This window comes from Cavia porcellus, unplaced genomic scaffold, assembly GCF_034190915.1.
Source record: "Cavia porcellus strain 051 isolate PalLab524CR breed Dunkin Hartley unplaced genomic scaffold, mCavPor4.1 scaffold_2, whole genome shotgun sequence".
Taxonomy (NCBI): domain Eukaryota; kingdom Metazoa; phylum Chordata; class Mammalia; order Rodentia; family Caviidae; genus Cavia; species Cavia porcellus.
This window is the reverse complement of record NW_026947485.1, coordinates 21,469,871-22,623,303: the sequence shown is the minus strand read 5'-3', so window position 1 is coordinate 22,623,303 and position 1,153,433 is coordinate 21,469,871. Positions and strand designations below refer to the sequence as shown.

The following is a 1,153,433-nucleotide window of genomic DNA, read 5'->3' as shown; positions in this document are numbered from 1 at the left end:
ATATAAGGAATACAAATATCAAGTTCAGGCATTTTTTGACTCAGACAGTAGAGAGATTAAGCACACACAGACACAAAGCTAATGAGAGCGGCCATTTGTCACTGTACAGAAAACCACGAAGAAAAAAGTGCTCTTGTCATTCCACTACTGATTCTTGATATCTTACTGAGAAAAAGATAGCGTTCATCATTTTTCTTGGAAGTAGCTGAGTTAGTATCATTGGCAAAAAAGACAGGTGAAATCCTCAGCAGAGTGGCCACTTCTTTTCCTTTCTATTTTGTTTCCCTCTTCATTTATATAGACCTTGGTAAGGAAATTCCTCAGCCAGTATGAATCTGATTTCATGAAAAAGAAATATACATTTGAAACTTGTCTTCAGATAGATTATTCTGTTTTTATTATATATGTATAGATAAATATAAATGTGACAATCAATTAGAAAGTATTTTGAATGTCATTTTTACTGCTTTTTTGGTTTGAAAGCTTTAAACATTGTTTTATTAGCACGTATTTGTGGCACATAATGATAACACTCACTGTGGGGCATTGATACAGGTACATCTTAATTTTTTATCCTCTTTCTTTTGTCTCCCTCCCTTCCCCATCCACTTCACCTCTTGGTCCCCTTTCTTTTCACAAAAATTCTATCTGTCTGTTTCCTTAAGCTTCATTCATAACTCTAGGGGGAAGCATTTACTCTTACAATAAATTAAATTAAATTAAATTAATACATCAAAAAATGTTTCTAGAATGTTCAAAACTGGACCCTCTAAAGCACATCTTATTGGGTTCAAGTTTGTCATTACTTCTCTTCCTTAAAACTACAATGTTATAGAAATCCAGCCTTTTTCACATTAGAAAGAATATCATTCTACTCAGCCAATTTCTACAGTCAGTTCCAATCTTCATTCATAATAACTATATAAGTTGTATCTGTTTTATATAAACTATTTTTATTCTCCCTATTCTGGGACTGTTGCTTTTAAAATATTTTCAATTAACTTTAAAATTCATGTATGTACAAAGTTAAGAATAATCAGAAAATTAGTTATCTATTTTATATTTTTATTATAAAAAATTAAATATTCTGATAGACCAAATCTTGGAGACATAGGTGTAGGCAAAAACCTCTGAAGAAAACACCAGTTGCACAAGAAATAATATCAAGAATCAACAAATAGCATCACATCAAATTGAAAAGCTTCTATAGAGCAAAGGAAATAACCAACAGAGTGAAGAGACAACTTGCAGCATAGGAAAAAACGTTGCCAGCTATTGATTGGCAGAGAACTAATATCTATAATACATAAAGAACTCCCCTCAAAATAAAAGCCCTGATCAACAGCTAGAAAACTGAAATGGAAGACACTTTTCAAAAAGAAGTACAAATGTCCACAAATACATGAAACAATGTTTAACACCTCTTGCCATTAGCAAAATGCAAACTAAAACAACACTGTAATTCTACCCTACTTCAGAAAGAATTGCTATCGTGTGGGGGGGGGGCACGTGCGCACGTGCATGTATGTATAGCTGGCTTTTAAAAAATCAAATAATAGTTACTGTTTTTGAGGCTACAGGGAAAAAGGAACCCTTCTACATTCCATTCCATTGTGAAAATTAATATGGAGATTCCTCAAAAAACTAAACTAGAAATTCCACTTGACCCAGCTATTCCCATTCTAGATTACCTTCCCAAAAGAGTTAAAGGCATCATATTACAGTGATACATGCATACTATGTTTATAGCAGCACAGTTCATAATAGCTAAATCTTGAAAGTGGGCTATATGTTCATCAACCGATGAATGAATAAAATAATGTGTGGTCTACATACACAATGGAGTAATAATCTATAAATAAGAATCTTGATACATTCATAGGAAAATTGATACACCTTGAGACCATAATGTTAAAGTGAAATAAATCAGGCACAAAAGTTTAAGTATCACATGGTTTCTCTTATATGAGAAACCTAAAACATAAACAAAGAACGAAATAAAATATGGATAACAGGAAGTAGGGAGATAGATGTTTTGCAAAAAGAAGACCAAGAGAACGCGGCAGTGAAAAAGAACTGAAATGTGCTATGTACACATCCCAACGCCCCATGCAGAATGTAGCCTTGTGTATCACAAATGTGTGCTAGTAAAAATAAACATTGAAAAGATTAAGTATTTTGAGATGATTGGTTGTTATATAATAACTGATCATTTAAAATAACAAATGAAATAAGTGAATATGTTACTTGTGTCAAAAGTAAATAGTTTAAAAAGTTAACGCTGTGAGATACAAAGTAGATGCTAAACTAGGATTTTCAATTAATACCTATCTTATCACTTGCCTCAAATTAAAAACAACAACAACAACAACAAAAACTAAGTTTTCTATGAACTTTATATAAAAAATATACACAATGTGGTATGCAGATATGTGTATGTATGTACTAACACTTTGTGGTAAGAACGGAAAAAGAAATTTTGAAAAGTCTAAGACATGGAAGAGTAGATAAGTGTTTACAACATAATTAGGAAAATAATAGAAAAATTCATTAAACAGTATAATGTTTACCATAATAGGACAAAGTTAAGGTTGTGAACTAGAGAGAAAAATTTGTGGCTGTTGAAAGGAAGGGAATTAGCTTTTATTTTCCTTTTCCAGAATGCAATGCACAGAGTAAGAGCGTGAGGGTTAAAGATGCACCCCCAGGTAGCAGGGAGAGAAACCAAATAGACCAGATATTTGGCCTGAATATTAATGAAGAGAAGTTGAAATGAAACTTGATTATGACGCAGCAACTTTTTAATGATAAATATGCTTGGTTAGGTTATACATGGGTTAATTGGCAGGAAAAGACTCTGACTCATTTTTGATGATGTATTATAATACAGAGTAGTCAACAGAGTTTAGAAAGTCATTGTAGCTTGGGGTGTAAGTATAGAATGCAACCAAAGAAGACATACTGGGTTGACTTATATCACCACCTCACTTTTAGGTGAATGATCATGGAGTATTGTTGCATTTGGGAATCAAAGAAGAAGCCATGCTTGATTCGTGCCCACAAAGATACAGAGGATGCTGAATTTATTATCATGATATTCTTACATAGCATTGAGTAATATGTAGCCATTTAGTAGGTATACCAAAGAAAGTAGCCATTTAGTAAGTGTACTTCAGTTTAAACCCCATTTCCTGTGGATGGCTGAAGATTATATTCCCCTCTCACATGTATAGCTCAAAGTATTGCTTTAAATGAAACACCACTACCTGTTAATAGAGAAAAGGAAACTAAAGGAAAACATAATCTTATGCTTAAGCAAGACCACTCTGTGCCTACTCACGCCACTGGAAACATGTTCTCAGCAAAACAGTAAGTTCCAAGAGAATTGGGAAGATCTGCTTCAAAGTCAGGCCAAGCAGCTGACATGGTGGGCTGGCAGCAGAGAATGTGGGCTTTACTGAAAACGTATGTCTGGAACTGGCCTTCAGTGGGCTGACAAGTTCCCAGAGGAGAAAAACAGTATGAAGAAAATAAAATAGATGTTTTCTAATGTTTGTCTCTCTTCTCTCCTACTCTTTTTGCCTTTTCTTTCTCCTCCCCCTCACTCATCCTGCACTTCTAAAAGTGGCAATATGTTTACCTTCCAAACGATTATTAGGAAAAGACTCGAGGATTTTCAGATCTTCCCCAGCCTTCATGAACTGACCACCATGGTCAGATACAGTGATTAATAACATTGTCATATGGTTTTTATGTTCAGTGAATTTTAACATTCATTGCATGAATGCGATGAGGAGGAAAGAGATCTGTTTCTATCATCCTGTAACTAACAGAGTTCTTAGTTTTCCCTTGATTACTAGCTACCCCACGGTAGGTCCAGCCGAGGACACCAGGATACATCTGTGTTGTTCATACCATCCACGCAATCACTTACATTCTACACCACCAATAAGAGCTCCACAGCTAAGCTGCATGGAGCTCCATTTATCTGTGTCAGGGGAATTAATGACAGAGTTCATGCTGTCAGCGCTTCAGACACTGGTTCCATGAAGTCTAAGTGCTAAACACCTTGGACTAAAATGATCATCCAGCTTTAGATATGGAAATCACACACATATGGCTATATATATATATATATATATATATATATATATCCTATAATTAAAGTTACAATTATTTTTCATAGTAAAATATAGTGTAACTTTGTGAAAAACTTTTTCCATTTATCTGACATTGTCTTCTCTGGCATTACACTTTAAAGAGACCTGTGTATGTGATGAATCATCCTATGGAATTAACATTCTGTAAAAATTGCAAAATAATTAAACAGTCTATAACTTTTGTTTTGAAATTGAGCTTCATATTACCACAGTGTCTTGTGACATCCAATCTAAACTATTTCCTTCTCAAAGGTAAGTTCCCTCAAAATATACTGCTTTATTTTCTTGTTATTATTTTATTGTAACTTATGGAGGTATTGAAGCACTTCACAAGAAAATATGGTGAATACAAAGATAAGAATGTGTCTCTTTCCACCCCCCCCCATGCTTCCTCTGTTACACCAACAACCATCTGTCACATACCATCGTTTCCTGGGATATCTGGAGCATGGCTCTGTATGCTAGGTTCACAACAAATAGTATTGATCCCCTAAATGTAGGAACATATCTGGTTTCACTGAAATTGCTTATCATTTATAAATTAACTTCAACTTTACTAAATAAAACAATTATTTGATCTAAAAATATAAACAAAATATGAGAAATATTGCACAGGGATTTTTGTCACTGATTTTGTGAATAAAAATCACATTATTGAGCGGAAAAATTGTAATAAGTTTTAGATAAATATGTTAACTGTTCGCTGTTGGTATTAATGGAAACAAACAGGAGGATGAACACTCCCAGCTGACAGGTCCTCCCAAGAAAGCTTGTTCCTTGCACGAAGCAGTTGTGTTTTCACACTGACACTGGACTAAGACAGGATCTGCTGCCCTAAGGATTTACTTCAAAGGATATAATAAAGTCCTACTGTAAAGATACCACATAGGAGCCTCAATAAAGTTGTTTGATTTCTTCAACCTTCCCCTCAGCTCATTCCGCTCCATACTGGGCGTGATCATTCTGAAACAGATTCACATACAATTTTCCCTCTCCACCTCTCCCCCTGAGAATTTCAAGAGGATGAGCTTTCAAGTTTCAGAAAACTTTTTATAAAACTTAAGGCAAAAAAGACAACAAAAATGTCAATCAAATGCATAATATACAGTCAATAATTTTTGCCTGTGGAGTCACATAGCAATATAATAGTTAGTTACAACTGTGATGCAGATATTTATCCCAGATAATATGAGATTTGCGTGTGTGTCCTGAACTTGGATATTAACCAGAATGAGAGAGTTTTTTTTTTCCCCAGACCCTTTTTTAGGATGGGACTTTTAAACTATTCTATATCAAATATATTTTTTAAAATAGCTTAAAGCTTTTACTTATTAATGACCTTGATCATCATACAAGCTGCAAGTAATTAAAATATTTTTCTCAATAAAATGAAAATAAGCTCCAAAAGTTTGGCAGTCTCTGAAACATAACAAGGAAGTTTCGTTCATTGCAAATGTTCCTTAAAAAGTAGAAATTCAGTTAACCCTGTAGATATATGAATAAATTTTAAGGTATTTCAATGTGTGCCATTTAGACACCCAATGATTCCCAAATGAGAACAAATGGGCTACTTTTTCTCTGAATAAACATCAAGAGTACAAACACTAAACAGATAGAGAAGAGCAAGTCAGTTCCTTTTCCCCTGTTCCCCATGACTAGTCTGAGGAGTAGAGGATCACTTCATTTTAAGTGAAAAGTATTTATGAAACACATAAATAAATACTTCACAAACATGTCAATAAGCTTTCACACAGATGTGAGATGAATAGAATTTCAAAAATCATCTACCAGTATTAAATTACTCTTCCAGTTACTAGTGCCAATCTCTGGAGCCTTAAACTAAAAAGCATTTGAGAATGTGTGTGCGTGTGTATGTGTGTGCAAGTATGGTGTGTGAATGATGTCACACAAGCTGACAGGGACTAAAATACAACTTCTCGTCCTTAACTCCAAGGCAGAACATATTGTTCACTGTTAGATATATTGTTCTCCTCACAATGCATAGATTCAATGTAAAGTTAACCATCTTCAAAATTAAACAGGCCAACAAAAATTCTCTAAGACTTAAGAACCCCTAACAGCAACTTCTCCAGGTCTCTATTCTCTGTTTTAGCAATTTCTCAAAATACCTGTTTTTACTCATTGTCTGCAGTTTTGCACTCTGATTGTCTGTTCCTCCAACTCCAGGCACATGTTCATTCCCGCATCTCCATGGAACCTTTCTTTCATGCCCTTCATTGGCATTCATATCACAGCAGCATTGCGCACAGATGATAATCTCCTTCCGCCTCGATGCCCATGACATCCCCATCTCATTTGCTGGTGATGCCTGTTAACACTAGCAGGAAATGTGCCAGAAAATAAAGTCTTCTCAGTCTCATTCTTGGATGCTCACACATCAGCCCTTTTGCTCATCCTCAAACTGGCTATGTACATTTTGGTCTCAGAATATTTTCATTTGCTGTCTTATCTATCTAACATGTTGTTCTTCCTCTTCTCTCAGGCATATGTCTCCCAAAATACCACTACTGGGAAGGTGGTCCTTTTCTCCATGGTGGCTGGAAGTCCCTGGTTCTATTTCATTTTCAGCATGCCATTTTATTGATAATGACATGCAATATTTTTACTCATTTGTTGTTGCTGTTGTCTGTCTCACTAGGTAGACTGGAAAAGCTCCAGGCTCAGGGACTCTATTTCACCTTTTTACTACCACTGTCCTGGTGCGTACAGGACCCAATAAACACTTGTTAATGTATGAGCAAAGAAGACCAGCGGAACATTTAAAATGCAGCACCAATATATTCCCTGTTTTGATGTGTGACTAGTCTACTTTGATTTATATATTCAATGACTCCCACAGCCTACCACAAAAAAGTTCTAAACAAAGTACTGTGCTAAGGTATATGTGTGAACACATATGCACATAGAAAGGATTTCAGAATTATAGCTCTCAAGGATTTTATAATTTACATATAAATGTTTAAATTATAAGGTAATAGTAGATATAACATATCTATCATTACTCATTCAACAGTTACTGAGCATTTCTAAATAGCCTATTGTAAGAAAAGCAACAAAAAATGAAAGAAAATAAAAAATTAAGAGGAAAACCCACAAGGAATAGAGAACGGGTGACAGCATTCCAGATAGATCTATGATTTGTGCTTTCAGTAAGCTAAAGTTGACTTACAAGAGTCAGTACACAAGATAACAAGGAGGATTTTAGTGCTTTTCTAAAAAATGGTAAGAAATGAAAATGAACTGAGTGACATTTCTAAGCAAAAGCACCTGAAACAGTGCAGGCTGTGAGATATCCTGTGTAAAGAAGCATTTGCCTCAGTCATTCCCTGGAGAAGGAAGATATTTTTGTTCTGAATATATAGTACGTAGCAAAGTCACAGGCTTCAGAAAATTTATTTCAGGCATGAAAGGAAAAGAGCCAAATACCAGGAAAAATATGTTCCAGACTATGACGATCAGATCAAATCATAATTTTATGAAATACTATGTGGGAGCATCCTGCATGGCTTTTTATCCTAAATTTTTTAAAGGCTGAACTAGCCAACTTTTCATATGGAATTATTGCTCTGTTTTGAATCGTAATGGTAGATATTATAAAATTGTCAAAAGAAGTTAACTTCAATTTTGGGCCATTTACATTCTTATGTGTTTTAAGAGTCACTCCACGGGAATATTTGACTTCAACTTTGAAAACCTTTTCTCTTTGAGAAAAGTGTTTAATGTCTTGAAAACCACATGGTTTACTTTGTGTGACTCTTTGAGAAATGCTATGCTCAGTATTTATTTCTGTGAGAGCTGTTTGCTTAGGTACTAAATAGATAGTTTCCTAACATGACTGCCTTACTAGTGTAGGATAACACCTCCTGCTTAATTGTTCCTGAAGATTTCAGCACAATTTAAATCCTTAAAAAATCACACAAACAACAATCAAGACACATACTGCTTTATAATTAAGCATTCAGGAAAAGCCTGTTAAGGTAGTTTTGTGAGTTTTTTTTTAATACCTAGATGAAAAAAATGTCATATTAGCAAGCTCTAAGAGACTGTTCAGCTTGGAGTTTGGTCATTCCTAATCACCTGAGCAACACCATGTCTTTCAGGCAGTTGTGATCGCTATAATCCTTGTATTATCTTAGAGAACAAACTCTTGTATTTATTACTTACAAAAAGAAAAGAACAGTACCTCCCTGCAGTGGGAAAGGATTAGGTAGAACTGGTCATAACAGACACACAGAATGGGCTCAGAAGCAGAACACCTATAAATTCACATTTTATTAGCCTGGTTCACATCCTGCTCAGCTCCTCTCTCCTCCACAAGAGAACATTCCTGTTTACATGTACAATCTCCTTGGGACTGCAGAGGATTCCGAACTGTACTCTATGAAAAGAACTGCATTCATATGTGGGAAAAGTCAGCTTAATATGACCTGCGAGAGCTATACATCTCCTAATCTAGATTCTCTTAAGAGATCTACTATCCTCAGCCCAGTGAACTCAAATAGCAACCTCCTGTGAGCACCAGTCACTTAAAAAATTCCACAGTTAATAAACCAGTAAAACTGAGTGTGGAGTCTGACATTCTGATTTTAAAAATGAAGATAGACTAGCATGACTAGAGAATGAAAACAGTTCTGCATACTTAGTATAACTGGTTTCAAAAATTTAGTGTCTGTTTTTAACTGTTTTTCCCTAAATAAGCAAACATTCCTATTCATAAAACTAAAATTTAATGACTTCAAATTAACCATACAACGAAGGAAACAGAATGAAAAAATCAGCAGACTTTAAACTATTCTCTCCAAAAGTTATTTGCAATAAAGATGACATCTTAAATTGGGTTGCAAAAGTTTCAAGTCCTTAAAGATGTAGTGGGTGAAATTCAAATAAAATATTACCTTTATATTATCCAACTGTATTCTTCACAACTTGAATTCTATATATAAATGGGAAGCCTTGAGAAGAAAAAGTATGAGGGTAAGAGTAGGTGGAAAAATCTGAAAGTGATTCACCTGGATTTTTCCAGATCTGGTTTTGAAAAATTTTCAAGGATATGATAGGTGATCACCTTATAGAATTTTTCTACATAGGATTCTATGATAATGAATCTGTTCTGACTTTAACACAGGTGATTAAACTGTTTAACTTTCAAATCTCTCCTTGTTCTTATTTATTTTATTAATGAATATATAGCCTACCTTCTCCCAGAAGTACTTGCAGTTGCTTGTAAAAATCCATAAGAGAAAATAAAACTTTTTAATTTAGGGAAATCCAGAAATAGAGAAAATGAGGATCATATATTATGGAACAGCCAGAAATGGGAACACAGATACAAATGTGTAAATTTTTTCAAAAGAATTAAAAATCTGAGTCCTCTATAAGACAAACTGAAATGAAAAACATTATCATATACAACATAAAAGCCCTACCAACTCTCCCAGAGAAACAAGCTTTTCCTACACTGCAGTTCTCACCGAATTCTTCCACAGTTCCTCATAGAGGGGACGCTGGGGAACGCTGAGGGTATCATTTTCAGTAATATGCTGCTTCACACAGAGAGTTCCACAGAGCAGTTTTTGCTGTGGCTACCCTACCATGTTCACAAGGGGCCTGGTGCCAAAGCACAGTTTAGTCACACAGTTCAAAAGGACTACCAAAACCGCACAATCCAAGCACACAGCTTTCTGATTGCTCGCTTTATTCAAGGATACATTTTTATGCCACTGAACTGACTGGATGGACTGAGATGGCGTATTCTTCAGGTTATACATTTTTTCATACTACTTCTCAAAAACTAAGTTTTGTGATGAGTTGGGTCGCAAGGTTACATTCTCTGCAATTCTCTGAAGAACAGGCGTTGCATACAGCCAGTTCTCATCAACGGTCTATCCTGTGCAAACTTCAAAAATCGCCCCTGTATGGAACTATCAGATATAATTTGAATCATTTCTCATTGTAACTCTACATAAAAGTGTACCAAGACAATAGTCTTCAGGAAGCCCCAACTTTGTTCTAGAAAATTGTTCTGATTGTTGTGCAACACGAATCTCACAGTATATGACAATAAAATTTAAGCATCTCAAAGCAATATCTGTTCATTTTCTTTACTGATACAAGAAACAATGACATACAATTGATAATGAGTGAGAATTTGCTGACTAGTCAATAAATGAAGGCACAAATGAATGATTTTAGAAAGTGGTTTCAAGTCACTACCTCATAAAATGGTGGATCTCAGCATTTTCACGGATGAGTTCTTTCAAATTTAATAACAATAATAATAATTTAATAATATTTAGTAATAATAATAATATTGAATTTCACAGATGTTTATAATTACAATTATTTAGGAATACAATTGACCGGGAAATGATAATAAAGACAACCTCAGTGATAACTAATAATTCAATTTATATCATATTGTTCTCAAAACATAGACTTACATTTAGTAAGTAATTATGTGACATCTTTATTGTCTATAGATAATGTTTTATATACAGACTCAAGGATTCCTTATACTAACTTGGATATCCCCTCCCCAGAGATTTACAGTTCATAGGTTATAAAACACTAGATAAAATCTTTACCTTTATTATTCTGGCCTTGAAATTTGTCATGGAGAATATTTCAAGTTATCCACCAAAGCCACTGAAAAATGATGTGGCTATGTACATAAGGCCAATGTTTGAATCATGGTTCCAATGTGTTCTTGTTGGGTGAGAGGACAGGTGAGATAATGTATGCTAGAGTTTTACACATAGGAAGAGCTCTGTAAAATAATCCCTTCTTTCCAAGAGATGCTAGTTAAATAACAAAGATGGATTCATGAGATTCTCTTGGTTCATTCCATTACACATATTTTATGAATACACTTTTCTGTCCCCTTAACAAAAGGACCTACAACCCCAACCCTTGAAACACTTACTTGATCTACTAGAGATTGCCATTGTTCTTCACCCTTAATGCAGATTCTAAATAAATTTCAAGTCAGAATCTGTCAAGAGACCCCATGAAGCTTGTTCCATTAAGTATTGGCTACAACCAGAGGTAAAAAGCAAAAGAAGAATCTATAAAAGATGATAATGATAGGGCTGGGGATTTAGCTCAGTGGCATAAGTGTCTGCCTGGCAAGTGCGAGGTCATGAGTTTGATCCCCAGTACCAATAAATAAATAAATAAATAAATAAATAAATAATAATGATATTTAATGTTGTTGTTACAGTCCTCATAAGTGTTTTATGCTCAGTGACCTCTTTCTGTACCAGACCAGAAGGACAAACAGCAGCCCTGAGAGTTCCATGGTGGAACACTAACAATTGAGAGGATATACTAACAAATGAGCACTGCCTTGCCATTTTTACACAATATTTTATTCAGGAGGGTCCAAAAGAAAATCTAAATAATCAATATACCTTTGATGTGTCTGTAACAGGGATTCAGGGAATTTTTTTCCATCTTTGCCTTTCTTGCAATGCCAGACAATGGTCTCTTTCTTGTAGTTGTTACTGACATTAATGCAAGTATTTCTGACAAGTGGAAAATCTCCTCATAATTAAATTTCTGTTGTACTTTAATGTTTGTCCCCTAAAGAAAGTTCCTGTTAACAAGAAAGTTTCTTGTCTCAGATTTCAAGTTGTGATAATGACATTTTCTTCCTATGCTATGAAAAGGTATAATCTATTTTCTTTCCTGGACAAAACTCAGAGTAGCTGTAAGATTTAAGAAAAACTATTAAAGGTACTTTTTTCAAAGTTTTGGTGAAGGGTTCTCGAATATTCACTTAGAATTTCAACAGAGTTGAGAGAGAATATTTGCAAACATATTGTAGTAACTTGATTTAGAAATTCAAATCTCAGTAAATGTCACAGTCCAGAATCTGATGACTTTTTCAGAGGTAGATGGGAAGCTAAGAAAGAGACACATTACAAGGATGCCACTTACATGTGCTTTTAGAACACAGCTTTGATAAGTAAGTTGGAACCTTTGAGTATGATAGAAATAAGTTGAAAATAATTTCATTAAGCTTAACTGCTTTACTTGGGAATAACCTGTCTTAGCTGAACTACAGAATGATTAACTAATACATTTATTAAATAAAATTTAAACTTTTCCAGATAATTACCTTTAAGCCAACTCGTGGAATCTCAAATTCCTTCATAAATAAAACCAAAATCAACATAGAAGTCATCTTTTTAAAATCATTCCATTTGTTGTTCTTCTATACTTAGGTTCAGCTTTTTACCATTTTTGATTTTTTAAAAGGTGGAACTTTCTGCATAAAACTAACCACCATTTTTTCCAGCTATACAGCTAATTTCTTTTTAAAATATCCTCTGATATGTAAAATATTTATGCGAAAAAATCTGCTGTCCATCCTATACTAATTGATACTTATGAAATAGATACGATGGTTAAAATGTTGCTCGAAGAACTAAATGCAATTTAATAAATTTAACCCTTTGTTTAGTATTGCTCAGTGAGCCAAATTCTCATTGCTCAATTTATATCAAGGTGCCAAGCATTCAAGTAGGAGAAATAGTAACAGCCCTGCTTCTGGTAAGAAACAAGGCTTGAGGATAAGGTGTTATTCATTAAAATTAGGATAAGCAGAGTCCCTAGAAAATGAGGCAATTTGTTTTTTTAAAAAAATGAAAAGTCCAGTCTTGGGGTTTAGTGACTCATTCAAGACAATAGGGTATATTTGTCATTATACTAAAACAGGAATTTAGGTTGTTGACTTCCAGTCCAATAGTCTTTATCCCAGACTCCGCCATAGAGGTCTCATACTACATTTTCATTAAAAGATGTGTCACAGCTATGTAGATGGAAAGTCCATATTTTCTAGGGTTTTTTTAAAGTATTGGCTCTTCTTCCTTCTAACACTCTTGCAAAACTGTATCATGGCTCCTACAAAAATAAGCTCTCAACTGACCATGGGTGGCAGGGAAATGTATCTCCAGAACATTTGATGAAAGGAGAATGTATAACTGTACATGAGCCACTTATAAGACCAAACAGAAGGAAAATTCAGAGGCCTCTGGCTTTGTAAATAGATAAAGTTATAAAACTTGCTCCAATTTCAAAGATCAATTTCCTACTTACAGTAATTAGCCAAATAAAAATAACCTAAGAAGAGATTGAGAGATTCCACAGACCTCAAATGAACCTCTTTGAATTATGTATACTCCAGGGAACATAAACCTCCTTTCATGAAGACAGAGTATGAACAGAAGGGAAAGTTCCTTACAAAGGTAAAGAAGAAATAAGACAGCACAGACTTGCTCACAAATATTTGACAAATTAATTTTGCTACCACATCTATTAAATAAGTAACATCAATACAATATTTACATATGCTCACTACTAAAATTTTACCCATTCTAGATATTCACTGATTCTCTTTTGAAAGCAAAACCTTAAATCTCAATCTGCTAATGCCATTGACGAGAGCTCATGCCAGCCTAAAAGTGCATGTCATTGTGCCCCCGCTCATTAAACATAATTTTAAAAAACCCACTCTTGCATTATTAAACTGAACAATGGCCTACCCTCAAGGGCTTATTATTGGCCCCAGGGACTTTTTCCCCAGAGTTATGAAGGAAAATTTCTCAGAGAAAGGAGATCATATCCAGCAGTATACAGTTTCCTTCAGCTCTGTGAAGAACTTATTTTGATAAAATCCTCTTTCAAATCTGCCCTGTGCATGTGTGTGCATATACTTACACATATACATCTTTCTTAGCCTTTTGTGTGTTAAGATGAAGAACAACTGATATTAAGTGATTTCCAGTGGCAGAAAAATAATCTTTCAGTGACAGAATTAACCAGAGTTGTTGACCTTCTACATCATAGCTTCAGGCAACACAAAACTGCTTTGCTTCCTGAAGGCACTGTTTTCACAAGAACATGGAGCTCAGAGTTTTTAATGAGACTCTCACCACTTCTAACATTCACTGTTTAGTTGGTCAAATCTAATTTTTCTCATCAGTAACATGAAGATGAAAATAGTTCCTATTGTAGCAGGATTAAGAGCAAAATGGGATTTTCATGTCACCTTTATCAAAAAATTGAAAAATAATTGAGAATATTGCATTGAGGAACATGTACAAGTGAGCCAAAGAGAAAGAATAAAGAAAGCAACCAAAAAGGAGAAAATAAAAGAGATAATAGTTTGTGGCTTTCTGCAAAATGCTTCTTAAAATGCAAGTTACTTTCATGGTAAGAGTTATTAGCGGCCTTGGAGTATATGCACGTAACATTTAGTATACAGTCTTACATACGAATCTCATTACAGTACATGTTTACCACGAACATAAAATTTGAGTGAATATATAAAAAGAAAAGTATGAAAACTAAGACAAATGCAATGTATGAAAAGAGTACCATAAAGTACTATAATCTGTTAAGAAGTTAACCATAAATTTGGCTCCAAATATTTGAGCAGCAAAGAAATTCTATTATTTCTAACAATATTTATATGAGAGAAATCCACTAATTGCTAATGATAGGGAAAAATGGCTCATTTTTATTTAATAATGTTACAGTAATGACTGTAACTCTACAAACACTTTGAATTCTGGAAACAAACTCAAACAATTTAGGATCAGCAACAAATAATAACTACTAAAATAATGAACAAGTATATGAAAAACACTTTAGTGATCAGTATCTCTAACAATAAAAATAACAAATGCTGGAAAAATGGAGAAAAAGGGAAATCATAATATCCAAAGGATATGAATGATTATACTAAAAAGCTACTTGCATACATGTATGCCTATAAATGGATAAATAAAGAAATGTGGTATTTATGCACGATGGAATATTACTCACCAGTAAAAATAATAAAAATCGTCTCCTGTCTTTTTCAGCAATACGGATAGAACTGTACGTCATGATGTTAAGTGACATAAGCCAGACGCGGAAAGATAACTGCCACATGTTCCCTGTCATTTGTGGAAACTAAAACGTTGATCTCACAGAAAAAACAAAGTGTAACAGTATTCATTGGAGATCTGAGAGGTTGAGGGGGGGGGGGGCTCAAGCCAGAAATAAGTTAGATAAGTTATCAAAACAGTTAAAAGGGAGGATTTGTTCTAGTTGTATATAAACTAGTAGGGCAAATACAGGTTAAAATGGCCTATGATATATTTTACACTGACCATAAAAAGAGTCAAAAATTTCCAACATATAAAAACAGTTAATATTTGAAGACATGGAAATGCTTATTATTCTGATTCATCATTGGACACTGTACATCTGAATCAATATATCATAATACAATGTACCCTATATTTGTAAAAATATTAATTCTAAATAATAATAATAGGAATTTGTGGGAATTTACCTGTGGGCAAATGAAAGTGTTTAAAAAGAAGAATGACACTATAATATGGAATTTCACAAAGTAAGTTGTATTATTTTTCAACACTGCTAACTAGTATGTTTATGAAATATAACATTTAAATGGTATCTCTTAGTATCTGCCAAGTTCATTATCATTATCATCATTGGTGTCTAACATTTAATTTATACTACATGCATTTAACCAAAACATGAATTATTCTGACACTTCTGTAAATTGGCTTTAATCTTGACATACCACATCATGACATGATCATAAAGCAGTTTCTTTAAAAAGCACCTTCTGAGAAATTAATAATTTAAATTTCCTCTGGAAAATGTATTCTTATAATTCTCTGTGTGTGTGTCTGTCTCTGTCTATGTCTCTCTGCTTCTTTCTCTGTCTCTCTGTCTCTGTCTCTGTCTCTCTCTCTGTCTCTGTCTGTCTCTCTCTCTCTGTCTCTGTTTACCTTAAACTTCATCCTAAAATCTATAATTGACTCTGCAACTGTATGAATGCTAAAGAGAATAACTAAATCCTTTAGAATTCTTATTGGTTTCACCATATCAAAAATATAATGTGGGTTGGTCCAACCAACTGCATAATGACTCAGCATTAAACATCTTTTAATATACTGTTGCACACTAAAAAAAACTAAACTTAAAAAACCAAGTTCTGCATATTCTGAAAGTCTTGATAATAAGTAAATCAATAAAACAGACTGTAAAAATATTTTTTCTATTATTGAGGAAATGAAGCAGCAAAAGGATTTTCCTGGGTCATTTTAAATCTAAATTCATGTGATAAATGGTCAGTTAAATTTTTTTTCTACCCTAAATAGAGCACCACTTTGGAGACGTTTAGGGAGAACTCACCTTTCGTCCTATAGCTCCTTGTTTAATGCTTGTTTAGGTTTGACCAATCAGGATAATTTAAGAACATCTCAAAATAGAGATACTGTCCCTTGATCTTTTACTGCCTAGCCTCTCCTCGTATTTACTTATTTTGAGTGAGGGGCTTGGAGAAAAGGACTAATCATTGCTAATGAATTTGGTGCCAGTGAAAAATACCAGATGGGCAGTCACAGAAACTGAAGTTCTTTTATTCACAGGCTAAAGCAAAACATTTCTCTCTGTAGTTTGATTCCAGATGCAACCTGGAGTACAGAGTTATCTTGGGTTTCCAGACCTGCTCAATCTCTTCTGCATTAATCAGAACCTTCACATTTCATCAGGTATCATTCCTGATAGGTGTATCCAGCTGCCCAGAAATCACCCTTTCTCATTACTCATTTCTGGGACAGCTTTTGCAAGAAAAAGATTTTCACATTAGCCATGTTTTTTGACAAAGTTTATATATAGTGTTGAAGAAAAATGAACGTGGGGACATACAAAGTAAAATATATCATGTTCTATTTTGTTATTTCAACCATGAAATTTAGAAGAGATTTATGCAAAGCCAATAGGTGACTTTTTGTGCACTGGACCAAATTACCCACCTTAGAGAATTTCAGATTTAAAAATAATAGTATAAATTTATATTGGTTCACGATAGTGTTCCAACTTTTACATCACGACAAATGTTCATTGAGCGGGAAATAGCAATGGAAATACCATAATAAATTTTTGATCTTACATCCTTAAAATAAGTACCATTTTAATTGTACCCATACCACAATTATGAAAGACAACTTTTTTATTTTAGATGACTTTCCTGAAGTCATTTAGATAATGAAAAGGAGCATAATAAACCCTAAATTCATATTAATCCCAGAATCTTCTGATAGCATCAAGTCCACATTTCCAGACCAGACATCTTATTTTATGTGCCCACTTGTCTCCGAGGTACTTTTAATACTGTCAGAATATCCAACACTGAAATTCAGGATTCATTAAGTCACCAGCTCCCATTCTGTTGTTGGTACCACTGTTACCAATGCTTTTACAAGTCACTTTAATGTTTCTATCATTTATATCCTTAGTAGTCAGGTACTTAAATTCCTGTAGTTTTTTCTTTAGTAGTATTTCTGATTTTAATCAACAAGGAGAATTTATTAAACTATACATGCTAGTTAATTTTAATTGTCAACTTGGCTGAATTAAGAGACTCCTGGAGAAGTAACTGTACTGTGAGGGCACCAACCTCAGCAATGGCTAAGCTCACTGATAAGTTCATAGCTGAATGAGCTATTAAAAGATGGGGTCGAGCTGGAGGAAGTGAGTCAAGGGTCATGTCCTTGGAGACTATATCTGGCCTCTCACTCTTTCCTTTCTGGCTTTTCTGCACTCTATTTTCTAGATGCCATGCACTAAATGATTGTCCTTTACCATGCCCTCTGCCATGAAGGTTCTGCACTGGAGCCAACCAACAGTAGATGGAAACCCTTGAAGCCATGAGCCAAAATAAACCTCTCCTCCTTTACGATGTGGGTGATAGGTTTTATCCCAACAGCAGGAAAGCTGGCCAACATGTTATAGCATCATAATAAAAATGTTAAATATTTCTCTGCATATAGAATAATCAAGACTGGGAGGACATTCTTTAAAATGAAAAATATTATATTTGAACAGAGAGACTACAAGTGTTATTTCTCCATTTTCCAAAATAATCATTACTATGTTTTGTTACTAAAATATGGAAAATACCAAACTACCACAAAAGACTTGACAATTTTTCCTTCTATTGCTATTAATTCTTTAGGCTTTTGTCATTGAAACTTGCTTGGTACTTTGCTCAAGACACTCTATCTATCTAGCTGATCTAGTTCAAGACACAACTCTATCTAGTTGATCTTATTTAAATAAAAAACTGAAAGAAAAGATAATAACTTTTTAAAAATCTTTGACATGTTAGTCTAAATACAAAACACTGGGGAAATAAAATCATTTTATGAGCTCGGCTTACTTTCGGTTTCCAGTATCACTTGGCTAAAATGTGCCCATCACTCCTGCTAGCCATGACACATTCTCACTTCCATTTTTGACATAGTTATATATGACAAGCTGTGGCCACTTTGCTTTAAATAATACTTTTTTGTTGAGTCTTCGATTCACATGCCAGTTCCTTTACAAGCCCTTCTCCATACCTTACTTCCTGTCGTGGATAGAAAATATCTGCTTTATCTTTAAACATGTTTTACTTAATACTGTCTTATGTTATTCCTTTTATATTTTTGTATATATATTGGTAAGATCAAGAACCAAATCTTGAGAGCCCTTCCTTTGGTTATGTAAGAATATTCCATAAATAAAACAGGATTAATAACTACTACCGAGGTGACTGAATTAATGCTACCTTCCACAGCACACATCTATATGTATTTTTCCAACATTTCATGAAATTTCTTTAAATTCAAGTGTTAACATATGAAAAAAATCCTCCTCTTCCTTCAAACTGTATTTATGTATCAGTATATGTTTTTCCTCCATGTGACAACACATGTTATGATAGCTCAACTCAGATCTCTGGGAACAAGGACCCAGCTCACCATTTATCTTTACACTGCCAACAGTTTTTATGATCTGCAATGCAATTGATTGATCAGTCTTTCAATGATGAATGTCCCAAAAGCCAGGGCCTGCCCTTACCCAAGACAATGTAGTGAACTCTACTTTCAAGTTGTTGAAAAATATGAATATCTAATAAGTTCAATGAAATTGAGGGCTCTTTTTCTGCTCTGTATGTCCCATGGCTGTAAGAATTAGCAAGCAAAGTGAGGAGGACCAGAGTGTGTAAATTTCCAGAAGATTAAATACTAGATTCACGTACAGAGATTTGATGGAATGTTCCTGCTTAGTCCCAGCCTGAAGCAATTCAGTCAAAACTGGCTGGGTCTCAGCGCAGTGACATAAATGTAACATTGCTCCCCGTGATTTCCATGCATTCTCACTCACACGCAAACCTCCCTGGCTTCTGTCTGAAGAGACCAGCGTTTCTGCTCCTTGGTATCTTAACACAGTGTAAAGTCCCTGGTTGATAGAATTGTATTTGCATGTTTCTTGCATGTGGAAAATTCCTTGGCAAAATATGTGGCAGATGCTAGGACAACAAGTAATATAAAAAACTTTACAAGTCTTATTGCCTTTTACTTGAGACCAAGTGGCTCAAGAAAGGGCATTTTGAAAGATTAGTTTAAACTCATGTTTTGTTCTCTGTGATAATAAAACCTTATCTGAAAATTGCTGCGAAACTTTTGTGAGTCCCTCTCACCATTTGAAATATCAATAAAGTAGAAAATGAGACCACTTATTTACCAGAGTGATAAAACACACAAGCTTCACATGTAGGCTCCATATAGTTTTTCTTTAAACAACCTAATGGGTTTCTTTAAGGTGCAATTTAAGGAGCTGATATCAATTCATGTTACTTGAGCTATGTTTACATTAAATTTCGGTTTTTTCTTAAGTACTTTAAACTTAGTAGGTTCAAGGATGAGTCCAGACACTCAATAAATGCTTTTTGATGATGATAGCAGTGAAGATGTAGTGTTCTTGTTCTTACACTAAAGTTCAGACCAGAAGTATTGCTTTATACATTTGGATTTTCTTAAAATTTACAATGCAGTTATGTTAGTCTACTTCTTTGTCTTCATTTTCTTAGGGTAGGATAAAAAAGGAAAATTACATTTGCAAACCAAGTTGCATTTTCTTTTCACAAGACAGGTAATATAGAAGAACTTGTGCTAGGTTTTCTTCTATGCATTTTTTTTGGGGGGGGGCTCATTTCCCTGATTTCCTTAAACACTGTTGTTCAGGTCGTGTTCCCACAGGTAGTGCTATGAGGTGGGGTTCAGGGTCAGAGGCCAGTGGGTTTACTTTCATGTATCGGAATCTAACTGTAACCCAATGCATCTCTTTCTCCTGAGCAAAGCATTTGTCTTCTCAGCATGAACCATCTACATGCAGTGCAGGGTAGGACCTTGAGGACCTTTTGAGGATTGACATTTGGAGAGGTAAAACTCACATTGAGGTTTAATGGTATTAGATATGATGAGAAAATAAATATTTAAGCACAGCTAGCACCTCATTATGCTCTGAAAATCTGAAAGTACTAAAAGTTCCAGAAAGGTCTCAAACATCTTACTTGACTAGAGATTTCAAACAAAAAAAAAAAAAAAGAGAGAGAGAGAGAGAGTCTTGCATAGCTGGTGATTGTAGTGGCTTCCCTGTAAAACAAAGAATAAGCAAAAAAAACACTACACAGACCCCTTTCAATCAAAGAGCCTGTGCTTTAAAAGTTAGCTTTACTGCCTGATTCTGAAGGTTTCCTTTTCGTTGCCAGACAGGTTCAAAAAGAATGTCTGTTTTCATTTCATCAAGCCTAATCCATACATAACATCCTTTCCCACTATTTACTAGACTGCAGCTATCAAATGAAGATATGATGTCTGTGTTTGGGTTAGTTACTTTAAATTCTAATGACCATGATGTAATCACTGTAATCAAGAAAAGCTTGTCTGTCTTTACATTTAGGTCTCTTGCCATTGGCCGGGCACACTTTGGAGCCTTTTCATTAAGCTAACCACAATTTGGCCTAATTTATAATTATCAGTGAGTCTGCTTTACACAGTACTGTGGCCCCAAATTAAAATTTATTCCATTGGGAGCTTTTGCTGTGATGGTGGTTGTTGTCCTGACAAAACAGTTTACAAATATTTGCAGAAGAAACTTTATCAGCAGTGCCCTTTTTATTGTACTGATATGTTTATGTATTTGAATGTTTCATTCATATCCTTTTTAACCATTATACCAGAAACAGAGATTCTCCTTTGCCCAAGTAAATGTTTAGAGTAATGTGGAATTTTAGAGTGAATTAAAGTGGAAAAAAGGAAAATTGTAATGAGTATCCATGTGAATATAAAATATTTTTCTTAAAATCTTTATTTTATGCTTTTAAATAATTACAAATTTCTATAAATAAAGTGAAAGTTGTACAAATATCATTAGCGTTGAGAACGGTTGAAATATTGCAAAACCTCTACATTATGTTCCCATTTTAAACATCAATTTTTAAGAATTACAGGATTATTCTTTCAATTGTTCATTAGAAAAGAGCCATACAACCCTCTTTCCCCCTTATCTAGAGAAAATATTTGCTAATAAATTTGAAAATCAAGGACAATTAAATAAATTATCTTGGTAAAAAAATAACCATTCTAGTAGGTAGAATTTTGATATTCAAACCCACTTAATGCCCACATTACCCAGTTACTCAGTTACCCTGGATAACATTACCATTTAGCTACATTCCTGATATATCCCTAAACTTAGGGAAATCTTCTCAATTTGGATGACCTTGTCTTTGTTTTGCACATATGGGACAAATTTTGGAGATCTTTTAGGTTGCAAGGTGAGTAGAACAAATGGGGAAGGAGAAAATGATTCTGTTGCTAAGCAACAAACTGGCAAGAACAAGGTGTTTATAAAGTCCAGATAAGTTTTCAGTAGAGTCCTGACAAAGTGTAAGGATCATTCTCTGCCTCCCTAAGCCTCTTTTTTTGCTATTTTCTTTGTAAGAATGTTTTTCAGCAGGTTTTTTTTTGTTAGTGTGTGTGTGTGTGTGTGTGTGTGTATTGTTATTTTGTCTGTTTTAATTTTCACAGAGCTGTGGGTAGAACCTAGGGTGTTGTTCAAGCTAAGCAAGCACTCTACCACTGAGCTAAACTCCCAGCCATTCTCTTCCTTTAAACTAGGAGTGATGATCAAAACAGTAATATGGAATAATGTTTGCTGCATAGTATATAAATATGACCATGAGAGACTATAAACCTCCTAATTCTCAGTGACCCTATTAATCAGCAATGGCAACGAGTGTAGAGGAGTGGCCATCGACACCCTACAGTATACAATATCATTTACTTGGCCTACAATTATTAATCACTCAGTTGGCTGTAATAAATAGATCACCATGTATCTTCTTATACTATATTCTTTTGGCAGATGCTATTTTATTTTCACCAACTAAAATAACTCATGAAAGCCAATTAAAAACAGAGAGAGAGAACAATATTAATTGTTTATCTAAGCACAGTTCTCTTGAGACCTTATTTCTGACCGGTTTTTATTAAATAATAACTTCATTGAAGTGAATAGGACCAACAGAGAGAAAGAACACATTTCAAAATGGTAATAGTGACTCAGTCACAGGAATATGAATGGAGGATGTTTGTGAGGTGGGAAAGGTGAAAATCAAAATAAAATTCAACTCAATAAGATGAATTTTAACAGGGTGCTTAGGTTAATAGGTGTGGTTCATCTCTGTTATACAATGTTGTTGCCAAAGCTATGCCTGTTAACCTTTAGCCCTAGGATCTCATTTAACAGTTAAGTTGCTTACCAGCAGGATAGGTTTGCTTCTTAACTAGTCTAGGCATAGAGATATATGTTCTGATAGTGTGACAAGCAGAGGAAAACAAATTATGTTTTGCAGAAAAACATATTTTTCATAGCAATAAGTTCTCAAGAAATTCTGATCTATTAAGGAAATAACAGTGCGTTTTTACTATGTGAAATGATAAGAAATCAACCATGAGTGTTCTCAACATTACTAAATTTTAAAATGTGAAATTTTTGAGAACCACTGACCATAAAGTCAGGAGAAATATGAACTCTGTATACATACTTCTAATCATTATTAGCTTCTCATAAATGTGCATTATATATTCTTTATATATAAATATGCATGAAATTTAGATATAAACTATATGAACTGCATTGGTTCTTATGTTTTGCTTTAAATATAAATAAATACATTCTTAGTGTTAAGATTTTGGCGACACTTTTGAAACAGATAAAATTACTGTTCCATGACAGTATACCAGGATTCTGAGTCTCTGTTGGAAGGAGATACAGATGATATGGGCAATTCCTGCAGGTTTCTATGGTGCCACTGGTTTTACTGCTTTATTACACATCTTTTCTGTCACTCTACTGATTTTTTTACTTAGTGTATCTTAATTTTTATGTCTTATGTGTTATATTCCCAAAGGTCCTATTGTTTCCTTGAGAGAATGGATTCCAACAGCATCCTCCACAATGCCTCATCCATCGTGACATTATAAAGAGATGTGTGTGGCCTTTTGCTTCTATCTTGTACTCTCAGGATTTGAATAGGTTGAGAAGAGGTAGGGGCAGGAGGATCTCAAACATCATAAGGAAAGAAATGGAAATGGCACACACGAGTGAAGTGTCTGTGGCTGTGTTTGAAAAGGAGGGACTTCTAAAAATCTCTAAAAATGATTACTTAACATTGTCATGATAAATACGAGGGGAAAAGACATAAATAAAAGATAATGAAAGATAAAGTTGAAAACACATGTTCAGTGGGCAGCCTGGAGGGACTTGGGTGTAGGATTAAAGCAGCCACTGATCTTCTGGGTGCTGCAGTCATAAATTCTGTGCCAGAAAGTTAGAAGTTTCATGTCATGGGCCCAAGAGCCAAGTAGAGACAGCAATAGGACCAGTAGTATAGGGAAGCCCCATGGCCCACAAGACAGAGACCCCCAAAACTTGGCTCAGGCAAACATTGATATCAGGGAGCTATGTACAGTCTTGTCAGACCTGAATCTTTTCATCAATAGCCAGAAACCCATTTGTATATGAATTAGTTTAATTTTCATATAAAATTTCAAGTAAAGCATCTACTAATAAAGCATATCAAATAATTTCAAATAAAACATACCTACAAATACTTCCTTTAGAAATCTATCTAATCTGCATATTTCTCATGAACCTTAAACTGTAATGCACAAGCAGTGTAATGTCCAGGTCTCATTTGAGAACATTTTATGAGCACAAAAGAGAACATTAGACACTTCAAAATATTACCTTGATGACTGAAATTTTGCAGAGAAAGGTAAAAAGCAAAATTTAATGAAGCTACTTTCCCTTCATCTCAAACTTGCTAAACTTCCTCAAGTCCTGTTACTCCAATTTCATTCCAAGGCAGCTCTCAAAAATGCAAAGCCTAGGCACTGCAGGTCTGATGAGCTTTTTCTGATACTGGGGAACATGGATTCTGAGGTTTGGGGACATATTGAACAATTTATCTTTTCATACTAACTAATTTCTACTCTCTGAATCTAGAAGGACCTCAAAACACAAAATGATTTAATACAAATGATGTAATGTTATGTATATAGTTTAGGCATCTTGTTGCCAAAGTTCCATGCTGGGAAAAAAAAGAATAAAAGAAAATGGAATTATTCTCAAAAGACTCTGCAAACGATGAAAGCTATTTATATCCCTCCACTCTTCCACTGCTCAAACTGAAATCCACCCCTTAAAAACATGTCAACAAATGTTTCAGTATAGTATAGCATCCCTTTTATTTAATGTGTCACAATTAATGACAATATTTGAACTTGTGGCTTCCATAGAAGATGAGTATTCTCTGGCTATGTAAACAAAATCAACATTTGAACTTCAGTGTTGTTATATTACTTGAGGAAGATGTCAGCAAATTAAGACTATGTATAAAGAGTTTGAAGTTACTGGAATTATTTCAAGAGTACTGAACTACAGATTTTGATTAGGTCGAAAAATTAGTGTGTAATGCATAGTAGTTGAAAGATGTGGAGTTTTCTTCACAGTGGTATGAGAAATCAATTTTGTTTTCAAAGATGAAAAGAAAATATGTAGTTTCTTTTCTGTGCTCATGCCAATAATTTTAACAATGGGTTGCTGACATGAAATCTGTGATATTATAAAGAATGGTAACTGCTGAATGAACATAAAAATAGAAAATAGTAACATTTAAGACATTTGCTGTTCTTATTTTAGAAGATGACTGCACAAAGCCAGCCTGAAGAGAAGGATAAGATTTCACATTTTATTGGCGTTTAGGGAAACTTTATACCCTGTCTCTGGAAAATCAGAAAGGGAAGTGGTTATAAGGAATCCACATAATAATGTATGGGAAAGCCAACTAGAATTTACAAGGGAGGGGACTCTGCTGGTGAATCAAAGAGCTGCCAAGTCACATGTTGCACAATTTATTAATCGCGGGCTGCCCCACCAGCCAGCAGTTTCTCCATTTTCTCCTCATTTATGACTCTATTCCCACTAAGCCACTAAATTATTTTTGGTGCAAAATATGTGTTATGAGTGAAAACACAACACAGGACAAAATGAGACGAAAGTAAACATTTGGAAGGTTTCGAAAGCAGGTGGAATGGGTCCAGCTTGTGTGGTGTCTACATTCTGAGATTTTGATTTTAGCCAGGGACCATTATTTTGTTGTTAAATGCTACACATGTGTCAGTTTGGTATTCAAGAAATAAGGGCTCTGCATGGTTTTGAAGTGCAGTTACTGGAGATCTGCTGGTGCTAAGCAAGGGTGTGTGCCCCTGATCCTGCTCAAGTTTCCCAGCTGGGATTCCAAGGAAAGGCAGTTTATATAGATGCCTGATGACAGAAGAGATCTAAGAGTTCTGTGGAAGACTATCTTTACACAGTTTGAAAAAGGACAAGCATCACATGTGTCACCCCTGCCATGTCCTACATTCTTGTATGAATTCTTTACTAAAAAAATAATTCCTAAGAGTTTACCTTTCAGATTTATACGTATAGATAATATTTTAAAACATTACATCTTTCTATGCACTGGATCGCTAAACGTGGATAGAATCAGTGTTGGCTCAAGACTTCTCACTCTGAATTCCTTTTTCCCTCCATCAAAGCTAGGAAACTGTTGACTGTGGTCATTTGGGCTAAGCTGATGTGAAGCTGTGGCGAAGAAAATGCTAAGAATTTATTTATACCAGTTTCCCTAAATGAATTGCAATTGATCAAAGAAACATGATCTCCCTTCCGGGCTATATCAGATGTCTTTTGCTCCACACGAGGCCTGCATATAACTACATTCTTCAGCCATCATGAACCTCACTGGAAAGGGCTGTTCACCTATCCACACAACAAAGAGTAGCTGCTAAAATAAACAACAGAAACAGGCCAGGAAGGGTGGACACAAATCCATCTTCATCGTCACTGCTGCTTGGTGATTCTGACGCATCCTCTTTTACATATGCATATCTGAAAGCAACACGCACAGATATCCAGACTCTTCCAGTCCTCCTATGTGCTCAGAAGAGAAACCTCACCTGTCAGTTTACTGCACAGGCTGAGCCCAGTTGAGGGCCTACTTCAAATACTTTATTTTTTCCTCCCCTTTTGCATTTTTCCTTTCCCCATCGCTTTCACAACCCTTTCCCCCACAGGGTTGTGAAAATCTGCCACAGCGATGCCTTAATCTCTGTTTTACCTCTCACCCAAGGTCTCGTTCTATTCTCAGCATTATTTTGCCTCCTCTCCATCTTTCTCCCCGTGACCATTGCCGTTTATTTACAGGATAATCTATCTTTGCCTGCAACACCTCTATGTACTCACTCCTCAGTGTTTAAAGAAATTTCTACAACTCACAGAATCTTAGATTTCCACACACTGGAACTAAAAAGAAGCTTGTGGTGCTGTAATTTATCAAGAGAAAATTGCATGTCCTGGTTTAGTCATTCTACCAGACCTATAAATTTAGTAAACCCACTCATTTGATGATAATGAATGACATAATTTTCTTTTAGTCTTTATCTTTCTTGGATTTGCTACTTTCAACAATTTTTCTCATATAAATAATTTTCTCCTAGTCATCTGGACCTGTCAATTTTTTCTAACATGCAATCATATAGGTTGATCCCAATGGCATACACCCATCACAACCTTCCCAGTAAGTGTTTGATCCAAATTCAGGGAACTATCCTTGGCTCACTCCTCCCCTTCTATTCTTAATTTGAAAATAATATGAAATTCTATCCATCATTTTCTTTATTTATATTGCCCTGTGTAGCTTTCAGTTTTGCCTCTTGGGTTATTATAATAGGCTCCTCAACAGTATCCTCAAAGGCTTTTTCTATTCCTTTGCTGTATATTTGTACCTCATTAATCTTCTTTCAGTTACATTCTGAGATTATCTTTTTATTCTTAAAACCATAAATAACTTTATATCCCCACTTCTCAATGCATTTGGCAGCTAAATAAACTATAATGCCTGGTACCCAAAGCTCTTTGGATTCTAGTCTTGTCTTATTTCAGAACCATCATCCAGTAGCGTTCTTTTTTAAACCTTAATTTGTAGTCAGAATGGACTGAAAACTATAAATGTAATACATTAACTGCTTCTCCTCTGTACCTTGCTGCTTTCTGTCATAACTCACCTGGTCTCCTAGCCTCCCTTCATTCCTGGCCATCAGTGCTAAGCTACTGGGATCCATCTATGAGAGCCTCACAAACCCCCTCACACAGCCAGACTCAATCCACCACTCCAATCTAAAGACATCTTTCTCTCTGGGAAATCATAGCACTTGTCTTAATGGTGCAGAGATGCTTGAATTGTTCTTTCTCTGAAAGTAAAACTTTTGAAGTTAAGTATGCTTTCATTTTGAGTTTTCCAGAACTCTTAGCATAGTGCCTTAAACTATAGGTGTGGGTCCTGTCCTATGGTTTGTAGAAAACTCACCAGGTCCTAGACTAAGATCCCTGCTCACAGCACCACCTGTTCCTTCATTAAACTTCCTCTTTTCACGAAATTCCCTCGACTGGGCTAATGGTGAAAACAGTGACTCATTAATGCCATCCAGAAGTCTGGACACCTTAAGGTTTTCACCTCTCAGCAGAATTCCCACCAATCATTCACGTTGGTAAACAGGTCTTGATATGCTCTTCTAAATTCCTTATAAATCCCTCACTTCTTCCTATCAACACTGGCTCTGTCTTAGATCAATCCTAAACATTTGGTACCTGGACCACAATTTTGTGGTCTCCTTTGACTTCTCATCTGTAATGTGTCTTTCATGCCATTTCTAGGATAATTTTTCTAAATAAGAAAACTGATCAATTATTGCAACTTCTTTAAACCTTCCTGCACTTTCTATATCCAACAGAGTGATGTTCTAACATTTTGAATGGCTCATAAAGTCTTTTTCCATCTGGCCTCTTCATTTCTTTCCAGCTTTAATTTCTATCCATTTCTATATATCGCACGAACAAAGAAAAAGTTTGAATGTTTACAAAATCTTGCTGACTCTGGAAGACTCAGCTCCACCTTTTACAAGTCCTTGATTTGTCAAATCTCATAATGAAATTTGCTTGTCTGTTTTCACCAGAAGACTGAAAATCCCTAGAAGATTGAAACATCATTTTTTTTGTTCACTTCACAGGGCCTAGTGAAACACCTGATACTATGGAATATTTGTAGAATTTTGAAATGCATTAATTAGATGCATGCAATTATTTAACTCTAATTTGCAATAAACTGATTTATAAACCCAAAATTAATGACTATAGCATATATGCTTTAAACATTTATTTTTGAGTTAAAAGGAAAAAATAGATTACAGATAAAAATTTCATGATAATTCTGGGGAAAAGAACAGAGTGGCATGACACAGGAGCAATTTGGTGATAGATTTTAATTATACGTCTAGTTGTTTGACTGAATGCTAAATTCACTGATACTCATTCTATTGTGGTTACTTAGAGGTATTTTTCAAATATGGTCATTCATACATGAACAATAATAACGTTAAACAATCATCATATTCTCCAAGATACAAAGTTAACAAAATACAGTCACTACCAAAACTAACATACAGAAATCAAATAATTCTGAGTCACATTTACACCTTGAAAATTTGATTCACCAGCAACTTGAGAGACTAAAATTCATAGAAATAATTGCCTCCTCAATCCACCTCAAGGTGAATCCTGAAAATTTTGTAAAATATTTTATACCAACTTAATAGAATGCAGTATTACTTATGCATAGTTTCCATTCAATACAATTTGTTTTTATTTTCTAAAATGGTTTGATACTTCATAAATCTAATATTAATACACTGATCTTTCACAAAATGAACTCAAGTTTTACTAATGTTAGTTAAATTTTGAAGCCTTATTATCCAAATGTTTACAAAGAGAAATTATATAATTTTACTTAAGTGATATAATAACTTTGGTTCATTTTATTATTTGGAAAATGTTGCCTAATTTCCTGTAAATCAAATTGAAAATTCTGATTTATTTATTTGCAGAATTTTGTATCAAATATTTATAGCATGAACACTATACAACTAGTTACTCAGTATACCATCTATGTAAATAAGGCATCATCCAAAATTTCAGTCAAATGACTGGAGAATAAAATAAATGCACTTTTGAAGAGCATGAGAATATAAAAGTAAACAATAAATAGATATTTTTTAATATTGCAATATTGCCACCTGCTAATATGCATATGGGAATGTTATAAATTGACTCTAGTATTGTAAATAGCATAAATAAGTTTGAAGATTCATCTTAGCATTTTTTTAAGAGTAAGCAAAGAAACTGGTAGATACAGTGACAAGTTAGAAAAGTAAAATTGCAGTAAATTTAAAATGGCCTGATTTACTTTCATTGCATTTGTATTTAGCATATATTTCAAAATTACTAAGTGATTCATAGGTGATGTACTTTGCAAGAATAATTCTGCTTACGTGGCATGTGTAGTCTGAGTCATATAAGTCAAAAAAAAAAAAAAAACCTCCATAGAAGAAGATAAAAATAAAAAGGGAAAGAAAGGAATGATATTTTGTTGTAAGGATAAACCTATGAAATCTCAGTGATTTATCATAATGGAAAGGTAATAAGTGAAGCAGGGGGAAAAGAGAGCTTTAGCAGAAAGTGCTTAGCATAAAACTTCAAAGAGACTTCTCATAATGTCTGTGATCCTGGTTATAAAGAAAAAAGAAAAGAAAATATCCATCCACTTAAATCTAAAACAAATGGTCATTTATATGGCACAAATACGTTTTGTCCAGGCAAGAGGGTCAAACTTTGGAAAAGAGAGAAGAGTCCTTGTTCTGGATACAAGAAAACTGTACTTCATGCTTACTTTCTAATGTTAATCATAGATTACCTGAGCTTTGTTATTCTAAATTCTGTTTTCAGAGCTGAACAGCTATATCTTTACACATTCTTATGATTTGAGTATATAGATTTGTTTCTATTCCCTAATCATGATACATCACTAATTATTAAAATAAAGAGAAGTAGAAGATAGTTTTGCTTTGTCTCAGTGTTTTGATGGGGTTACAGCCACAAAAAGTGACTCATGATCTTTCATGAGGATTTAAATGTGAAATGGCAATTTTGTGCAGTTTTAAACCTTATTTTTTCAGAGTATATCATGCATATTGACTCATTTTGATCATTCCAACAATAGAGATTAGGTGCTTTGTTATATCAAAGGATAAAAGCACAAAGGTAAAACCCTGACTGATTTGGGGATCCAAAAATATTATAGACCGGATTTTGTCAATCAAGTTTTCTGTCTCCTATGCTAAACCATTTTCCAGAAATTAACCATGCAGGTTTTTACCATATCTGTCTTTGGATTCTGGTAGCCATAGAATGACATAATGCTGCTCTAGAAGTTTGCATTTGCCTTTAATAACGTTTTTATTCAATATATTGATCTGAGCACACAATAGGGCAAACAGCTTTGGTACATCAAATTTATATACAGATTGTACATCCAAGACAAATTAACTTATGCCTGCTTTCCCACTGCAATTACTAACAATGTTTCGTTCTCCTCTCAGTTTACTTATTTATTTTTTTTGTAGTGGTGGGGTTTGAACCTAGGACTTCATACCTGCTAGGTAAATGCTGTACTACATGCCCAGCCAAAGATGTCTAAATTTTGATGATAAATTTAGACAATAACTTATATGCTCAGGTAATGATGGCATGGTATAAATTTTCACTTTTATACTTACCTGTCAATAACAGAGTCCCACACTGACAATTTACAGAGATAAAAGATGAGAAACTTTTTCTTTTAGGATCCTCTAGCACCTACTACGTCTCAAGGATACTGCCTTACTCTGACATCCTGATATGTGATCCATTTTAAAATAATTATCATCTAGTGAAGAAAATACCTGTAAATTGAGAAACACAGCAGAAACCAAACATATGTTCAAGCCCATGCTAAATTTGAGTTTCTCAACAAAAATATTTTGTAATTTTAAAAAACTAATTAGGATCTCTAAAGCAAACAGTCTGAGCATTTTTGTAGAGGATACCAATATGTAATATAGCTACTATGGAGGATTTGCTACTATCTTGTTTACAAAATCCAATATTTTTCTGACGGTTTTGTTTTATTGTTTTGTTTTATTCTCTTCAAAATGAAAAAAGGTAATGTTTGTAAATTTTTGTTTCAAACTTCCTTGAAATGAAATAAATGTTAACTTGCCTATTAAAATAATAATTAGGATTGAAAAATGCTTCAGTTCCAAAAAATTGTTTATGTAAAAATAAATCAAGATTAAATTTAAAATAGCCATAATCAAAAATTTAATCAAAAATCTTATTTTTTAAGAAAATTAATATTTAACCAGCCAAATATATGATAATATTATCTATCTCCAGGATCATAAAATTTACCCAATATTAAATCTTAATCAATGTATTTTATCCCTATTGCAATTTCTTAACAAATTAGCAAGCTGCGAGAGTTTTAGTGTTTTCTCAGTGCCAAAACTTCAACTGTATGATCTACATCAAAATGCATTTGTACCAGTAAAACTGAAGGCCATCATTCACTTCTAAGTTACTGTTTTCTGAAAGTAAATAAAAAGGTTCAGAGATCTCATTTAAACAGATGATAGAGCTGTGGCATAGCTTTGGCAATGATGTCCTTTCTTGCTACATCATTGTTACCATAATGGTTGAGGGTGCCCTGAACATAACATTTGTGGTAACCGGTTCACAATTGAGAATGAAAAGATGCATTTTCAGGGTCATAAATAAAGCTAAATACCCTCTTATTCATGGGAAGGAATATTCAAAACCTGACCAATTGTACAAGAATCTTAATTAACCTAGATGTTTCTTTCCAGTATGCAGACCAATGCAGGATTGCCCTGCAATTGTGCAAACATTTCTCTGGGATGGGGACTCACCATCCATCTCAGTGCCCTTTACCCTCAGGACATTTCATCCATTCTTATATTAAATGTGGTGAATAAACTTAGACATTAAAAATAACTGTGAAGTGTATTTGTCAGATAAGTTTACCAAGAACACACAGTAAATTGATTAGAATACTATAGTGATCAATTTCAGAACTTCATCACAAGTATCATATTTTCCTGCCAATGGCCATAAATCAAAGAAGGCAGCCCACAACACATCAATTCACAATGTCGCCACTAAATGAAATGCAAAGGGCCATCAATTTCTCTAACTCATGGCATACTCAGGAGTGAATGATCCTGTATCATTTTCTACTAGAAATTTATAAAGCACAGCTGTCAAATTTTGACTTGGTACTGATCTATATTACAACTGATGAAACATGACCTGAAATATCACAAAACCAATCCATATAATCAATTCAGTGGTTGTACCAAAAACCAGAAAAAATGAATATGGAACTGAAAATACAATCCTCAAGCCTAAAAGCTATTTTGGCTCCCCAGAAATTAATACAGAGTTTAAGAATCTAAAGACTGAAGTATAATTTATTTCCCATCACTTATAACTACCTTGTCAAATATATTAAATTTATAAGTAACTAAAATTGTCCTTTGAGTTACAAAACATTTAAATGTAAATTATTTTATCTTTCAGTTTAACAAAATGAAATTAATGGGCATAACCTATCTGCAAGAAATGGACACCACGGAAAATGCACTAAATCCAGAATTAGGAGAGAAGTAAGGAGTCCAGTCTCCACTTATTTTCTTGTTCTACTCTTAACTAGTGAGACTACAGGATCTGATTATATAAAGCTTATATCTGTTGGGGACCACAAATTATAAATTAACATAGTATCTGTCCAAGGCCCTTTTGCACTATCTTGTGGGCCAGTTTTGGAATATGGAAATCCAATCTCCTCTGGGTCACCATCCAATCTCTGGGTCACCACTGAGATCTTGATGGCCAGTGAGACTGTGACACTCACAAAGCAGGATGAAGACTGCTGAGGACAATACAGGGAGAGCTGGTACCTTGGTGTGGGGAGGAGTCTTACCTTGTTCCCTTTATGATGCTAAACTTTCCACTCAACCAGTATTTCTAGGCTGTTCCAGGAAAAAGCACTGTACCCCACTGTACTGGCTAATAAAATCGCAGCTAGCTGGAGGTTCTTGGTCTTTGTTCCTAGAGAACTTTGGTTATCCCAGAGCCCTGTTTCCTTACAATTCTGGTCTCTTGCTCTTTCTGTCTCATCATGCATGTAACTCCCAGCAGGAGACTGGAAACTCACTCCTAGCTCACTGACCTATCCTATGGATTTGCAGAAGTTTCTTCATTTGCCCTCTGCCCCTGGTAGCCTATATATAATATGGATATTTTTGTAATAGCTTTAAGCATTAACTATTAATATATTCAGGGAGATTCAATGCAACACCTGGCACAAAAATATTTAATAAATATTATTAGTTGTGCTTGAACTCTGCAATTTACTTTTTTCAATAAGGATTGTGAAACAATTACTTTTGTAGGGTGTTCTAGACTGAATTTTCCTTCCTTGGTGCACAAATGTGAAAACATAATACAAGGTGATCAACAATGGTTACCATAATGCCTCCCGCTATCTCTAATAGATAGTGTTGATGATTTCTAAGATCTTTAAACTTAAAAAAATGTTTTCGTTCTTCTAAACTTATAAAAGTACATGAATGACAAGGTGATCATTTCAAGTCTTATATCTTCTACTTGATTTTGTTTTCATAAGGCACTCATAAGGGATTCTTTAAACACATATTTTTTAGATAAGAGAATGTATATATTCACAGAATGAAATACCAAGGAATATATAAGGAATAACCATAAAACTGTAACGCATCTGTGTACAAGTATATAAAATAGAATTAAGAAATGTTGTGTACATGTTACAATACCCCACATTACATCCAGTCACTGTGTACTGTAAATATGTGCTAGTAAAAAGGAAACCCGTTAATATATATAACTGATAAAACAGTGACAAAAGCAAAAAAAAAAAAGGTAAAACTTATACCATATACATTTTACAATGATTAAAAAATAGATTCCAAAACATAAATAAAAAATGAAAGGAAACAAAATTCCAAATACTTGAGCAGTTTAAACATACAGAATAGAGAAGTAAAAAGTAGAAAAGATGAAAGGTTGGTGTCACCCACATCTGATCCTAATATTTGAGGAGGTAAAGACAAGAGGATTGCAAGTTTGAAGCCAGCGTGGGCAAACTAGTGGCCCCCTATCTCAAAATAAAAATATATGGGGCTGGGAATGTAGTTCAATGATAGAGCATCCCTGGGTTCCATGCTCAATACTGAAAAAACAAAAATCAAAAACAAAACAAAAGTCAGCACAACTGATAATAAGATAGAGATGCTTGCATTGAACAATTTGACCATCACTGCCCAGAGTTAAGAAGAAAGACAGTGTTAACATTCATACCCTGATCTGTGCTGGTAAACACAGACCCAGGATTCTATCCAGCACTGAGGAAGCTGGCTGTCAACCTGGGTTCAGCCAGTGTTGCCACAGAGGGTTGAGAAATGCCAGCCTTCCTTCTGCATAAACTGCGTCTTATATCGTGAGATTCTTCTCTGAGGTTGCCTAATGTGGCAGCTGAGACATACCAGTTTTATCACAGAGACTCAAAGTTCACAGATTTTTTTTTAAACAGCAGTCTGAAAGTTGTGTGTATCAATTTTATCATGGTAAAAATATTCTCTCTAAAACTATATACTTTAAAAAGTGCACAGTGATTTTACCCAAGAGGAAAAATAATGCTTTCCTCATCATGCTGAAGTAAAAGTTCCTTCACAAAAACTCAAAACAAGTTCATTCATTAAATTTATCCAGAAACTAGTTATAAGTTGTCTGGTGATGTCAGAGTCTGAGCTCACAGAGGAACTTGTGAGCTGCTTCACAACTTAAAAATTTGTGTATAAAAATAGTATTCGAATAAACAATCACACAATGAACCTTAAAAAAAAAAAAAAGAGAGAAAACTGAGGTTCCAAAATGGAGGAATTTTTCAGACCAACAGTGGTAGAAGCAGGATAGTGTGTGACCTTCAGCTCATCCATGGCTGCAGTGGTGCAGAGACTGAAATTCTGTTATTTATGTGGATAGAGAAGATGAGAAACACCACCCATACACGCCAAGGCAGAGGATCTTTATGAGTCCCGAATGTACTTTTTTGCTTAAAAAAGAGAACACAGTTATTAACTTGGATGGATCTAGGAACAATCATAACATGATAAATAAGACAGAAATAGAGGATACATAGATAGATAGATAGATAGATAGATAGATAGATAGATAGATAGATAGATTTATACAGATAAATTATAGGTACACAGATAATTCTAAGGAATAAAGCATGATTATAAATTCTGATTGTGTACTGTGGTTTTGTTTTGTTTTGTTTTTACTGATTTTCTACAGCTCTCTTTTGTTATCATTTTTGTTGTGTAAAAATACATTTACCTCAAAATGTTAAATCTACTAATTTCCAAAATATTGTTAGTATAATGATATGTTTTCTTTGAAATTTCACATCTCATTGATATTATCCAAGATAAAAATGAAAGTAAGCCCAGAAAAAGAAATATTTGCAATGGTGAGCAAAGGAAATGTGAAAATATTAGGAAATCTACATAGGTACTCACCACCAATAATAACAGTAGTAATTAATTTGGATAATTGAAATATAAATGTAAATTAATATATGTGGGGAAAAAATTAAGATGGAGGAAGCCAGAGTTAAGGAAGGATAAAAATGATATCCTTCCTCTATGGAAGGATAAAAATGATTAGGTTAAAACCTTTAATTCAAACCCAGCTGCTTAACATTAATTTCATTTGAGAGAAATGCAAGCAGGAAGGCATGAGGGCAGGCAAATAGAAAATGTAAAATAAAAGTGTTAAAGTTATCCCGGCTATGTAGAAATCGGTAAGTATAAATAAATCAATCTTACCCACTAGAAAATAGTTTCAGTCGAGGTTTTGTCATAAAGGAAATCTATGTGTACCCTGATTTTTCAAAGTTGAACAGCAAATATGCATACATAAACTAGGGTAAGAAAATTAAGTAGAAACTATAAGACAGAAGGGAAGTAATAAAATTGTTATTTTTGCATAAAATAGAATATTCTGTATCAAAATGTCTAGTTTTTTACAGAAAAATAATTCTAATCAACAAGAAAGTTAAACCTAAGTTTATACAACATATCTGTTTTCTATATTATTTTCTGTTTAAGAGGGTTTCTGGATTATGTACATAGTTGTATCTTATTTTTGTACCAGTTCAATCACCTCTTGTAAGTAGAATTACTAGAATACTAACATTTAGTGTGTTTAATTGTATTTTGTTCCACTTTTTTTTTCATTTTTTACCCCTTTTCCTCTTTTCAATTTATTGAAATTCTTTGTTGTTGCTTTTCATTAGCACTATTTGCTTATTATTCAATAACTTTTTCTTGCTTGCTTGTTCTAAGGATTATATTATAAATGCTTACCACAGTCTACCATTATGTACCCTTAAAAGACCTTAAAATAATATTTTTCCATTTCCCTCCTCCTATCTTTTGTGTATTTTCCTCACATATTTCACTTCAATATGTTATAATTTTCAAAATTCATTATTCATTTTAAGTGATCAGTTATTTTTTTTATTTTTTGTCAGTTATATTTTAAAGAGTTTTTAAATATGTGGGATAAATATTTTGTATTTTATATTAGCATGTAACACTTTACATTTAGTGACCTATTTACCATTTCAGTGATTTTTTAGTCCTTTGTTAAACAAATTACTATCCCATTCTCTCTGAATTTAGTATTTAACATTAAATCTTCCTGCGGTGAAGGTCTCCTGATGAGCTCTCTCTGTCTGCAGAGGCTTCATTCTTCCTCAAGTTTTGGAAGACAAGTTTACTGCAGGTATCATTCTCATATCACTTTTTTTCTTTTAGTAACTTCATGACAATGACTCTACTGTCATTTTTTATTTACTCTTTGTAATGTGTTTTTTCCATGCCTACTTCTCAAGGTTTTTATGTCACTGATTTATAGAAATTACGATATGATTTGGTGTCATTTTTCATATTTTTTTTCTTCTTGGAATTCTTTGATTTCTGTGTGCGGATGCCTTTACAGTTTTCAACAAATTTGGAAGATATTTGGACATTATTTCTCTGACGATCATTTCTGTTCTTCTGCTTCTCCCCTCTGGGTTCTCCAAAGCACAGTTTAGAATATTACATGTTGATGCCCACGTATACTATGCACTAACTTTTTCAGATTTTCTCATTTTAGTCCACTTGGATGATTTTCACTGAATTGTCTTCACTTGCAATGAACGTATTCTGCAAATTTTAATCTATCATTAATCAAAGAGTATATTTCTGATTTGAAATATTATTTTTTATCTCATCTCTAGAAATTCACTTGAGTCTTCTTTGTACCTGTTTCTTCTGATAACGTTCCTTCTTCCTTCCCCTTGTTGAACGCACGGACTATATTTAGAGCAGCTACTGCTGTATTCTGACCTGCTCATTCTCCCACCTAGGTCATTTCTTACTTAGTCCACTCTATTGATACATTTTTAAATTCTTATAGTTCACATATTCCAGTTTATTTGCAAGCCTATTAATTTTTGACTGGGTTTCAGAATGCTATTGATCGGGATAACAGTAATAGAAAAACAATTTTGAGACTTTTATTTAGAGCAGGTCCAGAAAAGCATTTAAATTAGCATAATATTTGCCTCTACCAAGACCACACCCTTCGGAGAACTGGGCCCAACATTCTATGTATAGTAGATGCTTCCCCTTTGGTTGGGTGGCATGCGGTGCTGCCAGCCCATATGAACTGGGGAGTCCACTCTGCCTGCTCCTCTCTGGGGTTCTTTCCTCAGTGCTGTGCACTTTCCTTGCTTATGTATGCAGAGTGGGACTCAGAAGCCCAAGGGAATCCGGCAGGTATCTAGAGGTCTTTCTGCGCTGCTCTCTCATCTCTACTATCTTGCCCTGAAATTTTTAGATGCTTTGGCGTTCTCAAATCCATCTCCCCAAATTTGTAAGACTTCTGAAGCTCATTTAAATTTATCTTTCTTGCGCTGCCTCTTGGATACTCCAGGTCATGCGCTGGGATATTTATACAATTTGTTATTGTTTTCCTTCTCATGGGGATCAGTTCTGTGCCTCACTCTGGCCAGTGTCTGAGAACTGGTATTCATATTGTGTCTGTCTTACCTGTTGTTAAATATTTGAGATTAATTCTTGTCTCATTATTCCATCAGGGTGAAAAAGGAAAGTACTTCTGGTTTTTGTTTGCAAATTATTTACTGTTAAGAAAGTATAACCTCTTTATGGGGACAAAGTTTATTTGAAAAAGTAAAAGTGAGAATTGAATGAGAAACTGGCTTTGCAAGAGTGAGCTTGGGCTGAATAAAAGAGGAAAAAGCAAGCTATAAGTACACCCTGGAGGACATAGGGCAGGCTATCAGGAGGAAAGCCACAATGGCCAAGAAAGTATAAAGTGTATTTACACTTTAGACTAAAATACTTAAGGTGTATTTTATTTCTCTTTGGTAATTTTACCAATACTCAATGAATTTTGAAGGACTAAGGATATAATTCAGTGGTAGAGCCCTTATCTAGCACATACCTGGTCCTGGGTTCCATCTGTAGCCCTACAAAAAAATCTAAAACAAATTTTATAAATACCACAGTAAATTTTCACATAAAACCTGAGAATCAGTTGATATTTCTATTGCTAATTAAAGAATCCCACAGATTGAGTGTATTATATAAAAAAGAGATTCATTTTCACTCACAGTTGAGGAGGCGCAGGGTGGCAAGGCTACATCTGATGTTGACATTTGTTGGCAGATTCTGGGAGAAGCACAGGGTGTCACATGGCAAAAGGATGGAGCATAAACTTATCTTCTTTTCTCTATCATTTTTTTTTTTGCTTCTTTTTACAGTCCTAAGGATTGAACCCAAGATCTCAAACATGCTAACCTTGCACTCCACCAAACAACTACTGTATATCTCCACCTATATCTCATTTTATAAAGCCACTAGTATTCAGCTAAGGCCTTCCATTCTGATAAGCTTCTCTAATGATTTCTTAACACCATAGTATGATTATATTTCTACTCCTTAACATTTCACAGTGAATCCTAAATTGCAACATAATTTTATGAGGGAATACGTCGTATTCTAGCAAATTGTTAGAGAAGCAAATGTACTTTGGGAATCTGCTGATTGTACAATCTAACCATATGTTTTAAAATACAAACAGGTTGCTTTTCTTTTGGAACCAAAAATGTTCTTACTCTGTATTTTTCTTTCCTAATGGTAATTGTGTCTTTAAAATTCTAAAGATATTTTTAATAATTCTCTTTTCCTAAAAAGTAAACAGACAAAAAAATAGTGAGATTTTTGATAAAAGATAGGATTGTATTTTCAAAATTCCATATCTACTTGGCACTCTTCAAAGATTCATGCTTGTTATTTAACATTTATTCACAGGACTTAAAACACAAGTACAACTCTGCCTATGTTGGGTCTCTCTGTCGTTGGATCTTCAAAAAATAAAAACAGATAAAAGAATTTTATACTCATCTCAGGGTTTAGTCTTAAGAGGTCAGATGCTATCAAATATAACTCAAAACTTGAGATGTTTTTGTGAAGACAGGTGTAAATTTCCAAATAAGGCTATACATTCATCTGAGACTTTCTTTCAATATCCAGAGAGTTTTCAGACGCAGCAATAGAATTTCCAGTTTTTCTCAACAGATAAAATGAATACTACTCAAGGTATCTTATTAAAAAGACAATCATATTAGCATGCTTGCTTGTTTCACTATGAGTTTGTTTCAATGTGGTTTTATTTTTGTCTTTCCTTTTTTTTTTTTTTTTCCTTAAGCATGAAAGGTTTTCTTTGTCCAGGAAAAAAAAAAAAAAAGAAATGAATTCACAGGGTCAACCAAAAAGCAGAAAAAATAGTTGAACTGAGGTAGACCCAAGATGATTGATCCTTGAATTTTAAATCCCCACAGCTCAATCAAGGTCAGCTAAGCCGTAATCTTTCATTTACAGAGTAAGTGCTTTTGAAACACATGTACTAAGAAAAGATTCTCTGGCTAAGAGCAGCATGTTCGGTGGTTGGGTTATATGCAAAAATCACATTTTGACTGTGTATTCCACAAAACTATTATGTCATTATGAAAACACTAGGTAACTTTTGTCAAATGTAAGAGAAAGAGAAATTTCAAAGATGCACCTATAATTAGTGTGGTGTGGAATTAAAAATACTTTCATTTTTACTTCCAGAGCCAGAATTTTGAAAGTGGTCAGAAAGTGACTTCCAAGACCTTCGATTAAATTAGAGGGTGCAAACATTTTTTCTCCTTCCTTAAGTGACAGCAAGCTAAAACTTCTCAACTGGGGCAGACGTGAGATAGTGACTATTGACAATACTCTGAAAGCCAGGGTTTGTCAAATCCTTTGCTCTCTTAGCCTTGATCTGTGAAGGTAAATCATTGTAAGCCAGTAACATTGAGTAATTGGCATTTGTAATTTAACATGTTAAGAAACCCGGAAAAATTCTTAAAAGTTTCTGAAACTAGTTTCTTTCTGATCTTCAATTTTAAATCCTGTAAGCAGAGAGGCCAATGTGGTAGAGAGAAACTTTGAATTCACCCCAACATACATATGCTCCCTCCAGTGCACTGACTTCAAAGTTTTGTTTAGTTCCCTAAGATTTTAAACAAATCTTTTGACATCCTTTCTGTGAAAAGTCAAGAGAAAGGCTTACAAACAAAGAAAATGGAGCAGACTAAGAAAGCAGAAAATAAAAAATACAATACAATGTGATGATCCTATGAATGAGTTACATTCTGAGCACATACAAGAAAATCCAATTAAAGAAACTACTTTGACAATTTCTTCCTGCAGCACCAAAAAAAAAAGATCATTAAATGAGATAAAACTTTGCAAGAAAACTTATGATGTGAGGTTACACGTAGGCCACACATAATTCTAAATGGAAATGTAATTCAGGAAGAAGCCAGAAGCCCATATAATACCCTATAAAGTAACAGGTGGCTCAGGCCCTTCTATGTCTCATAAATGCAAAGAATTGGAGGTTTTTCTATAAACTCAAGAATAGACTATGTAGAAATAAAATGTCTTTGCCTCCAAAAACCCTTCCAGTGTATAACCTATGAACCATCAACACCAGAGTTACTAATCCAGAGTTACTATTTTAATTTTGCACATTAGGTAACTGCTTAGTTAGTGCTTCCTCAGAAATGATGTAATGTAGGTTAGGATATATTTTATTGGCACTTATTATAATAGCTTTTTAAAATAAATTTGGTCCTTTTTTTTTTTTAATCAGTACCGGGGATCGAACTCACGACTGCCTGCTTGCAAGGCAAGTGCTTATGCCGCTGAGCTAAATCCCCAGCCCCAATTTAGTCATTTTTATAGAATCATTAAGCATCTGAAAATGTTGGGGTCTGGGGGGCCATTTCAAATTGGTCTTCATGAAGGATTTTGTAAGCTAGAGTCAAATTTCCAGATTTGTTACTTATTGAGGATGATGGGATGGGTTTTATGGAAATAAGTAAGTTTTATGAATAATTTCCTAAAATTGAAAAATAATTTTTAAAAAACACTCAGTATTTTAATATTTGCAACCCTATTGGTTGTACAGAGTACATGAAATTTAAATGGTAGTTCTCATCAACAGAGGAAAAAAACTCAAATGTACTTAAAAATTTACCTCTATACTTAAATTTTTAAGTAGTTTTGGAAAACATAAAATAATTAAAATAAAGACAATCATACTTAAATGTGGCCAGATTTACAAAAAGTCACAGGGGGAAAAAATGGTACCTCAATTATAGTGTGTGATGGCCAGACAGCCACTCAGAGTATTGTTAAACAGTAGCTTGTGATGAGCATTAGCTGTGTAACCCAGTTGTCAACGAATAGCCCCTTATGTCCTAAGGTCACAGCTAGCTTATTCAAACACTCATGCATTTCATGTCTGGTAATCAAGTAACAGTGTCTGAGTATCCACTTCTGCCAACTCCACTCAGTCTTGGGCAATGTGAATATTCTGGGTCTACTGCCCTTGTTCATTTCCCTTACTAGATGAGTAATTCATGACTACCAAGGAATAGCTGTCAAATCAAGACAAAAATCACACACTGTAAATAGGAAGTCCATGTCTTGGACTTTCCAGAAGACAAGGAGTAATTTGTCTTCAGGGAGGGAAAGTAAATATAAAAAGCAATATAAATAATTTTCAATAGAAAATTAAACACAACTATTCTTCAAAAAGTTCCACTCACCAATTTCTTAGAAACCACCCATTAAGTGCTTCCCTTTCCTCTACTTTGGTTCCTTTTCATTCCCAATGCAGAATATTTCTATTTCTCTCTTCTTTTTGACACTCGTTAATCCATATAACCAGCATGTCAGACTTCAAACAGTTTGCCAAGGAATTTTTCCAAGTGGAGGTCTCCCCCTTCTCTAAAAAGAATTAAAATATTGGCATTTAATGTGGCATTTCTTTAGGCATTAAAAACATCACTAAACAGTTTTAACAAAACCTTCACTTTCATTAGGAAGAACAGCAGTCACCAATGGTATCTAACAATTCCCTTAAAGCAGTGATTTAAAACAAGTTCAATAATGTTATTGTTTCTCAGCTTTTCCATGGTACAGAAATAGAGTTCAAACAAGTAGCTCTGAGCTGAGTAATGGTTTTAATTAGGAAACGACCAAATGTACCACAGGCAGTACTGACCATTCCTTTCTCTCTGGGTAGCTCAGTGTTTTTCCATGTGATCTTTACACAGAGGCCAGAGTTTAGTTCCTTGTAGCATGGCAGCCTCTAAGAAACAGCACTTCTCACAAAGTAGCTCAGGGTCTTATGTCTACTGTTCTAAAGCAGCAAGGGAGAAAAAGCACTGTCTTGTGTGCTAGCCTCAGAAATCACACAGGATTACTTCTGTGTATTCATGGATCCACCCATACTCGGTTTAAAAGAACACAGGCTCACTTCTCAAGGTAGCAATACAGCCAAAATATAGTATAAGAGATAAATTGCGTCTATTTTTGGAAAATCCAACCTATCACATATTTACTTGTTCATATTTTCCCCTGGTCTTCTTAATATACAGCAACAAAAATGATATTTATCAAATGTATAATTCTATCATTTCATTACTACTATAAGTAGCAGTTTTGAAGTGTTCTCTATATCTTAAATTCTGTGAAACACAGAGACATATGTGTCTCATAAAGTAGATAACATCATTAAATGGTCTATGAGATGAGATTGATAAGCTGCTGAAGGTTTTGTCAAAAGCATCTTGATGCTAGTGAAAGTAGAAAACAGGGTGAGAGCAGCGAGCTGCTGGGAGGGAATGGTGGCCAGAGTCCTTGTGAGCTCTGCGTCCAACACAGCTCCAATAAGGATACTTGTAAGCTGTAGATCTTTGTTTTGATCCTCCAGAATCATATTATTTTTTGAAATCGCAAAATTTTTGATGTTGACTTTTGTTCCTATTACAGAAGGAAAGATACTATTACCTCCTTTATAAAAAAAGCAACAAGAAAGAGACCAAGTGTTCTTCCAAGATCAAAAACCAGTATCAACAGTAACACCAAAACTGAACTCCAAAAGCACTGCTCTCACCTGTACCCCCTACTCAAGTAATACAATAAAATATCAAAATTATTATACGTAAAATAAAATTAGACTGTAACCTTATTGCAAATTTACATCTGCTTTACAACAAGAGCTAATGATTAGTATATTTCAACCACACCAGTGATCCAATTGGTCCTGTCTATCCCGCACACCTGTGTTCGCAGAATTCCTGTTTGAAGGAAGCCAGTGGGGCCCTCTAGAAATTTATTTCTCTATGATTCACACAGGATATAACAAGGTAAACTACCACAGTCCACTCCATCATATTTTTACATACAGCAGAGAGTATCCCTCCTGCATACTTAATTTAATTTTTGCCTATCATCCTGAAATTAGAATATATTCTCATAGCATCTAATAATTACACAGCTACTATGTTAAACTATTTGCAATATGGTATATCAACATGCATCGCCACAATTAATATAGGCACTGTTCATTTTTAAAAATCAAATTATATTACCTTATAAGGTAGAAATATGCTCCAATAATAGTATGATAATAGATGTACGTGAATTTGGCAATTTTGTATACATTTACCTTTCTAAATGAAGTTTAAAGAGTGAAATCACTTGGCGTATGATTTAGCAATCACACGCTCTTCTTTCCTCTCATTTTTGAGATTCATTTTATCACCATAAATTTCACCCCATAGGCAATGCCATTGTCATATTTAAACTGTTTTTTTAAAATTATAATTCAAGAATTTACTCAAAATGCTTATGCAATCCCCAATTATGTTGATATTTTCTAAAGGAAAAAGCAGTTATTAAAATGAGCCAAAGAGACAAAAATGAAAATTCAAACAGGCCATTAATCAACAAGGAATTCACAAAAATATCAGTTTAAAAAAAAAATAGACCCCAAAGAGAGTCATTACTTTTTGTTTACCAGTGACCTCTTTAGAACTTCAGAATAACTGTAATTTTTTGGTGTAAAACCCTCCTGTGCTCTTTTCTGCAAGCGATAACTTTTTGTCTTTTTAAAGAATATAATATGGGCAATCATCAGAAATAAAATGACTAGAGTCAGATGGACCTATTTTTGAATACTTCTGACCTCAGTAATCAGTAAAGACCAGGAGTTAACACAGTTATTCTCTGTTGGAATTTTAACCAATTCCGTGGGACATAAAATGAACTTATAAACGAAAGAACTAAATCAAAACTATTATTCATTCTGATTTCTCTTCTGAAAAATCCAAGTATAAATTTCTTAACATTATCAAGGTCTAGAGAGACTGTCAAATGATATGATAAATAAGGATAAATAATTGTTTTCCTTAGTAAGTTAAATAGTTATTCTAAATATATTTAATTCCCATGCAGCAAAATTTCTCAAAGAAGAAACAGACAGATGTGTGTCTAACAAATTTGAAAAGAATAAGGGGAAATTTATCTTAGTATAAGAATAGAAATAAAATGTTAAAAACTGACAAAGGCACCAAGTATCAAAGCACTGAAGTCTGGAAACACAGATAATTACATTTTACGTAAGATAAATCAAACATAAAAATCAATAATCAAGGGATAGTACACCAATAAATACATCTTATTAGAAAGCTACTGAAAAACTAGTCAAGTTAGGTCCTCATCTCTGTAGTGACCACTTCTTACTGGTTGCCTCTCCAGATTAAAATACTTTTCCTTCTCTGGCAACTGCCCTTCTCCTGATTTTTGATAAGCAATCTGACCCAGAGAATGGGCTCCAAACACCCAAGGTTCATCCAACATGACCTTATTTGGGGACCACAGTCAGCACCGTGTCTAAATCAGAAAAAGAGTCATTTTACTGGGAATTCACGTTGGAAAAGAAAGTCAGATTTAGTTCTTCTCTGATGATTGGCTCAGTCCCAAGAGACAAGGAAACTAGTTAAGGAAATACACTGAGAACAAAAGCCAACAAAGAAGGAACAAAGACAGAGTCCCAAAGGCAGGTCCACCCTGTGTCTCTGAATTTCCCTGAAGCATGGATGAATCTATAATTTGGTTTCCATGCCCTGGCCTCCTTATGATACACACACACTGGTGACTACACCTCAGTTTCTCTGACTTGTACACAGAGTTCCTAAATAAAATTATTTTATCTATCAAAATAAATTCCAGCAGAAGGGCAGGGTAAATTTTAATGAAGCATAAAGCAGTTATAAAAATGTTGGTGAACATTTCAAATCATATTGGGAAGGTGAACATTCAAATCATAAGACGCTGTAAAAGAAAACTACACTTAGCATTCCATACGTAGACTCCAATTTATAAGCAAATGGTGAACAGGGAAAATGTCTGCACTATTTATAACACGAACATGCAAAAGTGTTATTTTTATTATTAAAGCAAAAGAGAACGCTTAAAAAAAAAATAGAGAAACAGAGTGATATCCCCCAAGTTAAAAGCAAGCAATAGTTGTGAACACACAAATGACAGACACACACACAAAAAAAAAATCTAAAGAGTCTTTAACATGTGAAAAAGTCTAGAATTGTAAGTGAATATTTTCACATACAAAATAAATGCATATGTGTAAAGTGCACCTGTATTTGTGTTGATGCTATTATGTAGATACAAGAGCTACATAGAGAGTAGTCTAGAAATATCTGGAACCCTTTCCACCTTTCAGTTTAGATTTTACTGTGACACCCACATCTCTTTACAGAGCAGGGGAGAGAGCAGATTCTGCAGTACAGTTAGCTGAATCAGCAGCTGCACGGCTTCAACACTGTCCATGGCGGGCGTGTGGGCCAGAATGACAGCACCCAGTGCTTCTGTCCCCCTGTGTTCAGGCAGTAGTGATTCTCACGCCCCGGGGACTCAGGGCCTCCAGTACATCTCCGCTTAGCTAGTTTCCGCTGACAAGCCTGGGAAGCTGAAGCGGCCCTGGATTTCACATGCAGTCAAGGTGCATTCCCATTGGAGGCCAAATGTCCACGTTTACCTCAGTGAAGTGTCAGTCAAGACTGATGAAGGAAACTACCCAGGAAAGGAATATGTCCTGCTAAGTGTGTGAGCTGTGACTTTCTATCTTCCCCCATAAAATCCAGACTTCCGCTAGAGTGCTGTGGGCTCTGTCTTCCGTTTTCCTGCAATTGCTGAGGACCAGTGAGGGAAGCAAGTTTGTCCGGGCCATGCTCCTTTGCTCGCATCCTGACCCTGTGGCAATCCTTCAGCACTCAGCACAAGAGCCTGTTTCTTTACCTGAATTACTAAGGCCTGCTTGGAATCTTGGGCAGCTGAGGCCCTAGCCTGTCCCCACAGGGTAGGAATGTATTAACTACCCTATAAAAGTTATTTTTAGCATTTTATTTAAGGAACAGCAGCTGGAAAATAAAGAAAAAAAAGGCGAAACACAATTCCTCTATACCCAGGATGCAGTCTGTCTCACAAGGATCTTTCATAGCCTTCTATGGGGTTTGCATCCATGGAAGTGGTTGACTGTAACCTCAAAACTGGACACTGGAAAATCCAGAGATAAACAACGGGAAATACTAAGCAACTTTGTTGGGTAAAATTGTTAGCGTTGTCCTACTTAATTAAATTAGGGTAATTTGACAAAAGGCTTGACATTCTGTTATTGGATTCAGAGGTAATTGCCAGAAAAAGTAAAGAGAGATTAAAAAACCATCACTTATAATGAGCTTTCTGCCATTTGCTAATTGTTTCTAATCAAAGCACTGTAAATGTTAGCATTGGGAGGTTTTGTAGCAGTTTCTGCCCCATGGAGGAGAGCTATCATTTGAATAATGAGGAAAAGAAATTTAGCAAATTTCAAAGTCATCAAATAAATAGACATTAATGCAGGCTAAACTTCATTAATCCTAAACTGTGATAAAGTTAATCCCAATCTTCATTGCTGTTTTAATAACCCTGCATTTGAAATATATAATCTGTATATTAGCTTTGTTTTGTATTCAAGCAAGCAATGCTTTGCCAGGTTGGATCCATCTCAATTCAGCGAGCTATTTGGAGAGCACTTCCTGTAAGTGAAAGACAATTCCTTCCTCAAGGAACAAGGATTACTGCAGGATTGCATGTGCTCAGGTGTTCACTATTATTTGTGCACACCAGATATAAAGTGCTAAAAGGCTGCAGTGGGGAAAGCATCCTATATAACCAAAGGGTTTCAAGAAGGATCTACTGAAGTTTATATTGAGCACTAGGTAAAATTCTAACAAGAAAATAGGAGGTAACAGCATAAAGAAGGGCAAAAAAAAAAAAAAAAAAACACAAAGCACATGTTCAGAATGAACATGCTGAATATAAGTAACATGTAATAACAAAAAACTTAGAATATGTATTTTAGCATATTCATACCTTCCTCAGCACACTTTGGTCAGGCTACCCCTCCACCACTACACTCTATTTCCTCCTTCTTTCCTACAATCTCTTCTAGTTTTAACGATATCTTTTTTCTTTAGTTTCTTCATGTAAAACATGCAATGCTTGTCTTTATGAGTCTGGTTAATTTCACCTAACATGACAAATTCCAGTTAGTTCCATCTATTTTTCCACAAACGACAGGATTTCATTCTCTATGGTTGAATACTATTACACTGTGTATACTCCACACAAAGAAAAAGAAGCATCAAGAAATAATCATGAACAGGTATAACCTTCCTTTAATGAATGTGATCATCATGTGTATTTAAAATGTACCAATAAATTTAATAATGAAAAACCAGGAATTCCTTGCAACTTGATCCATGTACTTATAAGATGAAGAGGACAAAGTTCTGTAATAATGTGTGAGGTCCATCCACATAATAGGTGACCTAGTCTTTTGGTGCTCAGAACTCAGACATCACTCACTAGGTTGCTTTGGGTGAGTTAAAACATGGTGTTTCAAGGTACATCTTTATAAAAGGTAACTGACTGACTACTTGGTGTTATGTCAGATCACTTAGTGTTTCTAACACAAAACACACACACACACAAATGTGGTCTGTGAGGGAGACTTACTAAGGAAGCTCTCATGAATATTTTTGAAGTTTCAAAAATTCTAACATACATAATTTAGAAATCTAAACTGTAGGAGCATTTGTAAAGAGAATTAAAGTTTCCAAACACATGTGATGGCACATTGTTATGCAAACTATGCCCTCTTACAGCCAATTCGTCCCTCTGTGAGATCAGTATAAGCCATCTGCTGACATCATGAGAAATGGAGAAATGACTGTCAGTCTCTGCCATGGCCCTGTGCACATGTATCTAGACTCGGAGATAAAGAAACAGTATTTCCAGAAGCAACAACCGTTAACGTTATTCCATCAGTCTGGTAAATTCATAACACATCTATATTTATGGACTTCATTTGTTTTTAATTGGTTGCAAAAGAATGAAGGCTGACCATTTAATGAATCACAAATCTACAGTTAAAATGAAATAAAACTTGCACAGATGGTATGCATAACGTGGCTAAAACTTAGCATTATTTTTTAAGTGAATAGGACAAAATGAATATTTGGAATAAAGCAAGTGTTTAATATTGTTGTTGGCTTTAAAGACATCAACATAAAGTCAGAGAATATGAGACATCATCTTTAAGTTCAAAGGTTGTTTTATGTCTTAAGATTTCCATAAATTGAATTTGATTTTTGCTCTCAGTCTTATGTGCTATTTTAAAAACTGCTGAAATTAAAAATAATATAAAGCTGATGGAAATTCTCTGTGGATAAAATACGTATTTTTATTAAGCCACTTTACTCCTGGCAACTGCTCTGGTGGTATGGCGGTGGTAGCATTCTTTAAATGCCAGCATTCCACTGGTACTGAGTGTCGGCACTTTTCTCAAATAACTGGAAGCTCTGAGGTCTAATTGGTGTGAATTTCCCACCTTATGACTGGCAGATTCTGTATCTGGGTACTGAATACAATTATAGAGCCTCATGACAAATACTCAAATTAGGGGTATTATATCACCCTGTATTTCCACCCATGCCTAATAAAAATTTAGAACCAATGTTTTTTGCTATCAATAACATCTTTGATCTTCAGCTTCTTCTCATTTAGTGTATTATTTAAGCTATTACTTTAACCAGTCTCTTTCATGTGACTATCTTGATCTTCCTTCATCTACAATTTTCATGATGCTTTCAAGGTATCCTGGAGATATATATATAACTCTAGCATCAGCCTTCTCAATAGCAATCTTTCCATCATTATAAATACTCAAACACTGATGGATCTCTTTCTATAGGATGAATAGACTCTGGGGTACCAGGAAAGTAGTTTCATACCTCTCCTTATCCTGTTCTTCAAAGTGTAGCCAAGTTTCTGAGCACAAAGACTTCTGCACAAAGACTCCTCTAGATTATGCCCAACTCAGCAGACTTCTGATGCTAATAAATATTCCTGGATATCTCCGTATATACCAACATGTCTTCACACCATCTTCAAGATTTAGCTCCAATACAAGAACTTCTCATCTGATTTCCTCTCCCCAATTCCTTATAGGATCTGTTCTACCTGTTTGTGATGTTTAATAACCTGGATGTGTTCATCTAAGTTAAGGAATTTAAAAAGCTCTTTAACTTCATAGTACTTTTTTCCTGCCATAGTTTAAAGAAATCCAATAAGCAGTGAAGCATCAGTTCTGTCTCTCATGGCCCTTTTGGTCAAAATAACTTCTGCTTTTCTCTTCCATAGACAAAAATCATTCAATGAAAAAAGAATCACAGGAACTCAGGATGTCACAAATTGAAAATGCATTTTAAAATGTCTAACTGTATCCTCAAGGCAAAGGTGCATAATACTATCTACTATCTCACTATTGAAATTCTTCCCAAATTCAAAGAAAAGTACCCTTCCAGCAGTAATACTTGTACCCATTTTGTGAGCAGAATTGTTGTATGTGTGGAGTTCAATATTCTCAAGAATCTGTACTTATCATCAGGCATTTTCTCAAAGTGTAATCCAAGAATCATTTGTATCAGTGACATAACGTGAGGAAGAGTTCATGGATCTTGCAACCATCTACTTAGCCATAATATTTTAAGGTGGAAGCTGCTATTATCCATTGTTCATAAGTTTCATGGATGAGTCTTGTGAACAACTGTGACTAAATCAGTCTCACACAATACCATGGGCGCATTTCCTCCTATATGCCTGAACTTCACCGATCTATGCAAACCCAATCCATAGTAAGTTGCTTGTCAGAGATTAAAAAAAGTATTATCTCTCTTGCATTATACAAAGTGACAAAAACTATCACAACACAAAAAAATATAACAATTGATGTTTAATTGTTGCTTAAATTGTAGCAAATATCAATAATCCTTAGTGATTCACTAATTTATATTTCATTAATATTTAATGACTATTCTCAAAGCTATTCACTTCAGACTTTATGAATTTATAATTTATCAAATTTGTATGTGAATATCTAGCACAAATAAAAGTATTTGCTTTCATGTATATAGACAGGTTTAGCAATTGTACAAAAGAGTTTAACAGCTTTAATTTTTTGACATTCCTAGGGTATCACAAATACTGAATTTATTTATTTCTTGTTCTTATTCTTCATGTTTCCTCTAACATCATTTTTTTTTTTTGGTGCCAAGAATTGAACTCAGTACCTTGTGCTTGCCAGATAGTCACTGCACTACTGAGCTGTATCTGCAGCCCTCCAACATTATTTTAAATAGCTGTGCTCCAGTTTAATTCTCTGATTTGTTCTTGAAAGACCACCTAATGAGCATACTTCCCCATACTTCAGTTTTTTTAGTTACATATTGCAAGAAAGAAATAGTTATTACTCAATATTCAGATTTGCTAAGTCAGGCACATAAACTGAAATATCAGATGGCTTCACTTATATGAGAAACCCAATGCATAAATAACTTAAAGAGCAAAATAAAGCGTAGAGGAGTCCGGGAGAGGAATCTCTTGGAAATGGGAGTGGGATCTAGAGATGACCAGAATGAGGAGAGAGTGAAGCCATAGAGAAGGTAAGAAGAATTAAGATGCATTATGTACATGTACCAACACTCCCTGATGAATGTAATCACTCAATATATGCTAATAAATTTTTTAAATTTCCAAATTTCCCTGGGAAGTCCTTCTTTCCCCTAAACACTTCCAGTCTTTCTTTATTCCCTGGGGGGAAAATAAAGGAAAGGGAAGGAGACTTATTTGTTTGTTTGCTTGGTAATCCAGATTGAACACAAGGCCTTTGAACAACCCCACACTTCCAACCCCCTTCCCCTGCTTTTTGAGACAAGGTCTCACTAAATTGCCCAGGTAGGGCTTAAACTTGTGATCCTCTTGCTTCAGCCTCCCAGAGTGCTGGGATTACAGAATGGAGCTCCCACACCTGGCTGGAGACATGAATTTCATTGACAAGTTTAGAGCTATGAACAATCTGCATAGCCCAGCCCCCACTCCTTTCCTGCTTTAGGAAACCTCCCACCCTATAGTGACTAAGTGTTCTGGTTTGCACTTGCAAGGGATAAATTTTGCAATGTAATCACTCTCATTTAAAGAAACTCGTGGCTGTTTAAAGCTGTCTATAACTTGGCAGGTAAACCAAATTCTAAATTCACTGTTGGGAACCTCATCGTTGCCATGTCCTACAATGCACCATTCAATCACTAAGCTTATTTTTTTCTATCTATGTGCTTGAATATTTTTGTCTATCTCTTAACAGCTTTAAATGCAGAAGGGAAACAATAATATGTACTGCACCTGTCTGTTCCCCAAAACAAATATATAATTTAAGCAAATACACATATCATCTACAACACATGGCAACTCTCATAAGGCTTTTTCTCCCCTCATCTTCTTCTTTGTTAGTCTTCAATTATTTAAGAAAAGTTATAGGGCCTAGAAATAGTAGGTAAATTTTTTCTGAATAAATTTCATACAGCAAATTAAAAAGTTCAAGGCACAGTATCAAGACAAGGCTTATTCCATGCATCTTAGTGTGGGATAATTGGTAATAGTCCTTAAGGAAAAACTCTTATTTCCCAGCCCTTTAGTTTCTCTATGAAAGAAATTTCTTTTGAATAAAGTCCTGGCCTCTGCCTTGGTCCTCAGTGTCTTTCATTCATCTCCACTGGAAGATGAATGCAAAAGGCAGAAGCCAAAAATGCATGGCCCGGCCTGTCTGAAGCCTGTCTCGGGGATACACGAACTCCAGAGACCGCATGCACTGTGATCCCCAACAAGCAGCATTCGGGGGCACGGCCCCCATCTTTCCGCAGGCCTGTGTAAATCATCTTGCTTAAAATTGGATGCAGTGCTATGAGGAGCGTTCCTTTACCATATAAATATTTTTGTCAGCAATCACAGACACATTTTTATCTCCAGTAAAAAGGAAACTCCTGTGCCTGCTGATAGTTTTCAAATCAACGAGAGAATAAGGGGATGGTGTTTACTGTTTCACCAGTTTAAAATGCCCAGTTAAAACTAGTGCATGTGCTCTACTGCAAGAGGAATTTTATTTATTTATCATTAATAGAGCATTGACGTCTAGAAAAATATTAAACACACATTAAATACTTGTTGGGTTTATTGGAAAAAAATTAATTTTATCATTTTTATATTTTATTTAATGCAGAAACAATTACATATGTCTTCATTTTTCAGGCAGATAAAAGACAAAGAATAAGGCATTGAAGTTCTACTTTAGATATTTGCATTACCTCTGCAGCTAAAAACTATTTAAATTTCTTTTCATCTCTAAAATTCTTTAAACATTTAAAGGGTTTAGTCTTACAGAGAGCAAGGAATTCTCAAAGTAGAGATTTTTGATCAGTTTTGTTTCATCATTCAATCGTAAAGCACATTGAAATTTATCAAAAAGACTAAAATAAATATTAAAGCACAACAGCCACCCCAAATGTTAACTAGGATGCAAGGAAGCTGGACTACAAATATATTGCTGGTGAGGAAGTAAAATAATAGTTACTCCAGGGAAGCCAGGCAGTGTTTATTAAAAAGAAACACAAAAAAACTAAACAGTCGACCTACATACAACTGAGCAATGGGAAATGCACACTGTTATTCACACAATGATTTTGACATAGATGATTTTCACAGCCACATTATCGATAAGCAAAAAAAAAAAAAAAAAAAAAAAAAAAAAAAAGGTCACAGTCCTTCAATGGGTAGATGGCTAGGCAAACTGTGGTCATCCATACCACACAAGGATTAAAGTATTCATACAACCAATAGCTAGGATAACTCTCGAGAAAAATATTCTGAGTAAAAAAGGCAAACCCCAAAAGTTTGCACACTAGACAATTGCATTTATACACATTCCTGAAATTACAAAATTATAAACACAAACAACAGAACAGCAGTTGCCAGGTTAGGTAAAAGGCAGGAGAAGGAAAAGGATGTGGTTACGCTGAGCCACACCAAGGACCTTGAGGTACTGAAACGCTTCTGTATTCTGACTGAAGTGGTAGATAACAGGATTTACCTAAGTGATAAATTATATAGAACTAAACATATCCACACCCACACACAGATGCGTGCAAAGTTGCGGAAATCTGAATAAAACCTGTGATCGGAATAATCTGATATGATATTGTACTATGGATTTTACATGTGAGAGAAACTGCATGAGGCATTCACAGGATTTCTGTTTTATTTCTTACAACTTCACAGGAACTGACAGTTATTTCAAAATAAAAATTTAGTCTAAAATGTATAATTCTTGAAGACAGGGAAAATTGACAATTGCCACCAAATAAGAACTCTATTTTTTGTACATTAAATAATTTACAGTAACATCTTTATTTCATGCTTTTTTCTCTTCAAAAGTTATTTTAATTACAAATCCAATTGTATACATTATAAGCACTTAATAAAGAAGTTATGATTTTTGATTCCTATCTTACCCTTTCCCAAATAATAGGTTTTAATAATTTATATATGTATATCCTTCAATATTCTTAACTGTACTCATACTGGATATATACACAAATATAGTTATATACAGCATTTTATGTACAGCTTTATCTTGATAAAATCCTTAGAGTACATGTGTGATAATTAACTCAATCATTATACACTGTAAACACACATTTTACCGTTTTCATATGGGTAAGTTAGTAATAAAAATGTGCCTGAGCAAATATCCTTTTACCCTTGTCTCTACATACCAGAGCTTTTAAATTTTAGATTTTTATTTTTTAAGTTTATAATGTTTTATAAAAGCTACCCAAGCACACACAAGGCCCTGGATTCAGTCTCCAGCACCATGAGGAAAAACACAAATAAGTAGGTTCCCAAGTAGGTGGTTCACCTAATAAACACATGGTACTTAAATGAATATGGCCCATATTTTAAAAACTTAGTTACCTTACACTAGATACTACTTAAGATCATTTATTTGTGCATGAGATCTTCATAAAAATGTGTGAGATGATCAAGTATAGTCTGGTAATTATAAGTATACTTTCTGTACATGCAAATGAAGAAGAATTTTTCAGCTTTTTAACTGAAAATATACAAAAATGCCTATCCTCATTTTTGACCCTTTTCAAGATTACAATTTTTTAAAATTATTGGTTTTCTTTACATCTTGTATTTTAAACTTCTATTTTTCTTATAAAATCTTACAGGTTTAATACTTTAATGATTTTTTTAAATTATAAATGTTTTGAACAACAAAGGAATTGCATATGGTACACCATTTTGATAATTAAATTTTCAGATCTATTATTTTTTATTTGAAATATCAATTTAAAATGTTTTAAGGATAATATCTACTACTGGTAAAACTGTCAAGAAATCTGCTACTTGTTATACAATTCCAGAATACAACAAATGAATTGACAAGTTATTATGCAATTTTTTATAATCAATTTAGATTCATCATTAGGAAAATTTAGATAAACAAATAGAAAAATGCAAAAAATAAAATTTTGGAAAAAATATTTGAAGTGAGAAAATGTTCACGATATATTGCCAAATGAAATAATATTTAAGATATCATATTGACTATTTTTTAAATGTTAAAATTATATTGATTGGCTAAAAATGGAAATATTCCATAAAAACCAAAGGCAGAAATTTTGCCTTGTGTTAGAAATACACTAACCTTAACTCCATAGTAATTAGGAGCCACTTCCTGCTATTGAATTCTCTCCTTTCTCTAGTCCTTTCTTACCCTTACTACATCTTCTGTTCCTCTGCCTTCAGTCTATGTGTCAAAACTATTTGGTTTTCCTCTACTAAGTAGATAAAAAAGTATAAGGCTAGAATTTGTTCATTTCAATTCCAAACCCCCTAGATGAAAACGTTGATCAAGCTGCCCACTCTACGTGAATATGGCATGAAAAGAAGGAACAAAAAATTGTAAATTCATATTATATGAATATAGGTATAGGAAGCCTCACCTCAAGATTCTTGTGAATTGGAAAAATATATTTATAGAAGGCTTCTTTTGAGTTAGCTGCTGAGAACTTCCATAATGCACGTATGTAATGCTTAATGGTTGAATTGAGATATAATTCTGTAGATAATGATAAATACTACACTGTATGAATATATTTAAATGCACCTAAATGTCATGTAAATATTGTCTAGTTTACTAAAGTTTTACTAATTTTTTCTATATATTTCAGTAGAGATATAAATCAGTAGATCAACGGGGATATAAATCTATGGATAATGATAAACACTATCCTGTATGAATATACCAAATACACCTAAAAGCCAAGCAGGTATTATGTAGTTTATTAAAGTTATATTAATTTTTCTATTTTTTTCAAATTTAAATATGTAGTGTTTCACGGACATAGAAATTCTTTTTTTTTTTTTTTTTTTTTGGACCAAGAATCAAACTCAGGATTTTGCACTTGCCAGGCAGGCACTTGTGCTGCTGAGCTGTATCCCCGCCTTTGAGTTTTATAATCACAGTAAACATATTTAAATATGATCAAATAAAATTGAATCAATATTAAAAATAGAGAAGTTTTGTAATGTTACTACCTTCACTTATTGTTTCAGTAACAAATGTTCTGAAAATATCCATGTAAATTTTAAATTAAACCAAATCAAAACATAGGAAAGTTTTACAAAATGAATGAAAATTCAATGAAATATCAAGTTTGACAATCATAAGATGAATATACATTGTGGAACCAAAATGTTACCCTTTTAATATTCACTTTGCTATATAATAATGAGACAAATTTATAGCTGCTAGAAATAATTATTAAATCAGGCTAAAAAGTAAACTCACTTTTAGAAAATATTTTAGTGATATGTGCTGAATGAAAAATTGGTGTGATAATCATTCTTAGCTTTCTTTTTATCTACACTGAGAAAGAAAATACAATATCCCTTTTAGAATCACTGAAAGAATCTTTAAAGCCAACAGACTGTAAATATGAAGTATTTTCTGGACAAATCTGGACATTAAACCATTCTGGGCGTTTTTAGTGAATCTTTATTAAAGTTTGGACAGTTTGTTCTGTAACTAAATATGGCACACAATAGAGAGGAAGGGTCAGGTAAAGGAAAGATTGATTCTTTGAATGTAAAATTAGTTAGATCTCTAGCTCCAGGTGATTTCAGGTGTTTAAGAGTATTTTGAAACTTTTATTGATTTAAAAATATAAAATATTATTTCATACACCCGTAGAAGTAACATTATAATAAGAAAGCTATAAATTGATTTCTTAATTCATAAAAGTGTAATTTAATTATACTTAGTGAATTTGGCGTTTTAATAACTCATAACACTTATGGCTTGACTCCTGATAAAATCAATTCTGCCTTTTTCCTATGCACCTACTACAGTATCAAGTCTCCCAAGAGCCTGTGATGCCTGTGGAACCCCTGCGCCAAGCAGGCGTGGGCAGGCTTGCACTTGAAACAGTTTACCCTTGCTGGGAATAACCTGCTCCCAGGAGGAAAGAACTGCACAATATGTCTTAGAATTGTCAGGGATCATCCTGATAATGGTTTTGAGGTAACCTAAGGACTGTGACCATCTCAGAAGTTGTTTACTAAGTAAACCTAATCAAATTCCTTCTTAAGACATTCTGGGTTGGAAGAAAAGGAAATAAAAAAAACAAGGTATGAAAACATAACTCCTTAAAAGGGGCAGCATCTGGAGAATCTGGGGGAATTCCCACTCTACCTACAGCTTCCCTCATACTGTGGGAACACTCTAGTGTTCGGATGTGACATATCATGGAAACGTGATAGAACTAGATTAAAAATGTATGGACACTGAGATATAAATTATGTTCTATTTGTTATGCCTGGGCTGTGTTACTGCTGGGTTTTCTTCATTCGAAGAATTAAAAACACAAACTCTAGCTCATGGAAGAGCATACTGTTCTCACTTTCAAATGCATTTTTTAAACTCTACTGCAACCATGTTCTTCCTGATACCTTTACCAGTCTCCCAGATGAGTCCATTTTCTGTGAGCTAAACTAAAATGGGGCTAAAAACGTGGGGGCCCAAGCTGAGGGATCGCTTCACAGAATTGCCAAATGCTGTTATAGTGATGTCCGAGTGTCTATCAGGAAACAAACTATCACAGGCACACATGAAGCTAGAGGAAAGGATTACACAGATGTTGAATTCACATTTCTATTCCAAAAGACACAGTGATGGCAAAGGCCCTGGGGAATCACTGGCCTTGAGCCCAGAGCTGAGCTTGGCTCAGGGATCCAATCCTGACGACCTTGACTAGGACTAAAATCACATGTGCTCAGGGATGGAAAAGCTCATAATCGCCTCAGCATCTTCTATGTGTGATATTGTTTCCACAAATAGCAGCATGGTTTGAGCTTCCCTTCCTGTCAGTTACAAAATACCAGGCAGGTAGGAGCAGCTAACAATTGTTTTCAATGAGTCCATCAGAGAAATAACATTATTTTATACATCAGTGCTACTGGAAGGAGAAAAATATGCCTTTGCCCTACATCAATGCTGAAAATTAAAAATAACTCAATAAGATGAAAATGCTAGAAATAGAAAGCCTTTCTATGAAGTTCTATGCCTGCCATGCTTAAAATTACGCATTAATCCAATTTGTAGAATTGGTAATCTGATAAAAATAAACAAAGCTCATATTTAGACATGAACTAAATTCCTCCATCTGCCAGAACGCAACTGTCATTTAAGCAGTTTTCCCTTGAAATGTGCCTGTTTCAAGTGTTGTAACCACTAATATGCTTGAATCATAAAATGCAAAAGCCTACAATTTCATGTAAGATAACCTTTTCCTCAGCACTCAAAATAGTTTGCAATGTGATCCTATTCTTAGTTTAAATATCAAACTTCGGTTTACATCAGAAGCAGTGTGAGTAAGGATGTTGCTTCATAGTAAGCTTGGAAACAGATCAGAACAGAAAGCAAGTGGCTAGAGGCCCACCTTGTACCCTAACTAGGCTGCTCCTATCCAGCCTCCACCCTGAACCTTTGTTAGTCTTACACTGCACCAGGACCAAGCAAAGCTTCTGTATCCTCTACCCTAAGCCTGTGTCTATCTTTCTTACCTAGATGCACAAAAATAACTGAAATTCATTAGCTGTTTCATGCAGCTCATTTTGTGAAATTCTTCTCCACAAACTCTCCATAAGTGAGGTGCTATCATCATCCCTACTTTAAAAATAGGTAAATTGTGTACATTCATGGCCATAGCAGCATTACACATTTCATTATTCATTATTCTTTATTCAAGAGCTGTAAGTTGGAAGCAACACATTTGTTTATGAATGAGTGACTGGATGAACAGAACACGGTACATGCATGCATGGAATATTCAACATTAAAAAGGAAGAAGATTCTGATACATGCTACCTTGAAACTTACAAACATCATTCTAAATCAAGTAAGTAACCAGGCATAATAGAACACACACACACACACACACTCACACACACGCACACACATTTTCCTATGCCCATCATAGTTATTAGAGGAGACATCCCCTGTTTCCTCCCTATAACTTGGTGACAGTTATACTTTAGAAATATTGAAAATCTGGATTTTTCTGAACCCAGGCTCCTTACCCTGCTTTCATGGAACTTCTTTTTTAAAAATAATGTTTAAAGCTAATGGAAAAAGTCTGACTCACATTTAATCAAGTTAAAACTATCAAGTGATTTCATGTCAAAATGTTTTGAACTCTCAAAATAAAATTTCCCCCTTTGTTCTATATTATAGGGGAAACATAAATTTTTGTTTCTCACATGTATTGCTTTAATTGGGTAAAACAAAATGCAAAAGGAAATCAGATTACTGTACCCCTTTTAAAGCAGGTCAAGTAAGTCTTTTCAGTTATACAAATATCTGTATCCTTATCTGAAAATTGGCATGTTTGTACCTAGTTTCCCTCAATGAAAGGAGTGTTTTTGGCTTCATATGACTTTTTCTATAAATCTTATAAAAGAACTTTGTAAAATTTAAACTATTTTATGAATATAAGAAGAATCATTTTCTAATTAAGAATTTACTAGACAGTAGAGGTTTTCTAAGCCTCTACTACATACGGTTGACTGGGAACTCACTGAGGTCTGTGAGGTCCCACACCACATCTCAGGGGACAGACTTGAGAATCAGATTGATCTGGTTTTAGTTCTATCCCAGCTGAGTCATTTTTAGAATTTAAATAGCATATAAAAGCCATAGTTTTTGTATTTATAGAAAGAATACAATCTCGTTACCACTCTTTGAACTTCGTAATTAAAAGTGATTATTGCCATTATTATAGCCATCAGGTTTACATCTTAAATCTTAAAATTTGAGTTATAAGTCCTTTAAGGCAGTATCAAGTAGGTTCAAAAATAATAATTTGGTTGATATTATATTCATAGAAAGTAGGAGAGATAGAGTTACATTCCATGTGGGTGACACTGAGATTGTGCAATGCAATAGATTTGGCCAAGAAATCTTTCTTGAAACAAAAATTAAGAAGCCAAATATAATTGGAATATATACTATGGTAGAACAGCTTTGGTTATGGTTCTTGCTTCCGGAGTCGATGGAAAAATCTTAGCATAACCCTATATTCTCTATCTGTGCCCTTTAACTGCCACGGTAACCACTTAAAAGAGTTCTGTGTCACTCCAAAAGCTCAATGGAACAGTTAGACACATCATGAGCTATTACACCATGTAAGCAAAAGAGGAATATGTCAGAGGGCCCTCACAGTATGTTGGATTTTTGAAATTATTGACATGATCTCAAAAAAAAAAAAAGCACTCTAAACATCACTAGAAAGCCAAATAAGCCACATTTACTTTCAATAAGAACATTTTTTGAGTTTCTGTGCATGAAAACTGTTCATTTTGTTTTTCCAAATGAATTTTAGAAGCATCTGCAGGTTGAGGCTCATGATGGTTGGATAAAGAGATAGTAAGTAGGTGGGAAGGTAGAGAATGAGATCCCACCATTATATAAACAATGCTCCAATTTCCTCCCTGCAGGAGATTCAGGAGAAGGTGAAAACAGACCACTGAGCCCTGAAGTCTACAGAGATCCTGATACAGTCAATGACCTCCAACTTTCTTGGCTGGAAGATTGCTGTAGCAGGAAAAAGATAAGAGCATGGAAATAAGGACATCTATTTCAAGAGTGTTTTGTTTTGTTTTGCTTTGTTTTGTGTTGTGTTGTGTTGGGTTGTGTTGTGTTGTGTTGTGTTGTGTTGTGTTGTGTTGTGTTAATGAACTGAGACCTGCTCATCTCAAACCAAAGAAATAAATTCAGGTGATAAGTGAACCTCCTCGAAAAGATAAGGAAGGCTGGGACACAAGGAAACCTGAGCATGCCTGAGATATCAGTAAAGCAACTTTTCCTCTTTCTCAAGGAAAACGATAAATTTCTGAGTTACGGTGTATATAAATTTATACACAGGAAGTCGATTCTGTTTTCATTTTATATTATGGAGTACAAAACAATAGTTTCGGGATACTATTGAAAAAAGGTGTAAAACAAACTTCAGAGCACAGTGGAAGTTGGTAATCACCCCGGAGGAAAAACCGAAGGCCCTTGTTCAGGACCTGTTACAGAAATTCCACGCTGTGTGGAGCAGGCAGAGCTAGGAATTTCTAATGACTAGCCTTCCGTGTGTGTGTGTGTGTGTGTGTGTGTGTGTGTGTGTGTGTGTGTGAATATGGACAGAAAAAGTGACCGTGGGATTCATCTATTACTGACATCTCGCTGCATGGGTTGAAGAAAAGGAACACTGAGCACAAAGAAAGCAAATGAAAACTATCAGTGAAAAGCAAAGGAAGGAAGAAAGAGAAACAGAAAAAGAGTTAATTTAGAGATTGGATAAAAGAATAAAATGCATACAACAATACAACAATACTATTCTCTAAATTAGTAGTATGATAAAAGATGGTATTAATAGCATGATGCTTGTGAAGAACTAAGAATTAATTTAATCATTACTCTTTGCCAATGAATACTCTTGTCTCTGCTGATCCCATAGAACATACATAGTTGATGCTGTGATCAATTCATATTAAGAGCTAACTAAAATGGAAAAATTAAATAATTCAAGGTCACTAAAAATTTATAAAACCAAGCTAAAAATTAATGTTAAAGTGACTTTGAAAATATCATATACTGAGAGTCAATGAGTGAAAGGATAAAAAGACATAGTAATTTTCAAGAGTAATTTTTAAAGTCTAAGGTTTTAAAAGTAGATCGGTTCATTTAATAAAGTACACAAATATCTAAGGGATGTATTGGTAAAAATAGAAACTGGCAACTGATAAAAATCTTAATAATTACCTTTTTGAACCCTAAAATTCAAACATAATTTATGATTTATGTAACTTTTGAGAATAGAATTGTTTTTTGAAATATTTCTCCTAATTTAACTCACATGTCTCAGGGATACTTCCTTGATCTTTTCTAATAGTTTTCTATATTTTTATAAGGAAAATATCATCTATATTTGTCCTCATTAGAAAAGTCATGTGTGGAGAATTCTTATTCAGATTTAATAACATAACGAAGCCTACATTGGAAAGTAATTCTGAGTGGTTAGTGGAAGATACCTCATTTGAGTAGGACATTCCTTTGAGGAATAATTGAGTTTGCATAAAAAAGAGGCTCTTTAAAAGTTAGGAGCATGATCAGAAAAGGTAGGTGGTAGGAATCAAGAAATATAGTGGTTTATGAACAACATGGCAAGAGATAGAAGCAAAAGAGATTCCCTCTGAGAAACGTTTATTTCCATCCCACACTTTTATTTCATAGCACTAACATACTGAATATCACAGAAGGAGCAAAAGCCACACAAGAGAGCCTGAATTTAGTTAAAGAAAGAAAGTAAAAAATTAAGAATATGAAGGACTACTTTTTATTTTTTAAATGTGATATGCCCGTAACACCCAGGGAAAGTGAAGATGGTAATAAATGTTAGAGAAACTTAATAAAACACTTAATTGAAGTTTTCCCATAGATATAGATGTCATAGATATAGGTGTGATAATTTGTGTACTTATGTTTGTCTAGAAGAATGTTTGCCTTCCTGTAGAAGTGGGAAAATGGCAAGATTTAAAATATACTACAAATCATGATAATGAAACAGTATGGTACCAGCACAAAAGCAGATACAAAGACATCTAGAATAGAGTAGAGGACACAGAATCAAACCCACGTGGCTACAACCATCTGACAATTTTAAAAGGTGTGAAAACAAAGAGTGGAGGAAAAATACTACTTCAGAAAATGGTGCCGGGAAAACTGTACGTCCATGTATGTAAGACTGAATATAAATCTGTATCTATGACCCTGAAGAAAAAACAACTCTGTAGTGTTCAACGGCCTACACACTTAAGACTTGAAACTTTAAGAAGAAAACATAGAGCAAACTTCAAAACATAGGCAGAAGCAATGACTTCCTGAAAAGGAGTCTAATAACTCAGAAATTAATAATGAGAATCACTAAATGGATTGCTTAAAAATGATTACATACAAGAAAGGAAATTTTGGAGTGAACAGACAACCTACAGAAAAAGCAAAAAAAAATCTTTGTCCTCTTCTTATGCAGAAATAATATCTATAATATATAAGAATATATAAAACTTAACACCAAGGGAATGAATAATCCAATCAATAAATGATCAAATGAACTGAACAAGGACTTCTCAAAAGAAATATAAGTACCCATTAATTATGTGTAAAGTGGTTTAACATTTTTAACCATCAGGGAAATGCAAATCAAAACTTTATTCAGATTCCGTCTCACTTCAGGTGTAATGAATATTATACAGAACACAAAAAATTGCTTGCAATGGCATGCTAAAAAAAATTCTCATATACTGTTGAGAAAAATGTAAATTAGTATAGCCACTATTGAAATCAGCATGCAGTTTTCTCAGAAAACCTACACAGAGTTACCACTTGATTCAGTAGTACTTTTTACTACATACTCAAAAGAATTAATGTCAGCAACCTGTAGAGAGATACCTGTGCATCCATGGTTCATGCAGCAAAATCACCAATGACTAGGCCATGGAAACAAACCAGCTGCACAGCCATTGATGGATCAATAAAGACAAAGTAGTCCATATACACATTAGAATGTGTGTGCTCAGTCACGAAATAGAAAACTTCATGTCATCTTCAAGAAACTGTAAGGAACTAGAAAGCACCATGCCAAGAAAAAGTGTGGTGTGTAAACACATGATGAAGAGCTACTCAGCCACAAAGAAGGGTGAGTTTGTGTCATTTGTAAGAAAATAGATGCCTCTTCAAAAGATAGATAGATAGATAGATAGATAGATAGATAGATAGATAGATAGATAGATAAATATGACACAGAATGTTAACTATCTCATGGTTTCTCTTGAATGCAAAGCCCAAAATATAAATCAGGTAAAGAGCAAAATAAAAGACAAGTGATAAGAAACAGAGAGCTGTACTTTATGGAGTTGGGAAGGGAATCTAGAGATGTGGAAGATGTGCAGGAGGAAAGGAGAGGAGGGAAAAGATTTTTAATGCGTGATATCAGTATAGATAGATACGGATGACATGGGTATAGATGTAGATAACATAGATTTTCCACAATTATTGAACTTTTTGCATATAAAAAATCAAATAAGAAAACTAAAAACACACTGAAAGGGAATTTTGGGAGATGTTCAAAGATGATATTTTGTAGTATCATGCCATCTTTTTTCCTCCATTACAAATGATGCATAACTATGTTGCTTTCAAATGTATGAAGCTCTTGATATTAAAAGCAGACATGCATATTAGCAATTGTCAGCTTCCTGCAGAGAAACGCAAAGTAACAAAGCACTGCTCTGGCTAATTAGGAGGTAAGATATGGGTCGTGTATGAGGTAAGATCAAAGAATATGCCGTATTTTAATTTTTTTAACATTTATTAGAGTGAAGGACACATCACTATTAATCCCTCTCAAGATACTGCCTCTTGCTTCAAATATATTTATCCTATTATTCTTTTCACTGCTTAAAACAATTCTCCAAGTCACACTGTCATGGTTGAGTCTTGAATACATTAAAAAATGGTGACCTTCATAGTAATTGTCATGTTGGGGAAGAGTCAGAAGCCACCCAGTGCCAGACCCGGTGAATAAGGTGTTTGCAGGAGCCTGGCCTTCTGTTGGGTGGCCACTGCTAGCAGCATTTATCACATTTTTATCGCACCTCCCAAAGATAACTGCTAAAAGAGCATGTCCAGCACTGCCTCAAAAAGTGGCAAGCATGATGGGAGTGTGTGTTTGAAGCAATGGGAAGCATTTCGAGGGGAATTAAAGAGACTTTTATAGCAATAATGTTTTTCAAATGTAAACACCCACCATAATTTTTATCACTCCTAGTAGAGGAGACATGTGTAAAAGTCTATCAAAACTATCAACACCAAGAACTGCTATCAATCGCTGGGGAATCTAAATTGTATGATAAGATTTGATTAAAAGGAAACAGAGGATGAATTTCAAAGGACTGTGAAGTCCTTGCTGAAAAAACTGGAGGACTTGAGGGCATAAATGGCTTTTTTTTTTCCCTTTTAGATGAAGGTCGTGAATTTAGAAAGAAAGTAATAATAAGGTTGAAAAGGACCTTGAGTCATATCCTGGAGCGAAGAATTCCGACAGATTTGGAATTTACCCAACATGCAATTAGGAGCCACTGGAGTTCTTTGCAAAGGGAAGTAAATTTGCATTCTAACTTTTAAATTAGACCCAAGTACACAGAATTTATGGAATCAATTAAGTGTGACATCAATGCCTCTAGAATGCACAAAAGCTAAATCATTTCATGAAACTTGAAAGACAAAGTTCTAAATTTTGAATGGCAATCTCTTGCTAAACTTTATCAAACCAGGAACTCATCAGCCAAATATTCCTTAGTCCACTTCTTTGTCTTTTAATCTGTATTTTCTAAGGATATTAGTGAAAATAAAAAAGCATCAGGGTGAAACTGGTACCCTCCATAGAGTTAATTCCAATTCCAGTGCACTTCTTGATCCTATTAATATGAGAAAAAGCAGCAAAATAATAATAGTGTAATGACATGTGTGCACACATATATTTGTCTTTTCTAAATTACATACACAAAAAAAGGATATGGTTTCTTAAAACTGGAAAGTACAGTTGGGCTAACCTCAATTAAAGTATACGTTTATACCAGTGGTAAATTTCCTTCAGTGGGGGGGCTCAGAGAGTTGTCATGGTATAACCAGATGTTATGTCTGCTGACTGAAGAGGACATGTCATATTTTTAAGGATATGCTGGATATGAAAAATAGGAGTTCCTACTTCAAACACGAAGTCTCAACTCTAAGCATTCTTAATTGCAAATATTAATATACAAGTGAACTGCTTATAGTTTTCTAGACAGAACTATCGAGAATAGAACTCTAGATAGCCTGATCCAAGAATGTGGGAGCAGAGTTGTTTTTAAGTAGTCATTCATAAGGCTCTAAAGCAATCCAAATAAGGTTAGAATGTGTATGTATTCAACACGCTGGTTTCAGAGGAGATCATTATAGGCATCTAAATCATTGTGTTTCAGAACCATTGTCCATTGCATCAAAGCGTCTAGAAGTCTCACGATTGTTATTAAATAAATCATTTAAAAGCAGAAATACTATTGGCCCAACATTTATTTTAATAACCACTGCTATATACCAGGTGCTATTCAGGTAGTTGTATAGACAGACAGACAGGTGGACAAACAGACATTTAATCCCCACTTTAGCAAGCACAATCTTTAGAACACACTCTAAGCAGGCACTTACTAATCATATTTTACAGATCAGAACATGAGAAGGTTGAGGCTTAAAGCTTGGTAACCTGCCTCCTAAATCTCCTCTCAGTTGCCAACCTTCCTTGGAGCGTCTGTGAAGTGTTTTCCTTTCCACATGCTTTTATTGTACCCTGTACATGTCTGGGTCATAGTAAAATTGTTTTTATATGCATATATATAATTATATAATGCATATATATATATATATATATGCACCTAGATAATACAATGCACATAGGAATATAAACTAAAACTCTCTGTAAGCCCATCCTGAGCAGGAAAGTAGGCTTTCTAAATGTCTTTGATCCCATAACATCTAACACAAAGGCACAATAAACAACAAATATGGGCTGATAAAAACCCATCTGAATGCCCACCTTGCAGCTTCTCAGGACCATTGAACACCCTGGCTGCAACTGGCATTTGCTGTCTTTAAAACAAATAACTTTCACCTTCAACCTCTGAACCCTGACCACCAAACTCCTACCAGAACATTATATCTGAAACAAAAGCAACAGTGCCATAACATCTCTACTACAACAATGAAAATATTTGGGCTGGAGATTTAGCTCAAGGGCGTAAGCACCTGGTTGGCAAGCACAAGGTGGTGAGTTTGAACTTCATACCAAAAAAAGAAAAGAATAAAAAAGAAAGAAAGAAAATATTTAACAATAATGACAGGCACTAATACTGACTAAGCATCACTTAAGATTTCAATCTTGGGTACTGTAGACTGTTACAGGTCTGGGCTCTGTATAAAAAGGACTTTTAGGCAAGTTTGTAGATCTTATGTCTAAAAATGACCTCTAAAATGTAATATTTATTAAGTAAATGTTTAATCAAAAAACACCTAACAGCATTGTAGTTCTTTACTCTGTAAGAAAATATACAATTCTTTTTTCCTCTTCAAACCTCAAAGTTTTCTTTTTATTGTACATCATAAGATATGAGCAGTAAGCAGAGAATTCATTAAATTGAATGCAAAATCCTTCTGATTAGAAGTTTAGCCTACATTTCAATGTATCTTTGGAATGCAATTAAAGGACAGTAACACTGAGTCACAATTTATCTCAATGTAATGACTTCTGGCTTTTATAAAAAAGATATTAAAGAATGAGAACAAGAGCTTTCTTCTTCACAATTAATATTTACTAAGTCTCCAGGGCTGAAATGACCTCAGTCTTTTTCTTCAAGTATACAATTCCAGCTGCAGTTTTTTCTCATTACTATAGCAACCACAGGAATGCAAGCATTGTATTTCCTTCTCTGTCCAAAACATATAAAAGGGGCCAAAGTAGCAACAACCACTCGAAGACAGATAAATACCCTGAAAATGATCATAATTAAGAATTTACATTTATGAGAGCAGTGTGAAAGCACATCTGACTTCAGAGTACTTAGATCATTCAACTATGACAAAATACATATTCATTCTAGTTTATTGAATCAAGATTCATTAGCTTCATTTACAGAGACTTTCTACAAAGAAATCCTAAATTTATGAGTTTTGTCTTTTTCTCTAAACAAATGATAGGGGGAAATCTGCCTCATTGAGGTTTTAGAGAATTTTCCAAATTACATAAAAGCAATGTCTTATTTATACTAAGGGGAGCTAGAAAATGACTAAAATACAAGAAGCTGATTGTTAAATTACCTATTTTTTTGTTTATATTCCAAAGTTACATAAATAATAAGGATATTTCTTTACAGCTACATTTGTATATTTAATCCAAGTTCTTTATAAAGTAACACTAGCATGGAATTTTTAAAGAGATTTCATTTTGGAACCTTCAAACATTTGACCTGTAGTCTGCATGCCAACAGTCAGGTACTTTAGATGTCTCATGCCAAACTTGGCTATACTAGAAGGAATTTTAAGGTGAAAGAATCATGGTGTAAATAACAGCATCCTTCATGATAATTGCAATGGTTTAGAGTCTGGGATAGAGACACATCTACAGATGTAATTGGGAAAAGGAGAGGGAAATGATTTCAAACATATACCTCCTTCAATTTTGATTTTTAATTACTTCTCCTTAGAACTTTGTCTTCCTTATTCTTCCCAGAAGGAAAAAAGAACTAACATGTGAAGCAATCCAGTAAAGCTAGCATTAAATATTAGAAAAAAATGACAATATTTTTAAAAATAAGAGTCCTTATTCTCACAATTATAAAGGGAAATGCTGTCTTTTTAGTAAATCCGTTTTAGTATCTGGCTTCTGAAAGATAACTGAAGCTTTGAAATATGTTACATGATTAACTTTGCTATAGAGGCTTCTATTCTAGCAGCAGAATAATCTCACTGCTATTAACACATAAGAAAGAAAACTACATATTAGAAAGTATAAGTATATATATCTCATTTTATTTCTTACTCTGTCACTCAATATTGCATTTTTATGACTTATGCACAATGCCATATATCAATCATTTCTTTGCTCCAACCTACTGGATCATAGCATTATACCTTCTGCAATATGCTTGCATCTAGAAAGACTTCATCTCCCTGCTAACACAAGAAATGCTGTGAGAAATAGGCTTAATTGCAATAAGAACTATAAAATTTATTCTGAGAATTACCCATAGTCTACATTTTGATTAGCAGTGCAAAAACTGTCTTCTTATATTTTGCCAATACTTAGTATCAACCATTTTCCTTAGTTTTTGCTATTGGAGCAAAATAATCTCTGATTGTTATATTTTTGTATTTCTAGAACTGCTAGTGGGTTTGAGCATCATTTCATATATTTGAAAGTCATTCATAGTTCCTTTTATGAGTTTCAAGACATGCCATTTACATCTTTTGCTATTCAGCTTCCTGTTTTATATTCCCAACATATAAATTAAAATTACATAGGCGTACAAAATATGTAATATTCTTTATAGAGATAACTGAGTAAGTATTTGACTTCATGTGTGAAATACCTACCTGCAAATAGCTTTAAAAAATTACTGTTTATATCTAATTCAACTGAACAATTTTAAGACATTCACTTATTAAAAACTTTATTTTAAACATTTACATTTCCTGAGAATTTATACTAAATGGAAAATTCAATTGAAATAACAATATACATGCAAAATGATTGGGAATGTTCAAAATTTCCACAGTAGGGAATGATGAAGCAAATTCTAGTGGAAGGATATGGTAGAGCATACGTTGCCAACAAAATTATAATTACAAAGCTTGTGCGATAATTCATTCCAGAAACATTTGCTGAATGCTGTGGAACATAAAACGCCGTAAGGAGTAAGGAGTACAGATATGCATCTCAGACTTCACACAATAGTTCATTATCTTTTTAGTAAAAAGTTATGAAAATGATTATTATGAGTTATTTGCACATCATGTAGATACGCTTACATGCCATTACTGCCAGAGCTCAGATGACAAGAAACCTGTCCCAGGTGAAAAGGAAGTGTTTTGAAGAAGGGCTTAATGTTACACTGGATTGTAAGAGATGAGCTCTAGTCAAATATCCTGATGAAATAGGGAGGCTTCCTGCTGGGAAAAGTAGGAGACTACGTGCAAAGGCTTTGGAGTATGAAAGAGCGTAGCCTGTTTGACAATTCTTGATGGCTTTATGGCTATAACCATTAATATGTATTCAACTGTTGCTGGAGTGAGACTTGAAGTGGGGAAGAGAAGAGGAGGCTTGTAATGAAAGTTCTTCTATGTCTCTCTCAGGAGGTGCTGAGATGTTGAGAATAAACTTACCAAAGCCTTATAAGCACAGTTGTCATGCATGGGCTCGGAAGTGAAGCAGTAATGGTGAATAAGGCGGGCCTACATTGTGGTGACAAGCAGTAATTGGCACCCTACTTTATGTTTTCAGTAGGTAGCATAGACACAGCATGCAATAAAAAGCCAGAAGGAGCAAGAGCTAATTATACTGCTGCTACAGTCATACAGAGCAGAGCTAAACAAAATCACTGTGGTTTACTCACAGAAAGAGAAACATAGAATGCAAAGCTGTAACAACTAGAATAATCATCTCTGGAATGGTGCTTCTCAGCACTAAAATGTTCAGCTCTATGATCTAATTAACTCTCATCAGAGTTTCTGAGAGGAGTATTCTCATCGTTCGAGGCTGGATTGTGTTGTGTTGTGTTGTGTTGTGTTGTGTTGTGTTGTGTTGTGTTTGGGGACATAGATTCACTATATAATTCATCACTATGTACCTCATCTCAGGCTGCCCTAAAACTTGCTCCAATTCACCTGCCTAAGTTTCCTGTGTTCTGAGATTATAGGCGTGCACCACCACAGCCAATGTCACCTGGTTTTATAATAGACACAAAGCATCATAACAGAGGAAGCAGCCAGGGGTTAGCACAACAGAAAACTTACCTTGTTTGCTTGATTTGATGTGCATTTATTTAATCACTAAACCCTTCGTAAATTACCCACAGGTACAAGACACATATTATTTCTGGGTAAAAAAATCTAACAAAATAGCTCTTTTCTTACAAAAATTTGCAATCGAGGGGAACCCAGTAAATTACTTGCCAACAGCAATGTGGTGCAATCCCTCTGGTAAGGCTGAGTCAGACCTGCCTATATGCCTTCTTAGAGCTGTAGGAGGTATAAGGGAACTGCAAGGCCAAGTCAGGGAGAAAACTCTGCTGAATGAAGAGAATCTGGACAGAAATTTGTGTTTCGTATAAATCATTTGGTGTTGTTATGATGGTACTTTTACATTTTAAAAAATTAAAGGCAGGGGCCAGGGATTTAGCTCAGTGGCACAAGCACCTGCTTGGCCAGCACAAGGTTGTGAGTTCAATGCCTGATTCAAAAAAAAAGGTTAAACGTAGAGGAAAAAAAAGCAAAAAAAGGGACTCATAATGGTATTTCATATCTTCCTGTTAACAGAACACATATAAAATAACTATGTTGTTTCCCTGTTTAATAACAGGGAACAGTGAAGTGTTTAATAATCACTACCAGCAAATAGATGAAAAGGTGAGGCATAATAAAATACCAAACACCAAGGAAACAGGATCAGATAACATTGTTTGCTCTAAATGATAAACACGTCAAATTGGACATAATTACCAATGACGTCTTCAATTTTGCCAGCTGTCTTATAATTCAAATCACTCCTCCATTCCTTTGCCAAAATGTATTTGAGAATTTGTTTTGTGATATACGAGATCATATAAAAAATACCAAATCTATATTGTTTTGAAAAGCACACAAATCCATTCTTTCATAATACAGGGGGACATAAAAATCCAAAATGTGCTCAAGAAAATTAAGAAAAGTGTTCACTTATTAAAGATAAATAGAAAGATTTGAGGTTTAGGGAATTGAGGATAAGGATAATTGGGAAGATTGTCTGGGGATCAAATCATTGATTTTATTATTAATTTCACTATATTGGTTTTGTCAAGGGCAGCATAATAATATCCATCAGATGATCATAATATCCATCAGATGTAAATCTGAGCAAAAATGTCTTTTCATCTTTGATTGGATTGTGATGGATATTGTAAAGAACACTGTGCTTAAAGCCAGAAAGTCTATGTTTTGATTCTACCTCTTGCCAGCTGTGTGTCAAAAATCAAAATTTCTCAAGCAATTTCACATAAAGCTGTTGTGATGCTTAAGTGAGATAACATGTGCCAGCATTTGCAAAACAATAAAGTGCCCCATATGCATCCGTTATTTATGACTCTGTGCATAATTTTAAAGGACATTATTAAACTCTAATCAAAACCAAAACTGAACTAAGTTTAAAAAAAAAAATTCTTGACCAGAAGCAGACTTTATCTGCTTTCATTACCTTGTCACCTCATAATATTCATTTTGAAACTGTTTTTGAAGAGGTAGAGTCATAATTGATAGGCTCCAACAGAACACAGTCCAGAACTTTGGAGAAAGAGGAAAAGATTAACATTTCTTTCAAATACTACAGGGAAAAGCTGCTATTTAAAGAATACATTTTCAGAGAATCATGATAAACAAAATCCCACATAATTAACCATTCCTCTGTCCCTTCTTGGCTTGGATTTGTAATCTTATCCTCTTCTGAAGGGAGAAGAAAGAAAGGTTAAGTGACTGGTACAAAGCTCATGCTAGTAGCAACCCTCAGATCTGCAGCCTCTGTATCCAGGCCGGCATTAGCTGTGTCACCAATAAACCTTTCAAGTTGCCACTGACTCCAATAAAACCTTCACATCAGCCCATTTATGCCATTGTTCCTTTATCGGCTGTACCTGTGTGAAATATTACCTTGCATTCTACAGACAGAGCTCATGACCTAAAAAGGACATGTGTTCCTCCTGTGACCACATCTGAACCCGGAGACACGCAAGCCACATCTAAAAAGCCTCAAAAAAAGTCTCTGTGAAGGAAAATAGCACAGAACATACTTGAAAGCATAATTCAAAGAAAAAGGATATCACACAGAAGTTTTAATCATAGCAGACAGCCTCCTGGTTGGTAAGTTTGGGTCCTGAAGTGGATAAGATGGATTGCTTCCCTGAGCTTTTCTAGGATGAGACTCTCAGGAGAAAATGCATTTCCTCTGATGACAGTGTCAGTAGCTCCATTGTAGCCTCAAAGAGAGTAAAAAGGACAACAATGACAATAATACTGAACCATTATGAAACTCTTACTGTGTGTCATTATGCTGTCCAATACGGTAGTGTGATTGTGTGTGTGTGTGTGTGTGTGTGTGTGTGTGTGTGTGTTTACACACATGTAGGTGGGTGCACATCCACATGTGGTTGGGAGCAGTCCTGGAGACTGACCCCAGGGAACCCTGTATCACTAAGAGCACCCCAGCCCTTTGTAGTCTTTGTTTTGAAACGGTCATTCTAGGTTACCCTGATTGGCCCTAAGCTTCCTCCTGCCTCGATTTCTCAGCAGTTGGGAATGCAATCGTCTGCCACCACACCATCCCCTACAGTCTTTTTATATGAACTCATTGTACGCAGGTATCACTAACATTCTCTCTCAGGCTTAAAAAAGTAGCAAGGCTTTTATCCCACTTTTACCCCCAGTGAAAACTACAACAACAAAGGAAACTTGGAAGCAATTTATAATGATCAGCTGCCTGGCAGATACTGTGTCCAACCTTCCTAGAAAACTATCATCTAGAAAACAAGTGAAAAATTTTTAGTCCCTCTTTACTACAGATCTGTGGATTTGGTAACAAAAGACAATGGACGTTCTGAGAAATAAAAGCTTATGAGTAGTTTTACAGCAAAATTGTCTTCCGATAACATGAGTGTTATATGGGACGCGATGGAAGAAGGGTCCTGGGAATTGAACCCTGGACCTCTTGCTTACTAAGCATGACCTCTACCACTGAGCTACACACCCAGTCTAAATTAACATTTGTGTATGTCTTCTCTTGGCTTCAATTAAGAGAGTTCAACAAAGCCTCACTAACCCCTGGTGCAAAAGAACTTCTGTAACAGCAGGATTTTTACTAAGTGTTAGCAGAATTATTCACGCTGAAAAAACATCTGTTTTCCAAAAATTGCACTTATTTGTGCCATAGAAAATAGGGAGAGAAATAACTGGAGCCAGTAGAAACACAGACACAACAGCTGAGTGCCTCACAGCTGGCATCTGAGCAATCACAGACATAAACAAAGCTCTCTGCAGTGAGAACTCAGGCTTGGGTTTAGGGATCCGTGGGATGTGGGTCTGTGCGATGTGTGGACCTGTTGGATCACAGATGTGTAGACCCAAAACCACGGCGCTGACATCCACGTGCTCCACCAATATTCCAGTGGGGGAGCAGGTGGTAAACAGAGCACTGGTGGCTGTTTCATTTTATTGTTAACTTAAAACGGGAATTTAGAAAACTATGGAGTTTGAGCCAGTTCAATCCAACTTAACCAACCTTTTGGTGTCTTTGTAAAATCTTGTGTCACTCGTTAGCTTAGCGAAAGGGTTTGCCAGCCAGCTATGACCAACCAAAATTGCAGGCACAGTCTTGAAAGCTCCTTGAGGGTCCTGCGGATAAACTGCTCCCACTAAACCCGCAGCTCCTCCTTGTTTATATCCTGAGCACAGCCTGGAAGGTGTGTGAGGGATCATCGTCCTAACCCCTAACACTTTGCTGACAAAGAAGCAGAACTTACTACACAAAATCAATGCCGACCTGAATTCTGAAGTCGCTTTCTCTTTTAAAGTACTCTTAAACTGAACTAATACACATTTGCAGCAGTACTATAACATTTGACTGCTTTTTACTTTCTTTTGACTCTTAAAGTTTAACTCTTAAAGGAATAAAGGGCACAGTTTTGTCATTTGGTTTCTTCAAATGCTGCTGTGAATGGAGCGAAAGCAACTCCAAAACAGTAAGTACGAAGTGTTTTATAATTAGTAAAGAGTCTTTCAAGAGCATAAAGTCACAGTCAATTTCAAGAACTATCCTTTTCTTAATGCTAAGTTCAGATGAAGTACATTACTGGTGCAAGATAAAATAAGATGAAATTTTAAGCTCTTCAGAGACTAGAAGGAATCGCAGCCGGATTTTCCTATTTATAACCCAGTGTGACTATTTCTATAGAAGAAGGATCTGGCTTAAGTTGTGTGATCATTTAAAAGGTCCCAGAGTCTCCTGCCTGGCTCTCTTCTCACCTCTCGATGTTAAAAACACATTTCCTGACACAGCCGTGAGACGTGCCAGCTCCCTGTCATGAGGAATGGGAATGAGAACTTTGACACGATGGCCATCAACAGCACCCCGGGGACCGCCACTGTTTGGAGCCTGTTTCTCTCTGACGATGAAGCGTCTTCCTGGCCCAATGACTCTGCTCATGGTCTGCATCATTTTCCAGCAGTAATCTCTTTGTGGGAATTTTTAAGATTTCAAATAAACCATGCAGTTTGTCTCTACTCTTGGCCAAACTTGGTTTCGGAACACAAAATTATTTCCTAAGATGATCAGGCACCAAAATAATCAAACCCCTAATTTTCTAGCATTCCTGTAATTCTGTAGTGACTGGAAATTTAAAAGAAAATACACATCTGAGGAAATAATCCCACATGTAAAAGTTACGCTTAGTGGAATTTTAGAAATACAATTATAAATAATGAAAAGTAAATGGAATGAAAGCACTATTACAGATGAGGAGGACTCAAAAATTTTTACTAGCCACTTACTGAACTCAGTGCTAATTTGTTTAGAATAACTAATATATTGATGCACAATAAATACATAATATTAGACCTCACAGAAGGTTAGGCATCTGTGTATCTGTAAACAGCTGTGAAAACAGAGCACAGAAAGGAAGAAATATGAAGCATAATATATGCATGTGGTCTTAATTAAAAAAAAATACTTATGGGAGAATAGTAGATATTCCTAGGTGATATTTCTTAGAAAAAAAAAAGGTTGCCAAAGGATAATTTTATGGAGGATAATTTCTTCCTTATTGTGTACTACTTAACTCTGAATAAAGGGGAACTTTGGTGAAGGACAATAAAAAACAAATTACTGAATGAAAGAATGAATGAATTCTAGAATTACTCAATGAATGTAATCACTCACACTATAACTTCCCTGTGGAAATTCCCAGTACACATAAACTAATCAAGGGCTTTGAGAAAGCCTGCCATAAAGAAACAAGCTTAAACATATTTGACATAGAACTCTTTTTCTTTTGGAGGAAAATTATTAATATTTCAAAGAATCTATATGCTAAGGAATGTACTTTAAGGAACTGAAACTGACAGAATGCCCATTATGTTACAATGCTCAACTAGAAAATACAGCACAATTTGTATTTTTAAAATTAAATTTATTGATACATTTTAAATATACATAATGCATAAATATGTAAATAAACAAACACAATGATCATAGTTATCATAGAGAATTTGTACCCTTAAATGATATATTTTGATTCTTGTTTTTTTCTCCACTCCCCTCTACTGCCTTTAACCCATCTTCTCCTCCTTATTTACAAAGGTTTGTTTCGATTTTATCCTTTTTTTATTGTTTCTTTCTTTCCCTTCCTTTCTTTCCCTTTTTCCTTATTTTGGTTCTTCTTTCCTTTGGAATAGTTTCTCTCCATTTCACAATACTATTGTACATTTCGTTCGGTATTTACCCTTTCAGTTTCTTACAACAGGGATATATTGCAAAGTTTACACATGTGAGTTCAATTTATTTTACTTAAAAGTACCATCTCAAGTTGTATCCATTTACTAAAAATGCCTCAAATTTATCCTTCATTATGGCAGAATAGTATTTTTAAATACATCTTCTTTATCTGTTCCTCAGTTGATGGGCATTTGGGCTATTTCTGAGATTTAGCTATAAAAAGCTGTGCTGGTTTTAATAATCAGAAGTCTTACTTCCCGTGGGCAGCCAGCATGGGCAGAGAGAACCAGCCAGATCCACCTCTACCTGAAGGCTGCTGCCATCAGAAGGTTTGCTTCCTGTGGGGAACCAGTGGCAGAAGGGACACACAGCCAGGTAATCCCCATGCACTCACATGCCACAATTGGAGATCCTTGCTTCCTTCAGGCAGCCATCTCCTCACCAGAAGAATCAAACACACCCCTATGTGCCTGCCTCCATCACAGGAGTCTGGTGTAGGCACACACTGAGAGATGTATCCCCACTACCATGCACCCCTGGCAATCTAGGAAACCCCAGTGTAGCTGCACAGGTCTGGAGAAACCCGCCCCATGACCTGCTACCTCCCTGTAAATCGGGGGTCCGAGGAACCCAAGTGCCTATGCCATACCCCTACACTACTGAGGGGCAGCTAACACGGGAAGTGCCTGGGACCCCACAACCAGCTTGTTGGGAGAGACCAAGGAGAATGGCAAGACAAAGGAGCAAAAGGCCATCTCAGACCTCCAGCCCACACAGAGTAAGTCTGGGAGCTACAGTCACGGAAGAAAATGAAAGTCACACAGTTGAAATCTCTGAAAAGATAGCAACTGAAGTAAAGAAACAGCTTCATGAGACTGTAAAAGTAATCAAATCAGAAATAATGTCTCAAGTAAACGAAGAAATAATATCTAAAGAAGACATAGATTTTTAAAAAGGAGAATAGGAAAACGATGGAAACCTTGGATAAACAATACAAAAAGGAATTACAATGCATGAAAAAGATTCAATGAGATAATCAGAAAATTTAAAAATTGATCAAAAGCTGTAAAAACTGCTTGAAAGAGACTGAAGATAGACTTTCAGACCTAGAAGACCGATGTGCAACTTATGATTGTGAAAGGAAAGATCTCGCAAAAATAACAAGGAACCAGGAAATTCAACGGCTACATGTTGATACAAAGAAAAATAACTTAAGAGTAATAGATATCAGTGAAGAAACAGGGGTCAACACAAATGAAATTAAAAGTCTATTTACAGAAGTAATAGCAGAAAACTTCCTAAACACGAGGAAAGGATCTGGCATTCAGATAAGTGAGGCACATAGAACTCCAACTAGCCATAACCAAAGTAAATCCACACCCAGATGTATAATAATCAAGATCCCAGAAATTCAGCACAAGAATAGAATATTAAAAGCTGTTAGAGAAAAGAAACAGATCACCTATAAAGGAAAACCCATTAGAATCATAGCAGACTTATCAACACAAACTCTCAATCCAGAAGAGTTTGGAATAAAGTGTTTTAAATCCTGAAAGAAAACAACTTCCAATCCAGATAGACGTATCCTCCAAAACTACCTTTCAAGACTGATGGAAAAATAAGGCATTTCCATGATAAAGAACAGCTGAAGGAATTCGTGACCCCCAACCAACTTACAGAAAGTGCTGAAGGATAGTCTAGAGAGAGATAAAGATGACCTTGGTTCCAGGAACAGCCGCAGAGGAGGATCCCCAAACAAGACAGGCAATTGAATGAAGGGAAAGGTGGAGGGCCAACAGTAGGAGGATTGCATGGCAGAGATAAACCAGTGTGTGCTGGTTGTAACCCTCAATGTTAGATGGCCTCAATTCACCAATAAAAAGAAACACAGGGAGAATAGATCAAGAACAAGATCCATCAATATATGGTATACCAGAAATACATTTAAATAGAAAGAAAATTCATAGACTAAAAATCCAAGGAAAGAAAACAATTGTTTCATGTAACAGAACAGAAAAAAGCAAGGGTAACTTGTCCATCAACCACAGAGTGGATAAGAAAGATACAGTATTTTTGTACAATGGAAAGTGACCCACGTACAAAGTAGGATAATCTCAAAGCTCTTGTAGGTAAATGTAGCAACTGGAGATCATGTTCATAGGCAAAACAGTTTGAACTCATATGGGTGAACCCTAGCATAAAAAACAGGAGGAGTTAAAGGGGTCCAAAAAGCATGGTGGATATTATAAAAATGATAGGGGAAGAAATACCTAGGAGAGAAAGATGGTAACCACTGTTAATTTCTTAAACTCTTGAATTATTTTCACTATTTTGTTATATTTGGTTTTGTCTGACTTGTTTTGTTGATTTTATTGTCTGATGGAGTGGGCAGTTATTTTGAATGTAATGGAATGTATTATGGTAATCCTGATTGGTCCCCTATTATCTTGTTTTGAATTCCTATAATGCTTTCATTCTTTTGTTTAATAGGTTTTATTCTGTTTTGTTTTATTTTATTATGTGTGATGGTACGAACAGTTATTTTGAAGAAAATGAGACATTATGGTAGCCATTAATTATTTTCTATCATCTTGTTTTGAAGTCCTATAAAGCTTGTATTCTTTTCATTTCACTGGTTTTATTCTGTTGTGTTTTATTTAATTTTATTGTGTGTGATAGTATGGATGAATGTTTTGAAGAAAATGAAACATCATAGTAACCACTACTCGTTTCCTGTTATCTGGTTTTGAAGTCCTGTAATGCTTTCATTCTTTTGTTTTGATTGATTTTAGTCTGTTTTCTATTATTAATTTCATTATGTGTGAAGGTATGGGCAGTTATTTTGAAGGAAATAAGAGACATTACAGTAGCATCACCGATTTCCTATTGTCTTGTTTTGAAGCTCCATAATATTTCGCAGATGAGGAAATACAAATGGCAAATAAATACATGAAAAATATTCAAAATCACTGGTAATTAGTGAGATAAAAATGAAAATAATTCTGAAATTCCATATCGCTCCAGAAAGAATGTCTGTCATAAAGAAATCAACCAATAAGAAATTCTGGCAGGGCTATGGGGAAAAAGAATCCTTTCTCCACTGTTGGTGAGAGTGTAAACTGGTGCAATTACTGTGGAAATCAGTATGGAGATTCCACAATTTGTATTTTTAATAATTCAGGCCATATGGTAAATACTAATCCACACATACCTCCATTACAATAAAAATTCACAATGAAAAATGTTATATTTCAAATACACACATATATATTTTATATACTATGATATGCACATATATTTTGTATACTATTTACCATAAATTCTATAGTGTTACAATATCATATCAATAATTAATAATAACCATTATAGTTTAATGATATATCAAAATATGTGAATTTTGTATTTATACAATATATTATATCTTATGCAATAATCATATTACATTAATAATCATATTACATTAAAAAATAGAAATAATCATATTACATTAAAATACAATACAACAATCATATTACATTAAAAAATAGAAATAGAGGGCTAGATACTCATAATAAAAGCAAACTTATAGAAAGATACTTAAAGATACTTGAAACAAAATTGTCTTTAAATCTACTATTTCAGCATAAATGTTTTACATTAAACATGAGAATTAAATTTAAAATCTTCATTTTTTCTAAGTCTTTTCACTACATAATTGACACGATGCTGTTAATATCAATATTTTGCCATCTTAGAATCATGGCACATTATTTTGAGCTTTTAAATTTGGCCATCAGTTAGTAGAAATGCCTGTTCTCAAGATGGTAAAAGAAAATTCTGGCTTACTATTTTTGGCTTTTTGTTTATTCTATATATAATATTGATCCTCCCCAAAATTCAAGAAAGCTTACAAACACTGGTACTGAAGCTTGCGCAGATACTCAGAGGTAAAGCTGAGTTAAAGCCTGAGGCATTTTAACAGCTAAGAACGCTTCTTGTGTTCATAAAAAGTATAGCATGTCTCAATCATACATAATCTCTAAACATTACTGCATCTTTTTTAAAGAAAAATACATATTTAAAATCCTAATAAAATAGCAGGTAATTCTTTGAAAAGGACTCAGGGTTCAAACTTGGCTTAAGTGGGAAACCAGATATTCATTATTATTGTGGGCAAAACCAATAACAAGTGCCAATCACAAATCATTTAATTTACAAAGAGTGTCCCATGTCTTACATCAGTTGGTCCTCAAAAAAATTCCCATTCAGATAAAAGAAAACAAATTACTTGTTTCTTTAGTGAACAATATGTTCTGGACAGAAATTTCTGACCATTGCATCCATAATATATCCATTTTAATAATATTTAAAATTTGTTATTAAAATACAAGTGATAGAGGTTTTAAAAACAATGATTTCCAAATCTCCTCACTCTCCTTGATTAACAGATGTTATTTTGTGTCGTGAAGATGATTCAAGGAGAATGCACTTCAAACTCTGGAGATGATCATAAAAACTAGGACTTTCTCATCCCCGACCCTGTGTAATCACCCCAGAGCTAGAATACCACAGGGGTAGATGATATGTATGCTCTGCTTAGGATGCTGACCCACAGTACTAAAATCACTGAGCAAAGTCAATGTTGGAAATGGGAAAAGTAGATAAAACTCCCATAAAATGGTAATAGTGTTAATCAATAGAGATGTAGAGCCACTATAGTAATAAACACAGGATATTTGCAAAAAGAAGCAAGGCTACTGAAATAAAGAAAGAAGTATGCACATAACTGAGTGAAATGAAACTAGCTAGAAAAACATCCTAACTGTGTAAAGCCAAATGAGTACAGTTCTTTTACCCTTACTTATCCACATCCACTTTTACCAGATCCTGAATAAAATGTTTCAAGATCTACAGGATTTCCTCTACAAATTATTATGCAATAATATGTAGGTTAACTGAATAAAACCTGTATTATTTGTGTACTTTTGTTGTCAGTTATGCATATCACATTCATAAAGTCCCAAATTAAAGAGCATTTCAGGTATTAATAATCAGATGTTTGGACTATGTAAATTAGTCAAAATACAGCCTTTAGAAGATGTTCCCTAGACATATTTGTAGCTGTTTCTATGTGCTATATGTGACACCTGGACTGATTAACATTTTTAATTGAAATGAGGAAATGCGATTTTTGCAGAAAAATAAGTAATGATGTGAACAAATTCAGTTCATGTACTTGTTACATATCCAATTTCAGACACCTATTTTAAGTCCACCAGAGGGATATTTCATTGTTTTCATCCAGTTAAGTTTCAGTCAAAGGACTGAATGAAGGTTCTATTTCCAGGAGACTGTTTTTGCCATTGAAAATTCTCTCCTCTTCAGACATTTGCCGAATGATGCATTAGCAGGAGCTACAAGGATCACATTGTTTCACACCAAATAGCCTCTACACTTTGATTCATATATCACACATGTTCTGTTTCTTGCATTTCTGTTTTCACACCCTCTGCCAAAGTGCAAAGGGATTTGAAGACAAGTACCATAGTTTTCCAACTTTCAGCTGCTTTGGTTGTATTGATGGTGGAAGTTATGGAACATGTACAAAATAGAATCAAGATTAAGGAGATCATATTTCTGTTTTATGCACTGTGATACTGTGAAAGTCACTGAACAATAACTACTTAGAACACTCATTTTAGATCATTTAGCTTCACTGAAGCTAAATACAATGGCAAATATATTGAAACAAAAGATTATTCTAAGGAAGAGAGAATCAGAAATGTGACTTCATAAAATGTGAAGGAAGCATTAAAAGAATAAGTTGTTGCTATGTTAAAAAAAAACTCAACAAGCAGCTCCCTGTGTCTTCGAAGAAATGTGAAAGAAAAAAGTGATAGAAATAATTCTAAGAATATTTATTTCTGATAGATACAGATATAAGAATTATACTGAGATATAAATGATTACATAATTTTATTCATGATATTTAAAAATATATACATAGTCTACTAATCTCTCTTAGAATTTTCAGAAGGTACGTTATTTAGGATTCCAGGAATCTTAAAAATGAATTCAACAGATTACCTAAAGGAGCCCCATCTTATTCAGTCAATTCACATATTCTAAATGAACTTAAATAAATTCCTGATCCAGCAAATGAATAGATAACAGAGATTCAACTCCTTAAGAAATTACTCTTAACCTAATAGAACTAATTTTATAATCTGTTACCATCTAACTAAATCCTTTTACTTTTTAAAGGAGGAAAGAAGATATTGTACTTGTTCAGTGTGACACATCAAATACATCCAAATTCATAGCTCACCATAGTTTATTATATACTTAAGGTGAAAGTTCTATCATATAAGGGCACACTGATAATTCCCCAAATCTCTCTTCTAGACAGACTGCCTATTCTTCAGGGAACCTGAAAAGAGATTTTAATGACTCCTCTTTCCCAGCTAGAAAAAAATCTTTTGCCTAATTTCTCATTAACCTCAATGTAACACACATAGAAAAACAATAAGTATAACACATTATCAATGCTTTCATGAAACACAGTGTAGCACACTATCATCTTTATTTGATTAAAATATAATATTTTGCAACTATATAAAAAAGCATAAAAATTCATTTGAAGCATTGACTAATATAACCCAGGGTAGTTCAACTGTCCAAAATATTACCTTACAAACATATCTATAATATATTAGATAAAATTTTATGGATATTTTATTATATATACAGGTACTTTTATGTTCATACACATGTATGTGAATGTGCATGTATGGTTACATACATATTTATGCATGAATACCAGCACACACTAAAAATTTGGCCACACTATATATGTGAATAAAAAATCAAATATAATACTGCTTAGCACTTAATGTCACATAACCAGGCACCATCATTCCATATTAGATGGATAGATGGACAGATACAGAGATAGATAGATAGATAGATAGATAGATAGATAGATAGATAGATGTCAACAAACAAAAATATTTTAAGTCTTGTTAGGGGCATATTAAAATTTTGATTTTCATAATTCGTTAGCAGTATATACAAGGGATTTTGATGGTTGAATATTTTGCCTTCAAAACAGTATGTTAAAGTGCCTGGTAAGTGCTAGTTTGTGAGTTCAATCCTTGGTACCAAAAACAAACAAAAAATGGTATACATATCTAAAAGTTGTTCAGTGTCCTTAAAACATTAAGTTAAAATCCTATGAATAAAATTTATTAAATCCTTTTTTTATTTTCTGGATATAAAAGCTATAACGCTTCGTGGTAATCTCAAATAATGATAGACCACAGAGCTATATGATACAGCAGAAAGACAAACATTCTAAAACAAAGGTAAAAAGCAGTTTATTGAGAGTTTCAAGACTGAGCAAAAGATGACTGCTATTAGTAGAGAAATATGTCTGAAGGCAATAGCCGTAGTGTGGACCTGTCCAGGAAAATATAATCCAAAGGAGCCACACTGTTGCATCTGTCTTATACCCCTATATTATCAAAACAGGATTTTTGAAACTGAATCTAATGATGTTGAAAATAACAGAGTGTAGTACATTTGTCTTGGGCACAAAACTAATCTCTGCAGTTGCCCGACATAAGGGATGAAATGTGTCATTAGCAGCTAACAGCAAAGGAACAGGATTCAATATTAGATTCTCCCAGATACCACACATCTTTCGAGAAACTCACATCTATATTTTCTCTAATGAATAGTGAGAAGGGAATTTACACAAACCCAAGGCCTTTGCCAGAATCTCAAAGTTTATCTATTTTAAGCAAAGAGAGATTTATTAGTTTCTCAGTAAATGTTTGACCAAAGGAGGATAAATGTATAAAGAAATTTCACTCCTGTGACCTGAAAAACTTAAAACTATGAATAGACTCATGAATTTACTTTAATAGGAATGTACATAAAACTGGTGGTTGAGAAAATGTATTTCATCTAGTCTGAAAAGTATTTCTGTTGTGTGGTATTTCCATATTTTATGTCACCCTCATTTTTTCTTTGTGCATAAAATAATTTTACATATTTGAGCAAAAAGACATTTTCTCTAGAATAAAAAAAAATTATGAAATGAAGTGTTGCCCTACACTAGAAGCCATATGACTTAGTGTTCTGGCAATTTCCTACAAACACACATACAAGTTGAATACCTTAGAAACAGATAACATTAAGGAAATCTTTCATACAGGGTCTCCTCAGTGATTTTTAAAAGATATGCCCTAAACTATCTCACAAGTAATGAAGCTAGCAACAATTTCCTGCAAAGAAACAGAAAATCTTACCAAATCCTTCATGAAAATCAAATATTTGCATTTTACATACATGCTTTGGTCAGTGAATGTTCAGCTCTGGGACACATAATCTAATTCAGACAATGGAAGATAGACATCTTGGGAGGAATCTGTAAATTCAGAGCACTTATAACCGTGACTGAGAAACTATCTTAATAGAATCATTGGATTTTCCATTATCGTTGCTTTAATGATATACATGAGAGACCTTGTCAAACTCAAAAAGAATTTTAAAAATTCATACATAATAGTTTATATAGGAATGTGTGTCATATTGTGGAGTATCTATTACATCTATGCATAGAATCATAATTTCTCTGTAACTTATTTAGATTTTCTCTTAATTTGAAGATATCTGGAATAAATTATAAGACACTAAGGATTTATATTTGCTGTCAACTTTGTGTAGTACGTCTTTTTAAATAGTATGGAAATATGTTTTTTCTTGCTAATATGATGAGGCATTAAGTGATAGCTACACAGGCCTCACATTCCCTCTTAGCAACGTACAGGAAGAATTGAGGTACCAGCTGTAACTTCCATAAAGAATAGATGCTTTCCAGTTGGTCATAGTTCCCATTATGCTGGGATTTTTTTGGTGTTTGTGTGTGTGTGTGTGTGTGTGTGTGTGTGTGTATGCCAAGGATTGAACTCATAACCTTGCCTTTATCAGGCAAGTGCTTATGCCACTGAGCTAAATCCCAGGCCCCTGTAATCCCCATTATGACACCTTTACCTTATTTGATATCTTCTCAATCCTTGGTAAGCATTATTATGCAACCCAAAGAGAAAGGTAAAACAATTTTACAAGAAAATAAAATAATCTATGCACCAACAGATATGTAATAAACTAGCATTTATGTCACTCTCCAATCACTGGGACAAAGCCTCCAAGTTAGAAGAGGTTTATATTGGCTCACAGTTTTCAGAGAATTCAGTCCACGGTTGGTGTCCTCTGAGGCAGAAATGACATCATGAAAGGAGATGACAGAGGAAAGGTACCCAAGTCATGCGAGCCAGGAAGGAATGAGAAAGGGACAAGAAGGTCAAGGACAATAATGCACCCTTCCAGATGACACCTGCACTGACCCATCCTCCCTGAAAAGCTCCCACTTGCTAACAGCACACTCAGCTATTAACTCATCGGTGGATCAATTTCTACTCATGAGTAAAGCATTCACATGATTTAAGGCTTCCCGAAATCCCTACCTCTAATTACAAGGCTTTTGAGGGACATTTGCAGTCTAAACTATACCATTCTGCTCTGAACTCCAAAGGTCACGCACTTCGCTCTCATTTTGCAAAATGTACTTCGTTCATTGCTAAGTTCCCAACTGTTCCAACATTGCTCAAAAGTCAAGTCCAAAGTCTCCTTGAGACTCAAGGCAAACTCAGTTGTGACACCTTGTAAAAATTAAAAAGAAAGTTAGGTACTTCAATATACAATGGCAAAGGTGACTCATTCCCATTTCAAAAGGGAGAAATGGAAATATAGAAAAAATGGATAAAAACAAGACTGAAACTTAGCAAGGCAAACATTTTCCTGTAGCTCCACATCCCATATCCAAGGAAGGTTGTCATAAGATCTTAGCACCCAAGTGCTTTGGCAGCACTGCCCCTCTGGCCTTGCTGGTTGCAGCCTTCAGCTGATTCTGATTATCACCGATAGCTTTCTTCAGCAGATTTACACATTCTTGGCATCTCCAAATGCTTAGTGTCTCCCTTGAACCTATAATTTTGATCTCATGACTTCATGCCTTTCCCTGACAAGGATAAATTGCCTAGTTTTGCGGACCTTACTGTAAAATCTGGGTGGAATCCTCCATAACCCCACAGTTCTTGTATTTTTGAGGTGTGTAAAATCGGCATCATGTAGATAACATCAAGGTCTGCTACCTGCTGAAGCAATAACTTGGCCCCACACCATGGACCATAACTACAGCAGATGGCTGGACTCCAGGAAACACTTCCCAAGGTGTTTGTGGAAGAACAAGGCACCCTGAGCTTCTCTTCTCAAAGCAACTCTTTCAAAACAGCTTTCCCTTTTATATCTTTGGCCTGTGATGACTGGGGGCTGACCAACTCCTGAGATGCCCTTAAACCATGGTTCACATCATACTAGTGAAAAGTACTTGGTTGCTTTTTAATGGTTCTAATCTTTATAGTCCTCATGCTCTCCTTGGCCCCAATTTCTGGGAAAGCTACATAATTTTCATCTTTCAGTTCTGTTTTCTGCTCCTGATTCTCACTGTAAATCTGCCTTAAAGGGGCTTGGTGGAGGAGAGTTGCTCACCCCATGGAGCTAAGAAAGAGATCAGGCAGTGAGGAGGGAGGAGGAAGCAAGGAAGCTTTGACACGCGTATTCCCTTGCAGGTGGCTCACTCATTGACCCACGCTGTCCACCTCCTAACAGCACATTTATCTATGAAATCATGCGTCCATTAATCCACCCACATGTACAGCACAACCATGATCCAACCACTGTCTAACAGTCCCACCTCTGCACACTGGAGACGTTTTTGGAAGGGGAGCATTTTAGGTCTAAATCGTAATGCGGCAGTCAGGCTAAGAGCAAGAGGTAACATTTGATCACTGACGAGCTCCCTGAATTCACACTCAGTTTTATCTGCCTTTGTCTTTGTTTATCATTATTCTAGCATCACAGTTTGAATCCATTTAGGCAAAACTCAATATCATAACTCAGCTTCTTCTTTCCCTTTTTGAGGCTTTTAGCTTTATTTTGGTGTGTGCACTAACGCTCAGTGCTCTTTCTAATATTCTCTAACTTTACCTACCTTCTTTCCTACCTTTACAATGAAGATATAGTAGTATGAAAAGAATGTGAAAATGACGCTAATATAATGGGCAGGCTTATTGTAACTCTTTGAAAGTGCAATTACGGTTTCCTTTATTTTAGGCACACATACAGTCACGGCAGTCAGGCATACAGCACACACACGCACACACACGCACACACACAATTCCAAGTAACTAGATAAGAAATGAAAGGGAGAAAGTAAACCCTAAAAGGTGGACTATATCCACTCGTGCAAAACTTCGTGGTAAAGCAAATACAGAGTTATGTTCCCAACTCTTTAAAGCCAATAAAGAATAGCCATACTTTAATGAACTAATACGCGTCACTTTAAAATGTTAAGTGAGGAATAACACACATTAGAAACAGTATAAAACATAGCTTGAACTACTAGCATATGGCATTTATTCAGTTATGTCAACTTGAAATATACCTGCACAGTGAACTCTCGTTTCCTAAAACCCCAGTTTATATGTATTAAATGTTTAAGTAGATTTCATATTTTAATGAGTTTAAATCTTTGCTAGCTAAAGATTCTGACACATTGTGCACAAGCATAAGACATTCAAGTTTAAAATACTACGTATAAATTTCAATTTTTATTAAATTTTAAATTGCCAAAAATAATGTTTCTACAAATTCCCCCTATACTTTCCTTTTGATCATGAGTACAATGATGCATATTATTTATGTAATTTGCTCCCAAATTAATGCCTAGAAACAAACCTAATTCTCAGACGAATAATGTAGTCCAGGGTCAATGAAGTCCATCTATAAATATGTTATTCTCAGGGTGATCCAGTTTTTTTCATTAACTTCACAACTGATGATCCTCTGTCTAACCCGGCAGTATGTGTGCATTTTGTCACTTCTTGTAAAAGTCACTTATATTTTCATATGGTCAAAACACTAAAACTTATTTCACGGACCTTTATGTTTGCCAGTTCAACTTCCAACTGTTCATTTAGAACATGACAGATTTTGTTTAAGAAAGCTGTTGGTCACATTCAGAATTATTCTGCACCCAGGATGATGTGTCTCATGATTCCTGCATGCCTGCTCATATTGTTGCAAAAGGCATTATTGTCCCTCAGAACCACAGTGTCCAGAACCATGTCCTTTGTGCCCATGCCAGGGTAAGATTGTACTATCTTTCCTCCTTGGACATTCACTCATGAGCTGCCCATTCATCCCTGAACTCAAGCTTTACTATTCTGTGATGACCACGAAGATGAAAGCACGTGTCTACAAACAAATGTCATCCTGAGTTAAAAAAACAAACATTTCCCGGGTTATCAGAGCACAGTATTCACACTAGGATAACTTCTACTTTTAATATTCCCAGAAAACTCACTGAAAAGTTGATAAATTGAAAAGATAGCAGGCGTCTCCTTCCCTGTGTAGTCTTTGCCAGCCTTCTCGAAATTGCCATGTTATATTATATAATACTTCCTCAGCCAGATTCCAAGAATTCTATAGGCTGTAATTTAATCCCAGGAAAACCAGAGGATATTAAATGATCTAAACTGTCTTAGCCAGAAATCTCTGATTTGGCTGCCCTTTGAAGTTTATATCTGAAACTTTTTGATGTCTTAATATTGTTTTAGAAATTGGCGGGGTGAACTTGACTTTGTAAATCATTTTAGGATTGCAAAAATGACATTATGATGATGAATGGCATGAGACTTTAAAAAAAGTTTCTCTGAATATTAAATTAATCACAAGCCAAGGCTGTCTAACATTAGCTCCTGATAACTTAGAGATTCCGTGGCATTCCAGATGCTCTATGAAACAAAAATATTCTGCCTGCATTATGAGCACCTTTCCACATCTGCAATACTGTTATACAATAAAGTCTTGTTCTTTTGTTGCAAGATTTCCCTGGTTCACTTTTTTATTATTAATTTAAACCATGTGGGTAAAGGGTAATCCAGTAAGCCATAGGATTTCAGATCAGAGCTTTCATACAATCACGTATAACATCAAACATCTGGATATTTAGATGAACAGGAATAGAAGAAAAATTACTAGGAACTAAAGCATTGTCTGAATGAATAAATTTTAATTGTATATGTCTCTTAACCTTGAACATATAGTTTTTCACTTGATTTCTTTAAACAGCAACCAGGTTATAGTAAAAATAAAAATTCATAATGTAAGTACATTAGTTGAACAAAAACACTAAATAACTAAATAGTTTTCAATAAAAAATCTAAGTATTTTTGTAATAAATTGTTTCAGTAAACTAAAATCAGTTTGTTGTTGAAATTTAACAGTCTACATAAAGAGAATACAACCTATAAGTTTTCTTTGAGGACTACTTCATCTGGTTGTCTACTTAACAAAAAGCCCACTCCAGAAATATTTTGCCACTAAGGATGTAGATATATTTTGGATATTAGTATCTATAAAAGCCAATTACACAATAACAAATTAATGTTTTTCCCTCATTCTTAGTAACTGCTGCAATTTTCCTAACCACATTTCAAAAAAGGTTTTAGGAAAATGGAAGTCAAGATGACATACAGATAGAAAAAATAATGACCTTCTTTCAAACTTTTGCATTCCTCTAAGATGCTTAAAACTTGCAGACAATTAGTAGCATTAGAGAAATACTCAAGTATCTTACTAATGTTTCTCTCTTGAATTTTATAAATCTTTTGAAGCAGAAAGTTACACAGAAAATTCAAGAAGCAAACTGGTTATTTCTGTTAAATATACTAGGTTGGTATTCTTCAGTGTTACAATATGGAGAACAGTGAAAGTTCCTGTCCAGTACCAAAAAAAGAGACATCATAAGTTCATTCAAAGCACAGTTAAAATTGACCCCCAAAATCATAGAAAATTCCTGCTACAGTGCAAATCAATTTATTTCCAAGCAATTATCCTCAGAGATTTGACTGAATGGATTCTATTTGTATTCTGTAAACCAGATGCTATGTGTTTTACTGCAGATGCCAGGTGTGGACATTCAAAAGTAAAAACTGAGAGATCAAAGAAACAAAGGTTGATCCTGCTGAAATGTTTAGCCACAAGTCATTCACATGACTAGAGACTTTTTTTTCATGAGGTGTTTACATCCTTTGTTGTTAAAGCTATTTATTACCTTTCAAAACAGGTCATCTTGCTTTCTGCAATACTATGGAGTGTGGTATGGTCTTAATTGCAGGTAAGGGAACATCCAAGTTTGCAATAAAATTTCGACATTTTAGATTAAAAACAACAAGTTTGATCTATTTAACAGAGATAATGCATTTTCTTCATTACTAAGTGATATAAGGTAGACAAAGCAATGCAAAAGCTAAAGTAGATGTGCGTGTATTTCCTTCATGTACTAGCTCTACTGGGCAAGGGTCAGCACAGGCAGCACGCACTTCTTCCCCCAGACAGGCTTCAGTGTGTGGATCCTCTGACTTTAGTCAGCTCTTTATTCATGAATTCAATAAATATTTAACTGAATATTTGTTGTGCACCAGGTAACATATAAACTAATGAAAATCAAATTGCCTTCCTTCAAGGCACGTACAGTCTATTGGAGGATACAAATGTACTTATTTTTCTCAGCGTCTATTAGATGATGTACAGTCAGGTGGCCGCAGAAAGCATTAAAGAAATGGACACCTATGTGTCCGGGTGGAATGGAACAGATTTCCTGGAATGATTCTACACTGAGACCAGGAAACATTCAGCACTAGTCAGAGAAACAGAAAGATGAACAATTCTTTGAAGAAAGAGATGTGCATCTTTCTGGATACGGAAAGTGTGCTCCATCTGCATGCGGGAAATGAGGACTCCAGGGCACATAATGGGAATAATAAGTGCATGAGATTCAAAAAACAAACCAAAAAATTCCTCCTGATTTTGAAGAATTACTTATCCCTTTATTCGCACTACCATCCAAAGTGAAGTGTTATCTCAGTTCACCCCGTTCTGTTCTCGACTCAGACCCTGGGAACTCACATAGATCTCCACTCCCTGATCCACAAGAGAAGCATATGTCCCTTTCAAAATGTTGATATAATCTTTAAAAAAAGATTCACTGTAAACATGTTACATTGACATCTTGGATATTTATTACTTACTTGAGAGAATATTTTACAAGATTTATCAACTTTCAATAGTAAAGGCTGGAATTCTCTGTTCCATTTGCTCCATGGAAGTTTGTTCCCAAAAAAAATGGAGAAACAGATGGGACCTGATAGCACACACACACATAATCCCAGAACTCTCGGCAGCTGAGGCAGGTAGATCCCCAATGCAAGCCCACCCTAGGGAATTTAGGGACTTAGTGACATCCTGTGTCAAAGCTCAAAAAAGAAAATTTAAAAAAGGATGGGATATAGCTCAGAGGTTAGGCCCTGGGTTCAGCTCCCAGTCTCACAAAAACAAAAGGAAAAACTGTGGACTTCCTATCTTTCTAAACAATTTTTCTTGTTTCTGCAATCTTTCATTCTCTATTCAGATCATCTCTATTGTCATAGTAGTATTATTATAAATGTTGAGCAACAAATATCTATATGACACTCACTTGAGATTTTCATAGTCTATTATTTGTTCCTTATGAGGTTCTTACAATATTATCTTCGTTTTACAGATTAAAATACTGAGGGCCAGTGGTTTAGATAGTTTGCCCAAAATCACAGTGATAAGCGTAGACCCAAAATTCAAACACAAGGCCTGTAATACTATACAAATATGGAGGGGTGAATTTTCACATACTCTGTCAAAGTACACATAGTGCAAAATAGAGATATGAATAAAGTTTCTGCCTGCAGAAATAAACCTTCCCAAGTCTGTATGCTCCCCCAGAGACATGCTGAATGTTCTCCAAGGGAGAGTCAAAGAATGCCTCATAAATACACACTTCAGCTCATAAAAACTGAATAACCTTTAGTCTCATCAAAGTTACCCCCAGTTGCAAACAAGTTTGGATCTATTTTGTTTTACCTGGACTTCTTTGGTCAATAAATCATTGCAGTAATAAGTTTCAAACTCAGTCCAATCCTTACACATTCAGAAACCCTACATTATCTCCTTGTTCAAATTATCACAAACTATGTTAGGAAAAAAAGCACAACACTGACACACTTTGCTTTAACATAATGTCAACTCTGAGCACAATTTGGTGATCGAGTGTTCCTCTTTTCGGATGTTGCATATCAATCACTCCAAAGCTTAATACCCTAAAACAACAATTGATTATTGCATATCATTCTATGAGTTGACGAAGATCAGTTTGCCAATTTTAGAGAAAGGGGGCTACTTATATAATTTCCGTCAGATGATAAATAGTGCTAAGTTTGTCCACCATCTGTGCAGAAATGGCTGGGACTCACTAGACATCTCTCTTCCAGTACTCACCATGCAGCCACTGGGTCTTCGTGGCTTGGCCACTGCAGAATAGTCAGACTTCTTACATGGAAGCTGGCTGAACTCAGAATCAGATTTCTGAGAAGTCAGAATTTGGTCTGTAAGTTTCTTAAAAGGTGCACTTAGAAACAGACTCAGTATCAAATCATTGAATTCTGTTGGTCAAAGAAGTTATAAGAACACTCAGATTCAAGAGGTGAGCCACAGACCCTATCTCTCAATGGAAAGAATACCAAGTCATTTGTGACCATTTTTGATGCAGCAAACTAACCTCTTGGCTGAAAATAAAGATAATCTCAATTTTTATTTTGGAAATAAAAAGTTTAACATCCCAAATTTCTAAAAGAATAAAATAAAACAGTACTAACTTGATATCCTTAATCATTGTTCACTTTTTAAAAAGTCTATATTTTTAGCCGTTTTAATGTTAACTACACTGCAGATAATACACAGTGTTGACCAGTATCCAAATATGCTCTCTATTGACTTCAGCCACTAGACTGAAAACGTGATGGATGCTGTTATTTATGGATCATAACTTCAGCTCAGCCTAGATGATTGTCAAGGATGCCAAGTTTCATGATTATAGGGCAGAAAATGGCAATTCTTTCATAGTAGTTAAATTATTTTTTAAAGCAAGAAGTTATGACAGACTGCATAGCAAATAATATGCTACTTTCAAATGACTTTATAATGATAGCAACAATTTTTGTATACTTCCCTGGGAAAATTTTTCTTTCCTTAAGTATTTTTTAATGGCTATTTAAACAGTACTTGATAGTCTCACAGAATTTAAACTACACAATGATGGCTTGATTCACTTCATTAGTAAATCTGTGGGAAAACCAGTGGACCCTTAATTTAAGATTAAAGGTTTCTTCCTATGGCTTTTAATTTAAATTCCCAGAGAAAAACTTGGGATATTTTTTAAAGTTACATACATAAATGTTAATCCTCCCAAAGCAGCATTAACAGATCTGTTTCAAGATGAATCAAATATATGACACCATCCACAAGAGAAGTTGAATATGGATTTTTTTTGTTTGATGAGAAATTAAGAGGTCTGAACCCACCATTGGGAAAAGAGATAGCTAAAACGTATATGTGCATGCTAAAAACTACTGTGCTGCCACAGGGAAAATATTAAATGAACATGAATAATAACACAAAAAATCTTCAAAAGTAATGGAAAGCAGAAAAACTTAAACAACTTGATCTTTATCAAAACAGTTATTTTATAAAATTAATCAAAAGACAGAAACGTACCACTCTCCATGTATCTGCCACATATTGTTTGTTGTGTTCTCTTTAACTTTATAAATTGAAACATGGAGCTTAGGCAAAATTCAATTGTTTGTTTCCCTGTCATCTCCGCATTTATGTACTCAAATAAAGCTATGGTACAACGATAGATTTGATATGCAATTGCTCAAATGTTTTTAAATAAATCTAGTAGATGTACAGACATTGTTAAAGATCAGGGTGGGTGAAAGCAGAGGTTGAGGCAGAGTTTAGAATGCAAAATGTGTTTTGTTTTGTTTTGTTTTGTTTTGTTTTGTTTTGTTTTGTTTTTGTGTTAGGTGCAGGTTTGGTTTGGTTTGTTTGGTTTGGCTTGGTTTGGCTTGTTTTGGCTTGGTTTGGTTTGGTTTTGCAGTGCTGGGGGATTGATGCCGAGGCCTCACAGATGTTAGGCAAGCACAGTCATCCCAGGAACTACAGCACCTCAACCTCAGCCCTCTTTATTTTGAGACAAACCCTTACTAAATTGTCAAGTTGGCCTTAAATTTGAGATCCTCTTGCCTCCTCCTTCACAAAGCTAAGGTTTTAAGTGTGCACTACCATGATCAATTGTCAAACACACAAACACTCACAGACCTGCATAGGCACACAAACACACATACATGATGTTTTAAGGACCAACATGTGTAAAGGGAAACTGATAGGAGAGGTACAACTGATAGAAGTCACAGGGAGGCAGAGGCTGCAGACATGAGGTGGACGTTCAGGAGGGAGTTCAGGAGGGAGTACCAGCCCTCAGAATGTCCTTGATTGCATCAGAATAACCAGGCTCTCCTTGTTCCATCACTGGGGTGGGCTGCCCCGCGGAGGGCATAACTTCCAGCGAAACAGGCCTCACATGCAGCAGACACTAAAGGAGCTGAGAACTGGAGCTGTCCCCGCACAACAGGACAACAAAAACAAGAAATTTTCAAGACTATGCTGTTAATATAATTGATATATTCAGACTTAGTTTTCAATGTTATAATATCCCTTATATTTTGATATTGACAATATGGAATTATCATAAGAGTTACTAAATTTAATTTAAACACACAATTTTGAAATGGATACACTTTTGCTTTAAATTTTATGAATTCCTCTAATAAGGACAAATTGACTATCAATATGGCCATAAAATTAATGGAAAACGGTTTTCTTTAGTTATTAGAAGCTTAGGTATATTTAGAACCATTTGGCTACATGGCACTATTTTTACCACAATAAACTGTATGGAATTTAAATATGCAGCAAATATATGCGATGAAAATTTAACGTTCAAACTGAGAATAATTTTAACAGTAAAAATATACACTGGATTTGAACCTTGTTACTAAAAATATAATATATTTTATAGATAATAATATACACATCAAATGTTAAATACTGTTTTGATATTATTCTCAGTGTAATATGTTATTCAGAGTACTTTCACTTGAGCCACTTTAATTTGTATGGTAGTTGTGTGTCCTCTGAGCTATGAAGTCACCCTTCCATACCAGCTCTGTGATAACAGACAGATTCTCAATGCGTTTTTCCCTCACGGTCAATATGATTTTAAACTTTGTCAGTCCAGGTTGTCAGAGGGACAATGGAGACAAAAAAGAGACCCCTCTGGTTCTGACTTTCAAGATTTGGGGAGTTTAGATTTTCTTTGGTTTGGTTTGATTTGGTTTTGAGTTTTGTTTCCATTTTTGTTTTTGTTTTTGAGACAGAGTCTTGCTATGCAGCTCAGGTTGGCCCTGAACTCACTGTGTAGCCCAACCTGTCCTCAGACTCTCAGTGATCTTCCTGCCTCAGCCTTCTGAGTATGGGAATTATAGATGTGCACCACCACACTTGGTGAGGTTTGGGGTCTGATTTTCATTGTGCTGCACCATCAGGGGCAGTGCGGCTTTAAAGATGTCTCTCATGGTGCTGCGCCCAGCCATGAATCTGGAGCCTACCATCCCTCTGCAGGCTCACAGCACTTGCACACAGATACTCTTTCTAAGGAGCATTATAAATTTCTAACCAGCTGATTGCTTAAATTTGAATATATCCTGCCCAATTTCGAATTGTAAGTTTAAAATGTATTATTTTATGATTTAACTTGTGATCATTTATGCTCTGTGAGAGCTGGACTATTAAATGACTTATTAGATGTGAACACAGCAACTATTTTTCATATGTTAATATGCTAATAGTGGTCTAATTGTGCAAACCCTAACCAATGCTGCACACCACCCACCTCACACGCTAACACCTGCCTACTTGCCCAACTCACCTAAGGCTGCACCTTGAAAGCTGTTTCTTGCTGCTCAGGAACTGTGACCAATCTGCAGCCCAGGTGAGCACATACCTCTTCTGTCCAGGAAATGTGAACCTTAGCCTTGAAAAGGGACCTCCTTCTCAATTATGTCTTCTAGTTGTCCCCCTCAGTCTTATTCAACTGCTAGAATTTTCTTTATATTTTTACAGTTACCATCTTACTTTAATAAATTACAGTATGATGTTTGCCTCCTGACTTGACTTAAAGTATTATAGGTAAAGAAAAATTTAAATGTCACACTTAACTAACAAAGCATTTCTATTAGACTGTAGCTCCATAGCATATATCTATGGCAGAGAGATGTGCAATTAGGTGGGAACTGCAAAAACACTGACAAAAAGGTAATTGGATTTAAGCAAATTTTAAAATTTTAAATCAGTTCAAGCTTCAAGAGAAAGCTAAATCATTTGAATTGGTGCTTCAAAATAATACTGATATGTGACTCTCCCTCCTATGATCCAAATAAACATGGAGGGGGTCTACCTAAGAAATTAGAGTCCTTATCCCATTGGAAGGAAGTTAAGTCCCAAACCACAACTGTAGAAAAGAAAAGACAAATATGACCTAAAATGTTATGGAGAGAAATTGGCTAGTCTTTAAACAAAACAGATAAACTTGGCAATGGCCAATAAGAAACTGAAGATTGTAATTTTCACAAATAAACCACTATTAGTATATAAATAGATATAAAATAGTTTGTGTGTTAACTTCTAACAAAATTTTTATTAGCCCAGTTCTCAAGTAGCATAAATGATAACAGGTTAAACCATAAAACAAAACATTTTAACATTATAATTTTCAATTAAGCAAGAAATATCCAATTTAAACAATTGGTGATTTTGAAATCTATAATACTCCTTAGAAAAAGTATTAATTAGTACAAACTATTAGAAACTGCCTCATCATATTGTTAAAAGTCAGAATCTCATCACTTATAGTCAAAAAGGTAAGATCTAGCACTGTATACATAAGCAAGATTATAATATTGATTTCAGGTTTAGTGTAAAATATATCTCTTAGTACTTCTTAGTCAAATTATTTTTGCTCTAGATGGCTTGCAAGAACAATTACTTGTATATTTTTCTGTATAAAAACTAAGCAACCTTTCTAATAGTAGAAAAATTAAAAATTATTATTCCAAAAAACTTACTGATGAGCAAAGATGGGAATTTTTAATGTAATATAAATTCCAGTGCTCTCCAAATATAATTTCAATCATGCAAGGATCAGGATATTAAACCATCAAAAAAATAATCCAAGGGAAAACTGCTGATTCCACGTATTTGGGACTGAGTATAGTCCTAAAATATGTTTCACAGAGTTTGTTTAGTATTATATAACTACTTGGGTTATGTGGTTTTCATATTTTTTAGCCTATTTACTAAAACCATTGGTCCTACATTTAATTATTCACCACAAAGAGAGGCTTTCCAAGCTTCCAAAATAATAGAATCATATTAAATTCCATCAAAATTTAGGATGAGAACTGCATTAAGTTACACCCTGGCGATAAATGTAATCAGGACATTTTTAAAGCGTGCTTAGTATGTGTGGCCTATTAAAAGATTTACTTAAAATCTTAAAGATTACTTCAAATCTTAAATGAAAGCTTTCTCTTTCCAAGATTACCAGTATCAAGTAAAGCAATTTCATACAGGGGTTCACAAAATTCTACCTTCACTAAGATATAGGTGATATAGATAGATATAGATATAGATATAGATATAGATATAGATATAGATATAGATATAGATATAGATGTAGTATAGATATATGACACAGTCTCCATGAACTCCAAGTGATGCATGCACAGCTGGTAGTTTGAACTCAAGAAAACTGTAACTGAACCATAGACTAGAAAATTCTGTGCCGCTAACATCTTCTAGGAATTTGGGAATTTCCAAGTCTGTATCCGTGGGATCCATTCTCAAGCCACTAGAAACTACATTCTTCAGACCTCCACATGGGTGATTCTTTATCTCAACTGTGTACCACATATTCTGAGAAACTGCAACTCTCATCATCTTAGGAGAGCTACAGAAATAATTTGAGAACCTTTAATATTACAAGTACTTCTCTTTTAGTAAAATAACTTCATTGAGGTAGAAATGACATAATAAATAAATATACTACACATGCAAAAGCAATTTGATGTTTTGGCATATGTATACACCTGTGACACCATTGCCACAATAAAACTATACTAAGCATTTCTACCACTCTCAATAATTTCCCCAGGTTCCTTTGGAATTCCTTTTTCTTAAGCACATGTCCTCATTCACTGGCAACTACAATTCATTAACTATAGTTTCTATTTTATAGAATTTTTATAGGTGAAATTATAAAATATGTACTCTCCTTTTTGTCTTTCTTTTACTTAGCATAATTACTTTGAGTAATCTATATTTCAGTATGTACCCACAACAGTTCAGTCCTTTTTAATTTCTGTATAGCATTCCATTATTTAGGTATACCATAGTTTGTTAATCCACTTGTTTGTTGATGGACATCTGCATTGTGTCCTGTTTGGGGATATGACAAACAAAGCTGCCGTGAATATTTGTGTACAACAGCTACTCTTGTTTCTGTTTGATAAACAGCTAAGAGTAAAGAGCTGACTAATGAAGGAAGGGTATGTTTAAATTTTCAAGAAATATCTGGCCTGTTTTCTACTGTGCTCGTAATACTTTACATTCCCACTAAAAGTGTGCAAGATGTCTAATTTTAACATACACTTGCTAGGACTTAATAGGGGCAGTCTTTTCAATTTATTTTTTCTGAGAAGTGTGTATGGAGTCACATTGTGCTCTTAATTTGCATGTTCCTTTTCACTCATGATGTTGTACATCTTCAAGTGCTTATTATAATGAAAATGGTTTTCTTTGATAAAGAATGTATTTAAAAGTTTGCCCTGCTTTCTACTGGATGGTTTATTTCCTTATAATTGAGTTTTCATAATATTTTGTAATACATTTTAAAATCACTTCCTAAATATTCAGTAGAAATTTGAAAATTATTTCTCCTCATCTCTGATTTGTCTGAAATGACTTTTAGAGAGCAAAGTTTTAATTTTGATGAAGTTCAGTTTATTAATTTCATATTTTTGTAGGTCATGCTTTTGGAGTCATAGTTAAGAAATATTTGTGTAATTCAATACCACAAAGACGTCTTATGTTTTTCTAAAATTGTACAGTTTTAGGTTTTACATATTGGACTATGACCCATTTTTAGAAGAATTCATCTCATTGTATATAAAATTAATTCATTGATATGGTGTCACAGAAGAAATACATAGTACCTAGTAGAAGTTCAGCAGCGAAAAGCAAAGGATGACAATTTTGAGAATTATTTAGAAGTCCTAGTGTCCAAGGAAATTTGTATATACTTTGTGTATTTTTTATTTTAGTCTACAGGAAAGTTCTGTCCTACTTGCTTAATGTGGAGTTAAAAATTAACAGTGTTGAATGCACAATTCCTGTATTTATTTCCTTCCTGGAGAACTCGAAAGAAAAAAATGTGGCAGTAGGGGGCCACATGTCAGAAGCCCTGGAGTACACTGTGACCTAACCCAGGAGCTCAAAGCCGAGGCTTATCTAGGACAAGAGACAAAGGGTAAGATGGATGTTCTGAGATTGATAGCCATCTGACTGCTGAAGATCTTAGTAGTCATAGCAAAGATTTCTTGCTGCATCCTACAAACAACTGAAGGCACCAAAAACTTGTAAGCGGGCGGGATAGTGGCAACCAGATCTGCAATGTTAAAAGAATCATTTTAAGCTGCAAAATGAGCTAAAATGATTCTTATAATAGGGGAAGACAGAGACATGTTAGGAAAAAGTGAAACATTTTGGGTAGAGGATTAACACAAGGTTAACAGGGGGACAGGATGAGAAGTGTAGGATGTATCAAAGCTAAAGTTCAGTAATCAGAGTAAGAAGGTCTACATTTGATTGAGGGAAACCATGTGAAGTTTCACTAGTAACTGAGAATACAGACAATTTTGGGACCTGTAATGATACTCTCAAAAGACTTATATGTTTTACATATATTACAAAATAAATTAAATGTGAGAAAAGTTATTCACATCGATAGCAATATGCGTTTAAAAAGATAACGATGAGTTTCAAGTATATTAGGGGATAAATGCAGATATTGGATCAAAATAATACAAGATTAGAATAGATTTGTAAAACAAAGTTAAAGAAGTATCTTTATCTAATTTTAGAACCTCCATAATTTAAACCAAACTTGTTTTTTATTGTTTTATGTATATAAATGTCTCTATAAAGCTAAAATATTGCTTAGCCCTCAAAAATATTTCACAGTTTCAGATTCCTTAAATACAGCATTATGTAATTTTTTGTATTCCACAAAAATTTTTTACATTATATTTAAGAGTATTTAAACTCATAGAAAATTTTTATTAGGATTATCATTTTAACTATAATTGCCCATGTATTGATTTCTATCTAAATATGTTTAAATCTTTGGTAAATTAAGGTCAAAAAGTGATTATAATATCAAATAAACAAATTAACATCTTGATAATTATCATTTATCAATTAAAAATAAAAAAGAACACATTGATGTATTTCCCTTTGTAGATATTCATAGCAAGATAGGCTCTATGATCAAGGAAATATATGGTACATGATATAACTTGAGATTAGAGCTTTGAGTATTTGATTCAGAAATTCCATTATTGCAACTACTACTGCTTTTACTCTTTAGTCTAAACACAATTATTGTCTACAAGGCCAAAATCACCAAATTATGAAAACAAAACAAAATCAAGTTTACAAGTCTTGTTTTGCTTGTGGATCAGTTGTCAATAACTTTAAAAATCATTTGACAAATTTTTCCTACAACCTTAAATTATAAATTTGGTATCTAATCATCTCTACCATCTCCAGTGTGTTTGCCATCTTATAACTCTCTCTTGTAATGAAGAAGGAAATTGATCAAATAATTCCTAATGTACTCTTAGAGAGAAAGAGATTGATAGTGACAGAGACAAAGAATTTAAGAAGCCTCTGATAGACATGGGGTAGAATTCTGTAAAGTAGAACCTCAAGTGGAGATTTGGACTAAACATAACCAAAGCAGCCTGCAGATAGTGGTTCCCAGAGCCCTTTTAAAGTCAGCAGCCATGGAGGAAAATAATAGATAGAAGCCGGGGAATATAATTGTGAGTCTAGGTTGAAGTACTGTACTAACTTAGAAGCCTAGGGGAACAGGGAGAGAGACTGGATCACATACACATTGGAATAAAAGACAAATGGAAGCCTGAAGAGCAGTTGTATTGATCTAACCACTCAGGGATGTGGGAACCTTGCCTCAAAGGGTCTTTAAGTTAATGATGTGTGGGGGAGGAAGGAAGAAACAAGATAAGCTCAAAATTGGGCCTTAGAATTGTGGGAAGTGCCAAGGGAATGCACACTGAAGGAGGTCTTCCTTTTAGAGGAAGATAACAAATGGCCACTTTGCCAAAAAAGATGGTTGATGTGACCTTAATGTAACTTGGATAGAGTGAAGGGAACTTTGCTCTAAAAATTAGAATTTTCTTCTGGCAACACTTCTGAGAATACTCCTGAAGGTCATCATCTTTCAAGACCCACAGAGATATACACAGTAATGTTTTCTTCCATGATAATAATTTCCTCTATGCATGATACTAACCAATATGGAGAGCCTGTAATCCTAAAATGATAGCTATGAGAAGCCACAAAGAGGCTAAAGACAGTGGCAGAATAACCAGAAAACCCTGCCCAAGGGCTGGTGAGTCACGAAACAGAAAACGGTTTAAAGTTTTTCACTTCAAAGTTGTTGGTTCTGATTCAACCAGCGTTTTAAACCTTTAAGTAAATCACTTAAAATAAGAAGAGATAATACAGGACAAAAATAAGTCTAAATGATACCCTTTGTGTCACTGCTTTAAGAGAGTTATTCAATAAAAGTATGTAATGAATTTAATGCCATATTCTTTATTGAAGAAAAAGATGATAAAAATTGTTCAAAGAAAATGCAAATAAAATTAAATGTATAAATTTTATGGGTAATTTTTAAATGATTATTTTAAATCATTGCTAGAGTATATGCTCATATTGTTATTGGGTAGCTCCTCCAAAGAAGTGGCTTGCCAAATAAGGTTACCAGGTTTTTAGATTCTTTCCTCTCCTTCTGGGATTGAATTCCACGTTCTTCTTGTCTCAAAAAATAGTTGAATGAAATGAGCAAAAAGTAAGTGCAAACTTTATTTGAAAAATTAAAAGTGAAATGTGAGAGCAAAGCTGGTTCTGCAGAGTGAGCTTGGACCAAGTTTTTTTTAAAAAAGAAGAAAAAGCAAGATAAAAACATCCTGGAGAAAGAAAGCCACAACAGTGAGCTGTTCTTGGTGTTTGTTTCCTCAGCATCCTATTGAAAAGCTGCTAGAGTTTACAGAAGTCCCCCTGGAGGGCTTTGCCAACTGTTCTACACATTTATTCTAGGATCTTGTAATTAACAGGTCATACTAGAAGGGATGGAAAGGAGTTACTGGGGATTGGAGTTAATGTGTATGTAAAATAAAGAGAAAGACAACAGAATTGGTCCATAAAGTGTTATCTGTGACAAGAAATAATACCAGTGACAGGAAAGAGTGAGTAAGAAGAACTCAACAGAGAGAGCATTAGACCATGCTGCAAAGGTGACAGTGTCTCAGCCAGTATGACACAGAGATGCACTCAAGCTTTTCTCTTAGGGGAATTTCACATCAGGCAAAAGTAGTCATTACCATGCCTGGTCACTGGCTGAAAACTGCTTAGGAAAGGTATGTCACCCACATGAAGGGTGCAGAGTATTCTGGAAATACTATAGTAGAAGGCTGGCAGCTAACCATACTCCTCAGAGCTAAAGGAGTTCTTTCTAGAAAGCACATCTGAGTGGTAAGCCTCCAAGGATGACGAAGTTCATTCTCTGTGTCTCATGATTCACCTCTCCATTCATACATTTAATGTTGCTCCTCTGAAGTGTCAGTTGGTGTGTCTTCCTGAACAGGTATATAGCAAAAAAAAAAAAGTACTGGACCAACCGAAACTCCATCCAGCAGACGTTCTTGAGATTACAATGAGTACTACTTGTCTTCCTTTTCCATTCTTCCTTTGAAACCTCAGCCACCTCAACTATCATTTCTCACAGTCTTGGAAACTTGCCTAGTGACGTAGCTCAAGCCCTCCTTTGGAGAAATCTGACTTTCGGGTAACCTTATCCTCCTGAGTCAATTGAGCAGAAGTTTGGGAGGGGCACCTAAGAGGATTGCCTGAGTTTTAGGCATTTTCCTACTACTGCATCCTGCTTATCAGATATTGCTGACTTCTTTAGATTTCTGCTGCTCCTGGGACAAAGACTTCAAAGTGTCCTCAGGCATCCATGGACTTCAACTCTGCAGGACGTTTGCTGTCTTAGCAGATTGCTGTCACCTTTGAAACTCTATACTGTAAAGTCCTAAAGTTCGTTTTAGCTTTTTCTGCTGTTATTCTACAAAACATAGAGTTTCTAGCCTTTGCACTTCCTTCTCAGTCTCATGTAAACTACTTTCAACTTTTCATTGTTCTCCATTAGGATATTACTACAACTTATTAACAGCCAGTTCATTATTCTTTGTATCCCCCATACCTTTCAAAAAAACCAAGTCATTACATCACTTAGGTTAATAACGTCTCTCACCAGGATTTCCTCTCTGGTCACCTGTAATGAACTTTTTAGAAAATATACCACCACTTTGTACCAAAATTGCATCCAACATAAAACCTAGGATGGGATTCCCACTGCCAATCAACACCCCAAACCCCAAGACACTAATTATTCAGAACAATCCTAGTAGTAACTATTTCATTTAAAATCCATCATAAAAGAATTAGCAAGACCTGAGGTTGAGTGAAGAATTCTGAAGGGTTTGGAGTACCAGGGATGGCGGATGTAGACAGATAAGGAAAAGGATGGTACTTCCTGTAAAAGATGATGAAAGAATCCTGATTGAGCTTGGAAGAGCTTGAAACCATAATTCTAATTAGATGCCTAAGAAAGAAAAGACAGGAAGAACCATAACTAGGCAGGAAGAGCCTCTGACTATAATGCAGAACTGAAAAAAACTCCCAGCCAGAGGCTGGGAATGGAGCTAAGCCGTGACCTAACATGCCTAACATAAGCAAAGTACCAAAATCAGTCTCCAGCATTACAAAACAGAACTCTCAGGAAAGACAGTGGGAAGCTCTACTGAAAACACTTCCTCTGCAGAAGTCCCATATCAGGCAGAAAGAACAAGATCCTAGTACTCCTTTTGTGCTGGGCTACCAACAAAGAACAGAGTCTAGACTTGAATGTCATAAGGCTTCTTAAAGCACACAGTAAAACATGATAGCTAATAGTTATCATTTAAGCTGGAGAAGAAATCCAAGCAGTGCCTTTCCATAGCTAATAATTAGAGCTTATATTACAGTGAAGAAAATGGAAATTAAAGAAATAAACATATATTATGCCATGTATTTTATGTGCAATGAAGAAAAACAAAGCAAGGCAAGAGAGTTAGGGAGTGCACAATATGGGAGGGAAAGAACTAATTTATTTAGTGCTCTGCAGAAGCAAAGCAAAGGTGGTGGATACATAACAGCTGGCTACAGAGGCTCCCTGAGATAGTCAACCTAGAATTCAACATAATACAGCATGGGGATCCTGAACAGAGGGAGATGAACTCTCTCATCCCAAGAAGAAACTAAGCTGAGAAGAACCAATCAAATGTACAGTCCTGTTGCTATTATTGGAACAGCTAAAGGTCCAGTGCTCCTGCCACATGGGACAACTTGCCAAGCTTTCAGAGGTCCTGCCACTTCGACTCACTGGAGGCACAGTCACATGGAGGTGGGGGTTGACCAGCCTAATGGAGAGCTGAGCTGACAGGGAGCTTGTATCAACCTGTGGTGAGTGACAGGAGTGGAGCCATTCCACAGAAAGGGGAGCTCTGGTGGATGACATTTTGGGGCCGGGCAAGACTGGCAAGTACAAGGGGCAGCAGTGACTTCAGTCAGTTGTTTCCTTCCCAAATAGGATTGGTGGAGTGAGCTAGGCCTGGGTCACGCAACCTGACTGAGACCCAATAGGTTATCCGAAATCAACTCCCTACGCAGTGGCACACACTAACATAGTGAAACCTCAGAAGTTTGACTGACATAGAGGGGAAGCAATGCATAATAATACAGTGCAAGCCTCAGCAGCTTGACTGATCTGAAGGGGAGGGGCCAGCATATGCTGCCCCTGTCTGCAACTCACTAGCACACTGCAGTGGGAAGGGTCACCTAGCCAGCTTCAGAAGAATTGTAACCAACAAAGAAAGAAACTGGAAGAAACAAAAAAGATGGGAAGAGGAAACAACAACAAAAAGTTCCCAGGTCCCAACCCTGAGAACATTGACCCAGGACAGGTACATACAAAGGAGAATGAGAACAGCAAACATGCAATATCAAACATGGCACCAGTGGACACAAAGAGATAATCTTCGGGACCTAGTTTAAAAGTGAAATATTTAGCCAAGTGAAGCAAGATATAAGAAGATTAATAAAACAGATGCTAAGCACCCCTCAAGCACACACAGATGGAAGGAGGTAGGAACTCAAACAAAGGAGAGAGTCATTTGATGAAGAATATAAAGAAAATATAGAATTCAAAGAGATTACCAGGAAATTAAAAACTCTATGTAAAGATGGCAAATCTGCTTGAAAGAAAATAAGGATAGATTATCCAAACTTGAGGGCAGTTTTGCAATGTGGGATTATGAAAGGAAAAACTTTTTTAAAATAACAAGGAAACAAGCAGTAACAGTACAAAGACTAGAAGACGACAAGAGGATCCACAATTTGAGAATAAAGAATGTGAATGAAGAAGCAGGGGTACAAACAAAGGAACTACAAAGGCTATTCACAGAAATAATTTAGGAAACTTTCCCAAACATAGGAAAAGGAAATGATATTCTGATGTATGAGGCATACAGAACTTCAGCCACCTACAACCAAAACAGAGCCACATCAGGCATATAATAATCAAGATCCCAGAAATTCAATATAAGAAAAGAGTATTAAAAGCTGTTAGAGACAAGAAACAGATAACCTATAAAATAAGGCCTATCAGAATAATGGCAGACTTCTCAACACAAACCATCAAGTCAAGAAGAGCCTGGAGCGAAATATTTAAAGCCCTGAAAGAAAATAACCTCCAACCCAGATTGATATACCCTGCTAAACTGTCTCTATAAATTAATGGAGAAACAAGATGTTTCCAAGACAAAGAGGAACTTGGGAAATTCACAACCACCAACTCAACTCTACAGAGAATACTGCAGGGAATTCTAGAAAGAGAGAAAAGTACTAGGATTCCAGGAAAAGTACGAGAGAAGCCTCAATGAATGGAACAGAAAACAGAATGAAGAAGACAAGCAAACAACTGATGGCAAAAAAAGAGCATAACAGAAATGAGGAAGAGAAGGTAGGTTATAATCTCCAATATAGATGGCCTTGATACACGAAACTTAAAAAAAAACAACCACACATGGAGTAGATCAGAAGGTAGGATCCACCGAGATTCTATTTATAGGAAATATAATTAACATGTAAAAGAATACATGGACTGAAAATCAAATATGAGAAAACAATGCTCTATGTGACAGAGAACCAGAGAGTAATAGGGGAAACTAGACCAGTATTTGTGAATAGGTTGGAAAGACAGGCTTTCAAAGGTAAAGGAATATAATTAGAGATCAAGTCCAGGAGAGAGAAGGTTCAGAACCACTTAGGTAAATAGCAGGTTCCCCCCACCCTGCCACCAATTTAAAACCAGGAGTCTTGGTCAGACCCAAAAATGCACAGGGTACCCTGGGGAAGTGAAAGGGGAGGGAGAGTCTTAAAAAAGATGGCAGAAGATATTTTTAATAGTGTATCAGCATTTAAAACCCACATTACTCACACCACTCTGCTTAGATAGATTTTATTCTTTTTTGATAGATTTTATTCTGTCCCAGTTTGTCTACTTGCATTAGACTTGAGGGCACAGACAGCTATCCCAAAAACATCAGGATAAAGCACAGTAATCATCTTTAATTTCCTATTATCTTAATCTGGAGCCCTGTATGACTTATACTGTTTTATCATGACTGATCATAGTTAAATCTGGTTTGTTTGATTGCTGTTTGGTATCGACAAATTTTATTCAAAACTGATATGATTGATAGTATCAAGTCTGAGAGTATAGGCAACTACACTGAAGATGACAAGACTCTATGATACACATTCTGGTTTGATAACTGCCTGCTTTTGAAGTTTTATACTATATACAAAGTTGTGTTTTTATTAATACTGTTATGTACTGATATATTCAATTATAATATGTCTGATGATATAGCCAATTCTATTGAAGATAACGAGAGACACCACAGGAACTATGGTAGAATTCCTTGTACAATGGTCTTATAAGTCTTTTCATTTCATGTGTTTATAGGAATGTTTTGTTTTGTCTTGCTTTTTTTGTTTATCCCTCTAATACAGAAAGGATAGAAATACATGTTAAGACTCATGCATGTGTAGAATCTATAAACAGTTTATGAGAACTGATCTTATGACACATAATGAAATGACCATATACTTTGAAGAAAAAGAGACACTAAAGTACCCAGTGCTGATCCTGGAGTATCATAATGTGAAACGCAGCAATAGTATTATTCTTTGTTCAGAGTGATATTAGACTGCTTGGGTTTGTTCAATCTCAACATAATTGAAGATATGGAGAACTGCATGTATGTTTAAGTGTATAGAATTGATAACCGTATTTCTAAGTTTTTGTTGGATAGTTGAACAGAACTGGTTGCAGTGTCACTGTTTGAATCCCACTTTATATGCTCCACTTTAGTATCTTGAATAACTATGTATAACAGGACAATCTGTAACCATCAACTAGTGATTTCTTAATGTTTATTTTTTTCTTTGAAAGTATGTATTATTTCTACCCGTTTTCTGTTTTGTTTAGTCTTTCTTTAAATAAAATAAAATAAAATATCACCCTGGATATGGACAAGTGCTTCTTTGATAAGCTGAGATTGTCATGGGATTGGAAGGAAGTGATGGAGTGACGTACGCGGGTATCTGAGGAAAGTGTGGCAGATATTGTTCAAGCTGCAATAAAGTGGCCAACAGAGCTAAAGCAGAGTGAAGAAGAAGTAAAATTGTGAATGAGTTCTGAGTTCTTGGAGTGGAAATATAGCACTTATGCAGCACAGCGATGACTTTCAGACTGAGACAGTCAGAAATATATCTAGTGCCTCCACTTGCCATTCTAGTAAACATTAAATTTAAAAAGTTTAAAATTCATCTTCTAATCTTCACTCTCCTCCATCCTCTTCTTGGAATCTTTTGTATATCAATTGATTGCAAATTTTTTTCCAATCGTTCAGGCCAAAATCTTGGGATCATTTTTTAACACCCTTCTTTCCTTCACACCTTACATTCATTCTATCAGCAGGTACTATTGAATTTTCCTCAAAATATAACCACACCACAATCATGTCAGATCACTGCAACCTCTACCAACTTAGGTGACCATTACAGGCCTTGCATGAGTTTACCTCCGCATCATCTCCAAAGAATTACTTTCCACATTAGCTAGAGGGTTTTTTTTTTTAATAGACAGAAAAGTGTAAAAGTTTTCTATGAGTTCTATTTTCCCAAAAAAAAAAAAAAAAAACAAGGTTTCCAATGTCTCAAAAGGCACAGCCCTGCCCATGTCATTGCCTCAAGCTAGTCACATGGTATTTTTCTCCCTTCTTTCTTTCCTTCCCTCCCCCAGTGGCCTCTGTGATGTTTCTCTGATATCCAAGGCCATTTTCCATCTAACTATCTTTGAAATGTCAGGTTTCTTTATGTGGAAGCTTCTTGCCTGATATGAATTTTAACAGTCTGTTTGCTTTCAAGCATTTATTTAAGTATCGTTCTTTTACTTAACCTTATTGAGAGTAGCAACTTGCCCCCAGCTTTCTGGCACCCCTGATCCCCTTACCCTGAACAGTTTCTTCCATAGCACTCACCATTCTCAACACAATACAAAATTTTTAAAATGGTGTTTCTTATCTTGTCACTGATTTATACCAAACTTGCTAGATCAATATACCAAAAGGATCAGGTACATCTTTAAAGTGTTCAATAATTTTTTAAATGCATATCTTAATAAGTTTGCTGTGCAATAAATTTAGCATACAATAGGATACTTTTTAATGTTATATACTAATGCAAGTAATGTATAATTAATCACATTTTATTAACTCCAATTTTTATTAAGTGGGAGTTTTTAAATATATTAAGATAAACCGAATGAAACTGATCTATATTTTAGTCTTAAAATGTTTTTATTTTGATGGTTTCATATGTTTCAAATTAATGCTAATACTTTTCCCATATCATAAACAGTATAATAATAAAAACTTTCAAAAATATTAAATTACAAAATCACACAGCACTTAATCTGCAAATATACAAAGAATTTATGGCTTTAAGGATGAATGCATAACGCATAAAATTTATTACAAAGGAAAGTCACTATTAAAAATAATGTACAATATATAATATAGGAAATGAAAAATGGAAATTATTTGAGGGCAGAAGTTTATAGCATCCTGGGGGATATTTTTCCTTCACACCTCTCTAATCTTCCACATGTTTGCAAAAAGTGAGAAATTTGGAGAAGGTTCAAACAACAACTAATGCAAGACATAATATTGTTGAAAATAGATTTATCCCAAAGCCTAATGGAAAAGGAATTATTTCGTGTGAAGGTAAAATTCCTGAGGCAAAAAGTAATTTATTTTAAGCAGTTTTTATAAATACTTTTTAAAAGTGTAAAGGCTCATGTCTGTCTGCTTAATCTTTCAAATCCTCTTCTAGTGTTTTTGATCCTAATAGGAAGCACCAAACTTAAATAAGAAGGCCTCTAATTCATTGAAACATATTGTTTCTAACCTATTAATCTGCAATTGGAAGGTTAAGCTCTGCTCTCCTAGGTGATCTCAGGTCCCAGTGTTCTATTGTCCAGCTGTCTCCTAGGGCAGATGTCACTAATCTGTGCCTGAGAACCAACTTTCTGCCACTAACTTTCGTAAATGAAGTTTTAATCTACTACACTTATGTGCTCATGTACTGCCTTGGCTTCTTCATGGCGTTGTGGAAGAGCTGAGGAGTTGTGTCATTGACTATACAGCCTGCAAACCTAAAATGTGTGCTGATTTTTTTAATTAGTTTTGTTGGTATATTTTAGATATACATAATGATAACACCCATAATAGGGTATTTGTACCTATACAAGATGTATCTTGATTCTTCTCTTTCTGTTTTTTTTGAAAGTTTTCAAATCTGCCACAAGATGAAGCCATTGTCCACAGGGCTAATTCTAGCTCCCTACCAACACACACACACACACACACACACACACACACACACACACACACACACACATTCAAAGCAGTGAGAAAAGGAAAAAAGGCCAAGTAGAGGGAAAACGATTCCCTCTTCTAAGAACAAGCAAAAGGTTTCATATATCACATCCACTTATATTCTATTAACTGAAACATGCCCATGAGTCTATTAATAAGGCAAAAACGAGTAACTAGATAACAGAGCAGCAGTGAGGAGCCTCTGACAGGATTCCAGGGTTACCTATGGCAAATACAGTGTGGTACATGTGGAAAGCACAGCCTTTTGAAGTCACTATCTTGTAAAATTAGGCAAAATAAAACAATAGGATTTTTGACACTGAGAAGCACTTCACCAAGTAGAAACTTGCTCTGTCCAGAAAGTCTACTTCTTCCTTCTTCTGTATTGCTGGTTATTTATAATTCACCCAGAGCCTGGTAGCACTAAAATTTTAAAGAGTAGATGATCAGATTTCATATTTGTTGTCAATGACTGAAAATAAGCCTTGGGTCTCTGCAGTAGTAACTTTAACTTGCTGTGTAAGCTCCTGCCACTTCTCTCCCAGGCAGAGCTTTCTCTTACTTTAATATCATCTCTGATAATTTTAGTTGCTTCAGGAGAATTTGTATTCTCTCTCTCTCCACTGTGCCATCCATTTGTGCCACACATATACACACAAAAACAAGATACATACTCAACAATTAAATATTCACTCACATTTTGACTTTCTTACTTCAGTAAGTCTCCAGGTTTGGTATATCAGGTAACATGAAAAATGCTTATTACATAAAGCAATGACCACCAAATTATAGCCAAAGGCCAAGTCTAGCCTTGTGTCTAGTTTTATAAATAAAATTTTGAGAATATATCTGCATAAATCAACTCTCCATTACTATAAAAAATACTTATGATAATCGATTTTAATTTTTAAAACGTTTATTGTAGCGCATTTGAAGGTTGATCCTTTTGCTTTTAGCCTGTGATGATGCACTGTATCACGCAGGAAGCATATGATGGAACTAAAGGGCTCATTAGATGAATAAGAAGGAAAGAGAGAAAGATGACAGTACTGTGTGCACAATCCCTCTCAAGGGATTTTAGGTCCTGTCTCCGAGGACCTGAAACTTTCCACTAGGCCTCTCCTCTTCAAAAGTCCACCCTCTCCAAACCATATCCCACTGGTGACCAATTCTGTAACACATGGGCATTTGGGAGTTCAAATCCAAACTATAAGGACAGCTATGCTTATTCATTTGCAGGGTGTCTGTGGCTGTTGTTATACAATGAAAACAAAGTTAATTACATTAGACACTGTGTAATCCCTAAGGCCTAAATTATTTACCACTTCACCTATTAGTCATCAGTCCTTGAAATACTTCAGTCTACGGAGCCTTTATTTTTTTAACTCAGAATTATAATTAGAATAGCAAGATCTTCATTTCGATATAAAAATTTTCTTGACTTTAAATACAGAAAACGCTAGAATTAATTTCCTTTTACACTTCTTGAATATTATCCTGCAGCTTCAAAGAACAGAAAAGGTACCCACTTTGCTTATAACTATTTTTAATAAATAAGTTTAATAGGTAAAGATGGCCTTCAATAAATGGCACTGGGCCAATTGGCTCTCTATTGAAAATCAAATAGATTTTGACCACCCCCTCTATTGCCCATACCATCCATACAAAACCATTTATAGACTGGTTTAGTTCTAAATATGATGTGTGTGGGAGGTGGTATGTGTGAGAGACAGAGACAACATTTTAGCAAAAACCATAAATTAATTTTATGACATTGGAATATATTAATATTTCTTTAACATGGTATAAAAAGCACCACATTTAAAAATTATTATTTTTAGATAATCTGTCTGAAAAATAAGACTTTTCTTTCAAAAGATATTAAAAACTCATTTTCTGATTTCAAAACTTACTACAAAGCTGACATAATTAAAACAGTGTAGAAGAAGCATAAAAACAGACATATGGACCAAGAAAATTTTTAAAAAGACCCCAGAAATAGGCCCAAATATATATGAGAAAAAAATAGATACAACCTTTCTTTTGGTACTGGGGACTGAGCCCAGAGTCTCCTCACCAAGCTACACCCCACCACTCCCATCCTCCTTATCTGAGGCAGGGGCTTTTTAAGTCATTAAACTGTCTCAGCTTCTCAGAATGCTAAGATTATAGCTGTGAACCACCAAATCTGACTAAATTTTCAAATTATGTCATAAACAGGTTAGACAAAATAGTCACAGAATGCGATAAGGTACTTGCAATACCTATATCCAAAAAGAATTTGAAAAAACTTTTAAAAAGAAAAACAGTTGAGTAGACATTTCATACCAGGAAATCAGAACCTACTTGGTTATCAGGAAATGTTGATCAATTTTACTTGTCTTAAGGAAATGTAAATTAAAACCACAATGTACTATTCAAACACACATTCAAAATGCCTTAAGTTAAAATATAGAAAATAACTAGAAATGACAAAGATGTGAATTGGTGACACTATAAATTATGATTTTGAAAGTAACTACTAATACTAACATATAAATAATTTATTCCATTTTTATATGTATCCGGAATAGTAATGAGTCAATGTTATCACAAATAGATATACATAACAATATGTAAAGTCTTGTTTTTGTAATAGATAGCAACTGGGAAGTTCCCAAATGCTCATCAAAGGTAAAGGCAATAAATAATGCTATATTCACAATGAAAATGACATGCATCGATCTCGTAAGCAAAATGTTTGGGTGAAACACACAGAAGACTATACAGAGCATAGGGGTTTTTTATCTAATGTTCAAAAATTTGGCTACATTCATTTCAGAAGTCAGAAAATAATTCCATGGAGAGTGATCAGTGATTGGGTATTGGGACATAAGACAGTGAGGGAGGACTTTGGTGCTTATGATGCTGATCTGAGTGAGGGTTATGTTGGTAAGCTCACTGTGAAATGTAGTCTCAAGCTCTCCATTTAAGATATCTCTATTTATGTTATCTCAAGTGCCCGATTTACTGGTGCCCTATTTATTGCTTTGGGCACAGGTTACACTGGTATGTTCACTAAAAAATTATTAATCTGTGCATTACAATCTACATAATAATCTGTTATAAATCGTGAGATTTGTAAATTTTTTCAGCATATTTAACTTTTTAAATGTAAATTATAAAATGGAAAAACTAAATATATACACATGTTATCTCTAATTATGCCTCCTGCATAACCATAGAGAATTTGAAATTGAGTAGGATGAGAGCTCAAGCTTCTCTGCCAGGTAAAGGGCGACTTCTTACCCCATTTCCACTGCAATCTGGACTCCGCTTTATCATCTCTCCCAAAAGTACACAGTGGTTACTTTTGGGAGACAATAAGAGAAGGAGCATGAAAGGAGACAAAAAGGAAGGCAGTGGAGGAATCAGATACTTGCTTTACTCTTTTTAAACTGATTCTTCTTTGCTTACCTACAACCCTCAATCCCGACCCCACCAGCCCTCCTTGAGAATTGTTGCTCAGGTCACCTGGTCACTTGCCTTTTTTACTTTGATTCTGAATGTTTTTTATGTGTTTCTTTAATTTTTAAATCTAAAAATGTAAATAATGATTTCTCTAGTAAGTACACACAAAATGTTTAATGAAGATGGCCAACAGAGACAAAGTGGAACATCAAATAAGAAAAACCATCACTTTTTCTTCTGATTTCTTGAAATATACTGAGGGAAGTTGGTGAAGAATTTATCAGATTCTTTAAGAAAAACTTTTATATGTGTCAGTAACTATAAACCACAGGCCTAGTGGAACTAAGGTAGAAGACAGCTTCTTTTAATCCTCAATTGAGTTTTTAAAAGTGTTTATTTCTTAATTTTAAATCTAAAAATGTAAATAATGATTCCCTCGAGTAAGATGAAGCGTTTTCAATCACTTAGCTCTTTATAGATGTCTGTGCTTGCTATACATATTCACTTGGCACCAACTTCTCAGGGAAGCTTTTTCAAAGTGAAAATTACATTTCAAAATAGACAAAAAAAGTTTCATCTTACCTATAATCTATAACTAGAAATTAAAGAGCCGATCTTTATGTTTCCAACACTTTAGTTCTAATTGTGCCAGTGTGATTAGAACCTTGCAAAATATACATTTCTATCAAGTGAACCTAAGTGTCTATCTTGAGGTTTTATGATGGAATTTAAATGTTGATATCTTTTACATTATTGCTATATATACACTCATTAAGGCATTGTTTTTCTAAATGTTTAATGGTTTGAATTGATATTTTGACTCAGTCCTGGGTGTTGACTCCATCAAATCTGCTACAATTTCCTTTGTGATATTAGACTCCTCAGAGTCTCATCCCAGTTTCTGGTCTTTATTTTATTAAATGTTAACCTTAGTGTTTATCATGTTCCCTTTATTAAATGTTCTAATGTATTTTGTGGAATTAGATTCAAACTTGACTGAGATATTGGGTCTCTTAGATATACATTTAAAAGCTTTTTTAAAAATATGTAATCAACATAATAAAAGATTAGCTACAAATTTTGCTCATATATTTAATAAAACATTAAGTTAGACAATGAGCAGAAATCATATTGCTACACATAACAATGGAACTAATCTCTCTCATTTTCTGGTCCCTGAGCCACAGTTGACATTTCTATTAGTTTTTATTTTCAACCCTCCCTTCACAAGAAATTTAGCAAAACCCAAATAAGCAATTATAAAAGGACTTCTTTCTCAATAACATCTTTCAGAAACAAAAATTTCAATTCTTTTCTGTCTTAGTCATCACAATACAAATTGTTGTACAAAAAAATAAACACAAGCAAGAGTACAGACAATCAAGTGAAGGACAAAAAAATGATGTCAAAAACTGAAGAATCCAAGGTCATGTTGTGTTTTTAGTTAAATTTATTTTTATCTAATACATGGAAACATAAAATCTGTGCATGTTAATAGAGAACCATATAATGTTTTAATGTGTCAGTACTACATAGCGCTTAAATCAAATACAGCGCATTATCTTCTCAAACATTTGTCATTTCTTTGTGGTGAAAATTTTCAAAATTTCTTCGTCTAATTTTTTGAAATGTTCAGTACATTACAATTGCCTAACCCTACACTACTCACAAAAACACACAAGAAATCCTTGCTTTGGTTACATATTGAGAGATTACAAAAAAAGGAACTTGCTTGTTAGAAACGCCTGGCTTCTGGGAGCTGTCCAACGTGCTGAATGAACTATCGCACCCGCGACCTTCCTGCCTGATAGAGGCTGAGGGTTTTGGGGTTCTCCCTGGAACCGATGTAACTCTGTGTTCTTGCAGTCCACAGTTAGAATTATTTTTGGTCATATTTTTGTGCGTTTTGGGATCTTAAAAAATCTTTACACTGATTAATTAACTAGAGCCATCCACAAAATAAAAAAACACGAACTCTTATAACAAGGAATAACATAAAATCGATAAAGTTCATTTTCATTATACCAAACTTTAAATCCTTTTTACTTCAAAAATTATCTTAAGATAGCCCAAAATCCCTTAAACAGAACTAAATACGGTATGATGTCTATTCTTAAATCCTACTACGGGATATTACAAATGAACCAGCAATTTAAAATCCCAAATATTCCTCAGCAGAGAATGAGAAAACCTACTCTCTGGCTTATTAAAGACAAATGGAGCAGTCATGCTTGGGGAGAAGGTTTTGTTCGTCCCCAGCGCTGGAAATTTTGCAGTAAAGCCCAACTAGGGAAAATGTTTTTGATCTTTAATCTTTCGTTTTATTTCCATCATAAGTTTTCCCTCGAATAAAATCTTCCACGTGAATAGAAGCTAAGGCTGGGGAAGGAAAGTCAAGTATCTCAATTGTTAGCCTGATTGCATCCAAACAGACTGGAGAGAAGTCGGAGTTACTAACAAGGCAGGAGAGATGTTTGCCCAAGTCCTAGAGGGAGAAAGAAAGCGGGTTCCAACAGCGACTGTGGGGAATGCGCTCTGGGCCCCCCTGCCATGCTTACTTAGGCTAATGGAAGGTCTTCCCTTTCAGCAGCCGCTGCACTGGGTTACCAGACAAACAGCTCCCCTCGACCCCTGGCAGGAAGGGCCCCTCTTTGGGACATCCTTCAAAGCACATGCACTTGCTTCGCATCCACTGGCAGTTGCTAGCAAGATTCAGGACTCCTATCCTGAAGCCAAGGAGAAGCCATCGCCGTGGAAAACATCCTCGCTTTGAGAATCCAGGGCAAAATTAAAAAACTACACGAGATAAGGCGCCTGGAGAACATTCATATTGGCTGCAGGGGTGAGGACAGGCGCACAAAAAGCACAGCAGGTAAGAGCTGGGGGTTTTGCCAAGAAGGAACTGTCCGGAGTGGCCCAGCAGAGGATCTGGGAGCTGGAGGCCGGAGCGCGAGCCTTCCGTGCGCAATCGGACGCCTGCTTGTCCACCGGCTTTGGGGCAGGGACGTCGCCAGAACCTCAGCGTCGGCGCAACTAATCCTGTCACCGGCTGGGCTATAAACACTACTGTCCCCGGCCGATCGGTGATGGTGCCCTGCCAGGTCTGCAGGCGGTGAGGCGCCCCTTGCTGCAAAGGTCCATGAGACACAGAGCCACGGCGAGGCGATGGCGGCCTATCCGGAGAGCTGCGTGGACGCCACCGTGCTGGACTTCGTCGCAGACCTGTCCCTGGCCTCTCCGAGACACCCCCTCCTCTGCGAATTCCCGGCCGGGGTGCCCTTTGGGGAGCCGGCGCTAGCCCTGCGGGAGGGGCGGCCCCGGAGGGGGGCGCGGGTGGAGGAGGAGGAGGGCGAGGACGCGGACGCGGACGAGGAGGAGGAGGACGGGCGCGCGCGGGCCGCCGCGCTCCAGGGCCGCCCCCGGAGGAAGCGGGTGATCACCTATGCGCAGCGCCAGGCCGCCAACGTCCGCGAGAGGAAGCGGATGTTCAACCTCAACGAGGCCTTCGACCGGCTGCGCAGGAAGGTGCCCACCTTCGCCTACGAGAAGCGGCTGTCGCGCATCGAGACCCTGCGCCTGGCCATCGTCTACATCTCCTTCATGACCGAGCTGCTGCAGAGCTGCGCGGAGCAGAAGGGCGCGGGCTGAGCCGGAAGGACGGGCTCCGGGACTCCGCGGCTCGGCTTTGGGGGTGCACAGTCCTCCCGGCCCCTCCCCGAGAAGAGGGCTGGGGCGAGCGGGGCAGTTAGGAGCCAAAGTCTGGGGGCCGGCGAGGCCGGCGGGGCGCACGGGCCAGGAGGGCAGCACGCAGAGCGGCCGGGTCCCGCGCTGCTCCTTACTGTTTAAAACATAGAAATAATAAAATAGAAATTCTTAGGTTTTTTTTTTTTAAATATCGGGAGTCGGTGCTGAGCCATCCACCCCGAACTGCGGGTGTGGCCAGCGCCCCTGGTGGGGGAGCAGCCGGAGGCGGGGTGGGCTTCATGCCGGGAAGGCTGTCGGGGCCGCGGGGAGAGGACAGGTCAGCGCGAAGCCAGGCCGTCCAGGCGCCGGCTGGCCACAAGGCGCCTCTGGCAAAGGATTCACTCTACCTCCCTCCCAGCCCCTCCCCTGCATTCCCTCTCCTCTCCCCCTCCCCTCCCCTCCCCTCCCCTCCCCTCCCCTCCCCTTCCCTGCATTCCCTCTCCTCTCCCCCTTCCCTCCCTCTCCTCCCCTTCTCCCCCCCCCCCTTTCTCCTCCTGCACTCTCCTCCCTCCTGCCTTCTGCCTTCCCTTTTCTGCCCTCCCCCTCTACCCTCCCCACCCTCCCATCCCACCCCCCACTTTTCCTCTCCCTGCCTCCCCTTCCGCCACTCTACTGGGTGGGGCGATCTGGGCTGAGCTGCAGTGCCAGGGCCCCCGAGATGCCTCCTCTGGTCACAAAACAAAAGGTGGCAGGGTCGCTCACTCAAGGCTTTAGCCCAGGCCACCTCGCAGCAGCTTTGACCTTTCGCCCACTGCCAAGGATTCTGTTCTTGGCCCAGCTAGGAGTGGTGAGTTGGAAGCCCTTTTGGCTCCCGAGTCCAGCGGGGACTCAGGTGTTCTGCACCCTCCTGCCTGCTAGGGACCCCAATTGTGGCTCAAAGGTCCGGCTTCCCGAGCTTTGTGGCTCCAAAGCGCAAGTAGTAAAACCTTTAGCGGAAAGTGGGGAAGGTAGCTTGCATTCTAAGGACTTCTAGGGATACAACAGGAGGCAAAAAAATCCGAAGAGAGATACTGTCTAATAAGCCTTTGCAAAAATTTGGACTCAGTGGCACAGTTCTTTCTTCGGGGTGGGTCCTCCCAAGAGCCTAAGTAGGTGAGGTGATACTGTTCTGTAATTCTGCAGGGAAAATGCTGCCCCTTCTTGAGCACGCGCCTGCACCAGCTTTGAAGCACGCATGCAACTCTCCCTTTCATAATTTTATGATTCTTAATAAAATAGAATTCATTTTACTTAGAACTAATATATTCTGAAAAGTTTGCAAAACAGAAGTTCAAAAACTAAAATTTAAATCACTCCACACTACCATACTGTTCACATTTTCATCTGTTTCAACCTAGTCTGTTTTCATGTGCAGTTATATATTCAATGTATTTAACAAATCTGGGATATTTTTAAATTTAAATTTTTTCACTTGGCATTGTAAAATGGTATTTTCCCTTGAATTTCAATATTACTCAAATGTGACTGATTATTATACTTTACAATCATAGGTGGATAGTTGAAATATTTCCTTTAAAAAATAAATAATGCTACAATGAACACTCGTTATGTCTTCGTTATAATTTTTATATTAAACCTAAAATTGAAATCCCTGGATTAAGTGAACATGTAGTTTGTTAATACTAATGGCCAGATTTTCCTGCTGCTAAATCCTGCTAGTTCATACTCTGTCCCATGAACCTTTCAAGAATTTGTGATTTCATCAGCACTTAGAACATTCAAAACTTTCTGCTTTTCCTTTCTATAAGAAGTGGATTCGTTCTGAAATAAAAATCCTTCCTCCAATAGTTTTTCAGGTTTTTTTTTTTACTTTTTTTCCATTTCTGCCATAAAAATATCAAGATGTACAGGTAAGAGGAAAAAAATGTAAGCCACAACAGAACCAGGAATGCATGTCTTTCTAATTCTCTACCACATTTGTTAAAATAAACTGGGACTTAGACAATGACTTCTATGTCAGTTTATTAAGCAAAATACTCCTCTTCCTCTAAGAAACTTTGTAGATACCTACAATAACATGTTTCTATTTTAAGATACAATTTACATTGCTCATTGATATGTGAAAGGGAAATACTAATTATTTCTTAACTCTTCATTGAACAGTATTTTGCTCCCCAATTCATGGGTGTTCAATTGCCCAAGTTTATCTATTCAGTCATTCATCGTTTCATTCACTCAATCAAGTGTTAATTTTCTGCAAATAGTGTGTTGATGGATATCAAAAACTTACAGAAGATTCCTTGATATCCTCCTAGAAACTATCATTTTCTGAAAATTTTCAAGTGTTGAATAAGTAAAAAAGAAATAGGTCTCAATTCTAAGAATTCCTAATACTTTGTTGAAAAAAATCAGTTTTGAAAAACTAAAATAAAACAAAACTATGTTGACCATGGCCCATCAGCATCACTGGGTCCTAAAGGGTGAAGACAGCCACCCCTCATTCTTAATTCTCTTCCTCCTATTCTAGTCTCCTCTGATATGTTTTTAATAGGCACATATCATTCCTATATTGAATGCCTCTTCAGCTTGATAAATAATACCTGAACAGCTTCTAGGTGAAAATTGATGTCTCTAGTGTTACTACAAGAATTATAACCACTATCCTAAAACTGTTACATTTTATAATTTTTTTGCTTTTAAAAATTTTTACATGTCCCAAAATATAAAGTCATTTAAGGCATTTACCTAATAACTGTACTAGTAAAATAATTTGAAGCCTAGTAAGGATCAGAGACACAGAAATGGATTTGCTCACCCTTCACATCGAATCATTCATAGATAAAACAAGATGGTCCATAGCTCATCCTTCAGTTCAATGCACCTTGGTCTTCTGATCCCTCAACTTTTTAAAGCAAGTGGTTCTGTTAGATCCATATAGTATATTTTTTTCATAAAACTTTTGTAGCAATCAACACACACTATGCTAAAACTGCTCCTTCTTTATAATTGTCTGTTCATATTAATGGAAATATGAGTGTGCATTGACTCTTTAATAACTCTCACCAGGCTTTAAAAACCTAATGGTGTCAATTACTTCTAGAAATTGCAATAGTTGATTTTTTTTTAATTTTAAAGTTTTTTAGACATTTAAATCTAAACACCATTGCTTGGAGGCGATTTATTTATGTGCTCTTTACTGACTGAAAACTGCCTTTTGGTCTCAAACTAAGTTCCCCATAACTATCAGATTACTATTAGTATTCAGAAATGTAAACCATGAAAAAATCTAAATGAAATCATATTTGAAAGACATAATTAACATTTCCAAGGAAAGTAAAATAATCACAAGCCTTTTCCATCAACAGGGAGCCATTTGAACTGATCATCTTTTACAGTTAGTTGCCCAATTCAAAGGCAAATTTTGGCAAATGCGTTGCTGGAAACCAAACCAAATATTCTGCTAGTATGCATAATTCCTGCATGAACATACAATTAAGAATTTTGGATTGATGTTTATTATCACATTTGTCATCATTTCCATTATAAAAACACTTGTGGGAGACCTATAACATGACTACAAAAATTCTGGGATGAAATTTGATAAGCAAAATTTTAGGATTCTTTTCTTCATAATTACAAGTCTGCAAAAGAAACTTTAAAGAAGATGAAGCCACCAATACATTTTACATGTGCAGTTCCAAATTGTACCTGTGACCTTAAAAATAAAAGAACCCATTTTATACAAGATATATATTAGATCAATTTTTTGTCAAAAAGATCTAGAAAGTTAACATTTCACTTAAGAACTATGTTAAGTTTTTTTAAATTATATTATTTAATTGAGCTATTTTAAGCACTCTTAAAAGTGGTGAGATTTCGCTATATATCTATCTATCTATAACTTGGCTTAAGTTCTCTCAAAAGTTCCTGAATTTTGCCAACATTTTGCCTGAACCAAGGCCCAAATTCTGGTCAGCCCCATCTCTTCCTGTGCATACTGGACTAAAAAAGGTTACAAAACAAGAGTCAGCAGTTCTGACCATTTTGTTTTGACTTTGGGGTTTCTTTGAATCTGAAGTTCAAAACCAAACCTGGCGGAGGAGGAGAAGGGAAGGAAAGAAGCAATGCAAACTGACAGAAATAAAATACCAGAAAGATGGAAAATTTTCTTAAAGTTTCTTTAAATCAAATCCTATATTCCACAACTTACTCTATGACACCAAATTTTTCACTCTGTGCCTCTAAGGCATTCCTTAGAAGACTAAAAGAAAATGCAAAGTATGAATATATTTTAGAATACTAGCACTTGAATTTGGCTAAAAGCAATGAACTTTAACTTAATTCAGTGAAATCAAGAATCTGACAAATATGACATGATGGAAATGATCATGATAAAATGGCTTATGTTTGCTTAGTGCTTTATTGTTTTCAAAGCATATTTATATACCTCAATCTTCAAATTTGGATCTAGTCTCTCAATTAAGTCTAATCGTAGTGTACAATCTTAAACATTCCTTCACTTATCACTGAAAGCAGTATGATACTGCAATTCCTTAGAAGGACTGATGATCACATATAAGCACCACAGCACTTTGAAAAATATTGCCTTCAAAGATCAAAAGCACTTTCACACATTCTGTGGATGATAAATTATTCAAAAGGCTGGTATGGTCTGGCTCCCTCAAAGGCCAAATTTTACAACATTCTATTTAGAGCTCTGCGAAGGAGATTTCCACCTGCAGCCAACAAACGTAGATGACCTCAAAGCAGCTGTTATGGATAGTCTTTTTTTTTATGATTTCCAGTCTTCAAAAGAGAAGAAAAAGCCTATGAGAATATAGAAAGAGATCAAACAACTGATGAACAATTGAAGGTAAAAATATCACGTAAATGTGTTTGCATGAACGATCACACTATTGTTTTACTGAAATTATTTCTGAACTTCCAATGGTATAAAATCCCAGGCTGCATTTGTTAGTGGTCAGATTTTGAACTGACAATTTTATTGTATCCCACAGTTTAGTGAATTGTTGGACAAACAAGAAGTTTTAACAAAGTGAACAAGCAAACATTTGGGTCATTGTGTCTGGATGAAGTAATATTATCTGTAATAATATATAGTAATTTGTATTGCAATATATCTATAGCATTGCTTGTTTTTGAGAGCATATTGTTGAGATCATCACTTTTAAAAGTTCTTGTAATAATCCAGAAACAGTATTGTTTCTTCCATGATGATAAACTATCTGATAGAGAACATAAACAACTTTCCAAGCTCAATCAGTCACCAAATAGAGAAACTAAGATTTACCCCTCATCAATGATTTCAGAAACCAAAATCTGAGGGACTAAAGTTATTCAGAAACAATTATATGATCATTATATTTAAAGAGAAATGTTATGGCATAAAATGAACTAATTGTTCTTCTTTGCATTTCCCTATAACTTACAATTGTTTTAAAATAAAAAATGAAAAAAGACTATTGTGCCAATCATTTGAATTTACAAAGCACCACACAAATTATTAATCTGAGGGAGCTAATCACAGACACTTGAGTCATGTATTACTCTACAATTTTTCTTCAAATATTTCATAAAAGTGAAACCTACATTTTATGCATAATATTATAAGGGTCTTAAAATAAATATTGGGACTTGACTTTCAACTCCAACCTGAAAGATATAATCAAGAACTAATGTCAGAACCATCTGACTCTGGTCCTTTGGTATAGGCTAGGACATGTTTAGCCAAATACATGTTTGGCCAGATTTGTAGTACTAATACCTTCCACTTCTGCTCATTACTAAATTAGATAATTCACTTAATAGCTTAAAGCTACCCATCCTGATCTATAAAATGAAAACCATAAACACAAAGTTACTTAAAGAAATGAAAAATAATATAATAAGCTTAGTAGAATGCCTCACAAAAATATTTAGCCAGTGTTTCTCTTATTTATACTATTTCAACTTTGAATATGTATATTGAACAAAACAATGATATAGTCTTTTAGATGGAGTCATGAGAACATATACAAAAACTGTATGAACATCTGTCCTTTTCTCCCATACAGAATCAGAAGCTTCTAAATAATGTGGCATGTTATGCTCAATTTTAGCTACTAATTTGATGACTTTTTTTTTAAAGTATAGATATTTAGAAGGCTTCTGTTCCATGACATGTAAACACAATCTTCATCTGCTAGGAAGGTTACTATAAACACTACACTTCTAAAATAAGCTGTATAACTGAACATTTTTCACATGAAAAAAAGTGATAGTACAATAGGTAAAAATCTCTGGAAGTCTGTCTTTCAATAAATTCATCTTGAAAGTTGTGCTGTTGGTAACTAATAATAGTAACTAAGAAGGACTTCCTTCCTTACCACGTGCCTAAGTATGGCGGGTCTGCATCCCAGCCAACCAGGAATGAGGTGGTATAGTCACACTTTGCTTTAGGTTCCCAGGTGGCCCAAAGTCCTAATTTATCCAAGAAGTTAAGTATCTTCTACTCACGACCCACAAAAGGAGAAAATGGAGGGAAGAAAGATGTGGCGAGGCCTTTCTTTAGAGCATCATAGAGATATCATGAGTCCTACAGTGTATCCTTAGACATCTTATCGACCATCTTTAAACTTTTATATCTGACCTTAACTTCTTAATGCATGTAGATTCTTGGTGCCACGATTTATACAATATTTCAGAAAAAGTTCTTACTCTTGGGCCCAGAATTGTTTCCACACTTAACAACAGGTCCTTAAAAGTTAAGGTGAGACTCAACTTGCAAGTAATCTCTCCACATTTAAAAAGAAGTAACTTTTCGCATATGTAGCATTTTGTATAATAATTTTCTTTCTTGCCTAGAAAGTTAAAAAGGAAAATTATCAAATATCCTGTTCCTTGTGAAAGCTTTGATTCCACTTCAAGTGGCTCATTTGAGGGCTGAATGGTAAAAAGCCTTTCTGAAATTTACTAAAAATTTTTCCGACTGGGGAAACATACCCAATTTCAAATATTCTGACCATGGGTTCATATTTTGGCCAAAAAATTGTGGTAACTATAGTTAACAAGCATTTGACAAGTAGTGGTTTTGTTAATTGCAGATCTTATTGAACATGCCACACCATTTCTTTCATCACTATTCATTTGCGTAATCTCACTGAAGCCCATTAAAATTAGAGCAGATGAGCTCAGTAAAATATATATATATTGGATGCCACTTTGTTTCAAGATGACAGAACCACAAATTAAACTTCATACCCCCTATTAGTATACTACATTTCATCAAATGCAATCAACTGCTTCTAAAGTTAACATGAAACAGGCTGAAAAATGCCCTGAACTCAAAAGCATTACACAACAAAACATAACAAAAAATCATTCCAAATTACATCCACATGAAAATATTCACCATACCTCAATCCAAACCTCTGGATCTTTACCCTGTACACCCTTGAACTTCTATTTTTAAATTCACCCCTCCCTACAGGGTGCAATTCATTACATGCATACATGCATAAGTTTTTCTATGAGAACACTTTGGCATGTACTATTTCCAAATGTGTGCATGTAAATACTTTATTCCTACTTTAAACCTTTAAAATATTTTGCTTTTCTTTTCCTTTATCATGATTCAGCAGTTTCATTATTTTTTTCATTCTCTTTTCTAATAAACACGTTTCTCAAACTTCGTGAATTGTACTATTAATGATTATTGATATATTTTTTGTCACCAAAATGTGTCTTTAAGTGAGTGTCAGGGTCTTTACATATAGTGAAAGCAAGCATAGGAATTATACTAATTCTTTACCAAGCATTGCCTCTCATAAGCACATACAAAGCATGGCCTGAATATAATTACTGAGACCAGCAGCCAGACAATGGTTAAAAAGAAAGTGTCTGGAATTGCCATTCAGAAAACCTACAGAACACTCATTGATTAGATGAGGGTCATTGACTCAATGAGAAAAACAGAATTTTCCCTGGGAGCAAAGCTGCTTCCTCTTGAGGAGTTTCAAGAGTATCTGCAGTTCATGTAACTTACCATATCAGAAAATGAGCTAGAAAATATTCAAAAAATACTCCTCTGAACCTTGGCTATGATTGACAACAATTAAGCCATATCTTATATTATTACATTTTGTGAGTTCTTACAGCTTGCCACAGAAACTCAACCTAAGGAAATAAGGCTATGCACAGACTGGGTGACTATATATGCATATCAGTATTGTTTGAAGTATAAAAATAGCAAAAGTAACCTAATTCCTAAAAAAGCAAAACCATATTTAAAATGGTTGCAGCCATTACAAGTATAAAATAATAGCTAGTACTATTATAAAGATGATTGTAATAAACAATAACACGAAAACATTATAAATCAATATGTAAGTCAGGTTTCTATCTCTGTATCACATTGGACTGTGAATATGTAAATTTATATATGTGCCTGTTTCTTTATTTCTGTAATGTAAGTGCTCATGTATGTGGTAGCTTTTGAGCCCACTTTCTTAAGCACCTTCTCTCTCTGGACTCTGTTCCATGAGCTATTGCTACTCCCCACTGCAGACATTGGTAGCTCCAAATTAATGTAGGCAGCTAATAATTTATTAAACAACTATAGCATATAAGATATTCACAGAAGTTATGTCATTTAATATGAAATGAGAAGAATTGGTTGTGCTTTTGTGCTTGTTTCTGTTTTCCAGGTTTGCCATCATCCTTTGATGACTAGAAAAATGATAAGATAATGTTAAATTTAAAAAGGCAAAATGATCATGCAATTTGTGAAAGCCACTCTTAGTTGAAGGGCAACATGCTGGAAAATAGACAGAACTCTTAATTTCTTAACAGTAAGACATTTAAATGAGCTATCTAAGATCACACTGAGAAGTGTATCCGGTTAATTAACTTTTTACTATGAGTGCTGGAGAGCTGACATTTGCCAACACACTAGAAGCTCTGCAGACCATGGCCCCTTTCCCCTCGCCAGTATATCCATTACCCTGACTTCTAAAAGCCTGGATTAGCTTCCTAATTGTTGTACTATTTTACATAAAAGAAATCTTTAGAATTTAGAGACAGATTTTTTGTTTGTAAATGTATTTTCAATGAAAACATATTCTAATAGTTTTCCCTAGAAAGATTAATTAGAAAAATAAGAATTTAATATTAGAGAGATAGAGTTTAACGTTCTAAAGGAAAAGCACTTAGTAAGTGTGCAATAGAGTTTCACTGATATTGAAATTAAAAATTCACCCATAATTAGGAACTCTCCTTCTATGCCTCTTCTTCTTCCTTTCCCTGGATCTACATCTATATCTCCCACTAATAGTGATCTGTACTAATGCTAAGGAACTTATTGATTAGTCCCGAATTCATTTAAAATGGCTGCAGCCATCACAGGTATAAAATAATGACACTCCAGATTTTTAAACAATTAGTGTAAAAGTTTTGTTATTTAGTCCCAGGAGGATTACAGTGTATCATGTGTGTGCATGCACGTGCGTGTACTTGTGACAGAGGAGAAAGAGATAGATAAACAGACGAAATTATAAAAAGAATAAATAACAGTGATATATACTTGTAAAGGATATACAGTACCTGGTAAATGTGATATACTCAAAAATTTTAAATAGTATGGTCACCAATTAACATACAAATTTATTTTCATATATTTTGCATACTCATGGTTTAAATCTGAGTCATACACACACAAAAAAAAACAAAAAACACATTTCTAACACAAATAATTTCAAAATACTGAAAACCTGCGCTGCTTTTAATAACTTTGATTGTTTCTAACATGTGACATTTTTTCCTTATTAACAATAACAGATGTCTGTTGCATTGAAAAGAAAAACCCTGCACATGTGTTGAAATAGGGGACTTCACTGAAAGGAAAGCATGTGCTTTGATTTATATTAGTCAAAATTTAGATACTGTACCTAGTGTTATTTCAGGAAATGAAAAGGTGAGGAATCGGTTATATACCAGTAAACCAGAGCAAAAGTCTCCACAGGAACCAAAGCAGAATAAGTGAGAACAACTTAAGATAAATTAATACTTAGAGCACAGTCATATTATCCCTAAGATAACTAATTTGAATAAAATAAAATTTTGTTCACTAATTCATGCAGGTTATGTGGTATTTACACTTCTTTACTCACATTCATTTGCAAAAATATCAGTCACTGAGATAATGAAACTTTGTGGGGATTGTAACAAAAATCAGTGCTGTCTTTTCACTGTTCTCAGACTGCACTGTTTTCTCTACTGATTTAAAAAATACAAAGGATGAGTTAAAAAAAATGAACAATAAATTATTTGGCTCAGTTTTTGTCCCCTTCTTAGGCACCTTCTCTCCTGAAGTCTGTTTCATGAGTTATTGCTACTCTCCACTGCAGACAACACAGACATGGGTACTGTCTTGGTTACTTTTTTCTAATTGTTGAGACAAAATACCTGACATCCAAAATTAGGGAAGAGAGGCTTACTTTGGAGATTTCAGTACATACTGAGCTGGCTCCAAGGCAGAATGGCATGGCTGAGCCTCTATCCACAAAACAGGAAAGCTCCAACCAGGCAAGAAAAAAAGACACGCCTTCTTCCTGCCCTTACAATGTATATCAGCTCTGCCTCTGTGTGGGTGTAGCACTCACACCACCAATCCCAGTACTAGACAATGAACCAATCATAAACTCCAGACTCAGCTGAGTCCATGATTGCATGAGGCTTGGGAGACCATCAGAGCACAACCGTAACCGGTACCTCAAAACAAACGTGGTGGACAATTAAACAACTATAGTATACAAGTTATTTACATAAATTATGTCATTCAAAATACCTAAAAGATGTACCAAGATGAATATTTAAATATTTACCTTAATTATAATCTGTTACATGACCCATGGTCTTCAATTCAGGTAATGCATTTCTGGTAATGAAATGAGAAGAAATCTGTGCCCAGTAGCATAAGGCTATTGATACTCATTTTGACTGAAGTGGAGGTAGACCTGGACTAAGGTTAGTAGATTAATAGTCCTCTCTGTCTCTGACTTTGTCTCTGACACACAAGCAAATACCTATTTGTGTGTGTGTGCTGTACATAGATACCTCCTACTCCATGATGCTGCAATTAAAATGTAACTACAGGGCTACAGAACCCATGGTCTTCTCTTCAGGTAATGCACTTCATTAAATAAATTTGTAAATAATCATGATGTGTGGTATCAGTTAAAATACCTTACTTATGATACTTATTATGCTGATAACAGCCAAGGGAAGGAGAAGAGAATGAGAAACAGACAGCAAGAGAGACAGCGACCCAAAGACAGAGAGGACCACTAATCTATTAATCTTAGTCCAGGTCTACTTCCACTTCAGTCAAAGGTAGTATCAATACCCTTATTCCACTGGGCACAGATTTCATCCCACTTCATTACCTCCTATTTAACAGAAATTTATGAATTTTAATTCAGGTAAATATTTTAAAATACACATTTAACAATAAAACACAATTTATTCATAATGATGTTTGTTTCACCAGCTGCAAAAATGAAATACCCAACTTGTTTCAGTTTGTGAGTAAACTACGAAAGGAAATATTTTGCTAAGTCACAGTGTCACAGCCAAGGAACCCAGATCAATAAGAGCAGGAATGCTAAGAGCCCTGATTGGGAGGACAATGTGGACAAACACCAAGGAAACAGCCTTCCAGGGCAAAGAACACTACTCACACTGACAGTGACGATGAGTCTGGATGGCTGAAAGCTTTTCATGGAGGCTTAACAATTTATCACCAAGTGATCAAGTGACAAAGGTGAATAAAATGCTCAGACTTATAGCATTTAATTCAAAATGAGTTTTTCTTAAAATAAAGTTCCAAGTAGTGAGAGATCTTTGAAGCCAGAAGATGTGATTTATAACATCTTCTTCATCATCTTCAAGTATAGTGCATTATTGATTTCTCTGATTTTGTGGATATATTTTGAGTACTTTTTTCATAAATTTACTTTTTCCTTTGTACTCAGATTTGCTACAGTTTAGTTGTAGTTGCTTTTTAATGCTTCTATGTTGTTAGTAATTGTTTTTCACTATATTACACTGTATTATAGATTTATTAGCTGTTCATTTATCATACATGGCACAAGTGGCTAAATATAATAAAATCCTTTAAATCATTATTGATATCTCTCTCTCTCTTTCTCTGTCTCTGTCTCTCTCTCTCTCTCTCTCTCTCTCTCTCTCTCTCTTTCTCTCTCTCTCTCCCTCTCTCTCTCTTCCTCTCAAATAGTCTTTTATATGCTTTTATGTTGATGTTGCCAGTTGGATTCATTGACCACATTTTGCATGCTACCATGTGAAAAGTTTATTTTCAGAATTCTTTCCTGTTATAAAAATGCTTGCAAATTGTGTGCTTTCTGCAGAAATTATAGAGAAAGAAAGCATGAAGATATGTTTTCTTCCAGCTTAACTAAATTATTGAGCTACATAAATGTCTCCTGTGGGAAAGAGGGGTTGACAAAATGATCAAGAAGGTGAACAATTTCCTGACTCCCTCTTCTCAAGTCAAATGTTCATGGTCATTCTTATGCATGGCCCTAAACTAACCAAACACATAAATGTCATAGTGAGGGGACAGTGGGAAGGAGCAAAAATGCAGGCTCAGTTTGCATTTAAATTTGCTGAATCCACTGAGTTTTCTTGCACTGTTTGTCATCCAATTCTTGTGCTAGCTTTCATTACCAATTTAATACAAACCCATCAAATATTTACTGGACATGTACCATGGATATAGCTAAATTTTCATTTTCTAGTCTGCCTAAATAGTGCTTGTAGTAAAATAAGAGACATACACTTAACCAATTCATGCATATGTGATCAGATACATGGAGAGGATTACTAATGAGTCCCTAGCACAAGATATAAGAATATAGATAATATCTTCAAAATTCTACAGAAACTGAAATGCACAGAAATTGAGGCTACTGGAGAGACTAATGGTGAGACATTGAGTAAAGCTGATGTATAACTAGCATGTAGGCTATGAGTGAAATCAAAGCAATAAATTCTAACTTTAGAGCTCGCTAAAACTCAAAACCATGCCAGTTCAGTTCACTACTTACAAGTCTGTTAGTTCTCTGCCAATATCCATTCTTTCTTTTTTTCAGAATCAAACTCTTTGGACGTCATGATAAATGTGTTACTGTTTTCCATGACCATAACAAATGGCTAACATAACCAACTTAGAAAGAGAAGGTTTATTCTGGTTCATAGTTTTGGAGGTTTGGGGCCATGACTGGCTATCTCCAATATTTTGGGTCCCTGATGAAACAGTTTATTATGACAGTCATGCAGGGAAGAAGGGCTGTTCACCACTAATCAGATGTGAAAGAGTCAGAGGAAGAGACCAGGGTCCCACAGTTCCCTGTGAGGGCACATCCCAGTGATCTAACTTTCCACTGAATCACATTTTTAAAGGTTCTAGACCCTCCCAATTGTGACAAAGACAGAGGCCTGTGGGAAACAATCCACATCCAAAAGTTGGGGTCCGTCTTACAGTGCAAGGTATATCAACTCCATCCTCAATGGTTTTCAAATTCCTAACTATTCCAGCATATCTAAAAAACTCTTAAGTCTGGCCAGGGAGTTAGTTTAGCAGTATAAGCACCTGCCTGGCAAGCATGCTTTCTTTCTCTATAATTTCTGTAGAAAGCACACAATTTGAAAGCATTTTTATAAAAGGAAGGGATTCTTAGCTATGAGTACCTAAATCAAAAAACAAGTTACATATTTTCAAGATAAATACACAGCATAAATATCCAAAATGCTTTTCCATCCAATGATTGTATTTCATAGCCTCTCTTGCATTAGTCGTGGCCACATGACAAAGAGCTAGTAGTGAAATATTAGCAGAAGTCTCATAGGCCATTTACATAGATGGCTGAAATACAAAATTGACGTGAGACCTGGAGTGACTATCTTGGCCCATGAAACTGGTCAGATGGCACACAAGTTAACTTTCCAACAGGGCTGAGCCACTACACAAAGCCTGTAATGCTTGTCCAAGCTTCTTATAAGATAAATGAACACCACTCTTGTTTAATCCACTATTGGTCTCTATTATAGTGTCTGTCACATCCTACTTCATCTATAGCTTCATCCTAAGTGCCTGGAACATACAGTGATTTCACTAACATTGTGAACTACTGACAGGCAGAATGACCTCAGACTACAAAAAGGATGTTTAAACCTAAAAGCAGACTGCAAGTGTGCAAAGGCCGAATGAAACTGTTAGGAGATGTTAGGCTGATGTATGGGAGGCAGTGCTACATACAATGTCTTTTTTCTATACCAGTTTATAATACACTTTAACTCTTCATACCTTAGCTTCATGGTATGATTCTGATGTTCTACCAAGAAAAAATAGCCTAGTTATATAGAATCATTTAAAAATGTAGCAAATTTTAAATCATGTCTGCAGTGAGTTTTACTCTTTGACAACACAGATTTGGGCTAACAGTAATCATCCTAGATAAAAATGATTGAATAGGTCATTGTTCTATCCTTACTTCCAACTAGGGGAACAAAGCATTTCAGGTAGGCATACATTTTCCACTCAGAGTTTGGGGCGGGGGTGTCAGTGGTTCTTTCTAGAGAATATCACTTCATTGGTATTTCAGGCATTTTATTAACAAATGACAGGGAGAACAATTTTAAATAACTTCTCAGTAACTTTCTATATATTAGCTAAGAAAGATAATTTACCAAAGATACCTAGAAGGAACAGTTAGGCTTCTTCTGAACAGCATACGTGTGTGTATGTGTGTTTGTGTGTGTGTGTGTGTGTATCTGTGTCTGTGTGTCTGTGTGTGTATTTGTGTCTGTGTGTCTGTATGTGTGCAAGTCTACGTCTGCATGTTTCCTTATATGTCCCATGAATCTTAACAACTGTTTTGTTGTTGTTGGGTTTTTTCGTTTTTTGGTCTTTTGAGACAGAGTCTTGCTACGCAGTTCAGGCTGATCTTGAGCTCATTTTGTAGCTTAGGATGATCTTGAACTCACAACAATCTTCCTGATTCTGCATCCTGAGTGCTAGGATTACAGGCATGTGCCATCACGCATGACTTAAACAACTAGTTTTAACACCTTTCTTGGTAGACTTTTAAGAGCCAATTGCCTGACCCATCATTACAAAATACATAAGGCATTGTACTGTAAGTTCTCCACTTACAAATGAGTTCCATTCTGGGAGAACTATTTATAAGTTAGATTCACTCTTAAGCTGACAAAGTGAGTCTTAATACAGTATACCCACGAAAGCCCACACCCTGTGTGCTTATACACTGGGGATTTACTGTATATCCATTACGTCTTGCATTATATTCCTGTTTTCTTCTGTTTACTTATAATAAATGTCTTCCTGGAGATTTTCTTCTATTGACAATACCTAACTCAAGTCTGTTTTTGGATTTAAGTACTTATAAATAAACATTTTCATAAGATGTTCTTTTTATTAAAAAAGTTATTAGCTTTGCACCTACACTTTTGCCACTTTTACAATTGATTATGTTTTACTCTCTGTGTTTACATTAATCATTGTCATCCTGGTTCTTGGAAGTAACACCCTCCATAAGCTAAGATTGTTCTTGATCTTTCTTTTTCCTATTGTTTCTGATCTTTCCGCATGTGTTTTATCATGTAGTAGCATTCAGTCTTAACTGCGTGTCTGAACTTCTTCAACCACCACGTGTTTGAGATTTATTCTTACCAAAAATACCTAAGTATCCCAATTCTCATTTCTACACAGGAAATTAGTTTTCACTATCTCGATGCCTATAGGATAGATTCTCTCTTTTACTCTTTGTTTTGCAGACTGTCTATTGTTCATAGTAAAAACTATTCTCAGATCATTTATGATTATGGATCTGCTTTTAACAGCTTATTCTGCCCAGAATATGATGGGCCATTTCTTTTTGTGAACTCTGTTATTTTTCCCTACTTTGGATAATTTTTATGCCTTTTATTATTGGCTACTGCTTCTCAATTTGTCATAGTTTTTTCTTAGAAAAGTGAATTATCTCTCATTTCACGGTTAGTAGCTACTTAAAACTGTACTCTCTTCACTAATCCCCATGTCCTTTCACTGGTTTTTCTTTCCATAGCAAGGATCAACATCTTTTTTAAAGATTCAGTCATCTTTTCCCTGACACACTCACTCCCCTTGTCATCCCCCCAAAACCATACTACTTAAAAGGTTATTTCTGTACTAATGAATGCCAAATTTTATCTCTATCCCAGACATCTTCCACAAATTTCAGTCTCCAATATCCAACTGCCTGTCCAATGATTCCACTTAGCTTTCTAGCTGATAACTCGAATTTCACATGTCTGAAACTGAACTCTCTCTCCTGAAATGTGTTCCATCCACACCCATCCCAGTGGTTACCAATTTCTTGTGCTCAAACCCAAAGACTTAAGAGGAATCCTCAATTTTTCTCTCATATGCTTTATGTTTCATCTTTAGTGAATCCACTTGGCTCTGCATTCAAACTGTGTCTAGAATCTAGCCATTTTTCTCATTGTAACTTCTCTGTTCTCAGTTCAGGTCACTGCTTACCCATATGACCACAATGACCCTCTTACTAGTCTCTCTGTTCTCTCAATGAAAATCCCACCCATGCCAAGGAGGTTGGCTAGGACTATGCCAGCATTATTCTGGCCACACAAGGCTATTGTGGTTAAGTTCTGAAATTTATGATGGAGGGCTCTCTTCAGACCATGATCATCACGGGCCACTGCTCTATAAATGGCTCTTCCATCCTGAGGAATCAGAGAAAGACAAGATTGATATTTCCATAGTCAAAAACAAACTGCTCATATTAGCCACAGCCTCTCACTGGGTGTCTCACTGAGAACTTTCTCTCAACTGCTTTGTTCCATAGACAGCTGGGTTTTAAACTACACAGCTGAAAGATTCTCTTCCTCTTGCAGCCAATTACTTAGATCTTGTTTGCAAACAACACAAAATGGAGAATTTACAGACTGTTGGTGCCTGGCTATTTTTCTTCCACCAGTATCTATTCTGTGCCATGTTCTTGTTGGACTCTGATACACAATAAGGTGTCGTCCCAACTATTTGTTACATTTGAGTGAGCAAAACAAATTTATTGACCAATTTCAGAACCCAGGAAGGAATATTTTTCTAAGTTAATATTTTAAGGTATTTTAATCTAATTCTAATACTTATTAGTTTCATTATTTTGTGTATTTTCTAAAATGTGGGTTAAAGGTTATATGAAAGTAAGCTGGGGCAAATTTGAGCTATGGTAGAACCTGTAATTTCTGTACTTCTCCAATGAGAACATTTATGATTTGCCTACCTATTTTGCATATTATAGAATCCATATGGAGCATGTAGAGTCTGGATTCTTGTGGCAATTAGGCCTCTGAGGATAAAATTAGACAAATGGGACACATTCCAGTATGATCATAGAACATTAAATTGTGCTTCAGAGAATCTCAATGCTAGAAATAGGAAATGCCAACTCTGTTGGAGTCATAGCGAGTGCCTTGCTCCCAAAGCATCTTCCAACAATCAGTGAACTTCCAGTACATCAGCCTTGGAGGGAAAACATACTCCACTCTTGAATCCTTAAATAAAAGAGAATGGGCTGAAGAAAGTAGAGGAGTTGATGATGGTTCACACTCTAAGCTAAGCAATCAAATGAATAACTTACTAAAATGTACGATGTGTGGGGAGAAGAGGGACAGGTTGAGAGGGGTAACTTCAAGGTATCTATCTGAGACTCACATCGTGGTGCCAAGTCCACAGATGAGTATAGCACTGGAAAAGATGCATCCAGTAGAGAAGGTGAGGAGACAAATGCCTCCTTTTATGGTTCCTTGGCAGACGGGGCACAGATAAAGTACTGAAACTCCTTCAGTTGCTGTTCCTATCCTTCACTTTCAGTCAGAAAGGGTTATCTGTGGACAGAGGAGTATCTGCTCTTCAAATAGAACTAGATCATCAATTAGTTTATTCATTTATTTTAAACTTTTCATTAAGAATTGAGTGATAACCTTTTGTTTCGACTACAAGTTCTGCATAATTCAATGTTCATTTAAAATAGTAATAACAGACACATAGCAAGTACCAGCCACCATTTTAAAGATTAGCACTTATGAATCAATTTAATCATAACAACCTAATGATTTATTCTCTCCTTTTTGCAAGACGTTGGGAGGGCTAACAGCTTACCTAAAGTCACACAGTTGTAAATCCTACAGCCATCCTTGAACTCAGATGGACTGATTTCAGAACTCTGCAACTGTGGGCTGTGGCTTCTGTAGTACATTGTTCTTCACAGTCATCTTTCCTTCAGAAAAGAGATGCTCTGAACTTCTAAATTCTCATCCTTTCGTAGTAGTCTGTTTTAAAATTCCAAAGTAGTTTTCCTCTTTTGCAATTGTAATATCTTAAGCATTTACTGATAAATATAAGTAGATTCATCATCTAATCACCTTATGATTACCTAGATTGATTTTTGTTCTATTTTGTATTGTTTTATCTATGGCATTATCCCAATGACATGAGACTCTACCATACCTATCAACTCATAGAAATTGTAATTTTAAAAACTACCATCCCAGCTTCTAGTGATGAGGTACTCATATAAAAAAATCAGATAGTTAGTTTATCCTACCATATTTTACCAACTATCTCTCCTACTTGAAATATGTATTACTTTTTCCCAAGTCTCTTAAAATATTCAAAATACTCTTTATGAAATATCTGGGTACCCAACTTTCATATAAGAATCAGTATAATGAAAATAAAATAGGTGTTATATCTTAAAGTAGATTTTTTCCCCTTTAAAGTAGATAAACTTGCTATAAAATTGTCATTATGAATGTTCATGATCATGTTTTGATTCTTCAGCCTTCACTATATACACTTCATACTCCCTGGAAATATTTTTACCTTTGCATACAATCTCATTCAAACAGGTCCTTCTAACTGTGCCCTACTGTGCTCCTGGATCATGTCTGATAGTGAAATGGAGAAGCATCCCTCACTGATAGAGCCTTTCAAACTTCTGAGACTCTGAAGTTGACAGACATTGAGATGAGACCGAAACAGAGTTCTTGTTTCCTCTGTGAATTTTAAATTTCACTTTGAATTTTAAAGAGATCACTGAACAATTTTACTGACATTCACTAGACAGGTCCATGGTGTCGGGCCAAGAAAGTTTTGGAAAAAACTTGTACTACCACGTTTCCTTTCTTCACAATGCTTGCTGCCTTTTGGTCTCACTCCTGAAGGATACTGGACCTTCCAATATCCTTCCACTACTCTGAGCCCTGCCTATGTTGAGACAATCATCACGGTTTGCTTCACAGGCGTCAGGGATCCAAAATGTTACCTCGCCTGTGAGCTTCCCCACATGAAAGAAGACCTGGGAGAAGACAATGAGGCCCAAAGTAATGAGTTATTATGAATGGGTTTAAAGCTTGACCCCGAGGAGTATGGGTAGCTTGGAATGGGGCCCTTCTACCCACCATCCAACTCCCTGTTCACTGCCTATTTTCCTTAGTTAAGGTCCAGTTGGTCACAAGTAGTTTCCAGACCTAAAGAAAACTCATTCTCATCAGTTAGGAAAATCTTTTTAGGTTCCAGATAAGAGCAAATCATGCAGTTAGAAACAATCACAGAGGGGGAAATTTAATCTATAAAACTGGATATTAAGACTAAGTCATCTCCAAAACCCCTTCAAGTTGAAATGTTTTGCACCTTTTTGAAACCATCCAATTTTACATCTGAGGAAACAAGTGTTTGCATTGCTTCTGGTTACTTCCACTTCCATTCCGCCTCCAAATATGAAAGTCCTTAGACCTCCCAGAAAAAGCTAAGAATGCACAAGGCTGCAAGGCTTTGCTCAAGTTGCACCTTATACCCACACTCTTCTTATCCAGTTCACACCTGCTCGTACTTTAAGACTAAAGCTAAATTAAGATCTTCAAGAAGATTGCATACCTGATCCCTGGATTTATAAATACATACTTGGTCCAATGCAGACCTTATTTCTGTTCAAGAACTAAGAGAAAGGAGAAGGACTGATGAAGTTAAATACAGAAGCAAGCAGCTTGAATAATATCTTAAACAGCAGTTGTGTAAGTAGACAAAGTAGGAAGGATAGAAAGACCAGAAGCATCAAATAGTCATACTATTCATCAGGAAGTCCGTGTTAATGAGGGATCCACATTTAACAGGTCACAAATAGGATTTCTGTTGGTGGTATCCAGTCTGGCCTTCTTACCTCTGGCAAATACAGAAAGATAAAATCAACAGCTATTCAAAAGGCTAAGTGCCAAGTCCCAACTAGACAAAGACACCTGCCCCATGTTGCTCTAAAATATAAGTGTGTGTTGGCTCCAGTCACTCTTTATTGCTTATTTTTGGACTCAGGATGCACATTATCGTTAGGCAAGGCTGGTCTAGAGGAAAAAGACAATAAAAGTAGGACACATTAATATCACCTACTGCACAATGTGTAGTGTCATCCTTCCTGCCTGAACCCTTCCTACCAACCCATGCTGGAACAGTCAACTATGCAATAGATTCTCGTTTTCTTGATGTATGTTTCAAAGTGACTTAGTAAGCCTGTGATAGGTCCTCTGCATCTTAATTTGTTCTGTAGTCCTTCTATACCTTCCTGAGGGGTGCAACCTTCCTGGAAGTGGATTTGGAGGCTAACACTGCACTAAGATAATTTCCCAAAGCACAAGATCATCCTTATCTCCTCAGTTCAATTTTTATATTCTTCTTTGGCACTCTTTAGACACACATACCATCACATTTGGATCTCTCTTTTACATGATGTCAGCTTATTGTCTATTCTTTTGTGACAACTTTGATATCAGAGACTCAATCTCTTTACTGAGATCACTTCACATAATAAACATTAGTACATCTTTGTTAAATCATGAAACAATGAATACATGTGTTCCAGTTAATTAATGCTAGTTGAAACCAAAATTCAGGTCTTCGGGACACATTCTCAGGCAGAACCAGAACTTCACTGTATCTCCTGGTCCTGAGTAGAGAGAACAAGTCTCATCCACTTGCAGTTCTAATTTTCTACAAGCTAAATGAACTGGGCAGGCAAAGACATTTGAGTTTGGTTAATCACTAGGAGAAACAATATAACTCTCATTGTGTAGGTTAAATGAAAAACAACTAGTAAGCTAGGTATCTAAGCCACTACATAGGATTTCTGAAATTCCATCACGGTTAATAGCATTTTTCATGGATTCCTCCAGATAATATAAACCCCGAGATTAGTAATGGCAACATATTACCACCCTAACACAAGGAAGAGTATGCCCAGTATATGAACACCAACTTTAATTTAAAGCTTTATGTCCCTCCAACCTGTTCTTACTTTGTTATTATGAGTCACACAATGGCGACTTAACTAAAAGTATATTCTCAAGCCCAAGTTAACTATTTGCAAAAATACTTTTAAGCAGATACAGAGGTAAATAATCCGGATGTTTTTTCTATTTCTTACTAACTGCATTACCTTTTTTGTTGCTGTTACGCAGCCCCCTGCATATCAAGCTCTTTCTCTTTTACTCTCTAACTCCTGCTGTAGCTTTTTCTTCATCATTTCTCCAAGGTTTGCTTCATAGCTTTTAACCTCTTCCATGCTTTTCTTATTTTCTCTCCTTTCTGTCTTTTTTTCATTTCATTTTTCCAGGTCCTTGGTCCATTGCTTAGCTCCTTCAGCAGTCTTAAAAGCATGAGACTAGGAATAGACCGACAGGAACACACAAACACAGCACAAGACAGAAAGCACACTGAAGCAGGATTCCCCAGCCTGTCATAGCTTGATAAAGGTGAAGAAATACTTCGTTTCAATTTATAAACTAACCAAATGTTCAAAAAAATTTAAGAGAAGGTAGTGAAAGAGAAAGAATATTTCAAATCAAAGGTTATTTTATTCAAAAGTTATTTTAATAACTGTTGAAAAATATTGAGAGTATCTTAAGAAACCCTCACTTCCTGTACCTCTGCAAAATATATTTAGTTATTAACATATCATATGCATTCAGATATATTTAACATACTATATAACATACTTTTCAGGTAACTTTCTATGTGAAGACACCATAAATGCCCAAACTAAAAATTCAAACTTTCAAAGATATTTTACATGACTTTTTAAAAATTATTTTTCCATTGACAAACATAGTTGTGAAATAGAGTAACTAAAATTTCAGTACACCTAGCATTTTGTACAAAATTCTGCAAGTGTAATATAAGCATTTTCTCTTAACTATGACAGTAGCGTTTTTTTCATAAATGTATGTGTTTTTTTATGCTCTTGAATAGGGAGAAATAGTATATCTTAAAAACATCTAAAGTTTGAATGCCAACTCATATTTATGTTTTCAAAATTAATAAAAGTGGCATAAATCCACCAGAGATGTTCAAAATGACATTCTTTTATTGTATGATATTTCTGTATTTCGTTAGCCTTCTGCTAGAAGCTTTCTTTTAAACAAAGTTCTCTAGGAAATTGTGTCCTCTTGTGGTCATTGGCAAAAACAACATATTTTTTGCAGGATGAATCAAACTAAACAATGAAAACAGGACTTAAGGCTTCAGGAAAAGCCATTTGTGAAAAAAAAGCAAATCCCCTGAAGTGAAGAAAGACGAAAGTTACAAGTAATCAGAAAGGGACATTTAATTGGAAAAACAGAATGTAAATCTTCTGCTTATATTTAAATTACTCACATCACACAGTTAAAGATAGAATGCTTACTATGCAGCACAACTGTGACCGTGACAAAAAGTCCTCAGTAACTCTATTTCTTACATTATTTCTTCATCTATTCAAGCAACTCTTTGAAATAAGTAGTGAGAGTGTATGTCAACAAGGTTAACTGGCAGTCAAGATGGAATACCAGTTCGCCAGCAGACTGCACTTCCCACAAACTGAAAAAAAAAAAAAAAAGGAAAAAGAAAAGATCAAGAAGTTCAATACCCTACACATTTCCACACTCTGCGCCTGTTTCTCTGTACAGTATAGATCTAGGTCTCTTTATTCCATTTTCATTTTGAATGCAGAAAGTTGGCTTAATGATTGAAATTTACTTGAAATATTTATTTGATCATTTCGGGTGCTCTTAACATCTCGATTTATTCTTTTTTTTTTTTTTTTTAACTTGAAAACTGGATAGAGAGCTTCAAATCGTATAACTTTAGGTCCTCATTCTTAAAAGACACACATAAAGAGAATGGTATAATCTTTTAAATTTCTTGAATTAAACCACCATTTAAAAAGAATGAAATTTTATTTAGTGAAAGATGTTCAAACATCACAAAGGCTCCCTGGTTAACCAAAAAATGTATTTTCACCAAACACTCATGCTGCCACAAATTTACATTCTGATTTCATAAAATCAGCTCATACAAGGACCAAACTGGGCAACCCTTGTGGCCTGTTCAACAAAAGATGAAACCCAGGATCTACAGCTTCCTCTCTGCAATCCACTCAGCAGTAGACTCTTCAGTCGCGCCCTCTTCTGCAGGAACACGTCTGTGCTTCTGCCACCCAATTAGAAAACGCAGTTCTTGGAACTCAAAGCCAACAAACAGGTGGTAGATCACATAAAGATGGAGAAGAAAGGAGTAGAAGAACAGATTAAAGTACTCTGCTTGTGAAGATCAAAACTTCAAACTCTACTGGCTTACTAACAATTCTATAGTGTATTTCTTTTCTATCTGAAAGCACTTCTATCTAATTAATTGATTGCTGCCAAGGGAATGCCAGGGCACAGTCACACTGCAAGGATACTTACAGGTTTATTTCATGTGCTCAGTATGAGATTTCTGTTACTTCTAATAGTAATTTTTTTCAAACTTTTAACGCAGCACACATTCCTCAGGAAGGACTGCAAACATGCCAAGTTTGCAGTTTGAAAACAAAGCTCATTTGAATTATCCAAGTCTAAAAGAAATGTGTGTGTGTGTGTTGTTATTTTTTTTCAGAAATCTTATTTTAGAAGTAGAAAAAGTTACTGACTCCCAATTAATCTACTATTCCCAAGAAAGTAGTCTTCTATAGACAGCCTTCCAGTCAGAGTTCAGCTCTAAAAGTAAACTTCTAAGACTATTTTTGAAGGCCTGAAATTGGGATTATTAAAATAAAGCTTCCATGTCCTAAACTAAACATTGTGGAGGTTACAATTATTGTGCATGTATGCGATATCCAGAACCATGTATGAATTGTCACCACATAAAAATGATTCTAAAATGTTAAAAAAAAAAAAAAAAAGAAAGAAAGAAAAAAAGAGCTGCACATAACCAGAGTGGAGAGTCCCTTACTGCCACATCAAAATTTGCAATGCAAGAATTAGGAAGCCCCAGACGTTTTTGGGGGAAGTAATTCACCTGACACCTTACTACTGTATTTTTGCTCACTGATATTTCAGCTCCACTTACCACCTCAAAAACTGATCTCTTCCACTGCTCCAAAGAGTTCTAGAGAAACAGCATCCCAGAACTAAAGTTATCAGTCCTGATCCTATGGCAGGAATGGTTTGGGTTTGGTCATTTATTTTCAATTCTTTTCTAAGCATTCTGCCATCTGAGTTTCAGCTTTGACTACCCCTGAATGGCCAGGAGCCACTCATCCCCTGGAAATTTAGTGCCAGAGAAGGGCTGTGCTCACTTCTTTCAGACCTAGTCTTGGATCCCTGGTTGATGCCTGTTGAGGACTCGGTTTCTCCTCTGCCTTCTAAAAGGACCCTTTCCTTTTCCCCAATTCCCCTTGGTCAGGTAAGGTTTCCTTTACACTTTGCCCACACTTTCCTGTCCCACTTAACCCGCTGCCACAAAAGTAGCAGTCCAATCATTCAATCTATTTCTGACTTTCAGCTAAAAACAAAACAAGTTTTGAGTTTGACAGTAAAAAAGAGAAAACGAGATAAAGTAGAAATTTTTCGAGATTTCTGTAGCCACGTTCTGTGTAAAAACAGTAGAATTGTTTGCAATTCAGACTTAAAGGAGAACACACTATGTAAAAAATGGAGCAGAATTTCTGCCTCATTCCGCTTCCAATAGTAAAGATCCAGTAGGAGAAAGATGAAAATATAAGAATGCATGGGTGATACTATTTTCAAGGCTGAATAGTGCTGATTAAATTAAGTGGAGGTCAAAGAGACTCTGATTGATATTCAGACTGGCTGTCATTTCAAAACAGGGCTCAAGGACCAGACCAATCAGCAACCTGAGGTCACCGTTTCAGAATACTTCTGTTAAAATGGTGAGGTACAACCCTAGCCTGTCTCCCCTCCTTGGAAAGCACAGTCCTGTGTGCCCCTCAAGTGAGAGATAACTCTTGCCCCCATTTCCCTTCAAAGACTGTGCCCCTCAGTTGGTCAAGTCGCTCCATTTTCTAGTTTCCGGACTGAAGCTGCGAGCCTCAGCGGGGCACAGCCACGTGGCCTGCCCGCCCGTCGCCAGGGCTCCCGCCTCCTCAGGACGTCTGCAGCCCAGACCCTGGGTCTAGCCCAGGAAGGGGCGACTGCTGAGCTAACGGTGCTCGGTTTTGCCCTGGAGGCTTTGGGCAGACAGATTTCAGCCTGCAGAGAACTGGAGGGCGAAGCACACAACTCGGCATCCTTTGAATCTTCCCTGAATTCCGACTACTGCCCTTGGCCTTTGGTTTGCTTTGCTGTGTAAGGGACAAAGGTGAAGTGGTCATTTTACTCAACCTTGTCCCCAAGCAGAAACAAGTATAGAATTGCTGAGGCTTCCCTCTGTGCTCACCGCAACTGTGTTGCTTCCAGTTCACCAGCATCTGATCGATCACCCTGTTTGAGTCTCTTCGTTTTAACTTATTTGGCGGAAAGACTTAACATCCAAAGGCGTCCAAGTAACTGGAATGCGTTTGGGGCGCTGGCAGCTCTACTGTCCGCCTGACCTCCTAGCCAGGGGAGCTGGGCGTGGGCATTCTGAGCAGACAGCCCGTGAGCCCGGGCGCTATGGAGTCCCCTGCTCACTCCCACAGAGGCTGACCTTTCATTTCAGATCACCGCCCGGGGCCTAATCTGAGGGTGAGGTGTGGACGAACTAGCCGCAGGGACCTCCACCTTGGGTTGGCAGTGCTAAGCACTAGGGCCGTGACGAAGCCACTGCCCTCCTCTCGCTTTTGTGCCTTGTGCAAGGGCCAGGCTTCCCTGGGCCGCAGAATAAACTGTGCCTCTTTCTAGCACCTTCGGAAGCACGGTCTTTGGGGTGTAGGGAGGCTTTAGAGCGGGTCACGGTGGAGGAAAAACGAAGGCCCAGTGGCTTCTCGGGGAGGAGTGAGCACACAGGCCGGGGCGCAGATCCACTGCCCCCGCGGCGCGGCCACGTCCTCAGAAACGCCCACGACCTGGGCCCCGGCCGCCTCGTGCAGGCTTGAGGACCCCGACTATCGGGTGGGCTCTGAGGGTGCCACATTTCTTGCCACCACCTTCCGCTCCAGCCATCCCTTTAAACTGGCCCGAGGACCTGGGGGTTTGAGAAGGGATGCGCTCCGATGCACTGCGCGGACGCTGTGGCCGCCGCTGCCGCTGTCACGGCCCCGCCGTGTGAGGCTGCGCGGCGGCCCGGACCGTCCCAGTCCCCTCAGGCCGCTTCCCGGAGCCGCGCTCGGTTGCGGGGGCGCCGCGCGCGGAAGGAAATCGCCCCGCGCCCGCCGCCGCCGCCGGGAAGGGGAGGGCGGCGAGGAGGCGGGCGGAGGGGCCGGCCGCCCGGGCAGGTCGGCTTTGAATGGTTCGGGAGGACGAATTGTTAGACCCCGAGGAAGGGGGGCAGGCCGGGGGAGGGGGCTGGAAAGCGGAAACTTTCCTATAAAACTTGGAAAAGTCCCTCCTCCCCGCGTCAGGCCAATGACACCGCTGCCCCCAGCTTTCCGCCGCACGGAGGTATAAGAGCCTCCAAGCCTGCAGCCTTCGCCCGACTCCCAGACACCTCGCGGGCTCGCCGGCTCCGACAGCGCTTCCCGGAGGCCGCGCGGGGCGTGCGTGCGTCCGTGCGGCCGCGGCGCGCCTTCTTTTTGGACCTCGGGGCCCTCCGCAGCGTCCCCTCCCCCGGCGCCGCCTCCGCCTCCCGCGCCCTCCCCGCGGAGGTCCTCCCGCTCCCGCCTCCCGCTCCCGCTCGGCGGCCGCTCCGCCCGGCCCGGCGCCGCGCGCGGTGGAAGCTGGCGGGCTGAGGCGCGCCGCTCCGCTCCTCGTCCCCGGGCCCGCGAGGCCGCACGTCGCCGCCCGAGAGATGATGCAGGACGTGTCCAGCTCGCCAGTCTCGCCGGCCGACGACAGCCTGAGCAACAGCGAGGAGGAGCCGGACCGGCAGCAGGCGCCGAGCGGCAAGCGCGGGGCGCGCAAGCGGCGCAGCAGCAGGCGCAGCGCGGGCGGCGGCGCGGGCCCCGGCGGGGCGGCGGGCGCGGGCGGCGGCGGCGGCGAGGAGCCGGGCAGCCCGGCGCAGGGCAAGCGCGGCAAAAAGTCCGCGGGCGGCGGCGGCGGCGGCGCGGGAGGCGGCGGCAGCAGCAGCGGCGGCGGGAGCCCGCAGTCGTACGAGGAGCTGCAGACGCAGCGGGTCATGGCCAACGTGCGGGAGCGCCAGCGCACGCAGTCGCTGAACGAGGCGTTCGCCGCGCTGCGGAAGATCATCCCCACTCTGCCCTCGGACAAGCTGAGCAAGATCCAGACCCTCAAGCTGGCGGCCAGGTACATCGACTTCCTCTATCAGGTCCTCCAGAGCGACGAGCTGGACTCCAAGATGGCAAGCTGCAGCTATGTGGCCCACGAGCGGCTCAGCTACGCCTTCTCGGTCTGGAGGATGGAGGGGGCCTGGTCCATGTCCGCGTCCCACTAGCAGGCGGAGCTCCCCACCCCTCAGCAGGGCCGGAGACCTAGGTAAGGACTGCGCCTCTGCGCCCCTCAGGTGGCGGACGGACGGACGGACGGACGGACGGATGGACGCCCTGGGCGCGGTGGCCCGGCCGCCTGGCCGCGCTCCTCTCTCCCACGGTCCTCCCAGCCCTGTCACCCAACCTGGCGCCGCTGCTGCGTTCCGCCAGCGTTCCCGGAAGCCTTTTGGTCCCCGCGAGGGAGCGAGGTCCCTCAGGGGATGCGCCCTGGATAGAGTGTGCGTGTGCGTGTGCGTGACAGACAGCTAGGAGGACCGAGAGAGACTGCAGGGTCAAGGGGAAGGACAGTTTTGCAGGGCCTCCTTTTCTTTGGGCTTTAACGTTCCGTTCTTCTTAAAACAAATGTTTCCAAATTCCACCTCCTCCTTTCCGCCCACCCACTTCCTCTTGCCCTCAGGCTGAAATCCTTCCAGGTTGTTCCGCGTAATTTCTCGGCGGTGGTGATAACAGGGCTCACTTAGGCTTAGAAACAGCCACAGAGACCTAAACAGTAACCAACTTTCCCCCCTCTCTGGGTTTTTGCAGATGTCATTGTTTCCAGAGAAGGAGAAAATGGACAGTCTAGAGACTCTGGAGTTGGATAACTAAAAATAAATATATGCCAAAGATTTTCTTGGAAATTAGAAGAGCAGAACCCAAATACAAAGAAACAGGGCGTGGGGCGCACTTTTAAAAGAGAGAGCGAGACAGGCCCCTGGACAGTGATTTCCAGACGGGCAGCGGCACCATCCTCACACCTCTTCATTCTGATAGAAGTCTGAACAGTTGTTTGTGTTCCTTTTTGTTTTTTTGACGAAGAATGTTTTTATTTTTATTTTTTCACGCATGCATTCTCAAGAGGTCGTGCCAATCAGCCAATGAAAGGAAAGGCATCGTTATGGATTTTCTCCATTTTAAAATGGTAATAACCAGAGGAATTTTAAGAACAATTTTAAAAATAAAGATAATGGGATCAAACTGGCCTGCAAAATCATAGTCAGTTAATTCCTTTTTTGTTCTTTCTCTGAAGGAAAAAAACTTAAAACTACAAAAACAACGTTCTATTTATTTATTGATGACCCATGGTAAAATGCAAATAGATCCGGTGTCTAAATGCATTCATATTTTTATGATTGTTTTGTAAATAACTTTGTATATTATTTTTCTGCAATAAATAAATATGATTGAAAATTTTAAGAACGATAGAGTTTGGTCTATATTTTTAAAGCTCAGGATTAAATTGGTGGTAAATACCTGCTTGTTTAACTCTAGAGGCACCCAGGAGGGAGGGGGCACTAATATAAACAAAGCAGGGAATAACTCAAATAAACCAGCTACTGACAGGCACAGGCATGTTATTTAAAAAGACAGCTTTATTATTATTCCATTTTGGTGTTCAGCGGGACTTAACAGCATCTCTCCTTCAACTCTTATCAAGTTTCCCAGCAGAAAACTTTTAAGGAGAATTTGTTATTCAGCTCTCTTGTTTATAATTTGAAAGAGTAGCTCTGAAGCATTCAAATAATCAGTTTGAAACCAGCACTTTTTTTCTTGCTATTATATATATTTTTGCCATGTGCTCTGTTCTTTTGTGACATTTCTTAAATAGGTCTAGAGACAAGATAATGTAATAAAGTTATTTCTACACATATAAATGAATACAAATGCATGGGAAATGCTTAATTCAGTAGGAAAAAGAATTTCACATGTATTTTGTTTACTGCTTTCATGAATGAGTGTGACATTCAGGGTCATGTTTGCTGAAGAAAATATTCTTGATGTTAGCTGAGAAGTGTGCTCATAAAGAATGTATAGCTGTGCAATAAAAAACCTGAATTTCTCACTATCCTAGGTAACTTTAGAAGAGTTACCATTTTACATGCTGCAGCTATTCAATTTCAAGTGGGATTTTTAGTAAATGTATTTTATCCAAAATTATACATACTGTTTCCCTGAAGACACAAACCCAATCTGATTAAAACAATCAGAAGTATAAATGGTGCTTTATTTTTATGTCATTCTGATTATTTCGAAGCCAAAAACACGATGGTGTTTATATCATTAAAGGTAGTGGTTTTATCAAACTTAGTTCTTAATTTTTTTACATTTACTTTACTGCTTTCAAGTAAATAGGCTTTCAACTTAGACAATTATTATGGTGCCTAATTCAACAGTGACCATGTGGAATAAGTAAATGGATCCAAATAAGCCGTGTTTGCTTAGCTTAGGTGGAGGGTACATTATTGCCTGAAGGATTCTGCTTTCCTCTTCACATATCACATAGCAATGCTGACATGGCAATATTATAAATTTATTGTGAATATTTTTAACCATATTTTACAGTAAAGAGCCTGTAACATTTACTTCCAAGATTCATGAAAGCTTGGGGAACTATTTCAATTTTGATTGTCTTTTGCCAACTAATGAACAGGGAAGGTGATTGTATGTGGATATATTTGTGATTGTATGTGTGTGTGTGCACATGTGCGTGCGCATACACGCCTGTGTGTAAGTAGAAATGTGTAAGTGCCACAGAAAACTTCAAGGAAAAGTATCAAAGTGTTAATCCTCTTTTTTTGTGATGTATCATCCAACCACCTCCATTTTCTAAATTGTTCATGGGGGGAATCTTCTTGCTCACTAGTTTGGTCTGACTATTTGATATTTCAGATTTCTTGAGCTACATCAGAATGGAGCTGGCCATCATTGCTGAGAAGGTAAACAATATCTGAACTCTGGATGAAAAAACTAGATATTTCAAAGAAAGGTTGTCTTCCACTTGCCTTCTTTTCTTAATGCTTTACTTTTTCTACTTGTTTTTTTTTATAAAAGGCAACTGAAGAAAAGCAAGCATCACATTTATACTGAGTAATACTAAATACAAAATACCAAGAAATATTTAAACAAAAAATGGTGAATAGTTTTACTTGGAGGAAACTTCATAGTGGAAAATACTAACTACTTGAATATAACTTTTAGCTTGCAAATTCTGTATTTCAAATACTTAACTTTTTAGGATACAAATAAAGCCACCTGTCACCTTTTCATCCATTATTTCTTCTCATTTTACTTCATTTCGTTTCATTTTCACTACCTACATTTGTTTAAAAGATGCATCGATGCCTGTTTTATCCCTGAGAAGATAACTCTTCCCATTCAGTTAAGTGGCTGGACTCAGTTCTTCCCTTTGCAACCAGAATGCATTTGCTAGGGGAAAGGATTGTATTCAGTGATCTTGGATAAAATCTAAAATGTTGAATGAGAGGTTTCCTTTACTGTGCAAAATCATTATTTTTTAAATTTTATCTGACCGACAGCCTTTCGTCTTAAAAAAGCGGTACATTTTTGTTCCCATCTATTTCCCCTTTTCATGCATATACATGCTGAGCACATGCAGAGATAATCATTCATGCACAGTTGCAGGTCCCCTCCCCAAAGTGGAACAGACTACTAATAAAATAACCCTTAAGTAGCAGAAACTCACACACCTTGTGTACTTTTTCCCCACATTTAACAAAGGCACCAGCTTCTTGCCCCTTTGCTCTTCGGACTCATATTCATAATGGTGCTTTTTAAGGGACACTTGGCCTCTTGCAAAAAAGTAGAGCATTTTGCACATTCCACGGTTTGGCAAAGTCAGAACTAGTTATTTTCTCTAGACCGGTATCAAGTTCTTCTCAGGCATATGATTTCACTTGAAGTCCTGCCCAGGAATCCTTCAAAGTGAGCGTTTGTCCCGCTCTCATGATGTCAGGCGGTTTTCCCTGCATCTGTAATTTGAAGAAAAACAAACAAACCTGCGGAGAACAAACGCCACGGAAACCCAAACAGAACTCGGTGGGGAGCGAGGGTCTCACCTGCGGTGGGCACGCCGAGGGGCGCAGACCGGCTCCCTCGTGGGTGGCGGGCCGGCCCGCACCGTGGGGAGAGTGACACCGGCGCTGCTCTCTTCGGATGGCGATGGCGTGGACCTGCTCCAGTCCGGCTCTGGACGTTGTTTGGAGGCGGTGGCGCCAAGTGTCAGCGGTAGCAAGGAGAGCAGCAGTAACAAATTCAGGCCAAGGCCCAACCTCAGATTTCCAGAGACAGTGCCGCATGAGAGACAAACGGGTCGGAAAGGGGATCCCCTGGGGCCACTTTTGCAGAATTTTCTGCTTATGTGTCATAAAGACCGGCCCACCCCCAGCACCAGGGAAAGTGGAAGGATCGCGCAATGGCAAAATGGAAGGAGAAATCCACTTCTTCGTAATGTCTCAGGCCACGCCACTGTTTCTCAGAAAATACCAACTCCTTTCTGTAAACAGCCCTGGAAAATGCAAACATAAGGATGACTAATTTTCTTTATTTACTCAACAGCAAAAGATAGACCTAGTCAACAGGGCATGGCACACACTCTGCACTCGGTTTTGTCACCAGGCCCCAGGACTGTGAGCCACTTAATGTTCTTAGCGAATCAAAGCACGTGTCCTTTGAAGAAGGTGTGTAATTGGAGTTTAAGGCATGTATGGAATTCCCAGATGTCTATAAAGTACGAAGGAGCATGTGGCAGGTCACTGGAAGGTGGGGCAGGTTAAAATCACTGGCTCAAACGTTCCGCTTTATATTCTCCCCCTTTATAAAGGCCAGCAAGACAATCCTTGGGGAAAGGTTGGGATGGGATCATAATAAATATTCATCTTTTGTATCAGAGGCATAGTAACCATGGCGATCAGCACATGGTCAGAAAACCTCAAAGAAAACACTCAATTACAGCCGGGATTTCGTGGGCTCCTTGCAACAAGATCGTTTGGGGTTTGCTTTAGTTGAGGGCCTCCAAGGGCCTTCTTTTTGTTTACGTGGACTATTTTCTTTTCCTTTTTCTTTTCCTCCCCCCTAAATTTGTGGATGTGTCCTTCTACTTCTGCATGCAACCTAGTCTGGAGCCAGAGGAACAAAACTCCAGATTTGGGAAAGAAAAAAACAATTCTAAGGCGTTCATTTCAGAAGGCAGTCTTTTGGGGGAAGGGAGATTGCCAGTCGGTGAAATTAAATTTCTATAAAACATGCAGTTTCAACATCTACCAGGCAGAGGAAAGCTCAGTGAAAAGACAGCCATCAACATCAGCTGCGCTGCTTTTTCATTTCACTGAGGAATGTACAGACTGCGGACCAAATGTGAGTTTGAATGCTGGTCATTAGGCAGCTTTTTTGTTTTTGTTTTGTTTGGGGGCTGGAGCCTAAATTCAAATACTGCTTTTTTTTCTTCCTAACTTCATGAGGTCGCCTCATTTACCTATACAATCAAGGCAGAGGTGGGAGGTTTGGGGGACCCGATAAAGAAACTGGCCCCAGCAAAGCCTGGCACTGGGAGGAGGGCAGTGTCGGGCGGTGTGAACTAACAGCAAAGAGCTCCACAAAAGTTACCGATGAAGTGGGCAGGAAAGGGGACAGGGATGCACCACAGCGACACAAGTGTGACAAGTGAAAAGTGAGGCAGGTACCTGAAGGACGTTTGTCTTGCCCAGATGTTAAGGCTTTCCTGAAATGTCACGTGGATAGAACAGATGTATAACTTGCAAATGGAGCCACGCCTGTAAATACAAGAAAGGCAAATGCTTGCAGGGAAATCCAAGCATAAATCATCAAGCTCCTTTTCAAGAGATATCTATTTACTCCTTTAAGTATTTGCTTCCAGAAAGCGAAGGCACTTCTTCATTTATTAAGTGGATCCTCTGGGAAAGTCACCATTTCATTTCCAACCCAGCACCCACATCGGCACAGACGCCTGGGGTGTAGGTGTGAGGATTGGGTGCGGGCTTATGTGGTCCCCTGCCCGCCCCGTTTTGTTTCTTCACATTCCCCATCCCCCAAGCCTCTCCTCCTGCTTCTGCAAGACTTTTGATCCTGAGAAACGTATCGAATCTCGGTTTGGAAAAGCTGAAACTAATCAATTGCCTTTTGAAGGGGTAGAGAGTGATAAGAAGCCTGGAGGAATGCCAGGCCTGACAGACCCTAAACCTCCAAGATGCTTAGACGGGCTGAAAGATGAGCACGCCGTGGGGGGGGGGGGCTCCTCTCTCCTGGGGAAGCGGCCTTCCTGAGCCCACAGGGAAAGGCTTTTTCCCAAGATATGTGACCGGTTTGTTTGAAAAGGATTTTTAAAAATGACTTTTACACATAAAAGACACCCCACCATGGAAGAAGGAAACTCAACTTCCAAACAAAATTAAAAGGAATGAGCAGCTGCCCAGTTGTGGAGAAAAACCCAATTCTTTTCTCTGTATTTAAGAAAGATGAGGTTTTAAATATTTGTCACCCGTATATTAAGACAGTGTATTGAATGAGTTGCACTGTGGCTGTTCTTTTAAATCAACACCATCTCCAAATCTCTATAGCACTGACATTACATCTGGTTTATGGTATTCTATAGCCATCCATGTGACTCTCTGCTTTAAATAAAATGTAAAAGGGTATTTTCTTCCACAATATTAAATCCAATTTTATGTCAGGGTTTATCTTCTTAGGATTTCCTACAAAGATGGTCAGAATTGGAATACATTTTGAGTGATTACATTAGCTTTAAGGGTTATCAAATTTTTTTAAGTGCCCTGGACCAGAAAAACAGACAGGTTCTTTCTCCCTAGGGCATTTTATTTTTATAACCATCCAGCCATACTAACCTTGATTTATTACCTTTGGGTGCATGTCATCTGGTGATAACCCGCAAAGCATCCAAGGATGCCGGTCCAGTGGTCAGATCCTCCCCCTCTGACTTTCCTGGCCTTCAAGGAGTTGGATGGAATGCCAACATTCCAAATAAAAAGCTCACTTTTGGGATTTCTGTACTTCCATGTCCTATACATAATACTAGATAAGAGTTCACATTTCTTTTTCTTTTTTTTTCTGAAACATAGCATCAATCAAAATATGGTGACCTTTGTTGAATTTGAACTTGCAGCGGAGATGTCTGCCTGCTCTAAATTTAGCGGTGACATTGAGTCCTTCAGAGAGGGCTGGAGATGCACTCCTAAGGGAGTCAGCGCTCCATTCCCAGGGGCAGACTCCTGTCTTCCAAAACAGTATTCTTTTAAAAGGTTCTTATAAATCCAGCCTTCACCTTATGACAGAAAGAAATTTCTTTTAGCTGCTTGCAAAGGTTGTCTGTCACCTCGTTCGACTCTTGACTTCTTTTGCTACCCCCCCCATCAACACACACCCTTTAAAACTTGTAACTTTGTAACATGTAAAAGAGACCAGAAGCAGAGAATCCTTCCTCTTTCTTCTCTCCTGGCCTGACTGAGTGAAACTTAAAACACATCTCATAGATCGGTTTTCCTCCTCTGATGTTAGGCACAGTCCACGACCCGAATTTTCAAATAGCCCAGGCTGCAGTCTGCAGTGTTTAATCCAGTCAGCTATTAAATGTCCCCTGGCTAAATCAAGAGTATAAGGATCAGTAGAGGGATAATGATACCAAGAGCAGTTTGGAGGGAGGAGGGGAGATGGAAGGGGGCAGGCAACTCCTGGCATCCTTTGATTTGGAAAACCCTGTTTTTAGAACTCCTGTCAGTAATGGCAAAGCTAAGAAACAGGAAAGAACAATTCTTTGTTCCATGATATGGTTTTAATGAAATACTACTAACATGTATGCACACACACAATCTGTTAATAACCACTTGAGAGATTCTGCCTTTCCTTCACCTATTAGGCACTAGGAGGGTCCATTATGTGATCTCCTTCCTCTCCCCTTTTCCGGCCGCTTCAGTGTCTCCCCAGTTAAACTAGAATGGTTGTTCTGAGGAGCCTGGGCGAGGCTGCCTGGGCATCCCGGCTCGCTGCCCGCCTTCTCTGTAGGGCGCCAGGCCTGCCGGGACTTGGCTGCGGGAGCCTCGACTTCCCCCTTCGAAAGCCGGGCGCTGGCACCTGGGGAGCCAGCTCCCCTGGTCCGGAGCAGGAGGGTTCTGAGAACTCCAACAAATGTGAACCCCGGCAGAAGGCTACGGAGCTCTGGCTTCTTTGGCTCCCTATTGACCCTGCCCAGCACTTTCTGTTGATTTAAACCACCGGGAGGGCTTGCAACCTAGATAGCAAACGGGGCTGGGGGCAGGGGAGGGGAGTGTAGGTGCAGGGGGAGGAGATGGCGGGAGAAAACCCAGCAGCATTTGGGAGGGGGCAGGCAGCGGGGACGAGGCATTTTAGCAGCCGCATCTGTCATGCAATGCAGCGGACAGATAAAGCCGTCCTGGATCAAAGAGGCCCGTCCATAAATCACCCCTAAGAAATGGATGCGAGGAGTAAAAGACACGTGTCGAATAATCTCCGTCCTGGAGTCTGCACCCCCAGCGCGGTTCCCAGCGCCCCCCGACCCCGCCCTCCGCCGCGGGCCCCCGAGCTGCAGCAACTGGGAGAGTTGGGGGCCCCTTTCCCCGGTCTTCCCGCCCCATCCCGACCCTTCGCCCGGGTCTCCGCCCGGGACGCCCTCCCGGCCACCCCCGTTCTCGAGCCTGCAACGCAGCCGGCTGACAAGGAAGCAGCAGGGAAGGAAGCGGCGTGTCTGCACGTCTGCGGCCAGAGGGCTGCTTTCCGGGTCTCCTCTCCGGGTCCCCTCTTAGTGCCCAGGTCCAGCTCCCGCTCTTTCCCCCAGAGGACCCGCAGTTTGCCCGGCGCGCGGTGCCAGCGTGACGCGGAGCGCGGTGGGCGGGCGGGCGGGCGGCGTGCCGGGTTCCGGGCCCACGTCCCGGACAGCCCCGGCTTCGCCCTGCGCATCGCCGCCCGGGTGCAATGGCCAGGGCGCGATCCGTGCTCTGCTCCGCTCCAGGACCGAGTGCATTCTCCTTCCTGGCTCCCAATTGCCCAGCCCCGGACTCCGCCGCACCTGCTTCCTCCGGTTGGAAACGGGCGAAAGCCCGAAAGCCGGGTCCAGCCCGCGTGCTGAGCCAGCCCCAGGCCGGCTGAGCTGGACCTCAACCGCGCGTTCCGGGCGGGTTTGGAAGCGGGAGCCCCTCCGTCTCCAAAAGACGTTTGACGATGCTAAGAAAGTTTGTGGATCTGTGCGGGGTCGGGGGTCATTGACAAATGCCCTTTCTTACGCTTTCTCTTCTGCTCGGTGTTGGCATCCTGCAGATAGGTGGGATTTTGCATATAATAGGTGTTTATGATTCTAGGAGCTGCTCTTTGATCTAGGATTTGAGGGGTGGAGTGTCCAAGAGGTCTCTAGACGCTTGTCTGATTTGAATGCTTTTCAGAATGATTTATGGCAAAAGGCTCATTTCTGACACTTCCAGATGCCAAAGCTCTTATCTTCCTGGACGCTAGAAGGGGTGAGGGAAACCTGCTTCCAATAGCTGTGCGGATGGGAACCCGCGACTAACCGCGCCTGCCTGTCATTGTAAACTGACAGTGTGCACGGCCTCCTCCCAGAGAGCTAACCTTCCCCGCCTGCATGTTAAGGAGGGAGGGATGTGCTCAGGATGACAAAGCTAAGAGGGAAATCGAGTCATCCTCCTGCAAATTCAGACCCTTTCAGGGGGTTTATTTTGTGCAGTTAACCACCTGTTCTCCTTGGTGGTTTGGCTAGTGCGGTTTGATCCTCCAACCCCTACATGAAGCGGGGCAGGACTAAGCCCTCCGTTGGGACCCCCGGTGGTTTTAGCCCTGCAGCCTTAACCTCTGGCCGTGGAGTGGATCGCAGTCCTGGTTCCCGCGGGGCAGAGGCACAGGCAGTGTTCAGAAGCTGCCAGGCTTCCAGGGGAGGAGGCAGCAGTGTCTTTCTGCAATCTCCCTCCAAGCACAGGACAGCGAGGAGAGGCCAGGGAAAATAACCCTCCAGACTCAGACTCAATTACTGGGAGCTCCACCGTGAAGCTGAAAAGCTGAAATGTGCGCCGCGGCAGGGGGCAGGTCAGACAGGGTGGATGCTAGCGCGATTTTAGGGGACCCCCAGGGCTGGCCGAGCGGTGAGAATGCGCTGAAGGCCTGTGTAACCCGAAGCTAAAGGTGGACCCGACCCACAGTAGCCTCCAGCAGAGGCTTTTCCCAAAGGAAATGAGGTCTTCCAGAGGGTTCTTCAAAATGTGACCGATTGGGGTAGAAGAGGTTGGAGAATTCTTGCTTTCTCAGGGAAGGCAAATGAAGAAAGGCCTGAGCTGCGCAGGCTAGACCAGTGGTTAACAGAGTTGAGACCAGTGTAGTACTTGTAAAGGTCTGCACAGGGTTTGGCCCTGCGTGATATTCTGGTTATTTGCTTAGAATCCTGCAAGCCTGGGAACCTGTCATGTTTGGGGGACACCACTACTTCAGACGTTTTTGGGGAAGCCAGTACCTTATTTCAGATCTTTGCCAGGCCAGTAACTCAAGGTTCAGCGGTTTGCATTCTCAATTAAAAAAAAAAAAAAAGAGTTCCAGGGTGACAGGGTAGATTAACTGTCTGAACAAACTTATTTCCAATGCTCTAGATTCCTTCATTCTTCAAAATATTATTAAAAAATCAGATCAGAGTTTATTGGTTTATGTAGAACCGATCCTGATTTGATAAGCTTAATCATATGACAAAAAGCATACTGATCATTCCTTCCTTTCCCTCAAGAATAGTCTGAGAGTTTTTGAAAGTCACTACATTTTTTTTTTCCGCCCCTAGAGTTTGACCACTACATCAAAAGACTCGGGTCACCTCTTGTCTTTTCTGTATGTATATATTTAAGAGCACAAAAATATTAAATAAAAAGCTTTCCTAACTTCAAACCTATCAAATGTTTAACAGCTGAAGGATATTCATCTTTAGGAGGCAGGCCAAAATGTCAATAAAAATTTAATTATTTCTGAAGCATATGGGAGCACTTACAAGACCCAAAATGTGATACTAAGTATTGATATTGAGAGGAAACCTTACAATATACTTTCATATTTGCTGGTCAAGACCTTATACCCTCCAAAGGTTCCACAAGCTACAGAAAATTTTATTCTTCCTGACAGGGTTTCTAAAGCTTGCGTGAAAGACAGGTTAGTGGCCAAAAGGGTCACCTATATTCTGTGTAAGGAGAAATTAGTGTTGAATTCCTATGTGTTTGATGTTTGTCTTCTGTTGAAAATTGTGTTATCTATGATAACAAAGATTATTTCAATGTTAAATAGGTGGTTTACGTTGCTGTGGCCACTTCTATTGGCAGCTAACACAAATTGCCTTCCGAAATGCTTCATCCAGATATTCTTCCCAACCTATAATTTTGCTAGGCCATCAGATGTAAAGATATTGCAAAGTGATACTGGTGTTATTTTTGTAGTTGGCTGTGATGAGCAAGACTGGTGATGTGTGATTTGGAATAACCTCCAAAATATAAGAAAAGTCTTTTGATAGCTACTTTTTCTACTTACAAGTGCCAGTTTTTATGTATTGCTTCCAGAAAACTTTTGATTTTTTTTTAAATTTGGCATTCAAAACCCAACTGTTGAACTAACTGCAGGTTAGCCCCAGACCACCTGCTGCTTTGGAAGATCCCCCTGAAAAACTCATCAATAATTGGTTTGACTGCTTTGTCGTTATTTCCAATTTCCCTGTTGTTCTCTTCACAATGCCTTCAAAACTGATTTGAGTACCTCCTTATCATTCTCCTAAAACAAGTGGTCCCCAGTGTTAACATCTGTGTGATGGGCATTTACACATCTTCTCTGATTTATTATCCATAGGGCCTGGGCCCCTGGAACAGAATTTCTGTTTCTCTCAATGCTTAAATTTGTTTAATTCAGCTATTTAGTTTACAGGAAGAACTTGAAGCCCAAGGTGTTTGATTTGAGACTTTAGCCCAAGACCAGATCAAGGCTAATTTGATCTAGTTCAGTGAGCTTTCCTCCACTTGGAAGCATGGTTTTTAGATTTTAAAGAATTGGCCTAGGGAGCAGAGCTATCAAGTTCCTCTAGGTTCACTTTTATTACAAACTTTTGGACAACAATGCAGATAATAAGACAAAGAATAACTTTTAATAGATGATACTGCTGGCCACAATCCCAGGCATCTACCTAAAAGCTGTTAAATGGCGTTAGCCAGGAAATAACTATCACTGTTTCTCTCTCATATCTTTTTATATCCTAGGGATGAAAGTGAATGTCTTTGTTGAAATCAACAAAACAAAATTGCAATTGTGATCTTTTTATGTACATTTTAATGTACTTTTTATTTTATTTTAATGTTTATAATTCCTAATACAAAACCTTGTTTGTACAGACACCCTGAAACTATTATTTTCGCACTTTGTGAGGATGATTACTACTTAAAACACTCTTATGAATTTCAGACTGATGGAAAAGGAAAGAGGATTTAAGTAATGTGTGCAAAACTTGTTGGCTGGGCAGAAAAGCGAGGCGTGTAGCTTGCTCTGTGGAGTGATTATGGGATGAGGCAGAACTGAAGGAGAGTGATCTTACTGTAGGCAAATGCTCCCCAAGGCCCTTTCACTCTGAGATCTGTGATGCTGTTCTTAGACCTGGCATGCTCTTCTAGTACCTTTAATGAGCTACTGCTAGGAAAAATAACATGCAATCCCATGATAGGTAGCACAGTTCTGAAAAATAACCTGGGTAAAGTGGGTGGACTTGTTTACAAGCGTACAAACAGGTAACTCTCATTTTCTCTGTAAAATGATTTATTCAGTTATCTGCCTGGACATAGAGTTAAAAATCATCTAGATCAGCGGGAGAGATTTCAAAATATTCATTCATCCCCAAGCATTCTTTTCCAAGTGACAGGCTGTGTGGGTGGCCACTGTGACACTGTTTTCAGTTAAACAAATGAATGATTATTCAGTCAACAAACTTTTCTTGGAGGTCTAGCTAAGCTCTGTAGCTATGCAGAGATGACATTGCTCATGAGACTGAAGGAGAATCTTCTTATTAAAGAAATCTGGTTTCACTGAGAACATTTTGCTACATGTGCCTGAGTTTGTCCCAATATTCCTTTGATAGTTTGGGATGGTGCATAAAATTAAGGATTTACTGCCCGTGGAAGAAGTGGAAAGAAATTCCTCTATACCAGCATTCTGAGAGAATAAACTTTAGCACAGGAGTAGAAGTAACACCAAGAACATTATACTTTGCTTTTGCTATTTCATTTTTCCCTCCATCTGTAGCAACATCCTACAGGTTAACAGGTGCTTGTAAGACTGTTTCAATACACAGGTGACCCTTCAATGCACTGGTATGACCCCAGCATCCTGCTAGCACCTGCGCATGGCATTGCTATTAATCTGAAAAATGACAGCACCAAAATTTATATTGGCAATGAAAGTCCAAATAAGCATAAACGATGTTCAGAAGACATTGGTTAAAACATCATGGTTCAGATATTTATTCTACCTTAAGAACCTTAAGGTGCTTTTTTTTTTTTTTTTTTTTTTTTTTTTTTTTTTTTTTTTTGGCAGTACCGGGGATCCAACTCACAACCTCATGCTTGCTAGGCTGGTGCTTATGCCACTGAGCTAAATCCCTGGCCCAAGCACCTTAAGGTAAAGTAGCTCTAAAACCCCTCACTGCCCTTTTTCTGTTGTGAGTAAATGAAAGACCCCTTCTCGTTTATGGCCTACGCCTCAGAGCAGGACTTATTTCAGACCAAGTGCCCTTGTTCAGGGAGCATCTTCATAACAACATGTGGCAGTGTTGACACCCCAAAAGCAATAATTGTTAAGTCTATAACAAATGCAGCCAGTTTGTTTTCTGTGCATTTTAAGAGACCACTTGGTTTCGGTGAAAGTTCCAAGCAGACTCTCTACACACACTAGGGCAGCTGTCGAGAACAGTCCACTCCTTCTCCTGATCTAGCCAATTAGAGATTCATTTTCATGTATTCCTGGCCTGCAAATAGCTGGATATTGCTCCATCACCCACCAAGCAGTATAATCACTGATAACGAAGTGGTGCACATCATTTAGTATCTGCTACAAAGCTGAAACTTCAAGTGACTTGTTTACTGACTACACGCACACTTTATTCCAAAGCCAAGAACGGTGGTTTAAGAGGCTGAAATGTAATTGATTGTGAACTGAAAAGAAGCGTTTGAAAAGATTTTAAATGTGGCATGATTAGTATGAATGAAGAAAGCTGCTTCTCCACCGCATCCTTCTCCTGCTTCCCCTCTCACTCCCAGGATGCGGTGAGCTTGTGTAATTTAAGGCAGGTGGTCTGCATAGTGGGCTCACCACAGAGGATGAGCGTGTGTGCATTTGATACCCTGACTGCTGCTCTTCAGTAGACTTTAAATAGACTCTGACTATTATTTGGCTTTTGACTATTACATTTATTTTCACTTTCTTTCAAAGACTTTTCTCTCTCATTTTGTCATTTTCCACATACTGAAATGAAACCCCATTCCAATTGCACCATATAGAGGATTTATCTATATTGTCATCAAGCTAAATGCAAGGGAAATATCAAAGGGGACCAGAGAGCACCACTATATTTGGCTCTTGAATGCTGACAGAAAATGCATGCATTTTTCTTTGCCTAGGTAATAACAACATTTTATTTTTATATAAAGTCTTTCATCTGAGAATCTCAGAGGCCTTCAAGATGTCGTTTGGGTCTGGCATTTTTCAGCTGGCTGCCCTTTGTCCCTTTCAGTAAGGAAATATTGCTGTTGGATGCAGTTTTATAACCGAGCTGCATTTGGGTATGTGTATTCAAAGGTCCAAGGGCATTGGCTGGTTCTTGAATAGATCAAACAAATGACCAGTTATGACACTGTCAAAACAACCCTGGGAGGAAGATGGGTGGCAAAGGTGATTACTGAGTTTGCAGGTGGAGCAGTTGTGACACAGCGGGGTTAAGCGACTCACCTGAGGGCACACAGTGGAGTCTTTGTTACTAGTAGGAACTGAAGCCCATGTACCAGACTGTTGGCATGGCTCTGTCCCTGGCTTCCCATCTGCTGCTGCTTTCACAATGGCAATCTCTTAGGACAATTCACCTTTGTGTAGATAGGGAAAGGATCCCAGTGCAATGGAGACAAGATCACAACTTTGCAAATGTTGATGATAAAAAAATGTGTCTAAATGAGCCTAAATCTAGAAAGAGTATTGCTTGAACATAGAAGTAGAAGTGTGGATTTTAGTTTCATTCATTTTAAAGAAGAAAGCATGTGTGGATCTAAGCTAAAGATCAAAGGCATAATGTAAGATTTATATACATACCTATATACACCTCTGTAGGTACTGTATTCTCTTACTTAAATTTTCTGCACATGTTAAAAGTAAAAATTAAATTTTAAGTTTGTATAATATTTATGACTGTCTTATTCTTTACTAGAATTCTGTTTTGCCTCATATTTCCAAACTTAGTCATTTGCTTCAACATTTTAGTTATGTTGAAGATCTGTAAAGTTGATCACTGTATAATTTGTCATTAACTCGTGTTTGACAATTCTGTGCTGTTCCACTTAACATTTATGTTTTAATATCCTCTCGGGATGTCATATCATAATTTACATTTAATTTAAAAAGTCATAGTGAAGTTAGGGCCAAGGATCCCAGCTCAATGTTTAGATGTAGAAGATCTTTAGTACTTATTCCAAGGAGAGTAGCAAGCAGAAGGAATCTGTAACTTTTTAATAGTGAAAGCAATAGCAAAGGAGACTAATTTTCATCTGAGAGTCATTAATACATTTAAAACAAAGCAGTTTACTAAACAAAATCTGTTTTTTGTTTTCCTTTATTTTCAATCTGACTTTTCTATTAGTACCTATCTTGTATAGTAAATGATTATTACACATGAGCAGAAAAAAATTCTGGAGCACTTTTAACATTATACTTACTGAAGCTGTCATGAGTCCATTTAATTTATGAATGTTTATTAAAAGAAATAATCCTGTGGATGCGTCTTGCTAATTTTCTAAGCTTAGAACTTCTCAAATCCAAGCTTTGTGATTTAGAAAGTTTAGAAAAGTCTTCCCCACAAATCACATGAGTTCTATCATATCAGAAATAGAAATCTCTTAGTGATATAGCGTGTTCCTAATCTGTGTATGCTAAATTCTCAGCTTAGTTTTGTTCTGCTCCAAAAGAAATATGTGTAAACAAGCTGGAGTAATAATGGAAAACTTAAAAAACATGATTATCTTACACTGCCTGAATTTGAGAATCTAGAATCTGTGCTGCATTTTGGCTTTATTAGGCTTCCTGCTTACAGAATTGGTATTGTTTTATGCTCTCCCTGAGATGAGATCAGAGTGACTGATGTAAAGGTTTAGCAATACAAAACAGTGAAAGATGCTTTAAGAATGTGTCTTGCTTAGATACTCTAAGTATGTGATTTTGCTTTTATATTTCTTATATACAATAACCAAACCATTAATACTGCTTTTTAAATTGATCTTCTTGTGCTGTTCATTTTCCTTAAATGAAATTTCAGTTTCTGATGTGCAGTTGAGTAAATTAACGGTATAATAGAAAGAAGATTAGTTTAGCTCTGCCATTTATTAACTGTGTTATTTAGCCAGTAAGATGAATTTATCTGGGCCATAGGTTTTCTATAACTAGGAAATGTGTTGGATTATATCACTAACATTATCATTCTGTCATTCTATGATCTAATAGCTCTGATTATACATTAATAATGTGAACATACTATTTTAAATTGAATCACTAGGAATTATTTCTCAGACGACAAGTTTAAATCCATAGTCAACTAAAATATTGTCTTTTCTAAAATTATAATTTAAAGGTTTTAAAGCAGAACATCATTTAAAAAAATACAAAATCTTTCTGAACCTCAAGTTCCTCTGGATAACAGTAAATACTTCGAAATTAAAAACAAATACAAAATATGCACAACTCAATATTGTCTATTTACTATTGAAAATAATTTTATAGTAGTTTCACTTTGCTATTTTCTTGTTACAAGAAATTGCTAATTGTTTGAATCAAAATTGATCTATCTTTAATCATGCATAGGATATCTTTGCTCATAAGTATTAATCTTACTCAATAACTGAAAGCCACATTTTATGTTCAGAGACAGAGTGTACATATTCGTGTATAGACTGGCACACTTATTATTAATAATAGAATGATAAATACATGAATATTTATTGGGTAGAAATCTTTTGAAATGTATTAGCTCACAATTCTTCATTAAAATTTCCCTTCTCACATATGATATCAAAGTAACCATTTAAAAATTGAAACTTGTTCGCAGAGTCCATATTCCGGAGTATTTCTGTTTCTTGTTTTGTTTTGTGGTCACTAACCACAGAGAAATTTGTCTTTTTTACATATGCTGGAAATAATTTACTACTTTTAGAAATATTAAACCACACACGCATGCACACACACACACACACACACACTCACACACACACAGCTAATGTTAAAGAAACATGGGTTTGCCGAAGCCTTTGAAAACCAGGAAATTGAGAGTTAGTGCAGAAGTTCTGATCTGGCTCTGTGTCCTACGGCCTTAAAGACCTCTGAAGAATGACAGGTAATAGCCAGCCCACAGATATGTAAAAGTTAAAATGAAAACAAAACAAAGCAAACATTGTATGGGCAGAGCAATGTGGTAGGGGACACCCGTGGTCAGTGCAATTTCTCTGAGGCACTAGAGTTCACATTTACTTAGTAAAAAAATTAATACTTCTTGGAAACACCAATTCTTATGTAGCCTTCATACATAGAGAAAAATTACAAATTCAAAGAATTCTAACATGGAAATACAGTTTTCAATTTGTGGCACAGATGTATTTAATGATACAAGCTTGATAAAATGATATTCTCACCTGAGTTTTTAAAACTAATATTTATTGGTACAATATGTGCATCTGGTAGAGGACGGAAACAATGCTTTTAATCCCATCTCTTTTACTGATCCTGCTTAAAAGACTAGAAATCAAAGCTATTCGCTCAGATTGGGTCTCAGAAACTAAAATCTCTGGGTGTGTAAGTAACATAAAAGTCAAGCTGTTTATAGAAGATGCATTTTTAAGTGTTGGTTTCCAACATTATCTTATGTATAGTCATACAGAAACTAAAATTTGAAAAGTCAGCAAGGCATAATTTGATTAATAAAAAAGCATCTAATCTGGTTCGTTATTATGTTGTATTAAATTTATTTAAATTACACAACACATTTCTTTAAGATCTGGTAGTTGCTAATTGATTCTATTTATTATTAGTGCAGAAAACATATCTTCAATTTTTAGTAAAAGTATTTGCACCAGAAGTGGCTTTTTAAAAAAATTCATTTAATACATTAATTATTATCCTAATTAAGCTTAATTTACTCAAAAGGTCTTCGTGGATTGAGTCTGATTGTCCTTGAGTTATAGATATGCCTTGGATAATTTATTCAAAGTGCATCAATGTGGAAAAATCATACTTTCAAAAATATTTGTTTCATTGGCACTTTGTCAAAATAATTAAACTATGATAAGTCATGACTAGCACATTACTTTATGTTCAGCCATATTATTTGTGTGTGTGTGTGTGTGAAAGAGAAAAGAAATGTGATAATAACCAAATATATCATTGTTGTTATATTATTGTTAAATAAGCACATTGGAAGTCAGAAAGCTAAAGATGAACTTAAATGAGTTAAGAAGCATAGACTTTTAATTTAAATCAAGAGAAAAATAATTTTAACTTTTGACATGAACTTTGCCTCCTCGATAAAATCTTTTTATTTTAAAGAGTCCCATTTGTTTTAAAAGTAAATTGATTATAAAAATTAGATACATTAGGTAACATTTTAAAGAAATATCCCTTTATTGATATACAATCACACTTGTTAATAATTAATAATTTGCTTGAATATACTAGTGAAATCCAAAAATATTTAACAACTCATTAAGCTAGGAGTTAATTTTTCATACTTAGCAAAGCATTAACAATTGCATTCTAGAAATACTTTCCTGATTATTTACACACTAGTTAAGTTCTAAAATCTTGTCTTTATATTTCAGTATAGAAATGTTTAAAATATTGTGGAATAAAGATTATACAATGAAGTATTTCAGATTCTGAAGCATGAGTATAATTTCTCACATTTTATATTCTAAATCATAGATTTGATTGAGTCTGTTATATGTAAGTAATGAAATTATTAAATTATTTTTAACATAATTTTCCTTTATTAATATAGAAAGCTGTCTATCAAGGAGAGAAATGAGCACGCCATCAAAAGTTGTTATTAATATGCCTCTAAAAATTAAACTTTCAGTTTAAAAGTCATAGCTTTACAAATAAGAGCTAGTTTGCTTTTCTATTCTGGGCTTAAAGAAGGAAATTTGACACATTTACATAGCAAACTTAGTCAATGTTTGGAAATGCTTTGTAGTGGCCAAAAGCTGTGCATTTCCTTCTGTTGACTTGACTTTTTCTTCCAATAAAGTAAATTAATAGAAGATGCATCAAACGGAATTATTGCAGATGTGCACATACCACAGGACTAATTGCTCTTATTTTTTACAGTCTGGTCCTGCAGATGCTTTAATTTATTTTTGCCTGAGTAAGCTGTTTAGTGAATTAGCAGCACTGTACCACACACTGAATAGTAATGTGCTTGCATCACTAGATTATCTCAGATACATTGTTGCCTAGAATCTATGCTCCTCATTTCCTTACCACCCACCCACACCCATCCCTTTCCTCGTTTGGAAGACTGATTTGTGTTAGAAAGGGACCACCAAGCCATTGACTCTAGACCATAACCAGCATTGTGCTTAGAGAGCACAGCTTATGATCAGATCACATCTTAGCTCTTCCACCAGCATTATCCTTTCCCCCCATGCTTTCAAGAGGCAATAACTCCAAATGCCTCGCATGGAAATGATAAACTGCCTGTTGTGCCTTTTCTTTGAAGGCGTTCTCCTGCAGAGTATCATATTTAAATAAATTGCCATTGAGTTTAGCAAGCAGTACAATCATGCCTGTTGAGGTAGAGTCTTTTGATCATATTTTGTAATGCAATCAAGGATCACATGAAAATTCTCAAGCAGGCCAGCCTTGCTGTGTGCTAAATAGGCGACAGGAGAAAAGAGAATATTAATTGCCCTGAATCCCACTGACCTAACAAAACACACCTGTGTCCCATACTCTAGCGACCCAAAGGTTATGGTTACAGTACACAACCAAAAATATTCTTTACATTTGACTAATCAATAATTTCAATCAACATAGTTGATTTTTCTTTAAAGAGCTGCCAATATGCTCAAATTATCAAAAAGGATCAAAGAAATATGCACAGAAACACAGCATGTATGTGTTTTTATGCAAGGGAATGTACTCTTGGGAGGGATTTGAACTCTGGGGCCACCTGCACATTGAGTCAGTTCATGTCTCTGCCATGCATCTCCCCTGCTCTCACAACTATTATGGGGACAGTAGCTGCTTACCTACTGAGCCAGCTGTTTTGAGGACCACAGGAAACAATGGGTAAGAACTTCAGAAATACAGCACCTTATAAATGTACTGTTCTGCCAACTATATTTGAACAGTGTTCTTTTCTCATTATCCCTTTGCAATCTTTTTTTTTTTTTTTACAGTATTATTGTTTCTGAAAAAATAAATGGCTGGGGATATCATTCACCTACTCAAAACACAAGGTCACTAGTGAGGAACTGCCTGCTGACAAACTAATTGAGCAAACTTGGGGACACTGTTGAACTTCAACAGATGGATGTAAAAAGAGGCAGATGTGCAAGTGCGAGCTTGTAAAGAATTTCCTGCTGCACTGATCCAGCATCCCAACTTTCCAAGAGTCTGAAATGTGAATGCAAGAGAACTGAACAGTACCGTCCCAAATCACTTCCTGCTAACAGATATTGTTTAGTAACCTGTCACCCTGCCTATCCTCTCCCCTTTGGGATTTTGATAGTGCAAGAAGTGACAGAAATGAAAAATGGAGAAAGCAGCTGAACATACAGAAAAATGCAGCCTATATTATTTTGACTGAGGCTCTTTCATAAACATGAAACAATGTTTAAAATTCTATATTCTTAATTTGAGTGCAGTATTAGACAATATATGTTATCTCTAATCATTAAAATAATCTATGAGATATATATATAGAGAGAGAGATGTAATCTACATTTTATAAATAAGGAGATAAATTTCAGGGAGCCCAGAATTCTTCAGTCATTGATTGACAGAGCCAGAATCTGTCCAGTGGGAAACACCACTACCTCCCCCTCCCCCGCCCACGTTGCTGGGTGTCACAATGGCCAGTCTAATGTGGTTGGAGAAACATAGCTGATTACAATGTTTTTATAGATTTTGCTAAAAAAAATTGTTATAAGGTTACTCTTGCTGTTCATAAAAAACAGAATAATCACTCATTGTAAAAAAAAACAGTATGTGAAGTGAAAAACTGGGAAAGAAAAGAGAAGTCATCTATCTTTTAAAAACTGGTTTTCTCATAACTTCAACTAACCCTGTTAATCAGGACAATGAAAAAAGAAATTCACAAGGCCCATGAGTCAGCCCATTTCAAATTCTCAGCGTCAGCATATGGCCTCAAAGCTCAGACGAATTATTTTCACACGGAGCATCTTTGACTATTTATTACGGGGGAGGTGGAGGAGAGGAAAGCAGTCTGTTTTTGTATACATTCAGGAATGCAGTTAAATGTCTTTATTCCCAAAGGCAACTTGGCAGCTTGGGGCTTGGTGCCCATATTGTTAAAGCTGTGTTTGTTCTCCAGCCTCTAGAAGAACTTTTAAATATTTTACATATTCCTGTTTCTTCATGTCCCCTCCTAATTCTCTAGAGGAGCTGTTTAAATCATGCGATTGATGTATTTTTAGGGAGCGATTCTGTTACAACTCTTCAGCAGGCAGACTTGTTTTTTTTTAACTTTATGATACTTTACATAGGACCATTTAGTCATGGTCATATAATTTCTATCAATCCACAGCCCCAGCCTCACCTGATATTTTTTAATGTTTTATGAATTTAATGTTGTGTTTATTATGGAAAGTCTTTCTTCCCAGCTGTGGCGTAATAAATTCTAAAAATAAGTAGAAATTTTCCCTCCATATTTAATTTTAGTGATTGGATTTTAATACACAATAGCAAAATATATTTGGAGCTCATGATTCTTATGATACATAGAAGGCTTTCAATAAATGGCTGGTGAATGAACTAATGTGCGGGCCATGTGTCATGTTCATTACCCCAGATCCTGCTCTCAGGGCGAGGCCCTGGTTCTCCAAGGTCAGAGACTTGGATTCCAAGTTCCCATGTGCTAGCCCAGCAGTGTTGTGTTGCTCAAGGTGTCTAGTCTCTACCCTGCTTCCACATTTGCTAAGTGAGGTAACAATAGCGCCTACGCCTAGAGGGGTGAGCGGATTAAATGCAATTAAATATATGGAGATTTTCCTGTGCCCTAACAACTATTTAATCTTGCTTTATTAGTTACCATCTCCTCAGAAAAAGTGAAAAATTCCTTGCTACCTTTATAATCCTGTGACTACTACAGAGAATTCCTCAGCTTTCTGAGGAAAACCAGCACGACAGCAGTGTGACTAACACAACCAACTCACTACTCCATATCTGAATTTGCTATTAGTCTTGCCCAAATTTTAAATTTTTTCTCAGCCACATGCAAAGTGTGTGTGTGTCTGTGTTTGTGGGTAGTAAGGCATGTAAGTTTGGATATCTAAATAATGTTAGTTTACTGGAATGGTTTTTCGCTCTTTTTCTTGGTAAATCTGATTTATTTCCAGTGACTCATTGCAAGCACATTTGGAATAAAAGTGAATATTCTTTAATAGTGGAAAGGAAGTTAAAACTCATTCTGGTCTAATAATAGTAAGATGGTTTCTGTTAGGTTAAAAGAAGAGCTAGGCAGAGGCACCTCCCTGACATTCAGAAGCAAGCATGAACCTGAGTGATCCTGCTTTTGTTGTTGATGATGGTGGTGGTTGTGGTGGTATTGGTGTGTGCATGTGTGTGTGTGTGTGTGTGTGTGTGTGTGTTTAACTTATGGACTACTCAAGGTTTTTAGGTTTACACAATAGAACCTAATGAGCTTACTAACCACACAATTACTAAAAATTTAAATCTAGTTTAATTTTAGAATCTTGGCAAGATTTTGTAAAAAGTTTTGAAATTGTTGTCATTAGGTGTAGAAAGATGGAAATAGAAAATAAAGGGAGTTAAAATCTATTTTGCATGCCACTCTTTTCTAGCTATGATACTTCTTTAAGCAATATGCCTGCTACTTTTGTGCATATAATTCACACAATTCACAATAACAACAATCTGAAAAGCACCTTTTCAGGTTGAGGGCAGTTAGCACATTTTTACATTCTCAGGTCAAAACCGTGCTTACTGCTCCAGCAAATTACTGAAGGAGCATTTTATACGAAGCTGTGCTAGGCAGCATGCTCAGTGCTGCCAGACATAGGGCTTTGAAGGAGCCAGTGACACATAATACCCCTGAGTCAATGCTTTGGATTAATAACGGTATCCTTTATCTTCTCCTCTACACTATTCTCCCTAGACAGTACCTTTTATTTTTATTATTTTTCCATAAACATAATCTCTAGAACAGAGCTGGCAGAGGATCGTCATGTAAGTTAGAACTCTTCTAGGCAAGGCCTTCGGGCAGCTCTCCCCTCACCCCCCAAATGCTCTAGCCACGGGAAAAAGAACCAATGCAAATCATAATTTGGGCACTATGTATTACTATACATGTGGGTAAAAACTTCAGGCATTTGAACTTGCTATCTTGCTCATCAATGTCACATGTAATCTGTTTCATCATTCAAATCAGAGGAAATAATATGTTCCGCATTTTTATAAAATGCTGGACTCCCTTGCAATTCCTGAGATCTGAGTTTGGAACTGGAAATGAACCTTCCCAGAACTAAGTTAAAACTAATGTTGTCAAGCGCAGCATCATGATTAAGAGGGAGAAAAGAAAAACATTCAACCAAGGTCCACGAAATAAAAGGTTTACCAGTGCCTTAGTCATCAAAGGCCTCTGCAGAAACCATGCTGATGAATTACACGTTAATGAATCAGAAAGAGGGGTAACTAACCAAAGCCTTAGGAGGGAAAACTACTTGCTCATATAATCTTTCACATTTTTCAAAGTATTGTTTAATTCTACAATTGATATATTGAAAAGCAGACATACAGCTTTATTGAGAAACAGTTCACATATCATACAGTTTACCAGCTAAAATATACAAGTAAATGAGTTTCATATGTAGTGTAAGAATCACCAAAATTTTAGATACTTTCATTTTCTCAAGAACAAACCCCATACTATTTAACTCTCACTTTGTGAAATGATTAATTTTAGATGTCAATTTGACTGCATTAAGGGATGCCTAGATAGCTGATGAAGAAATATCTCAGGGAGCATTTCTTTGGGTGTTTCTAGAGGAGATTATTGGACTAGCCAGAGAATTTGTTATGGTTTGTGCCTAGATGTCCCCCCAAAGTCTCATGTAGTCAGGGGGCAGCTTCTGGAATCTGCCATTGATTCGTGGTTCAGTGCTGGGAATATGGGTGTGAGTGCTACACCTGCCCTGGAAATGGGTAACCTGCATATCATATAAGGGGGGGAAGAGGCTTGCTCTCTATTTCTTCCCCTTTTGCTCTAGTTGCTTTTATTCTCTTCCACTGCCATGAACTGCTGCCCTCTGCTGTGTGCCATCCTGCCTTGAAGCCAAGTGATTAAGAACTGAAACCTCCACAGACTATGAGCTAAATAAACCTTTGCTTTTTTAATTTTGAGCATCAGGTATTTTGTCTCAGCAATGAGAGAAAAGTAACCAAGACAGAACTGATTGGTGAAGGTCTGACCTCACTGTAGATGAATATCAGACAAATGCTTGGAGCCTGGAGAGAAGAAAAGGGCTGAAGAGAAATGAATTCTCTCTTTATCTGTGTGTCTGTCTATCTCTGTATCTTTGTCTCTCTGTTGGTCTGATTCGCCCTGCCACTCTGGAGCTTGAAGGCCCTCCTGTTCTTAGATGTCAGAACTTCAAGCTCTGACATTTGGATTCTGAGGCTTGCAGCACTCACCCTCTGGATTCCCGGGCTTTCAGAAGCCTCATGCAGACAATTACAATATTGGCTTCCCTGTTCTCAGGCCTTTGGGCTTGAACTGAACCAAGTGACTGACTTCCCTGGTTTTCTCACATGCCGACCAACCAGCAGTGAACTTCTCACCTTCCATCATTATGTCAATCAATTACCTGATAAATCCTCATCCATCTATAATCTGTCATCTATGTATTATCTATCTAAATGGCATGATACCACTGTGAATTATAGTAGAAGACTCCCATCATTAACATTCCTCAAAATCCTCCCCTTCATTTTGTACACACCCATCCCATCATTCTGGCCATTTTCTGAAGCAAAATCCTCTTCCTTGAATGTCTTTAATTGCATTGTAATGGCTGTTTGGTGTCAGGCGCCATTTCAAAACTTGACCTTTTGTGATGATTTTGATTTTGAGTAAGAGCCAGAAGTCATGCAGTGCTAGATTCAGTGAATAAGAAGAATAAAGATGCATTATAATGTTTTAATTTCCATAAATAGAAGCATAAACTACTTCAGAAAGTGACTGAATGACGTGTGTTCAGAGTTCTGGGGAGTATTTTGAGGGGAATTAATGTTAATGTGTCTTTTACTGTAATAAGTTTTTTACTTAAACATTCTGTGTAGGTTTTCATCACATCTTCTGTCTACATCCTACTGATTCTACATCTCTGGAGAACCCTGACTAATATATCTCCCATGCTTTAGGTCTCCTATTCTTATGCAAGAAGAGATCTATATTTTATCTTTATTGTTTGTCTATACTGGACATTTCACATAGATGGAATTATGTAATGTGTGAAGCGTTTGTGTGTGTGTTGTGTGTTGTGTGCATGTATATGTGATTCCTTTCACTTAGTATGGTGTTTTGAAGGTGTTTAGCCTGAAGCAATGTTTTGTCCCTTTTTAGGATCACTGTTTAATAGGCCCGTTTGTTTATTCATCAACTGAGAAAATTAGTTTCTGGTTTTTGCTTGTTTGTTTTACTTTTTGATACAGGGTCTCACTATTTTCCCCCAGGCTGGCCTTGAATTTATAGCAACCTTCCTGCCTCAGCCTTCCAAGTGCTGGGATTACAGGCATGTGCCTCCACACCTAATCTAAGAAAATTGGTTTCTACCCATTTTTTAGCTATTATTAGTAAAACTACTCTGAACAGTTATGTGCAAGTTTTGATTTGGACATATGCTTTTGTTACTCTTGGATATATAGTTAAGAATGGGACTGCTGAGTCATGTATCTCTGTGTTTAATAATCTGGGGAACTGCCAATGTGTTCTCTAAAGTGGCTGATCTATTTTACATTTCCAACAGCAGTGTATGAGGGTTCCAATGTTCCCATATTCTTCCCAACACTTGTTCTTGTCTGAATTTTTGATTCTAGTCATTTTAGAGTATACAAAGTGGCTAAATTTTAGTGTTGTTGATGGTTAATGATATAAAGCATATTTCCATGTGCTTGAGGGTAATTCTTATATCTGTTTTGGAGAACTGTGTAATGAAATCCTTAGCCACTTGTAAGCTGGGTTACTTGTCTTTCCATTACTGAGTTGTATGTGTTCTTTGTGTGTTCTAGACACAAGTATCTTCCCTCATATGTTTAGCAGATGTTTTCTTTTTTTCTGTGGGTTTTCCTTTCCTTTGCTGATAGTATACTTCAAAGCATGAAAGTTTTTAATTTTGATGATGTCCATGTTCTCTCTCTTTTCCCTTTGTTGCTTATGATTTGGATGCACTAAGACTCCATTGCCAAGAAAGGTTTATCTCTAAATTTTCTTCTAAGAATTTTATTGTTTAGCTCTGACATTGAGGCATTTGATACATTCTGAGTTAGTTTTTTTGTGTGTGTGTATATATGTGGCCTGATCCCAAATTCATTCTTTTGCATGTGTTTATCAAGTTCTACCAGCAGAAACTGTCAAATATTGTTTCCTCATTAAACGACATGAGACCCTTGCTGAAAATAAGTTGACAATAGCCACATACATTTATTTCTAGGTCCTCAATTATAATCATTTGATATATACTTACACCATTTGATATGTGCATACACCAGCATCACACTGACTTAACATTTCTGTTTTATAAGTGTGTATTTTTAAATTTTTTTTCAGGATTGTTTTTCTATTTCAGTCTTTGACAAAAGTTTTGAAAGATTTTAAAGAATATCTATCTATTGGAAAATATCCTACATTCAGAGACCAGACTTAATATTGTTTGTCTTTCTGAGACAGTGTCATATTAAATTACCCAGGTTGGCCTTGAACTTGTAATGCTCCTCCTGCCTCAACTTCTCAAATTCCAGGATCACAGCCATGTGTTACTGTGCCTCCCCAGACTTAATAATAAGGTGACAGTATAATCCAATTATGTCTAAATACTATTTCAGCACATTCTCTATTAGAATCTCAGTAGGCATACTGGTGGTAACTGTCAAGTTGAGGGCTGGTGATACAGCTCAGTGAAAGAACACTAACCTAGCATGGGTGAGGTCCTGGGTTTTGTCTTTAGCACATCAAATTTTCTTTAAAATTAAAAAAAATTAAGAAACAAAAAAAAATTTAGAAAGAAAATTTGGAGATAGATCTTTTAAAAAATAGGACAGGAGGGAAAAGATAGGGGAGGGCAGGCCAACATAATCAAGTTATATGATGTGCATGAACCAACCACCCATAGTAAATGTAAAATGCACTGAAAATATGTACTTAAGAAAATTTTAGGAAAAGAGAATAAGTAATCTTATTATTTTTATTTTTTAATTAAGAATAAACGAATGAGACCAAAACCGAATAGAAAACAACAAAGATCAGAAAACACAATCCCCTATCAAACTGTGAACATCATTTTTCATATAGATGAACATTTAATTCTTACATTTCTGTAAGAATAAAGACTCAGAATAGTCCAGACAACTTTGATAGGAACAAAATTAGAGCTGCAATCCTCCCCAGTCCTACGACTTACCACAAAGTTATACTGATCACAGCAAAACGGCATTGACATCAAGATAGACAAACTACCAAAAAATCGATATAAAGTCCTAAAATTGATACCCACATAACAGACACTTGATTTCTGGCAATGATGCAAAATCAATTAAGTGGAGAAAGGATTGTACCCTCAGTAAATATACTGCAACACCTGGATATCCACATGTAAAAACCTAAGCCTTATAGCACATCAACATTTCTAAAAACATCCAAAAGTCAACTCAAAATGGCTCACAGTGGGTTAGTTAAAGGGAAGGCAGGTGTGGCCTGAGTCGTTGCTTGGCTGAAGTCATTCTCGCTGGAACAAAATACACACTTTTTCCTTATCATACTAAGAAACAATGCAATGATTATGCAAAAAAAGAAAAAATAAAAAGAAATTGTCTGAGTGGATGTCCAAGGGACCAGCATAAACAGATGGCTTCCTACTCAGAGAGTGTCGCTTTCCAATGGCAATGTGGGCACCTCGAAGAATGGCAGTTGCTTCAAGGCACACTAATAATGATAGGTTCAACTACATGGTGCCTCAAAGCACCAAGAGGTAAATTAATCCCTCTTCCAGGGCATATATTGGTGAATAAAAACAATAGAAATCAGTATATTAAAGGAAGTTTAGCTTTTTCCTTCCATGTATGGAATGGAAGGATAATGCAAGGTATAAAGATATCTTTCTGTTTATTTTTTTCTTTTTGTAGTTCTGTATTACTTGTACCCTTACACTGTTTTGTTTTGTTCTTTTTTTTCTTTTTCCTTTTAAATAAAAAAAATTCATTTTATGCCTTCACAAAATAGCACAAGGTAATGGCATTTTCTGATTTTATACATTTCCCTCTTAACTAACAGTACAACTTATGAAGTGTTCCAGATATAATTATTTTGGTCCCTCTTCATTTTGAAGGATTACATCTTTTATATCTTTGATCTTCTAAAGCCTAGAACATTCTAGAACCTAGAACCGTCAATATTGTTTTTTAAAATCTATGAATCTCCCTTCCTTGAGTAGAGTTGCAAACTTCTATGCCAAGTGTGCTCTCAATGTGAGGGGGTAGGAGGTGATGGCTTTATTTAACAGCTTCTAGTAATCTCAGCTATTATTTTTTTTTAAAAAGCCAAGCGAGCTTTTTAAAAACATATGCCCTGGAAGAGGGATTAATTTACCTCTTGGTGCTCCACAAAACTGATTATGTCTGCATTTGGTACATGCATGTGGTAGGAAGCATGAACGTACATGTCTTAGTTACTTTATGCTCTTCACTGAGACAAAATACCTGATGCCCAAGTTGGGAAAGGAAAGGTTTATTTCTTACAGTTTTTGGAGGTTTTAGTCCACACTCAGTTGGCTCCAAGGCAGGCAGGCATGGCTGGGCAGCAGTCCATAGTGGCCGCAAACAGCAAGCTCCAACCAGCAAAGAGCAAGACAACCTTCTTCCTGCCATTACATCACATCCTGGCTCCACCCCTTTGTGGGTGGAGCACTTACAGGAGCAATCCAAGCACTAGACAATGAAGGAATAACAAATGCACAATTCAAACTCATGAGGCCTGGGGGCCACAGACATAAACCATGACAGTACAGAACTACCTTCTTGGGCTTCACTTTAGGCGGAAAGAAAACAACAGCTGACTGACAAGGTAAGAAGAACAGGTAAACTAGAAAAGTAATCAGGGCAGAGAATGAGACAATGTGGTGAATAATTAAACTTAGGAGGAGCCAATGGGAGAGATGAAGACAGGGCCAGTAGCAACAGTGAAGTGCACAGCTGGGAAAATTAGAACAGGCAGGGGAGAGTTTATAAACAGAGTGAGGCAACTGCTTGAACACAGAGGTCAGAGAGGTCTTAGGATACAGGTTTTAACCAGTACCTGGTGTGTAGGTCTTTAAAAGTATCTGTGGGAGCTTAAAAAACAATTTATAATACAGACATCATACAATTTTATGTTTCATATTTTGGATGACATAGTCTTATTTCGTGATTTTTTCTTGAAAGGAAAAAGAAAATTAACATTTTAGCACTCCCTCTAGATTAAGTTAACTTATAAACAAGCATAATATCTAATGGTGCTTATTTTTATGCCCATCTTACAGATGAGGAAAAGGAGGTTCAGCAAATTGAAGTGGCAAAGATCACACAGCTAAGAAGGAGTAGAGTTGGAGTTTACACTACAGATGTCAAAAATGGGAAATTCATAAATTTCAGCATCTACTATAAAACAATAAGCAACCCCACTTCTGCCTTACTGTTCTAAACAAGCAGAAAATTGGGCAAAAAACCATATAACAATCATTTTCAGATACTGGACAGCAGGCAGTACAGGACTATGATCTTGAAAAAAAATAAACAAACTGAGCCTTAATGACTGCACCAGCTTTCTGCCTGGAGGAATTTTCTGGGCCGTGGACAGGGAGGAAGAGCCGAAGAGAAAGCACCAAAGTCTTGTGGTGTAGAAGGAAAAGTGATCAGCATTCTGGATGGCTAAGGCACCTCAAAGCACAAATCACAGAGAGGAGGGAGCTAACCAGAAAAGGGCTTTTAGAATCTGCATAAGGCGTCTTGGGTCTGTAGATGATGACTAAACCGGGCAGGTATAGAATGAAACTTCAGGAGCTCGAGCTAAGGGAAGCTGCAGGCTGACTGAGTCCTAGAGCTCCCCTGGGAATGGAGGATATTTCGTATTCCAACTAACCCAAGAGAAGAGACCTGTTAAACACCTGAGATATTTGATGCTAAATACTGAAATACACTGCCCTAATAGTGTAGCTAAAATAGATGTGGAATAAAAGCTACTCTCATCTTGCCCTGATACAATTTAGGACTAAACATTGAAGCAGTAAAGTTGATCTGGAAGTTACTTACCTGCCAATCAAAAAAATCAAATGCAGCACTGCTTAAGGAAAGACAATACTCAATGACTGACATTTCATTTGCAATAGAAAGAAAAGATAAAGCTTCAAACTTTTTGCTTGGTAGATGATGTGTCTCAATATTTCAAGAAGTTACAACTATGTTAGACATGAATATTGAACTATTGAGGGACTGTTTAAAAATAAGCAAAATAAAAACAAATACGTTTAAATGATGACTCAAGCATTGATATTAGTTGAAAACTAAAACTATTCAATTTAAAAACAAATCAGGGAAAGAGAAAAAAATGAATAGGTAAGAGATGGGAAAAGTAGAAAAGACAATGCATTTAAATCCCACCATATGAATAAGTTTAGATATTTCAATGAAAAGGCAGTGATTGTAACAGTGAATTAATTAAACATAGAAACAAATGTTTGCGGACTACAAGAAATGTCTCCTAACATATGAAGATATTATGATACTTGATTTGTCTCTTCAGACTCCAGATTTTTAGCTTTTTAGCCTTTATCCTTTTAGCATGCTTCACTTGAATGACAAAATTTCTGAGCACAGGATCCCACAAATAGAAAACATGATCAAGATTTCTCACTTTATAAAAATAAGTATTTTAAATGCATTTATATTGAAACAAAGGTGATCAAGAGCCAATAGATGTAAGTAGTTAATATTTAACAAAATAAACACAACTAATATTGAAAAAATACAACTTCACTTTTAATTAAATGAAATGCAAAATTTGAAAAGCTCCAGTTCTCCATAGCAAATCCACCCTGATTGCCATATCATACTTATAGTTGTGTTTAATGCATATTCAGTCTCTTTTCAACCAATAGCAATAGTTAACTAGACTTTTTTACTCAGATAATGTGAATAAAAATTATGTATGAAGTTATCTGGCTAAAAATAATTACAATAAAATAATTATCTTCAATGTCCTATATTAGAAAAGAAGCAAATTGGAACATCTTTTCATATGTTGTAATATTTTCTAGCACTTTTTAAAAAGGATTTTTAATGATATTAACAGTAGTTGTGACAAATGAAAAAAGCAAGAGACAAAATTTTTAGTCATATAATCCTAACTATGAATTATTAAGGCACTTATAGAAAAAAGACTAGAATATGGGTATTGACTATTATTTTCTAATTTTTTCATTATTCCAAAAGTGTTATTTTACATTCTAATAAGTGTTATTTTTATGATTGTAAAATGTACTCACTATAAAATTATTTTGCTATGATCATCAGATTTACAATTAGTTCAGTATGGCATCCAGTGACAGAGTACTTGCCTAGCATGTATAAACCCTGGGTTCAATTGTTAGCGCTGCTAAAATGAAAAGATAAATACATAAATATAATTAAAGTACTATAAAATATTCTAGGTTATTTTAAAAAATAAATTGTTTTATTTTGGACCTGTAAATCAGTGCATTTTATGAATGTGTTAAGTAACTGGTTAGTTAAATAAGTTGTGTAATTTTTTTATTACTTTTTTAAGTCTGCTCTGCATTTAGATATGTTGAATACTAAAAACAAAATTTCCTGATTTACTCTTTCCTCCTATGCTGAAGGACATGAAATCCTACAATATGGAACATACAGGAAACTCCTTGGAATTAGCTTTTTAGGATGATACAGTTTATTGTTTAAATCTTGTTTCTGCAATATTTCATTGTGTGGATACTATTAAATGCTAAAAGATTGCCTACTGTCAATTTTTGACATTGCTTTGTTTCTTATCTTTTTAAAATTTTGTTTGGTCATAGAGCAGTCATTCTAGGGAACAGTTTCCTCATAGTTTTCACATTGAAACATGAATATGCTGCACGGTGAGAGTATTCTCTAAAACGTTATTAGCAAGCTAAGGCAATTTTAAACATTCAGAATAAATGGCAGAAAGGACAATGCATATTGAAGTTTTTTGTTTTTTTTTTTTTTGTCTTTTTCTTTTTTCATCCGTACCAGTGATCAAACTCACGAATGCCTGCTTGCAAGGCAGGTCCTTATGCCGCTGAGCTAAATCCCCAGCCCCTATTGAAGTCTTATAAGTCATCTTCAAATACTATTTAAAAGAAAGCAACATAATGAGTAATTTTGTTAAAAATTAAGTGTACAAAGATTGGAAGACATCCCATCATTTTGAGCTGCTGCTATTCCAGAGGCTGATAAATATTATTGTTTACATATGAGATGCTACTTCACTATTATTTATGAACCCGGGCAGCAAGGAACTATATTACTCGCCTTTTTCTTTGTTTGGAGACAGGGTCTCCCTATGCTGCTCTGCTGTTTGCAGTTCTCTTGCGTAGCTGAGATTATAGGTGTGAGCTGCCACATCCAGCCTCTACACACCTATTAATTCTGTGCTTCTTAATTCATTTTAAAGGATCTCTGTTACATTCCTCAGTAATTTCTCCTGTCTATGTTCTTCTCTGGCTTATTTGGACTTTAGTTCCATATTTCATGTGGTAATCAGAGAGTACCATGTGTTGACAAATATTGCCATAATTGTCCTAGGGAACAAGGTAATTTTCAGTGAAAGAATCAAAATTACAAAACTAGAAGTTGGAAACAAGAAATGTAAACCAGTAGTAAATAGTATTCACTTAGCATTTACCATTTACCTGTCACTGTGTTAGCTGGTATATATATATATATATATATATATATATATATATATATATTCATTTGGACCAATTCTATGAACTAGAAAGATTCTGGAGCAGAATTTAGGCCTATGAGTTAAGAGCATTATGAACATTAAGAGATGTCTACCAAGGATGAAGTCTGAGAAAATAGTCACAAATGAACTCACTATGGGTTTAGTTCAACCATATTTACCAAATTCTTTATGATTCTGAAATAAAATATTTTGGTGGTTTCAGACGAAACTATTCTGAAGTATACCAAGAGAAGCTGTGTAATAGAGTATGCAAAAACAAGGCAAAGCAGGATGACTAGAGAGACACTACATTTGTTTGGCAAAAAGTTTGAAACATGGTGTCCACATCTAATATAAGCACAAATTACAATGCAAATTTAAGTGTTTTTTTGGATTGGTCACCATTTTGTGTGGTTCACACCCTCTATCTCTCATCAGTGTGGAAAATCAAAGGTTTTTGAAGTTGCACATTGACTGTTACTGTGGCCCAGTCAGTTGCACACAGGAGTGAATCAGTGTGATATTCCCTGAGCGACTGCACCGTACACATCATAAACACGGGGGGATGCAATACATTTAAGGGAGGACATATGCTCCCTACTATGGAGGAAAAAGCAAAGTCAGCTGCAGGTGGAATTAATGAAACAGGATTTAGGCTGTACATGCAGATATTTGACATTGCTCTTTAATGCATCTTATAGGGGAGAGCTTGTGTATTTTGTTAATTTAGCTTTGATATGCCCAACCAGTTCAAATCTAGATCATAGACTCATCACATTGGTCAAAGCTATTTTAACCCTTTATGAAGTACATCTCTTGGTCTCTCTGGGATAATTTGAAGGTGTCATTTTTCTCTAAGTTCACAGAATCTGCTCATGCGATTGTCAAGAACCCAGGATTTTGGTGCTGGCTCTGCTGCTACGCAGACAAATCATTTTTTCTGCTCAAAAATTGCTTCTTCAGCTGTAAGATGAATTGGCTCAAAGAGATGCTTTCTTGTGTTCTGTTATTCTGCATTTCCATCACAGAGCACCGAACTTCCTGCCTTGGATTTACAGGTAGAAACTGAAGAGGTTTTTCTAGCTATTGGTTATGTTCCACTCTACTCAGTACCTGGCCTTTGAGTCAGACCCTCCAGAGCCATCCTGTAGACTCCTTACCCAAATAGATTCTGTTTTCTTCTTTGAGTTCATGTAATACTATGTTTCAGCTTTAGTTTCAAGGTTATTGAGAGCTCATTCTCAGCAACTGTTCCCTTCCCTTTGGTTGACTCTTCTCTCCACAGTCATCCTTGCTTTTCTCTTCTTAATGCCAGATGTTTAGTTGCAGTTCTTATACTGTTTTTATCTCAATTCTTCATAATATGTAAGATGTGATCAAAAGAGGGTGCATGTCTAAATTTAAAAATGTTACAATAAAAACACTTTGCCAAAAATAAATGTATAAATATATTCAAAATGAGAAGAAATATCTTGTGAGGGAGTAATGACAGTGTGTCTTTAGTGTAATAATTTTGGGGAGGAAATACTAGGAATGGAACTCAGAACCTCATGCTTGCCAACAAAGTGTCATGCTGCTGAACTATATCCCTGTAATAAATTTTTAATTTAGACATTCATTGTCATTGATGGTTATAATTAACCATCAATTAATCAAACATGTTTGACAGTGTCTACTAAATACAAATATTATGATACATTCTCATCCAACCTATTCATTGGATCTACTGTCATGTGACTTTTATCTCTATCCCCAAATCAACATGACCATGAAAGAGAAATGTCTTGAATCAAGTAAGGTACTGTGACAGCACAGAGAGTACCACTAAAGAAAGAGAAGACAGCTTCCAGAACTGTTTTAGGAAGCGTCCAAAATGATGGGATAAAATCACCCCTTTCAGGGCCCTTCCTGAAAGTCCAAGAGCTGTTGTCTTCCTCTTAGTTATTTCCAATAAAACTCTCCTAACTTAAAAAAAAAAGATGATATAAGTGTGTTTCAAGTGACATCACAGCATTGTTTACTGTAATAAATTGTTTAAAAATATAAATAAGTATTGTATTTATGGATCACGATTTTAAGTGATTTGCCTTTTTCCCTGAAGCAGTGTAAAGGTTAAAAGTTTCTAAAAAAAAATGTTTCATCCTCAGCATCTCCTGTCCCTTCAAACACTGGTATTTAAAAATAGCTACACAAGAATTTTAAGGACTCAAAAGACACCAACCTCATATATGAGATAATTCATTCATTTTAGTCTTCCTTTTTTTTCCCTACAGTGTCCCGTTGGGCTCAAACTTCCTTAATAGCTAGACCATCTCTTTTCAAACTCGTTGGTCTTAGTACTCTGTAACACTTAGAAATAACTGAGCACTCCAAAGGACTTTTGCAAGTCTGGTTATATATATTGATACTTACTCTAGTATAAATTAAAACAGAAAATACTTTCCTATATATTTTGTAAGATATATAGTGAAAAAAGAGACACTGGGCTATGTTTTTGCAAATTGCTCAGTGTTTTATTGAAGAAGAGACAGCTTCTACTTCTGCATCCAGTATGTTGTAATGTATTGTTTTGATTACCATATGTGGCAATATTCTTGCTTTACCAAAATATGGAAACAAACAAGGATTATTTTAGTAACCTTTTACAGATAGTTGTCAATATCTTCTTTGATACTACTCTAAAACTCAAGAAAAGCCAGTCCTTAAGGGTCATTTTCAGTGTGGAACCTGAAACCACATCAGGGTACTTTCCTACTCCATTACATTAAAATCTCTTAGTCTGTCTTGTAATAGGAACCTATCCCTTCTGATATATGACTTTGGTATATTATGTATTTATCACTAGAAAAATATTGTTTCACTGGGCTATGCAGAATATTCAAATTTTGGCACAGTTTATTATATAATATCAAAAAGTCCACATTCACTACTATCAAGCAATACCCAAGCTCAGGGTGGTTTTTGCAAATTTTTAAAAAAAATTTGTTAAAAAGATTAAAACTTTTCATCAACAACAGATATTTTAGTTGACCTAAAGATATAGGTCATTTTTAAGAAAATGTTTACCAAACACCCATGTCTGAATAACCATATTTTGCCCAGAAGTCATTCTTTCAAGGAAAACCAATGAGACCAACCTCTTCACTGTCCCTTTTCTTGTTCCATACACTCATTATCAGGAAAATTTGATTTTTATTACTCAGTATCTTGCATGGAGGTTAGTACAAAACATGTGCTTAATATATTTTTGAAATTATATTAACTACATTTCACTTATCTAGACTGAGTTCATTGTCCTGCTGCTTAGTGCTTACGTATTTAATTCAGAAAGTCACTTATTGTCAATTTTAACACATCTAGATGATATGCAGAAATATTTGTATCCATCTGGATATATTAGCATAGATGTGTGTGTGTGTGTGGTGTGTGCGTTTGCAAAGTTTCTCTCAAAGTTAATACAAGGCAATGTTATATTAACCGCGAAGATTTGTAGACATGCCCTAGAATATCACTTCTTTATCCAGAAAGCTAGGCTGGGAGAAAGATTGCTGGCCTCCCTAACATAGTACAATATCATGGTCTCAGTTTCAGGAATGTGCCCTTTTTAGATTTTAAGGTAGATAATATTTTTAATCTCTAGCCTGTCTTTCTTAAAGAGCATGTGTTTAATAAGCCCAGCAGGATAATTCTCTATCCACATTGTCATATTTTTCTGATTTAGCTTTTCACCTACTCGAATTGAGTTGAATATGGAAAACTCTTAAGACATGTTTTGCAGATAAATAAAGGTGATACTCATAAGTGAAAAGAAACATCCAAACTTATTGATTTCTTTTACTTCTTGGAGGTGTTTTAAAAACATAGCTGAATGCTAACATTTTAGGATTTTAAAATACCTCATAAAATCCGAGGAAGGCATATTTACAAAGGAAAGTCAAATAGATTAAGGCTTGACACTCACTTGGACATTTTAATTTTTTAACTTTTAAACACTTTATTTACTGTAAATTATAAACTGACAAATTATAGATGTATAAATTTATTCGATACATAATGATGTCTTGATTTATGGATACAAAGTAGAATAATTAAATCAAGCTAATTCATAGGTTGCTTGGAATTTTATGTGTTTTGAAATCTCAAGCAAGTCATTTAAACTCTTTGAGTTGCAGGTCTGCCATTTCTAAATAAGAACAACATTATCTTGTGAATAACCAATAAAATATCATAGTCCAAGCATACAATATAGTTCCTGATACAGAGAAGCATTTGGTAAATGTTTATTATTCTTTATATTTTCCAAGATAATGGTTCAGGTAAAAATAGTCCTAATTCAATCTATAAACCACTTACTTATTAATTAGAATTTCTGGATACCAGTGTATTAAACACTAATATGCATCCCCAATGTCACTGAAATTGAGACTTTAGAGAGCTGAAAAAATAATTTCTAAGCCTACAGGAATTTTTTTCCTTTAAAAGAAAACCAATAGTGTTCAATGGTTTGGTTGCTTTCTGATGTAGTAGAATTACACTCCTAATGAGTGGTAGTTATTGCCATTATACATCATTATGTTTAAATGGAGTATCTGGAAGATGTCTCAGTTAGACAGTTCTCTCAACTAAGCGCATTCTATAGGTTAATAGGAATAACTTTCTCTACCTTGAATTGTGTTGTTTGGAAAAAATATCAAAGGCCCAGGAATTAAAAGATCAAAATTCTGCTTCCCAGTTAACAGTCTGCTCAGTTGAACTAAGAAAATTTGCTATGTTGTCAGTTTGACAGCAAAATCAATCAAGGCATTGTACTCTGAGTTACAGTATGATGTACACTTTGAGGCAAAATAATGTATAGAGAGATCAATGGTACCCTTTAAAATAGCCAAGATCTAGCCATATTTCTCATAATTTACATTAATGTTATCAAGTTCGATACAATTCTATAAGATAATCTGTGACTTTAAATATTTAAACAAGATGGAGAAAAAAGAGCAAATGTTGAGATAATGAATTTCAGAGGCAAAAAAGAGTATATCACAAAAGAGTAGCGAATTTATGATATTCACATTTTTTACAGGACAAAGCATGTGTTACCAGGACAATAAAAATCAAGACACTGTGAAGTCTTTTTTGGCCATGGAGGAAACTTTGATCACTCCTTGACTGCTGCTGCTGCCACTAATTCCTGCAGTTCCTGGACGCCTGAGGTTAGGTCCTCAAAATTTATGGATTACAAATGCCTCGGCTAAAACTTTAGGTGTGTGTAAGAGCAAATGTCTTGACCCAACTTTTACTACCTCAAATATGCTACCTTATTGTCCTAGTTACTTGTCTCATTTCTGAGAGAAAATACCTGGCATTCAAAATTAGAGGTTTATTTAGCTCACAATTTGTAGAAGCATTATCCCATAATCAGCTAACTCCATGGCAGACAGGCAATGCAGAAGAGAAGCAATTCATAGCTGGCAGAAGCCAACAAAGCAACAGGAGACAACCACAACTCTCTTATATCTTACTTAAGCTACTTAGGGCAGGTAGCACTCACACCCTTAATCCTAGTACCCTTGAGCCTGGCATTGCACCAAAAATCAATCCTAGTGTCACCTACTCTAAATATAGCCACCTCTAAAAAAGCCCCACCTATGACTGCATGATGCTTTGAGGGACATCGAGACACAAGCCATAACATTACCCTATTTATGGTCTGAGAAGAAGCCACAAAAGGCAAATGCTCTTCCTGGCTTATACTACACACAGCCTCCTATTTCCTTGGTTCTAAAAAGCAACATTCTCAAGACAAAGACTGATGGAAAAAAGCATTCAAAGTGTCTCTACATTAGAAATTTTAATAATACATGCTTACAATACATAGATAATGTATTCATTGTGGGGCATTAGTGCATATATGCATCACATCCTCATCTTTTATTTTCCCCTTTTTTTCTTTTGTCTCTTCTCTTCTCCATCCCCAAATCTCCTTTCAATCTCCTCAAAGTCTATCACCCTTTGTACTTTTTAAAAACCAGGAAGTGATTGATTTTCCTCATCACACACATATACGGCAAGACAATATAAAGGAATGATTTCACTACAACGTTGTTAATATAATCTTACCAAATACTCTTTAAAAACACAAGATATTTTGATTATTTAAGTATCAATATATATCCAGGAATAGAAAATAATGTGAGCAATATTTTTTTAAAAATGGTCATTCTTTTATGATTGACTTTTATGAAAGGAAAGTCAAACATTACAAGAGACAATAGCATTCTTAAATTCTTTGTTAATTATCTCAACTCAAGACTGAGTTCTTTGGCTTCATTTATATGTACTCTTTATATACTTGTGATAATTTTATAATTCATGTAATTTCTCAAAATATGGAAGCCATTTTTCAAGGTTAAAATATATGGGAAATTTTTTGTTTCTTCATTAGGCGAATTCAAGTTTTTAAATTTACTGGCAATAACTACATCATGTAGTTTCTTTGTCAAAGTTTCTACACGTATACATACTTGATGAGGAGCATCCAAGTAAAGAATAGTGTTGTAAATTTATCCAATGAATAGGTAGGATTGGTTTCTTGATGAATTAGAGATTCTATTCTCTATCTCAGGTTAATCTAGACTTCCAGCTGACGCACTGTAATGGGTCTTACTTGAAAGCTTCAAAAATGTGAAAAACTGAACCAAAACCTAAGTCTATACTTTCTTATTTAGAATTGTGTTCTAAAAAGGGGTCCCAGGGGTCCCATCCATGGAGCTAACATGCTGTCAGGAATCAAGCAGGAGCACTGCAAGGAACAAGGTTATGTGCCGCTCTGGCCTCACTTTACGCAGGCAACTTCCTTGTCTGTCAGCAGGCAGCCCTCATCTATCAGCCCTTTCAGAGTCTGCCTGAGCTGCAGATCGCTGTCTGGTCTGACATCACACTTTCCAAGGGCAGCTCACATCCAGCATCTGGTCAAGGTGGGATTAGCAAAGGTTGTCCATTTCAGCTCCTTGTTACATAATTCTAATTCCAGATCCCACTGTGGGGTTGACCAAAGTTTTATGGGGGCTGCATCCAGACTTCCTGTCTGGTTCTGTCTGCATCCTCCCTCTCCTTTGCATAGGTGTTAATCCCTAAAAACTTCATCTCTGCCTCTGCTTCCAGAGAACCTAGTCTCCACCAAATGAAACACAAAATTGGTGACTATCTCAGTTCCTATATCTTTATTTACTGCTTTACTTTGATGCTTTGTTTTGTGCTTAATGGCTTCTGTTAGACACTACCTAAAGTGTCCCTGTCATCTTTCTCCTTGAAGCCTGTGAGGGAATCTTTTGTTTTAAGGCCAGGCATTTCATGGCTCTACTGTGCTTTTCTCAAAACTGCACTTTGTAGATCTGTGCATAGTTGCACTTTAAAACAAAGTTACCCACAAAGTTACTTCACTCATTTTTTTTAAAGAAAAGGATTTAACTTTACTTTTAGGGGTAAAAATACTCAGCCTTCTTTTTAGTGTTTTAGGAGATCTTGAAATTGAGCTATTTGTGCTTGATCCTAGCAACTCTGATAAACATTAGCAAGTTTTGACGCCTTGATACTAATAAATTAATAAATAAATCAATTCACCTGAAAAACAATCTAGTTTTAAAAATCTAAATTAAGTCCCCCCCCCCAAAAAAAAAAACACGTCAAAAATGTTCTTTTATTTTGCCTGTTGTCTTGGTTACTTTTCTCTTGCTGAGATAAAATACCTGACACTCAAAAGTTAAAAGGGAAAAGGTTTATTTAGCTCACAGTTTGTAGAGGTTTCAGTTTAAAATTGGTTGGCTCCAAGACAGGATAACACACGCCAGAGGGCAGCAGTTTCATCTTTCCGTCTCTTGTATTGTATGCAGGCTCCCTGCCCTTGGGCAGGTGTAGCACCACACTCGTGACCTCAACAGCCTCAATACCAGCATTGCACTATGAACCAATCACACACTAGATTCAGTCACCTCCGAAATGCTCCCATGTCTGCATGAGGCTTTGAGGGGGACCTCTAGACACCAACCATGACATCTATTATATATTCTTCTCATAACTAATAATTATACTCCTTTTCAGTTTCAAAACCAACTTACTTACATATCAGTCAATATCAAGAGACTCTCTTTTAAAACGTTATCATGTTTCCAGGATGATTAACAATTTGTGACTTTTCTTTCTAATGCTCTAGTGGCCAGTATAACAAGGTTTGCTCTTTTCTGTACACAGTAAAAAATGTTGGCTGAAAATTAAAATAAACACTTTAAAGGTGAGGACAAGAACTTAACAGATATTCAACCATCAAAAGCTAGGTGAAACAGGAACTGAGGAAAGTTAAGTACAGCTGGCTTTGTCTCAAGGGCATTTACCATATTCAAATGAATCTAATTATGGTTATAATGGTTGGACAGAGACAGAGAGGCAAGTCAAGTCCTACCTCTGATGGAATTCTACTACAAAAAAACATGTAAATAGAATGAACCCCAAAGTACTGCACTTTAATATATGGCAGGTTGATTTTCAACTAAATCTGCCCTCCACCCAAATGCCTAAGAGATTGTAAGAGAAATGGTTTATCTATACCATGATTTATGGTAAAGAAAAAAAATTCCTCTAAGACTTTAAAACTAAATCTGAACCTCATTATCAGTTTGCCAGATGAATTTATACTTGAGAGATTTGAAAATCTGTAAATGTAATATTTAGTTGTATTATTTCTGCAGCAATATCCCATGTGCTGTCAGAAGCAAACATATCCTTTAGGAAGAATCTGCTTCCAGGTTTCAAGCATTTCTAGATGCAATTTCCAGAAGCAGGAGCTCACATTCAAAACAAATCCAAAAGCAAGACAAGAAAGTGTACCCCCCCAAAATGGCAAAAGAGAAAGAGAAAACAAATTTTCACTGTTAACTAAGACATTAAAATGGAATAAAAAATACAATAATTGAAATTAAAACCACAAAAGATGGACTTAAGAATAATATACAGAACAGATAAACAGTGAGTAAGCTAAAAGGTAGATCAGAATGCAGTACAAAGAGAAATGGAAAGTAATGATTAGAGACCTGTGCAAGGAAGTCTCAAGAGAATCCCTGAACAAGATGAAAGAAAAAAGGAAGACGCAATATGCAAAGAGTGAGACTGGTGGGAAGCACTTACAGTAAGATTCCCAAATGGGAAGAATAAATAGAAACACACGATAATTCCATTGTGATAAAACTACAGAAGAACAAAAGTCACAAAGGAGACAAAAGGAAGATTACTTTTCAGAATATGCCTGATAAACAGATCCTTTCTCTGTGCAAAACCGTGAGTCAGATTGAGTGAATCCTCTACTCAGCCCCTTGTGGTGGATTCCCCTTCACTCAAGGCAAAAATGAAAGTCTTTGCAAAGAGCTCCAGGGCCTCCAGCGCCTGGCCTCCCTCCTCCAGGCACTGTCACCTCTGCAGCCAGCAGGTCGACCTCACCTCCACTTCGCGTTGCTCAGCTGCTCCTCACCTGCCTCTTTGGCAGGTTGTGTGCTTGACTAACACCTTTATTTTCTTCATATTTTTGCGCACGTTTTCTGCTGGAGCCTGGTTTTACTGGCGCGAGACAAGTGTGAAATATGAGAATTTTGCAATCTTGGAATTGACTGTAGTGTGAAATTGGTATCACAGCAAATGAATCCATCCTAATCATTCCATTTAAAATTACGACGTCTGATGGCGCCATGCCACTGTACTTTCTTCTCACTGTGACATCTACCATCAGATAACTTATGATGTAATGTATTTCTTTACTGCTGTCTTTATTTATTGATTTTTCTGCAGAATATATCAAGATTAGTAGGGCAAATTTTTTTTTTTTAGTTCACTGGAGAGACCCTTTAAATATGTGTTGATCTGATGAATAAGAGAAAGGACAGATGTTTTACTGAACGACAGGCATCAATGACTTTAAAGTGTTCTTTAGGTCATTGAATACTAAAATAAATGGCAAAGGGGGGTTAATGACTTCAAATCGGAACTTTTTTTAATGATAAAGAAATATTACTAGGAAATGTTCATTAATTCAAAGTATATGAAAACAGCTGAGAAGTATTTAAAGAAGTATCTAAGAAGTCTTCCTTCACGGAGATTAGTGTTAGTGAAGTTTGAGTTGATGTTTTTCATTTTTGTCAAAATATTGGATAGTCTACATAAAATTCAAATGTATCTTTTTTTTTTTTTATTAGGGTGGGGATTGAACCCAGGGCCTAGCCCATGGGAGGCAAGAGCTCTGTGACTGAACCACATCCCTGGCCCTAAATTTATCTTGTGTTGTCATTCTATACACAGGATAACATATCTAGTTCATAAATATGTGATGAAGCTAAACTTTTAGCAACTATGTTTTATTTATATACAATCTTTACAAATGCTAGAGAACAATTATTCAAAACTGTAAAGAATATTAGAGTTGAAATAAAGTAAATTATTCCTTATTTATATTTTTTTCATTACTTCATTGCTGGGGTTTCCAGAAGCAAAGATTGGGTTTTATACACTATTTACTGCAGACAATTCAAAGCAATGCCTCTCCTGAAAGGAACATATGTGTGTGTGTGTGTGTATCTGTATGTATGTGTGCATATCAACTTATCTGAAAGTGACATATTCCATTTTAATAATCCATTCTCTGAAATTATGAATCTAATTACCTTCCAAAGTTTGTCTAGGTTACAGGACTTAATAGAGTTCTGATTCTGTATTCATACTACGTAATTTAGCTTTCAAATGACTCTGGTATTCTGATATGATTTTAAAAATACCTAAAAACATGAAGAGTGGTAGAATCTATTCACATGTTAAAAAAGTATAAAATAAATAATGTGTTTATATAACTCAATTCAATGTCACTGGGATAATTTATTATATGCTAATAGAATTTTCTTTGTGCTTTTAAAATTTCCAATTGTTCTCTCATGTATTCTTTAGCAAAAGTGAAATTTAAAGTCCTTTGCATACCATATTTGAGGGGCACCAAAACATTACATTGTATTTATTTAAACAATTATATTTCTCTCACTACAAATGATAAACACACCAAGTTTAGTGCATGCATTTTGAGTTCATACCCTAGTATTTTTTCCAAAGAAAAAAAAATCAATTTTTTGGAAATTTTAAACATTATATTAATTTTTCAATTGTGAGATTAATTTATGTAAGTAGGAACTTTACATAAAAGTATATCACACCAAATAGGAAAAATCTCTTTAACAAGACAAGTGTATATAAATTTATCTTATTCTTACTTTCAAACACTTTAAAATTCAATGAAACACCAGAACCCTTTTAGGACTCTTAGATATGTTTCTCAGAATTGTTTTATTTCTTAACATTCCTTAATATGGAAGAGCTCCTCACATTACTGTTTCCTTGGCTTGTAAAAATCACTGTGGGGATATATTACAGATTAATATAGTAAAGGGATTCATAAGAATCTGATTGCATGTTAGAAATAAATTTGAAAATAGTGATGAAGCAGTGAACTCTTTCATAAATCTAATATTAAAAATTTATAACGAGTACAGGATCTTACTTCAGTTACATCTCATGCTTACAGAATTCTACCACTTGAAGTTCTTTTTCTGATTACTCACAGTCATTTCTGCCAATGTTACCATGGACTCATTTCAAAATCCTAGGTATTTATTGCTCTAAAGTGTATCATAAAAATCTTAAATCCACCTGCTGTGCTGAAATCCACAAGATACTTCATAACTTAACCAGATATTCCTAGTTTGTTAGAGAAGCCATTACTTTGACCTTTTTTCCCCCTCTGAATCCAAAGGTATCGATTCTAACTTCAGACTCGGGGCAGATGATAAACTAACTTGCTGGTGGTATTCATTGGTTTGGCAGTATGAATTTTGGTGTGATAAATACAACAACAAAAACTGTCTGCTGATTACATATCTTGTGGGTGATATTTAAAGCTTTATAAATTAGCAATATATTCTGTTGCACATAAATGGAAACACATCTGCCATAGCTTCAACAATTAATCTATGCCCCAACCCCATAACAATGTCAGTGTAGGTCACATGGAGCTGATCCTGATACTCAGCAGTAGTGTCAGGAAGCCAGACTTGTTCTGCGTCTTTGGTCCATCCCCACGGCCACCATGTTGCCTCTCACACTTCTTGATTTCAATTTCTTGTCATTTCTTTGGTTTCAATTCAGCTGCTGCACCAGGAAGCGTCACCAGGATGACTGCAAACTGCATAGAGGCAAACGTGCTAGTAAAACAAAAAAGTTAAAAGAGAAATTCAGGAATATAAATACATTTATTAACATCAAAAAGAAGAAAGAAAAAGTGGCAAAAATGCATGCTAGTCATATTTGTTCCTTTTAATGGAGAAAGGAAAAGTCCTTTTAGAAGGACAGGATAGCAGACTTCTTCTGTTGTATCTTCTTGTATCTTAAGTCAGATGACCAGTTCCAAACAAGGACCTGACCAAAACAAATCAGATCACTACAGTGGTTTAAACTGGGGGAAATTTTCTCCTGGCCCAGGCTAAGAACCAAAAGTCATGCAAAACAGGGTATTTCAGGCACCACCTGAATGATCTCCATCAGCATGGAAAGATTTCTGAACGTGTACAGGCAATGGACCGATGTTTTTATGTCCACAATACTGTCTCACTCTGGTTCAAGTTAAATTATTAATATTAGCAAATGACACACGAAATCAAAGTATAAAGTACAGTGATGGTTGAATAGGAATACATATATTTGACCTCTATCTATAATTTCTTAGATAGTTTTTAGAGATAATATTTTTAGTTTTAGTTTTTAGATATAATAGGTGATAAGCAACATTCAGGATTCTTAATGACTTGAGGTAAGGAAGCTCCAATCCCGTGATATATATGAAATGTAATATTCAGGACCTCATCTTTGATTCTCAGTTCTGGCATTTCCAAGTCAGAGGACTTTTTGAGGGAGCTTACCTAAAGCTCAGTTTTCACATTTGTGGAACAGGAACATTTTGATTTATTAGGAGGACATATGCCATCGTGTGATTGTAAAAATTAAAAGCTTCAAAGAGCTTAGCACAGAACCTGGTATTTTTGAAATGCTCTATAAATGTTTGAAACTGATATTTTTTTTTTCACTATTACTACTATGTTGAGGGCTGAATAACTAAAATGACCTCCACTCATTCCCCATAGTGTAACGGTGGGAGGTGTGGAAGAAGTCATACAATTACAAACCTTGGGATTCATGAAAAACTTTTGAACAAATTTAGACTTCACATGATTTAGGGAGATTTCAAGAGTTTTTTCCTTCTAAATAATTTTTCTCCTTTTTTTTCTTGTCTTTTGAGACAGGATCTCACTATGCAGATCAGGTTGGTCTTCAACTCACTATTTGGCTCAGGCCGGCCTCAAACTTGCAGCAATCCTGCAGCCTCAGCCTCCTGCGTGTTGGGGTTACAGGCACGCGCCACCACACTTGTCATCCGGGAAGCTTTGTAAGACTAGGGAGAAGTGAATTCTTCTTTACTGTACAAAGCAATTGCATTTGAAAATTTAATTAATGAGAAGGGAAATTAATGTGAGTCAATGTGAAAGGAAACACCTACAAATAAATAAATTACATCTGTCAGACTGAGCTATTGTATACAAACACAAGTCCATGTTAAACGATAGTTTTTAAGGCAGCTGTATTCAACACAGAGCAGCACCCTCCCAGGACATTGAAATAGTCTGCTTTCTTTCTTTCCTTCCTTTCTCCCTCCTCCCTCTTCCTTCCTTCTTTCTCCCCTTCTCCCCTCCTTCCATCCTCCCTTCCTTGACATTGTCTTGCTGGATTGCTTTGCCTGATCTTGAACTCATGAGATCCTCCCACTTCGGCCTCTCCAGAAGCTGAGACTACCTCATGCCCGGCCCATTAGCTTCATTTTTAACTTAGTGTTGTAGAAATTAGTGCTGATCACCCTATGGTGAAAGCAAATGACAAGCTGACTATAGATGTGAAATAAAACAAAAAAGTACTATTCAATAAACAAATGAAATTTCATTTGAAGCAAGGAGATTCAAAGAGCTTATGATTTAAATTAGTGGCTTGAGGTTGGTCCAAGTACTGCCTGAGGTTCTGTATGTTTTTCTTAGACTGTTTTTCAAAATATATATACGGGGCCAGGTATATAATTCAATGGTAGAGTGCTTGGCTAGCATGTCAAGGCTTAGGGTTTGATTCGCAGGGCTGTAAAACAAAACCAAAAATGTTTGTCGAATGCGATAAAATGATCCTTCCAGACGAACACATTTTGTCACAAAGACAATTAAAAGAGGAGATTTAGATAACTAGGAGGTCATTATGCAAGAGAGTTTATAGGACACCAGTATGAATACGATGCTAGACAAAGCTTGTGCAGATAACATTTTATTTTTGGCTATTTTGGTTTTTAAAGCTAGTACTAGAAAGTGCTAAGTAATTTCCTTCTCACTTTGATGCTGAAATGTAAAATCTGTTATAGTTTTTCTTCAAAACTTCCAAAGGATTAAAAAGAGAAACATATGAAGTTCCAGAACATTTCAAGTGTGGAAAACAGTTTGCTAAGACTTTTTCTGCAACTTGAAATATTTAATTATTACTCATGAGAAAAGACATGGGAATAGTATGAAAGGACTTTAATATATTCACTACTTAACAAAAATACATCTTTATACAAAATATGTTCCGTTTGTGCTCTACAGGCTCACATTTCTGTGTCCCCAGTTTGGAAATCTTTTAACTTGTGTCCATCCTTCTGGAGGAGAGTTCCCAATTGAGATTCCAGTCCTCTGGTGTAGTTTTACTGGGGTCCATTATGTCAAAAGAAGTTACGGCCACTTTACTTTCTGTGACATCATCCTGTTTCAAACTTGGCCCCTCTAAAAATACAGTTTGCAAATCCTGTTGGGGTAAAGAGTGCCAACATTTAGAATAACTCTGGTCAAACCTGGTCTTCTAATCTCCCCCATAGCCAGCAGTTCTTGCCTTCCCCCCAAAGCCCTTGTGTAATGCAACCATGCTGGCCATGTGAGCCTATCCAGATCTGTGCCCCTCCACGCCCCGCCATCCCACCATTGTGCTGGAATAATTGCATTTTCCCCTGCTCAATGTTAATACTCAATGCCTCAAATACCTGTGTTGTGGGCTAACACCCGGTAGTAGTTTTGAGAAACTGAAGGTTTATTGGAAGCAAGTTGGAAATGCTTCTCTAAGGCTTCTCCACAGGACTCCTTTCTCTTTAGAAGACACAAGAATATTTACCCTGGTTCTACAGAAACCAACACTCCTGGCCCCTGTTACCCAGGAGAAATGAACAAACCCTGTGAAGCAGTACTTAATTGACTATATTGTTACTGATCTATTCTTAAACTCTTGCTTTTTTGTTCCTAATTTTCATAAATGAGGTTGTATGATTTGTCTCTTTTTATTTCTTTGCATAGCTTGATGCATAAATTTGCTGCATACTGGATGCTTTGGAAACAATTCAGTTTTGAAATGGCAATAGGACAGTTTTCACAGCCTGGATTCGATAGACATTGTAGGTGTTCTAAACTAAATACTGTGTTTAGGATTACTTCATACTGATCTAAAGTATAGTATTTGTAAAATTTACTTTATTTGTACATTTTAGATGTACATAATGATCATAGCCATCTTAGGGAATTTACACTTGTATGTAATATATATTGATTCTTTTTCTTCCTAATCCTCTCTCGTCCCTTGAACCTCTCCTTCACCTCCTTGTTTACAAAACTTTGTTTCCACATTTTCCTTCTATTGTCCTTTTTTCTTTTCTTTGCTTCCTTTCCTCCTCCCTCCCTGCCTTGTTTCCGTTCCCATCTGAACATTTTCTTCCTATTTCACAATATCTATTATATATTTTGACCCTTAATTATCCCTTCAGTTTCTCACAGCAGAGAAATGATGTGATATTTAAACATGTGTGTCTGATTTATTTCACTTAGAACACGTGTGCATGCATCTAGCTAGACATGTCTCAAGTTTATCCTTCTTTATGGCAAAGAAGTGCTCCATTGTATAACAAAACCACATCTTCTTTATATATTCATCCTCTGATGGGCATTTGAACTGTTTCCAAGACTTAGCTATTACAAATTGTGCTTCTATAAACATGAGTGTATATATATCACTATGGCATAATGATTTTAATTCTTTCAAGAAGAGGAATACCCGGATCAAATGGAACCTCTAGTTTTTGTTTCTTAAAGAATCTTTAGACTGATTTCCAGAGTGGTTGAACCAGTCTACACTCCCACCAACATGGAGCCCTCACAGCCTCACTAGCATTTGTTAATGGATGATTTCTTTTTTTTTTTTTAATTTTATTTAAGAGGAAAAAGAGAAAAACACAAAACAAAACAAAGCGGTGTAAGGGTACACGTAATACAGAACTACAAAAAAAAAAACATAACAGTAAGAAATCACCTGCTAATAGATTACATATTATCATCTTGGAAATAGTTGCTCAAATCACAGTATCAAAGAATACAAAGTGGACATTCAAACAGAGAGACTGCAAACAGCTGTGTTCAATGATCCAAAAACATTAATATAGTCAGCTATTTAACACCTCTAAACACACTTGCTGTTATATCCGTTAGAGCTCTTTTTTTTTCCCCTCTCTTTTTTACAACAAAATTTACACATTTTGGATTTTATTACTCCTTAGTTCTTATTACTTTTTTGGGGGGGAGAGAATTCAGTCAAATATGGCAAAACAAAGCAGTCAGTCAAAACCAAGGATAGACATAGCACATGATGTAGAACAGAGTACAAGGTTATCAACAATGGTTATCAACGTTGTCTCTTGTTTCCTTAAAAAGAATAGTCTATCTCATTAGATATTATAAAGTTGGACAAAACAGTAGAGAACAAGACCAATAAAACTTAGGCATTGTAAACATTACAGGACTTCCAAAGGAGACAACAGTCAAATCAGAATGGGCATCTTAGTGAATCTTATTGCCTTCAAAGTAGTTGCCTATACCCTCAAACTTGATACTATCATATAGAATGGAACAGAGTCTAATCAGTCAAAACAAAATGGATGATTTCTTGATGATAGGCATTCTTTTTGGAGTGAAAAGAAAATCTCAGTGCTCCATTCCTAAGCTTTTCTTGACTGGCCAGGGATGCTGAACATTTTTTCATATATTTACCTACTTTGAGAAGTGGCTATTCATATCAGATGGCCATTTTTGGACTGGGTCTTTAAATTTGGGGGATCTCAATTTTTTGAGTTCTTTATACCTTCTAGGTATTAGTCCTTTGTCTGAGGAACAGCAGGCAAAGTTTTTCCCACGCAGTGGGTTGTCTCTTTACTCTGTTGGTGGTTTCTTTTTAATAAGATGAGATCTCAGTTTCAAAAATTTTTATTAGATTTATTTAATTTAGTGTCCTTGGATTGAATTAAAATTTGATTTAATTATTTTAACATGATTCTTTAAGAGATATTATTTATATGACATAATAGTTATTATTTGGGATTGCTTATGATTCACAAATTTCCATCATTCTATTATTTAGCATCAATCTCTCATATACACAGAACAAACACATAAATTTTAAATTTATGTTTCAATTTTATTTCCTATCATCTGCCCTCTTCCTTACTGCAACTTTACAAGGTAATTTTTTCCCCAAATTTCCCCCTATATTATTCTATGTAATTTTCTTAACTAAGTAATTTATTTGCAGACCAAACAAATGGTTTCCATTCATAGGTAGAAACGTAAATCGCCTGTTCTGCTTCCTGGGATTGATATCTGAAATTTTACCACATAACTGACAAACGTTTGTGACAAAATTCTCAATGAAGTCAGGCTAGTGCAGGTGATGAGTGTGTTTTATTTCCACTCTGGAATGCTATCTGTTTCAGGGAAATCAGGACCAATTGACCTTTTGCCAGTTATATAAGAAGTCCCATGTGGAAACCTGAGTTAGCTGTGACCATTTTTCTACTGATATTTTAGTATTTTTAATAGTTGAATAGTTAGTTTCCAAGGGAGCAGCCCAGCTAGACTACCCCTTAGCACAACTCCCATTACAGTAACCATAGTGACCAAGTTAACATTCCAGACAGGACTTCCTTCTAAGGCAGGAAAACCCCACTGTGGCAACTGCCAAGGACAGCAGTCTTCAGACAAACCCTGAGTTAATACACCATGGTGTTACATCTGCCACAGGTTACTCTGTGCAGGCTGAGTTCTTAGAGCCCAAGAAAACAAGATGGCCTCTTGCGGGGAGGTAGACTTTGAAAGAAATCAACCAGTAATCTGCAGACTTTTCCACTCCTATTGGAATACATGGGTATAAGGAATTATTTTTCCAATTGGAAATTCTTGACTTGGTGCAAAGGAGAAGGAAAGAAAGATAATCCAGTGTTTACTAGAAGAAAAATTATTAATCATAGTGAAGAGTGCTATTTAGCTTTTCATTTTGGAGATCTTTCCAGAGTTTGGTATGAAAGTTTGCTTTTACTTTTTCAGTGCTGTTTTCTGAAGAGGTTTTCTACTCTCATCATAGTTTCTTTCAAAAGTTTATAATGTTCAAAAAACATAATGTCTCACTTCTACTTGCTCATAATATACTGGAAAAATAAGGTTTTATTTCATGCATTTTCCCCTAAAATTAGGTCTATTGATCATTATAAAATTAATAGTTGATCATTATAAAGTTGATGATTTTTATGTTAAATATGTATCTGCTGTGTGGAGGGGGATTTCCCTGAGAGTGCTGCATGATCCTGATGATCTAGCTGAGGACTTTCTTTGGAACAGAGTCCTAAGGAAAGGAGGAATCTACTGTCCAGTAGATTTTCATTATAACTCCTAATGGGGAAGTGCACCCAGGGAAATAGTGGAGGAAAGGAAACTTGCTTTCAAAATAGAACCCAGATCTTCCAAGTCAAAGTCTCATGCTACCCAACAACTTAACTGCATTATTGGGGATTTTTGCTTTAGTCACGTTTTCAGCATCATTTATGAAGGTTCTTATGCGTTTGGTGTGACAAGTATATAAACAATTTTGAAAATATTATAAATACAGTATGTGTACTGTCACTTTCTGAACTCTTCATTTTATATCACGGCAGTAAATTCATTTGGAAGAAGATAAATGGGAATTATATCAACAACCTATTTGCTGCCAACAAATGCGAACTTGAAGAGTTTTCCCACTCACAGTTTTGCATTCACCTTTAGTTTTCCAATTTCAATTTTTTTCCAAAAATTTTAACAAAAATTTATAATTACAATTTTAAGGTGTACATAAAATTATAAAATTAACAATTTTATTAAATTAGAAATTAAATTATTATTTAACTAATGTAATTTATTAAGTAATTTATTCAATTGTTAAACTATAAATTAAATTATTAAATGTAACAATTTAATAATCTTGAGTACTATTACCACAATACGTATCCAGATTCTAACTGATTGGCCATCCGTTGCACACAAACTCTTCTCTCCCTGCAGAATCTGCCAATCACTTTTCTGCTTCTGTCTCTTTAAATTTGACCACAAGAATCTCTTACATGTGAAATTCCTGCTGTCTGTTCTGTGTTCAACTCTGCTCTGATTTTTATTATATCTGCTGGCTTTGGATTAAGGTTATTCTTCTTTTTCTAAATTCTTACTTCAATTTGTAAAGTCATTTTATTTATTTGAGACTATTTTCTCTCTTTTTAATGTAAATGGTTATAGCTATCAATGTGTCTCTTCATACTGCTTTTATTGTATTTTATAAGGTTTCGTGTGTTATTTTCATTTTCTTTTACCTTAAGACATTTAAAATTTTTATTGAGATTTGTTCTTTGATCCAAAGATTATTGAAGAGTTTATTTTTAATTTCTATGTGTTTGTGAATTTTCAAGTTTTCCTTCTGTTGCTGATTTCCAGCTTTATTTTACTGTGATCAGAGAAGATACTTGGTATAATTTTTATTTTCTTACATTTGTTAAGTCTTCTTTTGTGAGCTCACATGAGATCCATCCCAGACGATGTTCCATGTGAGTCTGAGAGAAATATGCTCTGCTGCTGTTACATAGAACTTGTATATCTGTATATTAGGTTCATTTGGTCAGGAGTATTATTCAAATTCACAGTTTCTCTGGTGATCTTCCATCTATTTGTCCTACAAATAATTATTGAAGTTGAGATGTTGAAGTGTCCTATTATTATTGTATTACTATTTCTCTCTTTAGCTGTTTCAATTTTTGTTTTTTATGTTTGGAGAGTCTCATATTGGGTGCCTAAATACTGGTAGTTACTGTATCTTTCTGTTTAATTGACCCCTTTAACATTATATAATTTTCTAGCATTATATATTTCTACTGTATATAGTGTTACAGTTTTTGACTTACATTCTATTTTGTCAGATACAAGCAGTGTAAGTATAACACTATGTTCTATTTTCTTTACCATTTGCATGAGTTATTCTCTTCATTCACTTTCAGTATACTTTTAATCCTAAAGTGTGTCTCTTGCATATACAGCTAGCTTACAGTAGGATTCTGTTTTTTAAATCCATTTTTTTTTTTTTTGGTCTTTTTGAGACAGAATTTCACTATGCAATTCAGGCTGGTCTTGAACTCATTTTGTAGCCCAGGTTGGCCTTGAATTTGCAGTGATCCACCTGCCTCAGCCTCCTGAGTGCTAGGATTACAGGTGTGCACCACCATGCCTGGATCAATCTTATAGTTTGATTGAGGTTTAATCAGTTTGTATTAATGTGATTGCTGATACTGAAACATTCTCTTGGGAGTTTGTCTCCTGTAAGTTTTAAAGGTTTTTATTGCTTTCTTCTTCTGATAAGGTCTTTCATGTGTTTAATGTTTTTCCTAGTGAAAACTTTTGACTCTCATTTTCTGGTGACTTTATTCTATAGAAACTTTCCTTGCAGTTAGGGGTCACATATAACATCCTAGGTAATGATGAGGAATCTATAAATGATACCAATTTAACTTTAAGCCCATGCAAAACTATTCCTTCTCAACCCAAGAAGTTCCTTTCTCTTTACATTAATAATGCATCAAATTACATCTTTATATTTTTGTACCCTTTAGTATAGATTTTTTTATGAATGTGTTTTAAATCTGTAGAAAATAAAAGTGGCTACAAAGCAAAATTATTTTACTGCTTTGTATATTTGTCCACATACTTACCTTTACTAGATAATTGATATTTTAATATTGCCTTAAGCTAATGTCTAATTTCATCTTGTTTAATTTGAACAACTGTCTTTAGCATTCTTTTTATGGCAGGTTCAGCTTTCATTCATCTGTGTATTATGTTCTGCCTCATTTTTCCAGGATGGTTTTGACAGACAGAGCATCTCTTTTGAAAATATATTTTCCTTTCAGCACTTGAAGTATATCATTTTTCTACCTCTGGTCTCTATCTTTTTGTTTGTTTGTTTGTTTTTGGTACTGGGGATCGAACTTACAACCATGTGCTTGCAAGGCAGGCACTTATGCCGCTGAGCTAAATACCCAGCCCATCTGGTCTATGTCTTATACAGGGTAAATACTACCTTTTTCTTGCTGTTTTCACGATTCTCCCTTTTTCTTGGTCTTCAGGAAATTTGAATATAATGTGTGTCAATGTCAGTATATTTGCATTTTTTTCTTCATGAATTTGGATGTTTGTATCAGAGTCCCTCATATCTGAAGCTAGCCATTTCAGCTGTTATTTCTCCAAATAATCTCTACCCCTTTCCCTCTGTCTTTGCCTCTGTGACTCCCACACATAAAGTATCTCATGAATCTTTTGGTTCTGCTGACTTTCGTTCATTTGTTTCCTTTTGTTCTTCTAGTTTTTATTTTCAGATGAGGGGTCATTAAGTTTCCTAATTCATTCTTCTATCTCTTCTTTTGTTGAAACCTCTAATACACTTTTCATTCATTACATTTCTCACCTCTAAAATTTATTTTTTTAAATAAACTCTACCCCTTTGCTGACAATTTTATTTTGCTTAAAAGTTGTGTTTTCAACATTCTTTGTATGGGACGTTTAGCTTGCATTCCCCTGTGTCCTTTGTCTGTTTCTCTTTAGCTCCTTATGCATATTTAAGGCAGGTACTTTAGTCTTTAGTCTTTGTCTAAGGGTCTTGATGCACGTTTCTTCAGACTGATTCTGGAGATTTTTTTTCCCTTTACATTGGCTATTGTTCCTTATTTCTTTATATGCCATGTGATCTTTTGTTGACTATTGGATATTTGGGGAAAAAATAACCACATCTCTGAGTCCATGAAGTCTAGAATGGAAATCCTTTCCTGATTAGCAAGACTTTGAGACATGCTGACTTGGGCTGAAAGCTTAAGGACTTTCTGGGTCTTTTCTGGGCATATGTTCTGTTTGGGGTTATGTGTGTGCCTTCTCCTCCCTTCCCCTGACCCCGTTGCTTTTAAATATCTTAATTTCTTGATCTTTTCCAACTTTCTTGGGGCCTAGATATTCCAGGGTATTTCTCTGCTCATAATTGGACTCTGATTCTTGGGTATCTGCAAGTATATAGTCCACCTACAGTTTTCATGTGCCACGACGCCTGCTATTATCATTCAAGGCCTCCAGCTTGAGATTCCATGTTCCAATTTCTTGCCTGAGGTCTGAGCTAGGTGAGACAGATACTAATCTCTTGGGCTGCGCCCACAGATAGGTCACAACTTTGCAAACACGTTTCCTCCTTTTTTTCTAGCCTGAGAGAGGGAACAAAGAATTGGCCTGTGTTGTGGATAGAATGTTTGTGACCCGTCAAATCTATATATTGAAGCTGTAGCCCACAATGTGATGGAGTTAGGGATATGTTTAGGCAGTAACTGAGTGTAGGTAGGGTTCTTAAGTTAGTCACCCTATGATGGTATTAATTTTTTTTTGAGAAGAAATATCAGGGTTTGCTGTCTTCCTTCCCCATAGATAGTCATTTATAAAGGAGGAAGAGGGCCCTCCCCATAATTCAATCATGCTGGTAATTTAATTACAAACTTCCTAGCTCTATTATTGTGGTGAATGTCTTCTATTTAATCTACTCAGTTTAAGGTATTTTGTAATAGTAACTGAACAGAATTGGACACTGACTATTTGAATATGGCTTTTTTCTTTTGGGGCATCTATTTGGTTTTCAATAATCAAGTGGCTTTTAGAGCTCAGATAAAGTTATTTCGATCAGTCTGGCTGCTTAGTCAACATTTTTACAAGGAACAAGTTCCTAGAGTACCTCTTCTGACATCAGACTGAAGTAACCTCCCTAACAATTTAATATTTATTTTTACAAGCAACAGATAATAGTAATGATTCTGAGTATGGTCCATCAGTGAAAGCCTAATCCTTTACCTGGAAGTTTTGAAAGATGATCACATATTTAATTAAAATATTTAATTATTATTTTAATATTGTATTTTATAGAAGTGTTTAACTCTACCAATTCATGAATTCCCTCTATAAGCTATGATAGCCACAGTCAAAAATCCTGAAGTGTGCATGGTAAATAGCCAAGTTTTATGCTAAGTCTATGAGCTAGATGAGTATACAAAAGCATTCTTGAGAAATTACAAAATATGGTTTGTGACAAACATTGTATTTTTCACATATAACAAATGCATTATTTTCTTGTGCCCAAAATGCAAATTTGCAAATTATATCCAGAAACTCATCAAATCTGCTAGATGAATTATGTAATTCAATTTGGCAAAATTTTTGCACACAGCACAAATAGTTTTCTTTGGTTTTCTTGGATTCTGTTCTGAGAAGGAGGTAACTGGAAAAAAAGTGAAAAATTACAGGATATGATTCATAAAAATCCCACATCTTTTTTTGTGTGCTTGTACTTTTTTTTTGAGGGAAAGTGTTTTTGTCCCACAGCAATGATTCCTCTTATTTTCAATGAATACTTTTTAGTGAGAAAGATACCCACACAGTGTATCCAAAGAATTCAAAAAGATGTAGCTAATACGAGAGGAAGATGTATGCCACTTAGCAGCTACAAGAACATGTAGTTTATTCATTAAACTGTTTTTTCACCAGAAAGGAATGTGAAGCCTGAACTTTAATATGGCCACAATATGTATTCGAGAGCAAAGAAGTAAAACCTCAGCATTGTATATGCCTGCCAAGCACCAGCCCAAATCCTTCACCCTCCAATATGTAATGGGTATCTGTTTTCCCATCAGGTTTAGAGAGACGAAAATGATGCCCATGTAACCTTATCCTCATTTCTGAATTTCAGACAAGTGGTATCCACTGCTTTTCCTTCCGGTTTTCATTTGCTGCCAACAGAAAGATTAAGCACACACACCCAGAGACAGAACTAGCAGACCTCCATTGTCAGGGGTGATTTTCAGGCTGTGCAAAACATGTCCAATGCTTAGAGTAGCCAAATTTCCGCAGATGGTCTTTGTGTTTCTAACTTCTGGTTTCTCTCTTGCAAGAACCTGAAAACACGGTAATCACTTCGAATTTATAAAAATATGTTATAGCTCTGGCTGCCCGTTACTCGGAGGGTGGAATGCTGATAAGTAATAGAATGATAGCAGTTTCAGTAGCTCGTGTCAATTTCATGCATATGAGGGATTTGCAGACCACCAGCAGTTCAGGTATTCTGTTTTCTCATTTCATAGAAGCATCCTAAAGCCACTTCCAATATTGTCCGTGTGAAAAAAATGAGATAAATTGCAACACACCTTCTGTAAATTTTAAAGGAAGATGTCTGTCATTTGCTTTCAAATATACAGCTAAATGTACCAAAGCTAAGAAACCTCCATTACTAGGAAGGAAAAAGTCCCTGGAAAGTGGGCAGGGGGCAAGTTGAAGCAGGCACTGGCTTGGTCCAGCACTGTGATGAAAGCAAGTATAACCCAGGAGCTTGTGCTTTTCTAGCTGTGCAGACCAGGAAATAAACACCTGGGACTTCTTGAGGCAGAGAACTGGAAATGAGAGACCACTCCATCAAATATGCTCAGAGCTACCCCAGTCTTTGAATGGTGGTCCTCTGAGTGGTAGGACAGATGTTTAGAATATCTACTCAATGACACTGGGGTGACAAGGCAGTTGGCTGATCCTTTGTAGACACTGAATAGGGAAAATGTTTCTCTTGAGAAGTGTTAAATTCATCCACACATTTGTGATTTTAATTCCCATTTTCATTTCAATATTATTCACAGTAACCAGGATAGGTCAATAACCCAAGTGCTCATCACCTCATGAATGGATGCAGAAAACAGAAAAGTATTTGGCCATGAAAAGAATGCGATCCTGTCACTGGTGACAAAGCGTGAAAATGGAAAACACTGTGTTAAATGAACAAGATCAGGTACAGAAAAACAGCATTCAATATGACTAATATGTGAAGCCTGAATATGACCATCCCATTGAAGTTCAGTGTAAAATAGTGGTTATCAGAGACTGAGGAGTAGAGGAAGAAGGTTTGACCAAAGTTTGGCCTACTGATAGTGAGTGACAGTTCGGTGGGGGAAATAATTGTTGGTATTCTATCATTGCTCAGCAAGGTAACTAGAAAATGACAGTGTACTGGACATTTTCAAAACAGATATAGGAAGGATTTTGACTGTGTTTACCATAAAGAAATACACTTGAGGAGATAGATATGCTTACCCTGATTTAACTGTTGCAAAATGTATACATGTATCAAAATATCATACGATATCTCCAAACTATATACAATGTTTATGCCAATTAAAATTAAATAGATTTAAAAAAGAAGATGGACTTTGCTTTGGCATAAAAATACCAATTTGCTTCTCTATTAAATTGTTCCTCACAAAAGGTTATTGTGAGATGTAAATAATAGTACAATGTGAATATTACATAACTATTAATATTTTTATTTTTAGAATAAAACAGCTAAAATATATTTAGCAGAAGAAAGAAATAGTGTACAAAAAGATGCATTCTTTAAAGAAATGACATCATTTTACAGGGTTATTAAATCTTTGTATGTATTTAGGAATAAATCTTCATAAATATAACTGGCTTATTATTTAAAAATTAGCTTTTTGTTACATCATTAAATTGAGTTACTTTAGCATATCTAAGTTTTAAAATTTACTGTTTGGGAAAAATAATTTTAGAAAAATATATATGTGGGATTATATAATACTTTAAATGTACCTTATACATTTTCAAAGTCCATTTTTAAATACACTACGAACTTTAATGTGACAATCTTTTTATTGCCTTTCTCTATTTTTTAACATTAAGAAAGAATATTTCTTTTTAAAAATCTTACTTCTCTATTCTTCTACTCTTATGACATTTGGAAAGACTTATATTAGTATTTCCCAAACTTCCTATTAAAATAGGTGGGGAATTATCTATTTATGGTCAACATGGAGGACCAGAAAAATTTGTCCACCCTGTTTTTATTATAATGCTTAGGAGTAACTGCCATGTTTGGAAGTACTTTGAGTTTAACAATACTAAAGTACCACAAAGAGTTAAGCACTGAAATGCAATTTTTAGACTTCTATTTTCAATTATAACATCCTCTTTTAAAATAATAATTCTTATTTTATATTTACATCCAATTATTTCAATTGCTCTCTTATCACCATGGAAACTTAAAAGAATAAAAGAAGCATGAAGTAACATTTGCCATTTGATGAATCTAATTAAACCAAAGGTGTTTACCATCGAAACTGACTCTATTCAGTCACTCACTCTGAAGTTTACTGTCTGTTAGACAAAATATTGCTATCCTTTTCTCCGAAGGAAATCAAATCATTGTTCATTGGAAACAGTTATATTTCAGAGTGCTAAACATTGCAGGGGGTTATAAAGTACAAAAATAAGTGTTAGTCTTGGAATAAATTTCAAGAGTTTCTAGACTATGTGTTCCAAAGACATCTTAGGGTTCTTGGCTAGGTTAAAGATGTTGAAATAGAGAAAGAAAGAAAGAAAGAAGTGTTTTGCAATGTAAATTTACTGTACAAACCTACCCACAATTACCAGATCCACTTAATATGATAATTTAATAAAATCTTAAGGCTAGCAGAGAACATTGTAAAGGATAGTTTTTCAGTTACAAATACTTTAGAATGCCATCTTTGATATACAGTGATGCCATTTGGAAAGAGGATAGACTAAGCTAGACAGTACGTGGTTTGAGTCCTATTTCACACTGTCTTAGCTTTCCCTTGCTACAACCAAATACCTGACACATACAACTTCAAGGAGGATTTATTTTGGCTTATAGTTTCAGAGTTTTTAGTCCTTTGTGGGCTGGCTCCAAGGCAGAGACACAGTGCCTCCATGAAGCCCTATTTCTTAATGCATGAGACTTTTGCAGGGGGTGTTTTATGTCTAACCCATAGCACTCATTATCTGTGAGTGAGCGAGTTCACCTTTCTAACGCTGCATGTTCTCATCTGTAAGTGAGAATAATAATGCGTACAGTGTAGGACTTCTGTGATGGCTAAGTGGAATCCCGGTAAAGCATTCAGTAGAGTTACAGGTGTATATATATATGCCTTATCAGTTTTATCCATCTATTATGCTTCCTTTTGACCACTAAAATTTTGTTTATCGTGTACTTTTTCTTTTTTTTATGAAATCTCACTTCATTATGAGGGAGATTTACCTGAAAGTAAATCTTTTCATTGTTGAAAAATGGAACCATTTATGACACAATAATTCATAGTTAAGAACACTTATTTACCCAATAAATACTTGTCAAATATCTGGTGTGCAGAATCTAAGGCACTGTGGATGCAGAAAAATAAAACGCTTTTATTTCAAATAGCTTTTATTCACATAGGACTAGAGGAAAATCTAATTCAGTAGAAAACACAAGACAAGAGGGCATCTTTCATTCTTTTTGCAGAAGAGTCATGACACTAACAACATCAACAATAATTTGGAACGCAGTATTGTTTTCAAATACAAAAAGGAACCAGGAAGAAGGTGAACACTCCGTGAGCATGTCCGACAAAGTTACTCTGTTATTAGGCATTAATCATTTATTAGATGATTATTTTGCACATCTGGGAAAACATCACTGGCAGCACAATTTAAGAAAAGGAGTTTGGCAACATCAATTCTCAGCAGCTCTGGATGACAGATCTTGGTAAACGCTAGCCAAAAAAATTAAGGGCAAAACCACTGGTGCAAGAAGACAGCAAAATGACCTTATTACAGAAACAGATTTCAGACCACAATAGAAATGAGACTTAATTTTACTAAGCCAGAAACTCTGGATTATTGGCACATACATCAGTAAGCCTGTTCTAGGGTTTAGTCACAAAAGTACTAAATACTGACTCCTGTCTCACCTGCCCACCTGATTTTAAAATACCAAGTTATATGCTTTCAAAGGACATAAACGGCCAACTATCACTTACAAATGGCCACTAATTTTTGCCATCATACTTGGTATGCCCAGTGACCACTGTAAGCATAATTTCACAAAACCTAGTTATTGTGAAGATAGATGCTGACACTGTTTATTCAGAAAGAGTCTGAGAATCTTACAATTTAGAAAAAGCATGTAGAGATTTTAAAACAATTTTCTCATATCCATGGAGGGGGCATCGTTCTTCAGATTATAGAAGTCTTTATGCTTTAGGTTTTTTGTTACTCAATTTCTATGCCAATACATTGATCTTGCTGCAATCACTCTATCAACTGTTACAACATGCCATTGACAACACAATGAAGGCTAAAGGATATGACCACAAAGTCCCATAAAATATTTAACCTTTATTATATTAGATGTTATAACTTACATTTAATGTGCCTAAGTCCCAAACAAGAAAATACAAAGACTCCAGTTTTCATTGAAGAATCTAGAAATGTCTTACTACTAAAATAAATTGACTTAACATTTCTCCTTTACCATGTGCTTATCCTATAGGAGTTTATGTTTGTGGATTTGACTGAAAGAGATGTTTAAAGGGCAAGAAAGTGTATGCACAATCTTCTTCAGCCAATAACTAGCCCAACGCAATGGAGCAGTTATTAAGAATGGTGGAAGACTGTATTCAAAATGAAATGGAAATTCTGACTCTAATTTCTCTATAGAAACTGTAGATCAAAAGCACAGTAATGTGGTTTATCTTTTAAGATAAAAATAGTTTTAAAAAAAGAAGTTAGGTGGCTTTTCTAAGAGAAGAGTGGAAAAGGAGGATAAAGGTGGTCTATTAGTGTTCACATAAAAAGGCATCAGAGTGTGACCAGTGGAGTCTCAAAAAGAATTTGTGAAGGTTGTTTCTGCTTAGGGAAATAAAGATTTCAGAAATCATTCTGACTGCTTAGATATAGTAATTTGGGGTTAGCAGGCTGGCAGAAGAGAAGAAAGGAAATTCTTGATTAGAAAGATTGGCACTGTTTGGTGAATTCACCATGCATTGGCTAACTTTTCTAGTTTAAGAATTAAGTTCAACTGTTTGCATTCTAATACCTTATCATTCAGATCAAGGCCTTAGCAGCCTCAGATCAATAATCAAAAGTTCGCCTGACAAAGCTATTTCCAGCATATTAATGTGACTCACTGGTGGCAGAAAACCAGGCAGGAATGACACAGGTTAAAGGAACTGCGTTTGGTTCAACGAAACCAAGTTCTACAATCCTGTGTGTATACCATATTATTTTTAAATTTTCAACCTCCAGCCGCATGACAATCATGCTTTGCTGTGTGAAGCATTTGCTGGGGCAAAAGCAAGCTGTTAGTGTTAAAGAGGCAAAGCCTATGATTTTCAATGTAAATAGCCAGAAATGTAAGCCGCATACAGGCACTTGCAAAGTATTTTAGGGATGGCGCTGATGAAATCTTTATAATACCTCTGTTAAGAGGCAGTAAGTAGTATAAAATGTTGCTAGAGGCCAAAATATAATTGTGTTCTTGGGGAGCACAAGAAACTTGATAGCGATCAAGACCACGCAGATGATCAGTTTTGAGGACAACAGTGAAGTGCCTTCACTTCTTAGCCTGCATCATCTGGTTTTCATTTCTTTTACAGGTGAAAATGTCCCCCTTATAGAAATAGTCTAACAGGTGTGTTGTCTTCTCTTACTTTCTTGTTTCTTTCTTTTTTTCTTTCTTTTCTCTTATTTTCTCAGCATTGAAGTGATTTCATTTCTGAAGCAGGAAAAGAATTTTGCAACAGATAACACTAGAAATGATAATGTTGAACTCTATGCCAGAGTTGTTATTTCAGATTTAAATGCACTTTTAAGAGAGAAAATCTTATGTTCTTTTTGGGGCTGTGAGGTCTTAACGCTTATCTTCATTGAGACAAATTGAAAGTAAATTTCCTAGATAAATAGTAAAAAATGTTTATATTGTTCTAACATGAATGCTGGGATAAAGATGAGCATAAACATGCTGACTGCAGAGGGATTTTCCCCGGGAGACTCCGCGTGATCATTCCATTTTAGTTCCATATGGAGTCTGTAAAGGAACCCAGTAAATTCTCAAGGCTTTATGATTGACCTCCAGAAATAAAATCGGACTGAACTACTAGGAAAGACCAGTCCTGCAATTACTGAGCCTTTGTGGGAAGAGTCACATTTTCCCCCCGGCCAGGTGAATAGTGTGGCATATAGTGTTGTACTTCACAGTTGAAGGCAAGATTTCTGTTCCTATGATTGCTAAAGGGAATTTGGGGATTATTGAGTTATTATTTTATAAATATCTGGACTTCTAGCTCCAGTATTCATGTTGTAAATTTGTTCAATAATTTAAATATTCGCCTCAAATATTCTTCTGACTAAGCAATGACAGCATATCCTCTAGTTTACTAGATGTCCATTTTGCTTAGTACTTAATAAAATTGTTTTTTGGTTTAATTTAAAACTCCAAACTATACTGTATATTTATTTTTTGTAGCTATTACAAAACATCATTAAGCTCATAGTTAATCATTTGTTAGTAGAGTTCTCAAAAATCATTACATGTATTCAATACAAAACTATGAGAGAATCCATTTATTTATCCTTTGAAGTATGGATTACGATAAGATACCTAATAGAAAAATTTTGTAGAGCTGATTTTCCAGTCACTCATTGAAAACCACCATGAGCAATGAAAATCAGCATGTAAGTGAAGAAAACTATACCAGCTGAAACTGCCTATTCAAAATGTGCTGACCAATTTGAAAAGAAGGGTGGATACTCTGAAATGTCTCCATTCCGTCTCTCAGGACTACCTTCCATTTTGTAACAGTATAATTAAAAGTACTGGTAATCTGTTATTACTACTACATTCGGCTCTGATTAATCCCCTCCACTGTTTATGTGCCTCTCTGGGGATTTTGATGCTTCTAACTACAACCAATCGCGTATCATGTCACATGGAAGGCCATGTGATTAATGCATCCATGTGTCATGTTGTTACATTTAAACTACTACAAAATGTCTCAGTAATTTGGCTTTATCAGACTGGTGGCTCAGCATTAGTAGGTGAGTAGGTTGCAGAAAGAAACATCAGTATGTTCTTATGCTTATCCTACACTATTTCATTTTCTTATCCAACATCTAAAAATATTTGGGATCACCTTTTTAAACCCTTTTTAGTAAAGGGTTTAAAATTATGAAGTGGAGTTTAAAATTTCACAATGATGTTTCTAATTGAAATATGAATTCTTTTATTTTTAAATGGGAGTCTTTTTTGAAGCCACTATTTCACTTTAAGTAAATTTCTTCAAGTAATTAGTGCAAAATAATAGGAGCTAACAAATATATTTGACATAAATGTCTCTGAAAATATCAAGATGAAATTTACAAAAATTCATTACTATCGTGAGTCTAGATTGACTTAACCCTTATGCAATGAAAGTAATTTTATCTAATACTGAGTAACATTTCATTTCAGATTTCCTATTTCAAATGGTGTCTCAAATTTCTAAGACATTAAACCAAGTATTGAGCCATTTTTGTGTATGTAATAAGTCTTTAAAATTAAAATGGTAATCCTGAAAAAACCCAATGCGTGAAAAATATGGTCTGATTGTATAACAAAAGGCAGTTATATAATTCTACTTGAGTGAAATCTTTCATCTTTGATTTACAGGTTAGAGTCCTCTCTAACTAAAACCATATTGTTCCATATCTTTCATATCAGGACCTTCCCTAAAACCTTGTTTTAATTAAGGTTTCTTTCAGATTTCTGAATAAAAGCATGACAATCTTCACTTATGGCTTCAATATATCCTTTGAGTTAGGAAAAATATATAAAAAAGAAACATCAATTCTTTCAAAAGAATTGTCAGATATTAAATATGTGAGGTATTCTACCCTAGTGTCTAGGTGCTTGAGTTATAGAGTGAAATGGAATTTTCAGAAGTAGGAGATTACTTGCTTATATTCACTAAACAGCTTTTAATCTCAGAAACAAATGACCTTAATTTTCAACCTTTGCCACTAAGGTAACCTGTGCAAAGGTTATTTTGTGTCTATTTTCAAGTGAAGGCAGCCTCTAGGTTAACTCACTTCACAGTGACTTCAGATAACCAGCACCCGCGTTAACACACTTCAAAGATGTAGATAAACTCAGTGGCATTGCTTAAGCTGCATTTGCCTCCGTGGCTTCACAGCTAAAAGAACACAATTGGATAAAGCAACTCTGTTACCCTGGAAAGTGAATAAAATGAATTAGATACTCAAAGCTCCTGTGAAAGAGGAGACATTATGAGTAATGTTCAGTTTTTCTACAAAAGAAAGAATGGAAGATAAAAAGAATAGGAGGGCAGAAAAAGGTGAGAGAAAAAGTTCTTGATAGATTTGGAACAAATTAAGACCACCTTTGAAAAGTTATGTGCTTAGCAAAGACACGGCAAGCCTCGATGGTACATGTATTCAGAGCTACTGTCAACAGGACTAGACAGGTGGGGGAGGGGAAAGACCTCATTCTCCATTGCAATTACAAACAGCTGAGAACATGAGAGGATGTTAGAGAAGCAGAGTGAGTTTTCAGAAAAAAAAGGTGACATAAATAGTGCACCATTAATTAGAGTGTGTGAGGATCCTTTGGTCTTTGGGCTTTGAGACACAACATAGTTTAATCCACTGAAAAAAGCCTCACCCCAGTCCTCTATTTTGAACTCTTAATAGCAAGAGCAGAACCTTGAACCATATGCTAAAAACAAAGACAAAAAAACCCAACCCAAACCAAACAAAAACCCCTCTGCCATTTGCCTGAATCTGCTATCTGTTCATAGCTGAAAGCAAAACCTGTAAACAATTTAAGACCATTTGACAAAAAATTACCCAATAAAAACCGATCAGAATGTTAGGAATGAGCGTCTTGGGTTTTGCCCAAAATTTCACTGGCTGTCTTAGCTTCTGAAATTAACAGTATCTAATGCTGTCCTCGTGTTCCTAATTCGTACTCTGTGCCTGGGAGTGGGTCACTCAGCATAATAAAGCACGCTGGAAGCAGTTTCTTCCAATAGTGGTTTACTGTAACTTTAGAATCACAGCGGTTACGTTTCAGGAATCTTTAATGCCCTTTCAAGTCTTTCCAAAGAACAAGTGAAGCTGCTGTTCAGAATTTTGTGCCCAGTGTTTATGTTCCATCGAATCTGTACCACCCAGGCAGCAGACAAGACATGTCTGAGGGTGCTGGGGTGGGGGATACACAATGATGTCACACACAGGAAATATCGGGGGAGACTTGGCACTTCACAAGGCTGGCTCCTCTTCCATGGGCTCACCAGCAGTTCTGTAAAAATAAACAGGCAATCAGAAAACGGTACAAGAGCACACAATTACATTGTAGATTTTCATGCATAATCAAAGCTGATTTTTCAGCTCTCTCTGATGTTTATTTGTGTTATTCAGTTATCCATAAATAGAGTTTCTTTCCTAGGAAGTATAAACAAATGTCAAGTGGAAAAACATTTTAGAACCAAGCAATCATTGGAAACGTTCCTGTTTATATTAAAACATGTCAGAATATTTTATAACTCTAGATTCCGAAACGTACATGTTTTGTGTCTAGTACAGTCCAATAATTTATTGAAAAATTAACTGCGATATTTTATTTTAGAGCAATTGCAGTGATTTCCTATGGAACCAGTTTACTAATGAGAGCAAACGACCCAGCTAGCTTCTGGAGGATACTCATGAGGGCTCTGCGTTTTGCTCCTGTTCTTTCATAACTGGATTGGCGGCCTGCCGGAGGCATTTCAAATCAAACTCTGAATTTGATTTAGCAAATCATTCCTACAGACCCAACATTTTTGTAAGAAATGCACTATGATAGTGTGTAAATAGTTTTTATTCAGCATCATCTGTGGGGTGTTCTACTCAGGAAAAACCAAAACTAATTGCTTGAAAATTTATACTTGAGAGTTAGCCTTAATTTAGTAACACTTTGAGGGTGTTTCAAGGCAAACTTTTAGAATGATTTTTAATTTAGTCAAAAGAAGAAATTTTAGCAGAAATCCAAGTCCATGAAATAGTTGGATTGTCGAGAGAAGTTGGATTACTGGTATTTGAGGTGCTGGGAAAATGGGGTTTGAGTCTGAGTTTCATGATTTGCAAATGTTGCCACTGCTGGTGTTGTAATTACACTTCTGGAGAGCATGGTTTCAGGTGTAAACCATGAGGAAAAAGACATTCCCAACAGAATTAGTTGAAGGTAAAAACAACACAAACAAACAAAAACCAGGGTATATGTAAATAACAAACACTTTCAGATTTTAGTTATTTGAGACTTTGGAGTCATCCCTTTCTCCTCTATCATACACATAAACATCAGATTCAATGGCTATAGATACAATGTCATGCTTATGCTATCAGAAGAAACACAAAATTTTCATGATGATTCTTTCTAGGTGATGGAATCATAGCTAAGCATTTTTCATTTTCTTCTTCATATTGTTTACATACTTGCTAGTGCTTATAAAAATTACTTTTATAGTAGAGAAAAATGTTATGTTTAAAAAAACAGCTGTTTGTGAAGATAAATGAACTAGTTACCCATGTTATTTTAGTTTTATGAGAAAGAGCCACATTTCCCCATTTTAATGCATCTTTAAGTAAAGTACTTGCAATTTTAGATGAGCATATTTATAATAAATTTAAAACACTGAAAGAAGATTATCCATGGAATAGTTATAAAAAGATTTAAATATACCCTTACAAAATAAGAATGATAAACATGTATTCCTTATTTATTATTGCCAAAAAGAGAAAGTTTGAGAAGACTCTGTGAATACTAAGAATAAAAAAAATGATAGAAAGAAAGATTATTTCTTAAGAAGTTGTACCCCATCTAAGAATTTTTAGGATACAGAGGTTGTGAGAAAATGTTTAGGTTTGGAACATAAGATAAAAGCTAGCTAGGAGTTATATGTAAAATCTTTTTTATCTAAACAGATTAGCATGCTAGTAAAAAATTCAAATTTAGAAAAAACATTAAATTTCAAAACTAATTTACATGTAAATATGCAAATTTATTTACATCTGAGACTATGTGGGTAAAAGCTACAGAACACTCAAGTTGAGTGTTCTAATAGCCACTGAATTGTCCTGTTTCCAACCTAAAGTCACAGCAGATCATCCTTCCCCCACAGCTAAGACATAGTGTGTGTGGAATCCAGATACACTGGGAATTCCTGGGGCATGGGAACTATTCCAGGATTCACAGATAGAAGCGACACCTGCCTGGTGAAAGGTTGGCACGTTACCTACAGATTCATCCTGGGCTTTGAGAGCGTTGGGGACAACTACACTAGAAGCCCTCACCAGTGAAATGGCCTCTTCCACTGAAACATGGAGACTTTTTATCAGATATGTTTTGTTCCTGTCCTCTCTTGAAAACATTTTCCTAATTAAAAAAAATCCACTTACAAGCTGTCCATTTTCTATTGAATGCATATACTCACACACGTAACAGACCAATTCTATGTCTTGCAATATAGATCTTTTAGGACACAGGAAATCGGAAAATACCCTGAATTTCAAGATAGATGTCTTATGTTCAAGTATTTGCTCTGTCACTTTCTCAAATCTAACTCTGAGTAAGTCAGTGTCTCTTAAATTCTTGATTTTGTTTTCAAGATGGAAGTACTAATCCCCGACTTACTCTTAGGAAATCAAACAGATTAATATAAGAGAGCATGTTATAGGAACTGTGAAGTGTTAAATAAGTATAAAATAGTTGCCTTACTTATATCTACCATTACAATTTATAGTATCTCCCATTTATTATTCACAGCTCTCAGGGGAAGGAGTACTATCTTTATTTAAACTTTAGGCAACTACATTTGCACATTATTAAATAAACATTTAGAAAGTGAGGTAGTCCCTTTAATATTTGCTTTGGAAGAATGGGGAAAGCAATGCTCTAGAAATTTGGGTGCTCTCACTTCACTCAGAAATGGACTTAATGCCCAGGTCCCCGATTCAGGAAAACTCAGTCATGGGAAAGGACGGGTAAGAACACATACAATCTTTACATTGTTGAGTTTACCAGAAAGCAGGGAGGTGGAGACAGTACATTGACAGCCAATCATAAAATAGATACATCAAAGATAAATGAAACTCTCACATTTCCCCTTTAATTGGAATTTGATATTCTGTGATTTTTAAAAATATTTGTTAACTTATACTAATATTTTTACTTAAGACATTTTCTATACTTTTAGTTGCTTAATTTCTCTTCTTCTTCTTCTTCTTCTTCTTCTTCTTCAAGGTAACTAGTCTGATACTTGTTGTATACATTATTCATGATATTTACAGATAGGTATTATTGATTTGTGAGCATATATTTTTAGTTCATGTAAACTTTACTTTGATACACAAAGGTGTCATTTTGGTTTTTCAATTCAGTCACGCAGTGTTATGTTTACTAAATCTACCCAGGTGGTCATGCTTCTCTAGTCCATAGCTATTAACTGCTACATGGCATAACAGTGGTATGCATTCACTACATTTTAATTATGTGTTCCCTTAATTATGAACACAAGGCCCGACTCTAACACTATCCATCTATTATGAATAAAGCTGTAGTAAACTTCCTAGTACCTGTCCTTCGACGACTGCAGATGACAGTGTCTTTGGTATATATTCAGAATTGCTATATCATTTGTTTTATATACACTAATTGTGCTAAATTATTCCCCTACAGGGCTGCTATAACTTACCTACCCATGTCTGGGAGGACTCCAAAGCCCACTTCTCTACTGCAAGCACTATCGAGTTTATTAATCTTTCATTGACTCTTCAGATGGGCACTATTTTTTCTGGTCCAGGTTTATGTCCGAGGAACACATCAGTGAACAAAATAGACAAAAATGTCTGCCTTCATTGGACCTGTGTCCTACACTGACCTTTATGCTATTCCAATGTTTACCATCTGATACATGCAAAGCAACATTTTCTTGCTGCTTCCATGTGCATTTCTTTAAGGAAGACGGGCATCTCTGTCTTTCAGCAAACCATACAACTCACAATGAAAGAGAATCAAATGACTCATAAATATGCCATATGTAACCTTGTCATTTTTGTGCTTTTTCATTTTTCTCTAAGATTTTTGTACTCATTTTTATTGCATTGTTTTGTCACTATGTATGCTATGAATTATACTTTATGTTCTCTCTCATTTCTACTTTCATTTATTTTTGTTTTCCTTCCCAACTATTTCATATACACAGTAGACATTTCATACTTCTTGAAATGTTTATGGCATATGTTGGAATGACTTTTTATAACTCTTCAGAAATGATTTAAATTAAGAATGAAGCAAGAATTTTAACAAAGCATAAAAGTTTCAGAAATGTTCTGTTTAAATTACCACTCCACACCTGAATGTGCAATTTTGAAATATGTATATGTGAGGGTTCATATCACAAAGATGTACAGGAATACAAAGCAAGATAGAAAGCCAGTACACACATATGCTCACACACACATAGAACCCAACACCATACAACTGGCTACAAGTTTTTATTGAGGGTTCCGATATATTTTCTGGTAGTACTTATTACTCAGTCTAGCTTGCCTTATTAATCTATTTTCTCTATGTTTACCTCTTAATTCTATAATATGCATTAATCTTAAACTGATTCTTCCCTTTTCTTTTTTAGTTAATGCTATCACCATCCAGCTACTATGTTCCCCCCCACCCACAGTGTTATCCATCAAACCCAGAACCTCACACATGCTAGGAAAAGCACTCTACCAGTAAAATGTAGCTCCAGCCCAAGCCCACTTCTTTCTCTTCTCTTTTTGAATTGCCAACTATACTTTACTCTTTAGAAACTTACCTGCTATATTATTGTTCTACGGATATTTTAGATTTCTTCTAGTAGCACTGCTTGGCTTCCTCATCACCACTGTAAGGTTTTCTTGGCTATTTCACTAGTAGCACGCTGGCCCCTCTACCCTATCAGTGTGTTTTAGAAACATAGACCTACGCTGTCCGGCTTTGACAGCTTATTGTTGGAAACAGGATGCAACCCGCACTCCTATGGCAACACTTAAATTCCTCCTAGTCTTGCCACTCCCGTGTCTTCCTCCCTAGGCCGCCTACTCACCTTTGGGGTCCCTTACTGCCCTGGGTCCTTGTTCTTTCCTGAAGGTTACGCTGATTATATACTAATGGAACCCGAAGCGCTGGGCTAAATAAGTTAATCAATTATGCATAATGCCACATTTAATTTTCACTTATGTTGCATGTAATAATACAGAAGTACAGAAGAGCTCTGAGAAGGTATAAACTGAGAAGGGGAACTGTTATGGATTAAGAACTGGTGGTCAGTTTAACATCAGCTGGATTACATCAGCATGGCATGGAGCGAAGATGCTCCACCTGAGGAAAGTTGCCAGGATAAATAGGTAGAGAAGGAGGGAGGCGTTGAGGGTTGAGGCGTTAAGGTGTTGTAGCATTGGTAGGTTCTCCTACATGTTGCTGTTTGAGCTGTTGGTTCTCCTGGACAAGTTCTGGTCCTCACATCAAGCGTTGCTTCCTGGCTCTGGAGGGGAAGATGTGTGCTGCTTGGTCTCCAGGATGAATTCGTCACACTGCTTCCTGGCATGTACCCGACTGTGCTTGTCGTCGGAGGAGCTCGGGCCTCCGTGTTCCTTAGGATGGCTGTGGTGCCTTTCAGGACAGCCCTGGTCTTTTTTGTGAGTGTGACTTCTCGACTCCAGTATAGGACCCTCATCCCACTAGCACAGCTCCTTCATCCTGCTGGCATGGACTTCTGGCTTTCACCACTGACCCTTGGGTCTTCCTGGCACAGATCCATAAAAAAGACTGGCGTGAGTCCTTCTTGTGGGCTCTGGACCTCCAGTTGGACTCGTGGGAGGCATTGTCCTGAGCTCTAGGTTTTTATCTGGACTCATGTGGGACATTGCTGTGGGATTTAGGCCCTTGACTAAATAATCTATGTCTTTGGTGTTGCGGATAGATTTCCTGCATTTTCCTGTGTTAACTCCCGGTGACCATTATAAAAATAATACTATAAATTCCATGTCCTGGTCCTAATTGTTCTCTGTATACAACCCCTGACTACAACAGGAACCTTTTCTAGTTTGTGAGATGATGGCCAGTGAGCATATTCTAAGAAGACATGATATTTGATCTAAGATCTGACGCGTAAGTGGAAGAGAACGGTGAGGTCAGTTAGGGTTGATGGGAGGAGAAAGCGCCCAAGGTTAGTGTTCCAAGAGAGGGAAAGTGTGTGTCAATAAAGAAAGCCTGGTGTGGGTGTGAGTTTATGAAGGGTCAAAAATGTGTATATACTCCAGGAAAAGAAAAATAGTATGATGTTTCTTCAACGGATAATGTTACCCTTGTATGGGGAACCCTAGAAGATGTCATAATATTGCAGAAAACTCACCAAACTATCAGCTATTAGACAAAAAATTGAAAATGCACATGCAGCAGTCTCAATGACCAAGGTTACCCAAGCAGCAGTTCACCATACTGATAAAGGTCTGGAAGCTCATGGCCACCACTTGGAGCACCTTTTGTAATTACAGAGGTCAAAGGTAACTTGTATTAATCATGATGTCTCAATAAATTTAGTATTAAAATATTTATACAAGTTTTCCTTTTCCTGAAGTGTGTATACATTTTTTTCAGCAGACTGTATGTGTATATATATATATATATATATATATATAATCTTGATGACATATTTGTATATTCATGAATAACACAGTTCTATTCAAGATAACCAGGAGCAAATAAGTGACCTAAATATTCACAGAAAGATGAATGGATAGAAAAAATGTGGCATAGACTTATACTGGACTATATTCCATTGTTTAAAGCAGCATATCTTATATTACCACAGGGATGAATTTTGGGACATTGTGCTAAGTTAGTTACAAAAAGATGACTGTTGCATGTTTCCACTTATATAGAGTACCTAAAGTAGTCCACCCTGCAAGCAGAAAATCAGACACAAGCTGTGAGGGGAAGGTGGGGAGGTAAAGGAAAAGAGTGGCTGTTCAATGGCTGTAGAGTTTCAGTTTGGCAAATGGAGCACAGGAGACCTCTCTTGCACAGCCATGTATACATAGGGAACATTGCCACACACGTAAGATGGCCCAGTTGGCAAGATTTATGTTTTCTACATCACAATAATAAAAGTATCATAGAACTTTCATTCATAATAACCTCAAGTTGGAGATAAGTCAACACTCATCCACAGATGAGCAGATAAAATACTAGGATACTCTAAGACACTGGCATAATAAACAATAATACAAATGAACAGACTAGCAATTGCCAATGGCCTGGATAGATGTTAAAAATACTATGCTTAGAAGCATGAGAGAAGCCAGGTTAAAAACCAGTGTATATGGCAGGTGTGTTGGGGCATGCCCTATAACCCAAACACTTTGTACACTGAGGCAGGAGAACTGCCATGAGTTCAAAACCAGCCTTGGCTACATGGTGAGCCCGGGACCAACCTGAACTACATAGTGAGACTCTGTCTCAAACAAACAATCAAAAACAAACAAACAGTAGGCGCTGCATAATTCTACTGAGATAAAATTAAAGAACAGGCAAGTTGAAGGCTGTGTTAACAGCTGATTTTTTGGAGGGAGTGGCACTGGCTGGGAAGAGGTACAAATAAGCCTCCCAAAGTGTTTTTTAAAATGTTCCCCAACTTGTCCCAGGTGGCATTGGTAAGAATCTTTGGATCTGTGCACATTACTATAAGGAAAGTTTCAGTTAATGAACTAAACAAGGCATTACTGCTCAAACCCAGATCAAAAATCAAAGAGAAGAAATACTAGATGTAAGACATGAACCAGAGGTGAGAGTATACTCAGAGAGAGCTTACGCGTCTTGTAAAGGATGACGATCTTTAGATGAAGGGAAATAATAAATTGAAGGGTTTCCAGCAGAGATGTGGTTCAATTTGCTTTCCAGTTGTTTTGTTTTGTTTTGAAGAGCTTTCTGATGACTATGTAGAAAATGGATTAGAAAAGAGACAGAAGTGTGTGGATGAGAAATGAAGGCAGTTTGGAGTGTTAGCAATAGAGACAGGAAAAAAATCTTGAAAAGAATGCTGACATTTTTGTCTCTATCTTGTCTTCATTCTATTTTATTTCTTTTTAAAAATTTAACTATGGTTATATATATTGGGTATTGTTATCTTTAAATTAGTTACTCAGAGTACAAGTTATCTGCATTTAACTGTCCAAATAATATTAACACGAACTTTTCAATGAACTAAGAGACATTAGTAGTATAGCTATTATATATATTTTTTCTTTAAGCTTCTCATACCAGGGAGACAATATGATGTTTATTTCACTTATGAGTATGAACACGAGATATATCCATTTACTTATAAAATCTCAAGTTTATCCTTCTTTATGGCTGAGTAGTACTCTACTGAATAAAAATATCACATCTTTTTTTATTTATTTCTTGGTTGATGGGTATTTTGGCTGTTTCCAAGGTTCAGCTATTACAAATTGTGCTGGTATAAACATGGGTGCACATATCGTCACTGTGGTATATTTTGTAATTCTCCTGGGAATATACCCAGAAGGGGAATGGCTGGGTCAAATGAGATTTCCAATCCTAGTTTTTTGAGGAATCTCCAAACTGATTTCCACAGTGGTTGCACCAGGCTGCAGGGGAGAAGTACTGCTTGTTCCTCACAGCCCCTCCAGCATTTGCTATTGGTTGATTTCTTGATAATCTTATTTACTAGGTCCTACATAGTCTTCCATCCTGATCCTGTGATTCGTGTCTCTGTGATTTGTTTCCCAGTCTTTGGCTTATGTTTTCATTTATTCTGCACTATCTTACTGAAAAACCTGCCACCTATTATACCTGATATTTTATACTTGATTCTATTGTAGGAACAAAGCCCTTAGTGATGTCCCTGTGAACTGGAACTTAGGAGTAAGTTGTCTTGCATGACAAAGCCAACTCTGTAGATGTGATTAAGGTTACAGACCTTGAAGTGAGAAAATTATACTAAATTTTCCCAATGTTTCCAATCTAATCATATGAGCCCTTTCTCATCTGCATTAAGAGAGAGGTGTGATGCCTGAAAACATGTCAGAGAGAACGAAGCCACTGGCTTTGAAACCCGGAGGAAAGCAACGCAGGTGGCTGCTAGAGGCTGGAAGAGAATTTTCCCACGGGCCTCTGGAGAGGAATGCAGTCTTGCCAATACCTTGATTTTAGCCCAGTGAGGCCTGTGTCGGACTTCTGACCTACAAAACCTTTACATTGTTTTAATTTTAAATTTCAGTAATTTTTTTCAAGGCAGCAGTAAAAAACTAATATATTTTTCAAGTAAGTGAATGCTTTGAAGACAACTTTGTGATCTTGACTCCCAGGACTTTTTCTGGCACATAGAAATAATCAGGAAGTATTTAAAGAATGAATGAGGTTGACGTTCTCCTGTGTTCTTCCTCCTGAGTCTTCATGTTGGAGGATAAGTTTTTAGGCTAGCAGCACCAGTCCATACTTATCTATGCCCTGTATGCAATTCCTTTCTTCATTCAAACAGATATTTTGATATACACCCCTCCATGTTTCCTCAGCCAAATCATCTTTGTGATGTGAAATACCTCGGGTTCTCGTTAACAAACATACTTGAAAATGAGCGTAGTCAATTTGTAGTATGTCAATCACATATTCTGAAAAATCATTTAAAAATATTAATAGCATTTATTCTTTAGAAGATATACATAAATAGAACGATACAGGTAAAGCTTAGTGTGACTTGGAAGGGTGTGTTCTCATCTCTGGATCCTTCTGTCTCTGTCTCTCTCTATCTTATCTGTCTGTCTATCTCTTTCTTGGTGTGTCTTTCTTTCTTTTCCTCTTCTTCCTCCTCTTTCTCTTTTTCCATTGCCATTTCCTCCTCCATCCTCTCTCTGTCTCTGTCTCTCTCTGTCTCTCTATCTCTGTCTCTGTCTCTGTCTCTCTCCGTCTCTCTGTCTCTCTGTCTCTCTGTCTCTCTCTCTCTCTCTCTCTCTCTCTTTCTCTCTCTCTCTTTCTGTCTCTATAGGTCAGTTAACCATAGATTAGTTAATTAAATCAGTTTACTTCTTAGTAATTATCTGTTGCTCTCTTGTTTTAATGACTATATTGTTGACTTAACCAAAAGCAGTTAATCGTACAGATGTCCAGCTACTGCCTCTATACGCTCACTGGCAGGAACAACATATTAGGGAAGAAAAAATAGAAAAAATTGAAGAAAAAAAAAAGTGACAAACCTGTACCAAATACTTCCTAAGTGTCAAGTGTTAAATTCTTTTTTTTTTTTTTTTTTTTTTTTTTTTTTCTTTTTTTTTTTTGTCTTTTTCCTTTTTATCGGTACCGGGGATCGAACTCACGACTGCCTGCTTTCAAGGCAGGTGCTTATGCCGCTGAGCTAAACCTCCAGCCCCAAGTGTTAAATTCTTAAAAAGCATGAATTCATTTGATCCTCATAACCCTATGAAATATTCACCTTATTTTACATATAAGGATCATAAAATTCAGAGAGATAATAACCTGCCCTTAAGCACCGAATTATTAGGTGCAGAAAACCTGGGCATGATAAATGTAGGTTCAAGCTCTCTTCCTCGTCCGGAGTGGGAGGAAGGGTGCAGAAGCAGAAGTGCAGAGGAGATGGAAGTAAAGTCCTCACGAACCACATTTGACATACACACGGTTCTCTTTCATTTGGTTTCCTTTTTACAAATTTTTGCTCCTTCATAAAGAATGCAGAACTGAACCTTAAAATACATAATGAGGCATCGAATTTGTTCTCTAATATAGTCAGACGTCACGCAAGCCCCAAGACCATAATAGACACCGAAAACACAGATAAAATGATGGTTCTAGGAAGAGAAGGAAAGAAAAGATAAGCAGGGATATATTGTTCTTCCTTTCAAAAGGAGTTTGCAGATCTCAACCCACGTTTTAACTAAGGCTTTGTTGACACTGGGAGCAAATTAAAAATAAAATTTACTTTGGAATGTTTGCCTGCTTAGATAAGCAAGCATTCAAAAGCATGATATTATAGAGAAAAATCAGAAACTTGCATAATTTGTTCATTTTTAGAAGGCTTCAATTAGAGACATCATACCAATGAATCAGATATTTTAGCAAAGTAAAGTTTCTAAATACATTAAATATCAATGTGTATCTGATAATGCTCTGCTTTTCTATATAGTCACATTTTTAAGTGGAGTTATCAAATGAAGCTATTGATGGGCCATTCAAAGCTAAAGCTGATGATATTTAGGAATTTTCAGTTTATTGTTAGATATTTATATGCATAAACAAGGTAAGTTACTGCAAAAAGACAAAATAGCAAGACTTGGAAACATGTTTCCTCCTGCTCCTATATTATACAATGACTTGAAACCATCTCTCATGAGGAAAATTGCCAAAAGTAAAATGATTAAACAACCAAAACAGATTGCATTAAGAAAATCTAACATGATTTACACTGCAATCAAACTGGAATTTGAAAATTTAACTTTTGTTTTGCTTTGAGTTAAAAAGAAAAAAAAAATCAGGAACTCAAGAGTGTAGACGAGTGTCTAAAAATTTAAATTGATCATTCTGAAGTCTTGATTTCCAGAAAAAGCGTCCTCTTGATCTTCAACAGAGCCTGATCCCGTATCCAAGAATAAATCTAAGAACCTTATGACCTTTCCAAAGTACAAGCATTTTGCAACAGACATCTAACAAACGCAGAAGCAGATCTGTCAACGGTATATTTTCCTAGCAAACAAGCAAAAAAAAGAAAAAAATCCTGACATCACACTTGTTGCTTCTATACCACCTTAAATATATAGCCAGGTAGATTCATTTAATCTTTCTTAAGCATGTAAACTGGGCCCACAGAGGGTCTGTTATTGTTTTTTGTTGACCCATCATTCATTTCTTTCTCACTTGATTTCTTTAAAATTTGAAAATTATGTATCAATTAATGATCCCAAAATGAATTCTCACATATAAGCTTTTCCCTAGTAATTCTTTCTTTAGGGCCCATCAATGTAGTTATAAAAACAAAATGATATTTTCGCACTGGGTGCCCCCCCATCCAAGAAAAATGAACAGAAAATACTTACAATGGTTCTTCGCCAGGAGCATTTTATCCCTTATGCACCAGTGGTAAATGAGTCAGATATGAGTTGGCCAGGAAAAAAGCTGCTTTACCCAAAATCTGAGTACGAAATGAGTCATCTCACTCCAACACCAATGTATCCTCCAAAATAACTGGCAAGAATTTCCTATAAAAAGAATCTTGCCTTCGCTCTTTTTCAGCCATCTAGCTCTCTGATTTTTGTAATTTTTCTATTTCCTGTGTGCTCATAAGATTGCATTCATAACAAAGGCCCAGAAACATTTCCATCTCTTTATCTTGTTTTGAAAGTCATCGTTCCCAACTGAATAGGGAAAAAAAATCCGGGTAGCATCCTTCCCTCCCCCAAGAGGAAGTGCTCTGATGTCCTTAAAGTGTCTGTCTATCTGTCTGTCTGTCTCTCTGTTTCCATTGCAAGATTCAACTGAAATGCTAGAGCCAATTCTGGAAGAAGTTTACTTTTTTTTTTTTTCTGTTGAAGACAAGAGTGCAAAAGCATAGAAAATATTTCAAGCAAAACTGTTTTTTTTTCCATAAGACAAATCAATCAATCATGATAGGTATAATCTGTGTATGACTAATAAATTAATCTGAAGTCAGGCAACAAAGTTCAACTCTACTTTCCTGCATATTAGGATATTCACATTCACAATCTTTCTCTGCCATCAGATGAAGCTTAAAAATCACTACTGACTGAAGTGGGGGTTAATTCCTGTAGATTATCAGGAGCCAAGCAACATTTCTTACCTGAGGATAAACAACTATGCTTAAAAGGCCAATTCCTGCCAAAAATCTGAGATTGTTATATTATTGGGACTCATAACATCATTTATTACTGTTAATTATTCTAAACTCTGAAATTTTATGGGCAAAATTGCTTGCAATTCATTTCACTCAAATTGGAATTTAGCCTTGTTTTTTTCTATAGTAAATGAATTCTAAAGAATAGCTATGCTTCTTTTATATCCAACAGTAACAGATGTTAGTTTCCTCAGTTTTATAGGCCTCAGATGACAGACAACTAACTGTTTTTGGCCTTGGGAATAATTGCAACACCTCTGGATTATGAACTTGGTTCAGTTCTTAGCAGAGAACAGTGGGGGGTCAGTTCATATTATCGAAAATGTAAAATACGCTTTCTCTTTTGCTCCCAAATATCCTAAGATGCCTTCTAACTCAGTAATATATAATTTTTTCCTACTGATACTCTCTTCTTCAACGGTTCTGGTAAGAGAAAAATAACTGCATAAAAACAAAACTCTCTTATTCAGTATATCTCCTGCTCTTAGTCAAACAAGATGTTAAATCCATTAGACTCTTAGTATCCAGTAAGACTGAGAAAGCTAGACTGCTCAGATCTGTGCATTCTTGGGAAATTGCCAACCTATGCAGTAGTAGCAGGATCTGTGTAATTAATGGTGATGTTATTGACGGAGCGAGTCCAGTTTCCTTCTCAGAAGCAATTTAAGAGTGCAAGCTGGCAGAACTTTAGCAAAGCCTTACCTGATACACTTTTACACTGAGGAAATGTGACCTCGAAGGCAGCCATAGAAAGCATCAGTGCTAATGTATTTCTGTGGTGGCTCTGCTCACCGCAGACTTTAAAGAAATCTTCAGCATAGCATTGCCCATAGACCCAGGGGACCAACATGAATATGCAGATTCCTTGACGAAAAGATTCTTTAACAAAAGAACAAGCCAACTCCATCTTAGCTTAACTTCACTTTTTTTCTCAGCAAGCTATGATCATATGAAGATGAACTGAGCCACTTTATTTTTTTAATGTGAAATAATGTCTCAAGTCTAATCCATCCTTCACTCATACTCCTTTCCTTCGCAGACAACCTCTATCTTTATCTAGTCCTTTGGACCTCAAGGACAATCACATGGGGATGCATAGAATTACCTCCAGCTTCTGCTTCCTTTTCCCTTTGTTCTATCAGGAATCTCAAAAAGATAGAAGGAAGCAAGAGAACATCCAGAAAAATAAAGATGATTAGGGAAAGAAGTTAAGCTTACACGCAATCTGTCCACAATGATCTGCCCTAAATTAGGCAGCAAGGAGTAACTTTCCTCACCATCTATCTCATCCCCTCTGGTTCCCTGTGAAAACACATTCACCAGCTCTGCATTTCCCATGAAGTATGAAACAGCTGAATTCACCATATCCTGAAACATAGTTGTGGCATCGCTGGCTTTGGAAAAAAACAGGTGGAGGAAACAGAGGAAGCAGGTGAAGGAAAACCAAGCGGAGGGTTCATGCACACCAGAGGTGAGCATGGACATGGCGGCCCACGTGATTCCCAACGCTGGATTCGTACCTGATGTCTTCCTGAGCAAAGGGCTGTTCCACATCCACGGTGAGGGAGGCCAGCGCTGAAACGGTCTCTGTCTCCTCTTGCAACTGAGCACCAGGCAGAGCACAGCCCCTTGGCACAGCCACCATCCTGACCGACTTCCAGTACTTGCCTAGAAAAAACATTCACCACACTTTATAGGAATTTCAGTTAGAGCAGTAGTAATCAGCATACTCACACAGGTCCAACTCGGAGCAGTTGTGAAGTTAAAATTTTCTGTCCTGTACAGTTGTAATTTGGTTTCTTAACTGTTACGATTACGTCTTTTTCTCAATCTAAGAATGCCAAGTTGTGAAGTACTCATATTCCCAAGCTGGAATCTGTCCTTTACTCAGAAAGTAATAAATGGAGGAATAATTCATGGTCTAATGAACTCACTACCAGACTGACAGCTGTCTAACTAACTAAGAAAACTCTAGGCTTCTACCCTCTGGGAAGCTCTCAAGAGACCTGGAAGTAGAAATCTATTGGAGAAAATGAATGTAATGTTAAAAACTGTCACATGAGCCATTAATTTTTTTTTACATAAACTTGTAATATTAAAGAAAGAAGGAGAGCCCGGCAATGCCAGCATGAATCTAACGGCAACTTGGCCAGAACAATCAGGTTTGTTAGTCCTGGACGTTCTTTCTTTCTCACCCTCAGGGTGTGGACTAGAACAATAACTGATTTAAAACCTTAATATACGCACTCGCTGATGTTGGCATCCATCCACATGTCATATTGATGTTCCTTTCTTTTTGAGGCAGAGAAGGAGAATGAGAGGAAAGTACAAGGTCATTGCAGGAGAACGTGCCGATGGGATAAATAGGAGGGAGCAAAGTCCAAGTCTACTTGCAACCACTAAGCTATTTTTGTCCAAGGAGTAGCATCTAAGCAAAGCAGGAGAATGCCTTTAGGTGACGACACAGCTCACCAGGTGAAAACTATTTCTGCATTCTGAGCAACCTAGCAGGAACTGGCATGCAGACAGTTTATTTTTTTAAAAAAAGAAATAAGCCCATCTTTCTTAGTGGAAAAGGCAGATGGGTGAATACTGGATCCCATAGTAAGCTCTGGATCCATCTCTGTCTTTGGGCTTCCTTGTCATGTTCCTGAAGCTTTCTGGGGACATCATTTATTCTTTATTGGTGTATCTTTGTGATGCATGATACTCAGATCCAGATTATAAAACTGGTACATATACATAGCACATATTTCTGCCTCTTCAAAGAGGGACACTGCCTCTAATCCTCTGAAGTTAACACATCTGTGAATGGTCCGTCCTTATCTTATTGCTGCACAGAGAAATGGATCTAACATTAAGGCAGGAGTATTAGGCTCCCAATCCATTTCCCATGCCACCAAGAACTTCTGACACAGGTGTTCATGATTACTTGCTGTGATGCCTATTCTAACCAAAGACTGACACAAAGTTTTTAACTTGAACAAAGCAGTAACAATTTTGTCCATAATGCACAAACTAATAACTTTTCAGAACTAAGGCTGTGCTAGATGCTGAGAGCACAGAGATACTTTTGGAGCTAAGAAAAGTATAGTTTATATGAGACAGCTCTATTACACAACAATGGCAATTCTGTATATAAAAGTCTTATATTCTTTTTGAGAGGGAATAAGAACATATACTTATGGTATATGTATGGTATGTTATAGTATAGGTCCTTATGGTAAGTGCAAGAAACCTTGCATAAAAAATATTACTATCTTAAAGATGAGATCAAATTAGTTCAGCACAGTAGATGGAGGCAGTGGTGCTGGGGCATCCCTGGAAGAGGAAACAGTACATGCAGATGTACAGAGGCTAGCATCTACATACTTGATTGGGAATAATAGTTAACTGTTGCATACAACTAGAAGACAGGCTGGAGTGTAACAGATGAAACTGCCCTGACTGGCAATATCTAATTAACACACAACCTTGCATAACACACTGAAGGTCTTGGACTCCAACTTATAGAGAATAAGAACCAGAAGAAGCATAGAGTAAGGCTTATATTTTTAAAAAAAATATCTTGGGGATATTACGATGATGGACTGCAAGGTGGTAGCAGGAAGACCAACTCCAAGAAGTCTAGGTAGGAAGTAATGTGGCTGAATAGAAGTGAGAATTCTGAGAGAGGTAGGAAATAAGCAACATGAATGTATCGCAGCTTCTTGCTTGGTATCCCCTACATTGTCCAAAGTTGTCCCTGAATTCACAGTTACATTTTGAGTCCCTAGTTTCTCAAAACACAAAGCAACTATTTTCATATCCAAATTGGAAATGCTGTGTTCCTAAAAGGCGAGTTGCAATAAGTTTCACAAAATATCATTATATGCATTATTTTAGCACATGATATTCATAATGCTAGCGATGCTGGATGGCATAATTTCCTTGTTATCTAAAATGGTTAATATGTGCCCTCTGACAAACACACTCCAGATGATTGGTGCATCATGGGTCACATTATGCTAAACAGATGACAGGAAAGAGCTACTAGCATTGTTGAGCACCTAATATATACCAAAGATAATGTAGGGTATCCTTATGCGTACAATTTGCAGTTTAACTTAATCCTCATGACAACTATGTAGGTAATAACAGGTAACCTTTCTTGAAGGTTGCATTGTTAACATTATGGTTTGTGTCCAGGTGCCCCCCACCCCCAAAAGCCTCATATAGTTATGGAGGCCGTTGAATCTACCATTTGTGATTGACTTTCTATCTAGCACTGAGATTGGTGGTGTGAGTGCTATAGCCACCCAGAGCATACAATACAAGGGAGAAAAAGAGGTGAGCTTCTCTGCTTCTCTCTCTCTCTCTCTCTCTCTCTCTCTCTCTCTCTCTCTGCTTTTGTCACTTGTGGCTGCCATGAACCGCTGCCCCTCAACCATACCACCCTGCCTTGGAGCCAGCTGACTATAGACTGAAACCTCCAAAACTGTAAGCTAAATAAACCTTTCCTTCTTTCATTTTGGGCATCAAGTGTTTTCTCTTAGCAATGAGAGAAAAGTTACCAAGACAGCTACTAATCTGAGGAGCTGAAATCTTTATTCAAGATGGTTTAATTCTTAAATTTTTTGCTCTGTAATCTATTATGTACCACTGTGCTCCTGCTGGTATACATAAAAATTCAAAAATACTCTCAACACATGAAAGTGTCAATTTAAAAGGATTAAGGCACATTATAAATTCTTCACTGTTGTGGATTATACCTGGATATTCCCCCAAAGCCTCATACCTTCCTAGGTAGGGCTTGGTAGTGGCTGGTTAATGGATTAGTCCACTGATGCATTTATAGCTGAATGTGATGCTGGGGGCTGAAGTGTGCTGGGGGGAAGCTGGAGTGTGCCACAGCAGGGTGTGCATGCCTCGCTCCCTCCTCCTCGCCCTCTGCTTCCCTGCTGCCACTCCAGGAGCAATCCTTCTCGGCCATATCTCTCTGCCATTCTGCCCTGCCTTGGAGTCAACCAACTATGGACTGATTCCTCTGCAAACTGAGCCAAAATAAACTTTCCCCCTTAGAGTTGTGGATGTTGGATAGTCTGTCTCAGTGATAAGAAAGTAACTCAGACACTCACTTGCCCAAAGAAATAATCTTTGAAAATAACAAGATACCTTTGTTCAGGGCACATTTTACTGATTTTATAGTGTGGATTTATAGCATAAAGTGAGATGAATTTGTACGAGTTAGTTCATATATATATATACATATATTTATACAAATTACTAAAACTTTATTTATTAGTATATGTTTGCAGTGATAATCTTCAAACTAGTTCTTTCTTCCCTTATTGCAAGTATCGCCTAACAGAAAATTGCTGATGAAGCTACCATAAAAGTGGAAATAAGTGCTCGCTGAAGGATGGGAAGAAGAATTTACTGAAAAGGGCAGTCTGCAATAAAGTCATGATTTCCAGTTAGTAGACCTCATGTGAACCCCAGAAAAATCACTAGATCACTACAGAGAACAATTACCACTTTTTAAAAATGATCACTGTGTGCTTAATGATTGTGAGAGGTTTATTCTTGTTTTGATTCTCCATGATGAAGATTCTTCTGGTCTGATGTTAGATATTGCTGTGTGATATTACAGTAACTTTGTTATGGCAGAAAGCCTTACTTTTCTGTGAACCTATGAACTCTTAAAGAAATCAGAAAGCACATACTTTTAGATAACATGGCATGTCGAGAATAACCAAGAGGTTTTCTTTTCTTTTTTTTTATTTTTATTTTTTTGTCTTTTTCCTTTTTATCAGTACCGGGGATCGAACTCACGACTGCCTGCTTGTAAGGCAGGCGCTTATGCCGCTGAGCTAAATCCCCAGCCCCGAGATTATATTTTCAATTGGACTGTTCTTTAAGAGAGCCTCGTCAATTAAGAAAATAAACATCTTTATTCCCAAAAGATAAAGACAGAAGATTTAAGTTGTTAACAATAATCTTTAAGAGGGCTGGGGATTTAGCTCAGCGACATAAGTGCCTGCCTGGCAAGTGCGAGGTCGTGAGTTCAATCCCTGGTACCGGAAAAAAAAAATAATAATCTTTAAGAAAAATGACTGACAATGATTGTTTAAATATTGACCCATACACATATCACTATTAGGAAGGATTTTAAATAGCTAAGACCTTTTTGGATAAAGTTAAATGTGTACAAAGTACTAAGTTAAGATTAAATGTTAGGAGTTTTACTTTTATACAAATATATCAAGTTTCTAACTCAGAAATAAACAAAAACTTTAAATTCAACGTGGCCTGTGACAAAGTCTATAAAAAAGGTCAAATTTTCCATATTAGTAATACATATATGGGTCACTATATGTATTCATAAAGGGAAATAATTAAAATGCAAGTAGGTGTAACGCAGGCTCTATTGTACATGATCAACTCCAGCCCTATAATTTATGGGTTATGTTTTCATGTGATGTGTAAAATATTTTTTTCCTTACAGAAACAGATGTGTATGAAAATCATATCTATAGGCATGGGAATAATAACACCATTAACACATAAGAGAAATGATCCAAGGTTTACTACTAGAGTTCTCAGGAGCTGCTATGCATGAAGTAAAATATTAGTATCCAGCCACCATTGGGTTGTTCTCCTATGGCAATGAAACTGGCAACGGAGAGGACTTTTCCATTAAGACTGGACGTGCACACTCCCTCCTCAATCATATCCTTTATCCTTATTCATTTTTCCCACTATGTAAATCTTCTGACTTTTCAGCACTTTTTAAAAAAAAAAATAGCTATTCAGCCTTCATTATTCGGCATTTTTGTTTTATCTGGCAAAGAATGAATCCACAATAAATGTACAAAGTATATAATGAAAAGCAAACAGACAAGAGTTGGAGGTGAAAACCAAAAACTGAGTTTCACTGGTCAGAAAGGCAAGAAGACGGGGCATATTGCTGGTACCCTGGTATCAAACTACAGGAAAAACTAGATGGTTCTTGGTAACGCACAATTTGGAAAAATACATACTTAACCCATGAAGTTCCATAGTAGAAATAATATCTTAACCAACAGTTTTTCCAACCAAAGCCCCTAGCCAGTACGAACATCTTCTGACTCCAAACCTCCCGCGGCCATCATTATTCTGGAAAACTCAGAGTAACTTGTCAGACTTTTTCCTTCTTTCGAAGGAAGGAAAAAAGTCTGACAAAGAGGAACTCTACTTTTGCTTCTTCTTGAATTTCATGTAAGGAGAATCAGATAGTACAGAGTCTTTAATATTTGTGCTCTTTTGCTTAATACTTTTGCAGTTCAAAGGATTTTTCTTTATAAATTCTAACTTTCTCTGTATGCAATATGATCTCTCCCGTTATCTGCCATCTCTTAAGAGTTGATTATAATGTTCATCAACTATAATTTTTTTGGTGTTTATTTTGCTTGAGACTTATTGATCTATGAATCTGTAGCTGTCACCACATACACAAAACATGTTTCCATATAGCTTTAAACACCTCTCAACACACACACATAAACACGTGCACACACAGGTGTGCAGTTTCCCTGGAATTTATACATATGTTAAACAATTGATGTTCTCCTGCACACATCCATACACTATTTTTATTGGTCCTTTTCTCTCCGTGCTGTACTCTAGACAGGTTTCATTTTATGAATTCAACTCTGGTAGTTTTCTTTGCTGCTCTCTAGCACTGATAATCACCCATTAATTCCTCCGGGTTGTGTTTTTTTTTTTTTTAATGGGTATGTTTCATCCTTAAAATTTCCATTTGCACACTTTTTTGTTTGCTTATTTTATCTCCTCATGCCTGCACTCTCTTCTTCCTATTGGAGGTACAGTAAATGTTTACTTAATGTTCTGAGTCAGTTTCCATTAACTGATTTACCTTGCGGTTCTAGTTTCCTTACTTTATATGCCTCGTAATTTTCATTTGATACAAAGCTGACTTAGTCCTGCAACCAAGATGACACTGTTTAGAGTCTTCAATGTGATGCCTGGTGAACCGTAAAATTTCTTCACTGTGTTTAACTAGAACAAAAACTGCTCCCAATTTTGTATGAAGTCCTTTTATTATTTACTCTTTTACCATTGGTTATTTCTCCAGACTTGTGATGTTTGTGAACAAGGAGGGAGGGAAAGGTCAGGAGATTAAAAAAAACAAAGAAAAATTAAGATGTATTGTGTTCATATACCAACTCCCCATGATAAATGTAATCATTAGGTACTTTAAACATTTACTAAAATAAACAAAGACCATTATTAGGATAAAGCATTAAGAAAACTCCTATACATGGATCTCTCTCTCTCTCTCTCTCTCATATCCAATATTCTGACTTATATGAGTCACTTCAGTTTTCTCAAACTTTGGCCACTTTATCATTAATTTAGTAGAATCGTTTATTAGGTCCTTCCTTTTTATGTTGTAGCCTACAAACCTCCTCTAGTCACTTAGCTCGGGAAATTACAGGCCTTATTAGGGAAAGAGATATTGTGTGCCTCAGGGAGATGTTGAAGCTAGAAAAGGGACGTATGCACAGAAGAGATCAGAGTGTCAGAAAGAATCCAGAAATAGGGAAAGCATTTTTTTAAAAGACATGTTCAATAACAATAAATATATGAGGGATTAACTAAAATGAGGAATTAAGTCGTTTATGGGGCAAACATTATGTGTCCAGAATATATAAGTATATATATCCTAAAAGAAATTAAAATTAAAATTTAAAAAAGGAAGAAAATGTCTAAAGAGCTACTAAAGAATATCTATGGAATATAACAGAGTCTTGACATCACTAGAAAAATGGAAAATAAAACCACAGTGAGATATCACGATGCATCTATTAGAATGGCTGAGAACAAGGACAATGCAAGCATCCGTGAGGATACAGACAAGGGGAACTCTTCTGTTAGCGGGGATACAGCGCAGTACAGACGCTGTGCAGAACAGTGCAGCGGCTTTTATAAAGTTCAGTATAAGTTTCCATATGATCCAGAAATCCACTTACTTTGGTCTCTGCACAGGAAAAATGAAAACTTATGATCATACAAAATTCTGTATGTGAATGTGTACAGCAACTTTATACAATGTTATCCCAGATTGGAAATATTCCTGATGTCTTTTTAACAGGCAGATGGGTAAACACACTGTGGGTGTGTCTATACAATACATACTGCACAATGACAAAAAGTGAATTACTGATAGAACCAGTGATACAGTGAATTTTAGCCAAGTGAAAGAAATTGTCTCAAACAGCATATATGATTCCATTTATATAACATTTTGGAAAAGGAAACCTACAGAAAACAGGTTAATGTTTACCAGGAATTGAAAGAGAAGAGAGGAGGAGGCTGCAAAAGCGCAGTGCAGGGAAATCTTTTGGAGTAATAAGCTGTGGTGGTGTAGATACAACTTGAAGCATTTTTCAATGCCCACATGAATTTTCAGCAGAAAAAGTGAATTTTACTGTTCATAAATTGTAAAACCAAGTAGGACACGGGGAGGGGGGCAAAGTAGAAAAATCCAACATAACACTAATGAAATATTACAAATGAAACCATCAATGCATTGAAAGGAGGACAGAAGAAAAAACTAATCTAGATAACTTTAGAGAACAGTGTTTTGAGTAGACAGTCTAAAGCAAAGGACAAAAGAACTGCACACCAATATGGTACATTAGTTAGCATACTGTTTCTCACAAGGATATGGATTAGCAATTCTCAAACAGCTTTATATGCCCATAAGAATTTTAAAAATAAGTAATTACAGATAGTGAGAGCCAGATTTCTCACATTTAGAGAAAGACCATAATGAAAAAAGGAGAAAGGTTAAAATAAGTCTCATCATATTGGATTTGAATCACAGATACCAGTAGGAAATATATTTTTAAAATGCATACAGTGATAATTAGCTATAAAAACAAATATATATACATGAATTGGGGTAGGCACTGACATCCCCTGGCTACGTTCCTTTAGAAGGTCTGGAAACAATGGCACTCCAACAGCAAGGAAAAAGAGATCATAGTTTCAGTACTATATTTTCCATCAAAGTATCCAGAGTTCCTTGAAGATGGAGCTAAATCCAGGGCTGCAGCAGGTGGTAGTAGCAATTCTGTGTTAACTTGAAACTGCTCACAATGTACCCAGACAATTCATTAAGAATTGTCATGAGAGTGTTTTTTAGAATGTCTCTAGATAAGATTCACATGTATGAGTAAAATGTGGGTTCTATGTGGGTGAGACTCAGCCAATTCATTGATGGCCTAACGAAGCCTCTCTCTCCCTCTCCCTCTCCTTCTCCCAGTCCCTCTCCCTCTCCATCTCTGTCTCTTTTGATCTCCCTCTGGCTGTCACTAACACCAGCCTTTACCTGTTCTTGTCTTTGGACTTGAGTTGGAACTTGACCCATTGGCTCTGTTGGTTTTCTGGCCTACAGACTCAGTCTGGAACTTGTACCATTAGCTCTCTCGAGTCCTCAACTTGCCAGATGCGCACCACGGGACTTCTCTGCTTTCAGAATTCTGAGACAACCCCTTACAGCAAACCTCTTTTTAAATGTATCTCCTACTGGCTCTGTTCCTCTGGAGAACCCAGACTAATCTTGGGAGGAAAACTAAATTAATACATTCCAAAGGTGAGCTGGAGCTTCATGTGGGGCCAGAAAGTAAAAAGTGCTCATAAAAAGATGGAGTCCTGTCGAAAGGTGGATGGAAACAGCCTGAAGGTGATCTGAACAGAACTGAAACCTGCCGAACAGCAATGTAAATGATGAACAGAATGGATTAGAACTCAGAGTCCATAACTGTAATTATATACAATGAAGAAACATGACAGAAAAGCCAGCTCCTTATGAAAGGAACTGAAAAAGGAATAAAACAGAAAATCAATATGGGAACAATACTGTAATAATTATTTCAGGCAAGATGTATTGATGAATGTTAAAATAAGTGGACAAAAGAGTTGAGAGGAATTAAAAATATCACACCAATATATTATTAAGAAACACTGTAACATTACACTAGATATCTCCTTAGCCAAGTGATGGAGAAGAAGACAGTATATTGACCTCTTTGGGCCCCTAATATAATATACAGGGAGAGTGATACAATATCATTGCTCTGCCATTCTTGCCAGAAATTTGTATTTTCAATCAAATCATGAATATTAAAAAGTTCTAAGAAGAGAGACATTCTCAGAACATGGCCAGTATTCTTTTTTAAAATGCCAAGTTCATGGCAGGTGCAAAAAGGAAGTGGGAGAAGACAGTCGGTAGGAGACAAAATCCACAACAATTTTATGCAGTATGTGATCATGGACTGAATCCTGAACTAGAATAAGGAAGTGAAAAATTTTCTGATGGGACCCAGAGAAAGTTTTAGTAGAGCTAACAAATACCATATTAACATAATTTTTTAGTTTCAATAATTAGTACTTTTGGCTATGCAATATGTTAGTATTAGAAGCTGGGTAAATGTTACAGGGGAAAACTGTGTATTGTATTCACGCTTTTCTTTTAATGTAAGCGTTCCAATTAATAAGATCACTTTTTGAATCTGGCAGTACAGATGCTCCTGGTGACCAAGATCAGACTCATTCTGACAAGGATTTAGAACTCAGGAAATGGAGACACCTGGGTAAGAAGGGTTGCAGAATAAGTTTGGTCAGCTACAGAAAAACTGAGGTAGCTAGAGTTTGTGTTTAAAATGGTAAGGATTTTAGAGTGTTCAAATACTGATCGGAAGGAACAGTTAAAGAAAGCAGCCTGGCAGCTGCAGTTTACTCTAAATAGTTTGTTGCTGAGATTAAAGGGGAGGGCAGAGGAGGAGGAAAAGGAGGAGAGCAGAAAAGTTTGGAAACTTGGCTGAGAGAAAATGGAGGGAAATATAGGATTTTAATGGGCTCATCTGAGTTTCATGATCGTGAAGTTATGCAGGGTCAAATTTCTATGCTTCATGAAAATCTCTAGTAGACCTACTTATTTAGTTAGGTGCAGTGTTGGAGAAAGTTGTTTGTAGACTATATCCAGAGTTGAGATTTTCTTGGATTGTTGTGACATTAGTTCTGATGTTCCAACTTCACTGAATTAAAAAACAACCACCAGAGAAGTGACACATGGCTCTGAGTGTGACTCGGTAGGTGATGGTAGCTTAGGCACTATTTTATGATCGCTCATCTGTTCCTCTCTGGCACTGTCCCCTGCTCTGATTCCAGGCCAGTATGAACTAAGCAGCTTTTCTGTGCCACGCCTGCCACCACGAAGCCTTCATCTGGAAGCCAGAAGACTGTATGGGGAAATCTCTGGAAAAAAAAGATAAATTAAACCTTTCCTTCTTGAAATTGTGGGTACCTGGTTTTGTGTCTCACTCAGGAAAGCTGATTACTACAAATAGTAAAGTAGAAGGGCAAGACTGGTGGTGAGATAGACGGAAAGGTAGAAAGGCAGATTAATATGTGTTATCACTGTTAAGCAGTATAAAGAGATAAGGAGATAGGTCAAGGAAAGGGGTAATGAATAATGAGAAACAAGGCGCTACAAACTAGGAAATAAGGTCTTAGGTACACAGGTCAACAACTTCATGACAATGAGTCTACGATCCGAAGCATCCATATTTGGCAGAGATGTGCTGGCCAGTGATGGTTTAGGATTGATTATTTTTTCATTGATCATCTGCTGTCTAGGTTCCTTTATTTCTTTTTGCACTGTTTATTTCAGACACGTGTATATGTTAAGAAAGAGAGAGGGAAGGAGAAGGAGAGAAGGAGAGAGGGAAAGAGAGAGAGACAAAGCACAAGAGGAACAGTAAGAGGAAAGAAAGAAAGAAAATATGGGAGAAAGAAGGAGAGAAGGGAGGAGAGTGATAGTGAGGCTGGTGGGAGGGAAGAAGGAAAGAAAGCTTGTTTTGCCATACTCAGACTCTTAGTTTTTTTTTTTTTTTTTTTTTTTTTTTGTCTTTTTCCTTTTTATCAGTACCGGGGATCAAACTCATGACTGCCTGCTTTCAAGGCAGCGCTTATGCCGCTGAGCTAAATCCCCAGCCCCTAACTCTTAGTTTTTAGGAGAGCTTGTAACAGGGTCTATCCAGCTATCCTTGGTAACACTGCTCTTACCTGTGAAAAAGGGTGGGAACAGGAAAGTCAAACAACTGCTTCAATAGCAAGGGCTTAGGCATCACAGCCCACTCTGGGAAATTCTTGATTTTATTGCTTCCTGGCAAAACGACCTTCAACTAATTATCTACATTTGTTTAGCCTCAAGTTGTTCACAAACAAAATAACTGTTTTGCAGAGTTGTGTGAGGACAATACATGCTATATGTAAATACCCACAACAGTCTTCCCTCAAATCTGCCTTTCCAGTATACCCCATCTCAGTGATGTGTTCTAACAACTGTGGATAAAATCACAAAGAATTCCTTTCTTGAAGAGCTTTTAGTCCCATAAACATGCATAGTTTTATTTATTCTTTTCATAAGTTTTGTCTTGGAAGAAATGTAAGTGAAGAAAACTCATAATTGCAGATGCAGTTTGAATAAAAATAAATCACCAAGGCAAGTTAAATCTCTAAGCAGATGGCAGATTTTCCTTTTTATTCTGGTACATTATGGTATTAGGGCTCCTCCATGCAATAATCAGAATTTCAGCATTTCAAGAGAATGTTTAATTAGAGATTCAGGATCAACCAAAAAAGCCATGTGCACAGGTTTGACCTGGCTCTGGTACAGGCGAGGGTTGGTGGGGTTAATCATAGGAAACTGTCCTGCACCGCTTTTCTGCAGTGAAGGTCTGCCTGGCCCAGGGATCGCATGTCAAGGGCTCTGTCTTTCGCCAAAGAATATATGACAAATAGCAGCTCACACCTGACAACAGTCAGTGTTTTAAACTCAACAGGGCAGGGATCTGAAACTCTGCCAGTTTTTGCATTTTTTTCTGATTAGATGTATTTTACAAGTTTACCAGGAGCTCCAAAGTGGACTCAGCTCCACGACTTCTTATAATTTCGCACAGGCTTTCTAGAACTGACTATGGCTCAATTTCAATGTCAAAATTTTTGAAATTTTAAAAACTTCATTTGAACTGCTATTTTCTAAATATGTCACTTTTGGAATAAATGGGCAAAACTGATTACAAAGAAGTTGCAGAAGGAAGAAATTTATTTGTGAGGTAGTGTAACAGCAGCTGAGAGGAAAGGCTCTGGGGTCTGGTTTATGATGTTGCTTCTGCCCACTCATTAGCTAAGTGACCTTCACGAAGTTAATTATCCTTGATATTCCTCAGAATACTTGGCTACACAATGCAATTGAAACTAGTACCTCATAGGGTTTCAGAGATTAAATGAGTTAACTTATATTGACAAGAGAACTCACAATGGCATCTGGCACACTGCAAGCACACAGTATTTTATTATCTGTTAATAGTTGAGTTGTAGCATATAAATAATTTTGTTCAATGCCTCTCTATAACTTCCATGTAAAGAAAAACTGATGTTTAAGACAATGCTTCCATCCTACCAATTTTTAAGATTTTCCATTAGCAAAGTTTTTAAGTCTAATTATTTTCTACTTTCCTTTAAGGTCATTGCTTCTTCTACCCTTCCCCATTTAAGCAGGTAACTACAGCAGTCCTAGAAAGTATTAATACACTCTATGCCTATTAATTACATTATGCCATTGCCACTTCTGAATTTAACTGCTAATATCTGACAGAAAACCCTGCTAATCTGTCCTTGGTGCAAATATAATGATATTTTGAAATGCATGTTTGGTCATGCTTCTTCACTGCTTGAAACAAAACCTCATATCCTCATAACTGAAAAGCCTTGCCCCAGAATTTGTGGATATTGAACTTTTAAAAAAATCTTATTTGGGGGGATCGAACTCACTACCTCGCTCTCGTCAGGCAGGCGCTTATGCCGCTGAGCTAAATCCCCAGCCCTGGGTATTGAACTTTTGAGGATAACTTGAAGTGGGATATGATTGCCGTTGTAGCAGGAGAATGTTAGAAATAATTATGTAACTCGTTATGGGTGGTCTTGTCCCTCTTCCCAGAATTTTTGTAGGATGGAAAAGAGGAAAGAAGAGATAAGGAAGAAAAAAAATCAGAAAATCAAAATGAAATACAAAAGGAACAAAAACAGAAAGAAAAAATGAGACTGGGTTAGCATGTGGGTGTGGAGTCAAGATGCGAGGCAAGCTTATGAGATGATTTATGCAGCATATGTTGCAGTCTGGGGAAACAACCCCCTTAAATGTGTACAGAGGCCTCAGAGGTTAAAATGTTGGACAATTTCTCCCACAACAAGAGATTTGTACAAATTCCTATCGGCTTAGATATAATCTGGATTTTCTCCTGCATTGTGTGGTGAAAACGACCCCTTGGTGGTGGTGGGGAGTGTCAGGGTCTCACTGTATAGGGGAGAGGAGATGAGAACAGTGTTCAGATAAGGAAAACAATCACTGATACTTTTACAGCAAGACTTACCTTAAACATTTTTCCTCATTAATCAATGTCCATATCTTACCTCTTAATCGCCAGAAGAATGAGACAGAACATACTGTGACTATCCATTCTAATACAACATCAAAAGTATTTATTTAATATTTTATTTTACCAACTAGTTATCTCCCATTGGAAACAGAGTATAAATATATCAGTGAAATTAGCATTCCTTTCCTTTGTCTTTTTTCTGGTATTAGTTGTTATTTGGATGGTAGTTTCCAGTACTACAAGTTGAACAAGAATAAAAATAAAAATAAAGGAAAAAAAGACTATGAAACTTAGGAAAAGAAGAAGGAACAGATTTTTCAATAATACCTGTGCAAAACAGAGATTAAGCAGTTCCAATAAGGAATATATGTCAAGTCTACTTGCTTCTGCTGTCCAACAGGAACAGAGATTTTATTCTTTTCTCCAGAATGTATGATTGTGTATGTGCAGATGACCAATCACCCTATAATTTCTTTTTTTTTTTTTTGGGGGGGTCTTTTTCCTTTTTACCGGTACCAGGGATCGAACCCACGACTGCCTGCTTGCAAGGCAGGCGCTTATGCCGCTGAGCTAAATCCCCAGCCCCCACACCCTATAATTTCTAACATTCTCCTTCAACAAAAGAAATCATATCCTACTTCAACTTGTTCTCAAAAGTTGAAGAAATTCAAGGGACTATAAATTCACTTCTAATTGCCCTAAATAATACTCTGTGTATTTAAAAAATAGAAGATTGATTACACCAGCAGGTTTATATATAGAAAACATGAAACTTGGATGTCTATTTACATAACCTACAGATGACATGAACATATGGCGAAATCAAGTACTGTTCCTTCCTCACTCTGTGTTTGTGACCCTATTTTGACTTGGTTAGCATAATAAGGAACTCTAAGAAGATATCTGTTAGAGTTTAGATCTAAAATGTTCCCCCAAATTCTCACAAGTGTGGAAGGTGACTGGATCATAGTGTGCTTTATTTATTGATGAATTCATTCATTGATGAGTTTGGTAGCTGCTTTTGCTATTAGGAAGTGAGGATTGGTTGGAGGGTGTATCCCTTCTCTCTCTGTTTCCTGGCTGTCATGGTGGAGCACCTGTTCCTGCACTCCGTGCCTCTGCCATTCTGTTTCTGCCTTGGAGCCAACTGATGATGGGCTGAAACCATAAGCTGAAGTAAATGTTTCCACCTTTCAGTTGCAGGTGTCAGATCTCGTGCTTCAGATGTGGGAAAATGATTAAGACAATTCTAATCCTCCAAACAAGGAAGGGTCCCAAAACAGGTGGAAAGATGCAAGTTTTCCATTGAAAAATTTCATATTGTTATTTTGTGATTCTGCTTTTCATTTGCCATTTTTGTCACCAGAGGAGCACCAACTTAGAAAAGCAGCAAGGCGATATGCCATGCGCTTCCTCTCAAAACTTCTCAGAGAAGTTCAGTCATCACAAGGTTGGTGAGTGGAGAAGATTATACTGTGTCTTGGTTACTTTCTTCTCATTGTTGAGACAAAATACCTGATGCCCAAAATTGAGGAAGGAAAAGTTTATTTAGCATACAGTTTTGTGGAGGTTTCAGTCCATACTCAGCTGGCTCCAAGGCAGGAGATAGCTAAGAGAGAAGCATTCATGGCAGCTGTAAACAGCAAGAGCAAAAATGGGCCAACGAGAGAGAAAGCATGCCTTCTTCCCTCCCTTACACTGCACACTGGTTACATGCACCTGGGCAGGTGCAGCTCTCAAGTTGCCAATCCCAGCACTAGAAAATGAACCAATCACAAATGCTAGATTCAGCCACCTCCATGAATGTGAGGCTTTGCGGAGGGCATCTGAACACAAACCAAAACATACTGAAATGTTTATCATTTTTAAAACCTCTAAAGTAGTATTTTCTCAATTCATTAACTGCAAATCACTGGAGACCTGCAGTATAATTCGAAAATAACTCAAATTTTTGTATATGTATCTATTGGATCCACAAGTAAAAAGATACTATGATGATCACTGCTGTCATGCAGGAGGTCTACAAATTTGGTGGACCCTTAAAAGTAGTATTCTGCCAGGCCTGGTGGCGCATCTTGTAATTCCAGTACTCAGGAGGCTGAGGCAGGAGGAATGCTGCAAGTTTGAGACCAGCCTGAGATACAGAGTGAGCCCAAGGCCACTCTGAATTGCATAGTGGCACCCTGTCTCAAAACAACAACAACAACAACAACAACAACAGAAGTAGTATTCTACTTACTAATTTTTTTTTTTTTGCTCTTTTTTTTTTTTTTTAACTTTTTATCGGTACTAGGGATCGAACTCACGACCGCCTGCTTGCAAGGCAGGTGCTTATGCCGCTGAGCTAAATCCCCAGCCCCCCTAATTTTTTAAGTAAAAAAAGAAAAGCATAGCTCTACATTTACAGTGCTCATATTTCTGGGTTTCACAGACCAATATCAGTATTACTCATTGCATATTTTAAAAACTTAAAATTAGTATTTCAAACTAAGTAAATTTAGTTTTATGGAAAACTTGTTTTACTGTTTTGCCTCTCTAACATTAGTAAAAATGTTATCATGGGCCAACAATGGTATGAAGAATGGCATTTGAGAAGTATGTTTCTTACCATACCATGTGGAAGAGGAGAAGAATTCAACGTTGCAGAAGCTGTCACCATGGGTTTCAGAACAGGAAACTACACACTCAAGCACCCTTTATCCAACTCAGGGCTTTTAATCTGGTGATCACTATCATATAGTCAAGGACCAGACTGAGCTCTGAAAACTCACCTCCAAGCTGAGCCATGGAAATGGCAGCTCACAAAAGTAGCTTGTGTTTTTCCTAAGTTAGACCTAACTCATTTTTGTGGGCTGTGAAGTAGGAAAAAGAAATGGCTCTCATATATTTTACCTGCTGATCTTAGTTTTTCTTTTTTTCATGTAGTGGGCAATGAGTATAAATATCATAAATGAGTTAAAAATCAACTCGGGCTTAAGAAAAATGTGGTGCAAACATTGACTGATTAATTGAATCAATGAACAAATGCTAAAAAGTACCTACTGTATGTTAGTCACTGGGCAAATGTATTGGAATTTTAAGTAAACAGAGAAGAACCTCAGGAAAAAATATCTGTCCTATAAATACATTATGCTAAACTGGCACATATTATAAAAGTCCACTCTGTAAGGCTGGATCATGTTCCATTTTGTCACCTACCACACATTTTACCTATTCATCCACTGATAATCATTTAAGTTGCTCCTATCTCTTGACTGTTGTGAAGCCTGCTGCAATGAGATGGAGTTGTTACTATATGTTTGAGATTCTGATTTTAGTTCTTTTGGATCAATCCAGAGGTTGGATGGCTGACTCATATGGTAATTCTATCTTTATTTTATTGGGGGAAAATATGAACCTTTACAAAATAACTACACCCCCTTTTTTGTCTTTGTAAAGATAATTGACTCTTATAACCCATTCACCATCTTGAGATGCAATCAGACCCTGATCTATGGGGAGAAGTTTCCACTTGTCAGGAGAAATGGCTGCCCACTGTGGGCTAGTAAAGCCTTTTCTCCTCAGCTAAGTGAATAACCTACAAGAAGAGGACGACAAGGATCATCCTGCTGCGGAGTGCACACATGCATGTGGCCAGGCAATGGGCCAATGCTAATCACAGCCTCCAGCACCTGCATACTCTCAGCTGGGGGGCTCAGAGCTCAAAGAGAAATTCACAGAAGGCCTGTCAGCACTTTGCCATGTACCTTGGGACGAAACTATCTAAGAACTTGCCAGAATGTTTCCCACATGCTATAAGCTCTGCTTCTCAATATTTACATAGTTTTCAGATACTGTGGTTCTAAAATTCAGCACAAAAGAACTCTCAGGAGCAGGGCTAGGAGGTGAGTGGCAACCTGAACCCCACCCAGGGTTGAAAGGAGGCATCTGTGTGATGCTCAAAGACATAGGTGAAAAGAAAGCACCCCTGTTAAACAAGGACTACTTTCAGGACTCAGCTCCTAACAGGTAAGGGCCCCAGCTCAGTAAGGTTCCATGTGAGGCTCATTTCTCTGCTTCCAACTTTGTGAATCACTAAGAACTTATAAACAAAGAGAATTCACACATGTTCATGTTTTCACTGGGCCCCCAAAGTCCTAATTATTTTTCCTACCAAAGGGAGATGGAAAGCCCAATCAAGGGCTTGAGGTCCTATAAGAGCACTTAAAATGGAAGAGTGATACACAAAAAAGCAAAAAGTAAAAGAACACAATTTTGTATTTGGTAAGGAAATCACATATTATATATAGAGCCCGGACCTCAAAATTTTAATTTTCAAAGCTATTATAGAATCTGAGACTCTGTCATAACCTTTTACTTTATTATTTCATGAACATGACATGCCCTTTTCCTGCCCTCCTAGAGTTTGGAAGAGCAGCCCCAAATCAAACACACCTAGAATCACATCAAAATACACCTCCACAGTGTCAAAGTCATAGCATTGAACCACTTCATACTGACGTTTGCTGCACATCCTAGGTGGCGAGACAGCACTTTTTTTTCTTGTATTTTTGTTTAATCTCAACCTCCATCTGTTTCCCTATTGAAACTCAAATTCTCTTTTTGGCGGTACTTGGTCATTATTTCTCGGTAATTATTTTTTACAACATCAACACTTTGATTTTCCTCAGGACTTGCTATTACATTGTCAGGGTCCAGTGCAAAATGAAAATATAGACCCTTCATTTGAAACTTCCTAAGAAGTTAAAAGCGACAAGAGCATTTAACTCTTTTAACTTTTTTTTTCTTTTTATCGGTACCAGGGATCGAACTCACAACCACACACTTGCAAGGCAGGCGCTTATGCTGCTGAGCTAAATCCCCAGCCCCACATTTAACTCTTGAATGGGTTGGATCCCTTCAAGTGTGAAGCCTGTGTGACTACACAGGTGAATAGATTCACAAAGCTGGCCTTATTTTTTACTATTTAGAACTGGAAATGAATGACTTCCTTACCCAATCACTGTTAAGCAGACTGACTAGCTAAACTTTGGACAAAGAACAGTATACCCAGAACTGGGTATAAGTCCATCTTCCCTTAATTGTATGCTAGCTCATGATTAAGGGCATGGTTCCTGGGTAGAACCTCAAGACTGCCAACTTTATAACACATCCTTAACCTAGAAGGCATAGCTCTTCATTAGAATTGCCCCTTAATGCAAACTTTCATACCTTGTGACCTTGAAAAGTCATTCAAATGCTCCTACTTCCGTTTGTCTACTCACAGTTCTCAGGCTCCCAGAACACCACAAACTGTGCTCTCCTGTGCTGCCAGCCTTTCCAGACTGGATCTCCAAGGATGAAAAGATAGTATTCCTGTCTTTCTGCTTATAGGCATGCAATTAAGGAGACAGGACTAAAAGATATTAAAAGACACAAAAGCTCAAGTAACCAAATGATGAGAAATGAAGTAGTGCTATCCAAAATCCATATATGGTACCGAGAGCCTGCAGAGTTATTAGATTAACAAGTTGGGTGGGATACTCAGTAAAAACTTAGAAGAAAATTGACTTTTAAGTGGAGAGGTCCCCAGCTGAAAGAAACTGAAGAAAAGACTGCCCCTTCTGCATGATCTTAGTGCATTTTGTGCACACTGTGTTAAAATCATCAATTCCCTTCTCTCTCACTCAGTGGGCTATAAATTCCTTGATGCCAGAAACCCTGCTGTCTCCCTCCTAACCTTTGTGCCTTGATAATTCAGCAACATGTCATAAGTGCTCTAAAATGCTTACTGAAGAGATTTGCTCAGGAGATATGTAGGAAAAGTAATTAATACTCGGCATGTATAATGGCAAAAAGAATATTCAGAATGAAAGGCAATACTATGTATAAAGACTGAGATATCTTTATATTATTCATGATCTGTAAGGGGACAATGGATTGGATGTGTGTGAACAAGAGGAGAAGGCTTTAAACATCGCTTGAAGATTTTTCACTTGAGGCATGAAACACCATATACTGGACCTTCCTCAATTACCCTCAGTGGAAATGAGACGGATGGTCAGGATAGTGATAAAGTTTTCTACTCAGATGGATGAGTAGCATTTGCACAGGGTCTCTGTCAGTTCCTCTGCCTTAGCCTTATCTCAAAGACTTGGTATGGTTTCTCTCATTTGAGTAAGGTAAAGTACACATAGAGAGAAAAACGAAGAGGGAAACATCTTTTGCAAATGGAAAGAACTTTAGGGGACTGAGAACAAGACGCAGGAAGGGAAGAGGAAAGAAACAGATTTAAGTTGTGTCAGGTACTTGTACCACATAGCACAATGAATGTAAACATAAGTGCTATAAACATACATAGTACAAATATGATAACTAGAGAGGTTATTATTGAGGACCAAAGATTTAGAGATGGAAGGGGGGATGCAGAGGGGAGGGGAATAAAAAAGAATTAATATGTATTACATACATAAATCTATTCCTTAAAATTAACGCAAACTTGGGGCTGGGGATTTAGCTCAGCGGCATAAGCGCCTGCCTTGCAAGCAGGCAGTCGTGAGTTCGATCCCCAGTACCGATAAAAAGGAAAAAGACAAAAAAAAAAAAAATTAACGCAAACTTTATGTACAGCAAACACGCACTACTAAGAAAAAGATGAGGAAAAAAAGAGACTTGGTATTTGAATCCTTAGTATTTGAATGCTTTTCTTTTCTCAAAAACTATTATAAATTTTTTGTTTATTTCACTTATCATATTACCCAATAAATGTTTATCAGACAAATACGGCCCACAAAACAGGCATGTTACATAAGGCTGAGACTGTTTTGAGTTTATGTAGAATATGATTAGTAGATGCTCAGAGTGTCAGAGCGATGGATGACACAACTCCATTTGCACCCGTTTCTCCAACTGCTAAGCAAGTAAAGGCAACACCTCAAAGAGATGACTGGAAAGTGACTTCTGCAGTGGTGTGTGAAACTTGCATCTACAAGACACTAGCGAAACTTTAAGAGTTTTCTTGATTCTTCTTAGCATCAAATTTTGCCACCTGGTTTTTCTCTTTATGCTAATTTTCAGATTCATTTGCATGGTGAGGAGGGGTATGGAGATCTGAGAAAGGAACTGGACACTAAAAGTCTCTGTCTTGCTCCACTTCGTTATACGGTGGCTGCCACATTACATTTTTCTTCTGACAAAAAACGAGATGATTGTAAATTCCAACATCATTAAGGAATAATTTACTTTCAGGTAATATTGGACGGCCTCATCCCAATTTCTAAACTTATTTCACTTTCTCAAAAAATGCTTCGTGGTAGAAATGTGGAAAATCTAAGTATGTGGAAAAAGTGAGAAAAATAGAATTCTAAATCTAGGGTTTTTGAGTTGCTTCACCAGCATAAAATAAGGTTGCTACATTAATGCAATAAAGTAGGCAGTAACACATGTGCAAATTAAAGTAACTATTTTTATGCCCTAATTGTCAATATAATCTCAATTACTTTTACCTGGTTACAGATTTTTTTTCAAAAACCTGAAAAGACGTACTTTGAATTTCAATGATCTTCTGTAAAGAAGCCACAGCATTCGTATTTGGGGTTTGGTGGAGAATATCTTCGCCAAGTGGTTCCAGCTGCAAGGATAGTAGATATGCATATGAGTAGAACAGTGACTTTATAGTAGGTCTTGCACAAGCAAAGACAATTGAAAAACATTATCTTTTCCCCCAGGAAAAGCTTGCTCCAAGAACTAGTTAACATTTGATGATATCATTTCTACAAGCACAGCCAGTTTTATTTTCTGTTTTGCACCCATGTAATTAAATTCCAAGGGGCTTTTCTATTGGTCATGAGATTAATCTATGAAGTTCCTGAAGCAGGTGCATGTCTGTGTATTAGTCATTTAAAATCTGAGTTATTTGTGTAATTTCTGTAGGTTCTTCACAAACCAAATTCCATCATGTCTGCATTTGCAGCTGGGCTCTGCAAAATAAAATCTCAAGGACATGCAGTAGACAGAGTGGGTAGTCTATTATCTATATTTCTGTGGTGTTTGTGCATCTAATCACCTTACACATTTGAATACTTCACCTTAGAAACACATGAGGCCAATGCTTTTCTTCAAATACCACTTAATAAAGTAATAAAGTTTTTGCGAAGAAAAGCCAAAGATAAAATAACTGCATTTTCATTTAACTACTCTATTCATAACCATGCTGATGTCTGCCTGCGAACACAGAACAGATTCCTTTCTTGCAAATCTATCATGATCTTCTGGAATTACACTGATTTTTCATGGAGAGGCTCAACAAACATTGCTTTGCAAGAAATGAAGAGGAGATTTAAATAATTTATGGGGGGTATTTGTCAGAACTAAGTCTGATGATGCATCTCTGAAAATGCCTGGGTGATGAGGTTGGCAGGTTGTAGGATATTTGCCAACAAAATAGCCATCCAGTTACTGTGACCCAGAAAGCAAATAAAATAATTGTAAGAGAAGGACTCACAACAAATTAGTTTCCTTAGAAAATATAAAGTTAATAGTCTTGAATAAAACTGGTGTTTATAATGTGCCATGGAAGGAAACTGCTCTCACTAGCTGTACCAAAGCTTGAAATCATCCGTGTCCCTTTATCTGTAGAGACTCCTACCCTCAAAAACAAAACAAAACAAAAGGTAGGCATTACAAGTTTTCATAGCATATGTGAGTGAATCTTTCCCACAGGGCCTCTCTGAATTGATTATTCTATACTTCAATCATGGAATCTAAAACAATAGCACCTTTCTTCCAGATGCCACAGGATAACAGACTGGCTCAGGGATATTTATACATGGGTACATTCACCAAATATAAATTTAGAGTGTTTTGCTTAGCTGCCAAAGAAAAATCTTTAAAATATCCTAAGGTTTATGCTCAATACAGTTTGCGGAGAAGGAAAGATTACCACCCCCACTCGGTGTCAGTGAAAGGGTCTGAAATCTTTAACTCCTAAAATTTGCTAAAGTAATTATTTTTTGAAATCTGGTATTTCAGATCATATCTTCAAGAATATGTTATCCTTGTCACACCCTCAGAACTCAGAGGAGCTGCTGAATCATACACTGAAGGTTTCTTGGAAAAAGCTTACTTGAGAATTAGACAGGGTTGAGTGAGCCACCTTCTCATAAATAAGCTTTTCTTTCATTTATTTCTCAGAGCTTAGGGAAAATATTTTTTATAGAAGTCAGGTTTGTTTTACTAATAAAATGTTTTGAAACATCAAACACAAGGAAATGTCTGTCACCAGTGCATGCACAAACACAAAGTGATGTCAACATAGCAAGCTTCCCTGTGACTTCAGAGTAAAAACTGCTGACAAACTGAAAGACGCAGGCCACTGGGAGAAAGGTTGAAGGCAGAACACAGATCACGGATACAAAAACCTAAGCCTTGCAACTCTGACACATTGAGATCCGTAGGCTATGTTCAAGACCTGGGTTATACACATATGCATGGTTCAGTGTTGAGAGAGAAAATACAAACATCCTAAACCCGTAAGTTGGAATCTTAACTTAGATGTGTTAAAGTTGTGCCTACTTATAAAAGCAACTCAGAAAATTAAGGCACTTAAATTGATTACTGAAGACCCGCAAATCTTCCATGTTTTAGGTGAATGTCATTTAAAGGATTTAGCCTTCAGTAAATTGCCCCGATTTGTTTCATTTTGAGGCTAGAGCTGAATTCAGAAAACTCTCCATGTAGGTTCTTTATTTTTCCTCTGGTAGCTATGCAGAGAAGGCAATGGGTGATACTCTCCCAGCTGGTAAAGAAGACCAGCAGCATTTGAATGTGTTTTTATAAAATTAAAACTTTGTATAGAGAGACCACAGATTTAAGTTGTGTTTTTTAGAGTTTGTTGATTTAATCACTCACAATTATAAGCACAAATACCATCTGATTGAAGCATCCATTTGATAAACATTTATAAGGTCATTATCACTAATCTAATAGCTAAGTAATGAATAATATTAAGAAGTCTTTTTTATACTTTTGGAGGAAAAATTAAGAATATGCAGTAAAACTATGCTACGCATTTAGTTCAGTCAGTAAGATTTAGTAAAAACACTGGCTATTGAGGATAATCAGAATTAAAAGATAAATAAGGAAAAATTTATATAAACCAGAGAACATTTGCATGCAAACAAATTACAGTAAGACAAAGCAGATGTAGGAACTGTTACACACCCATCATGCCATCTCTGTTGAGCAATTCCATTAAGTAATGATAATTATCATGGAGTTATTAAGATACATTATATAATCTGAGCACAACCTCTTGACATACAAAGCTCTCATCTAGCTATGTAAAGCTTTAATCATAATCACTGTGGTGAATCCTCATACAGGGAAATGTATTTTTCTATATCTTTTACGGAAAGTTGGGGTACTGTATTGACCCAATTCAGATGTTTGTTCAGTTGCACATACCATGTGATTTATAAGTATTAAAGCTATTTTTACACACCGCAAAAATTGTGGCCATTATGATCTTGTGAGTAAGTAATTTTCAAGTTTTTTAGAATCAGATAATTTAGATCATGAAAAAGCATTTTAGTTGGCCAGGATCCATATGTGAAAAGAGGCAAGCGATATCCTTGGAGAAGCTCTTGATTAAGAGTTTTAAAGTACTCTGTGCTCATGAGACATGAAAATCAGCTCACTGTTATTTTCTTGATTCAAACCAGAACAACAACAAAGAAAGTTAAACAGAGTCCTTGAAAATGTAACAATACTCGAGGATGGATGTATAACTCGTACAGCAAAGTACCTACTAAGTGCTCTTGTAATCTTGTGTGTTGTTTTGCAGTTTCCCTAATACATCAAGGACTTTTATACTTCCATACTTTTATCTATTTTAATCCCTCTGACCTTTGTATTCTCTTTCTGTCTTTGAGTTGAAACTTTACTAATCATTTAAGGACTAGCACTAACATTTCGTAATACAGCAAATTATCTCTGGCTCTGTGGCATCTACCCTGCATATATTGTATCATAGTCAACCAAGTCTACCATTCTCTACTTTGTTGTGCATCATTTAGACAAAGACAGAGTCTGGTATGTGATAGCACTTAAAAAATCTTGACCAGGGATCACTTTGGCAGGACATATCACATACTAAAAAATGTTGACCAAAAGGAGGAAGGCTTAATTGAAGCATGAAGCAGTAGTCTTCATTTGCTCTTCAGAACTAACAAAAACAAATACAATAGGTCCTTCTTCTTGTTTATCTGCTGTAATCAGGGGATCATTTTAAGGTGACAGACCAGAAAAACAACAGTAATTTATTTGGGCTTCTAAAGTGAACTTGCTTAACTTGGGGCAGTTATTCTCTTCTATCTTTTTGCATGGAGACAGGTATTTCCTCTGATTAGAAATGCAGAGAAATGGAAACGAACCATGCCCACAGCAGACAGGCAAGGCTACAATGTCAATGATTAAAAGAGAAAAAATTTACTCCTAATAGAGAAGGAATAAAAAGAAATTGTATGAAGACTACATGAAATACGATTTAAAAGGAACTGAAATTTATCTTCAGTCTTATTTGGGGAGAAGTGGGATCTTCATAGCATCCGTACTTCTAATTTATATACAAGGCATATTTTTTAAATTTAATTAAATGTTTGCTTACTTTTCTAAAAATGCTTTACAATTTTATAGTTAGTTATATTTCAGATATATTTATTTGAGGCATTTGGTATGTTTGAAGCATTTAAAAATACATATATATGTATGTGTGTCTGTGTGTTTGCACATACACATTTTTACACAAAATATATAAATTTAATTCATATTACAAAGAAAAACTTGTGCAACACACACTTCACAATTCTTTATTAAATGAAGGAAACTTTAAGTCTAGGAGTATCTTACTAACAGAACACAAAGTGTCAGTCCATTGTTTTTTCCCCCGCTCTATGAGATGGAACCCAGGACCCTGTACGCCAGTGTCCTACCACCGAGCTACACCTCAGCTCTTTCATTTTCTCATATGTTCATGCACATTTTTAACCCTATAATTTTACTTTTTGAAAACATTTTGGACATAAGATTAGATTTATAGGCTTGTAAAAATAGTACAGAATTTCAAAATTAGGGGAAACTTTACCCAGTTTTTCCCCAATATTAGTTACATAAAGCCAGTACTGTGTATGCTTAAATTTTATTCCCTATAGTTATGACTATCATGTAAGTATATAACTGAGTCTTACTTGACTTTTTAAAGTTTTTAAAAATTTCTATTGATTTTAATTAAGTTTTAATTGAATGCCAACCTTGTAAACCTTACATATGAATTCATGATAAAAGTAATTTTATAGATTTTCTATACATATAATCACCTATCATTGGCGAGTAAGAAATTTATTCCTGTAAAATTTTTAGAGTTGTTATTTACTTGCCTTAATCTACTATGGTGTATGATTTACACTGCAGTGTTGAAATGAAAAAGTAAAAATGTCTAGTCTCATTTCTTTTTTAAATTTTTATTTTGAAAAGATTAAAACCACATGAGAGAAAAAAAAAAAAAAAACCAAAGTGGGATCATTCAAAACAAAAGGATGGACATAGTACGTGATTTAAAAACACATTACAAGGTGATCTACAATGGTTACCACGATGTCTCTTGTTTTCTTCAATAGAATTGTGTATCATCAGGCACAATAAAATTGAACATAGCATTACAGAACAAAATCAATAAAAACAAAACATTGGAGACATTATAGGACTTCAAAAGAGGGTAGTGGTCAGACCAGAATGGGTATCATAATGAATCTTACTGTCTTCAGAGTAGTTGCCTCAGACTTGTTAATCAAACATAACAGATTCTAATAAAATCAGTCAAGACAAGACAGTGAAAACAATACAAGGTTTCAGATGAAGTTAATAGGAAATTAAAAATGGTTGCCGTAGTATATCCTGCTCTCTTTGGAATAGCTGTCTATGACCTCAATCTAGTACAAGTAGACAAACTGGAACTGAATATAACCAAACTAAACAGAGTGAGGAAAATAATATGGGTTTCAAATCATGATACAAGATTAACAATGTCCTCTGCCTTCTGTTTTTAGGCAATTTCTCCCTTTTCACTTTCACAGGTTATATTGTATATTTTGTATTCCACTTAACTCCTTTAGTTTTTAGATTAGGGAGGCAACCCGCTATTTACCTAAGTGGTTCTGAACCTTTTTGCCCCTGAGCTTGATCTCAAGTTGTATCTATTCAACTACAAGAGCCTCAAGGTTTTCCTTCCTTTTAGCTGAATAGTTCTCCATTGTATAAAAGTGTTATGTCTTTCCTACCAATCTGCAGCTGATGGGCAAGCTACCCCCACTTTTTCTGGTTCCCTGTCACATACAGCATTTTCCTCATCTTTGATTTTCAGTACATAAACCCTCTTTCAGGCCCTAAATATATTTTTTAGCCAGAGCATCTTGATCAACCCTATCTCCTGATCCACTCTGCCTGTGTTTCTTTTTATTAGTGTATCGAGGCCATTCATATCAGCGGTTATGGCTAACTCTGCCTCGTCTCTGCCATGCTATTTTTCTGCCATTGGTTGTCTACTTTTCCCCTTCATTCCATTGTCTGCCCCATTCAGTGAGCCTCCTCTGCCAGTGTTCCTGAAACCATGTTTTTTTTTTAATCTTTCTCTCTAGAATGTCCTTCAGTATTTTTTGTAGGGTTGGATTGGTGGTCACGAACTCCCCTAATTCCTCTTTGTCATGGAAGAATCTTGTTTCTCTATTAATTTTGAGAGATAATTTTTCAGGGTACATCAATCTGGGTTGGAGGTTATTTTCTTTCAGGACTCAGAATACTTCGCTCCAAGAACTTCTTGATTTGATGGTTTGTGTCAAGAAGTCTGTAGTGATTCTAATGGGTTTTTCTTTTATAGGTGACCTGTTTCTTTTCTCTGACAGCTTTTAATATTCTGTTCTTGTGTTGAATTTCTGGGTCTTGATTATTATGTGTCTGGGTGTAGATCTATTTTGGTTATAGCTGGCTGGAGTTCTGTATGCTTCATGTATCTGAATATCATTTCCTTTTCCTATGCTTGAAGAAGTTTTCTTTAATTATTTCTGTAAATAGCCTTTGTATTTCATTTGTGTTTACTCTTGATTCTTCACTTACATTTTTTACTCTTAACTTATAGATCCTCTTGTCATCTTCTAGTGTTTGTATTGTTACTTCATGGTTTCTTGTTATTTTTAAGAGGTCTTTCCTTTCATGATCACATGTTGCAAATCTATCTTCAAGGTTTGATAGTCTCTCTTTAGTTTCTTTCAAGCAGTTTTGGCAGCTTTCAATGGAGTTTTTAAATTTCCTGGTAATCTCTCTGAATCTGTTTCATGTATTCTAGATTTTTTTATATTCTTCATTAGAGGTTTCTCTCCTTTTCTATGCTCCTTTATTCTTCTATTCTTCCATCTGTGTCTTCTTGAGAGGTACTTAGCATTTCTTTTATTTTTCTTATATCTTCCTTTACTTGTATTAATATTTCTGTTTTGAGTTTGTATATAATGTCATGAAGATATTTCTTTATGTCAGATGCTACTTCTTCAGAAACTGCGGGTGTGCAACTCCTGATCTCTCCTGTGTTTACCTCGCCTGGGCCAGTACTGCTTGGGTTGGAGGCTGGAGACTTCCTTTTGTTTCTTCCTCTTGTCATGTTTCTGATTTCTTCCAGATAAATGGATAGTGGTGGTCCCCAGCACTTCTTATATTGACTACGATTACCCTGAAGTGTGCTGGCTAGGGATTGCTAACCTCCCCAGTCTGCTAGTGACCACCAAAGTACAAGCAGGAATGGGGCAGGCTGGCCCCTCTCTTCTGAGCTGGTCAACTGCCCCTCCCTTCTGAGAATAGCAAAAAGAGTCTTCACTACTTTAGTGTGTGCCACATGAATGGGGTCAGTTAGAGATAGCTTCAGGGAGACCTCGTCCTCGGCTATTGGATCGTACACAGGGGAGGAACTCAGTCCAAGCAATTCTCACCAATCTGCTCTGTGCTAGGAGTGGCTGACTGAGGCCACAGCAGTTTTGGTTCTGGGCTTATTCGCCCGACTCCAAAATGTCACCTGGCCCATAGGGCACTCCCGCAGGAGGACTCACTGGGAGTTCCCCACACTCACTGGGAGCTGTTGTAGATCTCTGAGCTGGTGCTGTTCTCAGCTCTGCTGCTCCTCCCTGCAACTGCATTCTCCTGCTGAGGCCCTTGGGCTCACCAACCCCCAACTGCACATCTTCAGATTCCTGTTGCATTTCATACACAATGGGAGCAGCTCTGGTGAGAGTGTGTCTGCTACAGCCTTCGATCCACGTTTTTGTTTCCTTTTTATTTCTTTTTTTTCCACTTTAGTTTCTTCCTGGGTCAAGAGGATCCATCTCCTTTGTCTGATTTTCTCCAGGATGCTTTATTTCAGCATCTGAGCTGTTTCTCTCAGAGAGGCTCTTTACTTTGCTGCTTACTGATCTGCCATCTTCCCAGCTTCAGTTTTTATTTCAAGGAAAGCAATTTGATAAACTATCACTACAGCACTGTATGTAATAGCTCCAAACCTCATATGCATCAAAAGTAAAACGTGCAAATAAACTATAGCACTTTCACTACAATGAAATACTACATTAAAAGAAAAATGAATAAACAATAGCTAACTGCAGTGAAAAGTAGTGAGTCTTACAAGCAAAATGTTAATCATGAGAAGTTAAATGCAAAGGAATATATTCTGTATGGCTTCTTGTGTATACAGTTCAAATCAGGCAAATTAAATTATAATGCTAGAAATTAAAGAAGTTACTTTCAGAGAAGAAAAGGGAGTATTGGTTGGAGAAAGGAGCATGGGGTCTTTTAAAATGCTTACATTATTCCATCTCTTGACCTGATTCACAATTACATATGTGACCTTGCAGCAACATATCACTGAATTTTACATACATATTTGTACAGTTTTCTGTATGATGTTATGCTTTACAGTTTATTGGTATTATATTTTGAGTTACATTCATAGATATGGGCCAAAATTCACTTACAGGGACAAATGAAAGCCCCTGCATGACATTTAAAGTCACTCAAATAAAATGCAAAAAGTTTTCACTTGTGAGAATCAAAGATGTTGTGGAACTTTGGAAGAATATGATGATCAAAACCAAAAGGGTAGGGGAAGGAGACTGTGCTATAAACTTGAACTTTCATGCTGATCAACTATTATCAATTCTTTAGGGAGGAGAGATTGGTGATTAAAATTCAACTCTCATTTAAATAATTGTCTACTTGTATATGTTTAATTTGATTGCATAAGTAAATCTGGTTATAATTTTATCAATTCTGATTTATGAGTCAGTCCTTAAAATAACTCTTTCAATTTGTTTTAGATTACTAATGTACTTGACCAAATAGGGTGTGGAGGGGGAACTAAAATCAGGGCAGAATCTATTGACAATCAAGTCATTGTAGTAACGATCAAGGTTATTTACATTCAATATGTACACTACCTATGTGTGGATAATGAAGGATGAAATCAGTATAGCAATTAAGAAAAATTTCTGGTAAATGAAAGTTAGATAAGTCTAAAAAAAATGTTGTAAGACTAATAAGAGGACCAAGATGCAAAGAAATGGTCATGGCCATTCAGTTTATATGAGATATAAAAGGAACCCCTCAAATAAGAAGAAACAAAGACCACACACTAAAATTATTACTGTTGTTATTACTCTATCAATTGAGTCTTATCCAAGAAGATTATGGCTTAGAAAAATGTAGGTTACAAAATACACTAGCCAATGAATGCAAGAACAATTATGAAGAAATGTCTCTGTTCTCCATCAAATCCAAAGAGTATCCTATAGTTACCAGGACACTTACCTATGAAAAAAGTTTGCACATAATGATTAATTAAACATTTCAGGCAATGACCAGCTAAAAATAAAAATTAAACCTAAAAGTGAAGAGAGAGAGAGCATCACGGTGTATTGTAAAGAAGATAACGAATAGTTTGGCTTGGTGGCTCACTCTTGTAATCCCACAAATCTAGGAAACAGAGGCTGAAGGATGTTTTTTCAATAGACGGTGTTACCCTTATTATGGGGACCTTCTATGACATTGTATATTATAGAAAATCTGCTATACTGCCAACCTTCAGAGAATGAATTAAAAATGCATTTACAGAAATCTCAATGATCAAGGTTATCCAACATACTAATAAACATCTGGAAGCCAATGGTCACTACTTTGAACATCTCTTATAATTGCAAAGGTCAAAGGCAACTTGTATTAATCTCATGGTGTCTCAATAAATTTAGTTTGTATACAATTTTTGGCAGATTCTGTGTATATTTCATAGTGGATGTCTCACTTTACACTGAACAGTAAAGTTTTAATGACACTGAAGGAAGTTTTTTTAGGCCTTTCTGTAGCTTCCCAACATATCACACAGTATGGACATCAGTTGTCATAATGATAGTTCAGCTCACATTTTATGCCCCAAATTTTGTGTTGTTTGCCCATTTCAACAAACAAGTTAAAATTTGATAATTACACAAAATAAATATGCATGTTTCATTTTCTCAGGTCCTCAATATTTCCTCCCCTTATTTGTTTTTATTTCCTCTTCCTTTAATCTACTAATTTTCATGTTTTCGAATCTATTGCATTTTTGTCTTAATACAGGGATTTTTGTACTACATTCCTCCCCTGCAATGTTGACTTTTTGCTAAGAATACTTGCACCATATTATGTAGCAGCAGTGTCCTGGTAAATGTTTAGCAGCCAAATGTCTAAAAAACAGCCCTCATTTGGCACTTACTGATTTTGGTGGTGTAAACACTCCCACCACAGCCTGTTTTACAGTAATTGAAAGCTGTGATGGCACTAAACTTAGTGACGATACAGACAATTGTGCCATCAAAAGTCAGCTATAGCATGTCATTTTCCTTTTAGCACCTTCTGAAAAAAACCTAAAGACAAGTAAGACAGATCTTCATGATGGAGTTTTGAATTATCCACACACTTATGATTCATATTGTGTTCACTGAGACAGATGGTTCAGCTGCTCACAAGCATTACTGATATAAGATATGCAGCACCATAAGCCATATCTGTATTGGAAACTATCTCCCAGTAATAATTTTTCAAAACAGTTTTACTCTCTTTAGATTATCTGCACATTCTCTTTCGGAATACAAAGAGGCTTCAAAGTCTAAAAGAAGTTCTCTGAAAACATTATTCTGGCATATTACATATTTTCCCTGCGTTTAGTTTCCTCCTACTCATGAATTGCAACTACTTAGGAGCTTGTAAGTTTTCCCAGATTCACACCCATTCCCCCATGGACTAAGCCTCAGCCATACATAATCTAAAGGATGAAAAAGATGGCTAAACAACTTGCTTATTCAAAATCCAATGCAAACAAACCCTCGCTGAGCCACTTGGACAGCAACATCTCAAGAGTTCACCTCAGGGGTGGTTGTCAACACATCTTAGAATCAATCCAAAAGAGTTTTTCAGCAGTTTTGGAGCAAAAAGTCATTTTAGAAAGATTCTCAACACAGTCACTATGCTTAGCCACTGTTTGTGAAATCCAAGTGAAATGAAAGCCACTGAGCAACTCAACAGGCAAGAGTAGTTATTCAAAAGAGCGGGAAATGGTGGGGCGGGGGGAGAAAAGGAAGAAAGGAAAGGAGGAAAAAGAAAATGAAAGAAAGGAAAAAGAAATCAGAGGCAAAAGTTAAAAAAAAAGAGTGAGGAAGATCAAGGGAAAACATGCATTTCCAAGTGTAGGTGCAGAGCTTTGAGTAGTACATGCTCTAGCACCTCTCAGTAGCTTTCGGGTCTTCTATACTATACTCTTCTATACTCTTTTCAACAAGCTTAAAACTATCATTATTCCCTCCTGTTTTGACAGGTGGTCTTTTAATGACCATGTTCTCAACTCACTACCTAAGGCTTCTACTGCTATCTGTTCTCTTCTTTCCTTTACTTACTTGGAGGTTTTCAATGTTTTCTTTTCAGATTCCATAGGAATGGCAACTGCTAAAGCTTTTCTCACCTCTTAAGAAATTTTTTTTCAGAGGAAGCAACCCAGGGTGCCACTAATTGGCTTTGCATAACAGTAGGCAAAACTGGCCTTAAAGCAACTGTGACACTGTTTGCTAGCCAGTCCCAGTACAATAATCAAAATTGGATTCTCTGGAAACATCGCACATGTTTCTATACTAACCCTAAAATTTATATGCCTATTCACACATGGGTCACTCCTGCTTTTCAAGCAACCTTACGATTCTTCTCATTTAGATACTCACTTCAATTTCTTGCAGACCCCAAGCTGTTGCTTTTAAGTGCTTCTCTGAAGAACTTCAAAAATATTCATACACTGATTGGACTGATATATTTACGTTCTAAATGCTGATCCCCCCCCCCAAAAAAAAAAGAAAAAAAAAACAATGGACTTCTGGTAAGTTTTTAAAATCAGATGCCTCTAGGAATTTCCGGTACGATGTTCAAATTAGTTTTAATCCAGTAGAATATTATTTTGACTGACCTTTTATATATTTCTTCAAAGATAGTTAAATATTTTTGCTAAATAGATCACTTTCATGATAAACATAAGAGAAAATATACTTATTTTGGGTGTGACAGTCAACTTGAGTTTTTAAAAACCAAGCTTTTTGCTACCCATCTAGGTATCTACACTCAGACATGAAAGCAATAATTTTTGCTGATTTTACAATTCCTTTGGGTTATGTAATATACATTATTTTGCTGATAATAAGCCATAAGAAGTAGTATTTTACTGTATGGACATAGCCCAGCCAAGAACAACAAGGAAAAGAAATAGCATTCAAAAAAAACCTGGCAAAATGTTTATGAATTCTAATCCTCTGCACATGAATAAATACATCTGACAAAGTGCAGAGTCCTTCAAAAAGGCCCTTCTTGACCTTTCTAATTTGAGTTCAATTGCTTGTTCAATGTTGAGAAGCCAGAGTCAGTTCTGCCAGTGTTTCAAGCTTAAGCTTCACTACACTTTGTTATTTGTAAAAGTGAAATCCCAGATAATAAGTTATAATTGCTCTATTAATCACTTGAAAGGGGGCTTTGGAGGAAAATTGAGATTTGAAATTGCAATAATTGGTATCTGAAATATGTCTTTTTAATTTTCCTATCCAGAGCTTACCATATAAACTTGCTGTGAAAACTGCATGCATGCACTTTTTTAAATGGGGAGGTACATTTAATATGTATTATATATTATTTTTTTCTAAAGGAATGAAATTTAAAACTTCAATGTAGTCATGATGACATTTAGCTTAGAAAAAAATACCAAAAAGCAGGCCTTGGATTATAAATTATATTGTCAGTGAATGTGAGAAGTAATCTTTGTTTCTTTAGTTGTTTCAAGCATTACATTTTCATTTCCTTTTTTTCAAATGAATTATAATGTACAACACATATTTTTCTTCCATTTTTCATTAAAAATCATTCTTTTTCTTAGCTTTATTCCTCTGCATACTAGTAGACTCAATACAACACTGTTTATCTTTCACTGTTCAATATACCAACTTCATTTATTACTCTTAAGAATATTGTGGGAAATCTATATTCTTGTTGATATCCTTAAGAAGCCTTAATGGAAAAAATATTGAAAGATATACAGTATTTAAACTTCCCTTCATTTGGCTCATGAAAAATGCATTTACACTGTGCTTATGCAATTCAAAATAGCCAACCAAAGAGACAAAATATTTTCCAGGGTATTATAATAACTAGATGAAAGTTACTGTAAGATATCCAGAGAATTGCAGTTAATAGTTACTGTGACCAAAAGCAACCATTTCAGTTATTACTTCCTGGAACTGTTAGCAACCTCTATATCCTCATGTACAGGAGTGAAACTAACTAATGATAAATACTCTTTTTCTCTATCTCAGGCTTGATCTTTCTAAAAGAAAAAAAAAAGCAAAGAAAAGTACACATTTCAAAGTCTAGTCAGATAAATTCTCAAAAATATGTATGGCCTAACAGCTGAATCTGCTCTGAACCACAGTCATTTTCTTAATTCTGTCTCCCCTGGAAATATACTCTTGGAGGAACACAGTTGGGTCAGGTTCAGCGATTACACGAGCTAAAAGAAAGGATTTCATTTGAATGGGTGTGTTCAAAGACAGCCACTTAAATCCGTAATTTCCTTCCACATAGTTGGAAAAGTAGCTTACTTTTGTAGGTGGGTAACATTTCTTTCTAGGCAGGTCAATCATCCATGGAGCCACAATCCACAACCTATTCGGATTTTCTGCACATCTGGTGTAAGCCTTTATAATGCAAATATTAAAACCAGCCTGCTTCTCTAAAACGTTTCTAGAGTGTTTAATATGGAGCAAGTGATTTGAAAATACATGTGACTGTGCAAAAAAAAAAAAGTCTGGTGGGCAAGCACAGAAAGCCAATATTAACTGATAATATAGATATAGCATTTTGGCACACTTTCATTGCCACAAAAGAAAAGCTCAGCATTCCATTTGACATTACTGATCCCTAAGAACCTAAGAAAGACTTACATTTTAGAAAATTTTAAATACCTCCGATCATGTGTGATATGAAATAGCAGTCCGTTTTCGATACTAGTCACTATGTAATTACATCCTTTGGGATATTGTGCTGTATAAAATTATACAACAGTAAAGCACTCAAGCACTTTTATCTCTAATACTTTTCTTTCAAATTAAAATGGCACATACTTATTTTAATAAATACTTCAACATAGTCACGTCAAAGCACTATATTAAGATACTGATGATCATAAAACTTACATGTTCAAAGCACAAAAGAAACTGATGATCATAAAACTTAAATGTTCAAAGCACAAAAGAAAAAGTATTTTTCTTCTATCAACAACAGACAAAGAAATGTGTTATTAAAAATAGCTCCAATAAAAAATTTAAATACTACAGGTGATCAAAACTACAGTGAACGTTTAAAGTTTTTAAAGTATTACAGTAAGAGTCACATTTTCATTAATTCATTTAAAAATATTCCCCTTTGCTTCTACTACATTTATCCCTAGTTCTTGCCACTTTCTGGGGCAGGTCTGGAAACCCTCCTTCAGGAGCGTCTTTACTGGATTGATCAAAAGTAGAGGGGCTGGGGATTTAGCTCAGTGGCATAAGGGCCTGCCTTGTAAGTATGTGGTCATGAGTTTGATCCCTGGTACCAGTAAAAATGAAAAAGACAAAAAAAAAGTAGAGTGGATACTGTTGCTGAGTGCCACCTAATGGAAAGGCAGACAGACTCATGAAAACAGTATGGTGTCCTCATTTGCCTTATCCATTGGATTTGACATCATGGGACTTCCAAAGTCAAAATGACCCTCAAATGTAAATGTTCTGAATTGAGTTAGGAAACCTAGGCAGCCATGAAAACACAACTAAAGGCACACAAAGAAAGACTTTCAGAACTGCTTCAAAAATAGCAAGAACAATGTGGTAAGTGTGTTCAAAGCAGGAGAGAATAGTGTGAGGAGGATTAATAATAGGGTGTTTTTTACTGTAATTGTGTTTATTTAAAGACACATCGTATTTTTCATATTTTTCAATACTACATTTATTTCATAAATCAAATCAGAGTTCAAATTCAGAAAAAAAGAAGCAAAAATACACAACAGTCACAAACTGTCATATATTCATCATGAAAAATAAGTGAATTGGTAATAGTAATGAATGTATACAAACTGAGATATTTGCTGAACTTGCTGAGTTTCCATTAACTGGTCGGGAAAGTGTCACGACCTAGATATGAACGTCACAACAACTGGCTCTGAAACCTGTGGGGTGCTCAGAAAACTGTGTTGCAATTTAGTCACGTAATGTGAAAGAAAAAAGGGTGACATTTAGCCATTTAGATTCCAGTTCAAATGTTAGATTTAATGCATTCTGGCTACAGAACTTTCAGGAGTTTCTTGATCTTTCTGATATTTATTATCATCACCTATAAGATGTAAACAGTATCTAGGTCTTAGTATGGAAAATTCTGAAGTAATGACAAAAAACTTACCGATGTTTTTGCAGTGTTTATTTTTCTGAACTAATAATCTAAGGAAATCTCAAAAAATGTTTTTTAGTTTAATTTCTTATCTGATGTTTAAATGCTCTTTTTGGAGGGTGTATTGGGAAGTGAACTCAGGACCTCATGCTTGTGCTGCACCACTGAGAGCTAGATCCCCAGCCCTTCAATACTCAATTAACCCGGTCTGCAGGCAAAACAGTCATCTACCCAGTGGTTATCTTTGATGATTTTGTAGCTATGCCAGTAAACCTGATAGGAAGGAGTGCTATGTGGGAGTCTATATCTGGGAAGAAGTTACAGCAGATAAAGTAAGAACACATACTTGTCTTACTGAAGACATGCCTACTTTTTTAATGGTAAGAGCAACACTCCACTTTCTGAGTACACAGAGATTTTAAAAGACTTTTAAAATATGCATGCATACATCTCTGGGCTTTTACCTCTACTCTTTTGCACTTCTGAAGTCTTACCTCATTTCCTAGAAGGGCATTGACACAGGCTTCTGAGGCATCACAAATCGCTGTGAGATCATGTCCTCCTTCTAAAGCTAACACCACACGTCCATCAACCAGTGTCATCAGTTGCTTCGTCAAATGACCAAAGCCTACCATAACACAAACAGAACATTTCAGAGTATGAAATAAGAGAAAATGGCAGCTAACTCTGACATTCACTGAGCATTTTCTTTGCAAATTCTTTCACAGCACTCTGTGGTGCTAATTCATTTAATATCCATATCCTAAATTTACAGGTCACATCCTATTATCTCTGCTTTCAGATGAGGGAACCAAAGTCCAAGGTTCTGCAGCTAAGAAGAATCACAACCAAGAGTCTTCACTAGCATACAGCGCAGCCCGCACAGCACAGTCCATGCCCATCTAGATTTAAACACTTGGAAAGTTACTTAATGTTAAGGAGGAAAACTATCCTATTTGCTTACTTTATGCTTGTCATTTCTATCACTTGACTTTATAATAAATAGAAGTTTTCTATACTTCATCTCATATTACTTTGGCTATCATAAAAGATTTTGGGGCTGGGGATTTAGCTCAGCGGCATAAGCGCCTGTCTTGCAAGCAGGCAGTCTTGAGTTTGATCCCCGGTACCGATAAAAAGGAAAAAGGAAAAAAAAAAGAGATTTTGTAGTCTCTTATGAAATATTTGATAAGTACAAAAAAGCATAAGTAACATCTCTAAGTGTTACAAAACATAATGGCATAACAAACATTTGCTCACTCATCTTTTGATTAAAAAAAAGCAATACTTTTGGACTTCTTGTATGCCTCTTTCTGATAGTATCAGTCCTCCTCCCTATGGGAAATCAGGACCACAAACTCATTTTTATAACTCCTTTGTCCTTCTTTGTTTAATTTGCTTGTTTTAAAACTTACAAAACTGATTTTACACATTTGCAATTGCTTCTTCTCAGGCATTCTCTTAGCTTACTTCTGTTGATTCATGTAGTTATAGGCCAACTTATGACTATAGAATATAGTATCTACTCTCCTACAGAAAGATATTTGGTGTTTTTGTTATTACAAAAATTTCAGGATTTTGTTATTATGAGTAATGTTGTCATGAATATTCTTATACAAGTCTCCTGCTGCACATATACAAAACTGGAATGAAATTATTAAGTTAAAATCTGCTGAGTAGTGCTAGATTATTGCCAAAAGGCTATTACCAACCACTCCTCTTAAATGCAATGTGTATGAGAATTCCAGTTTGGTCCCATCCTGGCCCACATTTGGTATAATTTGCTAAATGGATGAATGCATAATGGCATCTTATTGTTCTTTCATTCAGTATAAGGGAGTTTTCTATTTCTAGTTTGAAATAGTTTTTATTTTAATTTTTGTATTTAATCTAATTCTCTCTCTACATATGTGGAATTTTTCCTATAAGTTAGTAGCATTGTGAGTAACATTAATAGTCCTAATTAAGCTATCATTGGATTTGTGGAATAAAGTAAAATGTGTTCATGATGTACTATCTTTTTAATATACAACTGGATTTGTGTTACTATTGCCTTGTTTAATTTTTTTCACCTATGTTTACAAGTGGAGTTAATTTGTAATTTTTCACTCTTGTATTAACTATGTTGAATTTTGATGCACTTGGAACCTCCTTTTTCATTACCCAAACTAGAATGTGGGAGAGACATTTCCTGTAAGACCACTTGGGTGTTATCTTCTCTCTGAAGAGATTTTGAAACCTTGATTGAATTTTTAAGGAATTTTAAGCTACTAGTGCTTTTTATCTCTTCCCAAGATATATTTTTCTAGGAATTTATTTCTTCTAGTTAAGTGTTTATATTTCATGAAATAAAGTTGCTTATTAGTTCTTTTATTATTCTGAAACTCCAACTAGATATATATGCTCAACGTCACTCAAAGCTTCCCTCAAGTCTTCTAAATTCTTGGAGTGTCCAGTTCTTTCTGTATGTGTTATGTGTGTTTTTATTCAGATCTATCTTTCAGACTTTATTCAGATATTTTCAATACGCTGTTTAGCACCTTTGTTAATATATTCACTTTAGTGATTATGTAGTTGAATTATAGAATTTCTATTTGGGAATATTTCATAACTTCCTAGTCATTTTTATAGCTTCTTACTCCGTGCGTATGTTTTTTTTTTTATTTTGTTCCAATTTCATTCAGCATAGTTATTTTATAATCTGTATCTGACATTTGAAATCACTCAATTTAGTTTAGCCTTTTTTGTTTCTCCTAATTTGTCCTTATGGTACCCTTTCTCTTCATTTGTTTGTTTTGTTTTTGTACTTTATATTTTGAGATTATATTCATTACAACTATTCATATGCTCTTTGAATGCTTGTACCTCCTTTGTCTCAAATTATTTGTTGCAACTCTAACTTCCAATGTCATGGTTTTTAGAAGGTAGGGCTTTGCATAATAGTAATCAAAATTTGTTTTAAAAATCCAGAAAATTTTAAAAAATCATAGCCAAATACAACCTTCTGCTGATCATATTGTTAAATATTCTAGACAGATTCCCTGATAATTTAATCAATGTTACAGTAATAAATTTAAATATATATTAACAAATCAAGCCAGTGCACAATGTTATTCATATTTAAGGTTCCTAGCAACTGAAAATTCAATGATCTAAAGTCACTACTGAGCAAGTCAAATCACGTGTATTAAAGAAAACAAAAAAGGAGAAATATTCAATCTGATTTAAGTTCACCCTTTCCTCTGGGAATAAAAAAGCCCCATAAATACCAAATTTAGATGGGATAGTAAAAAAGTGGAAGGAAAGAGTGGAATGAAGTTAAATCTTTGATCTCTATCCAAATTCCTCTTTCTTTTACCTACAGGGCGTATTTCCATTCACATGTTACCCATGTGATCTCTGGAGTCAGAGACTAAAGCCACTGAACTTTGAGTTATGCATGCACAAAACATTCAAGTGAAGTAAAGGAATGAAATTCCTACAAAAACTATGACTTCTCTTCCAATCAAAATAAGCATTTCAAGAATAACCTTTTAGTTCTATTATCCTGAGTTCTGCTATGTCTATTTCTACTGTACATATTAGATACATCAAAAATGCCAGCCACATGTGGTGATTAATGTCAAAAGTATTATTTTCAGGATTGAGAGGTAAAAGTTTAGTGAAATGTGTGCCTCTGTGTGTGTGTGTGTGCATTTACTTTTGAGTTCATGTAGCACCTTTTTAATAAGCAAGATCCCAAATTTTATGCAACTGTATTTACTTCTAACTTTGCAAAAGGCCTAAAATCTCATCCTACTTATCGAAGTAAACTTTACATAATCTTTAGATTTGAAAAGTTATCACAAAGACCTTCCTTGATGTGTCTTAAGTATAAGGACTTGTGACTATGGGATCAAATAAAATGTTTCCACATAGCATTGCTGGCTCAAGCAAGCACTGGACATGGAGGTGGAATTAAGTTCACAACATACGTGTGTACCTTTAGTTCAGGAAGTATGTGGGGACAGGTGCAAAGCTGAGGCAGGGACTTGGATGCCTGGGGCACACACAGGGGCAGGCTCAGGTTAGTGACCGGCTTTGGCAATAAGCCTCGAAATCAGACCTGACAGTTGTCCTTATTGCCTGAATTTACTATGACTATGTTCTATGATAAATACATTTTTTTTAAAGAATTGACAATTTATGTTGTTTTAGGCAATCTTGTAGATTAAGGCATTATTAAAATACTACCAGTATCACCACTATTACTAAAGAACCCAACATGTAGGTTGGTAGTTTTAAAAAAATTTTTACTCAGCATGAAATTATAAGCATACAAAAGAAGCTACATTGCAAAAAAAAAAAATTGTTTTTATAACCAAACTCTGCTGAACTGGTAACTACCAAGACTAAGATACTACTGAGGAAGAAAGCTGGAAGGATATTCTCAATGTAATATCCTCCAACTCTGTTAATTTGCTAGAAGCAAATTTTATTTATTTTAATTATTTTCCTTTTGGAATGAGTACTAAATAAGTTGTAGAAATGGGAGTGGTTTCAAATGATCCATTGTAATTTATTTCTGATATGGCACAGATCTTGGTTACTGTCTAAGAATTCATATTATGTCAACATTTATATCAATTTGCTTGAAATAGAAAGTTGCCCCAAGAAGGCTCAAACATTAAGCTTTCAATCTGCAGTTAGTAACTAAATTAGAAGACACCAAAGGATTCATCCTTCAAAATGACACATCTCAGGTGTTTCTCTTTTTCCAAATAGTTCCCAGCCAACAGTGGAAGTGGAAGGAAATAGCCATTACTAGTTACTTTTTTTTTTTTTTTTTTTTTTTTTTTTTTTTTTTTTTTTTTTTTTTTTTTTGTACCAAGGATCGAACCCATGAGCTTGTGCTTCCTAGGCAGGCACTTGTGCCACCGAGCTAAATCCCTGGGCCTACGAGCTTCCTTTTAATTTTCTTCAAGAAAAAACCTACTTAGAAAGCCAAAATTAGCACATGTTCATTGTAGAAAATATGAAAAATGACAAAAAATAGATGACAATAATAATAAAGTACAAAAGCAATATAATCTGATAAATCTTCTATGTGCTGTTGCATCACTATGCTATTAATTAATGAGCCCTAAAATAATTTTATATATTGGAAAATTCACAGTATTCACAGTTTCATCATTGGAGATACTCAATTCTGCTTTAGTCTCTCTCTCTCTCTGTCTCTCTCTGTCTCTGTCTCTCTGTCTCTCTGTCTCTCTCTATTTTTTGTGCGTCCTGGAAATCAAACTTAGGATCTTCCACTTCCCAGACAGGCACTACATCACTGAGCTATATCTCCAGACCACTGTTTTAATATATTTCATGCTTGTTTATATTTCTACATAAAACAAAATCATATTTTAATTTTTAAAATTATTTTTTAAAACGTCAATATGGTTAAAACATTTTTTATATCCTTTACAATATCATTTTACATATAATATACCAGAGAATTCCATGGTTTCAGATATTTGTTATTAGGTTGGCAGTTTTATGTGTTAATTGGAACTAATAGCTTCATGTATAACAAAATGATTCTTACATGCAAGCCTTTATCAGATTCTACTGTTACCATGTATTATTGAAGGATGGAACAAACGTTGCTCTTCTGATTGCTGACTTCTTCGTACCACAGTATAGAACAGGACAAAAGCGGGAAAGCATGTAAATGCAAAAATGGGAATGAAGTGTAGCCCCACTTTATAAATTGTATTATTTTGTACATATTTTTGTTCCACAGTGCCAGCGGTAAATAAGTGTAATATTCTTAAAGAAGATCTGATGATAAGATTTTTAGAAAAAATTTTATTTTGAAATTTCAAATACTATTTAAAGCCTCTGAGGAGGTCATAAATGAAGGAATTTTGCTGTGGGTCGAAGAGGGACTTCTCTCCAATCTACAGTTTAGTTCCCATTGCTATCTTGATATTCAGTAATGAAACAGATTGGAGTCTAAAAACGGCAGCCAACTTCCAGAGAAACATATCTGAATCATGATTCATCTGATAATGGCACAAAGTGATTTGCAGACTTGACACTTTACTTTCCTGATTAATATCCTAATCTAGTTCCTACTCATGAGAAGTCTTTCTCTGTGCCCATCAGGAAAAGCTGCACATGAAAAACCAAAAGTGATATTGGCAGCCTCCCTGCCCTTCGGTGAAAATAGCGAATGTCAGCAGTGGTGAAGGTCTCCTTTAAAAGAAGGCATCCAATAATCTTCAATCATTTGTATCATTTTTGTGATTCTTTGTTCTCATTTATTAACAAGTTAGTTTCATTTGGGTCTGAAACATTAATAAAAACTGCATATTCAATATAGTGGGGATCAAAAGAAAAAGTTATGTGTTTTGCCCCACTTAAATTTGAAATTTAATTTTGCACACCCATAGAAATATTTCCTATTGTTATATCCTATTGTTATATCCATGAAGAAGGCATGTACAGAGAAATCTAATTTCAAAAACTGCAGCCATTTTGCCATTTTTCTGTCTGAAGCCCTTGGTCATTAAGTCACCACATTGTGCTTGGGGAAATGCAGCCCACGTCAAGTTGAGAAGGAGTTTGGGAGGCATGTGGCAGTCTCATGTACTGTGAGGCTCTCCAGCAGGACTTCAAAGCAGAGTTTGATTGTTGCAGATGGGAGGAATGCTTTCCACAAAAATACCTTTTTAAGACTCATGGTGCTGTAATTCATATGGTAGGCACTTGTGATTCGTTCCTGATGATGTTGGGATCATTTAACTCACAAAACCATTGTCGCTACCATAAAAGCTTTTCATCTGGAGCCAGAAAGGTTTATTTCATGCAAATGAAAAATTTTCATTAAAGTATCACCTTAATAATGGACAAAGATATATATTTTCTGGTCATGTTTAAAATGTAAATTTATGAACGTATTCTGAAGATTCATTTCATGTGAAGATCTTTACTTATTTGATGTCCCAGGATTCTTTCCAAGTTCATTGAAACCGGAAATCAATTTTAGAAGAAATATGGAGATTATTATCATTAAATCTTTCACTTGGCTTATTCCATGCAGTCCTATAAATATTGCATATGTTTTAAAGAAGGCACTTTCAACCACAGTAAAAATCCTTTTACTTTTCTAGTCAGTGATGTTCCACAAGGTAAGTTTATATTCTCAGCATCTTTTGAAAGCAAATGAATATTTGTTTTGTATCCTAACAATGTCTGGAACAATGGAATACTTTCTGGAACAATGGAATACTTTCAGAAACAATACTATTGTTTCTGAAAAATAAAACATTTCCTTAAGGACTTCAAAAAATAAAAATGGTAAGAAAGGCTGACTGGCATTTTGAATATATATATATATATATATATATATATCTCCAACTTTGATCCAACTATGTATCAACTTTTATTAAATATTCTGTGCCATAGTTCTATATATAAATGTATAATTGTGATAATATAATTTATATTCAAACCTCAGTTTTCCCTACCCATAAAAATCACTAAATATTATATATATATTTTACTTCACAGATTTCAATTAAATTTCTAATCACTAAATTTCTAATCATAAAAGCCACCTAGAAATAATACACACAGAATATGAAACATAATTTGGCACTTAGCAAATGCTTGGTAATTTTTTTTTCAATGGAAGATTTTAACCTTGAAATTTTAGATCTAGAAAGGAATTTCAAGATTATCTCAATTTTTTCATGGTAAGAATGAGAAAATGAAGACCCAGAACATTGAATTATCAAAGCAAATCAACAACTGAGCTGGAATTAGAACCCAAATCTCTCAGAGAGTAATATTCCCCCGTTCCTTGCTGCTAATTTATAAATAATAATACTGCCCTTATTTTCAGACATAATTTCCTGTTCAAAAGGAATTACTTCAGAAAGAGCTCCTAGATATCAAATGGTTTATTTTCCTTTTTTAAAAAAATTATTGTTTTCATGTGTTTCATGTGTTCAGAAGCATATGAATTAAATTTCCTTTAAAATATGCAAGTACAGTATAAAACCAGTGAGGAGAAAAAATCCCTAGAAAATACTTTTGGACATTGTAGGGCTCTTCCTTGCCACTCCTCAACAAAATTGATTTGTGCCAAACCCCAAATGCAACCTGATTTGCCAATCTGTAGTTTTTGCTGCTGTTTTCAATAATGCATGAAACACATGGGATCTATTCTCTCATTGATGCTCATGCATAATTGGCCAAGTGGGATGGAGTCAGAGGAGATCAGACTCATGCTAAGCAATGAAGATCCCATCCCAGTAGTTTGTACTGCTCAATTGCAGCCAGTATTCCCTTAGTATATCTCTAATAAAGGTATGGAAGTATAAAGATGAATATAATATAGTTCTTGCTTCCAAGGAACTGAAATATAAGAGACATATACTTAAATACCACTTAACATAAAGAAAGAAAATTTTGGAAGTGGTGTAAAGCTAAAAACTATAAATCTGCTTTAAAGTTACTCAGAAGATGACACTTAAACATTTGCATTGTTAAATATTTGTGAAACTTTTCTCAAGCTTCTCATTTCTGACATAGGAATGGTAATGTTGGTTGGTTTCCCTGAAATAATGTATACATATAAAATGCATTCACCCTGGTCATGGCACACAGGCAGTAACTATAACTATTACTGTTTTATCCTAGCCCATTGGCCCACCCTATTCATTGTTACAGGACTCTATTACATAAATAGCAGTATCTTCTAGATGGTATCATCATTTTTGTTTGCTTATTTTTTCTCCGAGTAAACATAGTTATAGAATCACACAATTATGTCAACATTGGATCACAGACACTCTGATTCCCCAAAGAGCAAGATAGAAAATGGAAAGGTAAGCTTAGGGAGCAGCAGACTGCACTTGCGGATAACTCCATGCCTTAAACTTCATTTCACAAACATAAATTGTTAAGAATTGTTTAACACTTTCAAATCTAGCAAAATAGTGGATCTGAGTAGGTACACAGTACAACTGGAAGAACTGATGGATACAAGTTAACTTATTCTATTCAAGTCTACTTGATTCCATTTTTACCAGACACTGTGGTAGGCAAGATTCTTAGAATACCTTCAAATGACCTTTGTATTACCTGCTCCTTTTTCAGTGTGGGCAGCATCTGTGAATACCATAAGTTATCACTCCAGTGAATGACAAAAATATTTTTCAGTTGACTTTGAGTAAATCAAATGAGAGATTTGCAGCGCTGGTGAGGGGAGGGAAGATAATTTAATCACATGAACCTTTTAAAAGCAAAGTTTCTCCAGCTGGTCATTGAAGAGGAAGTCAGAGAGATTTAAAGCATAAGAAATACTTGATGCATCACTGACTGATGGCTTGAAAACTGAGGAGACCACGTGAAAGGAATTATTGGTGGCTTCTAGCCAGTTAGGAAATGGGGTCCTCAGATCTCTGACTGCAAGGACTGAATTTGACCCAGCAATCTCAATGAGCTCAAAAGAGAATGCTTCCCCAGAGCTTTCAGGTTAAAAAGATCAAACCTGACCAATAGCGTTTTGCTAATAGTCTTCTGAGACCTGATGCTCAGAACTATTTGAATCTTCACAGACTTGTGACCCAAAGAACTATGAGAGTAATAAAGACAGTGTTGTAAATTGCTAAATTTTCACACATCCCTGAATAATCAAGGGGCCTAAGAAAAATCACCATTCTGGTTTATGAGCTAAACCAGAGGGTACAGGGAAAGTTAAAATAATCAAGATAATTAAAACACTTAGCAATTCTAAAATGTTAGCCTGTGCTGTGTCCTTAGCTTTACCTAGGCTTTTTTTTTTTCTTTCAATTCTAATGTCCACCTTGTGCTCAACTTTCTCCAGAGAGCATACAATTAGGGAAATTGGATAACTTTCCTAATGAAACTTAACTAGAAGAAGTAGAGTCAGGATTTATTTCAGGTTGGTTTCTGGAAATATTAACATTGAAAAGAAGCTAAATATTTTGCTAGACAGTAAGAAAGATGGTTTGTAGGAGTAGGATAGGAAAGATGGTTTGACATCTCAAGAATTAGTCAAACCTCATCCTTCACAGGCACAAGGCTGCAAAACCATAGAGCTTTCATTTGAGAAGAGATTTTCTGTGACCACTGCTCAAGAAAAGAATTCGAAGGAATTCATTCCCAAGGTTTCATTTAATTGTGTTCAGCCAATCAGGCACTCAGTAGCTGCTAGAACCATGGCCCATGGGGGCCCAGCTACTGTTCGGCTGAAATGGTACTTCAGTGTCATCCTTATGGTGTCATGGATACCTCCATCCAGACTTCAGAAGACCAGAGAGTCCGAGTAGTGCGCCCCTGAAAGGACAGTGCATGAGGATGTGAGAGTGAAACAAAGTGCAGTGGTGACCTAGGAGGCTGGAGATGTGAAGAACATGGAAAGTCTGCCATAAAAGCCACAGAGTGAGCTGAACATTCTTAAGGGAAAAGACTATGTGAGATGCAATTGTCAAGGCCATATAAGCAGGGCTGCTGAAGCTCATATCTCACTACAACCTCCCCCATGTGGTGGAGAAGAAGTTACAAGACTTAATGTTTGCCCTGCAGAATTTTGGTACCATTTCTTGCTATCTTCCCATTTCTCCCTTTTGTACCAGAAATGTTTACCCTGTGTTATTATATATTGGATGCACTTAAGTTTGCTTTTTATTTTTACAGACATTCACAGCCAAAGGTTTGTCTTGAATCTCAGAGAAGACTTTGAATTTGGGCCTTTTAGAAGTGCTGAAACTTTAGTGACTCTTGGATTGGATCCACTGTTTCTAAGATGGGCACAAACTCTTTCAGGGATAGAGGCCAAATGTTATGGTTTAGATCTAAAATGTACCCCAAAAGTATTGGATGTTTGGAATCTCACTGGATCCTAGGGACACTATTCTTATGGCTGAATTCATTCATTGATGAATTCAGGAGCTGAATGTGTTATTAGGAAGGGGGCATGGTAGGAAGTGGGCCAGTGGGGGGCATAATCTACAAAGGTGTATTCTTGTCTCTAGCTCCTCACTTCTCTGTCCACTTCTTGGCTGCCATGAAGCAAGTACAGTTGTCTTCCACCACACCCTTCTGCTATGCTGTATCTGCTTTGGAGCCATCCAACTACCAACTGAATTTTGTAAAAGCAACAAAGCAGAATAGAATCCTCACCTTTAAGTTGTGAATGTTGGGCATTTTGTCCCAGCAAAAGAAAAGTGACTAATATATACATTTTCACACCTATTTTTCCCTCAAAAGTTCTTAATCTGTTGGACCACTCTACCAGACTACAGGGATCATATTTTATATGACTCTTATATCCAATACCATGCACAGTGCTGAGCAAGCCCAAAAATAATTAAGTTACAATGAACAAATATTGCACAGTTTAAACAGACTAAGCTGACTGTGTAATAATGAAGTTTATGTGGAACTCATCACAGTATATGTCCTGTCCTGAACACTCTAAGACTTATTTCATTGTCCAAAAAATATACACTTTTATTTTAGAGATAAGAAAAAATCCAGAAAACTATATACATTATCCAAGATAAAAACAACAAAGGTAGGATTTAAAATTTGTCTTTGGAATTTATACTCTTCACAAAATCCAACTTTTTTTATTACATGTAGTTAAACTGAAGAACAATGTTTTTTTCTTTTTAGAGAAGAGAGAAAACAAAGAACCAAAAATCATGAAAAATGGCATGTTCTTATGGTATATCTTTCATAGAATATCTAGTTCTTTAAGAATGTAGAAATAATACAAAATATTTTTAAAGAATGGTGGGTGATTTATGAAGGCCACCTTAAAGGAAGTCTCAAGAAATACCATACACCAACCAGAAAACTCAAATTTGAAAATTCTTGTTTCAAACTGTCTCTTATATAGATTTATAAAACTTATAAAGAATTTCACTGATTTAGTTTTGTATAAAGTTAAGCTAGAACACAAGATGTTCAGTGGATTCAATGAAATAACTGGGAAAATCAGTTCATTTAAGAGTTATACATAGAGAGCTCACTGTGTGACCCCAGAATTGTGTTGGCCAATGAAGATATGTTAAGAGTCAAGCAAAGGTGGTCCCTACCCTTACATTGCTTATAAACAAAAGCAGTGAGTGCTGACAGAACCAGGTACATGCCAAGTGCATTTATTTATTCATCACACAACTGTTCAGTGGGAGAATAAATAATAAAAAATTGACTAGCCCAATCATCTGCATCAGTGGCAAAGCTGTGATAAAAAAATTGGGCTTCTAGTGACACTCTTCACAGAACAGTAAACTAGAAAGGAAACAACAGATTAAAGAGATAGTTTACAGAATGAGGGAAGTCTTTGCTAGATATTCATCTGACAAAGGTTGGAAAAAATTCAAAAAGTGACCAGTTAAATAAAGTAAAGCAGAATTAACGGTAGGTTTCATTAACTCCAGGACCTAGTCTTCAAACCAGTGGATTGCTTGATACTTAAACATACTTTTAATGCCTTACTGCTACGGTCATAAGATCAATCTTATAAGAATAACAATTGTCAGGTGTGAATAACTAACACTTTCTTCTTACTCAGTCTTAACTTAATAAAAATTGATTTTTAGGAAGAAACACTTTGATTACTCTGTTTTTTTCAGTTTGACAATAATATAATCTATCAGTTCCTCCTTCACCAAAAAATTCTATTTCCTTTTCACACTAAGCCTTTGGAGACTATCTTTCTTTTTTTTCTTTGTTGTTTTGTTTGTTTGTTTGCTTGTTTGTTTTTGAGATGAGGTCTTGATAAGTTGCCAAAGTTGAACTCAAACCCATGGTTGCAAAAAGCTTGCCCATGAGTTTTGTTTCTCATTCCTGTGGTTACTTCATGACTAATTACTTTTTAACACATTGATATTTTCAACACAGTATCTGACCCACGATAACAAAAGTAATTTGGTCTTTGAAACAAAACAAACAACAAAACTTCATGATTCAATTTCATTTTGTATAATCCTCCCAAACAGGTGATAATTCATCTTTGAAATGCTGGATAAACGTTGGCTAAATGATGAGAAAAAAGTTTGTTGAATAGCAGAAAAACAAATTTTTCTCTCAAAAAAGAATGGGGATGTATGTCTCATTGCCAGAAACATTTCTTGGAATTGCTTTTCCCAAATGACTTAGGTTTTTAATTTCAAGACACAAATACCTGATTTTAAAAGATAAGTATCTACCCTCTGGGCAAAACTGATGATTTCTTATTTTTCTTGCCATAAAAGGAGGCTCAGGAACCTTCCAAATTATACGTTTCAAGCAACCATTTAATTTAGATTAAATTAGACAGCAATTGTATGTTAAATAAATATGAAATGGCTCTAGATGTATTTGTTAAAGATTAAGAATTCTGTAATACATAGGCTTCTATTACACATTTGTTATTGCTGATTTCTAAAATAAATCACCATTTAATTGAAATACTTAAAGAACATTTGCAAAAGAAAGCATAGCATTTAGCAAACCTCATGAGAATCTTACAAGCCCAACAGGGCAGTTCTAAAAGAACAAGATAAGTCTCCAAGATCATGGCAGAAAATTTGCCAAGTAAACATGGCCAGAATCCTACACAATCTTTACAAATGCTTCAGTCTGCCAATATGGACAAAATAAAGGCTTCACTTCAAATACTAATTATGAAAGTGGCTTGTTCTCTTTTAGGCTATTGCCATTTAAAAAAAAAATCCTTAGATGAAAATAGAGACATATTTAGAGAGCTTCCTTCCATATACATCAGACACCTCAATATAACTGTCATTTTTGAAAAAGAATGTTAAATATTTCAGAGTACATTGCATCATGCGTGTTTTCCTTGCTTTTCCAAGTTAGAAGTAGGGGTCACGAAAAAGTATACACTAGAGATCTTGGAACCTAAGGAATAGTTTCTCTGTGAATAAGGTCCAACTTTCGATTTGTATTTCATAAAGAATTCTAAAACCTTCCTAATGTCAAAAACAAAGTATTTCAGGGGAAATGGTGGCATTTTAGGTAAGACACTTAAAGATACCGAAGGGATCTGAAAGATGAAGACACTGTAGACTTAGATTTTAACAGACTAAGTAGTATAGAGTCTAGATACAGGATAGGTACATCAAAGTTAAAGAGAAGCTTCCAGGACTTTGGAACCAGATTGGTATGTGCCAGAATAAATGATGAAGCACAACCTGCTGGCTCTTCTAGAAACATTAAAACAGGGAGGTCATGGTCATCTTTCAACAAGCGTCTGTAATGAGATTAGGCAACTGAATTACAAACCAAGATGCTCCCAGATGCACTAGGCTGGGAGTCAAACTGGAAACTCTGGGGATATGCAGCTGTTTGTTTTATTATTCCTCCTTTAGAGTGTCATTCAGATTTTCTGAAAACAGTTAAAATTTCATAATCTGGATATTAACTGACCAGCCCAGAAGATGAAAAAATGTAGGAGTTTTATGAAGGCGTGGTCATCAACATTTGTTTAACCAAGTCACAAGTGTGATATTTAGAAAAAATTAGTAAGTGGGTGTTTAAAAATGTCTAATTAATAATGAATGACAAAAGAAACTCAAAATGACCACTAAAGCATATGGCTTTTTATCATAACCACTACATCTAGTTGTGTAACTCATCATAATTTTCAACTTCAGACAAATTCATTAAAGAGAAATTACTGCTCTTAAGAGACACCCAGATGTTCTCCACCAGCTGCTTAAATTATCCCAAGGCATTTGTCAATTCTTATTTCCTAAAAATTGTTAGCTTCTAGAAAAGATTATTTAGACTGCTTCATGGAGCATCAGTAACATAACAAAGGAAGTATCACTGATTCTGAATTTGGATAATATCAATGAGCAATTACCAAGGATATTATCAACTAAATTCTAGGATCTATGACATGCTAGGAAATTGGACTTGCCAATTGTCATTTCTAGGTTTTTGTTTCTTTGATAGTGAAAAACAAGTGTTGGCTAAATTAGTATTTCTTTTCTTTTCTTCTTCTTCTTCTTTTTTTTTTTTTTTTTTGTCTTTTTCCTTTTTTATCGGTACCAGGGATCAAACTCACGACTGCCTGCTTGCAAGGCAGATGCTTATGCCACTGAGCTAAATCCCCAGCCCCCTAAATTAGTATTTCTTAAAAGGAAGTTAACCTTTGGTCAAACAGAATGACATGATGCTTGTTAAATGAAGCTATCTGAGCCTCATCTCAGACTAAGTTTGGGTGCAGATCTCAGAACCTTACCCCAGACTGCATTTAAAGTAAGTCCTTCCAATATTTAGCTATTATGAATTATTCCGCCATAAAGATGGATATGTATATGTCACTATAACAAAATGTCTGGGTCAAGTGGAATTTCTACTTTAAGTGTTTTGAGGAATCTCTATACTTAATTCCAGAGGGGTTATACTAGTTTATATTTTCACCAACCATGTAGAAGAGTTTCTTTTTCCCCAAGACTTCACCAGCATTTGATATTATTTGATTTCTAGATGATGGCCATTCTTTCTGGGATAAAATGAAATCTTAATGTTGTTTTAATTTGCATCTCTCTTGTATTATAAACATGTATTAAAAGAAAGTCCTTCTACTAAGATTTGAGTTCTTTTTCTGTGATTCTTGTACATGCATTGAGCAGTGTTAGGTATATGACTACAAAATTTTGAAAGTTCCATCCAGATATGCTATTGAGTTTTATTCATTAATATCATTTCCAACTTTTTGGCAGTCAAAAATTTAAGCCTCTGGGAATGGTGGCACACACCCAAAACCACTGCAGGCTCCAGGCCAGCCTGGACTACATAGTGAGTTCAAGGCCAGCCTACACAGCAAGACCCTGTCTCTAAAACAAACTAACAACAAACAAACAAACAAACAAATAAGTAAACAACTTAAGTCTACTAGGATAAAAAAAATCCCTCAAAGAAAACAGATCTATGTTTATATTGTTTATCATCAAGATAAATAAGCATTACAATCCAAATAAGGTGCCATTAATCAATGTATCAACTTTATTGGATTAATAAATGCCTAGCAGATTAGTAAAGCATGCTCCTGGATATTTCTAGGTATGTTACTGGGTACTATATATAGTTCTCCACCTGTTCGTCTCTGGTACCAGTCTCCTGCTCCGCTACCTAACCACCATGAACTGAGCAGCTTTGCTCCTTCCACATCTCTCCCTGATGATGCTTCTGTCTGGCAACTAGGCAATCAAAATCTGAAAACATGAACCAGTGAAACCCTTCCCTCTTTAAATTTTGAGTGTTGTGTGTTATGTCCAGCAATACAAACGTTAATACAGAAAATTGGTGCCAAAAAATGGGACCCTTGCTGAAACTGTACCTGACCATATGATTCAGAAGCTTTTGGAGCCTTGTGGGAAGAGTTTAGAAAAGTTTGGATGTGTTGGCTAGAGAAGCCTTAGACATCTGTAAAAGTCTGGTGGGTGATTCTGACCCGACATCACAAGCCTAGAACGCTGATAAGGATGTGGACAATAAAGATCAGACTCAGGAGGTTTCAATTGGAAACAAAGATTCCATTGGCAGTTGGACCAGAGACCATGTGTGTTACAATTTGGCATACAAATTGTTCTCCATTCTTCCCATGTCCTGAGAGTTTGCAGGAGACTAAAATAAGGGAAGCTCAGCATTCAGGTTTTGATATGTGAACTGCTGGCCACATTTAGCCAGACTTATAGGCAGAGTCTATGGAAAACCAATAAAATTTAAATTCTGACCCAGAAGAAACTGTGGGTAAAGATGAGGCCAAAAGATATGTGGGTGCTGAAGATATTAGCATCATTAAGAAGAAACCAAGTACTTTGCAGACATAAGAAGAGAGTACCTCAGAAATCACCAAGATGCTACATGTCACAGGTTTAGGGAGGCAAAGGTATAAACCTTTCATTTAAGGAGTGAATTTCTGGGACTCGTGCTCAACCAGGGACTCCTAGAGACTCAGTGTTTTGATGTCTTAGTCACTTTCTTTGTTGCAAGGACAAAATACCCAACACTTTCAAATTAAAGGAGAGGTTTATTTTGGTTCATGGATTTTTGAAGGTTTCAGTCTATAGTCAGCTGGCTCTAAGTTGGAAAGATATGATGGAAGGGTCTGGGGAGGAAAGCTATTCACATCAAAGAGTGAAGGGAGGAGCTGAGGAGGGAAATATGTCCTTCCAGGTCACACTGCTGGTGACCCATCCCTTCCTATCAGACCCTGTCTCATAATACAAAGTCAGCAATAGTGTTGCCATAATCGAATCACTTTTCAAGCACCTTGCCTATGAATGCATGAGGCTTTGAGGGGCATCATCTAGATATAAAGCATAACACCTGAGATTCAATTCATCCACAGCCATCCAGGAACTCAGAGACCACTAAAGCCAATGTCTAAGGCATCTTGCTACTGTTACCTCTGACAACAGATCTCAGTGTTGTCCGCAGAAGGCTGGTTTTACCAGTACACCAAATGTAAGAGTTGTGGAGTCAGGGAGACTTCCACCCAGATTTCAAAGGAAGGTCTGCAACGCCATGAAAGAGCCCCAAGGATAGTGCATAAAGATGTGAGAATAAAGCCAACCATGAAGAGGAGACTCCTGGAAGTCAGAGATGCTAGGAATATGGAACAAGGAAAATCTGCTGAGGAAAAGTGCAGGCCATGAGTGAAGCTAGCCCAGGAGAAGTTGAGGGTTTGCAACCAGCCAGGTCATAGGAGCAGGGTTGCATAAGCCTTTTGGAGCTCACATCTCATCACTAGTGTGCCCCAAATGTCAGATATGGAGCTACAGGACTTAATCTTTGCTTTCCTGGGTTTCAGCCTTGCTTTGGTCTGATTCTTTTTCCCTATTTCTTCCTTTTGTAATGGTAATGTTTACCCTGTGTCATTATACTTTGGGATTATGTAACTTGTTTTTGATTCTTACAGGTTCACAGTTAAGAATGTGTCTTGAATCTCAAATGAGTCTTGGATTTGGACTTCTGAAGAATGCTGAAACTTTTGACTCTGGGGAGGTTATTATTTCATTTCCTGATATGGTAGGTGGGATTCTAAAATTGTCATTGATTTTATATGGAGATTAACTATTGTTTAAGGAGATGCTTTGTAAGTAAGTATGGAGATTAAGATAGTTTAAGGAGATGCTTTGGGGTGTCAAGTAGAAAAGAAGTGGACTATAATTGTTAATCCTGGTAAGTCAGCTTCTTTGGATTCAAAAAATCTAGCTGATTAACAAAATAGGTTACTGGGTGTATCTGGGTGGCTTTTGGAGACAAGGCTTCGGGTACTATATGTGATCATTCACCCATTCCTCTCTGCACATTTCCCTGATCTGCTTCCTGGTTGCCATGAACTGAGCACCTTTGGTCCTCCAAGTCCTTTCTTCATCATGCTTCTCTCTTGGAGCCAGCGAATCACAGACTGAAAATATAAGCCAATGAAACCTTTGTTCCTTTCAGGTTTGGCTGTCAGGAATTCACAGGAAAGCTGCCTAACATAAGTACTTGTTACTGCAAGTTAGTGCTTCTGCATAATTATAGGAGTAGAAGTCTTTCAACATCTACTCTTATCCTTTCTCTATCCCGGCTGCATACCAGCCTCTCTTTCACATGCTGTGCTCTTCTTACCTCTTGTCTCCACAAAATCTGATTTCAAGAAGGGCTTGACATAGAGAATTATGTAAGTAGGTTGTCATCATCAGGTAGCTTTTAGATTTGCATGCTTCACTTCACTATTTAAATGTTAATACTTGAAATTCATAAAAACTGTCAGATACATAGTTGAATATTTATTCCAGAATAATATAAAATTTTTATTCTATTAGGAGGATTTTTCAAATGGAATTGGCCTTCCCAAAGCATAGGCTTAAAGGAAACTACGCACATTTAAGACCAAAACTAGTCAGTACCATTTTGGTTAATCTTATAAAGAATTATAAAGAATAAAATGGCAACTTGAGAACCTCCACTAACAATAATAAATAAATAGTTTAGGTTATCCTGATGATGGAATCTCCTTGGAAATTTTTCTGAGACCTTCTGATCTTATGTTTCTAAAGATAATACATTTCCTCTTAAGGACATTAAATATTTTTACTAGGTATTGAAATTAATTGTAGTTTACTTTATAACTGAAGTATTGTGAAATGCTTTCTTTGCAGTGTTTGTCTTTTTATTACCTACTACTTAAGAAGGCAAAGGCTTAATTTAAATAGAGGATGTAAGACAGATTGAAAAGCATTCAGGGTAAGTAAAATTAACTAGACAATTAAATTCGAGAAAATAGTATTCTTAACATAAACAACTTTTCAGGTCCTTTTGATGAAAATAGTTTGCTAATAGTAGAATTCTGTTTATTTTTAACTGCCATCATTCAACACACAAGGAAAATCAAATTCTTAAGACACTTCATTATTTTATTTTGTTGATTCAATCAAGGTTTTGTTTCTAGTTGAAACAATGGAGGTGTGAAACCTTTAAGAATATATGGCCAAACAATTTTTCTGTGTGAAAATATTATCCAATATTAAATTATTCTTTTAGTGAAGGAGAAACAAAAAATAAACATGAAAAGATAAGAAGAATATAGTTACATGGGGGCTTAATTCAGGGGCAATTTTCAGTGATGGTCTCAAAAAAGCCTGAAATTCTTATGTCTATTCTTAACATAAGTGGGAAAACTGTAAGTAATTATATAAATATCTCACTTAAAAACCTCAGTTAAAACCATAGAATATCTCTCATGTGATACTATTGTTATCATGTTATCTCTCTTGATTTATGAAACACTCTTCTCAACTGAACTTTTGCCATCACATTCTCAGAATTCTCCTCTTGCAATCTTTCTCTTCTTTCTTCTGTTGCTGGCTCCTCTACTTCTTCCTGAGAAACGATGTGAGGACACCCAAGCTTCTGTCATCAGAACTCCACTCTCCCCCAGAATGTACTCTCCACCCTCAAATATTTTCACTGGCAGTTATATTCACCATCGCTAAGCCAAAGACTGTAATCACTAACTTTCCTCTGGTTCCAGCTCTTATCTTTGACCCCACATGGCCAGTAGAGTATTTCTTTTTACAACCACTAACTGTAAGTAAGTTTGTCAAAAGATGATCCATTGCCCCACTGTCTCAGTTTCTCTTTCTGATGTCCTTACTTTGGTCACTAGATCATCTCGTCTGTAAAACATTCATCAATAATAATGAAGAGACTATTCAAAATACCCAATAACTACCAAACTTAAACTTGTTGGCTTGGTAATTAAAGGCTCAGTATTCTATTACTGTCAAACTGAATAGGCTTTCCTATGGAAAGTGCCTTAGGGAAAAAGAGTTTGGAGTTTGAATTCCATTTCTCCCACAATCACCAGCATCATCTCAGACTTGTTTCTTCATTTCTTCTGAGTTGCCATTTCTTTTGTAAACTGAGGATAGCATAACGACATCTGAGGCATGGTAAATGCATGCAAAACTAAATATACTTATTTAGCAGAATGCAAGGACACAGTAAAGGTAGTCAGTGTCACTGGAGAACCAATGTGATATGGCTGGTTGCATCAGATTTTCTGTTTGCGTCTCATTCTCTCATGTCTACTTCATCATTCAAGAGCCAGGTCCGCTGTCCCTATACTACATTCAGAGAAATTCTCTGATAGCCCTTCATTTTGTTGTCAAAATATTTTAACCAGACACTGTCTTTTCCATCACTTATGATTTTCAGTTTGATTGTATGAGTCTGAAGGAGGAGCTCAATACTCCAATTCTTGGTATATCAGTCAGGAAACCAGTACAGCGCATTTACTGAAAAGAAAAGGTCCAGCTTCACATTCATAGCCAGAGGCTCTGATGGCACAGAGCCCATGCTTGCATCCAATTTCATCTTCATGACTGACTGCAAACCGTGTGACAGGGTTTGAGCAGGCACATCAGTGTTTTGGCTTTCTCTGTACTCCTTCCCAAAGAAAGTATAAAGACTTCACGCTCACACACTTGGAGAGCAGTTCTGCTCTCACTGTATTTTCTCTTCGCCACACAGGCAGCAGAACTTCTAAGCAAAACCTGAATTGTATTGTCTCCACTTGGGCACGATACACTCTCAGAATGTAACTTAACATGAACAAAACGTGGTCTCTACTGCACACTCAGGAAAGCCTCTCAGGGTCCGGAAATAAACATTTTTGAGATGCTCTGCAAGCCAGATGTGCAGACTTTGAGATGGCATTGTGGGAGAAAAGAAACTTAACCTGAGCCCATTAAACTTAGACATTTCCGAAGTGGCTTGCTTGTCTCTGCAAAGATGTGACAGGAAATTATTTACTCCTGATTGCTATCTGTCTATACCTTGTGGTTATTGTCTGTAATCAATTAAAGGAGGCAATCAGAGGTAAGTTTCATACTAATGATTCTGATAGGCAGGCAGAAGATAGTACCCAAAACCAAAGTGTCTATGAGTATGTTTCTCTGTGAAGTCCAATATTTCTGTGTCTTCCTCAATAGCCACATCACAGAAATCACCAAAATTCAAGCCCATTTGTAGCTGTATTTTCTTGAGAAAAAAATTGTTACTGTAAAACACAGTATCTTCACTTTCTCATTTGTGAAATGAAGAAAACGTAGATAATATCGAAGTCCCTTTGCATAGATGATTCTAATCACTCATGATTCATATTTACCTCCCCACCTCGGGGCAAAAAAAAGCAGAGCTCTTCAGGTCAAATTCTAATTATTCTCTTCAATGCTCCAAGAAATGTCTGCCAATTTGTTGGCTAGTGACTGACATCTCATATTCACGCTAGTGCACTTTCAAACACAAACCATCCCTGGGCCTGCCTTTGTTCTTTGAGATGCCTGTTTCCGTCATCCTAAGAAAATGTAAGAACAGTCAGATGCAGGTGTTTGAGCACAGCCTAACAACTAAGGTTCTTTGTCCTCCTTTCTTTTCCTTTCCTTTCTTTTTAAAATTTACTTTTATTTATTTATTTATTTTTTAGTAGAAATCGGTTCAAATGTGCAGAAAAAGTCACAAAAGCTGATCCTGAAGTCTTGACATCTACTCCTGCTGTCTGAAATTCCCTCTGAACTCCATGGGAATCCTGCACTCCACAGGGCCAGGCCCATAATTACTAAATGAGGAAATATGCAAGGGAACAGAATTATAAAGTTAACAAAGGGAAAAAAACATAGAAAAAGTGATTCTGTTGTTGTTGTTGTTGTTGTTATTGGAAAAAAATGGAAGTTTAAACAGTACATTTATTTCGTTTTAATTTCTGGGCTGTCAGACATCAGTTCTGAAGCTCTGATTTGGAACACATGGGAGGTTCCTTTGAAGTTTTGGCTGCTTTTTTTTAACAATGGCAGAAAAATATAAAGAAATTAAACTTCAACATAATCATAAAACAGAACTTCTGGATTCTGATTTACAAATAGTCATTCTTTCATTTTTTTTTTCAAGGCTTCATTTTCAAAGCCTTATTGTGGCACACAACTTTTTATATATTTTTCTCCTTAAGCTCAATCTTCATCTATTATTTTCCCTCCAAAATGAAGCATTCTACTTTCATTTTATTCATCTAAAAAATAGTTTATTGTGGTTTTCTGAAGACAAAAAGGGAACAGGAAAATCCAGAGCAATTTACTAAATGGAATCTTTTTGATAAAAGCCATAAGAATATAGGGTTTAGTTCTTAAATTGCACAATTCTTTTTGCATAAAGACAAAATGTACCTTAAAGTTTTAGGCAGCTCCAAGAAAAAAATGTCTGTCTGGTTTTTATGCTCTAATTATAGATGATCCTCACAAAAGATTTCAAAGATCCTTAATAAATACTATGTATTTAAAATTCAGCCAAACAGATGCCACGTTTGAAAATATGTAACTCCCTTTCCATATACATGTGTACAACTGCATAAACATTGTTGTTAGTACTTCTATACTATTTATTTACACAAAACTTTTGTAATTTGACAACCCCTTTTAAATCTAAATTTAAGGGGGCTGGGGATTTAGCTCAGCGGCATAAGCGCCTGCCTTGCAAGCAGGCAGTCATGAGTTCGATCCCCGGTACCGGTGAAAACGAAAAAGACAAAAAAAAAAAAAAAAAAAAAAAAAAAAAATCTAAATTTAAAAAATGAATAGGCTGAAAAAAAATGTTTCCCAAGTCATCTTTTTCATTCTATATTTTTGTTAATAATCTCTTCAAAGTTTTATCATATGAACTATTCTGATATTTATATAGTTTTCAAATGCTGTTAAGTTTCATTCAATCCATTTGCATATTTACACCGGGGTGGCACTTGTATACCAGTTTCTTCTCTGTATCTTTAGTGATCAAAATTTCAAAAACAATGTTTCATCCCGTGCACAAACCTCGTCACATCTACAATGACTATCTGTCATCTTTGCTTCAACTTTCAAATTTGTACATCAAAAGGGAATGGGAAGTGGAAATAACTATCTTCACTAATGGCATGCTGAGGCCAGCTCATGCTGATGTGTGAGAACTAATGTTGCTAGGTTTCAGGAATTTTGTGAGCCAGCCATTGTTAAACATTAAACTTTATAAGCTTACAGTTTACAAATTATGCTTTAAAATGTATGAGATACCTAAAACTTACAAATGTCTTATTTTACCACATTTGCTATTATTTGTGCATGAAAGCTATTTACATTAATTATATCCATGCATTAGGAAAACCAGTGGTGGTTTACTATTGCACTTCTCTTCTAAATATTTGTGTTTTCCATGTTGGTTGCCTAAAACTGGTCACATGAGTGTCTTAGGCCATCTGAACTGTTGTGACAAAATATCATAACCTGGGTAGCTCACAAGGAAGAGAAAAACCACAATTTTGGAAGTTGGGAAGTCCAAGAGCAAGATGTTAGACCTTCTGGTGCCCGGTGAGGACCCACTTTGGCCTCATAGGTGGCCTCTTCTCACCATGCTTTCATATAATGAAAGGAGCAAGGCAGCTCTTTGCAGTCTCTCTAAGAGACTCATGAGGACTCTGTCACCCTTATGCCTATTCACCTTCCAAGGGACCCATGTCAATTTTTCAACATTCAAACCACTGAAATGGGAATACTTTGTCTGTGTTGTTGTCATAGAACAACATTATTTTCATTTGCAGTACTAGGAATTGAATCCAACTCCTCTTATATGTCAGGCAAGTGTCCTACCACTGGACTATATTGCCACTGCTTTTTAACATTTTGAGAGGATCTTGCTAAGTTGTCCAGTCTGGCATTTGTCTTGTGATTCTCCTGCCTTCCCACTAGCTGTGATGACATGCTAGCAAAGAGCAACATATTAAAAATTTGCCTGTAGAAATATCTGCACTAATAAGCCATTTACTAGTTGTCATCTGCACTTGAATTATTTAAAAGAGCTAATTTACAGCGATTATGTTTACTTTGCCCTGAGTATTTTAAATAATAACTGGAAGATATAATTTATTTTTGTTAATATTATTTTGGGGGGATACTGTATGGGAGAATTATAATATATAGGACTCTTTCTATTTGCCTACAGCCTGAAACTATTCATACTTTTAACTGTATGTTATTCTTTAATCCTTTCATTGCTAGTCAATGTATTGATTCTCCTTTGATAGTTCCATCTTTGAGGATTCTGTTCTCACCAGAATAAATTCTGCATTTTTACATCCCTGGAGCTACCTTTCATAGCTTTAAAGAAAACTTACACATGCTGTGATGTCCACAGTAATTAGGAAGGTTGGTATAGGATTCCTCTTATTTTCTGGCAAAGGATCAGGAACACATGGTCCAAATGAAACAGGAAGAAAATTATACATATTATCTCTTTGAAGGATTGAGGAGTGAGATGTCTATTGCTAGGTCATTATCTTAGAATTTTGGACTCTAAGTATCTAGAAGGGAGGTGCCATGTATGTCAAGTAGCCTAATCCCTTAAGTATTAAATAATCATCTGATGGATTGCCAAACTTCCTCCTAATTCTACTTTGATAACAGCTTCCATCTACAAATGAAAAATATTTCTGTCAAATGGCTTAAATTCTACTATTCTGATATGAGTGAATGTCTTGAATACAAACAGATTTTAAACAGAGAATTAAGATTTTTTTTTTCTCCACAAGGGACGTGGAAGAGATTTGGATAAAAACTGGAGAAAGTCTGACTATGAAAATTACTCATGTGTTGAAAACACTATTATTTATATCCTTTGCACACATTTTGGTCTAGTCCTCAAGAATGCTAGATAACACTCATACTCAGAAGAGAAATGGAAAAGTTTTAAGCAGAGAAAAATTTGCATGTGCTAACAATGAATAGTTATGCTTCCACTGGAAACATATATAACTTCTCTTTAGACAGTTTTTAATATTTAATATTAAAATTACTTGTAGTGCTGGATGAGAAAATTATTTTCTGTATTATTTAAACTCTGGTTAACATAATTTTCAGGAAATATTAGCATGGTGTTCACTAATTGTAACCTTAAGTCTTCTTATTTTTTAATTTTTATTTTAAAGAGAAAATCAAAATGAAACAAGCCAGTCAAAACAAAACAATGAAAGTGATATAGGATATCAAAATAATAATAGGAAATCAACAATGGCTACCATAATGCCTCTCATTATCTTCACAATAGCTGCCTATACCATTAGATACAATAAAATCAAATAGAACAAAACTGAATAAAACCAAAAAAAAAAAAAAAAAGCAAATGATACAGGACTTCAAAACAAGGTAGTAGGAAATTAACAATGGCGACCACTTTCCCTTTTTGAACATTTCCTCATATTTTACTTTCACAATACCTATTGTACATTTTGGATTCCACTAACTCCTTCAGTTTCTTTAATTAGGGAGACAATACACTTTTCACTCCTGTGAGTCTGAACCATTTCAATTATAAGCATGAGCCCAAGTTGCATCTTTTTACCTACAAGGCCCTTGAGATTATCCTTTATAGTTGAGTAGCTTTTCACTGTATAAAAATACCAGATCTTTCTTATCCATTTGGCAGTTCATGGCTATGTTATCCTTGCTTTTTTTCTGGGTCCTCATTACATGAAAAATTATCTTTTCTTACCTTCAGCCCATGGATTTCCTTTTGAAACAAATGTGTCTCTTGTATATAGCATATTGATAGCACCTATCTTCTGATCCATAACCAAAATATGGTTCTGCCCATGTTTCTTTTTATTGGTGAATTGAGGCCATTTATATTCATGGTGACAATTGACATGCACTGGCTCATCTCTGTCATGCTCTCTTCCTGCCATTAGCCCCCTACTTTTCTTCTCCATTCAATTGCTTGTCCTGCTTGGAAACCCCGCTCTGCTTCTGTTCCTGGAACCATGATCATCTTTGTCTCTCTAGAATATCCTTGAGCATTCTTTGTAGGGTTGGTTTGGAGGTCGTGAATTCCTTCATTTGTTCTTTGTCATGGAAGTATCATATTTCTTCATTAATTTTGAAACGTAGTTCTACAGGGCACATCAATCTAGGTTGAAAGTTGTTTTCTTTTAGGAACTTGAAACACTGACTCCAACCTCTTCTTGACTTAATGGTTTGTGTTGAGAAGTGTGCTGTGATTCCAACTGGTTTGCTTTTATAGGTGATCTGTTTTTTTCTCTAACAGCCTTTAATATTCTGTTCTTGTGCTGAATTTCTGGGATCTTGATTATTATATGCCTGGGTGTAGATTTATTTTGGTTATGGCTAACTGGCATTCTATATGCCTCACTTATCTGCATGTTAGGTCCTTTTCCCATGCTTGGCAAGCTCTCTGCTATTACTTCTGTAAATGGTCTTTTTATGACCATTGATCCCAGATTTTTTGACACCACCTATGAATCTTAAGTTATTTTTCTTTGTGTCATCTTGCAGCCATTGTTACGTCCCAGTTTCTTGTTATTTTTATAAGATCTTTCATTTTGTGTAATTACCTAGCTACAATCCTGTCTTCAAGGTCTGAAAGTTTATCTTCAGCTTCTTTCAAGTGATTTTGCTCATTTTCAGTGGAATTTTTAATTTCCTGGATATCTCTTTGAATCTTTTATGGATTGTAATTTTTTCTATATCATTCATTCAACATTTCCATCATTTTCTTATTCTCCTCTTTTTTATCTGTTTTCTTTAGATACACTCAGAATTTTTTCATTATGTTTGTTATTTCTTCTTTTACCTGAGTTATTATTTTTGATCTGATCACTTTTTCAGCCTCATGAAGTTCTTTCTTTACTCCTGTTGCTATCCTTTCAGAAATTTCAGGTGTGTGTCTTCCAACTTCTTGCATGTCTGTGTCTCCTAGACTTGTTTTATGTGGGCTGGAGGTCTGGGATTGCTTTTTGTTTCTTTTCCTTGACATTTTTCTACATTCTTTCAGACAAACTGGCTGTGGGGTCCCAGGCACTTCCTGTTCTGGTTGTCCATCCACAGTGTAGGTGAATAGGCCAGGCACCTGGGTTTCTCCTTACCTAGGGCCCTGAGAAGGGAGTGGAGCATGAGGTGGCTCCAGACACTTAAAGCTACACCAAGATTCTCCAGATGGCAGCAGGTATGTGGGGGGCTGGCAGGCTGCTTTTTCCAGCCCATGCTGGTTACCAGTCCCCAGTAGTGGCTAAGTCTGCCTGTGTTTAATCCAATCTAAGTGCAACTTCTAAGCAATAAAGGATTACTCTTTTATTAAAATGTTTATTAATCATGCCATATATGTACATTTGTTTCTCTTTCTTAAAGTTAAAATCTGAACAGTATTCTCAACTTCACATCATTTACGTTTTGAAACAAATAATGATTTATTATGAGGAACTGTCCTAAGCAGTGCAGAATATTTAGCAACTTTCCTTGGCATGTCCCATTAGATGCTTGTAGTACCTTCCACTTATGGCAACCTCAGTGTTTCCAAACATTGTCAAATATCCTCTGGAGTGCAAAATCATCTCCAGCTGAGAAACAAAGGGTATACCAAAATTCAGAGAAAAAGTTAATTTGACATATAACACATGATCAAATATTTCTTGTCTATTGATAAAGAATTCTATAATGATAATACTTTCCTCTGCTTACTTGATACTTTTGAAATATCCAAGAAGTTTAAATGTCCTATTTAATTCTCATAAAAATATAGGAATATCATTTTTAAGTCCATTTTCAAGAACAAGAAAATAATTTAGGAAAAGAAAATAACTTCTCCAATATCATTCAGCAGGACCTAACAGCAGGACCCACTCTTAATTCTGAAATTCATACCCACAAATGCAAAAAGACACTATCAAACTATAGTTATGGAAAGGCACTCTAATTGGTATGATTCTTAGCATTTATACAGTGTTTACTTCTAGAATATTGATCCTTATGAAAGCTATATCTAATTCATGAAGTAATAACTATTCTATGGAATGTTTTTAAATAGTTTCCATGTACATTTTTTCCTGCTATAAATTAAGAGCCAATATAATAAATCAGATTTAATAAAGATTTACATAATAAAATATATCACAGATGAAGTATTGTACAAATAAATAAAATATACAATGTATACATACTATATACACATGGTAAAATGCACTACAACATATATTAGAAGTATAATTTTGAACAGAACTGATTCTAGGTAAGTTACTTTTTTTGTTACAGAGACAGAATACCTAACATCCAAATTTAAAGAAGTTTTATTATGGCTCAAAGTTTATAGAGGCTTCAATCAATAATCAGCTGGCTCCAAGGCAGTGTGGCATGGCAGAGGGGCATCTTAGAGGAGTAACAGTTCATGACAGGCAGAAAACAGCAAAAGTAGAAAGTAGCAAGTCCAAGAAATCACTGAGAAGCCTCTTTCTGTCTTTTACATCATCTCTAGGCTACTTTACCGTAGAACACATAGTACTTACACCCTCAATCCTAATGCCCTCTAATCCTATCATTGTACTAAGAATCAACCCCAGCATCACACACTCTAGATCCAGCCACCTCTGAAAAGCTCCACCTATGTCTGCGTGATGCTTTGGAGAGATACCTGGATACAAGCCATAACAAGCCCTGATTCTTTCCCAAGATTCCCAAGATTCCCAAGATTCTTTTGCATGTATATGATGCTAAAAAATAGCAGATATTCTAATATTTTCCCACAGGATGTCATTATTCTACCAACATGTCACTACCCTACCCAGAGTCAACTATAAGAATGCTGTATACACTTCACGTGTTCCCCTTTGGTGAATTTTGTTTTATTTTCCTAATTGTCTGATGACACATCACTGAGTTGCACAACACTGAGGTCTACCCTTTCCAAGAAACTACCTAACTATGGCTCCAAAGGCTGAAAAGATTTCTCTTACAAGAAGGGCTACAATGACTTCCTCACTAGATCCTACTTTGCTTTTCATGCAACACAGTTTTTGTTAAATTCTGCCTAAAAGCATAGCATTACAAGACCTGTGATGAATTGTTACACTAGCAATTAGATTCAACTGAGAAACTAAGTGATGTTGTAGTTTAAAATATTTTATTTATAATTGAAATGTCAACCATTATATTTATGAGATACAATGGGTTATTTCAACACATGTGTACAGTATAGTGATTGGGACAGAGTAAGAGGAATATCTGTCCCTCAGATGTAAATCATTTCTTTATGTTGAAAGCATTCAGGCTATTTGAAAATACTGAATTTCTCCTGTCTACCATAGTTATCCTACTGCAGTGTAGAACTCTTATCCAACTGCATCTCTGACTCCACTAACAATACTCTCCATCCTTTCTCTCCACTCATTTCAGGCTCCAGTAATCATTATTCTATTTTTTACAACCTTAAGATCATTTTTTACCTTCCACATATAAGTAAGAACATGTGCCTAATTTATCTCTTGCAGTACCACCCATGTTGCTGCAAATGACAGAATTTCATTCAATTTTTATGCCTAAATAATACTCCATTTTATATACATACCACTATTTATGAATCCATTTACCTGTCCCCTGGGGTGATGCAACCTTGACATTTATCACAGCACTTTATTATGTGCTTCTTTTTTTAAGTCTTTTTAAATAAAACTTTATCACTTATAGATTAAGCAAACTGGACAAACATGTTTAACAGTTACTCTGGACATTCTTCTATTTTACCTGGCAAACATTTGGCAAAATTAACATTCAGATGAGGTGAGTGAAAATCTCCCTATTCTACTTTGAAGTCAGTTTTCACATTTAAAAAATTATAAAGAAAAATGCATCTTTTCATACACTGAATGGAATACTACACTGCAGAATATATTCCTGCCCTCAGGAACACCTGGTTTTCATTGGAGCTTTTATCCGCACTACCTCCTTGTGGTTCTCAAGCTTTTGGACACAAGGATATGGTTTTTTCCTTTCTCATGAGGATGATTCTAATGTGAAGAAAAAAAGAAGCTCCCTTCCAGATTGCCATCCCTTTCTCTGTACTGCACCCAAGAATCTTATCTTCATGTCAGTTAGTTCCTAGAGAGTCACTGGTCCATGTTAATCCTTTCCTATTCTTAAAAACCTTAAGAAAAGTGCCACATAGTCATGATCATATTAGTTATTACCTAATTATTCTTCTGCCAGTAGTTCTCAAAATCTATTGTCCATTTTGAATTAAGAGTTACTGGATTAGAACCTCTGGCTGTTGAGATGAGGAGTCTGCATCTTAAAAAAGATTGTGACTTTAGAAGGAAGCCTAAAAATCATCACCGTGCATTTTTGCAAGCCGTGAAGAAGCAGATGTGCTGACTTTTTTCCCCTTGTGAGCTCTCTTGTCTCTTTACCCTCACTTCCCTCACAATAACTAAACTCTCTTTCACCAGTTCATGCATTTGTACTGAGGTATAAAATTATGTTGTCTTCATTCAAAATCGTCCTTGAAAAGAAACTTTATTTTTACAAGTAAATTGCTGAGGGTCAAAAATTAGATCCAAAAGTTATCGTCAATGAGACAAACAAAAAGCTAAACTATTCCATATCAGAAGATAAATGCCCATAATGTAAGGGATGGTGAAGAAGAACCTGAAAATGTAGAAGAAAGAGTACAGAAACTAAGTAATATGTAAAGAGGCTGGGGCTTAACATGCAGAGATGGCTGAAATGCTTTTAGGAACAGGAATGTTACATTTCATTCTCACCGGAAATGGAAATCTCTTCAACTTCCTACAAACAATAAAGGTTTTCATACATAAAGGTAAGGTTTTGCTTCTTCATGAAAAATTTTTCCAAAGTCTTTATTTCATAGTAGAGCCAGTACAATACAGGTAAAAGTGATACTTGAGAGGTATGACAATAAGTCCTAACATGAGTTTATTAACAGCGAAGACGTATACAGAGCTACCTCACTTATAAAACTACAAATATTCACATTATCCTCATCATTTCAGTATTTGTTTTTTTTTTTTTTTTTATTTAAGAGGAAAAAGAGAAAAACAACAAACCAAAGCGGTGTAAGGGTACACGTAATACAGAACTTCAAAAAAACAAAACAAAACAAACAAATAAAAAAAACATAACAGTAAGAAATCACCTGTTAGTAGATTACATATTATCATCTTGAAAATAGTTCCTCAAATCACAGTATCAAAGAATACAAGGTGGACATTCAAACAGGGAGACTGCAAACAGCTGTGTTCAATGATCCAAAAACATTGATATAGTCAGCTATTTAACACCCCTCATTTCAGTATTTGTGTAACCTCTGGAAGAAAAATGAACTTCCCAAGGTCTACAGAAAGAGATTTAATACAGCCCATGTAGCTTCCAAGGAACAAGGTGGCCTTAAATGTGTATCTACCTACTCTGTGTAAAACGCCGTTTAAACCTTCGAGTGCTGTCGGTCAGTAGGGGCACAAGGCAAAATCATGGCTTTCAAATAAACAAAGACAGAGGAATGAGGAAAGATTCCTACAGTATCACGAGGCGTTAATAAGAGATGGGATGATTAGAAGGCTTTCTCATTAACTTATGTCCCCATTAACTTAAGCTGGAAGCTCAGATAATTCAGTGTAATATTTTAAGGATTTAAGGATTTTAGAGATAATTCATGTATTCTTCATATTTCTTATTCTTCCAAATAGATTTTCCACCTCCAGGAGATCTAAGATATTTTAAATTTAAATACACTCTATCAGCACAGCAGCAACACCTCACCATATCCCAGCTACACTGTGAGTTCTTTCCCTTGTTAGTTACACTGCCTCCTTCTCATTTTCTTTTTTTAAAAAATGTTAGGAATATTAAAAAGACTGTATATTTCATTATTATTTTGTACTTTTATTTCATAGATATGCAAAGCAGAAAGTAAACTTCACTATTTCAGCAAATTGCTATTTTTACTAAAGTGGAAAAGTAAAATTTATTTACTTAGAGGAAATAAGCAAAGTATTTTTCTTTAAATGTAAGGTATGTCTGAGATTGTACTTGTTCCAACTGTTGGGTGTTTTGGGGAAAGAGAAACTGTGCCTATTGTAATTATTTCTATTGAAGCTAGAGACATTTAGCAGAATCTCTGTTCCCAATCGGAGCCAGCGTTATTCTGATCTGAGATCCTTTGCCAGTTGTGTAAAGGTCATGTGGAGGTGAATAGAATATGAAGTATCTGGCTCCAATTCCATTTGGAACATTAAAGTAACTCCAGATTGATAAACTAGAGAGAGGGAATAGCACACTTGACTACAAAGATCTCCGGGCAGACTGAGTTAAATGGTACATTCTTGACTAATGGTGACTGACAATGAAGGGAAGAAGAGATCGGAGGAAGGGGCTGAGCGAGGTTCTACTTATCAGGGCTTCATTTAAGATGTAGTGCAAATAAATGAGAATGTTTGGCAGAAAGGTGACTGAAGACATGAAAGTAAATAGCTGGCAAAAAGGATGAAGATACTGTTCATTTTCCTAAAAGATAGGAAAACAGACCCTTTTCATGGTCAAATCCTGGCAGCCCCTGAGATAATGACAAAAGAGAAAATTAGCGAAGCTAGAAACAGAAACTGTATAGTTCTGAGAAAGGAGAGGAGAGGAAATGCACTGATGGTCTATTTGAAAGATTGGCAAGAGGAAGAATAGGAAACAAGAAGTAAAAAAGGATGAAAACAGATTAAAATTTGAACTGATTTTGTTCTAGCACCATTACTTAGGCACCATGCAAGTATTTCACACAAACTACACGAAAAGTACAGTTATTGTTTGTTTCACACATGAGGAAACTGAGGTTTAGAGAGCTCGACAACTTGCCAAAACCATGTCCAATCAGGATACAAATGCAGGATTGTCTTTGCTATGGTCTTTGCTATACTTATGTTGAAAATTTCAGCAATTTTCAAAGTAGTTCTTTTTTCTGATTCTGATGAATGGGTACATTCCCTGGCCTGCACATATAAAGTCTTTGCAAATAGTTTCTGCAAGAAAACTGAACACATTTGTTCACTTTCTCCAGAATACCTTTTTGCATCGTTTTATTTTTATATCAGAGTGACTTTTCCTGCAAGGCCAGGAGTTCCTCTACCCAAACTTGCTTTGTTAACTCTGAGCATAACATCAAATGTAAATCAATGCTGTTGCTGTCAATGATCATTATTGTTAAAAATCCCTCAAAGGAATAAGATGGGCGAGAGTTCTATATCACAAGCATGTAGACTTAGGGAACAGACATGCTTCACTGATAAATTGTGTGAAATTCTTTTCCCAACATGTTTTATCCCTCACATACTACATCAAAATGTTCCCCTTTTGTTTCAGCTTCTAATTCTATTATCTAGCAAAATAATTATATCCTAAGAAATCCAAATGTTCAACTGAGGTAAGTGCATTTTCATTTCTTTCATGGATGCGGCACATTCAATCATGTCCCCCTGCCCTGTCAACTGTGTCAGTTACTCACAGGCAATTCTATTCGAAATGAAATATTGTTAGAAGCGTTCTCAAAAAGTGCTTTATCTTCATTATATTGAAAATTCTACTCCAAACAAACCTTTGGGGAAATCTTTTTACTGACATACTTTTGTTTCATGGTTTTGTTTCAAGCACAGAGAGTTTCTCCTGCCAAAGCTTCATTTTTCTCCCTCTTTTTGGCTACGGGCAATCTTCTGGAGACTTCATTTCCCCCACCCTTGGTGGATCTCACAGTGATGACTCTCACAAGGACTCACTAGAGTGCTTTGCCCTAATCCGTGCTTTACTAAACAGCCCCTAGAGGGAGGAAGACCTTCCCTAGGATTTGATTAAACAGATTCTTAAAGCCAATAACGGGTTTTCAGTGGTAAGAAAAAGCAGCGTTAGCACACATTCCCTACCAGAGCAGAAATTCTACTCCTCAGTCATCCTGAAGGAGCATGGCTGGGAATGTAGCATATTCTCCGAGATTAGTTCCAAAGGCTTCGGTCTCTAGAGACCATCACTCCTGAGAATAGCTTTATTGCCTAGAGTGATGCAGTTGTGACTGAAACTTCCCTCACATGTTAGGGTTATGTGTAACTTTTCTTCCGCTACTTTACGGTGTTAGTCAAAGGGTAAAAAATAAAGTAAATTAAAATCAGGCAAAGCTTATGAAATTGCATCTGACATCAAAGAATATGACATACCCTTGACGGAAATGAAAAAGAAAGCTACTTGTTAAATATAGTAGAAAATATTATATTATATATATACATACATATATATATAATACATATTACATATGTAAATGTGAACATTTAGGACTAAATACATTGAACTCAAAAAACAGGAAGAAAGAAATAGTAAAAGCTAGCACATGGTGACACATGCTTAAAATCCCAGCACTCTGGAGGCAGAGGCAGTAGGATTTCTGGGAGTCTGAAGCCAAGTTGGGCTACATAGTAAATTTAAGGCTAACTCAAACTACATACAAGATCTCATTTCAAAATTCCAAAAAATTAAGTTAACTTAATTTAAAAACACCACACTGACATATGAAGCCTATTTCTATGATCAAATAGGATTTGTTATTCAAATAATCCTACAGAATGTTCAACAGTGAAAAGGAACAAAATTGGTTGAATCATAGCTGCTTTATGACCATATTTATTTTTCTGAAATATCCATACTATCCAGCAAAGAGGACTCTGGCAATTATGTGGTTAGTTTGGTCACTACTCATAATCATAGAGATTTGTGGGGTGAGAGTGCATTCCCTATAGGCTCTGGAATCTCCAAGCTGTCTGATAAGAGTAAAACAGGCACTCTAGAAATAAACAGTTGTAAAATCTCCACCACATTGTGTTCCATAGACGTAGTTTACCTATCAAGCCTTGCTTTTCCTTTTCTTGATGTCAGCAATGCAGACAAATAACAGGCCTTTGGAAAAGAATGATTTTTTTTAAGAAACATCGAGATATTTTAATTCTGTCCCAGCAGAGAATAGAAGATCACAAAATATATTATTCATACACACAGACACACACACACACACACACACACACACACACACACACATGCACGCACGCACTACACACATATATATAGCATTTGATCTGTTGCAGTATTGGGGCCCTGGGAATAAGACACATTGTTGAGAATTTCTGTAGTTTTTTTTTTATTAGACAATTATGATTAATGTCACGGAACTTAAGCAATCTTTGAAAAGAAATCAAAATGTGCCACAAAAATTCATTTGATTGTGCCAGTGGGAATATTTCCTAACATAGCCCCAAACTTCAAAAGCAGCATAAAACATGCAAATGGGGTGCGGGGCAGAGCTCATCCATTTCTTCCCAAGTATATTCAACTTACTGAAGAGAAAAATGTTGGGAAAGTTGTGGCTCTCATTAGCATGAGAAAGGAACATCCCGAGGTAGCCTGCACTGGCCTGTTCACATGGTGTTTTTCCCAGGGCAGGGGTGGTATTCATATATCTTACAGCTTCGTGTCACCAGTCTGCAACCCAGATTGTAACTTTAAGATGTTATCTCCTGGCTGCTCGGATAAATAGCCCATTATGTTTTTATGACAGGCAGTTCTGAATCCTCAGGGGATTAGAAGACATTGGCTGGAGTTTGTGGACTATCAAGGGGTCCATGGAATCTCGCCCAAACTATGTCTTTAAGCAAACACCTCTCTCTCTCACCGTGGTGTTCCCACACGCCTTCTTGGCCATGGACTTCAAAAGCTGTTTGCAGGGAGGCCAAAAAGGCAATAACCCTTAGTATAACAGAACCAGCCTAGCAGGGACAGACAGGCCAAAGGTAAGGCGTCTAGGAGGTTGGCATTTGTGTGTTTAGCCACATGAGGTGATTAGGGGCCATCTGTTCTTCAGTTGGCTAACTCTGTCACTTTCACACCACCCCAGGATCAAGTACATTTCATGTTTAATGGAGTCAGCACAGCAGAGCTTCCCCAATCCTAATGATACATATTTTAACCTTGTTTATCTTTGATCTCTAAATAACGATAGTACAGATAAGTACTTGGCTACATACGCACATTTGTGTGTGTGTGTGTGTGTGTGTGTGTGTGTGTGTGTGTGTGTGAGGGATGTGCACGTGTGCTGGGAAATTTGAGCTGCGTTTGTGGACGTGAAGGGCAGATGATCACAACTAACACAAAACTGAAGTATGCATTCAAATCCCCCGAATAAGAAAAAAAAAAACCCTCTGGAATCCCATGCTATTGGAAATCTTTATTTTGTTTTAGGTGTTCTTCGACTAGTTTTACAAAATTGGAGAAACTCCCTATTTGAGGTATATAGAGAAAGTCCTTTCTATCATCTTTTAAATAGTTGTGTCCATCTCACCAACTATTCAAAAAATACTTTATTTATAAAAATATGCATTCTAAAATTTGGAGACCTGAAAAATAAAATAGAAATTTGAATTTTTTCCTCTTAATATTTTCATACCAAAGAAAACCTTGGTTTTTATAAATGGCATATCATGGAGAGTATGAAGCTTATTAAATGTTAGATATGATTAATGTAGACATCTATCTTTTGCCATACTACTGTTAAATGACAAATTACATAATATAATTCATGGCTTGCACAGTGATTTTAAATATCTTTAACTCACCGTACGCATATCAATTAATTTGTAAGATAGCTACCATGTCTTTAAAGAATAATTAAAATACTAATAATTTAAATTGGACTAAGCCAAATGGCCAAAGTTTGTATTTTCTGGAGCCTATAAAACTAAAAATATGATTTTGTGCCACTGACACAAGATTCGCTGAAAATTTCCACTAGTGGTTGACAGATTTCCTTCATCTTTAGCATAATTTTGCCTGTGTATCTAAGTAGAAATAATGACAAGGAAAATATACTGCTCATGTGTAGGTACAGGGAGAGTAGCAGCACATTCAGGAAAGAGGATGTTATGATTAACAACGGCACACCAGGTGAGTTGATTCAGTTATGGTGACTGCTGCTTCTCACATAAGCGTTCAATTCAGTCTAAGCATTCCACAGGAAGTGCTCTCTAATAAGGACATCCAATTAGCATTTTGATTTGGAAGGGTAAAAAAACGATCTCATTCAAAATTTGTGTTCTCAATCAGTGAAACCACAGCAAATATGTGCTAAGATTACATTTTTTCACAAATAACTGTGCTGTGGAGGTTCCTCAACCTTAGCTGTACTTCGGAAACTTTCCCTAAACAGTAACTTCCTAACTCAATATTCTTCATAATGGTAGCATAATCTTTTTTTATTTCAAATTAATTTCAACTGATACATGAACACATAAAATTGCACATGTGGATAAGATTACAAATGATGTTTTGATGCATGCATAATATTTATATTAGGTTAAATCTAAACATATCTTATCTTCTCAAAAATTTACCATTCCTTTATGGTATAAAATTTCAAAATATTTTATCTGATTTTCTGAAATGTCTGATATATAAATGTAATTATTATCTTTAGCTAACCTACTCCACTATAAATAGAACAGGGAAAATTCTCCCTCTAACCTAACTGTAGCTTAGTGTCCACTGATGAGCCTGTCACTGTCCTCTCCCTTCTTAGTCTCCGTAACCAGGATCTGACTCCTAGTTTCTATGAGATCAAGTCTTTTAGATTCTACATATGAGTTAGATAACTCAGTATCTGTCTTTTCATGTCTGGCTTAGTTTTGCTTAAAATAATAGTTATTTAGTTCCATCTATTTTATTGAAAGATGACAAGAGTTCATTCTTTTAAACTGCTGAATAGTATTGCACTGTGTATATGTACCAGATAGTCTTTATCCATCAATCTAAACAGAATTTGAATAGATCTAAACGGTTTTGAGACTTGAACCATCTAAACAGAATGTACATATTGTCAGTGAACGTCTAATGTTTCTTTGTGTTAGTATTTTTTAAAAGATACACCTTTATCCTTGGTGAAACACTACGTTGCTTAAATTGTTCTGTTCTGAACTGTGTTGTTATGTCCTCTTTCATCTTAATCTCCCTCTATATGTATTTTTTAAATAAAAAAATCTATTGTGTAATTTAAAAAATGCACCTTCAAACATATTATGCAAGATATTTTTACAGTATTTTCTGAAAGTAGAAGACTGTTGCATTTTGCTCAATTTATAGAAAATATCCACCATATAACCAAATTTATAATACTGGTACTCTTTGTCACACCTAGAAACTGAATGGAAATGATTTGTTTTTGTCCAGGAGAATTCTTCCTCTGTTTTTCCATTCAAATGTTACAAATATGAATTTTAAAGTGAGTAGATTGATAACAGACAGACGGACAGATACACAGACAAGTTAATTAGGTAGACAGGTACATGTACATGTATATATGCAAATATATATACACAGGGGTATGCAGCCTCTCTTGAGTTTATAACTTAGGTAAGATGATCTGCTACCTCCCTCCAAGCTTTGTATTAAAATTCATTTTGCTTTCTGGTCAGAGGAAACCCTCTCAGAAAAAAAAATACAGTCTCTTAATCACTCTTCTTCACATATGCTAGTTGCTATCCATTTGTTCATTCATCTTTCATCCTCTGAAAACACAATATTCTTTTAGAATTTATTGTTCATTTGGACAAGTACTGCTCACTGTTTTTTCCTGCACTCAAGCTGCCTTGTCAGTGATGTCTCTCCTTCACCAGGCAAACCGATCTTTCTCATTTTTGTTGTCATGGGCTGTGATAAGTATTTCATGTCTACACAGTCATAGGTTTATACATGCCTTTCCTAAGAAGCCACATGTTTATCATATGTGGAAGACTCACTCTCTGAATGTTTTTAAATGAAATAAATGATTCAGTAAAGAACTAGCTCCACTGAGAAATGTCTAAAATGATGCTTTATTAGGACAGTACCCATGTATAAATTCATGGTCCAGTGGAAATCATTCATGTAAAGAAATGCATAAAGTATATTTACTAATTACACTGTCCCTATACAAATTTATGTTCTTATGTTTCTTTTCTCCAAAAGAACTCGATTCATAAGTAACATTTTAGGAATGACAAATGAAAGGCGGTGTCCAAAAAAAACCACACACGGACAGAGGCTTTCAAAAGATCCATGCATGGCTCCTGGGTAGCAAAGAAGCTTCTGTGGAATGGGGGTGGGTGGTGATGGTGGGAAATACTAAAACTTCCAAATTTTTAGATTTGGATGAGGAAAACAACAGGAAACATTTGGACGAGAAAACAAAACATTTGTTTTATAATCAAGCCTAAAATTTAATTATACCCATTTAACACATGTAGCAAAATAACAAATAAAAAGTTTAAGTGAGACTAATTCTAAAAATATAGAAAATTATAGCCCTCAGTAAACCTCTTAGGTTGCTTTCCCAAGCTGCTGAACTAGATGTTCTCTAGCAAAACAAAGTCAAATGGAAAGCGATCAACAAGTTTGATTACATGACACTGTACAGATAAATGCAGCAGGGCACACACTAAAAATCAGAAGCCTTTGGCATCCCTCAAAAAATGCACAATAAACTGATCTGGATTCTAAAACTCACATGATATTTCTCATTTATTTTCTAGCTGCATTCTAAGCAAAGGTACAACAAGCAATATCCTGTGGTTTTGGCAAAACATGGATTCTTTCAAGATTTAGAGCACTATTGAGATTTTCAGGAATTAGATCTGTAGAAAAATATCACTAAACCCATTTATGAAAAATTCTGCCAGAAAAAATGTTCACCCTGCATTTTTCTACAATTTAACTTTCTAAAATAGAAAATATTAGTGAAAAAGAGCCTTGGGAAACTCAAGGAAGTCATAGGTCATGATGTTAAACTAGGGCAAAAAAAAAAAAAAAAAATGAGAAGGGGAACAAGAATTAAAAAGACCAGAAATGGAGGGGACAGGGACACAAAAGAATCAAGATGTGTTCTGTATGTAACAAACTCCCTACAATAAATGTAATCACTATGTATTGCAAACATGTATTAATAAGTAAAAACAGAAAAAATAAAACAGGAGGAAAATATTAGTTTCTGGGTTGAATCAACAAAAGCTATTACATCATTTATGCCGTTATAAACAGGAGTAGTTCAGAACACTGATTTTTCCTTATTTATGCCTGATCTCAATAATTGAGGATGAATTTTCTTTAGTTGGGCAAGTTAGAGCTTAATTACCTTCATTATTTCTTTACAGCCATCTATCTTTGTGAGAAAAGTTTGAATGCTAGAACCCTGAAAGAACTAGGGAAAGGCCAAGTTCTTGCTTCTCTAATGAGCTCCAAGTCCTCAGGAGTGCTGTGTGACTAGTGTCACTACCATCATGCATATGACTTGGACATAAAGAAAAACTTTTAAACATATAAATATGATCCTAAGACATACTCTGAAAATTATTGGTTCTGACGCTGACTTTCATTATACTTTGTGCTATTTGTGAGGGACAAAGGATCATGCTCAAGAATGAAAAAGAAAACACTTAAGGGGGTCTGGGCAGTTTTAACAGCATGAGTGAAATCCAATACCAAACAGGATGTCTCCATTCCCTTTGAACTTGAGGCATCCCATGGACCTAAGCTACTGAATTCTCTGGTTAGTTATGTGGTGCCAGACATTCAGGGGTGTTTAATGAAGATAAGTTTTACCTTGTGCTTTAAAAAGTAATGGTGAATGAATCCTGCCTGGCCAGATTGTTTTATCAAAATCACTCTAAAGTTGGAGAAAATAGGCATGCTTTTCTTGGGCCTTAAAATAAAACAATTGGTTCTTTTTCAAATTTTTAATCATTAAATGCCAATAAACCTTCAAATCAGGAGGTAGGAATATTTCCACATTGGACATCCCAAGAATAAATGTAAGTATTATTTATTTATTTGTTTTGGAAGCAAGCAAAATTCTAACAGAAAATAAAACTTAAGTATCAACAGATTATATTGCATCAAATATTTCCCTTTCTCCTGGGGGGCACGTAGAATTTCTTATACTTTAGGAAAAGTATCATTTTGATTTTTTTTATCTTTTGCATTCATCTTTTGAGGTACCAACCTTTTGAGGTTTCCCTCAGTATTCAAAAAATTGGCTATTTCTTTACAGTTGTATAGGCAAGGAGTACAAAATCCATAGTTAGGACACTGTCATCCTTCTTGTTTGGAAATATATTTGTTTAAAAAGTGCCTAAGCACAATTAAATAATGCTTCATGGATACTAGGCTTGTATTTGAAATCTCTAAGAAATTTCCGTCCATGGAAATTGAAATTGGGTGGAATAAGAAATTTAAGCCTGAATGAACGGCAAACTCCAACCATGCTGCCTCATAAGAGAACAGAAAGTCAAAGAGATCTGATGCAAAGAGGAGTGTACTGCTCTATTGTTCTCGATTTTTAAATGTCACTGAGTTATACTTCACCAAAAATTTCTTATTTCATGAAGAGATGGCTCCTTCTAAGTAAATCTAAAGGACATAAAACAAACTTCCTTCATGAACTGATCTTTGGAGTGGGACTTGGTGATCCACTCTTACGGTCATGCCCTGGTCACTTTCTTCATCAATAATTAGAAGCCTTCTTTAGTATCAATTCTTATCACTCACTGCTTATTAGTACCTTCTACATTTTCTGTTCCTTCCCTGTACTTCTACAACAGTCACAATTCTGGAATCTGCAATCCATTGATCCTATCCACTTTTCATTTCTCTTATACCTTTCATTTTTTCCTTTCCCTCTTTTTATTGGTTTAAAATTCTTATTATCAAGATAGTTTCTTGACTCTTTCACTCCAACTCAATCCTGATTACATTCAACTCTGCCTCATGAGCTAATGAAAATTATATCATTATGTCCTGTGGTGTCACTTTAAAGCGATGTCTATGAACTTTCATTCATTCATTCATTCTTCAAGCTGCCCTGAATCATTTTTTCTGTAGTAGAGTCTCTTGTTCAGTCTCTTGGATAATTAAGTGTTCTGTTTTCAAACCTCCACAATTGTCTCCCTGTTATAATTCTCAGTGATAACTTTGGTTCTTACTCCACTGAAGAGAATGTCAATCTCAAGTTCATTTCAGATGTCTCCCAACGTTTCAGTCACCACCTGCCAGCATCCGGATCACGTGCTCTGCTTTTCCCAGGGTTACTCTGGATGAACTGTCACTCATCTAAGGCCAAGCCTTCCATTTGTGCACTAGATCTCATCCCTTTCACAAATTCAAGGGCATCTCTACTATAATTCTCTCTACAGCAACATTGTTTTCCTTTTCCTTTTGTACTAGATCATTACCAGTATCATATAAATAGGCTCTTATTTTACTAGTAGTATCTCTACTATTTTATTCAAATCTTTACCTTCTTCTACCCACTTCTTTACTCCTTTTATAGCATAATTCTTTAAAAAAAGAGCAATCTGTTTTTACAGTCTCTGCTTCATTTTTTTAGGTTTAATTTTTCCAACCAGGTTTTTAACTCACCAAACTTGTTATTACTAAGATCAGTAGTGGCTTCCATGTTATCACACTTACTGGTCAGTTCTTAACTTACTTGATTCACCAGCTCTTCGTTGGACCTCTTGCCTCTGCTGAGTTGCAGGACAGCACACTCTCTAGCTGCACTTCTCAGGCCTCCCAGGTCTTCCCGCTGGACTGCCTGGAGCCGCAATCTTTGGGTCTCTTTTCTACCTGCGCCTTTCCTCTATGTGATCGCATCTGGACTGAGGACGCAAATGCCACCTTCATGCTGAGAACAACTACACTCCCATCTGCAGCTCTACTTCTATCCCAGACTCCGAGTGCATATATCTAACTGCCCTCTCGACAGCTCCACCCAGATGTCTGGGGAACATTTCAAATCTAACTTGCCCAAAGCTGAACACCTGATCATGAGCACACACCTATTTCACACCTTTCCCCATTTTAGTAGCAGCAACTTCTTCCTGTCTGGTGCCCTGACCCTAAACCTTGGAGCCATTTTTTACTCCATTCTTGCCTCCAACCTTCCTCACTATAGATCTGGTCTGTCAATAAATCCAATTCAGTCACCTTCAAAATAAATCAGAGTATGACTACTTCTCACGGCATCTGGCCTTTTCTCTAATACTTCACCTTATTACCTGCCTCCCTGCTTTGGAGTACTTCAGACTGAGCCCTGCCTCAGGGCCTTTGCCCTTGCTTTTCCCCACAGTGAGAAGGTTCTTCCCCAGAAGGCTGTCACAGCTTCCTTCCTCATCTCCTCATGAAAATGACATTCACGAGCGAGGCCATCTCTGATGACTCTAAAATCACAAATGTCACTTCTTTTAGTATTTCCTGACCTTTTCTTTGCTGAGAGGTTTTTTTTTAAACAGAGTATCAATTCCTACTGTGCTCTGCTTTGTTTTGGGCTTTAACCCCTAGACAATGCTCTCCCAAAGAACTGTCTGCAGTGAGGCAAATGTTCTCTATCAGTGTGTTTCAATGTTGTAGCCAGTTGTGATGCATAGTTATTGAGCAATAGAAACACACCATCTCCTTCACTTAGGTTGAAACTGAAACTCTCACATGTAGCCAGTGGCAGCCTATCAGACAGCGTGGTTTAAACATAAGCTGCATGAGAGCAGAGGGTTTTGATTTTTTTGAGCTGATGTAACTCTAGCACCTCCAACATCATCAAGCACACAGCAGGCTCTCAATGTGTATCTGTGCATAGAATTAATCATGTTCTTTTTCTTCCTGCTTTCATTTCCCTAGTTGAACATTGCCTCAAGCCACGGTATTTGGTTGATGAGGGATGCAGAGGCTACATGTTTGGCCCCATTTACCTTGCAGCCCAAAGTGCAAAGCACAACTCTGGGTGGGTAACTTGGTTTTGCACATATCCACCCAGTTTCTTAGAATCTGTAGCTTCTTCTCTGCTGCCAAATACCACAATCACTGTAAATATGTAAAGAACAGGAAAATACAAAGAGACAGCCTGAGATATGGAGATGTTTGCTTATCTTTCTGCCCTCTCTATTTTAATGACAAATGTACCTAGGGCCCAACTGTTTATTATTATTACTATTATTATTGCTATTATTATTTGGCTTCAATTCTTTTATCAATTTAAAACCCTGTGTAGGCTTTCAACACGCAGTTGTAGGGAAAAAAGGTCAGATGTAAGAAGCAGTAAGTAACTGTCTAGGAGGAAGAAAAATAACCTATCTTAAACTGAAGCTCCTTATACTTAGTAGTAATTATGTTTAGAGTATAAACCTCTTCTCTTCATCAGGAAAAACTTCATCAATCTTACATGGACCAGATTTAACAACATTGTACAGATGTTATGAAATCAAATACTTTTTGTTCCTTTGAATTTACTTTTGTGCAGTCATTCTTTTTCCACAGTATTTCCTACTTATTCATAAGATAGGTACAGATAACAGGTACACAGAGAATCAGGCTACTTGTTCTATCTTTGCAGAGTAGGACCCAAGTTTGTTCGGGTGTCATTATGTTCTTCCATGCACAAAATGCTATTCAAAGACAGAAGGGAAAATAGTGCAAATAGCAGCAAATAGAGGGAGAAGATCTCTCCTTGTTTTCAGGGTCACTCCCTGACATAAACATAAGTAGATAATACATTCTGCCAGCCAGAATTCCAGCTCTAGCTCTTTCACAAAGTTGACTGGTCCTTATTTATGCTTCAGTTTCCTCATCTGTAAAGTTGGGATCACAGCAATATTGCTCATCATACGATGTTGTTTTACAGATGAAATAAGAAATAGAATGTGCTTACTGTATATTATATGCATTTATTTAATGTTTGTAGCTATTGCAACTGTAGATAGAAGATTCTGAACCACTGTATTAGGTGGCCTAAATATTTCATTTTTCCAATGATGACTAGAGGTATTAATTCTTTCCGCAGATACTGAGTGTCTGAATGAGGACTGCAACACTCTCTGCCACTTTCTAGTTTGTTGTTGTTGTTGTTATACTCCACCCTAACCTCACCATTTCCTCTTATTCCTTTCCATTTTCTTTTTGACTATTACATGGGAGCAAAAGGGGAACTGGAGATAGAAACTGTGATTCTTATTGCAAGCAGGATATTACTCATTTTGTTTTTCAACTTTTTCTTCACCTGTCTGAGGAGTTATCTACCAGGTCAGCTAGAAGCGATCTACCCATGCCCGGGAGGAAAGAGTCCCCACCTAGAGACCTTCCAAGTTCAACTGATACTGGTATCTTTGTCCTACCTGAAAGATAGAGAAACTTTAAGTAAATAGATTTGGCTAGCATGGACACTTTCAACTTACAGGTGGTAAAACTTCTAAACTTTTGATGATCTGTCCTTTTGGGATCAAGAGTTGATTCCAACTGCTGTTCCAATCACCTTTCCTGATCTACCACCTGAACGCCACCTGCAGATGTACTCACACCTGGAGCTAAGCGCTCAGGCAAGAGTAAGAAGTCAGACTCAGCAACATCTTCAGGCTGTTACTTTTGTGCTGGTACTTAGGAGTTATTAGGTCTGGTACTCAATGATTTACTCTTCAAGTGTCTGCAGTGGTGTCTTTTTCTAATTGCTGATCTCATTTTGCACCCTAGTGCCAAATAGTCCCCTGGAGACTACTGAGTAAAACAACAGGAAAAGTTCCAATAACCATCACAGATCCTTAATAAAATGCAGCTTTTAAAGTAGACGACCTTCCTGGAACCATCCCAAGTAGCCTGAAACTCCTGTTTTCTTTAGGCACTTCATGAGCCTGTCAGTTACTGAAATTAGCTCCATTTAATAAATGATTCCCTCTGCTGGCTACTTGGGCAATAAAGTGTTTTTAGGGACTCTCTGTGTGTCTTATTTAGATAATTACCCCACAATAGGAAGAAAATATTGTGTATAAGGACAAGGCTGTAGGGAGAGATTTTTGACTAAAAATAACATCTGAGAAAACTGTTTATAGTACATCCAGAAAACTACAAATAAATGAACAGAGCTGGCAACTCATTTTGAATCTGAGATAAGGGATTCTAAATGAAACTGCTGGATTTCATATAGTGTACAAATATGTGCTATGAATGCCAGATCAGAAGAACTCGCCAAAATATCCTACACGGTTAGCGTTATATAAACACACTCTCTTGGACTAATTATCTGAACTCTCTAAGATTACCTTTGTCTTTTTAATATTACTTCTACCTATTCTTTTATCTATCTTTGAAGTTTGCATCTCAGCACTATCAAATATAACTTTCTATATTCTGGCTCAAAATAAATAGTTATGTATACTGTAGTAAATATCCTTACACTGTAATTATTTTAAATCTGCTTTGTAAAAGGTAATTGATCACAGTGAATGTGGTATAATTCTATCACTAAGAAATGTTCCTTTACTTTTATTCCTTGTTTTGTCTTGAACAACATGAAGAATATTACTCTATATGAAAATCTTCAAGATGTTTATGGAAACGTTCTGAAATAAGAAGTCTGTACGACCTACATATATACATGGCTAGCTATAACCCTGCTATTTAGTGGTCTGAGAGATTCATCCCATTAACATAGTGATCTCCCAAAAGGTACTACTTATATTTTACAGGCTTTCATGAAGAGTCACTCATTATTTCAGCTTTTATCTGTATGTCAGTTTGAAGCAGTAAAAGAAGTATATGCTACCATCAAGACACAGACCTAGCCCTGTTGGATGTGCATGTATAAGAGCGTTATGAGTTGCATGCATTAAACTTGTGATGATCTACAGCACTATCCAGGCACGTGAAAATATTAAGTCTGTGTAATGCTGACAATGTTTATTGAGTGCTTGCTAAATGTCAGTCCTCACTGAGACATTTAAATGCACTGTTTTATTTAATCTTCACAAATCTATACAATGGTGTCACACAAAGTATGAGCAGCAAGTCTTGGAAATCATATTGCAAAGCCCAGTTTTTGAACTATACTTAAAACTGCATGGCAGTCTGATTATTGTTTTTTCCCCTTTTTTCATGGCAACACACTCACAGAACCACTCAAATGCGTGTTATGAAAATACCTTGAATACACCTGAGCACTGAGTTTTAAGTGAAGGGGAACATAGCATGACTTTATAGAACTTGAATACATTTTAAATTAGGTTAATTAACTTGTTAATAATAAGAATTTAATAAATGAGGTAATATTTTGAAGAAGTAAAAATCAGTGAGGTGGTGGTTTAGCCTCTAAGAATAAACAGTGGTTAAAAACCCACAGTAGTGTCAAGTGGCATAGTTTTAGCAAACAGATGACAGAAGTTGGCAGAGAGTAACTATAGAGTGTGGTGCACAGCTTTGGGAAGGGGAAATAAAAAATGAGAAGATAGCCAGGTAACAATGAAGGAGTGAAGGTTCCAGATCGAGGTCCCTGGCATGAGCCTAGTGTATCTCAGAGAAGGAAGGACTTGGAGCCTGGGGACCAAAGCGGAGGCAGAAGAAGCCAGCATGGGAGGAGAGTGGCCAGAGACCCTTGTGGGAAGAGGCGCACACTGTGTGTTGGTGGCTGCTGGAAAGGGATATTTAGCATAGGATTGATCTGTCATAGACAAGCAATGGTCTAAAGTAATTTCTGGAGTAAGCACTTTCTCCAGTTCACAAACAGTTTTTACCAAAAAAAGAAAAACGATGAAAAGAGCAGGGAATAGACATCTTTTCTAATGAGTGTACTACTATACATGACAAAACACAAATCCTTCTTAGGAAAGTGTTAATCGTTACAAAACACGCAATAATCAAAGCAGAGATTTGAAAACATAACCCTGGCATTTCTGTTCGTCTTGCACTATTATAAATTCTTTTTTTTTTTTTTTTTTTTTTTTTTTTTGTACTGGGGATAGAACTCATAACCTTGCATTTGCAGGCACTTATACCACTTACACTACTGAGCTAAATCTCCGGCCCATTGTCTTGCAATATTAAGAGGAACACTTATTTTACGTAGGTCACTTTTTCTGATTGAAAACTCCTCCATTAAAAATCTGAAGAGAGGACAGGAGAAGAGAAGTAAAAATTTATACTCTGGTTAAATCCAAACAAGTTCTTACACACCGAGTTGGTTCTGTGATCTGGGGTAGAGTGAAGGTGAGAGGTGGGATGAAGATGATTCTTTGAGTGAAATCTTGCAGTTCATTGTTTTGTTTTTTTGTAACTTAGGTTTATGGTAACACATTGAGAGCACAGATTTGTGTGGATTAATTTCATTTATTGAACAAAAACAAATTCCGTATAACCTTGAAACTGAGTAATGGTTTGGGTAGTTTTTAACTGGTACTTGTTTTCAACTTATAATAATTAAATTCACCCTGGGGAATTCATATATATAATCTTGACCATATCTTGACCACTTTTACTTCTTTTATCCCCATCAATCCCTTTCCCCTTCCCCAGATCCCTTTTGCATCTCCATGAAATCTAATGCTGCTTCCTATCAACTCTCTTTCATTTTGCTCTTTAAATTACTTACATTTTGGGTTTCTCATCTAAGAGAAACTGTGTTATATTGAACCTCCTGTACACAATTTATTTCATATAGTATTATGTGCTCAAGATCCATCCATTTTCCCACAAGCAATTCAAATTTATTCTTCTGTATGCTGAAGAGTGCATGTAAGTCACATTTTCTTTGAGTCCATGGCTTCCTGATCAACCTTATGCTGCTCTGTAACTTTGTATTTCTCTGTCTCTGAGAGGAAGATCTCCTCATGCTGGTATATGAGCTTTCTCAGCTTTTTGAATTAAGTCAGTATCAGTGAGGTATTTCAGAACTTCTATACTCATGATATCAAGTTTTGTGGAGGTGGCAGTAACAAATTTTCTGATGTGTTCTGCACAAAGTGACTCAACTGAGGGAAAGGGACCCAGTCACATGTAGTAAGCCACTAGTCAGTTGCTTCAAAAAACCACGCTCTTGCTTCTGTGGCACCCACTGAGGAGAACCAAAGTGGAGTCCTATTATTCACAGTTTTTGCACACACTGAAAAGTTCATATGAAATGTAGTTTTCATATGGGATAAGGCTAGAAATTCTGTTGAAAAGGAGCTGGGAGAAAAAAAGTTATATGGAATCCTATCTATATCTTTACAGAGTGCAACAAAAAATATATCAAAGATTCTAAAATATTTAAATATGTTAAGGATTTTGATACACTAGTATTAACTATCATCTATGATTATAAAATTATTTTGACCCTAGCTTGCATATAAACCAGGATCTCAAAATTTAATGTACACAGTGTAAGTGATAACATCATCTGTGTAGTGTTACATTTTGAAAAGTATTTCCTCAAGTCATTCCTTCATTTGATACTCAAGATGGCCCTGTATTTAGCTAACACAGACAAAATATATGAAAGATAAAAACATAAAGACACAAAAATGTGAGTTGTTCACAACTAGACCCAAATGATAGCCAGGTCATTTCCAAATTCTGAGTCAGTGTTACTCAGTGTGTGGTTCTCAAACTGTTATTCCTGGGCTGAGAGTACCACGAATGCCTGGGAATTTAGAAATGCAAATGGCAGGTTTCTCCAGGTTTACTGAATTAGAAATGCTGGAGTGGGCCCAGAATGTCTAGAATGTTTCCCAGGTGAGGCTGACACCTGCTAGTTTGGAGACCAGTGTCTCAATCCATAGTGACTTTGTATCCCATGAAATTAATAACAGTGTGAGGATAACTTCCTTTGGATGCAAGGAACACATTCATTCCACATAATTTCCTTGACTACTTTATCAGCTACATACACACTGGTAAACAATTCTCAGTCACTCAGTGTAGTTCATTCACTGATGCTATTGGTGCCAATCTATGATATTATTCAACAAGTTTGATTGGTTCTTTTTTGTGCTGATTTGATTTGTGGAATGAATCAGAAATCATTTTACTTATAATATTAATTGTAATAAGGAACCATAGCCTATGGTCATGGGTGGTGCAGACCAAATAAATTTTTTTGTTTGTTTGCTTTGCTAATTTTAAATTATGATTTCCTTCAGCCATTAGAAGTCTGGTGATTTCCTTAAACATAAAATGGAAACCTAAGCTACAATTTTAGTATGGCCTTTGGTTGGAACTTTAACAAATATTTCAAAAAGTAAAAGATTATATTTCATTAAATCTACAATGCCTTCAATTTTGTAGCATGTAATTGTGACCATTATTTTATATGTCACTATCAAAATAAGAAAACATGGCCAATCTAGCTAATAATGAAATGCCACCAAGCAGAATCATGATTTGAGACGTTAAAATACGAACAAGTACAAAAGTACGTTAATATGAAATACAGTACACAGTTTAATATACAACTGCAGCTGACATCCTCCTGCAGGGTAAACTCTGCTTATATATTTTCTTTTCATAAGAAATGTTGATCTGGCTCTAGTTATGGTACATTTATAGTAATTTTGCTCTTCAAAGTTGAGCAGTAGTCACCCTAGCCTAAGGATTGTTATATGACATCAGTAACTAAACATTGCAGATGGAAAGTATTCTTCAACAGTTTGGTTTCTGAGTTGTAATACGGTGCAAAGGAAACAGGCAATTGAGTGAGAAAATGAAGGAAAGGTAACAGTAGAACATGGAACATTCATTTATTTGAACAAATCTTTCGATTGCCACTTAGAAATCAAATCATTCCCAAATTTAAGATACGTTACTTCTTATATGCTAGCATTGTTTTATTCTTAGTTATGTTGCTTATTTATGTTAGCAATTAAATGTACATAAGCAAATTACATTGCATAAATTTGTAAATGCCATGCAGATCTGCTCCCCTACCCTGGCTCTGCAGGAGGCTATGTACTTGCTTAAGAATCTAACAAAGTGACATGCTGGTATGCTGCAACACTGAGCCTAAGACACTCTGACTGGTGCTTGCACAGAATGCCCTATGAAAAGTAAGGAAGATAGTTTGCTCATTGGTACTACGGTAGAAAAGCTCTGCTTACTTTTTAGAGATTTTTTTTTAAAATATAAAAACTCACTGTCAGGAAAATATTATTTCATTTTCTGTATTTTCACAATGCAGTGTGTCCATGGTAACTAAAAATGCTACCCATTTACTTGGGTATTTTTAGTATTTAACTAAACTGCTGGAGAGCATATGAAGGTGGAGGAGATAGGAGACATGAGATGGGGTTATGAGCGAAACACTTAATTTTTCTAAAATTAAAATTTAAATGACTGCTGAAACCTCTTCAATGATTTCAAACTAATATAATTTAAAATATAGTAATAACATAGTTTTATATATAAGCTCATTCAGCAAAAAACAAAATTAGATAATTCAAAGAAATATGACGCATAGTGCCCAGCATAAACAATTATTTCTACCAACTGGTATTAGTCTATTGTCAATAAAAATAAAATTACATGGATTAAAAATAATGTTCCTTTTCAGTCAAGAAAATAGCCTTCAAGCAGTTTCTTTCTTTCTGAGGCCCCAGACCCAAAATGTGACTTTGGAATTGTTTTCAAATATGGGGGTCATTTGGCATTAATCCACAGAAATGTTATTATGTCTGTTAAATCATATCCCTCAACTTCATTGTATTTATTGGTTCTAATTTAGGATCTTAAGATTATCTATAAATAGAGACAATTCAACTTCTTTTTTGTTTTAGATGCATTTTATTTATGTTTTTCTTGTCAAATTGCTCTGGGTAGGACTTTCATTATTATGTTGAATACAAAAGAAAAAATAGAAATCTTTATTTGATTCCTGATCTTACAGGAAAAAACTCCAATATTTTACCAATGATAGCTATGGGCTTTTCATATATGGTCTTTACTGAATTAAGGTACATTCCTTCTATACCGAATTGTTGAGAGCTTTTATTGTGAAAGGATGTTGAATTTCATTACGTGATTTTTCTGCATCAATTAACTTAATGATATGTTTTCTGCCCTTTATTTTGTTAAAGTGGCCTATCACACTCATTGATTTACCTGTATTAAACTATCCTTGCATTTAATGGGTAAATTCCACTGACCATGGTGAATGGTCTTGGTAATGTGCTTTAAATTGTATTTGATAGTATTTTAAGACATTTTTCTTAATCTTAATTGAATTTATCTCTGATTCTTAACTATATTTACAGTTCAGCTGTTGAATAGACATGACTGGATAAATTTATTGTGTCAGACTATTAAAACAACAAGAGTACACCTACATATACAGAAACACACAGAGCATTTAAGTAAGAAGGACTGAGGTATCCTCTTCACAAAACCATCACAAATCATTTTCTTTTGAAAGCATTGGTGTTTATTATAATCGCCCTTGAACTGGTCACAGAACAGTCATGGGTAAGATATAGAAATGTGCAATGCAGGCATTTTTCCTGCTAAATGTTCAATTAAATAGATTATGCATTTACTGTTCACTTAAAATCCTCCATTGCTTCCTAGGATTTTTAGCCATCTTCTTATTTTGTTCCAAAAAATCCCTAAAATATCTTCAAGTAAGTTATAATATTTATGGTGTATATTTTGTATTCATTTAAATGCCCAAACTTTCTTGGAATGTTTACAGTTTTGAAATGATACAAAAAGTTGAAAGCTACTGATTCATGATATAAATATCATATTGTTTCATAGATATAAGTATTATCTCTGTATTCCAGGCCATTTTTTTCTGTTAAGAAACTAATTTGTCTACAAAGTTAGACAAACTTGAAATATGTACATGGATGTTCTGACACCAAAACAAACCCTTCTATACTGTATTTTAATTCTTCATGTTCATTTCAAGTGCAATATTTAAAGGATTCAGTGATCTCTCATCTTTTTTTTCTGAGCAGGGAAGGATAAAATGAGTTCATTACATGAATTAAAATCTAGTAAGTATCAACAACTGGGAGAATTCAGTACTTTTGCCAAGACCCACTGCTGCAAAGAAATCATGACTTCCGCCATACTGTTTTCAATATTATTTCTATTAAAGGAAGACATTAAAGAAGTAACTATTATCAGAAACAATTTTCAGAAATTCAATACTGTTGTATCTTGAAAAACTATTTGTAAAATGACAAACATCAACTAATGATTTCTTACTGTTCATTTTTTTCTCTGAACGTATGTGTTATTTCTACCTATTTCTATTTTGTTTAGTCTTTCTTTAAATAAAATTTAGAAAAAAGAAATTCAAGATTGTGTTAATTAAAATATTACAAGAGATATTCAGTGTAGTCCAAAACCAAAAGAGAAGTGATGGGAAAATAGCAATGACAAAAAACAACAATGAAATTCTATTTCATGTAACACTGAGTATAGTAGGAGCATATCTATGTTAGCTCCAGTGATAGCTGGATGGGACAATGCTTTGAATGCTCAATGACGCATGATAAAGTTTAGGGCTGATCCTTTTTTGGTGTAGGGCTTGGCCCTTTAAGAAAGGTCATCTATTAGGTGACTTCCAGACACTCTTCATTCTCAGAAGATAAGACATTGATTCCCAAATCACAGATAAATAGTAAAAGCCACAGCTACTGAAGCGATCTATTAGACAGGCTGAAGTACACTCATGTTAAATATATATATATATATATATATATATATATATATATATATATATATATATAATATATATAATTATACATTTAACAAAAACGTAATAAATATGATGGAATTCTTTAAAAGCCAGGATAGTAAGAAAATTAGAGACTTAGAACAGCCATGAGCAATTTAAGAAAGGGATAGAGTCATCGCTGATAAAGACAAAAAGAATCAACTTCACTAAGCTGTATTTGGTTCTGATTCAGTCTGTATTTAACTCTGTGGATAATAAAATGTAAAGAGGGAGGCCCTTGTGTGCTGCAAACCCTATACAGTCATGCACATAGGATGAAGCATATATATGCATTATTAACTGGTGACACAGACCAACACAGCCTGATGTGTTTAGCAATATTTGTCTCTTGGCACTAACTTGCTGATTGGATCAGCACTCGACATTTTTAGAGTCTTAGTTTTGGAAGATGACTGAGAGAATCTTTGTATTTCTCCCAAGGGAACTCGAAACTAAGGTGTCTGGCCTCAACAGTCCTCTTTCTCTGTCTCTGTCTCTTTCTGTCTCTATCTCTGTCACACAAACAAGCACACAGGAGGTGGGAGAGAGACAGAGAGAGAGAGAGACAGAGAGAGAGAGAGAGAGAGAGAGAGAGGTTTTTTTTTTTTTTTTTTTTTTTTTGATTCACAAGGGTGGAGAATGAGACAATTACCAAAATGAGCCATTTTTTTACCAAGGAGAAGACAGTAATTCAAGACCCCCCCCCCACGTTTACTTGCCAAAATAATACTGTATCCTCTTAAGGAAATGGTTTCTATCTCAAGGACTGAAAGCTTTTACTAACAGGACATGCTGTATATGTTTATAAAGCAGTATTTTATTACTAGATGTACCATTATCCCACAATGAATTTGCATGATTCCAAAGAAAAATTCTTGTGAATGTGATAAAAGCAATTTGCACACAGGAATTCATTATATAACAGCAATAAAAGTAGAGCTTGTATACATGTGTTGAAAGGAAAAATGTTTTGTTGTAAAATTAATTTGAACTAAAACCTCCTTTTCATAAAAAATTTGACAACACTCTAAGCCAGGGGATGCTGGAATATCAATACCAATGTTCAGTCAATTTTATTGTTTAAACATGGTGCTCAGTTGTCAGGGAAATACTCTTATCTGCATTATGAAGACAATGAGAACTGAACCAGAGTATTTAGAAGGATAAAGTGATAACTTCACGGCAAAGTTTGAGGCAGCAAACTAAGTTACTTATTCCTTTTTGGTTGGAACTTAATCCTGGTCCTTATGTAAAAGAACAGCAGAGATTTTAAATAAGCAATTCAGATGCTTTTTAAGAAACTTTAGCAAAAGCCAATTTCAATATTTTTTGTTGTTGCACAGTAAAAACCTACTACATAAAGAAAGAAGGAAGAAAAATAGTACTAATCATGAATTACTTTTAATTTTAAATTACCTTCGTGTTTGGGATGCAATTTGTCATAGCACCTATCTTTCTTCTTTAATAATCAGGAATATAATTAGATATTTAAAATAAGCAAAAAGCTTTGTTGTTTGACTTGATGTCATTTTAAAAGACTGACTCAATATGCTATGAAAATAGAATTTTAGCATGTACCTAAAATCATTAAATATTCTGCTTGGAGAAAGGATGAATTTAGTAAAAACTGAAAAGTTTAGGATAGGATTTGCTTTTGAATCTTCTATCTATTTCAGATTTTTAGCCCATTTCTAAGTTCCTTTTGGGACTCCCACAAATGGAAAATGACTTCTGGCACAAGACAGTGAGAGCCCAATTTTAATTGCCTGTCCAGAACTTTCAGACCAAAGTAAGACAAATACATCTTCCAGATGGTTAGAAAGCAAACAAAGAAATCCAGTAGTGAGCCACTTGGGGAATAACTACAGAGTTGCACATGAATACCAGCTTCTACCCAATAGTGCCAACCCTTTCTAGAAAATAATGTGGCAAGCTGAGGTCCACACTTATGTCGAAGTGAGGCTATGTTTTTAGTATCTGTTTCATACCTTGACGGCGGAAATTAAGGTCTTGAGCACTAATGTGTCTCTCTAAAGTGTGAATTGAAATTTTCCGTTCTCAAGCATTTGATGAAATAATTATGTCTTTAACGGAAAAATGCAATGAATGTTTCTTACAATGTCATCTAATTACAAATTCAGGATGAGCCCTTTTGTTTTAATGCTAGGCATTTCAGATGTTATAATGAATTGTTTCATCTATAAAGTATGTGAGCTCTTGTTGGACAAGCCTCTAGTATAGTCCTTTTGGAGTATAACAGCCTCTCTTCTCATTGTATATCTTTTCCTTATTTAAGGCAAATGTTCAACAAAAGCATAATTATTATATTACTTAAAACATATGCTGTTTGCTTTTCTCAGGAAACAGACACCTGGCACAAAAGCACATGGTCTCTTGAATAAGAAATATATCCAGGGGAAGAAACATATGTAGAGACAGGGAGACAGAGAAGATATAAAAGGACTTTATGTACTCAAATTTATTCTGGAATAGAAAGCAACAAAGAGTACCCCCAATATGCATAAAATATACATACATGCATATAAAATAACATGGGTTCTACTGCAATATACTTGTTATAGTACATTGAATCTCTAATGTCTCCCAAAGATCCCTGGGTTGAAGGTTTAACCACCAGCCTTTGGGAGATGGTACAACCTTATAAAGGTGTGGTCTAGTAGGAAATCTACTGTTCACTGGGGATACAACCTTCAGCAGAGTAGTAACACCCTGGTCACATCTTCTGTTTGCTTTCTGGCTATGAGTGAATGGCTTTGCTCTGACATATGCTGCTGTGCTACAGACCCAAAACCAACAGAACAACAGACCATGGACTGAAATGTTTAAAATCATGAGCCAACGTAAACCTTTTCATTTATAAGTTGATTGTCTCAGGTGATTTGTTACAGTACTGGAAAGTTATAATTGTACTGAATCTAACCATGCTACTACCACTTTCTATTTTGGCTTCCAGGATGACATCTGAGACTTGAGTTTGATTTAGCCAAAACAGACAAATGAAAAGTTTAATCCTTTTCAGCTAGTTTAGACAAAAAGGTATATTATAACTTGCTTCCTTGGCAAGGAGAGAGACCCAAATACATTGCTCTCTTCTGAAAGACATTCTTGGACTTACTGGCAACGAACACCTTTTCTCCATTTCTGTCTTGGCTCTCCATGTGTTTTGTATTGTTTGTATTTTTCCTAATTCAGGGTACAGTTTTATTTTCTTTATTTAAACTAAAGTATTCACCAGTCTTGCCCCAAATGAGTTTTATCTATCATGGAAAGACTGAGTTCTATTTGAGCTGAATTCCATGGACAACAACACAGAAGGATCACAAAGATATCTGATATGAGCAAACACCTTCTTATTCAATCTGACTAAAATTATGCATTATTATGTGGGGTTTTTTTCTTGTGTTTGTGTAGTTGCCTGTCCAAATATGTTTTCAATAGACAACAAGGCACCAGGAACCCTGAGTAAATAATAGATGTTAAAAATAGCTACTACCTAACAATGTTACTGGAATAATTAGAATGTAGAAAACCCTCATATGAGAAGCCAACTGAAAACAAAGGTTGGCATGATGCTGCTTCTTTGGTTCTTTTCAAATTAATGCAGCACACTTGTTCCAAACTCATCTCTCCCACTTAAAACTATTTGGATTATTTTTGCTTTGTTTGCCTTTCAACTTCCCCTAAAATATACAACAGTGGATCCCAGTCTTTGTACAGTTTCCCCCTCTCCTTTTTAATAGATTCTCACAGCCCCAGCATACATTGGTATGCATGGTTACACATATGCCTTGCCTTTCCACTCAGGACAAGGAAATTATTCTTAAAAGAAAGGCCTCATTTCTAACCAGATTCCACTGTCATGTTATTCAACTGCAACATAATATGAAACTCATTTCTTTGTGTGGTATGTGGCTGCTACAGAACACACCCAGAAAGTTCATCTTTACACCACCACAGAAGACCAGGAGCAATGCTGAGGACTGCCCGCAGGCAGCACAGAGACTCTGAGCAGGGGAGAACACTTCTATAATAAGGAGGACCAGAGCATCATTCAGAAATAGCTATTGCTACTCTCAGGTACAGTGAGCTAAAAACAAAGACCTTCACTGGCCTCCCAAAAAGCTCCAGTCACTTCTCTAGACTCATGAATTCTCAGGTCAGTTACCATATTTTAAACAGAGGATTTGTCAATTCTGCTTTTAATGAAGAATGGGACTCTGGAAGGGCATAAAGGTTCTGACACATCCTTTTGATTTGTCCAAAAGAAAGTGTTTAACTTTCCTTCAAGGCCATTTTGCATAGAGTTATAAATTGACATGGCAATAAACACAATCTGCCATCATCTTTGAACCTCTCACTAAATTTTACTGGATTCATGTAAAACATATTGCTTATTTTAAAGATCTAAAACATGTTATGATATCATAGCATTTCTTAAAGATCATGAAAGAAATACTTACATTTGGCTGTCACTTTGTACCCCCCTAGAGGAGGGGTGTGGCCTTCTAATGCATCAAACCCAGCGGAAACCAGGACCATGTTTGGATCAAACTCTTTGGCCACAGGCATCACAACAGTCCTGTACAGTAAAAAGGCAACTAGTCACACATGGGAATGGCAAATGCCTTTAAAAGTCGTTCAGTGAAAATTACTTGGCACAACCTCAAGAACTTCCCAGGAATAAAGAAAAAAGGAAAAGAAAACAACGTTTGAATAGATCAAAAACTTATCATTTCCTTTATACTGCATCACTGTTATTTTAACATCCTAATTCTTTCTTTTTTCTTTCATCATTTTTCTTCCTTTTGGAAAAAAAGAAAACATGCTCTGCAGGTACATTCAAAGCCCGTCATATTACATGCACATCTGTAGCTGTTTTATCCCTCTGCCTATAAAAAAATCCCCGCTTCTTCCAAGGGAGTGACTAATGTTTCACAGAGGAAAGTAGAAGCTTTAGCGAAAACCTAACTTGCTCTAGTTAGTGCGAACTTGGTGTAAATTTGAACTATAAATTTCTTTTGGGAAAAAGTTTTCTTCTCCAACTTTAAAAAAAAAATTAGAATATTTGTCGTGGTAGGGGGTGACTCTTGCAAAGGAAAGACACAAAATTCCCCTAATAGGATCCAGACTATAGTATTAAGTGAGTCCAAGGTCAGACACACCAGGAATGTGGCAGCCTCATCCATGACAGCTGCCCCTGCTGGCCCCCTTAGACAGGTCAGCACTCACCTCCTCCGCACACCAGGTTCGCCCTCACCCCTGCTCCACAGGACTCCTCTGGAGAAAGAATGACTAATGTACACCACAGAAATTTACAAAAAAAATTTAAAACCTTTAAAGTAGCTTCAAGACCACTGTGCCATCATAAAAATTCAAATTTCAAAAACTATTTCATCAAATGGGGAAAGTGTACACTACCATGAAATTTAAAAGCACTAAGATCTCTTGCTGTGTGGTTGTGAGACATAACTAAAAGGTTACTAAAATAGTGATCTTAGAGCAGTAAAATAATTACTTTTGTTTGCAAGCTTCCAAACTTTTCTACAAGGGTCCCATGTTAATTGTATATTTTAAAATCTGAATTGCATGTCATCAGTGAGAAGTTGAATATATAAAGGTAACATTTTTAGTGAAATTTATCTAGAGAAAAATGAATGGTATTAATTTTAATAATTCAATTGTCATCAGGCAAATGCTATCCTTCAAGCTTATAAATGTACACATAAGTTATTTCCATGATGGTTCTTCAAACACTGGGAAAACACAAATCTGACTAGCACATATAGACCTGTAATTATTTACTGTATACAATTTCATTAATTTTCTTCAATGAAATAAAGAATCTCTAATACAGCCATATTGTCTAAGATAATTAGATTCTCTTCCCAATAACACCAATTCTTGTAGTTTTAATTAAAATGCTACAAGTGATCAATTAGTTGTTTTCAGATAAATAAAATAGCTATATATTAACGAGATATCAAAATAAGCTCTTTCAATGAATCAAGAACATTTTATCAAGATACGCTTGATTAATCTTATGTACTCTGTTAGGGAGCAAATGATTTGGTTTCTGTCTAAAGCAAACAGCAAGTTTATTATGTGGGTTATTTCCAAATTCACAAACATATGGATTTTATATCCTCACAAATGTTTCCAAAATGCTCTTTCTTGCAAGACTAATATTATACATTGATGAAAAATAAAAAGTGATGGAAACTTTTGAAATATGTTACCTAATCGACTCCTCCCACTTAAAATGACATACATCTAGAATTGTATCTGAGTAATAGATGTTTGTTCAGGGACAGAGCTGTACATGATTGGTATAAATCTATGTGAAATTATAATGCAAAATATGCCATGAATTTTCTATTAAACAAAAGGCATATGACAACAGATACTTACAAAAGGTGACATTCGTGAGGGTCATTCATTTCAACAAGTATATAAGAATGTCTACTATGCTGTAAACATTTGTTTTGGCAAAGCCATGTTCAATTTTGAAGTAAATCTTACTGATTTACCTACTGCTGATATTAAATATGCCCCTGCCCACTTCTCTGCTAAATGGATGAAATTAACTCCACAGATTTTTAAAATCTGACAGTTTATTTTTGGAGTTCCCATGGAAATGTCTTCACTCTGTTTATGTCAATCTATATTGACACTGATTTAAAAGAACTGTGGTATGTATGTCTAAAGGTCATTAAGATTGCCTTTGTAATTAAAGAGGTGATTAGGCTATGCATAAGCTAATGCCATTACCATGGGAATGTGACTCTGATTAAAGGATGAGATTGTCTCACTTTTTTTCTTTCTCCACCTTCTGTATGCCTGCTTGTCCTGCCACCATGTTATGACACTGCCCAGAGGCCGCCACTAGATGTTGCCAACACAATCTTAGACCTCTGGAACATTAACTAAGTAATTCTTCTTCTATGTTGATTATCTAGTCTCCATTATAGCAACACAGAATGGACTAAGACAGTGACTGAAAGTCATAAAAACATATTAAAAGAATGAGTAGGAAAAAGAATGTAGTTTTTCTGACATCAAGTCTTTGGAGGCATTCATTTAGTTTTTCAACAGAATTTGCTTTTCTACTTAAAGGTGGCAAACAAAGTGTATCTGTTTGCTACTCATCTTTCTCAATAGCCCACACAAGAGAAAATATGTAGTGTTTCTGTGAAATAAGAGCTGGTTTACAGAGTAGCCCCTGAGCAAGACAAGAGTGATGGTAGGTAAGGCAGGGATAGGCTGGCTGGGGCTGGCGTTTACTCTTCCAGTTTTCAAGGCTGATTACCTTCCAGATAGGTCTCATATTCGGGGACATGGGGTAGGAATACATTTATAAATTTGTGGTTTTTAATATGCACACAGAAATAATGTTACTTTTATATTTATGCATGGCCTAGAATAAATTTTCTAAAACTAATGACACCTTGGTCATAAAGAACACAGTCACTGCCAAGTTACTATTTTCTAATATTAATCTCCAATAATAAGATCCAATGATTCTTGGAGAAGTGGTTGATTTCAGGACTGCATCTCAAAATATATAATGTGTCTTTGGAACATTTTATGGTGACAGAAAGCAACAAAATTTTTCAGGGATAAGGAAGTGTAGTGGGGAATATGAATTAATGCAAAAGAGATTCCAATGGCTAAAACAGAACAATTTTAGGAACAAAATACATAATAAGAGTATTGGGTTAAAAGTCCATTGAATTCAGTAAGTATCCATGAGTTCATGGTATTATATAAATAACTAAATAAATGAAGAGGAGAGCAAGAATCTCTTCCTTATAGAGAAATAGCAACTGATATGTGTAGAAGAACTGAAGAAAATAGAAAATCCCCCATTGAAGGCAGAAATAGTTGATAAGAGTTAAAATTCATAGATGGATACAAAAATTAATGGGTAGAACTTGGAGGATCAACATATTTGTCTAATACCAGTGGATCTTCCCCAAGATGTTATGTTGAAAGGAAATAAATGAAAGAAACTCTACAATGAAAGAAACTGCAGATATCACCTAAACAAAATGAACAAGGTTAGTATTGCCAGAGATAAGACACATCAGCCAGATATAAAAAAAAATAGTTCTGTTCTGTAGGATTCTTGCTAAGAATAAATAACCTTAAACCTAATAATCAGAAAACATCAGGGAAACAACCCGAGAGCAATTTAACAAAGTTATCTACCAGTAGTCTTCAAAAGTCACTGCCGGGTAAACCAAAAAGGACAAGGAATTGCCAATGGTTAGAGGAGGCCGATGGAAGTGTAGCATCTGAGTGCAGGAAGGGGATTGCTGGGAAGAAAAAAAGAGATTGGAGGAAAAGCTGCAGTCCTACACAATTTTTATAATTTAGCTAATGGAATTGTACAAATACTAATGTCTTAATTTTTGTATGATTACCAGCTATATTTTTCACATGGGGGATTCTGGGTGTGTCAAACATACAAGGATGCCATTATTTTGACAATTTTTCTATAATTCCAGTATTACTTCAAAAAATGTTAAGCATCAGGTTTAATATATAGATATATAGATATAGAGACATATAGGTATACATATCTAATATATATCTAGTATATATACATATATATCTAATATGTATTATATATGTACATATATTATGTGTATATGTGTTTGCATACACACACACACACACACACACACACACACACACACAAAAGCAAATGGGAGAGTTGTCAACAGAGATTTTTAACAAATTCCAGAAGAGGGACATTGACTGAGAGCATACTGAAACCAAAGAAAGCTACTCCCTGTCCATGCCATTGAGAGGACCACAGAAGAGAGAAGAGACTCTACCCAACGAAGCCTACTGAGGCAGAGGGTATAGTGAAGGCCACAGGGGATGCACTCAAAACAAGAAATTGAGAAAGTTTAAGTCAGCTGTGAACACCAGATTATATCTCAATACTTTAATTACCTTTTCTCTATGCTTGTTACCATGAAAAATACTCAAAAATGCTGGTTTGTTAAAGAACAGGATATACTAGGCATGGTGACAATGCTTGTGTGGTTCACCTGAGAACAATGCTCCCAGAGCTCTGACACAGGAGGCAGGAGGATTAGCAGCTTAACCCCAGCCTGAACTTAGCAACTTAGCAAGTTAGCAAGTGAGTGAGACCCTCTCTAAAAATTCTAAAAAAAAAACCATATTTTTAAAATTTAAAAAAATATAATGGAATGGAGATACAGCTCAGTAAGAATGTTCTGGGTTCTATCCTTCACACACACACACACACACACACACACACACACACACACACACAGAAATAGAAAATGATACTGACAAAAAAGCCCCAATCAGTAACAATGAGGGGTCAACATTCTAAAGAAGAGTCAATTCTAAACATTGATTCTAATCATGCAACGTAAATAAAAATATTTTGTCATGTAAGGATTCAGATGTTTAACTCCAACACACCCTTTCTGAAAACATTTACTTCAGAATATACTTTGCGAATAAATCAAAGAAACCAGTGTATGACAAAATAGTTTGCAAACCACAGGAAAATGGAGAAGGTTCCATAATGACTTGTACAGATTCTCCTTTACTAGAAAACAAGGATTAAAACAATGCTCACAGCATATATGCTTTTTCTGTCTTCCTCTAACCATGCATGATTCTGGCATGCTCTTCTTTGAAAAGCAAACTTCCTTCTTCTTCCTTACGAGTCCCCACTCCAGGTGAATCCTAGGCTACCCAGAGTATAATGATCCTATGAAAATAAAAGAATACTACTCCTAACAAAGGTAGACATACCCCATGGCCACCTGGAATATCTTTCCATGAGATCTGGAGTAAGTGCTTCTAATTCTGAACCTCCTCAGCTGGAATCAGGCCTGTGGAAGGATTTCATCTCTAATTAAAGGGCAAACCATTGACTTTATTGAGTCAAGTGAACCGGTGTTCTCAAGATGAACCACATGGACAATTTCACATGCCTCACTCTGACATGTCCACAGTAAACAGTGTAAGTCGCAACCCATTCATTTGACACACTCAGCTGCAAGAACAGATCAACTTAGGAGATCTGTTTTGGCTTTAAGGAATTGAAGGCTCAGCTCCACAGCCTGCAACTCCTATTTGAAAGCATTTCAAAGCATCTCAATCCACAGACTATCCACCAACACTGCTGTCTTCCTTTAGTACACATCTACTGAACTTGTGCTTTTGGGAAGCATTGGGATAGAACTGGGAGTCAAAGATACAAATAAATTATACCTCTGCCCACAAGGAGGTTGAGGTTAGAAGATAAAGAGGGACAATATGACTTTGCAGTATGGTCTAGTAAATTCTCAGGCATACACTATGCACCTAGAGACAAAAAGTGGGCAACCAGAAGGGAAGAAACAATATAAATTCTACTAGAGGGCAGAAGACAAGTGAGAGTGGACATTAAGGCAGGAGGTTGCCAGGGAGAAAAGGTAAGGGAGATGATGCTGTCACGGAGAGCAAGGTCAAAGACAGAGAAACTTGAAAGGGCATGAAAAGTTGTTTGCTATGACTGGGACAACAGTACCTAGGAGGAAGGGGAGATTGTAAGGCAAGAAGACTCCAAGCTCCGTGTGTCTGGAACCAGATCAGAGAGCCTACTATTTAGGAAGTTGGGGAGTTGTCAACAGGGCTGCTGACAAGTGTTCCAAGAGTTAGAGAGTGGACAACTGCACAAATGTGCCATGAGATTCAACCTATTAGTTATGCACAACATGCACAACCTATCTTTTTACTCATCAAATCTTTACCAAGAACCTGTGACACACATGAGGTACTGTGTAGGTCATGGTTCAGAGTCCCTGATCTCTTGCTTTTACGTAGTTTATGTTTTAATAAGGCAGAGAGACAATATGAAAACAAACAAGTCGGCATGTACATAGTATGGGCTTGGTAGAAAAGTGAATTACAAACCATCTATGGTGGCACATTCCTACAATCCCAAAACACTGGAGGCTCAAATAGGAGGATTATAATATTCCCAGCCTGGGAAACTTAGTGCTCTAGTGAGATCTTGTCTCATAAAAAAATGTCGTTTTAAGGACTGAGGAGGTAGCTCAGTGAAAACCATGGATTCAATTCCCAGTACTACACACATAGAATATATATAAAGTCATGGGTGTGGTTCAGATATGGTTAAACAAGAGAGGATCCCTCTGAGGTAGTGGTGATGGAGCTGAGAACAGCATCATGTAGAGTGAGAGGCAAGTCACAGGCGGTTTGGGGGAGCACAGCTGCCTGGGGGGGCTGGCATAGGCAAAATTCCTCAAGAGAGAGGGTCTTTCGTGTATTCAGAGCTTCACATGGAGGTCACTGTGGCTGTCACAAAGATCATGAAAGGGAAAATTATAGGAACAAGGTCAAAAGCATGGCAAAAAAGACAGTGCATGAAGAGCACTGAAGGCCATTTGGATTTCATTTCAAACAAGAGCAAAATCTGAAAGGTTTGAGGAGGCAGTGCCATGGTCTGATTTATGTCACCTCTAGGACAGTAGATTTTGATTACCTGTATAATTTATGATGGCATATTATAATCATGCATGTGGGAATTTTAGGTGAAAATCCAAACCTACGTTTTTCTTAATAGTCTAATTGTAAGTCATGGCTTAAAACATCAGATTATAAAATTACACATTTTCAAATGGCACAAGGATTTCTGCTCTTTTTAGATATTTTTTTACAGAAACAAAAGTGCCTATTACATTATATCTATTTTCCCATTCATTCTCATATATCTGTGCATGAAGGACAAGGGAAACACACTTCCAAGGGAAACTCTTCATGACAGTCCACACTTGAACAAATGTCTAAGGCCAAGCATTAAACAACAATACTTAAAAGCAGATTCCACCCAGCTGTTGAGCTGTGGTGCTTCATGACATCCCGGGATGGCACCACTGGACCAGTGGGAGAGCTCTAGATGAAGGGTTATCACCACAGGTGTCTGTGCAGAGAGCTGGGGCCGGGGACCTGCGGCGCACCCAGGGCAGCTGCTGTTCACCTCCCGCATCACCAGCTCTAGCTGAGAAAGTCCTGTTCTTTCTTAACCTTCACCTTACATTTCATTACACAACACATGCACATGCGTGTGCACATGCACACACACTCACAACACACACATGCACACACATTCTCTCTTTTACCACATGGCATTTTCTGTTTTGCAATTTTCCATCTTTGGAGACACCATTTCTCTGTCACATACCCATAGCAAATCCATTGGGAAATATGATTGTCTACACTCTCAAAATATCCAAAAACTTACCTCATCCCAGAATTTCTGCTGCTATCACTCGCCATCCTCCTGCCTCAGCTGCTTGAGAAGCTGAGATTATAGGCATATATGACCATATCCAGCCAAAAGAATTTTTTTTACAATTAAAAAATCTTTATCATAGTAAGATGTATACAACATAAAACCCTCCATTTAACTGTTTCAGTGTTTACACTTCAGTGGAATTACGCACTTATAATTATGCAACTACCACTAAACTCCAATTTTTTTTAATCTTCTCAAATTCACACTTTGTATGCATTAAGTGAGTTATTCAGTTAACTTTCCATTTTCCTCTCTACTAAACCTCTGGAAATCATCATTCTACCATTCCACTCTGTTAACTTTAAATATAACAAAACTCTTTGAGCAAGGGTGGTAAACTATCAATTTACTTTCAATTTTCTTAGTTTTCTTCCTTTTTCTCTTTCTTCCTTCCTTCCTTCTTTCCTTTCCTTCCCTCCTTCCTTTCTCTCCTTCTAGTGTGGTAAGACCACACAGTATGAGATCCACCTTTACAAAATTTTAAGTGTATAATACAGTACTGTTCATTGACACAAAATCTCACAGGTCTGTAGAACTTAATTCAGCTGGCATAACTGAAATGTTACGCTCTTTGACAACTCCCCATTTCCCTCTCCCATCCCCTGGTAATCATTGTTACATCCTTTGTCTGTGATTTGGGTTATTTTAGATACTTTATACGCAAAATGTGACTGAACAACATAGTGACTGTTCAGTTTTTTAAAATTACAGTAAAAGATGCAACTAATCCCTCAAAACACTCCTCCTTACTGTGAACTCACTTATTCCATCACGATCGCCACTTTCTGAAGCAGGTCAGGAAGTCCTCTTCCTTGAGTTTCTTTTTTGTGAATGTCTCAATATCAAGAATCAAATTGAGGCATTTCTAACAATTTCTGTCAGATGAAAGTATTTTACCTTATTCAGCAGTCTGGCATCACGAGACTTCTGGCTCTTCCCCACAGTCAAAAGGATCATTTTAAACTGAGAACTCTGAGGCAGGCACAAGAAGGCAAGTTAAAGATCCTGCCTCAGAAAGTGACAAAAATGATAGGACAAGCGTGTTCAAAGAGAGAGGCGAGTACTGTATTTGTCAGGCAGTGTGTCTTTAGATTAATAATTTTTAACTTACAGAGGCACCATATTTTTGGACCAGACCTTATAAATGAAATCATATAGTATTTGCCCTGTTATGACTGTCCTACTGCACCTGGCAGAATGTCCTCAAGATTCACATCTCATATGGTAACATTTCTTTATATCTTAAGGCTAAATAATCTTTCATTGTATGTGAATGTGACATTTTCTTTATTCCTCTATCCATCCTTTGGCAGGAACTTCAGTTGTTTGACGTAGAGAAATGCTATATTTTCACGCTGTCAGTGGGAATGAAAACTGGTGTAACCACCAAGGAAAACAGCATTTATTGTTCTAAAAAAATTTAAAGGGTATATACTATGCATACCACATGATTGAGCAATCCCACTCCTGAAGAATTTTCCAAAAGAACTGAAGTCAGGATCTCAAAGAGAAATACTTACTCCCATGTACACTACAGCATTATTCACAGCAGCCCTAGGGATTTTACCATACTTTCTGCCTGAAATGCTCTTATAATAGACATAAATATATTCTTTCTGCTCTTTGTTTCACTGTTTCACATTTCTCTTTGTTTCACTATGTATCAGCTTTTGCTTTGAGTATAAATATCAGAATAGAATTTTTTCCTCCCCATCTGGGTGGTATAAAACTTCCTAACAGGTTCCCAGAAACAGAAGAATAGGAATGAAAAGTATCAGAATATTCAAAATACATATTCATTTTTAGTCAATAGATAATATTAACAAAAAGACTTTCAAATCTTCATAGGTGATATCTATAGAACACAGCTTCTATTTCTCTATACATTACAATGGTTTATTTTCCTCTCCTGTTCCTTTATAGCTTTCCTCTGTCTCCATAACTCTGCTCAGAATGAACTTTCCTTTATTTTGTCCTGTTGTTCTTTGATGCAACTATGTTTCTCGGTGCCCAGTTCTCTGTAGTTGGACAAATTAATCTATTAAAATAGGAATTCTTCCAGTGCAGAGGAAAACATCACTTTCCAACCATCTTGCTTTGATGTACACTGGAACATTTTATAAGCAAGAAAGAGGGTAATGACGGTCTTTCTCCAAATGCCTTTAAGAAGGTGGTAAAATTCAGCAAGGTTTTCTACTGAGTGCCATCTCAAAACTGAATGATGTGACTTCTGTGTACAAATTTTAGTTGGGTGAAAGATGCCTGGACTCTAACTCAACACAGTCAGTTTGTGTTCTTGTCATTGCCTTCAGTTGCATGAATTTACTATATTGCCTTAGTTGCCCTCAATTTTCAGTGGTACAGGAAAAATCTGGAGAACTCTAAAGTCAGACGCAGCTCTCATATACATGATTGTTTTAGATCCCAAATGTGCCTAAGGGACATTTTCCTTCCTCATTTTCTTTCTCTTGCATTTGCTAAGAAAAGCCATTGCCTGAATCTTGATATCCATTTTGCTAAACATCACTGTTATATCTTCTGAGCCTTTCAGATGGATTCTGATGTGCTGCTTCTTTTTGATGTCTCTGGACTCTAGGATGGAGGGCAAACTCCTTCACTCTAAGAACAAAGTTTACATGAGCTATAAAAGAATTACCACTTCTGCAGAGAATGGAGTTCTAAATGTGACATTTAACAAGTTTTTAATTACTTTGCTACATTAAAATACCAATGCTAATTATAGCATTCTGTTTTTGAAAGGAATGAAACTTTGATAAAAATAAGGAATCTATGTACAAATAGTACATATTTATAATACCATATTATATTCTAACTAGGAATATGTGTGTACATTCTTATATATTCAATATATTATAGCTCAGAAAGTTCATTCTTTCAATTAAGAGTTTTCAAGATGGCATTCAGTAATTTATATTATTTTAGTACATTAAAATGCTAGTACTAAGTTTAGAAGTCAGCGCTTTAAAAAAATGAATACTTGAAGGAAGTAAGGAACTTTCCTTGCTTATCATGTGCCAGGTAGCCAGTAATATCTAATTCAGAAATATTGCCCACTGTGCCTCTGAAATAAGAGTTGGGAGATTAAACTTCATAAATACATCTCATCTTGACTTTAGGATACTGCTAATGAATTATTATATTCATATTAACATATTAGTATTCTTCTAAATGTAAAATGCTATTGTCTTTCTTAACAAAATTCTACACTGTTACATAGAAAGCAGGGAAAATTATAAGACTGGTTGTCTGTCAAAATGAATTTTTCTGATTAATAGTATGCACACATATAGCTTATATGTGTATATATGTAAGCTATATTAAAAATATAAACACAATGCTATAAAATTTTCCTTTGGTTGAACTTGGTAGCAAAATCTTGTCTAGAAAAAAACTGACACATCAGAATCAGGAAATTCTGAGATTTCTTAGGAGTTTCTAGAAGTGATGTAAGAATAAAAAAGTCATTAAAATAAACATTCCTTTGCTGGTAAACATAAAATGTAATATATATGCATATGTAATTATGTTTATATATGTTTTTCCCAGTCATTATTATATGAAAGTATATAAATATCATGTATTTTAATATGCCAAAAGTGTGGCAATAATTCTACATCAATGGTTCTTAAGAAATACTTTGTTATGATTCCAAATGTGGGTCCAGTGACTCACAGATGGTCTTACATCTGTAGTTTTATAAGCATTATAAAGTCAGTTCTTCAAATCTGCAATGCTCAGGGCTAAAATGGAGCAGAGGTCCAACCCTGGCTCAGTCACTAACCAATTAGCAAAACTCTGAATCTTACATAACCAATGCGGAGCCCCAGTAGCTAGTGGTTTCTCTAGCAACGTGTACTAGAACCGCTCTTGAACCTGAACCCCTACAAATCTGTCAGAGTAGATTCCCCTTTTTCTTACAGTTACAGTGGGTACCCACAGAGACATGTGGTCCACATCTCTGAAGGGAACTATAAGTTTAATTTCTCTTATGTCTGTCTTGCTCACTCTTTTTTCCTGTCTTCCTGCTTTCTTTTCTATGTTTATTTGTATTTTTTTAAAAAATTCAATCCAATTTATTCTTAGAGGACATAAGAATTTAAGAAGACAGAACACAGTGTTTCGACTTTGTTTCCTTAAGTGAGGACCAACTGGAAAATCAAGGAAGAAAGCATGTTCAAAGAAGAACATGACCCACACAATTTGAGCAAGAGAGGCAGAATAAGCTCCTGTGACATGTATCTTTCCAAATCTTTGTTTATTTTTATTTCTATAGCAACCTTGTGGTTGTAAAACAGTGCCATTATGAATAGAAAATAGAACCAAATGACAGTAAAAAGTGCTTGTAACTGAAATAGCAGAGATTTGTACAGGGAATTTGGAATGGCTGGGGTTTTTTGCTTTCATAAATGGGCTTATAGTATAAAAAAAAAGGTCTACCTAAGTCCATACTAAGTTTTCCCTCTAGAGGGACAATAAGATGCTTATGACACATGAACTTTGGAAACTTAATTATGTGCCCATTTCTTGTTATTACTTTCTTTATCCAAAAAAATCCCTAAAGAGATTTTACTCCCATCAAATCAGTCATAGGGATTTCTAAGCTTTCAGTGGGGTGCAGTGAGAAGCTTAGTACACATATTGCATTTCCCATCACCCCGTGAGCAGCACAGAATATTCTTTTTGTAATGTTTCAAATGAGCCTCTCTTTGGTCTTTGCACAAGTGATTGAGTTCCATAAAATATTATTATATGAAGCCAAAGGACCCGGCCTAAAAATTAAACTCAGTACTCCAATGAAATCACACACACACACACACACACACACACACACACACACACACACACGTTAAACTTTGTATTTCTTCTGAAGAGCTTCAGAGGCAGAAAAAGAAGGAAAAAGAAAGGTCAGATTTTACCCTAAGTAAATGTTCTGTGGTTTATAGAATTCACAAAACAAATTACAGTATGACATCCTTTTCAAGGAACTGTTTGTGTCTTTGGAAAAAGTGTGTATTATTTTTGGTGAACTCTACCTTTTGATGTGGCCTTTTTGTGGGAGGCAGCATCATCAGAATATTTTTAATTGAATAACAATGTAAGATGAACAAGACAAAAGGCAAGCTCATTTAGTAACCTAAATCCTTCTTGTACCCTGAGGCGTAGCCAGAAAGAGACCATGAGAGAGAAAAGAAATTGAGGCCTGAATGGTGCTCGAAGTGCAGAGGCAGTCTGTGCTCTCAGTCAAAACAGGCCCCATTCAAAGAGTTCTATTTAATTCACATTTAAAATGACAGGTGTGGGGCTGCGGATTTAGCTCAGCGGCATAAAGTGCCTGCCTTGCAAGTGTGCGGCCATCAGTTTGATCCCTTGTACCAAAATAAAATAAAATAAAATAAAATGACAGGTGAGTAGGATTAATCTCAAATGGAATAGGTCATTTATATTAGAGCTAAGTTCACATCTTTCAGCAACAAAATTAATATTATTAACCATTTCAACAATGTAGTATGTGCCAGTCAGGAAGTTATAAAGTTTACACATTCCTTCTAATGCTACAATACTCACAACACACCTGAAATTATATACTGCAATCTCCCATTTTATAGATAATGAAACTGACACTCAATGAGGTTAAAATATATGCTCAAGATGATTTAGCAAATACCTGGTTGAATTGAGATTGTCTGAATCCAACGGTGATAGATTCAGAAACTTGACAATTTTATCACCTTTTAACTACATTATCGGAAGAAAAATTAACGTTTTTTTAATCACAGCCTACAAATTTATCAGTATATGAGCTTAGAACAAAATTATAATCATTTATACATTTCTTTTTTTAAAGCTTTCCTTTCTTTTTTATTACATATGGATAAATTAAATATTATATTCAAGGATTAAGTGATATTATAAAACAAGTGCTTAAGGATTAAGTGATATTATAAAACAAGTGCTTTTTAAAATACATTTCTATTGAATTATCATACATGCTTTCTACTGTTACATTTTCTAGAAAAGACATTGGATTGGTATAGGCAAACTGATTTCTGAGCAACAAAAAGTTCTCTAATTAGCATTTGCAACTGAATCAAGTCAATTTTACAAGGATCCAAATTTAAACTTCCTAAAGGGAATGTAATTTAAATATAAGGTTTATTATGCACTCAAAATTATAATTATAGTGCTAGCTGGATACAAAAAATTCTAATTCTCACATTTATCCTGAAATCATTATACTGTCTTTTGTGAGATGCATTATGAGTGATTTATATTGTATTTCCATTTTATACTTGTCTCTAACATTATCACAGTCTTTTTACCATCCTAAATTCTGAATATAAACACTTCTATTACAGCACTTAGGTCAAGTTTCTATACACAAAGGGAGTTCACACAGAACCATAGACACTCTTATCTTTCAGTGGCTGACAAAATAAAATAAAAAAAAATCACCAAAGAGAATGACCCTCTCAGGAAGAGAGCCAAGAGTCCACAGGAAGAGATCCAAGAAGATTACAAATTCACAGACAGATAAAAATCAAGAAATCGTGACAATGAGAAAGATAACAGGCTAAAAAAATCATTGACACTTTGGATTTGATGAACAGGTCCTAAACCAAAGAACAATTTTATTAAAGAAATATAAACAACTGCAAAAGATGATAATGAAATCTAAATAAACAGATATAATGAACCTTTTTCAATACAAGTTAACCTTTCCTAAAATAATTCCATAGCATTCATTTTTAGCTAAAAATACATGCATGTTTTCCCACTTCATTGGGTTCAAAAAAAAAAGCTGCAGAATCCCTTTTCTAGTGAGTTCCAGGCGGAGCTATGAGCAGGAAGGAAGTGCCACTCAGAGAAATCTCTACAAGAAACAGTCAGAAAATCTTTGTTGATTCTTTAGATCAGTGGTGGTGAATCTTTTGAATGCCCGATCTGCAACTCAGAACCCATTTATTTATCCCAAGTGCCAACACTGCAATCAAACCTGCAACTCATACATTAACTATTACTTTGTTTTAAAAGAAAAACACAGTAACTGAGCTTTCAATGATACAAATAGCTTTTTTACAGAAGGGCAAAAGTTTGCATGTGTTTGGCAAGCTTTTATGTGCTACTGTCCGACACATGGCAGTGGGGGGGGGGTGACTTGGCTTGTATGTGACCGAGAAGGTTCTGTGTGCCTGCTGGGATCATGTACCACAGGTTCACCACTGCCGCACAGTTCTTTGCAACTACCTTTCCACACAGATTTGCATTTTACATGACCAAGAAATGTGGTCCCTTTATGTGATATGTAACTCTGAGAACATATTATACTGAGTAATACACAGGTATAATTTTTTTATGTCTTTGTAGCAATTTGTATCAAAAGTTAGAGACCATGCCCTTAGTCTATTAGCATAATGTTTTTTTAAAGGTCTCTTTAAAAACTGTTCTGGGAACAAAATATTCCAAAAGCTGGGAAGACAACATATGATCTCTATTTGACAAGTGTTGTGATAAAAAGTGTTGTGATCACACTTCTTATATGAAAGAGACTTAGTTACTAAATCATCAAATATATATTGATAACTTAAAATTAGAAACATTTTAAAGTTACAATACATATTAGCAAGATTTAATCTAATTTTTTTCTAGGTACTTAATGTAACTAAAGTGACTTTACCACTCTAAGAACCCTATTTCAAAATTGCAGTACTAATAACATTCGGTGCTGACTACACATCAGATGTTATAGTGCTTTACATAAACAAACTAATTCATTTCACAAACAATCCTAGAAAGTACTGCTCTTAATTTGTCTCATTTTGCTGATTCAAAAAATTAAGGCATTTGTGTCAAATGACCTGCCCAAGGTGACAAAGACAGAAATAAACATCAGACCTGAAGTCTGAAGCAAAGTAGTTCAGTTATTAGCTCACTAACTAGTTAGGTAATTAGATAACCTGTTTTACAATACTATGGCAAATTGAAAAATTGGTTTCCCAAATAGAAATAATTTCTGCCCGAATTGATACTATATTTGATTGCACTGTGAACATTCTGCTGAAAAAAATGTTAATAGAAATTAATTTGTTAAATCGCTGTTATTTCTACAGTTAAATGCATAGAAAGTTCATTGATTCCTGCTACTTATAAACTAATAAACTAAAATTAAGCAAAAATCCTAAAGCATGAGTAGAAAATCGATTTCTTTTTGTCTGCTCCAAGTACAATATAAGAAAATAGAGATTGTATCCACCTACTTCCTAAAGTCATCCACATCAACACTGTTTGGGAGCTATTTCTATGCAAGAACACGTGAATATTGGGAGAGATAATTATGTACTGAAGTCCCTCTGCTTTTCATAATGAGCAAAACAGTGAGATAGATCTTGATTCGTAGCATTATTTTAGGGATTGGGCCTAATTTAAAACTAACTAGTCACTCACAGTACCTTAGGGGTTATGAGTCTTTAGCCTAAACCTATGTTCCAATTTCTCTCAGGACCAAAACATCAGGACCCTAAAAGCACCTTCTTTCAAAAATACACATTTAAAAAGAACAGCAGGATCGGCTCCCATTACCAAAGCCCTGCCCCAAAGATACAACAGATGTTGGGGTCTGTGTGCAAAGCAAACATCAGCCCAGCTAATGTGGTCTGTGCTGAATTTTTCATAATTAGACATTCATCCCAGAGCAGATTCAAGGTCATTAGAGTGAAAAGCTTTAATGCTTACAATTATTGTGCCCTGCATGTTACTCTGCATGAATTCAAAGAAGACAACAGTGCACAGGAGTAAAAGAAGGCATGTTTCCACTACTACAAAGGTCTCTTGGTACCTTACGCTGGGAAACAGAGAGACCACGTAGGTAGCAAAATCAGCTACCATTACGTTAGACAGTCTGACCTAAGGATTCCCTCTCTCTTCTCATTCTTTCTCTGCCTTCTGACCCGTGCAAGGGAAACATTAACTGATAGAAGGGCAAGCAAAAAACTAAGGGGCTAGCAACCACAGCCTAATTAAATTTAACATATTAAGAAGTGGTGAAACCACAAGCAGCTGAAAAGGAGTGCTCAAGTTCAGCGTGGTGACCATTTCTAAACACAATGGATGCCATGATCCAGAATGGAACCTGCAGGGGAAAGCAGAAAGGATCGCTCACAGTGAGGAGATAAAACACAAGGATCTCTCACAATGATAACATTGAGGAAAGAGCTATTGACAATGGGTTAGGTTTAAAAAAAATTGAAACTAATAATAAAGGCAATTGCTTTCTCCAAATAAAGAAAATGTACACTTCTGTTAGATATATATATATATATATATATATATATATATATATATAAATTATTCAAGCTTTCACACTCCCTTCTCTACAATGACACAATACTGGTGCAAGACAGATCTTTGGGAATACATAAACGTTTGCATATGTAATCTACCCTAAGTAAGTCCTGGGCTGAACATTGCACAACCTTTGTTTGAAACCAGGCTCTGCCATTCACAGACTATGGTATGGGTACATGTCCTGCTACTTCCCTGGCTTTGCACTCTACCTTTGGAGAACAGACTGCAGGGATGAAAGGATCCCTTCCAGTGAATTTCTTCTACCTCTAAACTCTTATGTCAATCACTTGGCCACCAACTGCATTAGTTTTCCCATTATGTTACAGACGTTATTAACATCAGTGATATCAAAATGTTGATACCAAAACAAGAACTGACCAGTTGAAGGAGGTGTTGACCATGATGCCTGGGTTTTATTTTTTTTTTAATTTTATTTTGCTTTAAAAAAGGGTAAAACTAAACATAACAAAAAAGAACAAAGTAATCAGAAGAAAACAATGTAAGTGATACAGATTTCAAGACATGACAACAGGAGATCTACAGTGGCCACCATAATGGCTCTTGTTTTCTTCTACATAGTTGTCTATATCTTCACACAGAATGAGTTCTTAAAAAGCAAAACAGTATAAAACTGATCCGAACAGGGTAATGAAGGCATTACAGGCCTTCAAAACCAGACAATATGAAAATTAAAAATGGCTGCCATAATGTCTCTTGTTCTCTTCAAAATATCTGTCCATACCTTCATGTATGTTGAAATTAAACAATACAAAATAGGCTAAAACCACTCTGAACAATGAATAGAAGCACTGGATGTCACAGCATGATGATATGAAATCAGCAATGGTTACCATAATGTCTGTTTTTCTTCAACATAGTTGTTCATTTTATCACATAATATAATTGATTCTCATAAACTGTTTAGGAGATGTTCTAGGCATGTATAAGCCTCTACATGTATACCTATCTTTTCTGCATTAGAGTGAAAAACAAAATAAGACAAAACAGATTACTAGAAAAATAAGAAACAAAATGACAAATAAAAAACATTAGCAAAGAGCACAAAACAATGATACAGGCCTTCAAAACATGGTGGTAGGAACAGAACTAAGGTTGGTATTTTACATAGTGATCTTCAAGAGTTCCTCAGATCACCTGACATAAACATGCAAAATTGTTTAAATTCTATGAATATTAAATGCTTTGTTCTATGAACTTATATATTTATAACACAATCAATCTAGTTATCCTGTGTTTATAAAAATTTAGATTTTTTTCCCTTTCTTTTTCTTTTTCCTGCTTATCCCTGAGATACTATTTTTTCCCCTTTGAGAAGATTCTGACCCTTTCACTGTGTTTATTATGTTTTTTTTTATGTTATGTATTCTTACCATTTCTTACACTACGGAGACAAAACAGTATTTACTCACGTGAGTTTGATTTATTTCACTTATGAGTATGCTCTCAAGTTGCGTACACTTATAAATATCTCAACTGCCTGAATTTTAAGTACACAGTCAGAACAATTATCTCACAACAGGTACAATTTTAGTGACCATGATCAAATTCCATTTTCATAATTTATAGCTATAAGTGAAGGCAATAGCATGTACTATTTTTGTTTTTTCTTGCTGTCATGTTTCATTATTCCTATTTATGAAAAACTTCACTCATGGTTTGATTATTTACTCTTCCATTAGCCTCTTTGTAATTTTCTCCAATTTTTATGATTTTTTTTGAGCTCGCCTAAAAGCATTCAGTGCTTATCTTTGGACTTCGCATCCCTTTGTCTTTTATAGACATTTATATATTTTTCCTCATCTTTCCGATGACCCAGCTTCTTTTTGTCTTTTCCAACTTTTATTTCTTATCAGTAAATATTTGCAGTACAAAATGATTACATTCCCTGTAAAAAGTCGGTACATGTGCATAGCACATCTTAGTTCTTTTTCCATCCTTTCCCCTTTTCTCCGTCCATTCCTTCCACCTCTTGGTGACCCAGCTTCTGATACCATTTCTGCCTAAATTAGAATGCTCTGAAAGCATCACTGACTTATTTTCTGTGATATAAGATACCCTGGCAGCCTTGGAACTCATTAAATGAACAATATTATCATCATCACCCCATCTGTACCTGTCCAAGCCTTACAAGAATAATGCTTACTTTACGTTTATATCCAAAATATCCAAAAGAAAAACCAATCTTTCAGCTACTAATATATGACAGTGAATAATATTTCCACTGGCAAATGTAGTTAAACATGCCTTAGGAATGTGATGAAATGTTTTTTTTTCTTTTCTTTCTTTCTTTTTTATTGTTTGTTTTGTTTCTGTTTTTATTGTTCTTCATATTGATAGGTAGTTGCCTTCTGACTGGCTTGTCAAATACCCATAACTACATCACATGAGGCAAATTTCTGGTGAAATATACCCACATAGCAAGTTTATTCATTTTTGGTTTTAGGTTTTGCTTGTTCATAGTGAAAGGAACTGAACTCAGGGTGTCATACATGTGAGGCCACTAAACTATATATCCAATCCAAAATGATTTTTAAAAGGACAAGTTTTATTATTGTATTTTCAGAATACTGACTTTAAAATGCCTTCCAAAAATAGATTACTGTTTAGGACTATTTCAATACACTCACACCAAGCAAACTCTTTTTTTTTTCCTTCCTTAAGTTGTTTTACTGTCAAAACTAGTTTTATAAATTGTAATGCATTCAGTAATTAATACACCCAGACATGTGAATCATTCTTTCATCCAATAGTTTTCATTTTAAGGCAATTTCTAAGGAAAAATCAACCCATTTAAAAATCTATTCATTAAATAAATTTAATTCCAAGGAATTTAATTACATAACCAGGTTGTGCATGTGGCACTCAAGGCATCCTAATACAATATAAGAGTTTAAAGGAACCCTTCCAGTACTTATAAATGCTAGTTAAGTGAGTTGCTCATATTAGTAAAATGATAACAAACACTAGAACTTAAAATACTAACTTGTAATACTTTCTTAGAAGATAAATATTGCATATGTTTAATTCCAAATATAGAAGGAAGCATAGTATTAGACTTTTAAAGATGTTCTGGATATATTTTGTGAATCATGATTCAGGCATCAAATTTTCAAAAGCCAGAATATTCTAAATCGCAAAATAAATTACTTTAGAATTGATACTCAGTGTTCAAACCTTTCATTACTGATCTTAAAGGCTGCTTAGAACTTTCAGAATTCATAAGAAAGACCAAAACTCATTTTTCCCTAATGGATTTAACCCTACTGAGGGTCACCTGTAAATTTATTCTGCTATGTATTGAAGTCTTCCATTTGTTTCAATAAACATAATCATGCAAAAATCCTGGACATATTTGTTTAATATTTTTAAAGGAGACTAGGATGTCAAGGGTATTTTCTCTGTTTCATTTCATTAACATAAATCACTCTGGTTAAGATGAAACACCCTACACATGAACTGCATTAAAGCAAGTCTGCCCCTTAGGAGGAAAGTTAGCCAGGCCAGCTCAGGGACTAGTCCGAATCCAGATTCTGAACATGTTCAAAAACAGGTGCAGGCTCTTTACATCACACTCAACCAAAAGCTGCCTGCTCCCATGCTCCCCAACCCATTTTGATTTGTTTTGCATAGTTTCATATTTCTGCTTGATAGCTCCTGTTTATGTATTATACACATATACAAATACACATACATACATATTTAATACTTACTAGAAAAATCCCCTCTTTCTTTGATCGGGGTATGTTTCTTCAGGTGAAAAATGTATCCCAGTTGAGCTTTTATATCTATACCATTGATGTTGAACCTTTTAGAGTTTTCAATGATAACAAAAACCCCACTGTGGCACTTGTGCCATAGGTTCCTCACCAATGATCTAGGCCATGTTTTGTCAATGCAATTTCTCTAAGAAATATCTCTGCCTTGCAGCATTTTTATATTTCCCATAAGAACTTAACATAGCCATTGATTTTATCTAAGGCACAGTACATGGTGTGTAGTATACTGTTTCATTCTAGCTAATGACAGTACAACATATTAGAGGTATATGAATCAACGTGTATTTTTCATAAGGTTAATGAAGCTTAATTTTCAAAGTCCCTCCCTTACTTGTATACTGTCTAAGTCCTTGTACATATTTTTCAACTGTCCCTTTGTATTTCCATAATTGAATAAGACTGAGACCCACAAATAAGGGTTACTACCTGTATAAATTAGTTTTCCTTTTACTGGACAAAATACTGAACACTTATGATTTAAAGTAAAAAAAGTTTATTTGGCTCATAAATTCAGAGGATTCAGTCCTTAACTGGCTAGCATCAAAGCAGGAACAAGATGGTAGAAAGATATAGCAGGGCAGTAGCTTATTTCATTGCAGCCAGGATACAGAATGGTATAATAGAGGCAAAGTAAGAAGGGGTGAGGGACCAGATAAAGACTTAAACATCACAACTTCATTACCCATTCAAACAGCTTGAAAGATACTGAAGTTGACTATTTTTATGGTTGTTACATTGTGTCAACTTCAGAAGTTTAGAAGTTTAACTGGGCACTCAACAGGGAGCCAGGATCCATACTTTGTAAACATTCTCATCCTGTGCAAGAGGAGGGCACAGATATTTTGTGAGCACAACATCTGTCCTGAAAGTGGAGGGGGGCCTGTGTACAATATAAGCCAGGAGAAGAGGCTTGCTTCCCCCTTTTTGCTCTGGCTGTTGCCTTGAAGTGTTGCCCCAGTGACCATGCCACCCTGCCTTGGAGCCAGCTGAATATGGTCTGAAACTTACAAACAGTAAGCTAAATAAACCTTTCCTTCCTTCATTTTGGGTGTAGGGTGTTTTGATCCACAATGAGAGAAAAGTAACCAAGACAACTATTAAACTTAACTTCACATCCCACACTTTTCAACATGCACGGATATTTTGTGAGCACAACATTTGTCCTTAAACTCATCTCCTTAAGTTATACTTAATCTTTAAATAAATACAATAGAAACTTAGTAATTCCACTTAACATGACATAAAAATTTTACATATAATCAAAAGCACAGTAATACTTATCCCCCCAAATCTCAAAAGACTGAGTGCTGCTAAAATTTCAAGTTAAAAGTCTCCTCTGAGATATAACCCAAACTCTTTTATTGTGAAGCTCTAATTATTAAAATCAAGTTATATAATCTCACAGTACAATTGCACAGAATAAATATTCTCATTCTAAAATAGAGGGAAAAAAGGAGAGAAAGAAAAATTGACCAAGACTGAAATCCATAAGGTCAAAAATGAAGTCCTATATCTTTGCATAAAGCATCTGGGCACATTGAAGGTCTGATGTGAGTTCCAGAGCGCTTGAGCTCCCATCTACCCATTTTCTTGCAGACTGCAACCCATGGCCTCTCTTCCGTGACTCTGTTCCCTGCTTACAGCATCCCTTGAAGATTTTTCAACTTTGTAAAAACTTTGGATTCATTCCTATAGCTTCACTCACTGCCATCTTAGGATCTCCTTGCCAGGCTTCCTAGGCTTTCCTTTGTGGTCTGGGTGGAAGCTTCCCTAAACCCACAACTCTTGCATTTTGCATGCCTGAACTACCAGAATAATCTGGATGATGTCAAGATCAGGCTGAAACTCAAGTAATACCCAGAAGCCCTTGAACTATAACAACAGTGGTCTGAGAGTATTTAGATGGCTAAGAACAATGAAATAAATCCTGGAGAACCATTTCATATGAAGCCCTTGTCAACCAAGAGTCCTAAGGATTCTCTTCTGAAATGAAAGGTTCACATTTTTATACCCTCAAGCCTACAATAGTTGAGGTCACTCTGAACTCTGAGATGCCCTCAAAATATCTTTCTTCTGGCTCCTGTAGAAAGTACTTGGTTTCTTTCTAATGGCTCTAATCTCTTTAAGAACCACATTCTCTTGGCCAAGATTTTCTATATGGTTCCTTTTGAGCTAAAATTAAAGTTTTTTCAGTATTAAAATTTTTTTGCTCTCCTTTTTCACCCCCAACTGTCATGATAAGTGGCTAAAAGCAGCTGGTACCTATTCTGCTTCCTGAATATTAGACTGCCTTGAAGTGTTCTCCACCACATCATTTATTCTGTTGCTTCCAGTCTTCCAAAAAGACTCAGTACAAGGAATAAATTAACTTTCTTTGTTATAGTGTATAACACACACAATTGTCTCCTTGTTCCCAACTGAAACTTTCTGAATGCGGCCTTTACTTTTTGCATTCTTATCTATATTCTGATCTTCTAAATTGACCAAAATTCCCATCAAGCTCTTACAGCATTCTAGGGCTTCTCTAGTCTGTATCTTCAAAATACCAAACCTTTCTGCAAACCAGTTTCAAAGGTTTCTGAGTCAAAGCATCAGGCATGCTCACAGCAATGATGCTATTTCTAAGTACCAATGTTCTGTATTACTTTCTTATTGTAGAACACAATACTTGATCTTAGCAACTTTAAAGGACAGATTTACACGGCTTACAATTTCAGATCATTCAGTCCATGGTTGGTGCCTCCAAGGGGAAAAAAAACACCCTGGCAGAAGAGCATACATGTACAGAGCTGCTTAGTTCATTGTATGCAGGAACATACAACAAGGTATGAGAGAAAAGTGAAAGAGATAGAGATAGACCCCAAGGTCCTGTCTGCATAATACCCCAAGATACACTCTGTAGTGTGCTTTACTAGTTCACAGTGGATTCTAAACTAATCAGATGAAAATTAAGATTAATTTTTGCAGTCCCTGTGTAGGAATTATGACATGCCTATAATGTTTGAAATCATCCTCCCTTGACTATAGTCATGCCCAGGCTCTGTGTCTGTCTTCAGAAGGTTGGGCTGTCTTCATGTCTGATCAAGAAGCTGAAACAGAGTTGTGCCATTTCTACACTTCTCAGAAACATGTCAGGAAACATTTATCCGGAGGACAAACTTTCAATAAATTAAATCACAGTTTTTCCCCCACAAGCACCTACCTACCTAGGACAAAGAAGTTATTACTGAGTGACTGATTTTATATTTTGTTAAAAGAAGAAATAAAGTCTAATAGATGTAAGCACTCCAGAAATCAGTTTTGAGCTTATGTTTCCATAAAAGAAAGAAAATGGAAAATGGTTCACTTCTATAAATGTATTTAAAAGACAAAACTATTTTTACACATTGGATATTAATGGAATTTTAAAATGTTAATTTGATGAAGTAATATAAATCTACACTAATCATCTATCATATAAATTTGAGTCTTAAGCTTTCATGTGTGTTTTTAAAGTTAAAAACGCAGTTTCATGGGAAGTCAAATAAAGGATAATTACTTAGAGACAACAGCACCAAAAAAAGTACAAGAACAGGTACTACAGCCCACATGCTCCTGGTGGAGATCTGATGAGAGTACAAGAGGCTGCTGCTGGTGGACACCATAACTCACCATGTCCCCCTTCTGTATTTCTAAATCCATTTCCATTGACCTTGGGAATTGCAGTGGTTAAATGTCAAGTTTCGAGTTCCTATGTTGAAATCCTAACCCCCAGGGGGTGATATTGAGTTGGGAGTCTTTGGGAGATGGCTATAATACGATGTCACAGCCTTCAAGAGGGAGATTAGTTCTATTATAAAAGAGGTCCCAAACATCGGTCTTGTCCCTGCTACCATGTGCAAATATGGCTGTAAGTCCTCATTTATGAACTACAAAGTAGGTCCTCATCAGACAGTGAATTTGACTTCCCAGCTTCTAGAATCATGAAAAATTAATTTGTAGGTTTATAAACTTCCCGGTTTGGATTGTTTCATCATAGCATCATTAACAGACTGAGACAAGAATCCACCCAGTTTCTCTATTTGAATTAATGTGAGAGCACATCCACATCTCTGTTCTTACCATGTCATTAACTTCCTATGTGATCTTGGTAAGCCTCTTTTCCAATTCATAAGGATGTTTGTGGGCAGGTGAAATATTATAATAGATCTAGAGCTTCTGTGCTTTCAGAAGAAAGAATACTAATTACTTTTTCAGTATGTGGGGCAAGAAAAGTTCATTAATAGCCCATAGGACAGATTTTATAGATTTGATTACAAGGAAGAATTCTTCCCTCACCATCATTTTTGGTAAAAAAAAAAATATGTCACACTTTTGCCTCTCTTAGAGGAAAAAGTACAAAAGTTTGTTATATAACATTGTGCTTTCCAACCATATTAATGATTTCCCAATCATATCATATTGTGGGAATAAGAATCAATATGGTCAAAGGAAGCTGTATTATTTTATATCATTGAAGAACAATTATTTACTTTTTCCTATCTAACCTATGAAATGTCGTAAAAGTCTATCTCAATGTTATTTCATGACTTTTAAGTGCTTTAATATAATGCATTGCTTTCTTTTTTAATTTAAATAACTAAACCTATACTGATACCTTAAAGTTAATGGTTGAGTATTTACATAGACAGTAAAATGAAAGTGTTTTAAGCAAATGACTACAGATTTTTCAGACTTATTGCTGTGATAGCTGTAATATCTTTTAAATATGTGATAACCACAGCTGTGGTTTAACAAAGTTCAGAACATCTGTACATTTAGAAATGAAGTATTATATTATCTTTGGAAACAAAATGATATTGCCACACTATGATATCCGTAAGATCCACTCCCAAAGCCACATTCTTTTCTTAAAGCAAGAAAAGTTACACATTTTAACATTTACTCTTTTATTTCAGGGTGTGTTTTCTCACAATGGAGAATATTCATATAATTGACACTATGTTTTTATTGACATAAAGCAAACAAACCAGTCTCCATTTCTTTTCCTCAGCAAAATACCATCATGAATAATGAATAAGGTCTTCAAATTTTCAAGTCCGCAAATGGACCTATATATAAGACTAATTATATATTCAGAGTGCAATTAGTTCCTAATTATGAAAGGTTAAAAAAAACATAAATTCATGTTTTTAATGTGTCATATCTGATCTAAAATACATTTGGGAGATATGTGTCTACATTTAAGCTGAAACAAAATATACACAGTTCACTGTAAAATATCACCAATTTGCTATAATTTTGAATGACAGTAACTTTACCCTAAGAAAATTCACAGGGTGATTTAATGGTGATATCAAAGGAAACTGACCCTCTTTTCCCTTTTTCCTTCATTGTCAATTTTGTTTCTCCTTTCTTTCTTGGTCTTTATGATGGTGTGCTACCTAAGAATCACTCAGATGCAACCAGTAGAAAATGCTGATAACACTTGTAGAATGTGGGCCATTCAAGTGCTTATTTTATGCAATACAATATTATAATGACAACATATTGCATGTATTTTGTGTTAGATTGAAAGATTTTACAGGTATATTTTAATTTTATGTCATATTAATGATTAATTGTTTTAAATGCTCACTACATTTGTCAACTATATGTCAGCACTTTTAATACTGTTCTGTGGAATACTAGTTTCACTGGTCCTCATAAGTATTTTGAGGAGGAATCTGGAGAAGTTAGGAGTCTCATGTTCAAATAATTTTAGGAAATACTGCACGTAATAATGTCTAACTACTCCTAGAATTATTTTTTAATATATTCTTATGAATTGTATTTCTTCAGGAAGAAATTTTTCACTATAAAATAATTTTTATTGTTGAGAAATAGTTTTTATTTCCCTTGTATGTACTGTTTATCAGAAAATAGTTTGGAAAAAAATTTCACTGTTTCCTGAAATTTCCAGCTGTCTGATGTTGAAAATTTTTACATTTTATCCTACTAAAGTTGACATAACAAAATATAGGTGGGTGGTTTGAACAACAGAGTTTTTATTTTCTGACAGATCTAGGGGCTAGAAATCAAAAGTCAGCATGCCAGGATGATTGAGCTCTTTTCTTGATTTCAAACAGTCGCTATCTCAGTAGATGCTCCCACAGCCTTTCTTTGATGTAAGTATATTGTGTACATGGGGAGAGCATGAAAGAGTAACCCTCTAACATATCTTCTGAAAAGGGCACTAATCCCAGCAGGGTAGGGATCTCATCCTCAGAACCTCATCTAACCCTAACTACCACCTAAAGGTCCTATCTTTTAAGTATTATTGCAATGGGGATTAGGGATTCAACATATGAATTTAGTGGGAGACAAAGATTTTGTGTATCAAAGTGCCTAATAGAAATAAGCTAATATTTTCAATAACCTGAGAACCCTCATATTCTTCTTTCTTCTAGTGTAAGCTGATACTGACTATAACCATCACTGTCAAAAATAGGTCAAGGGCCTCCTTAATTTCTTTTAGGACAGGCTGGTGATTATGGGATCAGTTTTGTCTTTGCTATAGAGAATCTCTATTCTCAATATGGTTACTTAGGTTTAGATACACATGGTCCTAGAAGAGAGCTAGTATCTAGTCCATTCTGTGCACAAGAATACTCAGAAAGAAGTAACAATGAATAATCGTCAGGACCATGAATGAAACTGGAACACTAATTTCAAATTAACTCAACTCCAAAATTCTTAACTTTCTCTTTTATAAAGATCCAAGTCTGATGGTACCACTCATGATTTTCCTATCTAAAGGTGATAAAGATGGAGAAAGTAATAGATCCAGACTGCTTATCCTTTGGTTTTCATCTGAGAAAGTTCATGGTGGATAATTATCAATTCATTCAGATATATAGTCAATCATGAACAGTGGGATCACAAGAAAGGAAGTAGTGGGACTGGGAGGAGGAAATCCTTAGTGATTCCACACAGCTGGCCTCTAAAAGAGAGACTTCCTCTTTTCTGTTTCTTGGCTTTCAAACTGGGTCAGAAGCACTTCTGTGCAACCTCTGTGATAGCCTATAGAAGCTGGGATTTAATTTTGTGGGGTCTTTATTCCTTAGGGTGTTAGAACAACTCTCACACCACAGGAGGGTTCCTCACTTATTTCTGCCTCAAAGGGGTATTAGTAATAATCCTTCTTATTACAAAATCCAACCAGACCTTCTAGTGTGATGACTAATTAGAAGATGTTCTCTCTTTTCTTTCTTTTCTTTAATTCAATATATCACGTATAATCATTTCAGCCCCTAAATATAAGTGTTCTCTCTGGAAAAAAAGGCACAAACAAAAATGTTTTGAAAAGTAATCACTTGTTTAAAAAATGGAAATTGGGCTTCTGTGTTGTGAGGAATGTATGTGTATAACGGTGAAATTCAACACTGGTAAATGATCTGACTACCTCAAAGTGAAGTTTTTGCCTTCCTACACTGGCCTTTAACCCTGCCCTTTCCTCCAATCTGAGAAGAGCTGATGTTGATGGAACATATAATGGCCTCTTTCCTGTGCAGTAAAGTCAGCAATAAAGCTTAGTAATTAAGGGTACCAGGGAGGCCCAGCCCAGCAGGCTAGTGGTGTGGCGAACACTTTTAGAACTTCAAACAATATCAAAGTCACTAAGAAACGGGCCTAGCTCAGTTCTGGTTTGAATTAAGCCTCACTTCCACACGCACTTTTCAAATCCAAGCTCAAACAAGAAAGCCAAGGCCTTCTGGATTTCATTAGAGCCAATTATCTTATCTGTTTCATCTCAGGCCTGACCCTAAGGCTGGCAAACAGCTATTCAGTGCATTTGTGTGGTTGTTTGAGAAAGCCTCCAGTCAGCCAATGGCCCTAGGACCTGCTAATTAAAACACCGTTGCCCCCCTGCCTCCAGTGATTAAATATTTTCAAGCTTTTGTAAATAATTTTTCCATTCTTTGCCTCAAGCCTCAAAGGTCCAATACATGCAGTAATTTATTTAGTTTGTCAGAGAATACTGCTGGAAATAGGGTCATAATGGAACCTTTGGAAACTTTTATACGTCTTCGTACTTCTGAAAGTGACAGTTTATAAACCAGCCAAATGTGTATACTGTTTCTGATGTAATTATGCCCTAATGGCCTTTCTCCTTTTGAAGTGATATAGTGTATAGCAGGCGTACATTTTGTCAATAATCATATTTCCTCCAATGTCTACATGATATCTAGAGTCGGAATTTAATGAGATAGTTTAAGTCTTAGAAATTGTATCAAGGTCTCTTGCCTTGAAGTCTTTTGCTTGGGGCCTGTTCACAAAGACTAACTCAGGAAGACGAAGACTAAAGGAACTCAGCTTGCTCTCCAGGATCAGGTCCAACAAAAGGACACTGAATTTTTTTTTCCAGATTTCGATTCAGACAACTCAGTGATATGGTGGTGCCACTTCAGAAAACAAAATATTAAGGATGAGAATAACTGAGTTTAAAACATTTCCAAAACCTGGTTTATACGCAGAATGATCTCAGATATGAGAGTTTCCCCACGGAGGATTGTGTGGGTAGGGAAGACTGGAGTGACTTCTTTTGCGTCAGGACGTCTACATACTGCAGCAGGCACAGGCTTTACACCCTGCAGGCCCACAAGGCTTGCCTGCCTTCCGGACTCCACAGGCTCCTTGGCCATGAGTGTGAACCAAAGCATGTGTGACTGCAAACATCCCGAGCAAAACACAGACAGAGGGATGAACACACAGAGCCAGGGCGCCTCTCCTCAGCCCTGGCATGACCATATGGACTCACAGCTCTTCCAGCCAATCCGGCCATGTTTTATTGGAGGAAAATAAAAAGCCAGAGTTTGTTTGTTGTTGTTGTTGCTCTTTTTGAAGTATTACAAGGAAAAAACGTCGGCAGGCTCATTAGTTGGACCCAGTGCGCACTAACACACCTATGAAAAAGAACTATGAGACCAAGCAGCTCTGCTTCTGTTGTTTTTAAAATGACACTCTGGTCTTATCCTAAATAATAGGCTTTTAATAAAAACATCTACCAAAGGCAAACAATTAAACAATACATAAAGCACCAGGGGGCAACGTCATGATTTGGTTACAGTCTGGAGCCATTCCAAAGGAGAGCATGTGGGTATTTTACAAGGAACAATACACTTCTCCAAAGATATTACATAAATTTTAAATTGGCCCATGTAAGCCCTTCTAACTTGGCAAAGGATTTTATGCTGTACCCTGACAATGGGATGATTTCTTTACCTTCTCAATTTCTCTAAAGCATGTTGATTGTTCCAAACTTACATATCTTTGCTGTCTCAAAAGAAGGACAAAACAATAATGTGTTAATTTTTAAAAAATTTAATTTGTTAAGCAAATTAACAGGAAAGGGATCCCTCTATATTAACTAGTTTTCTTCTGATTCTATAAGTGACCATTTGACTTTTATAAATTGTCACTTCAAAAATCTAAACAATGGAACAAGTTTGTTAACTTTTGGCAGACATCAGTCCTAGGTATAGTTTAGAATTTATAAATTTAAACTTAATGAATATGACATATAACCTATTTTATTATTTCTGTTCCTGCCCTTTCCTCCTACTGTGAACCTTAAATTAATTATATTTATCAGAGAGTAAGGCATTACTGAATAATTTCTGCAATGATAGTTTCATTTCCGAAATCCTAGACATAAAGGGAATTAAACTACTAAAAGTCTGCATAATGGAAAGGATCCAGGTATATAAAACAAAACAGTGGCTCAGTGGGGTAAATCTAACATCCAAGAGATGGTTCCGGAAACTGAAAGTACAGAAGGATAAGAGACCAAGCTCTCTCATTTTTAAATTATATAAATCTATGTCTGTTTTATTCCTGCTCTCAGTTTTGAATAAAATTCTCTTCATCTCTTTGCATTTGGCTACTATAACCCATTTGTTTCTGAAATTCAGTCCCTTTCAGCAACTCCACTACTGCTTTAACTTGAAGATGTCATGAACCAAATAAAAATACACATCCTAGATAAACTAACATTTTGTTTCCAGTGCAAAAATACAGTTGCTTAATTAAAAAGATAATACATAAATAAAGTTTTTTTTATGTTTCTTTCTGTCAACCTTTTAGAATGAAAAAATATCTTTGAGTTTGGGGCACTGATAGATTTTAATTTCTGCTGACCATAAAAGTTAATTCATTTATCTACTTTCAATATTGTAGCATATGAATTGTAGTGGAAAGAAGTTACTTTGCTTTCCTTCCTGCCAAAGCTACACAGTTCATGAGTTCACTGCCCTCCACATGGCTTTACAACATCAGTTCTGCTCTTCAGAATAGGAGATGTTTAGACAGCCAATACCCAGTACTGCAGTGTCCACAAAAAAGATGGGCAGATTCATAACAGATACAAGGAGAACCCCTCACCATTCTAGATAAGTGCCAGAGGAGTTTAAATGCCTGCATAAATGAGAACAGATGTTGATTTACAAATTTCATTTACATGACATCAAATCAGTGGGAAGAAATATGGAAAACTGAGTCTATCATCCAGATACTTGCTATCAGGCAAAGATCTAAACTCCTCTCTGAGGGGCTTGACTACCAGAAAACAGTGTGAACTTCAACCCTGCACCTCAGTAATATTGGAACAGACTTTGAGTTGAACAGAATTTTTTAGAAGATTCTTCCGTCTGGAAAAGGCAGTAAGTAAATTCTCACTAGTAAACCATAATATTTATCTAGTTCTCAAGAAAAAGACTACAAATTTATATTTATGGTACATTAAAACAGAATCCTTTTGCATTATTTATCATTTTAATAAGTCTATGTATAGTAAACTTCAGTTGTAAAGTCACAGAAAGAGAAGTGAATCATTCAGGTAAAACAAAACAAGACAAAACCAAACAAAAAGAACAACAACAACAACAAAAAACATTCCAAGATCCCAAAACACTGAGATTTTGTTAGAGACAAGTCACTTTTATTTGGGCCAGAGCTTTATCTTACCAGTAAAGGAAGCTGAATCTTCAAATATTCATACTTTAAACAACAACAAAGTTGACTCTGTAATTTTTCATTGCATTTATCTTTCATTCCAGGGATTTCATATCATAAGTAATTATACAAAAATTCCATCATTATAAGATTAGATACTTGAAATTGTTGAATTGATCTGAGATATCTGACAGTTGAGAAGATCTGCTATTGCTGGCCTAGGAGTAGGAATATCTTCACAATATTTCACAGGTCTCATTTCTTGATAGCTCACACATATGTCACAAAGTTTTTTTGTAAAGCAAGGGCTTTATAATTCAGTGTTTCAAGTTGAAAATAAAAACAAATCATTTTCAGACACACAAATTACCTTCTTTCTTGGAAAGAACAGCTAGACAACAAAGGTAATTAAATGTTGCTATTCTTTTTTGACTAGTTCTTGCTACTGAAGAAATCATATAATTGCAACACAAATTCCTTGAAATTCTTGTTTATATTACTGTTCTAAGAAGAAAAAAAAACAGTTTAAAAATATTTTACAGTTGACCTCACCTTTTAAAATAGTAATAAAAATAAATGTAACATTTGAAATATTTTAAGTAGTTCTTCACTGTACATATAATTCATCTTCCAAACTTTAGGCATGTCAGGTCCTTTGCTAGCCTTTTCACCTGAGCGCTGTATTGTCTAATAATATCATATCTCTTTGATGCTCAGCTCCAAAATCAAGTTTGCAAGTTTCCTGAGGAAGACAGGTGTGCGTAAGATCAATTTACTTTCAGGGTCAAAGAGCAGAAATTCTAAGGGTATCTAGAGACACACACCTATAGAAATTGTAATTTTTTGATGAAAATTGGTACAATATGTTGCACAGATGAGAGAGGAAAAAAATGTTCTTAAATTATGTTTACTCCTAAAGCTAAAGAGCTGACAGCTTTCTAAAATTTATTCCTATGGATCATTTTCCTTGTGACTTGTTTGATCAAACTTCTTGAAAAATCTCAACATACAAAATATAAAGAATAGAATATGGACTGTGAATAAAACTGCGGCTCATAACAGCCATAAATTCATATGTTTTTTTACTGAAATAAAATATTAATAGATGAAAGTCTTTACTGCTTTGCTCCCAAGATTGATTGACAAGTTCAGATTTGAAGCGCACATCTTATTTATTAGTCAAATCTTACAAAAAGAGAAAATGTGGGCTTGATTTGTGAGCTATGATAAATGGTTTGGGAAAGAAGGTAGTGGAGCCAATTTGATATATACAGTATTTCATATTGGCAAATTGTTTCAAGAAATTCTACCCGCTTTCCCAAAATGCCTTGGACATCCTTGGGAAACTACGTGCTAGCATGAGTATAATATATCTGCTTGTCACTAACAATTGTGAATCCAGTGCAAGACTGGGAATCATCAACCACAGCTCTGATAGACAAAATAAAATCCCAAATCATTTGATAATAGTGAGTATGATATTTAGATGACAACAAATCATTCTTTATTTCAAAATGGGACCAAAAAGTACATTCATCATCTATGTTCTATTAAAATTTAATTTGTTATTTCTGAAGTTTAATTACATTCCATTTATGAAAACTCTAGATGATACATAAGCAAAAACTATTCCTCTTAACCAAGATACAAAACTGTATTTACCATTGGAAATAGTTTGATAATCAAAAGGAAAGATGGTACATAGTTCTAATTTCATAGGCGTTCTTACAATGTCAAATGAAGGAAATGCAGAAGAAATGGCTTAATATAAAGGTAGTGAAAATCTAGGAGGTAGACTTACAATTTTAAAATAATATCAGCAATTTCAGTCTCCAAACCAAATAGTGCATATGTTAAGATGCATTTGCAAAGAATTTCTCACCATACTATTTGTCACTCTCCACTCTTAATAGAGGATCTGCTTTAATTATTCAGCAAAAGCTTGCCCTTCTGAAAATTCTAGTTGGTTGCACATGTGCAGGTTATAGTTCAGGCCCATGAATACTGTCTCTTGATTAACTTGTTGCCAGCATTTCACTAATAACCACAACCATTCACTTAGCTATGTGATTTTCAGAAATCTACTGGCATGCAAAACCTTGGTATCCTCATCTGGGAAATAAGAGCACATAACTCAAGAATATTCCAACACTTCTAAAAATAAGAAGCTAATAAAAATTAAATCCTCAATGAATGTTCTATATTACTTTTGCTTTTATCATTATATTGTTGTTTTTCCAATAGTATTAATGTCCAGTCACATAACATGAAATTACATTAAAACATAACGAAAATCACAGTAACTATAAAATGTTACTTATTTAATTTTTTAACCAAAAAAGACAGCCTACATATTTACTTATGGCTTCATTTCATTCCTTACATAGACATGAATAACCATTATTCAATAACAAAAACATATAGGAGTTAAAATTAATGAGAATAATGATGATACATTTGATAAAAATAACAATGGAAAGAATTTTACTTATCTATGTGTTATCTCAAATTACCTATCACTGTTCCTCAACTTTAAGAAAACTGTAGATTGATCACTGACTGATTTCTGATATTTTCTCTACAAATATGACAATAAAAATCCTATTCTGTCCTATTTTACAGTTGAATGTATATTTTAAGGTTTACCACAAGCAGGAGAAGAATCACAGAAAGCTATAAATTCTGTTTTAAAGAGCCTGTCTCAGGAACAGAATCAACAGGTTGATTGATAAATGATGAATAGATATTATTTCCAGTCATAGTACTGTATTAACAGGTTTTAAATTTGCTTATACAGTAAAGCAAATAATTATGAAGCAAAGACAGAAAAAGGAAATACTGGTGGACTGGGGATGTTCATATTTGCATAAGTGGTTCATTTGCTTTAATTATTCAGCAAAAGCCCTGCCTTTTTGAAAATTCTAGTTGGTTGCACAGCTAACGTAACTGAGCAAAGCCTTAGTTTACAAGAGCATCACACATTGAAAAAAATGAGACACTTCACAAGTCGATTAAAGAAAAAATAGTCGGCAGCAACAACACTGACATTCCTGACTAAACACTTCCTAGATTAGACAGTTTTTCAAAGCCCTCTTTTTTCAGTTAGCCCACTGATAGTCTTTGTGAAACAAAACACTATGGGTCAGTTTTTCCTGATACGAACTTTCATGAATGCCTGATTTTTACAGATTCTTTTATCTTTCAGAAATCTTCACCAGTGATAAACATCAATATTGTTACAGATTATAACACATAGCTTGGAAAGAGGATTTCTTAAAATTAGAACTTGTTTCCAGTTAAGGAACTGGATCGACAGCCCTGTAACACTTTTGTAGCTGGCTCTCATTGAATGCCAAATGCGTTATGTATTATTTCACTAAAATCTTCTGAATTTCAGGGGCTTATACAGTCCTCTCTCTCAGTCTCTTTTATGAAACAATGTGGTATTGGCAAACGATTCACATCCTCATGTATACTTTAAATCATTTCTAGATTACTTATCATATCTAACAAAATGTAAATAAGAAAACAGTTGTCACATTGACAAGAATAAAATGTACATGTTCAGTATATTTAACTATTTGAGTACTTTGTATCCACAGGTATATGACTATGGATTTGGAACCCATGGACACAGATGACATCTGACTGTATTTTTGTGAAATTAAATGGTTACATCGAGATTATTATTCATTCAATCATTCATTCATTTATTTATGCACTAAAATAGGTACAGTTTTAAGAACTAGTACTATCTTAGTTCTACATTAGAAATTGCAACTCTAAAAAATACTTGCAGATATTTTCCTGATCAAATTTTTAAAAAAGCATGATATATGCATTGTCCTTTTCCCAATATAAGACCATGTCATGGTCTTTCAAAATAATCATTTAACATCTGTAAGACACTTAGTGATTTAATTGGACAATATATGTGTGCCATACCCGTAGTGGGAAACAAAGAATTTAGAACCATTGAAACAATCTTTTTAAAAGATGGGGGCAGAGATTGCATATCAGATATCTAGCAAAATATTACTGAAGAGACAAAATTGATATATTTATAGTCATATGAATTGATGTTCAAAGTTCTTTGTAAAGCATTCTGCTTGAGGAGCCTCGTGATGTCATGCAGCTTCTGAAGACTTCTCCTACATGCACTTAATCCCAGAGATTTCCAGTGCTCCTATTGTGATCAGTCTCATCCCTCTTCTCTGACTTGTTCAAACAGTGTTACTGACTAGCCCTTCTTTGCCACCTTATGGACCTAGCATCTGTGGGTTGGGTCTGGAGATAATGGGAGTACAAAGTCTTACATTTTGGTAAAGCTCATTGTGTTTTCTGACTCCTTACTATTTTCAATCAAGAATAGCAGAAGAATAGCAATGTGGTGTGACAGAAATAGCAGAGTTTAGAGCCATAAACTGAGTTCAGATCATGGTTCTTCCAATTAAGGTTCTGCAACCTATGCAATGCTCCCAAGAATTAGCCAGTGTGTCTATAAAATTTCTAATCTGAATCAGATATGTAGGATGTCAATAAAAATAGCCATAATTCATTTAAAAAATGGTAACCTTGGAAACAAATCTGGCTGAACAAAAAAGCTATTTGATACTATTGAGTATTTTGAGAACTTATGAAAAATCTTAAGCATACCCTTCAGTTACTACAGGGATGAATGACAACTGCTTGGAAGAAATAACAAGTCAATTGAAAGAATATAGATATATTTTTAATTATCTTTAAATCTCATAGTGAAGATGAAAATGTTGTACTGTCTACAATTTTCAGCGGCCAGGAAACGGCTGAGGAACCCAGTGTGGCCTCCAATGGCCCCAAGTGACCGAACCACCTTTCCTAGGCCCCACTGCCCAGTAGTTTCACCACTTCCAAAGGTGCTGTGGGCAGGTGACAAAGCCTCCGACACAGCAGCCTTTGGGGTGACTTCCAAATGATAACAATAAGCTCACACAATAACACTAACACAAAAATTGACCTGCCAGTTAATTATATTTTGTCCCAAAGTTTGTAAGGAAGACAGATGATGATGCTAGACAGACAGACTGAGATGCACAAAAGATTTTAGGAAGTATGATCCACGTTTTTTCATCAATTTCACCCTCATACCCTTGAGGCAACAAACACAGATTATTCTGTGACTCTGGCTTGTCACTGTCCATTCTTTCTGCATCCTACAATTCTCACCCCAATTCTTGTTCTTTCCTTGAAGAATTTCACTCATACTTAAGAGCACAAGTTGAATAACACTTAATGAAGCCTTACTTGAACCTCTTCAGGAAAACTTAATCATTTTTTTCCTCCTGTCTAAGCACTTCTATTCTCTGAACAGTATGATTTCAATTATGATTTCTGAAAACAAAAACAGCTCTGAATTCCAAGTACTCACCATAGTACCTGCTAATATAATTTGTGCTCAGTGAATTACTTTTTATTTTCTTGAGCCACCTTTAACAAATTCTAGGCATAAACTTTGAATATCAAGACATGATATCATTTATTATAGTTTAAATTTGGGGCTAAAATAACTACGATGACTAAAAAGCCAGTTTTAAATTTCTGCAGTCTCACTAAATAATGCCGCTTCTTTTTAATGTTAATTGTCCTGGAAATTCTATTAAAAGTTTGCTAATATAAGTGGTGCATATTCCAGGCAAAGAAAGAATCTGATTCTGGAGAACATTTAGCCACTTTCAGGAGTGCTTGATTTACTTATCATTTCAATCAAAAAATAATAATGTGCACTTAATATCTGCTTTCACATTACTTAATGAAAATGATTGCATTCAAGGATTTTTTTAGAAAACATTCTCACGTATCATTCCCTGGTACAAAATATATATTGTACTAGGTACAAGATACAAATTGTCCTTCATTGCTTTGCATTTATGAATCATTTTATACAAAGTTAATATCACAGAGATTTTAATAACAAAAAAATCTAAAAATGCTATACTGCAGATCAATGGATATGATAATATACTACGGTGAAACTGAGAATTTCATGTTGCATGAAAATTACCATGTTAAATTGGGAAGTAGACAAAATTGTATGTCACATAATATCAAAATATATTATCCCTTTAAAGTTCCTCTAAGATATTGATAGTATTTTGATAAAATTTTAAGTTATACTTCTAATTAAAGCAAAATATTTCTTACAGAACCCAAGTTTATAGGAAATAATCATCACAGATATCTCCACGTCAAAGTACACGTCTGGAATGTGGAAAGAATTTTATTTTGTACCTCAAATATTAAGCCAAATATATTTACTATAAATATTTTTAATTAGTTTTTTTCTGTCACGTTTCCTGGGCCTCTTTTCTAAAGACAAATGAGTTTCAGTTGAGAACATGAAGTATGCATGACACACAGGACAGCAGAAACCCAACAAAACTGCACTTATTAGACCATTGTTCCTAGAAGTTTCCTTTAGTTTCAGTATACTATCAATAGGATATTCTCCTTGGAAATTTAAAAATGATACATCTGAAAACTATGAATACCTCTGAAGTTTTTTCATGCAGTTGTTTCATTTTGCTTTCAACTAAATAAAACATTCAAGAAACTATGCAGGACTAACAGGTTAAAATCTCCAAGTCTTGCAAGTGAGGCACACTGACACAATGTGATATTCCTCCTGAAAAAAGAGGACTAGGTAACTGAACTGGCTTTCATTTTAACTTCACAAAAGAAAGGCCCCATTCTAAATTTTGTCTTTTAAAAAAAATCTATTAATTTATTGTGTTCCTTATTTTAATTAATGTTTAAAATTCTTGCTTAGGAAAAAAAATGTGCAACAATGCAGAATGAATGGATGCATTCCATTTACTCAAAAAGAAATGGAAAACAAACAATTGGTTAATTCCTTAATGTGAGAAGGAATACATACGAAAGTCACTGACTGACTCCACCATCAAGTGACACGGGTATGCCAAAGTTCTTAAAGTGAACTTGCTCCTCAGGTAATAATTCTAGCTACTTGCTATAGAACAAAGGTATTTTGTGAGCCAGTGAAGTTTGGGAAATGATTGTTTGACTGATTAAATATGTAGGGAAGGGCATCTCAGAGTATTTAATATGCTAATATCTATTGTAAATTACATGTTAAAATTAGGCAGAATCGGGGCTGGGGATTTAGCTCAGTGGCATAAGCACCTGCCTTGCAAGCAGGCGGTCGTGAGTTCAATCCCTGGTATCGATAAAAATGAAAAAGAAAAAAAAAATAGGCAGAATTTTCCAGACAGAACTATTTCATAGTAAAGTGTTTTTGTGTGTGGAGTGGGGGGAAGGAGAGAATGTCTTGACCATTTACCATTATACTTGTAGGTTTCGATACATATTTTGTTTTTCTTATTGATATTCCTACTTGGATTTCCAGTAATGGCTTGCCTTAGTTAGAAATTTATAATTCTCTTTCACAATTGGTGCTTTTCCCATGGATATCTGTGTTTTCTAAATTGTCATTTTTGAAGAGAAAGCAGTACCAACCTGAAAGCTTCGAGGTACTCAACATCTCCCATAGGGGGATCAAGGCCACCCGTCCAGGCAATATTTATATTATATCCTTCTCCAAGGCCTGTGCCAACCTGGGAAGAGAAAGACATGCCACAGTGGGTCAAGAATAGGGCAGAGGAGGAAAGCAAGAAATGGTGAAAGTGAGTGCATGGAAGCTCTTGAAATAAACATCAAACACTGCATCAAATCAGCCCAGCACTGCTTGACAACCAGGGCTCTGGGTTATGCACTTGTTCTGCACTGGTTCTTGGTCCTATGGGACAATTCAGTAATCTCATGTAATTTAAAACACCAGCAAAGGACAAGAAAATTAGGGGTAATCATGCAATGCAATTACCTGAAAGATACATATAAAAGTGGGGCTCTAAAGAAATAAACCGAACCTCATTTGGGGCTCCACTGCCAGGGAAAAAGTTCCCTTCATCATAGCGATGGAGTGAAATATACAGGATGCTGGGGTCAGCATAAAAGGCCTGCTGTGTACCGTTTCCATGGTGAACATCCTACGGGCAAAAGAAAACAGATGACAGATACAGTCTTGCCTTACTTTGTGTGGAGACAACCTTTCTGATTTTTGCCTGCCTGTCTTTCTATCCCACCCTCCTGCTCACTTTCTGTCCTTTTACTCTGTCCTTTTTCTTTCTCTCATTCAGTCTGCTTCCACACCACCCCCTTTACTTCCTGAACTTCCAGGCAAATTACCCTTTAATGCACTCATTTTTTAAACTGGCTTCTAAAAATCAGGAAACCACAGCGAGCATGCCCTGGAGACTCCAGATGAGCAGTCATTGAGAAAGCCCAGTCCTTTGGTACAATTAGATATTTATACACCGGCTCTTTGTACTCTTTGCTTCAGTGATGGAATCTCGCATCCTGTTTTATGGAGGAATTTTATGACTTATTAACTGCCAACAGTTCATAACCCCTCAGGCTTAATTAACTAGCCTCATTGGCCTCTGAAAAAAGACTAATGTTTAAACTACAAACTAGTATTTTGCAGAAGGATCTATGGCTTACAGAGCATTTTCACAATTCTTGACAGAACACTAAACATAAGTGTATGCATTGATTTGCCAAGTCCCACCATTAAGGTCAAAGGGTTTTGCAACCAGCTGAATAAATTGGCTTTCTTGAAGCATTCAATTCAGTTAGCAATCCCTGAGCAGTTAGGGTCACTTCAAAAGAGATGCCAGATGCGAAAAAGACTTCATACTTCATTTTAGTAAAATCATGATGGTAAGAGAAGACACAGGAGCATGAGCTCATTAGCTTTTAACTCATTTCAGCCAAGGCACAAAGATGGCATTGGGAGTTATACGATCTTGTCCAATCTGCCTAATTTTAATATATATCAGGACTCCCTGCTCAGCCTCCTGCCGACTTTTTTGTCTTTCCCCATGCCTCCCTACCTTCCCAACCTCCAAAAAGCCTATTTTGTTAAAATGTACAATTCTTAGGACATTCATATATGGTAATGATTCAAAATTTGAAAATTCTTTTCAATTAATAGGCATATGTTAGATCTGATATAAGTAACAGGAAAAATAAAACTAAGAGCAAATTTCTTCACTAAAGTACCTCAGGTATAAAGAACTTCAATTAATAAGCTTAATGTCTTCTGAACTAAAATAAAATGAACTACTCTTTAAAAGTTGATAATCTATATATTTGTATTCAGTAGAATATTATTACTATATCATTAACTTATACAGTATATTTCTAAATTCATTATAATTTTAACTATGTAATTATATTATTCTTTATTTAATATAAGAATCATACTCCTTTCAAAGCTGATTCCTAAATTTTTAAGTAAAGCACTGTATTAAATATCTTGCACAAATTATTTATTAATTATGTGTGCTCTATGGTGGTAGCACACATAAAGATTTAAAAACCCTGAAGCTTATACAGTTTCTGTAATTTACTAAGACTATAGAAAGAATAAATCTTAAAACAAGGTCTTGAATCTATTTTCTACTCCAGATGACAAATTTTAAACTTTTAACTTAAATTTATATCCATTATCTCTTTGATCCTTTAGTGAAATTGTGTGATAAAGTCACAGGGAATTACTTCCCCTTACTGAGGTTTTTATGATTGTTCCTACTCCAACTTCCACTCCAAACTCCTTCACTAGACAAATCAAACCCTCCTTTTGATGAGTTCTGAAAACCCACTCTGAGTTTGCTGTCCCTGGCAAAGACATAAATAATCCTCACCCAGTTTTGTATAGTACAGATACCTAAAATTAATTAAGGAATCATAATGTTGAGGCAGACATAAATCATCTCAAAAACAGTTCCAGCTAAAGATATACACATTAGATAAAAATAATAACTTACTGAATGAATTTATTAGTTTCTGACCTCTGAGTAGTTAAAGGAAAGAAAGAGATAGCAACATTATTTTCGTTTATGTAGATAAAAATGAAACAATATATGTCTCAATGCCTTGTTTCCTACTGGTTATCTAAATAATGGGGGAAAATGTTTTGAAAAATGAAGAAGTGTTTCCATTTTCACTAAAGTAATAGTAGAGTTGTAAGACAAATTCTGACCTAGGCATAAATCCATCCACAATTTTAAAAATCAGAAAAATATTATCTTGACTATTCTTATTTCTTTAGGGGTAATTGAAAGGCTTATTTTAAAAGATCAAATAAAAACTGAAAATTTTTCTCAGGCAATAAATCACTGATTCTTGCAAAATGTGTTGGATGTGGATTAGTGTATATTTTTCTGAATAAAAATAGTCTTTAGCATAGTAACATTTCATAGACATTATTTATTGAAATGCACAAATCTCATACTTGTACAGTCCTTGATTATGTATCTATATTCACCAAATATTTAGGGATAAAAGTTCAACCCAAGCATATCTTTTGTTTTGGAGAATAATTTATAGAAGTATAGTTTTGAGACTATCATATTTATTTATTTTTAGTTTTCCTTGCCACAAAATATTCATATAAACTACTGAGTTCTCAGGAATGATCTGCAGCTTGTTTCTCCATAGCAACATATACTACGCTAAGTGATGAAAATTACTCATACTTGTGAGAAGTTATACAAATGAAATGAACTGGCCAATTAAAACCCCCAAAGTGAACTTTGTATGTAAGATATGGTGGGAAACAGGAAAAATCATTTCAGTACCTTACTAGTTAAATGACTCTCTTGTGAAAATTGCTTCTGTACATGAATTTAGAACATACACACTTTCATTTTTACAACAAGGTACCTTTGAAATAAAGTATATATTCTACCAGCTAATGTTATCACTCAGTTAGTATTGAGACTTGTAATGAAAATCTAAAGAACTTCTCCAAATCTCACACTTCAAGCAACTTAAAGAAAAAAGGAAGAAAACCTAAGAACTGTTATATTCTAACTAAATCTGCAATATCTAAAAGAAACATGAGTCATGTAGGAAAATCTTACTCCAGGACAGGTTAATGCCCTAAACATAACAGTAGGCTACTTGCAAGTTCAAAAGCAAGTACACCTGCTCCCTCTCCAGACCGATCTGAATATGTTTGGAATCTTCCCCAGAAAGCAGAAAAGGAAATGGCATGAATGAGCTTCACACATCAACTAGAACCATACCTACTTAAAATGTTCAAAGCTTCTGAATTTGGCTGGCACCCAAAATAGGAGGTGAATTATAATTCTGGCTCTGGATTTACTAGGCATATAAAAATGCTGCAACTAGATGTTGGACAATGAAGTAGTTCTGCCTTTTGTTGGCCCAGAATTTGTGGAGCTAGTTCACACTGATCAGCTAATGTTGAAGACTTTGGATATGCAGCAATGAAGCTCTTTCAGCATGAAAGAACCTTTGCTGCTTCTCCTTTGCTAACTTGCAGAATAGACCTGTCAGCCAGGGAGAACGGATGTCTCAGCACCACGTGGCATTTTAAAACTTCCTTCTCAGCAGCTGGAAGAAGCAGGAATTTCCTCAAAGTAGCCCTGCAGCTGCAGAATTTGGAAGACTTGAAAGCAAGAATATGTGGCCTGGTGGTGATCTCAGAGGCAACTCTTTGGAGGGAACTTCATATGTTTAGAGAATTTGAAATAAAAACATCACGTTGGCTACAGCCTGTTGTGAAATCAGAATACTTTATGATTGGACAGTGGAGCAAATTCATAAGGAAAGGCCACTAAACTGAGAGGAAACTACTTAGGGCTACCAAGTAAATTATTTTATAATCTGTATCAGTTATCCCCACCTGACTTTTATTCTTATGTCAATGCGCAAAAATAAAACTGCATATAAATCCTCTAAAGTACAAAATATCCATCTATCATAAGCTAAGCATTTTAGCTTTCAAGCCTCTTATACAATATGCTGCCTTCAATTTGGATATCATGTGTTTTCAAAGGACATTCAATACTTATTATCTTCATAGAACCCTAAATGACAGCAGAGGAGATTTCTCAGAAAGGAAATACTAAACGATTCTTAGGAACAGGATGAACAACTGAACAATTACTGTCTTGCATAATTTTGACAAATGCAGAATGCTTAGAAATAATTTTTGCATAATCTTCGGACTTCATCTGCTATCTTTGTTCAAGTTTTTGTCTTCTATTTCTAGTACCAAAGTTATAAAAATATGAACACACTAAATTTTTAAAATGTAGTATTTTATAATTAGTGTAAAACAAATTAAATTTTCCTTTTGTATGTATATGGAAATACAGGCACCGATATCTTCATTTATGCAAAATTTTAAGACCTTGTTACTGTAGTATGTCTAGGCCTTCAACACATTCTTTTAATAGTGACCTATGACTTACATAGAAACATGTTTGGAAAATAAATGGAAAGTTGTGTTTCGATATGCCTCATGCTACGATATAGTGTGTGAAAAACAGCTATTCCAACCACTAGAACTGGTTACTCTTCCATTACTTTTATCTTCATTTTAACTTAATTAAGTATTTCTTCACATGGCTTTGTTTGTGCTCTCTCAACCCTTTGGTGTGCCTGTTTAACTAAATCGGAGGGCTGGAGGGTGAGGCCATGACTTCCAATAAGATTTAATTATGAGTGCAGATATGAACAAGATTTAGACTATTAAGCCTTGCACTTCAAAAAAACCTTTAACATATTTTGCCTTTAAATCTTTTATCACCTGCAAAAATTAATTAAGTGCAGATGTAGCAGGTTCGGTTTGGATGCCAGGGTTCATTTCCTGTCTATGCTTTGTCAGACAACCTATTACACCTCCTTGTGAACTGGAGGCAAACCGAAAACGGGGCTCATAAATCACCATTCAGTTCTCTCTCGCCCTTTCCTGGGTTGGTCCTTTTTGTATGGGGCAGATCTCCAGCTCATTATTCATGAGTATACTTTAGACAACATGCCAAATGTCATCTGCATTTAGACAAACCATTTGTTAAACAAATTATAACTATTGTGTAAGAATGCATCATACTAAAATCTAAGACTGCCCTAATGCCTTTGACTTTTAATCATTCAGGATTCCTGCAGAGTCATCCCAAACTGGCACATGTGATCTGAGATCTTTTCAGAAAGAATGACACGCTGACTTGTTTTAATAATACCACTGTTGCACAACAAGCGACATGATTGCTAACCAGGGGAAGTGGCCAGTTGGTTACTAAAGCAACAGCATTCTTTCCAGCACATCTGACTATTTAAAGTCTATATTCTGTAGGGAAAAGTAAATTCAGGTTCTGTTAGGTTATTTTAACTGTGGAAGTATCAATTCATTTAAGGATCATAAAAGTTGCCCTGATCTGCGCCTTCTTCTCATTAAATTGCAGTTAACACCATGAAAGTGAAACGTGAATGTTTATGGTTTCAGAACTGCAAACCAAATTTAATGAGTTTCCACATTCAAAGGAAACACACCCTTCAGTTGTTTGCAAGTGGTAAAAGCAAGACAACCTAACAGAGAAATACAAATCCACTCCCTTTTATCTAGAGTCACTGAAAATGCAGCTCTGGCTAGGAATACATACCAGATCTACAATCAATATCTTGCTTATATTTAGTTGGTCTCGCAAGTATTTGGCGGTAATTGCAACTGAATTAAAAAAGCAGAACCCCCTGTGGAATAGAGAAGAACAGAGAAATAAGAAAGCAAATCATCCAGGAAAACCATTATAAATAATGTTCAGAGCATTTTTTAAAATGCTATATGATCTCTGAAGCCATAAATCTGCTTCTGGGAGTACCTTGCAAGATTTTTCAGTCCATCTGCTAACAATTAGAGGCTTCAGAAACATGCATAGGGCAGGTGACCGCTGGGAACCAGGGTGCTTGGAGATGGGTATGAGTCCTTGGTACTTACATGGCTGCGGATTCTTCAGCGTGATGACCTGGAGGCCTCACAACAGCGAATCCATTCTGCAAGAAAAAACAGGTTTTCAGTGGTCAGCCATGATGGTGTTGCTGGGATTTCCACACCACTGCACTCTGTGTGGCATGAGGCACACCCAGAGACTGAAGCCTTTGTTCCTGCACTTCTTTTCCTGCCCCATTACCATGTCACAGAATGAACAAAAACAATATATGTAATCACATTTTCTCAGATCATGTCTCTGAAAAAAGGCTTCCATGGATCCAGAGGAAGAGCATTTTCTGGGAGTTGTATCTGGCTGGCAAACACGTATGTCAGCCCTTATATTGGCATGATTTGTTTTCAAGAACAAGTTCTTATTTTGTGACATCAGCATCCTTCAGAGAGAGAAGAAATTCACTTTTGGTGCAGGTTTGGGTCAAAGTTTGGAAACACCAGGGAAAATCCAAAATGAAAATTCTTTAACTGAATCTCCTCAATGGTTATTGCCATTCCATTGTCAGCAAAATGATAAATTTACACTCTTACACTTACATAGACACAAAACACATCTCAGAAAGGTGAACAAGAGAACAATGGAAAGCCCATATTTTTTCCAGCCTATAAATTCAGTTTGGATGACTGCCAAGCCTTGCAACTTTATTGAATTCCCTAAGTCAATTTCTAGCCCAAGTTCTGGAATTTTATAAAGAATTCCAGGGCTGAGTAATAATCATATCTATCTATGATCAAGGAATGCCTTAACCTTCAGATTAGTTGGAATGCATCATGGAAAGATGAAGTAACTCCAGCACAAAGGTAGGGAATTATAAATCCTTGCAAAAACAGCATACTCAAAAAAGTTGGATTGTCTGATATGAGAAATTATCATTTATCACATAGTTCACACCACCTTTCACTTAACTATGATTCTGGGAACATGCTCAAAAGGGAATATTTCAATACATAATCCTAAAAGTTTTGATATAATTTTAATATACCCCAGGGTTTCTTTTCTCTAATTATTTAATTGAAAGTTATCAGAAAAATCATGGATGTTTGGCCTGGATCTTTAAACTTATGAACATTTTTTAATTACTGCAGTAATTAACAATAAGTTAATTTGCTGTACATTTTGATGAGTATATGTAGTAATAATCCCAGGAGCAAATCTGAAGTTGCTACTGTTTGACTACATCTCCCCAAAACTCATGCATTAGAGACCTAATTTCTAACTATGTTAACAAATGCAGTTTTCAAGCAGTGACTGGGTCATGGAAGGCTGTGTCACAGGTGGGAGTAGGAGAGTTGTAGAGGGAGTGAATTTCTGATGAAAAGGAAAATGGCCAGATTTTCCTCTCTCTATCTTGCCTGCGCTACTTGACTTTTCACCACGTTATAACTGATCCTGAAAACCTCACATGTAATGCCTTGCTCTTGGTCATCTCTAACCCCCAGCACTACAAGCCAAATAAGACTTCTATGGTTTATGAATTATACATTAAATTTTGTTATAGCAGCAGAAAACAGACTAAGAAGTCAAATGACGCAGTACATATTTGAAATCTTGAAATGGTGATAAAATACAAACCCTATTTTTGTTCTTATGGTACTATGTCTCTGGCAATAAAAGATTAACATGAAAGAAATTTGAGAAACCATACAAGACAACAGAGAGTAGAATACTAAGATTAAAAATGAAACTGTAGAGTGCTCTATGTCTTCTAACAATGAAGAATTCTGTAAAAGTTATGACAAACCCATTATAATTCACTGAGAAAACAACAGAGTGAAAATAACAAATGTAAGGCATAGATAATCTAATTAGCATGAAAAGAAATTTTAGATTAGGAATAACAAATACTTTTAGAATTTAATTAAAATGTTATATTTTATAGGTAAACAGCATGATTAGATAATACAAAGAAGAAAATATCCAGTGATGAATAATTACAAGAAAAATATTTAATTTAGTAAACACAAAAACCACAATGAGAGGGGCGGGGGATTTAGCTCAGCGGCATAAGCACCTGCCTTGCAAGCATGTGGTTGTGAGTTTAATCCCCGGTACTGATTAAAAAAAAAAAAAAAAGACAACAACACAAAAACCACAATGCAAAGTCATTTTTTCCATGCAGGAAATTAGAATATTAATCATTTCTTTGGACAAAAGAGTAACATCTCACCTACAGGCTGCTTGAAGATAGACAACTTACAGACTTTCTGGAAAGTAATACACTTCTATATATTCAAAATCTTGGAATCAGTAAGATAGTTTCAAGATTTTTGCCCTGAGGATATTATTAGCTAGTATATAAGGATTTACTTTAAAAACCACATTTAAACTGAGCATGGTGGTACATGCCTGTAATATCAGAACTGTGGGAGGCTGAGGCAAGAGGATCACAAGTTCAAGCCTAGTCTGGGCAACACAGGGACATACTGAGATTCTGTCTCAACAAAGAAAAAATGAATTTTTAGAAACGGGCTGGGGATGTAGCTTAGCATAAAGGCCCTGGGTTCAATCTCCACTACCATATAAATAAAAAATAGCATTTTTAATTTACAGGATTAAGTGAGAGGAAGACATAGTGGCACATGCCTATATTATCAGGTACTTGAGAGGCTAAGGCAGGAAGGTTACAAGTTCAAGCCTAGGCTGGAATACATAGTGAGACCTTGTCTCAGAATAAAAATAAAAACATAAAATAGATTAATACGAGAAACATAGTTAATGGGTTATGGTTCATTTATACATGCAGTATAAAAAGTTTGTTGCTATAAATAATTAAACAGAAAAGAATTCATAATGTTAATTTTAAAAATATTATTCTTACTACTATATACAGTATGATATTCCTGAAAAGGAAATACATTTTATTTTATTTTAAATTTATAATTCTATATGTTTTCTAATTTTTAAATATAAATTATTCAAAATGGAAAAATAATTTAAAACATAGAAAAATAGAAGAAATAAATCTTTCCAGGAGAGCTGGGTGCACATAGATAGAAAAAGACTTAAGGGACACTTTGGGCAAGGGAAATACACAAATCCAAAGAAGAAAAGTACTGCATATTAGAACTCAATCTTACTGAAGTTAATGGTAAAACAGAATAGAAATGAAATTTCATAGGAAATTAACTGGGTCATAGGGAACAAAGCAAGAAATAGAATTTGAATTCCATCTTTCTCTTTTCTCTGAAAGCCAATTTTTTAAACAAAAAGTTTGCCTATTACTTTACAGTTGTCGGCAGTGACCTCCACTGTTCTGTTACACTGCTTCTGAAACTGCTTGATCTTAGTTTGAAAACTATCTCTTTCTTGCCAATTTCAATACACTTTTCTCAGTCTTGAGAATCTATTCAACTCTTATGCCTTCAGAAATGTCCCCTACATTCTCCACGTGCAAGCCCCCTTTCCTTGACTACAACCTGCCAGGGGTCCTGTTTTCCTTCCACAACTCACAAGACAACCTGCAGCAGGTCACAAACCCACCTTTTGCATGCTCTGTTAAAAACATAGGACCCCTACTACTACTTCCCACAAGACTTCCTTGTTAAAGAACAAAGAAAAGAAAAGAGAAAAGAAAGGCTTGACCAGAAAATAATAATAACTAATAAGACATATTAAAATGCCTACGGAACCTTGAGGCCCTTCTGCGCCCTTTCACTCCTGCCCAAGAGGAGGTGTTAGTCCTCATACCTGTCTCACCGCCTGCAGTCTGGGATGTCACCCTTGCCTGCCTAATTGCGATCGTGTATTAAACTCTTCTAACTCTCATATTACATTCACATTAAAATTTTCCCCTCAATTATACACTTCCAATATGATTTAAATAGGCTTAGATATTAGGCCGTTTTGCAGATGTGTAAGGATATTTAAATCTCCATCCTCAACCCTAACACTTCCTCCAAGCCCCCACACTATTTGTCTTCTCTTTTTCATACCCGAACTTCTTCACAAGATGTTCTATCATGCTTTGTTTTTTCTTCCCTTCTTTACTTCTGCCTCAAGTGATCTTTGTTTTTTCTTCCAACTACCTCATCTAAGAAGCTCTCCTAAGCATCACCAATTCATGTCACTGAATCCAGTCATATTCTTATTCTTTCAACTTATTGGCCCTCTGTTAGTTTTCAACACTACCAGTTACATCTTCCTTTTCAAAAACTTAGCTTTGGCTTCTGGGACATCATACTCTCTTGTTCCCTCATCTCCATTTCCACTCCATAGGCAGACTCCTGTTCATAAAATACTGGGATGTTAGTGAAGGCCATACGTAAGCTATCTCTTCACTTTCCATACTTCATAGGTGATGCTACCACAGTTATGAATTTAGTCACCATCATCATAAAAAACTTCCTGAGGATTTCTATTTCCAGGATAAACTTTCCTCACAGTACCTGGCTAACCAATCAGACCACCTCCACAATATCTTTATTTGGAAATTTCAAGATCACTTCAAATTCAGAATATTCAAAATCAAATTTCTGATCACTTAGTTTTAACTTAGCGGTAATATACTGATTTACCCAATGGCCAAAGTCAGAGATAAATTAGTTGTCCTTTGAAAAGCCTCTTTCTCCCTATCCATTTTTTCCATCTCATTTTAACTCATGGTTAACTTCTATTGATTTTACTTTTAACTATTCCTCAAATGCATGCATTTATGTTTGTATTGATTCTTTCAATATCTTGCCTTTTAAATTTCTATGTTTATTCACATCATTTTTCCAGTAACTATTATTAGTGACTTCCATATTCACACAGGTAATACATGCAGTAACCTATTTCGTAGCTTTTTGACTCTATACATCAATAAATTTGATTTCTATTTATAATCACACTCCTAGGCCTGTCAGTACCAATCACAACATCACCTTCATAATTTCAGTGTCAGGTACCCGAATCTCCCACTATTTTATCTTTCCAACTAAAGTCTCAGCTGCACTGGGACTTTGAAACTACTGGCCTTATTTAAATTTTGTTATTCCCTACCATAGTTTCCTTCTTGTGTGAATCAGTTTAAGGTCTTATATTTACTTATATTTACTTCCTTGCATAGCTTATTACTTTGTCCCTCCAACACACTCCCCTGGGTATATTAGCCTATTCAGGCTGCCATAACAAAACTACCACAGGTTTAGTGGCTCAAACAACAGAAGTGCATTTCTAACACTTAGAACCAGACATGCTAGGAGTGACCTCCAGCAAGGGATCTGTCTGGTTGCAAACAGCTCTCTTTTTAGCACAGTACTCATGTAGTCTTTACTCTCAACACTCAGAGAACAGTGAGCTCTGCTATGTCTTCCACTTCGTACAAGAGTGTCAGCCCTGATGACCACATACATCTTTATAGCCTGTTATGGTTTGTGTCTAGATGTTTCCCAAAGCTTTATGCAGTCATGGGAGCAGGCTTTTCAGAGGTACCTGAATCTAGAGTTTATGTTTGATTTGCGATTCAATGTTAAGATTAAGGGTGAGAGTGCTACTCCTGCCTTAGGGTACGGGAGTAGGTAGGTAGCCTGAAAACAATGTAAGGATCAGAAAAGGCTGGTCAACTTCTCTTGTTGCTTTTGCTGTCTGCCGCTGTCATGAACTGTTGCCTTCTGCTATGTGCTATACTGCTTTGGAGCCAACTGATTGAAACTTCTACAAAATGTGAGCTAAATAAACTTTTTCCCTTGAAGTCTGAGTGTCTGGTATTTTGTCTCAGCAATGAGAAAAGTAACCAAGACACAGCTCCTTTGTACAAATACAATCACACTGGAAACTAAGTGTCAATATAAAAATTCTAGGGAGGCATAAACACTCATTTCTTAGCCACTCGGTCGCTGTTCTGATTAAGACACAGCACACCTGATCTAGTCCAGTACCTAAGCACATATAACAAGTATATAAGTGGTATTTTTTTGAATTTATTATTACAAATTCTAGTGTACTACTAACAATGACCATCAATCATACTGCATTTTAAAATTAATTTTTCAGGTCTTTCAGATAGGAATTTTTACCTTTTTTCTCTTTACATTTGCAATAAACTCTAGTGACTCCTTAACTTTTACTAATAAGTTGCATCTTGTTTCACTTTAAATTAGAATCAATTAGAATAAACTTTCAATATCTTTCATCCTTCAGAATCTGTCCACCTTCTCACAGTGCCTGATCCTAGCTAAGAGCAATTAACTGACTTAGTTGACTTGTGTATTTCAGGCCACCCCCCACTTGTTCAAGCAGATTTTACTCACAGGTTTCTCTCCTCTCTCTGGTATCACCAATTTTTTTCTTTTCTTTTCTCTTCCCTTTTCTTCTCTTGTATTATTATATTATTGTCATCACAGTAGAAAATACGTTTAAGTCACTCTACTTATAAAAAAGATGCCAAAATTTAATGACTAATGTGATACTATCAGCAGATGGGACCTTTAAGAGGTAATTAAGTTATGAGAACCACTTCTCTTGTGAGCAAGATTAAGGTCCTAGTAAAGTGTGCTGCATGTAGCCATTGGCTCACTTGTCCTCTGCCTTCAGCCATGGTTGTCTATGAGACATCATTTTAGAAGCAAAGAGCAGTTCTCTCTAGATAATCAAAACTGCCATCATTTGATCTTGACTTCTAAACCTCTAGAGGAAATAAATCTCAGTTCTTTATATACTATCCCACCTGTGGTCAAATTTGTTTTACCAGCATGAATGGAAGAAGATCCTCTTAATGATCTACCAAGCCATATTTCTGAGACCTCATCTACATTTGCAGCGAAGTACCTTACTGCAATCATATGATTTCATTTGTTTATGGTTTCTGATTATTGAGATTTGTATGATGACTTCCCACATCTACCCATCAAAGGATCAACTTTTTCCTACACTTTGGTCCCTGGGCTTACATAGTACCTCCCATAAAGCAGGAGGCCAGTAATGAATGAGCAGGCAGTATAGCTCAGTGGTAGGCTGCTTGCCTAGTACATGTAAAACTTTGGGTTCCATTCCCAGACCACAAAGAAAAAAAAATAAAATAAATAAAATACTGGCCATTTTCCCGTTATGTTTCTGAAGTTATTCATTCTTACCAAGATCCAAATTTTGCACCCTAGCTTAGACCTTCAATGAGAAGTCATCTTTAGACTTGCAGGAGGTCACTTATTACACTAGGTTCTCTTAGAAATCCATGTAACATTTTATACTTTTAAATGAATATCTTGATTTTAAGAAATAGGCTGGAAATGCTTTAAAATGAGAATGTTGCTCTTAGATTCTGAGCTTTCTGTCTGGGAGTTTGGTCAGTTCTTTTCCATCTTCCTTCATATCCTGCACGAGGAGCTGCTGTGTGTCTTACCACCTGAACGAGATTTTTTTCTCGGCTCAAGCATGTATTCCTACTCAATTAACAATTGCCAAAGAATCTTTTTAATATTTACCATTACTTTTAAAAAAGAGAAATAGTTTACCAGTCTTATGAAACATACGGATACACTATATAACATGCGATTCAGGGATGTGATTATCATTTTGTCATTAAGGCTGATGATAATGATTTTCATTTTGTGAATAAAGTCTATTTTTGTGACTTTAGAGTGTGTATGATGTTCTTGATTAAAACTTTATGTTCCCTTCTAATTTTTGAGCATCTCAGACTATAGTGATATAACCTAGAAATGTCATGATTCTTTACAATTTTGGCTTTTTTATGTCATTCCATGGAACACTCTTTGATTTATATTTCATTCAAAGCTATGAAGATCAAGCAATTAATCTAAGCAATACAGAGCAAAGTACTTTTCTATCAATTTATAGCAACTTCATGGTGATGCAGTTTTCATCTTAATAATCCGATTTTACTCTTTTCTAGTTTTATATTCTCTAGAGTCATAAATATGACTACTCAGAGTTTTGGCAGCATTTTAACATCATGAACAATAGCAATTAATGATTCAAGTACTGAATGTACTGACATCCTTATTTTGTTAGAGTTGTTTAGATTTGCATGGAATTTTCTTGAGTTTAGAGGCAAGAAATGATGTGTTCTTTGATTTCATCATTTCAGAAAACACAGAAGAATACCTGATTGTTCTATATAGCCATGGGACATCAAGATAATCTATGACACTGTCTATATACAAAAATAGATTTGAGAAATCTAATCATTTCAGACTAGCCCATTTTCATAGCTAATAACATTTCATTTTCTGGACTCATTTATCAAAATGTCAAACTTGCTTTGTATTTCTTATATACACAGTGAAATTTTTCCAGGGCAAATAAATACAAGGCAGTAAGCAAATTACTAAAACCACTTTAAACATTTATTTTTTGATCCCACATAAGCTACAGTAATCATGGGTACAGAAAATTCAAAATATAGAAAACAATCTCATTATTTTACTTAAACTTGTTAAGATTATTCTATGAAAAACAGGAGTGTCTATGTTTATTTCTCTAACATACCCATGCATGTAGGTACTCAAAGGGTAGTAAGAACCATCTATGTGAAGTATGATTCCAATCTACGCAAAGTAAGATTCTATTTTAAAATAATAGGAAATAAGGTCTTAAACACCACTGATGAGAGTAATGTGGTGAGAATACATGATGTACCAGAATCAACTAATAAATATAGAATCTAAAACAGAAAATCAAAGATTATTTACACAGACTTTAGGAAACACTGAACAATGAATCTGTAGTCTTGTTATTCACCTATTAATTTTTTTAATAAAAATATAACTACAGTGCAGAGTTAACTTTATAAAATGATAGAGGTTAACTTTATAAACAAGAAATGAGATATCTGTATTTCTTTGAAGTGATCAAATATTTTATCTTATTTTTATAATGTACCACTATTTGGGGAGGCTATAAAAACAATGTCAAATAAATCCATCTTCTACAGAAAAAAAAATGTTTTCTATATAACATAACTGCCTACTATCCAGACTAAGCATATCAGACCAACTGATTTGAACTTTTTAAAATTTCTGTTTTAGTGTATTGCTAATTTAGAGTTCAGTAATTACCAATCTTAAGTAGTACTATTAAAATATTTCTAAATGAGACTAAAGTACCAATGTTTAGTGAAGTAAGATGCATCAAAATCAAGCACAACATGGAAAAATTCTACAGCATGTATTTCCAAGTAAAGATGTGATGGTTGAATTATTACTTCCAGTGTATTTGCTGAATTGGAAACTCATATGCAATATTTTATGTGGTTGAAACATTTCACTGGAAGCCATTTCCTAGCTAAGCCAAACAGATTTATATTGATGCACTCATTATCAATTGTAAAAATGACTTTCGGAAATAGTCCTTAACTAAATATGTAGGCTGAGGTTTATTTTTCTTCTAAGAAGAATAGTTAGAGATATTTTAATCTACTTTGACACTCAATAACTGTACAATAAAAGATGTCTATCTATAGCCCTTTTGATTCTGATAAAAAAGAAGTGCTGACGACAACTTGAGCCTGCAATTTACATGACTACCCTAGGAAGGTACAATGCCCAAAACTGGGTTGCTCAGAGGTTTCCTTTCCAACATCTTGCTAAACTTACTTGCCACATGTAAAAGTGGTTACTTGGGGCTGGAACAAAAAGAGAAATGAAAACAAAGTATTATGTCTTAAAGCTTTATAGGAATAAGCTTCTGATTCTTTGTATTAGAATCATGGTAAGAAATAGGCTTTTTAAAGATTTAATTAGAAAAAGAATCCTATATTTCTCCTATTATACTAAAAGTTGTTTTTTTTTTCTAACAAAATCAGTTCTTGAAGCAACTATGTTGTCTATTAAGGCTTTTACATTTTAGTTTAGAAAGTGATGGGTAATCATGTTTCTTATTAGTAGAAATATATATACATATATATATATATATAATAGATATACATGTAAAATCCTGCTATATTAAGCACTCCTTTTTAAATGATTTCCCCCTCGACTCAAGTAAAATGAAATAAAGCAAAACAACCCAAACGAAATATTCTAGTGTTTGGTGGAACACCTAGTACAGTGTAGGTCATTTTCACTTGATTCAATTCTGCTTCCCCATCCATAATGGTGCTGATTTCACTAACCGTAGTGGTAGTGTATACAACTCCACATTTGTACTTAAAGAAACTGAAAATAATTTTAATGAAAATGAGACATATTGTCTTTGTAGAAAATACCGAATATTAAAGTTTTGGGGTGAGATCATACATGAAACTTGGATCAGCACTACCTTTTCTGTCAATCACATTTTGATGATGAATTTTGGGATTCAGATGATCAGAACTCAACTTAGGAGCACAGAACATAGATATTTTCCTCTCCTGTCTCACCTACCCCTTTTGTTTACCAAGAAAGAACTTGAGTAACAATTGGCTCAAACTCTACTTTTCAAGAATGACCCAGGCATAGCCACAGTTTTTTATTAAACTGCTAAATAAGCTACAATCTCAATTGACCATTGTGAATATGATACAATTTATTATTCAAAGTCTCTACTGTGGTTCCTTGACATCTCTAAATTCCCTTTAGGTACACTAATTTATGTGATGAAAAGTAGCTCTACGTAAGTTGCATTACGACAACATTAATGTGATGGCAGAATATATTCTTTTCCAGTTTTACTTTCATGGAATTAAAGCTTGGGTGGAAATTAAAAGGCATTACATCTATTAAAGTTATTTGATTTTCCCTAATATACAAGTCTTTACAAGAAAAAAATGGTATCATTAGGCATCTCCCAACAATATCTGAACCTTTTACAAAATTTTACATTCGAAGTCACAAATCTATGTCAGTCTTTTGGGCTCACTTCAACAGTAGTTCACCAATATGCACAATCTATTGGAATACTACTAGTATATAGAACCTAATAGTAGTCAACTTCAGCCTTTAACAACTTTCTGAAAAGGCAAGTTTGCCTTAGAATTGATGCTATTAATCTAGAGCCACTGAAGAAACAAAGTTTCACAAAGAACGGATTTCCCAAGCACAGTGGAATCTGGAAGGTTAAAGGAGGCAGATTTTCCAAGCAAACAGTAAAGAACACATGGGAATACCATTTTGTTTCTTGGAGGAACCTCAAGGGAGCCAAGAAAACAGGAGCCTAGCATTAACAATTTAACTGAATGGTACACCCCAAAGCACATGCACAGCTGCCAGCTCTGCGCCTTGAAGAATCCAGAAGGCAAGAGATGATGACAGCACTGAAAAACAGTTTTTAGGAAGCCTGGCAACTGTGGTCCATGATGCCTAAAGCCTTGAGCCTAGCAAAGCTGTGGCTATGGATGGGACTGAATGCTTTCATCAAAAACCAGGATCCTGGTAAACAGAACATCTCGTGATGCATGTATTACAGGCAATTTAAATTGAGCTTCTTATGAAAACAATAATGGGCCAACCATGAAGAAAGTCTTGTGAGGCAAGAATTCATAAGAATATGAATTTTGGTAAGACATTAATAACCCACTAAAAGCAACTGGTTTAGTTTCTCAGTGGTTTCACTGAGAATGAATTGAATTTCTGGAAACATGACTTTTTTTTGGCAACACTGACAAAATACAAATCAAGTATTTCCACCTTGTAAATAGAACTTCAGTGTTAAAAACCTTACAAAAAGTAATTAGAACCAAAGAGTTCCAACTGTTGCTTTTTAAAATAAAACCAGAAATTATGTTTCTAAAACGAATGGTTATAATCTCTTGTGAAGATGACAGTAATGACTAAGACCTGAGCAAAGATCATACTAAGGGAAAATATGTCCCATAATAAGATAGTTTGTCATTATATTCATTTCTTACTGCAATAGATTTTTATTCAATTAACAGTAGCACTAACATTTTAGAATCACAAAACATTCGACTGGATTTAAGAAGCTTCAAAACTTTTAAGAGTAAATCTTAGCACTCTGCATTATATAGCTATTACCAAAATCTCTAAGTCTTTGGGTAGATGACTTTAACTTTGGTTATGTTTTTCTTACTCTGATTTCAATTTTCTTCTTTCATTAAATTCTAACTTTGGCCTGACCCTAGAAGAATGGCTACCAAGTAACTTTGATCAATTTACTTAAAAGTAGATAATTAAATAAAAATTTCAAAGAAATTAAATTTATAACCTAATATATATATTAGGATCATTCAAAAAGAACATCAATGAGTTGAACAGACTTTTCATTTTATAGCAAGCTCATGTGTGTGTGTGCATGCACACACGTGTATGAAATTTACTGCCATATAAAATTACAAAGGTGCAAAATACTTATGTTCTCTGAGTGTGTATGATATGTGCAATTTGGACACTGGAATAAAAAAGAAGCAAAACAATGTCTTTTGCAGAGATTGAAACAAAAAAGCAAAGAAACATCTGCAATATAGATAAATCAGCAGGTATCTGCTTTTATACTATCAAAGATGAAAAACAAGCATTAATTACTTGAAACATATTTTCCATTTGATATTATTTGTTTGTTCTACGATGAAAATATACAAGAAAATCCAATATATAAATGCTAAATTTGAAAACTAGAATTTATTTTAGAAAACATTTTCCTGCTTATTTAAAAAATATCACTAAGACTTGGACTAAAAGTGTAAAATAGGTGTTACTTAACTGAGAAAAGCTCAGCAAGATTTAGAGGAGAGACAGGCACAGATAGTCTGAAGTAAGAAACAGCATATTTTAGTCAGTATGAGCTAAACCACATACAAGTAATGAAATCTGGATAGTTCAAAGCCAAGAATCAGATGAAGAGGCTAGAAATAAGCATATCCAATTACCATGGAACAGGCAGTTAAAACTACAAACTAGAAATTGAAATATTAGCCATCAGAAAAGCAGATGGGTAAGATAAAAGTCTGGAAGAAAATAGATGGGCAGTGGGAACATTATGGGCAGTCCAAGTAGGAAAAAAATCCTGAGCAAAGAATGAGTAGTAGAGAGACACACTTCACTTCACCCGAAGTCTGTTAAATGTGTGCTTGTGTCTCACTTTGCATAGATGATGCAGATCACCCATAAATTAGTTTACTTAAGAGTTTTGAGAAAGAGTCGGAGTTCCTGATACACTGGAAAGTAAGAATGTGAGAGCAAAGGAATTTCCCTTTGAAGTTAGAAATATAACTGCCGAGGTTTTCCCTTCTGAGCTATTCAGTAGATGCATTCTACAGTAGATGCACAGACAGTATATTAGTACCACATTTGTTCTTTTCTTCATTTAAGTGAAATGATCAAATAAGAAACAGTTCAATATTCCTCCATTGTTAACACTGATCTTTCTCCATTATAAATGTTGCAAGAGGAAAGAGCCTTAGCACCTTCTCATATATGAATTTTTTGAACATTTATACCTGACTGAGAGAAATAAGTATGTGAGAAATCTTTAATACTGCCAAGGTAACAAGTAATTGAGTAAGATAACAACAAAAATGCTTTAAAAATCACTAAAGATTTTGGGATACAAACTTTTAAAAGAAACTCCATACCTTTCCAGCTTTTTTATAAAAAAAAAATATCAGTGTCTCACTTACAATCAAGTGTTACAAGGCAAAAAATCAAAATAATTATATTCATAATCAAAATAAAGTAATATAAACAGACTTTAAATGACTCAGTGTTATCAGATAAAGACTTCACAGTGATTATGATAGTCATGTTTACCTGCTAGTATAAATATCTAGAAAACACAAAGAATTTTAAAAACATTAATACCAAAACAAGTAAGCCAATTTAAAAATGTCACATGAACTGAAAATGCATTCTCAAAAGAAGAACAAATGCAAGTACAAGTGGCCAATAACTACTTGAAAAAATATTCAACATCTCTAGCCATCACAGAGTACAAATCAAAACTACAATGAGATTTCATTTATTTCTAGTTAGAATGGCCACTGCCAAGAAAACAAAACAAAAAGCCAGTGTTGATAAGGATGTAGAGAAAAAGGAACTCGTATAAATGGTTAGTGGGAAAGTAAACTGGAACAGCCATTATGTACATCAGTGTGGTTGTTCCTCAGAAATTTAAAACAGAAATATTATACGATCTAGAGCACTACTGGGTATATACCCAAAGGAAACAAAGTCAGCATTCAATAGAGATATCTGTATTCTCATGTTTATTGTACCACTATTCATAAGAGCCAAATTATACAGTGAGCCTCTACATTCATCAATACTTGAAGCAATTCTGAGTCCATCTTAAACCAGAAAGAATAGCCATCATCAAGAGATAAAAAGTTTAGAAATGGAGGCAAAGCTGTGATAAAAAAGAACTCTCCTACATTGATGGTAGAAATATAAATTAGTACAGGAGATCAGTATAGGAAGTTCTTAAAGAACTAAAACTAGAAATTCTATTTGATCTCTTCTAGGTATTTTCCGCACAGAGCATAAGACATCATACTACAGGGATACATGTATACCAAAGTTTGTAGCAGCACAATGCATAAGAGCTGTATCCTGGAAACAGCCTGTATACCCATAAACAGATAGTTTGCTAAATAAAATGTGGTCTATATAATAGACTACTACTCAGTTAAAAGGAAGGACAAATTTGTGATATTTGTAGGAAAATGGACACACTTGAAAAACATAATGTTGAATGAAATAAATTAGGCACACAAGCTTACATACTGCATAGTGTCTCTTATTTGAATAATGTAAAGTACAAAGAAAGTACAATAAAGATGGAGAAAAGGAGATAAAGAGATGGATCTCTTGCAAATGGAAAAGGGCCCAAGAGATCAAGGACAAGTGATGAGGGGAAGAAGAAACGGAAATAAGAGAATAAAGATATTCTATGTACAGGAACCTAATAACCTCAGTGAATGTGAACATTACATGCCATAAACATGCTAAGATTAATAATATCACAACAATGAAAATGGGGAAAAAGGAATTGCAGGACGGGAGAGGGGAAAAGGAAAGGGATCAAAAACAGCAACAATGTACGATGTGCATGTACTCACTCCCCAAGACTACTGTAAACTGGATGTTTTGAAAACACATGGTAACAGGAAAATGAAAATGGAGTATATGCACATAATGGACTATTATTCAGCCATTTAGAAAAACAAAACCCTTTCATTTGCAGGAAAATGGATGGAACAGAGGTACTTAAGTGAAATAAGAGAGACCAGAAAACAAGTATCAATCTGGGCCTGATGGCACAAGTCTGTAATTTCAGCACTCTGGTGGGCTCAGACAAGAGGGGTGCAGGTTTAATTGAAGTATAGGCATATTGGTGAGATCCTGTCTCAGAAGCAAGAAACACAAACTGGGATGAGGATATGGCTCAGTGTGAAAGCCTAAATCTCCACTATCAGAAAGAGTGAGGGGGGAAAGGAAGGAAAGAAGGAAGGAAGGAAGGAAGAAAGGAAGGCAGACAAGTTTCACATATTTTTCCTAATATGTGCAATACAACAGAAGAAAAAGTTGGCAGAAAGGGAAGCAGATAGTGGGGAAGGAGAGAGAAACTGGAGGGTAGATATGATCAAACCATATGTATGAAAATGTCACAGTCAAGCCCATTACTTTAAGCATAAATATATGAAAAATAATTATAATAAAGTAACATAATAAGTATAATAAAAATTTCAAAAGACCTTATGGGAAACAGGTATAATGATAAAGAGAAAAAATTTCAAAAGAGTTGCAAGCTGTAAAGAAGAAATAACTAGGAATCTTAGAAGTGAATGGTATAATCTGTAAAATAAAAATTGTTTGAGTAAAATAAACAGTAGATTGAACATTAGAGAGCATAGGAGAAATGGACTTAAAGAGAAGTCAAGTGAAATTGTTCAAACAGAGCTACAGAGAAGAATACAAGACTGAAGACAATGAATAGCCTCAATGCACACAGTATGAAACAATCAAACATGTAACAGAACCCTTAGAAACAGGATATTCAGAATGGGGAAGAAAAAAGTGTTGAACAAATATTGACTAGAACTTCTTCAATTTTTGTCAAAAATCATAAGCCACTGACAAAGGAAAATGGCAAAATAAATTCATGAAAATCAGAGCTAATCAAACACTTTTAAAAAACAAAGATAAATAAAAAAATTTTAAAGACAAAAAGATACAAGTAATGCATTAAACAGATCCATAAGTAGAATGACAGCTGTTTTGTCATCACTACAGAGAGGGAAAAGAACACTGCAAAGATACACAGAGAGTGTGAAATAATCAACAACACTGATTTCAAGCCAAGTAATAATACCATTCAAAGAAAAACTTTTTCTTATAAACAAAAGATGAAAGAATTAGTTGCCAATAGAACTGCAATGCAAGGAATGTGGAAGGAAATTCTTCAGATTGAAAGGAAATGATACCAGATGGAAGCCAGGATCTATCCAAATAGATACAGAGCACCAACATTAAATAGGTTGGCTAATATGAAAGAAATTTTACAAATTGTTTTTATTTTATATGACTATACATACATTCCCAACTTTCTCTCTGTCTTATGCTCAAATACACAAACTCACACTTTAAACTTGTTTAAAAATATTTCAACAACTCAAAAAAAGTGTAGATAATTTAAGGAGGGGATCTACAATATAAAAGTAAAATAAATGATGAAATAATACAAAAATTAGGAAGAAACACACAGAATTATGCCATTGTTAGTTTCAATAAAGTGAAAGATTTGTCATACAAAGTATGTTTTCTGACTCCAAAGGAATTAAGTTATACATGAATTATAGAAATTTATCTGAAAAAGTCCCAAATGGGCACAGAATAATATATTTTGAAATAACCCATGTGTCAACAAAGTTAAAAGGTAAATTAGAAAGTAGTTTGAATGTAATGAAAATTGGGCTGGGGATTTAGCTCAGCGGCATAAGCACCTGCCTTGCAAGCAGGCAGTCGTGAGTTCAATTGCCGGTACCGATAAAAATGAAAAAGGAAAAAAAAAAAAAAGAATATAATGAAAATTAAAACATTACACAAAATTTACAGAATGCAGTTAAAGCAATATTTAGAAGGAAATTTATAGCAGTAAAAGGAGAAAAGAAGTCTGAAATCTCTGACTACAACTTGTACTTTAAAAACTAGAAAAAAACCAAGTGAAACTGAATACAAACAGAAATAAAAGGAAATAATAAAGACTGAATCAGTGAAACAGAAAACACAGAGCCCAAGTAATATTAAACTAAATGATTTTTTAAAAAAAAATCAACAAAATTAATAGAGCTCTAAAAAAACTGATCAGAAAAAAAAAGGAGTGATTATCACTATAAAGAATGAGGGAGCAACATTACTACTGATCCTACAGCTAAATACAGTAAATTTGGAAACACTTTATTTTCCACAAAGCCTGTAACAGATATTTCTGTCTTAGGCCTATTCCTACGTGAAATATAAATATATATCTAAAACTAGAGTTGCCTGATCTTAGAATATAAATCATTCAAGCAGAAACCTTAGTATGTAAACAGTAGAATTAAATAATGCCATAGAGAAAATGAACCTAATGCACATACACACAACACATTATCCAAGAGCACAGAATACATGTTCATTTCAAGCATGCACAGAATATTCTTCAGGATGAAACATTTGTTAGGCCACAGAACTAGTCTCAACTGATTTAAGAAGACTGAAATCATGTACTTTTGCTGCCCAAATTAGAAGTCAGTAGCAGGAAGAAAATTAGAAAATTCACAAATCTGTGCAGATTAACCAACACACTTCTGAAAAAAACCCAATGAGTCAAAGAAGAAATTATATGAGAAATCAAAGACATCGTGAGACAAATAGAAAATGAAAGCACAATAAATCAAAACTTATGGAACATAGTAAAAATTACCCTATGAGGAAAATTTATGGTGAGAAATGTTTACATTTAGGAAATAAAAAAGAAAAATTAGCAGAAAGAAGAAAATAGAATAGTAGACACACAAATGAAATAGAGTCTACATAAACAATCAGAACAGTCAAAAGTAAGAATTTACTTTTTGAAAGATAAGCAAAATTAACAAAACTTTAGTTAGATAAACTTTAAAAAGAAAAGTCATATGTCTCAAATAAAACATTAAATGAAAGAGGAGATTTATAATGACTGTCTTGGAAATTCAGAGATCAAAAAAGACTGCTATGATCAATTATATGTCATAAATAGAATAACTTCAAAGAAATGGGTAAATTACTACAAATGTGATTGTATCATGAAAATATAAAAAGTTTGAATAGAACAATAATAAGTAACAATGCCAAATCATTAATAAAAAGCCTCCCAACAAGTAAAAGCCCAGGGCTTTCATTTAGTATTCCAGTAAACATTTAAGGAATAATTCATGCCAATCTTTTCAAACTTTTTTCAAAAATTGAAGAAAGCAATTCTATACTCATTTTACAAGGCCAGCATTACCTGATTCCAAAGCAAGACAAAGACAGAAAAGGTAAATCACAGACCACTATTTCTGATGAACATAGATGCAAAATACTATCAAATCACATTTAATAGCACACTAATATGAAGATATGCCATGACCAAGTGGGACTTATTCTTAAAATGTAAAGATAGATCAACGTATATAAATCAATAAACATGATATGTTTTATTAACAGAATGGATAAAAATAATATGATCATCTTAACAGATGCCAAGAAAGCATACAACAACCTGAACGAGTAAAGTTAATCAGCCTCTCCTCTACAGCCTCCAGGAAGAAATGCAGCCTACAGATAACCTGATTTTAGCTCAGTGAGACCTGTATACTTCTTCTGATCTCCAAGATGGGTAATAAAGGATGTATACACCTTGTCTGAAATGCTTGATTAAAAAACTCTTTCAGATCCTAGGCTGTTTTGGATTGGGCTATGTTTGCATAGACTTAACTGACTGAACATCCCTGATCAAAATTTGAATTCCAAAATTCAAATTTCTATTGTCATATTGGTACTCATTGGATCATTTTGATTTTTTTGGATCAGAAATATCTAATCTGTAATAATTTTGCAGTTTTAAGCCACTGAGTGTATGGCAATTTGTAACTGTAGAGAAACTAATACACTGGTATGATAAGTGGACTAAAAAGGGATAATATCAAAAGGAAACAGCATTATTTTTCTCCTAGCATTAATAGTATCTTAGTTTTTAGCTTTTGAGATCACTTTCAGCTACAAGAATACTCTTCTCTTTGGATGTTAAAAATTCCAGATCACCCTAATTTAAATTTTTGTTGTCACATATAATTTAAAGTTTCCCTCATTATTTGGCTAACCATAAGATTACAGACCACTAATGAGTAAGTGTGATGGGTCTGTTAGGAAACGAGGCTAAATAATTAAGCACTTGTACTTTTCCCCTTATTCATGCTACCTTATAAGTCTTCCAGCTCTGTGAAGAAGAAAAAGGACAAAGACTTCAGATTAGCAGTGCAATCTGGAGATCTTTCTGGGTTCTTCAAATTTCCACAGAAGCTACTCAAAATGATCAAGGTAAAGACTAAAAAAATCCTCTCTTGTTTTGCAGACCTGAAGGATTCCCTTCAGCTCCCTGTGTTCCTTGCACATTAGGTTTGGGTGAGAAGGAAACACAAGAAAAGAACAGAAGAGTCAAAATACTTATATTCCATTTAAAGACTCTTTCAACAATCATATTACGTTCTTACATCTTGGGCCACTGTTAGCTGAGTTAGTAAGATAATTGTAGGAATACTGAACTATGTTTTAATGAATAAGTTGAAGAGACACCTAGCATTTGGAGCTAATGTCCACTGTCCTCAGCTTGGGAACTGGATTAAAACTGGAATAGACATAAACATTCCATTCCATAGTGCATGCCACACCATTTAGGGTGAACAACAATATAACATTTTAAGAAGAGCTAAACTCAGGGCAAAATACATTTGAAATGGTAATGCAGTTTTCTTTATCCACAATCAGTACTTAATATTATCCTTATTTTCTCAGTTATTAGAAATAAAATTTTAGTCTTGAATGTCATTTACACACGAGGGTACACAAAATGCACATCTGTGTGGGTATGATACATGCACATCCCTTATTGGGCTCTTTATTCTCTTTACCATCATCTCCTGCCAGTTTCTGCAGATCACTCAGTTCCTTAAGCATGCCAAGCCTTCTTTGTCCCACCCTGCAAGTCTGTTTGGTATTTTTTCCTCCTGTGTGGAATACTCTTTTGCACATCCATGATTGCCTCCACTCATTTCATAAGCTCAAGGGTCTCCCTTCCCAGCTAGATGACCACCAGTCTCCCTCCAGCTCTCTTACATGCTTTTTTTACTCATATCACACACTTTCACGTGAACTTGTATCAGATGTCTATTTAATTATCTCTATGATTGTTCTGATTTAGAGTGCTTAAGTTTCTGCTTTTATCATGATGGTTTCAACATTTATAATAGTTTCTGGGACAAAACAAGTTCTCGCTATATATTTGTTTAATAATTAATAATGAATCATTGAAACCAGCAAGGTTAATTTCAGGCTGCCACAGAAGAAACTTCACAAAATATGTTGCATTAACTTTTAAATTTTGATCTGGCTAATAATACATGTTTTAAACAACATGACATAGAAAAATTCCCTATTAGATGTATGGTAAGCAAAATATAGACTAAGTCAAAAAGACATAAAAATCAATCTGAATAAAAGAGAAAAATCTTCAAAAATAATTATTAGACATTGATTTTTTTCCGTATCAAAAATCAGAAGCCAGAAAAGCATGAAGAATCTTTAAAGTGCTGAGAGAAACTGTCAGCTTTATACTGTGTTCTTAGCAGGCTATCTTTCAAGAAGGCAGGGCAAAAAGATACCATAGATAAACAAAAGCTGGAAACTATCACGAAGGGAACTCTTAAAAAACATACTGGTAGTAAAATAAATTCCCAGAATACAGGTTGAAAATATAAAGAAAAAATGGTAAAAAATAAAATAGTAAATACAAGGGCAAGTATTTTTGATGATTTAATAGAATAATTAATAATAAATTTAAAGGAGAATGTCTCATTATTGAAATTATTTTAAAAAGCAAAAGTGAAGAACTAACCTATCTAACTTAGGACAAGACTACTATTCTTAGTCTTGGATCACTGTTGGGAAAGAAAAGCATCATGATAAAGCTTTGGTTCTGTAAATAATTAGATTAATTTTTTTTAAAGTAGCTGCTAAAATGACAAATAAAGTGTAATTTTTTAAAAAGCTAGAGATAACACAGAATGAGAAAGAAATTCATCTGAAAACAAGTTAGGGTGAAAATGAAAGGACAAATAGATTAAAAAATCCAGTAATAGAAATGTATTTAAATATGTAAAAAATCATGAGAAATACCAGCCCATTAAAATCTTCAATTACAATGCAGATATACTCTACAAAGAATTCAGTCAATTGTGCTATTTATAATGGCTAGACCTGGTATATAAAAAAGGGAAAGTTTAAAAATAAAAGGATGATAAATGGTAAAATCAATAAAAAGTAGAGAAGAATAAACAGGTTGAGTTTATATTACTCAAATATCAATGACCAAAAATTAACTCAAAATTATAATGAAAGATTTTAAAAGAATGCAATAATCTTAAAATTTCTATACGTAATGGCAGAGTTTCAAAGTATGTAAGCAAAATTGGCCAGGAATTTAGCTCAGTGGCATAAGCACCTGTCTTGCAAGCGTGCAGTCATGAGTTCGATCCCTCGTACCAAAAAAAAAAGACCAAATAAAGTATGTAAGCAAAATCAAAATAGTTTTATAAGAATAAACAAGAAAGACTTTGTGCTATTGTAAAACTTTAAGTTTTCAAGGAGCCATTAGAGAATTCTGTGAGGATCATGTGACAAGATATGAAGTATTTAAACAAAATAATTAATAAGATTAGGGACTGGGGATTTAACTCAGTGGCATAAGCGCCTGCCTTGCAAGCAGGCAGTCGTGAGTTCGATCCTCAGGACTGATAAAAAGGAAAAAGACCAAAAAAAATTAATAAGATTGCATTCACTGATATATGCAGAACTTTACACTCAAGAATAAGTGGATACACTTTGTATTCTTTGATACTGTGATTTGAGCAACTATTCTCAAGATGATAATATGTAATCTATTAACAGGTGATTTCTTACTGTTATTTTTTTTTTTTTTTGTAGTTCTGTATTACGTGTACCCTTACACCGCTTTGTTTTGTTTTGTGTTTTTCTCTTTTTCCTCTTAAATAAAAAAAAAAAGAATAAGTGGATACAAATTCTACTTAAATACATAAAGAATATTTTTCAATGGTAGAACGCTGGGCAATAAAACAGGTTTCATGAACTTCCAAGAATTAGTATGATAGAAAAAAATTCTATGTATACCTTTATTTGAGTAAATAACCACTGAACCACTGCTCCACATATTTAGGTTTTATATCCTCAACGTAATAGTAAAGTTTATTTCTCTCATGGAACAGACAACTCTATGGTCACTAACTCTTTTTTCATTGTCTTCTGACAGGTTTTCTTTCTTCAACCCAGACAGTAGTTGGAAACATAGTTGTAAAGCATGCTCTCCCCTAACTCAGTAGGGTCTATAGTCCCTTCCACCTGGAAGAAGATATAGAAGACAGAGACTTCAAACTTTCTCAGAATCCCACAGTGAATTATGGGTATATGTGTCTCTCAGCTGGAAATGACAAATGAGATTACAGTAGCAAAGCTGGTTGGGGGAAATAGGTCTGACCTGTTAATTACAAAATCCCAAGACACATGCACAGAACAGTTCCCAAAGCCTTGCATGTGGACTTCTTCAGAGAACATGAGCAGGTTTCCTACACGATGGCCTAGACCTGATGTCAGCCTGAGGAGTGGGTGATAAAAAGTGACACCTACATTAATATTTTTTCCAGTGTGCTTGTCTTGCACAGTGGTTTGACCTCATGTTATAGGGTGTACTTCTTTTCTTCCTTTTACTGGGCCCAAACTCATTCTGAAGAGCCTGTTTCTTATCATACCTTTAATAAAACTTTGCTACTGTTAAGAACAACAGAGCTGAATTATTAAAGTAAATGTACAAGAAATTTCATTCTCAACTAAAAAAAGAAACAATAAAATTAGGAAGAGCTCAAAAATATAAAATACATCTATAAAGGCCAAACATATTTTTCTGTGAGAATTACAGAAGTGGTTAAGGAAAAGAGAAGAAATAAACAATATGATAATGAAAAGAATCTATCATTAAAGCTTCTGCAAACACTGAAGTATCAAGCAGACATTACAAGCAAATCCATATAAGTAACTCTGAAGACTGAGCTCCAGTGTTCAAATATCTGAAACAATTTTCCTAACAACTCAAAAATAAATGTGTTACAAATAGTTTTATAATCATGAAAGAAGTTGAATCTGTAGTTTGAAATTTTGCCACACAACAAGGTTCTACAGAGTAAATTCTCTCAAATAGTGAAAGAACAGATTTCCCAATTTTACACAAATTATTATTGCAATGTACAAAAAAGATAATCCCAAAATTATTTAAGAAATCTTGAAGAATGACCAATTTTGGTAGTCAACACATATGAAAAATCTTAACCAAAACACTAAAAATCAAGTACAGAAATGTATGAAAATGATGATGAGCCATTACTATGGTAAGTTTATCTCAAAAATACAAATTTTTAAATATTAAAACATCCTTTCATATAGGTTATCACATTAAAGTCATATGATACCCCCAATAAGTATAGAATAAAACACGGTGTACAATGCAAAATGCAATCATGATTAAATAGAAAGAAAATACAGAAGAATTAAAACACTAGGGAATTGCCTCCACAAAATAAAAATATTTTAAACAGCATTTAATAAATGTAGGGTTTAATGGTCAAACAGGTAGTTTAGAAAAGAACAAGATTTTTCACTATCACCAATTGTTTTAAGCATTGTCCCAGAGATTTTAGTCCAGTAAATAAAGCAATACAAAATTTTAAATGGTATAATTTTTGCAAAAAAGGAAACAAAACTGCCATATTTGCAAATGATATTATGTATACATAAAAAACTCTGAAATATTCATGGATAAATTAGTTTGTAGAAATATTGGATATACTATTATCAAAATATAAATAGTGCCTTTTATTCATCAGAACAAACACCAAATGTAATTTCTAAGAAAGATGTCATTTATATATTTTTTCAGGGACAAAAATTAAGACAAACCTTATTGGTCTTTGAAGAAATTTTAAAACTACAAGACTTCAAGGAACACTAAATAAAATGTAAACACATGCTCAGATACAGATTTGATATTTTGAAGATGTTAATTCTACTCAAACTCATCTATAAATACAAACCTAAAATATTTCCTGGCTCATTGTATACAAAGCAACAAGCTGGATATAAACTGCAAATGTAAGAGAAATGACAAAGATGAGATCTAGTGAGGAAGATGGGGAGGACACTGGAAGGGCAGAGGAGGATGAGGAGGACAGAAGAAAGACATATCCTGTTGGATAATAAGCACCTCATATAGCTGTGACAATAAGTAGCAAGTAGCCAAGAGACTGATAAGTACACCAGTGGAATAAGACAGGAATCTTGGAGCAACTTCATAAAGAAATTGGTAATGTGACAATGTATCATTATAGATCAGTGGGGGGAAAGAATAGAATTTTAATAAAAATATGCTGAGTTAAATTACCATAATACATGCCTCTCACCCTCACCCCCCACCCTGGACTTGGGACAGCAGCAGAACGTCAGCTGCCCCTTCCCCTTGCTTACCAGCTCTAGGACAGCTGTTGATCATTAGCTGTCCCTCCTTCTCCTAGCCCCCTGGACCTTAGACTGCAGTAAATTGTAGGTCACCCCTCCTCCCCACCCAAAAGACCACAGCAGCCCACTGACAATCAGCAACCTTTCCCACCACCTGCAGAACCTTGCTGGGCTGATGAGAGATGCAGTAACCCCTCATCCACACAGAGGACTTCATCAGACTTGTAAGAGTGTGGTGAGTTTCCCCCTCAAATAGAGGACCTCAGTGGGTAAACAGGAGCAGTAAAGAAGTCCCTCCAAGCTGTAGGAGCTTGGCAAGCCAAGAATGTGAGTGAATCCTTCCATACAGAGAAAACCAGGTGGGTTGAGGAGAGTGCTGATAAGGCCTCCCCCAACCTGGAGGAAATCAAAAGGGCTTACCAGGCATCCAATGACAGGGTCCCAGCTGTGGCAAACTCTATAGCCAGCTAGATATGGTGGCTTGGAACAACCTGAATCCATAGTAACAGCAGGAACTAAGGGTTGACTTACATCAAAACCCTAGCTAGTCAGTCTTGGCATACAGGACTCTCTCAACAGGTCCTGCAGGAGGAATTCTGGTGACTGGCCCTCCCCTTCATTGTGGAATTCAGCAACTGGACAAACATCTACCACACAATGGGACCCAAAGACATGCACTATGGGTAGTTGAGACTAGTGAGATTGAATGAACAAATATTATCCCAAGACGTGAAAATGACAAAATGAAAAAGCAAAATGCAATCTCAAACATCTAGTCCATCAGGAACAAGTACAGGAGACACTGAAGTAGAGGAGATTAAAAGTCATACACCCGAAATTTCTGAAAAGATAGCAAGTAAAATAAAGAAACAAATCTTTGAGGCAACAGAGGAAATCAGATTAGAAATAATCTCATATAAAGACAGAAATGATAATGTTAATAAAGGAGGTGCTCAGCATAGCTAGAGAAAACATAGATTTAAAAAAAGTACAGGAGCATAGGAAAATAATGCAAACCTTGAATGAACAATATAGAAAACAAGCAGAATGCATGAAACAAATACAAAGACATATAAAGAAATAAAAAAATTCATTTGAATGAATGAATTGAATGAATTGAGGATAGAATTTCATACCCTGAAGACAGGATTGCAACCAGCAATCATGAAAAGAAAGAACTTTTAAAAGTAACAAGGCAGCATGAAATGACAAATCCCCAACTTCAAGATGATGAAAAAAGAAACAACATGAAATTGATAGGCATCAATGAAGATGCAGGGGTCAATGCAAATGACATAGAAAACTATTCACAGAAGTAATAGCAGAAAATTTCTCAAAAATGGGAAAAGAATCTGATATACAGAAAAGTGAGGGATACAGGACACCAAACAGTCATAACCAAAATAAAATTACAGCCACACATATAATGATTAAGATCCCAGACATACAGCATAAAGACACAACTTACCCATCAAGGAAAGTCTATTAGAATCATGGTAGACTTTTCAGCACAAACCCTTAAGTTAAGAAGAGCCTTTTAAGTATTTTAAACCCTGAAAAAAAAACAACCCAGATAGATGTACCCTGCAAAATTTTCTTTGAAATTTAATGGAGAAATAAGATACTTCTGTAACAAAGAACAACTAAAGAAATTCATGTCCATCAAACCACCCCTAGAAAGAGTACTGAAAGACACATTATAAGTAGATAAAAATGACTATAACTCCTAGAAAACAGAAAGAAACCACCAGAAAGGGCAAGCAATTCTACAAGGGAGAAAAGCAGAAAACCAACAGCAGAAAAATATCATGACTAAGTCGAGTCAGTACATATCAGTTATATCCATCAGTGTAAATGGCCTCAAGTCACCTATTAAAATAGATTGACAGAATGGATCAAGAAACAGGATCCCACAATATGCTGTATACAAGAAACACATCTGACTCAAAAGGAAGCTCATAGACTAAAAGTCAATGGACAGAAAACAATATTCCATGCAACAGGAACCCAGAAAAAAGGCAAGGTATCTATTATATTTGCAGCAAATGTGAACTTCAAACCAAAAATGATCAAAAGAGATAAAAAAGGTCCTACATACTTGTCAAAAAGAAGAGCTAACAATCATAAACATATATGCACCAAACACAGAAGCAGCCAACTATGTAAGACAAATACTAACAGACTGAAGAACCAAATAAGCAAAAACACAATTGTAATAGGGGATCTTAATATCCTATTGTCACAAAGAAGCAGATAATCTAGACAAAAAGTCAGCAAAGAAATAAGAGAACTGAATCGAACCTGTGAACAAATGGACTTGGTAAACATTTACAGTGTTCAACCCAACAATATCAGATTACACATTCTTCTCAGCTGTGTGTGGGATATTCTCCAAAATAGATCCTGTATTAGCCCATAGAACATTCTTAAGTAAATGTAAAGGAACTGAAATTATCCCATGCATGTTATCTGACCATAGTGCACTGAAATTGGAAATTAATGGTATAAGAAATTGAAAAATCTGCATAAATAAATGGAAATTAAATCATGACCTCTTGAACAATCAATGGGTTACAGGTGAAATTAAATTATAATAACAAAAATGTACAGATGAAGAAACATTATCCATGTCTTATAGTATAAACAAATAGATTCAAGGTTTAACTATAAAAACCATACCTTCAAAAGATAAACATAGAATATATCTTTATGACTTTCTGGTTGAAAAATATGAAGTATTGATAAACAACTATGGACATTTAAATTTTTAAAAATTTCTTGTATTAGAAGACAAAATGCCATTAGTTCCCCTGAAAATTAACTCCTCAGAATTTCCCCTTTCTTTGAATACACTTATGCTGTCATTCCTGCCATTTTCTGAGGCAATTCCAAAAGTCTTTTTTGATGTCTTTTGCTGCATTGTTGTGGCTGCCTTGATGTCCTGAACTGACCCAAAATGTTTACCTTTCATGGTCATTTTGATGTTGGGGAAGTGCCAGAAGTCAGATGGTACCAGACCTAGTGAATGAGTGAATAATGTGGTGAGGACTCTAATCCTCAAGTCTGCTTTTCCCTGGATGGTATTGGGCAGCAGCATTTACCATATTTTTGGTCACACTGTATAAAGACATTCATGAAAAGGTCTTCTAGAACTGCTTTACAGTGTGCTAACAGTGGGATAAGTGCATTAAAAGGGAGGGGAAGTATTCTGAGGGCATCAACAATGATATGCTTTTTGTTGTAATACATTTTTTAAAATTTAAGCATTCACCACATGTTTTTGACCCACCTCACATGTTAAGCAAGATCTAAAACAGAATAAGAATGAAAAAAATAGAAATTGTTTTCTTGGAATACATAATTTTAAAAACTGAAACATATGTCACTGTTGGGAGCCGCGGCCGAGCCCGGTCGCCTTACTTGGCGGACGTGAGGCCTGTAAGAAAGAGCAAAGCCTGAGCTAGATTACCCCTCCCATCGAGTGTGCTAAGATGGCGCTTATCTCCTGCTTCCTGCTTGGTAAACAACCCGCTCTGTAAGATAGTCTGCCTAGCAACAACTGATGTTAGCCAATCAGCCCGCATCGCGCGCTTTGAACTGATTGGCCACTGTAACCCTATAAAAGTGAGTGCCTCTCCTGCCACGAGAGAAGAAGCACGGAAGGAGCCGCGGAGAGCAGACCGGTAGAGGCTTTGGGACAGACTGTAGAGAAGAAGCACGGAAGGAGCCGCGGAGAGCGGACCGGTAGAGGCTTCGGGACAGACTGTAGAGAAAGAAGCACGGAAGGAGCCGCGGAGAGCGGACCGGTAGAGGCTTCGGGACAGACTGTAGAGAAGAAGCACGGAAGGAGCCGCGGAGAGCGGACCGGTAGAGGCTGCGGGGCAGACTGTATAAGGAGAGAATAAAGAAAAGCCTGACCACCGCCAGATATTGTTGCGTGTTCTTCCTGCCGGCCGGGAGCGACACCGACATGTCACAACCTGAGATGACACTACACTTAAGTATAATAAAAGTGCCAGTTTTCAATATTTTTAAAAACTTCTAAACATCGAATAGGAATAAAATGGTTAAAAATATAAAATATATTTTATATTAAAGGTAATCTGAATTGAAACAGTGCTTATAGTCATCAAGGATATGTACACACAAATCAAAACCACTTTTAAGATAACTTTTATACTCATGTTTAAAGACATTCAAAAATGCCAAACAAGGATCAAGATCACTGGAAACTTACATTCCATTTGTAGGAGTTGAATCTCTCACAAATGACTCAGTACTTTGTTATCTACAGGATGCCTTTTTTGTTGATGATACTTTTTTCCATCACTGCACATTTCTAATGTGCCATTTTGTTCCCTTTGACATTTCTTTTTCTTTCTCTTTTATTATTTTCTTAGTGGTTGTTCTACAGATTACAATTAACATCTGAACAATCAAGTTCAGACATCATCTTAGTTTCAGAAGTATCTAAAACCTTTGCTTTTTTATTGTATAGCTCCACTTCCAATGTCCTATTTCCTTCTGTTATTTTCATGCAGACTCACATCTTTATATACTATGTGCCCTTAAAAACAGATTTATAAGTGTCCTGCTAGGTAGTCATCTCTAAGCAAAGGAATTACAAACAAAAACGTTTATTCTATCCTTTGTATTTACTTGTATACTTACTTTTATTGGTACTCTTTATCTCTTCTTTTGGATTCAAGTTACTCTCTAGTGTCCTTTCATTATAACCCAAAAGGCTCCTGTTAGCATTTCTTAAAAGATTGGTTGGTTTAGTAATGAATTTTCTGGCTTTCCATGTCTGGAAACATCTTAAATTTGCCTTCATTTTTGAAGGACAATTATACTGGAGGTACAATTACTAGTTTGGTTTTTTATTTTTAATTTGCATTTTGCTTATGTTATTTTATGGTCTTTGACCTCCATAGTTTCTAACATTGATTATATTGAGCTGTTAATCATGTTATGGACTTTTGTAGGTAAGAAGCTGTTTTTCTCCTGCTGTTTTTCAAGATTCTGTATTCATCTTTGAATTCTCTTTGTTCAAAGAGAGTTGGAAACATTTACTTTTTACCTTTTTAAAGATTCTGTATTCCTCTTTGAATTTATCTTTGAATACAGAACAAGAATACTGTATACTCTCAACTGTTGAGCTTCATTGAGATATGTCACATGTGCCTTTTTTCAGGTTTAGCCTATGTAGAGTTCACTGAACTTCTTGGACTCATTTTTTAAAATCAAATTTGGAAAGTTCTTAGACATTTCTTCAAGTATTTTTCCTGCCCTTTTCTACCTCTTCTGGATTTGGGAGCCTTGTTTAATCATGATTAGATCACGTCCTTTGAGTCTTTGAAACTGTGTTAATATTTCTTCACCTTCTTTTCTGTTTGTTCTTGAGACAGGATACTCTCAATTTTACTATCTTCTAGTTCCCAGATTTTTCCCTCCACCTGATTGTATTTTCTGCTTTGTCCTTCCAGTAAATTCTTTACTTGTCTTATTGTATTTTTCAACTTCATTAATTCTTCCCAAATTCCCAAATTTCTATCTCTTTATTAATAGTCTCTTATTTGATGAAAAACACAGTCTTTTAAATTAGTTTATTTCTTTGAAAATGTTTAAAATATCTGATCATCTCTGTCTCGTAAGTCTGACACTTGAGCTGCCTGAGGTAGTTACTGCTTACTGTTTTCATTCTATGTAAGTTCAGACATTTTTGTTTCTTCATTTTTCACTTACTTTTTTTCATTTAAAAACTGGACATATTAAACAAATAATACAGCAACTCTAGAAAGAAGATTTTCAGTTTTCCCCAGGAAAAAGGTGAGAGATTTCCTTAAACGCCTAAAAAGAGTCCCTCAACTTTTGTCAAAGAGCAGTGTGTGTGTGTGTGTGTGTGTGTGTATACTTTCAACATTTAATTAGGCAGGTGACAACTCTATTTCAACCTTTATATTCCATTTGAGCACAGGCCGAGAGTCAGCTTAAGTTGACAACTCAGGGCCTTTTGAGGTCTTCTCAGAGTATGCACAGACACCTATCATACATGTGACCTTGAGTCTTTAGACTTTGCACAACTCATTCTCAGGTTTTCCACTGAATGTTTTAGCTGCCTATTGTTTTGCTTACTATTATCCACACCTCAGTCAAAGTTTATCAATGAGCTTCAATTTTTTCAACTCTTTTTTTTTTTTTTTTTTTGAGAAAAAGGCTTTCATACTTCACAACCCTACATGAAGTCAAATAAAAACAGACTTGCAAGTGAGACTCGCACGGAAGCATCATCCAGGCCAAAAAATGACAATTCTCTGGGAATGAGGCTTTGAAAAAGGTCCAACCCCATAATGCCCGTCTGGAGACTTCCAAGTCCCTGGTTTTCACTGAAAATGTAGGCTGTAATTTGTTAAGGCTACCGTGGTACTGGGAAGGGAAAGATGGGAATAGAGTGGTTTAAAACACCGCAAAGCTCACTCTTCTTATTAAGATTCAGCCGGTTTGTTTTTTGAAACATGCTTCCTGAGTCGTTGCAAGACTTTCATTAATTTTTAGAATTTTAAGAAAATTCACCCTGACAATTTTGCCAGTTTTACCATTGCTTTCCTGTAGGAAAGAATTTTCAGAGGTTTAAAGTGACATTTCTGCTGATGTCACTGTGGCAAAATCATTTTGGAATCCCACTTGGCATTATCTACTGAAATTTATTATGTGGCTAGCCTAGGAAATGATTGTTTTAGTTATGCCATAGTAAAAGAACAGGCATGTTTCAGAGTATTAAAGCAGCACTGTTCAAAGGGCAAAGTTCTGGAAACAACTAAAATGTCCAATGGAAGAATGAATAAACAAATTATAATGTACAAGGGAAGACTTTATAGAAATGAAAACAAATGAATCATAGGCACATATCCATATAGACAAGTCCTCATAACGTAATTCTAAAGGATAAAGAAAAAAATCAAAAGAGAATACATTCAACAAAATTCTATTTTTACAAAGGTCAAAGAAGTCTAAAACTACTAAAGAAAAAGGAAAGAAACAATTTCCTTAAATAAAGTAGATTAATGGTTACCCCCAATTCAGAATGATAGATATGACATAAGTGCTGAAAGGACATTCATAGTATCAGCAAAGTTCTGTTTCTTAAGTTGGATGAAGGGTTCATGCTTGACTAGTTAAGAAGTAACTTAATGAATCAAATACTTCATAATAATAAAAGAGAGGATACAGATAAATTTTAAAAAATGATTTTAACCATTTTCTTCTTTTATATATTTGTGCTACCTGGACAACAACAAAAAAGTCCTGATAGAGTAATTAAAAAAAAAAGAATCATGAGATTTGTAGACCTATTTTTATAATTTATGTGCCAAGTGCTAAAAGTACTTGATGTGTTTCAGCCAATATTCTGTGTGTGTATATTTACTTCAAGGGCACATTGTGGAAATGACGGCAGGTTATACGTAATAGGTTATATGTGACCTACTTAACCTATAGTAGGTATTCAGTGAAGAGCAAGTATTACTGGAAACAAGGCATCATTGTACCCACTCAAACATTAAGGAAACTTATCTATCACTCATGCAACCAGGTGTTTCAAGTTTTGTTGTTTGGAAAAAAATATGCAGATAGCTAAAATAAGTTCAACTTCTTTGTGAAAGCTAGAACAGTATCAAAATAGCATCAAAGCGAATTTAATAGTAAATCTTGATAAGCATTGAAACATTTTTAGAAGCTGAAAAAAATGTTCCCTTAGAGGTACTTCTGTGTCCTAAATATACTTGCTAAAATGCCCTCCAAAAGGAAAAATCATATTGAGAGCTTCTCTTTATATACGTCAAAGATTGCAGCATTTTTAGAACCTACATATTCCTCAGCACAAAAATCTGCTAAAAAAGGCCAATTTGGACAGCTATAGATTTCAGGAATTGCTGTGTGTGTGTGTGTGTGTGTGTGTGTGTGTGTGTGTTAGTATCTTGTTTAAAAACTAGGAAATCTATAATTTACAATGAACTCCACAAAACATTTCAATTTTTTGTCAAAAGCAAACTAATGCATTGCTACAGTTTGTGGCACACATTTTATTTGCATGTCACCATGAAACCCAGTTCCATTTCCTGACTCTAGTTCCTTCAGTTTATCAATATTCCAGGTGAAGAAAGGATAGAACCTTACAGAAAAGGGTGATCATGACCAAGGAAAAGTTCCACATGATCACATTTTCTCTTTGGAATTTTTTTTCTTTTTTTTCTCATTCTAATTTCTAAGCTGTCATTCTCTATGAGTTGTGATCTCTCTCCACCTACTACTCATCTCTAGTAGAGCTTTCTACACAGTCCCATATTATTTAAAATAAAGCTCTTAAATCTTTTCTATTTTCAAAAAAAATTAGTATTCACTCAAAAGAAGCTGCATTATAATATACAATATTATTTTAAAAGTATTGATTACTGGGAGAATGGGATAGAACATAGGAGAACTAAATGTAGATAGAATGAAAAAACAAAAGCTAACATTTCTTACCAGAAGATTACTTACCATTGTCTGCAAATAGGCTTCCCTATTTCTTTCTTAGATCTGAATGAAGTGAACCCATATACCATGAGTAACAATGGCCTCGACCAGTTTGTATTAGCCTTGTAGCAATGGCACCCAGGACAGGTAGACACTAAGTAACACAAGTGGACTATGGTGCCTGAGAATGATTTTCTACCTGTTATACATGTCCTTCCTTGTGAGCTCCAAATCATTTCCAACGTCTACTACTGCCATGTGGCTTCACTGTAGGTTGACCCAAATTACCAAGAAGCAGGTTTCAGTACTGATTTGTCAGCGTGACAGTGGCATCTGCTATAGCCTCGCCTGTCTTGAACTTTTAATTTGATCTTTACAATCAGAAAGATAAACCAACTCTAAAATGTGGAATTTTCACCAAAGCAAGCTGAATTTGGGTTTGGAACATGTATGATTTGATGTGCCTTAGTGTGCATAATTGAGACTCAGATCTACTTATCGGTGCTTTGGACAACTTTCAAGATTATCAGTTCTACTTGAGAAGCCACAAATGACACTGTAGTTAAGTGGTGATGCCTAGACCTAGATTTCTTGATTTTTATGCTCACTCTTTTTCTCTGTTCTTATCATTTAAAAAAATGTCTACTGATGCTTTTAACAGGGCAAGAACAAATGTTTGTATGAATCTTTGTTCTTATATAAATAGCCAGTGTTAGTACAGCTGGTGGTCAGCATGCCCACATTATATTTTGTTGACATTTTGTTTGTAACTTGTCATTTTAAATGGTTAGATGCTAAAAATAGAATTAGATTTTTGCTCATTCCACTTCCCATATAAATTTGTCAGTTTTGAACACAGTAAGTTGATAATGAGGATGATTTTGATAAGAATAAATATTATGTGGGAATTCTACTTGAGAATATTTTTAAATTATTCCTTAAATATCCAAAATTTAAAACAATTAAAAAATACAAAAGCTAATATAATAATTCTCTTTGCTATCAAGTGGGGCTATACCAACATAATCTTAAAAACTATAGTATTTTGGCTTGGCTGTTGTCTGTCATTTGAATTATTTTGAAAATAAAAAGTCCTTAAATATTCTTCTTTTAAAGTATCAACTTATTGTATTTCATGATATTACTCAGACAAGAAGAACAATTCCTAAAATGATACAGGAAGACAGTCAAAATCTATCCATAATGCTGTTTTCCTCCAATTTTTGATTTCTCATTAACAAACGTAAAGATTGAAAGCTAAGCACCACATTAAGGGTCCCTGTAAGTCCTCTGAGATAAGCAACTAATGTCGTGACACCAATCATGTCCAGTGTACACAAGCAGTCTTACTGTTTTAATGTAGTCCCCTTCATCAACATTTCATTTCAGTAGATTTTTACTTCTGAGACAAATGATGCATCATAGCGTGGGCATTCCAACCACACACTTCTAATCAGAAGTGGAAGAGGTTGGTATAATTGAATAAAAGTTCATTAGACATAAAGAAAAATAATCCTAATTAGATTTATTTTACATTAACAAAACTCACAGTACAGAGAACAGTGCTGTTGGTCATATTTTCATTAAGCCCCACAATTGCTAAAAATACCAGATCAATCACCATCCAGATTGCATTATGAAGTGTGTGAACTAGTGCATTAAAAAGCCGTGTTAGCACCAACAAAGTTTATTGGGGTAACTGCATTCAAGACACACATGGCATACCTTTAAATAGCACTGTTAAAATACCAAATAAAATGTCAACGTCTGTCAGGTCTCTGGCTTTTATAAATTGTTTAGACTGGGAAACTCTGGGGTTTGGACATTGTTCTTTTCATATGATGTAGAAAAGAAGAGACCATAAAAAGAAAAGAACAATAAAGCATAGCTCATTTTTGAAGTTCTTTCATGGAAAAACATACTCTGGATCATTACCCTCCTAATCAACAATTTCCTTCTTCCTCCCAATCCTTCCCGTCTGGTATTTACCTTTCTCCCCCCTCCTCTCTCTGGGTGGTATTCTGAGCTTATCCATACTACTCAGTAATCAGATTTCTAAAACCTCTTCAAAAGAGAATCCCAGGATGGCACAACAGATATGTATATGCCAAAGGGTGTTTTTATCCTGGAACACAGCTTTACTCATCATTTCTATGCTTTTAAGAAAAGACCAGTGCGCCCTGATGCAGAATATGCTCCAGGAGAAGAATCAGCCACAAGCTACCTACAGAGAGTTATTATCACACCTTAGAGGGCATATCCCTGCCCTCTTCCCTAGGCCTCCTTCCTCTTACTACTGAACCACACTCCCCACAATTCCCAAACAACATCATCTCTGTTTCAGCTTCTTTTCTGGATTTCCCACACTTAATGCAACCCAGACCTCACCTTCAGCTCTCCTGAGGCCACTTTGGAAGCCAGCTCGATGACACAGCCAACAGCCATGCGTGCAGCACCGGACGAGTGCAGCTCATTCCAAATGGTGTCACTGTCCACCTGAGCAAACAGTCAGCAGAGTCCGAAGAAAGAGAAAAAGAAAACGAAAGAGAAGGGAGAGATGAAGAAGGGAGGGAGGGGAAGGGGTGTTGGGGGAAGGGAAGAGAGAGAAAACAGATCTGTGAGGAAGGACTGGCAGGGTAACAGCCTATGTACAATAACATTAGTCTTCCGTCCTGGCCAGCTGAAAAGGCCTCCTGGACACGGCTTTGCTTATACTTTTTCTCTACACCGACTTCTCCAATGGAAACACATTCCTGCCATGCCTCACTGCCATTCCCTGTTTAGATTTCTCATTACAAACAGCATTACATAGGCCGGATCTGGCTTAGTTACAGGCCTGCTAAAAACCAGGCCCCAGTAGTAGATAGACTAAAAACTAAGAGCACTTAGTTATACATAAAAATCGGATTTGCAAGTGCCAGAGGGGGAAAATTCAAATACCTTTCTGACTGCAGGTTCACAGGGAGCCAAAGACAATTTTTAGGCAGGTAGCAGTAGCAGTCAGTGAAAAGGAAGTAGCAGCTGCAGCTCCGCATTCTCTAACAGAATGGAAGGAGAAGCGTGTGGTCCTCACACTTGAAATGTTAACAACAGTCAATTGCAAGGGGCAATCTAATTTTCAAAGGAAAAGTTTAATTTTCTAATATTTACTACACTTCTTCAGCTGGTTTCAGTGTATACTGTCTTTATTAAAGTTAGTAAAATACACAGTTGATTCTGTGAGCATTATTTTGAAGCAAAGCGCATCTCAATATTCTGCATGCTCTTTATCAAATGCTGTTTACTCTTTTCCATGCATGTAGTATGAAAGCACATGAAAAGCCTAAGAGTAGTTGTTATAATCATCATACATGTTGCATATTTTATACCAAGTCACATAAACCACTTAAAGGACTAGGACATGGAATAATAGGTTTGCAACTGCAAATACCAAGCCTTCCCAAAGAGATTTAAGGGGTGAAGTCTCAAAAAAGTTTTCATGAAAAGTGAGAATTAAATTTAAGAGGAGTAGTCACATGGGATGTATGCACCAAGTAACAGTTACACATATTCATGAAGTCTCCTGAGAATTTTCACATGTCTTTTCTTTCTAACATGCAGTCCTTTCCAACTTAAATTGTGCCCACAGCAGTGAGTAAATATATAATAAAAAATTACACAGATACACATAAAACATAAATAAATAGATAATTAAGATACTCTCATTGGTGGCACACATCTATGTTGCTAGCACTCGGGCGTCTGAGGTGGGAGGACTCGTAGAGCTCAGAAGTTTAAAACCAGTTTGGACAGATGGACTCCATCTCAAAAAAATAAGGAGTTAAAAAAAGAACCTCTAAACAACTGTGCAGTAATGAAGAGTAAAATTGCTGAAATCAATCTGTCAGCTATAAAATCATGAGGTTGTCATTATTATGGTTTAGCTCTAAAATGTCCTCCCCAGGTCTCATGTGTTTAGAGGTGGGATTGTGGAGGGTGATTGGATGATGGTGTGCTGTATTCTTCAGTGGATTAACTCACTGATGAGTTTACAGCTGAATGTGCTGTTAGGACGCAGAGTGTGGTTGGAGGCAGAATGCAGGTCTGACATGAAAGGGTGAATTCTTTCCTTGCTCCACCCTTCCTTCTCTGCTAAGAGGTGAGCAGTTTTCCTCCTCCATAGCCCTCCACCAGCCATTTATGCTGTGTTGCCAGCTGTTCATGGACTGAATCCTCCAAAGCTGTAATATTAAAGCTTCCCTCAGTTTAAATTTTTCACTGTTAGGCACTGTGTCTCACTTATGAGAAGACTATCTAATACAATCGTTCAACCTAAGTAATGCTGAAAAATTAATTAGTTCACATTTCTGTACTTTTGTCTCCTTGCCTATGCAAATGCTAGGTTTTAAAACCACCATCACCATATGCCTCTGGTCAGGATAAATGAATAAGTGATAAAGTTTGTTTCTATTTCCCTTATGATGACACCCATTTTATAATACCTGGCACATTGTGGAGAGCTAAGAAGAATCTACTGAGCTGCACACTTTGGTTCCCAGGCTGCTTCACAGGTTCTAAACCCTCACACAGGGCTCCAAGCCTGACCGCATAATCCACGGTACTGCACTCCTGAAGAAACCTGTGCTCTCTAAGAACATTCAGCCCACCTCACAGTCAGACTTACACAGTCAATCATTGCTATCAAAAGTGAAGAAATCATCAAGTGAGCACCAGAACCTAATCATTTGTCCCCCAAATCAAAAGCATTATTTATTTTCCACTGTCATTATTAATATAAGCAATTACTTAAGTTTCATATTGATATATTCTTGAATAACTTGATTGTATAAGGTGAAAATAAACCCTAAATTTACATTGTGCCTTAGTTACTTTTTACTCATTGCTGAGACAAAATACCTGATGCCTAAAATTAGGGAAGGAAAGGTTTACTTCTTATAGTTCTCAGAGGTTTCAGTCCATACTCAGTAGGCTCCAAGCAGCAGGGTGGCATGGCGGGCCACCATTCATGACTGGCTGCGAACAGCAAGTGCAGGAGCCAGCAAGAGAGAGACAGATTCTTCCTGCCATTATGTCATATCCTGGCTCCACCCACAGGTGGGTGTAGCACTCACACCACCAATCCAAGCTCTAGACAATAAACCAGTGGCAAAGGCTAGATTTTGTAGAGTTCATAATTGCATGAGGCTTGGGGGTCATTGACATAAACCATGTGTCATATAGTTTTTAGTGAGTATTTTACACCAATAGTGCCATTCTGCACATTCTGCTGCCATGGAAAAGCCTGGAATAATAAATTTTAAATTATTGGGAAGGCCAGCAAAGACAAAGTAAATCAATAAATTCTAATAGCTTTATTGGATGACTCCAAAACCACGTAGCCCTTCTAATTACCTTTGCAATACATTGTCAGCTTTATTTCTTAAGGCAGCAGGAAATTTATTTCCAAAAATTATAATTGCCACATTTGATTAGAAAAATATTCTAGCAGCTGAGAATAATATCTCTTTAGCCATAAAAATTAATGGAGTTAGACAAGCACAAGTACCTTTGTGTGGTATCTACTTGCCTATTAACAACTTTCTATCTTCCTGAAAATATTTTTGTAGAGATAATACCCCATATCTGTACCACTTACTTTGGTGCATAATCTACTAATCAGGGCCGAGGTTTTAGCTCAGTGGCACAAGCAATTGCTTGGCAAACATGAGGTCGTGAGTTTGATTCCAGATACAAATAAAAAAAATCCACCAATCAAGATAGTTTATCTTTAATTCTGTTGCGTACCTACTCAGTGGCAGTGGTTTATAATAAAAATATGGCTGGTGTTCTAAACCAGTGTTGGGGACATAGATGTTGAATGGACACTTGACACTTTGATCTGTCTTCAAAGGTTAGAATAATCCTTAAACAGATTCCTTTTAGGATCATTCCATTCATTTATTTTCTTGTATTTAAACATAAAGAACATTTTTGGAAGTATGACTTCAACCTATATTCAACTGACATTTAGTTAGTTCATAAGTAAATAGTAATAGCAAACTCTGTGGATAGAACTGATTACAAAAGGGTAATTATATCAAACTCTAAATTTATGAACAGGTTTATTTTACTCACTTCAGGATATCATATCAAACTATCTTAGGTTGGGTGGCTTGTACAACAGGAATTTATTGCTCCCGGTTCTGGAGGTGAGGGAGGCCAAGGTCAAGGCCCTAGCCACTTTTGCTCCTGGGAGGGGTCCTTCCATGATGTGTAGATGGCCACCTTTCTGCTATGTCCTCAAACAATCTTGGATTATAAAAGAGTTCTTCTTAGAAGGTCACCTATCCTATTGGAATAGGACTGCGCCTTTATGACCTCGTTTAATTTTAATTACTTCCTTAAAGCCTCTTAAATGCAGTCACATTAAGGGTTTTGGATTCAGCGAATAAATTTTAAGGAGACAGCATTCAATCTCTTGCAAGGTTTTATCTGAAAAGCTTGTTTGTAAGTCAGTTTACAAGCACACTTTCCCAAGGTGCTATGTTCCAAATGGTGTTTCAGAACCAAACTAACTTACCCACATGCATTTTCCATGACCTATATGAGCTCCAACAATAAACACAGAACATGTGGCCCATGAATTCTTCCATAATCCGTGTCATGAAAGGAGATGGTGATATCCACTTCCTGCCTTTCATGTGTTTATTGTCCTTCTATGTCTCTCTTATTTTAGATACTCCCCAAAACACTTCCTTCTACTGGTGACAGTACCTAAGGTAGTCTCCATAAGAGAGTTCTGACTCTAAGTACTACATAGCAGAAAAAAAATGGGTAAAAAGGAGTAAGATGCTTTGTTGTTGTTTGTTTGTTTGAGACAGGATCTTGCTAGGGATTCAGGCTGCAAACTCATGAAAATTCTCCTGATTCAGCCTCCCAATTGCTGGGATTAAAATTGTGTGCTCCCACGCCTACTGGGAGATGAGGACTGATACAGAATAAATACAAAGAAAATTATATTCAAAATGGGTCTTGCATCAATATGCATAAGAAATTCAGACTTCAGGTAAAGGAGAATTTTTTCCCAAATTCCTTTACATATTAAAACCTAAGTCTGGTTTTCCTGGATCATTATCCTATGTTAATGACAGAATCAAGAGAACACTATCCTCGGTTCCCCAAATGGTGCAGAGTAAAGAGACTCTCTACCTATGCCGATCAGACACCATCTTGCTGATGACTGCATGCCTGATGTGCTCCGAGAAGGAAATGCTCTCTGGTCCTGAGCGCAAGTAAAGCAGTCTCAAGCGGTTCCAGAGAGGCCAGCGAAGCGGCAGTGGTGTGGGAACATAGCAGACAAGCAGCCGTCTCGGACAGCCTGACACAATGGTAACAGACGCTGTGCTCTGACCACATTGAGGACCTATGCTATCTGGTCTACACTAAACTGTGGGCGCTGCCTAATAAACTCTGTGAATGACGTAAACATGAATGGAGGTTCAGCATTCCTAAAATGTTCTTCATTCCTGTGTAGTGCAAGTGATGCCTCAAGTTGCTGCAGTTCCTTGGGGGAGCCTACAAAACAGACTCACTCTGGCCAAGGCCAGATGGGGAGCTCAGGAAAACCCCAGTATCACTGGGACCCCAGGTGAGGCTCCAGGAGGCCAGAGACCTGTCAGGTTCCAGCTTACAGGGAAATCAGCAATCAGAAGTCACTTGCTGGGCCACCCCACTGAACTGCTGGGAGAAGAGGGAGAGAATTGGATGGCACAGGCAGCTACTGTGAAAAACTGGCTATCTAGAGACTACCCTGAGATCCAAAGTCTCCTTTAGGCTCCTCCATTCCATCCTCGGGTAACCAAATGGCAGCTCTGAAAGATCGAGTAATGGCGTGGAGAAAGTCAGCCCAATAATAAGTTGATTTGGAAAAGGTAGAATTTGTAAACTGAAAGGAAACTGTTCAAACTCAGAGGCTAATATATTATTAATTGAGGGAAAAGAGTAGTATAATAGGGGGAAAATGGGTGACATTTTCTTCACCCCAGACAGAGTACAAGTAAGTTATGTTTCATTTTCCAAGTGTTTTCTTGGTAGTCAGAATTCTGGGCCAGGTTGGACTATATAGCAAGACCTTGTCTCAATAAATAAATAATAAATAAATCAATAAATTTTCACCTTTGAAATATTTCTGATCATACAACCAATAAAACATGAAGGTAGCTTTAGTAGTCTGCCAAGTAATATGTCTAGTGAGACCTTGTTGTAGTGCCAGAATTAAATATATTAACCTCTGAACAGCACCCCAAGTTCAAGTCATTTTACAAACATACAAGAAGGTTTGTGCCAACATGAGTCTAAAACAGGGGTTCAGACATGTTAGGTAAGGCTGCTTCATAAAAAAGTCCTTCTGCAGAAGGAAATGAACCCAGTTTTGGACACAAGAGGTCCAGGACCTCCTGCCTATACCTAATGATAAAATGAGTTGAATTTGGGGGGATCTTTCAAGGTTGATAGATATTAATTCTGACTATGACACAAGGCCTCTGAGGGAAGCTCCAGACGGAAGATTCAGTCTTTGGAGGGGAAGACATTGTTCCCCAGGGAGCTGAGCCCATCCCTGAGATCCCTGCCCACAGCACAGACTCAGCTCCAAGCTTTAGAACAGAGAGGACCAGGAAAGAGACTCTGTGTTCCAAGCATTAGCTAGCTAGAAACGTTAAAAAGAACTTTAAACTTAAAGAAACAAAACATTTTATGTCTCTAGAAAGTGAGAATAAACTAGAACATCTGGTTTTCAATTGAAAAAAAATGATAACCTTAGCTGGGCATGGTGGCACATGCCTGTAATTCCAGCACTCGGGAGGCTGAGGCAGGAGGATTGTTGGAAGTTCAAGACCAGCCTGGGCTACAAAGTGAGCTTAAGGCCTGCCTGAACTGCATAGGGAGACCCTGTTTCAAAAAAAAAAAAAAATACAAAAGAAAAATAAATAAAAAAAGAAAAGAAATTATAACCTTAAAGGGAGAGGGTGCATTCTTTATTTCTTTACAAACATTAAAATATTCAGAACAACTAACAAGAGAATATTCGCAGTGGCCAACAAAACTCACGAGCACAAAGATGGAAAGAGAGAAGGTAGGAATGAATGGGGAGAGAGAAGAAAAACATAGGAACAGGTGATGGGAAATGTAAGTATTATGCTCAAAAGCATAGGGCATTACTCATTTATTACCTGAGCCTCCTACAATAATTACGGAGATGCTCACTCTAGGGAGGCATGAAAGAACTGTGAAAGAACTGAAAAATAAGGGCTAACAAAGCACTATTTTTAAAAAGCCCACTACACAACTCTACCTGTGTTTGAAAGAACAACCTGTTGTAATCTCTCCTGCTGGTAATGAAAGGGGTACAGGGTAATGAGATGGAGCGCTGCAGTCGACATTACCCATCGACCACGAACAGTAGGCATGCGGCACACTCACTCAAAGTCACAGCAGAATTCAATTCAGGAAACACAGAGCGAGCAGTGAGAAACTAATATGGACAGCTCAGGTTTTCAGTTTCATTATACCTTTCCCTACTGTATACAACTCTTGTTCTCTGACACTCAGAAATAATAATGGCAATAATAGTGATAGCTATTATTAACAATTCCTCAGACCTTATTAAAATTCTGATACTATGCAAAGCTCTTTGTATTAACAAACACAATTTTTATAAATCTCCATTGGTGCTATTATGAAGCAGTTTCATATGCAAAATTAATAGATGTGATTTAGTTAGCAATTAGTGAACCTGGTATGAGAACTCAGAAAAGAACAGTAAAAGCTCGTAATCTGTATTTTTTATGCAAATAAAATCAAATTCAGAATGTACATCAAATTAAAAGGTCATTTATTAAATTGTAGTCTCATCAAATTTTCAGAATCTAAAAAGTTTCATAATTAATATTTTATAGAAAGATGCATGTGAATGCCTTATCTTTCAAATCTTCCTACTTCAGGGCCAGGAATATAGCTCAGCAGCACCTGCCTGGCAAGCATGAGGGTCTGAATTTGATTCCAGTACACATACACAAAAAAAGTTATCCTATTTCATTCTGTTACTATCACTAAAATAACTGTTTCAAATCAAAGTTTACAACTGTGCCTAGTTGGGATTTTCTTGAATGTTGTGATTTCATTGCCATTATTTTATAGCAATGGTTGTCAATGAAAATGACTGTCCCTTATGGCTATTTGGCAATTTCCAGAGGCATTTTTGTTATGATATTATACTAAGGGAAGAAGTACTGTACTGGGTTCTGGTGTGAAAAAGCCAGGAACAACACAAAACATCCCACCCTGCAACACAGGAGTCCCTATGACAAAGGATTATCTAATCTCAAGTCAATAATGTCAAAATTGAGAAATCTTGCACTAGAACCATTGAGAAGCATATTGGTGGTTGTCCTCTGATATTAGCTGTTTATTCAACTGAACCCCACCTTATGGTCTGTCTATAGCAAAACTAGTATGTACTACAGCATGTACTTTAAGTCATCACTCCATGCCCACATCACCGTTTTTATTTCTAAATGACTGCCACTCCTACTTATACAAAACATTGTTTATGCTCATTGAGTGTGAAAGATGCTTTAAATCTTTGTGCAACATGATTCTAAGAATAAAAAGAAAGCTATAGTATTATGCCAAAAAATGGTGTTTTGGGCACTGACAGACCATATATGGAAAACAGTGGTCTCATAGGATTTAAAGGGAGCTGAAAAATCCCTATCATCTGGTGATATGGTAGTTATCATAATGGCATTGCACGAAGCATAACTGGCATGTTTGCAGTGATAAACTGACAAGTCTACCTATCATATGAAAGCACAATACACGGGATATATGCAATATACTACATTTGATGATGATAACAAACAACTTGGCCACTAGTTTATGTACTTATCCTATACTTTCATTTAGAGGGTACGCTTTATTTTTTAAAGAATAATACAGTCTGCTGTTATGCAGGCAGTGGCCTCATATCACTTATGTTTACCATATCTCTTACGTGTACCAGGAAGTTGTGTCAATTAATTGACCTATACTATGTAGATGTGAATAAATGCACACAGAATGTTGTGTGGACAGCAACAGAATCACCTCACGCTACTGTGCAGAAAATCGCTCCCATTGTTATGCACCGCATGGCTGCAGAGAGAAAGAAGGCAAAAAGAAAAAGTAGACAGGGAGATGAGAAGATACAGAGGAGGGGGAAAGGAGAAAGGAACTTTCTATGTTCACTGTTCTCTTTTAAAAACTGTGCTTCTCTTGCTGTATATTTGGAATACAAACAAAACCAATATTTGGCAACACCATCTTTTTTCCTGAACTTATCCAAATAACTGCTGAACAGATCAACACAGTTACCAACTTATTTTTAAGCACTATTCCAATCTTAGTTTTACAAATGTTAGCAACAGAAAAGAAGTTCTGTACTCCTGCCCATTCTTTTGCTCCAGTCTCAAGTTATTCCATAATACATCAAGAGAAGGAACTGTAATTTATCTAAACAATTTCAAAAGCAGATAGTTTCACATCATCAGTGGCAAAATAAAAGACCAAGGGATATCATATAATCACCAGCACCTATGGAAAAACAATCCAACCAAAACAACCCCAGGTAATGTCCACCTACTCAAAGTCAGGCTCTGGAGACAGAGTTGTCTGGCTCTGTCCACAGGGAAAGCCTGCTATCTTCGAGCTGTTCTGACGCAAGGTGGCGAGTCAGGTGCTCACTTCTATTTTCTGACACACTCGACCTTCCAATTGCTCACTTCCTTTGAAACAGACCCTGAGCAGCTGAAGGAGGGGAACCATGTTTCAAAAACTGTATTTTCCACTGTTTATCTCATGTAGGGGAATTAGGGTCACAAGCTAAAATGATAAAATTCCTGGACCGTCTCAGAAATTTGAAGAACATGACGATGTTTCCTGAGTGTCCCTTCAGCCTCCATTCAGAGGCTGTTGTATTCTGGAAATCTTTTGGGCAAATACACAGTGACTATCAGTGGTTATTTGGACTCCTTATTTTTCATTCTGAATTTGACCACATAAAAGATGAAAAACAAAATAAAAATATAACTAGAAGTAGACAAAATCATCAGAGTTCCATCTAAGTTAATAGTCAGTATAAGATTTGTCACTAAACAACATACATTGTTGTGTGTTTTATATTTTAAAATGCAAAAAGAGCCTTCTCCCATAAAATATCTCCTGGGATCTGAAACAAAAATAATTTAAATGTGCAGAATTGTGTTGGAGAATAGTTGAGTAATACACATAATGGACCAAGTAGGGTCCATGAACAGGGACAAACTAAAAAGAAACCAAGGGAGACTTCATAAAGAAGGGATGTGGACTAGGGTTAAAGGTGTTTCAATAGCCCATGAGGTCAGATTGGTAATAGAGACATCACATAGTGTAGGGGGGATGCTTGGGGTGGCAAGGTGCTAACTGGAAGTTGGAATTAAATGAAAAGTCTGTTCTTTGTCTAAAAGGGAAGTGGTTACATACATCTAACCTATTCTTGTTATAAAAAAATTATGCAGTAGTATTTTACTAGTAATCCTAAGTATTATATTCTTAGGTGCAATGTCTCTATCTTTAACACTGACCAAGATTCACTTCGAAGGAAAAAAAAAAAAAAAAACCCAGGTGAAGCTTAAATAAAACTACGTGTGCTCAATATAGTTCCTGGTCGGCCAGTGTGTACTTCAGCTATGCAGAGTAACATTTACTTATTTATTTTTGTTTGTTTGTTTTGCCATCCTGGGGATCAAACCCAGGGCCATGTGCATTCCAGAAAAGTACAACTGAGCTATAGCTCCAGCCCCAGAGATAATTTATTTTTACACAAAGTTTTAAAATTCTAAAGCAAAAAATGTGTCTCAGAGGAACTAGCAGGGCTTGCTTGTTGTGGGACCAAAGCTTAACTAAATGGCATCTCTTACTCAGGGCAGGGGACTCAAGAAGCAGAACTACTCTAACTCTTACGGGTTGTACCCATAAAGGCTTCTGGCCTCTGCCTGAGAAACCCTAAAAATAAGTAAGTTGAAAGGCAAAATAAGAGGTATTAAGCGACAAGGAGGTAGGTTCTGGAGATGTGAAGGAGAGCTGGTGAGGGAGGGAGACAGATGAGAGGGCAGGCAGAGAAAAAGTAAAAATGATGAAGCTATGACACACATCTCTTCCCCAGATGAATGCAGCCACTGTGCATTGCAAATATTTACCAATTTTAAAATTTAAAAGACAACATAGTTGGTTGAATCTAATAAAGAAATAATGGAGGTTTTTATTTTTTGTGTCTTTTCTGGTGATACACATTTATTTCATTCTACAAAGCTCTTGCTTTGTAACAGCTGAAAAATAAGACATAAATAAAATATTGTCCTTCAGCTTAAAACTGAGAAGCATTAATTTCATAAAGATAGAATTTATGAGTTGTATAAAAAAGGAACTCTATTTGGGTTAAAAGGGTTACAGAGAAAATGTCTAAAGCCACCAGTAAAACTAGAAATGCACTTTAGGAAGTTTTATTTTTTGATTCATCCTATCAAGATAAACTGATCAAGAAAAAATGGCTACAAATAATCTGTCTAGAAACATATCAATCTATAATCTATACCTAGACTTTTACATTATCCCAGAAAATTGTTGGCTGCAAATAAAATTTTAACACATATAAGAAACTAACTTTTCAGCAAAGCCTCCTTTACTGAATTCCCTTCAGCTTGGTAAGAGCAGCACCAACATTTCACAGAATCTCTCCTTATTTATCATGTGCACTGTAGGGTTAGAGATCTTGAAAAGAAGCACTTCTACTCACAAACTTAGGTAAGTTTATTAAGTGATTCAAGCCCTAAAGAAATGGAAATAATGACACCTTCCTCAGATGATTATTTATACCATTAAATCACACAACACATGTAAAATGCTTCACATAATACAACCGAATATAGTAATCTCTCAGTAAATGTGAACAACAGCAACAACAACAACAAAAAACCCCAAACCCTAGAGTTTTGGTTATAACACTACTTTTCTATTTAGCAGGACATTAAAGAACAAAACTCATCTGTGATAATGCTGGAAGTCAGAAACTACCTCCAAATCAGAGAGCTGCACTTTTTTTTTTAACAACATATGGATCTAGTTCAGCTGGAGTTTCCTGAATGAATGTGGACCTTTGCAGGCTGTTCCAAGCACATCCAGCACAGCTCAATCACTGGCACTGGAAACAAAGCTAATGCTCTGAAAAGCCGCACATGATAGAGATTAAGCTACCTGTCCTGAAAGTGGATGTGAATGTATTTAAATAGAAAAGGAATGACTTAGAAGAAAAGGAATTTAGGCACAGTCTCCTTTGTATAATCTAAATGCAGCTTGTTGATTTCTTTCAGAAATATTCTGAGTTTAATATAACACCATTGTGCCCGTTGACAAACAGGTTTCATATGCACCGTGTGCATGGTTAATGCGGGACATGATTCTTGCTCATTTGCCTTGAACATTTCACCCTGAAAGTGGGGAAATGAAACTCCTCACCCAATACTAAGCAGTTTAGTAAGCTCTTGCTGCTAAGCTGTGCTGCTAGGGCCATGGGGCATTTCTGAATAATTGAGTTTAAGCTTAAATAATGATCAGATGCCCCTAGAAAACCTATTGACAGACACCAGACTCAACAAAGAAACAGAGGTTTTTCATCACGGTACTGATTCTGTGGCATGGTGGGCCTGCAGTATAAAAGTTTATTGTTAAAAAAACACACTGAATCTTTTTAACTTTTGCTTACTAGGTAAAGGGCATTTTTAAAAGGAATCATCTATTGGGATCAACTGTTTCTGTATTCAGCACCTTAATTCGTTAACATAGAGAATATTTCATATTTTAAAAAATCATTAAAATATTCTAGGTTTAATGTCTAAGTTTAAAATTTTTAAAGTAGCTTACTCTGTTTTTGCCCTATACATTGTGTTAAGTGGCAACTCTGAGCCAAATTTTCTGGGTTTTGCAGGGGTGGAGCAAATAGGATTATTAGCTTTTTGTATTTATTTAGAAACTCAGTATTTTTCTATCTTCAACTCTTCATGCTTAAGACTAGAGCTAAAATTGAATAAACGTGTTGTTTCTTGACAGTGATAGAGGGAATCAGGTAGTAAGGTTCAGAGAGAGACAAAAACCTAATTTTTACTTAATTTATGTGTACACTCAGTGGAGGTAGTAAAGTTCAAAATACTGCCCAATGAAAGCAAAAAATCAGTATCTTTGGTCAACATCTAAAGAAAGATGTAGGGGGTGAGTTTGAACACCTCCTAAGTGCTGCTCATTGTTAAACATTTTACAAACACTGCTGCTTCCTCATGATAGACTAATAAATGTATTACTAGTCATTTTTACAAGAGAAGACATAGAGCTTTAAAGAGGTCAGGGAACATGACTAAAGTTAAATAGCTGATAAAGCAAAACCCTAGGATTTCAACCAAAGTCAGCCCTGGACACAGACACTGTTATGGCATCCCCTAAAATCTGTATGTTGAAGCCCTACCCTCCAACACAACCATATTTGGAGATAGGGCTTTTGATAAAGATCAGTAAGTTTAAATGAGAATATAAGGGTGTGGTGTTCAAATAATAAGACTGATGTCCTGAAGAAAGAGTGGGTATACCTGTGCTAAGAACATGTGAGGTTGTAACAAGGACATGGCCACCTGCAAACCAAGGGGCCTTAGGAGAAACTGAACCTACCAACACCTTGATCTTGGCCTTCCAGGCTCCAGAACTGTAAGCAAATAAAGTTTCTGCTTAAGCCATCCTATCTGTGGAATTGTGTTATGACAGCCTTAGCTAGACCAATTTGAACTTTAAAGATTTTCTTTTCTGTTAATTCTTGTTAAGGATGTACAAGAGCTAGTGTTAAAGTGTCTGAAGTGCAAGATAGAGGGGGTCTGTTTTTATCACACTATCTTCGGGATCTGACACAAAATAAATGCTTAATAAAACTTGTTAAGAGAATACAATACTGAATGGGAACAAATTAAACCTATTGAAATACTTTCTGTCAGAGTTTTACTGTGCTAAAAAAGAGACGATGCAATATAAAAGTTCCTCCCTTGTTAGGTCTTGCAGTATATGTGTGAGTAAAGGAAGAGCCAGCCCTTCTCTCATATTCAGTTAACCCTATTCCCGCACATGCAGTTCTCACTTTCAAGCATGTGATGATGCCTCCTTTAAATCAGTATCAGCAGTGCCCCAATACTATGGACCTCTGGTGTCACAGATCACCCCAGCCTGTCATAGAAACCTTCCTGCCCAGGAACTATTTGCCCAACGGAAACAAAGATTTAGCCAACTAGTTCTCAGTGATAAGCTAATGAGGACCTGCTATCTGACTTCTTAAGAAAAATGAGTTTTTTAAAAAGTTGTTTCAAATCTGGATAAAATAATACCATACAGACCAGCCACATCTAACTCTCAGAGAAGATGATAAATCACCTCTATGTACCATCTTACTGTAAAGAAACTGGGTCACAGAAAAGTTCAACAATTTGCCCAGTCATGATCTTATAGGATCTGGTCAAAGTGGCCCAAGGATGCTCTGGCAGCACCTGAGTGCTTGTGAGAAATGCTGACACTCAGGCCCATTCAAATGTCTGAAATGGACTCTGCACTTCAGAGCTGGAGAAATCCTTCTGGAGCAGTGACAGTATGAAGCTTTGGATCCAGATGCCTGATTTTTAAATCAAGTTTTGCTGCCTTGTTTCTCATCACTGAGCTCCTGCGAACAATGTGCACCCTCACCCTCCTTCCTTGATTAGGTTCCCACAGTCACAGTTCTAATGGTGGGCCCCCCACTGGGTAGGTGGATCAGATGGGACCTCAGAGTTGCATGTACTCTCTGTAGAACTGGATCAGTGCGACTCCCTCAAGGGGAGCAGCCACAAGTGAGAGAGGCTTGTTTATCTCTATTTCACAGACAAAGAAACTGAAGCTCCCAGATAAGTGAAATAAAAATTGAGTTGTGATGGTGCTCACTTCTCAGATCATGCTGGGCAGAAAGACACAGCTCCTAATACTGTATCATAAAGCCATCTGGAGAAAGCTCTCCAGTTACTTCAAGATCAAGACTTTTAAAACCTCTCGAAAGCTCTCTATAATTCTAGGTGGCTGTCATGCTTTTCCTCTTATAGAATAATGCTGAGAATCATTACTATAAGCTCAAAAGCTCTAATATGCTTTATCACATTCTTCCTCAAACATTTCTACAGCCTGTAACAATGGGTACCCTCTCTTCTCTCATGTGATATAATATGCCAGTTCCTTGAATGTGTATATTCATTTAATGTTAAGTATTCTTCTGAAACCCCAAGACCCTTGAAATAGACCTGAGATGGATTTATGATGACAATGGGTGGAAGAACCCACATGCTTCCTCTCTTTTGTTCAACTCTGGGAGGAAGACATGAATGACAGCCCATTCCCTTGGGATCACTTGTAGGTTGTAATGCCCACACCTTAGCTTCTTTAGTCATGGTGAGATGAAAAAGAAACAGAGCAGCTACAGCAAAGACCTTAAGATTCCAAGTAAAACCATGGATATGATGAATGAACACTGTGACTGATATTCCATATGGAAAGAAGGCGAGAACTATTCATGTGGCAGCTGGAGGGGCCAGGCATGCAGAGTGTGTTAACGCTCTACCACAAACCATTCCCGGTAGGATCGACTGCTTTTTGGAAGCTCCACTGACCTTGTAGGTGCAGTTTCTAGTCACTCTTCATCTTCAGAAAAATATCCCTTTGCCATTTACTAGCCAGTAACAAGAAATACAGAAATATGTTTGTTCTGACGAAAATGCTGCCTTGTGGTACTCCTAGGATCTTTACCTAAGATAGCGGTATTCTTACAAATTTGCCAATTACTCTATTGATTCTTGTGAGAAACCTGGCAAGTTATGAACACACAGAGCCAATAATATTGTTACTAAAACTTGTGCACTGTTAATCAATCCTACCAAGATTAACTTAGTGATACAGTCAAGTAATATAATTTTAGTGTTTTACTATCACTTCTTCATTTAATCTGATGAACATACTACATAGAATGTAATAGTAATATGCTTATACTGTTATTTGCTAGACAGCACATGATAGAATCCCATTTTTCTAGACAACAGCTTAATAAAATTAAATCAGATTCAGTAAGTATGTTTAATGAGATTCTTTGCAATCCATCTCAGTGGTTTGGTCCAATGCAGAGATTTCTACAGGGGTTGAAACACTATTTATATATATATTTTTATTTTTCCCCCAAATTGATGATATTTGAATGCATGGATTTAACACTTCATAGGAATTTCAATAAAAAAGGAGAATGTACTTGGCAAAAGAATAATTGTACTCTTTTTGGCTCAGACTATTCTCCTTTGGGAAAGGAGTGTTGACAATCATATGAGGTTGGAATTATGGTGAGTTGTGAGTGCAAAATATGCAGTTAAGACCTTGGGACTAAGGCCACTTGTACTTTAATACTTACAAACTATGTGATTCAAATGAGTTATCTCTCTGAGCCTCAGTTTCCCTGTGTGTAAAACAGTAACATTTGATTACTTCTTTAGTAAGGATTAAAAGAGATTGAGTTGTGTTGTCACTAAAAGTTTCATAGAGAGAATGGTTACTCTTTATCATGAGGCTATGAATCACCTCAGTTTTTAAAAAGTTAGAGGATGTGTGATGGATTCTCTATGAGTGCCATCTACTCTCAAGGATCTTACCTGCTCCCATCCCTGATAGGCAATTCTATCGTACAGTCAATCTTATGGACACCATTAGGATCAAAGCTAAAAATATCATTTTAATTAGATGGTTATAGAATAGTCCTAAACAACCTAGTCAAAAAATTTTATTGATATGGTATAAATTGATAATGGTTTGAAATTGATAGCTATTAGTAACAAATATCCTTTAATCTAAATACCCAAGTTTATGTTCCTTGTACTATCAACTTGCAAAATAAAATTAGGCATATGCACATTGAGAAGGCATCATATTTTTGTCTACACATTAGCCTAAAGGGACCAAACAGTCAGTTAATTTGTTCAGATAGAAATACAGAGAGAAATCCAACTGACAACTGAGACCAAAACACAATGGTGTCATTCCAGAAGCCACTAAAATGCACATGCATAGGCATTGGGAAATATCATGCACATGTCAAGACATCTTCAATAAACTTTAAAATGGGTTGGTGCTTTAGTAATGTTATCTAATTTTAGCTATACAATTTAAATAAAGCAAGTAGGTCCAAATGACATCCCCAGACACCAGGACTGAAAAGCGTATAATGCTGCTAAGATCTGGAGACTTAGACATCTCATAGTCAGGGACCTAGTACTGAGTCCCAGGTATATCTCTGAAGGCTCTGATAAATGTGTCACGACCCTTAAACTGCTCCAGAAATTCATGGCCAGGTCTTATAAAAGGTCTCAGGATCTTGGAACATGCATAAAACTCAAACCTACCCCCTACTCCTTCCTACCACTTCAATCCAGGAGTCAAAAGGAAGTATAAGCAGACTGTTGTTCTGAATTGAAAAACCCTAAACCCACATCCTTGTGAAAAGTAGAAGAGGGAACTCTAAGCTCTGAGCAACACTGGTAAACTCCCACCTCACCCTGAAACTGTCACTGCCTCTTCACCATTCTCAGTGAAAGTCTCATTCATCTCTGTGTCCTTGTTAAGTCAGCCACCACAAAAAGCTAGTACTCCCTCTCACTCATCAGTTCTACTGTCCTAAAGACAACACTTCCTATTAACCTTCAGGTCTACAACCCAACCACACAGGATTCTATATTCACACTTCCTTTTACTTCCTCCTTAATATTATCATCACAATACACACTTTAACTCATATGCATTTATTTGCTTATCTCTCTTCCTCACTAGAATATAAGCTCCATCAGTGTTATTATTTAGATCTAAAATATCCCCCAAAGTCTCATGTGTTAGAGGTGGGGTTTTCAGAAGGAGAATAGGTCATGGGAGTTTTATGCTCACCAGTGGATTAATCTATTGTGAGTTCATAGCTGACTGTGCTGCTGAGAGGTGGGACATCACTGGAGGAGGTGAGTCACTGGGGATGTGACCTACAAAGGCTTATTCTTGTTTCTGGCTCCTTCCTAGCTCTGCTTCCTGATTGTCAAAGGTTACCTAGCTTTCCTCCATCGGGCCCTCTACCATGCATTTCTGCCTTAGAGCCAGATAATCATGGACCGAACCCTCTGAAACCCTAAGCTCAAACAAATCTTTCCTCTATGCTATGAGTATCAAGCATTTTGCTCCAGAAATATGAAAACTGAACAAATCAATCAGGATATTTATTTCCTTATGGATTTTAAAGTAAATAAATGTATTCTTTTATAGTAACACAAATTTATAAGTTATACTTCACTGTTTTGACTGAATACTTAACTAAGGTCAGATCCAATAGTAAAATGTCATTATTATGTATTTGAGAGAAGTTTGTTACAGGGACAGATATCTAGCTACAGATCTCTTCAGGGCAGAAACATTACATATGAAAAAGGGTATGTCTCCTTCCTTCTTCTCTTCATCGCTCTCTGCTTTCCACTTCCCTTCCATGAGTTGTCTCTCTTCTGCCACACCACTCTGCATTGCAGCTATCCAACCGTGGACTGAAACCTATACAAACTGTGAGACCAAATAAACCTTTCCTCTTTTCAACTGATATTTTAATTGATTTCAGTTGATAATGTCATTTTTCAGCCATTTCATTTTGCTGACAACAGATTTTCACTACCTTTATGATGCTCGTGTTTATTTTAAATACAAGAATAAAGTATTTTTATTTCAAAATGCTTCCTGTTGTGCTTAGTCACAGCGCCAAAGCAATGAATTTAATCACAGAAATGATGGTACAACGGAATAAGTTAAAGTTTTCATTTCCAATTTTTCTCTTCCCTGGGATATCAGATGCTGAATGAATCTACAAAATCTGTAATAAACACAGAGTAATGTATATATGTTTATCTCTGCAGGGAGTGTTGCCTACAATCCTAACACTATTACTGAGTACACATAATTAGCATAATCTAGCAATACTGGGAGTTTCCTTTATTTTTAGAAAGAATTCCCTGGCTTGAATAAATTTTATACTATATTTTCCACATCAAGGGCAACATGATCTTTTTGTGGAATCTGTAGCATGAAACAAAACTCTCAAACAGTTTCATTAAGGTTGCTTATCAGTTTTACACTGTCCAGGTGCCATGGGGTGTTTCTGCTAGTATCATTTGCATCAAGCTTAAAACTAATGAAAATCCAAATATAATTAGGAAGTAGAGGTGGGGAGAAGAGAGGTTCCAAGTCAGGGTGGCTTCTCTTATTGTGCTGGAGGGAAGAAGACTGTGATGCATCTTTGATAGCAGCAGTGGAGGAAATGAAGCACTGATTACAAGCCAGGTTTGAGCTAATGTTAATATGAGGAAATCAACATTATCCTGATTACTACATGTGAGAAACAGATGCCAATCCCTTCTTTTTTGTGCTGATGTAATAAAGGCATTGTGTCTCCTTTACAAAACAGAGTTACAATCAAAATGTTTTCTGAGTCAATATCGAAACCGCAGGAACACCCAAAGTCTGGGCATAGATATTAAGTATTTCTTTGAAGGGTGGAGATTCTCTAGGAATTGGGAACAGCTTGGTGGAGTTGTCAACTGTGTGTCATTATTCCTAAACAGTTAACCTCTGGCTACTTTCTCCTATCCTACATCAATAGCCAACCCCCATACACAACTCACATAAACACAATCATTATTAAGTGCTCTTGCTTTTGTTTGGAAGCTCCCTCTCTGTGCTTCCATAGGATATGTATGGAAATGCCTTGAGCAACTAAGCACTACGATCTTGTCTTATTAGCTTTTGCATTCCTGAGATTTGCCCAGTCACTGGCAACAAACCTTATGCTATGTTTCCTGCCCTTCACTTTACATCTCTCCAAAATATTACTATTTTTTCACAGAAGATCATCCTACATAGCAACAATGAAATATCCTTCTATCAATTAAATTTAATTACAGGTTTGCAGATCTAGTCTTAGAAGTTATTCTCTAGTATCATAACCAAAAAAAAAAAAAAAAAAAACATCCACGCAATCCTTTAAATGGTTTAGCACTTGAACTCTGAGGTGCTGTTACCTTGGGGGAAGTAACTATGAAGCACCAGTATGTTCTAATAATTTAGAAAAAATAATATAAAGGTATAAATGTGCTGTAAAATGACTAAATTTCCAAATATATATATATATATATATATATATATATATATATATATATACACACACACACACATATAGGCCTTTGTTCAAATAGTCTATTTGTGATACACATATGCAAATTTCCAGGTCAGAAGAAACAGCTTACCTATTAATTCTGATCAGATGAAAGAGCTTAAAACATTTCTTCCAATTCTACCCCAGTATAGCGACCACTGTTACCACATACCTACCAATGTCTGCAGAAAACCTCAGCTTAATTGAAATGACCTTTAAATCACACTCTCCCCAAAATCACCTAGTGCTTCTCCCCATGTCTTCTTCCCCCAAATCACAAATGACCCCCTTAATCCTCATCACTGTGTCAAGTCTTGGTGTAATCATACAGAATACAGACAAAGTAAAAGTCTGTAATAAAAAGTTGGCCTTATGCTCACAGATTGAGTGAGTTGCTGCTACAGAAGGTGCAGCAGTAAAACCTCACAGAGCCTCATTTTGGCACATCTTGGATCAGTTCGGCAGGCCCCGATTATGCCCCTGCTCTGCAACTCCTCATTCCTCCAAGAAAGCTGTTCTGCTTCTTCACAGCTCCTCCTCTTGCAATCAAGGGTCTGACACTGGCCATGGACCACGTTTATTTTTCTGCCTTTGGCACTGGGAGCTTGTCTGTTGGAGGATAAAAGTGGAATTCTCGGCTGTCTGCAGGGCTTTCCCCAGGGAACAGAGCATGAAACCCAAACTTATATAAAATCATATCCTGTTTGCAAACATCATATTCCCTTTGCTTCTCACTAATCTGGTGCTGTAAACCCCAGCACAGCTTGAGAGCCCATTCCTCATCTAAACAAATGCCATAAGCCCTTTTATACTTTTACAACCATGTCAAAAAATAATATTGCCTGCCAATAGTGATGTGATTGGAGTTGCCTCCTCCGAGCCATAAAAGAAGTGCAGAGTCTGTTATCAATTTCTCTAAGTGTATCAGGGGAATTATGGGTCGATTCAGTTCCAAGTTATAAATGACAACTCAAAAGCCGCAGAAGCGTTTGAAGCTGGGAGCTGATGACGACATTATCATAAAAGCCTGCTCGTCCTTGCTTTTGTGGGTTTTTTTGTGGCCTATCAAGTGAACAGGGGAAAATATGGCTGAGAAATGACTTCAAGATTTCTTCACACAGCAGCATGTCAGATGGCCAAGAAAGTGATCACTATTTTTAGTGATGTACCCTGAGGAGTAGGAATTAATGTCGTCCTGCGCTGGCTTTGGTTTCCAGAGCCCCTTCATTATCTATTTCACTAGACAACAATGGTAACTTGGTAAAATGGTAACTGGTGTATTTTCTGGTGCAATTGCACCATAATTGAAAATGAGTCATGCCATGGTAACTAAATAAAATGAGATGCAAATACCAAGGAATTTGCAAATCTTGAGATTGTTGCTCAAAATGCAATTCTGAGGAATATATTTTAAAGCACCTCAAATATCATTCACAGTTTGAGCTGTCTCATCAACATTCCAACTACTTAAGCAATTTTAGAGGGAAAGATAATAAGTAAATGTTTTCTGATTTCATAATGTCCAAAGTATTGTCCTCAAAACTCAATTAATCTATTGGCATCCAGTAGCTAAACATTAAACTCACCTAGAATGTAGTTATATATTCTAAGTAACTAGCATTTACTTTAACAATTGGAAATTATTGTGTATTTTGAAATTGAAACCAATGGGTCTGTCTGAAATAATCATACAAAAACCAGAAAAGTTTCTTGAGACAAGAGCAATTTCAGTATTTTCCAAGATCTCCAGAGTACCCCCTACAATACTACCTGGGCCCAGGGTACCTCCCAACACGAAATAGGGCCCCTCCAAGTTCCTACTTTGTATCTTTTGTAAAGGTCTGGTATTGGCCTCAAAGTGAAAATTTAGGCTGGTTCAAATCCAGAGGGCAAAGAGTCACTCATAGGACTTTCATCAAAACCAAAGCTCTAAGGGAGCAAGACAGTTTCTTGACTGGCTAAGAATATGATTTGGTTCCTAAAAGCAAAAAACTAAAATCACAGAAGCACACAAGATGATCAAATCAATCTAGCTTTCTAGAGCACTAACAAGTAACAACTTGTGTATATGTATGCACAGACTTGTGTATATGTATGCACACATGAGTACATGTGTGCATACACATACACACACACACACACATATACACACTCACCTAGATCTACATAACTGTCCCAGAAGACATTTGGGCCAATATAATAAGCACAGTGCCCTCTCTCCAGCCTTCTGGAGCACCGATGGAGCCAACCAAATTCAGGCCACATCCTACTACCTCTGTTTGCCCATGCTAGTTAACCACCATCAGAGGTACCACCGTCCAGTCCTTACACTTTCGTAAGGATTTATTTGATGACATACTCTGTTATGGTTTGCCTCTGGATAACCCCCAAAGCTTCCTGCAGGCATGGGGAAGCCTTTTGAAGGAAGTTGAGTTCAGCATCAGTGATTTGTTTGTTGTCTAGTGCTGGAATTGACAGTGTTAGTGCTATACCCATCCAGGGGAAAGGAGCTGGCATATAATCTGAGGGAGGAAAGGAGATGTGCTCTTCCCTTTTTGCAATTGTCACCTTTGGTACCTGCTGCCACCATGAATGGTTGCCCCTGTGTCATGCCACCCTGTCTTAAAGCCAGCTGAGTATGGACTGAAACCTCTAAAAACTATAAATAAAACTTTCCTTCCTTCATTTTGAGTGTCAAGTATTTTGTCTCAGCAATGAGAGAAAAATAACTAAGACACACTTGTAACCTGTGTTCATATTGTATGCACATTCAAAGATACCAAGCACTGTTATTTCTTTGGACACGTTTTTTTTTTGTTTGTTTGTTTTTTGGTGGTACTGGGGATTGAACCCTGGACCTTGACACTAAACCAAATGCCCAGATTTGTTTATTTTTTTAATTTTGAAATGAGATCTTAAATTTTCCAGACTGGACTTAAACTTTAATTACTCCTGTCTCGGCCTCCTAGAGTGCTGGGATTTACTAGTGTCATTCTGTCTACCAGATAAGAAGTTCCCTTGGCATAAATAAGGTTGGACCACTAGAATAGAGAAAATTTGTGTTCGAGGGTTACTGAGTTACAGGTATGTCCCAGAGCAGATTTGAGAAATGATCCTTGCAAGCTGTTCTCAGATCATCTCTGGACCATGAAGTAAACGTGCTTGTAAATGAGTAGGGTTTGATATCCACCATTCTCTAATAGCTCTGGTTTCCTCCCTATCACTGTTTCCATGCAGTAGTCATTAGCTTTTTATTCTTTGCCTCATTTACACATAAGCAGCCATTCTCTTAAAACAGCCACTTGAGTTATTAGAAAACAAGCACAAAAGCCAAAAAACCCACTTTAAAATGCCTTTGTAAGCTCCCTGCTCCATGGTGCTGGGAAGGGGCTGCTAAAATGAGTGAGGATTAATGTGGGCAATGACTGCCCTGTGTCAAGGGTCACAAAAAAAAAGTCACTGTGGCCTGCCACAAATGAGGAAGACTACCTCTGCCACACTTCAGCCCACCAGGCCAAAGGGCTGAGCTGCCATCAGCCTGATAAAGATGAAAGTCATTGCAGAACCTTGGACACATTTTCAGAGTATCTTCACATAAATATGCTCACCAACCTGACCTTCCAGCATTTCTCCCTTTACTGTGCAACTTTAAGAAAACAACCTCACTTCTCACCGCATGCAGTTTCTGAGCTGCAAAATTGTATTAATCATAATGATTTTTTATGGTTTATCTGTTTCATAAAACTCTGTTATGTAGGTTGTTTACGGACGAGCTCTGAACTCCACATGGATATTGGCTGTACTTGCCATTCTTATTCCCAGAGGGGACAGGATCACAGTGGAAGGAAAAGAAAGATATCCCTCAGTAAGTCTGGTATCATTAAATTGACAGAATGAATAGAAAATATATGGGGTTTCCCCAAATAAAGTACAATTATAGCAAAGAATTGTCCAAAACATTATGCATTCATAACTAGGTTCAATTCTCTGCATTTAGGATCCAAGATATATTTAATTTAAATTTTTAGCCCTGGGAACCCTGCCTTAGAATAATGTTGTCTTAACATAACGTAGCACTTAGTTCTGCAGAATAATGGTTTGTTACTGGTAAGGGTTAATTTTAAATAGATTGCAGGTTATAGGGTTTGTTCTAATCATCTACAAAAATGTAGGCAGTTTTCTTCATATGTTGCTGGATTTGAACAAATTTGTCCTTGAAATATGATATAAATATCCTGGGTCAAAAGGCTTTGTTAATTATTGAAGACAAAAATGGCCTCAAGGGGTTCACAAACAAAACGTCCCATAACGCAAAGCACTTTGTGAAGTTTATGCTATTTTCACCAGCAATAGAATGTTTGTACATAGTTGGAGCCTACTAAAAGTAAAATTTTCTTGCAAAACTGTGTTTAAATGTCTTGTGTTAACTTTTCTCCAGCTATATAAAAGTCTAGCAAAGGTGGTTTCATGAATGCATAACCCCTCACAAAGGAATTCGCAGTTTGAAGAGTTCTATGTTGCCACCATCTAAAAATTCCTAGTAATTTTTGAACAAGGGGCCCTACCTTTTGGCAATTACCTCTGCAAATTATACAGCCCATTCTGAAGTCTAGTATAACCTTAAACAGTCTTAAGCATACCTAAATAAATAGGTTAAGGAGTTTTTTGTGTAAGATTTTTTTATTCAAAAGCAAGAAACAAGCTCATACTTACCCCAAGTCCACCACAAGGTAATGAGGAAAAGAACTTTTGAGAGTCATCACCTACACAGTAAGGAGATATAAAAAATACACAAATTATGAATATACAGGTTTAAAAAATAGTGTTTATTCACATATAAAATTATGCTACACAGTATTTATCACTTAACTCAAAAAAGAAATTGGTGAAATTTAGGCAAATTCAAAGACTCAGTTTTCAAAATACTCTGTTTATCTATATGTACGTACAGGTAAGAACTCAAAGCAAACGAATGTAAATAATGTTACATGTAGAATCTTACTCCACATGAACAAATTCATACCCACAAAATTAGTGTAAAAGATGCATATTGTGTGTATATATATTTATAACATTTTAAAATTATAATTTATGTTAAATAACTCAGCTCTTCACTGAATTTGATGCTTTGAGTCACTAGGCTTATGAAATTGCATATTATCATTTTAAAAATATTTCAAATACTAAAATTTCTTCCCAGATATACAGACACCCTTAATTTTTACTTCATAAATAGCTAACATATTTAGCTATAAGAGGCTGAATATACTTAAGATGTAGCTAAGGTACACTGTAAGCCTCTTCAACATCCATGATTTTTTTAATTAAAAAAAGAAAACTTGCTTTGGAGATCTGTATGTTAAATATAAAAATATCTTCTCTGAAAACACATGCCAAAATCTTAACTGTGGTTCTATCTGGAGGATATTTCATGGGATTTTCAGCAATCACTTTGATTAGCTGTACCTTAATTTCTACATTATCTACTTCATAATTACAGAAAAACAAGCAAATGCTCCTACACCTTTAGAGGAACATCTGCCTGTGTATTAACTAGAGGGAAGCAGTATTTCTATCTTTGAATCAAATGATTCCTCTAATTCACCTATCCCATTCATTTGTCTTACTGATGATCAATGAAATAAATAATTCAAATACAAAACACATTTGTGCTGAAATTCACATGCTGTGTCAGTATAGTGTAAATAAATTGTAGTGTCACAAAGAAAGTTTTTTTTGCAAGCCATAAAGTATATGAGTTGATTTTTCAAATGCAATTTACCAATAGACAAAAAATGACTAAGAGAAATGCAAGCAAAAATGAAGACACATAGTTAAACAGAAAGATCTTCAGTTAAAAAGAAAAGAAAAGAAAACAGAACAGAACAGATAAGGGTCCAGCCCAGTGGTAGACTGCTTGCCTAACATGTATGAGGCCTTAGATTCAATCGGCAGTATTGCAAGAACAAATGCAACAAAAACAAAGGTAAGAAGTCAATAAAAAAATTAACACCTTAAGGCCTGGTGTTAAAGGTGGAATACTGGCATCAGTAAGTATATTTCAAAAGCTGTCTGGAGAACATGCAGAAAGGTAGTTTTCTCACGTTATTAATCTTAGCAAAGATATTAATGTAACCTTGAATATTCTGAAGCCTGATTCTACATATTAACTGTGAATTAAAATATACATGTATACAGGGCTGGGGATTTAGCTCAGCAGCATAAGCGCCTGCCTTGCAAGTGTGTGGTCATGAGTTCTATCCCTGGTACCGATAACAAGGAAAAAGAAAAAAAATACATGTATAGTTTAATATTTGAACTATTTATCCATGATCATCAAAAGGCATAAAGGTAATGTTACACTGTAATGAAATAATGTTTAAAAGGTAACTTAAAAATGATTAAAACCTAAGATTAAAAGGACAATAAATGTATGTCTCTTATGGATAATTTTATGTAGTAATATTGATATAATACAAAACAGGCAAATAATTGATCATTTAAATTTAATATGTGCGAGAAACAGTTAATCCATAGCGTGACTGGATTTCTTTTGCATGTATTATATTGCTTTATCAATGGACAGAAAACTAGATAGCGACAAAGTAATGGAAACTGGTAATAAGAATGGCAGGAATATTAATGCAAAGGAAACCTTGTACCAGACTGATTGAAGACAATATTATGAAAGTGTCATTAGGGGAGGAAAGTGGTGCCTGTTTTCAAATCTACTTTATGTAGATATCTTTCAAAATACAAAGACTGATAGGTCTTTTCATACAGAACTTTTAAATTTTTCCTCAACTCTAGAACTTTATTATCAAATAGCATCAGTCTAACTCAGAAGCGACACCTCTTGTTGGTGTGGGAAAAGCTGGAGGTAGTTAGTTGGTTCCTTCAAAAGAACCAAGAAAAAATGTCTACATCATAGAAGTTTAGATCAATTATTTAAATTTATTGTATACCTTTAATTCTGCTGCATAAATCATTTTTCACCATCAAATCTTATCAATATTCTCTCTAAAAGCTGATCGATGTTTATGTTTACTTTTTCTGCCTAATTTTCCTCCAAGCTACCATTACCTATCCTGACACATAATGAAGGTACACGCACTCACCTACAGGCCTCACTTCAAGTATTTATGGGTGCTTGCCTTCATTTTTAAAAAAGGCATATTTTAAGTGTTATACTAGGTCATTTTTAATTTCTTCCTATAATTGCTTTCCAAGATGTTTATTCATTATATGTCATATGCGGGCTTTCAAATTTGTTAGGGCTGGTTAATATAAACTATTTTGAAATAATACTGAATTAAGTGAAAGAGTTTGATAATTGGGACTGACATAAGAGCTTTGTTTGAAAGAAAGGGACTAAAAATGTCCTAACATGTCTTTTATAATTAAAACACTTCATATATAACTATTTCAGTAGTACTGCTATGATATGTACTGTTATTAAATTATAAAAAGTTATCAATATAATTTTTTGCCTCTTATTCCAGAATTTCCTGAGGCAGGAAGATTTGAGCCCAGTCTAAACAATTTAGCAACTTAATGAAACCATGACTTAAAAAAATAAAAAGGGATTTAGCTCAACACAAAGACCCTGGCTTCAATCTCCTTTACAATTAAAAAAACAAACAAACAAATATTTCAACCAATGTTTTGTCACAATTTTTTCCAAAAATCTGACATTTTTAGCATTCATATAAAGTTTATATAAAGTTCTACAACTTTATTTTTTGAGACAGGGTCTCATGATATAGTTCAAGCTGTTTTAAACTATGTAGCACAGGCTGGCCTCAAACTTAGGGCAGGCAATTTTCCTGCCCAACCTCCCTAGTGCTGGAATTAAAGATGTGTGCCATTATATCTGGCTTTACTTTAAAATCTGCTATGAAGTTTTTTTTTAATGCAAAACATCACGTTAATCAGTTTTCTACTTGTACCTCTTACTACGCTATTTCCCACAAGTAAGGCATCTATAATAAGATATATAAATGCCATCTTACTTTACCATCAAATTAGTAACCTAAGCATGGTACTGAGTTTCCTCTTAAAATAAGGTGTATTGTTATCTAAGTGTGTTATAGGCATAGAAAAATAAACTTAAGGTCCAAAAAAATGGGAAAAGTAAAGAAATTTGTATAAGTGAAAAGATCTGCCCCTCTATGTCAAAATACACTATAAATGTGGTATTTAGATAAAGGTTAGTTTTAAAGGAAGCATCTTGCAATGGATAGTTTTGGGGTTTTTTTCTAATGCAGGATCTTAATCTGCTTTACTTCGCTTGTACACGACTCACTTCACAAAGCAATGCCTCTGGAAAAAGTGATTTTTTTGGTCACACTTGCTTGCCAAGTATTTTGAACTGACACCAACACTGACTAATGATAGTGCTGGAATGTGCTGTTCTCAGGAGAATGGACGCCCATACAGACCTAGGAGGATCCTGGGGTCCAACTTCTGTCCATCCAGGGGACTGGTGCCATACAACAGTGAGTGATGTTCAGAATGAACAAGCTGTATTTCCTCTAGGCTGGCTTTTCGACCTTGAATTCGCTGAAAGAAAATAGCAGAAACCAATAGTTCTCTACTGAAAACATTCAGAAGAAAATGAGGCCCTAAGTCACATTTAAGATGATTAATAATGAGTTGAGTTTCATCATGCAGGAATGTGACACTGATTTGCTTGGTAAAGTACTATAATAATGCTTGAAAAATGAGCAAATGCAAGGTTCAGACCCAATGGATTATTTCTGCCTAAGGAAGCCATCTTAATATATTCTTTGGCATAAAAAAATAAATCTGTAACAAAATAATTAATAGTTAACTCTTTTTAAAAGTGTCAGCTTAAAAACAAACAGGGCCTACTGATGTTAACTTATCAGCTTCTTCCTTAATATTTACCTTAAAAGAATTTGTTGGAATGAAAATACCTATAATTTCTTAAAGAATAAAGTAAATGCCATTACATTTGAATGCATATGGTTATCACCAATATGATAATTCCTTCCTGTGTGTGCATGCTCTACAGGAACATTAGTCAGTGGGAGGGATGCACAACAGCTCCAGATCTGTTTATCAATGGTCTGTATGAGGTCAACATAGCAATTCAGAGAAGCTTTTAGAAATCAGACAATATTTGCATGTCTTTTGAATCTAATGCAATTGTGTATGTCTTCAATTTTTATTTCAATCTTGCAGTATTTTATTTTAATGTATTTTATGAGTATTAATCTGTGACAGACTAGAAATTAAACAGAAACAAAAAAAACCTTACTGTTTAACCAGAAATAATTTGAGACATTGGATTCAGTCATTTTTTTTTGCTAGCCAGAGATTTTCACTCCATTTGACAAAAAACAAACAAAAAATAGTTCTTCAGTCTGAACAAAATTGCCTTAAATTAAACCTCAATTAATCAACATACAAGTGTTCTTTCTCAGTTAGCACATCTGTGAACCCAGACACAAAATGCTAGTGTAGTTAGTTAATTAACCTTTGCTTTTGGAAATTTCTCTGATTCTTGAAAAAAAAAAAACTCATTAAATAAATATATCACCAGGGCTGGGGATTTAGCTCAGCGGCATAAGCGCCTGCACTGCAAGTGTGCAGTCATGAGTTCGATCCCTGGAACTGATAAAAAAAAAAAAAAAAAAAAAGAAAGAAAGAAAGAAAGAAAGAAAGAAAGAGAAAAAAAAAAATATATATATATATATATACATATGCATCACCACAAAGCAATGGTAAGGTAATACATAAGTGCAGAATTCCAATAAAATTCACAGAGTATCTGTTCATGGAGTGTTGTCCCCCAGGTTCCTGACCCTGAAACCACCAGTTGACCTGGAAACACCAGGTGACAGCCACATCTGAGTATTGGAAAATTCCATGTTCAGCCTCTGCCCTGAGAGGTGATGGCATTGCTGGTAGACCTTCAAAGTATATATGTAATGATACTTCCCTGAGGTTTATTGGGCTGGTGGTAGAGCTGTACTTGCCACTGAAAATAAATGATCAGTTCAGGATGAAGGAAGAATGGCAGGGGACCATGGGGGAACCAGGAGAGAGTGATGTAAAGCAGAATCTCCTTAGGACCTCTTATGTGTTGAACAAATAAACAAATACTTGTGGGATTTTCTTTGTTATAGCATTGAAATTCTCTGTTTTTGACACAATCAATCAGCACTGTGCAACCCCACTTACATTTTTAGATAACTAAAAATATGCTTTAGAGAAATCACTCTCAGGCTGGCAAGATGAAAATCTAAAGCTGAAGACTAAAGCAAATTTGATAATGACCAGAAGTCAGCTATTGTTCTGATGGATAAATAAGTCTTACCCACCAAGTGGCTTGCTAGTAAACATGAAGTTTAGAAAAGTTTATGGAAGACCAAAACAACCAAATCACTAAAATGACAAGTAAGGAGAGAAAATGAACAACAGAAAGTTGAAAGCCAATATTAAAGAGAAACTTTAGATTTCAGCAGCAGGAAAATCCCCCAAGATAAATAGTGGTTTGAGTCATCCAAAGTTGGAATGAACACAGTGCTGGAAAACAGACTGTGACAACCCGTCTTCATGTGTCATAATAATGAACATCATGAAATAATCGGGCTTCCAGCTCTCATTTCTATGATCTAAGCAGTGCCTAACCACCAATATGTGCTAATACAATGAAATTGATTTTATTCTCTTCAGAAAAAGTAATAAGAACTGTGGGAGTAATAAAACCCAAAATGTGTAATTGTCATTATAAAAAATAGAGGAAAAGAAAGTGCTCTAAAGGATATAACTGCATGTATATTTAAGTGTATAAGATAGATAACCATATTACTGAGTTTTGTTGGATCATTGAACAGAACTGTTTGCAGTCTCACTGTTTGAATGTCCACTTTATATGCTTTAATTTTGTAACTTGAACAACTATTTCTAAGATGACAACATGTAATCTATTAACTAGTGATTTCCTACTGTTCATTTTTTCTGAAATTCTGTATAACTTGTACTCTTTTTCTGTTTTTTTTTCTTCTTAAATAAAATGAAAAAAAAAGAAATACCAAAACCTTAAAGAATGCAAATCCTATAGCTAATAATCAGAGCCACGTATTGACCATTATCCTAACATAAACTTTCATTTTTTTCTTTCTTCTTCTCTATTAAGATTATTTCTCAGTTCTGAATTAAATTTTTGCCTGTGGAATCACATTAAATATCATTAATGAAAAGGTATATTTATGTTTTCATACACTAGTCATACAAATTTACATACCATACACTCCATGCTTTCCTGTCTCCCATACTCCTGCAAGCTTTCCAGTGGAGTGCTCAATCACACATTGGAACAGTAATCTGCTAGCAAGAGTCACTGGAGCTACGTGTCAGCAAATCACAACAGGACACCTGCTGTATCTCAGGCATCCCTTTATGTAATATCAGTCAAATGGCAGTAAGGACTGAGCATCTGGACCAACTATCTAGTATCTACTTGGTCTAAGGTTTCTAGCCTTCACCTCACTATTAAAGTGTCGTGCTACTCCTGAGCTTTCACATTGACTTATTTCTTTATTTTTCCCTTTTTCCTTAACTTTCTTTTGACTTCTGAAGTATTCTATACTAGCTGCTTTTATTGCTATAATAGTTTCTGAAAAGCAATTACACTCGATGCATGGAGTACTCATTCTTGACAATCATGTTCTGCTTTTTTCAACTGCTACAAAACAAACCCCACAATCACAGTGCACATTTTCACAGAAAGAAATCTCAGCAAATAAAAAACAGTTCTACTTAGGGAAAGCACATTTTGAGGTCTGCATATTCCAAACACTTCTCTGGTGGACAGCTAAGCCTAGGATCCTAAAACAGCAGCCACTTTCTTCATTTCAAATCACAAGATTTCCTGGAGTAAAAGTTCCTTTTTGGCACAATTTTTGGCAGATGCTTAAGTGTGTCATATTCAATTTTTCTCTCCTACTGAGATCTTGGCCGTTTCTATTTTTAATGTATTATTTCATTTGTTTATTTCTCATATTTTCGACTTCCTGTGTACTCTTCATTCCTTCATTTCTCTCTAAAATGTTCTCTAGAGTCAAAGGTCAATAGCATAATAAGTCAGAAAGCAGGATAAAGTGCACTGATAGTCTTCCAATTACAGTGATACTGCTTTCCGTTCTCAGAGATACTTGGTCAGGAGAACATTTATGTGAAGTCATCTAAGACATTCTGACCAAAAAAATTTTGCAGAATTTTGAGTCTACTGGGACACTGGGTACATATAAGGGACAGAGTTCATCTAGGGGAAATGTCACTTTAGGTTCAAATACAAAATGTTTTAGATATTTCATGAATATAGGCCTACAAAGGAAAGCTTATAGCTTTTTTTTTAAATCTTGTTAAATAAACACCGTGATGTATGTAGGATTGCAGTCGTTTTTCAATGCCATTCTCTGAGGCTTGCACTCTAGCAGCATCTTCCCTGGAGCACAAAAGGAGTTAATGCCTAGCGAGGACCCACTCTGTGCTTAGGAATATGACTGTGTTCAGTGCACACCAAAAAATAGTCTCTATTCAGGTTGGAAGTTTGACTACAGTCATTTAAAATTACCATATCATTGAGTCTCACAATGCATGGTTCTTTCCTAAAGAAATAGTCTTTCAGAAATAAAGCCTGTTAATGCAACCTGATTATAGAAGGAATGTTCAGAACATGATCTACAAAGTCATACTGTGACAGGATAAAATGCAGCCTACCCACACCCACCCACACACAAAGCACACACACGGTATAGATTCGGATTTTTTTCTGCCAAGGAGCAGGATAAAAAGGAAACAGTTCTATTCCTTTCCCTTCTGTGTTCAAAGCCTGGATTGAGGCCAGTGTCCTAATCAGTTCTCATTGGCCCTGGAGGAATCAGAACCTTTTGTAAAATATAATAAAGGGCATAAAATCATGATAAAATGCATGAAAAAGCAGTGCCTTTGGTTAGGGAACTAGAAATAATTTAGCAGAACAGATGGATTGCATTGGTTTGGTATTATTGAGGACATGAAAGGGCTCATTTTGTGGCAGTTCCAAACTAAAAGAAAATGTCCAACTTAAATTTGACAAGTCAAAGTACCTGCATTCATTTGGGGAGACTCCATTTTCTTTAATCATTTTCAAAATAGTGACATAATGGGCAAGAATTTCTACTGAAATATCTCATTTTCTGAAAATATTTTGTCCATTGTTCCTAAATATGCTGATGTATTTTTATTCCCCAATATCCATAAATCTACAAGCATTGAGTTTTTAGAAAAGAGCTACAAATGACTTACTAATCTCAAAGTTCTTTCTGCCACAAGTACCATGCTTAATATTCAGTGTATTAATTTGCTATAATAATCTGTTGATTATTCCTGGTATATTTCTGTCTCTTAGGTCTAAACGGGAGATTTTGATGCTTATACACAAGTATATGCACTGGAGTTTTCAAATTCTACCAATAATTGTTTCAACTGTTTCATCAAAACAAAACAAAACAAAACAAAACACAGGGCTTTTACCTACCCCTGTCAGGGCCCTCCACAATCTTGTCCCCAAAAGCACTCATCATATGATAATCTATTCTCAGAGTTTTTCTAATAAAGCAGAATAAAGGAAGGGAGGAGGTAACAAGCAGGCATGAATGTAGCCTAAGAGACTTTTGGTCCTTTCTGTTGGGCACTGAAAGAAAGGGGGTTTCAAGCTGGGATCTCTGAATTCTTTTCCTCAGTCTGCAATGTCCTTAGTGTGCGGATGGCCGGCTTCAAGACATCCCTACAGGATTTTGTTTCTTCAGCTATAAAATTTAAAGGAAGTTTAAGGAGAGTTGATTAAATTATTTTATAGCTTCCTTTTCATCCTAAATAATAAGATTCTATGTGGAAAAAGAACATACATGCAGTAAAAAATTTAAAAACACATGCTTTACTTTGATTTATGAATTTGCCGTAGGCAGGCAGATATAATCGTGATAATATATTACTATGGCTGAGGCAAAAAATCAGACCATGAGAATTTTCAAAGGAGACCAACTCTTCCTTAAAGTCTGTTCCTTGCAAGCTCAATCACAGTTGAAAAAGTATGTATTTGTCAGAACATATAAATATAAAATAATAAACAACTTCCCCCACTTTCATAATCTTTTGCACGCCTTTCCATTTTTGTTTTGTTCTGCGTTGTACAGAAGGTAGGAGTTCTACCACTCAACAGAACCCCAGCCCACACTTCCAAGTTGATTCATGTCTCAGGTAAATTCTAACTACTATTCATTAGTCTCCCATCTCCAAATTATTTGGTCCATTTGCTTATCTGTGTCTACTTTGTCAAGCTTATGTGAAGACGCTGAGTTTGTGCTGAAGTGGTTCTTAACACTGGCTGCACTCTGGAATCAACCTGGCAAGTTGAAGAAATAAGTCAGTTGGGTCTTGTGGCCACAGCCTTGGTACCAGACTCCAAGCCTACTCAGCGGTAGCACAAAGCAAGAACCACATGCTAGAGGAAGCAGTGTGTTCTACCCACTCCCAAGCAAACTCAGGATGCTGACAGTGTAATGACCAACATTTGGAACTATGGAATAGTTAAAACAAGGAGTAAAGAAACTCTTTCATGTCTTCAGAATATCAAGTGCCTTTTATGGTCTCCGTACTGTTTGACTCACTCATTACTATTTATTTGAAAATATTACAGCGCATAGAGAAATTTCTAAAGAACTCTATGAAAACAAAAAAATCTCATCTGATGATAAAGACCTGAAGTAGTAATTAGCAAACAGGCTATATATTTCTTTGTCTCATTTCTATTTCAAACTATTATGTTCAGCAGAAAAATTGCTATCTCTTAGTTTAGCTGCTCATTTTTCACAATATTTTGCACAACTGAATCTTCTATCTTGTGATTTTTAGTGTATAAACAAATATTTGACAGTTTAAAGCATTTTAACAGTTATCATGTATGTAATAAGGTTTCTTTCAATAAATATTTAGTGTTACTTGTCTACTACAATTTTTCAGTGATTTAAAATACTTACAATTATTCATTTTTATCAATAAGCTTTAATGCTGCTGTTTAAAATATCCCGTATCACTTTTCAGATAGACTTACAAGAGCAGACTGGTTTTCCTCTCGTTGGTTGCTTTCTCCATGAATTTTTCCTTTTTAGCAGAATTTTTAAAAATTGCAAGTCATCTAACTCCTAGGTTGCACAATGACTTCTGATGTGTTTATCTGCCTGCACCTACTGTACTGTGGAACACAAGTCCTGCTCCACACAATGACATTCGGTCCTCTGGTTTACTCATCACAAGGAGATTGTTTGGACTGCTTCCTCAAACTGCCATAGCCTTTAAAGACAATTCACAGGACTCCCTGTTTGAGTTTCCTTCTCCTTTGTGGTTACATTCTAAGACACAAACATAGTTTTAAAATTATGCAAACTAAACAAAATAGTAAACTGTTATGTGCTGCCATCTAGTTAGACTACTCCGTAAAACAAATGTTTAATTGAATTTCCATTAACTTGCAGTCCTCAATGCTTCACAGTCTTTATACCAGAAAATCTGTACACTCCAAAAGTATTTCTCCACAGAGTAATACATTTCCCTATTTGGATTCGAAAAAAAGTTTAGAAGTCATATGCATGTGTAAGAAATCGGAGACCTTGTCCTTGAGATGCTGGTATCTTCGATCGCACACTAAACTTGTTCTCCACTTGCCTCACTGGAACGGCTGGGAAGTTCCAACAGGAACAGCAGTAACTTGGTTTCACATCCCAAAATTGTTTGGTAATTACTTTGTGTTTGGCACTTGAATAAAAGAGTTAAGCATTTCAGCACAGTAGGCTGCTTAGGGTTTTTAACTTAGGAATTAAGCAAAACAAAGTTATTCAATATTAGTCACAAAGAGGCAATGCAAATTTTACATAATCTGAAATCCAATAAAAGCATTATAAAACGTTATTATTCTCAAAACAAATGTGAGCACAAGCAAATGTCTGTGGGTGGCTTGGTGGGGCTGGGAGACATGAGCACTTCTGGAAAAACAACAGGGCAAGTGCATTTCTTACAGATGATGGGTCAATTTCTGCTTTTTTTTTTTTTTTTTTTTTAGCGCAGAAGAGCACATTCCTTTCTTCAGGAGCTCACACACTCCTCTGGAGACGCAGTTACCTAAGCTAGGAGCTCATTTCGGAAGAGGACACCAAATGACCCTGTCAGATTCTCTGAGCATGGAGACCAGAGAACTGCTGGCTTTGTTTTCTGTTCCCAATAGAACCACTAAAAGACTATGAATGATTCAATAGGGGAAAATATTAAATGGCGTTGGCAAGGAAAACTACTAACCGTCTCAACATTTTTAAAATAGTGTCACGTCATGCCAGAGGAAGTTAACCCATGTAACCACTGTAATCTCATAATAAAGACTAATGTTTTCTCAGGTTGCTAAACAGGACTAGTCAGCAGGGCCAATTCACACTAGAGCTGATAGATTAAGAGCAATATGTTTACCAAAGCATCCTAAAATTTAGTCTAGTAATAAGCAGGGAAAATATATTCAAATGAACTTTCTAGCCATTCTAATTTTATACGATATTAAAGCTGGATGAGATCCTAGAAAATATCCTGCCTAACACTCTCAGCTGCACACAAGAAAACCAGTGGTCACTGGTTAAATAGTCTGAAAAAAAATACACAGAAAATGGCACAGATAAGGTGAAAACTAATGTACAATCACCTTTGAAGGAATCCATTTGGGTTAATTTGCTATGTTTCTAAGAGAATTAATACAATGTAAGAATTTGATACAGAGACCGTCTACTGTTTTGAAATGAAAGAGCTATTACTATACACTTATAGTTCCAGTACTCTGGGAGGCTGAGGATGGAGGATCACAAGTTTAGCCCAGCGTGGGTAATTTAGTGGACTTAGAAAGATCCTGTACAAAATTTTAAAAAGGCTGCAGATGTAGTTAAATACTCAGAAACCTGGGTTTAATCCCTAGTGCCACCAAAAAAGTATTTAATTATTATTTCATTAATGCAAAATTGACTGCTCCATAGGTAGAGGGAAGTTGACTTCTGAACACACCAGCAGAGATGACACCGATTATTTTTTGAGCCAGGGAAATAATAACACCAACACACAAAGGAACCTGAATAAAGACAGAAGAGATCAAGTTATTCAACTTTGGGGTGCCTTTTTCTTCACACTCTGACTTAGCAAATGACCTCTCTTTCTCAGAGAGTTCCTTCTGGTACTGTCAAGAATGTAGGAAATTGATTACCTAGTCTTCCTCATTTTATTTCTTTTTCTAAGCCCAATCATTAAAATAAATACTGACCAGAGAGGGATGGTCATGGACTCTTAAATTTTAAGGCCACTGTGAACTACACTACATTCTATGTGTTTGTACACTCTCCCCTTCCAGAAACAGCTCTCCTCTGGATAGCAGAGTTTGCTACCCTGATAGTTTGATCCACTACAATCAGCCACTGCCAATCAGTTATGGTTGGGAGCAGGCCAGCTGCTATAGGATATAACAAAGCCTTGAATATGGATGGCAAAAGCACCAATAAAAATAAAAAATCATTAATCAAGAAAATATCTACAGCAAATGTAAAGATGAAATAAGCTAGGAAAATTCACATGCATAAAGGTATTTTGTCCATTACATTCAGTAACTACAAACAAATTTTCTTATTAATCTACTTCATGTATTCCTTTTGAGCTATTGTAGAAATGAAAATGGTTTAGTCTCCAAATTGCACATCAAAAATATGAAATCCATCAAGAGTACTCCAAAGTCAACCAATAAGAGTATTAAAGCCTCCTGCCATATAATATGGATGCCACTAGCAAAAGACCTTGAGTAATAGACCTTCACTTTGGGAAAACAGGAGAAATAGATCTAGCCCATTTTTCTTCGCTTTAGTAGTTTTAGGTAAAAGATGCATTTAATCCAAAGCAGAGCTTTAAATATGAAAAATGTTTGATAATGCTGTCATAAACATATAATAAAACTTGTGAGACTATGTACACAGTGTGGTAGTGTTTACACTCACAACCCCAAGTGCTAAATGACACAAAAAGTATTATTAGTAATTTAATATTTAAAAATCTAGTATTCCTATAATATGGAATATATTATTTACCTGCTATATAGAGAGAAAATATATGAAGAAACTTATTTTTAGAAATGAACAAACTGAACAAATGGTTATGCATCTCAAAACTCAATTAGTTTTTACTAGTGCACAGAGAAGAATAGTACTCCTGTAAGTTATCATCAAATACAAGCAAGAGTACTTGTTTTTCAAGATCATTCTGTCTGCCTTGAAATTTCTCTTTCAACTATTTCATTTTCAAAATATTTTACAGCTATGTCAAACTTGAACAGGAATTTTGTTGACTTCATTTTCAGTTGTCAAATATAAAGTAATACTGAAACTTCAATAATGTGCTATGAATCCATATCAAATTTATAAACAATTATATAATCAGCACTTTTTAAAGTCTGGCCTTTGAACTGAACATGCAAATAATTACATGTAATTTGCATATAACCCAAAAAGTACTCACAAAACTTTGATTTTTATTTTGTTAAAACACAGTGAATTTAACACTATTTTAATATATCAGTTTACTCATGTCATAAATATAGGCAAAATATTGTCCACTTAGTTTTTTTCTCCAGGCAAGTGAGAACTATGCTGAATTTCCATCACTGAGCTGCACAGAAGGACATAAACAAATAGCAAATCTTAAAATGTCAATCTTCACCAGGTGTGGTGGTACATTCCTATAATGCCAGTATTTTGGGAAGCTGAGGCAAGAGTGTCACTCATTTTAGAGGACCCTTGTCACAACAAAAGCTACAAAAATGTAGCTCAGTGTGAAGTCCCTGGGTTTAATTTTCAATTCCCAGTACCATCACTCCCCACAAAAAAAAAAAAAAAAAAAAAAAAAAAAAAAGGCTGAAAGAAAGGAAAGAGTGCCTGTGAAATTAAATCAGGTAATTTACAAAATTTATTATCCTAGTCTAGAATACAGTATAATCCACTGTCTAGAATACAGTATAAATCCACTAAAAATGAAATAAATTCAATAAATTTTAAGATAGAATAAGGAAATATATAGAAGTACCTTTTTTTGAAAAATGCTTTAGAATGTTACTAGAGTTTAGGTAGAAATTCACACTTTCAGCAACTAAACAAGTCTTTCTGAATTGCCACTGCTTTTGTTTTTAATCTTTGAAAACACAAAGAAGGTTCTTCTAAAAAAAAAAAAATGGGACTCTTGCTAGGAAAACACAGAAATGAGTCTAACAGTGTCTCAGCACAAGCACCTCATTAAAAGTTGGCCATTTGCAAACAAGAACAACATAATAATGCTGCAACAGAGCACATACACCAGGCAGCTGCTCAGTCCATTAACAGTGAGTACCTACTGTGTGTCCAGCTGGAGGCAGTTGGTGCATTCTGTGTTATTTGTGGCTACGACGAATCATCAATCACAATGTTTGCACTACATGGTTAACATTTTTCTACCACTGCCCAAATGAGTACTGGCCTCTTTACATGATTTATTTAAGTAAGAAAAAGAGTGTGGCCAATTCAGGATTACCTCACATTTATTTAGCAGCCCAGTTTCTTGCAGCCGTGACCAGATGCTCTGTATTCGTCCAGCATGCTCGGGGTGGGTGGTAGAATTGCCACAGATGCACTGGTGTTTCAGCATTAGTGGGTCATAGGCAATTCCTTCAAAACAAAGAAAACACAGCCCAAGAGTGAATGAGGAGTCAACGGTATGGTACACGTTAGAAGATAATATAATTACCCCCAAATAGTCATCCTTTTAAAAATAAATTTTAGGAACAGAAAAATCAGTATCAGCAAATCTTCAGGGCCACATAACTGCTATTTTGTCCTTTACATCTGCATAAGTATGCAAAAACATCAACCCATGGGTTGATGGGTTAATTAGCACTCAGACTTCAGTGAAAGATGCTGGCCTTTAAAAAACTTTAGATTTAAAAAACCATAATGCAATCTAACCAGTATTTCAAGTCATTACAAACTACTTTTAGACAATTCAATTGAGTAGAAGTTTTAATTTTGTTACTGAAGTCACAAAATGAGCTGTCATTTAAATCCTGAATTTATTTAATGAGTAAATTTCAGCATTACTTTACTCACTTGTAATAAACTAGAAGATTTTCCAATCCCTTCCTATTCCATTGAGCAATTACATCAAAGTTGTGCAGACATGTTTCTTCTTTGGTTACTTGCATTTTCCTCATAATTTACACTATGCAAACAATCTGGCTAGTGTAGGATTTATTTTACTGTATAACATTGGAAGTATTTTTTTAAACATGAGTATCAAGTGGATAAAGTTTAATAAAGATTTCATAGGTACTTAATGAATAAAACCTACCAAGAAGGCTTAGCATATTTCATGTTGCAGTTAGATCCTATGATGGGAAAGATTTTATAAAACTTGATAAACTGAATTATTCTGGGTACATAAAGTAGGATTTTTAAAGCAACAAATTAGTTGATAATTATAGCTCTGATTTATTTTAAGAAGATTTCCACCAAAAATCCTAGGGGTAAGGAGTGTTATTTACAAAATTTACTAACTTCATAAATTATTTAACCAATTAAATCTTTTTCAATAATTGACCATCAAAATACATTTCAGAAGTGGAGGAAGGCTAATGTATTCATGATAAGAAACAAAGTACAAAAAGGGTATTCAAGAACTGGTAAATCCAGCAATTTATCTTATAAAGTAAGTTTAATTAAATAAATCTTATTCTCTCTTTGAACTACATTATTGTGTTAGAGAAATGTCACTCAAAGGAGGAAATATTTTCCCTTAAATGTACCAAAATCATGCATTTTGAAACCATGTGGTAGAAATCACACCTAAGGAAAAATATCAGAGTTCCAAATAATATCCATCCTTAATGACTTGATGTGCTTCAACCCCATCCAGTGGATGCCCCAAACTCTGCTTTTCATGCTCAGCCTTACCTTTCTTATGAGCAGCATATTATACACTTCTGGTTCATTTGTCCACCCAAAATCTGCACTGAGACCTCATGGTTTTCATAAAGTAAGAACCTCTTTGAGTTTGAAATCATGATCTCAAACCACACAGTCTTCCTCACTTTGACAAAGCTGAGATCTGTCACTGTTCTTGGCAGAAACTTTAGTGTCTCGTGAACATTACAGTCTATCTTCTAGGAAGGAAAGGGGCATCTGTCTTCCCTCCAAAGCAGATCTTGAATCACTCACTTCTTATCTCCACTGCCAAAACCATACACAATCAAGAGTCTCTAATCTGGACTCTTGAGATAGCCTTATAGCAGGCTATCTGACTACAACAGTAGTTACTTTTACTTATCCTTCAATGACTTCAACTGATGAGACCGAAGTTCTGCAAGGCTGGTGTAGACAGCCCCTCCACAGCTCTCCCTGCTTTCCTTCATACTCCTCCCCTCCTTTGTTTGATCTCCGTTGCTCCTATAAAAGCCTATCTTCCATTCCTCCAAAAGGTTAAAAATCCTATCAGCCTTCACAGATGCTTTTCCATTCATGCTAGAAACTCTCCCTTCTTGATCTCTGTAACTGCACGCCTCACTCAGCTAATTCCTTTTCATTTTTGAAAGACTGAGTTTTAATGCCACTTTCTCAATAAAGCATTCCCTGAGAACATTAGAGCTCTTTTACTATATCTTATCTCATAGCATCCCCTAAATCTCCTTCAAGGCATTGATCACAAGGGTGTAACTGCTGCATAATTGCGTTTCATATACATTCTTTTCACTAGTTAGTAAGATCTATGAAAGCAGACTAGAGCTGTATTGTTTACCTTTGAATTTCCAGTGCCTGTACAAACCATGTCTGGAAAAAAATACAGTAGGTGCTCAAAAGTATGTTGTAATGATTGAATGAAAGAGAAATAAATAAATATACTAAAGAACTAGGTCATATATTTTTGTTATATAGGCTTCCTTGTGAATCTAATCGGTCCTTTTCCTTGGCCTTCTGAAGTTTAGAAGGCCTTACTTCTTTAATATTTTATCCTTTATTACCTTCCAGCCAGCAGGTGCCTTTAGAGCAGGCATTTATTTTGTTCAGATTTCTATTTCTACAAAGTATTTTGCAAAACGTCACACTTTTCATGCTGTTCAAATATATAAATGAATATTTTAAAGTAAAGTCAAATGGAGGATATAAGAAAGGCGGAAAAGAAAATAGGCAGCCAGGCAGACAGGAAGAATAACATCCAACATATAAAATGGGAAAGAAAAAGTTTCCACAGTTAAGATCTATCAAGTATTTATGAGTTGCTGTTATATAATAGTTGTATAACATATTTTCATTCAGTATAGCTTTATACTATAGAAACCAGATAATAGCAATATGGACACAAAAGGTATAGTATCTGCCCCATCTTGAAATTATATTCTACAAGAGTGGAAATTTTAATAATTGTGCTGCTTTTTTCTATTTTATCTAATACATCTAAGCTAATTTTTGTAGAAATTTAACCTCTTTGAACATTTTCCTCATACCCCACTACCACAAAAAACAAAATTTTGAAACGTTATGGTAGGTAGAAACTATTTCTAGGTATCTGGAGATCGTAATACAAGTCCAGAAGCTCTTGGAAAGGTACTTGAATTTAAGGGGAAATAAGTAAAATCTGGAACTTCAAACCTACACTGATTCATTCTCACGAAGCATCAGTGAGGTGTGAACAGGATGCTGGAAGGTAAGACTTTAAGTTCATCCTTCATCTCTATTCCTTTCCTGTCAGCCCCCTTTTCCCTCTAAATTAAGGATTTACAGGGTGGAAATAAGCCTGCTCTTTTGGGAATCAAATGGAATTTTACTTTTATTTGACACTTTTTGCCCCACTGATCACTACTTACAGTATTAGTCAATGGCTTAATCTTTCTATGATCACTGAGATAAGAGTTAAAATCAAGATTAGAAAAACACACAAAGGAATCTCTCTTCTTTTTTTCCTTTTGTGGTATTAAAAGTCGAACTCAGCGCCTTTATACATAGTTACGTTTCCAGTCAGCTATCTATCTATCTATCTTTATTTTGAGACAAGGTCATCCTAAGTTGCTTAGGCTAGCATCAGACTTGGTGATCTTCTTGCTACAACCTTCTAGAACACTGGGATTATAGGCAGGCACCACCGTGTCCACTCACACATATATATGTATATATATATATGTATGTATGTATATATATATATATATATATATATATATATATATATCAAGCCCACAGAAAAGTTCAGATAATTGTTAGATAAACTTGGACTTTGTGCCTTGTCTGGCTTTCAGTTTTATTAAATTAGATCATGAATTTGAAGAATCACATGTAGTAGTTTTCCTTTCTGTAATTATTACATGTAGTTCAGTCAATTTTTAGCCGATAGAGTCTATTCCTGTGTACAGGCTTATACTCGCTCTAGTTGCCTTGTTTGGAGAGTCTATCTGATCCAGAAGGAAAGCTAAATGTAGCACTGTTATGCCTAAAATTTCTGATTCTGATTTCTAGCTACTAACATTCAACTTCATATTGCACTTCTGGTATGTATCTGAACCTTCATACCTTTCTGAGACATTGACTAAGTACTACTACTAAGGCTAAGGACCTTGACCATAGACAAGCACTTGTGTCTTTCCTCATAGATACACAGTCAGTGTGAAACTTGTACATGTTCACTGTTTTCCAGTTTTATTACATTTAACACATGACGTGTGTTTTTTAGAAGTGTGTGTTAGGTGGAGGATAATCTTTTAGGCTAAGAATTTAGAGTTTTCTTAAAGATGAAAATATTTAAACTACCGATAACTGGCAAATGGCAGAATTATTAAAATGGATAGAGGAAATGACAAGCAACCCACTGGATCCATGGAGCCCACATCTGCAGAGTGAATCAAAAAGAATTTGGAAAGGAAACAGCATCTGAATGAATATGCACACACTTTTTTTTCTTGTCCTTATTTCTAAAATAACATAGGTGAACAATAACTTACAGTGTATTAGGTAGCATAGGCCAACCAGAGATGAGTTAAAGTATATGGGAAGATATATATAGATTATATGCAAATAATGCGCAATTTTATATAAGGGACTTGAGTATAGATGAGTTTGGGTATCTGTGGAGATTAGAAATCAATCCTTGGATACCAAAGAACGACTGCATTTTGAGACAGGGACCATTTCTAAGAACCACAAAATCTTACCTTTAGCAGCTGTTATTACTGTTTCTATGCACAATTTTAACCTATCTGTGTGGCTCATTTTGCCTTATTTTTCATTTCTACCAAGATCATTACATATGACTACCTAGAACATTTGTTATAATATCTTTCAATTTTATATCATTCCCCCAAAAAACCAGGGCATTTAGCACCTAACTCTTCTGTGTTCCCAAGACTTGCCAAGTCAAGGAGACTTTGTAAATGGACAGGGACAGGACTGTCCTGATAAATATTACCAGAGGGACACTGAAAACTGGGAGAATCAAGTGCTATCTGTAGAAACTTTTTTCCACCTGTGTGCAAAGTCAGCTGCTCTTTAGAATTTTGATCATATATATAATAGAACAAAGCAAGACCATGACGTCCATGCCCTGTTGTGTACTGAAAAAACTTCCTCCTTGCAAGAACTGAGTGTTGAACAGAGTGAAATGAAGTGCTGTCATCCACCCAGCTATCCCTGGTGACATCCTGGTCCGGTCTGCCATGGATCCTTTGGGTGATTCACTAGACCTGCACACTGCACCGCGTGTTCCAAGCACTTTCCAGAGACTGTGTACCTGGCTGCTGACACCAGCTACCATCTCTTTCTGCTAAGATGTCTCAGTTAACCCTGTCTTTTCCTGTGTTAATGCCTTCATAAACTTTATCTATCTTAAGCCATCCTCAGATAGTTTCTTCAGTCTCTTGGCAAGCTAGCCCACAGCTGGGCTATGAATGGCACAAACTGGCACACACACAAAAAAGAACTAAACAGTATAATTTAAAATTATATGTGAAAATTGATGTGGTAACCAAAGAAATTATGTAATATCCAGAAAGGATGTTTTTAAAAATTGGCAAATTGTGCATTTTACTATATAAGAACATTTTCTGAGGCTTACAATTGTGTTTGTTTATTGTTTTTCATGTAAATCATATTAGTGAGATCAGATCAGAAGTAACTGGAAGAAATTCCCACCGTAGGCCCTCCAACTAGCACTATATGAAAGTCCTTTAGTGCCTCCAAACTGTGGTGAGTGTTGCCATTCAGACCCAGAGCCAGAAAGGAGACTGAACCAGCAGGTAAGTGGGCAAAAAATGAAGTCGAACAATTTATTGCATATTTGCTACCAAAACAGCTGGAAATTTTTTTCTGAAATTAAAAATTAGTAAAAGCAGGAGAGAGAGACAGACAGACAGATAGCAGATAGAGACAGAGAAAAGAACAGAACAGGGCCTATGACGATATATTACAGAAGCATTAAAAGAAATATTATTCATACTATTTAGTATGGTGAGCATATAGGAACTCAAATAAAATTTTACAAAAAAGCCTTGGCATCTTTGAAAGTCAGAAGATACTGACCTGCTAAAAATAAAAGCCAAAAACTAAAGGGAGAGAGCAAAATAAATGAAAAAGACAATGGAATGAATTGAAAGAAAGATGGTGAGGTAGGAATTGCAAGAAAATTAAACGGTAGAAAAATTAAAATCTCTACTGGAGACAATAAAGACAAGAATAGAGACTTCAGAAAATCAGATCAGCGCTAAATACAAAAACTTGAAGAGTTCCAACAATAGACTAAGAGGTGTGCAGAGAGGTGAAATGTGGATGTCAGAGAAAAAATAGCTGAACAACAACAACAAAACAACAGCAGCCAATATATATATATATATGACTGCTCCTCAGGCTAAATGAATGATAAGGCTGAGGATGCTTCATATAAGTACAGAGACATCTGCATGAATAACAACAAATGCACATCATGGAGATGACTTCTCTTCTAATTTAATAGGGTAAAAAAACTATACTATGACCTTTCAGGTAAAAAAAAAAAAAAAGCAGACTGAGACAAATAGATAAAACTTAGTTCCAATAGTTTGTGTCCATGCCACAGGACTATAATAGTATGATATTCTCAGACATGAAATGTAACCTTTTCTCCCAAATATATGTGTACATAACATACAAAATAATAAATAACAATACCATTTCATTCAGTTGCTTGATTCAATTATATACTTTATATATAAATATGTATATTCTTTATATTAAAATCCATGTCTGCATATTAATATATATTTTTGATATATACATATACGTACATGGCATACACCAGTCCTATACCTAAGTGCTAGGATTTGAAAGAATAGAAAAGTCTCTTGCTTCATAGACTATTCATTGGAACATAAACATCCAATTAAACAAATAATTAAAATTTTTAACAGGGAAATTCAGTCTAAGGGACTATCACAGATTTAGTGCAGATTTATCTAAGAAAAGCTTTCTGGAAAAAATAACATTTAAATAAAACATGAAAAATTTAAAAATTAGCTGGAGTTAGTTTACATTTAGGAAAACATCCTTCATTTAGAAGAAATGAGGCAACAAGTTAACACTGATGTCCTCACACTTAAACATTCAAACATATTTCATTTTCCATCATGATGCACCAGTAACTCATTAAATATCAATTTTAAAATATTTTAATTAAATTAGCTTAGTTTTTAGCACTATAATTCTATTTCAGACTGATTGAAAGATGTTATAAGGTAACAATGATAATGTTATTATTAAAAATAATCTTATAAAGAAAGAATTTATATACATGGGTTATGCAGAGTAACCTAGTGTTTAAAGAAAAAATATACTAGGTAATAGGGAAGATTTTAAAGCCAATCAAATTTAGTAATACTGATATTGCATTTTGATATCATTTTTGTATAAACTAGAACAAATTATCTGCTGGATGCTCTCATCATCATCATCTACTGGATGTTCTTTCTCTTTATTCCTTTTTGTTTGAGACAGGTTTTCACTGTGTATTTCAGGCTGGCCTGGCCTCACTGTGTAACAGCTCCCCTGCTTAGCCACTGGAGTGCTGCGATTCCCTGCGTGTGCCACCATGCCCTGTCCTGGATCTTCACTGGACCAAACCTTATTTTTGTCAGTAACAGCTGAGCAGAAGTGATGGTTTTGACAGAGAAAATATACATTTCCTTTTCTTACTTATCAATACCTCACATAAATATAACTTTGTATCTTCAAATATGATTATGATTATTATTCTAGAAGTTTTTAGTTTTCCCCCAGGCAGGATCTCACTAAATCACTAAATTGTCCAGGCAGGGCTTGAATTTGTGATTCCCTTGCCTTAGTCTCCCAAAGTTCTGGGATTATAAACATGCATCACAATAGAATTTTTAAAGAATTCTATTTAAGCATGTTGCCACAACAGAATTTTTCAAATTAAAATGGAATTACTATTACATATATTTAAAACATAACACGAATTTGATTTGAGTATGCAGCAACCTGGCTCAGCTCCACACATGGTTTGTTATCCCTGCAGCGGCCGCAGACACTCATGTTCTGCTCCATCTAGAAACAACTTCATCTGGGCTGCTTGTGGCCACCAGGCAATGGCTATGCTTTTTGCTCTGGCTTTGAGTCCATTCAGGTCCTCATATGAAATGGACTGGAGACTTCATCTTTCAACAGTTAACTAAACTCAGGCATTTCCTCTCTGGAATATTATTTTGCTCTTTACAAAAAGGGGCAATGTGGTTAATCCAGTTAGCTGCTCGGGATCCATGTGGATGATAGAAGTTTGAACATTATACCTTAAAAATTACGTGAGTTTAGTGGTAAACCACTTTTCAGTTGTACCATAAATTATATTACTCTTACAAACAGAATGGATTCAAGCCAATTGGGCAGCTTTATAATGTACTTGTTTCCTTTTCCTTACTCTTAGTGGATCACCTATTATGTGAGATTATTTGGTTTTTGCTTTGGAAAAAAACAACAACATACCTGAATGTTAGTTTTAATTTTAAAACTCATGAATAATAAATAGCTATTTTAAAAATCAAATGAAAGGAGTTTAATGCTTATAAATGTAAATTTTCAAACATATTAAAAATGAAAGTGTTTTGTGTTCTCATCTGAAACCAACATGACTAGAAACACTGAAGTGAAATTTAAGATTATGCAGACTGTAATTGTGTGTAGATTATACAGAAAGATGAATTTGTATTTAGACCAGCACAGTAAGTGGAGGAGCAAATTGAAGACAGTGCCTTATGATTCCTTTGTATTTAGAGAAGTATAATTATTCAGCGTGTGTGCGTGTGTGTGTATATATATGTATATATGGATGTAGATATAGCTATCTAAGCTATATATATATTAATGTCAGCAGAGGGGCTATTCTGTGTTTTAAGAAATATAAATGTATATAATCTCTCATTTGAACAAGAAATTGCTCATCAGATCCTTTAAAGTGGAAGAGAGTCATAAGCTCATCTTCCCTTTTGTTTTGGAATATGTGCTGTGTTAAACACTAGGATGCTGACATGAAAAAGAAGCTAACTATGTGAATGCGTCTTGCGTTTAGTTTGAACAATCAGACTGAGGTTATGATTATAACATGTTTATGTGGTTAGGTTTACACACTACATTTTTTCCTGGATGATTTTTCTTCTTCTCTTTCTTCTTTTGATGCTGAAAAAGGAAACCAGGGCTTTTTAGGCCTACTTTATTTTTTTAAATTCTAAAATTTGGTTTCAGAAAGTTGCTATGTGGCCCAGGCAGGACCTGAACTTGCCTCTATCTTTGTACTGTAAGAGTGGGTGTTATGGTTTGTGTCCCTGGTGGCCACCCAGCCTCATGCACTAATGGAGGCAGCTGAATCTAGCATTTGTGATTGGTTCATTGTCTAGCGCAGGGATTAGTAGTGTGAGTGCTGCACCCGCCCAGGGGCAGAGCATGCATATAGTACAAGGGATGGAAGAAGGCAGGGGTTTTTTGTTTGCTTGGTTGGTTGGTTTTTTGTTCTTTTGCCCTGTTTGCTCTTTCCATTTGCAACTGCCATAAATAGTTGCCCCTCAGTCAGATTACCCTGCCTTGGAGCCAAACTGTGTATGGACTGCAACCTTCAAAAACTGTAAGAAATAAACACTTCCTTCCTTCATTTTGGGCATCAGGTATTTTGTCTCAACAAGAAAAAATTAACCTTGGTTACTACAGTGGGCTCATATACTTGGCTCACCTGATTTTTCTAAGTCCTTTAAACTCCTATACTTGGAAATAAGGTTTTTCTCCTACTGGTATCACCTATACAGTAATCAAGAGACCTTGCTTCAGTCACATCAAAAACCTTACTAAAAATGGAGGAAACTAAAGTATGCCAAGAAATGACCGTCCCTTCAAACTTAGGAAGGAAACCCTATCTGCAGAATTACAAGAATAGCTAACAGTACATACAGTAACATTAACATGAAACTTTATAGCTAAGGTCAATTTAAATTAGGGAATTTATTTTACTCACTGGAAAGGCTTTACTACAGGATGGTTGTTAGACTCTGCTCTCTGAAATGTTAAAGTAGAATAAAAGACAATTCTAGGGAAAAGAAGATTGAGAAGCGTGTAAATTTTAAAGCTGCTGCATATATATATATATATATATATATATATATATATTCCTCTTTATCATGGATCTGGCTTTGAACACAAACTTGGTAAACACCCAAGGCCAGTACCAGGCACTAAGAATCCCAAAAGCTTTCATTGACACTAGGCCACAGAGTTGGTTTGTCAAAAATATCAGGCAGGTTTGTTGTGATTCAAAAGTAAAACTGGAGACACAAGCTAATATGGTGGAGAAATATGCCCAGCCTGTATCTCTTAGTAGGGAATGTTGACTTATGGTATGACACCTGGTTTTTAAAAAACTAGCTCTGATGCACACTTATTCAAGGTGACTTTCACAGTTAAATAACTTGGCTTCTGCATTTAGTAAGTTCTAAATAAAAGACTTCTAAATAATAGGTACCAAAGTCTTGGGTACACTAATTTCCAAAAATGTATTTTAATTTTTCCATGCACAATAGCTTGCGCAAGGTCCAAGAAGCCACAAAAACAAGTTCTATTTCCTGAAAATTGATTTAAAACATAAATCAGATAATCTGTAAAAGCCTTTGGGGAAGGTACATATGAATTCTCCCCTTGATGTACCTAGATTGTGTCTCTTAGGGCTACTTTAATGTCTGGCCAGCATCAGTTTGAGAACACAGAACTAGAACGAGGTAGAGCAAACAGGAATAATTACCCCCACATCTTTACAGCACAGGCCTCTGCAAAGGGTATAGGGCGCACACACGCTCTTATTTTTTATTTTTTGGCATGTGCTCCAGACTTGACCTTCCTCTGGCCTTGGAAGTGCTTGGCTTGTTTTTCTCAGTAGCCAGGTTCTAAAGTATCAAGCACAGCTGTAGGTAACGGAAGAGACTGAGCAAAAGGCCACCCACAAGTGCCATAATAAATGGAAAGGAAACCAGCACAGCACATAGCATCAGCAAGCTTTGCCTTGGTACCTGTCAGTCAACTCCCATGAGTCATCTGTATGGGAAGGCAGAAGAAAATCTGGGAAAGGACACTTAGTCAACATCAAACCAAGAAGCCAAAGGGGCACCAACTGCCTGGTGGCCGCGTCCCTAGGTGAGAGCTGGACGCACAGGGCTGAAGCATGTTGCAGGGATTTTTGTCTCTGGAAGGGACGCATGCACCTGTTGATGGATTTTCCAGGCCCGTGGATGATAACAATTTACGAGGCTATTAAATACTAAGCCAACATTTAGCCGATGCGCTGCTCGTCTGGGGGGCCCTAGAACCCCGTCGCATTCGGGCTGCCCGGAGAACGCCGAGCATTGCGCGCGCGTCCACAGCGCCCCGTTCCGGAGCGCGCCGCGCGCGGCCCGCCTCTCTCCTCTCCCCGCCGGGGCGCCCCGGGGATTCCTACCGGTTGCCGAGCAGGGCTGGCGGGGGCGGTCCGTGGGCCGGGGCAAGATGGCGGCCGCAGGGGAGGAGCGCGTCCGCGAGAGCAGCCGGGGCTTCTCCGGGTCGGCCGAGCCCGCCGAGGGCTCCGGGGAGGGCTGCTGCCGAGAGAAGAGCACAGCGGAGAGAAACGTGAGACACGCCTCGGGGGAGACAGCGAGCGCGACATGTCAGCACACTCAGTTCATCAGGGCGACGGCGTGAAGGGAAAAGGGAACGCAGAACGGGAGAGAAAAACACGCTCCGGGCACAGATCCACTCGGCAGATGGCTTCCCGCCACGGCGGGACCTGCGGCCGCGCGGAGGCAGGCGGTGGGGTGGCGGGCGCCGGTCAGCTTGAACTGGTGGAAGCAGACGGACCTCTGACCTCCTCGCGGGGAGCGGGCGCGCCGTCCCCACCCCGGCACGGCGACCCTGAGGCGCGGTCTGGTGTGCAGCCTCCTGCAGGAGGACGCCATGAGCCCGCGCTCCGGACAACGCCCAGCGCCTGAGGGCTTTCCGGTTTTCAAATCCTAGTGTGGAACTACGATTGTTTTAATGGTTTTCAGGAATACTGTGTAAAATTATTAGTGTGTTGCGTAGAATGTTAGGCACATTAACAGTGTTGACTATTGTCCATACTTAAGTAACTACACCAAAGGACCAGAGTTTAGAAGCTTCTGGAATATTCTCTGAAGAATCCCTCTGTCTCTAAGAAAGACACTCAGAACCAGTTAATTGAAGCATCAAAACTACTGGTGAACATGACATTTCCGACTCATATTAGGACATTAATAACTTTCATACTTTTTTACATACATCTTTTTTACTGAACATGGAAAAGAGCTGAGAATGACACAAAATATCACCGTAAATTGCCTCAGAAAAGAAAACATAATCCAAAAGATTAACAGTTTTCGAAATACAGGTCTAATACCTCTCATTTGAAAATTGTGCATGTGCTTCTGCTTTGATCTACCTGGCAAGCATTTCCTGTTCCAAGATGATATAAAACTCTCTTTGGAAAGTTTTGCTTTAATCTTCCTGTTAGTGCCTCCTTGGCACCCAGCATCTGTCACTATGTGGCATATTGTTTTTGCATTTTCAGCACAAGGCGAATCCAAAGTATATGAACCACTCACTTAGAAAGCTCAACAAACCACCTATAACAGAAGGTACTTTATTCAAAGTAGTACGTGGTTTGATGTAATTGTAGCTTTCTCTGTATATGACAGGAATTAATGGTACACACAAATACATGACTTTTGGTGGTCAGTAAATATGATGATGTAAATGAGTTTAGATTACAGGCTTAGATTTCTCAATTTAGAAAAAAATCATTTAAAATTAACTTTATTTAAATTTAACTTTAAAACTTTGTGTTCTTCAGTTTTGCTAGACAGAATAATCATTTATTGTGCCCTCAAACCATAGGTATTGGCTTTAATAACTAGGATGCTTTGGTCAGTGATACAGTTCTACTTAGGGGCTTAACACCTTTCCAAGAGCGCCATTTTCGCTGGTGTTAAGTGCCCTGAGAAGAAGACAGGCACAGTCCCACCTGCTTCAGAACTTACAAGAAAAACAAATACATAATTATGACTTGGGTTTTAGGAAAAGGAAACTTGAAGTTACAACTTCAACAACTATTTCTAAGAGGACAATATGTAATTAACTAGTAATTTCCTACTGTTTATTTTTTCTGAAATTCTGTATAACTTGTACCCTTTTTTTTCCCTCCTTAAATAAAATTTAAAAAAAAAAGGAAAAGGAAACTTTTATCTACTCTATCCTGCATGGGTGCATATTTGCAGGAAGGTTTGTAATGCCCATCTTTTCTTTCTTTAATCTCTTTAAACTTTATTTAAAACAAAGGGGCAAAATGCCCCTTAATTATGGCGTATCCCAGTACTAATAACTAGCTTTATTGCTTTCTATAGGAATTCTCTTGCTGAAGCCTCACTGTAAGGCAAAAGTCCTCACACACACACACACACACACTGTCAAAATCAGGCCCTCCTTGACTTCTCAATTTCAGCCTTTAATCAGCTTTTCATTTGCTAGGCTCTAGTCCATCTACTGTCACCTGCACACAAATGTCCTCCAGGTTGCCTTATTGAAAGAGTTTTGGCCCAGATAGGACACTGTAGCCAGGAAAGCCTCAACTGGAAGCAGGAAGCCCCTATCTCCCCTGCCCCTAGGAAGTTACCTGTGACGCCATCTTCCCGCCCCTGGAAATTTACATATGGCGCCAAACCTAGGACCAATAGGCTACCTGTGCATCCCTAATGCCTGCCTTAGGTTCCACCCCAAACGGAGGCTATTTACATGCTCCCATGCCATGTGTCTGCCAGAGAGATTGCTGGAAGCCAGCGGTGGGTGCGGACATCTCTCTCCCTGTTCTCAGAATAAAGGCCACTTTTTATTTTATACTTCTCATCTTTTGGAAATATTTTTCATCTTTTGGAAATAATCCTAGCACTTATGACTTTCATGGGTCTTGGGTACTTTTACCTTTCATGGTCCCTTCCTCAAAAAAAAAAAAAAAAAAAAGAAATTAACTTTATGCCTACATTGGGTTCAATAGTATATTATTATTATATTTCATTTTTCTTCTGATTAGGAAATTAAAACTGAAAATAGTTTCTGTGTCCCTAAAAGCGTCGTTGGCTTTGGGTGGGCACTGTGTCTGCTATGTGTAATAGATAGGCTTACTCTGATCAGTCTAGCTTCCACCAGCCCATTCTGTAACTCCCTGCCAGGGTCCAGACAAAACAACTGCTACAGAACAACATCCTGAAATTAGGGTTGGAGCCAGAGACAACGAGGGAAAATTTCCAATGATTTGAAGGATTTTTAAAATACTTTCATGTGGTTTCCAAGTTTTCTTACTATCATATCTATTAAAACTTCAATTAAGAAAGATGACAAATGTTTAAACTAGTCAAATTTTTCAAGCACATCATTAGAACAGATTCATAATCACTGGTCCTACAAGAAGATATGTATCAAATATTTTCAAACCATTTTTAAATAGGACTAAGAAAGACAGAAAAACTTGTTCACTTTCAAAAATTGTTGACTGGAATCATGTACTTTTAAAATTAAGAACGCTCCGCTCCCAGGAGATTGAACCCACGACCTTGGCACAGAGCTACATCCTAGCTCCTTTAAACAAAATTGAAACAAGGTCTTGCTACCATGCCGAGGCTGAGCTCAAACTTCAGATCCTCCTGCCTCAGCCTCTCAGAGTACAAGAATTATAGGTATGCACCACCATGCCTGGCAAGTGGCTTTTAATGTAGAGGGACAGTTGTAAGAATCCATGTATTATTACAGTGCATATTAGTTACTAGGACATCAGAAAATGCTAGGGTACTTTTATTTCAGAAGAATTTATTTCTTCAGTGATATAAAATTCCCTTCCTAAGGCTGAAAAATGAGATTACATTTTTCTATTATGACTGAAACAGACTGAAGTGTTTCATTAAGTTTTGTTCTATGAGCAACTTCTTTGAATTTTATTTAGTTTTTTTCGTACATGTAAGAACATGTTTCTTCCTTGTACTGTCAGAAACTTAAATGTCAAATTAAATTTCAAACTGTTAAGTTCAGCTATTAAAAATTGTACATCTATCTTAATTCCTGTGTCTTTTATTGAGCACCATTAGAAAGTGTGTCATACTCCTTAGGTAAAAAATAAGCATGACACCCCCATAGCACTTTTGATTCAAACATACTTTAAATATACTAATCAAGTCTGTTTCATAATTTTTTTTTCAGTTGACTTAATTGGGGACTGATTTTGCTTGGCTATTTTGCCATTCTCAGTTTACTGAGATGTGTAAAATAAATTTTCCTGATAGGTGCCGGTCTCAGCATCATATATCCCCTCCCACTTAGCAAAGCTAAGAAATTCCTTTCACAGAAGTGTTATTATAAAGCTACTTTACAAAATCCTCAATGTTCCCTACATTGCAGTGTCATTGTAATCCCTGCCTTTCTTAATCATAGAACATTGTTTTGTCACCTATTTAAAATGGACATGGATACTTATTAGAGCTCTTTGTGTTAAGCACAACATTCTGGTTAATGATGAAATACTTATTTGTTGTGCTTTGCTCTGGAGATTATGAAGTAATAAATCCCTGAGTTAGGAAGATTTCAAGTTTCTATTTTTTTAATAAGAGTGATTTTCAATTTCTTTCTTTTGTGGTGTCTTCTTGTTATAGCTCAGAAAGTTATTTCATGGCTTCTGGGTTTTTACTTTGTTTTGAATGGTTTTGTTCATTTCCAGACACGTGGGTGTTGACTCGTGGGCTCTAATCAATATCATCAGGCAGCTCTGCTGAGAGCAAATAATAGAAATCATATTTAATCTTTGAAATAATCAGAATCATTTGAGCTTTCATAAAATACAAGACTTAAAAGGAAAAAAAAAAAAGATCCTGGGAACAGTAATTAGAAAAAAGTCTAGGTTTCAATTTTAAATTCCATTTCTAGAGCCATTTTTTTTAAAGATTATGTCCCTCCTTGTTTGGTGTTGAGTAAATTGAATTTATTTTTGCTTCATAGTGCTTTGATTCTCAGAATTATTGCTTTTGCAAAAAAAAGTTAGAGTTATAAATGTCCCTAGCATTTATCTTGTAAAATGCCAGGGGCATTTACATATTTAAAGTCTCTGTATTATTCAAGATGAATGTAGAAATCTTGGTTAATTTTAGATTTCATGAAGCTACACATGCATGTTAATAATTTAAGAGTAGCTATTAAATAAATAGAAATAATATGCATAAGCCTAAAGTAGACAGAAAAAAAAATTTTAAAACCAATCCAAGAAACAATCTGAAAATAAGTGGAGAAAAAAATGAATTCAAAAGCACTTACAAGTATAAATTGCAAAGTGAGTTGCTAGAAACAAATCTTTATATATCAGTAAACACAGTTAACATGAGTGTATTCGATTTCCCAGCTAAAAGATAAGAGGCAGCCAAATCCCTTTGGCAAAGCTATGCTAAATGTAAAGGTTCTATGAAGAAATATAAAGCAAAGAGTAACATAATAAAAGAAGCAAAATCCTTGTACAATTATATGATAAAAAGACAAAATAGGTGTTAGGGCAAAAATATCAAGAGTCCATTAAAGGGGCTCTATAAAACAATACAAATTTTCAATTAAAAGCAAAACATCCAAACTTTTGGTGCCTAAGAACATGAACTCAAAATGTAAAAATCTAATTGGTGTAACCATGAGAAAAAACTGAAAAAATCCACATCATGGAAAGGGGTTTATAACATATTCATCATAATAACTATTAAACTTATGGAAGATTTGAATAACATAGTTAACTACATAGAATATATTCAGTCCATAACCATCTTGTAAGCATAATGAATAATGACAAAATTCACCACTACCATAAAAAAAAAGAGTGAAGAATCTTTAGAGGATGAGTATCTATAGTGGATTATTATTCACTTTTATAAAGGAAAGAAATTTTTACACATATAATAATATGTATAGGCCTTGAAGACATTAGATGAATTGAGAGAAATCTAAAAATAAATAAGAACAAAGAATTTGGCAAGTATTAGACATAGAAAATGCTTAGGGAATGAAATATTACAAGACAACAAATATAGAAATAGAAACAATCTCACTAATGATCAAGAAAACATACATTAAAACTATCATAAGATACAGCTTTTTTCTCATCATAGTGGTAAGAAGTTTAAAATATAATGTCAAGCATTACTGAAAATAGAAAATCTCAGACATCTTGTAAGAGTAAGGTATTGTAAACACTTTAAAAAACAATTCACTAACAGTTAATAAAAGTGAAGATGGTCAGCAAACTATAGGAAAACTGGTGATTAGAAAAAGTAAGGAAAAATACATAATACAATTATTTAAATTTTAAATAATTCAAGTTAATATCATTAAGTATAAATAAATACAAATAAATGAGTAAAAATAACACAACTGTTAAAAAATGAATACAGCACAGCTCCCAGCAAATTCACAAGAGAATAGGCAGGGCACGCAACTTGAGGGAGATACACATAAAACTTCACTTGTATCTTTAAAATATAGTTTCTTTTTTTATTTTGAAGAGAATAAAATAAAACAAAATAAAACCCAATAGAGTCAATCAAAACAAAACAAAATGAATATGGTGCATGACTTCAAAACAAAATAAAAAGAAGTCAATAATGGCTTCCATATGCCTCTTTGTTATCTTCAAAATAACTGCCCATAACATCAGGCATAACAAAATCAAAAGAATACAGAATGAAACCAATAAAAACAAATCAATGGAATCAACACAGGGCTTCAAAACAAAATATTAGTAAAACAAAAGTGACTACCATAATGCCTCTTCAAAGTAGTTGCCTGTCTTCAAAGTAGTTGCCCATCCCATCAGACATAATACAATCAAACAAAACAAAATAGAATAAAACCAATCAGAACAAAACAATGAAAGTACAAGCTTGAAAACAAGATAATAGGAAATCAATAATGGCTACCATAATATGTATTGCTATCTTTGAAATAGCTTCCCATGCCATCAAATATAATAAAATTAGACAAACACAGAATAAAACCTGCACCACCAAGAGAGTGAAGAGACAATCCATTATGTGTGAGAAAATATTTGCAAGCTGTTTCTCAGATAAAGGATTATTATTGAGAAAGTATAAAAAAGAACTCAAAAAAATCAATCCTCTCAGATTTAAAGACCCAATCCAAATATGGGCATCTGAGATGAACACACACTTCTCAGATGAACAAGTACAAACAGCAAATAAATATGTGAAAAAGATGTTCAACAGCACTGGCCATTTGACAGATTCAAATTAAAACAATACTGAGAGTTCACCTCACTCCAGAAAGAATGGCGAGTATTAAGAAATCAACCATAACAAATGCTGGAGGGACTGCGGGGAAAAGGAACCCTTTTTCATTGTTGGTGGGAACGCAGACTGATGCAACCACTGTGGGAATCACGGGGGAGATTCCTCAAAAAACTAGGACTAGAGGTCCCATTAGACCCAGCTATTCTCCTTCTGGCTATCTTAAAAGAATTAAACATCATACCACAGTGATATATGTGCACCTATGTTTATACCAGCACAATTTATAAATAGTTTATATATAATAGTTTATAATGTAATCTTGGAAACAACCTAAATGCCCATCGACTGAGGAATGAATAAAAAGATGTGGTATTTCTATACAATGGAACACTATTCAGACATAAAGAATTATCAACTGGACATTTTATAGGTAAATGGATGTGCCTTGAAAACATACTTATTAGTGAAATAAACATGTCACACGTACATAATCATTGCATTGTTTCATTAGTATGATAAGATAAAAGTGTGTATTTTGTCCCAGAGAGAATGACTTCAGCCACGCAATTACTCAGGCCACATCTGCCTTCACTTTAACCCACTCTGAGCCATTTTGAGTTGACTTTGGATGTCTTAAGAAATTTTTGATGTGTCACAAGGTTTGGGTTTTTTGCATGTGGATATCCAGTTGGTCTAGTATATTTATTGACGGTACAATCCTTTCTCCACTTAATTGCTTTTGTATCTTTGCCAGAGTGTTATATGGGTATCTATTTTGGGAATTTATATTGTACTTTGGCGGTTTGTGTCTCTTGATAGCAATACTGTTTTGTCATGATTGATGTAACTTTGTGGTAAGTTGTAGGATTGGGGAGGGTTGCAGCTCTAATTTTGTTCCTTTATCAAAGTTGTTTATACTATGCTGAGTCTTTTTTATTTTTACAGAAATGCAAGAATCAATGTTAATCTATATGATAATGACGTTAACAGTTTGAAAAGGGATTGTGTTTTCTGATCTTTGTTGTTTTCATCTATTCATTTTTGGTTTTATTCTGTCTTTTATTTTTAATAAAACAAAGAAACAGAATAAAACCAAGCTAAATATAATGATGAAAACAATACAGATTTTAAATCACAATAATAGATTAATGCCCACTACCTTCCCTTCTTTAAATGCCTTCTCCTTTTCACTCTCACAATATGTATTGTGCATTTTGTATCCCACTAACTCCTTTAGTTTTTTATACTAGGGAGACAACATGATATTCACCCATGTGACTCTCAACCATTTCACCCATCAGCGTGAACTCAAGTTGTGTCTATTTATCTAAAAGAGCTTTGAAGTTATCTTTCTCTATAACTAGTTTTCCATTATATAAAAGTGCAATGTCTTTCTCATCCTCTCTGCAGCTGATGGGCAAGCTACCCTCACTTCTTTCTGGTTCCCCACCACGTAGAGCATTGTTCTTCTTTGACTTTCAGTCTGTGAACCCCCTTTTGAGTTAATGCGTTTCTTGTATAAAGAATATTGATGGATCGTGTTTCCTGATCCACTCTGCCTGTTTCTTTTTATTGCTGAATGGAGGCCGTCTACATTAATGGTTATGGCCAACTCGCTCTGCCTCATCTCTGCCATGCTATTTTACTGTCAGTGGCTGCCCACTTTTCCCCTCCATTCAATTGTCTGCCCTGCTCAGTGATTTCCCTCTACCGCTGTTCCTGGAACTGTGGTCTTTTTTTTTTTTTAATCTCTCTCAAGAATGAATATTTAGTTTCTTAAACTGGATGTTATGTATGTTCATGATGATCATCTTGTTCTCATATATGAATAAATTGTAATAAACTTTGAGTGTTCACTAAGTAAGATATGGGAAACTGGTTGAACAGAAGCACTCAGTACAAATTCACCTCTGAAAGGAACCAAAGCAAAAAGTATAGCTTCATGTTGAGGTAAGTGATTGTGTTCATGGGTTTTTCCTCATTATGAAAAAATCCATGACATAAACAACTTATAGAAGGAGAAGTGATTTTGGCTCTTGGTTTCAGAGGTTCCATGATCAGCTGGCTCCACAGCTTTTAGGGCTGTGGCTAGGTGGATACATCAGAGCAGGAAGGCATGGTGGAGGAAAGCTGTTTACCCAGTGGCAGCCAGAGCACAGATAGGATAACAGAGCCCAAGAGGAAGAGGCTAAGGACCAGGTATAGTCTCCAGGGTCACACTTTCTTGAACTAATCCCTTCAACTACGCCCCACATCCTATTTCCATCACTTACCAATAAGGCATTCAAAATCTGATATCTGTAGTGGTTTAATCATGGATGAAGTCAGAGCCTTCATAATCCAATCCCTTCTCCAAAACCCATCAGCAATCAAGTCATTAACACAATGAGTCTTCTAGGGCATGCATCATACACAAACCTTAACAGTGATTATGGAAGAACACTGGAGTCAACAGAAGAAAAGCTAAAACTTTGTAACACCCACAGACCTGGCACACCCTGACAACAGCACAGTGAGAGAAACGAAATATCCAAGCATCTGCTGCCCTGACTCCCCTAGCTGAAGAAGAAGGAATCTTCTCTCTGCAGGGGTAAAAGTGAGAAGGTCCCGGCAAGCTCTATCAAAGCAGATACCGGCTATCCTAAAAACTAAAATGTTTTTAACCTTTCAAGCTTGCACCCTAACTAGGTAAGGTGTGAAAGCTTTGAAATCTGTGTAATAGCCTGACCTTCAAAGACAATTTCACTTAACTTTCCAAAGAATGCCCGGGGGCTGCACCGGAGTCATCTTGAGAAAAGACCTATTGTCTAAATTTGGACCGCTCCAGGGATCAGAGTCATGGCATATTCCCATCTCTGGGACTCCACACACTTTCCATTGCACTGGCCTTACAAATGAATCTTGATTTAATAGAGTGGCTCTTACATAACCCACTGAGAACATTGTTCTGCCGGGCATGGATGTTGCCACATGGAGGGGAATGGAAGGCTTAATTCTCAAAAACTGGGTATGAGGCCAAGTGAGCAGCCAGGATTGTGTGGTTGCACATGAGTGCCAGGGCTAAAAGCAGTTACTCACATGGTCACTGCCACCTCTCCCCCCAGCGCTACTCATAAATACCTCTCACTAACAAGTCAGAGTCTGCGGTTCCACTATCCTCAACCATCCACAGGGGCATGCTGAAGTGGTTTTGAACAATGCCGTGGCTCTGACTCTGACCTGCCCACAGGGCACACAGCCCAAACAATCTGGGAAAAAAACTGCCCAGGGCTAGCCATGTTCTCTCCTCCACTGATGTCAGGAATTTCTCCTAAATTTATCCACAACCCATTTCAGCTGCATCCCTGGTAGACATGGCAGCTGGGAAAATCATGGGAAGAAATGCTGCAGCCACAGCTCTGTACTCATGTGCATACACCCTGGGGCTGGGGAGGATGCTCAGGTTCCACTTCTAGATGGACATACACACAATGACATCAAAGAGAAGCAATACAGATCCTCCTTCCTCTGCCCCTGGGCAGGTCCCAACACTGGTTACCCTGTACTCTGTTCACATACTTCTGACAAAACTGGGTTTGAGCACCACAGAGGGGGGGATATGATTCCTATCCCTGCCCACCACCTAGAAGACCTGAATCACACCACTATCTAGTCAGAAGACAAGGTGCCACCATTGGTGCAGCCAGTGGCAGAGATCCTAATTAGTAAAAAGGGCCAGTATCAGCAGTACCTGAGGAAACCCTGGTCGCCCACAAGGAGCCACCATTCCCTCTACAGGAATAGCCACATGGGGTGAACCTTACACTTTCTGCTATCTACAGCACCTGTCTGAGGTGACAGAATGTCTCTATTCTTGCATGTTCTGCAGACAGTGGGTCTTTACAGTTTCAGTATGGAACACAGTGTGCCCAAACTCACTAATTACAGACAAAAAAGGTGCACTATGGTACCTGGTGGGAAATAAAATCAATATTACATTTTTTAAAAAAGATGTCCAAAGACATATCGTTAGGAGAAAATGATTTTCCAATAAAAGTAGTAGAGATAGCTACTCTACCAGATGTACAAATTTAAAATAGAAACACATGAAATATGAAAAAGATCATATGAAGCCTCCTAAACATCATAATTCTTATTAACAGATTCAGTAGATGAAATGCCTTCTAAATAATTCAAAAGAATTATTTCTAAAAGTTTCAGATCCAAGAGAATATAGAAAAGCATTTAAATTAAATTAGGAAGAAAATACAGGACAGAATGAGAAATTTATCAAAGAGATAGCTTTTGAAAAAAGAACCAACAGCAGTCATGGAAATGAAGAGCTCAATAAATCAAACAAAACTTTAGCAAAACCCTCAACAACAGACCAGATCAAGCAGAAGCTTTAAGATGTGTCCTTTAAAATATCATATCCACACAAACAAAGACAAAAATAAGAATGAAGCGAGCATTCAAGATCATTAGGACACTTTTACATAATCAAATATGTGCATTGCTAACATATTTGTAAAGAAGGAAGCGAAGGGTAATAGGAAACTTTTTCTGTGAAATTATAGCAGAAAACTTCCATAATTATGAGAAACACATACCTGTCCACTTTCAGGAAGCTAAGAAATCCCCAAAAACACATGACCAGAAAATATGTTCATTTTGACATACCATAAACTATTAAAAGTACAGGGCAAAGAATTTCAAATCTGCATGAGAACAGCACAGTTATACTTAAGTGCAACTCCTTTAGACCAACAGATCTTTCAATAGAAGCTGTGCAAGAAGGGGATAGAAGGATGCATTTCAAGTCCTGAATAAAAATAACTGACAAACCAAATTACTAGCTCTAGCCGGCTATCTTTCAGAAATGAAGAAGAAACAAAGACTCTTTAAGACAAGTAAAAGCAGAAAAAATTCATAACTGTTGGACCAGTCTTACCAAAGATGCTTAGAGGTATCCTACAGACAGAAATGAAAGGAAGATAACTATCACATGGTAGCATGTGAAAGTATAAATGCCAGTGGAAGAAGAAACACATAAAAGAAAAATAGAAAAGAATCAAATACAAGCAATAAAGTAACTCATCAAGCAGCAAACATGAGCAAAAGAAATGTACAAATAATACTGAAAAGATCTAGAAGAAAATCAATAAAATAACAGCATAATTTCATAACTTTCAATGGTAATACAGAATATAAATAGGCTTAATTCTCAAAATAAAAGATACATATTGTCTGAAATGGATTAAAAAAGCAAGACCCAATAATATACTGCCTGCAATAAATTCACCTTGCCAGTATACAAATTATCCAGATTATGCAAACACATGGAGATTGAGCAACACAGTTCTGAACAAATAGCAGATTACTGAGAAATTTAGAAAGGAAATTAAAACATCTCTGAAAACAAGGGAAGGTAAGCATGCTAAAGATTAATTGGTTGCAGTTAAAGCAGTACTGTTTATAGCAATGTGTGCCTATACTTGAATAAAGACAGGTTTCAAATAAATGATCAAATAATGCCTCTTAAAAATTTATAAAATCAAGAATAAAACAAAAATTAAATACAAATAAGAGCAGGAATAAATGAAAGAGTATAAGATATAATAGAAAGTATCAATAAATCAAAAGTTTGTTTCTTTGATAAGATAAACAAATGACAAATGTTGAAATAAGCTAACTAAATAACAAAGTAAATAAGGAGAGAGAAAGGTCAGTACAATGGATCCCACTGAAATACAAAGTATCATTAGGAATTATTTTGAAAAACGTGTTAACAAATTAGAAAATGTAGAATAAATGAAAAAAGTTCTGGATACCTATACCTAACAAACCGGAACCAAGATGATTTTTTTAAAACATTAATACACAGATAGTAAGTAATGATACTGAATCAGTAATAAGAAGCCTCCCAACAATGAAAATCCAAAAACTGGATATGTTTACTGCTGAATTTTACTAAATTTTTAAACTAACACTTTTGCTTCTCAAATATGCTATATAATTTAAAGGTATAGAAAAATTTTCCAAACTCTTTCTGTAAGGCCAATATTACCCTGTTAGCAAAAGTTGATAAGCATACACACACACAAATGAAACTGCAGACCAATAAGCTTGTTTAACATAGATGCAAAAATCTTCAAAAAAAACATAGCAAATTGGATTCAGCAGCACATCAAAAAATCATACACAATAATCAAATAGATTTCACTCCTGTGATATAAGATGGTTCAACACACATTTATATTATGTAACTAGAATGAAGGCTACGACTCATGTAATCATCTGAATAGATGCCAAGAAGCAGTTGTTAAATTTCAGTATCTTTGCATGGTAAAATCCCCAAATAATTAGGTATAAAAGGATCATACCTAAACATTTTAAAGGTTATAAAATAACAAACCCAGAGCTAACATATTGAATGAGGAAAAATGGAAAGTATCTCCTCAAAGAGTAGGTGCAAAACAAGTGTGTTCACTCTCATAGTTCTTATTTAGTTATTGCTAGAAGATTTAGCCAGAGCAATCAGGCAAGAGAAATAAACCAGAGGCCTCAAACAGGAAAGGAGCAAGTTGAATTGTCTCTATTTGCCGGTTAGTATACACAGAAAAACCTGGAAGACTTTATCAAACAGTTTTAAGAATTGATAAGCAAAGTTGCGTAGCAGAGGACACAAAATAAACATAAAAAATCAGTAGCTTTTCCTATCAATTATCAACTCGTAGAGAAAGAAATCATGAATGAAATCCCACTCACAACAGCCACAAATAAAATCAAATAAGGTGAAGCACACTAGGAATAAGTTTAAGGAACTGCAAGACGTCTGCAATGAAAATTACAAAACACTGCTGGAACTGAAGCTGGTGGGAGAAAACTGAGAGAACTATGTTCAGAGACTGGAAAAATTCATGCTATTAAAATGCCTGTACCACCCCAAAAAATGCAGATTCAATGAATTTCCCATCAAAATACCATGACATTTTTCATAGAATTAGAAAAAAAAACCCACTAAAATTCATATAGAGGCAAAAAGGTCCAGAGTGGCCGTGAGTACTATTTACCAAAAGGAGCAAACTGGAGGCGTCACAGTATCTGACACAGACAAATGAACGTTACATATTTTTTCTTATATGTGGATATTTAAGAAACATATTAGCATACCTTCATCTCATTGAGGAAACAGTGACACTTGAAAAGACAGAGAAATTAATGCAGAAGGATATAAATTAGGAATTTGAGTTGAAAATTTGAAACAGAAGGAAAAACATTTAAATATGGACACTTAAAAATGTGTACGCATTAGTAGGTACAAGCCCATCTGTTGTAGCAGAGGTTCCAGAAAGAAATTCCTTTCAGTGAAAGAAAACAATAGAAAATAGGAGCTTATACGCATACTTGGTTTTAAAATCAAAACACAATAAATTAAATAGTAACACTATAACTGAAAGCTGAATTGACAGCAGCATTTACATCCAGTTTCTACCTCAAGGGTCACATAGTGTCAATCCAGTGGAGATATACGATGGTAGGAAGAGGAATCAGATTCAGAATTTATTATATAGTTACCATAATCAAAATAGTGTGATTCTTCATAAATATGGGCATCTACAAAGAGTGATCAAAATGTATGGGGAATGTTTAAAGGGGAAAAAAAGCTTATTGCACTAAAAGAGTGATGAGTTAAGTATGCTCAAAACAGAGGGATGAATGGCAATGTATCTTATTGTAATACATTTTTAAATGTAAATGTTAACTACTTTACGATTATGCTACACTGATCAAACGCTATGGCAATTTCTATTCAATGAAAACATTACGGTGTGTCTTCATCCAATGTATTGACCCAGTCTAGCACTATGCAACTTCCATCTCTTCTAGAAAATCAGAGTGACCATGAGAGGTCAACTTTTTGAATCAGTGGAGGCATCAAGGCAGCCATGACCACACAACTAAGACCTTCATGAAAGAGGATTCCAGAACTGCGTCAGAAAGTGGCAAAAGGGCCTGGGTGAGTGTGTCTGAAGACAAGGAGGAGCAGCAGCAATATCTGTTTTAAATATGTGCTGTGTTTTCATCATGTTTCATAAATTAATGGAATTAAACAGATTCTAGAAATACAACTGATTTTCAAAAAAGGTGACAAGACAGTTCAAGGGGAAATTTTTTTTCATTCTTCCACTATTAAAGATTTTTCAATATATGGAACTGGGAGAACTGCATATCTGCAAAAGAGTAAACCTGAAGCCCTGCCTTGTACCTTACGCGCAAGTTAACACTAAATAGGTGATAGAACTGAAATTACACAATTCTCAAAATAAAAATAGGATTAAATAGTCTTAGATAGAAAACCAAAAGCACAAGGGACCAAAAACAATAGACAAATTCTATTTCATTGAAGTTAAAAGCTTTTGTGCTTCAAAGGATACTGTCCAGTGAAACGATAATTCACAAGCCAGAAATATTTAAATATCATATGTGAAATAAAAGGCTTGTATCCAGAATGTAGAGTTTTCTTACAACTCAGGAGTCAGTAATTAAATTAAAGCAGGAAAAGTTTCCCAGTAGACATGTCTCTTAAGAATACTGAGCAAATGAAAACATGCTCCACATTTTTAGCCATTAGAGTTTTGCCAATCAAAACCACGAAGAGATAAAATATTACATGGATTAGACTAGCTTTTTTTTTTTTTTGTCTTTTTCCTTTTTATCTGTACCAGGGATTGAACTCACGACTGCCTGCTTGCAAGGCAGGCACTTATGCCGCTGAGCTAAATCCCCAGCCCCTAGACTAGCTTTATTAGAAAGAGATAGTATCAAGAGTTAGGAAAGCTGTGGAGAAATTATAAATGTCATACACTGCCGATGGGAATATAAAATAGTGCATCCATTCTGGAAAACAAGTTGCAATTTCTCAGAAAGTTAAATGGAAAGTTACTATGTGAATCAATAACTTCAGCAATATTTACATGTTGAAAAATATTGTTGCACAAAAATTTATAGAGTTTTCATACCACTAATATTCATGATAACCCAAAGTAGAAATAATTCATGTTTCCATCAGTTGAAGAATGGATAAATAAAATGAGATATATCCATGTACACAGTATTTTCTAGCCATATGAAGAAAGAAACACTGATTCTACTTTATGGATGAACCTTAAAAAATATGCTAAGTGAAAGAAGGCAGTTCAAGAGACCATGTATCACACAACTCTAATATAAACTATGAAACATGGACAAACTTATGGAGACAGAAAGTAGATTAGCAGTTGTGTTGGGTTGTGGGGGATAAGTGCATTTAATTCTAATGGATATAGAGCTTCTTCTGGGGGTGGTGAAAGTGCTCTCAAATTGACTAAAGAGATACCACATATCTCTGTTGACTACTAAAAATCACTGAATGATACACTGAACTAAATGAGGAAATAAATTGGACTATAGCTGCCAAAAGGGTACTCTTCATCATACTGTGAAAAGTTCATTTTGTTATCTAAAATAACATGTATGTTAAAATAATGTGTTTCATTTTTATTTAATATTTATTAATTCAGTTTTTTGTATATTTTATAACAATACATTGAAACAGTAGTATATTTATGTACTTGCATGTTTTTATATTTTTGTGTCTATGCAGTTATAAAACTATATCTGCTTTTAGGCTGAAGTATTTCTTGCTGGTTATAAAAGTAATTGTAGACCAATGCATACAAACTGGAAGATGATATGCTCCTTTTGTATTAAAAAAAATTTAGGGAGATAGATTGTCTTTCAACAAACACGTAAGGCTGTTTGTCATTATTCCCTTCCCATGGCAGTGGCAGCATTGCTGAATTCTAATGTGCAGGAAAAGCTGGACTTGACAGCAGCAGAATGTGGTCACGATTGTATTTTCTGCCAATGTTCCTTTCATTGCTGAGTGGTGTCCCGTGTAGCAGAGGTCAAGCTCAAGGTAGATGAAGTACTGTCTTCTGTATACTCAGTGGACACTTCAAGTAAGCACAAGGCACTTCCTTCTTCTTGAGATTTTATTTCAAACCTGAGTCATTGTCTACCATATTTTACATGCCAGCAAAGACAATATACACGCGTGCACATGTGCACACACACACACATGCAAGCATTATAAAGAGAAGGAAAATTTTTGCTGTATATCAGACACACATCATGAGGACCCCATAAACAGTCTGACTCACAAAGCAAGGTGTGGGCAACTGAATCCTACAGAATTTTCAGCTAAGCATCCCCTGCATAGTCAGAGGGAATCAGATTCAAGAGTAAGAGTGGTTCTAAGTGTGGAGAGTGAGAGAAGGTTAGGAGTCAGTTAACCAACCCATGATTCTGCATTAAGGCTTAGGGTTTGTTTTTTCCCCTAACACTGTGTTGAATTACTGTGAAGTTGAAACTATTTTTTTCTCCCTGAGTGGGTAGGAATAATGGTAAAATTTACTACCCTAGACAGAGTTTACAAGTAGTTCAGGTATAATCCTAGAAGGGTTCCTGGAGAAAATAAGCTCCTGCTTTGGTTGCACTTTGCATTTATATCTCTGAAAAGATGGTTACTTTATAAATGCTTAAGATCCAGCTAATTGGAGAACTCTTGGAAAATGACCCCTTTAAATTGGTGGAAAATTTGCAACACTACGGAATACAAAAGAAACCACATTCAAAATTTGAAATTAAATAAATGACTAGTCGACAATGACTAATCTCTTTCACAATGGAAAAGGTTTTTTATTTTTTTTTAAGCAAGGGATATTTTTGTTTCTTCAATTGCTTTTCAGTTTCTGCATTTTTGAAATCGCCTGTAGAAAAAAATGTTCAAGAGAACAGATTGAAATTATTTTAATTTTGTAACAGCCTAGAGGAAGACGAAATGATACAATGGCCCAGACTAGCATCTTCTGTCTGGTTGGTAGCCAACGGACAGAACAGGAAGAACAATAGAGCTCTGGGCTAGAAATAATAGCCTGAAGATAAAGTGGGAAAGAAAAGGTTTTGCTTGAATATGATGAATCTCTTGAGCATTTCCTTTATTTCTCCCTTTTGATAATTACAGTCCAGATATAAAATAAATCATAATAAGAGAGATGACAAGCAATATAAATCATGGCTAGTTAAGACACATGAATTGGATGGAATTATCTTGAATAGATGTTCTCAGTGTAGGATCCCTGGAAGGATCCTAGCAAATATAAAACTCCTGAAACTGTTGGCCTAATTGTATGAGAATGTGCACCTGCGAGCTTTCCTGAAGACAGTCCATGGATTTCATCAAGGGGGCCATTAATTTAAAAGAATAATATGAAGCACAGGTCTAAGGAAAAAATTAAGTTGCTGTAATAAAAACCCAGTAATTACAACTTCTAGGTTTCTCTGTGTTAATATAATAGCTTTCACATTGATAGTAGGTCATGACAGATTTTCTAAGTCCATGGATTCAGATATAAAATAAATTAAGTCAAGTAGGATCAGAAATCTTGCAGAATCAAGCATTAATCTTTATACCTTTTCAGCCTGAGAAAGCATTACTCAACATAAGAGAATCACTTATATTTCACTTCTGGACTCTAGATCCAATTGCTTATACACAAATTACCAAACACATCAAACTCAAAATAATATTTGAGTTTATTTCTGTTTCACCCTTTCTCCTAAAACATATCTGGGTCAAAGGCGTGATATTTCAACTCTTTTTTGTCACTGAAATAGAAGCCAGTTGCTGATAAAACCCTGCTAAATGTTAGGCTAACAAAAAAGACAAAACAAAGAGACCATTGTTTAATCTGTTTTTGTTTGGGCATTTGACCACAAACATTCTCTTTAAAAAGAACATTTCATTTTAAAATGATTAAGTATTTGAGAATGCGCACAGTCTACTCATAGCATGCAAAGAAACGTCTTAAATAAATGCTTGTCACTGTACCTCGGAGTTAAAGATGCTTGCTTCCTCCACAATCACATATTTAACAGTAGTATTACGATACTTTTGCTTTAATGAGTGTAACATAATCGATCTCAAAATGCTGTAATTTTGGAAAGGAAGCATTTCTTAAGGCTTTCTTCACACTTAAAAACAAATGTCATAAATAAAACACTTGTAATTTCAAATAATTCTGTAATTGTTGATTCTACTTGAATTAATTAACCACTCACTCATATATTTATTAAGGTTCTGAGTTAGAAAGCAGAAGATATAAACATGAACAAAATAGACACAAGCGCTCCTCTGAAGGGAGCCCACAGGATAATGAGGAAGACAAATGTGCACCAAAGTTCCACACAACAAATGCGAAACGGTGCTGGGGCAGAGCTATGTCGGCGAGAAGCAGTCTTAACTTTAGAGCAGTCAAGAACGCTTCTCTAAAATGGGGTGGTGGCACATATGTGTACTGCCAGTCCGGTAGGAGTCTGAAATAGCAGGATCTCAGGTTCAAGCCCAGCCCCGGAAACTCAACTTGGTGATTAAGCAAGAGCTTGTTGTAAAAAACAAAAGGCGAAGAACGTACTGATGTATAAACTCAGTGCCAAGACCCTGAGTTCATTCCTTAGTGCTGCAAAACAAAAACCGAAAACACACAAGAGAAAGTGGGGGGGGGGTGGTAAGGATTCTGCAGGGTAGCGATATTTCAGCCAAAGGATGAAATGTGTGACAGATTTAGCGTATGTGTTTCGTGGTGGGAACACCATCTGGAAGTGACCGGCTGTAAGGGCCACTGTCAGTACCACAAAACAGGGCAGGACAGCAGGGCTCCCGCAGGGAGGGGAGCAGCAGGCTCAGACTGGGGTGAAGGGGTGGACAGAGAAGACCACGTGGTGTTTTCACCCTGTCAAAAGGCTGAGTTTTCATCCTCAGAGCAATGGCAGGTCAACAACCAGTTTTCATTCCCAGGAATTTGGACCCCGAGATTGTATCTTAGATAGAGTTGATAGGACTCGATTTATGTTTTGAAATAATCATGTTAGCAGAAAAACTACATTTATGGACAGTAGGTTGCTTAATCTTACATTAAATAAAGTTATTAGTAAGATTCAAAAAACAAAACCAAATAACAACCAGGAATACTCCTGGGCTTGTACTCCACATCTACCATTTTACTAATGTATGAATTAAGAAAAAAGATATTTAAACACTCAGAACATACAAAATGAAACACTGACGTGTAGGCGACAGCTATTTTTTCTTCTGGAATAAATGGCTTACTGAAAAAGCATTACTCTAATCAGTAATTGGATTTAAGATCAAGTAGTTGTATGTATTTCTCCATATAGATTAAAAAATTAATCATTAAAAATATACCATTCTTACATTTTAAATTCTTAACACTTAGATTGACTACAAAATGCATTATCAGAGGCTGCTAACTTCACTGCGGTCTCCATGACTAACACCTCTGTCCTAGATGTCATTGTCATTTCAGGGCTGCTCATGTCAGCAACCACCTAACACAGCACCTCTCAGCTGCCGTGTATTTTAGCTCCTTATCCACAATTATACACATGTTTAGCTTTGCATATATTTTCATTCTGTTTTACTGTTTAGTACTACTAAAGCTTCTTGTTTTAATGTCATGCATAATTATTAGCATGAAAAAAACAAAGTTTATTATGTCTATTATATTAAATTTATTTTAATTAAAAAGACTATACATTTATGGTATATGTCTTGACAAATGTATATATTGTACAATGGCTACATCAAGTTAATTATATATATACCTCACATATTTCTTTTTTGCCTCTCTCATATATCTTCTAATGATTAGCTTCTGAAATATTACTTGTAGTTTATCTATTGGCTCGATAATTTTTAGCAACTAACCTCTCTTTCTTACTATAAAATTGTTATCCCAATAACACAGTTTAAATAACAGCACACAGTAACCAAAGGTGTGCAGATTACATTAAATAATCCCCTTAATTGCTGTAAGCTGTTCACAAATATCAACAACCAAATGTTTCTTATTCTATTCACTTCTCATAGTTATTTTTAGGAATTGCTGCTCACTGAATAGGTACATCTGAGACTGAAGTCGGAGTCCTGTCACACAAGTTCCATTGCTTTAATGTCAAGCTGGATTCATTTCAGCTTTTGGGTTTTAGTTATTCTCACCAAATGGAGCAGAGAACAAATGGCTAATATGATTAGATAATGCTCAAAATTATTTGGACTTCTCTGGTATTATACTAGTATAACAGGTTCAGTTCTAATAAAATAGGTAGAAACAAAACAAATCTCTCTAAAATAAGTTTCAGACTTAAATGAGTAAATTCTTTGAATTAAAAGTTTTTTCATCTTCCTTAAAAATTTTTATCATGCACATATTATGATTTGTAACATATCAAAATTGCCCTTGAAAACTATGTTTATTTGTCTAAAATGCACAGTACATATATTTAAAATGTTTATCACCAAACTCAACTATTTTTTATTTCTAACTTACTTATTTCTAATGCATCTACAATACTTCGTGTTTAATAGCGTTATTTTCCATCTGCTTGGTGATTCATTTATTTTTTCACATTTGAGTAAATATTAAAATATTTGCACCATACTTAGATGAAAACTAAGTTTGTTATTGTGGTACCTGGGATTTAAAATCATGCATTAGTCAAAAGCAGCTGTTTCTACTTTTCAACAAGCATTAGGAAATACGCATTTTTGTAGAAGTGCCAACCTGGTACACATGGTCTTCTACAACAGTTCATGGCTGTTTGTCTGTCCTCCAATAATTCTGCAGGCAAAAGCTCATTATTGGAGTTTCAAGTGCAGTAGATGGACACGACTGTGGTAATAAATTTAGGAGGAGAAAAAAACTGAGTGTCTTGTTAATGAAATATCTTGGCAACCATCTTTAGGAGATTTAACTTCACCTTGCAGACAATGAGGGATTACTGACGTGTTTAAAGAAGTGTAACACATGATTGTATTTGCATTTAAGGAGCAGTCGGTGGTGTGGAACCACGTATTTTTTATCCTGCCACCAGCCTTCTATGTCCTCTGGACATTATATTGGTTAAGATGAGTTGCATTTGTATTTGCTTTGTTGATTGCCTTTATTAAAGGAAAGAGGAGGAAGTCTGATGAGAAATAAGAGGAGAGATGGGGATGGTAGGGAACAAACACCACCAAAAAGTCTGCTCTCTGCTGAGCCCCTCTCAACCGTTATGTGAACCCTGAGAGAAACGAAAGAGTTCCTTTTGGACATCTGGTGGCAAAACAGACTAGAGTTTGAAAGATGGCATCTGTATTTTTGACAGAAAGTGTTATTGAGGATCCAGGATGCCAACCTCACTGGCACCCTGAGAAGTGTAAAGCTCCGAGGGCCCAGGAGGCATACTCAATGTGGGCGGTGGCGGTGGCCCTGGCAGCTCACGGCAGGTGCCGGTGGCTGTCAGGGACCATGAGAGTTCCTTAAGGGGTACTCAGGAGCTTGAGAGATGGTGAGGCAGCTCCTGTTCCGGAGTACTGTGTAAACAACAGAAGGCTGGCAATCAACACTGATATGAATTTATTTGTAACCACTGAGCAACCACTAGTCACAAAAGAACCAGGAAGTCAGACTACTAGCATCAGGCAGGAAAAGTTTACACTGAAGCTGAGCTGGAGAGGGAAGATGGACTCATGGGATAATTGGATAGACTCCACATGACCAGTTAATAGAAAGATACATTGGTATTCTCTCTACCTCTGTCTACCTGAGAGTGAGGAGGAGCCATTAAATGACCGGCGAGGTACTTAGATTTGTTTCCCTTTACTGGAACCCAGTACATTCTATCAGTGAGTTATACAACTCTATCCTTTTGCTTGCTTATTGTGAGACAGTCTCACTAAATTTCCCAGTCTTTCTCTGAACTTGCAATGCCTTTTTCTTGGCCGCCAGAGTAGCTGGATTTCGGGCATGCAGCTTTACTTAAAACCTCAAAGCCTTCGTTTCTCCAATTCTTGAATTTTCAATTTTTCAATACTAACCTTTTGTCAACATTAAATGAGATGATCCACTTACAATATTTAACACATCATGAGACATATTTTAAGCACTCAGAGACACTAACAATTGTTATTGTGTCACAGAGACTATTGTAGTAGGCATAAAGCAGATTGTTAATTTTAGGAAGTCATAATCTGTACACAATTTGAAATGTGTCACATTATTTAGCTTATAATTCATTTTTATTTACCTGTATTAATATGTACAGTTGGCTAGTCTTTTTCACAGAGTAGTAAAGCAAAAAATGCACTTCACTGAGTTTTTTTTTTTCCTATTCTATGTGCTGCTTGTTGTGACATAAACTTCCCTTGTTAGGGGCATAGCATGTAAAATTTCACTTTGCTTATCAAAAAGCATTTGATGCAGTTTCAACTCTGAGATATGAGTGCCAGCCATCTGTTAGATGAAAAGCTGTATTAATATAGACACTCTCCTCAATATGCTGAATGTTGATGAACCAATATTCTGAATATTTAACCTTCTTTGGATTTCAATTATGCGTGAGTTTTTTTCTTAACAAGATATGTATGTGCATATTATGTATGTGTTTTGCTTGTATTTCTGTATGTACATTTATGTGCATGTAGGTGTTTGTATACATGTGTACATAAGAATGTGGAATAATTATTTTGACAGATTATAAACTTTGTCCAAGATTTCAAACAATTAAACATAAAAAAGTGCAGAAGATGAGATATACAAAAATTATAATCATGAATATTTAAATTTTTTCTTCTCTGACATTTCTCAAGAGACCTTTGTCTAAGTGGTCTCTAGAAGAATATGTAAATCATAGGGTAGGGTGGGAAGTAAAATTGCTGGGCAAGAAAGGCGTCAAATTATTTTTACTATGAAGCTGGGCATGGTGGTACAGGCCTGTAATCCCAGAACTCGAGAGGCTGAGGAAGGAGGATTGTTGAGAGTTCGAGACCAGCTTAGGCTACAAAGTGAGCTCAAGGCCAGCCTGAGCTACATTGTGAGACCTTGTCTCAAATAAGACAAAAATATTTTAACTATGATCCCTTAAATAAACCCCAGTGATTTGAAACATGGAGGAGGGAAGGTTTGAAGAGTGTAGCTGTTTATGCACAATTATATTCCCTAATTACACACATGAACATATGATATTGTCCAGTCAATCAATACTTGTTGAAAAGATGAATTAAACCATAATGTTTGAACTTTTTAAAACTCTCAGATATAATCTTAAATTTTAATCTAGTTCTTAAAAATGCTTATTAAATAGATACAATTTAATGCATTTTACCATGATAAAATTAGCTGTACTAATATGAATATCACATTAGTTAGGACCTAGAGCAATTACACATCTAGCCTGAAAACAAGGTACAATGTTCTTTTCACTTGGTTGCGAGTCTGTTTTAACACCAGAGTTATTTTCTGCATAGTACTTCAAGTGACACACAGTTGTCCCTTGGTATCCATGTGGGGTGGTTCCGGGATCCTCTCAGATATTAAAACCTGAGCATGCTCAAGGTTCTTATATAAAAGGGTAGTTGCACATAATCCTCCTGCATTCTCTCAAATACTTTAAATCATTTCTGTTACTTATAATAGCTATCAGAATGTAAATGCTATGTAAATATATAGTTGACATATTCAATAGAAATATAAATTTTTAAATACTACATTTTTGATCCTGCGTTGGTTAAATCCATGGATGTAAGCAACAGATGGAGAACTGACTGTACATACACATACTGCATCCCGTCACTCTTGCCACTTTCTGAAGCTGTTCTGTAAGTCTTGTTTCACCGCTTTACAAAGTGCGATCAAAAATACCGTGAATGCTGCTCCTGAGTGCCATCCAATGGAAAACTACACTTGTAAAACCATTACACTGTGTTGTCATCCACCTTATTCACCAGCTCTGGCACTGTGGGACTTCGGGCTCTTTCCTAACTCAAAACGAGCACGAAAGGCAAACATTTTGAACCCATTCAGGACACTGAAGCAGCCATGACAATGCACCTAAAGGCAAAAATGAGCTTCCAAAAAGCAGCAAGGACCACGGGATAAGTGTGTTCAAAGCAAAGAGTAGCATTTTGAGGCGATTTATGGCAATGTGTCTTTTACTGTAATACTATTTTGAATTTAAAATTTTGCTGCATTTTTAGACCACATATTGTGCGTGTATTTGTGTGTGCGCGTGTATAAAGAAAGGTGAGGAAAGAGTTATCTAATCTCTACAGTTAGAGGGCTTTTTGTTTTTTCCTGTTTTGAGAGCTTCAGGATACCACAGCCAACCTGCAGCTGTGTGTCTTTTACTGTGCTGTGGCCACACCAACAGGGGACCTTGCAGAAAACCCAACTCTGGTACTCCCTTCCCCTGGAACACCCCACCCTTCCCTTCCACAATCCATCCCCAGTCAGATCTTCTCGTTATTAAAGTTCTCTCACTCCCTCTTTCCTATCATATAAGCTTTTAGATCTCCTGAGCTTCCACTCCGTTGAATCCTACTGTGGCTCATTTCTGTTCCCTTCCAGCATAAACTCTAGCTCTCCTCATCTCAGGCACTGAAAACTGTGTGTCTGCAGGGTGTCATGCAGAAGAGCCGTATGCTCAGTCTTTCTGTTTTTGCAAAATCTGCAGCCTATGGGCAGATTTTGGCAAAACCTGCAGCCGATGGGCAAATCACTATTTGCTTTATTTTTAAACTAATATTGCCGCGTGCTGCTAGAGAGAGCCTTAAGTCTATGCAAATAGACGCCCTTTGTTAAAAACTCAGTCTTCAGCCAGAGGCGGCCTCGCAACACAGCTGGGCAATCCACGTGTCCCAGGTCTCCTTCCTCCCTCTTTCCTTCGGCAGCCCTCCCAAATCCCCATCATTCTCCTTAAACCCTTGACCCCACTCAGCAAATGACCTCACCTTCTACTTCACAAAGGAAATAGAGGCCAACAGACAGCAACTCCCTCGGCTTCCTGCCCCTCCTCTGCCCTCTTATCAGCACCCAGATCCATCCTTACCTCTTTTCCTCATTTTTCAGCTGAAGTGATGTCTCTCCTCCTAGCCAGGGCTAATCCCACCACCTGTGATCTGGATTCCATCCCTCTGGCTCCCTCTGGGAGGTGCTCCATCAATCACCATGGTCCTGTATCTTCAACCTCTGGCGCTGCACCAGCTCTTTCCCCTCAGCATACAAAAATGCTCTCCTCGCTTCCAACTCAAATACGGACTCACACGCGCACATGCGCAAACTCACACGTGTGCACGCACACACACGTGCACACACACGCTCCTCTCCCTTGCCGTGTTCCCTGCAAGCTACTGCCAAAACTTTCTCTATTCTTTGTCAGATAAACTTTTTTTTTTGTTTGCTTTGGTTTTGACTTTAAAATTCACACATGTGCTTATCAGAATATTTACAGATTAAGTTTCAAGGAAGAGAAGGGTGATTGCCCATAATATCAATCACACAGAGGTGACAACCGTTAATATTTAATATTTCAGAATTTTTAATTTTCTTCTCTCCTACCTATAAAAATATTGTATCCTATCACAGTTTCACCTTAGTCTTTTCACATACCACATTCCTACAGTCTGAAGTACCTCTCTTTCAAAAACATAGCTGTTTGTGATTGTATATTATTTCAGTATAATTGTAACAACTGAAATACACCCTTTAATCAGTGGCTAGATTCTCTTTATTTTTTTGCTTCTACAAATAATCATAAGTACCCCTTTTGCGGACAAATCCATACCTGTCCTCTCCTCTCCCTCTACTCTCTGTCTAGGACAATCTACCTTCCATAATTTCCAAGACCTCTATACACAGAGATTTCACACCTAGTAGTTACCAGTGATGTCTTTCCCAATGGGAAGGATACTTTTCTGTGTTTGTCTTGCTCGCAGCTGCCAGCTCCCGCCCTTAAACCGACAGCTCCCCATGCCATCTGCCTTTCTCCTTGCTCTTGCCCCTCTGCAGGCTTTGCTTCCTGGGCTTACGCTGGACATTTGGCTTCCCTGGAGCTCCACCCTAGCTCTCGGCACTATTCTCACACTTTTTCACTGGTAGTAACAATTCCTTGTGCTTTACTCGTATCCTGAAGGTTCCCAAGCTGTATACCAAGCTCTGCCAGCTCCTTAGGGACCTCTCCCCCTTGCAGTCAGAGGCTCCGAATCATTTTTCATTTTGTAAGCAATCACAACATCTTACACTCTCTTGTCATGCATCACTTTCCAGTAAACTATGGGCTTACTTGCTCTTGTCTTTCCAACCATCTCCACTGCAGCATTAGTGACATTCCAGGACAAATACTTTTTTGTTGTGGAGCTCTGCCCTAAATTTTGAGGTATTAATAGCATCCTTTACTACAACTCACTGGATGCCAGTAGAAACCCATCCCAAATGTGAAGGTTTTTTTTAAAAATGCTATTAGAGATTACTAAATGTCCACTGTAGACAGAATCTTCTCAAGCTGAACAACAGTAATATTAGACTGTGATTTTTTAAAAGGATAGGACCTGTGTGTATATTCTCCACCTTTTGTTCACTTGTCCAATCCAGTCCAGTCTTTCACATACATGAAGTCAGGTAAAGAATGGGATGAATACAAGGTAAAACTGGGAAACAATAAAACTTTCAACAAATGCTTTATAAAACAAAAGTATTCAGCATTAGTTGTCAACTATTTAGTAAACATTATATTACAAATAACTTTCCTTGATCCATAATAAATATTAAAAATCAACAAAGTCCTTCACCCCAGGGATCTTTAGTTTTGCAGGAAAGAAATGAATCAGACATGCAGTTAACATGCACATGGAAGCTTATTTCACAAATGAAATAATAGGGTTTGCTGTGGCAATTTGGAAACTTTATTACTGCTCAAGGAAAGGAAAGAAAAAAAAAAAGCCTTTCAGAATAGACATCCTACCACAAGTGAATAAAGGACCAGACTGGTGTGGAGGCAGAGTGAGATGGGGTGTTTTCAGGTCATCTGAGACATTCTGGGGAAAGGTTTTCAGGTGTGAGAATCAACTGTAATTCCTCAGGGACCCAGATCTATGCAAACTATTATTCCTCCTTTCAATTGGGGCATTACATTAACTACTGAGTGTGTATATATGTTTTGTTTCAGTTAAATACAGTATAATGTCCAAAGATCTAAAACATTTCATAAACTAACTATTCAGTTCAAACACATGGATGTAAATTTCCACAAGTAATTGGATTGAAGATGTGGACCCATTAGTTAGTAGATGTAAATACAGGAATGGAATCAGTGGCCCTACACTTTCTCTCGTTGAGGTGGTGAGGGCAGAATTTTGTATCAAAAGAGACAGCTGACAATGTCTAGAGGTGTGTGTGTGTGTGTGTGTGTGTGTGTGTGTGTGTGTGTGTGATCCAGATTGGTAAGGTATTAGGGAAGAGGTTCTCCTGGCACTAGAAATTAGAGCACAATGTACTATAAAATATAGAAATATAGGAAAGCCCACAGCACAATATTAGAGGGTTGACATTTTGGAGTGTTAAGAGAGCTGAGATTGGAAACTGCTCTAACTGTGCTTATACGGACACAAATGAGCATGGATCCTTCAAATTAGCATGCTGAAGGTTCAAAAGTCCTACAGTTTAATGAATCAATCAACATCTAATATCTTCAGACACAGGGTCTCACTAGATTATTTTATCATGAACTGTAGCAATATATTAGATATATTGGCTAAAACATATTTAATAAGATAAAAATAATTATTAAAATAACTTTCTTGTTTCTTTTCATTATTTAATGTGGCTACTACAAAACCTAGAATCCTCTGTAGAGTTCATATTGTATTTCTGTTGGACATCACTGATCTAACACTGTCTCTTCATATCAATAAAACAAAACAATTCATTTCTTCTAAAATGTCAAAATTTCTTTTTTAACCAGTGGGAGTAAATACTTTACTTCTCTATGCCTGTCTATGTTAACTTATTAGAGTTTTAGTATTTTACTGCTAGAGTGAGATCGTATGGAGTTACATTTTTACTTTTATTATCCAGTGCATAAATGCAAGAAAAACCTTCTCAATTTCCTCAGATATTTTCAGTCAATTTTAGGTTTCTTTAAATATTGAAACCACTGTTCAGATAAATTTTGAGTATTTGATTTCATCCTTGCTCTCAATCTGTTTGTCCCATTTTTGAAGCACGGAAAGGAACAGAACACCAAAGTAGAAGCAGATAAGAATGGGATTTGAGAATGTCCAGTTGTTTCCCAAGGATGCGGCTGTCAGTGAGGAGATTTCAAACACACAAATTCAGTTAAGGGAGCAGAAACTGCTTAATATTTTGAAGAGAAAGTGAATTGCAACATGGGATTTATTTAGTAAACGGAAGAATACTGAAACTTGAAGTCATAAAAAGAAAGGAGAAGCCAAACCACTTCTAGTATTTCTAGGCAAGCAACGAGATGAATCCTCCAAAGTTAAAAAGGTAGAGAGGAAGACATTTATGAGCAAAAGCAGAAGCAGTATCTGAACCCTGACTCTGTGACTGTAAGCTTCTCTTTTTCCTCATAAGCCAAGGCATTGGCACGCCCGTGTTTGTAGACAGGCCAGTCAGAGTGTCCACGATCAGTGGCCTCTGATTACAGCAACAGACGCTCTTGGGTCATTGAGATCTAACAGATAGCACTTGCATGGTAGAATCAAGTACCCTCCATTTTGCAGAACTGTTTTTGATATTGTTTTTCTGCAAGTTATCCTCCTCCAGCCCAAGAGTGGCAGGTATGCTGCATTTATTAAGGTTAGACAAGGTGAGGGCTTGGCCTAGAGTCTCATGGAAACGCAACAAAGAAAGAAGCTAATATTAGCAGAAGACTCAATATGTGCTTGTGTTGTGGAAAGAAAGGAAAAAAAAAAATAGAGGAACAGCCCTGTTGTTTACAAGCTCTGTTTTTCATTGAAGAGAATTGTAAGAAAGTCACCATGCCATGGCACTGGAAGAAAAGGACATGTATCACATTTTTTCCCTTTTGTTTTCCATTTTTCTGCTGATAATGTCTATTGCTTCCCCTCTTTTGGATTCCTCTGTAAATATACTAGAGTTGTTCATACATTCGTTTACTGGGTTTAAATCCAATGGATAATATTAAAACACGCAATAAGAAAACGCCAGTTTGTACCTCTAATTAGGTGAGTGAACAATTCAGAAAGAAATGCAACTGTTTTTCTAACATATCCTTTTCTTATTAAATATCAGTTATTAATTTTCTCAATCAGCAATCCACCAATGAGCTTTTACCCATGTTGATACATTTTGATGTATGTAATTTAATTACAAAAATTAATTGTTTAGGAAGAAGTATCTTTCTGATATACAAATATCTATAAGGATTTGATAGAAACAGGAAATTAGGTACATAATTACATTACACCTTAGTAAATATAATACTTTTAACTTTTTGGTTTCCTGAGAGCTTCTGTTTAAAAATATATCTAGAATGTTGTTTTATATTAAATAAACATAGCATAATTGTATTTCTTTTTAAGGAAATAATACAAGTCTCAGAGTGTCTGTTATCTTTGATTAGATTTGGAGAGTTTTAGGAAAAGAATAAAATAGAAAAAAAATGAAATTAAGTTTTGAAGTTCATTGAAACAGATGTTATTTACCATAAAGTACTTAATATTTTCTTGAATTCTTACATCAGTGGAATACATTTAGGATTTGCATACTATGCGTGGATTTCAAAATATGTAATTGTCATTCAAGTGGAAAAAGTCTAAGATTCCATGGGATAGGAGGATTGAAAAGACTTAATTGCTTTAGGCTTGTAGCAGGATGTACATGCCTTACAAACTGATGTTTGAAGTTAGGCAACAACTTGAAAAATTCTGAGACAAAACCACAGCCTCAGTTGCAAAGAGTAAAATATGAGCAGAGATTTTGATAAACGTCAGAGTCAAATGTTAATTCTAATTGTTCTGCAGAGTTGTCCTTGATTCCTGACAGGCTTGTTACAATGCAGATTTCCAACCTGCCACCTTCCATGTAGGGACTTCACCCTGTGACAGTACCCAGACACACCCTTTTCTCAAGCTCACCTCTTTAGTCCTAATTAGCTTGTCCCTGTGTTCTCTCAGGCTAGCAGCATGGCTGCGTTAACGCATTTTTGATTCTGACCCACTGAAAAATTAAGCCACCAAGTGTTCAGTGAAAAGTCAAATTGAAATCCCAGAGATACAAAGCTTCCTATGCAGCATCTCTAGAATCGTGTACAATGGACAGGCCCAAGCTTCCATCTTCCTCTCCCCATCATTTTCTGGAGATGCTACATGCAATTGCATATCCATAAACTCACTCAAGCTGTTGGCTTTTGTACTTTGAGTCTTCATTATGACCCCTGAGTGCATTTTTCATGGAGTAATATTAAGCAGTAGGGCCAGAGCACCTTGGTTGTCAAGATGCAAGAAAATTTAGCAGGTCCCTGAAGAGGTAAACACAGGAAAACTGGAAAGAAGATGGGTCTGGCATGGGTGCTGATTACCTGGGCCAGTAACATTCGCTCCAAATCAGACCCACACTGCGTCTCCCTCTTTGCTTTCAAACAGTGCCTAACGTGAAACTTCTCAGGAACATTTCAACTGTTATTAGTGGTTGGTTCTAGAAGCTAAACAGTAAGAGAAAGCATGAAAGGAGAAGGAAAGTAACTATGTTCACTGAGATTTTTTTATCTGCCCTTGGCTTGCTGCCTTATTTAACTCTACATCATCCCTATGGAAACACAGAAAATTAGAGGATTTTATTCAAGGCTGCACATTAATTAACAGAGCCAGAATTTTAACCCATATATGACTTCAATATTCATTCTCCTTCCTCTACATTCTTTCCAGATGGAGGTATGAGAAATCATATGTATAGGATACCACAGATGCACGGGGATCTGGGGTACCATGGAATATATAAGCAATGTTCCCTATCGATTTCATACATGAACAGGCTTATTTACAAATCCTTGTGTGCACATGTTATTTAGAGTTCTGTCTTCTTTGATGAGAAAGGATTTCTGATTGAGTCTGATTAAAACTACAATTAAATTATTTCTATTTCAAAAAGCATGTACTATGCATGTAGTGTAACAAGAGGTTAATAAAAATAACCTATCCTTAAGAAATTGCCTTCATCTGAAAATACATCTAACACTAATCAGTTGAGTTTCTGGGGTGTGATAAGTTGTTTTAATTTTAAACAGATGGCGTAACAAGACAAATATGAGAATTTAAATGTATTTTTTGGCACGGCAGATCACAGTTGTATAAAACACATGCATTCATTATTCTAAATATGTCAAATAATTAGAATAATATTACTAAATTGAGAGAAAATCTATCTCACAGAGTTGTGTTCATGTTTTTTCATTTTGTTTTGTTTTTGCTTCAAAAGGGGGGAAATATTATGGCACGATCCTTTTCATAAACAACTTTCAATATATTCAAGTTTATTGGCCCCAGTATAGATTTCATAGCACTTTAAATTCGAAAGCCATTATGACTTTTAAACTTGGGGCTTTATCTGTTTAATTGGAATAGATTTCAGAAATTAGAAGGCAATGGTAAATATAGTAATTTCTTCATGCAAGCATGATTTAAGTAGTCCCCTAAATGGTGACTTTGATCTTACCCATGGGATGTGCTTCAACCAACGAAACAATGTCAGGCATGATAGAAGCAGACATTGGAAAAGTATTTGCCAATATGTGTGGCCTCCTTTGGTTTCTAGGAACCCTTGTATCACACCATGTGACTACACTAGCGTCCACCACCAAGAGGGTAAGCGCTCATGTAGACAGAGACTCCCAAGCCCTCAGTCAACTTTCCTGGCCACATGAGAAAAGGCTGTTGGAAGCTGACTCAGAGAACCACCAGCTGATCAGAAGATGCTTGAGAAATCGTGCAAGAACCTCACTCTTGATTCATCATGATGAGCACATCAGTACCTCTGTTGTTTGCAGGAAGCTGAATTCTAGGATAGCAATCTCACTGTCACCAGCTTCCCATCTAAGGCTTCAGGGCAGTGAGGAAAGGGTTTCAGGGGTTGTCAAGCACAGACAGCGAAGACAAGAGAGCTTATTCATGAGATGTTAGTGTGTTTTATCTGAGAATTCCAAGACCTCAAACTTCTTTTTCTCCCCTTATCGCTCTCTCTCTCTCTCTCTCTCTCTTTCTCTCTCTCACACACACACACACACACACACACATATACAAACACACACAAGCAATTAATTATACAAGAAACATCCAAATCCCCTAATTGTTCTAAAACTTTCAAAATTTGCAATATAGTTACCTCTCCAGAAAGCAGACACTTTTGAAAAATTTCTTGTACCTTTCAGTGCCAGTACAAACTTGCTTGCATTCTAAAACCATAATGTATGACCTATTTTTTCTAAAAAGGTATTTCATTAAAGTATTCTAGATATCCTACAAAAGTCTTGTTTCAAAGAATATTCAGTGACTTGGCTAATGCTAAAATATAAACAGAAAATGCTATAATATTGTATACCTAGTATAAAATCAATTTTGTAAGGAATCATATTTTAAATATAATGGAATATATAATGGAATCATTATATTTTAAATATAACATTGGAATAAAGACCAGATTGAATATTCCAAAATGGTAGAATATTTTGTTGAATTATAAGATACTTTTTTCTAGTTTGAATCCCCAGTAGTATTAAAACACACCTAAAGTGCAAAATAAATTAGCACAAACTAGATTCATTGAGCAATATCTTACTATATTAATCTAAGAACCAGTCAAGGAAAAAAAAAATCAAGAAATTTAGATCAAATTCTAGACAGTGTAAATTTCCAGGTTTAAGTGGGTGGGGTGTTCATTACAGTAGTAATAACAGTATGATTTTTTATAAATATATAGATAAAATTGCATGTCATAAAGGTACCACTAAATTTTGTGATTGCATTCTATGTTATTTTTTTTTTAAACACATTTCTTATACCAACAATCGCTCTTTGGAAACACATCGAATTACATCACACGCCTTATTAATATTCTTATTTCTACACACAAATATGCCTTTAACCCATTACTGTCTCTTTTAAGATTCTATCAAGCAAAAATAAATACTTCAGCGCAACTCACTCAATCACTGGAATATTTGGAAATATTATCCATCACCCAACTTCCAAGAATCTTGAAAATATATTTCTGCAGTCATCATATTATTGCCTAGGCAGAAAACTTAAGACATACTTATACTGGAAGATGCAGTTTTAAAATAAGGCATGAATCAGAAGTGTGGGACTCACTGGCTGCCCTCCTAACCGACAGCCCTGACAGACACTGTAGACTTGAGACCTCAGAGCTACTGTGTCACACTTTTGTGTGAACTTTTGAGATGCTGTCAGATTACGGAGATAAATTCATCTGCACTGCCAAAAGATAGTCTCTTTTATAAGGTATAAATGGGAATTTTATTTTTTTCTCACACACAAGGCTGATTTTGTGAATTTTGCTAACATTTCAGTCTTACTACTTGACAGAATGCACCCTTTCTTTCCACACTATTTTGCAAACAAAATATGACGAGTTTTTAGCAACTAATATGATGCAAGCATAGTTAATATTGTAATAAAAAATTAGAGAAATCAGAGTTGCCTCTTCCTTGAATGCAATATCCACCTATTACTGACCACTGTGACCTTTCTGGGAAAAGTCACTTCCATTGGATAGGGTAGTGGCCGCAAGGCAGCCAAACACCACTCAGAGTAATTCTTTACAGATGCCAGGAACCGGAAGTTTCAAGGGGAAAAATGAAAGCCATTCACTCTTCCAATGACATAGTCCTTTGATACCACAAAGCCATTTGAGCTGAGAGCTCCAAGGTCAGGAAGGCACATAAAGATTGGTGATTAGAGAAATACTATATCAGCAAAGTGTGGCAAGCTATTAAAAGAAACTATAGCTTTTATGATTGTGTCGCTGACGCTCCCCAGGGCTATTTGTATTAGATATTGAGTTAAGCATAACTTATTTAGTCCTAGCATTCCAGAAAACATTTTGATGTCAGCTACTGCAGGAAAGTAAACACAAAGTAAAGGAGGAAGCAGAGCTGATCTCAAACAGATAAAAATGGAGTAATTTAATTTTCTGAACCTGGGCGTTTTAAAGCATTAAGAATGAGAAATTTTAGAATAGTCCTTTCAACTTGAAAAGTAAAGTTTACTTAGGCACTCGGTGGAGGGGAAGAGAAATAGCACAGAGCTTAGGCTTACCTAATCACCTTATTGAGATTCTATTAAATTCTGATCAAAAAGTATTTTTAATGTATGTTAGTGAAACACTCCCATAGTCATAAGCTGCACTTGTAATTTACAGATAAATTTGTCTGGGGTTTCCATACACTAGTAATCATATAATATTTTTTATGTGTCTTTTAGTCTAATTTTAGTATTACTCATTTAAAATAGATCACTACATACTTCCCCAACTACCATCAAAATTCTTTTATTAAAACAAGGCTTTAACACTGGCTGCACTCACTGTGAGATATCCAACACTAAAATGAAAAGCTTGGTGGAAAAGAGCTCAAGAAAAAAAAAAAATCTGTTTACTTCCATTCTGGACCAGAGAAAGGAATGCTGGAATTCTGAACTCCTGGTTCTTGCCCAGATCTTTCAGAGAAATTTCCTCCCAGGTTCTATGAAGACTGAGCATGTCTTGGTGACTCAAGGGACAGACAATAGCCATTTCAGCACTTAACAATATCACTGTTTAAGAGATTAATAATTTAAAACAGGCATAATATTGGTACCATTGTAGTCAAAAGGTATTGGAGTGGGATAACACTTTTAGCTTCAGAAGTTACTCAATGAAAAGAATATTTACTATCTTTGCAAAACAGAAAGGTAATTTTTTAGGGGGTATTTTAGGGAAAGTAGGAGTGCTTGCCCTGGGTAGTGGGATTATGAGTGATTTTCATTTACTTTCGCATTTTTTTATTTTTGCCAAATTTTCTACCAAAATTATGCACTTTTTGAATAAAAGGAAAGACATAGGCTTTAAGAAAAAAGGTAAGGATAGCTAATCACGCTGTCTCCTACAGGTTTGGCCCTGCCCTAATGAACGTCTTCCTGGGCAGACTCCTAGAGAACCTGCTCCAGGGCTTACTAACTGGTGAAGGAAACTGCTAGCCCACCTTTAGCAGGAGATCCTTCCAAGTGAAGTGTTTGGAGTTCAGATGCATTCCTCAGGTATCCTTTACTCTTAGCCCAACTCTAAGAAGTGGATTTGTGTCTTCACTCTCAAAGGAATACCCAGATTACTTATGTTTATTCCTCTTTAAAAAGTTGTTTTTGCTTGTTGGTGGGAAGAAAGATAACTCCAACAGGTATCTTTGCAATCACACCTATTACCCAAGGTTGAGGATGTTCCATGAGCATGTAACGATTGCTAATGCCACTATCACCTGGCTGCTGTTTCATTAGTACCCATATCGAATGGCTTCTCAACACTGACTACCGCGTGTGCAGTGGACAGCTATGAAATTTGCAATTCAAGGAACAATAAGAATGAATGACCTCACGTTAATCATTATATAACTATAGATATATGACAATGTTTCATTATAATAATTACAACACATATAAATACTGATTTAATATATGAAAGTATGTAATTATAATTGTTATATAATTGTGTAACTCTAATCATAGTCTTATACTCTGTGACAGTATTGAAGATAATTTACAATTTTATAGTCAATGCATTTCAGTAACTAGTGTGAAATAAAAGTCTACTTGGTTTAGAGAAGTTAACATTGTTTTTTTCCCCTCAGTTTTTTTTTTTTTTTAATCTGGAACCAAAATTTGGAATTTGCCTTTGCCAGGTAGGTGTTTATGCCCTTGAGCTATGTCCCCAGCCCAAGAATTATCATTTTGAGTTACAGGTAACAATCACTAAACTATTAAAGAAAAGATAAAAGTATATTAAAAATAAAAGCACCTTATCACATTTTAACTGTATATTTCATGAATACAGTTAAAGAAAAAGCTATCACAAAATTTAACTTTCAAAACATAAGCTAAGGATTTGAGTACACTTGGCAAAATAGCCATATAGAGAATACTTTCTGAAAATATTTTATTGTTTAGGTCCATTATACTCAAAATGCCAGCAAGAAAACAGATACAATGTGAGCAAAAACTAAAAAAATATTATTTTTTAGGTATAGATTTTTCTTAGAAAATAGAACAACCCATTGCTGCCTAAGCTATTGCTAGAGTTCAGGTGAGGATAAGTGTCTGTTGGACAGTCATAAACCACCCATTCATTCTAAATTTAGAATGCCAAGGAACACAAACCTGACATCAAGGTCAAGATAAATCCTGTATCTCTAACCTTGGCAACGTTCTGAAAACATCAGAGAGATTACCAAGTAAACTGTCTGTTTATTCTTTTACCACTGCTCACTAAATCCTATTTGGGTCACGGACTGAAAGTGTTAGCATGCTGTCGTAACTTAATCCTTTTATTCTTTTAAATGTATACAATTAGACACTGAGTAAATATGGACTGTGTCATACAATTCTCAACCTTGGTCACAATTTAATGTTGATGTTTTTAAATAAACAGCAAAGCAGAAAAGATAGAGAAACACAAGACTCCCACAGGTTCCAACACTTCTGCTGTATGAATTATCTCATATTCCCTCCCCACGGAATCGACATGCAGACATAACATGATCCTTTCCTAATTTGAGAGGTAGCCCAGAGTTTATTTATATACATGACTGATAATGGTGTCATCCCTTTAACTCCATCACCCTAAGAGACACCTGCTCAATGACGAGAGTGAGTTCTGGCCAGTCATGCTGGTTCCAGGGATAGAGACCGAAGACATCCTGAAATATGTAGCTTCATCTGTTTAGAATAATTCTTAAGCATCACTTAAGTTTTTGCTAATCCCATGCAGCAAACTTCAGACTAAATATAACTTGATTTCCTTACATAAGCCAACAAGAAAACTTAGGGTTTAAAATTTTTAAGTTGACTTTTGTGTCTATGTAAATTAGAGAAAACAGAGAATGGAAAGAAAGAAATATCGAACACGGTTTCTTTTATTAATACTTTTAAATAGCAAGGAAATTCTCGCAAGTATATTGCCCCTTTGAAGATAAAGTTCCATTTGCATAAACTGGCAGAGCCTCTTTAATGCAGTTTTCATTATCTCGACTCTAAAGTGACTGATGTCAAGATCAAGGGAATCAGTGGGGCAGATACACTCCAGGACACCACGGGAAATAAATCAGCCCATCCTCTTACCCAGGAGAGGCCTGCTCCACCAAGAGGACTTGGGATCTCCTTTCTGAAACAGGAGGCCTATCTGCACTCCCATAGATCTGATACTCACCCCTTAGAAGTCTCTCATTCTTTTAGGTAATCAGGGTGCCCCTCATGGGTTATCTAATGGACTAATGAAGTTTGGAGATAAACCAGCCCCTGACAATTTCTTGCCCTCTGAACACTCCCAGGGCACCAACCCCATTCAGTAATTTATCTCATTATGTTAAAGAGAGAAAATTAACCCTGAAAAAAAAGAGGATGGCCCCTTGGGTGTTAACTGAACGTGGTATGGGTCTTCATGTGAGGAGAGAGGACGAAATCATAACATTCAGTGGATCCTCTGTGACAGTTAACCCTTCATCTACTTCTGTCATTTTCTCCCATTTGCAGTTACATTGTGGCCACAGGAGCATGTCTGCCCAACTCAGCATCAGTTCTGCAATTTACTGTCCCATGCAGCAGATCTTCCGGGTCACCATAGGTGGGGGCAAATCAAAAATGCCGTCCTTTAGTCTTTATTTCACAAGCTTGACTTAGTGCTGTTTTCACTTGCAAATACAAATGTGAAAACTATAATTTATTACAGTACTAGCAATTCAAGATGTTTTGCTTGGATCCTCCGTATGCAATCGGTTACCAACATTCCAGCCTGTTTTGCTTTAGTTGGCTACTAGTTTACTACCCTCAATTTCATTCTCTAAATCTGTGTTTAAAAACAATTTAACTACACTTTGATTCTGTTTGGAAAAGCAGTTATGGGTTCCCCTGACTAATGCACAGAAACATATGAAATGTGGTTTGTAAAATGTCATTTTCAGGCAGATGACAGGATGCAAATGACTCATTTAGTGATTCTTTAATTTTATACATACTATTTTATTAGAGCAATATTAGAGGGTGGGTCATTTCTGGAGTACACAGGAGGTTATTTCAACTAAAGACATTTGAGTGGCCTTGAAATCCTTTTTGAGAAGTCCTGAAACATGTGGTTCCAGCCCCCAGCCTTTCTGTTCTGTGAGCAGCCCCTACTGGACAATCGCTCCGTTGGTGCTGCTGTTAGATCAGAGATACCAATTCTCCTCCCCTCTCTTCTCCTCTGCTCTCCTCTCCTTTCCTCTCTTCTCTTCTGTCCTCCTTTCCTCTCCATTGTGCAGAGGACTTTGCAGTTTTCTTTATAAAAAAGTTAAATTATATCAACTTCCTCCTAATTTTAAATAGTTCTTTAAAACCAACACATCGTATACATCCTATACAATTACATTGACCTTAAGACAGGAACAAGTATTATTTTTTGCTCAATAATCCAAAAATCTTCAGTGCAACCTATTCTTTCAATTCAAAAGTATGTTCTGTATATAATGATAAAAGAGTATCCTTAGTTTTAATAAATGTAGCGCAGAATTCTAAAACGTATAGAAAAAGTGTTGCAATAGACTAAGTAGTAAAACAGAAATAAAGATATTCTGTTTGGTTTGTTCACCTCCCCTTGCAATGAACATGGGTTCCTGATATATTTTCACAATTTACCATTTCTTATGTGTTCCAGGACTTTATTAATATTTAAGCTGATCTAGTCTGTATGTCTAGATACTATTTAAAAATTACTATTCATGGCATATAAATTATACCAATAAAAATTTAAAACTCAAGAATGTTTAATATCCAAAATGGAATATTATATACAACATCACACTAGGAAAAGTATTTATCACTAGCTACTGAAGGAGACTACTGTCTTTCATGCAAATATCTGAGAATAATGTAGGATTTTTCTCCCAAGAAATGGCATAACAACAAAATAAAGGTTATTTACCAGTATGCAGAAAATGCACTTTCTTTTCTATGACAAAGTTTGAACAAGAACTTTTACAAATGGCCAGAAAAAGTTACAATTGTCAGTTCTGTGCACTTTAACAACCCTGTTTATGTATATGACTGGGAAACAACCAACCACGCCTTGCTGATGAAGCAAGGTCTCCATTACTTGTGACTCACAAAAATATCTTTAAAGAGAAATTGGCAAGGAATACTACACTAGTCCAAAGTAAAGGGGCTTAGACCCAGCTTGTGTTTTCCTACTTGCCACCAAAAGAAAGAAAGAAAGAAGGAAAGAAAGAAAGAAAGAAAGAAAGAAAGAAAGAAAGAAAGAAAGAGATAGGAAAGATAATTTATGATTTAAATTTGACTTCAGTTTTCTTACCTGAAGACTAAGATGTGAAGAATTAAAACCTTGTTATCAATGGCCTTGATTAGTGTTTCAAAACTTTGCTCCATAGAGCAAAAACATTTTTAATGTCACAGCCATTTTTGAGAGGTCAGATTAAATACCGTACATAAATTCCTCAGCAGCAGACTTCTCTGAACCAATAATTTGCTGAAGCACACTGGATGTCTCCATGAGCCTCACATGAAATGTAGTTTCCAAAATTCATCAGCCCAGAGAACACATCTCTCAAGTGAGGTTTCAAAATGCACAGTATGGAAAATTCTCTTAAGTCATCCAGTCTCTCTGCCCCCAGTGCTTTTAGGGAATGTATCTCATTTCTTTCCAATCCGCAGTTCCCAGATGGAGCACCGGCTCTACAAGTGGGCTTGAAATATGTACGCTGCCTTTTCTAAAGCTCACTCAGCTCTGCCATGGAAGACAGCAATTAAAACCCCAATTAAAACACTGATAAGGAACTTGAGCTTTGGAGCTTAAAGGGAGTAAGGACAGGCTAGGGTCAAACCAGGATTCAAACGCAAGGACACTCATGACAGGGTCCAGCCTCTTTCTCTCATGTACAGACTTCAAGAACTGTTCTCTTCTGGGGACACTCTTCAGTGGTCACTTTGGTATGTCCATGTCATGTGATTTAATTGAGATCAGTGTAGACACTCTCACCCTAGCAATGCTAATAGTCTGAGCTTTGACTCCAGCATATTATATAAACTTCAATTCTACTCAATGTGGAAAAATAACACAGTTGATGCTAACATTGAAGGCTGGTCATTTATGGCACATAGGGTAGGATAAAGACTAAATAAATATCAAAATAGTGATCAATGATAAATTCTGAAATAAGGAATGCATGTTAAAGAGCAGTTGAATATATATTAATAATTGCATTGGAGCTGGTCTGTACTTTCTTTTCACCAACAAGTCAAGTCCTACCAAGCCAAAAACTGGAGCAACCGCTGCGTCTCACAGTGACAAGACATGGAAAAAGCAACATAAAATTTAGTTTTGCACCGTTTGCTAAAGTCTGCCCATTCTTTGGTAGGAAAGAGCAATACGAAGTGTCAATACAAAGTGACACACAAACCTTCAGAAAACATGTATCCAAACTTCTGAATCACTTGTGTAGAGACAACTCAACACTTACATTTCAAAGAATATTTTTTTTCTATTAGGAAGCAAAAGATAATCAAATCTCGAATGCAGAATAAAAGTGCAAAACTTGGTCTCTTTGGTTTGCCGTGTCTCACATTCCCTGAATGTATTGCAGATACTTTTTCTCCATCATTAATTATATAAGTTCAGAAAAAGTTCAGAAAAGACTTGTTATGTATGCTTGAGTCTTATAAGCCAAATAAAATTAACATTTGCACAGAATTCTCTCCAAGATGAAAGAATTTCAGAGGAGTCATTAGGAAATAATTATGTGTTAAACAAATACCTGAAAATATTGATGATTATTTTTTGTTTTCTTTAGAATTCCTTAGTGGAAAACCATAATAATCACATGGCTTAGGATCATAAAGAAGTATGCTTTTGTCTCTGAGTGAGAAGAGGCAAATTCCTTAAAAGATATTAAACAACTCTATCACCATACTTTATATATCTAATAAGAAAAAAAAGATACAAGGGTGAATGAAACATGTGAGTTAAACGCTTTATATTTCTGGTTTGCAAAACTACTTTGCCCTGTTTTTGTTTCATTTCAGAGTGCAGTTTCTTTCTAAATTACAATTTTATCTTCTTTAAGAAAAATTCATGCAGAATATATGCAGCAGCCACATTTAAAGAAATGAGTGGTATTTCTGCAATTTGACTTCGTTGAAAATAGAAAGAGGCTGCCTCTCACTTTCAGAACAGCAGCAAGGAGACAAAAAACAGTTCTAGGCTAGAACATGACCAGTAAGGACAAACCTGAAAAGAGCCGTCCTGCATGAGACAGGCTGGTTAAAGGGTTCTGTCCACACACAGCTTTGCAGCATCAAGGTGCGAAAGAGTCAGAGTTTAAAGATACCAGTTTCTGATCCCAAAACAAAAAATAAGATGTCCTAATCCGCTTGTCATACAGCCTTTCAACAGCTATGGGATATGATTTAAAAATATTTTAATTTTATAAATGCAAAGTGCTGCCTACACATCTTCGCGGATTAGTGTAACTTCACTTTCTGATGTCTTCTCACAGACTTTTAGGGCCCTTCAGTTCACATCTAACCTTCAGGAATACAAAGCCTGAAAAAAGTCTTCTTGGTTCCCATCTGATACGAAGGCTTGTGCAGAAAAGGCTGAGAAGCAGGCAACAATACGCTGCCTGGAACTGAACCAGCTTTCAAATATGGTGCCACCTTCTACAGGCATTGCCTTGTGGCATTTCTCGGGGCTCTCAGACTGTTTGATGAAATACCACTGTTTACCATCAGCAAATCCTGATTCAAGGTATAAAATTAGCCATGGAAGCATGTTTTCTATACATCCTGATGAAATTTGTATCCTCTCTTATTTGATATATGTAAGAATATAATTCCTTAATATAATTTGGAAAACTTGCATTATTCTTTCTCCCTAGAGTTAGCATGCATATCAAAAATGCTTGGTTTAAGCCAATGATAGCCACAGAAAAAATATATCACCACCCAAACCAACAATATCCTGTTTAAATCAAATGAAAACTAGGCTACTCAGGACCTTAATGGTTCTATGCACAACATGAACCGTAAATCTGTCATGCTAAGCACTAGTCCTTATTGCTATCATGGTTGCACAGAACTGGCTAGAAACAACATTGCCATAAAACCATAAACTGACAAAGTTTCCTCTCAGTGTGAAAATCTCCAGGCCTATGGGGAACTATTAATTAAGAGAACTTTCTTGGTCAAGATAAACTTTAGTATATTTCTAAAAATTCCTGATGAGACCCTGCTGGGTATAATTATTTTTCCTCCTCTTTGTCATTTGAATCATTTCTCTTAGATCATTTAGATCCTTTGCAGAGATTACTACTGACCTTTGTGACACTGTTTCTCAGTCATAGCTACAAGAAAAGTCGGTGGCATTTCTGAATTCTGAAAATTTTAATTTAAATTTTAATTGAGGCCGTATCACTTGAACTCTCTACCCTTCAATGTCTTAGTAGTGTAAACTCATTATTTATCCCATACAAAGGGAGAAAAATTAATTCACCTAGAAATTAATGTAATTTTCTTGGGAGAGAAAATAAAAATCCAAACGATGAATTTCTTCCTGAAGGTGAAGCTATCCTCTAGCAACAAATCTTTATGCATCAATTGTATTTATAAGTTATTTTTCAATGCAAGTATTTTGTAAATTGTATCTTTCACTTCCTCTGCTTTAGTAGTCCTTGTTTATGTGAGGAAATGCAGGTTAAGAAGCAATAAAATCAAGATACTTTTGAAGTAGACTATAACTGAAACTTCCATTAAGTTAAACTGCCTTTTCCTTACTTTTTAATGTCAGTGATGCTTTAATTTATTTCACTGGAAAATGATTTACGCCAGGTAGCTAATCATGGTCCAAGTGTCTCATAGAAAGATATTTACTTTTATTAACCTTTCTTTGGAACCGTTGGAGTCCTTGTCATTTTGACTTCCTTTCAGCTAATGACCTCTGCCCTGCTCCAATTTAAAGATAAACTAAAAGACATCGCCCTTGAATGTGCACTTCTGCTAGTTTTTCAGTAGAAGCAGTAGGATGTAGTTGTCTAACCAATTACTGCCCATGTGAAAGGATATATGGGTTAGGTAATTGGGTATGGAAGAAGGCGATTTAGAAGAAAACTGGGGTAACTGATGTGCAACTATAAGTGAAGCCAGAGTTCTGTATCAAAATAAGAAAAATGAAAGCCACTAGAAACAAGAAAACTTTCATGAGTGAGGTTTTATCAGCAATATATGGAGCATATGTGAGAATATTCCTAAATCATCAAAGTAAACACTGTGTCTGGAATTTGAGTGAAGCACAAAATTTTTGTGCATTGGCACATTTTTCATAAACTTTGTATAGAAATACACCAAGAATAGGACATTCATTATTTAGAAGCTTACAGAAGCATTTTCTGTGCTGTCAGTCAAGCTGAGTCAAGACTAAACAGACTGATAGATGTGTACAACAGCACGCCCTTCCGTCCACCTTTCCCTGCTGTCTAAAAATAAGATCCTTTATGCTGTGGGCTTTGACATAATATTTCTTTTTTGTTGTTGTTGTTGATAACAAGCTAAGATATAATAGAGTAATAGCAAAATGATGAGTAGAAACATATTGCCTTAAATAACTATAGACACTCAAACGCAAATCTCTATAATCTCATGTAGATATTATCATTTTTTATAATTTTTAAGGTATATAGACAGGTTGTGGGTTTCTATGTTTTTAGTTAGCTTATAAAGGGAAATCTAATAGACATCACTCTCTTCCCATTACATTATGGAAAAACAATACAGAGAAAAAAGTGTACCTAATTGGACTTCATACTTGATAATGTGGACAATTTTTGGGTAAATACTAAGATGATCTTTATTACAAGACATCGCAGCTTAACATGCAATGGAAGAAAATGTTTTCCTTGTGAGAAATCATGATAAAATAATTCAATTTAATTAGCTGCAAAACACTGAAAAATGCACAGCTTACCCTCTCCTTCCTTTTCTGAATTCTTATTTGAATCAGACTAACCTAGGCCACAATTAACCTTCAGGGCCTTGAGGTCACCTTCTTAGCTCTGTACTCTCTGTGCCAAAAAGATTACTTCATATTGAATATCACAGTTCCCTGAATACTGACTATGTGTCAGAAATAAGCTTGAATTTGTGAAAAATGAAATGATACAAAATACACTAGTATTATTTTGAATAGGGTACTAATTCAATATAGACATTTTTCCCATCAATGGGAGTTCTATGTAGTATTGATTATAACTTAAAAACATAATTGCCCACATTGTGGAATATCTGCAATTTCAGGAATCTTAAACTAGTTTAGTTATGCACTCAAATATACATAAAACAAATTCACAAGATCACTGAGTTGGGTAGAATGTTTATTTAAGTGGTATCTATTTAAATCGATTATTCTACAAACTGGCTTATATATAAATTACTTGTTGCCTGTACTGAAATACCACTATCCTAGGAAGTATGTATACATAGAAACAGAGTAACAAAGCTGTGCTAAGAATGTTTATGGAATTTGAAAGCATGTCTTTATCTAATATTTATATTAGATCACAAAGCACTAGACAATGCAACATTTAACAGTTATAAAAGTATAAGCCCTCAAAGTATTATCATATCTATGCTTATCGTGTAATGCCCTGCCTTGTTTATGTCATAACTAGTTTTACATGTGATTCATCCTGTTCTACACAGGTTGTAAGCTTATTGGAGCCAAAGAGGATGATGCCTTACATTTAAAACACTGCCCTGCACATTGTAGATGGGTGAGCAGCATTTCAATGAAGAAATGAAGACTTATATTGACTTAATTGAATTGTTTTCTGGGAATTTTTACATATGAAGGATAGAAGATTCCAACCATTCTCTTAAGCCTAATGTTTATAAGTATATGGAATGTTTTCATGCAAATATTGACAAAATTAATTCCATGGAACGTTAAAGCAACAGTGGAAATTCATGTCAAATTATATGCTTACATTAGTGCTTTTAACAGAGATACTAACAGACAAAGAGAATGACTACCCATTTAAGCAAAACTTCTAAGACATATAGTATATTCTACATCAAGTATGAAAAGTAAGTACTGAAAATCTGAGAATTCTATTCTGTGACATTTTGCAATCTTCTAAACCATGATTACAACACGTAAAATTTGTGAATTACAGTTGAAAGAATAATTAAAGGTGCTACAGAATGTATTTAATATGAAGGAAAAAGCAGGGCCACCACTCTAAAGCCCTTTACACAGTCACTGCCTGCCAGGCATGAGTTCTTTTTCACCTTGGCCTTTGCTTCATCCTAGTGCTCACATAAGCTCATCAAAATATCACCAGGAGTAAAAGAGGCTTGTTGAAGTTAAAAGAACTATACTTTGCATTTATATGCAACAGTTCCTGAGTCAGATCTGAGTCTCCACTGCAGCGTGATCTTAAGTCGGCTGCAGATGCCCAAGCTAATTGATCAGTCGCTCTGGATTTGGACTGCTGTTGCAATCTGAGCTCGATCATGTTTTTCTTTTTTCAAGGAATGAATGCATACAACTCCTTCATACTCATTTCTTCATTTAAATAAATAAGTGGTGATGAGTCAATGACCCATATAAATTACTGGATGTGGTGTTTGGTAATTAGCTCTCGGCATATACCTTTTCTGTTATTTTTGTCATCATTGAACATGCCTGCCATTAATGAAATTTTGTCTTTCTGTACTATTTTTAAAAGTGCTTTCTGTAAAAATTTAAATACTGGCACATGCTATTTTTGCATATATTTTATGACTAATTTAGCTGAGTTATTTTCACTCCTGAGAAACATCAAAACCTGTCGGCAGAGAGTATGTTTCTCTCTTCTCCCTCCCTTTAAGAGGAAATCTATTTGCCAATTCTAGTTCAAAAATAGTAAATTAGCATTCACTTGACATTTAAAAAACATTCAATAAGCTTTTTAAAAACTTTATCCAGTTGGAGTTTTGAAGGAAATCATATGAGCATAAAGGAAAAACAGAAGAGAAATGTAAAAACTAAGGTAGTTATTCACTATGAGTCTGTCTGTCTGAAGGCTGTCCATAAAGCTGCAGGTAAATGCAAGCTTTGTGTTCCAGGTTGGTTGGCTGAAGAAGACCGTGATTAACGTTCTCTTCACAAACACAGGAACGGAGGTAAATGACACCTAGACATCCTACAGGGGCAAAACTAGAGAGACTAATTCTTTGGACCCTCACTTCTGCATTTCATAAATCAGGATGGTCAGCAAGACTGGCTTCCCTCAGGTAAGTGCTTAAGGGATATGCGAGGGGCATGAGTGACCGCACAGCCCAGGGCCGAGTGCCACTCATTCTGTGAGTATCCCAGCAAGCACCAGGAGAGCCCGCAGCTGGAGAGCTGCTGTTCGCCAGTATCTTTATTTCCACGCTCTCCAGTTAAGCTCTCTAGAGGTTGTGGTAAGCCACAGTGAGAGTGGAGGACAGAGTCTGCTCCATAAATTATCTTCAAAGAGATTCAATCGTATTTTACTCAACAATAACAAAAAGTGGTAGGACCATTAGCAGGAAAAGAAACATGGAAAGAAAACCACATTAAACTGAATAGAGAGGAGGATATTGCAGAAGAAACTATTTCAAAGTTCAAATCAAATCAATGTTCAAAGTTTCAAATCAAGAAAATGATTAAACAGCTAGATGATTGGCCTTAGGACACAATTTGGTGGGGGAAATTTTCCATGATATCATCAGGAAAAGTGTGCAAAAGGAACAGATGACTGATAAGTATACAGATAAACATATGTATGTGTATATATAATATGTATTCAATAAATAGCTTATATGTTTATGTATGTGTGGCTACTTTATAAGTCAACTGTGTTATAAGGTAAGAAGATTCCTAAGCAATTGAAGATTAATAAGTCTGTTGTAATTTGTAAGAACCTTTTATTATATATAAAATTACAAAATGTATCATTTCAAACTTAGGTAGCTTGCTTGAACTAAAAGCACAAAAGATTTAAGTCAGCTAAAGATGCTAGCTGATGTGTTAATCAAGACTCATTTAGTAATATATTATGGCATTGACAAAAAAATTTGTTACCAAAAATTGATAAAAATACTTTCCTCTGATCCTCATGTCTCAGATATTCCCTTACATTAGGGTAAATAAAATTTTAAGTCAAAAATTTCACAAATGGAAATGCATTAACTTAAATTACATTTTTAAAACTCAACATCTAAAATTTTGGTACTTTCAGTTTATTAACAAGCAGGCTGAAAAAAATAAAAATTGAGTTTTTGCCTGTAGTATGGTCCTAGAAGTGAAAACATGAAAAAGCCATATTCATCTTTTTATAAGAAATAGACATTTTGAACATTATTATGAAACAAATATATTCTCCTATAATTATCAATGAAAGCTATTTCTCATAGTCAGGGACAACAGAGCAGGTACACGTACAGTGTTGGGAACCCAAAGAGCTTCCTACTTTTAGTCTTCAGGAAGACACAAGGTGAGATCAAATCCTTTGCTGACCACTGGTTTCTACTCAAAAGTAGCAATGTTTATGGGAAAGAACATGGCCCAGATATATGTGTTTTGATTACAGTGAAGCACCTTAGAAACTTAAAATTTTGATCAATGCATACAGATTCTGTGCTTAGCTTTTTTAAAAATTAAATCCTAGCATTTCAAATGACACTATATTATCATCATTAGTTTACCTGTTCATTTAAGAGACTCTTGCATTTGTCTGAAATTGGCACTGGCATCAGTCCCAAGCACAGGACAGTTGTTCAGAGTACATTGATTGAATTGGTCTCTACTATTACTGCTTAGTAGGCTAAACCACAATAAAAATTAGAACCTACCGGCCAATTATGCACATAGTAATACACTTATAAATGAATATAAATGAAATATTTTGATGTATGTAAAACATGCATCATTATTTAATGTAAACCATTTCAATTTATAAGTCTATGAATTATTTTCTTGCTAAAGATGAAGGACTCTTGATAAAGCTTGCCATTTCTAACTATTTACTTGAAATTGCACAATTACCTTCAACTTGGTCATTATTTAAAATCTGGGAATTCAGCAAGGTTTATTTTTAGGCAAAAATATGGCCAAATCACTTTGATATCTTTATTCTAATATGTCCAAGTTAATAGACAAATATTTTATCTTTAAAAAAAACTTTAGGAGATCTCTTTCTGGATAATCACCTCTTTGTTAATTTCATTCAAACTTTAGTAATACTTATTACTGAAGTAATGTTTTGACCAAAACATTAATATTGAAAAATAGATTATGAAAAATGACTTATTTCTGCCATAGTACAATTTTAAGAGAATATAAGTACTTCTCAATATTTAAAATGTATTAATCACCAAAAAGTTACCAGCATAATCCAATTTCTTACATGGCTATACTTCATCCTAATATCAGTGTTGGGTAGGATGTTTGAGTGCATGTATGTATACGCATGCACTAAAAATTACGTTTAATGCATGTCTGTAAAGAAAATAAAAATAAAAAATTAGTCAGATATAAAGAACTAAAGGGTTGGGGGTTTAGCTCAGTGGTGTAAGTGCCTGCTTGGCAAATGCGAAGTCATGAGTTTGATCCCCAGTACCCAGAAAAGAAAAAAGAACTAAAGAATATAATAATAAAATCTGAACACAAGTACAGTGGCTGCCAATTTAAGTACAAATACACAGCAAAACTGATAATGAAAAGCAATAACAGGTAACAAAAAACCCCACAGTGGTCACTTTTTGTTTATGATTCACTTGTTCTTAAAATGAAAATTTCATACAAGTCATGGATCTGTTAAGTCTGAGTCTTTTCATAAGGTACCTATATAATGATGTCATTATAAATGTGCATCCTTTGACTGCAAATTATGTTGTAAAATTTTGTTGGTTAAGCTAATTTACTTTGTACATCATTTATTCTTTAACAATTTTTCTAAATTAAAAAAAGCAATCAGAGGGAAAGACCTTATTTGTAAATTCTGTTAAAAGTGAAATATGTCAATAATGCACTAAAAAGAATCCTAGTTTTATCGTTGTTAAAAAAAAAAAAAGCAATGTTCCCATTAACTTTAGACAAAGCACACTTCCTTGGAGACAGACTGTCATTTAGTCAGTCCTACAAGTTGCTCCAAAGGCCAGCAGATGTCAGAGGGCAGGACCTGCACCTTGGCACCTATGACAGTGGCACACACTGACAAAATGTGCAGGGCAATGTGAGCTAACTTTCTCAGTACAGAGCTAGGTCCACCAGCAAATCACCCTGACAGTCCCAATGGTGCACATGTCTGCAATTAGTCAAGGGGACTTCACATCTAGGACACCTAATTTTAAAATCTAGATATTCAAATATGTTTATCACCTTGGAAAGTCACTTTGGCTCATGGCAGTTCCTGTTAATTCTCCTGGTAATATAGGCAACAGCCCTCTCAACAAATTAGATTCTCAGTGGTAGCATATATCTTTAAATCTTTCATTTCTCTTCAAATGTTCACAAATTGTACCTCTTTAAAATGATTAGACATACACTCACTTAAATATGATTCAAGGGAATTTTAAAAGTTGAACACATTCTTTGTAAGGGGTTTAAATACGTCTAATCTTAAAGCCTAAACTATGGGCACAATAGTTATTACCTCCTTTATGAAAATAAAACAAAACTTGAATCTTCACACTTCAAAATAAAATTAAAGCAAAACATACAAAATATTTTCTTCCTGAACTATGAATTCAGTGAAAGTTTTAGAAATTTAGCAAGATGAAGGATAACACACACACACACACACACACACACACACACATATCAACAAAAGAAATTTGAATTAAAACAAGTTTGTCAGCTAAGTTAGGGTTAAAATAATACATAATAAATGTCTTTTCCACTAGCAAAATAGCAAGAAACAAAAAATTTCTGATTAGACAATGATTTTCTCCATCTTTTAGCAAACCACAGAGAGCAATAGATCTTTTCAGCTCACTCTAGGCCAAAATGTCATCTTTTTTTAAAAACAAAATCAAAGCCAAATGGTAAAAATGCAAAGATTTGGTTAAACAAACAGTCAGTATTTCAGTGGTTTTATCTACAGCATCCCCAGCAACCAAACAAAGCCAGGATATTGTCCATCTCTTTGACAGACAAAGAGTCTCAGAGGTTCAGAGTGACATGCCCAAAGGCTGGCACGTGATTGGGCTAATTAAATTAAATAGCAGGAAACAGCTTTTCCATATGCCACTGCCTGGCCACACACAAACTGTAACAGTAAATCTTTTATACTAGCAAAGGAAAAGTGTAACTATTAAAAAATATACAGTATCAACACATCATCCAAGAATCAGAAGTCACATGTCCACTTACCCTTGCTGGGATTGACTTTAATGCTAAATGTCTAAGAACTTCCTAATTCACTTTAGATTCCTCTAAAAGTCCACTGTGATTACAGAGGATGAAAAAGAACTCCCTACCCAAGTTTCAGCAACACATAAGCCAATGTTCTGATTCTTAAAGTTGTATATCTCCATAAAAAATAATAAAATAAAAATCTAATACTTTTTAATGAAAGTTTTAAAAAAAAACTTTCTCATTTTTAAAAATCACTTTTACAGACTCCTCATTACCCAAATGAAGATCAAAAAGGCATAAAAGCCGTTGGATCTTTTGAGAAATGCTTGTAGCCTTCCCACAATTTCTAAACCAATGGAATAATTTTCTCTGTTTGTTATTACAGTTCTCAGCTTTTAGTTAAGACATTATTTTCAATGCATGAATAACCTCTTGTCTTTAGAAAGATTTGCACAGGATGTTAGAAGCTACTAAGTTTTATCAATCATGGTTTGCATTCACACTGATTTAAATGTGAAAAAAAACCTGAAATAATGATTGTCAACCTACATGAAGAAGCCAGCAGTGAAATATTGTGGTGGAAACGTAGAGGCAAGGCTATTGTTTAAGAATTAGAAGATTACAAAGTAATTTTAACTTAAAGACATAGAGAATACAGGCTGATTGCAGATCATGACTTATTTGTTAAAATAAAAACTTTATAATCTTTTTTAGATTTCATAGGAATGAGATTATGTAGTTTTTATCTTTATGTGCCTGGCTTATCTCACTTCATATAATGTTACACATGGTCATCTATGTTGCCACACATGTCAGGATTTCATTCTTTTTATGGCAAAGTAGTATTTTACTGTGTGAATATTTTACATTATTTTTATCCATTCATCTGATAAAGAATACTCACGATGATTCTGTACCTGAGCTACTGTAAATAGTGTCACAATCTACCTGGGAGTACATCCATCTCCTGCATCCTGATTTCATTTCTTTAGGTATATACTTAGTGGTAGGACTGCTGGCTCTTAAGGTAGTTACAATTTTTAATTTTGAATAATCTTCATATTGTTTTCCATAATGGCTGTACTAATGTACGTTCCCATCAACAGGGTAGAAGAGTTCCTTTTTCCCCCATATCCTTGATAATACATATTGTTATCTCTTTTATAACAGTCAATGTTTTTTGTGATAGGGTCCTTTGATACAGTCCAGGCTGGCCTTGAACTCACTATGTAGCTGAGGATGACTTAGAATTCATGGTGATCCTGATCCTACTGCTTCAGCCTCCTGGGTGCTGGAATTCCAGGTGTGCACCACACGCAGTCATTTTTTTTTTTAACAAATGTGAGATGGAATCTCGCTGTGGTTTTGTGTTGTATTTCCCTCATGTTGAACAATTTTTCAGTGCCTGCTGGTCACTGTACATCTTCTTTTGAGAAATATGTATGCTCACATTTCTGAGAAGTGTTGGCTTATTTTCTAGTTAGACTTTCTTTTTGGTTACTGAGTTGCTTGAATTCCTCAAAAATTTTTAATAGTAACCTCTTATCAGGTATATAGTTTATAAATATTTTCTTCCATTCTGTAGACTGTCTCCTCTTGCTGTTGAATGCTTCTTTTAATGTACAGGAATTTCTAGTTTAATTAAATTCCATTTCTTTTTTATTTTGTTTTAAAGTGATATTCAAGAAAATCATTTCACAGAACAATCTTACTATTTCCCCTTGCTTTATTCCAGTAATTTCATAGTTTGGGGTCTCACATTTAAATGACTGATACTGAGCTGATTTTTGTGTATGTGTATTTTATGGGGGATAAATGTCTGGGTTCATTCTTCACATAAGGATATTCAAATTTCCCAAAGCCATTTATTGAGAAGACTGCCTCTCTGCAATGTGTTCTTGGCAGTTTGTACAAAATCGGTTTTGTGTGTACATACAGATTTATTCTATTCCATTAGTGTATGTGGCTTTTTATGCTAGTGCTATGCTGTTTTGACTATTACATTTTTTATGTGTGTAATCTTACAAGTAAAATGATAGCTACTTGGGTACTTAGAGGGTCTGAGATAGAGTGGAGATATTGATAGCAGTATATATAATTACAAATAAATAGGAGAAATGCATCTTTAAATGTGATCTAGAACAGGCACACATAGAGAGACAGAAAGTAGATAAATGATTGCAGAGACACAGGAGAGAGAAGAGAGAGGACAGAAGTGAGATAAGAGACAGAAATGGAGAATGAATTTAATGATTATGGAATTTTGTTCTTATGTAATGACAATTCTCCAAAATTTACAGTGGTAGTTATAAGTCTGTTACCATACAATGACCTGTAGGGTCAACTACTATAAATAGGTGGATTATATGCAATATAAATTATTATATCTTAATAAAGTCATTGAAAATAATATTAAACATGTACTGTAATATACAAATTCTAACTGGCACTCTTTTTCAGAGTAAAAATTACATTTATGGCAGCCAGGATTCAGATGTTCTAAGGAATCCACTATCTATACTTTTTCATACTGGTCACAAAATTTTTCATTAGACATATTGTTTCTTACTACATACACAAGTTGGTGAATTCATGGACCAGGATCTAATAAAATGTTATAAAATCTTTTAAGAAGAAAACACTGGATGTAAGGGGGTCAATAGTGCTTAGAAAAAGGCAGAGAGAAAGTCATTCATTCAGTGTTAACTAAACCGAGATTTGAAAGAATTTTTGAAGACTGAGTGGTGTTTATTACTTGCAATTCACAAATTTCATCCAAAACACATAGGTTGACAATGTCTGTTCAGACAGTTTATGTATATACAAGAAACTATCAATATTTGTTCCCACCCCAAATGTGTTTGAAATTGATATCTGAGTATAAGAAATTCAAAGCCTGAGATAATATGGACTAAACCATACTAAAAAAATGACTCAGAGGTGCCAGTGACCATGTTCTGAGATGAAGAGAGTTAAAGTGAGCTGAAGCAACGCTTCCCCCCAAATAGCTGTTGTATGTCTTTGCACCTTTACTGAACCCCATCCTTCCAATCTGCTTTCCCATCTCAGGGTGCCAGGCGAATACTGATTATTCCCCAGTTGTGTCCACCCTGTAAACATTCAGAGTATTCAATGGTGGCCCAGAAAATTCTTAAGTTAGTTAAAGACGCTACATTCAGAGCAAAAGTTACAAAAGATCTGTGCTAAAGAAAACTGAAAAACAAGACTTGAACATTTCAAATGATCACCTTTCTTTACAGAAACTGCACGGATTTAAATTATCTAGTATCTAATGTTTAGGAAAAGTTAAAATGAGCAAGAAAACATGAACCATATTCAAAAGAAAATTTAAGCATAGTATTAGATCTGGAAATGGCAAAGACAAAAAAATGGGCTTTAAAATACAATTAGAGAAGAAACACGGTGGAGTGCTGACAGTCGGCTACTCAGCTTCTCCAAAACCAAGCATCAAGGGTAAACAACAGACAGGAGAGAAACCAAAGGGAATGTAGGGTACATGCGGACCATAAGGAAACTGACAGAGGGGAAAAACAAAATAGTATCGATTTTTACAGAAGAAATAGCTCACCCCAGCCGGCCAGAGACCATCCTGTGTAGTTGGAGCAGCTCTGAAGCTGATCTGGCAGACAAGAAGGCAACACAAACAAGTTTGCTCCTCACGGGGAGACTTAGACTTGACCTCGACCAGGTGAGTCTTGTGCAGTCAGATGCAGCAATGAGAATACCAGACGCTGTCTGTTTCTCCAGCAGCCACACCCCGATTCAGTGGTCCCTGAATGAACTAGAGCGCTACCCTGGCACAGTCATGAGAAAAAGCAGCAGACGCTGGGCAGGATCGCCATTTTATTTCAAAGGACTCAGATCTCAAATTTCAGCAGCAGAACACCCCCAGGACTGCTTCACTGCCAACATCCTGGATGGAATGAGGTAAGGGACATCTAGTCATAGTGGATGGCCTCAGGTGGACAGCAGACTAGGGGGAACTCTACTGAGAAGTAGGAGTGGGGACCAACCAGACTCCATTCTGGCAGTTGCCAAAAGCTAGTCTTAGCCTTAGCTACAGAGGACTGGAAAAAGGCCCCTGCTCTGCGACCAGTGGCTCAAGCAGGCAAATGGCCTTGGCCAGCAGTGGACAAGGGTACCCCTGCCACCCCATGACCAACACATATGAGAGAAGTCAGTGATGTGGACAAGCTCATCCATACACCCAGCAGTAAGCCTCCTGGGTTACTCAGTACACATTCGGTTCTAGGGAACCAGCATGGAACTGAGGGCACCAGGGAATCTGGCAGCCATGGTGAGGTGGAGATGTTTGCATTTTGATCTTTATTGTTTGGTTTATTTTCTCTGTCCTGTCTCTCTTCTCAAAGGTCTTTCATGATTTTCCAGTATTTACGTGTGCATGAACATTCTCTAGTCTTTCTAGTTTGACTTTATATTCCTTTGGTTTCTCCTTCATTCTTTCTTTCCTGTCTACTTTTCTAGCTTCCCAAAGTTTGGGTGATGATCTTTTAACCTTGCTTCTACAATATTTCTCTTTACTTATTACTCTGTTTTGTCCCATGTCCCTCTAAAATTTTGTTGGGAGCCATTGAAACTGGAAATTGAACACACATGCAGGGCTGCTGCATGGCCAGGGCAAGATAATGCCTGAGGACACCTGGCTCCAACTCCAAATAACTAAAGACACAGGCATTTCTCCCCAGTAGTGAAGTGTAACATGGAGATCGTCTCCTAAGATACTTCTTGTTAATATAATGTGTTACTTGTAAAGTCCTTGAACCACTCCCAAATTCTGTTCAATTTCCTGCATTTTTCACTCTAACCCCCTAAATAAATACATGTGCTCCAAAGACATGTCCTGTCTTAGCCACCAAAGTCCCCAAACTCTGTAGATTTTGATCCTCCTGGAGCCCTAACATCATACCACTTATCTCATTTATTTAAGCCTTCACTGTACACTCATTTGGGAGATTGGGGATCTAGACCAGGTCCCTGATAAAATTTCCCTTCCCCACAGGACAAAAATCACTCTACCAAGGGGAAACTCACTGCACACAAGTTTTTGCTTTATGTTGGGTGGTGTTACATAATTATAGATCTTGCTCCAGTGGTTAGAGATACCAAATTAACTGTCAGTCAAACAGACTGTCAGTTTCTAAGCTGTGCTTGATGATACTGTAATTGCTAATTGTACTACTTAGGAAGGATATCTACATATTTTAAATAGTCATTCACCCTTGTATGACATTGTAATTATTTAGAGTCATAATCATCCACATAGTTCAGTATCAAGACCTGGGTGCTAAGCCAAATGAATAGCAACTCTTTATTCCTAATACAATGGGAAGGAAAGATCATGGTATAGACAAGAAACAAAAGCTAGCTATACCTACAAGACAGCGTGGAGGAACAGACACCTTCTAGGAAAGCCTTAATATCAGTGATGTAGCTACCAACAAGAAAAATATAAACAACAAAGATAACAAATTAAATTTTAAAAAAACAGAAAATGACAGAAAAAGTAAAATGTAATCCCATACTTCCAGTCCACCCAGAACAAATCCAGGAGACAATGAAATAGAGTAAATCAGAAGCCATCCACTGAATTTTCTCAAATACCAGCAGCAGAAATAAAAACATATACATGAGCTTATGGGGGAAATCAGAATGTAAATAATTTCAAAGTTAATAAAGGAGATCATGACCACAATGAAGGTCTTGCTTGGCAAATCTAGAGTAGATACATTTAAAAAAATAAAGGAGCATAGAAAAATTACGGAAACCATGAAAGCCTAACATAGAAAAGAAAAGGAATCTATGAAACAGATTCAAACAGATTTAGGAAATTAAAAATTCCATTGAATGTTTGCAAAATTGAATGAAAGACAATGAAGACAGAATACCAGATGTAGAAGACAAGATCATAGCTAATGGTCATAAAAAGAAAAATCTCTTAAAAATAATAAGAAATGATGAAAAAAACAAACCAACAACTGCAAGATGATGCAAGAAAACAAACATAAGATTGATTGGAGTCAATGAAAAATCAGGAGTCTGCATAAATGACATAAAAATCATGTTCACTGAAGTAATAGCAGAAAACGTCCCGAGAATTTGACATACAGATGAGTGAGGCATACAGACTCAATTTAGTCATAGCCAAAATAGACCACATGCTAGCAAAGAAAACACACTTCTGTAAATGCAAAAAACTGAAATTACCTGATGCACATTTATCAGATCATAGTGCAATGAAATTGGAAATCAATGGCAAAAGAAACCACGAAAGTCCATAAACACAGAGACATTAATTACACCATAACGAACCAGCGAAGAGTCATAGATGAAATTAAAGAAGAAATTAAACAGTATCTACAATTAAATGATAATGCAAATACAACACACCAGAACTCATGGGATGGGATGAAAGCAGTAATAAGAAAAAAACTAATAGCGGTGAATTCTCACATCAGGAAAACAACAAACTCAAATAAACAAACTAATGTTGAACCTCAAACTTATAGAAAAAGAATTAAGCCAAGCTTATAAAGATCAAAGCAAAAATTAATACTCAGAAAAGTAGGAAAAAAAATTTTTAAATGAATCAATGAGTTGGTTGTATGAAAGATTAAACTGACAAACTCCTAGCTGACCTTTTCAAAAAGTAAATAAAAGATTCAAATTCATGCAACTAGAAATTAAAAGATTGAAATGACAGCAAATCCTGCAGAAATCTGGAAGATCATCAATAACTACTTTGAGAACCTATAATAAGATGGAAAATGCAGGACAGATTCCTAGGTACATATCAATTACCAAAACTGAATCAAGAAAACATAAAAATTCTAAACAACCCAATTTTAGTCAATGAAATTAAAAATGTAATCAAATACTTGTCAACAAAGAAAAGTCCAGGTCCTGATGGATTCACTACTGAATTCTATAGAAATTTAGAGACTATCTAATGCTATTACTTATCAAACTATTCAATGAAGTTGGAAGGGAAGCAAGACTCCCAAAATCATTCCTGGAATCAAATATTACTTTGATACCAAAACCAGAGAAGAACCTAACCAAAAAAGAGAACTATAGACCAATCTCCTTTACGAAGATAAATGCAAATACCCTCATTAAGATACTTGAAAGTAGAATGACCAAAATCATCAAGAAGATTACATACTATAACCAAGTAGGACTCATTCCAGAAATGCAAGGATGGTTCAAGATATGCAAATAAATAAATGCAATACAATGTATTTATAAATTCAAGGGGAAAATATGATCATCTCAATAGATGAAAAATTGTTTATCAAAGTCCAACATCCATTCACAGAAAAAATCCCACAAAAAATTGAAATAGATGATGTTTATCTCAGTCTGTTAAAAGTCATCTGTGATAAATGAACAGCTAACACAATAGCAGCTGGTCAGAATCTGAAAACTTCCACTCTAAAATCAGGAACAAGACAAGAATGTCCACTATCATCACTTCCACTCAATACAGTTCTGAAAAAATTAGCCAAAGCAATTAGACATCACTTTTCAAAATTTGTTGAAACAACACATCAGTTTCCACGTTCATTAATAGTTTTCTTTATTTAAATGTGCATAAAAGGTGGGTTGTTTACTCTTTGAGAAATATTAGCATATAATGAATCATTTTTTATTCTTTGCAAATTCTAATTTTTAGAAATTATCAGAATACATGGAAATAGAAAAATTAACAGAAGCCATAAATATTCTGATACTACATTTTTATCTAAAAATGTGTGTCAGATATTACAATAGTCAATGATTCATATATGAATGACATTATGAAAAGATAATTTAGTTAAAAATATAAAACAAGAAATTCATTAAAATTTGCATTATTTAATAGTGGTTGAAAATAAGAATGAAGTAACTATTTTTACTTGAGTTGACTTAAAGTGAATATTAATAATGAGTTTAAAGAACAAGAAATAGTTCACTAAGTAAAAAAAATTTAAATTTCACACAGAAAATAACAGAATATAACATAATGTAAAAGAAAATGGCTTTTAGCTATTTTAAACTAAATAACATGAAAGACAAAATGCTTCAAATCAAGTTCAATTGAGCATTTTATGGGTTCTATGGATGGCATTCGGAAGATGAGGACAGCATACTGCCCGAACCTCTAAGGCAAAAAAGGCCAATGACACAAAGCCAGTGACTGGGGACCAGTTCTATAGTGGTTTGCAAAGACTGGATTCCAAGTGGACTGCAGAGTTCAGATGGGTTGAAGCAACCTGAAAGGGTATAAGGGAGAGGAAAAAGCTTGAGGAAAGCCCTGCTGACCGGGATCCCAGTCAGAAGCATGTAGTACACACCAAGTGCAAAAGAGGATGAGAGAAGAGAGTCCCGGGTCAGAGGGTGAGGGTGAGTTATGAGGGTTACAGCATCTTGATAGCATTTAGATGAATCGATTTGGGAGAAATCACTGCAGGTTGTGCCAGAAAACGAGAAAATAGTTCTTGCATTTAACAGTAAATTAACTGAATTTGTATAAACATCACACTAATGGAAGGAGACTAAGTACAATTATAAAAACTTGATTTTATATTGATTAGGGTTTTAACTGAAGGAAGAACCAAAGAGAAAGTGAAGAGATATGATGGTTTGAAATTAGAAACAGGAAGACCAGCTACTTCTGTGAGACACAGGACTCTCAGACCAACAAGGATGACCTTTCCCAACTGTTTCTACACTGCTTTCACTAACAAAATTTTAAAAAGCCAGGTTGCGGGCAGGGGGAGTAGGTGTGTGTTAGAGATGGATTTCCTAACTTAGAAATACAAGTGAGTACAGTAAGAGAACCGTCCTTATGACTAGTATTGGTAATAAAACCAATAGACTGAGTTGTTTTTAATATAAAGTCCAAAGACCTTTAAAGCATCACAACGTCTCAGATCTCTGTCATGCTAACACTTTATGCCTGACATACTAAATGAAATGGAAGATGTTGGCCAGAGCAAATATTCATTGGTTCAGGTTTTATAATCTGAATATTTTCAAAATAATGTGATGAGACCTATAAATTATCAAAATGTAAAATGAGATGAAGATCTCTGGAAATATAAAATCCAAATAAAAATATGTGAGCCATAAATATATACATAATCTTAAATTTCCTAATAGCCACATTTTAAAGAACAAAAATAAGATTAATTTTAATAGCGTTACATAACCCTCATTTATTTAAAATATTTTCATTTCAATATGTAGTCAATAGATATTAGTCTTAATGAAATATTAAGGTATTTCGATGTAATGCCTTTGAAAGCTGATATGTAGTTTTCACTTAGGGAATATTTCAGTTTTCACCAGCCACATTTTAAGTGTTCAGTACCTATATGTGGCTTTCAGCTTCAGCAGTGTAATTCTAGGGCTCTTTACACAACTTCTATTAATAGAGGCCCAAATTCAAAGCAATGACACGAACATTAGTTAACATGAAATCTGAGTGCAAAGCAGACACAAGTAAAAATGAGTATCTAGTGTGGGATTTTAAAACCACAGCTATGAATAAAAATAACTGATTTAGTTTTAAAGAGTACCAGATAAAAGGCATTCCTTAAAAAAAACTATTTCTAAACAGTTTATATCAAATATAACAAATATTAAGATTATAGCATTTAAATGAGTTTTGGAGAATTAAAAAACCCACATCAAATTCTAGATGGCAACAAAAGTCAGCAGCAAGAACAACAGAAAAGATCAAAATCAACCAAAACTAAGAAAAATAAGACATGATACATGACAAAAAAGGGCACCCTGCCAGTCATGAAGACCGCATCTCTTTAACAGTAACTCAAGCACAAGAACATTATTTTTAAAGTAGTGTATATGACTCAAAATCAGTCAAAGACTTAAAAGTGCGTGCTATATTTTCTGGTAGAAACACAGGAGGTAAATTTTTTGATCCTGGACTAAGCAATGATTTCTTAAACATAACACCAATGCTCAAAGAAAGAATGGAAAAATAGACAAATGGATTTCAGTAGCATTAAAAACTTTGCTCATTAAAAACACTATTAAGACACAAAAAAACCTCACAAAATGGGAGAAAATATTTGTAACATATATATCTGATAAGGATTTAGTAATCAAAATGTATTTATCAAATCTTAGAACTCAGTCACAAAGACACACATATGCTGATGTGAAAAATGGGTAAAAAATGTGAACAGATATTCCTCAAAGGAAATTATCCAAATGTCCAATGAGCAAATGAGTTCAATAAAGCTTAAGGGGCTGGGGATTTAGCTCAGCGGCATAAGCACCTGCCTTGCAAGCAGGCGGTCGTGAGTTCAATCCCTGGTACCGGTAAAAAAACAAAACAAAACAAAAAGCTCATTATTATTAGTGTTTAATGAAACAGAAATCACAGCAAGAAATGACAGCACTTCACACCCATTAACAAGGCTACCATCATGCAAGGGGTGGTGGGCAGTATGTGGGGAAGCTGGAGCCCCGCTACACTGCTGGTGGGCAAGTTAAGTAGCTCAGCTATGGAAAGAACAGTTTGGTGGCTCTTTGAAAAAGTTTCCATATGATCCAGCCATTTCACTCCCAGACACACACTCAAGAGAAATAAAAACACTAGTTGATACAGAAACTTATGCAGGAGTTTACATTTTTCAAGCTCATTATGTTCACAGCAGCATTATCCACAACAGACAAAAATTAAGAATATGTAAAGTGTCCATCTATAGGATGTAGTGTATTCATACAGTGCAATATTATTCAACCACAGGAAGTAATGAATTAGTGACATACACAACCACGTAGACAAACCTTTGATGCATCACACAAAAGACAAGCCAGGGACCAAAGGCCATGTAATATATGATTTTGGGATAGATAAAATGTCAACAATCGGCAAGTCACTCCCACACAGACATAACGTGTTGGTTAGTAGTCACAGGGGTTGAGAGCAGGTTATAGGGAGTGACTGCTTTAGAGGCAGAGAGGATGAACCCGTCTGGAGCTGACAGTTCTGATAACTAACTACCCAGCACTGTAAATGTGCTAGGAATTTCTGAACTGTACACTTTAAGACAGTTAAAATGCTGAATTTTAGGCTGCACGAATTTTATTGCTACAAAAAGAAGCACAACAGTACAGAAACTGTGATAGAAAATAATTTGTCAGGTGTTGGCCAGTTAAAGCCATACAAATAAGCCAAGAAATGGTTTAAATTAGAAGAGAGAAACTGGCAGAAAGGATAAATACTACCAAGAGAACAGTCATAAATATAGGAGAATAATCTACACTAGAGTCAAAATGCAGAAGACACAGAGAAAAATATACAAGAATGATGAGACAATACATTCTTAAAATTATGACAATCTGACGATCTGACGATCTTAAATAAAAACTATTAAACATCAGGCCATATTTTGGGAAGTAGTTCAGGCCCTCAGTCATCTCCCAAACTTTTTGAGTCAGACAGACTTTGTCAAAGGGTTTGATAACTGTAGACTCCTGAGCTTCTTTTCAGGACAAGATCAGAACTTATGGGGATGTGGGCAGAATCTAATGGAATCTTCAAAGGATTTTTATGCGCCTTCTGATTCAAAAACTATGCAGAACATCTAGGGCTGGAAAAATGATTCTATTTTTCACTTTCACAACATTTTACACAGACTTCTTTAGTTGAAATGCTCACCAAGTTCATTCTTTTTTTGTCTTTCTCATTTTTATCGGTACCAGGGATCGAACTCACGACTGCCTGCTTGCAAGGCAGGCGCTTATGCCGCTGAGCTAAATCCCCAGTCCCACCAATTGCATTCTTGATAGGTTTAAATTTTAAAAAGTTTCCTACTTAGAAATTGAGTTCTTTGCCTTCCCGAGGGAGGAAGGTGGGAAGTGGTGAAAGCAGCAGGCTAAAGTCTTCTCTCCTCCCCTACACCCACCCACACCCTCACCAGACTTCCCAGAAACTACCAGAAGTGGAATCATTGATTCACTCCAGCTCAACACTGGTTCTCGTCAGAAAGACAAAACCCATGAGTTTCCATGATCAAAAATGGCAGGACACCTCATACAAGAGTTAGAACCCTCTTTTGTGAGTTACAGATAAAGAATCACAATCCTGTAATTTACAGCAGTGATTAAAAAGACAATCGATTCAACTCTGTAAATACTAGTAAGAAAAGGAGACAGTGAAGGAAGGGAGGATATGAAAATATTACCAACTGAATAGAAGGCACAGAAGGAACATACTGGACATATAAAAATGTGATGCACAAATACAGTGCTGTCACAAAAACTGGGACAAGGTCTCTGGTACCAGAGTGTCCGGGTTCAATCACAGCTTGTTTGCCACTAACTGGGGACCTTGACTTTGACTTCTCTGTGCCCAACTGCTCTCAGCTGTAAGATGGCATAATAGTTAATACCTACCTCTGAAGGTGGTGTGAGGACTATGCAAGTTGATAGATGAGCAGGGACTGAGTAGGTTAATAGACATAAAGGGCTTGCAGGGATACCTGGAATCCTTCAGGTAGGTAATAGTTAAGTACTTTGGTGAATCAAGGTGATTCAGAAACACTGCATTGTCTAAACAGTTTATCAGCTAAGAAGTCATGTAACAATAAGAATAGAAATCTCTTTAGCTTGACTAAAAATCACATCATCAGTAATCCTTTTATTTCCCTATGATAATCCTCCTTGCTTTCCCCCCTCAAAACTGAATGGAGAAATTATCAAGAGTAAATAGAACGACAGTCTCAAACTCCTCTTGAATATCTAAGTTGCTGCCTATTACAGGCTGCAAGTATAGACCTCAGTTTATTCCCACAAACCCTTTATTTTACACCTACCATTTATACCTCCTAGGGTTATAAGTCACAAAAAATCCCAAATCAAAATAATTATGTCATGTATATACTATTAAGTATTATACTTGAAAAATATATGTTGTCTGCATTATTTTTAACATCTCTTGAAAAACAATATAACTATATCTAAATATATAAACAATATAAAAATAAAAACTACTTTTCTAAGATCTATGAAAATAGCAGCCCACACTTCTCCAAAGAGAATGTGTCTTTTTCTTGCAGAAGAACAAATCTGATAATTATATCAACCCTTGCTGAAAATTGCTTTTCTGGAGAAAAGTTTCTAACCTTAGTTCAATGCTCTTTATTAAGACAGTCACTTTACATATCACTTCAGTAATCATTATTGGATTCTTCCAACTCTTATTTTAGTATTTCTATTACTGAGTTAATCTGTTTATTTCTAGTCCAAAGGCAAATTTCAGGAAGTTATGATTAGCATTAATGATATCTTCAGAATTCTAACTAAATTAATCAAACTTACGGTAGTATAGAAAGTAACCGATTGCATAACGTTCAATAATTATATCTCTATGTCTTAATACTAATGTGAAGCTGTCATGGCTTAGAGTAACATTAATTTGTTGACACTACTAATAGCTACATTAAGTGAACCAAAAAACATACAGAATCGCCTTTAACCTATTGATCCAAACACACAGACACACAGTATAAAGCACCAGTGGGTTGGTTTTGTTGGCAGAAGAGGAGACAGGTGGGTATCCATGGCCCATGGCTGTACAGTACAGTTCCCTTTAGCAGAGCTGGCTCTTGGTTCTCCATGCTAGTATTATAGAAACTGTTACCATAAAAAGGGGAGATCTTTTAACTACAATTTGCTCTTTAAAATTATCACTGTTACTTTATACCTGCAACTCAAGATTTCACTGCAATAAACAATTATTATGATATTGGACTTATTCATTTTAATATTTAAGGAGTGCTTGTTAAAGTCAAGGGATTATGGTCAACTTTTAAAAGTGTTCTGTTTTGTTTTTTTAGTTGAGTAGAGTTAGGAACTGATATCTATTTATCTTGAATTTTATCTTTGGAAGTTGACATTTTAATTTAAATACCAAGGATGATGTGAAAAAGGTCACACTGGAAAAGGAAAATGCGACAAATTTTACATGTTTGCTATTTGGTATTGGCTGATGTCAAGAGTTTAATTCACTATTGTTGAATGTATTATTTTTTAAATGGTATTAGAACTGCTCAAAATATCTTTATTTTCTTGTTTCAACAAAAAAATGGCAATATATTTTGGTATATGAGACCTAGTATACAAGTTTCAAATTCAGTTAAATATATCAAGTTTACACAAAGCCAAATGTATGAAAGGGGATCTTTTAAAAAAAACTTTATTTGAGAAAGGAAGAGACTTATAACAGAAGGCAAGAAGGGAAACATACAAACAATATATTTACAACACAAAACAAGAGATCACCTTCAAGGGTGCAAATTATAATAAATACAGTAGATTTTAAAAGAAACATTTATCAATTAGTTGTAAGAGTATTTAAGTCCAGCTTTCCTTTTCACTGGTTCCAGGTAGTTTCGTGATTAAATTCAAAGACTATCATATTCAAACAATTAATGTCCACCAACTGTACTGATGAAGCTCTCTCTCAATGACATTATAAAAAATAGGTTTTTTTGTTTGTGATTACATATCTTTGAAGTATTATTATACAAAAGTCTGCTCAGCCACATGTTCCTCCCCAAATAAAATGTATTTTAAAAGATGCACTATCCCTTTTTTTATGAGATTGAAAAAAGACTTTGGAGAAAATGAATATTTATGAGATGGAAAAAATATACAATTTTATCTTAGGCATGCCATATTTTTATAATGCAAAACAACTGACAAAAGTCATTTTAATATGATGAAATATACTAACCAAAATATGTTGGTGATAGGGCGTGTTGCCTATTATAGCTATTTGTCAAATTATCAGAAGGACGTTCATTATATGGAAAAGTTTTAAACTTTCTAACTTCTAGTTATGTTAATTTAATTTGAATGGAGGCTTTTTAAAAAAGGATAATGTATCTTTAGCAGTAACATTTTTAAAGAAATATTTTTAAATGTCACAGCAAAATGTAAACAATATGTGCCAATAACATACAGTTGAACAATGTCTACATTTGGCAAAACTGCTATATCTCCTTTGAAATAGGATACTACACCTTAAAGTACCTCAAATTTAGAAATATAAATATTTTAATAGAAAAAAGCTCACAAAGATTCTAGGTCAATTTGGATTATCCATATTAAAGAGGTCTTAATACAACGAACCTTTAACTAGCTTAACAAAAGTAAACCTATAAAACAAGGTAAACATATCAAAAGGAAATATGAAGGAAATGTTCCAGTGAAAAGCTTCCGTAACAATTTCCCTACTTGTGGTGTTATTTTCTTAGACAATAAATCAATTCATAGAGTGCCCTTTAAAAACAGAAAGAGTAAAACACTATCCTCAGGGTTTTTTTCCCTACATTCCTCTGTACATGAATCACTTGGACTTCCTGTTTCCACAAGGCATTTCCTGTTCAGCCTCACAGAATAACTTTTCTGTAGGAGAACAGCAGGAACCTGACAAAGAACTTAGTTAAATAAACATTGTCTTCCTTGCTTTCAAAGATGTTTGCATTGTATAGCATCAAAGGATACAATCCTTCTGAAGGTGCAAATTCCTTGATTAATTTATTTTGCTAAAATGATATGGCATATGCCGAGCCATTACGGAGTTACATTAAAGAGATGCTAGTAATAATTATTATAAAATATGATACACCTTAAAAAACTGATTTTGATATAATATTGTGATAATCATACTATCACTGTGTTTGCTACAATTGTAGATCCTATATTGTATCTGATTGGACCACATTTCTGCAAATCACTTCTCACCAACATGTGCAACTGCTTCATTTGACTTTTTTCAATAGACAATGTCATCAAATTACACAAGATAAAAGTAAAATGCACAGTGTCATGTGAAACAAAGTAATATTTAAAACAGTACTTCATTTGCATCTCTATATTTAAACCACCTGTATTCCTAATATTTTCAATTGCAATGTACACAATAACCTATGACTACTGGCATGGTGACTAGAACATCTCTACTTAACAAAAAAGAGAGAGGAAAGAAAGGGCAGACTATCTTTAACAGTGTTCAAGACTGCAGTATGATACATTATGTACAGTGATGTGAAAATTGACTTCTACATGTTCAAAAAGTCAGAAATTAATAGAATGCCTCATTGATCAGACTAGGAGACTGTATCTGGCAGTTACTGATCTCAACAGATAAACTAAAAATAATAGAGAGTTCGTTTTCCTTAGAAGTAATTGGTGTAACCGATCTTCGGGTGGATTTAAAGCCTATTAATTACTTGGATATCATTGTAGCATAATTTTAGTGTAACAGGTTTTCTTTCTTTCTTTTTTTTTAAACCAATGAGTTTCAATGAAACTTCTGTATCTATTTAGAGATCACTGTAGACAGATCTCTGTATAGACATATATATTTACCTGTGTCTCTTACAATCCTTAGACACTAAAATCAGCCATCCAGACATACATACCAATAGGAAATTTACCAAAACCTGCAACGCATTTTATGTTCAGATAATGACTTTAATTACAAATCCTGGAGCTAAATCTTTGCCTATTACCTGTTGCATAAAAGCAGCCTGCTCCCCAGATTCCATTTCCTGGACCTGAGCATCTTCATCACTGTCCACTGGTTCTTCCTTGACCTTCACAGCCCCAACTTGTCCCAGAGTGTCATCCACACAAGCACTGCTGTCGCTCCTAGTGCTGTTGTCACTAGAGGGCGCTCTGTCTTCCTGCATCGCCTGGTCCCCCTGAAGTTCTTCCTCTGCTTCCTCAAGGTGCCTGCCCGGTTGCTTCAGTTGTTCAATAGATTTCGAAAGCAGCTAGAAGAGAGTGTTCAGGAGTTCAAAAGTCAAGAGTTCTTGATGGCAACAGAAAAGCAAATTATACTTTGATTTCTAATAAGTCTTACTTCAGTGCACTCTGATTTCTAATCACTGCCCATCAATTTCAGAATAAAATCTAATCAAACTCTGAAGTAACTTCCAAGTAGTCCCACGGACTCCATTTTGTATTGGCAGGACAAGCAGAGAATGAAGTCTTTTAAGTTTTTGCTTTTCAAATGGATTATTATCTAAAGCACTTAGAAAATTGTGGGAAAGGCAGAGAAAAAGTACCTAAGTCTATGGAAACCATGAACCTTTCTGAAGGACAGCTTTTTTTTTTGCTGAGTCAATTTAATACAAACTAACTTGTAATATTTTATCAAAAAAGGCAAGTGGATACAGTGAAACCCTCCATCTCACTTTTCAACAAGTATTAACTGTTACAAAAGCCCCAAACATAAGTACTAATCGTCTTTCATTTCTACTTATTTTCCAGTACTCACATGGTCAAATTACAGTCAAGTGATAAAATATCTTCAGGATTATTCTTGTAAAACGTATAAATACTCATTTTGAAATTCTGACTTTCAAGAAGATATATGACTGTAATAAACTTTTATACCAAAATATTTTATGAACAAATCCTAATGAAATTAAATAAGAGAATAGAAAGAAATGTCTTTCAATCTGAAAATTATTAGACAATTTGTTTAATAAACTAACTTTTTTTCAGAATTATATAGATTAATTCCTTAAGGAGTTTAAACACAATTGTTTAACACATCTGACTTAAACAATAGCAAAATGCTGTACCATAAAATCTGAATAAATGGGAAAAAACCTCAAACTGATTTCATTGCACAGAAGCCTTTTTTAAAAAAATCCCATAATCGTCCTACTGATCGATCATCAGTAGATGAATTGTACTTTCGAGGGTGGTTATAGTTTTCTGCTAAGTCAATGCCTACATAAGCAACATACCAATTACGATAACTAGAATCACACTTGGAAAAATCACCACTAAAATCATGAATACAGATTTTTCTATGTAACTTTTAAGTTCACCCCCAAACACATAGTTAGGTTTTACATACTAATGTGAAGGGCAACCTTCTTGGGCTCATGGACTTCCTCTGGTCCACACAAACCCTCAACTGGTCCTGAGCATGATGTAACAATCCTTTAATTTCCCTGTGGGTAGTTCAGCAGTTTTCACTCATTTGTTCAACAGTTACCTAGTGAGTGCCAAATATGTTCAAGATGTCATGCTAGGCATCTGGAAAAATGTCCACTGAGCTGCCTCCAGGGAGCTTAGAGTTCAGGATGTTAGGCATCAAATAGATACATAAACATCTTTACCTTTTGTTTTGTCTTGTCTCACTATGTAGTTCAGGTTGGCCTTGAACTCACTATGTATCCCACACTGGCCTGGAACACTTGATGATCCTCTGGTCTCAGCCTCCTAGGTGCTGAGATTATAGGTGTGTGCCACCACACCTCCCTACTTATTTTAAATTTTATTAAGGACACCCATTTTAAAGGAGAAACCCAGCCTTATGTGCACCCAGAGCAGCCAAGAGAACCAGGAGATCTGCCTCTGCCTGCCAGGCGTGGCCACTGCATGAAAGGCCCTTTACTCTGCATGCCCCGTATGGGCCAAGAGAACCAGGAGATCTGCTTTGGCCTGCTCAGTGGCATCACTGGAAGGCCCCTTCTTCTGTGCACCTAGTACAGGTCGAGGGAGACAGACAGAGCCACCTCTGCTTGCTGTATACCGCCCCCAAAAGACCACGTCCTGAAGGTGGCCAGCTTGGGAAGAAAGAACCAGCAGATCCGCCTTCACCCTCAGGGAGCTGCCATCAGAAGGCTCCTTCCTGCAGGCAGCAGGCAGGAGAGGGACACACAGCCTGTGTAAGCCCTGTGCATCTGTAGGCCACACTGGAGGCCCTTGGTTTCCTCAGGCAGGTATCACCCACTATCAGAATCAGACAAACACACTCCTGTGTGTCTGCCACCATTGTGGAGTCACAGTGTAGATACACAGGCGGAGAGAAGCAGCCCCACCTCCATGCACCCTGATCATCAGCAAAGTCACAATGTAGTTGTATAGGTCTACAGAAGCCTGCTCCATGTCCTGCTATCTCCCTGTAAATCTGAAATTAGAGGAACCCAAGTGCCTCTCTCATTTTCCTACACTGCCTAGGGGCAGCCAACATGGAAAGTGCCTGGGGCCCCACAACCAGCTTGTTGGGAAGAACCCCAGGAGAATGTCAAGGCAAAGGAGCAAAAGGCAAGTTGAGACCTCTAGCCCACACAGAATAAATCTGGGAGATACAGTCATGGAAGAAAACAGAAGTCACACACTTGAAATCTCTGAGAGGATAGCAAGTGAGGTAAGGAAACAACTTCATGAGATTGTAAAAGCAGTCAAATCAGAAATAATGTCTCAGGTAAAAGAAGAAATCACAAACACACTGAAAGAATTGTTTCAGTGGGTATAAAGAAGACAGACACAATAAAGAGGAGCATAGGAAAATGATGGGAACCTTAAATGAATGTAGAAAGGACTTACAATGCGTGAAACAGATTCAAAGAGAGATCCAGGAAATTAAAAATTCAATCAAAAACAGGCAAAACGGCTTGAAGAAGACTGAAGACAGACTTTCAAACCTTGAAGACAGGATTGCAGCTAGTGATCATGAAAGGAAAGATCTCTTAAAAATAACATGGAATCAGCAAACAACAACTCAAAGATGATGCAAAGAAGCATAACTTAAGAGTAATAGGTGTAGGTGAAGAAGCAGGGGTCAACACAAATAAAATTAAAAGGATATTCACAGAAGTAATAGAAGAAAACTTCCCAAACATGACAAATGGATCTGGTGTGCAGATAAGTGAGGCATAGAGGACTCCAACTAACCATAACCAAAGTAAATCTACACCCAGAATATAATAATCAAGATCCCAGAAATTCAGCACAAGAATAGAATATTAAAAGCTGTTAGAGAAAAGAGACAGATCCCCTAAAAGGAAAACCAGTCAGAATCACAGCAGACTTAACAGCACAAACCATCAAGTCAAGAAGAGTTTGGAGTGAAGTGTTTCAAACTCTGAGAGAAAACAACTTCCAACCCAGATTGATCTACCCAGAAAAACTACCTCTCAAAATTGATGGAAAAATAAGATACTTCCATGATAATTCATGACCACCAAACTGAGCCTACAGAGAGTGCTAAAGGATATTCTAGAGAGAGATAAAGCTAACTATGATTCCAGGAACAGCAGCAGAAGAGGATCACCAAACAAGACATGCAATTGAATGAGGGGGCAAAGTAGAGGGCCAATAACAGGAGGATAGCACAGCAGAGACAAACCAATGTATGCTGGTTGTAGCCATTAATGTACATGGCCTCAGGTCAGCAATAAAAAGAAACTGCTAGAGTGGATCAAGAAGCAAGATCCATCAATACACTGTACACAAGAAACACCTTTAACTGGAAAGTAAATTCATAGACTGAAAATCAAAGGAGAGAAAACAAATGTTTCATGTGACAGGAGACCAAAAAAGAAAGAAAGAAAGAAAGAAAGAAAGAAAGAAAGAAAGAAAGAAAGAAAGAAAGAAAGAAAGAAAGAAAAGCAAGAGTAACTTGCCCATCAACTGCAAAATGGATAAGAAAGATACGGTATTTTCATGCAGTGGAAAGCTACCCAGCTATAAAGTAGAACAATCTCAAAGCTCCTGTAGGTAAATGGATGCAACTAAAGATCATGTTCATGGCCAATACAGTTCGAACGCATCCGTGTGAACCCTAGCATTATAAACAGAAGGAGTTAATGGGATCCAAAAGCAAAATAGTTAAAGTAAGAGCAAAGGGGAGGAAATACCTGGGAGGGAAAAGTGGAAACTACTGTCAATTTCTTACTGTCTTATCTTGAACTCTTGCATTGTTTACACAATTTTGTTAGGTTTGGCTTTGTTCTGTCTTGTTTTGTTAGAATGGATGCTGTCAGATGGTAGGGGCAGCTGTTTTGAATATAATGGGAGATATTATGGTAATCATGGTTTCCTATTATATTGCTTTGAAGTCTTATAATGCTTTCATTCACTTGACTGGTTTTGTTCTGTTTTGTTTGATTTTATTATCTGTAATGGTATGATAACTATTTTGAAGAAATAAGACATTATGGTAGACATTGCTGATTTACTATCATCTTGCTTTGAAGTCCTACCATGCTTTTGTTCTTGCATTTTGATTGGTTCTATCCTGTTGTGGTTTATTTGATGTTACTACGTGTGATGGTATAGATAATTTTTTTTGAGGAAAATGAAATATAGGAGCCATTGTTCATTTCCTGTTATTTGGTTTTGAAGTCCTATAATGCATTCATTCTTTTAATGATTATATACTATATTGTTATGTTTGATATTAATGTGTGTGAAGGTATGCTCAACAGTTTCGAAGAAAAGAGACATTATGGTAGCTACTGTTGATGTCCGATTGTCTGGTTGTAAAGTGCTGTGTTGCTTGCATTGTTCTGTTCTGATTTACTTTGTTCTATTCTCTTTTATTTTATCTTTAAAATAAAAAATTTAAAAAAAACAAAATAATTCTCATTAATCTATTAAAAAATTAAAAAGTAAAGGAGAATCCTAGTATGTTAAAGAGCATATTCTGGCAGGCACAGTAGTGGAGAAGACAATGGCTGAGGAAGTTCCGCAGAGGAAGTGTTTAGGTTGAGACCCAAGGATGAGGGACAGAAAGGCAGGAGAGGCAGGCTAAGCTGACAGGGGGCATCTCTGGCAGAAGGTAAAGTGTCTGGGGATCTGGGGTAGACAAGGAGCCCAGTGCATCTGTGCAATGTAAAGGTAAGTGGTGTTTGAGGACTGAAAGAAAATACCGAGCAGGTGACATTGCAGAAAGTGACACAGTTTGTATTGTTATTTGGGAGGAGAGTATGAATCTATGGAAATAAGTTATAATTTAACCTGGGGATTTATCTCAGTGGCATAAAAGGCTGCCTGGCAAGTGCGAGTTCCTGAGTTCAATCCTGGTACCAAAAAAAGAAAAAAAATTATATATAAGCCCTAAATATCTCCGAACAGAAGTCAAACATGATCCAGCTAAGAAGACATAAATTAATTAAGACTTGTATCAAATGAAGTAAACGAATTTCAGTGTTAACTTCCTTTGTGCTGACAACCTAATTCCTATGGCTCCTGGGCAGTTAGCAGTAAGGAAGTAATTCCTCTCATGGTTCAGATATTAAGTACATTTTGGGAAACTATTTTTATATTTTTGTTCCAATTCTTAACACTAACCTTCAGTTTCTTCTTTAAATACACAGCAGTTTGCACACCACTGAGAAGCTGGAGGAAAAAAAGACAGTGTCATGGTCCTCAATTTTGACTACACAGTTGGACGAATCCATGTAACTGGCCTTCATAGAAAGAACATGCAAGACTACAGAAAAGAAGCAAGGTGAAAAAAAAGTCCTAGTTTTTGCTTGAACACCAGGAGCTGAATGACAAACACTGTTAGGGCCACAACCCTTCCCTCTACCACTTACCTCAGCTATACATAAGACTATGTTAGAGGATGTTTGAGGGGAAAAAGAGATTCATGTGAGAAAAGGTGAAGGAGGCTGAAGAGCTCCCAACCCAGAGAAACTATCTCCACAACAACTACAGCTCATCTGGCCAGATGTGGCCAGGGCTCATGAAATGCCACATCAGCAATCTCTACTTACTGGAGAGTGACGAAACCTCAGCCAGATTCTGGATGGTTTGACTTTATAGAAAGTATTCAGTAGCCAAGAGGAAACTATACAACCCTGAAAAATTACAAAAGTTTTCTCTTGGTGTTATTCTTCTTCCTCTTCCTGTTTCCAACATGGCTTTGCAGTCCAGGACCTCCTAACCACCAATGGTCTTGTCTTTCACTCTACTTCAGCTCCCAACAGCATGACAGTGTGATTTTATAGCAGGCTTGAACTTTATGAGCAATCATACATTCCTCTAAATCTCTCTCTAAATCAAAAACTATTCTTTTGTTCTGGTTCATTCTCAGGATTTTTGGACACTAGCTGTTCCTCAACAATATGGCATCCTCCAAGCCATGTTCTGACTTCTCACTGCTTCTTACTAGATGAAGAGGCTCCACTTACACTGTCCTCAACTCTTGTACCCTCTTTGATATAGATTTAACCTGACAAAAAGGAGTTATAACCTCAACAAACCCAAGCAGTAGAATGAGCTGGGACATGCTAGGATTATAAACACACAGTTACGGCCTGTGTCTAAATGTCTAGAAAAGTAATTAAGACAGAAGGTGGTATGAAAGAAGTGGGGTCATTGCTGTGACTGGACCTGACCACGTGGTTAGGAGCCTTTGGAGCTGGCTTGTGAAAAAGGGAAGTTAGGAAAGGTTCAGAGATGCCAGCTGAAAAAGTAGAGCTAAAACACCTGAGGCTGTATTTGATGTGGTGAGATTCTTATCAGAGCTCAGAAGATCAGAATGCTGATAGAAATTCTGTCAGTGAAGACCAGAAGATTTTTCCTGGGAAGAACCACATTGGTTCTTCGACTCCCGATGATGTGTGGTATCTTGGTAGAATGTTTGTCTGCATTTTGCTCATGTCTGAAGACTTTGCCTGAGACCAAGAGAAATAACAGCAAACTAATTAAACAGGCAGAAGAAATTTCAAGGCAGTCTAATGTTGAGGCAGTAGAATGACAGTGTTATTTTTTTTCTAGCCAGATTTATGTTGAGAAGCAAAAGAAAAATGACTTAAAAATGTCTTGAGTTTGGCCTAAAAAGAAAACTCCAATAAAGCTTTGAACTACAAAGTCAGAACAGAGGAGATCTTGATTGCTGAGAAGAAAGTGGAGAACAGAAAAGATGGTCCAGTGGCATCACAAGGAACAGCAGGGCTCAATGCTTTGCAGGCTCAAAATTGCAGAAGTGAAAGACTTTGCTTTGAGAATAGAGCTCCACAGCACCATATTCCAGAATGACGATGATCTTGGGAAATCTTTCCTTAGGATTTGGTTCATAGGCACAGAACTTCTACAGTCAAGAGAGAAGGAAGCCTATTCTTCCATCTTGGTGTCATCCACATGTTGCTGATTTAGGGTGAATGCACATTACAAGAGTTGTGATGTCAGGAAGGCTGCCACCCAGATTTTCAGAGGACAGCCAGTGCATTCCTGAGAGGGCAGTATGTGAAGCTGTGAGTGTGAAGCCAAAGGTACAGTGGAGACCCCAGAAAGTTTGAAAGGCCAGAAATGTGGATCTTCTAAGGAAAGCTGAAGGAGCAGCAAAGCCAGCCAAAGAAGCCACAGAGTTACCACTCCCAGAAGTGCCTTAATAGACAGCCATTGTGGAGTTCACAACTTGCCACAGATTGCTGCGAACACATGAAGTGGAACTGTGGGATTTGTTTGTCCTGCTGGATTTTGGTCTTGCTTCATTCTTTCTTATTATCCATATTTGTAACTTTTGAAATGGAAGTGTCTATATTGTACCACTGTATGTTGGAAGTGTTTAACTTCTTTTTAATTTGTACAAGGGCTTGCAGCTAAGAGTTTGCCTTAGATCTCAGAGGGCGACTTTGGACTTGGACTTTTTAGCAATGCTGAAACTGTTAGGACTTTTGCAACTCTTGGAAATGGACTAAATGCCTTTTTCATAAAAGGATATGCATGAGACCGTGGTGGGTCGGAGATAGAATATAATGATTTGTGTCTAGAAGTTATGGACTGCAAAGATTGAACAGAGGAGATCCTGACTGCTGAGAAGGAAGAGGAGAACAGAAAACATGGTCCAGTGGCTTCACAAGGAACAGCAGGGCTCAGTCCTTTGCAGCCTCAAAACCTCATGTGGTCATGGTGAGACTTTTTGGAGGTGGCTAGTCCTAGAGTGTGTGATTCTGGGATAAATTCATAGCGCAACAGTAGGCTCCAGGGCACTTAGGGTTAAGAGTGTGAGTGATATCCACCCTAATTAGCCTGGAAAAAATTTAAGGGACAGAAAGATCTGTGGTCATTCCTGTTGCTTTGCTCTCTTCTGCCTGACATGAACTGTTTCTCCTCTGCAATGCTACCTGTATGGAGTCAGCTGATTATGTAGTGAAATCTCTACAAACTGTGAGCTAAATAAACCTTTCTTCCTTAACTCTGGGTGTCAGGTATTTTTCTTGACAATGAGAAAAATAACTAGGGCACATGGTAACTGTTTCTCTTTTACCCTCTAATGGCCCTCTAGGTTTCTTAGCAATCTTCTTCTGCTTCTTTAGTTAATTCACTCTTACTCTTTCAATAATGTTTTATATTGCCTTCTCTCTTCTCAAACTCTGACAGCCTCTTTCCCTGACAATACTTTGGCTTCTTATTTCACTGAGAAAAACAAAAACATCAGAAGAGAAACTCAGCATCCTGCCACTGACACACTTACCAAGCTGTGTGAATCCAACTTTCCTGCTGTTACAGTGAAGGAAAACTCTGCACTCCTTTCTTACTCAAACTTTCCACCTATGCCTTGGGAACTACTTCTCTGGCCTCTAGTCATTCACTGTGTCCCTCATCATGCATTTCCCTCTTCTAAGGGTATTGTCACAGCAATGCTGTCAGTAACATTTGCTTTCTTAAAGCAACAACTTCCTTTGACCCCCTCTCTTCTTGACTACATACACCCCTTCACATTAAATCTCCTTGAGTTATCTCTTTTCATATTGTCATTATCTTTAGGAACTATCTAAACTAGATCTTAATCAACACCATTTGACCAAAAGCTCTTATCCAAGTCAATAATGACTGCACAGTTGAAAAATCCAGTGGCCATCTACATAAAATATGAATAGGTATCCATGGAGGTAAAGCAAAGGAAACAAGAATCAGAATATCTGGAAAAATAAGAAAATAACTTCTCTAGTGCAGCCAAAGACCAGACAAACTGAATGCATATTTACTATAATATAATTTACCATCAATGGCAACCAAGTCAAAGAAAACCACTAATAGAGACAAAATCCTGAGTGTATATTTATCCAGGGTATATATGTACATTTTAGCAGAAACTTTCTGAAATCTGACCTGTCAATGTATTTCTGAGCTCAACGAAGCATACAGAAATCACCTCATTTAGTCCATGAGTCAAATTTGGCCAGGGTTCCCCTCCTCACCACCAGAGACATGTATATTTCATTGTGACACACACAACCCTGACAATTTTCCGTGTATAATACAGAAACAATTCAATGTGTTCCAGTTACTTGTTTTGGCCTTATCGTCACTTCTGATGTACTAAAGGAAATCAGAGAAGGAAAAAGCCAGAATGAATAATGCTGTGAGCACTTGGTAATAAAGTCAAATGGCAGAATAATCTTTTGCCAAGAGCAGAATTCCTTCATGATTTGTAACGGAAATGTTTCTTGACATAAAAAAGCAATTTATGAGTAGAAATCATATAGATATAAAACACTGGAGTTGAAAATTTCTAATGACATTCTGAAAAATCTTTATAAAGAAGAAACCTTATGCCCAAGAGAAGCCAAATCATATTCAAGATTTCAAAATACAAAGATTTTTATAAAAGAGCAGAAACTAGACTTTTTATATGTTTTTCTCTTTTCTTTCTCTACTGAAATTGCTATACTATAACTGAATTAATATAAACAGCTTTAATCTTTCTTCCTGGAGTGCGAAACTTGCCTTAGCTGCTTACTAAATGTTCACATGGAAAATACATGAAAAGTCTCATAAATTTAAAAAGCTCAAAGATAATCTCTGTTCCCCTCTCACCCAGATGTATTCATCACCTAACCTTTCTCATGAAACAGCATCACCACTGCCTGCAGACAGTGGTGGCAAGTCTGTGGCGTGTGTGTTGTAGCGGGCTCTTACTATCATTGATAACTCTAAAAGGTTCGCTCCTTGTTTATTTCTCATTTTTCTCTTCTATCTATTAGAGGACCCTTTGAAGTCACCTTCCAAAGAACAGCTTGTATCTGGACACAGTAGTCTATTTTCACTGCTGCCACTGTAGTCTTGACTACCATTACTTTCTCAGTAAGTATGAATCAGCAAAAGGTCCAAATGTTTGGGCTTCATTCTTGCCTGTGTCAACTTGAACAGCTCAACAGTTCTTTCTCTTACTGTTGTGCTAACACTTTTTTCAAAATACGAGGCAATATCCATTCTTTACATACAATCCTCCAATGGCTTTCCATTATGCTACAATAGAAATCCAAATCTTATGCTTATAATAAATCCAAATCTTAACAATACACAGGTGTTGTATGACCAGCCCCGCCTTTTTCTCATTCATATACACTCACATCTGTCTGTCTTGTGAGTATGAACAGGCTAGTCTCCCACAGGGTCTTAGTACATGGTGAGCTCTCTTTACTACTAACTAGTACTACTACTATAAATAATAGTAGTAGTATACACTGCTACTACTTTTTCCCAGAGCTGGGAATTGAACCCAGAGTCTTCACAATGAGCTACACTCCCAGCCCTTTTTATTTTTTAAGTCAGGGTTGCAGTAAGTTAGCCAGGCTGTCCTTGAATTTTCAATTCTCCTGCCTCAGCCTCCTGAGTATATGTTACCACCATGCCTGTATTCTCTGTCCATGCCTAGCTGGCTTCTTCTGATCAGATTTTACCTCCATAAATATCTCAGTCATATATGTTGTTTAACATCCTTATTACCATGTAGCATTATATAGTTATGAAGGCATTAATTTGATATTTTTTAGCCTTTTATAATCCCTAATGCTTTGTAAGGCACCTAGCTGGAACTTTGTAAGTATGTGAAAACTTAATGCTGAGTAGTAAAGCTTTTGCATGGTTTGTTTATTTGTTTGTTTTGGTACTAGCGATTGAACCCAAGGCCTTTGCACTGAGCTACATGCTGAACCCCTCTGCATTTCTTTTATTCAGACAGAGTCTTGATAAGTTGCCTGGCTTGGTTTGAAGCTTTGTACTTTTCCTGGTAGATTATGAAGCAAAGTCATTATCTACATAACCACACAGCCAATAACTATTGTTTTTTTTTTCATCTTCTCTGCAAAAAAAGGGGGGCCTCTTTTGAAGATTCACAAAATATTGAAGAGATAAATAAAAAGAATGTCCTATTGGGATGGCCAATTATGCAAAATATAAACGCACAGAGTGAGTTAGCCCACATTTCTTCTTTTAGGTATGTTTTTTGTTTAAACACTCAAATTTGTTAGAATGGAAAAATTAGTAATTAATATCAGCAAGGAAAATCTACAAATAAAGTTACAGAGAAATTATGTCTGCCAAGGTTGACTTCAGATTTTTAAAAGGAAAAGTTAATGGAAAGTAGTCAGATTATGCTGTTTTCTATGTATTGTTGAACTACAAATACGGCCATTACACAGATGGTGTGGTCAACCCTTTTCTAATTTGTCCTGCTGCTGAGGGGCCCCAGATGCAGTGGGAGATGTCTGCTTACTCTCAGTGGGGAAGCAGGCTCTCTCTTTGGTTGGACATCTGGAGGTGATCCTCCAGCAAAGCTGATCTGTTGCCTTGCTGGCCAGAAAACAGAAGACAAAACATCTGTGTGACAGATAAATGTGCAAGCTTGTGTGAATCTTTGCTGAGGCCCTATCTGTAAAACAAACCATGTGCCATTCGTCTGACACCAGGTGAGTTACTGTGGTGGGGACCCCAGCTGAGATGGAGACAGAGGCTGCACAGCATGTCCTTTTCCTTTTATCTGTGCTCCTCCTCATCTGTCAGTGTCTCTGTATTCCTGATGCTACTGTACAGCAATTGTGCTTGGACACCAAGAATCGACAGGCAGCTATGACTACTCCAAGGGACACCGTACACTAGTACATGTTCACATAGATACTCTGTTTTCCAGACAGCATGGGGAATGACCCAAATTTCTGATACCACAAAATATTACAACTGAACTCTTCATTCTTATCCATTCCTGTTAGGGGGGTCAAGTTCAAGTAAACATACACTTTCAGTGTTTTACATTCTCTTATAAATACATATCCTGCTGGCCAACGGAGTAAAATTTGTTAAGCATTGTAAAAAGGCTGTGTTGCTAATTTGCATGTACTAACACATTTAAGCTCTTCTCTATGAAAGCTACAGTAATACAAGTCTACAAGTCAATATAAAGATAGGTGCTTCTCAATATAGTGTTTTCTAACTCCTATAATTTAAAATTTTCACACGGAAATCCTAATGTCCCCACAAATGTCTTCAGATGTATTAAGAACCCAAGAAGATAGAGTGAATCGGTTTCTGAGAGACAGCTGATTTTCTTACACTGTCAACAAATTAAGAAGCCAGTTAGAAGGTTCCAGGACCTTTACCTTAATTCATTACTCCACTTCGCCTGAAGTTTTAGGACAGAGTTTACTTGAACGTGGCAATTAGTGCAAATTTGTTTTTTTTTTTTTTTCTTTCAACTAAATGTAATACTCTTCTTTGGAATATAAAAGCTTTACTTTAAGCTCCAAGGAAACTGGATTTAAAAATAATGATAAAATTCTGTCTCAATACGCAAATAGATTAGGTATGTACCAACTGTTCTCAAAACAACACAGAACTTGGAGGGCTTTCAAGTGAAGAGGTCTGCTTAGAGAAGAACTCCAGTCTCAAGCCAAAATATTCCACATCATTCACTTCTCTGAATTTCAGGGAAATGATCAGAGGAACCAAAATTAAATAACAGAAGAAAGATTTTCAAATATTTGTTCACTATTTACAAAATTAAAAGTCTACAGTAACAAACATCTTTCTAACCAATATTGAAGAGTTATGAAATTAATCAAAGGACCTAGTGACTGTCTTTTTTTTTTTTTTGTAATTCTGGTGATTGAATCTAGGGTCTCACACATGTTACACAAACACTCTACCCCTGAGTTACAATCCGACCTCCACGTCCTGTTAAATTTTGAGACAATTTTTGGGTAAGTTTTCCAAGCTAACTCTGAATTTACAATCCTCTTGCCTCAGCCTCCCACATGGTTGGGATTACACATGCTACCACATCTAGCCCAAGTGAATTTTTAATAAATACTTTCTTATCTTTTTAACTATAAATAACTGTCCAAAATAATGCTTGTATTTAAAGTATCTTTGGCTCTAAGAACTTCCTAATATTTCAATAACTCTAAAAAGAGTATCCTTTGGGAAAGAAGACTTACAATTTTCTTCACAATGCAAAAAGTTCACTATTATAGTCACTCAAAAAAAAAAAATCTGAATTATACCGTGGCTCTGGGAAGAGAATGATCAATCAAGCAATATGCCAGCACTGAGGGCTGGAGACAGGAAATAAGAAAAAAGAGTGGAACCTGATGTGGTCGGATGAGGATGGGTAAGAGGTGAGCAGCTGTGTCCATCTTGGTTTGGATGTGCAATGAAGGCCCCTCCGAAGAGGGAACGTTTGAGCTGCAGCAAACTGCAGTAATGGAGTTAAACCTCCAGAAGACTTCGGGGTGGAGTCCCACACTGCACTGGGGCTGGGGCTCAGAGTAAGGGGAGGGAAGAGGCCATGGGAGTGTGGGAGGGGCGCGCCTGAGCCTGATCGCCTGGGGGGCCACACTGATGTGCTCCCATTCCCCCCACATTCTATGCAGGGGAACTGGGGAGGTTTAAGTCATGTCTGACAAGATACAATCTGCATTAGTAGGCAATAGCTGGCTCCCCCGAAGACAGCATTTAAGTGGACAAAAGTGGAAACAGGAAGACTGGACTTTCAGGACACACAGTCTTCAGAAAAAGGCTGCAACAAATGTTGTTAGAGTTTAGAACACAAGCTGTTTTCCATTTTTACAATGCTGTATCTGTCTATGTTCTTTCCTATTACATAATAGGATGTTTTTACTTGATAATCTCTTCTCCAGCCTTAGGTTGATTGTGTTTTTAATGTGTGTGTGTGTGTGTGTGTGTGTTTCCTTCTTTGCTCTTCAAGGGTAGAAATTAAAGGCAAGGAGAGACAAGGCACTTTGCTTTGCTTTGCATGGTTGCTTTGGAGTGGAGACAAAATCTCAAAGCCATGATCCTCCAATTACTCTACTCCAAGATCTCTTCCCTTTATTCTTGTTTGATAGATCCTTTGCTTCAGTGGAGAGTACTATAAAGCCCCACTTAACATGGACACCAGAGTAAACCCCAAATATTAATTACACAGGGAAATAGGAGCTCATTGTGTCCAGACCACTTGGCTTTTCTTATAGATTTAAAAAAAAATCAGATGGCATTTTTCTATTTTGAAATACTGATCAATAATTTGAAAGCTTTTTTAAGGTACCAGGCAGGCCAAAGACAGCAGATCCATGGAATGGGTCTGGTTCAGAGACTGCTGGCTTACAACTTATGAAAATAATCCCATAGATCTTCTTGTTTAAACACTCCATGGTTTAATCATTTAGGGATGGTATCTGTGTGCACTCAAAATACACTATCCCCCAGACTTGTGATATTTTTATGTTCCTTTGATTCAAAAATTGACACTTTGCCAGACATTGAGGATGGGGTAGAAACTGACTACAAAGGAGCAGTGGAAGGGATTTAGGGACTTGATGTAATGCTCTGCATCTCAGTTGTGGTAATTATATGATCATATGTATTTGTCAAAACTCACTGAACTGTGTAGCAAAAGGAACACATTTTACTGCGTAGAAATTATACTTCAATAAAAAATCGAATCACTAACTCTAACGCTGTTCCAAGGAGAATAAAGTCAGCTTCTTGATGAATACAGAGACACATGAGAGAACTGGAACAAAACTAATTCACAACAAAATAACCTGATGCAATACGAAGCAAGATGGAAATACGTGCCTTGAATATGTTCTAGCACTTCAGACAGCCATTTTTGATCACAAAACAATAATATAGACTAATGCTATATAAGAACATAAACACTGTGATTTGCATAGTACCTACTGTATTTGTAAAGCTCTTTCACATATATCCTCCAGTGTAACCCTTACTATGAGCCCCTAACATTTGCTAATTAGAGAAATACCTTGGCCAAAGTTGCAAAACTAATAAACAGCTGTGTAGGAGTTCAGAGACAGTTCTTGGAGATTCTAGATTCTGTAGGTTTATGTAGGCTATACAAGCAATGAACCGTCTTTGATTGTCTGAAGGCCTATCAGACACTCAGCAAAAGAACACACTTTTTTAATTTTCACTTGCAGTGTACAGCAAAGTGGTTCTTAACAGATAAAATTTGTGAAAGACAAGCAACTACTCCATGCCAGGAAATTAATTGTACAAGTAAGTTTTCAATTGCTAGTTGATAAAATTAAGTTGACAATACAGAATAAAAATACTGCAGGGGATTGTTTAGTAGTTTATAACTCTGGATGCAATTTTTAATGAAGAAACAGGAATAGTAGGCCAGATGATGGTTCTGGATCACCATAATCCATCATAGTTCATAAACATTTAGAGAAACAGCTGAAATATACAGAAAAGCTAAAATCAAGAACTTATAAGCTATGAAAGCTTTAAAAGAAAGATTTTATTGAATGGCAGTTTTCATATCCACAGATCACTTAGCAATATTAAAAATTCCTCAGTGAGATTTAATTATTTCATTCTGTGAAACGAAACTACTTGTCAAGGTTGGGAAACAACTCAATTATTTAGCTTTCTTACTCCTTTGAACTGCCTGGAATCTACATCAAACTAGTCACATGCTTTGCTTCCCAGATATTTTTCTTTCCCCTATTCTCCTACCTCGCAGCCATACCCAACCATTGTTTTTCTCATTCAGTAAAAGTGCCTCTGACTAGATTAATAGTGGAAAGTGAAAAAGAAAAATTGAGGTTCTTCCCCTTGGTCTTCAAGTTATGGAGGCAGCACTGGGAATGTTTATGAATGCTACACATTAATCTACTGAAATGGTCATTTAGTTTCTTTTCTAAACACAGGGTTTCATCACATCTAATAATAAAACAACAAGCCATTTTCTGTATATTATAAACCATTGACTTGTAATTATATAGTGAAATGCTTCTATATAAATTCTCTGTGATGATGTAAGCTAGTCCTCTAGCATAAGTGAATTTTTAAAAGACCATGCCATACTTACAGGGATCTATTTACATTGGACTAATAATGTCAAAATAGCACCTATTTAAGGGTGCAGTCAAAGTTTCTTTTATAAACCTTTATAGATAGATAAATAATCTAGAAGGCTTTTTACTTTTATAAAACTAAGGCTGGCTTTCAATGCTTGCTAAAGTTTTTGAACATACTATCCATCTAATGGGCAAAATGTAATCCTAAATTGGTGATTAAAAGACTCTGCATGGAAACAAGCTGTCAAATGGATACAGAGAAATTAATCCTGACAACACTAATGCCTACGTTCCTAAATGAAAGCCCTGTTCAAGTTTCTGCTCATCCATTTCTCAAAACTTAAAACGAGGCATTTTCTAACCACCCATAGACGGGATGCTAACGTTTGCTATTCAGTTAAAACTAATGAAGTCAGCAAATTTCCAGCATCAGGCTAGCTCAGAACTCTTGTGAGAAAATGTCTGTCTAATCTGAAAAAAAAAATGTGGCAACATGCTGGACAGGAACAAAACACAGCTTGGATGCACTGCACACGCAGTGCGCCTTTTGTAAAGCTTTGCATTCCAACAAGAGATTTGAGCGTCTCATGGTCAAGTCCACGTAAAGAACTGCCACGTGAGTAACTGGAAGGAGGGTGATGCATGGAGCCTGGGGTCAGGGTAGGAAAAAAAGATTTCTTCATCCGGCAAATCTAAATCAATGCAAAGAAATAATAATAACAACAACAACAGCAATAACAACAACAAATTTTCCTCATTATTCATTTGTCTTGTTTTAAATTGTGAGTTCTATTCTTCTGAGCTGAAATAAATTAGGAAAAGCTTACTTAGCTCTGCTTGATGACAAATACGAGACTGCATCATGAACATAAGCAGGTAAGAATAGGCTGTTGTCATACCACCTATGTGGCAATGCTAGCTCTGGCAACAATTAGCTCTGTTCACCTGCTCCATTTATAAAAGCTTTATAGAATTAACATTCTTGAAATTTAAAAATGAGCTGTTAAGATTAAAGGGATAATATATACAAGGACAATGGTATGGAAAATTTAGCTCATAGTAGATCCTGCATTCAGAAAGGGTCAGGTATTCTTTTAATGTTATATTAGGCCCCTCAAGGCATCTATGGAGAAGGTGCTAAGGAAATGCACAGTACATGAAACAAGGCAGGAAGAGATACACTAAGAGAAATAAAAGGCAGCCCCAAAGTCAAAGTTGTGCAGCGATCTTTATCTAATTGTACTTAAAATATTAATATCCCAGGTAAGCCATGGCTAGAATTATGTTTATTAAAATGGAGCTAATATGAAATATAACTTCAAATAAATGCAAACTTTTTGAAACATGCACATATACAGAATTGTTATTCTTCAAATTTGTCTTCTTGGCAAAATGTCTACTCTTTTCAATAGTGCACAAAATAGTTCTATATTAGAACTACATTCAGGGACATTTTATAGGAAAAAGACACACATAGAAGCTGCATTTATCTGTGACCGCAGGCATGAGAGAATATATTTTCCTAGGCTGCTGTAAAAGAATGGTTGGGAACAGGGAATGGGTATGAATCATGAGGAGTTATGGAGAGTATATAACATTCATGTTAAGAAACTATGCTAAAAGAAAGCAATAAAACATACACCAGTTGAATAAAAGGTCAACTTCTCTTTCCAAAAAAACTAATGAAAACTCCCCTTTTGCTCAGAGCCAACAGTTGAGCATAATTATATTCTGCCTTGCTTGTCAGAATACAACATCTACCTGTTTTAATAAGGGCAGCCCAGGACATCTGCCTGGCCTCCCATTTACTGGTTTTGTCTTAGATATATTTTTATTATGATAAAATAGTACTCATGTCAAAATGCCTAAGTATTCACAGTAATAAATATGTAATAAATACTTATATCTAGACTGAACCTTGACATATATAAGATATCCTCTCATGATTTATGTGTGTTTTAAAAAAGAGTTGGCTGATATCCAGTCAAAGGAATGCATAAGATATTTATCACAGAGTATATTAGAAAAAGAGAAGGAAGGAAGGAAGATAGGAAAGAAAATGGGGAAAGAGAGAGGGTGGGGAGAGAGAGAGACACCCCGGGGGCGCAACATATCCAGAGAGGTAACTAAACAAGGCTCAAATACTATTTTCTCAAAGAAGTCAATTTCCTTTTTTACATCCTCTACCTAATACTGAACACACTGTATTATTGTGAACTTAAAGTATTTCACTCAACCACTGCTTCCTACACTACAGGTTTCACAAGCATATGAATGCTGTGTGCCTCAGAAAATGTCTGCATTAAGTTAATTCAACACTTTGCAGAATAGATAGATGCACAGATTTATATTTTGGTCAAGTAAGTAATAAAGAAAATTGCCGATCATATAGATTTGATGGAATGTATATGAGAAAAATATATTAACATTCTAGCTAAAAGAGAAATTAGACACAAATTAATACTATTCTATTAATATCATAATGGAGAAAAAATTCAAAGAGTAACATTTTCATGGAGGGGAAGTGGCAGAGATTTATGTCAAAGTACTCAACAAAAATGTCTGAAGATACTTTGGAAAATTTCAACAGAACTAATTCAGATAATGATGTGACTAGAAATTTGCCCTTCTATTTTTTTCCAGGAAGTGGTTAGAATTCTCCCTTAAAATCATCAGTATGGCCTAGTAACTCTGTGTGTTTTATTTTAGTCAATCACAGTTTTATTTTACAAGAAAAATCCCTGCAGTAATAGGAAAACTAGAAGCAGGCTCAGGGAAAGATTACTGTCCTACTTCTTTTGTTTCCTCTTTATATTTTGGGACAAATTCTATTTTAGAATTTTTGTTTCTAAAAAACAAAATACACTGGCAAAAGTGACAGTTTTATTTTGGTGTTTGTATAAAGAACCTCTTCATTTTGTGAAACAGCTTACCAAAATGGAATTTATCGAAGTGCAAAAATACCATAAGTTGGCAACAGAAATTATTTGTTACATTTTTAATTTTTTAAAATGTCTTTTAAAAAAAGACAAAAGAATGAATTATGAGCCATGATTTTCTTGTGATGAAGCTTTTCAACACTTACACTGAAAATGGAATATTTAGGAGCAGAGAGGAATCATTCTGATGAGGGTTTGTCTACAGCCCAGCATTACCCTTTACGCTTGCCCTAATATTTATTGGTAGATACAACTAAACTAAACTAAACTAATCTAAACTGCTAAACTTTTTACCAGCTGGGTAATAATTATGAGACAAATAATAATAACTATTTGAGACTTCATGAGATAAATAATGCATAAATATTCTAGGTAAATGTCATTAAGGTAGAAGGCAACAGGTAGGTTAAATCATCTGGTAGGATTAGTAACATTTACAACATACATATGACATTTACATTACATGGTTACGTGAAATTCCTCAAAAATTAATGTCAATCATTGCTACAACTATGCCCCAAAAGTATAGATTTGTTTCTAATTCTTTTAACAATTATTAGAATCCAATCATGCCACTACAAATTTTATAAACATAAATGGAGAGTCCATTACATTTAACTTGATGTTCGTTTTGAGATAATCTTTGACTTCTTTGTTCTCACTTTATTTTTTGTTTCCTTAAATCCTTAGAGACAGTAAAAAATATTTTAAAGTATTATTTTCATACCTACATGTTCATGTGTGCCTATGTGTCTTGTTATATGTATCTTATGAGCGAAGAACATGTTTTGATGATGCAAAGAATGATTTCCTTGAATGTATGTATTTAAAAGGTTCACACATTATAATGACATAAATAGGTAATCACGTAAATAGATTTTTGTGGTTATTTCTTACTAGTGGGCATCCTAAATGGTTAGGGTACAGAAGTGCATTATTGTAGGGAGATTTCTTATCTCTTGGCATTTAAGTCCCTCCTCAATGTGAAATAAATGTCATTACTTCAGGGAGGGGAATTGCTACTGTTCACTCCTTGATGGCACTATTAGGAATACTTCAAAACAGGACAGAGGTTCAATATTTTCTTTAATAAGAGTCTACTCTGTTTCCTTAGACAACTGAGAGCAGGTAAAATATTTTCAGAATCTGGAGAATACCCCATGTACATGTGGCACTTGATTAAACATATGGAATACATACTTGGAGAAAAGCCAACTGGAGATCTGCTTGAGTAATCTAAACACCCAAGCTGAGAGGGGTTAACATATAAAGATCAGATTTATACTTTGAAGTTTTCTGGTCTTCATTTTGCCTAATTAAGACAAGATTTAATAATCAAACCACTGTACAAATATACCTAAAAGTATAGGTTTGCTTCTAATTTTGAGAAGAATTCTTAACAGATTCCAATGAATCAGCTCCACATGCCAAAAGGTTTCTGATAAGATTTGCTTTTGTCACTGTTAAAATGCAAATACCCTGTCTGCTTTTCATCTTTAGTTCTTCCTGTGACTGAGGTTAACATCTGCCTGTCAAAATTTTGAGTGTGATACCAAAGGAAAAAGATTCTGAAATTAGCATACTATCAGTTTGAAACAGGTCATAAGCTCTCGTTCATAAATTCCGAAATATTAAAATGTTTTTAAAGTATTTACAGAAACCATTTCTAGACCTTAATTTCAAAGGGATCAATTTACCTAATTTATTCACCGTGGAACATACACATCCACATATTTGAGGAAAGAAAATGAGGAATACCAAAAAATGTTCATCTATAATCTAATCCTAATTTTGTAAATAAATCTAACTCCAGATTACAAGATTATGAAGCAAAAGCAGACTTCCTAATATCTTCTGTCATATAATTTTGTTTTGCACTGGAATCTTAAAATTTTTCAACAATACTTACTAATTTCTGTATTATGCTGAGAGACCATAAACAGGTCAACAAACCTAACTTTACCACAGTGTAACAAATGTGCATTCAGCTCAACAAGCATAATGACATTAGCCAGGGAAGGAAGCTAGTTCTGTCCCTGTGAGACTAACTGGATACAAATTAACTTCATAAATTTAGAAAACTGCTCTAACAACAAACAAGCATTAATCTGATGATACAGAAAATGTCTGCAAGGTCCACTGCAGGAACAGTTGTCAGCGCGGCATAACCACCTGTGTGAGGGCGCCAGCGTCACATGGGTACACGCCATCTTTTCAGACAGCAAAAGATCGGGCTGAAAGAATTTCTGTTCAGTTCTGTGGTCTTCAGCCCACACTCCCTTTCACAGCTCTGTGCTTGTGAAGATGATAGCCACAGACGAGAGAAAAACCAGCAATATTCACAATAAAACTAGCACATGATGAAAGGCCTCTTCTGCTGCTACTATAAGAAAAATAATTTCACCTTTTCCCATGAAGGTTTATTTTGTTCTGCTTCATTTTGTTTGTTTTCTATATCACAATAAAATAAAGAATTTAACAATAAGCTAAATGGTAGCTATTCATTTGTAAGTAAACCAGGTATCATTTTTCAGCATAATGCCTCCATAATGTACCTGTAGGTGACACAGTGAGAAAGATCATTGTGCTTATAAATTTTGTGCTTAAAAATGTGTACTAATAAATACATAGAAAGTGCTTTGCTGGTCTCACTGCACAGTAATCACTGTGGCTACTTCAACAAGGCAGTACGTAAGGATGTAGTATGAAACAGTCTTTTTTTGTTTCTGCTTCAGTTGGTTCTCGGAATGAAAAGAGTCACAGTGAATAAATGTAACCTAAATGTGTAAGAGAGATACCTTATTGGCTAACCTTGTGCTGCTTATCATTTGTGCAAACTTTTTGACTTGTTAACCTATCATGTTCAACTCTGTCTCAAGGTTTCTACAAAAATACCAAAAAAACCAAAAATGGGCCCCCATTCATATGTGCCTGTATGTGCTTGTGTATTAAAAGTAGCACTCATTTATGAATATCTTGCTCAGCTATGACTTCAATTTTGATACTAATGTCCCACTAACATAATGATGATAAAAATTCTGACACTGTGATGATATCCTTAGCTTAGACACGGGGTCAGGATGGTAATCTTTTTGCTGTGATTAATTCCAACACTCTCCTCTGAAATATCTGCATCAGTGAAAAGAATCCAAATTTCTAAACCAGTGACTATGATATTTTAACTTGGATCAGAGGCTTACTTTGTTCATGTGAATCTGCTGCTGGTATTGTTTCTGCTTCTCCAAGAACTGCTGGTGTTGCTGTTGAATGACCAACTGAGCCAAAGTGCTTTGAGGCAAAGGTGCAGACTGGGTTCGATTCAGGGGTCTGTGACGGGGCAACTTGTGGGTACCTCTAATCCCCGGCGAAATTCTCTCTTTTGTTGCCAAGGGAGACTGCGGGTGTAAAGGAACTCCACCTGAAAAAAAAAAAATGTTTGTGTGTATGAGTGTTTGTGTTTATATATACACATGTACACAGATACATTCACACACAATTGTAAGAAAGTACAAGAAGCTACTTGCCAGGCAAACATTTGAAGAGCATGAGGTTGAGTGCTGGGAGACAGAAATGCCAAGGTCTTGAACTGGGATGTGTATGACCGTATGACTCATCAGTAGTCCAGTCTGCTATGTATGGAGGTTGCAAGAGGTGCATTTGTACCCCACTCCCGCCCCCCCAGGGATATGGAGGAATCAGTAAGGATCACAGCCTTCCTCACAGTACCAAGCATCAGGGCGATGCTTGTGTAGCAGAGCAACTCTTTATTAGGCTCTTGAGTTAAAGAGACTTTGCACTGGATCACTCATGAAATAAAAGTTCTAAGAGAACCCGTAAAGCGTGTCATTGTCAATTACCGGCCACAAGAAGCTTTTGTTGTCGCATTTGTTCTTTCAGTAATAAATGCTGCAGGAGAGCTTGGTGGCTGCTGTTGGGCTTTCCCTCTAAAGTCACATGAGGATGGCTTGAAGACGTTGGGATGCTGCCCCCGTACTGCCCAGGCAGGGGAACACCTTGCCTGAGTGTCTGTGTCTCACACTTCTGCTTTTCTTTGAGAGAATTTGAAGCCTGTGTCAAGAAATAATAAAGATATCAATTACTAAATCTCAACATCATTAGATCACTTTATAGGCCAGGATTTTGCCAGGCAAAAATCCAGCCTAATGAATGGCTAAGGTCTGTGGAAAACACTATGCATTTTAAACTAACTTAATTAACAAAGGACAAATAAAAATATGGTTGAAGTTAGGGAAATAATTTAGGAACTGAGTGTTATTGTATTGAATTTAAAAATTTTGAAGTTTTTTTGAAACACTAAAAGTTATGTTAGACACAAAATTTCAGTGAGACAGGAAAAACAAGTTCTTAGTGTTTAATGGTTTAGTGTATGTCATGGTGGCTATTATTAAATAAACAATACTGTATCTTATAGTTGGAAATTACCCACAGGATGGAAATTATGTGCTTTCATGAAAAAAATAAGTGAGCGAGGTAACTCATACATTAATTAGCTCAATCAAGTCATTCTACAGTATACATATGTCAGAGCATCATGTTCTAACATATAAACATAGTAATTTTTACATATCACTTTAAAAATGATGCTAATTTCAGTCTCAAAAGTGAGCTTACTTCTAATTATTTTAAAATATATTGCTTAAGTAAAAGGTATGTTGGAAAGGTAAAATTTACTCAAATAGTTACAGACTATTAAGGCAAAATGGTCTACAGTACAGATGCTGGAGCTTCAAGCAAAAGGAACAATTCATCGTTTTTTCCATGTCCTCTCATAATTGCACAGTGCTCTATATCTCCAATCTTTAAATTTTAAAATGAATTTTTAAAAGCAAATCAATGAAAGGAGGTAAAAAATACACAAACTTGATTTGAATGTTTATTTTATATTAATTCATAACAGAACTCTAAATCTCCAATATTGAAAATGACATCCCTGATACTTTCACATAATAAACTACATGTGAAATCAGGTATCAAATAAAAAAGCTATTAAGAACTTTAAATAGATGTGAATACAGTAATAAGGCAATAATAATTATATCATCAATGGCAATAATGAATTATCCTATTCCAAAAATTTAATGAATGGTGGTCAATTTGGCATTACAAAAGCAAAAGTCTAATATCTAAAAATTATGTGGCATGTTTCTTTTCAAAACTCATGTTTCATCTTTCAAAATTGCAGTGCACCAGGGTAGCAAAGCAATTTTCAGTGATGGAGAAATTGAAGGACAAAGAGGTAAATGGTTTGTCTGAGTCACAGAGTCAATGCAATGTTTAATCTAGAAATGATGGCTGGTCCTGGCCTCTTTTCCTTCAAATTTCCCACTATTCAGTGGGGAAATGGAGCATTAGAAATCCCTTTGCCAGAAAAATACTGAGCTTGAGAAATTAATTGTGATGGCCTCATCCACACCAAAATGGAAGCAAAGAAAAATGAAACTTTAATCCAAACCACATTGGTTTATTCATCCAATGGCACCAAATTGTATTACCATCGAAACATTAAATGGTCTGGCTTTAGTACTTGGTCCTTTGGGAAAAAATTTTCCCCGACCACATTAAACGTTGGGGATGAGTGAATTAGCAAGGAGGAGTAAGTTAGAACAGGCAAAAAGCCGGGGTAACAGAACTCCTATTCATACCTCAAGAATCTGAGTTAGTATGTACTTATTATCATTAGAAGAGATTAAAAACAGAAGAAAAATTGTAGTAATTTTATTTTTAGTTTTATTCCTACTTCTTTTCTCTTTGAACTAAAACCAATTATTTATGAATACTTTGTGTGGAATTTCAAGTGCACATGTGAATTCAGGGATATTAAGTTTTCCTGCTTTAATTCTGAGATACAAAACAGCATTCAAATTTTGCTTTCTCTTCACTGGTACAAGATACAACTGTTATCTAATAAAACACTATACTTTATAAAGGTCTAGATAGAATAAAATATCAGCTATGATACACTGTCTCATTTTGATTTTACAATATGTATTGAAGATATATATGAATCTGATATGCTGGACTCCAAAAAGGACTTGCTACTAAAGATTGGAAATTAGTGACAAAGGTTGGAACAAATTTGTCTTTAAACTTAATGTATCATATGACATCTGTGTATGTATAATTTGCTAAACTTTCAAAGATGCATATTTTGCAACTAAAATTTATGTTTCTTAGAAAATGCACATAAAATAATTATTACTATCTTCTATAGTAGGACAATTGCTTCCAAAAGATCCTATTTCAGTTGTCAGGAATTTTAAATGAATTTTAAATCTGTGAATCTCCTAGGAATAACTTAATGTTGTACTTAGAGACATTTTCCAGATATGCACTCTTCAGTACCACAGAATCAGTAACTTAAGTTCCTGAAATAAAGTCATTCACAAAACAAAGTCTCTGAACATATGCTGCTGTGTTTTCCAAGCTATAACACTCAGCACTGGCGTGGGGTGTGTTCCAGGTCTGGCACTCGTTGGCTCTGTGATCTTCAGTTTTTAAACTCTTTTAGTCTCAGTTTCCTCTTTATAAAAAATGTGAAGGGCAATCTCTGTTTCCCAGGATTGTTATGTGGAATTGCTAAAATAATATACCAAGGAGCTTTCCTTTAAAACTACACATCATCCTGAAATATTAATTATTTTTATATAGAATTAAGCCAAGGAATCTAATTCTGTGATCTGAAATTAAACAGAATACATTTGAACAATGCAACAAGTAGCAAATAGCAAAGAGCTTCATGCTAACAAGATTTTCTCAGATCTTAAATACACAAAAAAATGAGTGTTTCTACATGAAAACAACACTTGGGCTGGTCTCAGTTGAAGCTGTGCAATGACTTACATTGAGCTGGGATGACCCTGCTGGGAGTCCCAAAGTAATGTTGGGTAAAGAAGGAGAGGTATAAAGACTTAGCAGGTTCATGGAATCTTCATGAATTAGAATGCGTTGCTGTGAAACCAGTTGCTGTTAAAAAAAAATAAAATTGAAAGAAGGTCACAGTCTCACCGATTTTATTGGACAATAATCAAATTTCTACGAGAGGTTTTATATTATTATAGTTAAGAAAAATACAAGGGCTGATTAGAAAATACAGTATGTTTAAGTTTTTAAAAATATTACATTTATAGAATGTTGATATTAATTATGTGGAAAAAAATTCCTCTCACTGGGAACACATAACATCTTTCTTACCTTCTTCTTTAAAAATTAATTTTATCAGTCTATTTTAGATTTAAATAACGATCACATTCATTGCATAGAATTTCTTGTCGCTTTGTGAAACAGCTCTAAAAGTCTTCTATCATGAAAGTCTTTACAAAGTGTTATTAAAATAAATGATGAATATTGCTGCCTGGTGCCATCCAATGGAAAGACAAGGTTATAAAAACATGACTGTATGTTCCCAGCCACTTCACCCACCAGATTGGGCACCATGTGGCTTCTGGCTCTTTCCCAAAGTTAAACTGCTCAAGAAACATAAATATTTTGGATTGATTCAAGACATCAAGGCAACCAAAAGAGCAAAATTAAAAACATTCACAAAAGAGTATCTTCAGAACTGCTTCAGAAAGCAGCAAGAACAAGGGGATAAGTGTGTTCAAAGGAAGGCAGAGCATTTCCAGGCCAATCAATGGCAGAGTGTCTTTTACTGTGATCATCTTTTAAAAAATTAAACATTCACCATGTTTTGATTACACATCATATTTAAATTTCATTTGATGACTTCTATGTCCAAGAGTTCTAATCCTATTTAAAAATCAAATATAACTTTTCACCATCATTTATAAAATTTGAATGCAGGACTTCTATATTAAAGTTGTAAAATTCATTTTTAAAGTCCTGTCTTGATGGAATATAATCATATAATCAACATGTTTATCAGCTACTGCAAAATATAACAATCAAACTGGGTAATTCTGATGACTATTTATATACTTTTCAATCTAATGAAAAAAATACATATACACTCTCATAGCCATTAGGTTTATTTGAGTTAAATGCCATTTTATTGACAGGAAGCTCATGCAGGAAAGTCTTAAACTCCACCATGTAGGGTTTAGACAATAATCACATCTTTTAATATATAAACTTATAAAAAGACAACTCTGTATGTTTTTTTTTAGATCATTCATATTCAGAAACTAAAGTAAATGTTAAAATGTTATGAGTTCCCTACATGACAACAGCCTTCATTTACACTGAAATGCTCTGAACGTTTTGGCATCTTAGTGCTTCTTACAACAAATACTTTTTTTTAAATCCAATACTAAGAGTCGTGTTTTCCCACATGTGGCCTAACATGGTTGCTTGAATTACATTTTCTGTTTAACTCTTGCTTCCCTCCCAGAACTTTTATACAATAAGAGTTACAAAGGTCTTATTAGACTAAGGAACTCTGGCCTGATATGGTCCCCAAGGGAACAACATCCCTGAAAAAGAATACTCCATGTAACAGAATGACACAGTGACTGCTTTCTTCCCAAACAAAAAGCATATGGGACTCCAATAATAGACCACCTCCAAGAGGGATATTGCACACACGGGCTTTGACTAAAGTAAATATAATAACTTGTCAAGCATGTTTGGGGGAGCTGTAGATTTTCCTCTGGACAAACCTGGGATATCAATTAACTGAGGAAAATATCATGGGCTAATACAATGCAACCTCAGAATGTCACTGAAGAGTGATGCACCACCAAAACACAGGATGTTATTCCAAAACATCATCTCAATCACAGGTCTGTTTGGAGATGAGTCCTTGCCTTAACATAATAAAGCAGAAGGCTAAATGTGCTTCTGCTTGTAACTTAGAACTCGAAGCTAATTCAGATTTTGTTTCTTCTTAAAAGACCATGTCAGACATTTCTGCATGAAAATCAAGAGTTATACAGAAACTGTTAATATTACATTGACTTAATTATATTTCAAAATTTAAGTTGAAAATGTCATAGTATGAGTAGTGTGGAAAAAATATTTTAAAATTATGTTGTGTGGTATTGCAACTTTACTTCAGGAGCTATTTGCAGTAGTTACATTTGCTTACATAAATAATCTTTCAACATCAATTTTACTATAGAAGATAGATAGATAGATAGATAGATAGATAGATAGATAGATAACCAAAACCAAAAGAATGTCTAAGAAAGTAAAAATATTTTAACTAGCTTACTGGTAGCAGACAGCAATTTGAAATAGAGGGATAATCCTGTCATTTCTCTGTATTCATAAATGGGTAAACATTAAGTATTTTAATATATAACTTTTGTTCAAGTTTGTGTATGCTCCTCACAGCACTGAGATTTAACAAAGACTGTGGAAAGGACACCAAAACAAAAGCAAAAATGAAAACAAAATCATAGACCTCATGAAAGAGCTATCTTTGATTCCAGGAGAGAATTTTTGTGATATGATCCAACCTCATCACCAGAAGTTGATCTACTAAAACGAGAAGTAGGTTTCTTCTCAGATGTGATAATGGGAGCAGCACAGTGACTGTTTACACCAGCTTTGACTAAACTGAGAGGATTTGGGATATTACTAAACTGAAATCGCAGACCTGTGGAGTTTCACATAAAATTTAAGTGACTCCATCTCCTGTGGTTGTGTACAGATTTTCAGCATCTAACATGGGCCAAAACCCATGCCGAGGAGTTTTTGGAGATTAACCTATTCTTCATATGCACTCTCAAGCTGCCTTTAGTAAGAAAATGAAGGAAAGAGAGCAAAGCAAATTTGCCTCCCAATGGGATCAGCAGTGAACCTTAGGTTTTGCTGCAAAAATGCACCATAATCTGCTGCTACTGTTGGAGGACGGCGAGGATCATAAAAACAAGTTAGAATGGTGGCTGCTTTGGAGAACAAAAGGGAAGAAACTTAGGGAGGAAAGGAGAAATGAAATGCCACTGGAAGCCAAATGACCTGAGTCTGAGAAGAAAGTCCCGTGACTTTGCAGTAGGAGGATCTACAGGTTGTAAAGGCAGCCCCTGAAAATGTAAGGTGAGTGCTGCATTGCTCATGCTTTCAGGGATGGATGGTTCTTTCCGTGGAGATTAACCGGAATAACATCATATCCTAGAAACTTCAAGAATTTGGACATTGCTTAGCTTATCTCCTTTGAATCGAGTTAAAGTCACAGGTAGAAAGATTAGACTTCAGTGTCTGTAATCATACTTAACCATTTTTCTCAAATCATCTGTTTTAAATACAGCTTGCTTCAGAGAGGCTTTTTGGTAGGAGCAGCCTGCCTGTTTCAAGTTGAAGTCTTTTGGTAAAACCTAGATTTGCATTCTATACTGTTGAGTGTAGACAAGTTGTAAGGGGAAGCGTTCCATTGAGAAAACGAAGGATCCTGACCAGTTTTCTTGCAAGGCCAGATGACAACTCCACCTTAGACCTGTGGTGAGCTCATACAAATTTTAGGCAAAAATCAGATTTTTGCTGGAAGGAGCTTAAAATTTGAAAAATTTTCATAATTGGATACTCTTATTTTAGTTAAATAAAATGGAAATATTGAAATATGCTCAGCTATCACATAAAACTCATAAAACAATGTGGAGTCATAACTCTTCTGTGTTAAATTGAGGCTATTGGGTAGTAGGCACACAGGATATACTGTACCTCACAAATTCACATGCTATTTTCTACATAAGAAAGTACAAAACTAGCTCAAATGACTTCTGATTATGGTTATAGGTACAGAATAGTTAAAACACTCTGATGGCAAACAGGAGGGTGTTAAAGAGTAGCTAGCATTTCACCAGGAACATGGCACTGAGGTGAAGGGCATGAATTGAGCCTGGTTTGGGAGAGTGGGGATGACTACCCACATTTTAGCAAAACCTTTCATAATTTTCTTTAACCTCTGTTCTACAACATCAATTAGAAGAATATCTTGTAGGTGATATTTGCAACTCAGATGAATAAAATACACATAGGTTGAACTTTTGCCATTGGAATTATGAAACTATTAATTTCAATGAAAAAAACTCAATGTAGACTAATACAGTAATTTTGAGAAATGATTTAGTTCTGTAAGCCAAAATAATCCTTCTATTCACCATGACCTGGTCATTCTTCAGCTGAAAACTACAACTTCAAGAAATTGCCTCATTAAGTTGTCAAGATATTGATGAGTACACATTGAAGGATTTTAGGGGGAAAGGTGGGATTGGAGGCTACTATCTTATCTTCTTGGAGAATGAATAAAGTGAGCAGCACCAAAAGCATTCATAAAGATATGAAGAGACCCACACCCAGTATGTAGTGACGAATAGTATAGATAACACCATTTATATCCACTAAAATTCATGGACAAAATATCCATAAGCCATCATAATCCACATAAACAAAAATAAAAGAAACAGTGCTAACCTACAAAACAAGGAAGATGCAAGTTGGAGAAGCAGAGAAAAAGACAAGTATAAGTAAGGGAGGGAAAGAGGAAAGGATGAGGAGAAGACAAATTATTGCTTTTCTTATTTGTAATGGGAAAGAACTCAGCCGATAGCCCTTGGTGAAATACTAGCTATATAAATCATCACTTAAAATTTAAGAAGCTTGTAGGAAAAGCAGATGTAGAATTTTGTTTGCTCTATGTTCAAAATTACCTACAACATGCATGAGAATCAGAAGAAGAATTAAAAAAGACACACATAACTGAAATTTTGCCTATCTTGTCTTACATTTGAACTCAATGACAGGCTGGCTATGAGGTGCAGGCAGCCACCCACCTTCTCTGGACATTAGATCATTTAGTATAGGACTGAAGTTCCTCTGACTATCTCTACCAGGTAACTACTGTGTCTATCAGAATGGCATATGGGAAGACATGTTTATAAAAGTCAATCAACTTTTCAAAAGTTCTCAAATTTATAAATCTAGATTATCTAAAAAGAAAAGAGTTATATTAAAAAAACTCCTTAATAATTCAGTGTTTGGCTATGACTTTAATAGTATTTCTCAAGACTGTATTTATTTTCTACTCTTCCTTAAATTAGCTGGTACAAAAGTAAAAGCTTCATGTAATTTAGAGAAAATTGTTTAGGCAGTAAATATGTCTAAGTTTTAATTTTTATTGGACATTCAAGAATGTATTACTATAAAATGCATGGGAGACCTTAAGTAAATAAAACATTGGTCAGGGTTTGCATTTGAAAGGATTTTTAAACTTTGTATGGATGTTTTGTTAAGGAGCCTGTTTTATATTATTGACTCACATTATTCCTAATAACTGATTAGTTGGTCACAGCATCTACTTTTCCAAGGGGGTAAGAAATATGTTATGTTTGCCGTCATCTACAACCACAGCTCTATACTCACTGAGAAAGGAGCATAACACTCACAGTAAATGTCACAACAACTATTGTGGAACAACAGGCAGATGAGTCATGTGAAGTGGAGCAAAAAGAGTGACATTTCAGATGATTTTAGAACACTTAACCTTATTATTAGAATCCGTTATAAAAAATCATTTGTATCTGCTGGAAAAATTCTTTAAAAAATAGCAGAGTAGAGACAGACACTAATGTTCAACTAGAAATAAACCAACAGCTTGGCTACTGTTAAAATAGCTATCAAATAAATCTACTGACTCTGAAGTAATGGTGCTGATATCCATGGAAACATATTTGAACCCACAGGCCCACAATATTAACAATAAAGTAATGGATAGGTAAAGACATCTCTGACGGGAGTTGGAAATAGAAACCCTTGAGGTTTTAGCTCCCCAACCAAGTTTACAAATGAGTAAAGCAAGTAGCTCCAACAATCTGAGTTCTGGGACTGAGCATATGTAAGAAATAGAACAAATGGAACAGAAATAGTCAGAGCAGATGGAGACTCACTCTCGCAAGAGAGTTGCTGGCTTGAAGACAAACAAGCTAATGAGTTTTCCCTACCAAGAGTCAGCAGCTGATAATAACAAGGATGAACTTGTTTTAAACTTCACAGTTTATCACCTGTCTTACCAATACTAATTTCTTACAACAAAGGTACTGGCATAGGTGTTATTACCTTTGTATTAGGGTGAGGATCTGAAGGTTAGGGAAAGTGAGGCAACTTGACCAGTGCTGATGTCTAGAGCCAGGTTCATGCCCAGCCTTTGGAATGAAATGCCTGCCTATGCACTTCACACCACAGTACTGTTGCCTATGTTTTGACTTATGAATACATTTTCCTTCAACCCCTGTCTTTCCTTCATCTAAATTAGAGAGGACATGTGATTTATAAGATGGAGTGGTTGTGCTCATCTAGGGCTTAAGAACTTTAGATACAGTCTTACCTTCCTATTTCCTAAGCAGCAAAAGGGTTAGAATGCTATCATTTACACGGGCTATGTAAGAATCAGGTGATGTTTTTCTACTTCCAGGACATAGACAAGGGAGTTCATTCAAATACATGGTGTTACTTTTAAACTAAAAACTATGTGTGTTATTTCAGAAAAGTTTGCAGAATAAGCCTATTTTGGAAACGACATAGTATGGAACCAAGTTTTGAGCATATAATGATGTAAATAATATGTAGCAAAATACTTTCTGTTGCTATGAAACCACATTTTATTATTAATCTTAGGAGACATCTGTAAATATCATGCCAAATTCTAAATGACGGTTGATCAAGTATGGCTGGAATTATTTTTCTTTCTCTGGTTTAGGTGGAAGCATTTTGTGTTCCAAAGCTTGGATGTTAATTTGCTGACACTATTGGTCTGTATTCTGCTGCCTCTCTCCTATCCACAATGAATTACACCACAGATCTCTGTCAATGTAATGCAGCGGAAAACCACATGTTAGTCATCAGGGTTGCATTTTTTGTTCTGGGCCACGGAAAGGCTGCCCATCAGTGCATAAAGGTCTGCCCACCTGGCCTTTCAGATCATAGTTCAGGCACACAATTAATTCATTATGAGGTAAGTCACTGCTTGCTTTTGAACTAGTCTTTGCAGCTTTGGAGGCGAATGTCCTGTCATTGACCTGAAGAAATACCTCTACCCTTTTAAACTCCATTAAATCACATTTCCTTCTGTTTTGCTTTTTTTTTTTTTTTAGTGGTGGTGTAGAAGGAAGGGTCCATAGTGGTAGAATAGTTCAACAATTAACTCAAAATAAAATAGGGCACCTAAACAGATAATTTGTGACGGTGAAGGATTTGGGAACATAAAACTGATTAATATAATCAAACTGATTTAATTTACACACCACTCCCCAAATCTGGAACACTCCATTTATTTTAGTGGGTCATAAAAGGCTTGAATTAAACGAGAAAAAAATCTCACTATCTCCGTTTATTTCCAATCTCCCCAATGTGCATTCTTGGTCAATCACACATATGTATATATATAGAAAGACACAGAGAGAGAGAAGAGATATATGTATCTTAATCTTTAGTAACTATTAAATCATATTTTCCCCTTGCTCCCTCCTGAAAGGTAATCATGATGCTAAATTTTGTGTTCATCATTATCTTGCCATTTTAAAATACATTTGTGTTTTACATTTCCAAAAATTATTATATTGCTGTTTCTGGAGTGAATACAACTTGATTATACATAAGTGATCGTCTGACACTTCCTATACTGATTGCATCTCTAAGAACAATATACATTGATAAATGTAGTGGCAAGGTATTATTTTCATTTTCCAAGCATACAAAACACAACTAGGGGTGAACTGAAACCAGACACGTAGGTGTCTATGAAGTCTCTGAGAATCACATCATTTGAACTCACAGAAAAAAATGGAAATCTGTTTTTGCTTCCCTAATATTTGGTACCTAATTTGTTCTTTTCTTTGAAATAAAGGGTTGCTAAGAACTACCCAATAGATAGTTAATAATTCAAACATGTCTCTGGTCACAGATATTTGTCAAGTATCTATTCCATGTTTTTTAAAGGATAATAAAAATGAGAAAGAGGTATAAAAACAGTAATAAACTGGATACTGACAAAGGTCCCAGAGATAATATAGAGACTCAAAATGTTATTACTCAAGGAGCCGAAAGATAATCATGAATAAGAACATCTATCTTTTCTACTCATGATTCTTGAAAAATCATTTGAAGAAGACTTTTAAAACCTAAAATAAAGGTAAATGTGTCTTGAGTAGATTCTCATTTGCTTTTGCAGATATTTGGGGAAACTACAAAAATGGGGCCTCTTTAAATCAAATAAACAGGTCACAATTATGTGATCAGAGCTAAATACTGTATGAAGACTAACTTGTGGTTACAACTTCTTGGTGAAACAATCTGTCACTCACTATGATCTACATCAAGACTGCTTTGGGACTGAGGTGACTGACTCACCAAAGTAGCATAAAGAGGGGTCTTTGGGATGCCAGCTTACTGCTGGCAGAGTCTCGTTAGATTATTCCACTTGGTCAGGCTGAGGCTTTGTCTTCTATCTCCTGAGTTCTATGAGGCCCTAAAACCTAAGCTCAAAAACTCATATGTCCTTCAGGCAAGTGAATTCCCTGGTTTCAGTCCTTTGCTAAACTGGAGTAACCTCTGGGTTTCTGTCTTTTCTTATATTTTGGCCTAATACTTGTAATTTTATAATGTATAATACTTTACATATGCACATATGTGTTTGTATGGATGGACTATATATATATATATATATATCGCAACAAATATAGATATCTTGGCATAATGCCTGGAAGATACTTCTGTTGTTCAAAGTAACTGTTTAAAATCAATTTAGCTGTGTTAGGAGACAGTGAGAGCGTTACAGTTGGAAGTGTTCTGGTAAAGGTTGGATAATCACATGTCAGGAAAGCTGTAGTTTAAGAGAATTAACATCTCAATGAGCCCGAAAGTACTATGACTCCATAAATTATAAGAAATATGTCACAGTTACATACAAAAGGGTGTCACACCAACTTTCCCTCTTTAGAGAAATGCACAGTTATGGAGGCATAAGAATGGGAGAAAGAAAATTTAAGGCTCTCAGTGAATGGACAGTGACTTTGAAACGGCAGGTTCTATAAGTCACCATGTTCAAACCGTTGCCTTGCTTCTCCTCAAACCAACACTACACATATGCTTGCTGACTCCCGCAATGACTTTTATCTTTATATTGTATCCATGGTTATAACACATGATGCTATTGTAAAGTTAGTTTCTTTAATATGCCATTCTTTAAGGCTAGAACTCATACTTTATTTATATGTCCATTGCCAGGCAAAATGACTGACACACAGTGGTAAATGTTTGCTTAGTGGGGCTCTTTGTTGTTCAATTCTTTTTCATTACATGTAAGGCCAAAAGGACAAAGCCCACCTAGATAGGTGTTCTTCTGAGAGGTTTGCATAAAGCTGCCTTTACTTACTGATGAGTTTACTCCCAGGAAACTAAGCAATAAATAAGCAGGATTACTAATTCATACAAATGTTGAGCAGTGTATACTCAGGATCACTAAGAATATTTTATTTGAGGACTACATGTAGCATTTTGCAAACACCTGATTGTTATCCAACTATCCTTCATTCTCTTATTCATAAGTAATATTATGTTTACTCTATTTCATGTATTATAAAAATATAAAACAAAACTAATGTCTACTTATAATAGTATTCCTCTTATGTTTGAAACAAAGAAATGAGCCAACTTTCACTCAGAAATATCACTCTGCATTGTTAGGGTTAGAGCTACTCATGGAGCCTATTTCTTAAGAGAAACAAACTAATAAGGTCTTACCTCAGCATGAGGAGTAGGGGGCAAAACCGAAGTCTCATTTTCAGTAACATTTCCAGTCGGTCCATTGTTTGGTGAACTGGGACCAGACCCTGGAGAACTGCTGCTGACTGAGGATTCTGAAAAATATTGTGAGACAGAAATGTATGTATAAAAATACATGCAGATGAACATTTGCTACTGTAATCTACAGTATTTGGTGGTGTTTTATTTTATGTCTATCTGAATGGCATGTACTGTTTCACTGAATAGAAAGAATAAGGGAAAGTTATGGAAGTTTTTCAGTTCATACTACCTTCCCCTCTTTGTGTTTACTGAAAAAAATACAATGTAGTATTCTAGAGTTTTGAGAGAAGTAAAAATATCCATTAGAGAGGTCAACAGAAGCTAAGGATGAAGGGGGAAAGAGTGAAGGATCCGCTCTTATTTGCTCTTACAGTATAAGGAAACAATAGTGATTGATGTCATTAATTTGCACAATCAAAAAAGCAGGTTGTCAACACATGACGCCAAGAGCAATTCCTTTTGTGTCTGCTTTAATGCAGAGCCAGAAAGGACTCTATTTGATATATGAAGGCTGTACCTTCAGATAGCACAAATGAGTCAAAGTTGCAGAAAGAAAATACAATAGGAAATAAACATTTCAACACTGCACTACAACCTTGTATAAAATAATCTGATTTTAACTTTATCTAATTTATTTTCCAAAATATGAAAAGTTGCATTTTGATATGTAAAAATTTAAACTCCAATTAGCAAGAAATTCCTGTGAGCAAAAGGTAGATAACAATATAAAATACTTAACCTCTTTTCTCTTCAATAACACAATTTACACGTACCTCAACTTAAGAAAAAAATAGCACATTTCTTAAAACATATAATTAAAAATAGAAATGTCCTTCTCCTAGAAATATAGCTAGAGAAATCACCTTATGAAGGCTTGGAAAATTAGTTACTGAGCTCTGTTTAATTCCTTTAACACCTTCCACAGTTTATTCATTTCAAAATTTTTCTATTTGTCTCATTTTACATCTGGTTAATCTGTGTCCTTCTCTCTCATTCACTATGTATGAATGATCTTGTCCTGCACTTTCAGAGACTGTATACTTTGATTTGATTTCCACCAGCACCTTTTCTATTTCAGAGCATGCTACCTATACTCTCCGTTTCCACTTCAAAGGTAAGGAATTGTTCTTCCTTTTCCTCATTTGATTCTAAAATACTTTTACCTTTAAGCCTGTATCTTTTATTGTTCTGGACCTCCCTCATAATTCCTTGGTTCTTCAGTCTCCCCTCCTTCTCCACAGGGCTGTCTCCCCACTAGAGTGACAGCGTGTTAATAATTCTTGACTAGCAATGAACTCTTAGGATGCCTTCTCACTCTTTCAAGCCCGGCAATACGGCTGATGTACTATCAACTGCAACTGTTTTCTCCGGTACCATCAAATTTGACAGTTTCTGACAAAACAGTCCTCATTCTAACTCCTTATACAGTAACATTAGCTGTCTCCATGCTCATCATGTCTGTCTCTCTGAGTTTTCTTCTTACCAATCCCCAAACACATTCACAAATTGGTGCCCTTGTCCTTTTTCTCTATCCTTTGTCAAAATCACTCCATCTTGTAATCCTTTCTGTTATTTTTAGGCAGCATTCTACCATGGAATTTTTACTTTTTGACTTTAACCCTCATAAGTTTCAGCCTGAATTCCTCTAGAATGCTGGACATCACGTGTATATTAAATTCAATGAATTCTAATATTAAATGTTTCCTGCTTGTCTTTATACTTTGTCACCACCCTTAAAATCATCACAACTCCCGTTATCCTAATCAGTTACTAGGACTTTGAATTTGTTCTTTGTATTATGTCTGATTACAATTGTCTCAGTTTAAACCTCTGTGATTCTCTCATGAACTCTCAGATGTGTTAACACTCCTGAATCCCTACAACAGTCTCTCAAAACTTTCTTCCAAATCTTTGTGAGAAGAATCCTCCTACTGAGACAGCTTTTCACCATGTTTGTCCCTCTTCTCCTAAACGGAGCCGGCCGTTAACACCCACCTCTGCCCCTTCCACATCTTTGAAACTCAGTCACTTACTTTTTACCACTTTATGCTTTTAATCCTTTCCTTCCCTTTGCTACATTGTGAGCCCAACTTCACATGTAAATTCAAAGTAAGGCTCATATTATCATCTGTCCCCTGAAGAACAGGAGTTCCCAATTTCCAAACTACACTTTCTACTCTTCCTTCTAAATGACATGTAACTAAACTCTTATCACAAGTATTTCTCTGCAGAGCAACGCAGCAGCACTGGAAAGAGTGTGAGACGTATGAAAGAATTCTGATCCTCCTACTTATTTACTACAGCATTTTAGCAAATTATTACTACTACGAAATGCGTAAGCACATTTTTGTCACTTCCCTTCTGTCTGTATATCTTACTTACATTTTGATTAATCTGGTAATTTTCCTATTTTTTTATTGTGTTTACTTTTAGCAAAAAAAAGTCATTAAAAATTCTTGCAGGAAATTCTTTTCTCTGACTTGCGTTTTCAGGATGATTAAGTATTTCTCATTAATGTCTCATTTACATATCATTTCCATATTTTAAAGTTTTTTGAAACATTCTTTCTTGCCAATTTTAAATTTGGGTGGGAGTACCGGGGATAGAACTCAGGACCTCACTCCTGGCAAGCAGGCCCTTATGCCACTGAGCTAAACCCCTACCCCACAATTTTAAATTTTATAATTTATGTTATTTACGTTTATTTTATAAGTGCTAGGATTTCACCACATCACACTGGACAGGATGCGGAGGAGGCAGTGACTGCTTTTCTGAGAATGCTAAAAAAAAAAAAAAAATCTTAAAAAAGAAGTGAAATTAGAACTCGCCTTTGAAGAAAAATAGTTCATGAAGTGGGTGCAGGGGCGGGGGAGGGGCAGGCAGCACTGCCAGCCCAGGGGTGAGATTATGCCTTGAATATTAAAAGAAGGCAGCTTGTGGGGTCAAAACACACCTGGATTTTGAAAAAGAGGAAAATGTTAAGTGTTCCCCCCCAACTATTAGGTTACATCACACGCTTAAATGCATGAGATGGGGACAAGAGAGAGATAGAGGTGACATAATGACAGTAAGAATGACTTCGCTGCTAAGGTTACTCTGATGGTCTCTAACTATATTCTAACACTATTTTGTATGAAGATACAGCCAACTTTTCCAAATGAGATGAAATTTAGTCAGGAAATGGGGAGGAAAACAGATGAATGACAGTCAGTAGGCTCAGAGTCGCCAAAGGTATTACAGTACGAATTGCACACCAGGTAAGGTATCTACCGAAGCATCCCCAGCACTGGTGCAGGGCCAACAGTGTGTGTCTAATGCTAGCACAAGTCTCTCTCCAAGCAGCTATTATTTCTTGAGATGAAAAGAGGCGCCCTTATGACACAAAATTAGGAAATGCACATTAAAGAGAAAGTTTTGTGCTTTTATCTGTTTATTTTTTTGCAAGAGAAAGTCTTTTTGTCTCTATGACTTGTACTCTGAGTAAAATTTTAGTCATTTTAAGATTATGGTACATACGGGGAGATAGCTCAGTGGCACAGTGCCTGTCGGCAAACACAAGGTTATCAGTTAGGTCCCTGGCGCGCACACACACACACACACACACACACACACACACACACACGGTACATAGTGCATTAACTTTTGTTATTCTAGGATTATGTTTTCATGAAATTTTGTGTTTTTCATAGAAGTCAAAAGAGTGCTTTTGTATATTATCTTTAGTAACTTCTACATGTATTACTTTAAATGTTATATTAAGAAATAAAGCACACCATATTTAAATAAAAAGAAACAAGTAAAATTGGCAAATTATAATATTTATAAATGAGAACTAATGATTTAGATAGGCACTCAGTGAAATTCCACTGCAATATATGAGGAAGGAAAAATGAACATGGAGAAAAGGTTAGGACAGAGAAAAGAGACTTGTGAAGTGGGGAGAAATTGTTCAAAATGAAAGAAGAAGGAAAGGAAGGAAGAAGGGAAAAAACACCACCAGTTTCTCATAGTTCATTGGGAAGAAAGGGTTATGCCGATATCATTTGGAGAATTTTTTATGCCCGTATCTTGTGCTCTGATTAACTACTTTGAAGATAACAAGATTCAGTGGATTAACTATTGTTATTCTCCTATTATTTTGCTGTGAAATTTTATTTTTTCCATAAAATCAGACTAATGGGAAAACAGGGAAGAATATTGGTATAAATAAATATGACCTCAGATATTGAGATTAAAAAGCAGAAAAATGCCTTTATTTTTTTCTTCAAGCTTTTTTGTTAGCAGGACCTTCACTCTCCAATTAAAAAACTACCTACCTCCATTACATTACATTACATTACATTACAATTAGCATGATATTCTTTTCCATTCATTAAAATAGATTTATTATTCACTCTTCAGTCCTATCAAGGACTTCAGTAAGGCAAACCTACCATTTTTACTTACTTAATGTATGGTAATATTTCTTGAAAAAAGTCTGTAAGTCTGTGTTTTAAAACTGAGAATTTAACTGATAAAAATTACTGAGCATATTGATATTAGAAATAAGCTCCAATAAAACAATTTTATTTATTGTTCATTTCTTTAACTCTCCTTATCCCCTAATGAAAAAAAAGTTCCACTATAATCAGTAATGTTTTTCACATGAGCATTCCAATCTTTGAATTGTACAGGAGACTAAACATCTTTGTAAAACCTGTTAAATCTTCATATTGCATTAAGATTCTGTGCTTAAATATACATTTTATCTCTATTTCCACAATATTCCCCTATAACATCCCCCTGAACTAGAGAATATCATGGCTAAAAGAATACAGAAAAACAGAATTTTTAAAAAGTATACTGAGGATAAATCTGACCTCACAGAAGTGGTACCAACTGACTCCATTGGTAGCAGCACAGTTTTCTTTGAGAATGGGGAAACTGGTTGTAGCATTACTTCTTTATTGATACAACCAAAGCAAATGACCAGGAACAGTGCACGGCTTCAAGTAACTACTCGATGAACAGTTGTCAGTACTATTTTGTCAGAACTTTTGGTTCCTGTATCCTTCGGCATGCTCTAATTTCAAGTCAGGCACAACTGGGACAAAAAGGGTTTGTAAGATATCAGGTTGAATTTCCTAAACTGTTCACCTCACTCCTAACCAGGCAGCTAAAAAAATATGAACTCTTCCATTTGAGACTAGTGAAAATGACAGTTTCTTCCCCTTCAGAAAAAACAATATGTCCCCCTCTGCCACAAGTCTCAGTTCACGAGTAAACACATAAAGTCATTTATGAGCTCTGTAAGTTTGTTGAAAAGTCAAAGTTTTGCTGTTCCACATAGTTTAATTTTCCCAGATGTATTTCGTACATTCACGTCTAGGTATGAGGGAAGCGCTCTCTTGGGCCTCCCTTGGTTCATTTCTGATCAGATTTCATTACAGGTTATATTCTCCTGGTTGGCAGTCTCAAAATGGACTGCCTGTTTTTGGAGAGAATAAGATGAGCCTTGGTGTTTCCTAGTTATGCCTTAACTGACACATAAGGTTGATCTTCCTTTTTTAAAAATTTTTTTCACTCATTTACTGTTTAACACAGTTGATGAATACATAGCACGGTTTACTGAACTAGTTATAAGTTTTCAATGAAATTTCCAATCAAGAAATTACTTTTTCTCACAAGAACTTTTAAGATGCAGCAGGTGTATTTAGTCTAGACTATTATTTTGTCCCTAGTACCCAGCATTTGTTAGTGTAAGACTGCCCAATCCTCAATTACCTGTCACCTCAAACATTCGCTTCTTGAATGAAGTGACAACATTTCCATCCTTCCGCCTGAGTAAGGGGCTGCTTCTCCTCTCTGCCACTTTCTGTTTTAACCTGGACCGCACCTTCAAGTTGGGCTCAGAGGCTGGGGATTGAGACAAAGAAAATAGATAAAATTAAAAAATAGAGAGCCAATTGCTCCTGCATTTTTAAAAATTCTAACCCTTTCTTGGTCCCTTCTCATTCTCAAATTAAAATCCCGAGCATGTAAGTAAGGCATTGATGCTAAATTAATTAAACAGAAAAGTATCATAATCATTTTCATGATATGTGAAAAACTATTTTTGTACTGTCTAAATATGAATGTGAAAAAAGGATCTAATAAGACTGGGATCATTAATAGGACATTTAATCACTAATTATGTTTGGGTCAGAGTAAGATTTATTATACGTTATTGTCAGGCCTCTTAATTCTCCCAAGAGTGAAACTCAATAACCTCTAGAACAGTAATTTAATGTGATTTTTGACACTCTGACCTGACCTCTAGTAATAAGAAGACACCTCTGTAGCATACAATTTATATCGAATTTTGGCTCCTGTAATAATTCTTTGTCAGTAGTTTCTAACCTAACGCCCTGGGAAAAGAGAGTTTATCAGCTATCAGCTAAAAAGGAAGGCTGACCAAGTCTTAGAATTGAAGTTTGGGACTAGGCTGTTGTGTTTCAAAATGTAAATGTATTTTATTTGTACACAATTACTTTTTTTTTTAGCTAAGTTACTCTAAATGGTGAAACTCTACAGTTATCATTTATTAAGTTTTAAAATAATTATTCTCTCAGAGAATGGAAACATTGGCTTGGGATGCTGTGCTGAAGCTGATGATGATGATGCTGGGGATAAAGGATATTGCTGATGACAGTGAGTAGCTGTATCATGGTTTTTTGCACAAGTATTCTGTTTTATTCCTATTAACTTGTTTAAGCATAAAAAGCACTTCATATAAGACAGATACCATTATAATGAGGAAACCAAACTGTGCAGGGGAAGTAATGTGGCCGAGGTTACAGAGGCCAAAGGGGAATGAAGTCAGGATTTGTACCCAGTAAGTCCAGGCTTCTTGTAAATCCTGAAGACACCACACCCCCCGACATTTCATTGTGGATAAATACCATAAAAGTTGTAACACAGTTTTTCCAAGGCACTATTAATCATCTACAGTAATAATATGTTATAACACAGCTATGTTTTTGATCAGTGAAAATGTTTCTTTGGAAGAAATTTATAATTTCTGCCAGACTACAAAGAATATCAAAAGTAAGCTTATGATCTTTCCCCACTTTCTGACTTTCAGAGACCAAACACACATACTATTGTTTTCTATATTCTTCTTGGTTTCCTTTCTCTGAAGCTTTAAATTTGGACTAAGAACTCTTATACTATAGGTTTGCTAGCAGTTAGTTACATGAAAAAGAAGCAAAAATCATTAAGCTCAGATACAAAGAGTAAAACAGGTTACTTTTTTCTGTTGTACGCCTGACTTTATGCCAGAAAATATGGAAAAGCAAAACTTCAAGGCCTGAAAATAATGCAAAAGTAGAAAATTGAGAAATTGGGAAGAAATGGCAGAAAAGAAAAATCTCAAAGTGACAGAGAACTGAAATGTGCCACCTGGTGAAATCCTATCTTGAGCTAAAGGAAGTTCTGCTGGATCTTCCAAATCTGAACCTTAATTACTAGCATCCAGCTTGCCCAGGATTAAATTGACAAAATGGGACTACATTAACCTATTCAGATTTGTTTTCCAGCAAATTCCTTTTTAAAATATCACTCTTACCCCTGAAGGCTATAGACAATAAATGTATTTTTCTAAAACCTGCAAAAGAAAAATGAGAAACTGAAAGTTGCTAAGTGCTGAATACATTAGTATCCTGTGCAGCTTTGCCTATGTTCCTAGGACCAAAATTACACATTCTCAGACTTAGGTCTAGACATGACTTTATGATAAAACCTAATAGATTAAATGCTACACGCGGGCTGTCCTGAGGAAGCAAGTTAATTAACCACTTCAAAAGGCACTTGTGGGTGAAGCAGAGAAGGCAAGACATATCCTGTGAGGATGTGAGGCTGAGCCTTTCCACTTTAAAAATTTTCAGTAAGCTAAAGTGTTTTCTGAGCATGATTCTTCATCTGTCAAACTAAATCTAACACCTTGCTGATTTCAGAGTTGTGACCAACCAATCAGACACCTGAGAATAACTGAAGAGCTGGGTGAATCTAGCAGGGAAGCAAAAGTTTATAGACCTTACAGTATTAGTAGTACTGATGCAAATTAAAACAGCTCCGATGGGCCAGGCCAGAACTGGCTCCCGAGTCCCTGAGTTCTTAACCCTGTCCTCCTCCTTCTCCTAACACATTGCACCAGCTGGGGCTTAGTGTATGTAGCAAGACAAAAATGTGATGACTGCTAGGAGAAATAGCATATATCATTTGAACATTCTATATGAAACCTAGAATTCCATAAGCCTTTCACAAAGAAATGATTTTTAAGGGTGGCAGATAGTTCCTACACCTATGTTTGTCTATTTGAGAAAAGATTGGATATATAGGTCTTAAATTTATTTTAGTGGCCCGTGTTCAGGAAAGAACCACCAGATTAGGACTGAGAACTGGGTTCTAGTCTCACACCATCTACTAAAATCAAAAACCTTAAATGATTCACAGTCTCTAACTTTAGCTCATTCACACAAACCAAATATGATGATGCATTTGTAAATCTCGCAGTCAAACAGATGTGCATTCAAATGCCTGCTCCACCCATTAGCCACTAGGCTCTGGATGAAGTACTTGGTATTTCACATTAAAATGGAGATGGTGCTCTCTAGGTTTTCTCTATTTGCCTAACCAATACCATTTTCCTTCCTGCTCTGAGTGAGGGCTGAATCCTTGAGCAGCATCACTCTATGTCTTTGCAGGAGCGATTGGATTTAATTTGGAATCAACTAGCTCTGAGGAAAGGCTGGTGAAAAAGGGTTAAGGAGGTGGGATGCAGTACTCATCACTGTCAAGGTTTTGCATCTTCATGACCTCATTTCCATCTTGAGGCTCATGCTCCAGGGCTCTGCTCACCAAGAAAGATTTCTCTCCTTTCTCTTTCAGCCTCAGAGGTGAGAAGGACTTCCTAGCATTGGTAGTCTTTGGGTCTCTTTCCATCCCTAAGCCCTTTAAACCTGCTTCCTTCATTGTAGTCTCACATAAAAGTCTATGACCTGAGCGACACAGTCCTGTTCCACCTATAACCCTTATTAACGTAGTCCTGTGTTATTCACAGTTACTGTCAAATCAAAGGAAATACTGTCCAGTACAGGACAAGCCATTGATTCTCAACCAGAGAATAGGCTGCCCATGGGGAACATTTGGCATTTTTGGCAAGACTTTAGATTGTCAGTGGCTACCAGTTTCTAGTGTGTAGAGGGGAGGGCTGCTGTCAAACATCATACAATACACAGGCAGAATTATTTGAACTCAAATGTCAATAGTGCCAAGTGTAAGTAAGACTCTGGGATAAGCAATTAGTAACTATTAATGTTAAGAACTCTACTACTCTGAGGATGATTAAAGGAGATCATTATATCTGTCAGAGATTTAGGAAGGTAAAGATGGGAAAAAAAGATGATCATAAATTAAACAGTTCTCCAGCTAGTTTAAAATACTAAATATTTAGTTCCATAAATTTTACTTAGAAATTTACTTAGAGATGTTTTAATACTGTTAATACTTCTCTTAAAGTTTTTGACAGAAAATAATCATGCATTTTATGGGGAAGTGTGATGTTTTGGTACTTTATACATTATATGTTGATCAACTAATGATACTTAATGCAATCCCTTACCTATATTTATCTCACATATTTATCATGATGAGAACATTCATGATCCTCTCTGTTGTTTCAGACTATGTTATACAATATTGTTAACTGTAAATATCCTGTACCTAACCCAATATTGACATATATGACTCCCATTTGGGTGTGACCTTGTATTCATTAAGCAAACTCCTTTCATCTTCTTCTCCCCTCTCCAGCCTCTGATTACAACTAATCTCACTTGTTCTATGAACTGAAATATTTTAAAATTCCATGTATGACTGAAATCACATGAACACCCCTGACATTTCTAAATAAGGTAAAGTTAGTCAACTTCTTATGATTGGCAGATATATGAGGAAAAGTGGAATTCTCAGTGATAGAAAGATATTTGAGATATTGTGGTATGTGTATCTTTATAAACTGAGGACATGAGCTTCTAAAAGCTGGAAATCATTCATACATGGAAATGTACAACATAAGCATATTATTGCTCAATTTATACCTTCTGTGAAGAAAGGCCTCAATGATTCTGACAAAACCCATAGCCTGGCTTTCAACACTCATTTTGCATCACCAGAGATATTAGCGTCTTGCTGACAGCATTGAGAGATGGGATGACAGATAGCCATCATTTAGTCCTTGCAGTGCTCTATAAACCCCCTCTAAATATTGTAGAAGCCCACACAGCACAACTCAGCATGAGATACACCCAAGAAGAGTAAATGACCTCATGTGCTGACTTAGTTTGCAGTTAATTCCATTTTTAATGTTTTGTCTCCCCAAAGGCTATTTCTGTGTAGTGAGTTACTAATGGGATGGAAATCCTCAGGGTTCAGAAGATCACTGGGGAGGGAGAAATTCTGTTTGTGTATGAATGTATTTCACAGCTAGCTGCATTAATTGCCTTTCTATTTTTATCCCATACTCATTATCTAAATCTCAATTAATCAAGGAAACAAAGTATGATTTTTAGTGTGTGTGCCTATCTGAATGCATCTGTCTGCTGAAATGAAAAGTGCATAAAAATATTATGTGCAACTCCATTATCATTCCCCCAAAACCTGATTATCATTAAAGTGAATATGATCAATATTTAGAAGGACAGAGCTAAAACCCCTTCTCACTTAAAAAAAAAAAAAAAGAAAAAAGGCAACAAAATTTTAAAGGCTGTCTGAGAACACTTCAAATTTTTAGTCTTCTATGGTCTCCATGATGCAGAATAGCTTTAGGATTTCAGGGTATGAGAAAACAAAATGGGAAAAGAACAGTAAAATGAAGTTATGGATGGTCAGGATAAAAAACAGTTAAGGATTCCAAGGCAGAGACTTGAAATGACAAGACCCAGATTTGTTATCTCACTGCATGATTGGTATGTGTGAGCAGGTATATAGGTAAAGGTTGTCAAGATACACACACACACACACACACACACACACACATTCACACACATACATTCACACAGACTGTCCTGTGTAGATGTGTGCAGGACTGGCACAATCAGATCCAAGTGTGAGTCCAGTGGTAATTCTCTGATACACTAACTGCAGCCCTGGGTGAGATACTGAATCTCTGAAAATCATTTTATTGTTTATAAAAGACCAGTAACTATGCTTATCTACATCTTGGTGAAAGATAAAGCTTACCTGGCTATCTGCCACAGAAAAATCTGTTCAAACAGATGGATGCTGTGTACATTTTAAGTAGTCTACATATAAGACCAACTTACAACAAATAAAATTAAAATAGGTGTGGAGTAGATGCCTGCAACTGGTAGATTCCTGACCTACTGTAATCATTTATAACAGACACAATAATCAACAATCCTTTTTCTGTACTTTTGCCAGTACTATATATATATATATATATATATATATATATATATATATATAGTACTGAGGATCGAACTCATGACCTTGTGCTTGCCAGGCAGGCACTTATGCCACTGATCTAAATCCCCAGCTCTGCCTAGTATATTTAAAAACCTTTTTGGTTAATAATTGACTTTATATATTTTCCTCACTTTTTTATTTGATTATTTTTAAATTCCACAGCATGTATTCTTTTCCTTAACCATGTGACAAGCCATTAAAATGATTTCCCACTGAGTGCATTTTGTCTCTGTTTACTTTTAATCCTTGACTATGAATATCCTGTGTATCAATAATTTAAATTTAAAAATTCAAAACTACATATCATACTAGGCAGAAATCTTCATTCTCACAAGGAATGATTATAGAGAGAAAAGAGATTTGCAGCTGAATTAATATTTTTGTTAATATTTTAAATATACAATTTTATAATATTAATTACATGATCATTAATCAACAAAATGCACTAGATTAATAAGTGATTTTTACAACAATGAATGTTTGGGATGTTCAGTGACTTTAGTAAGAAGCCACATTTATGTTAATACATAATTCTAATTTCTGAGGAATTCTTTAAGAAATAGTACTGCAAACATTTACCTATTTTCTTATTAGTATGCAATGATTGTTAGAAAAGCATTCTTTTTTCCTCAGAGACTACATTCACAGTGAAATTTTTGGAAACACATATATAATGACAGTCAAACATTTTCCTCTGACTATGCAAGTTATATGTATTTGAGATGCTTAAGAATAGAACAACTGTGTATATTTTAACATATTCCCTTTGTATTTTATATGTAAGAAAATTTGAAAACAAGAAGGGAATGTCATGTGCGCCTGTGTTCACGTAACACATGCCATTTGATTCTCATTTTTCAATGAGTGTGACCCAGCAGTGAGGAGCCTCTACTGAGCGGGTGCTTCCACGAGGTGTGCCCGGATGCCTCATCCGGTGGGGACAGGGCAGGGACCTGACAGCTCCACAGCCCTCCACAGGGCGCTCGGCACCCCAGGCTGAGCACCGTCCTATCTGTTGAGCCCCGCTTCTTCTTCCTCAGCAATGTCTCTCCAAAGCACCTGGCGCTCAGCTGGCTCAGGCGGCCTTGTTAATGCTTAATGTGTGAATGGATGAGCGCACAAATCACCACTCAATGCTACTTTCAAAAAAAAAAAAAAATTAAACAGGAGAAAACAACTATTTCCTTCAAAATTGTATATTTAAAGTAAAAAATTGCCATTTGAAAAGATATTTTGATTAAACAGTGTCATTCTGGACAGGAACTATTTATAATAAGTTGCAAAATATTTATACTATACAGTTAAAATTAAACCTTTTATTTAGTAGGGGTTAATGTTTAAATTTAATTAACAGCTATTTAATAATACTGACACTATGCAAGGATCTGAAGACTGGAGGAATATCTCGTTATGCTTCACTGTTTGTAAAGCACCAATGTAGTGCCTATCATGTACAATAAACCCATTAGCTACTTATTGAAAAAAATAAGCGCATAAGGGGAAAGGCCCTGGGAACGCTGAGGTAACTGCCATAAGATGAGGCAGGGAGCTTGTTCTCCTAGATACCTAGGGACTGGCAAAAGTGAGTAGCAGGCTCTCAGTAATATAGGTAATTAGATATAAGCAGAGCACTGCAGGTGTAAGGGGGATGCCTCGAGCTGTGTGAGACGCTAACAGATTACAGTGGGAGAGAGCCACACCCCTTTGCAGAGAATTTACCTTCTCAGTGAGGGTGCTGGCAAATCAAGGCATGAGGACCCAATATGCCGCTGGGGAAAGGAACAGTAAGTGGAAAATAAAAGCAAATATCAGGCAATATTTAGCTAAATTATTAAATATTGATAAAGGCAACAACTTTTACCTTCAAATTCCCTCTCTGCTGGTTTTCCTCTCAGTATGCAGACATGGTCAAATCTTTCCCATTCAACTAAAAATAAGCCCACCACGGCCAGAGATCTGATTAGCTAGTTCCTCAGTTTGCACTTTTATTCACAGTTAAATTTCTTTCAAGAGCGGCCTTATACTTGCAACCATCACTTCCTCAGCTTCAAACCCTGCAGTACAGACCTCGTGCCTGGTGCTTCCACCTCAGATATATGGCGCTCACAACAGTGGACTTAGTAATTAATTTTTTGTCTGTTTCTACTGCCTAACCACTTCACTGGTTCATGGTGAGTGTCAATAAACAACCGTTGAATGCACGGCTGAACGCTGGTACAACCCAAACATGAAAAGAAACAAGTTGAAAGGAAGGCTGGGTTTCAAATGTTGAGAACTACCTGAAGTTCAGCTTCTTTAAGAATTTCTTGACGCTGAATGTTATAGCAAGAGGGCTTACAGAGCAGATGTGGAATGCAGAAGGAATTTCATTTTTCTGGCAAGTATCACAAATACCATCTTTGAGTGGAGGAAATCCATATCCCATATAACCTACGATACCTTCATAAGCTAATTCTTTTGTGTGCTTTAATTTTTCAAATACAACACACTGTATTTTCCTTTTTAACTTTTCCATAACAATTATGTATTATTTTAAATGGAAACATCATGAGAAATACATTTCCTTTCATGGATGTAAACTCCTATTTGGTCCATATGGTTATTGCTATAAAAGAAATATACTGAATGCCTCTCGAGCCCTCTAAAGATGATAGGGAGCACACTGCTAAATACCTATAGACATAGTCTTCAAGGCTTTCTCAGCAGAGAAATTGCTTTACACAGAGAGAAACAGCAAGATGGAGAGTGAGCAAGTGAGATGCAGGTATGTCTGAGGACTTAGTGGAGATACAGCTTCACAGAAGAGCTGATTACGAGTTACTCAAGAAGCCTTTCAGGCCGAACAAGGAGCACTTAGAAAACTAGTTGTTAATGGCTTATGTGAATGTGAGAAAGAACTCATAAAATATTTTTCTCTCAGAGCTCTAAAGTGGTGGTGAAATAGGAAGAGAGAGGTTAGGAAGCGAGGAGACATTGTGCTTGGTATGGAGGAGCTTTACTTTTGTATGCTAGACATTAAACAGTTTGGAAATAAGAGAGTTGGAAGACTAAATTTAAATTTTAGAAAGACGAAAGGCCTAACAGACAAAGGAATGATGGGATTAAACAATAGTCACCAACTAGAATAGGGGCTGAATGAACTAAAAGAGAAGATATGAAATCAATAGCTTTACTGTATTATTATTATTATTATAGCTTTTCTCCATAATAAATAAGTAAACACTAGTATCTACTTCACATGGATTTAAAAGAGAAATTTCACCTCTAGATTTATCCAGGTCTCTCCAGAATCTTTTTTTCTACAAATACTGCCAGTTTATATATAATCTATTTTCTTGAAATAATTGAACAACAACAAAACCTCCAACAAATTTTATATCAAGTGGCGAAGAAGTAATTAAGCCAAAGTGTTTTGCGGAAAACATCATTCCTCTGAAAACTCTGTATACTCAGGATAGGGAGAAAAATGTGCAACTCCCAAGATCCCATGTTCTTTCTGCTCATTAGACCTGGTGACCAGACACATTCAAATGGACCTAATCACTTCCCCAAGGAGACGGAAATCAGGAATACTCCAGCCTCTCGGGTAACTCCAGCCTCATACAATAAATGCATCTTCTCTGTGTGCTTTAAATCATCTCTAGTTGACTTATAGTACTAGAAATAATCCAATTAAATGCTACATAAATATTTATACTGTATTGTTTAGGGGAAATGACAAAGAAAAATGTATGATAGGCACAACAGTTTTTAAATCATATTTTCGATCCACAGTTGGTTGAATCTGCAGATGTGGAACAGAGCACGTGGAGGGATGGGTGTAGGTAGTGTTACATAGTAAAAGGGACTTAAAATAGGTTCAAGGTTGCTGAACAGCTGACCTGAAGATAAGGAGATTATTGTATATTGAACAGATAGACCCACAGTAATCACAAGAGTCCTTTAAAATTTAAAAGAAAGGGGCAGTCAGTGTAAGAAGGATGCCACTTAAGAGAAACTCGGACTAGTCATTACTGGCAGTGAAGATGATGAGGATCCTCAGCCAGAGAATGCAGGCAGCTTCCAGAACTAGAAAAAGGCAAGCAAATCAGCCTCTCAGGGGGACAGCACAGGTAACATGTTGACCTTCGGACTTCCAGAGCTGTAAGGTGATAAATCTGTGTTGCTTCAGCCAGCATAATTTGTGAGAATTTGGTATACAATCAAGACAGCAAACTAATAAATTCCAGTATTGGCACTGTTTGGAAGTCAGAAGATTCTGAAATCCTTGTATTGAGTGACTCAAACTTTACTGTGCTGCATTTTATTGCACAATTTATAAGCGAAGAGGCAGGATCTCAAAGCAAACTAACAGTGGTATATGCCCATCACTTAGCAAAAATATCAAGACAATAATTTACTTAAAAGAAATATTTATCATTTACTTTTCTATAAAAGCCTCTTTAATATATTTATTTGTGCTGGGCATGATAGCACTTGCTTGTAATTCCAGCATTTGGGAGGCGGAGGCAGGAGGATCACCACACATTTGAGGTCTGCCTGAACTATATAGTGAGACCCAGCCCCCCCCCCAAAAAAGGAAAAATATATATATTATTTGCAAAGAGATGCAAAAGTATAATTTTTTCTTCGAAAATTTTCTGTGTAAATTCCATATAGGTATAAATAAATAATAATTATTTTAAATCTTAAACACTAAGAATACTCCACAGATAATTAAATAAATATGGTAAGCAAGTTCTAAAACTTAGTAGGAACATTTTCTTTTATTTAAATATATTCCAACTGAGATATTAAATTAAGCCAAATATATAAAGCTTATTTTCAAGAATAATTTCTTTCTGTTAAGCAAAAAGAGAGGAAACTAGTTTAAATTCTGATTTGTTTCAAAATAGTATTAAATGATTTTTCTTTTATGTATGAACTTTATGGTGTGAGATACAATTCCAGGCTCCTACAACTTAATCAGCTAAATATAAAATGTAACCTTCCATCTGGTAAATCAATTTAACAGACATAATTGTGCCCCACCATAACTCAATAAGACACTGAGGAAAACCATTGAAATGCTATTTCCTTTTTGTTAGAAGAGAATTATGTACAATTTCAGCATGCTCTGCCTTTCTAAAAGTTAAAGCCTACAGGGAGGTATCACTCTCCTTTACATGAGTTTCCCATGAGAAAATCAACAGCGAAGTATAAAGCTTGTGCTGTTATTCATGAAACACTCCATAATACTAACTTGGCTTTAACCAGAACATATTATTTGGCAGCTAAAACCTTTAATTAGAGTTGTGGTTTGAACAGGTTTTCACTGAATTTATGTTCTATAGTGGCTCAAAGAACAACACTGTTTCTCTAACCAGTTTATTCTATTTCAGTTGGTTTAAACATTGTACTTGAACTAGGGGTGGGAACATGTTACTCTGGTCCTTATTGTGTTGGCTTTAATTATAAGTCACCATTTCTTAGCAAGTACTAAACATCAGACAAGAAGAAGAGAAGAATGAAACACTTCTTTTGACAAACATTTACTAAGGACTTGCTCTGTGCAAGGTTTGTATTGGGTGTTATGGAAAGAAAAATGTATTAAAAAAGATGACTCCTATTCTAGACGAGAAAAGCAAGTGGGACAAGAGGGTTAATGTGCAAACAGACTGGACAGGGGACAGAGATGGTAGTGGAGCCACCTGGAGTCCAGAAGGAAATCAGAAGAGGAGGAAGTCCTGAGGTGGCAAGTGGGGAGACCATCTCCACAGGACTTCACACCTTAGAAAGACAGCCTGTGGTCTCCGGCACGGTTTGCATTTGGAGATCCAGGTTTAGACTTCAAATCATAGAATTCAAACGAAAAAAGAGGAAGGCTTTTCGGATCATCCTTTTCACTTCATAGTAAAAAGGTGGGTTAAACCCTATCACCTTGCTACCTACCGATCACAGAAAATCACAAGCTGGTGACAGTAATCAGAACACAGACAAATGAAAATGGAAGAAGACACTAACCAGGAAACCTGTGTTTTGTGGCCTTCCAATGTGAAGAAGCATTAGTGAACACAGGGAAGGAGAGCAGATGGATGAAGTGTAGCGTGTAAAGGTAAAATTCCAAAAAGCAAGTGGGGACCAATGAGGTGAAAAGGAAGCCTGAGAAAAATCCACTGACTTGGGAAACATTGAGCCCCTGGTGTTTTTGGCAATACCAATTTAGAAGAGACAAATGAGTTGCACTGAATGATATAGATTTCTACAGCACAAGAACTATTTTGGAATAATAGTCATTCTAATAATAATAATAACCACATTCTGAAGCACAGCAGATATCTAGGGACAGAACAGGCTCAGAGTTTGACTACAAAAGTAAGAAAAAACATACATAGGCACAGCAGAAAGTAGTCAATTTAATTTTTATTTCTTTTAAATTCATTTTTTTAAAAGGAGATGGTTGGATTTTGAGAGTTTAGAAGCTTAATTTTAAAAGCCTGCTCATCAAGAGAATACAACATTTATATTAAGTTTTGGTCAGCGTATCTGTTTTCATAATTGACCAGAGTCCTATGGAATCAAACTCAGAGAAATTCAAAAACAAACATCTCTGGATCACCTCTACGCTCTCTGTATGAGCACAACTTGCCTCCGCTCCCACCTATTCAGACTAACAGGGGCATCTGTGGAACACTCTGAATTAAAAGCTGATAATAAAACCTTGAGGACAATGATAACACTGAAGGGCAGGTCTTCCTATTCTTCAGTCCTTAGCAGTTTTCATCGTGTGAAGCATTGTGTGAAAGACAGCTACATTCAAAGTTGGAGGAAGATGTCCTACTCTTAATCATCTGACTCTCTGAGTGGCTTCTCAATTCTTACCTCTATTATCCTTCTAAGGTAAACACATATGGCTTCTGAGACTATGTACTTGAATATAATTTTTATCAATAGAGATAAAAAAATAATTCCCTTCTAAAAACCCTAAGGTTTTAATCTTTATCTCTACTGCACCTTCTGAATGGCTCAAAAAAAAAAAAACCCCACTGTATTTGCAAAAATTACCATAATCATTCTTCAAGAAAGATAAACATTAGCCTAGTACTAATCCAAAGGAAACTTATTTTATATTAAGTATATGTATTGGTAATGAGAAAACATAAAGGGTGAGTTTTTTAAGTGCATTTATTAATGCTGGAGATATATTCTTCATTTTTTTCCTTGCAACTATGTGATAAGTAAATAACTATGATTTTAAAAATAGCTTCTATCTTCTATCTATTAGAAGACATACAATTAAAAGATGCCTATCAACTTCCCTAAAGAATCTTACAGATACAGAAAATAGTACTTTTGCCTGTAAAACTGCAAACTAATTTTACACAAACTGGCACTAATTTTACATTTGCAGTTCTTCAAACTTCTGTCATTGATCAACAAATTAGTTCTCATATTGGTTATGGCAAACATTTGGAAAATTAAACTTTAGAGGATATTTGACTTTTGGAATAGTTTATTTGAAAATTTTAAACATTTAAATGTGGAAAGAATTTACCAGTTCGTGGTTTTAAATAATTTCCTTTCAATAGAAAGTGTCTGTCACAGTTGGCCTTACAATGAATAGGCCAAAACCCATTTCTAAAATATTGTGAACACTATTTAGTATTAGAGAGAAGTTAACTTGCAAACAATGCCACACAAATTGCTACAACTCTCTAATTTTATAATGATGGCTGCAACATAGTAGTTTAATTTTAGCCAACTGCCTTTTTCAATACTGGATATCAGCTGTTTCTGAACACAGCATAAAGGCGTAAGAGCTCAAGTTCTGAAATAAAACTCCCTGTCTTTAAACATAACATTTGACATTCTGCCTTGGTAAAAAGAATAAAAGCAGAGTAAAGTTATTAAACCTCTCTATGCTAGTTCTTTTGCCTATAAAACTGCTAAGAATGAGATACATTTCTAGAATTAGTGTTTAGATTCTTCATAGTCGTTTCTAGCACACAGCCAACAATGATCTATTCCTACAATGTTTACCTGATAGGCAGTAAACATTACTTAACAAATATAATTTTGAAAATATTTGTATTATTGCTACTAGCTGCAATGTCCAAATCCACTGATTATTCATTTATTCCTGACTGAATATCACATCAAAGTAGCTTGTCTCTTTCTTATTTATTGGTGTTTTACAATGTGGTAACCACAGTGCCTGAAGAGGTAAAACAGTATCGTTTCATTAATCATTATGCTCCTCTAGACATTATATTCTTTATGTGCAAAGAATGATTTATATCACAAAGGTCTCAGTACATTTTCTGGCATATTCAACATGCGTTTCATATATCTTACATGATCACCTACTGTAATGTTTCACAAAATGAGAGATCTGATATAAATCTGTTGTGTTTTATCAGCATGTTTTAAATAAATGGAAGACAGTATATTACGTGGGATATTCATATTGTAAATTTTAGTCTTTTCGGTTATGTGTGTATTTTGTATAGTAGCTGGTCTTAGCAAAAAGAAAATTCTTTTAAAATATACAGATACATCCTATAAAATACTGGGATCTTTATTGTTGAGGTCTCAAAAATAAAGCACAAATCTTGTCACTCAGTAAACATTATTTTTGATGGGCAGTGTTTATTGAGAATAACCTATGTTCGGGGGCATATTAAAGGAGCTGACCTGTGAAAGATTTCAATGTCACTGCTTTGGGCAGCACATGAAGAAGCCTGGGATGTTCTTTCGATCGCTGTGCATAGAATGGCTTTTGACCAATGAGTGGGAAATTTAGTTCTGGGCAGTCCACTAACCAAAGGCCCAGGCATGTGTGAAAATCTACACAAATTTGGAAGCAAGATTTAGTAGTGTAAACTGAATAAGACAAATGCTAGTCAGAGCTCCACTCAGTCCAGTTCATATGAGGACCTCTGCAAACTCCAAAATGGACAAGGAAGACACCTTCTTCTCTTCCACTGTCACTATGACTGACCTCTGTTAGAACAGTGACTAAGTCAGGGCTGGCACATGCCCCACACTGTTCAGGTGAGAAACATCTAGGTATTTATCAGAATTACCAGCTGCTGTTTTGTTCTGTTTTGGACTGGGTATTGAACCCAGGGCTTTTATCCTGAGCTACATTAACATTCACCCTGTTTAAAAAAGTGTGTTTTAGAAACAGGTTCTTGTGAAGTCTGTAAATTGTCCAGGGGTGGGTAAAACGTGATCCTCCTGGCTCAGCTTTCCAGATTACAAGAATGAAGGCATGTGCCAACATGCCTGGCATGTTTGCTGTTTTTATAAACTGAGTAAAGGGTGGGGTTGTTGTAGGTAATCTCTGTCACAGAATGGAGAAAGCATTACTAGTACAAAGTCCATCAGAACCCAGATAAAACTCATATTTCAAATAATAACATTTGAACACATTAAACTAGTATTATCACCTAAGCCACCGACTACTTAAAAAAAATCCAATGAAAGAAATATCCTCCCCCAACTTTTATGCTAAGCTAACTTGACTTGGGGTTTTGTTGTTGTTTCTGTTTCATTTTGTTTTGTCTTGTTTTGAATCAAGACAGGATCTTGCTATGCATTTCAGGCTTTTCTTTAACTCACTATGTAGCTCAAACTGCCCTTGAACTCACAGGGATCCTTCTGCCTCAGCCTTCCGAGTGCTGGCATTACAGGCATGTACCACCATACCCACCTTGCACTGGTTCTTGCTCCTTAAAAGTGAAAGAATCTTAAAAGACACAACTGTGTGCACACAGTGTTTCTTGTTTGGGTAATATAGTTCACTGCTTTTAAGCCTATATCCAAACTCACAAGAGTCTGTTGTGACTGGTTAGTGACCTGCCTACCTTGATGTGTATTCATGCTGTCCTATATGACAGCCCCTAGCCACAGGTGTCTATTTAGATTTAAATTAACACAAAACAGCCATCAAACATTTGGCTTCTGAATCATATTAATGACATTTCAGGTGTTTAATATCAAGTGGCTACATGTAGCTGATGTATACACACTATAGTTAGTGGCATTGTTCATTACTAATAGAGAATTTTTCTATCCCCATAAAAAAGTCTACTGGGAATTATTGGTCTATATTATTTGCAAGGAACTATGCCAAAAAATTCTGAGAATTTTTCTTTACTACTTCTGCGTTACCTACTTTAAAATACACGTGATAAGTTAAACTAGATCCTTCAGAATAAATCAAAACTGAAACACTTCAGCAAACCAGTGTCTTCTCCTAGGTTTGGATCTTTGCTTGCATTCAAGAATGCTCATAACCTGGAAATGTGCAGTAGTTTCTCAAGAAACAAGGTAGCTCAAGTGCCAGTAAATTAATTTTAAATCAGCCTAAGGGAACCTGCAGCCTGTATCTCACTAAGAACGCGGTGCGCTCCGTAACCTCAAAACCACTTGTATTTCCTACTTCCTTTCCTAGTTAGTACCGGATCCAGCAAATGGTGTGCTTTGTCAAAAATGGAATGAAGATGCTACATGTTCTCTTTTCAAGGACATTTTTTAATCATCATTAGAAAGAACAAGATCCAAAAATAGTGAAAATTTAATATTTAATAATTCACATATAATTGCTAGCTTTTATTTAAAAAGTTATAATGGCATTAGGGTAGAATAAGAGGAGAATCCAAATGGAAGATTTGTGAAAAAAGATTTCTGAATTGATCTTATGTGTGAATAGATAGAAAAATGGCAAAATCCACATGATAGAGATAAGCTACAGAGCAGAGAGCTCTACAAAAGAGGAGGCTGGTGAACACAAAGGAAGATAAGGGCATCTGATGAAAACAACCTTGCATGCTTGCTAAGCTGTTGTTACATACTGTTTAATATAGTAGGAAGCTTTTGTAAAAGTAGTAGGTCCCCAATCACCCTTTTTTGGCCATAAAGAACATTTGCATTTCAAAGTAACCACAGTCACGGATGAAACTTTAACTCATAAATATTTCATAATATTTTTGCACCTACTTTTAATTTATTTCAATAGTTATGCCTAGCAAGATATATTTATGTGGAATATTTCCCAAGGGCTTTAAGTTCTATAGTTGTGAACAACACAAATTAGGAGTCATTTTTCAATCATCTTCATGATTACACAACAGATGGCCAAATGCTTTTAGTCTTAATTATTATTTTTTGCCAATTTCTCATTCCAATCTTAACTAAAATGTCCTGCATGTTTCTAATTGAGAATTTTATGGAAAGTGAAATATGTTGTTACAATTTGCTACAGTTAACAATTAGTATAAAATTTAGATACAATTATACAAAAGCACAGTCATGTATTTATTACTTACACATTCTTCCAATAATTATTTGATCACATTCTTCATGAAACAAAATGATCTATTTCCTTCTTATATGCCATTTTATGAATTACTTGCTCAATGTTCGTTTAACTGAGAAATCGGAAATTTTAAATCATGAACTGTTATGCTCAAGGTCATACGTTGGTGACAGGATTCAGAGCAGATGTGAAGTCTTTGTCACTCCTGTACAATTACATATTATGACTACTATTGATAATTACTATTACTAATGTCACACCATCTTTTTTCGTAACTCACACTGACAATATGTATCCTGACAAGACTGAGCACGTTCAGAGTGTTATGGCCATAGATGACAATATGTATACTGAAACTGCTATACAGCAGGTGGTGTGCTGGGCACTTCCACCCACTATCTTTAATGCTTAGAGTCAGCCTGCAAAGTGACACATGAAAGTGAGACTTGTAACTTATAGTGATTATACAGTTCTGAGATCAGCCAGGATTTGAAGCTATTTCTATCTGATGCCAAACCAAGAGCCTATTTTCTGTGCTTTGTCTTTCTAGGCTACATTAATTTTTCACACTAGCTCCTTATAAGCACACAAGTTGAGATATGTTTTCAAAGTTCTTACAAGTCTAAATAAATACTACACATTTGATTCTTGCATTTGGCTGCAATCACCTGTTATACTAAGTTCATACACAGTAAGAACATTCTCTCATTTATTGAAGTGTGTCATTTAAGTCACTTTGTTCATTGATTTTAACCTAACCACATTTAATTTCTGAATTAAAAATTCTAAAATTATTAAACTATATGATTATTATGCTTTTGACATGAAAAAATACATATTATAAATCTATATTCTTTATCACAAGAAATCATATTCTAACACATTCAGTTCTCAGGTTACATGTCATAATCAATTATGACATGCATAATAACCTTGTCTACCTTAAAAATATTTCTCCTTACACTGTAAATATTGATTTGGTCCATTCAGATTTTAGATGTGATTGTTTTAAAAATGAGCATTTTATAAATAATATATGATATTTTAAACTGCTAACTTTTCATAATGTGAATGGTTAAATTCATCAAAAAGCCTTCCTTCAAAAGTAAATGACCTAGTAAAAGATTCAAACTTATCTTAATAGGCTGATATTTCTAATTTGGGGAGGATTAACTAATTGTTCGGTTTTCTCAGCTTATCAAATCTCATGGTTTGAATTATCATGAGAAAAATAAATTCTGTACAGAAAAAAAAGTTTTTGTAATTCCCAAGTCTTACAGTGTAGTTTATACTTTTTTACAACCAATATTTTATAAATCTTATTTCTAAAATACACAGCCGCCGTAACATCTTGGGGACAGCCATTCATGGACTAAAACACGAGCAAATTATTTCCTCCTTTAAACTGTGGGTGTGGGGTATTGTGTCAGTCAATTGTTGATTGTCATTAAGAAGAAAAGAATAATATGGCACATTAACGGGGCACAGAATAAAGAAAAAAAAGACTTAATCACTAGGTGAAAGCGTTTAGCATAAAATACATCATTCCCTCCAAAACAGGATCATGACAAGCTAGGCAGGAGTCACTTGCTGATGTTAATCTCTAGAAATGATCTATAATTGTCAATTTATAAAAATACCATTGCTTAAATGTGAATCTATCACCTGAAAAAAACTGATAAATTAGACTGTAAAGAAATTTTTTAATGCAATACAGATTTAAAAGTGGATAACAAGATTTGGTTTCACTCCCAACGTGTAAAAAGCCTGAAAAGCAGCAATCTTTTTTTTCAGTACTGGGTATAGAACCCAGGGCTTTTGTACTGAGGTAAACCTCTGCCTAGTATTTTATTTTATTTTATCTTGTCATATTTTATTTTATTTTTTTTATTTTATTTTGACTCAGGGTCTCACTAAATTGTAAGTTGCTCAGGTTGGGCTGAAACTTGCTATCTTTCTGTCTGATTCTTCCAGACAGCTGGCATTACAGGAGGGCAGTATCACACCTGCTTTGAAAATTTTTATCCCCATCCTAACACCTAGAAAGCTGAGCAAACTAGCACTGAAAATAATTTTCTTAATTATATCAAAGTATTCAGGTCTCAGGGCAAACCAACCCTAAAATCTGAAGGAACAGCAAAATACAGAGACTCACAGTTTATATAAACATACTGAGAGAAAAAGTCATTAGCAGCAGTATGGGCACAAATACTTAGGGTACTGTATACAGTTCCTTATCCGTGCTCTGTATCACTGTCCCCTGCTCTGCTTCCTGGCTGACATGAAGGAGGCCGTTTTACCCTGCCACACACCGCCGCCGTAACATCTTGGGGACAGCCATTCATGGACTAAAACACGAGCAAATTATTTCCTCCTTTAAACTGTGGGTATTGTGTTTTACCAAGAAGAAAGCTGACTAATAACATGTACCCAGATTATTTTTTTATAATCAAAATATGCCCTCCAAAAGAAAATATTTTATACAGCCTGAGTAGAGCAAAAGGGCAATTAGTTAATTCCACCCCCTACAGCCTTCATTTCTCACTGAAGAAAAGGAAAAAGGCAAGCAAAGAAATTTTCCTGTAGTCACAGAACATGGAATGAAGTCCACAAAAAATGAGATATAATCATAAGATTACATAGCATTTCTCTTGCCCAGGACCTTACTACCAAATCCGCAGGGTTCCAAATCCTCAGGTACAAGAAGAGTGGATTAGAAATGAGGGGGAGATTCAAGACACACTCTGCAGAAGGAAGAATTGTTTTGGAAACACCAAGACAATAGGGGAAGAAAAACAAACAAACAAACAAACAAACATGGAAACTGAAGTCTCTGGCATCGACAGCTACGGCAAATATTAAGCAGAGCCAGATTAACATAAAATCTCACGCCAAAGGAATCACTACACCATTTCCATTTTCTAACACATCAGTCCAGCTATCAACAAAATTACAGAGCAGTAAAAGACAAAAAAAAAAGTTTGAAAAGCCAAAGGAAATGTAAGCCTGACTCAGATATGACACAGGTACTAGAATTATCAGGTTAACTTAAAGTAACTCTGAGTAATACAGTAAAACTTCCAAGGGGAAAAAAAAAATGATGGCATGGAACAGACAGGTAATGTAAACAGAAAAATAGAAACTCTAGAAAAATATAAAAAGAAATGTTAGACAAAAAAATCATGGTAAGAGAACTGATGGGCTAATATGTAGACTGGACACTGCTGAGGAGAGAATCAATGACCATGAAACAGGTAAGCAAAATCGAAAAGGAAAAGAAAGAAAGGAAGGAGGAAGGAAAAGAATTTTTAAAAATCCAAGAATTTCGTGGTGTTAAAAGAATTTAAAAAATCCAAGAACCTCGTGGTGTTAAAAAATGCATAACTTAAATCTAATGGGAATATCAAAATTGAAGATCTAAAATAAACATACCTGATAATTATCCAAAATTAATGACAAATAACCATCAACAGCTGAAGGAATCTTGATGAACATAAAAGAGGACAAATACAACAACACACAGGCAGATCATGTTCAAACTACGGACAACCAAAGAGGAATAAGACTTTAAAAACAAGGAGGCACTTTTTCTATAGAATAGCAAGGATAAGAATTATATCAGATTTCTTCTAAGAAATCATGTTTCAAGAAGAGTTCAGTGAGGCATGCAAAGTGTTATATGCAAAAAAGATACCAAATTAGAAATACGTAATGACTAAAATTATCCCTTAGATATGAAGGAAAAATACTAAAGATTTTCCTAAGCAAAAATTGAAGGAATTCATTGACAGTAGACCTGTATTGCAAAACAAAAACAAAAACAAAAAACAAAACAAAAACCCAAATGTTAAAGTAAGTTTATCAACAGTCATGAAAAGAGTATAGCTCAGAAACTCTGATCTCTGTTAAGAAAAGAAAAGATGAAGGTAACATTTTTATTTTACTTTACTTTAGATATTTATTTTATTCTTTGGCAGTATTGGGAATGAACCCAGGGCCTCCACACTGACCTAGATCACTAACCTTTTATGTTCTGTTTAAGTCAAGGTTTCACTAAGTTGGCCAGGCTAGCCTTGAACTTGTTATTGTTCTGTATCAGCCCTCCAAAGTATTAGTATTATAGGTGCTCACCAACACACCAAAGTTAGTTTTTTATTAACTGATAAAATAGAAATCATGAATTTTAAAAAGATAATAAAACAATACTATGAAAAACTCCTTGGTCTCAAGTTTAAAAATCTACAGGAAATTAATCCTTCATACAAAAAACACAATTTTCTAAGCCATGCAAAGAAAAATGAATGAATATATCTGAATGAATATATCTACATCTTAGGAGAAAAAAGGAATCAATAACTGTCCAGATGGTTTCACTAATGAATTTTGATAAACATTTTTAAAAATGTGGCATAATCTCTTCCAGAGAAGACAAAAAAAAGGAATATTTCCTAAGTAATTTTATGAGGCTAGCATTATTATATGATCAAAAAATAGGTACATTTAGGAATAGATTACCATGTGTTCGTATCTTTCATGAACATTCTCATGAAGATTCAAAAATCTTCCAAAAGTTATCAATGAAATGCAACAATGAACAAAAAGAATTAAGCACACAAACAAATGAGATTTGTAATAAACATAAGGGGCTGGTTCACCATTTGCAAACTGGGTCATGTAGTCATTATATCAAACAGACACAAAACGAAAATCATAACCATTCAGTTACTATAGAAACACATTTGATAGTATTCAATTCATAACTCTTAGGAAAAGTAGAAATACAGAAAAGCCTTCAAATTGATAAAGAATGCAAATAGAAAGCCCACAGCTAACACCATACTTATTTGGTGAGAAAAAACAAGGTGCATTTCTGCCAGTTATTGGTAACAAGACAATCACGTCCCTCTTACTTTTCCTAATTGCCATCAACCTGAATGTCCTAACTAATACATAAGCATGAAAAGGAAACAGCAGGTATACAGGTTGAAAATAAACAAATAATTCTGTTTACAAATAGCATGCCTATCTGCCTACGGAGAAAATCTCACATCATCATCAACAAAACTTCTGAAACTATTAAGCTATTTGGAAATTCTACAATATATAAGACTCTATTGTTTTGTTTTGTTTTTTGGTGCTGAGAATTGAAGTGAAGGGTCTAATGCACAGCTACACTCCACAGACAATACCAAGTTACTATGAAAAGTCAACTGCCTTCCAGTATAGTAGTAACAAACCACTGGAATTTGAAATGCAAACTACAATACACTTACGTGATTCATATTTATACAATATTTCTATTTCTATGACTATATTTGTATCACTAAAGTGAAGTAATTAAATACAAATCAAACAAAATTATACATAGGAACTCTAAGAGGAAATCTACAAAGCCTTGAGAAAAGAAACCAAAGTTCAAAAGAGAAAGTTATTTGTGTTCATGGGTAAAATTTAATACTGCTTGATGAAAATTCTCCCCAAATTAATCTACAGATTCAAGACAATGGCAATCAAATTGTAAGTAAGTTATTTGGTGGATATCAATGACACAGATCCTAATGTTTATAGAGAAAGGCAAAAGACAAATTATCCAACATAATAGTGAAGAAGAACTGGCAAAGTGATGTTACCCAACTTTAAAAATCACTATAAAACTATAGTAATGTACACCATGTGACAGATGTTCAAAAACAAAACAAAACAGACAAACCAATGGGTCAAAATAGAGGCTATTAATAAACTGATCTTTGACAATGGAACTAAAGCAACTAACTGAAAAACAGATGACAAACTTTTGACAAATGCTGTTGGCAAAATTGAATGCTCACATCAAAAATAATGAATGTAAACAAAGACCTTACACCTCTCTGTAAAACTAAAATGCATTACAGCTCTAAGTATACTACACAGAGCTGTAAAAGTGTTTCAGACAATACAGACAGACAAAAATCTATGACCTTGGGTTTGAAAGTGAGTTTTGGACATCAAACTTAAAAACATAATCTATAAAAGAAAATATTGATAATGTTAGCTTTATTAAAATTAGAATCTGTTGTGTTGTGAAATAACACTGATAAGAGGATCAAGAAAACCACAGACTTGGGGAAAATGTTTGTAAAATACTGAAGCTGACAAGATAGGCAGTTTCTTACAAAGCTAAATACCCTAAGAGCCAGCCAATGCGGCCCTAAGTATTTCCCCAAATGGGATGAAAACACACCTACAAAAAAATCCTGCACAAAAATATATATAGCAGCTTTATTTATAATCAAAAAACTAAAATGTCTTTCAATAGGTAAACAGACAAACTGTTTATGTATTCATCAATATAACTACTATTATCCAGCAATACTATTAAATGAGATTCAAGCCAGGAAAAAACATGAAGGATTTTTATTTCTTTAGAGGAGGATTCTGAGGATGGATCTCAGTGCACATCTCTAACTCCTTTTTCATTCTCCATTTTGAGACAGTGTCTCTCTAAGTCACTAAATTGCCCGGGCTAGGCTTACACTCATGGTTTTCCCGCCTCATCATCCCTCAGTGCTAGGATTACAGTTATGTGACCCCACAGGAGGGAAGACACAGAAGAATCTTAAAAGTGTATTTTCCGTAAGAGAAACCACTTTGAGAAAGCCACATACAGTATGATTCTATTTGTTCGACATTCTGTAGGGCACAAAACTATACAGACAACAACAGCAACAACACACAAAACAATCACTGGTTATCAGGGATGGAATGCAGTAGGGATGAACAGGTTAAGTCCAGGGAATGTGTAAGGTAAAGACATTATTATGTGTTATAATAGTGATACATGAAATGACATCATGCATTTGTTAAAATCATTAAACTTTATAACACAAGGTAACTCTCAATGTGAGTTATAGACAATATGAATAATAATTTACTCATAATGGTTCATATCAAAATATATTGATAATGTGAGAAGGTATCAATCTGAGAACTGTGCTCAAGCTTTCTGTAAATTTAAAACTCTTCTACAGAGTAAAGATGAATTTAACAAAGAAGTCAAGTAGAAATTAATACTCAGTTTGGTCCTAGTAAGCACAGAGCATCAATTAGAGCTCCTCATATGGTAAAGAAATGAAACAAGCCTTCTGTTGCTTTTGGACAACATGCCGGGTTCTGAAATACCAGAAGTTAAAATCTTTATTCCCATAATCAAAAATTATTAAAAATCTTTATTCCCACGGTGATGTCAGCTTTAAAAGTCACACACGACTGTACTTGAACATGCTTAGCACTTTGTCCTCAGTTTACTTATTTTGTCAAGGAAAGTAGGGAAATATAAGATTTTAAAAAGATATTCAGCAACAAAATGAGATTTAGTTTTGACCTAATGAAAATAAATAAAACAACATAAAGTCAAGATCAAGCTCTCCCTGTATCTTAGGCATGATTCTAAGGGCTGTGGGCATATCACATACTGTATGCATCAAGAACCAGCATTATCCCTATTTAACTGGTGAAGGGATCACAGCCTAGAGAAGTTACATTAGCTAAATCTGCAGAACCAGATTTCAAACTGTAGATTCAAAGCTTGCATCACAGTACCACACTGTTCTCAGTACCTGAGAACTAGTATAAATTAAGCAAGGTTCAACACAACAACAAAGCTCAGAGTTCCAAAATATATGAAAAAGTTCCAGTGTTTGTAACCTGGGATACGATTTTGAGGAGATGTTTCATATGCATAAGTGCTACCATGGAACACCTTTGTAAGACTATGTACATTCATGTGCATATAAAATGTGTACCAGGGGGAAAAAAAGAATGTGCACCAGCTAGGAGGAGGAAGAGAAACAAGGGGAGAGAGAGAGAGAGAGAGAGAGGCAGGAGAGAGGGAGATAGGACAAAGAATAAAATAGATTTTAAGGCATTTTTAAAAATCTTGTATTCATTTTGAATTACAGTAACTTGAATGGGTCACCAAGGTACCACAACATAACTGCTGATGGCTATACTGAAGGAGATTTATAAAGCTATATATCTCATCTTTGCCTCTTTGCCAATTTACTCAGTGGAAAATGCCATTGGCCTTCCAAAACCTTAACTTATGCTTGGACCCCTTCCATCTTTGAGTCTTATTCTTGTGTTGCTGACCATTAAAACGAATATTTCAGTAGGGCTGGAACAGTAATATTAGCCCAAGCCAAGCTTTATATGGCTTGTGCACTTTAAGAGGTTAATCTACCCGGCCAGCTAGTTTTGTTCAGAAGTATTAAATGGAAAGACTGTAAGATTCAAAGAAAGGCAAAGTTCACTGGGTAAGACCTCAATAACATAATGGTATATAAAACCTCTAGATTTTTTTTACCATAATATTTTATGAAACTTGTGTGTACTCACTGGAACAAAATCCAAATTAAATTGTTTTGAAGGTCAGTTCAAAGTCACTGAATATGTAGTAGTATCTCTGGGAGAAATATGTACTGTTTCAAAACTGTGTGGACCCAGAAGCTTGCTTTCCCTACTTTAAAATTTATTACCAGTCTAGCGGTATACTGTAAGAGGAGAAAAAGTTACCTGCTGCAGCTATAACATTACTTGGGGCTAAAGCATCAAGTTCATTAAACTATTCCAAATTTATCAACACATCCTTCTGTTAGAGAACAAAAGAAATCACAGAGCATAATTCTAGCAGGAAAAATTACTGCAAAAAATACAAAAATTAAGAACAATGTGTTATTCTCAACATCAAATACAATTATGTAAATTAAAGCCTTTGATTGTTGTTGAAAGTAGCCACAGACACCTAAAATCTCTACATTTAAAATGAACTAGAAATGGGCATGATTAGAGTGAACTATTAGTATTATTTTGATATTTCTCAAATATCCAGAGTTTTGGATGAGGGATGACTCTCCTAGGGGGAAGGAAGTAAAGGTCCATTCTGCATGACAAAGGTCAGATTTCTGCAGGCAAAAGACTTCTGTAGTTCACTGTTCCTAGGCTGTCACTCCTAGGGGAGTCTGCCTAAAGGTCAGGAGAGGTTCCAAATTTTGCTTACTGCTTAGGGGACACCCCAGGGCTACCTTAATCAACTTAAGGTCATTCGGAATTTCTTACCCTAGTTCTAGTTTCAATGTCTTAAATTAGGTCACATAAATAACTCAGACTGAAGTTGATGCAAAATTAAAAGCAGTATTAACAAAAGATAAAACCCACTCATTTAGCAATACCTTTTAAGTCTAAAACTGAGTGCAGTGAAATTCATAATCTGGCACCATTAGCAAAGCATGATTTTACAATAGCTAGCCTGGTATTTTGGCTACATGATGTATGATGCTACTCTAGATTCATTTTAACATTACATGGTTTTATACAAAAATACTATCATCCAGTTTCTCTAATCACCACCCACACTTTACTATGGTAAGATTTCACTGTTTGCTTTTTTTTTTTTATATGACTTTTAAGTCACTGAAATACAATACTGAAGCAAAACATGTTATTTGAAAATATTTCAATGCTCTTCTAGTGAGTGCAAATATATGTCTCAATTATCTCACAACAGAATTGGCAATATACCAAATGGTTCATATTTCTAATGGTTGGAAGAGTTCTGCCTATTTGTAATTAGTGAAGGTTATCTCTAAGTATTTTATATAGCATGTAAAAAACATCTGGATTTAATTATATCATACTTTCTTAGACAATGGGAATTGAATTAGGAATAATTTGAAACCCCTAAAGAGATATTAAAGTATTAGCGGCTATTCAAGAACTTTATTGCTACAATGCTTAAAAATGTTTCATTCTACAGATCAACAGTCTGCCACTTCATAAACATCAGATTTTCAATTTAAAAGGAAGAAATTTGAAATACTGGGCAAATACAGAAAATCTATCACTGGAAAAAATCAGGAATTTTCAGTATTACATTGCATAAACCAGCACAGCAAATGTCTTTTGTATTTGCATAGAGTTGAATAAAGGTATATAACATATATCCTGGGCAGGATTTCTCTTTGAGTTTTGTTGTGGATTGAGAGTTTCAGTGAGAATAAATTAACAGCTTGTTATTCATTCTTCACAGTGGAAAAACCTACGCTGTTCTCATGGAAACAGTAGGATACAAAGTATAAGTTTTTAGTATTTATCCCTACATTTTAAAAAAGATCAGATTTTCTTTCTGGATGCTTACTGGTCCCAAATGTCACTTTTTAAACAGAGTAGCAGCTCTGTACTGAAATTTCAATCTCCCAGTGCTAAGAATATATTCAAGGCTGTGTGCTCAGCAGGATAGAAGCCTTCCTCTGTAGAAGTAACTGTATCACTCATCAGTAACCTTCTGCCATAGAGGATTCTGTATTTTCTTTCCTTGGAGGGACTCCTTGGGCCCTGGAATGGCAGTACTGCCCTGAGACCCGGGGCAATATTCACATAATCTCTCTCAATAGCTCTTATACATGCCATTGGTATAACTAAATGTCAAGGCTTATATCAAAGCCCCCACATTCTACATCTCATCTCCTTTATGGATCAATTTTCATAAACTATACTCATGTTTTAGAAATAGATTGAGGCTCACTCTTGGCTTTCTTCCTTTTATCCAAGAGAAGTTTATTTATAAGCAAAGCACTATGATTTGTATATAATAGTGTGAAATTCTGATGCCATGCATAAAGCTCAATCATTTTTGCCTTTGTATAAGTTTCTACTGAAGTATTTAACTACACATATCATTTTATAAATACAAAACTCTTTAGGCTATAAAAACAAAAAGGCACAGACTGCTTTATGAATCCAATCATCTCTTCCCAGTACTTTGCACAATGTGAGGTAGACAGTAGGTTATAAATTCTAATTCATGACTGATTTTATTTTTAAATCTTCATTATGTGACAGTTAAATTGCATGCCAGAACCTAGCTTAAATGTGTGTTTTTATAATCTATATCCATTTTAATTACTCAAAATTGCTTAGAGAATGAAGATAATTTGAAATAATTATCAAATTTTAGATTTTACATACAAATTACAGATATCTATTCTTCTTCAAGTGGACCTAAGTAAAACTGAATAAACTACACTGTCTTCTATAAATACCTTCCCAAACCAATGGTAGGTATAAAAAAATTAAATTAAGAATTATCTCTAAAGAACTGTATTTGGCAAACACTGTAGGACTTTACATACCCAAATGCTACTTGTGAGTACAAATATCTAGTTAATGTTTATAAATGTTTATTAAAGCTAAAAGCATATAACACATTAAATGTACAAATATCAGAGTACTCAAAAAACTGAGAAAAAATATACGTACTTTAAAGTTACCAGACTGTTTACTAAACTCCCAACAAAGCTTTATTGTGCTTATTTCCTCAACAAATTGTAACATGACTATGAAGTATGATCAAAATATACAGTGAATGTTTAACATTTAAACAATTATGGTAAAAGAAAATAGTTTTAATTAACCCCCTAAACATCCTCTTGCTTCAAATGTACATATCCCATTGTTCTCATCAGCGTCTAAAGCAGTTGAAGAAGTCTCTCTTGCCTGTCTTTATGAAGTATGATAAAACGTGGTGAATTGGGTGGTACTGCAGAGTACCACCCAATGGAAAGCTCAGCTCACAAAAACATCCCAGGATCTTCTCATCCACCTAATTCAACAAACTGAGCCCCAAGTCACTTCCGGCTCTTCCCAAAGTCAAAATGAGCATCAAAAGTAAACGGTTTGAATCCATGAAGGATACTGAAGCACTTGGAGTAGCACAATTGAAGACATTCATGAAAGAAGACTTCCAGAACCGCTTCAGACGGTAGCAAAAACAATAGGACACAAAGTAAGGAGGAGAATGTGAAGAGGACTAATGACGATGTGATATTTACTGTTTATTTTTAAGTAAACATTCACTGTAGTTTAAATCACACCTTATTTACAGAAGCATTAGGTTTGTATCTTCATTCTCAGTAATGAAGATGTGGAGTTCTGTGATCCAAGAGGCAACTCACTTACTCAGGAGTAAGCCTTAGCCTTTCCCATTTCACTACACCAACTAAATCTAAGATTGAAAAAATGTTTTTCAAGCAAGAAAAAGTTCATTACCAGCACTTTTGTAGTTAGTGGTTGAAACAAACAAACAAAAACAGCTAATGGAGAAAACTAGAGGTCCTTACTAATGGAAAATAGTTACGTTTTCTGAGAATCAAGTTTATATTTTCCTTTATTCTACCCATTATTGCTAATAGGAAAATAATTTGTCTAAAAATCAAATATAGTAAATTATTAAAAGGGCAGTTTGATTATGCAATGAACCAAATGATTAAGAGATAAGCAAGAAGTATGCTGTGTGTGCATGTGTGTACGTGTTGTGTTACGTGTATTACTTATGCTGGGATGAGGGAAGGCGGGTCTAACATCTATAATTTAAGTCCTTTGGCTTTCCCCTGGAGTAGGAAGAATAGAACTATGGGTAGGTATATTATGGAAGAGCAACTGGGGTTCCTGTTAAAACAGCTTACCAGTTTTTCGAAGAGGGAAATCATCCTTGGCATCTTGGGTTCCTGGTAATGTATATTTGTAGGATGGAGATGTTCCACTAAGGGGTGGAGAGCTTTGATCCAATGATGTGTGGTGGGCAGCCCTACAAAAGACAAAGAATTTTCATTGATGCTGGAGTTTTTATAGCATGTTGGTCAGTAATAATCAGTTGCATATGCTGTACACGTGCCTCTGCTGTGTTTATGTTCTTTCTCTGTAGTGCACACAAACCACAGCCTTATGTAACTGAGTTCATGCAATGGTATGCTGGAGAATGATACAGGATTTCTAAGAATGACTGTCATATTTTTGGTCTTGTAGTCCCATAGAAAAGGCCACTAAAAGTGAAAATTTACCAAGATCCTGACCTTCTGATGGTTGGAGAATATTGGGGATGTTTACACAAGAGCCACATTAGTGAAAAGTCATCACTTGTATCCTTTATAGACAACAATGTAGAACAACCAAGATGAAAGGAAAGATAAATTCAGGCTTCGTTTTTAAAAATTTCTCATGTACATGTGGGTAGCTTGTTTACTGGAAAGACACCAAAGGTCTCAGGTGTCATGATTTCTGTAGCAGTTCCAAAGATGTGGACTAGAGATCACACTCTTCTTCAATATGAAATCAATTTTAATTTTTTTCTCTTTTCTAAGTGACTTTACTGAAAAAGACACAACTCTGCTACTGAAGCAAACACAGATTACCCAATAATACAAACACGTACAAATATTAAAAATAGTGAAGGCAATGTACAATGCATAATATTACTAGGACAATAACTATTCTATTATTGTTTGCTCTAGTAATTGTCAAGAATAAATGAGAATCTCAACTGCTTATAGCTAACAAAAACAGAATAAAATTCAGATCCAAAATTGATGATTTCTGATTACCTGAAGTTCAATTCCATAAAAACAAGAAAGGATTGATAAATAACATGTGTAATTCATCACCATTACACTCAAGAAAACAGCTGCAGAATTTTTAACTGATAAATTATTTGCACTTAGTAGTTTTTCATTAAAATATATATATTTAAAATGATGGTCATAAACACAGCTTTAATGTGGAAGGAATTATGAATTAATTAATTTTGAATGCAATTTTAAGTACAAAAATTATTTTAAAGTATTTTGTAAGGTTGATTAAACATCTGAAAATCTTCAGAGGTTTACCTGGTTTCTCCAGGTAAAAAACATATACAACTGAATTATACAGGATGAATTGTAAAACTATACAAAACATTCTAGAGTCTGTCTGCTACCTTTTTTGTTAAGACAGAAAATGTCAGGTATCTATAAAATAGACTTATGTACAGTAACTGTTTTACAAAACCTGGATGTTTCTAGTTTCCATGTAATAATGAAGTAGTTATTTCTTTCCTGGATGATGTGAGAATTAAAAAATACATTCATGGAAAATCCTCTAGTCATTCAGAGATCACATTTATGAGAGAAACAGAATCATTATCTATTAACCTATTATCCAAATATGATTTGCCTATCAATTTTTTGCGACGGCTTTTAAAAATACCAGATCATTCATATTTTATAGAAATAGGAATTATGTACCACATAATATCTCTTTACTGGAGTGGGTAAGACAGGATCCCATAAACACAGTAATATCACAGTGTATCATGTTGTCAGCCTGTGTGTTAGAAGCCAAACTATTATTTTACTGGGTAGAAAGAACAAAAGTGTAGTGTGCAGGGGTAAACTAGTCCCTGAAGACTTAGATTTGTGTATTTTGCTACCCCCTTCTCTTCCCTCCTTTCTTTATCCTAAATTCCTTTCCTCCTTCTTTTAATTATTTAGTTCAATCAAAATCATTTGAACTCCTAAAAATAATTTTGACTTCCATTTCACATCAGGCCAAATAAAATATAATCAAATCACAATCTTCCAAACATTATGTATAGATATCACATGTACCATTTGGGAATAGAAAAATGCAAAATACAAATTAATGTCTGTGCTCTAAGCCATCTGTCAGTTACCCATTCCTTGTCCTCAAGATAACACACTCTGGGCTGGGGATGCAGCTCAGTGGTAGAGCCCACGAATCACTGAGCCCTTTTCAATTTTGTGACATTATTTTATAGAGCCTCCCAACAACCCTCCAAACCAGGTACCGTTACTGTCCTCTTTTCATGGAGAAGGAAACAAATGCTCAGAGAACTCTAGGAACTTGCCCCAGGCCACAGAGCCGAGCAATAGCAGTCTTGGGATCTACACTCAAAATGGCTAAATATAGAACATATGCTCTTTAACCTTGAGAATAAAAACAGCCAAACACTGAACATACGTGTACCAGAGCTTGGGATGGCGGCTCACGGAATGATTTTTTCCATTAGTTGGAGTGTCTTTTGTTGCTGATTTACTCAATAGGAATTCTTGAAGCTTCTGCTTTACTTCAGTACTTGCCACCGCTCCTGTGACACACACACACACACACACACACAGTGAGAGAGAGAGAGAGAGAGAGAGAGAGAGAGAGAGAGAGAGAAAGAGAGAGAGAGAGAGAGAGATTGTGAGTTGTATGCTTTCCCACCTCTAGAATATTTAACAAGTAAGTAACTTGTTACATCTTACATCACTGGTCACAGCACAGAAGTTTTCCTATTAAGAAAAGAAAGTAGAGTCTAAATAGGCTTTAGAAAATGGCATTGTGATGCTTCGCAACTATTACTTAAACTGCCAATTTTCAAAAGACCTTCAGTGAGTTGTCTAATTGCTTTTCAGAAAGGGGATTCCAAGATTATTAGTTTAAAAAATACTGCAGGGGAAAAAAAATACTGTACATTTTTAAAAATCAGGAATCCTGGGGTTCTAAATTACATCTCTTAAACATATTAAAATAGTCTTTCTGAGTTTCTATATTAAAAAACAAGTAACACTTTAAAACACCCCTTTAAGCGTTACACAAATAAATATTGCTGACAATTTCAGTTCAAGTCATCAAGTTTTAAACCTCGCTGCGACCTGCGTTTGAACTGGCCTAATACAGCGGAATTATTTGGATCTGTCTCCCTCTTGTGGATGGTTCTTTTACAAGTGTTCTGTTTTAAATCTTCCCAAAGTCTGAGTTGGCAGGAACTAAACGGAGGTAAGGCATGATTGACAGAGTATTTTACTGGGCAAGAGTAAGGAAAGCAGAGGGAGGAGATTTGGGGATAGTTTTATTATTAAACAAGATTGCTCACAATATATTGCCTTTATGTGACATTGTTTTTTAAATCCAAATGAGCAGAAATTCAAACCTGTGTCAACACTGTGTTTACTTCTTTAGATGCTTCCAGATTGAATAAAGAGAACTGATATGCAAATGCAAGATTATTACACTGGAGTCTTTTTTTTTTAAAGAAACACAGTTTTTGACAACTTTAATTCCACTCATTCTCAGGCTCCCTTCTGAATGATGCCCAGAGAGCCCATCTTTCACCCGGTGCCTCTTACGTTCTCGTCCTCTGTCTTTGCCTCTGAGAGGAGGGAGCTGCTGTTCTCTACGATGCCTCTCCACTTCCTGTTCTTGCCTCTGCTGCTCCAGCTTCTGCTCCTTTTCTAGGAGTTCTTGTTGCTGTTTTATGGCTAGAAGTTCCTGTTGCAACTTGCGAGAAGAGAAAGACATGAGAGTGTGCAATTTCTTTAAGCTTCGTAGTTATCACTGACTGACCAAAATTGAACTGTTAGGAGCTTTTGGAACTTGTTTGTGTTAATTTATAATTATTACTCTCTCTTTTTTAAAAAAATATTGAAATCTGAACATAAGCCACTCGTGTCAAGATGGTCTCAGCATCATCAAGCTCATTTCTAGGAAACAATGTTTCTTGTGACTTACTAGCAAAAATAATTAATAAATCTAATCCGAGCTTATAGTTTCTATCGATTAAACTTCTAGTTCTCTTAACAACTTTCCTAAATACATACAAAATATGAACAGGGTAAGGCAGGCACAGCCCAGAAGTCTATTTTACAAAGTCTCTCACATTATAAATAAAAAACTGAGATTCTCCATTCTTAGCCTGAGAAATGGTGTCAAAATTATCAAGGTGAATAGAATGGTGAGATATGACTTAATTTGGGGTAAGTCTACTTGAAATAGAATAAAGGCTAAAAATGTCAAAATTTTATAGAGGAAATTTTCAATAGACTTTCAAGCTACACTTTAGGTTCTTCTTTCAAATAGTAGGTGTCTTCAATCTTTCATCTAATACATGAAAACCTCAAGATTAGAGACAATGGTCAAAATGAAATCACTTGCATAAAACTACACGCTAATGCACAATTGTTTAGGTTTCTGAATTCCTTTAATCCTCTTCTAAAAGATGAATAACATGAATATGAAACATTTTTAGTAGCTATCTTGAGCTGTCAGCTTCCTTCCAAACTGTGAAACACATATCTACAGAGTATTGCAAATGTGCCCAGTGAGGAATAACTTTGAGTTCTACTTAGCCTCTGACATTACTAGACAGGGGATCTCGACAGGTCACTAAACTACTTGGAGTGTTGGTTCCTCATAGGTATGAAAAAGAATAATTTCCCTCACATAACATATTCCCAATGCATGTAAAATTTAGTTTTTGCGCATGTGAATCATACTCATTTTGAAAGCATATTTTGCTACTTTATTTTAGATAGGTACCTAAAATTCTGGATTTTATACTAAAAAGTAACAGAAATAAAAATAAAAAGCTAAAAGGAATGGCATCAGGGTCACTCTGGGCCAAGAGGAAGGCACCTCTGTGGTCAACCACGACAGCCTTACCACTCCCAAAGGACATGGTCAGAAGCACTTCTGAGTACTCTTCATTTCAAAATCTTTGGCATTTTGGCTGATATATCAGTCCCTTAATGGATGTTTTTAGATGTTTACTGTTGCTTAAGAATTCATAACTGTTTAAATCCTGCTTCAGTATGAATTCTATACAGATTCAGTGCTTTACTCAAAGACTTGATGCAATCCAATTTATCTCTCTCTTAGAAATTTAGAAGAGCACATGATTTAATTACCATAGTCACTATTCTTAAAAATATTTCAGGGATGAAGTATAGGGGGGAAAAGGAGAAAGAAAGAAAACTTTACCCCTTTATTTGCAGTTGTTCTGGGTCATAAGTGAGGCAGAGTGACTTAGGAACTTTGGAGAAAGACAAGGCAAGACTACAATTTCTGGAACAACTACTTCCTGGCTGTGCAACTTTGGAAAGTTATATTATTTCTCTCTTCCTTGGTTTACTACGTGGAAAAATGGCACAACATCTAATTCAACAGATGTTGATTGCTAAAGAAGCCAGAGGTCCAAAAACTAATACAGTTAAGTCATCATGCATTGTCTTCTTCATAGAAAATCTAATCAAATATTAAAGGCATCAACTTTTAGCTTTACTCATAAAAAAGTAACAAAATTAAACAGTTGAAAGGGCAAACTGCTTTTGAATCTTAAAGGAAAATTTAAAATACGACTTTGACTTCTGAGAAAACAACTTATTACTTTGGTAAAATCAGTTTAAAAGCTACAATTTCCTTTTTTATTATTTAATACCCCTTATTCTCTTCAGAGCCTCTTTTCTAAAATTTTCCAAATGTCAACAAATTCACTATATCATTTTGTTCATTTCATAGAAAGAGTTATCTACTTGCTACAATTAGCTTTTGAGTGAAATCAAATAAATTAATTTCTTTAAAGATTGCATTATTAATTTTATAGCTATAAAGACACCAAAGATAAATTAATAATGCTATTAATTTAGCAGTATTGCTCTGTATTCAAGAAAATAAAAACTCGCACATAGTAGCAAAATAACTACATAATTCTTTATGGTAAAGTACACAGATTTTATTTATGCATCATTGCCATTATAACAAGCTTGGGAAGACTGAAGAAAAACTCTAGACACGAATATTTCTATTAATGTTTCAAAGGTTAAACTAAGTGCTTCAGCAGGCATAAAAAGATGTCTATAAACGAAGTCTACTTCAAAATATATCTGTGAGCTACTGACTTCATAAAAGACTCAAAAGAAAATTCTCACTCTTCTTAAGGTATTTATAGATCAATAGCACAAGTACGTAAAGAGTTCCTTTAGTGAAGTTCAGTCACATCAATTTTGGGAAATTAATACAGTATAGGCCTTCTCTCTAAGGAAACATCTTGCAACACACAGAATATATAAAAAGTATACAGAATTTTATCTTCTTGGATACTGCAATATTAATGTGGCAAAATTATATGATATTAGCAAAGGTTAGTTATTTTTATTAACCCCACATCAATGTGCTTGTACTTGGTACCCAAGTAATAAATTACCTAGAAAACAATCTAATAAAATACAATGTAACATGTAATTTATATAGTAAGTTATCACATATTTAAATTATAGTTAATGGAGTTAGATATACAAGTTTTTAGTGTAAATATGCTATCTTTTACTGTCATAATCAAACTAAATATCTGTTTAGGCAAATTTGAAGATCTCTGATTTTAAATATCTCAAATAGTTGAAAAATTTATACATCAAACTAATATTTTTCTTTGAGGATACAAAAGAAGAAATATACAGACATATCTATAACAGGGTATTAATAAATGGGACATCATTTTAAAAATGCTGAGATATAGATATAATATACATATATATTATGTATATATATGTGTGTGTATATATGTATATATATATATATATATATATATATATATATACATCTTTTCCTGAAATAATTTAAACAACTCCAACTTTCGACTACTCAAAAATTTTTAGGTACAGTCTGTACCAATATTTGTATCAGTTTCTCCTGATGAAACTCTCTTCAGCTTTTCATGCTATTTTTTTGAAAATATACATCAACATATTTTCGTATTCTTTAAGGAAGATTAGGATGTATTCATAGCATATAGTTGGTGACCAAAGATTAAAACCCAAAAAATAAATAAAAAACAGAAGAAGAATTTCTCTGTTCCTATGAGATGGCTAACTTATCCTTTCTGGTAAATATGATATGCGGATCCCTTAGAACGTTAACATGTGCCTTGCCAGGCTCAAGGACCTTGATGGTGAGAAGATATGGCAAATGAACACACAGAAGGGAATCTAAGTGAGGGAGAAGCCACAGCATTATTCCCATCTAGTGATTCTGCAGCTAAGGAATCAAAGTGGCAGAGGCTTCTTTGAGAAGCAAAGTAGGTGTTTAGCAAGTACTTACTCAAAGTTCCCATCAGTAAAATCACAGTTCCCCTCAAACCATCCATCTATGTCTTCACCACAGTGAAACTTCCCTGTTAACACTCCCCTGGGTACGTCTCACACCCATGCCATGGCTCAGGTGCCCACACTAAAAAGGTCACAGACAAAGAAATATTTGCTACCTTGATGTGCTCCTGAAGCTGAGCCTGGTGCTGCCGTGTCAAGTTCTCGTGCTGTTTCTGAAACTCTGCTATCAGGAGCTGCTTCTGGATTTGTTGCTGCTGCTGGATAAGAAGTAACTCTTGCTGCAGCTGCTTCTCACGGACGACAGGGTCCACTACTGGCATCATCATCCTGAGGTCTGTCCTTAAGTCTAGGGGTGAGATGGGCTCCAGGCCCACAGGAACCTCTGACTTCACATCCACTGGAAATCCACGAACAAAGAAAGAGCACGGGGGATAGAAAATTGGAAATTAACACACAGATCTAAAAGCAAACAAAAAATAAAAGATATTGTACCTGTGCAACAAATCTTTGTCAGTGATTCTAACATGCAATTCTTTTCAATAGCAATTAAAAGTCATCTTTGTTTCAATAAATGGGCCATATTCTGATTTTCACTCAGCAATTCATACTCTGACCAGAAATCTTTATATACCCCCTTTTCAAAGAGATGAGTTCAATTATTCATTGGTATCAAATCATTCATCAGATTCAGTCTACATTCTACTGGAAGTCAACTTGTGACCAAGAAACAGGATACTGTGAAGGGAAAGATGCTATATGAAACAGAACAATTTCAACTAAATCTGTGAAAGTATTAATATTTTTAAATAATCAGAGTCAGAAGTAATATTGTACCTTTAAAAAAAAAGTAGAACATAGAATGTGAAGTATTTGCAGGAGTATGGGACCTAGCCAAGAAAGAATACAAATCTGTAAACCAAAATGGGGGAGATGGTGACTAACCAAAACAAAGATGCCAAATCTAAACACGGAGGAGGGAAAGTAGCCAACTTTCTAAGTGCAGGTTTTTAAACAGTAATCAACGGTATCTCAGTAACCTCATTCCTAAAATAAACAAAGCAGAAGAAGTAGGAAGAAACTTAAAGATTTAAGCTAGCCATTGAGGGATGCAAGACTTGATAAGAATAACTATGAAAGATTACAGTTACATTTATAAAATGTCTATAAAATGCTTAGTACAACTTCAAGCAGATAAGCATGCCACTTCCTAAAAGAATGGTTCAAGTAGGAGAACTCATCAACAGGGTAGATATCTGGATATACTACTTATTTAGGGCTGGTCCATTCTAATTGACCAGTATCCGTGTCAAAGTGGTTTTTAAATATTTTGAATATGACCTCTACGTACAGTAATCAGGAAAGTTTTTGCCATTAAATGAAACACATTCAGTTAAAGGCATTCTGCACAGGAAACTGGATTGTATGGCTCTTCCAAAGAAGTAAGCCGTTATTCAGATCTAAACAATTACTGATGTGGTAAAAAATTCAGACCCAGCAAAGACGGAAATAAGCAAATTACTAACTGAAAACTTATCTGAAAGATCTAAACATCCCAGGAACCAAACAAAATGGTTCTGTGATCTATAAGTCAACTTTGACAAGCAGGCTGCAAGTTTTTAAATGTTACCCTCGTACCTAAATGTCTGCTCTTGTTTTTCTATCTGAACAACACTGAGGATGTTATTAACTCCACTAGGCCTCAGTTCCTTCTCTGCGAAATGGAAATAATTACACTGACAGTAAGGAAAGTACTAAAAGGCTTAAGTGGGGTCATTCAAGTGAAATCACTCATTCAATGTACTAAGAGACCAAAGCACATCCCTCAATTAAAGCTTTGTTTTTGTTATATAAAAAATGGAAGTATTCTATATATTTAAATAAATCATCAATGATGACGAGTGGCTAGCAAAAATATATGGAGTAAATATGAAAGTAAAATGTAATATGATTTCTACTGGATATTAGAAAATAAAAAGCAGCAAAACATTTGGAAAAATAACAGAGCATACAAATCAGCAACTGAAAATCACCCTCACTAATAGAAAGACTGAAATCATAAAGTGAGAGACAATATCTGATTTTAAGTATTGCATATATAATTCCTGTGTATAAATATATTTATGTGCAAATGGCTCATTATATAAAGTACATGACCAAATTATTTATTGCAAGTGGTACTGCCAATTTTTATAAAACTTCCACAAAATCAACTGTGTCACACATATCAAGATGTGTTAAATATTTCTACCATCTGATTCACATTTTACAACTCTAGAAATACATCTTACAGAGACTATATTAACGGAGAAAAACAGTTCAGTGTCATGTCGTTTATTGGACTACTATTTGTACTATAATTGAAAACCACCAATTTTTAAGGAAATGTCTAACTAAAATATGTCACATCCATTTGGTAAAAAAATATGCAATCTCTAAAAATAATATTTAGAAAGCATTAAAAATGCTATTTTAACATTAAATGAAAAAGTAATAAATGTGACGTTTATGCTACAATAACAATTTAAAATACCTAAGTATAATTAATTTTGTCGATACACCTTTGCTGAGTCCCTTAAAATCTCTGGCTTCATTCTCGGTGTTAGGGTTTAGTAAAAATCTTAGCCCTCACTAAGCACATATTACACTTAGCTTTTTAATCATATTATTTTGTGAATTTTAATAGCAAAGACTGTTGATATACAGAAGAATACATTCTGGACAGAAATATAAATGATTCCCCCTTCTACTTTTCTGTATTCCTCAAAACGTCAACTAACACTGACTATTGTAAGCATCTTAGTTTCGGAGATTCCAGGCCCTACAAAGTTAATATTCATGTGGATTAAAAAAGTATTTTCTGAGAGTTACAAGAGTATAACTTGTCTATAGATGTTAAGGTTTCAAATATTACAGCATTAAATGTCTTCACATGTCATTTGCATGTATGTCCATATCCAGATAAATGTATTAAAAACACAGGTTATTTTTTAATATACTGATGAGAAATTTTCACTGATGGTAATTCACGTGACACTTTAATGAAAATGGAAAACTAATTCATTAACAAATTATAGTTTGATAGTGTTTCTTAGAAACATGGTATTTGTGAAATGAAAGAAGTTAATTGTGATGATTTTGAAAGCAAATGAGAACGATGCCCTTTAAGATCTCTTATTGCAATGCCCAACGCTAGACTTCCCATCCAGACTCTCGAACACTGGAGTAACAAGAGACTGCGCATTAACTTAAAGAGTTGACACAATTCCAACAAAAAGCCATGGTTGTTAATGATATATTTCATTTTTACACTAAAAGGGCCAAACTATAGCCTTCACGTTTTACATGGAAATCCCAATAAACAAAAGTCAGAATTTAACCCTAAAAAGACAAATGTAAAATTTCAAAATGCCCCAGGGCCTCTTCTTTTTGGCAGTTCTGTTATCAATAAACTATAAACATCAAACCCATAAAAATTTTAAAAAATAAGAAAAATCCCACAGCTCTCTGAAACAGTTACTGTAAACCTCAAAGGGTAATTTGACTTCTTACCCTGCTATCCCAACAGAAATGATTGTGTCTAACTGCTTGCCTTTGTTCAGAGACTAATCACTAAATTGTGAAAAATCACCCTCAACTTACAAAAACTGCTCTTGATTATAAATAATTGCCCAAGACTGAAAGAAAGCGGCAGGCAAGATCCCAGTCTTTCATCCAATTTATTCAGCAGCAATCCACATTCCATTTGTCTAGACTAAATATAGCAGCGTTTATACAAGAAATCAATAGTGCTTGCAGAGAGGCGAGCAAAGGCATGAATATTTCATCAAACTCAGAAAGAAATGGCAATCAGCAAGACTGATGGCTCGGTCTAGGTCATCTTTGGCCTGTTGAATTAGTTCCTGTTACTTGAACAACAGCTCATCTTGGCCAAATCATAATCATATCATAGCCATTCTTCCTATTTTTAGCACTAATTGCATTGTGGGTGATAAAGGCTCATCGTCTCCCAAAAGGAATGTTGGGTTTTTCTCACATCTTTTGTGACAGGTTAACAAGCCTCCCAAGAAGCAATAATGATAACATGATACTAGGGCTTTGACAACCTCCAGTCACCTTCAAATTGCATAATGTGAAGGAAAGGCAGTGTCTCTGTTATGTTTCCTAACTAGAAAAAATAAATTTTAAAAGGAAACATTAACCATTATTTTTATAAGTGGGTAAAAGGAATCACCTCTGTTCACAAAATTCTTTGAGAACATGCAAAATGCCTCACAAATTACAACAGTTGGCCAGGGATATGTAGGTTAGAAAAAAGTCAGTGGCAACAAATACAGCCTGAGTTATAAATAAATCAGGTCATATTTTCAATAGGTTTCAAAACTTCATGGCACAGGTGAAAAAGAACCATGGAAATAACTAGCTTTGTTAGGACTTTCCCTATTTGTCAGAGATTACACATATGTACAAAAATTATTTTATATTCTTCATCATCATATACCAATGCCCAGTCGGAACATCTCTATGGGTTCACTAACTTGTCTTAACACTTTAATTAGCTTTATTCACTTTTTACAGCATTTCTTATTTCTTTGACAATCACTCCTTACCGTTTAACATTTGTCAACTGATGCAGTTTTTATTAATAGAGCTTAGCTTTTAATAAACATATTTGAAAAAGCTCTCATTTCAAAATCAAAACAAAATCCCAGGTAATATAGATGTTTGTGATAAACTGCATTTATTTAAACATGTTCAGTTTAAATAAATTTCTGTGAGAAATATGATTTTTTTCATGTTTAGGGGTGTTAAAAATTAATTCATAATGGAATGGACAATCTGGCAGATATGGAATGATTCTTAGTTCTTTATTATTCATGTCACAGGTAAACAGCGAGAAGCTTCCTATGCTCAAAAATCAGGACGGTGCTGCGTTCTCAGTTAGCTTGCAAAGAGCAAGCTATCAGTTTTAAGAAAGCTTCCAGAGAACTCATAAATCCCAGAGACAAAAACATTTTAAGTACACACAAATTTGTCCATGCACAATCATCACTGTGGTTGAAGACTGATAATAGTGTTCACATAGCAGGAGAGTTCAAAATACAGGTTTTTCACACAATCAAATTTGCCTAAATATCCATTTTTGTATGACAATGATTTAATTTTTCCATTCAAAAGTTGCTAAAACTAGGACACTGTTTAATAATCTCAGTTAATATTCACAAGTATAGAGCCTATTACCCAGGACACATTATCAATTATGTTGCCCAGAATTCTTTATATCAATGAATGAGTGTTCACAACCATTAGAGCAAGTGGACATATGATGTAAAATTTCTAGATTTGTGGAGGAAACAATTGTTGCTCTGACAAGCTATCTGCTTTTTCTACTCATCCTTTTCATTCTTAGAAATCTGTATTTGGATCTAGTGATTTTCTTCACTTGCAGGAGGCTGTTTCCTATGCTTTTTTCTGCTTTAATACTGTCTGATCAAATGTGTAGCTAATATCACTACTAGTTCAGGGACTGGGAAAGACTTTAAAATAGTTGCCTCACATACATGTAGTTAGGGATGCCTCGAAGTTTGGCTCATAATAATTATTTAAGTACATGGCACAGTCTACAGGAAACCCCTTACATAAAATGTCAACAGCAGTAGATATCTATCAGTAACTTTTTATATTTATTTCTTTATTGCACACTTTAATCTCTGCCATAGGAGGCTGGTTCTAGTAAAATGCATCCACATGTATACATAAGATACCATGTCATCTCTGAAATGTCAATCATTATCAAGAGGTACCCTAACACTAGCTGATTGGGTTATGTCATAAAGATCATCTTCTCTCTATGGTATGCTGTCTTTCCTATTGTTTTCATAGCTTTTGATCAAACCAAAATCAGTGAGGCACAATTTATTTAGTGACACCCAATACTAATTAGAAGGCTACCTAGGTTAAAGTCACTGAAAATAACTTTCTGCCTACACATGCACAATTCTACTGATTATTTACTGGTTATCAGTTAATGTAAGTACAGTTTTCACTCTAAACCTCTCCTTGTGCAGAAATGAAAGAGGGCTTAAATATGGGCTGAAAGACAATGTACCTAATAGTACATTATAGCTTTTGTCCTGACCACAAATCCTCATGCATAAGATCATTAGCCTCACCTGGAAAAATCTTGCAGTTTGTTCTGGTATAACATGAACTTTCCAATATTCTAGAATTCTAGTTTTACCACTATTTCCTTGTCATTGCATGTCCCTCAAAAAGTCAGGGTTTATTTTCCACACCAGTTTACATTTTCTTCTGATAATGAATTTCCCTTTGGAGTGCCAGCTGCTAACCAGCTTGAGGTATGAAAGGATTGTCCATGTACAATCATCACTGTGGTTGAAGACTGTTAATAGTGTTCACATAGCAGGAGAGTTCAAAATACAGATTTTTCACACAATCAAATTTGCCTAAATATCCATTTTTGTATGACAATGATTTAATTTTTCCATCCAAAAATTGCTAAAATTAGGATACTGTTTAATAATCTCTGTTAATATTCAGAGCACAGAGCAAGGGATGGAAGGTCCTAGCTTGTCTCCAGAGAAAAGCTACTGGGGAGAGTGACAGAAAATGAAAAACAGGCTTGCTCTCAATGTTACAGATGCATACTCCACTAAGGGGAAGTTCATCACTGGTCCTCTGTACTGTTTCCATTAGACTTCCAGGTATTAAAAAGGTCACTGTGCATACCATGCCAAGACACCTGCCTGGAAAGGGAGGCTGGGAATTAGGGAGGTGCTGCAGCCCAGAAAACCCCTTCACTTCTCTCTTACTCCAGGGACATCACCCTGTTGCTTTTCTTCACAAAATATCCCGCTTTGCTTTGAGTCTTCTACGTCATTTTGATCAATAAAATTCATCACAGTCTACTTTTTATCTTTTCTCTAAGCCTACCTCCTGCTCCCTTGTCTCAGAACTAAAGTATGGTTTCTAACACACTGTCCCTCTGTGCCTTTCGTGTTTCTCGCCCATATATGTCTTCCTTTTTTAATCAATTTAATTTGATAAACATTTATGAGTGTAAACTATTACTCTGCTAAGTGTAATGGAAATAACACAGTCCCTCCCTGCTAGAGCTCACAATGAAGTACATATATTCCAGGATTGAGCCAAGTAGGACCAGGAGATCAGGCACTGTGGTGAGTGCAAGGCATAAACAAGCCACATAATTTCAAAAGAGTGTGCTGTGTGCTACAGGGATTTTTTTTACTTCAGACAGAATAACAAGGGACCTTGCAAAGTAAGCAACTTTGCCCATCCCACTCTGTGAAATTAAAAAGGCAAGAAGTGACCTCAGGGTAGGGCAAGATGCTTAAAGGAAAATAAAAGAGAAACTGCACAGGGCCTAGTGTAACTGACTCTATTAGACACAGGCAGAAGACAGCTATTTCAGAAAATGTGCCATGCGCCAGCAGCCTGGGCACCACGATCAGGCCACCGAGTTAAGTGATTCAACCAGCAGTGGCCGCTAAGTTCCTTCCTTATAAAATCTGACCTACTTAGTCATGACAGGTAAATGAAACTACAATGAGTCGCCTTATCTTCTTCTTGAGTACTAACTGAGATCAGATGTTTTGTAGGAGAAGACATGAAAACATGGTTTATGTATTAAGAATGAAAACCACGGAATAAGAGAGACTAGAGGGAGTCCATCCATCTCCTCCTCTCTCTTTTTCTTCCTCTCTGTCAGAATAATGAATTAAAATTCTGAAAGCAGGTCGGGGGAGTAATGCACGGGGAGATTCTTTCAGGTAGAATTCACTGGCACCGGTAAATAAATACAAGAAATTAAGACTTTTATCCCTTCAACTCCATGGAAATTATTTTAATCCACCTTAATACTTCCCTGCTCCATTGCTACTTCCTTTTCCTTCATTTTAAAATTGATTTAGACCTACACATATAATTTTATGATTTTTGTTTTTATTCTTTATATCCTGCTGCTCCATCATAGCATAAGCTAGCTGAAGACACGGTGATGTCTGATGCAGCCTGTATTTTGTTCCATTCATCATTTTCGTCAGTAACTATACCCAGCATCTGCAGTAAGTACTGTGCATCATCTAAAGGAATACGAGACTGCTGAGAGTGCACACATCTAAAGTAATATTAAAGGCACTGTTCTTGTACCATCATGAGGTTGACATGTGATTCTTCATTTACTCTTAATGTCCCAACAGTTTTTAGCCAGTAAGAGACATTGTCTCTGCCTTCAAGAAACTCACCGCCTGTTGTAGCAGATGTGACCTTGCTACCTAAGGCATGGGGCCCCTCCGGAATCCCTCCCGAGCCTGCCTTTCCCTTCTCTCTAGGCTCTCCATTGTCATCTCATCCACACCAGGGATTTATTTGGTTCCTGCATAGTGACAACGCGACCTTTGGTCTAAATATCAATTCCAAATGTATATGCCATGTGTCCCCATACTCTGGGCATTCTCTATTAGCTATTTCATGTGTGTTTCTTCAGTAGCCCTTGTGTCAAACACTGCACCTGCAAGGAAATCATATCTTACCCCTCCTCTCATTTACTATGTACATTCACCCACAGGAATGATCTTTCTGCTCTTATCATGTTTCTGAAGTTGTCAGGATGTCCCCACTGCCACCGCCTGTTTTACTGATACAGGCTTCTGTCACTCTCTTGACTAATATCACACAGGGAATCCCCAGTTTTTCACAAGGCTCCATTCTCTGTAGGCATTTTCCTCCTGCATTTCCCTCCTCAACTCTGCCATTTCTCCCTTAGACATGAGCCACACAAGTTTTGTTTTTATTCTTTAAAACAGTTAATCTTCTCTAAAGTCTCTAAGATTTTCCAGGTATGTTGTTTTCCTAAAGCCTTTTCCCGCAAATCACAACTCCTTTTGCTAAACTAACTCTTACTTATCTTTCATACCTTGTCTAAAACATGACGTGATGCAGCATATCCTTCAGTGGCACTGAATTTTCCAAACAAAATGTTTTAATTCTTTCCCTAACATTCACTCATCAACCTTGACCATTATTCTACACCCTGTGAGGGCAGAGACTATGTTTTCAGTGTTTACTACCACATGAAAACATAACAAGGCCTCTGCACATCCCTGGAATTAATTAATTAATTAATTAATTAAGGAAAGATACTCAAAATTACATGGAATAACACCAGAAGCACGTGTGCACATGTGTGTATAAATTCACACACACAACTAAAATCCTAAAGCAATTACTCCTTGAATTGTTAAGAGTCCAGAGGTACATTACTTTACCACTTCAATTATTGATAAGTGGGTTTTATCAATTATTCTGGCAAAAGTAAGTGTTTAAAAGGAATCTCAAAAGGTTTTCCACCCAAGGGGTCATTCTGCATTTTCTAGACATCAATGTATCCTTAAATTTTAATGTGCTAACATGCGTCAACATCAAGGTAGGGTAGAAGAACAAAGAAGAAAATAAAAAGCCATTTAAGCTGTTTGTCTTTGTAGGGAGTCACCAAGTGTAGATCACATCCGGAATTACCTAAACATTGATACCTATTTCATGAATGATTATCCCATGTTATACTCTAACAAAATTAGATCAAAACTGGCAAACTATAAAATGTTAATTTCAAAATCTCCAATCTGAAAGATGAAGAACTAAATTAATAAGTAGAAATTATAAATAAACCACAAGTTATTTACTCAAAATTCTTTGACATTTTATGAGTTAACTTTTTGGAATGATGATCAAAGCTTTTTCTGAAGGGTTTTCATTGAAATATGTAATCTTGGAAGGCATATTTTTTCTGGAAAATTGAAATATTAATTTTGAATGACTAACATCCAAAATGGGAAATTAGAAACAATTAATGCAACTTCAGCTTGATAACATGATTCAAATTCACATCGTTAGTGCAAATATTCCCAAGATATATTTTCACTATTAATATTTATGATAGTACCTTCATGGTGATTTAGTAAGTTAGTAAGAATTAGTAAATTATCAAACATTGAAAGGATAATTTTATAAGAATTGTTTAAACTAATTGGTTCAGAAATAAAATTCTCCCTTAACATTCTGTTGAAGTAACAAATGACTTCAGTTTCTTAAAGTGCACTAATACGCAGCATAAATAAAAAAATTGATGCAAACAGCAATCTGGGCTTGGATTTATTATTCTTTTATTTCCCAGGGGTCTGAATAGGAAATAAAAATAACCACAAATGACTAAAATATCAGTCGGCCTTGAAATATCAACATTTAAGTTAAGACAAGCTAACTTTTTAATCAAAGCCTTTACTATGTTGATTTACTTAATTCAGACTCCCTCTCTGCAAATCTGCTTTTGAATTAAACAGTCATAACAAACCATAACACAAACATGAATTGCCAACTAATTTGTAATACACACTTAGTTCTAAATTATTGCAACATTTGCTAATTTTTTACTATAGTATTTGAAAACTGAGTAAAAGCTTTGTTGAATTCCTTGCACCCTGGAAAAAACAAATGAAGCCAATTTAAGTGACTTTTAAGGTAATAGGAAGAAAGGCTCTAATCCACATTATTTTGTAATTTAAGATAAAAAATTAATATGATATAAAGATACTTGCAAATGAAACTGAAAAAACTAAAAGTTTAGCATGTTAAAACTGAAAATAAGTGTTCATCTAAAAACATTATTTATTCAGCCATATATTGACATTCTCTTCTGAAAATTTGAGTAAATTGGTTTCTGTTGTAGTCAGGGTTGTGAGGAGAACAACTACAATCAGGACACAGAATTTATATTATTTATGACGGTCACCCAGAGTTAGACACAAGAAAGTGCAGGAAATCTGTCCACAACACTAAGGTCCCAGAATACTCAGCAAAGGGCTTGAATCCCACAGCAATGTCCTGCATGAATCCAGCTGAAGACCTAGAGCCCATGATAATGCCTCCCACGAGTCCAGCTGAAATTCCAGATCCCACGACAAGGATTCACACCACTGTGTTTTACATATCTGCTGGGAAGGCCCAAAGGTCAGCAGCAGAAGCTAGAAAGACTGTGCCAACAGGAGGAAGGAGCTCTGCCAGTAGGTTGAGGATTCTACACTGAAGTTGAGAAGTCACACTCAAAACAAGGGCCGGGCTAGCCTGAAAAGTACCACAGCCATCCTCAGCGACAAGCAGATCCTGAGCTCCTAGATGATGAGAACAGCTGAGGGTATGCCAGAAAGCCAGCATGACAAGCTTCTCCTGGAGATCAAATAGCACATATCTTCACTTCCGGAGCCAAGAAGCAATGTTCAATGTAAGGAGCAGAGCTCCCACAAAGTGAACAGAGCCGCTCTCACCAACAAGGTCCCAAGATCCTCCAAAGATAATGGCCGAATTCATATCAGGGAAGCCAGCACGACAAGCTCCTCTAGGAGAACAAATAGCAATACTTAGGAGAATCCACAATGCCTAGCTCTTCCTCTCCATGTCTCTGTTTATGCTGGCAACTTTCCTCAGGTGGGCCATCTACACTCAGCACCATGCTGATTTAATTCAGCTAGTGTTAAATTGACCACCGTTTTTTAATCCATAACAGCTTCCAAGAGAATCACAATAAAGATTGGATAAAATGCTCCCTTCTCTATATTTTTCAACACTTAGATTTTCTTCTATGTCACGGACAAGTACTAAATTTACTGGTGTTTGCAAGCGGCTAAACAAACATCTGTTACAAAAACCTAATATTGGAGGAAGAGAATGTCCTTGCACATGATACGATACAACTTTAAAATAAATATTGTCTGAATAAATGACTCTCTCAGCAGATACTCTAGAATGTTTTTGGAATAAATCCAATTTATTTACACAGCGAATAAAAATTTTAGAGTGCATTTGCACTTTTTTCTCAGGAAGTCTCACTCTCAGAATCACGTAACTGTATGCTGGTTTGATAAGAAAACAAAGTTTTAGTGGTTCATGCATCTTGATAGCAGAAAACAATTACCTTGAAACAGAACGAAATAGCCCAAAATTTTCTGAGGCCTTCAATGATCAACATATTTAAGGCAACTGAGGAGGCTGAGGAAGGAGGATCACAAGTTCAGGGCCAGCCTAGGTAACACGGGAGACTATATCAAGAAAGAAAGAAAGGAAAGAAAGAAAGAAAGAAAGAAAGAAAGAAAGAAAGAAAGAAAGAAAGAAAGAAAGAAAGAAAGAAAGAACAAAAGAAAGAAAGAACGAATGAACGAACGAATGAAAGAAAGAAAGGAGAGAGATAGGAGGAAGGGAGGGAGAGAGTGAAGGAAGAAAGGAATTAAGAAAGAAATTCGAACAAAAAGGAAGAAAGAAAAGAGGAGGGAAGGAAGGAAAGAAAAAAGAAACAAAGACAGAAAGAGAAGATAAAATTTCGAGCAAAAATGCTGTGTATCATGTCTCTTCTTCTTTCCTCTGATTCAGAATGTCTTCTTTATCTCTCGTCTACTCTTTCCATTCTGTAGCATGGGAATAGGACTTCAACCAATACATTCTATGTTTGCTTGAGAACTCCGCTGTTTCCTAAATTCTCAGGAATTATTTCTTATAGAAAGAAACTAACTAACTAACTAATAAGTCTTAGATTCCCACTATAGAATTGCATGGGTTCTTACAAACATTTCTTTAAATAAGTGGATAGTTTCTTCATATAAAGTCTTATGAATAAGTGTCAGCGTATAAAACAAGCTTGAACACAAGCATGTGGGGAAGGAGGAGGAGAAACCAATGTCCTATCTCCTCACTCCCGTCCCTGCTCCTTCCCTCTGGGAATCCAGGAACTCGCTCTGAAAATCACTCTGTGTTCTCAGGGCATTGCTCTGTCTTCATTTTGCTGAACTCAAATCAGGGGCAAATCACCTAATTGCTTTTTCAAAGAACAATGCATTTTTATCTCATGTGAATTTTAATTGTGGGAATTTGAAAAACTGAAAGTAAGTTAATATTTTAAAATGCAATCCAGAAAACAAAGTGAATGTTAAAATAGAAATTCCTCTAATCCTGCATAATTTCAACATTTGCCAAACTGAGTGTCTTGGCAGCTAGATTTATGTTATTGCCACAGGGTGGCACCACTTTTGCTTGTAAATAGAAATACACACTAATCTTTGTCAGGAAGAACTTTGGATATGTGAGTCTCAAAATATGTGGGTTTTCAGGATTCAAGCGTTCTAACAAAATGTGACTTCCTTATTCTGATTCCAAATTTGTCTTTCCAAACTTGGGAAAAGATAAAATATAATGCCAATGTGCTGGTTGGTCCAGAGAATCGTTTTAGTATTTAAATGATGGAATCAACACTAATACAACAGCACATGGACTATATCAAGCACCGTTCTGAAAGTATCAATACATCTGTTCTTTCCATGATGAGGTTGTGCTATTTGGTAACATTTCCAACAGATGTAATTATGATTCTCATTTTCAGGTGAGGAAAATGCAAGCCACAGAGGAAGTCTCGGTCAGGGTCATAGGTACCGAGGCACCCAGCTGTGGTCCAAGATCATAATCACTCCATTTGGACACTTCTTCAGTGTCACAAAATAAGCATTCGGCTTTATCTATACAATTTGGAGTATAATCGGATATAAATGAGGATGAAAACTTTTGTTAAAATAATATTACATTTTTTTTATTTTAGAGGAAAGCATTCACTTATAATGGTCAATATATTCCATAAACAGATGTGTAACTGAATATGATTCAGTACTCTGATATATTCATGTAGTCTCAAGTGAGCTTAAAGCATCTTTCTTGACATATTTGAATGCTCTTCTTAAGAAATGGTTCTGTCCTTAAATATCTCACACTTAGAATTTCATCCCTTTCTTTTATCCATACAAAATTATGTGTTGTGACAGTTTACCTCCCAAGGCAGTTAAATTCTGCCTGACGCTATCGTCTCCAAGCTATGAATCTACGGACTCAGAGGTAAACGCTGCCTAATAATGAAGTCATCTTTGGTTCTTGATTAACTAAATCCCACTGGGTTATTTCAGAACTAGTGATACTGAAACATAATTAACTGTAAACATTGTTAATGAGGTTTCAGTGTATTGCTCATAAATTTTTAGATTTTTGTAATTGAAGAAAGAAAGTAGTAACAAAAAGTAGGAGGCAGCTGTTTTTTGACAGTGTGAGAAAAGATCTGACATGGTAGACTACAATGGCATATTTTTTCTTATTCTAATGCTTTTGTTGGTTCAAAATTTCTGGTGCATTATGAACGAGAATTACTGGCCGAACAGGCATAAGTTAAACAGAAGGATTTATCTCCAAAAAAGAGCCTGAAGTTGTCAATTTTTCAAATATATTTCTACATATTAACTAAAGGCACCCATAATTTGAAATGTAATGTAATCTTTTTTCATAAAAAAAAAGAAATGTAATCTTTTTTCATATGGCTTCTATTTAATTAGAGCTGTCATTAAAATTTCTATTTCTGGCGAATCTCCATATCTGTTTATAAAGCCAGTCTGTATTAAGCCTGTCAGCATTAGAAAAGCATCTGAGTATTTCAAACATACCCTTGAGATGCTCAGTCTGCAAGATGAAGCAGAAGCTATATACAGGTAACAGGTATAAGAAATTATAAATACAAAAATTTAAAAATAAATAGAACCCTGTAGATCAGAAAGCAGCAAACCGTTCATAGGACAAATCCAAACTATCTTCTTAATTTTTTGTACCCAGTAGCCTCAGAATGATTCTTATATTTTTTAATGGCTGGGGAAAATTGTAAAAACAGAAAAAAAATTTGCTGACATATGAACATTACATGAAGTTGAAATTTCAGTGTTAAAAGTTTTATTGCTATATAACCACTCATTCATTTATATATTGTCAAGAGTTGCTTCTGCACTATATAAATTAGTGTGTGTGTGTGTGTGTGTGTGTGTGTGTGTGTAGGAATATAAGATACTGGAATATATATCCAGTGTATCTTACAGAAATCAGTATTTGAATGAGTTATCAAAGGAATGCATGGAAATTAAAGAATATGAAGTTTCTTTGACATTTAAATTTTTGTTAATAATGTGTGGGTTGATTTTGTTTATACTAAATATTTTAAGACCTTGAAATTTTAAAGAGCCATCATATGTATCTCAAAGTTGCAATAATAATATTACAAGGTTGGTTATTATATTCTAGTGACAGATCTGTATCCAAACCACTAAAATGTTTGGCGCCTCAAACAAAACAGTCCTAGTAGTTAAGCACTGAAAGAAAAAAAATCATGGAAAAAGAAACTACTCAAATGTTCTTCCAGATATTAATGTAATTTTAAATTAAAGAAGGTAACCAAATTCATGAGAAATACACTGTTAATCATAGAGTTTTACAAAGCCATTCTGAATCCAAAGGCTTTCACTTATTTTCCATGGAATTCAGAACATAATTCAGATTAGACCAGTAGAATATTCAGCAGTTTTAAAAAGTTGTTTGTTACATAAAAATCTTAAATTCAAGGTTTTTAAAAGATGTAAATCAACAGTTTAGAATTTGTAATTCTTAAAATAACAAAATAAACACTGCTACAGTGAGCAGAGAGAGAGAAAGGTAGGGAGGGAAGGAGAGGGTGCAAGGAAAGGAGAGAGAGAGAGAGAGAGAGAGAGAGAGAGAGAGAAAGGGAGAGAAAGAACTAGGAAGAGGGAGAGAGACAGAGAACAAAAACAAACGCACTTCTCTTTCTCCAAGAGAACTGCTGTTGAATAGGTCTTGTGCGAGAGAAGTATGGAGATAAAACCCCATGTACCTCTGGAGCTCAGCGAGGAAATGCCACCTGCCACACTGGCCCTGTGTCCACTACAATTATCCAGGCAGTGCACTGGGCACCACCCTTCCCACAGCCCCCACCCCAGGTAAATTGGGAAATTGGGTAGGATGCAAAAATACTGTCATAGCCAAGGTTCTGAAATTTCTGGGGATGACTGGAGAGCAGCTGGGGATGGTGCAGCAGATGTCCATTTGCATAAATGACAAAGGTTTCTCCCAAGAAAAACTCATCTCCCTCAAAGAGGAAGTCAGGCCTGACACACTTGACCTGCAACCCAGGTGGAGCACTAAGGGATGGTGTGATTCTAAGTGCCAGGTACACTTCTCGGTGCACTCTCAGCCCTACCTGAGCTTCCTCCCACCTTGTAAGTAGTGCTGAAAATACTTCAGTAATAGCTACTGTCAGAACCAAATCTTGGCCTTAGTTGATTCTCTCAGGCATGGAATATACTCGTTTTGAAGAATATAAGTGTGACTTACTTAGTCTATCAGTCTTCTCTCAGTCTCTGGCTAATACCCAACATCTCGCCAATGAGTATGCTTCTATCTGCAGACAAGGGCAGAAGGAACAATAAGATCACACCTGTATTTTGCACTGTTTATTTCTATGGGCCGTGGGTTCCTCTAGTATAAAGCAAATAAATTAAAATAGCAAGTCTCAAGGGTCTCTGTAGTGTCCGGGCTGTTTCTTCCCATTCCAAAATTATACATAATGGGTATATATTATTTTAATTCATTATTCAGTCTCTATCAGAAAGCATATGTCATGAGAAAAACAATTAGTGTTGATCTTTATTGACTTCTTTGGGTAAAGCTGTAACCATTGGATTCAGACTACAGATATACAGAAGGGTTCCAGGGTGGAGGGAGTGGCTTCCACTAAATAAGAAATGACAGAGAAACAAAGGAGCAACTCTTGAGAAAAAGCTCTATTTAATTAAAAATTACCCTAAGGCAGGGTTTGCCTATGATATAAAACTCAATTATGGTCAAACAGTTTCATTCCTTGATTGTAGTGTTTGAAAACTTTTCCACAAACCTTCCATTATAAACAGAAAAATATTACCTTCTATTTTGTGTTTCAGTGAAAATATATCTTTCTTCTACAACAGTTGTTCTCAAGGGGGTATAACACAAAAATATCTGTTTTGTAATTCATTGCAATGAAAATAAAAACATAATTTTCTAACTTTGTTTTTTTTTACTGTAGAACAATACAAGATCCAGTTTGAGAAAAATCAGAAGTATTTTTGAGCCTATAAAATGATACATATTCAATGGTTCCCACACTGCTTAATAAAGAAACAGAAAATTTTCAGGAATTAGAAACAAACAAACAAAAAAATTCTATTGAAATCTCAAGGGTAAAGCTGAACAAAATAAATTTCCTTCATTATAAATATCCTAGAACTCCTTGTTTTTGGTGAATAAAAAAGAATATATTATTTGCAAAGGTTTACATAAATAAAATCAAACCGACACCATCAATTTTCAATGCTTATTCATATTTCAAAATGCATCTTTAATTTTTTTTGGCCTGAAATGACCTCACCCTCTTCTTTCCTCCCTACATAATTACCCTACACTGTCCAAAGTATTTAATTCTATTCAATAGCTAAAGAGCGCTCTGTGCCTTCCCCCTCTACTTTGGCTTCAAGTCAATGCTGTTTTTCTCATTCCAACTGTTTTGGACATATGCTGGCCCAACTAACAATGGTAAACACAGCAAGCTGTCTCTGATATGGTGCTGATTAAGTCATCTTATAAGCAAGTGGAATTTGGATATTAAGATGCTAAAAAAAAATACTGCTACTTAGAAATTCTCCTCCTTTTTAGAATATTTAGATTTTCAATTTGAATTTATATGATAAATCAATTATGGAATACTTAAAAATGCATGCATTTAATGCTAGCCTCTGACATACAAAGTAAATTAAAGCATGGTCCTTACAATGTTGGTTTCATGGATTTACAATTTAAAATGACATGGAAAAATAGAAGAAAAGTGGAACCTACAGATGAACTTAATACTCTGGAGAAGGGTACTAGCTATGATTTACAGAACAAAATACAAAATTGAAACAGTGACTGTGTTAGTGTTTCAATAAATTTCATTAATCTAATATTAGTACAGAAGTAGTATGGTAATCAAAAGAAGATCCAAATGACTATCATAAACATGCAGCCCAAGGTAATTCAATATCAATATTGTAATACACACAAATGTTATTCACAATAAAAAAACTTTTAAAAATTGATTTTTTCTGTTGTTCTAAGAACTGGGCATTTATTTTTCAGAAAGTTCAGATTGCTGTGTGCCAAGTATGCACAGAAAACAGATAAAACTAGATTGTATGGGGCTGAGGATATAGTTAAGTGGTAGAATATTTGTTTAGCTTTCGTGAGGCCTTAGGTTTGAAGCTTAGCAAAATGAACAACAACTCAAAAGCAACAACAAAACTAAATTGAAAAACACAGTGAAAAATAGTTTTCCTTTTAAAAAAATTAAGTTTAGCAGGAATAGGCAAATGAAAAAAATAAATACTTCAAACTAGAAATTCCTATGATTTTTCTTATGTAGAAAGCTCTCATCGACTTACTCTCCATAATTTGACAGTTATGAAAGCACAACAGATCAATTAATTTACAATCATGAACTTTCTTTTCAATTATAATAATGCAACTTAACTCAGTTTTCTCGATTCTAAAGAAAGGCCCTAAAAATACAAAGGTGGGAAAATAAACATTGCTCTAAAAATTTACACTCTAACTTGAGAGCATCTAAAGAAAGACATGGAGAGAAATCATGTAAAAGATACAGAATATGATCAATTCATTCAAATATGAATGACTTAACAGATAGAATGATTAATTGTGCTCATTTTTCCTAAGTTTTTGCTATAAAGGATACTGTGCTAAGCACCTTTAACATATTGTGACATCACAGAAATAGAACAAACTAATTTGGCACGTAAGAGCAAAACAAAAGCTCTAGGAGGCCGGAGTGCAGAGAAACAACTACAAGAAGTTAGCGAGAGTAACAGAAGACAGTGCCTGAATAATTAGCCTTACCTAACACAGAATATGGAGAAAGGGTAGATTTGAGAGATGTTTTCAAGGTATAGTCAGAAGAACATGAAGGACAATTAGATGAATCAAGTAGAAATCCTTGTAAAAATCACTGATAGATTTAGGTCATGGTAGCATTGTTATGGCAAAAATGAACTCTTCATTTTAGTAAGGTTGTGAGGCAAAAATTATATTATAATGATTTGGTTAGGCAAAGTTATTTAAGAGCAAAATAAAAATAAAGAAATGACAACTATTTGCTAAGTCATCATAAAGTATTTTTAACCATATAAAACTGTTATACAATGTACTTGGAAACTTTTTATGCATATACACAGTGAAAAATAGGTCAATAAAACATTAACTATATGAAACGAAAAAAATTCTAGTCTTCAGTTTAACAAAAAGAATAATGATACATCTAAACTATAATACAGAATTATAAGGCAGAAAGAATTTAAAGGAGACCTGAAAATGGAAATATAGGGCCAGGGATATAGCTCAGGGGCATAGCGTCTGCCTGGCAAGTGTAAGGTCCTGAGTTTAATTCCCATACACACACAAAACAATGGAAATATATTCCACATTAATAGATTGAATACCTAAGATAGCAATACCCCCAAATTAAACCTCAAATTCAATACAATCCTTATCATAATTCCTGTTACTGCTTTTTCAGAAATTGACAAACATAATTTAAAATTCAAATGGAAATTTAAAAACCCAGATCAACCAAAACAATCTTAAAGAAAAGTATAAAATATTTACATCTGCCAGCCTTAAAGGTTACCACAAAGTTATAACAAGCAAAACAATGAAGCTGCAGATGGATGGATGAATGGACCAATGAAATAAGTTTCAGAGTCAAGGCATAAATATTTCTACTAACAGTCAATTGATCAAGAGCATTAACAATTCAATGCTAAAAAAGTCTATGATAAAAGGTGATCGGAAAGCTAGATAAATATATGTATAAGGAACACAAAATGGATCATATATCATAATGTTTCATTAGACTATGGTTTCTTAGCTATCAAAACTAAAAGACCCATGACAAAAGAAATAAAATGAGCTGTTTAAAATATTTTGCTAAGCATAATACCATTAGTCCCCAGACCAGAAGGAAATACTTTTAAAGCATATCTGTCTACTATTGAGGTTGTATAAATAAATTTATAGCTTAATAACAAAAGTTCAAACAGTCTAATTAAAAAATAGGCAAATAACTTGAAAATATATTTCTCCATAAAAGATACACAAATTACCAAATCATACTTAAAAAGATACTCAGTATTATTAGCTTCAGAGCAATGCAAATTAGTTATAAGGAGATACCACTTTATGCACACTAAAATGGTTATAACCAAAAGACAGACTGTAACAAATCTAGGCAAGTACTTACAACCCAGAAATTACATTCCTGGGAATATACACAAGAGAAATGAAGACATCTACATAAAAACTTCTAAATGAATAGTATCAGGAATATTACTCATAATAGCTAAAAGTAGGACAATACAAATATCCATTAACTGATGAATTGATAAAATGTGGTAAATGGAATATTAAACTTTTAAAAAGTTTAAAAAGTATTATGGCGGATTAAAAACTGGTGATCAACTTAAACACCAGCTGAACTGAATCACGGTGGTACTGAGTAGATGGCCCACGTGAGGAATGTTGCCAGCATGAAAAAGAGACCTAGAGGGATAGAGCTTAGTGTGGCTCTTTGGTGCTGTTGGTTCTCCTGTTGCCATGGGTTCTCCTGGAGGAGCTTGCTGAGCTTCCCTCTTGAAATGAACTTGGCTAGTCTCATCGCCAGAGGAGTTTAGGACCTTGTTGTTGCCGAGATTGGCTGCAGTTCACTTTTGGGGAGCTCTGGTCCTTACTTCGAGCAACACTTCCTGGCTCCCAAGGGGAAGATGTGTGTTGTTCAGTCTCCAGGTGAAGCTTCTCACGCTGGCTTCCTGATATGAACTCAGCTGTTCTCATCATCAGAGGAGCTCAGGACTTCATTGTCATTGAAGATGGCTGTGGTACTTTCCAGGGGAGCCCTGATCCTTATTTTGAGCATCGCTTATTAGCTCCAGTGCAGAACTCTCAGCCTACTGGCACAGATCTTTCAACCAGCTGGAACAGACTTCTAGCTTCCACTGCTGACTTGTAGGCCTTCCCAGCCCAGATCCATGAAACGGACTCGAATGAGTCATTGTTGTGGGGTCTAGGCCTCCAGTTGGACTTCTGGGCGTCTCTGTCAGGGGCTCTAGGTTTTCAGCTGGATTCATGCAGGACATTGCTGTGGGACCCCGTCCCTTGGTTGTATTCTTTAGGTATTTAGAGTGTGGAAGGATTTCCTGCACTTTCATTGTATTTGACTCCTTGAGTGACCACTATAAGTAAAACTGTAAGTTATGTATCCTGCTGTAATTGTTCTTGCAACCCCTGACTACAACAAGTACTGACACATGCTAATTGAGGATAAACCTTGGAAATATTATGCTGAGTGAACAAACCAGTCACAAAAGACCAAATATCATATGATGCCATTTATATCAAATATCCAGAATGGGAAAATTTATAGAGACAAAAATGTATCAGTGATTAATTGTGGGTAGGGCAGGAAAAGTAATAACTTCTAGTGGACTTTCTTTTGGAAGTTAAAAGGTATGCAAATACCAGACTAGGTAAAGGTTGCACATCCATGTAAAAACATAAAAAACTCTGAATTGCATACTTTGGATTTTATAATTTTTCAACAAATCAGTTAAAGTAATCTAATTAAATTATTTAAATACTCTGATATCTAGAAATATAAAAGTATTTCATTTCAAAAATCTACGACACTTACTGGAGAACAGCATTTCCTTAGATACTTCACAGCGTATCCAGAGAAAGCTGTCAATGTTCTCTTAGTGTTCTCGCACTAGCCCTTCAGGTTACATTTTTATTTTAATACATGCTGCTGCCAGCCTCTTTTGGAGAAGCAAATGAAAAGGTGCAGATTTAAAATCCTACAAGTAACTGACTCTATTCCTTCAACCACAGCAACAAATCTTTGAAAGAAAAATGATTCATTCTCTTATTTCCTTTCTAAATCTCTCAACACCTTAAGGTTTTTAGGGCTAACTAGTTCACTGGATGGCTACACCAGTCATCACTTCAAAGATTTTTAGTGCCTCCAGTAAAGTAGCCACTTTCTAATACCTGGAGCAGAAGACGGAAAAGGTATGGTCTAAGCAAAATGTCTAAATGTACAGTTCCAACTTCCCCACTTGCTTTCTCTTCTGTAAGCCCTTGTTCCCCTCCCAGGTCTGCTCCTTGACTCTCGGTGAGCAAGTTCCATGGTGCTCACAAATCCCATTATGTAAAACTGTCACTTCTGTCCACTTCCTCTCTGTCAAAACAGAGCAAGTTCAGTGAGGTGAGTTCATTTGCATTTTCACTCAGCCAATCTGTAGTTTTCCATGTACCTGTCATTACACAGAATGACACAGAATCGAACACAATACTAAGAAGAAAATATTCAACTACATTCCAGTAAGGAAGTGCTACATCAGAGATATTATACACGGGGCATAATAGGCAATTTGGATAGCAGGGTTTAGAGCAGGTATATGCAGAAAAGCACTCAAATTTCACTAAGGCACAGAGAACATCAGTGGCAGAGCAGCTAGGGTTGGTGCAGGGAGGAGGCAGAGGCTAATGTTATATAACAGAAAGTGGAGAACTTCAAAAATTCACTTATTGAGTGACCATTCTGTAATCTGTTACAATGCTAATTCCTTGAACTGTTTCCCTTGGTTTCCACAACTCTGTGAAATCTTCAGTCTTAGGATTTTCAATTTCCAGATGAGCTATCAAGGTTTAGAAGGTTTAATAATGTTTCGTGCCCGGTACCCTTCAGCTGATGGATAACATACATGTAAAGTTCAGGCACTCTGAGTCTAACTAGAAGAAAAATTCTCTTATCCATATGAACCTTGAGATTTGAACTAATGCTTGAAAAAATACCCCAAAACAGCTAATATAATATGATATTTGCCTTTTGGAACAGGGAGACTGAGATTGTAGAGCAGGAGGAGGAAGATGTTCTTGTCATACATTCATTCACATATTTTAGATTTCTTACCATGCCACATAGTATCTGTTCAAATGAGTCAATAATTAATATAAATGAACTTAGATTTGGGTCTGTGTGGGTGATCTCCTGCCAGCGTTAGCTCTTTTAAACAAAAAAAAAAAAATTAGAAAACCTTAAAATGTGGTATTTTAGTGTAAGAAGTATCTCACAAATCACATTAACTTTGGAAACATTAAATCTCCAAGGTTACTGCTAAATACTTGTTTTCATTTTGGCTGAAGTCCCAGGAAAGGAAGTGTCAGCTATCTCCACATTCCAGACCACCTATGCAAAATGGAAAAACAACTGAAAATCAGTTTGGGGGTCTGGGCTCTTCAACATTCAAAGGTATAGAAGGGTTCCAGTCCACCTGGCCAAAAACTTGTAGAAAAAATTAAGAAGGAGGAGGTGTGGGAAGAAGAGAGGGGAGAGGAAAGCAAAAGGAGAAGGAGAAGAAAGAAAGAGATAGTAAAAGAAAGAAAGAAAGAAAGAAAGAGAAGCAAGAAAATTTGAGAGTTGTCCATATATTTCACAAGCCTTCTCTCTCCTTTTCAGACATACTCTAATGCTTTCTGTGTCTTCAACTTCAGATTAGTGAGAAAGACTGAAGAACATACTTACAGAGATTGATCTTTTACCTGGAGTTTTGGAGCAGTAATGAACTGGTTCTAGATTTAAGCTGCAGAAATATGTGAAGGATGACTGCTAAGGACAAGGAAGTTAACTGAGCCCACCGGGACCACCTCCCAGCAGTTCTGTCATTGGTGTGCGATCAGCAGACAGGATCTGGGCCAGCAGCAAAAGCTATGGAGACTACCAGCCTGGGATTGTCTTAGAATCTGCCCATGGAAACACTTGGCGGGTGAGGAGACGTTGGCGGAACTATTTCAGAAATGGCTGTTCACATCCATTGTGAAGAGAGTCCTGAGGGGTCAATCAGGCAACAAGCCACCTTCGTTTAGGGAAGTGTACTGGGGTGGACACCTGTAAGCACACAGGAAGGAAGAGCCAGCTCTCATTGAATCAAACGGATCAGCTTATGTAACAAGCAATGCATTTCTAGCATCCCTGTTTTTTCTCTACTTCCCGATTTTATGACACTGGTCAATTTCAAGAGGAGGGGCAGAAGAGAAAAGCTGAGGAAAACAGCAAGCTGGCCCTGCTGCTGCTGCTTCCTCTTCCTCTTCCTCTTCTTCTTCTTCTTCTTTTCTTTTTCATTTTAGGCTAATCCATGCATCTGGCCTGAGCTAGAGGAACAGAAAAACTTGTACTTTGAAAGAAGTTTCATTGTCACATTGAGGATCACTGCACTGAAATCATATAACTCGAAGAACTTTAATTACTGAAAGTGACCAGAGAAGACGTGGAAACTGCACCTCAACCCCACGGGAGATGTGGCTTCTCTTTCAGTACCACTACAAGTGGGCAGAGCCGAAAAATGATTCAAGTTCATTTTCTTTCTTTTTTTCCCCCAATTGGGATCCTACAAGCCCACACATTTGGTATAAACATTACAATAGCTGTGAGAAACAAATTAGCCTGAAGAGGCTCTAAGCCTGTGTATTGTCTTGGCGTGAGACCAAAGCCTTAGTGTGAAAGGCAGAGCACAAGCTCAGCTTCGGCATCAGTGGAGCACGCGGTGTAGATATAGTGGGCTGGTCCTGAAAGGAGCCCTAACGGACAGATTTTAGGTGGCCTTGGCAGAACGAGCCCTTGGCACGGCATTTCGCCTTGGCACACTTATCTCGTTCACTTCTCAGTTCTCTGCAGTCCCTTCACTTAGTATGGCCTGCGAAAGAAGTGTCAGTACGTGGAGTGAAATGTGTTATGCATTAGGAATGAAGCATTGTTTGTATTTACTTTTAGTAGTAGAAAAAAATGAGTGCTTTCTGAGGACTTTTAAAATGAATACCAAACACCATCAATAATGATCAGTCAGAAAAGATGACTGCCACATGCAAAGTTGAAACGGGGCCCCTTTGTTCTTGGCAGTCCTGGGGAATGAGCCTAGGGCCTTCACGCTGAGTTATGTTCCTCAGCCCTGCCAGCCCGTCTTGACTACGTTTATTTTTATTTTTATTTTGAGACAAGTTTTTGCTAAGTTGACCAGGCTGGACTTGAACTTGTGATCCTTCTACCTCAGCCTCTCAGAGTGCTGGGATTCTCGGTGTGGGTCACGAGGGGCCCTTTTTCTTCATGAAAAGAAATGATTTTTGTATTTGGAGACCAAAGTCTAACAAACATAAAAACATTGTTTAAATAGGGTTTTAAAACCTTTAAAGTGCTTGTTTATTCTGAATCTCATATTTTGTTAAAAACTTAAATGCTAGATTCTTTCAAGTATAGCAGCTGGTATGATTAATCGTAAAAACAATCATAAATAAATGCTACCATTCAGTGCAAAATTAAGCCACTCAAATACCAAAAGCTTGATGTAAAACTGTAGTTTGTTGTAAATAAAAATTTTATTTCAAGTTAGCAAAGTAGTACACTCATGGTAAAACATTACAATCATACACGACGTAACATGAAGGTCAAAATCCCTTTTCACTCCTTAGCTCCCACTGCTACTCCTGGCACAAACCCTTACTAACAGTTTCGATACATTCTTCACGACACCCACCTTTCATGAAATATTTTCCCTGCTCTCTGTGGTCTTTGAACAAAACATACCACCACTAAAATGAAGAATGAGGATAAGACTTACATTTTTTTTTTGCATATATAACAAGAAAATCTGAGAGAAATAACTTGAAAATGTACCAGGCAGAATCACACTGGATATAAAGAAAAATTCACTGTTGTTTGCAAGGTGTCAAAACCTCAGCATAAAATGCCCAAAGTGTTTGCAGAATCACCCTCGACCTACATCTGCTTTAGTCAAGAGAGAACAGATCTAGGATGTTGAACGAGCAGATCTCCAAAATAACTGAAATAACCATAATCATAGTCTTTCTAAAAAAGTTAGGAATTTGAACATAGACTCTTTCCTCTTATGCTAAAGAGATTCTTAAAAATTATTCTTGAATCTATGCATTAGATTCCACTAATATGTACCACCAGGTACATTTTTTCATTAAAAGTTTTCCAAAAGCCTATTGATTAAATAGTAACAGTAATGACTTTCTGGACTTGTCATGTGCAAGTAAGTAAAAAGATTTGTTAACCCACCAAGAAAACAAATAGTACTTGCTGTATTTATTTAATTACTCCAAAGAATCCTTTATCACATTACCTCATAGCTATTCTAAATAATGTAGAATTTCTACAGTTTTCTGTGGAATTATGTAGAATTAGCAGCAACTTAACACACATGACAATGTGTAGGGAAACAGTGAGCAACAGAAGTTTGAGTTAAATATTAAGATATGTGACAGTGAATTTTAAAATTTTCAATTTATTTGAAGTGGAACATTATTCCATATGTGAAACTTGGCTCCTGACTTCAAAACGGGAATGAGACAGAAATCAAGGAACCTAATTAAAGAACTGAGAGAACATCTGGAAATTCAGTAATATTACACAGAAAGTAAAGATGCTTTGAACATCTGATCACATGTGATACTGCAGTCATAAAAGAGTTTAACTTTCTTCCCACCTTCGTCCAAAAAGGAAATCGAAGTGTCAGTTTTCTGTATTGTCTCCTACATTTATTATTTCTAAATCCCCAGCACCTGAACTCACTTCACTGAAAAAGTGCTAAACGAAAAAATGAATAATTTAGGAAAATTATTTATTAAGGAAGCCATATATCTTGGTCTGTTTTCTGTTGCTATAACACAATAACTGAAGCTGAGCAATTTGTAAAAATAAAAAAAGATCTGTTTTGTCTCCCAATTGTGGAAACTGGAAATCCCAAGCTCAGGCAGCCATATCAGCAAGGGTCTCATGCAGTGCTCTATCATGGCAGATGTCACTGCACGAAGGTACGTGTAACGGAATGGCAAGCCACGGGTGCAAGACGGTTTGCCTCCATTGCAAGAAGCTACTGTCTGGTAACCAGTGCAGTTCCCCTGGAAGATTAGTCATCCCTTCTGAGGGTGGTGCCCCATGATCTACTTACCTCCCGGTAGGCTCCACTTCTCAAAGGTTCCACCACCATTACACCATTACATCACTACAAAACTGCACAAGCCTCTGAGGAACAAACCATGTCACAGCCTTTATGCTGAAGTTACGTGGATCTTTGTCACCATTTTCATCTAGAAGAACTTTGTAGATTCTTGTCCCATTCTCACAGAAGACACAGTATCCTATCCTAACTTTCCAGGAGAAAACTGTTCAATACAGCCAATTTCAATTTGCAATGTAACCCTCACAAACCACCTGTGATATGTAATAGAACTCTTAAAATTTTTAAAGATACATACATATGTGCATTATATATATGTAATATTCTAATTAAAAACTATTGTACATTCAATATGGAAAACAATGGAAGAACAAAGAAAGCCAGGTTTTGTTGTATAGAAATAATTAGGGTGAGATCTACTTTTGAAGTACATACATAATAAGATTAATCCTTGTAAACAAAGATTCTTGCCTTGCTCTTTTCACTGATTATAATTAAAACACTTTACACACAATGAAAATTTCTCATAGGGGGCCAGGAATATAGCTCAGTGGCACAGGCCTGCCTGGCAAGCGTGACGTCCTGAGTTCAATTCCTGATACTGAAAAAAATTTTTCTCATAAACTCTGGATCTAAATGTAATAAGTTAACTTAGGATGTAGATTTACATGAACTCATTTAACCATGTTACTAATAGAAATTTATTTTCAATTTCTTCATTTTTTAAAATAGAGTATCCTTTATTATTATATTTTTGTAATGTGTCATGTAGAATATTAGGAAATACAAATTAAAATGAGAGAAAATAAACATAGATTTTCAATACTCATAAATTACTACTGTTAAGATGTTATATATCTTGTTGGATTTTTGTCTATACATGTATGTGTATATGCACTTCTTTACATTTGTACTAAAATTAGGCAGTACTGTATATTTGTATTATTTTATCTATCCAAATTATTTTGCATTCTATAATGTTTTTCTGGGTAAATAATCTCCACCTTTAAAATTCAACTTAATTTCATTTCATCTGAAAGCCAGATTACACCCCACAAAACTCCCCTTAGCTTTACCCAGAAATCCAACTGAGTGGATTATCAACAATCAGTAAAATCCCCAGTTTTAGTACCTAAACTTATTGAAAACTTCACAAATTTTTGCTGTTAGTAACAGTGCTGAAATGGAGAGTTTTGTGTGTAAGACTTTTTCTATAATTAGAATTGTTTCCTTAGGAGAAGTTCCCAGAAATGGAATCAATGAATCAAATGCCATGAACTTGTAAATCTCTTGATATCTACTGCCAAATGACTTTCCAAAAGCACTGTACCAAATTACATTTCCAACAGTGGAGCATGATGTTTTTAGAATGAATAAAATTAAACAATACAGCATACTTACGAACACAATTTTAATTTGATGTTAAATAATGAAACTACGACTTTTTATGTCTTCATCATTTTTACCTGTCCAGTTACAATCAGATAACTAAACTAGAGGTATAGACTTTGATTAAGAAGGACAGATATGTGAAACAGTTCTTGTCTGTAATAAGCATAAAGAGCTCCCTTTGGCAGCACGTATACTAAAACTGTAAGACCATGTAATCTATTGAGCAGCTATAATAGGTCCGTAATAGGTCATGTCAATATAATGCTGCAACACAATTACAGCTACTCAAGGGTTTGTAAGAAGATGTTAGTCATCTAACCCAGAGTGAAAAGAGAAAAAACTTACAGAGTTTTCTTGTAAGCTCTAACGATGTATTTTTTCTTCATGATTAACTAGGAGCTATGGGGCAAGGGGCAGGGATCAAAGAGGACAGTCACAGCAGAATGAATATGAGCTTTGAAAGTGGTCCAGGATGCATAATGACATTCATAGGAACAACTATCCAGTTATTTTTTCTGTCTTTTCTTAGCTTTTGTGGTACACACCACTCAACAGTTTCAACAACAAAGTGCCACAATCACTTCCCATTCATACTGTGTACGCATCAACTTTGTTAACTCTTCTTAGGAGAAAGAAGCGCAGCTAAGTTTCTCTAGAAGCTATTTGATAAATACATGAACACATTTTACTGTCAGAATAACTAATAGTGCTATTAACATTCACCGGTCAAGGGCCAGGGAAATTCTACTTTCTGCAACATGTAAAACAGCTTACACGAAACAGTAAAGATCCCAATGAAAATGCCAATAGGACTTATCTTTCTGTCCAGAGGAAGTACTGCGACAGACTCCCAGTTCCTTGAGACCAAAGATCGCATTTTGTGTATCTCTTACCCTCACTGTAGCTAAACTATGGATGCCAGCTATGTAATAAACATACCGTGAATACTGCTAGGCATGAAAGTCAGCAAAATCTCAAAAATGTTTCAAGCATGCCACCACTCTGCATGCTATACTCCAACATATACTGTGTGTCACCAATGATGTGTGATGTGCGGGGGCTGTAGCCGTCCTTTGGTGGAATGAAATCAGTGGCAGCCACCTATCTAATCGTTTACATTGGCAGAGAAAGCAAAGCAGCTTTGATTTCATCACTTGCCAAAGGGGAAAAAATTCCTAGAGACATCTAAGTCCTAAAAAAACTTAGCTTTAAATGACTGTGATTCACATCCCCTCAGAATGGTCACTGGGAATTGAAGCTTAATCTTCTGAAGCTTAAAGCTTAGCTCATTATGGAAAGGGCTGAAGAAAGTGATAAGTTCACAAATTAAAGTTTCTTCTTAATTGTTCGATTGGACTTTTTGAAGTCTGCAGCCTGTATTACCTCTAAAAGTTTCTCCTTAAAACAAAACGGCCATGATTTATTTTTTACGGAATCTTTACACACCATTAAAGCACACTCATTTAGCCATTAAGACAACTGCACTGTTCTAGGGGGAAAAGCACCCCCAAACATAGAATTCTTAAGATTTTTATTTTACAATAAAACAGGCCACAGGCAAATAAACACAGCTCTGAGTTAAAAGGAGCAAGAGCATTAGGTTTCAGAATTATCCTAAAACAGGAAGGTTGTGAGGGTGTAACGGAGGATGAAAGCAGCCTGAACCCTGGAGCCTTCCTGCTGACGTGGGCCATGCCAAAACACACAATGGCTTACACACAGCACAAACCCACACAAAGGTGCACACACGCACAATACTCCAAGGACAACTTACTTGGGATAGCGACTCCCTTTCAAAGGGTCCAGTTCAAAAGTCAAAACAGCCAATTTTTAAAAGGTTCACAGTTAATTCAACCATTCTTGAAAATAATATGCTGCCAGGACATGTGGATTAGAAATGATCTTCAAGGATGTGCATATTAGCAGTTTCTACTCAAATAACCATCTGGGGGAATAATCTTCTCTCGTCTGTGGTAACTCTACACACATATACAGTCTGTCTCTGCCTCTGTCTCTCTGTCTCTGTCTCTCTCTGTCTCCTAGAAGAGGTTGTGCCTCCAGTGTTAGTGTTGAATTGCTCTCTGAAACATTCCTTTCTAAACAACATCTCAGAGAAGAAATGAAATACCTGTATTAGTAAATATTCCCCATGGCATACACTGTGGTAAAGAAAATACATACCGTGTTAAAAAATGTCATATCTACAGCCATAGCCACATCCCAATAAAAGAAGTGTGAGAATATGCCAAATGGAGATAGCATTTAAAACTGCTCACCAGAAAAATAAAGACAACCCGGTCATGATTTTGCTTCCCTAAAATAAAAAAGCAGCTTCTGCTTAGTTTGGAACAGTCCCTGTGCGGAGGCAAGCTTGTATTTATTCAGCTCTGTTCTCAGCAGTCCAGTTCATTAGGTTTGAAGTGTACTTTTTTGTTTTACTTTTTATTTTTTAACTTTGTTATAGTAATTCATGTGTACTATAAACCTGGCTTATTAGGTGGGAACACAGAAGACTGCAATCCAGAATACAAGCAAGAGACAATACAAATGCTTACAAATTAATTTTCACATATTTTGGTAGTTCAAACAAAGAAAAAAATATCTGAAAAATTATTCATCTTTTAAGGACTGCAAAACTACACTACTATGACTTACATTTTCATCTCTAATGCTATAGGTACTTGATATGTAAAGACTTGATAGTCTCCACTAAAATATGTGGGAAAACTCAACAGAAACAGTGTAAACTGCTTGAAATAAATTATTTCAAAAATTTTAATTAGATTTTCCAAAGAATCATTTGACAATTCCAGATACAATGCTCTTTTCCGGCACAGACATACAAGAAAACGAGACCAAAACAAGTTATACATAAAAAATGCTAATAACAAATGTACCATAATAAAGATACATTTATTTCTCCTGAAATAATTACACACGAAATATGCTTCAATTTTTGCCTCACAGAGTACGTATAATGGGCCATGCATTAATAACCTTCTGTAAATAATGGGTCAAATAAATACAGAATCACCCCTGAAAAACTAGTCATACCAAACCGAGTTCTTTGAAGCAACATTGATTCTCTAAAACTTGAGCAACAAAAACAAGACTACCCTTTAATGGGCTAAAGAGATTCCTCCTTAAAAGGCTGAACAAAAAAATGGCCTTTTTCCCAGTGTAAAAATAGAATAAAAATGAAGCTAAAGGTACAGCAAAATATTGAATCACACCACACCCACCTGCACTAAGGGTAACGGATACATTTTAGTCATCAGAACATTTTGATACTGCCCTTCATTTGGCTTATATGCAAGACACTCTTAGGGTTCCTTTTACCTCTGTAGCTCTTGCTTCTTAGCCCCTCTTGCAGGTTCTGTCTCTCATCCATGACCTTTGACTGCAGTTTTCCTGGGGCTAGTCCTTGGTCCTGTTCATACAGTCATGCCCTTGATGATCTATCTCATCAATCTCATGATAAATACCTGTGTAGTTGAGGAGCTCGGTGCATGCCTAGAACCCCAGTAACCTGAAAGCTAAGGCAGGAGGATCACCATGCATTCGTGGTCAGACTGGGCTACACAGTGAGTTCAAGGCCAGCCTGCAAAGACCCATGTCAAACAAAACAAAATAAAATTAGAAAAATATTGTTGGGAATTCTCAAATACCTATCTTCGGTCTGGACCTCTTACCTGACTTCCATGTTCACATCCTCCCCTACCTACAAGCAATGTCTACATGCATGTTTCAAGGATACGGCAAAGCTTTCATATCTGAAGAACTCCAGATCGTCCTCTCAAGGCTGTTCTGCATGCACACAGTTTATTCCATTCTGTTTGTTGGTAATTATCCTGCTGGCAAGAAGAGGCTAACAACTTTGGAGTCAGTTTTACCTCTTCCATTCTCTCACAATCTACATTAAATTCTATAATATCCTTGGGATCCATTCAAATGGTTGCCTGTATCAGAAGTTTGCTCATTTTCATCGCTGTGTAGTATCCCATGGTATGCGGTACCTTGCCTCACAAACTCAACTGTCTCCAAGATTATGGCAGCAAATCAAACTGAATGAGAACTGCATTAACTTTGTGAACTGAGGTACTACTGTAGTTCACTTCTTTCTTGTGAAACATTTATGAGATATTTATTCTTTTGGGCTATGACAAAAAATAAAAATGAGTAATTCTGTACAGCTTTCTCCGTGTGTGCAGATAAGCATTAATTTCTGTAGGATAAAGTCCCAGAAGTAGAACTGCTTCGGTCATGTGGCAAAGACAGTGGAAGGACCATTTTACATCTCTACAAGAAATGCATGAGCAATTCACTTTCTTTACATCCTACAGAGAACTTGGTATTGTCACTATTTTTTAGCTATTCTTAGAGACATGTACCGACATTCAAGGTGGTCTGAATATTATTTATCTCATAGTTAATGATGTTTAACATCTTTCTATGTGCTTATGTTACTTGTATATCCTCCTCAGCAAAATATCTCTTAATGTACTGGCCCATTATCTTACTGCTCTGTTTGGATTTTCACTGTTGACTTTGAGTGTTATTGATATCTTTTCAATATTACTCCTGGGTCATAAATCAAGTTGTAGAAGTGTAGTTTTTATGTAGTATAGATGACACCAACAGACTCTCATATACTTTTATTAAAGTGGTGCCCTAACAGCCTATTTCACATCAGGCAGAAATACACTTAAATAACTGATGAAAAATAATTTTGTTGCTTTTTCCTTAGATTGTCACATATCCATATTATCTTGCCAACCTTCTACTGCTTCTTCAGCAAAAAATTTAAAATTAAAATTCAACATATGTAAATACATATTCTACATTCTTTTATGTGCTTATTCTGTGGGTTCACTTAATACGTTTTATTATAAATCCGTACAGCACACATACACAATCACCACCTCACACACAATCCTCAGCTTTTATGTTAATAGAAGAAAAGCCGAGGGGTCAAACTTCAACTTTTTGATACCTGACATAACACAGACAAATGAGTTTCTTTTTAATGTAGCTCTAAATTTCAACAATAGTTTGCATTTCATTGAATATTAAACATATGCCACACGGTCCTTCTGGTAAGAGTCACAAAATGAAAATTATCTATTTTAGCAAGTTAAACCCTAACTCATGATTATAAGTGAGATTCGAGCCCCTGTTTCTCCTAAATTTCTTTTAAATCAGTATAAGGTCTTTGGGTCCATCACATTATGAATGATTGCCAATTACAGAAATATTACCATCATCATCGTCATCATCATCATCACTGCTTTTAGAATCAACTCAGGGACGTGAGACTCATGCCAATTAGTTCAATAGAATAAAATTAATTCAATAGAATAAAATTGATTGGGGAGATGCTGGGAGAACACAAAGAAAACAGAACAAAATGAGGTATCATAGATCTTTTACAAGCACTGCTACTCTTAGCAACACAAGGAGAGGGGATATGGCATAGGAAAACCCAGAAACTCAGTCTAGCAAGAGACCAGAAATCCTTGGAAGGCCACTCAAGTTATTAACCTACATGTACAGGGCCATAAGAACATATGGGGAGCTGTGGGATGAAGCCCCCTGGAGGAGTATGGAGTGACTGCAGATGCTGCGAAGGTGATGGGAGGGACACCCTTGAAGGAACTTGACAATGAATGAAGCTAACTAAGAGCAGGACCCAAGGCTTTGTGTCTGTCCTTCAGTCTCCACTCAGTGCTTCCCAGTGACTGAACCTGAGGGGAAAAAAATCCCCAAGTAAAGAAGCCTGGGACATGAGATTTGCCAGCATCAGCCCCTTACAAAAAACACGGAGGAGAACACGCACAAATTGACCAGTGCCATTGTAGTTGGGGCTAACAGATCACAAACTGAACAGACAAAGGTAAGGCGTTCAGATTTGCAGGCACACTGTACCTGAAGAGCTCTGATAAAAAGAGTTAATACAAGTAAAAACTGGCACAAAATCAGCTTCCATAGCTACTTTGGAATATGATTATTTATGAAAGTTTGACCTCAGATTCTTCAGGTCTGGCTGTAACAACTGAGCAAAGCCAGAGACTACACCATGATAGACTTTGCACTACGACTGCTCTGCTCTTCGGTGGGGAAGATGAAACAGGCCTCCGGTGACTCAGTGACTCTCTCACTCTGTCACTGCTGGGGAACCTGGCACGCAGATCGTTCGGTCTTTGCATGTAGTACTGTCCTACATCTTTAAAGAGGAACATGCCATACAGTATAAAATAACAAAAGAACCTAAGCTTCTTCTATTTTTAAATGGCACCATGTTATGTAAGGTTCAACCCACAGGTCAAAGTGAAGAGTACAGGGGCAGAAAAGGAGCAGGATGGTGCCAGGATGGGTCAGTTTGGGCTGGAAACAGAAGCCCCAGTGCCTTGAACACCTCTTCTGGTGTTGGTACCAAGGCAGGCACTTGTCATCAACTCACCAATCCAATCCTCACAACAACAATGAGGGATTTAATTACATGTTTACAGGTGATGAAACTGAGAAGCAAAGAAGCTGAACGCCTTGCTCCAGATGTGCCCCAGTGAGGGTGGGATGCAGGGACCGGTTACCATTCCCCCAAGTTAACCTCATGTCGCCGTACCAAAAGTGCTTCTGTAGGTTTATACTTGGGAATGACATTCTGATGCTGAAAAGATTCTTTTTAACTTAAAGTAGAATGACTAGGCCTAAGGAGAACATTTCTTTGCAGCAACTATATCCTCAATAGGCAAGGGCATGCAGTGTTTGCAAAAAGGACTACAAGATGAGCAGCCAAAAATTTAGGACACATTCTAATTGTCCCTTTTCACATATTGCTTCAGAGTAGGACTGCTGTTTTGTCACTATGCACAACAAGCAAGCAATTTGTATTAGCAAAAGAAAAACAAATTAATGAATGCAATCTGACAAAGGAAATTTGCAAGTACTAAAGTCATGAAATTTTATTCCATAGTGTTATAGGTCAAAGACTAAGAAAGCCAAGCTTTATTTCCACCCCTTCTCATTGTGCCCTATTTAGTGATCTCATATTGTACAGTAGAATTTCCCTGCTTACCATAGCATTACCTTGACATTACCATGCATGTATGACCCCTTCATTCATTTACTCCATATCCCCATTTTATTTATTAAGTTTGTTCAATTTCCTTCAATCTCCGCATGGGTGTTTGTTTGACATCCTACACCTTATTCTGGAATGAGGCACTGGGCTGGGAACTGAGCAAATGAAAGTACACAGTGTCTATTCCCAAGGAATTTACATTCTAGCACAGCAGGTATAAAATTTCTCCTTTTTGGTGCCTTTAGCATCTCAGTAATTTTTTTAACCGTATCCTACCAGCCAAAAGAAATATCTATTGATTGAAGGTATTTTTTCCCCCAAGTCCAAACAATGATTTATGTGCTAACAACTTAGCACCTCTGGGTACTACCCAATTCCTCAAGTCCTGGAATCAGATTGGGCACTGCCATCTTTACTATTTCACAGTGACTTATCACAGGATACTTGATTATCACCAAAGCAACTTCCAAGCAAAATTCAGGACAGCTATTAGTTTAAAAAATGAAGAGAACTAATGTCAAGACTGTGAGCTACCTTGAGCTACTAGATTACACACTGTTTAAAAGATGTTTTTTGTGCTTTGATCACAGTTTAAAAATATCCCATGAGGGCCCAAGAACACAATTTTGGAACTGTAAGTTCAGTGTGGGGTTTCTTGACGACAGCACCACTGACATTTAGGGCCAGGTAATTTTAGTTGCAGGGGAGATGGAGTAATAGGTAAGTAAATTATAATTTGTCTGGGAGTCACATTTGTGATAACAGAGATAGCCACTTGGAAATGACTTCAGCAATATAAATGCAGTAATAAATTGTGTGTGTGTGAAAGAGAGAGAGACAGAGACAGAGACAGACAGAGACAGACAGAGGCAAAAAGAGACAGAGAGAGGGAGAAAGATCAGGAGATTGGCGATGAAACTCAGAGGTGCTCTAGCACTCAGCTATGTTCCTAGCCCTTCTGTATTGTTTAAAACAAAACAGAGTCTTTTTAAAAATTACCCAGATTGGCCTTAAACTGATGGTGCTCCTTCATCAGTAAAACTGAAATTACAAATGTGTGTCACTGCACAGAGTCAACAGTAAATTCTTAGTACGTGTGACCCAAAAGGTCACCCCCACACTTGAAGCACTCTTTCCTTGGCTCCCACTATTTGCTAGTCTTCTGCTCCCTCCTCTCACTAACATCTCCCACTCAGTTTTTCTGTTAGATTTTCTTTTCTGCTTTTTAATGATAGAATGGCCCAGATTGAGAGCTGTTGAATCTTCACAGAGTATGTGTACAGAAAAGAATAAAACTAGAGTTCTGGCAGAACAGATTGGTGAACACATCAATATCATAATTCTAAGCATCTTCAAAATGAGGGTGACATTCACATTACTACCTCTGTTTTGACCCTTTTCCAAAATACTTCCCCTAACATCATATTGATAGGTAGCTGGCGTCTCACACCGAACACAGTCAATAACATATTTTCATCCCTAATTATGCCCTTCACTCAGTATTTGCCATCTCAGTGAATAGCATCAACATTTATCCTACATAAGTCAAAAATTTCAAGAGTTATCCTGGGTGCTCTTCACAATTCTATAATAAATACTGAACTTCATCAACTCTACCTTCAAAATCTTTCAAATCTGATCATTTCTTACCACTCAGTTTTGTCACCAATATCAAATGACCCTCATTCCTTATCGGAAGCACTCGGCCACCTTTATCATCTTGCTTCATTTTTCTCTAAAATCCTTTTCACACAGGAGTCAGACGGCTGCTTATTTATGTTTTAAAACACAGAAAAGATTATGTTACTCACATATGTGAAATCACTCCAAATAAAATGCAAGGGCCTTTACAGTGGCCTTCAGGACACACCGTGAGGTGGCATCTGATCTGGATGTCCTTCCTGAGTCATTTCTTCCCGCTCTCCTGCAGGCCCAAACTCCAGAGCTGCTTTTCTGCTTCCAGCTTATACCAAGTGGGCCCAGGATGTCACCTGTGCTGCTCCCCATGCACAGAATACTTAGCCCTCAGATACAACGACTGTCAGACAAGCACTCATCAAAATCACTCCTGAAAATACATTTTTAAAATGTTTTAAAGATGTGCTCCATCTGCCCCACAAGGATGTAGGTCCTATAGAAAGAGGATCTTTTTCAGGGTTGGGGATTTAGCTCAGCGGCATAAGCGCCTGCCTTGTAAGCAGGCAGTTGTGGGTTCAATCCCCGGAACCGATAAAAAGGAAAAAGGAAAAATACAAAAAAAAAAAAGAGGATCTTTTTCCTTTTGTTCACCAACACTGTGGTTTGCAATACAGTCACATCAATTCACAGCTGCGGAATAAATGCCTAGCAGGACAGACAAACACCTGAAAGAACGAACCTGAAAAAGTGATGGTCAAGCAAAGCTTCCTGGAGCAAGAATGATTTATCTCGGTCTTGAGAGACACAGACAGGGAGGAACACAAGCGGACAAAATGGGTCGGTGGGTGAGAGTTCAGGAGGGCAAAGCAGCAAGGCTTATTCAAGGACCTGAGAGTCAGGAGAGCTGGGGCACCGGACCAGAAGTCTTGGGCTCTGTGCCTCCAAATCATGCAAATTCACCACTCACACAACCCTTAGAAGATCTTCCACATGGCTGTCAAATAAAGACACATGTCCTTCTGCATAGAGTAAAGCAGAATCTCTTAAAAAGTGTTGGATATGAAAACTTGGAAGGAAATCAAGGGAAAGTAAATTACTAATGATAAATAGGTAGAGTCATTAAAAATAACTTTAAAAGGTGTCTGTTTTTATGAGTGCATGTTCATGCACATCTAGAGATTTTTAAATATTATCTCCAACCTGATAAGAGAATTTTGAAACTTGAATTATCATGATCAGAGTATTTTCACAGTGTATAAAGATCAATTAAAAATATGATATATACATAGTGCATGATATACATACACCCTGAGTTCATGGTTCTCCTGCTCTGTTTCGTCTCCCTCAATATCTACACATTGATATCTGGCTAGTATGTCACATCACACTTAACACAGGATTTTTTCATATTTAAGAGACTTTTAGATTGTTTCTAATTTGCCTTTATACAGATCAAAATAATCAACATACTGTTTAAATAATTTGTTAGAATATTAATATATTAGGATATATTGCTAGAGCTAGTTTTACTCTATGAAATACTGTTTTAAAGCTCTGATATATCCTGCCAAGTGATCCTCCACAAAGAATACAGAAATATATTCTCCCTCAGTAATGTGTTTGAGCCCTTTGTCATAGTTGGTCTTCCTTTTGTTTTCTTTTGTTTTCTTTTCTTTTCTTTGTGAGACACAGTCTCACTGTGTTCTAGCCTGGAATTCACAGTGATCCTCCTGCCTCTGCCTCCTAACTGCTGGGAATACAGGCATGCACCACCACGTTCAGCATCAATGTTATTTTTAAAGGTTTCAAAATTTGGTACTTTAGTACATTATTGTACAATTTTGCATATTTTTCTTAATGATGCTGAATTTTGTATCCCTGTCACTTAGCAATTTCCCTTCTTAGATTGTCTACACATATCCTGGGATGAAAAATATATTTTCTTATATTGTATGACTGTTAACATTTAGAAGTATTAGTTTATTATTGCAAACATTTATTAATGTAAGCAGACTGTATCAGGGACATCTTGAAATGTTTTTTATATGTTAGTTCATTTAATCTTCACAACAGTCATCTGAAGGAAGGTTTATTAATATACTTGTTCTATACATGAGAGAACTTATATATAGACAAGTTCATAGTTATTAAAGAAGGAGGTAACATTTGTCTCAGACATGCTCTTAACTTCCTTGTAAGAGAAGATCCAAGGGAAAAATGAGTCTACTTTTGTATATGTTGTTTCTCATAGCTTATAAAACATCCAAGTCAGAGGTTCTCAACTGCGGGATGGTTTTGTTGCCCACGGGTCTTTTGGCAAATTTCTGGAGTTATTTTTGATCACTTAGAAAGGCAGATAATGCTTCACAAATTGAAGAATAGGGCTCTACCACAAGGCCTTGGCTAGTTCCAAGAATCAACAGCAATAAGCCTGAAATCCACGATTTAAATAAGCACGTAGTATCTATATGGAGTTTGGAAATTGGAAAAGCCATCCAGGCCAGAAAGAAAGATTGGGTATAAATCAGTTGCAGTCACTGTGAACATATGCCGTTCTCTAAAACTCTTCTCACTGGCAGCTTGCTGTCAAATTTATTATTAAGCTTTTCAGAATTAAATGGACTACAACATATGAACGTTTAGACAGATATAATTCATTTTTTGAGGAGCCATGCTTTTCCATAATTGTACAGAGAAATTAGAATTCCTGTTTTTGTTCCAAGAAAAATATTTCAAAACAAACTCCCATGCAACTAATTATTATGTTTGTCACCAAAATACTTGCAAGCAAGTGGGGTCATTGCAGGGAAGTACAAAACAGAGTATTTTAGAAAGTCAGGCAATTCCAATAACAGAAAAATACAGAGTTGAGGGAAAAGAAGATTAAAATGGCATTAACACTGCAAGCACACTCAGAAACAAGTCCTGCTTAGAATCACTAGCTTATGAGCCCCGTGTGAAAGGACTGTGGCGGTGTGGACGGACACGGCAGGCACACTCGGAGGTTAAAGAGTTTCGTCAGGAAGTTAAGTGCTACTTTTGCCATTGTGGAATCCTGGCTGGCTGCCAAGGTCACATTGTGCTGGCAGGCGGCAAAGTAAAAGGCACCCATCCATGCACATTAGCAAGGGGCAGGATGCCAATGGGAGGGCATGGCAGAGCCATTTGCTTCCAGAAAAAAGAAAATGTTATAACCAGTTATATTTTAAAGGAGCCTTCAAGAAAAAGAAAAAAGAAAAGAAAAAAATCAGTTTGTTAATATTTGAAATATTTTATGCTTACTTCCAGCTGAGGCAAGTTTGATCACCATCGCTGTAGATGTTATATATTTAGTGGAGTGCAATAGAATCTGAAACATGGATTCAAATTCTGGCTCTCCCACTTATTAGCTGAAAGTGCAAACATGGTGCTTCAGCTGACCTCTGCAATGGGAAATATAATCACATGGGTAAATCTTAATTGTCAACTTGAATGGATTAAGAGACTACCTGTGATGTCCCTGGTAATGGGGGTGTTATATTCATCAGTGGATTAATCCACTGAGATGTTCATAGTTGAATGGGCTGTTGGGAGGTGGTGCCCTTTGGAGGAGGTGGATTACTGGGGTTCCTCCTTGGAAGTGTGTATCTCTCCTTCACACTCTTCCCCTACACTCTGCTTCCTGGCAACAAAGAGTGAAAAGCTGTGCTCCACCACACCCTTCTGCCATGACACTTCTGCCTAGAAACTGGCTGACCATGGACTAAATTTTGGAAATCATGAGCCAAATAAATAATTTCTTCCCTTAAATTGTGCACATGGCATCTCATTCCAGCAACAGTAAAGCTGACCAATACAAATAGCACCTATCTCCTAGAGTTTTTGTAAAAATCATGGAGATTAACTCATGCAAAGCCCTTATAAAATTATTTTACCCATGCTAATGCTCATTAAAACAGATATTTTAATATAATTTTGGAAAAAAAAAGACTAGACTGTTTAAATACTAGTATCCCTTCCTAAGTGGTCTTACATTCTAGACAAAGGAACTCTTTCCAAATTCTTTTATGGGAATTTGTTATTCAGCGAAGGATGTCTTCTGAATCTTCACCAATGTAATTTACTTTATTTCAGTGTTGACATAATTTTGAAATAGTATGTAGTTTGTTATTATTTAACTTCCTATTCCTTGATTTTTAGAGAAGTTTTTATATGTTTATGAGTGTTTAAACAACCAGAACATGTCAAGTTTTGTCTTCTTCAAAGCCTTAGCATGGTATTTGATCCATCATTTGGACTCAATAGATTTTTATTAAAAATAAAAATAAACATACTTAATATGGCTTTGTTGACTTGATGCCAGTCTTATATGAAAGAAAGAAGACTTTGATTTTATACTGTCTACAAATTTTTCCCTGTTTTATTACAGGTACTTTATTCTTTCCATTCTACATTGCATTTCTTCTGAGATTTACATGCTGTAAATCTGACTTTTTTGGTGTATAGGTCCATACGTTGAATAAACGTGTAGATTCACATTACCATAATCACAGTTGAGATGCGGAAGAGCCCCAGCATTCAAAAACTTCCTGATTCCCCCCACCCACCCCTAACAATCACTGGTCTGCCACCGCAAGACTTTCTTTCACTTTAAACAAAAAGATTAACTTTCGTTTTAGAATTACTTCAACTTTTCAACAAACTTTCCAACATAACCCATCAGGTGCCCACACAACTTGTGAGCAGTTTTGACCATGAGTTATGTGTCAAAGAAACCAACACTAGTGCAACACTATTTACTAAACTACAGGCTTGATTTATCTTTCAAAATCTTCCCCAAGTTCTTCTCACTGTTCCAAGACCCAAGGCAGGGACACACTGTATATGTCAAGTCTCCTTATACTTCTTTTGATGTGACAGTTTCCAGTCTTTCTTTGTTTTTCATGCCTCTTGTTCTTTGTCTTTGGAGATCACTATTTCGTAGCATGTTGCTAAATTTAAGTCTGTCTGATTTCTTTTTTTATAACAGCAATGAACATATGATTTTTGGGGAAGAAAGTAATAAAGAAAGTGCCTTTTTCACTACACCCACGTAAATGCAGCAGACTCACATGTCTTATGACGGGTGGTGCTCATCTTGATCACTCGGTTAAAGAAATGTCTGTCCTATTTCTCCCCTGTAACATTACAATTTTCCCTTCTCTAGACCCCATTCCTTAGAAGTGAATCACTAATTTAAAAGTTCTACTATGACTGCCCTGTTGCATGCATAATTTACCCACATCCCGAGCATGTGAAAGTCATCACGTTCTTTCCATTCACTTGCCACTGCTTTAATCACCCTGATCATATTATTATCATTCTGATCATAAAAGGAAGCTGAGAGCCATGGAAGTTAAATAGCTGCTGTGTAGCAAGAGGTAGAATTTAGGCCCACAAATATCTGAGTCCCAAATACAGTATTTGCTCTCTTCTAAAACTGCCCTTTCATTGACCTCAAAATAAATGCCCACTACAGTGAAGCAGGAAATTCCTACCATTATTTACCTGTAATTTTTACCATTACTCCTCACCCTCCCCAAATACTTGAACTAGCGTGTTTATTCACAAGGCCGTTGCTGAGCTGTGTAATAAGTAACAAAATAATAGACAGAACCTGTCATTAGTGTGGACACCAGACAATGCAGATAAACATCAGCCAGGATGGGAAGAGAAAGGCCAAAAGGAAAGTGAGATCCATGGGAGAATGAAAGCCAGTCAGTGAAAAGAAATTCAGAGGTTAAACACCAGAGAAGTGTACAGAAAATAACAGCAGACAACTGTCAGAGAAAAACACACTGTGGTTCCTCTCTCTCCATACATCAGTATTAGGGGGAATGAGTTGGTCTACCGCAAATGGGTTCAAGATACCCCAGGAAACAGTTCATAGTAGACATTGTACCAGGCACGGAGAAACACTGGGCCTGAGGAACATGAAGTATCAGGAGATGTGGCCGGTCAGCTAAGGCTTTAAAAGATACTGATCCAGCCCTTCACTCCACATCTGCAACTAGATGCTTAAAGTCAGGACTTGGACCCTTTCAAGTGTTGTAATGTCTTGGCCCCTGCATGATAAATACTCAGAGAGTAGCTGCATCTCCTCGGCGCTTAACTTTTTTCCTCCATAACTTTAAATCAGATCAGGTTGGACTTACATTCCCATTCATAGGAAAAGATATATCCACAAGAATTTCTTACTTCGATAAGAATTCCAGGGCCTTTTTAATTTAGCATCTTGGTTCTGCAATATTTTTTTTCTGTGCATTTTTCTTTATTCAGGCCTTAGCATTGATCTTACTATTGATGAGAATTGAAAAAGAAAACAAGTTTTTCCTTTTGATCTCTATGAAAATAAATTCATATGTGGCCTTTTGTGAGTATTTTATGACAAAGTTGGGAATGAAGAATGCAGCACAAACACAAACAGTGAAATACAAATTGAAGACAGGTCTACTAAGACCCCTGGATTCATTCTCTCACTACTGTTCTAAATCTCTCTCCCTTTCCATTTATTTCCATTCCTCCAGGAATAACAACGAATAAATTTCTTCCATTCTCCTGGAGGAGAAATTCAACTTTATCCTTTTCCTGCCTCAAAATTTAATCCTCAGTCTCTTCCACCACTTTCTGTTAGATGAAAAAACAGGATGGAGAGCCATGGAGACAAATTTTATTCATGAGATACTTAAAATACTTCTTTTACAGTTATTCCCCTTAAATTGCTGTGATGGAGGAAAAGTAAGTTTGCCCCTTGAGTGACATGTTGTCGGGAGAGTTAGGAAAACGTGGAAATATGTAGCAATAAGGATATTTGAGTAAATTAATTTCCTGGAGAGCAGGAGACAAATACATATAAATATGCATACAATATTTTGTGTAAGATTTTATTACATAATGTATAACTTGTTAAATTTTGGAAGACCCTATAGTCCTTGCGGGTAGTAACTATGACTAACTTCATTAATGTTTTCAATAAGTACACTCCCATAAATTTGCAAAGGCTTAGGGAGGGTTTTTTTGTTCAACACTGTTAATAATCTCCTATTGCTTTAAAATATTTTAACATTAACACATGTGTTTGCATTAACATAACAGCTTCTTAGATAGCCAAAATTTTAATCAGATAAATCATTCAAGATGGCTTAAATTTCCATCCAAGTAAAGGTCAATCATTGGAAGTGTATTAGCTATTTTTTAAATGGAAGTCTTTCTTAAATATATAGACAATTCTTGTGTTATGAAATAGAATTATGGAATGTAACTGAATGTTTCCTCACTGACTGTGGGTCATCCTGAAAATTACATATTTTAATTTATGTATATAACATCCCATTGAGGAAAATATAATCGTTAGCCCAATTCTTTCTTAGTATGGGTTTTCCCAAATCAAGAGAAAATTCCCAGTATATGAGTTTTATCTGGAAGCTGATTGTACAAAGTATCAGGTCTACAGTAGGAAAATGAGACAGTGTTTCATGGAAGACAGCCAAAAAAGTGTTTACTAACATTTTACCAATGTGGACAACTAGACCCTCATCCCTCTGGAGACCTCAGCTCGTGTTACACTTACACAAGGGACAAGGAAACTGAAGTATCAGTTCTTCAGTCAGTGATTGTAGTCCTAGAGACGTTACTTCTCTGGCTCTTTTAACCTGACACACATCTGTGGAGGACCTTCTGGCATAAGCTTAAAGTACTAGAGAGTCTTCAGGTAAATGGATATCTAAGTTAGCAAGAGCTCAAAACTGATACAGCCTTGGGAGGTTTGGGTGAGGAACCTGCAACTTCTGCTACAAAATCACACTAGGAATCTGAGTTCCTTTATTTATCATTTCTAGATCATTATTCCTTGCCTACTGATAGTCTTTCCTCTTTTCCTCTTTGAACTTCTATGTACTTGGAATTTAAATTGTTGAAGTTGTTGTAGTTGATGACAAAACAGATATAAATGTAGTATTACCACACTTTAATGCCCTGTAGGTTAAACATTTATAGACTCAGGAATACAAATGATTCCAGTTCTTTTTTTTTTTATTGTCTTTGATTTAACATTTGTTACTAATAAAATATGATTGGATAACAGAGTTCTGGGTAGATGAGCTATTATAAAAAAATAAAATGTGGTGATAACACATCATGGACAGATCATAAAATACCATCACACATTTTAATCTTATCACATTTTTCATTAAAATCATAAATGCAAACGTATCAGGGCCATAGCAATCACAAGATTCTTTAGTAGCCTGCTGTAGGAAATGTTGGAACAGCTCTAGCATTAGTATGTTAATTTGGGTGACTTAAAAACTGTATATGTAAAACCATAAAACAGCAGTAAAAGAATTAAAATGCTTTAAGCTTACAATGAAAAAGAAACGAAAAGATTTCAGGAGTGAATGAGATAATTCAATGAATTTCTGAAGAAAGAAAGTACACGGAATAGTGGTAGCAGCCCCACCGAAATGAGACAGCACGACCGGAAGTAACTGCCTTGAGTAAGCCCTGGACACCACAGTTCCCAAGGGGTTCAGAGCATCTGAAGTCTGATTCGGAGTATTCAAATCATCACGCATGTACCCCACAGTCAGAGGTACCTCTCCTCCCCAGGTCCTTTCCCGCCTTCTGCATGTGCTGCTTTCTTTTCCACTGAATAAAGAGCTACTTCCTGGGTGAACAGAGGTGAGGTGGGCCTGCCCTAACAGAAAGCACGGCAGGCATGAGCTGCCAACTGGCAGACTGATTACCAGTCTGCAGAGCCTATGTGCAGTTCTCTCCCTGTGTTCTACCAGCCAAGCATAAGTACAAGACAAAAAGACTCTTCCCTGCAGGCATCCAACAACTCATGAGAACTAAAGACACCAGGACACAACAATTCCCTCCAACAACCAGCTCGCCACACACACACACACAGTCCTTAAAGGACTGTGCGGGGCTGGAAACAGAACTCACTACAATCTTCACCTAGAGACCCCTACCTTGTCATACAATTCTACTTATAAGGATAGAAAAATGGCATTGCCAAGTATGTCAATAAATAGAAGCTATTGTAAAACATCCTTCAGAAAATCAAAATAAAGTTAAAACCTATGAAAAATCCACAATGCTATGAGAAGGTGAGGATTACAAAAGAAAACAGCGAAGAAAATGATCTGGGATGAGTTTGGAACTGAGGACAATCAGTTTATAAAAGACACAAAGGGTTCAAAATGCTATGAAAAAACAGTGCAAGAGCTGCTGGAATGGAAGAGCTGCTGTATGGAAAATATTTATTATAAGTAGGTGGCAGACAGATTCAAGCACAGTAAGCAGGATAAATGGAGTAAAAGTAAGCAATGAAACCCATTTTTTAAAAAAGGCTCATTTGAACAAGAAAAAAGGTATGATAATTAGTACCTGATTTGCTTTACCAGAAAATTCTGGACTAGTCATAAAAATACTGTTGAAGTGCTGGGGAAAGTGTTCAGTGGCAAAAGCACCTGCGTGGCAAGCACAAGGTCCTGAGTTCAATTCCTGGTACCCCCTCAAAATACCCTTGAATTGATGCAACTAGGGAGGAGGGTGCAGAGGAAAAGTCCACACACTTCTGTGTGTATGTATGCACGCAACAGTGCATTTGGTGGGTGCATATATGGGAACTGAGAGAAACTTGCGCATGTCCCAGTGAAAGGAAATATAATGCTTAACATTTCTGAACTAAAATTTTTCTACACCATTTCACTATTTTTTTAATATTAGGGAATTTTTAAAAAGCAAGCAAGCAGTCTTGAAGGATGCTGTTTTAGTGCAGTGCAAAAAGGAATTAGGGAAAAGAAAAGCTATTTTCTGTAATGAGCTATTTTTGTGTTTTGGGTTTTTCGCTGACTGTTTTGGTACTGGGGCTTGAACCCAGGGCCTGCACACTAAGCTACCTCCCTAATTTTTATTTTTGTGCAGGGTCTTGCTAAGTAACTAAGTTGCCCAGGTTTGGCTCAAACTTGTGATGCTCTGGCCTCAGCCACACAGGTGTTTCCTGTGAGTTTCTGACTTTTTAAACTGAATACATGCTTGGTTTAAAACAAAAACTCCACAGGATTAATATATCCTTAATATTAATATATATTAATATATAGTCATTTTGCTGGATTCACATGTTATTTCACTAGTCAATATATATTAATATCCTTAATATTAATATATATTAATATATATTCATTTTGCTGGATTCACGTTATTTCACAAGTCAATTCAAATTCAAATCACTGTTAAATATCTAAACAGATCTTATAATAACCAATACCGACAGAAGAAGGAAGGGGATTAAAAAGCATGTTTATGATATTTTGTGAAATTGTATTATTTAATAAGAAACTAAAAATTAATTTTCAGAGTTGGAGTATTTCAAAAAAATAATTGAACCATTTTTCCATTTCTTGACTGTGAAATTAACAAATATTTTAATCTAGCTTTAGGAAATATTTATTTAGGAGTGTTTGTGATCTCACTGTAGGGAACAGTTCTAGGATAGTTCAAGTGCAATGCTAAAATATGAAAGTTTTAAAATTCTTTAAATATAAAACAACATCTTTAAAAGATTATGGTTTTCAGAATCCCATCTTGACAAAACATCAGAGTTCATTTTCAAGAATGCACTGCATTTTTAGAGCTTTCCTTTACTTGTTTGTAGGATTAAAATTGAGTTCAATATGTATCAGATGCAGAACTGTGGTTCCCGGAGATTAAAGGCATTAAACAGTGCTTACAGAGCACAGAGACACAGAATAAGAACAGGAGGGAGAGAGCAGAGGATTTGCTTTCATTCCCATATTCAGGTTTTGTAAGAAATTAATTTGTAAGAAATTTGTAAGAAATTAATCAGTGTCTATTTTAAAAAAACTGTCAAAAAGCAACATAAAGTTCATACATTGATTTTTTTTAATCAGAGAAACTGATCACTTTCTAAGTTTTTATGTCTTAAATTCAAAGTTTTTTTCAATAGCTAAATGAAAAATCAATAATTCTGGGCAGTTTACATCATGACTTGAATTCTTATTCTCAACTTATATAGTAATTTTAAAGTAACCACATTCTTTAAAAAGTACGTTTATATATTGTTTATAGCTAGTCTCCTCACTTACATTACAAATACCTCAACAACCTGAATACCAATAAAGAGCCTGACTACTTCTGGGTTTACTGGACACTAAAAAAAGATTCTAAAAATAAAAAAGTAAAAGACACAAGAATAGTGATATATCTACATTATGAAGAGAGAGAAAAAAAGAAGAAAATTAGTGAGTTATTCTAAATACCAAGTGATACATTAATAAAAATATTTAAAGTGAGCAAATCAAGAATATTCTCTAAAGGTTTAGAAGCTGTCACTAGAAGTGTAAGTGTAAGAAACTGTCCTAACTAGCAAATCCAGGAAGTAATACCAGGGAGTAACCAGAAGTGAGAGAAACAACAATTCACGATTGGCCTTTCTAGCCGGATGGACTGAAAATGTATATAGCTTTAAAATACATATTCAACTCCCAAAACTTTGACACAGTGTTACTTATGTCTATACATATGTATATCAATGTGTATTTTGTATTTAAAATGAAACATCCAAAACTTTTACAAACATGAAACACAGCGTCACAAGATTTGACATTAGGGGAAATCCCTCGAGGAGCGGGGAAGCCTGTAGGTGAGGTCACCATGCATGACCTGTAGCCTCTTTCTGAACTGTGAATAAAACAAGAAGTTGATGAAGGTAAAACAAGGAACTTAACATCCTTTCAAAGACTTCTCAAAAGGTTTTCTTTTTCCCCTTAGATTTTACATTAACCACAATTCATTCTATACGTCACTAAATGAAAAGTCACTACAAATCACTTTTGGGGGCACCACAGCACTAGAAGCTGTTTACTAAAGCATCACTTTTCTTCATTGCCCTGAACACTGAAGACATTCTGAAATATTCATGACGCTGGCTAAACTCACATCAGTCCGTCTCCTTTGATTCTAGGGGCAATTTCCATACGGTGTTAGCAAAGTTGTCTTTGTATCGAATTATTCTTAGGGCACTAAATATATATTTTTAAAAACAGTAGAAATTAAATCAATGTTATATGAGTAAGAAGCCTGAAAAACAAATAAAATGGTAAATTTTATGGTGAATTGATTTCTATCTTTATCACTGTCATAAAATTTACTAATATGAAAACAAAAATATTTATAAATTGGTAAAACTCTGGATTTCAAAAACCTATTTTCTAGAATATTTTATTAAAGCTCCTAGTATACAACAATCAGTTTTTAAAGTAATTATTATTAAAACCTTGTGAAAAGTAATGAAATAAAGAAAAACAAACTTCAATCTTAAAGATGACAATTCAAAAATTTAAATAAAGTATAAGAAAACCCAAATGGTCAGAAGGCCAAGAAAAATCAGTAGATTTCTGAAAATACTGGTTTACTTCAATAACTTTTTATTTCCCCTTTATATAAAAGAACACAAAGTATAATGTGCTATATTAGCTCTTATCATTTCTACAGCTCTAAAATCCACTTTTGAATAATATAATACATTAATCTTGACTTAAAATGTTTTTTTTTTTTTTTTTAAGAAAATACCTAATAGCAGGCCTGGCATGATGGCACACACCAGAAATTCCAGCACTTGAGAGACTGAGGTAGAAGGCTTGCTCAGAGCTCAAGGCCAGTCTGAACTACACAGAGAGACCCTGTCACAAAACAAAACAAAACAAAACAAAACAAAAAAACAAGTAGGAGTAGTGGATTTAGCTCAGTGTCACCTCCTGCCTGTTAAGCATGAGGTTCAGAGTTCAATTCCTGATACCTGCCTCCCCACTCCCCAAAGAAAAACTAATGGAAATCTGGAAACTATTTTATACAGAAAGTTTTTTCTGTATTTTGTAAAGAAAGTTATTTTAAGAATACTTTTATATCTTCAAATTTATTTATTATTCGCATTTGCAGAGACATAGAATTTTACTAAATTTAGAATTTTAAAAGATAACATATGAAAAAGTTTCACTGTTTAAAGTGTACATGTTTATTTTAATAGAGGAAATTCATAGATTGGCATCAGATGATTATAACCTTAATTTGGTAAAACATTTTCTTTAGAACTTATTAAAATAAGTATTAAATTTGTGACAAAATATCAGATTATCTAACCTATAATCTTAGAATGACTTGTGTGCTGTGAATTTTAACTTAAAGACAAATCAAGAGAGGGTTCTGATCCCAGAATTACCACAAATTTAGTTAAGTTCTTCATGAGCCACAATGATTTTCAGTGACTTCCAAATTTAATTTTTCCATGAGACTCAGACCCTTCAAGTTTCCTGAATGTTTAAAATTTTAACACAATTGCTACAATCTGTGTAACAAGAGCTGCATTAAGGTAGAAGACTACAAAATTTGTATCAGTCAGTTATAACTAAAATTATGCAAAAAGTTCATGTTTTACTCTCCCACAAATGTTTCTCAAAAATTACTATTCAATAATTTCAAAGAATAAACATTCCACATTAGAGCCATTATTAGTCTGTAGTCTTTTATTTTTGCTTTCCATTATTTTTTTCTTAATTTTAAATCCAAGAAACAAGGCCAGACTAAGAATCATAAAGAAATGAACTACCACTATTAAAGCCCTGTGAATCCCCACTTAATCCAAAGAGCTTGTCTCCCTCCCATTCTTCTGAAAGCTCATCCTTTTCTCTACTCAAGCATTTCATATTTCTGACCTTTATTGTTAGGCTCTCTAGAATGGAGAGTGTTACTCTATATTCAGGCTTCCCTTTTTTTTAAAGAAACTTTCACTGAATTTCATATTGACTAGACAGAACGTTTTTTAAGGTTCAACCTGAGACCTCGTTGTCTTTGAATTAGTTACTATGCTCGTGCTCCTGGCTGAACTTGTGTATCCTTTTCTCTCAGGCTGTACTTCATGAGACTGTTAAGATCTAGTTGAGTTTTTTTTTCTTTTTCTTTTAAGCTATGTAGGCTATCCTCAGCTACAGATCTTTTGTACTACAAATAGAACTGGTGCAGCTAATTGAAGGCTTCCTGCCGCTGAATACAGTCAGCTACTGAGGTAGTCTGAAATTTCAGTCAGTTCTCATAATATGGAGCCAAAGGTAACTTGAATTTTCTTTGACACCCTATGAGATTAACTCTGATAATATGTTTGGTGACACACTGACAAGAATTGAAATTTCTCACCTTTTACATTTATTGTATTACAACTACCAGTCTGGATCTTTAGATGTGAACACAGAGCAGTAATAAAGATACGCAGTTCAAACACACCAACAAAACCTTCCATTGCTCCTCAAATAGTATCCTTTTAATAGTTTAGAATTAATATATATATAGTGACATACTAAATTGTAATAGTTCACTCTGTAGTGTTCACAAATATGCTCCTTTTTTGGTGTTAGGAGTGACAAGTGGAAGGGGTAATAGTAAAAATTTAAAACACTGTTAGACAATTACAACAAAATATTATAATCAAGAAGTTTATGTGAGTCTATTAAAAAATTTTTTTTTGTCTTTTTCATTTTTATCGGTACCAGGGATCGAACTCACGAGCACACACTTGCAAGGCAGGAGCTTATGCCGCTGACCTAAATCCCCAGCCCCAATCTATTAAAAATTGATTCAGCTTAAACTGCATGGTGAAACTCTCCCATGCCAGCTAAGGGCTTCTGAAAAGAACTACTGATGTACCTGCAAAAAGTACAATGAGTTCCATCCAGTAGAGACGATTAACAGGCAAACGACAACGGGAAATGACAGGACGCTACGTCTTAGGAGAGACAGTACAGATTTCTATAGAAGTGGGACTGAAGACTGAAAGCCAGGTGAGCTAGAAATCGTATGCAGGAAGTAAAATAAACAGGAAAAGGAGGGGATGCAATTCTTAAAGTGAGATGGAGCTAAGGCTGAAGGGCTGAAGACCCAGAAAATACACAGCGTACATCCCACTCTGCTCTGCGAGACCCGGCAGAGCTTACAGGAGACAACAGCTCTGTCCTGAAGAGTGGCCCTGTTTTCATCAAGCCATGAATGCATTCCATGTTGGAGTCATATTTGATTTTAAATGCCAGCTTTACTGTACATGAACAATTAGAAGAATTTATAAACACAACAGTTTAGAAAAGCAGGGCAACTAGTTTGCAGCAATAGAAATGGGCAGAATCAATCAGAATGAATAGCAGTTAATATAAGAATTAGTACTTTACTAAGCCCTGAAGGCAAATCAGAGGAGTACAGATTCATAGAGTTAGATTTATTTTCAGAATACTCAAACTTGGTAATTTTAAAGGTTTATCTTGTAAGGTCATCAAAGTGATTGCAAAATTTCAAGTGGGAATGGGGTCAAAGAAACAAAACTTTGGTACTTTAGTCAAATAAAAATATGTATCAGAGCTGGAGGTTTAGCTCAGCGGCATAAGTGTCTGCCTTGCAAGCAGGCAGTCGTGAGTTCGACCCCGGTACGGAAAAAAAGACAAAAAAGAAAAAAAAATCAAAAAAAAATATGTATCACAAAAGGATATATCATTAGTTACAATTTTGTAAAAGTCACTAGCATTATTTATTCTTGTATTTTATCTGGTTTATATCCAACTCATTACATGTTTTTCTTTGGTTGTCAACACATATGTTCTGAAATTAACTTTATCCAATATTTAATTTCATTTTAGCATAAGAACAACTGTGGGAGCACATTATGGCATTTAGATCTATGAGGCTTTACTTATCCAGATGATTTATTGGAATTTTTCTACTTTGAGATAAAATGACTTATTTAAGATGAATATATTACTATCATTAATTTTAATATATTTCTTAAGACATACTTTACATATGATAAGTAATATGATATTACATATCATTGCATTTAAAAGAGCAAATTTTCTTATCCACATACACTATCTTTATTTCATATATATATATATAAAGTTTTATTACAATCACCTTCTACCCAAACTGTCACTCACAAACTATTCATATGTACCTCTACCCAATCATTGGAATGGCAACATTCTACTATGCAGTGCTAAAATTCATATCCATTCACTCCAATTCACTCTCTTGATCTCTATCAGAGAAAACAAGAAAAATTGTATCTGTTTCCTTTTAATCTTTCGCCCCTCCCAAGCTTTAACTTTTTAAGATTGCATTGATGTATTTTTAAATCTTACGATATTTGCTTTAGTTTTAAATACACTGGAGTCTCCACACACAGTACAGTATATCCCTAACTTGAATAAACCTTTGTACAATGTGATTCCCCTGCTTGGACACACTACTAACAATAGCAGAGGATGAACACCTCTTACTCCAGCTCTGATAACTCAAGCAATTTCACTCCCCAAAAGGAGAAAAGAGGAGTCCACAAGTAAAATTCACAACTGAGTAGTATTCTGAGCTTAAACTCTCTGAGACACATATTTGAGACTACAATTACGGTTTTCTATAAGAATACAAAATTATTAACTTTCAGTCCTCAAGAGATATACATCAATATAAGAATTATCTTCCTCACATTTTCTGCATGATTATATATATCTCAAGGAAGGATTCCTGCATGACTTATGTTGAGCATATCCACCGTGAGACTAGCTAACTCTGTCAGATCAGGAAGGGTTTCTTTTCTCTCCATTCTTTCACTACTTTAGGTTTTTCTGTTTCATCCTTTCTTTATCACTCACTTTGTGAAAACTAGCGAGAATTCCCCACCAAGCACTACCCTCATTTCTACCAGCTCAGATAGGTAAAAAGACAAGCCATGGGAAGAAAAATAACTGAATCCTGAAAGCATCGAGTAATCTCCCAATCTGTTTCTTCTGTAATTACCCATCTCAGTCATCTTCCTTCAAACTTTTGTTGAAAAATCTTGTACTTTTGAAAAAAAAAAAAAGACATACTCTAGTCACTCTGTGTAATGAAGCAACTGTCCACACATGATCCATCTTCCTTTCCCTATAAAACAGCATTTATCACTAATCAACATTGTTGTGCAGTTATTTATATCTATTTATTATGTTTACACACACACGCACACGCACGCACACACCATGGATGGCGGAGGCTTGAGACAAATATAATAGAGTTCAAGTCCTATGAGGGCAGGCACATAAGGTTGATGTTTTCCCTCATTGATTTAGAAACCTAGGCAATGGCCAGTGTATATGAGACATTCAAGAAACACCAGTTTGATGAATGAAAATGGTTCAAATTTATCTAGTTTTTAACGCTAAAAATCTCAAATATGCGAGATTTTTCTACTACCTTTTGCATTAATTCTTCACTTTTCTATTTCTAGTCCTTCCAGTTCCCTCTCATTATGCTCTCACTATTTCTGCTGGGCACTAGTAGTTCCCAGTTAACAATGTGTGCCAATTGCACAACCTATTTAAAGAAGACTTTCATCATTTACACTGCAGCCAAAGTTACATTTCCAATGGGTATTTCTGATCCTGCAACATTACTGTTTAAAATCCCCTTAGTAGCTGTAGTCATCATCTCTCCATAGAAATAAGGATTCTTAATCATTTCCTTCCTGCCTGGTTTATAGCTTCATCTCCTGCCAAAACGTTATTGACTGTCCTCTAACCACACTCAAACATGCTGGGCTTCCCCCTTCATTTATCTCCTTTGAGAACCTTCCCGGATGTTCTTGGTCTTGCCTGTTCTAGTTCTGCACCTTTTGTATTAAGTCTATTTTGTGTTTTTCCTTTGCTATAGGTGGGGTACTTCTGAAAGCAAGACACTTCATCCCTCACTTTGGCATCAATATGACAGCCGTCCATAAATGCTTGCTAATGAAGCGGTCTAGCATCTTCAAGCTCAGCTTCTTCACTTCCTAAAGTGTTACCACCTACAAAGAGGACTCTTAGAGGAGCCAAATAAAATATCATACATTGAAAGCCAGCAGCAATTAATACATGTTGTTCTTTCTCAAGATATATCCTTGGCCCCATTTAAATTGCCTCATCTAGCAGTATTAAGTAAAAGAAATAGATGGATCTATAAATAAGACATGGCTTATTTGTGGCTTCACTGATTGATTTGGTTCCTTTTAAAACTTTTCTTCTTTCAGTATTGGCAGATGAGTTTGTGACGCATCTGAGCAGAAGCTAAGCCCGTGTCCAGTCATGGGGATGGGAAGAAATCTAATCAAGAATTGATGATCAATTCTCAGTCTCAAGAGGAGAGATGAAAATGTGGTCAGACAGCTGAGGGTGAGCTCCTGGCATACTATTAGGTTCTCAGAGTTTCTCAGCCTGGAGCTTTATTCTTGGAGTCCTTCACATTCCTATCTGAACTCTGAAAACTTCCATTACTATATTTGCAGACATATAATTTTAATCAGTTATCTTTTCATTTCAGATCTTTTCAGAGGGCTGGGGATGTAGCTTAGGGGTGAGGACACACTTACCATGTGAAAGGCTTTGATCCCCAGAATGGCAAGATAAAGGAACATAAAATAAAATCAGAGTATGTGACTGTTACTTCTGAATGGTCCCAAGTGGTGTTTCTTTTCTTTTCTTTTCTTTTTTTTGTACTTGGCGGAGCCAACCTAGCCATTCACAGAGAGGCAATTTCTCTATAAATGAACAGATTTCTACACGTGGGCTGTAATATATGCATAACACATTTCTCGTGGTGTTAATTTTGGTCTAACATCCTCCTGATGGTCTTGATTACCTTGGAGACTTACATCCTGTCTTCTGTATGTATGTAGTTGTTAGTCACTTCTACTAAGTTGTCTCACCACCATTTCTTGAGAATGGTAACAGAAGACACAATATTTCAATAACTGATTTTTCCTTTCAACAAATGTTCATTCAACCTCCTGCTCAAGGCACTGTGCTGAGGCTTAGTCAAATCTAAATCTCATGTAAAGTAATGTAAATGTCCAGATAGCTTTGAATTAAAAGTAATTGGAGAGAGTTTGAAATAGTAATCAAAAGGTTTTATTAGTTGAATGGGTTTAAATCTACAAGTAAAATGTAAGTATCCTATATATGTTCCCTTAAGCTTGCTTTACTTTCTAAAACCCGGAAATCATGACATCGTATTACTGTGTTTGTATGACCACAATTCAAACACTAATTAAACAAATTCAAGACACTCTGTAAAAGCAACAGCATACAAAACAAATATGTTAAGATAGAACAGTGATAAAGGTCATTTGGGTAGCATACTAGCAGTAAAAATAAGGGAGAGTAATAATCCTTTTAAATTGGGATTATTAGAGGCTTTATCCACTTCGATCATTTTATTCATGGTATACTAATCACATAGGTGGGTAACTGGGCACAGATTCTTATCAGTGTCCCATGTTGTTATAAATCTCAAGGCATTTGGTTAAATCAGATAACTTCCTTGGGGATCTGAAATGAAACAAGAAGTGTTTTTGTTCTTAAAATCTGTACTCTGGTAGATAGGATCCAACAAAGAATTAAACATCCCATCTAACTTTTCCAATGCCATGCTTCCAAAAAGAAATTGCATTAAATTTGTCCATTCAAAATGCAAAAAGCAAGACATCCAAGAATGAGATTTCCAGCAGAATGTAATTTTAAAGACATGATTTTTCTCCATTACTGGAGATAGCAAACATTTTAAAGCCTGTTCTTTCATAATTGGATTCCAGATCATTATTTTTTTGGCCAAAAAGAAAGGTTTTCTGCATTCTTAAAATAATTAGGCAAGATTTCAAATCAAATTATCCATTTTCAAAGCTCTATTTTTCCTCTCTAAAATGCCTGTGGAGAAGGACTGCGATGACTAAGCTTTGTGTCATTCTCATGGCTTTATTAGGAGAATGTTCTAAGTCCTTCACTTTCTATGTAATCAGAACTATAATTTCTTCAGGTTATTTTAAGACACAGCTATGGCTAAAGCAGGAAACTCGATTTTATTCTGAGCTCTAGACATGTCGACACAGCAGAGAAGGGCTCCGGCTTTCTGGGCTATCTTCTTTCCTAAGCCCTCTTGCCTCACGTCAGAAAAGGCTCGAGGCTAGTGACACTCCACTCTCTGAGTATCCAGTAACTCTTTCCAAGACAGTGAGGGCAGCAGGACTGCTATTTTGGAAAATATGTGTTGACATGTCATTACTGTACAAACGAAGAATGTAATCGTCCAGAGAGCACTACTCTAACTTCTACTTGAAAACCATACTCAACAGACGGACAGTTGAAAAAGCCCAGGTGCCAGAACCATTTGATTAAAAAAAAGCAGAACAGAAAGCTCTAACTACATATGTTTGCTTAGTTCATCCTATTCCCTTACAATTTTATAACTTAATTAACTAGCTCTATTTAAATAGACTGGTTGCCTCTCATGCTGGAATTTTTTCTATGTTGCGAAGTAATACTAACAGTTTCAATTTACTTCTATAATTGTGGACTACAGAAAAGTAAACTTCCAAAAGTGTATTTTGTAATAAAAAGAAAAATATGGCATCATTAGTATTTTGAAATATATCAAAAAGACTCAAATTTATGTTTATAAGACTCTTATTACTGAAGTATTTGCATGTTTCAAAGTTAACCCTGTCCTTGCTTTAAATTTATATATCATTATTTTAACAAATTTCTCTATGATTTTTTCATTCTAGCATTTTTTACACTAGGTTAAGACACATTGCTCTATTAATTAAGAATACCATGCTCTATGCACATAGTTCTCTATGATTTCCATTCAGTCATTTGTTGGGCCTCTTCTGTGCTGATATACTCAGATACTACTCACTAGTTTTAATGACTATATAGCATCCCAATACAAAAACTGTGACAATTTGTATATCACAAATTCTTAAATTGTCTTCAATTTTTCATTGCTAGAAATTATAATTCAAATAAATGCACTGGTACACAAATTTGTATGCATTCAGGCAAGTATTTCTGTAAAACAATTACATGGGATCATGAAAATTTAAATTTTCATGACATGGCCCACGTATTCCCTAAAATGTCGCCAACAAGACTTCCCTTTCTTCCACATCCTAACAAGGAGCATTATGTCGTCTTTTTACTAATATAATGAATGCAAAACTGGCAGCTCATTGTTTTAATCATGCCTAAGGATCATTTACTCATATATTTATTGGTCATTTATGATTCTTCCTCTGGGAATATATTCTTTCAGAGCTTTTGCCAAATTTTCCAGTAAGTTCTTGGTATTAACTTTTGATTCATAGTTGGTATTTCTGTCTTATAGATTTTAACTTCTCATGTTCCAATATATGGTAACTAAGCAATCATGTAAAAACTACTGGCACAATTTATCAGTTCATTTCTGAGTTAGACCATCAAATAAACCATCATTTTTCTTTTTCTTTAACCATCCTTAGATAGGATTATACTGTCCTAGATCTTTCCTAGAATGACTTGTGATTACCTAACTTCTAAATCGTTGACAGAAAAATTGGGAGGGCATAATACCTAAACTATATTTTCAGCAAGCTCCTTTTTCATATTGATCTGTGAAGCAGGATCTTAAAGTTCTAAGCTCATTCTACATAATTGTTTATTTGTTACTTAACAGAATCCATGGATCTTGGCAAAACTAATATAAGCACTAAATTCTGGATGCATGTACTCATTTTTCAGTGTAATGCAGCTTTAACGGGCTGGGGATATGTCTTATGCACCCATTTGACTTCACCGGGAACAGCAGGCTCTCCCAAATAAACATTTCCAATGTCTGAAGATTTTTCTTAAGAAAAATCAAAAGCAGCTGCACTTTGCCCTTTTACAAAATTTTCATAAGTAAGCTTATATACACCTGTGTTTTTAAAGATACCCACAAACCTAGGAGATAGCTCAATGAAAGAGTAACTGCGTAGCAGGATTGAGGTGTAAGGAAGAATGGACGGAAAAGAGGGCAGGATGGAAGAAGGGAGGCATAAATAAAGGAAGGCAAAAACAGAGGAAGAAAGGAAGCTAGGAAGGCTTGAAGGCAGACAGGCAAAGAGAAAAACACCTACAATACCAAGCCACCATTGGAACCATGGGTTAAAGCATGATGACCCAGAGATTTCCTGAAGGCCTCTTAGGAACAATTGGCCCTTATGGAGCGAGGCAAGTTTTGTTGTTGTTCCATCCCTTTTCTGTTGTTTCAATTTTTTGTTTCTTTGAGGGAATAGTTTTATCCTCCCTTGTTCTTGTGCATGCTGGCTGTGGGTAAGCCTAACTCTAGCACCCTGAAATCTGTATGTCTTAATCTTTGGTCTATGAATCCAACTAGTCTCTCTAAAAATGACCATTTGCATTTACCAGATACCCAAATTTCTTTTAGAATTAGAAATAGTAAGGACAATTCCCTAAGAAAAATATACATTTACACAATTATATTAGTTAGCAAACAATTTCATAGGGTTCAGCAATTTCCTAAAGCCCATTCAGGGATCCCTTGGACTCTTCAAGTCCCAATCTGGCTGCTGTCAAGCTCTTGTCTTTGGTTCATACAGAAGAGATTCCCAAATAATTGAGTAGTAAGTAGCACTCAATCTAGTTAGACAAAACAATTCCCAGTAAAACCACCCACTGGGGGAGACACTGAATCAATAAATATTAGACTGTGTAAAACTGTAATAGATAACTTCTCGTTAAATGCTTGATTGAAACATGCAAAACACATGAGTATCTGTGGTGAAAATGTCTCATGTTATTTCAAAAGGAAAAAAATGTATGAGTGATCACTATATAACACTGTGTGAGCACATGAGTGTGAGATTGGGACAAGAAAATGAAAGAGAACATTTGTATTTTTATGACAAAAAAAATGCACTTTTGCCAGAATAGCTGCCATTCTAAATTTGATTTAAGAAGTATAACCATGTGCCTCAGCGTGTGAAAGAAGATTCTTACTCTCATTATGCTGCTTATTGTCAACTCTAGAATAAAATCTATTTTCTAACCTGGTATCGCAGAGTTGGCACAAACAGAGATGAAGGGAAAGCATGGAATTTAAAGTCTGATTTTTTAGTTGAGGTTCCCGGGCTTAACTAAAATGGGTTTACCTTTAACATCTTGCCCTGTAAGATGGATGCATGATCAGATCAGTGTTGAGAAAAGAAACTGAATGAAAACAAAGGAACAGCAGAAACAGGATACAATGCATAACAGAGAACAGCTAATTCTTTAGAATAAATTCAAAGGGCAAATATAACCTCAGCCTCTTCCATACTGTTGGTAAGAATGCAAACTAGTAAAACCAATATGGAGATTCCTCAATATACTAAAACTAGAAATTCCATTAGACACAGCTATTTCCTTTCTAGGTACTTCCTGAAAGACTTGGTCATCATATTACAGTGATATGTGCATACCTATATTTATAATAGCATGATTCATAATAGCTAAATTTTGAAAGCAGTCTAATATGTCTATCAACGGATAAATGCATAAAAATGTGGGATTTACATAAAATGAAGTACTACTAATGTTAATCTTACGAAAGTAATTGTAAAGAAGGATAAACCTGAGTCATTTGAAGGAATATAAATGTACCTTGAAAACATAATACTAAGTGAAGTAAATCAGACACACAATCTTAAATTGCATGGTTTCTCTGAGGAACTCAAAACATAATGAGCAAAATAAAAGATAGATAACAGATATTAGGAAGACAGATCTTTCTCAAGTGGGAAGGGGATCACGAAGTGGAGAAAAAAGGAAAGGGATGAAAAAATTAAAGATGTGTTACATATACTTGTACCAAATGCCCACAAAGAATGTTATTATGTAAATAGTATTATGTACTAATAAAAACTAAAAACAATAGACCACACTTTAGATGAAATATAGTGTGAGAGTAGCAAGTAAATAACATGCCCTCAGAACTCATTTTCATAATGCATTCTGAGACAATTTACAATTTATAGAAACAGTGGCAAGTGGCAAGCAGTGAAATGAGACCATCATGAAAATGGAATCTATTAAAAGACATCAGTGGCCATAAGCACTTAGTGTCCTTCACTTCATAATCTTCTTTGTTTGCCATTAAACACTAGAACATAAATTTTTCTGAGTTTAAGTTCACCAATTTTAAACCAAGACAGTAGGCTTTGGACTAGACATTGGTGTTTATTTAGAGAGAAATCATAAATATACAAAGAATGTAGCATAATTGTTTTTTGTTTTGTTTTGTTTTTCCAGCAAAAAGGGCAAAAATCAGAAGACTGGCTTTTAAAATAATCTTTTTAGATATACTTTGCTACTGTCCCAGGAGTTGTTCAGATAAGGCAGATCAGATATCCATATATCATTTTCTCAGAATTTTAGTTTGACCCCTGTGACAACTTGATTGCTTGGGAGCTGCTCAGGGATCAGTGGAGCACACTTCTGTGTACGCCTGGTGGGTCACAGAGGCATGACGGTGGGTACTATAACTTGTCTCACATTTCTTCCTCTCTGGCTCCCTGTTATGCTTCTTAGTTGCCAAGAACTAACCAGCTTTCTGATTGCCTTCCACCATGATGTTACTACATGGGAGATAGATTAACCCCACCTGAATGCCCTGGAGCCATAACTCAATAAACCTGTCCTTTAAATTGTGGGCTTCATAAGATATTCTGCCCAGTAGTAGGAAAGCTCATACAGAAGACTGATACTGGAGAAGTCAAGTCCTTGACGTGACTGCACCTTACCTGCAGTTTAGAAACTTTCGAACTAGTTATCCAGAGAAGTTTGGAAACATTTGGAAATGTTGCCAGAGAAAACTCTAGAATGCTGTGAGCAGATTCTCATAGATGATTCTGATTGGAGCATAGAAGACAAGAATACCGATTGGAAAGCAGAGGGGAAAAGCCAGACTCAGCATGTTTCAGACGGCAACAAGAACTTCCTTGGCAATGGATGAGTGATCATATATGTTACTTTCCGAACAAAAATTGTCTGCATCTTGTCCAAAGTTGTGAGACTCTGTGGGAATCCGAGTTTAAAAGCTATATAAGTGGTGAGGAAAATTTCACATCCCAACATTCAAGATTTGTGCTATAAACTGCTTTCAATCAAATCCATAGTGACAATTAGGGGCAAAAAGAAGAGCAGAAAACTTTTAAAAACTTAAATTTCACTCAGAAGGAATCATTTATATAGTTGGAACCAGTGGAATTGTGCTGCTGCAAAGATTAGTGCTGAGAACAAACTGCTTTGTACATATAAAAAACACCTTGACAGCATCCCAGGAATTAGCAAGATCCTACTTATCACAGATGCAGGAGTACAAAGGTACAAATCTTTCATAAGAGAAGGGCTTTCCAGGGAAGTGGTTCCCCAGGACTCATTCTATCATACTCAACTATTCAAGCACTGAGTCTGCTGCTGCCACGAGTCCAGTACAACCCATGCTGGGTGGTGTTTCCATGTGAGGCTAGTTTTATTGGCAAGCAGAATACAAGGCTTGTGGGGTCAGGGAAGCTTCCACCAATATCTCAAAAAAAGGTACGGAAGACCAGCCAAGGAGGCCAGAAAAGGGCAGTGCATGAAGCTGAGGAAATAAAGCTAAAGGTATAGTGGAGACCTCAGGAAAAGAAAGATGCAGAAACATGGAGCATCTACCAAGGAAAGCTTCAGGTCATGAGTGGAGAATGTATGTTACTTGAAGAGCCCAAGAAAGAGGTCATGTAGGCTGAAAATGGTACAGCAATAGTAATGGGCTGCACAATCTTTCCCAATTCAGATCTCACCACCATGTCCTGGATACCCAGATATGGAGCTGCAGGACTTAATATTTATCCTGCTGAATTTAGGTCTGAAACTTTTCTATCACCCTATTTCTTCCTTTTGTAATGGGAATGTTCATCTGTACCACCATACCTTGGGATTATGTGATTTTTACAGAAATTCACAACTAAGATTTGCGTTGTATTTCACAAGAACCTGAAAAATTCTGAAACTATTAAGAACTTTGGTAAAGTATCATTGCTATTTTAGTAGCATATAAATTGGATGCATCATGTTAGGTGGAATTATTAACTTATTGTTGTGTTTATTTGGATAGAAAGTGTGCTTTAAGGAGATGTATTACATTGTAAAGTGCACAAAGGGTGAGATAAGATGATTAAACTTGATTGTGTCAAGGTGATTGGTTTGATAGCTGCCCAGAAGACTGGTGGAACACAAATCTGGTGTGGCTGGGTGGACATGGAAGCATGACCTTTTGTACTATAAATGGTCTCTGGTCTCTTGTTGGGTGCTGCTCTTCTCTGCTCCTCTGCAATGAACTAAGCAGCTTTGCTCTTCTAGATCTTCTACCATTATGTTTCTGTCTTAAAGACTGACAACCATGGACTGAATGCTTTGAAACCACAAGTTAAATTAAATACCTCCTTCTTTATTTGTGAGTGTCAGGTGTGGTGTCACAGCAATGGTAAAGCTGACTAATACAATACATATCAAAATATTTTCTGAGGTTCTCTTTAGAAGAAAGTGAGAGGAAGGTTGAGCTGGACTTTACCTATTAATATTTCAAGGTAAACAGGATATTAACTAGGACTAAAAGGTAACACTCTCCTCTTTGGAGGGTATTAACCTCAACTACCTAGAACATACTAAAGCATTTGGCTGCTTATTAGCCAAACTACATTTTCTACAGATATAAACCTAGTTGAAATGTATTTTACCCTAAAGAAATCCTTCTTAAGCATCGTTTCACTCTTACTTCAGGAGCCAAAGGAATAAGCTTTATCATCTGATGTGTTATTCTCTAATTATACTGCATACTATAAATTAGAGTAACAGAATGTTGCCCACTGGAAAGAGGACTGAAAGTAGGATGAAGACTTTAAAATCACAGCTGCAAAGCTGTTTTTGTCTGAAATAGCCCACAATACCTTGAATGTCACTGAAGGATCTCCATAATGGAGGTATGACATAATCAATATTCATAAACATAATAATAATTAAACCTAAAACAGAAGTATAATAAGGAACAAGAAATACTCCTCTAAATTCTTTTAACTTAGAATTGGCTTTAGAAATATAGTCTTTATATATCTTATGCTTAGGAAATGTAGAATAAGGGACCAAGAACATCTGAAGTGCAAAAGCACACATGCAGTTGAAATATCAGAGGCTGTAAATGGATTATATTACATTCATTCACTTATTTATATGCCCCAAACACACTTACTTAAGAAATTATCAGATGTCAGGCATTCATGTAGGTCATAGGCTTGCTAATTTGAATTTCTATATTTTAATTAACACAGGAATTTTAATTTTATGGTTTTTTTTTTTTATTTTATACATAGTGTGTACCACCACAAAAGCATTAATACTTTCCCCGATGGGCCCTAAATTGTTCTCCAAAACTGATCTCATTTTACAAAAAAGAAGACTGCAATCATTCTACAAACAGGTTACAAATCTTGCTCAAGGGTACCATAATCTACAAGATCCAATATATCTGATTCTGTTGGGAGCCGCAGCCCCGAGCCCGGTCGCCTCACTTGGCGGACGTGAGGCCTGTAGTAAAGAGTGAGGCCTGAGGTAGATTACCCCTCCCATCGAATATGTTAGTTTCCTGCTTACCGCGTAAACAACCCGCTCAACAATATAGTCTGCCTGGCAACTGATGATGTTAGCCAATCAGCTTGCCTTGCTTACTTTAACATGATTGGACACTGTACCCGTATATATACCGGTGCCACCCCTGGGCGGAAGAAGAAGCCAGATAGAAGCCCGGAAGTAGAAGCACAAAAGGAGCCGCGGAGAGCGGACCGGTAGAGGCTTTGGGGCAGACTGAAGCACAAAAGGAGCCGCGGGGAGCGGACCAGAGGAGGCTTCAGCTGGGAGAACCCAGGGCAGGCTGTACGGAGAAGAAAAATAAAAAGAAAAGGTTGTCCACTACCAGACTGTGTCGTGTGTCCTTCCTGCCGGCCGGGAGCGGACATCGACATGATTCTACAACTCATATACCAGAATCTAATATTTAGCCCTGGATTTCACATAATATGTCCAACCCTGTGTGAGTTAGAAGTCTGCAAACTGGCTTTCACCAGCTACCCATGTAGCTAAATTTCTTTTTCATTCTGAGAATACTGAATATTTGTGAATGACTGATGTGTTTTTGGCAAAGAAGGGAATACTTCAGTGAGGCACACTATATTCAGCAATGAGATACACTTAGCATATGAAAGAAAAATTTCCATGCATTACATTTCAAAAGATTGGAATGGGAAAGAAGGAAAAAATACTCTTGTTATCTTGATTGCAACATGTAGCTTTGGCAACATCTAAATATCATCCACAGTAGGTGTAAAACCCAATAAAGTACGATTTTAGAACCAATAACCAATATAATCTTTCTCTTTTTAGATATTTTAACCAAATCCCTGCAAGCCAAGGTTTAGGAAAAGTTATGAATTAAAAAAAAAATCACCTAAGAACAGTGTAATACTTAATTCCAAAATACTGTTGTTTCAGAAAAAGTAAAGTAAAGTAAATTGGGAGGAAAGAAAAAAGCCAAAACCAATTCCTTATCTGTCAAGGAAGTGACCTGCAGCAACTCCCGGTACTCACTAAAGTATTTGAAAGAAGAGGGTTTTTTGCTTTTCACTTTTTATTTTTATTTATTTATTAATATTTTTGTGCTGGGACTCAACCCCAAGACCTCACACTTGCTAGGCAGGTGCCATGTCGCTGAGCTACATCCCTGGAAATATTTAACTGAATTGTTTATTCATTTACAATAATTTCTGCTGTAGTACTATTAGCCTGAAATCTCAGCTGTATTTCTAATTCTGAAAAAAGTGCTAGGTTTTTGTTTTGTTTTTTTGGTTTTGATTTTTTTTGCACTGGGAATTGAACATAGGACCTTGCACTTGACAGGCAGGCACTGTCAATTCCAGTTTTTAACGGGAAATAAAATATGAAAATTCAAATGTTGTCTCTGAGCAAAGAGATACAAATAAAAACATGAATACTGATGAGAAAAATCTTAACTTTCTGATAAACAATTAACAATCTTTTTAATTATTTTATTTTATTTTTTATTTATTTTGGTACTGGGGATTAAACTCAAGACCTTCTGCTTTCTAGGCAGGCACTTGTGCTTCTGAGTTAAAACCCTGGCCCTTGACAATCTGTATTATAAAATAAGAATAAAATTACTTCTACACTAAATAGATTTAGTACACAGTTGTATTTTTCTTCTTTGCTAGAAGATTGACGTTTTGATATAGATAAAAAAATAATTCAATTATAATGCATGCACTGTATATGTCCAATACATACTTACATGCACAAACATATACATGTTCCATGTAATAATGTTTCTATCGATAATTGAGCTCCTATAAGCCACGCATGATAGTCCATGGCTGTAATCTCAGTCCAGAGGGAGGCTATGGCCAGAGGTTCCAAGTTCCAGCCCCACTTGGTCAACTTAGAGAGAGTCTGTTCCCAAAGAAGAAACAGAAAGAGCTAGGGGATGTATCTCATGGCAAAAGCTCACTGTTCAACACCCAGCAGTGAAGATTAAAAAAAAAAATTCATATGCGAGTGGCCTCATAAGATTTTAATGGAGCTGAAAAACTCATCTCACCTACTACTTTTACTGAACCTTTTTTTGTTTAAATATCTTTAAACAGTGATACTACCATTGATGTATTCATTATGCTGCACAGATCAAGGGCTAAGGCAATAGGCTACACTATGTAATGTGAGAGTATAGCACATGGTACCATCTAGGTTTTTGTAGCTACATCCTGTGATACGATGCTCACCCAACACTGAAATTGCCTACGCTTGCATTTCTCAGAACATGTCCTGTCATCAAGTGACTCATGACTGTTTACATACAGAAATTCTTTTTATTGTTACAAACTATCAGACTAACTAGGTAAGTCAAACCATTACTGAACAATTCTTCCTAAGAAGGTCAGATTGCGATGCTTTTGTAAAAAGATATAAAAAACCAGTCAGACAGGACACAAACTTCATGATAAGCCATAAAGCTCAAATAAATCACATCTGAGTAAATCTCTAAACCTAAAATCTGCATTATAAACTGACAGTCTCAAGCACACACATTACTGTATTCATTTGCCTCTTGAAACAAAAATACTTCTATTGTAGAAGATACGTAGACTTTTGACCTCATCTTTTTAGGGTGTTAAAAAGTCAAGCTTCTAACTCAGACTCTGAATGATAATAATTTTGTGTTTCCTTTAATGTGTAGAATCTAGAAGAAAAAAAGACGTGGAAAAATGAGAGACTATTAGACACAGTGAAGGGAATCAAGGGGAGAAGTGTAAAGGGGAGGATGAAGGGCTGTGGTAGATATGAAAAAAATGTACGCATATCACAATGAAATTCAGTATTTTATAAAACTAAAATCTTCTCCTGTCGCTTCTTTCCCTTTTTCCTCGCTCTCCATATATATATTTTTTATTTTTTATTTTATTTTTTAAGGACACCAGAGTGCCAGAGACTAACAGCAATCAGGCAACCCTTCATGTTTTACATGTGCCAAAGAAGACAACTACCATCACTTCATGTCACAAGACTGTGGCCGACTCTGGTTACCCCACCCCTAACTCCCCAAAACCCTCTGCTTTGTTGGCAATGCTGCTATCATGCTTTACCTCACTCTGAGAACAGCCGCCAGTTACACACAGACTGGGGCCTTCATACTGGCTGCTCTTTCTGCCTGGAATGTACTCGTAAATCCGAATCTTTAAATTAATCTGAAATTATCTTTTGGAAGCTGGGGAGCTATATAAACATCGAGTACCTCTGTCTCTTACTGTAGTTATACTTAACTGAAATTCTGCCCACACCTCCATAAAAATGCAAGACCCTAACGCATTATACACTGCCTTGGCTTTTTTGCAAGTTTACATTATCACCTGCGCAACTGGATAAAAATGGCATTATAAAAATAGACATTTGGGTACAAGATAATTTAGTTTTGTTTACCAACGGCATATATGAATTGCTCCCAAATCATTTTATTGATAGTCTGTCCTCTTTCCATTGATGTTATAAATATTCCCTGTGATCAATTTGACTATGTTGCTATTTAAACTGGCCACTATTAATACATTTTATAAGATTTGAAATCTATTATTTACTGCTATTTTTGCTTTTAAATTTTCTATTTGTGTTCAATAGTTCATATATTGAATTTTAGACTCTATATGCAATGTTTCTTGATAGATTCTCAGGACTTTAAATGGAAGCATACTGCCATAGAATACATCAAAGTATAGAAAAAGTTGCTATCAGACTATAAGGGAGTAAACTGAACAGCTGGCAGAGGTGATGTGGAAAGAATATTTATTTTTCACTATAAAATATAATTTATTATGACATTTATACTATTATGCATCCTATATTTTTCAAAGAAAGCTATTTTAAAGACAAAAAGCTGTACAGATAGGTTTGCAGGTGAATCATGTCCATCTTTTCATCAACAGCATCTCTAAAACATGATCATCTTTTCATGTTAGTCCTTCAATATTTTTAATTTCTCCATAAAATTTCTGTTACTATTATAAATGATAGTGTTTATAGTCCTTTGTGCTTGGGTGTTTGTGGTATTTATTAAGCCTGTTTTTTATGTCATACAGAATTGACTTTGTACTGAACAATCTAGCTGAACTTCTCATCCCTTCAATTAGTTTTTTACCTTTCAAATTCTTTAACCTCTTGTGTTCAAACACTGAGAAAGACCTCCAAAAACAGAGTTTCTGACGTTGAAGAAAATGTGGTTCAATTTTACCATAAAATACAAAGTTTCAGGTAATATTTTAGTCACCACCCCTTACTTTTTTCTACTTTTAGTTTAATACAAGTTCTGCCCTGGAAGGCTACTAAATATTGCTGAATTTTTTCTACATCTAATTTAATTATCCCATGTTTTTTTCTTTCTCTCTTTCTTTTTACTTATTCAGTTAATGGATTGATGTTCATTGATAAACTTTTTTCTTTCCACCATTTTTGTGTTCTGGGAATTGTATCCACATAAAAGAAAACCCAACAAGTTAATAACATACAAAAAATGTTTTCAACCCACTAACAGGAGAATTGTATAAAAACAGCATTATTCATTTTTCATTTCTGAGTTTGGCAAAAATACCTAAAGTCTGTCATTATCCAGCTTTGGCAGGGACATGAGGAAATTGGATCTGACATGTATGACTGTTAAGCACAAAGATAATCTCTATTATTTGTTGCTTCAGTGCCCAAGGAAGCTGACCAGACAGTGGACAATCAAACACAAAGATGTCTCTCATGTCTAAAAAGAAATTTAATATTTTTTCTGGTCATAAAAATTTGAGTTCTCAGAAGGCATCTCAAGTTACATTTGTATTCAAGTTTGGTATTATGCAACATAAAGGAAAATTAAGAAACTAAAAGAATCATTGATCTGTATAGTTCAGACATGAACTTTCATCTGATCTTGGGATAATAAATAGGCTAAGAGCATTGTTTTTATTACATTTATTCATCAGTTTCTTGAGAATTGTTTATCTTTTTTAGACAAATTGATATTCAGATAAATTTTTCTAACCTTTTTATATTCATCTTTTAGAAGATGAAACAAATGAGTAACTTCAACAAAGTTTGCTTATAGATCCAAAAATTAAAAGTGCCTGGACATCTACCTGAACTAATTCTTATTTCTTATTAATGTTTAATATAGGAAAGGGAAGGCCACTATTATTCCAGGTAGAAACTCATCCTGGAAACATATTGGTAAGAAAGCCCAATCAGCAGTGTTTGCAAGTCAGTAAGACAACACTGAGCTGTACTGATTCGCAATGGTTTACTAAGGTAAGTTCACACCCGTGCTGTAAATGTTGGTTTTCCAGTCCCTCTCCTTCCTTAACCCACACATATTACTACTACCTCAATTTTCTGAGCTGTACAGCTCTTATCCTAGTGTAAGCTGAGACTTGAATGATTACCCTGAAAAAATTCCCTTCCTTATCCCACTCTCATTTAGACATAAATATATTTATTTAATTCTTCTGTTTGAATTGCTTTGCATAGAGATTGATTCACCCCTTCCATCTGTCTTTCCTTAATATCTCACTATGTGAATTCTCTGTTCTGACATTTTACTTAAGATAATTTAAAAAATCACTGATACCCTTGGCATTCAAAATTTGCTTATTAAATTGTTTATCAAAAGCTCACACTTTTTGGATGCCTTTTAAAAATATATGGCCAATTAAATAATGCTTGAATAAATGTAGATGAGCTCTAAATAGCAATCCTAGGGATGGAATTACTTTAAATTGATACTATTGTTAGCAGAAAAATTCATTTTTTTGTCTTTTATGTAAGAAAATTGTCTCTGCATAAAAATATCACAGAAGAAAAAATAGTATTAAATGTGAAGTGGTATTTGAATAACATAAAAGTACACCTGTAATCATTTTCACAACTAAATTTATTCTTCTCCTTGGATAAAAAAGTATGCATTCATATTCAGGCAGTCTTAAATTAGCTATTTTACACTTCACATTTTGAATGCAGGAACATATCTCATGAAATTTCTATTGGCATTATTCATTGAAAAATCAAATTAAGAATATTCCAAAATTTTCTTTGTCCAGAATAACTGAAACATTTAAAGAGATATATACATATGTATGTATAATATACATACACAATACATATGTATGTATGTATAGTCAAAGCATTGATGGTCATTCTTGACTTATGTCCTGTAATGAATGGTTTTAACTTTTTAGTGAAAGGCTCTAACATTTAAAAAATCTACATTTTTCAAATTTATAGACACAGAGGAGTCATTTTCTGTAGAAGAGAATCATTTCTTTAAAAATATAAAATTCAGAAAAACAGCCTATGTGCAGTAACACTGAAATCTTTAATCACTCATTCATTTATCTAAATATAGTCTCAGGGATCAATTATGTGTTAGGCACTGTAGGGAATAAAAATAGCAGTAAAATATGATCCTTTTCCTCTTACAGATTATAATATAAATAATTGGGGGGATGGGGACACATGTACATAAATAACCACAGTGTAAAACAGAAAATAGAAATGCTCTCAGAGAACAAGACCGGGCTATGGGAATGAAAGACGGGGCCGGGTGGGGAAACACATCACTGCTTGAGAGCTGCAGGCGGTACCAGAGACTCCAAGACTGCTTGGGCATTAGGGAATATTTGAGTAAAACTTGTGTTAGGACCGCGTCCACTTATGACATGATAGAACTGAGCAGAGAAATATTTCAGAAAAGGGAACTATCTGACCTTGGGAACCTGTACAAATGTGTCATCACACACACACACACACACACACACACACACTCACACCAATAACAACTGCAGATGATAGAGTAGCTAGACTTAACATACAGCTATCATAAACTAATAAATATTGACTGAATGGGACAATATTTGGGGGTGGGAAATGGTAACTCTTTTTCCTTAACCTGAACTGAGAACCTAAGATCATGTTGGCCAGGAATCTGTCCCCGTCCTGTTTCATTAAGGTTAGAGACAATCACAGAGAGCTTTCCCTGGCTCCCTCATCCACCAGTTGACAAAGGCTTCCCCATGCCTTCCAAGGCACAGAAGTAAATGGAGATTAAAATAGCTTCAGAAAACTTCCTGCTCTGTTATAGCTGTGCTTTCTTTCAATCTGCTTGACTTACACCAATTGGAATGTTGAGGGAAAATCCCATGAGACATCAGGCATGTGAGACAATCTGTCAGTGCCTCAAAAAATGTTTGTCCAGCCTACTGCATGCACCCATCAGTTGCCTCTCCAGAAGAAAGCACAGCATGTAGGGGAAATCACTCTTAGCACACACTGCTGCTGCTTCTTTCTTGACAACACACTTGTCACCTCCATGAAATAAGTATTCCATCACTGTAATAATTTTCACTAATCCAGCCTCTTAGCAACACAATGCAGACTATGTATTCCAAACATTTACTTGAAAGTTACAGCTTTCTACCCATCTAACTAACAAAAGTGCTATTTGACCCAGGATTACCAGAATAAAACACCTGGCACAACACAGGTACACGGTAAATAACTGTGTAACGAATGCTGCATTTTTTACTCCTTTGAAAACAGCATGGTACAATGTTTGTGAGAAAATGTTCTCAGACTTGTAACCTCAGGTGATGAGGACATAGTGCTACCTTTCTTTTTGATTTGAGGTAAGAAAGTCTGTTAGCTCTACTAAACTACTAGCAATAGCTTTGCTTGCCTGCGCTAGAAGCTTCAGCAAAGCTGAGGGTAAACATGAAATGAAGGATAAAGGTGGACCTTTTGGAGTAAGGAAACGTAAGTGGTCAGAAAAGGTCTACACTTCCAAGCAATAATCTCAATCCAAGAAACAGGTCCCTTGACTCCCGTCTCTCCTTCCTAAAACAGAAAATCCTGATAGCAACCTTTTCCAGGCCTCTTTGCCTATCTATTGTATAAAGCTTCCTCATTCCTTCTATAAGACAGAGGTAACAGGATAAAAGGACCTCCAAAACTCTTACTCTGATTTAGACTCAATGTAAAGTTGTAGGAAATTTACTTTTTTGGAGGGATATTCATGTTTAGGTTCCACAAAGGCTTCAATGATTACTTTGGTTAACACTGTGTGTTTGTGTGCTATGATCAGTAACATTCTATCTCACTGCCCTAGTTTTATTGTACCTTAGTCCTTACTACTATTTAAAGCAGTCTTATTGATCCATCCAGGTGTTTCTGTGTCTCACAGCTGCATTCTGTATGCATGAAATATGTGGTATGTAGATGACTTTCAAATATTTTTAATCAAAAAAATGAACAGATAAATGACTGATTTCACCTCAGCTTCCAAAGCTCCGAGCAGTCTCATCCCCTCCCTAAGTGTTTCACCTGCTAATTAACTGGCGAGTTGCCACCTGTTGGGTCCTTTCTTCGGCTGGTTCTACTTCCACACTCTACACATGTTTATATCTCCGCTTCCTTCAAGATGCACTTTGTTACTTTTGTATTTCCTTTTTCAAATTCCCTATACTCACTAGATTCCGTGTTAAATACAAATACAGAAGTACTTATTTTTAAGATGATAATATAAAATTTTAGTAAACATTATACAGCAATGAATAGTATGTTTAGCAAATAATGTAATTCAACAATATTATAACAATGATAAAATTGTGACTATTCCTATAAATTATTCTGACTCATTGTGACTCATGAGATGCCTAATACACTGTTTTAACATTTTCATCACCTAAAATGAATTAGTAATCAAGAAATGTAAAGTGTAAATTTAACAGATTAAAAATGACAATTTTAATGAGATCAAAGTAGCAATTACTAAGATCTCAAACACACAGTTGAAATAAACTAAGACAAATCTCTCAAGTGTAAAACTGTGCATTTTACTATATTTGAAATTCAATGGGTTCTTCAACAGTTACATCAGAAGCAGAAGCCCATGCTTTTTCACACACTGAGAATTTTACATTTGTTTAAATCAATAACTTAATATGCTACAATTAGAATATCTGCTGTAGCTATATTTTATATACTATTACAACACAGCTGGAAGCATGGATTGTATTATTTTATGGGTACTATAATTATGAAATTATACAATGTACATTTATCTATTTCTCCAGACTTTATGGTCAACCTCTATATTCATTGTTTATAAATATAGTGTTCAGTTTTTTCAAAAACCATCCCTTAAGCCCAATCTTCATGAGATGTAAAAAGTATTCTAAATCTATTGGAGAAATTGAAGGAATTTAGATTGCTTTAGAGTTACAATTTTTTAAAAAATAAACTATCTTTGGAGAGTGAAAAAGAAAACTGGTGTGCATGTGTTTGTGTGTATGTGGTGTGTGCATGTGTGAGTCGTCTATCTGTGTGTGTGTGTGATGCTATATTCACTGGAAGGGTCAACAGCCCTGAGGAGCCTGTTTATGAGCAATATTAACACCAAACAGAGAGCTTAGCAATGTCTGCTTCTAAAAATAAACCCTGTGTGTCTCTTCTTGTCATCATCAACCAGAGTCTTGTGTGCTCTGTGACAGAAAGTATCAAGGTTACCTCTCTGCCTTTCCACAAGCAATATACACCGCTACCTAAAGGACTCTCTTTTCCCTCAAGGTGGCCAAGATAAAAAGAATTCTGTAATCACCCTAAGCACTCGTTTAAACACCACCATTGCCCCTTAAGTAGACAGTTATCATGTTGTTTTGGCAGCAGGAAGGAATCTGTGGTTTTACTTGAATGTTATTCTTCTTTATTTAAACTACTAGAAATAACCCAAAAATGACAGAATGCTCTTTCTATAAATAATCATTCCAGTGTAGAGTTATATTAGGAGGTAACTCAGATGGTATGATAACGCCTAACAAGCTAATCTTAGACCTGCGATGCCATAAGATAGAAATACCGAGGCTAAGAATAACTGACCCAAAGGAGTCAGCCTGCTGAAGAGAGGCATGGGCATGTGGACACTGCAGGTTCTGATGCATTCTAGGATCTCCTGAGAGCTTCTGTCTCCCACGATGACAATAAATAACGGTGGTCATTAATATGATAATGATGTTTTTAGAATGTATCGATTCAAAAATATGGCTCAAGATTCTCATGGCAAACAACATCATAAATAAGTGTTGTAGGATAAGAGTTTGCCCTTGCATAATTGTATTAGTAAGTAATTGGTAAATTTTAGGTTTAGGCCCCCAGTAGAATGTACAATATCCAGCTAACGAAGTATCATTTAAGACAAAGTACAATATCATGATAGTATATTAGTATTTCTATTCAGTTTTCATTCAAATGTCCAAGTTGGACCCAAATAAGATGAGTATATATTCAAAATAAGCAGAATGTGAATATTATCAGTTAGAGCTTTACATTACACCAGGACTTTCTTGCTACATGTTGAAACCGGAATTTGAGTGAAGACATAGATTTTATTAATGTCACATTTCTAGGTAAAGACTAAAGCGGGCACAATTCAAGCATATTTGGTCAAAAGAAACAAATGCCGCCGTACAGATATTCTAAAATATATACTCTACTGCTAAAATACATTAGTAATAATGTGCTGTTTTGGAATAGAGCTAAATTACTTTATCCTATGGCTATGTTCTGTGAAACATGGTAGAACTTTGAAGGTTTCCCTAAGCTCACCTCAGCCCTGGACAGTGTTAATATCTTCTAATTTTAATTATGAAGCCCTGGAAATTTGCTTCAAGACTTTCAATACGGTGGCCTCACTGTGTATTCAACTTCCCAGGGTTACAAAGTCTGCCAAATGTTGTTTATAAACACTGTATGGCTGATTCCACACTTTCAGTACCTAACAAATATGAATAGGCTATTTTTCTCTTTGAGAAAAATGGCAGAAGTTGAAACTAGACTCTACCATTTCCTACCTATGCAAATTATCAGTAAATGCCTTTCACTGGTCAACGGTACAACGTGAGTTTTGCTAAGCCTATTCCATGTATCACACTGAATCATAGTGAGGATTAAATGACAAAGCAATGCCTTGAGAGAAAGTCTCAAAACATTAGCTGTTTTACATCATTACTAAGAAAAACGACTTAAAAACGTGAAAAGATAGATGTACGCGCATGCCTGTAATCCTGGCATTGTAAATCTGATGCAGGTGGATTACTCTGAGTTTGAGGTCATCCTGGGCTACATGATGAGCTCAAGGTCAGTCTGAATTACACAGATCCTGTCTCAAAATAAATAAATGAAGAAATAAATAAACAAATAAATATGCATATAATCACTCATGTCCTGAGTTACAACTAATAATTAGAAAATCAGAGTACAGTACGACAAAAAAAGTGAGAAGGATAACTGATGGTGATATCCGTGGATTCAAAACACGCCAAACAGATTTGCAAAGTACCAGGAGTGAAGTTAAAACTATGTTCTCTTCATCAAGAGCTTTTACTACCTTAGTTTACCCTACATGGGGTGCCTTGAACACTTCTGGGTAAATACATCATTACTAAAGCAAGAACTCCCAAGGTAACATATTACTTAATAAAAATCCCATGAAATGTATTGTTTTTTGTTTTAAGTTAGTTTGTTTTAATTTTAATTTCAAGTTTCAATTCTGAAAGAACTTCATGTCATTCTCATATTTTATCACAGGTTGGAAACATCATGCCTTAGACACTCATAAAAATCTACCTCAAGCAAACCAAGAACAGTAGAAACACAAGTACAAATGAGTCCATAATGAAAAAAATATGAATTTAAATGTTTCTAATGTAAGTGGTGGACCAAGAGGAGAAGCAGGAAAATAAAGAGGGTATTTCCAACCTTATCAGCATGCAAAAAGTTCACTCATAAGTAAATGACTAGTTATAGTCTGTGGTTTGGTAAATTTCTTTCTTCCTTAAAGTGGTTCTCATTGGATTTAATTATTGGGTATTTTAAAAACCATATGCATAAAAGACTACCTATTTTACCATGGAAAAGTTAATATTATGATATGAATGGAAAAGAAATTCTTTTAAAAACACAAGAATTACTTACTTCTGTATTCATAAATCACAGTAATTTAGAGTAACCTATATCTAGTGTTCTCTGGTATCACTAAAGAAGGTAAGTCATTAAATTATAAAAATTTAAATTAATTTTATTTCAGGTAAGTGATTTAGTTGAAAAAGAATTAGGAACATTAAGATATTTTCTTGTCTTTCTCCCTCCTCTTTGCCCACCTTCTGCAAATAAAAAAAGAATAAAATCTGCCAATAGCAAGGGTACAACACATCCCAAGCTAACCCCTGGCAGTGCAGTTTCCTTTCAAGAAAAGGCATGTGAATCTTGGAAACTCACTCTCAAAAGTCATTTTCATGGGCTTTCATTTCAACTACATTGGTTCAATGTATTCCAGTTCAGAAAAAGTTAAAATGAAGAATCATCATTCTGTGATATAAAGATTGTTCATTAGTCTCAAAATGCAATAATTATAAAAACCTAATGGCAGAGATACTGCATTCTGAATATTTAAAGATAATTTTCCTTTCATGTATTGAAAACAATTCATGTATTATTAAATTTCTATAAAATGTTTCTGCATCTCTGAGAGCCAACATTAAAATGATACTCTATACAAGTTTATGATAAACATTTGTAATGTATTTGGTGGAAATATTGATGTCCCTCTTTTCTAAAGATAAAAATAGCTTACAACTTAGAGATCCAATTTTTGTCCACAGTATGTGTTTCAGTCTTTTTATTAGGAGCATCTAAAAACACATCGCATACATATTCAATACTAGTAAAAAGTTATACATTGTTTACAAAGAAGTGTTGTCTTCAATATTTCAAGATAATGAACTAGCATCCATAATTCAATTAAAAGGTAAACTAAAACAGTCCATTAATTTATCTATAGCTTGAGACTAAAAACTAAAGAAAATTTTACTCACCAGTATACAGACATTGACATAGCTAATTTTTATTCCTGTTCTTCCTTTCTTCCTCCCAATACAAACGTGATTAAGTTTGATACCCACTTTTCTAGGTTCATCCCACAACTGGCTAAGAATGGGCAGGTGATCCTACTTCAACCACTGAATTATAAAGCATGATCTATCATGGAAGTTCTGGATAACATGTCTCAAAAAGAGACCCCAAAAAGCAATGTTCCCCTCCTTTGTCTCTGGAATTTGCTATGCTTCAACAGCCACAAGGCCTGGAAGTGGTACAAGCCCACTTGTGACCCCTGGAGGAAACCACTTTCTAATCATGGCACCGAAGGCCTGCAGGACAGAGCGATAAGATGAAAGACTGGACCTATGGACACACTGTAGAGCACCTGGCACGGTCTGATCACCCAGCTATTGTATTACTTTACTAAATGACAAATGCCCTGGTTGGTTGTCATTTGGGATAGAATTTTCTTTCACTTATAGAGGAAAATCACCTAACTTACAACTAATCATTGTCAGTAATTCGGCATAATGGCTTTATGTGAGAACGATGGGACACTTTTTAAGAGATATACATCGATTATAAAAATTCATCGGATGCGAAAACGGATGAGGATAAAAGCAAAAGCTCTTCCCTTTCACCAAACGCCAACACAAAATCTTTCATGATTTCTATATATGAGTTCTTTGAGGACATGGAGAGATAAAAATAATATTTTCATAAAAACAAGATCATATTATCTTGTTTTCACTTTTTAAATGAATTTAAATATAAATTAGCAGATATAACAATGTATAGGAACTATAAATATATAAAATGCTTCCTCATCATGAGAGAGACTATTTCCATAGAGTTGTAAGGTTAAAAACTATTCTCTTAAAAACCAATGTTTGCATCCTCTTTTGAAAAACAGTGTATTTCTAGTTTACGCAGCAGAGACTGTGTCCATGTCACTGAAGGGAGGTATAATAGCACTTTCCCACGGCCTCTCAATTCATTCTCTCTGTTATCTCACACTGGTTAGCTTTGCTAAAAAGTTTACATTGCCCTAGTTTGTAATATTTGTTTTCTCTTCCATACTCAAAATCCCAAATTTTTAAAATGGATTCAGTATCCCACTCCATTATTTTTACTATTTTTTCTTTTGATTTTGAGGGGCTCCTGGGGATTGAACTCACGATCTCATGTTCACCAGGCAGGCGCTTATACTGCTAAGCTGAATCCTCAGCCCTTGAATTTGTTTTTGTATGTTTTAAATTCATCTCTCTAGGTGTGTGTATTAGTTACAGTGTCTCTAACAACTCATGTGTGAGGATTTTTACCTTATCTATTTTCTCTATATATCAAGAGCAGGTTAGCTAAGCATCAGCCTAGGTTGTACTTCTTTCAGAACCTTAGAGTTTTCTTCGCTGTCTTCTGACACTGAACGTGGGTCAGGGTGACGGGCCTTGTGAGTCCCCCTACATCCCATCCTTCCACCTGACCTTCTTTCCCTGTCCTGAACTCATAAAGAATTACTATCATTTGATAGACCAGTCATGATGTGACTCTGCCCTGAGTATTTGCATCAAATTTCCCTAAAAGAGGAATGCTTTCAAAACTACAGGGTTTTATTTTCTTTTTAGTGAAATTATCTTACCTTATTTTTGCAAAAATATCTTGTTATACTATTTTGGTATATCAACTTCCAGAACACAAATTATTTTTTGTTGTTGTTAATTTGGTTTCTAGCTTTCAAATACATTCAAATACATTCCTCTAACACATGAACTCATTTTCCTTTTCCAATCAGTTTAGTTGTTTCAACCTTTCCCTTCTTGTCAGTAAAAATTTCCACTATTTTATTTCCTACTACTTTGACCACCAGTTTTGTGTAAGTTTTTTTTTAAACATCATTTCCTTAGACCTAAATTTCCTTTTTCATCTCATTTTCCTGTTTTATCATTCTCATTTTTAAGATCTTGCTTCATGGAATTTATTTTCTTATTCAGTGTGTGCTATTTGTGGAACACAATAGTTAGGCAATTGCATGGGCTAAGAGGTGTCTCATTCCAAGGACCTTAGGAACACTGGCTCAGTTGAGAGTGTTGCTCTGAAACCATGTTTCTTCACTTTCCTCCATTTCTCCAGTTTCTCCCCCAGAATCCTTTCTATTATTCCTCATTTACAATGGAAAAATGAACAACCAAAAACGTGGAGGTTAATCACTCATTTTGCTTTTTTTTCAAATGTGAATGGTAGAATTCACAGGATGGGCTGTTCTGTTCAGACTACTGCTTCCATTTGCCTCCCTGGCTACTGGTTTCTGAGGTATGCTGAACTGGGTTATATAATTTTCATTGTTCATTACTGTTAAATATTGTTCCAGGTATAAGAGGTCTTTGCTCACTTTATAACTTATCAGTGGTGAGAAATTATGCAGTGTGTTTTCAAATCTCTCATCTCATCACAGTTTAAATTTAGAATTTGAGTTTCTTTCAGATATCTGTAGATGTATTATTTAATGGACATAGTAATAATCGTACTACTTGGGTCATTCTCTGAAACATGAAATATTCATTCATGTCTTCAGTCTCAGTGGGCCTTATTTGTAACTGGTTTTTGATTGATACTTATCCACTATTCCAACCAGTAACAGTCTTACCAGTGAATATAATCTGAGATTGAGAATGGCAAAATAATAATTATGAGGCACATGAGAAATGATTCTTCACAGACAGCAGCAGTTCGCAGAATTTTGTTTTTCATAATTGGATTATGCTCTGCAAGTAGACATATAAGTGACTACTGAACAGAAAATATTCCCTTCCTCTTGATACTACACACTAAAAAACAGAAGGGTTTAGAAAAGGACAAAATGGATTTTAAAGAATAATCCAGAGGGCTGGGGATTTAGCTGAGCACCAAAGCACCTGCCTGGCAAGCACAAGGTCATGAGTTCAAGTCAAAGTACCAAAAAAAAAAGAAAGAAAGAAAGAAAAGAATCGAGGATTTACATTTAAAAGTTTTTTCTTTTTTACCTAAAATAAGAATGCATGATGAAAACACGAGTTTTCTTATTACACCTATATCTGACATTACTTCCCCCACAAACTTGGAAATTCCTTCATAATGCTGTGAGGACACTCTGCTGCCCGACGTGTTGAGCAAGATGCCTGGTAACAGGCAAATGTCCCTGATTCTGCCAGCTCCTGAGAGACCTGAGTCAATATTTGCACACCCTTCTCTTTCTGCCACAGTTATCACCTATCCTGGCCTACACGAGCCACAGAAGTGGAGATGTACTTGGCAAAATGTGTCATTCACAGTGATTCCAAGATTCTAGATTGTAGATTTTTTTTAGCTAAGAGACATTGGCAGACTACAGTATAAAACCAGGTATTAAACATCTCAGTTCTACCTAACATGTGTAACCTAACTATGTCAATATTAAGAAAACATGCAACTATATACAGCACCAGCAATTCAAACACATATAAAAAGCTCTGAACAAAAATAATCTATATTGATACGCAATAGCCTACATAAATAGAACAACAAATGAAAATTGTTAACAACAATTATACAGTAAAACTCACTTTTAAAGTAATCTCGAGAAATCTGTCACTGAAGTGTCACTATTTGATCACACACTGCAATTACTTTCTCTTTGATTGTTAATCGTGTAATGAGACATTTCAGAGCACACACACATAAACACTGTCCTAACAGTCACTATTTGTGTAAGGAAAAGACCTACCAGACCAAGATCACCAAAGAAATAGCTGATTTACACAATAACTAAAGAAACTTGATAAACCTGATAAAAATTAACTTTCCCTATGACCTATAACCTATAATTTAACATATCTAACCTGTCTAGCAAGGTACAAGACGACACGGGAGAGCCAGCATCTCACACGTAGTCACTAAAACTGGTAAGGATAATAGTGATTATATACTTTAAATTTTTATTGCTGCATATGAACCTCACAAGAATACCACAGATAAGCTGGAGGACATTGTTATTCTTTTGTTTGAAGATGAGAAAAACAGTTAAACGATTAGCCAGCAGCAGACCTTGTAGGAACCAGAATTTTTTTAATACAACTTTTGGTTCTTAGGACGGGCAGTCACTCTCTGCCACTCGCACTGCTGCCTACCTCTTCCCTCCTTTAGATCCAAATGTTCCATCAGTTTTCATCCTAAGAATCACAACTAGGTCTCCCGTCCAGGTGGGAGCTCAACAGGACTTGTAGATACAGTATATTAGACAAACCCACCCTTAATTTAGCAGTTAAAACACAGGACAAACTCCTCTAATGATGGTTCACTATCGTTATCACACTTTATCTCTGCAGCAGTGGTTCTGTTCGTTGAAGGTTACAACAGCTAGAGAGATTTAAGAACAACCAGTGTCCATACTTTACCTGCCACCAATTAAAACAGAAACTTTAAGTGTAGAATAATAAGCATTACATTCCATAGAATGTTCCTAGTGACTCTTATGTGCAAGAACCAGTGTCTTACAGAATTACACAAGAAAGACTCACTGAAGTAAATTTAATGGCATGGCCCAGGAAACAAAATCAAATGTTATTCAACTTCACAGGAAGAATGCAATTTATGCTTCAAATGTTAAAAACAAGCAGACCTTGAGTATTTATTTATCCCAGGCCAGTTAGGGAGTTGGTGTTAACCCTATCACTTTTCATTTAATAGCTATTGCCTCAGTGTTGCATCCTGTAGAGCTTGCAACAGAATGGGTAGTCTCAAATACTTCTGTTTGAAAATGTTGCTTCTCTGTATACACATTACTAACTGCCAGGGAATAACAATCTTAACCAAAATGGGGGTAAACCTGTATGTGATTATCTAATGTGGAGAAATAGCAAAGCTTGCTAACACCTGTAGCCAGCCCTAATGGCACCAGGTAATTGCTATTTGGTAAACCCACCTATGTTTCTGTCATTTGAAAGAAATATTAAATTTATACACAGAGGCAAAGATTTAAACGATACAGTTTAGTACTGAAAGATACCTGTAATAGTTTTCAAAATACAGTGCTAAGTGGCCAGTGCTACCCCAGACATATCTGTGGACCTGTCCCTAAGTCTTTATCAGCTTTCAGCCAACTAATAATAAACTACTGCAATTCTGGCAGGTTTACTTTTAAGTAGACATTACTCATTTATACAATTGCAGTCAAGTGTATAAGTACCATATTGTAAAAAGTCGATCTATTCTCATTTTATGTGAGAATTGTGTCAGAAACATCTTAAAAGCCTCATGACCATTCGAGATTTAAAGAAAACTAGCTTCAAGAAGAATCTGCAGATGGGAATGTGTATTTGCACCAGAGCAGACATGCCAACCTGTGGAATATCTGACTCTATACCCAGACCCAGCCTTACAAAGTAAATGCCGCTTTATGTTACATTCATATCATATGAATCACAGCAGTGATCCATAACTATGATTAAGCCTACAAAGGAACTTTGAAGATTTCAAGAAAGAACTTCAAGGAAATGCAGCTTGAAGTACTCAGAAGAGGACAGAAGCAAAGTCCCAGATGCTTTATGAACTAGGTATAGGAAACACATATAAAATGCAATAATTAAAAATATTTAATATTGCCCAGGGAAGCTGCTTCTCCCATCAATGCGTCCTTGAGGGTACAAGTATATACAGAGAAACCAAAAATTAGAATTTGTTACTGTTATCCTTTAAAATGTTGCACCTGCTTCTAACACATTTATATGTGTATATGCCATTACATCTGCCTGACAATGCTAGACTTCACAAATGTTTTTGAAAAAAATTAAAATAAGCACCTGCTAATAACAATTTCATTTCATTCTAAACAGTTTCATTTTGGGCTGAGGAGAAAAAAAGCCAAATTGTGAAAAAGAACAAAACTACCTTTAAAACTCCACGGTAAACACATTTCAGAAGGTAGGACTATAAATAGATGCACACTGTAAATATAAAATCATCAGGCTGGCTGAGGCTGCGATCTAAACTGAAGCTCCAATATGAACTTACCTGATTTAAAGTCCTTTCAGCATATGCTTACAATCAGCACAGATCTCCTTTTTCTAGCTGCATAGTAAAGCAAAACACCCTCAACTATATTTTACTTATCTCAGTCTCATCTCTCATCAGAAGCAATACTTTGCAATTTCATTCAGAAGCAGTCGTCCTTGTGCAGACTCAGAATGTGCACAGAAACAGCAATGGAAGGGATCTAAGTTAAACCCTACAGCGGCACTGAGAAAACATCAACATCCCACCAAAAGGCAGCGATTTCTAACAAGAGGTGCTCTTTTTTTTCTTTAGCTCATTTTCCAGGATAGCCCCCTTTTCAACACAAAAACCTCTCGGTTATGAAAGAGGATCTTACCTGAGCTGATCATACTGTGCATTCTTTGCTGAGCCAAGAGCTGCTCCCGTCCAGCCACCCCATCTGAGGAAAAACAAGAGTCACTCTCGTAAATTGTCTGCAGCATAATCCAGTCACTCTTACTTCAGCTACATGAAAGCTTCATCACTGCTCAGTGCACTGGCCCCAGGAGCTACCCTGGCTGGTCCTCCCTCCTCCCTGAGGAGCAGCAGCACAGGATCAACTTCGACAATGATTTCCTTTCTGCTCAAGAGGACAGCTACTTTTTAAAAGACCTGGGTACTTTCCCCATGTTACCAACCTGTGTGCAAAGTGGAAAGGACAGAATGGATGCTAGAGCTCTCTGGAGTTTTAGCTATCCCGGAAACTAAAAGCAGGTGGGACACGGGAATGTGCTTCGAGGTTATTTCTTTGTCAGAATAAGTAGAAAAATATTAACTCTACCCATGAGAAAAAGAAAGCAATTAAACCTGGCTCAGAGCTCTTGAGGCAGCTAGGGTTTCTTTGCAAGAGCCCTGGGTCCTGCAAGTTGCTCCAGCCGGCGTCCCTCTCCTGTCTGTGAGTCTCTCTCTTCCCTTTCTCAGTCTCTCTCAGCTCAAGTTGGCTAAAGCCAGTGATAATCCATTTGCATATGAATCAACAACAGCATGGCCCACAGGCACAGAAATAGAACAATGGTCGGCCTGAGCCAAAAATAGGTCAAGCATGGCCGAAAGATTGGAGCCTGCATTAATGCATTTAAAAATACCCCAGCAAACCCAGCTGTCCAGCCTCTATCTTTCAAACCATAATTCTCTGTTGTAGGGCCTTAAAAGCAATTAACTCTTTCCTCCCTCCACGCTTGCTTTATGCACTGTTTCCACACTGGCAATTCGCATCCAAAGCAAGAAAAGCAAGGGGGAAAAAATTAAGAATCATAATTCTAAAAGGGCAAATGCACATACATTTAATCTCATTTTATTTTTGTAGTATGTGTTTTTGGAAGAGAGAGAGGAGAGAAGTGCAGAGCTCTGTATTGGTTCTAAAATAATACTGGAAGCTTTTGCTCATAATGTGGTTTCTGCCTCACCCACGCACAGCAATCCTGGTGTTCTATTTTTGTTGCCTGTTTCTCTGGCTACACTGCAGTTGGCTGTAGCGCTAGAAGCTTTTCTGCCTTCTAGTTTCAGCATTGACAGGAGATTTAGTAGAGGTAGTTTTGGAAAACAAGCACACCCCAGAATAAAATTTTTATGAAGGACTGGCTTGATTTTGTTTTACTTGCTATTTATGTAGGGCAATTGTCCATTTCACAAATCCTAATGAGATCTTAGTACCAACGATCAATTTTATTGCATCCAATTCCTACTATATCTAAAAAAAAAATCTAAAAACAAAAACACAAAATCATGGCTTAGACCTGAAGTGCTAAACTTTAAGTCCAAACTGCGTGCAAAAGAAAACGATACTTTCTCATGGATGCAGAATTACTTAATATCTTCATCTGTTGATTAATATATTCACTGCCCAATACTGTGCACATCTACATATTGGGTGCCTTAAACATATACCTTACTTTCCTGTAGAAACAGTTGATAGAGCCGCATACCAGCACACATTGTAGCATTCACTTATAAAGTAAATGTGCACACCGTATTAGATAGTACAAAACTTACATAATCTGTTGTACATTTATGATAGCATTTCTCTGTGAAGAATAAGTTCTGCATCCCAAAAGGGGATGTTAGCATCTAAACACTTCCAAGAGCAAGTGAGAGTGAAAATCCACCAGTCATGGAATCTTTCTTCTCTTTCTGAACTAGATCAGCAAGAAAGATACAATTCTTAGAGGATCAGTGGCAAATGGCAAAGAAGGGGGGAAAGAGAGATTACTGTGAGGCCCCCAGAATACTCAGGTGGAGGAAGGTCAGGGTGTGAGACAAGAAGATGCAAAGAAAAATATTCAGAGTTGTGGTGAAAGGAAGAAATATGTCAAATCGTTTATCAGGGAACCCATGGCTGAATTTGCCTTTCATAGACTAATTTCTGTTTAATGTGACACTTCCAAAAAAAAAATAACTAGGACAGATACATTATGAGATGTTTCTTAAAAGTAGCCATTCCACTGTAACTTTTGGATTTTATTTACTTTTTCAGTTTCTTACACCAGAGAGACAATACAGTGTTTACACATGCAAATCTGATTTATTTCACTTGTGAGTATGGTTTCACTTCTGAGTATCAGTAAGTCTAAAATTTATCATTCTTCGTGGCTTAATAATATTCTATTGTATAAAAATACCATGTTTTTAAAAATCAATTACTCAAAAGTTATAATAGATATAGTAAAAGGGGAAAAATTGCTCAAAGGGAAAGTATATTATTTGATCAGTCTTGCATGCTTGTATTTGATAAACTGAGCGACTATTTTGAAGATAACAACCATTGCTATATTCCTGTCATCTTGTTTTGAAATTCCACATAGCTATTGTTTTTGGTTGTGCTGTTGTTGCTGTCATTTTGTTTTTGTTGTTGTTTTCGGATTGTTTGCTTCCTGATTTTTCTGGGTTTTTTTCTCTTTAAAATTAAAAAAAAAATTTATTTATTAACTTGGGCTAACCAATAAAATCTTATATGCATACCAGCAGTTAAAAAATTTGATTCCATCTGTTATGACACACTATAGATTAAGAAATGTGTGCATACCATTGAAAGGATAGATATAGTGTAACTATAAACATTTTCTTTCGGGATGACATATGTAGTAATCACGCAAAACATTTTAGACTCTGGAGGAAAGAGAGATCGCCCACAGTGGTCTTCAGACTTGGCCTCAGAGCCCAAGGGGAATGGGAGCTGCCTTAGTTTCCCAAAGGGTTCACCTTTCCTCTCACTGTACCTCCATTTTTATCTGTTTACCTTTGAGGATGCAAAATTTCTGCTTTTTATTATTATTATTATTCCAAATACTTATATAGCATTTGTATCAAAATCTATTCGACAAGCAAGGTATTAGATATTTAAGATATACAGCCTGCAGATCTAATACACAAATAAAATCACTACAAGCAATTTTCCTATTTGTCACCTCAGCAAGTTACTTTTCTTTTCCCCTCCCCTCCCTTCCCCTCCCTTCCCGTCCCCTCCCCTCCCCTCCCTTTCCCTTCCCTTCCTCCATTTCTCCCTTACCCCCAGGAAGGACTGAAAGACTTGCTTAAGATAACACAGGTAATTAACCACATAGGTCTAGCATTGATGTTCTCTAGTCTTAATATTTTTTTCCTTACTAAAATCATACAAATAATTATCTGGAATATTTAGAATAAAATTTAATGTGACCATTGGATGACAAATGCAATCACTGTCTAAGTGTTCAAAATGTTTTTTTATAACAAAATATAGAAAAACCATGATAAACACATGAGGGATAACAGAGCCAGAACACTGGCATAATATATGGCTACACATCTCGTTTTATGTTTAATTACACCCTCAACCCCACAATTGACAAAAAGGCTCTCGAAGTATTTATTGTCATAAACAGAAAATAGAAAAGGCTTCAGAATAGTGAGCTAGTAATTATCCTATTTCTCAAAGATTCCAGGAAAAGGCATTCCTGTATGTCTTCATTTTGACCAAGTTTTTTAACTTGAGGTTTATTTACATTTCTTCCTCTTATTCTTGAAGCATTTTTCCCACCAGCAGCCTAGTTTTTCATTTAACTCTTAGTAATGAAGAAAAAATATTTCAGTGTAAACACATACTGTACATATAAAATAGATCCTACTTATCTCTAGGAAAAAATAAACATCATCAAAATCACCACTACAGGTGCTAACTACTATAGCCCTGTAATTCAAAATTTCAAATATTAAAAACTGAATTCTCTGTAAAAGACCTAAATGCTGAAAATTATGTTATGCTAAAAAGGAGATTGAAGAGGATATTAGAAAATGGAAGGATATTCCTTGCTCTTGTCTAGAAAGAACCAACACTGTGAAAATGGCCATACTCCCAAAACCTGTTATACAGATTTAATGCAATCCCAATCAAAATACCATTAACATACCTCACAGATCTACAGAAAACACTCCTAAAATTCATTTGGAAACAGAAGAAACCTAGAATACCAAAGGCAATTCTGGGTAAAAAGGCAAGGCAGGAGGCATATCAACTCCTGACTTGAAACTACACTATAAAGTCACAGTGATAAAATCAGCATGGTACTGTCAAAGAAATAGACCTGAGGATCAATAGAGCAGATTAGAAGATGCAAACACAACTAGAAAGACACTTAGCCACCTGATATTTGACAAAGGGACTAAACATGTTCACTGGAAGGATAGCCTCTTTAATAAATGGTGTTGGAAAAATTGGCTCTCTACATGCTAAAGACTGAAACTAGATCCATGCCTATCACCATGCACAAAACCAAAGTCTAAATGGATCAAAGACCTAAATATTAAAATAGAAACATTAAATCTTCTGGAAGACAAGGTAGGTAGAAGTCTTGGAGACATAGGGGTAGGAAGAGAATTCATGAACAAAATGCAAACTGCACGGGAAACATTTCAAAAGAACCAACAACTGGGATCTGATATTATTGAAAAGTTTTTGTACTTCAAAAGGAATCACCAACAGAGTGAAAAGAAAACCCACAGAATGGAAAAGAATTATAGCCAGCATCCCTCAGACAAAGGACTTATACCAAGAACATATAAAGAACTAAAAAACATCAAGCCCCCAAATCAAAGACCCTCTCCAAAACTGGGCAACTAAGATGAACACACAGTTCTCAGATGAAGATAGACAAATGGCAAATCAATACATGAAGAAATGTTCACCATCACTGGCCATTCCAGAAATGCAAATTAAAACAGCACTGAGATTTCATCTCACTCCGGAAAGAATGGCTGCCATCAAGAAACCAGCTGATAACAAATGTTGGCGAGGACGCGGGGAAAAAGAAACACTGCTCCACTGCTGCTGGTGGGAGTGTGGACTTTGCAACCACTATGGAAATCAGTATGGAGAATTCTCAGAAGACTAGGATTGGAAGTTTCATTCAATCCAGCTATTCCCTGCCCTGGATATTTTCCCAGAAAAACTGAAAAGGTCATGTCACAGTGATATATGTGCACCCATCTTCACAGCAGCACAATTTGTAATAGCTAAATCTTGGAAACAACCAAGATGTACATCAACTGCAGAGTGGATGAAAAGATATGGTATTTTTATACAATGGAATATTACTCAGCTATAAAAAGGATGATCTTGAGACTTTCCTAGGTACATGGAGACAACTTGAGGCTATCCTCATTAGTGAAATAAATAAGAATAACATCTATAAATATCACATTGTGTCTCTAGTGTAAAAAGTAATAAGAAATGTAGGAGTAATAAAACCCAAAATGTGTAATTGCTATTGTAAAAAAGAGAGAAAAAGAAAGTGCTCTAAAGGATATAACTGCATGTATGTTTAAGTATATAGGATTGGTAACCGTATTACTACATTTTTGTTGGATTGTTGAACAGAACTGTTTGCAGTCTCGCTGTTTGAATGTCCACTTTGTATGCTTTATTTTTGTAACTTTACCAACTATTTCTAAGAGGACAGTATGTAATTTATCAACTAGTGATTTCTTACTGTTTACTTTTTTTGAAATTATGTATTATTTTTACCCTTTTTCTGTTTTTTTCCTCTTTAAATAAAAAATAAACTGAATTCTCATACCATTTCAATAATGTTGGTAAAGAGATGTGACTAAGTTTCTTTTGGGCATTTACTAAACCAATTTACTGATTTTGAATAAAAGACATATTTTCTAAGTACATTGAAAAGCTAATAACGGATGTCAAGCTAAAATAATCTCAATATAACGAATTCTAACTCACCTCAATAAGTATTTTTAAAATTGATCTAAATATCATACTTTGCATTCATATAGGTAAAATTTCTCAAAAAAAGAGTAAATTCCTGATTTAATACAAGGCAGGAATGAGAATCGAATCCTAATGTAAACATATTATTAAATCATGACTGATTGTTATGAACATTTATGAGCAAAAAGCAAAATGTATTACAAGAACTAATGCCAGAAATATTCTCAGACCTCTGGTTTACAATGATCTTTTCTCAAATCAATATTATTGCTGACTGAAGACTCTACCAAGAAAGGTGGCAAATGATTTATTCTACCACAAAATCTCCTCTGTTCATCTATAATCAAGCAGGCACTTCATAAAGTGATGAATCCTATGACTTTGGAATCTAAGCTTTAAAATATCCCCTGAAATTCTGAGCTGTGCCTTACATGAATTTTACAAATGATTTGGCAGGAAATGGTTACTTGGACATTTACTCAAGCATTTGCTGAGATTCTTTCCCCAACCTCAGTTTCTCAAACTATTGCAGAATAAACTCTTACACAATTGCTAGCAGTCAACAAATTTGGTACTTTTAGGTCCCCAAGAACAAGAGGGATAGAGACAGTACAGTGTGGAGTATTTTGTTAATTAGCTTAGTTATCCAAATGTTCTGCCTCTTAGAGGAAGAGCACCAACTCTTAGCCAAGTACTGGACACTGTGTTTACAAGTGATTCTTCTCAACTCAAATAGTGTCATTGGTTATCAAACAATTTTCAGATAAGAAAATCATGCCAGAACCCATTAACAGGTGGAGAGTTTAAAAAAAGGCTTCTGCTATAAAATTCCAGGGAGACTTTTAGATGACAGAAAATCAACAATAATAAGAACTCTAGAGTCATTGGCCTTGCTTTGTTGAAATTTCTTCCCTAATTATTCTCTTCAAATGGGATGTGTTGATTGATGAGTTGATCTATTTTTTAAAAAATTACAGAAGATTAGACATGCAGTTCCTCTGAACTACTAAATCAGACTCTTGGGAAAGAATCTGTATTTTAACAAGTTCTCCAAGTGATTCTGATGCACAAGAAAGTTTAAGAACCACAAGATTAGATCATCTTTCCAAAGCAGTAATTAGATGGCTAAAAATATAGATGGATAAAGTATCTTTTTGCTGCAATTTCAAATTAGCAAGTATTATTAGAGAACAATTTTTTAAAATGAAAATAATTAAACTCGGTAAGAGACTGAAAAGCAAAGCCATTAATATGTAAAATATGGAAAGACTAAGGAGGATTGTCCAGAAACTGATCTTGCTAAATGAGACCAGCATTGTACGTTTAAGGCCTGAGTCTGTTTGTTATTGCTTTTCTTTGTTAAGCCATGTTTTAGGTTGTTTTTCTAGGTGTTTGCGAGTTGCATATCCATTCCTGTAGTCAAAAGCATGGAAAGAGAAACCAATACAGCACTGTAATCACAGGAATAAGTACAACTTAATGATCTTTTGGTAGAATCAAGGGAAGTCTGTTTTTTCGAAGAAAGTCATTTATATGTTGAACATTATTTCCCAATCACAGTGCAAGCCCTGAAGAAATAAATATATTCCTTCACATATATTTAAGCGACACATAAATATTAGATTAGCATTAGAGGTGACACAACCTCTATTTTCATGGCATCTTCAGTTTTAGAAGGACACTTAAGATGATTCCTACTATAGAATTTGATGAGAAGCTCTGTAAAACTAAATTTCATTTCAACCTTTCCTGAATTTTAATTACAATCGCAGATTCAGGATCATAATAAATCTTGTAGGGTTATCATATGGATTAGAGAGAACTATATCATATCTGGCAAACATGAATTTAATATATGGTAGCTATAGGAATAATAAAAATGGCCTAAGGAATTATAATTCAAAGTGTTAAAATATTTGAAAAGCTGTTATTCATCTACTTTTTCTAATACATATTCTTTAAAAAGTTTTGTTGAATAAATATTGAGTTTCCTACTCATATCTATAAAAGCTTCATTCATTAACATTAAAAGATAGACCATTTTGCTTCCTGTTGTATTATCAGAAGTTAGCATAATATCTGGCACATTATCACCCAGTAAATATTTCTGCAGTGAATAATGCTTCCTTCTCCAGAATACTAGTAAAAGACTACTGATCTGGAGTAAATTCTGAATATATTATTAAATCTCAAGTTAATTGTTATGTATTTATAGCTTCATGTTAAAGTATCAATTTAATAATAAATTTTTAAAAATTTAAATGTGCATATCAGGAAAAATCATCATTTGTTGAAATCAAGTAAAGTTTAATTATATTGTCACATGTTGCATTCTCCTTGCCTTAAACCATTTCACATACATAAACTAACCACGGGAAGGCCAGGCAGGCCACAGTCTAGAGGAGGAATAACCTCATAGGATCTCCCCAGTGTGGATGTCATTGTCTAGCGGAATTGGAGTTCTGTATCATTAGGGAATTGGAATCTAGTGAAATATTACAATATACTTCTTACGAGGTAATGGTTCTACGGAGATTAAAATAAAATGCACTTGTCTCTCTACTACAATGGCTCTAATACTTGCAGCAATGACAGAGCTCCTAGGACAGTCAGTGGCACTGGCAAAGGTCTGCATGCCCTACTTAAATCAGTGGGTTCCACTGATTTAACATTCAATATTCTGAAATAAATATCCAAGAGCATAAGCCCCAACTTTCACTTTCAAAAGTCTCATTAGAAACACGTAACAGTTTTTCATCCTTTATGCATAGACTATTTCTATAACAAAAATATAAGAAATCTGAGCAAGTCAACAGCGTGTTGCATCAGTGTGTGTGTTATATATGCCTGTATTTTTTTAGTACACATCAACACACACTAATAATCAAGAATCCTTTTTCTACTTTGAAATATGAAATACGTACTTTGAAATATGAATGAACCTTGACAGGCCTGTTCTGTGGTAAGTACACCAAGTATGTGCAAGGTAGGTATTCATGAGATCAGAAATCCTTAACAGAAATCTCAGTTTTAATACTATAGGCTATTTTTGGCTACAGGGTTAGGAAAATAAAAATTTCATAAATCAAGTAGTATTAGTAATCTGATCTACACTACTTGTTATGAGTTAAATGTATAATTTTATATTGCTCTACAAAGTAAGTTTCCTCTTTGTAGCTGTATCTGTAATGATTACCATCTTGGGAAAAAATGGATTTTAAAAGTCACAAACTAATTCACTCATGTGTTAGGATCAGCAAGGACACCGAGATCTATGATAAGACAATTTTTCCACATAAGTGTAGGAAATATAAAAAAAAAAACCCCACATATTTTTGTGTGATTTCTTGCTACAGAGGACAAGTTGATATTCACTGTAAAAAAAAAAAAAAAAAAAAAAAAGCCAAGATCTCTCACAAAGTGAAATCAAGAGAATTCTACAATGGTTAATTTGGAAAATAGCAATATTTTGAATGCCGTAATAAAAATTCGATTTCATTATTCAGTCTAATTGGGTACTAAATACCAAGTTTAAGAAGTTATAACCTCTAAAACAGAATTTACTTATTTTTTCACAGTTTAAAGTATTTATACCAACAGCATATAACTAAAACATATTTACAATTGGTCATGGCCCTAATGATACAGAACCGTAAGTGCGAATTATTTCCTATGTCAGGAGCCTGTTCTTATTTCAAGCAGAGAGACAAGAAGCTCCAAGGTTGTTCGTGTTCTCACCACAGTCCCATTTAGAGAGTTAATCCATTTATTTTTTATCATCATGCAACAAGACACAAAGCTTTGGTAGCCCACACACAACTGTTCACCTTTCCATAGCTTTGTACATGCTGATTTTATAATCCAGGATCTCTGCTCATTCTTGCCCATTTGGTCAACTTTTTAAAAAAATTCTCTTTGTATGTAATGTCCTTCCTTGTCTCTTTTAATGCTTTTTACCTCAAAATTAGTACAACAGACTTTCTTTTGGTTCACATTTGTTCACTAGATATTTTAATATCCTTTATTTCATTTTCTCCCTATCTTTATTTTATGTATGGCTTTTGTAGAAAACATATTTTGGGATTGTTTGCCTTCTTTCTAACATGAAAATCTCTTGCATTTCATTAAGTTCATGAAAGGCAGAATCTCCTGTTGGTTCACCATCTTATCAAAAGTAAAAAGCAGTAATTTTTTTTCATTCTTCAAAACTCTGCCCATGAGTACCTCCTGTGTAAAGCCTTCCTTAACCTGAGCAGTCATGAGTGGAAGACCAAACTGTGTTCTCTAATCATAACATAAATTCGTGTTCTTGAACAGTTTCGTTATCTATTTGCTCTTATCGCTAGATCACAGCAAGTCAAAAACAGAAAAATATCATTCATGTATGTGTAAGTTCCTACAAAAGAACAGACACGCTATGTGTTGGTTGAATGGCCATGCATGAATCCACTTACATATACATGAAGAATTTGCTGTGAAGACACTCCCATTCATACCTGTTTTCACAAGTAAATGTCAAGCGTGCAGTTTCTATCCTCCCCCACGTCCTGTCTCCCATCCTACCTGCCACTCCTCTAACTTCGTCTTTGGACTGTGTTTTCCTCTTGGTGAAGAGTTCAGACCCTCTATAAACAAATGCCATCACCACCCTGGCACACATCATAACTATAATATATTTTGTGTCATCATATAGAATAATGAAAGTATAAATTCCATGTGGGATGCTTTATTTTCTTAAGATTAAATACAATAAAATACACATTTGCTCTTCCAAGGAATTTACTGAAAACATTTACATTTCTACACTGAAATTATTTTTATTGAAAGGATTTTGGAAATTTCACAACTGCTCCTCTCCTCTTATGGCCCTCTGTGGCAGTGTCTAACTGGCGCACCGGCTGGCGTGAGGCTCCTCCATGGAACAGGACACGGACAAGGCTCTCCTGACAGCACCAACGTTCCAGCAATTTACATTCTGGTTGAGGGTATCTTTGTAGTTTTAAAGATATACTAATTTGTGTAAGAACAGATATTTTGGACAAAGTGGAAAAATTAGCCACAGAGATTAATATGGGTTTTATTATTTTTTAAGTTTATTGGTGCAATTTAGATATACATAATGATCATATTCATCACAAAGAATTTCTACCTATACAAGAGATCTTAGTTCCTTCTTTTTTTCCATTGCCCTGCCCTCACTTCAATCCCTTTTCCCTTATTTATTTTTTTGTTTTGTTTTGTTTTGTTTTTGAGACAGGGTCTCATTATGCAGTTCAGGCTGGACTTGAACTCACTTTGTAACCTAGATTGGTCTCGACTTCACAATGATCCTCCTGCCTCAGCCCCCAAGTGCTGGGATCACAGGCATATGCCATCACCCTGACTCCCTCCTTATTTATGAAGCTTTGTTTCTTTTTATCCTTTTTATTTTCCATTTTTTTCCTGTCCTTCCTCCAACCCCCACACACCTTTCCCTTAGAATAATTTCTATTTCACAATATCTTATACTTCTTGGTTCTTATTTACACTCTCAGTTTCTCACACCAAAAAGACAATGCAATATTAACACATGTATGTCTGATTTATTTCACTTAAGAGTATGGTCTTAGTGTCCATCCATGTAACTATAATAAATGTCTCAAGTTTATCCTTCTTTATGGGTGATTAATACACCATTTTATAAAAAAGTATCTTTTTTTATCCATTCCTAGGTTGATGGATATTTGAATTATTTCTAAGATTTAGCTATTACAAACTGTGCGGCTATAAACATGAGAATGCATATATCAGTGTGGTATGATGCCTCCGATTCTTTCGGAAGTATACCCAGGAGAGAAACAGCTGGGTAAAAAGGCCCTCTAGTCTTGATGTTTCTGAGGAATCTCCACACTGATTTCCATGGTGGTTGCACCAGTCTACTCTCCCACTGACAGTGAAGAGGATTCCTTTTTCTTCATAGCCCTGCCAGCATTTACTATTGGTTGATTTCTTGATAACAGCCATTCTTTTTGGACATAGAATCTCAGTGCTGTTTTAATTTACATCTCTAAAATGATCATTGATGTTGAACATTTTTTCATATATTTATCTGCCATTTGTACTTCCAAAAAATGTCAATTTATATCAGATGCCTATTTTGGGATTGGGTTTTTAATTTGGGAGTGGTCTGAGTTTTTCCAGTTCTGTATATGTCCTGGATATTAGTCCTTTGTCTGAAGAACAAATGGCTAAATTTTTTCCCACTCTGTGGGTTATCTTTTTACTCTATAGGTGATTTGTTTTTTGGCTGTACAAAGCTTTTTAATACAGTGAGATCTTGGTTGTTGGTTATTTGTAGTATTTCCAACGCTATCAAGGTTTTGTTCATCAAGTCTCTGCCTACACTTACGTCCTCAGTGGTTCTTCCTAGTCTGTCTTCCAGCATACTTAGTGTTTCTGTTTCAATATTAAAATTTTTGATACATTTGACTTTAGTGCATGGTGATGGACATGGGTCTAGTTTCAGTCTCTGGCATTTGTGGAAAGTCAGTTTTTCCAGCACTATTTATTTATTTATCTTTCTTCCAGCAAATATGTTTGGCCCCTTTGTCAAAGATAAAGTGGCTGAGTCTGTTTAAAGTTGTTTCTGCATCTTCTAATCACTACTCCTATTCTGTATAGTTCTGGAAACATTAGCGAGAGCAACTAGGCAAGATAAAGAAATAAAAGGAATAAAGAGAGGAAAGGAAGAAGTTAAATTATTATTTGCAGATGACACGATGCTCTATGTTGAAAACCCAAATATTCCACCAAGACTTCTAAATGTAAAAATAAGACTCAGTTGTGTAGCCGGATACAAAGTCAACACTCAATAGCATTCTTGTATACAAATAATAAACTCACTGAGTGAAGCATGAGGAAAACCACATTATGGCAGTAAATAAAAATGAAACACTTAAAAGTTAATATAAAAAAGGGTTAAAAAGATCTCTATAATGAAAACTAGGGTATTCTGAGAAAGAAGATTGAAGCAGATATCAGACAATGGCAAGATATAACTTGCTCTTGGCTAGGAAGTATCAACAGAGTAAAAAATGGTCACATTCTCAGAATCATTACATAGATTTAATACAATCTCCATCCTAAATATCATTAGCATATCTCTCAGAACTAGAGAAAACATTTCCAAAATTCTTTTGGAATTCTAAGAGAACTGGAACAGCAAAAACAATTCTAGGCTACAAAAGCAAAGCAGGGGCATCACAATCACTGAAATTATACTTGACTTGAAATTATACTACAGAGAAACTGTGTTAAAAACAGCATGGCAATCACACACATACACACACGTCTGAGGATTAATTTAGATTTTATTCATGAGTATAACTGCATATCTTTCATATTAAAGGTAACATATAACAGTCTAAATGATGGGACTTGCTATGTAAAGATACTTGATTTAGATAGAACTGTATTTGATTTTTCCAGCTAGTCATTAGCCAGTTATGAGCTGTACAACTTGGATAAACTATTTAACCATTCTGAGTCACAGTTCTTTCATATTATAAATGGGGATAATAGCATTTGTCTTGTAATGTAGCATGGATATTTATAAATACTGAGTATAATGTTCTTATCTGTTAAAAGAACACAACAGCATTCAACACACAGTTGCTGTCTTTTTATTATTGTTATTATAGCATTAATACACTAAGATCTGAATGACTGCAAGCATTACTTAGATTTCTGCATTCTGAACTAAGATAACTATGAAGATCAGCTAAAACAATTCTAAAATAGAATACAAAGATCACTAGTTTCTGTTTTAGATAGAAAATGAATTAGGTAAAAAAGATTAGAGTGCAAATTCTCATTACACTGATATCAATTTTCAGACTGCTAAGCAAACAACGAGTGTTCAACAATACACTGACTCCTCACTGCAAAACAACAAGAAAGTGATGGCTTACTCTGGGCTATTTGCAACATTCTCTTTGCAAAGTTAAATCTGACACTTTAAGATGAAGAAAGAGATTGATAGCAATACTCCCATGAAACAGAACCTCCAGAGTACACTGAATTACATCTCTGTCATTTCATCAGAATCTAGGAGTGTCTTTAATACACAATGTACTCCCCCAAGTAATGCTTTCTTTCAGATGGCATGGATAGTTTATATAAAAATCAATATGCTCACATTACGTTATTTCACCTGTTTTGGTAATGAAGTGGGAGCTGTTGTCATATTTTGGTTGTATCTGAAGGGAATTTACAACAGTAGTTGCTATAAGCAGAGATAACTCTTTGGAAGCTAAATTAAGTTATTTTGAATTGCAAATCTATTTGGACCAAAGTTTGCTACTTTTTAATTATTTCAACTATGAATAATTACATACTAACATGATAGAACTCAAAGGTAACTAAAATCTAAGGGCTAAATGGTACAGGGCTAAAAACCTAATGCATCCCACTTAAAAGAAAGAGAGAAAACAAAGGTAGTAAATAGCATTTCAAAATTCCAGGGACGTGATTTCATTTAAAATATGAATTTGACTCAAAATAAGATCAACCATACAATAGCGTTTTATGAAAACAATTTAAATTGATATGGGAGATAGGAAATAAGAAGCCATAATTTTCTTCAATTTCTGTAATAACGAATTATCTCAGTTTTCCATGGCATAACACTTTAAGCCATATTTTTAATATTCAACCCTTAGAGTAATCTAAAGTATTCTTTTGTTTCTTAAATTTATTGGTAGAATGTAGATATACATAATCATCATATTCATCACAGGGAATTTGTACTTGTACATGATACATCCTGAAGCCTCTCTTTTTCCAGTCTCCTCACCTCCTTTTATCCCTCTTCCCCTCCTCATCATCATTTCATTTTACCCTTCTTTTATCGTTATTTTTTCCTTTTCCTTCCCTTCTTTTCCCCTTCTATCTCCCTAGTTCCCCCTTTTTTATAAACAAGTTCTTCCTATTGCACAAAATCTTTTATACACTTTGGTATTATTTACTCTTTTGTTATTTCATGCCAGAAAACAATGCAATGTTTTCACATGTATGTCTGATTTATTTCACTTAAGATATGATTTCTCACCCCCAGAACACAATAGCTATTATCAAGAAATCAACCAATAACAAATGCTGGCAGGGCTTTGGGGAAAAAGGCACCTAGACTGGTTCAGTGTGGAATCAGAGTGGAGAATCCTCAAAACACTAAGACTAGGGCAGGGATATAGGTCAGTGGCATGGCACCTGACTGGCAAGTGCAAGGTCCTGAGTTCAATTCCTGTTCTCCCAAGAAAGCTAGGACTAGAGGTCCCACTTGACCTAGCTATTTCCCTTCTGTGTATCTTCCTGGAGGAATCAAAACATCATATCACATTGATCCATGTGCACCCACACTAATAGCAACACAGTTTATAATAGCTAAATCTTGGAAACAATCCAAATGCCCATCAATTGTGGAATAGATTAAAAAGATTTTTTATACAATGTTTTTCTTCTATACAACGAAGTATTACTCAACCATTAAGAAGAATAAACTTGAGACATTTCTGGGTGTTAATGCTCTAAAGTATTCTTTTCTCTAGTTTCAAATGAATACTGAATTATAATAACAAGTCAAGTAAATATAAATCATTCATAAACTGGGCCTCACGCAGCATGTTATCATTCCAGCATTCTAGAAAGTATAGATGGAAGGAAAACAAGTTTGAGCTTGTTTTTGGCAATTTATTGACTTAACAAGACCCTGTTTGGAGAAAAACAACAAAGGCTGAATGCAGCTCAGTGCAAAGGCCCTGGTTCAATCCCCAGTACCACCAGAAGAAAGAAAAAAAGTGAATCACTGGACATAGTCTATTGACTTTCAGACATTCAAATATATGATTGAAATCAATTGACAAATGTAGGTTCTTCCACAGACTCTGAGCAGGGCTTAGGTGTTCACGCAGAGTGAGCCTGAACAGGGAAGGCCCAGTGTGACTGGACAGGGCATTCATGATGTCAGGTGCATCTGACGATCAATGCTCCCTCCCTAACGCTTTAACTTGATGGCCTGGGAAGAGAAACTAGGTCCTTTGATTCCTAACACTGTACTCTTGAAAATATGCTGTCTTTCTCCAGAACAGGTAAAAGATAAACCAATAAATGTATTGCTGTTTTTGCAATTCAGATTTTTATGAAAACTTTTGTTTGTGCATGTTTGAAGGACATAAGGTTTACATTCCTTGTGTGGAGTTGGTACCTGTACTTACAACATTTTAAGTTCTCTTTTCATCCCTCTTGTCTCCCCTCCTCGTCCCTCCATGTCGTGAACTCCTTTCCCTTTTAGAAGGACCCCCCTACTTCCTATTATGCATCTTCTGTTTTGCTCTTTATTGTTTTTAATCCTTTGATATCATTTTCATTCTAATCATATTAATTTCCAGGATCTGATTAGTACAATAACATATCAACCATTATTGTTAGAAGACAGTTGAAATTGAGGTCAAAATATAAACAGCATCCATTCATAAGGGAGTAATTCCTGAATTGTGGCAGCCAAGGAGACCCTTTCACAGTATGACAGGTGTGACAGGGTCCACAGCCCTGCCACTGGTGTTAGTGCAGCATCCTTCCTTCCTCTAAGAGTTGGAGAAACTTTTTGCATAGAAAATGGCAATCACAGTCAGCCAGTGGCTGAGGGCTGAAGGAATATATAACTTGCAAAAGACATTTGATGAATATGTTGGAAGAACACCAAACACTTTTAGAAATTTAAGTGGTGAAGACTTGGCATTTAAGTGAGCCACAGAAAATTAAAGATACAGAAACTAATCATTTTTCCGCAAATACAAGGATCTAGACAAGGTGATATAGAGATGAAAGAATCATATAATAGTGTAGCTGACTCACAAGAGAAAAACCTAGCATTTGAGTTAAGCAAGCGAAGAAATTTAGACTGGACTTGGTTCCATATAGTAAGGTGTACACAGATGCCCAAGGAAGTAGGAACTGAATGTTTGTACCAGGATCTGTTGGTCATATATGATTTTGTTTTGTCTATAAAAAATAATCTATTATTAAATCATCATATCATCTTCTCTTAAAATATCTGAGTTAAAAAGAAATTTCCTAGGTTTTGTAAATGGATGCTGGGTTGACACAATTTGACTACTAGCTACTAAACCTCTAGTAGTCAAACAGAACCTTATGAAACTGTCCCACAGATTTTAATAGTTTATGTCAATGTGGCAGTTAACTACACTCATGCCAACAATTTGAAGTAATATCTAAGTAACAGAAGCCCATTTGTTATAATTTTTGAACACCAGGATGGAAACAATACACTATAGCAATACAAGCACATAGCTTTAACAATGTCACTGCACACTAGAGGAAATACATGTTCTGAGTAACAACTTTATGGGATGGTAAGGCTCTCCATCAAACTATCTAAAATTATAAGTTATTTTGTAATCATACCATCATACTTATTATCAACATAATACTACATACCATTATTAGTAGTATTTATCATTTTTAATCAAGAAAATAAGTTTAATTTCCCTAACTCCAACTCACTGCATATCCACAAAAATCAGCCGCTCAGCACAGCAGAGGTCACCACAGTGGATGGACAAATGCACAGAGAAAAGAAGACACATGAGAGACATGTGGTGAGAGCCGAGACAATGCCAAGGGCTCCTGGCAGGGGTTGCATCTTGAGTGGGCACAGGAAGCACTGTGTCCTGCAATGAGCCCATAGCATGGCAAAATTTGGTATGGCCATCTTGCTAAACGGCTCCTGTTAGCAAGGCAGCAGCTCGTTTTTCTCTTTGTATTTTTCTACTGAAAGTTTTTATTGTATTTTTACTCTTCTGGTTTTCTTTTGCCTAGAAAAAAATTATGTATGAACTAACATTAGTTTATATTCTATCATTCCCTATTTACTAACCACACTTGCTTTGTTACAGGAATATATGTTGTAATATGGCAGAGGGAACATCTTAAAACACCCTTCGTTCTGACATTCAGGGGAGCCCCACAGCCACCTCTAAAACATTTCCCTCGCTTTGTACCTCAGCACCTGCCCTTGCTACTTTCCACTCACGCTCTCCAGAAACGGTGTACAAATCAGTAGTCCCATGGCCCCAGGGCGAGAAAGGTAAAAATCTCTCTCATCAGGACCAGGCTGTTGAGAAGTGTCCATCACACTGTAACTGCTTAACTTCAATTTTAGGATGAGACCGAGGTTGCTACGCAATTGAGACAGGATAGTTCTGAGACAAAAGCAAAAATGAGCTCTCCCCAGACTACCAGGCAACTCCATGACCTCGGCCAAGATCACTTCCATTTTAACTATATACTAGCTGCTACCATATGTCCCTAATTCTAGGGTTGCTGTGATGACAAAAATGTCGAGTACAAGCATAGGGGTAAGGAGGGATAGGGAGATTACCTATAAAACACAGATGCTCTTCATCTTGCAATGGGTTGCAATTTTCTAAAGCCATCACATATTGAAAATACGTCCTTCCAAAATGCAGTTAATATACCTGACCTTACCACAGGAGCTTAAACACAAGTACACTAAGAGCACCCACAGTTGACTTGGAAGTTGTATGGTGCCAGGAACTGGAGCATTCTGCTGCTGCCTAGCACTGGGGAACTCTCTCCACACATGCCAACATCCCAGAAAAGGATCAAAGTTTAACATCTTAAGCATGGTTTCTCCTAGACACATACGGCTTTCACACTATCGCAAAGTCAAATCTCCTAAGTCAAATCATCTTAAATTGAGGACTAGCTGTAGCGGCTAATTAATGTCTTAAACCTATATTCAAAAATCAACTTATTTTTATTCCATGCAAAAGTGTAAAAAGTTATCTGGCATCGGTTTAAGGGAAAAAAATAGAAAGGAGAAAAGGGTGCTTGGAGAAGCAGGCAAACTTCCAGGAAAAAAGTCAGAGATGAATTCATAAAAAAATGAAGAGAAAAAAAAAAAAAACTAAAGTAGCAGATTTCAGATCTCTGTAAATCTTGTAATGTAAGATAATTGAGTGTTGGCACACACCGGCTCACTTTTATACCTCAATATTAGATAATATATATTAATAAAATATTAACATATTACATAATACTAAAATAGTATAGACAGAAAGGAAACCAATATATAATATTAATATTATCCTTAAATTAATTCTGAAATCTTTATAGAATAGCAAAGCATCAAGAAAAGTCAAGAAAATTTGAAAGAACTCAGAATGAGAGTATATACCCTGCTGTCACTTGTCAGTTAAGTTACAATAAATAAACTGTGTTCTTGGTCCAAGTATAAACAGATAACAGTACAGACCAACAAAGATTAGGCCTAGATAAATCTGGAAATTTTCTATGTGTCAGTACAATAGCTTAATACAGATCATTAATAACCAGTTGTTATGACAGTTATCTATGCAAAGCCAGATTACTATATCAAATTCTGTCTTCTCTTTTACACGCATGCGCACGTGCGCACACACACACACACACACACACAAATCAAATAGTTTAAACAGCTATGTACAAAACTTCAAACATTTTTAGAATCAAAATATAGAAGAGTATATTAAATTCCTGAGATGAGGGATAAATTTCATTGGGATAAGAAAACACAAATCCTAAAGGAAAATATTAACAAATATGGTACAAGATTACAAGGGCATTTTTAAAGAGAAAAAGATGGATAGCATAAAGAGACTGAAAATAATGCAGATATTATATACATATATCAGTTCCTCAAAATGAATGTGACTATTACATTTGATAATTTTTTAAAAAGAAAAAGAATTAGGAACATTAGGGGAAAACATTCACACTGAATTTAATCAATAATTAGTGCTCAGAATGTATAATAATATTTACAGAGAAGTTAGAAAACATCCATATCAATAATAAAATGACTAAATTATACAACCAGGCATTTCACAGAAAAAGAAATTCTCATGTCCAGTTCATACATGAAATATCTTCAAGGTCATTATAATCAGTAAATAAAACATTACACCACAAGGAGACACAATTTAAAATCTGATGAATAGGTAAAGCTTAAGCCTAATAACAGCAAGTATTGAGTAATAAGGACTCTTATACATCAACAGCAAAAGTATTTTGTTACCAACATTCCATTTTATAAATGCTAGACTTTCTCAAATTTGCATTTGAAGTGGCAACATTTCTTATTTTCTAAAACAACTACATATTCTGGGTAGAACCTTAAATTGAATCATGCTAAGTTTACCTTTCTATTTTCTTTTTTGCTTAATTTAAGCTAAATATATTCTTTCCAAGATTTTCTCCTTGGAACTCTGCTATCAACAATGAGAAATTACTGTAGTACTTGAAATAAAAGTTGATTTTAAAATTAAAAAATGTAACATAAAAGGAAAAAGCTAATGAGCAGCCCATCATCTTGATAGTGCAGCAGAGAATTAGGAAATGCATAAATTGCACTTAATAGCACAATTTGTTTTCTACAGATGATTAATGCTTTAAGAAGTCTTCGTATCTGTTTATAGCCCTCAAGCAATTAAAGTATGACTGATCATTGTTTTCTAGTGTCAAATGCAAGAATTATAAAATGCAGTCATTATAAGAAAACATTTTAACCTGTAATGGAAACATTGGAGCTGTTACTAAAATACCTTAATAATAAATACATTGTTGGCAGAAAAATCAGAAGGTAGTTAGAATCTATAAAATATTATCATTAGACAAAAGAAAATTCATGATTTCTCTAAAGTTCTGATTTCCAGCAATGTACGTGACAAACGTAGTTTGTAAAAATGACAAATTTTAATATTTGAGATAGCATTAAATTCTGGGAATCTTTGTATCATCTGTCAAATGATAATCGCCTGACCAGTTTTAATTTGAAAGTACCTGAACGTGACATAGCCACCATATACAGCCTCAGTTCTGGCTCAGAACCCAACACAACCTAACCTTTGTTTCATTCCTCAAAGGCAAGTTTACAAGCTTAAACTCCAAAAATGATTAGTTCAGTGTAATTTCCTTTCTGTGTATTAATGTATTAGTGACTATTAGAGACTAAAGCAGAATGTGAAAAAAATAAAAGCAGATGATTATCATATAGCAAAACCCAATTTAAAAGTCTCCATTGAACATCTCGCTTCTTTCCCTTATATTTCTCCCTAGCAGTCAATAACCTTATCCTTGCATCTCTTTTATTTTTCATTATATCTTCACAGTCCTTCAAAAAATATATTATACTGTCTTGAATGATTATTTTCTGGCCTTAGTGTTCTTTCTATTCCCACCCACCAGCATCGGGGCTGCAGTTAGCAAAACTCCTCTTACTGAATGCAAAACTTTGTTCTTTAAGTTTATCCCCTGGAGACCTCACTTTCTATGTCAAATAGGTATTCAAAGTACAGTACTCACATAATAATTCCAAGAAGAACATTCTGCTGCTAAGAAAAATAAGACTACCCATTTAAAATTGCAGGAATTCACCTGCTTCCGGAACGAAACACCTTTTCCCATAAGCATGCTGTAGGTGGGTGTTTGCCGTTGTGCAATGCATTTTCTCTGACATTAAAACTAACTAAACCCCTTTGGATGGGTCTTTCATTCAGTAGTTACGTTACAGTCAACTATGACTCACCTTAAATCTATTATATATTTTCTAATTCAAGTGAGCTCCCTAAGAACTTGACTGTAAGGGGAAACTAATTTGGTCCCCCAAAACTGAGAGCTTAGTAATTGAGAATAGATGGCCTGAAGTCCCCTAGAGGCAGATTCATCTGTGTTAGCCTCTTGCTACTATGCATTCAAACCACATAACATGCCGGTATTTGAGTCAAAAGTCTGTCATCACTCTTCTAACTAATCTGTGTTTTGAGAAATCGCTAAAGTTCACGAGGCTATTGTCTGGGAATAATGTTTTTTATTGTGATTATTTATTTTATTGATAAGGGTTAGTTTTTGTGGGCACTGCTGATATGAGTTTGCCAAAGGAATGCTAATCTGCAGGGACCTGTTGCAGCCATTCTTTAATCAGTGTTTTCTGAAACCATTACCCCTGCAGATTGACTATTATACTACACCTGCCACTTCTTTTCAAACACAACAGTACTGTCATTTGATGTCACCTCTACAACTCATGTTGAAATGTAATTGTCACTTGTAGAGAGGTGATTGGATTTATGACATTATCTGGGGAGATGGTTAATTATGGGAGGAGTGGTTCCTAATAAAAATGATGAGTTCAACTTGATATCTCTCTCTCTCTCTCTCTCTCTCTCTCTCTCTCTCTCTTTCTCTCTCTCTCTCTCTCTCTCTCTCTCTCTCTCTCTCTCTCTCTCTTGTTTGCCTTTCTGTTGTGTTGCAAGCAGTGGCACATGGACCCCTTGCTAAGTACCAGCACTGTGATCTCAGACTTCCCACCATCCAGAACTGTAAGCAGAATATGTCTGTTGTTTGTAAAAGATTCGCTTCAGTACTGTGTGATAAGAGCAGGAAACAGGCAAAGACAAATGCTATCCTAAAACAGAATTCTAAAGATTATGTTTAGGACTGTTAACAGAAAGAAATTTTAATTCCAAAGAATAATCGTTCATAATCACTCATCATTCATAAAGATTAAACATGCAATGTTTGCCCTATAAACACAGTTTTGTGTCAAGAGAAATGATCTACACAGGCCACAGATGGACACATAAGAAGGGCCCTTGTTATTACTTATCATTGTACCACAGAGGGTGCTAAGTATCCCACTTTAATTTTGAGAGCACGTAGAGCTACATGGAAAGTAAATAACACTGAAGACACACTGGGATGCTTTGAAATTTTAGTGATATTGGTGGATTCTGCTGATATTTTGTTGTTTATCACTGACATTCACAGAAGCTACATCCTAACACATTCATTCCAGAAGAAAATTTCCCTGCGATGAACAAAGCCCTTTTGTGCTTCTGGTAAAACATGACTCCACTAAGGCAATTAGCTGTTTTAAAAATAAACTAATTCATTTTGGAGATCTGATGTATAATTATGCAGCTGCATGGACTGGGAGGCATGGTGACTGGCTAGAGTGTTTGTAAAATTAGAAGGAAAAAAAAAAACATCTCCATGCTGACAGTTACAGCACTGATTTACTGTCCAACTGCCACCTTTTCCTTGTTTGAGGCTATGGAATGAGCCTCTTCCCATAATAATAAATTTCTGATAATGAAAGCAGAATGCAAGATATCTTTAGAGACAGAGGTCATGGACAGAAAAAACCCACTAAAAATAAAAACCAACATTTATCCAGACACTTGTTCCTAAAGAGTTTGACACCCTCTGTAAAAGTAACATTTACATTTTCATAAAAACAGCATTTAAGGATGCAGTTCACTCAATCAATAGGCAGAGTAATTTTGTACAAGTTTAACAAGCAACATTTGAAGACATGATGCTTTGTGTGAGTTCAAGGTGATGGCCACCAAGAATAAATGGCTCATGTTTCACCTTCAGAGATTTATTACTAAGGAAGCAATTTCTTTGGGTGAGAAGAACACCCATTGCTATTAGCCATCTCAAGGTCCTTCAGAGCTTTATTGGGTAAGGGATAGTCACTAAACTCAACATCACACCAGGACTAGCTCGCAGTCTTAATTTTCACAAGACTCACATGGTAAATATATACCATACAATGGACTTTAGTTTGAAATACTATTAGTAGATTTAACATGTCACTCAATTATGTAACATCCTGCCCAGTGTCACTGGATGGGGCCTGAGGAGATCCCCCATCCATGCAATGATGTAGGTTTTCTTCTTCTTATTGGTTCCTGACTTCCATCACAAAAGAATTTTCAGGCACGTCAGTGAGAGGTTTAGAAAAGTTCATTAAGCAGAGACAGCACACACTCAGAGAGGAGCTAGATGTTAACAGAATGAGATGTATTGTAGTCCAGGGATGAAACGGTGGTCTTAGGTTGAAGGTCCTCCAAATGGTTGGGCCAATGACAGTGAATCTTCTAAAGACAAAATGCTGAAACGCATCCCAAAGCCCATTTATTTATGGCAAAGTACCAACACTACAATTAAACCTTAATCTTGAGGTCTAGTTTAGAAAAAAAACTCAAAGTTAACATCATTTGTTTTAAAAGTAAAATGCAATAAGACACATGCCATAGCTTCTGCACCACTGACCTAGGATCTGCATTCCTAATATCAGTCGAGTTATTTGGTGGGCTGGATGGCAAATCACTTGCAGGTCCAGTTACTAATGCTGTATCCTTAGGGTTGAAGTCTATGGGAGGAAAACCATAGTTCCAATTTCAAAATATAGTGTATATTTAAAACCTGTAGACATTTTTTGGAGTAATCTTACTAAAGGAGAAAAGGCATTCTAACTTTTGACACCTTTGTATCCAGAAGCTAATATTTTTCTTAAAAAGTACCATTTTAAAATTATGATTGTCTGGCCGGGGATTTAGCTCAGTGGCTCAAGCACTAGCCTGGTAAGAGTTCATGAATTTGTTTCCTGGTACCAAAAATAAATAAATAAATAAAATGAATAATAAAATAAAATGATTGTCTTTTATCTTTATTTTCTCTGTCCTATCTCACCAGTAAATGAAGATTGCAATATCCATACAATATCTCCTTATATTTATCTCTTTTCCCTCCTCCCTCCTCTTTCCTTCCTTCTCCTAACCTGTCTCCTCTCATCCCCTTCCTCTTTATCTTCTATAGTATTATCTTTTTCTCTTGGCAGTCCACACTGTTGCTAAGGAGGGTTTTAAATCTCACCATTTTGTGTCTGTGGTTTTGAGGTTTCTATTGTTGCACATATTAAGAAGTAATCCTCTAATATCTTGAAAACAGAGAATATGAATTTCACTTAAAGATAAACACTAAAGTAATCATTATCTTTTTCATATGTGCTTCTAAATTATCTGAGAACACAAAAGTTTATTTAAATTTGGTAATGACTCTGCCTTACTCAACAAAAGGAAAAATCAGTTCAGAGACAATAAAGTGTGTACAAATAAAGGAATATATTAAAATAGATTATTTCACAATGCTGTTTTCCTTAAGATTGTTTTTGATGCACCTTAAAAATCAAATACAAGCTCTGCTTCTTCAAATTTTATTTCCCTAAGTTTTTGATTTCACCACCTGGCAAAGCCTCCCCCACCTGAGATGGTCAAGCACAAGTGGGAATATCTGGGTGTTGTCAATACTTTGTAAAGCTTTTTTAGATAATTTAAAATGTACAGAAAAGACAAAAAAACAGCACACAGAATACCATATACTCTATACAGAGATTTCTGAATTTTTAACTATACATTGCTTTTAACTTAAGCTTCTAAAAATGCACATGTGCACACATAAAATTGTGAGCGATTACCAAGGTTTAATAGCACTGGGCAGAAAGACTGAGAGTCTTGCTGAGACAAATGCTAGGATGTCATCTCTTTCCTTTATTTTTTTCTCAGTCTCCCATAAAGTAAATCACAAAGGGAAATGTATGAGGGCCTGGCAAACTAAGAAATTGTTATTTTATTTATTGTTAATAACACACATGCAACAACATAAATGCATATAGGAGCATTATCACAGCATTGCTTAGTCCACTGCTAATAGCAAAAAGTTCAACATAAAGTCTGCCTAAAGAGGTCAAAGAGTTTGATTTCTGAGTATTTTAAGACTATTAAAGACCACTTAGACCACGTGACTAACAGATTGATCCATTAGCATGAAGCTCTAAGGAAAACATTAGAAGAGGGCATTAGTCAATGAGAAGTAAACCAATTATGTATTACAACAGCTACCCAAAAAAACCATGCTGCAAGAGCTACCGGGGCAAAAAAAAATCAAGATGGGAAAGATAATTCAATATGCCATTTGTCTTTTTACATTTAATTTCAAATATTCCTAAATAATCCATCCTTACACCATCAGAGCAGGTTTCAGTGACTTAGGCTGTCTTGGCTTGTGCAGACATTTCTTAGAAACACAGTAGACTGTAGAAACACAGTAGACACAGTACATACAAACATGTACAGGAGCTGCAGGCGCACATATGAGTGTAAAATAAATATTGTCTCAGAGACTCGTGAGGTTGGTATGAACGTAAGTACTGTTTATTCAGCAGAAAATAGAGATGTTGGATCTTATAAGAGGACAAACCAAGAATAAATTCCCTGAGTTAATGTTAGAGGAATGAACATATTGGCAATGTAAGAGGAAGGCCCATGTCAGGCACCATGGAGACCACCCAGCATCTGAAACCCAGCTAGGACTGAGGGACTGCATCCAAGAGAGCGCGTGGGAGAGGTACCCAGGGTCAGAAGAGACAGCAGTCAGAAGCTGCCAGTTCCTGCAGACCACAACAACGTAAGGAAAGCCTGGAGAGACGCGTATGTGCAAGATGGGGCCCCACATGGGAAACGGCTTTCTTCTAAGGACCTTTACTCTGTGGAGCAGGTCTAGGACCATCTGCCAATACTTGCCTGGGTGGCAGCTATCAAGGACAGAATCAGAGGCGAGTTGATTAAGGAGAATAATCTGAATATTATCTGTAATATTTGTTACCATGGAAGTTGATTTGAGACCTGCCAATAATAAGGAAGGGATATATATAACAAATAAATATATGCTAAAAGCAAAAACAGAACTCCAAATCAATTTTTTTCAGAAAAGGCAGCAAAAGCAGGGTGCCAAGTCAAATCTTCAGGTTAAGAGGAGGTCTATAACAATCACAGAACAGCATCATTCATGGGGAGATGAAGATATGGAAAGAGGTATTAGTATGGACTTCCTAGAGGCCTACAGCCTTGTCTCTGCAGTTAAAGCAGAATTTAAAACATGTGAAAAGGCTTTGGAAAGCAAGATTATAAACAATAATTTTACAAGTTTTTTTTTTTTTAAAAGGGTACCAAAATCAACACACTTCACTGGCTAAGTCTTCCTAGTGCTGTATCTCATTCTCTGACCTCCTTCAGGCAATAGTCTGAAGTATTGATTACATAATGGTACCCCTGACCTACTAGACAAATAATTAAAGCTCTTGAATTGGTTGAGTCAGTCTCTGTACTCTTTGCTGGAATTCAATTCTGGCACAGAGCAAAAAGCATGTGCAAAGGTCCCATGTAGGAAGAGCTAAGGAATCATATAAGTTAGGTGGCATTCTAAAGAGAAGGCCACAAGACACTGCTGTTGATGTCTCATCTAATCCTCTGCTCTGAGAAAATGCCCTTTTTGTTTAAGTGGGCCATTTTGATTTTTGTTGATTGTAAGTGAAACATCCTTAGGTAATATAATCATCCATGATCATAAAAGTTGCTCCAGAGCCTTACAGTAAACAGCAAAGTTCATAACCCAAATTACTCAAAAGAAATTGAACAATGAACAAAACCTAACAGATAAAGAGACAAAGGGCAGGAAAGCTATCTCTTGGACCTACTTGGCTGGATATCAAATAAAGAGACAGGTCACTGAGACTTATAGCATCACCATATGCTGGGATTGAGGCAGTGTCAAAGCACATCCATTCTTTATATAAATATTTCTTGAAACATCTATGTGTGCCTGGTTCTAAGAATACATCAAGAAATTAGAGAAAAAAGGTTCTTGCTCTCTTAGTGCTTTTATTTTTGGATTTAAACTCAAATGAAACTCCTATTTATCTCTGTCAATTATTTAAAATAGAAGCTCTTTCTGATAAATATCTCCTCCATCCTATTTCAAAATATTCAAGCCAAATGAAAATTCCTCAGGGATATAGTAGGGACAAATTGTGATTTCAGTTATTGCGATGGTTTATATCTAGATTCTTACATACTCAGGCAGGCCTTTCAGAAGAGTGTTGAACCATAGGGGTTCAAGAGCTGATAATGCTGTTTGTTGGAGCCTGTCAAAGGAGGTAGAACACAGGGGACTTGACTTGGAAGGACGCATCTCTCTCCTGGCTCCTTCCTTCTCTCTCTCTGCTTCCTGGTCTCCATGATGCGAGCAGCCTTCCTCCATCCAGGCACTTCCAGCATGCCATCAGCCAGGTGGGAACTGAGATTTCTCAAACTATGAGCCAGAGTTAACCTTCCCTCCTTGAAGTTTTGGGTGTGCAATATTGTGTGGCAGCCACCAGTTAAAGGACTAAAACTGTTGCCCTTGTAGGCAAATGATACAGAAGTTCTCAAATATCAAGAAAGTAATAACAATGATAATGTGGGAAACTGGTTAGCTAAACATGCATGTTCTAAGAGTTTATCTCTAGAATCAGATTGAGAGAGGTCTAAGAATTTATTCTTTGCATTTAGGTAAAGGTCGAAGTCCGGCATTGGATAAACCGTGACAAATATAACCTTCTGCCTGCTTTTCTCAATAAGTATTATTAGAACAAAACCACTCCCACTTATTTACATGTTGTCTATACTTGATTTTCTGCTAAAAACAGAGCTGAAATTTTGTGACTGAGACCATATGGTCCTCAAAACCTAAAACATTTACGTTAGTTTTTATAGTAAGTTTGTCAACCCCTGTCTTAATTAGTAGTTTTTATGTAGGCTAATGCCTGTAATGAAAGCTTCTTATACTTTCTGCATTTTAATGAATTAAAAAATTACTTTAATACTAAGAAAAAAGAAAATTTCATATCTGGCTAAGCATATGAAAGTAGTTACAAGGAAGATTAAGATTACCCTTCTCAATTACAGTAGCTTAAAATCAGCTTCTTTTTGATGTCTGAGCATTTTGTTTTGTTTTGTTGTTTGTTTCTTGAAGAAATACATTCTTATCCAGGTGTGTGGCATGTAACTATAATTCTAGCACTAGAAAGGCTGAGGCAGTAGGATCACCATGATTTTGAGACCAGACTGGACTATGTAGTAAGTTCAAAGCCTAAACTACATAGTGAGACCTTGTCTCAAAAACAAAACAAAACAAAACACATTCTTATTTTAAAAGTAATGGAACACAAAGGTCATCTCTATTTGGTTTTTGATGCAATTCTTTATAGTTTCCTTTGTATGCAACCACTTATTAAAGACAAAAAGACATATTCTGAGTGGCATTTTACTGTCAAAGTTGATCTTACTTAAAATTTATTAGTATAACTGCATAATTAATAACATCAGAGATTTTCCATAGTCCTGAGTTAACCTCATTCATTTCTACTGTCACAGATAACAAGATCTTGCTCATTACTTAGTAGATAATCCTAAAATAAATGACAGAGAAAGTACTAGGTATGATCATCCATGAGATCCTACTTGTGGAAACTTCTTGAATTGCTCTCATTCATGAAATACAATGTGATACCATTAGGTTGCTACTACTGAACACCTACACAGTTTGTTTTACTTTTTTAAGCTCCTTGTTAGATGCGTCATCATTTAAAATGTGCTTCTTTTTTCTTGTTAATATGACTTTTTCATGGTCAACCCACAGTTTCCCAAAATAACTTGTGTTTCCCAGAAATATCATGCACAAATATGACATTGAATATCGCTCTTTGATACATCAGATCTTTGTTTGATGATGAATAAAAAAGTGAGAAGTAACCAAGTGTGAGCAAGGAAATGTGTTGCTGTTCTCCAAAGAAAAAATGGTAGGATAATTTATAAATTTCTCTTTCAAGCACCAAATAAACTCACATATACACATGTAGTCCTCAAGACAAAAATCTTTGAGTTCCTTCTCCTTAATTTTGATTTAGTCACACTGATCAATGAGGTAAACTAGAATTTATAAAAACCTGATGATTGGTTATTGGAAAATACAGGTAATCATAATTATATATGAGTCCAAATCAATATACAGTAGGTGATTATAAGACTTACAGGAAAGGCACTATGAGTAAGTAGCATAAAAACAATCCAGAATTAGATGCCTAAGGTAATAATCATTTTGTCCTTTTAAATATAAGTCTGACAAGAGACTTGTTTATCTTTTAAATTTATTTTTGTATCATATGATTTGCGCCTAAGGGCAATAATCTGGAAGATTAGAAAATAGGAAAAATAGCTAAATGCTAGGAACTTGAAGGCAACTAAGGAATAACTCAACACTCACAAGCACAAAGCTGTTTTCTCATCTTATAGTTCCCACACATGCATCCATGTATTAATTCATTTGTGCACGAAGTAAATACTGTTTTCTATTAAGTGCCAGCAATTTCACTAGAATTTTAAGAGGTGATACAGATTCTTTTGAAGTTTATTTTCCAACCAAAAAAAGAGACTTTAAAAAAAATTGTATCTCTCAGTGATTAAAGCTGTAAGAATTTGAGCAAGAAAATCTAGTATTAAATTATAACACAAAGAATAAAATAAATGTTCATATGTTCATACTGATATAACTGGTTAAGTGAGTAAAAAGAATTCTAATAATGGATATGGATCTCCCTTCTCAATAAGTAGTTTTACTTTCAATTCTTTATTATCAGCTGAGTTTTGTGACTTGTTTTAAAAAAAAATATCAGAATATAGAAAGGGAGAAAACAATAATTGGCTTATAGCAGCAAAGTTTGTAATAGCTAAATCTTGGAAACAGCACAAATGTCCACCAATTGATGAATGGATAAAAAAGATGTGGTGTTTTCATACAATGCAATACTACTCTGCCATAAAGAAGAGAAACTTGAACTATTTCTAGGTAAATGGATGCACCTTGAGATCACATTCATAAGTGTACACATGTGTAAATACCAAATTGTCTCTCTTGTGTGAGAAACTAAAAATAAGTATGGACCAAATGTAAAATGCATTGTTAAGCAGGAAGAAATTGTCTAAATGAGAAGGGGAAAAATGAAGGGGGAAGGGAAAAAGATGAGAAAGGAAGGATAAAATGGAAACAAAGCTTTTGTGAATGAGGAGGGGAAGAGCGGATGAAGGGTGAGCAGGGGAACAGGAATAAAAGAGGAATTAAGATACATAATACAGGTACAAACTCCCTATGATGAATGTGATCATTATGTATATCTGAAGTGGAGAATCCAGCAAACATTACCTTAACCAGGCAATCAAGGTCAACATCTTCAAGCAGAAGTCAGACTGACACATACCTCCTGGCAGCCTCTGTGGGAAGACATACTTCACCCCTATGGCCTTCCTCAAAAATTCATAAACTAAATCTATCCATGATTTAAAAAAAATCAAACACACTTAATAGATGAGAATGCAAAATATAAAAACCATCACTCCTAAAAATCATTATGATCATAAAAATCAAAGTCTGAGAAAATTCCCTGGACCAGCAGAATCTAAGGAGACATGATGCCATTTTGTAACATGGTATCCTAGGTGGAAAATGGAAAGAAGGGGGGAAAAGGAGAAAAAAAACCCTACTGAAATTCAAATAAAATGAGAAGTGTAGCTAATAATGTTGTAACACTGCACTGTTCAAGATTAAGAGTAAGAATTTACAAAGAAAGGTGTTTCATTGTAAATTCTTAATTGTGGTCAAAATTAAGTTTTGGAAATCTACTGATTTCAGAAGAATCAGGAAAGAGGTTAAACCAACTTCTGACAGCCTCAGAGATACTGGAGATGTAAACAGATGACTAACCAAAGGGAGGGACTATATAAAAACTGTGTGGACAGAATTGAGACAAAAAGGTATAACAACTCAAATCCTAGAATGTGAATTAAGTTGACCTAGTATAGCTAAAGTTCCTTGTTACTTACCAAAAGAACCATAAATTTCAGATAACATTCTAGGTTTCATATTAAAAAAAAATAATATGAATGACTGCTGGCATGTGAATAGAGAAGACAATATGACCCAAAACAAGAGAAATGAGACAAATAAACCCATAGTTAACATAAATAATGGTGTTTTCTAATACAGATATTACACATAATATATTCTAGTTTAGATATTACACATAATATATTCTAGTAAAAAAGACAAATTTGAGACATGTACCATTGATACTAATGGAACAAGTAAGGATAGTTTGAAATCTAATATGGCTGTATGTATTGTATTAAATTAAGGTGAAATAAATACTATAAATTTCAAATATAAATATTTTCAGACTGGATTACAACATACTGCTAGTAAGAAACCACTTTATTCAGAAGTATCATAAAGTTAGAGCTAAATGAATAAAAAAAGATATACTATGCAAACAAAACCAGCAGAGTTAAGTTAGAATCATCAAGAAAAAAGCTATTACTAAAGATAAAAGTGAAAATAAAGATTTTGGAATAAAGGTAAAATAGACAAATCTACACAGAAGAAATTTTAACATGTTACTCTCAGTAAACGATATAAATGTGGAAAATAATCACCTACTACTAGTACATACACACTCTTTATAATAACTGACCAGAGAACTCTTCCTAAAGTTACAAGTGTGAAAGTCAGAATATGCTCTCTGTTCACAGTGGAACTAATCTAGAAATTCATAATAAAATTTAGAGATAAAACATCTGTTATTCTAGCAAGTAAGAATTACATTTATTGGTCAGAGGAAAAATCAAATGGAAAATAAAACAGAAACTTAAGTAGATGACATAAAAATTGGTAAAAATTAAAATGATGCTGAGAAAAACTATGGCCTTGAATACATAAACAAAGGAAAGATACTAAATAAGCAACCAATCATTTCAAGAAATTAACAGAACTAAAAGTTAAACTCAAAGAACAAACTCAAAAGGTAATGAAAATAGCTACAGAAATTTACACTGAAAGAGGACACGTGAAGATTGGGAAATTCAAGAGAATAGCACAGTGACATAAAGAGGAACTTCAACATGTTACAACAGATGTTTCTGTTAAAAATAGAAAAATAGAAATTGACGATAAAAAGGGAAAATTTTTCTAGAAAAGCCAAAATTGACAACTGAATAATTAGACAATTAGGCCCTATAACCATTAAAAAATTGAACGCAAAAGAATAAGTGGGTACTAGTCAACAGTTACAGGTCCGGCGGTTAAGAAAGTTTAACGAGTAGTGTGTGCTCAATTCAAGCACATTATACGTGTGCATGAAAACATCACTAAGAAAAATATTGAATCCACACTGAGAAATTTTCCTACGAATGCCATGCCCAGGTAATTTCATCAGTAAATTCTACCAAAACTGTAAAGACAAAACAATATCAAATGCTTCCGGGAACACGTAAAGGAACATTGACCCTCTTGAATATACCTTTGTACCAACTCTACTAAGAGAATTTCCAGGTAATAAAATTATAGGTTAATCTTATTCATGAACATAGAAACCAAACTATTAAACTAATGTTTAAAAAAAGAATCTGAAGTAAGTACAAAAGACGGCTCCAATCTCAATTCTAGGACACTTTGAGAAATTTTTAATTAAAATCAAAACAAGGACTGGGGAAAGAAAATACTGATAAAGAAGTGGAGTGTCTAATACTTTGGCTGCAGAACTACACGCCAGCAAATCCACTTGGGGAAATATTTTAACACCAGGTATTAAGTTTGACCATGTTCGTATCCTACACTATGGCAATTTACTGTGAAAATTCTCAAATGAAAACATTATTCATCATTGCCCAAAACATCCAGCAATAGTAAAATGGTAATTAAATGGTGCTAGAGTCAGGGACTGGATATGACACAGCAGTAAAAATAAGCAAACTAAATTTATAATCAATCTCACAAACTTAGCTTTAACCTGAAAGGTCACAGAAGAATATGTATGGTACAGTGACATTTATTTGTAGCATTAAAAAAGGCAAAACAAAATGACAATAGCAGAAATCAAGATAAAGATAAGCATCGGGGTAGAAAGGTTGGACCAGAAATTGGGAGGAAACTTTACTTCTATAAAATGTTGTAATACTATTTCTTCATTTAGAAGGTAATACATTCATTAATCATTTTTACCGTATGAGTTTTACTGCATTCAGAAAAATAGGTCCTGATTTCTAACAGCACTTTAAAATAAAAGAATAATAATGTGAACCTGGTATCTGAATAATACTGTATAGTTATATAAGGAATAGATGAGGACAGAAGGACTGGAGGCAAAAATAATTCATTTGTTGGTAATTAGATACTGGAGAGTGACCATCAAGTGAAATTGCTGTTAACATCATTACTGAAAGATTCAGACACGCATTTATATGACAGATATAATTTCCAGTCCCTTTCTTTTTAAATGTTGAGAACAAAGGTTTCAAACACAGGCTGATAATTAATTAAAGGAAACAGATAACATTAGAAAAGAAGAAGACAAACTAAGTTAAATATAACCACTTACTAATTTAGTGACTATGAATTTGTTACTGAATTTCTCTGGCCCTCCAATTTCTGATATTAATGTAACTCATCCTTGGGAAAAGTAGATGAGATGTTCTCTATAACATATTTAGCAGAATATTTGCATGTAATCAACATACTTATATATAAGTTAGAATAAGCATCATAATTTAAAAGTGTTTAAACACATTTTTAGAACTTTACTTTTAGTGAAATAATGTGATTTATTACAAATTTATTATCTTTGTCTAAACAAAAATGAAGACTGGAATGTATCCAAATTACAACGCATAACCCTTTGCCAGCCTCCTTTTGTACTTCTATAAGCAATCAATGGATGAGGGAACTCATTACTAAAAATCTTCTCTTGCTAAAATTGTTTAAACTCCATTCGGCTCCCATGGTTAGATAGTAATGACAAGTTCCAAAAGCAACAAAAAACAAATTACATAGGGTTTTGTATTGCTTGATTGTGGAACAAAAATCAACAAAAAATATGTGCTTTCTAAAAGTGTAAGGAAAGAAATTCTTCTAATAGTAATACAGTGAAACTGATCTTAAAACAACTGGATATCTCTATTCAGATGCTGCCCTAGATATATAGGCAGGAGCTGTAACTCCTACAAAAGTGATTTCAGTTCAAATTTGCCAATAAAAATTAAAGATGATTTTATAAAGCAGATATTTTACAGAGTGCCAATTTGCACAATTAAAGTAGGAATTCTGTTATCAGAAATCAGCTAACACTACTATTAACAAAGTCAGATGCAGGTATTGTACCTCTAAGTTACAATATGATAGACACTAAAGAAATTACTGGATTTAAGTAAAATCTTTTCGACTTATAAAAGATATAAAGAAAAAATTTAAAAACCTTTAATTTTACAAGAAACACCTTAAGATTCCCATTTTACCACTTATTTTAAAATTACTAATACCTACTTGAGCACTGCATAACACATTTGTATTTTAAAATTTCATTAATTTTGTAATTGCACAATATGATCAAATTATGTCAGAAGAGCTAATTTGGCATTCTAAAAACCAATCTGGTACTAGTTTACCACACTAAACTAAATATGTAAGATTCCAATTTTTTTGACTGCTAAGTCTACGAGTGTCTGGGAACTGTGAGTGTAGATGAACATCCATACTTACACAAACATACACACATATAAGACTTTTTGCTAGATTTGATTTGACTTTGTTATTCTTTTCCACATTAATAGGCTTCCCCGGAGAAAGTGTGTTACTAATTTAATTTTCTCTTTCTGACTTTTCCACTCTTCCCTAGGAACCACTGTTTATTTTCCAGAGTCGATGAAACAGGTCGAGTTGCAAATGTTAGTCACAATAGAATATTAGTTTGTTTTCACAATTTTTATGCTCAGTCTATCACACAGAACACATAGCAGCATTTTACCCCACCCTTACTAGATACCTGTTCAGAAAACCCCACCCTTACTAGATACCTGTGAATTCTGCCCACAAGATGCAGCTGTTGTATACCATCGTTCCCTGGAATTTTCTATACTCAAGCAACTGTCCTGCCTTGACACAGGCTTAGCCACTATAAGAGACTTTGTGGTATATTCAGAATTTAATAAAGTTTAAAATTCAACAGAAGTACAAGTACTATTGTATTTATCTTCAACATACTGATGGGGTAGAATTATATAATCTACTCATGTATAGCTGCAACGATTAAAATCAAAAATATACTTGATGGTCCCAATCCTTAAACTTCATCAAGAGCTGGATAAAAACTGAAGATTAAAAAATTTTAGGATGCGAAAAGCTATAAGATTTAGATATTCTGTAGGAGAGATGAATGCCTTTCTTAATCACAAGGAAGATGCGCCCTATAAGAAAACCAAAGCAAATGTCCGTTCATATTAATAAGGAAGTTATATGATGTAGCCCAAGGGGCACAGAATCCTCAGAGAATTCTACTAGGCTTTAGCAAAGTCCCTCAAATCTACACTCACAAAATGTTAATTTTTAATTTGAATACCATGAAAATTAAATCAGCACCCTAGGCAGGCTGAGTCACTGGCAAAGAAGCAAAAATTAGAGGCTAAAGGCTATTTTCTATGGTTGCCATTAGTCAATTACAGTCAGTAAATAAAGCGTGGCTTACCTGTTAACAAACTGCCTCTACAGAAGACAGATGCACCCCCCACCCCAAAAGGGCAGAAGAAACCATCTGAGCATATACACAACCAAAATCATATTTCATTTATATATTCAAAATTTTCATAGAAAATGCCTTTCATTCCTAACTGTTTTAATATTATTTCAAGCTTCTCCACAATTGTTTTCTCACTACAGGATCTTTCAAAAGTCATTTGGCTGGAAGCAAAAAAAGCCAATTCTTAGAATTTTTAGCCCTGCTTCAATTCACTACTAAAACTTATTAGGAAGTAACAAGTTTCAAGCAATTGGGCCAAAAAGAAGAAGGGATCCAGGAAGCTGAGATAAACGGTTAAAAGAAAGAGTAAGGAGGGGAAAAGACCCAAAGAGTCACCTAAAAACCTGCATATTTTCCCAGAAGGTAACCCCGCTCCTCTGACTCATGCCTGCTTCCCAAAGCAAACTCTTGGTCATCTGCCTGCTACAGAACTGAGTCAAGCATGTCTTAGTCAAAGTGGATGTTGACTGCAGCTCTGACCGAAGCTTAGAAAAGAAAATCAGTCACTCATGCTCAGCTCAACTCCAAGGAAACCAAAGAATTGGGATAAGGTGTACATTTGCCAAAAAAGAAATCAGAGTAGCTCAGAGTATAAAGGTCCATAAGAGGAATGCTGGGCCAGCAAAGTCAGGCTTAGAACGGAAGGACACCCGCATGGCAGCGGAGTGACAGATAAGTTTGGCTTTCCTTGTGGGTAGCATTCAAGAGCCTGACATTTATTAATTTAAGGTCACGCCCGGGAAACAACAGAAAAGTTTTTATATAGAGATATTCTTTTGTAACCTTTAGTCAGGTTGCAGAATGCTACAATAGAAAACCAAAATTTCAATTTGAAAATACAACAGCTATGAACTTCGAAGTAAATACAGTCATTGTGAGTTGGTATCCATTCTTAAAAAGGACATTGCATCTCGTTTCTTTTGGAAATAAACCAGAAGGACATGAAGACTACTTGTGCGTTAGTTATTACTGGTTTAATACAAAGTAGTCTATATTCTGTATTTATTCTATATTCTATATTTACTCATGTAACTTAGAAGTCACATAATTAGGGTGCTTTCCAGTTTCCTAGTAACAATTTTCTTTCAGAAACATCCACATTTCACACATACTCATACAAGTTACCAAACCTTGAAGAGCTCTTCTCTCCTCATTAGAAATGATTCTGCCTAGTTAAGGTTTTCATGTTAATATATTCTTTTGATCATTCTCTCCCATAAACTGCAGTCAACTGTCCACATTTTAATTACAAGTAGATGGGTAATGACTGGGTGATGGCCTTTTTTGACAACCAAACCCTTCCCTGGGACAAAATGCCAAGGATTTGTGTGCACGAAAGCACCTACTCCTTGATGGTGAGGCAGCAAATGTCACAACAAAACAAAAGTGATTCCATTCTAACAATTTTATAAAAACCAACCGAAGCATGTCCACACACAACCTCAAAGTAACAGACAGGAACGTGAGTACTGTATTTTCAGCATCAATATGTGCAGTACCACATGTATGTCCTACAAGACTGCACACAGAGAGTATCTGTGAATGGTATCTGTGAATGGCAGAAATAGAGCTTCTTCCCAGCAGGATAAGACATACCAGTGGCAAGACGAATCAAGTGCAAAACGCTTATCCCCAGAAAAACCTGTGAGGCCACATTAAAAATACCTTGCACTAATCAACAAAATAGAGCTATATGCCAAATTACTATTTTTAGACTCTGTAATTTTGCAATAGCATTGGCAAGTTCAGTTGTCATGAAGGAAAATTAATTAGAGCATATTTTTATGGCATACAAATATAAGCCTATTAAGGTCCACATGCAGACACCCGCCAATCTGTAGACACGATAGGTCATTCACACCAAAACAGACGTGGCTAATCAAAAGAGAACACTTAATGTAACGTCTCAAGAACTATGTGATTATTCTTCCTTAAGCATATTTTGCCATTAAATTTTTAAAATTTCAAAAGTTAATACCCTTACAATGTCTCATAAATTTTATTTCTCAGCCAACATATTCACTGCAAAGCACTTTCCCTTTCATTTAACAACTCTTTTATTCTAAAATAAAAGTAATGCAGTACAAATTGAGGGAATGGCACAAAGTACTGTGCTCAAATGCTGAAGGAAAATGGAAGCAGACCTACAATCACATCTTCTGGGATCTGAAAAAATTTGTATTCTCACTCATTAAGAAAGGGCTAAGCTCAGGAATGGACTGTGAAGGCAGAGCTTTTGTGACTCAAGGAACATTTGTGAGAAACCCTGAGAAAGGCAATTTTGCATTTCCCACCAGGCTAAGATCTCAAAACTATAGACAGTTGAGCTGTCTTGCCACTTTGGTATAACATAAAACTCTAGCTTGAAGCCACTGCAGTAGCAAAACAGAGAGTAGTTACCCTTTTGCAATTCCTGAATACAGCTGTATCTGAAGTGCTTTCAGTTTTGAGAGCCAATCTATATACCCTTTTAACATTAGTCAATTTATGTTCGCTATTTTTAAACTTGGAACCTGAGAGTCCTACATGGCACAGTGCTCCATATTCAATTTAGAATCTGAAAAGCAATTTTGAAAAGACTTTTGCTAACAAAAAGCTTGTCAATCACCCATTTAAGTAAACAGACAAAAGGGATTGTTGCTCCCATTTCAAATACAGAAAGACAGAAGGTACAGAGAAAATCAAAAGCTAAATAGAGCAAGCAAATCTTCTTAAATACAGTGTAGGGTTTCAGAGCCTCATTTGCTATTTTCTTCTATCAAGTGGTTATCAGATTTATGAACAAAGCGAACATACGTAACTCAAAAAACGCAAGTGGCTCACAAGGTAAGATGGAACGAAATTATCGTCACAAAACTTGCCCAACTATGGCTAATTCACCAATACCCAGTAACAACATGGAAAGAAAATGTGGGGGGCTTATTTATTCAATAATATGCTATATATCTATCCCAAGGAAATCGAGGAACCTATATTTATTTTATTAATAAGTTAAATCTGTTGAGCAGGGGAAATTGTATTTCTGTTTCTTTTAGAACTAATTTCCTTGCTTCTTTATTGTTGTCTTTGATTTCAATCTTTTCTGGCTATGCACGATGTGTTCAAAGTTGACACTAATAATAAAGGAAGACTTTAAAACAGCAAAGAAAACACTCTCTCAAGGTGCTTTGTAGCTCTCATTTATCTAATTTATGAAAAATGGAGAGAGATGTACGGGAGTGCTTTTCAATAATTTATGGTGAAGATTCATCTCCTAAGTTTAGAAACATAATTTGTGACCCAACTGGGCTGTGAATCTATTTATGTAATTAGATGGTTGGCTACATCCCCAACCCAGCCCATTCTTCTTACACGCTTTTCTGGGTATATAACAGATTTTGTGCTTTGTTCCCTCTTTGGGGAAATGTTTAAATAAAACAATTATGTATAATATCTTTTTAAAAACTTGATTATTAAAGAAACACAGGATTATCTGGCATAACATTGCTATAAACATACTTCCTTTCTGAATTTGAGAGAGATGAAGAGGTAAGTATTGATAGAATCTTTTTTCCTTTCATTTAAATATTTAAATTATACAGCACTTTTTAGTACATAATAGAATAAATGACCTGAATAAAATTTCATAAAACTGTGAAAAGTGGCCAAACATGCCAACTCCATAAGTATTCCTAGTTTGAGTTACACAAGATTCATTTGAGTTACACTTCAGACTTTTAAAGCTGCTTTAAAATATATCTTTAACTTAAAGCAAAAATGAATCATTTTGTTTTATTTGTATGACTACATGTGAGCCAAGAAATATTATCTTTCTTAGAACAAAGGAGAAGAGATTGAGTCTTTTTATGCTTTTTTCAGTCATGTCTCTGATGTTGTTCTATTATCCAAATGTTGAATGAAGCAAGTAAATATTCACTTAAAAAAGGAAAAGTCCAGATAACAAAGAGCTGTGAATAATGTATGATCTGTGTGCCCAGGAACAAATAACTGGAAATCAGCTGAGAAGAAAGTAAATTCTTACAGCATCCTCCTCCATTTTTAGGTACAAGAAAACTTTTATTTTTAATATTTTTTCTTAGCAAGAATCAAGCTCCGCTGGATATGGTGGCTCACGCCTGTAATCCCAGCACTCACACTCGGGAGGCTGAGATGGGAGGATCCTTGAGAGTTCGGACCAAGGGCTGGGGATTTAGAGAGCTCGAGACCAGCCTGGGCTACAAAGTGAGCTCAAGGCCAGCCTGAACTGCATAGAGAGACCCCATCTCAAAAAAGACAAAAAAAAAAAAAATCAAGCTCCCAATAAAAATAAATTTATGATGTTCTACTTTACATAGTTACAGGAAAATAATTATATTTAACCAAGTAATAAGAATACAGAATTGTTCCATAAAACCTATATATTTAGTTAATTATCAAATGCCACTTTTTTAGGATAAATGCTAAAAATAATAGTTACATAATAAGATAGAGGACAATTTTGTTTAATTAGGAAATTAATAAAGCAAGTTTCCTGCTATTCGAAGTTCATTTGCTATTGAGTGATGGATGAATGAACAAAATTTTGCCTTAAAATGATACATGTATTTTAAGCTGTGGTCAAGAATATATTATGTTGGAATCAAAGTAACATAGAAAAGGTGGAGAATAAAAGCTCCTGCGTTTAGAACTGACTTCCAACCCTTTGCATACCTGATTAATTAATTTAAACTGCATCATCCCCAAGTGGAAAATGGAAGCAATAATTGATCTTTGTATATTAACAAATGAATTATCTGAAAAATAACACAGATTTCAAAGTGTTATTCAAATATTAAATGCTATTATATACTTTTCTAAAGCTTTTATCTCAAACTTGGAGGAACCTACCTAAAATTAGAAGGTTAATTACATTGCCCAAAAAAGAACTACAATTTATCTGATTTTTGTAAAATATCTCATTTTTGTAAATCTCTAGAATTCTTTAAAGGTTTAATAATTTTGTCAGAGTAATCCTAGATCTTTTTTCATATATTTAAACTGGCTTTTAAATGCATAATTAACACTTTAGAAAACTTAATAATTCTATCATTATTAATTTAATCAATTATACTTTCTGAATATGCTAGTTTTCATTTTAGATTATGAAGTTCAAATTTCCAAGATATTTTGCTATTTGTTAAATAAATATTTCTTATTGAAATGAAAAGGAACAATCTCCCTCATTTACTAAAGACTTAATAAACCCCTTCTATTTTGTGGCTAGGCAAGGGATAGTGGGACTCTGGCTTTCCTCTGTAGTTTACTTGGGCAAGTATACTGTCCAAATTCTTATTCATAAACGTTGATGATTTAATTCAAGTTATTGGCACATAATAATGGACATCTTCTCATCAGTTGTATCAGGAGAAAAAGTATGGAAAATAATGTAAATATATGAAGAAAATTATAAAAAAATTAAAATCCAAAATAAAGCATGATACTATATAATGACCAGGAACTAATATAAATAGATAGGGAAACTTAAAACTTTTAGGATTGGCCAATGTGCGGCATTTGTGCCACCACGACCTACCAGCCAATCGTTTAGCACTGGGAAAACATCGTGGAATCCTAGCCTGGGTTTCACCCACGCTCTGGGCATCTCCGGCAGGGCAGTCAGTGAATGCCACACCCTTCAGCCGCAGCCAATCTGCGACTCATCTTTTTGTTGTTACTGCTGTTCTTGAGTAAAAAGAAATTGCCTTGGATCACATACAAGTATATAATATAACAGAGTTAGTGCAATATAAGTAACAAAACTTCCTTGAGTTTTTTTTAATAATAAAAACAAAGGGTAGAAAAAGCTGGACACTGGTTGGGCATACTGCTTAGACTATTACGGGCTTGAAGCAGCTTATTAAGACATGTTCTTGATGTGTTAAACTAAACGGACTTTAGCTCCAGGACTAATACACATATTTCCTGTTTTATACACACGGACCTTTGCGTATGCATCCTTATGACATCTAGAAGTTTATTGTTAGAACTAACTCAGTGTGAGAAATGCAGAAGCAGCAGGTGACTATCCTGAGTAAGTAAAAAGATACACTGCAAATTCCAGTGTTTGGAGACTACAAACATACAAAAGACAATTTTTATCTGAATCATTACATGATTAGAGAAGTTTCTAAGGAAAATTATGATCAGAAGATCTAATTTCATTCAGTGAATACTTTATAGCCTGTCTTGTAAAAAGCATCTTAGTGCTAAGAAAAAACTGAAAGCAAGCAAACTTTGTTGGAAACCAAGGATGCACTTAAGTGAGTTTCCCTGACAAAGGGTCCAAGTTTACATAATACATACCCAAGTTTATGTTATATGGATGCCACCTCGGTCTCCTAATTGCTCACATGCTCTTCTGTTTACAAACATAAATGGCAGGCCTGGGGTCCCCCACAAAGTACTCTGGACAAATCAGGGTCATATTCCATCTCATTAGCTTAGGCATGGGTTTTTTCTTCCAAGATTCATGTCTGATGTTTCTAGTTGTGTTCTAAGCATGGCACACATATTATGGATCTATCCTGTCCCTGCTGCCACTTCTGGTTTATACTCTGTCCACATTCTTTTGCTAATGTTCCTGCTCTGGCAAGATTGCTCACTGTGTGATTCTCAGAGTACTATACGTGAACTACTTTGGGTCAGCCTAGCACTCAGGTCACTGCCTGATGCCCTAGCCTGACCTTGTCTCAATCTACACTCAGCTTGATGACTTTCTACAGAGCCACTCACCTGCTCAAGACTGCAGATGCTCCTGTGCTGACTCCATGTTTCCAATGGACCCCACAGCAGTCACTTGAGACATATGCTTTTGTGCAGTATCTCTTTTAGACCCCACACAATTTTTAATAGGATATACATGTACTGTAAGGATATCTGGACTGAAGCAGTATCCAAAGAAATGGCCATGTTGTCCCAAAACCTATAGCAGGCCCACCCCTGCCATGTTTAGTTTCCCTGATTCTAGGTCACTAAACCAAACTCCTTCCTTCGGATGAATTCTTCCCCAAGGGCCACAAAGTCCTTCCTCAAGTGTTCCTTCTGTTCTCTAAGCTGCTGTAACCAGTCCTGGAAAGGGGGAATGAATACTAAAAATTCTACAACCTTTGCTAAAATTTCTTCTGCCACTGAGACAAAGCAAATTTTGGAGATAGTCTTCAATTTGCCAAAACTAACAGTTCCATCAATATCAACTGTCAACCTTCCATATTTAAAACAATGACCAAAGTGAGGAATAAATATTGAAGCCAAGGCATTGAATCAGTATCCATAGGTATAGATGTAACAATCAAAATCAAGTACTTTACCCTCCGCAAACATTTCACAATATTCTTGTTGACTTTGTTTGATTGCATATCCTAGGCAATCAGAATTTAAGGGAATTCCAGAAACTAATTCATTCCACAAACAGACTGAAAAGACTAATATTGTCAGCCATTGCTTCAGTTTGACCCTTCACTTTTCCAGTAAATGGCTATTCAGCCTCACCTGGAACGTTTGCAACAAATAGCACACATTCTCTTGAGATCTTTGCTTCATTTGTTAACATCTTTCGAAAAGATTTTCCCCAAAATAGTGAAATAGTAAATATTACGCTGGTACTTGGAGTCAAAATATTTCTAACTGAAAATACCTAATGTCATGACAAACAACAGAATGATAGGTGACACAGGTGAAAAGGATGATGACTGTAATTCTGCTGCACAGTAAAAAGTTAGGTATATATTAGAAGCCTAAGTTGGAGATTTTTATTACTTGAGATGCTGTAAAAGGCCATTTATGCTTTAAATTTCACAATAAACCATGGGGAGGAAGATAAGAGGGAAAATACATTTTTTAAATTGAACTACACATGAAAATAATAGATGTTAGCTATCGTGAATAAACCATGGGTTATTTTCACAGCTCTAAGTTTCTTGTAATGCATACAGAATGAACTAAATATCCTGAAAGTTTTTTATTTGTTTTTTTGTATGGATAGGATGGGCAGAAAAGCTTTTAAATACAGCATTATTGGAGTGTTACATACATATAAATAAGTAAGCAAATGGAGATTTTAGATCTTAATGTGGGAACACAGGTAAATACATACCAAGAAACCAGGGGATAAGGAAGAATAATGTTTTGAGCCCCACAGCTCCCTTGTCAGGCTTCTCTGTCACTATTTCATCAAAGTATTTACTACAGCACTAGCCAGACTTCTAATACTGTAGGTTAGCTTTGCCGGTTTGTTTCGTGCATACTGGGGATGAATCTGGGGAGCCCTGAACTACCACCCCAACCTTTAAAAAAAGTTTCTTAAACTTGGAGACAGAGTGTAGCTAAATTTTACACACTAGCCTCAAATCTGTGCTCCTCCTGCCTCAGTTGGTATAATCCCACCTAGCTGGGATTACATGTGTGTATGACCATGCCAGTTTCTTCCTGTTTTGGTTTGGTTTAGTTTGGTTTAAGGTTTTCATTTTTTTTTTTTTTTTGAGACAGGGTATTGTTATGTAGTCCAGGCTAGCGCTGAACTCACTATGTATCCCAGGCTGACCTCGAACTCATGACAATTTTTCTGTCTTAACTTCCCAAATGCTGGGATTATAGGCATATGCCACCATGTCTGGGTTTCTGCCTTCTTTTTTTTTTAACTCTATAAGAATTAAATCATATGCTGGGCACTCTTATGTCTGGTTTCTTTCTTTCACCAAGTTATTTGAAGCTAGTATTATCTCATGTAAAAACAATTCATTGTTTTCATTGCTGTATAGTGTTTTCCTATGTCTATCTCATAATTTATTCATTTTAATTTTGGCCCACAATGGGTTATATTTTTACTATGAATAAACTTCTGGAAACATTCATGAACATGTGACTTGGGTAAACAAATTTTGAAGAGCATACCCTTCTACTATGTATATATCTAAAAATGTATGCTGGCCCTTAAGATATAAATGAGTTCAAATTTAGAATAAACTGGGTTGAGATTAATTTTATAAGCAAAAGAGGCAAGACTTCATAACAGATCTTCGGTTCTGCAAAAATATTTTCGAACTTTATCAGTTTCCCCAGGAGCTTTTTTTCACTGTGCTGACAGGCAAATTATTGTTTTTTGCTTCCCCAACCCCCAATTTCTATTAAATGTCTACCATGCCACAAATCTTGTAGCTTTTGTCTTATTGAACTATCAGCAGGTCAAAGCCAGCCAGAATTTCAGTTTTTCCCTATTAAATTGTTTTCCAATGTTTCTTTCAGTAAGTTAATAAAATCTTGAATAGTCCCCCAAAAAACCATACGTAGACTTTGCAAATCTCTTGGCTTTCTACTTGCAATATATTTTTTTAAAAAGTTCCTTTCAAGTCATATCCAGGAATCAACAGAAGACTCACCAAGAAAGAAACTGAAGAAATGGGTCAGTTTAAAAAAAAGTAGTATTAAAAAAGAGATATTTGCGTGGAAAAAATTGGTATACTTAATTTACTATGAAACAGTTCTGAAAACTCTTTCTTCCCTATGAGAACTAATCACAGAAGTTTGGGTGTTTAACTAATTCGAGTACAACTAAACATATATATAATCTTGAAAGAAAAATATACTAAGCTACTGTATTTTTTGGTAGTGAAATCAAAGGTTATATTATTTCAATACAAAAACTTTTAACACAAAATATCAATAATGAAACTACAATTGAACAGATTCCCTTTCAACATCTACTCACTGGTCTTAGTTTTGTTGTATGTGGCTACCCAAAATAAATTTAAATTGTTTTCCATATGAGAATTCTTGAAATATTTTGTAATATTTAGAATTGTCTTTTCTTCACAGTATAAATGTCTCCAAACCCTCCAAAATTCTTTTTTATATTTGCAGAGGGTTTTAGGGACCTTCTGCAATATAGCTATTCTTCTTTGTATGGAGGAGTTTTTAAGCAATCAAACTGTGGATTTATGGTTGTGTTTTTAGGTATATATGTTGATTAACTATAAAGTTGTTGTGCAAAATCCAGTCTGGATAACAAAGCATGGTTCCTAGGGACTACAAATGCACATATTTCTGATTGTAATGAAAAAACTTTATTATTTAAATTTTTACAAATAACATCATTACTCTGACGTTTAAGCTTCATGTATTTCAAGTCCTAGCTACATGTAGATAAAATGAGTGATGGATAATGGCTGGATTTCTACTTTTCCCTCTACACTAACCAACAAACCAAATGGTTTCACAATACAGGTCCAATGGGACACATCTTAATCACTTCTGCTTTATATGTGGCATAAAATTATCAGTATTTATTTTTACTTCTGGATTTTTTTTAAAAAGCAGTAAAAAGTAAAAAGGGATTAATTTAGAAATCATCATTTTGGCAAGGGGAATAGAAATGCTTCTATAAAATATAGGAATCATACTAAAATAAACACTATGAAGTATTTTTCTTCACACAGGGTTTATTTTAGGTGTCAACATATTTCATCATAAATCATTTTAGCCTCTCTCCTATTTTTATTTTCATATCACTGCCTCATATCCAGATTTAAATTCTTTAAAAGGTCATGAAAGGGTCAACAAAACATTTCCATTATTTTAAATACATAAGTGATTATATACTATTTTTAAAGTAGAAAATCTGTCAACGTGAAAATTTAGTATTTACTCAAATATTCAGAACATATTTTAAATAGAAAGCTCACATGGTACCAGGCATTCCCTGATTAATGTATTCACAGAGAGTCACTGGGAACTTTCATTGCTAGTCATGCTGCACCTACCTCACACATAACGTGCAATTGTTAACGCAGACTTTGAGTATTCATAGCTTTTAACACAGAAGGCCGCCTTGCATATATCATTAACTTTTTAAAAGAAATATTGCAAGAGAACACACAGATATGATCCAAACACACATATATAACACAAAGAAGCACATCTGTAATTACACAGCAAAAACACGGAATGAACCACATTAATAGTGATTTCCACCATGACATTGGAAACAGAGGCAAAAAGAGAGCTTTAGGGTGTTTTAATTTACTCATAGGATGAAATTGTAAAATAATTAACACATTATTTTGTCATTTTAACTTAAAAACCTAAGATGCTTACACGTAGTTTATAGTAAGGAATGGGCTTTAAGAAGATTTGGAGCAAAAACATATTCCAAAACATTTTTCCTTTACACCTAGGCATATAAAATAGTGACTAATGTTGATGAATGGCTGGATTTAAAGCAGTGATGTCATACACACCACCCAAGAGAACCCTGAACAGAATCAGAATATGACAATAACAGATTTATTTTTGGCCATCTTCTGAATTCCGAATTAGATATGGTTCTCTAACTTTAGCAGAAGCTCTGTGTGTGTGTGTGTGTGTGTGTGTGTGTGTGTGTGTGTCGGGGAGAGAGAGACAGAGACGGACGAGGGGGGGAAGCCAACAAAGGGCAGTGTTTGCCCCACTGAATTTAAATGTCTCTGCACATTATCCTCTTGGTTGGCCAGATGACAGAGGCCTTTGCCAACCCTCCTGTCTTTAAATAGTGACCCACGCTTTTAAAATAGAGTTTACTTGTTTCAGAGAAAGGTTTTCTTTCTTTGCACTCGAATTTTGTTTTTGAGGAACAGTAAGACTCTGCACAGTTAGCAGCTCATGGACACACCAGACTGTGCCTGACGTGGATGCAGGTCTTGCTTCAGAAGACTTAATTAAAATCTTCACTGCTTTTATTTCCAGCACCTAATGAAAAAGTCAGCCCATTTTCAGGATATTTCCATCAACTATCTTTTTGGTTAATTGAACTAACCATGCATAAAAGGAGGTATTTGATTCAGGCAAGCTGAAGTTTCAAAACAATGCCTTCACTGCTGCCTGCAAACGGCTCTGTTTTTGAGCATTTGGAAACAGAGACCTCGTTAAAATACACAGAATAATTATTGGCACCAATGAACAACGAACAATACTGAATTTAATTTTTTGTTAAAAATGGCTTAAAAGTTCTGTGGACATCATCTCTTTATCATAAGTACTTCTTTCAGTAATGACACATGCAATGTGAGACAGGCAGAGGGACACCTGGCCTCTATATATTTTAGCATTAATTATTTATACCATGACAACCTAGAGAAATTGTTTGGCAAGCAGAAAATTAACAGCCTCTCAGTATTTGAAGCTGATTAATGTCATCTTACAGAAAATATTGTAAATATAAAAACAATTTCATAGCTCATCAAAAATAACCTGCATTGGAAAACAATATTCCTCAAAATAGTTAAAATAACTCAGTGTAATTAGATTTATGTTGCTACCTAAGGAAAGTTGTGACTTTCACTAATAGAATTAATTTTACCTACATGATTACTGAAAGCTGATTACAGCTGATAATATATGTAATCTGCTGCGTGGTATGATTACTGTCTTAAGAAAATGCATAATTCATTTTTCTGCAGCTACAAATTCTTTTATCACTGATAGTAAATACCAGCGCCTCCTTCTCTGTATACATCTCCAACAGGATTGGACCTTCTCAGGTAACAGAATGATTAAGAGTGTGCATAATTTGAGAAACTTGCATGTGCCTAACAAGGTTGCGTCTCATCAAGTTGTATGTTCTAGAGAAATTTAGATAGTAAAGTATGAGATGAGAAATATTTTACTCATCTCAGTACATACAACCTAAAAGTACAGAAGTCAGGTTATAACAAAAGAGTATGGATGGTAGTGGATGGTGATGAGAAAGAAAGGGATAGCAAACTTTGCTTAGAAAAAAAAGTGACAACAGAACAGTGTTACCTGCCACCCAGGGCAACAATTTAAATTCTGGTGCTAAGCGTTTAACGACATCATGGCTAGCACTATTTTGTATGTGTACTTGCTTTTCCTTTGGTCATGCCATAGTATAAAGAATGATGAACCTTCTAGATAAAATAATTTCTGATAAAGTTAAATCACCAGACTCCTTTGTAACTCAGAGATCATCATCTTATCTCATATGCTTCAAAAAATGAATTCAAACTGGATTCCACTGTTGTTCAAATCTATAAAGGCTTGAATGCTATTCTATAAAAATAAAGGGTGTTACTCTACTTGTTAGTATAACTATACACAAAATGTACACAGTACAGGTGAGTGTGTGTGTACCCTATTAAATGTTTTACCAATATTCACCCTTAGGAGGTGTTATTAAAAGAGTATAATACGTCTTTTTATATGGACCATAAAAAACTCCTGAAAATCCAAGACTAAAAAATATTCATCCTCAATATCACCAGTGCTCATTTCCTATTTATTTAACTCTGTTTCCTTCTATGAGATTTATGTATCTGTTCCCTCAATCAATTCCCAGCCTGGCACTTACCAGAGTGAGGCTATATACTCAACAGTCTTCAGATAGCACACTAAAATTTTTCTCTGATCATTTTTGTAGCACATCAAATTTAATGCTAAGGTATAACTTACATTATACCTATGAAAATGTATAATCAAAAGAAAACAGAATTTTTTTTTCAGAAATAAACTCAAATCAATAAATCAGGTTAGGCAAAAGTAGGACCTCACTAACCCTACCTAGCTTGTGTGTAATTACAGTCCTAAGACTCTATCTCAAATCTAAGGCAGAGGATTTGTATCAGAGCAACTCTGTTTCTGTCCATGATACCCTAGCATATCAGTCTGCCATTGAGTTATACTGGTTCAGGTAAATAATTCAAATATTAGGAATCAATCAGCTATCAGACTACATGTCTTGGCCTCCACGATAGCTGACTCCCCAAAGAGACACCCTTGTGGATTTTAGCCACACATTGAAGTCACCTTCCCTGATTTGAAGCTGTGTATTTGTGGCTGGCTTAGGGCTAAATGAGCCTCCAGAGATGCAGACAAACCAGCTGCTAATTAACCAGGCACTGTCTTGACTATCAAACCCCAGAGAGAAGGGAAAATATGGCTTTTCCATTGCATACAGCATGAATTATAAATAGATATTGCAAAGTAGTAGGATGGTGTACACCCTTTTCACTCAAAAGAAACAAAGTCTACTTCAGACATAGATCAATTCAGATTACTTTGAGAATGTCTGCAGCATTTCAGATGTGGGTCCCTCAAACAAAATGAAAACATTAAGCAAAAGTGGAGAGAAGAGTGAACAAGATTGTTCTCATCAACTTTCTCTTCACTAAATGAACACCTACAACTTAGAAGAGGCAAAGCTTAATTAGTTCACAGTTTCAGCCCATGATCTGCAAGCTCCAGTGCAGGGATATCATCGCAGGAGGGTGTGTAGAGCAAAGCTGCTTAGTCAGAGGCTGCCAGCATGCGAACAGGTGAAGAGTGCCACAGTGAAAGGGATAAGGGACCAGACATAGACCCAAAGGCCAACCAGACACACACGGAAGTGAGCTCTACCAATCTCTAGAGTGGCTCCCGAAGCCAATTAAGTTGAAATGCTGCCTTAATTGTCACAAAATACACAGCAATAATATGGACTACAACTGTAGGAAAGCGAATCCAGCAATTTAGGGTTAACACGTACTTGGTCAGAGCTGCTGCTGTAAATTATTTATTTCCAAGTATTAAGATGAATTTTGAATCTGCATCAGGCAATGTATTTTGTAAGGGTGATAAAGGTAACAAAGAAAAAACATCACAATTCTTTCTACCTACTCCTCACAGCAAACACAGAGGTAGAAAATGTTAAATTCTGACAAGAAATTAATCATAATGTTAATGTTATAAATGTCAACATTGTTGATCATTTCTTATCTTCAAATTGCTCTTGCTTGAAAGAGTCCTTAGACTGGAAATTGAAAATCCATGTGAAAATTGATTCCCCTTTGAGGATCAATTGCCCTGTTTTGTGGAAGTCCTTCTCTGGGTAAAAGGTAGGTAGAAAAATAGGAATCTTACATAATTTGCTTTCTCATATTTAAGATTTCTAAAATAAAGTCTCCTGAGTTCACCTCAAAACAAATGGGATTGAAAAATGTCTCCATAATATAGCATAATTTGCAATCTATATTAAGCATGTGAAAATGAAAGTTGAGATAAATCATAACAATACTATTTGCAAGTGTAACACTATGTAGAAAACAATATATAATTTTATACATTTTATATACATCTAAATATCCCCAAATATATTTATAAATTTCACATTTATGTTACTGCACAATAACTAAAAATTCATGAAATATGATCCAGAAAAGAACAGAAAGATAAATGTCCAAATAAAACATTACATTAAGAGCTGAGAATGATATGAATGAAAACAATGGAATACATTGTGATTTTGAGACAGGGTTTTGCTATGCAGTTCAGGCTGGCCATGCGCTCACTCTGCAGCCTAGGCTGGTCTTGAATTTGCAAGGATTCTCCTGCCTCAGCTTCCAAGTGCTGGGATTACAGGCATGCATCACCACGCCTGTAGGGATACACTTTTTAAAAAGCCCAGTTGTCTATGTAGCACTAGATATGAAAGGCTCTATGAAGTGGCTAACCTTGATAGAATTAAATAAAATGGCCATAGAGGAGTTAATTGACCTGCCAAGTCTCTAAGAGCAAAGAATGGCAAAATCACAACTAGAAGCCAGATCTTGCTCATAATGCACTGAACTAATGTGGCTAATATCATTAAACCTTATTAGGGAACTGGTTTATAAAACATTAATAAAAAAGTTGAAAGTCAAACAGCTTTGAGAAAAGATACCTTTTAAAATACATGATCAGCAGAATTGGAAAAGACCACTACAAGACTGTAATAATAAAGAATATTCTACAGCTTTACCCACCTTCTTACAGTATGTATGTTTATTATGGCAAATATAGGAGTTAAGCCCTTTTAGAATTATCAGATACTGTGAATTCATTTTACTTTTAGAAAAAGTAATTATTTATGTTAGAAGGAAGACAATATAACGTCTAACTGTATTGAAATATAGAGAAAACATGCATAGATTTTAAAATAATGTCAGAAATAAGAAAAGGGATACAAAATGATGCTACAAGACTAAATAAAATATGTGACAAAAATATATTCGCTTAAAGATGGATCATAACCTTAAGTTCTAATCTATTTATACAGAATATAAATAAGTAAATCAAGTTGGGAATGCATTTCAGAGTATCCCAAGGATAAAAATAAAACAAAAGAAGTACATTTATTTTTATATTAGCGACATACAGGAATTTCTCCCAGGAGTCTCTGTAATGAAGTGATGGAATGAGTAACTTCCTTGATAACATCTTAAGGGTAGTTGCAATGATAAATTTCATTAAATATTTTATCAAGTTTCAATGTAAACTAAAGCAATTACTCCAAAGAATCATTAAATGAAGGCAATCATTCTGAATTTTTTGACTGCAATTCACAATAATAAACAGATATTATATTTTATTTATATATTATAGCCTTGAGGGAGATTAAAGTTTTATAAGATAATTACTTCCTTAATACATGTTATACTTTCTCATGTTTTCAAACTTATTTAACCCTTCTCATGTGATTTTGTGATTGCATATAAAAAAATCTTCATGTAAGAGTCTGTACAGATGTGTAAATATTTCTCTATCATATATTTGTCCAAAAGTAAAGTTTCTGGCAAAACACTAAATTTAAAAATTTTAAATAAAAAATAGGTGCCCAGAACATTACTAATAACATCTCAAAGTGCCCAAGTTCTGATAACATTCCCAAAATGGGTCCTATCAATCTTTTAAATCCCTAGAGGAGATTAAAAAATCTAAAACTAATTTGTCCCTTTTAACTTATTAGCATAAGCATATTCTATATGTTTACTGAGCATCTGAATTTTTTCATATATGAATTTTGTTTGCAGACCAATTGTCCATGTATATATTGATCATTGTGGTTTGGGGAACTCTTTATACATTAATGATACATGTATAACATATACTTATCTATTGATTCAGAATCTAATGTATATGCTACAGTTGTTATGTATTAGTCTGCAATATGTGAAATTTGTAATCTTTTCCTATACAGTTTTTGAAGTGTTAACTTTTTAAAATACAGGTTCCAGAACTGAGGATACAGCTCAGTGACACAGCGTGTGCCTGACAAGCATGAGGTCCTGAGTTTGATTCCTGATACAAAACAAAAAAACAAAAAACAAAAAACAGGTGCCAGGATGAACCCACAGAGATTCAGAGACTCTAAACAAGTTTTCTGTGCTCTTGGATGTTGATACTGGTGATTTAGGGGTCAGAAGGCCAAAATTTCCTTTATACATATGCATAAAGTAACAGAAAGTAAAGTAGCATAGGACATTTTGCAGGCTTTATTTTAATGTTTTTAAATACAAAATCATGTATATAAACATGCACACACCACATATACACATACCATGTACACACATACATATATAATCTTCTACATTTTTTACCCTTCTACATAAGAGACTACTTAATTTTGACTCAAACGAAGGGAAATTGAGCCCAAAATCAACTTTAATTAAAATAAGCTCAGTAAACCTGATACTATGTACTATGATGAGATTCACAGTTTTAACCAGTGTATAAATCCTCCAGGCCATTTGGAAGAGAGCCACTGAAATATTCTCACTTCATCATTAGCTTCATACTATAGAGAATTAGTTGTATGCATGTGACAGAATTATTAGCATAAATGTATTCGCCAGTAAATGATATATACCAGGGCTTGAAATTCAGGACCACGTATACTATATATTTCTACCGTGTTTAATCTCTATCCAAATACTTCTCCTTCATAAATAAACAATGGTAAGCCACTAACTACATTTCATTATCTAACATGGATGATTTAACTATAAACTGTGTACTAAAATAAGACTTCATTTGGCACATGCAAATTTTTATGAAAATATTATCTACTGAATTATAATTTACAAGGTACAACCATTCATAGCAGATGCTAAATGCTTTACACCCTTTCCCTTGCAAAGAAGCTAAATTAAATGTTTATTGTATGTGAAGCACCAAACAGTCCCTCATGACAATTCCACAATTTAAAATCATTCAGACAGATGGATTCATAAAGATCAGTCTATCAGAAATTAGTGTGAAAACAAAACAACCACATATGGATTTTTTTAAATGAAAAATCAAGAAATCTTTTCCCACTTATCTTAGTCACAAGAATTCCTATTAGAATTACATGAGCTTTCAACAATTGTAGGTTTTTTCCATTAAGATTGCTGCCTAAACCTTTGAGATGGTTGAACCAAACAATAACCTTTACATATCCTTAAAGTATAAAATCTTCTACGATATCACTTTAATCAAATTTTGATTGAAATTTTGATTGAATCTCTGATGAATTAATGGTAATAGATTATTATAAGACTATTAGTTCTTATGTACTATTTGTTCTTATGTGCTATTTCAATAGCATCAAAGAAAATACACGGGAGCCATAAATTTAAGTATTATACATGCATAGCCACTACCACAGGGGTTGCTATAGTCTATGTAATCATAGACTTCCTGCTACACACCCATCATCAATATTTTAAGAATACACAGTAGATATTCAAAGTCTCAGTGGACACTCAAATGTCCAGGAGTAGGCAGCAGCATTATTTTAATAACAAGTGCAGATGCAAAGGCCAGGGCATCAAAATGCTTTAACAACACTCAAAATGTACTGGGGGTGAATAGCTTGCATCACCAGGCTTGAGAATCTATGCCAATTTTTACTGGAAAGTCCAAAGATAAGTTAAAACTATATGCCTTCACAAGAGTTCACAATCCACCAAGATGAAAAAATCAGGCATTTATAATGATTACCAAACAGCATGGCTCTGTTCTAACAAAAGAATGGATGAGAGAGCTTGATGGAGATGCTTTCCAAAAGCAGAGAATTTACCATGTTCATACTACTAACATCACAGGCCAGTTCAGAGCTGGAGCCTTGTGGGTGGACAGTAAGCATGCTTTGAATGGACAGATGGATGAAGTCTTTACTCTCCCTTGAAGAAAGAAAGCAACTGATAAGATATTCTGAAAGACATGATTAGATTTGTCAGGCAAATAGAGCTAAACAGCTGAGCTAAGCCACAGAGGCATGGATGCATGTTTTATTCAGGGCCCTTCAAAAAGCATTTGTGCAGAGAGGATGTGAGAGGAAATGTGCAAAAGATGCAGTTGGAGAGGTAAAAAATGACACACTAAGGAATTTAGATTTTATGAGGTGGATGATGGAGATTGCTCAGCACTCTGTTTTTTCCATACAAGCTTTCTATGTTTGGTGAACACATTGACTGAATAATTTTTCTCATAATAAACATAGAAATTAATACTGGAACATGTAGATATTGATGTAAAATTTATAGTCATACTCACAATTGCAAGCTTTGTATCCTGTTGGAACCAATATATGATTCCCTTGACTCTCCATATGGCACGGAATTACTTAATGTTTAATTTTTAAAGCATCATAGAGGTAAAATGAGATAACAGTAGCATTAGCAGCAATGATAGGCACATTGGTAATGATGCATCTCCTGTCTTCAGGGTTCTGTTTCAAAGCCCATTACCTGCAATCTTGTTTGATTTCTCATCAGTGCTCACAAGGTGTTTAGGGATATACTGCATACATACTAAGACTGTCACAAAATTAAAGCTTAACAGCTTCTGCTTAAGTATCAAAATTGGCATCATAGATAGGAAATAAATGGCAAAGTTGCACATGCACGGTGTGACAGTATTTTCTCATTTTCCTAACTCTCCGGACATCTTCATTCTGGGGCAACGGGAAGTACATGAAAGGGGAAATTTTAAAAATTTCTTCTTTTGAGCCCTCCTAAAATTAGCAGTCAAAAGGGTTTGATATTTAATGCATTTTATGTCTACTTTACCTAACCATTTATCTTCTTCTGTCCATCTATAACTTTCTTATCATCTTTTAAGTCTTCTATCATCACAGTCTTTTAAGTTTACAGGAAGAGGATTCTGGAAACACTAGGTGCACCATAAATCCAATTTCATGGGCTTTAAAATATGATAGGATGGGATGGGATAGCTTTGGATAGGATAGAACAGACAAGGCAAGGAATGGAGTGGAATGGAATAGAATGCAGTGGAGTGGGGTGGAGTGGAATGGCATGGAATGTCAAGGCTAGACTAGACCAGATTGGAATAGAGTAGAACACATCAAAGTATATTAAGTATGTTGTGGAATTTAAATGATGAATGATGAAAGAGTTCATATCAGCTGTCTAACTCAGCTGTAAATATATCTAAATAACATGGAAATTCCAGGATTTGGCTCAAAGAATTTTTAATTTCTTCTTCTCTGTGTTTAAATTTATGCTTTACATTCATTCTTGAATGGCACTGCAACAACATCAGAAAGTAGTATCAAAGACATGTAATCTATATTCCTCTTTGTTTTTTATTGCAAATATTACAGGACAAAAACATAAATATACACACAGCCAAAGTTTTGCTGGCCATCTGCAATTGAAGACATTCAGCAAACTCACAGCACCCAGTGGAAGTAACTTCAGGACAAAAGTGGACTGACTGTAACACATTTACATTTAACACAAAAGAAACTACCAGATTCTTGAGACAGGAAGCCGAATGACTGAAGGTGAAGATGAAGGACATAAGATACGAGAGCAAGAGAAGAAAATAAACAAATTGTTGTTTATTCGTTTTTTATTCATTTTTGTCATTTGACTAGAACAAAATATTTATTGTATCCCTACTTAATGGAGGGCACTGTTGTAACATTAGAGGTATGTCAGTTCCAAAATCAAGTTACTGTATCTATGAAGTTTATGTCTTAATGGGGGAAGACAGCTTATAAGCAAGTAAACAAATACTTATCTTAATGTTTATTAATAAGAGCTGTGGAGAAAACAGAGTAAACGTAAACAAAATATAGGAGGGATGCACTAGGGAGAGGACAAATCAGAATTTCCCAAGAATCAGTCATGCTGGAACTTGGGGGACCAACTAAGACAACAAGGAGCCAGCCTTCCTCACAAGCAGCACAAGCCGCAGTACACCAGGGAGAGATCAAGTCAGTGTCTCCCTATGAGTGCCAGGGCTTAGACTCAACGTCCTGCGTTCCCCCACCCTTAGCAACTAGATGATTTTGCAGTCAGCCGGAGTTGATAGCAACTAAGGTTGCTTATATTGTTTGGTTTATTATACTGACCTGGGGCCAGAGGTCTGAGCATCTCTTGGGAGGATGACATATGCAATATAGCAAAATTCCTCCTATCTTGTCTTTGAAGGGCAATACTGTTTTCATTGTTTTGTTTTGTTCTGATTAGTTGTTTTGATGTATTCAATATTCTGTTTTGATTGGTTTTATAATATTCTGTTTTGGGTTTGATTTTACTATATACCTGATTGAATGGACAACTATGGCAGATATTGTTATCCCGTATCCTGCTCTGAAGTTCTGTACCAATCACACTGCATTGTCTTGATTGGCTTTATTCTGTCTTGTTTTGTTGTATTTTACTATCTTTAAAATAAAATTTAAAAAAGAAAACAAAACACAGAGTGAGGTATGAATGCTATTTTGTGGAGGAGGGTCAAGAAAAGCAATTGAGCATATTTTTGAAAATGGCATGTAAAGAACCACAAGCTATCTGGGAGATGAACTTGCTAAGCAAGACAACAAGTGCAAAGGCATGGACCTGGGGCTGTGCTTGGTAGGCTGACAGTACGGCAAGACAGTCAGCAGTAAAGGAGAGTGGAGGGAGGGTAACTAGCCTGAGAGAAGCCGCTGCTTCTTATAGTACTGTGAAGCATTTTTGCCTTAATTCAAGGAAGGTGAGAAGGCAATAGTGGATTGAGTAGAGGACAGACCTGGCATGACCTCAAAAGCTCACTCAGCTTGCTGGGTTTAAAAAAAGTGGGGCTCCAATGTCTCCACATTCTTACTAACATTTGTTTGTTTCTCTGTTTTTACAGCATCCTAATAGATATGAACTACCATCTCATTGTGATTTTGATTTGTATTTTACTGACGATTCGTGACATGGCATCTTTTCATATACTTCTTGACTATATTCATGCCTTTTTTGAAGAAATGACTACTTGTCTTTAATCCATATTTCAACTAATTATTTTACTGCTGAATTGTAAGAATACCTTAAATATTTTGGATATTAAATGTGCAGCTTAAAAATATTTTCAAAGCCTGCCTTTCCCTCTGTTGACTGTTCCCTCTGCCTTGCAGAATCCTTTCAGTTTGTCGTACACTGTCGGTGGGAATGCAAAATATGGAATGCTGAGGAAAGCAGTGTAGAGTTTTTTCAAAAGATTAAAAATAGTGCTAACATACTATCCAGCAATCCTACTGTTGAATATTTATCCAAAAGAATTAAAAATCTAAATATCCTTAAACAGATGAATGGATTTTAAAATGTGATGTCTACTACTCAACTTTTTAAAATAAAAGAATCCTGGAACACATAACAACACGAAGGAACCTTGGAGACACTATGCTAAGCAAAACACATCAGTCACAGGTAAGTACATAGGACAAGAGACTTCATGTGGAAATGTCACATTTAGAATACCCAGGGGAAAAACTGGATCTTGTTAATGGCTAAGTATCACTGGTAGTTCAGGATTGGGTGACCAGGCAAGGTGCTCTGCAAATAGCTGGAGCTTTGGGCATAAACAAGCACCTAACATTTCTTTGAGGAATTAAACAACATAAATTCTGGTATAGGAAACACAGAACCTTCCATTTGAAGTAATCAGTCAGTCATTAGAGGGAAAGCACATTAAGATACTGATATGTCTGCAACAATTGTTTGTTACTCTCCAGCCAGTTAATACCAGCCAGGCAATGAAGGTAATTGTACTAAGGATCAAAGCGCTGAGCTCCTACAGAGAAGCAAGTGCACCGTTGCCAATATTTCATCATTCAGAGGTACTTTCCTTCTTTTCCTAATATGAAAGCTATAAAAAAGGGGAAAAGCAGCCCCTGAAAGTGCTATTGTTAAGACCAAAAACTAATTAGTCATTGCTTCCCAAAGTGTTATGTGAAATGTCTCCAGAAATAATGGTCTGCTTTCTCAGATTTTATAGGTTTGCTGAGTCTAGTGTTCTCTGGAATTTCCTGTTTCCCTTGCGAGGGAAGATTGAGTAAACTTTACAAGTCATCTTGAATAACATGAACCTTTCAATAAAGGCAATCATTTGTGGATTCATAAAATATACAACTAGACTTGAAGTAAGGATGAGAATGGAAATAAAAGCAATTCTAAGACTGGGTATTTGAGTGTGAGTAAATTTTGGTTATTATATGTCAAAGGTAGTCATTTTGTACTCTTTGAAGATGCTGAATGAAATTTTCACATTTCCTTTCATGATTCATTCACATATCAAATGAATTATGGTTTAATATGCTTACCCAATGCCCTTAATGTTTGTAAATAATTTCTATCAATTCAGCTGTAAACTGTGTAAACACTTCTGGAGAACACTATTTGATATTAAGTAACACTGTCACTGTACTTTAGAGAAATATTCAGATTCTCCACTTCTCATTAAGATTTTTAAAAACATATCAACACGTGTGTAAATGGAAACTCACTTGGCAAGTTGACCTTTAGATGGAGAAAAAGCATAAAGTGACTTTTGTTCAGTAGTTGCTGTCAGAAATTCCCATGAAGAAAAGATAATGAATATAAATCATTAAGATTTCTCTTCTAAAGCTCTTGATGTATAGCCAGTAAGTTCCCTGGAATTACTCCACTCGATTTCACTATATGTGGGTTATAATTATGCCTAATTTATTTAGAAGAACTATTACACCAAAAACCAAATGCAAATAATAAGTCTATTCCTGAAATTGTGTATCCATATAATGCTGTGATAATATACTGATGTAGTCTATTCCCCACTGAGAGTTCAGTTATGATCAAAGTTAAAACAAATCTTTTTGCTATTGTATCCTCCCAGGGATAAAAATAAATGCTACCCGTTAGGAGTAAAGTTGGGCTTGAATTTATCACAAGGGATACAATTATGGAAGTACCAAACAGACTGCTATAAGATGCACGACGATCTGACTATGGCTACATCCCAAGTTTGGTGTTAAAGGGATTCTCCATTTATTCTAGCAAGAGCCCAAGCCTCGATTGAGCTTGCCAGGAAGAAATTTCTCCTCAATATTTTCTATAAATGTAACATACAATGACTTTTTCAACATTAACTCTCCAAAAACATAACCCACATGGCGTTTTCTACTTCCTGCCAAATCATTAATAATTTAATACTGTATTAACTGCAGAAGGACTATCTTCCTCTGGATCCATGTGTAAGACTTAGTTAAATGCTTAAGTATGCCAGACTTCATTCATTCTGATATTTTGAAAGCCCAAACTTCAATTCAGTTGACACACTTCTGCACAGAAAAATCAGAAAGCAGCTCTCTTTACTAACAGGCGTCACCTGCCCACTCAGCTATGAATGGGGAAATGTGTGTCATTTCCACCTTCAGCCCTGCATTCTGCTTTCATGGTGACATGAGTACTTGCTGAATAATCTTACATCTTATCCGACTTTCAAAATAGACTCACTGTAACACACTCAGATGCAAACTGGCATCTTACAACTAGTTCCATATCCAGCTGAAAAAAATCTTACCTGCAATAATATTGTTTACAGTTTGGAACATTTTTAATCTATTTAGACACAATCTTACAAGCTGTCTACAAATTGTTGTCCACTTAATTTTAATAAAAGCCAAGACTGAACTTTCTAAAAGTTATTTTATGGCAAGAAAAGAATTATTCTGCCAAGAGATTAAAATTCTTAACAAAAATATTTTCACGAATCTCTCCCAGGCAACCCATAAGTATCTTTGCTATAAAGCACATAAGTACTATAAAAGTAATTTAAGTATGCAATACTATAACACTTGAAAATGAACAATCATCAAATAAGTTATCATTATTTCATTTAACTATTAAAATCTAATGGAAGAAAAGTATGAGTTTTTTATAATCTTACTGCAAAAGTCATGTAATTACATAATATCTATCAAGGTAAATTAAAAAAATACTACATGCCCTGCACTTCTGAAAAATGATGTGTAATGAAAAGAATTCTGAAATTTGAAACTTCCATGTAAATTCTATGTATACTCATGAAGCCTAAAACCTCTAGAATTTCTATATCTCTTTAATTTTTCCCATTTATTTTGTTTCAAATATTTAGATAAGAGAAAAATATTCTTATTAGTCTTGCTACAGTAAGGTCTGACTACAATAATAAAATCTAAAACTGAGGAAGACATTTCCCCAATATACTTAAAAATAATTTTATGTAAGAAATTTAATTACACATCAAAAAAATGAAAGGGACGGGAAAATCTAATTTATCCCAGTGACTGTGATATGTGATTTATATTACTTTCATACCAACCTGATGAAGATGGTATAATTATTCTTATTATCCAAATGAGGAAAATGAGAACTCACAGAATTTAAATAACTTGTCCAACATTCACAGTTAGCAAGAGACAGGATTGATATTTAAACCCAAATCTATTGGCCTTCAGCTCATTTACACTATGATGAAGGTAATGTTTTAATTTAAAAAGAAAAAAAACTCAGTTGATTGTCAAAGAAATTACAGTGAACATTCAGAAACTGACTCACAAGAGAGAAGTGTAGGTCTTCACTGCTAAAAGTCAGTTCTGTGGAATATGATAAATTAGAATCAAGGAAACATAAGTTCGTATTGCAAGAATCAGAGTGAACACAAAAATCAGTGTTTGACACTTTCAGGTGACATATATAAGGAGAATTAAAATTAAGAAACTGAGTTTTCTTATTCTACTCAATGGTGTATTCATAAAAGTGTTGTGCACTGGTCTCCAAATATGGCAGCCAACAATTTCTTCCCTCCCCGTAAATGTGCACAATTCCTCCCAATGCAGTGAGGAGCTCATTCTCCTTCTTTCAGTTGGGGCTGGCCTCATGATTTGCTCTGGCCCCTTTAATGTGGTGTCAGTGATACTGTTCGTTCTAAGCCAGTCCTTTAAACACATTTAGCTTTTCATTGCCGGCTGCTTTCATTCTCTTGGGAATCATCCTCCATGGGGGAAGCCCGTGACTACGAAGGAGAGGAGGGTTGGTGGAGCACAGTGTGGAAGAATGACAGCCCACCTGAGCTTTCCCAACCCAGCCTCAGCTAAATGCCCTCAAAGCAGAGACAAACTATTCTGGCAAATGCTGTCCAAAATGCAGAACCATGAGCAAGTCTCTGATTGTGCTTTAAGTCGCTCCACTTTGGGGGCAATGTTTTACACAGTCAAAGAAAATGAAATAATAGTCTGTTAATTCTGTTCACTTAAGCCACTGCTTTAAACACTTGATAATATTTTATGAATAAAGCCCTCTCCTAATGATATATCTAGTACCAAAATTCTCTTAATATTGTCAAGAAAGAAATAATTTGAATTATTTATTTCCTAAAAGTATGGTACAATGAAGCACCCCAATACACTATCAAAATGAAAAGAATAAGGATTTTGTTACAATGTTCACTCTGCCACAGCATACAAAGCTATTAAAACATTCATCGAAAAGTCAGGAGTGATCGTGCATGCCTGTAATCTAAGCACTCTGGGAGGCTGAGGCAGAAGCATCTCAAGTTGGAGCCCAGTCTGGACAATTTAACAATTTAGTGAGACTGTCTCAAAACAGGGGCAGGTGATGTAGCTCAGCTCAAAGGCCCTGAGTTCAATTTCCAATATTGCAACAACAACAACAATAAAAGTTTTGAAACATAAACAAGGGAGGGGCTGGAGGTTTAGCTCAGTGGCATAAGCGCTGCCTTGCAAGCAGGCAGTCGTGAGTTCGATCCCCGGTACCGATAAAAAGGAAAAAGACAAAAAAACAAACAAACAAACAAAAAAGGATAATTGTTTGCAATACACGGTAATATTTCAGGTAATTGGTTTTTTAAAAAATTAATAAAATTTGATAGTTTAACACTGTCATTTTTTAGTAATTTTATTAAAGTGTGTCTCATCCAATAGCAGCCCACTAAACATGACTTTTGATAGGACATTATTTTCACCTATCAGCATCATTAGAACTCTTTTCACACAACACTTTGGGGACATATACAGAACTACTAGATTTAAAATTTTAAGACCTAACTCCTTCATTCCCAAACTAAAAGCTGTGGAGAAGAGAAAAATTATTACGATAAATTTAAGATTGGAAATAAGTCTAGAGAAGGGAAAAATAATTTTCAACCCAATCCATTTGAAGGTCAGTGGCAGCTTATTTTCTTTTTTCTTTTTCTTCTTCTTCTTTTTTTTAAGCTAATGACAGGTTGGGCTGTGGCCTGCTGCTGCTTCTTTCCCTCTCCAAAGCCAAACCCCACAGCGATTCCTTCCTTTCCCATGACCTCTTGCCAGACTTCTGCTTTCTTTCCCCACAGGCCTGCTTTCCCCCTCCTTTGAAGATTTCGTTTTATGAAATCAATGTCTCACTCTGCCTAACAGAGTGTTCTTTGGAGACTGTCACGAGTAGTCCATTGAGTTCTGATTTTCCTCACATTACAAGCGTTTGTTTATAATCTATACTTTGCATATGCTTTCCCGCCCAGGCTCTCTGGCCGGTTAATATCCAGTCTCTCTAGCTACTGCAGAGTTGGCTGTCTGTTATCAATGGCTTTTCCTTTCTGGTCCTTTCTCCCTGATGATCAGTGTCCCAGGTTTCCTTATTGAAAGAACTTTAAAAAGTAACAGGATGGGGAAATTGAGAAGAAGAAGAGTTTATAGGCATTTTATCTCCATTTTATTGTCCACCAGAAGATCGGTTGCAGGGAGAATAAATCAGATCTAAGGCCACTCACTTCCAGATGTGAAAATGTGTCCTCTTTCTAGCATCTGGGAAAGTAATGGAGTAAAAATATGATAAGATATACATTTAGATACAGAAGACAGGGATATACAGTGGCCTCTAAAATAGCCTCCAACAGAGAATGACATAATGCCAATCTCAGAAGAAGAGGATCAAGGCATTAAAGGTATACTTGGAGCAGGAGCCACTAACACCATGATCCCTTCTGGGGTTGGTCCGGTGCTCAGCTTCCACAAACAATAATAACCAGCCTTTCAAGATTTAGTGCTGTTCTTGCCAGAGACTGTTTTCACTCTGGGCCCTCATTAATCTTGGGCACTCACCCTGAGTCTAATCACGTGGTGGGCTAGAAGTTAAGAGTCTGTTCTTGGGGAGCTAAACGTTTACTTGTGAGGTAAACTCACTCGTCCGTGACACCGAGCTACCAAGAGGGCAGTGAAAGAAATCATTTAGGAAATTAGGCCCTGGAAGTTTCACTTTGTGAACGTGTGAATCTGTTTCCTAGCTATAAAGTTACTTCATTTAGATAAAGTTTCCTGCATCTTTCCATAAATAAAAAGAATTGTGCTCTTTCTTTTCTCTTTGAGCTTTCTTTTTTTCTTCTTTTTCTTTCTGTTGTTAGAGACTTACATTTGCTCATTTTAATGCAAGTTTTCAGATAAAATGTTTTCTTTGGGGGAATTGTATGACATTTACCTCCTTCTTAAATAACTTTTTAAATTAAAATTTTCTGGTACATAATTCTATGCATGAAACAATTTCCTAAAACAATATAAAATCAATTAGCTATAACCACTGAGTTTCCAATAAGAATGCACAGTTTAAAAGGTAAGAGGGTAGAGACAGGGCAGAGGAAATTTTAAACTGTAAAAATCAAAGCAAAATAAGAGACAAGGAAAATAATATCTGCAATATCTAGCCGCACCCTCACTAGAACTGTATGTTTGCATTCCAGCTGCAGCGCTGCATTCGCTATCATGGAGCTCCTGCCTCTCCTGGAATGTTCTCGTGTCAGAGCTTCCCACGGCAGCCTGTCTCTCGTTCAGGTGTCAGCTCCTAGGCCGCTTCCCTGGCAAGGCCATCCTTGACTGTGGTCTAAAGCAGGCTTCCAGTGCACTTCATTGTTTCACTGTTTTACTCTTTTTGAGCACGTGCCACTACTGATACATTCCTGTTTGTTTTGGTTATTATATTTATAAGCTCCTCAGTTAAGACATGAGATCCAAAATCTGGGAATCTGATGTACCTTTTAGACCCTGAGTCCCTGATTAGCAATGATAGCTTAAGTATAATGATAATTTGTGGAGTCCCTGAAAAAAGACATTAAAAAATGCTTTCAAAAGAGCTTACTCTGCAGTATGAATTTTATAAGTTATTGGTATGAACAATCTTTATCCAGTAGAAACTGAAATATTACCAATACAAGGCTATACCTGAAACCATAAGACATCAAATATTGTTTTCATTGTTAAGCTACTAGGCTAAGACCTGGACTGCAAATCCAGAGTTATTTACTAAGATTTTATGATTATAAATGGGGTGGGCACACGAAACGTTCATAGTGTTGGCTCTGGCAATCACAATAAGTAATACAAGAAAAGTCAGTGACTTCTGCATCCAAAATAACTGCAGGAAGTACACCTATTCCTGGGCCAGAAATCCAGACTGCATGTCAACAGTCTAGAAACATAAATAAATCATTCGGCGTAATCAGATAGTACGCTTGTCCCAAGTGGAAGAAAACTACATTTGGGAAGAGAATGTTTGTTCCTCTCTGGCCTTGCAATCCACTGTAGCAATTTATCTAGTCTCAGTGGTTCATGAGTTTTGTTTATCTCATTGGAGGCTGTTTCTTTGTCCCAAACATTTCTGAATAACAGCAGAGATTTTTGTTTTTTACAAAATGTGGCTGTTCTTGCAGTGCCTGTGCCTGAGGCAGGTGCAGGTGCAGGCCTCCAAGATTCATGGGCAGCCATGGCAGGAAAGCTGTGCCCTTCTCCACCTACACGAAACAGGCTGCGGGAGAATTTCACAGCAATGGTGTAATTTTTAATGAACCTACCCACTGACATCCTTGCAGCTATGTTCATAAAGGAACCAGAACACTTTTATAAAAATGGAAATATTTTAGGAGATCCTAGCAAAAGAAAAGATTTATTTAAAAAAAATAGGTCACAGTTCTTGTGGAATGTCTGGTTCTTTTGGTTTCCAATTCCTTTCAAAGGGCCTAAAAGGCTCATTTCAATGAGTATAATTTATCATTCTCCTCTTTAAATAAAGCTCTGCATAATAACAGAAGTAATAAGCATTATATAGAATGGAGTCATTTCTCAACTTAGGAGAGTCTTGGAAAAAACTTTTCTACATTTTGAAAAATGCTAAAATTTCATCTCACTCAGAGGGAAGAGAGGTGGAGGGCTCATCTCACACAGAAGCGAGACCTCACCTAGAGCTTTGCCTTCACAGTGATATCTTGGCAGTTATTGAAGTCTCTAAGATTCAACTTATTTATTTGTAAAACATGAGTAATGTCAGGTACCTTACAGAACTGTTATAAGTACTCAATGATATATTTCTTAGTGCATTGATAACTAACTCATTTATTATTATTACCATTAACAAGGCAATTTACTCACTGGCCATTTACTCAGAAAGAGAGACCAAGTCAGTTCCATGTTCTTATCATACAAAAGAAACAAATGATATTAGGGATCAATCAAAATATAAAGGCAGTCTCCAAGTACTGCATCTAAGTACTGGGAAAAGAGTTCAGTTGTAAATCTACTGTGGAATAAAAAAAGAAAAGAAATAGGGAGGCATAAGTCAGCCACTCAGATACATCCCACGGTTCACAGTTCTACAAGTTGCGTAAGACAAAATACACCAGCTCCAAATAAGAATGCTCAAAAGGCAAAACAATTCGTTCTCCTGAATCAAGTCTTATGATACTCAATCTCTGACTAGTATTTGAACACAGCCAAACATTCCAGAGTACTAGAGGACTAAAATAAAAATTTTAAGGGGAACCAACATTAGATGGACCATTCTCTTGTACTACCGTCAAATGACAGTACTTGAAAACAAAAATCTTATCCATTGTTATGGATTACAAACTGGTGGTCAACTCAATGCCAGCTGGATTACATCAGCATGGTGCTGAGCGCAGATGTTCCACCTGAGGAAAGTTGCTAGCATAAATAAGAGACGTGGAGAAGGAGAAGCTATGGCGTTGAGGCATGGAGGCATTGTGGGTTCTCCTACATGTTGCTGTTTGAGCCGGTGGTTCTCCTGGAGAAGGTCTGGTCCTCACGTGGAGCTTTGCTTTCTGGCTCCGGAGGGGAAGACGTGTGCTGCTTGGTTTCCAGGATGAACTCCTCATGCTGGCTTCCTGACATGTACCTGACTGTGCTTGTTGGAGGAGGAGCTCAGAGCCTCCGTGTCACTGAGGATGGCTGTGATGCCTTCAGGACAGCCCTGGACTTTGTTGTGAGTGTGACTTCTCGGCTCCAGCATAGAACCCTCAACTTACCAGCACAGCTCCTTCACCCTGCTGGCATAGACTTTCTAGCTTCCACGGCTGACCTTTGGGCCTTCCGGGCATGGGTCCGTAAGAGAGACTGACATGAGTCCTTCTTGTGGGCTGTGGACCTCTTGTGGGAGGCATTGTCATGGGCTCTGGGTTTTCATCTGGACTTATGTGGGACATTGCTGTGGGATTTAGGCCCTTGACTAAATATTCTATGTCTTTGGTGTTGTGGATAGATTTTCTGCATTTTCTTGTGTTAACTCTGGGTGACTATTATAAAAATAATATTATAAACTCCATGTTTTAATTTTTCTCTGCACAACCCCTGACTACAACATCCATCTATCACGATAAACGCAACAGAGCATGAAATTTCATCACTAATAATATAGGAACGACAAAAGAACAACATAAAGATTTTAAAGTGAACAAATTTATTTTTGTGAAAAATTCCCTATGTTCTTATTCTTACGTAGCCTGATAAAGGCATCCTTAAAGATAAATAATTTCTCCTCCATAGCCATGATTCTGGGAGATAATCTATTTCACTACCTACAATCATTTTATTTTCTTAATTAATGTAAAAGTTATGTGGCTAGATTTTGGGTTTGTATGCCTTTCCTATTTGCTTAAATAAGTAAGTCTTTATTATCTTAAAGAATTAAGTACCAAAACGTATTCAATAGCCCAAGCACTACAATCCATTCTCCTGAGTTCGTTCGCTAGTCTGACACTTCAGCTTGCAGCCTCAAAGTCTTCCTGCTGCATCTCTGTTCCAAGATCCTGCTTTCACCTTGGAGTTACAAGAACTGAGTTTACACTTCTGCCTGAAACAATAGTGCCTTGAAAAATACAAGACAAAAATAAAAATAAAATCTTTGAGATTCTGGATTTGGAGCCACAAAGACTAATAATTCTGAAAGATGGAGAACAAGAGAGTTACATCACAAAGTCGCCTGAGGCTGTTGCCATAAATGGGTGATTGTAGAGAGATGAGGGAAACCTGATGACTTCAGGATTAAGGAGACAGAGGTCAGGTGTCACGGACAGTAAAGCAGCTTGAGTTTTCTCCATAGAGAATCAGAGAAAAGAGGACAGAGATTACACTCTGAAGATCTGTATGTGATCTCCACTAACTCTTCAGCAGAGTAGATATAAAGGAACTAATTGTGGCAGAGGAAAAAAAAATTCGAAAGACTTCGCAATAATTGTGATTAGTACTCACACATTCAGGAAGAGTGATTGTTTTTTTTGCTCTAACAAGAAAACTTTATTAATTTTATAAAATTTCACTTTGTTTTAGTATATTCACCCAGAAGGATGTTATCTCACCACCAAGAATAAGTAGTCCAAAACTACTTACTAGTCTTGCTTTAGTCATGCTCCAACTACCACACTAGTCCAGATATGCATATATTAAAAGCAACACCTAAAAGGATAAAACAGTTTACCAATGACATAATTGCAGCTAAGAATAAAACAAGATGTGTAGTAGTACAAAAGTATCCTGTGACCAACAAGTTAAAATTCACAATTACTAAATTCCAATAAAAATAATCAAGCATTCAAAGAATCATGAAAATGTGATATATGAGAAGAAAATACAAGCAGTCTAAAAAGAAACATGATCTAGCTTCAAAGCAGATATTAAAATTAGCAGACAAAGGGCTGGGGATATAGCTCAGTGGCATGAGTACCTGCCTAGTGGCACAAGGTCCTGAGTTCAATTCCCGGTACCAAAACAAACAAACAAACAAACAAACAAAATTAGCAGACCAGGATATTAAGACAGTAAAACTGTAGTCAGTTGTTTAAAAGTGGAAATATGGAAGACACAAAAAAAGAAAGTGAGATTCTAGAAATGAAAACTACAATGTGTGAGATGAAACATACACTAGATGAGTTAAACACTGGCATAAACAGGGCAATGAAAAGGCTGGTAAGCTTGAAGGTGCAGCAATAGAAACAACACAAACGGAAATACAGAGAGAAAAATTAATAAAAAGGCATCAGTGAGCCACAAGATAACTTGAAGCAGCCTAATACATCTTTATTTGGAGTCCCCAAGCAGAAAGGAGAAGAACAGAAAAATACTTAATGAAAACTGTTTAAATTCCATAAAATGTATAAACTCACAGATTCAAAAATTCCAGTGAAAGCCAAGAAGAAACATGAAGAAATTGCAACAAAAATATATCATAATCAAATGCTCAAACAATGAAGAGAAAATACTTTAAAACTTCACAGTAAGAGTGAGTGGGAATATTTTACACATTCTAAGTAAAAGTACACATGATATACAGAAATATAAAATGAAAACAACAGTATAAGAAACAATATGGGCAACAAGATGGATACAGTTGTTTAAATAATTGAAAAAATTTAAAAGCCACAAAGATGACATAACTATAAATTCTACACTATGATAACACAGTATTATGAACAACTTTTTCAAGTTAATTGGACAACATAAAGGAAATAGAAAAACACCTTGAAATCACTATTGTAGTTCAGTCAAGAAGAACAGATTACCCCAAATGGCTTTGTAGCTAACACAGAAGCTTAACATTTACTTTAAAAGGTTTCTACAAAGAAAATCCCTAAGTGGCTTCACTGGAAAAGTCTATCAAACAGGTAGCAAAGGTATAACATCAGTTCCACATATTCTTTCAGAAAAATGAAGACTCAATATCTAAGCTCTATGAGGTATTAGTTTGGCACCATATCAATTCCAGTAATATATAAAAAGGATAATATATCATGATTAAGAGAGTTTTATCCCAAAAATTGCATAGATGATTAACATTTGAAAATCAATCCATGCAATTTCTCATGTTAACAAACAAAAAAGGGCAAGAACTCACCTAAACAATATTTCCATACTTGAAATACACAAAACACATAGATATGACATAACTTACAGCTATCCCATAATTAAAATAATACATAATCTTTTTAAAATGAAGGCATTTTCAAAATTATAAGTGAACACAGGTGTTACAAAAGTCTGATAGTGAACAGTAACTGCCTGAGTTCATGCAGTTGGAAGACATGTCTCACTACACACAATTTTTTAAAAAGTGAAAAATGAGGGGCTGGGGATTTAGTTCAGCAGCACAGCACCTGCCTGGCAAGTGCAAGGTCATGAGTTTGATCCTCATTTAAAAAAAATACACACACATACACACACACACACACACACACAGAGAGAGAGAGAGAGAAAAATGAGGGCATGCAAAATCTGGAATAAGCAGTATTTCAAGAGAGTAAATTTTCACTCATCATTATAAAAATGAAGCAAACCAAAAAGCTAAATACATCAGAGTGTAAAGCTCTGTATGAAAACCTGATGTGTTTCACTGGTCCTTTGTCCAAATCTTGGTAGTTAGTGCCTCATATTCACTGTTATGGAGGCAACACATTCAGGCCATGCAAATTCTGAGTAGATCCAATCTAAGGAGTGATTGAAGTCAAAAGTGAACATCTGAGGGGCAGAGGGTACTTGCTATCCAATGTGGAAATACTTCAGTATTTCAACATGTTAAAAACTTGCAAAATTGCACCAATATGAATTGGTTGGATACGAGTCCCAAGGCATTCTAAACAGAAAATATGTAATTTTAAGCAACTGAGACATACACTATAGTCTATCAGTATCATGTTCTAAGTAATAACTTTACCAGAAATTCAGGAACATGGTGTACCTGGAGGAAGGAGCTTAAGAGTTCTCACCCAAGTTTTGATCAGTTAGAAACTGTGTAAACTCTGTCAAGCTATTTAATTTCTCTGTTTGTCTTCTCATCTTGAATATTGGAGGAAAGATTTGGGAGCCAAAGACAAGACATGGAAGGAGCAAAGAATGGAAGAAAGAAAGAGAAAACAAGTCATAGAATAGAAACAAGGAAATTCCACGGAAAGTACAGAATTAGGGCAAAACATAGCTGGTTACAAATAAATTCAGAGGTAAATAAAGTAGCTGAGATTTTAAAAAAAATTCAAATCAATTTTTGTTACTTCTTCACTAAAATCTCAGCAAAGATAGTCTCCAAAAACAAGAAGAAGTTTTACTTCTTCATTTGTTAGATTTTTCTGAATTTCTTCCAACAAGTGTCTATGCCGACTATTATGAAGTTCTTTATGTAGGAGTAAATGTGGATGCTCTTAATAGTCTGCCTACATTATGTGCTTATTTACTAAAGAACAGAAAATGTAATGAAAGTAACAAGATGCACAATTTTATATAATTTGAAGGCCATTCCTTTACTCATAATTTATTTGTTTATATCTAAAATATATTTTAAGTAAGAATATACTTGCAGTTAGACTGAGATAAATTGTTTACTTTAGCTTAACATCAGATTTAGTTTTCTGCTGGCCAAAGCAAAAAGCAAAACAAAAAAAAATAGATGAAAAAGTAGGAAAGATCGCTCTCATTAGTTGATAAGAAGAAGCATAAGGCTTTCTTTTCCCTTGCTTCTGTCCTTTTAACAGACCTTAGGTAACAAAATGATCAACATCTTTACTACATTTGTATAAAATACTTGAAAGTAAGGATTTCCTTTTAAAAAGTAAATTAAATCTGAATGTTCTGCTTACTTCAAATATTTAAAACTTTCTCTTAAATACATATAAAAAGTAAATGTCAATTAACCATGTCTCTTAAATGTCTAACTATTTTAATATCTTAGTATCAGCATACTAGTTATTGTACCTCAGTTTTAAAACTTCATGCATTTACTTGTAATTTCTTCCCTCTGGCTTTCTAATTTCCTTTAGAGCTGAAGGTTCTCATGTGTGGTCTTAGTCTGAAGTGACTTTATTAGACTTCACTTGGATCTCTTCTCACAATTACCTGACACAACATTCAGGGAAAACTATCAAATATTAAAGTATTCTTAGCTTGACATAAAAACACAGACAGCACCTACTGAAGAATTAATCATCATTAACTAATAACACAAATGACAAGTATTACACAGCATAAATATTGGTTGAAGTTTGGCACTTTGGTTTGAGATACATTTTACTCACCTAGATGCCTAACTATTCAGAATAACGTTAACCCAGCCTCTTATTATATCCTTTATTATTATTTATTCTTCTATATAGGTGTTTCTTTGCAAGATTTTGCCTACCAAGTAAATTTGTAAAGAACTGATATAGTTATAAATGCTCTATGAACAAAGACACATGATAAAGTCAATCAGAGCGTTTGATATTTATGAGATATATCATCATACTGTTCAGTAACAATGAGTGAAAAAAAGCAACAGCTTATGTCCTGTTAGCGCTACCTGAAGTAAAGGTTTTAACATTAGAATTTTTAAAACATCAAGAAGCACACAAAACATGGTGGATCCTTAAGGATTCAGTCATAGATTCTGTTCTTATTTTATATAATTGTAATTGTAATTTTTTAGTTGAACCTAGAAAGCCAGTAAAATACTATATATTTAACACAAACTCTTCTCTCATTTGTATTTGTCCACAACTTGTATTTTCCTCCTGTTCCACCTTGCTTTTGTGATATCACAATATCAAATACAATTCACAACTGAAATATTTATAAGAAATTATATACTATTGTATATCTTTTAAATTACAATGACACCTTTATTTATTGGTTAAAACTAAAGCATACCTTTAAGTGGAACATTAGTAAAATATTCATGAATAAAGAGTTTTGCAATTTGCTTCTAAAGCTAAAACACTTTTACTTATGCTAAAGATCGACATATTTAAATCTTGTGCTGAGTGGCATGTGTTATTCATGTGTTATGTTATTTCATATTATACTAGTTTCTTAAAGTTTTTAAATCAATATTCTTAATTATGAAAATGTTTAGTTGTATTTACAAAAGTATTTTAAATCAATATTTTAATAGCTCTTCATTCAGTAAAAAACTTGTGAAAGTTAAAAACAATGGTATAAACTGAGAATGACGGATAGTACATGTCTACGAGGCTGAAGCAGAAGGATTGCAAGTTCAAACCTACCCTGGGCAACTCAACTGTGTGAAACCGTGTCTTGAAAAATTAGAAAGTCTGACATGAAAGCTCCAGGTTCAATTCCCAGCACAACAAAACAAAACATAACGGTGTAATGGAAAGGATGGTACTTTTTTCTTAAACTTTTTCTGATTGTTTTCTAGATATGAAGTCTTAATTTGTAAGATTTCTAATTTGTGAGAATTTTTACCTCACAGTTAAACTATGAAGACTTCAGACAGGAGTCCCTACTGTGTGTGGCGCAAATGTCGTAACTTAAAGAACACTTGCTTTATTTTCTGCCATGTGATAAAAAGAGCTCAGGCTCTGGAGCAAATTAGAGATAAAATTCCCAGGAACACAACAGCCAGCAAGATGCCTCACTCAACTGAACTTCAGGGTCCTCAAGGAAGAATAATGCATGTCCATTAGAGGGCCACAGCAAGATGGAAATAAATGAACCCAAGGCAGAGGGCAAAGCCAGCCAGGACCCAACAACCAGTGCCACTTCCCATGGCAAGGCGGGAAGCACCCTTTCCTGCAGGCATGGCCTCCTCCTCTGACCCATGGAGTCTGTGTGTATTTCAGGTTCCTCAGTTTGTTAAAGTTTTCTCAGTGCACTATTTTTTGTTTGCTTCTTTGTTAGGAGTAGGAAATAAAGAATATATGAGAGGACATACCTGTATCATATATTTTTAAGAATTTTTTTTCCTTAGGCACCTAGTGAACGACTTATACATAGAAAACGGGTCTCCAATGAATTTGTGGACTGGCTTGCACCTTTCCCTACGCTGAGGGACACATCCCTATGCACACGCACACGTGGATACAGCAAATACTCGAGCTTGGACTCTTGGCTTATTAGCTTATGAGCACCTCCAAATATTGACAGACAAGCCTCTGCTACAAACTACTCCTTGCTAAGCAGCTTAGCACCTTTCCACCTAGCAAGAAATGATTTCTAAAAATAGGCATGGATGTCCAAATATTTCCTTGATTGGATTATACTTTTCTAAAGGTCATTTTACATTTTTGACATCTTGCCTGTAAAATCTAGCTTATGTCCTACACCCTCATCAAAACAGAATCTTTTGTAAAGCTTACGTTTACCACAGTTTTCAAAGAATATTACTGAGAGTACCTTTGCAAGGCAGGAAAAAACTAGAATTCTTGATAAATATTTCTACTTCCAACCTCTTCTATTGTATCATGTCAAAAGAATCTATGAATCTTCCTTCCTAAACAATATGTTGTTCAAAAAGAAGAAAGTAAGGTGAGGAAAACATTTTAAGGACAGTTTTCTTGTCAATTTATTCTACTATAACGCACTTAATTTAGTCTACTATAACGCACTTAAAAATGAGATTTTTAAAAAACTGACTTTTAAAGTTACAAAATTTGTCAGTTCTTCTAAAAACTTAGTATCTTAGAGCATCATATTTGTGTGTTCATATATATACATACATATATATATATATACACACACACACATATATGCATGTATGTAATATGGATGTGTATATATACACGTGAACATGTATATAACATGTATATAACATGTATGTGTGAAGGATGAGTGAAAATATAGTGAACGTTTAAATTCTTAAAAATGTGTTGTAGTAAAAGACATGTTGCCATGAATTACCCTCAAAATACTCGTCCTTGCTTCTAGCACATTTAACTTATTTGCCATATTCTGAAGCAGTACCAGAAATGTTTTTTTAACTAGGTGTGATCAAAAACATGGTGAGTGCTGCTACTGAGTGCCATCCAATGCAAAGGAAGCTTTGTAAAAACCTTACAGGAGGGCCGGGGACTTAGCTCAACGGCACAAGCGGCTGCCTTGCAAGCACAGTCATGAGTTTGATCCCCAGTACCAAAAAAAAAAAAAAAAAAAAAAACAAACAAACAAACAAACAAACAAAACACCTTACGAGGTCCTCATCCACCTTATTTGCTAGATCTGGCACAGTACAACTCAAAATGACCATAAAAGGTAAATGTTTTTATTGAATGACGACATCAAAGCAGCCAGGACAATACAACTGAAAACACTCATGAAAAAGCACACACACACACACACGCATAGACACACACACATGCACACACATCTATGGCCACCCTCTGTCAAAACAAAGTTCTTTACATTCTTGGGAAGAAGGCTTCCGAAGACAAAACCTCCCTGGCTGATGTCAGAGGTGAACGCCCCACAGCACCGCCCATGCAGTGCCACTTCTCTCTTGATGGATAGCCAGGCGGTGCCCTCCTGCTGCCCATCCTCAGCTCCCCACGCCTGGCCCACCTTGGCCATACCTTGGCCCTGTGCCATTCCACCTTCCTGCTGCATTCTCAGTCGGACTCAGATAAACCAAATTAGCAAACAGACATTCTGTAAATAATAAATCTGAGGATCCTGTTTTTCTTTCTCATTAACAAGTAAAAACAGATTCATTACTTTCAAATTGAAACATTATATGTTTACCAAGAGAATGAAGAAATTAAATCATAACCCAGTGCTCTCAAAGTACTGTTTTTAGAATGACTCACTATTGACAGAAATTGTATCTAAAAATGGCATAAAAATGAGCTAAAAGTATTTTCTATTACTTACTTTTATTTTTCTATCCTTTTCTTTCAAAGAACTAATTTTACTATATATATTAAAACTGGGTAGAGTCTTATCTGAAAAGAACTACAACTAATATTTTGGGGAAAATTACTAATTTAGCCAGTATTTAACAGGAGTGTTCTCTCTTAAAAACACATGTAAAGTATAGGAACATATAGTTTCCAAAAAACTACCATTATATCACAAAATTTAGTTGATTATGTGGTATCTCACCCCTAGCCACAATCCATGTCTACATTTTTCTGATGAAAAGGTGAACCCAAAAGGAAATGTACATTTAAACATAAATGTTACTAAGCAAAGCCTGTCCACTGAATGGAAAAAGTAAAACGCCAGATTCATAGCATTTCACATGGTAGGAGCAACATCTGATACCAGGCAGTTTGAGAAGTGGGAGGTGAATGCAGAGGGTGTCACTAAACTCTTAGTCTCAAAGAGGTACTTTTGGGCTAATTATTTTCTTCTATGCTTTTGTCTATAAGCATTACACTTTTCACATTTCTATGAAAAAAAAAGACCCACAGTTAATGAGATCCATAAAGATTCCCTAATCAGCTTATATTGTGAAAGAGTATTAAAGTCTCCATTTTCACAACGGGCACATGAAATACACACTTTTATGATATATTACTAGCACAGGAACTTACATCTCTTTCCCCTTGAACCACCTGCAAATTTTAATAGTCATGTATCGCCAGGGTACCAGAAACTCATAAAAGTTTAACCTGCCAATTAACAAGTAGGTAAAGCTCCAGCCCTGTATTATAACTCTTTTGCTTCCAAGGCACAGTCAGGAAAACGTAGAAAATATTTCCTTGCAAGACAACTATATTCCAGGACTGGTTCTTTACTAACGTCACCCAGAAGCAAAATCACAAATGCATATTGAAAATTACAACCTTATGGAGGGCATAAAGTCAGTGAAAATGTGGAAGTTTAAAAATGGATTTGATTATCTCCAAAAAGTCGCTACCTGAAGGATTTTATTTGAAGCAGGTTGCTCTTGTTACAAACTTACTCTGTGGCTTTTTTAGTGTTGTGATATAGATCTGAACCATTTCGTTTCTTTTAGCAGCAGGCTACACAAAAATTATTCTACGATATATATAGTATATGTTTATTAGGACTAGTCACAAGTGTAAATCCTCATACCATGATCTCAAAGGTGAGACCCCCAAAATACAGACATCTAAAGAAATCATTACAAGAATGAAAAGGCCTCTCAAATCTTCTCTGTAACAATGGCAATGGCCACTAATGACATTCCAATAAGATGACTTCAGGCTAAGTAAGTTTCATAAATGGCCCATTAGTGTCGGGATCCTTGGTCTCAGATCCAGCCCAGCTAGTCATAGGAGGAATTACTACCATATTAAGAAATTGGCAATTTTTCTGAACTTATGGACCAAGCAGGGCTATTTTCTTTTGTTAGTCCTTTGTTTATATGAACTAGCCTCCTAAAAAAGCAGTTAAAAGATTCATGCCAGAGAGCCAGAGGAAGTTTTGTTATATGATGTCTCTCTGATTTTGCTATGGCTGAGAGAATATCTACACACTCAAAGGCCAACAGACAGACCCAAGTTAGGAAGTCATTCATGCTTATTTTACTGAGTGCCTTCAATGATTCTACAGCTAAAACAATTTTCAAAACCACAATCTTGCCCTCACATATCTGATAATATGGTAAGGAAATGCCATTAGTGTGGTTCTTCATGGTTTGTGGATTTAACAGAATTTATTCTGTTAGCATCAAATTTGCAAAATAATAACTAGTATCAACTTTGCACCAAGAATATTCTAAGCATCTACATATGGCATCTCATTTAATTTTCTCTGTAATTTCATGTTTGACAGAAACATGAGGTGAAGCAATTTGTCAACAAAACACAATTGAGGATGAATAGAATTCAAATCCACTTCATTGTATCTTAGAGCACGTGTTATGACTTCATTACCTCTATTTGAAAAATGATTTAAGATCCAGTCTTAAAGGACATCAACCCTACCTACAGACACTTTCAGCAGAATTTGTATATCTAGACAAAGGAAGCACAGCCAGGTTTCTTAACAGCTGGGGATAGTAGCATCTTTCTCACTAATGGTCTCCTGAGCACTGTCCTAATTGACATCTGAAAAAAGCTTTGCAGGTTTATTATTGTGTTATGGAGCTGATGAGTCCCAGTATTCTCACATTTAATTCATAAAAGCTCTGCAAGGTTCATGAATTCAATGAGTATGTGGTCTTTAAATACCTAGAGACTCAGTGCTGGAGACTGTATAAGCAGTCGGACTTTTTTTCTTTAATCAGAGGTCTTGTTTTGATGAACTGACCAATCACAGAAACTTGGGCACCAATTTTGAATATTCTGTTTCTTGTGACACTTTAGACTTTTTAAAAAATATATACTGAGGACTGAACTTAGGGCCTTGTGCACGCTAGGCAAGCACTCTACCACTGAGCTGCATCACCAGCTCCCTTCAGACATTTTTAGATTCTTTGCCTACGTACATATTATATACTTTGAGATTCATCACAGTAGTTTGAAACCACAGAATAGGACTGATAGGAAGATCACATTTTAATATGGAACATTATTTATCCCTGCTGAACAACTAATATCCACTGCAGAGTGTTTTTAAAAACATTTTCCTTTGTCAGGGGAGATACGGTTCTTGGTTCCAAAAAAGACCGTCATAAACAAGGCAGAAAATTTTATAAAAAACGAGCAAATCATTCACTAAATAGGCCTACAAAATCTGTAGATTAGGAAAACTGTTTAACATACTGAGAGGAAAGTGGGATCTGGAATACAAAAAAACAAAAACCCAAATCTCGAAGTTGTGAGGTTTAGAAAGAACTGTTCATAGTGAGATCAGGACATTTCAGTATGAAAATCTACCCAAGTTGGTCCTACATTTACCTGATGCACCTTTAACTATTCATGCATACTTTGTTTATACATGCCTGCCAAAAACTGTACACATACTTTAGGAAAAGAAAAATTGTCTGATGGTTTTTTTTTCAACAGATGGGGTTACCCTCATATAGGGGATCCTAGTGGATGTCATATATCACAGAAAACTTCCCACACAGCCAGCCCTTACAAGAAACTGAAAATTCATGCACAGCAATCTCAGTGACCAAGGTTACCAAGGCCGCTGTTCACCATACTAATAATGTCTAGAAGCTCATGGTCACCACTTTGAGTGCCAAAGGTTAACTTGTAGTAGTTTCATAATATCTCAATAAATGTAGTATTAAAATATTTGTACAAGTATTCCTTTTCCTAAAATGTGTTCACATTGTTTTGGCAGACGCTAGCTGTATGAACATATTTAGTATGTGGAAACAGTTGTTTTTGTTTGATTTAAGAAGATTTATCTGATTATTTTTAACATTTAGCTCAGTTGAAAAATTTTAACTAATATATATTTTTATATATGATTGCTACATTTGTTGCTAATATTATTTTTAGTAGCCAGAAAAAGATAGAAATGAAAAAGAATATAAAACTTTAATCATTAAAGAAATGTTATATACAATATGGTTAGTTATTACATCAAAATTAGGCATGAAAAATTTGGATGCAAAAGTGTTTTACTAACAGGGCTCTGAATATTTATAAAAACATTCAGATGAGAAAGCAGGACAATAATTTGCATTCACTATAGTCACACTTTAAAAAAGTCACCTAATTGTATAACAAATATGTTATACATCAAAATAAGACTAGTATTCATGTATGGTAGCTGGATTATTAATATTTTAAAACAATGTTTTCTATATTTTAAAAAGTTTACGTAGCACACCTGTTGTGCTTTTATATTTAAAATATATATTTACAAGGGATACCATAAAAGTAGTCATTTGTATGACAGCATCTTTAACATGGGCCTGAGGAAACCTAGAGGTGAAGGGAGGCAAATTACTCAGATTTCTGGTCCTAGCAATGAAAAGAGCTGCCAGAGAACCAGAGTTGACCCAGCTAGAAAGCAAGTACAGAAACCATCCCAAGAACACCAAGCAGAATCTAACTCATAGCCCATTTTGTTTCATTAATTTTTAACTTTGTTTCACTACAAATTCAAATGTTAAAGTTGTGGTTTAGTGCTAGGGCTCAAGTTGAAGTTGAGATTAATTATCAAAATCCCATTTTAAAGCAAAAATATGTATGAATTCGGACATTATCAATTTTGCTTTATTTCTTTTTTAGCTTTTTTCCCGCTCACTAGAAAAACTTCCCTGCACTTCCAAAAGTTATGTTCTGTCTTTCTCATGCCTCAACTTCCATTAGCTTTCTAGAGATTCTCACACTGGCTAGCCATTACCACTATGATGAGTAAGAACTGTTCAGTGTGGAGAGAGAAGGATGACTCTAGTTCTGTCCCACCTGATGGCCGTAGCGCAAACTCCGTTTTTCTCCACGTTAGGCCTGCCTCACCTCATGGTTTTGCTCTCTAAAAATCCCTGGAAAAGGCGAGGTCTTTGGCAACCTACTCAGGATCCCTTCTGTCTCTTTCTCAGACAGTAGCTTTGTTTCTTCAATAAATATCTCTAGCTCATAAATAGAAAGAGAGAGAGAGAGGAAGAAAGAAAGAAAGAAAGAAAGAAAGAAAGAAAGAAAGAAAGAAAGAAAGAAAGAAAGAAAGAAAGAAAGGAAGGAAGGAAGAGAGGGAGAGAGGGAGAGAGGGAGAAAAAGAAAAGAAAAGAACAGGAGAGAGAGAGAGAGAGAGAGAGAGAGAGAGAGAGAGAGAGAGAGAGAGAGAGAAAGTTTTTCTCACTGATCCAAGGCTTTTCAGGGCTTCTCAGCTGCTGAATTTCCACTTGGGGAAAGGAAAGTAAGTAAACTGCAGGCATGGTTATGGGAGGGGGGACTTTGGGAGAGAAACTGACAAGAAACATGAATGGGAATCGCCTGTGCCAGTTAAATATGGTAGATGAGCACCTGGAGTCTGGAGTCGTGTTGATACACGTCTGAGTAAGAACTGGTGTGTGAAGCTAGCCTGAAGCAGCTGTTTTAAGGACCTTCTGGGGAAAGTGTACAAGGGACTGAACCCCAAATGTAGCTATACTTGTAGCACTAAACACAACTACCATAAAAATTCTAATTTCAAGTAGCCACGTAAGTAGAATGAGCAGTGTCAGTAATACAGTACACAGCCGACTAGTTGCCAGGATGCAGCAGTGAGTTACACAGTGCTTGTCCTTGGAGAACTTAGTCTAGGCTAAGTCCAGCATATCTCTCCAAAACGCAATCTGTTCTCGTGCTCCTTCTTCTGATTTGATATTGCTCTTGCAGGTGTTAATTCAATTATATGATTTATATAATCTCTTTTATATAAGTCTCTTTTAAAAAACATAAGTTTGGGGGCTGGGGATTTAGCTCAGCAGCATAAGCACCTGCCTTGCAAGCAGGCAGTCGTGAGTTCGATCCCTGGTACCGATAAAAAGGAAAAAGACAAAAAAAAAAAAAAAAAACACATAAATTTGTCCTTCTCAGTTAAGTTATAAGATCTCTTGAACACAGGATTCTTCGTTATGTTCTCACTGACCTTCAACCTGGCAGTCAATAGATAACTTGTTAAACGGTCTATATGGTAAATATGCTTGTAATATCACCGTGTTACATGGTATTATATTTACACTGCACATTATGAGGACATGGAGTCACACAAAAAATGGAACAGATTTATGCCTCAATTTAATGTTTGTAATTGAGCTCCATCATTCTTCCCTTCTCTGCCTTGTGAAGTCCTCCAACATGTCACGTTCTTAGCCTCCTCCATATTTCTAAGAGTTTTTCCTCTGCCTGAAAGACTTCTCCACTCTTCATTTAACTAATGCTAGCTTGCATTCAGACCCCAGCTTCAAAGTACTTCTTCACAGCAGCTTCCCCCAGCCTCCACGAGCTTCTGTTAACCTCACAACAAGCTCTGCTCTTCCACTATATCATACATCTTCCTCTTGTCATTTGATTAATATATGCCTTGTTCTTGAAAACAAGAACCCTAGAGCTAAGCACTGTTTCTTTCCTGTTTATCATGGTGCATTAGCTCAAAACCTGTGACTTAGTAGCTTGTCACTAACGGTTTCTAAGTAACGCCAGATGCAACTAGGGTTCATTTATTTATTAATCTGCTCATTAATTCTTTCATTCACTTTGCCATTAGACTATAGCAGATACATATGCAGTAATTACTATGCCAAAGTACTACGGCAATCTTTGGAATAAATATACAGCATGCCCTGCCCATCTAACCACACACGTAATTATTTAATCTAGAACAATGACACGGGAAACTAATGCATCGACTAGGGTGTTTAAGTTTTATGATAGAAATATGGAGAATGTGAGAAGATAGAATTTTTTAAAAAGCTAAATCTGTTCCTTCTTCCACCAACGAATTAATATACTTAACTGGGAAATTTAAGGTCTGTATATACATGTAGTTAATATAACTCCCTGCTCCAAATTTGTAAATAAAGATATTTCCTATCCAGTTCTCCAAACATGCAATCAGATATACAATAAGAAATGAAACATAAACATATTTCCCTAAGCCACTAATTTACTATCAATCAAAGAACTTTAAGAACCAACCCAATTCTGACTCATAGCTATGCAATTCTCTGATTGCGTTTGCTTAAGCCACAAGCCAGCACTTTATATAATCACACTGTTTAGAACATCAGATTTCCCATGGATTTTCTCAGACTTGCTATGTCACCCCAAATTTTCTCTCTTAAAGTTAATAAAATGTATATGGCTTTTTCTTGCATTTGCTCTTGAAAGAGGAGCCTCACCACTGCAGAAGGGTGTGCAAGGAACCTTTCACTCAACTGTGTCACATAAAAAAATTCACTCCAAGCCTCAGCAACCCAAATATTAACCAGCTCCCATCTCCAGATTCATTATCCACATTCCCTCTAGAATGACGTCTCTACAATCTTATCAAGCCTCTTACCTATCTGAAGACTTCCTGATGACCCTCCACCCCATTAGAATAAAAGCCAGCTCCTTGGTGTGGCAACCAGACCTTCTCTTCTGTAAAGCTGTGCACTGGCCAGCCCCGTTGCACTCCTGGTTCACTCCCCCTCACCCAGTCTTACACTTACACCCCACTGATACTGAGAAGGCCACGACTCCTCTCCTGGACATCCTGTCTCATGCCTTTGCACCTTTGCTCTTGTTCTGTCCTCAGCTCAGAATTCCCCCCCACTTCAGGCTGTTATTCCTTCTCAGCTTTTAAAATTTCTTTCAGGAATATCTTCTTTGAAAACAACTCCTCTTAACATTTTATCCCAGACTCCATGATTAGCTATTTCCCATAACATTTTGCGATCCCTGTATGATTATAACTTTCACATGATACTGAAATAATCTGCTGACCTGTTGTACTTCTGGTTAGAGGCAAAGATCGTTGGGACCTGAAGAACAGAGAGGCAAATCTTATATTTCTTTGGTATCCATTCTTCCAAGGCAACCAATGTTATGTAATATACTATCAGTGCCTAAATATTAGTTTTCTTTTCCTCAAAAAGTTACTTAAGGCATTTACCAAATAGACCAGCAAAAGAGAAATAACACAAGTACATAAACAACAATGAATCAGGAGGTAACTATGAGAAGTGTCAGAAAAGAAGGTACAAAAAGGTCAGCAGACAATAAAAGAGGAAACAACAGATGGAAAATATCAAAAAGCTCTATTTGAGTGGGTAAAATTTTAGTGAAAAAAAATGGAAAGAGGGCCAGAGAAAGTACTTTGGATAAATAAATCCCGGAGGTGAGTAATAACAGATTTGAACTATGAATAGTAAACCTGGCCAAGAAAACTATATGTATTAGGAAAGCAAGGAATAAAAATAAGAAGTAGGGTTGAGCTGAGGCACGAGGATCTCTGACATGCATGTATTTAAATCTAGTGTATGTAAGTTGCAAACAAGGCAAAACCACTGCCAGGCTCGGAGCATAGTTTCAAAAGAATAAAGATCCTTGTTCTTTATCTGTCCAGTGCTGCTAACACAGTAGAATTATTACCCATCACCATCACCTCCAAAACTGTCCCATCCACTTGCACCCAGCATAACCCAACTCTATCAGTTTAAATATAACAGAAGGCCTACAAGGGCACATAGACGGAAGACAGACAGACAGAAGCAGGGAAGAGGAGAGGAGAAAGAGACAGAGAAAGGGAGCAAGGGAGGGAAAGAATAAGCAAAAGGGAAAGAGGAGGTAGGGGAAGAAAGAGAGAAAGGGGGAAGGAAGAAGGGAAGGAAGGAGAGGGGGGGGGAAGAGAGAAAAAGAGAGGGGAAAAAATCAAATGCAGAACAGTTCAGGAAATCTGACTATGCACTAGAGACTCAAAGAATCTAGCTGAGGAACTGGACCCTATAGGAAACACCCGCTGAGGAGCTAGATCCTGCAGTAATGTCCTGCATAAGTCCAGCTGAAGGCCTAGAGCCCATGGCAGTATCTCATGCAAGTCTGCATCACGGATCCACACTGGGAAGGCCTAAAGGCCAGTGGTGGAAGCTAGAAAGTGCTATCAGAGTAAAGAATCTGGCCAGCACGCTGAGGGATCTGCCAGAAGTGATGTTAAAGGTAATGACCAGAGATCCCCTGAAGAGAACCACACCGGTCCTCATCAACAGCGAGGACCCAAGCTCCTCTGACAATTAGAACAGCTGAGTTCATACCAGGAAACCACTGTGGCAAGCTTCTCCGGGAAAATCCGCAGCACACCATTTTCCCCTGCAGGTCTCTTTTATGCTGTTGGCACCAATCCTCAGGTGGGCCTTCCACACCTAGCACCAAACTGATTCAGTTTAGCGGGGGTGTTATAAATTTCCCATGAGTAATCCACCACCAAGGAGAACTGTCACTGAAGGTTATCCTTCCTTTGCAGAGTTGAAGGATTAGTTGCTTCCGTCACATTTCTTAGTCCTCTGCCTCACTTATCCAGTAGAGGCTTAATTCAGCGCCATGCTCCTCTCACATAATTCCACATATAATTCAAAGCAGGCTTTCAATGTTTCTGTTGCTTGCTGGCATCTCTCCCAGGCCAGAAACTATCCACTTCCCTCTTGCCCACTCTTCTGAAGTTCCCATTCACATCTCTTAACACCGTCACAATGAATAGCCACCTGTCCAGCTGTGCAGTGAAACTGAGTCACCTGAGGGGAGGGGAAGCTCTCAAGCACCAACCCCCGCAGCAGCACACTTGTCTGAGTCCACACCGATGCTTCATGGGTGGAGACAGCCTAATGGCTCTCACTTCACAACAGGATATGTCCTTCTCTGTCCACCACTACACTAACTGTTAAAAAGCAATGATTTTATATATTTATATATTTCATACATTTCTGATTAGACTTTACATATTTCTAACCAGGAAATCCAAAAATTTCTCACATCTTCACAATACATGCCTTTATCTTCAAGGGTCCCAGCACAGAGCTGCACAGGTGCTGCGGGCTTTCTCAGCCCTGCTCCCAGCCTGTGAGTAATTCGGACACATAGGAGGAGATGACCGTGTCCTGCTCTGCAAAACACAGCAAACGCTGCTGAACCGCCACGGAAAACTGCCAGCTGTTCTTGGTGAGAAAGTCCTCCTTAACTCCCTCATAGAAAGTGTGTTTGAGAGAAAGAAGCCTTGCCGAGGAAGAACATACTTGTTTAAACGGCAATCACTTCCCTGTTGCTATCACAGGCATCAAATCACACGTACACTAAGAGGTTCCCTTCTCAGCCAGAACAAGCGAGATTGCTTTACTGTGTTTTAAACAATCCTCTGTGTCAAATTTTTAAATCTAAATTTAGTTGAAATTTTCAATACATTTTAGTTTTTTCTTCTATACATTTTTATCTCAGAAATTTTTGTTGTACTAGAAATCTATTTGTGACTGTGTGTGTGTGTGTGTGTGTGTGTGTGTGTGTGTGTTACTAGGAATTGAACTCAGGACCTTGCATTTACCAGGCAGGCACTGTGCCACTGAGCTATACCCCCTATCCTTTCACTTTTTCTTTCAATACCTCTTATGTCTCAAAATTTTTATTGTATTAGAATCTAGAAGGGGAAAATGTGTCACTTTTCTTCCCTTTCATGACACTGGGAATAACTCTCAGCCTAGTAAATGTGGTACAGAAGGGGGGTGCTTTTCAGCTTCCCCATATTGTTTTACTCAGTACCACCTGATAAAAAACTTATAGAAATTAGCTCTGCCACACACCACTGACCTTGTGGAGTCATTTTTCAGCTTCATGAACAAGTCCAAAGGAGAGGAAATTATTTTTTATTAACCAGGTACTAAAAACTAAAGCCTTTTATAAGGGTTGCTTGCTTCTTTCCACTGAGCCCAGTGGGCGAAGGAAAAGAAATTCAACTGCAATAACTTTGCCCATAGGCAGCTTTATTAAAATCTATAAGGTGAAATTTTTTAATACAATCAAATCATCATAAAATATGTTAGGTATTTATGGTAAATACAACTATTATTATACACCTTTCTCCTGTGACACCCCCCCTGGGAAAAGGGGGGATTTTGAATGTTTCAAAAATGAACCTTTTTGTAAGGTGTACTTAAACCCTTCTAGTTAAGGTCAAGTTGCATTTTCCATTATAAACCTGTTTCCAGGGTTTATTACTTTGTCATAAAAATCTGCTTGAGGCAGAAATATGGCATATAGAATCATAGCCCAGCAGCACATTTTTAAAAATATGTATCAGAATTGGCTAAACACACTTTAGTGCCATTTAAATAATACAATTTTGACTGAAATATATCTTAAATAATCCAGTGGGATGGCACAGTTCAAACACTGACGCCATCAAAATGCATACTTACAACCCTGTATCTTTCCACTTGTCCAATCCATAGTCTACCAATGCTTGTAGGCTAAGAAACCAGCGAATGTATCAAACACCAAAAAGAAAAAAAAAAAAAAACAAAGGCAAATAAACTCAACTGAAAGGTAGTACTTTACTTTCTAATATTTAAAGTATATTTTTGCATGAGCAAAAGCTTGTTTTTCTAATTTTTACTCTGAAAATACCTTCTTCCTTTCATGGAAAATATGAAGGCATCAGCTAAAACATGAGAAAATTGCTGAATTGAAAAATGACAGAGTTCATTATAAAAGAATGCTAATCTGTGATTTGCTTGGGGGCAAGGTTTTGAATTGTTTTTGTTTATTCTGAAGTACAGTAAGTTGAAGAAGGAATACTACTTTGAGGCAGTTCCAGAAAAGTCATAAATCAAAGCCACAAGGGATGGCTTCTAGAATTAAGATTTAGAAATAAATTATGCCACACCAGAATACAAATTTACTTTGAAATAAACTTACAATGTAATATTGTGTGTTGTAATCCTTGAAAAATCACAACTCCACAAGATGGTAGGGTTGGATTCACAGTTAGCAGGAACTTTTCCAGTCCCCCTTTTGCAGGATGCTACCTGGTCCCAGGGGCTGCTACTGAGCCACAGTCAAAGCTGTGCCACAAAGTACCTGTCTGGTCCTCTTCAGGTGGAACTGGTGTCATGGAATTCTGGTGTAAACCTCACTACAACTGTCTTTCTGTTATCAGGTAACAAGTGGAAGACGTCATAGAGAACATGTTTTCATATGGCAAAATGTTTAAAGACTCCTTATATTTTAATTTTTTTAGTGTATTACATGAGTCATGAAAAGCTGATTAGATTTCTGAGTGATGTCTAGCTTAGGCTCCACTATAAGAATTTGGCCTCCTCACACATACCCATTCAAAAGGCAGAAGAAGAACCCAGACATTTTCTTAAGAAGTGGCAGTGACGCTTCATGTGCAAAATCAGTCAGGTGTGGTGATGCACATCTATCATCTCATCACTCAGGAAGCCAAGGCAGGAGGAACATCACAAATCCAAGTCCTGACGGGGTGACAGAGGGAGTTCGAGATCAGCCTGAACTACACAGCAAGAACCTGTCTCAAAATAGCCAACAATGAAGAAAACCACATGGTGAAGAAATTAGGGAATAATTCCTAACCTTATCATACTTGATAAAGAGCTTTATTAAACAATAACTTTATCAAATGTTCCATTTTCAGATTCTATGACTTTTTTTTCTTTTGATACTAACCATTTGCTTACTTTTCAGAAATTTTAACCAACAAAACTCTTATTTAGTAACAATGCGACAATATCATTTTTCTTTCTTTGCAAAACAAGACCCATCTGAACACTAACCTACAATGACTACTTCATTCTGTCCTGTCTGCTTTCATATAAAACTTCTAAAATAATAACAAGTGAGCAAAGAAATCTGTTTTACAATTAAGATGATAACTTTGACCCAAGTAAAATTTAGCAATTAAAAAGGAATCTAGGAGCTGGGGATTTAGCTCAGCTGCACAAGTACCTGCCTGGCATGTGCAAGGTCATGGGTTCAATCCCCAGTATCCCCCCAAAAACTCAATTTAACATGTTGACAATGTCAAATTTTAAACACAGTATTTACATCTTTCATATCATCATAAGTACCATTACAGAAATCCAGTTTCTCAGAAGAATAATCATACCAACCATACCAACCATACCCTAAGAAAGAATGTTCTTCCCAATAAGTACACAGGCAATTATTTTCTTTGGATGCCTTAGCTTGAAAAATAAATAAATAAATACAAATGTGAAAGTATTTGATATAATTCATTTCTTCTGAAACCCCAAATCCAGCAGGTACAAAACCACCATGATATGCCCATACACACATTATTTCCAACAGAAAGTGCAAAGCCCAATTCAAACAAGTAATGATACTGCTTAGTATGTATGTAGCATTTCCACATTATCTCCTCTCATACTTAAAATAACCTTGTAGAACTGATAAGCCCTGTGTTAAAGCTAGATTACTTGCTATGTCAAGTAGCTAGTGTTATAACTATGATTCAAAGCCTGACCTTACTTCAACTCTCATGCTCTGGACAGTTTATCATACTTGTCTCCATATACCACAACATTTGAATAACACTTTTCCTTCAGAATGTCAAATATTGTGCAATTATCCATTTAAATCCACATTATAAAACTACTGTCATCATTTTGACTAAAGTTTCCTGTAAGTCAGTCATCATGTTAACCTGAATATTGTTAAATGTTCTAATTTTTTTCATTTAAACCAGAAACTGTATTTTATTAAATCACATTAAATGAAAAACTTAAAACTGAAATACTTATTTAATGAATACATAAATATATTGTTGATTCATTTGTAGTTTCCTTTGATATAAGAAATGATATACCCATGTACAACAAATAGTTCCTCTAAAGTTCTACCTTGCAAATTCTTAAGCAGTGGCCCTCTTAATAAACAGCCTGGCAACCAGGAAATCTGTGTAGCATGGTTTTTAACTGATGAGTTTATACAGGGAGGAAACACTGTACACCGCAATACCCTCGGTCCTGGATCTGTTTTAGAATAAGAGAACTTTCCACAGATACATAGGCATACAAGCACACATGACACACAACTGTGCACACACATCTACGGGCCAACTCACCTTGAACTACTGAATCAGAATTTCCAAACTAGAGCCCCATCCATGTACATTTTAAAACTCCACAGGAGAGTCTGATTAAAAATCAATCTCTAGGCCACTGCTATAAAGTATACTACTGTATTTGTTTCCCTTGATATCTCTGTAAATAATACGGCCTTACACAAAAATGATGCTGAACAGTTCCTCCAAGGATTTGTGACCTTTGCTTCTGCTTAACATCTCACAATCACAGGACTATCAATAAACACAGCTTTCTCAGAATTCATTAAAATCAACGGTACACTTATAGAATTTTAGCAGTAAGATTAAGATGTCCCCACCTCTGTGTGTCCTTTTCACAAACAAGGTATGATGTGAAAGACAGCCGCTTCCTAAATATTTAAGTCCCTGGTAGAGATGCTAAGTGAAGATTATTTAAAGACTTAAGTACACAGAAACCTGACACACTCATTTTTAACAGGGAGGTAGACTGTTGTTTATTTAGCTTTTGAAATCTACCCTAAATTTGGCTTTATGGAACCAAAAAAGTCTAGCTTTAAATTAACAGACTGTTTTCCACTGTCCAAGGGATAATTTGAACTTCACTAAGACATGTCTATGAATGGAAATAAAAATAACTCACATTAAACCCTAAGTACTTCCCCACATGCATTTCACTTGCCACCAAGCCCATTGTTCCACGCATTGCTTTTAAACAGACTGTAGAAATTTTCACTGCAACAGTTTCCCATAACCAAGAAAAAGAAAGACCAAAATGACTTCACTTTAAAAACAAACAAAAAACTTTCTAAGCTTTCAGCATCTCTTAGCCCTGTCAGAGCAGCAGGAATAAGAAATGGGAAACTTACACGGTACCCTCAAATTCTGTGGCTTTAATTTTAGCTCGCTGTCCTCCTGCACTCTAGCAAAGAGTCCACTGCAGATGGAGTGTACTCTACTGACGGTTCTAAGGGCCTCCACCTGCCTGCCTCGCCTCATGCAGTTTACAAAAAAAAAAAAAAAAAACTTAGCTTAAACATCAATATCTTAAATACCTGGAAAACTGTTAAACATAGCACAAGACACATTTAAACAGGTTGATACCTTCCCATATTTGCTTGCAGTCTCTTGTTTCCTCTCTCCTTCGCCATCCCAGTCTAATGCATCTTGTGGGACACTCCCTGATCTTATTAGGTCAAATCAGCTTATCAGAAAAATCCTTTTTTTAAAGGCTAATTTTGACCAAGTTTAAGTTTTATCACTTGTCCAAAAGATAGTGTTTGTGAATGTTAGTAGTTTCTGTCATTTTGCTGTTGAGTTAATTTCTTTAGTGCTTAGTGACTCTTAGGTTTTCTATTTCATCCTGAGACAATGTTTTTCTTCATTGACAAATCCAAGTTTTTGAAATTATGAGCACATAGCTTTTCATATTTCTTTATGATTTTTATATCTCTATGAAATCTGTGCTACACCCATTTCTATTTCTAATGATGTTCCATTTCTAATAACTTCCACAGTTAGTTTTTTAAAACACTGGCAGAATTTTGGATGTTTCATTAATATTCTCAATTAGTTTTCATCAATCATGTCCAAAACTACAGTTAGTACCTATCATCCTTCAGGCCTCTTAAGATTTCTAATGATGTGTTAACTCTGAATGTTGAGCTGAGCAAATAAAATGGATCAACAGGAAAAGTATTCTCAGTTGGCCTTCTGTCCTTTTCCAAGCTAAACCATAGCCATGTCTAGACGCCCTCTCAAATGAAGTGATACACAATGGCCTCTAGAAAAGTAAAAATCATGACCTCTAAGACTTTGCTGATAACAGGCAAAACATTAAAAATGTCAACAATAAACAGATGTGGATGCCCAATGCACAGAGTTCATAGTTTAGGAGGAATCACATTACTTAGAATGCAAGTCTCAGAGAAAGTAGCAGATTAGGATTTAAAATAATAATATCACTGTTGTGATAACAGCAAGTGTTTCCATTTACCAAATACTTATGCATGCCAATAATGGATATTAGAACTAACACAAAGAATATAGTGGGGAGTGGAGAGTACATATAAGTGAATAATCACGACAAACTTGTGGGCCATGATACTAATCCCAGTTTGCCAAGGAAATCTATAGTCAAGGTAGACAGTAATTTGCTCAGTGTCCCAACTTGCAAATTATGGTTCTAGGATGTGCATACAAATCTATGTAACTCTAGAAACTGTTCTCTTTTCTGTTTTTTTTTTGTTTTGTTTTTTTTTTTGGGGGGGGGTTACTTCATTCAAAAGATTTTAACCCCATTATGAGGATGCAACAGTCACTGAATGGGGAAACATAAATAAACATATGGAAAGTAAAAGGTAGAGGGAGGATCAGTGACTAGTGACAATCAGCAATATGTACCCAGGCCTTACTTCAGCCAGGCTGGCTCTGAATTCATGTCACGCTGAAACTAACCCCATAAAGCTGAAACTGGATTGCCCTCATTTCAGCGAAGAAATTGGAGAACAAAAAGTTTAAGTAATATAACTTTACCAAGGTTGCTCATGTCATAATGTGATGCATACTAGAGTTATATCCCAGTGTTTTATTCCATAATTGGCCTCTTAAATAAGTCGTAATGATGAAGTACAGACAATTGTGGAAAGCGTCTGAGTCAATGAACGTAGGAGCTATTCCCAAGAGTGGTTTCTGGGGAATACTTCTTGTTTAGAGCAGGGAGAGAGAACATTTTAGCACTTCCGATGGTACAAACAGCCCATTGCAACATGTGTGGCTTAGATTTCACCAGCACTGGCCTGGAGTGTTAATGTGCTGTATAAGTATTGCATGATCAATTGGTGAGGAGCAGGCAAAGTTACACCCCGGTAAACAGGTCCACTTTGTAGCAGGGTTTCTCAGAAACTTTAAATGCAATGCATCTCTATATTTTGGAACACTAAGACAGCGATGTAGGGCACAAGTTTTTGAGTCTTTGGTCAATGAAAAATTATTAACACAGCAGCTAGAGACACATATAGTCCCCTGAAAGACTTCTCTATGGCCATGAAGCTAGTTAGAAGAAACCCACAGCCAGAACTAAAGAGCTCTAGCTGCTGAGCCAGTTTGCCTAATCGTAGACAGTGAAATGTAGCATGTAGACAGCATATAGCAATTTAAGCTTTCACGAACAAAAGAAAGATATGGCATAAAATATAGCGAAATGGAAAGGTATGCTCACCCTTTAAAAAAACTGTTGCCAAAACTCAGGAATGACTTGTAAAGTGGCCTGGTCAAGAAGGTGGCAGGAAGCAAGAAAAAAATCAAATATTCAAGAATAGAAGCAAAATTTGAGCGTTGCTAGGAGCCAAAAGTTGTGAGAGACAACTTGCTTACCTCCAAGGATCTTTGCTATACTTCTTTATAATTCTGAAGAAGTTTAAGATCTGTCACTAAACTCCTCACCACCCCTCCAACTCTATCAGTTCATTCCAGGAAGTGATGAGTTGCCAAAACTAATGTGAGTGCTATCTATGAGGGTCAAATCATTATATCATTATAGGAGCATTACTTTAAATAAAGTTATATTCCTTCCCAACAAAAGCCAAGAAAAGGATAATTCAACTTTTGAGCAACAATTCTAACCTTATTCTTCACTGGCTGCCTTCTGATCTGTGTGTGTGTGTGTGTGTGTGTGTGTGTGTGTGTGTGTGTGTTTTCTTTTCTTCTCTAGGGAAAAGGACAACTGACATCTAAAAATATCTTGTTTTTTCAAAACAACTTCACTAATTGATGTGTATAGAGAACATGTTAGTCATATTCACAAAATGCCAAAATAAATGAAAAACCCATATTCACAGGAAGTCACACACTCTTCAAAGTACACAACCACAAACGCTAGCTTGCATTAACTCCCTTTTATCCTCTCTACCATGAAAACAAAATTAAAATAGTTATATCTCTCTCATAATATCATGTGATATTAATGATTACTCCCACAGTTCCTGTCTCATCTTCTGGTCCCTCATGATATAATCATGGAGTCCAATTGCCTTTAAATACTGTACTCACATTCTTTTTTCCTTGGCATATCCTTGACACAGAAATTTCTTCCCCCATCCTGTGACAGATACCACCAACCTTCCCCTAAGGCTTTTCTCCTTTAGCACACACATCCCTGCCTCTTTTAGTTAAATGAATGAGAACATTCACTCCAGTGGGATGTGAGCTGAAGTAACAAGCACCATTCCGTATCCAGCTTCTGTAGAAAGAGACAAGGACTTCTCCAGATGCCATCTCCCTGCAAGTACCCTAACAAGCTGGATAATGATGGAATCCAAAACTCCCAACAGGTAGGTCCCTAATGGACAGAGGAGAGAACTGTCCTGATAACCTAAACTTCCACAATGCAGGACTCCTATGCAAATAGGAAATCAAGTGTTATTGTGATAATCCACTGACTGTTTGTGCTAAGTCAACACACCTACCCTAGCTTAACAGAAAAATGAAACTGACAGTTTGAAATAGAATGGGATTATAACAAAGACTCAAAACATTAATATTAGCTCAGTGGCCAGAATCCAATATAACAAGCTGGAAAGCTGGCAACTCACACCAAATGGGGGGAAAAATTCAGTACAGCTGAAGCCTGCTATGGTTACCCAAAAGGCAATCCAAGTACCAAGTGAAAGTGCAGTTCTGCAGGAAGAGGTTCTAAAGAGTCATGATGCTCTCATGCACGGCTGGATTCTTAGGGCTTTTTTCAAATATATCAAGAAGATAAATTCATTCAAACAAAGTTTAATGAATTGGAGACAAAAATGTAAGGAGGAATCATAGGCAAAAATGGAAGGAGAAGAGAAAGTCAAAAAAGTTGGAACATGAAGGACCGAAAAATCAGACTCTCCCTGATCCCCAAAGTGCAAATATGAACATAAAGGCAAAATTCTTTGTAAAGAAAAAGTCCATTTAAAATTCCCAACTAAACAAAAAGACTTTGCTCTGTGACAGAAATAATATTGTAGACAGCACCACTATGTACTACAAATGGCTACCACTAAAAAGAGATGTCTGCTCTTCTAAAAACCATGTTTAGAAAAATGTGGGATGGGTTTCCTGGCCAAGGAAGCAATCTAACAGATAGACAGCAATATATGGTAACCTACTAAATGTCTGTGGGAATCAAACCACTAGAGAGACTAGCAAGATAGTTGCCATGAAAGATCAGAATCCCTCACAAGTAGCTGAAGGTTTCCCTCAAAAACACTTCACCATCATTCTTCTTCCATCCTTATGGGCTAACCAAAATGATACTGGGGCTCCAGAGCTTTATGTATGGTAGAGAGGGTTCTAGGCGATCTATAGCCCCAAGACAGGCACTTTCTGTGCTTCACATGAGTTCATGGGGGATCATGGTAGAATTTCCCTGAGGGTCATGGTGGGGGTTCCTGACAATATTAAAAATGCTCTAGGGCAAATTTTGGGACAAGGTAATGCTCTAGAACAATACAGTATCATTTAATTAGCTCAGCTACACACTATAATACAATGGAGTGCTTTTAGAATGTTTTTATTGTTTTTGAAAACAAGCCCACATGATTAAGTGAAATAGATCCTAGACTAAATGAATGGACGTATCACCTATGTACAATTTAAAATATCACTATTGTAATCTAAAACTAAAATGTCAGGAACCCTTTAAAGCACAAGAATTCTCTGAGTTACTGAAATCTATAAATAGATTATTTTGCCTCAATAACCTACTTTAATATCCAAAATGTTTTAAAGACTTTTTAAAATAACAGCACAATATAATTTACCATTTTACTCACATACATACAGTCTCCAACAAAGCATATAACAAAATCATGCTATTGGAATTGGTATTGAAAATATCATCAAGAAAGATGATGCTTTATTTAATAGTCTATCCCTATAGAAACTGCTGTAATTGTTTATTCATTTATTTTATCACTGAAGGAAAAGATTCTAAAGTTCACATTGCCCTAGTTCTTTCTAAAATTCTAAAGATAAGCAATGTTCCTCTACCGCTGGCTTGGCAAGAGTACTATTTCAGTTGGAATTTCTCTCTGTTCAGCCTACCTCCTTCCTCATTTTCTATGAGTAGTCAAAATAGCAGAGTATCACTTTTGGAGTGACATGGCATTTCAGGAAAAGCCCACACGACAACTGTTTAAAATATTCCTTGCAAGCTTCTGCCTGAGAAATAAAACATGGGCAATTTGGAGAAAGCTTTAATTGTACTTGGAGTCTATAATAGGATAAGAAAATAAGATGTAGGAATTAAGAAAAATGGGCAGGGCTATGAATCTGACATTTAATTGAATATCTTCTGCATACGAGCCTCCTCACCGGGCACCAATACTGACATAACCAGAGCCAGAATAGTTGGGAACAGAAAAGGTGCGACAGCAGGTTTCTCGCTTGATCCAGCCATGATGAAACAGAGAAAAGGTTGACAGGGTTTTAAAAGGAAGCTGTTCAAAGAAAAGATGCACACAGGTAGTCATCTGAGCAGGAGACATTTTAGGAGAGTCCTTTTCTTATCCTCAGACCCTGAGGCTCACCACTCCTTATATACCAGCAGAAACAGACAGAACTCAGAATGAACAATGTCCATAAAAGGTCAGGCCCAAGAGCGGCTTGCAAATACCTAACAAGATTGCTGAGCTGCTGCACTGGCTGAGAGGTGCTGGAAGAAGAGGACCCAGGAGGGCCGCCTCCGCCAAAGGACAGAAAGCATTAGGCCATTTAGTGTATCCAGATACGGGGACTAATCTCCACGCGAGCAGAAAAAGTTAAGGGTAGTGAGTGGAGAGTCTTTTTCACTCTAGGGTCTGTCTGTGTAAGAGTAGGAGTAGATGGCTTGAAGCTGAAGAGAGTGAGCACTGTCTTTTCCAGTTATGTGTTAATTAGGATAGGTCACGTTTATTGCCTTAGGTAACAAGGCTGCACAGAAGGGTTTGGGAGACCCTCTCATATACTGCAGTGTGCAGTGTGATATTCCTGCATTTAATTCCCCTCCTTTGGGAGATGGACAAATTCAAGGTGAAAGTGACCTGAGTCCATAGTTAGGATTTGATCTCAAGGTTGTTGTGGCTGAAAATAAAAAGTGTTAAGTGATGACCAAGAGGCTTATACTGCAGAGGCTATTGCAAAATCAGAATTTAAAAATGAGATTTTCAATGCAAGTGTTATGAAAACAGGACTTCATTTAAAGGTGCAAACCTGGAGGCAAGGGAAAAAAGAACTCAAGAAAGGACAGAGGTGAGGAAATAATAAAAAGGAAAGAAAATACGATAAATATTTTAAAACTGCATGCACAAGATGCAGCCGCCTGGAGTACATAGTATGGGGGGGGGGGGCCTACAGGCTTAGCCAGCCAGAAGGACACATGTAAAAGGGTCTGCAACAGGCGCATGGTGTCAAAGGTAGAAACAATGAAGCTCTGGAGTTCAAAACTTTTTTGATTTAGAAAAACTTCAAGTATAAACTATGCTGAGTCATTTAGGGAGGTAAATTTTACCAGGGAGAGAGGAGGGAGGCAGATGCAGCCAAAATCAAGATGATTAATGAAAATGTAAACAGATCACTTCAATACTAAATGCCACAATTGCTGGAACAAAGAGTACATTAAATACTAAAAGTAGTTCAAAAATGTGGATTATGATTTTATTTATTTATTTATTTGTTTGTTTTTTGGTAAACCATGAGGACAGTACTGAGGACTTGGAAGGAGGAAAAGAATTGTGAGAATAAATGCAGTCTTTACTACACCCTGCTCAGCAAGACTGTGCTAGGATTCTTTTCCCTCCAACTTTTAGGGAGTATCTATAATGCCTGCAATATTTGAAATCACTTCATGTCCTTAAAAATAAAAGGATCAGAGGCTTCAGTGGATTGGGTTTGTTTGTGCAACAAAGTTCTCACTATCAAGCTGTTTAGAGATTTTTTTTAAAGCCAACTTATAAGAAAACTGTCAGCAAATAGCTCTAAAGGAACAATGTTCTAAATATAACCATCGCCTTTATTTTAGCTCGAAATGTGTTATATTTAGTTAGAGGTTTTCAAGTGACACTCTCCTGCGAACAGAAGCAAGGAAAGGCCCAAAATTCAGGCCAGAGAAAAATATTTCATACCAATAGTGATATATCTTTTGAAAATATATGCAAAATTATTTTAGTAGGCTAACACGTGCCACACCCAATACTGAAAACTGGCTACATTCACTAGCATGCTAATGCAAAATTATTCCATTCTTATAGTGATACTATCCCAAGAAAAATGAGATTTGAGAAGCACACATACTAAGAAAGGAAAACATTAATTGTAAGTATATCTATCTGTTATAATTAACAGTCTCAAACTACTTTTGCCCTTGAGAAGAGATTATTTTTTGCCTGAACTATAATGGACACTTTTGATTCTATCACTTTGCCTTTTTTTGTAACAGGTGCTGTGACATATAGAATTAACAATTGCAGAACCAAGGGCTCTATGATAAAAATATAAATCAATAAAGCTTTCCTTTCCCAATATTAATACTCTTGACAATCAGAAGAATTTGAATCTGGGCATGATAATGCATGTCTATAACTCAAGCACTTGGAAGGCTGAGCTAAGATTGCAAGTTTGAGTCAAAACTAAGCAATTTAGGCAAGGAAAAAGACCATGTCTCAAAATAAAACATAAAAAGGACCTGTGCCTAGTCTTTGGGCACCCCAATCCTCCCAAAAAGAACTTAAATTCAATCTTTAAACGAAGATGGGCCGCAAAGGGAGGGAAGGATTATCTCCAAACAGAGTCACATTTTCAAAAGGCTATCATCAAACAGAAATACAAACAGAAAGAGCTGACTTTTTTTTATCTGCTGTTGTTTGATTACCAAAAGGCTATCATTATTCATTAGAAAACTGCACAGACTGTATCCCCCCTGAAGGACTAAATGGTAGGCACATGGAAGGGACTGGGGACAGCCACAGAAAATAGGATAAAATAAACCCCTTTCTGCTGATGAAAATCAAGCCTGTATGTAAATATAACCTTGTTTCCTTTATTTTTCTTCAATTCTGAGGTAAAGCAGGACAAAGTTCCATAACTGATGCTGCCTAATGATCTACGGATTATTCAATCATCAGTAATCACAACTGAATGCTCTCGGGGCATTTATTAATCTCACTGCATCCCAACTTCCTGACATTTAAAAGCAGAATGTTATTACATATTCACATAATTGTTTTAAAAAATTCAAATTTAATGCATGTAAAATAAAGCATACTGGATACAGAAAATCTATTAGCTCCCTATGTTTCCTTTCAGAATCCTAATACTTTTTAGAATATCATATTCATTGCAGAAAAAAAATTAACCAAAATCTCCCAACCTTTAGTAAAAGACTAAAGATATTTTAGTAATTTCAGTGTGTTTCTAATCTGTTTGTTATACACCTATGTGTCTTTTATGTATGTTTATTCAATATTTTATAAAATAATGTAAAACAATCCAAATATGTTTTAATGAGTACTTTTAAAATTTAATAGAACTATTGTGATAATTTCATCTGTCAAGCTTGAATTTTATTAATTTCTTCCTCTGCCTTTAAGCTAAAAAGACCTTCTTTGATGTTAGTTAAATATCTATCTTATCCACAAGCTCTTTCCTGCTTTTTTTACATTCAATACTTTGATCCATCTGGAATTTATTTTAGTATATAATGTGAAGTAAGGGACTATTTTTTCCAAAGAGTTGGCCAGTTTTTCCAGAATCATTCTTGAAATAATCCTTCCTTTCCTCACTAATTTAAATCTCACTTTTATCATATACTTGAACAGGATGCCAAAATGCTTTTAGCCCAAGTGCTAACCCTAACCTTAAGCCTAAAAGTACCTGTGTGCAGTATTATGAGGCCGTGTCCTGGCCCCCCAGGGAAGTGTGACAGCCGCGGTTTAGCAATGAGTGTCTCTGATGGTGGCGAACTGGGGAAGGATGGTACCTGTGCCACAAAAGTCACATCCTTGGGCTACTCAGCTTCTAGGTTTTCTATCTCAATTCCACTGTAGCTTATACATCTTGTAAGCCCAGGTGCCCCTTTGCTTCTCCTCCTCTCTCCCCCTTTTTCTGAAAGCAATGGAGAGCCAAACTCAGGACCTTGAGCATCCTAGGCAAATCCCTACTGTTGAACTATATCTCCAGCCATATTTCTCTTCATCAAATTGTTGATTGCTGGCCTTTAATATCCATTATTCTAGATGAATTTTATATCCACTTCACAAGTTTCTTAAAGAATTTTGTTAAGATTACTTTGTAACAAGAAATTTATTTTTAAAATGCTAAAAGAAATGCAGTCTTTACCATAATGTGTCCTCCTACCCAGAAACACAAGTTGCTCCATTTAGCCACACATTCTCTCAATTCAGAAAGAAATACATGCTTATATGTATATATGCACGCATTTATATTTATATATACCTACACACTCGTATATATTTTGTCATCACTTGTCCAACATATTTTTGTTAAGTCTATTCTAGTATTTTATCCCATTTGGTGTGACCATGAATGTAATCTGTCTTTTACATTTTCTGAATTATAGGTTGATTGATTGATTGATTGTCCTGGGATTAAACCCAGGGACCTTTGTACTACATCCTCAGCCCTTTAAATGTTGTTGTTGTTGTTGAGACAGAACTGGTTAAGCTGCCCAAGCTGGATCCAAACTGATGATTCTCTTCTCTCAGTCTCTCAAGTATTGGGTTTTACAGGCATGTGTCACCATACCCACCTCTAAATAATTACTTAAAAACTATTCTTTTTACTTTAGATCCTTCTAGTGTACTAATCCTTTATATCATTTTTGGTAATATTTCTGACCATACACTTAGAGTTCCCAGACATACAACGATTTCATGTCTGCAGTAGACTGCTACCCGAAATCATGTTCGTCTATTTGTTCATCGCCTTTCTCCACTTGGCAGCTCGCACAGAAACACTCCTAACAGTAGTGCCTTGCCTGCCCTGGGTACACAACCTCCACTACCAGAACTGTGCTTGGCACATGGTAGATGTCCAATAAATGCCTGGTGACTGATTCTGTCTCTTGCAATGAAATTTTCCAAAATAAGGGTAATTTCATATTTGTGAGTTACATCTCCAAATTCTGTTTCCTCACAGAATAGTCACTGGAACTTTCAGAACATCAGGGTAGAGCTGGGAGTTTTTTCTTATCTATTGCAGTAAGTGAGCTTAACTGTTGGTTTGGGAATAATTTGTTACTATCAGTAAAGTGCTTTCTGTAACTGTAATTCTTTTGTCTTTTGCTTTTTCTTTCTTAATACAGAATGGATATGGATGTTAGAGGTTTCCTAAAAGATCATTGTCATGAAGGATTTACCAAAAATAATTTACTATTTCTCAGAAAAAAAAAATCTCAGTATTTTAACAGGGGGTAGAGGTAAAGTGGACATAGACCGCCACGAGATGCTAATATTGACAACTATTCAGAAAAAGGTCACCAGTTTTTATTTAACCTTGGATATCTACTGGCATTAAAATCTTTCATGCACAACCCAAGAGTAAGTAAACCTAGATTAAAAAATATGAAACAAGTAAAACCAAAAATGTGTAATTAAAATATTTTCTAATGGTAAATGTAGTACTGACAAGTCCTGACATAAGACCTTTCTTTACAGCACATATTTCCCTAAAACTTTTATATTCCACTAAGTCTATCATTCATTAATGTTTAATTTTCAAAATTATGTCCTTCATATTCCTTTAGGAGTATTATCCAGACTTAAGTATTGAGTGTGTAGTTTATTTTCTTTCTTAAAAATCCATAAATCTGATATTTTCCTATTAATTATGCCTTTGTCCTATGTCACACATTAAACTTTAACCCATTATGCCACTATTTTCCTAATTGTGACTAATTGCAGTTTTGAGTTCCTTTTGATTCAAAAAAATTTAGAAAAGAGGCTTCATTTTTATGACTCCAGTAATTTCCTTATTTAACAAGGTTTGTTATTACACTGTATTCTTGGTGGTCAAATACTGTGAAGTGTGCTCTTCGTAGTTTGAGGTATTTATTTAACCATATTAACTATATCATCTGAATTTTTTTCTCAAATCATTTATCCAAGACCTAGAATAATTATGTTTTTAATGCAATTTTGTTTTTCCAAAGTTGTGCTTTCATTAAACATGATTCTAAAAACGATGAGGTGACTTTTTAGAACTTCAGAGTACTGGAAAGAAAACAAATCTGGGAACCTCTGGGACCCCACTGCTCTTTCTTTCCAGATTATGATGCAGTTTTGCAAATGATAAACTCGTTTAAAGAAGTGAAACAAAAAAACAAAAGCAAAGCAAATAAAAAACAAAAACATCTCTAAAGAAAGCTCACAGACTGCTACTCTGAGTTCTTCCAGAAAGGTGATGGATGCCTATATATAAACAGATTGCAACACAGCAAAAATTGTGCCTCCTTTTCAATCTGTGCTGATAATAGCTGACTGTATTTGTGCTGGGAAAGTCAAGGCCAGTTGGCTAGTTAAGGACAAAGGAAAAACTACTCAGTAATCTCTGCATCCTTCTTTTTTATTCAGCCAGCTCTCTTCTGTTTAATTATGTACTCTTAACATTTTTATGGAAACATAACAAGCAATGCTTTTATGTCCTCCTGGCTAATCTGAAAATCCAAGCTATGACAATAAAATGTAACCGTGCTGCTCAATTTGGTGCTATTTCCTTATCTCATTTTTGGTATAGAATGAATTTCATCTGTGTTTTCAGTGCATAGGTCTCTTTAAATTGTTCAAAATAAATCCACTTTTTCCTCTTCATGTTTTTTTCCCTTGGTCCTGTAAAGTTGTTCTATCATTGTTCTTTACTGTCTATGTAACAGCTAAGATATATTTTAACCCATTATTTGATTTTAGCTTTGCTGTGCCATTTTAAAAATTGAAAAACAAATACACAAAATAAAATTAGGTCTTCTGGAATAAGCTATTTTTAAACCTAATGTGAGAGCCATGCCTTTTACAATAGAAATTTGATACATTTGTGCTCAGTAGCATAATTAAATATCTGATTTTACTTAGGGACCGGAGGCTATTGGTTTTAAAGCAAGACTAAAATGAGTTACTCCATTCTGCTGCAGGTGGAGAGAAGCATGAAAGATTTCATTGCAACTTGGTAGTTCGCTGGATAAAAGTCAGCAGCAAGATCTAAATCCCAGGGTGTTCCAGGAAGGTCAAAGTTCAAACCAATCTGTCAGGAATTTTGCAGGTTCTATCTGAAACTGAGATTCCCTAGATCTGCTTAAAACCCAAAGATGAAGTTTAGGAAACACAAGTCTTCTCATTATTTACCCAAAAATGTTCTGTAAGCCCCAGAAAATAACTACACAATGAAAGAAGACAGAATTTCTAAAAGTGAAAAAAAGAAACACATATTGAGAGAACATTCAGCATCCCTAAAACAGGTTTTGAATCTAAAACAAAAGTGAATTGTAGCTGGATGTGGTGACACACATCTGTATTCTCAGCACTCGAGAGGCTGAGGCAGGAGGATAGCTGCAGTTTAAGGGTAGCCTGGGTTACTTAGTGAGTTCAGGGCCAGCCTGAACTATATAGCAAAACCTTGTCTCAAAAAGACAAAATAAAAATTTAATCATGTATTTAAGGCCAACCTTCCCAAACAACTGATTTCGAAGCCTGATTTTGTTTGTGTGAGTCAATAAAATGTAATCCATCTGCTACCTAGTTTCTTTCCTCATTTCAATATCTGATGTAGACAAGAGGACATTTAAAATTAAAAGGTGCAAAGCGCTCAGAATCTATTAAAAACTAGTATTGATTTCTGTAAGAAGATGTATACAAATTAAACAGAATTCTTACTGAAAGGCAAAACAATTGTTTGTCTGCCTACATGAATTTGGGACCCTTTTGCTGCACCAGGAGAACTTAATTGTTTGCTCTAATAGCAGAGATACGCAAAACCGAAGAGTGACCACTGACATAAGATACTGTGCTCCCAGTATTAATATGCACCTATGTAAGAACCCCCACTATAAACTAGTAACTTGTGAAAATGTAGCTCTTGGACTCATTCTTTTAAATGCATTTTCTATTATCCAAAATTATTATTTCAACATTATGAATAAACTAGAATTTGTGTTATAAAATTTAATAACTTTCCAATCTAAGATCAGATTCCCATGCATTGCAAAAATTATGACTTTCTAAAGGCAGAAATAAATCTTTAAAAATTTTTTGGGGTTTTGTTTCAGTAGTTTATTTGAATAAAAGCCCGTAGATCAAATTACCAATTAAAGCTTTCAATAAAATCAAATTAAGAGAGGGCTTTCCATATTTAGTTCTACTAAAAACAATACAGGTGTGGTTTAATAAAAGCAAGCTCCCTCTTCTTATCTGCTTTATCATTTCAACTGTTCAGGCATATTGAAGGGAAGGCATTTAGTTTTGTTTTGTTATGGGCTATGCTTTTATAACATTCATATGTTTACTCCAAAACAAGAGATTATACATATACATAAACATATTTATATGTATATAAACACATTTCCATAAATGTATATCTACAATTAGGTATGCATCTGTGTATTACTTCATTTGAGTAAACAAAAAATAGATCACTAGAATTTGACTTTAGGTGGTTAGGCCCCTTTTTCTTTAATTATTCTTAATGTAAATATAATATATTCTTTAAGTAAACATATAACATACACAAACACATATTTTTCTAAATATAATACATATATACACATAGATATATAAATAGAGACACAAATAAGCACTAAATTATTTATTATCTGGGAAACTGAGGTGTGTCATTTGATTATAGTGAAAGACAATTTCTATTTGATTTGATGACTGGACAGATGAAATTTTTTTAACTTGTTATCTGTCAGTTAATTCATTTAACACCCTTCATTTTCTTAAATCTGCATGAAATAATCCAGTCATATTTCACCTGGGTGCTATCGATACGAAATTCATCAGACAAAGAGTGGCACTTAATTGAGTTAGTTGGCTCCCCTATTATGCCTTTATTTTTTTGCTGACTCAAAACCAACTAAAAACTTGATTTTTAAAAGCCCATCAACAGATAAGTGATAAAAAATTGTGTTATATGTACACAATGGAGTATTATTCAGCCACAAGGAAGAATGAAATTATGACATTTGTAAATAAATGGATGGATCTGGAGATCACCATGTTGCATGACATAAACCAGAGTCCAAAAGACAGATACATATCACATATTTCATGTAATATGTGGAACCTTAAAAAGATGACGAGAAAGTAGAAGTGAGACTGTATTAGTCAGTTTCCCACTGTTAGGAGAAAAATATTCAACATCTGTAATTTAAAGGAGGAAACTTTTCTGGCTCATAGATTCAGTAGGTGCAGTTGTTGGTTGTCAGGCTCCAAGGGTCCAAATTGGCATGGTGGAATGACCTGGTGGACAAAAGCTGCTCATATCATGGTAGCCAGGAAGCAGAGTGAAAAGGAAGGATCTGGGACTAAGAATACACTCTTCCAAATCATGCCACCCCAGACCTGCTCCTTTCAACCATAATGTGCCTCTGAATGTGAGGTTTCTCGGAGACACTTTTGATATAATCCATAGCATTCTGCCTTTGGCCCACAAAAGACTCACATCTGTGTTCATCTTGTTAAGCAACATACATTTTATCCATCTTTACAAATCACCAAAGTCTTAACTGTTCCAGAACTGCCGAAAAGTTAAGTTTAAAATTTTCCCTGACATGCAAAGCAAACTCATAACTGTGAGCACCTGTGAAAAATCAAAATGAAACTTAAACACTTCCCACATACAATGGCACAGAGTAAACATTCCCATTCCAAAAGGGATGAATAGAAGAATGACAAAAATAAGACTAAAGAAACAACATAATTCAGCAAGGCATACATCAAATCCTGTAACTATATAGTAAGCACCTAGGAAAGGTTGTGGTGAGATGTCAGTTCTAAAGGGCTTGGGTAGTCTCATCACCATGGCCTTTCTGGTTTCAGCCCACATGACCTCTCTTTTGGTCTCGCTTCACTCCATCCCTGTGGCTTCTCTCAGTTTATCATTCACAATCTTGGCATCTCTAATTTCCTAGGGCTCCACTGTACCTTTTGATTTACTTTCAATATTTCATGTTCTGATCTTTCATAAGCTCCTCCTGGCAGAGACTATGTCCTGTAACACATTTGACTGACTTCTAGTCCTTCTTCTGAAATCTGGGTGAAAGCCTCTTTGACCCTGTAACACATTCAGCATGCCTGAAAATCCTGTACCATGTGAGTGATACCAGTTTTAAATACAGTAAGTCACTGACTTATGAACATTTGAATTGCATACTCACAGGTGTACTATATAAGACTCACTTTGTTAGTTTACAAAAAGTATCCAATTTACAGTTCCCCAGGAATGGAACTCATTTATAAGTCAGGGACTTATTGGAGTAGGTAGATATCCTTAGAGCATGACTGTAGCAACCTATGAGTGCCTGAATGACCAAATTTGGGGATATACTTTCCCAGGCAGATTTGAATAAAAAGATGTCCTAGGGACTCTCTTCTTAGGTGAAAGATTTACAGTTTTTTGCCTTTGATTCTTTATATGTGGGGTCTTGCTGACTTCTGAGATACAAAGCATCTTTCTTCTTGTTCTTAAGGGTTTTTTTTTAAATTAGCATTGAGATTAGCATTTTTTAGCAACTAGACTTTCCTCTGCTCCAACATTGTAGCTGTTTTCTTTTTAGTAAAACTAAATATTTTGTATTTGCTTTTCAGTCCTTTTTCTCATCATAGATTTGGCTGAAACCCAGTAGCACTCATGCTACAGCCTTAATGTTGGGCTGCTTTGAAATTTCCTCTCCTACATCAGTTAGTCCAATCTAAGACTCCTGCAAAAATATCAGGACATGTGTGAAATTAAGTCAAATTTCCTGCTAGTGTGTAACACGTATGGGTCTGTAGCCCAACCAACTATGGAATTCCTGTTCCCAACTAAAGCCTTCTGATCCTGGCTTTTACTGTCCACATTTCTATTATTATTCAGATATTTGGAGCTCTGATCAGATCGCTTGTCAATCTCTGCTTACAGCATTGAAGGTTTTTTGAGTCAGCATTTCCAAAGATTTCCAAAATTCTTCCCACAAACAAGTTTCAAAAGCTTGTGAATCACATGGTTTGGTATAGTCACAGCAATGACTTTACTTCTCTGGTATCAATACCTTCCTTCATCATTTTTTCATTACTGATACAAAAATCCCTACATTTGGGATGTAAAGGGAGAGAGGTTTATTTGGTTCACAGTTTCCAGTACATTCAGCCTAAAGTGGGCTGACTACAAGGCAGAAAAACATGGCAGAAGGACATGGCATATGAAAGCTGCTCATCCCATGGTAGCTGGGAAGCAAAGAAAGAGTGAGAGGGGGAGAATTGGGATGAGAATGCACTCTTCCAAATCACATCTTTCAGTTACCCTGACCAGGTACGTACTCCAAATAAGAGAGTTTTAAAAATAGGACATTTGAGACCTAAAACATAACAGATTCCATTATTAGACAGAATAAAAGATTAAGAGGGATGGTGAAGGATATAAAGGCAGACAATGAGAGAGTAGGAGAAAAATATGGTGTCTATATTGAAACCTTCCCCAAAATGTGAAATCAGTGGGAAGATGAAGGTAAGGAGTGACAGGAATGAAAATAATTAAAGTATGTTATGCATATTTACAAATTCACCAAAATGAAACTCATGAATCTGTAAAACAATAAAAATAAGAATAGTATGTGAAATGCCAGAGATTAAAGCCAACTGCCAGAGACTAACCTGACCATTGTACTAATGTTTAAATGGTTTCCACAGAAAGACATGTACCATCATCTAGCTATCATCAGAGAAGAAACACTAATGATCAAAGGCAAAAAGGTGTTATGGATTTCCTGGTACCAATCTTTGAAGAAGATTGCTGTCTTATTGCCTCTTGTACCAAATGGAGCCTAAAATACATGACTTTCCTCTGAGTGTTACTGGGCCTTGAAAATTTCATAACAAAAACAACTAATCTGGAATATAGACTCAACTCTGAAGTATACACAATCAAAATTTACTAATGGTGAAAAACATACATCAATTAGTGTATCAGTTGTAACTAAGCTTCCGGGCTAAAGCTGCAGTGAGAATGTGGATTAGTACCTAGTTATGTGACCATTTTAAGTTAACATATATTTTTGACATTCAGCATAGAAAGGCACTTCATTTTGCTGACTAGTCATTTAAAATAGCATCTATTTTCAAGTTTCAAGATTGTCTCGTCTTTTCCACCTCTTGAGAAATCTGAGACCTCCACTAAGTTTTCTGGAATGAGATTTAAGTATTTTTCAAGGTGTAAAACCACTTCCATATTTTTCAAGGTGGAACCACTTCCATATTTTCTTATCCAAATTTCTACTTTAAATCAGAACAAAAGCAAAATATTGTTTGAAAATCCTTATCTTTGTATGAGTCACTGGATTTTTGAAATGCTTAAATGTAATTGCAACCTAAACAAATTACGATTACTTTTTTGTTATATGTAGAGGACAAAACACAAGTGATAGGTCAGGATATATGTCTCCATAATCTGCCTGATTTATAGAAACAAGAGAGAATGCTTGAACTCTGCAGGATGATATTTCAATTTCAAAACACCCTGAACACATTTACCATACTCACTCTGTTAAGGAGACTTTAAGACTTACAATGAAATTATTTTTTTTTATACTTTGTCTTCAACAAATCAAGTGTTACATGCATGTCAACTAATATAGTTTTCATTGTTAAAGAGAAAATAAGAAGTCTTCCAAATTAAATTATGTAACTAACATACTTTATAAATACTACTGACTGGTAAAATACCTAAAACATTGAAGTTTTCTGAAAACCTCTTTCCAATTGCCATTGACTGTAGTTTATGTCACTGCAAATGTATATTTTAGAATCCTAACACCCAAGGTGATGGTATAGGATATGAAAAGACCACTATCTAAGAACCAGGAAACAGGCTCTCAACAAAATAACCAGGCCAGCACACCCTGATCTCAGATTTCCAGCCAGAAGAGACTTAAATTTCTATTGTTTACACACCATCCAGTTTATGGTATTTTATTATTATGGAAGCCTGATCTGACTTAAGACACCAGTGCTTTTTAAGGGCAAGAGCACATGATTGTTGATGAATTAAACTGATTTTAAAACAGAAGTTTTAGATGAGAGGTTAATAAAGTGTTGATTCGTACTTTTCTACTAGCTGTTTCTTAGCAAAGAGAAGAGAGCACTACATTAGTCTCATAGTTAACAGCTAAAAGACAGCACCAATAATGGTGCCAAAATTATTTCATTAATGCCAGACTCCCAATGCAATAGACATACATAAAAATTAATTCAATAACTATAAATGAAAATATAAATACATTTATGGTACTAGCAACTCCCATACACTAAAAATTATGAGCCAAAGCATTTTGTACATAAATTATGAAGTGAAACATTCATTTTATGACCACAAAATTATGGCATCAAAGCAAGTTCAGTAATATTTTAAATGATATTTATATTTTGGATACAGAACTATAAACATACACATTTCAAATCTTATTTAGAAGAAAGCCTACTTCTACATCTAGATTGAATTTATTTTGATCAATTATATAAATGAGTACAACACCTATTTCTCTTCGTTCTGGTTTCGGATGTCAGAAGCAGTACCAGTGCCACACTCTGATCACTGCTATTTCAGTAGCTGCCCGCATCTCCTGCTCCTCTAGGGCCTTAATTCTTAGACTGCCTCCTCTTAAGGCTGATTGCCAATCCTTCGTTGCTCTTCATACCCAACTACAGTGCAGGAGGATCAGAAGGTTCTCGGCCCCTTCTTTAAAACTACCATGACAGCAGCAATAAATAAAACATACTATTTTATTACATTTTAAAACACTATCACAAATATTGAGACAATACATTAATTTTGTAAGTATTCTTTGCATAGATGTGATGTCTGTTTCATACAAGCACATTGTATAAATTGTATCATTTGTTCTCCCAAGCAACCCTACAAAGTAGCTTTCATCATGTTAATTTTACATGATGAAAAATCTCTAACAAGTTATCTGATCAAGCCACACAAGTAACAGTGTATAATAAAACCAAAAATCAAGTAAGTCTGTCTGTATGACCTGACATCTCTACTAAAGTGTACAATGTACCACATATATGTATATGTATACATATGTGTATCTCTACATATGTATAGCTATATAGATATGATTAAACTACAAATACATAACATACTTTAATGAATAAACATTCACCTCAGGGAATTACTTACATTTTAATTGCATTCTTTGATTTTAACAATTAACTTCTGTATTGATTATAAGTTTTCATAGTGTCACTAAATTAACATTTTCACCATTGTGTTAAATCTACTCAGATTAAATATCTACTTATAGAGTGCTTACTGTTTCTAAAATATCAAATGTCAACCACAAAATAATTAAGAGAGCCACAAGTATAACTCTATTTTACTCTAAAAATTGGCATGCCATAAATGCCAGAAAAAATACACTATGGATTTTTTTTCCAAAACAAATAAATGAAACTTCAAGGTAAACTGAAAATATCAGTAACTAGCAAGGAAGGGTTACCTACTATGCTCAGGTCTTGTTGTGCCCTTTCAAAGCTCCTTCAGTTTCACCTGGATAGCAAGGGAAGTAGCATTGCAAATGTGGCATTTACACCTCATTTCCTGCAGTGGAATATCTAATCCACTATGAAATACTATTAAAGTGTAAAACATGCCTTCAATATTCAAACAAAAGAAAGTTCATCAGGATTTATGATTTACTTGGACACAGAGCTCAATAGAATAGTTGTTACACTATTAAGACACTCTAAGTATGCATATTTTGTATCACAACAAACTCAGAGGAGCAAGCTCAGGCAGAGAGGTATACTTTAGCGATCACTTTTATAGGAAACATACTGTAGTTCCTCATTAAATAATTTCTGAACCCTTATGAACTATCCTATATATTATCCTATATAAAATCACATGTTCTGCTAGGAAATATTAACATTTACAAGTAAAAAAAAAACTCATGTCTTCTGTTTTTGCATACGTCAAGGTAAACCAGTCTGGAACATAGTAATAATATGTAATTTTTTTGCCCATAATATCTTCTCAGTAGAAACTGATATAAAGCTTTTAAATCATTTCAGATATTTTGTAAGAAACAAAGCAAAAAATCACCTGATTGCATAATAATTTAAAATAATGAGAAACAAGAGAACAGCTAACCATAACAGAATGTCACAATTAATAATTCACCTGTTTTTCCCACTACTGTGTCTGTGTAACGTTTCCCATATAATTAGTTCCCATTGTTCTTTTTTGTTTTGATACAGAATTTCTAATGCAGTCTAATACACATAATAGATATAACAAATAACAAATCAGACTTACTATCTTATACTAGAATAGATGACAAACAGGCACACATACACACACATCCCAAATGCTACATTATCACAACCATTCACTGAACTAACTCCTTTAATGAGAAGGAAAATTTGAGTTAAAAATTATCTATCTTTCCCTGAACCTTAATTTTAAAGTTAACAATGAAGAAAGAAGATAGATGTATGCTATAGAAACAAAACAAAATAAAGTCTCCTGTACTGAAACACCCATATTTAAGTTGTTTTGCAGGCAGAAAAGGTTCACCCATACACTGTTAAAATGAAATCCACACCTTGATTATTGCTGCAGAACAACTGGCAAGGTTTGCTTAAGAAATTTCACGCCAACCTTCTGAAGTGTGCACCCTGTCCCTTTCCACACATAATTCAACGTGAACACTTTTCTTCTGACAGACATTTTGAAAGATCAAAGTACAGAACAAAGGCAAAGAGTGACATGGTCCGCAAGTTCCGAACCCTTGAAATGAATGGAGGGATTAGCCAGAAAATTCATGATGACACCTTGGATTGCAGAAGTGGTTCTGTTTATGTGATTGCAGTTCCAGTGTGTAGGAAACGCAGCCTCTAAACAGCCATTTGCCTCTATGCCCCTCCAGGAAACTCTGCAATATTTCAACAGGTCTACACATCAGTGCCGATCTGTGCAATTCACCTGACATCTCATTATAGGTTTTAACCAACTGGATGTCATCTAGAAGAGGACAAATAGTTCACTATACAAACCATTATGAGCCAAATAGAGCCCTTATGCAAAATGTGTCAACTAAAATCCAGTATATTGCCAGCAAGGGCTACATAAAAGTCAAATAAAATAAACTGGCTATTGTGGAATATGCTCCTTAAAAAGCTCAGTAATCCCACTGCCTCACACTTATGATTTATAAGTTTATGTTATGAAAACCAGTGTTCAGCTTGCTAAACAAAAAATATGGTTTATGCATCTATACTTGAAATAGAGAATTAGATTAGGAGCAAGGTTTTAGCTACACACAGTTCTCTGATCTAGAAGTAGGAAAAAAAGAGAATTGTTTAGGTTCACTAGCTGGAGTTCAATATTTTCACCAATTTCCAGCCACCTTCTAAATTAATGTTTTCAGCAGTGTCATATAGCATCATGTTGACTTTAGAATATGGCAAAATATCAAAATCCTGGCCAATGTTATTCCTTTCACTGCTAGCTTGAAAGGATATGCAATTAATTATATCACAGATTTATGGGATTCTAACCAGAACCACACTGACTGCCTTGCTAGTGAGCGGAAGAGGCAACACACTTGGGGCGGGTAGAACCTACAGGTTTGCAGGAATAAATTTACTTTCTTAATAGTTTGTTCTCTAGTCTGTTAAAATTCATTTATTTTCCTCTTGGAGTATCACTGTGTCCACTGACAAGTTATATTTGTAGTTACAAAAAAAGGAAGTCAAAACGCAAGTCTTCAAGATTTTTTTTTAAATGTGCTTTGAATTTACCCAAACAATATTCATTGCTCTGGCAGGTAGTAGAAAAGTTGGCCTTCTAATTCCTTTTGAGCCTAGAATGATATAATGATTCTCTACAAACAATATTTTTCTTAGCACTTACACTGATGCAAAGGATCCCATTTGGGGCGGAGGCAGGAACAAAGCACAAGGAGCGGTCCACTTCCTCATCCACCCCTCTGAGTATCTGCTCCAGTGGTACAGACACTTGTCACGACTCGTTCTGGCCCATTCTGCAAATATGCTTATAATAACAATGCTAGTACTCCTGAGTTATTTGGCTTCATGTACAGCCTCCTATACTGTAAAGTTCATAGCATTTCAGGAAAATTTATTTCTCATAAAATTAGAAATTGAACAAAAGTCAATAAAAACCAGCTACAGAGCTCAATATAAAATATTGTCAAGACTTCTATGTAAGAACACTAACAAATAACAGAAAAGGGTGAAAATACAGGAATGTGAAAAGAGAAATGAAAAGAAGAAAAAAATAGAGTAGTAGATCTACAATGTAACCCACCAGATTCACTTTTTTAAAATATGGTAAGCATATTATTACAACATTTTAACAATTGCTGTAGAAAATGATATAATTTTTAATTACTTTGCATTTGAGTTCACTATAAAAGAAGTTTTAAAGTGTAAAATAATGTTTACATAAGCAGTTCACCAGTCTACTGTCATACCGAGACATAAGTCTTTTAAAGTTATTAATTAACAGTGACGCAGGATTTCATTTTACTTTTAATCCAGAAAAATATAGGACACATAAAATAATCAGTCAATTTTTTATTCGGATATATGGAAGCTGGGGCACAGAAAGAATAGTGAAGCAGAACAAAACGTCATTTCAGAAAACTCTATCATATATACATAGTGTGAAAGAACTTAGCTAAGTGGTAGATTTTCATGGGGCTGAAAAATCGGTTTAGTAGATTTTTAAACTAACAGTAGACACAACAAAAGGATAATTTATAAACATTGTGTCTAGGTAACTATACAGATTTTTTCTTGCCAGCAAAATATTTGGGCATAAGCCTGTGATCTACAGAGCAAGTTATTATCACCCCTGTTCCAGCTCAAGGGCACCATGCAAAGGTATTTCCCTCTCTGGCTTGCACACTCCTTATAAAAGAATTTCTGCTTTCCATTTTGCTGACATGAGTATCTGAAACCTGGATGTGTCCATTATTTTTCTCCAAGATAAACCAGGGGCTTTCATGAAGTATAGAAATCGGAGAAAGCAATTTATTATTGCTTTATTATACTAAGTTAAAAACAGATAAAACAGAAGTATAAAATTAAGTTGTTTGGTTTTTTCTCATAAAATTAACCTTTTTTTCAGAAAATAAAGCAAAGGTTAACAAAACAATTGCTATGTTACAAACAATACATGCATGTGAAAAGCAATATTATTCTCAAGGAAACTAAACCAAGTCTAGCAACAGTCCTGTGCTTAATATGGCACTCAAATCACTGGTAGTCAGAGACTCTTGGTTAACTACATAAAAAAAGAAACCTAAGACTAGAATCCTTCATCCTGCTCTAAACACAAAATCCCAGTTAGATTAAAAGATAAAGTATAATAGATCTCTTTTATTTTTGAATAAAATATAGGAGAGTATCTTAATTATATACTCTTTCACATGAAGGCATTTTCAAATCAGTTATAAGAGTATCAACTGCTAAGCAGTACATTTGAATCCATCAAAACTTAAAACTTCCCTTAAACACTAAGATAACATGAAAAAACAACAATCTAGGGGAAGATACTAGCAATATAGAATTGACACATGATTGGTAACAGATTATTTCCACAATCTCCAAGTCAACAAGAGATAAAAAATAATCCCAAAGGAAAATAAAAAAGGAATTCCTCATAAAAGGTAACACCAGCTGATAAATACATCAAAATATACTGAAACTCATGATAATCAAGGAAGTAGAAATTAAATCCCACAAACCTTCTCTAGAAAACAAAATGAAGAAATTTGAATACACAAGCATTTGAAAATATGAGGAACAATAGGAACACTCGTATAGTATGGATGGGCCTATAAATTGGTTTCAGATACTTTTTAAAGTAACTCAGAATTACTAAGTTGAATACATACTCATTCTATAGTAATTCCAAGAAAAAGGTACACATGTACTGGGAAGCACACACAAATATGTTCAGAATGAACATACACCTTACAATGAAAATGAATAAATTCTACTTATACTTGGTACCATTTGAATGAATTTAGAAACATACTATTTAAGCGAAAAAAACAAGATGCAGAAGACACATATTTTAGCACATCATGTTTACAAGGTTCCCAAACAAACAAAACAAAAAATATTTTTTATTTTGCTGTTTTACAAGGAGTAAGAAATACAAACCTAGATGAGGGTGTGAGGGTGAGAAGCAGTTATTACAGAATTGGATGGCCATGAAACAGCACTGCAGATACTGGATGCAAAGTCACAGACATTAGGTTTATGATCAATTACTTGCTGTACAGATATATGTATTATGGAAAACTTTACATTAAGCTACAAACCTGATTGTAATTTCTACGAGTATATTGTCTATAATCAAAAGAAAACTGCTTGCATGTTTGGTTTCCGTGGGATTTTTATTAATTTTAAGTCATTAAATTTCTTTGATATATATTATTTATAAATCATTTCTTTATATATAGCCAGAACTAACGATTCTAGGCCATTTTTTCATGTTGTAGAATCAGTGCTCCCTCTTGCCCAATGATGCCTGGCTTGATTCCTTTTGTAACATTATTACTGTGGTCTTGATAAGTATCTGTGTTTGAAACCCTTAGAATGCACTGGAATTAATCATCTCTCTCTTGAAATGGTGAAAATAAATTTCATTTTATTTCTTCTGTTTGCTTATCAATACCTTTGACTATTTTGTAATAAACATGCATTACTTATATGTAATAAACATATATTACTTATATTACTTATAAAAGAAACACAAACATTGTTTTAATAGAATTCCAATAGAAAATGAAGAAATCTCATAAAGATAGAAAGAGAATGATAAACAATATATCTAGAAAAGCAGAAAAACTTACACATTAGGAATTTGCATGGCAATAAAATTACTCAGATTTATAAAATTTTTATAGATTCACCTAATCCATAACACTCAGCAGATTTTATATTAAGCAGAATGAAGTATACAATATATAGATGATGTCACTAAAAGCATCAAAGGCGATGCTTTACACAAATGGAGAGCAAATACACTGAAATTTCAAGATTAAAGTGGAATCTAATCTAGATGAATAGCTATGACCATTTGTTTTAGAAATCAAATAATAACTTTGCATCTACAAAGATGGAAAGCTGCTTTTTAGCAAGGTTCTAACAGCCTTGCCAAAAAATGTCATCATCAGCCAACATCATATATACTTGAATTTCCTTAAAGAATAAAGAGGAAAAAAGTGGTTGTGGAATTAGTTTATCTCAACGTTTGGCTTCCATTTACGTTCTGTTAGAATCTGCTCATGTAAAAGCTCATCAGCTGAGAAAGTTCTTGGTCAAGTGTAACTGAAATACTTGAGCCCATGGAAGAATAGTCACAAGTCTTCACTGGTATTGTAGCAAGTTATCTCCTGGCAGAAAACTGCCTTTGATAAAAATTTTATGTCTTCCATCTCAGGCTACTTGCTATGATCTAGCAACTTCTATTAGCATCTTGGCTCTGTCACCCTATTATTTTCTTCTCAGCTACAAGTTTTAGAGCTTGCCCTGCGGGGTTCAGTCTTGACTTGCTCTGAATCCTTTCTATCTCCGTAATTCTCCTTTTTGGAATGGAGACGTTTGCCGTGTGCCATTGTGTGTGGGAAGTACTTAGCTTTCTTTACTTCCACAGAGTCTCAAGGGTAAGTCTGCTTTAAGTCTCAGAGGAGATTTTGGACTTGGAAGCTCCAACAATGCTGGAAAATATAAGACTTTGGAGACTTTAAAAGACTGACCAACTGCATTTTGCACAAGATAGATGTGACCTATTTAGGGGCCAGGATGACACTGTTACAGGTTAGATCTACAATGCTCCCCTAAAGTCTCCTGTATTTGGAAGGAGACAGCTCACGAGGGGACCACACTCACCATGAGTTCATAGCTAAATATGCTGTTAGAAGGTGGGGACGTCAAAAGAGATGGGTCACTTGCTGGTGGCATGAGGAGGGCTATGCTCTTGTGCCTATCTTCTCCCAGCTCTCTGCTTTCCAGTCTCAGTGAGATGAGCATGCCACGCACTTTATCCGTGTTGTTTCTCCCTGGGAGCCAGCTCACCATCAATTGAATTCACTGAAACTGTGAGCTTAAATAAATCTCTCCTCCAGTAAGTTGTGGGTGTTGAGTATTTTGTCTCAGTGACAGGAAAGCTGACTTCTACAGTAAGGAATGCACTGAATGCCCATGCTCCTGACCCAGGGACCACATTTTGAGGAGCATTGTGAGTTATATATAATTCACCTTTTTTTGAGTGGCTGTCTCTTCTTTTTTACTTCAAAAACAGAGCCCATCCTCATTCTCTCCATTTTCTGATTGTTCTTTTTCTCTCTCTTTATTAATTGTTTTCCTTTCCCTTGGTCTATATTTTTTCAATTTCCTAATATTAATAAAACTAAAAGTATTTTTTAAGCTTTTTGCTATGTGTCAGCTACTATGCTATATTTTAATTAATTCTTACATGAAGCCATGAGAGATTAAGGTACCAACAAGGCAAAGCAAGTTTGGGGTAGCAATTCAACAGCTTCAATTCAAAACAACTTCTAGTTAGTTTCCTCAAGGAAGATCTTGAGATCTCGACTTTGGCTATCACATCAATAGCAGTATTTAAGAAACCATGAACAAGTCATTGATAGCAGAAGGAATGGTAGAGATGAGGGTAAAGCTGCCCCCCAAAAGGCTTGTGAACTACTGCAGGACATCTGACAGAAAGGCGAAAGAGTTGAAAGGATTGCTACAGCAAGGATACTGGGATACACCCTGCGTTCAGGATGAAACCGCTGAACCTGCAGATACTGAGAGAAGGTGGGCTCCAGAACAAGAAAGATTCACAATAGAGCATTAAAACTAGGAAATCAAACCCGTGGCAGTTCACATCCTTAAAAGGCAAGTCAGTGAAAAAATTGATACAATATGATGCTTTTTGCTTTAAAAAAAAAATGCAAAAGTCAGATTCCGGGAATTGAGATTAATCACACAGAGGAAGAGGAGACACCTGGTAATGTCGCCTTTTGTCTATATTTATGTCTTCCTCAGTGGTCAGTCTATTGGTGTCTCTAATTAATCCTTATAACACTGCCCTTTTGAGGGGGCAAATTAGAAGCAGAAACATTTCCATTTAGTAAATAGGAAGCAGATGCAGTGACTTGGTGGTAGTTAGTGAATCAATAACAGAACTTCAAATTCAAATCTAACTTAGATACTACTGATTTATCTGCACAACAAAGCCCCAAATATGAACTTTAAATGGGGGTTGACTTTTTAAGAAAATTAACAACCAGAAGTTTCAGGATTTTTTTGCTAATTTAGACCAAATTCTGAAAAATTGGTTAAAAATGTCCTCATTCTTGTAGAACTGATAAATATCTTCTGAGACACATAATTATACAGATAGATGTTTCACCCATTAATCTTCATATTCAGTCTTAGAAGTATCTGAGATCAGAGACAAGGAAGTTACAAAAGATGTATATATACCTCATTTAACATTAAGAAAAAGTAATAAAGGAAATTATATGAAAATCTACTGTGGCTAAAATAAAAGCCATGGATTAAAGGCTCCAAGAAAAACCACCTTATTAAATCCTACCCTTCCTTAAAAGAGATAAATAGAATTAGTTAAAATTAATGGTTGTAATTACTTTCATAATGTGTTTTCCTCATCATGAACATTCTTTAATCAATACAAAATGCAAAAGTGCTTATTAGTGAGTTTGTTACTTTTATAAGCTTCATCAGCACATGTCTAAAACTGGCACCTCTACTCACTGAATCAATCTGGTATACTTTTCTGCTGCCCTCACCTTACATTCAACACTTTTGGTAATTGTCAGACGTAAATTTTTATTAGAATATGATTACAAAATAAACATACACAACAAAGCATATTTTCTAACATTTAAAAAAATAAGCCAGAACATTCACTGTTCAGGACTTTCTTACCTTCAGATATGAAATTCATGAATAATTCTTGCTAAGACATAAATTTAGCATGAAAGCCAATATAAGATATTTTAAATCATCAGCATTATCAATTGCAACATAACGTGAATAAGGGTTATTGAGACAAAAATCTCACCATGTGTAGGTCAACTTTTGCTCATTTTTTGAATAGAAATCACTCCTTGAACCCTTTGCATTCGCATTCAAAAGAATGAAAAGTTATTATATCTCTGTGAATTATACCTATTTACTATACTGCTCTCTCATGTCTTTTTGAACCATAAATTCCCCCATTGTCCAGTGTTTAAAATCTACAGTATGTTTTTGATAACTGAGAAACTTGGATTTCTAAGTCACCAAGATTGATGTATTTACTGAAAACCAAAGTTCTTCTACGTGCATAATATAAAGATGTATCACTTTCCTCTAACATAGTTATACACACAAATGAGATTTGCAACACATACATGACAGAATTCTATTCTGTGACAACAGAATGCTTCCATTTCAGCAACTGCATAGTGAAATTTGGGAATAAGGACAAGAATATGATAAATGCTGAGAGTCCACATGGTCAAGTATGAAATGCTAGCTCATTTGCAGCCTAACAGCTCATTCTGTTATCCCAGAAACAATTCACAGTCAGCAAGGAGAGGTATGACTCCCAGGAGAACTGGAGAATTTGCCGGTGCTCCACTCTCCCCTCAAGACAGCTCCTTAGGAGCAAGAGTGCTAAGTGAGTTGGAGACAGTGGCTCGTGCTGAGTCAGCACTTGTCCTAGAACCAAGAAATTCCAGGAGGGTGGGGAGCTGGCAAGGACAGAAGGGGAGAAATAAGGAGGTCTTGGAGGAAAACAGCATATCATGGACTGACAGTGGGTCTCCAGAGTATGTCAGTAATAAACCGGCTTTCTGCCAAAACATGTTTTTCTCTCTCCTTACAATAAAGGAAATAGTACATCAAAGTGTATTGTGGACTATGGACAATTTGGAAAATTACACATTTGCCACAGCATCACTGTATGAATTAAAGTTAAGAGCTTTCATTAAACAGAAGTAGTATTAACCAGATATTCAGCACAAATCTAACCCTCGGTAAAATTTCATGACTGTTACGTCACTTGGTGTCTCTAAAATGAGAGAAATAAATGTTTCTTTTCGTTTTCCTGGTGCAATAAACTAAATGAAATTAATTATCAAATATATAGAATAAGAATATTTGAATTAAAATTTAGTTGATGAGTTTTAAATGCTTCCTGTACTGGAGCTGGGGAGGGGTTCACAAACAAGAAATCAACATGCAACAGATTAGGTATTTTAAAGAGGTTGAAAGCTCTGGCCAGAGCAGGAGAGGGACATAGGTGGATAAATGCATGGTCACCACCTCCTTTCACTTACTTTATATTGCTTGAGAAACTATTTCTCTCTCCAAGGGTTGACCAGAGAGAGGAATAAATTCCTCCAACTTTTAGGAACTTTAGTATATTCTGTAAAATATCTGTTGTTGATAGTTAGGAGGTACGTAGACAAAGAACTAGGTGAAGGTAGGGGCAGGGAGCAAACTTTGCTAACTAAAATACTTGCCTATAGTTCTCAAAAGAAGAAAAATATCCTTCCATCCCGGGAAACAGATTATTTTGGAGTAATAACTAGCCTAATGAACTACAAGAGTTTTCTGGAACCATGGCATGTTACAAATCTGATACTAGAGAAGGATAATTCTTTTGCCACATTTCCAGTATGAGTCAACCCATCCATCAAGAATTATGGATGAAGAAATGCTTCACTGTGGAAGTAAAGAAGTCAAGTATAAAGAAATTACTTTGGCCTTTGAAAAGTAAAAAAAAAAAAAAAAAAAAGCAATGTAAAAATTTTATAACAAGATAAATAAAAGTTGTCAGCAGTATAGTATGTAATAACTTTGAAATGAGTAGTGCTACATTAGAGGAACAAAATATATATATTTTGTTCCTGATATATATATATTCTTTGAAAGAACATCAGCTGGGCATGATGGTACATACTTGTAATCCCAGAACTCAGGAAGCTAAGGTAATAGGATCCCTTGGAGTTTGAGGTCAACCTGGGCTATAAACTGAGTTCAAGGCCAGCCTGAACTGCATAGCAAGACTCTGTCTCAAAAAAGACAAAAAGAAAAATCAATAAAAATTTTCAAATAACAGATAACTTTAAATAGCCTTTGGAAAATACAAAGAACTTATTATGTTAAAGTGACAGAAAAAGGCATCGGTAGATTGGCGTAGAGGGGGAAATGATGATTCTTTGCAATTTTTCTTTTCCCTATCGCAAATGGGAGGTTTCTGAGAGCTTCTGGCTAAGGAGATGTTTTAGGAAATACAGGGGAGAAAACTGATAATGATAACAAGCCACGAGGTTGATGTACATACATAGTCAACAAAGATGGGTGCTCAGTGACTGACAGAACCGCAGCGGCAAGGAAGAAATTTAAAATGCTTTGTGCAAAAGAGGAAAATGGAGGCACAAAGGAAGTGCACTAGTGAGCAAGACGATGGGTGGTAGCTTCTGCTTTTTGTACGTTCACTACCATTGAAATGCAGAATGTCTGTAAGGCAGGGAGTGCAGACTAGAGAACTCAGGGGTCTTTCAATGGGAATTATCCGAGACAGGACAAGAACTTTGTTAAAACCATCTAGCAAGGGAAAGAAAAACGGATAGAGAACCAAGAAGTAAGGAGTTGAAGGAGCCTCTGGACTGAAGGAAAGAGCAGCATGATACTACAGCAGAGGGAGGAAATGCCGTCCACAAGAGCCCAGTACAGGAGCGGGAGATGAAGAGAACATTTTGAGTCTGGGGTAGAAAACCAACCAAGTAACCTTGGTAATCCTGTCCAACAGAGCTCTGGGGCTTGTGCCACATGGAGGGTCCTTGTATAGTTATCTGTTCTTTGGTTCAGTGTTGAGACTTCCCTTAAATTTTAGGAAATGTGATTTGAAAAAGTGCAAAGGAACGGAAGAAGTAGACTGTTTGGGATAACAGCAAATGCTTTCCTTGTTCCTGCCTCACCACTCCAGCTGTAAGAAAAAAGTACAGTGGACATTAACAGTACAGGTTTGAACCTTGTAGGCTCAAGTATCAGTCCTGAAATTTATCATCCATTATCCTTGGGAAAATTGCTCAGTCTGGGCTTTCTTGACCACTCATGATGTAACAGTAGTTTATAGGCTTTATATCATTTAATTTCACACTATTCTTATAACATGGTTGTTAGATCTCAATTTTCAGGTTTGGGAAGGTAAGAGACCAATACAGGTGTCTAAATTACAGTTGGAAAATGTAAAGGTAGGACCCAAACAGATCCTATGTGTTTAACTACTAAATGATCATTCAGAGAAAAACTGACAGTTTTCTCTATACGGCAACCCTGTCCTATGCTGTCTTGTGTCCGGAGCATCAGCACCGTACTCCATGAGAGCCTTCTAGATCTTTGCATCTAAACCTCATTTAGCCTGCACCCAACCCACAGGTATCAGAGTCAAAGTCAAATGCTTCTACTGACCAGTGAGACAGCATGTGAACCTATGGGTCCTGCAGGACCACCCAGCGATCAGACATGGTTCAAGGAATAGTCACCACTTAGTGGCAACCAGTGGTCGCATGCCTAAAAACAAATGTGTTTATAGTTTTTCAGTTTTTCAGAAGTAGATGAATATGAGGATTTTTATGCTGACAATAAATTCAAAGTGTTATAAAAGGACTGTGTATGCTGACAAAATATACAAATACTTTCAGTTTGGTCACCACCTCTACGTGATTGGGCAAAGGTTCTTTCTAAGATAGCAATGGGCATCATATCTTTTGCATCTTCTTCTGGCAATGGAAAATGACTGCCTACATGGATAAATCCTATGTACCCTGAGAAGCTTCCTATGACACACTCTGTTCCACGTGCAGCTTAACGAGCAACCTCAAGTGATTAGTTGACATTATTGAAAACATCACCAAAAACGATGCAGTATTTCATCCTTGTCAGATACTGTTCTAAGTGCTCTGCATAGAACAATTTTCCATCTTGCCAAAAACTGTAAAAAGTTGTTGCAAATATTATTCCATCACATAGAAAAGCAACCTGAAGCAAGAGAGGTTAAACATTTGCTCATGGTCACAACCTATAAACCCTTCAGTGCTAGGATTTGGACACAAGTAGGCCACATCTGGAATCTCACCTCTTCGCCTGAGTGGGCACATCTCCAGATTAGGAGGACAGCAGAGGTTAGTGACACTGTGGAATTTGGTTGTCCTCTGGTCCCTCAGAGGTGCCACAACAGGGATATATGACACTTTTATTTTTAGCATCACACATCATACTAACCATCTCAGCAGGAAGGACTCTTGGTGTTAGGTATAAAATACCCAAAACGTCTTGATATCAGTAGAAGTGATACAGAAAACTACTTATATCAAGACCAATAATATATAATTAAAAATGTGTTTAGCAGTATTCACAAATGTGTAAGTCCATATTATTTTCACTTGTTACCAAAATATTTTAGTCATTTATGAAGGTAAAAACATATGTATTTGAAGCCAAAATATTTAATCAAAGATGTTAGGATATCCTGGGTGTTTTATAGACAATGGTAATTTTCACAGAACAAGAAACAAAAGATGTTACTCCTTTCAAAAGTATAAAATAGCCAATCTCATGATAGCCATTAACTACAGTCTTAACGTAGCTATATTTAATAAGCTGAAAACTATGTACCCCTTTAAAAGAACATGAGTCCTTTCATCAGTGGACTCAACATCTTACTTCGTATTTCTCAAAGGCAAGTGAATCTCAATCACAAGGGTGTTTCTGTCTAGATTACAACCATGTCCTAACCTCTGCCACCTTCACTTGGGTCCACTCCAGTCCTTCTCCATGCAGCAACCAGAACGATCCTTTCAAAAGATAAATCAGACCATGTCGATGTCTTTCTTTTGCCCTTGAAAGTCATCACTGCACGTAGAAACAAATCCAAGCTCCTCACAAAGAGCTCTCCATCCTGGTCCATGACCTCCTTCTCCACACCAGAGCCAACTTCCTCCTTCCCATAAAGCCTCTCCACACCTGTTCAGTTTTCACCGCACGGCCATCCATCGCTTTCCTGACTCAGGCCTTCTCACACTCTCCCTACCTAGAGAACGCTGCCTAATTAATCTTTATGTGACAAAGCCCTTCTAGCCTAAAGCCAAGAGTTACACTTCCTATTCTTTTTCTTAAGAGAATTGATTTTAATCCATAATTAAATACTGCTTTCTGTTTTATAAGTTGTTTTTGTGTGTTTCATACACTGGCTATAATTTCACAAGGGTAGAAACTGTGCTCTCCCTGTTGTACAGGTGGAATTTAATAATGTCTATGATACAGCATGCAAAGTTTATGAAAGAAAGGAAGGAGGAGAGAGGAACAGGGAATAGAGAGGAAAAAAAGAGGGGAAAAAATGTAACTACTAAGTACACCCAAATGCTGCTTTTAAATCACTGGACAGTGAGGTCTGTTCAGACTCCAGTAATTCTTACTGTTTATTGCTTTTTTTTGAACTTATTTGATGTCTAATGTTTTTGCAAAAAAATATTGTGCTATGTATAAAAAAAACTTTAAACAAAAACAAAAATAAAGCACAGAGAGGGTATAAAAATGTTTTGAATCCTTATCCTGAGATCAATTTCTATAAATCTCTTATGATCCTAGATTAGAATAATTTTGTACATGATTTTTAAATTAAATGACATTAATGAAAATGCCATCACTTATTGGTAAATACCACCAATTACGGATATTTCTTAAAATAACCTTCAGGTATATAACTAATACAAATTAGTTCATCCTTTGACCATTATTTGTTGTATTTTATGATACAAAAATCTCAGTAAATAGTTAAATGAAAAAAGACGTAACCAAAACAAACAAGGACGTGTATGTCTTACAAGTAAAAAGCTAATCTCACAGATTTTTAAGTTGCACTTTCCTAGCTGTTCACACGAGAACTTGGTCTTGCAGTTGTCTTTAGACACAGCCTGATTCTTTCTATGTAATCTTATAAATTTATCAAATCTCCTGAGCCCTCCCCCTCCCCCTTTTGTAAATAATCGTTTTTATTCTTTAAATGATTACTTTCCTTACAGACACCCAAGTACCAAGAACCATAAAGGGAAAAAGTTGTACTGTCTTAAATGAAATGACTGCTACTTCTCCTGGAGTGTGAACCAAAAGATGTTTCCAGGACATAAACAGGCTGACGTGGAAGACGGTGGCCAACCAGGAAGGGGGACTCATTTATTATGTGTCTCCAAAGGAAGGTCTTAAATCGCTGCAGGCCTCAGCATAAGCTTGTGAACTAGGAGGGCGCATCTGGAGCAGTCTGGCAATTCTGATTCTTGTGAAAAGGAAGGACTTCTGTAACAGGAATCTTCCAAATAAAAACAAATGTGCTGCCCTCTAGAGGCTACGAGGATTAAAGACTGAACCTGAACACACAGTACAGAAAAGGAAAAAGGGAACGAGAATGAGAGTAAGTTATGTTGATCTTCCCTGTTTTTCCAACATATTACATTTTGCATCAGACTTTAAATGTGAAAAGTAAATAAATATCATGGGCAGGAAATTCTGTATGAAAACACAATTCTGAATCTTTTCTATTTTTATGTGTGTTTTAAACTTTATAGAGTCATAGATTTAGTCACTTCAAAGGTAAGATTCAACAGTTTAAAAAATATATTTAAACCAGACTGTGTGATATCACCATAATCCAGTTTTAAAACCCTGCAAATAACCCCAGTAAGATCCCTTCTGCCAATTTACAGCTAAAACCTATTCCAGCCCCAGGGCTTGGGAAGCACAAATCTATTTTGTGCCTCTATAGATATGCCTTACTTCATTTTTAAAATACAGAAATCTGGAATTAAGCACTCCATAACATAACCACCAAAAGCATTCCTCCTGTTTTGTAGTGCTTCTCTTTCCAAAGGCCCTGCCTTGATCAGGTCATAAATTAGAGGTTAAATCCCTTACCAACCCAGACTTTCGGAGACAGTAGTGGTAAATGCCCAATTCTCAACATTTCACATAGTGTACATTTAACCTTCTGTAGGTCTGAGGTTGATACTAAATCTGTCTCTAATTTCTCTGAGAAAATTAGCATGATTAGATTTTTAGCATATAGGTTCAGGGTCTATTTCAAAACAAAGGTTCACATCTCAAGCTTTATAAATGATTCATGGCTCTAACATTTGACCCCATTTCACTTGTATATTCAAAATCTCCTGAAAGTATTTCCTTCTCTACTGACAAGCATTTTTCTTATTAAAGAATCTTCATTTTAAGTCTATGAAGAACACTTTTAATCCTGGAGGTATGACACAAACTCAGTGGGAGAAATGAAGGATTTCCTAAAAAACTCAGATTCTTGGGAGGTTCAGATCAGAGCCTCTAAAATGTCTTTTGCAGTCGGCAGCTAGCGCTAAAATAGTGGCAGGATTCTTAATTTTTTAAGACCTCAGTTTCTTCAGGGAGGAATGACTGCCTGCAATTGCTAATATCTGAAAATCGTCATCATTTCTATTTGAGAATAAAGAATGCATTTGTTATTAGCAGTAGAAAGACAGGTGACAATAAGAAGACTGAAGATAGCTTTGAGGATCTTCAAGGCCCTCTGTGATCCAAGCCAACCTGAGGGTCAAATTCAAACACTGGTCTCCAAGAAGATAACAAATCACACCAGATCGTGTAGAGCTTTCTATACTGCCTGCTTGGGTCCTTTAGAAGAACACTGACTGCCCTCACCACATCGGAATGGGAACCCCTACCTCACCTCACGGAGGTCAGATTACCGGGATCACAGCAGGCAAAAGTGGAATAAAACTGAGTCTGGGTAAGGAAAATAAAACAATTCAAACTAAGCAAGAAAGCCAGGATAACACTATGGGTATTAATAGTTTGATTTTTGAGTAGTTCTTCTTTTCCAAGCAAGTTACGCTTTAAAGGCATTATTAATTTTGGTACAGAGTGTATCTTTGTGAATCAGTACCAGTGGAGACTCAAACCACTATAATTAATACAACTACGCCTGCTGACTCACCTCCACTAAACACAGTCTCCAACAGCCCAAATTGGCACATAATTGCGATTAATGCTTCTCTCCTCTTTCAAGCACCATGGAGTAGTTTTATAAACACCAAAGTGTGTTAATTTAAACAAAATATAAGAAACCAACTTTTTTTCTAGGTGGTAAAGCTGGGTCTGCATATTTTCATTATTGCATAATGGTTACCTTTAGCCCATAAACTACAAGGTCATAGTAAGGTCACAATGAAGTGGCAAATGTAATAAAAGAGAAGAAAAGTAACTGGGGACCATATTTAAGATGATTTTCTCCTTAGCTAGGTAAATGAAGGTTCCTGTAGTATAATTCACTGCGTGAAGTAGATTTAAAATAGGTTTTCTATTGAAAGTGTTCATCTATTCTTGTATTATTTCTTTTTAATTTTCTTTTTCATATTTTTTTTTCCTTCTAAAACACACAACTCAAGACTTTGCTCTCTTCCAAATGAGATTTGATTTAAAGGCAAAAGCCACCCTTGGACTTACAATGTGCACACATTAATGTTCAAAATAAAAGTATGCAAACAAATCGCGATTCAGAGTATGAAGAACATGGACATAAACACAGAAAAGAAAATAGAATAAGTGTAGGTAATCTGTGTTCATAAGCATAAGTATCACACACCAGGTGGAAGTAATCTAATATCAGGAATTCATAACTTCAAAAAGTTTCGTACCAGCTACTTCACTATAAAGCACAAAGGTGCAAAGTCAGCTTAGGCGGAAAATGCGGCGATCTCTATAATCCAAATGTGACCGTCATGTGGTAACTCAGGCCAGTCCTTCGGCAGTGTTTTTCATTTATATGCTGTTGCTGCCGAAGATACAGCAAATAATGTCATCAATTTCCTTCAATTACCTCTTAAAGGATTCATTTGCACTTGGGGAATAAAAAGGTTGCGACAGTAGCTTTAGGATCACTCAGCAGGAGGAATTGGCATTAATAACTATCCTCAGAGGCACAGAGGGAAGGGAAAAAGTCATTTGCTTAACATTCTCTAATTCTTTGTGGTATAACAAGACAAAGTCATGATTTAGGACCGAAAAGCACAGTGGTTTTGCTCACAAAGGAAAGCCTTTTATAACTTGAAAATTTTGGTGATGCTGGGAGTTACAGGATTTGACCCTATCCCTCCCATGCTCTTCCCCTGCTGCAAACTCTCAAATAGCCGTTGGGGGAGGGGAACTCCAATATTATTTTATAAATAGGTCTTGCAATAGCCCCGTCTTACTGTTGTATGAAGAAGTTCCTTTGTATAACAGTGAGGATAACAGCTTTTGGATGCCTGTATCATCATGTAGGGTCATGTATGGCTAGTCAAGCAGTCTTCCTTCAGTTTGGTTACCCGAAGCGTTGGTTTTGTAACACTATAGCATATGAAGGTCAGTGTGGCTATGAAAGAAACCTTAGATACTATGACAAATCCAATAACTATCAGGGTATTTGTTTCTAAGAGGAAAGCATTTTTCAAAATATTTTGCTGATTTGCTAAGGTATGAGGAGATGTTTTGCAGGCTGCCTGGCTGACCTTCTCCAAGACCCTACAGAGAAAGGCTGACACCAGCGTGTCTTAAAGATAAAGATTTGTATCTCTGAGTAAGACAGAGTCCAAAACCAGAATCACAAAGATGAGATATATAAGTATCTGAACCAAAAGCAGGAGAGGGGGCACAAAGAGCAGCTGGCTGCTTCTCTGTACACCTAGCTTCATCAACTCCAAGCCAGCAGCACCAACAGGCTTCCCATATGGTACTGGTATTTCAAAGTCCTCCTTTGGGCTATTTTTCCCCAGTCTAGTAAGCTCACCATCTTAACAAAAGCGACTTGACTTTCACCTCTGTGTCCGCTTTGAGTGTCTAAAGCAGGGAATGATTCACATATTACGAGCCAGGAATCTTTGAAATGAATTTCTGGAAAGTAAAAGGTACCAGATGCTTCTGCAACAAATGTGGAATTGCACTGCCCTCCAGAGGGGACTCCCTGGCAAATGTTTTAACCAATTAAAGATGAGATCTAAGGAACTACACTACAGTAAACCTCATATCCCAAGTATTTTTCAAAGTAATCTGTCAGCAGAACTGACTGATTTTTCTCTAAGCAAAATAAAACTTTGAGGCTCTTTTTTTTTTTATCTCATCTCTTTTTGTCCTGGTCAAAAGTAATATTGCTGTAGAAGGTCTGTTTACCTTTGGACATTTTTAGAGAAATCATACTAAACAGCCTAAAGAATCCTGAACAAAGCTAAGGATCCTCAGACGTGTATAGCAGGCATATTAAAAAGCACCTATGAACTGAATATTTGACTAATTATGTTGTCATCACTTATCTGAAACTTGAAGTGTGCCTACAACTACTGTGAGAACAATATAAATTTATTTTTTTTCCTTCCTGAGTTTTTGTTTTCCACAGCTTTATCATCTACTTCTGTCCCTCTTAAAGAGGGTACAATTTTGTGTACTATCACTTTCTGTTTAAGATATACTTTAAAATTTTTGACATTTAAGAGAAAGCTAATATTTTCTTGATAAAATCATAATAATCCGTGTGCCTGCAAGAATGACTCAAAACATATAAATGAAAAAAATTATTTAAAAAAGTGTGACCTTATCTAACAAATATTTACATAAGGCTTTATGAATATTGACTGTAATTATCATAACATATGTGAGATGAGTACTTTTATTGTTTACCTTTTCTACAGATAAGACACGTAGAGGTTAACTCAGAATCATAAATCTAGGAAATCATGGAGCGGAGAGTCAAACTGAAACAGTTTGGCTTCCAAATCCTGATTATTAACTTCTTGATTTTAACTTTAAATGACATTTCAATATGCAGTTCCCACTCTCTATCATAGCGAGCATTAATAGGATTTAAAAGAAAGGAAAAATTTATTTTTACAATCCATGACACATAGAAAGCTTTAAAGATACTAAAACCCTGGTAGATCGAAATGCTGTTAAGTCAAAATGAAATTGTAAAATGATTTTCACGATGACTTATAAATACCAATTCAATAATCTTTTTTTGAGAGGGACCAAAAAAATACTGAAACAAACTGAAAGAATATTAACTATCTTTTTCTATCATAAAAATAAACTCTGTAAACAAATCAGCCAATATCAAGGTCAGTATCAGAAATATCCTTAATCTCAAAAATATTGAGCAACTTAATAATTGCTTATATAGCAATAAAGTCATCTATTTTCAAATAATTATAATTCTGTTTCCTGCAATAAAGATGGAAAAAATATTCATAGCTGACTACTAAATTCATGAAGAAAATAATGGGAGTTAATAGGAAACTTTAGATTAGATCATGGTGGCACCACCACAAACCTATAGCCAATTAGTTCAGACAAGGATTATAAAGTATATTTCAGGTTGCACTTAGAAAACAATGTTTTTGCACCAAGCACAGACCAGCCAGCTACTCAGCAGCTGGGTTCAGAAACCAGAGGGCCCCTGGGAAAGCAGTCGGTAACTACAAAGCTAATGTGGTCAATGCTCAGTGTCGTTATGGGGATTAGGCGGGGTCACAGCTACACGGCAGCACCTGCGCAGCTATGACATAAGCTTATATCTGACATAAATCATATACTCTCTGTTTTGAAAGCAAATAATAAAATAGTCGTTCCATGTTTCTTGACCTTTATTTCTGAGAAACTTGGATTTTCCCCCCTTATTGCTGTGAAATACACTCAGCATCCCAGAGGAACAGACTTAGAAACCCCATCACAGAGCCCACGAGACTTGCATCTCAAACACCACTAACTGCGTATTGTGCTTTAAAGTTGCTAAAAGTGAGAAAGAAAGGCAGGATGAAAAAAGGAGGAAATTCAGAAAGATCCCAAAGAAAAAGGAAACTAAAATGTTAGCACCGATAAAGGTGCACGGTCAGTCAGCTGGGGATACAGGGAAATAAGATGGGCATGCCAGCTGCCCTAGTGCACAGTTCCTTACTCAGTTCACCATTTTTAAAATTTTATATTTTTTTTTGCAGACTCCAAATACAGAGTTCATATTTGCTACTTCTCCCCAAAACACTGCTTTTCAAAACTCAATAGCAACAGTACTCAAGATTCAGTAAAATGATGCCACCAGAAGTTACCTGAATTATAAGGAAAAAAGACAAGGTAGAAAATTATCCTGAAGAATAAACACACGTACAATAATAATGATGGACACTTATAAATCAGTTAGCCACAAAGGCAAACTGCAAGGTAAAAGATATTAGCGGGCGGGGTTTTGGAAAACATATAGAATCAAGATTGCCAAATTTCTGTATTATTACTACTAATAATAATGAGCAGAGCGGATACACAGGAAGCATTCCATCAGGAAGGAGAGTACTATAATTCCTCATACTGCGGTAATGCCTCCTCCTCACATACATCCCAGTGCTCTAGTTTCTAAAGGAAAAGCAGGAGAGCTATACTGAGTATTAATCTTGAATGGCTTCTTAGTTGCTTGAGTAAGGAAGGAACCCTTTGCTTCTAACCATTCTATGTAAAAAGACACATGTGTGTAGAGGTATTCACTTCAGGGCAAAATTCAGTATCAAACAACACATTTTTGCAGGGTCAGGAACTTTATTATGCAAAATGTAGCCAGTACCAGCAGAATTAGATTAATTACTAATAATTCATTAATAAAGCTTTAGTACTGAGAAAATTATGCAATGTAATGTAAACAATACTTAATATGTCTCATAATTTAAAGTGCAATATCCAAATATTTATTAAGTTCTTGCTATGGGGCAAGTATTTGTCATACTGCAGTGAACATAAACATAACCATTGACTTTTAAGAATTTACATGAAACTAGGGAGAAATAAAAAATGAATTTAACAAACCGTGTAAGATGTTAGAGAAAAAAAGCCAGCAAGGAAGTGGCGTGACACTGCGTGTGTGGGCAGGCAGACGCTGGGGCACAGAAGGTGGTGTGGACACGTCTCTGATGAGGTAGGTGAGCCCTGCAGGGCTGATCAAGATCATGCAAGCAATGGAACCACATGTGCAAAATTTCTTGAATATGTACAGTATATCATGCATTCCTTTGTGGTCCTTGGTAAAGACTTTAAATTTTACTTGGAGAGAAGAAGATAAAGCCTTTGGGAATCCAATGTGAGACACTGGGGGAAATGAGTAATCAAATTATAGGGCTGGAGTACATAACACGGTGACCAGGATTTGGGACTTGAAGACATACGTGGATTAAAATAATTTCTGTTATTCAGTATCATAGCTGTAAGACCCTATCCCAGTTCCTCCCTTCTTCAAAACTGACTTCAGCAGCTATACCACCTTTATGTAGTTTTACTGGGAAAATAAATAACACAAGCAGGATCCATGATTGGATTGGTTTTAGCTACAGTGTGCTTAATGAAAAGTAGCAGTTGCTTTAATAGTGTTGTAAGAAGTTGGAAAATATGAGCTCAAGAAGGAAACACAGATTTTTAAAAGGCTAAAGATAACTACAGAAAGAAAACTGATTTTAAGACAGACTATAAATCCTGGACAATATTAAGGGACACTTGATCTCTAAATAAATCTTCAAAAGACGTTCATAAAAATCTCAGCTCAAAACAACAGATGTGTAAAGTCATGAGAACTTGGTATATAATATAAATACCTAATTGAAATAATTAGACCGTGATCTCCCATAACAATCAATGAGTAAGAAAATTGGTATTTCTCAGTAAAATTTTCACATTTCTTAAGGCAAATCTAATGGACTCCTTAAAAAAAAAAACCCTACAAATCAGATATTAATTTCAATTTTAAAAAGAGAAACTGAGTTCATAGAAAGTAAAATATATATCCAAAATCACACACCTAGAAAGTACTGCCATATCTGGTCCATGATAAGGGCTCCACAAGTGTGAGGAAGTCAGTGTTTCTTGCATAAACATATGAACCTTAGCTCCAAATCTCTCTCCAAATTGCTACGGTACTGTTTCTTTGAATGTTTCCAAAATTCTCTGAATCATGGGAATTGCTTGAGCCCCTGAATTTTTCTGTAAACCACTGCAGAATCCAGAATCTGTCACGGGGCATCCCAGAAATGGGTATTTTTAACAAGTAACTAGGAGAGTCTTATGATAAGTGAGTTTTTTTACAAAGTCAATAGTAACTTCATACTGTTCCTGTCAACTCCACAATCACTACTTCATTTTTCACTCTTTTGTCTAATTTAGTTAATTAATTAAGTTTGTGTTAGTATATGTTTGCAGTACACACACTTTATAATCATCTGGGGAGTGGTCGCACGTACATAATACAGCTTAGTTTTTCTCCTTTTAATTCTTCTTTAATTTCTTCTTCCTTCGGCCTCCCTCCCTCCTACTGGAATTTCCCTTTCCCCATTTTCATTGTTTTTGATATTATTACTCTTAGCTCATTCATATAAGATTAATATAATGTTTACGTTCATTTAGGATATCAGGTTTGTCTGATGGCATATTTTTTTTTTACTGATTTTCCTTCTCCTCCCCCTCTCCCCTCACCCTTGTTCTCCTGGACCCTTTCCCATTTGCAAAAGATTCATCTCTGTCTCTTTCCATGCATCCTCTGTTATGTTCTTTGTCCTTTGCCTTGCTAAAATGAGAGATACCATACAGTATCTAAGCTCACGTGTCTGGTTTATTTCACTGGACATTATATTTTCCAGGTGCATCCATTCTCCTCAAAACAGAGAAAGTAAAAACTCAGCACTTTGACCTTTACTGACTGCCCTACTTTACAAAAAGAGAGGACCCAGAGATACCAATTTCTAAAATGTCAGCATGAGTCAATTTTATCTATGATCCTTATGTTTGTTTTACCCGAATGAGAACAAAATGTTTAATGTAACTAGAAATTTACATGGATGCTGTGGTTTTAAGATTTTGTTTTTTCCACTCCTATTATTTTAAGCAAATACCTAACAAATTTTAGGACTGGAATTTCCTACATAGATTCGTTATAAAAAAGCGACTTTTTCCAACCACCCCATGTGTCGTGATCAAATTTTTACAGTATCAAGGAATTTCACTTCATGTTTTATTTCTTGGTAACATAACTGCTAGACTGCTGCTGCTGAAGTTCTCATTTTCCTTTGCTTTCTGTAAGAGTCGGAAAATTTTTAACTTGGAAACTTTTTGACACGCTTAAAACATACACATAGCTGTATATTCTGGCAATTGTTGAGTGATGTAAAAACTTTGTAGTGCTGGTAAGTGGGATCAGATTGAATACTGTTATACTAATTTGGTAAATGATTATACGTTTCAAAGAGTTTTGCATTCTAAAAATAAGCACATATTGTAAGATAGTCACTTAGCATGGTGCAGAGAATAGGAACATTTTTTTAAAACTCACTCTCTATCTATCTATCTATCTATCTATCTATCTATCTATCCCTAAAAGTAAGTGGCATAATACCTCTCTGCCTCCAGATCCTACTAAGAACGCTCCTCCATTAGTCAGCTTTGCATCATTACAATAAAATAGCTGAGACAATTAACTCACAAAGACAAAAGTTGTTTGGCTTCCACTTGTGGATGTTCCCGTCTAAAATCAGACAGCAATATTGCTTTGGGCCTTTTGTGGGGGAGACGGTAGAGGTGAGAAGCATATGTCAGAACAAATTCCTCATGACACAAGCCACAGACTGAGAGACCAGTGTCCCAAAGACCTTTCCAAAGGCACGCGCTGGGGTATTCTGCACAATTCCAAGAGGACTCACTTCTTAAAGGTCCCAAGCCACATCTGAATAATGATGGCCTTAAATCTTTAATGCATGAATCTACAGGGCACATTCTTTAAACCACAGCAGCCCATTCCTTAGGAAAACTAGGTGATATTTTAGATCCAGGAAACAAAGGAAGGTGGCAGACTTTTCTCCTCCTTCAGAGAAAAATGACTGAATTTTCATCCTCTGGATTCCCAGAAAGCAAGAGAAACTTCCACCCTTTGATGGCTTGTATTAGATGTCTCCTTAAAGCCTCCTGAGGTCATAGGTGGGTTTTAGAGGTGGTTGGATCTAGGGTGTGTGATGATGGTGGGGTGGATTCAGTGTACAATGCTAGGATTAAGGGTGCCACACCCTGGTAGGATATAAAGGACAGAAAGAGGGATGCTGTTTGTCACTTATCATTTGTGACTTATTGCCTTGCCTTCTGCCTGCATGAACTGTTTCTCCTCTGTGATGACCCTCTGCCATGCCACCTTCCCATGGAGCCAATCAGCTCAACCCTGAACTGAAACTTCTGGAAATTGTGCGCCAAATACTTTCTCCAGCAATGAGAAAAGTAACTAAGACACACCTTCTCCTGCATCAGATTTCAGTGAATATGAACTGAAACACAATAATTGCTGCTGAAAATTTAGGAAAAAAATCCTCATTTAATTCTATTGACCATTAACAAAAAGCCACAACACTCACAATCTTCAGATGGAAAGAATATTTTGAGAGTATATTTACTAAAAATGCTACTTTCAAGTCAGATGTTGTGTGTGTGTATGTGACAAAAAAAGAACAATGTGAAAATCACAGCTCCTTTCTTCAAACTATAACAAATGGGGCTCAGGACATATGCACATTATTATTTTAACACAAGCAAATTTTTTTAAAAAGAATGAAAATTGTGTAATAGAAGTTGTGCCACCCAACAAATGCAGAACTACAGTAGTTAAAATAGCATGTTACAATATTTGATATTTAAATGACCAAAATTCTCTCATAAAGAGGTAGCAATAAAAAAATGAGATGTCAGTGGGTCGTCCTTGCTTCAATGCATTGTCAAATTAAATGTTCTTTGAACTCATCTAGTTTAATGTAGTCACAACATCAAGCTATTGATATCTAAGGGTTTTACGAATTCTTTAAAATGCAAACATTTTGTTTTCTTTTTTTGTAACACAATTAATGCTTAGAAACTTTCTTCATTATGAACCAGAACATAACTTTCTTTTAGCAAAAGATTTGTAATTAAACCAATTACACTTAGCATTTAAAAATTCCGAATGTTTTTTCTGTGTGTTCTAAATTGGTACTGGTCTACTCTCATCTCTGTAGGAAAACTCTGAGAGAAGTGAGTTCCTGAAATTGTAAAATATTACCTTTCAACCCCCAAGGTGTTTGGAACATGAACATTGCTAAAAATGAGAATTCTTCAAGGAAAACAGAGACAATTTAGAATTTTGAGGAGATTCAGCTCTAATGCATGGCAAGAGCCAGCAGAGGGAGTAAAATCCCCAAAATACAGGTTAACAGAAGAAAAATGCTGAATGAAGGTATAGCCAGCACCAACCCGGAAGGAAAGGATCATAGGTCACTGTATCAAAAAAGAGTTATAATCAGATTTTTAGGGTCTTGGTCCAAGAAGTTAAATGAATTGGAATTTTACCTCATCCATCACGTGAAAGATTTATCTCTTTCAATATATATTTTACAAAGCATAATAAACAGGGCATTTCTTCACCAATGTTCTAGTGCTTTGAAAAAATTATCTTTTTCATACTCCATTGGATAACAAAGAAAAGAGACTTACTTTCATTAAACAAGAATTATTAAATGAACAATTGCTTAGGTTTAGCTGTGTGGCTGGCTAAAAGAATCATGATTCCTGTTATCAATGACCTTTGAATCAGGTACTTGTTCTTGTGCATGACAAGAAAAGCTATCTAACAGGATCTGCAGGAATTAGTAACTGGAGGAGCATGGAAAAGGGAGAGATTTTAATTGCAGTAAAGAAGTAGGCCAGGAAAAATTGTCCACAACAGGCTAAAAACCTGTTCACGGCATTTCATTTAAAGACATTTTATACACAGGGATACAGCATTACCTGAAAGAAAGGAAAATCTGTCCTTAGGCAACACATTTTCAGGTCACAGAAGGATCAGTGCATCTGATTAAACTATTGCCTTTCGATCTCTGTGTGACACCTACTGCCGCCTGATAGGTGTGTTTTTGGCTTTCTGTTCCCTCACTCAGACACCGAAGGTTTGTGAACTTCATCACCACTTATTCCATTAAGATGCAAACCCACGAGGTTTCTGCATACAGTTCTAATCATCCAAATTTCAATTATGCGCACTGTATATGAATTGACCTCATGGGCCTTTCCATAGAAAAATTTGTTCATTAAAGACCCTGGCTTCTTATGAATTTTGCTTATCAACCCTTAGAAGTTGGTGAAAGAATTTTTTTAAGTGTTAAAAAGAGAAAGAGTTTTGCTAGAAAATCTTCAACTGTGCAGTTAACACTGAATTTGATAAACAGTACATTCCCAGTAACAGTCACCAAAATTCCAAGTTAAATCTGTGCCCTTGGAACAAAGCCAAAATGCCACAGCATATTTGCACTTTGAACAAATTGCAAATTTTTAACTCTGATTTTTTTCTGCCAAAACAAAGGCTTAAAATATGTGGATTCCATCTTCTCTGAAAACTTTACAATAGTCATTTTAGATGCGAAGAAAAATGCTTTTAAAACCAATAAAATGGTAGATCAATTTGATTTGCTATTTTAGCATGCATATCACCTGAACTATTTCTGGAGGCCATATGTAAAGATAAATAATCTGAAATAGTCACTATTATAACCCTTGAAATCGAACAACTGCATTCAATTTTTTTTCTACTTGACCTATATTCTTAACTATTCAACCTCAGCTTTTTTACCTGTCAGATGAGGTAGAAAAGCCTCACAGAGGCTGTTGCAATGAGATAATATCTGACAAGTGCTTAGTTCCTACCACACACTAAATAGCAATGAATGAATCTCCTACACTGATAACCTGTTAGAGATTTGCATCTACCAGGTTCAAGACACTAACCATAATATTTGCACAATTTTAAAAAGACATTTCTAGCTTTCATTTACAATCTGAAATGCACTAATTCTATACACCATAAATATATACATATACTAAGAAATTAAATATTTTTATATATGCCAACCCTCAAATAATTTTTCATTAAGACACCACTAAAAGGATATTCTTATTAAATTGCTAAGTATGAAAGAAGTTACAGAAAAGGCAGGTAGGGACTGTTCATAACCTAGTGCCATTGGTTAACTGAAAAACTTCCTCCTAACAATTTCTAGAATACACGACACATTTTATTATAGTAGAGGGTGTCATATAATAAACACCATCTTTTCTTATTTTATATAAAAATATGATTCCTTTGGTGGAAGTAAATAAGCATGTAAAGGTACAGTATTTTCTGGAATGATGCAGATTAGCATAGATAAAACATAGCCTAAAATGGCTTTTCATTTATGAATACAAAACAAAACAAATAGAGAAAATAGAAGAGTTCTGGTTAAAACCAAGACAGAAAGTTATTACTATGTTTTACATTTTCTGTGTTTTAAAAATAATACATTTTTAGTTACAGTATTTTTTAGTTGCAATCTACTTTTAAATATCAAATATTGATACATCAAATGATAAAAACACCATATGATATTTTGATACATGTATGCATTGTGTAATATTTTAGTCAGGTTAAACATATCTCACTTCCTAGACATTTATAATTTCCGTAGGATGAAATCATTCAAACTGCTTTTGCCTAGTTTTTTTTTTTTTTTTTTTTTTTTGTCTTTTTCCTTTTTATCGGTACCAGGGATCGAACTCACGACTGCCTGCTTACAAGGCAGGCGCTTATGCCGCTGAGCTAAATCCCCAGCCCTTTTTGCCTAGTTTTTGAAACACACAGTACATCATCAATACCTATATTCATCCTAGCACGCAACAGCAACCCAGAACCTCTTACCCCATCTCAGGATACATGAGCATTCCCTGTTCAACTTCAGGTTTTTGCAATAGGAAAATATGAATTTGGAGTTCAGTTTTAATTGTGAAATGAGGAATGGCTCCTGCTCCTTGTTGTCAGTATTCCACAAAGGAACACAGAAGAGCTGTACGTGCTTTACACATAAACGACTTACTCTGTAGTAATCCAAATGTTATGTTTTGAGATGTGCTTAATATTATTGTTTTCATTATGTCAAATATGTATAACTGCATTTACACACCATAAATTCCCTTGGAGATTTTAAATAGCAAGCTACTAATTACCTCCCTTGCCAAAAGTTCGTAAGACATGAAGTATTTACTATTAAGTAGTTTCTTTATTTCACCTGAGGGAATGAAGAAATGTTCCCCAATGGGTAATTTCGGTGACCTCAGCATTGGAAAAAACTGATGAATAAGATACCATAGAGATAAGTTAGAATCCTATGCTGTCAAGTTTGTTTGGTTAAACATCCCCGAGAATGATGTGCTTAAACGCTCATTTTCTTTTAAAGGAGATTTTATGTCAGAGGGTGCAAGGGGATCCAAATGACAAATAAATGACTTGGTGAATTGTTATTGGGAATTTGTTCTGCAGAGTCTTTCATTCTTAGAATGATATTTTCAACATTGTGTTGTGTCCTTAATAAAATTTCTCCCCAAAGCTACCTAACTACCTCTATTAACAGATACCTCTGTCTTTCAAGATACATGATTCTTCTCTTCCATATTTAATAGGTACATGTAAACATTTGCTTGCATATGATATAAAATACTTATATGAATAGAAACAAAATGAATAATACTGGTGGCAGGCATATAAAAAAGAGTGTTTCCTCTTTCAATGCAAGTTTACATTCATAAATTCTTAGCATTTTTTGTGTCCATTTCATTGATTTTTTGCTCTAATCTTTGTGATTTTCTTCTCTGTACTTGCTTTGGAATGTAAACTGCAAACATACAAAAATTAATGAAGGAGAGAGAGGAAGAGACAGGAAAAGGGATGAAAGGGAATTAGATGCCTTTTGTACATGTACTTGTAGAAGACCAAGTGGAATGTTCTTGAATGCAGAACTATTACCCCCTCATTATTTTAACCAGGCCCTGTCTCCATGCATGGATATGCACAGAGCTGGCTCTGCTATCTCCTTCTCCTTTCACCTGACTCTAAGTGAAGTAAATAAGATTGGCTAAGGTACTGATAAGTAATCTTTAAGACCAACTGACAATTTCCTGTTTCCTCACATTGTGTTCCTTGTAGAATGGTAGGATGCAGCAGCATGGCAGGAATGTCAACTGCGTAAGAGCCTCCTAATAAAAGGCCATGATTTCCCAGGGTACATAGTTTGCATATCAGAAACTGAAGCAACAGCCTCCTAAACTCATTTATATGCTATCCCAATTGAGTTATGCAGACTGATCTTCCTGCCTATCTTCCCTCCTGCATATGGCAGAGGGCATCCATCTGGCCAGGGCAGCTCAGATTGCTCACATAATTCCCACCGTCCTCACTGTCAGTCACCCTTGAACCTCTCCTTTCTTCATGAGATAATAAATTCTGAGAGAGGCCTAGAATCAGGGCCTTTGCCTATATATCCTCTCTTGGAACCGACTTAGGACCCCTTGGCTGCCCATAACTTTAAATGTCTTAGTGTCTTTACCCTCACTATAGGTTACATTGGAAGTGGTAGACTGAAGTTCCAATAACATTTCTATGGAATCACAAATATAACTTTTTGGATTGTGTGGTGGACTGGAAAAGGGATTACAACATTTGGGCTACAATATTCAATATCTGGATTACAATATGTAGTAACTTCCACAAGAAATGTAAACATTATGTATGGCACACAAGTACTAATAAGCTAAAATAGAAAATAAGCATAAAACAGTATTTCATGTGATTTGTAACTAAAACTGATTATTATAATAAGTAATTTTGCGGGTGTTGCTACATGTTTATTTAGTACTTTACAGTGCTATTTCATTTCAATCTCTCAAAAATCCTGAAAGAAGGCACAACTAAAATTCAAATTTTAGAGATAAAGGAATTGAGGCATAGAAGTGTAAAAGGAATAAAATAAAATAACTTTAAGCATGTGTAACTATTATTATCATATAAAAATTACTGTAAATCAGAAACTTCCTGTCAAATTGATGTACTGGGCCAGATTTACTCTTTTACCTGAAACAAAACGTGGACAAAATATTTGATACAAAAGTTTTAAGACTGAATATCCGGTAACAGGAATAGCGAACCCTGTGAGATGTGAAATAGTGTCAACCCAAAGACAGTTCCAGTTTGAATGCCTTGAATGATTTTCTGATGAATATACAATGAGCAGACAATCAGGAAGCAAATGCAGCAGACTTGCCGAGTTGAAGAGACTGAGCTCAAAGTCTGAAAATGCCAAAATGCACATAGGAGAGAACCAGAATGAAGAGAGTAGCACCAAGCAAAATAATTTCATGCCTACACATAAGGGTTGCCCTTGAACAGTCAGCAGAATATTCATCAGTGTTATGCATATTAGGAAACTAGCTGAGATCCATGAAAAATATACCATAGGGGATTAGAGGCATTAGTACCTGTTTCTACCCGTCAGAGAGGAAACTCTCACAATAATGGGACACTGGGTACAGTACCTGAAGGGGTTCCCCTCAGCAGTGAGAAATAATAGCAATAATCCCTACAGAATATTATTGTATTCATGCTTAATGAGAATCAAAAAATAAAACTATTTATATAGATCTATAAATAAATTGGGAGAAATTTGTGCCAGTACTCAAACGTCAACTTTGCCAGATTCTGAGATTTGAAGTGCTCAGTGGATCACTGGGTCCACTGGGTCCCTGATGAGCTCATGGGCTGAGCATTGATGTTAGGAGGTGTGAGCTGGTTGGAGAAGTACAGCTGTAACTTTGGAGCCTGTACAGCTTGCTTTGCTTCTTCCACTGCTGTTTCCTGGATGCCATGAGGGGAGCAGCTTTCTGCAGCCAAGACATGATCCTAGGAGCCAGCTGACAACGGACTAAAACTTAAACCACGAGCTAAATTAAAACTCGAGTTTTAATTCTGGATGACACATATTTTGTTTCAGTGATGGAAAAGCTGCCCAATACAGATGTTTATGAGAATAGAAAAACATAACACATTACAGAATAAGGCAAATTTTATATTGTTTGCAATATAGTAAAAAGGTAGGTGGGGTGAGGCGGTGCACACCTATCATCCAGGACAGCTGAGGCAGAAGGGCGACAGGTTTGAGCCCTATTTAATAACTTAAAGAGATCTTATATCAAAAAAAAAAACCATAAAACAAAACAGAATACAGTTCAGTGCAAAGACCCTGAATTCAATCCTCAGTATAAATAAATAAATATCATTTAATTAATTTCAAAGTTACCAGGCATCCAAGAAGCAGAAAAATATGACACCAAGTACGGAAGCAAATGAATCACATCAGGCTCAAAACTGCAAGAATGTAGAAGATGGAGATGGAAACTATACTGTGCAGATGAAAACCACTTTCACTGAAGTTAACAACTGATTAGATATTGCAGAGAAGAAAAAAATAGTGGACTTGAAGATACAGCAGCAGAAACTCCTGTGTAAAACATAGAGAAAAGAATTGAAGACTTTGCAATAAAAAGTAAGCATTGTCAATATGAGACCATTTCAGGCAATCTAAAAAACATATATATAAAGCTCCCAAGAGTTGGGAAATAGTTAAAGAAATAATGGCCCAAAAGTTTCCAAACTTTGAGAGAAACATAAAACCACAGATCCAACAAGGTCAGTGGACACCAAACATAATAAACAAAACCACTTCAAGAACTATACCACATTATAATCAAATTGCTTCAAGAGTCATGAGGGAAGAATGAATCTTAAAAGCAGGTAAAGGGGCAAAAACATTCCTCCTAAACAGTGGAATAATGATAACAGTGGCATATATCACATTCACAAATTTAAGCATCACATCATTTCTCTTATATGAGAAGCCCAGAGTAAAAATAAAGAGCAAAATAAAAATGATAGGAAGTACGGAGATAAAGCAAAGAGGAAAGTGATCAAAAGATGGGAAAAGGTGGGCAGGAAGGGATTAGGGATATAAAAAAATAAGAATTGAGGCGTATCATGTATGTGTATCAGCTTCACTCCAGGAAGGAAAACATAATCTATTGCAAATACGTATCAAAAAAAGGAAAGGGAAGGGTTAAGGGGGAGGAAGGGAGGAAAGAGAAACTGAGATGTGTTATGTATATGTACCACTTTCCATAAGAATGTAAACTTTGTATACTACACACAAGTATTAACAAACTACAATTTAAATAAGGAAATGTAAGAAACATTTTAACCGAGAAGATAGTAATGCAGTATCTTTAAAGTACCAAAAGGAAAGAAATGTTAACTTGGATTTCATACCTAACCAAAATATCTTTCAAAAACATCTTTAGTTCCCTATTAACTCAATCAGGATCCATGTATGACTTATACTGTTATATCATGACTGATCTTAAATCTGACTTGTTTGATTGCTGCTTATTATTGACAAATTTTATTCAAAACCTGTAAGATTGATGGCAACAAGTTGAGGAGTACAGACAACTATCCTGAAAATGACAATGATTCACTACGATATCCATTCTGATTTGATTACTACCTGTTTTTGTAGCTCTACACTATCTATAAAGTTGTATTTCTGTTAATTCTGCTATGTACTGATATGCTCAATTATACTTTATCAGATGATATAGCCAATTCTGTTGATGATAACAAGAAACAGCACAGTGACCAGGATAGAACTCCTCATACATCAGAGCTATGTCTTTTTAGTTTTATATGTCTATAGGAAAAAGTTTAGTTCTGTCCTGCTTTGTTATGTTTTTCCCTCTAATATAGAAAGGATAGAAATACATGTTGAGACTCAAGCTTACGTAAAACCTATAAACAGTTTATGAGCACTGATCTGATGACACATGATGAAATGAACAAAAACTTTGAAAGAAAGAAAGTGGCACTGCAGTACCCAATCCTGATTCCACAGTGTTATGATGTGAAATCCAGCAATATTATTAATCTTTGTTCAGAAGGATTTTAATCTAATGTTCTCTGTTAGGTCTCAACATAAATGAAGATATGGATAAATGCATACATGTCTAAGTGTATAGGACTGATAGCCATAATACTTAAGTTTTTGTTGGATAGTTGAACAGAATTGTTTGCAGTCTCCTTGGTTGAAATCCCATTTATATGTTCCACTTGTGTACCTTGAACAACTATTTATAGAGGGACAATATGTATACATCAACTAGTGATTTATTACTGTCTATTTCTTTTCTTTGAAAGTATGTACTGTTTCTGTCCGTTTTCTATTTTGTTTTGTCTTTCTTTAAATAAAAAAAGAAACATACTTCTTTAGACATATAAAAGGTAAAAGCATTAATCACCAGAAAATTAATACTTGAAAAATGTTAAAACAATTCTGTTGTACACATGGAAAATAGCACCAAATAGAAACAATGAATTTAAACAAAGAAATGAAGAGTGCCAGAGAGGGTAATTTCATAGAAAAAACTATAAGCTTTTCCTTATTATTTAAGTTTTTAAAGATAATTGAAGGATTAAACAATGTTCATAAAATGCAGTGTAGGATTTATAATTAGAATACCAATAAAATCAATAGTAACAGTACAACAACAGAAAGATAAAATGGAAATATATATGCTATAATATCATGCTATAGATAACATGCTATAATATTACTTAAAGACAAACTATGACACATTAAAGATGAATACTATAACCACTAATGTAACAACTAAAAATAAGAAAAGTTATAGACAATAAAGTAATAAAAACATACAATAAAATAATTTTTAAAAAATAATCAATTATTCCAAAATAAATTACAGATGGATAAAACAAAAATACGACAGAATGGAGAAGTAAAAAATAATAGCAAAATGATAACCTCAATTTAACCATATCAATAGCTACACTAAATGTAAATGGTTTAAACACTATAATTAAAAAGTAGAGATAAACAGATGGGATCTAAGGCAAGACTCAACTACATACTGCCTTTGAATATTTAATATGTAAATATAATGACTCAAGAGATTTAAAAGTGAAACGGTATATTTTTTCTAAACTATATCATCCTAACACTAATCACACTAAATTTGAGACAAAATAAGATTTCAAAATAATGAATGTCACTAAACATGGTCATTTCATAATAAGGAAGGTCAATATATCAAGAAGATATAACAACTCTATATATTTATGCACCAACAAAGAAACACGAAGCAAAATAGAATGGAAAGAGAAAAAACAAATCTAATATTAGAAAGTGGGACGTTTTAGTGCACTCTATTAATAATTTTTTATTTTTAATTTTCTTTTGGAGACAGGGTCTCACTATGATGTTCAGGCAGTGTGTGAACTCACTATGGAACACAGGCTGACCTCGCACTCACAGCAATCCTCCTGTCTCAGCCTCCTGAGTGCTGTGATTAGAGGTGTACACCACCGTGCCTGGGCATGTTTCTCAATAAGTGATAGAGAAAATAGAGAGGAAGCCATTGAGGACACATACGGAATACACATTATCAGCAAACTCATTACATTTATATGAAACATGTGCATACAAATCAAGAGCAGAATATACACTCTTTCCAAGTTCATATGGAACATTTATCTACAAATGTAATACTATTGTCTAGATTTTATGATCAAAAGCCAATCTCAACAAATTTAAAATGAGAAGTGTTATACAAGTCATACTTTATGACCCCAATAGAATAAATCAGAACTCACATACAAAGACATATATGGGAAAATCATCCGATACTTGAAAATTAATATATCTTAATAACCTGTGAATCAAAAGAAGAAATCAAAAGGAAAATTCATAATTTCTTTTCATTTTCATCAGATAAATTTAAGGGCTGCAATATGAAGTTTTGATACATGCATACATAAAAAGTGGTTACTATAATCAAGCAAATTATCATCTACCACTTCACAACTTCTTTTTTTTAAAAAAAAGTATTCAAGGGCTGGGGATTTAACTCAGTAGCATAAGTGCCTGCCTGGCAAGTGCGAGGTCATGAGTTCGATCCCTGGTATCAAAAAAAAAAAAAAAAAGATACTAAAAAAAGTATTCAAAACAGTGAAAACACAACGTATAAAAATCTATGAATCGAGATCAAAGCACTACTTACGGGTAATTTTATACCATTTAACACCTATCTTAGAAGACAAGGAAGGAGAAGCAAAAGAAACCCAAAGTAACTTGAAAAAAAAGCAGTAATGAATATCAGAATGGAAATCAACGAAATACAAAACAGAAAAATAGGGAAAATCAATGAAATAAAAATATGAATATTTGATAAAATCCATAATACTAAGTTCTAACTGGAACTAATAATGGACATAAAGAAACAAGATATTACCTCGCAGGATTAAGAATGAAGGTCATGACATTGCAGAATAAAGAGATATTCAAAGGATGATAAAGGACTATTACCAAGAGGCTATTGCTTAATCACTAAATATTTGAAAAGTTAGATGAAATGGATGAATTCCTTGAAAAACACAAATTATCAAATTCAAAAAATATCAGGTAGCATGAATAGCACTACATATATTAAAGAATTTAGATTTATAATTAAACATCTCTCCAGCACTAATCTCAGATGAATCTGTTTAGTGCTATGAAACACTTAAGGAAAAAAGGACAAATCTATGTAAACTTCCAGAAAATTAAATAAAAAGTCACTCTTCTTAATTTTTGTATCAAGTGAACAAAATGCTGATACACATTTTTAAAAACCCCAAATTGTAGAATAATATTCTTCCAACAGACTCCAGCAGTATATTAAAAGTATGATACATGTGGAACAAATAGGATTTCACCTAGAAATGCAAGCTGGTTTATCATCAGAATTCCATTAATAAAAGACAGCATAATAGCAGAGTAAGTAAAAAGGCTATATGCCATCTCCACAGAAGTAGAATTTTTTTTTAACTCGGGGCTGGAGATTTAGCTCAGCGGCATAAGCGCCTGCCCTGCAAGTAGGCAGTCGTGAGTTCGATCCCCGGTACCAATAAAAAAGAAAAAGAAAAAAAAAGAATTTTTTTTTAACTCATGAGCCACATAGAAACAGGAGCAAGTTTTAGATGTATCTTGTTGTAGGTGCTATCATACAAAAATGTTACTGATTAATTTAGTGGTTGATATATTTAGTGAAGTAATGTCTCCATCTAATGCTTAGTGATTAACACTATTTAGTGAAGTTTTTGTTCATTCAGTAATATCCCTAAGCGTTTATTAAATATCTACTAGGTTTGTGAGACTAAGACTTGTATCTACAGAAACGTTAGGCAAAGTAAAACTATTTGGTTCAGCAGAGACGATACCCTTGTAACTGTTGACATTGTCACTGCAATATTGTCTTTATTCTTCTCCTGGTCAGATCTTTCTTTTACTGACAATAGCATTGTAGGCAGCTTTAACTTTGTCAATACAGTCCAACATTATTGTGTAGTCCATTACTGTCTTGTTATTGCAGGTCCATGAGAATACTATTTCTCCTTTTTAGGTCTGAATTAATTTAGATGCAACAATTCTCTATTGCCTTTCTCACTTACCAGTATAAAGGTCTTTAACTCTGTTGTAGTTATAGATTTCATCACTGAAAAATAATGATGCTTTATTCTTGCACAGTATTTATACTTTTCAAAGCATTTTTCATTATCTTTTCTATCTCATTTTCAAAATTCTGTGAGCTCTTAAGAGAGAGCAATAAAATCTTTATCTTATGGTGGTGGCAACTGAGGTCCAGAGAGGTTAAGTGATACACTGATTATTCGAAGATACTTAATTGCTACACGAAGATGGTATTTTTCCATATTCTTCAAGTTTCAAAAGAAAGTTTCGTATATAAGCATTCTGTTTCTTGAATGTAGTGCACATGCCCAATTATTTTCTAAACCACCTTCTTCAAATACATCCAATAATGAAAGCTTTTTAATGCGGCTCCCAAACTTTAAGCCCAATAGTAACGGAGTTGATGACAGAGCGTACACACTTTGCCAATCTTAAACTGTTATAAAATGATCAAACCAGGCAAGTACCCTTTTGGGAGGAATTTAGGTCAGAGAGCTAAAAACTCACATTAATATAACATTTACAATCCCGAATATAAAAATATTCTTTAACACTTCTACAGAGTTACTCTGAAATTCAATTCCCTTATTGAACGATTTTCAAAGTGTTATACAGAAATGTTTTTTTAAAGATAGCTTTTTACACCTATATCATGGAACTATGCAGTCAACTTAGCTAGAAAAATAAACCATTTTGCTCAAATTATTCAACTCAAAGCATTAGAAGTGTATTTTGGAGTCTTTTACCCAATTTTAGTAGAACTGCCTCTGCACAGCTGACAGGAAGAAATGAAGAAAGGTTTTCCTCTGCTATAAATAAAATACAGAAGTGGGGGGGCATTGAAAGTTGGTAGAATGGCTGTTCCTCTTTTTAAAGGTCTCAAATTAATGTGAAAAGAATTCATGTTGTAAATAGTATATAGATTTCTCCAAATGATTGTAAATTTTTAAAAATAATCTTATCTACCACTAATTTTAAAATGAATTACATATATTTTTATACATAGATACATTATATATTTAAATAAATATGTAAGTTAAGTATATATATTTTACAATTAAGGTCAATGGTGAAAAACTAACAAAGGCATTAAGATATTATGCTTCTAGGCACATGCAAAGCTCATTTGACTTTAATTATACAGTTCTTTAATGTGGTAATTATAAAATATTCCCTGACAAAATTAGTTTTAGTTACAAACTTAGGCATGTAAATTTCACACAGCCACCACTTTTTCTGACACACTGTCAGAATGTCACAGTTTTTAAATAATGACAGTACGTGGTACGACACTACTACTTTTTAAAGAAATGCTCCATAAGAACTTAACATACAGTTGTCTCCTCAAAAGAACATACATAAGGAATAAACTGTGGCAATAGTTTGCCATCTTAGAAATAGAAAATTGACATAGGAAAATATCTTCAACTTGAGAGAGTGACTGTTTTTAGAAGCTTTTAACATGCAGTTAAACCAGTAATGCCATTTAAACGTTACCTAAACCAGTAAAGTTACAGTAAAGTTACATCCTACCCAGGTGACTAGGATTACAAACAAATTTCTACAAGTTTTTATTCTTTAAAATACAGAGAGGATTTTTATATATGTTCATAGTAAAAAGTATTGAAGTTTAGACCTAAAATGTCCCTCAAAAGTCTCACATCTTTAGGGATGGGGCTTTCTGAGCGAGACTGGGTCACGGGGACTCTAACTCATTGGTCCACTGAGGAGCTCAGAATTTGGAGGCATGTTTGGAATATGGCACAAACTTAGTACACGGGGCCTGGTTGAAGGGATAGATCATGGGAGTGTGACCTTGGGAACCACATTTTGTCCTTGTCCTTGTCCTTCTCTGGTTCTTTCCTCTTCAGTCTGCTCCCTGGCTGTCATGAGCTGAGTAGCTGTCCTCCACCATGTCCTTCTGCCATGGTATCTGTACATTGGAACTGGACAACTATGGACCAAAACCTCTGAAAATATGAACCAAAATAACTCCTCCTTTAAGTTCATTTTCTCAGCTATTCTGTCACAGCAATGAATGCTAACACAGTAACTATGTTAAAATAAAGACATTGTTATTATAAAATGCAATAGATTCAGGGGCTTCTTTTTACAGAATTCATTACACAGGGCATTGTTTGCTTATCTATATACAAATATAGCACTTGAGTCAGCATTTCAATGTGAGCATACAAGAAGTAAAAAGAATTCATGCAGATTAAACCATACTGCAAAAGAAGAGAACAAGAATTCACCCAGGGGCAGGCCTTCCCTGTAGACCAGCACCACGTGCAGGCTGCTGCCTCCAGGGGGACAGCCAGATCCCAGCTCCTTCCAATGCAGGAGGGGGGGGGGGTGGCTGAGAAAAAAGAACCATCAACCCCAACCCTCACCCCATGAGCAACTGGCTGAGCCAGAGAAACATAGGCAGTGACAATAGCTATTGATGAGAAATGAAATTTGATACTGTTTCACTGACTTTGCAGGTCTAGGGCCAGTGGTCTGATCATCAATTCAGAGGATAATGGTACACAGTGTGGCATCTACTGGGGATCTCCTTCTGAAGGTGATAGCCATTGAAATTCCCTGTTACCTTGTTTTGAAATCCTGCATCATTTTCATTGTTTTGTTGGCTTGGGTTTTATTCTGTTCTGTTTTGTTTGATTTTATTATATGCTATGACACGGGCAGCTATTTCAAAAATAGCAAGATATAGTATGGTAGCCATTTGGAATTACTATTATCTTGCTTTGAAGTCTTTTACTGCATTCATTGTTTTGTTTTCCTTGGTTTTATTCTGTTCTATTTTGTCTGATTTTTACAATGTCTGAAGGTATCTGCAGCTATTTTGAAGATGAGAAGAGGAATTATGGTAACTATTGTTGATTTCATATTGTTTTGAAGTCTTGTGTCACTGACTCTGGTTTGTTTTGATTGGCTTTATTTTGTTTTGTTTTTCTTGGTTTTATTCTCTTCAAAATAAATTTTTTTAAAAAGTAAAAAAACAAATTAACATATAAAAGGAGAAAACTTCATAACACATATTTTATGAAGCAATCAAAATGAGGCTAGATAATATTTAAATAATCATAATCATAACAAAAACAGCTATTGACTTGAAGAAACATGTGCTATTATATTATTCTTTCCATTTTACTGATGCGAAACTAACAGAAGCACTAGGACTGCAAAATTTTCTACAGCTCTGTATCTAGCAAGGAGTTCAGTGAACATGTGATTCTAATTATAAAGTGAATTTTTCTTCCAAAAAAAAGCAATCACAGTGGTACCTCAGATCATGAATGATTTTGTTTGCAAAAACTTTAGTTTACAAACAGATGCCTTTGGCAAAAATTTTTGTTTGTGTCAGGCAACAAACATGATCTTGGTTATTTTCCCCTACACAAAACAAATGTGGACATCTTTTCCAAAATCGTAGAACAGGCCTGGGGATTTAGCTCAGCGGCGTAAGCACCTGCCTTGCAAGCAGGCACTCATGAGTTCGATCCCTGGTACCGATAAAAAAGAAGGAGACAAAAAAATAAATAAATAAAACAAAATCGTAGAACAAATTAAATTCATGAACCAAGGTACCACTTGGTTCAAGGTATATGAATCAAGGTATATGATTCAATAAGACAATCAAGTGAAAAATTAAAAACTGTAAATGTTTTGGTTGCTAAAACATTTTTTGAATTACACTAATTCATGTCTTACTTATGCTTGCTTCTTAGGTATGGATTAGTCTCAAAAACAAAGTTCTCCTCCACCATCGTACTTACCGCAACCCCTTCTCTATCCATTGCTTCTGCTGATAATTAGGATAAACAATAATTTGAAGGCATTCTATACAGCCGTAGCTTGATTTACAGTCCTGTCCATTTCTTCTTTTCTTCCCAGTAAGAAAGATACCCTCACTATCCTTTGTAAAATAAGCAGCAGTTCACATTTATTCCTTTCCCCCTTGAGTTCTTTTAGTGTTCTGCCTACATTTTTGAAATAGAAACATATCATTCTCCAGGCTCCAGGAGAATATAGGAGGCAAAGCAGTAAGAAGGTAACCTTCCTGGGGTGTGCAACAAATCTATCTAAATCAAGACTAGAGGAGCCTCATCCAACCTGGGTAACAGACCTACTTGCTGAAAAAGCCACAAGATAAAAATCTAAGATTGTTGGTGACAGAAAGATGGTGCGGTTCCTAGAAACATAGCAACAGAGTCAAACAAAGAGTGAGAAAAAGCTTACTGTAATGCAGTCTATGCAGAGGAAAAAAAAGATATATAGAAAAAAAAGCAGCATCCTCTTGTTCAGTTTACATATTTTTTATCTCTCGGAGGCAACTGCTAAGTGTTTCAGATGTTCTTCCATTCTTTGCATTTAATGTATTCCTTCTGAGTTCCTCTTTTTTTTTTTCTTGCTCTTCTTGTTTTCAAGGTTTTATTTGTCTCCTAAGCGAGGAAAGTTTTCCTGAAAGACTGTCAACAGGCAGATCCCCCAGTCAGCATGCAGATCGGTACTCAGTCCACTATTTATCATCCTCGTTTTTCTCTTTTACCTTCCCACATCCCAGGTGTCCAAAAGTCTCCAATTCTATGGCTCAGTTTCTTCAAGAATACAGTTTCCAAACTCTGCTGGACAAGAAAAAAGGTGGTCTCCTAGTGTGCTGGGTAGGGAGGCAAACAGCCTGGACTTGTTTGAGTTTGGGCAAATATTCCAATTCTTAATGTTACTCTTCCTTCATATATTCTAAAAATCTGCTAGCATTCCTTCTCTGTATTTCCCTTTCTCCTAAGGGTTTATATTTTAAATTTTTATTGTAACTTTAATGGAGTTCCTCAAAATAATGGAGATAAATATATTTTTATTAATACACTGATCATCATCAGTAATTCATTAAACAAAATAAATTATGACAGCAACAAGAATGCCTTCAGCATTTCACACTACTTATGACACTGGTAGAGATACATATTCTTACACAGTGAGGCTTATATTCTTTCTACTTCATTAATATTTCTCTTGGGAAAAGATGGACTTTTTTCATACCTTTTATCTATTTTTAGTGTGATTTTTCTCCTTTGATCTATTTCTATGATTAACGTTTAATGAATTCTTAGCTCTCAACCATCACTAGTTTAGTTTAATTATTCCTTTAACACATTGCTAAATTTAATTTGCTATTTTACACTTAGACTTTTGTCCATATATGTGGGATCATTCTGTAGACACATATTGCATATGTGACACTTTCTGTTAGGTTTTAGATTCCAGATTATGTGATGTTCCAAATCATTAACTATGATAGTTTCTATTGATTTCAACTCACAAAAGAAATTAGATCTTAAAAATTTGAAACGCTTACTGGTAAAAAAAATTTATGGCATAATTCTTGAATGACTTTTTTATTTATTCCATTTCAAACACAGCAGTTTTCCACTGTGAAATTATAAGTATTTAACCACTGATTTTTCCTGTCATTAAATTCCATAGGGTATCAATTTACGCACTCTATTTTTATTAAAATATCTAATTTTGAATGTTTTACACATTTTTTTTTAAAAAAAGGTGTACTATATATTACTTCTGGCAGTTATATCCAGAAGTTTTTAGTAATTGTTTTTAAGAAATTGCTCTTGTATATATGGACTCTGTTTTATTGATTCTTCAAATTTCATTTTTATTATAGTTTATTCCTCTTAATATTGTGTTTAAATTTTATGTTTTTAAAATTATTCCTACTTTGGAGGGTGACAGTATGACAGTGAAAACACTGAATAGTCTATGTTTGCAATGAGCACAGCTTTGATGCACCTTGTGAGGTGTTTGGTTTTTTTCCCTAAATAGTCTTATATTCTCTAAATAACCAAAAATTGCAGTTTAAATTTCCAGTGGTTTGATGGCTTATTTCTCCTAAGTAGTTGTGTTATGTGATTTTTTTATTATTAATTTCTGGCTAAATGACACTGTAATCAGACAACAAAGGATGAATAGTATGTGTCAGCATAAATTAATGCCTAATAATATCAGCAACCAAATGTGGTATGATACAACATACACATGAGCATCATAAAAATTTAGGCTTCTCACGCTAGAGAAAAAGCTTTGGGAGTGGATCCTTGGGTAATTTTTCCTTTCCACAATAGGATGGTTTTGTCAAAAGTTCCATCACATCTGAAATTAAGCCAGATCTGTTTTCCCACTGTTAAAAAACATGCTGGTCTCTTTGCCTTTAATAAAACTGATCATTCACAGTCTACTACCCCTGAAAAGGAGTAACTTCTTTCGGTTTCATCACAGAAAAGATACATTAAGATGCAGTGTTTTCAGCCATTTAAATAGCCACCATTTTGAAATGTTAAAAAGTTTTATTAATGCATTTATTAAAACTCACAAATGCTCCGAGCTTACTAGCTAGTAAAGGGATGGAAATTTGTTGTAACCCCCAGTGTGAATTCTTTTTCCTATGCGCCCTCTCTTTTAACGGTCACATTATTGAATATACTCACTGATTTAAAGGAGTTTTCATTAATTTTATTAGGAAAACTATCTGCAAGAAGAGACACAACTGTCAAGTTTAATTGACTAGGGAAGATTTGGTTTTTGTCAGAAATGTTTCATAGATATTTAAGCAAAGTCAGAAATGACAAATGCTTGGGAAAAGGCGGATGAAGAAGCTTCTGGGGGAACCGTGGCTACACAGTACATTTCACGATCTTTACTGTGTAATCCAGTTTCCACCAGAACATTTAGTTTCTCAGTTTGCAAAATGTTTAAGTGAGAAGTAATTAAGTACTTCCCTAGTAAAATTTGATTATAAAATAGAAGAAATAGCATGGATTTTAAACCAGTTTAAATGCCTACATGACAAGCAAATGTAGTTTGGGTGTGCGCCAAGCTTTGCAGAAGTCTATACCCACATAACCATCCTGGCTCTGGGACCTGGGCACCTAACAGCCCTAGGTGCTTCCCTGTTCTGTCCAGCCCTGCGCGGGCAGGACCACCATGCTATGAACTCCTAGCCTGTGAACCTGAGTTTTCAGGTGATGCTACTTTTTTATTTCAAGTAATATTTAATGAGGATCTATTATGTGCTAGACAACAATGCTAAGTAATAGGACATGACATTAAAATAGGTGGTTATGGCCCTTTCCCCTAATAGACCTGTAGCAGGCTACGGACTTCCTAACCTCAAACAGGATAACTGATTTATTTTTTTTTTAATCATCATTCTAATATTTGCATGTCCACATAATAGTTACTTTGTACTTCTTTGGGAGTTAAAGTCGATAAAAAGAAACAAGTGAAATATTTGTTACATTCCTCAAGCAGTGGTAAAGTACAGGTTAAAAGTTAGATTTTACCACAAACCTAATAAAAAGTAGTGCTGTGCTCCTCAGTCCCATTTCTGTCAGAGGGTATTAGGGCCATTTAAGCTTTAATTACAAATATAGCTACTAAAAATAAGCTAAGTAACCGGAACACCTTTTCCTTTTATCAAGAAAACTTTCTCGTATGCTGATAATATCAAAGATGACTAGCAAAAGTAAAAGATAATTAAGTATGGATATTTAAAATAAATGAAATTCAGAAATGTACGATGCGCTTGATTGTTTGACTAAAATTAAACAACAAATCTGAATATGACTGTGCGAATGCTGCTGAAGGAAGCATTAAAGCACCTGTGAAAACTCCTATCAAGTGAACTCTCTTTAATTCTCCATTTACCTTTGATGTCTATACCTGCACATCTTTTTTTTTTTTTACCGGTACCAGGGATCAAACTCACGACCGCCTGCTCACAAGGCAGGTGCTTATGATGCTGAGCTAAATCCCCAGCCCTGATGTCTATACCTGAATGCAGCACCTAAAATCAGTTTCATTGTCACAACACAGCAACAATGGTTAATTTTCAATCAACTGTACTTATGTGTTATCTTGGTGAAATCCTCCTTGATCTTAAATTTTCCTGAATTTCCTTGAGGTTACTCGCTTTATGTTAGTAAAATCAGGATGCCACAGTGCTAAACTTACCACTCTGCCATTTGTTTTAGATTACTCTCTCTACATGCTCCAATTTGCATAACTTTATTGTTTTGTGGATTCTAAGCTTGTGAATTTATTACCAAGGCACCTGCCAGTGTTACTGTATTTAAGGAACTGTCAGCAGTTTCTATTTTGGGGTTCTAAGTGAGCTACAAAAATTCACTCTGGGTTGAATTCTGGCATGTGTTATAGGGTAACAAACCAAAAGTGAATTATTTTTAGAAAAAGGGAAGGGAGTGGAGGGGAAATAGTTCTTGCCTTTTTTTTTCTCTTGAGGTATAGAAATATAAAAAACAGAAGTTGCTCCTTGCAGAATTATTATGAGAGATTAATTCTCTTTAATTTTTTTTCTTAATATTTCTTTCAACCCATTACTGTAGATTGCAAACTAATGCCTTGAGGGGTTGTGGTAAAATATTAAAATTATCTGTTCTATTTACAGATAAGGTATCTGTGTATGCATGAATTCTAATAATGGAACAGCAATTTCAGGAGAAAAAACTTATCTACTCAGTAAGGATTAAGCCACCAAACATGGAAGCATCTGAAATATGAAGAGGAGTCGCTGTCTTGTCACCCATGCTTACTGCAACACAAAGAGCTTCACTTCATTGTGTGGTTGATCATTTTTTTCATGCCTATATCTTGTAATTGGAACAACTACTTTGAGGATACAATATGCAATGTATTGACTACTGTTAATCTATTATTTTGTTTTGAAATTCTGTAGCATCATTTTTATTCTTTTTATTTAAAAAAAGAATTAGGGATGTTCTGAATTTCATTTACCATTAAAGGTTAACATCTTTTAAAATAGTATCTTAAATATTTAAAACTTTTGCAAAAACTATAACCTGAAAATATTTTTGCAAAGCAGAAAGGTATCATGTCTTCTCGTTCTCCTCACACAAGTAAGACAGACAGACAGGCACAGAGAGACTTAAGCCATGAAAGACACCCTAGTTTCTTAGACATAACATATACACCACCACTTTTTAAAATACTAAGAAAGCTGTAGTTAGCTACACAGTAGCAATGTATTATTACAAACCTCTGGCGCACCTTTTAAGACTGGGCACCATGTTGAAGAGGCAGGTCAGTGAACTTCCATAAAATGCTGGGGCAGGAAGAAAAGTGTATTGTTAAATGGGGAAAACAAAAAAGATCTTCAAAAGTCATAAACTGCATCCAGGCACTATCATTGGGAAGTGTATTCTGGCCTACAGTATTGAGCAATCTGCTTTCTCTGGCAGGTGCAACATGTTCATAGAAAAGCAGGCATCACCCAACCAGAAACCAATGTCATCAAGCACAGAGTCCCACATTTCCATCTTAGGAGTGTACTCAGCAAGTCACTTTCTAGTGCTAATTTAATTCTCTGTAGAGTAACTTTCAGTAAATCAGCAATGGGTTGGTTTACATGTGTGCCCTAAATTAAGCAACGCTGATAAACCAATACATTTGCATTTTGGCTTATGTATTAATATCTTGTGGAGTTGCCAGCACTAGCCCGTCCCTGCAGGAAACTCTAGTGTCAGTGCGCTACCCAAGCATCTGGATTTCCACTGCAAAGCTTCACTTCCTGGAACCTTGAGTCCAATTTCAACACTTAACAAACACTTTTTAATAAATGAATGAGTAAAGGCAGTGACACCTTAAGAAACCCCTGGAGGCCACCGTTCCTCCGCTCAGCATGCTGACGTTGCCATGTGGTTTTCTCTCCAATTTCAACAGGAACTAAGTTCAAAGAGAAAAATGGCCAGTTTCACATTTTATAATTTCACTTTATTTTAATGGATTCCAAAAAAATAAAAGAAGCAAAAGAGTGAAAGCAGAGGCTTCTAAAACTACACCTCATTTCCACTCTGATGTTTTCCAGTCATAATTACTACTTAAATAAATATTGTTTAAACCATGTGAGATTTTTCCCTATTTGATGGCAGCCTGTTGATGAAAGGCACCTTAGACTCTCCTAACGCAACCTCCTCTTCTACAAAGGAGCAAACTGATGTTATTATTTCACCTAATCCTGCAAAAATGAAAAAGCAAATCAATACCAAAGGAGGATTAAAATAACAAAGAAGTTGTTCTCTGAGGTGAGTTTGAAGTTAGGAAACAGAAAATTATTTCAGGGAGACTCATGTATATACTATATCCACTGTTTATTCAACTTGGGTTGGACCAGGTTCTTCAATTTTACCTTCAATTTTCTGGTTATTAATAGTTTTTAATTCTGTTTTTCACATTCATGTGTTGATATAAAAAACAAATTCCTCATGAATATGTTTTTCTTCTTTTTAACCATAAAAATATGCACCCCAAGATGAGATGCCATCCACTCCATGTTTTGTTTTGTGCCTTTTTCTTGGTGTAGCATTCCAAATTTTGAGTTCAAGCATTAGGTTGAATCATATGCAACCACCATATATGTAGGTCAGAAATGGTCAAATGCCAGCGATTACATATAGCTTGAACTAACGTTTATGGAAACATGGAGCTTTGTTACAAACCCAGCTGTCTTACAGCATTATATTTACTGACCAATACTATTTATGTTCTGGTATATAAAGTAAAAATAACAACATTAACAGATTAATTTATTTTGCAGTAAACAATGCAGTTTATCATAAGAAATAAGTTTATTTCTCTAAAGACAAGCGTACCAGTGAAAAATGGAAAAGATGTTTTCTTACTAAATGAAATACATCTGTTAAACAATGAGTCAAATGTAAAGCCAGCTTAAATCAAAAATCAGTGTAAGGGAGAGGGTGTGTCTCACAGAGAATTTGCCTAGCATCTGCAAGGCCTTGAGTTCAATGCCCATGATTACAAATAGAGGGAAAAGATCAGTGAAAGAGTTCATTTATAAATGGGGATATAGCTCAGTGTCATAGCACCTGCATGGCAAGCACAAGTCGAAAGTTTGATTCCTGGTACAAAAAAAATGCATTTATAGATACACTGCTATATAGCACTATGGATTTTAATGGATTATCTGCAGATAGGAACTGTGAAGAAAAAGTCCTTCAACTCTTAATTGATTTAGGTTAAGAGCTAGATAAAATGAATTTCAAAAATCATCACTACACTAGTGATAAGATGAAACATTCATCAAATTGCTTAACTTCAGACTGTTCTTATAGCTTACAGTGATAAAACGGACAAGATGACGTTTTTAGCACTTTTAAAACACAGTGATTAATAAAGCAATGATTTGTTTATAGTGTCATGAAGGAATGTGCAGACCATTCTTTTGTTTTGTTCATTGTTTTGGATTTTAAAAAGGGGATTTTCCTGTCCAAAGTTCTAAGTATCAAAACCTAAAGTAATAGTGGTATTTCACTCACATGCTTGTCTACCATAACTTCTCTCTGAAGAGTTTGCTTCACCTCATAGACTTAAAATTTTCGTTCATTTCTATTTTTCTCTGGTACTGCTTGTCCTTTTCTTTCAGGTAGTAGATTCAACTTAGATGCATAGGCCATTTGTCCTTGAAGTTCATGAATAAATTTAATCGCCACTTAAACATGATAAGCTCTGTAGCTTCTGCATTTATAACAATTGAAGAGGGCAGAAAAAAAAAACTAAAAAAGGCAGAAATGATACAAAATTTTTTAAATAATAGAAAATTAACACTAGTTAACATATTGCATATCATAATCTTGGAAGTAATTGTTCAGGTTACAAGATTTAGACATGAAAAAATTATCAATTGATGAAAGCACAAACCATTACCCTTGATAAACCTGCAGAGCTCAGTAGTATAGTTATCGATCTTGTGTGGTGTGTATGATATAAACACACACAGGTATGTACACCCATATCCATATAATCTTTTCCCTTCTTCCTTTCTCCTTTCCCCATCCCAGTTGTTCTTTCCTTTTCTGTCCCTTTCATTTTCACAATATCTGTGGTACATTTTGATCTTATTACTCTTTCAGTTTTTTGGTTCTTTATACACTAAGGAAACAATACAATATTTACACGTGTGAGTTTGATTTAGTTCATTTATGATTATGGTCTTAAGTTGCACCTATTTACCTATAAAAGCCTTAAGTTTATCCTTCTTTATAACTGAGTAATATTCCATTGTATAAAACTACCACATCTTTTTTATCCATTCCGTGGTTGATAAACACTTGGGTTGTTTCCAAGATTTAGCTATTACAAATTGTACTGCTATAAATATGGGTGCACATATATCACTGTAGCATGAGGGTTTTTTTTATTTAAGGAGGAAAAAACAGAAAAAAAGGGTAGAAATAAAACATTTCAGAAAAATAAACAGTAAGAAATCACTAGTTGATAAGTTACATATTGTCATCTTAGAAATAGTTGTTCAAGTTGCAAAATTAAAGCATACAAAGTGATATTCAAATAATGACACTGCAGGGCTCAATGATCCAACAAAAAATTAGTAATATGGTTATCAGTCCTACACACTTGTTTTTTATCTTAAAGAGAGTAAGATTAAACATGTCAAAACAGAACAAAACAGTTCATAAGGAAATGATTTTTAAAAACACATTTCTAAGCAAGTCCACTGGAGATCTTCACTGTCTATCTTATTGTCTCTAGTTTTCTTCCAAATAGTTGTCCCCATCCTCACACACATTGAATATATACTGAACATTATAGAACCAATCAAATCATTACAGGATGATAAAGGTTTTTTAGGTCTTCAAGATTTGATTTTGGGGAAGTCAATAATGACTACCATAATGTCTCTCATTCTCTTCGAAGTAGCTATCTTTATCTTTATGTATGCTGAAACTGAACATAAGAGACTAGACTAATATCACTCTGAAAAGTGAATAATAGTAATGCTAGATTTTATATCATAATGCCACAGAATTAGCATTGGGTTTCTTAGTGTCTCTTCTTCTACAGAGTATCTGTCATTACATCGTGTATTATATAAGCTGTTCCCATAAACAGTTTAGAATCTCTACATGTATATCTATCCTTTCTGATTTTAGGGAAAAACATATCAAAACAAGACAACAAAACAAATTCCTAGAAAAACATGAAATAACAAAGACATTTAAGACCACAATATTAGGTAATCTACAGTAGTTACTATGCTTGCTCTTGTTATTTTCAATAGAATTGTCCACATTATCAGGTATTATATATTTAAGCATAACATTACATAGATATTTTTATAAAAACACATCTTTGGAGACATTGTAGGACTTGAAAGCAGTTAATAATCAAAACCGGTATGGATATCTTTTACATCTTGTCATCTTCAGAGTGGCTGTCTCTAGTGTTAGACTTGATACTATCAAGCATACCAGATTTGAATAAAATCAGTCAAGGCAAAACAGCAGTCTAACAAACCAGCTTCAAATAAGATCAGTCATAGTAAGACAATGTAAGTACTACAGGGTTTCAGTTTAAGTTAACAGGAAATTAAGGATAGTTACCGTGGCATAACCTGCTATTTTTGGGTTAGCTGTCTGTGCCCTCAAATCTCATATGAGTAGACAGACTGGAACAAAATATAATGAGGTTTTCAACATTGCATTTTTGAATAACTGTAAAGTTATGCTGAAGTTGCCACTCTGAGAACCACACTGTGAGTAGAAATGGTATACAGCGCCCAACCAAGCAACGGACAACTTAAAGCTATTTTGATTTTCATTGAGAGAAATGCCTACATTGTGCCAAATATAGTTCACAATTCTCGTAACCCTAGAAGGAAGGTACTCGTATTTCCTCTTCAGAGGGAAACTAAAGCACTAAAAAGTAAGGCCATTTAACCCCGGTCAGCCTGATTGCATAGCCTCTGCTCACAATCACATTATAGTTCCTCTTAGCATTTTTTCTAATGAATAGGTCACCTTCGTGCACTTTCTTTTCCCACGTTCATGGCCCCACAGGATGCCACTTCTTAACATTTTCCCACTTTATATAATTCCCTAATGTTACTGACGGCAAGTTTATGGACTCCAAGATTTCTCTGCTGAAGTCTCATCCCACCATGATAGCACAGGACAGTAGGCATTGGGAGGGTCATTAGGTCCAGAGGACAGTCCTCATGAAAATGGTTAGTACCCTGAAAAAAGAGGCCACACAGGGCTCCCTTGTCCCTTCACTCACATAAAAACACAGTGAGAAGACAATATTCTATGAACCAGAAACCAGGATGTCACCTGACCCTGAATCTGGCAGGATTTTGACCTTGGATTTCACAGCCTCTGAAACTACGAGAAATAAATGTAAGTGTTAAAATCATCCAATGATGATATTTCTATTATACTGGGCAAAACAGACTAAGACAATCAGCTTTCCTAAAGGTTCCTTCAATAATCTGTTCATGCTGCCATCACATCACTTGCTAGAGTGTGACATTTGCCTGTGGGGGTTCCCTCATGTTTGTTGCCAGAGGTCAAAAGCATAAGAGTTGAAACTTGGCCTTATCCCAGTGCTGATATCCAATACTTAGAATATGAGAGCTTTAAAAAGCTATAAAAGGCACAAACCTCAGGAATTTAAATCTGTCTGGTCTAGGGTAGGGTGTAAGTATCAATATGTTTCTAATACTTCCCGGAGGATTCTAGGCACTTCCAGCTGAGAATTCCTTATGCTGAGCGTCATAGGACACAGAGTACTTGAATCTTCGCACTGGTGACATGGGTGTCCTTTGGAAAGTTTTGACAAGATCCTACTAGTCAAGTTGAGTATAGTCTATTGAGAGACAAAAGCCAAACCAAAGGTGAGGCTATCAAATCAAAGGCCACCATAATAGTGTGGCTAAGAGTGACCTAGAAAGCATCAGGATAGTAAAGATGATCTGAAATCATCGTGGGTCTAGATGCACTTTCCACAGAACATCCAAGAAGAATTGAAGACAATTGGATGTGGTGTCTGGGGAATAGAAATGGATCAAGGATAATGGCAACATTTTCGGCTTAAAGAACTAAAAGACTAGCCTTTCTAATTATTAAGATGAGGAGGACTTCAGAGGGCTAAGTAACACAGATGATAGAGTTGCTTCAGAAGGAGATTAACTATTTCCCAAATCAATGCTATTTCAAATGGAGTCTGCCATTTAGAAATGGACTTCTGTTCCCTGTCATATCCCTTCTTGCTCTTCTTTATTAAACCATCTCCTCCACAAGCCAATATTCTAGTTCTTCCAAAAGTTCCTCCTTCCTCTTGAGGATCCTTTCCTGAGTTTTTACTAAGCTTATCGGATCTTTTGTCCTTCCACAAAAGTGCTGCTCTTTTTCCTCTTCCTTCCTGAAACTATCTGCCATTCTTTTTTGTTCTCTAGCAACTCCACACATTGCCCTGAAGTCTGTTGCACATTCCTGTTTACTATTATCTGGGTCTGTAGCTTTCCCGTCTGTGCCCTTAATTACTAAAACATCGTGGGGTCCCCACCTATCAACAGTCAGCATAAGCCTTGCCACTCTTCTGTCTGTTGAGTTGAAAACAAATAAAAACTCTGCTTGTGCCAATGGAATTAAGCTTTGCCAATGAAATTTTTTCAAAATGGAAAGAGAAACTCTTGCTAAGCAGAATATGAAGGTTGCAGTATATAAAAAATAATATGTTCCTAACAATTAAACCATTAAAGTTGTTTCAGTCAGACAAATCAAAAATGTATCTAACTAAGAAGAAAATTGGACTCAGTGGTATCTAATATGGTAATCCACAAAAATTAGCTACTCTGGGATAGTTTATCACCAAAATTACACTTTTTCCATACTTAAAGTCACTTTTCTCCTGTGGTCAGTGTCTGTGGTTATGAAAAACAAATAAGCTGGTTAGTCCAAATTGTGATGATGCTCACATTTAAATCCTAAAGTACTAGACTACAAAAAAGTAATTTTCTGATTATGTCACAACTTTAAGATGAAGAGTGTTTAATGCTACTAAATCTACAGAAGTAATGATTGTAATATCAGCTTTACCTAGAAATGATATTTTTCTACATGTTTTCATCAAAAGATGGTTCAAATAAAAAAAGGCCTTTGGGAAGCTGAGAGCCCCATGAGTTCCACATTTCTTCCCCTAGAAATCTCCAAGGAATTCTTACCTCAAAGAAGAGTAAAATAAATTTAAGTAGCTTGAAATGTTAAATATCTCTTTGAAAATGTGGCTAATACATAATGGAAAACAGAAATATTTGAATTCCTGCCCTACTTTTCATATAAATTCTAAATGAAGTGTTCAAAGCTATAAAAAAAATCACTCTCCAATTTAAAAGAAACGGATACCAACATTTATCTGGTTCTATTGTATACCACAGTGCATCTCATCTGAGGCTCGCTATATAATTTGATTGGAACTTGGCATGTTCAGGAAAGAGAAGAAAAGTTAATAAGGCAATTATTCATGCACTACCTAAATCAGACAGGAATCTGAGCCTTTGAAAAGGCACAATACATAAAGGAACTCCAGAACTCCCCAATATGTGCCCGAACTAAATCAAAGGGCCACTTTCTCATTTAATCTTCTTCCTGTAATTCCACAATCACATAGACAAATTGTTTTAAAAGCTTTTCAAGTGATTTGTGGTTAAAATGAAATATATGCAGCAGCATAAAGGTATGTCACCAGTTAGAATGGCCAGTTCTTGTTCATTTTGTAACTCATCTTCATGCATCTTCTTTTCTTTTCTCTCACATGGTACACAGAATGTGGTAACCATTAAAAACAGTTGTAAACAGGTAGAAAGATAAAGGAGGTAGATGACTGAAAGAGATTGAGTAGCAGAGAAAGTGCATAAGACTTTGAGGATCTTGAGTTAACCAGGGAAGAAAAAGAATAATATGAAAAAGAAGAGACAGAGAAAATATACTGTGTCATAAATACGAAGAACAATTTCCATCTGCTCCACTATTAGAATTCAAGCCAGATTTGGGCTGAATAGGAAAATGCCTCAGAGACCTATTACATTTACTTTATTTCTTTCACATTCCTGAGGCCTTGAGAAGTGGCCAGAGAAAATGATTAGGTCAAATCATGTGAAATTCCCTGTCCTACAAAATTGGTGATTGTGTATGGCTCGACCTAAGGTACATATTTTTCTAGAAATGCTACTTGTCACCTCGATCCTTTCTCTATCATAACTGAAGTAAATACCCTAGGAAATGGGCAGTTGAAAAGCTCCCCAAAAAGGTTAGAAGATTGCTTGAATTCACATACTAGCTGTGATGCAGCAAAAAGGAGCAATCAGGGTTCCCGCACCCCAAGACCAGTGCCTGTACTACAATAACAATGTAGTGGCATTTGTGGAGATGATGATGCCCAAACAGTGTAATGGACAGCAAATGTCAAGCCTATCTGCACATTCATAATTTCACTGAAGGACAAAATTATATCTACTTAAATAGAGCTTTCTTCCTCCTCATATACTGGAGAACAATGGAGGAATTAAAAAAAAAAAAAAAAAAAAAAAAAAGAGCAAAAGGAATGACAGTTCTCTAAAGGTCCAGGAGTTAGTGGCACTTTTTACAGTAAATTCCAAGTTTGCCAAATTCAAAAGTCCTCTGCTAGTGATTAGTCAATGTGATTGACAAGGAGGAATACTTTAAAGACCTTAGACCTGCAGTATCACGTCTTTTAGGGCTGGACAGAGAAGCAAGGACAAAAGATTTTATATTTTTAGTCATTCTTACTGAACTGAAATATAAGAGCTCACACCAATCACATAAACTCTCCATTAGTTAGAGCAGGATTCTGAAGTCTGTGGGGGTGTCACTATTGGATTTAATGATACCAATCATGGAGCACATGGAAGGGGAAAGATTAAGAATGAAAGGTATCTGGTCAACCCAAATTAGTCTCATAACCATATAAAAGAAACTTAATTGGCTGTTACTGTAAGCATCGCTGATGACAACTGGGCACCTGAATATCTTTGAATGTCCTTAAGACTTTTCTCCCACAGATTTTACTCATGAACCTGTTAAAAACCAGGCTGCCTGCAGTGAGCAGCAGGTGCTGAAGTACATGGGGCTACAGAGAGAGATAAAATCTTTTGTTCCCACTATCATGAGTTGTTAAAGTTAAAAATTGGAATGAAAATTGGTCAACAATAACACAAAAGCCTGCTATATTAACTAAAATAGACTCTCTTGTGAAAAAGAAAATTCTTCTCTTACTCAGTTTGTACTTCAAAATATCAAAATATTGGATGGGTGTTGTGATTATCTGTTAATGACAAGCCTATTATTTTAAACTGCAAACAAAATTTTCAAAAGTTTTCAGTGCTACTTAAGCCTACCTCCACATAACAAACACATCTTTACCTTCCTGTCAAGCTTGGATGATTAAAACTTTTTTTTGAGAAACACAGTAAAGGTATATCTTAAATTTAGATTTTATTACATTTTTGTCAGAGCTAAATTACAAGCAATGTATTGGTGCATTTTAAATGTCAAATATAGAAATTAAATTTACCACAACATTTACAATAGTGATTTCTCATTCCAATAATGATGGGAACTCATAAAATTTAGAGTTTGCAAGAATAAGCAGATTTGTTTGGTTTATTTTTAAACTTATAGGCATCAACAAATAGCAGAGTTTCCAAATATTTTATCGGATCTGATTTTTTAAAAATCTGGCTGAGAAGTTGTTTAAAACATTCACGAGTTTCCATTTTATTGGTTGCTAGATAAGCTTTTATTTGTGGATACATTATGCCTACTTTTAAACTGCTTTTTGGCTTTATATTTTATGTTTAAATGCATAAATATAAAAAGAAGAAAGAAGTAACTAAAAGCTACTTAAAATCTGAGAGGCAATTTTGAAAATTTTAGTGAACTATGAACTAATCTTCACCAGCAACAGAAACTATTCTTGTTAGTGATGAGAAATGAAAATGAAATTTTCAAAAAACCCAAATAGCATACAATGGCAGGGCTAGACATGTGCTCAATGGCATAAGTGCCTGCCTGGCAAGTGCAAGGTCATGAGTTTGATTTCTGGTAACCCCTCCCCCCTAAAAAAGAAAACTTTCAAATAGCATACAGTGGTTTTAATTTAACCATCAAGTATTTTTAAGATTATCAGCTTAAAACTGAAACACACCCCACAACTGGGACAAAAATTACAACATAAACATGAAATGTACCACATTTTGAGCCCCTGTCAATGTAGATTTTGACTGAGGAGGTGAGGAATGGGCCTGATATTTTGCACCTCCTTGGCATGATCATGCTACTGCCAATTCAAGGACTAAATGTGGAGTAGCAAAAGTCCGTAATGTACTACACACTATACTAGACACGCAGGTTTACATTTAACCTTCTTCACCACCCTCTGCAGAGGATGTATTATTCCCACCTATCACATAAGGAAACAGAGAGACTTTATACAACTAAAAAGTTGTATAAAGAAACAGAAACAAAGCATGAGTTTTGGTCCCTTTGAAGCAAACCCAGGCTTTGTCCACAATAATTCACTGCCTTCACTTATCAAGAAAAGAATTCATAATTATTAGTAGTTAATGCTACTTAGTAGCGAATCCATGGTGAATTGATTCAAATCAACAAAAGAACAGATTTTAAAATCCAGGTGCTTAAAGCCCCTTCCAGTACATTCCCTTTTCCACGAATGTGGTGGAATTGAGAATTCCACATATTCTCACCATCTCCACGGGTCACTCTGAGAGTTACTAAAGTTACTCATTTGTTACTCTGTCTGAGTGGAAAGCCTGCTGCCTAAGTGCCATCTGCATCCCATTTGTTACTGAGAACTCCAAGTATGAGGTGGGGTTCAATCAAGCATGAGGGGTTAAGGGAAAAGACTGCATCTTTTAAAAGAGTAAGACATTTATTTGTCATTTTCTATGGGTTTAAAGCACACCAAATGAAATCTTTCAACTGGCCCTTGTCCTGAGCTCTAGTCCTTTTGAGATTTTCCCCTGTAATTACATGACAGGGTCTGATCCTAATCTGAGAGATATTGGCAGCCCTACATCTCACGCAGAAAACAACTCCATTCTGCAACCTCCCTAGGAGGTTGTGACTTTGGAGTAAACCGAACACTGGCGCAGTTCTTTCCCCTCCTCTCTGACTCTAGTTCCAAAGCAAATAAGTCAACAAAAAAGGCACACTTGTCCAGAACTCCTAAAGAAGGCGATGGTCATGCTTTCTGCAGCTTAATTAGGGAAAGACTCACTCTCCATTTTCAGTCTTACAGGCAAATTTTTATGCAGAACTAACAAAGAACTTTTACACTTTGCCATTTACACAACATGGAGCAATAGCTATTAAGAATTCTCAAAACCACAAAAGTAGTCTGACAGAAGTGAGCCTTAGACCATTGATTTTCCCTCAAGCAGAAAGTTCTATCAGCCTAAATGACAGCTCCACACTGGTGGCCAGGGGTTCTTCACCTATCTTGCCACTACTTTAGGCAGCAGTTGATTCAGTGACTATCCTTTTCACCAATAATAGAAAGAACTATATGTTCTTGTATAGGTCTTCTTTTCATATCTTAGAAGGCCACTTGAAAATCCAACTTTATCAGACTGAAGTCAAAACTACCTATTTCAACAATTCCCTCATTCAAAAATACATTAAAGAGCAATGTTCTCAAGATCATAAGTCCACTTTTTGGAATAATCAGAAAGCTCTGAAACATTACTGCTTCAGTCAGCAAAGCCTGGATACTAGAAATGACACCCACTCATTCAGTTACACATTTCATTGACTATCACATGCACAGAGAGAGGGAGACAGAGATAGAGACAGAGAGACAAAAAGAGACGGAGAGAGAAAAATGTACATTTTTAATATAGTACAGGTAAAATTTTAAATGATGTCTAATTCCAAAGAGGACTCCAAATTTATTTTAGAGGGTACAGCCTAGTACAAACCAGTATACCCCCCCCAAAAAAAAAAATATATATATATATACAATGCATTACTTACCAATGATAAGATGCATATTTGAGCATAGAACCCAACTGAGTACAACATTATCAATGAAAACATTCTGTTAATGTGACATTTAGCTGCTCTTATTAATAGAAACACTTCTATGCATATTGCATAGCACTGTATTACTCAGCTTTCCCGTTAATGGGACAAAATACCTGATATCCACATCTAAGAGGAGGAGAGGTTTAAGGAGGAGATGGCTTCAGAAGATTCAGTTCTTGGCCAGCTGGACCCAGGGCATGAATATCATGGTGGAGAATACGGCAGAGCAAAGTTGCTTAGTTCATGATGGCCAGGAAGTAAAGCAGAGGACCAGCACGCAGAGGAAGGGGTCAGGTACCAGCTGTAGACCGCCAAGCCCCACTTCTATCACCCACCCAGAAGTGTGCTTTACAACAGCCCGGGCAACTCTCAAGCCAGTCAAGCTGAGAATCCACCTTAACTACTCAGTTCACTTCTGTCACTCAAACATGGCCCTTCCACTAGCGGCACCAGCACTTGAGAGCTTCTTAGAAACACACTCTCATTTCTCATCCAGGTCCACCGACTCAGAGTTTGCATTTTAATAAGATCGTTAGGTGACTCATAGGCACTTTTTAGGTGACTCATAGGCACTCTAAAGTTTGAGACACACTTATGGAGCCATTGTGGAGATGGCACTTTATATTGTATTATGTTTTGCAATTTAATTCTCTGTAACAACACTATAATATAGCTATCACTTTCACCATTACCATTTCATGGATGCAGAAACAAGACTCAGTGATAACTTTCTAAAGGTCATAAAAACAGGGAAGAATAGATTCAAACACAGGTCTCTCAGATACAGAGGTCCAATCTGTTTCTCCCTGCTCTCTTTTAGGCACTATCATCCAGGGCGCATGGACAGGATTCCACAGTATGCAAAGTTAGTGAACTCTGCTCGTGAAAAGGTTCATAGTCTTCAACTGACTTTCAAAGGAATTTCTGTCCTTCAAATGTGTAATAGTCACTGTTAGAAATCCTTGTTGTAAATATGTATACGTGCAGACAAACAACTGGAAAGCAAAGAGCAGGCACTGTCCTCAAACAATTTTAACATTAACACTTTAACTTACCTAATTTTTAAAAAGGCAACTATAAATTTAAAAGTCACGTTCTATAGAGTATGACTCTACAAGAGAATTAGAGCCATCCATAGGAAAACAGATGGATTTTTTTATCATAATGCTTAGCACAATAAATGACACACAGAAGGTTTAAGTATCACATGATTTCTGTAATATGAGACCCAAAATATAATTTAAGAACAAAATAAAAGAGACATGTTACAAAACAGGAAGGTATACTCTAAAGATAGGAAGGGGACCCAGGGAAAGAGAGTGGGGAGGGACAAGTAGGGTACAGGGAGTAAAAATTACCAAGATACAATATGTATATGTACCTATCCTCCCTAGATGTATGCACTTACGATGTATCAGATACTAATACAAATTTGAAAAATATCGAAGTTTAAACAGTAGTTTAAATTTATATATTTTCTTTTAAAAATCTGTGGCCAAGAATTTTTCTCTCTTGCTGATTTTAGATTCAGTGTAAATAAAAGAAGAATTTAAATCAATGACACTTTATGCTAAATGCGTATCTCTAAAACTGAGCTCCTCAAAATAGACATTAAAATGTGATATTCAAAAGCATAGCTATTAGAATCTCACCTAATTCTGGGTTTGAATTCTAGGGCTACCTCTTACTGCACACATGATTTTGAGGAAGTCATGTGGTCTTCTAAACAGTCATTTCCCATATGAAAAAGTGAACTAACAACTACATTTCTTGTTTTATTAATATATGTAATGAGCCTAGTGAAGTGCCTACTTAGCAACTATTCCTGTTATTCTCAATTATTAGATTATAATCTATTAGAATTATTGCAGCTTATCAATGATTACACAATTAAGAAATTTATTGGGGTTTTTCAGAGCCCAAGATACCCATTGATTAATTTTGTAATCTTTGTAAATAAAGGCACAGGCACTTAAAGAATGAGGTGTTGGCCTAAAAGCAAAAGTGAAAAAAGGTGGGTGACACTCAAACTCCTTCTTTACATTTTTAGGATAAATTAATCATTCTCACAGTATAGACTTTAAATCTGCGGAATCACCTTTCACAGCAGCATGTTAGGAAACTTACTAAGCCAGAAATTCTGTGGACAGGACCAGGGGTCCATGTTATTTTCTCTTTCTTCCAGATGATTGTGATGCACCCTAAAATTTGAGATCCACTGATATAAATGAAAAGATGTTTTGGGCAATGACATCTGTGAAAATAAACACACGTCTACGTGGTCTTCAGGGCCCCTAATGTTGTGGCTGAATCTTTTGTGATTTGTAAAATATGTCATTCTAGTGAGACTGACCCAACAGGAAAGGCAGTGTGGGTTGAGGAGGCAGAGGAAATGCACATTTCCATAAATATACACTTCTAAACCTGTAAAGTTGGTGTGTAACCCCCCCAAACTCCCCTGACCTTATTAAATGAAATTAACTTAATCATTCAAATTGTGTAATGCTGTGAACATTTCCATCAAAATAACTTTGGGTGGCTTTTCACAAAAATAATTTCAAAGTCTGTGATGTTAAGGCATGCTGGACACCTCTTTGGATTTAAAGTGGTGAGTCTAACTAACAAGCAAAGTGAGGGAGGGATAAAGCACAGAGGGGAGAAGTCCTGATTCCAAAGTGCAGCTGCCTGTGCTCCTCCCCCGCTTCGCAGGTACAAACTGCTCCCAGACCCTGAGCCACTCAGGAACACTCTGCCTCTCACTCCCATTGTCAGTCCACACGAGGCCCGTCTCACCTGAAGGGCTCTGTAGATGAAAGGAATGCAGACATGTAGACAGAGCCTGCCCGGTGTACGTGCTCAATAAATATTCATTTTAAAAGACAGCACATGAAATAGGCCCATGAATGCTGGCTTCTTCTGTTTTTAACACTCCTATGAAGAATCCATCTCCCTCAATATGAAGCCTGTGCAAATGCCTTCTCTTTGACATTCTGCATGACACCTCTAAGATCACAATCCTCATGTGGTCACCGTTATTGGATGGTTCTGTGGACCTTTGTCAAGCAAATTGCTGAGAACCAGGAGGACAAGGACCTTTCTGATGTACCCTGGCATCTCCTACTGCTCCCCTATGGATCGCTCAGCATATGATAATCTGTACATGATACAATAAGAAGAATAAAAATCCAACCTATAAAACACAACTTTCAAGCTTCATTTACTTAAGAGAGATAGCCACAAAATTGGAAATACATTCATGTGTTTAAGTATCACTGAACTTATTCCAAACTTATTATAAAAATGTATCTGTCCCTTTAGTAATTTCTATATCAACCAGGACAACTAAACTCAGCAGTTACAAGGAAATAAGAGTCAAATCGCCTTAAAACTCTGTCAACAACCTGTTCTGCAATAACTGACAATCTGCTTATAGCAAGAAATACAAAGAATCATAAAGGTTACAGCATCCAGCCTTTCTAAAACTCCTTTATAATATCTTACTAACGCTCGAACAAGGATAAAAAGACAGTTACTGCCTCGAATAAAACCTCAGCTGAATTTACTGCCACATCTCCAAGCATGCCATATCAAACCTAACTATAAATAGCAGGATCCTCAAACTGCAAGTCCAGACTAATTCATAATTTATCTTTCCACATTCTTTTCTGTCCTGGAATTCTCCAGTCTGAAAAAAATATCATTCTGTTTTATAATTGTGGTTTAAAAACAGTTGCTGAAAAACAGTCGCTGCAGATCCACCGTGAGTGGGACACTGACCCGTGGCCCGGTGTGATGAGGTGATAGGATCGACCTGTTATCATCTCCAGAACACACTGAACTCCTCTCCCACGTTCCCCTCCCCCTGTCTCATGCTGCTGCCAGCACAGCTCCAAGTTTCTATAGAACCCGTCACCAGGGAACTGTCCAACAGACTTTGGCAAAGGAATGATTTCACCCTGAAAGAAAAAGGCTAGAAGGATAATAAAACAATAATCTTTGTTTGGATTCCAGCCATCTAATTAAAGTCAGGAAAGTATTGATTCTGTCTGGTTAGATTAACTTTAACTTTATATATAATCAAATTAAAGATTCAGATTAACGAGTGTAGAAATCCTGAAATCCCCCTAAAGATGTATCAAATGGCTTTTAGTAAAATTTCCCAAGTGAATCTGATTGCAGTTCACCTTGATTTGTTATTTTCTATTCTAACATAAAATATTTAGTACAAAAGGGTAAGTTGAGGCACTGCCTGAACACAAAGAGGCCACATGACATAGCAGAGAAAGCAAAATCATTCTCATTTTCATTAAGGGCATGTTATTATTCCAGTGGTTTATAAAATATTCAAGAGCAACATTTTAAATTAAATTGTTGGCATGTGTAATAATTTTTCACCTAACATCATACATTATAAATGCACTTGCATGTATTAGTATCCAGATATTCAAAAGTTCACTCATGGTGACGAGTATATAAAATCTTGAATCCCAAGCTTGAATAATAGATATCCAGCTAGTGTGTTCCACATCTTTACTAAATGCTGAGCAAGAGGAAATGAACTAAATAGTTGGATCTGAGCCTTAATAATTCTCAGTGTCAGGTCATAAATCTACTGACAGGAAAATATTGAATTCTAAAATCACTTCTCAAAGAATTTGCAGTCTTTTTTCAGATTATTTGCTACATTGTACCAATTTTGTTATCTTTGAGTCAGTGTGGAAGTGACTAAGTTGAAAAACAGAACACACCAAGACACTTACCAACACACATGTACCAACTTTGTACTAGACTGCACTACTGACCCATCTTTTCATATAATTATCACTCAGCAATATCGAATGTTATTTTCCTGAAAACAGCTAAAACACACTTAAAATCAATGACAGGAAACTCAAATGTAAAGTAACACTGTTTCTTGTAAAACTGAACTAACATTCTCCAGAGGTATCCCAAAGACTAGGACACATCGCATATTTTAAAAAAGATATACTTTATGCCTAATATTCCAAATTGCTGTGAATGGTAGAAAAACAAAGTTTAAAAGCGGACTTTTAGAAAACACAACAAATTTTCTCAACTTAGAAGTAAACACTCAAACTACCTAATTATCTATTAAACTGTTAGCAAATTACATTTGTTGAACCCTTTAAAAGAGACCTCTTTAATCTTACAAAAGACTGCATAGATAAGATATAAAGATCTCTTACCATGATTACCATTTAGAAGTTAAAAATATCCATCTGAGAAAATTAAGATCAAGCAGCTTCCTGACACACACATGACCTAATTCAATAATCTGATCTCTGCCCCTGCTGAAGATTCAGAGTTAGGAAGTTTCTGCGATAAGTAAGAGACCACACAAAGGATTCAGAATTAGGCAATTTTCATGTAAAATATTCAGGTTACAAACAATTAGATATGACCTAATGTCAACAGATGATATATTAAATTAGATTTTAAAAAAGTGCACACAATGAGATCATACTATGTAAATGCAAAAAAAGAGGCAGGAGATATTTCTGTATATGTAACAAACTGAAGAGAACTAGAAGACTAAAAGCAAGGCACACAATATGTGTTGTTAATATTTGCTACACACACACAGCACAACATTCTGGAAGGCCACATAGGAAAATAAAACAGTGATCATTTCTGGGGATAAAACAGAGACAACCACCAGGTGTGGTGGTGAACAGCCATAGTTCCAGCACTCAGGAGGCTGAGGCAGAAGGATCACTATGAATTTGAGGCCATACTGGGCTCATAGCGAGTTCAAGGCCAGATTGGACTATATAGCAAGACACTGTCTCCAAAGAAACAAATATATATATATATACAGAGAGAGAGAGAGAGAGAGAGAGAGAGAGAGAGAGAGGCAGACAGACAAGACAGAGTGAGCGCTGAGGAAAACAGGAAAGAGACATAGATTTTTCACTCCATGACTCACCTGCACGAATTTTGATTTGTGGCTCCAAAGCATATTTTAAAATCATATTCAATAGCACTAGGAGAAGACAAATGCCTGTGCACAAAAATGTCGGGCCATGTTGGCAGTCCTTCACGCCAGGCCGTGCGCCCCGTGAGCAGGCACAGCAAGAAGCCTGCAATATCGTTTTATCCTCTCCCCACTTCACACAGAGCTTCACATAATAGACGTTTAGTGTTAGTGTGGACATGCATCTTCTCCACCTATTGTTCCCTGAATCAATTAATTTCCTGTGGTAAAGCCAAGAAGGTGGTTTGGTGGCAAAAGACATTTCCCCTCCTTATCAATTTCCATCAGTGTCTTTACACAAATTTCCTGATATAGGAACACATTCTGAGAGACACAGAGAGAGAGACAGGGATGGGGCAATGGGAAGGCAGCTCAGAACCTGTCCTCATCATCTCTAGATCCTAAAGTTTTAAAATTCTGAGGTTGCCACCATATTGCTCAAGATTGGGGAGAAAAAGTCCCCATTTGGTATATTCTCTTGAAACAGTACAACAATCTGAAAATACTGACTGGGCAAAACAAAGGATGGCTTTACCCAACAAAGACTTGAAAGAAGACTGCCAAATCTGAACCCCAGTGCATGAGTCACCGTGTAAATGTCGGCAACTTATGTAGCTTCTCTGTGCCTATTTCCTTAGCTATAAGATGTGGACCATAACAGTATCTGTCTGACAGCACAAATTTTCACTCTGCAGTACCTGAGTATGAATAATGAAACCACGTGTTTGTAAATCTCAAATAGTATTTTTAATGGAATGAAACATGACAAAATGAAATATTAGATATCATATCAATGAATTATTAGATATCATAAAAGTTGATTTGTGACTTTTCCCATGCATATAAAATATATAATATATTGGGGAAAGTGTAGCTGTACTGACTCTCAATTGAAAGAGGTCATATTCAAAACATTAAAAAATTCTGCTGTAGATTCACTGTCTGGGAAAAATACAGGAATTAAATATAAAGTATAGTGTACATAAAGGGCTGTCCAGAACTGAGGAAGCCCTCTAAGTATTAACTGCATAATTCTCGTTATAATAACACTAAATAACTGATTTTTGCCTATTCTCCATCATCTCTCTGAGAACTAAGAGGTAAACAAACAAAATCAATATATAAATAATATGAGCAAAAAGTTGTATTAAAATATGAATCTCATTAAAGTTTAATTACATACAATATCTGTAGAAGTAATTGTTAACAGATTATTGGGAAAGTTCTTTTAAAAATAAATTGGAACAATAAAATAGAATTGATTAATGGAACATGGGTAAGGAAAAGACATTTCTACGTATGTAACCAATCTAGTATGTGATGAGCCCTGAGTGTGTGTGGGGGGGGGGGATTATATAAACTCTTAAACCTCTAAAGGAAATGTCAACTTCCCTTTGTCTTAACTCTGTATTTGCAAAGTAACAATCCTGTTACTAATCTGCAGTAGCCTATTGAAAGTGAAGGGCTAACCTGGTGTCTTGGGTACTTTATCACTGATAGTGAGTGCTGCAGAATCTCCAATCTGTTAACTTGTGCACAGTGAAGGCATCAAGAGTTCAACATGAGTACATTAGGTAATTTTTATGGTTATGCTTCCTATTGTAATTAGGAAAATATAAAGCTGGTATTACTCCTTGGGACATATATTTATTAAAGCTTGAATTCCATGATGCTGTTGCTGACTCACAGATTACTGCATGATCAAACTTTCAGGTCACATGTATCGCTGGAATAACAGAAACACTGTAGGAGGAGCTGCACCCTCTGGATACTTTCTGGAACACCAACTTTCTGGACCATCAAAGATCTACCAAAGAAAAATCTTCCCCAATCGTTTTCAAAATTGTGTTTAGGCACAGAATCCAGTATAAAACTTCATCATGTGCAAAAACAGAAAATCAAGACTCTTGTAATTGAAGCAGGAATGCAGAGACTCATTGACCATTCCTAGTCACTCCCTCTCGAATTCTCCCTCTTTCCACATGGCGGAAATCAAAGGCCAGTAGGATGGTCCCAAAGTCTAGCTGGACACTGACAAATGTACAGTGTGCATAGAATGATCAGGAGCACTTAGTAAAAGCCACGTGGAACCAGGGACGGTGACTCATGCCTGTACTTCCAACACTCTGAGAGGCTGAGGCAGGAGCATTGTAAGTCTGAACCCAGCCTGAGCAAACAGTGACTTACCAGACCCCTCTCAAAATAAAAATAAAAATAAAAATTTAAAGAGAATGGAGATATTGCTCATTGTGGAGGCGCTAGGTTCAATCCCTTGTACTCCCTCCATCTGCAAAAGGGTTCGAGTCTAACAATGTTTGATTCATTGCATTTCTGTCTGGCAAGTTCAGGGGCAACACTTTGAGGATTTCTGCCCCATTACATTCTTTCAACCGACTGGTTTCATATCAGCACTGAGAACCACCTGTATTTTATTTTCCTGAAACTAATTCAAAATATTTAAACTTTATTAAATTATCATTCTAAAAAATATAGACATTGAAGTAACTGGATCTGAAGACTTTTTTTTTTTTTCAATCAGGCAAGTTTTAATTCTAGTGATTTAAGTTCACTGGGAGCAAACTCACCAGGACATGAGATGGCTATGAAAAGTGCTATCACACCACGGATTTCTAAAAGTTCTTTATGTTCTGTGTTACAGAACAATAAATGTTCCCTGTTTGGAAATAGTTCCCAAATGTTCCCTCTTGTTTTAAGTTGCATGAATTTTTAACATACACCACACACATATTGTAATCTATGACTGAATGGAGGTCTTTCTGTTCTCGGGGAGAATGGAAGGATGATATTTTTGGGAACAGTGAGGCTACCTTTATCATTTTTTTCTGTCACAAAATACTGCAATAAAGTATTGCTCAACTCAGACTGAAACAATTTTCCCATCTGTCAAAATATTTTAAATAGTATCAAGCTGGTATTACTTTGTCAAAACATTCCATCAGAGACGGTATCTAAATTTAAACAAGCAGTTCCTCGAACTATGTAAGGTGAATAAACTGTCACTGACACAGTATATTTTTTAGAAAACCTGCAAGGTCTCATTAGAAAGACCTGGAAGGAAATGGACTTACACCAAGGATAAGTGTTCATGGGCAAAGAAAACTATATGCTATATGAAATGTTGGTCATTTCACTGTCCTTGAAGTGACATGTTTCACTTCTTCCCAAATGCAATAAAGCAAGGTTACCATTACAATAATTCTGATCGTAGTCTCAGTAAACTTAGATAATTAAAGATGGGTGCTATAGCTTGGTATAGACACCTAACGAACAAGGAGCCGGAGCTTGGGGTTTGCATGTGATGCCAGTTCCTCCTCAAGAGCAGTTTGATGTTATGCAGAACTCCTGGTCTTTCCAGGCCTCAGTGTCTGTATCTACACACACAATCAGAACCTACCTGACAAAGAGGACTGAAGAAATAATATTAACAATGCATCTGGCAGGTCCTATTTTTTCTTCATCTTCAACCATGAAAACTCATAGAAATCTCCAGATTAAAGAAATTAAGAATCAGCATATTGGCTATGACACACACTTAATGTATATCATGGATTTATGTATTTTCCACAAGTGTTTGTTATGCCTGTTATTTTAACAGGATTAGGAGGATATTATTTTCAGTTCAGAGATGCCTAAGATCTTTTCTCCACCAAGTAGCGTACTGCTATTCAGAGAAGATATCAGAACTTTTTAATGTCTTTAAGAATCATAAAATTCAATGCTACCTGCTACATTTAAGACAAATATCACTTTCAGAGGGACTCTGATATGTTAGAACAAAGATTGGGCCCCAAAACTCTCCAAATTTTAAGTAATTACAAATTGGGGTTTGTTTGACTTTTTCCTTATGAAAAAAGTTCTTTTCTCATACACTGCTAAATATGCTTTTACAACTATGAAAGAAACAGGATTAAAATAGTGGGTTTTCTATGTGATATATAAAAATGTCCTATGTCAGCTGAATTGTGCAAATGTCATATTTTAACTAACCTTGAACTAGATTGCTAGAGTTGAGTTCATTAATTGACAGAAAACTCTGTCAATATTAGTAACATGGCTAAATTGTTAAACCTTGTTAGGAATTCAAGCATAAATTAAGGCAAAATACTTATAAGTATATTTAAATGAAGAATTTGCATTTTAAATATATTTGTAACATTTTCATAATCATGTATATCTGTAGGTTTCAGGTATATTTTTCTTCTAATTTTTCAAGGGCTTCAAGTAAGTTCTTTACTTAGAATGTATTGAACTCATACCGGGGGATCAGCACATGTTTCTCTAACCCTCCACAGGGTCCAGCAGAACTCCAAGGTCTCTTAAATGGTTTCTAATTACAACATCGCTGAGTTGACTTACAGAGCAGAAAATCTGCTGATACAAGGGAGCTAATGCATTACCTTGCGTAGACCTCATTCTTCACACGTGTATGAATAGGAAGAGACAGAGACGGTGGAAACCCAAGTGTGATGTTCCGACCTCAGCAGAAGCAAATTATTCCACAAAATCTCATTTTCCTTCTTTTCAGGGTTAGTTGAAGGGGTAGACTAAACTAATGAAGCTTGTTTATCTTCCTATAAAACACTGCTTACCCACTTTTTATTCAACAACTTTCTTGAGTACCTTCTATGAGTCAGGAACTGCACAGTGAGATCTGCACACAGCGGTTAGTGGAGAGGAGGAGGGACATGAATTGCAGTGTGGCACTTACAGCCCAAGATGGAGACAGAAGGACACGCAACGTGGCTGTAAAACACAAGCAACACTGGAACTATAAAAGGCGGGACGGTGAAGGAAAAATACACAACCCAGAAAAAGAGACGGGGAAGAGAACAAGCCACACAGAGCTGGTTACCAAAGGGCTTCCTGCTTTGACAATGTGTGTGGGAGCAAACACTGCAATTAGACAAGAAAATGAAATAAAAAGGATATGGACAGGGAAGGAAGAAATTAAATCATCATTATTTACAGATGACATGATACGCTACATAGAAGATCCCAAAACTCTACCAAAAGACCTCTAGATTAATAATAAAATTCAGTCATGTAGCTGGATACAAAGCCAATGCTCAAAATTCAGTGACTTTCTGTACATGAATAACAAATTCACTAGAGAGAAATTAAGAGACAAAACTTTTTACAATAATATCAAAAAAGTGAAGTACTTAGCAATCAATCTGACAAAGGAAATAAAAGATCTCTACATTGAAAACTACAGTACTTTGAAAAAGGAGATTGAAGAGGACGGCAGAAAATGGAAAGATATCCTTTGCGTATGGGTAAGAACCAACGGAGTAAAAAATGGCCATACTTCCAAAATTGTTACACAGATGTAATGCAATCCCAATCAAAATACCATTAGCATACCTCATAGAACTGGAGAAAGCATTCTTAAATTCATTTGGAACTAGAAGAGATCTGGAATAGCAAAAAAAAATCCCGGGAAATAAAGGCAAATCAGGGCATCACAATCCCTGACCTGAAATTATACCACAGTTACTGTGATAACATCAGTATGGTACTGGCAAGAAAAAAAAGCATATGAAAGAGGCAGAAATAACTTCAAACACATGCATCCATCTTATCTTTGACAAAGGAGTTAAACACGTTTACTAGAAGAAAGCAAGTCTCTTTAATAAATGGTGCTTGAAAAATTGGCTTTCCTAATGCAGAAAACTAAAATTAGAACTATGTATATCTCTATACACTAAACTAAAATCAAAATGGATCAAAGATCTAAATATTAAAATTGAAATATTAAATCTGCTAGAAGAGACAAAAGGTAGAAAACTCTTGAAGACATAGGTGTAGGCAAAGACTTCATGAACAACACCCTGATAGCATGGGAAACACTATAAAGAGTCAACAACTGGAATCTCATCTTAATAAAAAGCTTTTGAACAGCAAAAGAAATCACCAACAGAGTGAAACGACAACCCACAGAGTGGGAAAAAAAATCTTAGCTACTTGTTTTTCAGATTAGGGACTAACACTTAGAATATATAAAGAATTGAAAAAAAAAATAAGATCCCCCAAATTCAAAGGCCTAATTTAAAAACGGCATCTAAAATAAATAAATACTTCTCAGAAGAGGTACAAATAAAAAACTCAACATCACTAGTCATTCAAGAGATACAAATTAAAACAACACTGAGATTCCATCTCACTCCAGAAAGGATGACGATCATCCAAAAAAGCAACTAATAACAAATATTGGTGGGGCTGTATGGACAAAAAGGAAACTTTCAGTGTTGGTGGGAGAGTGGACTAGTGCAACCGCTGTGGAGATTTCTCAAAAAACTAGAACTAAAGGTTCCTTTTGACTCAGTTATTCCCTTTCTTTTTCCCAAAAGAGTTAAAAGCATTATACTAGAGAGATATATACACACCCATGTTTAAATAGCAGTTTGTAAAAGCTGAATTTCGGAAACAACCCAAATGTCTATCAGCCAACAAACAGGTTAAAAAGATGTGGTATTTTTATACAATGGAGTACTATTCAGACATAAAGGATAAATCTTAAACATTTATAGCTAAAAGGATGGACATAGAGGTCATACTCTTAGTGAAATAAATCTGACCCATATGTGTAAATACATTGCGTCTCTAGTGTGAGAAACTGAAAGTGTAAATAAGAACCAAAATATGTAATATATATTATGAAATAGGAAGTAATTGTCCAAAGGGAAAGGAGAGCTGGGGGAAGTGGAAGGGAAAAGAAAAACGTTTAAAAAAGGATAAAATGGAAATACAGCTTTGTGAATAAGGAGGGGAAAAGGGGTTGAAGAGAGAGGAGGGGAACGGTAAAAAAAAGGAACTAAAACATATATACAGGTACAAATTCTCTATAGTGGATGTGATCATTATATATATCTAAATTATACCAATAAACTTTATTGTTAATTTTTTAAAAAAAACTGATCTCATAGTTTATAAAGAAACCACATTTAGAAACTCTAGCTATTAAATTCTTTACACTATTCCAGTAAAACTGAAAACCATGGCAACCTTCCCCATTAAGAAGGGTTCATGAAGGGCCCAGTGACCAAGGAGTGCAGGCATACATGAATTTCCATGACAGCCTGCTCAAGGCCCAGCCTCTTCTTCTCAAGGACCACCCCTCCGCCCTGCTGGAGAACCTCTCTTATGGAAATCACAAGGCTCATTTGGAGATTTGCAAAAGCAGCCTCCCTGCCCTGTCCTCGTGGAAATTGGTATGTGTACCTTCAAGTAAGAACTGAGCATATGGCATACTATATGATCTCATAATGGGTGTCTCATAGAAATCACTGATCCTTTTTGTTTTTCTGTCATGCAGAAATTACCTCTCAGGCAGCATCTGCACAGCAATGACTTGCTTCTGTCTCTCTACTTCCTGTTCTACAGCCTCAAGAGTCATCACAGCAGAGCCCATAATACCTTGCTGAATACAGAAAGGTTAAGTTAATAGCACTGTTATCAATTATGGAATAATTAACACTTTCCAGGTACTGTGTTAAGAGATACAAGAACTGCCTAAGGTTATGAACTCCAAGGTCAGGTAGTGGGAACTTAAAACCCGGCTTTATCCTGACTAACTCTAGACCTTGGAAAAACTACTTGACAATCAGTATTCCTCAGTGTCCCTATTCATAAAATCCAGATAATTGATACTAACTTATAACTTGCCATTAAATGGGAGGATATAGAAGGCACTTGGTTTAGTATCTGTTATATTATAAATGCGGGGCTGATAAACTCTTACATAATTCCATAATAGTACCATGTAACACATGAGGGCATTGAGATATGGAGATTCAAATGTAATCAACTAGTTGATAATGATGGGTACAGCTCAGATTAACCAAATTCTATGGAGTCTTACATCAGTCAGACTTTAGGTTAAGTAGCTATAACAATGAAACCAAATGATGCAGTGGTTTAAACAATAGAGAAATTTATTTCTTTCTTTTAAAATATCTCAAATTGGCAGGTCCTTTACCAATCATGATTATTTTCTCTTTGCTTCTCTGGCATCTCCTACAGCACCACTGTCAATGTGTTGTTAAAACTGGATTACAGCCATTTGAGGATCCCAAATGGAGGTGGGGTGCATAGAGAGTAAGTAATGTCTTAAACCCCTGATGGACAAGTGACTCACACTGCTCACATTCTATTTATAAGAACTACATGGTCACACATACCAGCAACAGAGGCTGGACACAGTGGTACCTCCTAGTTCACCATGAGCTCAGCCGTGATTCTATTTCAAAGAGTAAACAGGGAATGCATTTTGGTAGGCAGCTAACAATCTCCACCACAGACTTTGAAATTTATGCTTTCAACATAAAAAATGTATGATCTCATCCTGTAACTACCTCTTTGCCATCCTTATATTTAAGTTACTCTGTCATGTTATGGTGGGAATGAAATTATCACATACTCGGTACTTATATCAACTAATGTTCTATCCTTTCTGTGAAAAATTATCAATCCTTTAATGGATTCCTTCTGCTACTGAGCTCATTGAAACCATATGTCTTTAGGAAAATCCATGAAAAGACCAACTGATAAAACCACACTTGATATTACACATGTGAAAAATTAGGGTCTGAAAGAAACAGCTACCTGACTGAAGTCTTAACTATTGTAAGCTAGTAACACAATCAGATGCAGAACCCTTACCAAACAACATAAACTAATATTTGTTGAATACCTATCATTGTTCCAAGTGCCTTAATTCATTCAATCAAATGAAGTCTGAGCAATCCTTATGCCTCATACGCTGTGACTTCTAGAAGATTGATTTTTAGCTGTTCATAATTATTTCATCTTATGTTTGTTATAGCTTATAAAGTAGACATTGTAGATGAAGAAACTGTGACTCATGAAGGCAAAGTCAATTTGTCTTCTAGAAGTGTAGAATTTTTCAAGGGCTGAGTAAGCATTTTGTCTAGCAATGCACAAAAGAGAGACAGAGACAGACCGACACAGAAAGAGAGACAGAAAAGAGAAGAAAGAAAGAGGAAGACGGAGAAGAAAGAAAAAGAGAGAAAGACAGAAACAAAGAGAGAATGGGGGAGGGAGAGAGAGGCCAGAGGAGCAGAGATCAGGAAAAGGAAAAGAAGGGATAGAGACACTTCATTGTATTTCACTGTCATCTTACAAACTAAGCATCATAGGTAAGAAAACGGATTCTAAAAACAAAAGTCAAGTTGCAAATGTCACTCAACTAGTTAATGCTTATATAAAAACTTACATATAAAGACTGATTCCCTTTCAGTGATGCTCCAACCACATTAAGCACATTAACAGTTTCTTAATTAAAAGAAAATATGTAGCATACTCAGTGTCATTATCTGAACCCTTTCTAATTTTCTATCTTAAATGATACATAAAAACTACAGATGCCAAGTGAGTCCCCATAGAACTGTGCATATGATCACACGTCACAAGAAGCAATTAAGTGCGTAAAGTCAGCAGCACTGACCCAAGAGTGCAAGCAAACAGGCAGACTGGGGATATTACTAACACATGTATATTTCCTATCTAATTACTGTACAACTATGGCTCTTCAATTTAACTTCTTAAATTTCCACTTAAAGAAATCAGTAACTGGTGATATGGCCTCTGTTCTTAACACCCGAATCTTACAGAGTAGAGAGGACAGCACATATGACTTCAAAAGCAGTAGCCTCAATGTTTACATCCTTTAAAAAGAATTACTTATTTTGTCGCATGAATATGCATACAAATGACTAAGTTCAATGATTAATATGAGATCTATTTTTTAAATACTGAATTTGGTGGTGGTTGAGAGCGAATAGGAAAGCGCACATGTGTTAGGACTTAATCATGTGAGACCATCTAAATAAGATCCTTTCCATTGCATCATTCATTCACCCTTACTATTAAAAATTAGTAGCTGGTGAGGAAAGCAGAGAAGGGATGAAACTCCTCATTTGAACGCAGACTTATTTTAATCTCTAGGTCTGTGAAGCATAAGTCACAAAAACTGATGCACATTTATTGTTGTACATTTTATATATGCAAATTCATACATTCAACGGCAATAGGAGGCAGACTTTTGGTCTCCATTTCTGTATTTAAATGCCTAATAGTAATATAAGAGAAAGTATTATGCTATTGCTATCCCAATAGGATACTAAATGAAGCCTAAATAAGTCTCTGGAATAAAATAGAGGATTAGATTACTTTATGCAAGAAAGAAATACATATAATGTGTCTAGGTTATTTTTCTACAATTATTTTCAGCTTAAAAATAAGACAATTTCATATTCTATCATAAAATACAACTTCAGCTACTATGTTTAAATTAATTTGCCTTATGAGAGAATATAAACATTCTACCTTCAAATCATCTTGGTAATAGTTTATGATATTGTGTCTTTAAAATACAACTCTGATGCTTACATTGAAAAGCAGTGAAATTCCACAGAAATGAACTAAATTGAGGGAATACGTTTTTAAAGCAATTTTATACAAAGTGAGCATAAGGTCATCAAAATGTATGTGCAATAAACATTTTATTTAGAGAGCTGCAGTGTAGAAAATAGGGTTTTCTCCTAGCAGATAAAACTGTTTACATTTTTAACTTCAGTTTTAAAGAAAAGAGGTAATTTAACACTGCTAATTCTTTAACAGCATTTTTTTTTTCAGTATGGTCTATGAAGAATGGTGTAAGCTCCTTTTGTATTACTATTAAATAGAATTCATGATTTTAGAGTTTTAAACAAATGTCTTATAGCCATTAACAAAATAATGTATTCCTGGTAAGAGTATTTTTGCCATTTACATACATAAAATCATCTCTGTCTTCAAAGTTTACAGAAAATTTCTTTACTAGCAAGTATAAACAAGATAAAGCTGTTTTTAATATAGCCTTTCTGTTTACTTGGAATTGTGTATGTTATATAGAGTTTGAGAATGTTAGCCTCATATTTAAGATATTTACTTACATTTATTTAGGTGGATATTTTCAAACTGAAAAACTAAATCATTAGAGTCTAGATGTGTAGCTTTTCTGAAGTATATAAGGCCATGTGTTCAATCACCAGCATCTCAAAAATAAATGCCAAAAAATAAAAACATAAGAAATGAAACCTAAGTAAATCTCTGGAATAAAACAGATGATTAAATTACATTACAATAAATAAGTTTGTTCTTAGAGTGTGCCTTAATTCTATTTTGATATAAAAATAACTTCTATTAACATATTGGTTTAGAAACTTCTTTTCTCATGAAGTATATAGAGAACAGTTTATGTGTGATTCGGTATCATTTTAAGTGTTTTATATAACCCAGATTTGAAACAGTTCACCGAGTTGCTTCATTAAGGCATTGTTACAGCAAAGAAAACCTAATACTTATAAAAGAAAGCCCTTCACCATGAAACCAGTGAAAACCAGATCTTCCTCTGACATTCTTCAGGACAGTCAGCGTATCAGGAGAGAGGCTGCTCTGTGAGGAAAGGGCACTCTGAGTTCCCAGGCAAGTGCCTAAAGTCTCTGGAGACATGAAGTGTCGGTAAAAGTGAGATAATAAAAAATATCTTCCTTGTCAAGAGACTCTCTTGAGAAGTCATCAAACTTTAACATCAGTGACTAAAGGTGCAGCTCCCTGTTGCCAAGAAGAAAGTGCAGGCTAAGGAGAGGTGAACCGGAGCCCTGGATGCTGCAGGCTGCACCTCCATGGCAGAGCACCAGAAAGGGGTCCTTGGGAGGTTTCCTTTACTCCTAAGCCAATCACTCTTCCCAACCAAGCTAGAGACGCTCCTGCCTCTTTAAGCTGGCACCAATCTGTTTTTCTCACTGCAACAAGCCATGTATTCTAGTCAGTGACTAAGCTCTCAATATAAACAAAACATTTTCTTTTCCTTTTTTTTCTGATTGGATATATCAAATTATATTGCTATATTCCAAAGAAAAGATCTGTAATGGTAGGGCAGACTAAGACTTCCATTAGTACGTAGCGAGTTAAACTACTGGAAAAGTACACCAATGCACCAACAGAGTGTGGTACTATTAAACACAGAACTAAGTTTGAAGCAGAAGTAGTTGAAAAACTATGTCTTGAAATTCGATAGGGTCCATTATGCATTTTGATGAGATTACTTGCCCCCCCCCATGCATTACCCAAAGGCACTTACAAAACTGAAGGAATATATTACATTGGCATTAGCAGAACCTTTCTAAGTAGGTCAAGTTTTGAAGCAAAAAAAAAAAAAAAAAAAAAAATCTTCAAATCTTATGCAGTGTTACAAAAAAAAAAGAAAAAGAAAAATCTTAGAAGCTATACAGCCAAGGTGCTAATCACATTTTAAAATAAAACTTTTAAAAATCTTCCTCTTGCATAAACATTAAATGTACCACTTTAAAATGCACAGTTATATACCTGAGGCTGTTCTTTTCTTTCAGTTCTATCAGTTCAGTTTTCAAAACCAAGTTTTAATTATACAAACACCTTTATTTATTGGGAAACCCTAGAATAGTTGGACTTCAAAAAGAGTCTGAAACCTATCTCATCATTCAGAACCAAACATTCAATCCTGATTGTAAAAATACTTTTCTTATACTTACTGAGTTTTTATTCGTGGTGTTAAGTCTGGTAGAGTGTTTTTTGGTAAAATTTCACTTTTCAATCAAATCTATAGTAAGAGGCCTATCATTTGTTTTTATAACTTTTTGGATGGCATATAAAATTTGTAGCAAGGCCTGAAATCTTCCATGGTACCAAGATGATCACATAAGACATAATCAATTCAAGAATGAATTAAGTAAAAATCAAAAAAAATGTTAATTACTTTGAAAAAAAACTTGTTTTGAGAAAGTCATGTCAAATAAGAAAAGTATAAAAATTCAACTCTTCTATTTCTGATACCATGTTTCCACAGGGTAGATAAATATGGTTCAAACAATTTGTGAAAACAATACTGAGTTACCGAAGGTAGCTTGCATCTGCCAAGGTACCCGAATAGTGCACCATGAAGCACTACTGCAGGTTCCGGCAGACATGCCAGGGAAGATACATCTGCAAGTGAGTTGTCAGGCCAATGGTAGCGTATTGTGAATTACCGCTAATAATACAAGCTTGGCACATTCCTAGTAACTAGCAGTCCTGAGAAAAGGGAATATAGCACATAATGGTAACATTTAACTGGGGTGTGGGAGAAGGAAGACAGAAGGAAAGCCCTGGCTGTGGGCTCTAACAGGTAGGAAAAAGGTTCATGCAGGTTAACGCAGAGTGATGGGAAGTCAGGGGAAATCTATTATATAATTTTACACATTAGATCAACTTCTTATTTTGAAAATTTGGGAGCAAAGAAATGAAGAATAAGGAGAAGGGTGGTATTAAAAACATACTTTGAACTTTCCTATTGCTTTTTGCTAATTTCACGTTATTCTCAGAAGCAAACTTTGCTCATCACATTTTTACCGAGCACTGATGATTCTTCTAATTCTTCTAATAGTTAACCTCTTTTAGATCAGGATTAAAAACTTGTTCCAAGACTTATTAAAAAATTCAAACCAAACCATACTTATTATCACAAAAATCTAACCAAGGTTTAGATGTCCAACCACTGCAATAATGTATATTATAAAATCAAATAGAAGCAGCCTATAAGTAGCAATAAGTGGATAAACAACGTTAAAATAAAACATGCAAAAGCAATAGAAAAAGTTTAAAGTATGTTGTTAATACACTCGTACCTATGGACACGCCCTACATTTCTCGCTTTTTTTCCTTCTCAACTTGTATCCCTCAGGGAAGCCTCTCTAAGGCAGTCCACAGTCACTGCATCCCTTCTGAGAATCCTCCAGAAGGGGCCAACCCTTAGCTTTCCTGCTGTCCTGGCAAAGGTGGATCAAGATGGTAAGTGCGGCTCTGCGATGTCCCTGAGGGAAAGTGCAGTTTAGCAAATCCATCTCGCACTGCCTCGGCCTAGGATTCCTTTAATGAAACCCCCACTCTACTGCTCTGCTGGAAAAATGTGGTCCTGATATTCGACTCCTCTCTGTCCTCAGATGCAAACAGTCACAGGGACATCTATCTTTTTTAGTGCCACTGTCCCCATCATTGATGCCAGGCCTCTGAGCAGGCTGCATGCATCTCTCAGAGGCCCTGATTTTATTTGCTCCCCCTCCCTTTGCAATCTATCTTGCGAACACAGGCATTTTTAAAACTCTAATTTCAAAAACTGTGTTTGAGGATATGTATATACATAGTAGATTTTTAATGTAAATTAAAGAGATAGTAAACCAAAAATTCAAATTGCATTTGTCTTTTGGTGGAGATTCATAGAAGAGGCTTTACTGATAATGGTTAAACTCAATTTTTTAATTAGGAGTATCAAGTAATTTATTAGAGCTATGCAAACACACATACAAATTCATCTATATATTAGATATATAAAATGTTTTATAATAAAGTGAACACAAAGTTTTATTTGTTAGAGAAGAGAAAGATTTTTACAAATTTTAAGAAAATGAATGTAATGCAATTAAAATTATTTTTGAATAGTAAAAGTTCCCTGATATACACTATAGCACAGGAACTATATGTAAAAGTTTCAGTTCTGATTTAAGAAGTCTAATATCCATTGGGTGGAGCACTGTCCTCTATAACCACAAAAGACAAACTGTGCAGAGGTATTCCATAGGCATGCACATTATTTTTATTTATTTGCTTCCTTCTACTAAGAAGTCTCAAGATGAAAACCAAATACAAAGATCACTTACTATACAATGTACAGGGAGAATCACATACAAGACTGAAAGAGATTCCCCCTCCCTTGCAGAAGATCGTTAATAAAGTCTACTATTGCCAAGGCCTCGTGCAGGGCACGGAGCAGGTGTATGTCACAGCCTGGGTCAGAATTTCTCAGCCTCACATGTGCTGACACTTTGGGTCACATGATTCTATTGTTGTAAGAAGCTGGCCTGTGTACTGTAGGATGTGTAGCAGAATCCCTCGCCTTGAGGCCAGTAACATATCTGTCTCCCATTTGTGACAATCAAAGACATTTTCAGATGGTACCAATTGTGCTGCGGGGACAAATTTGTTCCTAGTTGAGAACAGTTGTACCTGGTGACTTGACTCTAGACATAAACCCAAAAAGTGCTAGTTTCAAATGTTTTATACTTTGTGGTAAATGAATTTAGACCAGCAGAGTTTGCTATTATCTCCTTGGATACTACATAGTTACATGGAAATAAGCATAAGATCATTTATGAATTTATTTCTACTTGAGAAAAAAACATGGCTCTTTCCTCTTCTTCATGTTTCCATTCAGTCAATAATAAAATTGATTAGCCAGTATATCAACACATAATAAAATTTCAAAGAAACTGCATTTTTGTTACCTATTATATGCAATGTGGTCCATGTTACCAATTCCAGGATGCCTTTTGATCATTCGTGAGTTCTTCAGCATTGAATACAGTGAGTCGTCCTTCCTCCTGAGCATACTACCTCATTATATCTTCCTGAAAACTCACTGCTTCCTCGTGTTCTTTTTCTCTAGTCACAAATCCGCTACTTCCTGTACTGGCTGCTTTTCCTGTATGCATTTTCTAAATTTTGGAATTCCTCAGGGTTGAGTGTGAGCCCCTAAGCTTTTCTCACATCATACCATTTCCAGGGCGATCATATCCATGGCTTCCCACCTACAGGCCACCAGTTCCTGGCTTGAGGTGTTGCCTCGCAGGTTTTGAAAGTGTTTCCTTTGAGATGACCAAACTCGTTCTTCTGGTTTTGCTAATTTTCATATGTCACATCTCCCTAGGTACAGTTGGTTGTGACATAGGACTATGAGTGACACCTGGAAAATGTTACAGATTAGGATAGAAAAGCAGGATTTGGAAACATGAGAGCACTGGTTAACCAGGTAACTCAGCGGGTGATCAAGTCCATCAGAAGTCTCATTAGTGCACCAAAAAAGTAGACTTTGACAAATTCAGCGGCACTGTTTCTTCTGTCTTTAACGCAGATAAATTCCCAACCTCAACCTCTATCTATGAGTTAGTTATAAATGGCACATTTTATGGAACAAAGGCCTTAGAGGGAAAAGAACAGAAAGCAAACAGACATGGTGGAATAATTCCAGAAAACAGTTGGCAGTCACTTTACCTTAAGAGCCTCTGCGTTCTCACAGGTCTAAGAATCCAAGGATGCTTTATAACAACAATGCTTCCACTTCACTCCCCCTCCCACCAGCAGCTCCAACCCCTTTATCTTTCTCCTTCTCAATAAAAAGAAAAACACGACTTCAGTGGTCTCTTCGGTATGGCTTGCCCTATTCTCTCAATGTGACAAAAGTATTGTAGACAATGAAGAAAAAACAAAGTAAAAACAAAAGACTGAAGACCACCTGGTAAAAGACAAGTCAATTGTTTTACAGCTGTTTGCATTTTTCAGCTGCCAACTTCAGACAATATCCCCTTTACAGAAGGAAAGATCTTAAAAAGCACCACTACTCTGTTGGAAGGGAAAAAAATTCCCCAAAGTTGTGAAATTAACCTCTCCCTTCATTCACACATTCAGTTCTATTTTTGTAGTTGCACCAGCAATGTAAAAGAAAAGGCAACGAGAGTTAATTCCAGGTTTGTAAAATGTCTGACTGTGCATGTCCCAGTGCTCCTCAGCACCTCCCTGAAGATCCAGCCAGTTTTGACTTCTGCAGTGCATCAGTGTTTATCATTTGTTTTACAACAGCACTGCAAGTTCTCAAAAATTGACTTAGATAAATTTTGCCCATCTTCTACAAAAATCCAAGAGAGACAATTGGCGTTAAAAAATAAAATCTACCGTGGAGGCATGGTTCATTTACAAAAGAGAACTCCTTTTTTTTTTTCCTTCCCTCTCAGCTCACTATTTACTTCACTACTCCACCCCACCAGCCTCTGGATTTGTCAAGATTTGACAGATTTCTAGCTCCTAATTAGACATTATGAAAATTCACTGTGGCAAAACTAGACAAAAACTTTCCATACAGTTTTCTTTGAGGGAATATTGGTAACTTTCCCCTTTGAGGAGGCTGAACGCAAAACCATGGATGCCTTTTGATTGCACACGTTGGAAAGCACCTATTTCCTGTTAGATGCACTCAGAAGTCACTGAGTCCAACAGACTTGCAACAAAATCCTGGCTGCGTCATATTAGCTGAACAATCAAAGGCAAGTTGCCCAGCCTCTCTGCACTTCAGTTTTTATATTTATAAAATAAGACAGTAGCAATAAGTATCACAGAGATACAGAAGGATTAAACAAGAAGCCATGCAGTGCAATGCCAGGACCCAGTGAGTGCTCCATAAAGGGCAAGTACTACAGTTTGGTTAGTAACACAGAGAAGGAACAGGGCAGGGAAGACCCTCACCTCCCCATTTTTTGCCAGTCTCAGAAATCCACCATTTTCATTATTATAGAAAAAAAAATATTTGCAAAGCTTGCAGCTTAGGAGAGCTCTACTAAAGAGAGAAAAGGTCAGGAGTGGCGATGCAAGCAGCCTCTGAGGTCCAGCAACTACGTTTAGGTGCAACAGCTTCTCACAGGGCTTAAAGAATGTAAGCCTCACATCTGCTCTCCTGCCTCTGTGAGTTTGGACAAATCTCTACTCTCCTCAAAGGAAGAGGGTGGATAAGGTGTGCTCTGCCAGAGAGAAGTCATTCAGAGCAGGAGGAAGTACAAAAGTAGGGAGTGCTCAGGGCCCCAGGGTAACCAAGACATCTAGAATTTACTCAGTGTCACATTATTAAATAACTAGAAGCAAGGCACTGGTGGGAAGGAATCCAAGTGTGCTCAGACATGACATCTGGTTTTCTTTTTGAACAATTCTTAACCCACCATCAATAACTGCAGCCAACAATTGTGGCGCTGACACACAATGAGCACCCCCCATGTTCACAGTGATCTTCCAATCCCTTCTCTGCACTGATACATTATCCTGCACCCCCACCCCTGCCTTCAGTACCGTCTGCATTCCCAGGAGAAGAGACTGAGGCACAAAACAGTAAAGAAACTTCCTCAAGAACCAGTCTTATGATGGGAGCAAAATTTGAGCCTGAACATCCTAACCCGGGAATCCATGATCTTAAATTGTATCCCCTATTCTCGTGAGGGGTGGGGGGCTGGAAACTTGTTTTATAAGATTCACAATTTAATATTCTCTACTAATAGTTCCTAAAACTTAAATTACTGAACTGGTGTGACCCTTTTGGAGATTTTAGTGCTCTTTCATTTCATGTTCACAATGGGCACATGTCAAAATATTGCAATTCAATGATATTGAAAGGAGGAGCGTGACACAGAGATTGGATAAAGCTGTACAGGCCCTGCGTCACAGCTCTGGAGGCTGTGTGAAAGGTGCAGGAGAACACATACACTATTTCCATTGTTTCTGTTTGTACTTGAAATTTTCCATAATAACAAAAATTTAAAGCCATAAAAATTTTCAACCATAAGGAAGATAACTGAAGACCTTCAGGTGGTTTAGGGTCCAAAGGAACGCTCGAGTTTGATAGATAATACCTCGACAGCACTAAACTTTAAGAATTGAGAGACCAGGAACTCATTAGTAAAAAATTTTACTCATTCCTGAATCCTCCCTCCACCAAAAAAAATTTTTTCATCTTCTTTCTTTGGTGTCAGACATTTCCAGAGTTTAAGTTTCTGCTCACTGAAATGTTTGGTCTTGCTATTACTCCAGCTGCTGACCTTTGCTTTCCCTCTCCATAACAACTTTTATCTTTTCATAGCCCCCACATTACGAGAAAGATTATTTGCATAGTTGAACTTAAAAAAACAACCACCCCAGTCTCCTTCACAGTTCACTTAGGAGCTTAAAAGAAAGAAACTTACCCATTCTGTTATGTATTCCCTTCTTGCCAAAGTGTGCTGTGGTTTCGAAAACTAGCCCAGTCCTTCTGAACTTTTCTGTATCCGTTATAATATTAAAAGGCCACAAGGAAGGGAAGTGGTTAGTCAACTTGCTAATTTTATCAGTCCCTCCCACTGGTTAAATAGTACCTGATGCTACTGACACAAAATCAATTTTCCAGCTCATTTCCTTACTACAGTACAACTTTATAAAGATAGTATAACTAACTGGGAAAAAAAAGGAGGGGGAAATGCCTATATCTGGTTTGTAGGCATGAGACAGTTAATGAATGAGCAGCTTATTACTATTAATAAGAAGCCTAATACACTACTGAAGCCAGTGATTCAAAAAAAAAAAATGAGGAGGAGGAAGAGGAGGAGAGAGAATGTCTGTCAGCTCCACACTCTAAGCACTAAGTTTGGGTGGGAAAGGGAGTGATTTTTAATGCAATCAGAGTATGTGTGGGAAGTGGCTGGTGTTTCGTTTGTTGATAAATTATTCTGCCTGGAAACAAGCCAGTTTACTGGATATAGAAACTTCCACAACTTGAGGCTCTGGCTCACGCCACTGTCTTCCTTTACAGCTTAGTAAATGACACACTGGACAAAGAAAGAAACACGTGTGTCTAGATGAGGGAAAATCAAATACTCCCTGAAGAAGCAGCTATGAACTATGTCCTAGATGTAAAGTTCTGTGGCAAATGGGAAGAAATACACAGCCAGAGAGAGATTTCAGTGAAAGAAAATGCATTTGATGTTCCCATCCCTCTGAAAGATTGCAACATATAGAAAACTTTGTCACCCCAGAATGCCAGACCAGGCAATTTGCTGAGCTACTTAAACGGGTGGCACCTGAGTCAAATCCCTCACCCTCACTTTGAAGTGTACTTCCCACCATATCTGAGGATTATGGAATTAGAAAATAGAATGTCTGAAAACCAAATCATTTTGAAGGTTCATTAACCCTTGCTTTTGACTGGCTAAGGAAATGATCCTCCAGAGAAATTCTGACAGTTACATTGTATTCACATGTGGTGATGGTTTCTCAGAAAGAGTTAAATTTAGTAAGCTAAGGCAAGCTAAGGAAACCAGTGATTCTCTCCCGGTAACCCTCCCTTCTTAGTATTCCCCCAATTCTGATGACTTACCTAATGAAACAGGAAAGAAAAAACTCCGAAGAGTGATTGCATTCATTTTTCACCTCCATGGGTCTGTTTTCTAATTAGATTTAAGAAAATACATTATACGGAAGTGAAATATAAACAACACCTAGCTCTGAGATTCCACCCATTATTGCTCCCAAAGACTAACAAATGCACAGTGCTAAGCAGGTGTGCATTAGGCTGAGTTCAAGATGAGAACAAATTCCTGAATCCAACAATCCACAAATGGGATCCTGTGGCGTTAATTCCTCTCACTTGTATCTGTATACTTTTGCATCTTCAGGAAAGGAAGGGAAAAGAAGGAAAAGCAAAGCAAAACAGAGAGGTGGGACCCTGCCGGCCCACCTTCTCTAACTCTCCACAGTCTTAGCAAACTTCCAGGCTCACTGGCACCTCCTCGGCCTTTTCCAGAAGTTTCTCCATCCTCTAAGAGGGGCTTGCTCCTGACTGAAATCCTGCAGCACACTTCACCATGCCCGCAATTATTTCAAAGACATCTTTCTAGAGAACTGAAAGCCTTAGGACTTAGTCTGTACTTGATGCGCGCCTAGAACATTAAACTGTCCAAGCACAAAACCCCATTTTTGAAACAAACAAATGTTTTGTGAGGACTCTTAAACTCACCTAAAATGAAATTCTGAGTATATAACCAACTACTTACACAGTAGACAGCTAAAAAAAGGTCAATAAAAGTTCCCAGGCATGAGTATTAATACCTTTACTAAATCTTACATTCTTGCCTCACTATCAGTGCGTAAGTCTGAATTGAAGCCAGTCCTTTGCAAGAAGGGTAAGAAAGTCAAAGACAGAAAAACCACACTGGGTATAGCAGCACACACCTATAATGCTAACACTCCGGGAGGCTGAGGCAGGAAAACTGCAAATTCAAGCCCAACCTGAGAAACATAGCGACTAATGAAATCTTTTTTTTTTTTTTTTTAAAGTACTGGGGACGAACTCAGTACTACACTTGCAGGGAAGGCACTTATGTCGCTCAGCTAAATCTCCAGTCCCTGAACTCCCATCTTAAAAAAAAAGGAAAAGAAAACAGAAAATCTTTTAAAAAGAGCTGAAGATACAGTTTAGTGTAAAGATCTTGGGTTCAGTCCTTATTACCACATACACACAAAATAATGACTGAAAGTACCCCCCAAAACTGGGTGATTGAGTGAACAATGGGTTAAAAATCTAATGCTAGAATAAGAAAATAAAACAGAGTTATAGGTACATGACAGAGATAAAAGAACAAAATTAGCTGAAGTCCAGATAATGTGCCAAGGCAAATTACAGAATGTAAAAGAGAATATGAAGAATGATTAATATTCCCTAAAATATGAGAATTGTCCGTTAGTCCTAAAAGATTTTAAGGAAGACTATTTTTTTTTCTATACTGAACAAGGCATTCTGAAAAACCAGTGTTGTGGTTGTCCAAATGATGAACAATTCATAGTAAATCTGCCCATAAACAAAGAAAATCATACCTGAAATGATATGGTAGCCACAGTCCCAAGAAATTCAATGTCCACTAAACTTGAATTACAACAGTTTCTAATATGCAACAGACTGTGCTGCTTGGCTTACATAATAATAAACAGATGTTTGACCCTGTGAGTGTCCCAAAGGCCATCTGAGAATGAGGACACAGAAAGAACTTCTGCAGGTGCAGGACTGTCCCTCGCATTACAGGTGCATTCACTGTCCTGAGCCCGGCCCTGCCCTCCCATCACCACAGCATCCAGAAACCAACAAAATATCTCACAGCGGTCAGTGCTGTCTTGGGGAAACTAGTGCAAATCCTTACACTAGAAAACTCGGGACTGGAGAGTCAAGCAGGTATGAAGAGTGGAGGAGAGAAAGAAAGGAAAAGAAAGCAGGCAGCATGCTCCAAGCAAGACAGGCAACCCCACCTGGGCCAAGCAGGATCATACCCACCCTCCAGCTCACAGAACTTCCCACATTTTCTTTTCACTAAGGGAGACTGAACCCAGGCCCTTCACATGGAGTTACATCCTTTTCTATTTTGATGTAGATCGCAACTCATTTGCTAAATTGCCCATAGTGGGCTCGAACTTGTCATCTTCCTGCTTCAGCCTCCCAGAGAGCTGAGATTGTAGGTATGCAGCACCATTTGCCTCACGCTTACAAAACAAAGTAGACAGCTGAGTTTTTATGTGAGATCTGTTTTATACTTAAAATGTTAAACTTTTTCAGATGCTACAAAATTTGTCCTCGGGCTGACATACTCTCTATGCGATGTTCAACCAAAAAATTTAATGACATTTATAAAATATGTAAGGTCAAAGACATAGTACTTAGTGTAACAAATAGATGAGCAAGCACTTTGACCCTTTTTTCAAAAATAATTATGTGTGAACTATATAAAACGGACCTCAGAGTACTCAGTAGCACAGGAAATCTCTACTAAGATGTCAGGGTTTTGTTTTTTTTTTTTTCACATTCCTTTTTACTCTTCTGTATATTCTAACATATCTAAAATGAATGCATAAGGTTTTAGAAATAAGCCACAGAGAGTACATTTTAGCTTTGAAAATGATGGCAAGCTCTTGGAACACATTCAGAAAGGATCAGTGCTAAAATGGACAAGCGAATGAAATTCCTCCCAAATATTCAGTTACACTCTATTTCAAGTACTGTTTAAAAACTAGGTGTAAAAGTTCAAGCTGGCTCCAAATCAAAAATAGAATGTACCAAAGTAATAAGATTCATTATTTTATGTTACAAGTAGCTGTATCAATATTTTATCTCCTTTATCAGGTACCCAGAGCCCACATAGGACAAATCTGAGTGCATATCACAGAAAGCACTCCTATAACTGTGTGTTCATTCCAAAGGGCCTAGGTCTTTAAAAGAGATAAATAAAATTCACCATGATACTACTACTCATAATAATAATAATAATAATAATAATAATAAAGTTAACCTTAAAGGGAAGGTGTTTTAGCAATTTTAATACTTTTTTCCTATTTGCAAAATTAATATTAGAAGCTGAGTCATGTTTGAGGTCAGCAAAATTTTATTAACTTTCTCTAAGGCTTAGAAAACGCATTGTAAAACTTCATTTATACTGCAGTCTTATCCTTCATTCTGCTGAATTTTGCACCATGCCATATTCCTCTTTATCTCAACTTATAAATATTTAATTAGAAATGTTTCAAAGTTGCTCATCCTAAGTACCAAACATGACATCTTGAAAAATAAGCTTATACCTTGAGAAATAATACATGCTAGGCATGTTTAAAACACACAACCACATACATTTCAAATTAGATAACTACTATTGATTTTTTGTGGTTTACAAATATGCACCAGCAGACTTCAAAAAGGGACTTTGGGAACCATGGCAATTGCTATGGAAATGATGATGTACTTTCTGGAGTTACTGATTTTATTGCTTTTCTTACTGAGAACCACCATGCATGGTGCTTATCTTGAGAGGAAATTCACTACTTCTCCTGTCTTAAGTTACATGCTGACTACAGCTTGAGTCCTTAAATATGTTTTCAAGTTTATCTATTTCAATTCTGCAGAATCAGAAGATTATACATTTTGTGAATTAAATCTTCCCTTCAGTTGTATCTTTCAATTTTGATTACAAAAGCAGATGTTTGTAGGTTTGAAAGTTGCAACTTCAACATTGTTGGGAAAAGCAGGGTAAACAAAATTACCAACTGCTCTGCATATGAGGAGATATGAAGATCTCACAAGCTTTAGCATTATGATGCACATCCTTTTTAGGAAAGCATTCCAAATTTGTCTCTTCAAAAGGCTGTGAGCATTTGACTGAACTGTCTGGTAAGGTGATTATTTTTTGTCAAATTTGCTTATTGACATATATTTAATTTTTTTAAAAAAACTATCTTTGTAATACAATAATAATCAGCTAAAAAGAAAGAACATATGCGTGAATGTGCGTGTGTGTATTTCCTAGTAAATATAGCATGTAATATTCAAATCTACTGGTAATTAAATAAATGCAAATTATGAAAAGTTAACATTTTTATGTATCAGTTGATGGTAAAATGCTGATGACAAGCATATGATGTGAAAAGCACTGATGACAGGAGTGTAAATAGAAGTGTAAATTGGTACACCTTTCAGGGAGGATTTGTCACAGTATATCAAGAATCTTTGAAATAGTTCACACTCTTTGAGAGTGATTCTTTTATCTAGAAATTATTTCTAAAGAAAAACATCATTATGTGAAGGATGATATATGTAAATGAATGTTGAACATACTGTTATGTCAAAATGTCATGGAACAATTGCCAATAATGTACTCATATATCCAAATATAAGGGCAATAATGGAACAAATTATGGTATAACTATACAATGGGTTATCACATAAACTTCTACATCTCTTGAATTAAAAATACTTAATGACAAAAATATTCACAATTCAATGTTCAGTAAAAGTCACAAAAATAAGTATTATAATCCAATCTTAGAATATAAATATGCATGTTTTTATACTCACAATTCACACATAAAATTTCTCCACATAGTCAATAGAAAACTGGCCGAAAGAAAATCCCAGAATGTGAAGTGTGTGTTGGTTTCAAGGATTTTATTTTGTTATTTAATTCTATTTTGTGGATTTCTGTTTTTATCTCTGATAAATGAAGTCTGCCTAGCAATCTAGACAATTTAGAGCAAAATCAGTTTCGTGTTAATATAGAAACTATCATCAGCTTGTCATCTTTTTGGTTACTCCACATAATTTTATTACTTTTGAAAACAGTGCTAAAAATCACATCCACTTTATGGCAAATGATTGAGAAACACTTGAGATATCAGTAATGGTAAGTGTTGGACAAACTGAATGACGAAGGAAACCATCAGTCCCTATAATACCAGAAACCTGACAAACTTTAATTAAATTAGTTATCACAACAATCTTGAGAGTTAAGACTTCTTACATCTGTTTCATAGATGAGGAGATTGCTTTACAATAAGTTTAGGCACACTGATCAAAATGTTTGGTGAACGGGGGACTAGAATGCTGACCACAAAACCAGTATCTAACACAAAGATGTGTCTTTTAGAATTCATATTGTTCACCTGTCGTAGTCTTAAAATTACAGATACGTTAAACAACAAAAACCAAAAAAATCATAAGCTTCTCTTCCCTTTTCTTGGTTATTATGGTAGAAGATAGGAAATGTATTATAACCAAACAGGGGGGAAAAAGTACACAGTAAGTAATTGAGTCTGTGTTATCTGCACCAAAAGTCAGAAAGGACATAAGCTTTGAAGTTAAGAATCTGAAGAAGTACCAGAGTTTCAGCTACTCACCATGTGCCCAGGGTTCAACCAAAACAAAAATTATGTGAACATTTATGTGCAATCACAAGTGTGCCTGTGTTTAACTGGGATCTTATATGCTATTACAAGTTAAAAATATGAATTTTACATACTGATTTTACATGGAAAATTTTAACTATTATAAAAAAAGATTATAAAATTGAAAAAGACAAAAACTACAGCATTAGAACTGGCTCATAATCGATTACTACAAAAGAACTCTGCTAACAATTTGGTACCTCCCAAATTGACTGATTAACTAATTACCAAACATGCAAGAAATCATAGTAGCACTTAGGAAAATGCAAGCTGTATAAATTGTCCAGGTTGTACAGCACATGATCGATCTAACTCCTATAGTGAGAGTCTTTCCTCCTCCTTCATTCTGTTGCAGGTAAGGGGTATAATTATAGTTTTTATTTCTCAAAATTAAGGTGTCTTGGGTACCATTTCTGAATTTTGTTGAAAAATATCCAAAATATACTACCACTTACTAACTACAGAGTCATAAGATATTATTAAAGTCTCTGGCTTTTCTCACTTACAAAACAGGCTTATAATATCTAATCCACTGGATTGCTGTGAACATTAAATAACGTTAATTTATATAAAGAATAGCTAGCATATTGTAAAATGGTCAAGCATTGATGAATATGATTATTATAACTAGTTAGATGCAATTTTAAATAGTGTGCTCTTCTTAATACAAGAAGGACATCTGATACTCCCATGTGTGTTTCTATTTTGTGTTTCTATGTCTGTGTGTGTTTTTGAGTGTATGTACGCATAAGTGTGTTTCTTTCAATACCTTTTACGGTTGCTGTGCACTTATTCTGGCCTTTTTTCTAAGAGCTTACTATATAGTTTTTAAAATCCTTTTAAGATCCATAATCCTATTGAATCAGAAATAAAACGTGTACTTAGTTCCAGGCAAACAATTGTTCAACAGAAGCCCCTTCAATTTTTAATTACTCCTTCTTCCCTCTCCAAGCTCACTGGTATTCTCTGATTTTTTAATCTTGAAAGCTAGTCAGAGTACATTATTTATGTTATATTCAATAGGGAGAAAAAAGAAGAAAAAGGATTTTATTCAGGACACTAACTCTAACCTTGAAATGTTATTTTCTGAACATTTGTTCTGCTCACTGAGCAAATTTTAGTCTTCAAGTCAGATGTCTAAATACAGTGCTTGAGCTCTGCTTAAAGGCTAAAAATACAGACTTCTGCACAAGGTGATGGTTACAAAGGAAGGTGTTTAGAATATGGTTCAATAGAAACTAAGGTAATTGAGCATTAGCTATATAGTTCAGCCAGAAGAATTCCTCATCCACACTGTAGCTCTGGAATCAAATCTTAGCCCTTGAGATACATTTTACTTGAAAAGAGAATCCATTAAGGAAGTAGTTTCCTGAAATGCTTCACCAGGTCCTCCATTTTGATCATTTGAAGACTAAATGTCAGAGAATCCTTTGTCAACCAGTCTGTCTTAAAGAGAGTACTTACAAAGCAGGCTTCACAAAGCACGGAGAGTCTAGAGCTGGCTACAAAGCCCATACAATATTTTCCTCCACTTGAGAATGTCTATGAATAGAAATCAAAGAATAGTTTTGATGCTCAGTAAATCAAATAAAATAAGACCATCATACAGAAAACCTATCATCCTCCAGGAAACATACACCATTGCCTGACCCTGTGTGGGGCACGTGGACAAGGAACTGTTCACCAAGTACGTTACACAAATTGGCTCAGCTTCCAAAGGTGCCTAGGAGGCAGCCATGGGAACAGTAAAACAAAACCACCACCTCGGTGCATGATCTGGACTCTTGCTTCCATGTGGCAAGCGAGGTCCATCTAATGTTTAAAATTTTTAAACTAGAAACTCCATATGATCCGGCTATTCTAGGTATCTCCCCAAGAGTTCAAGGCATCATATTACAGCGATCATGCATACCTGTGTTTACAGCAGCAAGGTGCATAATAGCTAAATCTCGGAAGCAGCCTACTTGTCCATTAATGGTTGAACAGATAAAGAAAATATTTGTATGTCAAGATAAGAAAGGATAAACAGGAGTCATTTGTAGAAAAATTAATGTACTTGAGACCATAATTTTAAGTGAAATAAATCAGAAACACCAGTTTAAATACTGCACGGTTTCTTTTACATTAGAAACTCCAAATATAACTGAAAAGTAAAATGAAAGTTAGGTAATAAGAAGTAGGATGATCTTTTTCAAATAGGAAGAGGATCACATATAGAGGGAGGAGAGAGGGAGAGAGGAAATGGAGATGAAAACAGTCATTGCGATCCATTATAAGCATGCACCAAGTCCCCATGAGCAATGTGATTGTTACCTACTGCAAACGTACCAATAAAAACTAAAAGGTTTAAAAACTATGTTACTCAGCAGCCACTTGGGCCTATGTCTAGTCTTTCATAAAATGTTTACATGACAGCTATTAACAATTAATTGCATGTAACTTAGGATTAAAACAAAAAATACATAAAATTGTATTCATTTTAGGAATTTGGAAAGCACAACACTGGGTAAAGAAAAAGAGATAGGATACATAATAAAAACCTTTTTCGGGGGGCAGGGAATATAAGGGATCAAAAAGGTGCTTAAACCATTGAGCTAAATCCCCGGCCCCCATAATAAAAATACTGATTTTTTTTCTTGAGTACAGTGCCTAAATAAAATGACTGAATGTGAGGAGTAATAACAATATTAGCAGATCTCAATAGTTGCTTTATTATCAAATCTCCCCTTTAAATACATATTAAGTAAGTTTCATGCGCTTCTCCTTCCTTCATAAGTAGTGTAATTCCAAAGTACAGAAACAACTGACAGAACCGGGTCCTTCATAAATATTAGCTGAGTGGATGAATACATTTTCACTTCCTTTTCATTTGTTTTTTTTTTTAACATTTTGATTGTTTTTAAGGGTAATTCAAAATTATTTTCTTAAATTCCTAAGAATTCCCCTTTCAACATGCAGAATTCCCCCTTCAGCACTAGAAGAGGTAAGTGAAAAAATGAAAAACAACTCCTGAATAAAGCGTGTATTAAAATTTAATTTTTGGGGTCAGGGATGTAGCTCAGTGCACAGCACCTGCCTGGCAAACCCAGGGTCCTAAGTAACAAAAAATAAAATAAAATAATATTTGACCGCATAGTATGTGAGTTAGGCCACTGTGAAAGTAGTTTCTATTAAACGTTTTTCCTTATTAAATGGGCAAATGAAAATGCAGATAAAGATTACGAATGTCTTGACAGATTTGCACAGAATCCTCATCATGAAGTCACTGTGAGGAAAGGTCAGAATATGAAAATTTCCCTAACAATTTCATTTATTATTTCATAACAATGAAGATTGTCAACACATCTACAATTTAGCACTAACAGGAGATGGTGGTATAAAAACTCAATAAGCAGTCAGATTAAGGAACTAACAGCAAAAACAAAATGTGTGTGTGCGCACGTGTATCACACACACATGTGCATAACCAAAAGGAGTTCTCTGGTTTAGTAAAATGTAGTTTTCTACATTGAAATATGCTTTTACTGCTTTCACAGCTTTTGGTAGAGTTTAGTCACGATTATTTTCATGATGAATTGAAGTTTCATGTATACCTGATTGGTGTATCACATCCTTCCATTTTATATCTAAAATGAGCTAATGTAGACATTAAAGTCCCCTAAACTTCCACATCTATGATACTAAGCTTCCACATTCCAAATATAAGAATAGGGCACCTACCTTCATAGCAGAGAAATCTCTTGTTATGGGGTTAAATGTTCAATAGGAAAAAATCATTTTCCTTTCTTGAATTACTAAACATTTCTTCTTACCTTTCAAAGTGACCCTTTAAAATCAAATATGAAATGCATAAAAGATTATGTCTCACTTCATATGCACATATTCACAGTGTCCTGGGGCAGTTATTTCAGCATGGAAAATTCCTGATGTTTTAAAATCAATTTAGAATCAAAACATGCCGAAGAAATAACTGCATCTTATAGAATTTTAAATACTTTTCTTTTACCGTATTACATAAAAGGCAGGTCTAAATTTAGACCTATGTAGATAAACATGCGGATCCCTGAAAAACCCTTGACCACAGAAGTTCTAGGGAAAAGTCTGTCTTACATTAAACACCAGACGCCATTTCCTTGTTTTGAATTATTGGTGCTGCTGTGGCAACAGCACAATAAAGAACTCTGTTGCACTTTCAGCAGAGCTATTTATATTATTTAACCTCTTCCCACGGAGTTCCTCCTCTACCAAGTTCTTCCATTATTTTATTAAAGAAGTCCATTCAAAGATTTTTTTAAAATGCTCTAAATGTGAAAAAAACAAAGCTTACCTCTGAACCGTTTAGGCAAAATTCTGGACCTGAGGCTAAACTCTTACCTAAGTAATGGGATACCCATTTTACAGATCCTGGGATTCTGAAATTAAAGGCTAGTTTCTTGCAACTGAAAGCAGGAGTCGTATGTGATTTCTAAAATGCTCTGAACATTTATCAAGATATTCAGAAAGGGGAACAGCTAGATAGAAATGATTAAAACACTTCTAAGGGTAAGCAGTTCTACAGAAGTTCAAGATGGCGCTCCTTCCTGTTTGCTGGCTGTAGCTGTTTTCTGGCTGTAGCCAGAAACGGAAGTCAGTATGTAAGGCAGCAAGTACACTCTTGTAGACACGAAAAGGATTAACATTCATTAGTTGCGTAAAATCTTTCATAACAATTTCTACAGCAGTAAAACTAACCAAGTAAAGAGATGGATCTATTTGATTTGTTAGCATGTTAATTAACTACAGCTATGAAGCATTTCCTATTAATTAGTAAATTGGATAATCATTTAGTTGGCTCAGTGCTAAGACGTTTTAATAAAATCATTTGAACACGGTAGGTGAAATTAATTGTAACATTTGGAAAGCAATCAAGACAACTGAAAAAAAGTTGCTAGGCAATGAGAAAGTGAAGTGACAAAAATGACTCCCAGAGCCTTCTGTCAAAGGGCTGGAAACTGAGACATCACAGCCAGGCAGAAAGCATCAAGCAGGAAGAAGACTACTATGTGCCTGTCTAATCAAAGTCCTGCTTCTTGAGCCTCATCTGCCATCTTCCCCACAGCCCGACTACTACAGTTACCAGGAGTACAAGTGACTTCTCAGCCTCTCCACAGGACACGCCTGTCACCCCTGCTCCACCTGCCTGTCCTCTTTCTGTCCTCTTTCCCTGGCAAACTCACATGTCCTGTTTCTAAACTCGGCTCAAATCTCTTCCCTACCAACTTGCTCAGCGTTCTCACCCAGCAGAGGTGGCACTGTGACACCATCCCAGCCCGGGGTCTTGCTTGTGAGCACAGACCTACTGCTCACAGCAGAGGGGAGTCTCCTCCAGGGTAGACTCTGCCCAACATTCATTTTCTTCTTCCTCCCTCCCAAGCTTTGTGCTATGATACTGAATGAGTAGTGATAATATTAAAATAAATTTTAAGTTAGTATTTAAAAACTAGGCCATGTTTCCAAATTAGAAGCAAATTTGCTTAGATGATAGAGTAGAAGAGAGATTCTGGGTATAAAATAAGAATTTAACAAAGTTTTAGGAGAAAAAATATAAGAAGCCATTTTTGTCAGTAGACTATGACCATAAGCAAACTCACTTAGCTAATATTCTCCAATGGTTTCAAATTACTTATCAGAAAGGTTAAAATGAATAAGCATTATTTCTAGTTTTATATTTGAAGAAAAGCCAATTGGATAAGCTGTCAGTGCAACTATTCATTATTTCATTAGAAAAGGTAACACTGCTTACTTTCTATGGAAGAAAAATCACATATTCCCTCTTACCAGAATCTACGGCCTCCAGAGGAGCTCTGTCAAATTAAGAAATGGTACATCAGGAGACGTCCTGTATAACAGAGACAGATGTTCCTATTCAAAATGCATGTGCATTGATCAGTCATAGCTCTGAACATTCCTGAAGAAGACTCAAGTGCCACACTTAAAAAACAATCACAGAAAGGGTTGTTAAAACAGTACCCAGAAACTGAATGGATTAGCCGAGAAATCTGAGTATTTGCAGGAAGCTGGAGGGGACGCAGTGTTTTGCTTCGGGCCATGGAGGGGTGAAAGGTGCAGGACAGGAGATTTTGCACCACCACACATTCTGCTGTGATTGAGCCTCCCTGTCTCACCCTCTGGTCCCAGTGTCACAAAGATCAAAATGACGTGGAGGGTTGAGAAGAGAAGGGGAAGTAACAATGATTAGGATGAGATATGTACATGTTTCAATTCCCCAAGATGAATGCAATTATCATGCATTGCAGTGTTATAACAATACAAAATGGTGTCAAGTTTCACCACAAAAACAGATATGAAATCATACATATCCACCAGGTGTACAATTATTTTTAGTGTCTTAACACTAGACTATGATTTATTTCCCAACTTCTAAAAATTGTTCCATTACAGAAGAAGAACAAAATGATGAGCTGTGTATTCATGTATTCAACCTATTTTTATTGAGACTCTACTATACCCATACTTTCTAAGGCACTAGGGATATACCTGTAGATGAAGCCAACAAAAACTCTTACTCTTCCAGGCCTTATATTCTAGCATGGAAAACAGACAACACAGTGTATACACAAAACAAAAGCAAATGGTAGGTGCGCTACAAAATAGTGGGGTTAAATACAAAAAAAACAAAACATGAAATGGGGGGTGCGGAGATTTTAAAGAGTGTGCCCAGAGTAGCATTCAGTGAGGGGAATTGCTGTTCTCCTTTTAAAAACACCTGAACCAGGCCCTGAGCAGCGCAGAGGTGGAGATGGCCTGCACTCAAAGATGAAGGGCTGACAGGAGTGCCTCAGGCAGGATCCAGGAACGCTGGGTAGGCAGTAAAGCAATTAGGCAGAAGTCAAGGTTTAGGGGACAAGGTGAGAGGTGCCAGGCCCATATTATACATTGTTTGGGGGCCACTGCAGGACCTGGATTTTTCTAGGAGCAAAATAGGAACTACTGGCAGGCCAAAAATATCAGTTAAGAGGAACTGCTCTGGTGGAAACTCCAAACCAAAGACTTTGGTGGCATGCATCTCTGGGACAGCTGAAAGGAACAAGGAACTGCAGGAAACTGGCTGTGTTTTAAGGGAACCAGTAAGAGGAGTTTCGGACTGGATTTGAGGAGTGAGAGAAAGAGGACATTCTATGATTATTTCTAAGTTTCTGGCCTGAGCAATTGGAAGGATTGTTAATCAACTGTGACAAGGAAGGCTGGGTGTGGTCCATTTTGGTGGAACACCAGGAGTTCAGTGTGGTCATTTAAGGCTGTCAGGACATCTGGATATTCATGCCTGATGTTGAGGACAGCACTCTCTGCTAGACACACTCGCTTGAGGTTGTTGTATAAATTAAAAGCACCACCCTTAAGAAATACATTGGGGCTGGGGATTTAGGTCAGCGACATAAGCGCCTGCCTTCCAAGCAGACAGTTGTGGGTTCGATCCCCGGTACCGATAAAAAAGGAAAAAGACCAAAAAAAGAAATATACACTCGGCCCTTCATCGCACCCCTCCTCCCAAATCATCAGTTCTGGAATTTAGAACTGATCAGTCATAAGTACATCATGGTATTTTATTCCACATGCTTATAACTTTAAACAATGCATGGCAGTATTTCACATGTACTCTAAATAAATGATAAAGTATATATAATTTTTGGTAACTTTTCTGTAAACATATCTTTGAGATTTACACGTGGTATATGCGTCCCTCATTCAGTCATTATTGAACTTGTATGGCATTCTATAGCATGCAAACACCCCATTCATTTACCCAATTTCCAATTAATGGATATTAATTTGGTTCTAATTCAAGATTAAGAACAATACTGATTAAGCATCCCTCTCAGTGTGTCTCTATAGATACTGAGAGTGTAGCTCTGGGGTCTAAATGTGCCAGCGTACTTGTGGGGCCTGAGCAGATTCATAGGTAGGCTGTGGACATGTGTAAAACTGCCTTCCCAAGTCTTGCTGGTTTTCATTTTTAATACAAAATGTCCACTGTTCCACAGTTTTGCAAGTGCCTGCTATTGCTGAACTTTACATTTTTGTCTGTATGAAGGAGTGTGAAATTGTGTATCATTATTGCTGAAATGTGGAGTTCTCTGATCATTATTCTGAGTATTTAGTACTCATTAGTATTTCACATCAAAATTATTTTTACTTGTAATGTTTTCAACTGAAGTACTTAAGTTTCTTTTTGATATCCTGAATGCCTTTGCTATTCCTACTGCTCACAATTTTTATTTATAATTATTAATCCTGAAATTAGTGCTTTTTTGAGGTTTTGTTTTGAAAATTCCTTTCATGGTATCATAAAGATAACTTCTAATTTATATTTGTAATTTAAACCTTTCATTCATCTGGACTTTCATTTATGCTTCTATAAAGTAAGGACACAATTTCAACTTTTTGTCCTGACATCATTTTTTTAAATAATTTACACCTTTCTCATTGATCAGCAATAACAAATGTTATATATCTAGTTTCCACATGTAACTTCAATCTTTCTGGCCCTTCCAGTCTGGTCTACTTTGCTATCTACAATACACAATGTAATGGCTTTATTGGAAGGTTAACTATCTTAGAATGTCATTCTTCCTATTATTCTTTCTCTCCAAAATTCTTTTCTTCCTTAACCTTTTGCTCATCCATATAAATTTGACAATTAACTTGCCAAATTACATTTAAAAATCAGTCACTAAAAAGGAAAAATTGGTCACAGTCTTTATTAAAATTTTACTAAACCATAGTTCAATTTGAGAAAAACTAATACATTTCCAACATCAACTATTCCAATCCATGAACACAGTACCTTGTCTCTATTTATTTAATTTTTTCAAATGACTTTCAGTAATGATTTTTTTTGCATATGAAGATATTTTGCATCTTTTTTCAGATTCATTCCCAGGTCCCTTTTGATTTTTTGGCTAGTCTTAGTGTTATGTTCAGTAACATTCTTTAGCTGTGGAATTAGGTCTTTATCCTTGTATACACATGTCATTATACATTTCACATTTAGTTCTCCTTATATGCACATTGATTATGCATAAATGAATGATAAAATGACTTCCTTCTCTTTGAAATGTTGTGACACTTAAATAAGAAACAAAATTCTATAATGAAGGTGAAATATAAACATACTATTGGCTACTATGATTAAGCTAAGGTAAATATAAGAAAGCTACAGGCAAAAGCTACCCACAATTATAGACCTATTTCCAAAGAAACTACATAAAGAAGGGAAAGGAAAATTTGCAGAAGGTAGCCTTTCATGCAACATCAAGAAGAAAAAGCTACAACAAAGAAATATGGCTTCAAAACATATTTTTAAAAAATAGCTTCAATAAAGTATCTGGAAATATTTATTTTATAAAAAATATATACCTAATCCCATTGGCTTTCTTTAAAGAGTTTTGTTACCGTACATTATGTCTTCTAAAAATGTTAAATTACCCTGTCAAGAAAGAATTAATTATACTCACAAAGTTAAAATATGTTGAAGAGACTGAGCGGTTTGCTACTTTCCAGATGAGAAAAGGACATATCCAAAACTGTCAAAATTCAACAATAATATTTCTCTTAACTGGAAAATATTCATACAGATGTGAATGCTATAATTGTATGTATAATTGGTACTGAATCCAAAAAGGTAAACATTTGGAAAAGTGCTATTACATATTAATTCACTGTTACTAAAATTCACATTTCCAAAATTCCAGATTTCCAAATCAGTACATTGTTATAGAAGGTAAAACTAAGCATTAGATTTCCTGTCATTGGTCAAAAACTGCTATTACTCCATTACTTAAAGATTCTTTTGATGCTTTATGTGATCCCTTCATTCAAGCACGGATCCATTTATCACACATCTATTGAATGTCCTCTAGGTGGTGGGCACTGTGACAGATACTGAAGAAGTTGTGATGAAAGGTTCGTACTTGCTTCCTGCCCTCAGAAATTAACACACTCCTGGAGAAGACAGATATTAAAGCCAGATTCTCCACGCTGAGCTAAATTCTATGGCAAGGGAAGCCCAGGGCTTCAGAAGCACCACTCAATTATCCCAGAGAGAAGGAATCACGGGATGCCCATCTGAGGAAATTCAGGCATTAGGGTGAAAAAAAGATCTTCATGCTGAGGGAAAGGCTTGGAGTACATGAGGTAAGATCATAACATTTCCCAAATTCAAAATCAGTCTATACACCTGCATCAAGGAATTACAAGGGCAAAACCAGTACCAAATGTTCGATCTTTCACTTCTTAAAAAAAAGAAAAAAGACAACAACGAAACCGAGTTTCAAAACAGGTTAGGAAGACAGTTACACTAGTTGACAGAGTGCATTCTGTTCTTGTTTTGTTTGTTTATTTAGTACCAGGGATCAAACTCACAAGCTTGCACTTGCGAGGCAGGTGTTTGTGTTGCAAATACATATCTGTGGGATATATTGCATATTGCTGTTATAGTAGAAACATGGTCACCTGAATACATACTCAACATGTGTATTTTAAGGTCCAGCATGATGGCATTGGGCAGACTAGGAATTCCTAATGTTCTAAGCTGGCACTCTTTCTACAAAAATATAGATGTATCTCGGTTTAGGTAAGACAGCTGGAATTCATTCACAAATGATGCGTATAACCTCTTCAACATGCAAGTCAGTATCCGGAGTATAAAAGCAGCTATGTAGCTACAAGCAAATCTCTCTAATTGGAAATGAGTCATTTTTAAAAGTCATATACTCAACGCTTACAGGATCTATTTCTTCCTCTAATTATGCTTAATGAAAAAAAAACTTACCATGAGATGACAAGGAAGAAAGCCAAAGGATAATATCACTCATGATGCTTGCAACAGACATAATTTATACGAATTACTTCTCCTATATTTTAAGAAATTTCCAATTAATTATTCGACATACTATGTATTCCTTCTAAGTATGTCTGGTATACTAAATCATTTTAATTTTATTTTTGCTCTCCTCGATAATATTGCAACAGAACCAAACAATGCAAATGTAGAAAAAATTTGATGACATAATTTATTTTAGTGTTTCATTAAAAAGGAACAAAATGCCATTTCAAAATGATAATATAGTATATACTTAAATGATTTTGTTAATTTAGCTTATAAAAAGATCAATGTAGGGAATATTTTCTCAATATTTCTTCAAAAGTTTCATATACAATCTAATCACATTGCTAAAAATGCAATCATGTCTAATATTTTAGTTTTCCCCTCTATTCTTATTATCTAAAACTAATGTGTGCACGTACTGTATATATGTTCATACATGTATCTTTACTAAAAACAAATCATTGTGTAAGTTTATAGCCTTTTTATAAAATGTATTATTTAATGAAAAAAATTTCTTAAAAGGTTTGGTGGACATGCTTACTGGATGTGTAATATTCCACAGAAGACATATATCATATGAAGTTGACTGATTCTACACTATTAAGCACTGAGATATTTTTCTGAGATTTTCCTCCTTTTAAATAGTGCAATACTAAACCATTTTATTCTATGCCTCTTCTACATATATCAAGGGAAATCAATACCAGACAAGATAATAAGAAAAATAAAACACCTGTTCTAAGTCTCACTGTCTTCATTTCTGCAAACATTTATTAAGATCTGACTATATGTGAGACTTTTGATTAGCAATCAGGACAGGGGTTCAGTGGCAACCGCAATGGTTCTCCATGAGGATGCCTCTCTCACACCTCCCTCCACAGCACATCTGCCAGTGCCTAATGACATTTTTGTCTGTCACAATGTGAGGTGAAGGTGTTATTGGCACCTACTGGGTAGAGGCCAGATATGTGGCTGAAAAGATCCAACAGTGCCCATGAAAGGCTTTCCCAACAAAGAATGGCCCAGCTCAAAATGTCATTAATGCCAAAGTCAGGAAACCTTAGACTAACCCTTTTGTGTGCTCTGCCCATTTCCACAAAGTCAAGATCCTCTGATCCCAATGATACTGGGTAATAAGTTATAAGAATCAACAGGTACACTAACAGAAGGATCCACCAAAAAGAGGCGATCCCAACCCCAAACTCACATTTCAAACACAATTATATATGAAGACCGAAGTGTGGGGGTCTTCTTTACTGGGGCATAAACTTCAGGCCTCACTCAGTGTAGTTTCTTTCACTCTGTTTTAAACCTTTAGACGTTAGGATTTTCTCAGCCAAGGAAATGAAAACAAGGTATTTTTAACTATGTGTTCAATTGCTTGGAAAATTACCTCTTAAAACATTCAACACCCACTTCTCATTTTTTTCCAAAGCCCAAGAGTAACCAAATGATATAAATCCCTGGAATTCTTTAATGAGTTGAAATATTCTTTTTCAAAATTTAGGCAGTCTAATACCCATATATGTACACATCTTTCATATATATCTAATATATATATATTCATTGCTGTGTGCTTTGTATATATCTGATAATCATGAGTTTGGTCTAAGCCTGCAGTAGCACATTCTCTGAAATTCCAGAAGATTTAATTTTGATAGACCCACAATACATGAGCATTCAAAGGTCAGTAAATTCAACATAACAATGATTAGGCAATGGTTAAGTTCTTCAACTACATATGCAGTATTTATTAGGCAAAAGAATCCTGATTTTGTGTAACGCTGTATATAATGAGATTGGACAATTACTCTAGTCTTCCATTTGTTCAAATAACCATAGCACAGCTGGTGGCAATAAAAGCTATTCAATTGTTTTCTTACTGTCTGAATTGGGAATAAATGGTCCAGCTCTGGAAAAGAATTTGTTCTTTTGTTTGATCAGATCCTTTCAAGTCATTATCAATTTAAGTAAAGAAGTCAAAGTAGCCCATCAGTAAACGCCTAATCACATAAAACATCAAATACCAACTACTCACCATTACTGAAAACACTGGTTTGGAAAATAAACAGGGGCAAAATGCACCACTGCTTTTAATCAGTGTAATGAATACCATTAACTCCAACCATAAACTCCCTATTCACCAGAAGCAAATTATTTAGTTTCAATATCTTTCCAATGGCTTCTTTTCCTTTTTAAACTTTAATTAAAATCAGCTACATTTGAAAACTGAGGCGCTTAAGCCTAAGAAAAGATTTTCAGCAACAATTATTTTAAAACTTTGATTTTGGCAACCTCCCTGACATTTGAAAATTCAGCTGGAAACACAATTCATTAAATTTAAATATCCATAAAACTACACACAAAATTCAAGCTATTTGACAAATTTTTGTCAAACAAATTCTATGTGCCAAATACTACTACTACTGCTGCTGGTGCTTCTGCTGCTGCTGTTGCTGCTGCTAATCATGATAAGTTAGACAGTCACTGTTATGGTTTAGATCTAGAATATCCCCCAATAGCAACACGTGCTCACAGGTGAGGTTCTACCCTGGTGGTTGGCAGAATCATGAGGCCCTGCACTCATCAGTGGGTTGACTGTGCTGTTAGGAGCAGGGACTGGTTGGAAGAGGGAGGTCACTAGACATGTGATCTAGAAGGGCAACATCTCCCTCCCCACTGCTCTTGACTCTGCTTCCCAGCTGCTGTGACATTCACAGCTTTCTTCTGCCCAGATCCTTCAACTTTGCCTTGGAGACATCCTAACTGACTAGGGACTGTAACTTAAGCTAAAATAAATCTCTCCTGCTTTCAATTGTGGGTGTCAGGTATTGTGTCTCATTGACGAAGGAAATCCCTAGGATAGCAAAGAAACTATCAGTTCAAGCAAATTCTGGGTGACGTATATGAATCAATGAGACATAACAGCTGATAAAAGAAATAACTGAAATATACAACATAATTGATATTGTGAAGATTTTTATAAAATATTTTCTACTCTCCTCTTTAAATTCTGAATATTCTAAAAGATTTACTAGTTTTATTAGTTCTATCAAATCAGTTCCCAAAAATATTAACTGGTCAAGAATTACACACTGTAAGTTACTCCCCATACTATGAGTGGCAGCAAATCGATTAAATAGATTGCATTCAGTTGTGATACTCAGCTTTCTACTGAGTAAAGAGCAATACTGGAAATGTACTATAAGAATTCCTTCACAGGTTTTTTCTTGTATCTTAATAGTATTTATGTGTCCATCAATGCTACCATGTGTCCACCAATGTCTACCATATATATGTAAAAAGAACCAGATGCACAATACATTTCTAGTGATGTATAGCAATCCCACTACTAAAGGAAACAAAATCAAATCTTGAAGAAATATCTGCATTGTACCACTAGTTATTTTATGAAATATTAATTATTTCACTTAACATAATGTTTTCTAGATACATTCAAGTTATAGTAAAAAAAAAAAGCAGAATATACTTCTTTGAAAGACTGAAAAGTAGTTTATTGAATAAACATTCTATACATAATCACCTTTCAGTAAATATTTAGGTTGACTCTCCAATAGATATCTAGGTTGATTCTTTATTTTGGTTATTGTGACTCATATATATAATCATTTTTCCAAATGACCAGTGCATGGAGTTACAATATCAAGCATAGGTAAAAGGCCTCTTTTAGAGTGTAAGAGAAAAGAATGAATTAATATAGCAGAGGATGATACATCAAGTTGTAATCAACCTTCAAAAAATATCATTTCTCAAATTTGTTGTATTAAAGATACAGTACTAAAGAATATTAATAACTGTCTAGAAAGTGTCTTAAAATATATCTTTGTATCTATGGAAGACCAGGTTTTCTTCATATAATAGGCAATTATTATTTTTCAAAAAATTATTATTTAGTTAAAAGCATACCATAAAAGTTGTTTATAATAATATATTAAGTATCATGAAAATTCAAACTGCCAATCTGAAGGAATGTGCACACAATTTTTCTAATGCCAACTCTGCTTTCTAATATTTACTAGTCACATGTTTTTCTGAAAAAAAACTACTTATTAACTGAAACAATATTTCTCTTTGGTGAGCATTTCAATTTTCTAAAACAAACATCTGATCTCCAACCTCCAAATTCTATTAAAAGGAAATAGCATGAACAGGTAGCTTTGATATTGTTTCCAACAACATTTTCGTGCATGTCATGTTTTCTACTTTGATCTTCAACAATCATGGAGATTATTATAATTGATGATGCATCCAGTCAACTAGAACACCCAATATTGACTTCTCATTTCTGTGAGAAAGAAATGAATTTTTATCTAAATATGTGCAGGATTTGGTTTTTCACTACCTAACTCAGACCAAAATTAAATTAAGTTCACACAATGAAAATTCCTGCTGTTCTCCAGTCAGCAGCAAGACTCCGAAACACATGAGCTCTGAACTTAATGCATCATGATAGACATAACCCAGACATTTCTGGAAACGGACATTTCTCTTTGACTACCCTTAGAGTAACTGAATTGTTATCCCTTAATAGCACTGAACTATACAACAAAATGTTCATGAAAAAAAATTGCAATACCTTAAACAATTTAAATATACTATCAAGATGTTTTTCCCAACAATAGTTAAGTTCTAAATTCAGGAACATAACTAATCTTCTATTAAAACTTACAATTTGGTCTAATTGTTTACAAATTTGAAGCAAGGGCTTTGAGATGTAAATAACGTAGTAAAGTCAATTAATCTTTCGGATAAGAATTAAAATCCATATAGAAGAAATGCATCAATGAGAATATTTTAACAAGTCTCTTTCTTTCTAAAATAAGAATGTATGCCTTCAGAATGAAGCAATGGCTTCACGTCCTTCCTATATAATGAATATATACATATCACTTTTAGCAAGCTAATATCTCCATACCTAATTTCACCATGGCAATAAATTCCTTAAAGAATGATTTGCACATTTTTACAACTTATAAAATTGATTCATAATTTTCATATGTATATTTATTTTGTTCGTTTTTAAAATTTTTTATTTTAAAGACATTAAGACAAAAGAGGACAGAATAAAGCAGATCAGAACAGAACAATGTAAGCAACACAGTACTTCACAAGACAACTAGATACTAACAGTAGTTACCATAATGTCTCTTTCTTTGAAATAGTTGAGCATACCTTCATACACAATAGTATCAAACATAGAAAAATAGTATAAAACCATTCAAGAGAATGAAAGTATTACAGGGCATTCAGAACCAAATAACAGAAAATGAACAATGGCTATTGTATTATCTCATTTTCTATAAAAAATTTGTTTATACTATCACACATATTAAAATCCAATAAAATACAACATGATAGAAGCAATGGAAACAGAAGAACAAAAGCATGGTAGGACTTCAAAGTAAGATATTAAATCACCAATGGCTATCATAATGTCTTGTTTTCTTCAAAATAGCTGTTTATATCATCATACATAATAAAATCAAACAAAAAAGAATAAAACCTTTCCAACTAATGAATGAAAACATTATAAGGCTTCAAAGCAGTGTAATGGGGAATCATGATTACCATAAAATCTTACATATTCTTATCATTTCTTACACTAGGGAGACTATATGGTATTTATACATGTAAGTTTGATTTATTTCACTTATGAGTATGGTCTCAAGCTGCACCCATTTATTTATGAATATCTCAATGTGATCATTCTTTATAGCTGAGTGGTAGGTACTCCATTGTATAAAAATACTACAACTTTTTTATCCATTCCTCAGTTGATGGACACTTAGGTTGTTTCCAAGATTTGGCTATTATAAACTGTGCTGCTATAAACATAGTACACATATATCACTGTGGCATGATGTTTTTAGTTCTATTTCTTTTGTTCTTTAACACATTGATTTTTTTTTTTTTTTTTTTTTTTAGATACGTGCTGTTTAACCACACATCTGTGAATTTACGGAAATTTCCTGATTTAGATTTCTAATTTCCTTCTATTGGGGTTGGAAAGTACACTTCTAAATGTATTTGAACCTATTTTATGGTCTATCATACATGGCTTATCCTAAAAAGTAGCTATTGTGCACAGAAAATGATGTTAGGTTGAGTGTTCTCAAAATATCTGTTTGCATCATTATTCAAGTTTTCTAACTCCTTGTCTATTCTTAAAAGTAGGGTAGTGATATCTACAATTGTTATTGTTGGATTTTCTATTTGTTTAACTGATAAAAGATTTTGCTTCATGTACTTTGGGCTTCGCTGGTAGAAACGTAAGTATTTATAACCACTATGTGTTCTTCATAGACAATGTTTCTTGTTACATAAAGGCCCTTTTGCCCTTCAGCAACAACTTCCGTCCTTTAAAGTCTATTGTGTCTGAAACAATATAGAGGTGTTACTATAGCTCCTCCAACTCTTTTTCAGTTCCTATTGTGTGGCATATGTTTTTTCATCCTTTAACTTTTAACCAGTTGTATCTCTGAATCTGACAAGTATACACAACACAGTACAGATGGATCAATATTTTTAATCAATTTTTTCAGGACCTACTTTTTGATTAGATCTATAAAATAAACTATTCAGAAGGTAGGGCTTAAGTCTGACACTTTGTTTTTGATTTCTGCATGCCATGTCTTTTTTATTCCTCTATTTTTTCTATTACTGCCTTTCCTTGTATTACAGGGATATTTCAGAGTATGCCACTTAATTTGCTTATCAGCATTTTTAGCATGTGTTTTAGTTTTTTTATAGACCTACTGATTAAGGTCATCATCTCAAAAAAATGAAATTATCATCTCAATTTCTAAGGCTCTAAGATTGATATCAACCTGATTTCAATACTATTTCAAAAACTCTGCTTCTGTCTGGCTCTTCCCTGTTCCTTTATTTTTACTATTGTCACACAAATTAATTCTTCATATACCAGAATTCAGTTTCATAATTGTTTCATGTTTCTTTCCCTCTCCTGTTCTTCTGAAATCTCCACTATGAACATATTGTTGAATGTGAAGCTGGACCATGGGTGTCTGGGGTCCCATTCAATTTTTTTTTTCCTCATTCCTTTACCTCTCTTTCCCTCAAGTTGAATAATCTCATTTAACCTGAAATATACTATTTATTCCTGTTGCTGATTCAAATCTCCTATTAACCCTGTGTAGTAAATTTTTTCATTACAGTTATTAGACTGTTCAACTTCAGAATATTTTCAGTGCCCAACTCTTTATTAATATAGTATATTTGGTGATACATTGTCTTCAAATGTTCCTTTAGTTCCGGGAATCAAACTCACAACCTCACACTTGTGAAGCAGGCACTTATACCACTGAGCTAAATCCCCAGCACTCCTTTAGAGTGATTTAGAGTGATTTCCTCTAGGTTTTTCAACATATTTATAATAACTAACTCAATTTCTTAACCAGTAAGTACAATGCCTGGTTGACTCAGAGGCAATTTTTATTGATGTTGTTTTTCCTCTGAGTCATAATTTCTTGGTTTTTAGCTTGTCTTGTACTTTCTTACTGAAAATTAGGCAAGTTAAATAATACAAAATTACAACTAGAAATCACATTACTCCACAACCCCTGTTGCTGCTGATGTTTGTTTAGTGACTTTTCTGATGTAATTTTCTAAAGTCTGTATGCTTTAGCATGTGTGCTGAAGCTATCAACAAGTAAACTTATAATTAGCTATAAGGTACATATTTCTTAAATCCCTTGAACCAATAAGTCACTCAGCATTTGCCAAGGGTGTGTGTGTTTGTCAGTGTACAGATTTAATGCTTAGCAGGAAAGTAAAACTCTGCCTTAGTCTTCACTTCCTACTTCTGCAGAGCCACAAGGTCAGCCAGAGATGAGACAAGGCCTTCTCAAGTCTTTTCTCATATTGTGAACACATCTATGCATTCTCCCTAATATAGTTCCTGACAAAAGTTTCATTTTTATATAAAGCAAGACACTGAAATGTTCTTAGTATTAATTCTTATTAAATGACACAAAACTTAATTTATCATGGATTTGTCCTTTTACCTTGGTTAATATCTCTCTGCCTGCATCTGAATGAATCATGATCTTGTGCTTATCTGAACAAACTTCTCTCTGCAAATTTTATAAATGACTATAAAGAATTTAATCCAAACATTAAAAGTCAAAATATGACAAAGGATCCCTATTTCAATAAAACTATTAAAGAGGATAGCATCAAAAATACCAAAGTGCTACTCATTTCAAATTAAAAATCTAAACAATTGTATGCAAAGCTGTCAAGATCATCATCATCTCCTGCCACACTCTGCTCCCCATATGGTTTTACACAAGTTCAACACAGTCATTTTGAGAAGGGCATACTGAATCAAAACCTGAGACGTCAGAGTCTCGGAAATAATAATCACTTCCAGTGGTTCTTTCTCATTTAAGAGATCGTTTTGTGGATGTTGTTTATGAGGATCAAAAAGAGTCTAATTTTTTTTAGTAATAACCATCAAAGACTTGCTACTAGAACATTTTAACATCAGTTAGATATCTTTCTTTTGTCTCAGATTTAGCTAGGTAAAGTGAAGTTTACCAAATATAAAAGTAATGCTTGAAACTTGATGTGTTCGATTCAATTCATATATTTTAGAAGTTCTAACTAAATTGCCTACAATATAAGAATTTGATTTAAAACTGAGTTATTGGATCTCATGTTATGTGCACAAAAATTTATGTGTTGGTGTTTTCTTAGAAGCTTTTCATTAATAAATAATGTCTTTCTTAAAATTCGCTAAGTGATGACCACAGTTGGATGCAATGTCTTAAGAGATTTTATTAAATATGCCAATATGATTTATTTTTGAAATAAATAAATTGACTCATTGGATAATACATAGATCTAATTAAGAGGTGAAAACAATACTGTATCTCTAACACTAGGAAAGGTAAAAGTTTATTGATAAAATTTAAAGTAAAAAATGGAGCACAAAAGAGCTATGCAATTATATTCTTATTCTGACAACCATGAAGTTCTGTTAAACTTAATATGTGTTTAAGTAGGCTACTAAATGTATCTTATAATGTACAGAAGGTGAAATGCAGGATTTAGCGTTTCTATAAGAATTTAACTTCTATAGTTTCTTACACCCCTATATTTAAACATGTAGCCTTTGAGTTGGTTTAACTTAGTCCTTTGCAGTTAATTTATCTTGGTTTTATTTTAAAAAGAAAATAATAAAGTCACTGACAGTATTTAGTACTTTTCATGTTTAAAACGGTTCATGTTGGTTTTAAAAATACCACCTAGTAAAAGGAATATATTGGAGAATGTGTTGAAATTTTTGCTAGAGCCAACCTTGTTGGCTAGAGCTAGCATTTTTGGGCAGATTCAATTAATAAACACCATGCTGAAAGAGAAACACTATATTTAATTAATTAATTTTTGGGATTAGTAGCCACAACCCACACATGAAATCCTTAAAGTACCCTCATTCATTTACTTCAGCAATAAAACGAAAACTAAGAGAATATACCTTTGACATCACTGACCCCTCTCTCCAAAACTTTTAAACACTAGTAGGAGAAGGTAAGAACACTGATCTTGATGTTTATGAAAACAGCATGTCCCATAAAACCCTAGCTACCCAAGTCCATGCTTGTTTTCTTCATAAACCTTTTGTTTTAGTGCTCTCTACTGCATCCTGAATCTGCAAAGTGCACCTTGTTTTGGAATAAGAATAAAGTCAAAAGCCTTCCCATTATTTTCATGGAGGTACAGTTTTATCATTTCCAGACCCATACAATTACCTTGGAATGGACTAGCTATATTCCTTGGTTCCATAAGCAAGTGAGAAAAAGGTTGCAGTCCTGGCTTCAGAGAATCTGTGTATGGCTCATACTGAAATATATCTTTTTAAGTCAAAAATAATTATAACATTGTCTAACATGACTGCTTATGTTTTAGACTTCTGAAGTTTCTTACCAGTGATGGTGGGATACAATATTGTTAATTTCTCTGTACACAGCTTTCAATGAGCTCCTTCTGTCTTCTCAAGTGTGAGCCTGATCATCACACCAAAGTCAACTTCCACAGGGAGACAGGATAATATACTAAATCAGCTTATTTTGTGTATTCATGCTCTTTGAGAACAAATGGCCTGGTCACTCATTTCCTCCTAGTTATTTACTTGTATGCTTGAACAGTAAGCAGCACTTTGAAAGCAAATCTAAATCCTAGCTTTACGGCTTACTAGCTTTACCACTTTGCATAAATTATCAATTTGTTATAAACCTGTTTCTATATCGTGGCAACAGAGACAAAAAAAGTTCCTAGAACCGTTGTGCTGACTAAATGAAATGCTGATTTTTTTTCCAAATCTTAAAAACAGTGCCTGGCATAAAATAAACATCAGTAAATGCCAGCCTTCTCAACAGCACTGCTATAAATACACAGAAGCACTGTTAAAAAGCACCTTTGATTAGCAAGGCTTCCATAAGGTTGAAAAGGCAACCATTAGGAACTAATTAAAGACACAGGTGGCTAAGTAAGATTTCACACAGAATTCATCATTCATTTTTCATTCAAATATTTACTGAGCACCTCTTGTGTACATATAACTAATTCAATTTGATGCAGGAAAGAAAACAATGAATTCTTCAAAGGTTTTATTACTGTGGGAACATAAAACAAATAAACAGGCATATGCCACGGTAGGAAATTGTGGCCAATGCCACCTGAAGTTTAAGGTACTTAGAGATGGAGCTCACATCTGATAAGGAGGATTAGTACATTGTAAAGGGGCTTTTCTTTTATTCCGAATATATTCCTTTGATCCCACTGTCATGATAGAGTAAAAGTGGGCTTCAAAGGTGATCTCAAAGGTTAATATCAAATTCTTTACCCACTCAATATTTATTGAGGACCAATTCTATGCTAAATACTTCACTCACTACACTTGCACGACACTCAGATATAAAAATGGCTTGTTGCCATACATCAATAACATCTTGTTTTTGTTTTAGGGGAAAGAACTGCAATCATGAAATTCTTTTTATTTTGGCAAAATTCTAATTCCTACTTAATTATCTCCTGAGGAAAACTGCAGGATTCACCTACTTTTATAGCAACTAAAAACAGCTCTTGCTCTAGGAGATGTGATTCAAAAGTATTACACTGTCTGAAATTCTCGAGTTGAATGGAGAAGCCTACTGATTTATAAGACATTTTTCTCACTTTATTAATGGCTTTCTTTTAAGAAGCTATATTTTGTCCTTACACTGAATGCAATCATTACGCACAGCAAACATGTACTAATAAAAACTCTTTAAGTTTAAAACATAAAAAAAGTGTAAACAATATAGAATCACAGAGACCTTGAGTTCTATTCCACAGCAACATATCAGCTGTGTAACCCTACATCAAGTTATTTATCCAACTTCATTTTCTCATCTGGTTGGGGAAAAAATAGGACTAATCAACACCGCATTTTGCTTGTATCTTATGGTTCTTACTTCATTCTGTCAACTTGTTTACATCTCCCAAGGATTTAACATAGTTCTTTGCACATGAAGATAGTAACAATGTCTGATACCTTTCTCCGTGCTTAGATAATAAGAAAACTATCAGATCTACCATTATCCACTAAAAGAATATATACAAGGAGTGATTATAACAAGGTGAATGTATAAATTTTTAAAAACTTATTATAGTAAAAGACACACTGTCGTCAATTCTCCCTTAAAATACTCTCTCCCCTCACTCCAAACATATTTATTCTATCATTCTCACTGCTTTCAGAAGCAATTCTGAAAGTACTCTTTTGTGAGTGTCTATACAAAAGTTGAAAAATATGTGTGTATGGTGAATGCCGCTGCCACATGCCTTCTGATGGGAAGGCAAGCTCATAAAAACATTTCAGTGTGTCTTCATCCACCTAATTCACTAGATTTGGAACCAAACAACTCCTAGCTCTACTGCAAAATAAAAAATGACCATTAACGATAGACATTTTTAATTGGTTCAGGACATCCAGGAAGGTATGACAGTGCAACTAAAGACCACCACAGAAGAGGACTTACAGAACGGCTTCAGAAAGTCACGAGGACAATGGGATGTATTGGAAAGGAAGGGGAGTTCTTGAGGGAGATTAATAGCAATGTGTTTTACTCCAATGAGAGGTTTTTTTTTTTTTTTTAATTGAAACACAGTATTTTTTCAATCATACCTGATATTTACTTCCTGTAATTTGTCATGGCAATGATTTCCAAATCCATTGCTATATAATATTTGCTTAAAACTCAGTTAAGAGAAGTAATATTAATGAAGGATTACCAAACTATCCATTATGTTACCTCAAATTCTTCAAAAGAGTCGTTCTGAATATTTCCCTGAAGATTATGACTCACTAGATCCGAGAAGGGGTCTTAGAATCTACATTTGTAACAAGCTCCAGAGGGAATACCAAAGGGCCGGCCAGAATGCCTGAGTCTGACTGGCCCACTTTTAAATCCATTCCCTGCCTTCAGTTTGTGCTTGGTATACATTTTTTGGCTCCTGTAAAAGTTTTTCCCTGAATGCTTCTTAGGCATTAAGCAATTAGCCAAAAGCATTATACAAATGTACTTCTAAAAGTCCTAAGACAAGCTTGTCCTATTTACTTGGAAAGATGTTTTTGAAGCCATTCATTATTCATTACATTCTGTGAGGCTTCTCTCAGAGGACTTACAGAAAAGATATCTCCCAAGACTTGATATTAGGAAGAGCTGTGCTCCTCCTGAGCATCTGGCTTGCTTTTGTACTCTTTTGTTATTCGTATAAACCTATTGTCTTCCTCACTTCTCAGTGGCTGTTAGAAAACTCAGATACACATATATAAATCACTTACAAAAAGGTACAGCATTTTAGCACCTGAATTTTATGTATAGCCTCTCTCTGATTCATTCAATCTTTACCTCACATTTTTGGCTATTTTTTCCTCTTATTTTCCAACAGCTTGGCTTTCATATTGTTATTTTTGTACATTGTAAACAGACATAAATATCCTGTTCAAGTAACACTAGAAAGGAAAAAAGGACACATTTGTTCAACTTTTAAGAAGCAAAAAAATGTATGCATCTCTGTTAAACATTTCCAACACTGTCATAAACTATAAAGCCACTAAATTTTTATTAATTAAAAAATTATTCTTAGAAAATTGAGGTTTCCAAAACCATTACTGTCATGCTCACTCCAGGTGGCAATGAATCATCTTAGAAAAGTCCACAGACAGTTGGGAGGTAGGAAAGACTCTTCATTGATTTACCCATAACTTTCTAACAATGTACCATCGATCTCATTATGCAGTGCAATGCTGAGCCCTTGTAATCATTCTACTCTGAAATCCAAACCCTAAACTTCTATGATATTTATTTTTGTATTATTTTTTGATATTTTCCAAATGTATAGTGTTACTTATTATAGCATCGTGTTACATTTTATGTGCCCCTCACTTCATCTAATATACCACTTTCCATAAACACAGAATCAATACTTATTTCTTCTTACTAAATAGGAACCCTACAATACGTAGCACTCCATAATAATTTTAGACATAAAATGTATCAGTAGATCTATGAAATAATAAAAGCCTAGAGCAAGTGAATTAATCATTCAAGTTGCTTGAAAAGATAAATTGTATATGTGCTAGGTTGACAAGCTTTTTGAAGAGTCAAAAATGATTAATCAGCGGAGAAATTATGATATTTTAAAACATGCTTTTGAATCTCTCCTGACCATGTTGCTCCTTTATATAAACTCACCAATATTTCATCAACATCATCCATAAAGCTGTCTGGGTTTTAGAGTTATCCAAGATCTGACAACTTATGTTTCTAAGCTAAACACTTTCTCAATGTTCAGTGTTCTGATGGCTTTTCTAGTGTGTCTTTATCTTGCCCTAGTTTTTTCTTTCTTCTTGTTACTTTACTAAATTTTATTCTTCTTCAAGAATCAATGAAGATGTTTCTCCTACATGTTACCTCTCTCTATTCTTCAACCTAAGGAGAATCTCACCTTGCCACACTTACTCTAGATGTTGTCTGACTCATTTTGCTAACAAGATACAAGCTGGACTACATTTTCTGTGTCTTATATAATCATATATCTGAAAACAAGTAAGATTCCCCTGAAGGCAGTAATGGGCGTTTTTTGTAATATACTGAAAATACCTAATAAACTCCCTACTTCCTACAACAACGTGGTTTTCAAATGTTCATTAAGCAAGCATATCATGAACTCCTGTATACATACATTAACAATTCATTAAAAAGTGAAGAAAGAGCTGTTTATTTGATTTATAAAACATAACACCTTTAACCACACCAAGCATTTATATGTGTATGTATATACAAAGTATATATTCATAATTCTGCAAAGTGTATATGAAATACATAACATGTTTAGTCTGTGCTTTTCAGTCTTGATTACTCAACGCATGGGTTTTCTTTACAGAAGTTGGTCAAGAGCTCTCATAACACGCAACTCCACAGAAGAGTACTAACTTAGTACCAGTGCACTTGATAAAGCACTTAAATTCATATAAAAGTGTAGAATACTCTAAATTGCTGGATTCAAATTATTTTAAATGCATGATTAAATATACTATAAAATTTCTCCCCAGAATCCTTATTTTATTTGTTGAAGAACATATGTTCTTCCTCAAAATAATTTGCTATTTTTGAACTATTACTCAGCCACACACTTCCAACAAGCAGCAAAGGTTACCTCAAATAAACCTTGATTTTACAATAATTCAAAGACTTGCTATGTTACTTTATGCCAACTGAAAATTCATGAGTCATAGGGGGATGACAGAAGAAGTGTTGGAAGTAATTTTTCCTTAATGCAACTATCCTGAAATAAGATGATTTTAGAAATTAATATTTTATAACCCTCCCACACACATAATTTTGTTGGCTACAAGGCAAGGATGAAAACAGAAAGCAGTATTATCTCCACTCATCATAGCAAGCAATGAAGTCTTAGAAAAGATAAGTGAATGGCTCATGACACACAGCTAGTTAACAGTAACACCCAGGTACTTGACTCTATACACTGTTCCATTTATTCTAAAACACGGGAACTGACTAACCTACCATTTCCACTTAAACCATTTTTAGTCAGCCATTGCTTCAAACACAAGTACTTCCAAACTTTCCAGTTAAAGTGATAGCTCTTCCTTCTTTATACATTGTTGGTTATTCGTTTTTTATTTGATCCACACACTGGGTTAAGTTGGAAACTTCATAAGTTTATTCAAAAGCCAGACAACTTGAAGCCAATAAGCCATCTTTAAACCCTGTGTCTAAAATAGTGCTCCATGGTTCCAAGCCCCATTTCCTTTTCCACCAGGGCAAATGTTGAATTATATTGTGTTAGCTCCGTTAAGTTAAGTGGACCCATGTGATTAAATTATGGCCAACAGAAAGGTGGTGAGAGGTGAGAGCACCGCCAGGTTAGACTTAAATACACCTCGCAATGTTCTCCCCTGCTCCATGTTCTCCCTGCTTGGTCTACTGGCTGGACATGGAGGATCCACTTGGGATCCTAAGGCCTTTGACAGTGAAGCTGCTCAGAGAAAGAAGGCAGAATTCCTAAATTGCTGAATGGAACAAACAATCCCAACATCTGCCCACTTTACCACCCCAAACTCAAATTGGATAATGACATGGTGAGAGCTAATCATTTATTGTATTAACCAATCAAGACTTGGGCTGATTAATTACATTCACCTTTCCCCAAAAAAACAGAAATACATATATATATAAGTATATGGTTTCAGTATTAGTATCTTTCATAATCAACTCAATGTTTGTTCCTTAGTGTTGAACAGTTTGACACAAATAGACAAATATTCAAAGTCTTAAGAAACTAATTATACACATGTCCAAAAATTTTATATCTAAACATGACAAGACTTATTCTTAGCTTTTCTATTTCTGAAATTATACCTTCATTATATAGAAGATATGTGTGGATATGTAATTAAGCTACTCCTTGCAGTTATAAAACATTAAAGTCTAAGGTCTATACATATAATGCTAACATTTTAATGATATACTTAGTGATTCTATGAGGTGAGAAAAATGGGGACATACTGTCTACTTCAGACAGCCTGTGGTTCTCTGTACCACTCCATACCACATTAAGTTCAGGGACCTCCCAGGACTTAAGGATTACTATGACTAGCTGTATTTCTCTTGTTCGTCGTCTCATATATTTCGTAATTTTTGGTCTTTACTTCTCGTTGAAATGCTAACTTCATGAGGGTAGAACACTTCATCAGTTATTATTATTGTGTACTAGTAAGTGCTGGATTCTCTTAAGAATGGTTTTCTTGAATGTAAAACTATTCATGGTTATTTGGACAACAGCGATAAAAGTGAACAAGTGGAGACATACAAAGATCGAATGCATCATTTTGGGAAGCGCGTGCTGGAGGAACATAAATATGTATAGTACACCTAATTTCCTTCCTTTAACTCATACTCCAGCCATAAGAAAGTAATTTTCCAAAGCCAACTCATAGTATTTTGAAGAACTGAGAAATATCTAAATATGTCAGCCACATGTAAATGCATACAAAATCCATTCACTTGTAATGGCTCAGGCAGTTAAAGAACACCAATTAAATAGTTTAAACCAACAGTGTTGGTTTTATACAAGATTAAACATTGTCTTCTTCTTCATGTAGATAAAGTCCTACCTAAAAGACCTCAAAGGATCAACTGCTAATATTGCCTTTATTTGTTTTTTCATATCACAAATATCTGTTCACTCTACCTAGTCTCAACTTCAACTAAAGTTTAATACAGTAAAAGCTTTAATATTTGGGAGGCAACTCATTTGCTAACAATTACTCATTGAGTGCTATGTGTTAGGCCTTCAACTAAATTGTAAGAAGAGGTGGTCTCCTACTTTTGGCATCATGGTGCAGATGGATTATAAAGCACTTCCCACAGTAAACCCATAACAGTGAGAGAGAAAGCAGAGAGGATGAAACAAAGGCATAAACCAGCCACAGAGACTGGATATTCAGTCATAAAAGCTGGGAGGACCTTTTTCCTTGCCTTTTCCTGAGAAATCATTCTTTACTGGAAGAACTCATGATACACAATTATGGCCATTTAGGGAATGTATTCTCTTTAACAAAGATATTAGTTTTAGGGTCCGAGAACAAAATAAAAACTTCTTTTGAGATATTGCCTTTAAATGCAACTCTGACTCTTCCTTCTCTGATTTCTCTTATATGGGTTCGCTCCACATAGAATAATATAATATTTCAGAGAAATAAAAGCAATTTCACAACATTTATGAAAGTAACATCTCAAGAGGGCACAGTTCTCCTATTTCAATAGTCCACATTGCATCCATTCCTTCTGTCTTATTAGCGGGGCTTTTTAATACGATTCCACCTGAATAATCTGTTTTATTCTCTTTGATTCCCACTGGGTTTGTATTTACTTCAGAACTAAAAAATACATTCATTTTCTTTGGAATCTTTCAGCTCCTAGAACAGAATAGAATCTTGCCTAAAATTAGCAGGCATGTTCATAGTAAATTAAATTCTTATTTTAAAAATATTTACAAATTTTCCTCTTATTTTTCCACCTATAGCCAGGGAGTAACTTACTCATTAAAAAATAATAAGCCTGTTATAGTGGCACATGCCTATAATCCCAACATTCCGAGAGGTTGTAGCAAAAGGATCCGTGAGTTCAAGCCTAGCCAGGACAACTTAGTAACTTGCCAAGATCCTGTCTCCAAATAAAAAAGGAGCTTGGTATGAAGGCCCTGGGTTCAATCCTATGTACTGGAAGAAATAGCAGGTATCAATATGCTATATTATATACCTTAGGTACCTAATACTTACTTGCTGATTCCAACGGAAAGATACAAAGATCATTCATTGATAAGAAACAGTTAATTTAGGAGTGGGAGGGTTGGTAGTTGTAGACAACAGCAAATACTGACAGATTTGCTCATTTGAAAGAAATTTAAGAAATGACTTCTCATATGTAAAAGTACCCACTTTTTCAAAAAAAGATAATTTAGAAAGGCTTCATGAGAATCTATTTTAAAGATCAGTAATGTCTTCCTATTTAAGAAAGTGCCCTAAAATAGGGAACTATAAAGAATATTGCATACTAAAAACAAATTAAGAATTCCCTTAAGTGCTTTGGAATAACAGATATAAAAGCTCTTTCCCCAACTAGCTACAAGTAGTTTGAATCTAAGATCCAAACCAGAAATATAAGTTATAAAAATTAGCATAGTCATTTGGTTAAACTACTTGGGGAAGATAAGTTGATATTCATTTTCTATTGCTACAGAATAATGACTACCGTTAGCTATTTGACTTCTCTAAGACATTTTGAATAAATGATTCAATAAATTAATTATTGAATGAATGGATCTCACACACACGATCTGATACAATGCTTGGCACACAGCTGGTACTCAACAAATGTTGGATAAAATGTTCAGCTTCCACTGAATCAATCCTCTAAGACGTCTGGATCTCATACTTCTCCCATCTCCATCTAGGGCACTGCCTGGGGGAAGACAACTGACCTTCCTTTGGAATACTGAGGTTATCAGATAGAAGCTGAGAGTAGCCGCCTGAAAAAAACTAAGCATGAGTAGGTGTGGCAGAAAATGGACTGTGGTATTTCCCAAACAGAAAACAATTTCACCAAATTCCATGTCAAAATAACATACCCAGTGAATGCAAGGGTTCTATTGCTTTTACTTTTCAGTTATTTTTCAGAAAAATTTTTAATGTCATAAAAGCACAAAATTTGTTAAAACAAACCATTTACTATTTGTAATACTAAACGGATGACTGTCAGTTGTTTGCCCATTTCTCAAGTACTGGAACATATAAGAAATGTTAAATTCATTTTTAACTCAGCAGCTTCGGAATCCTATTTTAATACAAAAGATTAAAAACATCAACTAGCTAACTCAATTAGTAAATCTGCAATGGCTTTCTTAACCTACCATATTTTTAAAATTTAATTATCTAAGATACAACATTATTAGTTGTTATACATTAAACAGTTGATGTTCCTCAATAAATTAAGCATTCTAAAGACCCTCAAATAAGCATTGCATGTACTTTTTTATTTTATTCTAAGGAACAAGGAAAAGCTATCTAGCTATTCTCATGACTTCAAAATTTCCCCAAATATGAACTTTCCAAATTTTATTAGTTTTTGTAGAAATGTTAACCTATATGAAGTATACAAACAAAACCTCACAAGATGGTATTTAAAGATTTTAAAACATGAGGCTTATTACTAGTGATTCCAAAATACAATCTTCCCTGAGATGTTTCTGATCCCTCATTGTCTTGATCATGAATTTCTTTCTTTGTAAATTGTGAGTTGTCCTGAGAATTTGTAGAGAAGAATATACTAATACCACTTGCATTAAATAACTATGTAATTATGTTATAAAAATTAAGAGATAGTAAGATTTCTAGTGAAGGTGAAGGGTTGAAGGGATATTGTTTCCATTTCTTGTAGCCCTTTTGCAAGAACATCTTCAGAATATGCATCTCTGCACACGTTCCCAATTCCGCTTCTCCATTTTTCCTTACACTCATTCCAATCTGACTTTCCTCCTAACCATTCTGCTACACTTCAGTTTGCACCACAGACTGCTAGATCCCTTCATCAGTCAAGTCAGCACCATTTGTTGCAGCCTACTACTCTCTGCCCCTTGGCTCGTTTTCTTCATTTGGCTTCAAAATTCTACACACTTAAGAATTTCGTCCTACATCAGGTCTTTCATTTCTGCTTCTCCTCACAGTGAAGGAGGGTCTGCTCAGTCTTTAGCTGTCGGCCTCTTCACATTATCCGTCCACATTTAATGCCTTGGTGACCTCTCCGGTTCTCCTGGCATTCAATACCTTCTCTGTGCCACCCTGTTCTGAACTATTATCTTCCTTTACCTGGATTATGCGGCACCATCCTAATCAGTCAATTTTTCTTACACCCTTGTACAAACACACACACACACACACACACACACACACACACACACAGATCTGCACGCCCATGCAGCAAGTTATCACCGAGTTTATCCTTGAGGGTCTACTGGGGAGGCTGATGTTAGGGATCCAATGATAACCAACAGGCACAATACTCCCCCTTTTCTCAAATATAGCCGCAACTTTATGATGAATTCAGTGTGGCAGAATAACATGGTGAGAACTTCAGTTAGTCTTGTTTTTGTCAAATATAGATTCACAGAGGAGAAACTAAAACTACTTCCTCACACTTCCCAGAAGGTAACCTCAATGTTCTTGAGTTAGCCTTTTTGAGTGATTAAGCTGAAAAGAAATTCCAGCTAGGTGTGTTCCCATAAAGACGAATCCTAAATGAGTATTTACACTGAAAGTCAAAGCTTACAAGGTTTGACAAAGAGTTTTTGTTTGAAAATGGAAAAGCAGAAGAGATTTCAGTGACAGAAATAGCACCAGCTTCGTGTGCGTGTGTGTGTGTGTGTGTGTGTGTGTGTGTGTGTGTGTGTGTGTTGGGAGGTGGGGATAGGGAGTCTTCATAATTTTGAGATACAAAAGACAACGTTTGCAATTCTATAGCACATAAGACATTAAAGACCATTCAGAAATGCAACCTCTGATGTGGCAATGCCGCAGGGAATGCCTGCTGACAGCTAAGCACTAAAGCTTTGCAGGATGAAGCAAATGTGAGCAGCTGTCCCAGAGTGATACAAATGCCAATGGAGCGACCCCAAGTAAACTGGCCCCAAATGCCCAGAAGTAGGGACTGATTCAAACTTTTTAAAAATGAGTAAGTTTTGGGATGGTTATAGATGGATGATAGGTAGGTAGGTAGGTAGTAGATATAGATACAGACATAGATACATACATACATACATACATACATACATAGACACATAGATAGATAGATAGATAGATAGATAGATAGATAGATAGATAGATTCCCAAGACAAAGGGATGTTTACTCACCAGTCAGTCTTGCTCATAAACAAAAAGCCTTTGCCCATTCAACATCTTATTAAATAATACTAATCTGCAAGATCACAAGAGTCAAATATACTGCTATTTTCCTATAGCTTCTGTTAAAACTACTGTAACCCTTTCCGCACAACTCTTCCACAAAGAATGATTTAAAATGAGATGAATGAAAATCTGTTTGAATTTTTTGGAAGTTTGATATTTTTCTAGAAAAATATCATGTAATGCCTAGGGGAAAGGGGGTTTGTTTTTATTTTGGGTCTTGGCAATTTTTTCTCCAATTATGAGAAACAGTTTCTAGCACATACAAAAGCCCACCCCACCCCAAACTCCTCATCTCCCCCACAGTTTGCTTTCCTTTTGCCCTTGCTCAACTGTTTCCTTGCTCATATTTGGGAAGTTACTCACTGCATTTTAAAAACTTACTTTTAAGCCCTTTCTTCAAAAAAAGAAAAAGCCTTACTGTCATGCTGGGCTATTCAGAAACAATCTATTCCCCTCCATGGAATAAACTCAGCCTTCACCCCATAGTTTATCTGCATTGGGAGCTGGATTACTGCCTCATAAAAGAGCACAACAGTACTATTATCACATAATCATTATCATTACCTCACTCTCAGCCATACAGATCCTTCTAATCCTGAACATCTTGCCTCTCTAATCTTGCTATATCTATCCTTTCCTGCTGTGAAGCTGGTGAGAACCACTTTCATTGTGGTTTAATGGAGTCACAAATGGAAAAATAAAATATATTTTTAACTAAGCTGCATCTTATTGATACCATTGTGTTATACAGATATTTTAAATAGCTCCATATTTCTTTAAGTAAATAAAACAGACACATGGGTGGCAGTGGGGGCTATATCTTAGCCTACATCCACATTTTCTTCCTCTATTTTATCTTTCTGGCATTCACCATATTTAACAGAGATTCAACATGACACTCTTCAGTAGAGACTGCTTAGCCAAAAACAGAATTGTTCTTACCCTGACACGTGGGGCTGGGGATTTAGCTCAGTGCATAAGTGCTTGCCTGGAAAGCACAAAGTTGTGAATTTGATTCTCAGTTCCAAAAAAAAAATAGAGGAGGAGGAGGAGAAGAAGAAGAAAGAAGAAGAAGAAAAGGAAGAAGAAGAAGAAGAAGAAGAAGAAGAAGAAGAAGAAGAAGAAGAAGAAGAAGAAGAAGAAGCTGACACTTTACCAAGATTTACTCAGAGGCTAAACGTCATCACTGTTTAACTGGTTTTCTTCAGACCCAGTTAAAGTTGCAGAGGATATTAAGTGGGAGCTCTTTCTTCACAGAACTCAGACCATTTAGTATTAAGGGGAAGATATACTTCATACTGTCTGAAACTCAAAAGACATAACCATTAGACTTACAGCTAAAGAAAAGAAAAGTTTCATACCACCATGAACTCAAATCATCAAACAGTTCACAAATGGTCTTTGTATCCATAGGAATTTTCATGTATATGTTCCAATTTCATGTTTCTTTTCTTTTTTTTTTTTTTTTCTTTTTCCTTTTTATGGGTACCAGGGATCGAACTCATGACTGCCTGCTTACAAGGCAGGCGCTTATGCCGCTGAGCTAAATCCCCAGCCCCTCATGTTTCTTTAATACTAATAAAAGAAAATCAAACAACAAAAATATAAAGAACAAATGAGTCAATAAAAGCAAATAATGGAAGGATGACAGAAACTATAAATCACCCACATTTTAAATGTTCTCAATAACTAGTAAAGACTTTAGTGACTAAGCTTCAACATCTTTTCATATGCAGAAACCTACAGCAAAATATTTGCTTTTCAAGAAATTTAATCACCCAGCATCTACTGTTGGTGCTACTTTTTATACTTAACAACTAAGCGTGAAAGTCTGCCATTAAACATGATGTAAATAATGAACTTCTTCTATTCTAAAGGCATAAAGTAGTCTTAAGAGATCCATAATAACTGAATTGTAAACTAGGGAACCAAAAGGACCATTTAAGGAAAATGCCAGAGAATAATCTGAAGTGGGAATACAAGCATAAGATGGAAAAAGAAAAACATGAAAAGCTATGATTAGCACAAAAATTAAGGAGAATTTTATTCTTATATCATTACTATATACAGATCAAAAAGAAAATAATACTGACCCTAATTTTAAGAGACAAAATGACAAGAGTATAAGTTATAATTCCTTTCTAAAGAAGATAATGAAACAGAACATCAGAAAAAATGAGGAAACATTACAGATGGATGATGATATATGATCAGATTAGGTCACCTTGAGGAATAAGATATTATAAAATATCCCTAGCCTTCCTACTTAGTCACTTTTCCCAGAAAACATCAGACTCCTGCTTCTTCCAGTAAACCTCATAAATGTTCCCACAAAAAAAAATTACAACAATCAGTGATAAAAAAAAAATACTACCTGTAAATCTCATTTCAATTCTTCCTCAGTGTATCAAATGTATACCTACATGAAAAGCTGGGATATATATTCAGCAAGTTCTTCAAAGCACTACAGCTTGTAGGTGGAAAATTATAAGTCAGAGAATATGGTAGATCTCTGTGCGTTGAGGAATAACCAAGAGATACCCAGAACTACCTTACCAGAAACTGGAAGCAAAGCCCATAATCCAGAAGGATCTTACACAGGTAAAGCATCCTAGTAGTTGGCAATCAGCTGCTCAAAGCTCATAATCTAAAATTTAACCCCTGCTATTTCCATAGTGCTGCTAAAATACTAGAACTGAGTTATGTTTTTATAAGAGAAGCAGCCCAATCTTCAGATGGAACTTGCTCTGCCTATACCATGGCCTTACAGTTTACATACTCAACAGCTGATATGCTCTTTGGCTTAAAAAGCAAGTCTCAGAACTTTTTCAGATACAACTTTAATACCTAGACTACAACTGGCAACATCATCCAGATAGAAAGCCCTAATTGCAATCAGGTGGTTCAGTGTCAGGGACAGATGATCAAAAACTTCTGGACAAATTATACTAAAATGTTACTGACTTGAATTCTTAACTGAATGATGGTATTGGTCAGGTAGATCATAATAAAAGAAACAAACTTTCTTAATCTCTTGTCTTACTGAAGTATCTTTCTACAAACAGTGAAACAAAGGTCAGCAATGGTGAAGAGGCCATAGTTTACTTTCTAGAAACAGTTGTAAACCAGACCTGATTAGTCAAAGGCCAGGAAGAACAGAAATTGTTCAGAAAAAAGGGCTTCAAAAAAATGAAAGGAGAAAATATCTTCTCTCTGTTTAACACCAAGAAAGGCTAGAAACCCATCTATGGCATTAATAAGACATTTCCCAGAAGAAATTCCCAAAGAACATTAGGAGATTACGTTTTCTTTGACAAAGGATGTATTTCAAATTTTCAGTGTGGACTTTATTTGGAAGAGTGGTAACTAGCAGGCTACATAACTAAGGAAACAGTTGATAAAAGGTACAGCTTGAGCAGAAAGTATTTTTACTTCGAAACTTCCTGTGTTTTAGCTAGAGTCTACTGGTCTGTAAGTCATAGAATCATTAGGAATAGATGCATGGTTTTAACTATATGGTTTGTACAGTTGTAAGCTGAAGAAACAACCAGAAAATTTTTAAATAATTTACTCCAAAGTGCTTGCATTTCAAGTTTCAATACATTCCATTACCTTCATCAAGTGCCAAATTAAAGGAGATCCTCAGATGCTTTAGGAGTTCAGGATAATCACATGCACTTTAGAGACCTCAGAACTTGCTATTCTAGATAAATTCAAAATTATCCAGAAAAACTAATATGGGCCACCTCCCATACAAAAGGGTTACTCTGTTTAAATCTGTTGCCTCTTAATCCTACATTTCAGGCAATATGCCTTTAAGCGTTGTTTTTATTTATTTTTGGAACTTTTGTCATGTGTTATGATAAAAGGAGGTTCAAATTCCAGGAATGATTAACTGTCCCAAAAAGGCATTCCCAGTCTCCTGTGGCAACTTAATATATTCAGCCCTTTAAAAAAAAAAAAATCAAACTATAGGAAGACTTTGCCAGGTCTTTGCTGGAATTTATCACTGTATTCCTTTTTCCTATCATCTGAAATGTTTTTGAAGAAAATCAAAGGTACATCTAAAATAGAATTTTATTTTTAACTTCTTTGACCACTTGAAAAGCACAGAGTTGTCCATGACGCCGATGCATGGTTTAAGGAAAGAACCCAAGGCGATCAGGAAAGCAGCTCAAAGTTTGCACAAAGTCCTTGGTTGGCTTTTATGTACATCAGAAGGAAACCTATGGCCCTCACGACTGAGAGCCTCACCTGCTCTCAGCACCTCTGCAACCTCCCTCCCTGCAATGAGGCTGCAGGGTTCTTCCTTTGAAGTCGGGATGTCACACAAGAAGGTGGTGCTCGTTCAGATTCATCCTTTGTGACAGCAAGGTCTGTTCAGTGTAACCCAGATAAAATGGGTTTCCTTCTGTTTCGAATGACAGCTATTTTAAAAGAATGTGTCCTTCTGTTTGTACATGCTCTCTGTTTTCCCCTAGTGTGCCAAGGATCTTCTGTCATCTTGAATTTTCAACATTAACTTTTCAGGGGAAAAAAACAGACTGTCAAATCTGACACTTGGAAGTACTACGATCAACTAGGTGATTTCCAACCCCAAGTGGAAATATACTTAAAATATCCATTAGCAGAAAAAGGATTGGACCCAGGATTACAAAACTACCCATAAAACAACTTGTAAGCATTATCAATTTGAGGCTGAGTGCCTAAGGAAATGTTCCACAGAAGCCAGTGATCTGCCTCTAGAGTCTGTTCTCCACCTCTCTATTAGGCCTGGAAGCTACAGACAATTAATTATTAGATTATGTAACTCCCACTGCTAAATGTTAGCAGAACATTCTGCAGTTTTACTTCAAGTGTTTTGCTTTCTGGCTAGGGGTGCAATTTCATCAGCTCACTCATCTGCATCTTTGTGCTACTTAATCCTGGCTTCCCAGGGTTTTTCTTTAATTGGCTCAGCCTTCATCTGCCCTCAATCAGCCTGATTTTATTCTTGGGTTCTCAATGAAGATGACTAAATCTGAAATTTGTGGTACCAGAGTTTCGTAACAGTGACAGGTATCCTTATCCATGTAAAAGTTCATAGAGAGAGGGTATGTTTTCCTGTGACTCATGGAGGCAGAACAGTGCAACCCTCTGACATTTACACTGTGCTAGATAAACAGTGAAGCAACTACTCACTACACTACGTCAAGGCATGGCAGCTGGCAAGTAGAAGACTATGGAAAGACTTCGTTGCAACTTATTATATGTCTTAGCAACTGATTCCTTAGTTTACTTATCTATAAATTCAGGATTAATCTACTTAGCTCAAAGAGTTCTGGTCAGAGACAACGAAATAATGAATAATGAAAACACTGCAAATGACAAATGCTCACTGGTATCTTCTGGCTCCGATTTCCTTATCATGATTGCTGAGGCTTGGATATAGCTTCTCTCCCAAGGTCCATGCTAAGATAGTGTGCTCTGTCGCATGGTGGTGTGGAGGTTGTGGAACTGTTACGGGACAGGGCCAGGTACAAGGTAATGAGTCATGGAGGCATTGCTTGTGGAAGGAATTAATGCTCATCTGGAGTGAGTCAGTACTTGCCAGAGATACTGTTGCAAAGCAGAGCTGCTTCTTCTACACTTGCCATTTGCTTTTCTATTTTTCACCGTGTCCTCACCTAGTCAACAGATCCCTCACCAGAATTGAACCAGCCAATCTTGGACTCTCTGCCTCCAACACGAAGCAAAATAAACCCTCTTTTCTTTATAAATACCCAGTCTCAGATGTTTTGTTATAGCAACAGAAAGTAGATTAACACATCTGTAAAAGTAAACTAGCTCTTAAGAGCTCAAACTTTCATTTTGCAGGACTGTATCTTGTACTCTGAGAAACTACTTTGAAGATAACAACATACAATCTTATTAACCACTGTTATCCTATTTTGAAATTCTGTATCATTGGTCTTTTCTCTTTAAAGTAAAAAAGAAGTTAAATTTTTATTATTAAAAAGTTAATCCAGCAGCTTTTCATTAGCATTTACAATCAAGTTCAACATGCCAATGGTTCACAGAAATTTCACTACTAATGTAGCACAGAAGAAACCACAATAAAGTCCAGAATAAATGTTAATTATGTAGCCTCAAAATATACTGAGGAATAACTAAGATTTATGGCCAAAGACATTACGCAATTCAACCATGTGCTCTTGAAGATCACTTCTCACAAAGATGCAAGGCTATTATTCTACTTCGAAGTCTTTGACCATCACATTTGATAAGAGGACACACTGCATAGGCAGCACACACCTCTCTCCTGCACCTTAACCCAAGTCTTGAGCTGCTTGAGCTCCTGACACTTAGAAACAGTCCTGAAATTAAGTTCCTTTCAACTGTCTAAATTTCAACTTGCCTGTTTTCCATCAATGATACTATCATTCTCTTAATTACTCTGATTAGTAATTCATCTATTTCTCCTTCAAAATATTTCAAAATACTTATTTCTTTTTATTTTTACCATTAAAAGCTCTAGTGTGCATTTATTATCTCAATCATAGACTAACATATTTCCTCATGAACCTCCACACCTCACAATCCCTCCATTTTATTCCATATACAATAAGAACAATTTTCTTAAGATCCTAGTTTCAGGTGACACTCATTTAGTCCCATAATCAATACCCTGGTGCCATGACGACCTTTTAAATTTTACCGTAGGTGATTTTCCTTAATTGAAGTCATTCCACAGCAAGGCGTTTCCAAGATTTAATAAATTGCAGTTAGTAATCTGGCTGTGTCAGTAATGTGTGACTAGATATTTTTAAATCAGCAAGAAATACTTAACACAGTCTAAAAATAACTTCTAATCATGCTTTCTACAAATACTACTTGTGTGTACAAGAAGGAAAAGTCACTGTTTCTCAGCTACTCCCCGAGGCCTTGGAGTTTCCCAAGAACAGCACAAGCCAGGGTGCCAACTGTCAAGGATGTGGCACCACCCTGATCACTGGGATACCTAGTAGAGGCCTTAAAGTCCAGTGGGTGAAGCATATGGTAAATAGTTCTCTGGTATATGGAAGAGATAAGGCAAACTAGGATGAGTTGATCACTCTGGTTAAGAACACATTGTTCTGTACCAACCTGCAGCTACATAATCAGGTCAGGGAAGTCAGAGCACGGAGTAGGGTGCCAGGATCTATGGTGCTGAAGGCCAAAGAAAACTCAGATTGGCCCTATTTCACTACAACTTGCTGTTCCAAAAGCTTTGCCTCCCCCAAAAGCCATACCTAGCAAGTCCTCATTCATCAAAGGCATGAACTGCCACTTGACACACTACATGGGTACCAAGACCCATGGATTTACTTCATCTGTTTGATACAACCCAGGGCACATTTCCAAATGCACCCAAAGCATACACAGAAAATTCTATTTTATAAACCACAAAGACAGGTGTGTATGAATTATAACTATCTTAATTTCCTTAAACTGAACTTAATTTCTACCTTCAACCCCCAATTCCAGCTAATAACAGACAACTTAATTGAATCCTTCAAGTAAATTCAAATCAAATTAGTGATTGTTCAATTATTTCCAATTTAAAGCTGTCACCTTGGAATGAGATACCCAAGTCTTCTCTTAAGATTCCCCAAATTTCCCTACAGTTTTTATACTGGAATAGAAGACCTGGCAGGCTCTTCCCAAACTTTAGCAAACATCAGAATCTCCCAGAAGGCTTGTCAATCACATATCATCACAACAGCCCCAGAGTTTCTGCTTCAGCAGGTCTCAGTGGGAACCTGAGAAACTGCATTTCTATCAAGTTCCTAGAGGAGGCTAAATGCTGTTGTCTCGGGCCACACTTTGAGGCTAAAGGGCTACATAAAAGCCTCTGCTAGATAACTCCTCATTAGTCTTCTTCCAGTGTCTGAATGGTCTTTCTCAATCTCTGCATCTCTCCATGTGGCAAGAAAACTTAGTTTCAGTGAATGTGGCATGAATGCCTTATCTGCCTAAACTTGGAGGTGAGTCACATAGGGTAACACGCTGAAAACAGATGCATGTTGTAGAAGCAAAGCAACTAATATATCAGAATGATTTTACCATTTTGCTGCATCCATAGGATCAGCACCTTAGCACTGCACATATAGGTCCTCTCAGCTGCATCCTGAAGCTTGCCAAATTGCAATGATCCAATGGAGAATTGAGAAGAACAACCTGACCAACAATCTAGAGACAAGTCAGGCTTTGTGTTTCAACACCTAGGTAACCTTAGATAAGTTCTTAAATGTACCAGCTGTCAGCTTTCTCACCTATAAAATAAAGTTAATATTATCTTTGCTGTCATGGCATCTCACAGAATATCTGTAAAACTCAAGAGTAATGAACGAGGACACATTTTGAAGATAGTTAATGGTTAAACTTAATGTTAAATACCCATTATAAATCATGGATCTTCAGTTACAAATTCAAAGAACTGGATGCATGCATTATTTTATCTTTTAAATGGTCACTACTACCTCCAATGTTTCCAGGCACTCATTATTCAAACTCCTAAGCAGGCAGTGGAAACTGGCACCCAGTGTGCAGGTCTCTTTCCCACTCCATGGTCAGTGATCTTAAGCAGGTTGCTTGAAATTGACAAGTGCTACAAATACAAACTTGTGTGCTACTGGTTATATTTTCAGGGAGCTGAACATGAAAACATTTTCTAGCATATTTCTGCTTATAGCACATTTTGGGCCTCTTTTATGCAAATTTTTATGTCAGTTTTTTGGGGTCATTTTGTTTTGTTTTGTTTTGTTTTGTTTTGTTTTGTTTTGGTAGGGATCGAACTCATAATCTCAAGCTTGCAAAGCAGGCACGTATGCCAGTGAGCTAAATCCCCAGGACTTATGTCAGTTTTTGATAAAGTGATAACCATAATTTTTCTTTTCTCATCGATGCCATACAAAAGCATTATTATTTAAGCAAAACATAAACAATATGGTGTTTTATCATATGTGTTCTTTACCTATAGCAATTGTTTCCTTCTAAAGTGGGAGAAGATTCATCTGACACAGCTGTTTAAGAATCTAGAGAGGCAGGCGGAGCAAAGTTGGCAGATAGATAACAGCTGGCTAGAGAGGCTCCGTGAGATAGTCAACTTAGAATTCAACATAATACAGCATGGGGAGCCACGAACAGAGGGAGATGAATTCTCTCATCCCAAGAAGAAACTAAGGTGAGAAGAACTAATCAAACACACAGTCTCGGTGCTATTATTGGAACAGGTAAAGGTTCAGTGTTCCCACCACAGCGGGCGACTTGCTGAGCCATCCAAGGTCCCGCTGCTTTAACTCACTGGAGGCACAGTCACATCGAGGTTGGGAGTCGGCCAGCCAAACGGAGAGCTGAGCTGGTGGGGAGCCTGCATCGACCTGTGGTGAGTGATGGGAGTGGAGCCATTCCACAGAAAGGGGGGCTCCAGCGGACAACATTGTGGGACTGGGCAGGACTGGCAAGTACAAGAGGGCAGCAGTGACTTCAGTCAGTTGTTCCCTTCCTGAACAGGATTGGTGGAGTGAGCTTGACCTGGGTCATGCGACCTGGCTGAGACCCAACAGGTTATCCAAAATCAGTTCCCTGCGGCAGCTCACACTAACGCAGTGAAGCCCCAGAAGTTCGACTGACCCTGAGGGGAGGCAGCGTACAGTAATACAGTGCAAGTAGCAGCAGGTTGACTGATCCAGAGGGAAGAGGCCAGCATATGCTGCCCCTATTTGCAACTCAGTAGTATACTGCAGTGGGAAAGGTCACCTAGCCAGCGTGCTTCAGAAGAATTGTAACCAACAAAGAAAGAAATTGGGGAGTCATGGAAGAAACAAAAAATATGGGAAGAGGAAGCAACAACAAAAAGTCCCAGGTCTCAGGCTGGGGATTTAGCTCAGCGGCATAAGTGCCTGCCTTGCAAGCAGGCAATCGTGAGTTTGATCCCCGGTACCGGTAAAAACGAAAAAGACAAAAAAAAAAAAGTCCCCAGGTCTCAACCCTGAGAACATTGACCCAGGACAGGTAAATACAAAGGAGAATGAGAACAGCAAACATGCAATATCAGACACGGCACCAGTGGACATAAAGAGATATCTTTGGGACCTCATAGACGAGTTCAAAAGTGAAATATTTAGCCAAGTAAAGCAAGATATAAGAAGATTAACAAAAGAGATATTAAGTACCCCTCAAGCAGACACAGACAGAAGAAGGTAGGAACTCAAACAATGGAGAGAACCATTTGATGAAGAATATAAAGAAAATATAAAATACATGAAGCAGATTCAAAGAGATTACCAGGAAATTAAAAACTCTACAGAAAGATGGCAAATCTGCTTAAAAGAAACTAAGGATAGATTATCCAAACTGGAGGACAGTTTTGCAATGTGGGATTATGAAAGGAAAATCTTTTTTAAAATAACAAGGAAACAAGCAGTAAAAATACAAAGGCTAGAAGACGACAAGAGGATCTATAACTTGAGAATAAAGAATGTGAATGAAGAAACAGGGGTACAAACAAAGGAACTACAAAGGCTATTCACAGAAATAATTAAGGAAAATTTCCCAAACATAGGAAAAGGAAATGATATTCTGATATATGAGGCATACAGAACTCCAGCCACCTACAACCAAAATAGAGCTACATGAGGCATATAATAATCAAGATCCCAGAAATTCAATATAAAAACAGAATATTAAAAGCTGGTAGAGACAAGAAACAGAAAACCTATAAAGAAAGGCCCATCAGAATAATGGCAGACTTCTTGACACAAACCATCAAGTCAAGAAGAGCTTGGAGCAAAATATCCCAAGCCCTGAAAGAAAATAACCTCCAACCCAGATTGATATACCCCCAATAAACTGTCTTGAGAAATTAATGGAGAAACAAGATGCTTCCAAGACAAAGAGGAACTTGGAAAATTCACAACCACCAATCCAAGTCTACAGAGAATACTGCAGGGCATTCTAGAGAGAGAGAAAATTACTAAGATTCCAGGAACAGTGGCAGAGAGGCCTAAATGAATGGAGCAGAAAACAGAATGAAGAAAGTAAGCATAACAGAAATGAGGTAGAGAAGGTTGGTTATAACCTCTAATATAGATGGCCTTGATACACTAAATTAAAAAAAAAAAGAACCACATGAGGAGTAGATCAGGAGGTAGGGTTCACTGAGATGCTATTTACAGGAAATATAATTAATATGAAAAAGAATACATGGACTGAAAATCAAATATGAGTAAACAATGCTCTATGTGACAAAGAATCAGAGAGTAATAGGGGCAACTTGATCAGTATTTGTGGATAGGTTGGAAAGACAGGCTTTAATAGGTAAAGGAATACAACTAGAGAACAAGTCCAGGAGAGAAGGTTCGGAACCACATAGGTAAATAGCAGGTCCCCCCCCCCCCATCTCCACAATTTAAAACCAAGGGTCTTGGTCAGACCCAAAAATGCACAGTGTACCCTGGGGAAGTGAAAGGTAAAGGAGAATCTTAAAAAAAGATGGCAGACGATGTTGTTAATAGCGTGTCAGGATTTAAAACTCACTTTACTTGCACCACTCTGCTTAGATAGATTTTATTCTTTTTTGATAGATTTTATTCTGTCCCAGTTTGTCTGCTTGTATTAGACTTGAGGGCACAGACAGCTATCCCAAAAACAAAAGGATATGCAATCATCTTTAATGTCCTATTATCTTAATCTAGAGCCCTGTATAACTTATACTGTTTTATCATGACTGATCTTAGTTAAATCTGGTTTGTTTGATTGCTGTTTGGTATCGACAGATTTTACTGAAAACTGATATGATTAATAATATCTAGTCTGAGAGGATAGGCAACTACACTGAAGATGACAAGACTGTACAATACACATTCTGGTTTGATAACTGCCTGTTTTTGAAGTTTTATACTATGCACAATGTTGTGTTTTTATTAATATTGTTATATACTGATATATTCCATTATACTATGTCTGATGATATAGCCAATTCTATTGAAGATAACAAGAGGCAATGCAGGAACTATGGTAGAATTCCTTGTAAAACGGTCTTATATGTCTTGTTTCATGTTTTTATAGGAATATGTTTTGTTTTGCCTTGCTTTTTTTTGTTTCTCCTTCTAATATAGAAAGGATAGAAATACATGTTAAGACTCATGCATGTGTAGAATCTATAAACAGTTTATGAGAACTGATCTTATGACACATGATGAAATGAACAGATACTTTGAAGAAAAAGAGACACTAAAGTACCTAGTGCTGATTCCATAGTGTCGTGATGTGAAATCCAGCAATACTATTATTCTTTGTTCAGAATGACTCTAGCCTGCTTTAGTTTGTTTAATCTCAACAAAAATGAATATATGGATAACTGCATGTATGTTTAAGTGTATAGGATTGACAACCATATTACTAAGTTTTCGCTGGATAGTTGAACAGAACTGTTTGCAGTCTCACTGTTTGAATTCCCACTTTATATGTTCCACTTTTGTATCTTGAACAACTATTTGTAAAAGGACAGTGTGTAAATATTAACTAGTGATTTCTTACTGTTTATTTTTTCTCTGAACGTACGTATTATTTCTACCCATTTTCTGTTTGTTTAGTTTTTCTTTAAATAAAATTTTAAAAAACAGAATCTAGACAAAAAATCTGGAAGATGCCTGGGCATGGTGGTGCATGCCTACAATACCAGCACTTAGGAAACTAAGGCAGGAAGATCACTACAGTCTGGACTACATAGTACATTTAAGACCAGCTATGGACAACATAGAGAGATCTTGTCTCAAAAAAAAAAAAAAAATATCTGGGTGACGTATGCAGAAAAAGCATTTTTCACAAGCTCTGGAAGATCCCAAGGATAATATGTGAAGTTATAGATTAAAACTTAAAACACAAACTCTCCATTATGGCTTTCAAAACCTTCTATCATCTGGTCACAGACTTTCTTCTCCCCCTCTTCAATTGCTCCTCCCGAAAATCCATCCTGAAGTCATAACTTCCAACAGAATCCTTGATCTTCAACCTTGCTTCTGCAGTTCCTTGAAAGGCCACAATTTCTGAAAGGCAGAGACCTGGCTCCACCACTTTTGTCTCAGCTTTCTCTTTCCAAACCTACCACTTTCCAAACAGGCAACAAATGTTAGACCTAAAACAGTTGCCCAGGCCAGTAAGTCAGCCTCTGCAGTGAGATTGGCTTTCTCACCTGACTCTTCTACTTACTCTCAAATTGGTCTCAGACAAATTACTCATATTCTGACTCTATTTTCTACTCCACAAAATAACAGTATGTTAAATGAGTGTATACACATAATGCATAGATAACTGTTAGCTGTTTCTTATTAATAAACTTGATAAACACACAAATGTTAAAAACATAAAAAAGGAATTTGTTAAATACATAAGTGGATCAATAAAAGAATGAATGACAAAATTCTTGGGAAAATATACAAGTAGTCTTCTTTTTTACTCTACTGTGTCCAGGATAGGCTTAATTAGTAGCATTTACTAGTATCTCTATATTACCCCATTTATATAACAGGTATATGGAAGGGATGAAGTGCTCGGTTTGTATTTTCTTACAGTAAAATCTGACAAAGGTCATTTAGGCAAAAAAAAAAAAAAAAAATCAAAGGGCCAACAAAGTAAAACTTTCTAGGTTTCTAGGTTAAAATAGAAAGCCTTATTACCGTATGCCAGAGTCTGGGTTATAAAACCATGAATGTAACCGATGCATATTGCTACAAAATCAACACCAAATTGAAAAAAAAAAGTAGCATTTTGTTTTACCTATTTTCAAGTTTCCTAAGCATGGCCTGAGGGCTTTCCAATTTAGACCCTGAGGGCAAAATTTTGAATAAGACACAGTAGATTTTATAGCATGTCATGCCAACAAAATTAGCAACTGTTTCAAGGGCACACTCTGGCGATGAGTCAGGACAGGTATACAAATTGAAACCTTGCAAAAAGTGGCAAGGAAAGAGGGGTCAAGAGGAAAGAATGAGGTCTGTCTATGCCATCATTCCCCCCACAGGCTACAGAATAAGCTGAACACATTGCTGAAGCAATTTTACTTTAGTCAGAAGAGTCCTGCTGTATAAAAATAACTTGTTTCATAAATTAGCTGTCAAATCCTTGTAGAAGCCAACCATGAACAATTTGTTGTTGGTTGTATTTCCATTATTGTCACTTTTTAATCCATAGTTTAGTGATTAATGGTTTTCTAAGAAAACTTGTTTGAAGTATAAAGAATGAAGTCTGTTGAGCTAAGTACGACCTGACAAGACTCATTTCTCTTGAGGTCTCATCAGTACCAAAACCGCCATGGCATAATTAATGGTGCAAGAGATGAAACAGGATCCCTAGTCTGTCATGTCTCTTCTATGTAAGTCTTCAAAATGAAACATAATGAGTAAAGGTGTAAAACAAATTGCGCGATATGCCAGGAAGCACAATAAGCCCATTAAAATAATTAGAAGTTCATCTCTAATATTAAGACACTGCAGTTTGATTGGAGAAAAAGCCCAGTGTGAGTGATCCCCTGATGTCTGTGAGCATCGTTCATGACACAGCTGTTAGAGATGCTGGAAAGCATACACTTTCTGAAGCTTGATAAGAATCTTCTAGACCTACTTCTCTCAAGATTAAAGGACTACCTGGGCACAGCACTATTTCAAAAGTTTATGCTTATTAGAAAAAAATTCCTTGTTTTTTCAGCTTACCTGAGTCTCCTATATATCTGAAAGAAGAATGCATAGCTATATGTTACATACCTATTATAACAAATTCATAGAAATAATGTTTGCATGTACAGCAGAATGGAGAGAGCTACAGAAAAGGATAATAGCAGTGGATCTCTTCAGGAATTGGACAGTAGTCATTACATTTTCCCCTGTGCATTAAATATGAATTAAGAACACCAACAGTAAGTCAACCTGGCTATAAAGCATACTGAGTCAATAACGGATGACCCTGATCTGTTAGCATTTAAGTAATTATTTTAATCTAACCTGATTTAAAGTAATAAGCTGTTTTGGAGTACTAACTATAAGAAAGTCATTTCAGTGCTATCATGAGAAAGACATATAAAGATTAATTAGAATCCATGTCTCCATGGACCCTGAAGTCTAATGGGGAATAAAGACATGAACAGAAATAACTATGACAGAAAAGTAAAAGCTGAAGTGCTCCAGGATACACTTGGGAGGAAGTGATTAGCATCAACTAGGGGAACACAAAAAGATTTTACAGAAAACAGTGATAAAGAGAAGCCTATAATTTTGCTAGGATGTGGGGGCCTGGGATAATGGCTAAACGGTACTTCTTAGAAATGTTTGGGACTACAATTACAAGAGGAAAAATCAACTATGAAGAAAGGAATAATTATACCATATACTAGCTATACCACAACCTTAGGAGCTTTTGGGTTTGGATTCTCTAGCAACCCAGTTGCCACAGACTAGGGACTCAACACATATTGGGAGAATATAGCCAAGCCCAGCGGCATCACAGAAGAAGACTACTCCAGTCGGGACAGTTGTTTAAGTGTAAGAGTCTATTTAGAGGACTATTAACGCTTGAAATGTGAAAGTTCAGGTTGTCTGTGTGCTTAAACAACATCTCATAATTGTGATGTGCAACCAGCACAAATCACAGATGAACTCATTATTTAAGCTTCAATGGAAATTAACTTGTTCTCTCTGCTTTTACAAAATCTTGTCTAATTTACCAGTACGTATCTTTTCATATTTCCATGTATGATTTCATGTTCTAACAATCAGACAAATATGATTTCTTCAATACAGAAGATTAAAGAAATGTAAACCCAAATCAAATGGCACTTCAATTAACACACACAAATAAGATTTATAATAGTAAATCCATTAGGAAAGAGGTACTAAACCAAAGCCCAAGCAATGAAAAACACTGTTTCTTTTGTTAAAGATTTCCTCCCATTCCCAGTGCTCAATTTCCACAAAGAAGTTCTGGTTCTTCATATCCCATAATCCTATTGAAAAATGAAGAATCAGTCTACCTGTCTACTGCAATCATACTTACTTGTACTGAAGATTAACTAAAAACACTTTCATGTTTTTGAACTCTCTAGTTGAAAACATTTTTCTTCCTAGTAAGGAAAGGCACTCTTGCACTTTAAGGGACCCTTGAATAGTAGGCTCTTAGCTGGCTCTAGGTAACCCCAATTTCTAGCTTATATGATGCCCTTTTCTGGAGCAGGGGGACCACAGCTCCGTGAGAGTGGATGCAGCTTGATCATCATAAAGTAGGGAGGAACTCAGATGCCACTTTCATAAAACCTAATGCATTTACATAGTGAAAACACTTGCACAACAAAACACAGCATCCCTAAATGAAGGACAATCAAACATGATCCTCTTGAGATCACTGAGGGAGAGAAGCAGGCAGCAGCCTACATAAACCAGACTGGTTCCCTATCCTTCTGGGATGCTGGAAACTTCAGGGAATAGAAGAGCAGATGTTGTATCTTCTGAAGTGAGCCCACATCACCCCAGCAAAGGGTTGTCCGCCAGCAGCTCCTTCCCTCTCAGCCCATTCCCAGTGGATTTCCCCTACCCAAGTATAAACCAAGCCCCAACCTTCATTTCCTCTCACCTTAATTACTTAGGCTTTTAAGACTAAGCTATTGTACTAGCTATTTAAAATTTAAAATTTCTGTTATGTATTTTTGCTTATCTGGAATGCATCCTTCTGCTTCACAGATTATTTCTGCTGGTAGCTATGAAGTCTCTAACAAATAATTACATTGCAGAATGAATTAATTTCATTAAAAGTGCTGTTACTGCACCTAGTAAAGAATGTTGCAAAGGAAAGTCTTTTTAATCAACTTTTAAAGTGACTTTTAAGAAGTTTATTTATGCTTTTTAAACCTATTTACAACAAGGATATAAGATGGCTTAAAACATGAGAAGACCCAATATCCATTAACACTGCACATAAAATCAGAGTCAAGTAATAAAGAGAAACCAAAAATAAAGAGAAACAAACAGGAAAACTACCTCATCTAACTCAACACTTAATTCTGGTAGTTCTTCTTGCTCAATCAAAGAATATAACAGGTCATCTAGGATGATCAACCTTACTTTTATGCTGAGATCAAAGAGGAATTTCAGGTGTCTTTCCTCACCATTCCCCAGGTGACATACTCATTAAGGTCTTTAACAACAGTTTCCTAAGCCATGCAAAGCCATCCTTAATGGCCAGCTTCTTGGGAAGATGCTCTGTGCAGTTTCACAGCACCCCAAATTTGGAAGGGCCTCACACTTGCTTAAATCTTCTCATGTGACTCTCTTGAAATTATTATTAATTTTTGGCCAAGATTCCCATCTTTTCACTTTAAACTGAGCACTGCAAACTATGTACCTATCTTGACACCTTTTATACAATCAATCCATAAATTTCTCATTTTTCATGATGTTTCTTCTTAGGCAATATAAAGTATAATGTTTGCAACATGTATCCTATGTTTTTCTGAGTATGAAAACAATAAAATAATACACCATGGTTATGCAAACCCCACCACCACACCCCCAGCCATACGTTTTTTAAAAACTAAACAAAACAACTATTTTGAGAAAAGGGGAAACATTGTTATTTTTCTCTGTTGAAAATTCAAGATATTTCATCAGAAATGTTATTATAATAGTTTTTAGATATGATTAAATGTCTCAGCTATAAAGTCTGTAAATAGACTATAAATAGACTTCTGGTATAAATCAATTACTCAGATAAAATCTGACTTGATCAAATTGCACTAACTGATCTGTTTATTATGCCTCTGTGCTTTTTACCCTGAACTTTATTGTCTTAAGCAATAAATCTTCAAATGTGTCTACAAATGAGTAAAATATCTTGAGAAAACAGTGTGTAACTTATTCTACCTTCGGACCTCCTATAATTACTCCTCCCTACCAGAAGAAACAAATCCAGCTATTGTTTCTCATTTTTATGTATAGTTGAAAGACATCTTCCCCATACCTAATCAGCAAATGGAAAAGAACCCGGAAGCTGCTGTCCATATGATTGATGAAACTGTCCCTGCATGCAGTGGCACCAAAGGCATCTATCCTCACATCAGAGGCAGAACCACAGCAGCGGTGGGAATATGCTGCATGATGCTGTTATAATAGCATCCCTCCATCCTAGCTTTAGCAACCACAATTTTCCAGGCACAGTGCAAGGCAAAAATATCCATCACTGGGCCCAACATCTCAGCCTATCTGCAGCTAGAAACCTGGCAGGCAATGAGGCAAGTAGATGTATCGTACCACGCAGTGTGTATGAGACACGGAAGAATTTAAAAAGAAGCAAGATGGGCATGATGGCACACACTTTTAATACCAGCATTTGAAAGGCTGAGGCAGGAGGATTGCTGTTTCAGGCCACCTGAACTACAAAATGATAACATGCTTTAAAAAAAAAAAAAAACAAAAATGGAGGCAAGAATTTTCCCTAAGAATGTGACCTTCAACCTCATTTTAATATATTCAGCTTTATCATCAATTCAGACTTTAATGGATGCAAGTTTATGTGGGAAGCTAGGGTGGATTTACTGCAAATTCATGAAGATTAAGTACAGGGCATTAGCCTCTTCTGAGACTTTTTCATTAATTTTGTATTTGTAATTTTTGTATTTGTATTTGTAACTTTTTTAAAGACACAATACACACACACACACACACACACACACTGTATCAAATTCACGACCAACAAAACCTGGATCCTCCCCTCCACAGGTCCCCTGCAGACGACACCAGTTTTTGACCTCTCCACACACAGCATCCTTGTCAGAGTGACAGGCTCACAAGGCTCTGTGCTGTCAGAAATGTGAGTTCCAATTTCTGCCTCATGGATTTACAAAGCTAATTGGACTAGCTCAAATATCTGCAAACTTTATCCTTTTCAGCTTTATTTTCTCACCACTCTTCCTGAGCTCAGAATCTCAGCGCTAATGCCAGTCCTGCTAGTGACAGCACAAAGACAAGAGCAGTTGAGGACATTCACATCAGTGTTGATTCTAGCACACCAAAAGGGTCAAAAAGAAGAAATAGCATATTAAGAAGAAGAAAGCCCTGAGGCTGCAATTTCTTTCTAGAACTAGAACTTCTCACTTCCTCGCCTGCCCCACAGCTTGCAGGAGCTTTCTAGACAATCTCCCTGGGAGGACGGAAATACAATTTGCCTACTTTTCTCTAGAAAGATTACCCTCTAATGTCATGAATTTCCTTTCTAACAGTGACAGAGAACACCAGGATTGCGGTATAGGTGAAACTGTGTGTTAGAGGGTGTCATGTTTCAGATATTTTGAATCTAATGAATATGAACCTATCACAAAACTGAGTTGTAGATTTCATTTGCTGTAAATTTATCTTCTTTACTTTTTAATAAAGTTATTTACTTCTGAGATAATTTTCATTTTAAATTAAACACTTGGAAACAATAAAAATCAGAATCAGAAGGGATTCTTGGAGTTGTAGGTAATCACTTTTATTCTATAAATGCTTGCGAGGAAAGGTGTTGTAAGGGTGTTTGCAATTCTCTCCCCTCCACATATTTCCAATTTCTACCAGATGAAGCAGCGATCAGGAGTTTCAAGCTAAAGGAATTCAATTCACATGATGTCACCTCCAGCAAAATTTATTTTGATTTATTCTGAATAGGGATGTAAATAAATCTTTTGAGCACATACAGACCAAAAAAGATTGCCATGAGGCTTAAGCATAATTATTATAACAAAAGGGGAAAGTGAATAAAAATTATTAGTGCAGTAGCTCAGAAAGAAAGATGTTCAGAAGCACACGATTCATCCAGTAAGCACCAACAGGTTACACTGTTTCAAATCAAGAATACAAACAAATTTCTCAGACTACTAAGAGAAATTGTTTGGAATTTATTACAACATTACACAAAAGACATAAAAATAACGTGATAATATTCTTAATAAAGGAAAAATGACAGCAGGTAGCAAGCTGCGTTGGTCGTTGATAGTGAAAGGACTTTCAGCTAAGCAGCAGGAGATTATCCTTGCAAAAGACTTTCTCATGTAAATTTAGAAGAGCTTTATCGTGTATGGTGCCCCAGTTCTTTATTTATACCTAGGAATGTTGATAACAAATCATTATCTTCATCTTTTAAAGTAGTGCAGCCTTTAAATAAATGTATACTAGTACTAACTAAGATTGGTTGGCTCAACAAAGTATTTTGGATATGATTATGCAATTTTAGCAAGTTCTGTTTCAGTAGAAGATTCTTCCCAAATATGAACTTAAAGCTTTCCTTTGTCTGCTCATAAACCAGAACATCTACAAGCTATCAATAGCATCTGGTAGTAAACAGCTTCAGTAAAAAGTGAATTTCTATATGTTATTTTAAAAATTCTCTTTCATTTAAGTAACTCGATTCATCAAAAAACTAGAAAAGATATTCAAAAGTATCATGTCTGTCCAAAGTTGTCTAATTAAATTTACAACTGCCCTAACAATGTAAATTTGTTGAGCTGCATTTCAAATGAAAACTCATGTGCATGCACCAAACTAACACAAATACTTTTCTGCCTTAGTGTCTTCCTCTTAAAGCAAAATTTGTAACACTATACTAGTCCCGTACGTTGGCTCTCCTAAGAACCTCTATCTTTGGGTACCACTAACAGGTCCTCCTCTCTCTACTTTTGCCCCCTTTTAAACTAGTTAAAATGATCTTTACCCTGCAAAAAGAACCTGAGTCTTCTATTGGTCTCTTTGAAACCCCTCCAGAGCTACCAACTGGCCCTTATTCACCTGAATTTGACTCACAACCACTCTGAAATTTGCTCACTGCTTATGAACCCTGCTGTACGTGACATTCTTCATCCCGTCTCATAGTCTGCAGTTTACACAGGTGTATCAAGATGTCCCTCTTCTGGCCAGCAACCCCTTCTTCTTGCCATCTTCCCCCTAATACTTCGGCTTTGACATCATTTCCACTAAATCCCGAGGGTGGGGCATGTTCCCATAGGATTCCACATTTCCTTTTTTAGCTTCCCTAATTCATACATTCATTGTTGTTAAAGAGGGAGGGGATGCTTCTTGCCCACTCCTGAACTTTCTTTGATGTGGAGAGAAGACTAATAATGAGACAATCTTTCCCAAAGAAAAAGGAGTGACTATGTGGTGAACTTTATGAAAGATAATGCATAGACTGTCTCCTCTACCTTTCTTTCTTCTTGGGAGCCAGCTTACCTGTAGGAAGTGTGTGCTCTGCTCTGGAACTGTGTGTGTCACAGGGCTCAGGGCTTGGGAGCCTGCAGTTGTCCACCCCTCCAAGACTGGATGAGAAAATCTCTCCACTCCCGAGGTTTAGTAGTTATCCCGTGGCTCTGTGAGGGATAATGTGGGTTGCTTGTAGAACACCACACCAAGAGCAAAATCTTCAGATACTCAAGTCCTTCAAATGAACGTGTAGTATTACGTGGAAGCTTCTCATACCCTTTAAATCACTGCAAATAATACTGAATGCAAAGTAACTTATGTCAACAGCTGCTGCATTATATTGTTTAGTGAATAATAACAAGAACAAATAGGTACATGCTATAAAAAAATGAATCCATAACAGACCTAACTTCATTTTTGATCCAGGGCTAGCTAAGTCTACAGATACAAGATCGATGGATGTGGAAGGCAGACTATTGGAAAGCTCACTTGTTTCTTGATACAGGACAAATGCTCCTGTATGAGTAATATCAGCAGAAACAGATATTTTTGTTTGCTAGCCACCATATGTTTTTCTCTTCTCAGTTTGTTCACAAATAAGGTACCAAGAAAGAGTAACTTCTATTACTTCTCAAATTATAATTATGTAATTATAAATCTTTTAAATTATAATTATGTAATATCTTTGTGGATAATCTATAAGCTCTGAAAGGCAAGGAAATCTACATTGGTCTGGTTGACCACTGTAGTCCCTGTACCTTAGCAAGGGTGTTAGCCAATAGTCAGTTGATCATAAATTATGTTCATTAAGTAAATGAATAAAGGATTAGACCCCACACCTCCACATTCTTCATTACAGTATTTTGTTATTGTTATTATCACAAGCTAAACTGTAGCAATTTAATAACCATCACTCCACTCAACACTTTCTACTTTAGTAAATTTTAGACTCCTGACACCAATTTAATATACTTTTAAAATCCCACGAGTGGGACTGTATGTTACTCAAGTAAATTGTAAATTGGAAACAGATGATCTGGGACAGTGGTGGTGAAACGATGGCACACATGCCACAGCACGCTGTGGGTACCATTGAAAGGTTCGCCATCACTGGTCTAGGAATTTAGAATTCACTAATTTATAGGTCATGACCTATAAATTAGTTTTCATGACCTATAAATTAGTTTGCTGTGGAAAAAAAAATCACACATTCAGAAAATAGGTCAAAGAATAATTTCACAAACATTTCATCCTTACATTTCACATATTCTAAATTTATCTTATCCAGAACATATAATATGGACCTCACACATTTAAGTGTACCTCAAGACAGTTGAAAAGAGACAAGTCAGCATATTGGGAAATGGAATACTGGATTAATATGAATGGCATGGGTAAGTCAGTAGAGTAAAATAGGAAGAGTTATATTTTAAATGTTTCTAAGTGCTCTCACTAATTTTAAAAATCTATTGAGCATAACAGAATAGAAGTTGATATTCTAAATGCATATACTAATACATTTTATAACATTACTATCATACATTTAAATATATTATTTTAAAAAGAACCAATGCATTCCTTTTTTTTTTTTTTGGACTGAGAATTGAACCCCGCGCTCGCCAGATAGTCACTGTGCCACTGAGTTATAACACCAGTTCAGCTGATGCATTCTTAAACATGACTTCATTAAGGGACAAGTTGTCCTTTTGACAAACAAATAAAATAGGAACTCTAGCGGGGATATGTAAATCATATATAGAAAAACCTGTCAGGAAACTCTTTTTCCTGTAAAGTATCCCGTAAAGTATCTTTCCTGTAAAGTATCATTGGTTTAAGTGACGGTTAACCACGTAAACTAACTTGGGGCAACTTAACTTTTATTCATTTGGTTTATTTAACATTTCATATGTTAGTAAACATATAATTAAACTTTGTGTAAGATGCATCTCTAGATTTGAAGGTCTTTTGCCTCAAAATTTGAGAATTATAGTGCTCCTCCATAAAACACAGTGAAGGATTATCTGTCAATAGCTTCTTTCATACTTAGGACAAAAGGGAAAATGATCCAAAAACAGTTATAAGTGAAGACCTAAGCTGAGCAGGATAGGAACAAAATGCACAATAAGCAGAAGTCTTTGGGGATGTATTTTTAAACAGGAAGGTTTTGAAAACTCCAAATTTAGCTTCATAAAAAGAGGTAGTGCAAGTGTGAAGCATGTGGTCATTCTGGCATAGTCTGCATATAACTTCTCTCTTTACCTATATAAGGATATAATAAAGCTTCAGAAATGTGCAAAGCAGAAATCCTTCAGTTCTGTTTATTCACTTTCAGTCAGGTAGTAAAATATAGTAAAAAAAATAATGCTCCATGAAGAAATCTTCAAAATGCACCACTGAAATAGCCTGCTCAGAGAAATCAACAACTTTTTATTTAGATGCAGAGTGGTTTAAAGGAAAAGATCAGTGAGGTTTTAAGATAACTACAGCTATCATCAGTTGTACCAAATTTTCATCCTCCTACTCTGTTACAGTTTTAATACTGCCTGCCTCCATCCACTTGATTCTTCAGATTGCACATTTGGTGTCAGATTTCTAACACCAAATATACAAAAAGAGGACCTGCACTAGTATGACTCGTGACTTAGATGTTGATTTTATATATGCTAATGGAAGCTCTGTTTATCCTGATGACTTTTCAAGGCATCTCTTTTTTATTATCCAATATCCTTCCATGGCATCCCTCTAGCCTACTTGCATTGTTGTAATTACTTTACAGCCTTGAATTTCTTTTGGAAATTCATTCTTATTACATCCTACACTCATGTCTAAGTGTACAGACCTTGGATATATTTTGTGAAAAACAAACAAACACAAAAAACAAAAAGAAAACCCCACAATGGCCTCCTTTCTCCAAGTTTCCTGAGACACAGCAGCAGTAGAAGGGTGCAGTAAAGGGCCTGAGGGCCTCATCTCAAAAAGACCAAGCCCTTCTCAAACCTAAGCGAAGGGCTATCAAAGGCATCTACAATTCAGGAAAAACACTCACAAATGCATTTATGCTGAGAATTTATGCCAACTATTTAAATATCACTTTCTATTTCCATTGATGCTACGTAACTTTCAGTAAACTTTTGAAGAATTTTGGTCCATTAACAATTATGGTTTCAAATATAATTTTAAATGAATATCCAGAATGCAAATCAACTAATAACCATAAATTCTATAATCTAAAGAAAACTATACATTCAAATACTAACAGCTGACTTAGTAGAGTCTTGGCCATCAAGACAATAAAATTGTTCCTTTCTTTCTGACACCAAATATACAAAAAGAAGATATGCACTATCATGACTCACGACTTAGATATTGATTTTATAAATAAATGTTAATGACAGTTAACGTATATATCCACGGTCAAACTGGCATGCAGTCATGAATTTGAACAATAATCAACCAGCACAATCAAAATTTAACCCAGAAATACACTGAGAACAACATAATGAAAACTTAAAAAAATTCAGTTGCACAGTTACTAAAAAGCTAATAAAGACATATTTTTTCTTAACAAAAAGAACAATATTGCATTGAGGCTAACTGTGCCACTACAATTTGAAGGAAGAATTTGCACACTGAGTTTTGTGTTGAAGACAATGTGTAGAAAAGTGTCAGGAAAAATTATAATAAAAAATGAGACTTTCCTTAGCAATAAAAATTGCTCTCAAACCAGAGAAATTTAAGCACTGTGTTAAAAACAAAGAAATATTGCAATAATTATTATAAAAGAGAATCTACAACTTGTAGAGAAACACACACACACACACACACATACACATAGATAGATAAATAGATAAAAAAGCATATATTGAAAGTAAAGCAGATGAACTCAATGGAAGTTTTAAACATAAAAAGTGGAAATAGTACAGAGGGGTTTTATGTTATATTAATAATCGCAGTATTACAGTGGTATCTGACTCCCTATATTTGAATTATGGCATTATCATTTAAAACTGCAACTTTGGATAAGTCACTTGACCTCCATCTATAAATGGGAAGTTAACAGTATCCTACTTAGAGGGTTATTGTAAGGCTTCAATAAAATCATGCACAAAAATACTTAGGTTCCCAAAACGGTTAACTGAGGTTTTTACTCAGTATGCAAATAAAAGCACAAACCATAAGCAACTTTGTAAAACAAATGTAACCACAACCGAGGTAAAATAAAACAATGTGTAAATATTTACGACATATATTTCAAAAGATAAATTACAAGTACTTTCATATAAAAACAAGTGCTATAGGAAATTATGGCAAAGATCATGAACAAACTGTTCCCTCAGGAAGTTTACAAGTTCACAAATATATGATATTCTTTTCAACCTCACTTTTATAAGCAAAGAAATACATTTCCCTTTTCTTAATTGACTAGCAAAAACTATTACATGGCTATGAAAGAGTAAGGCAAAAAATGTAAGTTTTCATGAAATACTGATTGAAGAACAAATTGGTAAACTCTTTTACAGAGCAGTTTATTAAAGTATGTAGAAATTTTAAATGTGCAATGCCTTCTTTTAACATCTTTATTTATATGAATCTAATCTAAGAAGATAGAAAAGCAGGCAAAACATGCAATATCTCTTCATATTGTTAAAATGGCAAAGCAAAACTAAAATCTAAAAGGTAGATCTATAATTTTTGAAGCGGAAAGAAAAATAGACCAACAATTTGCAATAAGAAAAAGCAAGTTAAGAAACAATCCATGTAGTATAATCAATCCATTTAAAACATAGAAATATCATTACAGATTCTCACTTGTCAAGAAAAAGTTGACAACATATATCAAACTGGAATCAGCTGGGTGGGGTAAGATTATGGGAATTTTTAACTTTTAGTGTATACTGTTCTGTACTGTTTGAGTATTTTTTCACATTTAAAAATTGCTTTTATAAATTTCCATTTCAGAAAAAAATAAAAGATTAAGAGACTCATAATAATTACTTTCCTGATTTCAGATTCTCACATAATGCTAACAGCTACCTGCCTTTTTAAAAACACTTTTTGCTTAGGTTTAATAAGGTCCTTGTCAAGAATTAATAGATACTTAAGTGTTAACTTCCTTTTTAAAAGAACTACAATTAAAAGAGCCACTTATAAAGGAATTCACAAGCATGATTTCTCAGTTCACAGTTTAACTTGCAAGCTACATCTCCATTAGAACATGAAACCGAGAATTAAAAACAATATTGGGCAGAACATTTAAAGAAATGTTAATAACAAAAATGTCTAATTTAACCTGACTTTCCAAAGCTTCTCATACCCTATGCACTCTGCATATTTCATCATAGTTTTTAAAAGGAGAAAAAGTAACCTCTTGTCATTAATTACATACTAATTCATTTCTTTCAGAAACTATGGTTTTGTGGAAAACTCATGATCATTACAGTAGAAACAAAACAAAATATTCTTCTCAATGTAGAGAATTAAAGACCTCATAAGAGCATATATTTTGCATTTTCCATGTTTCTAACAATTTTACTTAAGCAAGCTCTAATTATATTTAAATGTAGAAAGCCACAACCCAACATGGTGAAGAATTTCACCTGCTCAGGAACCTGAGGAATAATTCTATGACTAGAGAGTTTAGCCTTTGGAAAGAATCAAGTTGGATCCTCCAAGGGAGTTTCACTTCCCTAACTCAGAGACTGAAAAAAAACAAACATCTAGTGTTTGTAGTTTGGTCCTCATTTCTCAGGCCAAAAGTTGTACATTCCCCTAGTTTCTCTTAAGCACCAAGCAATTTTGCAAGAACTCACTCTACACATCTGTAAAATGGAACATGGTCATTCTACAAAGATGTTTTAAGAGATTAAATGAGAAAGTGAGATTAATATATAAGACACTAAGTAAGGACTCAATAAATGCCCTCTTTCTCTCCAGCATGTCTGTATTCAGAATAGCTCATGGCGAACATAGCAACAGAGGAAGAAAAATGGGAAATATTCGAGGAGTTACAAATGCATGATTATATTTGTATGATTTTCAGAGTATGTGCTTTCTTTGGCCTACTTGAAAAATAAAGAAAAAGTGAAACTGGCCAAATGCAGGCAACAGCCTCTCACATTTCTCTTACAGTATTTCCTTAAGAGAATAAGACAACATCACTAAAAGCTTCTTGCGTAGAAGAGAATTGAAAAGTGACAAGTGACAGTTCCACCGAGCAGAATCTGCCCATCTCTTTCCTAACTACTGAGTAGACTTTGAGGTTGTACCTTCCTATCTGCAAACTGACAAAGGCTCTGCATCACTTCTCCCTCTCTGATGTCCCATAACATCTCTCCGGCTCCAGAAGCTTCCAGGGATGATCTACTCTCCGCCTAGCCTTCTTCCTGATAATCAAAGGCCTCAGGGATCTGACCACACCTCCCCATCCACACTGGATCCAGAGTGTCCACTCAAGGCTTGGTCAGTTTATTCATCCTGTAACACCACAGGGGTTAGCTATTCAGGGGTTCACACTATCCCCAAGAGTAGGCCTTTCTTGATCTCTTATTCTTGTGCAAGCCAAACCAGTCTATAAATTTCATCTGAAACCTGTCCCTCCACCTCCCCCAGCAGAAACATGAGTGTATGTGTATCTACAAACTTAGAGCCAGTTCCACAGAACTCAACGTGTCAGTTTTATTTTCATGTTCATACGGCTACTCCACAGTTTGTTTTGCCTAGCGTGGCCTGAGGTTCCAAATACAGAACCATGGCTAACACTATTTTACTTGGAATCCTTTAGCAAAATTTTATGTAAATACAATATCAGCAAAACTCTTCACTGGTATACAAAGTAAGTATATTTTTCCTCTCTTTTCTACCACAGACATTCTTAGAGAGAATTATGGCATAAATTAAATATTCATCTAAAAATCACTAAATTTTTCATCATGGTAAGATCTTACAATCTTCCTTTCCAACCACCTGTGTTAACAATAGCAAACATTTCCATAGAATTTCTTTTGCTTCAAACATGCACCACACACTTATGCTGGCCAGGCACTATGTGTGCACTACATAATTTAATTTTGAAAACAATCTGGAAAAATCAGGATCTTTATTCCTTCTATACAGGTGAGAAAACTGAGGCTGAAAGGGTCCCAGTCACAAAGCAAGAAAGCAGAGCTGACTTTCAAATAAAAACTTTTCGATTCCAAAGTCCCTCTGCTGTACTCTTCTGTCTCACCAGACAGTGCGTGTCTCATATTCTGCCCACACTCAGTGTCGAAGTCTCTTAGTAACATTTCAAGTTTAAAACTAATTATTATGAAAATATAAAAAAATAAAAAATGAATTTCTTTTAATCAGTAAATTTTTTTGTACCATACTGAGTCAACCAGTAATATGAAAGTGCTGAGCGAAAACTTTTAAGTAGTAAGTCATTCTATCACACGGGAACACTGAGAGTGCCTTTAGTATTACTGTAAACCAGACAGCTCTCAGTTATGCTTTTAGCCTTGACAAATGTTCTTCAACACCCAACCAAATTTTGGCAGATGGCTGACAACAAAAGCATAAAAAGCTTCTTCTCACTTTTTAACCTATTATTCTAGCAACTGTTCAATCAATAAAATAGAAATTAAGGAAATTTAGTAATCATCAAAATAACTAGTATGTATTTTGAGTCCAGTTAAGTGATTCAGTTATATTTCACTACTTTCCAACTTCATAATTGAAGACTCTTCATTGTGTACCCTTTATAGAAGAATTCAATGATACGTATTTTCAAAGAAAATAAAATTTAACTATTTTTTAAAGAGAGCTACATATACCTTTAAAAGTAGTGCAAATGAACACATTTAAAGATAAAAAAAAAAAAAACAAGAAGCTGAGCATGGTGGCACATGTCCTATAATTTCAGGACTCTGGAGGCTGAGGCACGCTCACTGCAAGTTTGAGGCCAGCCTGGGCTACGTAGTAAGGTCAAGGTTAGCTGAACTACACAGTGAGACCTTATATATGTATGAAAATGGACAAGAATACATATATATTCAGGAACCAAATTTTTAAAATAATTTCCCTACCATGTTCCCTACTTGGTCTTTTTACTTCTTGAATACTGTATCTAGTATTGATAAGCATAGAGGAAGTTAAGCACTGTTTTGTTACACTACTGGTAGCATAAATTGGTGTAAATTTTCTGTAGGATGTTTTGTCAGTAAATTTACAAACACTGAAAAGTGTTTACATGCCTTGACCTGGGAGTGGCATGAATTTATTTGAGGTAAATAGCAGGAGTACTCAAAATTTATGGACAAGAGAATATAATAAACATGTTATAATAGTCAAGTACTCAAACCAACCTGATTTTAAAATATTGTTAGTGGACTGGTACAAGAAAGTGGCATTTCTACACACTGTCTACTAAGCAAACACACAAGCACCATGCTTTAAGACACTATTTCATAACACAGACAATGTTTTTGATCTACTCTGAGGGGAGGGCCAAAGAGAACTGGAAAATCCTCTGTGATCAGAAGGTGGACCTCAGTGTCGCCAGCCCTCCGGATGTGTGGCAGCATCCCTTTCCTGAGGACCCAGTGATGGCCGCCTCTTGGCATTCACACCCTGTGCCATCCCCTCCACACTGTCAAGGCTGGTAAGTAGGTCAGTGCAGTACTGCAGAGGGCGAGGCTGTTACTTCTGAGGGCAGCTCATACGTGACATCCTCGCTTCGACCTCTCTCTCTCACGTTGCTCAGTTGGAGGGAAGCAAGCTGCCCTGCAGAAAGCCTCACAGAGGAAAGAACTAGGACTGCTGCCAACAGCCAGTGAGGAACTGAGGCTCCAGCCAGCAGCCACGTGTGCACCATCTTTGAAGAGGGTGCTCCGGCCCTGCTCAAGCCTTTAGCTGAGAGCAGCTCCAGCGTACCCCAGAATGCTGCTTTGTGAAAGCCACTGTGCCACAGCAGAGCTGCCAAGCCACTCTGACATTTCTGACTCACAGAAACTGTGGGAGAAAATCACTGTCACTTTAAGCTGCCAAAATTTGTTTGCTACTATTATTATAGGAGCTGGTCCATGTCCCAGTGGGCAAAGCATGTGGCTCCGACATGATGTGAGCAACGGCATCTCTGTACCTGTGCAGGGTGAGCACCTGGGCATCCGTGGGCTTCACTTCACTCCCACGGTCCTCACTCACTGACCGTGTTCCAGCTCAGGGTGTGCTCTGCAGCTGGTGACTTTTCCATGTCCTGCAGCTGCACAGACTGACCATGGTGGGGACGGGGAAACTCTCAGCAAGTTCTGCTTCCTCTACAACACTGCGATGAATACCCTCACAAATAGTATGATTTTTTTAGGAGAGAGGGGTCGAGAAGAACTATAAGGAAAGGAGAAAAATACTAAAGACAGGAACAATTGTTAATCTTTTTCAAAATCAGTAAAACATACATTCTGATACATGAAGCTAAAGAAAAAGGCAAGAAGAACATGAAAGAAAAAGCAATCTCAATACTCTGAAAAAAGACCAAAAATGTTAAATAATAAATAAATGAGGATTAAGACTCATTAATACCAAGATGATTTTAAAAACTGAAAGAGTACTAGCTATAGTTTGTTGCGTGTCTGGATTGAACTTGATCCTTGTTCCCAGTGTGGCCATCTTAAAGATGTAATGGGACCTTTACCCTGCAACTTTGCAGTCCAAAAAAATTGCAGCCCAAGTCACACATATCCGAGAGAAAGAGTCATTATTAGTATGCAGTGAACTGAAACATAAAATTTTAAAAACTGCTGATGAACCTCCGCTCCATACAAATGCTGGAGTAGCCATGGACCTATGTATCCAGCGTACATAACAATAACAATATGTGTTAGAATGATTAAACACTTTGCTATCTAATATGTAAGTCTGTTGACAGAAAAGGGTCCCTTCCTGGAGATTCTGTACTGCCCTCCTTTGAATACTGTCATAGTACCTGACTAGAACAGTACAAACTATAATACATAATCTACAGATTATGTGCAACTTGAATGATCACAAGTGTTAAACTTCATAACTCTCACACAAAAACCTGGAGATCACAGGACCAAAAATAAAATCACAGGTAGGATCTATTATGACTAGAGAGGCAAAAATACTCAAAAAATACATACCAAACCCAGTACAATATTAAAATAACAGCAAAATGTGTCCACCTGAGTTTTTTTTAGGACTGTCAGAGGAATTTAATATGAAGCAATCTTTGAATAAAGTTATGAAACTAACAGATTAAAATAAATTCAAACTTCTCCTTTCATGCTGAAAAACATAGAATCTTCTTGGCACATATTCATAGGCTGATTTATCCGGAAACCAGCATATTTCAATAATATAATAAAGACCCCTGCCTCAATTTCTAGTTGGTAACTAGACACTTAGGAGAGTCATTTCAAATGAAGTCAGACATACAGAGACCTACCACTAGCATTAGTGAGAAACGAAAGAAAAAGAATAACAAAATGACAGATTTAAGTATGGTACATAAAATCTGCTGCTTATTTTTAAAAACACACTAAGGTTGAAGTGTAATTCATGAAAAGGAGCGAGACTTTGGTCAACTTTACAGTATGTCAACAAGAACAGGTGAAAATGTTTGAGGATGAAGCTTCGATTACATCCCATCAAGTAACCAACAGCCAATCTCTCTTCTCACTCCCGCCCTTGCATCGAGAGCTCTCTCGCTTTCTCTTTTTCTCAGTTCCTTATAGACATACACAGACACATAGAGACAGACAAACAGACACACACACACATGCACACACGCGTGCGCGCGCGCACACACACACACACACACACACACTGCAAGTGCTATACACCTAAAACAACATTTTTATGCTTACTTAAAAAGAAAGAGAAAGAAGCCTTCTGAAGAGGTGTAGGACAAAAAACGCCAGGCTAGAGAAATAAGATAACTAGAAAAATGTGGCATATATTAATGTGACATATCCAGATGAATGACTTCTTTCTTTTCAAGGAGCTTGAAGTGTTTGAGCAATTGTCTAAATATGTATTATATGACTGACAATAACAGCTTGGAATATGTGAATGGAACCAAGGATACATCACAAAACATTTTCAGCCTAATATTTGTCTTCTCTTCAGAAGATTAAGGTAAGAAAGTCTTTCATGAGATGAAGAGAATAAAAGATTGCTTTCATTGACCTTATTTCCTTTGGAACCACTAACTTCCCAAAGCTACACTTCTGGGAACACGTCTTAAACTATATAAAAATGATGCCCCTTTTGGTGCCAAATGCTAAACGCCCTTTAAGGACAAAGACATCGTCACCTCTTAGATGTTTAGTACTCTCTAGTTACCATGTAGTTACAAAGTAGACTATTAAGCTACTGAACCCCTTCATATGATAGAAAAAGAACTGTTTACCCACATCAACATAGACATAAACTTAGCACAGATCACTTCATATATGTGCATTTACATGCATATCTTTTTCTCTCCACCCAAATCCACCCAAAGACTGATATTCTTTCTGGGCCACTGTCATTAATTTTTCTCTCATCTGGTGCCATTAAAATACGTTTTTCAATTGACTCCAGCAAATATTAGATTTTACATTCGAACTTATATCTTAATTGGGTACAACTGAGCACAATTTCATGGAATATGAAAATAGGATTGGGGCTGGTTGTACAGAATAGTGGTAGAGCGCTTGCCTAGCATGCACAAAGACCTGGGTTCTATCCCAAGCAATGCAAAAAACAAAAAGAAGAAAAAACGCTTAAAGGAGTTAAGCAATTGTTTAAATGTAACACTGTATGGCAGAACAGGATTGAATAATTCATTTATTAGAAGTAATATTTTCTTTCCAGTTCTCCATTTCATTTCCAAAAACAGCAAATAAATAGGCAGGCACCATGAGCCCATTATTAAGCCACAGTACACAAATATAATATATTATGTCTTTCCAGAAGCAGCATTCTCTGATTCTGTATGACCACAATTCCAACATTACATGCTCCCATAATAATCAGAAATACTAAATCTCTTTCATGATGCATCAATCTGCTTTGAGTGGACAGAACCATACTAAGAAGTCTTTAAAAACATTCTTCGTTTTATTTCTTGCTGTCCCTAACACAATGTGCAGGTATGATCTGTTGTAGCCACCAATGAATTTTTTCTTTTGTTATCGTTAGATAAAGGAATAAAAGCAAGGCTTAGCATTTGTACATTTTTCACACATTAGTTTTTTAGGCTGTTTCACGTCATACAAGGCTGGCCAGTTTCTCCAAGCTATAGCAGTCAATGCAGTTCATAACTACACATTGCAAAAGCACCAAAATGAAAATTTCCAAGTGACAGCAAATATTTTCAAAGCACATCAGTTACAACGTATTTCACACAAAATAAGGTGAGAGAAATTAGACCTCTTCACAATATTAATTTGAGTTTAAAACAAATTCTGAGCAGCAACAATGCAAATTCCTTGAAGCATTAAGACGAACAGAGGCAAATATCTCTGAGAAAATAAACCTGGTAAGCCAAGTGGCAATATACAAAAATTAATAGATAGAATCACAGATCATGAGCCAGACAAGCCATTAATACAGCAGTGCCTCGGGTTTGGCTCTGATGCTTTCTGTATGATGTTGAATAATCATATGTTAAAACCCACTACACACTTATTGTAAAACGGGATAAAAACGCACACTTGTAACGTAAGTAGGTTGTTGGGAGGCTTGATACAATAAAGTGTGATGTGGTTATCACAGCTTCTGGAACTAATGTAGGAGTAAATAAATTTATGACACAATTGCTCCTTCATAGTTACTTAGCAATCTGTTATATGCTGCCTGGCAGATAGCTCAAGAAATAAGAGATATCTTATAAGTGAATGTAATAGAAGACCAGGGCTTAAAATGCACTTTCAAGAAGTGATGCTACCACTGAAAATGGAAGATGTGTTACTGTTGTATCTAAAATCCTGCTGCATCTGAGTAGAAGTCTCACAGTGTGAACAGCTCACACATTGAGCTTTGCTGTTTGATCTCAATAACATGAGAGCTGGATGAAATTAGAATTTGGCCAGTGTCATTGTCTATGTTTTCAGTTCCCAGTTGATGAAAATCAGTCATAGTTGCATCAGACTAATAAAGAGTATTTATTCTTAAAGAGCATGATCCTAAAAGTAAAATTTCAATAATTACCACATTAATAATGATCCAGGAACAATAATCCAATACCTATCGTCAGAATTTTAAGTAATTAGACCTGTGTAGAAAAAAAAGTTAAAAATTAGTAAAACTGTGTTTCTACCTGTAAAATAAGCACAATTGTAAATATGGAAAATCCTGGCCCATCATTCATATACTAGATTTTAGGTCATTAATACTCCTCATCACAATTTAAATGCCAATCCTAAAAATTAACCGCTGGCCAATAATAACTCTTGAACAGGACTCTGTCCTGGAAACAGATATTTTTGTAACCTGATGAAAGTATTTTTTGTCTCACCCTAGAGGAAAAAATTATTAAAATAAATTAACATTTTACTGGGTTTCTAATTGGAAGTGGCTGTTCTCAACAAATATGTTTATCAAACAGTGTGACTGGCAAAATATATTACTTGTAGCTGTAGTTATCCAAATTACATGCTGTCTAAAGCAAAAAGGGCAAAAGCCATCTGGCTCATGTAACTTGCATTTTCTAGACAGCTTGCAGCTGGTTCTGATTAAGCAGCATCTTAGAACTGTCAGAGATCTATTTTTATCACCGGGAGTGTATTTTTAGGGCTCACACATCCAAGGCACAGGGTGTTTACATTAATAAATGAACAACCTCCATCGATTAAGAAAAGGTTTATGTGATACTCTGTTTTGGTCTCTGGCTATACAGCAGGGAATGAGGGTTGAACCTGGATGTTTCTATAGTCCAAGGTAAAGACACAAAAAAGTTAACTCCACTGCCTTACTAAAGAAAAAGGAAATCAAGACTGCAGTGTTATAATCAATTCTAGGAGACAGATACAATTTTTATGCCATTCTACAGATGAGGAAAAACTGCTTAGATTGGCTAAGTAACATGCTCATTGCAAAACAGTAAGTGAATTAAATGACTAACACTTCCATCTTCTGGCTCCAGAGCCCAAGCTATTAGCTCCAAGATTCTATGTCTCACCAGTGAAAAGGTTAATGATGAACTTTTAAAAGTCCATTTCTTTGTAAGAAATTATCACCACACTATTCATAAAGAAATTATAAAATTGAAGAGGCACATTAGACCACTGTAGAACTGAAACTCATAATAATCAATATGACAAAAAGTTAACTTTGTCTTTAAATCTCCATAGTGGTATTCATCATCATCCTAAACATCAATTGGGATGCAGTCAGCTTTGGGTGCTGTGTAGCAATAGGCAAAAATGATTGGAGTTAATACAAAGACATGGACATTCTGGTTCTCATAGACCTCTGCCCAAAGAAAACTACTCAGTGAATCACTAAACTCCATGAACAGCTGAGCTGAACCTTATCCTCTGCATCAGCCACCTTCCCATTTGCACACTCCAACACAATGGGCTTTTGTCCTTAAAATGCTCACCCTTCTATCCCTCTAGAATTCTACACACCCTTCTCTGTTCGCCCCTCACCTTTCCTTCTCAGCCAAACGCCCAAGCCCTCATGAGCCTTTTCTTACTCCCTCCCCACAGCCTCGCTCCAAACACTCTCTGCTCACCATAACAGAAATAATCGCAATGGCTGTACTTCACATGATCACGATCTTCACAGAGGCCAGGGCTTCTCAGAATATTTTTGCATCCTCAGAGCACAGTACAATGACCAGCATTCAGAAGGGTTTGCTGAATACATGAGATTGAAAGTCACTCTAGTAGGGCACAGATTCACAATGCCCACCATACACACTTATCTCCAGATTACAGTTTCCTTTTGTTTGCCTCATCAATTAAGTAGACAGCAGTGAATGTCTGTATAAATTTTTCAGAAGGTCCAAATCAAATAGCAGCATAGAATACTAGGACCATTTCAGAAGGAAATCATGTGGCTATCAGCATTTCCATGAAAACTGATCATTTTCACATGTAAGAACAAAAAGTTAAATCATTTCAGACCTTGTACTTTCCTCCATATACAGGCTTATATGCTCAATACAACACCAGCTACTCACCTACTTCCTAAGTGCTATATTTATATTAATGACTTAGCATCAAGACCTGAAAAATCTAATTATTTAAAAATATTTTATTTGCCAAGCTCAGTTGATGACTTAGTGGGCTTCTCTGGGGAGTATGTGCTCCCACAAGCACAAGGTGTAGAATCACAATCCAACAATAGCTTTGTGAAATTGCTTTAAATACCATTGCATAGATGGTCACCGATGGGATTCCAAAACCAGTAATCCAAGACTGACATTTTCTTTTTTATTATTATTAGAAGTTCTCCCTCCACAGCTATAATTACAACCTCTGAAGATTCCAGGGATTTCGTACATCTTAACAGCATTGTAAGTAATTATGGTCATATTTACCATCAGGACTCCAAAGGAAAGGCAGCTCTGTATAAAAATGTCAGGGAGTAGCTCATCCTTGCCCTTGACGTCATTGCCACGCTCCTCTTACAAATAAATACCTCCTGACGGTCAAAGCAGATAATAATGAATGGTTGCCAGATTTTCTCTCCTCCAGACTGTCATGGAGGATTAAGTGTTAAAATGATGAACTTGGCTATAAATAAAGGAGACTTCATTACAAATAAACTGTCATTTTATAACATGAGAAGCTACTTCACAATCATTTAAAAAGAAAAAAGGAGGTAATTTCAATTTAATTGATTACCTTGACCGAAAAATACTAGCCATTACTTAGTTTGGGATCTATATCATATAGCAACTCTCTAAAACAAAAACAATACTTCCTTGATTCTGGAAGTCTATGTGTCACAGGCTACAAAAAAAGAAAAGGAAGTGACTAGTTTTAAAATAGGCCTGGTATGTGACTCAGTTTCAATATAATGAGTACTTCTCAATGTTCTTTAGCTCTAAAGGTAAAATGGGGTTTATATTTGAAAATGGTTTAAAATTATAGTACAAGTTGATTCACCTTTATTGACTGAAACACAATACTTTCTTTACTGGAACCTACATTTGTCATTAGAAAAGTGATAAATATCTAAAGCTGATAACTACAATAAGCAAATTAATGAATTTAATTTTTTAAAATTAGCAATCTCTTTATAACTTAAGTTTCTCCATTAGATCATAAATATCTTGAGAACCAGAACTATTTCCTATCTTACTTAAGGCTGTATCCTAGCATGCAGCATAATATCTCCATCAGACTGCTTGCTGATAAATGCTGGCTGAACACATCTACATTGCACAGAATTTTCTCTATGTGACCCACTTTGCTTGCTATGTCATTATTTATTATTTACAGTTGGCCTCTGTAGTCACAAAGAACAATAATGTCTATGTCAAAAAGATGACAGGTTCTTTTTCTCTTAAAGCCTGGAATCTCATCTTTTATTAGAATCTAATCATTCTGATTTCAAACCAGGAAGATTTGATCTGGCTCTTCTCAAAATTATTGTACTGTCAAAAGCAATTGGATCTGCATCCCAGTGCCTCAGTTCCATAATTTGGACCAGGAATAATAGCAGTTTTCAGTGTAAAGGGGATTACATTCCAGGCTAGATTAATAATAAACAAAGGCAGAGTATAGCCTCAGTAAAAGTCAGAAGTGCTTAGCAGGAGATATGGCTGTCAAAGACCCAGCTTCAAGGGCAAAAGACCTGGACTTGAACCGAAATTTAGCACCAACAGCAAAGTAAGTGACACTGGGCTACTTCTCCCTATGGCTTAACTTTTTTTTATATTAGTCTGGGGACAGAGGGAACAAAGGACTTATCTCCTGGGTCTGTTATGGGAAGAAATATGTGGTAAGATAAAAGAAAACTCTCAGTACAGTGCCTGTTACATAAGAGACAACTGGTAAAAAACAGGAAAATACAAAGTCACAAAACTCGAGAAGTCACCAGCTCTTTCCATGAAAATGTCCATTGCTTTCAGACCTAAAGGAGTCTGGAAAGGAAACAGAAAAGGTAGAAAGGTAGGTAGGGAAGCAGGCGGACAGACAGACACAGACAGATGCACAGGGCAAGATGTTAAAAAGAAAAAGCTACTAAACATTGTACACAGAGAGTTACTTTTGCTGATTCAATGGATTAAGACTTCATGAAAGGATGATTAAATTATACACAATAAAGACAAAATGCTGCAAATGCATATCTGAGTAAGGGAGGGGCTTTCTGTGACTCAATATCATTTAAAGACTCAGTGCATAATTCACTTTCCTTATGCTAGTTTAATTTTATTATTCAGCTTGCTCTCTTTTTCTCATTGACGAGACTGATTTTTTTCTTTAAACGTTTTTCCTATTTTCTATAACATGAAAGTTGAGTGTCTTTATTATTTGAAATAAACAACCTAAAATGGTCTAGATACAAAGGACAAGGTGCACCTCAAAGTCAGAAGTGGCTTCAGATTGGGGAAGTAATGTTTTTGTTGCTTTTTCTGCAGGCGACATTCAGGTAGAAAAGGGAGTTAGATGTTGAGATTAAAAAAAAAATGCAAAAGGTGATGATCAGAGTAACTAACAAGCATCTGAAGCTCTCTGTCAGAGGATTCAGTAGATTTTCTACATCACGTCCATGTCATATCTGCTCTTCTCTCCCCAACACTGTTATTCAATCAGATACTGGATAGAATCATTGTGCTGAAATCACCTACAATAAGTCAATTCTTTTAAAGGGAATCATTTAATAGTATACTTACTATGAAGTATATCACTTGGACCATGTTTTATAAAGATTTCATATGATAAATTTCTTTTAAAAATTCATGCCATTATGTTTCTCCTGGGGAACAAGAATTCAGTATGCTTTTTAAAATAGCATAAAGATTTCATAATAGATATCAAATAATCATAAGTGTGTGTGTGTGTGTGTGTGTGTGTGTGTGTGTGTTAGGGTTAAGTGGAGGCACGGCATCTACATACAGGACACAGGTGCTAGAAAGTTCAGGCTCAAAATAAGTGGTGAACCAAAAGAAGCAACTACCTACACATGAAAGTATTTGTCTTCCTTATCCCAGTTAGGAATTCCTTCTCCATTACATATTTTCTTGATAGTATGTGTTTTCTTCTATATACATTTTCTCATTACTAAATTGAATATGTTCTTATATGGTATCTCAAATCATTTTTAATGCAGTGGTACATAAATTAAATAAAATACATGCTTGAACTAAATTTATCCAAGGGTTGGTGCCACTCCCTTTCCTGTACTTGGAAGAACTCTAAAGAATTTGAACTTGGGTCATAGGAACGATTTCCTTGTATCACCAGAAAACACTCTGCACCTCTCCAAGAAAAGAATTTTCAAAAGGTTGGCCATTTGTTCAAGTCAACAGTTCTGTGCATCCCCATATTATCTTCTATGATTCATACAGGAAACAGACTCCTTACTTATCTTTCATCTCGTGTAACCCCAAGAATAATTAAGTAATTGAAAGGCTGAAATTCAAGGAATCCTCTTTGGGAATATTTATCTCCCCATACTCCCACTCTTTTATTTTTATAATGGGATGTTGGCCAAGAGACCTGCTCTTGTATCTAAAAGGATACACAAAAGAGAAAGTCCAAAGGCCATCTTCCACTGGGATTTGTTTATTTACAGCACTGAGGTCCTGCTTACTCTTGACCTAATTCCAAATATAAAAATATTTTTAAATAAAGCACATTGTGGAAAACTGAAGTAAAAAAAAAAGTTTATTCTATGTTTTAGAAAATAAGGTTTACACAACTGATACAAGCAGAATTTTTAAAAATGACCACTATTTGATGTATTATATTCCAACACTCCTTAACACCTTTTGTCCCATCCTTATTACCAATTAACAGCTGCAAAGATAGAACCTATGATTTACATGCCAAAAATAATCAGCACAGGTTTCCGTAACTATAAAACACAGACTATTTTCCATGATTCCAAGCAAGTTAGCAGAAGGATATGGCTTTCTTGGCACAAGAATGTGTCATTGGTCTATCACTGGTTTCAAAAATTACTTAAAGTTTCAACTGTTAATGAATTACTATTCAAAACATAACATCAAAGACAGTTCTACATTTGTGTCTGGGTGTGTAAAGTCCCAATAGTGTTCAAATGAATGCTTGTTTTTCCATAAAAAAGAAAATACACAAATACATATGTGTTCCAAATTTCTCTGTCAATGTTAAATCCAAAATAGAAGCTTTTTAGGAAAAAAATCAAATATAGAATTATTTACAGACTTTAAAAAATAATATTCATATTGCGCATATGTTTAACTTGAAAACTTTCTAACAAGTATCTCACATTGAAGAAAACTACAGAAGGCCAAAGATACAGCTCAAAGGCACAGGGCCTGTCTGGCAAGTGCAAGACTGTGAGTTCAATCTCTGGTACAAAAAACAAAACAAGGAAAAAGGGAAAAAAAAAAAGAAAGGAATACAGGATTTAATAGGGAAATTTAAAAAGATGACACAGGCATATTTCTGAGTCAGAAGATTAAACAGCAAAAAAAAAATCAAACACTTTCACATTTTGTAGACATAATAAATAGAAATTAAAATCACAATAGAACTTTCATTAGACCTAGAGAAATATATTTCAGAAAAATAAACAGGTGAAAATACATGATTTCTTCTGTGCCATCAGTTCTTTGTTCACCTCTGTTTCATGATTTTTTACGTAGTATAATTACACTTTCACATTTCTGTTTTTCCAGCAAGACCTTGATTACCAGGTATGAAAAATTGTTAATTTTAATTTCTATATCCACACTTTTTCTGTCACATAGATGTCCAAAGACTGGGGGCCAGAGTGTGAGTCTACCACATTTTAAAACATAATAGAGCATTAATAATTTAAGTAATATAGTTTTGATATATAATTTGGATTATTTTGATACATAAGAAGTCACTAAAATGTCCTACTACATGTAAGAATGCAATAATATGATAGAAAACTTCAAAACAATTGGGAAGAAGTAGAAGGAAAGTTGTTTCATAAACAATATTGACATAACTTGTTGATAATTCGAGATAAAAATGAATCAAGTTTACTTCCTTTAACTTCTAAAAGTATATATGTATGTGTGTGTGTTTTACACACATAAAAATAATTACATTTAACTATATATACAAACTTAAACTCATAAAATTAGCATGAAGTAGAACTGAGCATTTTTTTGACAGAACTGACAACTTTCTAAACCTTGAGGCAACAAAGAAACAAAAAATGTACATTTTGTTAGCAGTTTAACTTTTAATACTAACAAAAATAATAGCCATGGTAAAAAGAAAAACATACTGCAGAAATGTTTCAGAAATAAAACAGATTTTAAAAACTTGATTTCTATGATACATAGACAAGAAAAAACATTTGATAGAAAAATGTAAAATACAGAAAAAAAATAAACCAATAACATGGACATGCACAACAGGAACTAAGTTATTAAGCATGAATTAATTTTTTTAAATTGGAGAGTATTTTATTTATAAAAGCAATACGAATTAAATCAAAACTGAAATGCCACCTTACATTTATTGAATAAATACAATTATAAAAAAGAATATCCAACATTGTCCAGGTTCTTGAGAAAGTCAAACTGGTAAATCTATGTTATTGCTGCCTCAGGCCACATGCTTCGAGCCGAGAGAGAGAGAGAGAGAGAGAGAGAGAGAGAGAGAGAGAGAGAGAGAGAGAAGAGAGAGAAAGAGACAGACAGACAGACAGACAGACAGAGACAGAGACAGAGGGATATAGAGAGAGAGGAAGAGCAACAGGGAGAGATAGGCAGATTCAAAGATGCTTATGGTAATGTAATTTGCAATAGCATACATTAAAAATCTACAATTGTAATCTCAAAATAATGATTAAGTAAACTATAGATGGCTAAACAGCTACACCTGAAGGGACACATTGTTACACAGTTATTAATACATTGTCACAAGTCACAGATAGTGTTGCGTGTTGCTGACACATTTTTACAGGGCCACTGATACAGTGTTGCAAGTCATTGATACATTGTTACACTATCAGTGACTTGCACAATACACATAAAAGTCAAAATTAAAACTGAATGTGGGGACGGGAGATTTAGCTCAGCAGCCTAAGCATAAACACCTGCCTGGCAAGTGCTAGGTTATGAAAAAGCGTTTAAAAAAAAAAATCCGGTTTAAAAAAAAATCTGAATATGGCCTGAAACTGAAGAGAATCAAACATCTGTATGCTGACATACTGCTTAACTGTCACACTGTTTATTGTGTAATCAAATGTTGAGGAAAGTTGTCTTATTACATAAACTAAAAGTAGATACTCAAAATTAGGGTCCAGATGAGACCAAAAGTAAACACAACACTAATTATTTTAAAAAGACATTAACATTTCTGAGATATGATACATACTGTGACATTTAAGTTGAAAAAAAGAGGATGAATACATGAAAAAATTACTACAGTTAATATATGAAGGGACAAGCAAAATTCCTACCAAAAAAAAAAACAAAAACAAAAAACACTTTTCTTTGTGGAGATCAAGAAATACAAGAGCCTTTATGCTAGAAACCAATGACTCAGGACTAGAGGTATGGCTCAGTGGTATAGCACTTGCTTATCAGAAACATGGCCTTAGGTTTCAGTACTTAGCACCACAAAAACGAAACAAAATGAAAACCTAGCAAATAAATTAACTGGTCCATCAAAGAAGTATATATGGAATATACTGTTATGGCTTACATCTAGATGTGCTATTTGAATATAAGCTTTAATATTAGGCTGAATAAAGAACATCGATGCATAAGTTTGGAGAAAAAGTGGGTTAGCCCCATATATGCATAGCATTATCCAAAAAATATAGTGCTCCTTCTAATATTGCATTTATGAAATAGAGCCAAAATGAGAAAATTTGTTTTGTGATCACAGGTGTTCACACAACTCTGGGATCAGCCACTGTGCTGAGACACATCTGGTGTGCCAGAAACAAACTAGAAAGTGGTATGTGGGAGGCAAGAAAATTAAAAGTTGTCAAACATATTTCTTTAGGCATTCAACATAATCTGTTACTCTAATTATTTTTCTGGCATTTATGTAGCCAAGTTTGTAATTACTATACAAACTAAAGTAAAACTTTCATGTCCTCTTCAAAACTCTTCCTTCCAATATTGTCTCCATGATGAAACTGGCCTTCCCATGTACATCAAATATATACAAACATATGCCCAGTATATTATGGGATTTTCCATTTGGGATAGTATGCCCTTGGGTAATAGTTATCTTACACCTCTCCAAAACACCCAAACATTTCATAGTTTTTGAGATCTGTCAATAGCTGGAAGATGACTTCCTCAGCATTATTCTTCTAACCCGAGCAACTGTGAACACCACCAAAAAAATTGCACAAAGGATAAGACTCTATCTTTTGATTTACAGTTCACCTTCAGAAAGATAAGTCAATTGGCCCTGGGATTGTCGTGGATGAGGGCTTTAGGTTCCAGCCCCAGCACCAAAATCTAATGTTCTAGGTGCTTTCACCTTTTCTTTCACTGTTCTTATGCTGGATAGGCATTGTTTTCTCTTAGCAGGTTAAAGCCCACTTACATGAAAAGATACTGAATGGTGGCCTCATAGAATAGAGGTTGAAGATGCAGCAACAACTAAATAACAAATTACCAACAAAACTAAATAAACACAAAAGCACAGTGTTCTGAGAAAAACTGTGGAGAATACAGAAGAGCTAGATCCATCATGCATGAATTTTTTTGTTTTGTTTTGTTGTGTACTGGGGATCAAACTCACAACCTTGTGCTTGCCAGGCAGGTGCTGTGCCACTGAACTATATCCCTGGCACCCACACATGACCTTTTAACAGCTTTTAACTATTTATAAAGTGCATATACTGTCCCAAGGACTGCTCTAAAATGCCTTGCATGTATTAACTCTAAATCCTCACAAACACATTTGAGGCAGATCCTTTAATCAGCATGCGCACTGTCCAGGTGTGCAAGCAAAACGGAGACAAAGAATTCAGTGTTAGAGCTCCAGTCCAGGCTCAGAGCTCCAGAGACCCTGGTCACTGCAGCACTCCCCAGGGCCTCGACCCCTCTCCTATGTGCGGTAACTACTGCAGCACTGTTTCCTTGGTGTCAGCCCTGTTTCCACTAAGACAGGAGCAGCTGTGCCCACTAAACAAAAACACTATGGCGATTCCAGAAAAGTCATTGCATTCACTTCTACAATTCATCTGAAATACAATGATTTTGATTCCAAAAGCAGTATCAGAGCATCTTCAACCTCTATTCTATGAGGCCACCATTCAGTATCTTTTCATGTAAGTGGGCTTTAACCTGCTAAGAGAAAATAATGCCTATCCAGCATAAGAACAGTGAAAGAAAAGGTGAAAGCACCTAGAACATTAGAATTTTAAATCGCTTTGGTTTACCTTTGAATTCAGCATCAGGGTCTGCACACAGGTGCAGCCTGCTGTGCCAGCAGGAAATCCTAGAGGGGAAAACCTTAATAGGACGACACCTGTTAAATATATTCTGGGCTGTCATTGGTAAATATTTTGAAGAATTTTATGAAGAAGGTAACGAAACAAAATAATCACTTTTTTTGAAGTAAACCTCTGGAAAATTATGAAACCTAGTAGAAAATTAGCTACAGGGTCAACTAAAAAGTCGAGTTCTATGATCTTAACACTTCACTTCAAGGTCACAGATAAACCAAAATCCAAAGAAGCTCATTTGAATCTGCCTATAGACATCTGGGAATGTAATTACTAAAATATAATGGTGAAGCCAGGCATGGTGCATCTGCCTGTAATCCTAGTACTTGGGAGGCTGAGGCAGAAGGATCTTTGCAAATTTGAGACCAGCCTGAGCTACAAAGTGAATTTAAGGCTGGTTTGAAACTGCACAGTGAGACCTTGTCTCAAAATAAATATATAATATAATATAATATATTATAATATAATATGTGAGCACTGGCAGAAGCCGAGAGCTCAAGTAGAGATATAAAATTCTTCCCCAGTTTTCTCTTTAAAATGTGAGAAGTAGAATGGCCTGGTTAGGAGAGAGCAGAAAAGTTTCCCATTTTCCATTCCTGAGAAACATTCTGAGCACATTTTAAAGTGCCGCGTCTCACTACCAGCTCCCTAATTCTCATTCATTTTTCACAATTGTAAATAACCAGTTTCCTGGGCTGCTTCCACTACCTTTGTTTTTTCAACTCTATTCAGGAGGATAATAGGAAAATAACTCATCGTTACAGCTAAGAAATGTAAATGACATTGGTTTCAGAACACCAGTGCAAACAGAAATGATACAGCAAGAAAAAGGAGGAGAGGCTCCAGGAGGTGAGCTCATGAAGAGACCGCTTCCGCTTCCTCGGTGTGGGGCCAGGGCTGCTCTGCCTGGCCTAAGCAGGAAGAGGCTCTGGGGGAGACCACTGATTCCCAGGTCTCCGGGGTGCTGGCCTGACCGCCCTCCCCCTGGCCACCCCGTAGACAGATGGTGGATGGATCTGGAACCCACAGTCCACCAGTGCTAGAAGCTGGGCTGCAAAATTTAACTGGAATTAGAGGAGGCACCTAACTGGGGAGAGCAGCTTCAGCCTTGGGTCCACTATGTGTTCTGTATTCCAACTTTATTATAAAGATGGTCACTCTCTCTTACCTACATTTGTATCCTAGTGACCCAGAATAAGAAGAGAATGGGGTACTCTGAGACCCCAACCACATATAAACTAAATGTTGGAGTGGTTCCTCAAATTAATATGAAGTAGAGAAAGCTAAACCCAAAAAGAATGAAGGCAAACTTCCAAGGGACTTAATTTAAGAATGGAGGGTAATTCTTTAACACAGAGATGCAATGTGTTGCAGATTAGCCATGAGAGGCACCCCAGCAGTGCCAGCCTTCTGAGGAACGGAGCTTAGCTCCCCTCGTGTATAAAATGAGGAGGCACAAAACTCTTGCTAGGAGGCCACCCAGATTCTGTGATGTCACAACTGAAACTAATTAGTGTAGGGAGCACCCTGAGGGTGAAAAATGAAAACCCACATTAGTACCACATCACAAGAGAAGTCAGTCAAGAGCCAGAGACACCTCACCTTAAGCAGCAGTTGTTAATTTGTAATAGCTTCAGAAACTGCTGAGGAGTCCATCATGTCCTATTTTAACTCCTTATATGAAAAGATCAAATGCAACAATGATAAATGCTGGCCTTTGTGTGTGATGTTTTAAAACACAGTCTTAGAAGTATCATGCACTGGACCCCCATTGCCCACTGGTTTCAACCCACTACCCAGCAAAGTCCCATATTAGATGGCAGAGAATTATGGCTTTTAGGGTTTATTTGGAATTCAGTGTGCTCCTATAGGTAAATTGGGCCAAGTTCCACAAAAAATGCCAAGAAACATTTGAGCCAGGCCAAAAAGTGTTGCAAAATTCCACCAACACAGAACCCACAAGTCAACATGAAGCTTTCACTGGAAGCTACAGCTGTTTAGTGCAGTTTTCCAGCAATCCAGCCAAAACTCATAGATTATTGAAAAAAAAAATTCCCAAATTTAAAATGGCTCCAAATGGAGGTTGGAGGAGAGAGGAATTATGCCCAGAAATTCAGCACTCAAAACACATGGTTTCAGCTGCTGATCCAGTTAGATCAGAGGATTTTTAATTCTTCCTAGAAATTTCTTACAAATTACAGGTAACTGCACTCAGCCAAACTAAAACTTCTGTGTATTTTTAAACAAGTCAATTGTTTCAATGAGATAAGTACATTATTTCCACCAGACAGACAATTGTTTTCTTGTTCAATTGCATTACATTTGTGTATCCAGGTATAAAATGTTACAAATGGAAAATTACTGAGAAGCAAAAGCAGTCATTAGTGTGACTTACAAACAAAGCACAGTTGTCATAAAAGTTTTAGTAACATTTTCTCATGTCTATGAATATGTAGATCTTATTATATATCTGGTTGCAAAGTGAAGAGGGAAAGTTGATCATATCCATGAAATCATACACATGACTGCCTGAATTAAGAGGTCACTGGACCACTGTGGACAGCTAAATGTCTGATATATAAATAGGCACAAAAACAAATTCAAAAGTAAACTACTCTACTTTATAAGAAATTCAGGAATTTTTGAAATGTGAAAATAAAAAATTTTAAAGTATCTGTACTGAAAATAAGCAATACATTTCTAGGTATTACTTTATAGCTAGAGGAATTATATCAGAAAAGTACCTATCTGATTACTGTTGTGACACTATCTAGTCCCTGAAAGAATATTTAGCAGTTAAATGTTCTCAATTCAGGAGCTATAGAGAAATAAAAGAGGCATTAAATGACAAAAAGCAACATCAGCACTTTGGTACTTCAAAGCAGGTTATTTCCAGATGGAAATCCTACATCATAGATGCTCACTGAGCAAGATCAGCTAAAAAAGATGACACATCAGTAAGATAGCTATTAACAGATACCTGATGTCTAATCCTCCACGCGTATCCCAGGTTATACAAAAAACTATACTGGGATTGTTTCAAACACTGATTTTAGAGCTAGTAGTTCAATGCCCTTGAATTAAACTTTATGGCATCAATTCCCAAACTGTTCCATAGTTTCTGTGTCAAATACATTATAGCAAGTTCCCCACTAACTAACGCTGTAGTTGTGAACTCTTACAGATAGGAAAGGGCTTCACATTAGGAATATTCATACCTGCAAACAAATCGAGGAAGTTACGTGTCTGCTGAACACCGCCACAGTTGTGCTGCTGTGTGCTTATCATACAATGCCATAGTTAGTGTAGTACAGTAGTCAGGGATTTACCATATGTGTGTGTAGGTTTAGTATTTTTATGCTTTATGCTGAATAGTTGTGTCAAAAGTGTATAATACTCATTGTGTTGAACTTACAAATGAATCTGGCTTAGGAACATTCTACTGGAACAGAACTCATTCGTTAGTTGGGCACTTACTGTACAGCAGCATATATGTTGTGCACTTGTAACATAGACACAGAGGTACTATTTTTTCCATACTGAGTACTCCCCATTTGGAAAGCCCTATGCTCTCAGTCTCTCCTAGCTTCATCTACCTGCCAAGGTGTGTCCCAAGTTCTGCCTTCTCTCTGAGGTGTTGTCAAGTATCCAAATCAGTCCAATTCACTGTTTCTAATCCTCGTGTTCCTATACACTAACTGAAATCACCATCACACTATACCAGTTTGTCTTTGTACTGCACATCGCGCTTTCCCTGGACTCCAAGTCTATGAAGTGGCTCTGAGCAGGATTTAAAATTAACTCATTGGCTTTCTATGTTTATCTGCGAGTCTGTCCTAGGTCTAGGCTCCTTGCCTGGCAATAGAAGTTGATTCATAGTAAAGAAGCCTCTATGAATCACTGGTGCTGGCTGAAATCTGTAGTGGCCTCTGAAGGTGCCTCAAAGGTAGACATAAGGCCACAGCCAAGAACACCTGGCTCAAACATCAATTAAGTAGATAGAGACTGCAGCTGCAGGCATCTCACTCCTGCTGTCTCGCTCCTACCATAAATGTCATCATGGAGATAAGAGGATTCTCCTAAATTGGCATAATTCACTACTTGGAGCAGTCTTTGAAGTGACTCCCAAGGTCCTGCTCATTTCCCAGGCTTTCCTCAGTATCTCTGCTCTTTGTTTGCAGATGGAATAAATATGGGCGGCCCAGAGAAGCTCTTGGTCTTAGTCCTCGTCTTAGTCACAGAGTCAAGAACTCTGCAAGAGGGTTTTGATCCTTCAGGAGCCCTGAAGTCGTACTACTTGTGTCCTTTAAGTCTTCACCGTACACTCGTTTGGAGGTTTGGAGATCTAGGTCACACCCTGCTAACATATAAAGCTGTAAGGAAATAAAGGAAATGTAACAGACGAGGAAAAGTAAATTGTATGAGTGCAGCAATGAGTCGGGGGATCAATTTAGCAGAAAAGGAAAGAAAAATGCATTTTAATATTGAGAATAACCAGCACAAATGGATACAGACAGAGTATCTAACAGGCAGGCATATTTAAAGCATGGCGAAACATTTGTACACAATAGCAAACACATAGGGTATAAAGACTCAGAGCTCAGACATGCAAGAGGTTACATTCAGCAGAGGGGTCACTGAGTAGTAGGTACAGAACCTCAGAAGCAGAAGTGCGTGCAGCACCGAGAACGCCGAAGCCACAACTCAAGTGGAGCTGAGCAGACACTAAGCTTCTAACCGAGGGAAGTGGAAGCCTCTACAGTGCAGGTGACATTTTGTGTAGCATTTTGTTTTTTATTTTTTTCTATTTAAAGAAAAAAAGCAAAACAGAAAAAAGAGAAGTATGACAGAATTTCAAAAGAAATTAATTCTCATTAATCACTAGTTGATAAATTACATACTGTCATCTTAGAAATAGTTGTTCAAGTCCCAAAATTAAAGTATAGAAAGTGGACAATCAAACAGTGAGAGTGCAAACCATTCTGTTCAATGATCCAACAAAAAGTTAGTAATGTGGTTATCTATCTTACACACTTAAACATACATAGTTATATCCTTTAGAGCACTTTCCTTCCCCTTCTTTTTTATAATAGCTATTACACATTTTGGATCTTATTACTTCTACAGTTTTCATTACTTTTTACACCGGAGAGGCAATGTTATATTTATAAATATGATTCTTGTTTATTTCACTTATGAGGATAGTCTCCAGTTGTCTCCATTTACCTATAAAGGCCTCAAGATCAATCCTGAAGGATTTTTCAGAACACAATGATAGAAAATTCAAACTCACCTAGTAGCAAAAAATAGCTAAATAAAAGTAGTTCTTGTTACTATTTACCTCATTTAATATTAACATCAATGAATTTAACTACAGAAATATTAACTTTTTTATTCTGGGAAGCTATCCAAGACCCCATTAAAGATGAGAAGTTAACTGAGAATATATGATCCTTTTTTAAAAACTGAGCACATTTAAAACTCACACTAATTTTTAAAAATCTAATAAATTTTCAGTTATAAAATTTCACCCCTGTGGTTTTACATAAAATTCCATGGATCTTAGATTTTGAGCATCTGTAAAAGCAGTCAGAATCACAGAAGTCTACTGTCTGGAACATTTTCAGAGTTTACGGAAGATCTATTTAGAACTGTTTTGTCAACGGAGGAAACATCAGTGTCACATATTTTCTGTCATAAACTACTTTTTATGACTTGCAGCAAAGTTTATTTTTCTTAAGTAATACGATTTACCAATCTTGCCTGCCAACTTATAATGCCCAAAATATTGCAAGAGCACACACACACACACACAAATGTAAAGCAACATTTTCTTTGCCTCCTATAACTTTAATAGATAGTTTCCTGGAATTTTCTATTCAAATAGAAAATTAATTTCCATGCACAGCTGGAAATGCAACATTATCAAGCAAAGAAAACATCCAACATCTCTATATTAAATAAAAAGTAGAGCAACTAAAATATCCCAAAAACAGAACTGCTCAGTGAGATGGTCACGGGGGGGACAGCTGTTCACCTATTTATTTATGGTATGAATGTATTTTTAAAGCAAAAAACTAGTAACTATGTCAGCTTGGAACTAGAAGAATAATTCTATTCCTCAGGCAGTGTTTTCAGAGTTGCGTGGAAGGAAAGCCGGCCTTCCCGACGGATGAGGCACTCAGACACACTCATCATACGCAGGGTTCAGTCTTTCCTACCAACCTCATCACCTCTGTTCACTGCGTCAGTTTGGGAGCAGCTCTGAAGATGGGTCGTGGTAACAGTCAGCTTCCCGCCACTACAACATAGACTTGAAAGGATTAAAATGGTAACATATAAACACAATGAAGTAGTTAATTTCCACAAGGCTGCACAGCTGTAATCCCAGCACACTTGCAGGCTAAACAAGAAGATTATGAATTTTAGCCCAGTTGGAGCAATTAGTAACTTAAACCTTTTCTCAAAAAAATAAAAAATAAAATGTAGCCCAGTGTCAGTATCCTAGGTTCAATCACCAGAAATGAAAAAAAAGTTAAATTTCTGTAATACATCAAAATTTCATAAATCAATAAAACAGTACAATACAAAAGAAAAAGGAATGAGGAACTCAAATAGATATTCAAAACAAAACAGAAATAAATTTAAGGGAAGAAAATCCATTAAACACATGGGAAAAAAAAGTACAAAACACTAACAATCAGTAATACAAATAAAAAGGACAACACAATACATTTAACCTTTCCGAACAGCAAAGATGAAAAATATTGACAACCTAAATGTTTTAAAAGCAGCTCCTCCCGTCACACTGCAGAGTAGGCTCATCCACGCATGATCCTCATTGGGTGGAGAGCTGAGGGACATCTCCCCTCACGGGGCAGCCAGCAAGCAGAAGCAGGCTCAAGGTGCCATCTGCAGATGGCGCCCCACTGCTGTTACTGCCACAGGCAATGAGTGACATGGTCACTACTCAATTAATAAGCAAACTAAAAGCAGAATAATACATTCTGCACAAATGAAAAGGAGTGATACAAAACAGAACCCCACCTTCAAGAACCAAACTGCCACACAGAAAGACAAACAAGAAGCAGAATCACTGTGAGAAGACAAAGCCACACATAGAATCCAACCAGTGGCCGCTTGGTCCTGCTGCCTTGAGTCTCAGGTTGTCAGAGAAAATAAAACATGAGGGCTGGGGATTTAGCTCAGCGGCATAAGCGACTGCCTTGCAAGTGCGCAGTGGTGAGTTCGATCCCTGGTACCAATAAGAAGAAAGAAAGAAAGAAAGAAAGAGAGAAAGAGAGAGAGAGAGAGAGAGAAAGGAAAACATGAAAAGAATTAAAAGAGCTCACTGTGGAGCAGTGACTCTGTAGAAATACCAACAGGAAGAGATCTCAATAAAAATCAATGTGTTAGGAAAGCAAAGAGACAGAACAACATCAAAGGTGAACTTTGTAGGTGATCACTGCAGATTTCCTCATGAATGAAAAGTTGAGTTCAAGATATTAGGAACATTTCTGCAAAAAGCTTAGCTGAGTTCCAAAGAGGCATATTGGGCTATAAACAACAGAGCTATACTTTATCTTTGATCAACAAAATACCTAGTACTTCAACAAATTTCTTGGTGTATACCACAAGAAAAGTGAAGAATCAATTTGCTTATCCAGCTAATTCGTTTCCTCTGAAAAGAGGAAGTAAGTGGCTGGTAAATTACCTGTGACACCACAGGAGTTCAGTAAATATTTGTTGAGCTAAACTGATACAAATGATAGAAGCTAATAAATATTACCAGTATTGGTGAAATTTTTTTAGATTAACGTTAAAATTTTCTATCTGACTTTACCTACAAAATATAATTGACCTCTCCTCTACAAAGATATTCTATTATCTTCTGTTCAAATATTCTGTTCTTTTCACCAGGTTATTACTGTTATGATCCACCAACCCAACATGGTACTCACAGACTTGAAGATTCATTTCTCAGAATTAGCATCTTTGAATCAATTCCTGGTCAAGAAAATGTAAGAATGTTAAAGCATGGGAGGAGGGATTATAAAAGGTGTATAAATGATGAAACAGATTCTAATGAGAGAGACCTGACAATACATAAGACACCTCAAAGAGAAACATGCAAATAAACTGACAACTAGCTTTGTTTAGTTTCCATCTGTAAAATGGGAAAAACATTCAGTAACCAGCTTTCAGCTTTTTCAAATACTGTTCTCACTGAAAAATGTATTTCATGTTAAACATAGTGTATGTATCCATATATAGAGACAGACATCTATAAAAATTCAAACATCAGCTTCATAAATTAACAATCTTAGAGCATGTGTACACTTTAGCATGTTGTATTATAATCTACTCTATTTCTTTGTTTAATCTACTAAGCTGATTTTAGGATCATTAATAGTTCATGACATGCAATTTAGAAAATCCTGGACTGGATCATAATTTTACTGAAAGTCAGTCTAAAAATATCCACCACTCCCAAATACTACTTCCTCAGAGACCTTTCCAAAGCTGACTCCTGAGTGAAATGACAAGACTGACAGATCTGTTTTCCCTTCCTCCTCACAGTAAATACCCACAATGTTTTCCTCTCAATGGGCTTTAAATGTGATCTTCTCAGGATGCATACTGAACATGACAATAGAAGTGTGCACTAAGGATGCTGCATTAAAAAGTTAAACAAAAGAACTCTATTTACCCATAACAGAGTATATTTGTATTTTTATAAACCACCAGGCAAAAGCTAAGCAGAATTTAGAATGACATTACACAGTTAGCAACAAATGAAAGAAATCTAGATTTTAATTAAATGAAAGACATTTCAAAGAAGTTGTATTCTCCCTTCCTAGAAATTGTTCCCTTAGATAAAAAAAAAATCTAATTTTCTAAAATAGCGTTGATTGTCATTTTTGTAAACTTTCTTAATCTCTGCCTTCTAGCATGGAACCCCTACCTCATTTCCACAGGGAGCAGGAATTGCTGGTGAAAAATGTGCTGGGTTTTGAATCAAGCAATTTCCAGTGACTACTGGGCTTCTGTTTGGTTTTCTTTTCAATGTCAGTTACAGGGCTTGTTTACTGTTTTCCTTTATGGTTTAAAATCCACCTAAAACATTGTTTCCTCAGGGGCTGGGGATTTAGCTCAGTGGCATAAGCACCTGCGTTGCAAGCAGGCAGTCGTGACTTTGATCCCTGGTACCGATAAAAAGAAAAAGACAAAATAACAACAACAACAAAAAAAAAAAAAAAAAAAACATTGTCTCCTCAAAGGCAATACAATTTTGACATGGAATCCTCATGAAATCACTTGTATTTGTCAACAATCTCAAAACACTTGACTCTAAAAGTTCTTTTGGCTTCCAAGTATTCAAAGTAAAGAAGAAATAAATTCCACATTTAATGGTATTTGGATATTTTAATTACTACACCTTATAAAACAAAACTGGAAAGCCTCAAAGTTGTAAATGTTGATGCTCTAATTCATAAGTATAAAAGAAATAAAAATGTCCAAAAAATTAAGTCCATTGTAATCTTGTAGTCAAAGCATTCTGTGTATTTTACAAATTTGGCAAGACATGTCTTTATTTTTAATTTTCAACTACTAATTCTGGAGAAAAAACAAACACTGTTAACTTCCTCTCCGGTCGCTGGCTGTCTGTGCCCTGTGTTTTTATCACTTCCTGCCACAAGGAAATAACATTTGAAACAAAGAACGATATTCTAAAAGAGTTCTCTGGGTTAGTGTAAAAATCATTCTTTCAGGAATTCAGAAACAGCATAAACATACGTCAATGGTGGCACAAGATGACAAAACTACTCAGAAACTCTTCAACAGTTTTGTTTCATTACATACATTCATCTACTGCTTACTAGGTCTGCAAGAATTATTTGATGAGTGAATGAGCCTGGTGAAGTTAAGTAACTTTCCTTTACACACGTAGCTGGTGAATGACAGCATTTCTGATTCATGCTATAGATCTATGCTTCCAATTTCATAGTAGAATCCACATTACACTGTTTGCCCTTCTCATCAAGCACCCTACCATGGAAGCTACACCCCCAGCATCTGCCTAATCAATCTATGTCCTAAATTCAATGTTATTTATTGAATCCTACATATCAGGTAGCACAATTGATATTTATGTTCTTAAAAATGCAAATTATGCTCTTGTGCTCAGGTGTTATTAATAACTGTAGCAAAGGAACTGAACAGGTAAGAAATAGCACAAATAATTTGATATCAGCAGTTCTGAAAACGCTGTCATTTAATGGCACTGGAAAAATATTTACTGGCGGCCAAAGAGAGTGAACTTCTGATAGTGAATGTAACCTGAGAGATGTAAGGATGGTATCGTGTTCAAGATCAGACAGGAAATAAAGCCTGGATTTGAGTAGACTGAGTCTCCGTATCTTCAAACTCCACCTTCTTTACACCACAACAGGATAACAGTAACCAAGGCGACAACAGGCCCTCGCACTGCCTCTCCTCCAGACACCAAAAAAAGTGTAGTGCAGGAGCAGGTGGCCCACAGGCAGCAGAGATGACCTCAGCACTGGCTGAGGTCACGGAGGTCTGCAAGGTGGCCCAGTGAGCAGGCTGGGTTCCACCTAAGCGTCACAGGCAGACAAGCCTGCACCCCTTGCAAAAAGAAAGCATTCTACCTGGAGACTGCGCAGCTACTCACTCCACAGCCAAACCCAGACGGACTCTAATCGTCAAGAAATATCTTATGAAATCGAATTATATGATGTAGTGTTTAAAACATAAGTCAACATGGAAAAAATATTTTACTGTTGATAAATCAACCTGGCATGGTGACACAGATATCAGCTTTCAATAAAAATCATCATTATCTGGTGAATATCAAGACTACAGTAAAATTGTAAGATCTCTATCTGTACTTATATTACACATTTAATTTGTTTTGATGCTAGATGCATGGATGGAGGAATGGATGGATGTTACAGGAAGGAATGAATTAACGTTCACAGTACTTGTTCATATGTAAAATGTTAAACATTGATTTTATTTAGGAGTTTTAAAATTATTTCCTCACATTCCAATTTAAAAACTATCAATACACACTTCTAAACCTAATTTGTACAATAGCCAAAAGGTCTGTATTTCTTGTTTTAAGAAACAAATCAATTACATACTACTACTTCAATCACAGTTTCTTAAACTTTCTATTCATAAAAATGTAATATATTTTAAAGACACTAGGGGGAAATACAAATTCCTGAGAAGAAAAATATACGTAAACATGTAGTGTGATAATAGTAGAGATTTTTAAAACTGAGTAATTTTACTCATCAGTGGTACATATTGAGAAGGACAAAAGAAAAATTCAGCAGTGATCTTTACTTCAATGTAGTATTTAACAGAAATTTAATGACTATGTAGAAAGTTTACAGGAAAATGTTGCCATTCCATCTTACTTTCACATCATTATTTTCCTCTTTTATTATAACATTGTCATTATGTTCTTTACTAGCAACACTGGGGGTCTTTTTATAAATAAACCAGCATATAATTTGGGAGTAAGGTAAACTATACATATCTATATTCATATACATATACAGACAAGCCCATACTCTCTTAGGTACATCGATGGATATTAAGTTTTATATATATATATGCAACTTCAAATTCAGACAGTTCATGAATGAGCTAAACATTTATTCACAGGTTTAACTCCTTACATATTTCACACAGTGTTCTCACATAAAGATATCTCTTGCTCACCCAAATATGAGAAAACCACCTCTCCTATGATTCACTGCAAGGCGTTTTTACAGCTTGGGTCACTTGGTCTGTACCTCAGTGATGTGTGAGAAAAGGTGGCAGGGGAATTCAGGTGTGTCTAGGGACCATCATGTCAAGTAGCTCTGGCTAATTTCCTCAGCACACAGTATTAAAAAGGGAGCCAGGATGGTCAAAGCCCTGAGTCTTTGGGGGACCACCAGGCTCACCCTACTGTGCAAACATGGTAAACCTCTGATGATCCAGGTTCAGTCAGTTCAAGCGAGTTCAAATGAGCCTTGAGTGATCATTATCAGACAGGTCTGGAAAGCACCGACTTCATGCACAGGGAGGAGTACACCAAGGGAGAAGGCTGAAAATGGGGTTTGCTCTCCTCTCCGGATGCTACAAATGCATCACGAGTACTGACAAGTATAGCACACACTGACAAGCCATGAAGGATACGAGGAAAGACCACGATTATCATGTGCTTTAGTCAGAGACATAAAGCAGCACTGTACAGATCAACTGAAAGGAGACTCAGCAACTAGCGATTCCTTGGGAACTTATTACAAAAGTCATGAGCGCCAAAGGCTGGCGACAAACAGTGGGAGGCAAAGTTGATCAAGGCTCAAACAGATGCCGTGGAGGAAAGCAGACTATATAAGTTTTGAATGTGGTGTCATTGTTTTCGGCAAGGGTGGCTAAGATAATGTTTATGATGTTATAGAAAGGAGAAAGTCACAAAGACCAGCCTGAGTGAAGGAAATTAATAAATCATGAAAAGAAAAAAAAAACCAGTATTGGAAGAGGTACCTGGAATTTAAACCCTATCTTTCCTTGCTAGGAGGTGCTGGGCATGACCCTCAGTATCCTCAATGAAAAGGAATGGTAACAATACATGCAGCAAAGAGTTGCTATGAAGATTAAATAGGTTATATGACACACTGGAGCCATCGTATGTGCTTTTAAAAGTTTCATTTGTCCCTACTTATATACGTGCAGGTGCCTGTGCTGTTGAACTACCCCCGTCCTATTTGTCCCTACTCTTATCTGCACTTATTTTTCCTCAGGGCCATAAAACCATTCCAGATACATAAGTAGACAGCCAGTAGATTTGTTGAATTAATGTATTGTACAACTTTGCTGCTGTTAAAAATCTACTGAAAACCAGAAGGTCACCAGAGTTGTCCATCAGGCAGTAATTGGTGCACCTGGAGACACCAGGCATTAACTAACTTACATGCCTACAAATTTTGAACATTAGGGGAGGTAAAAATCAAGTTGGTTTAGAGGGGGCATCAAATGCAAGTGGAATTGAAGAGTAGATGTTATATTTTTTATTCTGCATACTAAAAGGATAAAAGCATTCCACCTAGAAAACAAGAATCTGCTTCATTAAGTTTTTTTTAAAAATACATATTTTTAGTTTTTATGGCATATTATCTTATTTAGATCTTCAGTTCCTTGAAGTAAGGAATTCAGCTACTACATCATCATTTCTATTTTAAACATAAGAAATTAAGAACATAAGAAAAACTGAGCAACTCTGTGAATGGCAGAGCCAAGAAGTTAATTAAGATCTTTTTGTATATGAATTTTCTGATATTCCTAATACGTCACTCATCGAATCCACTCAACTTCATTCAGAAGAGCGCTCGTCCCTTTTGCTCCCATTCCAAATTTTCCTTGCAATATGGAAGTACTCAGAAGGGCAGAGTCTTAGGGGCCGTGAGGAGTTTTGAGAGTAATGCTCCTTCCTTAACACCAAACCCTCACCAGACAGCAACCACCTTCCCAGCAGTCCAGTTCAAGTGGCCAATGCTCAGGCTGGGAGGTTACCTGTCCCTTTATAGCTTCAACAGAAAAGTCTGTCAATCAGTTCAAAAGTCTGAGTATTGTCTTTTTGGAGAGCTTTTCTATAAAGAAGACATAAGTTTTAATTTCCAGCCTTAGCTAAACAGGAAAAGTGGCTTTCCTACAGGTCACTGCTAGGTTGTTATCACTGTCCATGGTGTCAGACTTTCAATCCTCATTGTAGCTCACTGTCTAAGGAGATGGACTGATCTGATGTAGTCTGACTTCTGTGAGGCACAGGTATGGCCAGCCTTTAAATTTCCAAGAAGATTACAAGCTGTAACCAATACTGAGAACTACTTATTAAAGGAAGTATTAGAGCAGCGTAAAAGACCAGCATAAAATAAACAAACATAAAATTGTCACCAGTTAGGGGATGACATATCCTTTATAACAGCGAAAACATTATCTAATTAGTTGTGAAAACTAAACAGTTCTTTTTTGAAAGAAGACAAATTAACCTCATTTAGCTATTAATTGTTGTAAGGATAGACTGGAGTACATATTTATGTTTTTAAGAAAGTCTTTTTTCTGTCTTTCTAAACTCACCTATTTTCTTATGTTCACTGAATCTCAACTACAAGTCTATTTCTACCTGCCTCTCAATGTAAAGAATACCTATGCCCATGCCTCACACAAATCAGACTGCCTCACCATCCTGGAACGGGAGAGCTGGTCAGATGTGGTCCTTTCTGGTCTCCAAGGTGATTTTAATGCATAGCCCAAATTGAAAGCCACTAATGTCCCTGATACCTTTCAATAACAAATGATAGGCTTTTTGCCATGTTGATTGATATCTATAAATAAAGTTGTTTTGCTCTAACCATAAATTCACTTGCTTTGAAAGATAATCTTGACCTTTTATAGCAAGGTAGTTTGATTTCCCTTGATTTTAATCAAATACTTTCATGAGATTACCATTCATTAATTTTCCTATGAAAGTTAGGTGACATAAATTTACATTATACAGAGAAACTTAAGTACATTACTACAAAAATACGGTATTCAAGATACAGAATAGAGTGAACACCTCAGTGTTTTAAGAATTTAAGGTCAATGCTAATTTTGTAATAGTTGAAGTTCCTTAAGAAAGGTGATTCTGGGGAAAACAGCACAGAAAATATAACACTAAAATGTTTGACAGATCATACAGCTAATATGTAGTTCTTTTTATTCGACACCCTAAAAGCTTCAAACAAACATGCAGGATTCTGATTGAGAAATAGTGAAGTTGAGACAAGCCTGCAAAACTTATGTGGCTATATATAACAACAGGCTATGTAACAAAAAATATGATCTATATATTTTATAAGCAATAATCTTATTTCTTAGGTTATTTAGTAGTTTCATTTTATACCTACCCTTAAGAGAGCAGCAAAATGAAATGTTTCAACATACTGTAGAGGAAAGAGTAGAGAAAGCCACACAATAGCTAAGACATCTCATAATTTATGTGTTGTCATCTCAATATCTTAGCTCACAGATTGTTTTAAATGACAAGAACAGTCCTGCCAATCTCGTTATGCTAGCACAATCTCTCCAAAATCAATCCTTACATGATGGGGGGAAATAGCATAAGGTATAAAAGTAGAGCCCAAGAAAAGGCCCAAGAATTTGAAACTGAATCAGGTTCACAAAAACAAGAATCAGAAGTTGAAAAAAATGATTTCTACTCATCTCTTTGAATCCATTAAAAGTATTAAGTATGTACAATGTTAAACACAGGAAAATTTAGAATTGAGAGACTGGTTCATGTGTTTATTTCAATATTCAAGAAGTTATCTTCAGTGTGTCCTGTGTTAACTGCGTGGCACCTATGAAGGGGATTGGGAGCCTGCCTGGCATATTTCAGTGAGATTCGGTCCTTCGGTCCTTGTATCTCTCCTCTTCTGCCTCGCGTCTTCCAGCTGAGAAAGGGATGCTTGCTGACTTGATGCTACCTGCGTTTTCATCTGTGATCTCTCTTAAACTTCTATCCGTCTTACGCTTTCATCTTGGGGCCCTATTCTTCTTCCTCCACCTTACTTTCAAGGTAGCCTCCAGGCACCTAAGAGAACCATAGCAAACAACACAATCTCTAGAACCAGGTCCCTGGATCTAAATGCTAAAATTTACTCAATTTACTCTCAGACCTTGTTAGAGCAAGTTAATCAACCTCTCAAGGTCTCAATTTCTCCATCTGAAGAATGAGCATAGAGTACTACCTGAAGGGCTATGTACCCAATTTAATGATGTGGCCTACTTATGAAAAAATTAGATAAAACTAGATTTTCCATTACTATTCTCTCCCACTCGTTCTACTGTTATTCTTGAACTTGCCAATTACCTTTGTTACTTCCCACGGTTCCTGCCTTCTGTCAGTCACCATATCCTACCTATTCCTCTTTTGAAATGTTGTAAAACCTTCCTTTTTATTTTTATTTCTGTCACTGAAGCCTGATCTTAGTGCACATAGGATATATAGCAAGATTATAAAGGGAAGCCCAGCTACTATGCTTCTAACATTTTTTTCTTTGAGAAAAGGCCTTGCTACACAGTTTAGGATGGCCTTGAACTCACTATTAGCCAATGCTGGCCTCAAACTTGGAGCGATCCCTCCGCCTCAGTCTCCCAAATTCTGTGACTACAGGTGTGTGCCACCACACCCAATCATAAAATATTTTAAACTGTAAATCAGATTAACAGCTATTAAATAAAAGGTATTCTCCATACCTGCATAACAACCTAGAAGGCCAGGTTTAAATTTAGAATTCTCAAACTCTGCAAGGTTGTGGGCTAGAAAGTCACAGCAAAAGGAAAACTGATCGCTCAGTTTGGGCCTTGGGCCTCGCTGCCAACCAACTTCAGACCTCTAGATTTTCTCTCCCCCACCCCTGCCACTTGACGCCTATTGAAATCTAACATACCCATCAAGGACATTTCAAATACTTCATTCTCTAGATTTCCCTTGAGCCACGTGAGAGCTCATCCTCTGATTATCTGGATTATTTTGTTTCTATATACATTTAATGGAATTTATGGCATTCTGTCTTGCATACAAATGTGCAACTTACTAATAAACCTTTCTGGGCTCAATATTATCTGTGTGTAAGAAACTCCTGATGAGCTTTAAAAATAGGATCCTGGCCCAGAGCTGTGGACAAGGAGAAACAGACATAGGTCATTTTTAAAGCTCTGATATTCATCCTGATGAGCGTCCAGCATTGAGAGAAACTGTGTAAGATTAAAAATGATTTAAGAATCAGGGTTTGTGGTTTATTTTTCTACACAATATATTCTAAATGAGATTTAAATTGACGTGTGCTTCCCCCACACACATGCCCTTGCAAACACCTTGTAGTAGTCCACAGGCTCTTCATAACCCCTACAGAGTACTAAGGCTGAGGATGGTTTTGCTTTAGAATTATGCAAAAGGAGACATACAGAAAACTAATCCAAATAGTGCAGATTAGGCTATCTCTCACCTTGATCTCAGCATTCAATCTGAACTGTTTTCTTACTGGTAACATAGCGAATTGAATAAAGGCATGGCCAATAGATTATTACTGATAGATAACACAGTGTCTGGTACATAGAAGGCACGAAATAAAAGTTTGATGAGTGAATGAAATGAATCTTAAATGTATAAATAGAAATCACAACACTTTCAGATTTTTGGTAACTAAACAGTGATCCCAGAGAGACACCTACCACCTCATCCCTAGACCCTGTGAAAACTACCCCATATGGCAAAAAGACTTCACAGACATGAGTAAAGATGTAAAGTCAAGGTGATTGCCCTGAATTATCCAGAAGGCAGGCAGAGGGAGCTCTTACGCCCACGGGGAGGAAGATAGTGTGACCACACAAACAAGGACTAGAGCAATACAGCTACAAACTGAAGAATGCTAGAAGCCACCAGAGGATTTAAGACACAAAGGAATGGACTCTCTCCTCTGCTTTTCTATAGAGAACACAGCTCTGCTGATACCTTGATTTCTACCCAGGTGAACTGCATTTGAATTATAAAAAGAATAAACTTCTCTTGTTTTAAGCTGCCAAGTTTGTAGTTAATTGTTATAGAACCCACGGGAAAGTAACACAAGATAGAAAACTGATATCCAGTGCGGTAAGGTAATTTATTTAAAACCCCGAGGCCAATAATGGCGGCACAACTGCTTTCTAATGGGGATTTCCTGGCTTCTCTGGTATCCCTACTCTTCCCATTTTACTATGCAGCCTGCTACATACTAAGGAGTCCACAGAGTTCTGTGACTCTAAATCTTGGTACCAGACATCACTTCTGTGTCCACAAGATGGAAACTGTGGAAAATGGTAAATACCTCACTCACCAACTGTGTCAGTGACATATCTGATATGTAAAAAAAAATTGACCAAGAAATCATTTAACAAAAATGGCAACACAAAATTTCTAAGACGAGACCCAGAAAGACACTTGGAACAAATATTTTCATCAGGCTAAGTAATCAAAACAAAAACACAGATGTGCACAGAGAGAAGACGCTCACCTGAAAAATGCCAGCACAACAAAAAGCACAGAAAACACCAAGAAGGTGAAACAAGGCAAGTAAGTCTCTTTAGCTAAGTCTGCTTTAGCTCTTCCCCAGTGAGGGAAGAGCTAAAGCAGAGGGATGGTATATAACGAGAAGAAAAGTGGGATGGCAGGATTCTCTTTGCTCAAAAGTGAACACACGTTGAAACAGAGACAAAAATGAACATCATCATAGAAGAAGGAAATGATGGTTTTAAGCAGCAAGGTCATCAGTGTAGAAAAGCTTACAGACATCAGCTTTTGTAATTACGTTCACTACAGAATAGCTGTAGGTCACAGAGAAGGGAGAAAAGCACAGATTTAAAGTGCAGCAATGCTAAATGAACACTAGAAACTTTGCTATCTGTTTTATAATTACACCTTTTATGGACTAACATAACAATTCATGACATATTTTCCAAATGAGGAAACTGGGACAAAAGGAGATTTAGCGAGTAACAAGTAGATGACAAGTGCTTCAGAGCTTGCATTTAAGACTTTGGGCTTACATGAATAACTTGAAATATGCATCGGTATCATTTTTCAGTAATAGATAAATAGGTCTGAGAACAGAGATATATGGGTTTATTTAGACCCAGTGAGTACAGGATTGTTAGGGGTAGCAAGTAGAAAATGGTAAGGAATGTAAGAACAGCAAAAGAAAAAAGAAGTCAAAACCTCTTAATTTTATATACTGGTTAAGAACATATAATCACAACTGGATGCAAGCATTTTCTTAATGATCTTGCTGTTATAACAAGAAAAATTAACAATCTAGTCTTAACATGTCACTACTCCCTCAGGACACTGGGTTTCCCTTGTAGTTTAAGAATTAAGTCACTCATTTAGACTGGGGCAAGTCCCTACAGATTCAGGGAACTTGTGATCAATTAATGGGTTGTGGCCCTATCTTCAGTGGCTGTTACCCCACAGGAGGCTATGGCATTGCATCATTCGGGGTGAGACAGCTTCGTTAGTGTACGACAAACAAAAGCCGACAAACAAAAGCCTACCCGGAGAGTTTCCCCAGGGCTCTAAAAGACACCAAGTACCCACCTGTTTCTGAGCAGATATGAAAGGAACCCCATTTTATTACATATTCTCCAAATGAAGAGGTTGCTTTCCCCAGCTCTGCTGAGTAATGGAGCAAAAAGCACATTTTTAGTCGAGATGCGCAGAAAGTTTTAGACGCTAAGTTTATCTTTATGAAGAGTTCAGTTATTGTATTAGTGTCTACAAGTTCATCATTGTACATAAGAGGAATTTTTAAAAATAGATTAAAAAGTTACCAATTTTGTAACAGATGTTTTCTTTTTATATATCTTACTGAAGATTCCCAAAAATCTAAGAAAGTTGCTGTTCATAGAAAACAAAAAAAAAAAAAATCAATTTTTAAAAATTTAAAGAATATGAGGCCAATAGATTTTAAAACAACAAAATAACTTCCTACTTCACCACAACTCCAAATCCTTTTACCCTTTCCTTTTAGCCACAGTGTGCATTTGTTACTGGGAGGGAGGTGGCTTGCAAGTGTTGGAATGTGGTAAATTCAAGTTACAGCAAAGGAAGGTGTGACAGGTCGGCTTCTACCACTGTCCTATGTAAAGTAAATCCAAAATGGGTGAGTTCCCCACAAAGAAGGAGCTCAGTATGAGCGATCACTAGCTTTGTAAACATTGATGACTCCAGTATTATGTTTATTTTTGATGGCATAACCAAGTCACTTTCGAGAAAAAGGAAGCAAACAATAAAACACTTCAAACACTTCAAAAACATTTCAATGAGTAGTAATGCATAGAGTCTAAAGAATATCTCAGAGCTGTCATACCCAAGGTGTGGAAAAAAACCAGACAGTCAAAAAATGCTTAAATAAGAAACCAAAGGAAGGGACGTGACTCACCACAAAGACAAAGCAGCTTGGTTCTGCTCAGGTATTCCCCCCCTCCCCACCCCCCTACCCCTCCACCCCCGCCCTCTCCCTCCCAAGGCACCAGCCCCACTATCACCAGCACCTCCCAAAGGACCTTCACTCTGCACTTCCTTGTTCCTTTAACTTCCTAGTTGGTGTAGGACTCAACTAAAGAAGGAATCATGAATAAAATTGTAAACTGAGTCACTCTTGGCCCTCCCCCAAGAAGGATCCTAGGAAGATGCCTCTTGCCTTCAAACTGCCCTGTCTAATTGAGAAGACGGCCCCCAGCACCAGACCAGTTCCAGAGCTGACAGGCAGTAAACAGCAGAAGGGTCACACAGAGGCTTCACAGAGGAAGGAACCCAGAGCTGGGTCTTGAAGGAGAAGTGAACAGAGCACTGCAGGCAGGGAGAGAGGGGCACTATCTACAACTACAACTACAATCACACGCAGCCACCTTATCTTTGATAAAAGGGCCAAATACATTCACTGGAAGAAAGATTAGCCTCTTCAATAAACGGTGCTGAAAAAATTGGCTCTCCATATGCCAAAAACTAAAACTAGACCCATGCCTATCACCATGTACTAAAATAGAGTCTAAATGGAATCAAAGATCTAAATATTAAAACAGAAACACTAAATCTGTTGGAAGACAAATTGGGTAAAAATCTTGAAGACATAAGAGTAGGTAGAGAATTCATGAACAAGAATCAAACCACACGCAAAATACTTCACAGAATCAATAATTGGGATCACATCCTATTAAAGAGATTTTCATGTTAAAAGAAATCTCCAGCATATTGAAAAGAAAACCCACAAATTGGGAAAAAATCTTAGTGCACTGTCCCTCAGACAAAGGGCTTCTGTCTAGAATATATAAAGAATTTTAAAAACTCAGATCGCCAAAATTCAAAACCCAGTCCAAAAATGGGCATGTGAGATGAACACATCTTACTCCAGAAAGAATGGCCAGGATAAAGAAAACTACCAACAACAAATGCTGGAGAGAAAAAAGAACTCTTCTGCACTGCTGGTGGGAGTGTAGACTGGTACAACCACTGTCTGGAGATTCTTCAAAAAGCCTGCATTAGAAGTCCCATTAGGCTCAGCTATTCCACTTCTTGGGCATATTCCCAGAAGAACTGAAAACATGTGCACAGTGATATATGTGCACCCATGTTTATAGCAGCACAATTTGTAATAGCCAGATCTTGGAAACCTAAGTGTCCATCAACTCAGGAATGGATTTTTAAAAATGTGGTATTTTTAAATGGAGTACTACTCTGCTATAAAGAATGATACATTGAGATATTTATAAGTAAATATATAATGATACCATACTCATAAGTGAAATAAATAAAACTCACTTGTGTAAATACCATATAGTCTCCCTAGTGTAAGAAATAGTAAGAGTACATAAGATACAAAAAACTCAATAAATACAGTGCAAGGATAAGAATCTGCTTAAAGGGGGAAAAATAATATCTCAGGGAAAATGAGGAAAAAGAAAAAGGAAGAGAAATGAAAAAATGTCTAGAATTATACAATCACACTTAGGATAGCTAAGACGATTGTGCTACAAATTCCATACATTCTTGGAACAAAATAGTTAAGACTCATAGGATTGGAACAAATGTGCGTATTATTGTATGGTGATCTGAGGAACCCTTGAAGATCATTATGTAAAATAACAACCCGTCATGCTCATACCACCTCGTCATGATGCGAAACCCAGTAATACTATTATTCTTTGTTCAGAGTGGCTTTAGTCTGTTTTGTATTATTTAATTTAACATACATGAAGGTATGGACAGCTAGAGAATGAGAGAGACGATGGCAGCCATTCTTGACTTTCCCTATTGTCTGGTCTTAAAGATCTAAAATCCTTCATTGACCTGTTCTGATCAGTTTAATACTGTTTTGTTTTGTATCAATTCATTGTATGTGACGATACAACAACTATTTGGAAGAAAACAAAGTCAATATAATAGACAGTGAAGATCTCCCGTTGTGTTGCTTTGAAATCTGTGTCTCTTACATTGTTTTCTTATGATCTGTTTTCTTTTGTTTTGTTATGTTTAATTTTACCCTCTTTAAAATAAAATAGTTTTTAAAAAAAGGTAACTACCCACATACAAGCCATTATGATTATATTTTTTCCCACAGATAGTTCTGATTCCATAGAGAATGAAATTGTTAGGGCAATTCCAACACCAAGGAAAACCCCGAGTTCATCAAAAACAGTTTCCACCAGAACTACAACACTGATATAAAGAGATAGTTCTCTTGAAAGTTAAGGACATGTGGGAAAGGTTAATTATGCAATTATATCTGAAGAATAGACATCTACATTAAGAGCTCTATATAATCAAGTGCAAAACGTTAACATGATAAAATATTTACAACAATTTCACAGACTACCTCAGAGTTTCTCCATTCCTAGGAATTGATACAAGATTTTAAAACCAAACACAAACATAATAGTTAAGTCATGAGATTTTCATTTGGGAATTAACTTCAAAGCAATACTAATCAACAAGCTTAAGCATGAATTATAAAACTTATTGATTATAATTTGCAAAGGCAAGCACAGCAAAAGTCAAAACCATAGCTAGGGATTTAGCTCAGTGGCCTAAGCGCATGCCTGGCACTCACAAGGCCATGAATTCGATCCTAGGAACAAAAAAAAAAAAATCAAAACCATAGCACTTCCTTACGTAACCACAGAAACTCACACAATGTTGTAAATGTTTACAGTACAGACAAAAAAACCAAGACATCAAAGAAGGAAAGAGACAGATAAAATGTAATTATAAATGTTAGAAAATGCAAACATATGCTTTTGCTCATACAAGAAACTTTTGTGTTTTCTTAGACAATTGTGTTATTGTCTTACGAACAATAAAATTTAACAGTTTTTAACTTTCTAGTCCTGCAATAGTCAGTATATCATAAATGTGGAGACAGCTATGTAGTGAAATTTATAAAATGTACAGATAAGTAGGCAAAAAACTATAGGAAGCAGAACAGTTTGCAGTTATTTAATGGTAAATGCAGAATATAATGTATTCCCTTCAGGTTTATACAGTATTGCAATACAAATATAAGTGGTACCCCACACATATACACACAGTTATGGAACTCCGAAGAGTAAACTCTAAACATTACAAAAGACTTAAAAACTCAATAAATGTTCTATGTAACGCTATTTTAAAAAGGCTGTCCACATACATTTTGCAGAGAACCAACACCTTGTTCATGAAGCTTCAGAAAATATATAGCCTGGCATTATTCTATAATTGTATTCATGCACATATCAGTGTAAAATATCTACTTGTCAACCATCGTATATTTGGTTTAAATTTTTGACATAACATTTAAAACTGTGAAAGTATTTAAAAACATGACCCCAATATGGAATAAAAAACAATCAAAGAAATATGAATATTAAGTTGAAAATATCTGTTCCTCAGGATATATGCAATTATAATTTCAGATAAATTTATATGATTTATACAGAAATTGATGAATGAATAAAATGTCTTCTCAAGTTTATGTTCCAACTTAAATATCAGATTGAAAAATTTAGACTTACAAGGAACAAAATAACCACTTAAAGTAGAAGTTAGAGTAGAAAAATCCTTAAACAATACGTAATAAATTTAACATGCAATGTTTCTCATACACGATCAAATTCTGTTAAACTTTAACGGACTAGTTTATGTCATTATTTTGCAACTCTTTTAGACTACTATTTGAAATGGGTAATTGGCAAAGAGCTTGAAAATGTTACATTATGCAGAGTTGATGCATGACTTGACCTGTATTTCATTATAAAGCCAAGTGACCACACTCCTCTGGAGTAGCCATAACCTACTGGATTTGTCCTTTGACTCTATCTCATTTAACATTCACTTTTTGGCAACATACTTGTAAACAAACTGAAGAAAAAACACCCTCTTGGACATTATGATATTCGTTGGTAGCTTTGTCCTGGTTTTAGTTTCCTACTTAATGACTAAATGGCACCACAGAGGGTAATGCACTGAGTCAAAGTGGTGAATCATTAAGAGTTTGTAAATTTTAAAAACAGGGGCAGGTCTTCTGGGTCCCATATGCTTCTAGAAAACCCAGTGTTGTGTTGTATTAATTGAACCTTGAAGCTTTTATTAGCTCTCTTTTAAAATGCTTGCAGTGAAGCTTTTATTAATGTTTGCCCTTAAATTGTTTCTACACTTAGCATTTCCATAACATAACAATTTATATTTCAAAGAACTTTTTGATCATTAGTTAATCCTATCCTACATCTCTATAAAGGAACTCAGCTATTTAGCAAAAGAGAGACATGAAGGAAAATCCCTTAACTAATTTTTTCTCAAGATTTGGCAACAGAAAAAATTTGAATAGACTATTAGAAAAATAAATAAAATATAAAATTTCATTCCAAAAGTTTAGGTTATATAAATAGCCTGGCTCTCTCACTTTATACAGTGTGACAGTTGTGATCAGTGTTTTCACAAGGATAAAAAAAGGTAGAAATGAACTACTTTTACACAATGAGTTTTAGAAAGTAATGTTATAGGATGCTGAAACCCAGTTCTTGCACTTTACCTTACAAAATTACCTACAAATACAGGGCCACAGCACTGTTCAATTCTAGGAGATATAATGTATGCTGCATTCTATGTTTGGAAAATTTTGTGAGTGTATTATCAATAAAATTATAACATGAATATTAGCTTTATCAAAACTAGAACTCATGCTGAAATCATTTTAGGGCCGACATAGCCCTAAAATTACTTATTCTTATAGGTATCTAGCCTCAAATCATATGTTCTAAACTTTTGGAATCACACTAAAAATCTCCTCTGCATTAAAATAGATTCAAATTTCTTTTGGAGGAAAAAAGAATTTACTCTATCTGTAGAACTCTCTTTGGTTTACTTCCCCCATAAAACTGGGATTCCCCAGGTAGAGAATAGCTATAAACCCCCTGGAACTTTCCCCTACATATGATTACCTCCCCGAGGTTTCAACAGCATTACCTCTATTATTTATTTGTTATCAGAAAGCAAATTAACTGAATTATATCTTAGCTCATAGGACAGAGACTTATATGATATACAATATAATACTGTCTTGTTTTCATAGTCTCAACTTGAGAATTATTGGTATTATTGGACAGGCTGAGTGCATTTCTGATGTTTTGAAGTTACAGTGAAGAGCTTGTGTCTAGCACCCAACTTAAACAGCCTCTATGTCTATACCATAAGACTCTTTAGGGGAGGAGTCTAGGAATTTGCATTTTTAACAAGCCCTCCGGTGACTTTTTATTACCTAATATATTCAGGAAAACACTAAGATGAGTCCAAAAATCTTTCCTTCTGAGATCTGGAAATCCTGACAAAAGATAAATAGCTAGAAACCCCTATACAGAAGTTAACTTCTGTTCCTATATTCATTAAAATAAGAAACTGAATGGCAAAAACTACTACTATGTCTGTCTCTCTCACTAAATAGTTTTGTCTGTAGAGTAGTAGTACTTAGTACTTTGTGACCCTACTGGGTAACATTCAGCCTGGCATTAAATAGACACCTCGTAACCTTGAAATGAATGAACAGTTCTCCTGCAATAGTAAGCTGACAATCACATCCAGACAGTCTTCCCTCCATTCAGACATCTCGATGCCCAAAATACCTCCCAATTATCTAATTTAGAACAATAGTGGGCAAGAAGATTAAAATAAAAATGACTTCTATATATAAAACTTAGCATTTCTGTTTGATGGAATACATGATCAAGGCAACCATCAATTGTACATGTCATCAACTGCATTTGAACATGGATGGAGGAAATATTTCTGAGCGTGATGTCAATGCACAGAGACAGCGCGAATTCACACTCTCCCAGAACTAATTTTCAAGACAAACATAAACAGTCTGTAACATTAACTATTAAAGAACTTCTGGAATTACTGGAGTGAATCTATTGTTCTTTCTGGTACATGATAACTACTGGGAGCAATTTATAGAACAAAAGCAAAATAAGTGGATAGTAACTGTGTAAAACCAATTTAATTTTCAAAAAGAAAGTGTGTAGAGAAAAACACTTTTTCTAGGTCAAATAATCAAACTACACCTCACCAGGAGGAAAAAAAAAAACTATATATGTTTATATATGGCATTGTAAAACACAGGCTAATAACAACATAAGAATTTTTATGTTTGTGCTAAGAACATTTTCCTTTAAAGAAAGTATATTTCAATACCCCTGATCACAGTTTATTACTTGCAATAAATAGAAGTGACCCCACACATGTGGTCCATTGACTTGACATTTCTCAATTTTAAATTTCATTCACGCATTCTTGAAAACTGAGACCATTGTAAAATGCTGCTCTTCACCAAACAGAATTATGTGCAAGAAAACAACTACTCAAGTAAATTTTAGTGACCCTAACGTCCAGTGAGTTTCACTCTGTAGTTATCGCATCGATCTTTCACCTTTTTTCCTGGTCTCCTCACTGACCAATTATCATGACTAGCAAGAACTTTCTTATTCAAATAGCAGCCACAAAGAACATTTTCATGTTATAAAATCAATATTCTATGGAGGCAGGAGATATACCAGGCTCTAATTATCAAACATTACCACAAGAAAAAATATTTGACCATGGTGGTTCTAAATTAAATGCTCTTTTTAAACATGTAATTTCAAAATAATAAATGTCCATAAAAATAAATACACAATATACATGCTCAAATTCTATCTCTCTATATAAAATCCAGATATTATTTTAAGTTCATCTCAAAGAGGATGATACTATACCAAAACTATAGTGAGTAACATGCTCACAGTAAGCACAGTAAGCACTTCCACAAGAGTCTGTGGTGGTGGCGGTGCAGACAGTGAAGATGCACGAGGTTACATCTGTGGTCTCAGGAGCAATAGCCTCATCACTGGGAAATTTACAAAAACCACAGTTTTCAGGCCTTAACTCAGATCTCTTAAATCAAAAACTAGGAAAGGGGCGTGTTTTAACGAACTGTCCAACTGATGTTAATGTAGGCTAAACTTTGAGAGGTACTAGGCTTCATAGGGACTCAGAGGTAGGAAGCCTAGGTAAACTCTACACCTGCTTAATCAGCTAACAAGATGCTAGTTATAAATCACAGCCATGACAAAAGACTGGGGACACCTTCACTACAGCCTTTGAATCAACAATTACAAATAGGTTTTCCTGATTTCCAATTCAGAATTTGACATGTAAGCTGATAGGCTGTTAGGAACGTGAGAAAAGGCTGATGAGAGTGGAACTGCAGAATTCATACGGGTGAAACACTCAAGAGAGTGAAAATCTTAGCAAAAGGCTTTCCTTTATGCGCTCTGGATATAATATTACATTGGCTTTGACCTAGAGGGTTGGATAACTCAAAGATAATCAATATGGTAAAGAATGTGTAGAAATAAATAGTGCTATAATGAGCCAAGTAGAAAATTCTTTTACAATTTGTCAGTAACTAGCATGGGATATCTGACCCTGCTCCATCATTTTCAATTCTTGGACTGTATTTGTTCCAAAGCTGTCACCCTATTCTTGGAGGAATGGGTTAACACTGTGTTGATGACAGCTCTCCACAAGCTACGGCTATCACCCTGGACTTGGAGGAAGCAAGTGCTGAGACTGTGATTAAATGCGGATATAGGAAACAGGAGTGGCAGCAAAGAAGGTCGGGGAGGAAAAACATCCTTCTCCTGTGTCAAAAAGATGAAGGGCAAGTCATTCCAGAAACTGACTTCCAAATGCACAATTTGAATGCATACATACACGTATTAGGTCAGAAAGATTAAGGGTGCAAATTAGATATCTGTACCATTTTTAATATTTATTAACTTTACCAAATTCAATCTGAATGTTACATTAGAAGCAGAAGAATCAAAGCCTAATGCTTACACAATACAAATGAAATTAGTTTCCTAGACAACAAACTGGGTTAATAGAGAAATAACTATCCAGTGCAAAATTGAAAATGTATTATTATATCAACTAACATTCATCAGGAAGAAATGCTCCTCCTTGATTTGAATTGCATATCTTGAAGCAACACAAAGAAACATTCTTTACCTAAAGTCTGTTACCATAGTATAAAGCAAGGAGACTGACCGGGCTGTACTGGTGAGCTCATTATGGGATTCAGAAGGATTGATGGATCAGGATGAAGATTCACCGCCTTTGTTCAGCTAGCAATGGAGGTCCAAGAGGGGCTGAAGAGGAGAAACCTAGAATACAGGAAGAATGCAATGTGTAAGATACAGACATGTCAAAAGAAGCATCAAAAGAAGCCCAGAGAACTGTCTTATGTCTCAACTCAGCCAAGGGTTCACCGTGGGTCCTTGAGTGAAGTCAATTTTTACATCTCTAAGTCGTTATCCACAAAGAAGCAAATGTCTTGCTTATAGCACAGGAATATTGTGAATGCTGAAATAAAATAATAGGTGTAGAAGAAATCTGTGAGAAAGCACTTTATATAATTACAATTAGTTTACCACTATTCCCTAGTTACAATAATTACTACAGAAGTTAAAAATCATCATTTGGATCTTTGGACACACACTTCACATTACATAGCATTTTAACTATCACTGCCAAAGTTTTACTTAGAGGTGGGACCTGCTGATTAAAAAAAAAATTTGAGGACCTAAAAATGTAATATTTGAGTCATAAACTCTTAAGTAAAACAGAAAGTTCCTGGTACAATTTTCATTTCTTAAGAGTCTTTTGCAATCTTGTTCCAGCTGTAAGTAATAATAGACATATTCTTTCTAGGAGTGGCACTAACAGGATGAACTCCTTGAGAGGAATTTAAGGGACTTTTCTGCTTTTAATTTGAATGCACTCCCACTTTTAGACACTTAGAGGAAAAGCAATTGAGGGACATTTCTCTAACAGTTTACTGGAATGTCAAATTTTAAAAAAAGAAGCAGCAGCAGCTTTTAGAGTTACAGTTAATGAGTTTCTTACTAAAATAGCATATCCCTATTGCACTATTTTTATAGACAGATGCTGTAACTCTGAGAATTGTGTATCTCTTTATCTTGAGAATCCAACATATTTATTGTGACTCGTTTTCCCATCAGTAATTCAGAAGTGTTATTACTATTTTTGTCCAAAAGTATAAAGCCAGATATAAATATATTTTTCATTGTACAACTATATAGTATTACTAAGAATATCTTTAAATTTCATATTTTCTCTAAATATAAATATGTTCTTTAGTTATTAAAACAACTCAGTGGAATCATCAGATCTAGCAGGTTATTCCTCATTCTACTGTCTGTAATAAGTACTATTAAGACTTAGTAACAATTAAAAACTACATTTTTATAAATCCCCTTCAAAAATTATACTGATGTGGGGCTGGGGATTTAGCTCAGTGGCATAAGCGCCTGCCTTGCAAACAGGCAGTCCTGAGTTCGATCCCTGGTACCGATAAAAACGAAAAAGACAAAAAAAAAAAAAAAATTATACTGATGTGCCTATTTTATCAGCATTATCTTAATTTCCTTGTCAACAGGAAAGCAACATCTCTAAAATAGATGAGAAATAAAGAACAGAAATCTTTTTCTATGTTTATATCATGAAATAGACATTCTAACATTGATACCTAACAAAAAAGATGTCAATATCAGGTTTATAACAATAACATTATTTGCATAGTTCTTTATAGTTACAGGGTATAAACACATTTTCTTTTTGTTTTGGATTTTTTTTTTTTTTTTTTTTGTGGTTTTGTTTTTGTTCTGTTTCCATTTCACAACACTGGGGAACCCAAGAGCTTTACACTGAGTTACATACCCAGCCCTTCTTCCCTTTCTGTCTGTCTTTCTTTTGTTTCTTTTTTTTGGGGGGGGGGGGGCTTGTTTGTTTTGGTCTGGGTTTTTTTTGAGACAGGCTCACACCAAATTGCTCAGTTACCCTAAACTCCCAGAGTTCTGGAATTTCAGGAGTGCATCATCATGCTTGACTAACAAGGCACATTTCATTATATCACATCTAATACTATTGTTACCGTATTAACAGATAACTCTAACTTCTCAGTACCCACCTCACCCTATAGATAAGAAAATTGGGCTTTTATCTTCTTAATAAAAAATGTAAAAAAGAAAAGAAATTTACTGGATTTGTATTTATAAATTTATCCTTTGGTATCAAGGACTGAACTCAGGATCTTTGTATTAAGCTACATCCCCCGCCTTTTTGTATCTTTTATTTTGAAACAGAATCTTGCTAAGTCACTAAGTTGCCATGACGGGCTACAACTTGTGATCCTTAAAACGCTTATACCATCTTTCTTGTCACTGTGTGAAGCAGTTCTGGAGGTCCTCCTTCATGAGCATGTTTACAATCATTACAAAGAAAATTCATAGCTATTTCTATGTGATAGGTATTAATTTCCACCTATTACACTTTTATCTCCAAAAAGCCACCTTAGGGCAAAGTAACCACTGCAATGACAGCTGTGCAACTGGAATCTGACCCCTGAAAGAGCACTCCTGAAATGTTCCAGGTGGGTCAATCTACTGTATAAATGTGTACAATGACATGTAGATGCTTCATAGCTGTGGACACTTCTCTCTCCTCATGGTACCAAATGAACAGTTTAGCAGTCTAATCCATACATTTATGACCAAAGCAGACACAGAATTTTACATGAATTAGGATCATGTTTAGCTGTTTGGAAAAGAAAGAGAAGTCAGTGGTCAACATCAATCAATGAGAATGAGCAATTTTTTCTCACGTCTTCCCATACTTTATCTAAATATTCAAATGCAGAGGAATAGATTTTTTAGAACAGAGAAAATTTTCCCTCCTACAATATTTGTCATTCTTATGATAAATGTGAATGAGAAAGAATATTGACTTTCCAGTAGATGGATGACAACAACAACAAGAAAAAGGCTTTGTAGTAGGTGGACAATCAAAAACAGAAGAATGCAGATTGTTTGTGAATACAAATTATCAGAGCATATAATAGAAATATCTCTGCTTTCATTTAATAGCTTCAATTAGTTTAAAAATGAATTTGCTCATGCTGTGAAAATTTATACATGCACAATGAAGGAAATTTACACAAATGCAACAAAAACAAAGCTGCTGCTACGAATTCTTTTGTTTCTTGAGATCCAGGAATGGTTATTCTGGTTCCTGACTACATTCTTTGAGCTACTTGGAGTCACAAGAGAAGACTAAGTCTTGGCTCCAAAAAGACCTATCTCTAATTACAAGATGATCAACTGTCAGCAAGTTAGTTACTGCCACAAAATCCTGGGTTATAGCACAGGCAACATCATCTTACAATGTTTAGCTTACCCCTAAAACCAGGAAGAGAGTAATACATTACACAGACCAGCTCAAGTAACTCACATTAACACCATGGGGAACCTTCCACGGGCTTTCTAACCATCCTACCGCACAGCCTATTCAATAGTAACCACACTGCAAGCCAGCAGAACTTTATAGGTCAGGAAGAATTTGCATGGAAAGTATCTCCTCTGGTCTTCACAACAGCCCTTTAGAGTAAATTTAATAAACCGTTATTTTTCCCATTTCACACATGAGGAAAATGAGAGTTTAGAGAGTTTCAAAGATTTGTTCATAGACACGTGGTTGGGAAATGGGAGCGCTTGTCTTCCAATCCTTTGCCAGTGCTCTCTGTTGCATAACAAGAAACAAGAGGCCACGGGAGCATGGTGTTTGACCATGGAGACCCTGCCTACTTAGTTGTCACAGTTTCAGGAGTTGTTCACTGAGTTATGGGTCTTCCTTACTAAAGAGTCTGTCGAGCCATTTCACAGACTGACCTCAGTCACAAAAGACGAATTGAAAAATATCTCTAAGTAATCTCATAGCGAAAGCTTTCAGAATTGACTAGACTCCAGAGGCCTTCAGTACCATAATATTCCTTTGAGTTTTTAAACTGAGATTCCTATTATTCTTTCTTTCTTTCTTTCTTTGTTCCCTTCTTTCTTACTCTTTCAGTAAATCTGTATTATTTTGGACATTGCGGCACTAAGGAAGCAGAATGTTCTTATAGTTGATGCAACTAACAAAAATCTGATCTATGTGTCTCTAATATATCTTTTCCAGACTTAAGGCAAGTTGTAATGCACAGATCTGCCTGGGTCATTCTCCCATTAACTGTAATCCTTAACAAATAGTGCCATTAGCTCTGATTCCTCAATACATTGGGCTTCCTAAGCTCACTCAATAAACTACATTGACCCTACAGGTGGTTTATTGGTGGGATAAGCTCAATGTGCCAGTGCACTCAGTATCAGGAGATGCATGAGACCCACAGTCTTACACTTCAGAATCTGAAATTCTGCCAACATTTCACCTTTGGAGAAAAAGCACTAGAAAATTCTACAAACAACCTATTCAATTCAACAGCTCTTACTGAATATATACAAGACACTCTTTTAACCACTATGGAAACCTGAGATTCCTTTCATTTCTGTTTATTTCATTTTCCAAAAAAAATCATCAAAGCTAGAACATCAACCTCTTAAAAACCTTTCATATCTGAGCCCCCTCTCTATTCCAGCTCAAAAAACTTGTTTTTCTTGATTTAGTCTTTTATCTGGTATCCCTGCTTTCAAGAAACAAAGGAATGAGAGAACACAATTTGGTGGCACACAGACTCCGTACTGGCATTCTGAGAGCTTCATAATCATCTTTGTCTCCACTCTCTTCTCCTCCTTTCCTTCTTTTCCTTACACATAACCCATGTGTTTCAGGGAATCTGTCATTATTCAGCACAGTGCTCAGCACTTTACCTAGCACTGAAGCACAGGCACTGGAGATCAGAATTCCTATGTGTGTGTGCACTGGCGTGGCTGCCCTACAGCACGCGAGCAGTGAGTCCCGGTCACTCCGGCATAATGACATCCACTCACAGTCCCATGCTTCTGCATCTCTGTCTGCAGAGGACACTATTATCATGCAGAAAGCTACACCTCAGCAGCCCTGAACACAGGTGACTGGCATTACCTGAAGAGCAAAGAAGACATGGCTTTCTTTTTCCTTTCTTTTCTTTCTTAATCATTAGCTATAGATAAGATTCACAAAACCTTGTAGTTTCAGACTTTAGCTCAAGATAATGTAACATCCTCTGAGCATGCTGATAAGATCCAGGGCCCATATAAAGTCCAGACAATAGGTAAGGGGTCAGAAAAAACGCAAGGTCTCAAAAATTAAACAGAGTCATCTACCTCAGGATTAAACAGGTACCTACTTCTCTCCAAAGCAGGTAAACACAGCCCATTTTATCTATAAAAGAACAATGATCTGGGGAAAAGAAAGAGATTCTTTGAAAGGTACAGTTAATCATAAATGTAACCTAGGACCTCATTCAGTGAAACTGACACTTTGGTACTTGCCTGCCTTCATGCTTCAAGGTATATTCTCTCTCATTCTCTAGTAATTGATCATTTTGTAATAAACTCCATCCGTCCTCTACATGATGGCCTACATGTCTTGTCTGCAATCTTTCATCAAAGACACAAAGCATCAAAGAATCAAGAAGTGCTGTCAATTCCTTGCAGTGCTAGGACCTCACCATATTAGGATCCAACTAACCTTTTCTCTACCTCCTACCTTGAGTTCTTCAAACCCATGTTTACTAAAAATTCTTAATCAGTCACTCCAAGCAAAAGTTCAGCTTTCTCATTTATAGTCCTTCTATGTCTTGCACCATATCCATAGTTACACCCCTTACAGTAAGCAAAATCACCTCTGATGTAAATGGAACACTGCGACACACCCTAGGACTATGTTCTTCAGTTCAGATTGAACAATATTCATCCCTAAAACCCCCACAACCCAGCACAGTGCCTGGCACATAGCTAGTGCATGGTAAATCCTTGATGAATGGGTAAACAGAATAAGTAAACAGAATAAACTGAAGATACCTATCAGCACTTTACTTTGGGGAAAATAATTTATCTAACTTGTTAGTAAAGAATTGTGAAGTCTTTTGAACACAGTCCTTTGATTTGATTGAATAAAGAAAAGTATCCACAGTTTGGGCCACTTTCTCTAAAGAATAGAGGACCCACATGGGTAGGTGCCTCTGTGGAACAGGGGAAATAATAAGATATCCCTCAAAATTGCCTGCAAATCATGGTATCCAAGCTAAAGAGATTTCATGGGCTTTCAATTGAAGTGATTTCTCTGAACACCAGAAAGGTACAGCCTCTTAATCTTTTCATTAACCTCAGTTTTTCTCTCCCCAAGGAAATTCATCTTTCAGACAAGTTCTACAAGCTTAAGTTTGCATCAAAATAATTGAACCACTATTCATCAAGACATAAAAGAGCAAACTACAAAGTTTTGTTCCCATCAATGTTTGGAGCAGAAACAGGACCAAACTTGCAATGGTCATGATATTCCTGACAATACCTATGCTGTCATAAGGAATAGGGTCCTGGGGCCCTGCGGGCCCTGAGGGCTGGGAAAGCTGTGGACTCATAAAAGATACACCAAAGATGCACTCTACAGTTTAACCCTCCTGCATGCCACAACATATGCCTAGTGCTCCCAATCTTGAACACGCTGGAAAAGACCAGCGTGAATAAATTCATGTGAATAAATTCATTCCAGTTCATTCTACCTTTGGGGAGTTACCCATGTAAGATCATTGGTTCTAGTCCCCCACTTATACAGCCAAAGATTGCTGACTTCATCCTTGGAGCATAGCTCACCCAGAGGGTCGCACACCTCACATACACTCTCTGTGCTTACATTTTAAAAGCAAATAATAAGCTCCTTTCTAAGACTTTTAGGAGAAAAATTTAAGCACAGACTACATTGTAGGGTGTAATATAGAGCAGGGAATGCAGCTTGGGAGGTTAGTTATGCATATATTTTGCATATTTAAAATACGATTCAGTAGTCTATACTATAAATATAACTCAATGGTAACAGCTAAAAATACATAACATAATCAGGAATGGTCTGCTGGATATTTTGTTTCATAAAAAGAAATCCTGCCAACTTCAGTACCTGCACTAATAAAAATAGTAAGCCTTGGTTTTTAAAACACTGGGCTTAACCCCAGAGTATCCAATACCTAAATTATATCCCAAACCACTTCTAGGTAATAAAGGTAATTTTATCAAAAAGCTTGTCACTTAATTTTTTTATTATCTTTGATAGTCTGTATCTACAACTTCCTTCCTTGGACAACAGGGAGTCACAGTCACCATTATTACCAATTTGAGTTTAAAAGGAGTCTCGCAATGCCCAGAAACTGCAGGATATACTGTACAAGGATTCTATTCATTCATGGCAAAGCGGTTATTTTAAAAAAAATGCTTTGTCTACCTGTAAATACACATGGGACAGAAGTCCAAAATAGAATTGTGAAAGGAAGTAATAGTGGAAGTGAAGGAACTTGTAACAGGCAACCTCTGATACCTGTGCAGCAGGAGGGCTTTGTAACTCACACACTGTAACCTTCCCTGCAGAAAACGGCCCGATCAAGCTTGCTTAAAAGAACCTGGCTTCCCTGGTCTACTGACTACCTCACCAGTATGAAGGCACAGGTTATGATCAGCAAGCCAAATACAAAAGACCTTTATCCATCATTGTAATTTAGAATGACACGGTTCTCTTTTTCAAGCTCCAATATTGTGTACGTTTAAAAAATGTTCTGAGATTTCTTTAATGCTGCAGCCTATCTCTTGAAGCTCCAACAATGCCTACATACAGCAAAGTGGAGCCCTGGAAAATGGCTCACTAGCTGGGTGGTCTGGAAGTCAATTAACCTCCCTGAGCCTCAGTTGCTTAAAGATGACTTACTTAACTTACCAAGTCATTCTGTGGCATAAAGGAAATAATGGGAAGCAATTGGTAAGGAGAAAGTCCTTTAAAAAATTATTGGCCACTATTTTCGTTATTACAGGAGAACTCGTGTTTTATTTCAGGCCAAACCCCATCCCAAGAGAAAACAGTGACACACTGCCTCTGACAGTGGGACAGAGTCCTGCAGCACAGCTAGGAATTTTTTTCACTCCACTAGGATTACAAAAGGATCTAATTACCTAAGCTGCTTCCTGGCTTTATTTTAGAAGGCCAGTGTGTACTCTAAGGAAATTTATTGTGCTAGCCTTTGCTTGTGAATATACCATGCTTACTTTAATCTTCCACTGATGACACTTGCATTTACAAAATTACTTGGCTGCTGATGGAAAACATTCATATACAAAAAAACAATCACCCAGTATGTTAGTAACTACCATTTTGTAGAAATTGGAAAAGCAACAGGACAATCTATTCCCCCATATGATACAGATCCTTCTATAAGTTCTCTGTTGTTTTAACCTACCTCGGGGATTTCAGTGGGCCCTGTTATGGTCTGCATCATGCAGGCATCGGTGGAGCTCTTTCAGAAGTAGCTGAATCTAGAGTGTGATGCCAGGATTGATTCACGGTGCCAAGGGCACTAGGATTAAGGGTGTGAGTACAACCCAACCTAAGTAGTCTAGGTAAGGTAAAAGGCACACTGTTAGGTCCTTTGCTGCTTTGCTACCTTCTGTGTGCCATGAACTGTTCTCCTCTGTGATGTCTGTCTGCTGTGCCACCTTGCCTTGGATCCAGTTGATTATGGACTGAACTTTCTACAAACTGTGAGCCAAATAAACCTTTCCTCCTATAACTTGTGAGTGCCAGGTATTTTGTCTCAGCAACGGAGAAAAGTAACTCAGATACACTCTTACATTAACAAAATACATTAATATGTAACAAGTGAATTATCTACCAGAAATGTTGATTTTTTTGAACTTCACCCTACCAATCAGTGCTGACTTTTTTCTATCTTGTACAAACTCATATTTATGTTTAAATTAAGAACAACCCAGGATCATGTGATATAATTTTGTGGGCTATTTTTATAACAGGGGCAACATTTTAGCTGGGCTGGAACCTAACATGTACTACTGAGTGCTTGTGATGGATGCTCAGCAGAGCTTAAGGGGCAAATGCTTGCCCCACAGATTTTATACCAGGGATTTCTCACCATGTGGACCAAGAATCCCTCTGAAAATGCAGAATCAGAGACCTCTTGAATCAGAATTTCTGGGTTGGGGCTCCAAACAAGTTTCCATTGGGACTCCAACTGAGTTTAAGTATAAAAACCCTTGGAGAAATAGCCATACATATTAACATTTAAGAAACAGAATTAAAAATGACTTTACTACTCTGACATTCATTTTCCTCGCTAGTAATTTGCTGGATTGAAGGGCTACATGCAGAATAGGTACAGATGAATGGTAATATATTTAAGATACTCATCATAATGCTCAATAAATACAAGATATCATTATGACAGTCAGGGCCTCTGTCTCATTATGATAGTCAGTTACCCCAGATCTATGAAATACTACAGCCTTGATAGCTATTATTTCCTAAAAGAAATAAGATACCACCCAGGCTATTGGAATTTGGACATGAGAATTTTCATTATGATTGAGATGGCAAGGGACTGTAACATGGAAAAACTATCATGCAGATCTGAGACACTAATTAATGTCTACTCAAACATGAATGGTTGGCGAAAATGTCCTCTTTCCCAAAAATTCCCTATATAACACTCTCAATGAGTATATATAACTCTCTCAATGAGTAATTAATTTCAACACACAATTTAAAAATCACCTGGCCATGCATTACAACTCTTTTGTGATTAAATTATCTATTTCTGCATTCCCCATATCTAAAATAACTTTAAGGTCAAAATTATCTTCAAAAAATATCATAATTTCTATGCTACTAAAAGAACAGCTGATTGTTGATTGTTTTATGTAGCACAATCCATTCCCAATAAGAAGGAACAATTTTATACAGGCTGCTTCTCAATCAGCCTCATTTATTTATATGCAAAATGATAGTGTTGACCTCCTGCCAGTAGGGGGAACTCTCTGGGTGTGCTATCGACGACAACTTTTGCCATCCCTCAGCAGAGCTATGTGAAAGATGTCTACTTGAGGGTCAAGGAGGCTGCAAAGACAAGTTCATCTGCTCCAGAAAGCTAACTGGCCCATGAAAGCATTAAGCCTCTTGATGATCCCATTAGCGAAATAGGCTAATAAATTAAGCTAATTCACTCACAGCCACTCCTATTAAAGCTCATTATTTCTGTGAAGAATCAAGCGCAACTACAGATCCTTTTCAACAAATGGAGAAGAGCTCCAAATTATAACTGCAAAACCAAAATAATAATAGTCAATGATTAAATATACAGCGTTAGAACTCAAAATCAGCACTCGATCCAAGGGACAGTTATTCCCACTGAGTGTAAAAGTCTGGTTTGAAACTGAGTATCTGCATAAAACAAGGATGCTAAAACAATTATTATTGCAGGCAACTTCTATTAATGTCACATAGGGGAAGAAATGCAGCTTTTGCTTTCATATCCCCGTTCTGCAGGAAAAAATTATGCATATATATATGCATATATTAAAATAGCCTGAGACAGATCAACACATATAAATAGCTCAATGCAACATCTGTAGCAGTCCTTCAGAGTATATTAAAGTCCTTGATGTTTATCAAGTTGGTAAACCGTATCAATTCCTAGTTATTTAAATTGCCAGTTGCCAGGCAACTGCATCTTTGTCAACTGTCACTCACTCTAAAGTTCCTCTGCAACACACCCTCAAGAAAAAGAAAATAGTGAAAAAAATCTTAATATACTTTTCTGGGGCAAAAGCAATGCACTTAATTTTAGCCCTGAGCCCAGAGTGTCTGTTAATTGACTGACACTGGGAAAATAAAATATGCTAATTATTTGGAGGAGGGGCAGGACAGATGATCCCGTGTGTGATGGGGATGAATACAGGTTATTGGACTTTACTAACTGAAGTTTCCTTTCCGGTTCCTGCTCCACACAAGAGGCATGTTTGTGACAGAAGCTTTCCAAAAGAAAATATGACACTCTAGAGAAACTAGACAATTCTTGACAACACATTATTCTTATAATCCTGCTCTCATCACTGAAGGATGGCTAAGAGATCACAGTAATGAACGTCTTGATTCTGATGTTGCCCTTTTCTCAGGACATTAAGAAGCAAAGTGATTTGTTACCTTCTCAGGAAAACCTCTAGCCCTTTCAGCATCTATTTTTACGGATATATCCATTATTTCACTCAATCCAACACAATTAATCCATCAGTAGTATAAAATTTCTTCTCAAGGTAAAGCAGGTTCCTAAGGCAACAAGGTACAGAGTGCAATGTGGATATGAGTCACTGTGCCAAAACAAGGACTTTCAGAATTGCCACGCCCTGTCTCTCTGGGCATCAGTTTCAGACCAGATCATTTAGAAAGTTCTTCTGGCAATAACATTTCAGAAACCCATCAATATTTAAATGATACAGCTCTCAGTTGCAGCCTCTGTAAAACTTAGTCCAGCTAATCAGACATTTTTTTTAATATGGCAACATTCTGACAGAGACAGACAGAAAAGAAATTAGTAACAAAAAATTCTGCCCAGTTATATAAACATTTAAAGGAAAAAGGGATAATTTTATGATTTCAAGTTACAAATAACTGAATATGTCAACTTGGAAATTAAAAGGTTTATGCAATGACAGAAACCCTTGCACAAAGGTAAACCAGACTGGAGAAAAATACTGCAAATAACCAACAAAGAATTAACAACAGATTATTTAAGTAATACTTCTATATAAGTAAAAAAACAAAACATCAACAATTTTAAATAGAAAGGGGAAAAATCCACAATGAACAGAAAATTCTGCAGCCAGTAACTATATGATAAGCTGCTCAGTGAACCATGTCACACCCATCAGACTGGATAACATTTTAGTCTCATAATGCTATGTTGGCAAGGATATGGAACAACTGAAATTCTCATATACTTTCAGGGAGCGTGAGTATACAGACACCACTTAGAATAGCAAGTTAAAACTATGGAATCAAGTGGATGATGTATAATAGCCCATGGTAGGCAGAATAACGATCCCCTAAAGATGTTCATGACCAAGAATCTTTGAAAATGTTACCTTACATGGCTAGACATTAAGGTTGCAGATGGAAATCAAGTTGTTGATAATGACTTTAGAATCAGTAAACTGTTGTGGATTATTCAGACTGGCCCAGTACATTCACAGAGATTCTTAAAAGTGAGTAAGAATGGCACATGCCTGTAATCCAAGCACTCTGGGAGACTGAGGCACCTTCATTACAAGTTCAAGCCCAGCCCTGGCCAATTCAGCAACTTCGTGAGACTCTATCTGAAAATAAAAATAAATGGCTGAGGATATAGATCAGTACAAAGGCTGACGGTTCAGTTCCCAGTACAAATAAAATAAAATGACAGAGAAGCAGAAGAAAAGAGGTAGAGAAGCTGGTGAAGATGCCACTGAAGGGACTATGGAACAACAGAGATGCAGCATGGCTGCAGGAGGAAGCCAGGACTCGAGGCGCTCACACTCTCCAGAAGCCAGCAAGGGAAAGAAAGTGGATTCTCTCCTGGAGTCTCCAGAAGAAACACTCCTTGCCCACACCTTGATTTAACCCGGTGAGATCCATGTCAGGTTTCTCATCTATAGACCTCTCACGTGATAAATCTGTGTTGTTTTAAGGCAGCACGAAGGGAATAATTTCCCGCAGCAACTGTCGGAAACTATTAAAGTAACCAGGAAACCCTGAGTATTCTTAGGGAAATTCACCTTCAAGTGTCTTTAGGAGAAATCATAGCAAGGTACACAGACTATCTGGAACAGAAATTTTGGAAATGATCTGAATGTCCATCAATGGGAAAACAGATTTGAGAAAATACTAGTAATTTGTACAATATAATGCTAGAGTCACTCTTAGAAAGGGGCCAGAGCTTTATGTACAGCACAGATGAAACTCAATATTGATAGTAAATTAATGAAATAAACTAAAGAATGAGTTTTATAACGTGCTATGTAAAAGTGAACAAAATGATGTGCTGATATATATGGACAAATATTTTGCAGTTAAAAGAATAACAAGTGAAGAAGTATAAACACTGTATTCAGGACTGTAGCCAACTCTGGATAATGGATGAGCGAGCTGTACACCAAGCGCATCAAGAATATTTCCAAGCTTGTATTTCTTGAAAAAAGAAAAGTCCTGACCCAAATAAGAGAAAATGTAAGAATCTGACAAAGAGTACAAGGCAAAAAGATGAAAATTTATTACATTTATTAATTTTATATTTTACTTAAATTTTTCATAATAATAAAACAATATATGTTCAAATGGTGTATTTTCCATGTGCCCACTGGCACAGAGGCAAATTGGTTTTTCCAAGTTCACAGAAAATGATCTCACCCAAGGAAGTACCCCATTAATGTGCCAATTAAAAGACAAAAATACCCCAAAAAAGCAAACATCAATATTTAGCCCAACTTTTGTAACCTTTTAAAATGCACACACAAACAAGTAAATTTTTTATTTTTCCATTTATTTTAAGCAACTTCATCTGAAGCCTGCAGAGTCAAGAACGTTTACACACTGAGAGGATTTCCACGTGTCTCGAAGAGGCATAACCAGGTGTGAAGAGGTCCATTTGCAAGTGGGCATTTATGCACTGGACCGTAGTAAATATACTATCACCTTTCAGACAAAATGTAAGACAGTTCATTTAGAAATAACAGGGTTAAAATAAACTCAGCAGACACAGTAACATTCTACATATCCTTCCTTGTTAATCTCCCATCGATAAGAATTAATCAACCCATCAGCTAACAGACTTACAAAACAAAAAAAAACGTACTTTGTTTGTGATTTAATATTTTCCCTTGTCACTGGTGTACTATAAAACATATTGCAATTCTTATTTTTCTCTTTTTTAAAATGGTAATGTCTGCTTAAAACCTCCAGGGCATTATGAGAAGATTAGGAAATGTCTGTTCTGCTTCTTGGGAAAATGTTTAAAATGAAGGGATTTTCCACTTTGACTACTTTTCCTCTTCCTGAGCTGGAAATTTTTAACTCTCTCTCGAGGATGCATTAATAACTGAAATCACTGAAACTAAACTATTTTTGCTAAAAGAAAACACACAAAAATAACTTAACTCTAATGTATAACTTACATATATGATTTGGATAAAAGTAAATGTATTTTATTGCAACCTATTGTTATTTAAATGAGGCTTATTTAATCACTTTACAAGCCCAGGTCCCTTTCTTTTAAGCCTGAGAAACTAAGTTAATTGTATTTAGTTCCAGAGGCACACAATTTAGTATCCGTGCTGCCAAAATGTCAACCACAATGTAAATGACAATAATAGCAGCTATGAAGCAAAACGTATTCCTTTGTTGTTTTTCTGACCAAGCCAACCCAGAATTCACAATGACACCATAGCCAACAACTCTGAAAATTAAAAAAAAGACGACTTGCCATATTGCAGTCTTATGCTTAAAGTCAAATGTAAGCATACAATTCCAAGCGCCATGGACTAAGAACTATTACCTAAAAATACTGATGCAAGAAACAACCGAGACTGATACCAACTTATGATCAAAGTTTATCAGTGTAATTGATGTCCTATATTTATGCAGAGCACTAATGCAGTCAGAATTCCAGAACACTTAGGAGAGTTTTTCTTCTTCAAAAAGACCCTTTCCCCTGACAATGTTCTCTATTTCTTTTTTCTACAACCAATCAACATGAAGTTGCTTCCTGATACGTCAACATTCTTCTGTGTTTGTTATGTTCCCTTTCTCCAGAGAAATGCCATCTCTCTTTCCATCTACCACATCTGAAGGGTGCTCTGCTCTGGCATCTTCTCAGGGACCTTCCTTGGTTCATCCTAGAGCTAACACCCTAACCTCAGCACCTTTGAAATTAGGCAGGCTACCTCTCTCTCCTTTCCAGGAAATTCCACAGCACCCGTTCTATTGATAAATAAATGACAAAAATTCAGTTTATAGATATTCTCTATATAAAGTTAAATATACTCCTTTGCAACTTCTATTTAACATTTTACTTCAATCAGACTTCTGGGGTGATCTAGAATCCTCTTACTGTGCTATATAATAATCCAATTATTTAAGTGTTATCATGGTTCCTCTGCTCAATTAAATATCCCCTATTGATTTGTCCAAGGCTTTAATCCTAATACTCACATTTTTATCCACAAATATGCACAGCCCTCACTAACAACTGATGCTAACTTGGTAGATGTCTGGCATATGCATTTAACATAGCAGCACAACCCTAACTTATTCAATCAACTTTAATGAGTATGACTTCACCCAATCCCATCACATTGCTGTATTTATTGATTTAAATTATTTATCCCCATGTGAAATTCTCTTGCTTATTCACTGCTTCTTATCGAGTATGTGTCTCCTCCATGAAAATGCAAATTCCATGAAAACAAAGATGATGTCTTTCTAACTCAAGAGAGCCAGAAACCAATGCCTGGAATACGGCAGATAGTAGTCCATATATCCTAATGACTGTTCCAGAAACAAAAATCTACTTAAAATGCTTCTCCAGGATTTTCACCTGACATGAAATTCAGGATTGCTCACTGATGTATCTACAGTGCATAAGTATGGGCCACATTTTGTGGGAAGTGGTAAAAGAGTGTACCCAGCAAGGGTAACATGTTGAGTTCTAAAGGAGCAGAAAAATGCCATTTGAAATATGCACTTAAATGTACTATATTGCAAAGTCTTTCTACCTCAAGTTCTAGTTTGGGGTGGTGGGATTTCAAGAATGGTAGAAGAAAAGTACACAGAATAGCATATGTAACCATTGAGGAAGTAAGAAAAAGGACACTCCTGCAGAGGGACTGAAGTCAGAGCTGAGAAGATGGGAAGAAGAGAGTCTAGAAGTGAAGCCAGGTAATCATCAAGGCAGTTGAAGCCCTGAACAAATTTAAATATTATACATCATTTGGGTTAACATTTAGGGGAGAAAAATACGGTGCAAGTAGTAGAGAGGGTGTGACCAGAGGCCTGAAGATTGAGTCAGAAGTGCTTCGGGATTCCTAGAGATGAGTGGCACTTAATTAGGATAACAGCACTGGGGCTGGGTCATAAGGAATGCAGCACAGGGATATTCAAAGAGATCAGTTCAATCACACCACAGGATCCTAAGATGAGTAAAAGGGGAAATTCAAAATGTCCCCCAGGTTCTTGATTTGGGAGACCAGAAAGAGGTTCCAATTACAGAAATCAGGAATAAAGAATGAGGAACTGCATGCAGCTCAGAAGCTTCGCTTTCCATGAATTTAGGGAAGAAAACATTTCAAAAGGTTGAGAATTATCTCTCAGAATTGGTACTGAGGGTTATTTTATCCTATTATTTTACTTTAATTTCTAAATATTTAAAAATCAACACTATTCCTAATCAGTAAATGCTTTTATTTCCACAATTTTTCAATAACACTGGTTTAATTATTTATTTATATCACACTGATGAATCTGAAAGTCATTAAAATCAAAATCAGGTGTGGACACACTGGTACACACCTGTCATTTCAGCTACTCAGGAAGTTGAAACAGGAGGATAGCAAATTCAAGGCCCCTGGACAACTTAGCCAGAGCTCTTTGTTGTAAAAAGTGTGGGTGGTATAGCTCATATGTAGCTCAGTAGTAAAACTGTTGCCTAAGTGTGGTTCTGGGTGTGAAGACCCACCTGAGAATTGTTGCCAACGGCATAAAAGGAGAATCGGCAGGTAGGATGGCATGATGCTGATTTCCCAGGAGAAGCTTACGTGGGGCTGTTTTTCTGGATACTAACTCAGCTGTTCCCATGGTCAGAGGAGCTTGGGTCCTTGTTGTCACTGTCAGAAACGGCTGCTGTTTTGCAGGGGGTTCCATGTTTTGCTTTGTTTTGAGTGTAGCTTCTTGGTTCCAGTGCAAATCCCTCGGTTTTCTGGCACAGATCCTTTACCCTACTGTTGTAAACTGTCTAGCTTCTACCCCTGGCCCCCAGGCCTTTCCAGTATAGATCCTTGATCCGGACTTGAAAGAGACATTGCTGGGGGCTCTAGGCCCGTGGCTGGACTCATAGAGGGCATTGTCAAGGGATCTGCGACCTTGACGTGATTCTTTGGGTCTTTAGGACACTGGAAAGATCTCTCACACTCTTCTGTATTTGACTTTTTGAGTGCATATTATAAAATTATCATATAAATGTATGTGTCCTGTATTAAATCTCTTCCCTTGCAAACCCTGACTACAACAGTCACTTTCCCACAAAATACCCAATACCCACAACTTAAAGCAGAAGCTCATTTTGCCTCATGGTTTCAGAGAATTCATTCCATGGTTGGCTGCCTCCAAGGTAGAAATGGCGTGGTGGAAGGATGTGGCAGAGAAAAGATGCTCTACCCCAAAACAGCGAGGAAGCAGAGAAAGAGAAGGGAGGAGCAAGAGATGCGAATAACTGCCAGATCACATCCCCTCAACTGACCCACTTCCTCCAACCAGAACCACACCACACTCAGCCATGAATTCTCCAATGGATCGATTCATTGATGGCACAGTGACCCATGATCCAATAATCTTTCAAAATCTCCACTTCTGACTACATAAGACTTGGAGGTGGAGGGGAGTTGTAGTACTTTAGCTCTAAATCATAACATACAGTTATGGGTGACACACATACCAGGTAATCTAAATCAAGCTGAGTTTATTTTCATCTTCTAATGTGACCATCTATCGTATACCACAAAAGCTTTATGTAATGCCTCCTCTAAGGATGTCATGCTCAGCCACATTCTGCACAAAATTAACAAGTAATATATGTAAAATAAAAGATATATGCTCTATAAATTAGGTTATTTTTGCCAAATTACAGCAGCAATTCATTTAATTTGCCTACTTTAAAATTTTAACATGGTAATTTAAACAGACTCTGCCATCACCTTAATAATAAACAGAACATCTGATAAAATATGCCATCTTCCTTCACATACTGACCACAAGAATTACCCACACAGAACGGTCTCAAAAATATCTTAATCATTTGTGTAGAAAGGATTAATAAGTATTATATCCCCATTTTTTATTTCTTTGAGGAATTTTTTCAGTTTTTTGGAAATAACTATCAATAGTATTTTCTACAATATGCAAACGTGACAGACACTTCAGCAATATATTCAGCAACAGGTCTAAGTGCATGACATACCTCAGTTTACAACAGAAGGGTTACAAACAGTGTCATTGTGTCACTCACATTTGGGTGAGGATGGGTGGAGTTTTGAAGGTATCTCAACCAGGTTACTATATACAAAATCTAAGGAGACTCAAAACCTAGGGGACCCAAAAGTGGTGCTAAAAGACCCTGAGAGACTCAATATTCCTAACAATTAAACACAGGGCTGATACAATGGAGAACTGTTAGGGAAGAGGGGCCCTCAGCTTGGTGCAAGGTGTGCTGCTGTGGATTACTCCCACATTTGAGAGGAGAGAGAGAGGTAGGGTTAGAAGGTATGAACATGAAGCTGGACACTCTAGAGCTCCCTAGCTCTCTAAAAGGAGGGCTGATGAGTTCAACTCAATGGAAGGAAAAGTCTGCAATCCTATGGTGCAGCCACCAGTGATGAGGACAAGGGTGAGTTGGGAAGCCCTCAGCTGGGAGGTGAGCTGATCCCAGAAATGACAACACTGTTATGGCAAGCTGTCCCTTTTGGTAAGGACACAAGTCAGTTGGGGAATTAACAACAAAGTATGATGTGGTGGTGATGACTGTATCCCAGTAACAACTACACAGGAAGCCATGGCAGTCTGTAAGACTCCAATACATTTAATACTCCAACACTCACTTTTTCAGTAAGCAGAAGAATCTCAGGGATAAGAATGAGAACTGCCAGTGGGGGTGTGAAGGATATGGATGCATCTCCCAGGGAATTACTCTCTTCTTCTTATGTTGGATGTCCTTATATTATAAGGTAGAGTTGCACTGGGCTTAATTAAGTTACTTCTTTGGCCCAATGAAGGAAATTTCTAATTCCTACTATAATATCTAAAATATGTTTAGAAGGAATGTGGAAGTCAAGGTTATGTTTACAGGTATGAGTTCTTCGTAGCCTCATCCATCTTCTCTAAGAGACAAAAGAGTAATTCACCTGCCCAGAGCAGGTGGAAGGATGGACTTCTTCACATAAGATTTTTTTATTTAGGACAAAACAAGTAACAAGCCAAACAGGAGTAGGATCAATTCAACTCAATAAGGATCCAAGAATTTATATGGGGAAATTATGCTTCCATAAACTGAAGAGGTGCTCCTGATCTCATCCAGTATTTGTTCCCTGTATCCCAAACATTGCTCACCTCTCAGACATGTAAAGGGTGTAAAGCAAAGATTTCAGTTAACACCTTAGAGCAGGATGGAGTCTGGCTGTTTCACCTTGATAAACATGAAAGGGTACAAGCAACTGAGAAAGAGGATTATATGGAAATGGAAAGTGGTTAAAAGAAAAATGAGCCCCCCATTTTCACCCCATGCTCTCACTACTCTGAGAGCCCTTTAGACATTCCACCAGAAGTACAAATGAGCCTCAAGTGTCCCAGCAGTATAAGGTCATACATAATGAACTAGGCTGTCTTGGTATCTAATATAAGTACCCTAGCATCATGAAAACTTGCCTTCTTTTCAGAGCTGTTTGGCTTTCTCTGGACTTAACATTTTATTCTGAATACCAAAGTTTTAAAGTATTTACTATGCAAAATTTCCTGCACAAGCAGCAGCTCAGGAAGCAGAACCCTGCCTGGAGGCGCTGATGGGTTTTCAGACTCTCTATACCTGGGATCAAAGGGAGGATTTTCAGATAATTTTAAACCCCTTGCTAGGGTGCTCTCAAAATATTCAAAATTTTAAATTTTATCACCAGATGGGAGTGAAAATCTTTTTTCAAACAGATAAATTTTCTGCAGTCCTGAGGTGCTTTTTAAGAAACCATAATCATCTCACTCAGATGTACTGAAACTAGCAAGGGAACAATTCAGTTTACTTTTGAAAGGACTCTGCAAAATACTCATTACCCAACAACAGAAGCTGGGCTTCAGCGGGGCCTCAGTTCAATTTTAAAAATGCTTCAATCCTAGTATGACTTCCTTGCTAATCAGGGCACACAACTTCTCACCAGCTGAAGAGGCTTGTTTTTGTAGCGGCTGCCATATTCTAAAGAAACATGCTGCTCATTGAGAATTTTAGCTTTATGAATGGACAGGAAGTCAAATTCTACTGTAGCTACTGAATGGAAAAAAATACAATCTGATTTCCCATTCAAAATACGAGTGACCTTCAAATTAAACGCTGTGCCAAAAGACTAACTTCATTTCTAAGGTGGTATGTTCTTACTGAATAACTTTCAAAGAAATATAGGTATATTTGATGTGTGCATATAAGTTATGAACCTTGGTATTGGGAAGGAAAAGAATAATTTTAATTTTCAAATTATTGCATAACAAGCAAAAATGTTTAAAATTTTCAATCATCATTAGATGAATGTAGTTATTTGCACTTCTAAATAATAGGAAACCTCTAATAATCAATTATCTAAACATAGTCACTAACAATTGATTTGCATAATACAAAGCATTGTTAGTTCCCTTGTTTTGTTTATTTGAATTAAAGAAAGAAATAAGAGCTGGGATCTATCTGGATCCAAAAGCAGCAGAATTTTTCTAAAATTCTGGGTAAGATGCTGTCTTTTATTATTTTTCCTAGCTTGATAGACTTAAAGAGAAAAACTGTATAAAATAGTCTATATGCTTGTATACTGTTATTTCAATTTTTGAAAATATATAACCAAATCCATAATATTAATCTCTTCTTTTGAACAAATTGGTCTTTGTTTTGTTTTGTTTTGTTTTTGAGACAGAGTCTCTATGTAGTTCAGACTGGCCTTGAACTCACTATGCAGCCCAAGCTGGCCTCAAACTCATGGCAACCCTCCTGCCTCAGCCTCTTAAGCGCTGGGATTACAAGCATGCACCACCACACCTGGCTTGACCACTTCCATTTTTGTGAGGAGACAGAAGCCATATTCCTGCTGCCAAGAGTCCCTGAACTACTGCCTCTGGTTCCCCATCAAAGCCTCTTTTCTCAACTGGAAAGGACTCTGAATGTCTAAAAATTTCATTTTAGCAAGATGTGAACTTTACCTAGGCAATGAGTAGCCTGGCTTTGGGGAGAAAGCCTACATTACTCCACTGAGTATTTTTGTTTGTTTTGTCTTGTTTAGTTTTTTTCCTGAACTAAGGATGACACGGGTTTTACATTTCTCTGTGGTGTTGTATTAGTTTCCAAAACTTCTCAAACAAATCACTACAAACTTGGTACCTTGAAACAAAAGAATTTAATGCTTTCACAATTCCAAAAGTCTGACGTCAGTGTTACTGGCTGGTATCAAGGCACTGACAGGACAAAGTTCCCATCAAAGGCTCCACGGGAGAACCAGTTCCTTGGGATTTCCGGCTTCCAGTGGCTATAATCACACCAGTCTAGCTCAGTGGTCACACCGCCTTCCCCTCTTCTGGCATGTCAAATCTCCCTCTGCATCCCTCACAGGAGTACATGTGATTGGATCCAGAATCTATCTGTATAATACACAATAGGCAGAATAATCTCCCTATGTCAAATTCCTTAATTTAATCACATCTATAAAATCCTTTTTGGTCATACTAGGGAAGAAGGATTAGCATATGGATATTTTATGGCGTACCATTATTCAGCCTACTACAAGCAGTCTTATACAATTCAAAAAACCCACCAATGTACTTCTTCCTGACTCTCAGAAAACAAAGCAACAGAAAAACACAGTGTGTACAAATTATAAGCATCATATGTCCTATTAATAATTTGATATTAGGGCATAAAATATACTAAAAGTTCCATTTCATCATGGCATAAAATTGATACCCAATAAAATTAAATATTTGTAAGGACACTTTTCACTTTCTAAAACACATCATTTAAAACAATTTTTCACATATGTAATTACTAAGGGTAAAAATGGAAGATTACTAAAAATGCTAGTAAATGTAGACATAATCAAAAAATTTATTTGCTGGGGACAATACCATGTCTCATACTGAAAAAAAAATCACTATTTTAGAAAATCAGTAAAGTGCAATGAAGAGAATCCAATACTTTGTATTGAAAGAGATCCAGTTTTTTCATCCCAGCCTTGTTCCTGACTAAATGACTTCAAGCAAGCACTTATCCTCCATTTCTTTTGTATTTTCTTCTCTTCAGTTTCTCAATCTGTAATATGAGAGCTATCCCTGGACACTTCTTTGCCAATCAAAATTCATAATGCAATAGACTTGAGCCCCTAATTCACTAAAGCTGCAAGTTCACAGCAAACCCATCTCTCTTGCTACCGGTTCTTAGAGCGGATGCAACCTCTACTTTCTCTGCTTCTTAGCTCGCGCCAGTACTGTACTCTAATACTATAACTTTAAAACTCCAGAGAGATGGATAGAGACTTGCCACCACTGTGGTATGAGCTCAGATTTACACATGGCTGCATATATGTGCATACACACACAGATACAGATACACACACACACACACACACACACACACACACACACCTCTAACAGAAAGCTCTCCAACTTCTTTCTTCCCCATACAATCTTCATCTCAGTTAAACCCTTCTTATACTACATTCCAATCTTGTTCTTACCCTGAAGTCTTGGTAGCAGCCACAAGAAGAAACCCTTGAAAGAAGAGAGGGAGAGGAAGCATGCAGAGAGATCAAGAGCTCATAGTCTCCACACCAGAAAACTTTTGCAGAGAGTCACAGTTTTCTTCTTAAAAGGATTTTCTTATTTTGAAAAAAACTAAGACACTTTCCACTATGTTACATTTTAAATGAAGCAAATTCTATCCACTTAAAAAGACAGTTAATGAGAATTTAAAGAGAAAGATATAAAATAATATAGCACAGCTTTCAGCTTTCATCATTATTATTACATTATACAAGAAGGATTGAAAGTAGATCTTTTTCAATGTAAGAAAATCTACAGTCAATATTCTTCAACTGACTTCACAAATTGCTGAAGTCAGAATCACAGTCTGATTCAATATTATATTCTAAGGGGCTGTCATGCATAAAAACAAATGCCAATGAATTCTACTCTGAAAACAATTTTGCATAGCTTTATTTTTAGCTTCTCAAAACTGGCCTGATTCTCTTTTTCCTGGATAAAAGAATTTCCTCTGAAATTTCTAATGTAACAAATAAAGAGAGAAGAATATTTCTGGCTTTAACCAAAAATTATCTCAGTGATGGTAGAGATGGGCATGGAGATAACAGTGAAACCAGAAACATAAATCTGATTCAGAATCACACTTCATGCTTAAGAATGAGCAATAATGTTCATTATGTTGAGAACCTACAATCAATCCTCTACTTTTCCCCACTTATGTAGTCCTTGTAATTGATTTCTACCATAAAGTATCCATATGCAATTTCTACTGCTTTGAATAATCATGCGTGAAAATTCTAAGCTATATTCACTCCATGAAATTTTATAATGACAGGTGTAAGTACAACTAATGATGGAAATTAACCACTAGCTCCATTGATCTTGATCCACTGATCCATCAGCACTATGAAAGAGTTTATATGATCACTCCAAGGCTCATTTCTTCCTCTAACAGTCTTTTCATAATATTCTTAATTAATATATACCATGACATTGATGAAACACAATATGCTATCCAACAAAATTAGGAATAAAATGAGTTTAGTTGCATTACTCAGCCACACAGAATTTAGTCTCTGAAATACGAAGCTTCTTGCTAAGGAGACTTGAATTTTAAAGCACTCTCACAGCACAAGCACAGAAAACGTTATGGTGCCAAAGAATCAACACATTTACAGGAAACTTCCACAATGGCTGTAATGGACCAATTCCAGGAAGGTGAACATTACAGTCAAAGCTAAGTTTCACGGAGTTGGCACTCCCTAAGAAGTGGCACTTACACTACAGCAGAATAATATTATAATTTTAAAATTTCAGATAGATGGATAGAGATGTATGTATGTGTGTACATAGATACACAGATATGTAGGTGCAGATACCATTTAAAGAATAACTTCAAGCAAGCAAATAAGAAAGTAAAATTTAATGCCACAGAAATGCTGCATGCTCCCCATAGCAACTTCCAGTAGTCAAATGGTTTTTCTCAGAGTAAGCGACATGAAATCATTTAGAGAAACATGTTGCTTTCCCTTTTTTCTATAAAAATCATTTTTCCATTTTATGCTTTCAGTTATCTGTCTCAAATTCCATTTTAAATTCAAAACAACCAACAAAAACTAAGCCCACAAAAGTCATTTAGAAAGGTGTTCACATACAGTTTGCTAACTGAAAATATTCATTCTGCCGAATAATGTGTACATCCTACAAGTGTAAAACTGAGCCCACGGATAATAACCAGAAAAGACAGATGTCATGCACTGCTAAAAATAAGCTGACGTCAAAACCAGGAGACTTCGCTCCTAAGTTCACTAAAATGACAAGAAGTCGTGCTGTTTCTCATCTCAAGTCCTGGGCAGTCGACGAGACTTCTCATATGTCATCTAGAATATCACCACAGCTTAACTAAAAGCTCAGTAGATTTCTTTTTTCCTTCAGAGGGTGATATGAGGAATGACCTGCTCTGAATTTATTATGAGGTTTTGATAGGTCAAAAGACTATAATTATTTTCTGTGATTAATCCTGTTTTTTACAGGCATGCCATGGGCAATTTTGGTGGCATCAGTTCTGCTTTGAATCAGAGTTCATAGCTCTGTGTTTTTGTGTTATTAATATCCAATGCAATTTGTGATAAAAGCTAAGGGTGGTGAGTTGGTGTGAGGAAGAGAAGTGTGAAGCAAGACTCTCTTTCCATGATAAACAGATCTCTAGCATCACCTGTTTCCATGGTGAAGGGTTTCTCCTACATTAGAAGGTAAAGGACCCAGAGTGAGTCCAGGGCCCACAGTTCACAACCAGTTGATTTAATTCAGAATTATTTAAAAAGACTGTTAACTTTAGAGTATTATACAAAAGTAAAATCAAATAACAATGTCATCTTACTCAGGGAAAGGGGAGTAGAGCATTTTTGTATTCTGATATAAAGAAACAATCTCACTGAAAATACTGTTTCTCATTGTCAGCCTATCTTGCTGAACACCAATTTAGGTCAAACTCCTTATTTTACAGATAATAAAGTCTCACAGGTCCGAAAAACTCAGCCAAGATCATTTATTGATGCTATGCCATTTTCTAAATAATGCTACTCAAAGGAACATACTGTATTTACCAAAAATGATTCATTTGTTCTGCTTAATTTGGAAATACTAGTAAGATTTTTTTACTCTCAAAATGAACAAGCTAAAAATTTCAATCACAACTTTTGAATGCATTCAGATAAGACAAAATATTGTCCTTGTAATACTACAATCTTAAGAAGGTTTTGAACCACCTTGAATATAGTTCTCTCTTACTCCTGTAGTTAGCAATTTGTATATCCTCTGGATTTTGGAAGTTACTAATTGTTTGAAGAAAAAGAGAAATAATGTCACTGGGACACATTGGCACACTAAAGGCAAGAAAAAGCCCTTAATTGCTGTGACTTGGGAGCAAAGGGAGGGAAGCAAATGAATACGCAATGCAGAATTTTCAAAAGAGGCGTTAGAGAATGGAACACATTCGACTCTTATTTCTCTAAGTCTGTAATTACCACCTGGCCCAAAGAACAAGCAGAGATTCTCCATAATCTATCTGTTGCCATTAGCTGAAATAGCTCTTAAATGCTTGATGTCAGCTTCTCTTTTGTCTAAAATAAATTGGGGAAAAGAGTATCTTTAAATTGTGACTCCAATTATCAATCATTACAAATGTAATTTTTAAAGGTTTTAATGTTCAGATTGCAAAGAGAAGGGAGATGACAGCTCTGCCCGCTTTGTGTGAGGAAAGGCTCTGAAGTCCTTTCTCAGGGTAAGTACCTCATTGCCTCCCAACAGCAGGTTTGCTTCCACTGTCCTTTCTTGTTCATAACACTAGAGTTTCTTTCCTTGTTTCACATGCTTGGGGGCAGGGTTGGTGGTGGTGGTGCTGACTGTGGCCAAACCTTTGGCCCGGAAATGACTCTGAATTTACTTCTGAAGATGGGTCAATAGTGTAAGTTACCCCCTCCCCATGCACAAATAGACTAAACTAGCACTAACCCGAACATTCGGACTTTCAGCACACTTTGGATATCTAACTAGCAACCAAACTGTGCTAACAGTTATGGATCAATATTTATCAGGCCCACACTAACAAGCATTAAGCATCAAATTATTGATTTTCTTTTTAAAGCAGTGATTCCTCCTTTTTTTTTTTTTTTTTTTTTTTTTTTTGTCTTTTTCATTTTTATCGGTACCAGGGATCGAACTCACGACCGCCTGCTTGCAAGGCAGGTACTTATGCCGCTGAGCTAAATCCCCAGCCCCAATGATTCCTCCTTTTAAAAAAAACACTAGAATACAGTTGGGTAAAGTTTGTTCTTTACCACAAAAAACTTCAAAATACACACTCTCCTTTGTCAGTTTTGCATCATTATGATAAAACTTGAAGGAGGAAGTTTTATTTTGGCCTCTTGGTTTCAGAACGTTCTGTCTATGGTTGCTTGGTCCCATTGCTTTGGGACTGTGGTGGGACAGACATCATGGCAGGGAGCACATGATGGAAGATGTCTGTTTACCTCACAGTGACAGCAAAGCACAAGATGAAAGAGGAACGTGCTTTATACCCCTTTCAAGGGTACACCCCAGTGACCTTCCCTCCATCGGGCCCCATTGCAGAATGGCTCTACCATTTCTCAGTATCATCACAGGCTTTCAACCAAATCTTCCCCTGGGATACATAAAGATCCAAACCATACTTTTCAAGTTTTCCTCTTATTTGCAGGGGCACGGAAGTCTTATGGAAAATTTTTATTATATTACAAAAATCTCATTCAAGACTCCTAACTCGTATGCTCACTTTGGCAGCACATATTCTAAAATTAAAAAAAAACAAATTTTAAATCTTTTAAGTAAAAGAGATCAGATTTGGCTACCAGACAAAAGAAGATCAAAGGGGTATATGCAAAGATTTCTAAACACTGAACAATCACAAATAACAAGATGGGCCAACTGCATTTGACAATTTGGAAACTTCTAAATTCATACGTTGCTTATGATATAGAGAAAAAAGAAACTATCACAAGAACAAACTGGTGCACTGATGGCAAGAACAGGTGTATAATTGCAGTGACTGGGTATAAACAGTAAAAAGCAAGTGAACATAAAAAGCAAGTAAACATTATTATATAGATCCATGTATATGAAGTGGCCAGCAGATAGCAATAAAGGGAAAAGTAGGCTAATGGTTGCATAGAATTAGGGGGATAGAGGTATTTGGGTAATGAAAATATTCTAAACTTGACTTTGGTGATAGCTGTATAGCTCCTTAAATGTACTAAAAATGACTGAATTGTATGTTTGCAAGGGTAAGTAAATTATCTCAGTAAAATATCTGAGTAAATAAATTTACTCAGTAAATTATCTGAGTTAATTATGTGAGTGAAGTATCTCACTAAATAAAACTGCTGCCGAGGGAGTCATACAGTGGAAAATGAAATACAAAGAGAAACACATGCAAGGAGTAATTTAGTAAAGGGAAAAAAAACCCACGAAGAACTAAGTCAGTGATGGTGAACCTCCTAAAGATGAATGCCCAAACTGCAACCTGAAACCACGTAGTTATTGCTAAGTGCCAATGCTGCAATTTAAACCTGAATCCTGAGGTTTTAGTTTAGAAAAAAAAACTCATACATTAACATCTTTTCCCCTAAACACACACACACACACACACACACACACACACACACACACACACACACACGCGTAGAGTAGGATTACCAGCACTTAGGCACAGGATCACCTCCCCTCATGTCACTAACACTCAGAGAATGTTTCAATTCTCTGAGCCACAAGGTTGTTTTCCACCTCAGAGCTTGATATATATCACACAATATGTCTGATCCATTCTTCAGCGTTTGTATTGTTTTTGGTGTTTGACTTTCTCTATCTCAAGAGTCAGCCTCTCTTAAACGCTACTTCTTTAAACAATTTGCACACATCCAGCTAGAGCAGACTACATTGTTATGCGTTCTTACTTGGTCCCTTAGCTCTCCATCTAAACATGAATCTCAGTTTGCAGTTATATATCTACTTGTATAGACTCTTTTTATTGGCTTCTGCACTGACCACATGCTTCCTCATGGTAGCAGGAACTATGATGTGTGCCTAGCATAGCTAAGGACATACTTCATAAATAAAGTACGTATGTGTTGGTAAATGAATGGATTAAAAATGAATGAATGGTTATCCCAACAATGCCTTACACAACTTCACAAGTTACCAATAACTGAATATATAAAAATAAACACAAAGTAAAGCATTTAATAAAAATAAATATTCCATTTTCTTCATGTCCTAATATTTTATTAAAACTGTACAGAGTCATAAATCAAATAAAAACTGGTAAATGTCTATATATATATATGCTTTCAGACCCATTAGTACAATAAAAATCTATTAAATGCTCATTACTAGGCCTAGAAGTTGGGATTAAAAAGATAAATAAAATGAGTTCTTTCTCTTGTTGAAACTAAAATCTATCTGTATAACTTGTACCCCTTCACTATTTTTTTTTCTCTTTTCTCCTTAAATAAAAAAAAAAAACTAAAATCTAGCACAAGGAAAAGCATATAATCACAATTCAAGAATTAACATAGAGAAGAAGAAAATCTAAGCATATTAAGAAATCCTTTGACGGGGCTGGAGGTTTAGCTCAGCAGCATAAGCACCTGCCTTGCAGGTGTGTGGTCGTGAGTTTGATCCCTGGTACCGCTAAAAAAGAAAAACACACACACAAAAAGAAATCCTTTGACATACATATATATAAATAAAACATACTCCTTTAATGTACATACACAAATCAGTTAATATATATACATAAATCAGTTTAAAATATATATAAAATGCATTACACTAACCCATTTGATAAGGATTATGCTATATACATTTTAGATACAAAGAAATAAACAGCAATTTCTCTAATAGTCATACAAATAGTAAGAATAGAAAACAGGATCCAAATTCCAATCTCCTTGCTCCAATCAAAGCATCATTCTTTTTAACATATCTCAAAGGATTAATGGGTTTGTACTATATATTCTTTCTTGTTAAAAAATACATGGAGAAAAATAAACTCTAGAAATTCAGATAAAGCATATGACTCTACCATTTTTGGAAAACGATCTTCTAAAATTCCTGATTTCATCCTGTTAGAATGTCAAGGAAGGAAGAAAAGGCAAGAAGGCAATGAGGAATGGAGGAGGAAAAGGGAAGAGAAAGAGGGAGCAGAGAAAGAGAAGGAAGAGGGAAAAGAATGGAGATTAGATGCATAAATGATGAGAAATTAAGAGACATGGTATAATTGAAGAACCGCTAGCTCTGGTACCTCACCCCTGCCCCTTAGGTAAAACATGTCCTCAAACAAGTGACTCCTCCTCCCTGTCTTCAGTCAGATCTAAGTGCATTGCAAAGACCCTGGGGACAGCCTTTCCAGATTCACTGTTTCTATTCCCAGAGTTCTGCATACTGTTGAGATGGTTCTTGTAATCACTCAGCTATGCTAAGGTCCTGAGAAGCAGTTCTGAAAAGGCTTTAAATGGTTTGTGGCTTCCCAAATCTGCTGGGGCCAGAAAAAAAGTAATGAAGAACTCAGAGATGATCCAGTTCCAACCCTGCTTTATTTTACGGATGAGAAAGACTATGTCCAGGAGATGAAATGAATCAGTCGGTATTATAGACAACAGTATTTCTGTTTAGTGGTCTGAAATAGTCTGGGTCCCCAAGTTAAATACCTTTCCTAATAAAATAATTCTCTTCATAGACCTAGTGGTCTTTTAATCTAAGATTTTTTGGTAAAGATACAAGATTCCTACAGTTTGAGCAGAGTACAGATTTACTTTGGATTTACTTTGCTGAGACGCTCCTGGGCTGTCACCACCTGGGTATATGGTTAAGTGTTTAGATGCTGAGACTTCTTAACTTCTCCCACTATATTTTGATTGCTCAAGCACTTCTTAAAATTACTGTACAAAGTCTATGCCTAAAAGTTAGAATGCATATTAAGAATCATTGGTGCTCTCAATTACCCATGAGATTTTTAAGAAATATTCTATAACAACTTGTTTTGAAAAATACATCAAAACTGTCTTTAACATTAGGGAAATCACAAGAAACACAGCAAAAATAGGTTAATCGGACTTTAAGTGAAACTAAATATACTGTTAAAAGTCACAAACTGAGATTCTGTGAAGACAAACACACTACAAGAATAATTTTCAAAAAATGGCTTCCAAACTTTCCATTTTCTTTGCATGGGGTCTGAAAATTCTATAGTAACACTATAGTAAAGCATTAACTCTAGGAGGTCTTATTAAATAAATGTGTAACCTAGAAAAAATACTGCATGAAGCCACTGGCCGTGCAAAACATTCACTACTTTATCAGATTAGTCAGTGGGGGACACAGAAAACCAAGGAATAAGGTTTTCAGATGAGTTGTCTTCAGCAAGTAAACTCTGAACAAAAGAAGCAAAGAATGGGGTTAAAACAAAGCCAGCATCCTTAGGAGGGTCCCTGCATAGTCTGAATGATTAGAAGCAGAAGGAGAAGGAACACTGCTAGAGCTGCCGCAGTCAGGGAGCACCAATTATGATACTAGATGCCCAGTTACACGTCAGTTTCAGATGAAGAACAAATAATTTTGAAATATAAACATGTCTCTCATAATATATGGGTCATACTTACATGAGAAACATTATTTTTGATAAATGAAATTAAAATTTAACTGAGTATCCTGGCATGTATTTGATCACTTGGATCCTAGTGACAAAAACAAGCCCGCTAGTTACACCAGCTCTGACTTACATCCCAACACTACCCAGGACCTTGTGCAAGCTGTTTAAATTATGACAGTCACTTGGGACTGTTGCTGCAAAGCCAAAATTAGGTGACACTTAAATTTCCTATGCACTGACTAACCAATACCTATTTAACCTATTGCTCCTGTGTAGTTATTAATTCTGTCTGAGGTGATCTTTGATTAGAAAACCACATATGTTTAAAGGACATTACTAATCTTAATCCCAATTATTTCTCCATGAATTGAAGTAATATACAGGGCACTTAAAATCTTACCATATGATTGAATTACTACTATCTTTAATGCAAACAGAAAACAGTTTGATTTAGGGAAAATGTGTAGAGCAAATTGAGAGCCATCCCTAATACCCTCACATTCTAAAACCGGGCACTTTCCACAGAAAGACTGGACTTTCTGTGGTCAATAAACTAAATTGAAAAATCTCTAGCCAACTGCAATAAACACAGAATTGAAAGCTAATAAAACACCACAGGGCATTTCAAGGTAACTCAGCAGGAGAGGGTTCACCAATATAGACGTGTTTACAGATGGTGACTAAAGATATAATAATTAATCTGCTTTTGAATTAATGAACAAATCACATGCTTCCTTCAAATACAAAGCACAAAGCTCTTAGCTGCTAATTAAGTTCAGGAGTAGAATAAACACTTCATTTGCAGTAAAGGATAAGGTTCATAAACTGTAATATACAGTCATCCAAATTGTGCCTGTCTGACTCATAAAAAGCAAGACCCTATTCAGTACACATAAATTGACCCAACACTATGATCACCTATATTCTTTGAGTCTTAACAAGATCCTTGATAATTTAATATTACATATACTGTAGTTCCTTAAGGAAGTTTTGCATAAAAATGATAATGCTAAATGTAGTGTTTAAAAACAATAACAATAAATACAAAGCTTGTACAAGTCAGCCACAGAAAACAGAAGTGAATCAATACTACAACTCTAATATGAAGATGGCAGGATTGCAGAGTGGTAAACGGCAGTGAAACAGCCTCTCCAAGACTCGGTGTCCAGATTCTGGAATACAACAATGTAAGGAAGAGAAGGAAAGTGGATTGCTAAAACCCAGTAAAGATATGGAGCAAGAATCGAAGCCCGTGGGGAGAGCAAAGAGAGAAACTTGGCCAGTGCTGGCAAATTGCACTTTCTCTTCAAGCCCTGATTCACTGTGAGGGGAGAGTGGTTTGAAGCCCCAGACACATGTTGACTACTGCAGACCCCTGAGGCCTTCACAAAGAAACACACCAGCAGAATGGAGCAGTGGATGTAGCAGACTATATTGTCTAGTGAGTTACTTAGGTTCAGATGTCCCCCAAGAGAGGGTGATTCACCAATAGCCATCTTGGAGGAGAGGCCAAATGAGCTCGGAAATCAGGGAGGCTATAGGCTGACTCCATCTAGGTAGCACCCAGTATCAGGGTGAAGCAGAACGAAGTTTAAGTTAGCAGGAGGTCAGGGAGCTGAGTTCAAGCTGGCAAGGGGCACACAGAGTGTTACAGTCTGAATAAATCAGGTTCTAGCCTCACAGCCAGAAACCAGCCTGAACTTTAGAGGAATTTAAGGTGCTGCAGGCTTGCTAGAATTATGGTCTACTCCACTGTCAATCTATAGCTGCCTTGATGAGATTAATCAACATAGATCTAGGCTCTGTCCGCCCACTTAGTCTACCAGTGACAGCACAGACACAACCTAAAACGGACATTTTTTTCCTTTTTTTTTTGTTTTTTGTTTTTGTGTTTTTGCTTTTGTGTTTGTTTCTATTTTGCTTTTGCTTTTCCTCTTGATTGTTCTGGTTTTTACATGAATGTGAATACTGTTTCTAGTTTTCTTTTTGTTTGTGCCGTTGTTTTTATTTATATATCTTCCCACTCTTTCCCTCCTGTCTTCTTTGCCAATTTCCCAAAGTTCTGATTATCTTCCTTTGTCCTCAGCCTTGCTTCTAATCCCTTTCTCTTTTTCTATTTCTCTGCTTTTCCCCTAATCTGTTTAATTTTATCCCCTGAAGATAAAGCCACCATATATTGAGGACACATTTACTGTATACAATTTTCTGGTTTGTTTTAGATTGTGTTACATAACCACAAATATAATTCATATGATTAAAGGTGGCAAATTAATGGTTCTACAGTTTGTCATTTTCTGGGCTGCATTTGATGCTACTGTTATTGTTGATTGTACTACTTCAGCCAAGGTAACATAATTTTTCTAATCAGTTTTTCTTCCTGGTATGCCAAAACTGAGATTGCCTAAGGATCATAAACGATGCTACAGGCCAGTGCCAAAAAATAAGAGGCCAAATAGGCAGTGACTTTTCATCCCCAAAAACTGGAAAGGTGGGATCTTGCAACAGGGTCAAAATGCAAAAAGCTAGCTATACCTGGAAGATATTGCTGAGTAGTCATTTCCTAAGGGCTCTCCATGCTACCAATAAAACTACCTGTCATAAGCAATTTATAAGTATTGGCCCAGGAATTAAACTCAAAAAAATAGAAAAAGACAGATGTTTATGCAAGATGCAACCCCAAACTTGCAACTCACCAAAAGCAAAATCAGGGATAAATGAGGTAGAACAATTTGAAAGCCACCTATCTGCACTCTCTGAAGTATTAACAGCGAAGGTGTAAAAGTAGATGAATGAAGCTCTAGAAAAAACTCAAATTGGAAATAATCTCTCAGATAACTAGAGATGGAAACTATAATGGAAGACTTGGTTAGTGACACTAGAGCAGATACAAATTTATTTAAAAAAAAAAGAGGAGTTTGTGAAAATGATGGAAATCATGGACAACCATCATAGGAAAGAAATGGAACCCATGGGGCTGGGGATTTAGCTCAGGGGCATAAGTGCCTGCCTTGCAAGCAGGCAGTCGTGAGTTCAATCCCTGGTACCGATAAAAAGGAAAAAGACAAAAAAACGAAATGGAACCCATTACAGAGATTCAAACAGGATTCAAGAAGATTAAAACTTCCTTTGAAAGTATACACAGCAGAATTAGTCAAGGTGAGGACACAGTAACTTATTCAGAAGACGAGATTGTAGTTAGTGATCATGAAAAGCAAGATTTCTTAAAAACAGCAAGGAACAATGAAACATCAATCCAATAGTTGGTACACATTACAAAGAAGAATAACATAAGATTGATCAGAGTCAATGAAAAGGCAGGAGACAGCTCAAATGACATAAATAGCCCGTTCAAAGAAGTAATGGCAGAGAACATACTGAGCGTGGGAAAAGAATTTGACGTACAGATAAGTGAGGCATATTTAGCCATGATCAAAAGAAAATCTACACCAATGCATATAACTGTCAAGATTTCAGAAAGTCAACACAAGAACAGAATATTAAAAGCTGTTAGAGAAGAGAAACAAATCACATATAAAGGAAAGTCCATCAGAACTATAACAGACTTCTTAGCACAAATCTTCAAGTCAACAAGAGTTTGGAATGAAGTATTTCAAGCCCCAAAAAGAAATAATCTCAACTCAGATTGATGTACCCAACAAAACTGTCCCAAAATTAGTAGAAATAAGATACTTTCATGACAAAGAACATCTGCAGAGATTCGTGACTACCAAACACTCCAAAATGTCATTGAACGATATTCTAGAAAGTGGTAAAGAAGACTACAATTGCATGAACACCAATAGAAAGAATTCACCATGTAAAGCAAGAAACTAAACCGAGGGGAAAAAGGAACAAAAAATAGGAAAATAACATGACAAGGATAAGTCAATACATATCATCAAAAAGTATCAATATACTGGTTTCAATTCACCGATCAAAAGAAACAGGTAGAATAGGCCAATAAGTTAGATCCAACAATATACTGCATATAAAAAATATATTTAATTCAAAAAACAATTTATAGGCTGAAAGTCAAAGGGTGGAAAGTAATGCTCCATGTGCCAAGAACCCAGAAAAATGCAGCCGTAGCTATTCTATTTGTAGGCAGAGTAGATTTCAAGCCAAGACTGGTTAAGAGAAACAAAGAAGGTCGTTACATCCTTATAAAGGGAACAATCCAAGAAGAGGAGATAATCAAAAATATACACACACCACATACCATCCCACCCAACTATGTAAAACAAATATAAACAGAAATGAAAAAATCATATAAGCTATAATAAAATTGTAATGGGAAAACCCAATGTTCCACAGATCAATTAGACAAAAAATCTTTTTAAAAATCAGAAATGAACCAAACTTTTGTACAAATGGACTTAGTAGATGTCTACAGAGTGTTCTACCTAACAACAGAATACACAGTCTTCTCAGGTGCACATGGGATGTTTTCTAAAATAGACCACATATTAGCTCACTGAACATGCTTAAGTAAATCCAAAGGAATTGAAATTATCCCATGCATATTTTCAGACCACAGTGCAATGAAATTGGAAATGAATGGCAAAAGAAACCATCAAAACTTCATAAGCACATGGAAATTAAATAATACCCTTCTGAAAAACCAGTGGGCCACAAATGAAATTAAAAAAGAAATTAGACAGCTTCTACAATTAAATGGTAATGTAAAGAAAACATACTGGAACTTTCAAGATGCAATGAAAACGGTCCTATGAGGAAAATTTATAGCAAGGAAATTCTACATCAGAAAAATAGAATGAGCTCAAATAAATAATCTAATGTTAAACCTCAAGATTCTAGAGAAAGGTGAGCAAGTCAGCTCAAAGCTTATACATGGGGAAAATTATAAAGATCGGCCCAGAAATTAATGTAACTGAGACTAAGAAAACAATACAAAGAATCAATGAAGGAAAGAATTGGTTTTTTGAAAGATTAAATAAAACTGACAAACACTCAGCAAACTTTATCAAGAAAAAGAAAGTCTCAACTCCATGCAATCAAGAAAAAAAAGTGTGAAACCACAACAGATCCTACAGAACTCAAGAAAACCATCAATACTTATTTGAGAACCCACACAGGAATAGACTGAAAACAAAAAAAACAGATTCCTAGATATATATGACTTACCAAAGCTGAACCAAGAAAATATAAAACTTCTAAATAAACCAAATTCAATGAAATTGAAGATATAATCAAAAACATACCAACACAGAAAAGTCCAGACCCTGATGGATTCACAGCTGAATTCTACAGGAAATTTAGAGAAGATCTAATCTCACTAATTCTTAAACACCTGAATGAAATTGAAAGGGAAGTAATAGTCATAAATCATTCCTGGAAGCATCCATTACACTGATGTTGAAACGAGAGAAGGATCCAATCAAAAAAGAGAACCATAAGCCAATCTCCTTAATAATCACAGACACAAAAATGCTCAGTAAGACAATGGCAAACAGAATGCAGCTAATCATCAAAAAAGCTGTACACCTGACCAAGTAGGATTCATCCAAGGGATTCACCCAAGGGATGGAAGCACTCCAGAGACTAAGTCCACAAGTTCACCTGAGCTACACAGTGTGTATAGGACCAGCCTTAACTACACAGCAAGACCCTGTCTCAAAACAACAAAAACAAACCAAAAAAAAAAAATTTTAAAAAAGAAAAGAATAAGTGGAAACAAAGTTTTTGTTAAAAAAAAAAAAAGGAGGGGAAAAGTATGGGAGGGAGAAAAGGGGATTGAGAAAAAGAGAAAGATATATGATGTACAAGTACAAATTCCCTAGGATGAATGAAAAAAGTCAATAAATAATTAAATAAAATTCCAATAAATCAGCTATTTGTCTCTTTTATAAGTATTTAGTAAAGTTGATCAAATGACTAAAATTCTTCAATAAAATTTAACAGAATTAGACTCTTGCTCATAAAGAGAGAAGAAAGAAGCAGACTGGTCAATGAACATACAAATAAACAGATGACAGATCTAGAGTCTAGGAACGACAGCCCACAGGACTATTTCTGTATAACCCACAAGTAAGAGTCATTTTCACATTTTGAAATGGTTAAATGAAATCAAAAGAAGAAAAATATTTAATGACGCATGAAAATTCTGTGAAACTGAAGGAAACAAAAGGAAGTTGTCCACACGGTATTGCTAGAATACAGCCATGCCCCTTTGGCTGAGACCACGTGGCCAAGAAAGCCTAAAATATTTACTGTGTTGTTTACAGTTAATGTGATTAATATGCAAGCCCTTGATAATGGATAAGTAGATAGATGACACAAACTATTATCCTGGATTACCTGTATGTCCCTAAAATTATTACAGAACATAATAATTAAAATCACCTCAGTATTTTGGAACTTACTTTACCATCACTTACAAAATAAACCACTGATCATGAGCTAATCCTCATCTTACAGAAAGGAGTGGTCTAAGAAAGCACAATGGTCTTGAAGAGTGGACCACCTCTACCTAATTCCTCTGCTTCTAAGAATATCAAATAAGCAACAGAAAAAATAAAGTAGCAAGAAAACATCAGTCAGATTTTTCCCCCCTTTGGTTGTTAGAGGCAGAAGTATAAAAACAAAAATTTAAATGCTATGAAATTGTGTGTTCTTCCAGAACGGGCAATAAAGAGACAAAAACTGTCAAGAACAAAAGCTAGGAGCAAGACAAACAGGACCAAATGGATCTCTTGGATCTTCAAACTTAAGAAGGATACAAACTGACTGAGATCAAGGAACTCCCTCAGAGTTCCATTATTAAAAGGTCTTATCTGTGCAGATACCCCAATGCCCATAGCTTCATTAGCTTCTCACATTGAGTTACACGGACACAAGAAAATAGGAAGGACTGCTTAAGGTTCAGTATTGTATCCTCCATGCATGAATGCAATACTGCCTGTAACAAAGTAGCTGCTCCATAAGGACCGAATAAATGATCTATCTCACCTCTAATTTTATAGAAACTGAATCGATGAAGGAAAAAGCACTTGACTTTTTCTAAATCAGATAGCTGGTTAGAGGCTAAAACAAAAAACCTTAGATATGACCTTGTCTTGCCCTAGGCCAATGTCCACAGTGTCAAACAGTGTGAAAGAGTAGATAACATTAACCTAACAGATATTCCACCTTTGTCAACAGGTCTCTAAATTAGCCCAGAACACTCTTAGAGAAGCAGATCATTTATGTTCCCCAAAAGACAAACTCTAAGCCAGTTACAACAATTCAATTCTCCGTAGTTGGTGATTGGTTTACAGCAAATTTGTGACACAAGGTTCTGGCCAATAATATGTAAAGGGAAATAGAGTGTGTGTGTTCAGGGAAATATTTCCCTAATTAAAATCAAGAGACCATTCCTTATTCCTCACCTTTTGAAAGTTATTATGTGAGGCTGTATCTTTGGCTAGTGTAGATATAATCATGACATTATAAAGATTTCAAAGAATCTAGCCTTAGTAGAGCCAAGTTCACTGCGCTATCAAATTAACCACTGCTGAACTGCTTATTCTAGATTCCGTATATCAGGGAACAAACTATCATTTATGTTTGAGTAGGTTCTTACTTGCAGCCAAAAGTGTGTTGTCAGATACCACCCTGGGAGGACCCTGTTCCCTGCCATCCTTCATCCTTCTGCAGACCTCATCCCAGGTCATGAGAACCACAGATACCATCCCTGGGGGAAAACTGCTGATTCTCATTGCCAAATGGGAGAAGGATTTTAAAATATCCAGTTTTACCCCAAGAAAGCTATAGTCTATTCCAAGCTAAACTCTAAATGCATTTTCCCAATAGAAATATTATTATATATGTTGTGTGGGCCCCATGATGATTTTAGAGCAGAAATTATACAATATGGTTTAAATAGGCTTTTGTGGGTTGGCCTGGAAACCTAACATTGTTACTATGGAAAAATGTTTCAAACTTCAAACAACTCTGTTCCTAATGAACTTTTGAATGCAACCTATTTTAAATCAGGGGCTACATATCTATTTATAATTAAAATATACAAAGATGAAATACAATTAAAAGCTGCAAAAATATCACACTTAAGACTTATGGCTTTAAATTGATGTTTCTTGCCATTTTGAATAAAATACCTCTGAATAAAAGCAGGCTGTGTATCACCAAATAATGAAGCCATACCAAATAATAATGCAAAATCAGAACTAAGAAAATCTACCAGACTCCATTTAAAGTAACTTTATGCTGAAAGCAAGGGCTACCTTTCAAATTGAATAGGTATTGAAGTACTGATCTAATTATTGGGAAATAATCACTCATTGCACCAAAAATTGTCATCACAACCAAGATCCCTTTAGATCCATTTAAAGAGGCAGCGTGCATGAGTGTATGAAACATTTAAAGTAGTACTGTCATGAGAGCAGGAAAACTTTCTGTCCAAATAAAGGAAAACTTCTAACTACCAGATATCCTTGGAGTATGTAGGATGGATCCAAATCCTTAGAATTTTGTTTTCAAGTCAATCAACTGCAATTTGGCCCTCCCAAGAAAAGTCAGTTTCCTCCCTCCTGTCTCTTCTTCCCCTTCTCCTCTTTCCCCTTATTGCCCTCACCTCCTTCCCCACCTTTCCCCTTTCTTCTCCTTTTCCTTCTTGTTTTGTTTTGTTTGTTTTCCTTTTGAGGACAGGGTCTGGCAATGTTGCCCATTTTGGGTTCAAATTATCCTCCCACCTCAGCTTCCTGAGTAACTAAGACTGTAAGTCCTTGCCACCACATCTAGCAAAGCTCAATTTCTTGATTCAGCTACAAGCCAGAGATCAGAGTATAGTAGAAAAAATACTAGTTGGTTACAGTAGGGTTTTTAATCTCTTATTTCCTCAGCAATAAAATGAAAATACTATGCTATGAGGTCCCAGAGAGACTGGGACATTTATGTCATAGTACCCCCAGTGCTGAAACCTATCATGTCCTCAGGGTTAGCTCCATGACTTTTTATCCTCTTCTCCCCCTACAAAAATATAGCCTCCATTACAGCATACTGAAATTCTCACCAACCTATACACCTAACTGACAGCCAGGGCTTCTTCTACTGGTAAACTGGCACATGACCTCTGAGGAAAGTCAATTCCAGCATAATCCTTTGACTGCTTGTGAAAAATGAATGAAATTATCTCTCCTTACCTTAAATAAAATATTATGACTGAATGCACTGGGGGCTTTTCAATACTGTAATTACTGTAAACTTGTATTTACATTTTGCTAAACCACAGGCTTCTGAGGAATTGGCAGGTTGAAGAAACACAGGAATAGCTTCATTTCATGAAAGGGTGAAAAAGAAATACAAATTAACAATTGCAATTCAAATGAAGTTTTGATATGATACAGAAATCTCTTCTTTTTTCCTCAAGACCTCTTTATTGGCTCTTTGTGAACTGTTAAGTTTCAGAATCTCCAAAACTATTGTCACTAAAACAATAACTTTCTTTGCCTTTTAGTCATAAATTACAAATACCAGGAAATGCCTGTAAAAATAGTGGCAATGGTATTAATATAAGACAGAAAGAGTTAGACCAAGGAATGTTGAAAAGCTAGAAATCATCCTTTTGGTTAACTTGACTGCCACACTGAGCACGTTTCTGTATATTACTCCCTTAAAATGTTTGATTTTGGGGATGTAGATAAGCAACTATTTTCAATCCCTTATAGTTAATTCCAGTGATTTACTTGTATACTCTTTGGCACCTGCCTTACTTTGGCTGAACTAGCTACATGTCTTGTGCTTTTTCTCTTTATAATCTTCCCATTGACAGAGGGAATGACAGGCAAATCAAAAAGTGCCTTTGCTTTGTGTGAAGGCGACTATAAAACGACCAAAGCTATTGCAAGTCTCCAGAAAACAATTCTGTTCTCTGCACGTGGAAGCTGAAGGGTAGGTAAAATTCTATACAGGGCAGCTGTGTCTATTTTGCAGTGTGTAACTCCCGAAATATACTGTTCAAAAGGCAATTATGGCCAAAAAAAAAAAAAAGTATATATTACAGAGGAGGGAATTTGTCAATTTCCCTAAACCTCATGTTCCATTCATAAAATGTAAGTTTCCAAATGAATAATTTAAATTAGCTTCTCTCCACCTTTTATACACCAGTAATCTTATTCACCTGTCAGACTTTATTCCAAAATTAAGATTTATCAGTGACCAGTGATATAAATAAAAGACAGTTTCCTTGTGGTGCTCTCCACACTTTTCTCCCCAAAATACAACTTGGCCTTTCTCACATCTCTATCTTCTGTCATGCTGTAAGTTCAAAATGCTCAAAACCTGTCTGACTGCCAACATGGAAGTAAAGTCTTATCCGTAAGTACTCACAAAGAGTCGTCAGTTTCTCAACAATCAGCAAGCTCTACAAATCACCATCATGTCTAAGAGAAGAGCAAATCAAATTGCTTTTGAAAGATACAAAGAGAAGCAAAAACTAAAAGCTCTCATTCTTAATCTAAAAACAATGCATATGTATGAGCAACACTAAAGTCTAAATATACACTTTGTATTTCACCCACACTGCTTATGACTACAGATTTTTGCCAAAAATATTACATTTAAGCATAATACCTCAACTTTTTGAAAATCTCCAAATTCCCTATTTCCTCCCTACTGACTACCCCCACTCAAATACACTACTACAAACTTCTGGTAAAGGACAGAAAATCTCATTTTAAAAAACCAAGGAAATACTGTAAAGGAGACTTCCCAAGTTAGTCTAATGGATAAGGTTTGCATTTGGGGACCAGGCCTCCATTTAAGAGCAATGGGATTTAGAAACTGGGATACAATCCTGGCTCTGTCTCTAATGCATTGCTACTCAATACTGAAAAATTTCCTTAATCTTTTGAACCTCAGCTATAAGACAGCTATAACATCTTCTACAATCAGCATCTATATTAATAAAACAGAGATGTTGTAAAGCTTGGCTTCTCAACCTCATTACTATCTGACCACATAATTCTCTGTTGCAGGGGATTGTCATGTGTATTATAGGATATTTAGCAGCATCACTGACCTCTACGTCAGAGAGAGTTGTGTGCTTCCTTGTGTAGTAAAAACATATAATGTCTCCAGACATTGCCAAATGTTCCAAGGATGCAAAATGTTCCCATGTGTTATATCAAGTGAATTATGGTCAACAATAAATGTTCAATAAATAGTACTCACCATTATCATTAGAGACATTAACCATGATAGACATTGGTTACCAGATAAAAATTGTGGTCTTAGCCCACCTTATACTACCCCTGAAAATGTTTTTAATGGCATAAGCCTCATGGCCATGGAAAACATCTTAAGACTTACCAACCCTTGAAGACATGCATTCTCGATGTGACTCTTAGGTTCTTAATAGTTAGAAAAGGAATTTGGGAGACATTGAAAGAAACGTAAAAACATACAGCTTTAACACATGAAGGAAGTTATGGTCACAGAGCACAACTTCCCAGTAATAATATTAATCTGTAGCAGAGCTGTGACCAAAGTACTCACACACTTACTCCACTTCAAAAAAACATTTCACTTCACCATGCAAGTATATTGGAAAAATCCAAGTTAGACAGTAAGACTTTCCAATGTCTATTCACTGTGCAAGTGTGTTTTCCCATTAAACCCCTCTGGTTCAACTGACTAAACTCCTCAAATCTCTTTCTGTTTCCGTCACTATACAGACCAGTTCTTCAGAAGACTGACAGTCCTCTAGTGTCTAGAAGACAGAAGACAAATTTAGCCAATTCAGGTTTGGATAGCACAAAACTGGTAGCTTCAGTCTCTCTACTGTGCCATAACAAACATTTTCTATGGCAAACATCTTCAGTTGAGATAGAACAGACAGTCTTTTATATTCCATTTAACCAAATAACACTGCTTTACCAGATCAATTTTGTCTCTAAGACCTACTCAAACACTACTGCTTATAGGGGTTTTCTAAAAATTTTTAGTATTAGAGGCATATGACGTGGTAACTTTGCCTTCCAAGGAAATAGCATGGAATGAACTTATCATCACTTTGATGATAGATTTAACAGCATTTCTCATATAGATCTATAACCTTTCATTTCGTGAAAAGGTCCATAATATGGAAAGAGTGTAAAGTGTGCTACTGTATTCCCGAATGAGAGAATACAATCAACCAAAAAGTTACATAGGAGATATCCATGTTTGCTTGGCCCTAATTATAGTAATTAAGGATACCTTAACTCTAAAAGAGCTTCATGTGAAATATTCAGGAAGGGGACAAGTTATTTTCTGATATATCCCTGCTGACACACCCAGGATCCTCATGTGGAGTCCCATCCTTAGGTTTAGGCTGTTTCATGCACGATTTTTCAGGTGTTTCCTGTTTTCCTATCCTACCTATCTTGGCCACTATCCTTTTAGAGTCCTCATGCCTAGTTTCCAAGCTGCTCATTAATATGACAAATTAGTCCACATCACTGCAGTAATGGCTTTTCCAAACAAGGATGTACAAAAATAGGCTCTGGAGGCAATTAGAGAAAGGCCTGACCACGGTATCTTCTTACACCTCAGTCTGTAATATTCAAAGTAATACTTTGGCCTATTTCATAAGCTGCTGTAAGTTCACTAAATTCACTATGTGCCTAGCTTATAGTGAATGTCAGAAATGGCAGCTACCTCATTTAATTACACCCTAATACAAATAGTTCCAATTGTGAAACTGTTAAGCAAAGTGGAAAATAAGGAAACCACATCAAATGTTTTTCATGATTAAAAAAGGGCAAAAGTGTAACAATATTTTTAAAGAGAAGATATAGACTTCCTGATTTTTACAGGAAGAAATGGTGGTTTGGCCAAGTGAACACACCATGTTGATGAAACACCCCTTTCCAGGGGCCTCCATTCCTTCTACCCAGGTTAAGTTGAGGTAGGTCCTATTATTACCTTCTCCATCAAGGAGCTACTAAGACTAATCATATTCCAGCTCTGACTCCCACGTTTAAGCCACTGAAGAAACAGGCAAGAAAGTGAGAAGTCACAGAGAAATTCCATCATGTGATGGATGCACTGTGAAGTAGGGATAATACTAGCACATTCCTTTAAGGATTCTTGTACAGATTAAATGAAACAACGCAAGTTAAGTGCTAAGCCTGAGGAATGTTGATCATTACTATCATTTAAAAGAGTCTCCGAGTCTCATTTCATGGATGTGACAAATTAGGCCAAGAGAGATTAGGTAATGTTGCCACAATAAGTGATGAAAGGAAACAGAATTTAGTATTCCCAGTAATAACAGGGGAAAAGAAAAAAATGTCAAGGAACTACAGGAAAAAGAGCAACTTAGGAACTCTACCACTAATGGTAACTCTTTCCACCATTTTTCTCCATTCTCACCTCTTCCTTTAGTTCCCTAGGATTGCCACAGCAAAGTACCACAGATGGAGTAATTCAGAACCACAGTTACTTTCATAGTTCTAGAGGACAGAAGTCTAAAATGTGAGGTGCTGGCAAGGTCAGACTTCCTCTGGGGCTCTGGGTAGACTCATTTTGTGCCTCTTTCTAGCTGAGTATGTTCAACATTATTAGGGTTACAGCTATATCCCCCCCACAAAGCTTGTGCTTGTTATCACACGTCCTCTCTCCTTGCATGTCAGTCTCTCCATCTCTTATCATCTTATAAGGATACTAACTAGTCATATTGGATTAATAGCCCATCCAATTTCAATTTGATCACATTTTACCTTGATTACATCTGCAAAGAACCTTTTTCTAAATAAGGTTACATTCCTGGTACCTGGCTATAGAACTTGAACATGCCATTTCTTTTTTTTTTTTTTTTTTTTTTTTGGCTTTTTCCTTTTTATCGGTACCAGGGATCGAACTCACGACTGCCTGCTTGCAAGACAGGCGCTTATGCCGCTGAGCTAAACCCCCAGCCCCACCATTTCTTTTTTAGAGAACACAAATAAACCCACTACATCCTTCTCACCTAAAAAGTTTATTTTGTTGTGGCTTGATTTGGGTTTTTTGGTCAGTCCTAAAGCTACAAATGTGAAGTTCATTGAAATGTTTTTCATGCTAACTGGCAATTCAGAATTATTATAACAAAAAGGCAACTATGCCTGCTTAACCATGTTTACTTTCTGAGCTCATTAGCGGTTCCATGTGGTGAGAAAAATTTCCCACTCACTGTATCAAATTTAGCACATTTATTTAGTCTGAGTCAATGCCTGAAATATCCTTTCATACATTTAAGCCAATTTTCCCCAAGGTCACACAGCAAGACAGAAGTCACAGATCTTTCTCCTGTGAGTCAATCACTACAAAACATAACACTGAATTTGAAAGGGAGATAGGTAGGCTATGAAACACGCCTGGAATTCTACAGTTATTTTTTTTTTCATGTAACAAAATTATTATTATTTTAGTTGATATACATTTAAACTAAAAAAAAAGTACTACTAATCAAAAATGAACTGTAATTTTACATGAATGTTTCTGTAATGATGTGGATTATTTTTTGAGATGAAACAGCATCACATTTTCCTTCTAAACACAGGGGGTACACACTACCTTCAATTAATATCCTTTAAGCAAAGAAAAAGGAAAAGAAATTCTCCACTTCACCTTTTTCAAAAAACAAAAAAATCGGCAAGTAACAGTAGAATAACTTTTCCAGTCAAGCGTAACATTTCATTGCTGCTGAATTTGCCATATTTTCCCATGCTGGAATTTTTCTAATATTTAATTTTGACCAAAAAAAGTTACTAAGTCACCTACAAACTGAGCTAATCTAAGATGTGGTCATATGTGCAAGAAATAAGCAATTGGTATTACCAATTATGGTATTTGCATTATCATATACCAGAAAAATAACTACCAAATTTGATCTAGCAGAGGAAAATTGTCTCAGAGCTTGAAATCATTAAGAAACCGGAGAATGTTTTTCTGAAATTTCACAGTATAGATGAAATTCTCTCTGGAAATAGGCATTACATGTTGTTATGGTTTGGGTATAGATGTCCTCGAAAACTCTCATGCAGTTAAGGGAGGAGAGCAGGCTTTTCACAGGTAGCTAAACCTAGAGTTTGTGATTGAGTCATGGTCTAATGCTGGAATTAAGGGTGTGAGTGCTACACTCACCCTAGGGAGTAAAGCCTGCATAAAAGGGACAAAAAGGGTCTCCCCTTTCCTATTGTTTTTGCTGTCTTCTGCCCACCATGAATTGTTTTCCTCTGCAAAGCCACCCTATCTTGGAGCCAGCCAGTTATGGACTGAGATCTCTACAATCCATGTGCTCAATAAACCTTTCCTCCTTTAACTTTGGGTGTTGGGTGTTTTGTCCCAGCAATGAGAAAAATAACTAAAACACACGTTACAGAAAATGATAAAGACACAGTAAAATTTGTGACAAAGCAGTATAAGCTGTGACGTGAAGTGGTTAGGCTCTACATGGAAGTCAGTTTGAAGTTTCACTATCCTTATAAGCCGTGAGAAATTGAGACAGCACTGAATTGCTCTAATACTGTTCTCAGCTGCAAAACAGGGATGATGATAATGATACCAACATCTAGAATTTTAATGAATAGATTAAATGACCATAAAATCTTTGGCATAATGCCTAATTGTTATTATTATCAAGAGCACATAAGCACACCTGGTGGGCATGGCAAACTGCCTAGTTTCAAATTACAATGCTCCGAACTACTGTCATCATCGAAACCTTGGACAAGTAACTGAACCTGTCTGAGCACTGAATTCCTCAAAGGGGAAAATAATATAATAGTAATACCCTCCAAGAAATAGGATATATATATATATATATATATATATATATATATATATATATCGTTAGCCAGCATAGGAATTCACTGAGATTTGACAATAAAAAAATTTATTTATCATTATAGCTTCACAGTAGAATTTAATTTTACAAATAATAGCTTAGTAGTTTATACTAAGAAACTTTGTCATTTAAAATGTATTTCTATAAATCTAAAACAAAGAATTATCCCATGCCTAATAAGTCAGAAGTATTATATTTTTTGCAAATGTGAATAGTGAAAGATTGGTACCAAGGTTTTAAATACACATTCACTTAACTTCTATTCACAGTGCTCTCGCTGGTACTGCACAGAACAAACAGTTGCCTTAAATTTCATTCTTCCCTACTAGTTTTTTAGCTGCAAAGAAAGAATATAATATTTCAAACAAGAAGTCTTGAGGTACAGTCCCACACAAACCTGAAAACAAATCGGTAATATATGCAGCTCTCTTTGTTTAAATCATTCACATATAAAAAAGTGTTATCAGGAACATGGTCAGACTGCTTTCCTCTTTGCTGAGATATTTACAGGAACCCTCCCAGCAGCCATACTGTACTTGGTACTGAAACACAGTTCATACTGGTTCCCTTTCAAGTTCAAAGTTGCATCTGATTTCCTGGACTTCTCCACAGAGTGACGCTGAGAAATGGGAGCTATGTCAGATCCTTCCTTACCAATTAAAAATAATTAGAATTGAACAAAGTTCCTCCCCCATGTACAGAAAGGAGACTGCAAACACTGCTTTCCAGGGAAGATGGCCTTAAATTGGTAGTTGAAATGCAAAGGTTAGAGCAAGAGAAGAGCTGAGATTATCCACTCTGGCAAGCTCTGCTAACTGGCTGGTGATAACCATTGTCTACCAACTTCTCCTTTGCTGTCTAGGTGCTTCTGCTGAGGAAACTCTTTAGAGCTTTTGCTTTCATGATTATGAACAAGACATACACCTAACTGGCGCTGTCCTAACCTTTCCCTCATTTTCTACCCTGCACATGATTAGACCAGCAGTAGTATCATCTTGCAGCCAAGAACCAATCAACAAACACAAGGTCCAGCTGCCTGAGCTGGATCACAGCAGTGTTAATTCTAAAAATAGGAACACAAAGAGTAAAGACTCTTTTCCCAGAGGCTTGAGATCCTTGGCCAGATGTTTGAGGAGCTATAAAACTGCAAGGGCAGAGACAGAAGGTGGGGTAACCATTGTGCTGGGCTAAAAACAATAGCTGCAATGGCACAATAGAGAAGACTTCATATATATATTCAATATCAATAACCATATTTAGCATACAAACACATCTGGATAATTAGGGTAACTGTTTAATATATGGAAAAATTGTTCAGAAAAGGCTTGAAATGTAAAAATGGTATGCAAATATAAAATAGCTCTATTTCTACTGAATTCCAAGTGAAAAAAGTATGAATTTTAATAGTGGAAGACTAATAGAACTGAGACTGTTTAAACAAAATGTTAAGCATGTCTTTGATTGAAGCTTGTGTGTGTGCGTGTGTGTGTGTGTGTGTTGAAAACACGAATCCAAGTGAAAAAGTCATAAATTATAATTCTGAAGAAAGTCATGTTCCAAAATAAGACTTGTTTTCTTCAGCAGTCTGGATAACATTTTACCTTGTGTTCAAACTATCCATGCATGCAATGAATGCAGTTTAGTCAACCTCAAATTATACCCCATTTCTGATCATCTTGTAGAAATTCAATCTGTGTCCATGGAAATGCAGCATAATACTGTAGAGTTAAGTAAAAGAAATAATACTTGGCATTTAAATGCATGAGGTACTTTTAAATTGTCTCTCAAATTTATTTAAGTATTTCAGCCGGGAAAAACAAGCTAAAAAATAACATAATATTTCAGAGATTAAATCAGCATGAATACTTGCCCTAGTCAATCACAGTATTCACCTCTTATTTTATGATTTATTCACAAACGAATTGGTATCCTTATCAGATTTTCTTGAATTTATTCTGCCCATTTCTTAAATTACTATTCACCAATGTATGTGACTTTAATGTATGTATTAAATGTACTAGAATTTATCACATCTTAGGTTTATCATTTCTCATCCTTACCTGAATCAGGGTTTTCCTTACGTGCAACATTAATTTTCCCACAATAGTTACATTTTTCCCCTCTCATTTCTTTGTTTCCCTCCTCCAACACTTAATTGTACTTCACTTATAGCACCAATCTCTCCCTTTCTCTTGGCTCCTCACTTCAGAACTATAAATCCACTCAGATAAAAACACAGACAAACAAACAAAAGTCCCTCAACCAGCAAATGTCACCTGACTACCTAACAACATGCTACCTAGGGACCATCCTTGCTCTGTCATACTTTTCAAAAGAATAGATGTGACTGGCTTCTTCCATCACTTATATACAACCATGTATACAAATATACATTTAGCAACCGAATCTCAGAAAAAAAGTATGCATGTATGCATCTGAGTGAATGCATATCCATACACATGTGTGCATACACATATATATTCACTATAAATTGTACTGATTATAAAAGAAACATAGCACATAATCTATAAATAATAATTAAAATACAAAACCTCTTGTGTAAATCCCATAGAGTTAACTATTTCTGACAAATTGCTTTCAGTACTATTTACTAATCTGGTAGGTTCTCACATGAATATTGGTTGATATCTCCTTTTACATGAATAAGCTTAATATAAGACAATTGACTATGTTTGTTGGAAAACTTCTTACTCATCAAAAAGAACTCAACTTTTTTTGAATTAAATAACAGTTTACAGATACTGGAAAGATATTTCTCAGTTTCTTGTGCTGTTCACATTGTAACTGCTACATACCCAGCAAGATTTTTTAAGTCTATGTAGTCTGCCTTCTTCACAACTTCTCTATCATTTTTCCAACCCTACAAAACCAGCAAAACAAAATCTCTGATTTGAAGCCTTTATCTGCCAACTTCCATGGCACAATATTCTCACCATGACTAATTTCAAACAGCATTGTGAATTCAGTGAGTGCAGACTTGAAAAGAAATGTGCAGTTGCACAACTACAGGGTACATCCACCATTCTGATAACACGGATGTGAGTAACCTCAAGAGCACAGACAATAAGAAAATTATAAAACAACTATAGAGGGTGAGTTTTTAAATATTATATTTACATTAACATCATTTAATTGCATGTATGCATTATGCAACATTAATGGCTGTGTTTAACAACCAACTCACACAGTTCCTAACAGTCAATCCAGTTTGGCTCTCACAAGCCAGCACAGGCTGGAGGGAAATCTCACTTGTCCCCACCACACTACTGCACCAGCACTTGCTGCAGCCAATACGGACTTGCAGGTCCAAAGCCATGGAACTTTTTACACTTATCATATTCAACTTCCAAACCCTTTCTTCATCCCTTCCAATTATTCTACCATTCTTTGCCAGCTTCATTCACTCACCTACCATTCTTCTTTAACATTAACATGACACTTAAATATTTGCATTATGCTAACCTCGGTCTCCTTTCATGCTCTTTTTGCAAACACAGTCTGAGTAATCTCACTAATGGCTTCACTGAGCAACTATTCACAAATGACCACCCCCACCTCTACCATTCAGCAGACCAAACTATTCTGCAGAGCTCCACAATGAATTACAGACTGCCTTACAAGTTAGTTCTCCTTCTTACTTACTTACTAATTAAGTAATTAGTCGGGTAATTATGTCTCTCTCTTTCACTAGGCTGTAAATTTCACCAGCATATGGAACATTCTGACTGTGGTCATCTCCTAAGAGTCTAACACAATATCTAGCACAGAGCAATTACACTAGGAATCAATGAAGGTACAAAGGAATACCCGTGGTCATATCAAACACAGCATGTCGGGAACACACTCTTTAAATGTCTCCTAATGTGTATTTCCCTGTGGAAATAACGTCACAGTAAATACCAACATTCCATTCCTGCTCTGTGTGAGAGAATCCTAGACTCTTCCCTTCCCCCCACTGTTCCTCCCCGGTCACTCATGATCTACCTCGCAAGTAGTTTTCAAATCCATTCCTTCTTTCCTACCACCACAACCGTGACCTTAGCTCAGGCTCACTCTTGGCTGGACCCCGCAGTAACTTCCTGAGCCTTTGCCCCTAAAGCTCCTGTGTCAGGACGCCATTTGGCTTCCCAGCCTGCAGAACCTTCCACTCCCCTCCCCTCTCCAGAGTCTACGCTCCATTTACATTCACGTGGCTGCAGATCTCAGCACTCTTTCACATCTCTGCGCCTCTGCACACTTACTTCTCTCTGCCAGACATATCTTTCTCTCTCTGTTACACGCTAGTCAACCCTTGTGGGAAGCATCCTTGATACAGCTGTTCTTGGCGCCCATGCCAGACCACTCCTCCACACTTTCATAACACTCTGATCCCTTTATCACTCTATCCCCTTCAATGCCGGTTACTGTTGAATTAGCCCTTTCTTTGCTACTGGACTATGAACTCCTGCCAAAGATAGGCATCATCTACCAAAGGGATAAACAAACACATAGTAGGAATTCCGAGCTCCTATATGACTATAAAATGACAAACTCTCTGTTATGCACAGAAAGTACATATCCAAGAAGCTGCTGTCCTTTTTAAAACTACTCACCTTGAAAGTTATCCACTTTAATGGTGGTGGCATTACTCCAAGTAATTTTGGAAGTCAACTTTCTGAACTGTCTGGGGAATGTTCTTTAAATTATCTCAAGCAAGGCCAAAAAACATCATTCTGAACAGATCTGAAGCTGAAAAAGAATTGTACGGCAAGTAAAACAATTCTGTGTAGAAAACAAGAAAAGAAGCATATAAAGGATCACATGATTGATTTAGGGGAGGACCAATACGCTAGCTCATAAGTGTGCCTAAAGAAAGAATCTCAAAATGTATTTGGTGCAAAGGACATTACTTTTTAAAGACATTTATAACTCTTTAAAATGAATACCTTAAAAGATAATATTTGGTCCACTAGATGAAGCTCTTCATACTAGCATTTCCCAATGTGAATAGGTATTATTTTAATTGGGAGGGGACCCATAATTAAAGAAACTTAATATATATTATTAAACAAAGGTCTTTTTCAAAAAGGTTTATTCTCAGACTTCCCAGAGCTGTCAATATCTTAACGTGACACTCCATGAAGTCATCTATAGTACGCAGGATTTTCAAATTCTTTTAACATCATAATCCTATTTTTTTAGAAGTTGTGGTATTCATGTTCCATAAACCTTGGGAAAGAGCAACCTATTTGATGCTGTGTGCTTCAACACTATGACCTGTAGTCTAAAACTACAAAGATACCAAACAAAAGGAGGTTACTGAGAACTTACTACTACGGCTGATACATGTCAACTTGAGAAGTTTAGAAATTTAACTAAGAAACTCAGCAGGAAGCCAAGCTCGGCCTGTGCAAGAGGAGGGCACAGAGGGGATGTGTGAGTGCTACACTCACCCTGGGAGTGGGGGTAGCTTGCTTACCACTAAGGGAAAAGAGGCTCGTTCTCACTCTTTTTGTGCTGGCTGCTTTTGATGGCTGTTGCCTTGAAGTGTTGCCATGCCATCCTGCCTTGGAGCCAGCCGATTATTGACTGAAACCTCTACAAACTGTGAACTAAATAAATCTTTCCCTCTTTCATTTTGGGTGTTGAGTATTTTGTCTCAGCAATGAGAAAAGTATCCAAAACACTTACCTAGTCTGTCTTACACGCCTGCTGTAAGTTTGGGTAAAGATTAATTCCCCAAAGATTCATGTGCTGGCAATAGGTCATTTAAGAGGTGGACCTAGTGCAAAGGAACTAAGTGATGGGTGCTGTCCTTGCACAGGGATTAATGCAGGGGAGGACTAGATCTCACAAGACCAGGTTGTTACAAAAGAGTGAGCCTGGTCCCTCTTGCTTTCTTTCTTGCCATGAATCCTCTAGTATCTGGTCACATCATCCAAGGCCATCAGTCACATGGGGTGCAGCCAGGGATGGACCCTCACCAGATGACAGCTACATGCTGTTTGCACTTTCCAGCCACCAGAACTGTGAGCTGAATAAATCTCTTTTCCCTTATAAATCACACAATCTTGAATGTTTCTTATAGCAACACAAAGTGGAGTAAGTCAATGATATACCTCACTTTTCATTACAGTATTTCCCTATAATGATCTCACAGAAAGAACTGGTATTCTTAATTTACAGGTAAGGGAAAATGGACTAAGGAAAGTTAACCAAGAGCACACAGCTAGTTAGTAACAGACAGAATATTACCCTGACCTCCCCAACACATGGGCCTAACTGCTTACTCCACACCCACCTCCAGCACACCACTCAGCTCCCCTGGAATGCACCATCCCCTCATAAATTCCCAATTTCCACACAGCTAATTCCTGCCCTTTACCTTAGAGTTTCTTTTATCCACTTTCCCTGGGATGCCTTTACTGCCAGCTGGCTAAAAATAGCCATCCCCATGGTACCCTATGCCTCTCCTAGAACTTAGAAATCTACATCTTATACACACTGTGCAGAAAGGCCAGATTCACACAGCCTAAGGCAGTAAAATGCTTTTGACTGGCTAACATTTATAATGAGAGGAACACAGGGTCTAACTGTGTGCCTGTTGCTTTCTCAGCATACGTTTGGGTAAATATCTGAACAAATTTAAAATACTGCTCTAAAATGTCTTCAGGAATATATCTCATTTGATGTTCCACTATGAAAAGGAAGAATTACCTTTATCCATGAAGAACATGAATTTTAAAAAGCAAAGGGACTCTGCTGGTGAATGAATATATCCCATTCCTGACACAGAGTGGGTACTTAGCGGGGTACTGAGTAAAGGGCTGTGCAAGGGCATCCTAAATTCTGGTTGTCTTCACTAGTAGCACTGTTGCCTGGAGGATGCCCATCTCCATATATAAAGGGTGACACCCACCCTATCCCCAGGCCAGTGAAAAGGAGCCCATAGACTTGTACGGTCCACACTTGACTTTGCTTGGGGGTTTTCTCTGGGGCTGCAGATTGGAAGCTCTGAGGATTAACATGCCCTAGAAGCTGCTCTCTGCTAAGAGTAACTGGTTCTGTGGTAGTTTCTTATCTCTATTGCTTTTCAGACAGATATTTTCAAGGCATTTTCTATAGCTTCCCAGGAAAATTCACCTTGCACTGCTCAAAATGGCAGGTACTTTAATGCAAACCCTTACTGACTGACTGACTGACAGACTGACTGACTGATTTCCCTACTCCTACACGTTTACTTCTTCTAAATAAACTACCTGCATTTGAATCTTTGTCACAAGGTCTGTTTCTAGGATTCCAAATGAGGCCCTCTAGGAGAGCAGAGAAATTCTAATTTTAAAAATCTTTAGTAAAAAAGGGAGAAATCATTTGTAAATAATCAAGTATAGTGATATTTTTCACAAAGAAAGCATCAATCACCCATGATTTGCCACTGCACAGTAACAAACCAAAATGGGAGTTAATGTTAATATAAGAATTTTAATTTATGAGTTTTCTGACATTAAAAAGAAAGATTATTTTGAAAAGTAGAAAATACTTTAAAAATGTGTTGGGGAAATTGCCATATTAATACTCACCTTAGGCCTTAAATCTAACACCTTTCTCAGGGGCACAGGTTCACAAAAGTGTAACATCTCACGTATTTGTCCTACTCTTCCCAAAATAGCTTTTAAAATGGTGTGTATGGAGAGAGCTCAGTAAATCCATGGAATTTCAAAGCAGTTCTTTAGATCTCTGATCTTTGGGTAATCAAGTATAAGAAGTTTTCCCACTTACCTACATTTGGTCTCCTAAGGATGTCCATTTTTATGCAACATTTACCAAATACATTCTATAGAAAATTACTGAGATGTAGCTTTTTTTAAAAAAAATTTTTTTTAAATGAAAGTTACAAAAGCTACCTGCAGGGAATTCTCACTCTAAATAGATAGGAAAAGGTGTCACCATTTAGGATGACAAGAGGTCCCAGGGTACTAGAAGGGGGAGAAAGCAAAATATCACTAAGACTGACTTGGTGTGTGGCTATACAATATTATGGTTGTTCACACCCAATCAACCATACTTCATTAAATATTTAAAAGCTAAAAAACACAATACTTATGTACACATTGAAATTAGAAGAGCTTCTTTCTAGAATTTCTGATTTTACAGTTTGGATACATTCATCAACATTAGTCTTTTCATCTTTGTGTGGTGCTCCTGCTTTGTTCTGGGGAATTTATCTACTTCCTGCTTAAATAATCCAGGGCTGGAATATAAGAAGGAATTCTAAAAGAGGTGAATTTGGAACTCAAGCTCAAAAGAAAATCAGGAATTCAAAAGATGAGGGAGAGACAGGAGAGAGGAGAGAAGAAGAGAGGAAGAAAGAGGGGATAGAAAGGAAAGGGAAGGGAGGAGAGCAAAGGGAAGGAGCTAGATTTTCTCTGGTAGAAATACATAAACGGCTAAAACTGAGCAGTGTCACGGGATACTTATAATGATTGGTAGAGGATTCTAGCAGAGGGGAGGGAGGAACAGGGATGGAGTTGGGGACAGAGCAATAAGACACGAAGACTGGAGAGTCTAGCAAAGATCAGACCAGGAAGGATCTTGAATGTAAGGAGATTTTTGTCTTTTGTTGTCTTCTTTGGTGGTGGGGGGTTGAGGAATAAATTCACATACTTAAATGTTCATATTTCAGCCTACACAATTCTGTGATTACTAGTATATTAACAGAGATGTACAACCATAAATTCTATATAATCTCAGGATACTTTCATCCTCATTTGTATCTACTGGCCGTCTCATCCTGTTTCCTTTTCCCTCAGCCTCTAGAAACCATTCTAGTTTTGTCTCTACCTATACATAAAACCACTCAAAATGTGGTCTTAAAAGTCTAGCTTCTTTTATTTAGCATACTGTTTTCAAGGCTACTTGTATGTAAAGAGGATTAGTTCCTTCCTTTTTGGGGCCCAGTAATAATTTTGGGTAATATTTGGGCTGTTTCCATATTTTGGCTATTGTAAATGACTATGAACATTTATACATATATACATACTTTGCCTGGAAAAGTCTACTCCTAGATATATTAATATATAGCTATTTTGATTCCCTTATGTACATAGGCAACAGCACAGTTGTAGGGTAATATGATAACACCATGCTTAACTTTTTTGAGGAACTTCTCAAATTGTTTTCCGAAGTCATCATACCATTCTACATTCGAATCAGTGCTGAAGAGATTGAAATCATCTAGAAAGGCAATGAATCTTGAGACTGGATAGAAATATACCAAATCTGAGCCAGGGATTTAGCTCAGTGGTATAAGCGGCTTCCTGGCAAGTGCAAGGTCATAAGTTTGATGCCCAGTACCAAAAAAAAAAAAAAAAAGAAATACACTAAAATTTTTAATGTTAGAAAGTTTACTCAAGTAGTGGTATGTACGATTATGACAGGATTTGGATGAGATGCATAAAAGTAAAAGCCTCCTGCAGGTAAATCAACATGACTGTTGAATGAAGACAGTGGTAGGAAGAGGAACGCGGGAGGAGGAGCTGGAATTGAATAGAAAGGGGCAAGAAAAAGAAACAGCTTTTAGAGAGAGTAACCAAAACTTCAATTGCTTAACAACATGAATATGACACGTCAAACTACCTAAAGTATCAGGCAAGTGACGAAAAGGAAACTGGTACGACATAAGCAATAGAGGATGGTGGAGACTAACCAAGAAGCAGGAAAGGTCTCATAGGAAGGAATGGGCAAAGCAGCTCCACAGATCTACACAAAAGGAACATAGGCATATTGTGGATGTGTTTTCTCATTGTCCTAGAAAAGGAGATTCTGATTTAACATAAAAATCGGGATTTTATTTTGAATACCCTATTTTCAAATATTATCAGTTAATTCATTACAGTAGTTCTCCAAATCATGGTGAAATCATCAAAACGGGCCTCCAACCTGCCAGTTTGTGATCTGCTACATAAGTTAGTCACGAATCAAAAAGGGGTAGATTAATGGGGTCTCAGACAATGAGTGGGAGGAGCAGCACAGGGAGATACTGAAAGCTCTTGCCCTACCCCAGAGGACACTTTCCAAAGCAGAATGCATGACAGTGACATGGGAGTCATTTAACATTACTGGGGATTAGGAAGCAGACTTTGGAATGTGACAATTAAGAAATATGGAACATTGGAAAATGGGGGGGGGGTAGTGACTGAGAACAGTATAAAGTTGAATAATCAGCATTTCCTCTTTCCAAACCTGGCTTCTTCAAAAGTCAGCATGAGGATTATGTGCTCAAATCTGTATTTAAATTTCTTAGGGAAAAGCAGCTAAGTTTAATTCTATTGTGCTCCTCTGCTAAAAGATATTGGGCTAGTCTAGTTCTTTTTAAAATGATGTTTGAAAAAGTTTAGATCTCTGTGATTTACAACCACTTGGTGCTTTTGAACTCATAGTTACAGAAAACAATTTTTAACATGTTTCATAAACAAAGCTTGGTGAGAACAATGTACATAGCTTTGCTGTCTGTGACAAAAACCTAAAATAACACTGATTTGGACAAGATTCCAAACCATTATGGCAACTCTGGTTCAATAAACCGTCACCTTTCCCAATCCCTTTAAAATCCTTCTTACTCTGCCATTCTTAGAGTGCTGGCCTCCTTAGCAAGGCCTGAGATCATATCCACATTCCAGTAACTGAGCGGGGGACAGCAGACAGCACATCTCTGCTCTTTAATGACCATCTAGAAACTGCACAAATCACTTGTATTTTGCAGCCCATGGGCAGAATTCTGCCATGATTCCTAATTGCAAGAGAGTTAAGAAATGTCATCTTTATTCTGTAGGAATCTGTCCTCAGCTAAAATTCAGGGTCTCTGTCTCTGAAGACAATGAGGGAGAGATACTGGGAGACAGCAAGCAGTCTCCTCCCCTGGGTGGTATTCAATTTTTATAACATTCTGTTCTCTAAATTCTATATAAATTTATGATTTTGGTTCAGTTTTGCAAAGGAATATAAATCTGGCCTAACCTTTATGCTTAAATATTGGAAACAGCAATGTAATATCACCACACTTTTGGCTTCGTGGTACTGATAGTTATTTCAGCGCTGAAGAAAATAAAGATAATTTTAATTTCTTCTTACTAAATTATTTTCTGAAGAATTCTAAAGCAACTCCCGTCTTACTGCCATGCTTAACAGCTAGCTTTCAAAAGACTACATTAAAAACTCAAATTACAAAATTAAAAAATCACTGACATATTCCCACAGCATATGGAACTATACCACCTCAAGAATTCTTTTAAATTCTCACAGTCAATTGTGCCCTTACTGCCAGAAAACTCTTGAAGCAAAAAGATGTATTAACTATAGCAAGATGTACTCCTGAATTTTGACAATTTATTCTCCTATTAGTTCACAGTACTATATTTTATCATTCAAATATGAGAGAAGTTAAAAATAAAATAATTCACTAGCACAAAATTCACTACTGCTTGCTATATGCACATTCTAAGGGTCTATCTTTGAACTACAGAACCTTGTAAGTAAATAAAAAGTGAAGAAATTTACAAAAATTATCCAATTTAGAAGATAGTAATTTATGAGCTATTTTATGTTCATTCACATTTATTAAACTCAAGAGGATATTATTTCAAAGCTATTTGGCTTTTAAAAAAAAACATGGTATTTGTCTATAGTCTATTTTATCCCCTTAAAACTAGGCAAATTATTTTACTCAACAAATTCAATGCCTTAATCTATGAGTGGCTTGCCTTAAGAATAGCCTTGAATGGCTAGGCAGTGATAAAATCACCAAACATGACAGCTGACTATAAACCTTAATTTTTAAAAATGTCTATGTAGTACAAAAATTCATTAACAAAAATGTAGAAATTCAAAAAGTAGAAAATAAGACCAGCACAATAAGTTACACTGAATGGAAAATTAAACATTTAAATCATCCCAACACTTATCCTGACTAATGAGATTTTACACAGAAAAGATAAAGAATGGGAGACAGCTCACAAAAGGCTGGAAATTGTACCTGTTTCTATCAGTCACAATGAAAAACTTTATATTCACAGAGTATATACTGAGTACACTGCTCAGAAACTAATTTTAAAAACAAGACCTGAAAAGATTAAATTGTGTCCAAAATATTAACTGCATCACAGGGGGTAAAAAAGAAATTTATAGGAATACAAAAATATCCAATACCCTGAGAAATAAAAAATCACACTGTCTGACATTCATCAAAAATTACTAGATAGGCAAAGAAGTATGAAAACATAATCCATGACTAGGAGAAAAATCAATAAACAATATTGACAAGACATTGAAAAACACATAAGAATTTACAAATAAGGTCATTAAAGCAGTTATTATAAATCTATTCCACGTACTCAAAAGGTTAAAGACAGACATGCAGTAAGGCATGGAAGGGCACATCTGCAATCGCAACACCCGGAGGCTAAACTAGGAGGATCCTAAGTCTGGGGCCAGTCTGGGCTACACAGGCCGTTCTTGGTACACAGAAAGACTGTCTCAAAAACAACAACAACAAAACCCAGTAAGCAAATAGAGACATGGAAGGTTTTTAAAGCACCCAAATCAAACTTAAAGAGATGAAAATTACAATGTTGAGAAAAACACAGTATAGCGCATGGGGCTTCTGATAATGAACTTGAAGACATACCAAAAGAAAGGATCCAAAATAAAACTGTTAGCATTACAACTCTGTGGGTGGGAAAAAAAATCAGAAAATAACTGAAAAGAAGAAAGGTTTATTTTGGTTTACAGATTCAGAGGTTTCAGTCCATGTTCAGCAGGTTCTGTTTCTTTTAAGAATGTGGCAACACAGAAAGCCAGTAGTGTGGTGTGGTAAAGAAAAACTGCTCACATCATGGCAGTCTGGAAGCAGAGAGAAAAAAGAGGGAGGGGCCACAGACCAGATATAATCAGTCCTTAATGTCATGCTCCCATGAAATAGGCTTTTTGAAATAGGCTCTACGTTATGTTTCTGTCACCTCCAAATAGTGCCATCAAAGTATGTTTCACTACTAAAGTTAGTAACTCAAGATACACTCACGTTCCACAAGCCAATCATCAACCAAGCCTTCAATTTGATAAGCTTTCAACACAAAGGGGCATGTCTTGGTCTTGAACCATAGGAAAAAGGTATACAGAAAAAGGAATAATAAATAATCAGTGAGGCTAATATACATATCTGGTGTCCCTGAAGGAAAATATAAAATTCTTCCAAAAAATGAATGACTAATAATTTGGACAGAAACTATAAATCCACAGGTCCAAGAAGCACAATGAACCCAAAGTAAAAGGAACATGGAGAACGCTACCCCAAGACTCATCAAATGAAACTGATTAAAACCAGTAACAAAGAAAAACAATCTCATTATAAATGATTTATAAGAACAAATATGACAGCAAACTTTTATTAAAATGCAAAGGACAACATAGACTTCTATACAAAAAAAGAAAATAAAAGATGTTTCCAAATGTGCAAAAACTAGGATTCATCAAAACCAAGTTTGTGCTATAAGAAATATTAAAGGAGGCCTTTCAGAAAGAAGGAAGGTAACAGATGGAAATCTGGATCTACAGAAAGCAAAGAAAAACAAAGAAAATGACAATTGCGTGATTTTTTACTATGGATATATCTTTAAGATTATTTACTGCTTTCACAAAAGTAATCATGTAGTACAGAGTTTTAAAACATACATTAAAAAACAGGAAAGTATGGCATACATTTCAATAAATTTCAGATCTGCTCTTCTAAAAATGACAGCCCTCATTCTGAAGTCTCACTCCATTTAACCTCTACTTTTCATTTGACTTGGGAGGTTTTAGTTATATTTTTGAGATGTAATTTAAATTGAATGTATTAGAGAAAAAGCAGTAACTTTTTTTTTTTTTTTGTCTTTTTCCTTTTTTTATCGGTACCGGGGATTGAACTCACGACTGCTTGCTTGCAAGGCAGGCGCTTATGCCACTGAGCTAAATCCCCAGCCCCAAAAGCAGTAACTTTTAAAGAGTAGTCTTGTTAATAAATAAATTAGTTCATAAGTTTAGGCCAAAACCATGGCTGAACTTTATCAATAAAAGCAGACAAATATTGTTTCATGGTAATGCTAAACTCAAATATTTATTTTTAATGTAGGTAACTATAAAAACAAATCAGGTCAAACAGATAAGTAGGAGATCTTAAAATATATTTATAGCAGGCACAAAAGAAAGTTCTCTCTTTACTTTCCCAACTTGCCAAAAATGAACATAAAACCTATTTCACTTCTTAGAGACTTTTTAAGAGAATGCTTATCAATAAGTTTAAGGAGATAAGTAGGACTAGCTTCTCATCATTAAACAGCCAGGGAAAGCAACAGTATGGCCAGAGCACAGTTACCAAATCACAAAACACAAAATCATATACACTGCTCCTCAGTTTTTCTTGATTATGAGACGACTGCTCAAAAGCACACTTTTAAGTTCCCTCAATGAGTAACCACGTGCTGAAATGAAAGCAGAAATACAGTGGAGTATCTATATATGTTATGGAGTAATATATATGTTATCCAAGTTTAAATGGCTTATTAGGAAAGAAAGGAATTAATGTAGAAACCGCATCTTTTGGGTACTGAGGGAAAACTGTGAAAACCTAGCACAGACAAAACCGCCTTGAAAAGGGGGCAAAGTGATCCACAGAATGTAGTTCAGTCTTCTTCAGTCTTTGTGCATTACCCTGAATAGAAATATTGGTGCACAATTGAGTTTGGTACCACTAAGTTAGACTAAAACAGTGAGTGAATGGCAACTTTCCATGCAGAAGTCTGTGCTGTCAAACTCTGCCATGTAAGATGACTAGTCAAACTCTAGGTATAAATTTCTTAAATGTTGCTGCTTGTTAAGAGATTATTTCAATTTATTTGCCTATCATTGCCTTTATAACACTTATATATTATTAAACTTAGTATTCTTGCAAGAAATAATGGTGCAATATATGTAAATATATATTTAGCCAACCCCCAGGCTAAAAATATGTATGATGGATTTTAACCTAAGTTTTACTCTAGCAGACCTAAAGCTGCATAAAAAAGCCTGGCCACTTCCAAGAAGCAATTCCTCCCTTCCAAATGGTCAGTCCTGTTGCAATGATTTCATGCATTTTGGCAACAGCTGAGAAACTTGTTATGGTGGGATTACGTCTTATGTAAGATGTAAGTAATGAATTTTTCTGTAATTAAATGTTTCTGGTGCTCTTCTTCCTTCTCCTGTACCATAAAGAAGAGGAAAAAGGCAAGATAAACAAATCAATAGGAGAGAAAGATATTCAGACATTTTTCAGAATGTAACAACTTTCAGATCTGTTCAGAAAAGCAGCAGACATTGAGACATAATAACGAGTATGTGCTACCACAGCATCAATACTAGCAATGACAACGATAATGATATTAATGAAAATAATGTTATCCAAGTTTAAATGGCTTATTAGGAAAGAAAGGAATTAATGTAGAAACTAGCAAAATACGAGGAAATCTGGGGTTTTTTTTAAAGGACAAAGCATATGTAAGATTTATTTAGTGAAGTGGTGAGGCTCAGGACTCTTAACAAGGAAATGATGAAAAAACAGATCAGATAGTGAGCAAGCGAAGAGATGATGTACAATATTGCTGGTCATTTGGGAAAAGAAGGGAAGCAACTTGATGAAATGTATCTGTTTTTAACATAATAAAACTCACTTCATCCTTCCAACAGTGACAAAATCCAATAACACCACCATCTCCCTGCCAGAAAACTGCAATGGTATTGGCTATGTGGGCAAATGAGTCTGAGAAAGAGACATTATCTTCTGGATGTGTGCTCCCCACTAGCCACAGGAGACATCTCATAATTAAAATTAAGTGAAAGTAAATTCAGGCCCTTGGCCCCACTAGCTAAATTTCAAGTTCTCAGAGGCCGCATGTGGTAGTGGTTACGGCACTGGGAAGCACAGATATAGAATACTTCCATCATCACAGAAAGTTCTGTTGCACAGCACTGATCTCTACAACCGTTAGAAGTGTCCAGGGTGTGGCACATGAGCTCTAGAAGAACACACACACACACACCCCAACACACAAACAAGTCCAATAAGTTATTTCATATTGGAATTACTGTTTTAGACATTCAGAGACGGAAGATTAAAATAGGATAGTCCCTGTCTGCAGGGAGCTCACAGGGCAATAGGAAATAACATAAATAAGCAGGTCATATCAACAGTAAGAAATGCACTTCATGCTGTGGGGGAAAAAAAAAACAAGAATAGTTGACACCTTCTCTCTGAATTCAATGAGCTTCCAATACAGTTAATGACAAACAAACAGAGTAAGATGTAAAATCCCTACACTGGCAAATAAATGTTTGCAATTGTGTTCTTCAAACTGAGATCCACAAGTCTGATGTGAAATTCTTTGTCTGCTATGGGTTGTTGTTAAAATGATAACCTAAAAAGATAAATATAAACTTATTCTTGTTTGTTTGTTTGTTTGAGACAGGGTCTGTGTAAGTTACTAAATTCCCTGGGTTAGACTTGAATTTAGGATTCTTTTGCCTAGGCCACCCAGAATGCTAGGATTATCATCACGTACCACCATACCAGGCTTAAATGTATTGTAATTGATTTCTAGATAAGTACATGAAAACTAAATACTACCTACTGAATTTTCATTCCTTTGCTGCTGATGTTGTCAATCATACATGCACTAGTAAAGGTCAAAAATATGCAGTTTACCAAATAAATTAAATCTGATTAGAGAAAAGGTGAGGATGGATTAGTCATTATAGAAAGCAGGCTAATGCATGCATCCAAAATATAGGCTTCCTGCACTATGGTGGTTAAAATCATCTCTGTGTAGTTTCTACACAATCTGTTCTTCATTCGAGCAATTCTGAATATGGCTTACACATTTGATTTAGAATTCAATAACTCCATAGTGCTGATCACATTTTTAAGAGAACAGAATAGTTATAGAGTTCTCAGTTGACATCTCATTAAAAATCACATTTAGAGGATTATTTAGTGGCAGAATGTTGGTTATATATGAAGTCTGATTACCCCAAACCAGCAAACAAAGCCTGAAGTTAATTTCACATGTTTGTTTTAAACCTACTTTAAAAGTATATTTTTAGCATTTATACTGATATAAAACATAAACGCAGATTAACTAAGAATAGAATCAGAGGCTACATCTTTATACTTTCTCACCCATGCAGGCAATGTAATTTCAATATATATCATTTCTCACATAATTTAGTATCATTTCTTTTTATTTTCATCAGCTCTATTGTTCACATTTGATATTTTTCATAGGTTTTGGTTTTGATAATTTATAATAACTATAAGCAAAAGCATTTACATCTATGATTTCACATATATAAGTAAAATGCTTATTAAAAGTAACAAGTTCACATCATACAGATCACCCTCAGCCAAAATCAGCTCATTCTTCCTGGGCCTTTAATTTCAATAAAGTACTCATAGCAAATCAAAGCTCTGCCCTCCTTCCTATTAAGGTATGGCTCTCTAGTAGGTTACAGTCACTGCAGAGACCTCAAAAACATATGTAAATCATACTTACATTAAATGTGCTACTATATTTCAAAAGTATAAAGATGCTGTTATTGATAAGATGCAAATTCCAAATTCCTCTAAGATTTGACTCATTCAGCAGCTTTTATTTTAACGATGGATTTTCTTTACTATTAGAATTCAATATGCAAGCCTGTGAGAAACATGGGCATCTCCTAAACTATCATAGGCCTTCAGAGAAGAGCAAGACCACAGTGCACAGCAAGTTATCAGAGAAAATACGTATCACAAGAGATGCAAGGTCAGCCTAGAGAAAAGGAAAGCAGAGAAGGTATAACTTAATAATGGGCACACAATCCCACTAAAACCCTAGAGGTTTGAAAGTCTGATTTAGACTTATGTATTAGTCAGACAGCAGCAACAATTAAAAATGAATAACTAATAAAGATAATGTGAGGTCACACTGTGAAAGAACTTGTTTGAAATTTAGGAGTTTAAAATCTGGCCTAAGCTGCCTTGGGAAATCTAAAATTTATATGAAGAAAATAGCTTATTTCATGATTTTCTGAGATCTGGTGTCTGGAGTAGGTTATGGTAGACCCTAGTCAGTATGGGGGTGACTCACAATTTCTCTTTTTTTGCAATCTGTACTATTTTAGAGTCCAGATGGGATAATCACAATTGCCCATCTACATGACCACCTGGAGTGGTCCATAAATATCTACTTGACCTAAAACAATCCAGGCAGACTACTTCCTTAGGGCATTCAGTTTAAAATGTTTATACTTTGACTAAAGCACCAAGGAAAATCTTAAAGGCTGCCTCATATTGTGTTAGGATGCAGGACACAACTGGGTAAAATTAACAGAAAATAGATGAGACTTCTTAAGTTCAACACTGAGCTTATATTTTACAGCAGAGCAGCAAGAGAACTGGGCCAGTGATTCTAATCAATGGAATCAGATCCATTTAAAGAAAAGACTTTAAGTACATAAAATAGAAGAAAAAAGTAGAATATCTATGAATAGAATTCAGAGGTACCACAGAGTAGAAAGAGGGACCGAGTAATAGAAGAACAAAGGAAGAATGTCTCAATAGACTTTTCAAGTAGATCAAAACGTTGGTATCTAAAAGAGCTATAGAAAGAACCCCATGGCCAAAGAGGCAATGAGAATTCATGTTTCCTGATTTAACCTCATAGTAGAAATCTACATATAGGAGAGAAAGGAGACATGGAGCTTTTGATTTTACCAAAATGATAAGTTGAAATAAAAATGCACAGCTTTTCCTCCTGTTTCTTACTTTTAGATCTAAGAGAGACCTATAAGCTGTGCTTCCTGCTGGGAAAATAAAAGAAGGCATGAGACAGCATACACTCTCATTTCTCTCTTTAACCCTCATCTTCCAGTATGCAGTTCTCGCAAGATGAAGGATGGATCCCAAGAGTGGCTGTAACAGACATTCACTTCAACATGTGAATTAACAGCATTGTCCCCTAGAAAGTCACTTACCATTCATGAGGTTGAGATGTGTAATACGACTGTGGCCTTTAGAATCAGACCTGGACTCAAATCCCCATGTCACCCCTAGCTGAAGGACTCTTGGCAAGATGCTCAGCAATCTTTCAAAGTCTCCATTTACCTGAGTGGTTGGGGGGGGGGGAAGAGTAGTGAAATTTGAACCAAGCTGTCAGAGATGAGACACAGATTAGATAAAATGGTTCCTACATAGTACGCCTGTGTCCAAGGGGCCCTCATGCTTCTGCAGAGCATTCCATAGTCCTTGGGCCACAGACAAAGCACCATGGATCTGCTGTGGTCCTTGGATCTGTTCTATCCTAATAAAATGAGAGAAGGCCATGCTGTAGGGCTCAAAATCACAGCGCTAGTTTTTTGCAAGTACTGGTGCAATCCAATCATAAGTCTTTCACATGTGGAATATAGAAACTAAGTCAATCCCTAGACTACCATGTGCTAGTAATTTCTTTTAAGAGACATCTGCTTCTCTCTAAAACATCATCATTTCTCAATGAAGTTGAGTAACAGCATCTTCCCAAGTCCAAAAAGTACTTTCTTTCCAAGGACTTGTACAACTGCAGCCATTTTTCAATTCAATCCTAGCTCTGGATGGCTATCATGTCAATCCTGGTCAAAAGGTAAACATTTCATGAAACAGTTATCTTTTCACATTGTTTATTTTTTTCTTTAGCAGTGGACATTTGTCATTCTTTTGGCCATGAAAACTGAGCTACAGCACCAGCCTTCTCCCCCCCCCCACCAAGGGTATCTTATTAAGTCACTAGGTTGCCCAGGTTGGGCTCAAATTTGCATTCCTGCTGCCTCAGGCCCTAGCATACTGGAATTATATGTGTGCACCACCAACCCAGCTCCTAGTACACACACACATGGAGAATTCCTTTTTGTATTACAGAAAATATCTTCCCCTCAGAAGCTTGTGTAGGCAGTAGCAGCAGTAGCGTCTCACAGGATCAGTCTGCAGAGTGATTCTGAGATAATTCTAACCAAATGGCTTCTACATCATGTCTGTTCACTGTATCAGATTTAGGAGGCAGCCAATGTGGTAGACACATTCCAAGGTGATCTCCATTGGTCATGTCGTTGTACAATCAATCCCCTCTTCTCAAGTTTGGGTGGAAGATATGTGTTGCTTCTAACCAAAGGAGTATGGCAGAAATGATGGATGTCACTCCATTGATTACATCATATGTGTATATATATATATGTATATATATAATCTACTCATTATCTTAGACTCTGTCTTATTCAGTTGGAGCAAAAAAGACTGAAAAGAACATTGCCATGTCCAGGAGATTATCTGGCAAAGGCAGATTCTAAGAGCTAAGAGTGCCACAAGGAGATAAATCTTGAAAGCAGCATTTACTGCTCAATGAGACTTTAGTCCTGACCAACATCTGATGAGACTCCCAGACACAGGACCAAATTGAGCCACATATGGACTGCTGAGGAAGCAAATAAAGGAACATACATGTTGTATTAAGTTGCTAAGCTGAAACGTGTTATACAGCAATAGAAAATGAAAATGATACCCTCTACTAAATTCATCTGGTGCTTAAACACTATTTCATAACTTGCTACCAACTGCCTTGAGTAATATACAATCTATCTAAATTTTACCTTTCTTCCAAATTCCACAAACCACTATTCCACAGGAACTAGATCCGTCTACACCCATCTTCTTCCTATCATAGGAAAGTGGCATTTCCAGCAATCACAATCTTGCCAGCAATACACTACACTCTCTGTTGCAGCAAAGAATAGAGTGGGAGTTTTCCTCTCTTTGAGGTGCTAAACCAAACTCATTACAGCAAATTGTGCACCACACTTGAGCAGTCAAATTTGTTTCTGTATTTCACATTGAAAAGGATTTATATGAGCTCCCATAGATATACACTTAGGGAAAGTGACAGTAAAAATATATTAACCTAACAAAGAGCACCTGGTATTGCTTATTCAAAAAACTAAAAGTTAATCTTCAAAGAATATATATGAGCCTACATAAGATTACATATTTGCATTTTCTGTGAAATTGCAATGCTTTCTTCTGCATTCTGGATAATACATTCCTCTTATCAATAACAAGACAATACCAGAATGCTATTACCTTGATTGAAAACTCCTGTTGAGGTTGACAGAGAGATTTCATGGATCCATTTTCACTTTGTGAAGTCTATTAATAGAGTTCTAAAGTTTACGAGGACAGCAATGACTAGGTTATGCCATTAAACTTTCATTCACTTTGATGGTAAGCCATAGAATCAGAGTAATAAAAGAAGATGTCTTAATACATACAACATAATCCTTGACCAAAACTGCCTGGTTCTGGAGTGGACAATCCATTACTGTCCTCTGTTAAATCTTCCCCAAAATTGGGTTCTGATCTCTCTCACTGGTGACACTGACCATACTCAAGTTTGACAAATGGGCTGATCAAAATCAAGGGCTGCTTTGATCAGTAAAGGAGCAGTATGTGGCTTACAAGGTGACCCCAGTGGATGAAGGGCAATGTGTAGACTATGAACTGACTGCCAAGGTAGATACCCCGCAGAAAGGTGTGTTTGTCTGTCGTAGCACCAAGTAGTAGTAACAGTTCTCCCCCAATCGGCAAGAGCCCATATCCTTAGGACTGTACTGACTGGTTTAAAATCCAGTCTGCACATATATAAGCATGAACACTTTGAAAAATCTAGAAATAGGAAAATGTACAAAATCTTCATAAGAAGTCACTGGAGTAGCTTGTTGTCATGATTAGGAAACAAAAAATATATGTTATTCTCAGTTTTCCACAGACTTCCCTAAATCTTGGGTCTACAGTGCACTGCTGTCTCCTTCCTAAAATGAGAACAATATATCATCTGATTTCTCAAATGTTAGGAGGAATTATCAAGAAATATAAGTTATAATAACAAGCTGGAAAACAGTTGTGCATGTCGGGCAATAAAAATTAAGTATGATGCCTTTATTGAAAGAAAAGGGATTCAAGCAATAAAATTCCTTACCAACTTAAACATTAATATACATTTTAAAACAAAAAAAATCAATTGAAGTAAAAATAAAAAACCACATTTGGATGCAATAACAAAAAAATGTCCATAAGTACAATATTTCACTAATGAGAAGGTACAGATGCTACATACAGAAGGATTTTATGATGTCCATATGTTTCTCAAATGACTCTCCTTGTTAGCTATTTCTCCAAATCTCTATTTAAGAATAACCTATACCTTCCTACTGAGAGAGTGTAAATGATAACACACTGTAATATTTCAACAAATTAAACTTATTGCAATAGAAAGAAACAAAAACTATAAAACTCAAAACACCACTAGACATAGATACTAATAAAAATATGAATTACAGAAATTATTTAAACTAAAAAAATTTACATGGTAGTTAGCCTTCAGATGTGTAACCCCAAATAGAAATTAATCTATAGTCCAAATATATATACCTATAATTATCTATGTTATCAGTATCTTCATTAAGCAACTATTTATGCTATTTAATGGGCACAGTCAGTCTGATCACAACTATCACAAAAATCTATAACCATATAGCAAATTACCCTTAATTTTAGAGGAGTTATTACTATTTTTCTAGAAGATGGAAGCTCGTTATGCCCTCTAGCCAGTGTTGTCTGCCTTTTCAATAGAGGCCAACATGCTAGGCCGAATCACAGAGAAAGAAGAGCAGCAAAACTGAAAAAAAAAAATCTATCTCCTATCTATAAACTGGTACTTAATTTAAAACTCTTAACTTCTTTCTACACAATCTTCCATAAATCTAATCATGTCTGTTCTGTGGTGAAGATTAGTGGTTCAGGAGCAAAGCCGGGAAAGCAGGTCTCCCTCTAGCTGGCAACCTATCAAAGGTCAGACTCGGAATTCCCACTGCACAAGCACCTGTTTGGTGGCTGAAACACATAGGAAAACATTAGCTTTTTCCCACACAGAAAAATGATACATTCCCCCAAAATGCTGCCTATTTAGAGATCTACCCCATTGAAATAAAATACATGAGAATAAATTACACATAAATGTTACAACTGACTAAATTATTTGGCCTTTTGGAATTACAATATTAAGTTTTTTAATATGAGTGGCTTGCAGAAGATCCATCAATGATTTGCTGTTTTGGTAATTAAGTTGGTCCAAATTGGGAATGTGGTTTGAAAGGATAAGAAAAGCCAATTAATTAGCTGTGGTAAAAGGCAAATATATTAAACAAAAAATTTCAGTCATAGTAATTTCCATAATAAACATCCAAAGCACCAAAAACTAGTTCAAGAGGTATCTTTCTCCAAACATGATTTTTCAATTGTCCTGATTTATTAACTATAACATATTCTGTGCTATTACTGATTACAGGATTCTGGGGCATCAGAAAATAACGTCCAGACTTTTCAAGTGGAGAAAGATTTTTAAGTTTTGTTACCAAAGATTTCAAATTGTACTTTTAAGTTCTCTATATATCTATGTGCTCTTCTTTCATAGATTTCAGTAATGCCTGCAAGATTTGAGAACATGACTATGCTCCAAATAGTTGTAATTCCTCAATCTTACTCATTATGAGACATCTTAGCACACCAAGAGCATTCATCTACTGCTATAAACGTTATTTTTACCATTTGAAGAGGAAAAATGTTAACTCTTCACTCCATTTTCTGGAAAAAGTGAAACTTTTTCATCCATTATTACCGCACCTTCATCTTTTACACACACACACACACAGTTCACATGTCATGGGATATACTGTATGCATACACATATATCCCATTTCTCACAGATTGTAAACTGCTACAGTAAACCTAGAAGTTCCCTTTAGGAAATTACACGCACCTCATAACAGGGAAAACAAACAGGACGGCTCTGCCTGAAATCAGGGCCCAGGAGACTCACTGGAGAATCTTCCAAGCGCACATCCCAGGGGCCGCACCCTCCGCTCCGCCTCGGCCCCCTCTCCTGACCGCTGCGCCCCTGGCTCCGGAGGGCAGCGTGTGCAGACACACAGGCCTGTGACAGCGAGCAGGCAGGCGACTGCTTCAGAAGCAACGCGACGCTGCCGGCGGGGCCCAGGGAACGCCCCCCGCCCTCCGCCCCCTGCGGTCCCGCCGTGACACCCTCGGCGGCGCTAACCGGTGCACCGTCACGCATGCATCGCTCTCCGTACGGCAGTCCAGGAACTGCCCCATCTCCCGTCCTGCAGCTCCTGAACTTTTCTTAAAACCCAGTATTCCGCTGTAGAGACGTGGAAGTGCGGTCCCCACCAGCCGTCCAAGGTACCCCCACTAAGTATCGCTCCCCTCAGCTGAGCAACACGTTGGTGGTACAAACTTTTCCTTCACACCTCAGATGCAACGCGAACGGGGTGGAGGTCTAGGGGCGAGGGGGGCCGCGCCACGGACCCCGGCCTCGGCTCGCCCAAGCCAAATGTCAGCGCCTTCACCCGGCTCACCCGGCTCCCAGCCCGACCCGGATCCCTCGGCCACCCATCTCGGGGTGGGGAGACGCGGGCCCAGTCAGAGGAGATGCCGCTAACCCGGGAACCCGAGCAGGGAGCACCCCAGTTCCCAGGGCTTTTCCCGAGCAGGAGCCCGGCCGCGCCGCGCCGCCACTCACCTCCGCGCGCTCCCAACGAGGCTGTCGCGCCCCCCGCGCCCCGCGCCAGCGACCCCCTAACTTCGCCCCCTTCTCCAAACAGCCATCTTCCGAGCGGAGCAGAGAGGAGAAAGGCGAGGCAGGAAGCAAGCGTGGGGATTAAAGTTGACTCGGGGACCGCGGCCGCTCCTCAGCCGGGGATCCCGCCGCGGCGGGCGCCGGGGGACGGGGCGAGGGCGCGGGCCGGCTCGGGGCGCGCGGCGCGGGGTGCGGGGCGCGGGGTGCGGGAAGCGGCGGCGCCGCGCGCGGGGGGAGCTCGGAGGGCGGCCGCGGGCGGCTGCGAGCTGAGCGGGTGGCGGCGCGCGGAGGATTTGCTAAAAATAGCGCTTCTTGGGGAGGGGAGTGGGGGACGGAGGTGGGAGGGAGCCGGAGAGGCCGGGCCGAGAGCCCCGGCGCCGCGGAGGCTGGGCGGGGCCGCGCGCGGAAGGGAGGCCGGGGCCGCGGGGCGGCGCGGCGGCGCTGGGACCCGCAGGGCCGAGGCGCGGCGGGGCGGCGGCTCCGGGGCCACCTGGGCGGCGCGCGGGGGCGGCCGCGGGGTGGCGAGGCCGAGGGCGAGGGCTGGGCCAGGGAATCTCAGGAAAGGACCCGGCAGCCCGGCAGGACTCGGGCGCTCTGCAGCGGGGCGGCCCGCGCAGACGCCAGGTGACGGCCGGTGACCGGCGCGCACGCTCCTCCGCCCGGCCCGGACAGCCTGCGGCGGGACCGAGCCGGGTCAGGGAGGCGCCCGGCCGCGCCTCGCCCACCGCGCCGCCGGCCGCTCGGCCCCGCGCTCAGGTGCGCCCGCCTGCTGCCCGCGCTGCCCGGCGCCGCCGGGAGGAAGAGAAGGGGGGCGCGTTCGGGGCGTTACCTGGGACGGCCCGCTTCTGCCTGAAGCTTTGGGGATCGTTCGAGACAATTGTAAAAGAAAATGCTACAGTTAAGATGTTGTTTTGTTTTTCAAGGACCAAAGGGGAAACCGGGGAAATAGTGATGGTTGATGGAACTGTCACTTAGGGTTGCCGCGTTTTGAGGCTGAACCGAGAGGACCATCGCTCTGAAACCAAGGCTAGCAGAAAGGAAGCGGGTAGTGGGTTGGATAACTGAGTAGGGCTCCTCTTAAGTGTTTTTGTTGGGTTTTTATTATTATTCCTTCTATAACTTGTCTATGTTAGGATTACTGATACCTTTGTAAGGCTTACCATAAACTGTAATTCTAAACATACTTGTCTAGTGCTAGCAAATGCTCGAAGAGGCTAGTTTGATGATATGTCTAAACTCTGACCCTCACACCCACAGGAGCTAGTGTCTCTACCTATACATTTATGGTTTTCCTGTGTGTCAGCTAAACCCAGCCAGCCTGAAGAGCAGAGAGACAGAAAAAAACAAGAGAGACCTAATCCAGTGCCCTCCTTTTCAAGGAGGGAACTGGGACCCACAGGATGATTTGTCCAAGGTCTCACAAGGGCAGGGTTCACATTATAGCCAGACTACCAGTGACATAAGATCAGGTAACCTGGAGAAAAGAAGAGCCTCCTGCTATCTGTAATTGAATCAGAATTCAGCATTTACCTCAGGGTGAAAGGCTGTGATGGCTAGGTGTGGCCCTTACTTTGCCCCAATCAGGAAGTCACATTCCACTAGCTTTGAGTAAAAAGGGCCACACTCCTAAATCTGATGCTAGAGCTGCAGCTAGCTTAACTTTCTATCCACGTCAGGGATCCTGTTAATTAGCATGATGAATCTTAATAATGGGCTGTGAGTGATGAAATTGATGGTATTGATTAAAGTATTTTAGAGCTACTTCTCATTGGGATACGAGCCAGGTATAAATATTTAGTAACTTTACCGCCTTTGATCTTCAAAATAGAGTCCTCTCAGAAGTAGTCAAGTGTCCTGCTTTGTTAATGTTTCTTCTGAGGTCAGAAGATGGCTCCATGAACTGTAACAGAAACAATTCTCCCTCTGTCATCTCCAGAGAAATACTTTCATGACAAGTGTGATTGAGACACACAGTTCCTGAAGTTTCAATGCTCATCTGAAATGTTTATGTAGTAAAATATGCATGCCAGAATTTGAACCGGTTTGCTTTTTCCTTTTATAACGATGGTACAGGAAGCAGTGAATCTTCACATAATTATTTATGCCTACCACATCTAGGGGATTTCATAAGACAGAGCTGCCTTCCTCAGCATTCCCTTACATATTTGAATGTGGACTCTGAGCAAAGTACTTGCTAGCCACTACTGGAGATTGAACTATTTTAAAGTATGATTTAGAAGAAAAAGATACAATTTTTCCGGAAAGTCCTGTTGGGGTTCTTGTGCTCTTGTTCAGACCTCTTTATATTATAACGTATACTACATTGCACTATTTTTTTCTGATTTAATTCTTCCTTCATTTGAGCTCTAGGAAGACAAGGATAACTCACATTTTTTTGTAGTTTTGTAAAAGTAGATGTTTTAGTAGAGCTTTATAGGGTAATTAAGACAATAGTACGGGTAACGCATCCCTAATCTGAAATCTGAAATGCCTTCAGCATGATGCAGAAATGGAAAAATTCCATACCTGACCTCATGTGACAGGCTGCAGTCAAAACTGAAACACTAAAAATATTATACAGAGCTATCTTTAGATTCTGTGTTTAAGGTATACGTAAAGCAAAAGAATTTCATGTTTAGATTTCAGTCCCATCTTTGAAAAATCTCACTATGTATATGCAAATCTGAGAAGGAAAAAGAAACCACTTCTGGTCCCCACCATTTGGATAAGTAGTACACAAATTATACAGAGAATTCCAGTATATCCTCTCAAATGCATTCACCCAATTTCTCCTGTTATTAACATTTTTGTTGGTATAATGCACTTTTTATAATTAGTGACTTGATATATATTATTATTAACTGAGGTCTATAGTTATAATCTTTCTTTAGTTTTAAATAATGAATCCCATATTTCTGTATCAGGATCCCAAATACTAACATAGTTGATGGTCTTGTCTCCTTAGATTCTCTTGGCTGTAAATTTCTCAGATTTTCTTTGTTTTTGATGATAGTTTTGAGGTATTCTGGTCATGTATGTTGTAAGATGCCTCTCTGTTGGGATCCACCTGATGTTTTTTATCATAATGAGTCTAGAATTGTGGGTTTTTGGAAGAAAAAATATAGTGATAAAGCACCATTTGCATCACATTATATCAAGCAATCATAACTAGCAACATGATGTATTACCTGCTTGACCTTGATTATTTGGCTGAAATAATGTTTATCAACCTTCTCCACTATAAAGTTACATTTTTCTCCCCCTTTACATTATGTACTCATTTGGAAGTCACTGTGTGTAGCCCATACACAAGAAGTGAAAATGCATGGCCCATTCTTTTAAGGTAGATATCTACAAATTTATTTGGAATTGTTATGTACTCATTCATTTTTATCTCCAGAAGTCAGCACAATGCCTTCCACATCATATGGCCTTAATGCATATGGAATGCAAGAATAGGATTAAATAAAAATTTTCCATAAGAAATCTGATAAGGTCTAGATATCAGCAGTGACAAAATAGAACTTTCCAACATTTAATCCTCTACAGAAACATCAACTTGAGTAACTATCTATGCACAAAAATACCTTCCTAGAAACAAAAACCAGAGAGAGATATAGCATAAATTAAAAAAAAAAAAACATTGAAAAGACACAAAGAAAGCAGTCCTTTGCTTGGGAAAGGAAAGATAAGTGAATATCAGATTAGCCTCAGACCTCAACTCCAGGCTCATCTAGTAAAATCCAATGGTGTGCAGGCTTGCATGGCCCCAGGCACCAGGCTTCAGATGGTGCCTCTAGGCCAGACTCTTCCTCAGCCCCAAGTTCTAGACAAGCCATGTCAGCCACCGGCTCTGGCTGCTAGAAGCACTGAGCTGACCCCCAGAGCCCCAGGCTTCAGACCTGCCTCATCACCAGGCCATCCCCCAGGGGTTTAGTCATCAGCCTGGCACCACAGGCCCAGCCTCTGGACTGACCATTGAGAAAACAGAATCTTTGTCCATTTCAGGGTCCAGCCAAGAACCTGCTCAACCTGTATAACCCCAGCTTTCAGGGCTATGTCAGCATCCTCGACCTCAGGCATTATCCTGCAACCTCAGCCACAGATTCCAGGCCCACTCAGTGCCAAGCCAAGCCCTGCAGCACCACTCTCCAGGCAGCCCACGGTTCCCCCATACTCCAGTAGACCCATTGTCTATCAGTCCTAAGGTCCAGGCTTCCACCTATAGTCCCCACAGTGCCAGGCTCTAAGATCATCCTTGGGGACCTAGACTCTAGATCTGTCCCCATATCCCTAGGTTTCAGGGATGAACCTGTCACTTGACCAAGTTACAACCTGTGAGCCTAGGCTCCAGACTGACCTCTTGGTCTCAGACTATCCTCTAGGCTACTCCCTACAGCCACAGGCTCAAACAGACCCTTCAAACAGTGAAAATTGCAAAGTTTGTAAAGAAAAACCCAATAGCAAAAGAAACAGAATTGATCAAGTGTAAGAAAGAACCTGTGAACTGGAAGACAGGTTATTTAAATGTTATATTCATGTAATCCTCCACAGGGTTACCTTCCATGATCCCTAATGGATGCCTGAAACCACAGTACCAACTCTAGAGATATTGTGTTAAAAAAAAAAAAAAAACATACATGCTTACAATAAAGTTTAATTCATAAATTAGGTACACTAAGGTCAACACTAATAATAAGAATGGTTGCATTAAGAACTAGAATAAAGAAAAAAAAAAGAACTAGAATAAAGGTGATGGGAAGATAGTTTGCTTCTTTTAAAATATTTTACTGTATTCACTCTTCTGAGGCTTTGAAATGATACTGTAACTATGTGGTGACATGAAGTGGTTGATCTAAGTTTTTAATACAGTTTTAGACTACTACGTTAGGCTCCTGTGCTGTGTTGGTACTGCAGTGCTGTGGAAGTCCATCTTATGCCTGGGATAGCCATGAAGTGACTGATGAGTGGATATATACAGTATGACTACTCCAGAAAAAGGAATGATTCTTGTCCCAAGAGTAATAGTTGGGATGGTGTGTGAGTTCCTCATGCTACAAATGAAAGATGTACATATTAAAACTGTTGAATTGTTTGTTTCTGGAATTTTCCATTTAATAAGTTTGATTCATGGTCAACCACAGATAACTGAAACCAAGAAAGCAAATCACAGAAAACCAAGAACTCCTGTAGTTTGAGAAGAAAAAAGAATTGAAAGAAATAAAGAAGCTTCTGGGATTGATGGGACACCATCAAAACAGTAAATATATAGTTTATAGAATTTCAAGAAGAAGAAAAACCAAAAGATCAGAAAGACTATTTTAAAAATAACAATAGCAGAAAACTTTTCATACTGAGAATGTGTGTGTGTGTGTGTGTGTGTGTGTGTGTGTCCCAAAGTACAGGAAGGCCACATTACCTTATCAAATCTAATCCAAAGAAGATTAAACCAATACATATCATAATATATCAAAAGTCCAAGATAAGGCTGTGAGTTTTGCCCAGGAGCAAAACATATGCTCAAAACAAAAAAAGCAAAAATGATGTTTTAAAAAATCTAATGATAAAACCGGAAAACTAAATCTATTGGAAGACAAATTGGGTAAAAACCTTGAAGACATAGGAGTAGGTAGAGAATTCATGAATAGGACTCAAACCACACGGGAAATACTTCCCAAGGTCAATAACTGGGATCACCTCTTATTAAAAAGTTTCTGCACGTCGAAAGAAATCTCCAGCATAGTGAAAAGAAAACCTACAAACTGGGAAAAAATCTTAGTGAACTGCCCCTCAGACAAAGGACTTCTGTCTAAAACATATAAAGAATTTTTAAAAATCAGACCCCCCAAAATTCAAAGACCCAATCCAAAAGTGGGCATCTGAGCTGAATAAACAATTCTCAGATGAAGAAATACAAACGGCAAATAAATATATGAAAAAATATTCATCATCACTAGTCATTAGAGAAATGCAAATTAAAACCACACTGAGATTTCATCTCACTCCTGAAAGAATGGCCAAGATCAAGAAAATCACCAACAACAAATGCTGGAGAGGCTGTGGGGAAAAAGGAACTCTCCTGCACTGTTGGTGGGAGTGTAGACTAGTGCAACCATTGTGGAGGTCAGTCTGGAGATTTCTCAGAAAACTGGGATTGGAAGCCCCATTTGACTCAGCTATACCACTTCTAGGCATATTCCCAGAAGAACTGAAAGCATCATACCACAGTGATATATGTGCACCCATGTTTATAGCAGCACAATTTGTAATAGCCAGATCTTGGAAACAACCTAAGTGTCCATCAACTGAAGAATGGATAAAAAAGTTGTGGTATTTTTATACAATGGAGTACTACTCAGCTATAAAGAATGATCACATTGAGACATTTATAAATAAATGGACGCAGCTTGAGACCATACTCATAAGTGAAATAAATCAAACTCACATGTATAAATACCAAATAGTTTCCCTAGTGTAAGAAATGATAAGAATACATAATCATGATTCCCAATCATATTGTTTTGAAGCCATATAATGTTTTCACTCATTAATTGCAATGGTTTTAACCTGGGTTGTTCGATTTTAGTGTCTATGATAGTACGAATAGCTATTTTGAAGAAAACAACACAACATAAAAGCTAGTGCTGATTTAATATCATCTTGTTTTGAAGTCCCATCAAGCTGTGGTACATCTGTTTCCACTGGTTTTAACATGATGTATCTTACTATATTTCACGATATGCTATAGTATAAACAAAATTCTTTATAGGCGAAGAGATAATATAGAAACCATTGTTCGTTTTCTATTAACTGGTTCTAAATACCCTGTAATTCTTGCATTCTCTTGAATGGCTTCACACTGTCTTGATATGCTTGATGTTATAGCATACGAAGCTACACTCAAATAATTTAAGGAAAGAGGCACTATGGCGACTACTATTATGTTAGATTATCTGGTGATGAAACACAATGACACTTGAATTGTTCGGTTCTGACCTGTGTTGTTCTGTTACAATGCCGTCTCTTATCTCAATCTCCCCTCTTTTTTAAAAATTAATCTATTTTCTCTCTTTTTTTAATTAAGGGAAAACTAAATTAAAAAATAGTGGGACATATTATAGTAACTTTCTTGGTTTTCCTATTAATCTGATTTGAACCCCAGTATTGCTCTCCCCATCTTGTTCTGTCTGATTATTCTATATTCTATTTTGTTCAATAGTATCAAGTTTGAGGGTACAGGCAACCACTTTGAAAGCAATAAGATATAGTATGATGCCCATTATGGTTTGATTATTATCCTTTTTTTGAAGTTCTGTAAGGTCTCCAGTGTAGGTTTTATTGGTCTTGTTCTGTACTGTTCTAATCAATTCTATTATACCTGATGATATAGGCAACTCAATTTAAAAATAGCAAGAGGCACAATGGTAACCACTTTTGATCACCTGGTATTCTATTTTTGCATCATGTACTATGCCCACCCTTCTGTTCTAACTGACTCTGTTTTGCTTAGTCATGTTTGGTTTTTTTCTCTTCAAAAAAAGTAATAAGAACTGTGGGAGTAATAAGACCCAAAAAGTCTAATTGTTATTGTAAAAAAGAGGAAAGGAAGGTGGACTAAGGGATATAACCGCAGGTATGTTTGAGTGTGTAGGATGGAAAACCATATTACTGAGCTTTTGCTGGATCATTGAACGGAACTGTCTACAATTTCACTGTGTGAATGTCCACTTTATATGCTTTAATTTTGCAATTTGGACAGCTGTTCCTGGAAGATAATATGTAACCTATTAACTGTTGATTTCTTACTGTATTTTTTTTCTTGAAATTCTCTATTACTTGTACCCTTTTACTGCTTTGTTTTTTCATATTGTTTCTTTTTTTTTCTTTAAATAAAAAAAATCTAATGATAAAAGCAGGATTCTGAAAGCAGCAAGAGAAAAAATTTATGTCACATATAAGAGAGTTCAGTAGGATTAGTTAGTGGATTTCTTAGCAGAAATCTTATGGACCAGGAGAGAATAGGATGATATTTTCAAAGTGCTGAGACATTAAAAACTGCCAAGAAAAAAATATTTGACAGCAAAGCTGTCGTTTAAAAATAAGGAGAGATAAAGATTTTTCCAGACAAATAGAAGATGAAGTTTATAAACATTAGAACTATCCCACAAGAAATGCTAAAGAAATGTCTTGAACTTGACCACCAAGAACTCTAATTAGTAACAGAAAAATATATAAAAGTATAAAATTCACTAGTACAAGTAAGTATGCAATCAAGTTCAGAATAATTTGTGATAATAGTATATAAATAACATATCTTTACTATGAAGGTTAAAAAACAAAAGTATCAAGTATAATAGCTACAGTAATATTTTAAGAGGAACACATAAAAAGAGGTACACTGTGGCATCAAGATATAAAATGGAGAGAGTGCAGTAAAAGTCTTTAGGTTTTCTGTATGAACAAAGTTAAATTTCTCTCAGTTCAAAGTAGTCTATGACAAGCATAAGATGTTTTAGATAAGCTTTGTAATAACTGCAAACCATAGACATTATGGTAGATGCATAAACTATAAAAAGAAAGAAAAAATCATACAACTAAATAAAGTCATCTAGTTACAAAGGAAGACAGCATGAAATTAATAAAGGAATGAAGAATATATACAACACTAGCAAACAAGTAACATGACAATAATATATTCTAAAATATAGACCATAGAAAGCTAGGCTTATGTGAGATAAAGCAGACATCATATAATGGCAAAGGCTTATATGAGATAAAACAGTCATTATGTAATGATAAAGGGTTTGATTCTGGAAGATGATATAATGTTTTAAATATCTGGGCACTTGACATCAGATTACCTAAATATATAAAGCAAATATTGATAGATCTAAAAGGAAAGAGAAATGGTAATACAGTGATAGCAGAGGACATCAGTACCTCACAGCAATGGATACATAGATCATCCAGACAGAAATCAATAAAGAAACTTCAGAGTTAGACCACACTTCAGACTAATGGTACCTAACAGATATGTACAGCATGTTCCACCCAACAGCAGCAGAAGATGCATCTTCTCAAGTCTACACTAAGTTTCTAAAAATTTATCATTGGAAACCTGTTAAATATCATTTCTGTTCTCAATGGTATAAAATTAGCAATCAGTGTGCAAACAAGTTCAGGAAAACTTCAAAACACAGAAATAATATGCTCCTAAACAACTAATGTGTTGCACAAGAAATTAAAAGAGAAGTTAAGAAATATTTTGAAGCAAACAGAAAAGGCCACATAACCTACCAAAACTTATTGAATTCAACAAAAGCCATTCTAAGAGAAAAGTTCAAAGTAGTAAATGCCTACATTTCTCAAAAAATAAGATCTCAAAACATTACAACTCAAGGAAGTAACCAAAAAGAAAAAAACCCAAAATTAATTTAAGTGTTTGGGGATATAGCTCAGTGGCATAGTGCCTGCCTGACAAGGACGAGGTCTTGAGTTCATTTCCCAGTACCCAAAACAAAACAAAATTAATATTTAAATGGAAATGATAGGAATTACAACAAAAGAAAATCACTAAAATAAAGATTAGGAGAACAACAGAAAAGATTGACAAAACTAAGAATTTGTTTTTGAAATTCAAAAGAAAATATAAGCAACAAACCTTTGTTTAAAATAATAAAAAAAGAAGGAAATACTTCAACTGATACCACAGAAATAAAGGGATCATAAGAGATTGCTACGAATGATTACATACCAACGAATTGTATAACCTGGAAGAAATGATTAAGTTCCTAAGCAAATACAATCTACCAACACTGAATCAAGAAGAAATAGGAAATCTGAATAGACCATTAATAAGTATGAAAACTGAATCTGTAATAAAAAGAAAAAATCTTCAATCAAGAGATGCCCAGAACCTGATGCCTTTACTGCTGAATTATAATACATTTACAGGAGAAAAAAAAGAATAATTCTTCTCATTTACTTCCAAAAAATTTGAAGAACAGAATATCTCTAAGCTCCTTTCACGAGGCTAAAATTACCTTGCTACCAAAGACAAAGACATCATTAGAAAAATAAATAAATAAAAACTACACATGTAAAAATTCTAACATAAATCAAATTAAGCAAAGCAAATTCAGTTGCACATTAGAGGATCATTCGCTATGCTCAAACAGTATTTATCTCTGAGATGCAAGGGATATATTATATGGGTTTCATTACAAACAAGTCTGTATATATTATCCTTCTTTAACACAATGTAGGACAAAAACCAGATGTTTATGATAATCAATACAGAAAGTTCATTTGACAAAATTCCACATAGTTTTATGTTTTTAAAAAAACTCAAAAATTCAGTATAAAAGGAATATACCTCAATACAAGAAAGACCGTGGATGAGAAACACATAGCTAACATACTCAGTGGTAAAAAGTTGAAAGACCTTTCCTTTTAGATCAAGAACAAGCCTAGCATGACAGTGCATACCTATGATCCCAGAACTCTGAAACACTGAGCAGGACTGAAAGTTCAAGCATCTTAGGAATTTAGCAAGATCTTATCCCAAAACAAAAAAAAGAAAACAGAAAACCTGGGAATATAGCTCAGTGTAAAAGCCCTTCATTCAAACCCCAGTTTCAGAGAAAAAATATCATAGCAAGACAATGATACCCACTCTCAGCACTTCTTTTCAACAAAGCATTAGGAGTCCTAGACAGAGCAATTAGGCAAGAGAAAGAAAAGGCATTTAATTGGGAAGGAAACTTAAATTATTCCTGTTTGCAGACAACACGATCATATATATAGACAACCCTAACAGCTCTACCAAAAATCTCCAATAACTAATAAATTAATAAGGTTGCAAGCTACACAACCAACATGTAAAAATCAGTAGCATTTCTTACTAAGAATGAACTATCTTAAAAGTGATTGGGGAAATTAAACATAAATACACAAAAAGAAATTTATCTGAGTGCAGTGGCATCCTCCCTATTATCCCAGCATTCAAGAGGCTGAGGCAGGAGAATCACTGAGAGTTTGAGACCAACCTGGGCTACACAGTGAGTTGAAGGGTAGCCTGGACTATAGCAAGACCCTGTCTCAAAGTCAAAAAAATAAAACAAACCTAACCAGGGAAGTGAGAGACTTAACGTGTATTGTACATTGATAGGACAAACTGAAGACAGAAATAGATGAAAAGATATTCCATCTTTGAGATTAATGTTGAAGTGGCCAGAATGTTCTTCAGAGTTAGTGTAATTCCTGTGAATATTCAATGTCATTTTTCACATAAATGGAAAAAATTACAAAATTCATACTGAACCACAAGAGCCCCCAAGTAACCAAAACAATATTAAGCAAGATAGAGCAGAACTGGAAGCATAGCACTCCTAATTCCAAGATATATTGTTAAGATATAAAATAAAAACAGCATGGTACTAACATAAAAACAGAAACTTTGACCAGTAGAGCAGTGTAGAAAGTCTAGAAACAAACTGAAATATTTATGGTCAATTTTGTTGTTATTGTTGTTGTGCTGGGGTTCAATCCCAGAACCTCCAGCTTGGTAGGCAAGTGCTCTACCACTGAGCTATATCTCCAGCTTGGTCAACTTACTTTTGACAAAAAGACCAAAAAAAAAAAAAAAAAAAGAGAGAGAGAGAGAGAAAGAAACCAATAATATAAAATGGGAAACAGACATGCAACTATCAGTGATGTTAGAAAAATTGTATACCTACATACTGAAGAATAAAATTGGATTTTTATCTCACATCATACATAAAAATCAACTCAAAATGGATTAGACTTAAATGTAGCTATAGAGCCACATAAGAGGAAAATTCCATGACATTTTCTCAATCATGACTTCTTAGATAGGAACCAAAAACAACAGGAAAACAAAGAAAAAGACAACAAGATTGTGTTCATCAGCTTTCCCATTACTGGAACCAAATACCTAACACGCGTAATTTAAAAGATGAAATGGTTTATCTGGCTTATTGTTTAAGAGGGTTTAGCCCATGATCAGCTGGGTCCAAGACAGGAATAGCATGGTGGCAGGGTGTGGCAGAACAAAACTGCTCAGTTCGTGATGGCTAAGAAAACAGTACCAGAGAGGAAAGGACAAGGGACCAGATATGAAGCCTAAGTCACACCTCCACGACCCACCCAGACACACCCATCCCCTTGGAGAGCTCCCAAGCCAACAAGATGACAAGTAAGCTTAACTCTCACAAGGCTTTACATCAAACTGAAAAGTGTCTGCACAGCCAAGTAAACAAGCCATACAGTGAAGAGACAACTACGGATTAGGAGAAAATATATGCAAACCATACATTTGATAAGAGGCTAATATCCAAAACATATAAGGAACTCGATAGCAAGAAAACAACCTGAAAAAATGAGTAGAGAACTTGAGCAGACATTTCTCAGAAGACATAAATGGCCAACAGATACATGAAAGAATACCTGGATCTCTAATTATTAGGGTAATGAGAAATAAAACCACAATGGGACACCACCTCACACCGGGTAGAGTGTCTGCCATCAAAAAGACAAAAGGAACCAAGAGTCGGAGAAGATGTGGAGAAAAGGGAACCCTGGTACACTGTGGGTTGGAATGTAGATCAAGCACTTTGGGAAATGATACAAAGTTTCCTGAAACTGAAAGTTGAACTCACTTTGTGTTCCAGCAGTCTTACTGGAGACATACCCAAATAAATGAGATCAGTATGTGGATGAAGCATCTGCAGTATTAAAACAGCCAAGATACAGCATCAGTGCATTCTCCACAGATCAATGAATAAAGAAAATGTGGTATACACACAACGGTATACAATTCATCTTTGGAAAAAAAGGAATCCTTTTATTTTGCACAATGTGGATGAATCTGAGGCATTATGGTGACTGCGAGACAGATGCAACATGAAGTCCTTTATATGTGGAATCTGAAATGGTAACTCACTGAAGCATAAAGCACAATGCTGGTTACCAACAGCGCGTCAGTACAGGCTGGGGATATTGGTATTGGGGAGATGTTTATCATAAGATGCAAAATTTCTATTCAACTAGGAGGAATAATTGTAAAGAATCTATTGTACGGCACGGTGTCTATAATTAAGAACAATGTACCTATTCTTGAATACCACTAAGAAATTCTATCTCAAATATTTTCACCACCAAAAAATGGGAAGTAGGTGAGGTAATTCATATGTTAATTAGCTCTTCTTAACAGTTCCAGAGTGAATACATATTTCAAAACATTATATTGTACACAATAAACATATACAACTTAATATAAATTGTATCTGTTAATTAGAAAAGAAAGACAATATTCTTTGCATTTTAGCAGAAAACAAAAGCCTTGTGATAATTTTTTTTAATGTTAAGCATGCAGAGGAAAATAGATGTAGTATTTGTGGGGTGGTGATGGGTGATGCTTGGTAAATGACTTTAGGGGGAAAAGTGCCATGTACATGTTACTATTGTTTGAAATATTTGTGGCATCCCTTAAGGACAATGCCTCCTGCCGCCCATACCCAGCCAGCTTAACCATTATGATTGGTGTTGTTAGAAGAGAAGTATTTCACTTTCAAGCAGAATCTTTAGCAGCCTTCCTGTGGTTCCTCTGTTTCTCTTTGCCCTCAGCCACTAAATCAGCTATTTTCCAGATAAGGGAAAACTCTTTTTTCCAGGAAAGAAAACCACATGAAGCAGAACCTCCTCCAAATCATCCAGGCCATAAATGTGAGTAAGCAATAAACCACTGATATTGTGGGGTTTGTTCTTACCACACATCGCTTAGTGTTTCAAGTCTAGTAGCTCCATCCTTTCTAAATTCCTGAAGTTGGACCAAGTGTTATGCTTGATTCAGTTCTCATCAGCCTGTTTGTGTGGCTATGACACAGCAGGGTTTAAAATATTTTCAACTCATGTTTAAAAATAGAAAAATGGATGGAACTAGATAGCAATCATGTTAAGTGAAATAATCACACTCAGAAAAACAAGTATCACATGTTTTCTCTAATATGTGGTGTCTCAGTTAAAAAAATAAGATAGAGAGAAAATGAAGGGAGACCATTAGACAAGAGAAAGGGAGAGGAAGAAGGGAAGGGAGAGTAGAGGGCAGGAATGAGGCGTAAATATGGTCAAAGTATGTCTTATACATGATGAAAACATCACAATGAAACACAGTATTGCTTAAGTATTATACACTAAGTAAAAATACATAAACATTATTCTTAACAAATAAAATCTTCTGTTTTGCCCCTGTCAACAAAATTAACTGAATCCCCACTGTGTGCAGATCACTGTGGCAGATACCATATATCATTCTTCTGAATTTTAGTTTTAGGGTGATGCCACTGAAAAAGTACAGCAATAATATTTAGAAGTAATAGATAAAGAAGTGTAGCTAGAATAATATACTGCCAGAGATGGCTTTTACCATGAAGTTAATGTACCTTAGGCAGGAGGGACCCTCATTCACACATCCTCCTAAGCCTCTGCATTCTAATTCAGTACAGCATCACTCTATTTAAAAGGGCCCTGATTATGTGTAAAGTTCAGAACCCACCAAACCTGGCTTTTGTCTGCATAGTACTCACCAGTGAAACGGAGAGCTATAACAATTCTAACAATAAAGGCCAACATGTCCGTGCAGAGACAGGTATACAGAATCTGTATTCTGAGCTCCCAGAGACAGGACTCCTTGAGAGGTGGCCCTGAGATTTGGGTTCCGTGGTCAGGGACAGGTGCACAGAATCTGTACATCTGAGCTCCCAGAGACAGGACTCCTTGAGAAGTGGCCCTGAGATTTGGGTTCCCTGGTGAGGGTGAGGTGCATAGAATCTATACTTCTGAACCTTCAGAGACAGGGCTCCTGAGAGGTGGCCCTGAGATTTGGGTTGCCTGGTCAGATTTCACACTGCTTCAGCATGTTTCATTGGTCTTCATAACAAAGAAGGATACCTTCAGCAGCAGACATGGCCTCCTTGATCTAGAAACTACCAACATATAAGGCCAGTGTCTCTCCTGCCAGAGGAGCACTTTCCCAGCTTGTGGCTTCCATTCTGTCTGTCATCCAGATAAACATTTGAGCATATCCATCATCCTCTCTATAAAAGTTCTAGTTTCCGTCAGGAGAATTTTTTCCTAGAAGTCATTTATTTTGAAAATAATGTTCTGATGGTTGTTGGCAATGCCTCCTCGGGAGAATAAAGTAACTATTGTTTCTCAGTTAATTCTGTCAATTCCTAGATCTACACTTGGTATTGTTTTGATTAGTGTGTAGAATGTGCTATTGTAACCCTCCTTCACTGCTGCTCCATGCTAATCTTGTTAACTTTGGAGTCTTCATCGCTGAACTAGGAAAGGCCCTCCCTTCTCTACACATGATCACTGTTGCCTAAAATGGAGTTTATTCTCATCTAGAGTTTTTTGGGGCTGCCTGAGAAGACAGGATGCTGTCATAAAATAGTCAAAGGACAATTTAAATTTAGACAAAAAAGGATTAATTCTGAGAGCAATTAACAAAAAGTGCTTTCTAATAGTCTTGAATATTAAAACCAAAAATTATATATTGTTATACATAATTGGAAAACTAATGTGAGTTATTCTTAAATTTTATGAAGTATTTTTACATGTTTTAATCTCAGGATTTTAATATAGAATGATCTCTACAGGTGATTTCTAAATTCCTCATTTTTATCTCATGTGATTCATGAACACTTAGAAAGCATTAAGGAAACTGATTTGCATTATACCATTGTCTTTTATTCATGGAAATCCATAATAATATGAATTTGTGTTTAAAATATCTAAACATTAGTTCTTCTAAGCCAAAAGATATCAGTAAACGTCTTTTAAATTGTACCATTGGCAGAAAATTCTTAAATGAGGGGGAAATGCTAAGAACTGCTAGCTATGGCCTTGTTGCTTTGAACAAGGTATCAATACATAGGACAACGGAAAAACAAAGCAGAGGGAAACATGGACTGGTTTGAAGGCTCAGATGTCAATTATGTTACTGGCCAAGTAATAAGCTTTACTAAAATTTCCTTGTAGATATTTCTTTCCTTAAAAAACAAACATAATGAAAGACCACATAAAGACCAGTGAAAAAGTAACAATCTGACAATGAATTCTGATGCCAAGAAGAAGGTATTTGCTTTCTCTAGACTATGCATGGTTACTACTGGAAAGGTTTATTTCATCCTCACAAAATTGGTCCTTCATCGATCAGCTACTATTCTACTCCAAGAATTTTCTTCTCAGGGCCTGGACACATTGATGTTCAACTGTATTAAAAGTATATCTTTGTGGAAGAGGGAACAAAAATATGGTGGCCAGATGCTCTGATTTTCAAAGCTTCCCCCTAAAAGTTATCGATTGCCTGGTATTTCATTACTCAAAGCAAGTCACAGGACCATGTCTAACTTCCATGAGGTGGGAAGTATAATCCTCTCCTAGGGAGTACCTCAAGCAGTACTGACAATATTATAATGTTTATTAAGGATTTCCTATCCTTAATACAGGCACAAGGTTAGGTGCTAGTATATAGATTATTCTATTTAATTTTACAACAACCCTCCAGCTTAGATACTAATAATTGTCACCATTGAAGAAGAATTTGAGACAGAGTAAAGTTAATTGCTGCTAAAATCCCACAGCTAATGAATGAATAATGGAGCCTAATTCATACATAGGCTGTTTGACTCCAGGGTACAGCTCCTAACCAGTGTGCTGAAATAGCAACACAGAATCCTATTCCATAGGGTTAGATGCAGAAGACAAAAGACATAATATAGAGAAATAAGAAAGAAATGATGGGAGCTCATAATACGTTAGCAAGTCCTAGTAATGCACAGGAAACTTGATTCATTGCAACCCATTCATCCCCTACAATATCCATAATAACACAACAAGACATTCCCAGGGACTGAGGCCAAAAAGAGCGATAAGGATTATGTGAAGAAGAAGATTATATTTATTGAAAGAGGCCAAAGATCAAGACCAAAGGATCCAAAAAAGTTAACTGAGATGTGTTTTCTTAACCTTGCAGGCTGGTGAACTACTTCTCCTTGGCTTATGGGGGCTTTATGGTCAAAACTACAATCACATCAAAATTTTCTTCACTTATAACATCTCTATACAGAAGTGTTATCTTAAATCTTAATTTCATGATGGTTTTGCTCATGATATATCTTTGTTACTCATTCTCAAATGGTGCTGTTTATCAAGCTGAAATTTAGTAGAACAAGAGCAACGATCAGAACCATTCTGACATTGTCCATGGTGTTGTTATCACCATCATCATCATCATGTCAGCTGACATTCAATGAGCTTTAACAAGTGTCAGGCATTTTCATTATTATTATTTATTTTGCATTATTTCAGTCAGTGCAAATAATAACATTGTGAGAAATCCACCATCATTAACCACAGAGAAACCAAGGCTCAGAGTGGTTAAGTTACTTAGTGTAGATCTCAGAACCTGTGAGAGGTGGGCGGGGTTAATTCCAGGACTGCCTGACTCTACAGCCCAGCTCCTGTGTCAGTACCTACATATGATTTCCTTTGTTCACCTGTGTCACTCCAAATGAATTAGGAGGAATGAGCAAGAGTATAGAGAACTGAAGTCCAGAATTCTAGAATTACATAACTGGTAGATTTATTTTCCATATCTATAACTGTACTTTTCCTTCATTTTACGCCATCATGATATTCTTTCATTATATCTCACATCCATCAGCCTAAGAGCGGGTCTAATATTGATTATATTTCAGTACAAATAAATTTCCAATAATTTATTCACCTTGGAAAGGATATACCTGCTACTGTTGCTTTACAATTGTTTTAAGGACTAAATTTGGACCAGTTTGCAAACTGCAACCAGCTTTTCTACACTATAGATTCTTCTTTCTCTTCTCATCTAAATCAACTGTCTTTCCTCTCTGCCTGATTCCCCAGCAGCCTCAATTTCTCTTTCTTTCTTAAATTCTTCAACATAGAATTGTTCGGTTTACCTACATATGCAGTTAATTATGATATAAAGTTATCACATAAATGTTATGTACTTGTTTCATCCCTGGATTGTAATCCTAATCCCTGATATACTAACAAAGGAAAAGTTTACTGGTTAAAACTTATTGGACTTTGAACATAAATCACATTTTTTTGTACATTACTTACCTTGAATAAATAAATAGATGACTGAGGGAATATAATTGGTGTAGTGGCACACATCTGTAACCCCAGCACTTAAGGAAGCTGAGACAGGAGGATTGCAAGGTTGAGCTCAGAGCAGGAAAAATTTGGTGAAATGTTGTCTCGAAAAAAAAAAAAGTGGGGCTAAGGATATGGATCAGTGGTACAGCGCCCCTTTGCTTGATCCCCACTACTAAGAAAAAAGAGAGCAGGGGCTGGGGATTTAGCTCAGCGGCATAAGCGCCTGCCTTGCAAGCAGACAGTCGTGAGTTCAATCCCTGGTACCAATAAAAACTAAAAAGAAAAAAAAGAAAAAAATAGATGAACACAATATTGAAATAATGCATTGTTGAATATGTCCTTTCATTTTGACCTCCAGCCGTAACTCTTCACAGATAACTTTCAACATTTGTGACTTTGTGTAACTGGAGGCCAGTAAACAGGTCATGTTTTCAGTTAAGTTTCTATGTAATTTCAGTTTTATAGTAATCCAGTCATCTTTTCAGCCTAAAGAGAATATTTCATCTGCCTCCACTGATGGTCCATTCTCTTAGTCTGATTCTGTGCCCAGAGGGCTGACCTCTAGGGGTGACATCACCTGGCCTTCCTGGCCTTTGTGGGCCAGCTTGGGTTTGGCCAATGGGAGGGTCAGAGAGAGAGGTCATGCCATATTACCCAGAACCACCATTCACAGATTTGCTGCTGGGCCATTACCTGGCAGTGACTGTTGGTAACCTGCTGTTCACACAGCTATAAGTCTCACCAGGTTTTGCTAAATTGTTTTTGGGCCTCAATAATTTTGCTGCAAGAATGCCAGAAGGACCTGGTTCCTAGGCAGTTCCTCACCATTCCTTGGCTCCTTTAATTCTGCCCACATCTCTGCAAGTAGTCACTCAACCTCCTTTCCCCTTTGTGCTAGCTGTCTTCATGCTTGGACTTAATAAAGGTTAACATTGCCTGTAATGGGAATAAGGCTTTCAATCAATCAAGTGCAAAATGTTCAGTTTGCAACTTCTGTGAGCTGGGTGACTATCACCAGAGGAACAGTGGGTAACTGCTTCAAGGTATATTAGGAAACTCAGCAAAGCCTAGATTTCAAGGTGTCTAGGAATACTGATTTTCCCACCCAACCTGATTCAAGGGGTCTAGGACATGTTTGTATTCCTCTAAGCTTTCTGGCTAGAGGGATTACTATTTGTGTGTGTTTCAATTTGAGGTGTAGTCATATTTAAGATATCTATCCAATGGGTACATCTAACCACAAAAATAGTAGTATTGATGAGACAGGTAACATGCTGCCCGGAAGTAGAATCTCTAGATAACATTGTATGAACTACGGGCCAAAAAGGAATCTAGTTTTGAAGTACTTGTCACAGAAAAGCATCATGGGTCCTTACGGGCCGCAACTGAAGAAACAACATTCCCACTGTCTTCAAAAAAGAAGACACTTCATTACTTCCAACAGTGCAAATTTGGAATAGATGATCTACAGTGAAAATGAAGTGTTAGTAAAACCGGAAGAAAAGGAAGTTTCAGATTTGAAATTAGCTGCTATATATCAAGAAAAAAGTAAAAAAAAAAAAAAAAAAGGCAGTTCAACTCTTGCTCATTTTTTTCCCATTAGAATAGTGGTTCATGTCAAAGCTAACAACAGAAACAAGTTTGCTTTTAAAAAGTACAAAAATGGTAAATCCAATGGTAAGTGGTAGTTTTTAATAATTGTAAAAATAAGCAGCAAAATACGTGTGACTCAGTGAATGGAGATTAATCCCTGAATGCACTAAGAAAAAGAAAGTTTAAGGTAACTGTGTCAGCTTGGAACTGTATGAGTCCTTAGTACGCCTCCAGTTTTGATTTTTCAGTTTGGCTTTTCATTTAGGGTGTTTTGGGGTTTTTGTTTTGTTTTTGTACCTCTTATGGAGGAGCCTATCTTTACACCTTTCAAAAGCTGACTTTTGCCATTTTCTGAATGATTCAAAAGTGTTGTAAACTCCTGGTACCATTAATGTCATCTTCCTACTCTTTGAAAATAGGCTTTGATCTTTTGTTCTTAACCACAAATTGTCTAGTGTTAATTTAAAACCCTTGAAAAATAGAATCTAAAACCTATATTTTGCCAGGGATTGCCTCATAAAAGTTGCATATTTCAGTGCTGAAAAATGGCACTTTATATTTGTAATTTATTTCTTAAATAAGTGTCTTCTCTCTACTACCTGTGCATTGCTCAAATATGTACATTTAATACTCTAAAATGAAGTGCTACTTTTCCTAACTCTTTGACTTAGAAAGGCACATTTTATCACCTTGAAGTAGGAAATGCATCCATGATTTTAAAGATATGATACTTTATAGCCTGATACAAAGATCGAAGTAAAAAAAAATAGGACACAGAAAGCATAAGTTAATGTTAAGAAAAAATTCATTAGGGCAAATATTCTTGCTTATTTTTCTCACTTAGAAATTTTGAAAGTATGAGGCAGCTATTAACCCATGAAGGACTAGAGAATTACAGGCAAACTGATATTAAAACTCTTAAATTGAAAATGCTATTTTAATATATTTCATATGGGATTATAATAAATCTTCCTTACTCTGACTTCAAAATGATTTAACCTCAACAGTAATCAAGGTACTAATGTACTAATGTACAATGTACCAAAGTACTTCTGAAGATTAATTTCTATATTTTATAATTAAGGCTTTTCTACAATTTTATTTATTATAAATTCAGGGCCTATAAAGAAAAATGTTAACTGCTTGGAGAATGGTATTACTTGGAACTTTGAGTGAAATATAATGGACTTGACATGTATTTATCTCACTTGTTCTAAAACTGTTAACACATAAAGATTTTTCTAAAGTATAAATCCATACAAATAAGAAGATTAGGAAAGAAAAAGACAGTATCACAATTTTAGAGGATGAAAAACAAGATGGACAAGTGATAGCTCATTTAGGAGATAAAACGCATCCTGAGAGCTTATTAGTCTGCCCTCTTGGTAAATGCCCCAGGCATGGGGCCAGGAGGAGAACCAGCACTTCCCACCATGGTAGGATTTAGGCAGTTTATTCCTCCGCCCTCTTGGTAAGCATCCCAGACATAGGCCAGGAGGAGAACCAGTGGCTCCTATGAGCCTACTAGCATGCAGGCTGAGAATCAAACACTTTCCACCCGGTAACAGCTGGGGATAGATGTCTCAGCATCTCTTGGGAGGATGACCATATGCAATATAGCAAATATGGGTGATTTCATTCTATCTTCTGTTTGAAGGCAAAGGCTGTTTTCACTGTTTTGTTATGTTTGTTTTGCACTATTCAATACTCTCTTTCAATTGGTTTTATAATGTTCTGCTTTTGATTTGATTTCACTATACCTAACTGACTGGCCAACTATTATGAAGATAACGAAATATATTATAGTACCTATTACTTCTATCCCAGTATGCTGCAGTGAAATTATGTACCAATTTCACTGCATTGTCTTGATTGGCTTTGTTCTGTCTTGTTCTGTTGTATTTTTACTACCTTCAAAATAAAATTTTAAAAACAAATATGCATCCTGAGCTGATTTGCACAAGACAAGTCTTCAATAGCCACATGTACCCAGGAGACAGGATACTGGACAGTATGACTGAATAATATTGGGTTGGAGATGATTTAATAATGAATCACTGTGAACCCTGAAAATGCATATCCGTACACTGTAGTGATAACCAGAGTACGCAGTGGGAGTATGCAGTGGACTGCCCCAAAGTACCAGAGCCCATGCAGCACTGCCCAGTTGAGGCCTGGACTTTAAGATTTAATTTAAGTTAAGCTAGTTTAAGTTTAGTTTAGGTTGTAGGATTTAGTTCCTTTCCTCTGGAAAGGAACAAAGGAGATGGTCCTAGAAATCTCAGGGACAGAGGGTAGCGTTTCCTTAAAATAGAAGTCAGTGGTACACTGAGCTTGTTTGGAAAAGAAGATGACTATAGGGCTGGAGGGGATTTGATATTAAAGTCTGTAATAAAGACCCAGTCCATGAGGGGCCCTCAGTGAGAGGCTTAACAGTTTGTGCTTTTTTCCTTTGCACTCTGAACTCAATCTTATGTACCTGTAATTGATGCTTCACTAATTCTGACAGATACTTGTAGCCTGGTGTGTGTACAACCTGGTGTAGTCTCCTGTGATACTGCAGGGAATAAAGACAGGGCAGTAAAGAGAGCAGCCTGTCCCACGCGGCATTCCAGGAAATGGTCAGCAGCAAAGAGAGTGTGGCAGGGAGGGGAGTGGGAAGAAAAGCAACTGAAGGCTGAGCAGCTCAAGAAGAGGTGTGAGAAACACACTCTCGATCTCAAATACTCCAGGATATTCTAGGAAAAAGTGACAAATTAGAATGTGCTTCAGTTGGTTTCCACAGAGCACTGTGAGATGGGCTTTGGCACGCAGGAGACTTATCAAGCAGAGCCCTGAGGCCCAACCACAGCAGGGGGAAAGGAAGGCAGCAAGATTGGGCAGAAGGGACAATACTGGGCTCCCGGGCAGCTGGAGCAGTGTCTCAGCTGACCCCACAGGCGCTCTGGAGTTGGGGCAGCCTTTTCCACTTGTCCTGCAATGGAAAGAAGTGTCTGAGCCATCTTTATTCGTTATTTGCTCCTCAGATGTAGGCTGCTCAGTGAAGGAAAGGCATAAATTTCCTTATAAGCAAAATAAAGTCCCTGTGTTCTGACTTAGATGGCCCAGTATATGGTACCAATAGAGTACAGAGAACTGATAAATGGAAAGATGCTCAGATAAAAAAATATACTGGCTCTGTGAGATTTTCCAGTGATGCAGATTTATACAGCAGGAGAAGACAGTTTGAAAATAATTATATTAACATGAGTAAGAAATCAGATGGTAAAGATGAGTTTAAAGATTGTGAAGATTTGATTAAAATTTTCTTGGCATTGTACATTTCTCTTTATGCAAATTGTGACCCTACGTTGTAGTCCATATCCAAATGTGTGGACTTGGAAAGTTCCTTCTCCAACACTCAGTCTCTCTTCCTCTCAGTCTCTTTGCCTCTCTGTGTCTCTCACCCATAAACCTACACAAACTTACACAAACACACAGCTTAAGAAAGGTGAACTGTTTTGTTCAGTAGATAAATGTTTTTCCATATGGCTGGTTGGTCACTTAAAGGACAATTGAGTTACAGTCAATGATTATGATTACTCTGTGAAAACAGTGCACTTGGCTGTATGTAGAGTGAGATCTGCTTTGTGAAAGATACAGGACAAGAGTGTTTGTAATGGGTGATGGATTGTGTCAACTTGAGAAGTTTAGAAGTTTTACTAAGTCAGCTCAGCAGTGCTACATCCTAGGGTATAGAAGACCCACCCTGGGGCAGGGGAGGCTCATTGTCCAGATGGTAGAAAGGGGAAACAAAGAAGGAAGGACTGACTGGCTCGTGTTCTTTGGAAGAGTTGCAGACTCACCTTCAGCTTGGACATTGATTCCTGGCTTCTATTTGACCCACTTATTCCTCCTCTAGGAATTTTCCTCAAAGAGTTAAAGGAATTATCCCATAGTGATACATGTATACCCATGTTTACAGATGCACAATTTATAATAGCTAAGTCTTGGCAGTTCACATGTGCACCAGTGGAAGAATGGATAAAGGAAATGCAGTTTTCATGTGCAATGGAGTACTATTCTACTACAAAGAAAGATAAGCTTGAGACATTTTTTAGATAAATAGATGACCTCAAGACCATTTTCAGTTAAATGAATTAGACACATAAGTTTAAACATCCCATGGCTTCTTTTGTGTGAGAAAGCTAAAGGAGGCTCAATACTGAGACGTAGGAAGAGCATGTTCAAATGGGAAGGGGAACCAGGAAGGGAGAGGAGAAACAGAAGGAGGTAAAGGGAGTTTTTTTTAAAAAAAAAAAGAATGGATTACAAAATAGAAACAAAGCTTTTGCAAGTGGGGAAGGTATGAAGGATTGAAGGGAGAGGAAAGGCATGAGAAAAAAAAGAATTAAAATATATCATATACAGGTACAAATTCCCTGTGATGAATGTGATCATTTTGTGTGGCAAACACATACTAATAAAAAAAAGAATGCTGATGTTTTCATCTTGACTTTTATTTTGAGAATTTTATCGTGTCTCAAATTTACATATCTTTTAATTGGCAAATAGGAGAATTTCATTTGACCATTTCACCTTACACTTTTACATGAAAGCTGCTTGGGTTTGCTGTGAAGGTTGATTACCTGCTGAGTGTAATTTCACTGTGAGTATATGCTAGAGGCAATCTTAAAAGATGCTCACAATACAAAAACCCCAAATCCTAACTTTTCTCTTTTGGTTCATTTCTTGTATAAAACATTCCTAGCCATATGGAATCATTTGGGGCAATGCCGAATGGGAAATTAGGTGGATAGCTTGAAATAAACACTGGAAGTCATAATTTGCCTTTCATTAGTTTATAAAGTGACAAATTTTATCTAAAAATGGAAATTCTAAAACAATCAAAATTATGATTTTTACAAACCAAATTTTTGTTTTTCTCTCTTTTTTTGTGAGATAGGCTTTCATTTCCTGTGATTTCATCAGCACAAATGGACTGTCTGTACTAGTAAACACACTCGTGGGTACATCTGTCCTTTCATCCCCCATGAATCAGCAATAGGCAGTGAGTGCCTGCCGCCAATGCCATATACTGCAGTGCATTCTGCAATGCTTTCCTTCCCTTCCCTAACATTTCCAGTTACTAGTTCAGAACACTGACAGGTTACGATACCTCTTTCATTCACACTCCACTAAAGCTGCATCTGCAATTGATCAGAAAATCACAATAATGTTCAAACCATCTCTAAACAAAGTGTTAAATACATGAAAATTTCAGAAAATATCGTGAAAACTGTTTATACGATTTTAGTTCAATATTTTCAAGTACCTTTAAGCATTTAAGAATATTCTTTTACATATAGCTCACTGTCATGCTACTTAGAAATTATTTTGATCTGTTTACTAAGAAAAAGTCAACAGAAATTAACTAAGTCAACATTTGTTTCATGCTTTTGTCGCGATGTCCTTATTAAAAGAGAAAAAAATATATAATTATTTTTAAATATCCAGTTTTCAAAAATTCGGCTAAGCCTTTCTAATATTAAGTATAAAGTAGAGTACTTCTTCTAAACCTGTAAGAAGTCTTACAATGTTCTTATAATTAATTGATGTAAGTTACAGAAATATATACAAGTGTTATGCAGGTAGAGATAGAATGGCAAAAAAAAGGAAAAGAAAGAAGGTGGGAAAAACAGGAGAGAAAGAAAGAAGGGGAAAAGAAGGAAGGAAAGAAAGATGAAAGAAAAAAACATGGAATTGACGACCATTGGAAATCTACCCAGAAATAAAGAAAAGGGAACTTGACTTGTACAAGTAAGTGAAAGCCTAATGCATTTGGTGAGGAAAGGAAGCCAGTCCCCAAAGACTACCTGCTTCCAATCATATGATTTGCTGACAAATGCAAAACTTGAGGTACAGAAAAATCAATGATTGTCAGAGATTGGGGTTGGAAGAGTTACTGCATCATAGAATTTGAAAGATGATGGAAAAGTTCCATCTCAAGTTTACGGTAGTAGATACTCGAATTGTATACCAGAAAGAAGAAATTTTACAAAATTTACAAAGGTAAAACACTGCAGTTCCACTAACTTTGTAGTAGTGTTATTACGAGCTTGAGGCCTAAAGATCCAAGGTAAGGATGCAGTCACTGGAACCTAGAAGGAATCCTGCCCGTAGGGCTGCCTTGGCAGGAGCTGTATCCTTTGCCTGAGGAACATAAGCAACCCGTGGTGGTGCTTCAGGGAAACAGACACAGTAAACTCACTTTTCTCTGACTCCTGACAATTCTTTTGTCTGAATCCAACTGGAAACCAGAGTTCAAGGGAACCCACAGATGTACAGAGCATCCTTGTCAGGCACAGGAGGGGGTGGAGAATGGTGGAATGTACCTATGGCAAGGTCAACAGAAAATAACTGCACTTTCAATAAAGTGAAAATGTAACACGTAAAAAATAAATGCCCTGTTTATTTTTCTGCATTTCCCCTGACCAAACCCAGCAGAGGTCAAAAGGCAAAGGAGCCTAGAAGTTTGCAAGGGTCCGCTTTCACAGTATGAACCAAGCAGATAAGCTCAGTAATAAACCACAGGAAATGCAATCTGGATGCAAGACAGGAAACAATATCCAGAATACCTGCTCTGTATCAAATAGTGTACTTTCTTTTTTTTTTTTTTTTCTTTTTCATTTTTATCGGTACCAGGGATTGAACTCACGACTGCCTGCTTACAAGGCAGGCGCTTATGCCTCTGAGCTAAATCCCCAACCCCAATAGTGTACTTTCACAATTACCGTCTTTAAAAAGGTAAATCAAGCTTGCCTGGGAGCATGGACCAAAGCAACTGAGCAAAGGGAGCACAGGTGGCAATGGAATACACGGGAGGTTATCTAAACTGGTTTAGGAAATACAACAAAATTTCAAGAGTGAACGGTTGCTTAAAGTGAAGAACACAGAGTACTTGGCTATTGAGGTTAAGGTAAAAGAAGTCAGGATTCCAGGCAATGAAAACTGACACCTGAATGGAAGAGAAATACCACTACTTATTAGTTCAATATTCTTGAATATAATTTTCAAGCTCAAGAAATGAAGCCAAAGACACATACAAAGGCAAAACAGCAAACAGCCTTTTAACAAGTGCTAAGTTTTTAGGTACTGGCCTAATGGCAATGGATATCCTGACATGTTTTACATACAGAAATGATATGATCAAGTTTGTATTGTATACTATACTGGCTGCCATTTGAAATCATATTAGAGACTAAGAAAAGTATAAACATATCAAACAGTTAGATGGGAGAAGTGGTGGGTAAAGAGATTTTTAGATAATACAAGCGATGGAAGTTGATTGCCTGGATATTGCAGGAGGCAGTAGAAAAATGTAGGATGATGCGCAAATATGATGTCATGGCAGCTGAAGTATGTGATACCACCTCACTGAAGTCAAGGAAAAGTATTTGCAGAAAATTCTTCCACTAAATGTTGTATAGGGGACCAGTAAGATACAGATTCCAGGTGTCCAGTAAATTTAACAAAAACATCAATGATGTTTTCGTTATTTCAGTAGTATGAATGGACAAAAGAACTCATATAAAAAGATGGAAGATTAAAGCCCACATGATGTCACATGACCATGATCCCTGTATTGGGAGGCTAACATAGGAGAATTCTAAATTTGAGGGCAGGTTGAAATGCATAGTAAGACCCTGTATCAAAAAAGCAAAACAAAATTACAAACAACAAACAAACTCTTTTCATTCTTTTCTAAAACCTTATCAAAGTGATAGAAAAGGTTTTCACTTACTTGTTTTTAAAAACATAAACATAGGGGCTGGGGATTTAGCTAAGTGGCGTAAGCACCTGCCTTGCAAGCAGGCGGTCGTGAGTTCGATCCCTGATACCGATGAAAAAGACAAAAAAAAAAATAAATAAATAAACATAGAAGTATTACAAAACAAAAAAGTAAACATACAAGGGTGTGCATAGCAGAAAGTGCTTCACAATAAAACAGAAAATTAAGTATATGCTTGCAGAGTAAATGTGTTCAAATTGCTAGCTTTCTTCTCTCTTTCTTTCCATTCACCAGTGTCAGCAATCAGTTCTTCACTGAAGAGGAGACTGAGAAACTTTTCCCAAAGGTATCTCACTGATTTAGGAAAAAATAAAGATACAAAGGGCCTTTCATTTCAGTGCTACAACAATAAAGCTTGCAATCACCAAATCTCCTTGGAGTTTCCAATTGCTTTTGCATATTTCAACTGTTAAATATGAGCAGATAATCTAGGATTACCAGATATCTGAGACAAACTCTTTCTAATTTAAAAATAAAAAAAAGTAAGAGCAAGCAGAGAAAAAGTAATAAATAGAAATTATGCAGAGAAAAAGAGATATTATAAACACATCATTAATATCTTCAGAGAGCTATAAGAAGATAGAGTAAATGCAAGCACAAGGAAATTTATTATTGGTGGAGTGGCATGGTGGGGAAGGATTAACTTTAATTTAGTTTCATACAGCTGCTGAACAAATGACCACAAACTTGCTGGCTTAAAACAACAGAAATTTGGGGCTGGGGATTTAGCTCAGTGGCACAAGCGCCTGCCTTGCAAGGAAGCAGTCATGAGTTCAACCCCTGGTGCTGATAAAAAAAAACCAACAGAAACTTATTCTCTTGTATCCTGAAAGGCAAGAGCTAACACCAGGTTAGGCAAAGCTAAGGTTAGCAGGTCCCATTCCTTCTGCAAAGTAGGGGAAAATGTGCTACTTGGTTTTTCCAGTTCTTGGTGGTCTTGGCATTCCTTGACTTAGAGCCACAAAACTACAGCCTGTGTTTCCAAGATCACATTGTCTCCTTTTCTTTTATACGTGTCCACTCTCTGCTTTGTTTCCATAAGCAAGACAGACAGGGCCTACCCAGGTAATTGAAGATATTCTGGAATAATCAAAGATAAGATAATCAAAGACTCATCTAAGGAGCCATAAATTAATCATTTACGCAAAAAACATTTTTCTGACTAAGTTAACACTTGTAAATTCCAAGGATTAAGGTTGGCTATCTTTGGAGGGTCACAATTTTGCCTACCACAGTCTTCTTATTCCACTACAAAAAATATATATGTAACCCCAAACTAAAAATTTCAGGTATATTTTTACTGACATAGAGATCACTAGCAAAAGAATCAGCTAAAAGTGTGAAACTGGTTTCCTCTGAGGAGGGGAAAATAAATAGTGGGCAATCATTTTCAAGTAGTGGTCCACTAGAAAACAGAGATGTAGGTCTTAATGCCCTAGCATTTATTATATGTTACCTCTGTCTTTGGTATTCTAAAGGATACTATTGTTCTCCCATTCATAAAGATTTGATAACAAATTAGTCACTCAAATGTAGGTGGAGTTCTATCACATAACTGTGGTTGAAAAATGCATGTGTAGTTGGATGGCAAAATAAAAGTCAATTTAAAAAAATAAAATAAAATAAGTATAGAAACTGCATCTTTCAAAAGACTTCAATAGTCTGCTGTCAAGAGCAGAAGACAGAGCAGTTCTGATGGATGTAGTGTCCAGTTCCAGAGGAAAAGGAAAGGTTTAGTTAAATAGGAGGAGTGGTTCCTCTTCCTTTATGACTGGTGAGGGCAGATAAAAATAGATGCTGGTAAATTTTAGGTGCAGAGCAGAAAGTTGAAACTCTCAGAGTAAAACTATTATTTTCTCTTTTCAAGATAAGAAAATTTGCATAATTGTACGCCTTTCCCTTCTCTATATGATTGTCACCTACAAAATGAAAGCAGTAGGGTACATACAACAATAACCGATGATCATTTTGTCTCCTTTCAAAGAAGTAATTCAAGTTGGTGTTTGAGCTAGTATTGGCTAATAATCATTTTCTGAAGTATTCCATTCAATTTACATCTCTCGCCTCCTAGAAGGAAGAATGTTAGTGGTGAGGAAAGCTGTCAAGTCTTTGATTACTGCCTACAAATGTTATCACTTGCTACTGTTCAACAATGTTCTGATGAAAATATTACTACTAATGGAACAACATGCATATGTTCTTAGGATAGAAATAGCATTGCTACATTCTGTTTGCTTACAAGTAAAGTAAATTAATATTGAACTGAGGTGAAAAGTAATTCCCTGAGTAAAGATCTCATGAAATTTTAACTCTGAATGCACACATTTCACAGAAGATTGCAAGAGACCTTAGATTTGAACATATTTGTAAGTAAAATTACATATAACACGAGATACTGTTACAGAAGGATAGTACATTTTCTGGAGACTACTTTCAGACTTCTGGGTACATAACCTTGTTTCATGTTATAAACTTTCCTAAAAGACCTGACAAATAACAAAAGATAGAGCTAGAAACCATTATTAACTTGATATACAAGCAAATTTCACCCATTTGCCAGGTATCTACCTAGCTGTCTTTCTTAAATTTAAAATAAGTTTTATAAAAGTATATCCAGTATCTTGAAAGATAATAACAGAACTAAAAATTTAAATTTTAAAACACTCTCAGAATATAGTATGTTTAAAAGAAACAGGAAGGTATAAACACAAGAATTTTATACCCCCCAAAAAACCAAAGATATTTTAAAAATAAAATCACAGTATTTATCAAGAAACTTAAGCCTTTTCATGTCATAAATAAATAATTCCTGCAGTAGAACTCTATCCAATGGCAAAAAATTCATATGTGGTCAACTATTTATGAGTAAATATAGCCATCACAGCATTGTTTTTAATTTCCCACTTTTAGTTTTTAAAATTAAGAAACAAAGTATCTATCAGTGAAGGAGTAGGAGAGACAGTAAGGTCAAATCACTAGAGAATTTCCAATATTTGCAAAATTAGGTAACCAGTAGTATTTCATTATCATATAGTACTATGTCAAAGCGTAAATAAAGATGTACATGATAGATTGTAAGATATCCAAGATATATTAATTGCAAAACGCAGAATGCCAAAATACATAAAAAGTGTGATCCCAACATATATACAACATATAATGTATGTATATCTATACACACATATATACATATATTTTATATATATATTTGCATTTAAATGTATGGGCAAAATTTGAAATGATATGCACTAAATTTTCCTGCAGTTATTTCTATATGGTAAATTACTGTTGCTATATACACTTAGGTATTATTTGGAATTTCTGTAACTAACATGAATTATTCATATTATGAGAATAGGAAATGAAATACTCACATTTCTGGTTTAAAACTATGCTTGTTGGGTGCTTAAATGACTAGGAAAATTTGTACAAAATTAAATGCAAGAAGAAGATATGAAATTGCAAGTCTTAAATATGTTTTAAAAAAAACCACAGGAAATGTGTCAAAATGAATAGGGGGATTTTGAATGGTTATTTCTAATTTTGGCTTTTTTGTATTTCTCAAAATTTCAACAGTGAATTTCTATTAATTTAGAAATTAGAACTGGGCAAACATAAAGACTCACGGAGTGAGTAGAGAAACATGTAAAAGTACTAGGAATTAATGTTTATCATTGAAACATTTCACTAGAATTTACTTAGGTATATATGAGTCAGTGCGTCCTATGATGTTTGTGACAGGCCCTTTCTTCCAGATGTTCATTTACTTTTGAAAAGAATCTAGAAAACTCTGGCATTATCTAGCTTCTGGGTCTGCTACGTGGTTGACACACCAAGTATGAATGAATCACTGGTTAAGGGAAAGATCAGATGAAAATAATCTAACAATGTATCATTAATCACACGGGTAAATATAGGTAATGATGCTTTATTTTTTAAGGTGGTGCCTCTATGATGTAAGTTTAAAAAAATTGGGGCTAAGTGTTGGGGACCACGAATTATAACCTGAGTCTAGGAGATGTTCATGCTTGTTCCTGTCCTGCCCTTGAGCCAGATTGGAACTTGAAAACCCTGCTCTATTCCGGTCACAGCTGGAAACCCTAGAGCTAATGACTGCTGCAGGGCTCACAAGCAAGATAAGACCTGCTGAAGACAAAAGCATCTGGGAAAACAACAGTGTCCTCATCCTCCCTCCCCCTCATCCGCGTCCTTGTGCTTGATCTTGCACAAACGCTTTGTCCTTACCAGTCCACCACAGTGACCAGCTCACCACAGTGGCGGGTACTGTTCCTAGACACACCCACTGCCCTTCAATGAATACCAAGGTTCTGGGTGGCTCTTGGCCTTTTGTTAACTGGAAAACCAGTCATCTCAGATCGGTGCCTGCACCCCTATTTTGCCTCTTGTACCATAACACTTGGCAGGAGTTAGGGAAGCACTGCAGGGGTCCCTGATATCTGGCACGGTGGAAAGGATCTCCAATAGCTGGGGAATGTAGGACGGGTAAATATGTAAAGGATTTAAACTGGGAAATATTTGCCTAAGATGGAGAAATTATTTCATACAGTCATCACTTACGTACATATAACAGGGTTAAAAATTAACATCTTATTATCCAGCTATGCAAACAAAAGTCTTTTGTGTGTTTTATAACAAACAGTATTTATCATGAGCTTCATCCATGCAGGGAGTGGTAGGTAGAGGTGCAAAGGATACAAATTTACCAAATGTAAATTTATGGATGACACACTTTTAGGATTAATGTTCAACCTTTAAGAATAAGTCATTTTATGTAAAGGAATAGTTGTAATTACCACACTGTAAACTTTGCTGATTGTATTTCCTTTGCCATAGGTCCATAAACATATAATAAAGATAGTGCCATATCCTTTAAAGAATGGGGTGTTTAATTTAACCATATTGTTTTATTCAAGGACAGACACTAATTTAGGGAGAGTCTAAAATTACACTATGAATAAAAATGTTTTCTCAAATAGTGAGGTTCCTGTTCCTTTTCATATTGTAAAATGTCACATTTGGTTTCTCCTGTCGGAGAGAGACCATTGAGAAACAACTTCTTCTATGGGTTACAAAGTACTTTAAAGGCTGACTGCTTGTTTGTCTAATAAAAGTCCAGATTTAAAATTTTTTAAGACTTAGCAATTTCAAAGTATGGCAAGTCAAGGAGACAGGGATGCCAATAATCCCTTTCTAAGTGTACCATTCTTCCCATTCAGCTTTCCAACTGTGTTGTCTCCATTATAGGCTCCAAGATTCATTTTTTTCAACATTGTTGAGGAAACAGAGTAATTGCCCACCATCCACTTCATGGCTCTGTTATATGTTCCTTTAGCTTCTCAGATAAGTGATCTCCAGCAAGGGCTCTACCACAAGTCTGGAGGAAGAAAAGAGTTGGGCAAAGACCAGCTGAGCTGCAGCATCAGCTGCGCGTTACGCTCCAGGATTGACTGAGAACTGCATTTCCCTTCTGACCCTCAGCCAGTGTCTGGGACATCTCTGAGACGCTGGCCTCTCTTCCACTCCTCCACATCCCAGGAGATGTACTTCATCTCCTGGGGAGCATGGCCTGGTCAGTTTGGGAGTAGCTTTTCCCACCACCTTGGAGACACAAGCCAAGTGGCCCCAGCAGCTCTACTCATGGCCCCTCACATGAGCTCTCAGTGTTCGTTACAAAGGCTCAGTGGAGGTGCTGAATTCTCCATATCTGCCCCACTTAGGCCTGAGTCACCCTGCCATCGATTAAGTGTGTCATAAGTACCCACCTGCTGCTGGGTTCTTAAGTTTCAGCTTTATTTGGAATAAAACAATGTAAAAGGGCATGTCTCAACACTGAAATATGCCAGAGTCTAAAGAGAAATTAAAGGCAAAGGTAGAAAAATCCCACCATAAAACTGGAATGTACAGATCCTAGGAGGCAGTTGGGCACTGGAGGAGTCTGGAGGTAAACTGGGGCTAGGTTATGGAGAACATTTAATTTTAAGTGAAAATCGTATTTCTTAAGCAATGGTATTTCTGTGATTTATGTCAACAGTTTATTTCTGAATCTCAAAAAAAAAGTTATTTCGGTCATTTTAAATATATCCCAGGCACATTTTTAAACTCTTAGATGTTGTTAACACCTGCGGCTTTGTCATTGTACAAAATAAGTCGCATTAAATGCTAAGTGGGAAAGCTTAAATTAAGTCTTTCAAGAATAGCCTTGTCTGGAAACCAGTGCTTAGAGTGAGGTTTTAGAACACTATTGCTCTAATATCACACTAATTATTCTTAAATTTGGCTCTGTGATAGATACTCAAGCAGACGTGAAGAAAGAAAATGAATAGCTTGTTGATCATTCGTCAAAATAATTACTTTGTACTGCTTAGGAAAAAGTTCACATGTTGCTCCCTTCTTCATATTTATAGCCCTAAACTAAATTTAATTCTAAAAACTCTAGTGACTTAAACTGAAACTCATGTTAATTTTTAATTTATCATTTTAAATCTGTTACATGATTTTCATTTTTGTTAAGTGCTCTCCAATAATGCTAAAAATATTTTGCCAAATGCCTATTCTATTATTTATTTACTGAGTGCCTATTATGTGCTTGAACTTTGCATATGTTACCCCGTTTAATCTTCCCACAACCCCAAGAGTATTTACTGTCCTCATTTCAAAAACAAGTAACCTAACAGTCAGCAAAGTTTAGTGAAAGACTGAGTTACACAGCCAGAAAGTGGCCACGCAAAGACCTAGTCCAGTTTTGTTTGATTGTAAAACCTGAACTCATTCTTCATCATACACTGCCTTGGCATCCAGCTAGAAAACACAATGTATGGGGTATCACAGTACTTGTGAAGACAAGTACTGTGGCACAGTCAAGAATGTTGGTGTGCCCGGATCTCCCCATAGACAGGTGGAGATACGGGTGAAATTTAAATGTTTATTACATAGAGGAATCAGCATGTTAAAAGACAAAAATGAATGAAAAAATGTAGGCTGCTTTCAGAGACTTTCAGGGGATTTGATCATGTCAGAGCACAGAATAAGAATGGAGGAATTCCACATAATGAATTAGGTAGGGAATAAGTAAGAGAAGTCTTCCTTTGGCTTGATGAGGTGTGATTTCCAGAAAGTAAAGGGAGGTCTACAGTTATAACTGCATTGCCTTTACTTAGTCAGGTTGCCAAATGGAAATGTGGTACCCTGGGGAAAAAATATTCTGATTCATAAACAGCGTATTGAATATTGTTATATATCAGAAACTAGGCTGGGCAATGAGAATATAAAGATGGGGAAGGTACTTTCCTACCTAAAATGTTCTAGTGCAGTGGTTACTATAATTGACTCTTCGTCACCCATCCCAATAATATAATTTTGAGGACTGACTCCGGTCACAAGAAATAAATCTCATCTGCTTTATGAACAGGTGGTTGAGGAGACTACACTTAAATAAACTAGAGTTTCAAAATGTCCTTCAGGTAATTTGTCCATTGGTAGGCATAATCCAATTTTTTAAAAAACTGATAGACGAGTGATATACCACTTTATTTCCATAATTGGGGTTCAGGTAGCCTACCATGAATGCATGCAAAATAACAGAATAAATAATAAATGGGTGAAGAATTGAGAATATGTGAGGGGAAAAGAATAGTGAATAGTAACTAGAGAAAACAAATGTAATCCTGGTGGTCCTAGGAGCAGAGCAGACAAGAAAATACAGTTATAAGAATCACCCATTCTATGATAAGAGAAAACAGTACTCAATAATGAAAGCTTACATCTGCTAAAGGCTTTCTGTGTTCCAAGCACTTATGCTGTACTAATTCATTTAACCTATGGAATAACCCTATGTAGTGGTGAAATTTTTATCTCCACCTTTAATGTGAGAAAGTGAGGCCTATAATGGTGACATAAATTATTCAAATCTTGCATCTAATAAGTAACAGTACTGAGAAAAAGGTTTTAAAAATAAGAAGCTCAGGGGAAGCACTGTATTCCTAATACATTGTCAGAACAGAAATATCCATCAGTGGCCCTTATAAAGAAAGTTTGTATCTTGATCTTAAAAAAATAGATTTTGCATTATAATAGCTCAATTGTTAAATAATGTAGAAAATTCCATAGTGTATAGATAAGACTTTAAGTGCAGGGAAAGGTCCAAAAGGGGTAAGGTTGAAAAGTAAAATATGCTTTAAAAGTTCTTCATATTTTTATTATTAGTTTTTATCCTTTGCCAGGTGAGTAAGGCTTCCAGTTTCAAAAATATACACTTAAAACTTATGAAGTGAATCTTACAATGATGATAGGAAAATTACTTGCCTAGCAACTATCTTGAAAAACTTTATACATATTTATATTTAAAGATATATATAAATATCCTTTAAAGATATATATACACAAACTATATATACTGTATATATGTACCTTCTATATAACACATAAAGTATAAATACTCTCTATATCCCTATTCACATGTATAACTTATATACATAAAGACTATATATTGATACATATATATAGTTTGATATTTGAAATGTCTAGTAAAATTCCTGCTTTGAGAAACAGTGATTTCTGTATACTTTCTTAGAATAAATAAAATTAAAAAAGAAAAAGAATTTAGATCCTCAAATACTTTCATAATGTAATCATCTTAATTGTATTTTTTCATCATCAAAATTTCGAATCTTTTATTTGGACAGTGTTTCTAACACTACAGTCAAGAGTAAATTTCTGTTGCTCAATGACCAAATACATGGCCCAGAGAGACCTGGTCCCTTTGTCGTCCTCTGTCCGTACCTGAGTCTGAGTTACTCCATGCCCCCAAGCTTTCTTTCATTAGCTGCTGTTTTCTGAAAAGGAACTGAACAACTCACTCTCTTTACAGTTAAATGCAGGGGAAGCTTAGCATCTACCTCCATTTCAGCCACAGAAGGAATCTGAAGGATGCAGTCCCTGGCTGCAGTGTTTACATAAAGCCGGCCAGGCCTAGCATTTTAAAGCAAGCACTCCAGGTCCAGGGGAAGATAAAGGAGAGGAGAAGTTGTGAAATAAGTCAAAAGTTACAGTTTTCATTCCATTCTTCAGCTATACTGTAAGGAAATACTGTTTTCTATAAATGAAGTGATAAATGTTTTCACAATAATACTGCTGCATGGTACACATTATATTTATTTTTGCTAGTGTAATACAAACTTACAAAAATGATAAAGTCAAACTTGTTTTTTAACACCAATGCTACTCAGAGTCTCGTGTGCAGCCAGCTCTATGAACTCATTGACACCAATTAATGACAAGTACAGACATTGAGGATTCAAATTTAGAAAGAGTTTTAGAGCAGTTTGATATTAATAACTGTATGCATCAAATTAAAAAGGTACATCTTTACATCTTTTCAAAGACATTCTCTTTTTTTAATTCATTTTTCTTGTGTTTTTCAAAGCTACTGGTCTACAAAGGATTAAAAATTTTAAAAAGAATCATTTGAGTCAGTTTGAAAAGTAATCTGTCCAATAGAAGCACTGTTTCTCAAAGCTTAAGTGTACAAATTACCTAGGAATTAAAAAACAAATTCTATTTCAGTAGTCCAGGAGAGAAGCCTGAACTACTTATATTGGTAATAAGTTTTCAAATGATGCTAATGTGCTGATATAGATAGTCATAGACCATACTATGAATCCTTTTGTATAAATACATCAAATTTACCTTTTAATAAAGTTTCCCTAGATGGATCCCCTGCATGATCAAGTTTGAGAAGCATTGCTTTTCAATTATTATGGGTGAAGCAATAGCTCCTAATGATAGACTTGCCATATACCAGCTGTGGATGGACTATTGGGTCTAGAATTTGGGGAAAGGTTCAGGAGCTGAAAATTCTGGGGTATTCATGCCACACCATGGGACCCTGACATTGTGTCACATAGAATGGGACGCTGGTATGCACTCTCCCATATTCTCTCAACCCTACCTGTTTTCTGCACCCTAAGATTCTTACTTCACCTTGACAGTTATGGTGACTGACTGACTGTCTGAGAGCCAGCTTGCTGTCCCCTTCTGAGAGAGGCCCATTTTCTGAAGGCGACTTGCTTCATCTCTATGGAATTCATTTTGACCAGATGGAGAGAGTTAGTAAATAAAATTTCTTTTCTCCCTCTAGTGAGCTGTTCTGGCTTGTAGATTTGTTTTGTTTTTCTTTTGGTGTCATGTTGTTTTATTTTGTCCTACGGTCCCTCTGAAAAGTTCTTGTACGATTGAACAGATCCACCCATCAAAAACCATTCAAGTGCCCTCTACACTTGTTGGAAATGACTCGTCTGACAATAATCAGAATGATAAAGTATCACCTTGCATTTATTTATCCGCTTTGCAGCCTCAGTTTCCTTTTCTCTCCATAAACTGCCATTTGATCATTGTACGTTGTCAACAAACTGTTAGCATGTCAGCTTTGACCTCCAGTTCTGCTTTCTGGGGAACACAGGCCCACCAATGCAGATTTTATGTATGGTTTTAACAAATAATTCTGCACTAAATGGAATGTAGTGTAATATTGATAACACAAGCAAATATTATCAGATGTCAGACATTTCTAAAATATCTTATGTGAGAAATCTATTCATTTAACATTTTTCAGTTTTAATTATGATAATATTTCCATGACTTATGTGATCAAATTTATATCAGAAACCAGTATTTGAGAAGCACTATATTCTGGTAACAAAAACTCAGTTATAAAACATAAAATATTTCCATGTGTTGGCAGAAAATAGCCCCGTGCTAAAGTTTGGGGGTGGTTTGTCTACAAAAGGTTCAAATGTTAGAAGTTTGGTCCTCAGTGCAACAATGTTGAAAGACAGTGTGGAAGTACAGCCCAGAAAGAAGTCAGGAGGTTGATGGGGATGCAGTCCTTGTAGGTAATTAAGGTGGTTCTCCTGGACTCTGAGTTATTTCTGGCAAGAGGGTTATTATAAAAGAGCAAGCTCAGCCCCTTTCCCTTGCTTTGCCTTCCTGTCTCACTCTATGATCTCTCCCTGAACACTTTTGCATGGTGCTATCCACCATGATAGTGTAGCTGGGATGCCCTCGCATCACCACTCTCACGCCATTTGTACTTTCAGCCTCCAAAGTTGTAAGCTAAATAAACCTCTTTTCTTTACAAAGTACTCAGTCTTAGCTATTTTATTACAATAATGGAAAATGGACTCGACTATGAGGAATTGCTAGGCCCAGGGCTGTTGTACTATTGGCAAATGGCTATAAAGAAGAAAAAAACTAGAATCATAAAAAGTTAGAAATCACAGAATCCTACTTCTTCACTTTGACAGATGAGCCCAGAATAAGGAAGAAATTGTTGGATCTAAAAAGATGAACTGGTGGGTGAGAATTACAGTTCCCAGTATATGTACAGTTTACATATATAAATATATCCTTGTTGCTATTTTGTAATATCCAGAATCACACAATATTAGAGTGAGAAGAAACTGTCGCTCTCACATAATATAGCTTCTAAATTTTACATATAACTCAAGACTTAAGAGGGTGAGTGACATGACTTAAAGAAGGAAGGCGTGGAGATTAGAATCTAAGTATTCTGATTCCGGTGTCAGTAAAGCTAGGTGGCACCATGGTATTGGGAACTTTTAATTCCTCATAAAATCTTAATTCCTTATAAAAATCTTCATTATCAAAGTAGTCTATTTCATTAGAATGAAGTTTTCCTTTTCTTACATAAAATAATGAAAAGATTTATTGAGCAAATTAAATGATTAAATATAAGGACAGGAATAGAGGAAATTTGCAAGTAAAGATAATGTATCTGAATGAATGACATAATTTATGAAAATTAACAATTTCAGGATCAGGATAAACCTTAGCTATTCTACATATCCATGTTGGCACAGCCATGTACCCAATGCATCAGCAGAATGGCAGCAACCTCAAAACCCAAAACTTTTGTTTTTAGATTCAGAAACTCTGCTAACTCACAAAAATAGAAATTATTTCCTGAGGATTTCTATAATGCAGGCACAAAAACAGCCCTTTCTGTAAAAACCTATCATGCCCTTTCCTGTGCAGTGACACACAGTAGTACTCAGTATGGGTTGATTATTATACAAGCAGTCAAGAAGACAACTCAAGATAAAATAGAGCTCCTGGTTGTCTTGGGCACAGCACAATTAATTTATTAACTCTACCATCACTGATCTCCCTGGCTTATGACTCTCCGTTTGGTAAGAGGACGCATCTCACCAAAGTCCTATGGTTCTTCTGCTGAGCTAAACAGGCACAGATGTCTGTCTCTTCATGCCTGAACCTGCTAGGAGGTGTCAGTCAGTGCTTCCTCCAGGAGTTATCAATATCATTTTAAAAGTTAAAAGAAGAGAAACATTTGAAGATGTTAATAAAATTTTCAAACTGTAAATCAAATCTATATCCATTATAAGAAACTCTAAAAGCTGGGTATGGTAACAAGCCTGAAATCGTAGCCCTGGGAGAGCCTGAGGCAGGAGGATTGCAAGTTCAAGCCTAGCCTTGGCAATGTAATGACTCAGTGAGGCTCAGTGTCAAAGTGAAATAGATTCTAAAAGGTCTGGAACGTAGCTTAGTGGGAGAACCTTTCATTCAATCCCAGGAATGAAGGAAGAAAGGAAGGAAAAAAAGTAGGAGGGGAAGGAGAGAGAGAAGGAGGGGAGAAGAAAAGGAAAATGAACCATGAATGGCATATTTCTGGGCTAGAAATGCACTGTTTAAAGCAGTTGTTCTCCAACATGACTTGACATTTGCACAGAAAGTGTTAGAGTTGGGACCAATGACATCCAAATCTCTGGAGTTACAGTTGAGGGTTTTTAAAGTTCCCCAGGTGATTTTAATGTGCAACAAGGTGGAGAACCACATTGATTTCATGCTATTGCATGGAAAAAAAACACAGTTGGGTATGGAAATAAGTATTTTTGGAAACATCATTGATTAGCCACAATGGGAATCACTAGTTTAGAACAGGCAGCATCCAAAAAAATAGCTGAGAGCCCATGTTTGCAGTTAGGAGATCTAAGAAAACATTACAAGCAGAGATCTTAGACAGAAAATATGTGATAATAGTTTACATTCTAGATCATGAAATTTGAAATAGTCCCTTCAGATCTCACTATTTACTAGCTTACAAACAATCCACACTAATTGGGGTTAAAGGACAGCTTTGAATTTGTGCTTTCTTCTTCTGTTTTACCTTAATGATGACTCTTAATACTGAACCAACCTACTTTATCTTTTACCTACCAGAAATTATTTTCATAACAAATTTTTGCAAAATGAAGCCCTTATAAATCAGAAGAGATAGCACAAAATTCACAGCTATGTAGCACCAAGAAAAAACAGTGCTGATTTATGAAACTTCACAGACTTAGAAATAGAAACAAAGCACTAAATATTCATGAAATCCCATACAGTGCTTGCACAAAAGTTACATCTCAGTAATTTGTAACTTAGTTTTAGGAGGAATAATAATGTGAGTATATCCAAACATATGGAACCTTTCAAGTATTAAATTTCACTAATTTTTAGTCTTTTTTGTTGTGAATCATAAATAACTTATAAATATGTTGTAAATGGTGGGCCATAATCTAAATCTCCCAAAAGTAAGCAAAGATTTCATCAGCAAAACAAGAGGGTAAATATAGAGAGGAGGATTTAATAAAAATCTCCTTTGAGGGGCTGGGGATTTAGCTCAGCAGCATAAGCACCTGCCTTGCAAGCAGGCGGTCGTGAGTTCAAACCCTAGTACCGATAAAAAGTTAAAAAAAAAAAAAAAAAACTCCTTTGAATGTTTTTAAAAAGTGATAGAATTTCTTTAAAGGCAAAAAGGCAAAAACCCACAAGTGAAAGAAGCAGGTAGAATTCTGTCATTCAGTAAAACAACATCATAAACCTATTATACAAACATAGAGTTAAAATCTATGCCACATGCCCTTTGATTAAATCACATTCAAGAAATAATCTGATAGGCTAATACAATAATCAAAAGAGCCTTAAATTTCATTGAGTTATGTTGCCAATTTTGGTTCCAGTTTCATAATATAATTGTCCTAATTTTATTTGACTGTACTAATGATAGAGGCAGAACTTAAAAACAAACAGTACACACAAGAGCTCTTGTGTGTACTTTTATAATAAAAAGATGAAAAGCATATCACTTGTGAAATCTGACAGTCCAATTTAAGAGCTATTTATTTATTTCAGACCTATTGGCTTTTAAAATGCAAAATTATTAAACTAATCATTAAAAAATCTATTTTCATTCTTTTTGCACCATGTGTGTGCGTTTCTTCAATGTGTAATATATTGTAATTAACCCCAAATAGCTCTGGTACATTGCTTTGTTTCTTTAATTACAAACAATTCCCATAAAGACGATCCCCCCTCCTCTTTCCCTCTCCCTCTCCTCTCTGTCGCTTTCACCCCTCCTTTTCCCTCTTCCTCTTCCTCTTCTTCACCCTTTCTGCCCCTGCCTCTTCCTCTGAGAGGAAGAGAGGAAAAGAGAGAGAAGAGTTGTTTGCAAAGGGCCTTGGCTTACCTGGGTTACAAATACATGTTGGAAGACACTGTGTCACCACCACTAAAGTGCTTTCACTGTTCTTAAAAAAGCGAGTGTGACCCAGGAAGGTGTAAATGGTAGTGGAACACTAAGAGGGTGAGCTGACATACCAGTAAAACCCTACAAGAGCACAACTGTTTACATTCAAACATTCAAGAAGTATGTGGAGAGCAGTAAAAATGACCAAAAGATTGTAATATAACATAAACAGTGAAAACCTTAACAAAAAGAGATGATTTAGCATAGGAGTTTTTAATAGTGGTTTCTCAATAAACAAAGAGGATGCTCTTTGCTGTTCTCCATCTCCACTGAGGCGTGAACATACAGAAATGAGGTCAAACTTCAGAAGAAGGATTTAGGTAAGATGTAAGTTTCTTAAATGACTCATATTTCTTAAAATAGCAAATTATCAGAAGGCTCTGTGGAATTTCCTTCCCCAGAAGTATTTATAAATAAAACCCTTTTTTTGTTTGTTTGTTTGAAATGCTTCAGTAATGTCTTGCTGAAGGACTATGTCTTGGGACAGGAAGATCATGTTTCCCAATCACCATTTATTACCCTAAAATGTCCTAAAACTGAACACAATATATAACTAAAAGAGCTAAACATTAAAATATTCAAATGATGTTATAATTGGTAGTATAAAATACACTTAACTCCTGTAAGATAAACTGAGGAAAGGGAGAGAAACTGTCCTGTTTTGCTTAATCTGCATTTTCCACATGGCCTCGTGATTAAAGCTTTTCTTAAAGCAGCCTTGTGTGGAGAGAGCCTTCAAGATATCAAAGTAAAAATCAAGAGTGAATCAAGGTATCAAAGTAAAAATAAAACACACCAGAAGCCATGGAGGCAGGAAGTCAAACCTTGCTTACCTGTAGAGCTAGGATTCACACTTAGCTGGAAACTTTCTCTAGGCACCTCTCCAACCCACCTCACGCCATTCATGGGAATTGCACTGCTATTCTAGTTTTGCAAATCACCCACCCTATTGAGGATTCCAAAGTTTCTATCCTCACCTTGCCCTTGAGATTGTGTCTCAACACTGCCTTTCCAACTCTCACCTGGAAGAGGAGATCCATGGGTAAAGACTGACCTGGCTCAAGGAGGCAGACTGGACTGTGCATTCCTAGAACGATGAATGTCTTCAGCGTATGTCACTGTGATCACGGCTCACTCTGACTCTCTGGGGACATAGACACACAGATAACTCATCTGTTCCATGTCACTGTTACTGTCCTCTGGGAGGAAGATAAATTAAAAGTGAAGAAGAACCTGGTCATGTAGACCAGGACTCTGCTATCATTTTTCCAAATGGTAAATACTGTCTTTATCTTGTTTATAAAAGTAATGTATACCTATAAAGTACACATGACATACAGATAACTTACGGCTTTTTTTTTTTTTTTTTTTTTTTTTGTCTTTTTCCTTTTTATCGGTACCGGGGATCGAACTCACGACTGCCTGCTTGCAAGGCAGGTGCTTATGCCGCTGAGCTAAATCCCCAGCCCCTAGATAACTTATAAGCCTCCTAATAGTTTACATTTGTTTTATTTACTCCTTACAGTCCTAACAGCTGGCTACTATTATTGTCATCTATTTTATAAATGAAATTGGCAACAATGTTTTAAATTATTTGTCCAGATATCAAAGTCACCCGAATAGCAACTTACTGAGCCAGGATTCAAGTCCCGGGAATCTACATCAGAGGCTGCGTGGCTATTCAGGAGAGCAAACTGCCTCTCTGTGCGTGGATTAAACTAGAAGGAAATAAGACATCAGTACCTTCTCTTTTATTTGTACTTGGAAAGACCATTTATTACCATTTATCTAGGCCCCAAATAGAAGGAAGCTAGTGAAAATAAAATGTTGCTTTAAAATATGTAAATATCAAGAAATAAAATATTAGTTTATGATCATGAGTCCACTTAACTACTGGCAAAACCTCTTTTTCTTATGACTACAGGAGGAATAAAATAGACTGACACTAATAAGCTGTTTCGTGTTTTTTCGTTGTGGCATGTTTGAAACAAGAGCTCATGAACTGAATTGATAAGAAGTAAATTAACATATAAGGATATGAAGCAGAATGTATTTACACAAAAAGTGACTGTTGGTGAAGTAAACTGCTAAAGTCAACAATCAGAAGTAACATTTTTAAAGATTAATTACTAGAAGTTGATATATACAATTCACATTCATTATATTCACTTAGTACCTGTTACCACTGACCTGGAATATACCTTAAATCCAAATGTAAGTCTTATTTCCAGGGTCTTACTAGACAGGGGAAATTAAGTTGGAATTGTAACTACTTCATGATTATCATGGACAAGCTAACACAGCTAATTCCAAAAACTATCTCCATCAGCAAACTATTTCTGATAGTTTCTTAGTCTACTGTTTTCCTTTACTTCATACAAATTCCACAAGTTCTTCTACTCCAAGGCCTTTCTTAGCCACCACTGCATAACTTCTGCTACTGCTAAAGTTCCAAGATGACTTCTCAGGACTCATGTGTTCTCAGACAAAGGCAGTTACTGCTAGCTGTGTCTCTGTCATTCAAGGAGAGGATATTACCAAGGTTCATCCTACTTGAACTTGCTATATTCTCTGGCCTGGTTTTTAAAGACCTGTTGGCCAAGTGACATGGAAGGTAAAGCCCAGGGCTTGTTCAAGGTGAGAAGTGTATTTGGGAGAGACATTCTAGTTACTAAATCTGTACTTGAGAGCTCTCTATCTTCAGAGTAATGCTGCCTCCATAGTCCAGAGCCGGAGGAATACCTTGTGGGCAGAGCAGACACCAGGTGAAAGTGATGTGAGAGAATAGGATGAGGGACCTCTAAGTAATTGTGATCTTAGGCTACTCTAATGTACTTCTGCCATCTTGGAATATATAACCTGGACAATCTGAAGAAACAAGAGCCCTTTGGGATTAAAGGTAGTTCTAGATTGGTGGCAACTTCAGACAAGAGTCCCAAGCAATAGAGGGAAACATTTTCTTTCTAGACTTCAAATAATTTTCTTTAATATATTCTATTAACCATCATAGTACAGAATTAACAATAAATAAGCGCAGTAAGAAAAACTGTCGCTATAAGCGAGAAAAATTAAGAGCATATATGTATTCCAAAAATTTCAGGTATTGAAATTATCATACAAAACAGCTATTATTCTATGGTTTTAAAAGGTTTGACACTTCAAGCTAGAACAAGTTTGACATCTTCAGAAAACAATGAACTGAAAAAGAACTCAATAAAATATCTTCAAATAAAAACTATAGTAATTAAAAGTTAATACTCAAAAGGCTGGGATTATATCCTAGTGGACCCCAGTGAAAAATGAGTAATTAAACTTAAGATATATGAGAAAAAAGGATGCAGAATGCAGCTGACAAACACTAAAAGAAAGGAAATGTGAAGGATGTTATGGGAGAGTAATTCATGGAAAATAAAATAAGAGGTATATTATACATCATCAGAGAGCCACTATAAGAAGACCGAGATGGAGGAAATAATTGAAGAGACAGATCATGAGAACTTTTCCAGAACTGATGACAAACATCAATCTATAGATTAAAGAAACTAAATAAACTTCAAGCTTATAGTTACAAAAAAAATTCCACATCTAGACACAAGACATTGAATTTTAAAAGAAAACAAAATCTTGAAAAGCACGTGACACATCAGGAAAACAGAGCAAACACAAATAAACAACCTGATGCTACACCTCAAACATCTAGAAAAAGAAGAGCAAGTCAAGTCCAAAGCCAAAAGGGAGGCAATTATAAAGGTCAGATCAGAAATCAATGCAATAGAGACTAAGAAAATAATACAAAGAATCAATGAATCAAAGAGTTGATTCTTTGAAAGAATAAATAAAATTGACAGGCCTGTAGCTAACCTTATTTTTTAAAAAAGGAAAGAAAAAACTCAAGTTCATGTAAAAAGGAATCAAAAAGGTGAAATCACTACAGACCCTGGGGAAATACAGAAGATCATCAATACCTATTTGAAAACCTCTACTCTCATAAGCTTGATAACACAGAAAAAAATGGACAGATTCCTAGAAACGTATGAATTACCAACCTGGGTCAAGAAGATGTAAAAATGCTGAATAACCCAATTTCAATTAATGAAACTGAAAATGTAATTAAATCCTTACCAACAAAGAAAAGCCCAGGTCCAGATGGATTCACTGCAGAATTCAACAAGAAATTCAAAGAAGATTTAATGTTGACACTCTTCAAACTCTTCAGTGAAACTGAAAAGGAAACAATTCTCCTTAACTCATTCCTGTATACAGAAATTCCTGGAAGCAAACATTACTTTAATACCAAAACCTGAGAAAGATCTAACCGAAAAAGAGAACTACAGGCCAATCTCCCTAGTGAACATAGATACAAAGATTCTCAATAAAATTTTGGCAAACAGAATGGAGCAAATCAAGAAGATTATACACTATAACCAAATGGAATTCATCCCAGGAATGCAGGAATGGTTCAACATATGAAATCAATAAATGTAATTCACCATATCAACAGAGCCAAAAATCAGAACCACATGATCATTTCTATCGATGCAGAAAAAGCATTCATAATGTCCAACACTTATTCATGATAGAAACCCTACAGAATACTGGACTAGATGGACTTTACCTCAATATGATAAAAGCCATCTATGACAACCCAAAAGCCAGCATCATATTAAATATCCATAAACTGAAAGCCTTTACCCTAAAATCAGGAACAAGACAAGGATGTCTATTATTACCACTCCTACTCAATATAGTGCTGGAAATACTAGCCAGAGCAATTAGACAAGAGAGAGAAATAAAAGGAGTAAGGATTGGAAAAGAAGTTAAATTATCATTATTTGCAGATGACATGATACTCTACATAGAGGACGCCCAAAACTCCATTGAAAGACTCCTAGGTATAATAAATAAATTCAGTAATGTAGCTGGATACAAAGTCAACACTCAAAAATCAATAGCATTCCTATACACTAACAACAAAACCACCGAGAAAAAAAATAAGAGAAGCCCCCCCCTTTTACAATATCATCCAAAAAAATGAAATACTTAGCAATTAATCTAACAAAAGAAGCAAAAGACCTATTCAGGGAAAATTATAACACCCTGAAAAAGAAATCAAAGATGACCTCAGAAAAATGGAAAGACATCCCTTGCTCAAGGATAGGAATGACAAACATTGTGAAAATGGCCATTCTCCCAAAACTATTATGCATATTTAATGCAATCCCAATCAAAATACCACTAGCATATCTCACAGATCTAGAGAAATCACTCCTAAAATTCATCTAGAACCAGAAGAGACCCAGAATAGCAAAGGTAATTCTAAGCAACAAAGGCAAGGCAGGATGCATCACAATCTCTAAATTGAAGCTATACTACAAAGTACTGTAATAAAATCAGCATGGTACTGGAATAAAAACAAAAACCTGAAGATCAATGGAATAGATTTGAAGATAACTACAACTACAAACATCCACTAGATGAAAGATAGTCTCTTCAATAAATGGTGCTGGAAAAGTTGGCTCTCCATATGCCAAAAACTAAAACTAGCCCCCTGCCTATCACCATGTAGTAAAGTAAAGTCTATATGGATAAAATATCTAAATATTAAAACAGAAACACTAAATTTATTGGAAGACAAAATAGGTAGAAATCTTGAAAACATAGGGGTAGGTAGAGAATTTATGAACAAGAATCAAACTGCACAAGAAATATTTCACAGAATCAATAACTGGGATCGCATCCTATTAAAGAATTTTTGCATGTTGAAAGAAATCTCTGGCATAATCAAAAGAAAACCCACAAATTGGGGAAAAAATCTTAGTGAACAGTCCCTCAGACAAAGGACTTCTGTCTAGAATATATAAAGAATTTTAAAAAATCAGATACCCAAAATTCAAAGACCCATTCCAAAAATGGGCATCTGAGATGAATACACACTTCTCAGATGAAGAAATACAAATGGCAAATAAATATATGAAAAATGTTCAGCATCATTGGTCAATAGAGAAATTCAAATTCAAACAGCACTGAGGTTCCATCTCACTCCAGAAATAATGGCCAGGATCAAGAAAATTACCAACAACAAATGCTGAAGAGGCTGTGGAGAAAAAGGAACTCTCCTGCACTGTTGGTGGGAGTGTAGACTGGTGCAGCCACTGTGGAGGTCAGTCTGGAGGTTCCTCAAAAAGCTGGGATTGGAAGTCCCATTTGACCCAGCTATCCCACTTTTGGGCTTATTCCCAGAAGAACTGAAAACATCATACCACAGTGGTATATGTGCACCCATATTTATAGCAGCATAATTTGTAATAGCCAGATCTTGGAAACAACCTAAATGCCCATCAACTGAGGAACGAATAGAAAAGATGTGGTATTTTTATACAATGGAGTACTACTCTGTTATAAAGAATAATCACATTGAAATATTTATAAGTAAATGGGTGAAACTCAAGACCATACTCATAAGTGAAATAAATCAAACTCACATGTGTAAATACTGTATAGTCTCCCTAGTGTAAGAAATAGTAAGAGTACATAAGATACAAAAAACTCAATAAATACAGTAAAGGATAAGAATCTGTTTAAAAGGGAAAATATAATATATTGGGGAAAATGAGAAAAAAGAAAAAAATGTCTAAAATTATATAAACACACAGGATAGCTAAGATGATTGTGCTATAAACTCTATAAATTCTTGTAAATAGTTAACATTCATAGGATTGGAACAATTGTGCATATTATTGTATGGTGATCTGAGGAACCCTTGAAGATCATTATGTAAAATAACAACCATAGTCACGCTCATAGCACCTTGTTTTGAAGGCCCATACTGTCAGTGTTTGGGGCTCTTTGCTATTGTTGTTTATACATTTTTTTCATTTTGTGTTTTTCTAGGAATTTGATTTGTTTTGTCTTGGTTTGTTCTGTTTTCCCCTCTAATACAAAAAGAATAGGTATACATGTAGAGACTCATGCATGCATAGAACTTCTGAAAAGTTTATGAGAATTGATAATATAATGCATGATGAAATGAACAGCTACTTTGAAGAAAAGGAGGCATGAAGGTATCCGGTGCTAATTTTGTAGCATCATGATGTGAAATTCAGCAGTACTATTATTCTTTGTTCAGAGTAGTTTTAGTCTGTTTTGTTTTGTTTAATTTCAACACACGTTGAAGGTATGGACAGCTATTTTGAAGAGAATGACAGACATTATGGCAGCCATTGTTGACTTCCTTACTGTCTGGTCTTGAAGACCTAAAAAATGCTTTCATTATCCTGTTAGGATCTATTTTGTTTTGTATGAATTCATTCTATGCGAAGATATGGACAACTATTTGGAAGAAAACAAGAGACGATATGATAGACAGTGAAGATCTCCGGTTGTCTTGCTTTGGAATCTGTGTCGCTTCATTGTTATCTTATGATCTGTTTTGTTCTGTTTAATTTTATCCTCTTTAAAAAGAAAAAAGAAAAAGAAAAGCAGGTGGGTTGGTTAAAAGGAAAGATATATTATCTTCCAAGGAACAATTTCAAAAGAGGCTACATTCCAAACAGCAGTAATGAAATCTAGAAAGAGGGGAAATGGTGGCTTCAATGGGCTGAACAAAATATGACTGGAAGCCTAGGATTGTACACCTACTAAAAATATCTTTTGGGCAACCCACTGAAGACATTTCCTATCTCTCTCTCTGACGAAGCTTTCTTTTCCCCCAATAAATACATTGTGCTCTTAACCTCTGTTGTTTCTAAAATTCATTCTTCAATTTTAGAGAACATGAACTCTTACTGGACACTTAGCAGATTGGGAGTTTCTTTCCCTTATATCATTTGAAGGTTTTCCACCAAGATCATTGGGCAGAGAGGTAAGGTGTTCAAAATTCAAATCTCTTACACCATTGGAATGCATCCTTAAGCACTGGAAGATGTTCAACCCTTACGTGTTGAAAAGTCATTTGATATTTTTCTGCACAGACATGTGGCCTGCCTATCCACTAAAGCCAAACTGGAATACAAAGACTGAAAGCTACACACCTACTCAAGATGAAAATGCCTGCTATCTATTGGGGTTTAGACAGACTCTGTGTAGAGTATTTCTGACTGCAGATCAACAACTAAGACCCCTTTCAGCTTAACAAAGCCAAATTGGTCATTGCCCATTACTACCTCATGGCAGTATGGGATACTTCAGAATGAGGAATGTTACAGCCAACTAAGTTAAGATAAAAATATAGGCACTCAGATGGGGCTAGCCCCTCAAAGGAGACAGTGCAGAAGATGAGACACTTTGAAACTACTGAGGAGACAGATACCTTTGTTGTGGGTCAAGACAAAAGGTAAAAGCACCCACACACTTCCTAAGGATAAATGTCAAAGATTGATATGCTAAATAGGTATGCATCATCTTGAGGAAGCCAGGAAAAACCACTAACCCAAGCCCTACAGGAAAAGCCCCTGTTCTGTATTCATGCCCGCTAGATGACTCGCTTCCCCATTTGATCCCAATTTAATCAGTTTCACCTGGGCATTTATACCCGTAATCCTATTGGTGGCCACAGTTTTGTTTCATCTCATGCCCACCTGGCATACTCCCATTTTTCCCCACCTTGGACTTGCCTCATGTCATGGATTTACTCTATAAAAATCCCTAGAAAAGGAGGAACAGCAAAAATAACAAAAAAGAGATGAAAGAGAATAATAAAAATTATTTTGTTTTTTGGGGTTTTTTTGAGACGAAGTCTTGCTATGCAGTTCCGGCTGGCCTTGAGCTCACTTTGTAGCCCAGGCTGGTCTCGAACTCACAACGATCACGGGCGTGAGCCACCACGCCCGGCTGAAAATAATAAAAATTATTTTAAGGTCAACAAAGTTAAAAACAAGCAACCAAGGGATTACATCAACCATTTCAAACATTATCTTTTTAAAATACTGATAAAGTTAATAGATTTATAGTGAAATTAATAAAAAAAAGAAAGAATAATTACAAAAATCTAATACTACAACGAAAAAGGAAATCATAATAAAGGTACTTCAGATAATAAAGAAACAGTAAAAACATATTATGGAAAGCATTTAGTCAATAAATGTCAAATTTTAAATGAAACAGATTCTCAAAAGCATGGTCAACAAAACAATATCAATATCACTAGGTATCCTGCCAGGAAAAAAAAAAAGTATAGGCTCTCCCAAATCCTACCAGTCACAAGATCTAGGGATGAAGGTCTGGAAATAGTGTTTCAAGAAGCCTGAGGGGATATGGCTCAGTGGTACAGTTCTTGCTTTGCATGTACAAAGTCCTGGGTTCCATCTCCAGTACTCCAAAAAACAAAGAAAGGCAAAAAAGAAACTCTTGAGAATGATCTGGTGACTCCCAAAGTTTGAGATATGCAAAAGTTAAATCTTGAGAACAATCCAAATGCCCAGCAACCAATGAATGGATAAAAAAAGGTGTAGTTTTTTTATACAGTGGAGTATTACTCTACCATAAAGAAGGAGAACTTGAGACATTTATTACTAAATAGATGTATCTTGAGATCATACTCTTAAGTGAAAATAAATCAGACCCACATGTAAAATAAGTATCACATTGTCTCACTGATGTGAGAAACTGAAAGTGTAAATAAGAACCAAGAGATACGGTGTACAAGAGATACGGTGAAATGGGAAGAAATTATTCAAAAAGAAAAGGTAACTAGGGAAGGAAGGAAAAGAAAACAAAAATGAGAAAAGGAGGATAAAATGGAAACAAAGCTTTGTAAATAATAAGGAGAATAGGGATTGAAGGGAGGGGAGGGGAATGGAAGGGCAAAAGAAAGACAAATCAAGGTGTATCACATGTAAATGCAAATTCCTTTTGAGGAATGTGATCATTGTGTACATCTAAAGTGTATCAATAAACTTAAATAAATAAATAAATAAATACATACATAGGTTTCCAAAATAAACTGCATTCAATTTGAGCATATATAAATAGGTAACTAGTCTCAATGTTTATTGCCAGGATTAAATAAATGGTCTCTATTGTAAACAAAAAGTAATTCCTTAAAGATATGTGCACATCATAGGTAGAACTTGTATTTGTCAAAACATAATTACCATACTTCTTTAATAATTTAAAGAAAGTTATATTTTACATGAGAAGTGAAATATCCATTATTGGAAACTGCTTTAAAGTACTTTAAAACATTTCATATGGATGTTGGGAAACATTTTTATTTGCAATTTACTATTTATGAAATGTCTTTATTTTGTTTTGCCAATTATTACAACAACATATTCATCTCAAACAACCTTATTGTTGTTCTCAGATTATTGTTTTATACTAGAATTTTTAAATTCATCAGAATTTTTTAAGTTTGAAAGTACATTTTGACAGCGCATATATTCAAAGTACATTTCAAAACCACTTTCATGACTCTAACATATTATGCAGAATTAAAGTCATATTTCAGAATCACAAAATTTTCTATTTATTTTACTCAGCTTTATTTATCTAGTCATTATCTACACATCTATTGTATAAAATGACAGACTTCCAGAAAAAAAGCTTAATAAACATGCACAGTAGTCAACCTCAATTGTAAACAATCACAAAACAAACTTTAAAGCATTTATGCCAATGTAAAACTCTGTGGGAAATTGTTTTCTCAAAGTATTGTGGATGATTATTATGAACAAAATAAATGAGGTAAGGGAGTGTTACAGTAATGATCTGGAACTGTGACTCAAATGAGTAGGATTAAAGGCACAAAGAAACTCTTCCTAATAAGCAAGCAGATAACTGCTGGAAAGAAAAATATGTTCCTTGTTTGAAATTAACTGCCAAACATTCCCAACCTACACAAAGCTGTCATAAAGGACATCTAAATCTGTCCTTGTTTGTAACATGTGTTGTGACAAGATTTGACAGTTTATCAAAGAACTATAATTGCCACCTAAACATCTAGCATTTTGTCAACTGCAAGTATGTTTAGTGAAAGCATTTATTTTGCTTAAAATACAACCATTTTTCTCTACTTTCTGAAAGAACTGACTGACTTTCTTTTTTCAGCCGATCAAGCTGCATTAAGACTTTCTTTGAATTATTTATGATGGAATTATTATGGGTAAAAGAATAATCAGTAAAGCAAAAACTGTTACATATATGTTTTATACATGTAATATGTAGTATATATAATATATGCAATATATTCTGGGTATTGACTCAAAAGACCTTCAAACTGCAACAATTCTCACAGCTCTGTAGAGGTGACATTTAAGTATGCGTGCCTTGGGAAAGAGAAAGATAAAACGTTTTCTCTCTACCACAATTTTCATTTTCAGGGTAATCTATAGAGAAACAATGTCCTAAAAAGAGAGATATGTTCTTCAATAGGCATTATTCATACCTACAATCTTTGTCAGAAACAGTCAATGATAAGACAGCCTCTCAACCTGCAGAGAACAAAGTCAACAAGAACTTAATTCTCTTGCAATAGAACCAAAACCCAGAAATGTCAGCATAACAATGATAGTCCATGACATTACTAATGGTTTCTTTATTTCCAGAAATTGTAAGGGTTTTTTAGCAAGAGAATTTTCTTGTTTGTTCTTTGTTGTAGTTAACGTGAGAAATATTATGCAAATATTTCTGCACTACTTTTTAAATTTTTCCTACATCCTAATAAATCTCAAAGGAAAAAAAAAAAGTTCTCAAGTAATGTAACATAAAAAGCCATACATGGAAATTCAAGAATCCCACATTCTAACCCACATCTTGCCTCTCATTGGGCAAGATAGTTTCTTTGGACTTAGTTCTCTATCTGTGCATTGAGCTATTACTATGACTTGGTGGTCTCTGGCCGTTTCCAACTTTTGTGATTCTAGATAATCTCTGAACTACAAGGTACAGCCACAGCAAGAGGATGGAGCAAAAATAGCAGCAAGACAAAAATGTCTCCTACATAACACCCCAAGAAAAGTGAATCAACTATGGGCTTTCAGTGTTCCCATTAGCATTCAGTCCTACTTAGGTAATAGTAAACCTACTTAAAAATCTGTTTTGTTTTTCATTAAAAACTGAAAAATATGTGGCACACTAAGAACTCTTAAAAGAAAAATCAATTTAGTTGAAGCTACAAATACTTTTTAGTGCTTCTAAATTAAGCCACAGGATTTTCTTTAGAAATCACTGTATGTAGTCTGGTTTAGGATGAATTATATGGATAGGTAGGTGGTTTTGTTTGTTTTGATAGGAAAAAACACAAATGAAGGGTTGTGGTTGGAAGACAGCTCCCATACACTATCAAGCACAAAGAAACTGAATATGTTGATGTCGAGAGACATGTGACTGAATTATCAACAAGTCATGTCGATATAATATTCTTAGCTGTTTTTATGGCTTTATAGCAATAGATCATTCAATACATAAAAGAATTTTTTATATCCAAGTAATGTGTGTCACAGACACTCCTGAATTTTACCTATTTCTATTGTCTACCCCATTCCTTATCCAACTCCTAAGCTTAATCTATAGCCCCAATCCACTAAGGAAGTTCAGAAATTGTGTAAAAAGGTATATTCAACAATTATTAGCTAATTTCAAAGTTATGATGACAATTTGATTTGAGACTAAAGAAAAATTCCAGTACCAAATGTTGGGCTTACAATTAGCAAAATATGAATATATAATCTGTGATTGATGCCTCCATCATATTTATGAAATAGCCCACTCACTACTGAAATCTTTGGCATCTATGGTCCTTCCTACTTCCTTCCCTGCCACTCCAACCTGAAATATCTTATGGAAGCTATATATTTAAAACTTACAATCAAATGATTACCAAATACATTTTATTCATCTTTTTTATTATAAAAGTAATAAAAATGTAATACATTAATAGATAGCAGTAAAATGTAATAGTGCTTCATTTTGTACTATCAACAACCTATATCTCTCTTCAAGGGTAATCATTATAAAAGACACATTCATACCTTATTATACCTTAAATATTACATAATTTTAAAAGGTAAAAGACTATTACACATATTTTTTGTGACTTTTTTATCATTAAAAATGCCTTGGAGACATTTTCATCTGATTTTATAAAAAAAATCTCTTTAGTGGTTGCATTGTATGGGCAATAAATTACTTGGTAATTTACTTACTGATGAATAATTGCTAGCTTCCCAATTTCACTTTTACAAACAATACAGATGTGGCTGCTAGTCATTTATACTATAGAGGTACTACACAACCTTACTTAGAAGAGATACAGTCTATTTGTTGAGTGAACAGATACAGCGACAAACATCATTATCAATATTTTTGTCTGGTGCTTGTGGATATTTCTTTGAAAAGAAGTCCTAGAATTAGAAATAATGAATTAGTACCAAAAGAAAAAACCACAAATGATGAGTTGAAGCTCATGTGGAAAATTAATATTGCAAAACCTGTATGTTTATACATTCTATCAGAAGGTATTATCTATCTTATGGTTTCAATTTGTGTGACAAAAATAGCATTTTCTTCACTAGTACTTTTTCGTATTTTTATTGGCCAATTATTTTTACTGTTAAAGTGTCCACGTTTACATTCCCCAAATGCTGTTCACCCTCCACCCCCTACACACACTCACAGGCACTAATGCAGGAATTCTGTCTACAATAACATTTTCACATACTTTTCCAGTCTGTAAATTTTCTTTTAAACTTTGTGTGTTTGGGGCTTTACGGAAATTCTGTGTTTTTATGTATTCAAACTACTTTCAGAAGCATTAATAATAGCACCAACAGCAGCAATTCTGGACTAGAAAGTACTGCCTCTTTAATTTAGAAATATGAAAGGCATGCGGGAAAACACTCTCTCCAGAAAAACTTTCCAAAGCGCCCAAGCTACCCTTAGCACTGCGCATGCGCGCCGCAGGACGCGCCGTAACGGCCGAGTAACCACCGGAAGCCCTCAGAGTCTGTGGCCTGACTTCCGTTCCGCTGCACTTTCCCGGGTAGCCGGCGGCCGCGGTGACTGGGTTTCACGTTCCTGAGGTAACTGACCAAAATGCCGAACATCAAAATCTTCAGCGGCAGCTCGCACCAGGATTTATCCCAGAAAATTGCCGACCGCCTCGGCCTGGAGCTGGGTAAGGTGGTGACTAAGAAATTCAGTAACCAGGAAACGTGTGTGGAAATCGGCGAGAGTGTGCGTGGGGAAGACGTCTACATCGTTCAGAGTGGGTGTGGCGAAATCAACGACGGGCTCATGGAGCTTTTGATCATGATCAATGCCTGCAAGATTGCTTCAGCCAGCCGCGTTACCGCGGTCATCCCGTGCTTCCCCTACGCGCGGCAGGATAAGAAGGATAAGAGCCGGGCCCCGATCTCGGCGAAGCTCGTGGCAAATATGCTGTCGATCGCGGGCGCGGATCATATCATCACCATGGACCTGCATGCTTCCCAAATCCAGGGCTTTTTTGATATCCCAGTAGACAATCTGTATGCCGAACCGGCTGTCCTGAAGTGGATAAAGGAGAATATTCCCGATTGGAAAAACTGCATTGTTGTCTCCCCCGACGCCGGCGGAGCCAAAAGAGTCACTTCGATTGCAGACCGCCTGAATGTGGAGTTTGCCTTGATTCATAAAGAGCGGAAGAAAGCCAATGAAGTGGACCGCATGGTGCTGGTGGGAGACGTGAAGGATCGTGTGGCCATCCTTGTGGATGACATGGCTGATACCTGTGGAACAATCTGCCACGCAGCCGACAAACTTGCCTCAGCTGGGGCCACCAGAATCTATGCGATCTTGACCCACGGAATCTTTTCTGGCCCAGCCATTGCTCGCATCGACAGTGCATGCTTTGAAGCAGTAGTGGTCACCAATACCATACCTCAGGAAGATAAGATGAAGCACTGCTCCAAAATACAGGTGATTGACATCTCCATGATTCTTGCAGAAGCCATCCGGAGGACTCACAATGGGGAATCTGTTTCCTACCTGTTCAGCCATGTTCCTTTGTAGCAGAATAACTTAGAAGGTTATTCTATTTTACAATAAAATGAGGTGAAAGAAAATAAACCTTGCCCGGTAAAGTATTTTTACCTTGGTATTTCATGAAAAGTTCATCAGAAGACCAAGTTTGCGTCAGGGTGGCTTTCTGCGTCCTCTTATCAGGTACACTGATGTTTATCTTAAATTGGGGAAAGTCAGATTGAAAAACTGACCAGATTAACCTGTCTCATTCTGGGCTCTTTGATGATTTTGTTAGCTCTTCAGTTTTAACTAGAGCCCAGATGCTGCCAGACCAGACCTTCTCATGTGTTGTGTGGAAATACTTAAGAGCAGGTAGCAACACACCAGTGTGCTACAGGTTCTCTAAGGTCTGTGCTGTATTTCAGCAAGAACCCTTAGAAACTCTAAAACTCATTCTCCTGGTTGCTGAACTCACAAAAATGCAGGGGCGGTGGGTTGTGGTGGGGCATGCCTGCAGTCGCAGCACTCAGAATCTGAAGGATTGCCCGAGTTGGAGGTTAGCCTAGACTACATAGTGCATTCAAGACTAGGCTGAACTACATATAGAGTGAAACCCTGTCTCCAAAAAAAAGGGCGGGGAGGGGAAGCAACTTTGATTTTAGGCTTCGGGATCATAAAATGAGGCAGAACTAGGCATGGTGGTGCACGCCTGTAATCCCAGCTTTTGGGAGGCTGAGGCAGGAGGATCATTGTAAATTCAGGACCATCCTGGACTACAAAGTGAGTTCAAGGCCAGCCTGAACTGCACAGTGAGACCTTGTCTCAAAAGACCAAAAAAAAAAAAAAAAAAAGCGAATGCTTCTTGAGAAAATGATTATTGTATCACCATCTATTTGGAAATTATCTTGGTTCCTTAGCTTTACTCCCAAGCATCTTTACTTTTCCTATCCAAATATCCAAGTGAGCCCAAATAGTACACTGTAGTTTTCTAGAAAGTAAACTTCCTGTTATATGACATCTATATCTAATAGTAGATGTTTTCTCTGTAGCTTAATATCCCTTTGTCTAATATCATAGTACTGTAGTAGATTTTAGGTAGCATTTTCATCTTTCTGCCTTGTTTTGATTGGCTTCTCCAGTGGCCTGAGATATTTTAAAATGATGTTAGTATCTCTCATAAAAGAAACAAATAAAATACCTGTATATGTTATGTGGAAGGAAAAAAGCACCAGGGTATGAGAAATTTTCTGCTCTTGAGAGAAATTCTGAGATAAAGGAGTTTCTAAAGAGTGAAACAAAAATAAGAAACTATTCATATTGCTATCAAACTTCTCATTTGAACAACTAGGTGATAAGCAAATAGAACAATTTATTTACAGTTCTGAAGGAATAGTATGCCAAGCATAGTGGGGAATGTTCATGTAACCCCAGAATTCAGAAAGCTGGGGCAGGAAGATTTCTGCCAGCCTGAACTATATACAGCAAGACTATATCTCAAAAACAAATAAAATAAATATATATTTGTACCCAATCAATCATTCAAATTTTTTTTTTTTTTTTTTTTTTTTTTTTTTTTTTTTTGCTTTTTTCCGTTTTTTACTGGTACCAGGGATCGAACTCACGACTCCCTGCTTTTGAGGCAGGCGCTTATGCCGCTGAGCTAAATCCCCAGCCCCCAATCATTCAAATTTAAAGGCAGTGCTAAAACATTGAAAAATTTTTCTCAAAACTACAAAATTTATCTTCACAAATAACATTTCTTGAAAGTATTACCTAAAATTAATGAAGATAATGTATAAAACCAAGAATATGTGAAATAAAAGTAATGGTTGTAAAAAGTGAAACTGGCAGCAAAATAAGTTTCATGAATTTATGAAGATTATGACAGGGCTGGGGATTTAGCTCAGCAGCATAAGCACCTCCTTGCAAGCACGTGGTCATGAGTTCAATCCTGGTACCAAAAAAAATTATGACAGATAAGATTAAGTATGGGCTATTGCAATAAAATAGATTTATCTCAAATTATTATAGTGAGTAGTTGAAACACTTTCAAAATACACTGTTTATAAAACATACATAAAAAACAACTGGGTGTGGTGGCACACACCTTTCATCCCAGCATTCCAGAGGCTGAGGCAAGAGAATCAGAGTTTGAGGCCAGCCAAGCATACAAAGTGAGTTCAAGACCAGCCTAAACTGCATATTGAAACCCTGTCTCAGACAAAACAAAAAACACAAATGTAAGATGAAAATTTGGATGTAAAAGAATGGAGAAAAAAATACACCAAGAAGGAAGTAGGAAAGATATTTTCAGTCAAAACAAAAGTGAAATGTGTTTTGCTAATTATAACCAATGTGTTATAAGCATTGTGAATTTTTTTGTGTGTTCCCCAGGATGGCCTCAAACTCTCAGTCCTCCTGCCTCAGCCTTCCAAAGAGCTGTGGTTATAGCATTGTACCCATCATGACTAGTTTACCATCATGAACCTATATGCACATAAAACAACATCAAAATTTTAAAAACAATAGAAGGAGAAATGGATTATATATTATCATAAGGGAAATTTTGACAAAACTTGAAAGGTACATAGGTTTTAAATTATATAGAATTTAAAAACTCATTTACAAACATGAAGTATGTATAAGTATTGAAAATACAATAGATAATAAAAAGTCTTGGTAAATTTTTAAGCAAGAAAATGTAGTAAAGTAACTTAATTATCTTGACAATATTGTGGGCAAAAATAAAGCTCAGTACATTGGAATAAAACAAAGTTTACTTGGCCTGGTAAAATCTACTTGAGACCTTTGAAGACATATCCAGTGATAAACTATTGACAACATTGCTATTAAAATAAAAATTTTTTAAGTCAATAAAATGGAGCAGAGAGAGAAAGAGAGCCTGCAGTAACAGTAGGAAAACTTATTTTTAAAGGTCATGATTGTCAAAAAATTCAGCAAAAATTGGCAGAATTCTAAGAAAAGTGACAGTCAAGTGACTGTAAGATAAAATCATTCTTTCCTAAATAGAAGCAAAATATAACTTAAAACCATAATTAAAATCGTTTTTACGTAGCTTAAAGCAATAAAAATTAGGACTACTACTACTACTAAACTCCAAAACTGTAGAACTTGTATGATAAAACATTTATTAAATAATATAGAAAATAGTTGAATAAATATATTATGAATGTGGGTTAAAAAATTATAAACCTGATGGTTTTCTCAGATCATCTAGTCAGTATAAACCCAATTGAAATCCTAATAGGACTTGTTTTTAAAAAGAGAACTTGACAAGCTTTTTCTTAAAGTTCATTTGGAAAAATAAGCAAAGCAATAGTTAGTATCTTTTTTTAAAACAATAATTTATTATAAAAGTAAAGTTTCAGTAGTGAAATGTGGTATTGATGCAGGATTGGACACTATATATTGCAGTTTAGATTCCTGAAACAGACCTATGTACACTTACTGGAATTAGTACATACGTACCCTATTTAATGGAGGGACTGACCGTTACTGGAAAGAGGCACCTAACTGAATCAACTGTATAGGAGAATCACTATCACAGAGTCCCTGTGGAGATGCTTTCCTGATATCCTGCCTTGGCAACCATTCCTGCACTCTCACAGACTCTCTGAAGTGGGGAATGAACCTCTTGCCGTTTTTTCCTTGCTAGCTTCATAACTGGAGCTCTACTCAGATCATAGTCATACTTACAATGAGCTCCTGTCACTTACCAGTGTTCAGCATTGGTACTTCTGCTTCCTTGATACATATGTGTATATCTATATGTGCCAGGAGATTACATACACAGAAAAAGAGAATTTTACCAAAAAAAAAAAATGGCATTAAGACCCGGAGATATAGCTCAGCAGTATAAGTGCCTGCCTGGCAAGTGCAAGGTCTTGAGTGTGTAAAAGTGGGGGGGGAGGGCATTAAATCATACACACACACTGGTATATCACAGATAGCTAATGTACTGATCAATTAGTGGTTCTAAAAAATTGGATATTGCTCAAGAAACCGAAGTTATTTTACATTGTCTGTAAATGATGCACAAAATAATTCCGGAAAGAATGCTTATGAAAAGCAGATTTGAAAGCATTGAAAGAAAAGGTGACATAACTATTATACTCTTACTGTCAAGGAGTCCCCAGAACTCCTAAGATAAGATGAATTCTGGGATTCCACAGGTGGGAATGGAATGATAATGATGTTCGGATGCAAATGCATGCTGCTTTTGAGAGAAAGGAAACTGACCAAGGGTAGAGCTGGCAAGAATGGTTTAGAAGCCACTGAAGGTAGCCTAGAAGCTGGCTGAGCTATTGCCATGGGCTGAGAATGGTGAAGTCTTGCTGCAAGGCTCGAGGCTGGATCACAATTCTAGCAGATAAATCCAAGATGAACCTGGTACCAAGAAAAATGAAAAAGACAAAAAAAAAAAAAAAAATACAAGATAAAGGTGCTGGCAGATTTTGTTTTTAGTTCCTAATTAATGAATAGTTACCTTCTTACTATGTCTCCAGATATCAAAGAGGTGAGGGAAGTCTCAAGAGTCTCTAAAGTAGTAAAAAGAAGACAATACTTGTTGATTCAAGAGATTCTTAGCCTAGTAGATTGCAAAGCATGCTCTGGATAAAAATACAAGAGTATGTCTGGATAGTCTGTTGCTGAATAAATTAGGTGTGCAATTTGTAAATCCAACCAACCATTACCGCAGAAGATAGGAAAAGAAAGGATTTAGCTCAGCAGCATGAGCACCTGCCTGATAAATGGAAGGTCATGAGTTCAGTCCCTAAGTAGCAAAAGAAGAAAAAGGGGCTGGGGATTTAGCTCAGCGGCATAAGTGCCTGCCTTGCAAGCAGGCAGTCCTGAGTTCGATCCCTGGTACCAATAAAAACAAAAAAGACCAAAAAAAAAGAAGATAGGAATAGACACTAAATAGATAATAGAGTTCTAAATGATCAGTCACAATGTTATGCTGTGGTTTATTTTTTTAAATTGATATAAACCTATCTGATGAAGAGTAAACCCAACAATAAATGTCTTAAATACCAACCAGAGAATATTTATTTTACTTAAAAAAGCAATGAGGAAAATTCTTGTGGCTTTTTCAGTAGTTGACTGATTAGATGGAAATAGCACTTAATTCAGCAGCAGTGTGAAAATTGAACTGTACTGGAAAGGAGACCAAATGTATCTGAGTAGATTCCATTTTAAGATATATATGTGTGTATAAATATATTTATATGTAAATCTATATGTTTATAGTAACAAAGCCTACATTTTCCTAATCCCTAATGCACACAAGGATTGTTTACAGGAATTTAGTATGAGGATAAATGTCTAAATATAACACTGACAGTATCTTTTATCAGATGACATGATTAATGATGTTTTCCTCAGAGTGGCTTCAGTTAGTGTTTATTAAAATGCTTCCCAAATCCTAATGCTATTTCAGAGATCAGTCAGATGATTATACTCACAAGCACCATGCAAGAATTAGAAAAGATAAGGTAGTGATTGAATGGTTTTAAATAATGCATTTTATCCAGATTAATTATTATGCAACTAGTGACTTTTTTCTTTTGTTTCTATACTCATCATTCTCTTTCTTTTCTAGGAAGTCCATTAATTTTTAACCCTAATTTAATTGCAAATGCTATATGATGCAAAAGCTATTACTCCTTGTGTAGTGCAAAAGGAGCCTCCCTTTTGTAACTTTAGTTTCTGGTTGTGGTATAGACAATAAGAACTATTTTACAGACTGTAAATCATGCATTCCTTCTTTTGCTTTTCCACTAAATAGACTTACTATTTAGGGAAGGTTAGGAAACTAGCCCTGTGGTCCTCAGGAATATCGTAAGATGCAGGGAAACAGCAAAGGCAAAACAGGTGAGGTCAGAACAGACATGGATTAGAGCAACAGAAATAAGACGAGAGTAGAGGGAGCAAATCCTAGGACCAGAATGAAGTCAAGTCAGTGAGGTGGCTAGAGTCAGATAAGGTGGGTAAACTGTCACATGCCTGGAACTTCCTTGATCACTAGTCACCCTCAAATTGATCTATTTGCCCCTGTCTGGTAAATGTTCAAGTTTCTACTAGAAAGATGATGTCTTAAATTATTGATGAATAATTAATGTTTTTCCTTCACGAAGGCTATCTGAATACAATAGCAACTCTTATATTACTACACTCGCCAGATCATAACATTCCTGGCTTCCCACCCTTAACCTACTGAACCTCCAGATGACAGACTTGGGAAGCGATATTTTTCCACAATTATCTTCAATTGATCTTAAGATCAGGCAAGCCTAGGAAACACCAAGCCTATAAAGTGAGAGTAATAAGAGACAATTTTGAGTGTAGAACACAGTTGTGAACACTGTCATCCTAATATTTCACTAATAGTCTCTGGCAGCTTAGCTCTGGCTAATATGTTAGCAAAGGAGCTGCCACTTTCCCCTTTCATGACCATGGCCTCCATCTCTAATGAAGCCCAGGACTCCTTCCTGCTGATAGGACCTCAGATTCCCTAGAATCTGATGGACTCTTAGATAGACTTTAATTTTGATCCTAATGCAACTATGTTACTAACCAATTACATATTTGAACTTCTGATCCTTTATCTTCATATTGAAGACAAAATACCTTATGCAATTGCTTTAATATAAACTTCTAATGTGAACATGTTTGAAACAGCTAAAATAGTTTTGGCTACATGAAACAAAGCCTAGATTTCTTCTTTTCCTTTGCTGGAAACTGAAGTCTCCCTCTAACTACTACCTTACTTATGAGACTCTCCTTTGTTTCTCTATTTGGTAACAGAATTTAAAATTTAAGAAACATACCTAATTGTTGTTTATTCAGCATTTAATGACTGATACACATTTAAATAAGCAAATCTTAAATTGATCCTTTTTGTGTATATGAGTGTATGTTCTACATTTTAAGGAAACCAGAGAATTGCAATCCCTTTACATTATAAGGAACCTTCAATATTGTTATTATAATATATGAAAAATGATTAGAAAATAATTTACAAGATAATTTTAACTTAATCACAAGAATGCAATAGTTATCCACAGTGGCTGATTCCCCACCTGCCCTTTGCTTTTCCTTGACCACTAGTACAGCTCAGTCAAATTCTGCCTTACAAAGATCCACCCTTGGACCTCTAGTGAAACCTTGACCTGGCACACTGTTACATGCTTCTTACACTAGCCATTACACCAGCTTTTCCCTTTGACTCTGTCTTTTCTCAATGGTTTATGAGCTCAGTGCCCCGGATCCTATTTGGACATGGGACATCTCCTGAGTCCCGGGTGACATGGAGACTCTGGAAGTTTGCTAGCCCTAGTATTGATGTACTACTGGTTTCTCATTCCAGCCACTATTGGTCAGCTCTGTTGTACCACCACCTAGAATTCTAGCTGACATTCTGCTTGTCAAATCCACTCCTGATGCTGGCACTTACCAGTACCATGACTAAATTTGCTATGCCTTTTGTATGCTTTTTTTTGGGTGCTTTAAGTTCCCATCTGACCTCTGTAGGTCATCCTTCTACTTGCTGTTCCCTGACTTCTGCCACAGGGAGTAAGTCTTCACCTAATTTTGGTCTTGACCTGATTTGCTATCACTCCCATGTGCTTTCTAACTAGCCTACCCATACCTCTCCATTAATCTTTACTTACAGAATTTCTTTTACATAAAGTTGGCAAATTAATTCTTCATCATTCTAATGCTCCAGATCCAATTCAGGACAAGCATCCCTCAACTAAAATGCTTGAGACCAGAAGTACTTTGGATTTTGTATTTTTTTTCAGATTTTGAAATATTTTCATGTACATAATGGCATATTTTGGGGATGGGACCTAAGTTTAGGTACAGTACATCGTATACATTTGGTGAAGGTGATTTTATACAATAATCTTTTTTTTTCTAACTCATTCTGGATATGGATACAATAATCTTAGTATAAAAGTATTTTGACTGACACTTTACCTGGGATCAAGTGTGGAATTTTCCACTTGTGACACCTTATTGGTACTGAAAAATTTTTTTATTTTGGAGCATTTTGGATTTCAGATTTTTGGATTAGGGGTGCCCAACCTGTAATATATTCTAATTATTGGTTGCATTTAATACATTTTTCCGTTTGGGTCTTAAGTACCTCCCAGAATCTATCCAATCAAATTTCCTAATAATTCTCAAAAGTCAGGTGTACATTTAAGACTTGTTCACAGACTGTGTCCTTTGCTCAAGCCGTTGGTTCCCTCTTTGCTACTCTTTCATGTTAAAGGCTGGTCATTGCTCAAAGACAAGCCCTAGCAGAAGTCCCAACATAACATCTTTCCTGATTCCTACTCCTCGGTACATTGATCAAGTTTGGTTTTTTTTCTAACAGTTTAGCAGTGAACTCCTTTTTTTAGTTGCTTCATGGTCTATTTTAGCCCTGCCATTAATAAGATTGGAAAGATTCTCAAAGAAATTATCATTTTCCCTGTTTGTATTCTTTTATAATCCTTTCACTGCTTAGTAGAGCAAAGCATGCAAGTACACTTTGTCTTAAAAATGCTGTATAGTGACCACCCATTTCAAACCCCTTCTGTCTCTCTCTCAGATGTTTTCTTTGCCCTCAATAAATATATTGTACTCTTAACCTCCATTGTTTCTAAAATTCATTCTTCAATTTTAGAGAACATAAACTTTTACTGGACATCTAGCAGGTAGGGAGTTTCTTTCCCATATACCATGGCAGATCTTCTACCAAGTTCTACCTGAGTAAAACAAAGGAGCAGCCAAGAAAGCTCAGCTCAGCTTGCTGATCTAGATGAGGATGAAAGAAGAGCCGAGAAAAATAGACAAGCCAAAATTATGACTGTATTCTCAAGGCATCTAAGGGAAAACTGGAGGAAAATGGAGCGAAGACTTACATCGCCATCTCCAAGAGACCATAAGTAACCCTGAACATAATGGGATAAAGCTAGTCTCACTTGAACTGTCTAAAGAAAAGATCACCCAAAAGGAAAATACTACTCCTGTGAGCCTCTGGAAGACTTGCAATTTTTCTTCAAAAAGGAAGACTCCAGTGCTGCTATGGAAAAAAAAAGAATGAATGAATGAAAGAAAAGAAAAGGAGACTCCAATGGAACCTGATTCTCCCAACCTGCTTGCCAGCAGAAGCACTACTCTCAGCCAGGAAGCAGTCAATGGCAAGCATAGATGTCATAAAGAAGATAACATAGGACAAGGAATTTTGCAACAACACCTGGGGACCTCTGGAGTCACCCACCCGAAAATCTCCACTGGACCTTCAAGGATTCTGCCTGCTGAGATGCACGACTGCTAATACTAAAATCTTCCTAAGGTCCCTTGCTTTCTTTCCATTCCTATGAAAGGTGCACATTTTTCTTTGTTCCCTACAGAGGTCTTTTTGCTTTCAGTCTGCCTACATCCAGGCACAATAATGTTGCCTTTACCCAAGCCTGGTGGTCTCGGCTGGGCTCCCTCAACCTAACGATATATGTAAGCCAGGGATCCACAATACCCCAAAGTAGATGGAGAGCACATAATCCTCAGAAGGTAACATCCACAGCCTCTTCCAGCAGGAATCAGATTTAAGAAGACAGCACCACATAGAGTATTAATGGTGATATGTGTCTCAGGATGAAATGAGATGGAAAGATAGGATGTGGCTAAAAGGAGGCATGACAAGATCAGGGAACATATGCTCAAAATAGTTCATTCTGCATGTGAACTCTCATGAAAACTTGAGTAAGTTTTTAATATGATGACCTAGTTGTGATGCCAGCATGGAAAATATGGAAAAGATACAGGTAGCATTAAGTCTTGCTATCTTGCCTCTAAATAGCCCATCCTACTATAAAATCACCTACTATAGGATGATTTTTTATTTTTTTATTTTCATTTGGCTCAAACTCACATCATAGAGCCTTTTCTTTCCCTACCCTTCTAGTTTTTTTCTTACCTTTAATAAATGTGAAACTTCTGGGAAAAAAATACCCCATGAGCAAACTTTATTGCTATTGAAAGAAAGTACACTAGTCACAAAGCTGAAGAGGGATTTAGTTGAGTATCATACAACAGTTCAGTCATGGGTACAGTTTTCTGGCAATGCTAAATATCAGAGAAGACATAAGGGGACGGACTCTACCTTGGTAAAGCAGATACAGATGTTGTATCAGTCACAGTTTACTAAAGAAACAGATATAACACAAGATATACAACTGTATAAGAAATTACTAGATGGGCTTACAGTGGTCAGCCACAAAGTTGAATAAGGGAGCATGCAGAAGGTGTTTGTGCATTAGAGGTTGAAGAGTCCAGCTCAAGGGCTGGAGCTTACTGCAGTGTCCTGCATAAGTCCGTATCAGGAGGCCAGGGGGTCTGCAGTGGAACACTGGAGTCTACGATGAAGGCTGAAGAATCCCAGGCAAGAGCCAAACAGTCTGTGCCAGAAACCAGGAGACCATGTCCAAGCTGAACCTCCTCTGAAGCAGCAGCAACCACTCCCTTCTCATTTGCCTTTTAATGTATGCAGGCTACTCCCCAGGGTGGGTGCACCAGCTGAGGCTGTTACAAACTAGGGCCCCTGGCCCCCTGCTGAATCACTTAAAATTCTGACCTCAAATTTGACACAGTGATCAATATCCTAGAAAGGTAATGGCTTGTTTTCTGTACCCCAGGATGCAGAGCTGCTGAGTCACTTAGGAAATCATCTGGACTTCTCAAGTTGACACAATGATGTATAAACCATAACAGATGTCAAAGTGGTGAAGACCCCTCTGAAGTAGCAACTAGAAGGGACCCACTGAGTCAAAGGCCTGAGAGTAACTGTCTCTTAATTTCATTGAGAAATTTTTCTATGATATTTATTTCTAGAATTTTTCTATGATATAAATTTCTAGAATGTTTAAACAGGACAAAGGACTAAGGAAAGATGAGGAATGTGGGGGAAGAATTTAAAGATTCTTTACTGTAAGGCTGCTAAGAAGCTAAGACTGAGATGGGGTAGGTACAATAGGAGGGCTATGCCTAGCATTCTGTTCCTTTCTAGCAAATGTTTGATAAACATCTGTCTAGAAACCAAAAGTCTTGATTTTAGTGCTTGCAGATTTCTGTGAAATAAATACTCCCAATTGCTAAACTGAGCTACCAAAATGTTCCTACTGAATGGAGAACTGGGAAAAGCTGTGCACAGTTGAGACCAGGGAGCCGGGCAGAGCTGGAGATCAGCCAAATGGAGAACCTTCTGGGATGAGCTTGAGGTCTTGTAAATTCTCTCCTGTTATGCAGTTTCTGAGGGGGAAGGCAGTGGACCCTTATGGAAAAGGGTCGAATAACTTTTATTAAAGTAAGACAGATGAAACGGTGTTGCGGACTGACTCATACTTTTCACCTAATCTTTGAAAGCTAACAACTGAGTGTTGTAGAATATGTACAAACATTTCGCATCTTTTTTATGATTTTGAAATAATGTTGGTTATGTAATTAATATTATATATCATTTTTGAATGGGCTTTTTAAAATCTATTGAGAACTTGCTTGGTCCTAACTACTATGTGAAAGCATAAAAGTTAAATGGCCTTTGGTATCTTAAAAAAAGTTCTCTTCGTTTGGTAGAAGACCTGGAAGCTTCTTGTCAGGATTTAGTTTTGTAATAACAACCATTTCTAATATGTCTAAATGTATTAGACATATTAGAGAAGCCATAGCCACACTGGGAACAAGAGGCAGCTGAGGAAGAGAAGGCCACAACACAGATTTTGGTAGAAAACAGCAATTAACTTTTTTAAAAAAAATCTTCCTTCCACTGGGATCAATAGATATGATAACCTAGCTGTGAGACTTTCAGAAAAGTGAAACAAATTTAAAATTAAGTAACCAAAAAGAAACTGAACAACAGTTAAAAATTATAAATATAAATTGATATTAAAGTGGGCTACACAAAATAATCCTGGACAACATGATTTATTTAAATGAATAAAAACAAATGTTAATTTATGGACATAATTCGGTAGGCTAATTAGTCATGCAGCACAGCGTTGCCCTTCCACAGCTTATTTCCATCAGCAGAATTAATCACAGTAGAGCAGATGCTGTAGGGACAATCCAAGGTTAAAACAAATGATACAAATAATGAACTAGCACACAAGATGATAACCTGGAGAAAGTCATGATTTATTATTCTGCCAGAGTCTGCTGTGGATTGTGCATTCACTTCATGCAAGCCTGTCTCCCTTAACCAGATATCTCTGATTGTAGTGATCTTTCACTTTGCATTAATTTTATCTGCCTTTGAAGGTAATGTAACTGTGATAAGAGCCAATTAGTTTTGCACCATCGAGAAACACAATGAAATGTGACTTAAGAAAGCAAAGATAAAATTAACTATCTAAATGAGACTACAAGGCAATCTCATCTTTGCTGTATTCTTGTAGGGCTGGAACACCATACGTTCAGCATCATAAACTGAAGGACAACCATAAGGATATCTGAGTTGCTTCCAATACATGCTGTAGTGAACACAATTCTTCCAGAGTAACATTAGCCTGTAACTTAATGCTAACTTTCCAGAGGAGTTGAGAGTTTTAGCCACAGATTACATCACCAATACAAATGTCAGACCACGAGTATGAGGAACAACTTCTTTCTACACTTTTCATACTTGAGAACTTAATAATGAAATAAAATCAGCAAGAGAGGGTCCTCAGATGGTCACCATCTGGCCTTATTCTGCTATCCTCATTTCCCTGAGCTTCAGTACGTCCAGAGAAATTCCACTGTTTTAATGGCGAGAGTGTTTTAAAAACGTTTGGTGAGGTTAAAATTTTGCAGGGTTTTAGGTTTTCTGGCTTATCGTCGGTCAGACTTGGATTCAACTCTAATAGTTCAATGATACAATCTGGCCTCCTTGTACTAGATGCCATTTACTTGTAATAAAGATCATACTGAAACTGTCAGTTTTCTATCTTTTTATCATTAAAAAATTTAGTCCTGATAAACATTATTTCTTGAGGGTTAGAAATGGATAATGAACTTTTTTTTTTTAAGTGGAGAAACTAACACCAACAAATGGAAACAACAAAAACTTGAATTTGACTTTGTTAAAAAAAAAGATTGCATGGGAAAGTCACAATGAAACACAAGCAACAATCCTGAATGCACATAAGAGATACAGGACAAAGGACATACTATGTATCAGAGAAATAAATAAGCGGCAGAAGGTGATTATCTCAGAGAAGAAAGCCAGGAATAAATAATATATAGAAGAAATGAAAATATACTGAAGAAAGGGTAGAAATAACTCTCAAAATATACTGAAGAAGGGGTAGAAATCACTCTCTTTAGGAATCTAAGCAATAAAATATAAATCAAAAACACTATTTTAACTTATCAAATCAAAAAATAATAAACATTCGATAGGAAAAGACACTATTTTTTCGGTGCTCAAATACATTAGGCAAGCATTCTACCATGAACTACCTCCCCAGCCTAGGGAAAGACATTCTTGTATTGTTTGTATAATTTGTAAACTAGGGACACCTTTTGGGGGGTAATTTGGAATATACTCACATATAGCCAATAATTGCCAATAATTCCAGTAGTAGGAATTGTCCTAACTAAGTAACCATAGTTGTGCTGACAGTTTTTACTAAAAGGAAGTTCTTGTTAGAGGAATGGAACTCCCAACCTCCTAGATGTCTGGTAGGAGTTCATATTCTGTAAAATCGAAGAATGAGTTTTAGAAATAATGGAGGTTAAGACCAGAATATATTTATTCAGAGAAAAGACAGAAAGAGTCCAAGTGTGTTGCCAAAGACTCTCTTTTCTAGGGACTTTTATAGAGCAAAAACATAAGGTGAGACATGTCCAAAACGGGAAAAACATGAGAACTGGCAAGGCAGGCAGGCATGAGGGGGGAACAGAACTATGATCAACCAGTAAGATTAATTTTTTTTTTTGTCTTTTTATCGGTACCAGGGATCGAACTCACGACTGCCTGCTTTCAAGGCAGGTGCTTATGCCACTGAACTAAACCTCTAGCCCCTGATTATTTAGGTAAAATTGACCAAATCAGGACAAATGGGGAAGCAAGTCACAGAGCAAAAGAGACACGCTTAAAGAGCAGTGACTGTTTTCTGTAGGGTGTGTGGGATGGTGATTTCTGGCTTCCTTAAGGTGATCGTGCCTATTTAGAATATCAGTCCTTGATGTTTATATTAGGGTGTGGTTGCATTTGTTTTGCCTTGTTGTTTTGAGGTCTGGCCTACACCAGAGGTGTCTGTCTCCTCCAAGGTTACAAGATATCTGGTCTTCTGCACTGGCCCCTTCAAGGGCTCAGCCCTATCTGACTGCCTATAATGTTTTAACTAACTCAGCTGCCTGTAACAGTAACGGTAGTATTGTTTAAAATTATGAAAACCTAACAACCAGTTCAAAATATATCCACTCATTCACTAAGTTACAGTGCATTTATTCAGTGACACTGTACAACTACTAAAACTGTAATAGTTACAATGGCTAGCAGGGCGTGGTGGCACATGTCTGTAATCCCAGTATTTGGGAGGTTGAGGCAGGACAATTGTTTACCAATTCAAAACAAACCTGGGCTGCAAGTGAGCCCCAGGCCAGCCTGATCTGCATAGTGAGACACTGTCTCAAAAAGACCAAACAAATTTAAAAATTAAAATAGTTACAGTGGCTATTGTGGCTCCCAAACATTTCTACAATTTAGAATCATCCAGAGACCTTTTAAAAATTCCAAAGCTAGGTCACATTCCGTATCAATCGACTAATTTCTGGGTATAAAATATAGGCATTGCCATTTTGTTTTTAAGCTAATCAGGTACATTATGTGCTGCTCTTTGGAAACAGTTGCAAGCAAGTGATACAGAACATATATAATATCATAAAAATGTTCATAATGTAATGCTTCATATTTTTAAAATGTAAGGGAAAACAGTATCACTAAAGATATGCCAGCATTCTACAAAAAATTATGTCTTATTTACAGGTCTCTGATGACAGCCTCACCTTCACCATATCTGACTGAAGCAAAAGCAAGCTTCTGACCAAACTATGAGCTGGCCACAGGCTCGGCGGATCTTGCTTCAAAATTACTGAACCAACAGAAATGAGCTGGGTCATTCCAAATCTTGCTGTAAAAAAATTGCGATTGTGAATATTGAATGAATAAGGTATTGAAACTGAAGCTGAAGAAATATACAAAGGAAAGTCACAAGGCAAAGAAGGATCAAAATGAAAGTATGAGGAAGAAGAAAATACTGGTAAACAGAACCATGAAGGAGTAAAACAAGAATAATGGTTGGAACTAGGTGTGGTGGCTCACACCCATAATCCCAGCACTAGGGAGCCTGAGGCAGGAGGACTGCCGTGAGATTGAGCCTGGGTTACATAGTGAGTTCAAGGCCAGATGACTACACAGCAAAACCCTGTTTCAAGAAAAAAAACAAAAAAACAAAAAACAACAAAAAAAAAGAGCACTGGTAGGAAACAGCTTACCATTAAAGAACCAATACGCCAGTGATATCCAACCTGAGACTCAATCTCTACTTAAAGGTACTCTATATGGGATGCAAAAATTGAGAGTTTGAGAGTTTTAAGAAAATCAATTTCCAGATCTTTATTTTTAAATGACTTTTCTTTTTCTTTAAATGACTTTTCTTTTCTTTGCCTGAGAGTGCGTCTGTGTTCAGAATACCAGAACTGTTTTCCTTTTTCATGTCCCCTCTACCAGTCATGTCACTACCAAACAAAGGTGCATGCATCCTTTTTTTTTTCTTTGCAGGCACCAAAATTCAGAAAATGTTTATTTCACATGAGTAAATTAAGTATGTCTATTACAACACACAATGTATTGAATTGTTAAGATTCATATTAGGCACAACCAAGTCCAGTTATTTATTCATGGCTTAAAACAGACCAATACAGCAGGGCTTCAGTGAGTGAAGGCTGAGGCAGAGAACAGTCAGAAGTCACCCTGAGGCCTGGTTTGGAGATGGCAGATTTCGCTCTAGGTTCTCTCCAGATTGAGATTATCAAAAATGCTGTAAAATCCCCTTTCAGTTTTATAGTAGAGCCACAAAGTCTTTTCATGGCTGTGATGTGTATTACATGCTTTAGCTAACGATTTTTAACATGAGAAGCAAAGTACACAAATACAGATTACATTATGATGACCAAGCTGTATGCTACATGATAAAATCAAAATAAAACAAATTTATAAAGCAAATATACCAGCACTGACCAAGGTACTTGAAATCTAATTGAGGCTGCACACGCCCAAAATGATTTGACCACAGGCTTATGCAAAATAAATTACATCCTAGAACACCAAAATGCCAAACATTCTGACTGTAAACTGCCTTATTCCCCCAGTGAATATTCTGAGAGAAACTTTATATAATAAGAACTGGCATTACAGAAAGATTGCAAAAAATAGAATGCAATTAAAAACATTTGTAGGGGGCTGGGGATTTAGTTCAGTGGCATAAGCTCCTGCCTGGCAGGAGTCAGTTTGATCCCCGGTACTGCAAAAAAAAGAAAAAAAAAAACATATTTGTAACGCAATTCTGCATAAATTATACACAGTAAATCTTACTACTTAAAAACTTTAAGAGTCAAACATCGCCCTAAATAAAGGTTAAAACCTCATCAAAGAAAAATGCTCATCATTTTATATCATTGGTATAAAACTGATAAGGTTTTATTGAGGGGAACAAGGAAGATATTGAACGAAGTAATCCATTTAAAATTTGTTTAGAAACTGTCATAACGTTGTAAATTGCTGCTTGCACCGTAAATATGTGTTCTACTATTTAAGCAGAGTATAAAAGAATAACTTCAAGGAGTTTCTCAAAATAAGGTCCAAAGGCCCAAAAGAATTCTTTTTTTTTTTTAATTTTATTTAAAAGGAAAAAGAGAAAAACACAAAACAAAACAAAGCGGTGTAAGGGTACACGTAATACAGAACTACAAAAAAAAAAAACAAAACAGTAAGAAATCACCTGTTAGTAGATTACATATTATCATCTTAGAAATAGTTGCTCAAATCACAGTATCAAAGAATACAAAGTGGACATTCAGTGAGACTGCAAACAGCTGTGTTCAATGATCCAAAAACATTAATATAGTCAGCTATTTAACACCCCTAAACACACTTGCTGTTATATCCGTTAGAGCTCTTTTTTTTTCCCCTCTCTTTTTTACAACAAAATTTACACATTTTGGATTTTATTACTCCTTAGTTCTTATTACTTTTTTGTGGGGGAGAGAATACAGTCAAATATGGCAAAACAAAGCTGTCAGTCAAAACCAAGGATAGACATAGCACATGATGTAAAACAGAGTACGAGGTTATCAACAATGGTTATCAACGATGTCTCTTGTTTCCTTAAAAAGAATTGTCTATCTCATTAGATATTATAAAGTTGAACAAAACAGTAGAGAACAAGACCAATAAAACTTAGTATTGTAAACATTACAGGACTTCCAAAGGAGACAATAGTCAGACCAGAATGGCCCAAAAGAATTCTAATGTGGGCTCAGTAATGCTCACTTTTTTATTTAGGGGAAAAAAAACAAAACAGAAAAAGGTAAAAATAATACAGAATTTCAAAAAAAAAAAAAAAAAAAAAAACACCAAACGCGTAAGAAATCACTCATTGATAAATTATATATTGTTGTCTTAGAAGTAGTTGTTTAAGTTACAAAATCAAAGCATAAAAAGTGGGCAAACATTGACAATACAAACAATTCTGTTTGATGAACTAACAAAAACTTAGTAGTATGGTTATCTAACTTATATACGTCATACAGTTATATCCTTTAGAGCACTTTCTTTCCCTTTCACTATAATAATATGATTATACATTTTGGATCTTATTAGCCTTTTAGTTTTTTGGGTTTTTTTTATACTAAGAGAGACAATATGACATTTACAAATATGAGTGTGATTTATTTAACTTATGAGGATAGTCTCCAGTTGCCTCCATTAAAAGCCTCAAGATCATGCTTTTTATAGCTTTGTGGTGTTCCATTGTATAAAAATACCACATCTTTTTCATCCATACTGCAGTTAATGGTGAATATTTTGCCCCAAGATCATGCTTTTTATAGCTGAGTAATATTCCATTTTATAAAAACACATCTTTTTCATCCATTCTTTAGTTGTTTCCAAGACTTAGCTATTACAAATTGTGCTGCTATAAATATGGGTGCACATATATCACTGTGACATGACTCTTTCAATTTTTCTGGAAAAATACCCAGGAGGGGAGTAGATGGATTAAATGGAACTTCCAATTTTAGTCTTCTGAGAATTCTCCACACTGATTTCCACAGTGGCTGCACCAGTCTACACTCCCATCAACAGTGAGGCAATCCCATCAACAATGGAGCAGTTTCTTTTCCCCCTCAGCCCCACCATTTATCATCAGTTGGTTTCTTGATGGAAGCCATTATTTCTGAGTGAGATGAAATCTCAATACTGTTTTAATTTGCATTTTTCTAATGACCAGTGATGGAGAGCATTTCTTCATGCATTTATTTGTCATTTGTATGTCTTCATCTGAGAACTGTGTGTTCATCTCAGATGCCCATTTTTGGAGAGGGTCTTTGAATTTGGGGGGCTTGATGTTTTTCAATTCTTTGTATGTTCTGGATATAAGTCCTTTGTCTGAGGGACTGGTGGCTAAAATTCTTTCCCATTCTGGGGGTTTTCATTTTAGGTTTTTGGTGATTTATTTTGAAGTGCAAAAACTTTTTAATAAGATGAGATCCCAGTTGTTGATTCTTTGAAATACTTTCCATGCAGTTTGCATTTTGTTCATGAATTCTATGTCTCCAAGATTTCTACCTATCTTGTCTTCCAGTAGATTTAATGTTTCTGTTTTAATATTTAGATCTTTGATCCATTTTGACTTTAGTGCATTGTTGATAGACATGGTTCTAGTTTCAGATTTCGGCATATAGAGATCCAATTTTTCTAGCACCATTTATTAAAGAGGCTATCCTTCTTCCAGTGAACATGGTTAGCCCCTTTGTCAAATATCAGGTGGCTGAGTGTCTTTGTAGTTGTGTTTGCATCTTCAAATCTGTTCCACTGATCCTCAGATCTATTTCTTTGCCAGTACCATGCTGATTTTATCACTGAAGCTTTGTAGTATAATTTCAAATCAGGAATTGATATGCCTTCTACCTTGCCTTTGTTGTCCAGAATTGCCTTTGCTATTCTAGGTTTTTTCTGTTTCCAAATGAATTTTAGGAATGTTTTCTCTAGATATGTAAGGTATGTTAATGGTATTTTGATTGGGATTGCATTAAATCTGCATAACAGTTTTGGAGTATGGCCATTTTCACAAGGCCCTTTAAGATGTTCCGATATGCAAAGCACTTGATATTCTGGTACACAAGGCCTTTTAGAATATTCTGGTAGGGAAGGCCCTTTAGGATGTTCTGGTAGGGAAGGCACTTTAGTATGTCCAGATTCACAAGGCACCTTAGGATGTTCTGCTACACACGGCACTTTTTGACATTCTGGTACACATGAATTAACAGTTCAGCTCAGAAAGCATAAAGACATCTTCTACTTCCAATAAAGCTAACGTAGTCTATGGGTCTCCTTCCTCATCCATACTTTTTGTGCTGAAAACCTGTGTATTATCAGTTAACCAGGTGTCTTGAACTTCATTGCCCTCAGAGAAAAAGGAAATTTCTAGACATGTTGTCATCATGTGTGGGTCGTGGAGGTACTCGGCAAAAAGGGACCATAGAAGGGTTGACCATCCAGGAAAACTGGCACAAAGGGGGCTTGATGAGTGAGGGCAGCCTGACTGCCTGCACTGACCACCCCGGTAGGATTTTGGCATTGCTCTCTGACAAGTAATTTCCAGTGGTGGCTGGGCATGAGTGGTTGTTTAGTAGGCTTCTCAGTGTCTCTCGGGGGCTGGTCACTGTGACTTTGGTCTCTAAAACTGGACACCTTTGTCTCTCTAACTTTACTGCTGCTGGCTCTGGGGAGATCTGCCCAGAGCTGCCAGGTATCTCGGGGCCTGGTGAAACTTGCTTCTGGACCTTTTGAGTTTTGGATCCAGTGATATCTGGGCTTAGGGAGAATTCAGATGGGTTTCTTGATTTTGGTAGGTCACTGGTAGTTGGTTTTGGGAGACCTTCTCTGGGCTGTCTGTGATAGTTGAGTGTCTCCTGCATCGTGGCCTGTGGCATCTAAATATAGAGTTAAACATCTTCTCAATCTTTCACATATACTTTCTCTGCCTGGGGTCCTGGGGTTGTGGCCTCAGGAAGTGAAGAAGCAGCTCAGCGTGTTTGCTGTTGACTACCTCCAGGCAAATGGCTGGGAGATGGTTGGTACTGGACTGTGATGCCTGTTATAAGGGTTCCAAGTTCTGTGAGGTCATATCTTGGGGTCCCTAACTGATAAGAAACCCTTATGGTCCAACTTTGTTTTCAAACTAAGTAAATCAGTGGCTACTTAATTTATTTTATTATTTTATTATTTTTTCAGTACTTATGAAACTGCTGGGCATTATTAGCCATTGGTGGCATTGTCACTTTTAAAGCAGTGTGTGTACATTGATGCTTCTCTCAGTGCTGGGTAGTCTCTTCCATATAAAGAGGCATTTTCTTTGAAATACAGAGCTAACAATTTCAACCTAGAGAGCCTTGAAATTATAAGATGCTTTTCTTTCTTATTGTCATTTCTATTTAATTAGGTAGTACTGAGATTTTCTAGAAATATCCACAATAATTTTCCCTAAGAGATAAAAATGTTTGTTTCAAAATATAAATTCTGGGGGTAGTGGTAATAGATCCATAGCAGGTTTTAGCTTTGAGGAGCACCCACATGATTATACAATCTTAGCTAAATAACATAACACCAAAGTGCAATGTTCAGTATAGTCACATACTGTGTTTCCCCAAAAATAATAGGTAACTAGAGTGACCTAACTGGAACCACCCCCAGCTGATCATCATGGTGATGGCCAGAGTCATGCAGAAGATTATACCTCAGTATTTTCTTGCTCCATGGCTACTCTGTAATGGCACATAAAACAAAGGCAGGCTATTGGGGTTGTCAACTATTTTCTGGTTGGGTTTTATTTGCTGTTAAACCTCATGTCCAGAATCCATGTGGAGGCGGTCCACTGCAGGCCAGGCAGCAGCCAAGGCATGGCCAAAGTGTGGCTTGGTGCTGGGACTTGGGCTCGCTTGCATCTCTTATACATCCTGAACCTTACAGAGGCTGTGATTCCCCAGACTGTATAAAAGATGTGGGGTGCCAAACAGTGAGTGATTCCAGATTTTGATGCTGGTGAAGCTTTGTTTTAATCAAGACTGGATTTCAGTTTCTGTTACTTTTTTTTTCTAGAATTTTAAGGAGGAATAAGGTAGTGTGTCTCAAGGTTCAATGGGAAGAACAATGGTAGAGGTAAGTTAATGGTTTTTTTTAACTTCTCAGTCTCATAAGAACATTTTCATTAACATTTGCTAAAATATATTGGTTCACATTTTTCTTTGGGATAAGACTTTTGCTCATCATCACATGTCGATAACTTCTCTGCTTATTTTTTCACTCCTACATTATTGTCTACTTTGGAATAACTTAAAAGAACTATTTTGTGGATTTCCTGTAAATAACATGCTTGGTAACAATCATGAAAAATTTCATGTAAAGTGTGCACTTATTAGTGATCTTTTAGTTAATTTCCAGTAAATTTGTCTCATTTTAGGAATAAGGAATATTATAGGCACTCTATTTTCATCGTGGTATGATATGTATTGCTGATGACATGTGACAGTTAATGCTTAATACTTCATAAAAAGCATAACACATTTAGAACTCTAATGTTTAATACTAAATGTACATAACTCAAAGAAAATTTTAACTTTAACACATAAAGCTTTATGATTAACAACAATGACTGAATTTTCAAATGTTATATTACAGGCACACTTTTGAAAGTTAGTACAGATGCTTGCAGTACAAAGTAGTGGTGTTCATTTCAGGGGGTGGTAGATGCATGTACCACCTTGACCGTTTTCAATCTCTTTAGTTTTACTCTTTCATCCCTTTCCCCCAATTCACTGTCCATCTCTGAGTCCATCTTCTAGTTTCCTATCATTGCTCCTTTATTTCATTCATTTATCTATGTTTGGGTTTCTCATGTAAAACAAAACGATGTGTATACATTTTTTTTAGAGAGTACCTACAAAGCTGTACTCAACAAATCCTTAATTTCAGCTACTCAGGTGGCTGAGGCTGGACGCTTGTGATTTGAGGCCAGCCTGGGAAATGTAGTGAAGCCATGTCTCAAAAAACTGAAATAAAATAAAAATAAAGAAAAGTGAATCCTTTAAAAACTAAATACTTCCAAACATAAAAATATCACATCAGGATTTTTTAAAGTGGGGTATTTATAATGGAAATATAAGAAGGAATAGAAGCAATATATACTTTCTGACAAAAATAGCTTATTGATGTATTTTTCAAGTGAATGGTTGTGGGTAACAAATCACTATGATATTAGATTCCACTAGTTATATTTAAGAGCACTGTTAACAGTTTTAATTTAAATTGTTAATATTTTAATACTGTGAAAATGGCATGCTTTGTAACTACTAAACCCATGATAAAAAATTTAAATGTTGACTTAAAATTAGCAATAGGATGCCTAAATTTTTCAAAACATTTTTAGGGAGTAATAAAACAAAAAAAAATGAAGATCCATAAAACAGAACTCTTTAGTTTTTAGTGTTTTCATGACTGTTACTTATTGAAGGCATGGAAAAGAATTTTAAAATATATTGCTTAATAAGTGACAGTTATAGCAGATACACTGTAATTTTAAAAATCTAGAAGAATATGCCAAAATTTTAATACTGTTATTAATATTATGCTGTATCAATTATTTAAAATATAGTATGATTATCATATAAATAGTAAAGTCTAAAATATTAATAATGATTATGAGTGGTTTTTATTTTTATTTATCTTTCTTTCTAATTTTTCTATCTTGGGCACATATTTTTACTCTACAAAAAAAGACTATAAGGAAATAATATTATCTAGACACCAATAACCTTTGTAAGGGAAAACAACAAAATCCTGCAGAATTTGATTTATCAATTCTAATTCTGAAGGTTTAGCCATGACTAATGTGAAAACAAAATTTTGCTTCTTGATCCTAAATTCAGCTGTGTTTTTCCAGAATTCTCAGGGCCTTAAATCTGAACAAGGATTGCAGAATGAAGCTCCCTAATAACAATGGCACTATATCACAAAAAAATATGCTGCATAAGTCTTCGTAAAAAGGTCAATCAGCAAAAAGCATACTTCACCTAGGCATCTCCTGCATGGGCCTGAGTTATATCTTACCTTAACTGAAAAATACTGACACTAAAGAACACAGAAATTGTAGTCTACTTACATTTTACATTAAGTTTGAATTATTATTCTTCAAGGAGTTCTGGGGCTGTTTAGTGTATGTTAAATCTCAAGCAAGTTACAGGTTTTTGGAACTGAGCAGTAATTGGTTTGTAAAACTGGCTTCATTCAACATTTCCATCTGCACACATAAAATTTTGATTAATTTTCTTTCTAGCTATGTGGTGAAGCATAGCAATATATTTTGACATTGAGCTCTTATCCACATTTAGAGGACTGAAAGGTCATTATACTTTTACTCTCTGTGAAGAAATTTCTTGATAATAATAGACTGCATAAAAATAGTACCAGGTGATAGTTGGCTAGCAGTCAAATGGAGCTCTGCTTTGCTACATTACAATTTTCAAAAGACTCAATTCCACAAACACTTGACTGACACACTTTGATTGTTCCAGTTTCATCTTGCTATTTTGAAAATATCTTGGCCAGAGAATTTCCTGATAACCTTAGATAATGTTCTTCTCTTCTGCATTATATCTGTTGATACAATTTTCCTTTAATTTAAATTTTAGAAAACAAATGAGATGTAACTTAAAAATTCTAATAAATAAAGAGAACTTAATGGATATACATGCAATAGAAATGTGAATGTCAAATAGCATATTAAGGCAAGGCCATTATCTCTTGAATCTACACTTATTTCAAATATACAAGTTCTAGCATTGTATGGGTTATATATATTTGAATATCAGAACAGTTGAGTTACATATCATGTAATGTCAATGTTATTTCCCTGCAAGTGGAACATTTTTTTTAAAGAAGCATTTTAGAATAAAAAGTAAGAGCAATCATAATATAATTTAATTTGAATTGAGGACTCATGAGAGAAGAAAGTGTACTAAAGCTTGGATTTCCCACCAAACCAATCTTCATGTACCAAAATCAATTTTCCATTTAATATGTGATTTATTTGTCCAAAATATTGCTGGATATTCTTTTTTTTTTTTTTTTGTCTTTCTCATTTTTATCGGTACCAGGAATCGAACTCATGACTGCCTGCTTGCAAGGCAGGCGCTTATGCCACTGAGCTAAATCCCCAGCCCCGATATTCTTTATGAATATATAAAAATCTTCATGAAAGCAACCTTTCATGCTAGCTTTTGCTCCTTGCTCTGTGCTTCTCCACCATGCTCTCATCACGTAATGGTTTAGAAAGTGCGCCTACCTTTCCTAGCTTATTTAGAGATCAACCTCCACCATTTCATGACTCCTTCCCATGGCAAGTCAGAATTAGTAGATTTCAAATATGACATTCTGTCATATTTGACAAGTTACTTAAACATCTGAATTGTTGATTTCATCATCATTTAAATGGAAATATCAATACCTACATTATTCTGCTACAAGGCGTAAGTGAGGAGATACAGGAAAAGAAGTCCTATCAGCTTGTATACACTTAACAGTCCTTCAAAAAGTGTTCTTGCATCAAATATTCATGAACCACCTGTTGGCTGAAACTTGTTGAAAATTTGCCATGGTGGGAAAATCTCTACAACAATAATAAAGTATAAGTAGCCATGTGAAAATAATATTCTTGTTATCAAAATCTATCACTTTGAATCATAGATCAATTTATAGGAAACTGAATTTTGTGTCATAATTAGTGTAGCAATGCTCTAGTGTATTTATCTTATCAGTGCATTTATTTAATGGTGTCCTTAATAATTTTGTCAATGTCAATGTGCCTTAAAATTTCAATTAGCTCAGTGTTGATATAGCAAAGAAAAATGTAAGTGCTTAAGAAGTTAAGTATTAAATAGATGTGATTTGACTTGGTTAAAAATCCAAAAGCAAATTTTGCTGCCATGGATAGATTTATTTTCAGTGAAGGTCAAATTATTGAAGACATACTGCAAGGAAAAGTTTATTAGTAAAATCCTTTGCAAATATAGGATTAAGCACAAAGCAATTAATTGAAATTGAGGAACATTCATTCATAAGTGAAGGAATTATTATATAATCATTTCAATGGTGTTATGTCCTTTGTTTTCCCCAGACAATGACAACTTCAGAAGCAAAGTTTAAAGAATAATTATGCTAGTAATTGGACCAATTCTCACCCAAAAATTTTTCCTGGGATTGCAAAATCTCTTTTCCTGCTGGGAGAGTTGTAAAAAAATTAATAGTGCTAGTCAATTGTCCTATGCAGCACTATTTTGGAAACATCCATAGATATGTCAGAAGGGCAAGTTAATGAAAATAAGAAGAAAAACTATTAGTTTTGTCAACTCCCATCCCATTTCATAATTGCAACATACTTCCATTGGGGAAAAAAGCCCAAAATACAGGAAATAGGTAATTTTAAGACTCCTTTGTATTGGAAAGGTTGTAGCTCTGTTCTCCTCTAACTGCTAGACTGAGTAGGTAAAAGCTCAGTGTAGTAAAGTCTCTACTTATGCAGTTCATCATCACCATGGAAACATTTCCTCCTCTGTAAAATAATGAGATGGTAATGAAAACAGCTACCACATAATGAACCTAGGCACAAACAGAGGCCGAGCTACTCATGCCAAAAAGTGTCAAAAGGGTTGAATATATGGGAGTTGCAATATTCAAGGAGTAGCAAGAAAGCCCACCGGGTTGTGCATGGTGATGCACATCTGTTATCCCAGCACTCTAGGAGGCTGGGGCATGAGGATCACAAGTTTAAGCCTACCCTGGGCAATTTAGGGATTCAATGAGACCCTGTCTCAAAATAAAAATACCAAAGGGCTAGAGATGTAATTTAGTATCAATGGTCTTGGCTGAATCCCTAGTACTGAAAAAAAAATTAGTAAGTGTTATGAGAAGGGCAGGAAAAACTGCCTAAAACTGTAATGTTGAAAGTCTTGAGTCTGATTATTACAAATTTTGATACTGAATTTGTACCTGCCCCATGTAGAGACAATGGGGTGTATAACTTGAGTTTTGCTTATGAATGCAACCTAATGTTTTACACATCTGACATTACAGACTCAAAATATGTGGCTTAACAATTTAGAATTCTATATTCCCTGTGGTCTTAAAGAACATATTTAATATGGGAGCAGCATTAGAGTGCCAGGAGGTTAGTTCTATTTGGAGGATAAGAAAATGTGATACTTTGCCTAAAGCACTCCCAACTGAGTAGAAATTATATCCTTCCCTTCAAAGATGGTCTGGTCCACAGTCTGGAAGTGGTTGATAAACTTGGATGCAGATAGTATAGGAAGACAATGAAAAATAGTCCCGTGGAGATATTAAAAAAGAATCCATATCGCTTGTCAGCTATGCAAAACGTTCACTCTTTTGACCCCTTTGCTGATGCAAGTGAGGGTGATGACCTGTTTCCTGCTGACACTGAGGATTAAATCCATATAAGAACCCATAAATAAGCAGCAAAGGCCCAAAGGAATAGCTGATGATTATTCTGAAGAGAAACTGGTGAAAGTGCTTAAGAAGAAATATTCCTGCAATAGAACTGTAATCAAGCATCCAGGATATAGAGAAGCAATCCAACTCCAGCATGGCCAGTGCAAGAATACAAATCAGTTCCTGGTAGAGACTGAATTGGCTAAGGAATAGCAGCCAAATATTCGGACTTTAGGTGCTTGCGACTCATTGAGGCTTAAGTGAAGATTTCCTTGCAAAATTTCCTTTTGTCCCTTGCCACAAAATTAAAAACCTCACAGCTTATATAATGGTTAGAAATTGTTATTTGTGGTCACTTTCACTTGGACTCGTGCTAACTCCTTCATGCAATAAACTGAAAAGAGCCCTGCTATCTAATCCAGAAGTCCCTCATTGAACAGATTCATCAGCTGTAGACATCTGGCAGTGTCTTGCCTCAAACAGAGAAATAAGGTGATGGCTCAGCTGAATCAGAGACCCAAGACCATGGGCAGCGATACCTGGCCAGGAGCTGGTCACTTCTCCCTCTGCACAGTCCTCTTCCCTAAGAGAAAGTCATGACCCTAACAGCCCCTGGTTTATCAGGAGAGGATAGAGAAAAGCTGCAGTAGCTGTGTCATTAGAGAGAGCCTTTGGTAAAGAAGTAAGGGAAGCAGGCATTTAGATAAGGGTAAAGGCATTAGGAGAGCCAGTTCGTGTCCTTGAAATTAAAGGAAAGCAGGGAAAATTTAGTATGAACCTCTGAGCTGAAAAAAAGGAAATGGTTTGTAACTGTGAGAGTACTGACTCATAAGCATTCCACAAGAGTTTTTCCATGTGCCTTTGAAAGCAGTAGAACTAGTTCAGACTTCAAAATAATATCAGCAAAACCCACCTCACGAGGCACTTTCCCAGCTACTCCTGATCAGATCAGCTCCTGAATGCTGTCGGCCTTCTATTTGCCTGACATCTTTAGCTGGCGTAGGGCCTTTCTCTTTGATCATCCAAGATTAGGCCCTACCCTTTTCCCACTACACAATCCCCATAAATGGGGGTTCTGCAGGGGTCCTCTCTTGCAATCCTTCTATAGTCTTTGATCTGTCTGACGGTGCTATCCCACCATTTTTTCTCATATCATTCTCTGAAGCCCAATGTTGTAGTCAGAGGTTGCAAGGAGAACAATTACATACAGGACACTTCATTTATAGTATTATTTATAATGGTCACCCAAGGTGTCAAATACAAAGAAGGTGCAGGAAATCTGTTCACAGCAACTGTAGACCTAGAAAATCCTGCTGAGGGCCTGGATTCCATGGCAATAACCTACATGAGTTCAGCTGAAAACCTAGAATCCACGACAATAACTCATGCACATCTATTTCATAGATCTGTGCTGGGAAGGCCCAAAGGTCGGCGATGGAAGCTAGAAAGTCTATGCCAGCGGGGCAAAGGATGTGTGCCAATAGGTTGAGGATTTTACACTGGAGCCAAGAAGCAATGCTCAAAATAAGGACCAGGGCTCCCCCCAAATTATCACAGCTATCTTCAGCAAGGTCCTGAGCTCCTCCGATGATGAGGATAGATGAATATATATTAAGAAGCACCTGTGACAAACTTTTTCACAGGGAGATTAAACAGTACACATTTGCCCTCTGGAGCCAGAAAGTGATGCTCAAAGTAAAGATCCAAAGTGAACCGCAGCCACCCTCAGCAACAAGGTCCCAAGCACCTCTAATGATAACAGCTGAGTTCATATCAACGGAGCCAGCATGACAAGCTCCTCCAGGAGAACCAATGGCTCCAAACAACAGCAACACTTAGGAGAATTCACAATGCCTATCTTTCTCTTCAGGTCTCTTTTATGCCAATAATTGTACTCACATTGGCCATCTATGCTCAGGACCATGCTGATCCAGTTCAGCTGGTGTTTTAGGTTGACCACCAATTACCAATCCATTACACCCAGCGTGGGTTTAAAATTTTTTTATGGTTCCTAATGCTAATAAAATCTCCTAAGTATTGTGTACAAATTGAAAACACTACATTAGATTACAAATGTATTGTAAGTTAAGGCTGAACACTCTCTACGTGTTTGATCACAGGGCAGACATGACCGTCTTCAGCTGCTGTCATACCAGGAAATCTATGTGCCAGTTATCAACTATCTACATCAAACCTAGAGCTTTTAAGGCAAGATGAAAGGGGGTGGGGCAGAAATGGCCAGAAAATAGCGAATTGAAAAGCTGCACTTTGCAGCCTCCCTAGGCCCAAAAAAAGCACGTGATCTGCCCATCATGAGAACAAACTCTGCATTCAGCGTCCGATGGGAGCGATGTGATTTATTCTCCAAGGCCTCATTCCCATTAGGATACAGCATATCTCCCTAGTAGTTTCCACCATGGTTTCAGAAATGATAAGGATGAGTGATAAGTTCAAAATATTGAGAAGTATGAATGATTTAATGAATATGATTATGAACCATTAAGGTCATTTCCTCAGGGTCGATGTGTGCTGGACTTACACATAATTAGTGTCTGCTCTACTCTGGGTCTTCTGCACACTCCTGCCTCATTCTGGCTACTGTCATTTTCCCCATTCTTGGCTACACCAAGACATGACCATCAATGGCTAGGGCAGCACCTTCTCCATCTCATTGGCAGACAGTGAAGGCAGATAAGAAGGATGCCAAAGTTTTCACCCTTTATGTCCGCCAGCCAAAAAACTACTGATGACAAGTTTGGAACATGCAAGAAACTAGCCATTACATGATATTTCACTTGGGCAGTTGTGTTTATTGAGTTTAAAATTTAAAATTTGCAGCCATTACATTACTCAAAAGTACAGAAATGGAAGTGGAGATTATATTTTCTTAACATTCTAATATCTTAAATTCCTCTTTAAAATTTCATGTTATTCAGGTAGGTAGTAAAAAAATAAATAAGGTTTTCCTCTCCTCTTCCTCCTTCTTGTCCTTGGCCATCTCTTCTCTCTGCTAAGTAAACTAAATCCCTGTCAATTTTTCCCTGGTGTATTTGTGTGTTGAGTGTAAGGATGGAGAATGCCTGATCCAAGTCTGCTTGGATGTCTCCTGTCCTCTTTGACTTCCTGGCTTTGTAACTTTGCACTTGCTTGCTCTGTTGCCTTGCTTGGGTCTGCCATGTCCTGAGCTGGTATTGCCTGCTGTTACTGGTGATGGTTGCCATCGTGCCTGATCCCATGCAGTTGGAGGTGTTCTCGTCCGAGTTTCTGGACTGTTTTAGTCCCCCAGTATTTTAATCACTGTCACTGGGAAAAAAATACCCAACACCAACAATTTAAAAGAAGAAAAGTTTGGGCTGGGGATTTAGCTCAGTGGCTTATGCCTGGTAAGTGCAAGGTCGTGAGTTTGATCCCTGGTACAAGAAAGAAAAAAAGAAAGAAAGAAAACCCAAAATGAAAGAAGAAAGGTTTCTTTTGGCCCATAGTTTTTAGAAGATTGACTCCAAAGTCTACTAGCTCCAAGGCAGGAAGGGCAAAGTAAATGGGTCTTTCAGACAAACTATGCTTACATTATGGTGGCCAGGAAGCAGAATGAGAAGGGAGGACTTAAGGAGGGAGTGTACTGTCCCTAGTGACCCACATGTTGAGACCAGGTCCCATCTCTTTTTTAAATTTTATTTTGAAAGTATACAACAGAACAAGACAAAATAAAGCCAACTAAGATCGTACAGTGAAGTTAGTACAGAACTTCACAGCAGGTTATCGGGATAACAGTAATAGGTATCACAGTATATTTTGTTATCTTTATAATAGTTGTTTTTTCCATCACATATATCAAATTGAGATGAAATATAGAACACTATAGAACTTATCAAAACAGAATATTGAATAGAGCAGTATCATTAATCAGAAAAGAGCAAAACAGTAATAAAAATGTTTGCCTTCAAAGAGATGGTAGAAGGAGGTCCCCCTTATTTGCTATGGTCAACCTCCCATGAGACACTCAGATTTCTGGTTCCTATTTGCTAATGGGCGGGGGGGGGGGAGAAGAGGGGTAGGGGAAGTGGGATACTTGACTCTAGGCCGTGCATCAGTAGGTTCACTATTGCTTAGCAGGGAGGCAGGCTGGTTGTTTGGTTTTACAGCATCCTAAGTTCCAACATGGTGTGGATCTCAGGAGCTGCTGCTGGTTCTCACCCTGGAAGGGCCTCAGTCTGCCACACTGCCACCGATTACCAGGGAGGGGAGGTGCTTGCTTGGCTTCCCAGGGTCCTAAGTTCCAACATGGCGCGGATCTCAGGAGCTACTGTTGGTTCTCCCCCTGGAAGGGCCAGTCTCCAGGTCCCATCTCTTAAACACCACAATCAGTTATGAATTTATCTTTGAATCAATCCACTGATAAGTATAATGCTCTCATGACCCAATCACCTTTCAAAAACCCATCACTAAGCACATAAAATTTTAGAGGGACACTACAGATCTAAATAGATCTAAATAACTATATTCTACCCTGGAACACAAAATATCCAGTGCCCACCTCTTTATGCAAAATGCACTTAGTCCATCTCTAAAGTCTCACAAAGTTTAGTGTTGTAGGAAAATTTATACTGTTGTAGGAAAATTCCCAAGTCAAACCAAAAGGAAGACTTCACACCAAGGAGATAAGAAGGCAGCATTTAATCTTTATGATGGCATACTGTTTAAACTTCACGCCCAAAGGCAACAACACTGAGTTTACAAACGTCTTAGTTTATATAGCATTTAGTAGTGGGAAGTATAAGGCAAATGACAAATGTTACATAATTGGATACATGCATTGAGTCATATATTCACAGGCAAGCTACTCTTGAACAGATTTGTTGAAACAAAGTATTGTTTATTATAATATAGATATACTCTGGGAACAAGGGGAAAGGGCCCTTACAGGGTGGGCTTAGTATAGAAACATTCTAGGAACAAACAAGAGGGCGGCACTTACAGAGCAAGAAATATTCCAGGAACAAGGGAAGGAGGCATTTATCATGTGAGTATAGTTAAAAAATCCTTGACTAGCCCAAGGTGCCTTAAATTATAGACAATTACTATGACTCAGTGCTTATCAGAAGTATATAATTGGGTTTTAGAGGCCATCAAGGTCAATTGAATTCAGCTGAAACTTAGAGCCTTTTAATTTGTATCATGAAATTATCTATAAGTTTGCTATTTTATAAATGTGTTCATGCATTGTAATTGTGCCCCAACATTATGGGTTTCAGTATTGGCAAAATTTCCATGTCCATAGTCTCCTTTGAGACTCAAGGCAAATTTTTAGCTGTAAACTATAAAAAATAAAAAGAAAGTTAAATACTGTCAACATACAATGTCACAGCATAAATATTCCCCTTTTAAACTAGAGAAATAGGACAGGAAAGAATGGATCAAAATAAGATGCCCAGTAGGACACACATTAAGTCCTGTTGCTCTGATGTCAGCATTTGGGGCGAGTTGTAGCAAAATATGAGCTCCTGATGGCTTGAGGGCCCCACCCCCTACCCCTATAGCATTGCTGATGGCAGCCCTCAGGGCCTTTTTCTTTGGGTAGCTCTATTTAATTGCCTCCAACTTGCCTTAGTAGGTGTTTCAGATTCTTGGCATCTTCAACTTCCAGGGCTCTCCACAAAACTTTTGGCTTTGTGGGGAGAGGGTACTGTTGACAGAACTGTGGGGGACCTGCGGCGG

At 36.0% G+C, this 1,153,433-nt stretch overlaps 4 protein-coding genes and 1 pseudogene across 26 annotated transcripts; 4 read left to right on the top strand and 1 right to left on the bottom strand.

The window, feature by feature from the left end:
- The first annotated feature begins 117,955 nt into the window (after positions 1 to 117,955).
- Ferd3l (Fer3 like bHLH transcription factor) lies at positions 117,956 to 119,680 on the top strand. The gene has a single exon (XM_013152403.3). It carries the CDS (start codon positions 118,752 to 118,754, stop codon positions 119,232 to 119,234), a length of 483 nt encoding a protein of 160 aa, XP_013007857.2. The 5' UTR covers positions 117,956 to 118,751; the 3' UTR covers positions 119,235 to 119,680.
- A 26,779-nt stretch (positions 119,681 to 146,459) lies between these two features.
- Twist1 (twist family bHLH transcription factor 1) lies at positions 146,460 to 148,426 on the top strand. The gene is made up of 2 exons (XM_063239146.1): positions 146,460 to 147,242; positions 147,782 to 148,426. Exon 1 carries the CDS (start codon positions 146,599 to 146,601, stop codon positions 147,199 to 147,201), a length of 603 nt encoding a protein of 200 aa, XP_063095216.1. The 5' UTR covers positions 146,460 to 146,598; the 3' UTR covers positions 147,202 to 147,242; positions 147,782 to 148,426.
- A 65,797-nt stretch (positions 148,427 to 214,223) lies between these two features.
- Positions 214,224 to 1,063,758, bottom strand: Hdac9 (histone deacetylase 9). 23 transcript variants are annotated; one of them, XM_063234003.1, is made up of 28 exons: positions 1,063,602 to 1,063,719; positions 1,062,822 to 1,062,995; positions 992,297 to 992,412; positions 687,285 to 687,347; positions 603,440 to 603,681; positions 599,532 to 599,682; positions 598,381 to 598,507; positions 596,052 to 596,173; positions 566,511 to 566,642; positions 560,685 to 560,800; positions 550,833 to 550,955; positions 547,829 to 548,039; positions 547,172 to 547,389; positions 524,677 to 524,940; positions 456,668 to 456,803; positions 445,211 to 445,344; positions 434,008 to 434,128; positions 430,280 to 430,329; positions 405,583 to 405,690; positions 370,009 to 370,064; positions 369,677 to 369,764; positions 364,067 to 364,186; positions 363,657 to 363,754; positions 324,122 to 324,240; positions 266,195 to 266,328; positions 250,179 to 250,263; positions 228,684 to 228,831; positions 214,224 to 214,505 (listed from the first exon to the last, which is right to left on the bottom strand). In XM_063234003.1, the coding sequence occupies exons 3-28, from the start codon at positions 992,316 to 992,318 to the stop codon at positions 214,466 to 214,468; spliced, it is 3,228 nt and encodes a 1,075-aa protein (XP_063090073.1). In that variant the 5' UTR covers positions 992,319 to 992,412; positions 1,062,822 to 1,062,995; positions 1,063,602 to 1,063,719; the 3' UTR covers positions 214,224 to 214,465. The 23 variants fall into 23 exon arrangements, with proteins under 23 accessions (XP_063090073.1, XP_063090069.1, XP_063090066.1 ...); XM_063233999.1 differs by lacking the exon at positions 1,062,822 to 1,062,995 and adding an exon at positions 1,057,957 to 1,058,086 and having other exon boundaries at positions 1,063,602 to 1,063,715; XM_063233996.1 differs by lacking the exon at positions 1,063,602 to 1,063,719 and adding an exon at positions 1,063,119 to 1,063,261.
- A 56,102-nt stretch (positions 1,063,759 to 1,119,860) lies between these two features.
- Prps1l1 (phosphoribosyl pyrophosphate synthetase 1 like 1) lies at positions 1,119,861 to 1,120,981 on the top strand. The gene has a single exon (XM_003469830.5). The coding sequence runs from the start codon at positions 1,119,968 to 1,119,970 to the stop codon at positions 1,120,922 to 1,120,924; it is 957 nt and encodes a 318-aa protein (XP_003469878.1). The 5' UTR covers positions 1,119,861 to 1,119,967; the 3' UTR covers positions 1,120,925 to 1,120,981.
- A 25,690-nt stretch (positions 1,120,982 to 1,146,671) lies between these two features.
- Positions 1,146,672 to 1,148,621, top strand: LOC134472642 (eukaryotic translation initiation factor 1-like; annotated as a pseudogene).
- Positions 1,148,622 to 1,153,433: the final 4,812 nt, after the last annotated feature.

Excerpts from the sequence above, each read along its gene's own strand:
- Ferd3l (XM_013152403.3), top strand. The coding sequence starts at position 118,752 with ATGGCGGCCTATCCGGAGAGCTGCGTGGACGCCACCGTGCTGGACTTC.
- Twist1 (XM_063239146.1), top strand. The coding sequence starts at position 146,599 with ATGATGCAGGACGTGTCCAGCTCGCCAGTCTCGCCGGCCGACGACAGC.
- Hdac9 (XM_063233991.1), bottom strand. The coding sequence starts at position 992,318 with ATGAGCTCACCAGTACAGCCCG. Across the intron at positions 687,348-992,296 it reads GAGCTCACCAGTACAGCCCG|ATGGGGTGGCTGGACGGGAG; the intron begins GTCAGTCTCCTT and ends GTTTTTCCTCAG. Across the intron at positions 548,040-550,832 it reads CAGGGTCATCCCAGCTCAAT|GCTTCAAATTCTCTCAAAGA; the intron begins GTAAGTCATTGC and ends TTCTTGACACAG.
- Prps1l1 (XM_003469830.5), top strand. The coding sequence starts at position 1,119,968 with ATGCCGAACATCAAAATCTTCAGCGGCAGCTCGCACCAGGATTTATCC.